General features: G+C 41.7%; 2 protein-coding genes and 1 non-coding gene across 3 annotated transcripts; 1 reads left to right on the forward strand and 2 right to left on the reverse strand.

Annotated features, from left to right (window-relative positions):
• Nucleotides 1–79,273: 79,273 nt before the first annotated feature.
• On the forward strand, nucleotides 79,274–961,838 carry Cacna2d3 (calcium voltage-gated channel auxiliary subunit alpha2delta 3). The gene is made up of 38 exons (XM_026388626.2): nucleotides 79,274–79,395; nucleotides 80,079–80,160; nucleotides 274,695–274,811; nucleotides 340,766–340,825; nucleotides 418,705–418,867; nucleotides 472,662–472,793; nucleotides 477,762–477,822; nucleotides 477,910–478,060; nucleotides 490,522–490,596; nucleotides 533,376–533,465; nucleotides 539,695–539,808; nucleotides 643,460–643,538; nucleotides 655,634–655,767; nucleotides 707,246–707,263; nucleotides 727,843–727,914; nucleotides 729,312–729,392; nucleotides 735,490–735,564; nucleotides 761,445–761,528; nucleotides 768,808–768,879; nucleotides 769,161–769,222; nucleotides 770,702–770,769; nucleotides 775,548–775,593; nucleotides 775,736–775,833; nucleotides 778,777–778,870; nucleotides 782,177–782,272; nucleotides 788,378–788,499; nucleotides 791,025–791,105; nucleotides 858,052–858,113; nucleotides 859,610–859,654; nucleotides 868,703–868,765; nucleotides 871,966–872,036; nucleotides 884,738–884,813; nucleotides 887,566–887,618; nucleotides 889,240–889,295; nucleotides 896,835–896,946; nucleotides 959,632–959,744; nucleotides 960,236–960,318; nucleotides 961,749–961,838. The coding sequence occupies exons 1-38, from the start codon at nucleotides 79,274–79,276 to the stop codon at nucleotides 961,836–961,838; spliced, it is 3,273 nt and encodes a 1,090-aa protein (XP_026244411.1).
• Nucleotides 740,995–741,098, reverse strand: LOC113182667 (U6 spliceosomal RNA). The gene has a single exon (XR_003300773.1). It is a non-coding gene; the product is annotated as a U6 spliceosomal RNA (small nuclear RNA).
• On the reverse strand, nucleotides 808,572–818,842 carry Lrtm1 (leucine rich repeat transmembrane protein 1). The gene is made up of 3 exons (XM_026388629.2): nucleotides 818,421–818,842; nucleotides 815,310–815,906; nucleotides 808,572–809,710 (listed from the first exon to the last, which is right to left on the reverse strand). Exons 1-3 carry the CDS (start codon nucleotides 818,425–818,427, stop codon nucleotides 809,277–809,279), a joined length of 1,038 nt encoding a protein of 345 aa, XP_026244414.2. The 5' UTR covers nucleotides 818,428–818,842; the 3' UTR covers nucleotides 808,572–809,276.
• Nucleotides 961,839–1,153,433: the final 191,595 nt, after the last annotated feature.

Consider the following 1,153,433-nt stretch of genomic DNA (forward strand, 5'->3'; position numbering starts at 1 on the left):
TAAATAAAATATAAAATAGGGCCAGGATGTTCCTAAGTGGTTGAGCGCCCCCGAGTTCAATCCCCAGTACCCTCCCCCCAATAAAAACCCCACAATTGTCAAAGGTGAATATTGATGATTAATGGTCAGGACTGTTGGGGTGCTGGCAGAAGTTTGCATTGGTACAGTCTTTCTGGATAATAACAGGAAAGTTAGTAATGAGAATCTGTATTTGGATGACTTTTGTATAATCTTTGAACCAGAAACCTATATCATTAAGACTATATCAATGAAAAATGGGTCTTAGGCAAATATGTGGCTAAGAGGATTTTCATTCATCTGGTTATTATTAGCTATAATTTTTTAATTTTAGGGGTTTTTTTTGGTGGGGGGTACCAGGGATTCGACTCAGGGACACCTGACCACTGAGCCATATCCCAGCCCTATTTTTTGTATTTTATTTAGAGACAGGGTCTCACTGAGTTGCTTAGCACTGGGGCTGGCCTCCCAAGATTACAGGTGTGGAATTATAGGTATGCTCCACTGCTCCCAGCTGATTTTAATTGTTGATACTGAGGCTATCCTCAGTACTCAGGAATGCTATACCACTGAGCGGCTTCTCTAGTTTTTATTTTTTATTTTGTAACAGGGTCTTGCTAAATTGCTGAAGGTCTTGCTAAGTTGCTGAGGGTGGCCTCAAACTTGTGATCCTCCTGCCTCAGCCCCCCAAGCTGCTGGGACTGATCACAGGCATGCCCCACCAAAGCCTGCCAGTTGCTATAACTTTTTCAAAAAGAAACTTTAAAATGCAATTTTCTTTTCTGCATTGTCTTGTATATACTACTTCACTTTAATTCCCCAAAAAGAGCCATATTGGAAATGTCAGACGAACTCCTTTGAGAAGAACAATGTGGGTGTCCAGAGATTCTCCCTGGAGTTGGATAACCTGAATTCTGGGCTGGTGCCAATAATAATAATATTATTATTATTATTAATAATAATAGTAATAATTCCTTCAGTCATTCAACATGAACATGTATTTGCTAGTTTGAGACACAAGAAGCAAAGTGACTTGCCCAGGGCCACCAGTCCAGTAGTGCCAGAACTATAACTCAGATCTCCTTGTTCTCTGGAGAATCTGGGCGAGGCTCAGGGAAAGTAACTGATTTTGTTGATGGGGACGGTGGTCTGTGGAGCAATGGTGTGGTTCATGGTGATGATGTTAGTGTCTGTAACAGTGCTGTTGGTTTGTAATCGTAGAATTGCTGCTGGTGTTTGTGGCGGTGATGGAATTGTTCCTGGCCATACTGGTTGCAAAGAGTTGTTTTTGGTGGCAGTGGGGGCAGTGAGGACATTGGTATAAGTGGCAGCAGGGGGCTGTTACTGGAGGTAATGACAGCATTGTACAGGAATGGTGGTGGGTGTCGGAGATGAACCTGAACAGGGTGGTTCACATCAAACATCAGAGCCCATAGTGGTGGCGCACACCTGTAATCTCAGCAGCTCAGGAGGCTGAGGCAGGAGGATTGAGAGTTCAAAGCCAGCCTCAGCCACTTAGCAAGGGCCTAAGCAACTCAGCAAGACCCTGTCTCTAAATAAATTATACAAAGGGCTGGGGATGTGGCTCTGTGGTTAAGTGCCCCTGGGTTCAATTACCAGTATCATTTAAAAAAAAAAAAAAAACCCCAAAACATCAGATTTTAAGAAATGCAAAAGCAATCATTCTGGTTATTTTCCATCATTTCTTTCCTTTTCCTTAATTTCCCCCTCCCCGTTGCTCTTTATCCCCCACCTTCTTGGTAACACAGATACCTGCTTTCATCTAGGAGTTCTCCTTTCTTTGGGTCTGCTGATTATGTCTAGAATCAAAGTATATATTATCAGGACGGCAAGCCATATACCTTTGCTTTGCTTTATAAATCATATGTTCTATTGTCAGGGAACAAATGCCTGCATCCTATAAAAATGTGGTCTTTTCAGAACAAGGCTCTTAAATCTCCGGGAGTTCTTTTCAACTTGTGTTCTGTTGCACATGACCTAACAGGCTGTAGTTACAGGACCGGCTGAATGGAGAGATGAATGGAGAGACTGATAACTGCCATAATAATGACCCAGGGGACGTGTCGGTTTCCCTTCACCATTCTATCCCCGGCACGTTTGGCTCCTGTGGGATGAAGCCTGTCTTCTGTTTCCTGTTGGCATTGATTCCAGAAAAGGCTCAATTAAAAGGAGTCTAAGGTGGGTATTTTTGGAGATGCTGGTTAGCGCTGTCGGCATTTGTGCAAAACACAGAGGCATTGTTTGCATTTAATCTCTGATTGCTGTCTGATTCCGTCGGTCCTCCCTCCCCTTACTGCGTTTTTCTTTTTTTTCCTGAGTGGGTGAGTACGTTGACGGCATGCTGATCATATTTCGAGGCTGCCATGGGGCTGAGAGAAGAGCTAATAGACAGGATGAAAGAATAATGAGCCAAAGCGGTGTTGACAGTCTGGGAAGCCGGGTCAAGTCAAGCAGCCTGGAGCATAGCCCACTAAATGCACCGTCCAGCACCTGAGTCCAAATGAGAAGTTCTTCAAGGACAGCAGGTAAGGACAGCCTGAGAGCCTAGAATGTGGAGGTTCATGAGTTGTCATCCACCGTGACCTCAAGGTAGTGGGTAGCTGCTAAGGAAGTAAAATCTAGTCTCCTGAAAATAAGAAGGAGACCCAGTTATCCCACTCTGTGGTATTTACCCAAAGGACTTAAAATCAGCATATTACAGTGATGCAGTCATATCAATCAATGTTTATAGCAGCTCAATTCACAGTAGCTAAGCTATGAAACCAACCTAGGTGCCCTTCAACACATGAATGGATAAAGAAAATATGGTATATGTACACAATGGAATATTACTCAGCCACCAAAAATAATGGAATTGTGGCATTTGTTGATACATGGATGGAGCTTGAGACTATCATGCTAAGTGAAATAAGCCAATCCCCCAAAGCCAAAGGCTGAATGTTCTCTCTGATATGTGGATGCTAATACACAATAAGGTGGGGGAGGGGAGAATAGAGTTCATTGGATTAGACAAAGTGGAATGAAGGGAAGAGAAAGGGAAGAAAATAAAAGAATAAGGAGGAAGCAGAGTTCTGTCTGGCAGACTGTACGGGGGCAGGGGGCTCATAGAGTTTTCTTTACCTCATTCAACAAACAGGGACTGTACTGAGGAGAGAGGTCAAGATGATGGGTCATAGGTATGGACTTGGAATGTCATATGGAACTCACTGTAGGAGACTATACTCTCAAGGCTCTGGTGAGCTATTCTTAGTTAAATTATATCGTGAATCACTTTATAGAATGATTATATGAGAGAACAAGATGTCTGGAGGTAGGCCACTCCAGGCCAAGCAACAGTCGCTTAACATGATCATTCAAGACCCACACACTCCTTCTAGATTTGCTGTGAATCCTTGGCATTCTGGCTTCTCATCTGTAAGTTTATCATCTCATGGTACCAAGATGATTGCCATAGCTCCAAGCATCCCACTCATACACGATCACACCTGAGGCATGGAGAAGTGGAAGATGCAGAGACAGGGAATCTCTTCTCAAATAGATCAACCTTTCACCAGGAAGCAGAAGCTTTTCCAGAAATGTCTTAGCAGGCTTCCTCATATCTCATTGGCCTGATTGTGTCATTCCTTTGGCTCTTCAGTTTCAAGACTAGCTAGATCCCACCCCTGGGGCTAAAGACTTGAGCTCATCACTGCTCACCCCATAATAAAAGAGAAACTGGCCTTCTCTTAGCCCAGAAGAAAGGGGTGAGGAGTAGCTGTTGAACAGGTGACAGGTGTATCTACCATGGAGCATACGCTTGCTGTTCCGAATGAGAAGGTGCTATATGCAGAAGAGGGTTTGATTAAGAGGCATCAGAGGCAAAGTCTGGGCAAACGTTGTGCGATTCAGTAGAAGCTACAAGGAGGCCGGGGTTTGGCTGTACTCAAGTCAAGATTTCCTGATAATTGATTAACCAGAAATGGAGGGTGGTGCTTAGATGCAGGGGTGAGCAGAATTGGCACTCACTTGGTAGGAGGGTCACAGTGGAGGGGACTCCTGCGCCAGTTTTGGGCTGGGGAAGGTGGGGGGAGAGGGCAGGCATTTACACTGACCTGTGAGGTTCCTTCCAACCCAGACAGCCTATGATTCTAGTAATTAGTTTTTTTCCCCTTTGAATGTTCATTAGATAATTATGCTAATTGGAGATAATGTTTCTACTAAGTGAGGGATAATTTCCAGCTGAATGGTATTTTTTATCTTTAGCATCATTGTGTGAGATAGAGTTTGCCTTGGACCTAGGCCTATACTTGTTTATAACTTACTTTTACAAGGACAGAGCACAGGGGGGAGGCGTTTTTCCCCCCGAATAATGTTGTGGATCATGTGCATGGAACTCGCTAACTGGCATTTTAAGCATGGATTCAATGGCCCCATGAATCTCGTTAGGTTTGCCCCACTGAGGCAGAGTATCACTTGGGCAGAGTCTCCCAGGCGATGCTCTCGTGCTCCGGATAGTTAGTGCTGCTAGGGTGGTAGTAACCCCTGTGGATCAGGGTATCAAGGAGAAAAGGGTGAGTCTAGCTGATTAAGAGAACGTGCTCAATTCTCTACAAAGGAGAGATGGTTTAGGGTGTTCCAGGTTTCACACCAGACACAACTCTCTTTCAAAGCTTCTAGAAGCTTCTCAGGCAACATTCTCAATTCCCCCACTGATCCTTAATAAAGGACTTGGATTAGACACCCATTGGGTGTCTTCTTTCCTCTCCTCTTTCCATACTGCCACTTCCTGTGTTAGTAACGACGGTCTGGTTTATAGGAGAAGACCTTCCGCCATCATGGTTGGCGGGATCACGAGTGTTCATCTGGCATCTGGCCGATCAGATTCTGTCCTCGGGGAATTTGGAATTGGGATCTGGAGGAGTGAGTCCGTTTGTTTCTGTTGGATGTCTGGTCACATAGACAGCATGGTTGCCACCTTCTACTGTGAACTCAGAAAAGCCTACAGAGGGATGAGAGAGGGGTGGGGGGAGAAGACCTGTGGTCAAAGGGGAGACTGAGGCCTGGTCTTCCTGGATTTGGCCATGCCGTCTGTCCTAGCATCCTGTTCCCTCGAAGGCCCCTGGAAATTTCCTTACCTCCCCATCCGTGCTGTGCCACACCTCAGGGTCCATTCTGTAACTCCTCCCCTAATTTATTGAAGCTGTTTGCATGGATTTTTGTTACTGACAGGAACTGAAGAGAGAGCCCACCCTTAGGGAGAGTCCTAACAGGGAGGCTGATGCAAATTTAAAAAATACTTTTATTGTTTTTTCCACATGCAAAAAATTATAAATGCTCATTGTGGTAAAAAATATAGAAATGTGTATTGTAGAGTGTTATGTTAGTCATAAAGCTGACTAACATAACACTCTACAATATACATATTTGGCTGTGACCAAAATACCTGACCAAAACAATATAGAGAAAGAAGAGTTTCTTTGGGGATCATGGTTTCAGAGGTTCAATCCATGGATGGCTGACTCCATTGCTCTGGGCCTGAGGTGAAGTACTGGACAGAAGGGTGAGGTGGAGGAAAACTGATCAATTCATGGCAGCCGGGAAGGAGGAAGATAGAAACAGAGAGAGGAAGAATATACTAGGAGCCAGTAACAAAATATAATCCTCCAAAGGCACACTGCCAGTGACCTGCTTCCTACAGTCATGTACTACCTTGCTATGGTTACTACTCAGTAATCCATTCAAATTATTAATCCATTGGATGGGATAATCCACTGGTTAGGTCACAGCTCTCAGAATCCAATCATTCCACCTGTGAACATTCCCACATCTAGACTTAACCTTTGAGGGTAGGGGACACCTCATATCCAAATCATAACAGATGTGGAAATCCCCACCATAATCCCCTCAAAGATAATTGCTCTCAATAGTTCAGAGGCAAGAAGGAGGTGTGAGCATGAGCAGGTTTAAGCTGGTCTTTATTGGTCCTTACCGTGACCACACATTGCTCTAAGCACTTCGCCGGTATTAACACCATTCATTCTTATCTGAGGTCAGCAGGATTTTTAAGTCCATGGGTATATACCAAGGAGTGAGACAACTGGGTCAAATGGTGGTTCCATTCCAAATTTTCTGAGAAATCATTATACTGCTTTCCAGAGTGGTTTCACCAATTTGCAGTCCCACCAGCAATGTATGACTGTGCCTTTTTCCCCACATCCTCACCGACATTTATTGTTCCTTACATTCTTGATATTTGCCATTCTGACTGGAGTGAGATGGAATCTCAGGGTGGTTTTAATTTGCATTTCTTTAATGGCTAGAGACTGAATGTTCTTTTTTTCAGACTGAATTTCTTCTTCTGTGAAGTGCTTGTTCAGTGACGGGGGGAAGGTTTCACCTGCCATGTATCCTACAGAATTTTTTGCCTCACTTCTGTCACTAGACCATCTACTTGGAATCTTTTTACTTCAGAACATAGGGATACAAGCCATTCTTTTTTTTTTTTGTGACCACTTAGTTTTCCACCATGTGGGTGGCCTGGAGGAACATGATCTCTGTCTTCCAAGGCCACCGCCTCTGCTTGAAGCCATTGGTTCTGGAGGATCCTCAGAGCTGGCCCAATTTGTGGAAGTATGTACTCTGAATTAACCCTCCAGCTAAAAATAGGGTGCTTGTGTATCTCCCAGTGAATTTCTCACCACAGGGGCCTCCAAGAACTTCCATGAACATGGTACTCCTGGTGAGTCTCTGAGGAGGCCTGGGTATTTTGGAGGAAGCACTTGAGTCTTGGCTACTCCTGGGAGGGCCATAGAGTGCTCTGCACTTGAAAGGGCAGGTGTGTGACACTCTGGGGTGACCCCCTGGATCAGTGCATCTTCCATCCAATGGAAGAAGGTCCTGCTTTCTTTGCAGCGGCTTCCCCTGTTGCTCCCTCACGATGCAGGACCAGCTCACTCCTTCACTCTGCTCAGTGAAACTAGTGATGACTATTTCTTGCATGACTCTCCAGCCACAGACTTTAGACTGTCTTTCATTTGTCCTTTGCTTTATTCATAATTTTAATAAAGAGACTTTTTTCTCACTTTTCATTTCTCTGACAAATCTGAAATCACAGAGTGTGACTTCTCAACAGCGCTCAGAACCTTTTCAAAGCCCCCCCCCCGTCTTTAGAGTAGCTTTACCTTTCTGATTAATAAACAGTTGTAATTTACTAAAGTTTTAGGGTCTACTGGGCTCTGTGCTATGTGATTTGTCAGAGAAAGCTCTTGGACACCACGGACAGCTGAGTTATTTTCATGATCCCCACGTAACAGAAGAGGATGCTGAGGCTGAGAAAGTGCCTGGCTTGATGTCATTGAGTGAGGAAGCGGCTGCATCTGAATTTACAACTTAGAAAAACCCCACTTCTGCCAGGCACGATGCCACCTGCCTGTCATCCAGCGACTTGGAAGGCCGAGGCAGGAGGAACGTGAGTTCAAAGCCAGCCTCAGTAACTTATCAAGGACCTAAGCAACTTGGTGAGACCCTGTCTCAAAACAAAAAGTTAAAAGAGCTGGGGATGTGGCTCAGTGGTTAAGCACTCTGGATTCAAATGCTGGCACCAAAAAGAGAAAAACCAAATGGCTCAGTGATTAAACATCTCTGGGTGCAATCCCTGTACTAAAAAAAAAAAAAAAAAAAAAAAGGAAAAGAAAAGCCACATTTCTTAGCCCTTGCCATGCACTTACTGTCCTACTTCCTTTGTCCTTTGCCCTGGGTCCCTCTAAAAAGGAGGTTTTCCAGCTTCTCAGGAGGGTGAGGAGAAACTGGAGACCCTCCAGGGTCTAGAAAGTGATTAAGAGGACAAGAGCAGGATTAGTGAGAAAGCTCAGAGGAATCGGTCATTTAATCTGGAGAAATACATTCTAGGGGCAAAATTAATGGCATTCTTCTGATGTCTTTAGGAGAATCAATTAAAATATTTTCAAAAACAGGAGCCATCCTGCTTGTTTTATTATACGACATCAAAGGAATGATTTCACTATTATTTAATTCAATAAATGTGTAGTAAGCCGCCCCTACGGCCAGGATACGGAATGAGTGGGACAGGTAAGGACAGGAAAGCAGGCAGACAAGGTAAATGAAGAAAGAGTACAGGGCCAGGATCATTCCCGTCAATGACAGATGCTCTGAAGACACCCCACAGGAGGACGGGCCGGCAGAGGACTGCCCGTGGGCTGCTCTAGGAAGGGGACATCTGACCTGAGACCTCAAAGCCATGTGATGTTCTGGGCACAGAGTGGTCCAAGTAAGAGGGAACCTCAGGATGGGAATGAGTTTGGCCAACACAAGGACCAGAGAGCAGGAGGGGAGGCTGGGCGGCAATCAGGTGGGAGGTCAAGGAGGAGACTATCATGTCATGTAGGGCTGTGGGGACAGCAGGGCAGAGCAGCTGCTGGTGGGGAATGTATTGCAAGAGGTCAGAGCAAGGGAAGACTGTGAGGGACTAGGGTGGGGGTCCAAGAAGAGAAGCAACTACCTCAAGTCCTTGTCACTGACAGGAAAGGAAGATGAACTAGACATGGGGATGGGGTGGAGATGAGAGAAAGACTCAAGGATAATCCTCCGGCTTTTGGAAAGAAGAACCAGATATTCATTTTGTTGTCATTTTATTAGGAGAAGAAAGTTTTCAGAAAAATATTTTTTTTTATTGTACAGGAGGTTGAACCCAGGGCCTTTTACAGGAAAGACAGGTGCTCTACCACTGAGCTCCATCCCCAGCCCATTTTGAGACAGGGTCTTGTTACATTGCTGAAACTGGCCCTTCTGCCTCCCAATTCACTGGGATTACAGGTGTGAGCCACCTCCTCGCCTGGAAGGTAACTTGTTCTTAAGCTGATATTCCCAGGTCAACTTTATGTGACATTTTGAGTCTCTGAATATTTTTCTCTGCATGTATTTTTTTTTTTTTGGAGGGGGAAATGTGTCCCCTCTGTCACTACCTCCCAGCATTGTCAAGGCTGAATTGGATGGAGGCCAAACTGTCCCCGCTGTACCATATTTTTTCAACCAAGGAGATGGAGGCTCCAATAGCACTTTACTGAAGGTCACACCACACCTGGTTCCTGGCAGGGTCCTAAGTCTCCTGACTCCCCAGCCAGAGCTCAGCTCACTAGCTGAGCTACCTCAGGTGCAGGGAGGATGGAACAGGCATTGATCCCATCTCTCCTCACCTGGCCCCAAACATGTTTTTTTTTTTTTTTTTCTAGTTAGAGGTCAGTTCTCTGAAGTGATGGCCTCACCTCTCAGTGTCCTCTCTGGCCAGCCTACTAGAAATTTAAGTAGGTCTGTTTCTAAGAAAGGCCTTTAATATTTGAGTATCTCTGAAATGCAAGTAAGATCCTGGTGTGTTAGAACTGAGGTGAGGCAGCAGTGAGGTATGTGTGGTGACCTATTTTGGGGAGCCAATCACTAAGGCTTGGGGCCTGTGGGAGGGTGGTGTTATGGTTTGGATATGAGGGATACCTTATATCCAAAAGCTCTGGTTAATACAGCAATACTCAGAGGTGAAATAATTGGATTATGAGAGCTGGAACTGAAGCAGTTCATCCTGGTTTGAATGAACTAACTGAAAGTTAACTGTAGGCAGGTGACTGGAGAAGGTAGATCACTGAGGGCAGGGGAGGGAGGGAGAGTTATTCCTATGGCCCCTCCCTCCCCCTCCCTCTATTTGATTCTGACCTCACCATGAACTGAGCCGCTTTCCACCACTGGGCCCTTCTGCCCTGATGCTCTGCCTCACCTGGGGCCCAGAGCCATGGAGTTGGCCTTCTATGGACTGAGAGCTCTGAAACCATGAGCCCCCAATACTTTTATTTAAAAGCAGGTGTCAGAATATCAGAGTAACCTGAGTGTGGAATGAGTACGTTTCTTTTTGGTTTGGGCTTTCTACCCTTCAGGCACACTTTAATGGAACATGTAAGAAGGAAAAGAAGTCCCTAAAAATGGTGATATTAGGAAGACAACCACACGATGCTTCTAAACATGTGGGTAGATAAAATAGAGACATCCTCTCAGAATTTTCAAATGAAATTTTAAAAAACTTATTGTGACCTCCCATGTAGCCTGTTGAGCAAATACATAAAATGATGACAGTCTTACTGTTTCAGTGTCCCAATCCAGAAGCTTCAGGGGTGGGAATTTAGATAATATTTGCAATATTGTGAAATGACAACCTGAGACAGACTTTTATGGTGTGGCATATCTTTTTTTTTTCCTTCTTTTTATACTGGGGACTGATTCTAGGGGTGCTCTACCACTGAGTCTCATCCCAGTCCTTTTTATTTTAAGATTGTTGAGTTGCTGAGCTGGCCTTGAACTTGTGATCCTCCTTGCTCAGTCTCTCAAACTGCTGGGATTACAGGTGTGTGCCACCATGCCCGGTTTATGGTATGACGTATCTTTAGCTGAAGCTAACTTGGTGGGATTTCTGAGGAAGAGAGATGTCTTCTAACAAGACTTACTCCACCAGGATCTTCAGATGTACTTTTTCTATATTGCAACAGGCAGTTTGTCTCAAAGAGACCTCAGTGCAAAAGGAACATGTCATTTGGGAAATGTTCTCACTGGCAACCACAAATCACATTATCATGTTGGTTGAATGACTGGGGACTTGGCAAAAATCTGAGGGAATGAGCCATGCAACAGATAAGCCTTTATGAGCTAAGGAAGAGAAGAGCTGGGGGATGGCTGGTTGGGGAAGCATCTATGTTGAGCAGCCTTGGGGTGGATCCTGTGGGTATTGGAAGCTGAGCTAGTCCTTTGTCTGGTCTTATTGGCCTGACTTTGCAAAGGGTTTAGTTTTGCTTGAAAGGACACATAAGCTTGGGGGTTTGATGAATGGTAGTGGGTTATGAGGGTCTTGTTCAAATGGCAAATAGCGGCCTGGTATCCACTAGGCATGGGATTTCAAAGGACCTAGAACTCAGTCACCTCCCCAAAATAGCCATTTCCTCCAGGAATGGATGATCATTCTCATGGGAGATCTGGAGAGTTTATCTGTCTCCATTTCTCTGTTTTTAGTTCAGTTCACCAAGCATTAGCAGGAGCTGTGATGACTGAACCAGCAGAGTATATTCTGGGAGAAAAATGTTTATTACATGAAAGCTAATTCACCACTACAGAGTGGCTCTCTCTCTCATCCTCAGAGCTTGTATGAATTGCTGTGGAAGAAAATTCAATTTTAGTCCCTTGCGCATGTGTGTGTAACACACACACACACACACACACACACACACACAAGGCAACTATACTCTCAAGACCCTGAGAAGGTTAACTATCAGGAAAACTCTAGGTATCACTGATATTTCAGTAGGAAATAATGAAAAGAGAGAAAAAAATCCAATGCTTGTTGAATAGACTGGGGGCGTGAGTAATCTGGAGCCCAGAGAGGTGAACTGTTTGCTCAATCTTGAAAGAAATGGAACTAGCATTTGGATTCAGGCCCATCTGGCTAAAAGAACCTACCACTGTTCTGCGCTTGATAAGAGCAAGCTTTGGCAAGTTGGTGGGTATAGTGGGGACAAAGCAAGAAGGGGTTTCTGTCACCTAGGGAAGGAAGATGTCTTCCTCATTTTTTTTTTCTTGGTGTCTGAAAAATTGAACCCAGGAGTACTTAATCACTGAGCCACATCCCCAGCTCTTTTAAAAACATTTCATTTAGAGACAGGTTCTTGATGAGTTGCTTAGGGCCTTGCTGAGTTGCTGAGGCTGGCTTTGAACTCATGATCTTCCTGCCTCAGCCTCCTGAGCTGCTGGGATTATAGGTGTGTGCCATTGTGTCCAGTTTCTTTATCCTTTCTGAAACATTTAGCAAAATCCATGTTGCACTTTGTCAGTGGTGAGTGACCTGGGAAGGCCCTTCTTTCCCACGTGTTCATCTGTCAGATGGTGAAATCAGATCACCTCTCAAGACCCTGCTTGTCCCAACTCAGAGTTTGTTTGACTAGAGTAGAGCCTTTGAGCAGTTTTGGCTGAGTATTAGATATGAGTTGGGTTTGCCTTTGTATCAGAGATTGGCCAGCTGGCCACAAATCTGTTTCCTCTTCCTAGGCACACAGCAAATTGTATTTCCCAGCCCCCTTGCATCTGTGCTAGACCATGTGACTGAGTTCTCACCAATGAATGCAAGGACAGATTGATATGTCATTTTGAAGCCAAGGCAGCTGAGAGCAGTTATGCCTTGCCCAACTCACTTTGCCCCATTTCACAACAACCTCAGAGACTATGGGATGTGGATAGCAGTGTTCCGAAGGTGGAAGAGGTCTGGATTCCTGAGTTGGTGCTGGTAGGATGCTGCCAAGGGAACTACCCAACCAGAACTTCTCTGCATTTAACTTTGCAAGAATGAAAATGACAACTTACTGATAAGCCATGGATATTTAGGATTGCTTATTATAGCATCTAACATTAATTGCTCTGACTGATACAGCCCTCCAGTGTCCATTTCCCCTTCTCAGGGAAACAGCAGGCTTCTTAGCCATATGCTCCAGAGGATATGTAAGTAATATAGGCCTGGCCAATCAGAGCATTGCATCCCCACTAGTCAAAGCAATTGGCTTAGAAATAAGCCAAGCAATATTTGGGCGGAAGGTTCTTTTATACTGGATTTGAAACTGTGACCAAGAATCGAAGTGCTGATCTGGGCATGGTGGCACATGCCTGTAATTCCAGCAGTTCAGGAGGCTGAGGCAGACGGATTGTAAGCCAAAGCCAGCCTCAGCAACTTAGCATCGAGGCCCTAAGGAACTCAGTGAGATCTTGTCTTTAAATATAGAAGGGCAGGGAATGTGGCTCAGTGGTCAAGTGCCCCTGGGTTTAATCCCTGGTTCAAAAAACAAACAAACGAACAAAAAATCCAAGTGCTGAAAGTCACCATATGGAGAGACCAGTCCTGAGAATGTCCATAAAAGAGTAAGATCTGCTGGCACTATGTAAATATCTAGGCTCACTTATACTTGCAGCCCGACCTACCCCAGGGTATTTCAGTCTCTGGGGACAATAAATTTTCTCCCTCTATTAAGTCATGATAGATCAGGTTTGTTTGTCACTTGTCACCAGAGGAATATTAACTTTTTTTTTGGTACTGGGGATCATTCTGATCACATATATGGTTTAGCATCAAATAGATCTGGGGTTGATCTCTGACACTTTTGATCAGTTGACCTTGGGCATTCGGAGTCTCAATTTTCTCTTCTGTGAAATGGAACTAATAATAGCCTACAAACGCTTGACAGATTGGTAGAAAACGACAGATATGCCTGAAAACACTTTGTACAATAACTGGCACAGGCAAGCTCTCTGTATGCATTTGCTGCTATTATTAATTTTTTTTAATTGCCCATTAGAAAGGTGCCCATTCTTTGAGAATCTCTGGCTTCACGTAGTATGTACCACAGAGAGGTTCCAGAAGGCATCAGGCTCAACTTGACTTCTGCATCTTCTTTTCTATTCACCCTCCCATTATGTTTTACAAGATATTTTGAATTCTCCGTGGAAGCAAGAACCATAGTAACAAGCTTTCAGCTTCATTTTGCTTCTGAGATGATCATTAATGGAGTTATTTTGATACTTTTTTTTTTCTGTACAAGACAGCCTTAAGCTGTAACTACAAATGCCTTTTCAAAATTCCCTGATTTATTTTTCTGTTCAGCTGAACTCTTGTATCTTTGCTTTCACATGTTTTTGATGAATGGATGATGTTGTCTTTAGATGTTCTCAACCATCCTGGGCATATTAAAATACACCCGATGGCTCCTATGGAGGGGAAAACAGGGAGGGGAAGTCCAAAGAAAAAGATATTGCAGACTCTGCTTCCTGTGACACTTGTGCACCTGCTAAGGGACTGGTATTAGGGAAATTTAAGTCAGCCTCTGAGTATAAAGGTTCTTTCTTAAGGAGGAAAAAAAAATCACATTTACTTCAAAGAACTCTTGCTTGATTGAGTGGAGAAAAAGTAGCCTCATTGCTTTGATCCTTTCACTGAGAAAAAACACACCATGAAAAGAAGAGCAAAAACAAGGCTTAAAATGCGGGCTTTTGTTGAGAGCATCATTAGGAGTGTTTATCGGCTGCAGGAAATACACATCCCAGCTCCGGAGGAGTGTGCAGTAAGGTTCGATGAATGAAAGCTGATACAAGATAGAAGGTTCTACCAGTTTCTGCCAGAAGGCTAGGCAGTTGACTCTGGACGACACACTTTTTCCAAGATAGGTAACAGGGACTGCAAGTTTCAAACCTCCTTGACCCCTGGTGAGTTCAGGCTTTAGAACTACATTTATATTTCTTTTTTTTTTTTAAAGGATTGTTTACCTTTGGTAAACACTCTCTGATTCTTTCCTCTCCTTGAAGAGAAAAGCTCTTGAAGAAGCTGATGAAAAGGCTTTTTGCACATCAGCTCTTCAAAACAACATTGTGATGAGTTAAGTGCAAACAAATCAGGATCCGATGAATACATTTATTTTTTTTTCTTTAAAATACAAAATTGAATGGATTTAAGGTGGAGGGGGGAGTGTTTTGTAAGAGTGCTCTTCAAATCCAGAATACTGGGGGGCAGTCAATACACTCAGAGAATGAGCAGAATTTACCTTCCTTTACTTCTTGATCAGTATTTCTTAACTGGTGTGTGTAGCCTCTGTCCTTCAAAAGTGACCCATCGAGCTTTTGATGAATGCAAAAGGAATTTGTTGGGCACTTGGGAAATTTCCAACCCAGAGACAATAAATGGACAAAATATAAAGTTGTGTGGCACAGTGACTCCTTGCCACAGGGAGGTAAAAGACATCGCATGGTAAACAGGCACTGAAGAAAGGCTGTGTGCTTCCAGGGATTCGTGAGAGCTCTGCTTTATGAGCATCTAAAGGTGCAGGGGCAGGGAAGGGCAGATATGCACAGACAGCTCTGCTGTGAATCCAGGAAGCTGGAAGCCAGGGTTTACTCTAGCACCAGGTTACCCAGCCTCGGGCTCCTGTACCATCGAATTATTGAGGATTCCATGAACAAATGAACAGTTACACAGTGTAAAGGGTGACCAAGGCAGGCTGCTGGGGTCTGTGGATGAAATCTACTTTCAAACTAGGCCAGAAAACCAAAAGCCTAAGAACATCTTTTTTCTTTTCTTTTTCTTTTTTTTTTTTTGGTACCAGGGATTGAACCAGGGGTGCTTAACCACTGAGCCACATCCCCAGCCCTTTTTATATTTTATTTAGAGACAGGGTCTTGCTAAGTTGCTTAGGTCCTCACTAAGTTGAGGAGGCTGGCTTTGAATTCAAAATCCTCCTTGCCTCAGCTTCCTGAGCTTCTGGGATTACAGGCATGCCCTGCTGTACCAGGCAAGAACGCTTGTTTTGAGCAGGACTAATCTGTCTTTCTTACTGTCTGTTCTTAGGATGTGTGCTATTTCTTGCTTTGGCTCCCTCCTGGCCTGAAAGCTCAGGGAGAACAGAATGCTTGTCTTACTCAGTTGGTACCCCTGTCCCCACCGCCCTGGGGATCTGGTGCATAATATGTGACCCTAAATGATTCTGAACCCATGAAATAATCTAGACCATAGGCTTTTACCTCCCTGTGGTCATCTTCACCCCGCTCATCAGCTTCCTCCTCTTCTCTTTCATTTCCCATCTGTTGTGCTGGTGCTAAGCACTCCCATGGGCCTGGTCCTCCTTGAGGGTCCTAGCTCTGCTCTCTGCCTGACCCAGCTAGGATTCACAGTGGGGTCTGCTCCAACTCTTCTTCCCAGGCACCTGGCACTGATTCTGTTGATTCTCTTGACATCTCTTTAGGTGCCAAGAGAAAACATAAGCTAGTGTTTATCATAGTAAAGGCGAAATTGGTCCAATTACTTAGCAAAAATCAATATTTCAAACAACAGAGAAAGGAACTGAAAGCAAAGTTACCTGGCTTTGAGTTATGTAAAATCCTCTGCTCTGACCCTGTTTTGGTGAATGTTTTCAGCACAAGATGCTCCAATTCTTAAATGTCATGTCAATCCTTTATTGCTGTTCACAAGGTAACAATAAACTCCGAACACAAAGAAGGGGGACAAGCCCCTCCTCCCCCTGCTGTCAGGGCAAAGACATATTTTCCTGCAACAGGTCCTTCCTTCCAATAGAGCCATGAATGCCTTTATTTCATCATTTTGGGATTTGTTCTTGGTATTCAGAGCATCCTTTCTTTCTCTGGCTTCCTCCTTCAGAAGCATGAAATGGAGATTCATGGAGTCTGAGAGCTGGCTTCGTGGTTTTCAGATAACTTTTTTGGATAAATTTTGGGTGAATATATTCATATAACTCAATACCTTATCCATTTAAAGAAACAAAACTACCTTAGACCTGGTCCAAAAGGAAAAAAGGTTTGGGGCCTTTAAAAAATAAATGATTATAGGACCACACCAGAACCAATAATCAAACTATGGATTTTTTTTGTGTGTGTGTGGGGAAGGATGCTGGGGATTGAAACCAGGGGTGTTTAAACCACTGAGCCACATCACCAGCCCTTTTTATTTTTTGTTTTGAGACACTGTCTTGCTTGGTTGCTGAGGGCTTCATTAAGTTGCTGTGGCTATCCTCGGACTTGCAATCCTCCTGCCTCAGCCTCCCTAGTTGCAGGCATTACAGGTGTGTACCACCACGCCCAACCAAACTGTGGACTTTTGCTATTTGTAATATAACTTAAACAGAGATTGCCGAAAAGTGGATATAAACTTCTTATGTGAGTAGTTCTTATAAAACTATAAAACAAAAAACTAATTTAGTGGTTAAATTAAAACCAGACAATGAAACCCATAAAATTCAAATAAACAACATTAATGTGAAAGATGATATGGTTTTTCTGGAACTAAATCACTGTTCAAAACAAGGTGCTGACCGTCTTGGCTTTTTTGTGAGCTCCTTTGGCACAAATGCTGTCCATGCTTTAGTGTTATGTCCAGCTTTGTTTTTACTCACTAGACTGTGACAAAGAGACGCCACTTGGTGCTCACATAAATATAAACACAAAAGCAAACTTGAGCTTTGATTTGCCTTGTGTTGGTTGGCCATCTAGGTAATGCAGAGCAGACTTATGTTAATGTTTTTCTAATCTATATGAACACCTCAAATTAAAAACCCTCCTTAGAGCTCACAGATATATTTAAGTAACACAGGGCATATGGATTTAGAGTTAAATCACTGAATTCAAGTTTATAACAAAAAGGTCTTGATTGTAGTGCAATGAAATTTATATGTTGTCAAAAGAATTTTGAACTTTTTCTAAAGAGTTCTCTGAGCTCACAGTTTACTAAAGGAGAACAAGTGTTTAAGTAGGAGCATAATGGGCTTTCAAAGGAATTCAAGGTCTCTTTTTCTTTTAGTTTTCATCTATGTAGTCAGTATAAGCTTGGTTAGTTGCTATAACAAACAAATCCCAAATTGCAATGTCTTCACCTAGCAAAAGTGCATTTCCTCCAGTGGTGGATGGAGGGTTTCTCTGCTTGACACAGTCACCTGAGATTTGACTGATGGAGACTTGGTTTTGTCATGTGTTTCTTCCATCTTTCTTGCAGTGGAAGAGGGTATGATGACTCACACTTTGGTGCTCTAAACTTCAACATGTCACACCCAAACTATTGACCACAGAAAGTTATGTCTGACCTAATTTCAAAGGAGTTGGGAAGTGCATTCCTACTGTGTGCTCACTGCAGGGAGAGTCAGAATATTTGTGAACAGTACTAATGCCCATCAGCCCATCTTTTGCATTGCTCACTCATCATGAAGGCAAGATTGACAGGAAAGATACAGCCTTGATGGTTCTGTTAGCTTGTCTTTCTTAGTAAATAAGTCATAAAAAATACAAAGGTCAGTCTAAACTGGGCATGGTGGTGCATGCCTGAAATCCTAGCTACTTGAAGCTGAGGCAGAAAGATCACAAGTCTGAGGCCAACCTCAGCAACATACAAATGTCCCTGTTTCAAAATAAAAAATAAAATGGACTGGAGATACAGCTTAACGGTAGAGCACTTGCTGTCAAGGCCCTGGGATCAACTCTCAGTTCAAAAAAAGCAAGCCAGTCTATTGCTATTACTGTAGGTAGAAAAATAAATGCATAATTGACCCAAACTCCAAGTTTTATGTTTAAAGGTAATGAATTATTTCATCTTTCTTCCTGGAATATAATTTATCTGAATGGTTCTTATGGTAGGAAATTTAACTTTGGAATTTGGATCCTGTGGTCAATATTGCTCAGCAAACAGGGCTATGAAAACTTTCAGGGGTACATGAAACTTTTAGGGGTACTTGGTGAATATCAGCGTTTTTTATGTGTGTGTGTGTGTGTGTGTGTGAGAGAGACTGTAGTTACTGAGGGAAAAAACTATGAGTGTCTTTGTATTTTAAGTCTTGTATTTCATTTTTAAGTGGCAGTGGGATCAAGCATAATTATGCATGTAGTTTGTATTTAGATAAGGCATGTGAGTGGAAATATCACTTAATTTGCCTCTCAGAAATCAGCTCTCAATCGCAATGTTGTAATGTGCCATTAAAAGTACCTCATGCTATGATAATTAAATATTATGTTTTCCAAAGATGCTAAATGATATCTCCTGAGGGTTTCAAAATTTGCAAATGTCTCTATTTTATATAATGGAAATTTAAAATGAGCAAGAATAACTATTTTATAAATTGAGGATTTAAAATACAAATTGAACAAGCTCATGCTCTCCAGATATTTTATTCTATTATATGACCAATGATAAATCTTTAACTATCTGGATGTCGTGCATAAAGATTAGAAATATTTCTCTTTTGTCTATAGACTGTATTAGATATGCTACTTTATAGTCTTCTTTGGGTCATTGTGTTTTTTAAAAGTAAAGTAACTTCTTTTATGATAGGTAGTATAAATCGGGACAAAAAACAGTTATTGCCTTTGATGTCTAATTATAGAAGTGAAGCATATTCACTGCAGGAAAATCAAGAATTAGTAAAGAACATAAAGAACCAAACCAAACCAAACAAAGCAAAATTTCAAAACCTATTTATAATCTCACTACCTAAGAGCAATCACTGAGCACAGATAGCATTTTCTTACCAGTGTTTCTTTTTTTTAATATTTATTTTTTAGTTATTGGCAGACACAACATCTTTGATTGTATGTGGTGCTGAGGATTGAACCCGGGCCACATGCATGCCAGGCGAGCGCACTACCGCTTGAGCCACATCCCCAGCCCCACCAGTGTTTCTTTAAGTGTGTATATGTGTGTTTGTGTGTGTATGCACACAAGCACAGCATAGTTGTGATCATGTATACAAAAATTTAACCTTTACTCACCTGTTCTATAATCTTTTCCACTGAATTAGGTAACATTGTTCTGCTTGGGATAAAGGCAAAAGCAGTCCTGATTCACAAAGATTAATCTGGTGGGATGCTTTTGGAAGCAAGGATCAGAAAACTCGACTCACACTGGCTTGAACGGTAAGGACATTTTTCATCTCACATTGCTTGATCTAGTGGCACAATAATATCTTCAAGAACCAAGGTTCTTCCCATTTCTTTTGCTGACCACCAGTTGGCTTTGTCCCATGACCGATCAATCAGCTTCTTTATATATGCCTAGAGGGAGAAATAAAGACCTCTCCCCCATGTAAAATCAAAGTCTCCCATTGCTTGGGAGCCCAGTGGGTCCCACTTAGCCTCCCCTTCCACTCTGGCACCATTAGCAGTGGTCTCACGCAGTGTTTAACCCTGGGATCAGGAAGGATTGACTTCCATCCGTTGGGAACCATCCCTGGAGCTAAGGGTGGTATCACTTCTGCATCACCTAAGTGTATGGGGGAGGGGGTCAAATGTGTACATGAGATTGGGATTCTAATGGGAAATAGGGGATGGATGCTGCATGGACATACAACATCACCCAATAAAAGGGCCCCATACAATGTCACCCCTGTGCCGCGTCCCCTCGCCAGCAAAGGAAACACGACACAGGATTCTTCCTTCAGCAGTTTATTCAGGCCTTTATTTTGACATGTCTTCTAGCTTCTACTTCTACTCCTACTGCTACTTCTACTGCTACTCCTACTACTACTACTCCTGCTACGTGCCCCAGCCCTAATAAAGCAGATAAAGCCCCAATGCACAACTGCCACGTGGATCTTTCTCATAGGGTGTTTTACAGCTACGTGCCAACTCTCCCAAAATAAGGAGTTGTATATCACAGGCCACGGCGCTTATCAGCACCATCTTGTAATGGCGGCCACAGTACACAGAAACGGCTCACTACACCCCTGTCCATGTTATCCACATCTCCAGTCTCACTTTGCACCAGGGTCCTCCACTTTTCACCTTTTTCTTGATTCTATTTTCTTTTCTTTCTTTTTTCTTTTCTTTTTTTGGTGGTGCTGGGGATTGAACTCAAGGCCTTATGCATGCAAGGCGGGTACTCTCCCAACTGAGCTATATCCCCAGCCTCGATTCTAGTTTCTATAGGTCATATTCTAAACCTTGGGACCTCTGCACATGCTGTTTCCTCTTCCTGCTTCTTCCTCTTTCCTTTCTTAGTGAACTACTTATCAATTGCAGCTCAGCTTCCATTTCCCCTGATCAGATCAAATCCCTTATTCCTCTCCTTTCTGGCATGATTGTGTTTAGTCTTTATCTAATAAGGTCTTTCTTGACTCTTTTTTTTCCCTTTCCCCATAAACTCTGGCCTCCCTTAGGGCAGAGATCACTTCACTGTCTTATTTCCTGGGTCTAATATTGTGCCTGAAATATGTAAGGTGTTCAACTAATTTCTAAATAAAAAGTGAGTGACAAGCTGATTTTAAACAGAAGTTGATTGCCAGTCTATAAAAATAAAATTTAACCTTCCAAATATAAAGTAAGTATTTATCCTTGTTTATTTCAAGAATTAAAGAATGATAACTATCTTTTCTCTAATGTATGTTTATTGCACCTTTGTCTAGTTTGAGATAAGAAATTGTGTGGGTGTGTCTCTGTGTCTTCTATTCTGTTTCATTGGTTTTCATGTCTGCTTTGTTGCCAATACTATGCTGGTTTTGTTATTATAGTTATGTAGTATAATGTAAGGTCTAATATTGTGATGCCTCCTGCTTCATTTTTTTTCCACCAAGGATTGCTTTGGCTATTCTGGGCTTCTTATTTTTCCAAATGAATTTCATGATTGCTTTTCCTATTTTTATAGGAATTGCATTTAAACCTATATAGCACACTTTTGTTAGTATGGCATTTTGACAATCTTAATTCTGCCTATCCAAGAGTGTGGGAGATCTTTCCATCTTCTAAGGTCTTCTTCAATTTCTTTCTTTAGTGTTCTGTAGTTTTCATTATAGAGGTCTTTCACCTCTTTTGTTAGATGGATTCCCAGGTATTTGGGATCCTAATTAGAATAAGATGTACTCCATGTTTGTATAAATAAGTGAAATTATACTCTACTGTCACATATAAAAAAAAGAAAGGAAAACAGAAAAAAAGAAAGTAACAACATAAAAAAATGATAGTGAAACTCAACTTTAGAGACTTTCATGCTGAGATTTACATTAGAGAGTTTAAATTGATGTTGCTTGGAAGATATTTAAATAAAGGACAATCTTGTTCTGTTAAAAAAAAAAGAATGACAGTAATGGTATTTTATTATTGATACCCCTGTGGGGCAGGGTGTTCAGAATTCAGAGGGTGAGGAGAGTATGGTGACAGTTTGTGATACCCTATGGTTAAATAATGACCTACCACACTATTGTGGTAGATCTCATGGGGTTGATTTTAGGGATGAAGGTAATTGGGCACCTCCTTTCCTTTTCTCACTTTGTCTCCCATGAAGTAGATGTCTTTTTTTTTTCCTCTAAGAAAAGAGAAAACTATGGCTATAGATTATAATGATAAATGAAAATATAATCAAGGTGTGTAGTTTTTCATGGGTAATATTTTTCTGGGTTTTTTTTAAATGAAAAAATACAGATGTCCTTTTAAGAAATTCAAGAGTTTATGCATTTTAAACCTGCAATGTATTGAAGATGTATTGAAGAGTATTGTTTATTGTAATGACTACTATGTATTAAAATAGTAATAATTCCCTAGGCTGCAGAGAACAGATATCAAACTTTAATCAATAAAAATACTAATATGAATGATCATAGTAGTGATGGGGGAGATAGAGATGGAATCTATTTTTCTACAGAAAAAACATTAGCTTTTATTTGCCTCTATCCATAAACCTAAGGACAAGGGGAACATGCTTTGTTTACATTATGTTTAAGGCTACCTACTATCTCATGGTCTGGTGTTAATATAATTTTTTTATATTACTATCTCATTGTCTGGGCATCTCATATCTAACCTTAAACTATCAGGTCATTTCATTTCCCTCTACCTCTTGCTATTATGATTGATGCTTTGATGACCATCTCACACATGTTAGCACAAACCCACATTCTAAGCTAGGTCCTACAGACAGATTCCCGGAAATAGAATTACTGGGATCTCCACCATTAATGTCCAGGTTCCAAAGCCTTCTGTGAAATCAACATTCCAAAAGTGCATTGGTTTCCTGTGTTTCTGAAATTGGAAAAGACGACACCGGGGAGATGAGTGTCCAGCTAGGGCATTGCACTGATTCATCAGTCATGCTCAAGAAGAGGAATCCGCAGATGTGGCCGGGGTGGAGGCTGGGGATGGAGGCCAAGGGTGGAGGTTGATCATACCAAGTTCGTCAGAGAGATGACTTTGTTCCTTAAGTCAGGAGGACATTTTTTTTGCCCAGATCCCAGTATGTGTGAGCCCTGAGGGAAATCCAGGTGAAGTCTGCATCAGCAGCTCACCTTTAAATATTGGATTTGGAATGTGATCAATCAATAAGCCACAAGGGAGGGAGTCTAAATAAAACATGTCTCTTGCAAAGAGGGCAAAGCTGCAATTTGCCAAGTGCACTGTAATTGCTTCTGGTTAATTATCTCAGTGGTGAGCTGAGAGCAGCACAGGCACACATTTACATCCACACTGTGGATAAAAACAATGCTACTCCTTGGATCATCCCAATTTTGTTGGAGAGACGTGGACAATGCACATCTATCTGGTTCCCTCGGAGGGTAAGAGATAGACGATAACTTCAGATGGCTCCACTTCTGGGGGTTGTTCATTTTTATCATCGCTATAATTATTTACAACAATTATAGCAATCTAGTTATTAATAATAACTTAATAAGTGCAATAATACTTGCGGAAGGAGGTCGTGGGGCTAAGCACTTGCTGTCAACTCCTGGGGTGCTCACCACAACTGTAAGAGGGAGTGTCATTTTCCCTCATTTTCAGAATTGGGGACTGAAGCTTAGATTTAGATGTGGTGTCCCCCAAAAGCGAGACAAAGCGAGAGGGTTCAGAGGAGAAATGATTGGGTTATGAGAACCTTAACCCAATCAGTGAGTTAATCCCCTTAGGGGATTAACTGGATGTGGCTGGAGGAAGGTGGGTGTGGCTGGAGGAGAGGGCTTTGGGGGCATGGCTTTGGGGTCTCTATTTGTCTCTGGAGAGTGGAGTCTCTCTGCTTCCTGATCACCATGTGAGCTGCTTCCCTCCACCACACTCTTCCTCCATGATGTCCTGCCTCATCTCAAACCCTGAGAAATGGAGCTGGCCTTCTATGGACTAAGACCTCTGAAACTGTGAGCCTCAAGTAAACTTTTCCTCCTTAAATTGTTCTGATTAGATCTTTTAGCGCAGCAATGAAAAAGCTGACTAAAACAGAGATAAAGTGACTTGTTCAAGGTCACTCAAGTAACATTGAATCCCAGTTGTTGTGCTGGGTTTCAGGGAATTTTCTCTTAATTCCTGTAGCAGCTGGGACAGGTGTTCCCCCTGGATCTCCCGGGACCCCTTTTACCATGCAATGCATCCATCTGCCAAATGCCAGAGACATTGCTGTTAGTAGGTTACACCTGAAACCTTTCAGGAGTTTTGCACTTCAGAAACTAGAGCTACTTTACAACTGGAGGAACCTAACAGTAAGTACCACCGATCCCTGACCTGCAGCAGCACTTAGCTAGTATTTAGATGGTGTGAAGTATAAGGACCCAGCTCCCTTGTTTTAAGATGGCTCTAATTCTGCTACAGCTCCCTGAAAGATCAGCCTCTGGCTAGACTTCACCTAAACTATGTCCTTGCTTAATTTCTTTTTCCCTATTCTGCTTCCTGCCTTCCCACTGGGGTTTTCCCTGAGAACACTCCCTGAACAATGACTTTCACACAGTTCCCCCCTCAGTCAAACCAAAGACACCCACTATGTTAAGATGGTTCTCAGTGTGTTCACTGATATGCTGAAGGGACCCTTCTCACTGAAGCAGTGCCACCTTGCCTGGTCTATATGACCTTGACTAAATTTCTTATGTCTCGGGGCTTCAAGTCCCTTCTCTGTAAAATGAGAGGACTAGATTGGATGGTCTTCAGAGATTCCTTCTCATCCTCAAAGTCACTGAACTTTCCACTTTCTAAAGTCCATTTGTTCATAGATAGCTTTATGCCTGCCAAAAGAGGGACTTTGGTTTGGTAGACTCCCAGAGAGTGGGAACTTATTGTCCCCACCTCTAGTCCTACCACAGGACACTCTTGAAGAGACTGGAATCCACTAGGGCCTGCATGTGGGTACTGTGAGATGGAGTATCCCATTTAATATAACTGTCCTAAGGTTAGACAACAAGGAAGCATCCTCTAGGGCAGGGAAGTTATGGCTTGGGGCGGGGAAGGAATGCCAATGTCATGTGAGCACAGTGAACGGATGGAATGCATCATCAGACTTATCAAGATGGCGGCCACCAGTGACTTCAACGAGAGTAGATTTAATGCAATTCACTCTGACCTGGAGTGAGTTAAATAGAGAATAATAGAAGGTGGGGAAGTGGAAATAGTTCCTATAAATAAAAGGAAGGAAAGGCCAGACATGTAATAGGAGGAAAGCTGTGTGCATGGTCTAGCTAACAAGATTGGTGTTCTAGGTATGGGTATGAAGGGGTCCTCTTTTCTAAACACAGTCATCAGCTGAGACAGCGAAACATAGGAGCCTGGGATGTTCAGGAAAGAAAGGAGAAACTATGAAAATAGTCCCAAGACTGGAAACAAATTTTCTGGGGAAATTTTTGGGCAGGAATAAGATACAATGTCCTAGAGTTTAATCAATTTAAGACATTTATAAGAGAAGGAAAGGATGGGGTGGACTTCACAGGGGCTGAGATGTTTGAGAGAGAAAAGAGAAGATGTCTGGGCAAAGTAGGGATAGTAAAAAGGATATCTACCCCACTTTTGAACTTAAAGCAGTACCCACCTAGAGAACTGTGGAAAAGCCATCTTAATAGGGGACTGGATTTCAGAAGCAGGCAGTGCTCCAGGGTGGTGTCCCTACACCCCAGCCCAGGTCCTGTTACCATCAGGGAAAGATCAACGGCACCAGGGAGCCATGCCAGAGCCATGCCATTAGCCCACCTGTCAGACTGTCATGGGAATGGAAAATTGGTGCCCAGCACATTCTTTCCCTGTCAGGAATGTCTTCCATACAGCAGAGGCTGGAAAGGGAGTGATGGAATTTACTAGATTCCCCTGCAGCTTGACTTCCAGATGAGCTCCAGCTCCTGTCGGACACCAGCTCAGGTGGGACTTACAGAGTGGGAATGTGGTAGAGGCCATGTTTCCTCAGCTTCTGCTGGCAGCGACCTTGGCAGAGCTGTGTGTGGGGAACAGCCCTACACTTCTGGCTCTGTGGGTATCACGAGGCAGTGTACCCACAGGGGACCCATTTTGGAGCTGCTGATGGCAGCAGGCCGTGAAGATGTACAGCTGGCAGCTGTCCTGGAGACCTCCTACCATGGGGGCTCCCTGTCCTTAGTGGCTCTCTGATCATGGTAGTGATTACATGGGTCTGGGGCCGATAGTTGTGATGGAAGTTTCTAGATCACGCAGTACATCCTTTTCACAGAAGAGGCATCCGTCTTTTGGGTGGTCCAATTCTGCCATTCTAGAAAATTTAAGCTAGAGTTGTTTCCTTCAAGCCTCTAAAGATTTTGTAAGCCATCTATTACTTTGAACTAAACGCCTTCAGCTTAAATTTGCTGGAGCCTGTTTTGAACTCTGCAGTTGAACTCTCATGGGCCTACAGTTGGGTAATGGAGATGAAGATGCCCTAAGGACACACATAAGGCAGTGCCCCTATGCCCCCACCCCACCAAACTTGCTGGGAGTAAGAAGGTACCAAGAACAGCTTTTCTTTCTTTCTTTCTTTTTTGGGTACCAGGGATTGAGCTCAGGGTGCTTAACTACTGAGCCACATCCCCACCCCTTTTTTTGTATTTTATTTAGAGACAGGGTCTCACTGAGTTGCTTAGGGCCTTGCCAAGTTCCTGAGGCTGGCTTTGAACTCTTGATCTTCCTGCCTCAGCCTCCAGAGCAGCTGGGATTACAGGCGTGTCAAGAACAGCTCTACTTAAGCGCCCACTGTGTGCCGGGCATTCTCTCTAGTCCTCACACTGCCCTGCAGAGATGATTGTCTTCCCTGTTTAGAGGAGGAAATTAAAACACAGAGAAGCAGGTTCTCTTTTAAGGTCAAGGTCACACAGCTGGGGAGCAGCAGAACCCGGTTTTGAACCAGGTCTGTCAAACTGCCAGTATGCCGCACTGCCTCATTGGGTAGGGACCGTTCTATCTAGGGCACAAGGATCTGAAAAAAGTTCCTAAGTACTGAAAATGGGTTTTGTGCCAAGAAATAACTCTGGGGACATCCCCCCCCCCCGCCCCTGCCCCTGAAAACTTCAGTAAAATTGGAGTGACTTGATTATATGCAAGGTTAGGCATGCTTCTGGTATGACTATCGTATCAAATCACAAAGATTCCTAAATGATAAGGATTTAAAGGGAAGATGAGAGGGGCTATTGGAATCCTGAGCTCCCAAGGATAGGCATGGAAAGAGAGGGTCATTTTAGCAAAAGGAAGAAGGGCCTGGGAGCTGCCATGGAAGATGGCTTCGGTATAGACGAGGAGATGCTACCCATGCTCAGATCTCCATTGAAGTCCAAGGTGGAAAAACAGCGAAAAGAAACCTAGGCTCAGCAAGAAAGAGATATATGCAATTGCATAGGAGCCCCACCCTGGGACGGCACCCTGCGCAGGAGGCGTGGTCTCAGCGCAGAGACCCAGAAGTCCTGGCCCCACGTCTGGACCTCTGTGGCATTAGGGGAGGAGAAAGCCAGCCCTGGACGGTTCAGGGTAAAGGAAAGCAAAATGCTGAAGCCAAGGACGGAGGCCCCAAGAAGGAAAGCATTTAACGCGAGCTTTAATTGGATCCTCTCAGCTGCTTTCTGTCAGTCAAAAATGTGACTGAGCCATCTGGTTCAGTGTAGCAGCCTTTTGCTCCCCAGCTATCCCCGGGTCTGACTGTCATTAACCTAATCTTAACACATCCTCCAGCAGCCCCAAGTCGTCCTTGAAGGCAGTGCTTCTATGTTTTCCTGTCCTAAAAATTTTAGACAAATGGGAGTTCTGGCTTTTCAGTTTCATTAGTCACTAACAGTGCGGGGGCTTGGATGGAGGATAGATTTGGCTGCACCCGCTGTGCAACCTTGGGAGGCTTTTCCAAGCTCTCTGAACCTTAGTTTTCTCATTAGTAGATTGGGAATGATGGTGGTACCTACTGTATCGCTTAAAGGAGGTAACACAGGAAAGCTCTTGATAAATATTAACATTTCTTATCATTATTTAGCACCTCCTGCTTTCCCTCTGTACTCAGGTGGTAGAATAGAAAATATTAACACTTAAAGAACATGGATTTCTAGTTGGCTTTACCACGGACTAGCTGTGTGATTTGGGAAAGTCCCTCTCTGAGACTCAGTTTTCTCATCTCTGCAATGGTTACCCAGATAAAAAGGTTGAAATTTGAATGAGGTCTGTCCTTGACAATATGGTATAATTTATATTTCGGCAGATATTCCTGGAAGGTCAGAGGTAACCATTTCCTCCCTTCCTGCAAGTCAAAGCAATTCCTCGCAGTGCGATTCGCCACCCTGGGATCCTTGGGGTGGGATCCAGTCCATTTTCACAGGGCCTGTTGATGTCAGGCATGGCGTCAGAAGCTGAGGATGGGCATGCTTGGGGTGGGGGACATGCCACGCTCTCGCCTTTGAGGGATTCATGTTTAGTGGAAAAAACAGGAGGAAATATAAGGCTAGTTACAACCCACTGTGGTGCATCCAATAATAGATGGTGCACAAGATAGAGACTGAATGCGGAAGACGAACTGATTGGCTTGCTGCGGGGGTAGGAGAGACTTCACAGAGAAAATGAGGAGAGGCCCTGTCATGTTGGTAACATTAATATATGTAGAGGAAATATATAGACTGCACGAAGAAACATGGGGAAAAAAAATCCTGCAGGGATGCACGTATGTTCTCCCTGTCCCGTCTGGTATGTGTGAGTGCTTATTCAAAGCTGAGATCCTGGTTTGCATATTGTGCTGTCTCTTGCTTTTGATTTTAGCCCAAACCCCCTGAGAGTGAATAGGAGTTCATTGAGAGCCAAGCAGGGGGGGGGGAAGAAGGGGCAGGATGGCATTCCCAGCAGCAGGGACAGGAAAGAGGCAGCAGCTTCTTACTTGAAAGGTGGTGCCTTTCTACTCCCACCCACAGCAGAGTGGTGACTGGAATCAACGCACTTCTTTGCATGTGCCAGGAGCTTCAGGTTGTAGTGGATCCAGCAGCACCAGACGCCCCATGGACTCAGCAATGAAGATTTCTGTTCTGAAACCACATAAACCACAATCCTTCAGGAGGGCCGGCCCCATAGCTCTTCCCAAGTGGGACAACATGGAGCCTCAGCTTAGCAGAGATCTGTGATGCTTCCAGAGTCTGCCAGGTCATAGAACATCCAGAGGGAAAGGACTCTAGAGGCTCTCTGGGCTTGGGGTCTCTGGTTCTCAGTCTTTGCAATTTTAGGCATGACCTCAGGGTCCTGGGAGAATGCCCCAAGCTGATATAGGCTGGTCCCAAGGGAGGTCAGTTGGTGTCTTAGATCCCAAGATCTCCAACAAGAATGCTCCAAAACATTAGATATTCAGCGTGGGGCTGCAGTTGGGTGGTCTCTACAACCATGCCAAGCTGTCCATCCCAATTCTCCACCAGGCCTGTGCTGGAGCATCTTGGGGATGCTCACTTCCTAGAGCATCATTACACTGAATCCCATCACTAAGACTCTCCATTGAAATTGGAATGATTCATATACAATTTCCTTTCCTGACCACTTAGTGGTGTGCTGGCTCACACTGGCTCCAAGAACTGACTTGTATTTGGGGGAATTCTATGAGAGAGCAGTTCAGCACAGGCATTACCAAACATTAAATTATATATACATAAACAATAAAATGAATTAACAACAAAGCATGGAGCTGGGCACAGTGGTGCACACAGTAATCCCAGCAGCTTGGGAGGCTCAGGTAGAAGAATTGCACGTTCAAAGCCAGCTTCAGCGAGGCCTAAGCAACTCAGTGAGACCCTGTCTCTACATAAAATACAAAAAAGGGTTCGGGGATGTGGCCCAGTGGTTAAGCATCCCTGGGTTCAATCTCTCCCCAGTACCAAAAAACAAAAAACAAACAAACAAACAAAAAAAAACCAGCATAGAAATGTGCGGAAAGCTCATTTGAGATGATACTCATCTCATCCTAGTTATTTTATATATTTTGTTCTTATCAATGATTTCTAGGTTATTTATATCTATTTTAGCTAGAGAATCATGGGCTACAGCAGTCTCTTTCCACCTCCACCTTTATGAAGTGACTTCTGCTTGGCAGCTTGAAATCAGACATGGTGGGAGCATTTACCCCTCAGAAGTCAGCACATGTAACAGAGCTTTTCCCTGGAGAATTGGCTGTTACCATTTAATAGCAGGCCACTGCCCTTAGGCACTGGGGGAAGCCAGGCTTCCTGAAGGTGTGTTGCTAGAGAACAGTACCATGCTCCATTCCACCAGCGAGGCAGGCAGCCTGGCTGCAGGTTGGAAGCTGTTCTGTATTTATTACTCATCTATTAATACAATTTCCTCCCAGGAAAGGCTTCTGAGCCTGAACCTCAGAGGCAGATCCTCTTCTTTACCACCCACAGGCCTATTATCCTTCTGCATTCCTGTTTGATTTTCTTTTTTAACTTTTTTTTTTTATTTTTGAGACAAGATCTCACTATGTTGTCCTCCTGGGCTCAAGCAATCCTCCTGCCTCAGCCTCCACAGTAGCTGGGCCTGCAGGAGCACACCATTGCACCCTGCTTCTGTTTAACTCCTTACAATTCAATTAGTATGGAGCAGTCAGGATACCCTTTCTCTCTGTAGTCTTTCCTCCTTTGCCTGAGGTTCTGTGTAGGAAGAGAAAAAAGAGAAATCTTTAGGGCCTGGTTGCGTGCTGCTAAGTGCAGGTGGCGTGGGGGACCAAACTGAGCTTTGCAGAGAAACAATTCCACACTCCCTCTCATTGCTACTGAGAAGGCAGTGCTGAGATCTCTTCTCTGCCCTGCCAACTGTGAACCAGCAGGATGCAGGCAATCACCTGCTGGCCCCCTCTACCCAGACGGATAGGATGGAATTACATGTGCTGTCATGGAGAATATTAATTAACTGGCTTATTGGAATATCCACATCTGTGCTGCTGGAGTGGGTGGAGATCGCTGATTACCCGGCAGCCTGAAAAGAAGACCCCAGTTTTCACTGTAGACCATTCTTTTCTCCTGAGCGATGAACAAGGGAAACTGCAAACTGCTGCTGTGTGTCCAGTCACCCCTGAGTTGGGAGAGGGCACTGGGGAAGGGCACAGATGTGGCCTATAGTAAAGAACTGGGAATGGTCATTAATGCTGCCAGAGCATTACACGGGGATCTTTCTGGTACAAGGGGAAGCAATTGGCTTCTATTTCTGAAATAAACCCACAGAAGCCAAGTAACTCTCAAGCTTTGAGACTCGAAAGTAACTTTTGCAAACAAGAGTCTGCAGTGGAAAAGTCCTGGCCCTAGTGGGAGGGGATCCAGCGTACAGGTGAGGTGGGGGGCTTTGCTTTGGAGGCCGACAGTTGGAGTGGGCATCTAGGGCTTGTCCTTGCCATCTAACCCCACCTCAATTTTACAATCTTTAACAAGGGATGTTGATAATTACCCTTGTTACATAGGGTCATTTTGAGGATTAAATGAAGAATGCAAAAAGCTTCCTAATTAAAATAAGATAGGAACATGGCGGCCGGCGAGGAAGCAGCGACTCCAACGTCTCCACTTTAACGGGATATGAAAGACTCATCGAAACAGCTGCAGCCTAGCTACGGAGGAACTTCTAGCATAACTTCCTTAAGAGGAGAGCTGCCGTGAACTGGTAGGTTTACTCGAAGTGACAGGTTGCCCCAGAGAAGTGGATCTTGGAAGACCACGCGGGCACAGAGGTCTAGTCCCCCAACCATCAGCCGCTCCGGCAGGCGGCTCCCCCTGGAGGCCTAGCTCTCGCCCTGGGAGAAGCGGCCCCACCCGCCCGCTTCCTAACCAGGCGGCCACAGCTACTCGGCGATAAAGGTGCCCACGTGGCGGGTGCAGAAGTTAAGTCCTGCAGACGCCAGCCACCTTTGCAACCCCCGGGAACCCTGAGTGGCTTGGCCCGCCCCGCCCGAACTGGCAGTCCTCCGCCATACGGGCTCCCCCGGGAGGCCTAGCTCTCGCCCTGGGAGAAGCGGCCCCACCCGCCCGGTTCCTAACCAGGCAGCCACAGCTACTCGGCAATAAAGGTGCCCACGTGGCGGGTGCAGAAGTTAAGTCCTGCAGACGCCAGCCGCCTTTGCAACCCGCGGGATCCCGGAGCGGCTTGGCCCGCCCCGCCTGAACCGGCAGTCCTACGCCATCCGGGCTCCCCCGGGAGGCCCAGCTCTCGCCCTGGGAGAAGCGGCCCCACCCGCCCGGTTCCCAACCACGCGACCGCAGCTACTCGGCGATAAAGGTGCCCCCGCAGCGGGTGCAGGAGTTAAGTCCTGCTGATACCAGCCGCGTTTGCAAGCCGCCGGCACCCAGTGCGGCTTGGCCCGCCCCGCCTGAACCGGCAGTCGGCCTCCACCATCCGGGCTCCCCCGGGAGGCCTAGCTCTCGCTCCGGGAGCAGCCCCCTGCAGGCTAGGCGAACCTTCGACCCATCGGGAGGTTAGGCCCAGCAACCTGCAGAGTGATAGAGGTGCCCCTCGTGCCTGCTGGGTAGGCGGACCTTTGACCGACCAGCAGAGCAGACCTAGGACCTGCCAGCGTGGTAGACGGATCACACCAATTGGAGGAGGATCACAGCCACTACATGCCCTGCAAGGGTGATTATTCAACTATACAAGAGCAATATAAATAAATAGAGGGAAAATTTCAAAACACAACAGTTTCACCAAGCAGAAAGAAACGCCAGCAGTATGAAAAGACAAGGAAAGAAAGGACCACAGGCAATGCAGGTCAACTCAACTTTAGAAGAGGTAATAGGTGCAACAGATGGAATGTCAGATAGAGAGATCAGGATATACATGCTTCAGATGATCTGGAGTCTCAAGGAAGACATGAGACAGCAAAATCAGATAATGAAAGATCACATTGACAAACAAATCCAGGAAGTAAAAGATCAATTTCACAGGGAGATAGAGGAAATAAAAAACAAACAAATAGAAATACTAGAAATGCAGGAAAAAATAAACCAACTTAAAAACTCAATTGAGAATACTACCAGCAGAGTAGATCACTTAGAAGAGAGAACATCAGACAATGAAGACAAAGTATTTCAACTGGAAAAGAACATAGACAGCTCAGCAAGTCTGCTAAGAAACCATGAACAGAACATCCAAGAAATATGGGACAATATCAAAAGACCAAATTTAAGAGTCATGGGGATACAGGAAGGCACAGAGCTCCACACCAGAGGAATACACAGCCTATTCAATGAAATAATACGAGAAAACTTCCCAGACTTGAAGAATGAGACAGAATCCCAAATCCTAGAAGCCTACAGGACGCCGAATGTACAAAACCATAAGAGATCCACACCTAGACACATTATAGTGAAGATGTCCAACATACAGAATAAGGAAAGAATTTTAAAAGCTACAAGGGAAAGGAAGCAGATTACATTTAGGGGTAAACCAATCAGGATAACAGCTGATCTCTCAACACAGACTCTGAAAGCTAGAAGATCCTGGAATAACATATTTCAAACACTGAAAGAAAATGGGTTCCAACCAAGAATCGTGTATCCGGCAAAATTAAGCTTCAGGTTAGAAGATGAAATTAAAACCTTCCATGATAAACAAAAGTTAAAAGAATTCGCAGCTAGAAAACCATCTCTTCAAAAAATCCTTGGCAAAACATTGCAGGAAGAGGAAATGGAAAATAACATTGAAAACCAACAATGGGAGGTAGGACAGTAAAGGGGGGAAAGTAGTCAAAGAGGATAACAAATCAGGTTTAGTAACATCAACAAACAAATATGGATAGAAGTACAAACCATATCTCAATAATAACCCTAAATGTCAATGGCTTAAACTCACCAATTAAGAGACACAGGCTAGTAGAATGGATCACAAAACAAGACCCAACAATATGCTGTCTACAGGAGACGCATCTGATAGAAAAAGATATCCATAGACCGAAGGTGAAAGGTTGGGAAAAATCATACCACTCATATGGACAGCGGAAACAAGCAGGCGTTTCCATACTCATATCTAATAAAATAGATTTCAAGCCAAAGCTAATCAAAAGGGATAAAGAAGGACACTTCATACTGCTCAAGGGAACCATAAACCAACAAGACATAACAATCATAAATATATATGCCCCAAATAATGGTGCAGCGGTGTTCATCAAGCAAACTCTTCTCAAGTTCAAGAGTCTGATAGACCACCATACAATCATCATGGGAGACTTCAACACACCTCTCTCACCACTGGACAGATCTTCCAAACAAAAGTTAAACAAGGAAACTATAGAACTCAACAACACAATTAATAACCTAGACTTAATTGACATATATAGACTTTACCACCCAACATCAAGTAGTTACACTTTTTTTTCAGCAGCACATGGAACCTTCTCAAAAATAGACCATATATTATGTCACAGGGCAACTCTTAGACAATATAAAGGGGTAGAGATAATACCATGCATCTTATCTGATCATAATGGAATGAAACTGAAAATCAATGATAAAAGAAGAAAGGAAAAATCAAGCATCACTTGGAGAATGAACAACAGGTTGCTGAATGACATATGGGTTATTGAAGACATCAAGGAGGAAATTAAAAAATTCCTAGAGTTAAATGAAAACACGGACACAACATATCGGAATCTATGGGACACATTGAAAGCAGTCCTAAGAGGAAAATTCATTGCTTGGAGTTCATTCCTCAAAAAAAGAAAAAACCAACAAATAAATGATCTCATACTTCATCTCAAAATCCTAGAAAAAGAAGAGCAAAACAACAGCAAAAGAAGTAGAAGGCAAGAAATAATCAAAATCAGAGCTGAAATTAATGAAATTGAAACAAAAGAAACAATTGAAAAAATTGACAAAACTAAAAGCTGGTTCTTTGAAAAAATAAATAAAATTGACAGACCCTTAGCCATGCTAACGAAGAGAAGAAGAGAGAGAACCCAGATTACTAGCATACGGGATGAAAAAGGCAATATCACAACAGACACTTCAGAAATACAGAAGATAATCAGAGACTATTTTGAAGCCTTATACTCCAATAAAATAGAAGATAGTGAAGGCATAGATAAATTCCTTAAGTCTTACGATCTGCCCAGATTGAACCAGGAGGATATAGACAACCTAAACAGACCAATAACAATAGAAGAAATAGAAGAAACCATCAAAAGACTACCAACTAAGAAAAGCCCAGGACCGGATGGGTATACAGCAGAGTTTTACAAAACCTTTAAAGAGGAACTAACACCAATACTTTTCAAGCTATTTCAGGAAATAGAAAAAGAGGGAGAACTTCCAAATTCATTCTACGAGGCCAACATCACCCTGATTCCGAAACCAGACAAAGACACTTCAAAGAAAGAAAACTACAGACCAATATCTCTAATGAACCTTGACGCAAAAATCCTCAATAAAATTCTGGCGAACCGGATTCAAATACATATCAAAAAAATTATACACCATGATCAAGTAGGATTCATCCATGGGATGCAAGGCTGGTTCAATATACGGAAAACAATAAATGTTATCCACCACATCAATAGACTAAAAAATAAGAACCATATGATAGTCTCGATAGACGCAGAAAAAGCATTCGACAAAGTACAGCATCCCTTTATGTTCAAAACTCTAGAAAAATTAGGGATAACAGGATCATACCTCAACATTGTAAAAGCAATATATGATAAGCCACAGGCCAGCATCATTCTGAATGGAGAAAAATTGAAGGCATTCCTTCTAAGATCTGGTACAAGACAGGGATGCCCTCTCTCACCACTTCTGTTCAACATAGTCCTCGAAACACTGGCCAGAGCAATTAGACAGACGAAAGAAATTAAAGGGATAAAAATTGGAAAAGAAGAACTTAAATTATCACTATTTGCAGATGATATGATTCTATACCTAGCAGACCCAAAAGGGTCTACAGAGAAGCTATTAGAGCTAATAAATGAATTCAGCAAAGTGGCAGGATATAAGATCAACACGCATAAATCAAAGGCATTCCTGTATATCAGCGACAAATCCTCTGAAATGGAAATGAGGACAACTACTCCATTCACAATATCCCCCAAAAAAATAAAATACTTGGGAATCAACCTAACAAAAGAGGTGAAAGATTTATACAATGAAAATTACAAAACCCTAAAGAAAGACATAGAAGAAGACCTTAGAAGATGGAAAAATATACCCTGCTCATGGATAGGCAGATCCAACATCATCAAAATGGCGATATTACCAAAAGTTCTCTATAAGTTCAATGCAATGCCAATCAAAATCCCAGCTGCATTTCTTGTAGAAATAGATAAAAGAATCATGAAATTCATATGGAATAATAAAAGACCCAGAATAGCAAAAACAATACTAAGCAGGAAGTGTGAATCAGGCGGTATAGCGATACCAGACTTCAAACTATACTACAGAGCAATAGTAACGAAAACAGCATGGTACTGGTACCAAAACAGGCGGGTGGACCAATGGTACAGAATAGAGGACACAGTAACCAATCCACAAAACTACAACTATCTTATATTTGATAAAGGGGCTAAAAGCATGCAATGGAGGAAGGATAGCATCTTCAACAAATGGTGCTGGGAAAACTGGAAATCCATTTGCATCAAAATGAATCTGAATCCCTATCTCTCGCCTTGCACAAAAGTTAACTCAAAATGGATCAAGGAGCTTGATATTAAATCAGAGACACGGCATCTGATAGAAGAAAAAGTTGGTTATGATCTACATACTGTGGGAGCAGGCTCCAAATTCCTCAATAGGACACCCATAGCGCAAGAGTTAACAACTAGAATCAACAAATGGGACTTACTCAAACTAAAAAGTTTTTTCTCAGCAAAAGAAACAATAAGAGAGATAAACAGGGAGCCTACATCCTGGGAACAAATCTTTACTCCACACACTTTAGATAGAGCCCTAATAACCAGAATATATAAAGAACTCAAAAAATTAGACAATAAGACAACAAGTAACCCAATCAATAAATGGGCAAAGGACCTGAACAGACACTTCTCAGAAGAGGACATACAATCAATCAATAAGTACATGAAAAAATGCTCACCATCGCTAGCAGTCAGAGAAATGCAAATCAAAACTACCCTAAGATACCATCTCACTCCAGTAAGATTGGCAGCCATTAGGAAGTCAAACAACAATAAGTGCTGGAGAGGATGTGGGGGAAAGGGCACTCTTGTTCATTGCTGGTGGGACTGCAAATTGGTGCAGCCAATTTGGAAAGCAGTATGGAGATTTCTTGGAAAGCTGGGAATGGAACCACCATTTGACCCAGCTATTCCCCTTCTCGGTCTATTCCCTAAAGACCTAATAAGAGCATGCTACAGGGACACTGCTACATCGATGTTCATAGCAGCACAATTCACGATAGCAAGATTGTGGAATCAGCCTAGATGCCCTTCAATAGATGAATGGATTAAAAAAATGTGGCATTTATACACAATGGAGTATTACTCTGCATTTAAAAATGACAAAATCATAGAATTTGGAGGGAAATGGATGGCATTAGAGCAGATTATGCTAAGTGAAGCTAGTCAATCTTTAAAAAACAAATACCAAATGACTCCTCTGATATAAGGGGAGGAAACAAGGACAGGGTAGGGACGAAGAGCTTGAGACGAAGATTTTCATTAACAGGGTTGAGAGGTGGGAGGGAAAGGAAACGAGAAGGGGAATCGCATGGAAATGGAAGGCGATCCTCAGGGTTATACAAAATGACATATAAGAGGAAAGGAGGGGTAAGACAAGATAATTCAAATGGAAGAAGTGATTTACAGTAGAAGGGGTAGAGAGAGAAAAGGGGAGGGGAGGGGAGGGGAGGGGGGATAGTAGAGAATAATACAGACAGCAGAATACATCAGACACTAGAAAGGCAATATGTCAATCAATGGAAGGGTAACTGATGTGATACAGCAATCTGTATACGGGGTAAAATTGGGAGTTCATAACTCATTTGAATCAAACTGTGAAATATGATGTATGAGGAACTATGTAATGTTTTGAACGACCAACAATAAAAAAATAAATAAATAAATAAAAAATTTAAAAAAAAAATAAGATAGGTTCCATATATGTATAATAAGTCAAAATATACTCTACGGTTATGTATGTCTAAAAAGAACAAATGAAAAAGTAAAAAAGCTGCCAGGCGGGTGGTGTACACCTCTAATCCCAGTGCCTTGGGAGGCTGAGACAGGAGGATCATGAGTTCAAAGCCAGCCTTATCAACTTAGCAAGGACCTAAGCAACTCAGTGAGACCCTGTCTCTAAATAAAATACAAAATAGGGCTGGGGATGTGGCTCAGTGTCGAGTGTCCCTGAGTTTAATCCATGTTACCCCCCCCCCCCAAAAAAAAAAGCTAAGCAGAGGTCTTAGTACTTAATAGGCATTCAGTAAATATTGGAGATAGGCGACAGGAATGGGAAAGAGAGACCTCTTCCTCTGAATTCCTTTGTATTATTTGAAATTTTTGATCATGAATTTTATATTACCCATTTTTTAAGGTAAAAAAGAAAAACAACAGTGCTGCCTGATTTTAATGGAATGGGGAAAGGATGAGAAAAGCCCTTAAATCTCTCTCCTCTCTAAATATCATATCCTTATCTGTAAAATGGGGGTAATAATGGCACCATCATCATGGGGTGTCATTAAGGGTAATAGCTCAGACCAGTGCCCAGCATGTGGCCCTCGCTCTGCAATTGCACCTGTCCCTCATGGCTGCAAGTTAATGGTCCTAAGACCCTCCACACAGCCTGCCATTATAAAGCCTTGGGGCAGCCTTCTTCTTATCCAGCACCAATCGAGGTTTCTAAGGAAAGGGCCAGAATGTTGAGTCTTAGCACCGGGTCTCAGTCTTTGGCAGGACAGGGCTCCTGTAATAGCAGCTCCTGGAAGGCGGTCAGCAAGCATGTCCCAGAGGTGCTGTGGCTTGTGTCCCAACTCTGATGACTTGCAGACAAGCATGCAGGATTTTAGGAGGATAAAGGGAACTCTGAGATCTTAATTGTGTGGCCAGAATGAGAGGTCTGGCAGGAAAGTTAGGAGACAGATAAAATGTGGGAGAGCAGCCTTGGACAGTCAGAAGGTTTTCCTTTGCAAGTTACAGTAAATAAAACACCTCAACCTGCCTGTGGCATCAGATGGGCTTTATTGCCTGAGATAACTGAAAAATCCATTGGCGTGCTGATTTCAGGCTCACTTGGATCCAGGGTGTTTAACAATATTCCCCTTTCTCAGTTCTATGTGTGCTGGCTTCCTTCCTGGATAAATGACTCACTGTCCATGAGACTAGGTCGGTATCATGGCAAGTTCAGCCCAGTGGTAAAGGAGGGCCATCTTCATACTCAATAGTCTCTGCAGAAGTCCCACCATGTCTCTTTGCCTTCACTGGGTCCCAAGCCCATTCTGCAGTAAACATCCCCCTCTGCCAGTTGTGGTGAAGCACACCTGTAATCCCAGCAACTCAGGAGGCTGAGGCAGGAGGATCACAAGTTTGAAGCTAGCCTCAGCAACCTAGGGAGACCCTGTCTCAAAATAAAAAATAAATAAATAGATAAATAAAAAGGGCTGGGGATGTAGCTCAGTGGTAGAGTGCCTCTGGGTTCAATCCCTAGTGCCAAATAAATAATTAAATAGGCTGGGGATGTAGCTCAGTGATAAAGTGCTCCTGGGTTCCATGGCTAGTACCCTCCCCTGCCCTATAAATTATTCCTCCCAAGGGAAACTTGATGCCAGGTCTGTTTTATCAGCAGTTGACTGAACTCTACCCAAAACACAGGGATTGCACTGGGAGAGATCAAAGTTTCCAGATGGAGATTGAGGCAGGAGAAAGACTAAGAGGTGGATGCGTGGTGGCCTTCACTTTGTTTCCAGCCCAGTGAATAGGGAGTTGGTGGGAGGTTGTCTCATATAAAATCCTGGAACCTCCTGGGCTTTGCATTAGTGGGCTCTTTGAGGCATGGCTTTGGTCTGCCTTCTGGCTTCTGGGTGGGCCCCAGGCATAAGCAGAACCCTTCTCATCCCAGCTGGGCAGCTAGAACCTCCTCCTCCTGCTAACCTCTCTGGCCTCACTCTTCTTCCTAGTACATCAGTGGGGACTCTGATTTCTTGGGCTACACTGTGGAGGTGACAGAGCTGCATGGTAGTCCTGGAATGGTCTGCTATGATGAAGTAGCTAAATATCCATGCCCTGGAACCAGGTGCCTGGGAACAAACGCTTATTCACAGGTTGGTTATTTGCCACTTTGGAGCCTCATGTGTCCCCTCTATCCCAAAGAAACGGGACCAGTACCTACCTTAGACTTTGTAAGCTGTGTCTACTCCCGGGGGGGGGGGGGTGCTAAACGCTCAGCAGGGCCTGGCACCAATTTTCCTTTGATTGTGTTTCCTTCTGCAGTTGGGTTTTGGTTCTATGTCTTGATTTTGGTGCCGGGAGCTAGTTCCGGTTTTTCAAGAAACAGCTTCAGAGATGAGGCTGGTTTGATCCCATGTGAAGGAGAGAGAAAGGTTGGTGGAAGCTGTCTAGACCTCCACGCTATAGAGGGGGGTCCTCCAGCCCAAGCAGGCCACCAGAGGAGTTGCAGAATCCTCTTGCTCAAGGGTGCCTACTGCATTGCTATCAGTGGGGTGTAGCTTTAGTGCACGGGCCAGGATGGGTTTGTCCTCAGTCCTTGGCACTCTCTATACTCAAGGGTCCTTGGGGTCTCAAGTTCCTGGCCTCATAGGCTCCTCTAGACTTGGAGCTCCTTGAAGGCCTCATTCTCTGCTGTAATCCTGGGTCCCACCCAGGCCTGGCTCACACAGCATCAATCCATGTTTTGGAGATAAAGGAGCAGAGTGGCGTCTATAACCCGGATGTGGAAGTCAACAGTGTTTTCCAGCCTCATAGGAGAGAGTGCTCCAATGTATTCTGCTCAGTCTCCTTCCCTTGGAGAAATTAACCTAATGACTACAAGTAGGCTCAGCTGCCTGGTCTGCACTTCCTCTTTGAGGCAAAACTCCTTTCATGTGTAAACTGCCACAAATGCCTTCGTCCCCCTCCACCATCTGAGCAATGTTCCCCTACAATCGCTCCCTTGCCAATAACTCTGCCAAAGCTACAACTGAAAATCAAAGAACATTTTTAATGAAAAGGCCCTTTATATCCTATTTTTTCCCCCTGCAAATCCACTGCAATAATTTTGAAACTGTTGGTGACATTTAAACCCTTCTAGGTATTCCTATGCTAGAGGGAGGCTGTTCTTGCAACAGTTTCAAATAGTAAAATCTCTTTACATTTCACCTGTGACCTTTTCTTTCCTATAATGTCAACAATACAGAAAACACATGTTTGAAGTGTCTGAAACAGATTTTGGTGCTTGGGTGACCAACAATTTCACCATTACGTTATTCAGAAAATGCTTTTGGAGTACCTGTTTTATAAAGTTAATTTGCATATACATATCTCTTTTTGTTCTTCATGCTATCTGAGCATGGCATATGCTAACTTATATATATATATATATCCTTTTATATATATATATATATATATATATATATATATATACATATCCTTTTACATTATGATATTAAGAGGGATTACTTGAATTAGGCATTCTGACAAAGTGCTCTTCTTTGGTGAAGCATGGAATGATTGGCCTTTGAAGAACAAGTAAGTTGGGAACAGAGGAAGGTTTGCTCTGCAGGGATGAGCAATAAATGCCCCTTGACAATCTTGTTTGGAACCTGCACCTAAGAATTTTTATGTACCTTCTAGTACCTGAAATATGTCTGCCTTATCTCCTTTGATCCTCACAGCATCCTTGCAAACTAGAAGTCATTTCTCCCATATTACAGATGAGGATTGTGAGCCTCTGAAGGACAGCTAGCTTGCCCACTGTCTTAAGGTTAATGATAGGACAGTGTCTTGCTCTCAGCTCTTTCTCAAGGTCAACCAAGTGTGTCTTTCCTCTGCTGCTCTGTAATTCACAGCAGAGGTAAGAAGGTGACCATGGAGACCTTTCCAGAATGAGACAGAATTCTGGGGAGGGGGGTGTCATACCCAGGCACCTGCTTATTTAACATCCTTTCCTCCCTGGGCAGTGAGACTGGGGGAGGATGACTGCCCTGGGTCATACAGACATAAATCCATGGGTCACACCTGGCTACATCAAGGAGGTTTAGTTTGAGAGAGTTATTTTGTCCCAAAGGGAGCTTTGGTTTTGCTGCTCAAACATGGGGAGAAATCAGAAATGTTTAGCCTTAAAGCATTTGAGCTTAAGATATTTGGGCAAGATATGCTTTCTGATTGTATTCTCCAGATCTCTCTCTCTCTCTCTCTCTCTCTCTCTCTCTCTCTCTCTCTCTCTCTCTCTCTCTCTCGGTACTGGGGACTGAACTCAGAGACACTCAACTACTGAGCCACATCCCCTTTTTTTCTATTTTATTTAGAGACAGGGTCTTGATGAGTTGCTTAGAGTCTCAATAAGTTGCTGAGGCTGGCTTTGAACTCATGATCCTCCTGCCTCAGCCTCCTGAGCTGCTGGGATTATAGGTGTGTACCACTGCATCTGATGTCCCTCTCTTCTTATGATAAGAACACACTGATTTTGTTTGGGGGACCCAGTCTTCCCCGATTCTCTAGTGCAGACAGAGGTACATGGTCCAGCCCTGGCCAGTCAGGACATGTATCTCCAAACTCAGCGATTGAGTTAGGATGGGAACATGACCCAGGCTAAGCAGTCAGGACTGCTCAACCGTTCTGGAGATTTCTGCTTGGAGATTCACCCTTTCCCACCCTTACCTCCTTGTTAGTTTTGATCTGTGAAAACCTGATGCTGTTGGAAATCATGTGGGTTTCATGAGGAAAGAATCTGAGAATGGAGATAACATGGGTAAGTTGGGGGGGGGGGAGAGAGATGCATTGTTGATCCCCTAGATCCAGCAGAAAATATGTTTATAATCTTCACATTATAGGAGGCAGTGTACCCTTCACTGAAGATAGTTTGGGTTGTGTTTTCTGTCACACTTGAAAATAGTTCTAAGTGACACAGAATATTAGATAACATACTCCTCTGAATCTAAATAAAGAAAAAATGTGCTTTTCTGGTAGTCATTACATTCAGTCTGTCATTCCATAAATATTTATTGAGCTTATGCTATGGCCATCCATACCACTACAAGCTGTGGGAGATTCAGAGCAGTCCTCAAGGGACAGATGGCCTGATGGGAAGAGGCTTTGAAGCAGAATGCAAGGGTAAGACAAGTGGAAAAGGAAGGTGTTCCAGGAGATGCAGATAGAAGCTAAAGGAATTGCAGAGAACTCTCACTCTCAGGGGAAAGCTTCTCTTCTGGTCATAGGACCACTGCTTGTCCTCTGAATCCCAGGTGCTCAGCTCAGCACCTGGCACAGGAGGAGTGTTCAATAAATCCTTAAAGGATGCATTGCTTTATGGAGGGGGTGACACTGAGGAATGGAGCAGCTGAACCCCCTGAACCAGAGCTGCAGGCAGAAAAGTGGAAAGACACAGACCTGAGCCAAGAATTCATGCAGAATGCATGGTCTTGCAGGAGAGGGGATGCTTTGCCATTCAAGAGTCCAAGGTCAAACTCCCTTCCGAATGATTGCTCAGGAGTAGTTTGGTTTCTATCCATTTGGTTTAGGGAAACTTTCTGGAATCTGTCTTTGACCTTGAGTTTCTCCAGAAAGTTCCTTTTGGTGTGATAGACATATCATGATTGATTTCTCCTAATTATCCTATTTCTTGACTTACTAAGTTTTTTTTTCATGGAAATACATTAAAGTATAGAGAAGAAACAAACTCTCAAAAGACCACCACCAAGAACGACCCATTGCTAACACATACATGCACACAACATGTTCAAATGGAACCATTCTGATTTAATCTACTTTAGCATTATGTCACAGCCTTCCACATCAATCAAGAAAACTGTACATTATTGTTTTACTAGATGCTGAATATTTCATTGTAGGGCTGAGCCAAAATTTATGGAACCATCTTTCTTTTGTTGGACATTTAAATTGATTCCAGTTTTATGCAATTATGGACCACCACTGGGAACCAACAGTTTCACAGCTAAAACCTCACATATTTGAAATAATTTCCTTTGGATAAGTTCTTTTTTTTCTTTTTCTTTTTTTTTTTTGGTACCAGGGATTGAACTCAGAGGCCACATTGAGCCACATCCCCAGCTCTATTTTTTTTTTCTATTTTATTTAGAGTCAGGATCTCACTGAGTTGCTTAGAGCCAAAGGCATGTGCTACCATGTCCAGCTCCTTTGGATAAGTTCTTAAAATGTAGAATGCAGAGTCAAATGAGATGAATTTCTTTAAAGCTCTGTGACCCATGTTGCTAATCTTATTTCTGCTATTCACTCTTCCTATCATTTTTCTTTCTTTCTTTTTTTTTTTTTTTGCCATTGGAAGGTCTTGGGAGGTGTAGATTTGCCTGCATATCTGGTGAGGGCTCATGTTGATTTCTCCTGTTCCCTTTTCAGAGAGGCTCTGGTCAGACCCAAATAGCAGCTGTTCTCTCTAGGAATTCAGCCTCTGAGTACAGAGGGGCCCAGAACCTCACTTTTCCAGTTTCATGTTCCAGGAGAATGATCTCCTTCTTCCTTGTGATGGCAGGCTCCTGACACAGCATAGGAACAAAAGGAGAATTCAACCACAGGTCCCCTTGGATACCTTGGGAGAGACATGGGAACTTCCCAGTCTTTCAGTGACAGTAATGCCATCTTATCATGCCGTCCAATATACTTTACAGAGATCAAGGAAATCAGGGATGATACTGGGAGGAGTTTTGTCAGAAAATAAAGTCTAGTACATTCTTACCACAGTTGCTATTCTTTCCTCTTTCTCCACGTTAAAATATAATGCCAAGCTCTGAGCAAGAATGCTTTTCCCTAATTAATGGACATTCCCTCAATGGAGCCAACTCAGGGGACACTGAGTGATAACCAAGAAAAGACCTAGTATGAGGAATAAGCTCCTTTAACTAGGAATGGTGCTCCTGGAAGTCTCTGTAGTATTCTTTGGACAACTAATTAGTGAGGACCTTCTCCAAGACACACACAGCTCAGAGCTAACTTATAAATGCTATTGTTCTCCTCCTCCTTCAAACTGGGATTGGACTCAGGGGGCACTTTATTACTGAACGACATCCTCAGCACCATTTATTTTTTTATTTTGAGATGGGATCTTACTAAGTAGCCCAGGCTGGCCTCACACTTTTGATTCTCCTGCCTCAACCTCCTTAGGAGCTGGGATTACAGGCATGTGTCAGCATGCCCAACTGTTCGTGATCTTCTAAGGGATTTTTCTTGAAATGTCAGGAGCTCAGTCATACTGAAGTTCTTTGTTGGAGTCTTGGGGATCTGGGCTCCAATTTTGTTTGGATGCTGCTGATCCATCATTTCTGCTCTCTGAACCTCAGTTTCTTTATCTGTGAGATATTGATGGTAATGGTCCCACTGTTATAAAGTAGTCAGAATTCAGCAAGGTGATTCATGTGAAGTATTTAGCCTAAAACTTGACACACAGTAGGTACTCAACCAATCTTAGTTCTGTGGTGTCTATCATTTGTAAAATGGATGGAAATAATGCTAGAGAATAATGCTGATCACAGAGCTGTTAACAAAGATTAAATGAAATAAAGCTTGTTAAGTATCTGGTACCCAGAAAGTGCTTATAAAATGGTAGTTTTAGGGCCATTTCTTGTTTATAAATATCACTGTCAAGGAGTGAGAGATATGGAGGGACAGAAAGACTTTAGTCTAAGGGAGCTATTGAATTTTTGAAGTGGACATTGCAGATGTTAACTTTTAAAAAGAGGCTCCTCTTCCTGAAGGATCCCAGTATGTGCAACAGGGAAGAAACAATTGCTATTTGTGAATATGAAATATCTATAGCTGCTTGTGACTTCCAGGAGAATAAGAGAATTCATCTGAAAAATAAAGAGGGAGAAAAGCTCTTGGGAGTTCAGAGAAACAGGGCCAATGACCCAAGGGCCCATGGTGACTACAACCAGCCAGAGACACTGTGCATCAGAGAATAGCTAACATATTTTTAGTGACTACACATGTCAGGCATTCAGTTTGAAGTTTTCTCTCAGTTCTGTGCTGCAAGTGCCCTCTGTTCACGCCAGATTTTGCAAAGGTCTGTTATACGCAGAGCCTTGGCATGGTGGCCCTTGGGAACGAAATGGGGGTGGCTTTACTAAGCTTCAGAAGGAACTGGAGATGCAGTGTGAGGGGGAACTTAAAGCAAGAAAAGACAGAGGCTTGTGTCTTAGACCCCCTGGGAGAATCTTTGAGGATGATGAGTCATTTTAGTTGGGTATTAAAACAAAGGGTGACTGCCACCAGCAGGCTAAGAAGTTCAAATAAACAAATTCAAATTAACCTTTAGAGCAAGTTGCTTACTAAGGAGGTTTCTAGGAAGATCTCCCAGAATCCAAACCACTTGCAAACAAAATGCAGGATATGCATATGAGTGTTTGGAGAGTAATCTGTGCCATTTCTGCCACCCCGCCCCCCTTTTCAGTGAATCTAAGACTATTGGTGGTTTCTGCCACAGTAAAGAGATGAGCTCTGGTGACTCAAAGTGATGTGTACATCAGCCTTGAACATGGTTTCTAAGTTGCATTTCCAGTCCCAGAGGGACCAATTTGGCTCTTGGGGCACACAGTATTTTCGGCATGCCACCTCAAGCTGTGGCCTCATCATCAATGAAAAGGAGCTTACTGATAACCACACCTCTCCCTTCAGGTATAAATTACCTGTCGCCTAAGGCACAGACTGGAAAGTCCTCCTCGTTTTGCCAGTTGGTGGTATAGCTACCACCAGCCCTTCTCAGATTTGAAGCACGCCAGAGTAAGTAGATGTAAGGCCAGGCTGTCCTGGGTTGTTAGTTTTTCCTCCCTTAATGATCTGACTGGATGATTTACCCCTTTCTATTTGGCAATGCACAGAGATGTGAAATATATACAAAATGGGAAGAAAATAGGAAGGAATATGAAAGGAAGAGAGAATCAAATCAGGACGAGGAAAATGCAAGAAACAGAAACAATGTATGTTATGGGGGAGGGAAATGGAGAGAAAGGGGGATTATTGTGCATGAAGATTTGTAATAATGATATAGAAACAGTCTCCGATTGAGGACCTACTATGCAATAGTGCTGAGCTAGCTAATACACCAAACCTGGCACGCAAAAAACAGGCTTGGTTCCTGTTCTCATGGAGCTTACGTTCTGTGGTCTACACTGTTGGGTGGTCTACACTGCTGGGATGGCAGAGATCATGCAACCTCACCTGGCACTGCTCTGTTCCCTATTCCCACCTTCTCTAGTCATTCTGGAATCTTCTCAGTTTTTCCCACCTGTTGGCCTTCCCTTCTGCTCACACACCCCAAATTCTCTTCTTTGTCTGGTTGCCCTTGTCCCTTCTTTACCTGGCTTTCTCTTTTAAAACTCAACTGGGACTCTTCTTTCTTTGGGGAAACTTCCCTGACCCCAGGCTGTCCCCATAGTTTCCCTTATGGCTTAATTAATAATATGTACCCAGTAGGTTGGTGCCTTTCTTCCCTACTATTCTGTGAACCGTGAAGGAAGGGACAATGTCAGCTTTGTTCACCAGGGCCTAGAACCTCAGTCCTGCACATGACAGATCCTCATTAATCACTGGGAAGGCAAAAAAATCTTTATTCTTTATGGTCTAGAGGTATGGGTTTATTTTAATATAATGTTTAACCTTAGATTGTCAGTCTGTTTTTTTTTCCTTGCTTCTGTGACATCTTGATCTTTCTTTATTAGCAACAATTAGTTTTTACCCACATCATCAAGGCCAAACAAAGGAGAAATGCAGCTAAAGAAATTGGTGAATTTTTTCCTGACATAATAAGGTCTGGGGAGAATGGAAAATTTTCTTCAAGGAGAGGGCTCAAGAAGTGATAAAGGTGTTGCTCTGTCTCAGACCTGGAAGGATGCTCCATTTAAGCCTCCAGAGTATTCATCTATGATGGGTGGATTTTCTCATTTGTCACATTTGCAAAGGAAATGTACATTGTCGTTGTGACTTTAGAATGCAATGCTCTATGAAGGCTTTAAACCCCAAGGACACTCAGAAGGAGAAAATCTGCAGTAGAAAGAGTAAGCAAAGACATAGGGCTGTCACCAAGCTGAACTTTCTGGGATGCTGACATTGGTGTGGGCAGATGCATTTCCATGTAAGGTATGCCCAACTTGAGTGCCAGACAGCATCCAGATTTACTAGACTGTAGGAAACCTTACCACTGCCCAACCCTTTGCCATAGAGAGGAAGATAAATGAAATAGAATCTTCTTTTATGTGACCTTCCAAAACTGCAACTGCCTGCCAGTGACCTACAAGGGTGAATGATTAACACACCCATTGCCTGAAAATAATAGTTGCTTTGCAGCTGATTTCACCAAATGGAGTTTGGTGAAAAAAAAATTGCTGATGGCCCAGTGAAAAACCTTACAGGTTCTGTAAGGTGAACACGTGATATTCTGGGCCTGAGTCTACAGTTCAAATAGTACAGGCCATGGGCATGTCACTCATTCCCAGGAGTCTTAATTTCTCTCTGTAAAATGAGTTAATAATGGTCCCTAGGTACAGGACTGTAGAGGGCCTGGCCCTAGTTGGTGGCAGCTGGTTTGCCCTTTTGTTCCCTTTCTAGGGGTGATTGAGGGCCCCAGACCAAGCCTGGGAGGCAAAGCTGTGAGGCAGACAGTCTAAGCAGGGCTCGGCCATGGAGTCACAATTTTAAAGAGGGTTGGCAGGTAGGGAAAGTGATTCTGCTACTCTCAAGGCTTGGTTTATTAGAAGCAGGGTCCTGAGGAAATTCCTAGGTTCATTAGGAAGTTCAAATACTGTCTTGGGTGCAATGCAGAGACTTCTGCTGGTCAATTTTTCCTCCAATTAACTGCACTTGAGAGCGTTGGGGGCAGGAGTAAAGGAGAAAACAATAAAAAAGACATTGAAAAAAAAATGGGAAAAGCTATGCACCAGGCTGACCAGCTCCAGATTGCAGAGAAAGAAAAAAAAAAGAAAGAAAGAAAGAAAGAAAGAAAGAAAGAAAGAAAGAAAGAAAGAAAGAAAGAAAGAAAGAAAAAGAAAAGAAAACTGGATTCTCAGGTCCTTAGTGTGTGATCGCAGGGAGCCGGCAACTCAAAGACAAGACACATTTTGCCCTGTGTCTGGGAGTCCATGAGTAGTTTCCAGTTCACTGGGGATCAGAGACCCTAGGATTTTGGGATGGGCTGCACATGATAGGTGGCACGATGAGGGGTAGCACCACAATGCCCCTGACTCTGCGGTTTTCGTGCCCCCCTCGAGTCACAAGCCTGCCACTAATTGACCTGCTGTTTTCTTCATTTTCTGGTTAATGGTTTTTCTTCCTGCACCATCTGGGATCCTTGCAGGAGCCTCCCACCCCTCCCCTGAGGGCACCACCCGACTCCCTCTGCACCACTTCTGTATTTGTTCCCCAGGAGGGCGTTATGATATACACACTGCAGTCCAGCAGAACCCATTGCGTGCAAACTGTGCTCAAGCAGTCATGGTCAAGGCCGCGCTGGGCTATAGTGCACCTTGGGCAGAGCAGTCCTGGGAAGTGGCAGTGAGCATCCTGGGAGAGTCTGGTCCTGCCCCAGTTTGGGGTTCAGGCTGGGGCTTTAGTTTCAACTGACTAGTCAACTATGCCAGCTTGATGGGGTTGAACACATTCTTCCTAAGCACGTATGTTGCACAGGTTTGGACTGCTGAGCTCTGAAGTGAGCTCTACATGCTGGCCAAGGGAGTGTTGATTTGCAAAATCTCACTTGGGAGCCCATGTGCTGGAGCACTCCCGTAATCCCAGCAACTCAGAGGAGGCTGAGACAGGAGGATCGGGAGTTCAAAGCCAGCCTCAGCAAAAGCAGGTACTAAGCAACTCAGTGAGACCCTGTCTCTAAATAAAATACAAATAAGGCTGGGGATGTGGCTCAGTGGTTGAGTGCCCCTGAGTTCAATCTTCCCAAAACAAAACAAAACAAACAAATAAACCACCTCACAAGGGAGGTAGAGAAATTGCCCCCCCCACCTGGGGTGAGAAAAAAATTTAAATATCCTTATTATAAATGACAGTGGTGGCTCAGCATGTTCAGGAGTATCCCCTGTCATGGTCACGCACAGAATTCATGTTGCTTGGGCTGCCTTGGCTATCCTTCCTCAGGTTTTCACCTTAGGGAGTTTGCTTTACTTCTACTCAGTGTGGTTTGGGTACAAGTGACCTCATTCTCATGCCCTGGGAGGCGGGGTTGATGACCTAAGTCCACAAGTACATCCCACCACCATGGGGATTCGGTCATGGAAGTCACCACCACTGTGGCCAGGCCTCCAGATCCAGGACAGTGGCCCTATAGTTGGGAGAAAGAAGTTTTGCTTGATGCAACTGGTTGTGACACTGAGGACACAGAGACCAGGAGCTGGAGGAGAAGGGGAAAAGCCAGGTGTAGATGGCAGGCACGGGGCTAATCATGTTATTCAAAGTTACCTACTTTTTTGAATGGAAGGAAATTTTATGTCCTTATCATAAACGGCAAAATGGCATTGCTTGCCATAAATAAGCATATTGAAAATAAAATCACATTATTAAGTTCTAGATTTATCCTGTGGCAGGCTACAGTTGTTGAGCCTAAATTTTGTTGTTTCTTTGTTCAAATCAGATTCTAGCAAGTTATTAGAAAGTTGTCAACTATTGCTTCTGTTATGATTTGGAGATGCAGTGTCCCCCAAAGACTCATGAACTTGTTGAAGGCTTGTTCCCCAAAGTAGCCATGTTCGGAGCTGGGGATTTGGGGGAATTGATTGGATTGTGAGGGCTCTGACCAAGCAAGTTAATCCATTGAGGGATTCATAACTGAGTGGATTATTGGGAGGTGGTGGAAATTGTAGGAGGTGGTATCCAGTTGGAGGGAGAGAGTCCTTGTGGGCACACCCTTGGGGATATATCTTATCCAGGTCCCTTCCTCTCTCTGTGCTCCTAGCTACCACGAAGTGAGCAGCTTTGCTTTGCCATGATCTTCTGACATGATGTTCTGCCTCCCCACAGGCCCTGAAACGACGGAGCCAGCTGACCATGGATTGAAACTTCGAGCCCAAATAAATCTTTCCTCCTCTAAGTTGATTTTCTCAGGTATTTTGTTCCAGAGATGAAAAGTTGACTAACACAATCCTTAAAATGAGAATTCCTTCATGAGTAACATTAAATTTTAAAAGAGAATCAATTTAATAATGTATCCGTCTTCTACTAGAATCATCTCACAGGTGGTATGTGTCTCACATGTGAGTCAATGGTACCTGTTGAGGTGGGCAGAAACATTAATTATTGAAAGGTCATATTATCAAGGATCTATTGGGGATAAAAATTTTTCTGCCTCTAGCTCTCTTGGAGTGGCCACTCTAAGGCTACAACACCCAGTGGATTTGATGCTGGATTCTACTGTGGTCACATCTATTGAATCCATTCAACTGCCATTGAGGTGCAACACCTCTTGGTGCTTAGGATTCCTCAGTCAGCAAAACAGAAAAGAATCTCTGAGGTCATGAGACCTATATTCCAGTGGGGACACAGACATTTCACATAGTAAAAATAAAATAACTGTATTAGATTGCTTTTGATTTCATAGCACCTTCATGAAATAGTCAGGGCGATATTATTAAATGATGTTAATGATGAGAAAACTGAAGCTCAGAGTGGTTAGTGCTTTTCCCAAGGCCCCAGAGCTGGTGCAGAAGTATGGTGAGAATCTAAACTAACTCTTAGCCCAGTTTCTTTTTTATTAACCTCCTCCTGAGGAAAAAAAAGGGGGGGGGACTTATTAAAATAACAGGACTTGAGGGCAGAGCTCTGTGTCTGATGTTTGGGGACTTTCAATAAATATTTAAGTGTGTATTTATTGAGGTTTTTATATGCCTTGCACTGTTCTAAGTCCTGGTGTATAAAATAGACATAGTTCCTGATGGAACTTAGAATTTAGTAGAGGACAGTGGTATTAATCAAATGTTATGTATTAAAACAAGTGAAATTTTACACATTTGCCTATGTAGTAAGATAGATCCTAGTATATAATCTCAACTTTAACATTTTTTCATTCATTAAATGAAATATATAGTTAGGCAAAACTATAGCCCCTCTATTAATTTTTTTTCTAGGAAAGAAATAGAATGCTTTTGTCATGGATTCCTTCTGTATATTATGACTGCAGCCTGTGCTAAACAATAAGTTTTATGGGAAAACTATGAAAGAGTCCCTATCTTGCATAGGATTTCTATGCTTTTGGTGCTCAAATGTGAAATAAGTAATCCTGTAAGCAGTAAGTGTACATTTCCATTAGGACCAATTATGCTTGTTTTTTAGATGAATGAAGCAATGTTCCACCGTGCTCATTTGATGGACATAGAAAGAGAAAGAAGAGGGGATTAAATAACTTTTCTAAGATTTCTCAGGCCATTGGCTATCAAGGGGGCTTTGAGTAGTTTCAAGGATTCAGCACAATAGACCTGACCGGTACAGGAGTAGTGAAAGGAAAAGAGAATGGCAAGTAGGGACTGAGGGAAGGTCCACTCCCTTTTAGGATTTAGGCTATTCCATTTGAGGATAGACCCTTGCTGGACACTTGATTCTAGAATGGGAATGGCCAAAGAGACCTGAGCAAGAGCACACACTGCTGCATGATGCTGAATTCCCTGGGGACTTCTGCTTCCTCCTCTTACAGTGCTTGTCCCCACTAAACAGATTGTCCCCAAGATTCAGTGAGGTCACCACAGGAAGCAGACAGCATAGTGTTCAGTACATGGTAAGTGCTCAGTGAACATTAGCTGTTACTACAGTGATTATATATATATACTGGGGGATTGAACCCAGGGATGTTTAACCACTGAGCCACATCCCCAGTCCGTTGTTATATTTTTAACTTAGACAAATCACTGATTTGATTAGGGCCTCACTAAGTTGCTAAGGCTGGCTTTGAACTTGTAATCCTCCTGCCTCAGCCTCCTGAGCTGCTAGGGTTACAGGAGTATGCCACACCTGGCCCACTATCTTTTGAATGAAAGTAGACTGTGGTGCCAGCCGCTTTTGAGGTTCTGAGGCCTGGCTTCTTCAGTACACTGACCTGATAGGAGCTAGAAGGACACAGTTGACTATAAACCACTTTGCTTTTTTTTTTTTTTTTTCAAAATTAAGCAACGGGTTGCTGCTTAGTAAAATCTTTCCTTTTAGTCTTGGCCTTCTAATGGATGATGATTGCATGGTGATTGTGTGGGGTGGACAGAGTTCATCTGACCTGCTTCACCTTTGCTAAGGACTGCTAGAGGTTTTGCATAATTACCTCCTGAGCTGACAGGTGGGGCAGCCCTGGGTTAGATGGTCTTTCGGCATTAGAGTTATTGCTGGTTGCTCCACCAGACTTGGCTCCCTGGGCAGTGTGATTGGGTTGCTCCTCATCTCTCCTTGGCCAGACTAGGTCTAGCTCGAGAGGTTAGCCTGCACAGTGTAACCATGCTCCTTCTCAGTCCCATGGCATAAGGTCTGGCCTTGGAGCACAGAGCGGACTTCTTTGGCTTCCTGGAGGAGGTCTGTGTGGTGAGGAGGTGGGTAGCTCTCAGTGAGACCATGTGCCTTGCTGGGGATTAGCTCTGCTATAACTTTTAAACATTTAGACATGGAATATATGGGCTTCCATTTGTATACTTGGTCCCTCCCTATAAGTTCAGGGTCCAACTTGCTCACCACCCTCTCTTTAACCACCTTCCCCCAATAAAATCTAGTGGGTCTACTGGGCTGCCGGTGGGGTACAATCTTAAGGTAAAAGGGATAAAGTAGTAGAACTTCTGTTGTATGTTTATCACCATGCCCACAAGGGCCTCTCTTCCCACCAGTTCTTGGACTCATTACCATAGGACCGGGCTACCTGGACAGTTGACTGGATTAGCATATACTTTAGCATGGAGACCATATCATCTGAAATAATTCTGAACCAGCAGTTGGATAGAGCCCAGACATTTCAAAATGAATGTGTCCAGGGAGAGATGCTGGTCAGTGTATTCTTTATTGCATTGTAATAAATTATTCACCCTCCCCAAATTAAAAAAAAAAAGCATTTATCATATCATAGTTTTTGTAAGTCAGGAATCCAGGCCAGTTTGGCTGGATCCTTTGCTTTAGAATCTCATGGCTGCAAATAATCAGGACTGTAGTCATCTCAAGGCTGAACTTGGGAAGAATTCACTTCCCAAACTCACTCACATGACTGAGAGGATTGGTTTTCTTGTGGGATGATGGACTGAATCTCAGTTCCCCTCTGGCTACTGGCTGGAGGACACTCTTAGTTCCTTTTCTCTTCATAGGGGAAGCTCAAAAAGTAGTATCTTGCTTCATCAGAGTGTTTTAGTCAGCCTTTTCACTGCTGTGACTGAAAGACCCGACCAGAACAACTGTAGAGGAGGAAAGGTTTATTTAGGGGCTCACAGTTTCAGAGGTCTCAGTTTATAAGTGGCTGGCTCCATTTCTCTGGGCTCAAGGTGAGACAGGACATCGTGGTGGAAGAGTGTGGGGGAGGGAAGCAGCTCACGTGATGATCAGAAAGCAGAGAGAGACTCCACTCTCCAGATACAAATAGAGACCCCAAAGTCTCGCCCCTCAATGCCCACCTCCTCCAGCCACACCCCACCTGCCTCTAGTTACCACTCAGTTAATCCCATCAGGATATTAATTCCCTGATTGGGTTAAAGCTCTCACAACCCAATCATTTGGGTTGTGAGAACCTTCTTGTATTATCTCACACATGAACTTTTGGGGGACACCTCACATCCAAACCATAACACGGAGCAAGCAAGAGAGAAGACCAGAGAAGGACTCTGAGCAAGATGAAGTCATGGTCTTCTGTTAGCTAGCCTTGAAAGAGATATCACTTCACTTTTGCTATATTCAGTGCTTTAGGAGCAAGTCACTAGATTCAGCCCACATCCAAGGGAGGGGATTACAGAACAGGCAGGGATCACTGGAAGCAATAGAAGAAGGTTGTCAGAAGGTAATTTATTCATTCTTTCATGTGATCTAGAGCTCTTCACGCACTGGGCTAGATATTGGCCTTGTTCAACTCAACACTTGTTTGTTTCAGTTATTCTGAACAAAATTTCATGTTACTTGGGGAATTGTTAAGGATTAGAAATTCAGGTTAGTATCACTGTTATTTTTCTTAACTAATACATTCCCACTCTCTTTGAGGGAACACACATTCATTAATTTTCATTTTCATGTATATAGAAAATCCTCTTCCTGACTTAGAACAAAAGTGTCTCAGATACACTCTGAATCACAGATAAGAAATGAAGGAGTAAATAATGCAGCTACATACATGACAACTAAATAAATAAGGAGAGAAATCTGTTTAGATAAATAAGAGGATGTAGGTTGATTCGCCTAACCAAATTATGGTTATTTCATTAACATGTCAATCGAACTTCCAAATCCTTATTCTATTTGCTGAGTTAAATTTGTTTAACATGAAGCCCTGACATCCTTTGAAATAATTATACTTCTAAATGAAAGTTTAATTTTTAATCATTTGCTTTGCTAAAATAGAAGCAAATGAGAGGATAATACGACAATTTAAAGGATTTGCAATGGATCCCCCAGAGCTGGAGAGACATGAATTTTTCTTGAGTGATGCTGACTAGTGAAGAAATTTAAAATATGGTAATAGAACTACTTCCTTATAATGTTTGCTTCTTTGATGGAAATGAAGCCAGGGGGAATTAGAAGCCCTTGGAGGTAACACAGGTCAATGCCACTGGATCCATAGCAGACCCTCATGGGAACTGCGATCTTCTCTCCACAGTAACAGGTTCTCTGGTAGATTTCCAGACTCCAGATTCAGGGCACTGCAGTGCATGTCCTATAATGAGACAGAGTCAGCAACCAGTGAAACAGAACAAAACCAATTTTCATCTCAGAATAGAACAGGTTGATGCTCTTGTGTATTTTCCAATAGTAAAATTTATACAATTGGAGAACAGGTTAGTTCTCCTCAGCTTTTTGGTGAAGTGCTGTAATTTTGAGTTTGTTTGCTTGTGAAATCACTTTCCAGCCACTGAATATAATATCTGCTTGGTTCCAGTGAGGAATGTTAATTCATTTAGGAGAAACTTTATACAATTACCAAATGATGAATGAAAGACAAAAGTTGTTTTTTGTTTGTTTGTTTGTTTTTTTGTTTTTAATTTAGAGACAGGGTCTCACTGAGTTGCTTAGTGCCTTGCCCTTGCTGAGACTGGCTTTGAACTTGGCAATCCTTCTGCCTCAACCTCCTGAGCCTCTGGGACAAAGTCACTTTTAATTACCAATTCTGGAGATGGTAGGGCTGATGAAGCAGGCTTTAGCTCCTCTTTCTGATAATACACGCTTACAAATAACCCAGTATTTCTTCTCTTTCCAGCACTTGTGAGCTGCATTGATTCTCTGTACCTCCTCCTGTTCTTCATTGCTTCACATGTGAAGGGATACAATTTTCAATACCACATGCGCTTATTTCCTAAAAATAACATGAAAAAGGCATAGAATGAAATGTGCTTGTGATTCCCTTTTGTCAGGCTGCTTTGAGAAGTGAGCTCAGAGGTGAGGGCTTACTTTACACTGGCCTTGACTTGTAATTTATATTTAGTTTGATTAACTGTCCCTGGTGTCTTTAAAACCAGTGAGAGTGCAGTGACATTCACAGCAGCAAGAATCTTTAGGAGTTTTTTTAAAGCTTACTATCATTATTATTTATTGCACAAACAACCTTGTAATACTATTAATATAAATCAAAGTGAAGGAAAAAGTTCATCTGTAATCTTAATCAAATTGTTTTCATTTTTCAATCTCTCTCCCAAATATCACTTATGCACTGATGCAGTTTTTACACAGTTGTAATAGTGAGATAGAGAAGATTATGTATTTTACTTCTGAACTTAAGGAATCATACACATTTTTAAGTATTCCATTATATTCTTTATAAGTAAAATGTCAATATCTGCATAATATTTCATTGAATGGTGAGACCACAATTTGCCATACAAATTTTCATTTATGAACACATGGATAAAAATCGTATATGAACTTTGGTGCAAAGTACATTTTATTGCATAATTAAAAAATTATTTGGGGTTATGTCCTTGGTCTAAAGTCCTCAAGGTGAGATAAAAATGTATCAATATTTTTATCCTTTTTAAGCACTTTACAAACTTGTGGTCCTTATTGAGTTCTACTTATGTACACTGCAATTTCTGACTCTATCAGTTAGCATTGAGAATTCTCACTTTAATTTTGAATGGCTAGAAAGGAGGTACATTTTGATGTCCTTGTGTCATTCTTTGTCAGTAGACAAGTGGAAGTTATTTTCAAGTCTTTGCTCTTGATCTCTTTGGGAAAGAATGTGGTGACACTTGGGCTTCTCAACTCATCATTTCTTAAGCTGATAATTAGGATGCAGTTCAAGGAATGTTATTTAGACATTTTAGCATGGTTTAGTTTTCCAAGTTTCCTCACTATTTTTGTGTCTGTTTTTAGCTGGGACATTAGAAGCAGAGGGGGACACAGCTGGGACTGAAGGGAGTTATAATGTGGTTGTTCCCCAAGTTCTTCACATGATGTCCTTCATTCCCATATGTCTTTGATAATGCTCTCTATTTAGCCTGGCAAATTCTCCCCCTTTGTCCCCATGTTAATGATTGTGATAGACAGAATTCTAAAACTGGCTTCTAAGCATCATTGCTCTAATCCTCCGGACCCATTGATCTGATGAGCTACCACTCCCAAATTTGTGCTTTTGTTATAGGGCTTCAAGACAGGTTTATGGGTGGGCCTGTCCCAGTCATAGGAGTCTTTTAAAAGAAGACAGTTTTCTTTTCTGGTAACAGAAGGGAAAGTCATAGTTCAAGGGCGGGTTTGATATGCCATTGCTAGCTTGAGGATGGAGGACGTCACATGCCAAGGAATTTAACAACTAAGAGTAGACCTCTGCTGATAGCCAACAAAGAAAAAGCAATCTCAAACCTTCACCGGGGACACACAGCCTGAAAAAGCTTGGAAATAGATTCTTCCCTGTAGCTATCAGAACAGAGCCTGACTGACCAACACTTTGATTTTGACCTTGTGAGATCTTAAGCAGAGAACCCCACTTGAACTTGTGATCTATAGGACTATGAGTTGAGGGTGGGTATTGTTTTAAGCTGCTAAGTTTGTGGTAATTTGTTACAGCAACAATAGAAAACTAATACAGCCATATAGAAAAAGGTTTGTCCCGTATAGTAGAAATTACTTTTAACCACCTTTCTGGACTTGAGAGATTTTATGTGCAATTTCAGATGGAATCCCATGGCAGCCTGGCTGCTTTGGCTGGTGGCAACTCATACTCCTATCTTCTTTGCTTTAGCTGGTTGTCACGGACTCCCAAATATGCTGATGGCTAGTTGTGTTGGTTACCATAATGACCTGTTTGTAGGTATTTGAGTACTATGTCCACAGGGGACATAAAAGAGTGAAACTGAAGAGGGCTTTCTGTAAAGATGGAATTGAACACTCTGGAAAGACTGGATACATGATAGTCACTGTAAAATGCTATGCAATTAGGTGGACGAGGTAACTAAATGACCAGAAAAGAATTGTAAGATTTTTACACTCAGATTACTCTGAAAGCATCTCTAAATTCTTATACCATGTTAAAGAATTTGAAACTAGTATTTCTATGTAATGCATTAGGACGGCTTACTCTTGTATTTAGGAATGCTTTTCTTAGCAATGCAACCCCCAAAGAGAAGGTCCTAAACAGAAGAATAGTAAGTGAGGAAACATGATTTTAGGTCAAAATAAGATTTTCACATATTAGCTTTATTATATTTGATGATTCCTCGCTTTACCTGAATTTTTTTTTTTTTACTAACTAAGTAGAACTTCTGATCATGTCATTTGACAGAGTTTCTGTTACAATATTAGGTGCCTGTATGTGCATGTGTGTGCACGCACATGCACACACACACACACACACACACACACACAGAAGGGGGATTAAGCAGATTATAATTGTGTCATAAGTATATTAATGCATTTTGCAAAAAAATGCTTCTAGAAAAAAATCAGAATATGAATAGTAGTTATACTTGAGTGGTGGCCTTTTGAATACTTTCTACAATACAAATATATTACTTTTGAAATTGGGCCACAAAAGAAAATAGTAGTAATAGTATTAAGAGTAGTAGTAAAAGAATAACTTCTAGTTTTCTTTCAAGGTCAAGGTCCAAAATCTTTTTTTTTTTCCGGAAGTTTTTTTGATTCCCAGGAAGTTTCATAAACCACTATTTCTTTATGTTCCCATAACTCCTTACTTGTTCTTGTGATTTTACACTAATGAGTTCTGATGTTTAGAATGGTCAGTTGTGTCTTTCCTTCTCATTCGAGAGCAGGAACCAGAATACATAAATGTTTGTATTCCGTGACACCAGGCTCACTTCCCCACCATCTAGAAAGTACTCATCAAAGGAACAAATGAATGAATTGTGCTGTTGTGCAGTCACAAATGCATCAGAGATTTAAAGAATGATTTTAAGAAAGATTTCTCTTAGTCCCTTTTGGTAAGCAGTTTTAAGATCACGTTCTGGCCTACGTGATACAGACCATGTGTTTTAGCATCTTATGTAAGCTGAAAGCCAAGGCTATCTACCCAGCCCTCAAGCACAGCCTTTCTGGGCAAAATGAGAACAGCTTTCAGAAAAACAAAAGCAAACTTGGCACTGGATGTTCAGGTATCACACAGATGTGAGCCAGGCTCTGGAACAGTCTGCATATAGGATGTTTCCTTGACAGTCCTACTACCTGTGAGGGAGCCTGCCTGCATACACAGAGGGAGTATTTTGCAAAGTGTTTGCAAGATTGCATATCCTGCAAGCAAACTTGGCTGTCCTGATTTTGTTAGTGTGATTGCTGAAAATGGAGAGGTCTATTAAAAAATAATGGTCACTGCTTGACGGGTTTGCTTCTTGCAACATTAGTGTCATGGTGATGGATTAGCAGAATCTCCAAAGTGGAAAGGCCTGATTCCACAAATATTTTGTATAAACATAAATTCACTTGCAAACATAGCTCATTTTTATTTTATTCTTTTATTTATTATCCTTTAATATTTGTTGCACATCTTAAAAGATGCCTACACATGGCCCTCACCGGAAGGCTCAAAGTCATTCTGGGAGGCCTAGAGGAATCCTGATGTCATTTTAAGCTCAGGTTTATAGAATTTTCCTGTGCTTCTGAGATGATTGCTGAAGAGGAAGAGAAGTAAGAGTCACAAAGCAAGACCAAGAAACCTCATTGGGCTAGCAGAGCTTAGAGAAGAGTTCTTTTGCGACAAGTCTGTTTAGTGATTTGAAAACTCCTTACCTCCTTTTTACAGAAAAATTAAATAGCTTCTTATGTTGCCTTTTTATGTCTAAAAGAACCAAATCAAGACATGCATGTTTGTTTGTTTGTTTTCCCCCTCTGAGGCTTGACTCGACACCTAGATAACTGAACTGAGATGTGTTTCCAGAGTTTGGGAACACAGAATTCATTCAGTTAAAGACTTTAGAAAATTGCACTTAATTGGAGATGCTGAATTTCTGTGCGGGATACAGGATATAGCAGGAAGCCTGCCTGATAGGCCAGCAGACCTGATGGGCCCAGAGTCCTGAGAATGGAATCCTACTAGAAGAAGGGTCAAGGGTAGTTAGTTGAACAGTAGTAAGGACCTGGGAACTGAATGGGAAGAGAGAATGCACACCCTTGAAAACCCCTACTCTATGCGTGTGGAACTCTGATTTTACTTAATCCTGGTTCTGTGGATGCCCATCTGTTGTTTTTGCTGCATACTTCCTGGTAAATGCTCTCTGATTTCTTTGGGAAATGCTCTATTCACCACTCATAGATTTAGTTTGGGATAAAGTCAAATTGACCTCTGACCTCAGGGATGAATGTATGACCTAGGTCTGGTAAGGAAAACTTCATCCTTTCCAGACCCCAGTAACCAGCATAGGAAAGGGTCAGCAGCTGAGCCAGTCAGCAGATGTTCAACTGCATATTGGATGATTTGAGAATTCTTCCTTTACTCTACGGAAGACTGTCTGGGCACAGCCACATCAATGTTCATAACAGCTCAATTCACAAATGCTAAACTATGGAACCAATCTAGGTGCCCTTCAACAGATGAATGGATAAAGAAACTGTGCTATATAAACACAATGGAATGTTACTCAGCCTTAATGAAATTATGGCATTTACCAGTAAATGGATGAAACTGGAGAATATTATACTAGGAGAAATAAGCCAATCCCAAAGGACCAAAGGCCAAAGGTTTTCTCTGATATGCAGATGCTAATTCACAGTAAGGGAGGGGAGAGAATAGAGGTAATGTGGACTAGACAGAGGAGAGTTAAGAGAGGGGAAGGGGCATGGAGGTAGAAATGACAGTAGAATGAATGGGAACACTATTTCTCTATATGCATGTATGATTACATGACCTGTGTAACTCTATATCATGAACAACCAGACAAATGGGAAGTTATACCCCATTTATGTATGATGTGGCAAAATGCATTCCACTGTCATGTATAACTAATTAGAACAAATAAAAAAATATATTTTAAAAAAAGACTGTCTTGGTTGCATTTGTATAAAAATCTCCCTAGCAACATCCTGTCCATTATAGTTAATATTTGTCTCTCTTGTTTTTCAACAGTAGAGAATTTGCAATGGAGTTGAATTAACACACATATAATATTCAAACAGCCTGGGGGTTAAAGATAGTTAATCAGCTGGGAGAAGAACTCATTGTCTAGCTTAATATTCGGGGAAATGTAAAGATGGTGTACTCTTGGTGATTGAGCAGTCGAAAATAAATGGAGCTTAGAAGAAATGAGACTTGTAAATCAGAGTCCAGTGGATTGGCTTCAGCCAGATCTGGTTAGTTGTGAATGTCATTAGCTTAAAGTGTTTTCTGTTATCCCTGTTGTCTGTGATCGGATGGGGCGCCTGTCTTTCACATTTTAACTCCTTCTAGGGGTGTTAAACCTCAGAGAGGTCAGGCATTCTGAGAGCTATATAAGCTTGTGTTCCTCTAGGCCAGAAAGGAAATTGTGATGTCTCTTTTGGGTTAAGAGGATTCAGAGATAAGGCAGCTTTCTTAAAATCAGGACTTTAATAATAAAGAAAGTAATAATAATAAGGAGATCTAGATCAGTCTACTTATATGCTACTTTTATGGTATTTTTCTAATATTTCTACCTGCCCCTTCACCCATACTCCAGTTTTGAAATCCACGATCAAGGTCTGTAAGATTTTGATGTTGACATAGAAATGTAATGTTGTTAGGAGATGATGATTTTTTTTTTGCATTAAATTCTTTGGTGGTGTTCTCAAGTCATTCTTTAAACTGCCAGGAAACATTTTATGAAACAGGGAACCCAGATTCTTTAGGTCAAAACATTTAAGAAAGAAGGAAGAGGAAGAGGAAGAGGAAGAAGAGGAGAAAAGTGTGGTGATGATGATAGAAACTCTTAGATTAAAAAAAGATTTGACTTGAGAAATGACATAGTTCATTCAGACCTTATATGGATCCTCATTTGAACAAATAACTACAAAAATACATTTTGGTGATAAATGAGAAATTCGAATGTTTGAAGTGTTAGATGATATTAAGAAATTATTGTTCCTTTTGGTAGGTGTAAAAATGGTTTTGTGATTATGTAAGATGTTTTTAGTTTTTAGAAATGCATGCTGAAGTGTTCAGAGATGAAATGCCATAATGTCTAATTTATTTTTAAATAGATGAAGTAAGTAGGGTAAAATATTTAAGTCTAGATGATGGTTAAGCAAACAATTCTCTACTTTTATGCATGTTTGGAGCATTTTATAATAATACAAAGTTGTTTTTTTTAAGATAAATAAATTGTCAGTGAATTCTTTTTCTTCGTCTATTTTTAGGAACCAATATGAATACCATCTCTGATGAATACTATGGAAGAAAACTCCAAATATAAGTTAGGTAGATTTAAATGAACTTTAAAAATAATCTCTGCTATTTGGAATATAAAATTATGCAGCATTTATAAGTAAAAAGTTCATGAAGCTCTCTTAATTCATCCATGTTCTGTGGGTGGGGATAAAAAAATAATAAAACCATTGCCTGTTGAAGGAATAAATTTTGACTCATAAATTGAACTCCATGAAAATTATTTAAAGTACGTGTAAGTATAATAGGCTCACCAGAAATAGTTCTCATTTGCATTACAGCATTTGCTATAAATGAGAAGAAAGTAATATATGTTCATTGTAGAAAACAGAGATAATCCATTAGAAAGAAACATCTCCCATAATTTCACCCAGAGTGACTGCTAGGCTGGTATAGCTCTATTCAGTACTTTTTTGAGCATCCGCATATCTCTATATATTTTCTCCGTCCCTCCCGGGTGTCTTTCTTCCACACCACCTTTAGAAGTGAAAATGAAACTGGAAACAGGAAAAGTGGCTACACCCAAGAGTGGAATCCACTTGTAATGAAACAAGTTTACTCTCAGACCCTCATTGCTATACAAAATTACATATAAGAGGTTGTGAGGGGAATGGGAAAATAAACAAGGAGAGAAATGAATTACAGTAGATGGGGTAGAGAGAGAAGATGGGAGGGGAGGGGAGGGGAGGGGGGATAGTAGGGGATAGGAAAGGTAGCAGAATACAACAATTACTAATTGGGCATTATGTAAAATTGTGGATGTGTAACCGACGTGATTCTGCAATCTGCATTTGGGGTAAAATTGGGAGTTCATAACCCACTTCAATGTAATGTATGAAATATGATATGTCAAGAGCTTTGTAATGTTGTGAACAACCAATAAAAAAAAAAAAGCTGCTTTTCCTTTGGCTATTTATGGTCTATTTTTTTAAAAGATTTTAGGAATTCTTATACATAAGGGTGATTAGTTCTATGTCTGAAAGATGAGTTGCAAATGTTTCCCCAGTCTGCCAGTTGTCATTTTTTAAGTGTTTCACAACTTTATTATTGCAATTGATCACATTTATGAAGACCCCATAAAGTGACAGTCATAATACAAAAAGGCAATTATAACAAAGCAAGACAGTCCATCAGTATCTCTTGAAAAAATAATTATTATTGCTGGGTACAGTCAGTGTACAAATATATCTATAATTTTTTTTTAATCAAGGCAGAATGTTTAAGTGTTTTTTTTTTTTTTGGCTATAGCTTTTGCCTATGCATATATCACCTAAAACAAAATTTGCAACATTTGCGTCACCCTGGAAAGTGTCCTTTTTCCTTTTAGAGTCAATTATCCAGTGTCTCAGCACTGGGTGAGCATTTTCTGATTTAGCACATCCAGATTAGTTTTTGAACCTCACATATTTTGGAATTATAGAATATGCTCTTGTATTCAGTTTCTTTTGCTCAAAAATGATGTTTTTGTGATTCATTTGTATTGTTTGTTGCATGTATTAGTAGTTTGTTTTAGTATAGCATATTATTCCTTTATTTGAGTAGACCACCATCTGTTTATCCAAAGACTTGTTGGTGGACACGGTTTGTTTTCAACTAGGGACTAGAAGCATTTGCATATAATTCGTAGGCATGCATTTGCATTTTTCCTGAGTAAATACAGAGGAATTTCTGAGTTATAGAGTAGACCTATATGGATAAGACCTTTCTCTAGTATTTTCCAAAATTATACTTTTTGTACTCCTACAGTAGTAGTTCCACTTGTTCCATATCCTCTCTAACGCTAGCTTTTCAGTTTAAACTACTCAGGCAATGGTAATGGTATCTCACTGCAGCTTTATATTTGCATTTCTCTTTTGATTATTGATGATAAGTATCATTTCATGTGCTTTAGCTGCCATCCAAAAATCTTCATTTTGAAGTGTCTTTTGAAATCTTTGTCTGTTTGTAAATTCTGTATTTTCTTAATAATGAGTTGTAGGGTTTAAAAAATATATTTTAGAACTAAGTCTTCATTAGATATAGTCTTTCTGTTTTCTTAAGATGGCTTTCAAAGGGCAGGTGTCTTTAATTTTGATGAAGTGCAAACTATCAGTATCTTCCTGTATGTGTGAATTATTTATTTTTAATAATTTTTTTATTGGTGCATTATAATTATACAGGATCATGGGATTTATTGTTACGTATTTGTATATGCACACAATCTAATTGGTTAACTTCATTCCAAGTATCTTCCTTTCTTAAAAAAATGTTTTTTAGTTGTAGATGGACACAATACCTTAATTTTATTTATTTATTTTTATGTGGTGCTGAGGATCAAACCCAGTGCCTCACATGTGCCAGGTGAGTGCTCTACCACTGAGCTACAGCCCAAGCCCCACTATCTTCCTTTTTGATTAGCATTTTTTTAAAAGAGAGAGAGAGAAAATTTTTTAATATTTACTTTTTAGTTTTCAACGGACACAACATCTTTGTTTGTATGGGGTGCTGAGGATCGAACCCGGGCCGCATGCATGCCAGGCGAGCGAGTTACAGCTTGAGCCACATCCCCAGCCCTTTGATTACCATTTATTGTGTCCTAAGAGATCTTTGCCTCAATAGGGTAATGAAAATTTTTCTTTAATGCTTTTTCTAGAAGTTTCATAGTTTTAGTTTTTAGGCTTATACCCATATAATACATTTCAGTTAATTTGTGTGTTCAAAAATTTTTAATTTTCATGACAAAAAGGTTGGGGTTTATTTTTTTCCAAAACAGATACACAATTATTCAAAGATAGTTCTTCCCCCCCATTGAATTGGGATCACTGTTCAAAGAAAATCAATTGACCTTTTAAGTATGGGTCTATTTTTAAACTTTTTACTCATTGTTTTTATGTCTATGCCTGTAGCAATACAACATTGTCTTTATTACCATATTTTATAATGTTTTAAAGTTGGATCTTATAAATCCTCCAACTCTGTTGCTTTTTCAAAATCATTTTTATCTCAGTTCTTTGCATTTTTCTATAAATTTAAGAATCTGCTTATCAACTTCTATAAAAATGATCCACATTTGTTTAATCTTAGTTCTACAGTTAAATATATTCAACATTCACCTACAGTTCTTTAGCCATTCTTTCTTTAGGTAGCTCTTGTTTAGCTGAAATCTGTGTTTTGGTTGCTTTTGTAAGAAGATCTAATGTATAAAGTATTCTTGGAAGTTTTCCTTGTTCATTGCTGTTTGTATGTAGCCTTTACACTAGAAAGTCATTTTGATTGGATAAAAATACTTGACCACACTTTCCCCCTTAAAAGCCCGGTTGAAATTGCTTCATTATCTTTTGCTCTTCAATGTTGCTGTGGGGGTATCTGAGGCCAGCCTAATCTTCCTCCTTATAAACAACATAGTATTTTTGCTTATCTATCCAAAGGATACTTGCTTTATATTTAAAACCATGCCTTGTAATCCCAGAGGCTTGGGAGGCTGAGGCAGGAGAATTGCAAGTTCAAAGCCACCTTCAGCAATTTAGGAGGCCCTTAAACAACTCAGAGAGAACCTGTCTCTAAAAAAAAAAAAAAAAAAAAAAAAAAAAAGCAGGGATGGGGGTGGCTGGAGATGTGGCTGAGTAATTGAATGTCCTTGTGTTCAATCCCTGTTACCAAAAAATAAATAGATAAAAATAAAACCTGGTTCTTCTACTGTCATGTATAAGCAAAATGAACAAATAAAAATTAACAAACAAACAAACAAACCTGGTACAGTATGCCTTTGATTTTTTTTTAAATTTTGATCAAATTTTATGTTTACATGAGGTTTTCTTCAATTATATCTTTAAATATTTTTTTCTCTTTTCATTGTTTTGGTTTTCTTCTTTGAAGACTACAATCATGCATCTATTGGATCATCTTGGACCTATCATCAATATCTCATTTTCTAGCTAATATTTTAACTCTTTCTTTATTACTATTTTATTTGCTTTTATAATTCCTATTTTCTATGTCCCTTACTTTGCTTTCTACAGTACTTTTCTCTCCTTATGATTCCTTCAATTTTATCTTTCTCTTTGGTTTTATTTTTTTCTTTTAATTCTTTCTAGAATTTTGCAAGCTTATGCTCCATCCTCTCCCATGGCCTCATCTTCTCTTTGAGTTTCTTGCATTTCTATGTTGTGATGCTGTCACCAAGGGGCATTACTTCCTATGTTTTTAAAGTTGGTGGTAACAGTTTTTACTTGATCTCTAACAAAATGTCTTTCTTTTTGTGTGTGTGAGTGTTCTTTGTTTTTTGGTAAATTTAATATTCTTTTCACTCTTTTATTTTTTATTTTATTTTATTTTTTAGTTGTAGATGGATGCGATACCTTTATTCTACTCCTTTTTATATGGTGCTGAGGATGGAACCCAGGGTTTCATACATGCGAGGCGAGTGCTCTACCACTGAGCCACAACCCTGGCCCTCTTTTCACATTTTTGAGAATAAACTCTTGGTACTAATGCTGGACCAGTTGTTCTTCCTTGTCATCCTCCTCTATCCTTTTCCTTCCTACTCCTCCTGCTATTTCTTCTTCTTCATCATCTTCATGCTTCTCTACCTTCCTTCCTCCCCTTTCTTCTTCTCATCATTGAATTGCTTGATTTCCTAGATCACTATTTGCAGGAGCTTCAAGTGTGTGCCCAGGGCTAGGATAAGCTGATCCATCCTTCCTCCCATCTGCCTCCACAGTCCACAGGCTCTCTCCTCTTCTGCTGTGATAATGACAAACTATTACCTTTAATATGGCTGTGTGAGTCCTTGTGTGGTACCATCTTCTTTACTTCTGGAACCACTCTGGGTCCTGGAGGGCCTCTATCTCCTGTTTTGCTTAACTCAGTCCTATATCCACTGTTGCTATGAGAGACAGCGCATCTGCTTCAGTGAGAGGTCTGACCTCCCAGCAGCTGTGATTTCTGGAGTGTGCTAATGCTGAGACCTTCAATACCCTCTGTCCTTCCATCCACTCATCCTCATGGAAGCTTCTGTATTACCTGTTCCTCTGGGCAGCTTTTACTTTTTTTTTTTTTTTTTTTGTAGTTTGCAGTCTCTATCTGCCCTCAAATTTTGGTGAAAATGGAATGTGTAGATTTTTAACTATCTTTATGCTTCCTTCCTTCCTTCCTTCCTTCCTTCCTTCCTTCCTTCCTTCCTTTCTTTTTTTTAAAGATTCTCTGAGAAAGGAAAAAAAGGCTGAGTTGAAAGAAACTTGTTTATACCAGAAGTCTGTGTGTTCTCTGTGGGTCTTAGTCAACCTGCACAGCTTCAGTCTCATAACAAGTACATAAGAGTTTATCAAATGTGGCTTTAGGGGTTTCAATTTTTATTGTGCATCTATAGACAAAGTCTGGAAGATTAACTTATAAAGTAAAGTAAATATAAATGTTATAAACCTTGGTAATGTTTATAAAAAATTGTTATATATTTTGCCAAATGTTAATATTTGAAATAGAGAAAGTGTAGAAGGGAGGGTAAATACACAATTTGAATGTCTTCTTTCCCTTAAGTCCAAGAATACTTGCTAGCGCAGCACAGAATGAAGTTGATAAATCCACTGGCCTGTGATCTCCAGGAGGGCAGGAACTTTACTTCACAAGCCTTCGCACCCTCATGTGCATGGGGGGAGGGCATTATAAGGATGTCTAAGTTGGCCAGGCATGGTGGTGCAAGCCTGTCATCCAGGCAATTTGGGAGACTGAGGCAGTAAGATCATAAGTTCCAGACCAACCTGAGCAATTTAGCAAGACCCGGTCTCAAAATTAAAAATAAAAAGGGCTGGGGATGCAAATCAGAGGTAGAGAGCCCCTGGATTCAGTCCCCAGTACTGGAACAAAAGAAGTTCTAAGTTGACGACTAAATAATAAAAAAGCAGAAATTTAAATGTATTATTTAAAGTTACAGTGATAACACACACACACACACACACACACACACACAATACACTAAACCCAGAAATTGTTAACAGTCATTTCTTTGGGGGAAAAAGGAGACATCTCATCTCTTCTTTTATTTTTCTGTACTGAATGAACTCTTTTAACAATTATGTTCACATATTACTTCTACAAAAGAAATGGTTGCGTGACACAGAAAGTGCAGCAATAATTGAGATGTTTGAGTGATTTTGTGGTTTCTGTGTATTCATTGGTAATAACTATTTTAAAGCATTGGATTGTTATTATACAAATCTGTATTATATATTAATGAGGTTTTTTTTGTCATTGTGGTTTTTTTGTAGTTAAGGTAGCATCAGTATACTTTTTAATAGCATAATATTACCTGAATCAATCAAAATTCACTTAACCAATAACCCATTTTTCAGGTAGGCAATTGTTTTATTATTCTATTATAGATAATATTATGATAAATTTACTTATAGTGAGGCATTTTAGGCTCATGATTATTTCCCTGAGATAAATTTTTTAAATTAACATTTGCAAAGGGTTTGCATAATTTTTATTAACTTATATTGCTGTTTTAATTCATGTAAAAAAGAACAAGTTTGTCAAATTAATTTTAATTGTCCAGGTGAGTCTGGATTAGGCTCCATATTCTTATGATCAAACATATCTCTTAAATATATGCTTGATAGTACTCTAGAATGTAGAAAATGGCCACTGTTTATTTGGGCCACTTAGAATATTTGAATAATTAGGCCATGAGGCTCCTCTCCTCACCAACTCATGTAACAGGAAATATACATGTATATGTATGTTTATATATGCATATAAGTGTTCATGATATATATATGCAAAATTATAAAAAAGATGCAAAATCATTACAATATGAAATGGTCACACAATGGGGGAACCCCTGTGTTCTCTAAATTAACCAAGGGTTTACATTCCTTTTTTCACCACAGAAAATTGTATTTGTTTTTTCCTGTCAATTTATTCTATGCAAAAGAGAGACAGAGAACTATTAATGAGGAGCATTTAAAAACAGAGGCTTGGCATAGACTTATAATCCCCTAGACTTGGAAGGCTGGGGTAGGAAGAACATCACAAGTTCCAGTCCAGCCTGGGCAAATTAGCAAAATCAAAAATAAAATAATGAAAATAAAAATAAAAGTAGTGGTACAAGCCTGTAATCCCAGTGGTTCTGGAGGCTGAGGCAGGAGGATTGAGAGTTCAAAGCCAGAAAAAGTGAGGCATTAAGCAACTCAGTGAGATCCTAAATAAACTACAAAATAGGGTTGGGTATGTGGTTCAGTGGTCAAGTGCCCCTGAGTTCAATCCCTGGTACCCTGCCCCCAAAAAAGAAAGGACTAGGGATGTAGTGCAGTGGTAAAGCACTCCTGGATTCAATTCCCAGTAAAACACACACACAGACACACACACACACTAAATATATATATATATATATATATATATATATATATATATACGTTTAAAAAATGCAACATACATATACACATCAAAAAAAAGGAAGGAAAACAAAAAAAGAAACAGTGAGTAGTATCATCTAAACTTATTTTGCTTTTGGAATGTGCATGTGTTTAAATAGATCATTTTCAGTCTCAGTTTTCCCAAGTGTAGCCTACTGAATGTGTGAAGGGTTGCTGAGTGGCATTGGGGAAACTGACCTGAAGTAAGCTGAGAATGAAGTTGAGAGTGAATGATTCAAAAATTGACTCCAGAGGAAATATATTATATATATATAATTTATATAACAACCATTTCATACATTTTAAATGTATTTATCTTTATACAAAAATAATATAGCATAAAATAATTTACTTTTTTGAATATTAATATTCCTAGAGTTAAGATACCCTATGCTACCCCACCAAACACAGCCATTAAAAAGATTTTACTGTGTAATAGATACTTGTAGTATTGAAATTCAGTATTTAAAATATAGTAGTGAAAACCACACAATGAGGGGTTATTCCACAAATGCACCCTTCACAGGGACTCGGGGTGGGGGTGCGGCTCTCAGGCCACAGTGCCCCATCTAAGCAAGCTAACATGGTCATGCTTCTGAACTGATGTCACGTACTGCTTCCTCCTAACAGGACTTCATTCCAGCCCCAAGGAGCAACCTCCTCTTCTCCTGCTCACTTATGACCACTGATGGGTTTCCTTTCCTACCATACTATGTTTTTTTTGGTTTGTTTGGTTTTCTTTCTTTCTTTCTTTCTTTTTTGATACTGGGAATTGAACCTGGGGGCACTTAGTCACTGAACCACATTCCCAGCCTTTTTGTATTTTATTTAGAGACAGGGTCTCACTGAGTTTCTTAGGGCCTTGCTAAGTTGCTGAGGCTGGCTTTTGACTCACCATCCTTCTGCCTCAGCCTCACGAGCTGCTGGGATTATAGATGTGCATCACAGAGTCCAACCCATACCATGGTTTTAGAAAGAGGCAATTACACACAAATCATCCCTTTGGGACATCTCTTTGAATGCTTTGTTTATTAACACCCCCAGATATGCCATCTTCTATTCTACATGCTTTTTGTAAAGATTTAAACAATCCCAGGGTGTTGAAAGTAAAAAGTGAAAGTTTCATTTTGATTTCTCAAACATTTTAGCATGTGACTTTCCAGTTTGCTGCATTTTATCAATTCAGAAGATATTCAGTAGATATTTATACCTATACTTAGCCAAAACACATACCCATGTTTTTAATATAACCCCAAGTGGGTTTACATTACACATACTGTTTTAACAACCCGTGGTTTTTCTGTTTAACACTTTCACTTACAGACAGTTTGCCATATGGGCATGTCAATACATAGAAGTCGCTTTTTCTTTTGAACGGCTATATGAAAACTCCATTATATGATAAAGTGGGATTTGTTTAACCAGTTCCCATTTGATGGACATTTGGGAACCTTGACATTTCTTAAAATATTTCCAAAGGAATAGATGTCATCCCAGAAAGATGTTCCCTTTAGTCACTCACCCCCAGAAGGCAGTCTGCCCTCTGAGAAAATAGGCAACTTGAGAGTCAGACAATTAGAAGGTGCATGGTGTGTTAACATGTCCTTCTCTTTCTCCATTTGGCTTGATGTGTTGAATGTGAAACAAAACCAGAATAGTGACATCAGCATACGCTGCTACTGTTCATTTAAGGGCTCCTCATTTCCCAGGAGCTTTCTTCTCTTGACCAGGGAGGATGGGTGCAAAGCAGTTGCCTCCTTGCGTAGGTGAGCATGGCTATGTGAGTGGTGTGGTCACTATTCAGAGAACGAGGTGGCAAGCTGAAGTTAGGTTCATGAATTCCCCTCAGTTGAACTCTAGGCCCTGGGACAGATTTTTTGTGCAGACAGGAAAACCACAACATCCAGTTATCAGACACACATGCACTTATACACAATTACACACTTGAACACAGACATACATACAGATATACTCCCCCACAGTCACGTGCACATACAGGCACTCATGCACAGTCACATATGTGGACTCACATACAGAATCACTTTATTGAAATAAAGGTCAGTGTGCTGATCTGGTGCTGGGGAAGGGGAAGATTGGAGGAGCACATGACCCAGCAAACTCAGTCCTGCCCTGCATTGGGAGGCAGACCAGCTGGCTCTAATCTCTGGTCAACATCCATGGGCTTGGGTGAGCTGCTCCATGGCCAGCTTACGTTTCTAAGTCCTTCTTCTGGGGTGGATATGGGCCTCTGCACCTGGTCAGATTTTTCAGAGTTGGGACCGTTCCTAAATAGAGGGGTCACTTCTGGTACAAAGTACCTGCGTGTCTATTCATGGCCTTTTCCTGTGTTGTTGATTTGAGGGCCCTCTTCTTTCAATTCAGGGAAGACCCAGCAAATTTGAAAGGATCTTCATGTTTGGCTGAATCCAATTGAAGTTGCCTTAATACCTATTCCGTGCAGGGAGCTTTGACACAGTAAACCTGATGCTGTCCTCAGGTCCATATTTTCCTAGAACTGCATTTCAAATGTGGCCACACTGCTCCACACTGCAGAACCCTCTTCTGCCATCATAGCAGTCACCTTGGCACATACCTGCACATGTGCTAGCAGCGCCACTGCTGTGTGGTAAGTAGAATTTTTTTTTTTTTTTTTTTTGTACCAGAGGTTGAACTCAGGGGCACTTGACATTCCCAGCCCTATTTTATATTTTTATTTAGACAGGGAGGGTCTCACTGAGTTTCTCAGGGTCTTGCAAAGTTCCTGAGGCTGGCTTTGAAATTGCCGTCCTCATGCCTCAGCCACCCAAGCTGCTGGGATTACAGGGGTGCACCAAGTCAACCAGCCATAGTGGGAACTTTTGAGAAGAGACTGGACATCAGTGAAAAATAGCTATGGGGCAATCTGGAGGAAGAGTGATCTGCCAGGAAACAGGCACAGTGCATGCAAAGGCCCAAGGTGGGAACAAGCTTAGCCTTTTGTGGGAACTCCAAGGAGATTGGCTAAAGCACAGTGATCTGGGAGAAGGATAGCGAGGGAGACTGGAGCGGGAGCCAGGAACCCGAATGCCTTGGTGAGAAGTGCATTTTATTTTAACATAGAAGCCAGTGAAGGATATGGAACAGGGGAATGCTTATGGTCTGATTTTTGTTTTTAAGGAGATGGCTCTGGCTACTATGGGGAGAAAAGATGTGTTTAATGTGGCAAAGGTGAAGGGATGACCTATAAGTAGTCAGTCACATGAGTTTAGGGATGAAACATATGTCTGATCTAAGCAGGGGAGATGGGGATGGAAGGAAAGATTCTAAATGTGCAAAGGTGTGTGTATGTGTTCATGTGTGTGGTGATGGTGAAGCTAGAAGCTGGGCTTCAGTCCAGGGTCCAGTGGCTTTGGAGGGTGAGGCAAAGTGAGAACCAGAGAAGTACCCAGGTGTGGAAGGACTTGCTGGGTTTTCAGGATGAAAGTAGTAACATTATTTGAATATTTAGGTTTATTATCCATTTCATCCTCGCTGAGTCCTTGCAAAGTTGGCTCTGTCATTATCCGTCTTTGGGAGTTGAGAAAAGAGCAGTTCAGAGAGGTCAGATGACTCGCCCAAAGTCTCACAGCGAGTAAGGGAGCAAGCCACAGTTTGAACCTAGGTTTGTTTGACCCTGAAGTCCATAATGCCATCAAGCTTGTCATTCCCTACCTGTTATGGTTTGGATGTGAGGTGTCTCACATGTGAGACAATGCAAGAAGGTTCATAGGAGAAATGACTGGGTTCTGAGAGTCTTAACCCAATCAGTGAATGAATACCCCAGTGGGATACTAGGTATTACTACCAGAATGGTAACTGAAGGTGGGTAAAGTGTGCCTGGAGGAGGTGGGTCATTAGGGGCATGCCTTTGGATGTGCCTTTGTATCTGGCAAATGGAGTTTCTCTCTGCTTTCTGATCATCATGTGAGCAGCTTCCCTTTGCAGCTCTTCCACCCTGATGTTCTGCCTTACCTCAAAGCCCGGAGGAATGAAGCCTGCTGTCCATAGATTGAGAACTCTGAAACCATGAGCCCTCAGATAGACTTTTCCACCTCTACAATTGTGCTGGTCAGGTCTTTTAGTCACAGCACCACAAAAGCTGACTGAAACACTACCCTTCATGTAAGAGAAGCCTAGTGCTCACAAAAAGTGTTCCATGGCATCAGAATCCTCTGAGGAGCTTGTTAGAAATGCAGTTCCCCCTCCACCTCAGGCCCCAATGTGGGCTTCCTAGATCAGAACCTTGGGGGAGGGGGGTTAAGAGCCACTTTGGGAGGACCATCAAAGATTTTAGTTTTTCTTATATTTCACTCTAACATCTGCACCCTCGGCATTAGCCTAGGCCCCTATCTGAGCTGCTACAGAAGCTACGTGAACCTTATTCTTGTTATTTTGAATAAGTAATATGTTCATATGGCCCCGAACTAAAACGATGCAGACATGATACATATATTGTGAAATGTCACTTTCACTTCTCTTTTCCCGGTAATCTCTGAACAGCTAATAACCAATAGTTGTATCTTATATATCTTTCATTATTTCTACAAGCAAATACAAATGTATATTCTTTTTTTCCCCATTTCTAACAAAGGTAGCATACCATACACATGACTATATACCTTGCTTTAAAGTAACTTAATATGTTCTAGAGATCTTTTCACACCCATGTGAAAAGCACCCTCTTAAAAAAAAATAGCTGCATAGTATCCATTGTATGGCTATACTATTTTCTTAAACCAATAATACACTGATAGCCAGGTGGGTTGCTTCTTTTGGTGATAATGTGACCATGAATAATTGCGTATCTGCATCAGTTAGTTAACTGTAAGGTAAATTCCCAGAAAAGGAATTGCTGTGTTAAAGGTTCAAGTGTTTGCCATTTTGGTAGTTCAGGGTGAAACAGTTTGCATCACAGGCTTTAAACTGGTGTCCCTTTCTAATCTAGAGCAGTAGATCTTTACTGGTTCATTTTGTCTCTATACCCATTTAAGTATCCTGACAAGGAAATCACAATATACCCTACTCTAAATCAGAATTTTTAAACAAGATCAATATGATGCCTTATCTGGCAATATTAAGGATAAATAAAATAAGAGTAATTTATAATAAAATACTTGGTATTTGACTATGTAAAAATGCTTGTGCAAGATATAACAAAGTCTTATTTGTAGAGTATGAAGAGCAAACCACAGAGAAAAACCCCAAATGGTGACTCTGGAGCTGTATAACCTTGTACTGTTGGGGGAGGTGACTTTCCCAAATGGAAAAATCAAAAACAATTAAAAAATAAACAAACAAACAAACTAAAAACCCCTCACCAACCAACCAACCAAACAAACAAACAAACAAAACCTCTTGGTAAGGATCTGAGAAAAAAAAAAAAAAAACTTCTTTATTTACATAGTGTTTTAATTCCTGGAAAATTCAGTGTTTATTTAAACCATGCAAAAACTTCTTTGTATTTTTATATAAAATGGATTTAAGTTCTGGATTCAGATAGTTGCAAGTGTGTTTTTCTCCTACCTGAATGTGCAATGGGACATTTATAAGTCTTGTGGGGCACAGGACAATTCTTCCTTCTTTTGACCTTCCTGCCCCTATCCACTAAATGCCAGTACAATCCCTAGTTGTTAAGGCAAACGGAAGCCCCAACTGCTCAATATGCCCCCGGGGCAGGGGCAATGCTCTTCTTCCCTGAGAATTGCTGGGGGTGGAAGGAGCTCTTCCTGGAGAATCCATTTCTTACCTTGGGACCAGGTGAATATTTTTTAAACATTCACCCGTTTCATCTTTCATTTCTGTTCAAACCCCACCAGCCATTGTTGCAGGAATAAGTGTATCATCATTGGCTGGATTGGGAATGGGGTGTACTGGTCAGCCAGTCAAATTTTCATTTGGCTGGATTCAGGTTCTACTGAGAGCTGGATGTGGGAATATTTGCTTCTGGCTGAAGATGGCAAGTAGGATCTGATGCATGATGCTGCATTTGGTATTCTGGAAGGTGCTCTTGGCTGTGGCTATATGAACCCCCTGACCTGAAATCAGGTGGTCACCTTCTTTAAGCAGCTGTGTGTTTTTGGACTATCGACTAAATTCCAGCTTCACTGTCCTCTATTAAATAAGAGTCTAGGACCATGTAGCTTAGAGATCCCTTTCTACACTGATTTTTGTGACTCTGGAAGAAATGATAGATTATATACAAGTGGTAGGACCCCAAATCTCCGCAACACTTCGAGTTCTGAAAATTTTAAATATCAGATAAATTTAAAAAAATTTTGATATAGTAGGAAACATTTTGTGCGATCCATATTAAATGTTATGCAAATCATGTTCTGCCTAAGATGGACTGTGTGTAATCGTTATAAATGCTCAAAATGCTAGACTCCTGGAGCTGCAACTCCTGTGCCCAGGCTCCTTTCTCTTACACTTTAGTTGCTCTGAAACAACTTCAGAGTTCACCTGTGTCAGGCTGGCAGATCATAATGACTTCATTATCAAATGTCATGACCTTGGTGTCTACTGGCCTTCGGTGTACTCCAGCAGGCAGGTGGTTGTTTAAGCATGACTAAGCTGTATCATTTCTCTGTGCCTACATTTTTTTTTTCATCAGTTAATAGGTATAACAATAGTAAGAGTAGTCACTGGCACTTTTTCTTCATGTATACTATTGTTGGTGGCTGGTCAAAGTGTATTATTATGCAGTCATCATTATGCCTTTTGGGGTACAGCCTGTTGCCCTCCTAGTGTGCAACCACACATCGCCTGATTTGTTCACCTCTAGTTTCCCAGCATGTCCAACCGTGCCTGTCATGTAAAAGATGCTAGGTCATTATTGAGTGGATGAACAACGGGTGAGTGCATGAAGGGCTGTTTATGTAGACACCACAGAGAAAACGGATGAAGTCTTACAAATAAGGGCTAGCACGAGTACCCGTTCATTCACTCACACATTCATTTAGAAAGAAGGTTCTTGCATTTTGACAGGAAAATTCATTTTCTTGCGGCCCCCAATTTGAGTATTAAAGCCTTCCGGACCGCTTGCCCTGGGGTCAGGCCGTGCTTGGCTCGGCTTGGGAAGGACTGGCACGTTTTCAGAAGCGGGAGGTGTGCACAGAAGCGGAGAATTCATTATAACCGGTTAGTCATCCGAAGAGATTGTAGACATTGCCGTGGGCGGAGCGCACCTGGCGGTTTCCCCCCATGGAGCCCATTCCCTGCGCTGCTCCCCTAGGTGCGAGCGCGAATTGCCAAAGCCCACCAGAGCCCAGGGTCTGCTGACACTTAGAAAAAGCTCCTATGGCCCATCGGTGGTCCTTTGCTCCTTGCAGCCAACTCTGATATCAATCCCAATATCCGCTGGGTTAACTTTTTTTTCAGGGATTGCTGGGCAGGCAAGCCGGCCTGGATCCTAGCCCAATACACTCGGAGAAGACTGGAGCCCACCCTTAATTCCCTGCAACCTGAGGGTGCAGAGGCCAAGGGCAGGTGACAGGGTGGAACGAAAGGGCCCTGTTGCAGAAAAGCATGCAAATAAGGAGAACCTAGGCTGCGGGAGCGCTGGAAGACTCGGCAACGTCAGGAGCGCGCGGCTTGCCAGGGTCACCCGAGTTGCGCTGGGTCAGGAGAGGATGACTCAGCCTCAATCGGGTCGGTCTTTACCGCCAGCCCGCGCGAGGGCTCCACAAAGTTCCTAGTCACATCCCAGACCTCGTATGGGGACAAGGGGCTCCGAGAGATGGGTCCCGGGGTGGGGGAGGTGATGGGAAGAGCCGCGGGGAAACCTGGTTCGGGGCGCCCAGGGCTTTCCCCGACTTCCCTTTGCCTCGCCCCCTCCTCTGCGGGCGGCCACACTGCACCTCAGCCGGCGCTCCGCGGCTCCTGTCCAGAGGGCTGGGGCTGGCGTGAAAAGCCGGTGGGGAATCTTTTTACCCCCCGGAATCAAGGGTGTCCGCGGGTCAGGATGGACTCGGCGCCGCATTTGCTTCCTCTCAGCCCTGACATCCCGGCTGTTGGCACTTGCCACAACGGCGCTGACCCTCGGCCTCAGCCGGCTGGTGCTATGGCAGCTCCGAAAACCCCGGGCCCACGGTAGGGAGCGCCAGGGGCGGCTGCGCTGCGGACCAACGCCAGAGCCCTGCGCTCGTGCGCCCGCGCCACGGCCGCAGCGCCTCCCTCCGCTCCTTCTCCAGTCGGGCGCCGCGGCCCAGGGGCGGCCACGCAGCGGTGCCCTAGACAGAGCCCCAAGTCCCATTTCCACCCTGCTCCGCCCCGCGTGCGACCCCCTCCGCCGCCTCGAGCCGGCCCCTTTCTCACACTTCTGCTTCTTTACCCGGAAAATTGAGCGACGTGGGTGGGGGTCGCGTCACCTCTAGGCTCCTCGTACTTCGACCCCGCCGGCCCTAACCTGGCCCGGCCCGGAGGCGGTCGGAGCACGCGGCGCGCACAGTCCGAGCAGTCTCTGGCAAAGTGTGGGGCGCCGGGCCCTGGGCCTCCCTTCTGCGCCCCCACCCCCACCCCGGCTCGGATCGCCAGGGCCTGAGGCCAGCCCCGGGGCAGTCCGAGAGTCGCGCCGGCGGCGGCGGACTGCAGAGTTGTAAAGAACTCGCGGCCGCAGTGGGCCGGGCGGGGCAGGGCGCGATCTGCCGCCGCCAAGGACACTGGAGTTTGCGAGTCCCCGCCCGCGAGGCGCCTCGCGCCCTCCCGCCGCTGCCCGCCGGACTCCCCGGGGCCGCTGAGGCGGGGCCGGGCGGCAGCCGCTGCGAGAGGCGCGTCTCCCTGCCTCCTCCCGCGCCCGCCTCCCTCCCACCTCTCTCCCTCCCTCCTCCTCTCCTCCCTCCCCCCCACCCCGCTCCTTTTTCTGCTCCCCAAGTGAGCCTGGCGCGCGAGAGGCAGGCGGGGCGGCGCAGAGCAGAGCAGGCAGCCCAGCGCGCTCGCCCACCGCCCGCCCGGCGCAGCTCCCCGCGGCCACTCTAGTCGCCGCCGCCGGCGCGTCGGAGAGAGCCCAGCATGGCCGGGCCGGGCTCGCAGCGCCGCGCGTCCCGGGGGGCCTCGGCGCTCCTGGCCGCCGCGCTTCTCTACGCCGCGCTGGGGGATGTGGTGCGCTCGGAGCAGCAGATCCCGCTCTCCGTGTAAGTGCCGGGTGCTGCGCCGCCCGGGGAGGGGACCCCGCCGCCCGCAACCCACTGTGCCCAAGTTTGGGCGCCTGCAGGTGCTGCTGGACAGGACCTGCCGGGGGCGCCGGCCTCGCCGGCCTCGCCTCTCGCACCTGCCTTTCGGGATCAGCGTGAGGCGGCGAAGCTGGGGTGGGATCCTCTCAGCCCTTCCTTCGGGTTGGCGAGTGAGACCTGGAGAGGCTCACCTCAAGTGACAGCACCAAGTTTGGAGCCTGTTTACCGACTCCAACTTCCATGGGCCGTTTAATTACCTCCTTCTTTGCTACCTTGTCATCTCACTTATTTTGTGGGAAGGGGGATGGGTGGTGGGTTTTTTTCGGACTAGTACGTATGTCCAGCGATGCCCATTTTGTGTGATCAAGTCTTCAGGTAATTGTTCAAATAAAACCCATTGGGCTTTTTGGAGAGCCCGGGAGACTTTGCGCATTCTGAACTATGTGACCCCCCTCGTATCCCCTCCCGCGCTGTGCTCTGCAGTTTGGCACCGGTAGTTTCTGCCAGGGCGCTTTTTTCTAGCTTTTCTCCCCTTTTCTTTAATGTTACATTGCTCGGGTTCTTTCAGCCATAGCCCCGTGTGTGCGTGCGTGTAGACTGTGGCACGAGTGTTACATTTCATCTTGTGCCCTTTCTCCCTGTAGGGTGAAGCTGTGGGCCTCCGCTTTTGGTGGAGAGATAAAATCCATCGCTGCTAAGTACTCCGGTTCCCAGCTTCTGCAAAAGGTAAGGTTTCCGTGGTGGCAGGAAGCGATGATTTTTTTTTTTTTTCCAGCACAGAAAATGGAGGCAGATTTAGTTTTCCAAACAAACGTGAGCCCCGAGCTGCATCAGTTATCAGAGGAGTCTCTGATCCTGGTTTCTTGGCATTGTACTGTGCAGTGACTTCTCCCTACCAACCGGTTATTTTTAGATGACACTTGATTCTAAACACAAAGAAAAGCAGGATACTCACTTGTACTGTCCTGGCTGGGGCTTGGAAATTGAGTGTTTTTGCATGGCTTTCCTCTCAGTGTCGGTATTGCTGTTTCAGTGTGAGAGCAGATGCTCCTCGGACCAAAAAAATGCTAACTTCATCCAAGAGGCAGAACCAGTGCGTGTTTTATGATGTCTTTCACCTTGCATTGGAGGCTCAGTGGGGTTCAGTGTATCAGAGAAAGACTCTGCACTATTGTTTGTCATCCCTGCAGTTGTACAATCCCATTATTCCCCAATCATCTAGACCCAGGGCTGGGATGCATTACATCATTACAGATAAGGAGAATGAATGTGGTTATCTTTCCACTCAGCTGCACTGCCGAGTAATAACCTATGAGAGTAGTCCACAAACTTAAGAAATTGGTCTGTGTCCATATAATTCTGGAGAGTAATGAGAACGGAGAATTGATTATTAGGCTTTTATCAGAAGCTGCATCAATTTTAATTCAAGCAGGCAGCATTATGCTTAAAATTACATTGTGAGATACATGGTCCTTCGTTCTCCCCCTCCAAGAAATACAGAGAAAGAATGGGCCAGGGAAGACAGAATAGAGAGCTTTAAGAGAATTTCAAGTTAGCAAATCAACAAGGATCAATCCACATATTCTCCTGGCAAATAGAAAATAAAATTGGCCTTGAGGGGATAGTTCTCTGAAAATGGGTACAAACAGCTTAAATTGTTAAGTTAACTTTTAAGCATTTTTAAATGTGTTTTTTGGGCCAACGTACCATATGTGTTGTGCATGCTGCCTGGTAACCAAGTACGTATTTTATTTATGGCATTCCATTTCAGAGAGTAGCATTTTTGGGGACATTATATGAAACAGTTTCTCACATGAAATCCAAATATCATAATAAAGCATCACCCCACAGTGAGATAACAAGGTATGTGGACTTAAACATTTCCAGTAGCCCATATTCCTTGAAACCATTGGAAAAATTGTTTGCTCACCTCTGTAATTTGGGAAGTTCAATAGTAAGCTGATATAAACTTGATTCTATGATATGCCTTTACAGAAGGTGATATTTTATATACGTGTGGTCTTCCTTACAGGAATTGCCTTTTCCCCTTATATTATTGTCCTTTGGACCAGACCCAGTCTGTACTCTGCTTTGGCTTTTTATCCACTTGTCAGATGTTGTATGTGAAGAGCTCTGAACTGTGACATTGCCTGTGTGTTTTCCTTATGCTTTTAAAGAACAGAACATTTTGTATAACTTTAAAGAAATATTTTTTCACCTGCATGTTTTAGTTGTAGCAACTCTGAAAGAATCCCTTCAGAGCCTCCTTCCCCCCCCTCACATATTTTCTATCTCACATTTGGTGGTAGCCTATGAAATATGATTTTTTCCTTTCTGAAGTTAAAATACACACACGCACACACAGATTGCACAAAACCCCATCAACCCTATTATTGGTTATTCTATAATAGCAGATTGGAAACAGCTAAAATGCTTCTCTTACCTTCTCATCAGCATCCTTTCTGATATTGAATTCACTAGCCTTGCTTTGCTTTTGTCATGTTTGCAGCTTGACAATTGTGAAATTATTTCCAGCTGTTTATGGCTTTGTTGTCATTTCTTGCTGCTGCTTGATATTTTGTGATCTGATTCGAGGGGCAGGTGAGGTGTTGTTCAGCATGAGGTTCCAGAATGGGTATCTGCTTTAGTACTTGATTGGCAATCATCTGCTCTGGGGGGGTCCTGAAATGCCCATGGCTTCAGATTGCTTTGCAAGGACTTTCATGAGTATTAGGAAAGATATGTTAGACAAGTTGGGAAACATTTTTGCAGGTATCTTTTGGCCATCTCAGTCTATCACTTCGCAAATATGATTCTTAAAATTAGCAAAGAACGTTGGTATAGAGAGTTCAGGGTATGAAAGGGAAACGATCTGAGATGCTTGGAGTGTGGGAAGTCTAACATCATTTGAAAAAAGCAAGAAAATAGTTGCCTCTCTTGCTTTTTTTTTTTCCAAGTTTTTTGGACACTCATGCAAGGAATTACTCCTCTGAACCAAAGCTCTATGCATCTATCCATCACTTCACTGAATCCTTACCAACTAAGAGGCTTTCAAAATAAGTTAGCAAACTGGATTAGAAAATGCAACATTGTATTAAGGGAACTCAAAGGTGCCAATAACATGTTCTACAATAGACTGTAATTGCACTTTTAAGGAATGGACATTTAAATTTGATTTTCAGTTAAGAAAGTTGTAATGTACACCCGCTATGTAATTTTATGTATTGTAATTTTACGTATTTTATGTAATTTCTTTAATCGACACTTCATGTTGTGATTCAGGGGAGTATATTCAATTTTAAAATGGGAGTTTAGTAATTTTTGCAGTAAGGCCTAAACTTTACAAAGTAACTATTGTAAATAGACCTTAAATAAGAATTTGCCATCTATTTTAAGGTGTTTGAAGACTTGGAAAACTGCCATTTGGGTAACATGTTTTCATCAGGTACTATAATTTAAGATGGTAGCATTATTGCTAATTTCATCAGAGTAAACACAAACATTTAGCAATATACTTCATATCACATTAGAAAGGAGAATTATTTTCTCCTTTATTTCTGTTTGATACTGTGGGTTTTTTCTTTTTACTTTATATTACAACAATATATTAGGTTTTCAATGCCAGGCTTTCTCATATATTTTTTTTGTCTTAGTTGAGCACAGAAATAGCAACCAATTAATACTATATGAAGGGAGTATTTTTGGTTTTATAAAATGCAGCAAGGCATATTTGTGCAAAGTTGTATATTTTCTGAACACAGTAGAAGATAGTGGGACTCGAATGTTGGTGTGAATCTCAAGAGGTTTCGAGATTGTTAGAGCATAGTAAGCCCCAGGAAGGGTAAAAAGTACTGGTGTGCTGCTCTGTGCCTGGCTGGCAGATCCTGCAGGGGTTTCCATTCACTTCAACTTGTAATTAACTTTCTTTTTTCACACATTCACTCCAGCATTAGGCAACCCCATTCCTTCTCTCCCCATTTTCCCCAAACAATGCTGTTTGTTGGGTTCTTTTGGGGAGGCCTGGTTTCATCACCTCACTATTTTGGGATTCAGTGAGAAACATTCCAGTAAGTCTGTGAACCTGGGTTGTTAAACTCATAGGCTCTGCACCTTTAGCATTCATACTAAAAGACATCTAGCCTGCATGATTCTCATTTCATCCTCCTTAGGGGGATTTTGGTAGGAACTGAGTTTTTCATTCTGTTGAGGCTTAAATTTGCAGGAGTGAAGGTTCATGAGGACCAAGAGTTCCCATTACATTTTCCAGAATCGTGATGATAAATACAGGACAGAAATATAGGTACTATGCGTCTCTGCCATTAAAGTCAGAGCAGAATTGACATTTGCCTTGGATGCCTCCTGCGGCACTTACCAGGCACGCTCTTCTTGGAATGCACAACCAGGATTTTGTGTTATCAACTATTTATTGAGAGATTGGCTTTAATACATAAACTTGATGTCTCTTTCCACAGGACAGAGTCAGCAAAGTAAAAGGTTGATTCCTTAAGCCGTTTTTATAATTATGACTTTTCATCAATGTGGAAATCGATGGACTTTTAAATAATTAAAAAGGAATAATTCACGCACTAGGACCTGAGTAGCGGTGCTGTAGCTCCCTGTAGGAAGTCTGACATTACAGATTATGAAGGAGGCTCTATTTTGTGGAACATTTGTGTTGTTGAATAAACACAGTTACCTCCCATCCCAAAAGAGAAATGCATTTGGCCTATGCTGCCGGTGGCTTAATTCACAGCACCACTTCAAGTGACTCGACTTTTCCCCTGCAGATTATTTTTTAAAGCCTTGAAATTTCTGAAATGACAGTTTTCAATCTTTCTGGACAGTTGATTGGTTTTAGTAGCCCAATCACTAGGATGTGTATTTTAGGCAAATATCCAATTACACTTGCAAACTCACACATGGTTGGTCACTTGGTAAGTTTTTTCATGAACCTCTTTCATTCATTCTTTTTCTTTCTTTCTTTCTTTTTTTTTTTTTTATCTTTCTTAAAATTCCTTTCCCATCAGATACATTCTACTTCATTTTGCTCAGGTGATTTTACAGATGCTAGTCACAATAAAGGGAAATGAAAATAAAGGCATGGTTTTCTTGTGGAGTCAGACTTCAGATATTTATTCCAATGTGGTTATTTAGATTTGATGTTTTTATATGGTGTTTTAATGCTGTTTTAATTAATTAATTAATTAGTTTATTCTAATACCAGTTTGATTTTAGGCAAACATGTGAATACCAAACCACCTAACAATTATGAGAGCTGTCAGGCATGGGCAAGCACAATTAGAACTTCCAGTTTTTGATGAAGACATAGCTATGTATTAGAATGAACAGAAGTGAAATAACTGTGAAGTGATTACCCCCAATACCTGCAGCTCTTTCAGGTGTTTCGTTTCCTTGCAATTTGAAATACATACTCACAGGAGGGCTAGGTTGGGATTTTAAGCCTTTTTCGGGTTTTGATTGATCCTCAGTCTGTGTTTAGTGTTCCCATTTAGGATGATCAATGAATGACTTGGTGTGCTGGGCTTACCTTAGAGAAGTGCACCTTCTCACATGAGCAGGATCCTTTGTTTCAGGGTTGTCATTAATCCAGATTTGCTATCATAGAAGCCAACAAATAGACTTTTACTTTATCCAAAAACACATTGTCTATCAATTGTCTGTCAAGCAGTGAGCAGCACTTAGATCTGGACCCCCCCCCCCGCCCCTGCACCTTTCATAGTCACAGTGCTGGTTGAAAGAGCTTCGGAGTTGAGCCCTCCAGTGTCTTCTGGATGGAAAATTTTAGCAGGTCGTGAGTTCCCCAAGCCATGGTGGTTTGACTCAGAGGTTTTGCAGTGGCCAAGACTGAGAAATAAATTAAATAGATATTACAAAATGCCAGTCTATAAATTAGCAGATGAGACCCCCCCCCATTTTAATGTCATTTTTACACAAAGAGACATAATGGCCTGTGTTTCACCTCGAGTGGCTGAAGGGAAGCTTTTGAGTATCATTCAATGAGAGGAAGAGTTCCTAATGTCAGGCTTTGGTGATCTTCGGCTGTCCTTCTCAGTCCATTAAACAGGACTTAGCCTGTCCTTCAAGACAGGAAGATAAAATGGTGAGGAAGAGGAGGGTGGGATTTCCCTGAATACTTAGTGATGGGCAGATTCCCTTAAGGCAGTTGCTCCTGAATATGAAGCACTGCCAGGACCCGCTCCAGAGGAGTCCAACCTTGCTACCACCCTGGGTATGTTGGGCATCTGTGAGGCTAACATGTAGGGGGTGTCTGTGTACCTAGCCAGCCCAGCTGCTTTCTAGAGTCAAGTTATTTTTTTTTTTTTTACAACAAAACTCTGTAAAGGGTCTGATATATTTCTACCAAGTGGTAAGCATTTCAATTTTCATCTGCTTTGAACAAGTTCAAATAAGGTGCTATATTTATAAGGAGTATGAAATGTATGTGTTTCATCGCTCCTCAGTTACCCCAAATCAAGATTATGAAAATAAACAACCCACAAGCCAAACGGTTAGTGTGTATTCGAAGGCTGTATTGGGAAAGAGAGCATTATCTCTTGACAAGGAATAGATGGTGGTTGCTTCACTCTGTGCACTTCAGAGTATTTATCTTGGCACCCGTTATTGGAAAACAGTACCCTCCCAAGGTTAAAAGAGCTGTTATCCATGTAAGCAATCTGAACAGGCAAGTTGGGCAGGGCTGTAATGCTGTGGGTTCACCCAAAGGACCTCTGGTTATCCATTTTAGGGCAAGCAACTCCCCATCGATTCTGGGGGTTGAACATGCCATTACCATTATCCTTATTAAGTTTTTTTGTGAGTGCATGCGCCTGTGCCAATAAAAGTGGAGGCTGCTCATAACAGAATGTGCCAGATGCTGCCTGTTGTTGGAGAAGCCTGTTCTTGTCCTCTTGGTTGTTCTGAGAGAGTGAGCCAGGGTGCTGGGACAGAACCCAGTGACCCAGTCCCCCAGGCTTAGATTTGTCCAGTGTGCGGGATTTCATATGCAGCTGGAATGTGAGAACCTGCTGAGATCAGGACCAGCTGTATAATTCGCACGGCCCATTGCAAAGTGCAGAATTCCATGTTAAAAAATTATTTAGCATCTCAAGATGATGACAGTAGAGCATTAAACCAAGTGTGGCTAAGCCCCCTGTGGGTTAGGCTGCCTTCAGTTTGGTGCTCTGTTTTTTCCTTCTTTGTAGCTCATCCATTCAGCCCCGTTCAGTCTGTGGAATTCTATGTGGTAATAGGTGGAGAGCTTGGGGTATTTCCAGAGATGCCTGTCCTTGGAGAGTCAATGTTGTCGGTGAAGGAAAGGCCACTGGCTTAGCAGCTCTGTCTGCTTATCTTTTCCATCTGCATTTCCTAAGTAGCCTTGGGTAAATGGTTGCATCTAATAGTAAAAGCAGATAGCATTCACTGTGCAGTCTCTCTATTCCAGGTCCTGTGATAAGCCCTGTTATCTCACTAAATTCTCTCAACAACAACCTAATGAGGCTGAGAGTGTCATTCATCCCACTTTACAGATTTAGAAGCTGAGGCTTGCAGAAGTGAAGCAGCCTCCCTAAGGTGACTGAGATTCATCTGGAATCTGCATACCTGGCCATGGAGCTGCACTCTCTCATTTTTTGTGTTATCTTTTCCCACCTCAGTTCCTGTTTGGAAAAAAAAAAAAAAAAAAAAAGAAGAATACTCGAGTTTCTCTTTCTCAGGAGTGTTTGGAAGGATTAAGGGAGATAACATCTGGGAAATTACATCAGAAACAATTAAAGCCTGGGTTAACAGCTGAGAAGAGGTCTTGAAGTTAGATTGACATGAATTTGAGACTCTGATTTACCATTTCCTAGTTGGGTCACTTCTAAAAGTGACACTTCTGAACTTGCACATTGAAATGGGAAAGGAGGCCAAAATTGTCTGTCTTTCAGGCTGTGGTGAAGATTGAATGAAATAAAATATGCAAAGCCCTTAGCACAGTACCTGGCACATCAGAGGCTCCGCGGTCAGTGAGTCATGGTCATTATTAGCTGCAGCATAAATACAAGGTCTTCAGGTCATCTTTGCTGAGCAACTGTGGGGCCTGCATATCTGTTGGCTCAGTGAGTGAACAAGTGGGTGGATGAGTGAGTGAGGGCTAGGGGTTGGCGTTGTAGCAAGGTGATCCCTACCTGGTGCCTGGAAGAGAACCAAGGACCTTAGATTGGAAGGGCTGCAGCAGTCACAGCCTCTGTCAGGGTATGTTCTCTGCACTGTGAGGTCAGCACTCTCCTACCTGAGTGAAGGGGGAGATACCCAGAGAAAACTGTCCCTTGCCACCAGGAATTGGATTACTTACCCTCCTGCATTGCTCCTCCTGCCACGTGGGCAGTGGGTCAGGCTGAGGAAGTGTCCATTGTCTGCTCCACAGCCCAGAGAGAGGCCCATAAGCCACAGGAGAGCCCAGCACTTCTGGCCATAGACTCTGCCGCACAGATTTTTGCAGAAGCCACTGCGGACATTCCTTAATCCAAGTGTCCTCTTGGCCAGCATGCCAGGCATTTTCTCCTGTGAGAACGGGCTCTGTAAGGCTTTGGAGAACTCAAGTTCCCCAGGAACTTTATGGGGAGTGATGCTGGAGACCATCAGGAGTTTGAGGCATGGCCATCTTCCCTCAGTTCAAGGGGCAGGGAGGTGAAGCCATATGTGGGGACGGCCATCTGTCACCACCCACAGGAGGCACCGAAGGGCATCCTGTGTTCCTTGGCTCTTCCCACTGATTCTGCCCTCCTCTCTAGAGCTTTCTTGGCAGCTCTGTTGTTGTGTTTTGGCCTTGAGCGTCTGCAGCCCTGTGCTGATCTCCTGAAAGAGATGGAGTGAGTGAAACTGGCCACCCCTCAATGTATAAACAAAGCAACACTGTGAAATCATGGGAGTGGGTTTTTGCTATAGTGGCTGTATAGCTTTTAAAAATTGCTTGTACGTAATGCTATTGTAATTAGCACTGGACATTAGTAAAGTTTCAGTAATGAAAGTAAATCTGCCCAAGCTTTGGTGATTCCACTTAGGCCAATAGTCAGAAAAGTGCCCCAAGAGCCATTTGTTTCTACAGATTGTCAGATTGACTTACCTGGGGGCTTCCCACAATCTACCAAGTGTTTGCATGGTCATAACCTTCTCAGGTAGGAGAGTGGGTTGGAGCTGGACTTTGTTTTTGAGTTTTTCCAATGAGCAAAGCATTCTTTGAATGGAAGTAGCTGATGTACAGAATTTGATCTGGCTCCCTCCCTGGGAGAAGACCTGTGTTAGCTGCCTCCCAGATGGGTCTTGAGTCTTAGGGAGGTGGGACAGGTTGCTCCATGGTGGGGCTGGGACTGAAACCTATTATTATTTTTTTTTCTTTTTATAACCCTCAAGCCTTTGAGTTTTCTCTACAGTGTGTGCTGCTGGCTTGGCCCATCCCACTGGCACATGACTGGATTCATCTTCAGGACTCACAAAAGATGGGAAGGGCGGGGTGGTTTGGGATGTGGGCACCCTTGCTGTTTTCCCCCCAGATGCTCTGCTCTTAGGTAAGAACCTCCAGACGTGCTCTTCTGGCAGTGAAGACCAGCTTTGTGGGTGGCTGAGCCCTTATGAGGTTGGGTACAACTTCCACTGTGGGCTTGTGCCTGCTATGGGATGTGCGTAATTTCTGATAGAGAATGGAAAGGCTGACTGCTAGGTCCCTAGTTCATAGGGAAAAAGGGGGAGTCAGGTAGCCTCCACCACTGTCCTCAGCTTGGAAAGTGGAGCTGCCAGAGAAGAGAATAACCTTGTGGAGCTTCTGACCAGCAGCCAATCTCAGCTGTAACTTGAAGACTCAACTCTTCTGCAAAAACCAGAGAGCATTTTCCCTCATGTTTTCCCTGAAAAGTAGAACCTGCTGTACCTCGGTTTGCTCAGGTTGCTAAGTACATGGTATACTTGGCGACTTATTTTCCTGAGACTTCAATGTCCCTTCAAATGGAATGAAAGGAATAATTGGCAAGTGGAGTTCCCAAATCTAGATGCCCGCCCTTGCTTTAAACCAGACCCTGCAATCCCTTCTTCATTTTTCTGACAACTGCTAACTCTCAGCTGCCAGGAGGGAACAGAGTATCCGGTTTTAGAATGGTCTAGATTTCTATTATAGAGAACCATGCACAGGAGAAAAGGAGATTTTTACAAAAGAGCACTTGCTGTGGGGTTGAATTCTGTCCTGCGAATCACTAACAATACTGCCCTGGGCCTTGATTTGCTCATCCTAAAGTGAAACAAATAATAAAACCACCTGTGTCATGGGGCTTTGGGATGGATTAAATAATAGCTGTTTAGAACAGTGTATGGCACACGGAAAGCCTTAGTTCTCTGGTTACTTTATCACTGATATCATCCTGATTTATTGTTAGTGAAGAACAAGAGAGACTCCTGGAATTTTGTCACTTTGATTGCATGATGAATTCATAAAATGAAGGCAACATATGCCATGCACATTTAATGTGAGCAGGGCACAGTAACAGAGAAAAGTATGTATTATGTCCCCAGGGAGGGGAGTTGATTTTTTTTTGCTTGCTTTCCCAAATCCTCCTAATCTCGTTCCTTGCACAGTGAAGGTGGGCAGTCATGGGTTTAAAGTTTGTTCTTGCTGTAACATTGTACAATAATTTGTAAAGCAAGGTGAAAATCAGAAATATGGGGCAGACATTTGGCTCTTTGTACCTCTTCCCCCTGAAATGCTTTTTCCATGGTACTTCGTTAAGGCAGAGGTGGAAAAATATTGTAAAAAGAACAATAGATGTGGGAGGCAGTAAATCCATCGGATGTATGTAGTTTTCAGCCTGGAGTCATAACATACAGCTTTACTCTCCACCTCCTACCGGTTTCCATTATTAGTGAAATGTCTATTAGCACAACACGATCACATCATGTACAAACAGCTCAATGGGCATAGATGCTTGCCCCATGGACATAAATGATAGTCATTTGGCTTCTGGGATGGTAAAACTGAAGTTTGAGTATTCTTTCTTCTGGGCTTTGGCCTGGGCCTCTGTTGGAATGCTATTGTCATTTGCTTTCATGATTCAGAATTTGTACACTGACTCCAGTGGCACACTTGAAGCAAATCTCTAACAGGCTACCAATAAAGGGCTTTTGTGTTTGTGTGTGTGTGTGTGTGTGTGTGTGTGTGTTTTATGAACATGTGCTTTTTTCCTTTCTTCAAAAACACTCAAAACTAATTTAAAAATCCCAAGGTCTGTGCCCAAGTTCAAGTATTTCAGAATATCTGGAGTCACCTGGTCATACTAAAATAAGATGTAATCCTCTCAGGAGAGGGTCATAGCTCACTAATCTTTTGAAAAAAACCAATGATACACATTTCCCAGAACAGGAATTTCAGAATTATCGAGACATAGCTGGATTTTCTACTCGAATAGCAAGATTTTTCCCTTTTTTTTTTTTGCTGGAAACAAATGCCTTAAGATGGATAGGAAATACACAGAGACTTTGAAAGAAATCAGAGGATTGACTTTTAAAAATCTACTTTTAAGAGAGATGGTTGGTCTTGGGAAGAGAGACCTGTATAGAGTTGAGAGTCTGAATCTGAGCTTAGCCAGTCGGGTCTAACCCCATCTTTGGCACACAGCCATCTCTTGGGCTTCAGGGTTTCCTTGTGGCATCACCTTCCTGAATCTAGATGCTTCTGCTTATGAGTGGCTGAACCTCCGTGTTCTTATCTATCAAATGGACACAGTGGCATTAACTTCTACATGGAAAGGCACAAATGAGAAGATGCATACAGGATACTTAGCAATAAGTAGCTTATGGAAAGTGTTTGGAAAAGATGGGGTGCTGTCAGAGTGTTTTTCCAGTTGCTTCCACATACTGGGAAGTGTTGGGAGCTAAAGACAGCAGTTTGTCTGCTTGAGGGGGCAGTTAACATATGGCTATTGGAGGCCTCATTTGGAGACCTTCACAAAGCTGCCCATGGTGGGGCCCTCTCAGGTCTTCTTTGAAAGCAAGGATACTGATGATGCAGGTGCTTTATTTCTATTTTGTGTCTTGTGCTTATTTATTTCAACATAACCAACCCCAAGGTCTGTTAGCATCTCCATTTCAGAGATGCAGAAACTAAGACAGAGAATGTAATTTTACCCAAGGCTCTAGTGACAAAGACAGTTTTTGAGGCTGGGCCATATCAATACCATCTCAGGGGCCTAGGGTGGCATGGGGTCAGAGGAGAGGCATTTGGGCATTGCCCAAGATCAGCCTCTTGTACCTTGATTTGGTCCATGCATGTTATTGACTCATAGGGGCATTTAATGGACACTGCTTCCCTGCCCTTAGTCTTTTCCCCATGGAATTATTTGTCTCCTTGCTTGGGTGCATTGTCATTTGCTTGCATAATGCAGAATGTAAAAGGGGTAAGAGCTGGAAGGAGGGGAGGGCCAGTAAGTCAGTCCTCTAGCTTTCTGTAGTTCTTCCTTTTATTATAATAAAATGATGTTGCTTGACTTTTGGTTTCCTCTGAGGGTCAGCTCTCCCCTCATTAGGTCTGATTCCTGAGAAATCTTTCCGAGAATCTAATTGGATTTGGTAAAGTTTCCCTTTGTGTATAAGGTAATGGATGGAGAGTCAGCTTGGGCTCTGAGGCCCTGGAACCAGACAAGTCTGGCTTTGAGAGCCAGCTTGACACTTAGCCGCATGTCAAGGTCTCAGGTTCCTTACCTGTAAAATGAGGTCATGGGAGGATGAGGTACTGAGGCTTATGATGGCCTTAGCCCAGAGTTGACACTGGGAAAGTGTCCAATTTTATCTCCTCTGTTAGTTTTGTTCCTGTTCTTTGTCTCCCTTTCCCGGATGTTTGTTGGTGCTTATTTTTTTTTTCCCATCTCAGTGAAGCCCCAGTTCTGTTTTTCTGTACAATTGACAGCTAGCTTGAAGGCTTCAGCCCTTTAACCCCTAGGATCAGTTTCATTTTGCATGGAATGAGTCCAGCAGCTCCGTCCATGCCCTTGGCAGGTCTGGGGATGTGTGATATCCTGAGGACCCCTTATCTCCTGCATGGTGGTGGTGGGGGGAAGGGGAGGTAGGAGGTTGGTAAGCTAGACATTGAATTCACCCAGGGCAGGCTTGCTGTTTATGACTGAGAGAGGACCCCGCTTTGGCACATAGCGGCTGTCTCTGGGGTGGGCTTCAGGGTTTCCTTGTGGCATGCATGAATGTACAGATAAACAAAGAAAAGAATTGCCTGCCCAGCCTTTTCCTTGTTCTCACAAACCGGTGATGCAAATAAGAACACCATGGAGCCCAGGCGAAGAATGAAGTCCTTCCATTCTTTTCTCCATTTATTCTCCCATGTCCGGATTTTACGATCCCCAGCTTCAGTCATGGATGCCGCAAAAACTGGGGATTGCCTTCCAGCTACAGCAATCCAGCTCTGAAGCCCTGCAGGCAGGTCCCTCACCCACAGCCCTGTCAGTGCCAGCAGGGACTGCCAGACAGCAGAGCCAGAGGGTCCTCACTTCTCCCAGCCTGGCGACCCCCTCCTTGCCCCTGGGAGCATCCCTGTCCATCTGGGTCAGCACCCTGCAAACACACTGAGTCTCCTTCAGCAGCATCCAGTCAGACTGAGGGGTCCCAGAGCCTCTGCAGTGCCAGGCCGAGCAGCTGCCGCGGGAGCACCGCAGTGCCAGGCGGGTGCACGAGGAGCACCAGGCGAGACTGATGGGGCCGCCGCAGCCGCCACCATCAACCTGGGGGAGGCGACTCGGCAAAGGCAATCAGGAAGCTGCTGCAGCTAATTCCATAAAGCGCTCGAATGCCACATTTCCAGTGACATTAGGGAGAAGTGTGAATTTTAATTTTTGTCCCTTTCACCTTCACAGGGTTGCAGACTTCACCTGGCCTTCTCCGAGGCCCTGCCAGCTTCGAGTTGTGTGCCTGGTGTGTGTGCTGAGCGTGAATCTCGCCTTCTCAATGAGGGGGGCTTCCTTTTCTCCTTTTGTTGTTTACATCGCTGGGACTAGATTTCTGAGTTTGTGCTTTGCAGGCTGTCCAGAGCTGTATCACCTCTGCTACTGCGCATACCTGCCGCGCATACCTGCCACTAGCATGGAAGGCTCCTGGGGTGACCTCACGGCAGTGCCCGCCACTCGTGGACGGTTTCTGGTTTCTTCAAGCAGGGGAGGAGTCTCATGAGAGGCCCTGAAGCAAGTTTGGGCTATTTTTATTGGCATCTGCTTCCTGCAGGTGCAATTGTCTGTATTCTACCATAGACTAGCCTGGGCCGTTCTGAGAGCCGGCACCAAGCGCAGACCCTCTGAGATGGAGGGTGAGCAGCTGGCTGGGACGTGGGAATTAAATTATATGGATTTAGTGGGGGGCGATTTTGCCAAAAGATGTTTCATTCCAGCCTCTACTTCCCCCAGATATTGGGACTCAACCGACTATTGTGTTTTGAGGCATTTGGAGGAGTTTTGCATCCATCTCCTCTCAGACACAACATTTCTTTCTGGTGACTGTGATTTCTGCAGAGCAGCGTGCCCGTGTGGCCCTGTGGTGACCAGAATCTGGTGCTCAGCTTCCATCTTCCTCCTGAGCCTGACCAACTCACTGAAAAGGGAATAAGAAGACTTTGGAGTGGGAACTGGCCCCTACAGCTATGATTGTACAAGGGTTTGTGCCAGGCCCTGGATCTTGCAGGAAATCAGGAATAGTCCAGACCCAGACTGCTGGGTCCTGACACTCCTAGCCCCGGGAACTTGCCTAGTGTCAGAGCAGTGAGACCACAGATGGAAGGAAGGGGTCCATGTCACATAGTGGGCTTCTTGGATGACAAAGAAAGGTAGCCCCAAGCCAATGACCTGTATGCTCCCTGCTCTGTGGACCCTTCTGAAGCTCCCTGCCTGGCCTTGCCTGGAATTCTGCTTTATTTGACTTTGCAAAAGGAAACGATTACAACCTGTCCTCAGTTAAATCACATTTAAGTTTGAATTTCACCTGGAGAGAATGTTCTCCCAAGGTACCTCATAACAGCCAAAATATTTGGTCTCCATGGATCATCAGGGAGCAGTCCCCTTGTTAACACTATCTGTATAAGTGAAGCAGCTAGGAGTTAGCACAATGAGTCAAATGTTTATTCAATACTGGTAATCCATCTGGTAACCAGAGGCCTCCAGCCTTCTCATTTCCCACAACTGAAGTTCAAATGATCCAGCACTTCTTTTGGGGTAGAATATCATGGTTTATAAAAATCTGTAACTGTCTTAACAGTCTCATGAGAATGCATTTGCTTTTTTGGCTAAATGTTGGGAATGTTTTCTTCTTTCCTTCCTGCTTCAGAAAACATCCATTGAATACTCAATGAGGCATGCAGAGCTGTGTTGGGTGCCAGAGTCCCTTTGCTGCTGTGACCACCTTTCAGTCCTCACCCTGAATGCTTCAGTGACAGTGCCCTGCTCAGATTCCCCAAATGCATCATGCCTCTGTGTCTTTGACCATACCATCCCCCACCCCCTGCTGACCCTGCTGCCCTTGTCTGACTGCTGAGCCTGATTCTATAGGATGTCGGAGTTTAGCATGCAGCAGTATCACTTGGGGATCTTATTAAAGTGCATTATTTCAAGGTCTTACCAAAGAAATTCTGACTCAGTAAGCATGGTGCAGGGCTGAGCACTCCATATGCTGACAAACATCTCAGCTGATTCTGATATAGTGGTCCATGGACCAGGCTTTGAGGAGCACTGAGTACATTTCACCTAGGGGAAGACTTCTGGGTTCCCCTAAGGGACTCCATTATTCCTCCTTTCTCTTTTGGCCTATGCAAATCTTCCCTCTGAGATTTGCTTACATGTGTGTGTGTGTGTGTGTGTGTGTGTGGTGTGTGAATGTGTGTGTATAGTGTGTGTAAGAATGTGTGTGTGTAGTCTGTTTCCCTGGGCCAGAGGCTGTGGTGGTGGCTACTCAGTTCCTGGAACCAAGGCCAAAGCCAAGGCTGGTCCTGGATCCAGCCATCCTCAGTGTGGATAACTCAAATGAAATTTTCCTTTGGAGTAGAAACGAGAGCTTTGGAACAAGTCAGACATTGCATCTTTTAAGTCAAAAGGTACCCAGGTGCACGTCTGATTGTTGAAGCAGTTTATTTAGAAATCACCGAGCACAGTTGAAGTAGCCACTCTCCAATTTGTGAGATAGAGGGAAATTTGTTGACCTATCACTGATGGCTTTTCTTCTTACCAAATAGATTATGGGGACCTACAGTTTCCAGCCCTTTAACAGAAAATTGTTTGGTGCACATCAGTGTGAAAGGTGCCATCTGCTTCCCATAAAAGGCTTTTCCTAATCACCCTTGTATATGAATTGCTCCCCTACAGTCCTGTTGGGCCCAAACTGCATTTTTTTTTTTTTTGACTCAGTGCCTTTCAGGTGTTTTTGACGGTGGCCCACAGTAAGATCTACACGTTTAGCTGGGCGTGGTGGTGCATAGCTGTAATCCCAGCAGCTCAGGAGGCTGAGGCAGGAGAATTGTGAATTCAAAGCCAGCCTCAGCAACTGAGTGGGAGGCCCTAAGCAGTCAGCAAGACCTTGTCTCTAAATAAAATATAAAAAGGGCTGGGGAAGAAGGTCAGTGGTTAAGCACCCCTGGGTTCAATCCCTTGTAAAAAAAAAAAAGAAAGGAAAAAGAAAAAGATACATGTTTCATTGCAACTCGTAACCCTTAGCCTCAAAAAATGCGTATTTTCTGAAACATCATGGCCTCTGCAGTGCAATCTTGTATTTTGCGCTATATCCTATTTTAATCTGTTCGACTTGATTCTGTTCTGCTTTATTCCACACTATTCTATTCAATACTTATTCTGTTGTACTCATTTTGGAAGGGTGGCTCTGACCATTAAACTGACTTCATAGTTTAATAAATGTGTTAAAAAACAGTGCTTTAAACGTAACCAGGATAAATTATAGGCTAGTTCAATTTTATTCTGGGAAATGCAGCATTGATCTTTGGGACGAAAGCTGTGTTTTCTCCAATAATAATGATGGGTGGTGACAGCTAACACTCTCAGCCAGGCACAACACAAAGCTCTCCATATAAATTTCATTTCACATTCCCTATAATCCCATGAGATAGGTACTCTGATAGCTAGCGAAGTTTTCTAGAGGAGGAGACTTAAGTTCTGGGAGGTGACATGACTTACCCAAGATCGTGTGGCCGATAGGTGGTGTCTTTGATTCTTGAACCTAGGGCTGTCTGAATGGTGAGGTCTGTGTGGAAGGTTCCTGACTCACATGTTTTTGACTTCATGATGGTGGGAAAGCATTATCCATTTCATAGTAACTGTAAGCCCAAGTTTCGAATTTTGGTCTTTTCCTGAGCTAGTGATAGTCCTACATATCAGGTGTCACCCCATCGTGAGCCGATCAGTACTCTCAACATTTGCCTCTTCCTATTTCCAGCAGTTACCTTCTTTGACTTGGAACATCACTACCGAGCTCTGCAATGTGGGAGGCCCAGTTAGAGGTAGTACTGGAGTGAAATGACAAGGGAGGATGGGGGAGAGATAGAGGGAAAAAGGGAGGATGGATGGTTGGGAGCACAGCAGGCTGAGCAGTGGTCTGGAGCGCATCTGGTATTTTGCTTCACACCTTATCGGAGTTATCAGTCTGTGTTATACTGGCTGCCGCCTCCTCCTCAGACCACCCACTGCATCTGGTATTTGTTATTATACCTGCTGGGCAATTATTTGCACGTATCCTTCTCTGAGCAGAAGTCATCTTTCTGAGGCCAGGAACGATGATGCCTGGTCCTTCTGGGCATGCCAAGACCTGGAGTCAGCCCAGCTTCAGAGCATGGCAAATCTAGCCTCATTTGCAATCTACTGGCTGTGAGATGGGTGGCACTTGGTTCTGACTTTTTTTTTTTTTTTTTTTTTGTGTGTGTGTGTGTGTGTGTGATACCAGGGATTAAACCCAGGGGCACTTAACCACTAAGCCACATCCCCAGCCCTTTTTTTTTGTATTTAGAGACAGGGTCTTGCTGTGTTCCTTAGGGCCTCGCTAAGTTGCTGAGGCTGGTCTTGAACTTGCAATCCTCCTACCTCAGCCTCCAGAGCTGCTGGGATTACAGGCATGTGTCCTATCTGGCTCTTTGCTCTTTTTGTTTTGTCCATCGTTGCGACATCTGTTGCCCTGCCCTTCACTGTGCAGGCATCTGCTGGGGTGGAGGGAGGCACAGAGATGCTGTCCCTCCATTTGCATTTTAGCAGGGGCAGCAGACTCACACCAGGACTCAGCTGAAGGGCCAAGAAAAGATGAAAGCGGCATTAATGTCAGAGAAGGCAGAAATGACTTCCCACTTTGGTAAATTCTTCTCTACATTTTTGCTAACGTTCTCTCCCAAGAGACCTTGCAGTACAGACTCGTTCTTTGAGTGGTGCATGGAGATGGAATCATCTTTGAATGTAAAAGGCAAAAATAAAAGGGACTAAAATATTTGACATATGATGAAGTTCTGTGATATTTTAGACAGTGAGTAAATTGGTATTTATATAACCTAGTATATTCATTTCCCCTGATCCACCCTCCCTTGAATGTTGACTTAATAACACGCTTGACTAAATGACGTTAATTGCTTTAAACTGCCAAATAAAAAAAAAAAAAAAAGGAAAGAAAGCCAACATTTATTCAACAAGTGAGCTGTGTTCACAACCTAGGCTGGAGCCAGGGAAGGAGAGCTGAGGTCTCTCTGGGGAGGGAAGTCTAAGATGTAAGCTGATTGGTTCAGAGGATGGGGACATACATACCTGAAGAGCATTCGCTGCCTGGGCCGGACATGAGTGGTGAGGTTCCTGGGACTGGAATCTGTGGAATCAAACCTTGGGTCCACCTGCGGGTAGTGTATGGACCTGAGCGGTCTTTCAGTTCTCAATTTTCTATTTTCTTCTTCATGATCCCAGTCTCATCAAATTGTTCTGAAGTTGAAACTAGATCATGAGTATAAAATTTAGCTCAGCGTCTGGCAGTTGTAGGAATTCAATCAATGGCAGCAACCATTATTTTAGTTTTTACTATCTTTGAGTCCTGTACCCACCCTCTAAGGTCAGTGGTATTGTCTCAGCCCAAGAATGTCTGCTACCCAGAGCAAGATTTTTATCTGGCTTGTCATCACTATTTTTGGCTTCTGTAATGGTCTCTGTTGGAAAATACTTGTGGAGTAAATGAGTGAGTGTGGAGAATGAATGAACTCTACAGTAGACTGAGAAAACCGAGGCTGAGAGAGGCCAGTGAGCTTATAAAGGAGAGGACAGAGGTTCACCCCTGTCTTCAACTCTGACCTTCAGCTATTTGGGGCTCATTACCTAAATTCCCACAGAGACACCCTCTGTTCCTTCTGATCTTCAGGTGAACTGTGTACACGTGAGGGCGCATGTGCCTGCAAATGCATGCTCTGAAGATGTCCCGGATTAGATGTAGCATCCTGATGGTTTAGAAACAAAGGATTTGGTCAGCTCTCATTCTTGGGAGACATGAGACACTGGTAACCCTTTGCTCCTCGAGGGAGAAGCTCCCTAAAAACTCTTAGGTTCTGACCTCACTACCACGTATCTCTGGGAAATCGAAACAACCTGTACTCATCAAAGCCACTCTTGAGGGGCTTTTTCTGGGACTCGGAAAGGGAAACCTTTCCCTACAGAGTTGCCTGTGTATGTATCATCATTCTCTAGGGTGTTACAATGGCAATATAAGCCTCTCCACTGGCTCCTCCCAGACCCTCACACTCCCCTTGCAGTGGGCTGTGACACTGCCCTGTTTAGCCTCTTTCTCAGGTCCTGCTTAGTGGACAACACTGCCAATAAGGAGGAGAAGGAGGGGTGGGGGCTGATGTGAAGAGGAGCATGTCCTTTTATTTATTTATTTTTTCTGGTACGAAGGATTGAATCTAGGGCTACTTTACCACTGAGCTACATCCCTGGCCCTTTTTATTTTGAGACAGGGTCTTGCTAAGTTGCTGAGTCTGGCCTCAAAACATGAGATTCTCCCTGCTGCACACAGCCTCTCGAGTCACTGGGATTAAAGGCGTGCACCACTGTGCCCGGCTTGTTTTGTTCTTTTTAAAAAGTCCTTGAAGTCAGCTCTCGAATAGCCCAGTATCATTTTGAGAGATGATGACTATTAGTTCTTTGCTTCTTGTGTAGCAGTTTTTAGTCCGAGATGTCAAAATACATCAATAACACATTCTTTCTTCATTTCTCCTTTTCAGGTATAGGGAGAAGGTGGAGGGTATCCCCAGAGAGAACTTTGCTGCCTTGGACCATGGTTGGTCCCTGGCAGGAGCACGAGAAGAGAGTCTGAACTTGATGGTTTCCTTCGTTCCTTCATTCATGCATGTATTCATCACTCGACAAACATTTTTTGCTTTTTGCTACTCTGTCCCAGGCATCGTGCTGGCTCTGGGATTCTAAGGACAAGCAAAATAAGATGTAGCCTGAACCCTCATGGAGATGACACTCTAGTTCAGGAATCAGGCGCTTCTCCAATAATTAGACTGGTGCATAAGAGTCTCCTGCTGGAGCCATGAAGGAATGCTGGCAGCAGGTGACCTGAGGACCTGTTCTGGTGTGGGGTCCAATGAGGCTTTGCCAGTGAGGTGGACTTTCACTTAGACCTGAAGGACGGTAGGAATTAATATGGCAGTGAGGTGGACGAGGAGACCCTGGACCATTTGTGTTGCCTCCTTATGCATCTGGCCCAGCTTCATCCTGGGCACTCCACTTTGGTCTGTGCTTCAGCTCTTGGCATGAGTTTGGGGTCCCAAGAACTTACCCTGCACCTTTTTTTGTTTTGTTTTGTTTTATTTTGTTTTTTTGCTTCACTTCTTCTTATTGCCTCAAACTCTCACCCTGATCCCTTTAGCAGCTTGTTGAGTTTGAAATCTTCCAGGCTAATTCTTCTTTTTCTTTTCTTTTTTCTTGTACCAGGGATTAAACCCAGGGGTGCTTAATCACAGGGCCACATCCTCAGCCCTTTAAAAAATATATTTAGAGGCAGGGTCTCATTGAGTTGTTTAGGGCCTCACTAAGTTGCTGAGGCTGGGGCTCTGGGTTAGATCCTCAGGTGCTGCTGCCTTGTCTTATCTCCTCCTCTTTGCCTTCTGCACCTCACTTGAGGTTACTATAGTTTCCCGTGGTTTCTAATTACTGAGAGACTATGCTTAGGTCCTTCCCTCAGCTCCACAAGCTTTTTGAGGTTCTTTTCTCCTTCTCATCTTTGTCTTCCTTGTCGTTGCCTAGGGCAAAATCTGAGTATAACATACTACTCCTTTGAACATTTACCAGGAGCCAAGCAGCATTCAAAAGACCTAATACCTAATTACTCATTTAACCCTCACCTATACTCCGAGCAAGCCACTTCTTACAGGTGCAAGATGGTTAATATGGGGCTTGATGCTAGCCTCTGGAACCAGGCATACCTGGTTCAAGTACTGGATTTTCTGCTTATTAGCTGTATGGACTTAAGCGAGTGACTCAACTTCTCTGAGGTTTACTTTGCTAATGGAAAAATGATATCCACTTATAGGAGTAATTATGAGGATTAAATGAAATAATACATGTCAAGTACTTAGCATAGAACTGAAGAATCAGTGCTTAGTAATGGCAAATGATATTTTAATTATTTTTATGGTTTAGTCTAAACTTTAGTCTTTAAGACTATAGGAATTTGGATTTTTTTAAAAAAATTTATTGTCCATACAAATAGAACTTTAGAATATTCTAGAGATCAGTTATATGTTTGTTTTAGCTACTCTCTGTGTGTTTAGAGAGAGGTCTTAAGGTTTCAGACTTTACCTTAAATATTCACTTATAAGCATCCTATAGTTTGAGATTTTAGATTGGCTCCTACCCTAAAAGATTGGCTTTAAAAAGATCTTAGAGTTGGCTGGGGGAGAGCAAACTGCCTCCTTTAGCTCCCAAATGCAGTCATTTTAGCTGGCAAATAAATTAAGGGTAACAGTAATAATAGGAATTAACAACAGCTAATTAAAATGAGGTAAGTTGCCAATTATGCAATGGTGTCTGAACTCCAGAGTCAATGGGAGATATTTGCAGATGTGAATTTGAGCGGCACACAGTGTCTGGGGCCCAAGCCATTGCATTTTGGTAATGAAAATACCCTGGCTGCCTCTGTGTGGACTTTTGGAATGTGGCAGATGCCAAACTAGACGCTGTTTACTGATAGCTTGAAAATAGGGGCCTCCAGACACTGTAAATAGTTGCATTTTTTTCTTTTAGAGAAGTGTCCTCTTTATTCATTAAATATCGCTAAGATAAAAGAGAAAGAAACTTAACAGGGAGATTGTTCTCCTTTCTTCCACTAAGACAAATCGAGGATGCCATCGTTCCCTGGGTGGGAACCCTTTTGGAGTACACAGGGAGCTGGAGTCCCTGTTCTCTGCAGAGGAATTTTGAGGAGGAGTGGTGAGAAGACCTGGCCTGACATTCTCCTCTGACCAGTTGAAGGGGTGTGGGAGCTTGTGTCTCTCTGCTCTGGCCTCTGCACACCCTATATTCCAGAGACATCAGTTTTCCCATTGGAATGAACAGTTTTCTCTGGGCAGGGTAGTGTGATGTTGTTTTATTGAAGCCTCACTACATCCTTCCGAGATTGTGTGCTCTTATTACACCTGCCTTACCAGATGGGGAAATTGAGGCACAAGCTGTTGAATAACTTGCTCCAGGTCCCATCGTCAGCAAAGGGCTCTTGGAGAGAAGGAGGAGACAAGATGAGCTTAATTAGCTTTAACCTGAGATGTGAGCAAGACGCGGTAATTATAAGTACAGCGCATGATATCAGAGCCCATTGTGTGGACAGACGCTTCTGAGGACTACGGAAGTAGAGGGAACAGGTACGATAATTCCCAGGTCATTCCCATCATGCAGACCAAAAGCAGTGCTCAGGGAGGCTTCTGGCTGCCAGAGCGTGAGGTATGTACTTGGGTCTGCTCAACCCCAAAGGGACCCCTCTCTCTGCTGCCCTGGGTCAATTACCAAGACCTTTCCCAGTCCTTGAGGGCTCTGTGCTCTGAGTGCATATAATCAGATTCATCTGATATCCCTGATCCTCTTGAGGAAAGGATGTGGCTTCACTGGAGGGCAACTCCGTGCCACACCTCTGCTTCTAGGTATACTCTTCACTCTTCACTGGGATTGGCAAGGATGTGACAGGGACCATCAATGTCACTGAAGGCACCATGGCAGGATCTGCACCCAGAAGCCTGCACGGGAGCCTCGGGGCTCTCCCCACTAAGTGCATGAGGAGCTTGAGTGCCCCAATGAAGCAGCCAGGCATTTGTGGAGCCATTGTGGTGCATTATTCCTATCTGTCACCCTTTCCTCTTTGATCCCAACACCCAGCTGGCCATGTGGCTTTCCAATGTGTGGTCAGGATCTGCTTCTCTCGGGGGCAGGGATATGCCCCATCCATGTGGCCTTTCTGAGCTGCCTGTGCTCAGAAAGTGTCAAGGGGAGACTCTGAAGGATTCCTTGGAGTATCAGGGTTGGGGTCTCTCTGTCCCCCCCTTGCTCTTCAGCCTGGTGTTTCCCCACCTGCGATTGCTGCAGTTCGTCACAGGGTGGCAGCAAGAGTCAGATGCGGAGGCTGCGGCTCAGCTCTGTCAGAGCCGTGGACAGAGCCCGGTTGGACGCTCCAGGCCTCTTGTGGAGCTGGGGATGGACATCCCAACCAAGGCCATGGTGGAAGCTCAGTGTCATGCCTGGCCCTTTCTTGCCTGCACTGCCGGTTCAGGGAAGAGGGAATTTTTAGTGAACAATGCTAATAATTCTCTTTGATTTTTAACTAGCCTTTTCTCCATCAAAACCCACACCTTTCCCAAAGAAAGAGTGCATGGAAACCAAAAAAGTGGAAAATAAATGTCAGAGGAAGAACTGGGGGACAGCATACAGTTGTGACTCACTCAACGCACTGTCTCCTGGCTCCGTCACTTGGGCATGTGGCCTTGCCCTTCAGGGTGTTAGTGTTCCCATCTGTACAACAGGAATTTCAGCATCATCCATGCCATGAGGCTGCTATGAAAGGTAAGGAATGTGTGCATTTAAGATCATCTCTTGACATAGCTCATCTGCTTCTTTAGAAACCTGTATTTGGTGAACATGAGGTGAGCAGAGGAAAGAAGGTTGAGGAACACTTGCTTGGAGAATTCCCTGGTCATTGCTGATAAAAGAGGAATGAAAAGAGACAGCCTTCCTTCTTTATCTTTTCCTGCTATTGTCAATGCTGTCCCATAGTTAGAAAAGATAGCAGGCTTTGAACAGGAACCAACAAATGATGGCAGGGGGGGTGGATGGTTTCTAAATGAACCTGGGTCAGGTCCTGACTGTTGCATACTCTGTGAGCTCCTGGGTAAGTTACGTAACCTCTCTGAGCTTCCATTTTCTCATCTGTGAGATGGGGATGATTGTAAGATTTTCTGTGAGGATTACAGAGTTAATACAGGCTGAGTATCTCTTATCCAAAAGGCTTGGGACCAGAGTGTTTCAGATTTTGGAGTTTTTTTTTGGATTTTGGAAAATTTGCATAGACTTTAAAGGATGAGCATCCTTTATCTGCAGATCCCAAATCTGAAATACTCTAAAATCCAAAATTTTTTGAGCCTCATGCCCATGCTTAAAACATTTCAGGTTTCAGATTGCTTGGATCAACAGGTTAGGCATCCTGTCCAGGTACAGTCTGGAACATGGTGATTGCTGTTTCTATGTTCACTTTTATTGTCCTGCTGGACTTTCTGTTTGACAGTCAAGGTGGGCCTTTCTAGAGAATAGAAATAGTTATGATCAGGTGCCTGGGATTGAACCTAGGGATGCCTAACCACTGAGCCATATCCCCAGCCTTTTTTATATTTTATTTTGAGACAGGTCTCACTGAGTTGCTTAGGGCCTTGTTAAGTTGTTGAGGCTGGCTTTGAACTCATGATCTTCCTGCTTCAGCCTCACGAGCCACCAGGATTACTGCACCACTGCTCTTGGCAATCAGAAGGCTCTTTTCTTGTTGGTTTCTATGGCAGTCCAAAGATGCTTCTTAGGTGCCCAGTGACTGTCATCCTCACATGTCCACTTCATTCTTGCTGTCCCTCTGTGCTGCACATGGTACTGGGACATGAAGTCAAAGCTGCAGTCCCTTCCCTGAAAGGCTCATGGTACAGAGAGACAGTAGACCTAGAATCACAAGACAGAACAGACTGAAAACTTTTCAGTGTGCACTCTGGGTACGGAGTGAGGAGCCACATACTTAAACCTTCCTGGGAGGCTCTAGGGTGCAGGAGACTTCAAAAGGGAGGAGACTATTGAATTAGAACTTGGCAGCTGGGAATCAACTTGTTAAGTAGAGGGTACGTCCCAGGCCGAGGGAAGCCTGGACATGTTGATGGGAGCAGTGGGGAAGAGGACGGAGTCTGATGTGACCTGCTCTTACATACAGGTGCAGAGAAAAGGGAAATGGGGCTGTTGGTGTGGGCAGGAACCAGAAGATTATTGGGGGAGTGGGGTGGGGGATGGTTTCAATGTTAGGTGAGATGCTTTTATTGTAGGCTGGGTGGAGAAGGAGGGCAGGATCCCACCAGTTTTGTATTTTAAGATGGCAACTCAAAGCCTGTAATCCTAGCGGCTTCAGAGGCTGAGGCAAGGAGGATTATGAGTTCAAAGCCAGCCTCAGCAAAAAAAGTGAGGCCCCTAAGCAACTCAGTGAGACCCTGTCTCTAAATAAAATACAAAACAGGGCTGGGGATGGGGCTTAGTGATCAAGTGCCCCTGAGTTCAATCCCTGGTACCCCCCGCCCCCCCCAAAAAAAAGACAACTCAGGCACCAACCAGTGTAGGTCATAGGAAAAGGTGGGGGTCTAGAGGGAGACAGGACATCTTGTGATGAAGGTTTATACCAGGGCAACGAGAACCGGAGAAGGGGCACTCAGGATGTGTTTTGAGGGCAGAATCCAGACCTCCCCCTGATGTTTGTGGGCTTGAGGGAGGAGCAAAAATTGATTGCCCCTGCCTGATTCCTTTTTCTGCCCATCCTCTTGACTATTATCTGCATGGCGAGGGGTCTCGTGCACATCTGTGGATGGAAACCCTAACCTGAGTGTCTCGTTTACCTCCATGATGAGCCACCTGTTGGCTGCCTTGGGTCTGGGGTTACTCACATTGTGGTGATGTCACTCTGGAGGACCATGTGGAGAGGCAAGCACAGGCCCTGGAAGGCTCAGGGTATCTGGGCGCTGGGAATTTAAGGATTCCAGATACCCAATGTGAAATAATAGGAGAGGGACAAGAGTGCCGCCTGGTTGGGCACATCTTCTGGGGCTCGCAGACGCCTCTTCCTTCTGGGAGGGCAGGACTGGGTGAAGGCTAGGGGGAATGCTCAGGTTAGGACCCAGGATAGGGTGTTCAGTGGCTGACTGGCCTCAGAGTCAAACAAGGATCACAGGAAGAGTAATAATTTATAGGGTGAGTGTGACCAACTTGATCCTGGACTTACTGAGTTTTTGGCATCTGCAGGACATCCTGGTGTGTCTCGTGGTGCTCTGGGGTTTACCAGAAGTCCCGTGAAGGGGGAGGTAAATGGCGTCTGGCTCTTGAATGAGTGTTGGACTTTATATTATTTGAATGACAGAGAGGGTTCTCCCGAAGGAACCAGTCAGAGTCTGTATCTCTGTTTCTCATATAAACATATGTAGAATCAGATTTGGCCTTTTTTGGGGGGGAGCTCAGTTTTGGGTGTCTACTTCTCTCCCTAAAGAGTGCAGGGAGGAACTTCTAGTCCCTAGGGAGATAAAAACAAGAACAAAAATATGAAAAGCCCCTAAAATTTCAGTGAGGTAAGATGCAGTTTGCCTGCTGGGAACCAAATTTGCTGTTTTCTGCTTTCTCCTTTTCAGTTTCTACTTTAGGTGGTAAAAGTCTAAGCTTTAGGGAAATGCTGTGAAGGTTTTGAAGAGCTATAATGACAGTGAAAGGCAAGTGAGGGCCATCTTATTCCAGGGACAGGAAGAGAACAGGGGTGAATGAGATTCAGATGCTCCTCAGCCCCTGTCCCTTTCCCGAGAACAGAGGGAGGAACTTGGTGGGCCTGGGCACCCCATTCTGGCCCTGCTTCTTCAGCACAGTGTACCCTTGTAGTTTCAGCTTGGGAAGGTTGCTGGGAGCCATTATGAGGACTCATCCAATAACCTGGGGCATGGTAAATTCTCAATAATGGTAATGTCATGATTGCTTCTGTCATTATAATTACTGTAATTTAATTCCCTTTTATGTTGGAGCCCTGATCAAAGTACCCTTGGAAAGGCATAATTCATATACTAAAATGAAAAATTTAATAAACAAAGTAATTATAATTCAGCCAGGTAGAATGGGAAGTATTCTAAGAGGAGAAAAATATTGGAGTAGCTGCAGAATAGATGCTCCATACTTGATGGGTAGAGGGATGGACGGACGTATGAGTAAATGGATGGTTGAATAGATAGATAGTTGGGTGAATGAATGGATAGATGGGTGAGTGGAGAGATGAACAGGTAGATAGGTAGGTGGGTGGATGGATAGGTGAATGGGTGAATGGAAGGGTGAATAGTTAGGTAGCTGGGTGAATGGATAGATAAACGAGGAGATGGAGGGAGCAAGGGAGGGATGGAATTTCTGAACATAAATAGATGTTTCCAACAACTTTGTGTTCTCCTATTCTCAGGGTCCTTGGAATTCTTGGCCATTTTCCTGAGCAGTTTTTTAACTCTCTCCCCCAAGTCCATATGTCTTCTTGCTTTGCCAGTGCTGGGGCAGTGAGTAGGGTCACCCGGGACAGTGGGACCCCTGTTAAGAAGAATGCTTTCTTTCTTAGAAAGGACTTTGTTCTAAGATGGAACCAGATAGGTGACATTAGCGATGCAGGCAGGAATCTAGGGTCTTTTCTTGAGAGTTCATTGGATTGTATAAATAGGACACAGGTCCACTTAGACACCAGTCATCTTTTGTAGGAGAATGGACATGGGTTCCTTTGCATTAAGGACCTACAGACGTTGAAGGGCAGGGGCAGGGGTCATAGGCACACTTAGCTCTGTGATCTTTGGCAACTTAAGTCACTGTCCTGCGCCTGAGTGTCTACAATCTGTAAAAAGAGGACAATGTTCTTTCTCCTGGATTGTCTGGAAAGTCCATCATAGCACTTGATGGATCAACAAATCAATGTCTAATGGCCTCCCCTAATCCCTCAGTGGAAGACAGTCAAAGGAAACCATTAGGAAAGAAAAAATGCTCATGTATTTATTTTGTAGTAAAAATAAAGGTTAACTGAGAAATAGAGGCCCCCCCCACCCCCGATTTGTGGGGCTTGTGGAATAAATCGTATCTCATTTATTTGATCATCATGTATTGAGTATCTACCAGGTGTCGGGCACTGTGCTTATGCTATTGTTTATGAATGACAAACAAGATGAGTGTAGCTTCAAGGAATTCAACTTGGGAGGGGGGCTGGGTGCACAGGTGCTCAGGAAACAAATACATAGAGATTGACTAATGAAGAGAAACCTAAAAGGGTTTTTTAGTCCATATTTTGAACTTTTTAACATGACCCACAATAAGAAATTTGCATAGCAAGCCAGTGTGTTTGTGTGTGTGTGTGTGTGTGTGTGTGTGTGTGTGTGTGTGTGTATGGATTGTTTTTCCTAATATGTGCATTGCACTGATAATTTTTATTCTATTTTTAAAAAAAAATGGGAATTCCAACCCACCAAATTAATTTTTATTGTCTAATACTGGGTTGCCACTTGCAGTCTAAAAACCTCTGCAGAACAATGGAATAATACTTAACCTTTTCTTCTGGGATTTAGCTGCTGCACTTCTCCCAATAAAGTGAAATGCAATATAAAAATCTTTCAGAGCTTCCCTCTTGGGCAGCATGGGCACTCAGCCAGTGAAGAATTAGAGGCTAAGTAATGTGGTAGACTGCAATCAAATACTGAATTCTAGATTTAGTCCTGGCTTTTTAGCTGCAAAATATGGGTGTTTGCCTTCGAATGTGATTGCTGGGGTGAGGATGTGTGTTTTTAGCACTGTAGAGTACATGAACAAAATGAACAATGAAATTCCTAGTTTCTTTCATGCAAATTCAAACAACTTTGCTAAACCCCTGCTACCCATTACAAAAAGGGAAACCAAAATGTCTAGCATTTGCTTTGTGGTGGACCCTAATCTAAACAATTAAATGAAATAACTCATTTAATACAGCAATCTGATTACTCCTGTCTTACAAATGAGAACCAAGGTTTGTAGAGGTTAAAATGATGGAGTCACATTTGAACCCAAACCCCTTGGGCTTAGAAACCTATTTTTAAATTGCATGATTTGCTAGCAATATGTTAAATGGTTTATTTTATGCCCCCAATGCCCCCTATTCTTTTTCCCCCCCTGAATGATTATTGTTTCCCTTACTACAGGAGCAACATGCCGCTTTCATTTATGTTCCAGGAAGCCTGTCCCCAGACAGCCATCACTGTCTAAGCACCTCTTCTTTGATCCACCCTCTGGGTCTGTTTTACCAGACTTCCCTCTAGAGTCTGGCCAAGTGAGGTTTTTGTCCAACTTGACTTTGCGATAACGTGGCCTTATTTCTGCAGCCACATCTTAAAATCCACATTCTCATAGACATACAGTTCAGCCCAGTCAAACAAAAGAGCCTGCCAGCCTGATTGCTTCTCTCTCGGTGAGGTCGATGCTGTTTTCTGCATTTCAGTCATTTGGTTTTACTTTCCTGACATTGCTTGGTCTTTACTGTTTTTCTATAAATTGACTTACTTTAAAAAAAAGTACAGTTATTTAAATGGAAACCTTGTATTGGTATTACAAATAAATAACAAAGCATTATCGCTGGCCATTGTGGAGGTAAATGGCCATGAAAACACTGGTGTTAGATTGTAGCTGGTAATCTTTGCTTAGTGAAGGCTCTTTGCTTGAGACCTATTCTCTTTTTTAGGGACCTTGATGTTTCTTGGTCAGGCCAGTCTAGGCTGGGCTTCTGGAATCTCATGACTTAACCCAACAAAGCTTAACCTGTGGCTCATAGAAATTTTGGACAGGTCTCCACCCAGGGCTGTAAGCCACCTCCGTTTGGGCTTTCTACCATGTCACATGGTCTGTCTGATGGCTGCAGAAAAGGAGAGGTTGAGAATGTTCCCTGGCCTCACCTGCCTCAGCTTGGAGGGGACACACATAACTTCCCACATCCATTGGCCAGAACCAGTTATGTGGCCTCAGGCTAACATCAGGGAAGGTTAGGAAATAAATAGGAACACAAGGGTATTTATTTGATTAAAGGTAATCTTAAATACAAATTAAGGTTTTATTTTTTTCATCCTTAATTAACGTGAGCAAAACAAAACTCCCTTGGGGTATGCATGTATGCTATTTGATGTTGGGTCTGTGAACCCTTGGTCATCATCTCTTGTGTCCAGTGTGCTGGAACCCCTCTGCTTTGGCAGATTTGGGCACCCCAAGCAATGACTGTGGGACAACTGAGGAAGGTCATTCAGGAGATAGCAACTTCCTGGAGCACATAGTCAACCTAAATAAGTATTTTTTTTGAAACATATAGCTTCCAGAATTTTTATTTACTGTAGTTAAAAAATACATAGAATGTTCTTTTATTGTGACCCCACCAATCTTCTATTTTTCACAAGACCTTGCCAACTGAGGTCTTGCCAAATATAGTATTCTCTTCAGGAACATACTAATATTGCTGTATGTTTGGCTTTTTGAGGCTATGCAGGTTGGTTTCTCTATGTGCATATGTTATGTCTTCCTGGCTAGAAGAAAGTTCTATGAAGACAAGAAATTTCTCAGTCTCCAAATCACTCTGGCTTGGGCACCCAGCACAGCAGCAAATCCTGAGTTGGTTGAGTTCCAGTAGTTTATTTACAGGGTAAAATCTCAGGGTACAAGAGCAGGGAAGTGTGGAAGTGATCCAGGGACAAGGAGACAAGCAGCAAAGGGTGTCACCAAGCCAGTTGCCTTTGTGGGCAACCAGAGTAAAATTTTTTGAAGAACACTGGGAGCCAGTGTATTATACACACCTTGGAATTATCCTTCTCAAGGGGCAAAGGAGCTGGAGCACTTTTACACCAATGCCTATCAGTGGACATTTGAGGACTTCTGGAAAGAAGTTTTTCGGAATTCCTGTTCAGTTGAAAGTTGAGTGGGTATCAATTGCATCTGATACACCCATAGTTCCTAATGGTCAGTCTCTGGCCCCCTGGGAGTTAGATTCCAAGGTGGCTCCCATCACCTCCAGGTCTTCATGCTCTTATATTGGCCTCCCCCACTCTGAATCAGGGGGTTGGCCCTTCCTGGTAGAAGTGATGATGCATGACTTTAATGGCTTCCCCCTTAGTCTCTCAGGAAGCCAGATACCATTCCATGCAGTTTTAGTCAGAATTTTCACTGCTGTGACCAAAATACCCAACCAGCACAATTGGAGAGGAGGAAAAGTTTATTTGGGGGCTCACAGTTTCAGAGATCTCAGTCCATGAACAGCAGGCTTCATTCCATGGGGCTTGAGGTGAGGCTGAACATCATGGCGGAAAAGTATGGCAGAGGGAAGCAGCTCACATGAAGATCAAAGCAGAGAGAGAGGTCTCTACTTGCCCGATACAAATATATACCCCAAAGTCATGCCCCAATTCCCACCTCCTCCAGCCACACACTTCCACTAGTTACCACTCAGTTAATCCCTGATTGGGTTAAGGCTCTCATAACCCAGTGATTTCTTCTCTGAATCTTCTTGCATTATTTCACATGTGAGCTTCTGGGGACACCTCACATCCAAACCAGAACAGAGGCTGATAGTGGTGAAAAGTTGAAGACTCTGGCCAACACCCAGCACTAATTTGCCAGCCGTGTGAATGAGCCACTTTGGAAGTGGATCCTCCAAACTAGTTTAATCTTCAGAAGACGGCGCACCCTGCTGAGATTTGGTGGCAGCCACATGAGAAGCCACACCTTCTTGTGGCTCAGCTAAGCCCTTCCTCAGTTCCTGATCCAGAGAAACACTATGTGAGATAACTGTCTTAAGCAACAAAGTTTTGGGGTGTCCTGTTATACAGCAAGAGGTAACTAATATATTCTCTGTATCAGTCTGTTTGAACAGCCACAACTGCTGTAGACCGACTGGCTTAAACAACTAGAAATTTTATTTTCCCACAGTTTTGGAAGCCAGAAGTCCAAGTTCAAGGTGCCCTCGTGGTTTGTTTCTGATGCAGACTCTGTCTAGTTGGTAGACAGCTATCTTCTTATGGTATCCTTACATGGCCTTTCCTCTCTGCTTGTGGAAGAGAGGATTTCTTTTTGGTGGTGTCTCTTCCTCTTCTTCTAGGGACCATCAGGACTATTGTGTTAAGGCCCCACCCTTATGATTTTATTTAACTGTAACTACTTCCCCAAAGGCCCCATCTCCAGCGCCATCACATGGGGGGTTATGGCGTCAACATATGAATTTAGGGATAAGGGAAGACACAATTCAGTCCATGCATTCCCTGCAGTCTTTCAATGTCCTGCAGACCCCTGCGCTTGGGCGATTTCTTCCTCAAGCAAGGAATAATAATGCGGAACAAAGATGTGACTTTGGTGGGGACAGGAAAAAGAAAGGAGGAGAATTTCTCAGCACGCAGATTCTTTGTAGTGAGCGGCTTTCTTGTCATCATTACATTCAGAAGTTCTTAGGGAGGGGAGAGAAGCAACATATAATTTTAAAAGGAGCAGCACTGTTTCTGGAGGAAATTGCCACCCAAGGTGGGAGGCACAGCAGCTTCCTGGGGCTAGAAGCACAGAAGATTGCCCATCTCCTGCGTCGTCGTCTGTCATCTCTGGCCTGGGTTCCTGCCGTCTGGCTACTTAGAGCTTTGTGATTCTTTGGCAGGGGCTGGGGGAGGTATTAGGAGCCCCTTGGCTAGGTATTTCTGTGGCCTTTTATTTGGCCTCTGTAGGGGGTATATTTTCCAGCAGTAGCTATGAGGTCACCCTGGGTGCAGCCGGATCCCCATACCTGTTAATTTAGCTCCTTTTGTCAGCTATTTTATTTCAGATGCCGTCTGTGGACATTTTGTCCCAGACTGACTTGAAAATGTTTTCAATATCGATTCTCTTTGAACAATATACCGGAGTTCACTGCCTGTCAGAGAAAAGGTGGGATGAAAGGGGCCGACCGTGAGCTGTCAGAATGGCCTGTGGTAGGCTTCCCACATCCAGCCCACCCCTACCAGGTTCACACCAGGTGATAAACCAGCTTTTCCTTTTTTACATAAAACCCTCATCTCTTCTATACCAAGAGCAGTGCAGATAGATGCTGGTCTGGCTTCTTGGAAGCAGATGGCTACCCTCAATTTTCCAGAATTGGTATTGTTGTTTTGGTGGCTAAGTTCCCACCTGACACCATTCCTCTTGGGAGAATGGTTTTGTTTGTTCCACCCAAACAAACCTTGACCCTGTGTGGCTTAGAGCTGCCTGTCCGACCCTCCCATTTGCATACATGCAAGAGAAACAGGCTGCCCTGTGATTTTTCACTAGTAATGTTCACAAAGATTCTATCTGTCCTATCACTGGGCACATTAAATCACACTTCCTGTCCTGTTGAAATTGAGTGTGGCTGTATGTCTTGCCCTGGCCAGTATAGAACAGTGGAGCCGATGTGGGTCACTTCTGGGAAGAAGCTTCTGGCAGTCCTGGGTCTGATCAGGCAGGATTGCAGTTGCTTTTCAGATGATCCAAGCTCTGTCCCCACCTCCGGTTTAAAATCATCACTTTGAACCAATCATCTCCAAATTGACCTTCTTCGCCTGTGTCATTTATTTCCTGTTGGGATTCTGATTGATCCGGCCATCATAAAAGCAGTACATGGTCATTCAAGATAATTTGGAAAATAAGGAAATGTAGAAAGAAGAGAAAAAAATATATATAATCCTTAGTTTTAGACCCAAACACCACTACTGTTGATACGCTGTCGGATTTTTTTTTCTCTAGTTTTTTTTTTTTTTCTTTGCTCAGTTCAGGTTTTGTTTTAATTTGGTTGTGGTCACTCATTATATACAATTTTAGGTCCTGTCTCTTGAATGTGATGGTGTTCATGGTGTTACTGTAGTCCTCATTCTTTTAGTGACTGTGTAATAAGGAGCTGTGGAATAAGTTTAATATCTTAGAACATATATTCTGCATCATTGGAATATATCCAGTAGTAGAGGAGGGGGTAAATGAAGAAAAACACATTGCATAAATCCCTGACCAGTGCATCCTATGTGCCAGGCTAGTGCTGGGTGCCAGATATGGAAGCAAATATAACAGAATTATCAAATTCCCATGGGCTTGATGCTGATAAATATAGATTCTATATCTCATCCTCTAGGGACTAGTATGAGTTTCTTACCCACAAAATGTTTTCCACATCTTATTTGACTAATGACTGTACCTGTAACAACACACACAAATTGCTCTTTTCCCTGGAGAGATCACATGCTTATACAGTTTGGAGGAGATATACTTTATGAAAAAGAACACAAAATTACGAATAAAAAGAAATCACAACACATTATTCAATCTAAACATTAAAAGTGTCATTTACATAACAAACATAACCACAGACATTACAAAATATAGAAAATAACATGGAATTATATTATTCTTTTTAAATTTCGTTTTAATTAACTGCCTGACATGCTCTATAATATTATTTCCTTCTTTTTCTTTCTTTCTTACAGTTCTTGGCTGAATGCTTGTTGATCTGCTCTTCATATAAGGATGATTTTTATAATACTGTTTTCTATGGAGAGAATGGAAAGATGAGTCATCCATTGCTGGCAGGCATTTCCCACATGGCCTGTGTAGTAGAATATTTGGGAACTTTTAGGAATTCTGATGCTAAAGATGCTCCCTGGACCCACTAAGTCAGAGTCTCTGGGATCCTGTCATCAGTAGTTTGGAAAGTCACTGGTGAAAACCACAGCTCCAGAATGGATGCTGGAAATTTGATTTTTATTACTGGTGGCTTAGAGAAGTTCCTTTTAGTTGATTGTCTGTTACTGGCGTTGGCATACACAGTGTTAAGCTTGTTGTCAAATCTGAAAAACTCATCAAATTTTTTTTCCTATATGAACCATGAGATTTTAGGATTATTTCTTCTGTGCAGTAATTAATCTTAATTTTTTTTGAAGATGGTCATGAACTGGTTTGCAATTAGTATCCTCCTTTTCCAGGCATTTTGTGAGTTTTATGTTATTTTTAAAAATTGAGGTCGGTGTTTTGTGTCAAAGGACTTCGAAATGATATGGCTTGAAGAAATGGGATTGAGTGAGGACATTTTGCACAGAGAGGAGCATGAGCAAAGGTGAAATCTGGCAGGTGAGTCCAGTGTAGTTAGACAGCAATGTGTAGCTGCAGGAGATGCTGCTAGACAAGTGGGCCTGTGTGCAGGTGGGAGAGTGCCACCTACTGACAAGTGCTGGAGGATGGACACACTGCCATTACCTTAAGGGATTAGTGAGCACACAATAGACACATCATGCAGCATTTAAGTTATTTATTCCCTTCAGACGCCTGGCAAAGCTTTTTGAATCCCAGCTGTGCCAATATTTCTTTTATTTTTATTTTTTAGTTGTTGATGTACCTTTATTTAATTTAATTTAATTTTAGTTTAGTTTAGTTTATCTATATGTGGTGCTGAGGATCAAACCCAGTGCCTCACACGTGCTAGGCAAGTGCTCTACCACTGAGCCACAAACCCAGCCCTATCTGCCAATATTTCTAACCAGCACAGCCTATACCCAGAAGCAAGGCATACATGTAATCCTAAGGCCCAACCCAACTCCTTCTTCACCAGTTCTCTGCACAGCCCATGGCCACAGGAGTGCTGTCTACTACAAAGAGGAGGGTGACAGAGGGCAAGTTGCGAAAAGGGAGATAGGACTGTGAACTAATTGAGGTTAAAATATCTTGCTTTTTTTAATCTTACTAAAATATATGCCATATGAACATGTCCCCATTGGGAGGAATTCATACAAATGAGGGACCCTGAAGCTTGAGTATTTGCGGGGGGGTCACAGCTAACCTGCTTTTGCTTTTTTTTGAGGGGGTCCCGGGATTGAACTCAGGGCCACTCGGCACATCCCCAGCCCTCTTTGTATTTATTTAGAGACAGGATGTCACTGAGTTGATTAATGCCTTGCTTTTGCTGAGGCTGGCTTTGAACTCGAGATCTTCCTGCCTCAGCCTCCCAAGCTGCTGGAATAACAGGTGTGTGCCATCATGCCTGCCCTGTCTTTGCTTTTTATACACAAATTAGTAACTGACTACGTGTGTGTTGGCAAAATTGAGGCTTAAGGGGGAATGAAAGTTGTTGATGACAAAGTTTCAGCCCAGAGACCTTAGAAAACAGTTCAAACTTTGGTGCCTTTGCTTACATTTTTATGATATTAGAAATGGTTGTAATCGCCTCACGGTCTACACAATATCATGATATGGAAAACCATTGACCTTGGAGCACCATACTGTTTCCATTGCAAAACTTGAGAAGAGTCCTTTGGGAACTACAACAAAGGCTAAGCCTAGTTAGGATTTTTGAATCTTCTCATTACTTGATATTAAGATGATTGCCCCTGGAGAGTGGCCACTGTGCAGAGGTTCACAAGCTCGTCATCTGGTTCACATTCATAGTCATGGGGATTTCAGGGTTAAATAGAGCTCCAGGAATCCTGGAAGGGATCACTCAGATCATGGGCAGTGCTTCTCTTTAAGATTTGGTAAGAGATGTTTCAGTTTATATGGACTTACAACAACATACCTCAAATTTCCTGCCAAAACCCAACCATTTAGTCATGTTCAGGGATTCTGGGGTCAGGAATTTGGACTTGGCAGTGGTGGGCATGTGTTTACTGGAACATCATCTGGGAAGGGAAGACTGGGCATAACTGGATACTTAGTGGTTAGAATTACCTGGAGAAAGCTCATTCATATGTGTGGATTGGGACCTTAGTGGAGCTATCTGCTGGAACCTCACATGTAACCTCTCTGTACAGTCTCTCTGTCTAGGATGGTTTGAACTTCCTCTTAACCTGACAGTTGGGTTCCAAGAGCAATCATCCTAAGAGAACAAGGGCACTTGAGGACCTGGCTTCACTTGGTATCACTTCCACCATATTGGTTGAGCCATCCAACTAGACTAGTTTGAAAAGTAGTCTGTCTTAAGTGGTCCCATGTTCTGCCCTCACAGAGCTTATAATCTAGTGGGGAAGATGGCCATGCCTTGAATTAATCAACAAATATCTATTGAGCATTTGTAGTGTGTCAGGTTGTGTCTAAAGGTTCAAAGGAAAAATAGAACAGATGTACTGTCCAACATGAAGATTTCTGAAGGCAGAAACTGCAAAGAAATAGTTATATTAGCATATCATGTAATGTTAATAGTTAGTAATATGAAGAAAAATATATGGGGTAAAGAGACAGAGAGTGATAGGAAGTGCTACTTCATATGGGGCTGTTAGAGAAGACTTCACTCACTGGATATGTTCTAGGCTTAGGGGAGAACAAGCATGAGGTCCAGAGGCAGAAATATCCTTGTCAGTCAGTAAAACTTGAGGACAATAAATGAAAAGTGATTGAAAATGAGGTTGGGGGAGCAGTCAGGTGTCAGGTGAGGTAGAGCCATGTAAGTTGTGGTGATGACTTTGGATTTGATACTAAGTACAATGGAGACTTTAATAGTTAGCTTTTGCTAGGTCATGCTGCAATAACAACCAAATATCACTAACTAATTGTACAATAACTAGTTGTAATAAGAAAAATATCATGATAGACTTTAAAGAAATGGCTGCAGTCCACCTTTCAAACATTTTAATCAAATCATAGATGATGACCTGACCTTTGTGAATCAGCTATGGCTTTGTTCCACATCCTCTTTATCCCAGGATAAAGAGCTTGCTGTCCTGGTGGCAGAAAGAAGAAGCCATGGTGGAATCCATCAAGATGGGCTTGTAAAGCACATGTCACTTCTGCTCACATTTCGTTGACCAAAATAAGTCACAGGGTTGAAATGGGGATAGAAAACATTTATGAACAAGCAACACACTCGACTTGTGAGCTACAGGTGTTTTTTTGAGGAGGTAATAACATGACCTAATTTACTTTTTTTAGAAGATCCCCTGAAATAACAAATGTAACACTGCAATTGAAAGAACAGCTTGAAAGGAGAGGGTCATGGTGCCGGGGTCCTTTGAGTGATGGGAAAATTGCAGGATGAAGTTTCCATACCTCTGGCACCTAAGCACATCCTCAGGTTGGCTCCTGGGTGGGTTTTCACTCAGGGGCTTATGCAGCTCATGGAAAGGGGGCACCTAACCCAAGCTGTAAGGTCAGGGAAAGAGACAGCCTCTTGTTCAAGATTCACCATCAAGTAGCACTTAGCCAGGTAGAGAAGAGATGCTGGAGAGAGAGAGACCGGATGTTCCCTCTGGGCCTGTAACTGCAAAGGTCCTCAGTGAGAAGGATGCCTTCATGTCACCTTTTCTGTGGATTAGGTAAATCAGAGCTGAGGCCCGGGTGTCCCCTGCCTTAATGACTGGACCTGCCTGCACACTCCCCCCCCCGCACTCCTCTTGCCTCCAGGAGCTCTGGGTCTCTGCTTGCATCCCCATTCCACACGCCTTGAATCTGATCCGTGCATCTCCACCTTAGGAATCTTGCCTACCCTGTGGAAGATGGGACCACCAGTTCCCGGGGTGGCCAGGGCTTCCCCACAGCGACAGCCATGTTCACCCCAAGTCTTGGGCTTTCTACCCACACTCACCCATCATGGGGATTCAGTTGAAATTGCCTTTGTCATTTGGCTTCCTCAATCCCTGGGCTGTTTGTATTTTATCTCTGGCCTTCATCCAGAGAGCTGCCAAGCCTTGGGAGAAACTTTTTCTTCTGGGACCAAATTTTAGGTCATCATAAAGCCAAACCCTGGGAGGAGGGTTATCCATCAATCTATCTATTTATTTATGGTGATACAGGGCATCACCACGTTGTCCAGACTGGCCCTGAACTCCTGGGCTCAAGCCATCCTCCTGTTCAGCCTTCTGGCTAGCTGGGACTACAGGTGCCTGCCACATGCCTGGCTAGTATTTTGTGACAAAAAGGAGAGGGAGAGATGGGTTGGTGTGTTCTTAACTGTCCCTTCCTCACTGCCCATCATTCCTTGGTGAGGTATGTGCACAGTGCTGCCCTCTCCTGGGCAGGACACTCCTCAGTGAGAACTCCTGCCCCTCCCAGACTGTGTGGCCTCTCACAAAGAGTTTCCTTTACTGTGACTTAGATTCCTCTCAGGGTCCTTGCGCAGTTTTAGTGAGATATAGTACCCAGAGCACTTAACTAACTATTGCCTGGGGCACAGGAAGGACTCAAGAAGCAATATTCACCCCTGTTATTGCTACTTTTACCTTTTCTTTTAGTAGAATCGAGAGAAGCAGCCATAAAAACCTGGCTTCCAGCTCTGCCTCCTTGTCAGCTGGGTAAACTTGGGCAAGAGGTCCCTTTCTCTGAATCTCATTTTTTTCTTTTCTATCAAACAAGACAAGTGAATAAGACCAGTCTTTTAGATCAGGAACTTTGATGGAGTTGAGACTGGACAATTTGTGGTGTGGAGCTGTCAACACTAGGAGGCAATTCTCCCACCCTATTATGGTTTAGATGTGGTGTCTCTCAAAAGCTCACCTGTGAGACAACGAAAGAAGGTTAGGAGGAGAAAAGATTGGGTCATATAGTTTTAACCTAATCAAAGAGTTGGTCCCTGGTGGGATTAATTGGTGGCTGGGGGCAGGTGGGGTGTGGCTGGAGGAAGTGGTTCATTGAGGGCTTGGCTATGAGGTATATAGTTTTTATCTGGAAAGTGGAGCTTCTCTGTCTGCTTTCTGATCATGATGTGAGCTGCTTCCCTCTGCTATACTCTTCCGCTATGATGGAGCTGGCTGTATATGGATTGAGACCTTTGAGATCGTGAGCTCTTAAATAAATTCTTCCTCCTCTAAAGTTGTTCTGGTTGGATCTTTTTGTCACAGCAGCCAAAAAGATGCCTAAAACACACCCCTCGCTGTTACAACTCCCAAACAGCACCCCCACCCCCACCAATTTTTTCCAAGTGACCCTGCGGGGTGTTGATGGTACTACTCCTGGCTGAGAACCATGGAAAAGCTCTACCTGACCTTCACTCAGGCCCGGCATCCTGAGTTGGTGAAAGAGTAGAGGGAGGACCCAGAAGGGCAGCTGGAGGAGAGGCAGTTTATCAGGGCCCCGGGGTGGTTCTGAGATGGCTGCTTTTCCTCTGGCTTAGGTGCTTCTTGGCCTCCATATCCTGAAGAAGGAAAGGGCTTCCAGCCTATGAGCACGAGGAAGCAAATCTGGTTTTGTGCCCAGCATCCCTCTTTCTCTCCTGGTCACATTCTTGACAGGTGATATATGATACCCTCCTGGGACAGTGGTCAGGTGACCATATAGTCACCAAAAATACATTTGACCTCCAGTAGCGTGACTTGGAATGTGTGCCCCAGAAAAAAAAAAGGAGACCCAGAAGGAGGGGTCTGGAGCACTCTGAAAATAGGAGCCAGGCACAGAAAAACTGCAGCTGAGCTACTGTAGATCCTTCTGGTCCTGTTTGCCAAGAACCTGTGAGATGGGCAGAGACTTTGTTCAAGCCCTTGAAATGGGCCACGTGGATTGGTGTGGAGCTGGCTGCATTTACTTTCAGACTGTCTCAGCACTCCCAAGGTTGGGAGTTTGTATGTGGACCTTTCTTCCCCAGCTGGTGCTTTGTGGTCCTGAGGACCAATGCGGCCCAAGTCCATCATGTCCCTCCACTCATTTATTCGCCCAAGGTCAATAGCTCTAAATTATAATGCTCCTTGCTGCATCCCATTAATCTTAAGCAAGCCATGTACTGCAGGTTATTAGCTGCTCACCTTGAAATCTCGTGAATAAAGAAGAAAATTACCCTACTGTCCAGAGCTCCTTATTAATTGAATACAAGGTAGAAGAATACAGCGGGTGTTATTAATTTCAAGGCATTGGAGTCTGTTGCTCCTTTTGTTTTTGTTTTATCCCTGGATATTCATCTAATTAAATTATTTAAATCTAGGAATTTAGGGGGAAGGTTTTTCTTTCCCCCAAAGCATCTTAGTTAAAAAGTGTTTAGTAAAACCAATACCTCTGTGATCCTTGACTTAAAGAAGATGAATTTAGAAGAGTTTGTTGTCTTTATCAGATAATTTGATGAACATTTTGGAACTTTTTAAGTGAGTTTTTATTAGACTTTCCGTGGCAACATTCTGTGTGTTTCTTCAGTGTGGAGAGATGAAGACTGTGGACTTACTGATCTGAAAAATTATGACATCTTTATTTACATTCTACTGATGATAAATTTTTAGGTCATTTCTCCTATCAAAGATATCCTGATGAAATTTAATATTTTGAGGGAATTTTATGAGCTATAATACTACCTGGATTAAAGTTTTCTTGAATTAAAAAAAAGAAGTCCAATAAAATTTTTTTTAGGGAAAGGATTCTGATTCAGCCCTGGTCTTTGGGAGAGGATGTTCCTCCCATTCCCTATGCAGAATGAGAGTCTCTGCTTACATGGCGACTGCTGGTTCCTCAATTCCCTCTGAATTCTGACTGAGTTTTTCTGTTAAGTTACTGAATAAGCTCACCATTAAGTTGTAAGCTCTTCCAGGATGTTTAGATGTCCCCAAACCAGGCACAGAGTTGACCCACAGTAGATGGTTCTCAGCAAATGCTTTTTAAATGGAAAAAACACACACACTTTCCCTGGCCTTGGTAGGGCTCTGATTGGATCTGGTATCCTTCAATTCTGACAATGCATCCCCAGCCTTCTGCCTTCTTCTTATCAAGACATGGCATCTTCCAGTGGGCTCCTTACACTGCTGTGCCATTTGTCATTGTCATACATAGTGGAGTCCATGGAGACTGTGCAATGACTGAGCTCAGGATTGGGGAGATAATGTTTTTAAGTAGGCGGACCCCAGTGGAGTCCTGCTGAGGTCAGAGAGGACCATGTTTGGATCAGTGGGTCTCTGATTTGGTGTGGAGGTAACTTTTAGAGTTGGAGTGCAGGGGGAATGGAATGGAACCTAGAGCTCATCCTGCTTACCACCTGAATTCCCTTGGGGCATGGAGGAAAAGGACCTGCAGGGCAGGTGGGGTGGACAGAGCTGCCTTATGGGAGAGTGAGGTCCTGGTCCCTGAAGAGGCTCAGGTAGAAGAGGAAGGAAGCTCATTTGTTGTGACTGTTCTAAGAGGCTTTGTGTCAAGGCAGTCTGGGGGGATTGGTGCAGAGGATCTCAAAGGGCCCCGTCTAGCTTGTGAATGACTAAGTATGGGGATGGGTTTTGTGTTTATGGATTCTATTCGTCTTTGCTTTTGTTTTCTCCACTGTAAAAGGCAGTCCCTTCTCTTTACCAGGTTCTTCTTTTCCTTCTTAATTTTTTCCTTTTTAAAACCAGGGATTGAACCTAGGGGTACTTAACCACTGAGCCACATCCCAGCTGTTTTTATGTTTTTATTTTGAGATGGGGTCTTGCTAAGTTGCTTAGGGGCTTGCTAAATTGCTGAGGCTGGCTTTGAACTTGTGATCCTCCTGCTTCAGCCTCCTGAGTCACTGGGATTCGGGGCGTGTGCCATGGCACCCATTCATTTTTTTATCTAAACCCCTTCGCATGCTCCGTTCTGCTCTGGTTTTTTATTTATATTTCTCTTCCTAGATTTTGCTTGTTAGTGAGCCCTTCAGTAGAGCAAACACAGGACTGTTATATATGACTCCTTGGGACTGAAGGAAGACATCTTGAGGAGAGGAAGAGTAAATTGGTAACAATGAGGTCAGTGAGAGCCACCTGCACAGAGTCTGGGAAGCTGTAGGTTCTCCATAGACACTTGTGGAGTGAATAAACTTGTAACTTCCATTGATTTGAGCTAACATGATTTCGTATTCCTGTGATGGTAGGTGGTGGGTTGTGTTTTGTTGATTCATGCAAAAATATCCTTGGAATTTTCTCCCTGATTGGGGTGCTTATATTTTAAAGTGCGAAGATGAGTGAACAATTTAGCAGTGATGTTGAATAAGCTAGGGAGATTTTGGGGGGAGGGGTTTGTTTGCAGATCTATTTATTTATTTGTTTGGTACTGGGGGTTGAACCTAGGGGTGCTTTACCACTGAGCCACATCCTCAGCCCTTTACATTTTTTTTTAAAATTTTTGAGACAGAATCTCACTAAGTTGCTTAGTACCTTGCTAAATTGCTGAGGTTGGGGCTGGGGATGTGACTCAAGCGTAGCGCGCTTGCCCGGGTTTGATCCTCAGCACCACATACAAAGATGTTGTGTCTGCCGAAAACTAAAAAATAAATAATAAAATTCTCTCTCTCTCTTAAAAAAAAAAATTGCTGAGGCTGACCTCAAACTTTTGACCCTCCTACCCAGCCTCCAAAATGGCTGGGATTATAGGCATGCATCACCATGCCTGGATGTTTGCAGTTTTAAATGGGTAGCCCAGCTTTGGAGTGCAAGGCTGATTACTTTCTATGGTGCTGCAATGCCAAAAAGTCTCCATATGAAGCTTGGCTTAATTCTGTTTACAATCCCAGTGAGATTCCAGGCCTATTTGCCAAGGCCCACAGCCTTTTCAGCACTCATGCCTGTGTTACTGTGGCTGGACCAGGAGCCTGCGGTCAGGCAGGCTGTACTTTTAGAACAGCATCCCTGACTCTCTGGAGTTTGCTTATGCAGATGAATTCACAGATTGATGCAAATGAGAGATGACTGAAGGCTTCTCCAGGTGGTCTCGGCCAGTGCTCCCTCCATTCCGTGGCGTGCAAAGCTCATCATGGCAGACAGCAAGGCCTTTCTTACCTTGATGTTCAGTTCCAGGGAAGTTGATGTTGTGAGTGCTGCATCACAAGGGTTTGGCCCAGAGCTCTCACTGTCCCACAAGGGAGTTCTAAACATTGGCCTGAGGTTCCCTATGTGGCCCTGTTTAATCTCCCCCCATAAGTTTCATATGTATTAAGTGGTGCCCAAAATGGTGAGATTGAAATGGATGTTTCAAGACAGTCAGGAATATGAAATGTGTCATCAAAACTGACAGAAGGGAAATTGCTAATCATAGAGATTAGTGATGGGCTGATAATGCATTGTGACAAGAGAGCCCACAGGGGTCACTGATCTTACAAACACAAAACTACAAAATGAGCTGGGTGTAGTGGCGCATGCCAGTAATCACAGCAGCTAGGGAGGCTGAGGCAGGAAGATCTAGAGTTCAAAGCCAACCTCTGCAACTTAGCTAGGCCCCAAGCAACTCAGCTAGATCCTGTCTCTAAATAAAATATAAAAAAGGGCTGTGATGTGGCTCAGTGGTTAAGCAACCCTGGGTTCAATTCCCAGTACATCCTCCCTTTCTCCCAAGAAAACAAAACTGAAAAACTATAATAATAATAATAATGCAACAGAAAAAAAATCAAGCAGTTTTCCAGATTTCAGCAAAATTATCAAGGCTGAAGTAAATTTAGTGTCTGCATGTGGACCTGTAAGGAAATCACAAGGCTTTGAGAGCAGGGATTGGGCCCAGCTTAGGGCTGTTCTCAGACACCTGGAGGCAAGACCATAGGTCTACACAGCCCCAGAAAAGGGACTGTGTGTTTGAGGATGCAGAGCTTTTGCCTGGGCTCCAGAGTTGGAATATATTATCTCATGGTCCACGGAAAGGTCAAGGGAACCAAATTAGATTTTGCTCAGTGGGCCACGGACACTCATTTCTGGGTCCATTTCATGCGTTTATTTTATAGTTGATTATTGCAGTTCTATTCTCTGTGCCAAAAGCAGAAAATAAATCAATAATTAAATAATTTGGTGACAAATTCAATTAAAAAAGGGGACTAATGACAGCAGTGTTGGGGGGGCAGTGGTGATGGTGGGTTGAGGGAGCATATCTCATATTCTTTTTTTTGTACATTAACATGCTATTTATTAAAAAAAATTGCCTGTGAATTTTTAAGCTTCAAAACTTGTGGTCAGGAAAAGATGCAATAATAACTGATCATGAGTTTATTATTTTTTATTCTAATTTGTTAGGTATGACAGAAGAATGTATTATAATTCATATTACACATATAGAGCACAATATTTTATATCTTTGGTTGTACACAAAGTAGATTCACACCATTCGTGTCTTCATACATGTACTTAGGGTAATGAAGTCCATCTCATTCTACCCCCTCCCCACTGCCTTCCCTTTCCACTCCTTTGCCCTATCTAGAGTTTGCCTAATCCTCCCATGCTCCCCCTCCCAACCCCACTATGAATCAGCCTCCTTATATCAGAGAAAACATTAAGCATTTGGTTTTTTGGGATTGGCTAACTTCACTTAGCAATACATTCTCCAGCTCCATCCATTTACCTGCAAATGCCATGATTTTATTATCTTTTATTGATGAGTAATATTCCATGTGTATATATATCACAATTTTTTTTTCATCCATTTATCTACTGAAGGGCATCTAGGTTGCTTCCACAGTTTAGCTATTGTGAATTGTGCTGTGTCCCTGTAGTATGCTGTTTTTAAGTCCTTTGGGTATTAGACCGAGGAGTGGGATAGCTGGGTCAAACGGTGGTTCCATTCCCAGATTTCCAAGGAATCTCCATACTAATTTCCATATTGGCTGCACCAATTTGCAGTCCCAGCAGCAGTGTATGAGTGTGCCTTTTTCCCCACATTCTCACCAACACTTAATGTTGTTTGTCTTCATAAGAGCTGCCATTCCGACTGGAGTGAGATGAAGTCTAAGAGTAGTTTTGATTTGCATTTCTGTAATTGATAGAGATGTTGAATATTTTTTCATACATTTGTTGATTGATTGTATATTATCTTCTGAGAAGTGTCTGTTCAGTTCCTTGGCCCATTTATTGATTGGGTTATTTGATTTTTCAGTGTTTAGCTTTTCGAGTTCTTTATATACCCTAGAGATTAGTGCTCCATCTTATGTGCAAGTGGTAAAAATTTTCTCCAAAGCTATAGGCTTTCTGTTCATCTCACTGATTGTTTCTTTTTCAGAGAAGAAGATTTTTAGTTTGAATCCATCCCATTTATTAATTCTTGATTTTAATTCTTGTGCTATAGGAGTCTTATTAAGGAAGCAGGGGCCTAATCCAACATGATGAAGATTTGGACCTACTTTTTCTTCTGTTAGATGCAGGGTCTCTGGTTTAATTCCTAGGTTCTTGATCCACTTTGAGTTGAGTTTTGTGCATGGTGAGAGATAGGGGCTTAATTTCATTTTGTTGCATATGGATTTCCAGTTTTCCCAGCACCATTTGTTGAAAAGGCTGTCTTTTCTCCAATGTATATTTTTGGTGCCTTTATGTGGGTTAGTCTCTTGTGTCCTTAATTCTGTACTATTGGTCTACCAGTCTACTTTGGTGCCAATACCATGCTGTTTTTTTGTTACTGTTGCTCTGTAGTAGAGTTTAAGGTCTGGTATAGTGATACCACCTGTTTCATTCTTCTTGCTAAGGATTGCTTTAGCCATTCTGGGTCTTTTGTTTTTCCAGATGAATTTCATGACTGCTTTTTCTATTTTTATAATGAATGTCATTGAGATTTTGATTAGAATTGCATTAAATCTGTATAATGCTTTTGGTACTATGGTCATTTTGACAATATTAATTCTGCCTATCCAAGAACAAGGGAGATCTTTCCATCTTCTGAGGTCTTCTTTAATTTTTTTCTTTAGCATTCTGTAGTTTTCGTTATAGAGGTCATTCACCTCTGTTGTTAAGTTTATTCCCAGGTATTTTATTTTTTTTTTTGAGGCTATTGTAAATGGGGTAGTTTTTTTCTTTTCCCTTTCAGAGGATTTGTCACTGATATACAGAAATACCTTTGATTTATGGGTGTTGATTTTGTATCTTGCTACTTTGCTGAATTCATTTATTAGTTCTAGAAGTTTTCTGGTGAAATTTTTTGGGTCTTCTAGGTGTAGAATCATATCATCAGCAAATTGTGCTAATTTAATTTCTTCTTTTCCTAGCTATATCCCTTTAGTTTCTTTTATTTGTCTAATTGCTCTGGCCAGTGTTTTAAGAACAATGTTAAAAATAGAAGTGGTGAAAGAGGGCATCCCCGTCTTTTTCCAGTTTTCAGAGGGAATGCTTTCAAATCTTTCTCCATTTAGAATGATGTTGGCCTGGAGCTAGCATAGATACCTTTTACAATGTTGAGATATATTCCTGTTATCCCTAGTTTCTCTAGTGTTTTGACATGAAGAGGTGCTGTATTTTGTCAAATGCTTTTTCTCCATCTATTGAGAAGATCATATGGTTCTTATCATTAAGTCTATTAATGCGATGAATTACATTTATTGATTTCTTTATGTTGAACCAACCTTGCATTCCTGGGATGAACCCCATTTGATTGTGGTACACTGTTTTTGATATGTTTTTGTATTCAATTTGCCAGAATTTTATTGAGAATTTTTGCATCTATGTTCATTAGAGATATTGGTCTAAAGTTTTCTTTCTTTTTTGTTTACTTTTTTAAAAAAATAATTTAGATTTGTTTTGATTAGTTATACATGATGATAGTAGGATGCATTTATGCACTTTGATATATTATACATAGATGGGGTATAATTTCTCATTTTTCTGAGTGTACATGTTGCAGAGTCATATTGGTCATGTAGTCACATATATACATACAGTAATAATGTCTGTTTCATTCTACTATATTTCCTTTCCCCACATCACCTCCCCTCCCCTCCCATCACAAGTTTTCTTTATTTGATGTGTCTTTGCCTGGTTTTGGAATCAGGGTGATATTGGCCTCATAGAATGGATTTGGATGTGCTCCCTCTTTTTCTATTTTCTGAAATAAATTGAAGAGTATTGGTATTAGTTCTTTAAACATCTTGTAGAACTCAGCTGTGTATCTGTCTGGTCCTGAGCTTTTCTTGGTTGGTAGGCTTCTGATGGTGTCTTCTGTTTCATTGCTTGAATTGATCTGTTTAAATTGTGTATATATCATCCTGATTCAATTTGAGCAAATCATATGACTCTAGAAAATTGTCGATGCCTTTGATACTTTCTATTTTATTGGAGTACAAGTTTTCAAAATAATTTCTAATTATCTTCTGTATTTCTGTAGTATCTGTTGTGATATTTCCTTTTTCATCACATATGTTAGTGGAATTTCTCTCTCCTTCTCTTTGTTAGCATGGCTAAGGGTTTGTCAATTTTATTTATTTCTTTCAAAGAACCAACTTTTTGTTTTGTCAATTTTTGTCAATTGTTTCTTTTGTTTCAATTTTATTTATTTAAGCTCTGATTTTAATTATTTCTTATCTTCTACTGTTTTTGGTGTTGATTTGTTCTTTTTCTAGGGCTTTGAGGTGTAATGTTAAATCATTTATTTGTTGACTTTTTCTTTTTTTAAGGAATGAATTCCATGCAATGAACTTTCCTCTTAGTACTGCCTTCATAGTGTCCCAGAGATTTCAATATGTTGTATCTGTGTTCTCATTCATGTCTAAGAATTTTTAATCTCCTCCTTGATGTCTTTTGCAACCCATTGTTCATTTAGTGGCATATTATTTAGACTCCAGGTGTTGAGTTGCTTTTATTTTTTATTTTATCATTGATTTCTAATTTCATTCCATTATGATCTGATAGAATGCAGGGTAGTATCTCTACTTTTTTGCTAAGAGTTGCTTTGTGGCATAATATATGGTCTATTTTAGAGGAGGATCCATGTGCTGCTGAGAAGAAAGTGTGTTTATTCATTCAAGGATGAAATATTCTATATATGTCAGTTAAGTCTAAGTTATTGATTTTATTATTGAGTTCTGTAGTTTCTTTGTTCAGCTTTTGTTTGGAAGATCTAGTCAGTGGTGAAAGAGGGATGTTAAAATCACTCAGAATTATTGTGTTGTGGTCTATTTGTCTCTTGAACTTGAGAAGAGTTTGTTTGATGAGCGTACATGCTCCATTATTTGGGGTATATAAATTTATTTTTGTTATGTCTTGTTGATGAATGTTTCTCTTAAGCAGTATGAAATATCCTTCTTTATCCTTTTTGATTAACTTTGGCTTGAAGTCTACTTTATTTGATATGAGGATGGAAATCCCTGCTTGCTTCCACAGTCCATGTGAGTGGTATGATTTTTCCCAACCTTTCACCTTCAGTCTGTGGATGTCTTTTCCTATGAGATGAGTCTCTTGGAGGCAGCGTATTCTTGGGTCTTTTTTTTAAATCCAATCTGCCAGTCTATGTCTTTTGATTGCTGAGTTTAGGCCATTAACTTTCAGGGTTATTATTGAAACATGATTTATATTCCTAGCCATTTTTGTTTATTTTTGGTATTTAACTTGATCTGGTTTCTCCTTTGATTAGTTTTTCCTTTAGAGTAATACCTCTCTTTGCTGATTTTCATTGTTTTTTTTTTTAAATTCCTTTTCATGGAATATTTTGCCAAGGATATTTTGTAGTGCAGGCTTTTGAGCTGTAAATTCTTTTAACTTTTGTTAAAAGTTAAAAGGTTTAACTTTTAAGGTTTTTATTTTATCTTCAAATCAGAAGATTCTTGGTTGGCAACCATTTTCTTTCAGAGCTTGATATATATTGTTCCAGGATCTTCTAGCTTTTGGGGTCTGGATTGGAAAATCTGCACATAATTTAATTGGTTTCTCCCTATATGTAATCTGGTTCCCTTCTCTCTTGGCTTTTAATATTCTCTCCTTATTCTATATGTTAGGCATTTTCATTATAATATGCTTTGGTTTGGATCTGTTGTGATTTTGTACATTTTGCATCCTGTAAGCCTCTTGAATTAGGTTTTCCAAATTATCCTTCATGTTTGGAAAATTTTCTGCTGTTATTTCATTGAATAGATTGCTCATTCCTTTCGTTTAGAACTCTGTGCCTTCCTCTATCCCAGTAACTCTTAAACTTGGTCTTTTTATGCTACCCCGTATTTCTTGAATGTTCTGTTCATGCTTTCTTACCATTTTAAGTGTGTGGTCTACATGCTTTTCAAAATTATATTTTGTCTTTATTGTCTGAGTTCCTGTCTTCTAAGTGGTCTGATCTGTTAGTGATGCTTTCAATTGAACTTTTAATATGGTTTATTGTTTCTTTCATTTCAAGGATTTTTTTTAGAACCTCTATCTCCCTATTGAAGTAATCTTTTGCTTCCTGTATTTGTTTAGGTGGGTCTTTGTCAAAATTATCTTTTGCTGCCTGTATTTGCTCTCTTATATCATCCTTTAATTCACAGAACATTTTAATTATGTACATTCTGAACTCCTTCTCTGTAATTTCTTCTGCTGTGCTGGCCATGGATTCTAATAATGTGGTATCTTGAATTATTTGGGGCACTTTCCTCCCTTGTCTTTTCATATTGCTTGTGTGTCTTCCCTTCTAGCACTGTGGATCCAAGGCATTACTGTTTTTACCCTGTAGGCTTATAGTACCCCTGTAGGGATCCAATACCTTTCCTTTGAGGTGAAGGACAATGTTATCAGATCCCAATATAAACAATATACCATCTAAAAACAAATGTTTGCTATTAAGATGTTTACAGTTTGGTCACAATGTACAGAAATGGTGAATTCAATTATTATCTACAATATACTCAGTAGGTTTGTAAAAGGTTTTACAGTTTCTGATGGTGGACAAAGAACTGGGGTGAGGAGTAGGATAATATTCTGAGGAGGTAGGAGGTGAGGATAGAGTTACTATATCTTAAGAAGTGTGAAAGAGAAATCTAAAGAGGAAGATTAGTAGCAGGAGAAGAGAGAGGATGTAATTTTGAGTAGACAAATAAGTGGGAAGACAGTAGAATACATAAAACAAACACACATATATACTAAAAAAATTTAAAAAATGTTAAAATAGTAAAAATTGGTGGAAAAAAAAGAATATGTATACAACACAACTACAATATACTATTCAGATGTCCCAATCCTCAAAATCCTAATTCATGCATAGTACTTGGTTTCACATATGTTGGGGATGTGAGGGTGGGAGAATAGAGAGGGAGAAGTAAAGAAGAATCTTGCAGGAAGAAACAGGGATTATTGGAGATTTGGTTGGAGATCTGTATCTTTTCTGCTTTCCTTCTCATCCAATAAGTGGGGTCATCTATTGTTAGCTGTATCTCTGCCCTCAGGATGGTGAAGGTAACCAGGGTGGGAGGGTTGGTCCTGGATGGAGGGCACTTGGAAGTGGGGTGTGGGACCGCCGATCCCTGGAGGGAGACTGCACCTCAAGAATCTCCTTTTGGGCCCACTTGTGTGATGTGAGCACCTGGTCTTTGTCCTTATCTCGCCTGAAGACCTCCTAGTTCCTGGTCTCTGCGTTAGTCTCTAAACTATCACACTCACCCTCTCCCTTCACTCCTTCCTAATGAGGGACCTTTCTCTCTGGGGCTCTTGAGCATGGTGCTTTGGGTGTGCTGCACACCTGCCCTGCTGAAGGCTATTTTGTTTTGGACACTCACTGTGCCTGGTTAGCGGCTGCTGGAGAGAGGGGGAGTTCCAAACTGGGAGTTGCCCCCACTAAAGATGGTGATGAAGGTGATCAAAGATGGAGGTGGTTGCTTTCAGCGATGGGATGTCGGGTTGGGTAGGGGAAGCCAGGTGATGGCTTTGGACAGTGAGTTCAGAGACAACTCTGTGGTGTACAGTGCGTGGCTGTTGTCTGATTTCAGAGACTGTGTGAAGTTCCTGGGTACAGGCAAGCTACTGCATGTTGGGGACTTTCTCCACTGCTGCAAAGTCCCAAAATGGAGGCGACCGGGGGAGCCCCACATTGGTAGAGAGGGTTCACACAGGAGTGGCGGCCGGGGTTCCTGTGCATGAGAAACTGCCAGGTGTCCTGTGTGGGAGCGGTGTCTGTGATTTTTGCTTGGGTGGGTGGCTGAAAGTTCTGTGCTGGTGCTGATGCCCATGGTCTGGGTATCTGGTAGTCCTGCGTGGGCCAGTAGTTGGGAGACCTACTCTGATGCTGAGGCCTGGAGCCCTGGACGGGCACCGTGGCTGTGATTCCTGCATGGGAGCAGGAAAATCACTCACAGAGAAGTAGTACTCTCACTACTTGAGTCCCAGGTCACAGAGTGACACAGAATGACTCCCTCTGGTCTGCCATCTTGGATGCCCCCATATCTTAGATTCTTATCGAAGGCAGAAAGGGAAGACTTCTCTCTGACATTTCAGATGAGATTAGAATGATAAGAAGGTCAAGAGCAAGGGGAGCAGGTGCCTTGGGAATAGACAGGTCCAGTGACAAGTACTCAGGTGGCTTTGCTAAAGACCCAATGAGGATGGGACCAGAATCATTTGCCCCCTGGATCCAGTCACCACTGAGGTTAAAGTTTCCATATCAGACTAAATAGGAACAGAAATTTGCCCATTCCTAGTACAAAGCAGAATTGAATAAAATCCAGAGCATAATTAAAAATAAAAGAATGTATATGGTTAAAATACTCCTTATTCAGACAAGTCTTAATGGACAAATTTTGAGCCACTCTGAATGAGTATGAGTTGGGAATTGTAAGATATTGTTGCTGTGGACCTCATCTGCATGGACTTAGGAAAGCCAGAAAATATCTCTCTTCTCTTTCTCCATACCCTCCCTCCCTCTTCCTTCCTTTCTTCTTCTTTTCCATTCAGAAATATCAACCAGAGAAAGATCTTCTGTTGGAATCAATTTTGTTCAGTAAAAGCTTTTTCAATGAAGTCCAGTAAGTGTATATTTTAAAGCTTCTATTTAACAAAACAAATGTTCATCAAACTTGAACTTGGCTGGAAAGATGAATAGATTTTACTATTTTGCTATGTCAGCAGATTTCAGTCTTTCTCTAGGCCTTTTCAAGCATGTTTAAGCTTAACAAAATATTATAGACTGAGTAATTTTCTGTGAGAAATGTGAGACCGAATAGCCAGAGTCCTTCTGTGTTAAGCAGAGATCAGTCTGGCTGGGGGAGTGGAGGGCCTGGGGATCTTATAAATCTGGAACTTTGAGGATTCCCTATTTTAGGGAATTTTTCATGAGGCATCAATTAATTTTCTTCGCCACCATAATCTCAATCAGTTACTGTGAGAGGAACCCAAGCAACAGCTTTGATGATTCTATACTAGAGGTTCTTAATGCTCTGGGGTGAATCCTGGGCCTTGTGCTTTGTGGTCACAATTTCCTGGGTGACAGGGCTCACCCTGGGTTGCATCTGGAGCTGCCTGAGGTCATCCTGATGTGTAAGTGAATCACTGTTATGGAGAAAGGGCAGGTTGTTTGCAAAACCCCAATTCCAGATATGAAATGTTTTGCGTTTGAGACTACTGAAGAAGTGATGACCAAAATGAATGAATGACTGAATGAATAAATAAATAATAAGATTGATTAAAGAAACTCAGAGAAACTTGTAAGTTTTCTGAGACTTAAAAGCAAAAATGACTAGGTCAAGTCATTTGTTTCAGCTCATAGGCTGAAAACATTGGAGCTGCCAGCCAGAATGTGAGGAGGAGCAGAGTTCTCTCTCCTCATTTCCAAATGTTGAGCCAGCCTGGCTGAGGACTGTCATCTGTTCAAAGAATGGCATCTAGGTCCATGGGGTGTTTTTCCATTGATCTTTGGATGGTTTGAGGCTGAAATCCTCCATCTCTTTCTATATCTGTCTGTCTGCTCCTCCTCTCTTTCTGTCCATTTGCTTCTCTCTGTCGTCCACCTTCCTGTCTGTCTGCTCTCTACCTTCATTTCTGCCTTTGGCTGTCCTTCCTTCCTTGTCAGAGTCCTAAGATGATTGTTCTCTGTACTTGCCAGTTTCAAGACCTCTGGCTGTCTCCTTTAAAGCCCAAGGAGAAAGCTCTCTCTCATTTCTACCAGTGGCCTCTGTTGAGAGCAAGTCCCACTGGTCCATCAGACATTCTCACTGCCAAGTTCATTTACACAGCTGAGGTCTAAAGCGATGTTTGCCCACAGTCTGCCTTTCCAGTGCCTCTCTTCAGGCATCCTCTGCCTCTCCTCTTCCCTTCCAAACCCAGGGATGCTCTTTACTCTCCCTGGGCTGCCAATGTAAATCCCCATTCAAAGGTGTTCATTTGATTCGGCAGGAACCACATTACCCATATTGGACCCGTGTGCTTGTTTTTTGCTGAGCCTTTGACATGTCATCTTTGGCAAGCCCTGGTCACTATGCACAAGCTGCTTGAGTGTGTCAGAATTGTTGGATGGTGGTGGAGGGGAAATTTCCCTTTGTAACTGTAAAGGCTCACTCTCTGTCCTTTGTGGATTTATGAATGATCTAAAATGAGTTGGGCAAGGTTTGTGGCACCGACCATGGGTTTAGTTCCTGATGTAAAATACATGGAGAAGGTGGCTACTCATTCTACTTAACATATTTTGTGCAGTAAAACCTCAGTTCTAGAATAAAAGTATGTGAATTAGGTTGAAGCTTAGAATTTTCAATATTTGGTCATTTCAACCTGTACAAAAGGGAATTTCATAAAGTTCATCCTATGATCTTGAATGAGAAGAAGGAGGAAGGGACTTTATTTAAAAAGACTCTCTACTTTCTATGTCATTAATTCAAGGTATATCTATTGAGCATGTTTCCTGTGCTTAGCATTTTCGTAGATGTTGGGGTTACAAAGAAAGACTATGTCTGTTTCCTGTTTTCTTACCAGGAAAACCAACACTTGACCAACTCCTATATCAATGTCAGGTGCTCCATGAGAAGCCTCTCAGAGAGTGCTGAGGGTAGGGCAGGGTGACCAATTACCTGAGTTGGCCCAGGATTGTTCTAATTTTTGTACCTGAAGTCCTAGGCATCATGAGACCAGTTCAACCTAGGGAATGGTATATGGGTAGATAGTTAAGGTTCTCTTCCTAAATAGCAGCCCTGCCATTGAGGTAGTTTAGGACTGGAGATGAAGCTCACTCCTCTAACTCAGGAAGAGACAAGAAACACATTAGGCAGGTAAAAGCTCTGTGGAGTCTCAGAGTGGAGAAAGCTGTTTAATTTGTTTAACTATAATTTCTCTAACTTAGTTGACCTTGGAACACATTTTTATGCTTAACATCCTGAGAACATCTTTGGGTTCTCCCCTCTTTGTCCTCTGGTGAAAAATTGCATCCTTTGCTGTCCTGAAGTGCACATTATTACCTTATATTATTAGTCTTACCCATAATTTGAGCAACAATTAGTATTAAAATAGCCCATCACAAGAAGATTTAATAATAATGTAATTTGGGGATTAAAAGGTTTTCCGGAAAGGTTGCTAATGTGCTATGGAGAGTCGTGAGTTACCGCGAGGCTTTCCCCCCCCCCCTCCCCCCCCCCGGTTGACACACAGAGCTGGGTTGGTTGCTCACCTCTTTCTGCAAGTGCAGGATTTTTTTTTTTTTCCATCGAAGGCTGAACCAAGTTGTTATGGAAACAGAAATGATCTCCTTCTTCTGAGAACTGTGCCTTGCTCATAATTAGAGAGCATGGCTGAGCAAACTTTAGTGGAAATGATTAATCTTTGCAAAGCACAGGTAAGCCTAAAAAGATTGAACAGGTGTTGTTTGGCCTTTGCACGTTTTCCAGGCCCTGAAAATCGCCATTTGGAAAGAGTCTAGGAAGCTCAGGTTTTGAATCTTTCCTTAGGGGGGAAAAAAAAGAAGAAAGAAAGGAAGGAAGGAAGGAAGGAAGGAAGGAAGGAAGGAAGGAAGGAAATCATTTTTCAATACTATAACAAATGGTTAATTAAAAAATTAAAGATATGTCTGAAACCTACAAATTCTCAGTATGGTTTATAAACCTCTATGAACATGTTACAATGCAGATTCCTGGTCCTCCCTCCAGAGCCTCTGAGTCAGGCTACAATGTACTGACCCTTGCTCTGGGTTAATGGTGCTGCCCAATTAATGAGACTTCTGCTTTCAAAGGTATTTGTGCAAAAGTCAACTAGCCAGCCAAACACTGCCTTTAGTCCCTCCTGAAGACAGGGGGAAAGGGAAGATGCCTTTGTTGGGGGAAGGAATGATTGAATGGCAAACCATTCTCCTGGTCACCACACTTGCGAGATGAGTTTCAAATTGGGTTGGGAATCTCCTTGCCACTTGTCTTCATTGTGGAAGAAGTGATTTCCTGGTTTGGGGGCTATCACAATAGTGAGATGATGAGCTTGAATCTTTTTCGAAGAAAAAAAACCTCAGGTTTTTCGTGAAGGTTGAGACGGAGGTTTGATAGTGGTGGTGGTGGAGGAGGAATTATTGATTTGCCAACTACTGTTTCTCTCCCTCTCTCCCCTCTCTCTTTTTCCCTCTATGCACGGTTTGGGGCCTCTTTTTGCTGAGTTCTAGCCATGTCTCCTGAGCCTGGCCTCAGGAGTCAGGCAATCTTGTCCCCATCTTTACCCTTGCATTCGTACTTATCGCCCTGACTTCACCGGATGTAGATACTCTTCTTTGAGAGTCCAAATAAGGAGTTTTTCTTGTTTTTTTTTCAAATGCCAGGATAGCACAGCCTCTGTTACTTTCCTCATAGATAATTAATTCATTGCTTTAAAGGTTCTTTTGACCTGGAAGGGGCCCCGTGGTGGAAGCGCTCATGGTAAGTTTCAGAGAATGTGTTACATAGCATGTGTGACAACAAGCACGGCTTCCTTGGTCCTAACTGTAGACATCCCAGTAGATTATTCCAGTATTCTGTTTCTCGAAATGGTTTGCTTAGTTTGTTATGTGTTTAGGGGAGACACGCTCCCCCTGGACCACAGCCATGCGTGCCCTCACCAATACCGCCTCCTGAATGTGTTTCTGTTCAGGTCCCTGAAGCTTTTTTCTCTTCCTGTCACAGCAGTCCCTTGCTATTATCTTATTTTCTGATTTCTTGTGAAGGGATAATGATGGTGGCCAATTTGTGCATTTGATAATGTTTTAATTCAGTTGTGCTCTCACAGAAGCATTATCAGAAACCCGATGTCACGCGCATCTGAGTTGTTCTCTTTGATTCAGCCTTAAAATCCATTTCCCACATGGTTGGAGTCTGTATTGGGCTGCAGCTTGTATAGCTTTGTGGGGGTCATTGTCATTTCACTGTTATCCAATACAAGAATATTTTCATTTCAGCATCTATATATCCACTTTCAAAACATTCATTCATTGCAAGGTGATGTCAAACCTCCCCTTGTTGATTGTTGCTCATTTTGTTAAAACCTTGCCTTTTGCTGGGTATAGTGCTGTACTCCTGTAATCCTAGCAGCTGAGGAGGCTGAGGCAGTAGGTTTGCATATTCAAAGGCAGCCTTAGCAACTTAGCAAGGCCCTGAACAACTTAGGGAGACCCTGTCTCAAAATAAAAAAAAAAATAATAATAAAACAGGCTAGGGTTGTGGCTCAGTGATTAAGCACCCCTGAGTTCAATCCCCAATACTAAACAGAACAAAACAAAACAAAACCCAAAACTCACCTTTTGTATGGATTTAAATATGAGCATTTTTGCTTTGCTTTTTTGTGTCATTTTCTTATTTTTTAAATATTTTTTCATTGTTGATAGACCTTTATTTTATTTATTTATATGTGGTGCTGAGAATTGAACCCAGGGCCTCACACATACCAGATAAGTGCGCTACCATTGAGCCCCAGCCCCAGCCCCCCACCTTTTTTGTTTTTTATAAAATTGTTTCTTTCCAAATTCTTTTTACCATTTATCCAGAAAATACCTGTCTAGTACTTTCACTGGGTGATGCACATCCTCCATTCATTTCCATGGGCTGTTGCTTAGCATGGCCCTGAGAGGTTTTGCTTTCTCCTTCAGTTGGGGTAGAGTGTTCTGGAGGTGTCTATAGTGACTGTTACAGGCACTGTTCCCAGTGATGTGTGGAAGTGGGTCAGAAGGGCCTGAATTTCCAAGTGTAGACCTCAATCCCCAGCTGAGTGACTTGGAGCCTGAAGCCCTAAGCCCTTTCTCTGCAACTCAGGAATGGAATACCTCACTGGGAGGGGGTTTTATGAAGAGCATGTACCTCCCAGAGGTTGTAAATAGACCTCCTCTCCTATCTACTTAAGTACAATACCATCTATCTGAATATGCCAGCTCTCACGAGCCTGGTCTATTTTTGACCTGAAATGCTGTGACTTGTTACAATTTCAGCCTGCAAATTCAGGTTCTTAATCCATGTGGCTCACTATTTTCGGTTTTGGACCAATGTTATTTCACAAGGCGGATCTGGCAGGTCATCTTTAGTTTGCTCAATTTCACTTGCAATAACAGAAACAGTAGGTGTGACAGTCACATTCCGTGACCAGGCTGTTGCCTGTGGGGGTGGGAGTCTTATCAATCCTGTTGTACCATGGATTAGCTAGTTTGGGAGAATTCTGTTCCCATGCTTGATCCTTACATGGTGAAGCTTCCATATGAGTTGAGATTTTTTTTTTAATATCTTGATTTTTTTTTTTGCAGTGAAAAACCATTCGATATGAAGGTTGATGCTATTACAAAAGTTGGTCAAGGGCCTGAGACAAATGCTGTGTGATCACTGTGGAATGTTCTACTTTAGGCTCTTGCAATTGCCACCCAGAGGATGTTTCCTTAATTTCACTGATTTGCTGTGTGGTTGGATTCTTACTTCTTTGTCCTATATATTTATCTTTAACCTCAAGGGAATGTGGCTCCTTTTGTAGCTTATGAGCAATATACGCTGTCAAATTCTAGCTCTGTGAAAAATTGGTGGAAAATTAGGTAAGGAGAATTTTTTTTAAAGGATTACCTCATTTAAAAATATTACCTTATTTCCACGGATCTGTCATCTGTTTCCATGGAAATAGAATTAGGAGATGGTTTCTGACGATCATTTTCAAGGCTCTCTCCTGATTCCCGCTCCAGTTTCCATAGAGATGGGAGCAAAGCTAGTGGAAGAAGAGGTAAAAGGAGTCCATGCAGTAGTGAGTAGGAGATCTGCCCTGTAGATCAAGTCCATTCCCTTGTCTGGGACTAACCATGGGGTCTGTTTGTTCATGGACCCTCGGTGATGCTCAGACTTGCTGAGAACTCAGGAGTAAATACTCAGAAAATGGTCCTTGTCCTAAGATGAGAGGATTTGCTTTTCACACATCTTTGTTTTCTAGAATTGGCTTCAGATAACAGCTCGGAGTGCTCCTGGATATCTCACTCTGCCTTTTTGTAGAATTGTCTCCAGAGCTGTTGAGACAATCCAGTACTGATTGCCTGGCAGTTTTGGTGTCTCTGGTCTCCAAGGTGAGCAGGAAAAGAGAAGGTGGCCTTTATCTGCTGGTCCAGCCTTCCTGAGTCCGTACGCTGGCAGAAACTTTCAGATTTTCTACCTGCTTTGATATCCAGACACATAAACAAAAAAGGCCAGGTCGAGTGGCATGGTCACCAATTGGACTGTGATTTGCTATTTATGAGGACTGTCTTGGTTGTGTGCCTGGAAATTATGAAATTGGCCTTATGCTTTTACTTAAATCCCATCAGTCTGCATCTTTAACAGAACAGTTGGTCAGAAGCTGACTAATTGATACCATTAACAGAAATAATCTGTCAAAATAAAAAACAATGTCCTCTGAAGAAAGTAGTTTCAAAATAAACAAGGATGAAATGGGGTGTTTGGGATTTTCCTCCTTACCATCCAGGTCTTTTGGTTCTGTGCTACCAAAGGACAGAATCTGGGATCCTTATAAGTGAAGCTGCGTGATGAGTGTGTAGTTTATGGAATGTCTAGGTAGCCTCTGTTTGGAAGGTGCTTTAGGTGAACTTCAGGTGAAGGTCTTGAAGCTTTATTCACATGGCATGCATGTGAATTTAGCTCATTAAAATTTAGCTCATTTACAGATTGGAGATGATGGCTGATGAGACCCTGCACGGCCTCTGCCCACCTCCTTGTCCTGTTTGGGAGGGGAGAAGTAGCTGTGCTTGAAGCTGCACCTGGAGATACTGCCCTTGGCTCATCCTGAGATGGTCCTTAGACCATTTGTAAAATTTCATCCCTTCTTTGATTTTGAAAGAGGAAAAAAAGAGAAAAGGGAACAAGAATTAACCAAAAAGCCATCAAGGGTTAACCCATTTGAGTTACATACGCTGTTTGAGGGTTAATGCAGCTATTTGCAATTTCTGTCAGCATCTCTGTAGTTGCCTGAGAATTACCTTGCAGATTTTCAGGCAATCTTGCTGTCTTCTGGCTCTCCACCTAAGTCCCTTCTATGGGAATCTGGCTGCTACTGTTGGGCACTTGTCCATCATGTTTCCCCTCTGACCCAGGCTGATTCTTGAGTCTCTAGGATATTTTACTGTGACATTCTGAGGCAGCTGTCTACACCTCCACCCCTCTTACCTGATGGAAGAAACCCACACTGACAGGATTTTTTGGGATTCCCTGATATGGACTAAATGCTCACCCCACCCTCCACATACACACCCACCCTGCAATTTGTATGTTGAAGTCTAATCTTTAATGTGATGGTGTTTGGAGGTGAGGCCTTTGGGAGGTGACTATGTCATGAGGGCAGAGCCTTCAAGATGAGATTGGTGTCCTAATAAGAGAGATCTGTGAGGACATAGCAAGGAGGTGGCTGTTTGTAAGCCAGGGGGCAAGCCCTTAGTGGGGGCATAATCAGTTGGTACCTTAATCTTGACCTTGGACTTCCAGCCTCCAGAATGTGAGAAACAAATGTCTTTTGTTTTAGCCACCCAGTCCATTTTGTTTTGTTTTGTTATAGCAGCAAATTAAGACATCTCCCAGTGTTGTTCAGTTGGCTCTTTGGGTTAAACCTCTCTGTGGCCATGCTGTCTGTATGGAATTTCTTGTCTTAACTAAGGTCCATTTCCCTCACCCCACACCTTTGGTATTTTTTTACCTTTTATTGTTTTTTTTAATTTTTATTTATTCTAATTTGTTATATATGACAGCAGAATATATTTCAATTCATATTACACATATAAAGCCCAATTTTTTGTGTCTATGGTTTTACATAAAGTAGAGTCATGCCATTTGTGTCTTCATACATCTACTTAGGGTAATGATGTCCATCTCCTTCTCCTTTCCTACCTCTATGCCTCCTTCTTTCCCCTCCTTCCCTTTTGCCTTATCTAAAGTTCATCTATTCCTCCCAAGCTCCCCAACTACCCATTATCAATCAGCATCCTTATATCAGAGAAGCATTCAGCATTTGTTTTTTTGGGATTGGCTTACTTAACTTGGGAGAAGAAAAGGACAATGTTTCAGATGTGATGAATGGCCTTAGCTTGACATAATTACCTCATTTCTGAGACCCTTGCCCAATAGTGCTAGAGTGAGTAGAGCACCTGAGGCTCTCAGTTTATTAGGTGAGGACCACGCACAGGCCCATTGGCTGTGCACTTGCTTTGTTCCAGGTGTGACAACAAGTGCCTGACCTCTCTTCATCCTCATGACTGGCCAAGGAGACAGACCCAGAGTGGGCACACAACAGAGAACTGCTGGCCAAGCAAATGAGCATCACAACCTGCATTTCCCAGAAAGAAAAATGAGCCTTGTGACTGACATCTGCCCAACTCTGTGACCCTCAAAACCCAGTCACTGAGACATATAAACTGACTATGGAAGCCAAAGTCCCAGCCAGGATTCCCTCGATTGAACCAGGCCCTGGCCGCAGAGCCAGGATCAGGACTCAGGCTTCAGGCCTCTGACTGCTGCTGCTCCAAGCCCTGACCATTGTTAGTAGCTAGATGTGTAGTGACTGCCTGGTCTTTCTTGAGGTCAGGTGGCTTCCTTCTTGGAGTCTTTCAAGAACTGAGCCTGCCTCTTGACAGACAGGTCATTCTGGTTGCTCCCTTGCTGATGTCCTAGGATCTCCTTGGTCAGCGACCCCATGAGTGGGTATATTGCATGCACTAAGACTTACTTCACTGCTTAACCAGCCTGCCTTGGAGGTCTTTGAAAGCAAGACCTACAGCTTTCACTATACATTCGGTAGGTGCTCAGTAAGCATTTGGTAGATACTAACTTTGATAGACATCTCTGAACTGTCCCACTCCGTGGGTGCCCGTGTGGTGAGTAATAACCAAAGCTCCTAGGGCCAGCTCCCCACCAGAGATGGCAGCAGTCTCCCCTCTTCTCTATGCCAGGTGGAAGGTTCTAGCCTAAGTGGAAACAGCAGAACAGCTGACACTTACAATATTCACCCTTCACTTACTGTGAAAACGGATTGGGTTGTAGCGTTGTTAATCAAGCTGTCAGGTGGAACATGAAGGTCCTATTTATTATATAAGGAGGTACTTTATAAAGAAATTGAGCCATGGTGATGAATAGATTTGGACACCAATTATGTTGCTCCTATTAATCAAGATATTCATATTTAGTGATAACAGAGACCATAAGGGATTGAAAAAATAAATAAACTTCCCCAAAGATGAATTGTAGCATTCAGTGATGAACTTCCCATTAAGAGCACTGAATGTTTACAAACTAGACTTTTTAAAAAGTTAGCAGTAACCTTCCTTTTAAACAATAATCCGGCACACCAGCATAAGGAGACATTGCTAATTATTTTCAGTTAATGCCAAATAACTTCTGGGTTTTAAAATGTATGTGCCTACTAAAATATTTTCTAATCTAAACCTCCATTAAATAACTTAAGAACTTTATTTCACGAGCTCAGAGCATTACAAGACTTGCTCTGTGATCCCTGCTGTTAGGCAGAAGAGTCAGGATTTTAAGTCATTACCTATATTTCAAAAAAGCGATTTGGTATTCACTACTTCATTTATTCTTTTTAAAAAATAACTCCTTAGGCTCTCTCTGGATGAGAATTAATCATTTGCTTTGGGTTACATTGAAAATTTTTTTATTATTGTTGTTATTATTATGTGCAAGCCTGGGGATTGAACCCAGGGCCTCACACATGCTTCATTTACTTTCCAAGCAGTTTTGTGCCCTGGCCTGAGTCACATTGGCATCTTATTAAATAATTAACATGTCACCTGTTGACATAGGTTTTGGAGTTTGTTCCCTGTTGCCACCCCAGTTTTTTGGTGGTAGGAGCCCCCCCATGGTACCACTGTAAGGGAGAAATGAAACCCTGGCACATGTTAGCCTGTCAGAACATATGGACTACTTTTAAAATCATATTTTTAATGGTTTAAAGCAAAATACCTAAATTTGGAAACTGGTTTTAATAATCCGCTGGGCTTGAAAATGTCGATATATACGCTCTCCTGGGAATGTGTTTACAGGCAACAATATTTATCAAAGTTAGTCTTTAGATTGCCCCAAAGCTGAAGTTATAAAGTAATTTTAATGCAAATACTTGTGTTTTCTGTGCCAAGACTGATGAAAAATGAGGGTGTTTTGGGTAAGCCACTTAGCAGTTCAACCTTGTCCAGCCTTCACTGAGAGGAACTCATCAGCATGCACAGACCCTGTCAGATGGAAATGTCTATTTGCTTTAAATGAGATTTTGCTTGATTGCTATTTTTATTTTGAAAAATCCAATTTTGTCTCACCTAATAATGAGTTTTTTGATAAATATTGTCACCCTTTATTTTAAGTGGTAAAAAAGAGGTAACAAATGGTTTTCTGCAATGAGATAGTATAATAAATAAAATCTATGCTAGGAGTCACTCATTGGAATAAATAAATGTATTCCTTCCTACTGGGCAGAGGGGAAGAGGCTGTTGATTGTAAGTTTGAAGAAATTTCTTGCTGCCTTTGAAGTTTCATAGAATGACTTTATTTTCATGTCTAACATTTCTTCTGTGGACAGAAACTAAAATCTAAAACCAATGTTGCTACCTTATTTGATGTAAAGCAACTATATCAGTTTGCACTTGTTTGTGGCTCCTGGTGCAATGTGATTTTTTTTGGGGGGGGGGAATGTGTGTATTCCAGGGATTGAACTCAGGGGGACTCCATCACTGAGCCACATCCCCAGCCCTATTTTGTATTATATTTAGAGTCAGGGTCTCACTGAGTTGTGTACTGCCTTATTGTTGCTGAGGCTGGCTTTGAACTCTTGATCCTCCTGCCTCAGCCTCCCTAGCCTCTGGGATTTCAGGCATGCACATTTGATAATTGTAACAATTAATCCTGGTTGGGTTTTACTTTTTGGTGGCTGAGATCTACACATGCTGTGATGGGTATTGGCAATGTGGGCACATGGTAGTCAATTTCTAGATGGGGATTTCCATTAGGATGACAGTAACTGCTTCTTGTGGCATTGTGCAGAGAATAAATCTTGGAAACATAGCTCAAGTGACAATTCAAAAATAGCAATCAGAGTGGTAAATAGAAGTTGAGGCCCAAATTCAGTTAACAAGCAGAGGAACTAATCTGTCGAGCACTGGATGGAAACCTATTTCTGAGTTTATTTCATAGCACATTATGACAACATTTCTTTAAATCACAATTCATCTCCATTTAAAAGATATAATCTACATAGTGTCATGGGAAATAATCAGAGACAAACTTTATTTTTCCTTCTGAAATTGACCTTGTCCCTCACTCAAGAACATTTTTGTATACTGTGAAATGTAAATTACTTGACCTCGACCAAATGGGAATGAGAACCATCACAGTTACTGGTGGGTAAGGAAGTAGAATGGAGTTTGGGAGAATCAGGGCTTTAAAAAAATAAATCATTATTTTGCTGTTTAGAAGATACGTTGAAAAAGGTGAAGGGAAATCCCATGATTCCATAGCAGTTTGCACTCGTTTGTGGCTCCTGGTGCGATGTGATTGTTGAGAGTGGCGGGAAGTTGTGGAGTTGATGGTGGCCTGTCTCCTTGCTGGCTGAGAGGAGACTGGAGCCTGTGGAGAAAGAGGGCACCTATTTAGATGAGGTCACCTGTCGGGGGTCACATGGCTGGTCGGTGGCAAGATTAAATCTGCCTCCAGACCCACACAGTGGGAGACTGCTTGCCATGGTGACTCCCCCCCCACCTTTAAAACTTCATTTTCAGGAATCCCATATGTTGAGAGCCACAGCAGAAGGGGCCCCAGCAAACTTTCAGACTGCCAGCTGATGATTGGCTCACAGCGGCCCTAGCAACATCTAGCTGATTGGCTCCTCTGCAGTGATGCTCATTGGGCTGTTTCCCTGCCCTTTCAGACCACAGAGCTGCTCATTGGGGGACTTTTTTGGCTCCACCCACGCAACCCAGCCAATCGGTCTCAAGAGCAGGAGGATTGTGGGAGGTGGAGAGGCTTGTGGTTTGGGGGAGAGGCTTGTGGGAAGCCAGTGGTGGCAGTTGGGCTCTGAGGGTTTTTCCTGAGGAGCTGTTTTGTTTGGTGTGTGTGGTTCTAAAAATAAAGTTAGTTTCTTTTGACAAGTGGCTCCTGATTGTGCCCAGCCAGATTGCGGCACCCATATATTTGTTTAATTATTTTTAATCTCTCAGTCTATTGTGTCCTCTCCATTTCCAGATTCACATTTGCCTGTGCCTAAGAGGAGCCATGAAATAAATGACTGTTCAGCAGGGACTTTGGCAGTGACTGATGGGAGCTGCTTTCTTGCCTTGGACTTATTTCCTTTCGATTTAAAGAAACATAGAATTGCCTCCATGGTGGAATCACCTGCTTTTTTTTTTTTTTTTTTTTTTTTTTTTCAGGGCATCTGTTCCTGTGCACTTGCAATGGTCTATTTAGATGAAACCCAAACATCAGAGGTCAAGCTTCAAGGCAGGGTAGTTGTCTCTTTCTCTGAGTGCGGGAAACAAGTGCTCTTATAGAGCTGGGGAAACAGAGTGTTACAGGCTCAGGTTGCTTGGGGAAAGCCAGAGCACGAAGGATTCCACCTGAACATTTGCTGCACATCTGGCCAACCTTCAAAGGCAGGCTCCTTTTCATTGCTGCGTCCTCTGGCTGTAGTAGGCATTCTTTATATAATTAACTGAACACCAACTACTTCCTGTGATTGTTCTGTGTGTGCCAAGCTCTGTACTAAGGCCTATCACCCGGCCACCCACCCCTAATTTTAGAGATGTAATAAGTTATAGAGACCCTGGGTCACTGCCCAAGATCACAAGCCTGGGGTCCCAAAGTCTAGGTTAGAACCCAGGCTGTGCCTAACACCAGCTATAGAAGAACAGCACATTTGTGTCCTGCCCAGGAGCACCTGTAGGTTTTTTTTTTTTTAATATTTATTTTTAGTTTTCGGTGGACACACATCTTTATTTTATTTTTATGTGGTGCTGAGGTTTGAACCCAGCACCCCACATATGCCAGGCGAGCGCATAACCGCTTGAGCCACATCCCCAGCCCACCTGTAGGTTTTAGTATAACCCGGGCCTTGTCTTTGCTTTTCCTTACTGTCAGGGCAGATGTTTGCATGAAATGAGCACTTCATGGTTTACCCAGGTTGTTATTGTGCCTGATGAAATTGAGTCTGTTTTGGGAGATGAACTTCTCAAGGTCTCTTCCCTTTACAGCCCACGTTTCTGTTTTTCTTTTGATTTAGAATAGTCAATGTGGGCAAAGAAGGAGGGAGGTGTTTTCCTCTGGAGCTGGGGTTCCAGAGTTTTCCGGAGCTCATAGCAGAACATCGCAGTTTGTTAGGAACATTCTGAGATGAGAGCACCAATGGTTTCCAGTTCTGGTGAGGAGGTGACTTCTGAATCACTGGTAACTTTGGTTAGCTGGAGAAGCCCTAAATGGACAGAACTCATGTGACCTTGTGTCATGGCTCAAGGGCCCCAGGTGCGGGCCTGCTGCATTGAAGCAGGAGGGGTTCGTGTATGTTTCCTGTAAGTTTTATTCACAAATACTGGGATGCTTCTGTTGACAAGGCAGTTATGAACCCATTGGTTTGAAGGTGAAATGATGGAAAAATCCATTGCAGCACCACGAAGTTGTGATTGTTGTACTTTTCAGCTTGTGATTCTTCTAGCTGACTCACAGAATTCGCAGGTTTCCAAGCTCTACTTTCCCCTGAGATATAAACTCTTCAGGATACAAAAAGAAATACTGAAGTAGTTAGAATTGTCTGGTTTTATTGCACAAGAGGAGTTTTTCATGTGAAAGGGGATTTTGGAACAAATAAATTTGGAAAATTCCACTTAATTTTGTCTTCCTGTCAACTGTGTATTTGCACATTTAAGATTCTGAGAAGTCTTGAGAAATAAACTTGCTTGATTTTACTCTGGCATTTTCCCAAACTTATTAAGCATCCAAAATTTTAATTTGCCCATGGTGCACTTCTAGAAATGGTGCATTAGGTCTGTAGGGGTCAATTACATGAAATCTAAAGATTAGATACCTATTTATGAGCATATTTTTCTATAGATCCAAAATCCTTTAGACCAAGGATTGACAAACTTTTTTTTAATGCCAGAAAGCAAATATTTTGGCCTTTGGGGGCTCTGGGGTCTCAATTTAACTACTTAATTCTTCTACCATAGAGTGAAAGCAGCTGTAGACAATATGTACATGATGGACATGGTTGTGTTCTAATAAAATTTTATTTACAAAGCAAGGTGGCAGTTTGGATTTGGTCTATGGGTCATAGTTTGCCAACCCTAGGTTAGATCCCTGCTCTGATGATCACTTTGCTGCATATTTCTTGCTAATTCTTTTGAGTGTAATACATGCCTCCTCCTTTCATTCAGTAACTCCTACTTATCCTCCAAAATTTTGCTTCAATGTTCCCTCCACCAAAGACCTTCCTGGACTCCCAGGACCACCTGGGATCCTACTCTCCAATCTTCCCATCCTCTGTCATCGCTCTTAACAACTGGGCTTTAACACTCATTTCCTTCCCTGTCTTCGCCTGAACTTTGAGCTGTCAGAGGCAGAGACATTATTCCTATTCTGGATCTCCAGCCCCGAGGATAAGAATGGGTCATAGGGACCTCTTTGAATGACTCTGACATCATCATTACCTGACACTGTGTTGTGTTATGCTTTGTTGGGGTAAACTCTTAGAGTTAACAGCAAGTATAGTAGGAGGAAATGCATGCTTCAAATAATAATTTCAAATATTTCAAAGACATGGTTGATTTGGATGATTCTGGAAATGAATTCTACAATCCTCCCAAGATACATTATTCTCCGGTGAAGAAAGGAAGAAATGAGACTACTGTGCACTGTGGTAAATTATGCATGTGGAACAGAAAAGTCAAGTAAAAATGATGATTTAGGGGGCAATGGGGAAGTATTTGAAAGATCCAAAGGCATATTTCCCCCTCCTTTCTCTATGTATTAGAGATTAAATGGTGTAGACCTTTTTCCTCTTTTCACCCAGGCCCTTAAAATTTTTTTTCTGGCAATTTTTCTTCATATTACATGACTACTATAATTACATCTTACAGTTTTAAGATAATAGAACTGCATTTTTAATGTGCCCTCTCCTGTATCTGGATTTATGATATCTCTCCTTCCTTATGCCTTCTGAAAAAAAATTTAACTGAGTTAATATTAAAATAAAGTAGGGGAATTAAAAGGGAATGAGCCTTTAAAATCGCCGATCCAACCCATATGCTCATTTACAGCTGCCCTCTCCATCTCTGTAGCCAGGATGGACCTGTTCCTAAGGGCCTGTATCCCTGATGATCCTGACCTTCAGGTATGGCCATGATCCTGTGTTGGCCTAGTAAGGAGAGATAGGAAGATTGGCCTGTTGTTCCTGAAAGTCTAAACTGTGTTTATCTAGAAGGGACCCTGAGATGGCCTTTTCTGAATCACTGCTTGGAATCTTACAGCCTCTCAGCAATTTGACCCCCTTCTCTTGCTGTCCCTCGGAGCAATGCAGGGCATAGTGACTTTCAAAGCCCTGGCAGGGAGAGCAGGTACTATCTATATGCCACTGCTGATGGATGGGGTGACCTTGAGAGAGTCACTTGATATCTTGACCTTCAGCCTCCTGATGACTCTCTCCATATCTGGAGTGATTGATTCGCCCCCTGGGTTGTCTTAGATGTTGGCAAATAAAGTTTCACTTATTAGTTGAATATTAAATACCACCAGGCCTGCCTTTTTTTTTTCTTTTTGCTTTTGTAGGAAGTAGATAGACAGGAACTATAGAGATTTTAAAGTCGTGACAATTACAATAATCGAACATCACATATGTTCTTAATTTTGTTAAAACACAGACCCTTCCTTCATGGAGCACATATCTGGAGAAAGAAAGTGGAAATACAAACACTGAGGTGCAAGGATGGGGGACATAGTGAAGGGGGGCCTACTTGTCTGTCTATAATGGAGACTTTGGCAGTCGGGAAGGGCTTCCCAGGTGAGGTTACAATTGACTTGGGTTCTAAAGGATGACCTGGAGCTCACCATATAGGAAGGCATGGTTACAGGCATTCCAAACAAAGATAATTGAACTCCCAAATAACTGTCAAGGTTAACAGGGAATTTGCTCCCCCAACTAGCTGCTCAGAAGAAAACTTTAACTGGTGAACATATATGTACGGAACTCATCAGTGTAGATTTTTAAACATAGGTCATGGTTGTGCTTGTTCCATTTATTCTATTGCCACATTTATTTTATCAAGTTAGAAAAGATGAACTAAGAAAAACTCAAATAGCCAGAGAAGTTGTACAAGAATTATCCTGTAGACACAATGCAGCCAAGAAGAGGTGTTACTGTTCAGCACCACGGACAGCGACCTGCAGGCCTGACCCTCTGTTTCTGCACTGAGGGCTGAATGTGCAAGGAAAGAAGTTCTCTGCAGAGGATGTGTTCACCAAGCTCTCGGGGGCTACACCCAAGCTGAGCTTGACTGGCTGTCCTGGGTGACCCTTGCCTGGGAACCACGTGCATGTTCCCTTGTGATAGCCACTTGGGGTTGTGCTCACATTGAAGGATTTCTACTGCTGCTGAATCAAAAGGAGCTGGCATTGTTGGGCATCTTGCTGGACAGTTGGTCCAAGGTTCTGGTTTTACTCCTGATTCCTTTGCAGATGAGAATTTTTTTTTCATTTTCCAGGTCACTGGTGATGACCACAAGGACCCCTTCTGTAATAGACCCAAAGACCCCAGAGTTTCAAAATGGCTAGGATTTTTTTTTTCTTTTCTTTTCTTTTTCTTTCTTTTCTTTCTTTCTTTCTTTCTTTCTTTTCTTTTTTTTTTTTTTGCTGTTGTGGTTTATTATTAGAGTGACATTGGCTGTGATATTAGCTGCCAAATTCAGTAGAATGAGAAGTGTCACTCACTTGATCCTTGGCAAGCCACTCTGATATCATTTGCAGTGTTTGTCCCCCAGCAACTCAGGATGATAGATTTGGCCTTTGACTGGGACAAGTTGATAGAATTTTCCAGCACCCTTTCCACAATATGTTCAGTCTCAGTCTGAAAGGAGGCCATGGTATATATGAGCCACACATGAGACTCTGTATATTTTATTGCAAACATTAGCTAAAGTAACTGCTGTTCTATGATAATGAAGGCTTAAATCTGTTGAAGGAATTCTTGGATTTGGGGATCATAAATCCTGACCTTTCCATTCCAATTTAGACCAGGGACTGACTGGGAAGGTTTTGTATGTGGACTTTGTTCCCCCAAGGGGACCCAGTGGAGATTCATATTTGTTTGTATATTCACAGCCAGAGGATTAAGCAGAGGCTTTCCACGAAGCCAGATCACAGATGCAGTGTGTGGTGTCTCAGGTTCTGAAAGGGCTTAGGCAGAAACAAAACAAAACAAAACAAAAACAAATATTTGCAAACAAACTCACTAGAGTCACTTGGGCTCATGGACATTTCTGGGTTGCTACTGGTTTTGGCATAATTACGGTCAGCTTCATAGGTATGTCACTTGCACAATCACATAAGGCTTCATGCTTTGGAGGGACCCACATTTGGATTAATGCTCTTGTTATCTTCATCTTGAAATGCATCTTGAAATTTTTAATAATTTTTGAGTTGGCCCCAGATATCCACTCAGTGGCACTCAGGTTCTGATATTTATGTAGCCATTCTTGGAAATAATTTATTGTGCAAAGAGAATACAAAACAGAGGATAGGAACTTTGTAGAGATTTAAGGCATTCTGCTTGAGTCCATAGAAGGTATGATGACTTTTAGCAGATGTCCTATCCATTAATTAAGGTTGTATAACTTTCCTCTGCACTTGGTACTTATCAGAAGGCCAGTTAGGGACAGAACCAAGGTCAAAACCAAAATCAAGCACAAAAGCAGAAGGTGGTCTTGTATCTCTCCAAACAGTCTTATTCCATGCTCTTCCCTGCCCTGCCACCCACATTGAGACCCCAGGAAGTGACAAGGAGGGAGTCATAGCCCTCATATGTGATGCTAGATGAATGTCTTCAGTGAGGTGGAGCAGGTGGACGGGCCCATTCTTGGCATAAGATCAGCAGGTCACTGGGACCAGGGCTGCATTTTGCCTAGCTTCAGGAGGAATTTTCTGGAGCTCTGATAGTTTGGAGAGACCTGCTAGAAGCCCTTTTTCACCTGGCTGGGAAAAGGGCTGAGTCAGGGTTGGCCTGAGGCCTGGAGCTAACAGACAGACCCTGCAGGCAGCCCTGCCTTCCCCATTAGCTACAACTCAGCCTTCTGTGTCTTTGCTGTAGATTGTTTACAAAGAGAATGTTTTATGCATACACACGCTGTACTTAATCTTCATATGTAACAGTCCACCCTCAGAAATGTTATTTACTCATTTCTCTTAGTCCATTTGGGCTGCTCTAACAAAACACCCTAAACTGAGTATGAAAAATCAAAATTTATTTCTCATAGGTCTGGAGGCTGAGAATTCCGAGATCCAGGCACTGGCACATTTGGTGTCTGGTGAAGACCCGCTTCCTGGTTCATAGATGGAGCCTTCTAGCCATAGTAGAAGGGGCAAACTAGCTCTCTGGGGTCTCTCTTTTAAGGGTACTAATTCTGGTGCCTCACCTGTCATGGTCCCCACCTCCCAATATCATTACATTGGGGGTGAGGATTTCAATATATGAATTTTGTAGGGAACAGACAGGCAGAGTGTTATGGTTTGGATGTGAGGTGTTCCCCCAAAGTTCACATGTGCAACAATGCTAGTGGGTTCAGAGGGGGAAATGCTTAGGTTGGGAGAGCCTTCAACTAATCAGTGAATTAATCCCTGATGTGATTAACTGAGTGGTAGCTAGAGACAGGTGGGGTGTAGCTGGAGGAAGTGGGGCATTGGGGGTGTGGCTTTGGGGTTTATGTATTTGGTGACTAGAGGCTTTCTGATCATCATATGAGCTGTTTCCCTCCATTACACTGTTCTGCCTCACCTTGAGCCCCAGGAATGGAGCCTTCTGTGTGTAGATTGAGAGCTCTGAAACCATGAGCCCCCAAAATTTTTTCCTTCTCTACAGTTGTTCTGGTTGGGTCCTTCAGTCACAGCAGCAAAAAATCTGATTCCAATACAGACTGTAGCCCCAGTATTACTCATTGGAGGGGGAGTTACTGCAAAGTATCAACCTCAGGCGAGGGGAGAAACAGTGGGTGATTCTTAAATCCTCTATCCTGTGTAGGAGGTAGAGAGATAGTGGGGGAATATAAGTCTTAGGACTCACTGATGTTGGCTAATAAACTTTTGTTCCAGGTGTGTGACACCCCACCCCTGTTATCAGCACACATATCACTTCACCTCTTCCCTGAATCTAGAGATTTGGAACTTCACATCATTGTCAACTTTGACTTCTAGCTCCGGCTTAAATCTTTGAGCATGTCACCATCACAGTTTCTATCTGCAGAGACCTTTGAATGTGAGCCTTAAAGTGCACCTCACAGTGTGCTTTCTTATCTCCTCCTCTTTTCTAGGACATTGCAATAAGCCATGCTGCTTCTAAGGAAAGCAAATCTCATTATTTAAACTGCTCTTATGAGATTTTTAAGTAATTTTCCAGATACATTTTACCAGCCCTGGTTGTACCTGCAGGAATGTTGAAGTCCACTGGGCAGAACAGGAGGCTGGAGTCTGTGGAGCTGGATTCTTCTTCCAGCTCTGCCCCTGGTGACCATCGGCTCTTGGACCAAAGACTCCACCTCTTTGTGTATCCATTTTTTTTTTTCAACTGTAAAATGGAAAACTCTGTTTAGAAACAAAAAAGAAAAAAAAAAAAGAAAGGAAAAGAAAGCAAACCCTCCAACAACTGTAGCAAGGATCGAGTGGGATGATTTCAGAACCTGGCATTGCATCTAGTGTTGAGATGCTGCTGCTGGTGGAAGTGGAGAAAACATTGCCTTCATTGAGTTGCATTTGCTTTACTCAGTCATGGCAAACCCACTCAGAGAAAGTTTTGAAGGACTTCTATGGGTTTGACACACATTCCTGCTCTGGGGAGTGAAGGAAATTTTCATGCTGCAGACTTTTCCATCTGCTAAGAGCAGTGAGGCTTAAGCAGCCTTCACAAGCAAGGTCAGAGATCTGGGAAGCACATGGGCCCTTCAGTGTCTTTTTGTGATGGGAGATCACATCAAATTAATAATCTTAAAATGGGTATTTTCTGCCTTCTGGCCACACTTAGTGTTCCCATGCCTTTTATTTCCCCTCAAAACATCATCAACATCATCATCATCATCATCATCATCATCATCATCATCATCCTGAGTTTGGTGTCTGCAGTTTTATAGCCATACTGAGCTGTCCAAATAATTAAATGAACCTTGTAGTCGGGTACATCTCCTTGGAAGGAAATGTTCTCTGTGTTTTCATATAGAACTGACCCAATCAGTATATGAAGCTTGACCCAGTCAGATGACAAGTCTGAGAATATGTGCTCTCTGCTCCTGTGTGTGCCTGGTATCAGGAGTGGTGGTGGGGGTGGCATATATGGTTCCCATGAACAGTCTGGGTGTGAGGAACTTAGCTTAGTAATGGGCAGAGTTGGGTTTGGATGTCAGGGACATGCAATTGGGGCATGTTATGTCAATTCTCCAGGCCTCTGTTTTCTGATATTTGGAGATAATGATAGATAATAATCTATCTCCATAGAGCTATTGTGAAGAGTAAGACAGGGCATAGGTGGAGTCCAGACCAAACGGGCAACCAGAGGATCCATGGACACTTGCTGTTGTTGCTGATAATAATGTATACTAACACCTAACTGTTGTGTGTACCCTGAACTTGGATACATTCACATTGAAGGGGTTTGCTTGTAGGAGATTTGAACCCATTTGGGGAATCTGGGGAATCTGGAAACCTCCTAGCTTGTTTGTGCCCTCCTTAAAGGTTTTCTTTAGAATGTCTTATGCCATCTTTAATGATGTGCCAGGGGCACAGTGTTGTTTTTTTTTTTTTTAAATTCTGTCAGTTAGCAGTGCAAAGTGATTTAAGAGTAGGTGGCCCTTCTTCCTCCCACTTCCAGAAAGTTCTTTTTTAACACGAATGATATGTTTTGACAATAATGTGTCTCCATGGTGAGTCGATGCTAAAGGGGAAATGCTCGCTGTTACAAACAGTGCTCATCTTGCCTTTTGCAAACATGGCATTGACACCTGAGTTTTGCCGTGCAACCTGTGAACAACAGCTTGTGATTGAGGCAGGGATACTGAGATACAGAAATTATTCTTTGGTGAAAACATGGAAATCACAGCAGTACCCAAAGAGACTCGTGGAGTGCTTAAAAACCAGAGACCTCAAGGAGCAGGCAGGAGTCCACAAGTGAGTACATGCTTTTGGGTACTGGACCTTCAGGTCCTAGTGCTGCCCCAGTCTTGGACAAATGACTCTTACCAGGTGCATTTCTTTTCTTGTAAAATAGGAAGTGAGCAGGAGAGACATGTGGCATCTTTAGCCCTCACTTGCTCCTCCACCCCCCCATCATGCTGGCTGTTTTCTGGGGAATTGATGCTGTCACTGGGTAGCTCAGCCCAACAAAGGATGAGGGATGAGTGGTGTGCCAACAGCACCCTGTGGTGCTGCAGCTGGTGCAGGGGAAAGCAGCTGCTGCAGAACTGGCATTGCTGCTCAGCCTTCAGAGAACCAGGCTATTGTAACGAGACTACTGTGGTTTAGATATAAGGTGTCCCCCCAAAGTTCCTGTTAATGCAGAAATTAATGCATAAATATTGGAACCTAATCAGTCTATCCTACTTCGAATGGACTAACTGGGTGGTAAATGTAGGCAGGTGGGGCATGGCTGGAGGAGGGGGTTACTGAGGGCATTCCCTGGAAGGGTGCATCTTTCCCATGTCCCCTTCCCTGCACGCCCTCTCTGCTTCCTTGCCATAGAGTAGTGCTCCTCCACCACACCCTTCCGCCATGATGCTCTGCCTTACTTTAGGCCTAGAGCATTGGAGTTGGCCTACCATGGACTAAATCTCTGAAACCATGAACCTCAAATAAACTTTTCCTCCTGTAAGTTGTTCTTTTCAGGTATTTTGGTGACAGTAACAAAAAGCTAACTAACACAGAGACCCACAATGGAGGAGGAATCTAAGAATGACAAGCAATGAAACAATGTCAATTATAGCCCCACTGGACTGCATAACTGTCCTTTAACTGTCTATTCCCCTGTGACTGGGACGAGGCGTCTGTTTATGATTATAGTTAACATTTATTCAGCATGTGACGTTTGCAAGGTACTCTGCTAAATGGTTCACTTTTTTTTTTTTTGGTGGGGGGGGGGACCGGGGATTGGACTCAGGGGCACTTGACCACTGAGCCACATCCCCAGGCTTATTTTGCATTTTCTTTAGACAGGGTCTCACTGAGTTGCTTGGGGCCTTGCTTTTGCTGAGGCTAGCTTTGAACTTGCCATCCTCCTGCCTCAGCCTCTCAAGCGGCTGGGATTACAGGCATGTGCCATCATGCCCAACTGATTTACATTTAATTCTCACAACCCCCACTTTGAGGAAGAGGCTTCTACTTTTGAACCCATTTTGAGGTGAAGGCATGAGCTTTGTACAGTGAAGAAACAACTCCCCAAGTAAGTGGCCAATCAGAGCATCGTTTTGTCCCTAGTCGGGGAACTTTGCATCCTTTGTCCTTAGCCTCCATGGTCATGGCTTTGATTATGGGATGCTCGAGGATGCTCTGGGTAACCAGGAACAGAGTCATGCTGGGCCCAGTTACTCAGTGAGAGAAAGCCGGCAGGAGGACTTTTTGCTCACTTTCTTGAAAATTGCATGTTGTAGCTAGGGTCTTTTTGTTTTTTGAATTTTTGCCTGGAATTAACCAGGGTTTCTCCCGTGCTCCTGAGTAGCATTAGATCTCATAATGATAGTAGATATTTCAACCCTGCTTGCTAGGCACCTGTCAAAAATATTTTCAGATACTATCTCATGTGATTTCACAACAGCCCTAATTAAGCAGGCAGTATTCCCATGTTTGGATGAGGAAACGGAATCACTTGACTGAAGTCTTGGGACCAGTGGTTGGCCATCTAACCTGGACAGCTTGTCTCTAGAACTCCCACTGATAGCCACTTGGCTGTGCCCCTCTTAGGAGGAACTCCCAAACAGGACAAACTTATCACAAGAAGAATGTTCTTCTTCAAGGCTGAATTAAAGTGGGTCATCCACCATTGGTTACCTGGCCTGGGTTCTGATTCCTCCACTTGTGGACCATGTAGCAATGGAAGTAATTGTTTCTCTGTGCCTCAATTTCCTCATCTGTAAAATGGAGAGAATACTTTCTACTTCCTTGGGGTGTTGAGGCCTCACAGTTGACTCCCTGTTCCATGGAAGCTATCAATAAATTCACAGTGGAGGAGGAGGGATGTGATAGAGGAAATACTTCCTAAAGCCCAAACCAGAAATCCACACCAATTCTCTCTCCTTTCTCCCCATCTTTCCAACATTTTCTCTGGAATATTCTTCTTGATCATCCCTTTCTCTTCACTTAGTCACTATGCAGATGGACATAAATTAGTCCATTTGTGCTGCTATTGCAAAATACTTGAGACTGGGTAACTAATAAAGAGAAATTTATTTCTCATAGCTCTAGGGACTAGGAAGTCTAAGCCACGATGCCGGCAGGTTCAGTGTCTGGTAAAGGCCAGTTCCTCAAAATGGTGCAGGCCGGGTATACTCAAATGGTTAGGAAAAGCTGAAGCCCATTTATTGACAAGGTCCTCATCTCATCTTGAGGGCTCTGCCTATGGCTTCATTATCTTTTTGGCACATGAATTTTGGGGGACACATTCTGACACAGCAATGCCATTCGTACTCAAGTCCTCTACAAAAGGGCAGCTGGATTGGCCTCCTGCCTGGCCTTGCTTTCTGTACGTTTTCCGCATGGCCACTGGCTTGATTGCCAGCAAAGCTCCTCTGACTGGGTCATCTCCATGCTAAAATGGTGATTCCCAGTCACTTATTTCCAGATGCTCTGTAACCTCAGCCTCAGAATCATTCATGAGAAGTTGCCTACTATGCACATTCTGGGGCCCCACCCCACAGAAGTCAGAATTGTTGGGTCTGGGTTAGGCCCAGGAATCAGCTGTCTGGCCATCATCCCAGGCCATTCTGATGCATGTGATCTGGGGCAAGACACTGACCCATGAGGATAAAGTCCAAGTTTCTGAGCATGCCTCCCCTACCTGGTTTATTTCTGCTTCTGTGTTTCCTAGGACACCAAACTCTGGCTCAAGCTCATCACTGCCGTCTCTGATTCCCTTTCACCTGGCTTCTTTGTGTTATGATTTACCTCTAAGAGAGATTGACAGTGCAGACTCCATGGTAGACATACGTGTCTTGTTGTCTGGTATTCACTGAAGGTTTATGTGTGCTGGTCAGAGCTTTCATGAGTATTATGACCTTGGCTCCCCATAACTCTGTGAAGTCAATACACTTGTGGTCCCCACCTTTACAGTTGTGGAAAGTGGGGTGCAAGGAGATTGAGTACCTTGTCCAAGGTACCGGGACTAGCGAGCCAAAGGGGTTGTTTGAGTGGTCTGGTCCAGGTCTTGGTGTCTGGGTGAAGGCTGGTAGCGGTGGTGCCTTCCCTTGGACTTCTGTGGTGCTGGCTTGGATTATCCCATGATTGGTGGGCATTGTTGGCATTCAGTGTGCGGGGCTCAGGCATGACAGGCATCCTTCAGTGTGTTCTTCAGTCCTACTTGTGGAGGAATTGTTCTACCCTCTCAAGACCAGGAGATATCCTACTGGACATTCATGCAGGCTACTTCCTAATCATTTGAGCCTAGAATCTAACCTAACTACACATTTTTAAATTTCATGGTTATAATAAATGCCAAGTTTTCCAAAAGCAGGTCTGCTCCTTCAGTTACTCAGTGTATGGAGGAGTCACATCACTGAGGACACTATTAATAGCCTTCTGTATGCATTTGTAGCTCTTTGTGATACTATGTACAGGTACAAGCCTCTGTCTCATTATGCCTTTAGTGCATTAGTCCTAAGCATTTACCTACTGAAATGTTAATTTATTATAAGCTATCTGCTTTTGATTCTGTTTTGTGTTATATGTCAGGCATACTATTTTATATATAGACATAAAAATATTATAATATTTCATATCATATAAAATGATATTTATTTATATTATATAACTGAGTTTCATTTCAGGATAGTGAAGAAGACATCACAAAATGATGGTTTAGAGAGGTGGTTGCAAGTCTGTCTCATTAGATTAAGAACAACAAACACTGCACAAAATTCCTAAGGGGCAGGAGGGCAGTGAGTTCTCAGAGGGACATCCAATGGGTAGATCTTCCCAGGGAAGTTGTTAAATTAAAACTTGAGTCTGGAACGCCTTTGCTAGACCTCAGTTTGCCTCCTGCCCACATGCCATAGCCCTCCCAGTTCTCTTTGAGATGTTAATTTGTTGCTGTGAAAATTATCTTGTCACTGACAAACGGAATCTGGGAGAATCAGCTCTTCTTATAAAGTGGTTCCTATGGTATCTGCAGGGCTTTGTCAGTTTGCAAGTTATGAATATTTATGTCTCAGAGAAATTCCTCATTTAAATTGCATTTTCTGTAATTTCCCACTTAATTTCACATAGAAAATAATGACATTTCCATCCTCTGCCTAGGTGAACGTCTTTGGAGATGGCAGATTTTGCACATGGGCTCAAGGGGCATCAGAATTTACTGAATTCTGAACACAGATGTGATCCTGCTGCCCTGCAATCGCTTTTATATAAAATAATGCATGTGCCCGATACATTATCGACTGGAGCTAAATGCCAGGTGTGATTATGGTAAATTAGACCTTTTGCATTATTTATGAGATCCAATGTAAAACGTGTTTCACTTTTCCCCACTCATGTTTATATAAAAAAAAAAACGTAATAGGACCTGTTAGTAAACAATTTTAAAATTTATTTAAGGGCTTGGTTTTAAATAGCATCTCTAGTCTAGATTTTTCTAATCTCCATTCATGAGCTCTGCAGGTAGCTGTGTGGGTCTTTTAAAAAATATTAGGAGGCATATGCCAGTGGGCGTGCAGGTGCCCTGGAGAAGTTGAGGCACGGAATGTCTCCCGGTGTTATGGTTTGGATGTGAGGTGTCCCCCCAAACCTCCTGTGAGACAATGCAAGAAGGTTTGGAGGAGTAATGATTGGGCTATAGCCTTAACCTAATCAATGCATTAATCCCTGATGAGATTAACTGAGTGTTAACTGGAGGTAGGTGGGGTGTGGCTGGAGGAAGTGGTTCATTGGCATGCCTTTGGGGTATATATTTTGAGTCTGGAGAGTGGAGTCTCTGCTTCCTCCTGATCATCATATGAGCTGCTTCTCTCTGCCACACTCTTTCTCTATGATGTTCAGCCTCATCTCAAACCCTGAGGAATGGAGCCAGCTGTCTGTGGACTAAGACCCTTGAAATCATGATCCTCAACAAACTTTCCTCCTGTATGATTGTTCTGGTCAGATCTTTTAGTCAAAGTGGTGAAAAGACTGACTCAAACACCTGGTGCCAGCCATGGTGACTTAAGTGTCTGCAGAAAGATGTTGCCTTGGACAGCATGTCCTTGTCACCTCTCAGATCCCAGGAAAATATGTTAAGTCCCGACTCCAATGCAGGTCATTTTTTTTTCCCCTATATCAAAACATATGAGAAGTGTGTTTTTCGGTTTATTTTATTTTTTCCAGTGTTGTGTTCTTTCTCTGGTTTTGAATTGATTTTTTTTTTTTTTTGAGGGAAGCCAGGAGGCTTTGCATGCAGATAAAATGCCTTTCCTGAGCCGTGTGTGTGTGTGTGTGTGTGTGTGTGTGTGTGTGTCGACTTTGCCTGACTGCTCATCAGGGCAGTATTTTATGCCCATTTAGGATCTTCCAGTTTCAGAACTGGAGCAACTCTGAGCCTCTGTTCTAGGAGCTGTTTACAGGCCACGAGGGGCACCAGGTAAAATGGTAGCGGGTCACTAGGTGGATCCTTTGCACCTCTGCTCCTCCTTTTCTTGGTTTTCTGAGCTTTCTTCGGGGGGGGGCTCTGACAGTCTTCCTTCCCTGTATCCTATCTCCAATCTGAAGTTATAGGTTTCCAGCCTTTGGCTGTTTGCAACTCATCATTGGGAGCTCTCTTCCTGGTAAGGCAGCAGCCTGTGGCCTGGGCTTTGATTTAGGGTAGTGGTATATTATATGTCTCATTGGACACAGGCAGGATGGAAGCCAGAACAGCAGGGGTAAAGTTCTAGGGAAAGAGAGTCAGAGGCCAAACTGCTATTTCTTTCTTATCAGATTTTTTCTTTTTTTAACCTAAAAGATCTAAAAGACTGGCTCTATTCTTTACCCGTGCATAACACGGAAGGGATCAGACCCCTGTCTTTGTATTCCTTGTCTTTGTAATATCTAAAAGTGTTCCTGTCCCAACAGGCTCCTTGCAATCTGAGGACCAGAGACCTGACACAGTGAACCCACCAGGCCCAGAAGGTCTGACCGGTTTGCCAGCTTCTCCTTTCCAAAAGCATTTTAATGTGTCTTGAACCCTCTGCACAGGAGCCAACTAGGGACAACTGGCAGAGCCTCTGCCTTCCTGTGTGGCCCTGGGTATTTCTGCATGCCAGCTGGAGTCTACCAGCCAGGCTACTTCAATAGAAGACTGACGGGCCAGCCGCACAGTGGGGCTCTGTTTGTTAATTTATGCCATTTGTCCACTTTTTATGCTTCGGTTCAGTACGTTTGGACAATGAACTCAGACTGGCCCATTTCTAGCACATTAAGCGGCTTTGTTCTCCTTTTGGCACTGAGCCTCTTGTGGAATTGTTTAAAAGGAAGATGCTCAGCTTGGGGGCACAGTGGAATTCAAGGCTTCCTATCTGTCAGTTCAAGGCTGCGCTGCTGCCCTCAGGCCACAGGCAGTGACTGGCTCCAGGGTGTGCCTCCTGGTGTCAGGTGCAGCCCTAGGTCTTGGCCAGGCCTCCCTGCAGCTAGGCCCCCAGGATAGGTCTGTCACAGGGGCCTCTTGCCAGAGACTTCATTCTGGGGCTGGTTTTTCTGTACTGAGGGCTGCTAGGAGCTTCAAGTGTCTTCCTCCTTGTATTAACTGTGGAACAGAATGCTGTTGGTGTCAGGAAACATATTCCATTTCTCTTATTCCTACCTCTTTATGTTTTGTTTTTCCTGTCTTCTTCCTTTCTTTCTGGCTGACGCTTCTGATTTTCCATCTTCCCTTTCTCCTTGACTTTCCTCCTCCTAAGACTATTGCCTGTATGCTTTATTTTGGTATAATCTTTTTATTTTATTTTATTTTTGCTGCTGTTGACTTTTAAATTATGGATATCTTTAAACATATACAAAACATACAAAGCCTATGCACAGAACACATACCTTGGCACATAAACGGCTGAAGCTTGAAAGATTCCAATCAGATCCAACTTTGTGCTTCGTACCTGATATTGCTAAGAATCAGGGAAGGGAGGTTATCCCTGGTCATGCAGAGGGTGGGTAGGGTGGGGTGGGAAGTTCGTCCTGCAGCCTAGTTCTCCCAGCTCCCATCCCTGGATTTCCTACCCTCTATCCACCACATAACGTCATGCCCCAGACTTTATGCTAACATCTTTAAGTCTTTGGCATAGCTTTAGATCTCACACTGGTAGTTATTCAAGAGCAGAAATAATTTGTAGTTTTAAATAATTTCACACAAAATGCTCCCTGTTAAGTTCCTGTGGCTGATAAACCTTAAATTGTGATGTTGACTAATAGGAAAGTAATTTAACAGAAGAAAGATATTTATAAAGTTGAATTTTTACCACCAAATAGAATAGATACCGAGTCTCCTAACACAGACTGATTTTACTCTGTGATACCAATTCCATCTCGAGCTTTAGTGGTGAGTTTCCAGCTGGGAGGAAAGCATCAAAGTAAAATAAAATGCAAACCATCTCTAGCATATACTTGTGATTTTCTCATTTCAAGATCCATTCCTGCCAGAATAAGAGCAATGCTGCACAGAGAACTATGATATGGTGTTCTCTTTCATGCCATTTGATTGCTTAGAATTGAATAGCCTCAACATTCTATTGACCCAAAGACTTTTCTCATGTTTTCCCATTTCCCTCACATTTTAGGCAAATACTTGGGGAAATAGGAAGGTTTTTTTTTAAGTTGGTTGAGATTTTAAGATTATACCCCAAATAATCTTCCCATCTATTAAGAAAATAAATGTAAAATAGCAAACGCTTGCAAAGAACTGTAACCATCCTCTAATGAAATGTGTTTTTGATGTCTGGAAGAAAGATAGTGGAATAAATTGTAAAGAAAAAAAAACAGGTTGACAGCAGAGAAATCAAGTTCCATTCCTTAAGAAGAAATCTAATAAAGTTAAAAGTTGAACAAGTCGGGTATTAAAAAAAAAAAAAAAAAAAAAAAACAGGGAACCCACCTCTGCAATTCCTGACACCTTGAAGAAATAAAGTTCTGGGGGGGAAAAAAGATATTTAATGCATTTCAGAACATTGTGAATTCAAATGGGCTTATTCCTGGCAGTCTTCTGTTCCTTAGTAGGGTTGACAGATTTAACAAATTAAACAATGGGGCACCCAGTTAAATTTGAATTTCATATAAACAACAAATAATTTTTAGTAAAAACATATTCCATGTAATACTTTACTAAAAAAATGTTGTTTATCTGAAATTCAAAATTAATTCAGCTTCCTGTGTTTTTTCCTTGGCAACTGTAGGCCTAGGAATCCTAGGGAATATGCAGGAGGAAGAATTGGGAGTTACGCAGTCCTGTGACAGCACCTGGTGGAGAAGGAACATGGGGTCCAAGTGCCCTGCAAGCAGGCATTCAGCCAGTTGGCCCCCTTTGAGCCATGCACCTTACTGCCGGCTCCTTGAACACAGGACACCTCTATGCCATAAGCCTGTCCAGGATTTTGCAAGATCAGCTGACTGACATGCTGCAGGCAGCCTTAAGTCCCAGTTACCTTGTCTTCTCATGCCAGCTTCTAACATGCAGTAATCTTCTTGTTGTGGTCCCCTCCCCATCTTCTTGCACTGTGAGTTTATTAACCCACGTTATTCCTTTATTGTCTTTTGAAGCCATTTCAAGGAAAGTAGAAAAATGTGTGCAGTCTGTTTACTGTGATTAATAAGAAGGCAGGCTTCATCAGGACACATATTTTAATTACCTGGTTAACAAACGGATACATGTTTGTTGAAAGAAAAACAATATGTACAAAGTGAGAGTTCTGCTGATTCCCAGTTCCTGGCAGAAAACCAGGAAATTGGAGATAACAGATAGAGGTAAGAGACTATGTCCCAGGACAGTCCCCAATTTATGCCTGATGTCCTGGCTATTAATAATTATTAATCATAGTTATTACGGTGTCTTTCCTTTACCTGAGACTTTACCCTCCAAAGAGTCTCTGTTTGGAAAGGGAATTATGTGGTCTAACTAGGCTCAGGGGAGGGTGGATGTTAAGTGCATTAAGTGCACAGAGTGAGCTCACAGGGTAGAAGGTGAGATGGTTGTTCTTTGAGGACAACAAGCGGCTCCTGGGAAGCTGGCAGGTGACACCTGGGAAAAGCTTCTAGTCACATGTGGTGCTGGGATGGTTCTGTGTGTTGGTTTAACCTGCCACAGGGTACCCAGATTAAGAATGATTTCTGAATGTGTCTAGGGAGTTTCTGGATGAGCTTAGCATTGGATCAGGGAATACAGTAGATTGCCCTCCCCAATGAGGGGCATCATCTCATCCTTTGAAGGCCTGAGTAAGACAACAGCAGAGTAAGGATGAATTCACTTCCTTTTGCTGCCTCTTTCCTTAAGCTGGGTCATCTTACAGCATCGTCTCCAGCCCTTGGACCAGCCTGTATACTCTTCGCTCCCCCTGGTTCTCAGGTCTTTAGACTCAGACTGAATTACATCAGTTTTCCTGAGTCTCCAGCTAGCAGATGGCACCCTGTGGAACTTCTCAATCTCTGTGATCACATGAGCCAATCCTTCACTAAGGGGGTCTTTCTCTTTTTCTCTTGACACACACACACATGTACATGTTATTAACATGGGTGTGTAAATGTGTGTGTATGTATATATACATATGCCTTTGGAGATTTTCTTTGTGTATGTGTATGTGTGTGTGTGTGTGCAGTGGGGGACATTCTGATTCATTTCTCTGGAGAACCCTGACTAGTGCAATCCTTTATGAACAGCATCAAGGTAAGCAGACTTTGAGAAAGACACCAGTGTAAAAGAGCAAAGTCAGAACAACCAGAAAAAGAGGAATTCCAGAGAAAGGGAGACACAGAAGACAAGAAAGCATTTTTAAAAACCTGGAGAACTCTCAAAGATAAAAGAATACATTGCAGGGCTGGGGCTGTAGCTCAGTGGCAAAGTGCTTGCCTAGCATGCGTGAGGCACTGGGTTTGATCCTCAGCACCGCATAAAAATGAACAAATACAATAAAGGCATTCTGTGCATCTACAACTACAAAAAGTATTTTTTAAAAAAAGAATACATTGCAGATAAAAAAGAGTAGGGATAGATAAAACATGGAAAATAAGAAAAAAAATCCCTAAAAATGAAAAGTGAGACATAAAATAAGGAATTGAGAAGATGGTTTGGATGATGAAGTTAAGGACATTCCCCATAAGTAAAATAAAATAGTGAAAACATAGAATTGGGTCCAGGAATAAGAAGCCAAGAGTCTGATCTGGATGGCTGACACCTCTACAATAAAAATGGGTATGGAAATAATTTTTTTTTTGTTTTTTCAAATATTTTTTAGTTGCCAATGGACATTTATTTTTATTTTTATTTTGTTTTATTTTATTTATATGCAGTGCAGAGCCAAGTGCCTCACCTATGCTAGGCAAGCTCTCTACCACTGCCACAACCCCAGCTACTGTGGAAATTATTGCTGATCTAAAAGGTCAAGATGGATAGGGCTTACCTGGCATGATGGGTGGAGGCGTGTGGGGATACCACATACGTAGGCAGGTAGTACTAAGATTCAAAACACGAGGGATAGAAAGATTGTCCTAAGGTTTTCAGGGAAAGGATTAGGAATTGAATCAGCATTAAAGTTTTCAAGAGTACTGTAGCAGCTAAGAGAAGATCTAGGAGGTATTTCCCAGTCAATATTCTACCTGACAGAATTAAGTCACTGAAGCAGCAGAGCATGAGTGTCTTCTCCTTTTTCTTCTTCTTTAAGAGGGGGACATTGGATCTAGGACACAGGTCGTGCAGCGTGGGCTCCAGGGAGTCCCCAGGATGACAGCTGGGCAGCAGACTCCATTCTGGCTAGAATGGGAGGGAAGGCAGAAGCAGATGGGGTCTCCAGGAGCAAGCAAATAGAACTGGTTGATTATCTGCTGTATTTGAGCAGTGATACTTGCAGGGTTTTGATAGATTTGTTACAGAAGAATCCATGATAGAATATGTACAGTTAGAAAATGAAAATACAAGCCAGGCGTGGTGGCCCACGCCTGTAATTACAGTGGCTTGGGAGGCTAAGGCAGGAGAATCACAAGTTTAAAGCCAGCCTCTGCAACTTAGCAAGGTCCAGAGCAACTCAGGAAGACCCTGTCTCAAAATTTAAAAAGGCTGAATACAAGGCAGAGTCTAACACTAGAGAAAACAAGGGTATACAAGAAAGGAAATACAAGGATGGTATGCTTCCTTGGCTCAGCAGTGAACATTGAGTTCATGGTCAGTGTTTACATTACTGAATGTTTTAAAGGTTATAGATAGAGGGGAGTTAGAGGGTTGTGATAATAGCTCAATCTTCATTTACCACAACAAGCAATCAATTGATAATGTCGGCAATGAATGATATGCTATATTTCCATTGTTCATATATAGTGATATGGAGACAAATGCCATTGCTAAGGGCTGAAAGTTGAAAGTGTTTACTTTGGGGGATTAAATGGGGTTGGCAGGGGCTGTGGGGGCACAGAAATGGAATTTAAAAAGGACAATGGTAGAAGATCTTTTTTTAAACAGTCAAAATGGTTTTGTTAGGATGCTTAGTTAAATTAGAATTTCAGATAAACATTTTAAAAGTTTGAGTGTGCTCATGCAATATTTGAGGTGTACTTACATTAATAATATATTTGTTGTTTATCTGAAATTCATAATCTTTTTTTTTCAAGGTGTGGTGGGGGGTCTTGCTTTGTTGCTCAGGCTGGTCTTCAACTCTTGAACTCTCTGACTCAATCAATTCTTCTGCCTCATTCTCCTATATGCTAGTAACTATAGGCGTGCACCACTGTGACAGAATCCTCTATTCTTCGTTGCTTTAGCTGTGTTGTGTGTATGTATTTTCTTGAGAGAAATAAATAGAATCTGTAATAATTTAGACATAAAATGATTTGAAGAAGATGCACCTCAGAGGTGTGTCATGGGGAAAGGGAAGTGGTCTCAATTTCTCCTTTTGCATTTGTATATTTGAATGTTTTACAGCAAGCACAAATAAACGGGGGCAGTTAAGAAACAGTTATGAAAATTCTGGGCCATGGCAGTGCTGAATGGGGCCCAGTGCAGTGACCAGGCCAGTTCTTAGTACAATCAGGCATTTAGAAGGGGCAATTTTCCCTGGGTGTTTGGAAGGAAGGTCAGAGAGATTTAACCTAAGGAAAGTTTTGAGCTGAGCCCAAGGAGCAAGGTCTCATTACTGCTGGCATTTCTCTATTTAGATGGTCATTCTCTCCTTTGTGCTCATTTCCCTGAGGCATACTGATCGGCTTTGAAAACCCAAACAGTGAAACTTTGCTATTACCCAGCATCAAGAGGGCAAAACTACTACTAAGCTATAAAGCCACCGTGTTGTTCTGGACTATACAGGTTCTGTTTCGGTGTTGGGCTGTTTCTAATAAATGAAGATCCATATGATAGCTGAATTAGTAAGGGCAGTTAATGTTCACTGCTGAAAGAAGTAACCCCTACATTTCAGGTGCTTACCATAATACAACTTTCGTTCTTACAATCATCTGATGCAGTTCTCTTCCAAGGAATGACTGACTTGGGGACTTGTGTTGCTCTCATTTGGAAGCTGCACTGTTCCCTAGGGACTTCCTAGAGCTTCTGGCAGGTCTCTCTATCCCAGTTGGTCATGAAAAAACTGATTAGAGTAAGGATGGAAGATCCTGTTGGAGGAGCCAGGCATGAACATGGCGGACATTGCCTATGTTTCCATTCACTGGCCATTCACTAGTGCTGTGGAGCCAACTTCACTCCAAGGGATGCTGGGAAATGTAATCTTTTGGGGAACCTGGAAAGAAGAAAACGTTTCTGGAAGAAGATTGAGCCTCTAGGCAGCATCTATCAGAAGAGTTCATGTGTGCGAAGTGCTCACATTCACCTGTCAACAGACTAAGCAATTTATATGCATAGTATCACTAATCCTGGGAGACTTGTGTTAGGGTTCTCATCTTCCTATCTGGGGAAGTGAAGTTCAGAGAGTACCATTGATCAAAGTTACACAGATAGCTAGTGATAGAGCCGGCACCACTGTGTCCTCTACTTGCATTTTAATCATTTATTTAAGAAAAGGAGCATCATAGCAAATTTAAGGCCAAGTTGATAAATCCCTCTTGGGCTCATTCTTACAGTGTTCTTTCCATATCACATCTGAAGCTTGGAGCGATGCATTTCTCTCTCTTGCACAAACGTGCCCTTAACCTTCCTGGATGAGTGGAAGTTGGTCTAAGATTCCTGACGGCAATCTTCCAGGCCATCAGAGAGGGGAAACTTATATTTATTCGAGTTACATTAGGATCGTCAGAGACCAGAGCCTGTGCACATTCCACGTTGTGGAAAATGGGCCATGGAGCAAGCATGGTCACTAGAGAGTGCTGATGGCATGAGGGGAAGTGACAGATCTCTTCTCTCTGTAGCTTCATCACTGGGGACCCTGAGTCTGCCCTGCTTGACAGAAAGCATTTCCACTAGATTACTTTGGATTAGCTTTCCTGGGTACATCTGTTCTCATGACACTTATCCATTATCTAGAAGAGTGATCTACAGCCCAGCTGGCTATGACTGCCTTGGTGTGAATCCTTCCTCTCAAATCCCTGCCACTCTTTCTTTCATTTTGCACAGGCATATCCAGTGCTAATCTAGACAATTTTCCCTTTCTTCTTTTAGAGAATCACTGTGTAGGTGGCAGTTTAAAAACTGAAATTTCTCCCCAATATATTTGGCATGAAGAATGAGGTGGGAAGGTAAATTTTGGTGAATGTTCAGTATACCACCTTGCATCAAAGACTCACGATTTTTAGAGTATTTCAAGATATGCATTGAAAATAATTGGAGACCCCTAAGGATATAGCGAGACAAGACTGGGAGGTAATTTGGGCCTTCAAAAGAGTCTTTTAGTAAGGTCAGTTGTTCATCCCGCCTCACCCTGCTGTCCGTTTGCTTGCACCTGGTGACCTTGCTGCAGATGGAAGTTCCTACTGGGGTTGAGTCTTATGGGACCCAAGAGAACTTTCACAGAACTGTTAACTAATGGAAATAGAGGTCAAAAGTAATTATTCGTGTATCTATTCTGTACTGAGCGAGACGGAAAGGAATTCACCCATTAAATTACATTTTCAGAGTTCTGTTCCAACGTATGCTCTTTTACAACTTTATTTAAAGAAAGCACAATGTGCAAGCCTTTTAACTCTGATGGAAGAAAGACAGGCGCTCTAGTCAGTAATGGTAGAATCTCTCATCTTACCGTCTGCTCCAAGAACAAAGATTTTTTTAAAACCTGGATTCAAGCAGTTCTCTTGGATCATATTAATGGAACATAACCTTAATAGACTCCTCTAGAGGGTGTTCTAAAGTATGCTAACTCTCTCTAAACATCTTTGATCTTAAACTTTTATCATTTTGCCGTGCAAATTTTCTGAGCTCTTTTTACCTTTATCACATTATCAATATCTAAGCAGTTTGTTTAAAAAAAATCAAAATCCCTTTAGAGATGAATGTTGCATATGTATCTCTTTTTTTATAAGGCTTTTTGATAATTGGATTTGGAGAGATGGGTTTAGCAAGTATTGGTTGAGCATCTACTGTATATACTAGGCAGATCCCTGGGATCCCTAATCGAACAGAAGTGGAGATCCATGCACAGATGAGCTTATACTATAGTGGGAGGAAACAGAAAATAAAGCATAAATAATAAAAAAAAATGTTTGAAGGCAGAAAAAAAGTAGAGAGGTAAAAAGTATGTTTGGGTGTTGGAGAAAGAAACTTACTACTCCAGAGGTGGCACGTAGGCCTGACTTGTCCACCTTTAGCATTTCATCATATAAAATCAGGATATTGAGAAATGGACTTTTCAGGTTTTTTTTTTTTTTTTTTTTTTTTTTTTTTTTTTTGGTGGTGCTGGGGATCAAACACAGGAAATCATACATTCTAGGTAAGTGCTTTACCACTGAGTTATACCTCCTGCTCAATGTTTCAGGTTTTAGAAATAGGGTGGATTTTTAGATTTTAATCGTCCTATAAGCCTGACTACACTAGACTATTTAATAATATGCTTATTTGAGGAAAATTAATAAAGCTATTTAAAAATGTAGAAATCCTGCCAAAATATGTATGTCATGGTGTAAGACAGTTCATATTGGCCTAAGGCGGAGATAGGAAATGTGTGTGTGTGTGTGTGTGTGTGTGTGTGTGTGTGTGTATGTAAATCTGGAGTTATATGTGAATTTTGGTTAGTCACTTCTGCCAACTGAGTTTCCTTATCTGTTAGATATGGACTGGGTATTAAAAGAGTAAAAGAGGTAGTGGATATGAAAATCACCTTGTGAAATATAGTTCATGGCATCCTGGAGGGAGGCACTGGGATTTGTGGTGATCCATGCAAGCCCCAGGGAGGATTTAGTAAGCCTCTTGGCATTCAGTAGTCTGGGGCCTTCTGGTGTCCGTTGTTCCTGGTACATGCCCATCCCCATGCCCATCCAGGTTTCCTCTCATGCCTCCCAGCCTCTGCTGAGACTGAGTCAGGCTGAGGAGCAAGATAGTGAGTTCTGGTGCTTCTTGGCAGTGTGTAAGTGACCAGTGTGCTGTATCTTGAGGGACCTTGGTGCTAATGTTTCAATGGAGGGGTATAGTAACTGAACTGGTTATATAATGACAGAATACATTGAATATTATTTAAATTTTAACATGAGTATACAGATATGACTCAGACATCAAAAAAGAATCCAAAAGAATAAACTTTATTTCTTACCTCTCTTTTCTATTTTTTTTTTCAGTTCCTACTCCCCACCCAAATAGGTAATATTAGTATTTTTATCCCTCTAGATATATGTTCATGCATGCACAGACCACTACTGATATATATTCTTATTTTCCCTCTATATAAGAGAGCATTGTATATGTTTCTAAAAGCCCTGGTTTTTTTTTTTTTCACTTAAGAACGCTGTTAGTCAACTTTCCATCTCTGTGACAAAATACTTGAGATAAACAACTTTAAAGGGGGAACTATATATATTGGTTCATGGTTTCAGGGGTTTCAGTCCATGGTCACTTGGCTGTGTTGCTTTGTACATCACGGGAGGAGCATGTGGTAGTGGAGGCTGCTTACTTCATGGTGGCTTGGAAGCATAAAAAAAAAAAGAGAGAGAGAGAGAGAGACAAGAAGGGACAGGTGTCTCAATATCCCCTTGAAGGACATACCAGGTGACCTAACTTCCTTCCTCTGTGTCTCACCTTCTAAATGTTCTACCACCTCCCAATAGAACCAAAGACTGGAGACCCATGTCTTCAATGCATGGGCCTTTGAGGGTACTTGTAAACAATAGCAAATGCTTTTTGGAAGTCTTTCCTTATCAGAACACAAACACTTGCTTGGTCCCTTCCATAGCTGCACAGTTGGGCATTGTATGAATGATCATAAGAATCCTAACCGAGTACATTGAGGGACCTGTGTTTTGCTATTATCCATAGTGCCGCCATCTTGCATACATCATTTCACATGAGGGCATCTTTATTTCAGAATAAATTCCTGGAAGTGGAAATGTGGCCATAAAGGCTGTATGTGTTGGTAATGTGGATGGATCCTACAAAACTGACCCATATAGGGCTTGGACTGATTTCCATTTTACTAGCCATGAATGATGTCACCTGTTTCTCCACAGTCTTGCCAGTATAGCATGCTGGTGGACTTCTCAGTCCACTTGTGCCCGTGGGCTTGCCAGTTTCTCTGCATCCTACCAGAAGAGAAGCCTCCTAGCCCAGGGAAATTTACCCCTGCACAACCCCACAGCCTGCCCTGTGTTCCTTGTTTTCCTTATGTTTATCTACAGAACTCAGACTCATGTTATTTTTTTAAAATAATTTTTAATTGTAAAGGGACCCAATAATTTTATTGTATTTATTTATTTTTATGTGATGCTGAGGATTGAACCCAGTGCCTCATGCATGCGAGGCAAGCGCTTTACCACTGAGCCCCACTTTCAGCCTTCACATTATTTTTAATAAATGAAATACTTTCCTCCTACTGTCTAGGTGTTCTTAATTGCTGTCTTAGTTGACAATGACTCAATAGTTTTAATTTTCTCTGTCATTAGCTTCTTTACCAAAGTGGAAAGTCATCTATGAATTAATGCCTAATTAACACAAGAGAAACTGTTATTTAAAGACACTTAGGAATTATTTTATAATAAATGTATTTGTAAAACACAGTTTATTTCATTCTTTCCCAAGACTTTTTTTTTTTTAATATACTTTAGGTTTTTAGGTATTGTGTTTGTTAGAAAATGGAGGGCAAGATGCACAATGAAGCAAAAACAAGATCTCAAGCAGATGTGGTTATTTAGCAGGTGAGATTGCAGGGAAGGTTACAGAATGATAACTTCACCTCCCTCCTTCTCCTCAAGGAATTCCCAGGCACCTGGAGGAACCTTACTTTAAAAACTCAGAGGATGGAAAAGGTTCTCACCAATCATCAAAAGAAGAAGCTGGTTATGGAGGAAAGGGAAGCTGGAATATCAGCTCCTAGGCTTCTCTTTTGTCACTTGTGCAGTGAGGACTTGTGCAACCTGACATGGGCCTCCAGGTTGTTCCATGAGGGATGCAGTTAGCACAGCACCAGGGCTCTAGAGGCCCTCTAGGGATCCTGACCACCTGTCCTAACATGTTAGCTTGTGTGTGTTCATGGTTCTTCCAAAATAGCCACTCTGTGCACATGATGTGGGCTCCTGAGTGGATAACCCAAGGTCAGAATATCCACCGTGAAGCCTCCAGATGACCCACTTCAGTGGCTGGGAACAGTGCCCAGAACTAGCAAATGCTTCCACACATGGCTCTTGGTCACTGAAACTGGGTCAAATTTGCCTCCTTTAGGAAAATGTCCAGGTTTTGGGCTTCCTAAAAACTTTATTTTTTTCACCCTTTTGAAAGGCTGTTAGTGGGATAATTTAAATAGGAACAATAAATTATCTTTACTTCAGGTTCTCTGGGCTTATATTAATTTGTATATTTCTGTAATGTTAAGGCAGCTATTTACCAGCATGGGTGTTAGCTATTAAAGACCTCTCCTCCTGCCCCAGTGCCCAGGAACATCAATACTCCGTGATAGAGTAAAACAGCATGCAATTGTCAGGGTTTCCTCTGGTAATGGAATAGATAGATTTGGAGGCTCTTGTTAATTATATATGGGCAGTAGGACAGAAGTAAAACTGGAATTAAACAGGGGAGATTTATTTCGCTTGGTGTCCACTTGAATTTCAGGAAGAAAAGGAAAGCTTAAGTTATTGATATCTCTGACTGTGATTCCCTCTCCAGCACCTGTTGCTACTATAACCCCTTCAATAGGGAAATGCCTGGAGAAGGGGGCCATAGAAGTCAGCTGGATACTGCCCACTGGGGCCAACTCTGCTTTTGTGAGATGGTCTGTGTCTTGGCATTTGTATTATTCAGGTTTTCGTAGCTATAACAAAATACCCAAGGCAGGATGACTTGTGAAGAAAGAGATTCATTTTGCTCATGGTTTTGAAGACTGAAAGTCCAAGTGGCCTGGTGTGGGCTCTGGTGAGCCCCATCCCAACATTGGCTGCAACACCTCATGGCAGATTGCTTTGGCAGGAGCATGTGCAGAGGAGCACTCACTGAACAGGAAGTCAGAGAGCTGGGTGAGGCTCAGGCCTTTGTAACAATGCTCTCTTGAGAACTACCAAGGGGGTGCCAGGAGGATGACCTTAATCCCTTCTAAGGACAGGGCCTTCAATGACCCGAGATCCTACCACTAGGCTCTACCTCTTAAAAGTTCTATGACCTCCCACATCTCCACACTGAGGACTGAGTTTATAACACAGGAGGCTTGCAGGACAAGTTTCATGCAGACTCAAAGCGTTTTAGATGGAAAAACTGGGATGAAAGCATTTGCTGAGCTCCTTTTTGGCCACTGGAGGTCAAGCCTAGGTAAGGTGGGGTCCTTGGAGCAACTCATAGTGACTCCTAAAAATTTAAGACACCTGCTAATGTTTGTGTTTAAATGAAGCTGCCTTTTAAACATTCTCATGGGAAAATCTTCATATTTCAGACAACTCTGGCTGAAGTAATCAATTTGTTTGACCCGTCTCTTACCATGCCTCAGACTTCCAGCATTTACATTTTGTCAATTGCAAGTATTTACATATGCCGATTTATTAATATTCTCTGGATCTGTCTCTTGATTAGTAAACACACAAAGGAGCTCTAAAATTGACCTTTGCATCAGAGAGAGAGAGAGAGAAGCAGAGACCCTTCCTCCCTGGTATCTAAGGGGCAAAATCTGGAGACAAAGGGCAGAAGGACCTGGTTAGTACACCAAAGTGACAAGGTATATAGGAGAAGTGAATGGATTTGATCTGCCGTGGCCCTCCTCAAGGTTGAACCAGTGATTTCTGCTGCAGGTTGTGTGTGGAGCTCCACATGGCACCTATATGAGAGCTGATGCTCCTGTTGATTTAAACAGTGCACAGTTAAGTGCTGATTTAGCCTACCAGAGACTGAAAGGATGCCCTGCCACGGTGAGCAAGGAGCAGCTATGATGTATCCACGTTCCACGTCAGTGTCTAGAGGGGACAACACTACATCAAAATGGCAACACTGGCATTTTATGTCCTGAAAATCTGAAACTCCAAGGAAAGTGTGAAAAGTAGACTCCATGGTTCTCATCACTCAATGCTTAGAGGCTGACACCAGCAAGGGCTGAGGCTTAGCACACTGACCCTTTGTCCTTTGGCTGGAGTCTTTCCAAGAAGGGTGATGAGGTAAGGTAGTTCTGAATCAAACGCAAAATGAAATACAATACAGGTTGAGAGTCTCTTAGCTGAAAACCCAAATTCTGAAATGGTCCAAAATCTTGAGTGGTACTTTCTGAGTGCTAACATGGTACCACAAAGAGAAAAAAAAAATCCCACATCATGGAACTTTTTCCATACAAAATATGTTTGAAAATGTTGTATAAAATTACCTTCAATCTATGTGCACAGGATGTATGTGAAACATCGATAAATTTTGTGCTTAAAGTTGTGTTTTGTCACCAAGATTTCTAATTATGCATATGCAGATATTCCCAAATCTCAAAAAAAAAAAAATCCAATATCCAAAACACTTCTCACTCCAAGTGTTTAGATAAGGGATATATGTTAGTCAGCTTTTAATTTCTGTGACTAAGATACCTGGTAAGAACAACTTAGAGAGGAAAAGTTTATTTGGGGCTTGCTGTTTCAGAGGTTCAGTCCATGGTTAGCCAACTCCATTGCTCTGGACACAAGATGAAGCAGAACATCGTGGTGGAAGAATGTGGTAAAGGAAAAGTGTCAGCTCATGGCATCCAGGAAGGAGAAAGAGAAAGACAAAGAGAGGGAGCTTACAAGGAGCCAGGGACAAAGTATAACCCCCAAGCGCATGCTTCCAATGACCTACTTCTTCTAGCTATTCCCCACCTGCCTGAAGTTACCATCCAGTAGTCCATTTAGATTACTAATCCATCAAATGGATAATCCTCCAATGAGGTTATAGCTCTCATAATCTAATCATTCAACCTCTGACATTCCCATATTGACTAACACATGAGCTTTTTAGGGGATATTAAATATCTAACCCATAACAGTATACTCAACCTGTACCCAGAGGAGGGAGGCTCAGATATGTCCTTTTCCAAGCATGAGACAGCAGAGATGTGGATATGACCTCACCATGTCCCCTTGTGGCCCTACTGTACCCATGCTGCATCTTCCATCCTCCTTGTCCTCACTCATAGATGCTGGAAGTTTCTCATGAGAACAGGTATGGGAGCCCAGAGCCACTTTATCTACATTCCAATGCTCTTAGCCCACAGATTTATTAAAGTATAATTGACAAAAATTTATATATATATATATATATATATATATATATATATATATAATTATTGAGTCGGGATATTAACCTGTTTATCACCTCATACACCTAATGTTTTCAAGGTTGTAAGAACATTTAAGATCTACTCAGCAATTTTCAAGTACATAAAAACCACATAATACAGTATTATTTATAGTTGCTATTTTGTACAAAAGATCCCTAGAACTTATTCAACCTAACTGAAGCTTTTCTTGGGGCGGTGGTACCAGGGATTGAACCCAGGGGCATTCGACCACTGAGCCACCTCCCCAGCCCTATTTTGTATTTTATTTAGAGACAGGGTCTCACTGAATTGCTTAGCGCCTTGCTTTTGCTGAGACTGGCTTTGAACTCATTGTGGTCCTCCTGCCCCAGCTTCCCAAGCAGCTGGGATTATAGGTGTGCACCACCATGCCTGGCCTAACTGAAGCTTTTTACCTTTTGAGCAATATCTACCAATCTACACTACCCCATGAAAATATTCCTGTGCACTTTCGGGCTTGGTCTTTTGATTTCAGAAGCCAAGGTGTATCTAGTCTCTGTTGTCTGGGTTTGCTAGGCGTTGCCTGGAGGATGCAGGGGAGCAGTGCATCCTTTTTTCCCCTCTATCACTCAGCCTTACTACTTAGACCAAGGTTTTCACATGTAATTTCCAAACCCACCAGCTCACAAACTCACCCCGGTGCCTGTGGGTATGAAATTTATTTCCTCTGGTCTCAGTTGACTGAAGAGAAATAAAACTAATGCAGGGAAGCATTCATACATGTAAATGTATCCCATTCAACAGTTAAGCTTTTTATTCTGAGCTCCCTCTTCTTTTTTTGACTTAAAATATCCTTTCTTTTATCATGATAATAGTGTGTGTGTGTGCGTGACTATGTTACAGAGACGTATTCCCTCTTTAATATCCTTGCTTTGTTAAATAAAAATCCAACAGTCTGTGGCTCTTGCCTTTCTCGGTTGCCAACCCTTTGAGAGGTGTGGACTATACTCCTATGTGTCACCTGCACTCACTTGTCTGTGAGAGTGTGAGGTGGGGGACAAGGCAGAGGCACAGTTTAAGAAGCCTGACCCTCACTTTTTGCAGAGGATATTTTGCAAACTGAGGGAGCAGAGGCTTTGAGTGATGGGGGTCTTTGTATTCTGAACTACTAGGCTTTTGAATATCAATCTGCTTGCAATGATATACTTCTTCACATTTCAATGGTTATTAAAAATTCATGTTTGGGTGAATATTCCAAATATATGTGTTCTTTATATAACACTAAACAAAAGCCAATATTTGTATAGTTGTTGAAATAGCCGGCGTTCCTTTAAAATTCGCAAGCATAGGAAGTCAGCCAGCTGTTCCCCCAAGAGTGTTAGGGGTGGGCTGTTAGCACTAAAGTGCTAAGCCTACAATCGAACTTCTGGATTAATATCAACATTTTAAACTAATTAGGTAAGGAAAAAGCATTTCAAAGAAAGCATAATGGCTTCTTGCACTTCCAGCTGGAAGGCAGCACAACATAATTGTCTGGTTAGAAAAGCTTTTTAACATCAGTGATTTAACTGAACACGTTTGAAAGGAACCCAGGAATATTGCATTAACTATTTTGTGTTTTTTTTCTTTCTTTCTTTTTTTTTTTTTTTTTTTTTTACAAAAATAAGGCCAGGTGGAAGACAATAGTACTCAGCCAGGATTTAAAATCATCAGAGTAGTGAGAAATCAGTAAACCAGAATTCAGTTGTTACTTTTTCGGTTTTGTTGTAGCAGATATTGAACCAGGGATGCTTAACCACTGAACCACAGAGCCACTGAGCCACATCCCCAGCCCATTTTTAATTTTTATTTAGAGACAGGGTCTCATGAAGTTGCTTAGGGCCTCGTGAAGTTGCTGAGGCTAGCTTTGTACTGGCGATCCTCCTGCCTCAGCCTCCCAAGCCACTGGGATTACAGGTACATGCCACCACACCTGGATGTATTTGGTGGAGGGAGACAAGAAAGAACTAAGTCGAACAGGAGGAGAAATTCCAGGTTGTGACCAGGACCACCAGGAAAATGAAAATGAGGAAGGGAGGTCCATTGGATGCAGGAGGGACCCTTGAGCTCCAGAGAGGAGGTGCCAGCCCCTTGGAGTAAGAGAGGCTGGGGAAGAGGGCTGGAGATGGGAACTGTGTGATGTGAAAGTAACCAGAAGACTTCTCAAGAGTGGAGTGACTAACGGGATGGGCAGGGTTTTAGGGTGCAGTGGCCTCCTTGTCCCTGCAGCCTTAGTCCATGGTGGTGTCCCCTCTCATGCTCACACCTTGTCCTGGGCTAGGGATCAAATGGACACTGTAGAGGTTGAATACTGATTAGTAGGAAATATCAAGTCCTAAACCCTGGAATTTGTCAATGTTACCTTATTTAGAAAAAAAAAAAAGGGGGGACTTTGCAGATGTCATTAAGCATTTTGAGATGAGCTTGCCCTGAACTTTCACATCAGGATATTCAATGCCACCACAATTCTCTTAAGAGAGAGACAAAGGCAGATACAGAAGCATGAGGAGAAGGGTATGTGAAGACAGAGGTAGAGACCCGAGTGATGTGACCATCAGCCAAGGAGCACAAAGGGATGCCAACAGCCGGCAGATGCCAGAAGAGGCAAGGGATGGAGTCTCCTTTGGAGGAAAACTTTGGAAGGAGTCTGGCCCTATTGACATCTCGATTTTAGACTTCTGTCCCCTAGAACTGTGAGATAGTCAGTTTCTATTATTTTAAGCTACCAGTTTATGGTAATTTGTTACAGTAGCTACAGGAAACTAATATAGGTCCTAGGGAGAAAGGGAGGGATGGAGAGGTATGCTACCTCCTCTCTTCTGACCTCCCCAATCTCTGCTCTGAGGTGTGGTGGTGGAAGGGGAGGGATGGTTGATGGTGGTGGCAGACACCCTACACTTTGTGAGACTGTCTGCTCAGATCAAACGTGGCTCTCCAGCTTGATTGATTGGCCATCCCTGTGGATGAGAACCATGGGCAGGGAGGAAATTATCAACCTAGACTAGCATGTGGCTTGGGCAACTGCACCTCCTCTTGGCCACCATTACCTAATGGGATATGGGATATGGGATCAGTGTGGTCAGATGTCTTAATTTTCCCATCCAAGACTGAAAAATGCTGATTAGCTTTAAAATATGAGACTTCGTAGTATTAAAAGTTGGTTCAAGTTTTTAAATCTGTGGGTCTTATTTAATCTCAGGGTGAGGTGAAGGGTTTTATTCTGTAATTTCTGTTTTGCAGCTTGTATTATTCCAGATTTTCCTGAAGAACTTCCATGTTCATTTTTATGAGAGTCTGATCAGGGTTTTAGTCAGTGTATGTTTCTTATTGCTGCTATAACGAATCCCACAAACATAGTGGCTTAAAACAATACATGTATTATTTTATAGTTCTAGGTGTGAGAAGTCCAAAAAAGATTTTAGATAAAAGCTAAAATACAGGTGTTGGTGTTACCAGCTGTCAAGCAGGAAAGCCTGCCTGGATCCTGACTGGTGGAATTGGCTGCCTGGTTGGCTGGAATTGGCTGCCTGCCTGCATAATAAGCAAAAAAAAAAAAAAAAAAAAAAAAAAGTAAAAAGGAAAATGAATTTAATGCATTTTGATCAAACTGGGGAGACCTATCTCAGTTTCAGCTTCCTTGCAGCTCAGACAGCTGGACCAGTGAGTAGTTTCCATTCTCAGCATGAGGAAGTTGGGGATGCAGAAGCGCAGTTATCAGGAAGTTCCTTTTAATTTTAAAGGAGCTCTGCTGCATTGACAGAGCTGGGTTTCTTCTGAGGGCTCTTGGTAGGATCTATTTCTTGCTTTTTTAAAAAAATATATATTTTTTAGTTGTCGATAGACCTTTGTTTTATTTATTTATATGCGGTGCTGAGAATCGAACACAGTGCCTTACACATGACAGGCAAGTGCACTACCTCTGAGCCCCAGCCCCAGCCCCCCATTCCTTGCCTTTTTCTAGCTCCTGGAGCCCCTTTCCAACAGTGGCATTCCTTCATCTCTGCTGCTGTTGTCACATCTGCTCTCATTGTCCTCCCTCGCTCCCTGAGAAGTACCTCTGTGACTACACTAGCCCACTCAGATAATCCAGAACAATCTCTCCTCTCACAATGATTTTTAATCACATCTGCAAAGTCTCCTTTCGCATGTGGGAAGCTGGGGGATATTTTTTCATTTCTTGCTGGCATCACGATCATCTTTTTTTTTTTGCAAAAAGACCTGACAAGAACAATAAAGAAGAGGAAAAATTTATTTTGGACTCCTGGTTTCAAAGGTTTAATCCATGGTTGGTTGATTTCATAGCTCTGATCCCCAGGTGGGCAAGAAGTCATGGTGGAAGGGCACAGCAAAAGAAAGCAGCTCAGCAGCTCGGGACATGATAGCCAGGAAGGAGAGAGAGAGAGAGAGAGAGAGAGAGAGAGAGAGAGAGAGAGAGAGAGCTCTGCTCACCCATAGACAAAATGTAAACGCCAGAGCCACGCTCCCAGTGACCTACTTTCTGCAGCCATACCCTACTGGCCTAGAGTTACCACCCAGTTAATCCACAGAAGTGGATTAATCCACTGATTAGGTTACCATTCTCATCATCTAAACAGTTCACCTCTAAACATTCTTAACATTCTTGCACTATCTCACCCATGAGCTTTTGGGGATATGAATGTTGACATCCTGTGGGGGGGGGGCACTATAATGCTTTCCACAGTTAGTGACAAATATTTACTTGTAGATCTCTATTCCTTATATATGCAAAGTCCTTGTCTTCTTCCCACTCCTGGCTTGTGCTGAAGCTGGCTCTTAACAGCTCTCAAGAGCTGATTGTGCTTATCTTTTTCCACTGCTGCCTTCACTGATTTGACTTTGGGAGCTTGAAATTGGCCAGAGTGAGGGTATTTACACATGTAAATCAGCAAATGCTACAGGTCAGTGATTCTTCCCTCTCCCCTACTTTCTGTCCCACAGACCTCTATGTTCAACATTTACCAGGTGCACCACTGACTTCAAGGGGGATTCCTATATTTTGGGACATCCTATCCATTTTTTCCTAGGGACTATCATCCCACATTTGGGGAAGATGGATATTCCTGTCTCAGAAGCACTATGGACGTCGTGGTATGGAGACTGTTACTAACATCCATCTGAACTGTATTTGGGTTTGGATAATGAACCATGTACCCTTTAGGTGTTTCCCTTCCTTCAAAGGAAGCTGGGAGTAATTTTCTCATTTCTTGCTGGCATCACGATCATCCTTTTTACGCATAGGCAACATTAAATATTTGCTGGCTTTAAACAAATGACCTCTGACCTCCATAAATATTTGGGCTTATTTCCTGTGTGTTTCAATGTTGAAGGACCCTGGTATCCTTCTCCGTATTGGACCACTGATAGACGTGTGTTGTAGACTTATCTGGCAGCTGCAGTCCTGTTGAAAGCTTGGTGATTATGCTCATTAATAATCCCCAGAGCCCGGAAGAATAAGGCACATTTTGAAGCATGCTAACAAGGTGGTAGCAATTAATTAAGAATTCTTCTTAATAAAAAGAACTATCTTTTCTTACTAGCTGAAAGAGTCTTCTGTATAAAAAATATTCTATTAAAACTTCAAGCATGTTTTTGCACTTGGCATTTATTGTGCTAACTGTGCCTTTTGAATCTCAAAAATTGTGTTTGCTCTTCCCTCTTTCTAATGGAATTTCAAGCAACGTTTTGATCGAGAACTTCCACACAATGGGCTATCTAAAATATGAAAAAATTGCAGATTTCCCCTTTTATGTCATTAACTAGTTAATTGTTTCTCTGTGGCTGCTCTGAATGTGTCTTCCAACTTTGTTTCAGAGTCTGCTCTGAGAGGACCCGTAGTATTTTCCTCTAACAGATTGCAAGTGCATTTGACACATAATTGCTCTTATCAGTTAGGTTTTCAGAAAAACCATGCTAATTAGGTCACAGTGTTTATCTAATATTCCCTGTAGAGCGAATGTTTTTTAAATACTTTTTTTAAAAATGAAGATTGACCAAAATATGGATGAATTTACAGAAGATAAAATACTCATATAGAACTTAAAGAATGACAGGACTGGGAAATGGAAGTGCCCTTGGACATGACATTAGGGTCCAAAAGGGCTGCCTTATTGGAGGATAAGGTACAGGGTCCAGGCATCTGGACTTCTACCTTGGTGTTCCTCCCATAGACCTGTGACCTCTTCCAGGCTGAGATGCCTGGAGGCTCCACACAAGCTGTCTGCTCTGCACAGGGACCTCCCTGGCCTCGGGTACCAGCTGCCAGTGACCCTGTTTCAGGGAGTTTTCCAAACTACCATGCCAGTTGTCCTCTCTACCTCTGGTTAAAACCGTAATACATTTGGGCTACTTCCCTTTCTGCATCTTGTCCCCAAGATGCAAGGGCTCTCAGGGGCTGAGGGCTTTCTGTTCGGTAATGCTGTTAAACCCAGCATAAAAGTTGGCCCCCAGCAGGTTCTCGGGGAACACGGATAGGGGGAGTGGTGGAGTAACTGTCTTTCTCCTTGCTGACCTCGAGGGCTTGGATGGGAATGGAGGCAGTGAAAGAATGGGTGACTGGCTGGAGATGAGGAAGAGTTTCCTATTGGGTCACAGCCACATTCCTCCCACCTGTTCTGGGCCAGGCATCAGTGAGGCACTTGAAATGCATTTCCTCATTTCATTTTCATAACAACTTGAGAGCTACTTTAATTTATGCTGTAAATATTGCACCTACCACATGGCAGGCATTTTTCTGGAGATACAGACATCAAAATCAATGACTCCTGGACTTCAAGCAGCACAGACTCTAAAATATTCAAATGGACTGAGTGTGGTGCCACCCCAGGCCTGAAATCTAAGGGGCTTGGGAGGCTGAGAAGGGAGGATTGCCAATCAAACCCAGCCTCAGCAAAAGTGGGGCACAAAGGAATTCAGTGAATCCTTGTCTCTAAATAATATACAAAATAGGGCTGGGGATGTGGCTTAGTGGTTGAATGCCCCCGAGTCCAATCCCCGGTACTCCCCCCCAAAAATAAAACAGTAAATAAAATATTCAAATGGTAGAGGTGAGAGTGTGAGGTCTTGAGAATGGTACAGCCATGCCTAAAAATTCCATCAGGCGTGTAGTTTCTATTTGAGATGACCAAGACATCTTATGATTGTAGTTTATTCTCTAGATATTTAAAGTTGCTTAAGTTAGACTCTTTCTCAATTGGATTTTTTTCACTAGGTACTGTCTTAATATTGAATTTCTAATCATAGTTTAATGAGAAATATTAGAGGTTACTTGAAATGTAAAAATTTATATCTACATCTGGATGAGAGTTAATTTAAATTGCAATTCACTTAAGTATCTTAATTATGGGATTAACATATTATAAATTAGCTGTGTCAGTCAGTTTTCCATCACTATGACAAAATACTTGAGAATATCACCTGAAAGAAGGAAAGACCTGTTTTGGCTCATGGTTTCAGATGTCTCCGTCTGTGATCACTGGGTTCTGGTGATTCTGGGTCTGTGGTGCTGTGAGACAGAATACTGTGGCAGGAAAAAGGCTGTTCACTTAAGGGCAGCTGGGAAGGGAAGAGGGAGAGGGAGAGGGAGAAAGAGTTGGCAGGGAAGAGAGAAGGGGTGGGGGAGAGGGAGGGATGGGAGGATCCAGGAACCAAATGGACCCATTCAAGTCATGCCTTCAGTGGTCCACCTCTTCCAAATAGGCCCCATCTCCTAAAGTTTCTACAATTTCCTCATAACACTACTGGCTGGAGATAAGCCTTGAACACCTCAACATTTGGGTAACATTCCAGATCTAAACTATACCACTAGGATCTTCTTATATTTGTGAATTTTTCACTAGCAAGGTTTTTGTAAAGCTATGCTATTGACATATTTAACAATTTATAATTCTGGAAGAAAGCATTTTCTCTTATGAATTGGTTCACTTATTCAACTCATGCATTTTTTAATTCCTAGAACAGCCACTTAACCTTTCACAGTCAGCTTAGAGTGAATATTGTACCACTTCCTGTAAAATGTAGAAACCTTGTAACCATATAAATCCATCCTGTTACTTCTTGACCTTTATGTTATAGTTGTCCTGGGTATTGAATTTATGTGCATCAAAACCCCCAGCAGATGATGGTCTCATTTTTACTTTAAATAGTCACACATACTTTAGAATGCTTGGGAGTAGGAAAGGTCGTCTGTTATATTTAACCAGCTATTTACCATTTCTGTTGTCCTTCCTTCCCGCTTGAAGATTCAAGTTTCCCTCTGTTAGCATTTGCTTTTGGCTTGAAGGACTTTCTTCAGCATTTTCTTATACAGTAGGTCTACGGGTGACAAATTCTTTTAGTTTCCTTTCAGCTGTGAATGTCTTAATTTTGCCTTTATCACTGAAGGATAGTTCACTGGACATGCAATTTGGGGAGAGATTTCATTAAAGAAATGCCACTATCTTTTAGTCTCCATAGTTTCTTAAGAGAAACTTGTGATTCTTCAAATTATTGTTTCCCTATATATAAAAATGATCTTTATTCTCCACATTTTCTCTAGCATTTATTATTATGTTCTTGATGAATGCCATTCTGAGTGGTGTGAGATGAAATATCAGTGTAGGTTTTTTTTTTTTTTTTGGTGGTGCTGGGGATTGAACTCAGGGCTTTGTGCATATGAGGCAAGTACTCTACTAATTGAGCTAGATCCCCAGCCCCATCAGTGTGGTTTTGTTTTGTATTTCCCTGATTGTTAATGATGTCGAACATTTTTTTCATGTATTTGTTGGCTGTTTGTATTTCTTCTTTTAAGAAGTGTCTGTTTAATTCATTTGACCATTTATTAATTGGGTTATTTGTTTTTTTGGTGTTCTTTATATATTTACTTATATTTATATATATGTTTGAGTTCTTTATGTATCCTAAATATTAATCCTTTGTCAGAAGTGTAGCTAGCAAAGATTTTCTCCTATTCTGTAGGTTCTCTCTTCACATTCCCAATTGTTTCCTTTGCTGTGCAGAAGCTTTTTAATTTGATGCCCTCCCATTTATTAACTCTTCACATTATTTCCTGAGCTTTTAGGGGTCCTATTGAGGAAGTCGTTGCCTGTGTCTGTATACTGGAGTGTTGACCCTATGTTTTCTTCTAGGAGTTGCATAGTGTCTGGTCTAATTCCTAAGTCTTTGGTCCATTTTGAGTTGACTTTTGTGCAGGGTGAGAGGTAAGGATCTAATTTCATTCTTCTACATATGGATAACTAGTATACTGAAGCACTATTTATTGAAAATGGCTGTCTTTTCTCCAACACATATTATTGGAGTCTTTGTCAAAGATCAGATGGCTGCAGATGTGGGTTTGTCTCTGTGTCTTCTATTCTGCACCATTGGTCTGTGTGTCTGTTTTTATTCCAGTACCATGCAGTCTATTTCTGGTGTGCTTTATTCCAAGGGTGTCATTCTTTATTGGTCCATATTGAAAGCCTGGAGTGTTACCAGGATTTATTTATTTCTCCAGCACTGGGAGACTGATAATAGTTTTAATAAGCTTTTCTGCCTCCCCTCCCCCACTTCTTTTCTTCCAGTATCAGGAATTGAACCTAGGGCTTCATGCATGCTAGGCAGATGCACTACCCTCAGCTACACCCTCAGCCTTTTCTGCCTTCTGATAGCTGTTTTCTCTTGAGCTTTCCTGCCTCTCTACCCAGGATACTTACCCAGGTTAAGTTTCAAACCCCAGAGAAAAGAGAATTGGCTCAGACTCTCAAGTTATCCTCTCTCTGCATTTCTTTTTTTAAGAGGATCTTGGACCCTGGCTTCCTGTTTGTCTGGGTAGTTCTGAACTACGATTTCCACCTCCCCAGTCTCTGTAGCCCTACAACCATGCTGAAAGCTGTGTTCATCTTTCGAGTTATCTAATTCCTCAAGAGGGAGAGCAATGCAGAATGTCGGGCTCACCTCAGGGTGTTTCCATTCTTTGTGGAGACTTGGCCTCTCCACTCCTGGCTGCTGCCTTGGTAGGTGTGTAATTCCTCTAAACAAATACTATTTGTACATGATCTCGCTTTTAAAATCGTTCTCCTCTGTAGTGTTTCTGTGCTATAACCCACTTTGTCATTGCAGGGAACAAAATTCAGGGATAGATTTAATCTTTGTACGAGGCAGCTAAATCTGAGAGCTCTGAAGCCAAGTGAAATGTGGAGCTTATTTCCTTTGCTCTGGAGGACCTCCAGGATTCTGTGTGAAGACTAGGGGGCATGAGGATATGTAAAATCTGACAGTAAAGTGAGTAGAGCTGTACAAATGTTTTGGAACACACCAAGGTTTTGGAGCATCGATATGTTGCTGTGCAGTGGTGGCTTTGGTCTCTTCTCTGGAGTTCAGGTGTTTGGTACTGGGTACTTGCTGGGTTAGGTTCCTTTATGCATGCTTCTTGGGATAAACTCTTTCTGGGAATGAACTGTTACATTTATCAACTTCAGAAATTATTCATTTTTCCACTTTGCAGTTACTTCATTTGACCCTGGAGTTGTTGACTTGGGGACACACACAAAGAAAAAAAAATAATGAAGAAAAGAGACATTTTTAGTCTTTTTGACAGATTAAAATTGTGGGTTTTTAGTGATCCTCAGGAGACTGGAGGAGTTTTTTGTAAGGGGACAAAACAAAGCCAAATCAGGAGGTGGCATCTGCCTAGGACCTTTTGTTATCTCCCCATTCCTTCTCAGCCAGCTCAACAGGGTTGTTTTTCTGAATCACCTAAGCTCAGATGCAATGAAATTAGTTTGCATCCTCTGGTCTGAATTTGTTCCAGTAAGTCTTTGGAGGATCATTTTTTTAAATTTCAGTTTAAAATTTAAATGGTGGTGGTGTGGGGGAGGGTTGTGCAGGGGTGCAGCTCAGTGGTATAGCATGCGTTTAGCATGTGTGAGGCCCTGGTTTAATCCCTGGCATCAACTGAGTAAACAAACAAAATTTATGTGATTAGGTGATACAGTGTGATTTTTTTTCCTGTTTTCTGCCTTGTAGTTCTGATACCAGAGTCTGTAGAATCATGGACTTTCAGAACTGTTAGGATACAAAGAAATTTTATTCATTTTCTGGTTTTATAAATTAGAAGACTGAGGCCATTTATTCAAAGATCTACACCTCAAGTCTGAATATATCTCCAGTTTAGTTTCCTTAGCAGGATGGTGTAGGAGAGAACTGGGTTCAAATCCTAGCTCTTCCGCTTAATTAACTGGGTTTGATCATTTTTGGGAAGGGAATCTAAGCTCTCAAGTTTTAATTTCATCGCCTGTTATGATTGAAATATTACCTGCCTTGCAATGAGAATTAGAAAAAATGTATTTAAATCACTGAGCCTAAATGTATTTAAATCACCCCATCATGGAAGGGTGCTCAATGATTGAACAACTATTTACTGACCCTGGCCAGACGCTCTGTGGGAAGCATGGGTCCTATCTTTGAGGAGGTGGCCTCAGTCTAGCAATGATCTCTTTAGCAAATTCCCAAGGATTCTAGGCTTTTATTTCAAGTCCTTTTATTTCACATATGAAATTTAGACCTCAAAGCCAGAACCCAGAGACCCTCCTCCTGGACTCTTTCTCCTGCAACTGCATCTGTCTCTTTGTTGCTGTCAGCACCTCCACCATCTTCCCAAGGTGTTCCTGGTGTAGCATCCCTGCTGTGTGAACTGGGTAGTGCAGACTCACTTTCACCAAGGAGGGATGGAGATGAGTCTGGGTTTTCCTCTCTGGATGCAGACACACCAGAGCCAAGTTGATACCCCAACATAGCACCCAGCTTCCAGTCTCACCATTAGGAGCTCACATTTGTTCTCACTGAAGAATCAATCAGTTCTTTCTGGAGGCCAGTTACACCTGCAGATTTGTGTGGCATGGACACCTCCAAGGCCTTGTCTGTCAGGGCCCCAGTGTCAGAGCTACCTTTGTGCTGGGCTGAAAGAAGTATCAGAAATTAAACTGGCTCCAACCCTGGCATCCAGTACGGGGAGGTTGGATTCTCTTTCTTTTTTTGGGTCTTTTGCTCTGAGATAATGGATTCTCCTTTCTTGGTAAAGCCTGAGGGCTAGTGATTTTTCTGCAGAATCTGAAAGATTTTGTTAAGGAAATTTGAAACCTTTATGCATGCCCACTCTTTTTCTTCTTATACTGCTTTGCTCAGAAGGCAGTTACCCAGTTATAAAAATGCTAGTTTTCCCCCTGTGTATCAGTTGCCTTGGCAAGCTTTTTATATAATGCACCAAATTTACTGTTCTGGGACCCATTTTATTATATCTTATTCAGAGCAGAAAGGAAAATGTTAATCATTTGGATGCTTGCAGATTATAGAGGGCTCTTTCCCTTTCTTATCTCATAATTTCTTTTCCTCCTTTTTAACATATGATACTTCTAAATACCCCAAGATCAGTCATGGTAAAATATGCAAGTGGGAAACTCTGAAAAAGGTAAGTTTAATTTTAAGTGAAAAGAAAAGAAAGAATGAAACTATCCAACCTATTCACAATGCTGACTGTAAGTCGGCTTAATTGTGTGGGTTATTATTATTTTTTTTTTCCTTTTTTACTTTTCTCCCTGTGGCTTAACTATTTTAAGGTTATTAGTGTTTCCAGTTTCTGGTTCTAAAAACAGACATGAATTTAAAAAGTCCTATAGTTTCATTATAGGGAATTTTTTCTGGATTTCATTTCCCCTTCCTTCTATCTTGTGGGTGAAGTATTTCCTGGCATCCTCTTTGGCCTTCCCAAAAGATAAAGATCCGAGGGTGTGAAATTCTCTTTCCTGATTTGCCTTCCTTAAAATCCAAGAGAATATTTCCCAAATCTTGTAAGAATTCTTTAAGGCAATATATATTTAAACTGGTAAATTGTTATATATTTAAATTGGTAAATCGTGAGGGTTGTTGATTTCTGAAGAGGTGTGATAATTTTTGTAGATAATTTTGAAGGGCGTAGATTATGGCCTCTGAACCAGAGGCTCATGTGAGCATGTGAATAGTTTCTAAGGCAGAGTTGGGCACAGGGGATTCTGAAGGCAAACTCTGTCCGACTCTGTGGGGAACAGGTTGCAAATGTTGAGCTTCATTAGGCTTGTTATACTTACAGCTCGAGAAATGCGATAAATTTGTATGAGAGATTATTCAGGCCACATGTCACCTCCACAGTCTTACAAAATTCTTCCTATCTTGCCAAGGAATCTGGATTTGACATTTTTATTTCAAGAGTATATTATATAGGTAGATGTAGATACATCTCTTTGCCAAAGGAAAGAAATTATAAATGCTAATTTATTCAACTGAGCTGTAAACGTTTTTTCTCTGCTGCTTAATAGGACAAAATACGTAAAGATTAATTAAATGATCCAAAATTTCCAAGCTTCCTTTTAATCATGTAAGTAGAATCTGTTGCCAAGAGATATCTGGCTCTGGTAAACATGATAGATGGTGATGGGCACACATGGTGACTTGGATGGACTCCATTCTGGGTTCTGCTTGAGTGTGCTGGTCACTGGCTGTGGTTTACAAAAAAATATCTACCCTGCTAATGTTTAAGCCAGAGCTCAGCAATCAGCAGTTTCATATGATGCCTTCAGGGTGCCTGTACATGGAGAGGACCAAGGGCAATGCTCAGTGGCTGGGGCTAGGGTCTCCAGGAAATAGGTGGCTCTGATGTGATAGCTACCCAATATCTGGGTGTTGAGAAGGGTTTCTGTCTGGTGAAATCCAGTGCTATACCTTGCTTGGGTAGAGGAAAGCCTTAATCAGGCATTAGGAAGCCTACCCTTCTGGTCCTTACTCTGCCAGCTAACTGCATGTCACCACAGAGCCACCAAGGGTAAGATGGGCGCAGTGAGACTTGTTTTTATATTAAGAGCAAAGAGCTCTCTTTCAACTTACAAGTTTCTGACTTTTGGATGGTGTGAAAGCCATATGCATTCAGTAGAAACTGTACTTCAGATTTTACATTTTGATCTTTTTCCTGGGCTAGCAAGAAGTGTGATGCTAGGCAGCCGCAGTGAGCACAGCTCCCAGTCAGCCCTGGAATCATGAGGAGAAACAGTGGGTGCTGTACCAAGAACCCGTGAGCTGGGATGCTCTGGAGGTGTAGTAACTGGATCTTCAATTTATAGTGTTTTCAACTTATAATGGGTTCATTTGGACATAGTCTCATTGTAAGTTGAGGAGCCTTTTATATATAACTAATGTTATCCTTGTAGGAATGTCACCCTCTCAGGATGCTTGCAGATATTGCTAGAAGGTTTTCTTGTAGCTAAAAGGGATTTTTTCCTCTAGTTTGTTCACCCATGCATTTTCAGTGTGTCATAAAGTCCCTGGCATGTACTAGGTGGCTTTAGAAAAATTTGTTGAATGAGCAAATTGTTTCCTCAGACATTATAATTAGTAATAACGTGGTCTTGTCAAGGCCAAGACCCCCACACCCACTTTGAACATATTCCCTAATCCCATCATTCTTCTAATATCTGATTCTTTTTTATCAGCTTAGATATTTCCCTCTGTGTCTCTTCATAAGCCATTTCCTACTATTGGACAGTTTACCAGTTTACCTTGGACTGCAGATGTGGAACACAGGCATATTGATTTATGATAACACAAGGGGCTATAACAAAGTTATAGACGTATACCAATCAATTGTCTTGGAGTTTGATTGATCCTCACTAGGTGGTGTTTTTTTTTTTTTTTTTTTTTTTTTTAGTGAGGGTGAAGAGGTACTGAGGATTGAACTCAGGGGCATTCAACCACTGAGCCACATCCCCAGCCCTATTTTGTATTTTATTTAGAGACAGGGTCTTACTGACTTGCTTAGTGCCTCACTTTTGCTGAGGCTGGCTTTGAACTTGCGACCCTCCTGCCTCAGCCTCCTGAGCTACTGGTATTACAGGCGTGTGCCACCATGCCTGGCTTAGGTGATGGTTTATAGTAAAATGCAATACCGACAAGATAAATCTAACCCATTCCTATTCCCAAGGAATTGCATCTATTCAGGGAGACAGACAGACAGATGATGAATTATACTCATCACAGTGAATAGGAGTAGAAAGAGTCATACAGTGGGCTAAGGAGAGGGAAGGTGGTGGGATATGCTCAGGACAGCTCTTCTGATAATGAAACACCCAATAGGGTGTCCCATTTCTCATTCAATCTTCCTCTTAACACCACCATCTGATATTTTTCTGTTCCACCTCCAACCCCATTTCAACTCTGAGAGGACAGGAGCTTAATCTGTTAGCATTCAGTCTTGTATGCCCAGGGCCTAGATCAGCCTGGTGCAGTGTGGAACAAATGAATGATGGATGGAGCCATTAACTGGAAACCAACCCTCCATAGACTGTGGACTGCAGATGAGGTTACTGGCTAGACAATGGTGAGCACCACACAAAGGGTACAGAAGGGCAGTGCATGCCACAGTATAGCTCATCCAAGGCACAAAGCCTTGAGACACCATTGATGGATGTGTGTGTGTGTGTGTGTGTGTGTGTGTGTATTTTTTTAAAGAGAGAGAGAGAGAGAGAGAGAGAGAGAGAGAGAGAGAAAATTTTTTAATATTTATTTTTTAGTTTTTGGCGGACAAAACATCTTTGTTTGTTTGTGGTGCAGAGGATTGAACCCGGGCTGCACGCATGCCAGGCGAGCGCGCTACCACTTGAGCCACATCTCCAGCCCCATGAGCATATATTTTTAAAGGCTGCCTTGCATTTTCACTCCTCGGGCCTTCTACCCCTTTGAAAACATATCCAATAACATAGAAACGAGAAAGAATCATATTGAGTCTTCCCCATTTTCTAAAGAAACTTAGGAACATTTCATTCTTAGGGACAGAATTCTTTTTAGGATGGTGGATGGAGTCTCAATATATTGCCTAAGCTGACCTTGAACTCCTGGTCTCAAGTGATTCCCTTGCTTCAGCCTCCCAAGTAGCCGGGACTACTGATGCATGCCACCATGCCTGACATTGGGACAAAATTCTCACAGCATTGGGAAAATGAGCAATCTGGACATAACAGAGTTTTTGACATTGTAATTCCAGAAGGAATTGTCTATAAGTATCAGATCTGAATTCCTTCTCTGCACAAAGAGAAGTTGGGAATCATTGAGCATGGAAAATTTAAGGTCTCTGTTTGATTATTATATAGGTTTTTTGGTCAGTGGTTTTGTAGGCCTGCATTAGACAGGAATTGATTCTATCTAGAAGAAAAATGACGGGCTACTGAGAAAATAAAATCAAGCAGCTTTTCATGAACATTTAAAACGAACCTACTCTACCAGATCTGGATTTCTAATATCATTTTCTAACAGGGATCAGGGCTACTTGGAGAAGTGCCTGATTCTAGGACTGGGGTAAGGAACTTATAAGAACAGCCTGGAGCCAGGCAAGATGGGGCATGCCTATAATCCTGGAGGCTTGGGAGGCTGAAGCAGGAGGATGGTGAGTTCAAAACCAGCCTCGGCCATTTAGCAAGGCTCCAAGCAATTCAGCAAGACCCTGTCTGTAAATGAAATATAAAAAAGGGTTGGGGATGTGGCTCAGTGGTTAAGCACCCCTGGGTTCAATATCCCGTATGAAAAACAAAACAAAACAAAATGAAACAAAACAAAACAAAAAACAAAAGATGAGCCTGGAGGTTTTGTAGTGCCACAAAGAAGTGCTTAACAAACAATAAAAAAACTCAATGATAAATGTATGCTAGAGAGACACTGCCATCAACCTAAATAGCTCCTAATGGCTCAAGCTAGAGCAGTTGGAATGAGAAAATTTTTTTAAAAAATGGTATTAGATTATAACCTAAAGTATAAAATAAACATTCATGATAAGTATGAATGGGGGCAAGTAGGCAAATCTCTCACACAGAATTTCTAACAATTTATGTAGCTATTCTGTCCTCAAGGAGGGGGAACCTACCTCCTACTCAAGTGTTTCCAAAAAGCATGGTGTGGAAGTAGGGGAAGAGAAACTCTATAGTGAAGAAACCTTGACAACTACCATCTCAGCCAGGTGGCCAAAGTTCCTATAGCAGGTCACGCTCATGTACGCAACCTTGGTAAAGCTGCCATGAGAAAGGGACTTGGCCTCTGTGGTCCTCTTCCCCCGGACACATAGCCCTAAGCTAATTATGAGAAAAATGGCATTTGAGGAACAATTTATAAAATGACTTGAGTAGTCATCCTCAAAACTGTATTCATCAAAATAAGAGAAATGTAATAGAAGCTGTCACAGGCAAGAGGAGCCTAAGGGGACATGATGATGGAAAACATGTGGTCACCTAGGTGAGATTCTAGAGTAGAGGAAAAAAAAATACATGAGGTCAAAGCTAAGGAAATCTGAATAAAGTATTGACTTTGGTTAATAGGCTCCTGCAAGTGGATAGCAATAGGGGGAAGTGGGCCATGGAATACACTGGAACTCTGTATCATTCTTAGCAATGGTTCTAAAACCAAATTTAAAAGTATTCTCAGAGAAGAAATGTATTCAAAAGTGCCTGCTGAACCAAACTGTGAACTGTTGTTGCTTTTGAGAGGATGGAGGGGTGCTGAGTCAACATGCCAATATGTGTTCTATGGATGAAGACTGAGGGGTGTCTGAAAGAACTTAGCTCAGCAGATAAAAACTCTGTGCATGATGCTGTCAGGGATGTGGAACATTTTTTTTCCCCAAGGTCAACTGATGACTCTTTAAATAATGCAGAACTCATTCAAAATACCATTGTTGTAGGTGGGCCAAACAAAATGGACCACAGGACTTAGTGGCTAAGCCCATTTTCCAAAGTTCAAGTCAAGCCCTGTGGCAGACTCGCTATGAGAGTTTTGTACAAGTGGTTCACATTCTGAGCCTTAGTTTCCTCATCAATGAAATGAGCATCATGGGCTATTTGCATTATTGGCAGTTTCCAGGGTAAGATGACGGTGATTGTGTTTGGAAAGCTCTGAACACAGTACTTGGTACCTAGTGGCTGTTCCCCAAATGGAAGCTGTTCTTGCTGATGAGAACTTCTTTTTTCAGCATGTGAAAGGCGCTTCATGAACACAGGTTTATGATTCTTCCTCCTGGCAGTAGATGATGCCAATGGCTACTTTGGTTTGATTTCAAGGGTAACAGGACATTCTTCCACTACAAAATGTGTGTTATTGATAACTTGTTATGGTTTTGACATGAGGTCTCCCCCAAAAGCTCATGTATGATGCAAGAATGTTCAAAGGTGAAATGATCAGATCAGGACAATTATAACCTAATCAAGGGGCTGATCCATTTTAATGGATTAACTGGGTGGTAACTTTAGGCAGGTAGGGCGTGGCTGAAGGAGGTAGGTCACTGAGGGCAAGGACATGCCTTTGGGGTTTATATTTTGTCCCTGGGTCATGGAGCTCTCTATGCTTCCTGGCTGCTATGTCTTGAGCTGCTGTGTCATGATCTCCTGCTTCATCTTGGGCCCAGAGCTTTGGAGCCAGCCAACCATGGACTGAATCTCTGAAACCCTGAGCCAAAATATAACTTTTCCTCCTCTCCTCTAAGTTGTTCTTGTCAGGCATATTGGTCAGGCTTATGAGGTTTGCCATGGAGCAGTGGGGCACAGAGAGAGAGAGGGAGAAAGGAGTTCAGAGGGGAGAATGGAAGTGACCTGTTTGCTTCCCCATCTACCTGATTCTGCCTACAGAGGGCCCAGTTGCTGTTTATCTAAGAAGAGTTAGTATTTTATATTCCCTGCTTATCTAGGGCTCCACACAGTGTGCATTTACTTGCACAAATGAAATACAAGTCACAAATATTAAAACAGATTTGTATGGTAAAGATTAATCTTTACCAAAGCAGCTGGATCTCTGGAACTTGACTTTTATGAAGAGGAACACCAGCTGACCCACCAAGACTTCATTTAATGTGCTCAACTTTTTCATTGCCCTTTTTTCTGCCTCTAGGAATTATTATATCAACATTACTTACCCGGATTGAAAATCCAAGCATTTCTGGTGGCAGTCTGTGCTATAGCTAAGCAAGCTCAGTTGGGCTCAGTTTCCTATTTTGCTGTATTTTTCCTCTTTCTCCCTATCTTTCGCAGGATTTCCCTGCAAAATGGAAAGTTACATGAATGTACCAAATTTGAATAGATGTTAATTAGGTTAAAAAAATGATTCCAAGGGTAACTAAATCTAGGAAATACAAAGCGAAACCAAGTTAAGCAGCCTTCTTTACTGCAGGACTTTTCAGAGCCTTGATTTTGCTGATGTGTATTGAGTCTCTGAGAGTGGGTGTGGTATGGCGCATCTCTGAATTCCCATAAAAGCTGTTTTCGCATAGTGGCTCTGGAGCCTGGTGCTGAGGGATTAGTATTCTGAGATGTACATTTGAAACACCCCGTTCTATATTATTTTCCAATTTCTTTGCACACATCAGAGTTGCCTTTCTTGTGTCCACCGATTATCTGCCGCATAATTGACATGTTATTAAATTTTCCCTCTATTATCATTTCTCCTCACCTCGGCAATATATGTTTGTAATATTTTTAACAGTCGAAACTCTGTAGAACTTTGGGTTTTATTATAGTCACATAATCTCCTGTATGGGCATTGAGTTATTAGTAGGTTGTCAATCACCTGTGCATATTAAGGAAGCACAAGCAAATTGCTGCTGAACCCAGAGGTAGAGTAAATCACCTCAAATGATTATGCAAAAAAAATCCAATTTGGGTTCTGTAATTGCTTTCTTATGGCAGTCCCACTGTGTGGGCTAATTTTAATAGAAAAAAACTTGAAAGAATAATTCGCTTGCTGAGATATTTTCCTTCTGTTATCATAGAGCTTCTAAATATTGAGGATACAATAGTTAATCCCAAGTCATCCAGTTTTTATGGTTCAGTTTTTATATAGGATGATACCCAGTGGAAAAGTGGGCGTAATTAAGTAAATACATTCTGTTTTCCTCAAGAAAAGGAAAAATGACACAAAAGGTCATTCCCAATTTAAGTCTAAATAATGGAAGAGAGAGAGAGAGAGAGAGAGAATATCTTGCAAGAGCTGCTAAGAAGATCCCTAAACTTACGGGAATACTCTCTCTGGTGCAGTCTAAGCTGCCTATCACAAGGGCCAACTGGACATGGCATAGTGATTTAAATCAACCCTCTTTCTGCCTGTGGTTCAAGGAAATTAATTTGTACATGCTTCCGAAAGTGATATTTACCAAAAACAGAAACCATAGCACTAATGAACTCATTTGAGGTCTTTAGATCATTTTACATATTTTATTTATTAACAACACACAAACCAACAGATGTGTTTATTGTTGTAAAATGTAAACATACTGTGGATGTGATGTTCATAAATTAGTTATCAGTCATTTTTCCTAATGCTTGTCAAAATATTAATATTTGATATGTAAAAAGGTATGGGTGTCTGGCGCTGTGGCTAAAAATACAAGATATCAGATGGCATTGGACAGTAATGATTGCATTAGCTAAATCACCCCTCCAGGTGGCACTCGGCTTGGAGTGTGGTCAGACTTTTCACAGGCTCTTGAATAATGGGAAAAATGAAGGATTGAATTTTTTTAGATTCTTGGCTTTCAATCTTAGGAGGAAGCAAGAATGTAGTTATTGTATTGGTTAAATGCAGAAATTCATCAGATAGTATTTATAGGGTAACTGCTATCATAAGGAAGGGTGTAGAGCCCTGAACCTATATCTTTGAGCTGTTAAGAGATTTTATAATTCAGATGGGGAGATGAAATAAAAAGTGATGGCAAAGTCCAGTGTCAATTGAAGAATCAAAGAATGCAAAAGCAGCCTCAGGTAACTGCATCTGAAAAAGACTAGATGGCTATTTGTGATTTCTTTTGCCAAAAGAGGGGTCCAGGCTAAAAGTGTTGGGTCAGAGAAAGGCGGGTCACTGTGTGCTGAAAATATTTGGGAAGGACAAATGTGGCTGTATTGGCTACCATGGTTGAAATCACAACTTTACTTCTGAAAAGCAATCAGTGTAAGTCTTTCTCCAAATATCAACAAAGGAGGTGATAGAATATGGCAGATAAACATGGGGGCTTTTGATCAAACATAGATGGAATTTGGGACAAAGTTATCTGAGTCTCATATCCTCACTTCACTAATCATTATAATAGGTCTAGTTAAAATATAATTATAATAATTACCAATCTAGTTTCTCTGAGAATAAAATCAGGTGATATTTTTTTACATTAGGCCACTGCACACTAGGCTCTTGGTCAAGTCTTACTAAATATCACCTGCCATAATAATCATGGTAAACAACACTCATTGGTGGAATCTTATCTGGGGCCAAGAACGAAGTTTTCCGAGTAGGGAATAGAATCAGATAAAGAACTTTATTTCTCATTCTAAAACATAAAATATACTTTTTTTTTGTCATTTATGTCAACATTCCCTAGGGTGGTCCTAGTTGTTAAAGGGACCCTTAGGAGAGACAGAATTTAGAATATTCAGCTTATTAATAAACTTATCAGAAATGAACTGGCTAGTGATGGTCACATGAGATGGACATTCTGTTTCCTTTTAAGTGATAAAACAAACCCAGACAGAGGCTGCAAAAGGGCTGGCAGATGTTGTCGGTAGCTTGTTGGAGGTCAAACACCCAGTGGTTTGGGGTTGAAAGATCAGTGATGATAAGCCAGTGAGTTTTGTTCCAACCTGCCCAAGAGAATAGTAATTACCAGATATAATAACGCTTGTCAAAGACGGTTACTAAAAACCCTCTGCTGCTTCAGCATAATCAGAACGACAGAAGTTTCAGGATGATTTTCCTCGTGAGAGGCACCCACTCGGAATGCTAACTGGGTGAAGTAAAGACAGAAGGGATCTGCAGCCCCACCGAGCATTTCCTTCTAGTAAGCGCTGAGGAGAAAGAGAAGAGTAGGAGGAAGCATCTGACTTACCTGCTTCAGGGTCATGATGTGGTTCTCGGTATTGACTCCAGGCTCTTAATTCTTCTCAACTGCTGGATTTGTGAAGATGTGCTTAGAGGGATCACAGGGGAGGGAAGCCTGGCTTTTCCCTTAGAATTTTGGGGCATGGTGTCATTATACTGGGAAATATCATAGCACAAGGAAGCAAATTCCCTAAGACCCACTGCCAGTGGGTAAAAATAAAATATGTCCTCATGCAACTCCCTGGGGGGAAACCACTAAAAATAGCTTGGAGTCTTTCTTCTTTTATCCACTTTTGTTTTCTTTTGGTTGACCTCAAAATGGAACTTGAATCCAATGGCAAATGGGCCCGAGACCTAAGAGCTGGCCCTAGTGGGGTCACAATGTGTCTTTATTTTTATTTCTGCCAAACATGCCATTGCTAAGAGAAATCCAAACATTTATATCTCAATGTCTGTTGTCTGGGTGACTATGACTGAGGGCTTCTGCCTGTTTGGCGCTCTTGAAAGCTCTTTGGGACAGAACTGATAGAGTCCTCAAGGTGCACTGAGAGGCGGGTTCTGTTACTAACATGATTACCTATGTGAGAGGTGAGAAAAGCGAGCTCAGGGAGGTGAGTGTGTTTCCTGGGCCCATCCAGCTTGTAGGTAGCCCCTGCTCCAGGGTCTGTGGTCTAGGAGTCTTAGGGGCAAGGGGGATTTGGGGTAACTTTGAAATGAAGACATGGCCTACTGAGCAGGGTCTGAGCAAAATGGGCTTTTTGGAGACCAAGGGAGACATGTCCAACTCAGATGCCATGCAAGTCACTGTTGGCTGCTGTAGGATTTGCATCCTGGCCTCCTTTCTATTGTCACATGGAGGTGGTGGGGGTGGTGGGAGCAAATACGAGGCTGGCAATATCTCAGAAGCTCCTATATCAATAGGTGCCACAGAGAGGGCACCTATTAAGAGCTTGGATTCTGGAGCTACATGCACCTGGCTCCAAATGCTGATTTTATTGGCAGTGGTCACTAGTGAATAGTTCCAACACTTGATTCCTATATGAACTTGGGTAAGTTACTTCAACTTCCAAAGCCTCAGTTTTCCCCTGTAAAATATGATGATGATAAGAATACCCACGAAATAAGGTTGCTGTGAAGATTAACTTAAGAGAAAAAAAATATAAAATCTTTAGCTCTGGGCCTAAAACACAGCAAGTTTAATGATGGAGGTGGTTTCTCTTTTTTTGGAGTGGGAGGTGATACCAGGGATTGAACTCAGGGGCACTCAACCACTGAACCCCATTCCCAGCCCTATTTTGTATTTTATTTAGAGACAGGGTCTCATTGAGTTGCTCAATGCCTTGCTTTTGCTGAGGCTGGCTTTGAACTCCCGATTCTTCTGTCTCAGCCTCTGGAGCCACTGGGATTTCAAGTGTGAGCCACCGTGCCCACCCGAAGTGCTTTCTTTTGTTTTGTTGTTGATACTCAGACAAGGAGGGAATTTGAAGATGATAAATAGTGAAGCACCTTTACAAATTGTCAAAATAATAGAAGTGTTGTAGAACATACTCTTTTCCATAGCGGAGCTGTCTAGGGGATTGAGATCAAGGTGCATCGTAGAGTTCTCTTCTATCATCAGCCTGAATTCCTATTTCAGATCAGAAACCGGAAGCTGAATATCTGTTCTGCTCCAAGATTATATCTTTTGTCCCTAGCTCTCCAGTGATTTCCCTTTATCCCATGTTCTTTCAGAGTCCTGGAAACCTAACTGCTCAGCACTTCTGGAGCAGGATTGCATGTAGCTCCATACCTTACTGGGACAAGGGTTCACTACCCAGAAAGATAGGGGTGCTATGGAAGTTCTGAGATGGAGGGGATTGTCCAATGTTTGGCAAATGCTAGCTGATACGGGAGAGAGTTGGCCAAACAAGGAATGGGTGCTCTTGGTGATATTCAGTATTTAATTTTTTGTAAGATCCTGTCCTTACATATTCAGCACTTTTTTTGGTCCTTAGCTAGTCATGACTTTCCTGATCTGAAAGGCCAAGTTGTTGACACATCTCCACAGCTTGGAAACCATGTGGGAATAGGACAAAACACGGAAGGCTTGGCTATCATTCCTTTGTCTTTGATGATGCAGCACAAATGATAGTGTTTTCTTCAGGATACTCAGTGTTAAGGCCAGTGAAGCATTGGAGTTATTTCTGAAAAAAGATCAGTTAATAGGGAAACTGAAAGGGGAAAAATCAATTAATCAAATAAAACAAAAGAAACATCCCCCAAACAAAGTACCTCCACTTCCCCTCACATAAAGCTCTCAGGAAGGTCAAGGCATGGAATTTTGCCACCCTGTTACCTGATTCCAAGCTCTAGACTTACATTAGCTGAGCAGGAAGAACTGACTGTCAACCTCAGCTTGGGCACTTGGGAACAGTGTGACTTTGGGTGAGTCACCAATGCCTCTAGGTTTCGATTTCCTTAGCTCTGAATGTGACTTGATCCTTGCCTTGCTTTTTCTGCTGGATTAATAAGGTGATGGAGACCAGGATATATCTGAAGGTTCTTCCCAAGCGGTACCATACTAGTTTGAAGCTTCTGCCCCCGCTCTTTAGGGGATATGGCCACTTCCTGGAAGATATAGGTGACCTAAAAATTGTAGCACCTTCTTCTCCTCAGAGCCCATAATGTCCCTCACTCCTTGTCAATCTGCAGTGCTGTTGGGAGCAATCAGAAGCCCTGTACTCTAAGCATACCTCACTGCCTGCCCGTGCAACAAACTCTAGCTGCTGCATCTCTGTCCGTTGTCTTTGCTTGTTACTGGGGATTGAACCCAGGGGAGTTCTACCTCTGAGTTATGTCCTCAGACGTCTTTTAAAAATTTCATTTTGAGACAGGGTCTAGCTGAGTTGCCCAGGCTGGCCTTGAACTTGTGATCTGCCTGCCGAAGCCTCCAGAGTAGCTGGGATTACAGGTGTGTGCTGCTGGGCCCAACCCATCTGTTGCCTTTTGAGAGAAGTACCTCCCTACAGATGGGCAAAACTGTGGCCTGGAAGAGCAGGTGAGGAATTGCGTGCAGCTGGCATTGGAGGTGATCTTGTAAAAAGAACATTTCCCTTTAGACTTCAAAGCACTAGTTGAGTAGGCCTGGATGTGTGAAAACTGTCAACTGTGAATACAGTATATAATTGTTGTTATTAAATCAAACTGTCAAATGCTTTATTAACTTTTTTAAAAAAAAATCACACCATCCATGCTGAAGATGCACTGGCTAGTGAGTTCCCTGAGGAAGGGGCCAGGGTCCCCAGATGCCCTAGGTCTAGGTCAGTGTCTGGCTCATAGTAAGGTTTATTGGTGACTGGCTGAAGGAAAAAACAATAACCACATCAACAACAAAAAGAAGAAACATTTATTGACTATGCCAGCAATTATCAAAAGTAGATGACCACAATCAACCTCCAGTCTTGAGCAGGATTGCCTGCTCAAGGAGTGGCTAAACAAACATTTTAAAGTTTAAATTAATAACAATAGGAAGAACTTTAATTTTGTTGTAAGCAATAATATATTTAAACTCGTGTTCAAAGTGCTACCTATATGTGCATTAAATCCACATTTAAATGTTTACCTGATAAAATTTTTTAAAGTGCATATTTGTCCACGTAGCTCCTAATATCTTGGTTACATTCAAGGATCTGAGAATTATATACCTCTATCTTTTATGTGAAGACCTGAAAAGAATTCTGGGAAGACTTAGATGATATATTAATGGTTTAAGGTGTTTTGGATTAGTCTGATTTGGGGTCATCTTTTGAACTAAATCACCTTGTCTAGCACAATTATTAATGCCTCTCCTTTTCACTCCCACAGTGTCTTGGGGGAAAAACATTTTCCCCCCTAAACATTGTGTGAGAGTCAATGTGTGAGAGAATGATCATTCCCTAGAGATTCCTTGGCTGGACCTCCAGCCTGGCTTGCCCTTCTACCTCCACCCCCAGTTGTGGGTATCAGATGGCCTTCCACTCCATTAAGAGCATGTTGGATTGGTTTATGGGTTCCACCATTCAACTTTTTAAAAATTTGATTTAATTTAATTTATTTTCTTCACACAAATGGAGCACACCTTTTCATTTCTCTGGTTGTACATGATGTAGAATTACACCATTCTTGCAATCATACCCATGTATGGGGTAATAATGTCCGTATCATTCACCATTTCCCCCTGTATTCCCCTCCCTCCCTCCCCTCTCTCCCCCCTGCTCAATCTCTACCATTGGACTTTTGACCTTCCAGAGAATGCAATTGTTGCTTGGTGTGATGGAGGGTTTGAGAAACAGAGAATCTACCCAGAAGGTCACTCAGTCTCCTTGGCCCCTGACCATGCTGAATGCTGAATATGGAAAACAGCCTCGGGCTGGGGATGTGGCTCAAGCAGTAGTGCGCTCGCCTGGCATGCGTGCAGCCTGGGTTCGATCCTGAGCACCACATACAAACAAAGATGTTGTGTCCGCCGAGAACTAAAAAATAAATATTAAAAAAAAAGAAAAAAGAAAACAGCCTCATCTAAACATAAGAAATTGTCACCTCTTATAGAAATGTAGCACAGAAATGGATACTTTTATCCACTTGGAAAGCTTGGGACTTGTTTCTCTATTGTCATTATAGCCTGATAATTCCTGACCGGGAATCTTTATCAATAAACCTGATTGCTTTGAGGGTTTAGGTGTTTTTCTTTTTTAAATTTTATTTGTATCCTCCTATGAGAACATAAGCTCCATGTAGACAGAGATATCCTCTCTATTTTAATTGCTGCTTGCATTTCTTTGTGATTTGACTTCTCAAGTGTGCTTCCCCAAATGCTATAGTTCTTTTCATATAATGTGACTTAAGCCTTTCTAAAGTCTGCAGGTTCTTCACCATCCTTCTATTCTCCCCACCCCTTATAATTATCTGTTAAAAATCCAGGCAAACTAATTTGTAGAGCCCCCTACAGCCTGCAATTTGCTCATTCGTGGTGGGGCCCCCAATTCCTCTGTGCTTGAAATGTTCTGCATTCTGGAAGCTGCAACCTGGAGATGAATGGACTCTGATTTGGTTCCTTGGCTGGATGCTGGCAATGCCCCTGTGTTCTTCCACTGGAATCACCTGGGACCTCCAGCTCCCTGCCTGTCGGTGTGCTTGGCTGCTGTTGATGCTTACCAGTGCCTAAGTTCATGAATTCACTGCAGTGGCAAAGTGGTGACCTTCTGATTCTATCATTTGTGGGTTACTTCTGGAAAAGGAAGTTGACTTTGTTTCTTCTCTGGTTTCTTGTTCAGTATGGTCCATAAAAGTGGGGCAGGATAAATCTTTGATTTTTTTTTGCTTTTGTTCACCAAGTTCAAGGTGGATCTTTTTCCAATCACCCTTTGAAAGTCACTAACAATTTTTTTTTTCTTCTATACTGCGATGAACAAATGGATTTGCACATATTTTATGTAGTTTCATCAGTTGCCATTATCATCTTTATTAAAGTTCACCCCTTTTTCCTGGGAGAGCCTCTTCATGTGGCTCCATTTGACATGGCCCTATGAGTCTTTGATAGCTTCCCGTCTAGATGGTGTGGCAAGATTTCCCAGGTTGATGGTGCACATTGCCTACCCCAGAGCTGAATCTGCCATTTCTCTAAGATATTCTAATTTTATTTAGTGAATTGTAGTATGCCAAGCCACACAGTCTGGGTGCTGGGGGTGATCCATGTTTTTGGTTAGTCACTGGTCCTAGGCCTTTATAGGGGACCAAGCTGGAAGCTGGCTGCTTTGTGGCCATTAAATGTATCTCTGTGTGTTTGAATAAATAAGTAAAATGCTTTATGATGTCATATTATGCCAACAGTCTTAATCTCTGCCCTTTAGATATTTTAATTATCTGGAGCTTATTCTCTATTGCTCAGAAATGGCTCAATGGGACAATAGTCTCTGAGTTCTTTCATGTTGCCTGTGTCCTGTGTATTGAAAACAATTCAGATTCCTTGGCTGTGTTTTCTTTCCTTGAGACTCTTAACTAGGTGACTCTATTTTGTTCTGCCTTAATTGTTGCTTTTAATGTCTTATTTTAATATTTTTCCTTTGCAAGTCACTTTTTTTTCCCATATGCTCTAAGAATTTCTTCTCTCTTTTTAAGGTTTAGTAATCTAACTGGACATGGGAGTAGAAAAGGAGCCAAGATATCTGGGAAACAACACTTGTATTTCTTTAGCACTACGTGAAAACAACAGGAGAGGGAGCTCTGAAGTTAGAAAAGCTGCTGTGAACCACGCTTCCTCCTAAAAGTTGAGGAAAATTAATTTCCCCCAAAAACCAAGTGACAAAAATGAATGGAAGTAAAATCCTACATAAAGACAAAATACATTTAAAATAACAAGAAGCTGAGTAACGTGTCTACAGATAGCACACCAAAACAAAAGCAAGCTCACAAAACACATTATAAATATAGTGTACTATTGTCAAAACAAACTAAAAATTCATTAGGAAAGTGATACAAGATCTGAGAATACAACATCAATCAAAACAGAAAAAAAAATATCTCAGAAAAGAACTTGGCAGAAGCGAGAAAAGCATTACAAGTAAAAGAAAAAAGTATTTTAGAAATACACATTGGACTTGAAGGAACACAAGAACAAATACACACAGCAGATAATGCCTTGAGAGAAATAGGAGGTGAAACTTAGGAACCTTTTCAATGTAAAAAGTAGAAAAAGGAATCAGACAAGATACTAAAGATGGGCAAAAGAGATCTAACACATGACTAATAGGAGTCCCTGGAAAAGAAAACTAAAGCAAGGAACAACTAACGCTGAATCTCTTATTCAAGAAAAATGGCCTGAAATGAAAAGAATTTGGAATTTCATATATTGGGACTTCATATCTGAGAATAGTGTCCCACAACAACAGTACCCAAGATATGCTTTGGTGTTGTCTCACCACTTCTCATTTTCTGGTCTGCTTTGTCAAGTGCAGTACCTGCTCATGAAAGGTGTTTCAGCTATTGGCCAAATGTATTAATGTTTGGTGACTAAATAAAGCGTGTTCAAAAATGTCTAGACAATGCAATAACCTTCTTTTCCTTAACTGTCATTTGTTATATATTACCCTGGAATGCAATAATTCAATATGTCCCTCCCTGGAATTCATAGGTTGAAGCCCTAACTACCACTGTGGCTGTATTGAGAGATAGGCCCTTTAAGGAGGTTAATATGGAATGCACTTGTAAGAGTGGGCCCCTAATCCACCAGGACTTGTGTCTTGATGATATGATGAACAGACACCAGGGATGTTGCATAGAGACACAGAGAAAAGATTATGTAGGGACACATTGAGGTGGTGGCTCTTTGAAAGCCAAGGGGACAGGTCTCATCAGAAATCAACCCTGCTACAACCTTGAATTCAAACTTCCAACTTCCAGAATTGAGAAAATCAATTTCTGCTATTTAAGCCATCCAGTCTGTGGTATTTTGTTATGGTAGCCCTAGCTGAATAATATAGATCTGAAGGTCTGGGTCATTGTGACCAGCTATGTTGCTGGTATCAGGCAAAGGGGACACAGAATGGGTAGTAGTAGAGGGTGGTTATGGATACCAGACCTGATCAAATGACCAGTTATAGAAAGGAGGACTGTATTTGTTATAAGTAGTTCCTCCTTTATTTGTGTCACTGTGATCAATATGCCAACAAAAACAATGTAGAGGAGGAAAAAAAATCTATTTTGGGTCATGATTTTAGAAGTTCAGTTCAGTCCACAGATGACTGACTCCAAAGCTCTGGGCCTGAGGTGAGGCAGAAAATCACGGATGAAGGATATGGTGGAGGACAGCAACTCAGCACCTGATAGTCAAGCAGAGAGAGCTCTGCTCATCAGGGACAAAATATAAGCCCTAAAGTCATACCCTCAGTGACCTACTTCCTGCAGCCCGAACACACCTGCCTATAATTATTGCCTAATTAATCCATATCCATGGATCAATCCACTGATTAGGTTAAAGTTCTCACAGTGTAATCATTTCACCTTTGAAAATTCTTGAATTTTCTCATGCATCAGCTTTTGGACCCATCTAAGTCATAACATAAGGGTATGTGTGTTTGTGTCACAAATATCTTACTTTTTTTTTCTTCCCTCCTCTATTACTCCTTGTAACACAAGATGTGTTGACTTTACAGCATGGTATTAATGTATCCTTGACATACGTAATGTTACATAATGGCATTGAAGTCAGAGTATATCATGGAGAAAAGTAAACCTCATCTCAAGATTTTGCACCTTCTTTTAGGGAAAGGGTTTGTGTGCTTTAATTATGATCTTGTTATTATATTTTTGTGGAGAATAAGCGTGGCTTATGGAGATGCATATGGGTGCCCTGTTGGCTAGGACTTGTGATGGTTAATTTTGTGTCAGTTTTAAGGTGTCTTGGGATGAGACTGACATTTGAATTGGTGAACTTTTGAATAAACAGGTTGTCCTCCTTAATGTGGGTGGGCCTCACCCAGTTCCTAAGAGGCCTGAATAAAACAAAAAGACTGGCCTCCCAGGGCAGGAGGGAGCTCCCCAGCATACTGCCTTCAGACTTTATCAGCACCATCAGCCCTCCTGGGTCTCCAGGTGGCAGCCCACATTTGAACTTGAACTTGTCAAATGTTCATGCTTAGGAGAGCCAATTCCTTAAAATCTCCCTTGGTGTCTGACGCTCTTTCTTTCTTTTTTTTTTTTTTTTCTCTTTCTTTTCTGCTGTTCTTTTTCTCTGGAGAACACTGATTAATACACAGTCAACATTCCATACCAAAACTCTCTGGATTTTTTTTGGGGGGGAGGGGTGGAATCAGTAGTGGGACTGTTTCTCCTTTTGTCTCAATAATATAAAAGTGATTCACAGGGACTATAAACAAGTAGATGATTCTTTCTGCTTCTTTGTTGTTTGACAAAGAAGCTTTGAAGCTTTTGTTTATCATGGAACCCACTGTGCTCTCAGACGGTGGCGGAACAGTTGGAACATCTCTGGAAATGTTGTGGGCAAATGCATCTGGTAGGGTTTCTCAGAGAAGAGTGTTTCTTGGAATCATTATGTGCTCTTGGGATACAGTGTGTGTGTGAAGTGTGAAGCGGGAGAGAAGGCAGCTATGGTCAATGAGCTCTTTGAGTGTTATGGTCTGAATATGAGGTGACTCTCCAAAGCTTCTCTTAACGCAGGGTTATTCAGGGGTAAAATGATTGGATTATGCAAGCCGTAGCCTAAATGGCACATGCTAGCTTGAATGGACAGATGAGATGGTGACTCTAGGCAGGTGAGGCATGGCTGAAGGAGGTAGGAGAGAATGATTTCTAGGTGACAAAAGGAATTATAAGCCCAATAATATATTGTGTATTTCAAAATTGCTGAGAGAGTAGTATTCTTGTCACAAAAGAGATAATGTGTCTACTAGATAGCTTGATTCAGCCATTCCTCAGTGTATCATAGATCTGAACCTCATGTGGCATACCATAAATGCATACAGTTTTTACTCATCAATTAAAATAAATTTTTAGACAGAACTCTAAATCCATTTTATCTACAAAGGATTAGCATACTATTCCTGGGGTGGTGGGAGCCTATGGTCTAGTAGCAGTGAGACAGATAACAAATGGAGAAAAGATCAGAAAGGGGTAAGAGCTCAGCAGAGAAATGGGATACCTGCTGAACAGCAACCAGGTGTGATTGGGCTTGAGTGGCCAGGGAAGGCATTTCATCCATGATGAAGATACCATTTAATTTGAAATCTAATGACAGAAAACAGTGAGGAGCCTTCTAGGAGGAGACAGCTACTGTGAGTACAGATCATCTTAGCCATAGACTTTGGAGAACAATCACCAGGGGTTGTGCAGGTGACTTAGGGAGGGTCAGATCAGATAGGGAAGATCAAGTAGGGTTGATCAAGAGGAAGTCCAGAGGACTTTGGCCATTGCATGACCAGTGTTTAGGGAAGAGGGTGAAGTGGTCTTAGGGGGCGGAAGCAAAGTAGAAGAGTAGTGAAGAAAGGGGTTTCTGCAAGAGCTGAAGGGGAGTCAGCCTCGGGCCACTTTGCCAGAGGTGGGAGGGGCAGAGTTGGCCTCTCACACAGGACCAGGGCATTTCTGGCCCTTTCATAAAGCTCATGGATTTGCATTTTGAAGTTCAGTGGTAGAAAATACATCGGCATAACCATCCTCACTTGAAACCATAGGTGATTTAGAACAGAATAAGATGACAAATTCAGGATTATCTGTGGAAACATTTTTACCGTCTTCTGGCCCTGTTGGTTGAGAATCTGCAGACTGTAGCGTTGCAGTCAATGAGAAGGAGTGGGAATCTCAAACATCAACCTCTTGATCCAAAAGGGCTCTCAGAGAGCATTCCCTCTGCACCAACCCCATCTCATCTAGCTCTTGCGTTAATTTCAGAAATGGAATAACTTTACTGCACACCCTCCTCCCCCACTGGTCTGCCAAATCATGTTTGCCTTACATCTGCTCTGGCCCTGGAAATCTGTATCTTCTCTCTTGAATCTAAATATGATTCCCATAGAACATGAACATAGAACTGATAAGGAGCAGGCTCAGTATCAAGTCACCTGGTTCCACAGGGATAGTCAGATAAACCCTCCAAATGATATTGTTATAAAACGATTTCATTTACAAGACAGAACGGTAATGTGAAACTTGAAGGCCTGCTGGGTTAGAGCGAGACCCTGGTGTTTTATTGTTCCAGCCCTCCTGTTGAAATCTGCTTGGTTCTAGTATTTATGTATTTCTTTTATTCATACAGGAATCTCTTTAGAAATCTTCCTTAATTGGGCTCATGAGATAACCACTATGTAAAGTACCTAGATCTTGGTGGTTTGATTTGCCTTTTTACAGAGCTGCCTGTTGGCTATAGTACTCTCTCTCTCTCTTTCTTAAATTCTCTTTTTCATGTTCTCTAAAGGACAGGGAAAACCCCTGTTTTCTTGCAGGATGGTCTGGTGATGAGATTGTCAGAAGATTAGATTTAGATCTAGGTTGGATTTCTTGTATTGCATTTCACACCACAAATTATTTGAGAATAACTTAATTCTATTGTGGATATACATTGACTTACTAGTTGGTGATGTAATAAGCCCTCCTTATTACATTACTGTGATAGAGGACCAGTTGTGTCTCATTTCTGTGGTCAAGGACATTCGACTGACTATATGTGTCTTTGTACTATCATATCCTCTAGGTTTTCTTTTTACTCTTTTTTTCTTTGTTTTAGTGTTTTGTTTTTTTTTTTTTTTAAGACTTGAATTGGCTAGTTACTGTGCAATTCCTTAAAATGAGACTTGGCACATTCTGCACGAAGAGTTTTGCTGCCTCTGTTCTGTCTCTGGCCTCTCTTTGTAGGCTGCCCACCATGGCACAGAAAACTGCTTTTGTTCTCTGCTCTCTGGGCTGTCCTCACCAGGGACCAGAACTTCCCTGTGGCCCACTGTGACCCCCAGCTCATTTGTCCTGGGACATCTGAGTGAATGCACAGGGGTGATACCTTTTGGAGACTCCAAGGGTAGCAGGAAGAGATTAGATGAGGCTTTAAGGTGGGCTCAGAAATAATGACTTCCCATCTCCCTCGATCACTTGAGAATCTTTGCTCTAAGGAAGGATGCCTTTTCATCAAATGAGAGGTTTGGGTTTGACTAGGGCTTGTCTGATCCCTGGAGGGTCATTTTCCATATCCAAGGAGGGCGCTGGGAGAAAAGAGGCTTGTTATCTCACAATTCATTGCTTCTTCCCCACCCTTCCATTTCTCCTTTTGGGAGACAGAGAATAGCTCAGGGACCAGTGGGAACTCAGTCAATTAGTTTCTTATAAACTCTTGTTGCATTTTGGAAAAAAATGACATTTTTACTCTAGAGGTGGGCCATGAGGTATCCCACAAATGCAAACTTCTGATAGCTTCTTTTTTTATTATAACATTGTTATTTTAATTGTTATTCTAATTAGTTATACATGACAGTAGAATGCATTTGGACACATTGTACACAAATGGAGCACGTCTCATTCCTGTGGCTGTATATGGTGCAGAGTCACCCTGGTAGTGTAATCATACATGAATATAGGGTAATAATGTCTCATTCCACCATCCTTCCCACCTCCAAACTCCCTCCCCTCCCCTCCTCTCACACCCCTCTGCCCAATCCAAAGTTCCTTCATTCTTCCTTCCACCCCCTCACCCCCCCATTATAGATCAGCATCTGCTTATCAGAGAAAACTTTCGGCCTTTGTTTTGGGGGATTTTTTTTTCTTAGATACTGTTTTTAAAAGACCTTCTTTTTGGTCAATATTTACTGAATATAAGTTTAGGTAATTTGAGGCTTTACAGAGAAATTTCACAAGAGTATACTAAAGGTCACTGAATTCTACAGGAATATCAGTGAATCAAGGGAGATAAAATGAAGTAGTGGGCAGACTAAAAACTTTAAAGACAACAGATTTGTATTTTAATTTTAGCTTTGCACGTTCTAACTATGTGCCCTTGGAAAAATTTCCACATCTCTCAACTTCAGTTGTCTCATCCAAAAAATGTGAAACTCTCTGCCAAGTGACCTGACATATCGGAAGCACTCAGTAAATGGTGGTCTTAGTATTACATTCAGCATAGTACAGGATACTGTCTGAGGAGGATGCAGAGGGACCCAGACTTGGTTGAGGGAAGTCTTCCTTGAGGAGGTTACGTTTACATGAAAAACCAAGTAATAAGTGGAAAATTTCATGAAAACTCAGAAAATGGAATGTTCCAGGCAGAGGGACCCACATGTCCAAAGCTCTAAAGGTAAAGAAAAAATAAAAAGATAAGTTATGTTTGAGGTACTGAAAAAATCGCAGTGTGGCTAGAGTGGGGAGAGTGGTTAAAAAATGACATTGAAGAGGTGGGCAGGCAAAGTAGGGAAGGGGCAAGGTGTATGCAAGGAGGTAAATTAGGGTGGTATGTAGCAGCACAGCAGAGAGATGACAGCAAGGCCAGTGGAAAGATCAAAGATATTTAGGAAATAGTATAAATAAGGCTTATCTATATTATGCGATATTATTTTTTTGTAGAATGGAATTAAGCTAGGGAGGGAAATTTCTAGTTTGTTCATCAGCGACTTTTTTTTTTTTTTTTTTTGCTGCTACTCTCCAAGGAATTCTTCTGTATTTCACTTTAGCATAATCCTAGAACCCCGTGACAGGCTGCGTAATTGCTGGACCGACTTCTTTGGGGTTACACATACACGTCTGTGTGTCTTGATGGACAAAGATGAGACTTAGTTGCTATTAGTGCTGTTACTATTGTCACTAACTTGGCTGAATTAAACTTGTCAGAAATTCATAGGAGTGAACAAGGAAGAAAGATAGGAGAAAACACAATACAGAGCAGCTTGCATGCTTGAAGGGAGCCGGGTCCATTTCTGGTGCGAAGGCAGTCCTTATCTGCCCAGCAGAGGCTTTATCAACGGAATCTCCTGTGAAGAACATTTATAGGACATCTCCAGGCTCAGCTCAAAGGTATAGTCAAAGGCAGATAAAAGCACTGGAGTAATCTTAGTTTACTATGGTCCGACTCCTTAATCTCACCATCAGTGAAATTAATATTTGGTTGCAGAGGAAAGACAAGCATCTATAACTTTTCCCACATGGAATGGCTGTTTGGTTTCTAGAGCCCACATTTTTCCTCTGGTTAAAAACTGTTTAAACCCTGTTTCCCCCCCTTTAAAAATGGAATCGGGTTTGATTTAATGGTAATGTTTATAGAGCTGAGGAGAGTTAAGAGCCACTCTGGCGTTAAAACTTGCTAAGCCTTTTAAATAAATATATTGTTGTTATCGTGAAACTTTCCAAACTGAACTTGGAATTCACTCAGGCATCTTGTGGAGCTTTGATATATCAGAGGAGGGACAAGTAACGATCCTGTAAATTCCTAATAACGCTGCGGCCACTCTTGCAGCTTGCAAATGACGAATGAAATGCTGCACTAGGATTTGCTTTGGCAAATGTCTGCATGGGTATTAATTTTTTTTTTTTTTTTTTTTTTTTTTTTTTTTTTAAAGAGAGAGTGAGAGGAGAGAGAGAGAGAGAGAGAGAATTTTTAATATTTATTTTTTAGTTCTCGGCGGACACAACATCTTTGTTGGTATGTGGTGCTGGGGATCGAACCCGGGCCGCACGCATGCCAGGCGAGCGCGCTACCGCTGAGCCACATCTCCAGCCCCTGCATGGGTATTAATTAACCTGCTGTTTGAAATAATGTCCCAGTTATTGGAGATTCATTTTTGAAAGAATTTGGCATTTTAGCATCCTCTCTCCTCTGAATGATTGAGTAACCTCATAACTGTGTCCAAATTACCCACGATTCATGGGCAGCATTTTTGTTTTTGTTTTGGCTATCAGGAATTGATTCCAGGGGTGCTTAACCACTCAGCCAAACCCCCAGTCCTTTTTTTATTTTTCATCTTGAGGCAGAGTCTCACTGAGTTGCTTAGGGCCTCACCAAGTTGCTGAGGCTGGCTTTCAACTTGTGATCCTCCTGCCCGGCTAGGCTGCATTTTTAAAAACAGCATTCTGATCCGTTTCCTCTTTTACTTAGCACCACTCTCTTGCTGCCTGTAATGGAAGCTTGTATTTTTGAATAAAACTTTGAAGCTTGTATTTTTGAATACAACTTTGAAGCTTGTATTTCAGTCCTTTCCTTGTCTGCTTCCCGCCCTGCTGTGGCGACCTGTGTTCCTCAGCCCTTCCAGTCCTGGCTGACTTCAGGTTCTTGCCTCTGGGCCTTCACTTATGCTGTTCACTCTGCCGGAGAGCCCCCTCCTCACCTCCACAGCCAAGTTTACTCCAGGCATCTCTTTGGGGATGACATCTGAGTTATCCCCAGTGGCTGTGGAGGCTGAGGCAGGAGGATCTCATGCATTGAAGTGGAAATGGATACATGAAGGTACACAGAAGGTGACACACTCATGAACTGTCGCGGCTGGGGTGGGTGATGAAATAACAGAATTCACTAGAATGCAGCGGGAGCGTCATTGTGAAGTTCTGGGACAAAACATCGGCTTTTCGAGCACTCACCATTGGATTGTATCCTGAAAGAAGTTTGTATACATGGAGTATTGGGAAATGAAGACCCTTGGGTGTCATGAGGGAGGTGTGTCGTCAAAATTTTCGTGCCAGGTCTTGTCACTATTGGAAGATGGACAGCCACCCTTTCTCTGACTGGGCTGAGCAAGGGGCTGATGGGCAACTTCTAGGACTTCTTGTGTCTCTTGGGGGCTCCTCAGATATGATAGAGACTGCTTATAATTCAAGAGGCCTTTGAGTGAGGGAAGAGGAAAGTAGGTTTATTTGGCTTGCATATTTTGTGGATCTACCCAAGTTTACGCTACTTCCCAGACAACCTGGATTTTTCTGTATGAGCTAGAATGAGGTGAATGACACATGTGTGAGAATTTCTCATTAAGGGCATTGTGCTCTCTTGCTGATGTCATTAACACTGAAATAAATAATATATATTTTTCTCTTTTGTTAGTGACTACTGTTAAGAACAGCCTCTACAAAACATGCAGTCTTCTTCTTAGCCCTTGCTTCTCTCTGTAGGAAAAAAAATAATGAGCTTCTCAGATTAACAGTTCACAATAAAATTATTGTAGATAGTTTTCTATATTATTTGTTCCACTAGTTTTTTTTTCTTTTTAGCTAATGCCTGGCATTTTATAAATTTTGTGTCTGACCCCTCCCTTCCTCCACTTGGACTGACTTTCAGGCTACAGTAAGCAGGGTCTAGTTATGACCACCGAAGCAGAAATGCAGATTCAATGAGTAATTATTAAGAACTTTCCAGAATATTAGCTGTTTCAGTTGCTGCAGTGGCTAGTGATGGAATAGTCCATTAGACATTTCTGTTCCCAGCAACTCTGGAGAATTGATTCCAATCTGAAGCAGCCAACCGCTTTGATCAATACCATAATTACTCTTATTGATGGATTGTTTTACAATGGTAGCCATCAAGGCAGTCCGTCAGCTCAGGAGGCACCAGAACTGTCCCCTGCAAGCTGTAATGTACCGCAAATATCTGATTCAAATCAACTTACTATTGAGGCCAGGATGACAAGCGTGAAATTAATTGTTCCACTTCATGTAAGACCTGCATTCTTCTTTTGAGAGAGTAATTGGTTGCCGCATGTAGCGTGAGTGCTGGGGGAGCTTTGCCTCTCTGCAATGTTTATGGACTTATTTTTCCCCCCCACCAGCTATTTTTTTCCCCTACTCTTTTAGGTGTCAGCAGTGTTGTACAGATGCTGTTTCTGCTGGGTTTTTTTTTTTTTTTTTTTTTTTTTTTTTTAGTGGGTCTTGTCATGTCAGAGAGAATGGTTTCCTTCTAGCAAGGTTGATTGCAGCTGGAGTACACTTCTCATCTGAAAAGCTTATTCATAAAAGGAGGTTTGTGGGCCAACATTAAAGCAAAAAGACCTCCATAGTGTTTGAATGAATGGAAAAGAGAGAGAGAGAAAAAAAAATCAGGCAAATGGTGTTGGGCCTGTGGTTCTTCCACCGTTGCCATAGGCTGATTCAAAAAGTACAATCCTCTTGTTCCTGCACACAGTGGGCTTCAGAGGTACATTGATGGAGAAACACTCAGGGCAACCCAGGTAGGATATCAAGAAGAACAGCTGAAGAAGCTAGAAAGTGGGCATTCAGTTCTCATCAACAACCTAATCGTTAGGTTGGGGGAAAAAAAAATCAAGACCTCAGTCAAACTTGAAAGAGGTGTTGTGAAATATTTTTATAAGAAAGGCAGGTGCACAGGTTCACATCTGGTGCAGGAAGGGTAAAAGGCTATAGAGACAGAAGGACATCAAAGCACAGTGACCTTCATGGCTGTAAGGGTTTTTTAAAATTCTTGGCTGGATGGATATCACATCAGAGGTGGGAATTTGTAGATTCTAGGAATAAGTCAGAAGTCAGTGCTCTAGTGCTTTTAGGCATGCCAGTACTTTTTAATTTAAAAGTTGTTTATGATAGCACTTCCCAGTTGGCTCTTATGAGCATTGACTTTGGAGAAAAGAAGTGATTCTATGGACGGTTAATCCTATAGCCAACCAGGATTGATGGAGCACCTGCTATGTGTAAGCACAGGGGAGACCCTAGTAAATGAGACCTTGGACCCCTGAAGTTTACTTTCTTGTGGGAAGCTTGGGAAGACAGACAACAGCTTTATGCCCAAATATGTAAGACAGGGTCTGATAGCATTAGGGATGACAGATGGCAGAAGATGGCAACCTTGGCTAGTGCTGGAAAATGAAGGCCAGGACAGAGTAGGGGAGATAGGCCTGACTCCAATCCTGTTTATGGGCCTGAAGCCACCTTCTGCATCCAGCTTGGTTTGCCTTTGAGATGTTCTAGTAGCACAGCTCTTGCGTTATGATTTGAAAGGATGAGATAATGATGCCATCAGCCTTCAGGGCAGAGAAAAAGCCCGCATAAAATATCCAGCTGAGAATATTGGGGATGGTTTTAGAGGTAAGCGATTCTGTTTCTGCTCAGTCATGTAAGTGTTTGAAAGTATTGATTGGATTCTTGTGTAACACCTGAAGGGATCTGAAGTGATTAATAATTAATGACCTATGATAGCAAAACTGGAGAGAGTTTGGAAGCCCCAGGTGATACTGGCTAGGGAGGAAGAGCTGCATTACTCAGTCACATGATTAGATGCAGCTTGTAACCACATTAACTCACATCTCCACGAGAGTAGACTGAGATAGCTAACGTATGAACCTGACCATCAGGCTTTCCTACCTCCCATTTTCTGGGTTCTTTGGGGATTTCCCCCTCCTTTGGCTTGATGCTGGGGTCCTTTGAGCTCCTGTCCACACTGGGTCCACTGCCTTGACCTACCAAGGTCTCAGATACCCTGGGCATAGAATTGGCTCAGAAATGAGCTTATGGAGCTGTGGTTGTAGCTCAGTGGTAGAGCACTTATCTAGTGCATACGAGGCACTGGGTTTGATCCTCAGCACCATAGAAAAATAAATAAGTAAACTAAAGGTATTGTGTCCATGTACAACTAATATATATATATGCATATGTATATGCATATGTATATGTACATACATGAAATGGGCTTGTGACTCAGGCTAAGTCAACCAGAATCTTTCCTGAATTTCCGTTCTGAAGCTAAGATATTCTTAGCAGGGTGCCAGAGTGACATCCACCTAACTGGTCCCTGGAATGGCCTGGCTTGTGACCTGAAGTCAGGCAGATCTGAGAATTGGGGTGAGGTGGAAGAGAACTCTTCTGGGGAAAAGGGTGGAGTGGGGACCCAGGTCACGAGGGGTCATGCCACCACCTCTGGAAGCACTCATCCTGACTGGAGGAGTCCCCTTCAGTAACTTTTATGATGGCAGTATCATATGTATCAGTATAATATATGTCCTGAAGCCTTTATGTGAAGGAAACATACAAAATGAAAAGCGCGTTCAGTTGAAACAGAAGCCTGCGAATACATTTATGTAGCTGCAAAACAGAGACTTCTGCAAAGAGGGACAAAAGTCTGCAGCTGCGGTAGCAGAGCCCTGCATTCTAGCTGCTCAGCTTTTGCAGTCCTCAGGAATTTTCGCTTGTGTTTATGGACCAGCTGCTCGGCTAAGATTGGGTAATATATGGGCAGAGGAGTCTTGAATAAACATGCTTCCTCATCCTGCTCCTTGGGAATCCAGGATCTTCAGCTTTCTAGTTTTTTTCTAACAAACCGAACCCAATAACGTTGGGAGTTGGTAAATGTGGAGTCAGCAATTTATTTAGCTACTTGGGCCATTTATTATATGGAATAGGATATGACACATTTTTTTTCTGCTTTCTGAACAGATATTGTACTTATTGTACTGTGTGGAGATGTCACTCTTTGCCACCTCCCTTATTGATCTCTTTTTTCCTCTGGGGACCAGACCCCTAGATTGAGTGCCTCAGATTCCTCCCTTGGCTTACAAGGCCCCCTTTTCCCTGTGTTTCCTGTCTTTCTCTGTGGTGTTCAACAATGCTGAACCCTACTGGTCCTCTTTGTCTTTCTTGAACTTGACTCTTTCTACTCAGGACCTTGACTCTTATGCTCCCTCTGCCTTGAATGCCCCCCACCCCTGGCTTCTTGGCACTCCAGGCTTATCTCTAAGCCTCAGTTCATATCATGTCCTTAGAGGAGCTGGCACCAACCAGGCAATCTAAACCCTCTGCCCAATAACTCCATATTATGCAACCCAGCCTCATTTTCTCCCTAATAACTTTGTCTGAAATCTGAATTCATTGCCCGCTACTTTTTTATTTTTTCTTTCCTCTGGAATATAAGTGTCAAAAAAGTAAGGGCATTATCTGTCTTATTCCCTGTTGTATTTTTGGCACCTGTGTCCAGACACATAGTAGATGCCCTGTTATAATTTCTAGTAAGAATAAACAGCTAAGTAGCCTACCCATTGTTCTGAGAATGACTGCATTCAAACGAGTTAAGCAGTTTATCTTAGTATCACTCTTAAGGTTCTCCAAAATGGAAAGGGAAGTGGAATGGGATAGTCACGTTAAAATGGATGCTTTGGTTCTCATTTGATCCTTGTGAAAACTTTAGCTATCAACGGTACTTTCAGTTTTAGGCATCCTGATTTCTCTTGACACTTGCACCAAGGAGATGAACTGAACTCATGATGGCGGGTTTATTAATTACCTTATTCCTCTGCCAGACCTTTAAACTTGGTCTTAGGGCTGCTTTAATCATTGCCAAATGCTCCTGGCTGATTGAGTGCTTGGTTGATTGTGGATGCCAGTCATAAGGATTGAGAGGCTCCCAGCTGCACCACTCACTCTGTCTGGTCTGGACACAGGGTTTTGCAAAATCACAGTGTCCCTATTTGAGGGAACAGGTGCTCCATCATGGCTGGAAGAACCTTACAATTCCTTGTTTTTTGGTGAGGATCAAGGGAGACGAAAAATCTGTCTCCTCTTCTGCAAAGGCAGCCTGAGTACAAGCAGAACTAGGGTTTTCTGTGTTTGGTGATGCTGTCTTAGATTCTATCCCACACTACTCAGATTTGTGGAGAGGGAAAGTATTTGGTCCAGCATATAGAAATGTGCTTTGAGGGGTGACATGGAAAACAGTGGATGCATGGTCCCCATACTCCCTCCATGAACAAATCCCTCCATGGTGTTTGATAAGCCGTTAAGGCAGCAGCTCTTTGCAGCCCACATGGTTCTCCTGCATAAGGAGTCCATGAACCCATTTGGGAAGTGGTGTGCTGAAAGGAGGGAGCTTGTGTTTCGATTTTTTTTTTTTTTTTTTTTTTGCTGCTACTCTCCAAGGAATTCTTCTGTATTTCACTTTAGCATATTCCTAGAACCCGTGACAGGCTGCGTAATTGCTGGACCGACATAAATCTATAGCAGCGATGGGTAGAATTTGCTGACGTGTTTGCATCGGCTGCAGGACTCGGTAGAGCATGTCTGCATATCATATCACAGGCTGCAGTAGGACCTGGGAAGGAAAGCTCTTGTGTCTCCAAGGTCATGATGTGAGAAGGGGGAGTCATAATAAAAGAAGCACCGTGTAAGCAGAAAGAATTACCCAAAGTGAAGAAAGAGGGAGATGAAAGGGCATTTCCTCCCGTGGTGGACCTATGATGAGACGGCTTACGTGCTCACTCCCCAGCACCACAAATGTCTACAATGTAAACATAGTGGCTAAAACTCATCGGGACTCTTTTTCATAATCTGAAAGTTAAATTATTCAATGTATGTAGACTTTCAAGGAATGTTGAAAAATGAGTGTCCTTACCAAATTTCTTAAAGAATTTTAGATTTTTTTTCTTTTTTGATACAGAAGGGTTGAGCTCAAGTGCACTTAACCACTGAGTTATAGCCCCAGCCTTTAAAAAAAATTTTAAAAAATTTTCTTCTATTGAGATAGGGCTTCTCTAAGTTGCTGAGGCTGGCTTTGAACTAGTGATCCTTCTGCCTCAGCCTCCTGAGCACCTGTGGTTACAGGTGTGTACCACCATGCCCGGCTAGATTTCTTTTTAATTTTTTTTTCAATCCACCTATTTAGTTAAAGATATTTGCTAAGCACACACTGTGTGTCACATCCTGTGAGAAGCATTGTGATGGAGGTGGGGATGCAGGAATAGTGTGCAAAGGCAGGCAGTTTCCTTGCCAGAAGGACCTGTGGTCCAGACAGAAGGAAGCTTATCATCTATTTATGTGCAGGTGGTCCTGACTTACGATGGGACCACGTCCTGATAAACACATCTTTATATGTTGAAAATGTTGTGAATTGAAGATTCACTTGCTGCACCTGATCTCCCAGACATCTGAGCTTAGCAACACAATACTCTGGAGTGTAAATTTCTTCCCTGTTGATCTAGTGGCTGGCTGGGAGTGGGGACTCGCTGCCACTACCCAGCCTGGGGAGAGAAGATTATATCACATGTGGTGACTTCAGGAAAAAGATCAACCTTCACAATTTGAAGTGTGGTTTTACTTAATTCATATTGTTTTTTTCTCTGTTGTAAAAAAATGGAACTGTCTTAAGTTGAGGACCATCTATCCTTACATTTTCCTCCTTTAGTAGCTGCATGGTTGAATTCTCTTCCAGTCCTGGGAGCAAAGAAAATGTTTCTTTTTTGTTTACTTTTTAATTTTTGCTATATCTTTTTAATGTTGGTTTAAAAATTTTCAACTATAATTTAGGTTAAATACTTCCGGAATCCACTTACTTTATAATTAGAATATTACAGTCAAAACTTAAGCTCTGCCCTCCTCCTTGTCCCACAGCCTCCATCCCAGGTCAACACTCTGACAGGTTTACAGTGTGATTTTTGCAGAGAATTTTTAAAGTTATACTTCCGCATGGCTGTGGTGTGTGCACACAGCTATAGAAAACTCCTACTATGTATAGTTCTAACACAAATGCAACACATGCTATACATGTATCATTGTGTAACTTGCTTATTTTATTCTCTAGTGTATTTTCACATCAATTCATATCCATACCTATTAAGGTAGTTGGTTAATTGTAATTATTAAAAGTTATGCTTACTGTTAATTCTCCTTGGAAGCTTGTAACTTGGTGACTGGCTACTGACCCAGGATAGTAAAGATAGTAGGTAGGAATAGTTGGCATGTATCCACTGCTCACAGCCTGCCATATGCCATTCTTAGTCTCTCACATGAATCGTCCTATTTAGTCATGAGAACATCTCAGTGGGGTTAGTCTTGCCTCAGTCATCACTTCACAGAAAAGGGAATCTGAAGCTCTGAGAGATAAGATAATTTGCACAAGGTCACAGAGAGAGGAAGTAATGCAGGATTTGAAGCCAGATGGCAGTACAATGCCAGTGCCCAAAGTTTGTTGGTTCTTTGGAGCCCCTCTGATGTAGGAGGTGGGGGGGGGGGCTTCATATGCTAAATACAATCAATGAGGCAGCATGCAACAGGAAAGTACCTGATTCTCTAAGGACCTCATTTGTGCATCTGTCAATTCATTGATTCAGCAAACACCTATTGAGCACCTTTGGTGTTCCAGGTTCTCTGTTGGTCCCCAGTGGCACAGCAATGATGTGGAATAGAACTCACGGGGAGAGAGGGTGGTGCTGAGTGACCACCTCTGTAACACATGCATGAGGTTTGTAACCTGGGAGAGCAGAATTTTGTGTTTTCCTTCATTTTCTTGCATGTGGGATGGCATTGGCTAAACTGCATTATAAACATGAGTCCATCAGCACAGTCAGAGGATAAACTGTTCTGTATGACAGTGTTGCCATCTATGTTATGTCTGTACAGGCGGAAGGAAGCCACCCAGCAGCATGTCCTCAATTGCCGGTGTTTTATCCCCACTTGCTGCCCAGTCACAATATGACAGATTTGCTATTCATCCAGCTCAATCATCATTAGCATAATCGTCTCTGGTGCCCACCCAGATGTGGTGTGGGTGGTGTCCTTGGCTGATTACAAAGATTGCAGCCCAGCATTTCAGGAAACTGCTCTTACTTCCTGTCCTCGTCTCACTTCTGTGGGCTGATTTTGCTGCTCTTGTATTAAGAAATGGAGTCTTGGAAAGGTTCTCTTGTATTTAATGTATCTTGTATAGTGATGAAAGATAATCACCGTGTCTGTGATTTTTTTTTTCTTTGAAAATCAGGAGAATGGTTAAGGACAGAAGGAAATGTAAGTCACTTGGCTTTGAACTCTTAAGATTTGTTAGTTGTCCTGAAGGCTCAGATGAAAGGGGTGTGCTCAGCCATTCTCCTCATTTGGGCTCACAATCATCTTTTATCTTAGGACTGCAAAATGTTTGATGTCTCTTTTTTTCTTTCCTTAAATTTTTTTCTAGATATCATCTATGAAGAGGGAACCCATGGGGGGTGATATTGACCAGAATTCTTATCCAGTATTTTAGTTTCTGATGGTCTCAATGTGGCTAGTGGCTTTATATAAGCTGCTGTAGCGGTATGTGGTTATGTGTTTATTTATTCATGACACAACACTTGAGTAAATTAAATTATGACTTTACTTTTTAGTTAGTTGAACCAAAAACTACTGAGCTTTTTTCCACTGCTTAAAGACCACATTTCGACAGAGATATCATCCTTTTAAATAGCATCTTTCTCCTTTTGGTATGCATAAGAAGAAATAATTTTAAAAAAAGGTTTAAAAGAGGAAAACATTTTTTTTTCTCTTAGGTTAGAATCTACTTGTACATTGAGGAGTGTTAAATTTCAGACTGACCTAACATCTTTTGAGGTTCGAGTTTAGTGTGCTCTTAGCAAAAAAAATGCAGCTTCCTAGTTCAAAGAGGGAGGAAAAATTTAAAGACTTATAAAATGCTCAAAAGCCTTCTTGGATATCAAATAGCTCTCAGAGAAAGCATTTGATGAATGAAGGACACAGGAATTAGAAAAATATGGGCCAATTTTTCCTTACATATAATCATACTTAAAAGCAGTGGAAAAGTTCTTAGGCCTAGGAAATCAGCGACTTGGAAGTTTTTGGTTGTTGCCAAACAGAAAATGGCCCCTTTTGGCCCAAGCCTTGTAGAAGTGAAAAAGTCCTTTTGTGATGTCTATTATTTATGAAACAACCCAAGAGATTTTACAGCATGGATCTTGGTGATGCTTCTGATAACTGGAATAGGATAGTGTGCTCACTGCTGTCAATAATAAGTTTACTACTATTTTTCTGGCTACTATTCCAGATAACTGAAATGGAAAAAAAAAAAAGGTTAAGAGAAATGAGATGGTTTATCAGAGCTCTCTAAACTCTGCAAGAGGGCCAATTTCCTGCATCATTCCCATGTTTTGGATTTTGGAGTTTAATGTTCCCTGAAATTACCTCTGCCCTTCAGAAGAGAATGAGGTTGGCTGAAGTTTATAGAGAAGAGAGGGATCCCTGTACATTGCCCACTCTTCAGGAACACAACTCCTTACTCTTGTGGCTCATAGGGCCTTGCAACCAGGTAGCTGGCATTGGGAATCTCCATTTTCACACAGAAACCTTTCATCTACTCATGAAATTTGCTGATGAGCAAATGAAGGATCACAGTAACTGTCTAGTCCATGCTTGAAGGGCAGAGTTCAAGGTGAGACACGGAGCCATGTTGGCAGTCAATGCATGGCCCTCCTTACCTTAGATTCCAACTGGGAAGGGATGCCACTGGCCAAAAGATGAGGTGATGAGGTGATGATAGCCTGCTTCTCCCACCTTTCTGTTACTGTGGGTCTATGATTGGCATACTCCACAGTTACTTAGGTGACTGCTGGCATCTAGCAACCCAATATGCAGAAACTTGGGCACATAAAGGATGGTAGCAGGCCTCATAATGTAGTGCATAGAGGCAGCAGCTTCTTCCTTTGCAAAGTTTCTCAGTTCCTTTACATACTTTATTTTTGCCCTGAACCCCTAGGGACCACAGACACTTCAGTTCCAATAGTTTGTACATATGATTATGTATAGTATAGGGCATTCAGCTGCACAACTGTGGTGTGAGAGTTGTTGGGGCTTAAGGAGGAGGCTCAGAAGAAAATGTGAGTTTATTAAAAAACAAACATTGCAGGTGATGTTCGACTCAGTGCCACTCAAAAATAGAAGCTTGGGAATCCCTCCCTCAGCACACAGCTCAGTGAATTCTCACTTGTTACAGTTTCCAGCTTGGGTCTTGCAAAGTGCTATATTAGGTACTGATGTATACCTAGCTCCTTAAATAACCCATCATAACTGCTCTATGGTGACAATGGCTTGCTGAAGTCACAAAGAAGGCAATGATCAACCAGAACCTCCTCTTGTGTGTTATGCCTTCCAAATTAAATACCTGGTTTTAAAGCCTTTCTTTAGTTCTCCATTGGACATACAGGGTATATTCTATCTTTCAGTCACTGGGATGAGAGCTCAGCAAGTTTTAGATTCATAGTTAGCATGCAGTAAATACCAATATTTCATCATTTTCTTTTTCTTTTCTTTTTTTATTTTAAGAATGAATGGAAAGGCAAAGTGGATTATGGGTGTGGATCCATAATGGGAGGGGGGCATGAGAACAATGAAGGAACTCTGATTAGACAAAGGGAAGGGAAAAGTGGGGAGGGGGCATGGGGGCAGGAAAGATGGTGTAATGAGATAGACATCATTACCTTAGGATCATGTATGACTGCATATGTGGTGCAACGGTACATCGCATACAACCACACAAATGAAGTTTCATTGTAATTGTGTACAATGAATCAAAATGCATTCTGCTGTAATATATACCTAATTAAAATTAATTAATTAATTTAAAAAAGAATGAATGGAATCGTACAAAGTGGTGCATGCCTGTCTCCCAGTGGCTCGGGAGACTGAGGCAGGAGGATCACGATTTCAAAGCTAGCCTCACCAATTTAGCAAGGTCTTAAGCAACATAGCAAGACCCTATCTCTGAATAAAGTATTTTTTTAAAAAAGGATATAGCTCAGTGGTTAAGTAACTAACAAACAAAAAAGTATTCTTTTTTAATCAGACAGAACTTAGCTGCTATTTTTCACATCCAAGGTTGGATGTGAGTCCAAAACCATTTGCTTTTTGATGAAGACTGACGCTATAGGAAAAGGGCACCCAATCCCTCCTAGTTTTAGGCTTTTCTTGTGCTATATATGACTGAAAAGTGAATATAAAATATACTGTAAGTGAAATATAGAAAATTAGGTACCTATAATGTTTTGGTGGCAATGAGACAGGATGTGGTGAATGATTTTTTTTTTCAGAGTCCACTGCTCTGAGTTATTTTTTCCATCCTGAACACATAATTTTCAGGGGTTTGCAATTCATCCATGTAACGATTTCTGGGCTTATGCTAATGGCACACAAAGATTTCAGCCCAGAAGCAAGGGATGTTTGGGGGGATGTTTTTATGGTATTTAAAATATAAATCCCTTTGATTGCTCCAAGTTAGAAATGATAAAAAGAAGAAAAAGGAAAGAAGTTAATGGTCTGAAACCTAGGATTGATATTTGTTTATATTCAGAATCAGAGCTGTATCCTGGCTTTGGCAATGAGGAAATATTAATATTCTGAGCGGTGGCATGGAAATTTGACAAAGAAAGGAAAAACTTCATGTGAAAAATTTTTAATGGGAAATCAGATGTAGCTGAGTGTCAGGTCGACTGCTTCTGTGTTCTGGGCAGTATGGTCTTCAAGCAGTGGCCATCAGGGGGTCATCCCTGCTCTGGAGACATCATGTCCAGCAGCTTCCATAGCTGAGGTATTGTCACCTTCTGACCTCCACACTGATGGGTCTGCTCAATCTCCCTTGGCCATCCCCATGTCCCTATGAATTAGAGATAATAATGGTCACCATTTCAGTGATGAAAAAACTGAGGTCTGGGGAGGAAACAGGATCTGCTCAAGGTCACCCAGCTAGTGGATGGCGATGTTGGGACTTGAACCAATGTCGTCCATTATGTAGTGAGACGTTGGAAGCAAAGCACTTGGGGGCAGTCACCTAGGAGGCAGTGGTTCTGCAAACTTAATACGGAGAGAATCTTCCAGAAGTACGTAGCCTCAGAAAGAAAATCAGTGGATGGAGAAACCTATGGAGTGAGTTTAGATCTCTCCTTATTTTCAGACCAGGCTAGAGTTACTGTGGCTTGGTTTGGTTCTTCACCTCTGATAGATTCCACGTTGGGCTCCTTCAGAAACGGAGTGGTGATTTGAGCAGCCAGACCTGAATGTGAGGGATCCTGATAGGTGCAGATGAAAGAGGCCTCACCTGGATTGGAACACCATGAGGGGAGCCTTCTGTATTTCAGGGCTACTGTTCCTTCTTGCTTTTCTGCATTTGTCAGAGGAGGAGATACTGTGGGATCTCTGAGCTCTTTGTATGGGGCGGGGGTCTCTCTTGGATATTAGGATTTGCTATCTCTCCATCTCTTACAGCCTTTTCCATCCTTTCCGCTCATTTTCTCCACTTTCCACTTCTTTACTGCTTCCCTGTGTTCTGTGTTATGGAGAAGGGTAAGATTAGAAAAAAATAAAAAGGTTACCTTTTATGTGTTACCTCCAGGAGCTGGAGATATAAAGGCTCATCACTGCCCTCCCACCCCTTGAGAGGACACATTCCAGGAAGGAAGACAGAGGTGTCCACACTTGACCGATGTAGGTGGTATGCTAGGGCCAGCCACCAATGCTTTGAAAGCCCACAAAGAAAGTCCAGGAAGGAGTGGGGGCGGGGAGTGCAGACAGTGACCAGGCAAGATGTAGGGCAATTGCTGTCTGTGCTACGCTCAGAGACAAAGTTGCTCAAAGTTGTTCTGGCAGGAAAGGATCTGGGGGTGTTAGTTTAGGCAGACACTTTAGGGATAGACTATAACAGCTTTTAATTTTATATTTTACTTTTTTCGTGAATATTGATGAGAGACCCTTAAAACTACATATAGTACTTTAGAAAGTCATGAACCCCTGAGAAAACTTCAGTACATCGTCTCTGTTGTGTTGTCATCATTTAATAATAATAATAATTCTGATGATGATGATGATCATCATCATCAGATTTTGGGCCTAAAAAACTGACAAATAAAAGCTTCCCTTGGCTCATTGTATCAGAACCTGAAGCTTCAAGTCTGAGTTTGAGGATGGACACAGCCTTGAGTGGACACCATTTAATTCAGATCTTGGGATGTTTGAGCTTGAAGGCATTTTTTTTTTTTTGAAATTGCTTTATTCTCTCTGCATTTAGCATTTAGCTCGCTCATTGTTAAATTGTTAAAGCAGGCTTTAGCAAACTTATCTATGTGCTGAATTTGCAAATGCGAGTGAAAGTTTCTTTTTTTCTGTTTTGTTTAACAGACAAAACTGTTGAATAATCTCCATTCTGGAGATTATTTAGCTTTTGCTGTTTTAAGCAGGCAAACCTTGCTTGATTTAAATACAGGACAGAAATACTGTAGAGTGAGAATTGAAAGAAATTATGGACCCGGCCCACCCATTCACTTGCCACTCTCCTTCAGTTGACCACATCAGTTAGTGACATCTTGGTGACAGTTCTCAACATATCTTTGTCAACCATCCACAGGAGACACATTTCAGCTGCCATTGACTGTGCTGGCTTTCTAAGCTAACCAGAAATTTAGTGGCTTAAAACAGCACTCACTTTTTTTTTTTTTTTTTTTTTTTTGTACCAAGGATTGAATCTAAGGATGTTTAACCACTGAGCCACATCCCCAGCCTTTTCTTTTTAACATATTTTATTTAGAGACAGGGTCTAGCTGAGTTGCTTATGGCCTCACTAAGTTGCTGAGGCTGGGTTTGAACTCGCGATCCTCCTTGCCTCAGCCTCTTGAGCCGCTGGAATTACAGGTGTGCGCCACAGCGCCGACAGCACTCACTGATTATCTCCCAGTTCTGTAGCTCAGAAATCCAAGAGATCTCTGTTGGCTTTATGCTCATGGTATCATAAGGATGAACTCAAGGTATCACTAGGTTGCTCTTACAAGATGAACAGCATGGAAGAGCAAGAGAATGCTCTTCCATGCTCTTTCAGGTTGCTGGTCTGCTTCTTACAGCTGTAGAATCAAAGTCTCTTTCTTCCCTGTTTATGGAGGGCATCTCAGCCCCCTTTCTTCTCCCATAGCCTCCTCCTCTTCAAAACCAGCAAGGGGCATCGAGTCCCTCTCAAGGTTCAAATGTCTCTGCCTTACCCTTTGGCTACCAGAGAAAATTCTCTGCTTTCAAGAGATTATTTAGTTGTATGCATTGCTTCTCTATAAAACCAGGAACGGCAAGCTACTGAGAGACATTGCAGAGGAGCAGGAAGGCTGCAGCTCATTTGCATTTGTAGAAGTAATTATTTCTCAGTGACAGCTGGTAGTCACAGATCCACAGCGAACTAGAATGGAGAGACTAGGGTTCAAGTCCTGATTCTGGGGACCAAGCATCTGGGGAGCTTTAGGCACGTTTTTCTGGGCCTTGATTTCACTACCTATAAAACGAGACAGCTGGGCTCTTGGGTCAGCTTCTTTTTCTTTCCTCTTTCTCCCCCCCCCCCCCTGCTATGTGCTCTCATTCTGCCTTCCCCTGGCAGACCACACTAATCAGCCACCCTCTCTTCCCCACTGTGCCTGGACGCGGTCCTAGAATCCTTTTGACACGGCCCTCCAGGAAGTCGCCACCAAGCCACTGGAGTTGGCACTGGAGATGAAACTTGTGTGTCATCCCAGCACTTGGAGGTCTCATTTCATCCCGAAATGCAACGACTCTCTCAAATGAGAAATTATCACCTCCCTTGGCCAAATTGCCCATAGCCAGAGCAGAGCCAGTTGGCCTTGGCTTTGCTTTGCTTCCCCAGACATCTGGGGAACAGGCTCAGTTTTCAAGCCACAAATTGAGGTGTGCAGGAAAAAGTCAACTTTCTCTCTCTCTAATTGCACTTCATTTCTAGGTTGAGCCCCTGGCTCTCAGATCCTTAAAATGGAATCCCAGTTAGTTTGTGGTGCTCCCTTCGGCTCTCCCTGGGGTGGATCCAAGTTCAAGATCACACGCAGAGTCAAGGCATGGTGGTGAGGTCCTCTTGCACTCTATTGTCACCTGTCTGTGGTGACATCCTTGTTTCTAGTTGTCTTTGGCTTATTAAGGAGAATCTGGACTGTCCTCCATAAAAGTTCAAACAGTATATAGTTCCTTTCTTGCTTAGGCCTGGGGTTGGTAATTCTCCAGGGATTCTCTCATCTCTACAGTGAGCAAGAAGCCAGTGTTTCTATCCTTTTTTTTTTTTTTTTTAGCAGAAAGTTTCTAGTCATGAAGGAAGGCAAGAGAGAGCTGGAAGGTCATTTGGTGGCTCTTAAGTGCATGGGTCTTGGTGGGCCACAGGCCTTCCCATATCTATGGGCCCGAGCTGGATGCATGGCTCCATCCAGCTGTAAGTGTGTTGGTCAGCTTGTGCATCGCCTTGACCAAAATACCCAACAAGAACAACTTAGGAGAGGCAAAGTTGATTTTGGCTCACATTTTCAGAGATTCAGTCCACTGATTTGCTGCATCCATTGCTGTGGGCCTGAGTTAAGGCAGAACACCATGGCAGAAAGGCATCATGGATGGAAGCAGCCCAGATCCCAGTGACCAGGAGGCAGAGACAGATAGAGACTTCCTTCACAAGGGACAAAAAGTATAAACCCCACAGAATGCCCTCAGTGACCTACTTCATCCAGCCCCACCCTACCTTCCCACAGTTACCACTCAGTTAATCCATATCACTTAATTAATCTGTATCCGTTAAAGGGTTAAAGCTCTCATGATCTAATCATTTCACCTCTGAAAATTCTTGCATTGTCTCACACGTGAGCTTTTGGCGGACACGTCATATCTAAGCCATAATAACAAGAAGGTGGAAAATGTGTAGGAAGTGAAACTGGATGTTAGCTGAGCATTACCAGTCACTGCCACAGTTGTTGATTCATTTTGAGTTGCTCCTGTATTTTCTTATCCTGCCTGCAAGGCTTGAGCAGGTGTGCCAGCTCTCTGGGCTTGGCTCAGGCTGCTCCTAGCCAGTGAGGGAAACTTCTGTTCTATTTTTAGCTCTCTGAGATTGGGGAGGGCATGAGGCTGTCTATGGGTCTTCAACCCACCTCTGCCCCCACATGTGTTTAGCTGTTCTCTTAGACAGTTTGTGCTGCTATAACAAAATACCCGAGACTGGTAATGTATAAGGAACAGAAATTCATTTCTTACAGTTCTGGAAGCTGGAAAGTCCCAGATCAAGATGTTAACATTGGTGTCTGGTGAGGGTGTTTTCTGCTTCCAAGATGGCACTGTGTTGCTGAGTCATCACCTGGCAGAAGGTAGAAGGAAAAGAGAACATTCCCCTACAACCTTGAGATCTTCTTCAGGGGTGCCAATCTCATTCACGAAAGCAGAGCCCTCATGACTCGATCATTTCTCAAAGACCACGCCTCTTCATATGATTGCATTGGAGTTTATGTTTCATCATGAATTTTGGAGGACACACATTCAAGCCGTAGCAGCATCTAGTGGACTGGCGGTGGAGCAACGTGGGTCCCCACTGGTTTTCTGCTCTGCTTTGGGAACAGAAGGTATAGGTGCTGGTTCCTTAAAAACCTATTTTTGTTGTTGTTGTTGCTCCTGTTTTCATCTCTGGACTTGGAAGGGAGAGGTGGTGAGGACGAAGGTTTCCTTCCCATAGGCCCTTCTTAAGGTCACATGTGGGTCTGGTTCCTTGGTTCCTCTGAGCACTCTCTAGCATTTCACAGTAGACTGGCTCTGGCCAAATGCCCTGGAGAGGAGGGTGAGCAAGAGGGTGCGGCTTTCAGACCTCTGACCCTCCTCGTCTTCCCAGGCCTGGTTTATCCCCTGAGCCCCATACTTGAGAAATTTAAGAGCCAAGCCTTGGACCCTTCTGTTCCAGGTCCATGAGATCAGCCAACTGCTCCTCTTGGTGAATAGATTAAAATGTTACTTGGCTTCCTCTGTATTTTCAGTTCTTATCCTCTCTCACTCATGGTAAACATGTCGCCTGAAAAGAGAGAGCAGATTTTTGTGGTTCCACATGCCCAACACAGGGATATCATTTGGGAAGGAAACTTGTTGTGGAGTTTTGTGAAGGCCCCAGACTTGTTCTTTCCTCTCCTCCAGCTGTGCTTATTGGCTGGGAAGAAGGGTTTTGGATTCATCTCATTACTCTTGGCTGCCGGGCCCTTCTTATTTTTTATTTTTTTGTCAGTTGGAAAGAAAAACTGTTCTCCCTCTGCCTCTCTCTCTGTGTCTGTCTGTCTCTCCCTGTCTCTCTCATGCCTCTCTACCCTTTGGTCTCACGAGTGTCCCTGCTTTATATCCCACTGTTTGCTTTAACTCTCAGCTGTCCAGCTATGTTAAGCCATCCTCTGCTCCTTCTCTGTTCCCCCGCAGAGTGTCCATGAGGTCTCCTGGGTGGTCCTAGTGGACCATTCCCCAGGGGGAAACACTTATCCTTCAGTCCAATTCACATTAAAAGTGAATCCTAGGTGCTGTTCCATGTTCAGACTGTTTATTTGGGCAGTGCTCTTACAAGATGAATAGCAAGAGGAAGCTGGTAGCATGGGCCAGAAACAGTCAGGGGTTAGAAGACTGACTGCTGGTGACAGTCTCTGTCTAGAGACCTCTCCTATTTTGGGGATTCTTTTCTACCTGTATTCAGTCTGGGCCAGTTTACCAGGTATTTCTTTCATCAAGGGAGTTTAAGCTAGTACCTGGGATTGAACCCAGGGGCGCTTAATCACTGAGCCACATTCCCAGCCCATTTTTGTATTTTATTTAGGGACAGGGTCTCACTGAGTTGCTAAGGGTCTCACTAAGTTGCTGAGGCTGGTTTTGAACTTGTGATCCTCCTGCCTAAGCATTCTGAGCTGCTAGGATTACAGGGGTGCACTACCACTCTTGGCTAAGCTATTCTTGAAAGGATAAGCTATGTTTTCAGGTTTATGAAAATTGTATCTGTGCTGAGGTGGCCTTTTCTCTAGGGCCATGTTTTTTAGGTCCTGTGGTCTTAGAGACCCAGTAATCCCTGAACCAGGGTTGGAATTACCCAGGCCAGGTAGCATCATATTGCTGAATGTATTAGTCAACTTTCTATTACTATAACATAAACCTGAGATAATCAACCTTATAGAGAGGAAAGGGTTATTTTGGCTCACAGTTTTATAGGTGATCAAGCATGGATGGGTGGTCCCATTGCTTTTGGGTCACATGATATGAGGCAGCATATCATGGTGGGAGTGCATGGTGGAACAAAGCTGCTCACTCATGGATGTGGAGCAAAAGGAGACCCAGGAAAAGGAATCCCATAACTCCCTTCAAGGACACACCCCGAAAGTCCCAAGGACCTCCCACTAGGCCCCGCTTCCTAAAGTTTCATCACTTCTGCATAGTGGTAGGCCAGGGACCAAATCCTTACCAGGTGGACCTTTGTGGGGACACCTAACATCCACACTGTAGCATTCCACCTCTAACCCTCAAAGTCTCATGTACCTCTCACAATGTGGAATGCGTTCATTCCATCCTCAGGGCTCCAAAGTCTTAGCTGTTTCAGCATTGCTCTGAGTCCAGGTCTTTTCTGAGACTCAAGGCATACTTGGCTGTAAAAACATCAAAAAAAAAAAAATAAAAAAGTTATATAATATCCAGATACAATGGTGGGGCAGGCCCAGGGTAAACACTCCTATTCCAAAAGAAAGGAGTTGAGTGATAATGAGGCATTAACCAAAGCAACACTGAAACCCAGCAGGGAAAACTTTAAATCTCATAGCTCCATGTCTAGCATCTGGGGCACACTGCGACAAGACTGGGCTCCCAAGGGCTTGGCCAGCCCCACTCCTATGGCCTCGCTGGCCTCTCTCAGGCAGGTTTTGCACATTGCCTGCAGCTTCCCTTGCAGTCATCCCAGGTTCCTGGCATCTCTTCCTTCCTGGGGGTCTCCACTGCAGCTTTGGCTTCATTCTTGCCGCTCCATGCATTGCTCTTCATGGGCTGTTTGCAGAGACTTTGGCCACTCAGTGCCCTGCCTGGCTTCCTGGACTTTCCTCTGAAGTCTCTATGGAAGCCTCCATGACCACATAAGTCTTGCATTGTGAATGTCCCCAGCACCACGGGGATGAGGCCAAGGTCTTCTACCAATCCTAGCTGTACCTGGGTCCACTAGAACCAAGGTGTCAGCACCCTCTGAATGCCTTTCAGGCAAGGTTCCCTAGACATTCTTGGACAGCAGGGTGCCCTGGGGAGACTCTTCTCCAAAGGCTCTGCCCTGGAAAGTCTTTGAAACAAATTTGCATTTTTATACCTTTGAATCTGGGATAAGTGAATTGACCTTGCAGTTTCCTGAGGTGCCCTTGAGACATCATCCTTCCTATTGTCCTGATACAAAGCATTTGGCTTCATTTTATGGGGGCTAATGATTGCACTCTCCAAGGCTGTGCCCTCCTTGGCAGCACCTTTAAACATGCTCCTTTTTCTGGCCCAACTGCAAGTTTTTCAAATCTTCCCATTATGCACCCTTTTTGCCTCTGATTCTCATTATAAATTTGACTCAAAGCAGCCAGTCTTAATGCTTTGCTACCATGAAATTTCCTCCACCAGGTAAACTAATCCATCACTCTTAAGCTCCCACAGAGTCTCAGAATGTGGAGAAAATGCATCCAAATTCTTTGCCATGGTAAAATGTTGGTGGCCTCTAGTTTAGTTCCCAATAGAGTCCTCATTTTCAACTGAAACTCATGAGCATAACCTTTACTGTATTCCTACTGCCTTCTGAGCTTCTACCATTGTTTTATATTAAACAGGCTTTCTCTGGCCGGTTTCTCCAAACCTTCCCATGATTTACTAATTCCCAAGGCCTCTCCATATCATCTCAGTTATAACAACAATTGCCCCACTTCTTGGAACCAATTTTCTGTGAGTCAGTTTTCCATGGTATAACAAATACCTGAGTCAATCATCTCATGAAGAGAAAGGGTTTATTTTGGCTCACAGTTTTGGAGGTTTCCTACTATGGCTGGTTGGCTGTGTTGCTTTTGGGCCTCTGACAAGGCAGCATGTCATGGCAGGAATGTGTGGCCAGGTGGAACTGCTGGCCTCGTGGCCGGGATATAAAAGAGAAAGAGAAAGGAACTGAGGTCCCACAATACCTTCAAGGGCACATCCTCAGTGACCAGAGACTTCCCGGTAGGTGCTATATCTTCAGGTTTTTACCACTCCCAAATAGTGCCACACCAAATATATCAAACCTTTATTATGTGGACCTTTGGGAGACACTTAGGATCCAAGCAGCAGCACTGAGTGACACACTGTGTCAGCTTTGTGCCATGTCTGAGAGTGGGCCTCATGGCCACCACCCACTGTGCCGCCACCGGATGTTTCTGTAGAACACTGTCCTCTCTTCCTTTGTGTTATTCAGTCTGCTGGAAATGACCATCTTGTATGACCCCCAAGTCTAAAATCTACTCCATTCCTTTTTTTTTTTTTTTTTTTAAAGAGAGAGTGAGAGAGGAGGGAGAGAGAGAGAGAGAGAGAGAGAGAGAGAGAGAGAGAGAGAAAGAATTTTTAATATTTATTTTTTAGTTCTCGGCGGACACAACATCTTTGTTGGTATGTGGTGCTGAGGATCGAACCCGGGTCGCACGCATGCCAGGCGAGCACGCTACCGCTTGAGCCACATCCCCAGCCCCTCCATTCCTTTTCTTAAAAAAAAAAAAAAAAAAAAAACTTTTATAAAGCAGTATCTATAAACAGTAGAAAATATACTGTTTTAGTCAGTTTTTTGTTTGTTTGTTTGTTTTCTGCTAAAAGACCCAACCAGAACAACTGTAGAGGAGGAAAAGTTTATTTAGAGGGCTCACGGTTTCAGAGGTCTCAGTCCATAGACAGCAGGCTCCATTCTTTGGGGCTCAAGGTGAGGCTGAATATCATTGTGGAAGAGTGTGGCAGAGGGAAGCAGCTCACATGATGATCAGAAAGCAGAAAGAGAGACTAAGCTCAGCTCACCAAATATATACCCCAGAGGCACACCCCCAATGACCTACCTTTTTCAGCCATACCCCACCCACCTTCAGCTCTCACCCAGTTAATCCTATCAGGGTATTAATTCACCAACTGGGTTAAGACTCTCATAACCCAATCATTTCACCTTCTTGCATTGTCTCACACATGAGCTTTTGGGGGACACCTCACATTCAAACCATAACATATACAAATACATATTTCAATTGAAACACATAGGAAATCTAGGAATATATGAGGCAGAAAACACAAACCTGTAAGTTTATCATCTGCCTATCACCATTTTTATGATTCTTTATATTCTTCCTCTCCATCCTCCCTTCCTCCTCCTCTTCTCTTGTCCCACTCCACCTCCTCCTTTTGCAACTGTCTGATGAATCTGTTGTGTGATACCCATTTCTTGAGGCCCACCTTAAGGACAAGCCTCCTCAGACACTTCCAGAGAAGGTGTCCTCCTCTGCTGTCCCAGAACACTGGTGCTTTTGCTCGCCATCCTGTGCTCCTGGTCATTGTGTCAGTTATCTATTCTTATTTCACAAAATACTCCAAAATGCAGCATCTGAGCACAGCAGACATTGATTATTCCTAGTTTGGGGGGCCCAGGAGCAGAAGCACTGCTTATCAAGGTCCTCTGACTAGATTTCCTTAAGGATGCAGTCAAGGTGTTGTCTGGGCTGTGGGCTCATCTGAGGGCTCATCTGAGGGCTCATCCGAGGGCTCATCTGAGGGCTTCTCTGGGGAAGGACCTGCTTCTGTGCTCATTCATGTGCTATTGGACTGAGGGCTTTAGTTTCTTGCTGGCTTCCTGAGATCCCTGCAGTATGAGCCTCACCATGGAGCATCTGTCAGGAACCAGTGAGAGAGTAAGATACAAGTCAGGGTCCTTTTCCAACTTAATCTTTGAAGGCACATTGCTTCATTTCTATCATAATCTATTCACAAGAAATAAGTCACCAGCCCTAACCCATACTCAAGGGAAGGGGTTACACAAAGGCATGAATATCAGGGGGCAGGGGCCAGTGGGGGGAGTGCTTCCTAGGATGTGTTAACACAGAAAGCTTGCTCAGGAGCCTGTTATCACTCTGTACTGAACTGTGTGGTATCTTGGAAGATACCACACAATGCCTGGTTCAATGTCACACTCTCCCCTCTGCAGCTGAGTTGGAGGCGGTGTCATGCCTCTGCAAGTGTTCAGAAACCCACCTTGTACCCACTTTGGGCTTTCATAGCATGTGCCCACTTAGCAATCTCTACCCCCACCCACCTCTGTACCTTGGCTGGATAATGCTTCTGAGCCCTTCAGGACTTGTGTATGGACCCTTCTTCCAGGCAGGGGATTCTTAACTTCTTTTACACCATCGTCTACTTCTCGGACCCTTTAGGGGAAAAATATTTTCAAATGCATGAAAACCGCATAGAATGATAAGTGCATTTAATTATAATTGGGTTTCCTTGTCAATATATAAAAAAAAAACTCAAATTTATGATCTAGTAATATACATATGCTTCTTCACTAACACCTTAAATAGCTAAACCAGCAGAAGGCTTCTTTTCAAAATAGCCTTGAAAGTAACTGCTATTTCGAGGTACTAGCAGCAACTACATGTGATTGGAAAATATCTGATTTCAATCGGTGATAGACTTGCAGGTTCTTCTAATACATTTTGTATTTGTTTACTTTTTTTTTTTTTTCCTTTTAAAATTCAAGGGAATACTAAAATTTACTAAGAGGTTAGGGAAAGTCAAGGTCTAATCTTTTTTTCTTCTTTTTTTTTGGCACCATGAACCCCTGATTAAGGACCCCTATTGCTGGGCATGGTGGCTCATGCCTGTAATCCCAGAGGCTCAAGAGGCTGAGGCAGGAGGCTCTCCAGTCCTATGTCAGCCTCAGCAACTTATCAAGGCCCTAAACAACTCCGTGAGACCCCATCTCTAAATAAAATACAAAAAAGGGATGGGGATGTGGCTTAGTGGTAAAGTGCCTCTGGGTTCAATCCCTAGTACCAAAGAAGAAGAAAAAGAAGAAAAGAATCCCTGTTCAAGGGCCAGCTACCCTGTGTGCCCATCAGCCCCTCTTCTTCCCCAGGGCGTCTCACCACTCCCAGGTGAGTGAGTTTTTTTGTCTGATCTCTTGCGGCACTAGAATGACCAGCACGGCTCACACTGGACAGATGTGGTTGACGCAAGAGAAAATCAAGAACAGTTTGATAAGCAAATAAAGAATGCACAAGCCTTAGGGAACCCATGTTGATTGTGTAGTGGGCCTTTGGTGTTTTGAGGTAGGGCTTCTGTGTGAGAGAGATGGGACACACAATATTACAGAAGTTTTCCTCTGTGTTTTTCCTGGGAGATTGAGGTTAAAAATTCAGATATGTCTATTTTATAACTACCCAACTATTGTGTCTTTACACCTGAGTCTAGGTCAGAACCAGACCATGAAGTGGCTTTCCTTGATGGACTTGCTCACGGACAACCCTGTACTGTCATTAGTTATGTGGATGGAGACCCAGTCCAGCCTGCCGCCTGGTGGTGGGCAGCTCATTTACACATTTGGGGTCTGATTCTTTTATCAAGACTGTGTTACCTGGGCTCTGCTCCATGGCATGGAGGTGGTACATAAAGACCCAGTACACCATCCCTGTCTTCATGCCATGCCCTGAAAGCCCTGGTGCAGGAGAAGCACGCTGCCCTGCAGGACTGAACTCCTGCCATTAAAAAAAAAAACAAAACAAACAAAAAAAAAAACTTCTGCCCTTTTTTTACCTTTTAAAAACCCACTGGCATCAACAGCCCAGCTACCAAGCCAACAAGAATCAAATTAGCATTCTTTAATGTACACGGATCCTGCAAAGATATCTAATTCACAGCTATAAATGGACTTGTTTCCTCGTTCCCCAAAGCCCTGCCCCTCCTTTCCTAGACTCCCTGGATGAAGAGATTGGCTGTGTCACTTTGATGACTCATTTAATTCCCAGTTACACGAGTGGAATGCACAAGCCCAAGCCAGGGTAGGTGCTGATTCAAATGTGTTGGAACACTCAGGGCGGTGTCGGGGACACCACTTTGACACCCACGACCACAGGCAGCTGGGTGGGGATGACCTTCGCTATGTGTGCAGGAGTGTGGACCGAAAGGGACGGGCTGTGATGCATACACACGGGCGGCTGAGTAATTTCCCCAGGGACGGAGGATTCAGTAAATATTGGAATCCTGACAAGCTTTCTCCCTGTTGCTCTCTCTCCAGTGTGATGCCCTGTCCAGGGATGACCTTGGCTATGCTGAGACTGCACTTAGCTTGTACTTTGCAGATGGGGCTTTCACACATTTCACACATAGGCTTTGTCTTCACGGTGGTATGAGGAGGCTGGATTTTCAAGAACTTTCCTTCTCGGCACCCCCTGACTTTACCACAGGAGAGTAGAGGGTCGTGTCCTTCGCTCTCTCCCTACAGGCCTGAGTATCTGAGTTGAACCTTGGTTCTGTCCTAACAATTAAAACTCTTTTAGGTGCTAGCATCTTGTGCACAGAATGAGGACTTAGGATTCTGGTGAGGGGGACCCACACTTTGAGTAGCTGACACTTCCTTGTCTGGCCAGTAGGCTCTGCTGGGGTGTGGCTGAGGGGCTGAGTTGGTGGGTGGCCCTGGTCCAGGCTGTAGCATCCATGTTTCTGTTCCCTAAACTACATTTGATACCTGGACTTTTCAGTCACAGAAGCAAGCCAAAGCCAGCTCTGTCCGTAGAGAATTTCAGGAGTGGTTTCTTTCATGCAGCAGCTCAGCCTCAGTGAGACCGACCAAGAAGACGGTTTCTTGTGTGACTTGTGTGTCTGGGACCAGATTCACTCCTTGTTGGTGTTCAATGGAAAGAAAAACTCAAAAAATTCTTGTGTTCCATGGAAGTTCTAATCTAGTGGAAGGGGGTCAGGTGTGAATGGTTCGTTATAGAGGATGAGATGCTACGAATACTGCACGGAGAGAGAGTTGGGGGAGGGAGTCCAGAGAGGCCTCAGCAAGGAAATAGCCTGGATTCCCACCACAGACTGGGTTGTGCCTGCCTCGCGGGACAGCTTCCCCAGGAGATCAGCAGTGACAGGCCCCCAGACTCCCTTCTCTCTTGTGCTCTTCCATATCTGGCCTTTTACCCTTTGTGCTCTGCCTCTCGTCCATCATCCCCTCATTCCCTTGCCCCTCTGCTTTCTTAGCTGATGGCTTCTCAGCTTTTTTTCTTTCTTTCCTTTGGTACCCAGGATTGAACTCAGGGCCACTCAACCCCTGAGCCCCATCACCGGGCCCTATCTTGTATTTTATTTGGAGACAGAGTCTCACTGAGTTGCTTAGGGCCTCACTTTTGCTGAGGCTGGCTTGGAATTCATGATTCTCCCATCTCACCCTCCTGAGCCCCCAGGATTATAGGCATGCACCGCTGCGCCTGGCAGCTTCTCCGCTTTCTAGATTCAACTGAGGCATCTTTCTCCAGAAAGCCCTTTGGGAATCTCAGATCTGGGATGGGTGCCACTCCCAGAAATTGCCCTCGCATCCCTTGCTTCTCTTATCAAGGCGCTGAGCTCACTCTTTTCTTCTTTTACGAGAATGTGAACTCCCAGAAGCCAAGGGTTGTGGATTTCCCATTCATTTCTCTATCTTCAGCATCTACCCTAGAGACTGCCTCGCTTTCCAGTGTTTATTAAATGTACACTGCACGAATGAGCACTGGCTGGGGCTGGCTCCTGAATAACAGAGCAGAGAGGAGGAAGGTGGCACCTTGGGGGCTACTGGAAGTCTGACAATGTGTGCAGATAATTCACTACTCTCAGTGAGGAATAAAGTTCCATAGAGAAAAACTGCATCAAAAAGTCTGCTCCTCCCCCTGGTGTGGTTTTAAGCCACGATTTAGGAAACCAGAAGGGCATCACTGTGTTTTGATGTAAACACACACACATTTTGTGATTCATAATCTTTCCTGTTGTGCATCTAGGTAGCCAGAATATACAGGGCTTCCAAGCTGTGTTGGAGCAGGAGGCTGCTGGGTGTGGGAAGGCCTGGGACTCCTGCCCCTCTACCTCCCAGGGTCACAGTGCGCCACCAGGGGAGGAGAGACCAGCCTCCTGGGGGAAGGCAGACCCTGGAGCGCACTCAAACGTGGCAGCTCTGTAATGAGGTGATTCTTCATTCCTCAAACTGCTGAGCAAGAACAGCACGCACAGATGTGTGCCCGTGGTGGTCACATGGGGGCCTTGCAGACCTCGGAGGACGCATGAAAAGTTCTGTCAGTGCACTTATGTTTTATTGATGGCTGCCTCCCATGCAGACTCTTGGTGGGAATTAATGAATGGCATTTCGTTGTGTGGAATTAAAGCTGCAAGTGAGGAGCATGAGTTCTGTTGGCAGCCTGTTAGGAGGGGAGCCAGGTGGAATCAATAACATCTCCTGGGTTCCAGTCCTAGTAGGGCTCATGTGACCCTTTCCAGGGTACTTTGTACCATGTTATCCAGAAGTGAGTTGATTCTGCTTAGCCAACACCACGGAGTCGAAGCCACCTTACAGGTTTTAAGTAAATTAGTCATGGCTGTCTCTCTTGACTTTTATAATATTAAAAGGATAGTGTCAGCTGGGTACGTTGGAGCATGCAATCCCAGCACTGTGGGAGGCTGAGGCAGGAGGATTGTGAGTTCAAAGCCAGCCTCAGCAAATTAGAGAGGCCCTAAGCAACTCAGCAAGACCCTGTCTCTAAATAAAATATAAAAGAGGGGCCGGGGATGTGGTTCAGTGGTTAAGTGCCCCTGGGTTCGATCCCTGGTACTAAAGAAAGAAGAAAAAAAGGTAGAATTTATTACCAGAGTGGCCTCAGAGAATCAAAACAACTTAAAGCAATGGTGACAGCAGATATTTATTGACACAGAAAGCTTCTCATCACATGATACGTAAAAAGTACTTTGTAAAGTGGCATCATATATGGTATAATTCCAGTTTGTTCAAATGGATGTTTACCTAGAGAAAAAAATGAAGACTACACACCCAAATGTTAGGTTGTATTTATTGTTATTGCTGTTATTGGGAATGGTGGATTGGTGGAATTATTCCTGAATTTTCTGCTTTGAATATGTGTTATTTTCTTTTCAATGAACATTTATTAGTTTCATAATGAACTAGCATAGGTGTAGAGAGGTAGGCTTTGTAGTTGAGTAAATATGAGCTCTTGAAGCCACTTAATAAGACAAAGTTGACATGCTAATAGTCCCTCTGGATAGTAGCCATGAGTTAAATAACAAACCATTTGGTGTGCAGAAGAACAGTTGTGTCAACATGGAAATGCAAGAGTCCTCAGTGGATCATTCTGGGCCTCAGATGCCCTCACAGTAAGTGGTCATAACATGCCCCAGAGTTGAGGAAGCCAAGGTGTCTTTATGTTCATGTCATGTACATTTTTTTTCTTTTCTTTATATCTTCTTTTTTTAAAATTAAGAATTGAACTGAGGGGTGCTCTATCACTAAAGCTACATCCCAGCTCTTTTTCTTTTGAGACAGAGTTTTGCTAAGCTGCCCAGGCTGGCCTCAAACTTATAATCCTCCTGCCTCAGCCTCCTGAGTCTCTGGAGTAATAGACATGCATCATTGCACCTGGAAATCTCATGTGCATTTCTAGACATCTAGAGTGATCTAGGAGAAGAGGTTCCTGTGCTGGAAGGCTGTTACTGTCCACATGATTCTCAAGTTGCCAGTCCGTGTGCTGCATCCTGGGTGTGAAGTGTTCATTTATATCCCTGGGCACTTACAGTGTAATGGGATTGAAGACATTAAATAAATATGTGACTATATTACAAATTGTCCTAAGTGTTATGGGGGGGAAGAGTAACACCAAGATTGCAAGGTGAGAGAATAAAAGGTCTCACTTTTTCTAGAAATTAGTCCTCTAAGATGAGCTCAAACTTTTAGTTTGGGATTTTTTTTTGTCATTAAATACTGTTATTATTATTTCGATTGCAAATTTTATTGTGGTAGTTAACATTGTTCGTGCTGTGGATTAAAACCTTTTATCAAACAGCGGGAAGCAATATAAAGAAGAAATATGTCTTTATTTTTGAGGGTAAATTTACCTGGTGATGAAGCAGTTTTGTGGTGAAGAATGTGGCTTTACGTGATACTAAAGTCATTTTTATCTAAAAAAAAAAAAAAGGAGATTGATTTGGGTTTTGATATAGCAGGACTTTGAAGTGTGATTATAATTACAGGATACAAATTGTAAAATCTGAGAAATCATCTTGCCCACAGAGAATCAATGGGGCTGGTGGAGAGGTGTTCTAGAAAAGATGCCTGTCCAGGTGTTCTGCATCTGGGTTCCAGTCCTGGGAGGGACACCAGCTGTTGGCTGCCCAGAGTAAAACCCTTAAACCCTTCTCTTCTCTGGGGTCAGAATCCTCTGTCTACACTGGAGAGATAGATATTAAGGGTCTTCCCTGAACTGGTAGGTAGCCCATGATACTGGTTAGTGTTTTTAGTCACAGAATATAAAATCAAAGTTGGGATTTTGGGCTCTTGTATGCACATACTAATGGATCAGTATTTTGAGTTAGATGCATAAACAATAAGAGTAGATTAAGTTCTTCAGGAAGTGTCCTTAGCACGGGGTGGGGGTGGGGGGTGGGGGTGGGTGGTGGTGCTGCTGCTGCTGCTTAGGTGCCTGCTTATGCAGCTGCTTTGGGTGGGGGATGGTACTTTTCATCAGTACTCCCAAAAGGCAAGTGTAGTGTAGCTAGTGATTCCACTAGCAGGACTATGTCTCTGGTAAGTCTCACTTTGTACACTGCAAAAAACTGGAAATGAGTGTTGTTCTTGATCTTCTGACACCAGAGGGGTTTCTATATGTAACTACATTCCTAGAGGAAGAGGCTGCCCATATTTTTGTGATGTTTATGAAACTACTCTGAAGTATGTATCTATATACATGTCTGCCGCAGGAAAACACTTTCCTTTTTTCTTCTTAGGTTGTTAAAACTTAAATGTTGTACCCATGTTAATTTTTTAATACACAGCAGCTTATGTGGTTAACTTTAGGGGAAGTTGGCTCTGTGGAAATGCTATTCCCTTGAAACTTTTCTGTAAATGTAAAATTATTTCAGAAGAGAACAAAAAGAGAAAATTTTATAAAAATCTTTTTTTTTTCTTTTTTTGGTATTGGAGATTGAACCCAGGAGTACTTAACCACTGACCAAATCTCAAGCCTTCCCTCCCCTGCTTTTTTGTATTTTATTTAGAGACAGGTTTCAGTGAGTTGCTTAGGGCCTCGCTAAGTTGCTGAGGCTTGCTTTTAACTTGTACTCCTCCTGCTTCAGCCTCCCAAGCCACTGGGATTACAGGCATGCACCATCATGCCCAGCAAAATGTCTTAATTCTAAAGTCGATATCTAATATGCCCTAAGCAGTAAACATCTCTGTCTTGGTGCACAACTTCAGGGTGAGAATGAAGTGTGAAAGGCACTTCTTAATAGAAATGGTCATCAGTTGCCTCTGCATTAGTTTTCCTGATTTCAGAATCAAAGGAGGATGTTCTTTGTAGTGTTATTTATAGGAATAAAGGATGTTCTGAACGAAGGGATTGGTTAAATAAACAACAGCCCTTCAATCTCCTGGAATGCTATACATTAACAACAATGATGGTGCCCAATATACTTGACATTAATAGAGTTCTTAATATGGGGGAAAAATAAGTCACAAACATGTACCTACACAAATAGGAAGATAGAAAACATTGTAAATACAAATTGAACTGGTTTGTGGCTTATGAATGATTTTTTTTTTTTTTTGTACCATGGATTGCATCCAGGGTCACTTAGCCACTGAACCACATCCCCAGCTCTTTATGTATTTTATTTAGAGACATGGTCTCACTGAGTTGCTAGGGGCCTCACTAAGTTACTCACTAAGTTCAAATCATAGTTGATAGAGCCTCCTGTCATTTTTGCCACTGGTGTTTTGTGTTACTAAGTTATTTGAGTCTGTAGTCTTTTAAAATAAATGGTAAACAGTAATGACTATGGACTATGCCCATCTCCCCATTGGCACTGAGCAGAACCTGACCAGAGCAGTTGGTTTCTTGAAAATTCTTACTCTTAATATATTCTGTCTCCTTGATAAGGTGTAGTGGTAGGTTTCTGACCTTTCTAAAACTGAAATTGTGAACTGTCCCTGGAACATGGGGTGTTTGGGATAGATGGCTAAAGGGAATGAGAATGTTGGACAGATTCATAATGATGTCTAGGAAAAGGCACACTTGCCTTCATTCATTCAGTCATGTATTTACTCAGCCATTGAGTAAGTTCCTGATATGTGCAGGACATTGTACTAAAGACTGTGCTTATACATCTTCAACAAATGGTGCTGGGAAAACTGGAAATCCATTTGCATCAAAATGAATCTGAATCCCTATCTCTCGCCATGCACAAAAGTTAACTCAAAATGGATCAAGGAGCTTGATATTAAATCAGAGACACGGCATCTGATAGAAGAAAAAGTAGGTTATGATCTACATACTGTGGGATCGGGCTCCAAATTCCTCAATAGGACACCCATAGCGCAAAAGTTAACAACTAGAATCAACAAATGGGACTTACTCAAACTAAAAAGTTTTTTCTCAGCAAAAGAAACAATAAGAGAGATAAACAGGGAGCCTACATCCTGGGAACAAATCTTTACTCCACACACTTCAGATAGAACCCTAATAACCAGAATATACAAAGAACTCAAAAAATTAGACAATAAGATAACAAATAACCCAATCAATAAATGGGCCAAGGACCTGAACAGACACTTCTCAGAGGAGGACATACAATCAATCAATAAGTACATGAAAAAATGCTCACCATCGCTAGCAGTCAGAGAAATGCAAATCAAAACCACCCTAAGATACCATCTCACCCCAGTAAGATTGGCAGCCATTAGAAAGTCAAACAATAATAAGTGCTGGAGAGGATGCGGGGAAAAGGGCATTCTTGTTCATTGCTGGTGGGACTGCAAATTGGTGCAGCCAATTTGGAAAGCAGTATGGAGATTTCTTGGAAAGCTGGGAATGGAACCACCATTTGACCCAGCTATTCCCCTTCTCGGTCTATTCCCTAAAGACCTAATAAGAGCATGCTACAGGGACACTGCTACATCGATGTTCATAGCAGCACAATTCACGATAGCAAGATTGTGGAATCAGCCTAGATGCCCTTCAATAGATGAATGGATAAAAAAAATGTGGCATTTATACACAATGGAGTATTACTCTGCATTAAAAAATGACAAAATCATAGAATTTGGAGGGAAATGGATGGCATTAGAGCAGATTATGCTAAGTGAAGCTAGTCAATCTTAAAAAAATAAATACCAAATGACCCCTTTGATATAAGGGGAGTAAACAAGGACAGGATAGGGACGAAAGTTTGAGAAGAAGATTTACATTAAACAGGGATGAGAGGTGGGAGGGAAAGGGAGTGAGAAGGGAAACCGCATGGAAATGGAAGGCGATCCTCAGGGTTATACAAAATGACATATAAGAGGAAAGGAGGGGTAAGACAAGATGATACAAATCGAAGAAATGATTTACAGTAGAAGGGGTAGAGAGAGAAAAGGGGAGGGGAGGGGAGGGGAGGGGGGATAGTAGAGAATAGGACAGACAGCAGAATACATCAGACACTAGAAAGGCAATTTGTCAATCAATGGAAGGGTAACTGATGTGATTCAGCAATCTGTATACGGGGTAAAATTGGGAGTGCATAACCCACTTGAATCAAACTATGAAATATGATGTATTAAGAACTATGTAATGTTTTGAACGACCAACAATAAAAAAAAAAAGACTGTGCTTATAGTCATTTGACTTCAGGGAAATATAAATCAAAACCACAATGAGATGCCACTTCACATACACTAGGGTAACAATAACCGATCCAACAGATAATAAGTGTTTGCGAGGATATGGAGAAATCAGAACCCTCATATACTGCTGGTGGGAAACAGTTTGGTAATTCCCCAAAAAAGTTAAACATAGAATTATGAAGTGACCCAGCAGTTTTCCTCCTAGGTATGTGCCCAAAAGAATTCAAAGAAGGGACCCAAACAGATACTGGCACAACAGTGTTGTGAGCAACATTATTCACAACAGCCCAAAGGTGCAAACAACCCAAATATCCATCAACAGATGGAGGAATAAACAAAATATGGTGTATAAATATACAATGGAATATTATTGTCTTGAAAAAGAGGTGACATTTTGATTCATGCTACAATGTGGATGAACCTTAAAGCATTATGCTCTGCAAAATAAGCCAGATAGAGAAGGATAATTACCATATATTACACTTACATGAAGTACCTATAATAGATGAGTTTATAGAGACACAAGTTAGACCAGGTGCCAGGCAGAGGGGAGATGAGATGCTATTGTCAAAAGGTATGGAGTTTCAGTGTGAGTTGATGGAAATTTTCTGGAAATCCAGGTGATGGTTATACAACATTGTACAATACTCAGTGCCACCAATAGTATGCTAAAGGTGGCTAAAAAAGAAAATTCTAGGGGCTGGGTTGTGGCTCAGTGGTAAATTGCTTGCCTAGCATGCGTGAGGCACTGGGTTCAATCCTCAGCACCACATAAAAATAAAATAAAGATATTGTGTCCACCTAAAAAACTAAAAAATAAATATTAAAAAAATAAAATTCTATGTTATGCATATTTGACCACAGTGAAAGAATAATATATAAATAACTCTCTTAAGATGAGGAAGGCTTATGTTTCCCAAGACAAAATTTTGATCCAATTTCTTTCATTTTGCTTAATATGTTTAATCTATTGGCAATGATTGTTTCATTATTTTTAATTTCTAACAAAACACAAAGGCACTGTTGATATTATTGTGCTAACACTAAAAAAAAAAAATTTAAAGCTCCTCCCATCCCCAGATCCATTCAAATGGGGATAAAAAAATGATACTGAAATGTAAAGTAAAGGAAACTCAAACTTCACACCTTATATAAAAAACAAATTGAAATGTTCATTCACTAAACATAAAAGGTAAAATTGTCAAACTTCTAAGACAAAATATCATAAGAGGAAATCTTTGTGATCACAGATTAGATACCAAGGTCTTAAGACATAACATCAGAAACCAGGTGTGATGGTGCACACCTGTAATCCCAGTAACATAGGAGGCTGAGGCAGAAGGTTTGCAAAGTTCAAAGCCAGTCTCAGCACCTTAGCGAGGCCCTAAGCAACTTGGTGAGACCCTGTCTCTAAATAAAATATAAAAGAGGGGTTGGGAATGTGCCTCGGTAGTTAAGCACCCCTGGGTTCAATCACTAGTACCAATTTATATGTGTTGTGTGTGTGTGTGTGTGTGTATACGTGTGTGTACATGTGTATATATACATATATATGACATAACAAAAAAACATATCTATTTAAAAAGTCTAAATTTATAACTCATCAAAAATGTAAAAGTTGACTTTGGGAAAGACAGTTAAAAAATTGTAAAAACATTATTACCTTATGTGCATATATTATTACACAGCCAGTATGATTCTATATCATGTACAACCAGGAGAATAAGAAATTATACTTCATTTATGTAGGATGTATCAGAATGCATTCCACTGACATGTATAACTAATTAGAACAAAATTTTTAAAAATTGTTAAGTGAAGACCAACTACAAACTAGAACAAATACTTGCTATGCCTGTGTCAGAGGCCACAGATCTAGAATAAATAAAGAACTTTCAAAACCCAAGAAGAGGAAAATGAAGAATCCAATAAAGTTGAGCAAGATTTGAACAGACATTTTACCAGATAAAATATGTACATGGTATGCAAGCCTTTGAAGAGGTGCTTAACATCACCATTAAAAAAGCACAGGCTAATAAACACAGTGAGACCTTACTACAGACCTATGCAAATGTCTAACATCCTTCCTCTCTCTCCACAAAGAAAACCCCAAACTCTGAAAATACCACTGATCAAGGTCAGTGAGGATGCAGAGTGGATGGGACTATCACATATTGTGGTGGGACTGTGAAATGGTGCAACCACTTTGAAAAACAGTTTCTTATGAGTTAAATGTACACCTGTCATAGGACCTAGTCATTTCACTCTTGGATATTTACTCTAGAGAAATGAGAACTTAGGTTCACACGAAGACCTATACCTAGCTGGCATCATAGCTATATAATAGTCTGTAACTGGGAACAATTCAAATGCCCTTCAACAGACAAACTTGTACATCCGAGCAATGGAATACTATTTATTAATAAAAATAGTAATAGGCCATTGGCTTTTATTAGCAACGGACTGACTCTCAGATGCAGCATACTTGAGGCCAGACCCAAAAGTCCACATATTTTATTTTATATATATATATAGCATTCTGGAACAGGCTTAGCTTTAGGGACAGAAAAGAGACCTGTGGCTGCCAGAAGTTTGGATGGAGGAAGAGTTAACAGCCAAGGAGCAGCCTGAAGGAGTTTTTTTGAGTGACAGAATTTTCTGCATCTGGATGACGGCTGTGGTTATGCAACTCTGTACATCTATCAAAACTCATAAAACATGGTACACTCCGAAGAGCATATGGCTAAAATAAATTTAAATGCATACTTATGGTAGGGGGGGAGACCAGGAAAACATTGCCCCACAAAAAGCAGGGGTAGGAGGACTAATGCCTATTTTTAAAATTAGATGTTATAAAAATCTGTTTACATCATGATGAAGCGGATGCCACAATTCCAACGCACCATGAAAGAAGGGAGTGAGGAAGTTGAGCTTTATTTTTTAACTTAGTAACAAGGGAAACCAAGGAAGTCTTCATGGCTTTGGGAATGGATGAGTTAAAGGGAAAGAGCAACAGTGGACAACTAAACAACCATCTGCCCCACATGGATCACCTCTGCCACCTGGTGCTTTCATTTTGGATGCCATTCGTTGGGACAGACTTACACTTAGTCCCATGAAAATATTTCTGCAGACTTCCAGAGCAGCCTTGTGCAATCGTGGCTGTGCAAGAAGACGATCCATTAGCACAGATTCTATGTAGGCCCTGCCGTGACAACCAGGAGACTTCTGTGCCCTTGCCTGCCCACCAGCCTGTCCCTCTTCTTTGGGACATTGCTCATCCTTTGGTTTCCATCCTCTGCCGCAGCCACTGTGGGAGGGGAGAGAATCAAAAAGGCAAAGAAAAAGGGCCAGGAGAGGGAAACCTTGCTTTGTGCATGAAGACAGTGGAATGGGGAAAGTGTGAACTTGTCCCCCATGTTTTAGCCAAGTCCTGGGATCAGTTTAAAAAAAAACATCACCCATCGGAGGATCCAGGGTTGGGCCGCTTCACATGCTTTCTGCTCCCGACTTCTTTTTCTGCAAATCCAGCTCCTTGGATTTCCAGGGCAGGGTGGTCCTAGTTTAGGGAAACACCAAATCCAGCCAGTGGGTAGAGCTGGAAGGCAGCAGGTCTTGCCAAGGATCGCGGAGACGATCCGTTCTTGCCCAGTCCTGGTGGCCTTTGCATTCTTGTTTTGAAGAGAGAAGTCGGGGGTTTTAAATTTGGGGGAGCCTGCGGCTTCTTCTTCCACCTTGGCTGAGAGCCAGGTCATTGCCTGACTTCCAGTTTTTGTTTTTCCCCTGTTGAATTCATTCTTATCCACGTGGAGCATCAATCTATTGTGCCTGGTTGAGTGTTGGGTGGGTGATGAAGGAGAATGAGAGGCTACAGGGAAGAGGAGCACTCTGGAGGAAGACAATTATCAATCCCTGGCAGGAGGCAAGGACCATGATGGGAGAAGTTGTTGGGGTCCCCTGATTGCCCAGAAGGCCTTTGGAAAGGAAGAGGGTAGACCTGGTCCCGTAGGAGACAGGTAGGTGACGTGGACTGGGCGACATGGGCAGTTTTCCAGCTACAGTGGACCCTGCCACACCTCCCCACTTGAGTTTAAGAAGTGACCAGGCCTTGGTGGGAAGGTGGGTAGAGGAGTTCAGTAGGGCTGAAACTATGTGAGGCTATGATGGGCAACATCATAATGGTGAAAGAGGGTTCCTCTTCCTCTGTCGAGCCTTGGAAGGTCGCTCACTTTCCAGTGCACATTAAAATGGTTACGTGGAGCAAGGAGTGGTGATGGCAGTGCTAGTAAGACATTGAGAAGGTGCCTGGGGCATTAGGATGAGGGTGTGAATTGCACTTCGCAGTCAGAATGGATAGAAGTCAATAGATTTCAGAAATCCAGAGAGTAGAACCCGACAGAACTTTCCCAGAGGATTTATCTTGCTTTCTTCCTCTCCCTCCTCTTCCTTTTCTCTCTTCCCAGATACCCTGATGCCTAGGTAGGTACGCTTGGGCTTGCCACCTCCTCCTGTCTGCCCTTGGCCCCGTCACATAGACTCAGGTCTGCTAGGGAGGGAATCTTACCCACATAAGATGGATGGGTTTGGCCACAGGGAGTTCTGCATTTCCCAGGACAACATTTGTCTTTATTTTAAATCATCAAAACAGCATTTAAGCGAGAGCAGGGATCCATGCAGGCTTTTATTCACCGTGTTTTCCAATTGCTCACATTATCCTCTAATAACGGGATGTGTACCCGATATGATATAGAGGCCACTGGGCTGCAGAGCAGTCATTAGCTTTCCCTCAAAAATAAAAAGAGAGGCTGCCGTTTGAATAATGATCCCTGGCTGTTTTCTTTGTACACGGGCCATTTCCTTAATTAGGTTTCAAGCTCCATCTCTCTTGTTTTTAACTAAAAAGCCAACTGAGAGAAGAGAGACAAATTGTATTGTGGGGAAGAAAAGGAGAGAAATGTGTTCCATGCAAACTAAAGGGGCGAAGAAGTAAAACGGGTGATTAGTGGACGCCCTGATGCTCCAGCCAACTTCACCAGGGCTGGGCTGGTGTCCGCGATGAATTCTGCATCTTTGGAGGTCAGGGAGACCTTTTTTTGCAGATTCTGGGGAGTATCTTTTCCCAGATAGAGATTTTGACCCAGGTCGAAGAATTTGTCCCTAAGGACACCTTCCCATTCACTCTACCTTGAAATGACCTTAGTAGCCTATCCGTTAAACATGCATCCATCCGTAGGAGTCAAGACAGCCTGAGTTCAAATCCTGTCCTGCCATGAGCCAGCTGTGTGGTCTGGGCTAACCAGAGCGTGCCTTGTCATCCCAGGTAGTTCTTTGGTAAAACAGAGGTGATGGTAGTGGCTACTCCACGGGGCTGTTGCGGGATTATGCATGGGGCAGGCAGGGTGAGCTCAGGTTGCTGCAGGGCCTCTGCTTCTTATTGTTCCTATCATTAGCCCCTGAGGGAGAGTTCTGGTGGTGGGGTGTTTAGGGACAGATGCAGTATTGTGATTTCATAACCGAGTCCACAGTGAAGGGAAGCAAGTCAGCGTGTTGGAGCCATAAATTACAGAGAACACTGACAACCTCATTTATTTTCCCCAGGAATGTTGTGTTTTCTCACCTGTTGTTGTGAACTTCTGAGCTCCTTGACATGCTGAAGATGGTTTCCTAGTTCGAGTGTGCTGAGTGCCCTGGGACATAGCTTTGAATTTAGACGGAGGCATTTTTATGATTGGGGACACTTTTTTCAAAACAGGAGCTTTGTGTTTTAATGTTGGATATTTGAAAAAGTGTGTGTGTGTGTGTGTGTGTGTGTGTGTGTGTGTGTGTGTGTGTGTGTGTGTGTTTACATATGTAAAACAAAGGTTCAACATGTTTCATACTGGAAGGGCAGATCCTATGAGGAGACTGACATATGTTCCTGAGTGTCTCATCTCCATAGGTTGGTGAATTCACTTATCATATCTATTAAGTAGTACAAGAAGGGCAAATGTTTCCAATTAGGGGGAAATTAAACATGATGTATAACAATCAGTGCATTGGAAATGGAGTATGAAATAAAAATTCTTCCTTCATCAAGTCTGAGGGAGAAATTTAGTAGGAAATTGTGTGTAGCTTTGTCAAGGTTAAAATTCATAGTGAGATCATTCACATTGTTTTTCATGAAAATTCAAGATTTTCAAAAAATCTTTATAATTATTAAAATAAACCCAAATAGCTCATACAAAATAATGAGTGGGGCAGGAAGACACTTTTCTAATTTTCTTTTTCTAGTAGATTTTTTTTTAATGGTCAGAAGAAAACTGAACTCTTATCTCCTATTTTCAGCTACTTCTACCTTTGCAAATGACATCATTCCGTTTTTCTTTATGACTGAATAAAACTCCGTTGTGTATATAGACCACATTTTCTTTTTCCATTCTCCTGTTGGTGGACACCTAGGCTGGTTCCATAGTTTGGCTATTGTGATTTATGGTCCTGTACACATGGGTATGCACATATGACTACAGTAAGCTGATTTTAACTCCTTTGGATATATATACCCAGGAGTGGGAGAGCTGGGTCATATGGTGGTCCCATATCTCGTCTTTGAAGACTCTGCATACTGATTTCCATAGTGGATGTACTAATTTATAATCCCACCAACAGTGTAAAAGTGTTCCTTTTTTCTCCACATCCTCTCCAACATGTATCATTGTTCATATTCTCTCCTTTTTAAACTCAAATTGTGGTCCACGGGAGCGTGTTAGAAATTTCCAATCTCCAGCTCTCAGAATCTGCATTTCATTTATTTATTTATTTTCAAAGGCGTAGACCGGGGTTTATTGAGGAAAGGGACTACATATTTAAAGGGGGAAATCACCAGAGAGACCCATTTGGGGTAGTAAGGAAAACACATTTAAGGGAAAATGTAGGCTATCTCCAGAGGGAGAGAGAGGCAGCCCCCAATCTGCATTTTAACAAAACCCCTCATTGATATGCACATTAAAATACGTCAAGCTATGTGATATTTCATTCTCAGTGGGATGATGGAATAATTCATAGAGTAAATACCAGTGAGAGAGCCCAAATTCTCACTCTAGGGAATAATAGGACTTCCTGTAGACATTGACTCTTGACCTAGGTATTGACACAGGAGTAGGAATTGTCTGGGAAGAGGTGGAGTGAAGCAAGTAGAGAGAAGGACTTCTAAAAGGAAAAAAAAAAAAAAAAGATGGACGAACAAAGCTAATCATGGCAAATTAATTTGACTTGCTTTTATTTTTTTAGTGTTTATGATTTCCTGAATTTATAAATTGTGGCCCAGGGACCAATAGCATCAGTATTACCTAAGAACTTGTTAGAAATGCTGAATCTCCAGTTCCATCTCAGATCTGAAGCAGGATCTTCCTTTTAACAAAACTCCTCATTTATATGCAGATTAAAATATGTCAAGCCCTGTGATGTTTCATGTGCTGGATCATGTGAAATAATTTTTGAATAACTCAGACGGATTTTGTTTCAAACAAATCTGGTATGTGAAACACGGATTCATAAAATAGATAAGAGGCATTACTATTGTGCAATGAGTTCACAGAACTTTGAGATTAATTCCTTGGGAATAAGAAGGAAAGATTATGGATGGACTTTTGAAGTTCTTCCTCTGGGCCTGAACCTATTCTCTGCCATTTGTAAGAAAAACATGGGTTTGTTAGCAACCTCTGGGATTTCCTGTGACTTTATTGGTGACATGTAACTTTTGATTCTTCACTGGCTTATTGGTTTGTAGCTTGCTTGGTTTGTAATGAGACCTGTGAAATTCATGCCTCTTTACTTTTCAAAATCAGTGCTTTATAGCCGAATTGAAACATAACAGGGTTTGGGAGAAGGGCACAGGTCTTCACAGCACACTCTTGGGGCAGGACTGTGGACAGTAGTGTCACAGCTCCTGGGGTATTCCAGCCCCATTCCCCAGGTAGAGTGACACCCTCTCTGTTTGCAAGGATAGTATGCATCCAAGCTTCTTACTTCAAGGTGCTGCATACATCACATTTTAAAAGTTAATTTTCACATTCTGTTTTGGGTTGATGTTTCCATTTTATTTCCCTTTTTTCTTCTTTTTATTTTAACCTTTTATAGTCCACTGCTGTGTTTAATGAAAGATGAATGGATTAAAGGAAGCATGCTGATAACAAGGGAAACATTTTTTTGTAAAAAAGCATCCAATTAATGAAAGAGCCCACGGAACACAGAACGAATGCAGAGAAAGGCAGATAAATCTGATGCCTGTTTATTAAGTACAATTCACCTTGAATTGAGAAAAGGGAACTTTTTCAGTCAAGGATTAGTGACAAGATTTGAAAAGAGTCGCCCAGGGAAAGAGGATTAACAAAAGGAGATATTATAGAATGAAACAGAAGTGAATTAACAAATCGATTTTCTGTAAGGGTTAGAAGACACAAGATTTATTTGGAAGATAAATATTTGGTAATTGAAACCCGTAAGTGTTTTGTTGCTAGTTTTCTCACAGCAAAGCTCAGCTGGCGTGGTGAGAATCTCAGAGCTGAGACCACAGGATGGTGCAGACCCTACCCAAAGGCTGTGGGCCTTTTACTCTCTCAACATTGAATGCTCAGTTCCATGACTTCCCACTTTAGTAATTCAAGGATTTTTTTACTCTAAGCAAAGAGGTTACTTTAAAACTTAATGAGAATAATTTGGAGCCAGAAGCTAAAATCACTTCTTTTATACAGGGGACTTTTTTTTTTTTTTTAAATAGAAGCATTCTATTAGATTTTTGTTCATTTCACATCCTACTTTTCTGTGCCTCACCTGCACTTTGGAAGACATGTCCTAGGACTCGTCTTATCTGTGGACAGCATAATGGGGCATTTTACCTGGCGGAAGCTTTATAGGCTGTGATGTCCTGTCACCAGGTGACGCTCTTGATGTTGAAGTGCCACAGGCAATCTCTGCCACTGGTCTGTTCTCTGAAATGACCCTGTGCCTGGCTTCCCCTATCGGACCCTTCCAAGGATGTTGGGTTGGGTTTGACTCATTAATTCACAAAGGTTTATTGATTTTTCTGATGATCTGTTGGTTTCTTTGGCTCTAGGAGATGGTCTGTGCCCCAAAGAATGGAGAGAGGAAAGAAATTGTTCACCTCCCACATAACTAATACTAATCCCTCCCATGTTCTTTTTTTCTTTTCTTTCTTTCTTTCTTTTTTTTTTTTGAATTGGGCATTGAATCCAGAAGTGTATAACCACTGATCCACATCCCCAGTCCTTTTTATATTGTAGAGGCAGGGCCTCCCTAAGTTGCTGAGGCTGGGTTCAAACTTGGGATCCTCCTGCCTCAGCCTCCTGAGCCACTGGGATTACAGGCCTGCGCCACCATTCCCCTGTTATTTTTCTATTCAATTTTCTTTCACCCTCTTTCCATCCATTCTTAAGATAAGTGGGTTTTATAAAACAGATGTTTGTATATTTGGCTTTTGACTATGTTGCTTTCGGGAATAATATGACCAATATAATATGTCATTGTCCACCTTATATTTATTTATTGGTTGGTGCTAGGCAAGCACTCTACTAATTGAAGTATATCCCTAACCCACAGACCTATTCTTATTTTTGATGGTCCATTGGATGACTGGGTCTCTTTAAAATAAGTCATACTTGTTTTCAAAGATAGGATGAAAGGGAAAGGCAAATATATTTAACAAAAAGACAATAATTTTATTAGGAAATAATTCATTACCATTAAAATTTTAAAGGTACTGCCATTATTAATTAGGGATTTCTAAATAAAATTTGATCATTTAAACCATTGAAATAGTCCTTAATGTCCTGTGCTTACTGTAGTTTTCCTTGTTTCTAGGATTCATCTCTTTCTACCCCATGATACAGAGCATGCTCACATGAATGGACACACACACACACACACACACACACACACACACACACTTTCCGCATTTCTTTGCAGGGGGTAGGGAAAAATGAGAAGAGATAATTCCCTTGGAGCTGTGTGGCTTTTGGATCAACCCATGTTTGGAAAAGATGAATCATATGACTTAGGCAGACATATGTCTCCCACCTGACTGTTGTTTAAGATTCCTTATGTAGATTTGAGGTACATTCCAGAATATGTAATTTAAGAGAAGAAAATAAAATAAAATGCTTCTCTGTAATTGAACCACAAAAACCTATAGAACAAATATGCAGGCAACTCTACACAGTTCTTGCCTGTCCTTGTCACGTCTTTGCTTTCCAATCTAGCATCTACAAGTTAGCCTGGGCCTCTTCCAGCACCAAGACCAGATTTATTAAAAGCTTTTAGTATTGTATTTGATTTTTTATACCAAAGCCAGGTACTGGAACAACATATTCTTCTCTTCCTAGTAAAACCTTTCAGTCAAGGCTTCTATCCTTCTTATTTCTCCTCTGAGGGTGATTCTACCAACTCTCAAGTGCAATAACACTGTGTGTGGCCTCTGGGGTGCTTTGTATCTGCCAGAGGTAAGGGTGGGAGGTTTGGAAGTGGCTTCTGTCTTCCCCTCTTCTTTTTATAGACTCAGGAGTCTGCTTTAAAAACCCCTTCTGGGGCTGGAGTTGTGGCTCAGTGGTGGAGCACTTGCCTAGCAGGAGTGAGGCACTGGGTTTGATCCACAGCACCACATACACAAATGCATAAAATAAAGTTATTATTTTAAAAAAAAACAAAACACCTCCTGTTTGTGGAGAGGACTTTCCACCTTGTTTTCCAGGCATTTGAAGGCAGGGTTTGCAGCTGAATGCATCTTTCTGCACATTACCAAACTCCCATGGAAGAATTTGGAAGGACCCCAAGGATAAAAGAGAAAGAGTATTTGGTGGGCCTTCTTCTCATTCTTGATCTTGTGTGTATTTTGTCCGGGCTGTTTGCCAGAAGCATCCCTGCAGCTCAGCATGCCTCTTTCCCTCACTCACCTGCCTGCTCATTGTCTCTGAATAATTTAAAATTCTCAGAAGGAGACTATTTTGTGCAAAGTCTAATTAGTTATGGGGAATGTATGACCATGGCCCAGTGAATGAATGAAGGGTGGGTTGACTTTGGAAGCTCATCTGTCTGACTTCATCTCCTCCTGTCCATTCCTTTTTCATTGGTTTCTTTCCTTTTCCTTCTCCACCCAGTTTAATCCTGGGGTGCCTTTTCTCTCCTTCTGCTGCCCTCATCTTCTTCTTTTGCCTCCTTCCCTCTGTTATCATGGGTGATCTCATTCATTCCCATGTTGCTTTTTCTCCCTGATCCTCCTAAGTCTTGCAGTGTCTTCCCTTCTGTCTTCCCCTCTTCTCTTTACTCATGTTTTGAGTCTCTGTTGTCACAGCAGTTCTTCAGAGAGGGCTCTGGGTCTCCATTGAGGAGTCACAGCCTTTGGTGCCATTTGTCACATTGTACACTGATGCAAATGGCTGTTCTTTTATTTGTTTAATGTTTCCCCAGAAGATCCTCAGCTCTTATGCATGAAGATGTAGATTGTCACAGGGAGCCCACATCATGGGAACAAATTTTTACTCCTCACACATCAGATAGAGCCCTAATATCCAGAGTATACAAAGAACTCAAAAAATTAGACAATAAGAAAACAAATAACCCAATCAACAAATGGGCCAAGGACCTGAACAGACACTTCTCAGAGGAGGACATACAATCAACCAACAAGTACATGAAAAAATGCTCACCATCTCTAGCAATCAGAGAAATGCAAATCAAAACCACCCTAAGATACCATCTCACTCCAGTAAGATTGGCAGCCATTAGGAAGTCAAACAACAATAAGTGCTGGCGAGGATGTGGGGAAAAGGGTACTCTTGTGCATTGCTGGGGGGACTGCAAATTGGTGCGGCCAATTTGGAAAGCAGTATGGAGATTCCTGGGAAAGCTGGGAATGGAACCACCATTTGACCCTGCTATTGCCCTTCTCGGACTATTCCCTGAAGACCTTAAAAGAGCGTACTACAGGGATACTGCCACATCGATGTTCATAGCAGCACAATTCACAATAGCTAGACTGTGGAACCAACCCAGATGCCCTTCAATAGATAAATGGATAAAAAAATGTGGCATTTATACACAATGGAGTACTACGCAACACTAAAAAATGACAAATCATGGAATTTGCAGGGAAATGGATGGCACTAGAGCAGATTATGCTAAGTGAAGCTAGCCAATCCCTAAAAAACAAATGCCAAATGTCTTCTTTGATATAATGAGAGCAATTAAGAACAGAGCAGGGAGGAAGAGCAGGAGGAAAAGATTAACATTAAACAGAGACATGAGGTGGGAGGGAAAGGGAGAGAAAATGGAAATTGCATGGAAATGGAATGAGACCCTCAATGTTATATAAAATTACATATAAGAGGTTGTGAGGGGAATGGGGGGAAAAACAAGGAAAGAAATGAATTACAGTAGATGGGGTAGAAAGAGAAGATGGGAGGAGAGGGGAAGGGGGATAGTAGAGGATAGGAAAGGTAGCAGAATACAACAGTCACTAATATGGCATTATGTAAAAATGTGGATGTGTAACCAATGTGATTCTGCAATCTTTGTAATGTTTTGAACAACCAATAAAATTTAAAAAAAAAAAAGATGTATATTATCTGTGCTTTCTGGAGGAGTCCTGTCACTCAGTGCAAGATCTGGTACACAGTCGGTATTTAATAAGTAAATTGTTGAGTGAGACCCTCAGGGGTTGACTTGATTCTCTAGGCTTGTTGGCAATGTCAGGCCTTGGGTTAAAAGAGACGATTTTGTTTTCATTGTCAGTGAAGGTGGTTTTTGTTGGTTTGTGTACTGAGAAGAAATCAATTCTGGAGAATTTGCTGTTCTGCTGAATGAATCAGATATGAAACCTCTCATCGGGGCCATCTTTGGAAGCCTAATTTTCATGGCGGAGTGTATTCACGTATAGGCACTGTGCTATGAAATATCCTGCTGGAGTCTCTGCAGTTTGGTGGTGGTTTTTAAAATCCCAAAGCATGATACTCAAACCCGGGATCTTAGCTCTGTGAGGTTCAGGTCTTCTCTCCTGTCAAGATAGTGTCAATCTCTAGCTCCATCATGAAAAGGCAGTGATGCAAGAAAGCACTTAGCAGGAGACCTGTCTCAGAGGACATGCTCCGTTGTGATTAGCTGTTATCATGATTGATTAGGTGATTGATTGGGCACTCATCTGCTGTGACTTCACATTCTCTGCTCCAGAGATCCTTTGTTCCCACCATTCATCGGTCTTCAGTGTAATACCCCCTCTGAAGGGCAGTTTCCTGTAAGAAGCCTTGAGCTAATAACTTACCTGTCACTGGAGGTGTCTTGAATCCTTGTCCTCAGCAGTTCACCTGTTTCCTGATGTTCCCTCTCGTTGCTATCATGGAGTCATAAAGGGAAGGAGGCCACCAACTCTTTGGTGGAACCAACAGCAGCTCCAGACCTGCACCAGGGGTTGCTGAAAGGCTTTCATGGAGGAGCACCAAGACACAGCAGCTGCATCGGGCCTCATGGTGATCAAACCAAATCAGAGAAATGTAATTGGAAGATGCAGCAACAGGGACAAACAATCCCTGTTTGAGTTCATATCATATGAAGGTCCTGAGGGAAGAAATGGGGATTTTTTTAACCAGAAAAAAAATGATGACCAGTGTAATAGATGGCACCAGGTACCTCATTAAGCACTTTAGACAGAGAAAATCATACAATCTGTAGAGCAATCCCATAAGGTAATTGTAATTATTACCCTCATTTTTTTTCAGGTGAGAAAACGGAAGCAGAGAATGTCTGGGACAGTTTCTCCAAAGAGTCAAGGAGGGCCAGTTTTAGGGTTGGGATCACATTCAGACTATGTGCACCATGACCCGACCCCCCCAACCTCTCTCTTAAAATATGTAAGGTAGAGTGAGATTGGGTGGCATCGCTGCATTCTAAGGGCAGATGTTATAGCAAAGCAGAGAGTTCAGATGAGAATGTTTTCCATGCTCAGTGTTACCCAGCGATGGGATGGGCTCCCTCATGAGGCTGCAATAGCCTCTCCATAGAAAAGCCCAGGGGTTGTTTGTGGAGATGCCTTAGGCAGTTTTGAAGGAGCACTGGGCTCAAGGACCAGAAACATCTGTGTTATATGTATTCAGTATTTAAAACGATTCTCTATCCCAGGTTTTCTCAATCCCTGCACTAGTGGTATATTTGGTCAGGTGATTTTGTATTGTAGGAGGCTGCCCTGCCCTTTGTAGGATCTTTGGCGCTTCCCTTGACCTTTACTAGATTCAGCTCCCGCCAAGAGAGAAGACCCCTAATGTCTCCACACACTGCCAAGTGTCCCTGCTGGACCAAATAGTTCCTAGCTAAGCATGGCTGACTGCTGTGAATGCACCCTGCCTCTTGACCACATCCACTCCAGGGTCCCAGTGTGTTTATGTGAGGACCCTGAGTTGTCCACCCTTCTAGATTCATTTTCTTCATTTTGGTGGTCTGAAGGACAAAATACTTTGTTCTTGAGCTTCCTGAAGAAATAATTTGAATATACTTCATATTGGCATGTATAAGACAGTCTCACCTTGATTGTGCAGAAATAATTACATTTACAACCTTACATTTTAAAAAAATCTGTAAGAAAATAAATCAAGAAGTAAAATGTGATACTGGGCATATAATTACGGTCCCCCCGCTTCTATTTGTTTATATATACCACTTGATTATTCTTATAATGAGCCAATTTTGCTTTGCTTTTATTTTTTTTAATTTGCAAAATTTGCTTTTCTAGTAAGGAAAAAAAATATCTCATCTTATCACCAAGTACTGTAGGAGGTTTATTAGCAGAGGTCAGGACATGAGCTCTGGAGCCAACCTGCCTGGATTTGAGTCTTGCCCTTACTTATTTATCTCAACTTAGACTTTACTTTTCCCATTTGGAAAACAATATCCCATGACAAATTTAGAAAACAGAAAATTCATCTAAAAATCTGTTGCCATGCCCATCCAGCCAGATGAATGGGATTTTGTTGTGGTCTTTCTCAGCATCTGAGGCTTTCTCTTTTTATGTGGATTTATTTTAAACATGTTGTACTATATAACATGCATCTTGGCATTATTTCAAGAGCAATATCTCTAATTGTACACAGTTGCGTAGACATTGCACGAGATGCTTTCTGACATAGTAATGTAGTAGCTGTGGACGAAGGCCAGGCTTGTTTAGTGGGGTATTTAATTCATGTCTGGAGCAGACACCTGAGCCAATCACGCTCTTCTTCCTACATCCTGAGACGTTTATCATAGTTTTCCATCAGTGATTACTAAATTTCTTTGAATGTGACACTTCATACATTTTTAATCACACAAATAATGCATGGACATGTGCTCTTTGTGAACAATTCCAATAACCCAGTGGTATATACCGAAAGGAGAATTGTATTTCTTTTAATTCTACTCTATGACCCTGACCTGAGATAACATTCTTTCTGGTTTAGTGTTCACCCTTCCCTGATTAATTAGAAAAAAACATCATTTATTGACAGAACACTCAGAAAACTTCACATTACAATTTACCCACCCATAGACAGCAGAGCCATCTAGGAGAAGAATTAATTGTTTTAGGAAATGCCCCAAGCTTGATGTATGTGCTTAATAGGATACAGAGACCTTAAATCATATCATAAATAGATGCTAATGATCAGACGTTATGCATGACGTAGTGACACAGGCCAGCCATCAGCAGTGGGTTGATGCCCTGTCACTATTTAAAAGGGGACCTTTTCTGGGTCTCTTGGTATTCTTAACATATAGTTTAACCTGTGTCCCTAAGCCTTGGAAGGAATTCAGGGGACTGTGAACTTAGACTGGGAAAATAATGACATCTTTTATTTTCACTAACCACAAGCCAAAGCTTATTACTTTCTTATCTTACCAATGTAGGTGACAGGCCATAATAGTGCCTATGACTCTGTCATCAACAGGAATCACAGATATTTCTGTGTCAAGGCCTAGCTGATGCAGAAGTCTCCTTGCTATTGCTCATCCTGTAACCCGCTGATGATGGTGACCGTAGACGCCACTAGATCTTGTCATTGAATGCATGAAGACACACCCCCATATTTCCACATCACAAATTGATGTTTTAACCATTTTGAAAATGGAATTTTGGTATAATTGATACCTCACATTTTTGGGGTTGTCAGTCATGAGAATGAGACCCTGAAGTTTAGGAATCATGGCAAGTTAAGTGAGGTCCATACTTTACTCTTGAAGTAGGGTGGTTTGGAGAATTCTAGACGACTGGGAAATTTAACTATGTCTCTCTTCCTCTTACACACACGTGTGTGCACACACACACACACATAAAATCAATATTTTTTCCTCTTATGTGTTCTTTTTTATTTTCATTTTTTAAATGATTGTAGAAGGACATAACACTATTTATTTATTTATTTATTTATTTATGTGGTGCTGAGGAGCAAATCCAGTACCTCATACATGCTAGGAAAGCACTCTACCACTGAGTTACAACCACAGAACCTTCTTATGGGTTCTTATGTTTGCACCCAGTAATATTGTTCTGAGAAGGGGCCCATAGACGGCATGTATACGGGAGAAGCCTGTGGCATGCCATCCCTTAAAATTCCTATCTTAAAGGCATAGTAAGAATGATGGGATGAATTGGTTCATTTCCTTCTATTTTCCTAAATGCCCCTTAGGAGGAAAAAATATTGGTAGCAAGTGTTTGTGTGTGTGTAAGAGGAAGAGAGACATAGTTAAATTTCCCAGTCGTCTAGAATTCTCCAAACCACCCTACTTCAAGAGTAAAGTATGGACCTCACTTAACTTGCCGTGATTCCTAAACTTCAGGGTCTCATTTTCATGACTGACAACCCCCAAAATGTGAGGTATCCAGTGCTTTGGTAAAAGGGTCTGTAGAGGTAGGTGGCCTCCCGTTCTGAGTCCCTGCATGGCTGAGGAGCTATGCACAGTGAGAAGGACCCTGGTTCTGTCCTCCTGGGCTGGGATCTTGGTTATCCTGTGCCTATCCTTCACGGGCCTGGGTTGCCTGCTGCCCCCTGGGTACAGTCATCCTCCTAGTGTGCCTGAAAGCAATCAGCACACTGCCTAAGACATTGATTACTATACCAGCTTCTGAGAGGCACATGAATGTGTTATCCTGTGTCTTGTGTCTTGATTTCTTCACATGAAGATGAATGAGGAAGATGTTCAGAGGCATTTTTGCATCTGAGCCCCAGCATGTTTAAAAAAAAAAAAAAAAGCTCAGTGGAAGGTTTAACTAAAAAACACAGATTTCAGGCTCATCTTAACAAAGTAAGTAACCATGATGTACTTCCCTTGCCCTCAAACACAAAGATCAGAAGAAGCCATGTACAACCGATGTCTTAGGATGGGACAGAAGCTCTGCTATTTGCTGCATATTTCAATGTAGCTCAATTCCCTTCCCTCATATGGCCAGTCTGGCCTCTGGAGGTTTTGCATTAATGGCTCTGAAATGGATTCCTTTACATTCTAACACCATGATTGTAAAGATACTAGGAAAAGGTCCTTTGTGTTGGGCTTGGTGAAGTCTGTCAGAAAAATCATTTCATTCTGAAGTTGGTGACACCTAAATTTTTAGAGGATTTAGATGATGATTTTGCTTCTCAGCATAAGGGAGACTCTGATGTAGTTCCGTCGTTTTGGGGTCTGTGGGTAAAATTGAAGGGTTTCTTGCTGCAAAAACTCCCATAGGACCTAGGATTCTATGGACAATATGAAGCAAGGAGATGTTTTAATGATGGATGCTGATGCCATGGACCATTTTCTTGGCTTATGATATCAGCAATAGGGGATTCTATATCAGAATCTCCCAGTATTTTCACAGGATTGGCTTCCCAGTATGAGCAGACAGTTTCAGTTATCACCTCTTCTTTTCAATAGGAGGGAGCATGGATTGATAAGCATTTATGAAGCATGACCTCTCCATGACTCTGTATAATCACAGTGGGAAGCTAGGGTCCAGCCCTGACATCCATTGGAGTCTCTGGATTCATTTTGGAGTTGATGGAGTTAAAGATTCATTCAGATGCAGGGTCCTAACACTCATTCTGGCTTTTGGCTCTGTAACTACAGAAACCACTTGAGCAGCTGCAAATAGTATTAGCTCTAAGCTTGTTATGGACCTTGCGGACTCATTCATTGATTGCCTTCGATTTCCAGGACATCTTGGATATAGAATTAAAAAGACTTTAGTTAAGCCAATTAACTTTCGTGGCGCCTGGGCAACTAATATCGTGTGCTCGAGAAGGTCATTGATGTTATTCAAATAGCAGTTTTATTTGTGCTGGGATTAAGGAAATCAGAACAAAAGGTCTAAGATTTTGTTTATACCGTGTTCCTTTCCGTGTTGCAGTATCTTGGCCTTTCACATCTGAGTCTGACCATAATTACACATACAAGTGATTGGGTCACGTTATTCCTTCTGTAGATTGTGACTTGATTGCACCCGCTCTCAAGTATCCATCACACAAATTGGTTCCAGGAAAGTTTTAACTCAAGGTTTTATCTAGCTATGGTTTATCAAGCTTTCAAGCTGAAGTGTGCTGGTTAAGAGACTGGGCTTTGGGACCATGCTGCTTGGGTTCAAATTCCAGCTCCTGCATGGATTATACTCCCATTTCCAGGGTATTGACTGAGGGCTAACGACGGTTCCCAGCCATGACTCAGGCCCAGTTATATGCTCTTGGGTCATGTGTCTACTTACAGCCCCTGGAATGTGGGCAGAGTTGGTAAATGTCTGTTTCAGTCAGTTTTTTTTGCTGCTGTGACTAAAAGACCCAACAAGAACAATTTTAGAGAAGAAAAAGTTTGTTGGAGGGCTCACAAAGCTTCAGGGGTCTCAATCCATAGAGAGCAGGCTCCATTCCTCAGGGCTCAAGGTGAGGCAGAACATCATGGCAGAAGAGAGTGGTAGAGGGAAGCAGCTCAGGACACAGAGAGAGAGAGACTCCACTCTCCACAGACACAAATATATACTCAAAGCCACACCCCACAATGACCACCTCCTCCGGGCTCACCCTGCCCTCCTTTGGTTACCACACAATTAATCCCACCAGGGTATTAATTCACTGACTTGTGTCACAACCCAATAATTTCTCCTCTAAACCTTGCATTGTCTCACACATGAGCTTTTGGGGGACACCTCACATCCAAACCACAACAGTATCACTTCCAAGCTAAGGAATTCAAGAAGCAGGGCGAGCAGAGCTGCATGATGGGAGGATCACGTGCCCCTGAATCACTGTGTGGAAGAAGTCTAATGACCAGGAACTCCCTTACGGGATGGGTTCGTGAATAAGAAATATATTTCTGACTGGGCACAGTGGCACATGCCTATCATCTCAGAGGCTTGAGAGGCTAAGGTAGGAGACGGGGATCATGAGTTCAAAGCCAGCCTCAGCAACTTAGCAAAGACAGTGAGACCCTGTCTCTAAATAAAATACAAAAGAGGGCTGGGGATATGGCTCAGTGGTTATGTCCTGTGCCCCTGATTTTGATCCCCGGTACAAAAAAAAAAAAGGAAGAAAAAAAAGAAAAAGGTAAAAAGAAAATAAAAAAGAGAGAAAAAAAAAGAAATATATTGCTGTTGTTCTAAGCCACTGATATTTTGTAATATTTTTATTATAGCAGCTAATGTCCCTTTAAATAACAGCTAGTGGTGTCACCCATTGGGGAATTTACTTGATCTCTCTGTGCCTCGGTTCCCTCACCTGTAAAATGGGGGAAATAATATCAACCTGATCCAGGATAAGTGCTCAGTAGATGCTGGTTGCTCTTATTAATAATAAGTCATTGTTGTTGTTATTCCCTCTGGTCCTCAGGGAACAGGAAAGATGAATTGTTTTCAACTGGAATATCAGAAAATGTGTTTGGAAGAAGTAGGCTGCAGAAAGCAATCCGTATCAAGCAGTGCAGGCTGTGCAAAGTGACATTTTACCATTTGTTCTTTGGCTGTAGTTAAATTTGTTGGTGGACGTAAAAGCCACTCGTAAATATTAAGAGGAGGTGAGATTTCTGTTCTCTGACACACACAGGCCTGTAATCATTGCTCTGACTTGTGGGGTTGTGAGGTGTTTGTTCAGCATAAATATTCTCATTTCGAAGCCTTGGATCCCCATGCAGTAATCCTGAAAACACCCAGGAAATGGAGTTTTTAAATAACCACTTGAGGCCATTTGATCTTATTCAGGAGACAGACGAAGTCCCCAGTTGTAGAGCACCATGGTATACCTTCACACCAGGACAAGGCTGGTTCTGTCAGCGGCTCAGCGGGTGGTGGCCTCTGACTTGATTTCCCTTATATAAAACAGGAGAGAATTCAACATTCACACTCCGTTTTAATCCCACAACCACCGTTTATCAGTGGCATTTGTCTGGTTGATTGTGTTGAGCAGTAAAAGCTTTATGAGACTTATCAAGATGAAAAAAAAAAGGGGTGGGGGAGAGCATAGACATTAAAACAGGGAGAAAAGGAGAGAGAGATAGCCATCTTTTAATTCAGCAGCTGACAGTCTGGAGGTGGCAGACGTCTGTCAGAGCTCACCCACTGCACAGCCAGTGCTCTGAGGGCCAGCCTCCCCAGAACTCTGTGACTATTAAGTACTCCAGGCAACCAGCTGGGAGCATGAGGTCCTGGGCTCTGGAGCAGAGGACCCTGGTGATTCTCGTGACAGTACTTTCTTGAGATGCACACCAGAAAGCACCTTGAGAAGTCATTGAGATCACACAGCAATTTCTTCCTAGCTGGGAGCTCTTAAACGCCTGCCAAGGAGGGCTTGGGATGTGGCTCAGGATAGAGCACTTGCCTGGCATGTGTGAGGCTCTGGGTTCCATCCCTGGTACCAGAATTAATAAAACAGAACAGAACAAAAAACCAACATGCCAAGGAGACCCTACTGCCCTCACCGCTGATCCAGCTCCATGCTGTTCTTCTGGCACAGGTGTTGTTCACAGGTGACGGTCCATCTGTCCAGCCCTGCAGAACTGGGAGCCAAGCTCCTTCTTGACTTCCCTCTGCTTGCTCTTTGGATTGCAAGTCAGTGCCTTGTCTCCCTCTCTCCTCTTCATTCCACACAGTCTCTTTTGTTCTGATGCATTGCCTCTTGTTCTAGTAGCTTTGACAGAGAAAAATTGCATTCCTCAAGGATTTTCCTCAAACTTCACTGGATCTGAAAGAGGTCAAGGTTAATAGCAGCTGCTTTTTTTTTTTTTAAACCTTGGTGACACTTGATTGGTGTACCTGTAGGAAACAGAATTATTCATCTAAATATGGCATTTTCCACGTTTAACAGAAAGATGTTCTTCGGTGACTGAGAGTCCCACAAAGTCAGTCATTTCTGTTGTTGTTACAGTTGAGAGGCAGTGTTCCTAACATCAGTTTAAAAGATTTGGAAGCGTGTTTACTTGGAAACATAATTGCTTAGAAGTGTTGTGTGTTGAAGTGGCACTTCTGTATGCAATAATTGAGTTTGAGAGGAATACTAAGTACATTTATGTCATAATAAGAAAATGATGCTGCCTATAAGCAGAGACCCAAAATTGTCGATGAGTTTTTTATGGCAACATCTTCAGTAACATATCTGAAAACTGTCATTCCCTATACAAATATAGACTTTGAGCAACCAATTTCTGCCAGAAGAGAGCCATCCCCCAAAGAGTTACTTTTGTAGACCCATGAGAGCCTCGTGAATACATCCAGAGGATGCCCACTGCCCAGAATAGCATTTGGAGCTGGTTGGTCTGGTAGGTTCTGAATGTTGCTTGGCAGGTTATTCTTGTTGAAGAAAGAGAATGACCATTTTTAGAAGTTTCAGAGCAAGTGTTGGGATTTATTGCCCCCTGTTATTGCTCCCATCATATTTTTGGTATTTTACGCTCTGTCCAGCTTTCTGCTGGGTATTGCACATGCCTCCTCTCACCTGATTATTCCAAGAACAGTATGGTATGTGAATCCACTTGACTGTGAAGGAAGGGAGTCTGGTGGAGACCAGGAAATGTGTCACAGAGAAAGTAAGTTGTGCCACAAGTACTTGAACTTGGTACATCTGGCTGTGTTAGCATCAAACCAGGTGGCCCAGCAAGCACACAGTGATGGTCTTCCTCTGATTGGAAACCTGGACAATGATTCTAAGCAAGTGGGATCCTGCTTTCAGGCCCCAGATCATTATCACTGCAGCAAAATTGGCACATATCCTTTTCTAACCAACATCACAATCAGCTGTCTTCCCTGCGAATAATGGAAAAGACAGAGCAGCAGCTGCATTCCTCTGTCCCACTGTAAGGACATAAGCTTACAGCTTTGCATGCAGCCTAAAGGGACCATCCCCTTCCTCTTTTTTTACCTTCTGCATCTCACCTTGTTTCCCTGCCAATCAAGTCATGGCTCTGCTTACCAGCTGTCTTGTGATGGCTCCTGACTGTCTCATTACATTCACAGGGTCCTTTATGGACTACCTCCCCCAGGAATTAGATATGCTATACAATCATTCGCTTTTCTGTGAGCTTTGGCTAATTCATCATTTTAAAATCCTCCCTGGGAACTCTTCTCTACCTGGAGGCTGTGATGATCAGTTTTTCCCGATCAGAATATCCTCCCACCCGACAGTAGTGACATACCTGCACCGCGAACAGGTGAGACCCAAGTTTTGAGATGAAACTTGATTTCCACTTCTGCTGCTGGCAGGTGGGGTCTGCATAATGTTGCAGGTCTTTGCAGCAGAGAAGTGTTCAGCACTTAGTAGAGGCCCTACCCTCCAGTGTTGTAGGACACCCCAATAGCTCACCATCAATTTCTTCTTCTTTCTGGGTTCTTATCTTGTGAATTGGAAGAATGAAATCCATAGACCAGGGTGAGTGAGTGTAAGAGAAGGATTTATTGAAGAATAGAAAAAGGAACAACTCTTGCTGGAAAGACAGGACCCTGTAGCAGGTTTTTCTCCTTCTGAGGATGCTAGTCTAGGGATTTATATAGCACAAGGGCCAGTGCTGTTGGTCCAAACTTATGCTATTAAGGTTTGGAAGAAGTACCAATGCTATTGGTTCAAACTGATGCTAATTAGGGTTTGGAAACATACTAACACTATTGGTCAGCTCTTGAGTCCCAATTTCCCAACTTCAGTTCTGCCCCATTTCCATTTTCTTGCCACAAGTAAGGAAGGAGGTTGAGGTTGCCAGATGGGGCTATAGCGCTCCATGGAGTGGACTTATGCAGCAGCCGTCCATTCCATGCCCAGGTGTGGCCACCAAAGGATAATAGGTTGAAGTACCTTAGCTTACTTGCTGGCTCACCAGTCTTGGACCTGCTGCACCTGTATGGTGGGCTCCATGTGGCCATGGGGCCACAGGCCATGTTGCCACCACGCTCCAACCTACCTAGGCTGCCGTTCCGCCACGCCATTCCACCACTTTTCTGCCACTTCTCTGTCAGGCCCAGTAGGCTGGCTGCCTGGCTTGACATCTGAGGAGCCATGTCAGGTATGTGACTGGAGGAGACATTTAGAGACGGCTATGTGGGATATGAAGGTGTAGGTTTAGGTGGAAATTGTTACTGTCTAGGGGTGCCAGGTTCATTGTCTCCATTCAGCAAAGAATTGAAGAACAGGACACAGAGATAGCAAGCAAGAATTAGCAAAAGAGAGATAGATTTCACCAAAGAGAAGGGGCACCAGAGCTTGGAATCTGGAATTTTCTACTTTCCTCATCTCCTCCCCTGTCCATGTGCTTCTCACTATTATTGATTGATGTCCCCTCTGTCCACACATCTGTTTTAGCTTTTTTTTTTTTAAATCATATTCCCCTCTTAGGAGCAAGTATCTGGGACCTCCTCACTCGCTTCTTGTCCTGGCAGTGTAAGCCTTTTTACATCTCCCTCAAAATGACCCATGCAGCTCTGTTCCAACTTATTTTTTGCTTATTTTTAAACAAAATGCACCAAAAATAATCCATGTCATAACCAGAGGGACTCACATGTATTTGCCAAGGTAACCCATCTGTCCCCACGCCCTGCAGACTGACACGTGGTAGGCTATTTGTAAATATTTGTTTAATGAATGAAAATAGTAATAATTTCATTAAGCTCCTTCTTCTTCTTCTTCTTCTTCTTTTTTTTTTTTTTGGTTTGGTGGGGTAATCCTTACTTAAATGATTGGCTTAATGAATTTCTGTCTTATATTGTGGCTTTTTTAGAGCTTGAAGGAATGAGAGGAAGACAAAAGATTGAGCCTCAACATGGGAACACAAGGCTCTTTCACTTTTACATAGCAAACCACTTTTAAGGATTCTGGACTTGAGTTGCCTCTAGGTTGCTTTCCCAGTGACAGGATTTCCCAGGGCATCTGGGTTTGGGGGATTTCAAGGGAAGTGCCAAGACTTGGGTGAGGGCGGATGAAGCAGACCTATTGTTGTCAAGTCAGGGGCTTGAGGGCACACTCCCCAGATTCTCAGTTGGGGGTAGGAAGGTCCTTGTAATATCCTCTACTCCCCTGGACCTTCTGTCAATCATCATGCCACGACTTTAATGATGGCCACTCCAAAGATGTAATTTTAGTTTTGATGAGAAAATTTAGCCAAGAGAACATGTTAAAATGCACCCGTGGCTTTGGCTCATGATACCCTCTGTGTCTGTTCTCTGTGTTATTTCCTGGTACTGAGCACATCCAAAACCCCTCTTCTGTGTTCAGCTTTTATCCCAATTACTTGTGATTGGTCAGAAGTCTCCTGACTTGAGCTCCCTCTCTGGGGGCAGTTCCAGGTGACTCACTCCTAGATATGCAGTTATCATGTAGGGAAAAAAAAAATGACCCAAATGTATGAGCAACATTAAGTGTCCTGACAGTGAAGTAGTGCTTTTCTCTTCCTGGTGTTTGTGTGAAATGATCTGGCAAAATAGATGCTGCAGAAATAATGCGTTTCTGTGTCTCCCTTCTCAAGTGATAAATGTTCTTGGCTCATCATGGGATTTCTTGCCAAATGCTGATTCTGCTAACAGAAGAAACAGAAGCCTTTGGGTGTTCTTGTGCGACAGGGGAATGCAAAGTTTCTCAGGCTTGCCTTCCTTCTGTGTCATGAATGCTAAGAGGTAATTTGCAAAGGGCTGTGTCCTGCCTAGACCCTTGGCTAAAGTCACAGGCTCCCTTGCTCAGGCATCTGTAGCTCCTGCATGGAGCCAGGGGAGGGCAGAGCCAGGAGCACAGGCACCATCAGCCACCTTGTTGCCATTTGTTTCTCAAAGAGCTTCATTTCAAGAAGGCAGAATGTGACAACCCCTCACAGTACCTACTAGAACCTTCTGCAGCAGAAGTGCCAAGAGGAAAGAGCGAGGGAGCAGCAGGATTTGGGGTAGAGTAGGCATTGTGCTGGGGGACTTTCACAGATGTCCTCCTGGTGAGATTACTGCCCCTGGCATTCTGACTGAGCCCTAGAAGGTCAAATGACATTCTTAAAGTGACATAGCCAGCCAGTCCATAATGCTGCTGTGTCTGACCACCAGCCCTCTTTCTGACTCCCAGGGAACTTTGCCTGTACTTTCTCTGCATCTTTAGACTCTCCCCACGGCCTGAATCCTGGCCACTCCCCTCAGATCTGCCTCCCTCCTCTCTATTCTGTACATTGAGGTCTTTCAAAACATAAATGACTTAACCCTTTCAATGGCTTCAGTCGTCACAGCTCTCCATACCCCCTACCATCCTGCCCAAGAAGGGATAAGGTCCAAACTCTTAATCAGCACTTTTTTTTTTTTTTTTGTCATACCAGGGATTGAACCCAGGGGCACTTAACCACTGATCCACATCCCCAGCCCATTTTTATGTTTCATTTAGAGATAGGGTCTCACTGAGTTGCTTAGGAGCCTCCGGTCTCTGGACCTTTCTACTTGCTGTTCATCCTTTACTGAGTCTCTCACGTTTCCAGCCTTGTCATCTCTAAAGGGTTTAGCAAGATGGGAGTCCCTACCTTGACTGCCCCCATGTGTCTTTGACCCTTTGCCCCTCAGGATGTGTTGACCAGGACTTCCTCCAACGTTGCTGTACTACTCCTTCTGTGTGTGATGTCTAGCACCCCGCCTGGCACTCCAGAGACACAAAATACAGTCTGTGGAACAAACAGAATTCTGGAGACGGGATCCCAAGGCCAAACGACTCCAGTCTTTATTCTGGGAGCATGGCCGGCTCTTCCATTGGTGACCCCTTCTTGTGTCTTCCTTTTGTGTGAACACACCGACCTGTTCATACTTTCCTAACTCCTTTTTCCAATTGAAGGAAGACTGATTTACATGAAACAAGCAATTTAGAGTGCAGTCCTTGAAGCTAGAGCAAATAAAAATCCTCCTGTGCAGCTGTCGGGGAGGTCTGCTGGAGTGGAGGAGTGCCAGACTTTCCTCCAGATTGTGGCGGCTTGGAGGACGGAAGCCATGTTGTGGCCCATATAGGACCTTGGAGTGGACTTCTCACAGAGGCTCCAGGGCCACCTTCCAGATACATTTTCTCCACTTCCCTGCAGGTGTTGGTACTGTCCAGAGCTGTATGTACGCCTTGTGGCCCTGCTCCAAGCTCTCCTCCAGTGGCCCTGTGGGGGAGCAGAGGCGACGGCTAGACCTCAGCTGTGCCCTGGCTGTGAGGCTTTTGCTTTCTCCAAGCAGCTGCAGCCCTTGTCACCTGGCCATGTCTCCATTTCTCGGGAGATTTGACTCTCTTGGAGAGTCTGAGCCACTGTTGGCTACAAATTCAAAGAAACAGTTTTTTTTTTTTTTTTAATGGCAGCAAGAAGTGCCTTAGGAAAAAAAGTTTGCAAATATTTGGGCTGTCAGTCTTCTATCCCTCTACCCCTCGACGTTCAAAACCCTGAGCAATGGGAATTCTGGCCTCTCCAGGGTTTAAACTGGTCTCTGAACATTTGACTCTCTCCAGCTGACTGTAGCTCCCTATGCCTCAGCTCCCCACCTGCAGGGCAGGGATCATACCACCCCTCAGGAGAGTTGTGGGGATTGGAGAAATTAATGTACAAGAAGTTTCTAGCACTGTGCTGTGTAGGACTAATTTTACTGACTCCCTTAGACTCTGCCAGTGAGGACATGTTGACTAATTGTATAGATTCTGATGGGGACTACATTCCCTAGAGGAATCTGTTTAGTAGGGGGCCATATTCTATTCTAAATATAACCACAACTTTCGTATTTTCCGTCTTCTAAAATAGCATATTTGTGGTAAACGTTAGAAAAAACAGGTGAGCAAAAAGATGAAAGAAAAAAATCATTTGTAATTGCATAGCCAACTGTGAACACTTGGCCTACATCCTCTAAGTCGTACGTGTGTATGCAGATGAGTGATTTAAAAGAAAAAAGCCATCAATTACTATCTAGTGTAAATTGTAACATACTGTGCATGTTTCCTGCATTGATTGATAGTTTGGGATGGCTGCATGGAATTCTGTTATATCATTGTAGCTCACTCTGTCAAGTTGGCGGTCAAATGGCTTGGTTTCCTGCTATAGGTGCCTTTTTAATGGCTCTGATCTGTATTACCATTCTGAGCTACCAATAACTTGTGATTGATTAATGAGTTTCACTGGGTTACTTTCTGTGTTCTTCAAAATCTTTTGATTCCAGCAAAATGAAACATTTCTTGGAAAGACTAAGGCATCATGTTGTTCTGACCTGATTTCAGTCTATGATAGCATATCTTGAAAAGGCAGAGTATTATCTAGTTATGGGATAACTTCCCCAGGAGGTAGGACAGTAATGGATACTTGGCCTGTTAGCAGAGAAGACCTGTTGGCACCTCCTGAAGGAAAGGACTGAGGCTTAGAAGAGGAATGGAACCAGGAAACTGCTGAGTTTGCCCCCGATCTGGAATCCTCTGTTTGGCAGACAGTTTCATGTTGAGATTTGTCACTAAGGCATAGGCATAAGTAGTCCTGGGAGACTAACACACTCTGTGAGGTCAGCGGCTCCTTTTCACAGAGCAGACTCAGAGGACAGATGTGGGAAGATTGCGTTGAAAAGTTGGCGGAAAGTTAAAGTTAAATTGATTCCTTCCAGAAATGTACTGGAAGAGAATCACATGCCAATACCATATACGATCAGAATACGGGGGCCCAATGTAAAAGCCAAAAAAGTCAAGTATGGGTTCACTGTGAAAACCATTTTATGTATCTTTATTTTAAGCCTTCATCTAGATAACCTGAAGTCACAGAGTCACTGAAGACAGAGATTTTATTTCACTGATTGTAAATATGAGGCTGACATTAGTTTTGTTTTTGTATTTTGGGGTAGTGAATCAGCCCTGGGTATAAGCTGGCCCCTGCTGTGGGCTTTTGGAGCACATCTGGCAGTCAGCAGGGAACCCGCGGGATTTTTGGCACCAAATATATTGGCTTATGTTCGAACTTAGGGAAAGTTTCCAGTGACTGTCATTGAAGTTTTATCCAGACACCAGAGGACGCTGTTAGCTTAAGCCAGGACTGGGCTGGCCAGTATTCCACATCCCAGGCCAATCCAGTTACTGCCTGAGGGCTTGGAGAGGCCACCCTTATAGAGCCCCAGGATAAGGCACCTGCCTCACCTGCCTCTTCTTTATATATCATCGTATTAACAAGCTTCATCCAGAGAAATCTTGCAAGTGTCTTCTGTGGGTGGGGTGATGATTACGAAGGTGTGTCCTTGCCTTCTGGGCCACACCAACTATAATACCAGGGGAGATGAGCACAGAGTTCTTTGGGCCCTGGGATAGAACATGCTGCCTCCTTGTTTTGGGGAACCAGGACAGCATTGGTGGGGAAGGAGAAAAAGGTTAGAAGAAAGAATAATGATTTGCAGGTGAGATGAAAGAGAAAGGCTTTCCAGAAAAAACCCATATGATTTTTATGAATGTTCTCAGATAGAAGTAGGAAACTATACAGTTCCTGGGACATGATGGGACTAGCAGAACAGTTCAGAATCCACTAAATAATAGCAGATGTTTATCTCGGTTTAGACTCAGGTGGTTCAGTAACAGCACTTAGTTTATTTCTACAGGATCAACTTAATTCTGAAAAACTCCCAGCCCTTGAGCCTGGTATTCAGGTCAGAGACTCCAATGTCCAGTCCAAGGGTCCCTTCCACCCTTCCATCTCTGCCAGTGTCTGGTGATGGGGGATGAGAATTCTATGTCTAGGGTCCCACCTGCTTGTACCAGTGTGAAGGGGATCTTGTGGCTCCTAGAACCCAAAGCCCTATCTCCCAGCTTCCCGGCTAAGCTCTAAAAGGTTTTCCTTTTGGTCTTAGGGATCTGAGGAATTCTCCCTTTACTTTTCTTCCCTTCCTTAAGTCCGTCCTTCTCTCCACAAACTCTAACTTTCTCCTTTTGGAATACCCAGTATTATTGCTTCAAAGGACTTGGAAATATGAACTGGGAAGGGATGTATATATCCCTTTCCAAGCTCAGTCTTGGGTGTAAGATGGCTTCTGCTGACCAGGAAAACAGAGACCCTTTCCAGTTTACATTTTTGAAGTTAAAGGTGGGGAGAATAAGGAGAAAATATAAATGTATATGCCAAAAATTATTCTGCTGTTAAAGAATTGTTAATATTCTCCACCTTTAAAAAATACTCTAGACATCCTAGAGCCAAGATGAGATGTGAACCCCTATTTTTTCTATGCAGGAGTTTTGGGTGAGAGGCAAGTAACTAATTCACAATTTCACCACAAATTAAACATATAACCCCAGAATATTTTTAGTTCTACAGTCTTTTAAAAACTTCATAAATGTAATGGATTTGTCTTGATTGGAAAAGCATTTTGAGCTCCATTTGGAAGATTCCTATTAAGAAACATTATTTTTTCCCCAGTGGGAATAAAATCTAAGATCTAACTAAAATCTTTAACAAGAGTTAAACCAACTCTTTGGTCTCAGGACCACTTTCCATTCTTACAAAATAGTCAAAACCCCCCCATGAGCTGCTGTTTATGTGGGTGGTTGGATTTTCTCCCATTCTATAGGCTCTCTGTTGATATGCTTGATTATTTCCTTTTCTATGAAGAAGCTTTTTAGTTTGATGCCATCCCATTTATTGATTCTTGATTTTACTTCTTGTGCTTTAGGGGTCTTATTGAGGAAGTCTGTTTCTGAGCTGATACGATGAAGTGTTGAGCGTACTTTTTCTTCTAGTACTCACCGGGTTTCTGGTCTAATGCCTAGGACCTTGACCCACTTACAGTTGAGTTTTGTGCAGGGTGACAGACAGCAACACAATTTCAATCTACTACATATGAATTTCCAGTTTTCTCAGCACCATTTGTTGAAGAGCTGGTTTAAATAGATAAATTGCTGAAGTGTATGATAGGTTTTAAATGAAAAAAAAATTGTCTTTAATTGGGAAAGTGTGGGGAATATGGGTCAAATCCTTTTATAAACAGACAGATTATATTTGGTTTAATGACTATGTAACATTTCAGTTTATTCCTATCCTAGGTACCAGCTGAGTTTCCAAAGGGAACCAGAGTTCATTTTCATGTTTTCCCATAGTTTGTTTAATAATAAAAAATCACAGTCCAATATCCCCCAGATCCAACAGAAACAGTGATATTAAGATTTTTAGATATTTTTAAATTCTCACTGTTAGAGGCATGGAGTTTTAGTATCATGTGCTTTTAATGTTGCCCTTCCTCCTTACAGAAATACAAAGAGTACGAGAAAGATGTGGCCATAGAAGAAATCGATGGCCTCCAGTTGGTGAAAAAGTTGGCGAAGAACATGGAGGAGATGTTTCACAAAAAGTCCGAAGCAGTGCGGGTAAGTCTCCTAATTTCTGCTCAGAGTTGCTGTCTCTCAGCTTGAGGATGGCCTTCTCCTGATGAGCCCAACTCGCAAAGATAAATGTTGTCTCTTCCATGAGCACTTTTATTTCTTCATTCTGGTTAACCAGGAAAAGCAGTGCCTAGGGACTTTACAGGTTGGGTTTCTGGACCAGTTTTCTTCTTAGGATTTTATGCCTCAGTGAAGATGCCACTATCTATACAGCTGTAGAGGATGGGCTCCACCTGTGTGACACACCCACTAATTATCCAGAATTATTCAAGGGTACATGGTGCTTCAATTAAGCAAATATAAAAACGTAAGCCGTGCTTGTCTAAATGTGGAATTGAAAAATCTCGGTGGGGTAAATGAGGATTAGAAGAAGTTGGAGGTTTTCCTGATCTTTGTTAGAACATTACTACAATTAAAGTGTTTGGTTGACCAAGTAACAGCTCCATAAGTTTCCTACTATCAGCTGAATGAATGGAAATGCAGTCCACAGGTGTATTATTTTGGATTTCCAAGATGGCTGCAGACTTCATTGCTTGTTATCAAACAAGGTCTCATACATTTTTGGCGTAGGACAGGTGAATGCACAGTCCTATATTAATGTTATAATGGCCCACGACTATAGGAGAAATTATAATCTGAAGAGTTCTTTATTTCTAATGTACAGTTTGCTTACCCTCTGGTCTTAATAATTTTCTCCAGAATCTTTTTGTTATAAAAGACCTCTTTCTGCTTTAGCTCTTCTTACCTGGTTTGCCAAACCAAATTTCCTCAAGTTATTTCTGCCTTAGACCTGGTAAGCCCACACCTTCGCTTGTCTTTAAAACATTTTTTGTACTATTCTGATTCAGGGAAGGAGAGCATTGTCAATTAAACTTTTATCTTCAGTGAAACAGTCTTTATGAATCTCAGCTTCTTTATCTGTAAAATGGGAAAAAGTCAGGCCAGGGGTGTAGAGATCAGACACCGTGTTATGATTTTTGAGCCAATAGAGCAGATGCTGCACATGACCAGTGCTAATGAATTGGAGTTGCTGCACAACTATGGGTTATTGTTTAAATAAGATGAGACTTCTTTGTGGAAGCCATGGAAGAAAAAAATGCACCTTTATCTTCTGCAAAAATAGTGTGCTGATTGCTGGCAGAAGGTGCAAGGTGGCTTCTGCCACATCCTTGTTTCACTTCCTTGAAGCAGATTGTCTCCCTCACAAATATGGAAGCCTGGTGGATGTTCAAATCTCAAGAACAGAGCCCTGAAGTTAAAAAAATATATAAATTTTAAAAAGCCCTTGTTATTGCCATTTTGTGCCTATAAAATGGACACTTCTTTCATGGAACTTTTAGAATATATCAAAAAATATCAAGTGTTGGGGGGCATCTCTTAAAATTCTCACTACCTGGCTGAAAACTATAGCTTGTGCTCTTCTGTGTTTCTTTCCTTCCAGTCTTTTCTGTTTGCATTGCTATATGTGTACTTGTGGGCATTTTCCTTATTTCATATTTGCAATTATGGTACCTATTTCCTTTTTTAATAACATTTTTATTTTTTTAGTAGTAGGTGGACACATATCTTCATTTTTATTTTTATTTTTTTATGTGGTGCTGAGGATCAAACTCAGTGCCTCATACATTCTAGGAGAGTGCTCTTCCTCTGAGCCACAACCCCAGCCTCCCATTTACTTTTATACCCAACTTCTTATTGCATCTTTCTAGCCTTCAAGTGTATTTTCCTGGGCCACTGTATTTTGTGATTTTCTTCAATGACTGTGAAACATTTCAGTCTATGAGTGTGTCATCATTAATCCTGCTGCTCCTAAATATTTGGGTGTTTAGGTTATTTGCAAGTTTTGAAGTAGATATTGCTGCATTGAATCTTCTGGTACATCAATAAATCAAATAACAGAGCACCTAGTACATGTCCGGTGTTCTTTTGAGGATTTTGTATGCCCCCACTTCTTTTGTCCTTGTATCAGTCCCATGATGGAGGTTACTCTCATCATTCCTGTTTTACAAAGAGGAGATGGAAAGACTGCGGTTAGGTAGCTTCTTTGAGGAGGTCACATGAGAAGCAAGAAATAGGTTCCAGGCCCTTGGAGTCCACGTTCTTCACTGCTCTCACAGCCCAGCATCCTGAGAACACTTTAGTCTCCTTAATATGAATTTCAATACCTGGAGAACAGCTCAGAGTCTCTAACCAATCCTGAAGCTTCCTCATGCTTATGAAAACATTTCTGCCAGATAAGCTTGTGCCAGTTCATAACCCTGTTAGCAGGAATGGGATGTGGATGCTCATTGCCCTGGTCCAAAACCAAAACAAATATATTTATGTTAATAATAAAAAGCCCACTGTAATTGCTACTTTCTATTTATAAAAATGAGCACTTCTTTGATTAACGCTCACAATATTTTGAAAAATATCAAGCAGGAAGAAGAAAAAAAAATCCCCTAAAATCCCCACCATCTGGAGGAAACTATGGTTTGTGTTCTTGTGTTTCTTCCCTTCCAGTCTTTAATCTTCATCCTAAATAATTTGTGACAACATTGTCAATTTGAGAGGGTTAAATATTGTTTTAACTTGCATGTCTTTGTGAATGACACAGTGAAAAGACAAATAAATATCCTTTGATTCTACTTTTGCAACAGATAGGCAAGAAGCCTTGGTGCTGTATCTTGGGAGTGCCTGGAGGGACATGGGTGCAACATGTCACTGTGACACAAAGGCCCAGCCAGCACCAGATCTTAGATCTTGTCCCTTTGAGGCAGTAGTGCCTCAGGATGACTGGCATGGGCTCTAGAAGTACTGTTCCAGATCTCAGTTTTACCCAAAGGTAGGAGGAGAGGGAGGACAGCTGAGTGACCTCTGCGAATCTATTTTTCCTCATTTATCTCCCTGATGTATTAGGAAGTGGCTTCATATGTGCTTATGATTTGTTGAGTTAGTGATGTGCTGATAGATCATCTCATCTAATTCTAGCATCGCTCCTAGGAGTTGTCAGCCTTGGTAGAATGAAGTCACTTGCCTAGACAGGGGCAGGGCTGAGTGGAGTATGTCTGTGCACCCTGAGGGTAAGAATGCAGTGCCCCCGTGTGTATCTGTGCAAAGTGCTCAGCACCGAGCCTGGCAAACCAAAGACATTCAGTGAACGTTGGCTGTTACTTCCAGTTAAGAGTCCTTCCTTCTTTTATGCATTCAATAGTGAAGGAAGGAGTCTTACAGTTCAGGAAGCACCTGGATAATGATAAAAGGGAACACGAACTGGGTTCTACCTCTTCTTATTGCCTAATTTTGAAACCCCTTTGCTTTAAATTGGTGAGATTAAAAAAAAAAAGACTATTTGATATGGTTAGTGTGGTTCTTTTGAGAAAGAAAAAAAGCAATTGCTCTTTTTAAATTGAAATGCTCCCAGAATCAAGGCAGCCAGGGTCCTTTGAAGTGTATTTTCAAATAGAGGTGCAGGGCCTGTGTGAGCACACTGGGTACTGTGACATCCAGGGAGCACATCCAGTGTTATGTGTCTTGGTAACAAGTTGGAGTTTTGTTGGAGACAGTTGAGATGGTCCTGGCCCCATGGTGAGCCAGGCAGCTCCATTGAAAGCAGTCAGGAGCCATGTGGCATTTGGAATGAAATGTTGGTTTATACCCAAGCCAGGGGAGTGGTGACTGTGACTCTTTTCATATTATAATGACACCTCACTTCTCCAGCAGGAAAGGTTGCTGTTTGCCTGTGGGATTTGTGAGCACTGGAAGAGCAAAGACCTCCAGTCCAAGTTGGCCCGTGGCCTGCGGCGGAGTCATTAGTTGTGGCATGGCACTAGAATGCACTGCTATGAAATGGGCAGGTCCTTTTCCTGCACCACACACCCAGCAGCCCATGGCCCAGGAACAGCATGGGTTTTAGGTTTGGTTCTGCTGACCTGATGTACCACTCTACTCCAAGCCTCCATCCGTGTCCCCTGCAATCGAGTCAGGTCAGAGGTTTGGGGCCCTTGACTCCTGCCTTCCCGGTGCCCAGTGCCCACCAATCTTGTGTGGCTCATGAGTGTGCCTCAAGAACACATGCTCTCAGGGGCTCTGGAGGCTGAGGCAGTGGGATCACGAATTCAAAGCCAGCCTCAGCAACAGCGAAGCCCTAAGCAACTCCATGAGACCCCATCTCTCAATAAAATACTAAATAGGGCTGGGGATGTGGCTCAGTGGTCGAGCACCACTGAGTTCAATACTGGATACCCCCCTACACACGCATGCACACACACAAAAGAACATATGCATGAGAAACCTGGCTTACAAACAATGCCTATGATTTAAATCTCCATTGATATGTATAAAATATCCATGAGACCGGCAATAGCAATTTAAAAAACCACAATAACAACATCTTTTATCTGTGAAGGTGGATTCAGCTCATGCTGGGGGGAAGGAAATGTAAGTACTGTGGTAACCCAGCCCTTAATACAGCCTGTCATCTCTTGGCTGTTAAACAATGTTGATCTTTTTCTCTGTCTCTTCTGGCTTGATTTCATCATTTTCCTCCATCACTTTTCCCAGTGATTAGTTGAATCAGAGTGATTTTATCATGCTCATCCCTATTTGAATTACTCTCCACTATGCAATTATCCTATCAGAGAAAGTCCTATTTTCTCCCCGTCAGATGTCTGAGGTAAATGTGAAACCTAAAGTGGCCTGCCCATTACATAACCTCTGTCATCGGGTTGGTAATGGACTACATGTAACTCTTTTTTTTTTTTTTTTCAGGCTAGCAAATTATAAATAACCTCAGCTTCCATAATTGCTATTAACATAATGGTGCCATCATATGGCAGAATTTCTTAACTGTATTTTCTAGCACTTTTTAATGCCATAGATGGTTTAATTTTTTTTCAGATCCACTCAGAGGCTAGGTCTAGGTTGTTTGATAAAGCAATGCTGCCACTTGCTTTCATGCATAGTAATTGTGCCCAAGGCACCATCTTCCAACTTCTTTATTCAAACACATTCATGCTACCAAGCCCTCAATTAGTATTGTTGAGCTGTTATCAAGTTTTTAGTTCCTTTGAAGGGAACAAGGAATGGAGTCCCATTTGCTTTGAGTTCATTGACTGTTTTCAGGGAGGTATTTCACATGGCTAGATGTGAAGAAGAAGATATGGACCCGTTTTCTGCCAATGGCGGACTCCCCTTGGGCCATTCCTGAATGATACCTGGAGACACTTATCTGTGACATGAGTCAAAGCCCATCTGAGATAGTGACAGAAGGCAAATTTGGCACAGTTTCCCTTTTTTTTCCTGAGTTGCTGATGTTGAAAAATGTGCCCTGATTTGAGGGGAGGAAACAGCAATGGATGTTCATTACATGCTCTTGGATATGTGGACAGCCTGCCCTCATATTGTCTTCAAACCCTAAGCCTTCACTAGGAGTAGTATAGACTCAATCACCTGAAAGCATCTATTGCAATTCGAGGGAACCCCTAGCAGGCACAACCAAATACATAGGTGGAATAGAGTCTGTAGGAAATAACTCCGAATAACCATGGACATCTCTGGTGAAGGGGGATCTATTTTTTTAGGACAGACTCCAGCACAGACAGGGGGATGTCATGATCCTGTGATCTAGAGATGGTCCCTTTAACTGACCAGGAACTGCACCATCTGAGAAAAGTAGATAAATTGAAAAAATGACAAAAAGAAGGACAGTATTTTTCCAGGCTGATTTCCTATGGTTTCTGCCCTTGGTTGTGTGGATCTAGTCTGGGCGAAGGGGTACCACCTTTGCAATAAGGTTTGGGCAGACTTGTAGGCTCCCCCTATCTTCCCAGGGGTTTCTGATTTCAGCAGTAGTCACTGATGCATGTGAATTTAAATGCTGGGCTGTGCAGAGCTCAGACCTCCACAAATTGAACCATATCTGGGGAGAGATGGGAATGGGGGAAGCTTTTAACGTAGTATCTGTTTTGATAGCATAGCAAACAAAGAATTAAGTGTTTATTTTATTTGCTGTTCAAAATTTCCCCCAAAGCAATTAATTTGAAGTGTCTAGAAATTTCAGTGGAGTCTAGGAAGAGACATGAAAAACAAGTCATAGCTAAACTTCACGAAGAGTTTGCTGTTTTCAACCTTCGATAAGATATTTAATAAAATTTCCACAACACTCTGAAGCTTTTACCTGTAAATAAACTTAATCCCATTTCACTTCTTTTCTGATTTATACTGATAAAAATGATAAATCAGGCACTCTGAAAAGTGTTTTGCTTAAAAAATAAGTACTCTTACTTCTTGGGAAGAGCTAAGAGAGACTAGATTTTGCATTAAGTTTTTCCCTTTCCTATAGCTACCTGCTGTTCATTGCGGAACTGATTCCCATTATAGCTGTACCATGGAAAGTAATTGCTGTTGTACAGTAATTCAATTTCAGTGCATTCACGCGTCAGTTCACCGATAGGGGCTTATCTGGAGAAACCTGGGACTTGAAAGCTTTTTATCGAGAAATTCCACATGCAGCGAGACATTTTTCCTAGGTAACAAATATCAGTATTTGCATTTAATAAACATTTACCTTCTCAGAAAAAAATGGATTTTTTTCCTGTGCAGAGAGATTTATGCCAATCTTCCAAAAAGCTAGAGGGTACTATTAAAGCAACTTTCTTTTGCTGTTTTTTTTTTTTTTGACTGTTGCATGTCTACATGTGTATGACTACAAAACACATCTGTGTTCCTATGTAAATATATACACTGAGGCACACAGAGCAGGATGCACCAAGGTTAAACAGACTATGCCGAAAAGAGAAGCTAGATGAGGAATTATCGGCTATGGGACCAGATGAATACTTCTGGTTTAAAAAAACGAACTGATCAGGGATGGGGATAGGAAAGACAGTAGAATGAGTCAGACATAACTTTCCTATGTCCAAATAAGAATATATGACCAGTGTAACTCCACATCTCGGACAACCACAAGGAAGGGAAGTTATACTCCATGTATGCATGATATGTCAAAATTACATTCTATTGTCATGTATAACTAAAAGGAACAAATTGAAAAAAAAAAAGAGTTCTACTGGAAAAAAAAAAAACCTGAACTGATCTCTGAAGACATTGTGAGGATTATTGGTAAGTCGTACTCCTCAATGGCTATCCATTAAAGTGGAAATTAAATTAACAATTTTGCTTAGAAATTTCCAAATAAAGAAAAGGGATTTTGTGGTGGTGGTTGTTTGATTGATTTTGTAGTACAGGATTGAATGCGGAGCCTTGTATGAGCCAGGCAAGTGTTCTACCACAGAGCTACGCCAACAGTTCCCAGGAGACGTTCTTAGGTGATTCTCTTCTTTAGCCATTAAGTCCAAAATGAGCTACAGTGATTCTCAGGAGCTGAATGTAATCAAACATTACTAAAATCACCTGTAGTCCTCATGCAATAGATGCAGTTGAGTGGATCTAACAGATTTTTGTTTTCTTCCCCTTTTTGGGGGGGCAGTGGGAGGTAGGGTGCTAAGGATTGATCCTGGGCCCTGTGTGTATACTAAGCACACAGTTAACCACCAAGCAACACCCCTTTCATTTATGATGTTATCTCAAAAATTTAAAACTTGTTTCTTGAAAGAGGAGTAAATTTATTTCAGAAAAAATAATTTTCTTTTTTTTGAGTCACAGGATGATTATTTTTTATGTTGATGAATCTTTTTTTTTTTTTTTTCCAAACTGGCTTCTGCATCCACTGTTTCAACCAACTGTGGATAGAAAACACTGGAAAAGAAAATTTTGTCAGTGCTGTTTTGTGTGAGTGTAGGATTTTTTCCTTATCATGATTCCCTAAATAGTACCATATTGATGTTATATTTCCATTGTCTTAGGTATTATAAGTAATTTGGAGAGCTTTAAAGTATATGGGAGGATGTGGGTAGGTTACATGCCAGATAGCGACACCATTCTGCATAAGACTTGAATTCATCTGCCGATTTTGGAAACTGAGGGCAGTCCTGGAGCAAATCATCTCCAGATGCCAAGGAATGATTGCTTTCAAACTCTAAGAGTTTATAAGAAAATTTGGACAAGAAACCTCATACCACAAGAAACTTAAAAACTAGCATCAATCTGCATTGCATTTGCCAATTTTGATGAGGCCAACAAACCATCCTTGGTTAGTAGTTCAGGGCAAAAAAACCCAAAAAACAAAAACAAAAACTACTAGAATCCCAGTGCCACGAAGGTGGGACCCTGACAGTTATATCCCCTTTGTCTCCCCAGGACCAAGGTAGGTGCTTAGTGTATGTGAATGAATGAACTTGCCACACAGGTCATGCCATGGGTGTGAGCACTCCATGCTGGGGAAGACTGTCTGGTCTCCCGACAGAGGACTGGGTACAATCCTCAGCATTTCCTGTGTTTTTGTGCCCACTCTGTCCTCTCCTCCCCACCCAAGTGGACTTTGGATTTGGTTTCTGTTGTAAAACAACAACAAAAGTTCCCTTTGCATTCAAAGTGAAATGTCATATAAAATCATATTTTCCACTTTGATTGCTTATTTTTTTGTTTACGAAATTCTGCTTTCAAAGATTCCCAGTGGCTTTTTATCAACACCAGGGTGGACCAAGCAGCCTGAGAAACAGAGACTTTTGACCATGGAGGCCCCATGTGAAATTATACCACTAGTTCCCATCATTAGCCAGAGTAGTCACTGCTCTACAGGAAGGCCCTGTGGAGACACCAGTCTGAGCCCGTTGTGCTCTCTGCCTGCTTGGCTGATGTCACCAGGAGAGTCAGGCTCTGGTCTGCAGGTAGAATGTCTGCATGGTATCTCCTCTGAGCAGAGGGATGGGTTGGGTGGGCTGGGGCTGACATGACAATACTGTACCAAGAGGCTCGTTCCAGTTCTGGTTTTTCAGATTATTATGTGGTTGTTTCAACACATTGGGCCAGGTAGAAAATAATGCCACTTAATTTATACTCAGTCGAGGTGAAAGAAATTTTAAAAGGTTTGTGAGTGGGAGGAAATTATGGTGCATCACTGAGTTGTCACCATCAACAGAGCCAAATGACAGAATAAAGCCATAATCGCAATAATAACAATAATGATAATAAAAGACCACTGGCTGTGATTGTATAAATTACTAGCAAGAAATTAACAGTTCCGGAAATATTTCGAATGCATACTTAATATGTGTAACAGGGGAGGTTTGGTGGCATCAGTTCTGGCTTTCTGGTCTTTCCTCCGTTTCCCATTTGGAGGTGAGGAGCAACGGGGCCTGCAAACATAGTGAAATTATTTATGTTTTCTAAATTAGGTTATGAGGGGGAAATGAAAAGGTAGTTAGGAATTCATTGGTGTTTTATTTACTCTGCATTCAGCAGAGAGAGATGACATCCCTTGTGAGTAATCAGAGTCTTTGTTAATAATCAGCTGGGATATCATTTCTTGCACATCTCAGGCTCGACTGCTGTTTGAATAGACAACGCATAATGCTATGTACTATCAGGGGGGAATGTGAATTTTTTTTCTCTTGTGCTTTTTAATTGATTTCTCTCTCTCTCTCTCTCTCTCTCTCTCTCTCTCTCTATATATATATATATATATATATATATATATATATATATATATATATATCTCGGGGAGGCAAATCAGATCCTGGGGAATATACTTACAGAGATTCTCCCCTGGCATCCAGTGACTCTGGAGCATTCCATTTGGTTGTCTGATGGGTTCCTTTGAGAGAAACCTCTCCTGGACTTCCTAGAAGTCCCCGTCAATAGTCAGAAAGCAGAACTCCTCATCTAGGTCACAATGGCAATTGCTTGTGAACAATTGTCACACCAGCCAATGAAGAGGAGTCTATTACCTCAAGCAGGTTCTGTAGAAGCTTCAGGCTGAGCAAAGATACTTTTACCAAAAGAAAATTGGCTGAGTACCAGCTGCAGAGTAGGATGGAAGCATCAGACTTCCAGGGAGCAGAGCATGCAGGCAGCTCTTGGCCAGCTGGATGGTGGCCTCTACTGGGGACCCCTTCCCGTGCTCTGAGGGCAGTTTTTCATTGTAATCATGGTAGACATGGTCTTGGGACAGTGCACAAAGCTTGTGGTCCACAAGGGACATCAGAGTTGGCTTCTGGCCAGATGTGGTAGAGATTATTTAATTCTAGGGAAGAATGTTCAACCATCATTTGGAGAAAATGAACGTAGAATGGAGTCCATGGTCATTCTCTTAAAGCCGTGTGTGTGAGAGAGGGTGCATGCATGCACATGTGTGTAATCCTCAAGGCAGGGGTTCACTCTCACAGGGACTGCTTCAGTAGAGGGGGAGGAATGCACAAAAAAGTAAATACCAGAATTGTACACCCGTGGCCCCCACACAGGTTCTGTGCTGCATCCTGTTTTACTTGGTCTGCATTGGCTTTAAGGGGAAAAAATGAGCCATATATAAAAATATGAAGTGATATAAAAATATCCATATTTAAAACTTGAGAAATGGAGAAGTGTATCCATCTGGGACCACCATTCCCACATAGCAACATTTAGCATGAACTACCCAGTTTGTTAATGTCCATGCAACTTTCTGGGGTTTTATGTAGCTACTCCTGCCCTAGAGAATGTTGAGTTTGCATTAAGAGCTCATATTGTAGGACACTTAGGGATTTCTCCCTGAGAAAAGTAAGCTGGAGGCATCATCATTATTGTGATCTTTATAGTTGTCATAGACATGGACATCATCATCCTCATGTTTCTGAGCACTTCTCATTTGCAAAATGCTGTGCTATGCTTTACATGTTTTATCTCATCGAAACGATACAACCCTAGCCAGGTGCAGTGATACACATCTGTGATCCCAGAGACTCAGGAGACTGGGGTAGGAGGATTGCAGGTTCAAAGCCAGCCTCAGAAACTTAGTGAGACACTCAGCAACTTAATGAGACCCTGATTCAAAATAAAATATAAAAAGGGCTGGGAAGGTAGCTCAGAGGTAAAGCACCCCTGGATTCAATCCCTAGTACCAAAAAGAAAAAAAAAAAAGAAAAGATATATCCCTGTGAAGTTAGATTTAAGGGCTTCTTAGGTGGGGGTGAGGGGACACGGTCATTTAATGGACTTAGGACAAGAAAGCATGATAAAGGGACATGGGGTATATTTCTTTAAGTTTGTGAACTACTGGTGTAGTTCAGCTATTGGGCTGGTGTGATCAAACAGCCTTACAAGAACAATTCCAGAGGAGGAAAAATTTATTTGGTTCTCAGGGTTTCAGAGGTCTCAGTCCATGGCCAGCCAACTTCATTGCTTAGCTCCCAAGATGAGGCAGAACATCAGGGTGAAAGGAGATGGAGAAGAAAAGCAGCTCAGCACATGGCAATCAGGAAGCCCGGAGAGCTCCACTCACCAGGGACAAAATATAAACCTCAAAGGCAGGTCCCCAGTTACCCACCTCCTCCAGCCACACCCTACCTGCCTACCATTATCCCCAGTTAATCCCTGTCAGTGGATCCATGCACTGATTAGGTTAAGGCTCTCATAACCCAATCATTTCACTGCTGGACTTTCTTGCATTGAATCACATATGAGCTCTTGGGGGACACCCCATATCTAAACCATAACAACTGGATTGCAATTTTTTTCCCTTGAGACTTTTCTTCACCTTTCACATTCTAGAATTTTAGTCTTTACTTCTGGCTCTTAGTGCCCCCCCCAGCCCCCTCCCCTGCCCCCCACCCCCCTGCCTTTTAAATTACTCCTTGTTTTGTTGTCTCTTTTCTCTAGATCTCAAAGAGGTCCTGATCCATGTAACTAATTCCAAGTCTGGGGTCATTCACAGACTCGGGAAACAAAAGCCAGAGAGAGATACCCGGTCTCCCTCCCCAGCCACACTTTCTCTCTAGAATGATGGCTGAGGCCATATCTCTCACATGGAGAAGGAAATGAAAAATGCACCAAGTGGCTACATTTGAATGTGTGGCACTTATCTCTCTGTGCAGGCACCTTATAGAAAAAAATAATTCATCAAACTTGGTTGTAGAAAAGAAGAGCATTAAGCCTTCATCAACAACAACATAAAGAGCTCACCATGGCAGGAATGTGGCAATAAAGGAGTTATTTTAGCTGAATTAACAGGAAGAAATTAGCCCCATGTATCCTTCCTTTTTATCACAGCGTGGTGGTGCATTTACATATTTTGAAATTTCACATTTGCATAGTCAATGACTTTAAATTGGATTCTCACATCTCCTCTCTGATGTTTGTCATGTGTGTAACTTGTCTTAATAACTGAGTTGTTAGCATTTAAAAAACAGTTATCTAATCATTGGCCCAACCCCGAAAACACAGCACCCAGTTACTCTTGCAATTTTTTCAGCAGCTTTACTAAACGATAATTCCCACACGTAGAAGACATGTGGGCATGCACGTGGATCTACTTCTGCTGCTGCTTTACAACACAGCCCGATGTGTACGTCAAGTTCAGGTTCTCTGATTTATCTGGTAACCACAGCTGGGAATTGGATGGTCCAGGAATGCTTTGAACCAATGCCTATGGGGTGTGAGGTGAAGTGCATGGTCCTTTGAGACTTCCTGTCACTTCGAGAGGGAGAAATAAAACCTGGAGAGAAAAGGAGCAATTCATCTTTCTTCTTGACCTAAGCTACCCCTGTCCATGCAGTGCCTGCGTGTATTGGGGGTGGGGAGGGGCGGATGCTCATGTTACCTGCCTGCCCTGCCTTTCCTTGACCAAGTCACCTAAGCAGTGGCCTGTTAGCTCTCTTAGTCTGGGGCTACTGCTGACTATGTGATAGTCAGAAGGAAGAAGTGCTGGCTTCTCCTCTCATGAAGCTTACAGGCCACTGGGGAGACAGATCCTGAGTCAGGAGTTAGAAGAGTGGGGAAGGCTATGATACAGGGAATGGTGTTCCCTGGGAGGTGCCTACCCAGGGGACCTGGAGGAAGGGTGAACATGCACCAGGGCCTGGCAGATGGCAAAGCAAAGGGAGAACCTCCTGTTAGATGCTGGAGGGGGGAAGAGTGGGGAAAGTGGAAGGAGTAGAAAGGAAGATGGAGTGGGGGGTGGGCTGGTTTAGTTAACTTTTTCACTGGTGTGACTAAATGACTCAACCAGAACAACTGTTAGAGGAGGAAAAGTTTATTTGAGCGCTCATGGTTTCAGAGGTTTCAGTCCATGGACAGATGGCTCCATGTATCAGGGCTCAAGGTGAGTCAGGACAAAATGGTGGACGAATGTGGTGGAGGGAAGCGGCTCACATGATGATCAGAAAGCAGAGAGACTCCACTGGCCAGATACAAATATAGACCCATAGCCATGCCCCCAAAGCCCCACTTCCTCCAGCCACACCCCACAGTCCCAGGCACCACTCAGTTAATCCCATCAGGGGATGGATGCACTGATTAGGTTAAGGCTCTCATGACCTCATCATTTCTCCTCTAAACCTCCTTGCATTGGCTCACACATGAGCTTTGTGGGGGACACCTCATATCTAAACCGTAACAGGGGTCTTGTAAACTAGGTGGGGACTCACAGGGAAGAGAAGTGGAGCATTTGTGTGTGCACTGTTTCCCTCAGTCCCCCAGGACAGCATTTTACTCCTCACGTCAGCTTCTGTACCTCACATCCACTGCCCGGCTTGTCAGACAGTGGGTACTCACAGGCGTTTGGGGGTATCAGCCAGAGGAGGCAGGAAGCAGCCAGAGGAGAGTCTGTGTTTGTGTCTCTGTATCACTCATTGGTTGTCTCTTTTCCCCCTGGTGTCCAGGACAATACTGCCATGTTCCCTGCCTTTCTCTGGGTATTTGATTCATATTCACCTGTCACTCTCCTCAGAAAAGCCTGTTGTCCTCTCAGTAATCAGAGGTAGCAGCTATGAGATGGCTGCTCCAAATCTGGCTTTTTTTTTTTTTTTTTTTTGTGGCCCGTCCCTGGCTTCCTGCTGACTGACTGGAGAGAACAAATCCTTAGTGGATCTTTAGTGGATCTGTTCTGTGGAGCCCCAGGCCACACTCAGAAGGAGGGTCACAGCAGCCTCCATTGTGCTGGGAGACACCCCGAGAAGTCTGTTTTCAGTGGACACAAAAGGGTCTTATTTTATTTTCAGTTACATTTAGCAGATGGACCAGTTCAGGATTGTCCTATTGGGGGGGAGTCTCCTATTTTAAGTGGGTGGAGGTAACCTACTAAGGGTCAACCTAAGAGGGGCAGTCACCCGTTAATTCCAGAGCTTGCGTCCCATTGGGTCTCGCCTCTCTGAAGACAGTTACAAGGAGACAGCATGTAATTTGCTGGCTTTTAGCAATGGCTCCTTTACGCATTATCCCTTAGTCTGTCTCAGTGTTCCTAGCGATTTAAGGAGGCCAACCTTTCACACAAGGCCTTTGCCCACACCATTTGTTTTGCTTCTTCTTTTTTTTTTTTTTTTTTGAATATTACTGGATGGGGTTGGGGATGTGGCTCAAGTGGTAGCATGCTTGTCTGCCATGCATGAAGCACTGGGTTTGATCCTCAGCACCACATAAAAATAAAATAAAGATATTAAAAAATATATTATTGGAGATTGGACTCAGGAACTCACATAAGCTGCTTGTGGAGTTTTGATGCACTTTAATATCCAGTAAGCTCTTGGGAAGATGGTTCATCTCTTTTTGGGGAGAAAGTATATATGACTAGACTTTGGAGCCACGGAGACCTGAGGTTAGCCATCCTGTTAGACCTTAGCCACATTCTCAGTTTTCTGCTTTATAAAATGGACATAATAACATGGTGGGCATTATGACCTTCAAGACCAGAGTTGGACAGGTTTTGGGGCTGGATCGCTCAGACCCTGGACCCTGAGCCAGGCCACCGCTTCTTCCTTTAGACAGAACAAGCCACACAGCCAACTCTCATTGCCCTTGCTTATTTAAGGGAAGGCAGAGCTGCAAATCAAGGAATATTTAGATAAGGAAACTAAATTGAAAACCTGGGCTCATGGGCCTGGCCCTTCAGTTAGCACAGCATGCTTTCCAATGTGGATAAGCATCAGGCCAGCCTCTAATGGGGTGAAGCCCAGGAACTATACAGCTGTAACTGCCAGGCAATTTTAATAGTTATAAATGCATTTTAATCCACATTAGAAGAAATTTAGCTACCCTTTGAAACAAATTTAAGTTATGTGAGTTGATTTAAAGAAATAAGAAATATGGTAAATACAGAAGATGTGAGGAGGCCAGCTGTTATATGATGCTATATAATGTGCCTGGAGAGTCCCTAGATCCTCTTCATTAGGGAAAAACAGGTCAAATGTGCTAGATGAGGCCACGAGAAGCAATGAACTAGAAGCACATGTAATAACCCATGTTGATTCTGAGTGAAATAATGCATGAAAAATAGGATTTATAGCCAAGTAGCTTCTATATAAATTAAAAAGCAAATCAAACAACCATGCATTTGGTAACAGCACATGCATAGTTAAGAAAGTCCATCAAATCCATTAGAGAAAATGCCATCGAGGGGAATCGGGACGAAGGTCAATCTGAAAGTGTGTTAGCTAGCTTTTCATCACTGTGACAAAAAGACCTGAAAAGGACAATGTAGAAGAGCAAATGTTTATTTTGGCTCCACAGTTTCAGAGCTCTAGGCCCTTGTTGGCTTGTCGCAGCCCGGCTGGCTGGGCAAACTAACCGGGGGGTGACGAACAACTTGTGTACATTGATACAGCAGATATAGCAGGAGTGGGAGCCGTTTATTGTAGGACAGGAGGGGTATATATACATTCCACACAGCTTATCTTAATTAACATAAACTAGATACAGCAGTCAACCAATAAGGAATCTCCACACTTAATGGCTCGCTGGCGTTTACTTCACAAACCACTCCCTCTGGCAAAATGCCAGGCGCCATCCTGACTTGTTTACAGACCCTAACATTGGCTGACTCCAATTGCTCTGGACCCAAGGTGATGGCAGAAGGGTACGGTGAGGGAGTGACGCTTCACTCATGGTAGCCAGGAAGCAGAGACGGAAAGGGGAAGGGGCTACAGGGAAGATGCACCCTTCTAGGACATGCCCCCAGTGACCCACCCTCTCCAGGACACCCCCACCTGCCTATAAGTATCACCCAGTCAGTCCGTTCAAAGTAGAATGGACTGATTAGGTTACATCTCTCATAATCCAATCACTTCACCTCTGAATATTCCTTTTAACACAGGAGCTTTGGGGAGACACATCAGATCCAAACCATAATAGAAGGGGAAAATATCCATCAACAGGGGCCTTGCATGGACCAGGGATGATAACGTACTAATTCGCTGAGAGTTGGAATTATTTGACCTTCTGTATATACACTGAGTGAGCGATAGATAGACCCACGCCGGTGGCAGGCTGACACAGTAAATGGTAATGTTGGTATCCAAGTGTCTGAAGTTTTAGCCAGAATGTGAAGATAGAACAATAACGTTTATAATGAACTTCTCTTAAGTACATTCCTCATACCTGGCCTCTGGCTTTGAGCTATACACATATTATGAGATCCCATTTTTCAACCACCTTTAGGAAGGTGGCAGTTTTCCTGGTGTCTGTTTTGTGCTGCTTTAACATAATTCCTGAGGCTGGGTAATTTGCAAAGGACATGAATGTAGTCTCTTATAGTTCTTGGACTCAAGGTCAAGGAACTGGCATCTGGTAAGGGCCTTCAAACTGTATCCTCTCATGCAGCAGGTGGAAGAGCAAGAGAATCAACTCCCTCTGTGAAGCCCCTGGATAAGGGAGAAGGTCCCTGATCCCATGCACAAGGGAGGAGCCCTCCTGGCCTAATCCCTTCCTAAGGTCCCTGTTCATAGTATCACATTGGAGACGCCCTGACTTGCAGAGGGGGTGCATTCACACCATAGCAGTGATATCATCACGCCTTTGACAGAGGAGGACTCCAGGGTCAAGGCAAATACAGACCCAGTCTCTCTGATTCCAAAGACCATGTCCATCCTACACTGCTGTAAACCTCCTTTATCTTAAGGATTCCTTTAAAATGGATGCACTTTTTAAAAAAAATGAATCTTTTTTTATATACATTTTATTTTATTTATTTCTTTTTCATGCAGTGCTGAAGAGTAGATGCAATGCTTCACACAGGCTAAGCAAGCAGTCTACCCTGAGTTACAACCCCAGCCCTGGGTGCACTTTTAACACCCTGGCTCGCCCTGGCTAATCCCTATGTCACTTAAGTTTTGCTGTCTCTACCTTAGCTGAAAACTGAGTCTTCCCATCATAGCTGAAGGTCCTGTTGGGAAGACTAGGTGGTACCTTTTCGGGTGGATGCAGCCCTTTTTCCCTTCCTGATGCTTGATTTCATGTCTCTCAAGTCCCACATCTTCTCTTTTTTTCCTTCCTTTGTTATTTTGCAGTATTGCCTCAGTGCCACTTCCTCCCCTCCTCCTTTCAAGAGCCAGTCAATCAAATAGCTTTCTTACAAACAATGGGCTTCCACATGTGTCTTCAAAATGATTTATCAAAAAGATGCTCAGCTCTGTGATGGACAGCTGGGTCACTGGAGTGCTTTATGGTTTATTTCATGGTCCACGCTGGATCAAGCCCTGGACCCTAGCTGATCATTAAAATGTCCCTGGGCATCTAAAACTTTTGGGTGACTTAAGTGAATGCCTTGTCTGGCTATGGGCAGGGCTGTGCAGGTGCTTCCCCAGGGCAGACAACACCAGTAAATTGTAATCACAACGGAGCTTGATAGAAGAAGCAAACAGTTCTGAAACTGTGCTATGAATTGTCATCCAGTGATGATTCTCTTTTATTATGGAGGTTAAATTACAGCAATCACTGGTGGTGCACAAAGGCTGTGCAGTCAGAAAACATTCAGGAACGATGTTTTTTTTTTCTAAGGTTTGGGTGATGGGTATGCAGGAATAAAACACTGCAAGGTGTTTACCTTGGGCCTAAAAGGAAAATAGGTGCTACAGTCCACTCTGACATGTGTTCTTAGTTTTAAGAGCAGGTTGTGAGCATGTTGCTATTGTCACAGGAAAACTTCCAGCTATGTTCTTCCTCTTCCTGTATCTTCTCTCCATCTCCCCTCCTCCCATCTTTTTGTTTATATCTACTTGAGCCAGAAAGAGCTAGAGAAGATGAAGTAGAGAGTACCTGTACCCAGTGATGACCAGCTTTCAGATACCATCTTTCTGAAGTTGCCCAGTGTGCTATTTGAAGGGCTTGTCCAATGATGGGCTGCTTGGTTCAGTGGGGAAGAAGATGGGCTTTGGAATCCTCTGGGTCCAGGTTCAAGTCCTGACTCTGCCTCTTGAGAGCTGTGTGGCTAAGAGAAAGTCATTTCTCTCTCTGAGCCTCAGGATAGTCAACTGTCAAACGAGGGCCATGACCAAGGGCCGTGACCGAGCTGACTCATGGGGCAAGAGGAGTAAATGGCCCCTCACACATGTGTGCACATTCTGGACACGTACTAAGTGCTCATTAATTGACCTTTCTAGTTACCATTGTGTGAGCTGTTAGTGCATCCCCACAGATACCCCAGCATCATCCCCCAGCTTTGTGACTTTCACTGACCTTGTAATTATTGGTCAAAGTTTTTAGATTTTATACTTAAAAATGAGACATTCTGTTCCAGAAGCTTAGTCTGTTATTGTAGGAAGCTTCTTGCCCTCCATCATTTCTCATTTCATTTACAATGTAACCAAAACTCATTGTCGAATCCATTGCATGACTCTTCCCCCACTCTTCTGCCTTTCCCAGCCCCTCCACTGCTGCTGAGCTCCATGTAGACCTCTCTCTAGCTCCTTGAATGTACGGACTTCTCTTTGGTGCCCTTGCATGGGTACTCTCTGAATACAATTGTTGTCTCTAAAATTTGGTCCCTCTTTGATAATTCAGGTTTCTTCTTTTGGGGGGCAGCCTTCCTTGGTCAATTTGCCTAAGATAGAGCTCCTCCTACCCTGCCCTCAAACACCACCACCACTCCTCCATATCCCTCACCACACCCTTGCCTTATCATTTTTCTCTCACGTTACCTTGTTTATGCCTTGTGTTTTATTTATCATAGAATTCATCACTATCTAAAATTACCTTTTGTGTTAGTCAACTTTCTGCTACTATAACAAATACCTGAGATAAATAAACCTATAAAGAGAAAAGGTTTATTTTGGCTCACGGTTTTGAAAGTTCAATCCATGTTCAGTTGGTCACAATGCTTTGGGGCCTGTGGAAAGGCAGAACTACTTCCTTCATAGCCAGAATGTGAAAGAAAGAGAGAGAAACAATGATAGCCTCACACAATCCTCTTTAGTGGCAAACCCCCAATGATCTAAAGGCCTCCCACAAGGCTCCACCTCCTAAAGAGTCTACCATCCCGCCAATAATGCCATCCTGGGAATCAAGCCTTTAATACACACATGAGTGTTTGAGGGACATTCCCAGTTCCAGCCGTGGCACCTTTTAATGTATTTGGTTTAGTTTCCTCTCCCACTAGAATTTGAACCCCGTAAGGAGAAAGACTATGTCTCTGGGTCACTCAGCCCCAAAATTATTCAAAATAATAGCTCAAAATGTGTAAATGATCAAACATTCTTCTGGTGTGTTAGGGATTTAATCAGAATATTTTATCTACAAAAAATATGGGAAGGCCGGTCACAGTTGCACATGCATGTAATCCCAGCGGCTCAAGAGGCTGAGGCAGGAGGATTGTGAGTTCAGAGTCAGCCTCAGCAAAAGGGAGGTGCTAAGCAACTCAGTGAAGCCCTGTCTCTAAATAAAATACAAAATAGGGCTGGGTATGAGGCTCAGTGGTTTAGTGCCCCTGAGTTCAATTCCCAGTACTACTCCGCTCCCATTGGAAACTAAATTGATAAAGGTAAACCCTCGTGAATTATCAGTCTAACAAGTTTGTTCTTTGCAGGAGAGTCGTAAGATGTACTCTAGTAGGTGGAATGACAGCTCCTAATCTGGACCCCATCAGCACCTGTTCATTGAACAGGGTGGAAGGTGACACTGAATGTGATTCTCTTAAACCCTAATTTCCTTGTGCTGCTAAAGAGTATAATTACTAATAACCTGTAAATGTTTATGGAATAATTAATTATGATTTTTACATATGTTTATTTAGTGATGCTAGAGGGATGTTCTTTGGAGGAAAAAAATTCTCCAAAGGTTCTGAGTCACAGTGGTTATCTCACTTTTAAGAGTAACAAAGGGCAAGGAAAAGTGATAGTATTAAGAAAGAAATAATTTTAGAAAACTCAGGTTGTAGGTATGTTAATCCTATTGGTTATTTTAAAAAACTTAAAAAATATCATTTCACTGATATTAACTTGTTTAGGCTTCAGATGATAATGTTCTATCCTCCTATCACTTTATCATGGAAATGTTCCAACAGGTAAATTGAAACAGTCTTACTATAGATATCATTACTCATTTGTACGAATGATATTAAATATACTCTTTCATCACATCTCTGTCCATTTATTCCTTTAGCCATTCATTAATATATCTTATTTTTGGTGCATTTCAAATAAATTGCAGATTTGTTGGTATTTTTCTTTTCTTTTTTCTTAGGGTTTGCTATGTTGCCCAGGCTGGCCCTGAATTCCTGGGCTCCAGCAAACCTCCTGCCTCATCCTCCCAAGGAGCCAGGACTAAGCCTGGAGAGACCACAGTAACAGTTCGTTAGTAATAAAATTCTTAGTAACAATTTTGATAGTAACAATTCCTTTGTCATTGAAAAAGAAACAGATGCTTTGTAAAAGTCAGGCTAATCTATATGTCTAATATATTTGAAAAGAAATAAGTATAAAATAACCTGAAAAGCATATTTCTTAATAGATTTAATAAGAATTGCAAGAGGGAAGGTGCATGGATGTTTTAGTGCTGGATGGTATCCTGATGCATGGATGCAGCATCCTTTATCCATTCGTCAGTTGATGGACATCCAGTTCTAATATGTTGAGGAACTGCAGCTTTTCAATGGAGAAATTCTGCAATAGAAATAAGCTTTCAGATTTCTGTTTTTCTGGTAATAGGTGCTGTGGCATTTCCCCTCTGTACAGAGAATACATTACTCTACTTTCTGACTTTCCATGAGGCGCTGTCCCTGGTCCACTGGGTGTGGATGAAGCAGACACCAGGTGTGAGCATTTCTGATCTTTGGTCTCCAGCTCCTTACCATGGGGTACAAGGTCCGAGCTGCTCTGGCCCTGTCACCAATCAGAACTTGCCTCTTGCCCTCTTCTCCTTTACTGATTCTTCTCCCTGTCCCTCCTTCTGAACCTAGGTACCTGCTCTTCCTTTACCTGGAACGCTTGCCCCCCAGATAGCCGTGCAGTTTGCCTTATGCTTTATTCTGATCTCTATACAAGTGTCATTTTTCAAAGAGACTTTCCTTGGCCGTCCTAAGATAGCATCCCAGGCGGGTTCTGCCCTGTGAGCTAGCACAGTCCCTGTTTCATGAGTACCTTTGAGTTACAATGCTGTTCCTAACTACTAAAGAAGTTCAGATGAAATGCGGCACATGCTCAAGCTGCTCTCTTTGTTTGTTCTGGCTGTCCTCCAAGTTTCCCAGGACTCATACTCCACCAGTGCTAATTGGCTGTCCAGACAGTAGAGACTCCCAGGTTAGATTCCTTGACCTAGTCCTGGAGTTCTGAGCTGGAGTGCCCATATTTACTCCCAGGTGGGTAACTTGATGGTAATGTAGTGGGAGATTATGTGCAGACTTGTTGGGACCTGGAGGCATTGAAAAATTCAGAGTAGCAGCACTCCTGCCTTCTCACCAAGGCCAGGAAATTTGGCTTACCTGTCATCTGGCACACAGGAGTGGTGTTATAGTCAGATTTTTCATCACTGTGAAAAAGTGATGAAATGTCTCTTCCTACTTAGAGGAAGAGAAGTTTAAAAGGTTCAGCCCATGGTTGTCCAACTTCACAGTTCTGGGCCTAAGGTGAGGGAGAATATCATGGTGGAAGGGTGTGGTGGAGCCAAGAGCTCTGCTCCCAAAGGAAGCCGCCCAGTGACCTACGTCCTCCAGTCACACCCTACTTGCCTAGGATGCCACTCAGTTAATCTAAATCAGTGGATTAATCTTTTAATTAGGTTACAAGTCTAATAATTTAATCATTTCACCTTTGAAATTCTTGCATTGTCTCACATATAAGCTTTTGGGGGGACACCTCGTATTTAAACCATAACAGTTAGGTTGGTATTACACAGGGAATTAAAAGCCTGGGAATGGAAGTTTGGCGTTACTACCACTAGCCTCCTGTTCTGTAGGAGCCCCATGTCCTGAGAGGCTGGCAAGAGTTAGTAGCATCTGCAGCAATGGATATCTCCTAGGTATTGAGAATTTTCTCCATCCAGCCACTGGCTGACCCTTGTGGTTCATTTCAGTACTATGGTACTTGCCTAGTGTGTGCAGTTAACTCTACTCCTTCTAACTCCTAAGCTAAAATGAAGCTTTTTCATTGTATTCATTCATTCACTCATTCATTTATATTCTAGGTACCTAACATATAATGCCTGGGTCAATTATGATAGTCAATCATTGTCAAATTAATAGCATAACAGATAACATTTATTAAGTATTTCCATTGGCCTGGCATGGTTCTAATCCTATTACACGTATAAGTTTATTTAATCTTCACAGCGATATTAAGGGGCAGATGTTTCTCTTTTCCTTTCTTGTAGAAGAGGAAACTGACTCATAGAGCTAAGTTTCTTGCCAAAGATCACCCAGCTGGCAAGTGGGTGAACTTGGACTTGAGCCCATTGATATCTATATAATATCTATTTTCATAATATGTAAGAATGATACAGGACTGGTTTCACATTCCTGTGTCACCTACAGGTGTATTAGGATGTTAACACTAGAATGCCCTAATATTCATGAACCCTTCATTGAACCCTGTTTGTATAAGGCATGGTAGGCATTAGAGGAATTTAAGATGGAGAAAGAGCTCTTCAAGATCAGGGGAAATGTATAGTCTAGAGTTAGTACTGAAATCCACACACAGCTCTGAAATCCACAGAACTGTGTGTGGATTTCACCTTGAGGTGATGAGAATGAGTACTATCAGAAAGACATGATATTCTGTTGAGATATATAGGAGATGGAGATTGATACTGGTCTGTGTGCAGGCAGGTTTCTGAGATGATCTGACTGTATAAGGGTGTTACCAAAAGCTCAGTCCTTGTCCCTGATGCCAATCCAATAACGAGGACATGGTTTTGAGAGAGAGAGAAAAAAAAAAAAGTTATTTTATTGCTTTGCTAGCAAAGGAGAAACACAGGGGACTCCTGTCCCAGAACTTTGATTCTGCCCATGAGCAGGAATAGGGGACTTTTAAGAGATGATTCAAAGCTACATTCCATGTGTTCTCTGTTAGTATTGTAATTCACTTATTAATTTGGGAGATAGTCTTTTCTGAGATCTTCTGATGCTATCCCCAAAGTCTGGATTACTTTGTTCCTGTGGTGGGTGTGTACTCAAGGACGCATAAATCTGCCTAAAATGGGGAAGAAAGGTAATCCTGTGTCCCCTGCAATTAGGGAGAGGGAGAGATTAGGGAGGAACAGGGAGAGAGGAAGAGAAAGAATCATGTCCATTTTAAAAATCAGTTGCAGTGGCAAAGTAGCAAGGGCTACATTCAAAGCATAAAGTGGACCACTGTTATAGAGGTAGCCTGGCTAGAGAGTCCCAGAAGGTGGAAATTGTGGAGCGGGACGGGGACGGGGGGGGGGACGGGGACGGACGGACGGGGGGGGGGGGGGGGGGGGACCTGAAGCCTGCGTTTTCTCCAGAGCAGTAGATTCGAAGATAAAGCACCGAAAAGAACGGTGGGGAAAGAATTATTGGCCATTTTAAGCCCTGAAAACATCACCTGGGGCCCAGGAGACAAACCCAACATCAACAAAGAGAAATGTGTAAGGTGGTGGACGTGGAGTAGTTTGAACTTGAAGTTTGCATGTGGGCGACCTACTGCCAGCAGAGGTGTGGAGGTGCTGAGTTAAGTCTGATCTGGGAAGGGATCTACCCTTGGGTAGCTCCCTGGCTGTCTGAGTTTGAGGGGTGGCCTTCTCTTTGCAGAAACTGCTGCCCCAGTCTGTCTCCCTGTGTAGCCACAAAGAGTTTGCATGTTTTTGTGAGTGGAAAGACATCCCCACACAGTAAAACAGTTGATCATTCTTGCTGCTCAGGAGGTCTCGTGGATAGTGAGCAGTTGAAGCCAATTTATGGCAGAAAGGAAGTTCTTAAACTTTTTTTTTTTTTTCTTCCTGGGAAAAATTAATCCAGAAAAGAGCTTTCAGACCTTCTGTGAGCTTAAAGCTCCCCTGAGGAGACTGTTAAATGCAGATTTGCAGGTCCAACCCTGGAGAGTTGATTCAGTAAACTTGAAGGAGGACCTTAGAGCTGTTTTAAGCCCCACCCCCAGGCCCCTGCAGATTCCAGTCCCCACCTTATGTTGAGAAGACTTGAGCTACACTACTAATTTCTAAAGAAAGGTATGTATATAGGATGCTCCTCAGCAGTTCAGAGAGGAAATTTTGGAATGCCTCTTTTAAGGTATCAATTTTTGTTTCTGTTTGATGATGTATATACTAGTAGAGCAATGCTACATTATGATGATGTCCATAACAGTGGGATACATGTATGAATGTACCTATTTATAGGCACATGCATCCTTTTATTTTGCTGAAGGGAATACACATTTTTTAAAAAAATTTACAGACCATTTAAAGGAAGTTTTTAGGATTTATCTTACCAAAATAGTGTGGGCTTACAAATAATTAGAGGACTCAGAAATAGACTATTACACTTGTTTATTTTTGTGTGATTGATTGATTGATTGATTGATGGTACCAGGGATGGAACTGAGGGAACACTTTACCACTGAACTGACATCTCCAGCCCCTTTGCATTTTTTTTTCTTTTTGACTTTAAGACAGGGTCTTGCTAAGTTGCTAAGGCTGGTTTTGAACTTGAGATACTCCTCCCTTGACCTCTCAGATCCCTGGGCTTGCAGGCATGTGCCACCACACCCAGCACACTTCACTTATTATTGGTGACTGACAGGCGTTATTATTAAGAGGGCTGCTGAATTATGTCATAATCTCTCTCTTTTCTCTTGCTCTCTCTCTCTCTCTCTCTCTCTCTCTCTCTCTCTCTCTCTCTCTCTCTCTCTCTTTTCCCTGCCCTCCCGTGCTCCCTTCTCTGACTCCAGGGCTGCTGGCTTGTTTCCCTGGAGTTGCAGCAACTAGTGCGTACTTCCTTACCCAGTGTCTGCAAGTCTGATTAGATGACAGATTCCTGAGGGTGGGCCAGCTCCTCTTAAGGCATCCTTGCATCTCCCTTGCCCCACAGTGCCTATCTCCCCAAATGCTTGGTGACTAAATGAGGGAATCTGGGAGGAAAGCGAACTCTATTCATTGCTTTCCGCCATTGTTCTTGGCATGCTGGGACCCATAAAGGAAAACAAATTGTGTTTTGGCAATGATAAATCATTCACAGTTCTTTTCTGTTTAATATATCCTTCGGCCAGAAGGCTTATATTCCTCAGGGAACTTCTCTTTGGAGGGAGTCAGACTCACAGGGTCTCCTTTGGGGGTTAACTCAGGTGCTTATTCCCTCTGTGACCATAAATTGCTTCCCCTCTGGTGGCAGAGGGGGAAGGGGTGTCTCAGTTTCCCCAAGAGTAAAATAAGTGAGTTGGAGTGACCCAAATTCCATCCATTTTAGTTTTTTATTCATAATGGTTGCCTTATTATCTGAGTACCTATAGAAAGGGCTATCTGAATTGATACGTGGTGATGGAGCGCTGCTTTCATCGGTTGGCTCTGTGACTGAAAGAGCTGTGATCTAGGATTCATTGTGACATTTTAACCACGAGATAAAATAATTTTTAATTGACGGACTTTCCCTGCTCAAGTCAAAATGGGTAATTTTCTGATAATTTTATTGCTGATGCTCTGATATCTACAATATTATGTTTTAGTTAGAGAACGCTTGATTCTATAAACTCAGAGAGACATTTATTTCTTTTTAAATGGAAATTTCAAGGCACATTATCAGACATCTCTTGTTCTCAGAAGAAATGCTGCTATTTCTTTGCCAATAACTCAAGTTTTTTTTCTCATTCTGGGGATTATTGCAAATGGCACTAAAATTATTTGCTCATCTTTCTCGTCTGTCAGGAAGAGACTCTTGTGTTAGAAACACACCTAATTGCAATGGCTGCTTTTCCAGTCATATAGATCAGCATCCTGCAGTCAGGAAGTGGAGGCCCCTGGCTCTGTCCTAGGGAGGGAGGGAGAGAGGGGATCGAGGTGAGGGTGAGATTGGTAGAGAACCCCCCAGTGAAAGACATTTGGGAATAGGGGTGCTGAGTTTCTGAGCTGTTCTTGCAGATGCAGCTCTTAGCTCCACAATCACACTGCGGGACTCCAGAAGAGGGACTTAGGAGGATGCAGGAAGCAAAGCAAGAGGCGCCCACACACCCCACGCATGCTGAGACTGTGGATTGAATCTTCCCAGGGCCCAGCCTCCCACGACCATTCGTTCTTTCTCGTTGGCTTTCTCATTAGGAATCTCTCATTAGGAGACGCTCCTAAGAGGCAGCTCCTTTTAGGAATTGGGAAGTGAAGACTTCACAGAGCCCATCCACAGCACCAGCCCCATCTGTCACTCCTCCTCGCCTGGGCCCTTAATGTCTCCCCTGATTCTGTGCCAAGCTGTTTGCTCCTTGTCTTCTTGGAGCATGGCTGTGTTTATCTTCATTTCATTCTGCTCCTTTGATTTTTGTCTGTCTAACTTTTCATTATTTGCTTCCTTATCTATAAAATCACCAATGAACTGCTTTTTTTTTTTTTTTCCTTTTTAATTAGATTTAAGCTGGCTTTGTCCAAGGAGCTTTCTGAACAATCACACCCGTCAGGTGTGACCCAACCTATTGGGCCTTGACTTTCTTAGGGATGTCCTGCTTTGTCCAACTGTGACTTCTTCAGAGTTTCACTTCAATGTCCAACCTCTGTGCTACCCTATGTCTAAGCATCACGGAGGTCTGTCATTTAACTGGTTGTCCAGAGCAGTTCCTTACCTTCTGCAAAGTGTCTGTAAATGCAAGTTCTCTTTAACACACTCCTCGGACGAAGAGTCCTTGGGTTTAGATGTTGTCTAGGCACCTCTCTTGTGTTTTAGCTATCGCTGCTTCTTTTAACATTTAATGACCAAAGTAGCTCTTGGCTGCTCATTAAGGCTGACTGAGCTGATCTACATGATGGGTGGTATCCCTGCCCCTTCCCAGTCCAATTTCTGTCCCTTTTGAACTTGTTTTGGGAGGGCATAAAGAGAAAGACTTCTCACCAGGGAGTGCATGCCTTTCCCTGATTTTATATTAAAGGCTGTTCAAATATCTATACTCTCTTCCTAGAAACTTCGACTGGGTTCCCTTTTGCACAGTGTGACTTCAGTTCTTATTGTTGTTTCAGTGCAGGGTCGTGTTTTCCTAATTGAGGCTCATCACATTTTAATTCTTTTTATTAATCAGACCTTTATTAAGCATCTATTATATTTTTGGTTCTGTGCCAGGACCCAAGACAGAGAAGTGAGCAGGACAGGCATGGTCTTTCTGTTGCTGATTTTAAGGTGTGGGTGCCAGGACAAGGTGGGGGGACCATCGGCTGCATCAGGATTAACATTCAAAGGTTCTACTGAAGAGGTGTGTCCTATTTTACGTTCTTCTAAGCTAATTGCAAAATAGTTCACACCATCACATTTTGTACATGCTTTATTGGAGCGTAGTCAGAAACATCTAGGGGTTCCTGGATGATTAGCCCAAAAGTTCCATTATCAATGCTAGCATATTTTATCCTCTCATTCCACGAGAGAGAGCTTTCCAGATACTTGAAGTATCAATCTTGTAAAATGTTGTGAATTTGGTGGGGCATGTGTCTTCCCTGTATTCTCTACCTGTCTGCCAACACAAATGGCATTATAATTTAACATTTCCTTTGTGGCCTGTCTTATCACATTTAACAACCATTTCTGATACAGTTATTTAATAAATAGAATACAGGAGCTGTTTGCCTACGGGTCAGATGTTTCCAGACTACTATAGATTTTAAATTCCTGAGTCTGAGCTTTAAACATTTTCTCTCTTCATTTTTTCTTGTCAGGTGGCTATATGTGGCTTCTGGCTCCTGTTTTTTTCCCCTACCCTTCACAGTTTCCTTGCTTCTAAATTCATTATGACTTGAAGGACTATAAACAAGACTATTAAAATGCTGTTCTAACTAAGAGTCAAAGGTCTTTGCAGCCCGGCGTGGTCATCCCAGTGGCTCTGGAGGCTGAGGCAGGAGGATCATGGGTTCAAAGCCAGCCTCAGCAAAAGCGAGGTGCTAAGCAACTTAGTGAGACCCTGTGTCTTAAAACACAAAATACAAAAAATAGGGTTGGGGATGTGGTTCAGTGGTTGAGTGCCCCTGAGTTCAATCCCTGGTACCTGCCCCCCTCCCCAGAAAAAAGGTCTTTGCATACCTATGTTCCCTGCTCAATGGCCAGTGTCTCACTCTGTCACTCTCAGGTGTGTCTCCAGGTTTGGAGGTTTTAGGTAATTGAGCCTGGCTGTAGTGTCATCATTTTAAAGAGGGATTAATCTCAACAGTTTGTATGGTTCTACCTCCTGTTACAAGGTGAGAAACTCTTTCAACAGGCCATTTGGTAGCCTCCTTGTTGGTGACCAGCTGCCGTCACCACGCACATTACTATCCTTTGTCAAGATGGTTCTCAGAATCTCTGCGCTGGCCCCTCTCTCTACCACTCCATGGTCAAGGCTGTGCCCTGTTGCCAGGTGACTTTCCTAAAGCACATTCGAGTCATATCATCCCTTGCTCAGCTCTCAGCTTCTTAGTGCCACATGAGTGAATGCAGATGCCTCATTTTACTATTCAAAGATCTTTACACAGTGGCCCCAAGCTACTCCTCTGATTCATCTTAACTCATCTTGAACAAGTTCTCTTCAAAGTCTGCTTCCCTATGATCTGTACTTCTGCCTGAGCCTGCAGCTGAGTGTCCCTCCTGGTCTCCATTACACTTGGTGCTTTGCATTTGGTGACCTGTTTTACATGGATAGATGGACACATATGCTTGTCTTATTTTCCCAGTTGGTGACAGGTGCTTCATGAGTCTGGGAATAACCCACAAATGTTTTTTTTTTTTTTTTTTAGTTGTACATGGACATAATACCTTTGTTTTATTTACTTATTTTTATGTGGTGCTGAGGATTGAACCCAGTGCCTCACATGTGCTAAGCAAGCGTTCTACCACTGAGCTACAACCCCAGCCCCGGGCATTCTTATTTGTTTTTATAATCCTCTAGCACTTGGCACCATGAAAAGTCAGAAAGCAAAAGGGTCAGAGCATAGCAGGCGTACCTGAATTCCAGTTCTGGCTCTGCCCGTCTGCCCTTTGCTGTGCAAGCTATTTTATCTCTATGAGCCTCTAATGAGTCATTTACAAAATAATAGTGTAGTAGCATCTACTTCATAGGACTGTGGTAAAGATAGTGTTCTAGGGTCCAGTACAATTAAAGGCAATGGCATGGTATCACCATATATAGTAATAATAATAGCATTACTATATTATAAGATATTCAACAAATACTTGTTAAAGTGATTTGAACAACTTGGTCATAGATACATATCTGGAGAAAGTTGATGATAACGCGCAGAGTCACCAATGAACAGGCCAGAACATGGGAAAGCCTCAAACAGAAAAGCAGCAACTTCTAAGGTTTGCAAAGGCTCTTCCCACCTGGATTCCTTGTCTCTGGGGCAACAATGGTATCCATGCTAGATGGCACACAGCTCCAGCAATTTGGGGTTCTTCCAGAAGTTACAGCATGACCTCCAAATATGCCACCTTCAAGTGTGAGTGAGCAGGCAGTTGTATTTATTTTACTCTAAGGAATAACCCACAAATGTTAGAAATAGTCACTTAGAGAAGTTTTGAGATATAGCTTTGGTAGTAAATCCTGATAAGTTCTGGCCAATAAATTTGGTGGTTTTTTTTTTTTTTTTTTTTTTGGTTGCCTGATTTAAGTCATGCAGTCAACTTACGGATATAACCACTTCCTCAAAGTCAGAAACAGCAAAATGATTAGCAGGGGCCGACTTTTTGTGCAGCTCGACAAGAAACAGAGATGAAAGGTTGGAATTCTTGGGAAAAGTCAGTAATCTTTCATTGTCCCCGACCAGTGCAAAGTCCCTGAGCCAGACCAAGTCCGATTGGGATCTCACCTCTGCCCCCTACCTGCAGGGTGGCTCTGGTTCAGCAGATGTGGTCATAGGAAGATTCTGGAATTGTGTTTTTATAAAGCCACCATTTCCCCTCTCCCCATGTCCCAGGTGGTTTGACTGTCATAGACCTTGGAGAACCCCAGCTCTGAATTAAGATAGCATGAAGCCCAGGGCATTTTGATGATCCATTTAGCAACCCCTCTCCTCTGCTCCCTCCCTGTCCTGTCCACGTAGCCACCTTGGGTTAATGTATGAGCACTCCAGCCTTAACTCCTACTCCAGGTCCTGAAGTGACCTCGTAAGAAACATTTCCTTCTCCCCTGGCAGGCCTCAGCGAGGGCAGTGGATCGGGGAGACGAGATGCCAGGGTAGTTGGCCAAACCACCTCCCTGTGGACTTGGGCTTCTTGCCATCCTGTCCTGGTGTGAAAGTCAGGTCATTCGGCCTTGCTCTCGGCGAGGTGGGGGAGCATTAGGAAGGACCCCCGGGGTGGCAGTTGGTCCTGGACTAAAGGAGAACTATTCTTCCATCCACAAGGTCTTTCTGCCAGGACTGTTTTTTTTATCATGTTTGCCCAAGATTCCCATTACCCCTAATTGCCTTCTTCGTATAGCTTTGGCTGTTATTTTCTTTCCCCTTTGGTGTTTACTCTGTCAAATATTTAAGGGCAGTTATCATGTCTCCCTAGCCAAGCTATATACATTCAAGGTCTTTTCATCTTTGCACATAAATCTCAGCCTTCCAGCCCCTCAACACCTTCCCATACGTGCTGTGCAGTGTTTGCTTTGGATCAGATCTTGGAAGCAGAGGAATTTTTCTCCTTAGAATTATTGGCATCAGTGTGCACTTTATAAGTCGGCCACAGACACACTTACACAGGGAATTAAGGGGACATGATTCAGTTTACTATTGTTTTAAGCACAGCCCAGGGCCTTTTAGCCCCCCTGATGATATCTCTTTAAAATTGAATTTGAGGTATGGGCAAAAGTCAACAATGACTAGCGTTTCCATTACTTTAAAGCTTATAAAGTCTGAAGGGTTGTGTTTTTAAAGCCTAAAACCAAAAAAAGACACACACACACACACACACAAAAAATGCAAGTATAATAAAAAATGACAAACAGTGCTGTGGTGAATGCAAGTTAAATGGGGTTGCAGTGGTTTCCATCGGAGGCCCCCCAGAGTGTCTTTGAGTCTCATTATTGTACCTTCAGGGTTTTCTGCCAATGCTTTTACTTCTCAGCAAAGCCCATTTAACTAATGCAAAATCAGTCAAAAGAAAAAAAAAGTAGGCAAAACTATTTAAATATTAAATTTAATTCTAGAGATGGAGCTTGCATCTAAGAACTGGGTTCTTGGGCTGCTTGGCTCTCGTGTGTGTCTCTCAAAGCTTGAGTAGGATTCCAGTATTCAATATCTTTTATACAACATGGTCCTTATAAAAGTAAGCCAACAAAGGAATCTTTTCATCAATCATAACAAAGACCCAAAATCATTTGCAATACTAGATGGGAAAATGACTGCTGGACTTATTGAATGATGGCTAATTTGTTTTCTTTCCTTTCACCAAATATTTAGGAAGGCCCTTCTCTGTCCTGCGTATATTTCTGGGTGCTGGAGATACCACTGTAAATAAAGTTTGTAGTTGTGTGTGCGTGTGTTTGTGTGTGTGTTTGTGTTTGTGTGTGGGGGGGGTGTATGCACGGTGGTGTAAGAATGTGTTGATACATGTACTTAAGAGAATAAAAGTAAGAAGTTATGAGGGAGGGATTGGCTGGTGGCTTCTTCCGAGTGGGGACCACTAGCCTCTTTTGAGGCTACAGCTGGGAACATAGATCTTACAGTATAACTAAAGACCTTTAAAGTGTTTCAAGCAGCAAGAGATATAATCCAGTTTTGCTTTGGTCACTGTGTCTGCTGCTTGGAGACTGGCCTGCAGGGGTGAGGGTGGGGATGGAGGCCAGTGAAGGGTCTCTTGCATTTACCTTGAAGACATCTGTGGAGATGGAGAAAGGTATGATCTGGGTGGTTTTTTGTTTTGTTTTGTTTTGTTTTTATTTCTTTACTTATGGTACTGGGGATTGAACACAGGGGCACTTAACCACTGAGCCACATCCCCAGCCCTTTTTTCATATTTTATTTAGAGACAGGAGCTCACTGAGTTGCTTAGCACCTCACTAAATTGCTGAGGCTGGCTTTGAACTCGTGATCCTCCTGCCTCAACCTCCTGAGCTGCTGGGATTACAGATGTTGCGCTACCAAGCCCCGCAGTCTGGGTGTGTTGGAAGTCAGGGTCATCAGGAATTGCTCCTAGATAGGCCATGAGTATGTGTGGGGGAGGGTTCAAGGAAAAACCTTGCTCTGTAGTCTCCAGCTCTCTGGGCATGTTAAGAGGAGGTGTCTAGTGCACATTAAGTGGAGATATAAAAGACACCATTGGCTCCATGAGGCTTAAACCTGGGGCAAGAGACAAGGTAGGAGATGGAGAGTTGGGAGGATTGACACAAGGGTCTTAAATCATGAAGTCATATTCCTGGGAAGAGTCTACAGACAGGGAAGAGACAAAAAGAGCCCAGGTGAACTACTTAACTGTTTTCACCTCAGCCAATCCTGTTCATTGGGAAATCATTGTACAAATGATTAGACAGACTCTTTACTGGTCTGGTCCCATTGACTGCTTTGAAAACTAAGGCCAGCGACTGTAGAATTGGTAAGTTCTTGGTTGATGGGGTATTTGGAGGTCCACAAGTACTGGCTGCATCAACTACATCCTAGTTTTATTTCCTTACAAGTTGCTGGGTTATCTACCAACATGCTCTATAATGAGATCCCCAGTGTCCAGATCTGGTGGGCAGCTCCCCCGTTGGAATCTGGACAACATTTTTTTTTTTTTCATTTGCAAGGCTAGGGTCAGCAATGTAGGTCAGTTATCATTCCCCAGAGAGAACTCGGGAAGGAATGAGCTAAGATAGAGGGTTGTGATAGTCCTTAAAATCATTTTAGTTTCCCTGTTTGATCACTGCTATTCTCTGTCTTTACCATGTTGTATGTGAGTTGGAAGCTGTCTTTTCACCTCGCTTTTCCTCTCCGCTGAGAACTTCCAGAGCTCTGTGCCAACGGGAGGGCTCAGGTCACTGCAAAGACACTGCTGACTCAGGTTTTTGTACCTAATGAATCTTTATTGGCATGGAGGTCTAACCTTGACACAGCGGGGTGAGTTATACCTTGGCAAACACTCATAGGCACTACATTCCTGTTCCTGTGAAACCCTTAGTAAATAATGTGGGCTGGCTCAGAGGTGCTGCTGGCGCACCCCAGCCTACAAGTAGTTTGGAGGAGGAATGAGGGGTAGATGGGATGATGGCCTTAAAAATATAAGGAGTGTCTAGTGTTAAACATTGATGAATAGTTCCTCAAAATGTTGAGCAATTTTTATTAGTGCACTTTATTGGAAATGGGCCATATGAACTGATAAAGTCTGTAACAGTGGTATTCATTTTAAAAAATCTGCATTCCTGCATCATTAGTGGTTGTCTGAAGCATGATGAGGGTTGATAAATAGGCTTAATTCAGAAACCTCTGCCATTATTGTAGCTTTGTGTCATTTCGTTCTCCCAGAGATTTCTGGAAGGACCAGCTCTTCCTGGTAGTCTGGCAAAAGCAGAGTTGCAGAAAGTATAGGGCCTTTGTTTTGCCATCCTAGGTATATATGTAGGACCCTTTGCTCACATTTGGCTCCTCCCTTCACTTTGTTTCTCCCTGATATGACATGACCATGAATTTCCACACGGTGATCTATGCCACACTGGAAGCTCTGTGGGTGCCAGGACCATGAGTCTTGCTCACAACTCTGTCTTAGATGCCAACACGTTGTCCAGTGCAGAGGAAGGGCTCAATTAATGAGGCATGATCTGTGAGAACAGTTAACCCTGTAGAAACTTTTAATAGGCAAATTACTATTGCATGGATTTGAGTATATTGAATGTTGGATCTTTCCCCTTGGTATGCAACAGATGGAATTCATAAAAACTGTCATGAATTGAGGTGACAATTAATTGCTGTAGTTGTCACCTCAATTGAAGGAAGAATAGAAGTACTTTGGATTAGACAAAGGGGAATGAAGGAAAGGGAGGGGAAATGGGAATAGGAAAGACAGTAGAATTAATTGGTCATAAACTTCCTAGCCTTTATTTGTAAATACAACCAGGGTAACTCCACATCATGTACAACCAGAAGAATGGGAAGTTGTTCTCCATACATGTATAATATGTCAAAATACATTCTATTGTCATGTGTAACTAATAAAAACAAATTTTAAAAAGTGGAAATTGTGTGCAAGGAGGCTCAGATGGGAGTATGCCATAGCATATGAGAATTCTGTGTATTTCATCTCAGTTTTCTGTTATAATTACCCTAAAAAAAATGTCAATTAAAAAAGAAGGCAAGAGCTCTGCTGTGGAAATATATGGAATTGATAGCAAAGAAGGAACTAATTTTGTCTTTTTGCTGTTGGATTTATCAAAAAAAAAACAGAATTCATATATTGTTATCCAGAATTCATAAAGTTGTGTGTTGGTAAAGATGAATATTATGGTGGTTTAATTTAAGGAAAAGAGGGATTCTCCCTCTGACTGCGAATAGGATGGGTTGTGACATCTTGGCATTAGCATTCAGAGTTGGAGTGAGCCTCTTGGGCAGGCCACTCAATTTCTGCATGCCCTGGGTTCATCATCTGTAAAATTAGGATGATAATGCCTGAGAATACTTACAATTAGAGGCCTGTGGAAGGACAAGAGGGGCGTCTCACAGCCCTTAAGCTGCTGGCCCATGGTGCTTTAACTGAAAAATGATCATGTTGTTCCCTCCAGCTTGGGGGTTCTGTAATTCCTATTCTGGTGCTTAGTGTGTAAAATTGCCTATGAATCAACAACAGAGCAAATTGGGTATCAACCAGAAGAAAGCTAGAAGACCAGTATTCAGCTATTAAAAGTCAAAAGATAAAGGGAAAGTGTATGGGAAGCAAATACAAGAATTAATTTTAATAGTTGATGTTTGGTGTTTGTTGGACATGGTCTGGGATCCTTTCCTTCTCTCCCACCCTTCTTTATTTCCTTCCGTAAACTCTTCCCAAATCCTTCCATTCATCAATCCTTTCATGTGGTTTCAGGAGTCCCCAAGAAATAATATGGGGCAGGGGAAGAGATGAGATCGTATATTTAGGACATTCATAACATAGGCATTATGTGAGACATCGCCGCTTATGAAACCGAATACATTGCACTGCCTTAGAGGAGTGGGAAGCAGGTTCAGATTCAGGGGCTGTTTTCCAATTAGGTCCATCCAAGGTCATAAATTTCAAAGTGAAGTAGCACTTCTCGAAGGAATTCTTTATATGTAATCCAGAATTCATAAAGTTGTGTGTTGTTTGCCATCATGTTAGAAATAAATCAAACTGTATGGGATCATTGAGATGCCCTTTCAAATATTTTCTGAACACAAAGGCTTGTAGAAGAACGTTTGGGAGAGACTGCTTTAACATTGATCTGACCCCAGTGGCATGACTTTGTCAAACAGGGTTGGAAGCCTTAGTAGGTACTGGTACCAAGGGAGAAGAGTTGTCTATGCACAACTCAAATGGGTGAGGCAGTGGGCATGACACTGAGAACTAGGAGGAGTTTACGGGCAATTTATGTGTGGTAAGGAATGTATCATGTTGGGGAATTCCCCAAGATAGTTCTCTTGGAACATAATTTCTAAGTGATTTTTTGGGGGGTGCAGAAATCAAGAGTTCCATGATCATCCATGTTTGAGAAATAATTCTTGTTCCTTCTCTGTAGCTACCTGATGCCATTAGCATATAGTCCTCAGATTCCCTGAAGTAAAGAAATTTGCCAGGCTGGGGTTGTGGCTCAGCGGTGGAACACTTGCCTAGCATGTGTGAGGCACTGGGTTCAATCCTCAGCACCACATAAGAATAAATAAATAAAATAAAATTATATTTTAAAAAATCCTTTAAAAAGCAAAGGGGAATTTGCTTAATTTTATGCCAAAACGGAAGCTGACATTTCCCAAACACATGGAATTTGAAGGTGGCGTAACATTGTCAAACAGGGTGGAGGCCTCAGCAGGTGTATCATGTAAATCGCTCATGATCATCTGAGTTAATGAGTCTCTCTGAAGTAGATTTAGGGATACTACTCTTGGTCACTGTGGACTCATCTAAGATTCGACAGGAAAGGAATGTGCTCAGACCACTGTCATAGATCTGGTGGCAGATGGAGGATGGAGTGGGGAAGGACATGTATTGGAATGCAGTTAGAAGAATCAAGGAGCTGGGAGCCCTGGTACACACCTATAATCCCAGCAGCTCTGGAGGCTGAGGCAGAAGGATGGTGAGTTCAAAGCCAGCCTCAGCAATAGTGAAGTGCTAAGCAACTCAGTGAGACCCTGTCTCTAAATAAAGTATAAGATAGGGCTAGGGTTGTGGCTCAGTGGTCAAGTGCCCCTGGGCTCAATCCCTAGTACCAAAAACAATAAATAAATAAAAAGAAAATCAAAGGTTGTGAAAACTAATTATCAGGTCCCGGGCTTGTTTCCAGAGGCAAAGGTCAGCAGACAGCAAACTATGATGGCCTTGAGCCATCCGTTACCTCTTTTTGCAATAGAGTTTATTGGAACTCAGCTATACTCATTCCTTTATGTATTATCTTTATTTTCAAACAGCAGAGTTGAGTAGTCTCAACAGAGCATATGGCCAGCGAAGCCAAAAATATTTACCATCTGGCCTTTTATAGAAACATTGCCCGACCCCTGATGTAGCTGATTGGTTGGATAGATTTCCAACCCAGCAGCTAAGGTAAGAGAATCATCTGTGTTTTCAACTCTAGTTTCTTCAAACAGATGAATGAAAAAATAAATACACAAGCAAAATCCCAAATGCCACATTCTAGGAATCAGCCTTGACTTGAATTTTTTTTTTTAATTTTTATTTTTTTAGTTGTAGATGGGCAGATTATCTCTATCTATCTATCTATCTACCTACCTACCTACCTATCTATCTATTTCTATGTGATGCTGAGAATCAAACCCAGTGCCTCACATGTGCTAGGCAAGTACTTTACTACTGAGCCACAACTCCAGTCCCTTGAATTTTTAATAAAAATGTCAGAGACTGGGATTGTCACCTGGTTTTTCAGCTCTGGATGCTAGAGGAAACTGAAAACCTCTTTCATTTCTTGTTTCTCCCAGTGGTGGGACCCTGGCTGTGAGGGCATTGAGAGGCCACTCGGGTCCTGAATCAATCATTATCTTTGGCAGGGCTTTGGTCCATGTCACAGCCTCCTGGGGATCTGACTGTGGTTCCTGGTTCCTCTGAACTCAGTTTCCTCTACACACTGTTGATACTGGCAGATATTTTCTGTTCTCTCCATTGGAGGGTAACTTTCTGCACATATGTCTTAGGTCACATATATTTATATACCAGTTATACTACAAAATCTTACGGGGATAAAGTATGTGGTTGCCCCACAAGGTAGAGTGGAACCATTCAACTCCACCACTCCCAGAAGATGAATTTACGTGGTCCATTCAGGACCTGGGCTGTCCTGTATCAGAATGTGTTTTATTTTTATTTTTTATTTTTGTCACCCATATGGGTTTTCAAACATTTAAAAAAATGTATTAGTCTATGGTACTAATGTATTTGAAAGTCTAGGAAATTTAGTTTTTAAAAAAAGTGGACCTATACAAATTGCTAATATTTATCACTTTATTTTTGGTAGCAATTAAAAAATGTTTCAGATAGCTGGGCACAAAACATAAAAATGTAATGTTTCTTAGCTGTGAAACCTACCAATGGAAATGTTCACCAGCCAATCATGATTTGAATTTGTATTCATGCAAAGTCCAGTACCAATAACAACAACAAAAAATCCCATGGCTTATAAAATAGATAGTCCAAAATGAAATTTGATGTTAACATTAAACAGAGACATGAGGTGGGAGGGAAAGGGAGAGAAAAGGGAAATTGCATGGAAATGGAAGGAGACCCTCATTGTTATACAAAATTACATATAAGAGGTTGTGAGGGGGAAGGGAAAAAAAGTAACAAGGGAAAGAATTAAATTACAACAGATGGGGTAGAGAGAGAAGATGGGAGGGGAGGGGAGGGGGGATAGTAGAGGACAGGAAAGGTAGCAGAATACAACAGTTACTAATATGGCCTTATGTAAAAATGTGGATGTGTAATCAATGTGATTCTGCAATCTGTATTTGGGGTAAAAATGGGAGTTCATAACCCACTTGAATCGAATGTATGAAATATGATATGTCAAGAGTTTTGTAATGTTTTGAATAACCAATTAAAAAAAATTTTAAAAAATGAAATTTGAAAGTTACTTTGGAGCCTGAGAAGAAAACATGACATATCTGACCAAAAGTTCTGAAAATTGCGTCCAGGTCTAGATATGTCCAGAGCAGATCTGGACAGCACATATCCTCAGCACTCATGGCCTGGTTTTAAATTCTTATTGCCAAAGACAGTGACTAAGAATGATGGATTTTATGCCCAGTTGTTTCCAAGATTTTGCCTGTAGGAATATTCACTTTTTTTTTTCATTTGAGAGTTAGAAAATACTGTTGATTTCAGGATAGGCAGAGACCTGCATTGCAATCAATGACATCCATGATGTTCACTGTAAAATTTATTTTTTGAAACTGCATAAGGTAGTTTACTGCAGCTAAAGAAAGCTTTATATTTTTAAAAATGAGGGTACTGTAGATTTATTTTTAAAAGACAAGGCTTGTCATGGGCTGGTTCTGCCATGAGCAAACTGGCTATGTGACCTTGACTGGGGTCTGAGCCTCAGATTTTTCTTTGGTATGATGGGAATGGTAGTAATTCTTTTTTAATCCACTTCCTAGACTGATTTATCAAAAGACAAACATGAGAGGGATCTAAGAAATTTAAGCCAGTTTTTGAAAATGATAGATTGCTCTCCGTAGGAGGGCTCATGAAGCCTGGTGGAATTTTATGTGTGTGTGAACACATGTGTTTGTACATGCATATACTTTACTTAACATGCAAATAGGCCTGTGTGGGTTATGAAAACTACTTATCAACAAGGACATAAAAGCTACTGTGAATCGAGTGATTCTGGCGGATATGCACAGCACTTCCCATTAATAATTTCAAATCCTTGCAACAACCTCACTATTAATAGGTATGGCACCCCATGCTACTTTTCTGTTGTTGCATAACAAATTACCACAAATTTAGCAGCATAAAACAACACCCATTTATGATTAGTATCTATAGGTCAGAGATCCAACACAGCATATCTAGGTTCCCTGCTCAATGTCTGACAAGGGGAGAACCACCCTGTTGGCCAGGAACATAATCTTGTCTGATGTCCAGAGTCCTCTTCCCAGAACTAAATCCCTTGAGCTTACAGGTCTAGGGTTCCTGTTTTCTTAAAGGCTGTCAGCTGGGGATTTATCTCTGTTCCTAGAAGCTGTTTTCAGGTCCTAGCCATGTTGTTTGTCTTACTGCACAGAAGCTTCTTAAAAATCTGTTGGGGCTACGCATAGTGGTGCACACCTATCATCCCAGTGGAAGGTTGAAGCAGGAGAATCGTGAGTTCAAAGCCAGTCTCAGCAACTCAGTGAGGGCCCTAAACAACTCAGGGAGACCCTGTCTTTAAATAAAATACAAAAAAGGAGTGGGAATGTGGCTCAGTGCTTAAGTGCCCCTGGGTTCAATCCCTGGTACCACCCCCCAAAAAAAGTCAGCAGGGGGTCAGTGGCTGTCATTTTTGCTTATATAGTATATTGTGTATCCTGATCAGGGGACTGGTTATCTCATATTCACAGGCCCTGGCCACATTCTAGAGGAGGAAGATTATGCGGAGTGTATTGACTAGGCATGGAGAACTTACGGAACCATCTTAGGATTCTGTCTACTGTGACCCCTTCTGTAGATGGGATAGGGTCCTCAGGGAGATACCTTCCTAAGCCACAGGCAGGGATTTGATTGCTACCTGCTGTCTAGACGTTGTACACCTTCATTTTATACTGGCAGGCTATCACAGTGTCTTTCAGATAGCTCTGGGTGAACAGCCATACACATCATCAAGCCTTGAGATGATTGCAGTGTAGACCTGAGCTCCTCCATGTTGGCCACGGACAGGTGTCAGCTAGGAACTGTTTGTTAGGAAGGGAGATTGTGTATTTAGAAATAACAATAACACTGTGACATTGCTGTGACAATCAAGCACATTATACTTTCTGGGTTTTACAAAAGAATTAGACTCCAGGGGACTGGGAAATACACACACAACAGAACAAACAAAGAAAAAAACAAAACCCACAAGCTGGCTTTTCACCATTTACTTTGCGTAGAGCACAGTTGGTTAGCACTGATGTCATAAGTAGGGTTCCGTGCCACATAGTGTAGAGCTGGACGTGGACCCCCCTGGGCAGTATCACCGCATTGGCCTCCTGAGTTAAAATAGTAGCTGAGGCCTTTGACAACTTTGTCTGCTGAGTTGATCTTGCACACTTTTTGGTGGGGCAGGGCTAGTCCAAGCTTGAAAACACTTTCACAAAATTTTCTGAGGCTTTTGGATGTCTTCTCCATCAGAATATTCCTACATTCCCAAGAGATATTCTTGATTGTTTTTAGAGCTTATAGAGAAGCTGTCTGCCTGGCTTGCCAAGAGGTCGAGGATGGTTGACAAAGTTGTCTCGAGGTTCTTTTGGTGTTGAATCACCCAAATCGCATTAGTGGCAATTTAGAGGATTTGGTGGTGAAGCAGCATGTGTGTGTTTGATGGAGCCTGGGGGAGTGAGCTTGGGCCTCGGCAGCTCCACGCTATGAGGAAGGTGCCCTCTGTGGTCTCCCTTCTGTTCTCCATCTGGCTTCCTTCTCTCAGCACCCTGGCTTTCTCTGGGTCTCCCTGCACCATGGCCAGTGGTGGACACATTAACATTCTTGTCATGTAAGGCATGTTGATTAGCTTCCTAAAATAATAATAATAATAATAATAATTAGTGCAGACCTTTCTGACACTGTCTAGCTCAATCATTGCCTGAAACATAGTTCTGTTTTCATTAAGACCAGATATCGAAACAACAGGGACACACAATTTTATCTTCCTGAAAAATCTGTCCCTTCGGAATAGAAGGACCTTAAGCAACATCTAATTATTCCCGTGCCTCTTAATTTGATAGCTTGAAAAATGTTTTGTAGTCTTTAAGAATGTCTGTGGAAATTTCCTGTCCCTGCCACGGATCAAATTGTTTAAATGATGGACGGCGATTTTATATTGAACTGTGATAATAGTATCTCATTTGCTGCTACTTAAGTGATTTTTTTTCCCCCTCTTAACACATGTAGGTCAAGTTACTCCTTCAGTCTAAAAAATCATGAATAAAAAACGATGGCAAATGGAGGAAAGCCAATTAGACAGCAATTGTAGACTTTTGAAGTAAGACCTTTGCATTTCCCAATATTGATCACTTTTTGCTTGATTATAGTGGCTCTCTTCAGCTGTTTATTACAATATAGATCATAACTTATAAACAGCACTTGTTCTAAACTAAAAATAAGTGCAAGCAAGCGGAATGAGAAAAGAGGTAAACGAACAGTGGAATCTTTGACATCCATGAAGAACATCAAGTAAATAATCATATTTAGCTTTTCTAAGCATTGGTTTGACTAATTACATATTGAACTGCTCCTGTTGGAGAAACTTAGAGTTCTTCATATGTGCTGCAACATGCATTCTCCCCTTATTTGTCATAATAGGTTAAAGATAAATTTTGTGTTATTTCTATCTGATAGGAGAGAAATGGGGAAATGAAACGGCTGGCAGAAACTGCTGAGTTCTGTGATCTGGAATTGGATAGTAAAACTGGTGTTCCTCAATCCTGGGTCGACTTAACCTTTGATGTAACTCACAAATTATACCTTCCTCTTTGAATGAGTGGGGGCACCTCTGACACCCTATAATTCTAATATTGAGTCAACAGACATTTCAGTGATTTGGGGGCTGATACTGCTCTGCTATGTGCCCTGGACAATCAAGGAGGTTCTGGGGGCTGGGGGTATAGCTCAGTGATAGAGTGCTTGCCTAGCATGTGTGAGGCACTGGGTTCAATCCTCAGCACCACATAAAAACAAATAAAATAAAGGTATTGTGTTCGTCTGCAACTAAAAAAAAATATTTTAAAAAAAGTTCAGTACCTCAGAAGGTTTCTATTCCTGCAACGGTGTCTATATATCTCTGGAATCCAAGACAGAAAATGTCGAGTGACATGAGAGATAAGCAGATAACAAAGTTGAACCATTAATTCATCCATGTGTTCAATGCCTGATGGAGACTAGGAACTGTCTATTTTTCTTTCTTGTTTGGTTCTATCATTTACTCACACAGCCAGCCTATTCTCACCAAGTAATTACTCTGAATCAGAGGTTGGAAAAATCCAAGCTGGATAAGGCAGACTGCCACCACAGATTTTTAGCCTTACAGAAGAGGGAGGGACCCAAAAAAGATGGAAAGGGACCTTGATTGTCAAAGAGACACAGAACACCACTAGGAGGGGATTCTCACCTGAGTCCACAATTTCCAAGGACAGAAGCAGTGAAGGATTTGTTCTGCAGTTATTTACAACGAATGCAGATGAACTACCTCTCTCAGCTCGACACAGATTTGTCAAATGTTACAGTTTCCAAGAGGGGTCGCTAATCTAAGGAGGCATACATTGTGCTTTGTGACGTTAAGCAAAAGTTTCATAGAACAGGGGATATTTGTTTCGGGTGTTCAAGGAGGAGTAAGAGCTTGCTGGACAGGGATGGAATGAGTTCTGGATAGAAGGGCCACATGTGCAAAAGAGACCTCTGCCTGTTGTTGGTTTGGATGACTAACACGCCATGTTTGATGATGAGGGCATGGGGCTTCATTTTCTCATTATGCTTCATGTAGAAAAGCTCTCAAAATGAAAGAGATGTGAAGCTTTCCTTTGGAGAATTAACAACCCTAAGGCTGGAAAATAGTTTGCTCTGAGACTTGGAAAGCAAATGGAAAATACATTTTCCCCCTGGTTAGAAAATGTTTAAACCCATTAGGATGCAAAGATTAGGGGCTCAAATTGGAATCACAGGAGATGTGCCAGCTCCACATATGTACTAGATTATTGTCTAGAAATGATGTAGGCACAGTGCCCATAAGTAGAGTAAGATTTCTTTATAATGAAAAACCAGTAGAGAAATCTTTGAGAAGGGCCTAAGCATTTCCCTTTGAAAACCACTAGCTAACGTATTCAGTCAACATGATTCCTGGGTTTGGGAATCAGTTTGTCTTACTTTTCCTTCTTTTTCCTCCTTTTCCCCGGTGCCTCTTGGTAAGAAAAGGATAACTGTGTGCTTAACTCTGTGCTGTTTTGCATTTTTCATTTTTTTTTTTTGTACTAGGGACTGAACCCAGGAGGGGAAACTCCACCACAGAGCCACATCCCCAGCACTTTTTTTTAAAAAAATTTTATTTCAAATTTTGAGATAGGGCCTTGCTATGTTGCTGAGGTTAGCCTTGAACTTGCAATCCTCCTGCTTCAGCCTCTGGAGTCACTGTGGTTACAGGTGTGCACTGCTGTGCCTGGCTTTCTATTCATATTCACATGATCCCAGTGATTTTACACTGGTGGTTAAGATTTTTAGGAGAGGGTATACTGCTTCTAAAAAGAAAAATCACCCCAAAAGAAAAAGGTGCTATGAATTCAAAGCAGAGAGCCTCTCCAAAATAGGAGAGACCATGCAAACATATTTTGCAAGTAAACGTTGTGGCGGGAATCCAGGCACCTGCCAGGTGGAGGTTGTTAGGAGTGATAAAATGCCTATTGACTTAGAATGCATCCATCCTCACCTGCTCACGTTTGATGAACTGCCAAGTCTAATTCTCTTAGTACCAACTTACCTTTTCTAATAGCTTTCTATTCCCACATCTGTCCTGTCACGTTGTTTAAAGTTGGGGTTGGTTTTTTTTTTTTTTTTTTGTATTTTGTTCTAACTACAGGATTAACCAGTGTTTCAGTGCAAAATCCATTCGATGGATTTACTTACTTGATCCTCCACCAAGGACGATCTTTTTCAAAATTGATTAAATCACAAAATGCAGAACACTCCTGTGAATGTCAGCTCTGCTCCCAACTCCTTGAGGGCATTGGGGATGCCCTGACCAGATCTCAAATGCCCTCTCCTTAAAGGTGCTTCCCAACTTATTGTCTCCAGGGAGCTTGTTCCCAGTCTCCTTCTGAGCCACCTAGTTAGAGAGGGAAGCAGAAGATTGTTCAGACCACCTGTCATTTAATCTCAAGAAACAGTTGTAAAATGTTCTGAGATCAGGGTGAACGCAGTGCAGGGGTCCGGGGAATGCAGCCATGAGAGGAGCACAGGTGGACGGAACATGGAAGAGACCTGGCTTTTGCCTCTGTCCCTTAACCTGGTGCTCTGCAGAGCTCAACCCAGGCTTTTGGTAGTTCTTCTCCAAGATCCTTTAACTTGTGTTCCCGCATGACTGTGTGTAAATGGGGCCAGGACCTTGCCTGAGCATCCCAAGGTTTCCCAGGCTCTGTTCCCACCAGCCCTTTGGATTTTAGTTTATTTTTTAATTGGTGCTGGGATTGAATGCAGGGGCACTTACCATGGAGCCACATCCCCACCCTTTTTATTTATTTTTCTTTTTTGAAGGGGTGCTAGGGATTGAACTCAGGAACACTCAACCTCTGAGCCACATCCCCAGCCCTATTTTGTATTTTATTTAGAGACAGGGTCTCACTGAGTTGCTTAGAGCCTCACCATTGCTGAGGCTGGCTTTGAACTTATGATTCTCCTGCCTCAGCCTCCCCCGTCTCTGGGATTACAAGTATGCACTATCATGCCTGGCCCCCTTGGACTTTTTGATATTCCTTTGCTCTTTCCTGATCTCTCTGACCTTATAAAATATTACCTACCATTTGCACGGCTTAGATGCTTTCCCACCTTGACTTCTAGTATTGGTCTGTCCTGGGATTCACCACTTATTCTCTGTCTGTTGTTTATAATGCTAGTCAAAGCAAAGTCAAGCAAAACAGAGTGCACTGATGGTTTTGAGTACCTGTATGTTGAAAACTGTGGCTGTTAAAGAACATAATGTTCTGGTGACATATTGGTAACTGTGGATTATTATATAAGGAGTAAGATTTTATTAGACAGAATGCATAGACAGATGTTAGTGTTCTTGTTTTGGTTTATTTTATTGACAGTTTTTATCTGAATACTTATGATTCTCACATCTGAGTTACCTATAACATGCATCAGATCAAATACTACTTATTTGATTACATATTTACTCCATTCCTATTTTGTGCAATCCTTGAAGGGAGGGAATATGTCCCATTAGTCTTTGCTTAGCAAACTATGGTTGAACTTAATTTCTTTTGAGAGAAAGAAAGAGACATAGAGAGACACAGAGACAGAGAAGGATAAGAAAATCCCAGGTAAGTCACTGATCCCATCTGGGTTCATATAAACTTTAATTTATGGCATATAACCAGCATAGGTGGTAGAAATCATCTTGATAATCATATGTGTCCTAGATGAGCTAATATTTGGGGGTGGGGTTCCCTTATAATTTTTAACTATGTTTATTATAATCCCCACAAATAGAGAAACAATTAGCATTATAAAAATAATCACAGGTATGTACATGTATAACAGATCACTAACTCAATGTTATGGTGGGTCTGTGAAAGGGTGGTTGTGTGTGTGTGTGTGTGTGTGTGTGTGTGTGTGTATGTATGTGTTTGTGTTTCAGGCTTGAGACTTTTCAAAGGATCCCTGTTATTAAAAAAAAAAAAAACTAGTAAAATGAGCTGAGTGTTGTGGCTCATGTCTGTAATGCCAATAATTCAGGAGGCTGAGGTAGGAGGATACAAGTTCAAGGCCAGCCTCAACAACTTGGTGAGACCCTAAACAATTTAGTGAAACTCTGTCTCAAAATAAAAAGGAGGTTAGCTGGGGATGTGGCTCAGTGGTTAAGCATTCCTGGGTTCAATACCCAGTACTGAAAAAAAAAAGAAAGAATAAAATGACAAAATAACACAATTTTTTTGATAGTGGTGAAGAATAGGAATAAGTTCATTTCTAGGTGGGTGTGATGAGCCTTCACAGACAGGCAGCCATGGAGGTACTTGGGAACACTTATGTTCAGTGACCTATGAACCACATAGAATGTCTGATAGTGGAATTGAGGAAATGACCAAGTCAAGGCCAGTACCTTCTCCTTCTCTCTTTCCCACCATGCAGCCCCCAAGCCCAGTGGACTCCGCCTCTCACCACTGTCTAGAGTGGCACCCCTCCCTGCCTATTTTTACTGAATTTATGGTCTTTGGGGTCAGACAACTTTGCCTTAGCATAATGGTTTCAAGATTTATCTATATTCTGGTATGTAACAGCCCTTCAATCTTTTTTTACTACTGAATAATATTCAACTACGTGGATATACCACATTTTTTTTTATTCATTTATTAGTCGGTGGATAGTTGGGTTGCTTCCACTTCTTGGCTCTAATTATTTATGCTGCTATGAACATTTGTGTTTAAGTTTTTGTTTGAACAAAGGTGATCATTTTTTCTCAGGAACATACTCAGGAGTGGGACTTTTGGGTCATATAGTTACTGTGTTCAGTGACCTTTTGAGAAACCTCCCAAAGTGGCTGTACCCTTTCACATCCCTTAGACACTTTTACTATAATAAGATAGGATCACACCATAGAGAAGTGCATTTCTAATTTGAAAATATTACATTAAATCACATTTCTCCCAGTAATATTTTTCTAACTTTATTGTGATATAATGTATATATAATACAATTCCTCCATTTCAAGTGTACAATTCAATTATTTTGGTAGACATACCAAGTTGTGCACACATCACCATAATGTGGCAGGGGGTAAACTTTATGTTGTGTGTGCTTTTTCCTCTCTCTCACAAGATCTCTCCTCCTCCTACCACCATTTATTTGATCTGTCCTTACTCATTGAATGTGGTGATTCATTAGCTCAAGCAGCAGTGGAGTCAAAGGGCTGAGAAAACTTTGTGGTCAGCAAGCACAAGATTGAGAAACTTTATCACTTTAATTTTTTTTCATGTCTCAAGAGAGTCACAATCCCATTTCTTGGATTCTGAAATAGGGAATAATAAAAAAATTGAGTTTTTTTCTTAACTCATTTGGTAGAAAAACCTGATTGAAATGACATGTGGATATGACTAATATTTATTTGTTCTGCTGAACATGAACGATCATGCATCTACTATAGAAATATTAATATTTGATTATGGAGATTATTGAGTGCTGCCTCCAGCCTCATGGGGGATGGTAACATGTGTCATTTGACCTTTCTCAAATTTAAACAGTCCTGAGCTAGGGTAGCACACCTGGCCTCAAAGGATGTAGACCAGTGTCTGGTTTTAGAAGCCAGCATCTCAGAGTCTTTGCACCTGCTGTTCTTCTTTCTAGAAAGCTCTTCCTAGGTGTTCTCTGGGCTCCTTGTTCTTAATCAGGAATTGGCTTTTCAGAGATCCCCTATCTTTTTTTTTTTTTTGTATTAGGTGTTGAATCCAGGGGCACTTTGCCACTGAGCCATGCCGCAGGCTGCTCGCCGGCCGCGGGTCGAGCGGGCTAGCTGAGCCCCGTTCCTGCCGCTGCTATGCTGAGCACTGCCTGCAGCACCCCTGCTGAGCGCTTCCCTGCTGGGCTGTCAGTGCACGCGGGCTTGCAATCTTGCAACCCGGTTGGGCACAAAAACACAAGCCAGTCAAATTGAGACAAAGTTTTATTTTGTGAGAGGCCGTGTGCGTCCCCTAACAAGTGGGTCCACCACGTGTGTGTTCTACCTGAGCCGGGGGGCCTCCACTTCCCCCGGAACACCCTCCTACCATCCTTTCCCAACCAATGGGAACTCTCCCATTACAAGAGTGACATGAGTAACCTGAGTCCTGAAACGGCCCAGGTAAACAGCATGAGTCCAATTACCATATGAATGTGAATTGCTGGCTGGCAGTCACTAAATCCAAAGGTGCCTGTATCAATATTTTTGCTGTGGCTCCTAACAGAGCCACATCCCCAGCCCTTTTCTTTTCTTTTTTTCTTTTGAGACAAGTGTTTCACTAAATTGCTTAGGGTCTTGCTAAGTTGCTGAGGCTGGCTTTGAACTTGAGATCCTCCTGCCTCAGCCTCTCTGAGTTGCTGAGATTACAGGCGTGTGCCAGGAATCCCTTTTGTGACCACCCAAAACATTTATGTCCCTGTCACTCCCTACTATGTCCCCTTGTTTTATGATCCTCATAAATGGCACTTATATTCATCAGCTGTGATCTAAACAATTTGTTCCCTTGCTTGTTGTCTCTGTCTCGTCCACGTGAGCCCTAAGAGGCTGGGAATCCTGGCTGATGGGGTGGCTGAGGAGCTGCTCCCTAGACAGTGGGCAATGTGAAGACCTTACCTCCTAGAGGTGGCAGCCTGCCCCTGCTCTCTCTCCCTGGCTTCTGAGTTGACTGTTCTTGGCCCTCATGTGGCATCCAGCTGGCCTTAACCTCCAGAATGCTGCCGAGGAAGACTTTCTATCAGACCCCTTCAGTGCACCAAAAACTAGAGGTTTGCCCTTGACCCTGTGTCCACCACTCATCACTGTGGATATAGAGACAAAAAGTTCTCTAAGTTGTCACCGGACCCAAGAGGGAGGATTGCTTGGCAGTGAAAGATATTAGACCATCAAGACTTGGAATCATTCTCTTTTTTTTTTCTCACAGATTAATTTTCATGCATGTTCTTCAGATGGGAAGTAAGTGGTTGACCAGAAAATTCATCTCTTTTCTCCCTTCAGGTGACAAGTGGGCAGCCAGTCTTTCTTACCTACTGCAAAAGATAACAGAGTTCTCTTGTCCCTCTGCCTACACTTGGTTTCACACATGTAATATTCATGACAGGAGGGCTCCAATCAAGACATCTTGACCTAGTTGATTGGCTTGTGAGATTTTGCAGGTCTTGACTAACTAGTCAAGTGAGGCAGCTGCTAGTAGCCAGGCTCCACTGTCCCCTGTCACTCCAGAGGGTGTTCACCTTGACGGGGCCCTAGTCTTCATAACTGTCTAACCAAGGGAGAGTATCCTCAATTCCATTCTTCACACCACCATTCACTGGCTGTATTGGCTTGTGTTGTTGTCAAAGTTTTCTCTGTGATCAGAAAACCTGACCAAAGCAACGTAGAGGAGGAAAAGTTTATTTAGGACTCATGGTTTCAAAGGTTCCATCTATGGAAGACAGACTCCATGGCTCAGGTCCTGAGATACAATGGAAAATCGTGGTGGAAGGGCAAATGGCAGAGGAGACCTGCTCAGTACATGACTACCAGGAATCCGAGAGAGCGCTTTCTGCTCCCCAGTGACCTACTTTCTCTATCCACAGCCTTCCACAGTTACCACCCAGTTCATCCATATTGATAGACCAATCCACTGGTAAGGCTACAATTCTCATAATCTCATCATTTCACCTCAGAACATTCTTGTATTGTCTCATACATAAGCTTTTGGGAGACACTTCATATCCAAACCATAACATCTTGGAAAGACCCTTTACCACTGAGGCTGTTTCTCATTTGTGTATCAAGCATGTGGTAGCTCCCCAAAGGCCCATTTGGGAAGCCTAGAGGGACGGATGTCTGTATAGTGGTAGGCATGGAGAAGAGCCTTGAAGGGTCATTCCCATCCTCTACATTTTCCTAGGACTCCTAATGTGCCTATCACTCTTCTGGTCCTTGGAGATGTAAAAGGGACATTTGAAAACCAGTGAAGTCTAAATACATTTCATGAATTAACTCAAATATGTGGAGTTGCTAATATGTAACAGCTTTGGAATTACAAAGTGGGAGTTTTGTGTGGTTGGACTTACTATGTCTCCATGTGTCTATTTCACAGTAAAGGAAGAGGGTGGGCAGCAGAAAGATGAACACGGAATGTCGTGCTGAAACGAGGCTCCATTCTGATCAGTCACATAAGAGCCCTGGAGAGTTGTAAGAGTCCAAGCCATGGAGTGGGTGGGGGGAGGTGAGAAGGAGAATGCGATGAATTTCAGGAGCAGGCATGGGGTACAGATGGGGAATTTAAGTTTTTGATCACAGTTAACTTTTGCATAAAATGGACTTAGTCTATCCTTCATGAACTCTTGTCTTTTCCTCCTTAAAAGAAAAATCTTCACATCTTTGATCACTAGCGTTTATTCAAATATCTGCTTATTTCTTTGTCATTTTGATATAAAGTTATAATTAAGAGTTGACAAAGGAGAAAAGAGTCGAAGCTGGGAGGGTCGAAGTACATGAATAACTCTCCATAAAAATTCAAGCCTTGCATGTCATTTCAGTTCATTACCTGGGCATTAAAAGACGGAGAGCCGGCTTATCCTTTAAGCTACCTTCTTATCCTTGGAAATTTAAAAATGCTAAATCTGGTTCCAGAGGGTGAAAATGTCATTTCTTGAAAGCAAGAAGCACATTTGAGAATTACAAGGGAAAAAATAACAAAGAGTGAGTTTAGACACACACACACACACACACACACACACACACACACACACTTCATGCAGAGACCAGGCCCTTGGTTTTCCCAGTTCCCACTAGACCCCAAAACTCATGCACATTTCCTGTGCCACCAGCCCTGGTCCCCTCATTGCCTCCAGTTTCAATTTGGAGCACTCGTCTTCCTGACAGTGTTGGACAAGGTTCAGAGTGTTGGCCTCAGGGTTTCTACTTTGGGGAACAAAGGTAATTTCTGAAGATCCTGAAGTCACCAGTTGTAGTATTAAGCAAGGGAAATGTGTAAACTATTTGGGGACCAAGGTAATGAAAATAGTCTTTGTTTTTCATTATTCATTCTTGATTTCATTTAAAATAAGCTTACATTTAAGTATATATGGTAGACTTACCTTAGAGAGTAAAAGCCAGTTTGGCTCTATAACAAAGTCAAAAGTGACTTTTACAGTGACACATGCCTGTAATCCCAGGGAGGCTTGGGAGGCTGAGGCAGGAAGATCACAAGTTCAAAGCTAGCCTCAGAAACTTAGTGAGGCTCTGAGCAACTCAGTGAGACCCTGTCTCTAAATAAACTATTTTTTTTTAAAAAAAGGTTTGGTATTGGCTCAGTTGTTAAGTGCCCCTGAGTTCAATCCTCAATACCAAAAAAAAAAAAAAAAAAAAAAAAAATTGAGAGTGAAACAGGCTATTATTTTTTTCAAGCCAATGAAGAAATGATAAAGCTTAGTTGAAAATGGTGATCAATGTTAAATATTTTCATTTAACAAATCAGTGCTTTTTAATAAAGAATGCCTATACAAAAAAGTTGGACACGTTCCCAAGAACATGAAAGGATACAGTAAAAAGGAATTATAGTATTGCACAGGCAGCGAAGCCCAGGAAAGAGATTCAGCTTTCAACCATATCCACCTCTAATATTGCCGTGGAATTTCTGTGACTCACCTGTAATCTCTTTAGGAGACAATGTGGAAACTCTTCCAAGGTTAAGACTATGAATTGGAGACCTGGGCTCAATGGCTGTCTGACCTCTGGAAAGGATCATGGAGTTACCCTGAGCTGGGTCTTCAGGGAGCTTCCCAGAACAGTTATTATTGCTTTTAAGGCCATTTTAAAACATTCCCTCCCCCTGCATTTTCTTCCTCCTAGGAGCTCAAATTTTTCTCTCTCTTTTCCTCCTATAATTTCCCCCTTCATTTCTTCCTTTCTTGCTCTCTCTTTCTTTTTCTCTCTCTTGCTCTCTCACCTGTTCTGTCTTCTCCCCTTTTCTTTCTCCATCTCCTCATTCCTTTGCTTCCCTCCTTTCTTCCCTTCCTGTTACCGGGGTCTGGATCTCTTGTCCCCGCCCTCCTCCCACTTTAACAGCTCTCTACATGCTGACCCCTTCCCCTACCTCTGCCACCAAATGGTTCTTATAGCTATCCCCTGGCCCTCTCAGTCAAGTTTGATCAGAAAACCAATAACCCTTTATGTATTCCAAGTAAGCAGGGATTTAATGTAGGGGATGAAGACTCCTTTGATGGTTGGAAGAGCTGAGATTGAGGGCCAGGGCAAGTGTTGTCTGAGTTCACAGAATCAGAGTGCTGGAATCACGGGGCCACCACGAAGGGCCCTAGATGTCAGCAGCACCAATATCTCAGATGATCCTCAGGAGGGTACCTGGATGGATGACATTGGCAGAACATACCTGCCATCTGCAGATGCCCACAACTTAATCTGGAGAATGTTGACTTCTCGCCTTTTTAGCTTGCAAATCTCTTAAGAATCTCACCTGGAAACAGGACGTACAGTTGGTAGACTTCTAGCCCTGCCACTGAAGAGCTAGCTTAGATGGTGCTGAGAACTAGCACTATCTATTGCACACACCATTAATCTCCAAATAGAATGCACTTAACGTTCTACTTTTTTTTTTCTTCTATCCTTGTCTCAGTTGGTCTTACTGTGAAATTTTGCCACATCTGCTAGCCCGTTTGCAGATGTTCCCCCTGAGCCCTGGCTTCCTTATGACCATTCCTGGATACCTCCTTGGAGGCAATAATGGGTAGTGGTTAAGGGCCCCAAGCTAGTTGACATTACTCGGCTCCTTACCTTATTCTCTATGTCTGGTTGGCCTCTTAAGTTCTATAGATTCTCCTTCCTAAATAGCTCCCAAATGCCTTCTCTTTAATCTTTCTCTTTATTGCTTTGAGTAATTTTTGATCATTTAAAAAATGTAGATGCTTTCCATAATCAGTAATATTCCATAATCAATAATATTTGTTGCTTGAAACTCTCCAGCCTCCCTCCCCCTCCACATGCCGCACACACTGAACTACATGTAATTGCCTAACTAGACCATGCCCCATTTTTCTTAGGAAATACATTTTGCTTAAGGAAATGTCATGTGCATTTCCTTCCTCTGTTTCCTGCTCCAGTTCTTCTCTTTCAGATTCCAATATAGATGACAAGGCTTTTGTATCACAGATGAGAAGCTTCCTTGCACCTCTCCACCCGGTCTTGTTGATCCTACCTTATGGAGAATCCCTTGCTTCCTCCTGCTGGAGACTTCATCTTGTCTGTGTACCTCTCTCTCTCCCAAGACTGTAATGTCCTCCAGGGCAGAAACTGTGTCTTATAAACTTTACATTCTCAAACAAATACTGCACCTGGCACCCAGTGGCATGAATTATAGATATTATTTAATTTGTCCAACCACTGTATTCTGAGTATTCACCACATGCTCAATGCTGGTTGGAATACAGCAGGCTGCGGATCATACCTTTGAGGAGTCATTTGAGCTACAGATGATGGAGGAAGAGAAGGCAAACACATAAAGGAAGATCCTCAGCAGGGAGAAGAGCTAGGATGATGGAGACAAGTTTGTAGTTGTCTGGGGTCAGAAATACGTTTGGGAATATGAGCAGCTGAGGGTGCTGGACCTGATCATGAAGGACTCATGGTGATGGGCATGATCAACTCAGGGGTGTTGGATAGGAGCAATGCCCTTGTAATTATTCTTAAAAGGCTCCATCTGGCAACTGCAGAGAATGGACGGTAGAGTACTGAATAGAAGCTGGAGACTTGTTAGGACACCAGGGCTCTCCAGGGAAGAGAGGGTTGTGGCTTTTATGGTTTGAATATAAGGTGTCCCCAAAAGCTCATGTGTAAGACAATGCAAGAAGATTCTGAGGAAAAAAATAATTGAGTTATGATAGTCTTAAACCAATCAGTGAATTAATCCCCTGACAGGATTAACAGAGTGGTAACTGAAGTGGGGTAGGATGTGGCTGGAGGAGGTGGGTCACCAGGGGCATGACTTTGGGGTCTCTATTTGTCTCTGGAGAGTGGAGTCTCTCTCTGCTTCCTGATCACCATGTGAGCTGCTTCCCTCCACCACACTCTTCCTCCATGATGTCCTGCCTCCCCTCGAGCCCTGAGGGATGGAGCCTGCTGTCTATGGACTGAGACCTCTGCAAATGTGAGCCTTCAAATAAACTTTCCTCCTCTAAATTTGTTCTGGTTAGTCTTTTAATCACAGCAGGAAAAAGTTGACTAAAACAGTGGCTCTCATGAGGGATTATAGAGGGGAGATAAAGACAAAAGTAGAGCAACAGGAGGTGTATTTAGGAGGAAGAGCCCACGGGAATAATCACTAATGGACCGAGATATCTGTGGAATAAATGGCATTAAAGGAAGTGAACTCTCTACTTCATTATCTTTCTTTCAGGACTGATACCAGATTCACTTCAAAGATTAACGGAAGTTCAGGTTTGATCACCATGCTCTTATACCCAGTGGGCCCTCTGGTCGGGCACAGGCCGTGTACTCTCCAGCTTGGCTCATCCTCACCTGAACCCCCTTCCCTGCCTTTCCTGCACCCTTCTCCACCTGCTCTTCCTCCCATCCAACCCTGCTGCTCTGCAGACACAGTGGGCTCCTACCTTGGAGCCTTTGCCACCAAATCCCCATCTTGGCCCCCTGGCTGACTTCACTGATCCTTTAACTCTAGCTCAATACCACATTATTTACAAAGCCCTCCCACACTGGCATGCTGATTTAATCAGCTTTTTCACTGCTGTGATGAAAAGACCCAACCAGAACAACTGTAGAGGAGGAAAAGTTTATTTGAGGACTCACAGTTTCAGTGGTCTCAACCCATAAACAGCTAGCTCCATTCCTCAGGGCTCGAGATGAGGCGGGACATCACGGCAGGAGGGTGTGACAGAGGGAAGCAGCTCACATGGTGATCAGGATATATATATATTTAGAGAGAGACTCCACGCTCCAGATACAAAATATATACCCCCAAAGCCACGCCCCTAATGCCTACCTTTTCCAGTTACACCCCACGTGCCTCCAGTTACCACTCAGTTAATCCCTACCCAGGGGTTAATCCATTGATTGGATTAAGGCTCTCATAACCCAATCATTTCTCATCTAAATCTTCTTGCATTGTTTCACCATGTGAGCTTTTGGGGGGACACCTCCCATCCACACCATAACATGTGCCACCCCGTTGAGCTCTCTGCTTCCTGCTTTGAGTTTTAACAGTACTTAAACCTCTCTGCACTTGGTTTTCCTGTGTGTAAAATTGGGATGGTGTCAGAGTTTCCCTTCATGGGGTAGTCAGCCAGGATCCATTGGCTGAAGCACGTAAAGCAGTTTGGTGCATGGATAGGGTGTTCTCACCTTATGTGGCCCTCCTGTCATCAGCCATGCCACCGTGTCTGCTTGCTTCTCCTCCCAACTGAAGTATGATCATGCCAACGTCCTCAGAGCCTAAGCCCTCCGCACCATTCTCCCCACATAATTCATCATCATCATCATAGTCAGCAGCAGTGGCCTCAATAACAGCTGACATAAATGAGCATTTACTCTGTGCCGGAAATTTTGGCTCAGAGTACTATCATCAAGTTGCTGGAGCCAGGATTCAAACTCAGGTTGCCTTGACCCCAAGAGCCTGCACTCTGGGCCAACACATGTTCAATCCCAAACTGAAGTTGTCCCGGTAAACATTTGGATGGATGGATAGGAGGAAAGAACTAAAAGGAACAGGTTTTTCACCCACATCACATGCATCTCAAAATCCATCTGTGTCAAGGGAAAGTCTGAGTGGACATGGATGTTGTTCTGCATCATTCCATTTTCAAGGAGAGAGGAAATTTCCCTTCCCTGGCCGTGCTTGGAGCCCAGGGGCTAGGAGCTGCTTGTCCATTGTCTCACAGGTGCCATCCGTCAAAGGAGCTTGCTTTGGCAAACAGCTTAATTTCTGTGTTTGTGCCATTCCAAGGACATCAGTCAAAGCTTTCAATAAAGGCCTTTGCCTCCTTCCATTTTCAGCTCCACTGATCCCAGATTTCACCAGTGAAGCTGAAAAAGGGAGCGGTGGGTTCTGAAAAGCAGTTCTTAAGGAGCAGGTGCACAGCCTTGTGTTTTTTTTTTTTTTTTTGAACGTGAGGTTTGCTGTCCTTTCCCTGGCAGCAGAATTAACTTTCATATAACCTCCACGTGACTGTGAACTTGGGGAGCTGCTCCAGGTTCTCCATATGTGAGAGCCAAGCGTGGGAGGCACAGACTCTGCGAAGGTTCCCAGTTCCAGTCAAGCTGTTTTATGCTGGAAAGTCTTGTCTCTTGCTCTGCCTCATCTTGATGGCATCTTAGGCTTGAGTGGAATATGTGGAGAGCAGGCTGTGACTTGCAGGTCTCAGACTGGACTTAGCCCTGAGTTACTCCATTTCATAAAGCAGCAACTGGACAAGAGTTACTCCGCTTTGAGTAAGACAGTGGCATGCAGCACACACCAGCCAGTGATCAGACCATCCAGTGAATGTGCTGTGAAGTCCAGAGGCTAGGAAGCTCCTGCCTTTGTCTCTGGGGCTGCAACTCAGCTCAATCTCCCTCTTTTATGTGGCCCACTTTGAAACTGCCTGAGTGGGAACCTTGGCCTATAAGCTCTGCACCCTGAACGAGTTCTTCACCTGGTTGGAAAACTTGTTTGACCACCAGCAGTGACTTTATTTCTATCTGTTCTCTACTTTTTTGCTCTGGAAGCCTCTTGAAACCCTAAGGCCACCTTAAACCTCCCTTAGCCTGTGTGTCATTGTGTAAAGTGTGAAGTGTGACTTTAGCGTTACAGATACTAATCATTAAGGTGGGAATGGAATGTGCGATTGCCTCAGTCATGACACCAAGTGAACCATGAGTGTTTTGGGTGAATGAAAGCCAAAGAAAGTGACGTAGCTTATGGAATTTATTGTTACTCAATAAGTTATTGTTAGTTATTCTGACATTGTGGAGAGACACAGACATGTCCAGTCTATGTTAATGGCATAGCTTGCCTACAACAGCATCCTTTAGGAAATGTTCTATGTGTACATTCTCAGGTTCTCATGCTGCGGTTCAGACCAAAGATAGGATTTAGTTCATCAGAGAAGAAAGACAAGGCTCAGAAACAATGAAAATTTGCCTAGCGCTCAAGCAGCCAGTGGGTAGGAAGACTTGGATTCCAACTTTTATATATCAGTCAGCGTTTCATTGCTGTGACCAAAATACCTGACCAGAAAAACTCACAGGAGGAAAAGTTTATCTGGACTCACAGTTTAAGAGGTTCAATTCATGCCGTGGGCCTGAGGCGATGCAGAACATCATGGTGGAAAAGATGTGGTGGAGGAAAGCTGCTCCGCTCACGACACACGGGGAACAGAGAAAGAGAGAGATGAGGGGCCAGGGACTAAATAGAAACCCCAGAGACACGCCCCCAGAGACCTACTTCCTCCATACCCTACCTACCTGCGTTTACTATCCAGTACAGTTAGTCCTTTCAATTTGTAAATCTATCAAATGGATCAATCCACTGATGAGTTTACACTTCTTACCATCTCATCATTTTGTCTCTCATCATTGCAACATTGACTCCCGAGGTTTGGGGGGGGGACACCTCATCTTCAAACCCTAATACCTTGTCCTTTTGGGTTCTGAGTCCTGTGAACAGAATCTTTGAAATTGGAAACTAAATCACCTATTTCTTGGGGGTCCCTAATAGGTCCTGATGACCTAGTAGGTTCTCATCGAATACTTGCTAAACCAAATTGAACAGAAGTGATGGAAAAAAGAAGATCACTACCAGGAAAGAACACTGTCCAACAGGGCTCTCACCAACTCTAATACCCGGGCCAGGACTTACCTCATCTGGGACTGAAGTTCCTGTCTTGCTTGGCTAGTTGGGCAGTATCTTCAATGCTCTGCCATCCTGGGTTCCATTCTGCCTTCTGAGTAAACCTAGGGAACGTGGTAATGAAGGGCTGGAATGGAATTTTGTTTACCATTGTCAGAACACTTAGGGAAGGGCGGTTTCCATTCCTTGTGCAAAACCAATGTTCATCCTGAAAGTCATGTAACGTTATAGTCCCTGTTCATTCTCTCAGGAAGTTAAAGACAGTTCTATTATCCACAAAGGAAATAGCTCAGTTACCCCCTGAACTGAAATGTACGGAGGGGACCTTTCCAGTTTTGTCGATAAATAGCCTTGATTTTGATAATCAACCCTAAAAACCTTCCCAGGGCGGGTATAAGCAGAGGGCATTCTTTAAAAGTGCTGGATTATTTTGAAAATTGCTTGGGCTGAAATATAAAGCAGACTGCTCTCCTCTTCCTAACCCTGCTCCCCTCGCTGCCTGGGCCCTTGAACAGCCCTTTTAAGCAAAGTTTGGCTGGTTCCATTTTCAACACCTTTGCAAAAAGCTCCATTTTGGCACAGGGAGCCTTCGATTATAGAATGAGATGACTTTAGTTTGGAAATTGGCCATCCGAGTTGATAACAGGTATTAATTTAATCAGCCTCAAATTGATAACAGGCATCTCCTGTGGAAACAAAGATAATTTGTTATTGATTGTGATCGTGTCTCCTGATGTAAACCACAGGCTTATTTTGTCTTGTAAAAGGCCGGTGTAGCTTTCTAGGATCTGAAGGAGACAGGAAGTGGGGGGGGGGGGAAGGAAGGAAAAAGACTGCTCCATACACATGAGGTGTGTTTGTTCTTTTGTTCGGTTACCTGCTTTCTCTGGAAACCTTATAGATGAGCTTTTATAATCCACTTTGAAAATGTTTTTGCCGCTTTTAAAGCAGAAGCAATCTTGGCGGCTTTCAGGCAGAAGGTCATTTTACACAAAATGTTCATTCGTGTGCAACAAAGCTTATTTCTTTTACAGGAACAAAGAAATAATGAGGCCTCTTTAAAAGCTGTTTTTCTCTAAAGAAATGATCATCTTGATAGTAGGTGATTTACATGTGCCACTTCTATGGGAATTGAAAAGTAAAAACATTTGTATCAATAAGGATTACGGAATATAATCAAGCTCTCAGATATGATTCTGACTGAGTTGCAGCCTTGCAGGGTGGGAGGGGCCAATGCTCCTCATCTGACTGCATCCATCTCTCCAGGTTCTTCCTTTTGTCCTGCTTGATGGCCTGATGTCCTTGACATGGCCTTTGTGTAGGTCTCTCTGAGTGTTAGCTGTTTCCAGAACATTTCTCTAATTGCTGTTTCCAGAACATTTTCTTACCTCCAAAAGTAGGTGTGAAATGTTCTCATAGTGGTGGGAACATTCTTTCAGCACCTGGATGTCTTTCTCCTAGGTGTTTTCTTTTCTCCTTCAGAGCTCAGCTAAATGTCACTCGTTCCTGGAAGCTTCCTTGGTCTCCTGGCAGTATTCTTTTTTCACTTACTCCTTTATATTAAAATAGCTAATTTTCCTTGTGTAGGTCCCTCCCTCTCCTAGAAACCACCTCACAATGCTTCTGGGTCGCTAGAGAAACAGTCCCACATTTTGGGAAATAATCTCCTAATGATTCTAGCTACCAAAGCAGCAAAATCTGGGGGATGGGGCACAAGCCTGTAATCCCAGTGACTTGGGAGGCTGAGGCAGAAGGATCGAGAGTTTAAAGTCAGCCTCAGCAAATTAGTGAGGCCCTAAGCAACTCAGTGAGACCCTAATAAAATATAACAATTCAGTGAGTCTCTAATAAAATATAAAAAAGATCTGGGGATGTGGCATGATGGTTAAGCACTCCTGTGTGCAATCCCTGGAACAAAAAAATAAATAAATAAAAGTAGCAAAGATTCATCTACACTGTTACAGAGTAATGAAAACTGTATGCCAAGAAAAGCAACACTAGTAGGAATGAAAATGTAAATGTGAACATCTTACTTTATGTCTCCAGTGTAATGGTTCTGGAAGGGGGTAGCTTCTGACCCTGGACACACGATAGGAGTGTTTGGAATTATAGGAACGAAGCAATCTCATTTTGTTTGGGTTCCTAGAGACATCTTTTGATGACCCTTACTGAGCATAGAGATGTTTCATTTAGTTTCTGGCATCTATTGAGTTTGAAGTTGGTGAGGAGAGGACCTGGGTCTCTTCTGTCCTCACTCATGGACTATAGGCATGTCCTTGTCCAGCTCTGCCATGTCGTGTGAGTGTGAGTAGCATTCGTCCTGGGTACACATTCTAATTGATGGAAAAAAGATAGGATTCTTTTTCCGTCAAACTCAAGTCCCTAAAACAAAAGCCACAGCTGAGCACCGTGGCGCATGCTTGTAATCCCACCAGTTCAAGAGGCTGAGTCAGGAGGATGGTGAGTTCAAAGCCAGCCTCAGCAACTTGGTGAAGCCCTAAGCAAGACCCTGTGTCTAAATAAAATATAAAAAGGGCTGGGGATGTGCTCAGTGGTTAAGCACCCCTCGGTTCTATCCCTAGTACCAAAAGAAAAAGAAAAAAGAAAGAAAGAAAAATTTAAAAAGCCACCAAATCTAGGGTAAGAAAAATATGAACCATGCCACACTGAGTACTGTTGTACACAGTAATCAAAGCATAGCATCAACTACTGTGTTTGCTTGTTTTAGTCCTTGTTGACATGAAGGCAGGATCATGTAATACCTAGCTCTGATATTAATGACAATTCATTAACTAGCTCCAAGTTAATCATCGATGCAGCCCAAATCTAATGACCATAGATTTTCTTTAAAGTTTCCCCACTTGAACTTAATTCTTATTTGGGAAAGAATAATGTATTCATTCCAGAAAAAAAATGGCAATAAAAACCCTGGTATGAGTATTATGTGTGTTGTTGCAGAATGTTGAATGAAAACCACTAAACATATTAAGTGCTTTGAAATCTTTGTTATATTCAGACAGTTCATTGAAACAGCTTTTACAAGCCAAAGCTTTTGAGCTTTAACAGGAGAAATAAAAATAACTTTTTACTTTGCTTTTCCATATGGTTTTTATAGTATTGTTTTGCTTTAAGGATTTTCATCTGTAATTATCCCTCCCACTGTTTTAGGGTTTTTTTTATTAACTTTTTATTTTCATTGGTCCCCAATTTGTTCATTCTGATGGAATCGGTAGGAGTTCAGTAGTAAGTTCCTTCGGGTGGCTATCATATTTTCCATTTTCTTTCCCACATCTCAATGCATGTTTCTTTCTTTTCTCCCATTGTTAAGTCAAAAAAATGACCAGGAAAAGAAAATGCAAGCAGAACACACATACACACAAAAAAAAAAAAAAAAAGAAAGGAAGAAAAGAAAAGAAATATCATTTTCTTTTTTTGATGCAATCTTGGTCTGAATTTTTCCTTGTTCTAGACCATGACCAAGTTTGACCTCTCCAGAGGCTTTAACCCTACTGTTGATTTAAGTGTTTGGGGAGGAAGTGGGAGGCTGTGCATTCCAAGTGTTCTACAGATATACATGGGGTCATTGTCACAAGAAATAAGATGTGATTTTCAATGAAATGCTTTAATATTCCCGCTGTTCCCCTTAGCAATTTCGCCTTCACCACAGCTGTAGATGCTTTCTGCGGTCCATGGAGTCTTGTGTTTCTTATTTATAAAGATGGCTCTTGTTTGTATTTATTTCCCTAAAAGGGAAGAGTTATGTAGAAATATAAAAAGTCAGTGAAATGTGCATCAACTCTTGAATTACAACCTTTTAGCTGGTGGGTACTTTGTACAAAGGATTTATATTTTACTATATTGTTATCCTTTTTACTGAGTAAGCTTTGGCATTAAAGAAGGAAAAAAAAAAATCCGTGAACAAAATTGCTGTTTTCTCATACCTCAGAGCTCAGTCTGAAGACTGGAGTCTTCAAAGCCATTTTTATTTCCAGTGTTCAATTTTAATTAAAAACCACATTCACAATTCTGTAATCCCATCTACAGATTCAAAAAGGGAATTCATATAAGAGAAAATTAACTTATTATTATTAAAATACATTGCCTTTCTAATAGATATAATAGAATAATCATTTTCCCCAGGCTCTGTGGTGATTCCTCACATAATCACTAAAATATTTGAAATTTTAATGGATTTTTCTTGCCTGCCAATGATAATCAAACTTATTTTTTAAAACATTCTTTTGACGAAGTTGATAAGGATATTTGCTCAGGGAAGAGATGTTATGGGCTGTTATTTTCTACTGGCCAGTGTCAGAATTTGAAGCTGAATGGCCTTGACTTTGTTGGATGAGGATTCAGTATATTTTTTATTTGATAACAGTAGGAACTTTGGTCCCCAGGAGTCTATTTTAGGTAAATTTATGGCACATGGTTTCCTTCTCAAAGAACATTTTTTTAAGAAAGGTCAACTATCCTTTGTTGCTCCTACAGGGTGTGGAGTTTTTCATGTGCCCCTTGTGCACAGTAAGAGTGCATCCTGGGAGATTTCCCCTGTATCCTTCCAGAAAGTGTAGGCCCTTCTCCCATCGGCCTCTGCCAGTGGTTGGCCATGTCTAGGCAATATCCTAGCAGGGAGCCCTGTTCCAAAGTAGTTACTTGCTTCATTCGAGGTAACTATTACATGTAGCTGCCAGTCAACTATCTTCTCTTGAATCATATTTCCTAAAGCTCTGGAGTGAACATGATGGGAAAATAACCTTCATGGAAACAAGATTTGTGAGTGAAATTAAGTTTAAGACAGGCGTGCAGCAAATTTAACTTGAACATGTGGTGGTGCATGCCTGTAATCCCAGTGACTTGGGAGGTAAGGAGGATCACAAGTTCAAGGCCAGCCTCAACCACTTAGTGAGGCCCTGCTTCAAAATTTAAAAAAAATAAATAAAAGAAATTGGGCATTTAGCTCATTGGCAAAGCATCCCTGGGTTCAATCACCAACACCAAAAAAACAAAACAAAACAAAAAAATCCAACAAAACTGGTCAGCAGTATCAGAAGTCAGAGTCTGGTGTCCTCTGTGCTCAGCACGGAAGGCAGTGTCTTGGCTGCTCTGAGCAGAGAAGGCGGTATTATTGAATTATTTCCAGTGTGTTCCTTCTGTGTCCTGTCCCTTGTGTTGTGGTGTTTGTGGTTGAAATACATTTTGTATGGTGTTATCCAGGAATATGTTAAAGAGTATGTATGATTATATGATGTGCATAGACATATAAACATATACATACACATTTGTAAAGGAAACGTTATATATGAAACACAGTCCCTTGTAATCTTTGCATAACTTCAACTCACCTATTATTTTCATTTTGTTAGTAAGAAACAAGATTGTTGTTCCCTTTCTCTCCCCTCTCTCCTCTCTCTCTCTCTCTCTCTCTCTCTCTCTCTCTCTCTCTCTCTCTCTCTCTCCCCAATATTATCTGTCTTGGACCTTGTGAAGTTTTATTTTGCTCTTATCTTTTGATCAATTGGCTGTTTCATTGATGTTTTTATTTCTCCCCCTGGACTCTCAGAATCCATTGAAAAACTTTTTAAGGTGTTTAAGTAAACAACTGTTCAAAATGCATGACTTGTTTTGATAATGTAAGTGTTCAGACATGCATAATATTTATACACATTCTATAAAGCTCAATATGTAACGATTTCATAATCCATGCAGAGAAATTCTAAATCTGTTACAAAGATTAAGAGAATAAGCTCTCAGGAACATAGATTTCTTCTATTGCTGCCTGTCACTCATCTGTCAGGATTCATATCAATACCTTTGCAGATTGCACCATGTGATCCTGGAAGCCTGCCAAACTTCATTGACTAGGATGATTCCAAGATAAGCCAGTGAGAACGTGGGGCCAACAGTCTCCACACACAGTGTCTGCTCCTATTTTTCTCTTTTTTCTGCTTCTCACCCTCTCTATCATGTCTCTTTTCTGTAAATAATTCGATGTGTTAAAATTAAAGTATATATGCAAACAGGTTTTAAAAAGACAAATAAGAATTAAGAAACCTTGAAGGGTTCGTGAGACCCGTTCATCAAAGCATCTGGGTGAGGAAAGGCATGGGGTAAATGCCATCTTCAGTGGCCCTCAAACTTTAGCAACATCTGAACTACAGGGAGGACGGGCTTAACCTGGGGCCACCCCCAGACCTGTTGCTTTGGCAGGACAGGGATGCAGTCTGAGAGTTTGCATTTCTAGCCAGTTTCCAAGTGAAACCCAGACTGCAGAAGGGGACTATATTTTGAGAATCCCTACTCTACAGTCACCTCTTCATGTGGTTCAGATGAGGAAAGTGAGACCCAGAGAGAGAAAGGGGTTGTCCCAGGATCTTATAACTGGGTGTGTCCCAAGATCCCTCTCAAGAGGGTTGGCATCTGGGCTAGAGTAAAGAATGGGTCTTCTGGATCTGGCTCTGGAATATCTTCTGGGGTCTGTTCTCTGTCTGATCAGGGAAAAAGAGGCCCTTCCTGACCTTCTGACCAACTGAAGGGAGTGTTTGAAACCAGAGTCCCACCCCTCCTGATTCCTGTCTGTGGGATCGCTATCTCTGATGGCCCTTCTCTTTGTAAGTCCCATGGAGAAACAGGGCTTTGGTGCTCTTTACTGCTGTCTGAAGTTACCCTTTTCAAACACCCCGGTACTCCTGGGACATTTATCTGTTTATTCATGACCCTTTAGAGCTTAAAACTACTGTCACCATCTTTCAAACATGGCCTATTAAACTCAGGTCTGTGTTATGACAAGAAAAAGCAAAGTCAAGACAGCGTAGGCAGCTGGGAGCAGTTATGCACGCCTGTAATCTCAGCGGCTTGGGAGACTGAAGCAGAAGGATCACGAGTTCAAAGCCAGCCTCAGCAACTTAGTGAGGCCCTAAACAATTCATCAAGACCCTGTCTCTAAATAAAATATAAAAAAAGGGCTGGGGATGTGACTCCAAGGACCCCTGGTTTCAATCCCTGATACCAAAAATAAAAATAATAAGATAAAAAATAAAGACAGCATAAGCTACAAGAGTAACCATGGAAAAAATAAAAGTGGCTGAATTTTTACTTAGTTCTAAAGGTTTCATTTTTCAAGTCTTTGAAATTTTAGTGAAATATTATTTCACTAAATGAGTTTTCTGCAATATCCTCCAGTCTATATTTTCATGATGGGAAATATCTTTTGGTTGGTGAATTCAAATTAAAGTAAAACTGGTAGTTGACAGATTTTCTTTAAATAAGGACATGTCATGAAATTGTTTTGGTAAGAATATGAATTTGTTGAATTTACTTGGATAAGACAAATACTAAGTATGGTGTTCTCATGGGTCCTGTGTATTGATTTAGTTTCAGTGATTATATTATTGGGATGCAGATTGCTAAAATGGCATTTGTGTACCATAAAATGCAAATAACTATCACCTGATAATTGTATAGTAGAACTGGGTGCCAAAAGAATTGACCTTGAATGGGGAAATTAAAATAAGTGGTGTTTTCCAAACCAGAGGGGAAGAATGTTAGCTCACATAGAGTTGGACTCAGTTCAACTCAATAAATCTTGACTAAGGGCCTTCTATACCCACAGAATGTACTGTTCTAGGTAGGTGTTGGATCCGCATTGGATCTTAAGAGCCAGTATCTTTGAATTTTTATGAAAATGAATGCAGAACACATGTGTATTTGTAGATATAAATAATGATAAGTGTTTAGTGGAGAAGTTATAGTTGAATAATGAAAGCAGAGGTTAAATTTGGCCAATGGCATAATTATCTCCAGTTTCCCAGGAGCAAAGCCTCCAGATTTCCATGCATATCCTGAATCTCAGACTTTCCATGTTGTACAAATGGAGTCTAGGCCACAATTCTGATCTTGAATGTCACCTTCTGTCTTCACAGCGTCTCGTGGAGGCTGCGGAAGAGGCACACCTGAAACACGAATTTGACGCAGACTTACAGGTAACTGACTATAGTTGAAGTTATGTGGCTTTGTGGGTTTCAACAATTGGAAGAGGCTTTGGGAAGGATGGTGTGGAGTCAGAATGAATGTGCCTCTGCCTTGGCAGGATAAGACAGCAATCCTCAACCACTTTTCACCAATGACTGTTACAGTGGGTGACGTCACACACTCACATGTATGGAAACAGATTGCCATGTGTAGGGAGTTAGGTCCATCAACAGACCGGAGTTCTCAATAGTAAATTGATAAAATTGGGCAAATATCCAAATCCAACTTCCAGGCCTGCATTTGGGAATACAAGTGACTGAAAATGTTGTAATGGATCTGACTTAGTTAGTATTGGTTGTTAAAACTGAACATCACATGTCAAAAGTTAAAGGCTTTACATACTTGGGACTTAAACATCTATTTAATAAATTTCTTGCAGGAGATCTTGTATATGATCCTGGCACACCTGTGTTTGGTTGAGAAGGATTTAGATGTTGATGTGTGTAGAAAACATGGTAAAAGGCAACAAGTGATTGGATTGAAACTTAGAATTTTGGGGGGTTCCCTTCTGGAGGAACATTTTATCTGAATTGTCATTTTGAATTTTGTAGCTTTTTCTCTCTTCTTGAGAAACAGAAGGAACAAATCATAATCTTCTACTCTGCTATTTGCTAGGATATATCGTTTTAGTGGCATGTGGTCACAATTAGGAAATAGTATTTATTTTGCTGTGTTTTCATTAATATGGAAAATATAAAGCCAGACATAAAATTTTAAGCACAACAAGATGGCAATCCAAGGCTGGCTCTTTCCCATGGATGCATCTCTTGTTATCACTTCCATCCATATTTTTTTCCTTATGGGTAAAAGAGTGCACCCTCAAATGGGGGGTAGTTGAGGAAAGTTTAATAGGAGGAATATTTACAGATGTGTGGTCAGATTGAGAGAAACAAGCAAATGATGGTATTGAGAGAAAGGAACAGGGATGGTGCCATACTCCAAAGTTAATCATACTTCTGTGGAAGTAAAGGGAGAAAGTAAGTGGTTTCTAGAACCCAGAGAATGTGGCCATAAGGCAAGGGGATTTGATAGAGGAGTATAGCCATTCATGGTGATCAGGCGAGGGTGGAATTTGTAGAGAAGAGACCCCAAGAACCCTCTCCTGCTTTCTTATCTTTTGCCCAACATGGCAGAATCCAACTGATGTTGGAGTTGAAGTAATTCAGCCCCGAGTCATTAAGCTGGGTGGAGAAGTTGAAGAATAGGGGCCAACATTTTTCAACCCCACAATCTGGGGTCATTTTCAGTCATAACATCCAACCCAGGAAAGAAATACAGCCAGAAGTGTAGACAGGCATGACAAGGTTGTAGGGGGATATGAAGAAGTACCAAGGACTGTTGGCAACATTGAGAGAAAAGTAAGAAGCGAGTCCAGCTCTTTGAGCAAAGATGTAAGAGAAGGGGCAGAGGACAGAACGGAGAACCGTAACAAGAACCTGGTCTTCCTCCCTCTATCCTCACATGGTGTCCCCCATGAAGATCTGGCGGCCGTTTGCTGGCCACCTCTTGACATTACTGAGTTGGGGACCAAGACATCACCATATGAGTGGGACATTCTTGATGGAAACCATAATGGAGACAAAGCAACTCTGAATATCTCCAGATGTGATGATCTGGAAATACACAATGTCACGTATGTGGAATTCTTGCCCCAAATATGTAGCCTGAATATCATCACGATAAAACATCAGATAACTCCAGATGGAGGAACACTCTGCTAAGCAACTGGCTCCACTCATCTTTAAAAATGTCAAGGTTGAGAGAGTCATCACTGAGGATTCGTTCCAAATGAAGGGATGTACAGTGCGTGACCACTGAGTGCAGCATGGGATCCCGGGCTGGATCTTGAGCCAAAAAGGAAGATTTGAATATGTTCCGGCCTTAGATAATAATTTCGTGTTCATGTTGGATTGCCTGATTTTGGGCCCTTGTACTGAGATTAATGTGTTAGAGAATATCATGGTCCTTTTTTTGGACCAAGTGTTTGAATCCATTGATCCAATAGGAAGAAAAGAATTTACAGGAGCAAGAAATATTGCTGAAGTCAAGACTGTTTTTTTTTTTTTTAAATCTGATATTTATGGCTCTGGTCTTTATAGTCAGTTTTACTCTGAAATCAGTTTTCTACTAAGTGTAGCAGAGCTTGGCCTAGGCCGGTGGTGTGACTGGCTTGATTGACTTTAGGGGATTATTTATCCTTTAGCAGAAGAAAAATGTCCAAGAGTTTAGTTCAGCTACTATAAAGATATCATTTTTTGCCCATCTGAAGCTATTATTATTATCATTATTATTTACTTTTGGTATTGGGGATTAAATGCAGGGATGCTTGACCACTGAGCCACATCCCCAGCTCTTTTTTATTTTTTAATTTTGAGGCAGGGCCTCACCAAGTTGCTTAGGACCTTATTAAGTTGCTGAGTCTGGCCTTAGATTTGTGATCCTCTTGCCTCAGCCTCCCAAGTTGCTGGGATTTCAGGCATGTGCCACTACGCCTGACTTGAGGCTATCACTATTTCTAGGAATGTTTTGGTTTCCTACTGTGGAAACTTTACAATAATATTCTGGCATCACATAGCTGGTTCCCCTTATTAAGTGTGGTACTATAACACAAATGCAGCTTTGGGGTCTTTCTCTCAAGGAAAAAAAAAATGATACCAAGAACACAATTCTTTAGTTTTTGTTCTCCTGTGAACAGGAAGGGGTAGTCTGATATGTCCTCCTCAGTCACCCTTTCTGTACTTGAGCAGAAGAATATTGGAGGGTACCACTGTGATCTGAACACAAGAGTAGATGTTGAAATAACCCATCATATTACAGAGCATCACTCATTACCTGGATCTCAGACCTAGGTGACATCTCTGGGTTGGAGTCTACACTGTGCACTTTGCAGGAAACCTATAAAAGAGAGGCCCTTCTTTGATAAGACAGATGTGCATGGAAGAGCCCATCCCTGCTTAGATGAAGGTTCTGAAGCTGCTGAAGCTTCTATGCTATTAAGTGCAAGTCTGTTAACAGCCAGGGTGTGAGGCCGGCTGCCATTACTGAGGTAGCAGGCTTGGGCTCCGGCTCTGCGTTTATTGCTATGATGGTCCATTAGAGCTGATCAATTGTTAATCTGGGCTCTGCTGACCTCTCAGCAACCTCTGCCAGAGGATTGTTTTTATCAAAAAATTTCAGACTACCATCTGCTCACCGTGAAATATTGCTGAGGAGGACCCTGCTCTGTGAGCTGGGGCAGAATAGAGGGAGCTGAAGGTCTGTTTTCCTACAGGGAGAGAAAAAAAAAAAAAAAGGATTTTTGTGAAATGTCCTAAACCATATAGTTAAAAGTTCCAGAGGTCTTAGTTTCCTTGTGCTCCAAACAGAAAAGACATGATGTATCTGTACCTTCTCTTGCTGTAGATCAAAGTCCTCACATAATTCATGTGCTTTAAAAATGAAGAATTTGTTTTCTATCCGTATAATCATCAAAAACTATCCAACCCTCAAAGTTATGCCTCCTTTATTCTGAGGATTTTATTTTACATTTAAATGCTTCTCACAGTCTTTTCAGAGATTTCTCTTTTCACCATGGGCTTTTGGCCTTGACATCTCTAAGGCCCTTAATTATGGCATTTGATTGTTCTTTATAAAAACTATATTGGGACAAGGGGCAAAGTGCAGTCTCTGATAGGTAACATGTAAAGAAACCAAAATGTGAGTCCTCTATAGAAACCAGGTCTGCCTTGTCTTCAATGGCTGGGTAACTTCCTTGTGGACATCAGTGTCCATTGGGCCCTTTGGCTTGTCCCTATTTGTGGTGGCCTATGAGTTCTAAATTGGCCTTCTCTTGCTTTAGTTTTTAATTCCCTGCTTTAGTTTTTATTTAAGGGGACAATTTTCAGTCATGACTGACTGATGTTCAGAGGCCTTGTTAAAACAATGCTTCCCTTTTTCAAATTTTTATCCTGTGAATTAACATAGGCTTTTATTAAAAGACTGATAATTATAATGAAAATAGTTTTAAAAAAAACGATCTCGTTACCATATGTGTTTATTTTAGTGTTTTTAACCTTCATTATTTAGATAGCAAAATCCCATTCAGGAGAGGAGTGAGGGGGGCCTCGCCTTGAATACCTCATCTATTGATAATTCTCTGAAAACTAGATTTATACATCTAGAAAATTCAGAAAGCATGTCTTCCTCCACTTACAGTTTCTTTCTGAGTTTTTCTACTGGCAAGCGAAGGAGAAGGAAAAAAAAAGTCCTTTTGACAGTTTACTAAAAACCTGCTTATCTTTGAACCACAAACATATTTTTTTTGAAAGCTGTCTCAAATAAGTGCCAATTGCACAGAGCTGGTGCACAGAGGGAAAAAAAAAATGTGGTTTAGAATTGGGTATCTTGCAGAAGCTTTTTCCATTACCAAGTTTTCTATAATAATTTTTCTTTGTTGTTTTGTAAGTAATAGGAAAAAAAAAAGCCTGGTGACATTCAGAGGGATGACAAGCATGAGAGTCACAAAGACCCGAGGTGGGGACACAGTACAGTGTCCTGCAGTCCCCTCCTGTCCTTACCACGCTGCAGGGAGGGGCCTGTCTTATAGACTCGGTGGTCTGATTTCAAACTGGGGGTGGGGGGTTTGGAGTGGAAGGGATGCAGAGACCCTGAAACAGCACAACAACTGATCACTGCCTGTGGCCCTGGGAATCTGGGTGAAGGAGACCCAGGGGAAGAGAAAAGGGGTGGCTTAGGAGTCCAGCATCCACTTTAGAACTTCCAACATCATCCACTGGGTGTGTGTGGGAGGGTGGGGGTAGAGATGGGAGGAAAGGATTAGAAAGGATAGTGGAACAGCAAACAGCAGAGCAGGATCCATCCCTCATCCTGACAGGACAGCGGTTTCCCTGCTGCAAAGTGAAGTTCTTGCCCTGGGGAAAAACTGTATGTCATAAACAAGAGGGAAGGAAGGCTTCAGCTGAAGTGCTTCCTGAGCAGAGGAAATAACTGCCCTCTAGGGGGTTTCCCTGTGTGCTGGCCAAGCCTGGATTCATCATCCCTCTCCACTTTGAGCAAGGGTTGAGCTCTTCGCTGGGGTGCCGGGTGGGATAAGGGCCAAGGAAGACCCAGGCACAGAATAGAAATGGTGTTTTTCATCCAGGTAGCTAATTGGCTTTTGTTCAGTCATCTAGAAAGATAGAGAGATCCTGTGCCCTGGTTAAAAAAAAAAAAAAAAAAAAAAAAAAAAAGTCAAAAGAAATGGGAACTTCACATTCCAAATTAAAATCAGCCCAGTTCCCCCACCCTGATCTGATGAAAGAAAGCATGTCTATTGTTTTTTCTTTTCTTTTTTTTTTTTTTTCTTTTTATCAGCTTAGCAGGGAGTCACAGTTAATCTTCAGCACTTTGAGATCTTCCATTAGGTGTTTCTTAGTCAGGACTTGCCCCATATCTTCAATTCACAAGTCTGATATGTAAGCAGTTCCCAAGAAATCTTTAAGTGTGAACATTTTAAAATCAGTCATTTCTCAGTTGTTACCCACACACACACACACACCCTAGGGAAATATGCATACGCACGCGCGCGCGCGCACGCACACACACACACACACACACACACACACACACTGTTGGTTTTGTGTATTTGACGTGGACTGTCACCTGGAACAAGGCCAATGTTGTGACTCTGAGCCTTGTGTTTATCAGTTCTTTGGTGTTCCCATGTTGTGTTCCTGACCCTCGGTTCTAGTCATAGGCAAGTAGAAGAAAGGGCACTGTGTGGAACCTCAGCTGGATTGAACAGAGACGGCTTTGGTCTGGAGATCTGGAAATTTAGGCTCTAGTAGTTCCAATCCCAGCTGCAACATTTATGTGTTCGAGGATCTTCTGCTGGGGCTTCTTTGCTCATCCATAAAAGGATATGCTTGTAAAATCTAGAAGATACCTAAGACCTCATCTATATCACAGATGCTGAGATTCATTTGACCAACAGTTATCAAGTGCCTCCTGCACATCAGGTTCTGTGCCGTGGTCAAGGCCATGAGCTAGACAGGTAGTCACTGTCTTTGCTCTCATGGAACTTATCATCTAATGAGAAGGACAGATGCTGAAGACATGATGACATATTGTTAAATTTCAATCATGATAAGGGTCATGAAAGAGAAATAAGGGGATTATCTTAGTGCAGGACGAGGAGACCTCACCTGGTCTGGGAGTTCAGAACACCTTGGAGCAAATCTCCAAAGTGGAGATTTGAGTGGAAAGTCTAGGTTTACCTCCAACATAGCTAGAAGAAATCTCTCCAAACATAAATAACCCATAATATCTTTCTTTTCCACAAATAAAAACCTAATATTTTTAAAAATCTTTTTTCCACAAAATAATCTTTCTTATTTCTGAACTCTTTTTTTAAAAAAATTATGTGAGGTCATGGTTTGGGGAGCTCCTGTACTAGGTCTGAACAGACCAGACAAAACCAAAATGGAGTCACTCATGCTATATGCTTAAACTGAAGCGTTAAGGAAGCGGAGAGATCCAAAAGCAGACCACTTTTTCAAAACAAAACAAAACAAACAAACAAAAAAAAACCCATGAGATTCCAGCCTACTTGAGTTCTTGAGTTCTTATTATCCGAAAACTCTTCTGCTTTAATCCTTACAAAAATATATCTGTAGGAACCTGATGTTAACCAATCAGATCTCCCCCCCATTGTTCCGTTTCCTGTTTCTCGTCATACAAACCCCCAGTTACCCTTTCCCCAAAGAAGCTCTCATTTTGTTTTGTAGAACAGAGGCTGCTTCAATTCATGAATTGCAAATAAAAACCAATTAGCTTGATAACTAAATTTATTGTAATTTTGTCTTTTGACAACTCTAATGACACTTTCTTTTTGCCTCTTTAATGATGCTTATCACTTCCTATCCTGTTAATTTTATTCATATAAGTGTGCATTTGTTGCTTAATTTAACATTTATGCAGAACTCAGAGTATGGTAAGTCCTGTTCTAAGTTATGAGACTCTCACAAACTAAGAGGTAGGTTGACAGACAGCTACCATAAAATATGGAGAGGAGCCGGCCAGTTAAAATACAATGTGAAGGCCAGGTGCAGTGGCACATGCCTGTAATCCCAGTGGCCCAGCAAGCAAGGCAGGAGGATTTGAAATTCAAAGCCGTCCTCAGCAATTTAGCGAGACCCTAAGCATAACAAGGCCCTGTCTCTAAATAAAATGTAAAAAGGGGGTGGATGTGGCTCAGTGGTAAAGTGCCTGTAGGTTCAATCCCCAGTACAGAAAGAAAGAGAGAGAGAGAGAGAGAGAGAGAGAGAGAGAGAGAGAGAAACTAAATTCAGCGATTGCAGGACTGAGTGTTCAATACTTATTTATTATTTATTTTCCCACAATGTTCATAGAACACTTTGTATTCCAGGTATTGTGTTAAGTACAGGATAGAAGAATCCAAATGCAACAGAAAACAAAAAAGAGCCAGGAATTTAACCCTTATTAACATATAATTACACAGACTATTGCCTGGTGACAATTGTGATGAGCCCTGTTTTTAATTTTATTGTGCAAAATTTGCATGTGATGCAATGCATACATCTTAAAACTTCCTAATTTTGACTTTACATGGAAAGTTTCTTTCTTTCCCCTTTACAATTGTTTCAGTCAGTTTTCTTTTACTGCTGTGACCAAAAGACCTGACAAGAACAATTTTGAGCAGGAAAAGTTTATTTGGGGCTCATAGTTTTAGAGGTCTCAGTCTATAGATGGTCAACTTCACTCCTGGTGGCGGAACATCACCGGTGGAAGGGTGTAATGGGAGAAAGCAACTCAGGATATTGTACCAGAAAGCAGAGAGTATGAGAGAACTTCCCTCAGTGCAGACAAAATACAAACCCTAGAGGCACAGCCTCAGTGAGCCACCTCCTCCAGCCACATCCTACCTGTTTACAGTTACCAATCAGTTAGTCCATTAATCCCCTCTCAGGAATTAATGCACTGATAAAGTTAAGGCTCTCCTAACCCAATCTGCCGCAGTCCGGCTGCAGCAAACTAATGGGGGGGGGGGGACACGAATAACTTGTGTAGATCGATACAGCAGGAGAGGGAGCAGTTTATTGTAGGACAACAGAGGTATTTATACATTTTATATAGCTTATCTTAATTAGCATAAACTAGATACATCAGTCAACCAATAAGGAATCTCCACACTTAATGGCTCGCTTTTGTTACTTTTCAAACCATTCCCTCTGGCATTTTGTTAGGCACCATCCAGACTTGTTTACGAACTCTAACATTCCCCTGGCAAAATGCCAGGTGTTATTTTGACTTGTTTACAGACCTTAACACCAACCATTTCACCTATAAACATTCTTGCATTGTCTCACACATGAGCTTTTGGGGGACACTTCATATCTAAACCATAACAGCATTTAACTGTCATCTGCCTCTACAGGAAATAACTGTTCTAATTTTTTTACATTAATCAGTTATGTATATTCTTGAACTTTATTTTAAAAGATAACAATATAGGACATATTCTTTTGGGTTTGGTTTCTTTCCTTGAACACAATGTCTGAGATTTGTCCACAATATTGCATGGATTTCTTCTTCTTTTTTAATACAAACTTTGCAATATTGTTTGTCTCCCTTTGAATAGTATTTTCCCTGCATTCCTCTCACCTCCAATTTTAATATGTTCTGCCTTCATTGTCTTTCACTTCAGAGGATTTTCTAATGGAAGCCTCTTTAACAGGTGATGTTAAAATCTCCAAATTGTGAATTAGTTTCTTTCTTTCTTTAGTTCTGATGAATTTTTGTTCACGTGCTTTGAAGCTCTCTATTGTAATACATTTAGGATTGTTTTGTCTTCTTGGTGCTTTTTTTTAAAATTTTATTACTTTATTTTTATTTATTTTCTTTATGTGGTACTAAGTATCAAACCCAGTGCCTCACACATGCTAGGCAAGTGCTCTACCACTGAGCCCCAGCCGCATGCCCACACCTGCTCTTTTAAAAAATATTTTTAGTTGTAGATGGACACAATACCTTTATTTTATTTATTTATTTTATGTGGTACTGAGGATCTAATCCAGTGCCTCACACATACGAGGCAAGTGCTCTACCACCTGCACACCAGCTTTTTACATAGTTTATTTATTTTTTCTTGTACATTTAATATCTTTGTCTTTAAGTCACAGTGGTGGTAGAATATATTTGGCTTTTGCTTTTTTTGTTTTATTATCAGTCCAACAACTGCTGCCTGAGATTTGTCTACAACATTGCATGAATTTCTTCTTTTTTTTTTAATATAAACTTTGCATATCCTTTGTCTCTCTTTAAATAGTATTTTCCCTGCATTCCTCTCACCTCCAATTTTGAATGGTTTAGTTTGTTTGTATTTGATAGAATATTTGATGTAATTGTGTTTGTCTTATTATTTTTTTCTCTTTGTCTTTTGTTCCTTTTCTTCCCTATCTTCTTTTGGATCAATTGAATATATTTGTATCATCTAGTTTCTCTGTTGGCTTTTTTTTTTAAATATATTCTTTTTTTATATTTTATTTTTCTATTTATTTTTATTTGGTGCTGAGGATCCAACCCAGGGCCTCACCCATACGAGGCGAGCGCTGTACCACTGAGCCACAACCCCAGCCCCTCTCTGTTGGCTTTTAATCTACATTAATTTTTTTTTTTTTTTTTAGTGCTTGCTTTGCTTTAGAGGTTACATTCAGCATTCTTAAGTGTAGAGTGTTTCTAGAGTTAATTAAGTAGGTGAGCTACCACTTTACTAAAATGTGAGACCTTTACAACAGTGTAATTCCACCTACCACCATCCTTTGTGGCATTATCAGAGTATTTTACAAATACAGTAAAATACATTATCAGTGTATTTTTATATGTGTTATATATCCCAGAAGAAAATAGCATTGTTGGGTTTGTGTTCGTGTATGTGTATGTGTGTGTTTTATTTTAAACAGCTGTCTTCTAATGAAATTAATGTCAGAAGAAAAGATGGTAATGTGCTCACTTTCTTGCCCTTTCTGGTACTTTTCATTCCTTTCTGTGAATTTGAGTTTCAATCTGTTATCATTCTCTTTAGCCTGAAGAACCTCTTAGTGTTTTCTGTTTGTCTTGTCTTATTTTACATTGCAGGTCTGATCGCATAATCTTATTTCAGCTTTTGTTTATCTAAAGTATCTTTATTTTTATTCTATGTTTGAAGGATAATCTTACTGGACATGGAATTTTGAGTTGACAGCTTAAGTTTTCTCATAACACTTTAAAGAGATAGTTCCATTCTCTTCTGATCTTTAATGCTTCTGATGAAATGTTGGCAAGCGTTTGTATCTTTGTTCCTTTGCATACAGTGAGTCATTTTTCTCTGCTGCTTTTAAGATTTGATTTTCAGTATACTACACTGTGTGGTGCATCAAGGACATTCCTAGATGTATTGGTCTTTGTATTTATTCTGCTTAGAGTTTGCAGAATAATCTGACTATATTATTTATTTAGAATTTTACCTCCCTTGTTTCCTTTACTTTTTCAACTTAAATACCATCTTTGTTAGACTGCTTAACATGATCATCATAACTTTTTGTTGTTATTTCCAACCTATAATTTATTTATTTTATTTTTTTTTTTTTTTTGTCAAAATGTTCTTTTTTTTTTTTTTTTTTTTTTTTTTTCACTTTGTTTTTTTTTTTTTTTTTTTTATTGGTCGTTCATAACATTACATAGTTCTTAATACATCATATTACACGGTTTGATTCAAGTGGATTATGAACTCCCGCTTTTACCCCGTATACAAATTGCTGTATCACATCAGTTACCCTTCCATTGATTGACATATTGCCTTTCTAGTGTCTGATGTATTCTGCTGTCTGTCCTATTGTCTACTATCCCCCCTCCCCTCCCCTCCCCTCCCCTCCCCTTTTCTCTCTCTACCCCTTCTACTGTAAATTTATATATAAATTAATTTTCTCTTTTGTAGTCTCTACCTTGCCAATAAACGTTCCCAGTGAATATTTTATTTCATATATTAGATGTTTAGCTTCAGGATTGTGTTGTTGTTGTTAAATTCTTTTTTTTTTTAAAGTTTCCATTTCTCTGCTAAAATTCCCATCGATTTACTAATTATTTTCTATGTTTTTTTTTTTCTTTTCTGGTACTATGAATTGAACCAAAGTGCACTTAGCCACTGAACCACATCCTCAGCCCTTTTTATTTTTATTTTTATTTTTTTGATTTTGAGACAGGGTTTCACTTTTCCATGGTTTAAGTTTTTGAAAATATCTACAATAGCTATTTTGAATTCTTTCTCTGATAATTCCATATGGGGCCATTTATATTTCTTTTGGCTCTTTTTTTTCTTTTTAACATAACTTTTTTTTTTTTTTTTTGCCTCTTCATACATCTAGTAATTTCTTATTATCTGCTGGGCATTGTGATGATGTGTTTCACTGGTTTTTACAAAAGTCCTTCTTGCAGCTTAATATCATTCCATCCATATAGGAGGTGTTCTAAATATGTTGAATCAATTTAATTTGTATGAGGAAATGGTTATTAAAGAGTTGAAAAGTAGAGAGTGATATACCGTACCTAGCAGAGCAGCCTCCCATGATTTGATCTTTTACATTCTAACATTATATAACCAGTGAGCACAACATTGTCTTCTTTGTTCTTAAGAACTACAGAAGGCCAGCTTCCATTTGAAAAAAAAAAAAAAAAAGGAAAAGTGAATTTTAGAATGTGATAGTCTCTTGCTTATCAAAAACCTACAATTTGTACCATTTAATTATGTTAGTACCTCTTCCTATTCTAAATCTAGATAAAGATGTTATATTGACAAGTTTAAAGACAGAAATCGAAACTTTGAAGCTGTGACACTTGATCTGGTTTTGTTTAAACAATCATTTTATCATTCAGAGGGAAATTTGCTCCTTTCAAACTTACCTTTAATTTGCTTGTGCAATGTTTCCACATTAGTGAACCTCTTTTTATTTTGCTACTTATGTGTTTAGAAATCATGGGTCTTTTATTATTATTTAAATCTCTAATTGCATCAATAATGAACCATCTGAGCTGGGCATGGTGCACACACCTGTAATCTCAGCAATTCAAGAGGCTGAGGCAGGAGGAAAGTGAATTCAAAGCCAGCTTCAGCAACTTATTGAGGCCCTAAGTAACTCAGTGAGACCCTGTCTGTAAATAAAATATTTTTTTTTAAAAAAAGGGCTAGGGTGTGACTCAGTGGTTAACAGCACCCCTGAGTTCAATCCCCAGTACCAAAAAGAAAAAAAAAAGAAAGAAAGAAAAGAATGAACAACCTGGTAAAACTCCATTGTCCTGATCTTATGCAAACATTCTTTTTTTCTATCATGACTGTGCATGCCTTAATTGGTGGGTTACAGTGATAATGGCCTGAGAAAGCATCTTTCCTTCCAGAATATTTGGTTCTTTTGTAATTCCTTTTGCTCTTAGGCTTTCTCATTTGGACCTTCTCAATCCTGGGGATGTTTATTTTTTAAACAAATATTTGTTTAAAGCTCATTTGTTTGAAATCATGTATTTTAAACACAAGAATACATCACCAATTCAAACTTTATTAAACATTCAAATTCTTTTAAAGTTCAGTTTTATTGCTTCCACATTCACAGTGTGATTGTGATGTTTCAGATGTCAGGCAGCATCTAAGGGGGACATTTGGGGATACCAGGGCCTTCTTGGCATATCTCTCACCATGTGAGAGAAATACTTTGTAGTTCTGCTCATCATAATTCAGAGTCTCTTAGTACATTTCCAGAAACTTTGGTGTCTCTCATTAAGAATGGCTGACAGCAGAGGTCATTGGCAGACCTCCCCAAATTACCTCACAATCTTTCTCCAGCAAATTCTTTGGCATTAACAGGAATGCCCTTAGGTTGCTGATTTTTCACCCAGGATCTTGTGGTCCTAGGACTTGCCAACTGCTATTGAATTTTTAAAGTAAATCTTGAATCGGGTGGCAGTCCAGAAGGTAGAAAACTTAGAAGAAATTTTCCAGTCCCAGTAAAGTCTGTGATTAAAATAGTCACCTACACACAGATAAATTCATTCTCATCTTGTATACTTTCAGATTACTTTGTGATGGAGGGTTTCATAATTTACATAGCTCCAAGCATAGGCTTTTGTTATGGTAATCCTGATTTATTCGTATTAAAAATCTTCTATGACTAATGATTTAAGATTATTTCTCTTTGTTGGTTCATACTAACGGAATACAGTAACCATGATAAGAGTAATAGACACCCTTATCAGAAATATCTCAAGTACAGGCAGTGGCATAATCATAAGAGATTATTTCATTAATCAGATTCCCTGTAAGCCTTATGAGATAGGAATTCTCTATTTTACATATGGAGAAACTGAAGATTGAGAAGCCAACTGATGGACTGCGGTTATATAACAATAGGTAGAAAGGGCAAAATTCAAACCCAAGCCAGTTTGGCTCCAAAGACTGATATGATACATTGCTTTATAGGAGCACAGGTTGTAACATTTTGTCCTTAACTTGCACTAGACAACATTTTAGGAGGAAATAAATTTAAGATGAATTTTATCATGGATTATTTGAACGATCTATTGAATGGTACTATCTCATTCCCTTCTTTTCATGGAATCCCTGATAAGATTATTTTTTTTTCCCATTTGTTTTCTGTCTCCTCCAGCAAAATTCAAGTTCCATGAGAACAGGCACCTGGAGTCTATAGGATGTCCACAAATATTTGTTAGAATTAGTTGCCATCCATCATGGTGATACAATTACTAAAGGTCACAGCTGATTGGTCATCACCAGAGATGTGAATTGTTGTTACTTCATGAACTTGTCATCTGTTTATTTCAATTAGAAAAAGGCAATTATTCAAAGTCAGCCTCAGCAAATTAGCCGAGGCCCCATGAAATTTGGCAAAAAAAAAAAAAAAAAAAGACCCTGTCTCAAGATAAAAAATAAAAAGGGCTAGGGATGTGGCTCAGTGGTTAAGTGCCCCTGGGTTCAATCTGCAGTCACTCCCCCACCCTGTCCCCCTCCAAAGAAAGAAAGAATGAAAAGGGTAATTCTTTCTTAAAATGACTACTCATGGCTTAACCAGAGGTGACTGATTCAATTATTGCTGAAAGATTCAAATACATTTTCATATACTAACGGCAGCCTTTTAATGAAACAAGTTTTTTGTTACTTTAATAAATTCATGTGTTGGTTAATATTTCTCATCCAAATGATACTTATCTGCCACTTGATATGCAGTTACAAACATTGACTATACTAATTAATTGTAAGCAAGATAATTGATATTTAATGAATATTATATTAACTGCATATTTATCAGGTTACTTTACTAAACAGTTCTGTGCTTATAGAGAAAACATTTTTAAAAATTGAAGGGAAAACTTGGTGTTACAACTCAGGTCTCCTCTGCTGGGCAGGTTCCCACCCACCATCCAGAGCTACAGACATAGTATGTCTGGGGCAGATACTCGGGGGAGACACAATCAACTTTGCAGGACAGATGTTTCACAGGGAAAATATGTGATTTGAGATCATGTCGGAATTTTTCTGTCTACAAGAAAGTGACCATTTAACATTATCATCTTCTTACTATACCTTTAATTACCTTTAAATAAATAAATACCATGAGCCGCCTATCATGGAAACTCCCAGAGCTGACATTTCACTTGTCCATTGCAAAGTAAAACAACAACAAAACTTGGGAGTGGGGATAACAGAATAAAACAGCCTTCCTCATGCTCGTAGTCATTAATAAAGGGGAAAAAATTAATTTTCTCCCTGAAGGTATTCTTACTGAAGGGCCCTGAAGTTCTGTCAGTCAACTGTGTGAACTTGGGCAAGTCATATGTCCTTTCAAACTCACTTTATCCTAGGTAAAGAGGGGTTTGGGACTCATTTGATTTTCCTTCTTGATCTAAAATAAAATTTGTAAAGTTGTGATTTTTTTTTAATATGAAAAGAATAGCAACTGTTTTTCTCTAGGGTGTGAGTTTATTCTTTCAGGAAATTCAGCAACTTCTAGAGATGTAGAGTTATCCTAAAGGTTAATCTCTGAGAAAAGATTCCTCTCTCTAGTCTCCCACCCACACACATAGATACAGATTTCCTATTTTAAAACAGAAACAGGAATTTCAAGGAATGTTTACTTGATTAGGCCATACACAGCCCCCTTATAAATAATTTTATTTTATATTTAAAAGGGTTCTTCTAAGTGATTTAAAAAACACTTTCGGGGGTATTTATAAGAACTTAACTGGAACTGAAATGACTTGTTCTATCCTATACCTTAGTTTGCTGTACAGCTAGATATTCAAAACCAAATTAACCTTTGCTTTGACTTGTTTGGAAATGATTATGCTGTGTATATGAATGTCTTCATAATTTATATTTCTTCCTCAAAGGCGTCAGTGTCTGAGAACATACACAGTCCGCATGAAAAAAAAAGATTTTTTTTTTTTTCCCCTAGAATTTAAAGCCTTTTGTCATCTCATTTCTGCTTGGGATTGGTGGAAATGTACGGTCACTCTGATTGAGAGGAGGAAGACTAGGGAGGAGGAGGGATGACAGCTTCATAGCAATATTTTCTGAAATCCCGGCCAAGAGCAACCATGAGCCACAAACAGCTTTTGTCTGGTTAAAATGTTTCTTTGATCATAAGGAAATAAAAGAGGATACATTGTGTGTACTTATGTTTGCTGGTTAACATTCTGGATGAAGCAGTTATTACTGTTGGGAAAAGGTCTTCTGAAGACAAAAAGACATAGATTTGAATCCTGTTTTTTTCTTTTCTCTTTTCTTCTCTTCCTAGCAGGGAGCCCCACAGAATGTTTTGTAGCCTCATGGCATCTTAAGTTTCTCCACTGGTATAATTAGGGTGATGCTTTTCTCCCGACAGGGTGTTAGGCTTCTTGGGGCTCGTTGATATGCATAATGTCTGGTGCAGAAGATGATCCCAGTTTGGGGGAACTGTTCTAATTATTCTGATGATTATTCTGACCAAGATCCTTGAAATGCAAAGAAGTTGATTGCATTTATAATGGTGTGTGTCTTTCTCTTCCTCCTTTGGGTTCTGTGATCTCTGTAAGACAGGGACCACATCTGTTCTCCAGCACTGCCATCCTAGCGTAGGCATAGAGCTGGCACTCAATGAAAACTTGAAGAAGGACACAGTTGACTGAAGGAAATGAAGGGTCTTCTTAAGAGTCAGATACCTATTAGGAAGAGAGTTAAAAAGCACTCTTTGCTGAAGATAAAACATTGATGATGCTCCTAGCAGAAATTGGCAGTGACTTTTGCAGCAAGAGGGCTGCCCAGGCTCAGAGGCAGAGCCACTTGAAGCCCTTCTGGAACAATGGTGGATCACAGGATCAGGTGTCTTTTATCTACAGAAGTACTGTGTTCAAATTATTGTTGGCCATACCTGTACCCTTCTGGGTGTGTGTGACAGGTGGCAAAAGGCCCCAAGAGATGAAGGCAGATATAGCAAAGACCTGGAACCATTTCCATCAGCCAGTTTGGAAGCATCAGGGAAGCTAGTCCTTTTGTTACAGAGCTGGGGCCTTCTGAGAAACTGAGGCTCCACAAAGACCCCCCTCTTCAAATCCTGATTCTTGCCATCAAGTCAGAAAGATTTCAGACATGTCACTTAGAGTAATAGGAATGAGTTTATTGAAGGGTTAGGAAAAGGGAAAGGGATGCTGTCAAGGAAGAGAGTGGGTGTGCTCAGAGAGGAGAGGGACAATGTGACTCTCTTGCACTCCAATTTGATTGGGGATCCCAGAGAAGTTTCTGGAGAGTCCTGCCCAGGTCTACCTCTTGACTTTTGACTGACAGCAGGGTGACATCAGATTTTCAAGTCTCCACTGTCATGGCAACTCTAAGTCACCTTGGCCCATGCTGACTGGTTCTAGTTGGAATCTTAACTGTACATTCATACAGATTTTATGGTTAGGAGAAATTATCCTTATCTCCCAGAGTTTCAAGATCCGGCCACAAAAGTCTCCTCTTTCAGGCTAATGTTGGTTCCTCCTATCAACATTATTTTGGACCTGCATTTCTCCTTCAGTGAACAGGTAGTTTGCTGAGGAAAGTGACATATCCTGTTTGCTGAGGCCAGGCAGGGCTGCAGGTAAATTGCTTCTTGGAAAAGAAGGCACGTGGGGGTCAGCACCGTGGGCCCCTTTGATAGAACTACTCTCTTAACCTCATGTTCCCACCGGTTAGATTTATTCCCAAACACTTCTACTTTGTTTGCTTCATGTTATAAACAGGTTTCTTTATACATCAGAAGAGAAACGTGAACGAGAGAATGTTTCTAGTACACATTTTATATTCCCTTTCCAAAGTCACTAGTGCCTTTAAGGGAAATCTCTCCTGTAATTGCCTAAGTATTCTGTCTCCAGTATTAAATATTAGCCATTTATTATCTTCTAGACTTCTTTTTGGCTCTGCATGCCAAAGTTTTCTGGGAATTTCTGAATTAAAAGTGACACTTAGCAGTAGGGCAGGTGGTCTGGGAACTTGCTTCCTTGTTTAAATTTCCGGGAGCACCTCCGTGCTCTTAGAAATGTCTAAGCAGATACAGATGTCCAGAGCCTGGGACTTTATTCATTCAGTTTTCAAAGATGACCTCAACTATCAAATTCCAATCAGAAAACTTCTCCTTAGATTGGAATCATATTGGGCTTTACAGGTCTCATGTGCTCCAACTCCAACTTTGGGTTTTGACCTTGAATGTCAGTCACATCCTTAGCAGCAGGTGCACATGTTTGTTTCTTCCTCGAGAAGAGTTAGAGGACCTTTGAGTAGGAATTATAGGGTGTGCCTTATGCTTCAGACTATCCAGTGAGGTAGCATTTTGAAGACTATGATCATTGAATTTAATCCTCATGCCAACCTGGACACGTAGGTACTCTTATTACCCTTACTTTATGAATGATGAAACTGATGTGATCACTTAGGAAGAAGTGGCAGAACTTTCTTGGTTTTCATTCTAGGAATGGGGATTGACTAGGGCTTTCCAGGAAGCAACTTCTGATTGTGAATAAATATTATCTTATCAGGTGATTCTTTGATCTGGTGTTGATTAGTGATTGGAAGTTGTATTGAATTCAGAAAACAAAGATAGAAAAGATTGACATTGAATTCAACTGAGTCTTATGGGTGGGGTTTCTATATTATTGCTCTGCTGGGTTACAGCATATCTCCCATAGTAGTTTGATGCTGTTGTTCCCATTTCCTGAAGCCACCCTTTGCGATATGCAAAGGGTTCTGCTAACTGACAAGGTGCAGTAACTTCTTTATGGATTGTGGGAACATATCTATAATTGGCTGCTTTTCTAACCCAAGAGTTCTGGGTGCTTCCTATTACAGAAGACCAATTTTTCTGTAGGCAAACTGGTCTTCTGTTTACTTGGATCTACCTGTAAAGGAAAGGTTCTAGAATATCTCCACTGACACTTTAGAAGCAGCTAGGGAGCCTACAACAACTGGAGGTTTCAGGTGCAGTGAATCAGACACATGGTTCTCTCTCTTTCTCTCTCTCTCTCTCTCTCTCTCTCTCTCTCTCTTTCTCCTTTATTTGTCCTTTATCTATTATCTTTAAATATAATTGACTAAAAAGAAGAGGCAGGGCAGGGGGACACCTGCTCCTGAGCAGGAAAGTTCTGAAGGGTCACTTAAGAGTTATCTGCTGATGGGACCAGTTGTTGGTGTATACCCTTCCAATGTGACAGCCCTGGATTTGAAAGGTTCATCAAGACTCCTTGGGGTGGTGTTGCTGAACAGCTGTGGGCCTATTTGCAGTGAAGTAACCGGTGCCTGCTGCCTGGTTATCTTGTTGAGGGTTGGGAACCAAAGTGCACTGGTGATAAGGATTTAATGAATACATATGAGAAGTGGAGATGCAAGCCACTGAGCAGCATAGTGCCCTGGGCCACTTCCCTTTTCAGGATGGAGAGATATTTAAGAGAGTAAATTTCAGACCATCATGGATGAAAAGATTGCAAGGGGCTTTGGGATGAGAGCTGTGTCCTTACTGGGTTTCCAACAGCAGGAGGGCGTTCCGCCCCACTGAGAGCCTTAGGAATTGCCTCTCGGGTTTTGTCCATTGTCTTTGTTTCTGTAATTCACTTATCGCCTTAAAAAATATGATTAGGCCTGCCCTGTGCTCATGATTGCACGCGGTAGAGAGGACGTGCTTCTAATTTATTCTTCCCTTCTAATTGTAGTGTGTGCATGTCAGGGTTCACTGGCTAGACAGAGAACGGAGCCCTGCTTTTGTAAAGCAGTTAATTGAACCTGGTAACGATTATTGTCAGCAATCCCCTGGGGCTGTGCTGATCCCTGTGCATCTTCCCTTGTGGTCCTTTCCAGCATTTAGTGTGCTGAGACAATGACAGTTTTTCAAAAGGCAATGGCAACAGCAAATTGGAGTTCCCCAATTGCAGTCATGTTAGTAACCTTTGCTGCATTCGTACCCATCTCTGGCACTAGGGACTTTTGAAAAGAATGTTTCTAGTTTGAAAATATTAAAGAATTTTATTTATTTCTTTATTTGTTTATTTCTTTATTTATTTTGCAGTATGGGCATCAGACAAGGACTAGTACTTATAATACAGAAAGAACCCTTCCATATTCAAAACTAATATATTGAAATAAAAACTCCTCAGGATAAATCTACTGCAAAATCTATAGAAAAATAGATAAAAGATACGAAACAGTCACTGGGCAGATGTGGAATTATGTGGATAAAGAAAAAATGCTTAATCACACTAGAAATCAGGGAAAAGTAAATTAAAGCTGCAAGATACCATTTTTACCAATCAGCTGCAAATATAATAATGATGATGAGGATGACAATAATAGTAAATGGCAGTAAGGATCAGGGGGAATGGGAGTCTTATTGGAACAGCCACACTGCAGGTCAGTTTTGTAGAAGCTTGTAAAGCTGAAAAGTGCACAGCTCTCATGAACCAGCAACTCCACATCTTGCAATCTGCTTACAGAAACCCTAGCACATGTACCTCAGAATGCAGCACTGTTTGATTTAGCAAAATTCAAACACTAGGCGCCTACCTGAGTGGGAAAGGTCAAAGAGTTTGTGGCATATCCATGAAAGGAGATTCTAATCAGGAGCCCAAAGGAATGAAGCAGATTCACAGGTAATAGCAAGGACAGTGCCCAGCACATATAGATAATTTTCAAAAGGAGCATTTAGAATTAGTTGTACTATATGGTATGATTCAAATTTAAAAATGAAAATGAAACTAGGCATGGTGGCATATGCCTGTAATCTCACTGGCTTGTGGGAGGCTGAGGCAGGAGGATCTCAAGTTCAAAGCCAGCCTCAGCAACTTAGCAAGGCCCTAAGCAACTCAGCAAGACCCTGTCACTAAATAAAACAGAAAAAAAGGCTGGGGATGTGGCTCAGTGGTTGACTGCCCTTTGGTTCAGCCCCTAGTACCAAAATAATTTTTTAAAAATGAAAACCATTCTACTATTTTGTGTGAGTACATTTTTCTATTATTACGAAGGAAAAAAATAATCTGTGGTGACATCTGGGGAGGGCCTGAGTTAGCAGCAGTGTCTAAAGGATATGAACCTTACCGAAATGCTTAGATTTCTAGAAGGAAATTAGTTGGAGGAATTAAATTAAATTATAAATAAAAAGTAATGAATTAGAAGGTAATTAATTATTCATTAGTGTCAGCAACTTGCTTGCCTCAGAGGGAAGGCAGAGATCAGAGTGCCTGGCAGAAGCGCTGGTGGGCACTCCTTTCCATTCTCTTATTCAGCCTCAGGGTCCTGCCTACTCCAGGGCTTCTGGGGGAAGATTGAGTGAGATCCTGTGTGCCCTCAGCCCAAGCACAGTGCCTGGCATAGAGCTGGTACTGGTAAAAATGTACGCTGAATTGGCACTGAACTTGGAGGTCACATGGCTAGTTGGTGACATTGGCTGTGGCTGTGTAACTGGTGTACAATCATCATCTGCCTATGGTCAGAGGTGCCCTCTGGCTTCTGCTTCTGGAGAATGGACTCTCTTCATAGCCCAGGATTTTAAATAAACCTCGGTTTGTCTTTCTACATGGAAAGTTGCTCAGCCTGTATGGAGCGGGGGCTTCCCATGCCCCAGCCTGTGGCTTTTCTCTGGAAAAACCTGGAGCATTAGGACCAGAATGTATCACCAATATATACAGGTGCCTGGGCCCCACAGGCAGAAGGTCCCATGCTTGGTTTAAGACTGTGCTGTTACCATATTCAAATTCTTAATAATGTTTGAAAAACGAGGCTCTAATAAATTTCCATTTGCTAGACCCTGTTGATTATGTAACTGGTCTTGGTTAGAGTGATTGGTGGGGCCTGCCCTGGGCCAGGCTGTGAGGGAGAGCCAAGGGCCTCTGGATCCTGGCTAGAGGAGGCGCCTCTGACTCTATGAAAAGCAGAGGGATCTGAAGTGGACGTAATCCAAGGAGCTCTCTAGGACACCCAGGGCTTTCGTGTTTCTCAGAGGAGCCTGGGCAATCTGTTTGTGTTTTCGCCCTGAGGGCAGCAACTACTACTTCCTGTTCATGGTTGTACATTAGCCGCTTCTCCTGATGGGCTGTCTCTGTGAAGGAAGGCTTTATAACCTGGTTTCGTGACTCTGGGAGATGAGGAGCCTTTCCTTCTATGGCTGGATGATCCTGGGTTACATTTCTGTAAGAAATACAGAGGGAGCCAGGACCTGGGGTGGGCTCCACACCCTGAGGGTAGAGAGAGTGGCTGGGGGGCAGTGTCTACCACATCCCCGCAGCTTCTGGTCCACCACGCTCCATACTACTTGGATTTCATCATGTTGCCTCTGCAGGCCAACCCATCCTCTGCTCACATCCCTGAATCTCTGCATCTTCATGTCCCTGCATCCCCTACATTTGTGCATTCCCCCATCCTTCACATCTCCATGTCCTTGCATCCCCTGTATCCCTTGCAGCACCTGTATCCCGTATCCTGGTCTCTCTGCATTCCTGCATCTCCATCTCTGCATCCCATCTGTCTTGCTCACAGAGATGGCCTTAAGGGTACAGGAAGAGGAAGAGAGGAACAACCCACAGCTGCTTCTTCTCCTCCTTCAAGTAGCCCCAGCCAACAACGGAACCTAGATTTAGAAGTTAGAAGGATCTGATTTCAAAGCCCAGGTGGTCACTTAACAGCTGGACAAATTCTTAGGCAAGTTACTTAACTCCTCTGATCCATAGGTTAAGGATTGAAAGAGAAAGACATTCAAAGCACCAATCTCCAAATTGTTTATGCACCTTTTCACTCTGCTGTTTCTCCCTCTGAATTTTCTACAGTGGTCATCCGCTTGCCTCCCACAGAACAGCCCTCATGAAACAGCTCTGAGTGTATCCAAAGTGACTCAGGCCGAGGGGGTTGGGGTTTTCCTCTGAAATGTAGGTAAATGAATGTACTTACCTCTCCTTTGACTTCACTTCTGTGGGGAAGGGCAGGATCCCCTGATATTTCATGGAACTAACCTGGAGCTCTGAGAACCCTGAAGCACAGGTCCCTGGGGCAGCGAGCAGTGGGAGGTGCCAGTCCTCCCTGTCCTTTATAAGCTCCTGTGTGTTAACCAACAGGAAGGGTCCCCTCAGTCAAGTTTTTGGGAGACCTCTTCAATGGGGGAATCTTGTTGCCTTTCTGCAGATCCAGATGTGATGGAACAGCTGGGCTCTTTAGTAGTTCAGATTTTATCAGCACAATTAGAATTAGCATATTCTGATGGGTAGGGTGGCACAAGTCTGTAATCCCAGTGATTTGGGAGGCTGAGGCAGGAGGAACACAAGTTCAAAGCCAGCCTCAGCCACTTAGCAAGTCCCTAAGAAATTTAGGGAGACCCTGTCTTTAAATAAAATATACATAAGGGCTACGGATGTGGCTTAGTGGAATAAATAAATTTGTTAACTGTCAAATTGGAATTCTTAAGCACCCCTGGGTTCAATACCTGATTTTAAAAAAAAATAGCCTATCCCTAGCCTAGAAGACAAAAATTAGTCACATGCAGGATACTTTAGAAATTGGGTGGTTTCATGAGTTGAGTGATTACTCCTGGTTGGATCTCTACACGTAAATCCTGCATGCTCTTTCAGAAAGATGTTGATCTCTGATTTATTGTAGGTAGGAGAAGAGGTGAGGGGCAACAGGAGATTGCTGGTAGATACATTTTTGTTTGTATTCTAAAGTTACAGGATGTTTGCAAAGTTTACTTCATATGCCAAACTCTTAATTAAAAGTGTGTTTATTTTTTAAGGCTGCCATAAGATATCAATAGTCCTAAAAGTTTCAAATTATTTTGGCGTTCTTCATCTTCACATCTTTGTTATAAACTGCACTTTACGGATCTGTCACAATATTTGCCTTTCACTCCTTTTAATGGGTTGGGATGTTTTGGAATCAATTACACAGTGCTTTTGTTTCTCACATTAAATGTTCCACGGTTTCTTCCCTTAAATATTTTGAATATTGAAAATAATTTCTTAGGTGACGTTAATTACGAGGCACCTCCCCGCTGAGCCATTCTTCCCTGGCGATATTAATGATAGTGTTTCAGCATTCCTGACTGGCTCTGTCATTAACCCATCATAAATACCAGCCCCAATTAGTGTGCAGAGTGAAATCGGTTGAGGAATGAAATGTATGCGCTGCCAGTGGAGAATGGGTGCTGTGTCTTTTCTTGAAGAATAAATAAATTTGTCAACTGTCAAATCGGAATTCTTAATAGTTTTCTGTATGTGAAAGTGCATGCTTTGATTTTTTTTTCCATTTTACAAAATAATCTGTAACCACCTTTGATGGTGATGTCAGTTTGCAAAATCTTATTCTCTGATTTCTTTCCATCCTGGTACATCAGAAAATTCTTTCTAGATTCAAAGATATTATGTTGCATGGTTTCCTGTTAATGGGTCTCCTTGGATCGTGTCTATGTTTATTCTTTCTTTACTGTGTTTTCTCTTCTTCTCCTTCTTTCCTGTCCTCTCTCTTCCTCACCATTTCTTCCTTTCATTTTATTCTGCGTCCCCTCTCCATGGGTGAAGCAGAATAAAAATCAGATGGAACTTGTTTACTTGGGTCTATGTTGTACCTAGCCCAGGATGAACTGGAAATACTTTCTGTGTGGTCATGTGGCATTTTGGAGTGCAAGAAAACCCTGCAGATGCAGATGGTCAGTACATAGTTGTTGACTAATAAAATTATTCATAAAATAGGATTTTCAAAGTAGATTAACAGAAATTTAGATTAGCAGACATCTTAGACACATGTACTTAAATTAGCAGACATTAAATTAGCAGACATCTTAGACACATGTACTTCCCCTTGAGCCTACCATCCAGAAAATAGCTATTCATTTGGATGTATATTGAAGGTTTCTTACATGCTGGGCATCATACATGTCGTGGGCTCCAAAATCATCATGGGACTCATGATTATTTATCTTCAAATCAAAATATGTTTAAAAGCGAAAGAGAAGCTCTTGATAATTTTTCTTGGATGGGAGCAGTTAGCCAGGACTACCCTAGTCAAACGGTAGAATTGCCAGATAAAATAGAAGACATCCAGTCAAATTAGAAATTTAAATCTGCCTCTGCATCTTGTGTCTTTATTTGCTGAATCTGGCAACCCTGTTTGTAGTCCTAAACACAGGAGGCCGTGCTCCCTGCTAGCCTGGAGCTTAAGGTCTAGGGACTTGTCTCCAGGTTACCACTCAAGGCTAATTATTTAACACATCACAACGACCCCAGGAAGTAGGTGGTGCTTTTGCAAGTCACAGTGGAAGATTAAAAGGTTAATAACCTCTCCCAGGCCAGACAGCTGGGACATGGGTGGGGGCAGAGAGAGTCAGAACCAGGATCTTAAATCCTTCTGCTTGCAAAGCCCTGGCTGTCAACCTCCACCCAACTGGCATTGTGGCAGCCAGGAGCTTCTTCTGCAGGTTTTTAAAAGATCCTTAACATTACTTCTCCACTGCTGGATTTTCCAGGCAGCAGGAGGCAACCAGCTGTTTTCACTGTATCAAACCCAAAACATGTCATGCAGAAAAAAATGTCAAGTCATTTTGAAAAATGTCTGAAGCATAATGTGCTTGACAGGAGTGAAATAGCGTTGGCCATAGTCACGTAATTACTACCTCGGTGTTTGTTTACCGAGCAGCCCTTTCTTCTTCCACTAGAATTAAATCAATCTGAGCAACAACGCGACTTCTTACAGCCTGGGTCTCAGCCCCTGCACCGCTTAAACTTTTCTCTGGCCCTCTTTTAAGCGCGAATGTTGCCAGGGTGACTAAGCGACTTCACGGTTTCTTCCATGATCATATCTTCAGATGAAATTCAGCCGACTTGCTGAATTTACGTCAATGAAGGTCATCTCGTTTTTTTCTGCCAACTATTAAGATTTGGTGAGACCCGGAGGTCCCAGATCAGATTTGAATTGAAGCCATAATCTCTCCTTCCACTAGATGTCGCTGGTGATTCACACCAGTGCAGCCGGGAGTCCCTTTGTGGAAGTTTGAAAACGTCCTTAAAAATGTCAGGCAACTTAAAAATCTGGGACCTCCACGTACTTCTTCTTTTTCGTACCTTTTACATTTTAATATCTTCTTTGTGTTCATCCAGAGAGGCCTTGTTTCTCCTCTTGCTGGTATCTTTCTAAATTAACAAAGAACAGGGACGGATGGTAACAAAGTCTTATTCAAACCATCTTGCTCTTTGTGCCACTGTTTTCCCCAATATTTTGTGAAATTCCTCAGACTTCATTTCCTTGAAGAATTTGGTTAGTCTAGTTAATATTACTTATCTAGTTAGTGTGGATTTTCTATATCCAGTAAAGTTTGATTTTCCTTTTTACAGATTTAAGGTTGGCTTACTTTGAGAAAGGAGGAAAAAAATCTGTTTTTACCCTTTTACCTTTAACAATAGGAGGGATCAGATGCCTGATGTGGTCCAAGCCACACTGGCTTAAAGACTCAACCAGGTGAGATTCTGTTGTAGTCCAAGCCACATTGGCTTAAAGACTCAACCTGGTGGGATGCTCTTGCAGGAAGATTGGATGGTGCAGTGTGGGGTTTCGAAGCCAGTCCTCTGCTGTGTACAGAATAAATTCTCACCAGGCTACGGCAACAAAATCAGAAAGACTGGCAGCTGCTATAGATTTCCACTTCTAATGAGCTACATTTTTCCCCCCAGAGCATGGCTAATATGGGATGGGATCCTCAAATTTAAAAAGGAATGTTAAAAGGGAGTAAGGTTAGCTTTAATCAACTAAAAAAAAAAAAAAATCATAAAACTAATTTTCAGACAAGCTTGAGACCCACAGAAAGTAACGGCCAGCGATTTTTCCCTTCCTTTCTTCCTTCCTTCCTTTTCTCAACCCCTCCCTTCTTTCTTTTTTCCTAGTGAAAAAGAAGTCTTTTAGTTTTCAAAGAACAAGCCACCTGATCAGCACAGGGGTTTGGAAGAGTGTGGACAAGGGTCTCTGTATTCCAATGGGGAATTTGTTCTGGATCCTGTCTTCACAGGGGAGCCCTGAACAGCAGTAAGCATGGTCTGTTCCACTGCAGTTGAGATTTCAGTAAGGGTTGAGAGAATCATGGTTTTCCTTGGAGCTCTCACACGTAGTCACCTGTATGGTGAGTGGCACTTTGCCAGACTCCATTCAGCTCCCATGCCAACCCTTGTCACCTTGCAATACAGAGCCCCTAAAATATAAAGTAACTGTTCTCACCATGGATTTTTTTTTTTCCCTTGGGTATGGATAGCACATTGGCTTGAGATAATTCTTAAGTAGTCTTCTATGGATTTCATGATATTGTAGAAAATTTAACTTCCCATGAAATAAAGATAATGTAATCACAAGAGGGTTGGCTTTCTTTCCCAGTCTTTGAGGGGTGTGGGGGGGAGGCCCACGTTCCTGATTGTAATCTGTGTCAGGGGATAAATACCTTCTAAATATCTGTTTCACAGTACTACGGATGGAGATAGGAGAAAAAGAAGCTGCAATGCAGCATGAAAACACAAAACACTTCCTGAGTTTCCCCACAGTGTGCATTTATCATATTTAATACTAATTATGTTCTTGCTACACAACGACTTCCTGTATAAATTGTGGGAAAATGTGAAAACGTTTCCAAGCCCCAAGCACAGTGCACAATGAGCATGTGTATGTGAATCTGTGATGATTTGCTAGGTATCTCTTTTAATTTGAATTATTCTCTGTAGATGTACCAAAATGTAGTTTTTTTTTTTTCTTTTAGAAAAAGTACTGATATTTTCCCTCTCCCTCAGTCAAAATGTTGAAAATATTTGGATTGGGTCAGTAGTAGGAATTCCATAGGGTTGTTGAGTTCTCCAGAATTTTTTGTACAGATATTATTAAGAATCTCAAACTGGGCACAGGCAGGAGGATTTCGAGTTCAAAGCCAGCCTCAGCAACTTAGTGAGTCCCTAAGCAACTCAGTGAGATCCTCTCTCTAAATAAAATAGTTTTAAAAAGGTCTGGGGATGTGGCTCAGTGATTAAATACCCCTGCCTGGGTTCAATCCCCAGTACACCCTCCAAAAAAAAAAAAAAAGAAAAAAAGAATATCTCAGTGTATTATCTGTGATTTATAATTCTCTCCAGAGCTGACATTTGGAATTTACACAATCAAGAAATCATGTTTCATATCTTTGATTAAAGCTTCATCTCAACATATGAAGAAGTTGGCTCAAACTAGATGAAGTTTGGTTTCTTGATGGATGTTGAGTATTCTGGGTCCCCCTAATATGCCCAAGGCGCACCCTGCAATAAGCTCCCAAATCAGTTTCACCCTAGACTTGTGATGAATTTGGCAAGATCAGCATTTTCAGACTTATATCTATGGAGACCCTGTCCACGGAGCGTTTCTCTACATATATTTGATTATTGTTATGGAAATTTGCTTGACAACTAATTCTTTAGTGTAATAACTAACATATTTTTTAAAATTTATTGTTCTAAAAATACAGCTTAATTTGAATAGTTATTTCAAACTATGAGCTTGTAGTTTTGTCAAAGTGTGAGCTCATAAAACATATTGATAAAAGTACGTTGTTTAAACCTAATCCATTCCCGTAGATAAATTCCAGCTACAAAAACTGAGTTTACCTGTGTTCATTAATGTGGGAAAAAGGCTATGCTACATTCGCAGGCAAACCAAAATAAAATAAAAACTGCAAAATGCTCTCTATTCTTGTGATCTCAGTTTTATAAAGTGTATACTCATAGACATGCATCTAAAGACTGCAGATCACTAGAATGATAGAAATATTGCTATTTTTAAAATTTCATCCTTCTGTGCCTTCTAATTTTTATGAATAAATTATATTATTTTTATTAACTGAAAATAAATAAGGACTCTCTTTTCTGTTTGGAACAGATTTTTTTTTTTCATTTCAGCTCTGTCAACCCAGAAAACCCTGTTCTCGGGTGTTATCAAAATATAACTAGATAAAAAAAATGCAGATGAATTTATTTTAAAAAATTTTTTTATTTGTTCTCATTAGTTATACATGACAATAGAATGCCTTTTGAAATGTCATACATAAACGGAGTACAAATTCTCCTTTTTCTGGTTGTACATGACGTAGATTCACTCTGGTTGTGTAGTTATATATGCACATAGGGTGATAATGTCTGATTCATTCTACTGTCCTTCCTACCTCCACACTGAATTTCTATAGGGAAGTGAACTTTAGACTACTATATCATTCTCCAAAATACTGTAATTCATTTGAAACAGGAGGATGGTAGAAGCACACTCTCTCCCTATTTGTGAGTTTTACTCTAAAAGCAAAAGCACTAAAATTACGTTCTATGGGTGTTCAGTGCCAGCAGACCCATTTGATGTGTTTTTTTTTTTTTTTTCCCCACTTGGCCTTGGTTAAGATTCTGTTAAGTTTTTATGGAAACACTCCAAATGTGTAAGGAATGTGGGGCTTCATTTGCATATCACTACTGCTGTTTATAGGTGCTTTTTTTTTCTTTTTCATTGATTTTAAGAAAAGTTGCTTGGATTCAATTTATTTTAATTAAAATATAAAATGAGAATGGAATGAAGGTTGACTTGTAGGGAAGTTTCCCTCACGTGCACTCTGCATCCTATCTTCTGAATTTTAGTTTTCATGAAGGATTTAAATGAAGTCCAAAGGTTATCGGTCTTGCTTGATGTCATGACCTTTTTTTTTTGAGGTGGGGTGGGGGGTACCAGGCATTGAATTCAGGGATACTCAGCCATTGAGCCACATCCCCAGACCTATTTTGTATTTTATTCAGAGATAGGGTCTCACTGAGTTGCTTAGCACTTTGCTTGCTGAGGCTGGCTTTGAACTTGTGATCCTCCTGCCTCTGTCTCCCAAGGGGCTGGAATGACAGGTGTGTACCACTGCGCTCAGCTGATGTCACAGACTTTTACACCATGGGTCAAAATAACTGAAGTGGTGGAGTCTTTTAAAAGATAACCAAAGCTTTAAATTTTGGTAGGTTAACACATTTTAATCAGAATATTATGGAAATGATTATTTTAATTGAAACCAAAAGAATGATCATAAATCCATTTGTGAAATGAAGAATGAAGTGACTCTCCTTAAGTGTAATTTGACCTTGGAGACAGGAAGGAGGAGGAACAAATACGGCTCATAGGGACCTGCTTATTGCCATTGTGACTAGCTGGGTATTTATGTAATTGTTCATTGTCTATCTCTTTTTCTCTGAGGATAGAGACAGAATCAGTTGTCTTCTTTGTTGTTGTAACTTCAGGGTCTTGCCCTGTGCCTGCAGCTAAGTAGACAATCAGTACATAAATATCAAATTAATGAGAATATTCTGGAAAAGGTAAAAAAAAAATGTGGTCACCTTCAGATATTTCTGTTAGGTGGTAGTTTTTTCTTTGACCAAATATTCTTTCGGCTTTAGTAAAATTAAAATTGATATTGTACAACATAATACCTGAGTTTACCCTCCTAGAGAAACATTGCAACATTATGGATATTTCCATTTCAAGCAAAGATAGAGTTACACCAAAGTCCTTCCTGTTACCACTAAAAAGCTCTAGACATCACATAACTAATGAGTATAGGAAGACTTTGAATGGTGGAAAGATGAAGACAGATGGCCTGAGGATCGTTGGACATGAGGAACAACATGGCTGTAGGTCCCCTGAGTTTCCTCATTACTTCTCATACATCATTAACAGAGTGTTCCAGAAGCCTCCCACCTGGTTCTCCAACAGGCGCACATTGCAGGAAAAGCCTGTCTGCTTTAGACAAAGGACTGGGGAAAAGGCAGCCTAATAGCAGAAAACCTTTTTGGTCAATATTCACCCTACACCAGCCAAATACCAATGGAAAAACAACTCCTCACCCCTGTGTGTCTTCAGCAGAGCTAAAGCAGAGAGCTGATTTTCCACCCCTTACCCACGGCCAGCAGAAGGAGGCAGCTGTGCTTTGGAATCTCCACTGATGGTGTCCACAGAATTGAGCTAGGAGCTAACCTTGCAATCCCTGCCTGTTTGAAGCAGGTACTCTCAGATTCTCCCACCACGCAGGGACCTGGTCTTCCATCTCCCACTTGGTGGGAGCAAGACAGTGCTCCTTTTCCCTTGTCAGGGTACTATTGTCAGCGAGGTCCACTAGTTGAGATGAACCTCCACCCTTGCCCAACCAGAAGGGACAAGGCAATGAAAGTTGGGAATTGTCAGCACTCATTTTCTACTGGCCAGTGGTGAGCTGAGCTCTCACTCCTACTCAGTTACAAGATTAAACAGAGCAGTGCAGCTGGGGACTCTCAGCATCCTACTCTGTCCCACCACGGTGGAGACCTCCACACACCCAGCAGCAATGAGACTAAATGGATGTTATAAAGGAGTGCTTTGCTGGGCTGGCTTCAGCCCACATCCCCATCAGAGCCAGTGGGGTCCCATCCGGTGTCAGTGAGACTGATCAATATGTGTGTTGGGGCTCTTGGATGGTCTCAGTTGAGCACTTTCTCCAGGGGTGACTTTTCCCCTTTGGTCCAGTTTGCATCCATGGCAAGTCCCAGGGAACTAACTGATATTCAGGCAGTTTATTCTCATAGACAGCATCACAAGATAGGCAGCAGCAGGTGGTGGTATGGGCCAGATCCAGGCAGGAGTCAGATGACTGATGAACTGGGAGGGATTCTGCCTGGAGACCATCTCAGAGTCTGGGGGATTCTGTCCCTCTCATATCTGGATTCAGTTTGAGTCAATTACCAAGCATTTCTTTCTTAAGGGAGAGCTAGTCTTATAAGGGTTTCCTTTCTCTCTCTCTCTCCCTCCCTCCCTCCTTTCTTCTTCTCAGCATCTCATAGATGCAAGGGAATCTTTGTACTAATGAGCCACACCCCCAGCCCTTAATCTTTATTTTAAGGTTCATGAAAGTTGCATCTGTGCTGAGGTGGCCTTATCTCTAGAGCAACCAGAGTTTTTAGGTCCTATGGTCTTAGAGACCCAGTAATCCCCAGAGTGGGGTTGGAAATCCCAGCTCACATTTCATCAAATTTTAAGCAATACATAGTGCCGGCGTTGTGAAATGTTTGAATGGGCCCTATGACCATCATTCATCTTACAGACATGCTATGTCTCCTGCAGAATACCACAAAGGTGGTGTGAGGTGGGCTAGTCTGAATCTAGTCTCTCTAGCTCCAGCACGAGTGGGGCTGAACCTTCACATCTCCCTGCATTATCAGTGCAGGACAAGGTGGTGGGAACTTCCAAGATGCAGCCCTCTCCCTTGGGTCAGTAGGAGTCAGCAGGGTTGTACTTCTATAAGAAAAGGAAGAGTTTCCATGTTTATTCTGCAGCAAAAGACGAATGTGTCATTTCTCCAGCCCCACGCCACCAGTGGCATGGGATGCAGTGAGGAGCTAGCCTTACACTTCCATTCCCAGGCACAAGTTGATATGTTAAAGCCCCATTTTCACTGGGAAGATGTCAGCAAGGCCAAGGAAAACTGAACTTCCTCTGTCAATGAATGCAGCAGAGCAGTGTGACCCAGTCCTGCACTGTGCTGAGATAGTGTTGAGAGCCCAGGGGGAAGCTAACGGACACACCCACTTGACTTCCCTGCCACACCTTAGCAGGGGGAATGCCTGATAAATCAGTCTATTTGTCCAGGAACAAATGGAAATTATTTTTCAAAGAACCAGGTGCAAATTATAGAACTGAGAAACATAATTACCAAAAAAAAAAAAAAAAAAACCCACAAAAAACACAAACATACAAAGAAACAAACAAAAATTACTGGATGTACTCAATAATAAGAGTGGAGATAATAGAATATAGAATCAGTGAACTTGAGGACTCGAAATTATCTGAGAAAGTTACCCAGCCTGAGAAACGGATTCAAAGAGAAAAACAAAAATACAAAAGCAAAAAACAAACAAACGGATACCTATGGGGGTCTGTGGGGGCAATAACAAAAACAAAACACAAAATGAAACAAGATCCCCCCAAAATTCCAAAATACTAACATTCATATCATCAAAGATCAGAGATAGTGAGACTGACAAAGCATTCAAAGAAATAATGGTTTACAGCTTCTAAAATTTGGTGAAATATGTAAACCTCCAGATTCAAAACAGTAAATCAACTTCATATAGGATACACCCAAAGTAACTGATGCGAAGGCATGTCAAAATTCAACTTTTGAAAACTAGAGGCAAAGAAAAATACCTTAAAAACAGCCAGAGAGACACACTGTCTTATTAATTATGGGTAACACCTATATGAATGATGACGACGGACTTGTCCTCTGAAACCACGGTGGGTAGAGAAAGTGGTACATCTTTTTGCTGTTGTTATTGTGGTTGTTTTCTGTTTTGAATTTTTTTTAGTTGTCAATGGGCCTTTATTTTTATTTAGTTTTATGTGCTGCTGAGAATTGAACCCAGTGCCTCACACATGCTAGGCAAGTGCTCTATCACTGAGCCACAACCCCAGCCCAGGTACTGAAAAAAAAGTAATGTCAATTGCAATGAGAAGATCCTCCAGGAACAAGTGGAGGGAATATGAAGATATTCTCAGACTATGGGATACTAAGATAATTTGTTACTGGTCTAGCTTTGTAGATTTGCTCCTTGAACAGAAAGGAAATGATAGCAGGAGAAGGCTTGGAAGTTCAGAAAGGAGAAACCATTAGGATGGGTAGAAATAAGTGGTGCATGTAATGGATTACCTTCATGAGTTTCTCAAATCATGATTAATGGTTGTGATAAAAATTATAAAACCTACTAACGTGATATTCAAAGTATATAGAAGAAATATGACAATTATACATAAAAAGTGAAGAGGATAAAAGGTCCCTAAATACAGGTAAGGTTTATATGCTTTACTGGAAATAGTAGATGTCATCTGTGGACTATGGTAAATTATGCACATATACAGTAATACCTACAGCAACCACTATTTCCAATTGGCATTTCTCCTTCCTGGCACTTTTCAAAGCATGGTGGCGATACACCCAAGTACAGATGGATATATACATATGCATTGCAAAGTGCAGAGTGTTGGCTAGTGAGGACTTCCCATAAATGGTTACACATTGTACATGGCATTCTGCACTTTGCTTTTTTATCCAGTGTGTTTTGACAATAAGAGTTAACTACGGTTAGAAGTGAATGCACCTCTTTCTTGTTCCTTTATTGAGAGATGTTTTATTCCAAGACATTTTTCCACACTTTAGCCATTGCAAGCAATGCATAATGGATATGCTTTTTAGAGGGTCCTTGGGAGGGAGAGAGATAGTGTGTGTGTGTGTGTGTGTGTGTGTGTGTGTGTGTGTACTAGCGCGCACGTGTTTGTTTAAATTTTTCTAATTAAAATAAACTCCCTTGGGTATTTTCCCCCATATTGTTTCCTTGGTTCATTCTAGCCCATCTGTTAAGTCAGATTTTTGCAGACCCCATTTAGCAGAGGATGGCTTTCTTGGAAATGTAGACCCTAATAGAGGCAGAAGATGTCTTCCTGCGCCACGGTAGGCCTTCAACCAAGGGATCCAGATGGTGCCAAGTCGTTTCTCATAGACCACAGGATATTCAAGAAATGTTTTTCATGATATCCAAGGATCCTTGATTACCTCCTGATCCTTTTCTTCTAGGCCACTAGAAAAATAGACTTTTACCATCCTTCCTTTATCCCTTTCTTGATTCTTTGCAGTACGTCTGGATATGAACACTTGGCATGAACTCTGGTCAGCCAAGATGGTTCACCATACCTAGTCAAGAAATCAAATGAATGGTGGCCAGAAGTGCCACCACTGGGTTCTATTAGCAAGGCAGAAAGATGCTTTTTTGGTGGAGAGGGTGGTCCACCTTCACTCTTGGCTGGGAGAGGACAGACCTTATGGATGCTCTGCAGGTCCTTAGTGGGATGGGGGGGTGGCGCAATCATTATGTGTGATTCTTGCACACACTGTCTACATGAGTTCTGCAGAGGATTGTTTTAAGGAAAATACTAGAGACTAAAAGAGAGTTATAAAAATTAATGATGATTGAATGACTAAAATTTCTCTGAAAAATAATGGTTTTGTTAACTACATGGGAAGGGTTATAGAAGGGGAGAGTCACCTCTGTATTCCTGATTCTCTTTGCTTGAGAAAAATTTGTTGGTTTCTAAGTGAAACTTTTCTTAAACTTCCTTGTGGATTACTTCCTAAATATGAAGTAATTTATTTAAAAATAATGTCTAAAGTTTTATATACATATACAGACATATATAATATATAATTAGAGAGTAAGATAATTTGAAAGCGGTTGTGTATAGGGTTTTAGTTGCTCGTTTGTGTTTCATGGCTATCTTTAGGGTGCGTGATTTACCTTTATAAGTTTCCAAATAAGGACCATGAAGACTTTCACAAATAATTATCAGTTTGAAAACTTTCCTGAGAACACAGTTGCTTTGGGAAATGAGGATGACCTCTCTTTGTATTTTTAGAGCAACTCCCTGAGAGATGGAAAAGCTCTTTGAGAAATCCAAAATAGAATTAATGCACATTTCTTTGTTTCAAAGAAAGACTGAGTTGAATTATTATTAAAAGCATGGAAGGTGACCTGTCTTTTGTAGCAAGGGCATTTAGATGGCTAAATTATGATAAAGAGAGTATTGTGTTTGTCAGCTATTATCATTCTACATTTGCATAAAAGTAATCATAATAGTGAGAGACATTAAGTGCATTAATTATCCATTAAAGGGGTAATTTAACAATCATTAAGGGAGGCCCTAATAGATTGGTGATCATCTTTACAAATGATGTACTTGATCTAAGCTTTACATAACACCAAAGAGATTAATCTGCCATTTTTACTTTGGTGGACTATACATTTTGTTTTATTGGTAGCCTCTGTTAAGAATTGAATATTGGAATGAATGAGCCAGCCTACATTTGGTGCTTGTCCTCTGACTTTGCACAAGGTTTGTGGGCATCCCTGTGTCAGTATGATGAGCAGGTGGAATGGTGTGGAATGGTCACCTTGGCTTGGCCATTGACTCAGGATCGGCAACTATGACAATGGATCCTGCAGCATTTGGGGTGCTTTTGGATACCACGCTGTTTTCCTAGAGTCACCTCATGCTTTATTTTGCAATGTCCTTGTTTCCCTTGTGGTTTCTGTGTTTGCAGATGAAAGAAACCACCCAGACTTGCCTGCCGAATGGAAATCAGGCTCATGGACCCAAGGACAGCAGAATAACCATCCTTTTCCTGAGGGCCAGGGGCAGGAAAGCAGAGGGTTCACAGCAACCAAGGTCCCCATCTCCTGCACTAGCACTTCATGCTTTCCTCTCCACTTCTGGCATTGCAAACCTGGTGTCTCTGCTTTGCCAGGAACATGGTCCCTTTCTGGGGTCAGTGCTGGTCGTTAATGGCCTGAAGGGTTTGAGTGCCAATCCCAGATTCCTAATGGGGAGACACAGTGGCTGTGTTTTCCCTGTGCCCCTGGTAAAACAAGCCATGGCCTGGTTTGTGCCATAAGCCATGTCAAAGGGGAGGCAGTGGCAGAGGAGCCTGGTGTCCAGCTAATTCCCTGAGGTCCATGTGCCCTTTACCTCCAGGATGGACCCTTGGCTCACCGTGGGAGACCCATGGAAAGGCAGAACCAGTTCTCATCATTTTCTTCCCACCTCATCTACCCCTCCCCCATTCCAGGTCACATGACTGAAGTGTTTCTCCAGTGCCACAATTTACTCAGCTGGGGTCTCTCTGACACCCTGAGACCTGCACACCCAGCCTCCTCCTTGCCTTCCTAGGTCTCTCTGACTGTCTGCTAGTTTCATTTGCACTCCCCTGGGGACCAGCAGGGCTGGCGGGTGTCCTGACCTTTTGCTTACCACACCCTGGGCCTCAGCTCTTGTCAGCTCCCCATCTGGAGCACCCACCCCCTCTCTCTGCTCTCTAGGAACAGATTTTCACTCAGGCTTCACCCTTTGAAGGGGAAAGAGTCGCCATTCCTAGGGAAACCAGCCAGCTCTGACCTTCCCAGCTGGGCTGACAGGTGGGGAGGGTTGCCAGCATCAGCATCAGCAGGTGTCCATTCATATGGACCCAGTGGAGCCCCTGCCCCTGCCCCCAGGAAGCTCAGCCTCACCAGGCAGCTCTTTCCTACCTTCCTCCTGCCTTTGTCTCAGTGCCCCTGTTCAGCAGCTCAGCTCTGTCAGAGGCACGGGCTTTCCTGAGCTCCCTCCCTGGATTGCAGACTCCTGCAGGGCAGGAATGGTACCTTCTATTCCTTTTACATCCATGGCTCTCAACGCTCAGGAAACGCATTTCTCTTTCATTATTAGACAAATGGGATCCTGCTCAATAAGCATTTCTAAGTTCACTTTGTGTGCCAGATATCATTCACTGGAAAGATTATCCTTGACCCCACAAGGGCCTGGGGGTGAATAAATGATGAAGGATGATGTATGTGATCGGCATAGTTAAAGGCACAGAGACCTTTACTTTCAAATCTCTAATTATGCATGGTTTTGTACTGGCTCTTGAACAAAGAAAACCACAAAGATCTGTTCCCTTTGCTCAAATATGCTTAAGCTATTGACGTGGTCTAAAATAATGAACCCAGGATGTTGCCTCTCTAGGATAGTTCAAATGCCTCTTCCACACCCCATCTTGCTTCCCTTGATTTCTCAGCCTCCCTTGCATCTCTGAATGCCCAGGTGACCTAGTTCTGACCAATAGGGCATTGGCAGATGCTCCTAGAGAAGGTGTCTCTCATCACCTTCTTCTTGCCTGGAACACAGATGCTAAGAATGAAGATGCAGCAGCCATTCTGCCACTATGAAGACAAAAGCCCCAGACTAAGAATGGTAGGCCAGGAAGATGGGAAAAGATTGTATCTCAATGATGTTCCTCGTTGAAAGAACCTCTGAATGATGCTACTTTTGGACATTATTATTCATTAGAAAAATCAAAGTCTTATTTATTTAAATTGTTATTGGGCAGCTTTTCTGTTTCTTGTAGCTGAAGGCAATATCAATGGACTGGCACCAAATCTTAACTGAAGACTGGCCATTCATGCTGTTTGGTTCACATAGCTTAATTTGGTTGCTTCCAAAGTCAGCATTTAATCATCCATTCATCCATCCATTGATCCTTTCAACCATCTATGTGTGTCCATTCAGCATTGTTAACAGGGCAAGAACTCACTCAATGTACAGCTTTGGATCAGGTCCTCTGAGACACATGGTCTTGTCCTCCCTGTGGCCAGCCAGTTTCTGAGCTGTAGTTGAGAACATGACTGGAAAGAGCTCTGGCCTTTTGGTTGTGAAACCTGTCTTCCCATTTGGTTGCTTCTTGGGAACGCGAATGTGACCCACCTCTCTCTGAGTTGGCCTTGTCTGTAGAAAGGTTGATTAGTATCTACCTGCAGGAAAGGCCTGGATGGAGCATTGAGAGAAATAATATGTAACACACTCCTTGTACATAGTAGGTGCTAAATAAAAGTATGGAAGGTGACCAAGGGAAACTATTGCTGAAGGACAACACTATGAATAAAACTCTCATTTCATTGGTGAAAGAGACTACATGTGGACCAAATGATAGGGGCCACAGGTCGCCTCTGGGGAGTTCAGACTAGACCAGGAGTTCTTCCATAAGACCAGCCACCTGCCTTCCCCTATAATTGTTTAGGTTTGTCACATAAAGTGTGTGTATCTGTGTGTGGTTGGGGAGGTCGGGGAGGGCGGTGGGCACATAGTGATACATACTTCACTTTGGGCTGCATGTTAGATTGCGACAAATCTGTTGCAAAACTCATGACTGGCAGGTTCTGGTTTCTGTATCTTGGATCCCCATGTAAGGTGACCTTTGTCTGTGGCTGTTCATTCTTTGAGGATTCTTTCCCAGGAGGATCAGGAAGCTGGGGAGTGGGCAGCAGAGGATCTCCTGGGTGAGGATGGATGCTTGTCCACTCACCAGACATGTCTACCCTGGAGGACCAGCGACAGATACTGGGCAGAGCCGCCAGGCATCACACTGGTGCAGACCTGCTGCTCTCCACCGCTCCCACCCCCCACCTCCCTAGGGTCAGCCACTCTGTGTTCAGCCTTTCCATTTGTCTTTTGCCCCATCTTGTCTTTAATACAGACAGGTAGGAAAGGCAGGGAAGGGGAATGACTTTCACAGTTTCTTCCTTTGATCTGAGTCATGGGTCGCAGATCAAAGTGCCCACAGAGTCATCTTTGCAAAAGATGTTCTATTGCAAAACGTGCTACTGTTTTGTGTCAAAAACAGCAGGATAAAGATTTGGTTTGATTTCTTCTGATCCTCTTTACTTCTGGACTTCCTCATCATGATGCCCAGTGGATACCAGCAAGACGAGGAAAGCATGGTCCAGAGCCACATGACATCACAAAGGTAATGCGTAGGGCACCCTGTCTCCCTTGTTCTATTCCCATCTTCTTTTGAATACTTGCCCATCAATTTCTTTGACTGGAAACACTAACCAAGGTGCTCAGCTTTTTCTTAGCTTGATCCAAACCTTAGCTGTCACATTTCTCTAGGACTTTATTTGGAGCAGAATATCCCAAACATTATTTATCAACCCTTAGAAATCTAGTTTCTTTTTTCTCCAGTCTCCTCCTCCTCCTCCCCCTCCTCTTCCTCCTCCTCCTCCTCCTCCTCCTCCTCCTCTTCCTCCTTCTTTTGATTCTGGGAGATCCCCTGTATGCTTTCAAAAAAAAAAAAAAAAAAAATCCAGAGGGAGTATCTTTTGCATGTGACCATAGAATCCTGCCAGACTCAGTGGCCTTTTTCATAAACAAGACAATTTTTTTCTCTCACATTTTTCTGTCTCATTTTGTCCATGGGCAACTATCTTCTGATCTGGTTCCAAATCAAGGAGACCAAGCAATATGAGTCGGGGGACTGCCATGCTCTCTCTTTCTCTCCAAGACATGCCAGCAGCTTGGCGCTCTTGTTCCTGTTGGGTTTGGTCAATGGCTGGCCTGCCTAGATTTTGAAGTCCCCAGAGCTATCTGTTTCTGAATAACATGGCCATAGAGTGAATGAGTCCCTACTTATCACTCAGTGCTACTCCTATGATTTTCTTATTAGAAATTAGCAAATCCCTTTTACTACTGCTTTAGAGATATTCTTCTTGGGGAAGAGGCTACCTCTCCAAGTGCAACTCACATTCTGTATTCTCCATGAAACTGTGGTCTCCTCATTCCTTCCTCTCCCTATACCTCCTTCAGCAGAATGCTCTGCCTCCCTGAAGGAGACTCTCTCAGAACTAAAGGTACCAGAAAATGTAGGCTCCAGAATCCACCACCTGAGCCAGGCAGAGAGCAGATGCCAGTCAAGTTGAGCTGGTGTCAGGTGGTAAATGACAGTGATTCTGAGACATAGGTCAAGGTATAATGGCAAGGGATGGGACTGAGACAAACATAACACACACCCCACTCTAAAAGGGCCACCACTGCTCTGAGGGGCCTGCCATTCCTCTAAGGCGGCCACCATTGCTGCAGTGCAAAAGGTAGTCTCACCATGGTCACAGATGGAAAATCATTTTTTGATGTGAGCCATCCAATTAAACAAATGCTGGCAACTAATTAAAATTCAAAACACTGTGCATTCAGCTCACAACTCAGGCCAAACATAACATGCCTGTACACTGAATTTAGCCCAGGATCTTAAGAATATTTGACCTTTGATTCTCTTAGAATATCAGAACTGAGTGAGGCATGGTGGTGCATGTCTTTAATCCCAGTGGCTCAGGAGGATGAGGCAGAAGAATCTTGAGTTCAAAGCCAGTCTCAGCGAGACCCTGTTTCTAAATAAAATATTTAAAAAGGGGCTGAGGATGTGGCTCAGTGTTTAAGGTCCCTGGGGTATAATTCCGAGTACCAAAAAAAAAAAAAAATCCCAATAAAGGAAACCAGGTCTGAGCTATGTTATTTCATAGGGGGGAAAAATTCACAGAGAGCATTTGTAGAACAAATGTATGTATGTATGCATATATCTGTATGTATATATATTTATTTTATGCATATTCCTTATTTCTAAGTGTGTGTATATGTATGTGAATATATTTATAAATACCCACATATGTTATGAATGGGGAGAAAATAAAACACAGAATCCACATCATTATTGCCAGTAATTATATCTAGCAATGGAGGTGGTAGACAGTGTTGAGGGACTTTCAATTTTTTGCGTTTTATTTCTGTAATGTATAAGTCCTGAGTTACAAACGTGTTATTTTGGCAGTCAGGAAAAAACCAAAAATGATACAACTGAAATGGGTGGAGAAGGGCCCAGTAGCACCGTGTCTGCCAGTCACCCCCTGGTTTGATGGAGGTATGTTTAGGAGCCCGCTCACCTGTGTGTCTCAGAGCTCTCTAAGAGCAGAGCCACCTTATCTTTGTGGTATCCCCTGTACTTACCGCAGAAGCTGCCTCCGGCATGGAGGTGACCATCCTGAGCACTGCGTGGACTGAACAAATGGGTGAGGTAGGTGGACAGAATAGCTATGGCAACAGGAGCCCCAGGAGCAGGTGTGAACTGCCTGTGTTTGTTGTATAGTCGTCTGGACTAGGAGTTTCATCTGCCCACGTTCACAGAGGAGGAGACAACCCCTTGTCTTGCTAGAAGCTATCTTTGCCCACCTGCAGTTTCACAGAGGCTTAAAGTTTGACACCTTCCAACGTCTCCCAATGGCTCTGCTGCCTGCCTTCTTTAACATCCTCCTGTGAGCAGAATCAATATCCTCACCTGTTCAGGGTCTTGGTTCCCCAGCTTTGGCCAATTTAATCCAGAACTTTCATGGGGGAAAAAAGAATTCACAGAGCATAGAGAAGAAGCAACTTTTTCTGCACAGATGGGACTACTGGGCCCTTGAGAGAGACTTGCTTAGACAAGACTCTGTGGGTGGAAAGGGGCAGACAGAAGGCAAAGAGCCATGTGTGTGGACCCAGGATCCAGATCAAACTCCTTCCCATACCATGCTGTTGCCCTTTTTTTTTTTGAGGGGGGCATGTGCCGGGGATTGAACTCAGGGGCACTTGACCACTGAGCCATACCCCCAGCCCTATTTTGTATTTTATTTAGAGACAGGGTCTCACTGAGTTGCTTAGAGTCTGCTTTTGCTGAGGCTGGCTTTGAACTCACGATCCTCCTGCCTCAGCCTCCCGAGCCCCTGGGATTACAGGCGTGGGCCACCAAGCCCAGCTTCTGCTATTGCCTTTTCTTTTAAAGTGTTCAGAAAGGGACAATGACTACTCTAATAAACACCAAGATTGCCTCCCAGAATTGATTGAAGTTTGCCACTTGTCACTTCTGTGTTTTTGCATATCCCTGTGTGTCCTGTCCTTCAGGAATCCTGCCTCTTCTTTGATCAGATCATTTTGTGGTGAGGTTCTAATGACAGGATTTCTAAATGGTGATATTTAAAGAAGCACTGAGAACAGTAGAGTCTTGGCCTTCTCAGAATCCAGCCTGAGGATGACATTTTCCATCCTTCCCGCAGTGCCAGGGGAGCTTGCAGGGCATGGGATCTGACCTATCTGCCCTTGGGTGCCCTCCCTGGCACTGGTCTGAGAGTTCTGTGTGCCTGTGGCCCTCGTGGAATCCACAAGGCATTTGGCATATGGGGCACTGAGTGAGCATCTTTGAGCTCTTGAACCCATGAGCCCTCTTCCAGGTGAGGTCAAGGAGGAAGGGACCCCAGGAGGAATGTATTCTATTAAGCCGAGCATTGGCATCTTCATTAATGACATAATAGGCACCTTTTTTATTTGACCTCGTTTCCAACAAGACTGTCCTTGTTTTAAAATGTGAATTACGCATTTCTGAGCTTTGATCCGTGTTGCATGACCTTTCTGGGCACTAATTGGTTCCAATTCAAAAATAGATGAAAACCACCACATGAATGGCAGCTGCAGGTTTTCCTTAAAACTTATTTAAAGGGAAGAAAATCTGATAAATTGCATGGTGATGGGTGAATGTATGAACAATAAAATTGGGAAAATACCAAAAGAAAAAGGTGAGAGAGAGAAAGAGAGACATCTTGGAAAAGTGAGTTGTCTGAAGAGAAACATCAATCATTTCAAGGCTATTTCAGGACTGGTTCAATTCTAAGAACCTCAAATGGCTGTGAGAGGAAGTTTCCAGAAAAAGGAACTATTTCCAGTGTTTTGTTTTTGTGACAGTCAAATGTCACATCTGCAGGGATTATAGGCCAGACCACAGACGTGGCCTCTCATGTGGTGTGGAGGGGCCTCTGTGGCCTGGGAGCTGTACAGAGCTTTGGCTTATTTAGTTTCTGGTTGGCCTTGAATGATGACAGGAGGACATTGTCTGTCGCTCCTGTTCGACACTCAAGCAACAGACACGCTGCTTGGTTCGTACTAAGCCACACTGGTCCGGCAGAGCAAATAGAAGCCAGAGAGCCTGACTTCCCAGTGCTTTTGTAAGTGATGGTTTGGTGGTGGGGAAAGAATGCTATGAGGATTTATCTTTCTTATAATGGCACATTCTACTGGGAACCAACCTTTGGCTCTTTTAGATGATATTTCTGGTTGTTCCAGGATGGTTCATTCTAATCTTGGCCCTGGAATCTTGATCATGGATCCAAGTCATTCAGTGTTCCATCTGCAAGAAGGTTTTCAGAAAGAATTAGCTCAGGCTGAATTTAATGAGAGAAAAGGCCTTGTTTGATAATAATATCAGTTTTGGTTCCGAATGACAGAAAATGCCACACCAAGCTGCATAACCACAAGGATTTTTCTTTTCTTTTCTTTATTTTTTTTGTAGATGGACAGCATGCCTTATTTTATCCATTTATTTTTATGTGGTGCTGAGGATCAAACCCAGTGCCTCACACATGCGACACAAGTGCTCTACCACCGAGCCCCCCCTCAGCCCCAGCCCACCATAGGAGATTTTGAAAAGTCTCAAGGAGAGATCTGTCTTCAACCAAGGTTGAATCCAGGGCTCACATGAGGTCATAAGAACACAGAACCCTACTTCCCCATGCCATAGTTCAATGCTTGGCTGTCCATTCTCAAACAGGCTGAGGTGCCAGAGCACCTGCCTCACATCCTCCCAGGTCAAGCCCAGCAGAAAAGAAGACCTCTTCTTTGGCCGCTCAACAGAAGCGTCTCAGAACTAAGGCTCGTTTGCCTTTGAACAGCCTGACAAATTTTGCTTCCTTTGTGGGCCCAGCTCTGAGCTTATCACTGAGTGTTGCTGGCCAAGACGTGGATCAGGAGCTCTCTCCTGGAGCAGGGAGAAGAGCCATCTCCCATAGATTCGTGTCCTACACCCATTTGGTCCAGCAATTTGAGTAGTATCCTTAGGATCTGTCCACTCTGTCTGTCTCCTCTCTCAATTTTTTCTCCCCCTGTGTTGTCTTCACTTTCAGATAAACCATGCCTCTCTCCAGGTCCCCAAATGAAAGTAGGAGAGGCCTGCTTCCACCCAAACCAATGGAAAATGAAACAAGAAATAGGGCCAAGATACAGAAAGGCTCAAATGTACAAATGTCCCTCCCAGAAAAGTGCTAGTGAATGAACAAGTGGAAAATGGGCAGGCAGTCCTCATGTTCTCATTAGTGTGATCCACCTTTACTTTTTTTGTTTTTGCAGTCGGGGGGGGGGTCCCAGGGATTGAATTCAGGGGCACTCAGCCACTGAGCCACATCTCCAGCCCTATTTTTATTTTATTTAGAGACAGGTTCTTACTGATTTGCTTAGTGCCTTGCTTTTGCTGAGGCTGGCTTTGAACTCATGATCCTCCTGCCTCAGCCTGCCCAGCCACTGGGATTATAGGCATGTGCCACCGCACCCTGCTGCCTTTACTTCTTTAATCACTAATGAACCATGGATCAAACCACTTGAAACCTCTGTGGTGTGTGAGAACCAGCAGGTGCTTCTAAGGTCCAGAACTTGGTTCTCATGATAGGTTCTTCACTCCTGCATCATTTCTTCATTACTGTATCTTATTCTTTTCAACCATGAGGCAAGTTGCAGAGGCACATTTGGTAGAGGAGTATAACTCATTTATGCAGAGTTTGGCTCATCTTGTGTAATTTCGTGTCTCTGCACATCTCAGCCTGACTCAGGATGAATTCAGTGATGAGTACTCTGGAACCCTATGAGACATTGTTTTGAATTTATTTATTTTAGGGAGGTCAATAGCATTCCATCAACCTCTTGGTGGAAGACAGGAAATAACAAACTACTTTTTAATGTCACAGTTAAACTACAGTTTTGAATCTTTGAGTTGTGCATGTCAGTCTGGAATAACGGGACAGGGAAGCGGGATGTATGATTCAGTGTGGGTTCTGTTATTAATCACATTTGGTTAATACCTCTTATATTAAGTGCAAAACACAGGAGACTGAGTGCTGGCTTCTTTTGATAGAAACAGTATCAAAAAAGAGAATTGCTCTTGATGACAAATATTGAGGAATTGGCTAAGTACAGGAATTCATCTCCATTTGTTGCTGAGCATTTAGGGCAAGGCAGATTTTGCTCTACTTAAGGAATATAGTGTGTTTGCTTTGTTTTCAATGAAAAGGATTTGCTAATTTGGTATTTCAAGTTTTCTTTCAAATTCATTTTTCTTTATGTGAAGGACCGTAAGAACCTCAGTGCCAATTTTATGTCATTCTATATCTAAATAAGTATATATGCACAACTCTATGATTTTTCTTCTCTCTTGGGCATTTTATCTATCATTGCAATAATTGGAACCACTCATTGTTTGTGGAAGAAATAGTTATTATAATATTTACCTATGTGATTTCTTTCTCCCTTTTTATGGGCTGAATCATACAAATCAGATTCTCAGTTCACAGATGCCACCAATTGGCTTTGCAAAGCTGTGTAAGGCTTTTCCTATATTAGTTTTTTAGGGCTTTCATAACAAAGAACCATGATAGAACAAAAATGTATTATCTCATAGTTCTAGAGAATCAAAGTCATATTCAGAGGTCCCCAGGGTTAGTATGCTAATATCAGTCCATTCAATCAGCCCACACCAGTCTGCTCCTTCTCTCTCCTGAAGTCATCTTCTTCTCATGTGCAAATACATTCAACCCCATTTTGACCTTCCCCCCAAACCTTAACCCATTCTGGTATCCAGTGTAAGTACAGAATCTCATCTGAATATAGTCAAACTTGAAAGATCCCAATTTCATTTTCTGAATCATTTAAGCAGGCTGGGTGAGATTCTGGATATGTAGTATATCCTGCAAAAAGAATTATTCTTCATTCAAGGAGCTGAGAATCAAGTTCTCTGTTTCCAAAGTACAATAGTGATACAGACATGGGATAGACACTCTTATTCCAAATGGGAGAAACTGGAAGCAATAAATGGGTCCTGGTTACCCCTAGTATGGCAAATCCCATTAAGTATCAAGAGCTGAGCTGGGTACAGTGGCTCACGCCTTTAATCTTGGTGATTTGGGAGGCTGAGCCAGGATTGCAAGTTCAAAGCAAGCTTCAGCAATTTAGTGAGACCCTAAGCAACTTAACAAGATCCTGTCTCAAAATAAAAAAGTGGGGATGTGGCTCAGAGAATAAGCACCCCTGGGTTCAATCCTTGGTACCACAAAAAAAAAAAAAAAAAATCAAGGGCTGAGAATAATTATCACTCCAGATTCCACCTTTTTGGTATCAGGAGGCAATTCTACTTTCCTGCTCTCATGCCTTGTCTTCCTTCTGATTCTGTAACTCTGTCCTTAGGGTCATTTTTCCTTCATTTCATTCTGTCTCTGACCCTTCTATTTCAGGCCGACAGTGTTTCTGGTAATATAGTCATTTTTAAAACCTTGCCAGCATTCAAGGGGATCCAAGCCATTAGACAGAAAGGTTCTTCATAGATTCTTCCTTAGTGATCCTATCTCTATCTCTGGTTTCTGCTGAGATGATTGAATGGATTCATGAATCACATGCTAATATCCTTACCTGAAGTTTTTATTGGCACATGCTTTATGTTTTCCCAGGGTGCGTTCTCTCTCTCTCTCTCTCTCTCTCTCTCTCTCTCTCTCTCTCTCTCTCTCTCTTTGTATTTTTGTAGTCTATATTTAAGTCATCAAATGCTGCTTCCTTTTTGTTTAGCAATCCTATTCTTGATCTATGTCTTTCCTTTTAAATGTTACTATAACAGCAAGGAGAAACTAGGTTGCACCTTGTGTACTTGGCTTTGAGATCTCCTCAGCCAAATATCCAAGTTCATCACGTACCGGTTGCATTCTCCACCCAATGGTAGAACATAACTGAGACAAACGGAATAAGAGTGTCTATCCCATGTCTGTATCACTATTGGAAAACAAGGCACATAATAATCTCCCTGCCAACTCTATGTCACTCTATATCTAAATAAGTATCTACCTCTGAGCTGTACTATTTCTTCCAGTGTCCTTTTCTCCTCTGCCTTCCAATGTTTAATAACCTTTTCTCCAATATCAAATACCATGTGTCCCTTCCTCCAGTGTCCAGAAACATATTCATAATTTCCCTTTAAAGCTTCACCAGAAGTACCTTTAATATTCTATTTCTTACACCATTTTGTAGATGATGATATCTGTATGTATTCTGAAGGATGATAGAGGCTTTTTTGATGTTGTTGTTGTTGTTGTTGTTGTTGTTGGTGGTGGTGGATTTACAGTTTTCTTTCTGACCCCTCATTGAAATTTCCTCTAATGTCTATATATCTACTTCTTTAATTCGTCTAAGGCTATATGTATCTTTTTATCATATCTAAAAATTCTCTTTTCTCTACCAATTATCCAATTCCAAAGCCACGGCCACATTTTTGTGGTACTTGCTACAGCAGCACTCTGATTCCTGGTATAAATCCTGTATTAATTTCCTAGGGCTGCTACAACAAAGTTCCGTTCCACAGGCTGGGGCTTGAAGCAACAGTAATTTATTATCTCGGGGTTCTGGAGGCTAGAAAGCTGAATTGAGACATCCATCTGCAGGGTGAGGCTCCCTCTGAAACCTGTAGAGGAAAATCTTCCCTTGCCTCTTCTAGCTTCTGGTGGCTACTGGCAGTCCTTGGTGTGCCTTTGCTGACAGCAGCCTCATTCCCAACTTCCGCCTCCTTTTGTGTAGGGTCACTGACTTCTCCTTTCCTTATAAGGACATCAACCATGTTGGATATAGAACCCACCACCATCCAGCGTGACCTTATACTAGTTTACCTTATTTTATCGGCAAAGACCCAATTTCCAATAAAGGTCCCCATCACAGGATTAGGGCTGCAGCATATTTTGCTGGGGCAGTGGGGGCATCATGCAACCCCATGGCACGAACCCTTTTAGATTTTTCAGTTTCCACATGGATACTAAAAGGTCACCTAATTGAGTCAGGTCCAACTCAACCGACTAGAGACAAATACCATCTGCCAAGTACTGACATCACCACTGGAGTAATCAGGGACAGGAACCTTAGCAGGGCCATTTTAGAATTCTGAGTACCTCAGTAGTTATTGTAAAAAAATTTTTTTTTAAATTGAATCAAGGAGAGAATTGAAAGAAAACATGAGAAATAAGTCTCAAATTGATTGATTATTACATTTTGATACCATTCACTTTAGGATTCTTTCTATATGATGTCATTGCAATGCTATCTATCCAGCCCATTGTTGTAAAGAAAACCATAAGCTAACAGAGGAAAGAAAAAAAAAAAACAGTAATTATGCTGATGTTGTTGCCTTTTTTATTTTTGGAAGAAAGGGAAACTCACGAATTGGAGCCAGCTTTTTCTCTTCAATGGCTGGTGCTGCTCAGTAACATTACAAATGTTATTCATATATAGTGTTTATTTCTTTGGGGGGGGCCTAAGCAACAAAGTTATTTATTTCTTTTTAAAGAAAAAAACCTGTTTGAAGCATGAAAAGTTTAAAAGAAGAAGATTAGTATGGCTGATATAAAATCGTTGTAAAAAAGCAACCCACCTTATTATAATATTGTGATTTCTGGGCTGTGTTGCATACTGCGTAATTATAAGTAGAGCTAGAAAAGTGGGTGTCCTTAAAAAGTTTGGGATAGTTGGTTGGGATTTTGTAGGCAATCCAGTGTTGAAAGGTTTGCTTCATCATTTTGTGGTGTTATCTTTGGGTTGAGAAACAAGAATCATTTAAAAAAGAGAAGTTCAGAGTTGTGGTGGGTTCCACTATACTGTATGGCTTGTAGCCCTTTCTCTGGAAGCATCATAAAGTTCTCAATAGTAAAAAAAAAAAAAAAAAAAAAGTCAACTTAATATTTTTTATGTGTCATCTTTTTATGTGTCATTGAGAGGACCAGGGCAGGATTCTCTTCATATTAAATAAACAATAGGGGCCTTGGCTTGGAAAACGACATAGACCATTGTTGATCTGTCTCCAGGAAAATGAGTTCAAAGAAAGGCACCAAATGGTGTCTGAATGGGAATCTAACCCACAGAGACTGGCAAGAGGCACCAATTCTGTGGGCAGTTCTCGACAGCCCACATAGGTTCCTTCTGTGCTGTGGACTGTCAAGTGGGACCAGGGAACCAGGAAGAGTCTTGGAAATACATCAACGCTGCCTTGACCCACTTAGGCTTGTGGAAGGGGAAAGGGAAGAGGCAGAAGAGAGGATGAAGCTCTGTGGTTGATGAGTAATAATTATGGAGTCAGCCCTACTGGGTTTCCAGCCTTTGTTTGAATGAGACTTGGGCAAGTTGTGAGACTTTGAGCAAGACACTAGCTCCCTGAGCCTAGTGTTCTCATCTGCAAAATGGAGATGAGGATAATAATAAAAGTACCACTTATTTTGATAGCTTATATAAAGTGGTGCATAAAAAGCATTTGGCAGGACATGTGGCAAGCAAGTCCTTGGCAAATGTTAGTTACAGTTGATGAAAAATGTTCATAAAAAAGGGAAGAAGGAAAGAGTAAGAGAGAGAAATGAGAGATAGAAGAAAGCGTTTGTGTGTGTGTGTGGGGGCGGAATATGAGGCTAGAAATAAGGCAAAAGGCAGGTATTCTAGGTCACTAGGAGTCCATGCACTTAGAAGAATAATTTAAGCCCCAAATTGAATGATGAAGACTGTCTTGCCTACATTCCTTTGAGATGCCATTTTCTCTGTTTTTTGATCAAGACCCTAAGAGCCCAGCCATGGTAGCTTCAAGAATGCCTCTGTAAATCAAGCACGTTCCTATACATCAGCCATAAATCCACCGAAAGAGAAATTAGGAAAACTACTCCATTCACAATACCCTCAAAAACAAAAACAAAAACAAAAACAAAACCCTGGGAATCAATCTAACAAAAGAGGTGGAAGACCTCTACAGTGAAACTCCAGAACACTAAAGAAAGAAATTGAAGAAAACCTCAGAAGATGGAAAGATCTCCCATGTTCTTGGATAGGCAGAATTAATATTGTCAAAATGGCCATACTACCAAAAGATTTATACAGATTTAATGCAATTCCTATTAAAATCCCAATGACATTCTTCATCGATTAGAAAAAGCAATCATGAAATTTATTTGGAAAAATAAGAGACCCAGAATAGCTAAAGGAATCCTTAGCAAGAAAAGTGAAGCAGGAAGCATCCCAATACCAGAACTTAAACTATACTACAGAGCTATAGTAGCAAATACAGCATGGTATTGGCACCAAAATAGACTATAGACCAATGGTACAGAATAGAGGACACAGAGAAAAACCCACGTAAATACGGTTACCTCATATTAGACAAGGGTGCCAAAAACATTCACTGGAGAAATGATAGCCTATTCAACAAATGGTGCTGGCAAAACTGGAAATCCATATGTAGGAAAATGAAATTAAACCTCCATCTCTCACCCTGCACAAAAATTAACTCAAAGTGGATCAAAGACTTAGGCAGTAGAACAGAGATACTGTGCCTAATAGAAGAAAAAATAGGCCCAAATCTGCACCACCTCAGCCTAGGATCTGACTTCCTTAACAAGACTCCTAAAGCATAAGAAGTAAAATCAAGAATCAATAAATGGGATGGATTCAAACTAAAAAGCTTCTTCTCAGCAAAGGAAACAATCAATAACATGAGGAGAGAGCCTAGATATTGAGAGAAAATCTTTACCACATGTACCTCCAATAAAGCATTAATCTCTAGTATATATATATAAGGAACTCAATAAACTTAACGTCAAAAAAACAAATAACCCAATCGATAAACGGGCTAAGGAATTGAACAGACACTTCAAAGAAGAAGAAATACAACTGATCAACAAATATATGAAAAAGTGTTCAACATCTCTAGGAATAAGAGAAATGCAAATCAAAACCACTCTAAGATTTCATCTCACTCCTGTCAGAATGGCAGTCATCAAGAATACAGGCAACAATAAATGTTGGTGAAAATGTGGTGAAAAAGGTACACTTATATATTGTTGGTGGAACTGCAAATTAGTGCAACCAGTATGAAAGCAGTATGGAGATTCTTCAGAAAAAACTGGGAATGGAACCACCGTTTGACCCAGCTATTCCATTCCTTGGTTTATACCCAAAGGACTTAAAATCAGCATACTATAGTGACACAGCCACATCAATGTTTATAGCAGCTCAATTCACAATAGGTAGCCTAAGGAACCAACTTAGGTGTCCCTCAAAAGAGGAATGGATAAAGAAAATGTGGTATGGGTGGGGGGGCTGGAGTGGAGCAGTGGAGTGCTTGCCCAGCATGTGCAAGGCCCTGGGTTCAATCCTCAGCACCACAATAAAAAATAAAGGTATTGTGTTCAACTACAACTAAAAAATAAATATTTTAAAAAGAAAGAAAATGTGGTTTATATACTCAATGGAATATTATTCAGCTTTAAAGCAGAGTGAAATTATGGCATTTGCCAATACATGGTTGGAGTTGGAGAATATCATGGTAAGCAAAATAAGCCAATCCCACAAAACCAAAAGCCAGATGTTTTCTCTAATATGCAGATGCTAATTCACAATAAGGCGGGGGGGTACTAGGGAAGAATAGCATTATCTTAGATTAGGTAGAGGGAAGTGAAGGGAGGGGAGGGGAGAGAATGTGGGGATAGGAAAGATAGTAGAATGAAACAGACATTATTACTGTATGTATATATCTGACTACATAACCAATGATTCTGCAACATGTACACTCAGAAAAATGAGCAATTATATCCCATCTATGTATGATCTATCAAAGTGAATAAATGCATTCTACTGTCATGTATAACTAATTAAAACAAACAAACAAAAAAAGAATGCCTCTGTAATGCAGTGGATCAGTAGAAGTCATTGTACAGCCGCTGCCTTTCTATTTACAAATTTAATCTATACTGAAGATGTTGGCACCAAACATTTCTTCCAGATTGAACACAGACCTTTGGTAAACAAAATATTAGCTTAAACAGTGAAGCAACTCAAGGATGAATGAAGCAACTCAGGACATGGAGATTATCCTGGCAGAACCTGAGACCAAGACTTAGAATGTGCTTCTCTCCCAGCACCGAGTTTCTCTCATGAACTCTATACCAAGGCAGCCGTCCCCCATTCCCCACTACCCCCCCCCGCCTTTTTTTTTTTTTTTGCAAAGGAAAGAACATTCTCTCTGTGCAGCAGAAAGTCCTGATTTAATCTGGGGCAGAAAAATCTCCAAGGTTTGCTAGTGATCTACTTTTTTGGAGAAGAAAATAATTGAATTACCTCCCTGGGCAAAATTGCAAATGGCGCGTGGAAAGTCTCAGTTGCAGCAAGGGAAAAAACAAGAATAAAGGGCTATTTTGCTTTGAGTTTTGGGTACTGAATTCCATTCATTCAGAACAAATGAAGAAATCTCCTTTTAAGAAAGAAAGATGCCCACATCCCCGTGAGGCCCCACCAGTTTCCTGGGATCTTCTTGGGGTCATGGGAGGTTTTGAGATCCCTTTATCAAATATTAATCTCTCTACCTATAACTCAGTCACCAGGTGAACTTTGCTTTAAGAATAAAATCAAATGAAAAGAGGGATTCTTAGTTTATAAACACAACTCTTTGCCTACATTTTTTTTTCCACACCCAGATTTACTCAGGTGTGACTGACAAACCAAAGCTGAATACATTCCGGTCTATGCCATGATGTTTTGACATTCATATGCATTGTGTAATGATTACCACAATTAAGCTCACTTACATACCCATCATCTCACATAGTCACCATGTTTTGTGTGTGTGTGTGTGTGTGTGTGTGTGTGTGTGTGTGTGTTGTGAGAACACTTGAAATCAACAGTTTTTAGGTACGTCAGTTTTCATACACTATTAAGTACAATCTGTGTGCTATAATAGTAGTTCTCCAGAAATTATGCAGCTTATAATGGAAGTTTGTAGCCTCTGCTATATCTTCAGGGCATGAAAATGTGTCCCTAAGATACTGATTTCACTTTGCTTGTATATAAACCCAGTAGCAGGATTGCTGGATCGTATTATAGTTCTGTTGTTAATTATTTGAGGAACCTCATATTGTTTTCCATGATGGCTATCATAATCCTTATCCCACCAACAGTATATAAGGGTTCCCTTTTCCCCACCTGTTTGACTACATTATTTATCTTTTGTGGGAAAATATCTCACAGTGGTTTTAATTTGAATTTCCCTTATAATTAGTGATGTTGAGTAGCTTTCCATATATCTGTGGGCTATTTTATATATTCTTGGGGAAAATTTCTATACAGTCACTTTATCCATTTTAATATCAGGTTATGTTTTCTTCTTATGGAGTTGTATGAGTTCCTTATATATTTTGGATGTTAATCCTTTATTGGCTCTATGGTCTAGATGTGAAGGTACTTTCACATTCTTTTTTTTTAAAGCATTAGTTACGTTTTGTCTCTCTTAAAGATCTGAGGTGGGTGGTTAGAGAGGAACCTGGACTCTCCAAGTCTGGTTGTTCAGAAGTAGTAGACACCATGGCAGTTTAGTGGTTGGATACCCTCATCAGGAGGTAACAAGGGGAGGCTGGGGTCTGTTGGGGAAGGTCAGCAGAGACCAGCCCAGAGCCTTACTTATCTCAGTCATCATGGGATATCTGCTGACAAGCAGATATTCTCAAGGGATTTGGGCTTCTAGGAATGATACCAGTAGCTAATATCCCTGGCTTATTAGCTCTCCTGTACAGTGACTAGATAGATAGCTGGCATAGAGTACCTATATACTAGGAGGAAAGAACTATTCTTAATTTTTAAGATGGGGAAACTGAGACATAGAGTGGATTAGTGGCTCCACTAAGGTCATCACAATAATAAACAATGCCCAGGAGGAGACCAAGCAGGGCTTTGAAGCCTGACTCTAGAGCGTCTGTGTTTACCTACCATGCCAGACCGTTTCCCATCACGGCTTGGTTAAACCCAATAGTTTTCCCTTTCTCTCTCCCAGCCTGTTTCTCCTCTGGTACTTTCCCTCTCTGAGAACACCCCCACCATCCATTTGTTTATACAAGATGGAGACGGGGGCTCCTCCCTGTCTTTGTTTCCCCTGTGGTTTACCCTCTCATGCTCTTAGGGGTGGTGCAGATGCCTTTCCCTCCACACACTCCAGAGTCTGAATTGGGTGGAACGTTCACAGGGACATTGAACCAGCAGAGAGAGAGAGAGCTGCTCCCTTTCAATCAATCCCTCTGACAACCTCCAGAAAAAAAGTCTCAGTTCAGTATTTGAATGTCTCCAGCATCTTTCTAATTTGGGCTCGTCTCCATTTTTAACCCAGACAGTGAAAACAGCTGTGGTTAGCTAGAATTTAATACCATTGTTTATTTTTTATTGCATTCTAATGATTTCTTTCTACTTCGTGGCTCCCAATACCAGTCTTCCCCTTTCTGGTTGTGATACAGAGCTCTCCTTTAAAAAGATTATCTTTAAATTTTAAAACAACAGTATTCTACAATTATTAATTAATGAACGAAGCAGGTACTCTAAAAGCTCATGACACAAGGAAAAGGAGAATTTGGGAAATGCTATGAGAGTCCATCCTGGAACTTGTAGTCCCCTCATTGTAAATTGCTTGAGGTCCTGAACAGTGCTGTCACCAACACCCTTGTCTCCCTGGCTTTTCAGAGACATCAGAACCTGATAGAAAAGAAGATGCCCACGAGTCCTGCTACCACAGAGCTGTCATTGACAAGCACTGTATTTCACTAAACATTTTCATTGAAAGAAGAAATTGTTTGAGTACTGTTATTAAACATGTGGTCAAACATTTGAAAGCAAATGATGGCATGATATACTTAAAGATCTTATAGTCATTCAGGCTCAGTAGGCAGCTGTTCGGCAAGATTTTTACAGTTATTTGTTGCATCAAACATTGTACCATCTTCAGAAACTGGCAAATCCAACTCTGCTTAGCAGAGCAGGTGTGTTAGTCAGCTTTTCCCTGCTGTGACTTAAAGACCCAACCAGAACAATTGTAGAGGAGAAAAGGTGTATTTGGGAGCTCATGGTTTCAGAGGTTTTAATCCACAGAGAGCAGGCTCCACTGGGGCCGAAGGTGAGGCAAAGCATCATGGTGGAAGGACGTGGCAGAGGGAAGAAGCTCACATGGTGATCGGAGAGGAGAGAGACTCCACTCTCCAAATACAAAATATATACTCCATAGCCATGCCCTCAATAAACCATTTCCTCCAGCCACACCCCACCTGCCTCCAGTTACCACCTATTTAATCCCATCAGGAATTCATTCATTCATTAGGTTAAGGCTATAACCTAGTCATTTCTCCTTCAAACGTTCTTGCATTCTCTCACACATGAGTTTTTGGGCAGCACCTCACGTCCAAACCACAACAGCAGAAAATCCAGGAGAATTGCTTCTTCCTTTAATCGTTAGCCAGAACATGAGAAGGACAGCAGAGTGCTTATTCCTGAATGTCATATACGTGCACAAACCCACACCAGGGATTGACACTGCCTCCTAATCCTAAAGTCAAAGTCCCAGCACTCCTCTTAAAACAATTACACTGAGATTGCTGACCCTCAGAATGTCTTTCTTTGATTTTCCTTCATGCCTCTTCTCTGGGTTTTGCAAAGTACATGCCTTAGCTGAGACTGTTGCTTGGTACCAGAGCAGTGCCTGCGTCTGCACACCACAATCAAAAGCATCTCGGCTTCTTAGATTACCTCATCATGCTTTCTTATCACATTTCAATGCCTTAGCCCTCCACTGGTGTTATCTCCAGTTCCTAGGTGGTATTCGATATGTTTCAGTTGCTGAAATGAGACTCTTACAGTAAGAAAACCCATAAAAGCAGGAGTCTCATACACACACACACACACACACACACACACACATAAAAAAAGCAAAAAAACAAAAACAAAATGTGCAGGAAATTTTTAATCTGAAACATGAGCTTTTTGGTAATTTAATGATTGTGGCTGGCCAACTAGGGCTGCCTCCTGACTTGGAAGGATACTTCACTTTCTTCTTCATTTCTACTTTGGTACAAAACGTGAATGTGCACTGGGATATACCAGAGTAATAAATGATGTTCATTGTCAGAAAACCTGCGAACACACTCCAGAAACATGAAGGCTGAGAAGGAACCCTGAGGGTCATCTGGTGGAGATCCCTTGCTGACAACTGGGAAAACCGAGGCCAAGAAAGTGGCAGAGGGGCTGGGGTGGTGGCTCAGTGGTAGAGCACTTGCCTAGCGTGTGTGAGGCACTGGGTTCAATTCTCAGCAGCACATAAAAATAAATAAATAAAAACAAAGGTATTGTGTCCATCTACAACTAAAAACAAACAAAGAAACAAACAAACAAATAAATACATAAATAAGAAAGTGGCAGATTTGTCCTGGGAAAGAAACAATCCATGCAAGAATGTCCAAGTCTTTGACTTGTGGGCCTGACATTCTTCTTCTCTGTGATGAGCACAAGGTTCCTGGGTAGGATCACTTTCTCATTCCGTGTTCCCTGGTTGTCTCTTCTGGGGAGAATGAGCAATATTCTAGAGATGCTCACTTCCGGATGGCCTCCTGGACTGTGCCCTGGGGACAGACAGCACTTTGTCTGTTGTTTCCAGGAAGGGGAAGCTAGAGGTCAAACATGAAAGAGTGGCCTTTTGTCTGGGCTGCCTTTGGGTTAATGAAACAGAAAGGACATGTGACAAAAAGCCACACACGCATTTGACTTCCAAAGCAAATCTTCACTTCCTTCTGATGATTTATTCGCACATCCAAGAAGACATTTGGTATTTGTTTTTTAGGGATTGGCTAGCTTCACTAAGCATAATCTGCTCTAGTGCCATCCATTTCCCTGCAAGCAGAGTTGTGTTTCTGGTGTGTTCCTAGGATGCCTTCAGGATGTCTTGGGTGAGTTCTGGGGTCTCTATTCCCACCCTCAGGAAAGCCTGTGGCTCGTACTCCACCATGGCCCAGGAATCTAGGGTGGTTCTCAGTGACCTGGCTTCCATGGCTTCTCAGGGAGAGATCAAAACTTGAGACCATCAGTACTGTGCTCAGTGCTTCCACAGTTCTTTGTTCCTGCAAGTCCAGGTTTTACATCTTTTTCCAAAAAAAAAAAAAAAAAAATTGTACATGGCATTCATTCTCCAGAGTGGTTGGAAAGCGAATAGGTATTCTCATTTCATTCCACCCCCGACTACAGGCAACTGTATCGCTAGATGGGTTTTCTGAATTCGATTTGCTTAGACCTTATGAAGTGAATAAATTTGAATTAATGTGCAGCTTTCGGAGGAAGAGGAAGTTATGCTTTGAGGAGTTAAGTGATGTCTGTGTTAGTTTATATAAGTGGATCTTTATGAGTGCAAATGTACTCGCACCCCATTGCTGCAGAGGTTCTATTAGTTTATACAAAATTTTCATTAAATGGTGCTACAAGATGCATATGGGGATCTATAAAGCAAGTTTTTTTTTTCCCTCTTGAACACTGAGATACTTATGTTCCTTTGGATTGCATTGGCAGATCAACATATTTTCCCTTTTTAGGGTAACACGTGGAAGAAATATGTATTGATAAGTATGTACCTAACAATTCAAATTCCCAATAAATTCTATTTGATAACTCCATAAGAGTGCTCCTTCCTGTAATAATTAGACCAGAATTGAGATGTCAGAAATGAAACTGATACTCCAGACTCACTTGTGGAGGGAAGAGGGAGTGAGCAGCATTTGTAGTCTCTGTAAGCTGAAATTTTTATTATTGTATTTTTAATCTCTAAACGATTATAAATGGAGCTGCAGTAAGTAAACTGGTGACTGTTAATATGGCTACAGCTTTTCACTCACATAACACTTGGTTATTCTGTTCTTTATCACACTTTTATAGATGTTGATGGTTCAACAATTGGAGCTTTTAAACTAATGGAAGGCTTTTAACCAAGTAGAATGCCTTCATTACTAGCAAGCAGGGAGATGTGAATTGAGGTAGTTTCAACCAATCTAAGAAAACAGTTTTATAAAAGGACTAATACCCATAATTTATGTTTATTTTCAGTTTTCTTTGATGTGAATAAATTAGGGCAGAGATTTATACTGTTTGTCTTCTTTTCACACATCTAGCCCTGTTTGCAACTGCATGAAACAGGGTAGCTCTGAAACCTCAGAGAATTATCAAGTAGAAGCTTATTCTTTGCTTGTGGAAGTACCACTCTGGGTTTGGTAGCTCTCCAGGGCAGTTCCCTTCCAATGGGTGACTCAGGGATCCAGGAACCTTCTATTATACAGCCATGGCATCTGGGAAATATAGCTCCTGGAATTGCTTCAAGAGAAAGAGCCAGTGTGGGGACTCATAGCCACACATCACTTCTACTCATAACTTACTGGTCAAACCATTCACATGCCCCACACCAGTTACAAGGGATGCTGGGAAATGTAGGAGACTGCATGATATCTGTAGTGAGCGCTACCATTTCTGCCACTTAACACAGGTGCCCAGTAAATGCTAAATGAGAGAGTGAATGAATGAATGGTGACTCCTTTAAACGAGCCTGGTATTCAGTACTATTTTTAAATTGATAAAAAAGAAGTTAAAAAGTAGCTAGTAGAATATTAACCTTAACGGGTTTTTTTTTTGTGTGTATATGCACCGTCGTCAGATCTGTAAGGTCCTGTTGCTGGCTTAAGGTAGATGCTACAAAAGTGATTATTTTTTTTTCCTCCAAGATTCTGACACATAGAGCCTGAATAGAAATTCATCCTCTGATCCTAAAGGCTCCTAGAGCAAATAGCATTTCACAGTGTCTTAGGTGGAAGTGCTTCTGAGCCTTGGAAGGAAAGGGTGCATAGTGGGAGTGGAACTTGTTGAGGCTACACAGAACGTAACCTCCATTGACAAGACAAAATTGCTATCATTTTCTCTTTTGTCAGCACAGAAAGAGTCATCCATTTTCTCCAGAGCATTTTCTCCAATGAGGTGTCAAGGCACTAAATGGATTTGCGTTCTCTTATTATTTTTTATTTTGTTGTTTAGTTTTTTTTCTATCCCGCTTATTTATTATCATTTGAAGTTAAAATAACAACCCTCCAAATAAATAGGGAGGGCCAAGACTGGAAAACATAGTTTCATGATAGTCTTCTACCTGAATAGTTGTTGCTAAATCCATAACTTATGTCACTGTATGATAGTTTCTTGTTTTTGTTTTCTTGAATCCTGACATCTCATTTCTATATTATATATTACAGATAATATCATTATTATGATTCAGAAAATAGGACAATTCATTCAAACATATTCAGTGAACCCACTAAATATGACAATATATGATGTCAGTATGTTTTAATAGATGACCACCTTTCTAAAATATATTGATAAGTTGCAATCCTGGAAAGCAGCCCCGAGCAATCAAGATGGAGTGAGCACTGGAGTTGTTCATATTAGATTCAAGTGTAAATTCTCTCACCTCCTAGCTCTAGGACATTCAGTTACTCGTTCGTGCTGAGCTGCAATTTCTTCATAGGCTGAAATGTATAGGAGGATTTCAGTTAGGTCCTCAGCAATGAAACCCAGTACTCCAGCGTATCACCCTCATGATAACTTGGGCACTGGTATTTTTTTTTTTTTTAATGACACAAAACTTACTATGTGTTGAAAATTAGATAATATTTTTCTAGATTTTGCAAAAAAAAATAAATATTTTGGTGTGTTATTCTAATGTTTTCTGTTATTGTAACAAAATACCTGACTGAATCAATTGAAAAGGAGGAAAGGTTGTTTTTCAGGTTTCAGTCTGTGGCCAGTTGGCCCTATTTCTTTTGGGCCTATGATGGAGCAGCACCTCATGGCAAGAACATGTGCTAGAGGTAGCTGCTCACCTCATGGCAGCCAGGAAGCAAAGAGAGGGAGAGAGAGAGAGAGAGAGGAAGGGGTATCAATATGCCCTTCAATGACACGTTTCCAGTGACCTAACTTATTCTCACTAGGTACCCCTCTCAGAACTTCTGCCATCTCCCAGGAGCACCATAGGGGGACCGAGTCTTTCACACTTGACTCTTGGGGGAAACTTATCAAACCTCAGTGTCTTGGCATTTCTAAACAAGCTCACATTTTCAATTCTTCTCCCACCCCATCTCAAACTATATTCACTATAGCCTTTTGGAAATCCAGCACTCCTTAGGTATACCAGTGGTGATTACATTTGTTGAGTTATCACTTTTTTTTTGTTTTGTTTTAATTAGAGAGGCAGTTCTGTGTTTCAGATGCTGGGGAGTGATAGAAAAGACATTAGTATAATTTGTTACCTTGGTAACCGGAGATGGACGTCATGTTCTTTTGCTATGTGCATGCTGTGGCCTTGGTTGTCTCTTTCCCTAATTAGCATCCTGTGAGAAATGCTGGAATAAATCACCAGAGCAACTGGACCACTACGATACTAAGTGCTAGAACATTCTAAATTGCAATAATAATCATGATAATGAGGCCACATATTCCGTGTCTATCTTTTAATTGCTTCTTAACTCTTCTAAGTGAGAATGGCAAAGTTATTATGATGTGGAAACTAGGGGTTGATTTATTCTTACTTAAATTGCACTTTGTGAAGAAACCCTTTTTTAATCGATTGGAAATTGTAAGCGTTCCTTTGAAGAAAAACAACTTAGGTAGATAATTTTAAATAGAGTTACTGCTGCTAATGTGCAGCACCCCAAATATGGATTTGCCTTATGGTTAGAGAGTTATTGTCATGCATGAAGCATTATACTCTAACTAGACAAAGGGAAGGGAGAGGGAATGGGAAAATACAGTAGAATGTATGGGAAAGACAGTAGAATGAATCGGACATAACTTTCTTATGTGCATATATGAATACGCACAACGCGTGTAGCTCCACACTGTGTATAACCACACAAATGGGAAGTTATACTCCATGTACGTATGCTATGTCAAAATACATTCTACAGTCATGTATATCTAAAAAAGAAAAAAATAAAAACAAACAAGCAAATAAGAACACACCAGGGCCCTTTCAAGTATATTTAACTCATAAACTTACCAAAACAAAACCCCCCAAGCAGGTATACTAGTCAAGTCCTATTCATCTTGCTACTCAGTTATTGGAATAAAATTCACAGAATTTTTTTTTTTTTGACTTGCAGTCAGGAACCTAAAGGTGCTCATTATAGAATAGTTACTTTTGTAGCCTGGTTTTGTGACTTGTACATTGAAGCCACATGTTTAGATTCAGCCTGTGGTTCTTGAGTATAAGTCATGTCGCAATCAGTTTATTCTTACTGATGATTTCTTATATGTTGTGTTAGCTCAGAAAGTCCTTATCAGAACCCTATATAAGCTGGGCACAGTGCTGTATGTTTGTAATCGCAGTGGCTTAGGAGGCTGAGGCAGGAGGATTGCTAGTTCAAAGCTAGCCTCAGCAACTTAGTGAGGCTCTGAGCAACTCAGTGAGCCCCTGTCTCTAAATAAAATATAAAAAGGGCTGGGGATGGGGCTCAGTGATCAAGTGCCCCTGAGTTCAATCCCTGGTACCAAAACAAACAAACAAACACCCCTCCCCCCCCAAAAAAAAACAAAATCCTATACATATGGCATAGTAGATACTTTTTGGGGTCTCTGATAGATTAACAGTGATAACCCCCAGTAGCCCCTTCATTCATTAGGCCCCCAAGAACCACATTTGTGAAGTTTGACCCCATTGCTTCCCATCTGTGTCTACCCACAATCCTCACCCTCTCCCAGGATTTAAGAATTGGTTAATAAAACTCAACCATTACACACTGGCTCTGAACACAAAAATGTAAATATGGGGAAGTTGTATTTCTTTTTTGCTCTGTGAACTCATGGGCCAAGAAAGGTGGTCTGCAGAGAGGAAACCAGGGCAAATACCTAGAGATAAGCAGCAAGGAAGAGTGAGAAAATGTTCCCCAGGATCCTGATGGTTTTCTTGATTCAGCTTCCAGAACCTTTTTGAGGCCAGCTTCATTCAGCCCTTTGAATTCCATCCATCACTCCCATCTTTTAAGATGAATTCCATCAAAGAAACAACTAACACAAATATGTGTTGATGTCCTGCTTTCATGGGTGAAGAAAACTGAGGTTCAGGGAACTAAACCTTATTGCATGTGTTTCTGGATGCTCCCTCAGGACTTCAGAAACTCACATCAAATTAGAGTTAGAAACCAAAAGGGAATTGTTGCCTACTGTTATGATCTGGATGTGAGGTGTCCCCCAAAAGCTCATGTGTGAGACAGTACAAGGAGATTCTGAGGAGAAACGATTGGGTTGTAAGGCTCTTAACCCAACCAGTGAATTAATCTCCCTTGGTAGGGATTAACTGAGTGGTAACTGATGTGGTAGAGTGTGGCTGGAAGAGGTGGGAACTGGGGTGTTGGTTTGGGGTATATATTTGTATCTGGCAAGTGGAGACCTCTCTTTCTGCTTTCTGATCACCATGTGAGCTGCTGTCACACTCTTCCTCCATGATGTCCTGTCTCACCTTGAGCCCTGAGGAATGGAGTCTGATATTAATGGATTGAGACCTCTGAAACCTTGAGCCCTCTAATAAACATTTCCTCCTCTACAATTTTTCTTGTCAGGTCTTGAAGTCACAACAGTGAAAAAGCTGCCTAAAATACCTACTTACCTGGGCCTTCCCAGGTGTGACTCCGTCTTTTAACAGGACCAGTTAAGGATCTGGCCAGAGCCTTGCGATCGCATTTTACTTTTTTTTTTAACTAGCTCTTAGCTCTGTTTGCTTCTGCTTGACTTTGTCGTGCAAGCATGAACTTCATGTGGGGAGCAAGATGGCCATAGCCAGCCCAAGCAGCAACACCACATCTTGGGTCCCTTGTTAAAGAGTGTAGGCACTTCTGTCTCCCAGCATTCCCTGACAATTCCCTGATTGGCCAGCTTGGGTCACGTGCGGCTCATAGGAGCCCTTGATTGGAAGTAGTGGAGAATCTGGGTAAAAACAAGAAAGAAGATGCTAAAGCCACCTATCTCCAGCATCTGCTGAAAGTGACAGACAATACTTACATGTGTGACATACTCCCGAATGCATTGGTGTCCTCAGATACTTGCCACCCCCTTTTCCTTCCTCTTGAGAAAATAAAATGATACAGACAATCAGGCACAAGCTTATTATTCAGGTAACCTTAAACCCACCTGATTAAAAGAGAATCCCTTGCAAATGTGAGTATTTGTACCAGTAGAAGTGACGTGTATGGGGCTGGGGCTATAGCTCAGTGGCAGAGGGCTTGCCTAGCACACATGAGACATGGGGTTTGATCCTTAGCACTGCATAAAAATAAATAAATTAATAAAACAAAGCCATGCTGTCCATCTACGCATATGAAAATAAAAAATAAAAAGAGGTGATATGTATGGTACATGTCACAATTGCTTGGGCACACAAGTCCTCTGCCCTTGGATGGATGTAATGAAGATAATTGTGTCAACACGGGTTTTTGACGGAAGCCTACTTATTGAAATCACATTCAGCTGCTTCCTGGCAGCCATATGTCGGGGTCCCAGCTATGAACAAGACAGCGAATTTCTCTGTATTCACATGGAGCTCAAGTTTCTGATGGGGAGATATACAGGCAACTTTTGAATCAATTAAAAAAAAAACAACTTCAGATACAGAGTGCAATAAACAAAATAAAACTGGGTAGTAGGTCTGTCATCGCCCAGTATTGTACCCACGAACCATTTGTGGATATTTAAAGCTAAATTGAAATAAATCAAAATGAAATAAAATTTAAAAATTAGTTCTTCAGTCGCACAAGTGACATTTCATGTGCTCAATAGCCACATGTGGCTGGTGGCTACATTTGTGTGGACACAGAATATGCCCATCATCACATGAAGTCCTGTTGGATGGTGCTGGGCATAGCAGCAGCTGGACAGATACCCTAGGGGGTTTTAGGTAAGGTCTTACTGTGAATCTGGCATTTTTGTTAAGATACAAAGCCACCCATGTGAAGATTTGGTGGGGGAAACAGCATCCCTGGGAAGAACAAATAGCAAATGCAAAGATCCTGGGGTGGAAATAAGCTGTACCTGTTTGAAGATCCAAAGATGGCCCATGTGTCTGATTGACTTGGAGAGGCAGCAAAGAGCTAGATTAAGTATGACCTTGAGTTTTGTTCCACGTTAGTGGAAAATCATTGTTTAAGCAAAGCAGCAACAGCTTTGATTTTAAAAGGCTCATTCTGGCTGCTGGGGCACAAGGACTGAAGCCACATATTGAAGGCCTTTAGAAACCACTTGATAAACAAAAGAATGAATGGAAAGCCCAGCCAGGCTGGGGTATCCATTAGTCTTGAGTCTCCTTGTGAGGGATTTTAGGGCCCTCATTGGAGCACCTGGAGGGTTTTCTAGCTGCTTTGTGAAGTTACCCATCATGGCATTAGACTGAATAGCAGCCCTAAGGGCCCAGACCCTCGAACTCTGTTCAGTTCCTAACTCTTTAAGTCAGAGATTGGCTCATCGTTGACTGCCCTTAGTCACTCTGAGCTCCTGCTATGCTCTGGGGACCAATGTGGGGCAGTGATGCTAGAGGACCTTCACTCCTTCTTCCTCCAAACTCCTTCAGTAAATTTGACTGAGTTCCTGCTCAGCATCACATAGTATCTCACCCTTTAGAGAAGAGGCCCTGTCAGCTCAATAATCACTCACATGAGTGGACAATGACCCCTAGGATGAGTACTATGGAGGGCAGGCTTGTGAAGCTGTAAGAGTACCCAACAGTGATTCCCAGTCAGGGAGGGCAGAAGTGGCTGTCCCAAGGACATGGGTCTGAGGAGCAATGAGGACTGTATAAGTAGAAGCTGGAGGATATGTTCTAAACAGGGGCAGCAGCCTGGACAAAGGTCCTAAGCACTGATGACCAGCAGAGACCAGGGTGGCTGGGTGGAGGGTGGAGAGGGAGGTGGGGCTAGGTGTGGCTGCCAGGAGGGCAGGGCCTCCTTAGCATGAGCTAGTAAGGCTCTTGTGTCCTAGGAGCAGTGGGAAGTCCCTGAAGGACTGCATGCAGGTGGTGGCCTACTCACTCAGGAAGCTCAGTCTCCTGTTAGAGAGGACCCAGGTGTGGAAGATGATACCACCCTCATCTTACCTGTTCAGACATTTCCCTCCACCTTCTGCCTGCCTGTCAGCACCACCACAACAGTAACTGCTCTCATTTATTGAAACCCTAGTAGGTGGAACCATAGGAAATTGCCAATATACAACCATTCTGACACACAAGGAAGTCAATTTTCGCCAGGTGTGTTAGTGTGCACTTGTAATCCTAGCTATTTGGGATGCCAAAGAGGATCCAAGTTCGAGGCCAGCCTGGGAACTTTAGTGAGACCCTGTCTAAAAATGAAGTAAAAGGACCAGGGTATAGCTCAGTGGTAGAGTACTTGCCTAGCATGCTTGAAGTCCTTGGATCAACCCTCAGCACCACACACACACACATATACAAAAAGGCAGTGTTTTGTACTGTTTAACCTGGTACTATGTGCTAGGTCCCTGACCAAGTGTGTTTTAACCTGTAACCCTCAATTTTTTTTTTTTTTTTTTGTACCAGGGATTGAACTCAGGGGCACTTAGCCCCTGAGAAACATCCCCAGCCTTTTTTTTATATTTTATTTACAGACAGGGTTTCACTGAGTTGCTTATGGCCATGCTAAGTTTCTAAGGCTGGCTTTGAACTTGGGATCCTCCTGCCTCCGCTTCCAGAGTAACTGTGATTATGGGTATATGCCACGACGCCTGGAAACCATCCATTCTCCAAGACAACTTCACAATAATATGGGCAGTTGTGAACCCATTTTAGGGATGAGATAGCAGCTTCTGGCTCAGCAGAGGAGCTGGGATTTGAACCCAGCATGCTGAAGTTAAATACTCCACTCTGAGCCTCTTAAAATGAAATGCCAAGTGGCCAGCTCGCCTGCAGAAGGCAGCAGTCCAAGGCCTGCCTAAGTGGCTTGTTAAAGAGGCTGTTAGTACTTGGACTTGAGGACTCTCAGAGGCTAGAGATTCCAGATGGCTGGGAAAGGGATATTCATTATCTGCTTTTTTAAAAGGAACTGTGACACTTGGGGAATTATAAGTGAGTTAATTTAATGTTAATACCTAGAAATATTCTGGAACAGATCATTTAAAAATCAATTTTCACATATAAAGAGAAAATGAGATTATTGAGCAGTAACCAGACGGCACTAGACCTTGGGAGAGGGGCTCGCCTGAGTAGCTAGTACATGTCACTTCCGTGCAGGATACACATGCATGGGGAGTTGGATATTTGCTTGGCTCATTTGGAACTAATATTCCTATTAATTTTTATTTTCTAATCTAAGTTGTAAAAAGCTGGCCATCATCCCAGAGCAGGAGTGGCGGGGGGAGCACTAAAGAAGAGAGAACCAAAATCCATTAAGAGCCTGCTGTGGGCACTTTGCCCACTACATTTGTGCATTTTCTGCCATTCCATCCTCAGAAAGCCCTGAAGAGGTAGGTGTTACCACTCCCACTTGGGGTCAGAAGGATGCTAGGTGTTTTAGGATGCAAACATGGTGACTTCCCTGAAGTCCCTGCAATCATGGCCAGACCAGGGTGGTGTCTGACTTCATGACGGAATATGGAGTGAAATCCAGGCAGAGAGAGAGGCTCTGAATGGGAAGGAGGTTTCTCAGATTCCTCTGTTGGCTGGGAACTAATTTTCGGAGAGGGAAGTGTCTTCCTGGCTGACAGTGAAACATAAAAATGTTCCCTAAGTAGTACAGAAAAATAGTGTCCATCTAGTTATTCATCCCATTGCCTTTGACTGACAGCCTCTAGGCCCTGGGCTCCGTGACAGAGACCAGTGTCTCTGGGAAGGACAGATGCTCCAGGAGTCCAGGTATCTGGACTCTGCTCTTAGGGGTTCACCATTCAAAACACACCTTCTGAGGATTTCCATTGGGGTGAATAGAAAAGGGCCAAAGAATCCATTGAGAAGGGGAAGGGCTTCTGGGGGAGTGGTCGAATCCAAGCCCTGCAGGCCAATGGAGCTACTTAGCATGGATGCTTGAGTTCTTACCTATATCATGTTGGATGCTGATTACAGTGGTGGAGTTCCCAGTTACTGAATTATACAGATGAGAAGACTGAGGTACTCTAAGGAAAATACAAATATCTGATTATCCTAGATATGAATATCTTATTATCTGTCTCTCAATCATCTCTCCTGTTTTTCTGGAGGACCCTGGCTAATGCAATCACTTAGTGAGTGGGCACATGATTTGGATCCTGGATCCAGTTCCAGGCTGGATTTTGTGATGTTGTCAGGTTCAGTAGTGAGGGAGCCTGAGGAAAAGCACAGATCCACCTCTCAGGGAGTTCACGGTAGGTTGTCTCTGCAGCAAGTGCACACAGGAAGTAATTAGAGAACTTTCAATGCAGAATTCAATTTCCAAGCCAAAACGTGCAGAGCAGATATTTTTTCTTCACGAAGCAGGTTTTTTGCAATCGTGTCTTGGAGCTCTGTGATGTGACTTACCCAGCAGGAAGGGGAAACAGTGGCCACCCTTGGAATCACTGTCCCAGCCTAGGAGGCACACTGATATTAGTTGGGGAGACCAAAAGAATCCCGATGCTGAGTCCCACCCAGAGATTCAGATTTAATTGCACCGAGGTTTGGCCAGAGTTGAGAAGCACTGCCTTAGGACATGTTGATGTATGAGATTAGGTGCATGTCACAAAGAAAGAGTGAAGAGGGAACCAGGGCAAGGTTCAGGAACAACTAGGCACTCTTCTGCCAGTTGCCTGTTTGTGTAAATAAAGTTTTATTGGAACACAGCCACACCCATTTGTTTATGTATTGCAATGGGTTGCTTTCAGTAAAACAGCCAAATTGAATGTTGCAACAGAGACTGTCTGGCCTGCAAAACCTAAAATATTTATTATCTGGCTCTTTACAGAAAAAGTTTGCCAACCCCCAAACTGGGGAGTGATGAGTTTTCAAGGATGTGGGTGGTGTGGGAAAAACTGGGCCACCAGTCAGAGGATGGCATGCTTTCCTGGGGCTGAGATACTGCCTCAGAAGCCTTCTCAACACATACAGGCTGTCACCGCCAGCCCAGCAGAGAAGGCACACAAACGGAACCTTCTCACCATCCAGTGAATCTACTGAATCTGAAGCTGGACCTACTGACACCCCTTGTCAGAAGTGAAAGTTGGGGCTGGGGATATAGCTCAGTTGGTAGAGTGCTTGCCTTGTGCGAACAAGGCCCTGGGTTCAATCCCCAGCACCATAGGGGGAAAAAAAATGAAAATTGTTACTTTCTGTGACAATTCATTGAAAGGGTGGTCAGTAGGATGCCCAGGTAGCCCTTGGGGAAGCCACAGGTATTGCTGAGTTTGGCTTTGTTCTCTTGAAGATCTTATGAGGTCAGCACAGCCCAGCAGTTCCGGTCACTTCTCAATTCACCTTTGCCCCACTTCTTTGGACCCACCCCTCTTTCCATATCTGTGACAGAGGCCATGCGTCTGTGTGAGTTCATCCCCTACAACTTTCACTTTCCTGAGTCCATGGGAATCACTGCCTATAGCGGTGGGTCTACCCAACTGCCCGGTCACTTTCCTGGGCATCACAGAGCTAGGAGTTGACTGTGAAGATGGCCCCAGGGAATGCAGATCCTGTGATAGACCTGGACCAAATGGATTTGGACATGGTCATTTGGTCAGTCAACCCACATATGATTGTCAGATGTCTCCCTGGCAGGGCCTGGGGATACAATAGTGAGTGAACATGGGCACAACTGTGATTGTGCAGCTGGTCTCATGGGAGGAATTGTGTGTGACTAAAACTGTTCAAACAAGCATATTTAAATGACCCCCATGTTACTTATATGGACAGCTGCATGTCAGTGAAACCTGGGGAATTCTGCCTACCATACTCCCCACCAAATTTAAAGTGTATAGTGTTCATTCTCAGCATGAGTTGAAGGCTCTGAGAAGTTCTGCAGTGAAGGAACTCTCTGTGCTTTTCCTTAAACCCAGCTCTCCCTGTGTTTCCCAAACTTTGCTGCTTTCAAAAATGTTTCCTTGTCAGCGTTCTGCGGAGCGTCTCAGAGTTTCACAGATCATAATTTGTAGTCATCGCTCTGGGACACAGCAGAGAAGTGCCACTCCTCAGGCTGCACAGAGGGAGTCACTGGAATCCCAAAAGAGAGTGTCCCACTCTAATTTACTCTTTACTCTGATATCTTCTCTGAGGTCCTCCTGCCTGTCCCCTCCCTGCCTTGCCTGCTCCCAGACCTTTATTCCTGCTCTCTCTCCCCATCTTATTGGCACCCCATCTGCCAAGGCCTGGTCCTGGTGCATCTTTGCTGAAGATCCTTTTATCCAGAGAAATTGTTATTGTTGTTTTAAATTTCTGCTTCTCACTATCCTAGAGCACCCTGCAGGGATTGGCTAACTCTATCCCAAAGGCCTAATATTTTGTAAATTTCTGATACTTGAAGCTTTGCTGCCACAGCCAGAGTTGTTCATTGTGTGCCGTCTCTGGCTGCTCTCAAGCTGTGATGGCAGAATTGAATCGTTACCATAAATACCCTATAATCCACTCCAGAGCCTGAAATATTTACTGTCTGACCCTTGCCAGAAAAGTTTCGCCCAGCCCTGCCCTGTTGAATGACTTCAGCCATTTCTTCATGGAACCAGCTCATTCTGAGCATGAGATGGTTCAGGTTCTGTGAATGGCACACTGGCCACATTGCCCCTGGTATTTTATGTGCCATATTTTATCCCCTGGATTAGTTTCCTTTGTGTCCTCTTCCCGCTCAGTAGGTCATCAGATATACTCACAAAAGGATTAATTTATTCGGATCCCATATCAGATAAGGATTCAGAAATACTGAGGTGACCTGGCTAAACACATCCTTTCCTCCGCTGATCCTAGGGACAAAGCCACTTTGACCCTCTTTGGGACACCAGTGCTTTCCAAAGCCTGCCAAAGGATTCTTCTAGTTTTTAATGGAATCAGCCTTTTCAAAATCAATACAGACAAACAAATGGATTTTGGGAGGAGAAATAGAACACAAAGTTCCAGCAGAATATAACAGCTGTCCCCAGTCAAGGATGACAGCCAGTAAACCAAATCCTGCTCCCCTACCTTTCTGTCCTCACTTCATTTGCATTCTGGTCTGTGGGGATTATTCAATTAAAAGACAATTTAGAAGCTGCCTCCAGAGAGCCCTGGGTGAACCATGGTTTCATTGTCCTTTTCCCAGCAGGCCAAAGCTTTGTTTTGTTAATGCAACTCCCAGTTCTAGGAGAGGAGGGAGGTGATGATTTGGGAAAGTGCTGATAATCTGTGCAGAGCTTCTAAGGAAAATGAAGACTTCACTTAACACAGTGCTTGGGGGAGAAGCCTGCTGCAGTGATTCCTAGAAAGCAGATTTCTGGAAGGCGCAGCCCTCACTACTGTCCCCTTGGCCTTGGGCGCTTCTGGAGTTGGTCAGGGTATTGCTGCATTTCAAGGTGCTCCCTTGGGTTGGTGTTTCAGTAGGAAGACCACCAGGCTTTCTCTTGTTTCTGGATGCTATAATATGGTTAATTCCACTTTACAAAATGGTTAAAGTTGGAATTCATTCACTTGATTTCCATCTTTGTAAAGTTCTTTTATATTTTTAAGTTATAGATGGACACCATACCTTTACTTTATCTATTTTTATGTGGTGCTGAAGATTGAATCCAGTGCCTCATGTATGCCAGGCAAGCGCTCTACCACTGAGCCACAACCCCAGATCTCTGTAAAGTTCTTAATAATTCAGAAAGAATTGAAAGGTTGTTTTGTGACTTCCATTTTTTTTTAAATTGAGGCATTAATTTGTAAAGTAAGATAGAATATTTTCTAGCATAAAATCCACTGAGTACTGGTAAATGGATATACCCAATAACACAGGCTTCATAAAGACACAATATTTATTATGCTCCAGAGCTCTCTTGTACCTCCCAGGAGACCCTCACCTGCCACCCAGAAGCTACCAGATGACCATCACAATTGCCTGCTCTGGAACTTGGTACACATGGACTCACATATGCATACTCTATTGTCTCTGGTTTCTTTCACTTATAATGTTTGTGAGATTCATTCCTATTTTGAGTGTATCAGTAATTTGTCTCTGAATAATAGTCCATTGTTTGGATATCATAGATTCCTCTATCCCTTCACCTGTTTATGGATATTGGGGTTATTTCATATTTTGGCTATCACAAATGGGCCTTTCATGAATATTCACATAAATATTTTTGTGGGCATATGTTTTCATTTCTCTTGGGTAAATACCTAGGAGTGGGATTGCTGGGTCAAGGGGTACTAAACGCTTCATAAGAAGCTGCAAAATGTTCTTCCAGAGTGTTCATAGACATTTTATGTTTTCATAAGCAGTATATGAGATTTCTGGTTACTCTACATCATAGGCAACATTTAACATCATAAGGATTTTTAATTTTAATTTTAGCTATTTTGCAGATATGACATGGCATCCGATTGGAGTTTTGGGAGCGTTATTTTGCATTTCCCTGTTGATTAATGATGTGGAACACAGTTCAGTCTGCATATTGGCTGTTAATATACCTTCCTTTGTAACATGTGTCCATATTATGGTTTACATTTTAAGATACGTTGTGAGAGTTCAGCACACATTCTGAGGGCAAGGCATTTGTCAGACTATTGTATTATAAATACTTTTTCCTTAGCAGTGGCTTTTCTTTTTGTTTTATTAATGGTAAATGTCATGATCAGAAGTTTTGAATTTTCCTAAAGTCCAAATTATAAATTTTAAAAATTGTGAGTGCTTTTGTATCCTAAGAAATCAATGTCTACCTAAAGGTCACATGGGTATTTTTTCACTTTTTTTTTCTAGAAAGTGAGTCTTATCATCCACCTTGAATTAATATGCATATGATGTGACTTAGGAGTTGAGGATGTTGTTCTCATATGTTTAGTCATTTGTTTCAGTACAATTTGCTGAAAATAATTTCCCCACTGCTAGGAGTTGTGACGCATACCTGTCTGAAATCCCAGGGGCTCTGAAGGCCGAGGCAGGAGGATCCTGAGTCAAAGCCTGTCTCAGCAATTTAGCAAGGCCCTAAGAAACTTAGCAAGATCGTGTCTCAAAATAAAAATAAAGTATGAAAAGGGGTGGGGATGTGGCTGTGGCTCAGTGGTTATGCACCCTTGAGTTCCATCCCTGGTACAAAAAAAACCAAAAAAACCCAAAATACAAAATACCCAAAACTTTCCCCATTCAATTATCTAAGCACCTTTATGGAAAATCAATTGACTAAATATGTGTTGCTTTATTTGTGGACTTTCTTTCATTCCAATGATTAGTCTATTTTAATGCCAATACTACATTATTTTGATTAATTAGACTAAGAATTATTCAGGGATGTGAGGCCTAGCATTTTTTATTCTTTTAAATTTTTTAAAAAAATTTTATTTAGCTACCTTTTGTTTTCATATAAAAGTTAAAATCAGTTTGACAATTTGTATAAAGAGGTTTTTGCTATTTTGATTGGGATTTTATTGAATTTATAGGTCCTTTTGGGAATAATTGTCATCTTTGTAATGCATTTCCCGATTCTTCAGCAAAGTCTCTCTCTCTCCATTTATTTCAATTTTCTTTAATTTCTCACAGACATATTCTATACTTTTCAGGCATTTCACAGATTTAAAAAATTTATACCTAAGTATTTTATGTTTCCATGCTATTGTAAATGCTATTGTTTTCAATTTCAGTTTCCAATTGTTCTTTTTTATAAATATACTTTTAGGTGTTGATGGACCTTTATTTTACTCCTTTATTTATATGTGGTACTGAGAATCTAACTTAGTGCCTCACACATGCTAGGGAAGTGCTCTACCACTGAGTTACAACCCCAGCCCTTCAAATTGTTCTTTATTAAAATATTGACATAATATATGTGCTTTGCCCAGTTCTTAGGTGTGTAGTTGAATAAATATCAACTAGGTGAAGTTGGCAAATAGTGCCACTACCTGATCAACCCCCAATGAAAAATCCTGAGCACTGAGTCTCTGATGAGTATCCCTGGTAGAGACCATTGTGAAGGGGTTGTTGAAGTTCTTAATGGAAAAATTGAGTGCTAGTTGTGTGACTGCGCTGGGGCCAGGCTTTTAATGTACCTCTTTCCTTTGCCGATTTTTGCTTTGTTTCTTTTTTAGTGCAATAAACCTTTTACCAGAATCAACATTTGGTTTCCTTGATGTTCTCTATTGCTTTCCTATACTCAATTTTATTGATTTCAGCTCTGAGAATTAAAAAACAAACAAACAAAAAAACCCACACATTAATTTAATAATTTCTTTATTTCTGGCTTACTTTGGATTTAGTACAATCTTTTTTAGTTTCCTAAAGCAGAAACTTAGATGATGGATTACAGGTTTTTTTTCCTATTACATATATACTCAGTGCTACAAATTTCCCTTTAAGCATTGATTTTGTTTCATCCCATAAATTTTGATCAGTTGTATTTTCATTTCCGAATTTCTCATGAGACTTATTCTTTGATCCATGTGTTATTTAGAAGTCTGTGGTTCAATCCCTAGTATTTGAGGACTTTTTGTTATTGATTTCTAGTTGAGAGCAGACTTTGTATCACTTTCATTTTTTTTAAACTCCTGAAATTATGTTTTATGGCCTCAAATGTGGCCAGTCTTGGTGAGCATTCCAAGCTGGATCTTCATGTGTTTGAGAAGAAAATGTATTCTATTCTTGTTAGGTGAATATTCTATAAATGTCAATTAGATCCAATTGATAGTACTGTTCATTTTGACTATATTCTTGCCATTTTTTTGCCTACTAAATCTGTCACTAACTGATAAGGGGGTGTTGAAAACTTCAGAGTAATAGTGAATTTATTCATTTATCCTTGCAGTTCTATTGATCTTTGCTTCATGTATTTTAATGGTCTGTTGTTGCCTGCACACATTTTTAAGGGTAGTTGTATCTTCTTGGGGGATTTACCTCTTTATGATTAGTTGTGCCCATCTCTTCCCCTGATAATTCTCGTTGTTTTAAAATCTTCTCTGTCTGGAATTAATGTAGCATCTCCAGCTTTTTGATTAGTGTTTGCATAGTGTATCTTTTTGCATCCCTTTGATTTTAATCCACCTGTTTTTATGTATAAATTTCTTTAAGATAAAATATAGTGGAATCTTGTTTTGAGTGTTTTTTTTTTTTTAATCTATTATGACAATCACTTTCTTTTAAATTGTGTTGTTAGGCCTGGTTCAGTGGCTCATACTTGTAACTCCAGTGACTTAGGAGACAGAAGCAGGAGGGTCGTAAGTTTGCAACTTAGTGAAATCCTGTCTCAAAATAAAAAAAAAAAAGAAACAAAAAGGACTGGAAATGTCACTTGGTGGTGAACAAGCCCTGAGTTTACTCCCCAGTGCCAATAAATAAATGAATAAATATTCAGACTATTAACATTTAAAGTACTTATTGGTGTAGTAGGGTTAATATGAACCATATTTGTAACTCTTTTCCATTCGCTGCCTTTATTGTTTTTGTTTTGTTTTGTTTGTCTTTTATTATTTTTCTGCCTTCTCTAGTTTTAACTGAGCATCCCTATGTAATTTAATTTGCTCTCCTCTTTTGGCACATAAATTATACTTCATTTAAAAATGATTTTGGTAGTTTCTCTGGAGTTTTTAATATACATTTACAGTTTTCAGTTTTAATTTTAAGACTTTATTGTAATTTAATTTCCTTTTTAAATATATTTTTATGGTACATTATAACTATATATAATAGTGGGATTCATTGTGACATATTTGTACATGCACGTAATATAATTTGCTATATTTCATTTTCCACTACCTCCCCTTTCATTCTCTTCTCCCTCCCCTGGTTCCCTTCCTCTACTCCACTGATCTATTTTCTAATTTCATGAGATTTCCCCTTCCTCACATTTTTATTTTCCATTTTCCTCTCTAGCTTTCACATCTGAGAGAAAACATATGACCCTTAATTTTCTGAGCTCTGGCGTATTTTGCTTAACATAGTGCTCTCAAGTTCCATTCATTTTCCTGCAAATGACATATTTCATTCTGTGGCTGAATAAAATTCCATTGTGTATGGATGCCACATTTTCTTTTTCCGTTTATCTATTGATGAACATTTAGGCTGGTTCCATAGTTTGGCTATTGCAAATTGTGCTGCTATAAACATGGGTATGCATGTATCACTATATTTATGCTGACTTTAATTCCTGAGGATAAATACTGAGGAGTGGTATAGCTGAGTCATATGGTGGTTCCAATCCTATTCATTGGAAGAACCTCTGTACTGATTTCCATAGTAGCTGTACTAACTTACCATCTTGTTGTTGAGTTCACTTTCAAGTAATCCTCTACCACTTCATGAATAGTACCTTGAAACCCGTGAAGTTATGTTTTTATGGCCCCAAATGTGACCAGTCTTGGTGAGTGTTCCAAACTGGATCTTCATGTGCTTGAAGAAAATGTATTCTACTCTTGTTAGGTGAACATTCTACAAATGTCAATTAGATCCAATTGATAGTACTGTTCATTTTGACTATATTCTTGCCATTTTTTTTTTTTTTGCCTACTAAATCTGTCACTAACTGATAAGGGGGTGTTGAAAACTTCAGTGTTATAGCGAATTTATTCCTTTATCCTTGCAGTTCTATTGATTTTTGTTTTAACTCATTTGTACTGCTTCAGCAGAATTCAGATAATGAGGGTGACAGATATTGAGTAATTTATAAAGAACAGAAATTCATGTTCTCATAGTTCTGGAGGCTGGGAGTCCAATTTCAAGACGCCAGTAGGTTCATATCTGGAGAGGGCCACTGTCTTCCCAAGATGGCACCTTGATGTTGCATCCTCCGGAGGGGAGGAACACTGTATCTTTACATGATTAGAAAGCAAAAGAGCAAAAGGGGATGAACTGTCTTTATCAAACCCTTTTATAAGGACATATGATTCCATTCACAAGGAAGACACCTTCATGATCAAATCACTTCTTAGCAGCCCCCTGCTTAATACTATCACTTTGCCAACACCTAAATTTTGGAAGGGACACATTCAAACCATGGCACAGAATATTCCCCTTTCCTCCTTCTGGTCTTTTATTCATTTAACTTACCACAAACTATAATCACTCTACTGTCTTTTTGTTTGCACAGTTTCTGAAGTGAAGTCTGATGTGATGTTTATCCTTATTTTTCTCTAGGTAATATTTTTCTCCCCTCTAGCTTCTTTCAAAAATTTATCTTTGAGTTGGGCAAGGTGGGCTTAAAGCTATAATCCCAGTAGTTTGGAAGGATGAGGCAGGAGGATTGAAAAATCAAATCCAACCTCAGGACCTAAGCAACTTAGTGAGATCCTGTCTCAAAATAAAAAAAAATAAAAAGGGCTGAGGATGTGGCTCAGTGGTTAAGTGCCCATGGATCCAATTTCATGAACCAAAAAAAAAAAATCATTGATTTTTGCAACTTGACTATGATATGCATAGGTGCAGATTTTTGAATTATTAATTGTGCTTGGTGTTCTCTGAGCTTCCTGGATAAGTGGTTTAGTGTTTGTCATTAATTTTGGAAAACTCTCAGCCATTATTACTTCAAAATTTTTTTTGATTCCTTTCTTTTTTTCTCCTTTTGGTATTCTAATTACTTGTTACTCCTTTCATAATTGTTCCATAATTCTTTGATATTTGATTCCTTGTTTTCCCTTTTTTTGTTTGTTTGAGATGCTTCTATTGACATGTCTTTGATCTCACTGGTTCCTCAGCTGTGTCCAATCTCCTGATGAGCCATCCAGGGCAGTTTTGATTTCCGTTACGGTATTTTTTATTTTTTAGCATTTGATATTGCTTTGTTGAATATCCATCTCTCTGCTTATATTATCTATGTGTTTTTGCATGTTGTCCACTTTTTCCATCAATGGCCTCATCATATCAATCATATAATCAAATCCTGATCTGTTAATTCCAGCTGTGCCTGTAGTTGACTCTCTTTCAATAATACCATAGAACATAAGAACACGGAACTCTGGATACAGCTCTTCTGTGGTTGAATTCTGGCTCTGCTCATCAGTTGTGTAGTCTTTGGCAAGGTGCATCAATTCTCTGTACCTCAGTTGCCTCATTTGTGAAGTGGGGAGTCTCATAAAAAATCTTCACGAAATTGTTAGAAGAACCAACTGAGTTAGCCCTGAAAAGCTTAGAATAACTTTCGGCACCAAGTGGACATTTTATGTAGGTTAGATCATGATGATACAGCCATTTATAAAAGGCACCCACACACTCCCATGTGAGAGCCGTTTTCTTCTTGCTCTCTTTGGGGTGCTTCTTCTAAGTACCCAGCCAACTGGCTTCCTCCCTGTGCAGATGTCACCATGGTAGCATGCCACATGTAAAAGCACAGTCCTTCCACAGTCCTTCTGCTCTTCCCCTTACTGCTTTGTTATTTTTCCATAACAAACAGGGATGATCTAATGTAGATATACCTATTATTTTTTTTATTGATTTTTTTAAGCCTCTTTCAACTTAGATGTAGGCTGCATTAGGGCAGGATTTATCTCCCAAATTAAAGAATTAAAATATTTTAGGGTGATTTTCTCTATTTTCACATAAGAAAGTACCATGCAGCCCCTTAAGTTCATGTTCTTTCAAGAATATCAAATGATTTTGGCTAATATTTATATAGTGCTATCACACCTGTGCCTACAAAGCCTCAGCCTATCTCTAAGACTTGAAGAGATTACAGGAGTAGAGTCGGGCACATGACCCATGCCCTGGCTTGTCTGAGTTCACAGTCTTTCTCCCTGAGCTGCATGTAACATTTTCTGACTTTTTCTTTCAGTATGAATACTTCAATGCCGTGCTGATCAATGAAAGGGACAAAGACGGGAATTTTTTGGAACTGGGGAAGGAATTTATCTTAGCCCCCAATGACCATTTCAATAATTTGCCTGTGAACATCAGTCTGAGTGACGTTCAAGTGCCAACCAACATGTACAACAAAGGTAAGCGCTCCTGCTACTGTTCCTTTTAGAGGTGGAGTTGGGGGCTTGAGAGGCAAGGGTTTCGGATATAATGTTGTTGTTGTTCTTCTTTCTTTTTTGAAAAAATATAATTATAAGCCAAGTAAGTCAAGCAGCAACTGGGTAGGTGAAGCCCTGTGCCTGCTCTTCTTGGAGAAGCAGGACTGCTGTCTCCAACAAACCCCTCACATAAAGTCTAGAGATTGGTAGACTTTTTTCTACTGAAGGCTCTGCAGGTCATATATTGTCTGTTGCAACTGCTCAACTCTTCTGTTCCCACACAAAAGCAACCCTAGACAATAGGGAAGTCAGCTGGCATGGCTGTGTTCCAGGACAACTTTTTATCTGCAAGTAGGCATGACTGGATTTCACCTGCAGGCTCTGATTGACTGAGCCCTGCATTAACCTGGCTCTGATCCCTGAAATGGGACGTCAGGGCAGGGCCCCGGAGCTTCAGGGGTTGCGATTGGATCAGCTGCCGTATTTCCTTAGACCATAATGCAGCACAGACTGTAGCAGAGGTCCTTGTCTCCAGGCTTGTGACTCCTTGCCTCACGTCTTCACACACCCCTTGAGTTCTTTTCCAGAAATTCTCATCTGCCCACTCAATTTGGGAATTTTAGTGGCTGAGGACTGGACTGTGGCATCTTACGGCCTCTGGCGGGGGTTGGGGGAACTTGCCTTCTACCTGTTTCTGGCTGTGACCTAGGGTGTGTCCCCTCATCCCTTTGGACCACAGTTTCCTCTCTGTGATGTGAGTGATAATAGTGTCTGACTCCTGAGGCGTTTGGGAAGCCCGAGTGTGATGACGTTTACCCAGGGCTCAAATCATTCTCGACATTTCCACCCTCACCATCCTTCATTTGAATTTCGCTCTACTTTGTCATATCTGGAGTCTCCTAAACAAATGTTTGTCTTGAGATAAGCAAGTCAGAAAGTCATGATGTCTTTAGAGGAAAAATCTACCCCGTTGTCTGCCATCAAGGTTTCAAAGATATCAGCAGCAGTTTTTATCACAGCATCCCACTTCAGAATTCTATCTAAGTGTGCCGTAGTTGAGAGCAAGGACTATTGATTTGGACCCTGCTCTTCCTTGTATGGGCTCTGTGATCCTGTGTGTTTTGTCTCCCTGAGCCTAGGGATTCCGGCTCCCTCAGAGGGTTGTTGAGAGGCATGTGTATAGCCCTTTGTGCAGCAGTAACTAACAGAAAGTACTGAGTGCATTTTACCTATCACGGTTATTATTGGGAAATAACATGACTATTAATCAAGCTTCCGACTTGTTCTAGGTCACTGTTTAAGGGTCTCAATCAATAATGAAAGGGCTTCCAACTCGATGTTTCTGAAGCATTTCTTTTGTGCCTGCTCTTTACGGCTGGATCCTTACTGTCTCCCTTTCCTGCTTTACCTGTTACCCCTCCTTAAGATTCAGGGAAATAAGTCCCTCCTCTCATTTATTGTTCCAACAGTTATTGTCATAGTGTCAGTGGTGAGCTAGACACAGCTCTTCCCTCAAGGGGTTCACAGTTGAATTGGGAACAAACAGGTAATGAGATCATTAGAACACCAGGTGTCATATACTGGCTACAGTAAAGGAAAGGCAGGGGACAGTGGGAAAATTAAGGAGGGGACCTGCCACTTGCTCATGAGGGTGGAGCCACAATAGACCTTTTTCTCTTCCTCTCCCTTTGGAGAATTGATATTACTCTGAATAGCCATCAGAGGACTCTAGACAGGGCTATGTCTTCTGCCCTAATCTTTACTTTGGTCTCTTCCTTAAGGGACAAAGGGTACTGAATCTCAGAAGGCTGAGCTCAGCTTTGTTCAGTGGGGCTTAGTCCTTCAAGGCAATCTTATCAGCTGATGAAGACCTAAATGAAACTGTCCCTTTCTGTGCACTGTGGCTGGAAGCAAGCCATCTTCTTAGCATTAAATACATTCTCATCAGAAGATGAAAAATTAACAAGATTTTACAGAGCAATTTTACTCATAAAACCATTCACAATGATCTTTAAAAAAACGACAGCTGCTTCAAGGTTGCTTGAGCCATTAGCACCATTATAGAGATTTAATTGCACCCTGAGATTTAAAGGCATAATTGTACCTGTCAATGTTAGCAATACGCAAGGGACCTGAGCCACCATTGATCACGCAGGCTGTTGAGTTGTGTTTGTGAGGATCGCGAGGCAGAGTCCTAAAGTTCCAGTCTCTTGAGCAGTGGGAGGTAGGGGATGACATTTAATGTCCTCCTCTGTAGCCTGCATGGGACCTGTCCATCATCTTCTACCCAGATTCCATCGCCACCCATTCAGGCTGTAAGGCAAGGACCAGGGTCAGCCAGGTACTCCATCTTCTCTCAGCTGCCCAAGGGAGAGGGAAGGGAACTTCGGAAAATTCTTGTCTTCATTCTATCTAATTCAAACCAGCCCCGCAGCCTTTTCTCTTTTCAAACTGAAGAAATGTATTTCATGTTTAAAAAGCCCTCCAGCACAGATCTAGTTATTGATGACATGTACTCAAAACACATGCTCCAAGCTTGGTTCCTGGAGATCCTGCCCACTAACAAAGGAAACCAATACAAGGTCATTCTTTCCTAGCAGCCGGGACCCTGTGGGCACAGAGTTATGTTCTTGGGCATAATTTCAGTTCTAGATGGAACTGGCTGGTAAACTCCTGTTTTCTCCCATGTTCTGCTTCCTTGGCTGCTAGGTCACTGCCTGCCTCTGTGGTTGCTTTTGTCTTAGACACTGAAAAGACTTATGGCTTCAAAGGTGGTGGCTCCTGGGCAAGCCCTGCTGTTGCCCTGGAGATTCAAAGAACTACAGTCCTAGGGTCTTTAGAAATGCATTTTAAAGGGTTCTCAGGTGCCCAGTTGATAGATGCAGCAACTTATTTACAACAGAATTTCTTTGTGGGAGACTTTTCTTTCTTTCTTTTTTTTGGTGCCAGAGATTGGACCCAGGGGCACGTAACAATTGAGTCACATCCCCAGCCCGTTTTTATGTTTGATTTAGAGACAACGTCTTGCTAAGTTGCTTAGGACCTCACCAAGATGCTGAGGTTGGCTTTGGACTTGTGATTCTCCTGCCTCAGCCTTCTAAGCCACTGGTGTTACAGGCATGTGCCACTGTGCCTGGCTCCCAGGGGAGACTTTGAAGACTGAGGGCTGATACCTTCAAAGGTGTGTGTGACTCCATGTCTTCTACGAGGAGACACAGGAGGCTTCGGTGAGATCTGCTAAGATCTGGCAGAGGATGCACATAAAGCCAAGCCCCCCCCCCTTTTAAAGTACTTTCTGGGCTGAAGTTGTATAAAATTCACATGCACACACACACTTACATGCATATTATATGTTATCTGTATGTGCATATGTTTGTATCTGAGAGAGAGAGAGAGAGAGAGAGAGAGAGAGAGAGAGAGAGAAATAGATGGGCTCTCCTCTCAGTCAAACCTCTTCTCACTTTCCACCTGTATTCAATCAGGTGAAATCCCTTCTGTTCATGGAACGTTCGTTCCTATTGTCCCTGCTTATCCAAATGTCCATTCTTAAGAAGCAGATCAACTGGGCGAGGTAGCGTAGGCCTGTAATCCCAGGGGCTCAGGAGGCTGGGGCTGGAGGACCGCCAATTCAAAGCCAGCCTCAGCAACTTAGCAAGGCCCTGAGCAATGCTGGGAGACCCTGTCTCTAAATCAAATATAAAAAAGGGATGTGGCTCAGTGGTTAAGTGCCCACTGATTCAATCTTTGGTTAAAAAAAAGAAAGAAGCAGCTCAGAAGCCATCATTCCTTCAGCCTGTGGTTACTGAGTGGCTTTTCTCTGTGCCTTTGTTCTGGCACTGTTTTCTTCTCCACTTGGAGTTCTCTGAGGGTGGGGAGGCTACTGATTCAGCCCTGCGCCTCCTTTTTCCCTGGGCTTTCTGTTCCTTACATAGTGTGTTTTCACCATGATGTCTGTGCCTCCCAGGTTGGGAAGAGTCAGCCAGAGCCCTTGCCTTCCCATTGGTGCTTGCAAACGACAGAATCATACCTTGGCTAATTGAAGTAAAAAGACATTGGGTGGTTCACAGACTCTTCAAGAAAGAAGAAGAAGAAGACTTGGAAGATGGCTGGGAGGGAGGGTACTGGGCCTAGAGTTTCCCTCATATCCAGCCTAGTGAGGACCAGCCTGGTGAGGACCACCAAGGCGTGCCCCACCATTATATCTGTGACTGCATAAAATGTCTGTGCCTCATTGTCTTCACCCATAAATTGGAGCTGCCAATCATGGTGACCTGTCTGGGGTGGCGTTGAGAATTAAGCATATAGAATGATGCCTGGACATAATGGTGACCCAGTGTGCAAGTGCTTTGTTTTGAATGTGTATTTCTCTCCACAATGCGTCTGTTGAAACCTAATCATACAGGGCATGGTGTTAGAAAGCAGGATTAGGTGATTGGGTGCTGGGGCTCCAAGCCTTGAGAAGCATCTTGCTGGGGATGGGGGATTGTGGAACAGGTGGTGTGGGCTGGACCCCAGCAGCAGCAGCATGGATAGCCATTGCTCTATGGGGACTCAGAACAGTAGCCATGAAGCCTGGGAGGGCTGGTTGAGCAGTGGGAGGTTGTGAAAACAACCAGGAGATCCTGGAAACCAAGGAGATAGGCAGAGTATGTTCACAGCTTTGCTGCAGAGAGACTTGGGCATTAGAACCCAGGGACCCCCATCACTTTGAAGAAGAGGGAGGAGGAGCCCAGAGGAGAGGCATGTGCATGGCCGAGGCCTGGATGACTATGGTGGGAGCCCCAGGGCCTGGGACCCCAGAGAATAAGGCCTAGTAAAGAATGTTGGTTTCATGAGGGCAGGAGCCCCAGCATAATACCCCTTATACAGTAGGTACAAAATAGATACCCATTGCAGGGTGGGTAAATGAATAAATACTGCAGTGTTTTTTTTTTTTTTTTAAAAAAAAACCTTTCCACTTTGTCCTCATACCACAGATGAAGAAAAGACACAGGCCGGGCATGGGGGTGCACGCCTATGATCCCAGAGGCTCAGGGGACTGAGACAGGAGGATCGCGAGTTTAAAGCCAGCCTCAGCCACTTAGCGAGGCCCTAAGCAACTCAGCCAAGACCCTGTCTCTAAATAAAATATTAAAAAAGGGGCTGGGGATGTGGCTCAACGGTTGAGCACCCCTGGGTTCAATCCCCAATACCACCAACAACAAAGACTCCGGAAGTAACCTAATCTTGTTTCCTCTTCCTTCCTTTGTGGGGCAGTGGACAGCCTCTGGGAGAAGTAGAGTGTCCCAGCAAAGGGAAGGGGGACATGTGCCTTGCAGGCTTAGCCCAGACCATTGCGGGACTCCCCAGCAGGATGGCCAGGAATGCGCTGGGAGTCTCTGCTGTGCTGGGGGCCGCCCCAGAAAATGAAAACAGCATTGGGAAAAGGAAGGCTGATAACCCCTGTGGCAGAGCCCAAGGAATCACTCTCTCTGTTAGGACCCAACGTGTTCTTCTAGAAAGCCCAGGGAAGGCGCAAGGGTCCCATGAGGCGGGACTAGGGCCCCTGCCTAGAAGCCGCCTGCGAGTGCTGTGGAGGACAGGCAGGATCGCTGGGTTTGGATTTGTTAGATGTCTCAACCTATTTTTCAAATGTTGGGTTTGATAAAACACACAAAATGTGTTTTGCCAAGCACTTTTCTCCTTAATTACATGTGTATATTTTAAGGGAAATTTAATCCATATGTTTCTGATTCGTCTACACGGAAATCATTAAAATGTTGTTTTCTAAGAGCCATTTGTCGTGCAAGAAGCTGCACAAACCTTTTAGAAAGCTGCTTAATTTTTTTTTGCTTTATTTTTCCTTTGCATATATGTGTGTGTGTGTGAGAGAGAGAGAGAGAGAGAGAGAGAGAGAGAGAGGGAGAGAGAGAGAGAATGCACAAGAAAGAATGACTGACTCGAGGGAGTCAAAAACAAATTCCAACTCAAAATGATTTCCTTCTCCTTGGGACTCTGAACTGAATCATTTGTAGGCTTGAAGCTTGCTCTCTGGTCTATTCCAGCCCTACCTGAATGTAAATATGACATTGGAACTGGGAGGCCAGGTCAGAGACTCCCAGGTGAGGACACTGTGCTTGGGTTCTAGACAAAGACCGTCAAAAATCGCCACTCCTGGCTTTTTGAGTGACCACAGTCCTCACTAAGTCCCAGTGCACCTTCCTAAGCCACAGTTTGCTTTTCCAGGAGCCCCCTAGTCTATCAACATGAGCACAGAGGACTAAGGTGTGTGGTAAGACACACGTAAGATAGAGCCACTAAAGTGACAGCACATTCGTCATCCTCAAGTTCCCGCAGTCTTTCTCTTCTGGTTTGGAAATGATATTGTATCTATCTATCTATTTATTTATTTATTTAAAATTTGTTCTAATTAGCTATACATGTCAGTAGAATGCATTCTGACACATCATACATGAATGGAGAATAACTTCTCTTTCTTTGGTTGTACATGATGTAGGATCACACCAGTCACATAATCATATTATTAATGTCTGATTCATTCTACTATCATTTTTATCTCCATACCCCCTCCTGTCCCTTCCTTCACTCCCCTCTCTCTAATCCAAAGTACCTCTGTTCTAATTCACTTATTGTGAATTAGCATCCACATATCAGAGACAATATTTGGCTTTGGTTTTTTGAGATTGGCTTATTTTGCTTAGTGTGATATTCTCCAGCTCCATCCATTTACTGGCAAATGCCATCATTTCATTCTTCTTTAAAGCTGAGTAATATTCCATTGTGTATATAGACCACATTTTCTTTATCCATTCATCTGTTGAAGGGCACCTAGGTTGTTTCCATAGTTTAGCCATTGTGAATCGAGCTGGTATAAACATTGATGTGGCTGCATCACTGTAATATGCTGATTTTTAAATCCTGTGGGTGTGAACTTAGGAGTGAGATAACTGGGTCAAATGGTTGTTCCATTCCAGGTTTTCTGATGAATCTCCATATGGCTTTCCAAAGTGGTCACACCAATTTATAGTCCCACCAGCAATTGTATGAGTGAAACTTTTTCCCCACATTCTCTCCAAAATTTACTGTTGCTTGTATTCTTGAAAATTGCCATTCTGACTGGAGTGAGATGGAATTTTAGAGTATTTTTTATTTGTATTTTTCTAATTGCTATAAATGTTGAGCATTTTTCATATGTTTGTTGATCAATTGTATTTCTTCTTCAGTGAAGTGTTGGTTCAGTTCCTTAGCCCATTTATGGGTGGGGTCATTTTATATCACAGAGTAAAAATTCACAGTTTGAGGGGCCTGGTTCAAGTTCTAATGGCAATTCCTTCACTTCTGAACGTGTGCACTCTGGCACACAGGTGTAGGTCTGCATGAAGGTGTATGTATAAATGCATCCATTTGTGTCGGTATTTACTTAAATGTGCTCTTAGTAAAAGACGGGTTTCAAGTGACCCTTCATGCCCATCAACTCCAAGTTTAGTCTAGAAAATGCACCTGAATGACTGGATGGATAATGAGCAGATATATAAGTGAATTACTTACCTAGAGCCATGCTCATGCACTTTGCGGTGAGGTGCAGGGTGTAGGCAGTAGTGGAGACCACCCTCCTTCAGATCTGCACCCAACATCAGCACAGCCACTGTACTGGTTCCAGGTCTAGAGAGGTGACATGGAGCAAGTTTCAAAGCATCACTTTTCCTGCTAGTCAATTGTTCCCCAAAATACAAGTGGAAAGGGCGTTTGGATTCCTACACAAAGACCTCTGAAACACTGTTCCTGTCCCCCTGGTCCCTTTTCATCCAAGCCACTGCTCTGAGCACCTCATTGTCTCCATCCTAGTTTGTTGTGGGACTCTTCGGAGGCATCTGGGACTCTTTGGAGAGCAGCAGGTAGGGACTGGCACCAGTTCTGTGTGTGAGTACAAGATTGGAGGGCTGGGGAGAGCAGTTCACTCTCTGAGCCTGTTTCCTCACCTGCAAGTATAAAGTGTCATGTTGAGCTTTAGAGGAGGGGAAGGCACAGCACCCAGCACCATGCCCCCACACAGAGAGCAAGATGCTCATGGGCCCCCCACCCCCACCTTCCACACCAGCTTCCAGGCCCCTGTAAACCTCAAGGTTTCCCAGCATCGCCCTGCCCAAATCTGCAAGGGATGCTCACTCACACCCAGAATCCCCTGCTTCAGCAATGCTTGTAGGATAAAGCACAGACACCCTTGCAGACTGGCTCCAGCAAACCCACGTCCTAACTCGTTCCTCTTCTTCCTGCTCCTGATTGATCCCAGGTCCCCAGACTTCCTGTCCTGATGTCTTTGACCTCCATCCAAGGATGCTTTCTTCTCTTTCTTCACCCTATTCTTTCCTGAAGCCCAGCTTCAGCATTGCCTTGGCTTCCTCTCTCATCTCAGCCTTGCTCTCCAGAGCTGCACTCTGTCCTGGCATTCATGTCCCCACCATGTTTTGACCCATGCTCTGTTAGAGTATTCATCCTGTTGTAGAGCAGTTTCTTCTTCATTGGTTTCTCTTCCCTTGACCTTGGGGTTCAGGGACGGTGTCTTTTCATTCCTTTGGGGACCTCTCAGAGGACCTGGAATAGCAAAGACCTTACACAGATTTCTGTTGGATTGAACTGTGTGGGTGATGGTTTTGTCTGCTTGTTACTTATTTATTTTTCTGCTGATCTATGTTTGAATTTTGCTTTTGTTGGTTTGACTGTTTATTTAACTCTGAAGATAGTAATTTTAGATGTCTGCCTAAGGTGGTAAGACCATTTTCAGGATCTTTGAATTCCTATTTTTATTTTTATCCCCATACCCCTTTTTAGTTTGTTCTTTTTAGACATACATAGCAGTAGAGTGTATTTTTGACATATGTTATACACACATGGAGTCTAACTTCCCATTCTTGTGGTTGTCCATGATATGGAGTTACACTGGTTGTGTATTCATATATGAACATAAGAAAGTGAAGTCCACTTCATTCTACTGTCTTTCCTGTTTCTATCTCCCAGCCCTTCCCTTCTTTCCCCTTTCTAATCTACCAAAGTTTTGATTTTTTAATATATCTCTGTCTTTCTCCAAAGGAATGCAAATCAAGATGGAGTTTTGCAGTTGGACGGAGCTGAGCACAGGCTATAGAAATTAAAAAAGAAGTGGGCAGGGCAGAAAAATACAGCAGGAGAGCAAGAGAGAGTGAAAACAGAATTTTATTTCACCTGGTGCCCAGACATTTATAAAACATCACAGTAATAGTAAGAAAGGCAGAGACTGTAGGTGTTCGCATTTAAAACTTTTTGAATGACTTAGGATTCAAGGTCACTCTACAATAACATCTCTCTTAGGCACTTTCTGGTCTGAGTTTTGAATGGGAGGGAGAGGTGGAACCACTTCAAGCACTCTGGAAATTGTACCAGTGAGTGTTGTAGCTTGGGATGACAGTCGGTGTGCCCCAGTGGGGAAAATAAATTAAGAGCCACTGTTCCTGGACTGACTCAACCAGTCTGAGCCACAAGTCTTCCCTGCCCCATGCAAAAGGGACTGCTTTGCTGAGGAAATTCAGATGGGCCCTAGAGGATTTAAGCTGCACAGTGGACATAGGGAGATGGCCATACCAGTGGCCCCCAGGCCTCCTGGGCAGCACTGTCTGAGGTGATCAGCTCTGGACTGGCTCAGGGCATGCAGTTTAAGTGTGATGAACCCAATTGCTCAGTGCCAGTCCTGTCCCACAAAAGGCTCAGGCAGGATGCTTGTTCACCTCTGCGGGAGCCATTGTGATAGCAGCTGGCTCTTGGGGTTTGTGAGGAGTAAATGACAGGATACATGTGAAGCATTTTGCACTGTGACTGCTGTTCTAAGAGCTTGCCAACAATCATGATTGTTGGTATTGTTGTAAGAATGACAATAGCGAAGCCCACCGGTGGCATGGCTTATGCCCAGGAATATCAATTATCCTAAGCCGGGTGACATTCTTTTCTCCCCTGTCCCTTGGAAGCCCTTTGATCACTTTCAGATGTACTTGAGGAACTTCAGGAAATGACCAATCATGTGGAGAGCCAGAGTTGCAGATGTTGGAGGGTGATGAGCCCCTTCCTCAAGTGGCCTTGTCCCCATTCCTGCCTCTGTTCTGCATTTGCTTATCCTGCTGGGACATGGGGAAGCTCTGAGTTCAGGGCCTACTGCTGGGGCCACAGGGCAGCTGAGACCCTTCGTGTCATTGTCAGTTACATGCTCAGGGCCTCAGGTAGCACATTACTCTCCTTTGTCTGGGACCTTTTGGTGGTACTTGGCTTGGCAGAAACGTAAAAAAAAAAAAAAAAAAAAAAATCTTGTTTTCACTTTTTGCATTTGTTTACTCTACTAAACTAATGGAAACTGCTGTTTAGAACATGTCTACCTGTTGTCCATGGAGACACACACCTGTGTCCACTGATACCATAGCATTTATATGGTGGTTACTATGTGCTACTTGCAGTATGATTGAATACAAAGCAATCCTATGCATGACTCTGAAGTAGGAGCCATTATTCTCATTTTACAGATGAATAAGGCTTAGAGACTTGTTCAGGGTTACTCAGGCAAGTAAGCAAATCAACTTGAAGAAGACCGGACTCTGTGACTTCAGAAACCACTAGGGTCCACCTCCTCTCATTCTGTGTCCTACCTGCCATCATACCCATAGTCCCATGGCCACAACCAAAGTGTTCATCCAGCTAGATCCTGTCCATTGACATGCACACTCTGTATGTGTGGCAATGAGTTGGCCCTGTTTTTTGTCAAATTGTGCTATTTTTTTCCCCTCAGCATGTGAAAATCCATCGTAAGTGAAAACTAGTCATATTTTACATAAATACTTTCAATCTCTTCCCTTCATCAAAATCATGTTGCTGCAGAAAGTCTTTTAAAAACGTAAAGCAAAGTCTGCATCAGCATATCAATGGGCACCAACCGCTCACGTGTAGGGGATATTTCTGTCGGAGATAAGATTCTGTTCTGCATTTAATCTTGCCAACCCCAAAATACGCACAAGAAAGTTCCAGGAGGTAAGGATTCACAATGCAAAAAGGCACTTTGCCTCCCCAAAAGTTCATTGCAGTGTGTTTAGGAAGAATGAATTCCTCCATTGTAGCAACTGGACGGGTTTCAGGGCTGGGATCTGCAGGGTGCTCCAAGGTGCATGGGTTGAAGCGGCCTGATGAGAGAGGGAACGGCGGTGCTCACGCCATGCTTCTGGGGAGCTCAGAGGTGAGGGGAGGGCCAGGTAGGAGTGACCACACAATGGAGACTCCAGAGCACCCAGAAAGGCATACGGAGGAGGAAGGAGTCATGGCACAGTGAGGGCACATCCCAGAGAAACAGCCCGGGCTGAAGGAGAGGTGGGGTTGGCCATGGTCAGAAGACATTTTTGAGAGGAAGTTGAAACTCAGTCACTGTCCAAAGGATTTAGGCAACGGCTGGGGCCTGCTTAAGGGGGCCAAGTATTGCAGTGAGAGAAAACACATCACACAAGAGGTTCATGCGTGGTCCTTGAAAATATGTTTTGAGATGAAGTAAGGAAGAGAGATGCCATATCAAATCTGCCAGATTTGGTGATCTACTCTGTGTGTGAATATCAATTTCTTTCTTTCTTTTCTTTTCTTTTTTTTGGGTACTGGTGATTGAAATCAGGGGCACTCAACCACTGAGCCCCATCCCCAGGCCTATTTTGTATTTTATTTAGAGACAGAGTCTTACTGAGTTGCTTAGTGCCTCGCTTTTGCTGAGGCTGTCTTTGGACTCGTGATCCTCCTGTCTCAGCCTCCAAAGCTGCTGGGATTACAGGTGTGCACCACTGTGCCTGGCTGGAATACCAATTTCTACTGCCAAGAAAACCATTTAATTGCATGAATCATTCTCTGATTATTTGAATATAGTGTCCTTTTATCACATGAGCAGCTACGGACTCTGTGGAAAGCATGGGTGTCCCACTAGGACCAGGAGACTGCTGAACTGAAGCTCCCAGCACTCAGGGGAGATGTCCCCAAGGTGCACCAATAAGGAACAAAGATGCAGAAGAAAAGCTATAGAAGAAAATGCATAGTAAAATCCGTGTGTGTGTGTGTGTGTGTGTGTGTGTGTATGAAGGATATGAATGGTTGAATATACAGAGCATTTCTGGAGGGAATTACTAGTGCTTGCTTTTTACTTTGCTCTTCTGTTCAGTTTGAGTGTTTTACCATAAACATGTTTGGCCTTTTTTTTTTTTTGGTAATTATAAAGATAGGCAAAAAAGAACTTAAATGTACAAAGCTACACATTTACAAAATTTTTTTCAGGGGACACATTTATCCACATGTGCAAATAAATTGTTAATGGCTTCCCAGATGTGGTGGAAATGTTTGATGATGGTTTGAGGCAGGAGAACCATCTAGAAAGTTTTTTTTTTTTTCTTTTTTTTTTTTTGTGGAAGAGTTAGTGTGGACTCTGCCTTCACAGGAGATTGTATGAAGTGTCATATTGTGTCCTTAGAGTGGAAATAGTTATTTTAGGACAAATGATGTTGGCCTAGAAAAAGAGAAATGGTTTTCTCTAAAATGATTCTCTTATGCTTCTGCTGATGAGTGCTACAGACTTGGGGATGCCTTGCCTCAAAGAGGAAGAACATCTTTCCATTTGTAATGAACTATGTTAGGCATTCCAAGGATCGGACAGGAAGCTGAAATCGGAATCAGAAGTGGGGCTTTCTAGTTTCAAGAAGTGACTGTGCAGTCTTGTCCAATATTCTCCTAGGCATTGGGTCAGGTAACTTGCAAGAGGTTTCTCTGAAGCACCTGATCTGAGCCCTCATGGACCCTCTAGTGGGGAGGGAGGTGCCTGATGTCGGCCTAGGGCAAATGTGGCCCAGGATTTGCACAGCCCCATCCTCTCTGCTTGACTCCACTGTTTTGGGCCACATCCTGGAGCCTGGACTGCATTAGGGACAAGTGTCACAGGAGACCTGGTTCCAAGAAGGCCCTCTTCTGTACCTGAAGAATGCTTGACATCAACACAGGTGGGGCTGGGGGCTAGGATGCCCACTTGGAAGTACATTCTCTGCTTGGGACCACCAGATTCTCAAGTTAGCTTTCAAAAGTCCATGTCTTAGATAATCTTGGGTGCATTTCTAGTATCAAAGAGTTGGTGGCCTTCCTTATTTCTCATGACCTCATAAGATGCACACAGTGGACATCTCCACTTTCTAATCTGCAAAGAGCCATCATCTCTTCTGAAGTGGAAGAGTTATTTTTGGACATCTTTGGTCTTGTTCTCTTATTCTGCTCACTGGACAGCCATAGAACAATTCCTGAGTGGTTTCCACCTCAGCAAATCTGCTGTGCTGTTTCATGGTCACATGTGTAGACATTTGCATATCTCTAAGTGCATAAAAGTACCACATGCTGTTATTTTATCTTTGGGAAGTAGATGATCCACATCATAGAGATAAATAAAATAGAAGGCACCTAGCACTGCATGGTGAAACTTAGACTGGAGTTGAGTCTTGGCTCCAAATCTCTGGTTTCCCACTAGAGCTTTGAAGTAGAGCATCCCCACAGCCAATTCTTTGCTCTTGTCTCTTTAATTCAAATTAATCCTTAATTCAGGGCTGACTGTGGAGGATGTTGGACTGGACCTGACTTTCACAGACTATTCTGGGGTGGATTTTCATGTTCTTTACTCCATCTTTCAAAGGCTGAGGCAGGGGGGGTGGTGGTGGCTGGGGCTGGGGCTCAGCAGGAGAGCACTTGTCTGGCATGCATGAGGCACTGGGTTCAATCCTCAGCATGACATAAAAATAAAATAAAGGTATTGTGTCCACCTACAACTAAAAAAAAAAAAAAACATTAAAAAAAGGCTGAGTGGAGGGGAACCCAGATGAAGAGGTGATAAAGGGCTCCTCCCAGCTCAGGAGTACTCAGGATGCTTGTGATGGACCGACATTAGGGCAATAGTAGCTTCCTTTCCTGAGCAATGGCCAGACCTGGTTGGGCTTATTTAATGCTCACCCAAAATTGTGCATGATGACTTGCTTTTTCACAGACCGGACTCCACAGTGTCTGCAGGCTGGCTGCTTGATTACTGGGTTTTGTGTTTTTCCTGGAACATTCCTTTGGATGTCAAGAACAGACTCCATACTCTGTTCTTATCTCTTGAATTTTGTCTTTCCCATTGGTAGTACCTGTCTCAGGGTCATTTTTACCCTTCACTCATTGGGAGTGGAATATCTGCCTTCTGTAATATCTGTGTGTCTCAGTGGGTCAACTAATATAAGGGCATTATTCTCTTATTTGCTGGTTTGCTCTCCATTATGAAATGATTTATGTCCACCTCAAAATTCATTTGTTGAAGCAAAAAACAAAAACAAAAACAAAAACAAAAACAAACAACCAAATAGTGCAATCAATTAATGGGCTAAGGAACTAAACAGATGATTCACAGAAGAAGAAATGCAATCGATCAAGAAACATATGAAAAATGTTCAACATCTCTAGCAACTAGAGAAATGCAAATCAAAATTACTCGAAGATTCTGTCTCACTCCAGTCAGAATGGCAATCATGAAGAATACAAGCAAAAATAAATGTTGGGGCTGGAGATGTGGCTCAGCGGTAGCGCGCTCGCCTGGCATGCGTGTGGCCCGGGTTCGATCCTCAGCACCACATACCAACAAAGATGTTGTGTCCGCCGAGAACTAAAAAATAAATATTAAAAATTCTCTCTCTCTCTCTCTCTCTCTCTCTCTCTCTCTCTCTCTCTCTCTCCTCTCTCACTCTCTCTTTAAAAATAAATAAATAAATAAATAAATGTTGAATGAGGATGTGGGGAAAAGGTACACTCATGCATTGCTGGTGGGACTGCAAGTTGGTGCAACTACTCTGGAACACAGTATGGAGATTCCTCAGAAAACTTGGAATGGAACCATCATTTGACCCAGTCATCTCTCTCTCCTAGGTTTATACTCCAAAGACTTAAAATCAGCATACTACAGTGACATAGCCATATCAATGTTTATAGCAGCTTGATTCACAATAGCTAAGCTATGGAACCAACCTATGTGCCCTTCAGCAGATGAATAGATAAAGAAACTATAATATATATATATATATATACGCAATGGAATATTACTCAGTCTTAAAGAAGAATGAATCGATGGCATTTGCCTGTAAATGGATGGAACTAGAGACTATCATGCTAAGCAAAAAAGCCAATCCCAAAGAACCAAAGGCCAGATGTTTTCTCTGATATGTGGATGCTAATTCACAATAAGATTGGGGGGTGGATAGAGGTATTTTGGACTAGACAGAGGGGAGTGAAGGGAAGGGAGTTGGTATGAATAGTAGAATGAATCAGACATTATTATTCTATGTGCACATATGATTACATGACCTGTGTAATTCTACACCATGTACAACTAGGCAAATTAGAAGTTATACTCCATTTATGTATCAGGTGTCAGAATGCATTCTACTGTCATGTACAGCTAATTAGAACAAATAAAAATATATTAAAAAATTCATTTGTTGACTCCCTAGAACCTCAGAATATAATCTTAGCTGGGGATAAAATTTTTGAAGAGATAATTAAATAAAACTGAGGCCCTTAAGGTGAGGCTCTAATCTGATATGACTTCCATCTTATAAGAGGAGAAAAAAAGACAATGCATAAGACATGAGAAATGACCACATAAGCACACAGTGGAAGGTGGCCTTCTACAAGTCAAGGAGTGAGACTTAGGAGAAACCAAACCTACCAACACCTTGATCTTGAACTTCCAGTCTCCAGAACTATGAGGAAATGATTTTCTATTGTTAAAGTCATCAGTGTGTGCTATTTTGTTGTGGCAGCTTGAGCTAACTCGTATACACTCCTTCCACAAAGGGCTAGAGGCATGTCTGCCTGTTGTCCTAGCCAGCAAGCTTTAGTGCTCACCCAGAGTCTCCCCAAAAGAGATGTCTTGGGAGATGCCCAGCACCAATGCAGCTCCTCACACTGACAACGAGGGAAGGTTTTCCTGACTCTCCAGGTCAGAACTATGTTGGAGTATTATCATGACTGGTTCTCAATGACAGTTCCTGCAGTCAGAGCTGACCTCAACCAAGAAGCATCAGGTGGATTTGCTGATGGTTCTAATATTGACACAAAGTGTATGATGAGTTAACAGACACAGATCCCACATCCTTCCCAGTGTGCTGTCCACCCTGGCCCTCTCCATAGCTGGGAGATGTCAATATAGGCTAAGGCTTATGTCTGTTGTAATTGGTCAGCACCTTCGACATTGGCAGCGAGCCCTGAGCATTGCCAAGACGTAGCACTACTGACTTCCTTCAGCTACAATTTAACATGGCTCATTGACAGTGACCTCAGCAGAGGATAAGTGTGTGTCTTCTTCCTCTGCTCCCTCACAGGGACTTTAATTCATGTCGACGGGGAATCTTGAGCCTCACACAAGGTCTAGCCTCTGCCTTGTCTTTCCTGGTGCACCCTTGCCTGCCTGGCCTTGGTCTCCTGTTCCAGCAGCTCTGCCCTACTCAGCCCACACACCCTCGGAGCTGGCTGAGGAAGCTTCTGGAGCTTTCACATAGCCAGTGGATCCAGTATTTGGAGGTGTCACTCTGAGACTGGATCTTCCTGGTTCCCTTCTAATGAAGCATGGTGGGATCTCAGAATTGTCTTATATAAATCTTTTCCGAGGGTAACCAGGTTTGCAGAAGCTTCTTTATTTTAAAGTGGAGCCCAGTGGAATCATTTGCTACTAAGTGGAGAGTCAGGACCAACACTGCTACATAGCAGGATGGTGCTGAGTACAGGCTCGGTGTCCATCTAGGTCATGCTCTTCCACCTGCTGGCTCTCAACTGGAGGAGGCAGCTCATCTCTGTGAGTTAGTGAATTATATAAGGTCTGGGACCCTGGCAAGATGACAAGTTACCTAAGGAATGCACTAGATTTTGGGAGGGCTGACATGGGGACACCTGAATGTCCCCCTGTGTCAAAGAAACTAATGCTATAAGAAGTGCTGGTGTGACCTGGAATTTTAATGAAGCGGACACCTGTGGGACCAGGACCTCTGTGGTCTGGGACCAGCTTTATCTGTATTCATAATTCATACCTGGCTCCTCTTCGTCTTAGCCACTGGGTTAGTTTTTTTTTTTTTTTGGTTGGTGTTATTGATAACCTGACCCCAGAACTTCTCACTGCTTATCCTGACACATTTCCTCTTGGAGTTGTGGATTTTGTTTCCCTTTTGCTTATTCTGAGGAGTTAGCCAAAGATGATGCAGCCAGAAGTTGTTTCAAGTGTCAAGATATGAAGTATCTTTTGACACTTTCAACTTTTTCCCCCCTCCTAAGTCTCAGTCAAGTAAATAAAAAAAGGAGGGAAGACTGGTGGTTATTTTTTACTCATACAGAAAAAGCCATCTTTGTGCTTTAAATGTGGATTCTGCATAAACTATCTGAGAATGACATTTATTAACTAATGTTAGAAATTAACAAGAACTTTGTTACTTGAGCAAAAAAAAAAATAGACTTGGAGGAATGAAGATGGAAGCTTAAGGACCTCCTGGGGTGTGGGGCCCAGGGTGCCACCTGAGCATGGAAGGCATGGTGACAAGGGGGCTCAATGAACTGTGTCTGCTGGGAGGGGAGGTGCCACTGCACAGGTGCAAGCCTGTGTCATCAGGTGACAAGATGGGTGCCATTGGGTGAAATCCACAGCATGACAGTCTTTTCCCACTTGCTGAGTGTTTTTGTGAGAAAGGTACTTCCCAGGGGCCAGGTATAAGCTTGCAGGTCAGTCTCTTGCTATGAACAGTAAACTCTTGCCAAGGCAAGAGAGGTGACTGGGCTTGGACTGCCTTCCAGCCCTGCTGAAGGCCAGTGGATGCTTCTTTTTATCCTCCATGATCTCATGTAGCTTTTGGCAATACCAAGAAGGCAGGGAGGGTCTCTCCAGGGAATCAAAGCCTGGCAACTAACAGACCCACACCAGCGTGAATCGGAGACAAAGTCAGACTTCTGAGCAGTGTGGTAGGGAGTGTGTTCCAAGCCCTGCCCCTTTTCAGACAGGGAGCAGCAAGGATAATATGCTTTCCCCATTTCAAGCAGACCCTTTTCCTAATAAATAGCTTATTCGTAAGAGATAAGTCATATACTTTCAGGTTGTGCCAGAAAGAGCCTTATCTCTCATTTCCAGGCCTGTGGTGTCTTTTTCTATATAAAGGATGGCCAAGTTAGGAGGGGTCACTCAGAGACACTCTGTCTCTGTACGGATATGGTTTACATTAGCACACATGACAGAACTCTAAGTCAAGTGTCCTGGTGACAAAGGATAGAGACCAAGATCAGATTTTGAATGGATAGTGCTCTCGTTCACTCGGAGGATGAGAAGCACAACTGTATACTGGCACTGAATGGCTCAAGTCATGGCCACTGGGGCCACAGCGAGGCCTGTCATGAAGTGAAGCAAAGAGTTTGAACACATCTGCTGTGTCTTGGCATGTCTGGGTTAGACCAGAAAACACGAAAGCAGATTGCACTATTATGGAAGCTGCAATGGCTAGCTGTGAGGAGGTTCACATTAAATTCCTGGTGGTTCCAGTGTCCTCTGCATAGACATTTAAGAGGACTGAACTTCATTCCAGGTGCAACAGGTGAATTTTACAAGTGCTCAGTGCAGTTCTTCCCAGGCTTTCTCACGATCTCTATGCAGGGGTACCAAGAAGAGGCCACCCAGGCGTGCTGGCCTGGACCATCTCCCATCCTGACACCTGAGGGTCTGTATCTTGGCCCAGAGGTGGGGAGGCTGTCTTTCTGTGTCCTCTTAGAAGCAGAAGAGACTGGGTTAGGACACAGCAAATTTGTCAATATCTTTGTCCCAAACATGATCAGTCCACAAAACCTAGACCTGACTCAGCATCTGGAACGGGTAACGTTTTGTGCTGTAGAGACATGGCCAGAGAGGACTGGACACCACGGGCTGGGCCATGGTTCTCCTGGCAGTCCACTCCCTGATCAAAATCACTCAGCTTCTTCATAGTTTTTAGCAGCTTTATGGAGAAACATGGTTCCCATACCGTACATCTTGTCTATTGAAAGTGTCTAATTCAATGGCTTTTAAAGCTCTCGGACATGTGAAGTCATCACCACAGTTGAATTTAGAACATTTTCATCATCTCAATAAAGAAACAGCTGGGTGCAGTGGCACTTGCCAGCAGTCCCAGTGGCTTGGGAGGTGAAAGCTGGAGGATCATGAGTTCAAAGCCAGCCTCAGAAAAAGTGAGGCGCTAAGCAACTCAGTGAGACCCTGTCTCTAAATAAAATACGAAATAGGGCTGGGGATATGGCTCAGTGGTGTAGTGCCCTGCATTCCATCCCTGGTACCAGAAAAAGAAAGAAAGAAAAAGAAATGTTGTACCTCTTAGCTATCTCGCCCCAGCCTTGATTCTCCCAGCCCTGTTTAACCACTAATTTTTCTTTCTTTCCTGGATATAAATATAAATGGAATCATAATACAAAGTATTTTTGTATCTGGGTTTCTTTCTTTCTTTCATCATTTCATTTTCAGTTATACAAGACAGTAGAATACATTATGATATAATTATACAAGCATGGAATATATCTTATTCTAGAACCCCATTTGGTGGGTATACATCCAGATTTTTTTTCTTTTAGTGTGGACATATATTTTCATTTTTCTTGGTTATCTATGTAGGAGTGGAATTGCCCGATTATATTATAACTTAATGATTAACCATTTGAGGAGGTGTTAGAGAATTTTCCAAAGCGATTGGACTGTTTCCCATTTCCCATCAGTAATTTAGGAGAGTTCCATTTCCTCCACATCCTTGCTCCTATTATTATCTGACTTTCTGCCAGAGGTGTAAGAAGTGGTATTTCACTGTGGGTTTGATTTACATTTCTATGATGACTGATAATTTCAAGCATCTTTTTATGTTTATTGGCCATTCATCTGTAACCTTTGGGGGAAAAATATATATTTAGATCCTTTGAGCTTTTATGAGGTTGTCTTTTTAATTTTTCTATTATCGATTTTCTTAAAAAAATTTAGTGTAGATGGACAAAATACCTTCATTTTAATTTATCTATTTTTATGCAGTGTTAAGGATCAAATCCAGCGCCTCACATGTGCTAGGCAAGTGCTCTGCCACTGAGCTACAGCCTCAGCCCTTTATTATTAATTTTGAAGAGTTATTTGTATGTTCAAGACAAAGTTCTTTATCATAAATTAACCTGCAAATATTTTCTCCCATTCTGTGGATCAGTTTTTTGCTTTCTTGATGCTATCCTTTGACAAATGAAAGATTTTAATTATGGTGAAGTCAAACTTCCTAATTTTTTCATTTTGTGGCTGCGATTTTTGGTATTGGAGCCTGAGAGTCCAATGCCAAACTCAAGGCCATAAATAGATTCAGCACTCTATTTTCTTATAAGATTTAAAAAGTTTTTGCTCCTATATTTAGGGTTTGATTCATTTTTAGTGGCTTTTGTATATGGTATGAGGCAAGGGTCCAGCTTTATTCTTTTGCATGTGCATATTTCATCCTGCTGTCCCAGCTATGTTTGTGGAAAAGACTATTCTTTCCTCTATGGCTAGCCAAAATAACCTCCTTGAAAAACAGTTCATGATAGATACCCAGCTTATTTTAAAAATCTCAGTTCTATTGCATTGATCTATATGTCTACCATTCAGTCTTGATTGTTGAACTTTGTAACAACTTTTGAAACTGGCAAGTGTAAGTCCTCCAACTTTATTCTCATTTTCAAGTGTTTTGACTACTTTTAGTGCCTTGAAACTCTAAATGAATTTTTGAATCGTCTTGTCAGTTTCTACAAAGAGGTCAGCTAGGGCTGTGATAGATATTGCATTCACACTGTCGATTGCTTCAGAGAGTATTGCTGTCTAAACAATATCAAGTTTTCAAACCCACAAGCATGAGATAGTTTCCAATTGACTGGGATCTTTAATTTTTTTCAGCAATGTTTTGTAGATTTCAAAGTAAGCCTAGCTTTTGCGCTTCTTTGTTAAATTTATCTCAAGGTATTTATTCTTTTTGATGCTATTCTAAATGAAATTGTTTGCTTAATTTAATTTTCAGGTTTATTGCAGATATAGAAACACCATTGATTTTTATATATTGATCTTGTTTTTTGCAACCTTGATGAACTTATTAGTTGTAATAGATTTTTTTAGTGGATTTAGTATTTCTTGTAAGGTAGGGTGTGCTGTTCCCAAATTCGTTTTTTTAAAAATATATCAAATATCTTTATTTTGTCTTCATTTTCAAAAGATAACTTTGCTGCATATAGAATCCATGATTGACAGTTTCATTCTTTGACTACTTTGAATGTGTTACACCACCGCCTTATGCCTCTGTTGTTTCTACTGAGAACTCAGCTTTGAATGTCACACAGCTTCATTTGTAATACTTTTAAGTGACCAGTCATTTTTTTATCTTGCAGCTTTCAATACTTTTTTCCTGTCTTTGGCCTTTAGAATTTTTTTTTTCCTATGATGTCTCTTTTTGTGGATCTGTTTGCTTTTTTGCTAGTTGGAGTTACTGAGTTTCCTGGATGTGAAGGTTATTTTTTTTTAATTTATTTTTTTTTGGTTTTAATTTAGGTTTATTGTTTTTTAAAATTAAATTTGGAAAGTTTTCATCCTTTATATCTTAAGGTATTTTTTCTGCCCCTTCTCTCTTTTGTCTCTACTGGTGTTTCTCTTACACCTATGTAATACATGGGTGTACTTAATGATGTCTGACCTTTATCTGAGGCTGTGCTTATCTTTTGTCATTCTTTTTTTTCCAGTTTGCTTTTCGGATGACATAATCTCTATCAATGTGTTTTCAAAACATTGATATGCTCAGATATGCTCTTGAGGTCATCTAGTGAATTTTTATTTTGGTTATCATATTTTCAAGTCGAGTATTGTTTATCAGTGCTTCTTAATTATACAGAATAGTGGTTTCACTGTGGCATGTTTGCACATCATATAACATATTTTGATCATATGGGTCCCCCTTACCCTCCCTCTCTGTTCCCAATCCCTGCATCTTTTTTTTTCCTCTTTCTTTTTTCTCCTAGATTCCACATAGGAGAGAAAAAACATGCGATACTGAGTCTGGCTTCTTTGCATTTCCATTTGGTTCTTTTTAAATAATTTCTGTGTCTCTGAAGTTCTCTATTTGATGTGACATGGCCATTGTATCTTGTTTTACTTCTTCTTCTTTTGGTTTTCCTTTAGTATTTTGAGCATGTTTATTATAGCTACTGTGGAGTCTTTCTCTGTCGAACAAAGATACATTTCTGCACACTCTCACACACATTTTCTCTTACCTTCTTTTAAAAATCTTGTACATACCTCATAGTTTTCTATTTCTTTGCATGTCTTAATGTTTTGCTTTTGTTGGAAACTAAACATTTTTAGGTAATATATTGTAACAACATGGATCTTGTCATTTGTTTTTTAGTGACTTGCTGGATTATTTTGAAGTCTCTGCTCTCTCTCCAAACCAGTGTGACACCCTTGTACCCTTGTTGATGCTTTGGGTATCCCTAAAGACTTCCTTGAGATGACAGTGATTTGGACAGGAGTGCCTGTGACTGCCTTTCTGTCTTTCCCTGGCTATGGATACACCAGTGGTTGGCATCCAGTAAATGCTGATTAATCTCTTTATTTTACACACACACACACACACACACACACACACACACACACACACATGCCCCTGGGGCATAAATTACTCTAATCCCATCAATTTTTCTCTTTCTGTCTCTTTCCCTCTCTCTCTCTCTCTCTCTCTCTCTCTCTCTCTCTCTCTCTCTTCCTCATACACACTTTTGGTATAAGGGAATGAACCCAGAATCACTTAACTACTGAGCCACATCAGAGCACTTTTTATTTATTTTATTTTATTTTGAGACAGAGTCTCTCTAAGTTTATAGGGCCTCGCTAAATTGCTGAGGCTGGCTTTGAACTTGGGATCCTCCTGCCTCAGGCCTCCTGAACTTCTGGGATTACAGGTATGTGCCACTGTGCCCTACAGTTTAACTCTGTGTCTTTTGAAGGGAGAGTTCCCTGACTAATTGTTTGAGATTTGCTCTCTTCCCAGCTGCCTCTTGCTATGGTTCTCTCTACCCACCTGCTAGCTAGGAGTTTGGCTCATGTCTCCTCTAGTTGTCTCTCACCACAACTGCCTGAAGTTGATTTGGGGTGAACTTCCCCACACCCAGTTGCAAATGAAAAATCAGATCTCTGGGAAGATAGTTTTGAACTCACTGCTGTAAGATCTATTTCCTCCCGTGCTCCCCTGAGCAAATTCTCTGAGCCATAGCTTTGGGGCCAGAGGTAGGGACAATGACACTATTCTAAGTGACACATGTTTAGGAGCTGAATGCATCAGTTCCTCTCAGCTTGCATCTACCAGGATGGATCCTTCACCGTCAGGCAAGAGCCATCAGGGTCCTCGTCATTTCAGTGTGCCCTGCCCAAGGGGGTGCCTTCATCCTGGGAATGCAGAGTTGGTGGAGGAAGGGAGCCCTCCCCCTTCAGCTTCGTTCACCCAGAACATGGCCTCTGCAGTGGGCAGCTGGTGGCAGGATAAGAATGCTGGTGTCCTCCTGGTAAATTATCTTGAAGAGAAAAATGTTAATGTCTGCCGAGAAATTAACCGGGCTGCTTTGTACAGTGATCACCTCTGATACGTTTCAGGTCTTACAAGAGATCCAAAATTAATGTTAACCAGTGCCTGGAAATATTTGATAAACTTGGATTAAAACTTCTGTATGTGCACAAAGTGCATATGGAGTGGCATACCCATAACAATATGTATTTTACTAGGGAGGTGATATTTTTCTGTATCATAAGATGTCCCAACCCTATGCATGCCTGAGTCTGATATTTTTAATAAAATATTTTCCTTTCTTTTAGTATGTGGTGTTGTACACACACACACACACACAATAAATAAATAAATAAATATAAAAAAATAAAAAAGAAATACTGGTGTGCTACCCCTCCTGGGATAAGTGCCTTTTGACTCTGAGCTTGGGGGAGGGACAGTCTGTGTTCCCGGTTCCCATCTGGAGTATTCTATTGAGCTTGGAGGGTCGAAGGAAAGAGCAGTTCTTGGTTCAGACACCACAGACTCTTTCTGTTTTCATTGGTTCTCGTATATTTTATGTCATAAATGTGTCTTCCTTTGCTGTGTCTCTTATGACCATCCCCAGAAACTTGAAATGGATGATTTTTTTTAAAAAAAAATGATTTTTACTAGTTTCACTGGGGAGCAGATCAGCGGAGCCTCCGTGTTTTCATGCCAGAAGTAGAATATCTCAGGGGCCTTCTTAGACATCTGGATGCCCAGGTCCTTCTGCAAGACCACTGAGTCCCAGATGTGGAGAGGACTAGGAAAGACCCAGGAGGTTTAGGTGTGCAGCCAGGTTAGGTCACTATTATAATATGAGTTCATTACTTCAGATGTGAGTCATAGCCCCAATGTCTAAAAAGTTTGAAGTTTTGGACACAGAATCATCAATGAATCAAGAAATTGAAAATACCAAACACCTGTAATCCCAGCAATTCAGGAGTCTGAGCAGGAGGATTGCAAGTAGGCAATTTAGTAAAGCCCTGTCTGGGAAAAAAAAAAGGGGGGGGGTTAAGGATGTAGCTCAGTGGTAAAGTGCCCTGGGTTTAATCCTCAGTATTAAACAAAACAAAACAATGACAACAAGAAAAAAAAAAAACAAGAAGGAAATTGAGATTGAGAATGGTTCAGTTCTCTCATTCAATTCTCACCTTTCACCCCCAACTGTTCCTCACATTCATGGTTTCATTATCCAAACATAGCAAAAAAATCCCTAAAGGAAAATCCATGGAGCCAGCACAGTGACAGAACTCAGTCCTGAAATGCCAGCACAGGGGTGCTGTCAGGATGACCATGCTCCCCCTTCTAAGCTCCTTCCAGGGTTTCCAATTCATAGACATTCACTTTTTTCCAACCAAAGTGGGCTCATGTGGTATGCATGCTTTATAAATATAGGTATTCATGTTAGTGGCCTTCAACTTCTTCCTTTTTTTTTTTTGGTACTGGGGATTGAATTTAGGAACACTTGACCACTGAGCCACATCCCCAGTCCTATTGTTTATTTTATTTAGAGACAGGGTCTCATTGAGTTGCTTAGCATCTCACCTTTGCTGAGGCTGGCTTTGAACTTGCGATCTTCCTGCCTCAGCCTCCCAAACCACTGGAATTAACAGGAGTGTGATGCCTTTCTTACTTTCGTTATACTGCCAGGTAGCGGCAAGGATGCAGTTCCTGGATGCATACAGGCTCTGGGTAGAGTGCTGTACCTGTCACTCATCGCCTGTGTACCTTGGATAAGTCATTCTGGCTCCCTCAGCTGTTGGGACCAGGATCATGAGGCACCATGTTGCATCTGTTAGGAGCAGAGCTTTGGGACCCAAAAGACTGGTTGTGACCCCTAGCATGTTTCTATCAGCCAGATGGCCTGGGAAATGCATCTCACACCTGGCCTTCCTCTTCCTTACCTGTAAAGTGGGGACAGTGGCCCTCTCACGTGTTGTGAGTTTTCAAGTATTTGTGGACAGAGATCTTGCACCTGAGGGGTTTGCAGGTGGACTGCCTAGGCTGGCCTAGTCACTTGTTACATATACTTAGTCTTTGGATTTGGTAAATTTTAAGGAAAAAAGAAATAAGGACCTTAGCTGGGTGCAGTGGCGGTGGTGTGGGCCTATAATCCCAGTGGCTCAGGAGGCTGAGGCAGGAGGGTTGCTAGTTCGAAGCCAGCCTCAGCAACTCAGTGAAGCCCTAAGCAATTCATGGTGACCCTGTCTCTAAATAAAATATATATAAAAAATGCTGGGATGTGGCTCAGTGATTAAGTGCCCCAGGTTCTAGCCCTGGTACTGAAAAAAAAAAAAAAAGACCCTATTTCTATAATGAATTATTTTCCTTAGTTTGTGACTCTTTTTTTTCTTTACTAATGGAATTTCAGTGATATATTTTTAAAAAATTATTTTACTTTGGATATTTTAACTTCACAAGCAGCCATTAGGAATTTTAGAGGTGTATATTTGGGCAAATATAGCAAGGAATGGGCAGGTGGCTGGCTTCTGTGGCTATAGGAATCTCTGTGTTGGACAAAAAGGAAAGCGGCTGCCAGGCTCCCTCTGCTGTCTTGTCTAGACCTGGCCTCTCAGCCTAGGGTAAGGTCCTAGTTTCGGAGCAGCCTCCAGGGAGGGCCTGACGGTGCCCAGGTCAACACCCTGGGGAATGAGATGTTCTCAGACAGCTGTTTCCCCACTGGTCACCTGATCAGGAGTTGCTTTCTGATCACACACATGAGACTCGGTGTCCTACAGATGCTGGATGGGTGACCTATGCTGTCACTTCTGGGGCTGTCTCTTCCGCTGTCTCTTGTGCAGGGTGAGCCTTCCGAGCTTCGCACTCGGTGATGCTCCTTAGTTGGAGGCGGAAAGATACAGGGAGTGTGATGAGCCCCTGGAAAAGGCTTATCCTCCTCTACACATGTGATGAAGTTTCAGGGAGTAAGTATCATTCTCCACCCTGGAGGACACTGAGCCTGCCTGTGTGGGGAGTGAATCAGAAGCAAATCCAGGGACGTCCTTCCTCACCTCCGTGAAGCATCCCAGACTGGGCCTCATGTGTCTTCAAAGTACGATAGGAAAATTGGACTCAAGTAACGTTTTTTGAAGCAATGACTATTGCCAGGATCTGGGTTGCATATTTTAAAATATATGATCTCCTTTAATCATTGCTGCAGGCTTCTGAAGATCAGCTCTGTTTTATTATTCCCATATTATGAATGAAGAAGGGATCTCAGAGACATTGAGTAACATGCTGAAGGTCACACAGCCCAGTCATCTATTCAATCATATGCAATATTGCCTGATTGTGAAATGCTCTGAAGGAAATGAATATTTGGAAGATTTGCTGTATTGGCTGACCTGAGTAAAGAAGAGGTGTATCCCCTTACAGACTCTCCCGCAGACACACACTCCAGACCATTAAGACTGGTCAGCTCATTTTTCCAGTGCCCAGGTGAACTGAACAGGTAGAAAATACTTTGCTTCTATGCTGAGGTCTTAAGAAGATGGGTCCCCTTTGGTTTAAATGACACAGAGTTCAGGACACCAGCATGAAAGACCTTTGAGAGGCTATGGTACTATAGGTGGGCACCTGCCGTGGCATTTAAAATGCATCAAGGATGGATTACCAGAAGCTATGTGAACAGATGACAAGGGTGAGCAGCCATTCTGATTCTTGTTTCTGCATTTGCTACCGTACGGAAGAGGATTTTTATACACCTACTGGCTGTAGATTATCATTTGCACACATCCGCCAGGGATTCCCTGGGGCTGAGACTTCTGGTGCTTCAGAATTGTAGGTGCTCTCTGCTGGGCTGCCTTTGGATGAGGTTGATAGGACACATGACAGGAGGATATTCACAGCTCCTTTTAGTGGCAAATTGAAAAACCCTACTTAATCAAAAAAAACGGCTGTGGTTCATCACATTTCAATCTCGTTTTGAGCTGCCTCTATACCCTCAGAAGATTTTTTTTTTCCCCTTGTGCAAGCAGAACTTTTGATTACAGTCTGCATTTATCTATTCACAGTGAATGTGCTTGTCTTAGAGCCTGCCAGTGAGAGTCTGGCCAGGGAAATGTCATTCCGATGAGGGTGACATCCCTTGGTGTGCTGTCGAGTTCAGGAGAAGCAAAGCTAAGTTGGTTTCGGTGACATCCAAGGTGGGGATGTCAGATGTCATCATTCAAGGTTGGAAGTGGGGGGCCTGTTGCCTGGGTGGCGCCCTCCTCAGGAGGACTTTGAAGCATAGAATATAATTTTAGAATTTTGCAATGTTAGCAAAGTTGTACAGGAAGGGGATTTTGGTCCTCTTGTTTGCCTGATTGTCATTGCACTCGCCATGGCTTGTTTCCTGTTCAAAATTTACAGTTCTTTCCACAGGTGATCAGAGTAGCCAGAATTAGCAGAGCCAGCAGAGCCAGTCCCCTTTCAAAATCCATGCTTGGCTGGATAGCTAGCACCTTCCCTCTTTGCAGTGCCCGTCCTGCACTTTGACCTCCTTCTGTACCCTCTGCCATCATGTAAGGTGGCCTGCTGCTTCTCATTTTCATATGCTACACCCATCCTCTCCTTGGACTTCCTGTAGACTTATCCATCTGCCTGTCCAGAATCCCATCCATCCTTTCCCCTGCCTATGCACATCCTGTCCACTTTCAAAGTCACCAACCTCATTCTAGGCTCTGCCACATGCCCAGAAACCTTTTGAATACTAAATCCAGGGTTTCCTGACTTGCTTGGAGTTCAAGGGAGCAAGCATGTTACTTCCTTCCTAGCTGGGTCACACCAGGAGCTGACACAATCTCCATTGATCCCAGCGTTACACCCACTCAAAAGAAGCGCTGCATAAATACACCTGAACATTGCTGGCACTGAGGTGTATGAGGGAAGTGCCATGATGTGTATGTGTGGCTTGTCCCCAAGTGGTTTAGAAAAGAAGTGTGTGTGTGTGTGTGTGTGTGTGTGTGTGTGTGTGTGTGTGAAAGAGAGAGAATATAAGTGCTAAAGCAATATAAGTGTCTTTCTCTCTGAATAGTCTTTTCTCTGCAAAAGAAGGTGTTCTTGTGCTATTTTTATTCAAGAATAGTTTCAATGTGTGTGGTGGCTCATGCCTGTAATTCCAGCAGCTGAGAGGCTGAGGCAGGAGGATTGCAAGTTCAAGGCCAGCCTCAGCAACTTAGCAAAGTCCTAAGCAATTTAATGAGACCCTGTAAATAAAAACAAAATAAAAACAAAAACAAAAAAAAAGGGCTGGGGATGTGGTTCAGTGGTTTAGCACCCCTTGGTTGAATCCCTAGTATCAAAAAAAAAAGGGATAATTTCAAACAAACCATTTTATTTTAATAAGAACATGTTTATTAAACACTGCATTTGTCCTGGAGCCCTCTCTACCCTCACACCCACACACCCACCTACTGTGCCCCTTGGCTGCCTCTGAGCCCCCTCTACAGAGCATCTTCCCTGTCTGCCCCTCTTTGCCGTCTTTACCCACGACCACCCTTGCCTTTGCTGCCATCTTCTCTCCCTAGTCAGCCACAATGGTCTCCTGACTGATGGTTCTTCTTGCTTCTGTCTTTCTCTCTGAATAGTCTTTTCTCTGCAAATTAAAACAGCAGGGATGGTCTCTTTTTCAAACATGAGCCAGCTCACATCACTTCTCTGCCTGTCACCTTGACCTTCCACTAGGAAGTGTGTCTCCCTCCTGGCTTCTTGGCACCAGCTCCTCCCCTGCTCTCTGCTGTACTTAGACTGGTCCTGCTGCTCCTGATGCTGGGCGCTTGGGACCCCCTGGGTGCTTCTCTTTGCCTGGAATTCTCTCTTTTTGGTTTTGAATGGCTTCTTCTCTTCCTCTTTACTCACCCGCTTCATTCTATTACCACCCCAGAGATGCCTCCTCCAAATGTCTTCTTGGAAAACATGATCCCTGTTTCCTCCATCATCCTCAGATCTCTTCTGAATGCAATTTTCGGAGAAAGAACAAATTTACCACAACTGAAATTGTTTTAGGCTTTATTATTGTCACGGCAATCCAATGCAGACTCCATGGGAGAAGGGTTTGGATCCATCTTCTGCTGGACTTTCATAGCCTAGAGAAGTGGTTCACATCTTGTTTCCCACAGCATCAGACTGAGTAATGTCTCGGAACTCCTTAGAAATGGTCATTCTTACGAGGCACAGTGGTTCACACCTGTAATCCCAGAGACTTGGGAGACCTAGGCAAGAGGATCATAAGTTCAAGGCCAGCCTCAGCAATTTAGCCAGACCCTGTCTCAAAATAAAACATGCATCCAGGCGTGGTGGTGCAAGCTTGTAATCCCAGTGGCTGTAGAGCCGGAGGCAGGAGGATCTCGAGTTCAAAGGCAGCCTCAGCAAAAGTGAGGTACTAAGCAACTTAGTGAGAGCCTGTCTCTAAATAAAATACAAATTAGGGCTGGGGATGTGGCTCAGTGGTTGAGTGTTTCTGAGTTCAATTCCAATCAATCAATCAAATAAGAAAGTACAAAGATGTGGGGATAAGCTCAGTGTTGGAATGCCCCTAAGTTCAATCCCCAGTACCACAAAAAGAAAGAAAGACAAGACAATTCTTGGGTGCTCAGATTAGTGAGTCAGGTCCCCTGGAGAGAGGCCCAGTAATCTGTGTCTAAGTCCTTCAGTTGATTCTGGTGCATTTTAAAATTTGAGAACCACTACTTTCAAATAGTGCCTTGCAGAAGGCAAATTCTAAGAAATATTTAAATGAATAAGCAAATATTTATGTCCTTCTGTGTTATAATATTCATTTTTTTGTTGCCTTCTTGATTCAGATCCTTAGAATTCCATTCCACAAAAGTAAGATTTTCACTGGGACGTTTATGCTTCAGTTTTGGACTCTGTGAGAACTCAAGGTTAAAATATGACTTGTATTTTTTTCTTTCTGTCTCTGTCATCTGTTTTGTCTTATAGGGGTGCTAAGCCCTTATCTCCTCTCATCATTTACACTTATGATAGTAGCTGTTATTGAGCAGAGAAAATATTGATTGTTCCAAATTATGAATAATTATAGAAGTACCACTTTGTGCTGCCAAATGTCCCCTGAAAAAATATGATGGCAGGCTGTGTCCTGAGCTGGTGAAATGACCCAAGCTGGGCTTCATATCAGCTCCACTGCCCAGCTAAAAGTAGAAGCTCCATGCTGGACAGGTCACCAGTCAGGATGCTGAGTAATGTCTGGGGTGACCAGAGCTTCTGCTGGTCAATTTGTCAGTGTCAGCCCTGAACTCATTCTTGTCTGGAGAAGATGAAGTGGCCACCAGGTGGAACAGCCCAGAATAAAAGAGGCTAAAAGGTTATTTGATGGAAAATTGGAAGTTTCAACTTATAGAGGACCTCTCGGCGATTTCACTGCTAAAACCTATTTGGACCTGAGTGTTTGCGGTTGCACTTTATGTAATCCATTGAAAAATGTGGGCTTTCCACTTGAATCACTCTAGAGCAGAAAAAGAAAGTTATTAAAAGCATTCAGTGTTCAGCCTCTACCTCGCTAGCTAGGGAAAATTGTCAAGTCCATGTTGGTATGTACCAAATGGGTCCTTATATGTGGTGGTGGTTAGGGGACTATAGAAGAGACAGGCATCTATCAGCATTAAAGATCAGCATCCTGAATCTTTGGATTGGTTGTATTTTTTTTTCTTTTTTCTTCCTTGTCCTTTTCTGTACTCTCTAAATCCTCTACTGGGAACCTTTGTAAAAACTTGTGGATGTGTTTGAAATATTAACTGTTAGACTGGGCCACTTTCTGTGTGCTTATGCACAGAGAAATGCTCACGGGAAACAGGATGATCTCAGGCCAGCTGAGATCCACTTTCTGAGGCTCTTCTGATGGAAACTTTTCTAGAAATCAGCCATGCGGGTTGGGGGGTGTGGCTCAGCGGCAGAGCGCTTGCCTAGCATGTGCAAGGTCCTGGGTTTGATCCTCAGCACCACATAAAAATAAATAAAATAAATGTATTGTGTCCAACTACAACTAAAAGAAAGAAAGAAAGAGGAAAAAAAAATCAGTCATGCTCTGACCCATAATGAACAAATGTGCCCTCCACAGGGTGACCATACACCCTGATGTCACTCTTATTTTCAAGGCTTGCTTTGCAGCTGCTCTGTGAGCCAGCTTCAGGTAGGTGGCCAGTATGCAGGCTGGCCCTAGTCCATGGCTAACAGCCCCCCAAATCACAGAATGCCATGTTCAGGAATCAAGATCCTGGCCAAGAACATGAGATGAGCACCTTGGGCATACCTGGAAAGGACCTTTCCTCTGTCTCTTTTTCTCTCAGTCTCTTTTCTTTTGCTCTGATAGACTAGAAGGCTACTCTATGATTAATTTTTAAAAATTTGTTCTAATTGGTGATACATGACAGTATAATGCATCCTGACACATCCTACATAAATAGAGTATAACTTCTCATTCTTCTGGTTGTACATGATGTAGGATCACACTGGTTGTGTAGTCATATATGTACCCAGGGTAATAATGTCCAATTCATTCTACTATCCTTCCTACCCCATACCCACTCCCTTCCCTTTACGCCTCTCTGTCTAATCCAAAGTACCTCTCTTCTTCTCTAGCCCCACCCCTTTTTTATGAATTAGGATCCGAATATTAGAGAAAATTTTTGGCCTTTGGTTCTTTGGGATTGGCTTCTTTCCTTAGTATAATATATTCCAGTTCCATCCATTTACCAGCAAATCCATTATTTCATTCTTCTTTAAGGCTGAGTAATATTCTATTGTGTATCTATATCACATTTTCTTCACCCATTCATCTGTTGAAGGGCATAGTTTAGCTATTGTGAATTGAGCTACTTTAAACCCTGATGTGGCTGCATCACTGTAATATGCTGATTTTAAGTCCTTTGGGTATAAACCAAGGAGAGGGATAGCTGGATTCAAATAGTTGTTCCATTCCAAGTTTTCTGAGGAATCTCCATACTGCTTTTTATAATGGCTGCATCAATTTGCAGTCCCACCAGCAACGCATGAGTGTCCCTTTTCCCCACATCCTCACCAACATTTATTGTTACTTGTATTCTTGATAATTTCCATTCTGACTGGTGTGATATGAAGAATCAATAAATGGGATGGATTCAAACTAAAAAGCTTCTTCTCAGCAAAGGAAACAATAATGTGAAGAGAGAGCCTACAGAATGGGAAAAAAATCTTTACCATATGCACCTTCAATAGAAAAAAAAAAAAAAAAATATATATATATATATATATATATATATATATATATATATATATATATATATTTAAAAACTTAACACGGAAAAAACCCCAAATAACCCAATCATTAAATGGGCAAAGAAACTGAACAGGTACTTCACAGAAGAAGAAATACAATCAATCAATAAATATATGAAAAAAAAGTTTAACATCTCTAGCAATTAGAGAAAAAAAATTAAAACTGCTCTATTATTAATTTTTATTACAAGCAAGCTGACATGCATTGAGTGTTCATAGGTACCCAGCACCATGTTGGCTTTGGAGAAATTCCTCATGGGCTCTCTCCTATGAGATGGGGCTGTCAGCGCCTCACCTCAGTGTGGGAGCAGTAACACAGGTGCCCAACAGACTGGCAGGTAGGAATAAATGCTCAGGAAACACGTGTGACCCCTGTTAATAAAAGAGGTCTTTCCTTATCCTATCAGCATCGTTATTCTCATTTTACAGACAAGGACATTGGGACAGAGACAGGGAGAGAAAGACACAGAGAAAGGGAGGGGTGGAGCAGTGGACAGAAACAGACACAAACAGCAGAGGGCGCTGTCACATGCTGAGGAGTTCCTGCACTGCCTATTGGAGGGACCAGCATAACTTGTCCTGGAACAGGTGCACTTGGCCTAAGAGGGCAGAGGCCCATCCTGCGGTGGCGAAGGAAGAAGGCCCTGTTACCCGAGGGTGTGGCTCCATCTTTGCTGTCTCGTTCCCTTGCTGTAGGCCCTTGATACATCTCATCCCTCACCTGTCTCTCTGTACAGCAGGGCTGTTAACAGCCCCACCCAATAAGAGTCACGTGCTGAAGGAACATCTGGAATGAACATCTGCTGCCCACTTAACTGTCTTCCCTGCACTTGCTGGGGAACAGCTCTGTCATGGTTGTACCCACACAGAATCATAGTGGTGTTTCAGTTAGCTTTTTCACTTCTGTGACTAAAAGACCTGACAAGAACAATCCTACAGGAGGAAGAGTTTATTTGGGGGCTCGTGGTTTCAGAGGTCTCAGTCCATAGACAGCAGGCTCCACTCCTCAGGGTTGGAGGTGAGTCAGGACATCATGGCAGAAGAGTGTGGCAGAGGGAAGCCGCTCACATGATGATCAGGAAGCAGAGAGAGACTCCAATGCCAGATACAAAACGGATACCCCATAACCATGCCACCAATGACCCACCTCCTCCAGCCGCACTCTACCCAACTTCTGCACTCAGATAATCCCATTAGGGGATTAATTCACTGATTGGGTTGAGGCTCTTGTAACCCAATCATTTCTCCTCTGAATCTTCTCGCTTTGTCTCAAAGCAAGAATGAGCTTTTTGGGGGACACCTCACATCCAAACCATACAAGTGGCAAATATGCTTTGAATACCTACTGTCTGCAGGCTCTGTGCTAAGCACTCTTCCTACTGAGTTGCCCCTGGTCCTCCTGACTAGATGGAAAGAAGACATGATGTGTCACATTTCAGGAGCTCAGAGGGTCTGTGCCTGCTCATAGGCAATCAAGCACAGTCAAGTAGGATTTTGAACTTGTCTGTTTGGCTCAAGGCCCTGCTCCCTGTGGCTAGGTAGCACCTATACAGCTTTGAGACAGCACTTGCCACTGACTCTTGCAGTTCCGATCTGAACTGGGCACCGGCGTCTCTGGGAGGCCCTGTCTCAGCCTTTGTTTCTATCCTGGATCAGTAGCTGGCCATGGAATCCTCATTGGTTGCTTTTATCTACTTGTGCAGAAGCCTGTGAGGAAGGGCATCCTCCCTAGGACCAGGCCTGGGACCCTGGCCACATGCTTCTCCATCACTGTCATTTCCTGTCTTGGTGGCTCAACTTAGGTGACCATCCTGTGTCTACCTGGGGAAGGGAACTCTGAAGGAAATCTGGACTCTGGTAACAGACCTACTGAGAATGGCTTTGGACAAGTCATATCACCTCCCTGGACCTTGCAGTTTATTTAAAGACCTGCCAACTCTGCCAATTCTCCACCCCATGGGCTGCTCCCCAGCACCCTGAGGATCCTTCATAGAGAGCAATCAGAAGATGCAGATGCTAATCTCAGCTCATGGACCAGCAAACTCAAATACCTCCACGCTTCGGCGCATTCCCAGGGTACCCAGCAGTGGGTTTGGTTTGGTGTGGTTTCCTTGGTCCCTCTTCCCTCCCCTCTCTCAGCTTCCCTTCATGGAGACCTCATTCATGCATGGAGGTAGCGGAATGAAGACACACTCTTATGTCTAAGGAGAGAGAGACCCTTCACAGCCTCTTCCCCTGGCCTTCTCTGCTGTCATCCCCCTCTGACAACACAATGGGGATTTGAGGATTTAGGGGAGCAGGGACAGAGGATGCTAACTTTCCTGTGTTCATCGCTGCGGCCTCGAGGGAGGACTGACTTTGTCCTTAAAGGCTTAGCTGGCTTTCCACACTGCTTTGTTTTACTTTCCCTTGGCCATTGTGCAGAGATGTGCAGAATTTTGGGGGACCTCCATCTTATTTTGTTCTGAACACACCCATGTGTGGTGGAGATCCCAGGCCCACCTCTCTTCAGGCTGCAGGACTTGAAGGCTCCATGTTTTCTGCGTATTAATTTATTTTTAGTTCTGAATTTCAGGGAATGTGGCCCCAGGAATTTATTTATTTGCTTTTGCATTGGTTCTCATCAATACAACAGGGTCAAGAGGCTCTACCTAATAATCTGTCTGCTACTAACTGGGCATGTTACCAGGGCAGCTCACTCTTAGCCGACCCATCTATAAAATAGGGATTATATATATCCAAGTGTGATTTCACACCTGTAGTCCTAGTGACTTGGGACACTGAGGAAGAAGGATTACAAGGCTGATGCCACCCTCTGCAACTTAGTGAGAGCCTGTCTCAAAAAAACTAAAAAGGGCTGGAGATGTAGCTCAGTGGTAAAGGGCTCCTGGGTTCAATTCTCACTGACGAAAACAAAAGGTGGGGGTTACATTAATGTACACCCTTCAGTTAAATTTAATTAAATTTGTTACTATTCATAAGTGTCTTAGAATAGCCCCTGGTGCATTGTGAGTGGGCTATATGTGTTCATGTTCCCCTACCTTCTAATACTGTTGCCTTGGGCCAATTCCATAAGCCCTCTGTGGCCTCAGCTTCTTCATTTGTAATTCTGCATAGTAGGACCTACGCATTGGAGGATTAAGGGGACCATAGCATGAGCAGTGCTCAGCTGAGTGAATGGCAGGGGCTGCTTGCGTGGCCAGAGTTAGTACTTCTAGGGAGACGTGCTTTTGAAATAGAGCCAATTTTCTGTTCTCCTGTGTTATTTCTTATTCAGATAAAGCCTAGTGAGTTGCTTATGGCATCTCATCTATGACCCTCCATACTGCTTACATTCTTTTTTAATATTTTTAAGTTGTAGAAGGACACAATACCTTTATTTATTTTTATATGGTGCTGAAGATCGAACCCAGTGCCTCCCAAATGCAAGGTGCACACTCTACCTCTGAGCCACAACCCCAGCCCCCAAACTGCTTACATTTTAATATTGCATTTTTAAAAAAAAGTTTTTTACTTGTTGATGGAACTTTCTTATTTATTTATTTATTTATTTATTTATTTATTGGTGCTGGGTATTGAACCCAGAGCCTTGTGCATGCAAGACAAGTGCTCTACCAACTGAGCTATATCCCCAGTCTGCAATATTGTGTTTTGAGGGTACACTTGTGTGGTGTGCCGTTGGGGTGTCTATGCAATACATACCCTTATTTCCATCTGAAGACCTGTACCTCTTTGTCTTCCTATGTTTTTCCCCTCCTTCACCAAGGTCTTTGCAATTCATGTTACCCTCTTCATGGCCACATTTGACAATGTTTACATGGGTTAAGAGCGTATGTGTGTGTGTGAGTGTGTGTGTGTGTGTGTGTGTGTGTATGTGTTGAACATCTCTTTTCCAAGCTTTATATTTTCAAAATTGGTAAACTCAAGGCTGGGACAGGCAGTTTATATATTATGTGCATGAAAGGCTTCTCTGGTCAAGTTTGGAAATTTGTAAAGAAATGCATTAAACTATTAGACTGGTAAAGTATGTCAAAGAACATGCTCAGAGTTGAAGCAGTCCAACCAGTGGCTGGCATCTTAGAACTGGTTTTGCAAACCTGCAGACAGCAGACTCTGCTGTTGCAATGGAGGAGAAGAGCCACCACCCAATTTATTCAGAAGGGGAGAAAAAGGTAAGCCTGAGAAGCCTGCAGAGGGAAATACTCACCAACTCAATTTGCAGTTGCCTGGGGAAGGGCAGGCTGCTGTTTCTCCCTGGGAGAATTTCTGCAAAGAACAAACCCTACCAAGCGAACCTCATCTCCTCCTCTAATCAAGTGTCGGCTGGGCTATTGAACATGATGATTGTCCCAATTGTCCTTTTCACTTGGCCTGTGAGGCAGAGCTAGAGTCTTGGCGGTTCTTGGAAATAATGACCTCTTACAAAAACATCACATTCAGAAGCAACCTCTAACCTCTGATGCCTCCCTGGGCAAAAGCATTTCTTCCCTGGTCAACAGACTGATTTCTTGCAAATATTCATCTACAATAAAAACCAGAGGCGAACTGGAAAGCTGCTACTGAGTACTTTTTTTTTTAATAATAGAAATACCAACTACAAAACTAAATATAATTTGTCATTACCCTCCCCAAGATACCATGGGTGTTCTGAATTTGATGCTTTTTTTTTCAGATTAAAATGATCATTTCTTACCTGCTCATGCTGCATTAAATTAATGCAAGAAATTGTCTAATAAGACTTATAACTTAGCTTTTGTCCAATAATATACAGTTTAAAATCATTGAATTGGGAGGGCATTTTATTGGGTTGAATAATGTTCCCCACAAAATTACACATTGTGCTCAGAACCTTAGGCCGTGACTATCTTCATGTGCTTTTGCTTCTATAACAAATGTACCATAGTCTGGGTGGCTTAAAAATCAGAAATTTATTTATCACAGTTTCAGAGGCTGAAAAGCCCAAGATCGGGGACCACCATAATTGGGTCCTGGTGGCGGGGGTTGCGGAATTTGTGGTTTACAGATGACTGTCTTTTTGCTCTTGTCTGCACATGGCAGAGATCACAGAAGTAAGCTCTCATTTCTCTCTTTTTTCTTGGTACCAGGGATTGAATTGAGGGGTGCTTGACCACTGAGCTACATCCCCAGCCCTTTTTTAAGCTACCCAGTTGTGGTTGCTTGTTATGACAATCCTAGGAAACAAATAGGTCTTTATATAAAATGACTAGTCAGAGTTCTTCTCAGGAGACTTGATCTGAGACTTGAGGAAGGAGTGGAGAGCTATAAAGAAAGACTGAGGAAGCTGTCCTGAATCAGAGCAGCCTAAGGACACAGGACAACTAAGGTCACATCTGATTCTGCATTGGATCCATGCCCAGACCAAAGGAATGGATGTAGCCACTGATGAAATTTAGATAAGGTTTGAAGGCCAGGCAAGGCTATTATATCAGTGTTAGTGTTGTGGTTTTGCCGATTGATTATTGGACTGTGGGTAGAGAAGAGGTGAACATTTAGGAAAGTTCATTGAAGGGTATATGGGACTTTAAAAAAATAATTTTTGCAAATTTTTTGAAGTCTGAAATTGTTTTATAATGCAAATTTAAAATAATGATACTATTTATTTATAGGAGAAAGATGGTGGAGAAAGAGGTGGATTTTTTTGGTATGATTTTTCTGGTATGATTTTTACTGATCCCATATGCTAATTAACTATGTCTTATCCATAATTCAATTTTAAGAGATAAGATCTCTCTATATACCTGGTAAATGCAGGTTTGTCTTGGACATATTGCAAATGACCAGATAGCTCATGTGACCTTCTTTGAAGTCACAGACTTTTGTCTCTCTGTTCACCAGTTCTTTTCTTCCTTATACCTGTAAGTAAGTTATAATTATTTATTTATGTAAAGACAGATTCCTTTAAATATTCTGAGTACTAAAAAAAATGAAAGCAACCCCTTTATTTCCTTCCTCCTTGAAATGGCATGCCACACTGCTATGATAGGTCTGAGAGATACATAGGTTATTTGGAAAATTTGATATGTGGAACAAAAAGAAGGAGCTTAGGTTGTAAATGAGATTATTGCCCACAGAATTATCCACGTTCATCCAAACACCACTGTCTTTCCATAGATGGAGGTGTTTACACCAGGATATTAACAGTGGTTCTCAATTAGATGAGGGTGGCTTTAATTTCCTTTCTGATCTTTTGATTTATAAAAAATACATAGAGAGAATATTTTTGTTAATTAAATAAGGTGTTTTTAATATGAAAAATAAAACTATCTTTAGAGGTGATTTCTACTCCCTGCTCCCTGTTCCCCCACAAAGAGCTCCATGTTTAGTTTAAGATTTAAAAAAAAACAAACCCAAGTGGAAACTTACTGCAGAATTCATTTAACAATCCACCCTCCCTCCACTTCGGGACCAAGGTTTGGCCTCTGTTGCTGTTCTTGGAGGTGGCCAGTGGGAGAGCACAGCCTATATTTTGGTGGTCTAGTCAGTCTGAAGTAGCCAACGAGGAATAGTCTCTGGTTTAAGATGTCAAGTTGGTTTTTTTTCCCCCCTTAATACTGTCTGCATTTTGTTTATCAAAAGGTCTTTCTTGTGTTTCTCTTTGGCACAATTAAATAGATTTTAGAATTTGCAGTTGTGGGTCCTTAATATATTCATCTTGAGATGCCTTTGTGCATCTGTTATGTATTTCCATATTGTTTTTCCTAATAGTTTTGGAGAGATTTTAAACATTTTTTTTTCCCCTTGCTTTAAAGACAATGTCTGGAGAAAGTTAAGGACTTAGAAAGTTATTAATTTTTTGTACCCCCTCATCGTGCCGAAGTCAGTTGCTTTCAAGACAAAAACTCCCCCCACTCCTTAGTTTTTTTCTTTTCTTCTCTTTTCCTTTTCTTCTTAAATAACATTTGAGTTATCCTAGAGGGTTGGGTCAACCCTCTGGTATGATTTTTACTGATCCCATATGCTAATTAACTATGTCTTATCCATAATTCAATTTTAAAAGATAAGATCTCTCTATATATACCTGGTAAATGCAGACTGTGTTTTAGAGAACTAATATTGAACAACTTAAATTAGATTAAATATCTACTTTAAATGACATTTGCTTTTAAATAGTTTTACCTTTTATGATGGGCTATTGTTTTGATACAGGATTTTGTTTAATCTTTTCATCTTTTGCTATTTTTTGTTTCTCCCTCTTTCCTCTTTTCTGATTTCATAGTGACCAAGCAAAGCTTTTTAATTTTGGCCTTTAACCTTCAATTTGGTATCACGGATAGCTCTTACTGTAGGACAACTTTGGAGTAACATTGCTTTCAGTTCTTACCTAAGTTTATTATACTTTTATTTTGTGTGTATGTGTGTTCAGCACATGGTCAACCACTGAACTACACCCTCAGCCCCAAATTCCTTATATTCTAATCATATAAATACTACTTAAATAGCAACAACTTTATTTAAATTTATATACCCTTTATTTCACATTCAAAATAAAACTATGCTGTTTATTGATAAACAAATGGACCAAAGGGCAAATTCAAGGAAGATTAAATTAAAACGGCTTCATAAACAGCATGTCTTATTTCTAGTTAGCCTCTATAAAAAAAATTGCTCATCAAATGTGTTAGGGCTCCAAAATGTGACCAGAGGTTTCATTTACCCTGTGCTTCTAGCAGTTTGAAATATGTTCCAAACTAATGAAATTGATTAAGCAGGTCAACATCATGATTTAAAAGTTTAGCATCTGTTTTGCTAAGAGACCTTCCTGAATCATTTTTTTTCTATCCATATAAAAATAATAAAGTTTGGACTACTCCATATTTTGAGAAACTGTTTCCAAGACCTTGAATTACAAGCATGTTCTTGTTTAAACCATGCTGGTCACATGTGCAAGGGGTTCTGTCCTTGAAGATTTTTGGAGCACCACTTCCATTTCCGAAGGCCTGTTTTTGTCATACATCATTTTTGTAGCAGCTGGCTTCTGCCTGTCTTCGTGCAGTTGCTATTAAATATGGATGGTCCCATTAGTTTAATTTTTACAGCAATAACATAGTCATCGTCTTCTTCTTCTTCTCCTTCTCCTTTTCCTTCTCCTTCTCCTTCTTCTTCTTCATAGCGGGAATTGAACCCAGGGGCGCTTAACTGCTGAGTCACATCACCAGCTCAGCAAGATCCTGTCAATAAATTAAAAAAAATATATATTTTATTTATTGACAGGATCTTGCTGAGTTGCTTAGGGCCTCACTAGGTTGCTGAGGCTGGCTTTGAACTTGTGATCTTCCTAAGTCAGTCTCCCAAGTTGCTGAGATTATAGGTGTGCACCACTGCACCTGGCAATATTCTTCTTATTCATTGTTATTTGTAGCAGGTAATCTGCTGGATTTGCAGCATGATTTCCCACAGAGCCTTTCTTTCTCTCTTCAATTTCCTTGTATCCCCAAAGGTCTGTGTTTTCACATTGAACTTCCCTTCCTGGTGATTGATGAAGTTCCTTCTGTTTGCTACACAATTTTGAAAGGCTTAACCAATTACTTGTATACTAATATGGTAAGGAAATGCTCACTTGGGAAATAATATTCCAAATTTCAATTCTTTAACTGAATTAGTGGCATGCTGAAGTCTTAGGTCACTTGAATTATGTGGCCTCTGAGATGACTCTTTGGGTGTTTGTGGCCATACTAGACACCTGGAGATGTTTATGGTTTGATGTCAGTGTCTTTTCTTCCTTCGAGTGGCATCCTGAATTGTTTTCAGGAACTCATCTTTCATGGTGCCTGGGCCTGGTTCAGATTAGCCTACTGTAGCTCCTTTCTGTGCCAACTACTCCAGGGTTGGGTGTACACTGGTGAAAGTCAATGAAAAGTGAGGAGCAATCTGAAGATCTCTCACATTCTGCCCCTGAGGAATGATGGGATGCTGGTGAGTCCTCTAGCAATTCTATTGTCCTATGAGGAGAAAGGCTGGAGATGCCAGGTCACAGGCTCTAGGGTGTATGAAAGGAAAGGCCTGAGGATGGAGCCAGCCCTGAAGATACAAAATGGAAAGAAAGATAGAAACCAGGCCTTTTGTGGGCAGTCTCTAGATTATCCCACCCCTTCAAGCATTCCTGTCCCTCATCGGTTTATTTCTATGGGCTAATAGTTTTTAAGGGTATTAGGGATTTTCTAGATTGGAAAGAGTCCCAGCTTGAAGCAATTGGGAGTGCATCGATGTAATCACAGGAAAACGTCTCTAAGAAACCTTGGCTTAAGCAACTTAGTGGATTAATTAGTGAACTCCATTTTTTACCTCATCAACAAAATACCTTGGGTGGTATTTAGAGTGTACTGAATGCCCACAGCTAGAAAACAATCCCCAGTAGCCAAAAGGCCATGGTCCTACCTATGAAGATTAGCCAGCCAAGTGTCAAGAAGAAGGTGTTTACTGTGTTATTATAAAAGTATTTCCTTATTCTAATTCTGTTTGGTTAGCCAGCCAATTGTATCTAAGAATCTCTCTCTCTCTCTCTCTCTCTCTCTCTCTCTCTCTCTCTCTCTCACACACACACACACACACACACACACACACACATACACACATACATACACACACACACACACACTCACACTCACACACACACACATACACACAGAGTCAATTATTTCCATTCTCTATGTGAAAGCAGTGGATTATACAAACGGGGTGCCCATCCATCTTGGTTAGTCCGGGATGGACCTGATTTATACTAGTTTATTTTCATATACCAATAAAAAGACCCTCTTTTCCTCCCAGTGATCCAGTGTGGATGATAAATTTATGATCATCCTAGTTACAAAAATCACTTCACAGAATTAAACTTACTTTTTTAAAAAAAATTTTTCACAGGCCATTTATATGTTAAGAGGAGGGGACCTTCGAGCACCTGTCCCTGCTACTTAGGAATTAGTGTTCATGTGCTCCGGAAGGTCCATAAACAGAATTGTTGGGACTCATTTAATTTGGCTCGACTACTGCTGTTCCACAAGCCAAAGAAATAGCTGATAAAAAGAATTTTTAGGGTGAATAAGGTCCAGTGGAAAAACGGCTGGAGTCTCTTTATAAATGGTTCCTGGCCAACATCGCTGGAAGCTGGCATTGCTCCTAGCGCACATCATGGTCTTTGGAAGCAGTTTACACTTGCGGTGGTACAGTTCAGGGGGTTTACAGCCTGTAGATCCTCACATGAAACTGGGCACCAGAAGCAAATACTTGTAATGTTCTAGCCATGCGAACCCAGATCCTGGCGCCAAGTCCATCAAAACCACCTCCGCCCAAAATTGGCTTTCGCCCCGGAGCTGTGTGTGTGTGTGTGTGTGTGTGTGTGTGTGTGTGTTGGGGCGGGGGTCTGGGGGGGTCTTTCCTGAGATTTGCTCACAAAAAGATGTTGTCTACTTCTTGGAACATCTTTCCAAAGTATCCCAGGACTACTTCTTACGCCTGTTGTGTGACCACATCTACATTTTCATGTTCTTGGGGCTTGGTATCTAGCAGTTTGTCAGTTTCAGAGCAGGAAGACATAAAGATGTCTTTACATTTTTATTTTTAAAAGACTATTGTGTATACATATATGGAGTGTATTTATTATTTGCCATCCCACATCATTGTTCTGGATACTGTTAAGGTTTGGAGTGGAGTTACTAAGGACACCATGGGAGGCGCTGATGACCCTGGAGTTGCATTTCCCCAGCCCCAGGTGTTCCTTGGCCATAGTCATGACTTCATCCTTTGCTGCCCCAACACCTGTATGGTTACTGCCAGCTTTTCCCGTTTTTTAGGCTAGTACCACTGTGACAGCTGTTAAAAGGATGCGTAATCCAAACTGCAATTATACCTCAATAAATGTGTTAAAACAAACAAATGCATTCCTTTCCCCTGCCCCCAGGTCCCCCACCCTGACCTCTCTTAAAAAGCCAGACTCCTAGTTGCACGTTCCCTCTTCATTATAAATCTTCCACTGGAGCAGGAGAGTCAGGCCTTTGGGTGTTGACAACAAGCAGCAAACTTAAACTTGGCCCCGTTTCCTTTTGTAAATGTCCATAATCCGCTTATCTCCCTGCCTGGGCTTTCTGGGCCTGAGGGGGCTCAGGCTGCAGTGGTGACAGGAAGTTCTACTGCCTGCTTCCCGAGGTAGCCCTGTGTTCCATGCATTGCCCCCCCCACCCCACCCCCGCCGCACTACGCAGCCTTTGTCCAGCCTGCAACTCTATATCTTTGCACCAGCCATATCCCTGACAGCTTCTTAATTGCTACATGCATTTGTACAGTTCCCTGGCAATTATATTTTAGACCCTGTCAGGGTACCTGCTAGCCTCGGGGCTGTGTTTATATTAAATATCAATAAAAGGCTGATAACATCAGCCTGAATGGCAGGCTCACGAAATCATATTTTACTGGGAGCCAGGCCTGTCTGGAAGATGGAAGGAAGGTCTGAATTTCTTTTTCTCTTCCAAAAGGTTAAATAAAATGAGAGGAGACTTTCTGAGTGAATATCAGAAATGGGTTCTTACTAAATGATGACAGCTATATACTCTCTAACTGGATGTTGTCCAGAACATCAATTCTTTCTGCGGTTGTTTCTTTTGTACCCTCCCTCCACTGCCCTTGGGATGTAGGACAGGGCTTCAAATACTATAGATATTTTTAAGCCCTTGTTGACTGAATGGGTAAAAGTTTATTTGGCTTCACTTTGGGGAGAAAGGATAGGACAGAGGTCAAGGGTTAAATGGCTTGAAGCCCCACCCTATCCTCCATCCCTGTTTCCCACATAGTCCTCCATTGAAGGGAACATGAAAGTAGAGCCCAGGCTGTGTGGCAATGCCCTTCCCAGAATTTTCCTCATTCTTTCTTTTTTTGCTTATTTGTTCTTTCTATAGATACATGACAGTATAATTTGACACATTATACATACAGAGAATAAGTTAACTTATTCTAATGAGGATCCCATTCTTGTGGTCATAGATGATGTAGAGTTTCACTGGTTGTGCATTCATATATGAACATAGGAAAGTTATGTCCAATTCTTTTACCATCTTTCCCATTCCCACTCCCCCTCCCTTCCCATCATTCCTCTTTGTCTAATCCAATGAACTTCTAATCTTCCCTCCCTTGTTATGGCTTAGTATCCACATATCAGAGAATGAGATATGCCTTTGGTTTTTTGGCACTGGCTTATTTCACTAAGCATTACATTCTCCAGTTCCATCCACCTAGTGGCATTCTCAGAAATGGTACAGGTATTCCCAGGATCTGTGAGAACATGGAGGCTGCAGGTTAGGGCAGCCCATGTCCTGTGAGCACATAGCGGCACTCACCCAGAGAGGCTCCATGAGGGGTTCCCATGCCCCAGTGTGGGTGGTCTAGGCTTCCTTATCGTTCCCATTCTTTCATGATGCTTATGATTAACTTAGGCCAATTGGAGAAGCCCTAGGAGAGTGGCCTGCTCTGCATTCCTAGGACTGTACTCACAGAGAAATCAGTTTTAGTCTGAAAAATCTGTGACAGTCCAGCTGTTTGGGAACAAAGTCACCCTGGCCACAGTCAATAGAATTTCCCATTTGTTTGTGATCTAGGGAGTATGCCAGCTCCCTGGGCCTTTTCCCACAGTGTAGCTCCTCTGCAGTATGGTGATGTAAGCCTTCCCACTCCTGGGCACTTCCTGCTTGGATCCTGGGATGAGGCAGAAGAGCTCTTCAACTGCCGGAACATCATGTGTTCAATGAGCATGTCCTCTCTGGACTGGCTTCTCTGATTCTGCAGCCCCAGTGCAGGAGCCTCTAAGCATTCCCCTGCCTACCCCCCCCATACCCGTTCAAGCTTACTTATTGCTGAATGGCAAAGGTGTGTACCTACCTTCACTCCAAACACTCCAGGAGCCTCCACTGCTTTGAGATGTGACCAGACTTAAGGTTGGAATCTTCAAAGCCCCCTTGTCTCCCCTCCCCACTTCCTACTACCCAGTCTCCTAAATTCTAGGCACTTAAACTTGCTTTGGCTCTGCCAGGAACACTCTGCCTACTCACCCCTCACCATCAAGTACCTGTTCATTCTGCAAATTCCAACTCTCCCACTAGACTGTGTCTGCGCTTTAAAGATTATGTCTGGTTTTGCCCACCACTTTATCCCCCAATCCTAGCACCTGTTGGCACGCAGTAGGCATTCAAGTGTTTGTTCAATCCATGAACTTAGCAGTTTGTAAAAGGAACTACCTCTGCCAACTTCTACCTTGGGTAATGGAATGTACTGGGGCAATGGACTTCAAACCTTGGAGGATCCATTTCCTCCTGTGTAAAACGGGGCTAGGAAGGGTAGTTTGTTAATGCCTGGGAAGGGTCACCCATGGTGTACGGCACGTAGTGAGTGGTCTATGAATGCCCCTTCTCTGCTGCCAGCATTCTCATCGTCATCAACATCACCATCATTTTGATTTCTATCCTGCAATCTTTCTTAATATCTCTGACAAAGTCTTGTGAATGGCTTATGCCCGGAGAAGAGGGGGAGGGAATACAAGCTTCTCCACAAAATGGAAAATATGTTAAGAGAGGAAAAAACAGAAATCTAATCATTGAAATGAATTCTCCTTGAGGAAGTTTCCTTGAAGTGCAGCACAGGCAGGCAGTAGGCACAGAGAATCTGGAGACTTCTTTGGGATTAGCCAAGTGATTTGCTTCTCACCTCCATCCAGACTGGCTCCGCATTGGGCCACAAGCCTCTTCCTGTCCCTCTAGTCCCAGGACTGCCAGAAATTAGCTCCATTTTTTTTTTTTTTTTTTTTGTGTGTGTGTGTGTGTGTGTGTGAGTGTGTGAAAAGCAACCTGCATTTAATATTGAGCGTATTTCTAGTTTCAAGGGAGGGTAAATGTTTGGCAAATAAACCTATTTTATAATTCATCACACATTAAGTTGTGTTCTCCAATAGATATAAGTGCTTGATGATTAGCATCGAAACTCTCCATTATTTAATCTGTGATCTATTTAGAATGAATGGAGGAGATGTCATTTACTTGCTGAAATGGGAGACAGGAAAACTCTCCAGCTGTTCTCAATCTCGTCCAGCACGTGGCTCTGCAGAGAGCCTGAGTGTGGACTCCACAGGGCCCCGCCCTTCTGGCTTCCGGAGCCCCGTGTGATTTCACATCTGGGAGGTTCACAGCCTTGGAGACCTTCAGGAAAGCCTGAGCTCCTCCCTCCAGTCCTGATCAAGGCAGGAAATACCTTCTTCCTTGCACTTCCACACTTTAAACAACCCGTGCGTGGAGTCTGAGCTCAGGCCTTTCCCTTCCAACAATGGTTTTTGGGGAAACGGTAATTTGTAATTCTATATGAGCTTATAATTGTTCATATCCACTCACATTCCCCAAGAAATGGACACAAATTCTGTGGAAGAAAATGGAAAGTTTAGATTAATTCAGTCCCACTCATTCACTGGAGAATAAATGATATTGAAACAACAACAAAAAATTGAGTGTGTCAGATAACTTTGAGGCCTGGAGAGGAAACTCAAGTCCTAAGACAGCCATAAGGAGTCTGATGACTTGTTCCAGGAAGAGGAAGTTGCTGTGCTTGCTACAGATTGCACAAAAGAAATTAGATTTTGGAACCATGAATAAAGGTATGATGGGCCTTGGCGCCAGTAGAGTACAGGTCCGGTCCATCAGAAAAACACATGCTTGGCAGGGAACTGCTGATCTGCTAAAGTCCTTACCGGGGTCTGCCTACCCCTCCAGCCTCATCGGGTACCTCCCTCTCCCCTCACTAGCCCCAGCAACCCCTGCTTTCTTGGTAGTCACTGAGACATTGTTTCTTGGCAGCTCAGGGATTTTGAACTTGCTGCTTCGTCCCCTGTGAAGCTTTTGCTGGCTTAGGTGATTGGGGGCCTCCCAGAGGTGGGACACTCCCTGACCACCCAAATTAAGAAACTCCCTTCCCCCTTACACCGTAACTTTCTGATCAATCCCATTTTACTTTTTGGTACTGGGGATTGAACTCAGGGGCACTCCACCACTGAGCCACATCCCCAGCCCTATTTTGCATTTTATTTAGAGACAGGGTCTCACTGAGTTGCTTAGTGCTTCACTTTTGCTGAGGCTGGCTTTGAACTCGAGATCCTCCTGCTTCAGCCTCCCCAGTCACTGGGATTACGTCGTGGGTCAACACACCCGGATTTTACTTTTTTTAAAATCACACTATTTCTATTGGGAATTCTCATTCAATCATCCCTGGTGACTCTCTTCCTCAGACTGAAATGCCTGGCTCGTTGTCCGGTTCACTGTTGAATGCCCAATAGAGTAGGTGCTCAATAAATAAATACCTATTGAATGAACAAATGAATGAGAGTCATCAGAGTGTCTTTCACTGCTAATTTAAGGAAGGGAGAAAGAGACCTTGTTAAAGTCTTACCTGGATAGTCTAAGGACAGCCAAACTCCCCTGGGTGGGGAATTGTGGACTCACTGCAGTACAGACACTACTGATGTACCTGAGTGATGTCTGGCGTTCTCCCCCAGCCTTTGGGGAAGGACTGCTCTCATCTCTCTTCCACAGATGAAGAGGCCATGGCTTTGGGATGTTAAGCCACAAATCCAAGACTAACAAGCACCAAGTGAGATCTCTACCTGGCGCCCTATACCAAAGCCCAAGTTCTAGACTTCCACTGGGCCACCCAGCAACACTCCATGCAGACAATAGGGGTGAACGCTGGGAGCTTTTCTTGGACCTTATTTATTTATTTTTCTCATGGTCAGAGTAAGTAACAGCCAATATTCATGAATCCTTTTTGTAATTCCCAATTGGTGTGCTAAGTGCTTGATGTCTGTTGTTTGGCTGGGACCCAAGGAGGCTGACCTTCTGAGGCAGGATTCAGGAGGAAGGAACTCATGACTGAAAGATGGTGTTAACTGGGGCCATCATTCAAAGATGTGGAACTAAAGTGAAAAGGTGGGCAAGAGTGTGTAGCCACCTGTCACACTGGAGACCACGTAGCAGAATGCAAATCTGAGGGTAAAGCTTGGGAGAGAGCAGTTATTTGAATGGAAATGAAGGATGGGGATGACAAAAGCTATTTGTTCTTGGATTATGTAATATGTTACAAAGAGAGCGCAGGGATGTACCAGATGCTCTTTGGATACAAATTGTGAATTTATCACCATAGTGGACTGGGACTCTTATTCTCTAAACATCTGCTAGTGGTCTGTTTTAGTAAAAGATTAATTACCTGATAAATTCTTGACTGGTATTGGGATAATGGCTCAGAAGATAGAGGGAACAGGACCATTGCTATTCCTGGACTTCTTAGGAACCAACATGGATACTCAGTTAACGTGGATTACACAGGAACAGTGGGGAAATGACCATGTTGTCTGGGAGTTGATTTTTTTGACCATAGGCTGGGATTGACACACTAGATATTGAGAAAAATAATTTTAATCCATTATAGTGCAATACAGGCAGATCTCTATGATGGAATATATTCACACGCATATTCTCTATGACAGACTATGCAGATTCTTATCTGAATTCTTCCCATAAAGAAGAAAAGCGTGAAGACTTTTAAAGCTCCTTTATGAGGGAAAAGTCCTGTATTTATCAACCTTTAAAAGAATATGTACAAGGGCTCAGGATATAGCTCAGTTGATAGAGTGCTTGCCTTCTAAGTCCAAGGTCCTGGGTTCAATCCCCAACATCACCAAAACAAAACAAAAGAATATGTACAAACCATGAAATATGAGTATACTATATCAGAATAATTAAGACAGTATGTGTACTGGGTTGACTATTGGCTCCAAGAAAATATGTAGGAACCCTAATTGCCAGTACCTGAAAATGTGACCTTATTTGGAAATAGGGTCTTTGAGGACCTTAGACAAGGTCATCTTGCTTCTAGGATGGACCCTAAATCCAACTACTGTTGTTCTTAGGAGAGAAATAGAGGGAGATCTGGTGCAGAGAAACATAGAAAGGAAGGTCACGTGAAGATGGAGGCAGAGATTGAAGTCAGGAGTCTCCAAGCCATGAAATGACAAGGGTTGCCAGAAAGCACCAGAAGGTAGGGGAGAGGCATGGAATGATCTTTCCCTCAGAGCCTCCAGAAAGAATCAGCCCTGCTAACACCTGAATATGGAATTTTGGCCTCCAAAACTGCGAGAGCATCAATTTCTGTTGCTTAGACCATCCAGTTTGTGGTAATTTGTCATAGCACTCACAGGAGGCAAATATAGTACATGAAGACTGTAAAAAGATCAGAGGTGGAGATGGAAGCCCAAACTAGCCTAAATGAAACAAAGGGAGCTTTTTTTTCCTTATTTTTATTTGTTCTTTTTTAGATAGACATAACAGTAGAGTGTATTTTGACATTATATATTATACATACATGGAGTATAACTTATTCTAATTAGAATAACCCATTATATTATAACCCATTCTGTGGTTAGACGTGATGTGGAATTTTACTGGTGGTGTATTCCAATATGCACATAGGAAAGTTATGCCCGATTTATCCTACTGTCTTTCCTATTCCCATTCCCCATCCCTTTTCTTCATTTCACTTTGTCTAGTCCAATGAACTTCTGTTCTTCCCTCCCCCACCTCCTATTGTGTATTAGCGTCTGCATATCAGAGAGAACATTCAGCCTTTGGTTTTGGGGGATTGGCTTATTTCACTTAGCATGATAGTCTCCAGTTCCATCCATTTACATGCAATTGCCATTATTTCTTTCTTCTATAAGGCTGAGTAATATTCCATTGTGTATATTTACAACATTTTCTTTATCCATTCATCTCTTGAAGGGCACCTAGGTTGGTTTCATAGCTTAGCTCTTGTGATTTGAGCTGCTATAAATATTGATGCAGCCATTGAGTCATTTTAATATGCTGTTTTGAAGTCCATTGGTTATATATCAAGAAGTGGGATAATCCGGTTAAATGGTGGTTCCATTTCTAGTTTTCTGAGGAATCGCCATACTACTTTTTGGAGTGGTTGTGTCAATTTTCAGTCAAAGGGAGCTTTGAAACAATTTTTGAAAGAAAGCACAAACAAGAAAAGGCTAGACTTGCTGCTTGGCAGGATGCTGTCATTTTTTCAGGTGATTGTGCGGGATCACTACTGTAGAGGAAGCAGCCAGCTGTTGTGATGGTTCAGCCTCAGCATGGTGTTGCCTCCTCCTATTTGGATGGTGGAAGGGGCTTTAGTCCTGGGTGAGTAGGGAGATAGGAAGTGTCGATTCACCTTTTGCATATTTTGACTTCTGGCGTCTGTCGATAATGTTGGGAAACCATTTTTAACTTAACATCTTTTTCTTTTCTTTTACTTAGATGAATGCCCATGTAATTTTCCTATCTTTTTCTGTCTCTTAAATGACAATAACAGTAGGCTGCCATTCAAGATTTTTCCCTTCCATTAAATGTGCTTGCTAAGCAAGCTTGTAAAATCAATATGCTGTGATTATTTTACAAGTCAGGGGAAGTGTTATTTCAAATATTTGATCCAATGGGTGTGTGGAACACAGCCCCCATACTAAGTAGATTGTATCTTTTAGTGATTAGCTTCTCTCTGTTCACCATGACCTTGGAAAACTGAAAACCTCCTTTTCTTGAAGAAGCTTAATTTCAGATTTGGAGTCCAGGTAAAGTGGGTGAAAATGTCCTCAGACCACACGGTTCCTTTTGCGTTTCTGAAGGAGCTCACAGTTCCACAGGATAAATCTTAGGATTTTAGGATCCCCTAGAAGGATGGGCAACTTTATTTCTTTATTTATTTATTTTTTTTTTGCTCCCAAAGGAATCAGAATTGTCTAACTGGACCAATCCCAGTAACCACACTGAATAAAAAAGAATAGTCTAATTGAAAACCCCTGGATTCTTTAGCATGTTGAGGCAGTAACCTAGTAAAATGGAATTTTCGCCTCTCATCATGGAAGGTTTTTATATGAGGCCAACATAATAAGGCCTCAAAGGAGGCCAAGAACCATGGATTTTTCATCGTCATTATTGTATTTGCATCTTTGTGGATTTATTTAAATGGCTTTGCAGGTAGGAGTGAGTCACAATAATTACTGTCAAACTTGGACAAGAACAATCAAGGGTTCCATTTTCCAGGATCAGGAGGATAAGGTCTTTCTCAAAATTACTCTGCGGTACAAGGTTGAATTGGTCATTTTCACTCTCCTGGGCTATGATGTGGTTGATTATAGTTGACAAGAGTTAGAGCATTTACCCTTGAGATGGAAGTCAGAATCCCAATGGCCTAAGTAATCTAAAAAAAAAAAAAAAAAAAAAAAAAAATTAGGCAGGATGTCAGACAAGACCCATGTCCAGCAGCTGGGTCAGGTGCCATTTGGTGGGCATCAGGAGGTGACATCAGGAGGGCCGCCGTCTGTCGGAGGGGAGGATAAGTGTGTAGCGAGGCATGGAGGGACCAATAGTTTTCTTGTCTGCACACCTGCTTTTATGGGCATTTCTAGTGTTGTTTTTTCTCTTTTGATTGACAATGCAACTTGAGGATCGGAGTGACGGAATCTGTCCTCGGGCTCCCTGTGTGTGTAGTACTGAGGGGTCTGAATACCAGGCCAATGGAATGCCTCCTTCACTGGCTGTGTAGATGCCTTTTGCTGGTAACTCTTTCCTATTGAATTTGTTGAACTTTCTATGTAGATCTGTAGAGCGAGTCTTTTTATCCTTATTTTGCAGGTAAGAGAAGCACCATCAGAGACTTTGCCTCTCGCTCTCTGGTTGGGTGCTCTGAGGACAGGTGTTCTGTTATAAGTGACAGGAAAGGAAGTGAGTAGGGTGCCCCCACTGCAGGAAGGTTCAATGAGGGTCTCTGCCTTCTCTTCCGGATGATTAATATGCTCATCCTGCTGTCATGTTCACCCCCTGTCATCTTGGGACTTGACACTTTTCTGCCCTCTTAGAAGAGAATATGGCTAAATGTGGCATCAGTTTGAAGCAGGATCTTCAGAGGTAAAAATAAACCAATAAAAGGTGGATGGTCATGGAGCATCCTCAGCAATCACCTTGCTTCTGCCAGTATGCCAGAAATATTGATTCTCTCTCTCTTTTTGTCTTTATTATTATTTTTTAAAATCCATGAACAAAAGGTAAAGTGTTATCTCTAAGCTGCCAAGGGTGAGGAAAAGAGGTTTGCTAATGGGATCAGAATGCAAACGAGAAAATGATTGTCTGGTTTCTGGAGACCTGACTTTTCTTTGTGCATCCCTCCATCCTGCCCTCCATCCAGCCATACAAATTTTGGGATTTCTGCCATGTGCTGGTCCAAAAGTACAGAAGATGATCGTTAGAGATGGTCTCTGCCTGGGTGGAGCGTACTCTCCACTGAATAAGAGTGGAGAGGTTCAGTTACATCATTCCAATTCACTTATTTATATAGAGCAAACTTCCACATTAGAAGCGGAGAGAATGAGGACAGGGCTGTATTGGCTGAGGTTGTTACCGTGAGAGAAAACACATTTTTCCTGTTTTTAATGCTAAAAGTTCTGGGTGAAAAGCAAGAAAGATTGCTAAGAAGGTTTCTTTTTGTATTTTTAAGAGCAATGGTTCATATGAAATTGGAAGTTGGAAATAAAGGGACATACATTTCCAGCAAGCAGCTAAGAGTAGATCCTCCTGGGTGGTTCAGAGCTCACTCAGGAGGAGAAACCTGAGAGTTCGGGATCCCCAGGACCTAAGTCTCTTAGGGGACTAGACTTTCTTTGCAGCCACCTGCAAGGTGAGCCTGTGAGCTGCTGCCATGGGACCTGTGATGCCAGGATTTGCCCTCACTGTGGTTGCTAACAATCCTCTCTGTTCTCTTTTCAGATCCTGCCATTGTCAATGGGGTTTACTGGTCTGAGTCACTAAACAAAGTGTTTGTCGATAACTTTGACCGTGACCCATCTCTCATATGGCAGTACTTTGGAAGTGCAAAGGGCTTTTTTAGACAGTATCCCGGTGAGTATTGTTGTGTTGATAATTATGATTTCCAATGAATGATCCTGTAATACTTTTTTTTTCCAATCTGGGTTAAAATTTCTCTCCCTCCCCTTAAAGAAAATGAAAGAGTTAAGTTCTGTTGTCAGGGTTTGGGATAGGAATGATAAGGTGACATCAGTGGGTGTAGGTGGCTTTAGCATCTTTCTGAACAGAGTAATTCATAGAATTGCCACCAGGGCTGAGGGGGTGTGACTCAGTGGTACAGCCCTGGCCTGGTAGGCATGCAGCCTTGGGTTTCATCCCTAGTATGGCAACAAAACAAAACAGACAAAACTTCAAGTCACAGAGATGGGGGGTGGGTGAAATGTACCATGTTTAATCATCCTGGGCAAGTGTTTGGGGCCATTGTGATGATAATTGTTATTAAGGGAAAGAGCAAGTCATTCCTGGGCAGAATTGAATTCTGAGTAAAAGGTGTCAGAGATTGAACTTGAACTTGGCTTTCCCCACCCCAGAGCTGGTTCCCTTGGAAGAAGAGGTTGAAATGGTCAAAGCACCACAGATGGCTGCAACCTCTCCCGGAAGGCCCCCCAATGACACCCCCGAGCAGTGCGTGTGTGAGCATTTGTCCCTCATGCCTGTGTAACAGGTGTTCCTTCCGGGGGTTCTCCCAGGCTTCTGCTTTGCAATAGGATTTTTAATTCTGGCTTGGTTTGAATTTTAATTAAAACGGAAAGTTTTAATTTTGCTTACAAGTTGTGAAAGCAGGACTCGGGGCTGCAATTGTGCCAACATCACAGCTGTAGAAATTAACAAGCTCAACCTAAAAGAAGGAAAGAAAGAAAGAAAAAAAGAAATAGAAAAAAAAACACTCTGCATAATCTTGGAGCAATTAAGTGGAGTCTTTTTATGTTTTCATTAAGTAAGACTAGGCACCTGATGGCTTCCCACTCTGTGGCACAGAGATTATCAGCCTTCGCTGCCAGGAGCTGTTTGCCCTGCACACAGCATCTGTGCCCCAAGACTTGCCTGCCGGGGTGTCTGCTTTGCCAGATTAGTCGACATTTCCTGAGAGCTGTGTTCAGCAGGGAATACACACTTCCTCCTGGAACGTGTGGAAATTTAAGCAATAAGCATCCTATTAAAGATAACATTATAATAAACAGTGGACTATTAAAGTTTCAGTGTTGGCAAATTGCAATCTGCCTTGATGCACTCCACAGAGAGCAAATTTGATGCAAATCTTGTGAGACTGGTGCATGGAGGGGAGGCTGGCCTGCCCAGCAAGCCAATGGACACATAGCCATCTGACCCTGTGGCATTTGGCTGAGGGGGAAACAGATCGTAGCAACTACAAATCATCTGTTCCCTCCACCAGCAAAAAGTCTTTAAAGAATCATCGGGAAGACAATGGAAAACAAAAGGATTCCTTTGTTTATGTAACTTGGTTTATGTTATGGGGGAGATTAATTTATGTATAAGGATGTTATCAGTTAGAGCAGATGAGTCAAAAATGTTTGTAGTTTTTTTATGAACTTTTTGGCAAGATTTTGACTTTGCATCTTTACTGTATTAATAGGCACGGGGCACAGTCTTCCAAAGGTATTGTGTTGCCATGATAAATGTCAGATGGTTAGTCAACTCTGTGCTTCATTCTAAACACAGAGCACACCTCCACAACACAACATGAACATGTTTTGCTATGACTTCTTCCTTCCTCCCTTCATTTCTTTCTTTATTTTTTCTTTTTGGTACCAGAGATGGAACCCAGGGGCACTTAAACACTGACCCACATCCATATCTCTTTTTTTTTTTTAGAGATAGGGTCTCACTAAATTGCTTAGGACTTTACCAAGTTGCTGAGGCTGGTCTTGAACTCGCGATCCTCCTGCTTCAGCCTCCCAAGTAACTGGGATTACTGGCAGGCACCAACACATACATCAAGGATTTTTTTTTTTTTAAATCAGGATGCTTCTTTTCATTTTTAGAGTAGTATAATAGTACGAATTGGTGGTAGGTCCCCATGTCTTTAAGCAGAATGAATCTCAGGTCTAGTTCCTAGGCCTCTGTCCTTGGTAAGCCAAATAAAGATAAATACACTTATCATGGATTCTGGTTGCAAGTGAAAGAAACCCAGGGCCAGTTAGTTCAGGCAAGAAAAACGTGTATTGGCTCATGGGACTTGCAATTCAGTGCTGTTTTGGAGCACTGCTGCATTTCACTAGGGATGGGGAGGGAACACTGGCTGTAGACTTGCAGGATTTCTCAAAGAGTGTCCCAGGAGAAGACAGAGCACATGTTCCAATAGTTTGGACTTAAGTCCAAGGATTTGCGCGGTATGGGTGACATGCCCACCACTGAAGCCATGGGACTGGGTAGTGGATAGGTTGAGCCATCTAAAACCATGGAGATTCGTCAGGATGACTGTGGCCTTGTCTAGAGTGGATCCTCAAAGAAGGGGTCATTTTGGCCACCATGGGGAGATAAGAGAGATGAATAGATCATCACGATGCAGTGTGTTTCATACTAAGATGCAGAAATAAAAGGCACTGGAGGAGTACTGAGAGGAGTACCAATCCCAGCTTCTGGGGTAGGAGGCAAAAGAGTTCTGGCATCTGAATTGAAGGATTGGCTTAGAATTTGACGGAGGGCAGGGATTCACATGTAGACTTCCACAAGTCCATATGGACATATGATAACTCTTACGCTGTCTCAAAGAAATTTATGTTATGGTGGAAATGTTCTTTGTTGATGCTGCCACCAATGTCATTCTGTCATGGAGATTCAGAATGCACTTGAGTGATGATGGAAGGTCCTCAGTTGACTGCCCCATGAAGCGGAAACCAGTTTTGCTTTTATCCACTGAACTCATGCAGAACTTCTCATGGAACACAACTAATGGAAGTGCTGATGTCAGGAAGAGAATGATGGCATTGGAGTGGGGGGAACAGGTCTTGTCCTATCCGGACACATTAGGAAAACTGGAAGATTTCAGCTCAAACATCGGGTTTGGGTAGGGTGACCCAATGAGACTCAGCCAGCCCTGATTTGAGGTCATGGCATGATGTTAATTGTTACAGTGAGGGTAGCTGTGCCTGGAACTGCCTGGAGGTACTGTCTTCACTTACACTTCATGCATACCTCGTGTCCTGATGACAAGAGGCCTGGGTCTTGTGCTCTTTCTGCTGCACATCTCTCCTCTGGCATGGACTTTCTTTAAGCACAGCCATGCCAGTATTCCCTCTGTTCCTGGAACATGTCATGTTCTTCTCAGCCTCAGGATCTATACACACCTGATGCTTCCCTTCTGGGGTGTTCCTCTCTATGGCGTTTTCACCCACCATTTTTGCTCAGGAAGTCCTACCTATACTTGGTGGTTGAATAGTGTCCCTCAACATTCAGGTCAACCTGGAGCCTCCAAAGGTGACCTTTCTTGGAAACGGAGTCTTAGAAATGGAAATTAGTTAAATCAAGATAAGATCAACATTTGATTAGGTTGGTCCTGAATCCAATATCATTGGTGTCTTTGTAATAAGAGGAGAGGACCTCAACTCAGAGGGAAGATGACCATTTAAAGATGGAGGCAGACTCCATCTCAAGTCAAGGGCACTGAGAATTGTTGGGATCCCACAGGAAGCTAGGAAAGAGGCAAGGAAAGAGAGGCATAACCCCATGGACAACCTGATTTGGGATATTTCACCTCAAGAACTGTGAGAAATACTTTTCTGTCAAGAAGCTTACACCCAACAAGCACAGTGGCATTTGCCTATATTCCTAGTGGCTTGGGAAGCTGAAGCAGGATGATCCCAAGTTCAAAGCCAGCCTCGGCAACTTAGCAAGGCCCTACAAACTTATCGAAACTCTGTCTCTGGCTATTTTTTAAAAGGGCTGGGGGTGTGGTTCAGTGGTTAAGCATCCCTGGGTTCATTTTCTGGTACCAAAAACAAAACAAAAACAAGCAAACAAAAAACGAGAGGTGCACACAGCCCAGTCCATTGTCCGTTACTGTGGCAGCAAAGTAGCTCACCATCATTCTATCATGGCTCCAGGATGCCTCCTCCCATCAGGAATTAGACTCACCTTTTAAACACTAACATAGCATCCAGCACTTCTTGTTCATGACCCCTCCAGTGCTTGTGTCTGTTTCCTGCTAGATGTGAGGCCCCCCGAAGGCAGGCAGGAGCCAGGTCCATCTTTCTCTGTCACTTCTGTGTGCCCACTGTCCGGCAGAGTGTTCGCTAAAGCAAATGCCTTCTTTTTAAATGAACTTCTATTTTGAAAAAAAAAAAATAAGTTGCAAATAAAGAATGCTGTCACCCTTGGATACATCCTGAGCTAGTTGCAAACCACAAGACTAAGGATGTTGGATCTGGTTTTACTCATGGAGAAAATTCCTTAGGCTTCAGGACCTGAAATTCAAACTCTATGATGTGGCATAATTAGAGCCATTTTATTTCATTTCAGTGTGGAAAGTCAGGCCAACATTCTTGATTTTGAAAACAGGAATAAGGAGGGGAACAGACCTGTGTATATTCTAAGATGGAAACATTGTATCGTATGATTTCTACCCCCATGCTATAGACATTACCTCACCTGTGTCCAGGGATGGGGACCAGACTTGCCTAGAAATCTATGAATGATGCCACCAGCTCCAACAACTTGCTAGACAGTGAGAAATGACCTTGACTACTATTATCAAGGTCACATCTGGAGTCACATCCTCTCTTGATGGACAGCATGGCAGGAAAGATGTCTCCACTCTCCAGCAGGTTTCTGTAGCAACTGAACTTGGATTGTGTCTCTATAAGGTCTCAGGCAAAGGGCAGGGGGGCCCTCCCAAAGTTGATTGTGTGGCATAGGATGAAGCCTAGTGTTGGTCTTTGCCTGTGATTTTTTTCACCCTGTCCATTCACACAGTAAAGCCAGAGCAGCCTCTAAATACAAAGAATAAATCTGAAGTTTCTGATGACCCCGTTTTTCTTCTAGGGATTAAATGGGAACCAGATGAGAATGGCGTCATTGCCTTTGACTGCAGGAACCGAAAATGGTAGGCAATGGTCAATCTCTTATTGTTTTAGAGGAACACTTGAAGAGAAGTCAGGATTTATTGGTCCTTCATTGTTCCCTGCCCTAGGTACATCCAGGCGGCAACTTCTCCAAAAGACGTGGTCATCTTGGTTGATGTCAGTGGCAGCATGAAAGGACTCCGTCTCACAATCGCGAAGCAAACGGTTTCATCCATCTTGGATACCCTGGGGGATGATGACTTCTTCAACATCATTGCTGTGAGTTGTTGTTGTTGTTTTTGTTTGTTTGTTTGTTTGTTTTTTGGTATGTGGATTGAATCCAGGGGCACTTAACAACTGAGCCACATCCCAGACCTTTTGTATATTTTATTTAGAGACGGGTCTCACTAAGTTGCTTAGGGCCTCGCTGAGTTGCTGAGGCTGGCTTTGAACCAGTGATCCTCCTGCCTCAGCCTCCCATGTCCCTGGGATTTGAGGCATGTACCACTGCACCCAGCTGTTTTATATTTTCTTTGCAGTTGGGGTTCACCTGCTTTTGTGTGTGTGTGTGTGTGTGTGTGTGTTTGTGTGTGTGTGTGTGTTGCTGGGCATTGAACCCAGGACCTTGTGCATGTGAGGCAAGCACTGTACCAACTGAGCTATATCCCCAGCCCTCACCTGCTCTTTTAGCAGCAAGAAAGTGACCTCATTATCCCTGTTGTATATACAATGCCTCAGAGGTTAGAAAATGAGGGCTGGTTAGTCCCCTGTGCACTGGCTGAATCATGGACAGAGTGGTTTTCAGAGACAGGGAATGAAGTTGAGCACATCCCCTGTTCCAGCCCAGTATTCAGCTCAGATCGTGTGCTCCCGAGAAGCCAGCCTTTCCAGAACCTTGGGGAAGGTACCTAGCAAGATCTTTCTTGCACTGCTAGAATTTCTTTCATGGAAATGAGCTTTAAGCCGGATTAGCCTGATGACAATGAGTAATAAAAGCGAGGAAGAATTGACTAGAATGTGGAGAGCGGTTTCCAGCTCGCAGCACTTTATCTCAGCTTGTGAAACAAAGGTGGCATTTATGAAGTGCCTGCTTGTGCCTTCCTCTTATAGTTGCATTGTCTTCGCTCCCCTCCCCAATGCTGGGAGGGAGGGACTGCGTTTGGCACATTCTCAAATCGAGATGCTGAGATGGAGCCGGGCTGGTACCTTGTCTGTGGTCCCAGGGCTGGGAAATCAAAGATCCAGGAAGCAAACCAAGGCCAGGCAGTAACATCAGCCGTTGAAGGAGCTCTTACCTAGATTGACATTCACAGCTCTGTTTTCTTCTTCTCGCCCATTATCTGGTGCCATTCTTGTCATGTCCCTTATGTCCCTCCCTCTCTCTATCCAGTGAGCTTTACTCTTTTCCTTCTGTACCTAACTGGGTGTTCATGTGTGGCTGGTACTTGTGCTTTGTCGTGGCCTGTTTGGGACATGGAGTGGCGGCAGGAGGTAATGGAGGCATCATGGGGAGGGGGACAGAGCTTTGCTTTGGAGTCAAAGCTGAGTTTGGAATGCAGATCTGCTGTATACAGCTGTGTGTTTCTGGGCAGACAGCTTTAGTCTGAGCATGTGCTCCTCCCCTAGGAAGTGAGTGTACTCTCATTGCCGGGGTCAGGGGGCTGTCGGGATCGCCGTAGCCAGTATGCCTGTATCAGACTGGAGCACAGGACTCTCTACCAACCGTAGGATAGGATGGATGGGATGTTCTGGGAACATGGCTCCCATAGTCTGTATGGTAGATCCTTGAGCAGAGTGTGTCGTCATAGAACCAGTGTCAGGACAGCTTCCTGCATGGGCATGACACCCATCTGTATTCTCTAGGTAGAGGGCTCAGGTATTGAAGTGACATTAAAGTTGTAGAGGGGTTGCCTAACATTTCTCTTCTAATAGGACTCCCAGAACAAAAGGGCACAACCATAGGGCGGCAGGATATACAGCTTCAGGTTTATTTTATTTTTTTAGGTACTGGGGATTGAACCACATCCCCAGACCTTTTAATGGTTTATTTGGAGATAGGGTCTCCCTAAGTTGCTGAGGCTGGCTTTGAACTTGTGATCCTCCTGCCTCAGTTCCTGAGCCTCTGAGGCTACTTACAGGAGTACTCACTGCCACTGGTTCAGCTTCAGATTTTAAAAAACCCTTGGGAGGAAATGGGAAAGAAAGAGAATATTGCATTCCTTGGGTGTAGAGGTTAGTCTTGTTCACTAGTGGATGTACTTCTAGCATGTAGGAGGTGCCTGGTAAACAGTTTTTAGGAGTTTCCATATTTGTAGAATAAATAACAGAGTGTCCACTGTGCAAAGCCTGTTGCCAAGGGTCCTCTGTAGTTTTTTTAAATTGACTCTTCACCCAACTATGTCTGCATGGCATGGACACAGAGGCATGAAGAAGCAGAGATGAATTCTTGAGGTCACACAGCCAGAAAAAGTAGCATAGTTAAGCCATAGCTTTATGGGGTACTGCCTCATGTGCAGAAGTAAAAGGATGTGGCTGGTCCTTGTGGGCATCTTACTAGGAAGGGATATGTCCCAGGAAATAGTTTCTGTGAAGAAGATTTTCAGGTAGTGAGAATATTGCGTTTTCTAATCAGGAAAAGTGACTTTATTTGCCAGCCTGGCGAATATGCAAATGTGGTCTGATTCCCACACATCCTGAAGCACTTACTGATAAGAAGCAGCTAATTTGAAACTATCTTTCTTATTAATCTTTAATTACTCATTACAGAAATATCAGAAATTCATGTAATAAGAAGAGCTAACTAATTACATTAGGCACCCTTTATCAGTCAAGATTTATTGTTCCGTTAACAAAACCAATCGATTGAAATAATCTATGTAAGTTCATTAAGATATACAAACAGTGTCAACTCAATAATGAAGAGAGGGTGATTAAGATAATTAAAAGTAGACATGCCAGTCATTCGCTAACACTTAAGAAATTTTTTATTTTATTTTTTTACTCTACCCCAAATTGTTCTTTAAAGAAAGAAACTCTTTGGAGGTCCCATTAACCTTCACAGTGCATCTGTTGGTTTTCAACATAAGTAGTCAATTTAAGACTATTCGTGACAACCAAAAGACACTCTGAACTCTTTTATTTGAAGCCTCAATAGTAAAATCATAAATATTGTCCTCTCATGTGAAAGGAAAAGGGGCCAGATAATCTTAGTGAATTTAGATTAGAAGGCCAAGGTCATAAAGGAACCATTAATTCATAGTAACTTTTCGCATTGTTGGCTTTTTGATGTAGGTAACATACATAAAAAAGGGACACTTAACCACTGAGCCACATCCCTGGTCCTTTTTTTTTTTTTTTAATTTTATTTTATTTAGGGACAGGGCCTCACTAAATTACTTAGGGCCTCGCTAAATTGCTAAGGCTGGCTTTGAAGTCATGATCCTCCTGCCTCAGCCTCCCCAGCCGCTGGGACTACAGGCTCCATTGCACCCTGCCATATGTAAAAGATTTTAAACAAGTCAGAAATGTTTTTAATTCCCTTCCATTTGGCACAGCTTCTTCCCAATTTTTCTCTCTATATAAACCCACATTTTTCTTCAAAAATTGATTTATACGTTAGAGAATATGCTGCAAATTGCCTCTATACTCTTACAGCAATTAAATGTGTCTGAATAGCAAGGCATTCCATCACATATACAGGGCATCGTATGTCTAACCAGCCCGCCTTTGCTGAACATTGTGCTGTAATAGATCTATTTTCTAAGCAAGGGAGCTGCAGTACACAGATTTTTCATTATTTGAATGCACTGAATGGAATGTGTGTGTGTGTGTGTATGTGTGTGTATATATATATATACACACACACTTTTTTTTTCCTTTTTGGTTCCAGGGATTGAACTCAGGAGCACTCCATCACTGGGCCACATTCACAGCCCTGTTTGATATTTTATTTAGATATAGGGCCTCACTGAGTTGTTTAACACTTCATTAAGTTGCTGAGGCTGGCTTTGAACTTCTGATCCTACTGCCTCAGCCTCCTGAGTAACTGGGATTATAAGCCTGCGCCACCACGCCCGGCCCCCTGGAATGCATATATTTTTGAGGGTTCTTCTATGGAATAAACTCTAGAAGTGACTTTGCTGCATCAAATGGTATGCCCTGAAGTTTATCAGAATGTCCAATAACAGGGTGTAATGCCTACACACTTACCAGCAGTTAGAGGGTCCTAAATAAGAGTAGATTCCTACTTAGCAAGTTTTCATTTATATTCCCTCCTATTATTTCCCCCAACCCTCAGTGCCTCTCACCCCTTTTTCCTTCTATTATTTTCCTCCCCTACTTCCTCCTGTTTCTACCATGCATAACCACTCTCATAGAATGGTATGTAATCTCAGGAGCTGGGGAGGCTGAGGCAGGAGGATCATGACTTCCATCTGCTTAACATGGTCACCCACTCCCTGTCCAAAGCTTGACCCCACTGCAGGTTCTTGCAGGCGCTCGAGGATGGAACATTTGCAGTTTCATCCCAAATGCCCTGCAAATCTCTTTGAGTGCATTGTTCTTGTGGGCTGGGTTCCATTCACAGGAGGGGACATCATCACTTCGCTTTTCATTATCCCGTCAATCTTCCCTTGCTGGCTGGTAGATGTTTGAGGAGACATTTCAGTGTTTTAGCATAAAAGTAAAGACGGCAATCAAGTTTCAGTGTCAGAAGCCCCCGTGCACTGTAGATTTTTGTTTGTACAAATCAAATTTGTCATTGTCATTTGATATTCATTGTCATAATGCAGGAGGCCAAAGGGAGATTTAAATAGCAGGAAAAGACTTTCAGTTTTGCATTTTGTTAAGTTCATTGTGAAGCCCCTCTTATATATTACGCCGAAAATCTTCTGATCCAGATCTTTCCAGAGAATAAACATAAAAAGGATAATATTAAAAATTGTTTTAGTTTTGATGGGCAGGGTATTACAAAAATCCATCTAAAGCTATTGAGCTGACTGCATATTGAACTTGCAAAAGAATAGGTGAAATATGAGAGCGATTTTGTCCGAAGTTAAAATTTCAGGTCAAACCACTGGTGCATGAAAAGAGATGTCTCTGACAAGAGAAAAGGCATCCTTTTCTGATTCACTTTGAAGTCTAACTCCAAGCCATGCATTAAATGAACAATATTATCATAAAAATGAGGGTGCTAATTCTGATACTGACACTTGGAAAATGATTTCATAGAAGCCTAAGCCGTGCATTAAGTGAACACAGTATTAACTGGGCTGATATCGTGAAATCAATTGAAATGCCTCCTGCAGCCTGCGCCTGTGCAGAGTGGAAGAGAGAAGAGCATGATTTGCTAGTTCATCCCGGAACTTTCTGGTGCCCTGGTTTTAATTTGCAGAATTTTCTTTAGAACTGTTTCTCCAGTGCTTCGCCTGCTGTGGATTTGCCTTTTAAAGTAATCGATTCCGTATTGAAAGTATGCGGATGGTATTTTCTTTCAGTGCTCATTTGTTCTACTAATTACGTCCAGTCATGTTTCAAATTACATAAGAAGCTTTTGTAATGCAAAAAGATCCCCAGCATGCCTTGTGGTGGTGAGCATGGTGTGGGCTCATCTGCTTCATTACATAATCCCTACACATTTTCCTTCTAAAGGTTATTTAATCAAAAGTGCACCAGTAAAACCATAAAAATATTTAATGGAGTCCTAGCAATTTTGCATCAGTTTCTTAAATTACACAAGCATGCCAGCATTTTAAGAACATGGGGTTTTTGTGGAACTTTGGATTCTCTATAACCTACCTACTTTCTTGTTTATTTATCTGTTTTTTGAAACGGGTAGAGAGTCTCATCCTATTTTTTTGTCTTTGTGCCAACTTTTATTTTTTTCCTGGCTTTGTTCCTAGTCTTTCCCATTAGTGATCTTCTCTACAATTGTCCCCTTTCATTTCTTTTTTCTTTTCCTTTTTTTGGGGGGGCGGGTATCAGGGATTGAACTCAGGGGCACTTGACCACTGAGCTGCATCTCTAGCCCTATTTTGTATTTTATTTAGAGACAGGGTCTCACGGAATTGCTTAGTGCCTCACTTTTGGTGAGGCTGGCTCTGAACTTGTGATCCTCCTGCCTTGGCCTCCCGAGTGGCCCTTTGATTTCTTTAGTCTAATTGATTCATTCAACAAATACTGTTGAGTAATCGGTGTGAAGTATTGTGGGGCTGCCCTTGTAAATGGTGAAGCTGGGTTGACTCTCATGGCCCTTGGGGGTTTTGTGGGTGGGTGGGGGGTATCAGGTGCTGTTGCAGCCAGGCCAGGAAGCAGGTGCTCGTGGAGATGCAGTGTGGCCAGTGCAGTCTCTGAGAGAGGATGGAAGGGGACAGAGAGGCAGAGCATGCCACCAGCTGGGAACTCAACAATGGGGTTTTTGGAAGAAGTGTTGACCAAGTGGACACTTCAAGCTAAGTAGGTATTAGGCCTGTTTGATGACCTAGGTCAGGAAGGGAAGCAGAAAGTATCAGGAACTGAGGAGCCAGAGGCCATTTGCAGGTTGTAGGAACCCCCACCCCTACTTCCTTTTGAAGAAGTGCCTTGTGTCTGGAGCATATTGGGATGGAGTTGAATGTGGATGGGGAAGAGGATCCTAGGGGTAATGGTAAAAAAAAAAAAGTGAGACTGGACTGAGAGTCAGGTTATCAGACAAGTCTGGTCCACCACAAGGAGGAACTGGGGCACCATCTGAAGTCCATGGAGGCACGTGGAGGCGTCAGCTGCAGGGTGATGTGTTAAGACCCTCCCAGCGGTCTCTCCCTTCCTAGCTGGGTCTTTCTAGGGGACGGATGATTTTCCGTTCAGCCTGAAAGCTGAATTGTTTTCACCCATCAAGTCCAGCATGTCACATTATGCAGGGTTCAGATTCCTCCATAGCATCCAGAATCCAACGTCCCATGTCCTTCACTGTCCTGTCTTTGGGCTCTAGTGTGCATGAGCTGGGATGAGACGATCCTGCACTACTGAGGAACATTGGTGAGAGGGTCCAGCTCATGATTGGGTTTTCAGATCCTTCTCCAGAATGTTCAGGCTATTCATCGAATGAAAGTTAAAACTTGCCACTGTCCTTTGAAATCATCCTTAACCTCCTCACTGAGGATTTTGCTGTGTTCATAAAACAGGAGATGCAGGGACTGTTTGAAGACATGGGCAGGAGGGGGGAAAAGGAATCTGGAGATGGGTCCCTTGTGATCATAGAGTTTGATAGTTGATGGGAGGAGAGTGATCGTTCCCTAAAGAAGAGGATTGTGGGATGTAATCTAAAACCCAGGAACATCATGGGTTTGTATCAAGCCTGGTTTTATAAGCCCTTTTTTTTTTTTTTAAATCATGAAAAGAAAAAGCAGACATTACCTTCAGATGCAATGAGCATATTGATCTGTTAATGAAAGTTAGAAAACATTGGTTTATAATCACTCCATGATGAGGATCATGAGCCAAGTTAGCCAGTGTTTTACTTCCCTGGTGCATAGTAGGTGATTCGTTAATATTCAGTGAATAGATAAGATTAGATAGGATTCCCTGGCAGATTCCTTCCTGGGAGGGGGGGTGGTTTGGAAGCAAACCCTCTGCTAGAGACCTGATCCCTGGGAAGGACCCTGTGCCCCAGGCATCCTGAGTTCCTGCCTCAGGCATTTAGGCTGTCACTTGTGCCAAATACAGCAGCGCCTTGTCTCTTCTTCAAGAGGAGGCATGTTCCCCAAAGTGGGTCACTTTGCCACTATCCACCCCTCCTGCTTCTTCCTTAGCATTGGAGGGTGTCATCTATCAGCCTTTCTCTCTTTACACACAGCTCACATATCCACCTTGTCTCTTTTCTGTACACCCTGTGTGTACAGTTGGTGGCCTTCTTTCTCTTCCCTACAGGTGGGTCCTATGCTGACTATCAAATGATCTCATTTCATCCTCACTTGATGCAGGAACAATGAGAATCCATGTTTCCCCAGCACAAAAACATGGACGTGCAAAGAGCTGAGATGCTTTGACCCTGGTCACCCAGCCAGTGGGTGGCAGGCAACACCAGGGCTGGAACTGGGCCTGCCTGCCTCAGTTGCTTTAGCTCAACTGTGCTACCCTTGTGTGAGTCAGAAGAGGAAATCCTACCTGGCTTGGGGGAAGAAAGCTGACCCCCGGCCCAGGCCTTGTGTGTCAGGTGGCAGTTCCCAAGCTCTGAAAGTGGTGAAAGCTCTTTGTTTATACCCTCAGCACGCGGCTGGCGCGTTGGGCTGGACCTTCTCCACGGCTGTCTGGGCCCTCTCCTGTCCTGCCTGCCAAAAGACTTTCCCTATTTCCCAGAAATATGCAGGAAGGACTAACTACTTTGGTGGGGGTGGGAGGAGAAGGTTGAGTGCTTCTTTAGGTTCAGTGGGAGGGAAATAGAAGAAAATCACAGGAAGAAAGTGCATCTAGCCAGTGGGGATGTCCACTGAGGCTTCTTCTTCCTGAGACTACTAATATCAGATTACTTCAGTAGGAATGAAAGAGTCGTGTGTAGAAGGCCTATGTGTCTTCGGGCTACAGGTGAGCCCTCTTTAGTTGTATATTGAGATAACCATTTGTATCAGTATTTCACCAAATAGAAATCTGGGGGAACATTCATCAAAATGGACAAGCTCAAAGGTTTCCAATTGGTGAGTGGCTAGGGATCTGGAAGCAGCTTCACCTGCAGGGCATTCTTGGTGTCCCTTAGGGAGGGGCAGCGTGATGTGCATGCTCAGCCGGCCTCTGAGATGCAGCTGCCTGGTGCTCGGGGCTCCCTTCTACCCATGGCGGAGCCCTGCTCCCTTTGCTGAAACAGACCAGATTGCTCAGCATCGCTTTCTCCCCATGCAGTCCAGGGAAATTAGTGAAACTGCAAGCTTCGATGGTGCCACTAACAAGCTGGCTGGGGTTCACAAGAGCAGATTCCTCTCCTGTGGCCATGGTGTGCTCAGTGACAGCAAGCCTGGTTTTGATTACCTCACATGTACTTCCCTGATGAGGGCAAGAACCTCTGAGTCCTCTTTGCTTCTAACCCCCTTCTGTCATCCCCCATATATACAGACATCTGCATTAGCAAAGTCCTTTCAGATCTGATGTCTCCATGGATCCCTGCAGGGGCCCCAAGGGGCTAAACAGAAAATGACTTGATATCTTCTCAGGGATCAGAGAGGTTTAGTGACTCCTCTAAGGCCACATGGCTGGGGAAGGACTTGGACCCAGGTATCCTAAGCCCCCAACTCGTGTACAACTACACAGGTCAACTTTGAGAGTGTGTACTAGATAGAATAGGATGAGGTTTTTAAATCTATCTGGAAAAAATGGAAGAATAAGAGGAGGGAGAATCAAGGAGGAAACCTCCATTAAGAAAATTATGGCACTAAGGTACAGAACAGCTGGACAGAGTTTGCTTCAGCATGCAAGCATCTAATAATCTCGTGTAAGGAGCCTGGAGGAAGCAATTTCAGTCTTGGTACAGTGGTTCGGTGGTGTCATCAAGGACTCCTGCTGGCTCCACCTTCTGGCTTTCTCCCTGGGCTTTAATTTTCATTCTTGCCACCTCATTTTGCTAAATGGCTGCTGCAATTTCACAATAGTGTGTCAAGGAGGAAAGAAGGGGCAGGAATATATAAAAGAGTTTTGCTTTAACAGTAGGATAAAATTTGACTGAAAGCACCCAGAAAATTTCTCACTGGCTGGGATCCTGTCACCTGACCACCCCTGCTGCAGACTGGCTGTGAAAGCGAGTAGCCAACATTGGATAGATAGCTGGTGATGTCCAGGTCCAAGTCCAGGAAGCCTGACCGACAGACAGTCAATTGGCTGAATCAGTTGATGCTTCAGGCCTTTAGGAAAGGGCGTACCATTACCCTGAACCAAATCAGTCAGCAAAAGAGATGGAGGACAGGGGAATGGTTGGTTCTTCATAACTCCCAGTGCATGTCTAATATGGATAAGAACTGTGGAGAAGTTCTCCTTCATGTTGATCTGCACAAATGCTTCTGGGAACCTGCGATGACATTCCATTTATCGGACAACTCTCACTTCTCAATGGCAAACTTCAGAATTGCATAAATAAATTTTATGGGGGGGGGATTTAGGATTGAACCCAAGATATTTTTATCACTGACCTATAGCCCCAGTATTTTCTTTTTTAATATTGGGGATGAAACTGATACCACAGTTTACTGGTGACAAGTTCTGCTCCCTCACATGTTGAAGTATGACATTAGAGAAGCATGACGAGGGAAGCATGTAAAGCAGTTTAGCAGTTTATTTGAAAAGAGGTAACATTTCCCAGGAGAGAGAAGGGGGCCATAGCTGGTATCCCGGTATCCCAAGAAGTGAAAGTCTTCTGCCTCTTTTATAAGTCCTAGATTTTCTTTGTTCTCTCTTCCCCCTGATCTCTCTCCTTTCTGCATACAAGACTAGATCAGGAGATGTTCGGGTGGGATGGCCAAAAGGTAAGAAGCAGTTGGACAGGGGTAAAAGCTGGATGCAGCAGCCCAGGACACATTAATTAACAACTTTTACAACTCCTTGTAGGGAGGGACAATTCCTGGGCAGGTTACCTTAGCAACAGGTTGGAGCAGGGGCAGGTTATCTTGTTAAGGGTGGAGGAAGGGCTCTGAAGGCATTTCAATCCCTCAGGGGGCAGTCTCCAACTTCCTCAAATTGGCCTCCTTGATCCAACCTGACTGGATTTACCCATGTATACTGACTCCCTATCTAATTCTGGCTTCAGAACCCTGGCGCACTCAACCACTAAGCCATATCCCCAGACCTTTTTTATATTTTATTTAGAGACAGGGACTCCCTAAGTTGCTGAGGCAGGCTTTGAACTCACAATCCTCCTATCTCTGCCTCCCAAGCTGCTGGGATTACAGGTGTGCACCATGGCACCTGGCTACAGTCTTTTTATTTTTTGAGACAGGGTCTCACTAAGTTGCCCAGACTTGACTCGAACTTGGAATCTTCCTGCTTCTGCCTCACAAGTGGCTAGGATTAAAGGTGTGTGCTACCATACTCAGCTGCATAAATACATGTTTTTCCTCTATGCTTCATAAGAGGATACTTAAGCCCTAAGACTTAGATGAAAATTTTCAAGTGTTTTCACATAACCAGAAACAAAAATTAGAAAGGGTGTAAAAATCAAATGGATGGGGAAATACAGAGACCTGAGGGATAAAGGGGAAATGTTGGGCTTTGAGATCCTATAGGTCAGACTGCCTGGACTTGCACCTGGACTTAAATCTGGACTCTACCCTTTCCTTATTCCCTATGCCGTCCCTGCTCCTATTGGCTTAGGAATCCTCCGTACGTGAAGCCAATGCATCCCAGCGGCTGTTGCAATCAAATTTGTCTGTCATGTCACCCAAGCTGACGCTTTATTTTACTAACTCCTATTCACAGCCCCACCATGATCCTTGCTGACCATAGTCCGAAAAGCCAAGTTCCTAAGCCAGACTTCTTTCAAGAGCTGGGCCTATGAGAGATGGTTTGGCCTCCTCCTTCAGGCTCCCTAGGCTTTGTTAGCCCATAAAGTAGAAATACTGTGATCTTGTCATTGAACAAATGGTTTGTGGGCTCCTCCTGTGGAACTAGCCCTCTCTGTGCCACAGGGAACACACCAAGGGACCAGGTGTGGACCCTCAGGATGTGGTACCATCTTTTGGTAGGGGATGCAGGCAACAGGAAACTTGAATTTATAGGGAGTATATAGGAGAAGGGCCTGACCCAGTGTCTGACCAGAGGAGGTGAGAATAAGCTGACCCAGAGAATGACCAGGAGTTAGCCAGAAAGGGATGATGTCAGAGACAGGGCTCCAAGCAGAGGGCCCTGTGCTGGAAGGTCAGAAGGAAAGGATAGGACATGTCATAGGATAGGAAGGGAATTAGGGATGACCAGAATGTTTTGGGGAAGAGCTAAGGAATAAAGATACTATAATAGTCTTCAAGGCCCTAGGAAGGTTCATCTGCAGGGTAAGGGGAAACTATGAATGGGTTTGACAAGAGGTGACATGAGCAGATCCATCTACCAGAAGGACCAGCTTAGCTACAGTGCAGAGAATGAAGCTTGATTAAAGAAATTAAGATAAGAACACTTCAATTTCTGCCTCCTAGTTGTAATGTTTGGACAGAAATAAAGGGACTCATATTCTAAGGAGTCCAGAGTCAAAAAGTCTGGGAAGGCAGGTTGGCTAGGTAGGGTAGGGGGCGCCACTGTTCAAAAGCAATGCCATGACCAATGCTTTCATGCTCTTCTAGAGCAACGGGAGAACTTCACGGCCTCTCCTTTCCTCTATTCTGTCCCCACTTATGTGTGACCGACGCATGTGTCCTTTTGTTCCATGAAGCCAAAGACAGGAGTTAGAGCTGTATTAGCCAGCTTTGGAGTGGTCTTTAAATCCCACCTGTCAGCCATGCCCAGGGAACTTCCAGGGTCTGGGGCCACCCTAGGAAGATGGTCAGTTTAACAGTGTACATCCTGAACCTCCCATACTCTAGCATGGGCTCTAGAAGTTTCTTCCTCAAATAAGCAAAGAAAGATATTTGTTTTGAGCCTGTAACTTACAATTGTTTATAGGGGTGCCCATGGGAAAGTCATTTTATGTGAATAAATTGTGCTGCTCTTTTTTGGTGATGGTGTGTCCTTCAATTATTAACTGGGTCCTTTGATTCCTTAATTAAATGTTTTCTCTTGGCTGTTTCTTTCCTTTGCAGTATAACGAGGAGCTTCACTACGTGGAACCTTGCCTGAATGGAACTTTGGTGCAAGCCGACAGGACAAACAAGGAGGTAGGGGCTGCTACTGGGCAGGAGCATCAGGGGATTGGAACACCCTTGTCTCCTTATTAGAAACAACAGGGATTGTTTCCAATAGATCTGGCTTAATTTAAAAATCTCAATCATTGTGGCCTTTGGAGCTCTAGGATGTAGAGTATTTACTAAGAGTATTTACTAAAAAAAAAAAAAAAAAAAAAAAATGGTGCTAAAATAATTACATTGAGTTCAGACCTTTGCTAGTTTGGGAACAATTAATTGCACTTATATATTTGCTCTTGCTCCAGGCACATGCTATGTCTTCTTGACACCTATGATGACACCCTTGCAAAAGTATAATTCTTGCTAAGATTTCAAAGAAAACCAAACTTACTTGTTATTTCCATGGTTGTACTTGTCACAATTGATTAAGTCATCATTGGGATAGTTGTTGGGGTAGCACACCTTGATTAGCGGTAAGCTTTACAAGAAAAATGATGGTACTACTAGTGTCCTCAGTGAATTCTGTGTTCCATAAATATGGTGGAACAAAAGCAAGATATGTTAGAGGAGAATCTTAAGAAATGGGATAGGAATTTCTCTTGCCGTTAAGAGCATTCTAGAAAAATTCCTAACATCCATTTCTATGAAATAAATCCTTTTCCCCTTCAACCACATTTAAATCTACCAGTATAGCAATTACAGCCCCACTGAACTACCTCTACAGGGCCACCTGAGTTTGGGTGGGGTGTATAGTTGTGGCTGTAACCTATGAGACTTCATGGAACTCACTTCTGCCATTACCTTTATTATTTCACTGGACTTTCTACATAGGGTTTTTCTCCCCATTCATGTGGGGGCTGAGGGCATTGACTAAGGTAGGCTTCTGTGGGGCACTGGAGAGAACCCCTGGCTTAATTGCGGGATAGCATTGGTGCTATCTTAGCTGTAAGCTCTTATTTGGGGCGTCTCTTAAGGAAGTGAACAAAGGAGAATTAGGAGAAATTCATTTTAGTTGGGACACAGAGTGAGAATCAACATCTGAGCTTCAATTTTTTTTGGTGGGGGGCGGGAAACACCTGAAAATTTTATTTTTAGGAAGTAGAAACAAGGGCATAGTTGTTGTTCAAAGAATAAGTATATCCTGGGAATGTTGATTTGTAGTTTTTTCTAGGTTTAGGTAGGAACAATCAGGTTTCTGTAGAGACTTTTCTGTTATTTGGCCATTGCCTGGATAAGGACCCGTTTTCCAATGTTTTAAACACTGTTTTCAAAATTAAACAGAAAATATATTTAATCGACCCAAGCCTTCTTCAGGGAGCTTCCTCAAAGATCTAAAGGCAGTGTGATATTTGGTGGTATGAAGTGTTATTAATTTAAGCAATTTGTTAGAGGAAGTGAGAAGATTTTATTTAAAATCTCCTTTGAGTTTATAGTTATTGTGCACTGGAGTACTGAATGTAAAAAATAATCCAGAGTTCTGCTTCTGCCAATGTGGGACAGCCATAACATTCAATCAGGTCCTTCCCTTTACAACAATGAAACCCTGGGCATAATGCAACAAACAAGTATGGAAAGACTCCGAAAGATGGAAAAGAGAAGATGACCTATCTAGGGGCCTTGGGACTTAAAAAACATGTAAGTGAGTTCCCTGATTTCCTTATTAACCTCCACATATCCTAAATAGAACATTCTAGAGACCCCCCCCCAAGGATCAATACCAGGCATAATCAAAAACAAAACAAAAACCTCCAAGAAAATCTGTTTCCCTAGCTAAAGGACCACAAAAATCTTTGTGACAATGCCTTCCACACTCTAGCCAAATACCAGTTAACAACCATAGATCAACTCTCCTTGGTTTCTGTGGGACTGAACAGCAAATCGATCTTTGGCCCACCTACACGTGCACACACACACACATGCTTGGTCCTTGTGCTATACCTCATCAGATTGACTAAGAAAAAATACTCAATAGGATCCAGAGTTCCATAGTACATAATCCATAGTGCCCAGAAACACAAACAAGAAAAAGAAGAAGAAGGAGGAGGAGGAGGAGGAGGATGAGGATGATGATGATTGCTAGTCACCCAAGAACCAGGAAAATCATGACATAAATGAGAAAAGAGAATTGTAACAGAAGCCCATATCGACATGAATCAGATGTTGGGATTATAAAATTACTTCAAGACCAATTACGAATTCTCTTGAAACAAATGAAAATACAGAATATCTAAGCAATATAAAGCTAAATGAATATTATTGAATGGAAAGTTTAATCACCAACATAAAAAAAAACTCTTGGATCAGCTCAATAGTAGTGAAGATGACCAAAGACAGAATCAATGAACTTCACGAAAGATCAGTGGGAATTACCCAAACTGAAAGGAAATAGACTGGGACAAAATGAACAGTCTCAGAGACATGTGAGACAATAACAAAACAGTTAGCCTTCATAATATCAGAGTCCTTAGAAATCAGAGAATAGGACTGAGTAAGAATTTAAAGATATATTAGCTGAAAACTCCCCAAAATTTGTGAAAGGCATAAATATACATATTCAAGAGGTTAAGCAAACTCCATGTAGGATAAACCTAGGTAAATCCATGCCAACACACATCATAAATATAATTAGACAAAAAGTCTTGCAAGTAGCCAGGCAGGCAGGACACATTGTTTATATGAAACACCAATTCGAATAACAGAAGATTTCTTACATGAAACCGTGGTGATCAGAAAGAAGTAATGTAGTATTTTTCAAGTTCCAAAAGAAAAGAATGATCAACTTAGGTTTCTGTATCAGTGGCACTATCTGTCACTGGATAATAACAAATTAATTAATAATATTAAATAATTAGTAACAGGTTAATTAAAGAATGAATTAATTCTTGGCTGTCTTTCAAATTAATTCTTTAATTCTTCTTCAGAAATGAAGGTGAGTTAAAACTATCTTCAAACCAAGGAAAACTATGAGAATTTGTTGCCTACAGATTTACCCTTAAAAAAATGTCTAGAGTAAGTACTTGAAACAGAAAGAAAATAACAGAAGAAGGCTTAGAACTTTAGAAAGAATAGTAGAATAAGAAAAAAAAAACAAGGAAACATAAAATAGAGAATGATAAGTCTCAGGAGATTCTCCAATCACATTTGATTGTTGAAGCAAATAACACTGATATGGTGCCAATCTCTGTTGGGGAAATAATTCAGACAGTTATATTTTAAAAGAGTGGGGTTAAAGGGAACAAAATAGAAGTGAGGTTTCTACATGTAAATGGAAGTAGAAATGCTGACAACAGTATGCTAAGATAAATTGCATATTTATATTGTAATACCTAGAGCAATCACTAAGAAACAATACAAAGAGGTATATCTAAATACTAATTTATAAGAATGTCAGAAAAGAGAAACAGAGGAATAAAAAACAGGATAAATAGGAAAAAAAGGAAGATTTAAATCTTAATACATCATTAATTTCCTTAAATGTGAATTGTCTAAATATACTAATGAAAAGGCAGAGTGAGATTTATTGAATGGTTTGGATCCAATCATATGCTGAACTACAAGAAACTCACTTGAAATACAGTAACATAGTATGTTGAAAGTAAAAGGAAGAGAAGATGTACCATATAAACATTAATTATTTAAAAAGCAGGAGTAATTATGTTAATACCAGTTAGTCTTCAGAGCAAAGAAATTTGCTATTGACAAAGAGGAGCAATCCATAAGGATAAGAGGATCGATTCCTTATGAAAACACAACAAACTAAATGTGCCTGAATCAAAATACAGGGTTGCAAACCACAGGAAGCAAAAACTAATAGAGTTGAGGATAGAAATGGACAAATGTATGTTATAATTGGTGACTTGTGAATTCCACAGCCAGCATTTGCTAAACTACCTGACAGAAAGTCAGCAAGGATATAGGAAATCTGAACACCATCAACCAGTAAGATCCAATGACATCTAGAAGAACACCTTCCCCAAAAGCAGAAGAACTCATACTCCTTTCCAGCACCCATGGAATTAACCAAGACAAGAAATATCCTGGATCATAATACAAATCTCTAACACTTAAAAGATTTGTAATTGTACACTGTATCTATTCTAATAATAATGAAATCAAACTAAAAGTCCACACCAAAGACAGCAGAGAAATCTCCTCTTAGAAATTAAACAATAAACTGATAAATAATTTAAGGGTCAAAGAGGAAGTTTAAAAAGTATAAAACTGAATGATAAACAAAAGACCACATATCAGAAATTCTGGAATATAGCCGGGTGTGGTGGTGCATGACTTAATCACAGGAACTCGGGCGCCTGAGGCAGGAGAATCATGAGATCAAAGCCAGACTGAGAAACAGTGAGGCACTAGGCAACTCAGTGAGACCCTGTCTCTCAATAAACACACACACACACACACACCACACACACACACACAAAAGCTGGAGATGTGGCTCAGTGGTTGAATGCCCCTGAGTCCAATCCTCCCCCCTGCCCCCAAAAAATTGTGGAGCAAAGCTATAGCAATGTTGAGGGATAAATTCATAGCATTAAATACTTACATTAAAAAGAAAAAGGTTCTAAAATTAATAATCTAAGTTCCTACCTCAAGAAATTAGGAAAGGGAGAGCAAAATAAAACCAAGGCAAACAGAAGGAAAATCACAATAAAGAGCAGAAATAAATTAATTTCAAAACCAGAAAAATGGTAGAGGAAAGATTAATAACACCAAAAACTGCTCCCTAAAAAAATAATTAATAAAACTGATAAACCTCAAGCAAGACTGACATAAATAAAAAGAAGACAACTAATATCAGAAAAGAAACGAATATCAATATAGTCTTGCAGCCAGGAACAAGATAATAAGGGGATATTATAAACAACTTTATATTCATGAATTCAATAACTTAGAAGAAATGAACCATTTCTTCAAAGACCACAAGCTACCAAAATCAAACCAAGATGAAATAGATAACTGAAATAGTTTTATAACTATTAAAATAAGTTTAATTCATAATTTTAAAGCTCCTCCGCACCCCCCCCACCTCAAATTTCTAGGCCCAGATGGTGTCATGGAAAATTTTTACCAAGCATTAAAAAAAAAATTAATACCATTCTTGTATGTGTCTTCCAGGAAAATAGAAGATGGAATTCTCTCCCCCCACATGCATCCTTTTATAAGGCTAGTGTTGTTCTGATAAAACCAAAAACAGTACAGAAAAAGAAAACTAGTGACCAATATTCCTCATGAACTTACATGCAAGAATCCACAACAGAATTTTAGCACATCAAATCCTACGATGTATATAAAGAGTAATTCACCATCACCAGTATGGCTTATTCCAGATATGCAAGGCCAGTTTAATAGCAGTGGAAAGTCGATCAATTAATGTAATTAACTGTATCAACAGGCTAAAGATGAAAAATTATATGATCATATCATTGATTCAGAAAAAAAATTCATAAAAATTCTAGTATACACTCATGCATTTATGATTTAAAAAAAAATCTCTAAGTAGAAATTGACAGAAACTTCCTGAAATTGATAAATACCTACCAAAACCTACATCTGATATCAAACTTGGTGAAAGTTTGAAAGCTTTTTCTCTTAAGACTGGGAACAGGTAAGGTTATTTGCACTCATACTCTCATTCAATATGCAAATTTTAGATGTTCTAAGAAAAGAAATAGAAGGCATGCAGTTCAGAAAAGAAGAATTAAAATTATCTATATTTTCAGGCAATGTTATGTATATATGGAAAATTTCAAAGAGTCTGCATGCACAAATACACACACACACACACACACACACACACACACACATCTCCTAAGAACTGATAGGTAAATTCAGCAAAGTCTTATATAGAAGGTCAATACAGAAAATCCAATCACATTTCCATATATAGATCAAATATCCCTTATCTGAAATGCTTGGGACTGAAGTATTGCAGATTTCGGACGTTTTTAGATTTTAAAATATTTACATAAGTTTGTTGATTAAACATCTCTAAATTGAAGATTCAAAATCCTAAATGCTCCAAAATCTCAAAAAAAAATGTCCAATTTTGAAGAATTCTGAATTTCACATTTTTGCATTAGGATCACTCAACCTGTTCTAACAGTAAACACCTGGAAACCAAAATTTAAAATGCAATACTATTTACTGTCAGTATAATGTAATAGACAAAACATGCATAGGCTGTGTATTCTGAAAATTACAAAATGCTCATGAAAGCAATCAAAGACCTAAATAAATAGACAGACCATGTTCATGGATGGGAGCACTCATTATTGTAAAGACATCAGTTCTATTCAAATTGATCTGTGGGCTTAATTCAATTGCTGTCAAAATCCCAGAATTTTCTGTAGACATAGACAATAACATTTTAAAATTGACATAGAAAGGTAGAGACCCTAGAAAGTAAAATTATCTAGAAGAAAAAAAATAAAGAAGTAAAAAAAACCACTCAATGATAAGGGCCTATTATATAATCACAGTAACCAAGTTAATGTGCATTAGTGGAGGAATGTAAGTGTAGATCAATGGACTAGAATAGAGAATACAGACCCAACATTCACACAAATATGCCCAATGGATTTTTGACAAATGTGCAAAAACAATTAAAGGGAGGAAGGATGTCCTTTCCAACAAAAGTCAATGGAGCAATTGAACATGCACAGATGAAAACAAATCAACAAAAACAAAAAGTAACATTGATCTAAATCTTACAATTTGAACAAAATTTAACTCAAATAGATTAGAGACCTAAATGAAATGTAAAAAGTATATATGTTTACACACATACACACACACACACACACACACACACACACACACAACTATTACACTCTCTGGAAAAACAAAGAAGAATATTTTCAGGATCTAGTGGTAGGCAAAGAATGCTTAGGCCTGACACCAAACTTTCAACTCATAAAAGGAAAATTTGAAAAAGATTGTTTAAAAAATTAAAACAAAACTTTTGGCCTGTGAAACACTTTGCTACGAGGATGAAAAGACAAGCTATTGATTGCGGCAAAATATCTGCAAACCACATATCTGGTAAAGAACAAATTTATAATATAGAAGCTAGTCTCAAAACTCAACTGTAAAAATAAGCAACCCAATTGGAAAATGGACAAAAACCACAAAGAAAAATTTTACCGAAGATGATATGCTGATGGAAATTAAGTACATGAGAAGATGTTCAACATCCCTAGGGATATGCAAATTAAAACCACGACGAAGTACACACTTAACAGAATGGCTGTAATCGAATATAAAGTGAATAAAATAGTAAACACCAAATAATGATGAAGTAATAGAGAAATTGAATCATTCTTACATTGCTGGTGGAAATGTAAAATGGACAGCCCTTCTGGAAAATAGTCTGGCCATTTCTTTCAAAATTAAGTATGCAATTGTCATATGATTCACCAATTGCAATCTTGGACATTTATCTCAGAGAAATTAAAACTTGTTGGTACATTTGTGAACATTTATTTTCAACGTTTCATGGACCTTCTATTGAATTAAAGGACAAAAAAACAAAACAAAACAAAACATTTTTTCAACCATAATCCTCTTCCAGATTCCTATAGATGAAAATGTTCATAGCAGTTTTACCATAATAGCTTCCCCAAACTAGAAACAGTTGAGTTATCCTTCAGTGGGTGAATGGTTAAACAAAGTATGTTATATCTATACCATGGAATGTGACTTGCCAATTTAAAAAAGAACAAACTATTGATACACCCCACTTTGAGTGAAGCTTTGGGGAGTTTTGTGAGTGATAAAAGCCAATCCTAAAAATATGCTGTATGATTCCATTCATACAACTTTTTTTGAGTGACAGAATTATAGAAATAGAGAAAGATTAGTGGTTGCTAGGGTCGGGGAGAGGGTAAGGACAGGTTAGTGTAGCTACAAAAGAGCAACTGCTTTGTATCTTGACCATATCAATGCTGATACACAGGTTATGACATTGCACTATAGTTTGCAACACGCCATTAGAAAATATCATGTAAAGTCTATGTGGCATCTCTCTTCATTATTTCTCACAATTACATGTGAATCTATAATCACTTCCAAATACAAAGTATAATTAACAAATAATCAGAAGTATGAGAAGAACTCTTTTAAAAGAAATTATATCAAATTAAAGTGAACAGTTGTGTAATATGTGTTAGTTGTAATTTAAAGGTATTGATTTTATTTTGTTTTCCAATGGCAACAAATTTCTATGTTTGAACTTGTGGGTATCTTTATTTGCAGAAAAATCTCAGCACACAAAGCACTTATTTTTCTTTGGTGTCTCAGAGCCGTTTTAAAATAAAGGTGAGCTCCATTGTTTAATCTGAACTGATTTCCATTTGATGGTAGGGAGTATACATTCAGCACTTACTCGGTGGAACATAACAGAGATTTTCAAATCCATAAAAAGAAAAATTCAGATTTAGATATGCTTTCCTAACTGCAGATTCCTGGTGGACAAGACTCATACCTAGGGCCTCTGACCTAATGTCAGGAATTGTTCCTTTTCCCAAGTGTCTTTCCTATGGGTCTGCCATAAATTCTGATTCTGCTAAGGCAGGTGCCTCATTGTGTGAGGGGTAGGGCAGCCCAGTCAGCAGCCAGCCTTTCTATGCCTTTCCAGCTGTCTGCGCCTGAGCCTAGGAGACAGGCCTGTATTGGCAGACTACCTGGTTATCCAGAAGGAAAAGATTGTATGCAACCAGGCCAGGGCCTCTGAGGTAGATGGTCCATAGGAACACAATGAATGGCTAAATAGAGGCACCATCTGAGAGAGGGTTATAGTTGAAAAAAAAAAAGTTTCTTTTCTTTCATTTCAATAAAAGATCCACAAAACATTGAAAATAAATGCATGAAACCCAACACATTTTCATACAATCAAGACAATTTGAATGAGATTGTGGGTGAAATTATCTGGTTACAGGGTTGGCAGTCTTCTCTGGTCTATTTCTGGCCAATTACCCTAAATGACAGTTTTTGAGGCCACTTTTTTTGCATTCGTGTGATCGGGATGGAGGATTATGAAATTCTGTGGAAACCGATATAGAACTGACCATGTGACGGTAGGTGTTAGCCTTCCATCCTCTGAGTTAAGTAATTTTGATTAGAATGTGCCAAATCCTTCCGGATGTTTCACTCTTTAATCAAAACTTTAATGTGTGACCTGAAACGTTCTAATGGCAGTCAATATAAAAGATTCTTTCCACCCATAATTTTTATCTTTTCATTGCTGGCCCTGTACAGTTTTTTTTTTTTTCGAGTTACTGAAGGGGAATTGTTTCAGTCAGCTTTTCTGCTGATGTGACTAGAAGATCTGACCAGAACAATTTTAGGAGGAAAAGTTTATTTGAGGGCTCATGGTTTCAGAGGTTTCCATTCCTTAGGGGTTGAGGTGAGGCAGAACATCATGGAGGAAGAGTGTGGCAGAGGGAAGCAGCTCACATGATGATCAGAAAGCAGAGACAGAGAGAGACTTCACTCTCCAGATCAAAATACATACTCCAAAGCCATGCCCCCAATGTCCACCTCCTCCAGCCACACCCCACCTGCCTCTAGTCATCATTCAGTTAATCCCATTAGGGGATTAATCCACTGATTAGGTTAAGACTGTCACAACCCAATCATTTCTTCTCTGATCTTTCTTGCATTGTCTCCTATGTGAGCTTTTGGGGGCACCATATCTAAACCGTAACAGGTGTGAAAGGGACTTTGAGAAAGGGAGATCTGAGACGATTATGTCCTGTACCTTTGGACAAGTGACATCCACGTTTTCAAAACATGGAAAGGGAGTGAGAGGAACTCAGTGTAATATAGAAGACAAGGTGAGACTAAAAATGGTGGTCTTGGTCAAATTGGGTAGTGCTGGGTCACAGGTTCCCTGTTACTTATCTTGAAATGGCCCTCAGCAACTCGTCCCTGGACAAAGGATCCTTTGGTTCTATGAAGTTTTGGGTTTTGTCTTTTCAAGATATTGTTTACTGTCTGGAGAGAATTTTGCTCTGCTGATTTATATACCAAACAACTGACTTTCTTTTCTTTAAGGAAAAAAAGAAACCATGACAAATTGGGTGAGCCTGGAGTTCAAATATAGAATCCAAATGAGTAAACTCTCCTTGTAATCTACTTCAGACCTTCTGAACCATTCATCAGACCTTAAAATGAACCTCCTGTGGTCTCTCTGCAGGGAGCAGAGTGGGGAGGAGGGAGGAAAGAGAGTGATATGGTTTTTCTCTGGTTTTGTAATGAAGATGTTCTGAAATCCACTGAATTTCCTGGCTCTGTTTAGGATTCATTTGTGAATATTTGTTGCCAACCCCACCGATCCTAGAGACCCATGTAACTCTCATTTTCCTTGGTAGTTTTGATCTTTTCCTGGGAGACCAGGAGATGCGGAAGTTCATGGACTAACAAAAGTACATCAGAGTTCCTGGATTTTCCCCAATATTGTTTCTTTCATCCTGAGTTTTGTCAGAGGAGGCAATCCAGGTTGTAAAAGGTCTGCCTTACCTATCCATAAGGACATACAATGTGGTTTGCCAACAATAAAGGGGTGTTTTATGAGCCATAAGCAGAAAGTAGGCCTTCTGCATAGCAGGAAGCATTTTGGGCTCCAAGAGCAGGGGAGAAAAAGTATGTGGTGGGATCAAATACTAACCCACTTTATTCAATTCAAAACTAATAAATGGTAGTAAGAATTCATTGCTTTTTAAATGTTGTATAAGAAATAAATTACATAGAGAAAAGTGAAGAAAAACAAAAATAAATTCTAGGTCTGAAATAATTTAAATAATTCAACATAATACAGCTCTAAGCAAAAATAAGGAAGTGAAGTGTGTGTGTGTGTGTGTGTGTGTATTCATACACATATATACATATTTATCTCTATGAAAGAGTAACAATGGTGTTTTTTTTCACTTTTAAATTTCAGGTTTTTTTATTTTTCTATTATTTTATTTCACCCACATTAAAATTTTTTTTTCTTTTTTTTGTGTGTTTTATTTATTTATTTATTTATTTTAAATTCTTTTTTTTATTTTTATTGGTTGTTCACAACATTACAAAGCTCTTGACATATCATATTTCATACATTAGATTGAAGTGGGTTATGAACTCCCAATTTTACCCCAAATGCAGATTGCAGAATCACGTCGGTTACACATCCACAATTTTACATAATGCCCAATTAGTAATTGTTGTATTCTGCTACCTTTCCTATCCCCTACTATCCCCCCTCCCCTCCCCTCCCATCTTGTCTCTCTACCCCATCTACTGTAATTCATTTCTCTCCTTGTTTATTTTCCCATTCCCCTCACAACCTCTTATATGTAATTTTGTATAGCAATGAGGGTCTCCCTTCATTTCCATGCAATTTCCCTTTTCTCTCCCTTTCCCTCCCATCTCATGTCTCTGTTTAATGTTAATCTTTTCTTCCTGCTCTTCCTCCCTGCTCTGTTCATAGTTGCTCTCATTATATCAAAGAAGACATTTGGCATTTGTTTTTTAGGGATTGACTAGCTTCACTAAGCATAATCTGCTCTAGTGCCATCCATTTCCCTGCAAATTCTATGATTTTGTCATTTTTTATTGCTGCATAGTACTCCATTGTGTATAGATGCCACATTTTTTTTATCCATTCATCTATTGAAGGGCATCTGGGTTGGTTCCACAGTCTAGCTATTGCGAATTGTGCTGCTATGAACATCGATGTGGCAGCATCCCTGTAGCATGCTCTTTTAAGGTCTTCAGGGAATAGTCTGAGAAGGGCAATAGCAGGGTCAAATGGTGGTTCCATTCCCAGCTTTCCCAGGAATCTCCAAACTGCTTTCCAAATTGGCCGCACCAATTTGCAGTCCCACCAGCAATGTACAAGAGTACCCTTTTCTCCACATCCTCGCCAGCACTTGTTGTTGTTTGACTTCATAGTGGCTGCCAATCTTACTGGAGTGAGATGGTATCTTAGGGTGGTTTTGATTTGCATTTCTCTGACTGCTAGAGATGGTGAGCATTTTTTCATGTACTTGTTGATTGATTGTATATCCTCCTCTGAGAAGTGTCTGTTCAGGTCCTTGGCCCATTTGTTGATTGGGTTATTTGTTATCTTATTGTCTAATTTTTTGAGTTCTTTGTATACTCTGGATATTAGGGTTCTATCTGAAGTGTGAGGAGTAAAAATTTGTTCCCAGGATGTAGGCTCCCTATTTACCTCTCTTATTGTTTCTCTTGCTGAGAAAAAACTTTTTAGTTTAAGTAAGTCCCATTTGTTGATTCTTGTTGTTAACTCTTGTGCTATGGGTGTCCTATTAAGGAATTTGGAGCCTGACCCCACAATATGTAGATTGGAGCCAACTTTTTCTTCTATCAGATGCAGAGTCTCTGATTTGATATCAAGCTCCTTGATCCATTTTGAGTTAACTTTTGTGCATGGCGAGAGGAGGGGATTCAGTTTCATTTTGTTGCATATGGATTTCCAGTTTTCCCAACACCATTTGTTGAAGATGCTATCCTTCCTCCATTGCATGCTTTTAGCCCCTTTATCAAATATAAGATAGTTGTAACTTTGTGGATTAGTCTCTGTGTCCTCTATTCTGTACCATTGGTCCACCCGCCTGTTTTGGTACCAGTACCATGCTGTTTTTGTCACTATTGCTCTGTAATATAGTTTGAAATCTGGTATCGCTATACCGCCTGATTCACACTTCCTGCTTAGAATTGCTTTTGCTATTCTGGGTCTTATATTTTTCCATATGAATTTCATGATTGCTTTATCTATTTATACAAGAAATGCCGTTGGGATTTTGATTGGCATTGCATTAAACCTATAGAGAACTTTTGGTAATATCGCCATTTTGATAATGTTAGTTCTGCCTATCCATGAACAGGGTATATTTTTCCATCTTCTAAGATCTTCTTCTACTTCTCTCTTTAGGGTTCTGTAGTTTTCATTGTATAAATCTTTCACCTCTTTTGTTAGGTTGATTCCCAAGTATTTTATTTTTTTTGGAGGATATTGTGAATGGAGTGTTTTTCCTCATTTCCGTTTCAGAAGTTTTGTCGCTGATATACAGAAATGCCTTTGATTTATGCCTGTTGATTTTATATCCTGCCACTTTGCTGAATTCATTTATTAGTTCTAGTAGTTTCTTTGTAGACCCTTTTGGGTCTTCTAGGTATAGAATCATGTCATCTGCAAATAGTGATAATTTAAGTTCTTCTTTTCCTATTTTTATGCCTTTAATTTCTTTTGTCTGTCTAATTGCTCTGGCCAGTGTTTCGAGGACTATGTTGAACAGAAGTGGTGAGAGAGGGCATCCCTGTCTTGTTCCAGATTTTAGAGGGAATGCCTTTAACTTTTGTCCATTCAGAATGATGCTAGCCTGAGGCTTAGCATAGATTGCTTTTACAATGTCAAGGTAAGTTCCTGTTATCCCTAGTTTTTCTAATGTTTTGAACATAAAGGGATGCTGTACTTTGTCGAATGCTTTCTCTGCATCTATCGAGATGATCATATGGTTCTTATCTTTAAGTCTATTGATGTGGTGAATAACATTTATTGATTTCCCTATATTGAACCATCCTTGCATCCCAGGGATGAATCCTAACAATGGTGTTTAGTTAGAAATTAGAATAAAACTAAATTGCAATTAGTATTCTTTGTAGTTTCTATTTTACTTGTTTTAAGATAGAAGGAAAGAAAAAGAAAGGGGAGGGGAAGGGAAAGAGGAGGGAAGGAATGAAGATGACAACTCACTAGGTACACCTGATATATTTCTGCATTCTTAGAATGTCTGTCTGAGCCCAAAACCTGATTGCAATGGGAAATTAGGATCCCATTCTTGTGGTCATACATGATGTAGAGTTTCACTGGTTGTGTATTCATATTTGAACATAGGAAAGTTATGTCCAGTTCATTCTATTGTCTTTCTCATATCCATTCCCCCTCCCTTCCCTTCATTCTCCTCTGTCTAATCCAATTAGCTTCTATTTTTACCTTCCCAACTCCCTTATTGTATGTGAGCATCTGCATATCAGAGAGAATGTAGTATGAGTAGGTTAGTTTGGGGTGATTGGCTTATTTCACTTAGCATGATAGTCTTTAGTTCCATCCATTCACCAGCAAATACCATAATAAAATAAACTTTTTCTGTAGGACTGTATACATAAACCCAGTGGTTTCTCTGTGATACGGAGGGTGTCCTTTCTGCTAATTTTCAGATAGGTTTTTCCATTTGTAAACCAGCTAATTTCTGCTTAAAAAGGTTAAGAGAAATGGCCACATTTTAAATCCATTTCATCCGTGGGCTTAAATTAATGAAACTGCTACTACCTTATAGTGATTTGAATGACACACAATGCAAAATATTTGCTAATTCCTGAAGGATAGCTTTGCTGAGTTTAAGATATCAAAATGATTGTTTGGGGATTATTTCTATGAGAGATATGTCCCAGGAACTCTGTTCACTTACTGCTTTCTTTATATTGTATTATCTATTTATATTCACTTGATAAACTTCACTTATTGGACCATAGCCAAGCTACTATTGGAGAACTATCTAGATTAGCCAGTAGATTAGCCAGTATGTGCCAATGTATAGTTTGTATTAAAACCATCAATATGGTGCAGATTCTTTTTTTTTTTTCTTAAATCTCCAGTTCACTTTAGTGTGATAAGTGTGATTCCTTCTCTGAGTCTAGACTAGATGTCAGCAAACTTTTTTGTTGAAAGTCAGGTAGTAAATATTTTAGACTTCTGGGCCATGAAGTCTCTGATGTAACTACTCAATTTATAATAATAGCCAGACAGCATCCATAGACAGCATGTCAATGAATGGTCATGTCTATCCTCCCATAAAACTTTATTTACAAAAACAGGGAGTGGGCCAAAAATGGTCCATGAGCCACAGTTTGCCAATCATTGGTCCAGACTGCAGAAAATATTAGAAGTCTGTTATTAAATAAAGTATTTACATTAGCCTCTGGTTACTATCTTTCAGAAAAGTGCACACAGATCAAGTATTGAGAGTATGAGTAGGTTGGGTAATATTCCTTCACTCTTTTAACTCTTGGCAAATGAAGATTTGGGTTGGACTTTGACCTTGGATTTGAATTTCTATCTGTAATAAATTTACCAGTTAATTGATTTCTGATTTCTCTGTTCATCTGAATTTAACAGGCAGGCAAGAAGACATGGATATATGTTGTCAATAGAAGTAGATATGAGAAATAATATCAGTAATAAAGATAGCATTTTACAATTGAGAAAATACCTCTTGATTGGATGCTCATGATTACCAATATGATTTCTAACTTATACATTTGAAATCCTGGTCTCAGCTAATCGGCAGATGAATGGATACATGGAAATGCTTAAATGATCTCTGCAAGTAAAAATAATCAGTAGGTGTCGAACTACATCCCTAACACTCATCTTAAGATTCCAAATACTCTCCTATTGGCCTTGCCCTCTGAGCAAGCAGCATTTTCTTTCTGACATGGTTCAATACTCTCCCAGTCTTCTAAAGTTGTGCCCCATTGAGTAAACCCTAATTCAAATTTATGTATTAAAAGAGTAACATTCAAATAGGATGTGACTCGGGTATTTATGTGCTATGGTATCTTTATACAACCTTAATAGAACAATTGTTGTTTGTATGAAGCTTAAAGTGAAGAATAATGTAGAACTTTGATCTTATGCATTTCCACTTGTATGGGAATCTATTGAGTTTTTTTTGAACTTGGACTTCTCTAGGTCTGCACATGGACAGATCTCCGGCAAGTTTTCTCTCCTCCTCCTCCTCCTCCTCCTCCTCCTCCTCCTCCTCCTCCTCCTCCTTCTTCTTCTTCTTCTTCTTCTCTCTCTCTCTCTCTCTCTCTCTCTCTCTCTCTCTCTCTGTGGTTATGGATATGGGTGGATGTCTGGTCCTCCTTGGTTCTACCACTCAGCAAAAGCGGAGACTCTTCAAGCAAAAATCTGTCTTAGAATTGCCTGGCTGCAATCTGATGTACTCTTGCCATTTTCCTGTTCCAAGCCAGGAAACATAATGGAGACTGCCTCCGGTCCCCATGCTTCCAGTGACCATGCTTTGATGTGTCCTGGGACAGCTGCTTGCCTGAGCTTCACCTCGGCATCTGGTCAAACATACAAACTGCCCTCTTCCCAGGGTTTCTACCCTGTCTTGATGTCTCAATGTCTGAGGCATGTTGAGGTAGCACTGATGGAACTGCTCAGAACTTGAGACCCCAGGGAGTAGTTATTTCTCCCAGAGACACCCCACATTCCTTATAAATGCTGATGCCTTCTTTACCCAGAGCTCACGCCGCCATTCACTGCCTGGACTACAATGGGCGAGCAAAGCTATTTACTCAAGATGGGGCCCTTGAGCCCTCCCTCAGTGAGGGTTACTCTTACCTGATACATGATTTTAACCAATTTGGCTATTAACTATGATGGGAGAGCAACTGGGTGGGGAGTGGGGGTGGGGGGCAATAAGTACTACAAAGAGATATCTTACTACAAAGAGATATCTTTTCAGCACTGTCATCCCAAGAATGGTGCATCCACTTACCTAGATACCCAAAACCTAAACCTGCATGTCATTCTGGGTCTCTCCCTCAGTGTCCACATCCCACTGATTTTTCCTCCTCCATGGTCTCTGATCTCTCCCCTCATTTCGGCTCCAGCTGTCCCCTCCTCATTTCCCATCATGGTGGTCTTCCCCTGCATCTCTGGGGAAGTGGCCTTCCAGCAGAGATGCCTACATTCCTGACCTCCAGGTAGACAGACAGCACTGACTGCATAGGTGAGTGAATGGATAAAGGGATATTGGGCTTCTTATCCTGCTACTGTTTAAAATGATCTTGAAGATCAAAGGAAGAACAAGAGGTTGGCAAGCTGGGAGCTGAAAGAAAGGGGGATGGTAGCCTCATGTTTGAGGTTGGGAGAGGAAAAAATGTTTAGATAAAATTACCAAGAAAACTCAGAGCCCTAGAGCCTGCATTTCTAGGCTTTTGAGTTAAGTTATAGTGGGACATATGTGTATCCCATTGGAGTTCCAGTTCAGCCTGACAATTTTGAGTCTTTAGGGATGAATTTAAATTTTCATCAGTAGGTCCTATTTTGGGAGGAGGAGGTGAGTAATTTTAGACTTGAAAGTGCCTACCATCAGGTTAGTGTAGCTTGGAGTTTGGCTATGGTGAGCAGCTCTGGGGCAGTAGTATGTCACTCTGAGCCTCTGCAAGCCTTTCCCATCCACAGGATGAAGATCGGTCTACCTCACCTTTATATCCACCACACAGGGGTTCTGGGGAATCATGAGATATCAGCTTTAGAAGTGTTTTTTTCCAGTTCCTTGCAACTTAATGAATTCCAAGGATCAGTTATAAACTTAAGTCATAATGATTATTAGTGCCTCCTCCTTTTTTATACCTTTATTTCACTTATTTATTTTTATGTGGTGCTGAGGATCAAACCCAGGGTCTCGCACATGCGAGGCGAGCGCTCTACCGCTGAGCCCCAATCCCAAACCTATTAGTGCATTCTTAAAAGGTATTTTTTTTTTACCCCAAATGGCTAAGGTATAGAAAGAGAGAATTCGTAAAAATCAAGCTGCAGGGGCTGGAGATAGAGCTCAGTTGGTAGAATGCTTGCCTTGCGTGCATAAGGCCCTGGGTTCACCACACAAGCAAATAAAAACACAAGCTGTGGTTTCCCAGACAAGCCCTTCCTAGGGCATCCTTCCCATGGAGATGAGTCATCTACCTCTTGACAGATATAATGGAAACATCCATTCTACTAGGCAACACAGGCTTTTCATGATTTCCCAAATACTTAGCTAAGGATAAAGTGGATCTTTACCTTAGAAAGTGGCACAGAAATAGCTCAGCACTTTGATTCACACATATGCCCTTGGCCATCAGTAAACATACCCATCTCTGAGCAGAATGTGGCTGTAGGATGCACAGCCCCCAGCCCCCTCCACAGATCACTCCAGGGACTTGTAGTAGAACAGGGGCTGCCACTGTGGTCAGGAGGCTCTGGGTTTTAGTGGCCAGCATCCAATGTCAGAAACTCTGCTCTTGTATGTTAGCTCTCTGGCAGCTGTCATTGATAGGAAGACATCAAAGAAAGTGAGAACCGCAAGAGGTACCCTCCCATGCATTTTGAAATCTGCCCCATGGAGTTAGTTAACTTTGCAGGTACAGCTGCCTTGGCTGTTCTATTTATAACCGTCGAGAACATTGTGAATGCAATGAGGATAACAGGAGTACACACATGCCATCCCCTTACACTTGGGGTGCAGCTCCTTGCTTTCCAAAGCCTCTTCTTATCTCTCCTTTCATTTGTTCATCACAGACTCTGTGGGAGAGGAAATCAGACCCTTGGAGCTCATATTTGATAATGGATGAAATGAATCCAGGGTGACTTGCTCAGAATACAAAGGTGTTAGGAGGGAGCATATGAAGTTGCTATTTTTGCAGATCCCAGAATGGTCAAATGTCAGCAATTTCATGTGAGAGCAGCCTGCAAGTTCAGGGTTTCTATTTGATGTGGCTATGGCTACTGTGTATCATGGGAGGTGATCTCATGTAGAACACAATTGGATTGATTGTGCTGTGGATTCCATTAGTAGGGAGCTATATGTGCATGTACATGAGTCTTTTTTTTTTTTTTTCCTTCCTGGTGCTTCAAGTAAATAAAGTAACTTGTTAATAAGAAAAAAAGAAGTTGGCAGCCCAAACAAAAGGCTTTCATATGCAGATTATTCCGTCAAGGCTGAAAAACAACCTTGTGGCCTGTCTTCTAATTTGATAATTATTTCTGCAGAATTAAGCCTGTTGCCAATCCTGCTTGAAATGAGCTATGAGAAATCACTGAAGCTTTTAGTGCTGAGTGATTTCACTCTGTGCTTATCCTCAGGTCTGGGTCAGGTCCTCAGGTCTGGTTCATCCTCCCATCTTGGCCCCCCAGTCACATGGCAGAGCCTTTGGGTGGGAGGGGCACTGCCAGGGTCTCTGCCTCAGCTGTGATCACTGAACCTGGGGAAGACTGTCCAGATGCCAGGCTCAGACCCTGTGCTCTGCTGGCCAGAGGCCCTAGCTATGAAGCCAGCTGGCACAAGCTGTGCATGGCCCCCAAATGTTCAGTCACATAGCTGCCTGAAGCACTTTAGAAGCTGAAGTTGGTCCTGAAAGCATTTCCCAGGAAGGAGCTGTTTTCTCGCCAATAAGGTACCAGTGATGCTGCCTGTTACCTCCTGGGGTAGGGCCTTGGAACAAAATGGCTTGACTGGGTAAAAGCTTAAACATAATGGAAAAGACCGCCTGGGAGTTTGCTCTCTCTCTCTCCTAAAACCTCCCAGCATCCCTGGCTCTGTGTTTGGGCCAGGCTGCTTAATTCAGGAGCCTCTTCTCCATTATACATGCCCGCTGCACAGACAGAAGGTCTTTCCACTTGGGTAGCTGTCTTTCTTATCTTTAGAGATAGATGTTCTTCTGTTGGTAATACTTAAAAGATTTGTCAGAAGTCTAGCAGCTTTCTTGGGTATTTACTTCAAACTCTTGCTGGGTCGAGCTGGATTGACCTCATTTAGCAGCCAGCTGGGTCTTGAAGGGGCGCATCCTATACACATCAGCTCGCCCTGGTTGGAGCTGGTTTCTCATTATCATTCCACAGCAGGGGTCAGAAGCCCCAACCCAGCTTTTCTGAAAGGACCAGTTTTGGGATCTGCCAACTGCAGAGTAACCAAGATGATGTGGTGTGCTGTGAGGCACCAAGGGAGCCGACTTATAAATCCAGCCTCCTGCTGTCCTTGTTTTTGGCTTCTCTTCCTCCCCAGTTATGAAGAGTCCCTTACTTTGTGTGTGTGTCTAATGAGCCGAGAGTGGAAGATGTGGGTATTTGATGGAGCAGTTCCCCCTGAGTACAGCCTGGACCCGAAGATTGGAGCCTCCTTGTCATTACGCTCCCTGAACTTGAGCTTCATCTCCCTGCCCAGAGATTTCTTCACTTCTGATGTATTTTCATAGAAATCCATTTGTTTGTGTGTGTGTGTGTGTGTGTGTGCATGCGTGCGCCATCTGTATCGTCTGTCCAAAGTCTTGCACAAGGAATTGCATGATCCTAAGTGATTGCCCAAGACTATACACTTACCACATTTTCACTGAAGACATGTCATGCAGCATGAGACTTGGGTACATTTGATTATCTCCATCTGGACTTGGGCATTATCTGAATTCCCATTCTAATGACCAATACTTGCCTGGGCCTGAGAATTCCATGAACAGCATTTAAAAAAATATAGATGTCTGGGTCCACATGAAGCTCACTGGATCAGAACCCCTCAGCCTGGAGCCCTCTGATGTTTTTATTAGCTTCTAGAAAGTCTTGTGGCAGTCTGTTCATCAACATACTGAGAGCCACCACTCTGGTCCAGCACAACTCCAAATCAAAGACTCAGGAGACTCTACAAGAAACTCTAGCATCCTTCCTTGGGTTTGTTTGAATGCAGAAGTTCCATGCATTTCTGGTCTCTTATTATTACTGTCAGTCAGATTGAAATGTCTGACTCACTTAGGGAGTTAAAATATTAAACACACTGCCAAGCAGAATGGTACATGCCTATAATCCCAGCAACTCCAGAGACTGAAGCAGGAGGATCACAAGTTCTAAGCCAGCCTCCACAACTTCATGAGACCCTGTCTCAAAATAAAAAGGGCTGGGAATGTAGCTCCGTGGTTGAGCACCCCGGGTTCAATCCTCAGTACCAAAAAATTTTAAAAAATAAATAAATATGTTTCATGGTTAGGAGTTGCCTTCTAAATATATTCATCTCCGCCTGTTCTTTAACACTGGCTAGTTTTAAATCATTGGCATATTAATCTAACAAATGTGAAGATTTCTTTGCCCAGTTACCAGCTAAGAAAATAAAAATACTCTTTCTTCATTTTAGCCTTTTAAGACACAGGTAAATAAAACTGGGTATGGACGAACGCTGGTAAGCATTTGTGTAGAGACAAAAAAAAAAAAAAATGGAGCAGTCCTCTGCTGAGGTGCCTAGTTCCTGTCCCTGTCTACGCTAAGCCCCAATGCCATCAGGAGTGCCCACAACCATGCTATAATTGGAATATATTTTTTTCTCCATTAAAATTCCACGTTGAACTTTGGCCCCAGGGTGATGGTGTTGAGAGGTGACGGGGCCTTTTGAGAAGGTTTGGTGTCTTTCTAGAAAGACTGGATAAATGAATGGGATTGACTAGTTCTTGAGAGAGCAGGTCGTTACAGTGAGCTGGCCCGTCCCCTCTTTTACATGTGCCTCTGGTCTGCACACTCCTGCGTGCTTGCTTTTTCAACATGCACGGAGCCATTCCAATTCCTTACCAGAAGCTGAACAGATACCAGCACCATGTGCTTGGACTTCCAGAACTATGAGTCCAAATACACTCCTTTACTTTATAAGTTACCTAGCTGCAGGTATTTTGTTAGAGCAACAGAAAACAGACTAAGAAAAGAACCCAATATAAACTAAAATGTAAAACTTCTTGTTCAACAACTTTTAAGAATATCAGCAGAGCAAGAGCAGGCCATGAATTCAATGAGGTGCCCTTCTGAGCACAGGGTGCCTGTTACTACACAAGTCACACTGCCATGGTGCCAACCCTGTCCTGGGTTTGGACTCAATTTTAGTAGCTCTGATAATAAATTATTTCTTCTTTCCTGCCTGTTTAAGAGGAGCCTTTGGAATAATAGTTAAATAATAATGGGAGAGGAGAGTTTTAAATTATAATAAAGTTTTTAATTTTTTTGTTTTAAGGTAAAGAGACTGAGGTTTAAGGTGCCCAATTTTTATTATCCTTTTTATTTTAAATTAATTAATTGATTAATTAATTTAGAGACAGAGTCTCAATAAGTTGTGGAGGGCCTCACTAAGTTGCTGAGGCTGGCTTTGAACTCGAGATCCTCCTGCCTCAGCCCCCTGAGCTGCTGGGATTGCAAGCATGAGCCACCACCCAGTGTTGATAATTTTAAAATAGTCATTTTAAAAACAAGTATTTGGTTTGTGGCACTTCATTCATGATGATGTAAAACTTTATCTGACCATGAGAGGAGACAACTTCTTTCCCTGCACCCTACAAGGAGGCTGAACGGGGACCCTTCAAAAAACACCATTCCCCTATGAACAATAATAATGCACCAATAAAAAGAGGGGAAAAAACACACCATCCTCATAATCAGGGATTTAAAACTCGAGTTGAAGCAGTGCAGTGGGTCGGGTTCTTCAGGCAGCCCCGGTGTTTGAATTGGAACGTGGTACCCCCACTGTTTGGTGTCACTGTCAACACGTGTGTGGAAAGAAGAAATCACTGGAGATGTGGGCGAGCTTCAGTCAACTCTGCCCTAATTGGCCAGTCGGTTGCATTTGTAGCTCTGGCAGAATCAATCAGGGAGCTGGGCTGGGAGACAGCTCTGGCCCTGCCCACCCCTGTGCTCCCCAGCTCGACAACTCCTGCAGGTTGGCTTCAGGGGAGAGGGAGAGGAGCTGTCCTGCTTGCTTCCTCCTCATTTATGGCAATTCTCCCAGCACTGCCTCTCAACTGTGTTCAGTTCTTGTTATTCCCCAGGAGATCTCCTCCCTGCCAGGCTCTCTCCATCCATCCCACACTTGCCTTGCTTTCAAGAGCCACTCCTCTGAGGGATCTTGGAGGTCTTTTTGGCTCCCAGAAGACAAATTCTAGCTGCAACTCTAAGGCTGTGTCCTGAGCATCAGTCTGGCTTCCTGGAAGTCAGGGGCCATTTCTTCTTCCCCTGACCCCACACTGCTCTTGGTCCAGGGGCGGGCATCCAATGGGCAACTCAGTCGATCAGACCAAGGTGGCACTGCTGCCACATTGGAAGGCAGCACTGAGAATGTGATTCCACAATATGAGACACTTCCACAAACACAGACATGCCGGGAAGAGGGGGCTCAGCCACAGCAAGGAGGCTGTCTGTGTAATGATGCTTTCACAGTAAAAAGAAAGAAAGAAAGATCCACAAAATAGCCAAGAATAAAAGAATATGGACAAGCAAAAGGAATAGAATTGTAAGTTACATGTAGTTCTATGATGAAAATGAACCAACTACAATATTTCTGTGTTTATTTGGAAGGTCATAATATACGATGCTCTTGTGCTTTAAAAAGGAAAATTTGAATCGTAGCTTACATACGTGTAGGTGCCTTTTAAAAGTAACAGGAAGTTATGATCACCTTTATAGACCTGGGACATTCTGCAGCATTCTAGATGACTGCACCTCATTCCCACCTCCTTATTTTTGAAAAGGTAGCTTACTTTCAACTGGGTTTGCTTTTATAAACAGTGGCTGGGATGAGCATCTTTATGTACATATTTTTTTGATGAATTCCTTAGGATAAATGTATGGAATTAAAATTGGGCCAAATGAAATTTAGCTTTTGTATGAATATAGCTCTTACCCCTGCCCATTGCCTCCTGCTCATGTGGCTTGCATCCATCCTTTGAAACCACAGGATTTGCCCCAGTCCAGGTTCTTGGCCCTTGGGTTCCTTCTGCGTGGAGGGATCTGGCTCTCTCACTACCTTAGGTCTCTCTGACCAAATGCCACCACCTCAGAGGTGCTGTCACTGAGCTTTCCATTGAAAACTGTAGCCTCTCCATCCTCTCCCTCTGTGACATTTGTCTCATATGCCTATCACGCTGAGTGATGTCCTGTCCTCTGTCATTTATTGGCTTCCTCACTCGTTGGAATATGACCTCCAGGAGGGCTCCTAACAGCACTCAGTAAATGTCTGTTGAGGGAATCCATCAGATTGGAAGAAAGAGCTGAGTTTTTAAAGAGTAAAACAGAGTTTACTTGGCAGAGAGCAACTTGGTGGGGTGGGTTGACTGTTTGAGAAGACCTCTTTGAGCAGGTACCAGTTGGAAGGAGACCTGCATGAGGCAAGCTTGCCTTGTGCAGGGCCTGGTCAGAGGTGGGCCAAGGGCACATCGTGGGCTATTCTGAAGAGGTCATGCATGCTCTATGTGAAAAACTTCTCAAAGCCATCAGAATACCTCATATTGAGGATTGGCATGATGTGATTTGCATTTAAAAAAGATCCTTTGAGTGCTATGAGGAGAATGGAGCACATAAGGTCAGATTAGAAGCTGTGACCATAGATCTGGGTCCTTCTCAGAGTCCAGGTGCATGAGAGAATGGCGGCTTGGGCTAGGATGGTACAATGGAGATGGCTAACAGTGAATGGGTCTAGGGCATGTTTGGAAATAGACATGGTAGGTCTTGATGGTGCATTGAATTTGGATAATGAGGGAAAGAAATTATGTACTCTTCAGAGGGACAAGTGCTGATTCAGTGGTGGCATGTGTGAGTGCCCATGCCCGTGTGTGTATACTACAGGATAGACACTACACAGCACATATATGCTACATGAGGATATGCTATAGATGCAAGGTACCATGTGACTACATACTAATGTCATGGTAAATAGATTAGCCTGGGAACTTGGCTGCCCTGAATGGGTTCCTGGTTTCTTCCCAGGAAGGCTAGTCAGGTAGGTTCTGAAGTGGTCTAAGGTATCCACTTTAAGCAACAAGCGCAGTTCCTGGGAGTAGAGGAGCAATCAGGAGAGACCTAAAAACAAGGCGAGTCTCCCACAGAAGGACTCATAATATTTGTTCAGAAGAAGAGCAGAGATGGGATGTTGAAGGTCTAGGGTGGAGTGAGGAGAGGGCAATCTTAAGAATATGTTTTACTCAGTTGAGTTTTGAATTTTAAGAATAAGGCTGGACATGGTGGGACATTCCTGCAATCCCAGCAACTTGTGAGACTGAAGCAGGAGGATTGTGAGTTCAAAACTAGTTTCAGCTGTAATCCCAGCAGCTCAGGAAGCTGAAGCAAGAGGATCGTGAATGTAAAGCCAGCCTCAGCAAAAGCAAGGCGCTAAGCAACCCTGTCTCTAAGTCAAACATCAAAGGGGTGGGGGCACTGGGCACTGGGCATGTGGATCAGTGTTAAGCACCTCTAGGTGCCAAAAAAAAAAAATGGCATTGTCAGAGTCTGTTGTTATATAGAGCCACCAGCCACAGGGACTCAGTCTGTCACATGGCTTGTGTTATAGTGTCACAGTTTGCATCTTGTTTGCTTATGGAGGCTGGGCTGGCCTACATCCATCTCTGTCTTTTATTGCTAGTAGCACCTTTACTACTAACAATCTTGATGAGACCATTAGTTAATAAATCAAGGTCCCCTGTGCCCCTCATGAAGTAGGTCAGCAAAGACTGTTGAGGACTCTGAGAATCCAAGACAGGGAAGAGCTTCGAGAGGCCTGTTCCTTCCAGTTATGGCACCTGCCTGCAGCTGGGGCCCCCGAATCTTGCCATTGACTTGAAAACTCATCGGATGGCAAGCTACACTGCATTTTTGCTGCTTGTAACCAAAGAAATGCTGATGCCTGGGCAAATGAATGTTTTGATAAGTTAGAAATCCTCAAGATTTTCAGTAAGAGTGTGGCTCTTATCTGCATGGCTTCTTGGAGGGGAGAGAGATGGGCTCTGGCTCCTTGCCCAGAATCCTTATTGGGTTCATGAATGTGAGGTTCCTGGATAATAAGGGTGACCTGTGCCTCTCATGGTCTAAACTCTAGGAGATGACTGCTAAGAAATGTGACAGGGTTGTTGCAAACTGTGATTTTTTCAAAGTCCCAGGGAAGTCTAAGCCAGTGGTCTCTTGGTAGAATTCACCAAGACCTTGAAAACTGTGCAGCCTGAGCCATGCTGGGGATGCTACAGTAAAGTCCCATAGACTGGGTGGCAGAAGACAGCAGAAATACATTGTCTCACAGCATTAGAGGCTAGAATTCTGAAAATCGAGATATCACCAGGGTCTGCCTCTCCTGAAAATGGTTAGGAGAAACTTTCCTCTGTTCCCTCTAGGTTCTGGTGGCTTGCCACCAACCTTAGTGTCCCTTAGCTTATAGATGTACCACTCCAATCCTGTGGTGGTGTCTCTCTTCCCCTGGTGGTCTGCTTATAAGGAAACCAGTCCTATTAGATTAGAGGTCCACCGTACTCCAGTAGGATTTCATCTTACTTCAACTAATTACATCTACAAGGACCCTTTGAAACAAGGATACCTTCTGAGGTCAGAGGGTTAGGGCTTCAGTACAACCTTTTCCTAGGTTACGATTCAACCGATAACATAGGTCAAAACCTACTTGCTTATGATGGTTATGAGAAATTTCCAGTTTCTTGCCATGCATGAGTGAGGTGGCCTTTGTCCTGTTGTGGACTCACCTTCTAACCCCATTGCAAGCCAGCCTCTGTTGTTCAGAGGGACACGGGCCACCATTTCAGATGCACAATGGTCCTTCCAGTCCTAGTACTTGCTCCTTTGTGCCTTAAATACTCACATTTTAGTGACCATCCAGCCAAGGGACCCAAGGCTCTCTATATCACTATTTTTCACCAAACCCATTATCCAGAGCACTTGCTACAAGCTCCTGCACCTTCAACATTTATTTATTTATTTATTTATTTATTCATTCATTCATTATCTTGCCTCCAACTGCCCCACCCCCTGCCCAATAGGAAATAAGTTCTAAGAGGCCCCAGACCTCGTTTGATTCTCCAGTGCCTATCCAGATGCTCATAAATGTATGTGAAGATCTCAGGACAGTGTCAGCATTGCAGTGAACACTGGTGAATCCCAGCCCATCAGAATTAGAGATGTGAGTTGTGCAGTAGAAGCCATTTTATACGAATTGGGTGAAACTTTATTGTAGCTCAATTTGAGTGACCCTGTCTTCTGCAGTGACTTTAGACTAAGATGCAGAATCCTCTCCTAGCAGAATAAAGTGCATCTTAATTCTAAAATGAGATGAGACCTGAGTCTGGCCCAGGTCTCTAGCCGAAGTCACCTAGTCCTCTTTGCATGTATGTATATATGTATGTATTGGTATTTGGGATTGAACCCAAAGGTGCTTAGCTACTGAGCCACATCCCCATCCCTTTTTATGTTTTATTTAGAGACAGGGTCTCACTGAGTTGCTCAGGACATCACTAAGTTGCTGAGGCTGGCTTTGAACTTGTGATCCTCCGGCCTCAGCCTCCCTAGTTGCTGGGATTACAGGCGTGCACCCTTGCACCCAGCTACTCCTTATCTTTATTTGAAGGCAAAATCACAGCACAAATTGTGAGAAGGGGTTTATCAAGTTGTCTAAGGATCAGCTGCTATTCTTACTTGTCCATGTCCTGTAGCTCCCACCCTTCCTTCTCTTTTCTTTATTTCATTTTATATTTTCCATTCATTGGCCGCATAACAACAACCAGCACATTCCTCTTGTGAGCTTCTTCTTCTTTTTTTGTTTTTCTGGTACCTGGGATGGAACCCAGGGGCACTTAACCACTGAGTCACATCCCCAGCCCCTTTTACTATTTTTTTAGACACAGGGTCTTGCTGAGTTGCTTTGGGCCTTGCTAAGTTGCTGAGGCTGGCTTTGAACTTGCGATCCTCCTGCCTCAGCCTCCTAAGCCTTTGGGATTACAGATGTGCACTATCTTACCCAGCTCTTATGAGCTTCTTGTTTTACACTTTGGGGAACCAAAGAGAAGCCTTATTCAGGCTGATCAAGTCAGCCTTGTTACCACAGGAGTCTGGAATTGTTAGTGGAGAACGTCTCTTTCAGCTTCTGGATTCTCAGGTGCACGAAGAGGGCTGAAGCCAGAGGCTTCCCTGGTCCCATCTCACTGCCTTCATGGCCCGTCATTTATAGCCCTGGCCTGCACTCATGGGAACTTGGATGCCTGGAGCTGGACCACTGCCAGATAGGGCCTGAACGCCTCTCACCACCTCCCCAATCCCACTTCTCACCAGCTCTGAATATAAAAGGCTAAACTAGCATTAGAGCAAAATGCCCCTGTGCCCACATCCCACGATGTAGATGCCAGCTTCGCGCTTACCTGAATATTGCTCTGATATTATTTAGACCGTCTTTATTTCTTCATATGAGTTTTTGAAGAGTTATTTGTTGTTGTTGTTTTAAGTTTGCTTTGGAAGTAAACTTGAAAGTCTTGCCCCTGTGTAGTCCTTGGAGCCAGAGGAGCAGTTACTTCTCAAAAATCCAATTTTAAGGTTTTCACTGAAGTAGTTTTATACTATTGCCACCAAGAATGAGCACCATTGGGAAAATCCTAAGGCAGAGGCATTGGGGCTGTGCAGAGAGAGGATGTGCTTTCTGAACCTTCATAGAAAGTTTTAAAAATTCCCTTAATAACATCCAGTAATTTCTAGATATTTACTAGTTTCAGGCTCTTTGCTCATTACCATACATCTGTGATCCTATTGGGCTGAACCGGCAGCCCTGGTGTGTTTTTCCCCCCATTTTATTGGTGAGAAAACTTTACCAATAAAGAGTCTCAGGGCTAGAACTGGAACACAGGTGGCCTGGCTCCAGAATTTGTGCATTTAACCACTGTGAGCTTCTTCTTCCCTCAACAGACTGTGAGATGCCAAGTCTAGTGTAGACCACATGGCTGGAGGTTGCCTCCGTACTTCTGACAGATGTGGCTTCTGCCGTTGGGGCTCCTGCTGTGATTGCTGTAGCTTTTGGAGCTTTGAGCGTATGATAGCTCAAATATCTTTTCACAAGAAAGTACTAAGAATGTGTATTAGGCCGGGAGACTGAGTCAGGAGGATCTCAAGTTCAAAGCCAGCCTCGGCAATTTAGCGAGGCCCTAAACAACTCAATGAGACCCTGTCTCAAAATAAAACATAAAAAAGGGCTGGGGATGTGGCTCAGTGGTTAAGCACCCATGAGTTCAACCCCTGGTACCAAAAAAAGAATGCAGAATCTACTGTGGAAATGTGTGTTGTTAGAGTCCTGCTTGCCATGGAAGGGATTAGTTGGGCATGGGGTCTAAGAAGTGAAGGGATCCCCTGACACTGAGGTTGTCGAGGGCCTGGGCTCTGGTACTTGCTGGTGACCTTGAGCAACTTACTTAACATCTTTGGTCTGTTTTCTGACCTACAAAACAAGGGCTTAGGCCCTCTGAGAGTTGGGAAGGTATGATGGACTGAATTGTGTCCTTCCATATTAATATGTTTAAGGACATATTAATGTATGAGGACAGCTAATGTGATTGTATTAGAAGATAGTGCCTTTAAAGTGATCATTAAGGTTTATTGAGGTCATAGGGTGGGGCCCTGATCCAATATGATCAGGAACACATGTTGACAGAGGAAAAGCTGAGATGACATGTCAGTGAGCCAAGGAAAGAGCCCTCAGGAGAAAACAAACTTGCCTACACCTTGATCTTCCAGCCTCTAGGACTGTAAAATATACATTTTTGTTATTTAAGCTGCCTAGTTGGTGGTTTTTGTTATGGCAGCTGTAAGCTGACTAGTACAGAGGGTAACTCAGTAGGAGGTGAAGGTGTTAGAAAAGTCTTAATTCCCACTGGCACATAGATGACAAGGGTGGCTGTGGAAATCAGGCCTCGACCATGTTTTCTACAAAGAATGTCTATTCTATGCTTCTCTGTTTTGATTGGACACACTGGAGTTTCTCCAAAAGGCTTAGTTCAAGGATGAGATGTTATTCAGTGAGTTGATGGGGAGCAGGGAAGTGGAGATTTTGTGGCCCAACAAAGCTTAGAAAGGACAGATTTCACAAATTTTAAAATTTTTGCTGCAGAACTTCTCAGAACCTTAAAAATGCTCACATACGTTGTGAGTCTCCAAAGGAATTAAATCATTTCTTTTCAAATTTTTTTGCTAATCAAGTAAGTTTTTTGGGTGACACTTTGGGAAATGCGGTTGTGTTTGTTTCCTTGGACTGCTTTAATAAGGTACCATAAAATGGGTGGCTTAAAATAATTCCAATTTCTCATCTCTTGAGTCCTGGAGGTCAACAGTCTGAAATCAAGGTGTGGGTTGGCCATGCTTCTTCTGAGGCCTGTAGGGAGGTTTTTCATGTTTCTCTTTGCTTCTGGTGGTGGCTGGAGTTCTGTGGCATTCCTTGGTTTCTGGACATATCTCCCCAGTCTCTGCCTCAAACTTCATGTAGCTGTCTGTTCCCTGGGTATGTCCACACCTGTGTCTCCTACAAGGACACAATCATCCTAGATTAGGCACCCAGCCTCATGACCTCATGTTGACTTAACTCAATTACATCTGCAATGGCCTTTTTCCAAATAAGATCACAATCTAAGATATTGGATGTTAGGACTTCAACATATCTTTTTGGGGGGGTGTAGGGAAAAGATACAATTGAACCCATAATACCTGATATAAGTACTTGGCAGCTATTGGAATAAATCTACGAGAATCTTAGTTTATTACCTTTCATTTGTTTGTTTCTGGATAAACTGCTCATTTTAATTTTGTGTTTCTTTTTAAAAAAAATTTCTTCTAATTAGTTATGCATGACAGTAGAATGCATTTTGACACATCGTACATAAAAAGAGTATAACTTCTTCTGGTTGTACATGATGTAGAATCACACCGTCATGTAGTCATATATGCACAAAGGATAATAATATCAGATTCATTTAACTATCCTTCCTACCAACATACCCTCTCCCCTCCCTTCACTCCCCTCTGCCTAATCTAAAGTAACTCTATTCTTCCCTAGCAGCACCTCAATTCCTTACTGTGAATTAGCATCCAAATATCAGAAAAAACATTTGGCCCTTGGTTTTTTGGAATTGGATTATTTCACTTAGCATGATATTCTTCAGCTCTGTCCATTTACTGGCAAATTTCATAATTTCATTCTTCTTTAAGACTGAGTAATATTCCATTTCTTATATATACCACATTTTCATTATGTATATGTACCACGTTTTCTTTATTCATTCATCTGTTGAAGGACACCTAGGTTGGTTCCATAGTTTAGCTATTGTGAGTTGAGCTGCTTATTGAGTTTCTTAAGGCAGAAGATTTTAATCAACAGTGCACAGTGGAATCACATGTAACCCTTTTTTCCTTTTTTAATAGTACTGGGAATTGAACCCAGGGGCATTTTACCACTGAGCTACATCCTCAGTCCTTTTTATTTTCATTTTTTATTTTGAGGCAAGGTCTTGCTAAGTTCTGAGGCTGGCCTCGAGCTTGTCATCCTCCTGCCTCAGCCTCCTGAGTTATGGAGATTACAGGTGTGTGTCACCATGCCTGGCCCATGTCATACTTTTTTCAAAACTCTCCATTTCCATTCCTTGTCCATCCTAAGATTCTGATCAGTGGGAGCTGACAGATGGACATCAATGCAGATTTGTTTGGAAATCACAGCACTTGAGGGACTGGATGTGACTCTCATTGGCTTCCATATTCTAGAGCTTTCCATGTTTTAGATCCAACACCTCTTTTCCTCCTGTTTTTCTCCTTCACCACACAGTGGCCATGCCATCTTTGTGACGATGTGGTTAAGCACTCATGCCCTGCCATTGACTTAGAATCCAGGGAAGGATGTGTCGGGGAAGGTTGGGTGGGGGGTGGTGTCCTCAATGAGTGGCTCGGTGTTCAAGTCACATGATGTTTCCAATTGTCAATCATTTCTCAAACCCTATTTCTGCTTCAGGAGCTTTTACAATTTTTTTTTTTCCTAAGTGAATTTCAAATGATTCTCAATTCTCCACATTTCAATTTATGTCCCACCTCCTAAGACTGCAGGGGACTTTCTCGCCCCTAGAGGGCATCGTCCCGGTCAGCTGGTCTTTTATATTTGTCCTCAAGATCCCCGTGATTCGAGTCATTCAGTAGTGGAGTCCTTTTCCCTCTCAAATGCTGTTTTGTGCATTCAATGTGCTTGCTCTGTGCTCATGACAAATTTGTTTAACCCGGAAAAAGCAGGGGGGCATACGGCCTTCCAGTCCCTTCCCCGACAGAACATCCGAAAAGGGATGGAGAATGGAGCAGAATCTCCTCAAACGTGGACAAGAGTCCCTCTCTTGGTGCAGGTCGTCCTTAATACATGGTACTACCTTGAAAGTTCTATTCAGATTTTGCTGGGATGTGGAAGGAGAAGAGGAGGAAAAGAGAGAGAAAAAAAAAAAAAAGAGTTGGTCCCTAGTATTATTGGAGTCATCGGCATTTTTGTTTTAAAAATAAACGAATTCAGTGCCCATAATGTTAAAGCAGTGTTTACCTTTAAAAAAAAAAAAAAAAAGGTTGCGTATCATATTAACTTACCCTTTGGAGGATATGGAAATTGGCCCCATGGTACTTCCCTTATCTACAACTGTTCCCCTTACCCACCCCCCTGCCATGTCTGTGGTAAAGTTGGAGCCTTAGTCATTGCAGCAGGATAAAATAGAAGCCCAGGCCTCAGCCGGAGGGAAGGCAGGAAGGGAAGATGAGGAGAGCCCAGAAGGGACTCCCACCTGGCCCCCACCTATCACCGGGCTGTCTGTCCCCTGTCCTGAGCCCCCATGATCTTTATCCACACCCTTTGAAAGACATGGAAAATAACAACCCCCAAGGGGAAGGATAGAAGAATGAGCTCTCCATGTTTCGCAATTTTCCTTCTCTACAACCCTTCCCCTGACTGCCCCAGGTCTCCCTCCAGCTGTAACCAACACGTTTCCTGCTGGGACTCAGCCCCTCTAAATCCTACAGCGTGCAGACCCTACTGTAGCCAGTGTCCATTTTCCCTCTTGACAACCTGCCCCTCCATGCCTTAATAATCCGTTGAGGTCTGATTCCAATTCTTATTTTCTTTCTGTATTCTCTTTCATTTGCCTTCACCCTTAATGTGCTGTAACACATTCTCTCAAGGATGCCATTAACCAGGGTGAGACTGAAAGACAGTGTGCAGGTGTGCTCATTGCCAGTGTGTCCCAGGACCTGTGGGATTCACAACAGTGCCATGCATTCTGCCACCATGTGGCTGTCCCAGGGTTGCCTCCTTCAGTTTCCTTAGAGGCTCCTTGGAGGTGAACTGAGGTCCAGCCTTCTGTATCTGGCAGGGCTGGAAGTGGGTTCCATACTGTGCCCCCTATTGGAGGAGCGTTTCTTTTTCTTAAATGGCCTGATGTTTTGTGGTTAGTTATCTGCTTTAGTCAGCTGTTTTTATGGCTGCGACTAAAAGACTTGAGCAGCACAATGGTAGAGGAAGAAAAGTTTGTTTGGCTGCTCCTGGTTTCAGAAGTCTTGGTCCATACACAGCCAGCTCCATCGTTGGAGACTCAAGATGAGGCAGAAGAGTGTGTTGGAGGGAAGTGGCTCATATGGTGATCAGGAAGCAGAGAGAGAGAGAGAGACTCCACTCTCCAGATGCAAATATGTACCCCAAAGGCATCCTCCCAATTCTCACCTCCTCCAGCCACCCCTTCCCTGCCTTGAGTTACTACTCAATAGATCCCCACCAGGGGATTAATTTACTGATTGCATTAAGGACCTCATAACCCAGTCATTTCTCCTCTAAACCGTTTTGCATTGTCTCACCCATGAGCTTTTGGGGGACACCTCCCATTTAAACCATAAAAGTCTCCCTGACTTAGGAAGCCAGAAGGGTCTTTCTCTCGGATTTAACAAGGAAACACTCTTGCAGAACTGTACCACTCCTAGAACCATTTGTTCTAGAGACTCCTCTTCATAGTCCACTGGAATCAGGAGCAGCCCCAGAACCCCGAGTCACAGAGGGAAATACCAGAGGGCTTTGTGAAGATGAAGTCAGGGAGCCCTGAGGAGGGCCTGAACCCCAAATAAAGGATGCACTGCAACACCTAGATTTTTTATATTTATGAAGATTGTTATACCCGTGTTAGATAATATTTTGCTTTTTTTCTCTTCGTGATGGGAATTATGGTTTTCTTTCTGAAGTCCTTTTAACCTCAATTAACAGTTTAGAAGAGATGTGTTAATTAAACACATGAAACCCCTTCCTTCCAAGCTAAAACACAGATAACCTCCAGAGCATTGGGAAGATGCCCAAACTCTGGGAAGGGATACGTCCTGTTTCTTAGTCTGACGTTGCCAGCCTGTTCAGCACCAAATGAGAACTTGATTTGTGGGCCAGCTAAAATGGCCCAATCCACAGTGGCAGACAAGACCGGACCCCTCGTTTCTCCTAATCCCGCCTTGCTGGGATAAGTGATCTGTGTTCAGAGGAGGGGCCCCTGGTCCTGCTGGATCTGAGAGGTAGAGGTCTTACTGGACCACTGTGAAAATGGACCACCCCCGGGACATGAAGAAGCGCTACATGAACAGCATTCTCAGATGGGCAGAAATTCTAAATGTCATGAGGCTTCCCCACAAAGAGGACCCGTGCTGAGAAACTTAGCACAGTGGATATTTAGTTGAGCCGTGAGGCCTCTAGAGGGTACATTGTATTTATTAATTTATATGTCTACCTGTCAGGTCGACTGCATAATTACAACCAGGTGTTTTGCTTTAGAAAAATAACTTGAATATTTAAAAAGAACTATAACTTTAATCTTTCAAGAATGAGTTCAAAAGACAGAAATTGTGTTTTTTTCCTTTATCATCATGTCATAAGATTCCTTCTGGGAGAGATTTTTCAGTTGTGATTTCCCTCACCAGTGATTAAATCTTAATTTTCTGGAATAGGAGCATGCATGTTGTCTATAAAGCCCTTTGTTGATTTCATGTCCTGTGGTTGAATTTCCTGTGGATTACCACTGTTTTGTTTATAGCATGTAAATGGCCCTGTGTTTTGAGGTCTGTGTTCCTGTTTAATTTATGGCCCACCTGCTGCTTATCTGAGGGTCTCTGAGATCAGCACATCTGTCCCATATCATGAACCACACAACCTGATAGTCAATCTTTGTTCTGAATCTGAAGGCCTCTTGATCCTTAAACAACCATTCTGGCTCATAATTTATTGAACATGAACTCTAAATGTCTATCAGTTCCAACAGAGTTGTTTCCTTCCTGGATCTCTGAGCCCAGGGTATACCCAAGGTACACCAGGGGCTCACACCTGCCAGGCAAGCGCTCTACTACAGAGCCACACCCCCGGCCAAGTGATGTGTCAGATAACTAAATAGCTCAAGAGGGAAGCTTCTGTTTCTGCAAATTTTTCATCTAATAAATGAGGAGGGTGATGGAATTAAAATACCCCACCATGTCACAGCCCCTAATGCATAAAGGAATCTAGGCATCGGCATTAGTGGCTTCCATCAATGCAGGGAGGCCACCAAATACTTGTCTGAGGAAACATCAGTACCATGAATGATGTTCAATATCAAATAAATAAATGGCCCAACTGCAACCTGATCAAGCTGCTAAATCTAACAATCTGTTAAATGACACTTCAAGAAAACAATCAGTAAAATAGGGACTCTGGAATATTCTCCATGACCAAGAACCTGATTTGTTCAACAACAACAACAAAATCAGAGGAGAAATAACGGAGGAAGTAACCCTAGCATAAGAGACCTCTCTGAACTGATCACAATGATATAGACCTCATTTGGATCCTGGTTCAAACTATGTGACTCTGATTGACACTATATAACATGTGTATTAAGGTCTTGTTTGTTAAAGTCTTTTTTATTTCAGACACATATATTGCAGTGAAATATTTATAGATGAACTAATATAATGTGTATCAAAATAAACTAGGTGGGGGTGTATTAGTTATCTATTATTGCTCAAAACAATGAACATTTACTATCATATAGTTTCAGGGGTTAGGAGTCCAGGTGTAACTTACCTGGGTTGTTCTGGCTCAGAGTCTCTCATGAGGTTGCATCAACATGTTGGTGGGGGCTCCAGTCTTCTGAAGTCATAAGTGTTCTACTCATGAGACCTTGTGCTTACTGGGTGCTTGCTATATGCTCACTCTGCATTAAGTACTTTGTATTACCTCAATAAATACCCACAGTACTCTGTATTACCTTATTAAATGCCTACAGTACTTAGCATTAAGTACTTTTTATTACCTTATTAAATGCCACAGTAGCTCTGTGTGTGTGTGTATGTATATGTATATATATATATATATATAAAGAGAGAGAGAGAGAAAGAGAGAGAGAGAGAGAGAGAAGTGACCCAATCATTTACCTTCTACTAAGTGGCCAAATTATTATTACTACACATATATACTATGATGTGGGCACAAAGGCGTTCACCACAGTAATGGTTGAAAAAAACAAAATCCTAGGAACCTAAATAGTCAGGGCCTAGGCTAATAAATGTTTTATGTCCCTAAAAAGTACAGTGTCATACAAGCTATTTGTTTATTCTCAGACTTGAATGAGAATGGAAGGAATTGAGAAAATCAAGTTTAATACTCCTATTAAGTTTGACAAAATAGAGGGATCATTGAAACAAACATGTTTTAATTGAATATAAGTTTTGTAAAGCTACACAAATCTACCGAGTGATTTCACCCCAAAAGCTTTTAATTTAATTGTCTCCTGGGGTCACTTGTCTGTGCCAAAATATGCCCCAGAAATGAACGTTGCCACTGTTCCAGGGGTGAGTGCGGCTCTGCCCTGGATCTTTGCACCCACCCCCCTGTCTCACTGGGCAGCAGCTCTGAGTTTGGTGTACAGAGCGGTCAGCATGACAGCACGGGATGGTTTGGTGAGGATGAGCCATTGGCATCCACAGAGCCGCGTCTGCTTCATATGCTCCCTGGATGCCGGCTGTAAACACATTGCTTCAGAGCGGAGGCATCCACGGAGCTGGGTACCGTGTTTGGAATTAACTGTAACTCTGACTTCTGTCAGCTCTCACACACCAGAGCCGATGAAGGCGTTCTTCCTCAGAAACGAATTCAAATCAAATCAAGGTTTTCACGAAGTTTATGAAGGATGAACTTGAACCTTTGGAAATGTCAGAAAGACGTGCTGTTTACACACTCACCACGGGGTACCTTGCTGAGACAAAGCAGGTGCTGCTGTCCCAGGAAACCTATGGGGTGTGGCTTTCCCCCATCTCTTGAAGGTTCACAGAGCCTGGATCCTGAGGTGCTCTTCTAAGTACAGGTGACCTCATAAGGAGGACCATGAGCTCATGAAAGGCTACAGTCTTGCTCTGGACACCGTCATTAGCATGTCCCTCTTAGCAGTTCCTTGGGAATGTGGGCTGCCTAGGTAGGGTACCGTTCTGCTTTGGAGAGTTCCCAGTTGTACAGGATCCTCAATTCTGAGCTCACTACCATCATCTTGCATGGAATAATTAGCACTTTTGCCATTGAAATGAAGTTGGAGCTAATCTGTCCGATATACCTGGTATGAAATAACATTCATTGTTCACATCCAGGATTTCTATCTTGTCTCTAATTTGGCGCTGCCATTAAACAGCTGCTCCCTTCAGACACTTCAATTTATTCTACACAACGGGAAGGAGAAATGGGAATGGCTTCTACACGGTTCTATCAGTGTCTGTACTTTCTCCCCCAAATTACAAACAGCTGGTTGGTCCTGCCTCTCTCCTACCAGCTTTCTTGGGACATTCTGTTTTTCAACTTTGAGAAACACCACGACCCCACTGGAATCAAATGGCAGTCTGATTTACGGGAGCCTGGGCTTGGAGGTGACCAGAGCATAAGACGGTGCCTTTCCTCTACAATGCACTGACTTTGCAGGGTCCTACACCCTGGAAGCAATTGCTAAGAAAAGGCTGCAAAATTCAGCCTCAGGATTTCATGGGCTAAGTGGGAGCATGGGGGAAATCATGGGTAGGGTTGTAGGGTGTTTTGTCAGAAGGAATTACATCAAGACAAAGAGCCCATATTTATATTAAATAACCTCATGGCACTGGTGTCCGAGTCAGATTGGAATACAGGTGTGGGCACCTTCTGGGTCTCTGATGAGTGGATTTTGCACTCTGCGTTTGGACTGCAGAAATATCAGAAGGCTTACTTGGAAATCTTGCCAAGGAGGTTGGCATGAGAGAGATATCATCATTGGGACGCTGCTCATCTACACAGCCTGACCTGACTCATGGAAACCACATCCCTCTTTTAGGAAAGGCAGATGGTACCATGTCTGGTACTGTCCAGCTCTGATAGAGCTGGAAATTGGAGAGGCTGTTCAGGGCTCTCTTATAATGCCTTAATTTTAGTTTGTCAATGAATGCATACCTTGACCCACCTGACAGTCACAGTGCACAGTTATTCACTGGAGTCAAGTGCATTTGAGGAAAAAAACCTTCCCTGGAACTGCCCAACAGAAGTCCATGTTTCTAGGACATTAAAAATGCTGTATGTGAATGGGGTAGTGGGCACCCAGGTGACGTATCTCCATGGATCACATATTTACTCCATTGTTCCATTGGGCTTCACTTACAGACAGCACATTCAAAGGTAAATTTATTAACAGTTTCAAAACAGCAGCAGCAGAGCATGCAACCGCACATGGGGTCCTTCTCAGCATGGGTTCTGGGTCACTGAATAGGTCACATACTCATGGAATCAGCCCTAGACAGGATCATGGTTTTACTGTATGCTTCACTTTTTCATGGAAAGGGACAGCTGTGTCTTGTGTGTGTGTTAAGGGGCTCTATTGCCCAGGGCTGTAGGTATGGGGCTTGGTACTTTGAAACCCACTCAGCTTTATACTTGCTGTGCCATCTTGGGCAAATGATTTCTCCAAGCTGAGTCTCCCTTTAGCCTATGTATAAAATAGAGCTGTGACCTTTCTTTTAGGGGTGTTAGCAGGATCAGGTGAAATACCATATTAAAAACACACAGTGCCTGGCAGGCAGGTGGTCACGGTGCCAGGGTTGGCTGGTGTTGGAGGACGTGGTGAGGCAATTTCAGAAACCTTTCCGTGGCCAAGTGTCCTAATGGGTATGAATTTCATTCCTAAGGTCTGCAGTTCTTGAGTGACCCTGATGGGTATCATGGATACGTGGCCATTAGCTCTGTACACCACAGCTAGGACCATGGGCCTTCAGGGATCTGGGGACAGCAGGGTCATTTTGTCTCCTGATGGCCACATTGGACTCGACTCCCCCATTTTGGATCGGGAGGACTCAAACATTTATTATAATCACATAGGGAGAAAATATAAGCACTGTTGTCCCAGAAAGAGGGATCAGTATCATTCAACTAAATCAAATGCTGGTGGAAGGAGAGGTGACTTCCCCGGGATCCTGCGCCGGCCTGGACATGGTGACTGTTTGGCAGAGATAAGCGGGCTCTGCGGTGCCCGCTGGCTCCTGGGCACAGGCAGCCATGGCGCGTGCGGGTTCATCTCCCCAGGCGTTAAGCTACACTAATTGCTTTGGAAGCAAGGCCTTTTCCTGGGCAGCAGCATATGTTGCATGAGTCGCCTGGAGCAAAGATAAAAAGCCACCCTCTTCTTCTGTTATTGAGGTTTCAGAATAAAATGGAACTGTCACCATTTCCAGTAAACTGTTGATTTTAATTCAGAAAGATGGTGAAAACTGGCTACCTTCTGGCGCAGCGTTGTTGAGCAGCTCCCCCTTACCAGTCCTGAGCCTTCTGTCCTGGAGCTGGCCTCTTGAGGACACTCGGGGCTTGGAGTCAGTGCAGTCAGCCTTGTTCCTATCCACTTGGACAACCTGACCCTTGAAGGGCAAAATAAGTCATTTTCCAGGGTGTGTGAGATTATATAGTTGCAAATTAGAAAGTTGACCTAGATGTTTGAAGAATAAAGCTTTCTAGGTTGTTTTTTTTTTTTTTTTAAATATTCAAATACTGAAGACAGTTCCTCCCTCCCTCCTCCTTTCTCTTTTGTGGAAGGTTTAAAACTTTTTAACCCACGATGTCTCATCACCCCATACATGGAACACCTAAAACAACTTGCACACTGAATACATCATTCATGATAACTTCGAAAAACATATTTGTGTTTTTAGAGGTCTATTCTTTTGAGAAAAAAATTGGTACATGATTAGTGGCAATATTGATTAATATTATTGATAGTATTAATATTAGGAATTATAACAAATTTTAATAAATTCTAGGCGATAACTGCCAACCTATTTTAATGCACCTGTATCAATTTCATTGATGGATCTGCAGAATTGAAAACTTGGGGCTTTAATGAGTTAGTGAACTTGGAGATACACCTATATGGTATCATGTATGTATAATGGAGTTTGAGGCAATGATACAGGTTGAGACAAAAGCCAGAGAGTGTGGACATGAGACAGTAACAGACTCACAAAGATAATGGATGATGTTACCTGGGCAGAGCCCCCCTCTGAAGAACCCTAGTTTTCTTCTAATCACTTTTGCCTGTATCAATGGGACCCTAACTAAACATCCTAAAGACGGCTAGCACCCTCCACTCTCACTTTCCCTGTGGTGACTACTCAGTTGCTGCTGTGACACTGATTTCCTTCTCTGCCATGAACCCTGGGGGGACCGTCTTTTCTTTCAGTGACTGTGAAATAAAAACAGCCTCATCTTTCTCTTTCACTAGAGTTCTCTTGGAGGGCGGCTTTTTCCTGCTCCGTACCCCTATGCATTAAGAAGGAAATGAGGGAGGTGTCTCCTTCAGGCTTTGGAAAGGTAGAGGGGGATTGGGAATCATTTCCTACCTGAGGCTCAGAGGCCTTGGGCTCTTGCTGTTCCACCCCTAAGGTGGTGCTACCCACTCCCACTCCCCAGGGCAATACCCTGGTTGGAGCTCATGCTGCTTTGTCATGGGGCACTGCAGGTAGATGGGACAGCCAAGACTAGAACTCAGTTCCTGACTCCTAGCTCGGTTTCTTTCTTTATTTTTCTCTTTTCAGAACCCACAGGGTCTTTCTGCCAATTGCTTATCTACAACAATGATAATGAGATGGCATTAAATGTAATTTTTTTTTTGTTGTTTGGTACTGGGGATTGGACTCAAGGGCACTTAACCACTGAGCCACATCCCCAGCCCTTTTAAAAATATTTTACCTGGAGACAGGGTCACACTAAGTTGCTGAGGCTGACTTTGAACTTTGGATCCTCATACCTCAGCCTCCCAAGCTGCTGAAAACAATTTCTGAATCTTACAGTGGCAACAGTTGGGAGTAGAGGAGAAGAAATTAATGGTGTGGCGAGAGACCTTCGGGTGCCTGTGGCTAGGATTCACTTTTAGCATCATCACAGATGATTCCTGCCTGTTGGCAGCCAAAGCAGCAGTTGCTAAGCCATTAGGCACGTGAACACCGAGAGCCTGCTGTGCATGAAGCGCCTTGCTGTGGCTGGCATAGGCCCTCAGTGAGCCACACAGTGCCATGCCACCATGCCAGTGAACAAGAAGAGGAGAAGGGTGCAGAGGTGAGATGAGGAGGATCATTTTTATATGGGAAAGCTCATCAGAGATGGTGTCTCACCATCCAGGATCTTTCTGATGTTTTAGATAACTGTAGGGACCCTTTCAATTAAGAGGCCCAAATACAGCTAAAATTGGTTAAGCAAAAGGGCAAATTTACTGATTCACTTACCTGCAGAGGAACTGCAGGGATGTTTTCAATTAAGAGGCTCAAGTCCACCTAAAACTGGTTAAGCAAAAGAGCAAATTTACTGATTACCTCATCTGAAGAAGCTAGTCCTGGATGGAGGGGCTCAGGTAATGTCATTATAAGATCCCACCTCGGCCCCAGCACTGTGGGCTCTGCCATCCTTGGCTATCACCTTCCTCTAGGTGAGCTCTTTCCCTGCAGTGTGAGCAGGTGATTGCGGACACCCCTGCTCCCTCCCTGACTTCTCAGCAATTGAGCTGGAAAGAGAATTTTCTCTCGCATTCCAGGAAAAGTCCAGAGATTGGGTCCGTTTCTTTGTGTGACTGCGACTGGCCCTTAGGGTAGAATTCACAGATCGGACAGACCTGATAAATGGACCCACCCATTCATCTGGAAGGGAGAAAGATTAAACTCATCCCGACTGTGTAAAGCATGGAGGACAGAAGGAAAATCAGAAGGGGAATGGGTACCAGGCAAGAATCACACATATCCACTTGGTATAGGCCTTAGTCCTTCCTCTGATTCACCATTAGTCACTGGCATGAGGAGGAGAAATGACTAATGCATCTATGGGTCAGTGCTATTCAGCAGGACTTTCTGCAATGGGTCAGAAAGTTCTGGTAATGGTGGTGTTCTTTCATCTGCACTGTCCAGTGCAGTATCCTCTAGTCACATGTGGCCAATGACCACTTGAAATGTGGCCAGTGCTATTGAGAAACAGAATTGTTAATGTAGAGTAATTGTACTGAATTTAAATGTAAATAGCTATAGTTGGCTCATGGCTTCCATTTTGGACAGTGTGGCTCTTGGTGGAAGTCACATCATGGGAAATAGTTCTCTGGAAGGTAAGAGCTAGTTTTGTAGAATAGTGGGCTGAGGGTTACATGCAGTCCTAAAGACCAGGCTGTTGACTTGGTTCAGTTTGTGGAGGAGGAGCAAAGTGCAAGGTGGATCTGCATAGCATGGGGGAAGTATTCTAAGGAATGAGTGGTCTGGGAATGCCTCCTGGGACAGGAAGCAGGTGATGACCACACTGAGACCCCAAAAGTAGGTGAGAAAGAGCTTGGCAGGGGAGCCAGAGGATGGGCATGTACCAAGTCCTAAAGTGGTCAGGATGGGTCAAGAGTCCCAGGAGATGAAACTGGAGAGTTAATTTGGAAATTCAGATTAATTTCACAAGATTCCGTGTTTTCCCTAAACTATATTCAAAGCTAATATTAAAGATAAATGTTATATCCAATGCATTCCTATGTTTTGAATGTAGAAGGAAAAAAAAAACAGCTCTGTTTGTGTGGGTCTAAGTGTCATCGGTCTTGCTGTGACATGTGCCTGTCCACTCAAGGCTGGCATTTCATGTGACAGGATGGACACTAATGGGTTTTCTGCCTTGTTGTTTCAGCACTTCAGGGAGCATCTGGACAAGCTTTTTGCCAAAGGAATTGGAATGCTGGATATAGCTCTGAACGAGGCCTTCAACATTCTCAGTGATGTAAGCTCCTCTTTGTTTTGCTTTTCTCATCTCTGAAAGAGTAACTGTGTATCGCTGTTACTATAAGCCCTGGGGGTGTTCTGAGTATAAACAGGCACACACAGAGTGACATCCATGGTAGGGATTGAGCCAGGAGCTGGAGAACCAGCTAGAGGTTATTCAGGCCCCTTTGCAGCTAGAATCCAGGTAGCTGGGCAGGAAAGGCTGATGCCATTTTGCAGGTGAGCAAACTGAGGCTCAGGGTGGATGAGTCTCTCACTCCGGTAATTATGGCTGACTTCCAAACTTAAGTTTCTCATATTCCACTTTTCTGACCTCTCAAGCCAAGGATTGGCCCTAATTTCTAGAGTCTCTTTTATCCGCGTCTGTTGGCACAAAGAAGGCCAGTTCCACCTCCATCCTGCGCCGGTAGCACGACTACAGAGGAAAAGAGAAAAACTAGAAAGGCAGGGGCCACAGTCAGTCCCCTTATTATAAACCTAAGGCTGTTCCCTCTTGCCTTCCTCCAAGGTGATTAATATTTATGCGTGAGTTTGTATTTGGACATCTCTGGTAAGAGCATATTAGTGGTTTAGAACATAGTTGGACGAGGCAGGGGGCCAGGCTGCCCCTTTAAATTCCCGTTTGAACACTAGGAGAGTGCCTTCTTGGGGTGCGGAGCTCTGAATCTTAGCAGACTCTTCCTACAAGGTAATGTCGAAAAACCTTATCACAATTTTGAAAGTTCACCCAATTTTTATCTCAAAAACCTAGTGGCCAGGGCAGGGGGAGTTTACTCTGAGCTGGAGGATCTATTTTTGGAAGCCTGTCTTGCCGTGGGTTTTTGTTTTCCTGCTGTCTGGCCTCAGTGATGGAGGAGTGGGTTGGAGATTATGTGGAGTGAAGCTTGGACCTCTGGGATCAGGCTTGCTGAACTGAGAGGCAAGGCTTGCTGTGTGACCTTGAGAAAATGATTCTCAGTCTCACCCTTATTTTCCTCAAGTGTAGAATGGGGACAGGATTAGACCCAGCACTGGCCAACAGGAATTTTGAAGCACGGTGTAAAATGAAAACACAGGGACCCTTGTTCACAAAGAGTTCACAAAGAGTGTCACATCAAGTATGGAGCTATGTGGGGCTGTAGCGTGGGCACTTGTGATCAATGTGTGCCTGCAAAGCCCATCTTGGGAGACCTTTTGTGTGTAGGGGGTGAGAGTTCGGTGTGATGACATCATACCTGGTTGCTTTTAGCAGAGTTGTATGGTCTGGGTGTGCCGTCACAGAGACCACCGAGGCAGGAGGCAGCTGCTACTCTCATTGCCTCTAGACACACAGCCCACCCCAGCCTGACTCTCATTGGCTCTAGACACAGAGCCCACCCCAGCCTGATTCTCATTGGCTCTAGACACAGCTCCACCTATCCTCGACTCTCATCCTCGACTCTGCTCTAGAGGCAGCACCGGCTCCCACATGCTTTACTCTATACCCATGTCTGTGAATATCTGCTTCCCTAACTCGCCCTCTCACTTTACCCTGTCTCTTTTCTTTGTCTATCCCTTCCATTCTTCAGTTGTGCTTTTGGACACTCCTAAGCCAATGACATACCCAGGTGAATGCTGGTTGGCCAAGATCTCCACCATGGGGTTTGAGGGCAAGGCAGGAGATGCCTCTCTTGTCTTGATTAAGGGTGCACTCCCATGTATTAAAGGCCTTGAGAAGTTCTATAGGGAGCAGGCCTTGCAAAAAAGTATTTATACCATTACTCACACATACTGGCTCAGGAACACTTTATATAATTATCATAAACTCAGTTTTAACATCTGGTAGAAGACATGGCTCACTGGGCACACGTCAGGGTCGGGTATTCTGTGTATCTTCCAAGATGTCATAGTCACACTCCCGCAGAGACTACCTAGACCAAAGAAACCACCAATATGGAGTGGATTTTCCCCCCCCTTGAATCCTTGTGTGGGAAGAAGTGCTTTTGAACAGGGAAAACCTCCACATACCTATCTCTCTGCCTTCGTGTGTAAAAACCTGTGTGGAGTCTGCCAAATCAGAAACCCAGATGGGCTGAGCCGTAAATTCTGGGCAGCAAGAAACTGAGGCATCAGTAAAGGTTTAAAAAGGTCCCTCTTGAGATGGGTGCCAGTTGGCACCATGTTCTTCTGAGTGCACATTGATCCCAGAGAGAGAAATATTTCCATCCCATCTCTTGCCACTGGGCTTTTAATAGTCAAATTCTTCAACAAACATGGGGATGGTTAATCTCCCATGAAAATGACACTTTATCTATTTTCCACTTCATCAGTGTGACCTTTAAGTGATATAACTCTCTTCCTGTGTATTATGTCTGCCTCTGCAAGCCAGTATGAAATTAAAAAGAAAGAAAGAAAGCTATTTTGCAAAATGTGTGAGTGCGTGCATGCACACACACACATACACACACACACAGAGAATTGCTATTGTGACTGTGGCTGGGGTTTAGAATGGTTCAGAGGTTACAATAATTAAATGGAGTTAATTCTGTCTTACAATTACCTACATTTCAGTTTTGGTATTTGCTCACAAGACTTAAAGGCTTGCAGTTGTTGATACCAGTGGCTTTGAAAGGAGCATTCAAATAAACTTCTAAGCCCCTTCCAGCTATTGATCTCCTCTGCATTCATTAGATGCTGTAAGAACACAGAGCCAGTTTGCTAACAGCAGTTAGCATCTACCTTGTCATGTGACAACTGCAATTATCTTTTTTGGCGATGAATGTGATCTTTGCAGTGATTACCTTTTAAAAAATTTTTCTTAGCCAATTAAATAAAATTCGGTGACATTTCAAAGACTGTTAATCACAACCAAATGCTCTAAATGTCAGGATGCATTGAAATTTTCGCTGCTAACTGATGAATCACTGAGCTAATTGTAGTTCATCATCAGGCCCTTGTCATTGTTATTATTATGGAAAACACTTTCATCACTCTTGCTATTCAATAAAAAAAAAAGTTCTAGACAAATATGAAGAGAAGAGATATTACTCATCAAAGCATTTGAATTTAATTGCATTCTTCAAAATTCTCCAGCTACAGATTGCAGTAAAAAATACCAGGGACCAGCCAGAGAGGACAGTAATGTTTTAAAGTAAATAGCTCCTGGCGGCCCCTTTCTTCCATTCTGCATTATTCAGATATCTTCATTTCTCTCTCTTTCTTTCCCTTTGTTTGGGAAAGATTTTCCAGAATGTTTTCAAATGAGTTGTATGAACAACAGCTGAAGGGCATCCTGATTTTCATTCCTCCTGAGCGTCTATAACCTGGAGCATACATCACTTATCTTCAGTGACTTGCTGTGGGGCTTATTCCCTGCTACGAAGGCTGTGTGAAGTGAAGCCTCCCCAGAATAACCTGTTCCCAAGGCCGGGTTACAAGGTGGCTTTTTCTTACTGCAGTAAGAAATAAAATGCATTACCACGAGAGTCTTCATGGGCAGGAAGGTGGGATATTTATTGACACTTGGACATCTGGTTGAAGGTGGATCTTGCAGTGAGGAGAGAAGGGCAGAGTCTTGATGAGGTTCCAGTAAGTACTGTAATGTTGCCAGGTGCAGTGATGCACGCCTGTAATCCCAGCTGCTCGGGAGGCTGAGGCAGGAGGATTGGAGTCAAAGCCAGCCTCAGCAATGGCGAGGCACTAAGCAACTCAGTGAGACCCTGTCACTAAATAAACTACAAAATAGGGCTGGGAATGTGACTCAGTGGTCAAGTGCCCCTGAGTTCAATCCCTGGTACCCCCAAAATGAAACAAAACAAAAGCCCTATAATATTATTGTGGAGGATTGGTGGACACACACGGGAAGATTTTGAGTGTAGGGATTCAAGGAGTCTCAGGGTGTAAATTTCTTTCGCTGCTTTCTGTCGAAGAGTTGATACATCTCTCAGGAACTTCCTGGAATAAGCAGGGCAGTTATTTGCAACTTCTATCTTCCAGGGAAGAGCTTTGTGGAATAGTAAGACACGGTGATAAAGACAGTAGAATGGAAGTCATTGGCCAACTCTGTCATGTGATGGCTTTGGTTTCCAGGTATTTTTATCTACTAACATGGTGGCATCATAAGCCTTGTGTGCTGATAATTCAGGGCATATGTTTGGTATAAGTCATAGCAGTGGTTCTTATGGCCAGGACTAAAGTGAAGCAAGTGCCTAATACATAGAATTTAAGGAGTAGTCACTGTCAAGGTTGTAGCCATAGTACTGATACATGACTCTGGAACTCTGGAAAGGATGGAGAGAGGAAGAGGCAGGAGAAGGAAATTAACATTTGTGGAGCCCTACCATGCACACCACATTAGTCTCTTTTTTATTATTATAACAAAATACCTGAGGCAGGGTAACTTTATATAGAAAAGAGTTTTATTTACCTTACAGTTAGGGAGACCCAAAGTCTGAGATCTAGGGGCCTCATTGGAATGGTCTTTATTGAAAGTCTAATGACAGATGATGGCATCATGGCAAAAGTGTGAGAACAAGAGATGGAATCTTGAAACTGGAAGCCAGAGCAAGACTAAAGGTCATGCTCACTCTTACAATTTGTTCTTTTGAGAACTGCCCACCCACCCACCCATCCATTCATCCGCTCATCTACCCATTCATTCATCCACCCATCCGTCCACCCGCCCACCCACTCATCCATCCACCCACTCCCCATCTATTCATCTAGTTATTCATAGTCCAACTCCACATCAGACTTCTAAGTGCATGAACACTGGGTGCTACTAACTTCAACTCATAATGCTTTCTTTCCCCCCTGTCTGGTTCACTAGTGGCCATCCAGCAAGGCCAAGAGTAAATTCCATCTTTCCACAGTGTCATTGGCCAAAAGATTGTACACACTGGTCATGCTCCTACTTGGCGCCTCTGCACTTAGAGTTTGACCTCTTTCCTTCCCCCTTCTCCCATGTAGGCACTTCCTTCAGGTATTATTCAAATGTCACCTTTTCAGTGAAGTCTCCCCTGACTACTTTAAAAAAAAAATCGTTTATATTTATATATGTCGTAGATGGACCTTTATTTATTTATTTATTTATGATGTGGTGCTGAGAATCAAACCCAGTACCTCACACATGCTAGGCGAGTGCTCTACCACTGAGCTACAACCCTAACCCTTCCCTGACTACTTTTTAAAAAATTTTTCCCTTCCCCTTTCCTATCTCCCTCTGCTTTCCCCCCTTTTACCTCCTTAGTGTCATTATTATCAAACATACAACATGGTTTATTTATTAATCTTATTTTTTGTATGACTCTCCAAAGAGAATATGAAGCTGCAGGAGATAAGAGGTGTTTGTGTGTGTTTTATCCCCAGCCCTATGTGGGCACTTAGCAAATCCTTTTAGAACAAATAAATAAAATTTTCAGGTTATAAAGGAGGGAGTTTTACTCCTGAAGGTTTAGGATTTCCTCTGTGTTCCCCAGGCCTCAGCGTTATCATGTAATTGTAGGGTTTTAAAGGACATGGTATTACTTTGAATTGCACCACTAAAAGCATTCATTAAAGGAATTTTTCACCTTGGATTCAAGGGAGGGACACATTACTCAGCCAGCTATGTTTGGTCACTCTGGATCATCTTCAAAAAGACGAGGAACTTTTAAAACACTAGGGAAAGGTGGAAGTTTTAGGGTTTTGCACACCATTGCACAATCTTGGAATTTCAGCATCCCATGCATACCAATGAGTGAACTAATACAAAATGTTACATGTGAATAACATATATCAACAACCCCCTAATTAAGGAGTGCTAAAGCTTCTCATGTAAATTGTCCTATTCCTGAATTTATTCTCTATTTGTCCTTGAGGTTATTTTATGGCACATTGTCTGCCCATCAGACCAACTCTGAAGAGCCTCCTTTAAATTTGGGAAGATATGTTGCCTTTCTGACATACTGCTGCCTGCAGAATATGCCCTTAAATCTCCTTGTGCCAACTCCTTTGGGCTTGTTTTCTGAAAAGTGGTCCATGCTTGAAGATATGAGAATTTATCTGGGCTACAATTTTTCAGAAATCTTTCCAGGATCTGCCTTTAGTTCCAATCTGTCAGAGCAACCATGGTGGTCCGTCACAAAAAATGTATCCTGTAGGTGCTTCTGGGTGGTGCACAACGAGCTCTTGCACTGAGAGGTTTCCCAAACCCTCCTTGTGCCTCTGAAGTCTTGAAGGTACCCACAACTCTGATGTGTATTTTATTTTGAGCTTATTTCTGTTTGCAGTTCAACCACACGGGACAAGGAAGTATCTGCAGTCAGGCCATCATGCTCATCACTGATGGGGCAGTGGACACCTATGATACCATCTTTGCAAAATACAACTGGCCGGACCGGAAGGTAAGTGGACGCCAGCGCCATCTCCATGGTGGAGTCTTTATCATCACCTTCTGATTGTCTTCAGATGAGTTGTCCCGTGTAGGCTTAATCTCATAATGACCTCTGGTTTCTCAGCCCTGCGTTTTTTGGTTGACCAAAGTGGAATACTATGGCTTTCCTTGTTTTCAAAATGAAACTGTTTGGGAAGAGAGAAGAAACCCGAAAAATTATGTTTAACATGTTCAGTGAAAAGATTCACTGTGAAGAATGCTTTGTTCCTATCAGACAGCCCTTCTCTTTATTTTTATTTACCGCCTCTAAAGGCAGAACTGCTTGCTTGACCCTGAACCTACAGAATGGTGACGTCAGCCTGATGGGCCTGAAAATGTCTCCTTTATGAATCGTGTTTCTATAGTTCCTTCCTGCACCCCAGTACCACCTAAATGGAACCTTCTCTCCATCTCTCAAGGCTGCCTCTGCCTCTTTACAAAACTCTTCTGCTCTCTGTTCCAATCTTTCTTTGGTTTCCAAGTGGACATATTTATTTATCTGGGGTATAACATGCCATGGTGCCCCTGGATGATATTCATATTTCTGAGTGCCCTAATTCAGAGGTTCCCTAAGCTGTCAGCTTGTCTGAGCTGCCTGAGGAGATGTCTACTATTATGAATGTCTGGCTCTTACCCCACCCTTGGGGAACTGTTATCTCTGGAGATGAGATGCTGTAATCCGTGTTTTAATGAGTTCCACTAGTAGGCACAGGTCAGTCAGTTGGCAATTGGTCATCACTGTTTCACTTAAATGGTGGAATTTTTTTTTTTTTAAAGAGAGAGTGAGAGAGGAGAGAGAGAGAGAGAGAGAGAGAGAGAGAGAGAGAGAGAATCCCCTTAATATTTATTTTTTAGTTCTCGGCGGACACAACATCTTTGTTGGTATGTGGTGCTGAGGATCGAACCCGGGCCGCACGCATGCCAGGCGAGCGCGCTACCGCTGAGCCACATCTCCAGCCCTAAATGGTGGAATTTTAACAGAGGGAAGAGACCAGGCAGCATGGGATGTCATTCTGGGGTATCACTAGTGCATTTTTCAGTTCCATGAGATATTACCATTTTTTCTGACTATTTCAGTCCAGGTCAAGCCTAGTCTGCTTTGTTTATTTTGCATATTTTATTTTCTGAGAATTGAACTAACCATATACACTTGTCCAAAAAGAAACAGAAGACAAATGATAGCTGCACCCCAGCTGTATCCAGGGAACATGTACCCTTGTGGGAATATGAGACGGGAGATGTGGCTCCTTATTCCCTTAGTCATTCTTGATGCACATGTCTCTGATAACACAGAACACAAAGGCATAAGTTTGTATCCAGTACTATAAGCAAGTCCGGTGATTAAAACTATATGTATTTTGTACAAAATGGTCCCCAAATAGATCCAGCTCCTTCTCCTGGTGTTTAACTTTGGAAATGGCCACTGTCTCTGAAGCTGGAGGGAATGTGGCTAGGCTGAGCTTACTGAAACGTCTTTGGGATTTTGACCTGGCATCTGCCCAAAGGACAACCAGGATTAAAAGTGGCTCTCCATGAGCACTAAGTTTAGGACACAGACCTTGGATAAGGTGGAGATTCATTCTTGGATAAGGTGATTTTAAACGCTGGCAACATCTTGAATGATGATCCCCAGGGACAGTCAGAGGTGAGAATTAATTCCTGATAAGCGTTTGTGATGTGAAGGGAGAAAGATGCTGGATACACTTTGCATTCCTGCACCACATAACACAGTTCCAGGTTTGTGGCAGATTCTAATATACAGCTTTGTGGGGTGGCCTAGTGACTGAGGAGACTAGGTGAGAGACCCTGATACTAGAAAGCAAAAAGAGGGCTGTGGACATTGTGCAGCCCAAATAGAATGTTCACAGGTAACATGACATCTCATAGCACAGTGAAGGTCTTTTGCATTATTTAGGACTATATTGGGGGAAAAAAAAACAAGAATTGAAGAGACCTTTTAGTAAGCAATTCATTTAACAACAAATGTGGTTACATCACACACATCTCACATGCCTATTCCATGAATCTCTCCCATTTGATAATACTGGATGGACAGCAATCTCCCACAAATGTTAGCCTTTAAACATTCTGTTCTTACTTGTAGAGAGGCATAGACTGGGGGATGCAGAGTTCTAAATCTTTAGATGAAACACAAATTTCAGCAAGTCTTTCCGGATGAACAATATTGACTTTAGGCCAGGTTTGTTCTTGGATTAAGTGGAGCGAGGGTTCTAGAAATGAAGCCGTTTCACTGCTTATAAAATATTATGAAGCAGAAATAGGTTTCTTTCTGTAGCAAGAGGTTCTTTTTTTATTATTATTATAAATGGATAGCATGCTTCCTTCCCTTCTGCCCCATCCTGGAGAGTTCCATGACATTCATATACACTTCCATTCTCTTCTTTATGAACTTCCCCACGAGGGCATAGGCAATAAATTTGCATAAAAACCCAATATGATTTAGCACTGTGATAAAGTGAGATGATGGGGAATGCCCAGGCAATCATCTTTCTCCATTACGTTGAATGTTAGCAGTTTAGTAGGGGGTCATGTCTGTCATGCTGTAGTTGGCAATCTCAAGACTGTAAAGTAAAAATGGGAAATGGGTTCAGGGGAGGAAAAAAAAAAAGGAGCTTCTAAAGATGGAATCTGATTCCCATCAAACAGTGGTTCTGAAACTTGAGTGAGCCTCAGTATCACCTGGAGGGCTTGTTCCCATACAGCTTGCTGGGTCCCACCCTCCCTGGAGCTTCTGACTCAGCCAGCCTGGGTGGGGCTGAGAATCTGGGTTCCTAATAAGTCTCTGGGAGACTTTGATGCTGCTGATAGGGGAACCACACTTGGAGAACCACTGCCAGAAGAAACAGCCCAAGGAATCTGGTTTGGTTCTTGCATGGGGTTTGCCATTCTTGCTTCGCTCTGTTAACCATTGCAAAGACCTGTTCCCATGGTCGAACCCAGGGCACTGGTGTGTGTTTCTTGGCTCACACTCTGTTTAGAATACTGTCAATTGCTGGTCGACATTTACAAACCTGAAGATACTATATAAAAATTTAATGTCTTAGTTTCTCTCATAATGGGGTACAGCTGGCATTTTGAGGTTTACATTCCCTAAAGCAACCAGTAACTGGAGCTGAGAAACAACTGTTCCCCTTTGACAGCCAATGCACACTCTTTGTGGTCCTGATCCTCATGTCTCCCCATCATTTCCTCTCAGCCTATGTCACTCACGTGCTTTACCTGCCCATAGGTGTGAAGTCCCTGAACACTGCTCTTGATTAACAGGTACTTACTATTTCGCAAGCAGGGCATGTGTTTCTAGGCACCAAAGATTTGCTCCCTTCTCTTACATTGGCTCTAAGTCTTCCCTCTTCTCCTCCTGCCAGAACCTGCCATATTCTTACCCCAATCCTAAATTGCGGACTCCCTAGGAATTGTCTTAAGGGAGGTATAACTTTGTATTCAGTACTGTCAGTGCTTCTGGGCCTGACTCTGATGATCTTCCTCCTCTTCCTCCTCCTCCTCCTCTTCTTCTTCTTCTTCGTGAATCTGTGATAGGTTCCATCTTTCTAAACAACACCTTGCAACACATTCCAGCCCTGCCAAGGAGTGGTGTAGAAAGCTTTGGGAAGACTCATGACTCCTGCCCCGTAGGGTATGTGTCCAGTGTGATCTTTTTACCTTGAGAGTGGACACTTGAACCTGTGATTTACTTCTAACCAATAGAATCTTGTGAAGGTGAGGGAATTTTTCTCCCTGGTAGTTGATCCTTGACTAATGAAAAGGAATATTGTAATTATATAATAAATGTTCCCATACCGCTTGCTGGGTCCCACCCACCCTGGGGCTTCTGACTCAGCCAGCATGGGTGATTCATGACTCCTGCCCCATTGGGTATGTGTCCAGTGTGACCTTTAACCTCATACCCTTGAAAGAGGGGCTGGCGTCCCCCTGAGGACAGACACACTTTCTTTGCTGGTGATGAAGTCACAGTTGTTTGGAGAAGCCCATGTGGCAAGGAGCTACAGATAGCCCTAGAACCTGAGGGTGGCCTCCAGCCAACTGCCAGAAAGACAGCTGGGCCCTCAGTCTTCCAGGCACAAGGAAATGAATTCCTCCAACAATCTGAGTGAGCTTGGAGATGGAGTCTTTGCCAGTCGGTCCTCCAGATGAAAAGACAGCCCTATCAACACCTTGACTGCAGCCTCCTAAGACTGCAAGCAGAGGGCCCAGCTAAGCTGTGTCTGGATTCATGACGCACAGAAACAGTGCAGTAACAAATGTGCATTGTTTTGAAGCACTACCTGTTTGGTAATTTGTTAAACAGCCATAAAAAAAAAAAAAAACTAGTATAAGAAGCAAGGAAAGAAAAACATTTAGCAATGCTATAAAATATCCCCAATTCACTGGGTTAAATAACAGTAATGTATTATTGCTTGTGATTCTCTGGGTTAACTGGGTGGTGGTTCTGGTCCATGAGGCATCAGGGGAGGTTGATAGCGAAGCTGTATTAGGTGGGAGCTTGGCCAGGCTGCCTCCCTCTCCTTGGACTGGCCTTTCCTCCATGTGGCCTCTAATTCTTCAGGACAAGGCTGTGTCCAGCCCTTAGTACAGTGGCCTGGGTTCCTTATAGTAAGGCAGCTGGGCTCCAGGAAAGGAAAAATAGATGGAAGTTGGGGAATCAGGCCGGAGGAGCACTTATGAGTGTCATTTTTAAAAGCTCCTAACCAGGGCCTTGCTGAAGGCAAATGCTTAATAAAACATTTTAGAGTGAGCTGGAAGAGGAAATGCATGATGGGTGACTTAACCACGAGTCTATGAAGGCGGCCTCGTGATTGTGCAATGTGTCCCTTGCCAGCATTTCATTTCTGAGAGCAGAAGTGAGGAGCTCTTTATTCATTTATGGGATGCCATTTACTTTTGCTTAATATCCATTGGTTAGTGGCTTAACGGTAGCTCTTACACATTCGGAATAAAATATGAACTCCTCCATGTGAAAGGCGCTTATTCCAGAATCTGCTCAAGAATGAAAGCTGCATATATTTAAATAAGGAAAATGACTGTACCTGCCACCATGCAGTTATTCTTCTAATTTAGAAAGAAGAAAGTCATGGAGTTACTTATTACTTATTTCCTCCCCTCTAATGTGTGTAAGAGACCTGTGCTGGATAGATAGGTAAGAAAGTGATCAGTTACGTGATGTGAAGAAGTGATTTGGGGCCAGCATGGTGGCACACACCTGTAATACCAGTGGCTTGGGAGGCTGAGGCAGGAGATTCACAAGTTCAAAGCCAGCCTCAGCAAAAGCAAAGCACTAAGCAACTCAGTGAGATCCTGACCCAAAATAAAAAAAAAAAAAATTAAAAGGGCTAGGGATGTGGCTCAGTGCTTAAGCACCCCTGGATTCAATGTCTAGTACCAAAACAACAACAACAACAAAAGGTATTGGCAAACTATGGCCTGTGGGCCAAATATGACCCTTACTTGTTTTTGTCACCTGTGGATTGTGAAGGATTTGTACATTTTTAAATGGGGAAGAAGAAGAAGAAGAAGAAGAAGAAGAAGAAGAAGAAGAAGAAGAAGAAGAAGAAGATGATTTCATGACTCCAGAAAATTATGTGAAATTCAAATTTCAGTGTCTATAAATAATGTTATTTTAGCACCATTGCCCTCATCCATTTGTTTCTGTATTGTCTTGTGGCTGATGGTGGGGCTGTGACTGAGCCTGCCTAGCCTGCTAAGCCTGAAATATTTACTATTCGAGCCTTTAAGGATATTGCCAACTCCTGTTCTAAAGGGATTGTTGAAGAAGTTTAGACCAACCCTTGTGTGGCTGAAGGTCATTGAATCACCTGCAGTATTTTATGCATCAGCTGAATTTAATGGAAGAGAGCAGTAACTATTTCAGTTTCTCTTTCCATCTCTTCTATGTGATTGAAGGGCACTAGCCACAGAGTAAGTGGTGGAGGGGTGGATGCTCCATGGCAAATAGTTCTGTTTATGCTGGGGCTGCTCTCCCCCAAGAGCTTAGTGACTTTTGCTACTTTTCTGTACTGAGTCTTCCCTTCCCCTCTGGTCTCCTTCAGACCCCTCAGGGCTGGGTGATGGGTTTAGGAGAGGAGCTGGAACCCAGGGTCTGAGATACAGGATCTTCATACATGTTAAACTTGATTGCTCTTTGAACTTGATAGTGGCCTAGGTGTATGGCAGAATGTCATAGGCATCAGTCACTGGGCGAACAGAGGGAATACCCTGGAGAGAATCAGTCAGCTTCTTTGCAAAGACCCAGGAAACCAGAGATTCCCAATCTTAATTCGGGCTGCTATGACAAAATACCTCTGACTGAGTGGTTTGTTACCAACAGAAATGTTTGCTCATGGTTCTGGAGGCGGGAAGCTTGAGATCAGGGCATCAGCATTGCTGAGTTTTGTTAAGGGTCCACTTCCGGTGTGCACACTATTGACTTCTTGTATCCGCACATGGTGGAAAACAGAATGGGAAGGCTCTCTTGTGGCTTTGTAAAGGGCACTGATCCCATTTATGAAGACTCCATCTTTATGACATCATCTTATCCTAATCGCCTCCCAGAGGCCCAAACTCCTAATATTGTCACGTTGCAGGCTAGGATTTCAGCACGTGGATATGGGGAGGATGCAGACATTCAGTCTATAACACTCCCTGAACACAAATAAATCGAAATCTCTATAATTCCTATTACTGTGGGGGCAGGATCAACTTGCCCATGGATTAATAAACTTCATTTTGGTTTGAATTACCCTTCAGGGGGTAAGATTTGACCTGTAACTCTCAATTTAACAGATGGCATATTAACTCGTTTTTACTGTAGGTAAAATGGGGATACACTGTCTGATGTGCAGTGTGGATAATGGCCCATTTGTACCTCCTAGAGATCACCACACAATCCAACCTTCATGTGGTTCTATGAAGAGCAAGAGAGGCAATTTAGAATGTTCTGTTTTCATCCTCTCCATTCTCCTAAACTTGTTCAATAAGATAATATTTTAAGCTTATTATTATTATTATTATTATTAGTAGTAGTAGTAGTAGTAGTAGTAGTACCAGGGATTGAACCCAGGGGCACTTAACCACTGAGCCATATCCTCAGCTCTTTTTAATATCCTATTTACAGACAGAGTCTCACTGAGTTGCTTAGGGCCTCACTAAGTTGCTGAGGCTGGCTTTGAACTTGCCATCCTTCTGCCTCAGTTCCCCAAGCCATTGGGATTACAGGCGTGTGCCACCACACCTGGCTTAAGCTTATATTTTATATCCTAAATTTATAAAATAGACTGATAACAACTAATTTTGGATGCTGAGAGTCAGGTACTATTTTAAATGCTTTATGTGTATTTAATTATCATAGAAACCACATGAGATGGGAACTATTATTATCCCTCCCTTTCTTTTTCTCTCTTTTTACCAGAAGAGGGAACTGAGGCCCCAGGAGTCTTCATATCTGATTCAGGGTTCCACCCTGTGCATTGGGCGGAACTGGGCAAACAGGTCTCCACAGCCAAATGCTGACCCTGTGTCTTAAAGCAGGATGTGCACATCTTGAGAGTGAAGTGAAATAAAATAATCATAGGTCAGAGTGTCTGTGTGCAATAGGTACATTTCCTTGGCCTTCTTGCTCCCAAGTACAGGATGATCAGAGTCTAGGATTCTGTGATCTAGGACCCCATCAATGCTGCAGGCACAGAGCAAGAGGAGAGCAAATTGCATGACCTCAGGACCAGACATGATGTGATTTCCCTCTTCTAAAATGACAGGAACTTCAAAGGTGGAAGTTACTTCAGCTATGTGTACTGTGTTTTATTATCAGTTTTCTGAAGATGATGGTAGCCGAGGGGTCCTTCTAGAGCATGCCAGGGCTCAGGGTTTTTGGAAGATCCTTGGTCACCTGGTGGGGCCTGCAAGGAGGGGACAAAAGCAGCTCTTGGTTTGGAAATAAAGGGAAGCCCCGGGTCATAGCATGGTTTGGGGGTTGTGGCTTTGGAGCACTTTTGAAAACCCCACTGGGAATGGTGGAACTTTGAGTTGGGGGTTTGCCCAGGCAGGCCTCTCCCTTAACATAATTAGAAAGATAAAGCCTCAAGGCTAAGGCAACTCTGGCCCAGTGGCCTTCATGGTGCTGAAAGGTTATCTCTGCCTCAGAGCCTTTCATGTAGTTTTGCAAAGCCTAGGAATTCCCATTCCTCGTTTTTTTCCAACTCTGCCACCCTAGAAAGTAGAGTTTCTGAGCTGGGTTGGGGCTTATCCTTTTAAGAACCCAATCCTTAAACAATCTTAAGCAATTTGGAAGGGTCCTCTGCCCCTGACCCCAACTACATTGTTCTCTTCTCTGACTTTCAGACGCTTTCACAAAGCATTTTTTTTTTTTTTTTTTTGCTTTCCTTTGAGCAGATTGAGAGGACAAGGGACTAGCCCAAGATCACAGGCAACTTGAGAAGGAGTTAAGATCATGTGTGCTTGTATGTGTGTGTGTACATGTGTGTGTATCTCAAAATGCCCCTCCCATACTCCCCTACTGACTGTGTCTATTGTTCATCACATAGAACCACATGAATATAGAGGATAAAGGATGGCAGGGGCTGTTGGCTGAGGAAATAGAAGGAAGGGGATCATCATGCAACAGGGATTTATTGGGGTCTCATTGTGTTCCAGGCTATTGTAACACAGCCCAGGAATGTGAGGTTAATAAAACACCTCCCAAGAGACCAAAAAGAAACAACTGAATACTAGTAATTGACAAGTGACAAGGCCAGTTAACTAGAAATTATAATAAATCATTTTTCTATCTATCTATCTATCTATCTATCTATCTATCTATCTATCTATCTATCTATTTTGGGTACTGGATATTGAACCCAGACTCCAGGGGCAATTCACCACTAATCTACATTCTTTGTGCATTTAAAAATTTTTTAAAATTTGAAGACAGTGTCTTGCTGTCTTGTTGAGGCTGGCTTTGAACTCACAAACCTCCTGCCTCAGCTTCCTAAGACGCTAGGATTACAGGCATGTGCCAGTACACCCTGCTATGATAAATCTGAACGAGACAAATGTGTGAATCAGGGAGTGCTGTGGTGGCACCTGTTATAGACAGGGTGACCAAGAAAGTCTCTGGGAGGGTGGGGCATGTATGAATGAAGGGACCCCATTGCAGACAGTGTTCTGTTAGGGGGATGAGGAGAAGTCGGGAGTAAAGAGCTGGATGATGAGCAGGTGGCTGGAGCCTGGGAGATTAGGAAGACAGGCAGGGGCTACCTCCTCTGGGCTTCGGTGGGCACAGTAAAGAGCTGGGATTGTGATCCAGGGGTAATGGGGATCCAGGGGAGGCTCTTGAATAGGGGAGAGATGTGAATTTCAGAAGTTCTTTCTGGCCTTTGTGTAGAGAATCAGCCAGTGAGATTAGGACTGGGCCCTATAGTTTTAGTCCTAACCATCTTCCTCTCTGATTTCAGGCTGGGTGGTGGCCTAGGTCATAGATTCTTACTTCCTGTCTCCTGGAGCGCTGCTGTTTCTAGCGGCTATTTTATTTCTAGGCTTGGGTGAGTGGGTGCTTTCCTCTGTTCTTGTTTTCCTTCCCTTCCACTCCCTCTTTCCTTCTCTCTGACTGGGAAGCACATTCTGATCTACGAGTTTGGGGTGAGTCCTTGCTGTTACTTGATTTTTTTTTTTTCAAGAGTGATAAATCCTAAAGCCGTCTTAGGGAAAACATGGAGAACATTCATTTCTCATGGTCAGTCAACGGTGTGACAGGGAGAAGGCATTCTCAGTCACCGTGGGAAGAGCTCCGGCAGCCGAGGAGAGAGTGGAAATGGTTCATTGTCTCCTGGTTCATTTTTAATTACTTCTGCGGAATTAGACACCCTGTGACTCCAGCAAGAAGAACATGACAAGACAAGTTTAGAAATGAGGCCCACTGAGGCGTGGCCGCTGCCAGCCACTGAAAGATCACGTGGAGGCAGGGGCTGGAGACAGCTGACTGGCACCTTCCCTGCTGCGACAGCTGCTGTTTCTCTTCCCGGACTTGGTTGCTGGGACCTTGGCCTCCAGCCAGGTGCTGCTGTCTACAGAAAGCAGGTGATGGAACGGTGCACCTTCCCACCAGGTCACCTCCATCATCCTCCAGAAAATGACTGTGCAAATAGCCTCCCTGCACTAGGGGAAGAGTCACACCCTCTTAGCTCACAATCCATTAGGACTCAGCTCCACCCTGTGGGCAGCACTTCCATTGCCATGGCTACTTCCATGGTACAGGTGAAAGAATGAGCCCCAGAGCCCAGAGCATGAGACCAGGAAGTCCCTGTGCCCTGTGTTCTCACATTGCCACTCATCGGAGCCCCCCCAGGGGTTGTTGATTGGGGGAACTTTCTAAGAATGTTTCTTGGGTTCCATTCCTTGCAGTCAGAATCCTGAAATCTGAATGCTAATAGGTGGCTCCTAAAGTATATTTCCCGAGTTATGCAGGCTGTAGGGTCCCCTCTATGGTTCAGCAAGGAGCATCTGGACAAGCTGGAGTACCCTGAGAAAGGCCACTGGGAAGTTGTGTCAGGCAGGGCCCAGTCAGGGGCAGACAGCCATTGGTTATTTGAGCACAGAGAGTTCAACGTTAGGAATTGTTAAGCAGGTGTTGAGGACTGCAGGGGCACTAGGGGACTCTAGATTTTGTGAAGCAGCAACTTCAGGGAACAGCGCCTGCAGGAAAGATGAAGGGAAGAGGCTATTAAGAACATTTGGATGCCAAGAGAAGATGGCTGTGGTTCTGGGGCACAGACTTCTAAGGAGAGCCCGGTGGCCAGTAAGTGCTGAGGTATCTGAGCTCAGAAGAGGGTCCTTTGAGGCTGAAAAACCACACTTTTGAGATGAGAGTGCTGGGTCTTTGAGAAGGATGCAATGGGTCTAATTCTGTGCATGTCATGATAACTACCACCTGGTTTCATTCTCTGAGTTTGCTAGAGCAAAGCACTAGGGAAAGGAGCCAACAGGGAGTGCCTTCCTCCATGCATGCAAACCCGCCCCCCAACCATTGGTCAGACCCTGGGGCAGATCCTAGCCAGAAACAGCTGGCCAAGCAGAAATGTGGTTCACACAACCCTGGCCCCAGCCCCACCTTACAAAGACTTGCTGGATTTGGTGCCAAAACACAATAGCTTATTAGCTGGCACACCCAATAATAGCTAGAGGCTTGCCAAATAAGTTCTGCATTATTTGTGAGCCAATCGTATGTCAAGTTCTTATTTCCTGGGTTTTTATTCCTCTTGGAGTATTAAGTAGGCTTCTTGCGGTATGGGTGGGGGTAACAGGGCAGTGCTACCTAATGGAAAAAGGGTGGGCACATTTCTCCATCTATAAAATGGGGCTAATTATGCACACCTTGCAGATTTGTTAAGATTAAGCAAGACAGGGACTGGAGTTGTGGCTCAGTGGTAGAATGTTTGCCTAGCACCTGTGAGGCACTGGGTTCGATCCTCAACACCACATAAAATAATAAATTGATTAAAGGTATTATGTCCACCTACAACAAAAAAATTAAAAAGGAAAGATAAAAGTTTAAAAAAAATATTAAATAAGATGGTGTGTTACCAAGCTCAGTAATAGACACATGATGGACAATATACAATGGCTGTATCGTTCAGTGTTATTACTGTGATCTTTAGCTACTTTCATTGCTCAACCCCCCTCTGTTATACTTAAAATGCTATTTTACTAGATGAATTCAAGATGGTGTAGCAATATTTTTTCAGATGTGGGCAATAGAAAGTACTCTTTTATCCCTGAATATGGATTAATCTTATGTGGTGTCTTGGTTGACTTATAAGAAGATTAAAGTATTCAGCTGCATTTTCAAAACATTTCCAGGCTTTTCCTTATACCTGTTTCATGAATTTAAAAAAAAAATACTTGCCGTAACCTTTTTATCTAAACTTCTGGCACCCGGCAAAATATAGTGGGAAATATTTGACCATTCAAGTATTAGGAATTATGATAAATAGTACCTAGTGTTCATCAATTTGGAAGAGTGGTAGGGAAGATGAGCCTTTGGGATTAGTGAAATATAAAAAGGGTATGTGACATGGAGTATCGTGTCTGTGTCACTTATCACTTTTCTAGAGAGGTGGTCAAGGCTCAGAATGCCTGGGTGTCTATCCAAGCTTTACCATTTCTGAGTTTGGGGCATTGGATTAGTGATTTAATCTCCTTGGGCTGAAGTTTCCTCATTGAGAAAGTGGGTTGGGGAGTAAGAACCCTGGCGCTCTCTTAGAGGTCTTGGGGGGGGTGCACATGTACAAGTCCTTAGAGAAGAGGATTATGGTCCACAGGATCCTAGACCAAGCTCAGCAGGTACATCTGAGTAAAATTCCTCATCACCTGTGCTGCTGTGGAAACAGAATGTCTTCTGTGCACACTGGGCCCAGGAGGTTAGGACACGTGAGTGAGACACTTGGTGAGTTTCAAGACAGGTAACTGGTTGAAGCCGCTTGACACTATTTTCTTACCTCATTTGCTCTGTTGGCAAAGCTCTCCCCTAGGTGGACAGAAAGCCTCACCACTCCCTGATAGCGAGAGATCATGGACTGTAAACTTGCTGGACCCAAGTCAAGGAGATCTGCTCTCACAGAGACTCCTGGCTTTGGGGAGCCAGAAATGAACCAGCAACCACCCAGGAGTGCTGGCGGCCACCTCATTGACCCCATCATTTGTGTTCATTATCTTATCAGTTGACTTGTTACCCACTTCCTTGGTAGGACAGGATAGAAAGTCGGATGCAAGTGAGGGAAGAACCCCTCCCTGCCACACACAGGCTGTCAGGAACATGCCTGGTGTATGGGGAGGCAGAGGCCCACAGGCCTGGCAGCCGGCTGAGTTTCTCCACCCAGCCACACCCAGCTTAGGTTGCAGCCAAACCCTATTCTTGCTCTATTCTCAGATGTGTTTTGCCAGAAGCAGGCACCTCGTGGCCCCTTCCCCACACAGCAGCCAGAGACCTAATTTGGTGTATTTGGGCGTATGTATACACTTACATTAATCATGACCACAAACCAGGTGAGAAACGTTCATTTCCACCAAAAGTTTCTTGAGACACACCTTCTTGCCAAATTTTAAGTGCACAAAACCTTATTGTTATAACTAGAGAGGCACTACATTGTGCAGGGCATCCCTGCTATGAACTCTTCTTGTGTGACCACAAGTGGTTTAAACTTGTTTAACATTCAAAATGGGTTTAACATTCAAAATTCCCCAGTCACACCCTCCTCCAGCCCCTGGTAACACCCATTTTATTGTCTCCTTCTATACCTTTGACTATTTCAGATGCCACATGTAGAAGGAATCTTGCAGACTTTGTTCTTCTGGAACAAATATTTATTTCACCCACATGCTTTCCTGGTCCTTTGGAGTTGTTGCAAATAGTAGGATTTCCTTCTTTTCAAGGCTGGATAATAGTCCCTTGTGTGTATAGATTACATTTTCTTTTTGTATCTTGGTTACTGTGAATAATATTGAACCAAACTTGGGAGTTCAGCCATCTCTTAGAAATCCTGATTTCAGCTGGGTGCAGTGGCGTGCACCTGTAATCCCAGTAGCTCGGGAGGCTGAGGCAGGAGGATTTCGAATTCAAAGCCAGGCTAAGCAACTCAGCAAGACCCTGTCTCTAAATAAAAAATATAAAAAGGGCTGGGGATGTGGCTCAGTGGTTAAGAACCCCTGGGTTCAATCCCCAGTACCTCCCCCCCCCAAAAAAAATCCTGATTTCAATCCCTGTGGATATATACCTAGAAATGGGATTGCCATACTGTTTCTCCATGATGACTGTACTAGTTTACAATCCTACCATCACTGGTCAAGTGTTCTCTTTTCTTGAAAACACCCATTTTCTTTTGTGTTTTTAATAGTAGCTATCCTAACAAGTGTAGGGTGACATCTCATTGTGGGGTTTGGCATTTTTCTGATGATTAGCAATGTCTACACCTTTTGGCCATTGAATATGTCTTCTTTGGAGAAATGTGTATTCTAGTCCTTTGCCCACTTCTTAATTAAGTTTATTATTATTATTATTATTATTATTATTAATTTTAAAATTTGTTTTAGTTAGTTATACATGACAGTAGAATGCACTTTGATATATATATGGTATAATTTTTCATTTTTCTGATTGTTTTTATTATTATATTAATAAGAGCATTATTCGATATTGAATGTTTGGAGTTCATGATAATATTTTGAAAATTAAACCCTTACAGATATGTGGCTTGTATGTCATTTAGATATGGTTTGGGTTTTCTTAGATATGACACCAAAACTAGAAGCAATAAAAATATAAATAGTAGTACCTGCATAAGTAGTACTACATCCAACTAAAAAGCTTTTGTTACAACATAGAAAACAACCAGCCAGGTGCTGGGTGCACGCCTGTGACCCCAGTGGCTTGGGAAGCTGAGGCAGGAGGATCATGAGTTCAAAGCCAGTCTCAGCAATTTATGGAGGCCCTAAGCAACTTAGCGAGACCCTGTCTCTAAATAACACATAAAAAAGGGGTGGGGATGTGGCTCAGTGGTTAAGCACCCCTGGGTTCAATCCCTGGTACCAAAAAGAAAACAACCAATAAATGGCAAGGCCAGCTATGGACCTGGAGAGAGACCCTTTGGAAACTGAAAGCAGATGGTACCAATGAATCCTCCCCTCTCATATCCTGCCCTGGCTCCCCACTCTGTGCTGAGTTCAGGGCAAAGTCCCATCTTTGGTCAACAGGGCCTAGCCTGATGGGTGCTGGTTTATCTGAATTGTCTCTCAGCGGCTGTCCTGCCCTCTGCTTAGCCCGCTGTTGTCATGGCTACTTTGGGGCATTTGCTTTCCTGTTCCTTCTACCTGGATTTTGTAGGTTTCTCCATTGACTCACTCCTCACTTCCTTCATGCCCTGGCTCAGATGCTGCCTTTCTAGTGACTTCTTCCCCAGCTGACTGATTTAAGGTCCCTCCTGCTTCCGGCCTCTGCTATCTCCCGGCTTTCCAGTTATTGATGGCCCTTTTCATCTGCAGCGTATTAGGTAGCGATCTTAAGGAACTGTGTTGTGATTATCCTCTCATCCACCAGAAGCAGAATCCTGAGAGCAGGGCAGGGTTTCTGCTTTGTCTATTCCTGTGACCCAACGGACTAGGGACACAGGGAGCCTCAGAGCCTTCCCGAATGCCAGCTGAGTACTTTGCTGAGCTCGGTGCTAGCATCACCTCATTGATCCTGGCAGCACTTTTATGACTTAAATATTTACAGTCTGTCCCTTTTATAGGCGAGAAAAGGGAGTTGAGAGCAGGTTAATCAACTTGACTCCCAAAGCCCTGGTATTATAGCCTTATCCCCAGCTCCTCTGCTGGTCTGAGACCCTGGGGTGGACAGGACCTGCCTGGGGTTTCCCTGTTGAGCTCTCTTGGGGATGCAGAGTGCCCAGGGACTAGGTGACAATTGCCAAGAAGTGTGTTTTGAATTCTAAATGGCGGTGGACTAACTTTTAGGACCACTGCCGTGGTTGGACAGAATGACCTTGGACAGTAAAGTCTTCCAGGGAAGGGATTTCCCAGTACCTTACTATCTCTAATAGCACCGATCATGGTGGTGACAGATAATTGGTATCATAATCTCTGCAGCGTTTGTCTTCCCTGGTACTCACCTAGATGGGTTCCTGATTTTTTTTTTTCTCCTACAAAACATAATACCTAACCCTGTGTCTGACACATAGTAGGTGCTTAGTAAACATTTATGGGAGCAAGGAAGAACAAGTAGATTTGGATCAAGGCAAAGTTTCTGCATCCCTGCTGCAGTAAATGAATGCTATATGCACAGAGAAATAGGATTTATCTTTTGAACTTGATTCCAGCAGCACATCAGGAAGGATTCCCAATCCCAAGGCCTGACCATGAGCCTTGTGTCTCTTGGTACTTAATGCTTTTTCCACATTGCGAGATCTTCATCCCAGAGGAGACTTCTACTTCCTCAGCTAACATTTTTTGATAGAGAAATTACCTTTATGCCTCATAAATGAAGCTCCTTCTTCTAGGAGATTCTGAGAAATCTGATACCCTCCATAGACGGACCCTTGTATTCCCTCTTGAAACAGCTGGGGATAAACCTAAGGCTCCTGATGCCAAATATTTTGGCTATCAACCCGTTAGGCAGCCGGCTACTCTTACCTCGATCATTTCTATAAAAACTATGAAGGGAACAGATTTATAGGGCTCTGTGAGTGTGTTCTATTTCTGCAGCCCCGCACTCTGCGCCTGGCTCCTTTCAGACCCTTTGCTCAGCCCAGAGCCTCCCACAAGAGCCTTTACACCCTCTCCTGGGATCTTCACATACAAGTTGAGTTTGGTTCATTGTTCACTCTTCCGTAACATAAAAATAGATTTTATTCTATTCTCTTCCCTCCTTGGGGATTCCTATCTAGAAAAGAAAACAGCAGAGGGCAGTGACTAATGGGCCCCTTTGGGGGAGACTCTTATGAGCCGCATGTTCACTGTCAGACATGAATTCTGCAGCCTGACGTGTGTATTTGGAAAGAATAGAGGCCCGCATGGAAATCCGTGCTGGAATGTGAACCTAAAGTGAGCTGTCGAGGGAGGTTTAGCTAATGGCCAGGAAGCCTCCCGGGGGGGGGGGGGGGGGGGGGATCCCCTCAGAGCCGGGGGAACAGATTTTCAAAGTGCCTTCTGATCCAGGGAATGCTAGCCTGGCTGGAGGCCGGCATCTGGAGCCCTTTGGGTCAGAAGCCTGAAATTTTGGCCCTCTTGACTCTTGCTTCTATGAGTCTGACCCTCGAACTCATGGAAACTGCAAGGCTTTTAAGATTTGGATTGCTTCCGTTTTTTTGCTTTCACGTGATTTGTTTTGAGCCTCCATAGGACAGAGAGAGAAAGTGATGAATTTAGAATTTCAAAGGACACTGTTCTGCATCAGAACTCAGAACAGAAGGATGTCTGTGTAAACCAAGGAGACACGAACTGAAATGTGTTTTCTCCCTGCAGAATAATAACCCTAACCGTCTCCTAAAGTATCAGTTCCCTCCCTTCCTCTTGACTTAGGAAAGGGTTTTTTTTTAATTTTTTTTAATTTTTATTTATTTTTTTTAATGAGCTCTTCCTTATTAAATGAAAGTTCCAGCCTCTTTAAAGAAAAAGAAAAGACAAAAACAATCCAGGGAGTCCCGTGAAGCTAGGGTTTGACAGCTGGATCCCTGAGAGAAGGAGAAAGGGATGGAGTTAAGATTGTAAGGTACAGGTTTCTGCTTCTGCCGCTTGTAGACAGAATGCTTAGAGATCCCTGCACTGGTGCTACAGATTCACTACCACAAGTAAAGAGCTAACATAGTGGTCCATCCAAGCCTCCAGGACATTCCCAAAGGATCAGCTGTTTGGCTCACAGAGATGTCTCACAAATCAAAGTTTGGACCTGCACAGTATGTTTTTAATATATATTCATATTCACATATCTTTAGAAATATGTATATATTAACATATTCACGTATGTTTAAGATATATGTACATATTCACATATATATTCCCACAATACTAAGGTACTTATAATACATATGTGTATATATATATCATCAGCAAAGTATCTCCTGACCACCGTTTCTCTTCTTGCTATAGACTTTTATCATACCTGCTATTTTTTTCCCCCTGATATGAGGGATGGAATCCTGGGGCAATTTACTACTGAGCTAACTGAGCTACATCCCCACCCACCCCCTTTTTTTTTTTAATGTTTTATTTTGAGACAGGGTTTCTCTAAGTTGCTAAGGCTGGCCTCGAACTTGCAATTCCCCCAGCTTAGCCTCCCAAGTGGCTGGGATTACAGGCATGGGCTACCACGCGCCCTGCTCCACCTGATCTTTTCCTTAAAGACACCATCATTTATGTTTAAAGTCAGATATTCACTTGAAGTTTCTCCCAGTTATTAACTGTTTGTGCACCGTATGCACACATGTCCCTCTCATTCATCAGTATATACCCTGCATTTAGCTGTTAGTATTTAGTAGCTGCTTAATACGAGACTGCATGTCTGCATGTGTATGTATGAATGGGTGTGTGTGTCTGTGTGTGCCTGTGTGCATGCACATGCATGTGTGTGTGTAAATGGATGAATGATGAGTAGGGTGTGGATAAATGGATGGGGGGATATGGGGATGAGATGATTACTTTAATTCTCTGTACCACTGAATACTGAACACAAAACATGTGCTTTTAGGGTTGAAAAGACTCAAACCATCATGTGTGGGGCCTGACATTCCCTTGATTGGCTCACCTGTGATCCCCAGAGGCTAGGCTTATTGACCAGAACAAAGAAGAATGTAAAGGGAGTCTGCTAATAGCCTAAATGCTGTGCATGGTATCCAGCAGGGTTTAGGCACTAAGTGCTTACCTGGAACAGATGTGAAGGGCTTAGGAAGGCCTCTTAGACAGAAAGCTAAGAGTTCCCTTAGGGGTTGGCAGCCCTTTCTGGACCTCATCCTCTAGACACCTCTTCCAGCCATGGCTCAGGCCCTCCTGCACCCTCAGGCTCAGGCCAGCATGGGCACTGCTTCTCTTGCCTTATAGCTTCAAGGCCAGGAGCTTGCCACACTTTCTTCTCTCCTCCATTGCCACCAGACTGATGTCCGTGGCAGAATGTGCAAGAGCATTTAGAAGAGACAGGACAGAGGAAATAATTTCTCATTGTTCCTTCCAAAGTGAAAACCTAATAGGAGTAACCAAGAATTCGAGTCTTAAGTTTGAAGGAGACAAAAGCAGAGTGTGTTGTGCAATTTAGCCTTCAACCGTATGATCAAGCCCCTCCGTCTCTCTAAACTTCTAACTTGTTAAATGGCCTTGCTAATACATCCTTTCCAGTTCTGTTGCAAGAAAAACAAAAGCATGTGGTAGTACCATGTGATCCACCGACCAGAAAGAAAATGGGAAGAAAATCTTGAGGCAAGAGAACAGGATGAATGAATCAGAATCTCCAGTAACACCCTGAGAATATGAAAATGTTTAAGAAGGACTCTTGAGAACTTTCTGGAAGGATCTCTCTCTCTCTGTCCTGGCTGTGGCCAGGATTTTAAATTTTAAAATTTACAGCCATGGCTGGCCAGGCTTTGTTCTCACACGGCCTTTGGGACCATCCCATATGTGCAGGAAGCTCTGCGGGCCTTGGTGTCTTGTGGGCCTCTAGTTGGCTTGTTTTAGAGCCCATGTGGGACCTCCTGTTATCCTCCTCTGGGAACCCCAAGGACCATGTGAACTGAAGTGTCATCCCTGGGCCTCTCAGGGTATCTGCACGGTGACTTGGTCTTCAAGGCACCGAGACTTTGATCAACCTGTGGCAGAAGGCTTGTGTGAAACCCTTCCTGGTTTTCTTTTTAAAAAAACACAAATGGAATCTGGAATTGATCCCAGATAAGACATCTGCCTCTTAATTTCACTTCAGAGGGGCAGGATGACAAGAAAGGCGATGAAGACAACTAAATGCATTTATGATTTATGCCCCCGGTGATAAATCAATGGATGATTTCTCCCCAAAATGTGGTCACTGCCGGCCTAACTCATACCAGCTGACACATCTGTGAGATGCATAAGGGAACAGGGGCCGAGCCCCTTCCTTGCCATGTGCGCACCAGTCCCAGAGCCTTGCACCCCAAGGATGGGGGTCTGCACAAGTGAGCAAGGGGGTCGTCCTCATGCAGCCAGGACGATGGCTGCCTCCTGACATCCTCTTGTCCTCCTTGAGCCTGTGTTTCGCCTTCCTGCGGTTGATGGCGTAGTCACGTTCAGCCTGTCCATCATTCCCCTCCAGGATTCCTTTCTGTGCTGCCCTTCTGGTGTATGGAGTTGAGATATTTTCCATTCTCTCAAGATGACTTGAGCCAGCCCCGTTCTCACCAGTATCCCTCCAGGCAAATGGGGAGAGTGGAAAATCGTTATCAACTCTTTCATTACCTCCAGCTGGGCTGCACCCAATCTGAGAAGATAAGGTTTCATCCCAAGGACCAGCTTCAGGCCTCCGGACCTGGCTCTCTGGAGCACTCCCTTGGGAAGGCTTTTGAGGGCCAGTGTAATTAGAAAATGAACCAGTGAGAGCAGAATCTGCCCCGGCCAGCAAAGCCCATGGTGGCCCTGGTGCCACAGGTTCACAACCCTCTGTCCCCCTGCAAGGTTTTCTCTTATCCCAAAGGTCCGACCTTATCTTTCTGAACTCAGAAATGCACAGTTACATGTGCCAACATATTCTGTCGCTCAAAGATGTTCAAAAAATCTGTTGTACCATTTTCTTGACCACTGGGTAGACAGAGAGCAAGCAGCTGGATTGCTTCGTTCCTCACTGGTTTTCTGAAGCATCATTGGAGGCGCATTCATCCAAGAGTAATTTGAGGTTTGTGGAGGGAATGCCACCTTTTGTTTTACAAGTTACCTGTACACAAAGCTGCCTGGTTGTGCCTCTCATTTCCTCTGGATGAAGAATGCCTTTGTTCCTCCATTCCTTTGGTCTTTGTTGGCACACACTGGATAAATTCTTTGGAAAGCACCAAGGCCATTTCCAGGGCCCAGACTGGGAGGTGAAACTCACTGGAGATGGAAGGGGCAGAGTGGGAGGGTCCAGAGACTGGTGTTTTCTGCAGGAGGTGTGCAAGGTGAAGGAAGCGAAGCGCCTGGTCTACTTAGAAGTTCTGCAAGGAGGGAGAAGCCCAGAGCCATTGGCGGCTGCAGATGGAGATGTCACCGTGAGTTGGAACACCAGGGCTTCAGCTGCAACCTCTGATGGGGGGACTAGGTGGCCCTGCTCCACCTAGGCAGTATCGAGAAGGGACCACAGCCATGTAGTAAAGGGCCAGTACATTTGCTGCCTCTGTTGGTTTTTTGCATTACCACTGTCCCATTCAGAAATAATATGCCCACAGCCTTGATTCTAGGGACATCTAATAATATACTGAGATGATCTAAGCTGCCTTTTCTCCAGCTCTGAGGTGATGATCCATACTCTACCTTTATGTGAGCCAGCGGTTCTAATCGGAAACCATCGCCGTGGAAACCGCTTGTCCATTCGGTCCCCTTCGGGAGTCATAAATTAAAAGGGAGCTTGATCGATTCTGTTTAATGCCAAAATGAAATCCTCACATCCTTTGCTGGATATTCCATAATTAGTTGACTTCTCAGAGGAGTTCTAATTATGCCTACGGTATCAGCTGGAGGTAATGAAATGCATTCATCTCCCTCGTGCTCCGTCTGTCACTTAGCTCGGAGCTCCGAGGCAGTCCTCGGGGGCTTGCCTTCTAGCTCAACGAGCATAGCTTTATTTACAGCTGCAGAACTTGGAAATGAAATACAAAATTATTTTATGATGTACTTCTTTTTTTGTATTCCCTCTAAGAAAATCGGTTTTCCTGAGCTTCGCATGCTGCGTGAGTACCCAAGTGTAAAGTTAGCTGTACTGATCCCAAAATGACCAGATTACCCCTGCAATGCACTAGTAAGACCCGAAATACCACAAAACTGCCAGGAATAGAATGAGAGTATGGGCAAAGACCAAAGGGAATGAGTTCTTCGACACTGAATTTCATAAACTGTAACTTTAGTTAGTACTTAGATGGAGGGAGGGATGGATGGATGGATATGTGGGTGAGTGGATGGTTGGATGGGACTGAGGCTGGATATTTGAATGGATGGATGGATATTTAGTCAGGGAAGACTATAGATAGAAGAGATCTAAAACTTAGAAAAATCTACCTTTGATATGTTATTCTGTATTTTATTGCTGGAGAAAATGTTGAGGAAAAGTTCTCCTTTTTTTCCTTTTAATAATTCCTTATTTATTAAAGGGAAATTTAAGACTCAATTTCTCAATAGACAGTGCTGAAAGGTAACTATAAAGGGAGAGGGAAATTTGTGTTAGAGGAACATGTGTCTGAGAAAAACCAGGTCAGAGAGAGTCTTATATTCTAATAGTATAAAATAGAAGATAAAATATATTCTTTATGAATAAGTCATTGGTAACCAAGTAACATCAGAACAAAGCTAAGCTTGTATTTCCCTTAGAAGGAGGTTGTTCCTTAATATATGAGCGAATGGAAGCCAAGCCAAGAAGGAGCTGTTCAGAGTGACATTTATAGAGTGTGGCTGCCTCGATTTCTCTATCCACCAACACAGATGCTCCATGTGAGGGAGAGAGCTCCCCACTCTGTTGCTAACACAACAGTTAAGAAAGTCAGGGGTGCCTGCTCATTTCTGTCCTCCTACACAAGGTCTCCTGAATCCCTTCCAATGGCTGCAGGTACTAAAGGCATTTTTTCTGTGACGTTACCTTCTTTCCAAATTTATCCCTTGAAATATATACAAAAGGAAAGGGTTTGAAAGATGTTAAACCAAGTTTCCCAAGACAAAAGGTCAGTCTTGTTTTGTGCCATATGATTCAGGGTGCCTAGAGGATTACCTGGTGGTATGAAGGGAGTCTAGAAATAGCATTATCCCCATGGGGTGGAAATGCCAGGTGCCACCAAACACCTTCTGTCTGGCCCAGTACTTGCAGCAACAGAATCCTTACGAGAACCTGTCTTTGTTTTTGGTGGGAGAAATCCAGTGGAGCATCTGCAGGCAATTCTTTGGCTCTAGGGGTGGATTTTCCTCCCATTAAAAGAGCTGTTCACACACTGGATTGACGAAGGGTTAGTTTATTCTTGTTTTTAGCAGAAGCAGCCTACTCTAGCTTCAACTGCCGGATCAGGTCCCCTCCTGTGAGTCACTCATCTGCATTCCGGCTAGTGCACATAATTATTGCATGTGCACTGTTCCCAAAACATCCTGATTAGAAAAGATACAGAAAAGGGACCCTCCCTCGAACTGTTTTTCAAACATAAAGTTGAAATCCTTGAACCTCACGATTTGAAGGTACCTTAAAAGAGTGAAATTATATGAATTGGTCTTTTTGAGACTAGGTTATGAAATCTGCTGGTCACTTTTGTTTTGTGCTGGTCAAATGCATTATCAGTAACCATCATCTAAAACAGAGGCTAGAGTGAAGTGGTAAGAGAAGCCCTTCAACAGATGAATGGATAAAGAAAATGTGGTATATATACACAGTGGAATATTATTCAGCCTTAATGAAGAATGAAATGATGGCATTTTTTCAGGTAAATGGATGGAGCTGGAGAAAATCATGCTGAGCAAAATAAGCCAATCCCCCAAAACCAAAGGCTGAATGTTTTCTCTGATATGTGGATGCTAATTCACAGTAAAGAGGAGGGGCTAGGGAAGAATAGAGGTACTTTGAATTAGGCAGAGTGGAATGAATGGAGGGGAGGGGGTATGGGATAGGAAGAATAGTAGAATGAATCAGGCATTATTACCCTGTGTACATATGTGATTACACAACTGGTGTGATTCTACATCTTGTACAACCGGAAGAATGAGAAGTTATACTCCATTTATGTATGATGTGTCAAAGCGCATTCTACTGTCATATATAACTGATTAGAACAAAATAAAAGAAGAGGAAGAAGAAAAAGAAGAAGGAGGAGGAGGAGGAGGAGGAGGAGGAGAAGAAGCCGCCACCACTGATGCCAGAGGCCACTTGGAGTGGTTAGATGAACATGTAGTGGGAAATGAGGGTCAGTACATCAGAGTCTGGAAGAAACACATTATTAGTGGCTTCATGGCCCAGAGGGATAATTCCTAAAGTCTGAGCCCTAAGCACAGCAGGGCTTTTACTTTTATACATAAGTGAGGTTTAGGTACATCAAGGCAAGGGAGTTGGTGCAATTCTATTGGAGGTACATTTTACATTCCTTACATGGGCGCAAGCTTGTCAACAGCCTAGGGACCCTTAGCTCTTGCAGATTAGGGTTTTACTGCTCCAAACCTAAAGGGAATTGTTCTGTCCCATTGCTTTGTTTCCTACTTCTACTACTGCGGTTATCTTTTTCACGTTACCTGATGGCCATTGTAAGCCTCTATGGCTAAATGTCAGTAAGCAGTGAGCAGAACCCCAGCCTGCCAGCTCCTAAACTGCTATTGTTCCCATTTTGCTTCACCACAAACATACTTTTAATTTATTTCTACTTACAAACAGCCTCCCTACCATCACACGGACCCCTTTTTGTCTCAGTTACAGGGATGATACAATCATTTGTTGAAAGGTGAAAAAGAGTAGGATTACATGTTAAAAAAGTCAAAATAGACATTTTCAGATTTGAATTTTGTATCAACTTGAGATGGCAAAAAATGATAATAGAATTTTTTAATTAAAAAAATTCAGAAGGCTACTTATAATGTTGCTGTGTTTAAAGAGAACTTGTGTTTTAAGAGCAAATATCATTGGTAGACCTCAGGAAAGAAATTTTTAAAAAATCAAATGCTCTGAGCAGGAAGACAGTGCCTTAAATATTAGTAATAAATCAGGTCTAATGAAAAGAAGTGGACCAATCAACCATAAAATGCCTTGAAGACCTTTTATTTTTCCAAACTGTCATTAGCATGTGGCTGAGAGGTGAAAGACCCTAACCTTCTTTCTCCATTTACACAATTACATTTCATCAAGTACAAACTGCTTGGCAGAGTCCAGGAGGCCAGGATCTGCCAAGAGAAGGGCTGTCAGGAGGATAGGTCCAGTACTCTGGGGACCAGGAGCCACGCAGTTAATGTGTGAGTGAGGCCCCATCATTGTTCCAAGAAGCCTCCTTGGCCTTTCTCTGTGTTTGATCACAGCGACAGTATCTCCATCACTGTTGACACAGGCTTATTGCTCAGGTGTGGAATGCATACAGAGCCCACTCTTGGCATTTGCTTTGCAACACGGGGAATTCTTAATCTTTTAAATTAAAAACAAATTCATTCTGTTCCTTCTGGTGTTACAGTGTAAATATCTTCCCCAAACCTACAGTGGATGGCTCTAGTGGTAAATGGGTTTGTGCTTCATCTGTTTGACTCCTGGAGCCAGGATCCTAGAAGAAGAGCTGTAGGAGGGATAGGGATGTAACTGATAAACCGTGCTTGCTGCAGACATTGCTTCAGGCCTGTAATCCACATGCAGCTGCAAGGCCCTGCAGAATTGTGGCTTCTAGTGCCTTTCATGCTTTGCCTCAAACCCGGGCTTTTTTGGCACCAGGACACTGGCTTTCTTCCCCAGAGGTCATTTGCATAAACTGCTCCATCCCTTGCCAGACTCTTCTGGACATACCTTCCCTGCCTGCAGGACACCATCCTCTTTCCTTGGCACAGGTTCTTATGGACCAGCATTGCCTTTTGAGCATTTACCTCTATTTCTTACATTCTCCTTAATGGTGTAGTCTTATTGCTCGACTCCTTCATTGAGCTGTAAGCTCCATCAGGGCTGGCATGGTCATGCCACTGGGAAGTTACACAGCTCCAGGCTCATAAAGACTCCTTGCTGTTGTGGAGAGACTGCTCAGAAAACACACCAAGGCCGAATTTGAACAAATTAAAGAATTTTTATTTACCTGTTTTGCCAATGATACCTGGGCAGGGGCTGTGTCTGACAGAGTCCAAGTCGCTCTCTGAAAGAACAGCAGCCCCCCTCTGAGAGAAATCAGCTATTTAAGGAGGAAAACCACATCCTATGGAATTTTTTGGTTAGCAAGCAAGCAAGTTACAGAAGCAAAAAGGCTGTTAGCTGAGCAACTCAACTGACTGCATCTTGGGTCCCAGCAGGGGTTGGACAACGTCGAGCAGGTGGTTAGCGGAGGTGAAATTCTACTTAAAGTCATATAGGTGACCAAGACCACCATATCCCAAGTTGAGTTCATTTTGTAGGGTACGAAGTACAGAAGACAATATATTTTTTTGAATTTATCAGAAAACAGTTTTCATTTTGTTTTCTCGAAATGGGTCCTGCAGCTGTCTTTTCACAAGAGCAGTAACAAAAAAACTAAGGTAGAATCTAGAACAGCTGAGATGGAGTCACTGTGGCTACACCTGCAGACTGTTCCCTTCTTCCCTATGACTTATTGCCTATGGTTTACATTCTATGTCTTACAATTGCTTATTTCTGTTATCAAAATCTTATTCTTATAGTCTATAACCTATGCCTATACCTATAATTTATTGATTGTATTGATCAATTCATACCATAACAGTGCTTGACATGACGCTCTGCCATTTTCATCTTGAAATCCTTAATACTTTTCACAGTTTGCACCACAAATCACGTAGTCCATTCTAGGTTAGGGCATAGCTCTGTTGCTAGTTAGATTTCCAGCACACACAATGTGCTCAAGAGGCCTTGTGGGAATGAAAGGCTCAGTCACAAAAGGTAATCTCTTTTCATTAGTGCATGAAGTGGAAAATGGCTAATACATAATATCAGGTCAAGATGTTATATATTTTCCTAGCAGTTGACGATTTGTTCTCGTTCTTTTCATGAAGTTTGGCCAACACCACCGAAATCGAATCCGAGAAACATGCATAGTATGATCTAAGAAAAAGAATGGGTTGCGAACTCTAGGAAGTATAACAATGGACCAGTCTGTTGTTAATTTTTCTGTTCTGTATTTAGAACTGAAAGGCGAAAATGTTCATTGTCTCACCAAGACTGTTGTAATGAGTTAGGGTAACCACTTCGTGGGATCCCGAAAATGTCTTTCAAAAGAGAGAGGGAGTTAGACAGTGACTGGGACTTTTCTGAAGTAGTACCAACTCTCTCACCTGTATTCGTTCAAGTCCAAGGGAAGACTGAAACGACAAAAAGTCCAGTTTGATCCTCCTGTCACATAACTGGGGACCCTTGCTCTCCATCACAGCAAGCATAGCCAAATGCCTGCTGTGGAGCACATACAGAAACTTGCAACTTCCATAGTTTTTATGCAGCATGCCCATAAGTTTTCTGCCATTTTTCTGCGTTGGACAGGTTTTCCCACCCTCCCCTGCCCACCGCAAAGGTGACTGCCGCCTGCAGATTGTGAAGTTGGCAGGAGTTTCCAGGCTGTGCCGGCTCAAGCTGTTAATAAATTAGGTGCACAGAAGTGTGATGGCTAGGCGTTTCCTCCTGGAGTTCATAGGCCTTCCAGAACATTTATGTCTCATTACAGCCTGTACAGCAGTTTATGCCCTAATAAATCAGGGAAGCTTTGCAGAGATGGGCTGCATCGTAATGAATCTTTCTGTTGGCATTTTCCCTTTACAGGCGCAAATAATGGAGCAAAACCGCCCCATCTGGCCCCTCTGTGAAGGAGAACTCACAGCAGGAAGCTGTTTTCTCAAGCATCACAGAGGTCATTGTAGGTAGCAGGAATAAGGGGGGCAGCCAGGGCTGTGAGTGACAAGGTGGAATGAAGCCATTTATGAGCCTTTATCACTGTGATTATAGGCATTAGTTGGACTGTCAGGGGCTTGTTCTCTCATCCTGTGATGGGCTACAGTCTTTGGTCTTGGGATTTTTCACGTTTAATTTTCAGAACCGTTTGCTGTCTCGCAGCAGTGTGAGCGGACACACACTCTCGGCATGGGCTGTAAATCTGTTCACTTTGATTTGCACTAGTTTCTATTGCCTTGAGGAGACCCACTCTCAATTAACTGAGAACAGTTGCTTAGCAGAGTGAGAGGGATTCGGTCCATCCACCCCAGATCACCCCTCTCTCCCTACCTTCCCTGACCAGAGCAAAAAAAAAAAAAAGGAAAATTGTATAATGAAAGTCAAATAAATATGGAAATTCTTATTAATGATGTGCTGATGAACAGACATGAATTACTTTGACTAAGAAATCAATTTGTCTCTGGTGCAGATTGACCATTACTAAAAAAAAAAAAAAAAAAAAAAAAAAGCAGAGGGTGCTTTTTAAAAATAGCACCTAGAGATAATCAAAGAGTTTGTTTTGGGGTGCTTCATGCATTTTTGCCAGAAAGCTCACACCCCATTTTGAAAGTCAACAGTTATAGATTAGTTTCTTTTTGTTTAGTAGCTGGGTTCTCCTGGCATTGGGGAAAATTTTGCATCTAGTGAGGCTGAGATGCTAGGTCATGATTCTGAGATGCTAGGCCTTTTGCAGGCTGGCTGTTCTGTGCTCCTGCCCTTTGCAGGGTTGTGGGGGCGCTTTGGAGGCCCTGGACTGCTTGTCTGTGTTCACCCAGAGGTGTGGGGGTGGGGGGCTTGGAAAGTAGATAGGCCTATTTCTTTTGCATAAAATCTTGACTGGTGTCTTGTCCATAATCACTGTGCTGCTGGGCAGGCAGAAGAGTGAGGGAGTTAGGGAGTGAGCAACTGATGAGGAGTGACAGGGAGAACTGTCCCTCAGTTACCTCCTATTTGCATAGCACCTCTCCTTCCAGTGTTTTCCCCAGCAGATGGCCAGGTGAGCTGCAGGGAAATCCAGCTGCTCCAGCTGACTTGGGAATCTTTTAGGCTCTGTCCCAGAAGAATTATGCAGCACTCCACAGCCACTTACTGGCTGAAGCAGCTCTGGAAATGGAGACTCAAAGCCAGTTGCTGCTTGCAAATTGGGAGTTGCAAAGGACCCAGCATCCCAAGATTCCAGGAGAAAGTCACATCCTGGAGGAGTTAGTAATGGGCCACAAGTGGGTCTGCCCGTCTGCCCCTGCTGTAATGGGGAAGTCAGAGAGACTTGATGGGGTCACCAAAGGACAATAATGTGTTCACTGAGATGATTGTGCTCTGCCAAGGGAAAAATGAGTCTACCCTTCATAGGGACTTTTCAAATAAACTCGGAAAGTCCTCTCATTGTCCCGCATTATCAAGATACCAGAACTAAACGAGACACTTGCCCTGCTTGGAACTTTTGCTCTGGGGTAGAGCATGTGAGTGAGTATCTGGAGACCTCATTTGGTACAGGATGTTGAACGCACATGGCTGCTTTTTTAAGGTTTCCATTTGAAACTGGCTGAGCCACAGCAGATAATTAGCACCTTTGCTGTTGGAGCCTGAGGTGCTTTTATGGGTTAGAGTTTCTTAGTCGGACTGGCGGCTTTGCAGTCCTTGGGAGGAGAGTCCAGAGAGGAGCAGGAATGCTGTGTGTCTTAGGGCATGACACCAGCTGAGAAAACAAGCCAAGACTCTGAGTCCTCTCATCCACCTAGGGCTGAGTTCTAACTTTACAGTACAAGTCCTCACCCCATTTAGGCCTTTCCCTCCCTCTGAGATCCTCCTGGGTAAACCTCAGACCTTGTTCTTATATCCACATTTCTGTTCTCTAACATGCACTGATGGGAACTCTGGCCTCATCTTATGGGTCATTTCCAGAATAAAACTAAGACAAAATGGGTTTGTTGGAAATAGCCTGTGCTCATGCAGGCCTGGGCATGCTGGGTGTTTAACTCAGCATCTTGTTGCCATTGCCAACATGTCAGCAAAGCTACTTGCAAACTGGGAGATCCTTGGGCAGGATGCAATAGAGACAGCCAAATGAGCTCTCTTAGGATTGTTGCAGGGTGATAGCAGAATGCATGTCAACCCTTAGCCTGGTGGCTAGCACAAATGCTCAACAAAGGACAGCTGTGAGAGTAATGATGGTGACATTGTCACTTTGGGAACCCATAGTCACAACACGTGGAAGCTAGTTTAGGGATGAAATGTAAAGTTAGACTCACCTGCCAATCTCTCTGGATGGGATGCTGTACTGAGCAGGATTCTGGACCACATCTGAATGCATGAGAGAGCACTAGTATCAAATTGGGATATCTACCTTCAGAGAAAAAACCAAAGGTGATGGCACATGCACCATGTGTCTATCATCCCTTTAGTATTACCTTCCACCCTAAACACTTGCATAATCCAGGATGAATCCACCTATTTTAGAATCTATTTTTTAAAACCCTCAAAGTAGGAAAGTTGGGACAGATCCATTTTCTTAGATGTATTCAGCTGAATCTTTGACATCATTAGAGGTACAGGTAGAAGAGATTATTTTAGCTGGGCATGGTTGTACATGCCTTTAATTCTAGCATCTTGGGAGGCTGAGTCAGGAGAATTACAAGTTCAAAGCCAGCCTCAGCAGCTTAGTGAGGCCCTAAGCCACTTAGTGAGACCCTGCCTCAAAATAAAATATAAAAGGGTCTGGAATGTGGCTCACTTGTTGAGTGCACCTGAGTTACAAACACTGGTACAAAAACAAACAAACAAAAAAAGATGATTTTATGGAATTTAGAAATGTAGCAAATAACTTAACAAATCAAGGCAGGTTTCTTTTGTAAATTTAATTTTCCCACATTCTTTATTGGTGCATTATCATTGGATTTCTTGTTATATATTCATATGTGCACATGATATAACAATAGAATTTTGCCAATAAGAGGCTTCTTTATTGTAGGACTTTACAGCATGTGTTAATGTGTTTGAAAATTCTATGAGGAAAACATATCCTTCTCCCCAAACTTGCCTGGTTGCTTGTTTTCAAAGAGCAACTTGTAAGACAAATGCTGCACAGAAGGACTTTGAGAAGTTCGATAATTCCCAAGGTCCATTTTTTTTTCCTCTCTCAATTCTCAAAATCTATGAGTCTCAGAAGCTCAGCTCATTTGGTGAATGTCCCTCCTCACTGTGAACTTTTCACAGCTTATCAAAAATGGAATTCTTTAAAGGTCACACTTAAAATGATGATTCTTCTTTGTTTAGTACAATTTTGAAAACTATGGAAGATAACATTTGGTAAAACATGAATCCTGAGCATTTCTAATAATCCCTTTATTTCACATCCCAGCTTCAGTGGCAGATCGTTGATGGTTTGACTCACTCTTTGGGGACAGAGCCTCCTCCTTACTGTCTGCACTTAGGACCTGAGATATGTGGGCACTTCACTCTGTCCTGTCCTCCTTAGACTCTAGTCACCTATTAGACTGTCAAAGCTGCTGAAGAGGAAAAGGAAAGCCCAGCTTATCCTTGTACTTGTCCTGCCTCCATCTGTGTGTTCATGGCAGAGGAGAAAGAGCAAGAGAAGCAGCAAAGATGGTACTGGAAACCTAAAGACCTGTGTTGATTTTCTCACTTGTGATTAATAGATACCTCTTCACTTGGATTTTTATATGTCACCTCTGAAGCTTGTTGAAACCAGTTTTTTTGATAGCAATGATGTCCTAAAATAACTTTAGTAACTGGGATTTTATTTTAACCAGTTTTGAAAGTGTAGAACATGCTTGGAATGTGGATGTGGTCCTCAGTGTTCTTCTTTTTTAATGTGTGATATAAAACATTTTTTTTTTATCCAAAGAAGTCCTACAGAGCATGGGCCCAACAAGTTTTCTCATCAACAAGTGAGTTAAAGGGAGAAGAGAGTGTTGGAGGTAAGAAGTGAAAAGGGGAAGGATTGGGGAGATTTGAGGAAAGAAATGGTGTAATTGTTGTCTCAGAAGAGTTGTACAGAAAATTTACTGGGGAAAAGTAAAAGGATGTCCAGCCATGGGGAGGTTGTTGAGGTGGTTACTTGAGAAATTTAATTCTATATTTAAAGTGGGACTGGCCGCTATAAGTGCCATGTTTTTCTCCAGCCATGTATAATACAGTTGATCAGGTATAAGCACAGAGGAAATGGAAATCTGGGTTTAATTAAGGCTGGGAATGAAGTTGGATGGAAGGGAGTTAATAGAATTGAGAGTGGATTCAAAGGGAATGAGCCCTGGAGTCTGAGGTAGGTAAGGAAGGAAGTGAGAATTAGAGAGAAGTGACAGTGGAGAAGAAACTCTTCTGAGGTCACAATCAGGGGAAGTGAACTGGTGGTCTGCTAGTTGAATTTACGAAACCAAGATTTTGTGAGAGCCTGATACAGACAATGACAAAGACCAGGCTGTAACTATGGGAGGAGGTCATTGTTGGAAAGAGTGGTATTAAGGAATTCAGAGGCCAGGATGTCTACATCACCAGAAGTGACAACAGGAGAATAATGGTGGTGGTGGAGAGTAAGTCCAATGGTACTTATGAATGATTAGGATATCAGTAGATAGCAGCAGCATGAGGAAGTGAATGGCATTATCTGACAGGAAGTGCACCAAAGGATGTGGGCTTTTTCGAGAGGAAGGAGACATTTTGGGATTTGGTAACAAGTAACCAGGAGGATGCCCTACTGAACTTCCAGGCCTCATGGTATGCAAGGTATGAGAGATACAGAGCCATTATTCTGTAGGAGGAGGAAGAAGTTTTCTCCATGAACAGGCAGATTCAGAGAGACAGATAGACGGAGCACCAAGATGAAGGCAATGTTGAGAGAAGAGCTTGAGGATAAGGAGCATTTTGCTGATATTAGACCAAGAGTTGCAGAAGGCACAGACAAGAAGTTTGGACAGCTGAGAAGGTAGACTTGGCCAAGCAAAGAATGGACAAGGAAACCATGTGGGTTTAAGGATCTGAGCAAGCGATGAAGTCTAGCTTGAGTCCTTGGCCTTTCCTAGCAACTGAGAACAGCGATGAGTGGCTCTTTCTTGGGGAAAGATGTTCAGTCAATCCTCTTCAGAGTGTATTTTTGAAATTTGTGTCTTAAGTAGTGGGCAGGGGTGAGGCTAGGACTCTGTAGGTGCCTTTAAACTCTGCTTAGTAGAGTCCTGAGGCAGAGGAAGGAGACCCACGGTATCAAGGCCATGTGTTTCTTATTCCTGGGCACATCCTGCTTGAGATAAAGGTCAAGGAAGTTTAGGAGATGCTGTCTCTAGTGTGCCCCTCTGGTGACTGACAAAATAAAGACTCTGAGAGTCCCCCAGTGGGCATACCCACTTAGGTCCATTTACCTCCACATTTCCCAAACGTCTTCCTTCTCAATCATGTTGTCCATATCCCACTTCAACCACTTAGTCCCATGGTTATAGCTTAGACTTTGGGTCACTTTTCCTTTGTTCTGTAGAACTCTACTGATATTCAGCAGAAAGAGCCTTCTCTGGAACCTGCTTTTGGAAGCTCTGGGTTTTCATCCCAGTGTGACCACCAGCTGCCCATCCTTTTTTTTTTTTTTTTTTAAAGATAGAGTGAGAGAGAGGAGAGAGAGAGAGAGAGAGAGAGAGAGAGAGAGAGAGAGAGAGAGAGAAAGAATTTTTTTTAATATTTATTTTTTAGTTCTCGGCGGACACAACATCTTTGTATGTGGTGCTGAGGATCAAACCCGGGCCGCACGCATGCCAGGCGAGTGCGCTACCGCTTGAGCCACATCCCCAGCCCAGCTGCCCATTCTTTACCTCCCTGAGATTCTGGTTCCTCATCTTTAGTAGCATCAGCTGCACAGGTGGTTGTGAGAATTGTATATTGACATATGTGAAAGACGTGACATGATGCTTAGCTTATAGTAGCTCCTCAGTAAACATTAGTCCCCATCCTCTCCTTTCCTCAGCAGGTCCCTTGCACATCTGGTCATTGAAACTGAAATTGCAAACTCTGTCTGCTGAAGAAACCATGCGTTTTACATACGACAGAACTGATTGAAAGTATGGTAAATGGGCGTCTGGAATGTGGATGTGTTGGTTCATTGTCAGCTTGTGTTTGCACAAGATGAGTGATCTCTACCGTGTCTGAGTCTTGACAGGACCCTAATATATCCCGACTATGTACTTGAGTACTGTTGGGTTGCTCAAGACAGCTATTGTGGAATGGTGTCTAGTGGTGCGTGGGGGGCACTGATGGGATATTTAAAGATAGAAGGGTTTAGACAGAAGAGTTAGATGGTTGGAATCTGGAAGAAAAATCCCTTCTGCTGCATCTTCTTCCCTAGGTCATCAGGACTATCCTTCCCATGGGCTCATGGGCTGACTGGACTGTCAATGGAGAGAACCAACCTGCTTTCTCCTCGGAGCACTCCTGAGGCTGTTAGCCAAGGAGGGTCAGAAGAGGGTTGCAGGATGCCTGCCAGAGAGAGGGAAGAGGGGATTAATGAAACCAAAAAGGAAACCTGGATTGGAATTGCTCTTGTAGGCAGAGGGAAGATGGATTGGCCAGGCCTGAGAATTTTGAGGCCATATATTTTTTTTTCATTCAACTTTTATCCCTGAAGTGATTGAAACTAGGGAGTTTTAAAATTAAAAAAAAAATTTTAGTACTAGGTAGACAGTGGGACATCCATATTGCTTTAGCACATTTAGGGAATTGGTAATTAGTGCATTTTTCTCCTTTCTGTTTAAACATGAATGAAGTGTGGTATTTGAGAATGAAAACGGAGTTGATATAAACATATCCTTGAGTACAGTTCCCCAGTTAAATAAGTAGATATTGACTTAATAACAACATTTATCTGATTTGCTTTTAACCTTTTGTGTGGTGTGTGTGTGTGTGTGTGTGTGTGTGTGTGTGTCTTCCCAATGCATAACTTTGCATCTGAAACTTAAAACCATTGTAATATCGTGTGTCTTTAGGTGACAGTACTTGGTACCCTAGGACTTATAGCCACTTCCCAGAAGGTAAACTCAGCCAGCTTGTTTGATGCAAGGAAGTCTATTTTGGTCATTCTAAAAATGAACGGCAGACCTGAACATCTGTGATGCCTTCCAAGTTTGCTTTCTTTCATGACCTAAGAGTTAAAAATGGCAAGATTGTGTTGATATTTGAACAAAGGAAAAAATTAGCTCTCATCACCTGAGTTTGCAAATGGTACTCTTCCATAAAAAGACTCAGCCTCCATTTTAAGACAAGCAGATTGAAATTCTCTTCTAAACAGCTTTGGGATTTGACATAATTTCAAAAACAATGTGTTAATTATGGGTAGTGTAGAGTGAGTAGATGAAAAGTCAACTAATAGTTTAAAACATTTAAATTCATGATATTTAGAGTTGTCTTTCAAGGCCAAAGCATGTTCTCTTCTACTCTTCTGTTCCAGGAAATATGTTATGGATCGTGTTTTATTATTATAAAATATTGTGGTTTTTACCTCAGTCTATTCATTATGTAGGTGGGAAAAAAGTCAAATTTCTAAACCAAAGAGAATTTTGGAATCCTCGTATAGAGACCATAGGAGTGCAGTTTGATTGATGAGGCCACAGAAGGAGGAGACAAAGAGAGAGGAATTTTAGTCTCAAAAAACACAATTTCATCAGAGACAGAGAAAGGGCCATGGGCCATGATGCTATTTAGAAGGGAATGTTGAGTTACCTTTGGAACTTACGAGAGAAATTTGTGATGAGGGAGAAGTAAATTTAGCAAGAGGTGAACATTTCACAGGGCAAAATGCCAATTTTTTTTTTTAAAAGGTACAAAAGGTGGATGGAGGTGGCCATAAATAGATCTCATTTTTGAAGACTTCTGTGTCCATGGGTTCCAGAGAAAGTTCTAGGGACTCAGATTCTGGGGAGGGATACAGGAAGCTGAGCTAATGCTCACACCGTCTGTCCTAGGTGGGCCTTTCTAGTTCAGCCAGAGGTTTCTAAGGATGAAGTGGTCCAGCTACGGCAGAGATCAATTGTCTTCTGCTCTAAGAATCGGTGACTGTGTGAGTTCAAGTTTGCTGTCCATGTAGAAGAAGTTCCAAGAAGGGACACATGAATTGAAGAGTGCAAGAAGAGGAAGAAGTTAATTGGAAAAAAGAGGGTATACAAGAAGTCCTGAGATTGGAAGATGTTCAGGAGCTTTGAGGCAGAGACTGAGGACATCAGAACCAGACTCTCTATGGGAATCAGTCCCTGAAGAAACTAGAGAGAAGAGGGGTCCACCCATGGCCATGTCCCTTATAGGTTCTCAAAATGTGACATGGCTCCATGACTTTGCTCACTACCATATCCTCTGCCTAGGATGCTTCCTGGTCTCTCTGTCAGACTCCTGCTCACCCTTCCAAGCCCTGCTCCAGAAGTGCCTTTGTCTTTAGTGGTTGCTAACTTAGGAAATGGATTCAGACTTCCCTGCAGACCATCCTTTGAAAATAACCCTTTGCCTGAGGTCTAAGGTCTACAAAAATGTGAGACCAGATCAGCATTGAATGGGTGAATCGTTTTCAATGGAGAAACCACATCTCACTGTTAAATAAGATGACAGATCTACCATAAAATGTCTGCTTTAGTGAATAAAATTACATTCTTTGGCAATTTCCAAATTTGGACTGAAAGTTGGGAACGTTTAAAATGTAAAAGACAATCATTTATTTCTTGTCTGACACTAAACCAGTGTGATATATCTGAACTTTTTTTTTTTTTTTTGGCACTGTTACTTGAACTTCTAAAGTCTATATTTCATGAAAACTAACAGTGGAAAGAGATGCTTTCAGTTCTTTATCTTTCACATAGGAACAAAAGATAATCTCCTCATGCAAATAACTTTTCTAAGAATGAATTCTAGAGGTGGTTGGGAGAGGTTGGAATTTTAGAATATTTCCAAAATTCATTTAGGGACTAAAAATTTGTTTACTAGGAGGGAAAAAAAAATCACCAACTATGTCCCTGGACCAAAAGTGTAGATACTTCCAAAGATATGTACTAACATAATTGTGGAAAAGGAGAAGCTGATAATCTTGCCCAGCTCAGTATTTACTTTTTATTGAAAAGGTTTTGTTCTGTTGGCTTCCCAGATGTTTTTGATTTTTCTGAGTGTGTTTATATGTTTGCAAGTTTCTGAGGCTGTGCTGATGAATGGAGTTTTTATTGAATTTATATGTAGCTTTCAGATAGTAAAAATGTGCTTAAGCTTCTTAACTTGCCCCCACTCCCAGCCTGGGTCTTTTCTAAGGAAACTTACTCTACTTTCTGAGTATCTTCAGGTTTCCCTTATAATAATACTACAATTAAAATATTACAAAAGAGGGAAAAGAAGACATTTGTAAACTGACAGGACCATGAGATTCTGGACTCTTTTGATGGTTATTTCCTTCCCTGGCAAGAATTGACCCAGTAGAATCTGCATGCAGTGGTGCAAGCATGTAATCTCAGCTACTTGGGAGGCTGAGACAGGAGGATCACAAGTTGGAGGCCAGCCTGGGAAACTTAGTGAGACCTTGTCTCAAAATAAAAATTTATAAAAGAGTTAGGGAGTTGTGGCTCAGTGGTAAAGTGCTTGCCTTGCATGCGTGAGGCCCTGGGTTTGATCCCCGGCACCACATAAAAATAAACAAATAAAATAAAGGTACTGTATCCATTTACAACTAAAAAAATAAATTAAAAAATAGAGAGATATAGCTCAGTGATAGAGTAACCCTGGGTTCAATCACTAGTACCACAACAAAAGAAAAGAAAAGAATTGACTCCATAGAGGTGGTCCTCCACGAGCAATCCCATTGTACTATCTTTTACAAAGAAAATTTTTTCATTTCCAAATTGACTTTATAACCCTTTGAAACTTGGGAGTTTTTTGGAGTTTATTTTGTTACATTTTAAACATGGAGCTATGATATATACTATAATAATAGGGAAAGAAGTGACAGCATTCTTTCTTTGGGCCAATCATTCCCCCAAGCATATAGTGAGTACTTACTGTCATGTGCCTAGGGCTGGCTGAAACGGGAGGCTGGGGGAGCAGAGTGGCTGATGTTGTATGGAGAGCTGGGGACACCTGATCCATGGAGGGTAGCTTCTAAGTGTGAGAACTCTGCTATTGCTAACAAGAGAGAGAGAGAACAGATCTTCAATTATTATCTAATGATTTCTATTTTCTAAAATCTTGTGCTGTATGGAGTTTTTCTATTTTTTAAAGTGTTCCTTTCTATTTTAGTATAAAAACCTATCTAAGGTGGGGGAGGACAGACAAAAAAAATCCAACTACTAGTGACATGTATGTGAAGTCTATGAGACCATATCATCCTGTGTATGGACAGAAATGTTGATTAAATTACTACACAGAGGTCAAAGCAATGACTATTGGAGAAGATGGAAGGTCGGCTCAGTGGAACAGAGTGTGTTTTTTTTAAAAAATATTTTTTAGTTGTAGATGGACACAATATCTTTATTTTATTTATTTATTTTTTGAAATGTGGTGCTGAGGATCAAACCCAGGGCCTCACGCATGCAAGGCAAGCACTCAACCACTGAGCTACAACCCCAGCCCAGGGACAGAGTGTTTTAACACTTCAATATCTGTAAGTTCCAGGCTTTTCTTGTTGAATTAGGGCTCAGAGAATTAATAAGTGGGAAACTTGGAATTTAAATCCACACTGGCATGATTGCAAGTCTTAAGGTTTCTACTATGTCATTTTGTCTCCTATTATGTCTCATTTGTACAAAATCATCACACACACACACACACACACACACACCAACACACACAAAACACACCAACCCTAATACTTTCGGAATAGCAAATAAGAATGTTTAAACATAAATATGAGAAGGAAACAGAGATGCATAATTAAGCATAGGATCGAAGTTATTCTATTTTATGTTGTTAGGGCCTTAATAATGAAATCAATAAGGGATGGAATTGAAGAAGTTCAAAATGTGAGCGTGACCTGTGCTTTATGAACATCTTTCAACATAGCCTCCGTTGTAGTCAGCTTTTTCATTGCTGTTTCCAAAGGACCTGATGAGAACAACAGAGAGGAAGAAAAGTATTTTGGCTAATGGCTTCAGAAGTTCAAGTGACCTACCAAGTGACCTATCTCCTCCAGCCACAACCAACCTGCCCACAGTTACCACCCAGTCAATCTGTTCAAGTGGATTAATCCACCTATTAGGTTACAGTAATCATGATCCAATCATTTCTAGTCATTTCACCTCTGACAATACTTTGTCTCACACATGAGCTTTTTGGGGGCACCTATATCTAAACCATAATACCCTCTTTTCATAAATATGTCTGGAAGACCTGAAAATACAGGCTTCCTCTTTTCTCAGGTCATCAATGGGGATTCCAGAGCAGCAGGCTCAGCCCGGACACTGCATGGGGAGAGTGGAGGCTGAATGTGTCATTACCACCCCCAAGACCCACCGCCTTCCCTGAAGCTGTTTTCGTCCACCACAATGACATTTTTGAAGCTGAGTTATTAATTCTAGCTTGTGAGTTGATTAAATTTATGACAAAATGGTGCAGTGAAAATGTGAAAAGTAGAAATTGAATTCTGGTTATCTTGCAAGGCGACGAGATAAAGGTTCTTATAAACAAATCCGTATAGATTGTGTCCTCTTGGCCTTCACTCATACTCCCTTCATGGTGATTCTCGCTGACAGGAATAAGAAGGGGAGAGAGGGAACTGAAAATGTGTCTCTGAAATGAAACGTTCAGCATCTCAGGCCTCGAGAGCCTCCTAGGCACCACCTGCCTCGTCCAACCTCAAGTTACGTAGAGAAAACCTGTCCAAGGTGGTGGCTCCAATAACTAGCTCTAAGTCATCTGTCCTCCCAGCTGTTTCTCTGTATGTATTAGCTTGCTAGGTTTTGGGGAAAAAAAATAAAAGCATACACACAAAATCCTTCAATATGGGCTCAAATGGTATGAAGCATTGGTTACAAGCATGGATTAGGGGTGCAATGTACCAACATTTGAATCCAGACCTTGCTATTAATTGGGCCTAGGGTCTTGAACAAGCTCCCCTGGAGCAGTTTCTTCAACCATAAAAATGGAAATGGAAATTACCAATACTTAAAGATGGTGGGCATTAAAACCACGCGCACACAAGCACCTAGCATGGTGCTTGGGGCGTGGAAAGCTATCCCTCTGTGTCTGCCACTGTTCTTCCTCTTTGTCTTATTTGATGACCACCACCCTGGATGCTTTTAGTTTCCTAGGGCTGACCTCAACAGTCCTACAAACTGGGTGGCCTACAATAATAGACTTATTTTCTCTCGTAGCTTGGGAGGCTGGAAGTCTGAAATCCAAGGGTTGGCAGGGCTGTGCCCTCTCTGAATGTACTAGAAGATTGGCTTCATGCCTTGGTCCTACCTTCTAACAATCCTTGGTGATCTGAGGTTTGTGGCAGTATAACCTCAACATGTACCTCCTTTCGTGTGACTGTCTTCCTTCCATGCATCTGTGCCTAACTTTCTGTCTTCTAAGGATGCCAGCCATTGGGTTAGGGGACCACTCTAATCCAGTATATTCTCATCTTACCTAGATTACATATGCAGAGACTCTGCCTTCAACTAAAGCCACACTTAAAGGTCCTGGGGTTAGGACTTCATCATTTGGTGAGAAGGGGATGCAACCCAACTCACAATAAGCACCACCTTTATTCTAGGTCAGAGGGAGTCCTGTTCTTATCCTAGATCAGGACCACACCTGAGGTCACCTGCCTTGCCCTGCCATGTCTTCTCTGCACCCCTGCCTGGACATGGCCCACAGAGCTAACATTTGCCTGGTCACTTCACTGGACCTCTCCTGTCTTTGTTTCTGTCCATGCATTTTGTGGTTTGAATAGATATTATAGATATCAGATCAGATGGCAGGAGATCTCTTACCTTTCTCATTTCATCCTGAGGCCCAGGAGACACCACACCAAAATGAAAACCATTATTAAATATTTGTCATGTTCACAAAAATCTTCTGTGTATTTAGAAACTCACAGCTGATCACAGAACTGGTGAGAGCAGCCCAGCCCAGGAGGTCCGGTGTGATGGGGCAAGTGTTGGTAGTGGGAATCTCAGCATGATAAGGGGAGGAACCACAAAGTCGCCTGGTCCTTCAGGCCCTTCTGTTTGCTTGGGGCAAGCATCCCATTGCTTGGATTGAAGGATTCTGGAGAGACATCTGATTACCTTCAAGTTTAGCAAGACTTGAGAACTCTGACTTTGACTAAATGTCATGTTACAATCTATCAATGCCTGCACGAGCATCTTGGTGGCCAGGCCAAATGTGGGAAGTGACAACATTCAAGAGGACAAAGACCTGAGGGGTGTGTCTCAGAGGACCACTCAGCAGCTTAAAGTGCAGAGGGATGGATTTTTGGAGGCCAGGAGATCATGGACACGCTCTGAAAAGATAAAAAACAATTGAAAAAAAATGAAAAACCCTTTAATTGAATGAACGAATCAGGGTTTGTCCCCCAAGTTTTTCTGCAACGTGCAAGACAGAAAATGTTTTAGACCCTACAGACCACTGAAGTCTCTGTCTCAGCCAATGAACCCTGCTATGGCAGCATGATAGCAGCCATAGACAATATGTAAACAGGGCCATGTTCCAATAAAACTTTATTGGCAAGAACAGCATGGGGCCAACTTTGGCTTCAGGGCCACCATTTATTAACTCCTGGAATGAATCACTCAATCTTATTGTTTTTCTTCTGATTTCCTTTTTAAAGAGGCCAAATTATACATTAATGGCCAGATTCTGGAGCAAGCACATTTGGCTTCAAATTCCTCCGCTTCTCTTGACTAGCAACATAACCTGGACCTCTGTTTTCTCACCTGAGAAAATTCCACAATACATTAAATGTGCTTAGCATGGGGTCCACTCACAGGTACTTACATAACAGCTGTTGGCTGTTAGCTATTACCTCAGACAATGGCAGGAAAACTTCTTCATAGAGGCCACTCCTGCTCATTTATTCTATTGATTTTTGTTTTTTGTTGTTTTTAAAATGCTGTTACCTGATTTCTTCTGTGTCTCATCAGGTGAAAACCATTACTCCCTCTTCGGTGCATTTAAACTATAATTTCTGACCTTTATATGTGCTTCCTTGTAGACTGTGGGGTGCTAATGGGCAAAGGCTGTCCTATGTCTAGGTACCCCACCCCATCATCTGCCCCAAATAGTGATCAGTGCTTGCTTGCTAGATTAGCTGGCTATTAGGGAAATGCTTTCTAGTGTCATGTTTTGAATTTTCCCATTTCTTATACAGGACTGTGTCCATTCAAATCATCAAATAGAGCAATCTCCCTAACTAGCTGGACCAGGGCTTGCTAAAGTGTAATCTATGGGCCAAACCCAGCCTGTCACTTGTTCTTCTAAATAAAGTTTTATTGGAACACAGCCATGCTCATTCATTCAGCTGTTGTCTATGGCTACTTTCTCAACAAGTGGCTGAGTTGAATAGTTGCCAGAGAGATCATATGGCCCACAAAGCCTAAAATATTTATAGAAAACATTGGTTGTATCCTGTACTAAACTCTTCAATAGTATTCTAACACTGTCATAGCTGCAGATGTTTCATATTCCATGTAGAGAAGGTATAAAGTTGTCAGTCTGTCCCACGATTCATGGTCAAATGTTAAAGTCATTTTAAGATTGAATCTAGGGCTGGGGCTATAGCTCAGTTGGTAGAGTGCCGTGCATGCACAAGGCCCTGGGTTCTATCCCCAGCACCATCTCCTCCATTCACCCCCCCAAAAAAGGTTGAATCTACAAGCCAGGCATGGTGGCTCATACCTGTAATCCCCCTACCTGAGAGGCTGAAGCAGGAGGATTACAAGTTCAAAGCCAGCCTCAGCAACTTAGTGAGGCCCTAAGCAATTTAGCAAGACCCTGTCTCAAAATAAAAATAACATAAAATAAAAGGATGGGGACATGGTTCAGTGGTTAAGTACCCCCAGGTTCAATCCCTTGTGGAAAAAAAAATGAATCCGTAAACTTAAAAGAAATAGAAGAAATTTTCTATTAAAGGGTTCAAGTATATGGCTGTAGTTTCCAAACTGCACATGGCACCCTAGGGTGTGGCTGCAAAATCATGAGCCCTTTATATCTTTCCTGCATTTAAAATTTCCAACACTGTTTAACAGTGCCTGCAACTCATAGCTTCAAAGGATCAGACTCTTAAGTAACATCACATCTTTTCAAAGATGGGTTTTGGCAGTTGCTTGGATTTAAAAAACAGATATCCTGTGAAAATCAATGAGGAATAGGAAATGAGGGATAGTATCCATTCTGATTTCAAGGCTTAAGAACTTGTGCCTGGCCCACCAGGTGTAAATATGGTTGTTTAAGAATGACACATGGTATTAGTTTTTCAGATACCTATGAAGTTGTTAGGTCATAATGACTCAATAAAAGGGGCTGTTTGGTGTTTCTTTTGGTCCAGTATCATTGTGAGAAAGTCTTGGATGCTCTGGTCTTTGCAGGTGGTGTATCTGTGTGCCAAGAATCACTCAATATATTCTGATGCCCAAATGGGACTTATCTTTATTTTGGGAGTGGGGAGAATTTTTTCCCAAGTTATTTTTTTGTAAGGAAATAAAAATTATAGTCTATGGGAAATGCATCATCTCAATCCTAGGTGGTTGATACATGAAGGAGTTTTGGAATGGGGTATCTAAACCAAAAGAAGCCATCAGGTACAGCTACTCCAGTAAATATCAATTAAATGCTGGGTGTATGTTAGAGATAGGACACTGCAAAGAGATGCTTGGGATTGCAGGAATCACCATGGGAATCCTATTGACAAAGTGACTTGGCTTTCAAAACCCTTGTACCTGGCTGAATTTGATTTTCAGGTTTGCAGTGCAACACTTTGCAAACTGTTCTCTCTGAAAAAAAAAAAAAAACCCACAGTGTGCACACACATAATTATCAGAGTCCCTTTCTTGCTGAGAATGACTCTTCTAGGTGCGGACCTGCTCCAGGTACCCTTTGTCTTGACACCTTGCCAATGGATTTCTTTGTAATCCATGGGAAAAACTGCAAATCGGTTTGCCTCTGCATCACCATTAACCAGAATGTTCATGCTCCGTGATCCACATTGATTTCCCTCTCCCAGTATTATTACCATTCCTGTTGTGCAAGCAACGTCATCTGTTTCCGATTTTATTTAAAATCCTTGAAAAGCAGAAGAAAAGGATTAGCAGGTGAATCCTTAATGAGTGGTAAATGTGACTCTTGGTCCCCAAGAGCTGGAGTTCGTCTTCCTCCCTTCGTATTAATTGGTCAGATATTCATGAAAAATATCCTGTGTCATCCCAATTACCTGCTGATGTTAGCCCAAATAGAAGCCATTTGTATCCATAAGGAAAACCTGATTTATTTTCTTCCTTTGTCCCTCTTTTCCATATTCATTTTTGATGGGTTGCCTTTTTCACATTTTCCTTTCCTTCTGTCGACTTTACTATGAATGTCACAGCAGGACGGGAGGGAGGAAGGCAGGGTGCATGGCCGTCAAGAGCAGCTGGGTGGATTCAGTGGGGTTGACGTTTGCATCTGCTTCCTTGCACTTTGCTGAGTACACTGTCCTTCTCCAAACCTCAGTTTTCAGCTCTGCTTTATGGAAGACTGTAGAATGGGCTCCCTGGCTGGTTGTGGTCATATACATAAAGTACTTGACATACTTCCGATCACAGAGAAGAGCTCAAAAGCCATTGCTGCTGTTATGAATGCCCCTGATGACAGAGATGGTTGCTGAATGTAGCAGTGGGCTTGCTTGTTTTAGCAGCAGCATTTGACATAGTCTCTCTCTCTCTCTCTTGCTCTCTCCCCTCCTTGAGGTGTTTTCTTTACTTGGCTGCCAGGGTCTTGGTTTTGCCTCTTCCTCCACCTTCTCAGTTTCTCCTTCTGGTTGCCTCCCATTTTGTTGAGCATTTGCTTCAGGTGTAGTGCTGGGTGCTGCTCCTCTCCCTCCACTGTCTACACACACTCACTCCCTTGGATGGTGACTTTACCAGTGCATTTCTTTCAATTTCAATTGCACACTGATGCCTTCCAAGTACATATGCATTTCCTGCTAGACCTTGTTCCTGAAGCTCAGACTTTTCCACCCACCTGCTCCCCACATCTCTTACCTGCATGTCTAATGGGCACGTTGGACTTCTCAGAAGTATCCGAGCTCAGCTCCTCATCCCCCCTCCCCAGCCTGCTCCCCATCCCCATCAGGTCTGCTGATAACACCATCCTTCTGGATGCACAAGTAGGAAGCTTGGGGTCAGACTAGATGCCTCCCTAGCTCAGCTCTCCTACCCCTCCTTTAGTCAGCCAGGGAATTCTGTGGCTTCTGCCTTCAACCATGCTGATTCTCATGCACACACTCCGCCTCCACTGCTACTGCCCTAGCCAGCCTAGCCAGTCACCTGAGTCACTACAGTAGCCTCCTAACTCATCTCTCCACTCCTTTACTCTTTCCACTTAATCCAATAGCCAGAGTGATTCTTTTAACATGCCAGTTCCCATTTTTCCTCTGCCCATAGTCTTCTGATGTCCCCCACTTTCTTATAGAAAAAAACAATTCTACATATAGTAACCTCATCTCTACTTACCCTGCTTCACTCACCTATTTTATGGCTGACTTCTGTCATTTGTTCTTTTGTTCATGTGCCTCCAGACTGAACAACCTCTTTACTTTCCCCACTGATTGTACCCTCTTCTTGGGATGCTTTTCTCCCAAGCAACTAAGTTTCTTACCTCATTTCAGTCTTTGCCCAAATGTCACTTTCTCCATAAACCCTGCCATGACCACTTATTAATATTGCATCTCCAGAGTGACTCTATCCAAAAAACTCTCAAGACCTCTTAATTCGGTTTAGTTAATCCCTGTAGTGTTTTTTACTTATTACTTTCTCACATACTTTAGACTTTATTTATTTTTAATGTTAATTGTATGGCCCTTTGCCATATAATACTAATGTTACAGGGATGAGTATCTTTGTAACTTATTCACTGGTGAATCCTAAATGCCCAGCACATAATAACTGTTACATAAATATAGGTAGAATGAATCACCACCATCTTGATCATCAGTAGCAACAGCAGTAGCATCTCACTTAGGTGAAGGCTCCTTCTGGCCGAACATTCTATGGAGAATGTTATACAGCTAGTGATATTACTATTGAAGGGTCGTTAGTTTTGAACAGTTCATTAAACTGAATAACATTTTTCTTTTTGTGTCCTATGACTGGATAGCACAGCTGTATTTGAATGAAGAAGAGATATGAATCAAGGAACTTGGAAAAGTATTATTTCATAAATGTCATTTATTTGTCAAGATACGGTGAACAGATTTTGTGTTATTCTCCTTTATAATCACCCCCCTCCTCATTTCTACAGTGTTTTAGTCAGCTAAAGACCCAAAGACCAAAGACCCAACAAGGACAATAGAGAGAAGGAAAAATTTATTTGGGGCTCCTGATTTCAGCCTCCGTCCGTAAATGGCCAACTCCGTTGCCCTGGGTCTCCCCGAGGTGAGGCAGAACATCATGGTGCAAGGGTATGGCAGAGGAAAGCAGCTCAGGACTTGGCCACCAGGAAGAGAAAAAGAGGGCTTCGTCACCAGGAACAAAATATAAACCCCAAAGACATGCCCCCAGAGACCTACCCCCTCCAGCCACACTCCACTTGCCTAGAGTTATTACTCAATTAATCCATATTCATGGATTAATTCACTCACTAGGTTAAAGTTCTCAATCTAATCATTTCACCTCTGAATCCTCTTGCATGTCTCACAAACAAGCTTTTGAGGTTCCTCTCATATCTAAACCATAACACAGGAGAACATGAAAAAAATCCTTAAACTGGCCCTGGCAAGCAATCATCTACTCTTCTGGATCATTCCAGGATAATGTAATGAAGTCCCACTCAATTGAGGATTATGCTTCTTTGTCAATCTATGATTTATTGTTCTATTTTATGCTTTGTGGCCTACAAAGAAAGGATAAAGTTTATCACTTGAGCTTTTCTCCCTCTTTTTTTTTCCTATTAGTCATTTTTTTTTGTCACTATAGCAAAATACCTGAGATAATTAACTTATAAAGAGAAAAGGCTTCGCTTGGCTCATGGTTTCAGAGGTTCCAATTCAAGATCAGGCAGATCCATTGCTCTGGGCCTGAGATGAGGTGCAGTCAGGGAAAAAGTGGTGGAACAAACTACTCACCTCACAGTGAGGAACAAGAGAAAGAAAAGGGGGGGCTGGGGATGTGGCTCAAGCGGTAGCGCGCTCGCCTGGCATGCGTGCGGCCCGGGTTCGATCCTCAGCACCACATACCAACAAAGATGTTGTGTCTGCCGAGAACTAGAAAATAAATATTAAAATTTTTCTCTCTCTCTCTGTCTCCCTCCTCTCTCACTCTCTCTTTAAAAAAAAAAAAAAAGAAAAGGGGCCAGAGTCACAGTCCTCTCTGAGGGCACAGTACAAGTGACTTAAGCACTTCCGGGTAGGTCCTATCTCAAAAGGTTCCACTGCCTCTTAATAGTGCCACCCTGCAGACCAAGTCTTTAACACATGGCTTTTAGAGGACATTCAACATCCAAACTGCAGTTCTCCTCCCTCCCTCCCTCCCTCCCTTCCTTCCTTCCTTTGTATATGTTTGAAGATGTCTTTACTAAGATTTTAGCCCTCTACTCTGATGGGCTTGAGCTTTGTCAGCTCCTAGGAAGAGAACAGAATTCCAGCCAGCACAGCCCCCACCCCCCTGTGATGCCACAGGGTCACAGAGCATTTGAGATGCTCATGAGTAAATAAATGTCAGACCACAGAAACAGCTTCCTCCTGGCTGACCACATGATCCCACCAGGATCTCTGTTCCTCCTCTGTCCCCCACCCCAGAGTACCCTGACCAGACTCCAGCAGCAGCTGTGCCGTGTGTTTTACCACCAGGTGGCTTTCCAATGGCTCTCCCGCTCCACACCAACAGTCCAATGTATAGAATCAGAAAGGCAACGTGTTGAGGGGCCCATCTGATCTGCTGTCCCCCACGTTGTTCGGTTCGGTAGGAGGAGAAGGGTGTGTGGAGGAAGCCTGGCCACATTTAGATGGCTCACCCGTCAGAGGTTATCAGAATGCCAAAGAAAGACTTGAAGAGTATTCCCAGCAGTAGGTTTAGGAAGAAAAGTAATTATAGTAATCTCCAACTCAAAGTCTTTAGTTTATTAACATGAAAATGAGCAATTGCTCAATTCTTTCAGACCCAGTGGGGAGGGCCGGCAGGCAGCTCCAGGGCCTGCGTGAGTGGGCATGAGCTGCCCCATTTTCCTATAGGACATAATTCTTGAGTTATTTACTGGGTGCTTAATAAGATGTTCACGTTTGCAGGGTTGTGGTTTTTTTTTTTTTTTTTCCTCCTCCTGCTCAAGAGCTGATTTAGGATTGAAAATCCTAATGGAGGTCTCCATTAATCTTTCTTTATCTTATTCTGACTCTATGAATAGCCCACAAATGACCACAAATGACCACCATACCATTTCTCACACATGGCTGAAACTGGTTAAAGACATCAGGCATATCAATTCCAGTTGATCCTGTGGTTAGATTTTTTTTTTCTTCTCCTCTTCTAAGAATTCCTTTTAAATCAAGCACCTTCCAGCAAGGAGAACATCTTGGAAGGTGTCACCTCATATATCTCTTTTGGCCTGAGTCTGCAACATGGCTGGGACCTGTGCCTACAGAGGGAGCAGGGTCTGCTGGGCATCTGTGCCAGACATGTGGTCTGTGGGCCTGGCCTCAGGCCACAGGCTGGCTGCCCCTTGCCTTCTTTCTTCCATGTCACAGTCAGAGGACTCTGCAGATAGCAGTTAGAAGGGAGCTTCCATTTCAGCTCTGGGTTCTACTGTCATTTCTTAGCAACTCCCAAGCCTCCCCTCTGGGGACCCAACCCATCAGCAAACAGGGTGGATTCCAGCCCCACTATGGGTTTCAGCTCACCAGGAGCTGCTCCCAGGCTCTGGGTACGTTCTCTCTGCAGGTAGATTTGCATGTCCCCTGCAGCTTTGAAAAGAGTGCTCTTACCCTACAGATGTCTCAGCTGTTCCTCTCAAACCAGTTATCTTTCATCCTCTTCTGAGAATTTACCTAGAAAGGGCCTGAAGAATTAAAAAAATAAATTTAGATTTGCTCCTATTCATGAAATGATGAACTCATAAATTTGGGCTTATGGATTGTAGAATTGACCATCAGAGAACTATATTTCATGAACAAATAAAGATATCTATATCTATATATATAGATATCTTTATATATATTTCTGTGTATATATATATATATATATACACACATACAGATATACATATATATGTGTATATATACACATATATATGTGTGTGTGTATAAATATATATATATATATATATATATATATATATATATATATATATATATATTTGCAATAGCAGGAGTTCGCAGGTTTGTAGTTTGCTTACTCAGGATGTTAAGAAAATCAAACAGAAAAACTATGATACATTATCTTCTCATTTTACAGAAGAGTGGAGATCTTTTTTAAAATAATATACCTTTATTTTTATTTATTTATTTTTATGTGGTGCTGAGGATTGAACCCAGGGTCTCACACATGCAAGGTGAGCACGCTACTGCTGAGCCACAACCCCAGGCCTGGACATCTTAACATTAAAATGAAGAAAGATTGCTAAAAGATGATCCTTTGAATAAATATGCTGCACACTCCTGTTGTTGTCCTCATTTCTGCTTGGACTGGTGAGGACATGCTCTTCTAGGTTGACTGTTCTGCCTGATTGCATTTGATGGCCTCTCAACCAGTTAACAAGAGCATTTGGTCCACCCAGCCTACTATTCATATCCAATGATAAGACAGTTGGGGAATGCTTTGTGGTCAACATACTCCAAATACTGAAATTCAAATGTCCAGGTGGGATACATTCCCAGGGCCTCTGTAGATGACTGAAACCACAGATAGCACCAACCCTATATGTACTCTTTTCTCCAATTTATATATGTTAGTTTTTCATTGCTGTGACCAAGGTATCTACATAGAGGAGAAAGAAGTTTATTTTGCCTCATAGTTTCAGAGGACTCAGTTCATAGCCAACCATGGCCAGTCAATGCCATTGCTCTGGGCAGAACATCATGACAGAAGCAATACAGCTCAGCTCATAGTAGTTGGGAAACAGAATGAGCAAGGCATCAGGGACAAAATATAAACTACAAAGTCCATACCCCTAGTGATCTACTTCCTCCAGCTATGCCCTGACTGCCTACAGTTAATCATCCAGTACAGTGTCCTTTCAAATTATTGATCCACCAAATGGATTAATCAACTGATGAGATTACAACTCTCCTAATCATTTCACCTCTGAACATATTGAAACACTGTCTTCTGAGCTTTTGGGGGGATATCTCATATGCAAACTAGAGCCACATGTATACCCATAATAAAACTTAATTTAGAAGTCAGGCTCAGTAAGAGATCAAGAGCAAGAATTAATAGTAAAAAGAACAATTATAACAATATGTTATAACAAAACTTATGTGAATGTGGCCTTTCTCTCAAAATATCTTGTAATGGTCCATACTGCCCACCTGCTTCTATATCTTCCTTCCTTCCTTCCTTCCTTCCTTCCTTCCTTCCTTCCTTCCTTCCTTCCTTCCTTATTTTGGTATTGTTAAAATTTTCTTTTGCTCTGGGAAAATATACAGAGAAAAATAAAAAATAAAACTACCCCATAAAAGTACCTCTTCAGGACTCCATAGCGAAAATCTTAGCTTTTTTTCCTTTCTATGCATGGTTTTTGTGAAATGAGGATCCTACTAAACAATTTTGAATCTTGACCCTTCCTCTCTTTCTGTTGTGTCATTACAACTTTGTCATGCCATGACATATTGTGTGAAAAAGCCGTTTCAATGACAGGGTCTCCAGTTGTGTCTAGGATAAATACTTAGAAGCCCATGACTTCATCTAAAGTGAAGGACATTTAAGGCTGTGCACACCTGTCACCGCAACCTGCAAGGGGTGCCCCGCCTGAGCCCATCCCTACTAGCTGTGTTGCTAGAGTTAGTGGGAGCCAGACAAGGAACGGGCTGTTCCCATCTGACTTCTACCAACTCTGTCATTACAACCATTTCCTTAGCTGTCCCTGGAGATGAACTTTGCAAAACCTCAGCCATTGTGATTGCAGAGTGCAGGCACCCTCCTTGCAATTCTTTGATCCCAGGTCAGATTGGGTCAGATTGGGTCATCATTCCTATTTCTTTCTCTGTGAATGAATATCAAACCCTTTGATTTTTTTTTTTGTTTTTAAATCCAGGAATACACATTTATCCTTGATTTGTAAAACATCTTTTTATATGAGGATATTAATTTTTCTTATGGTCCACAAACATTTTACTTTTTTGAGGGGGTGGTAATTTTTTGTTTGTTTTGCCTATTGATTTAAAAAAATTTTTTTAAAGTTTTTTTAGATGTAGATGGACACAATACCTTTATTTTACTTATTAATTTTTATGTGGTGCTGAGGATGGAACCCAGTGCTTCAGACATTCAAGGTGAGCACTCTACCACTGAGTCTCCACCCCAGCCCATGTATTGCTTTTTTTTAATGGTAGTTTTTTTTTAATATTAAAAATTCTCTCTCTCCTTTTTTTTTTTTTGAGAGAGAGAGAGAGAGAATTTTTTTTTTTAAATATTTATTTATTTATTTTTAAGTTATTGGCGGACACAACATCTTTGTTTGTATGTGGTGCTGAGGATCGAACCCGGGCCGCACGCATGCCAGGTGAGCGCGCTACCGCTTGAGCCACATCCCCAGCCCTTAATGGTAGTTTTTGACGTGTCAAAATTTTGAAATTTTTAATAAGTCAGATGATTGGTTATATCCTTTCTGAGTTTGGTTTCTGAGAAGGTCTTTGCTTTCATATTTCCCCTTCCTTCTGCATCTCTCTGTCTTTTCTTTCTCCACTTCTCTCCCCACTGTGATCCAAGAGCTAGGGGAAGCATGGCCAAGGTCAGGAAGTGGGATATGTTCCCATCTATCTTCTACTACCTCTATCATTATAACCAGATAAAAATCTTCTTAGTAGGTTCAATTATAGCTGCTGACAGCTGTAACTTCACAAATAATTACTGGTGTTATCCCTGCTTTGGGCCAGAGCCTCCCTAAGTCAGCAGCTTGGGGAGGGATCTGCAGCCTTCACATTTCATCTTGAGGTAGTTGACTAGCAGGTCCCCATCCAGCAGCAGTGACATTCCATGTGGCAGGGGAGGCGGAGTCTGCTCCTGATGCACTGGTATTAAGAAATGATTTTCAAATGTTTGTGAGACATGCTGCTCTCTGCCATGAATGGAAATGCCTCCATCTTCCTTCATGAGCTGATGTTGTGATCCATGATATTTGTCTTCCTTCCCTAAAAGGCATCCTTGGGAGAGGCTTTGGCATCTTCAGTAGGACCCACCTAGTGGGCTCTTGTGCAGGATAGTACCCTTAGAGAGGTGTGCAGAAAGGGAGTTTTGGGGTGGCAAGTGACTGGAGCTTAGCTCCACTGTCCCCACATGCCCTTCTTCTTTCTTATGGCCAGTGGCTGAATATGTACCCATTGTCACAATGTTCCTCAGCAGACCCCCTCTCCCTGCAGCTCTACTTCATCAAAGACCCTATTCTCTGCCCTAGCACTAAACACTCCAGAAGACATTTCAAAGGATGTTACAATGGGATTTTCTTGTAAATCAGTTGGAAGTATGATCTCAGAAATGATCCTTTCCTTCCTGGCATGGTGGCACAAGCTGTAATCCCAGCAACTCAGGATGCTGAGGCAGGAGGATCACAAGTTTGAGGCCAGCTTTGGTAACATAGCAAGACCCTGTCTCAAAATAAAAAATAAAAAGGCTGGGGATGCAGCTCAGTGACAGAGTGCCCCTTGGTTCAATTCCCAGTACCCTCCTATTACCATTTCTTTCCATGTCTCTTGACCTGCTTCCTGCAGCTCCCAGAATGTGCACAGAGTTCTTGGGTCCAGGGAGGGCAGTGGTAAGAAGCACTGTTTCTAGGGCCATCAGCTCTGGAGACTCCAGGATCTCACATCAGGTTGCTGACCCCATCTCCACATTTTCTAACTCTGGTTCTGGGGTCAGTCCTCGCCATCTGCATGTTAAAAGGCACCTAAGGTCATTGGTCACAGCACCATCCTAGACTCCTGCCTTATAGAATCCTCTTTTCTTGGCTAAGGTGCTTTTAGAAGGTGGTTTTCATCCTCATTGGCTCACAGTTGGGGACTATGTGGGTAACTATGGTTTGAATGTGAGGTGTCCCCCAAAAGCTCATGTGTGAGACAATGCACGGACATTCAAAGGTGAAATGATTGGGTTATGAGAGCCTTAACCCAACCAGTGAATTAATCCACTCATAGGGATTAACTGAGTGGTAACAGTAGGCAGGTGGCGTGTGGCTGGAGGAGGTGGGGCGCTGGGGTTATGGCTTTGGCGTATATAAGTGGAGTCTCTTTGCTTTTTGATCATCATGTGAACCACTTCCCTTCATACACTCTTCCACCATGATGTCCAGATTCACCTCTGGCCCCAAGGAATGAAGCCAACTATCTATGGACTGAGACCTCTGAAACCATGAGTCCCCAAATAAACGTTTCCTCCTCTACAATTGTTTGGGTCAGGTCTTTTAGTTACTGTAGTAAAAAAGCTAACTGATTAAAACAGTGAGCAAAGACAGGACTTCCCCACCTGAACCTCCAATGTCTCCTTCAAACCTCTTCAGACTCAGGAGGTCTGTCTCACTCTGAGGCTTCTGTGTGGCACCACTGCTTCCCAGTTAGAAAGCCCTCTTGGAGAGGATGGGTGGTATGTGGCATCCTGGGTGACGAGGGTCTAAAGATACAAGCTCACTAGGGAAGGATGGTTGGGCAGTGTGGTGATTTCTCAGTCTCAATCTTCTTCCCTTTAGGGTTCTTTTCAGCATTTAGGGTTTGTGGAGCAAACTCCAAGGCCAGTTCCCCTAAACTTAATTGGTTCAATCTTATTGGCCAGTGCAGTTCTTCAGTTTTTAAGGCGGGAGGTACTGGGAATTGAACTCAGGGACATTGGACCACTCAGCCATATCTCCAACTCTATTTTGTATTTTATCTAGAGACAGGGTCTCACTGAGTTTCTTAGGGTCTCACTAAATTGCTGAGACTGGATTTGAACTTGTGATCCTCCCGCCTCAGCCTCCTGAACCACTGGATTACAGGCATGCACCACCCCGCCTGGCTGGCCAGTGAAGTTCTACTCTCACCTTCTCTACGTGAACTGGGCTTAGCCCCAGGGATGAGGGACACAGGTACAGAGATAGCTTCACAGAGAGATGGGCTCTGATTTTAACAATTACTGAGGTGCTTCACATGGGAGCCCAAGTGCCTTGGAGTCTTCATGAATCCCTCTCAAGATTCCAAGAGGAATAGAAAATTTCTGGGCTTTCAGGAAACTCATGGGCTCCGTTGAATTTCCTTCTGCCCTGCAGGATTGAGAAGAACACTCTTCTCTCCCCAGGTTCTTGGGGAGCAGTAGCAGCATCTACTACTACCTACCAGGTACCAGGAACAAACAAACAAACAAACAAAAATTCCTAGTTTGTGGGGAAGGTTCTCTGCCTGGCCATTCTGAATGAGACTTTTCATAGTAATACATGGTCACCACCTTTTGTCGGCCCCTTTCCCATTTCTTTCCTCTCCTGGCTGCTAGGTGCCCCCACTCCTGTGGCCTGGAAGGGAGTGTGCGCACTTAACGTATTTTTCTTGCATTCCAGAAAGAGGGAGTTGGAGCAAGAGTGCTGTAGGCAGATACTTCCAGTCCTCCTCACTACCTTCCATGAATTCAAATCACCCATGTTAATAGATGCCAAATCCACTGCTGGGAAGGGCCGGGGGAGGGAAGAAGCAAGAATCGTTGCTAAATATTTTTAAGATGGAGCAGTTAATTCCATTTCCCCTTAGCCAGACTTTTTTTTTTTTCTTCTTTCTTTCGTCCAGTTTTGCTTTGCCAGGGGGCATGGCAATCTACATGGTTGGCCTGTCATTCAGTCTTATTTTTTAAATTACTCACAACATGTTATCCTAGCGACACTTTCTGCAAACAGAAAATAATCTTCATTGTCCCTTTCTTGAGCTCTCCGCTCTCTCTCTCTCTCTCTCTCTCTCTCTCTCTCTCTCTCTCTCTCTCTCTTTTTTCTGGCTGTCTCTCCTTACTTTCATTTAAAACAACCCACTGCACACAATCCAAATAATATTTTCAAGCTATTGTCAGATTGCAGCGACAATTGATTACTCATGGGTGCTTCCCGGGAAACTGCCTGTGGATACAGAATTCAACAGCACCCACAGCATCGTTTGTTACCAAGGCACAGTGTCAGGAATGTGGATGGCAAATTTGCAGGGAGTGGGTTTGGACATCAGGATCCGGGGGATGGAGGGACTCAGTGTGACGTGCAGGGACCGTGTTGTTTGTTTAGAAGAGGAATCCCAGTTAGTGTTCCTTTGAACTCTTTCAAAAGAACTGGCTTCCAGACAAAGGGAAATCGAAGACAGCCCGAGTTGTCTGTTTTCATAAACTTTCCGCTTGCTTTGTTGCCAGTCTTGTTTTTTAAAACTCGCCTTAGCAAAACATAAGGCATGTTTAAGATTCGGCTCTGAACAATCTGATATTCATTTTGATAGGTTTGGGGTTCCTTACTGATGTTGAAAATGCTGAACACGAATACTTGACATTCAGGGAGGGCCAGCGGAGGATTCAGACTGGATGCCTCCCACCCGTGACTGTCTTTGAAGAGACGAGAATGTTCTAGTAGGCAGAATCGTACAGTCAGAAGAAAACATGACGAGGATGTTTGCAGAAGAAGATGCGATGTGACCGAGGGAGATGTGAACAACACAGAAATAATAAGTACATTTCCCTGCCACTTTTCATCTCCTGTGACACGTTTTATAAATTGAGGCACAGGCAACGGTCTGCATATATATTTTTCTCCCACCCGAGTGTCCCCCCCCCCCAAATATTACCATCGGTAATCGTATGGGGATTTCTGGGAAAGTGAGAAAAAAATGCTTGTACAAATCATGAACAACCACGTAAACGCATGAGACGCAACCAACATTTTAACTGGAGTGGACGATTATTGAAATCATAGGAGGCATTTAGTTCAGGAGGGTATAATTACTGCTGTTTTTTTAGCAATTACCAAGGGCTGACAGTATGCTTCGTTGGGAACATGGAAGAAGACCCAATAACTTGCCTAAAAGATCAAAGTAAGACATAGGAATCAGGAACGACAAAACTCAGTGGTATAAAAAAAGTGACTCCAAGAAAGCGGAGGTAACTGGTGGCATCTTGAAAACTGCTCTTTGATTGCTTTTTTTTTTTTTTTTTTTTGGTATTGGGATTTGAACCCAGGGACCCATCACCACTAAACCACATCCTCAGCCCTTTTTATTTATTTATTTATTTTCTTTAGAGACAGGGTCTCGCTGAGTTGTTTAGCGCCTTGCTAAGTTGCTGAGGCTGACTTTGAACTCACCCATCCTCCTGCTTCAGCCCCCCAAGCCACTAGGATTATAAGCATGCTCCTCTGTGCCCAACCCGTTTTTGCTTTGAGTTCATGCAGGCCAGTCTCTGATAGGCTGCTTGCCTCCTTTGAGCAGACAAGAGAGGACCAGAGGGAGGGAGATGCTGGGCAGGATGCTGGAGGAATGAGGGAGACAGGGCTGAGGTCTCTCCAGTCTCAGCAGGGGGAGAGCAGGCAAGCTCCTTCTTGAATGGTGCAGAAGAGAGCCCCACATTGTCCTTATTAACCAGCGTCTTTCCCTCCTGTGGAGAGCAAGCTGCTAGCCCCCACAGCCACTAACAAATTGCTCAGAAGTCAGCATTTCCTTTTGACCACGTCACCTCTCCACTTCACTTTGATGGTGTTTTTCTTTATGTCGGGCTGCTGTGTGTTTAAGTTCCACTCTCCCTTTTCGACTAGTAGCATTTTATTCTCAGGGCATGCTCTCTTTCATGTTGCTTTTCTCCAGAGAGCTTTTTCCGATTTGGGACTTGATCAAGCAGGATTTGGGTTCCTGCTCCTGTGCATTCCCTTGAGTGAGCTATTTAGCCACCTAGTGTCTCAGTTTGTCATCTACATAAAATGAGGATAATAATATTGACTGCATCTTGGGCTGCTATGAGATTGAAGGACAGGGTGTAGGGAAAGTGCTTAGTATGTGCTCAGTAATGGGAGTTTAGTTTTTTCTTCATCCCTTTAGGTCCCACCACACCGCAAGGGTATTTATTTGACAGTTTATATCTTCATTGAATGAATGATCCAAAATATGCCAACCCAAGCCCCTGATGAACGATGAGCTTAAATTATGTATTTGTGTGGATGCTTGCGTGTTTATGACCTGCATGTGACTCAGGTGCACACAAGGTGATCACCAATGGTTTCTGTAAGGAGCAGAAACCATTCCTAGCTTCTAATCGTCACAGGCATGATGACCTAATCAGGGCAATGAAGGCTCAGAGAAGCTAGTGAATTCACCCAGGTTCACACAGATTGCAAGGGAGGGATACAGAATTCAAACTCAGGACAATCTCACTGTTAACTCAACCTCATCTTCAGACCTCTGTACAAAATCTCAAATGTTTGCTGGATGAGGACTGGATAATTGTTCTCATCTATAAATGGCTTTTCTATCAACATCTATTTATTTACTTTGGCTCTCTACGCGATTTTTCTCTCACTCCAGGGCTGACTGTGCTGTCCAATATGGTGGCCATAAGCCACATGTGGCCCTTCTAATTCACATTTAATTAAAATTAGATAAAATCAAAAATTCCATTCCTCAGTTGCACTGGCTCCATTTCACACATCCCACAGTTCCATTTAGCTCATGGCTGCTCTCCTAACACAAGGATGTTCTCATTGTTGCAGAAAGTCCTGTTGACCAGAGTATTGCAGAGAATTCCTAAAATAAGTTAACAGTCAAGATGCTGAGTGCTTATTGTTATACCCTTAGTATTTTATAATGTATGAGACATGGCATAAAGAGCCAGTTGGTAGAAGTTAGTTTTATGATTAGTTTTAGCAAATAGTTATACTAGTAAAAACATAAAATAAAATTTTATTTAGAGGACTTTGTCTTTGTCTTTTGTGTTGGGCTCCATGAGTTGACTTCTGTAATTCTCTTAGCCGCCCTGTGGGGTCAGAACTCTCATGAATGACTCATTATACAGGGTTGGGAAAGTCTCTTGCCCATGTGTCAGAAGTGTTCTGTAAAGAAACAAAGACCTAATACCAGTGCACTGGACTCCATAGTCATGGCCCTTAGTCAGTGTACTTCTTCCCCCAGGAGCCCAGCATGGACCCTCAAAGGATGAGCTATCAGTAATTATTCTAAAAACAGAGGCAGCAGAGTTCTCTGTTCTGAATTTGAATGGGATTGAGCCATGTTGGATGAAGAAAGTCAGATTCTGTTCTTAGTGCTTGTCACATGCCTCTGAATCCTAAAAGAAAAAAAATTTGGCCTCTATTGAAATTTTCTTCTAAGCTTCTAAAAATCATCCCTGGTCTTAAGTTGTCTTAGTTTCTACCAGTTAAGAGGGGCCATCAAAAGAGACATTTAAAGATGCATCAGAAACAATTGGGTGAGGTGGCACATGTCTGCCATCTCAGAGGTTTGGGAGGCTGAAGCAGAAAGATCATGAGTTCAAATAATAAGCAACTTAGCAAGGCACTAAGCAACTCAGCAAGACCCTGTCTCTAAATAAAATATATATATTTTTTATTATTAGTTGTTCAAAACATTACATAACTCTTGACATATCATATTTCATACATTTGATTCAAGTGGGTTATGAACTCCCATTTTTCCCCTGTATACAGATTGCAGAATCAAATAAATAATAAAATATTTTTTAAAAAAGCTGGGGATGTGGCTCAGTAGTTAAATGTCTCTGAGTTCAATCCCTGGTACAAGAAGAAAAAGAAAAAAGAAAGAAAGAAAAGAAAAAAAAAAGCATCAGAAACAAATTATATGAGAAACTAGTTTGTCATTAGAGCTTGGAAAACCAGTGATGCTCATGAAAATCAAATGAGCCCTATTATGTGCTGGAAGCCCAGAAGCTACTTGTATAGAATTTCAGGAATTCTATCAGCAGTCTCTCCCCTTGCTCTCTGAATCTGGTATTCCTGGCTCCTGCTCACAAAGATGTCTTAAAAGATACCAACATCTGTTGTAAATGTTTGTTCACTATAAAAGTTTTAGGTTGAACAAAGTGCCATGAAGAGAACATTGCTCAAAACCTACATGAGATTCATTTTAGCTATTTGGGACTAGAAGTTACCTATAAGAATTTCACAGGCCCAGCCAGATGTGGTGGTGCATGCCTGAGGTCCCAGCTACTCGGGGGGGGGGGGGGCTAAGGCTGATAGATCAACTGAACTCATGAGTTGGAGGCCAGAGTGGACAACATTGCGAGACACTATCACAAAAACCAAACCAAAACAAAACAACAGGAAAAAAAAAATTGTACAGGCCTAATCCTACTCAGAAAACAAAATCTAAAAGTAGTTTCCAGATCCTTGGATGCTATCAGATTTTCTTTAGCATAACCAGTGTCCTAATAATTGGATTGGTGGCTAATTTTTGTTTATCAGATGTTCTGTTTTGGACAAAAGTGTTCCTGGGGTTAGGATGGTAGCTCAGTGGTAGAGCACTTGCCTAGCATATATGAGGTACCGGGTTCAATCCTCAGCACCACATATAAACAAACAAATAAATGGCTGACAAAAAAAGAGAATGCTTTCAAAAACAAATAGTATTCCTGCAAGCATCTTGTTCCACGCTGGCCATGTAGTAGAAGCTTGATAAACATTTGCTGACATCCTATCGAGGTGACCTGATGCCCCTCTTTCTCCCATCTTGGCAAAGTATTTTTCCCTGTCAGTGTTTAGGGAGAACGTGCTTGGTGAAAAGCGGTCCTTTGTCCCTTGTTCCTGTGTTCTGTAGTGAGTTTCCCCAAAGTGCCAGGCTGGAAAATGTAGTCAGCTCACAGGAGAGCACAAAGAAAAAGTGACAGAGAGACAACGAAACAGGCGACTTGGGATGTAGACCAAAGATATGAACAGAGAGCCTTGTTGGTGTTGTGCCGGTCTTTTAACTACTGGAGGAATCCTGAAGTGACTTAATTCTCAGTTCAAACCCCTCCCTCAACCCTCAGGTAATCACAGGAGTGAGGAAAAATACTACATGCTCTTTTTTTTTTTTTTTTCCCCTAAGCTCTCTTTAATGTTGATCTTTGAAAAGCAAGTGGTTTTTCCTTGTGCAAACAGCTTCATAGAAATGTCAAATCTGGCACCCACCGTCTTCTGCTGAAGCGGGGAGACTTGGTACTAAGGGCTCAGTGCTCAGGGCCCCACTTTGAAATGACTCCAGCTATATTGCCAATGCAAATGCAGGAGAAGGGGGGGGAAATGACTGGAACAAATTGAAAGGTTATTCAGACTGGAATTTAGAATCTCAATAAAAAAGGCTTTTATAAGCCAAAGCCCTCGGAGTAACCGGATCATTTAAAAATACATCTTTTCTGCATTAAATGTAGTGTGACAGCCGCATTAGAAATGCTGCAGTCCAACTATGTTCCTTAAACATTTTTTAACTGACTTTTGTAAGGACAGCTAAAATCTCCCACTGGGGGGACACTGGATTCCCCAGTCCATACATAGTTTCCATTTTCTTTTCTCTCTCTCTTTTTTTTTTTTTTCTTACTGGCAAATGGATTTTTGCCTTTGCCCCCCTGTTGATTACTGCAGACTCAGGGACTTGCGAGAGCTGTGTGTCTTGATAAAAATTGGTTGAGCTAATTATTTTCTGTTTTGACGCGGTGGAGAACGGCCTTCTCCATCACTCAGATGTTGGTGATCAGAAGTAGCATGTGGTTGTTCTGGGGCGGAACTCCTTTCACAAGTGACCTTTTAGCTAAGAGACGTAAACAAAACCCACCTCTTGTAGGGCAGTGACCCAAATGTGAGACTCCCTTTCTGGGGAGCTGGGACTTGAACCCAGGGCTTCTTTACCTTTTGAAAAGCAGGATACAAGCCCAGTTATTAATGTGCGTGCGAACAGCAGTTTCCCACCCCCCGTAGCCCCAGGCCTGTACATTTCTTTCTTCTTTGACCAAAATGAGAAACATCAGTATAGGGAATGGAGAGTGAACTGAAGTGAAACTACAAACATTTCTTGTGGCTTCTTGTGTTCTTTGAGCTCTGTGGGGCACAGGGTCACCAGAGTGCAGCTGGTGACTGGATGTGGTGGTACATACCTATAATCCCAGCAGCTAAAGAGGCTGAGGCAGGAGGATCGTGAGTTCAAAGCCAGCCTCAGCAACTTAGCAAGGTCCTAAGCAACTCAGTGAGATTCTGTCTCAAAATATAATGTAAAAAAAAAAGGCTGGGGATGTGGCTACGTTGGTAAGTGCCTCTGAATTCTTTCTCTGTTACCAAAAAAAAAAAAAAAAAAAAAAAAACAAAACCAGACAGTGGCCTAGCACTATCCTCTGCATGGGCCTTCTTACCTGATTATTTCTAAAAATGGCTCAATCTCTTAAAGATGAAGCGTATTGTTTTAAGTTTTGGAATATCTCAAATATCAAATCTCAAGCACCAAATACCCGCTCTCTGGTATTAGCTAGTATTCACATCTTGTCATATTTATTTCAACTCTTTGGCTTTGTTCTAAGTTCTTGTTGCTTTTTTCTTTCTCTTGGGGTCACATGATTTTCTTTCCTGAGCAGAGTTAGTTCTCCATGTTTCCAAATGCTACTTTTGGTCTCTGTGTCTTAGAAGTAATATTATCAAACTAGAGTTTTAAGGTAACTTATCTATAGCCCCCTTTAGAGTTCCCACTTTTTAAGAACACCAACTTGGCCTTTTATAAGAGGTTGTCCCAGGCCCGGTGATATGGCTAGCACTACTGCAAAACTCAAGGAAGTCTTTTTTTTTTTAATTGTTGTTATTATTGTTTGTTTTGAGTGAGTGCATGGCTCCCTAGTAGAAAAATCAAAGAACTCAAGGGTTTTAGGCAATATTTTGACAGTCTCTGCTCTCATTGATGACCAATGTTTTTAATAAGTATTTTTGCACAGGGTTATACAGTCATTTCATTCAACAGTCTGAGCCCCTCAAACAGCCTTTTCATAACCAAAACCTTTGGATTAACCTCATTTGCATTATCGGGTGTATTTATAAAATAATAGAGTATGTTCCCGCTTAGAAGACTATGTAGTGGCTTCAAATGCTGTGCTGATCCTAACTTAAAGAATTTCTATTTGGTATAAAGCTGCGTGTCTCAAACCTCTTCTCCTACATACCTGAAAATGGGCTTGTCCCCAGTAAACTCTTCAGTAATACTAAAGCTCATCTCTCATAAAGTGGTGCTGGAGATGGTGTTTGTTCTTATAAAGGGATAGACAAATCTGTTCTGGTTTCTCTGCCTCCTGTGAGATAGCTAGCTCATGCATGTTAGTAACCATCTTGTTCCCACATGATAAAGCCCATCAATAGAGCCTCATCCCCACATGGGATTCCACAGACCCAGCATTCCTATGATTAGATGCCTATCCCTGGAGACCCAGAAATGAGCTCTTTTGTCTTTTAACATAAATAGTTACCTTTCTGCATTTTCTTCATCAAGATGGAGTTTGAGAAAGGCCCCATCGATTCTGTTCCTGAAATTTCAACAGAAGTTTAACTAGAGGGTGCTTTTACCCCTGCTGAGGACATTTGCTTTCCCAGAGTAGTGGCAGTTCTCCAATGCTGTCTATAACGAAAGAAGCAATGCATGAAGCCAAGAGTTATGCTCCAGTTACTCCTTTCCCTTTGATTTAGGAACATCCTTCGGGATGAATGTGGGTAGGGTCCCATTATTAGCAGTACAATTAGGATCTATATTTATCACGAATGGTATCTACTCTCTGTCTTGGGTGCTAAAACTTTTATGAGTAGCGTGTTGCCATCAGCTGTCCTTGAGTGGCAATGCCTCTGTAGATCGTACCTGTCACTGGAGTACTATGTGTTTGTCTCCCTTCAAAAACATGATCTTGTAACTGGTTGTCAGGGTCTCTGTGGGAATGGATGCTCTCCAGCTTCAGGCCCTCACTCTCAGGGTGAGTAGCAGCGGGAGGCTGTTTGATAACTTTTAAAGCTCACAGAGGGAAACATTTTTGCACTGACTGTGCCAGAATCCCATGCTCTGTGGGCAACATAATGGATTTCATTCGGAGCCCTGCATAGGCCAACTGTCATGATATGGTTGGGAAACTTTCCATCAGCTACTGTGAACTCCGCCACTCTGTTCCCTACCTCTGTTTTTGGCTTCTCTGTTCCTGGACAAATTTTACAAAGCAGCCAACCATCCAGATTGGAATTTCATGCTCTGATGCACTGTTGCCCAAGTTATTTCACTTACAAAGGCCTCCTTTACAAAATCCTTAATCTAAGTAATGCATAGAAGGTGTATTAAGGGGTAGCAAATGAAAGAAAGCAAGAAACAGCAACTTCCTGAAAATTATTGTCACTACAGCACTTCCTTGGAGGCCGAACTGTTCATTAGGGTGCGTGCAGACAAGAGCTCCATCCCCCAAAACGTATGTGAGGAATTCAGACCTAATTGGCTGTGGTCCAGTTCAGTTCTGAGGGGCGTTCTTGGTGTTTTCAAGGTCAGAGGAGAAGTTTGATTTAAAGCTCGCCATGTATGTTTCCTGCATGTTCTATTCAAGTGTGTGCATTGCATGCATTGGATATGCCCATTGCCTTTTAATCTGGAGACAAAGGTCAGAAAAATTGGCCAATTTTGGTTCCTTATACCATCAGTTCAATGCTTCCATGACAAACATATCTATACCCTTGTTCTGATATATGAGAAGGGTTCACAGAGTAACCTGGGTTGTGAATAGAAAAAGTATCCTGAGTGATGGCTTAGGATTGACATTGGTTTTGTTGGTTGGAAGAGGATCCTGACTCTCTGCCTTTCCTTGGTAGAATTTTCTTTGCAGTATTAGCACCAGGGTGGGGCTAATATCTCCAAAGCTTACTGAGAAGCCCACAGCAGGAGAAGCCCTATGGAAGGCAGGTGGTCCACAGGATCTTGCTAATGGTTGAATTTCCATGATCTGCCCACTCCAGAATTTCACTGCTGGAGGGATAGGGGAGATTATGAAGCACATGCTTGCCTAAGATTTTATTTACTTGCCCAATTCATCAGAGAAATGGAAAATGAATGGCATCTTCTATTTGTCCATAAGGAGATCTGTTTATCTAGTGGAGAGGATCTTCCAAAACCTGTTTTCATCACCTTTTTCCTATTGGAGCTCAATCATGATTATAATAATCAAGACTTGGATATGTGACTTCATGTCCACGTGCATTCTCAGAGGAGTCGTGGATATGCGCTGTTGAAATTTTTGAGGTGTTGCCCATGTTGGACAATGGACACAGGGTTATGGGATAACAAGGCTTCTTTATTTAACACCCAAATTCAGAGACGTAGATGACATACACCAGATGGGGCAGTGCACACCTATAATCCAAGTGACTCTGGAGGCTGAGGCAGGAAGATTGCAAGTTCAAGGTCAGCCTGGGTAATTTAGCAAGACCCTGCCTCAAATAAGACATAATAAATAAAAGGTCTGGAGATGAAGTTCAGTGGTAAAGCATCCCTGGATTCAATCCCCAGCCCCCCTTAACCCACCACACACACACAGAAAGAGAAATCCAGGGAATTTATATTCCTAGTCTTTAGTTAAATGAAAAACATATAAAATCATCCAGGGAAACATTTTTAGATTTGGAACTGAATATCCGATTCCTGTTCATGGATTGTAATTTTTTTTTTTTTTTTTTTTTTAGTATTAAAGATTGAACCCAGGGGTGCTTTACCACTGAGCTACATCCCTAGCCCTTTTTAAATTTTATCTTGAGACAGGGTCTTGCTAAATTGCTTAGGGTCTTGCTAATTTATGGAGATCTCCTTTGCCTCAGCCTCTTACATTACTGAAATTATAGACAAGAGCTACAGCACCCGGTACTGATCTTAATTCTGAGAAGGAGAAGGAGCTGGACGGCATCACTTTTTATACCCAACAGTATTATTTAATTTGATGGCAGGCCATCATGGTTTTGCTTCCATATTCTAATAAGGTGTGGATGTTTCCATTCTGTGAGATAAGTTCTGAGGTCCAGATCATGTTTGTCTCACTCTGTAGAGATTCCAAAGACAAAGAGATAGAAAAATTACCCAAATGCTTCTTTGAAAGGATGGAATTGAACAAGATCCTTTTGATTGGAGATCTTGGGATTACTGCCAAACTGGACATAGAGTTGTTTATAACACATATGTTAATTGAGCAGAGATGCAGAAAGCTAAATCTTAGCACAGAACACTCCCACCTTGGCGTAAGGATGTGGGAGGTAGAAGACCGGGGCTATTGGGAAAGAAATAACTGGATCTTTTAGAGGAGAATGCTGTTGATGCAGGTTTATAAGTTAAACCATAATTTAAATGCCTCAATCCTAAGAGACCCTAGAATTTCCTCCAGGACATGGGTATGATGAGGTGAGACCAATTGTAAATAACTATTCTTTACATCTGTTCATTAACTCTAAAATCTGACTCTACACCCATCCTGATTTTAAAACTAATTGCAGACTGTTCAAAATCTTATCTTTAAAGAAAAACCCAATGCCCACCACCTGTTTTCTAAGAAGAAAATATGTCTGACTTTCACACACACACACAAAAGAAAAGAAAGAAAGAGTAGAAGAATAGGCAGAGACTTGGGAAACAGAAACACAAGAGGGAATTCATTCATTTTGTAAGCTTCTATTTATTCCTGCATCAAACAAGGATTTGTGGAGTATCTATTGTGTACCAGGCACTGAATAAGTGTCGATTGATAACATAGGTGAACAGTAGTTATTGGGGAGTCAGGGAATGAATAGGACAACTCCAAATGAAATATTTAATAGCAAATTGTTTTAGTGTGATGAAAGAAAAGTCATTTCCTGAAGAAAGACTTGTATTAATGAGGCTTGGCTGAGCTACATTGCACTAACAGTTACAGTGACAAAGAGCACATTTAATGAATTAACACAAACAAAGGGTTTTTTTTAAATATGTTCTTTTTAGTTATACATGACAGTCTACTATATTTTGGCATACTTATAAAACAGGAAGTATGTCTTATTCTAATTAAGACCCCAGTCTTGTGGATGTACATGATATGGAGATTCACTGTCATGTATTCATCTGCGTACAAAGGAAAGTCATGTTGGATCCATTCCATTGTATTTTATTTCTTCTTACATCACAAGGTGATGCAGGTGGAGTAGGTCTCTTAGGAGGTGAAGATCCAGCCTCCTTCTGTCCCTGGCAGCCCCAACGTCAAAATGAGTTCTCATAATTGTGTCAAGAAGGAGATTAAACATACCCACATAGTACACATTGGATTTTTAATCATCCTGTGAATAATAATTGCTACTGTTCACTTGGTACTGTGTACATGAGACTGAGCCTTGGCTCAGTAAGTAACAAAGTAATGAGCACCCACAAGAAAGGCCTATCGCTCCAGGTAGGATGAACTAACCTTAAGAGTTTGACATCTGGAGCCAGGCATGGTGGCACACACCTGTAATCTCAGTGGTTCAGGACACTGAGACAGGAGGATCAGAAGTTCAAAGCCAGCCTCAGCAACTTAGCAAGGCTCTAAGCAACTTAGCAAGACTCTGTCTCTAAATAAAAAATAAAAGAATTTGGGGATATGGCTCAGTGGTTGAGCTTCTCTGGCATCAATCCCAGGTACAAAGGAAAAATAAAGGTTTGTCATCTGGAAACAAAGCAATTCTGCAGCTAGCTAATTCCACAGCTCAGAGGAATCTTTATAGCTGATGTTCTCTCCTCCATTCTCAGCATATAAATAGTGACAGCATCATAGACTTAGGTGGTGGCAGCAGTTTGAGGAGCCACCAACAGACACCTCCTGTATAGCTCTTTTGTGTGTGTGTGTGTGTGTGTGTTTGTAGATGGACAGAATTACTTTGTTTATTTTTATGCAGTGCTAAGGATCTAACCCAGTGATTCACAATTGCTAGGCAAGCACTGTGCCACTGAGCTGTAGCCCCAGCTGTATGTACTTAGAGTGATACATGTTTATGGCAGCAGGGTTCACAATAACCAAGTTACGGATCTGGTCTAGATGTCTACCAATGGATGAATGAATAAAGAAAGCACTGCTGTAGATCTCATTGGCCTGAAACAGGTCACATATTCATTCCAGAGCCAATGACTGGCAAAAGAAATGGAATTCCCATGATTGACTAAGAGCAATCAGGATTCTTCACTAGAACCTGGGAGGGAGCATCTGCTGGCAACCAGAAGAGATAGGGAAGGATGTCGGGTAGAAAGTCAGGAGTCTGGCTCTCTTCATTTGATAGTGCCAATCCACCTAAGCTCTCATGGCAGGAATTCCACTTGAGTAACTCCCTCAGAGGTGTGTTCAGAGGAATATAAAGCACCTAACTCAGAAAAAGTGTGTCTCCCTCTCCTCCCTCCCCTTCCAATGATACAAGTGAATAGTAACTTAGACAATGGAGCCTTTGTTTTAATGAAAGACCTGACAGCAACGAGTAAGAGTAGGAATATCTGCCTTTTTAGGAACATATAATAAGAGCAAGGGTTCTGGGGAGCATGGTTCAAATTCTGACTCTACCACTTCCTAGTTAGGAGACCTCAGGAACAGTTTCAGAACTCTCAATGCATCCATTTTTCTGTCTTTAAGTTGCACATCTTCATCTTAATAAAATCTACCTGTATTCATTTCCTATTTCTGTTCTAACAAACTGCCACACATGTAGTGACTTAAAAGAACTCAGATTTATCCTATTACAGTTGTACAGATTGGACATCTGCTGTGGATCTCACCAACTTAGAAGCAAGGTATGAGCAGAGCCATAATGGTTCCTGGAGACTCCAGGTGACAATTTGTTTCCTCACTCTTCCCAGCTTCAAAAGGCTACCTGCAGTTCCTGGCTCACGGCCCCATCCATCTGCAAAGCCAGCAGGATGAGTCTTCTCACATGCAATGTTCTGACTCTTAAATCCTCTTCTACTTTATATAGCCCTATGGTTGCAGTAGTCCAGAGGAATTATTGGTCCTATTTTAAGATCATCTAATTAATAATCTTAATTTAATCTGCAATCTCAACTCTCCTTTGTCATGAACCATATAATCACAAATTTCTGGACAGGGCACTGGGGATTGAGATGCATTATTTTCACCTACCATACTACCCTGTTGGAATGCCATGAGATGACTCCTATAATGACATTGCCAGTTGCATAAGCAAATGCTCAATTAAGTGTCCACCATGACCCTCTTATGTCTTGCCATTCCATGGGCTTGGTTTGCAGGGGGCCACTGAAAGTTCTGTCTTGAGGAAGAACCTGATGCTACCCTGCTTACTCCTAGAACTGATGATAAAAGGATCCAGATAAGTCAGAGCCAAGTTTCCTCCTTCCTTTCTGAAGCCAAAGCTCAAGGTCTGAGATGCCTTTGGAATTATCTGATCCTCCACAGCAAACATGTGGTTTGTGCAAAGTATGAGTCACAAGAATGAGACAAACTGGGCAGGATCCAAGCAGATACCATTACCTTCGTGGAAAAAATGGCCAATAGAAAGAAGTTACGAGCCACTCTTCCCTGGATCCCATTTTATGAGTTCGTGTAAGAGAAGGAGTTCAGGGTGTAGAAAAGATAATGGATTCTAGGGCTTGAGTTCCTTCTCTTCTCTTTTCATCAACAAAGTGAACTCAAGTCTTAGTTTCCCCATTTGTCAGGTCTGGATAAACACAGTATCTGTCTCAACGGGAGGTGAGAACTAGATGAGTTAACCCTGCTGAAGTGCTTGGCACAGCGGGGCCTGGTGGGAAGTGCTGGATCAGGGATAGCTCTGGGATGTTTGGTACCCATTAAGGTCCTCATAGAAAATAATTACAGTTGAAGAGAGCCATGCTCCTCCTCGTCTCGGGCCAGAGAGTATGTGCACTCTGAGCATTATCTTCAAATCCTATTCTCTTGTAGTTAAATCTTGGAGTGAATGTTTATTCCATTAAATTTCCCCCCAGGTTGCATCATATGTAATCATAACATGAAAATGTTGGAGAATGCAGCCATTGTTCAAGTCTTACATAAGTGATAATGGGTTCTGAATCTTCTTGGTGAGGAGGAGACTGGATCTGTTGGTTGAGGTGGTTGAGGCTCGTGCACCAAGGGACAGGCAGCGGAGAACTGTGATTTCTTTGTTGGAAAGAAATATGTGGCAGGTCTTGGACTCAGCAGGAGAAATAATCTTGTCTTGGGTTGTTTTCATCCCACAGTGGGAATAACTAGAGATAAAGACAAAGATGATGAAAGACAAGATGATATTTTAATGTTTCTGAGTCTGGAAACAAGGGTGCTATTGTTTGCAAACAGCCTTTGTTCATCTGTGGGGGAATAGGAATGGCATTAATTTATTCGAGATTACAGTTCATAAGGAAGTCATGAAAGCAGAAGCTCTTTTGTTTATCGAGCACGTTGTACTGACTCTGAGGTGGTGCGGGGTGGAGCTGTGCTGCGTGGTCAAGGCATCCTTCAGAGCCAACTATCTTCCCAGGAATAACCCTGGCCATTCACCTTTTTCTGCCTCAGGGGTTGATATAACCCAAGATTCTTTAGACTATCCTTAGTGAGAGCAATGGTCATGCTTCGAGAATGGACATTGGTGAGGTCAGTAGGTTTTACCTAGAGTTTTACATAGATGATAATAACTTCTGAATCGTCTTGATGGGGAGGAGGCTGGATTTGTGGGTTGACCAGTGACATCAGTGATGTTTTACCAGTGCCAATCTTGCAAGTCATCTGAGACATTCACACTCTTGGCAAGAATATTTTGATCACGGTTTCTCCTTACCTGTGGGTTGTTTGCACACAGTCATAAGGTTAGGGTAGCATTGGGTTAAATAAATCAGATCAGCAGTGTGAAGAGATACCTGGACTCCTATGTTCATTTTGCTGCTCTATTCATAATAGCAAGATGAGGAAACTACCTGAGTGTCCATCAACAAATGGATGAATGGATAATAATATTGTAGGTTGTGTAAGTGTGTGTGTGTGTGTGTGTTTATGGAATATTATTTAGTCATAAAAAGTAAGAGAATCTTGCAATTCATGACAATATGGATGAAGTTGGAGGATGTTATCCTAAACTAGACACAAAATGGCATTGTGAGATCTCTTAGATTTCACTTGGGTGAACTCTAAAAATGTCAGACTCATAGAAGCAAAGAGTATAATGTTGGTTGCCAGGGAACAGGGAGGTAGGAAAAATGAGGACAAGTGAGTCAAAAGGTCGAAACTTTCAGTTATGAGATGAACATGTTCTGGGGAATCTTAATGTATATCATGGGTTATTAGGGATATGTTCATTTGATCACAATACTCATTACACAATATATATGTCTATCAAATCATAAAGTCATCACCTTGTATACTTTGAATATATACAATGTTTGTCAGTTAAATATTTTAAATTAAAAATAAAATTTAAATTGAAATAATTTTAGGCTCACAATAAGAGCAAAAAATAATTTAGTGTTCTTTGTAATTTTTCCCAACTTTATCCTAGTGATACAATATTATATAAGCATAGTTTGTTTACTTTTAAAAATATTTTTTGTAGTTGTAGATGGGCACAGTACCTTTATTTTATTTGTTTATTTCTATGTGGTGCTGAGGATCGAACTCAGTGCCTCACATATGCTAGGCAAGCACTCTACCACTGAGCACAGCCCCAGTCCTGTTAATTTACTTTTTAAAGACCTTTTTTATTGAAAGTTTCACCAATATGTGTGATGATAGGTATGCAAAGCTTAAGTGTATACTACTATGATTATCTTTTTTTTTTTTTTTGAGACAGGTTTTCCCTAAGTGGCTTTAGGGCCTTGCTAAATTGCTGAGGCTGGCCTTGAACCTGTGATTCTCCTGCCCCAGCCTCCCAAGTTCCTGGGATTATAAGCATGAGCCACCACACCCAGATAGTATCTGTCATTTTAATTTGCATTTTCACTATGATTAGAATTAATCTGCTTTTTCTATGTCCTTTGGCTATTTGGAAATCCACTTTTGTAAGGTGACAAGTATTTTGCCCATTGAACATATTTGATGGTATGAGGTTTTTTTTTATCTTATTGATTTATAATAGTTTTTAAATTAATTATAGATACTAGTCCTTTATTGGATATATATATACTGCAAAAGTCTTCTTCCATCTTGTGGCTTGCCTTTATGTTTTAATTCTATATCTTGATAAACAGAAGACTTTTAATTTTATTGAAGTTCAATGTATTGTTTTTTCTTTATGGATAATACTCTTTTATGTATGGTTCAAGACCTATTTCCGTAGCCAGAAGCAGAATCTCCAACACTGTCTTTTCAAGGCTCTATTATGAAGCTTCACTGTTAAGATTTATTATTAAATCCATCTGGAATTAATTATGGCTTATTTTTTCCTTACATGAATAGTCAGTTGATCCAGCTCCACTTATAAAAGGATATACTCTTTCCTCATTGTATTATAATGGTACTTTTTACAAATAAGTGTAGTATTTTTTCCCTCTAGATACTCTGATGTTAAACTGTTGGTGTATTTGTCTATACTGATTACATTGTTTCAATTTCACTCAATTTCAATTCTTTGAATTTTTAAGTCTTGCTATCTGGGATCATACATCCTGCAGCATTATTTTTGTTCTTCAAAATTGTGCTTTTTGCACAATCCTTTGCATTTCCTTAGAAATGTTAGAATCAGTTTGTTGATTTCTACAGAATAATCTGCTGGGGCTTTGGAACAGAGTTGAACATAAAAATTGACTGGAGGAGAATTGACATGTCTTTACAGTCATGGGTCTTCTAATCCATGAACTGAGTCCATCCCTTAAATTTTTAATTTTCTGTTTGCTAATATATGAAAACTATAGATTTTTTTAAAAAATATTATTAGTTATAGATGGACACAATACCATTAATTAATTAATTAATTAATTTGTATGTGGTGCTGAGGATTGAACCCAGTGCCTCACACGTGCTAGGCAAGCACTCTGCCACTGCGCTACAACCCCAGCCCCCAATATAGACTTTTTATGTTAGGGTTGTGTCCAGGATTTTGCTCAGTTTACTTACAATAACTGTTCACAACATACATATCTGTTTTATTTTTTATGTAAATAATCATATGATGACACTTTTATTTCTTCTTTTCCAACTTGTGTATCCTTTGCTTCTTTTTTTTTTTTTTTTTTTCACTTTGTTGTGCCCAGGGCAATGCTGCATGGGAGGGTTTAATAGATAACTCATTCTTGACCTCAGGATCAAGTCCTTAAGCAGATTTACCATTAAGCCTTGTCCTACTCTAGGGTTCTTATGTCTAACACTTTATGCATATCCTTTCTAAAGTTAAGGAAGTGCAATTCTATTCCTAGTATGGAAAGAATTTTGTGGCGTGGGTGTTGGAATTTGATCAACTGCTTTTGCATTTATTAAGATTATCATATAATTTGTCTTTCTTTTATTGCCAGAGATTACATTGTTTCATTTTCAAATGAAATAACCTTGAATTTATGGCACAGATTCCATTTTTTTCATAATATATTAAACTTCCACGTTTCACCACATTTAATTTGCTGTGATTTAAAGATCTTTATGTCTATGTCAAAAGAGATAACATGGTCTGAATTTTTCTTTTCTTTTTCTTTTTTTTTCTTTTTGTAAAGCCTTTTTCAGGCTTTTCATTAGAGTATGCTGGCCTCCAAATGATTTGGGCAATGTTTCTTCTTTTTACATTCTCTGGATGGATTCATGTAAGATGGATATTTTTTAATTGTATGGAAAAATTCAATGGGGAGGCCACAAGGGACTACAGTTTACTTTGGGAGAAGTCTTTTTTTTTTCTATAAATTCCATTATTCTAATAGACGGAAGACTATACTGATTTTACATTTCTTCTTGAATCAGTTTTGGTAAATTGTACTTTCTGAGGAATGTGTCCTGTTCTTATAAATTCTCATATTTATTATCCAAAAGTTGTTTTTAAAGTCCCCTTATCTTCTTTTTTATATGTAAATATTCTGTAGGGCTGTCCTCTTTTTCATTCCTAAAATGGTTAATTTGTGTTTTCTCTCATTTTTTCCCCCTAGATTCATCTTGCTAAGGATTTATCAATTTTATGGATTTTTCAAAAACTAATTTTTGACATTGCACATCTGTTTCTTGTCATTGATTTCTGTTCTTATTTTTTTATTTCCACCCTTTCCTTTCTTTAGGGTTAAGTTTGACATTTTCTGTCTTGTAAAAATTAAACCTCAGATCACTGATTTTCCCCCTTCCGTCTTTTGTATCATATAAGTCAGAAGTACTATTTTCCCTCTAGTTGCTTTTGTGGTAGCTCACATTTAGATATCATACTGTCATTATCACTCAATACCAACTGTTTTAGTCAGCTTTTTTGCCACTGTGACTAAAAGACCCAACTAGCACCACTATAAAGGAGGAAATTTATTTGGGGGCTCACAATTGTAGAAGTCTCAGTCCATAGATATTTCTCCATTCCTTGGGGCTGGAGGTAGGGCTGGACATCATGGTGGAAGAGTATGGTGGAGGGAAGAAGTTCACTTGGTGATCAGGAAGCAGAGAGAGACTGCACTTGCCAGATACAAAATATATACCCCAAAGGTATGTCCCCAATGCCCACTTCCTCCAGCCACACCCCACCTACTTTCAAATACCACTCAATTAATCCCATCAGGTGAAGGTTCTCACAACCCAATCATTTCTCTTCTGAACCTTCTTGCATTGTGTCACATGTTAGCTTTTGGGGGTCACCTCACAACTGAATCCCAACACCAATGGTTTTTGAATGTTCATTGTGGACTTTCCTCCTCCAGCACATTGCTTAAGGTGTGTGATTTAATTTTGAAGCAGTTGAGATTCCAAACTTTCTAGCTCATATTTTATTATGATGTTTAGCGTGTTGCACTGTGATAGTGAATATTTTCTGTGCAATCTCCATCCTTCCAGGTACTTGCTTTATAGATGAGCATGGGGTGTGCTTCAGGTAATGATCCTTGAGCACCTGTGAACACAGTGCATTTTGCAGTTGATGAATGAATACAAATCAGGTCTCGATAATAACCCTGAATGTTAATGGCCTAAACTCACCAATCAAAAGACACAGATTAGCAGATTGGATTAAAAAAGCCAACAATATGCTGCCTCCAAGAGACTCATCTCAGAAAAGACCTCCACAGATTGCAGGTGAAGGGTTGGAGAAAAAAATCATACCACTCACATGGACTACAGAAGCAAGGGGTTTCCATCAAATATCAAATAAAGTAGACTTCAAGCTAAAGTTAATCAAAGGGGATAAAGAAGGACACTACATACTGCTCAAGGGAACCATACACCAATAAGACTTGACAATTATAAATACATATGCCCCAAACACTGGAGCATCTATGTTCATCAAACAAACTCTTCTCAAGTTCAAGAGTCAAATAGACCACAACACTATAATTTTGGGTGACTTTAACACACCTCTTTCATCACTAGATAGATATTCCAAACAAAAGATGAATAAATAAATTATGGAACTCAACAACACAATCAATAACTTAGACTTAACTGACACAGATAAAATATTTCATCCTATTTCTCTACAAGTGAGTAGACATTCTTCTCAGTAGCACATGGGTCCTTCTCAAAAATAGACCACATATTATGCCACAAAGCAATTCTTAGCAAATATTAAAAAGTAGAGATACTACCCTGCATTCTATCAGATCATAATGTAATTAAGTTAGAAATCAATGATAAAATAAGAAATAAAAGCTACTCCAATACCTGGAGACTAAATAATATGCTACCGAATGAACAATGGATTGCAGAAGACGTCAAGGAGGAGATTAAAAATTTTTTAGAGGTGAATGAGAACACTTATACAACTTTCGAAATCTCTGGGACACTATGAAGGCAGTTCTAAGAGGAAAGTTCATTGCCTGGAGTTCATTCCTTAAGAGAAAAAAAAGTCAACAAATAAATGACTTAACATTACATCTCAAAGCCCTAGAAAAAGAAGAACAAATCTACACCAAAAGCAATAGAAGACAGGAAATAATTAAAATCAGAGCTGAAATCAGTGAAGTTGAAACAAAAGAAACAATTGAAAAAATTGACAAAACTAAAAGTTGGTTGTTTGAAAATATAAATAAAATTGACAGACCCTTAGCCATGCTAACGAAGAGAAGGAGAGAGAAAACTCAAATTACTAACATACATGATGAAAAAGGGAATATCACAATAGACATTACAGGAATACAAAAGATAAATAGAAATTATTTTGAAAACTTGTACTCCAATAAAATAGAAAATACTGAAGGCATCGACAAATTTCTAGAGTCATATGATTTGCCCAAATTGAATCAGGATGATATACACAATTTAAACAGATCAATTTCAAGTGAAAAATAGAAGATGTCATCAGTAGCCTACCAACCAAGAAAAGCCCAGGACTGGATGGATACACGGCCGAGTTCTACAAGACCTTTAAAAAAGAACTAATACCAACACTCTTCAATTTATTTGGGGAAATAGAAAAAGATGCAGCACTTCCAAACTCATTCTATGAAGCCAATATCATCCTGATTTCAAAACCAAGCAAAGACACATCAAAAAAAGAAAACCTTAGACCAATACTTCTAGTGAACATAGATGCCAAAATTCTGGCAAATTGAACACAAAAACATAACAAAAAGATAGTGCACCACTATCAAGTGGGATTCATCCCAGTGATGTAAGGGTGGTTCCACATATGGAAATTAATAAATGTAATTCATAAAATCAATAGACTTAAACATAAGAATCATATGATTATCTCAATAGATACGGAAAAAAGCATTTGACAAAATACAGCAGCCCTTTATATTAAAAACACTAGAAAAATTAGGGATAACAGGAACATATCTCAACATCATAAAGTCTATCTATGCTAAACCCCAGGCCAACATCATTCTAAACGGAGAAAAATTGAAGGCATTCCCTCTAAAAACTGGAACAAGGCAGAGATGCCCTCTTTCACTACTTCTATTTAACATAGTTCTTGAAACACTGGCCAGAGCAATTAGACAGATGAAAGAAACTAAAGGGATACACATAGGAAAAGAAGAATTCAAACTGGCACTATTTGCTGATGATATGATTCTGTACCTAGAACACCCTATGAGTTCCACCAGAAACTTCTAGAACTAGTAAATGAATTTAGCATAGTAGCATGATATAAAATCAACATCCATAAATCAAAGGCATTTCTGTATATCAGTGACAAATCTTCAGAAAGGGAAACAAGGAAAACTAACCCATTTATAATAGCCTCAAGAAATAAATAAATAAATAAATAAATAAATAAATAAATAAATAATAAAATACTTGGGAGTCAACTTAATGAAAGAGGTGAAAGATCTATATAATGAAAATTATAGAACCCTGGTGAAAGAAGTCGAGGAAGACCTTAGAAGATGGAAAGATCTACCTTGCTCTTGGATATTATCAAAATGACCATACTTCCAAAAGCACTATACAGATTTAATGCAATTCCAATCAAAATTCCAATGACATTCTTCATAGAAATAAAAAAGCAATTATGAAATTCATCTGGAAAAATAAGAGACCCATAACAGCAAAAGCAATCCTTAGCAGAAAGAAGTGAAGCTGGTGGCATCATTATACCAGACCTTAAACTGTACTACAGAGTAATAGTATCAAAAACAGCATGGTATTGGCACCAAAACAGACTGGTAGATCAATGATACAGAATGGAGGACACAGAGACTAACCCATAAAATTACAATTATCTTATACTAGACAAAGGTGCCAAAAACATGCACTGGAAAAACAAATGGTGCTGAGAAAACTGGAAATACATACTCAACAAAATGAAATTAAACCCCTATCTCTCACCATGAACAAAACTCAACTCAAAATGGATCAAGGACTTAGGAATTAAACCAGAGACCCTGTGTCTAATAGAAAAAAAAAGTAGGCCCTAATCTTCATCATGTGGGATTAGGCCCCAACTTCCTTAATAAAACTCCTGTAGCTCAAGAATTAAAACGAAGAATCAATAAATGGGGTGATCTCAAAGTAAAAAATTTCTTTCAGCAAAAGAAACAATCTGTGAGGTGAATAGAGAGCCTACATCTTGGCAGCAAATTTTTACCCCTCACACATCAGATTGAGCACTAATCTCTAGGGTATATAAAGAACTCAAAAAGCTAAGCACCAAATAAACAAATAACCCAATCAATATATGGGCCAAGGACCTGAACAGACACTTGTCAGAAGAGGATATACAGTCAATCAGCAAATATATAAAAAAATGTTCATCATCTCTAGCAATCAGAGAAATGCAAATCAAAACTACTCTAAGATATCATCTCACTCCAGTCAGAATGGCAGCTATTATGAAGACAAACAACAATATATGTTGGCGAGGATGTGGGGGAAAAGGTACACTCATACATGGCTGGTGGGACTGCAAATTGGTGCAGTCAATATGGAAAACAGTATGGAGATTCCTTGGAAAACTGGGAATGGAACCACCATTTGACCCAGCTATCCCCTCCTTGGTCTATACCCAAAGAACTTAAAAACAGCATACTACAGGGACACAGCCACATCAATGTTTAAAGCAGCATAATTCACAATAGCTAAACTGTGGAACCAATCTAGATGCCCTTCATAGATAAATGGATTAAAAAATGGAGGCATTTATACACAATAGAATTTCAGCAATAAAAGAGAATAAAATTGTGTCATTTGAAGGTAAATGGATGGAGTTGGAGGAGATAATGCTAAATGAAGTTAACCAATCCCAAAAAACCAAATGCCAAATGTTTTCTCTGATATAAGGAGGCTGATTCATAGTGGGGTAGGGAGGGAGAGCATGGGAGGAATAGAGGAACTCTAGATAGGGCAGAAGGGGGAGATGTTGAGAGCCACAGCCAAAGGGGCCCCAGCAAACTTCCAGCTGCCAGCAAACTTCCAGCTGCCGGCTGATGATTGGCTCACAGTGGCCCCATTAACATCTAGCTGATTGGCTCCTCTGCGGTGATGTTCATTGGGCTGTTTCCCTGCCCTTTCAGACCACGGAGCTGCTCATTGGGGGACTTCTTTGGCTCCACCCACGCGACCCAGCCAATCGGCCTCAAGAGCAGGAGGATTGTGGGAGGTGGGGAGGTTTGTGTGGGTGAGAGGCTTGTGGAAGCCGGTGGTGGCAGTTGGGCTCTGAAGGTTTTTTTTTTTTTTTCCTGAGGAGCTGTTTTGCTTGGCGTTTGCAGTTCTAAAAATAAAGTTAGTTTCTTTTGATAAGTGGCTCCTGAATTGTGCCCAGCCAGACTGCGGCAGGAGGGGAAAGGAGGGAGCATGGGGTTAGAAATGATGGTGGAATGTGATGGTCATTATCATGCAAAGTACATGTATGAAGAGACAAATTGGTGTAAATACACTATGTATACAACCAGAGATATGAAAAATTGTGCTCTGTATGTGTAATATGAATTGTAATGCATTCCTGTCATATATAAATTTAAAAAATAAATTAAAAAAATAAAAAGATACTAATTTGTTAATTACTTGGTATCAAATTCTGTATTGGGACTGATGCTCTTTCAGCCCATGGATTGCCTCCTGCCTTTTACTATTTCTATTGATAAGTTCAGTCATCAGTGTTATTTTTGCTTGTTAATGAGGCTTATCTTTTTTTTAAATTTTGTTGTCTTTATGAGATTTTTTCCCTTAGTTTTAGAATTTTTATTATGCTATATGTAGGTGGTTTTAAAATTTATTTTATTAGAAGTTTGTATATCTTCTAGAATCTGTGGTTGGATGATTATCATCAGTTATATAAAAAGTTTGGCTTCAGATATTGCCCTTGCCCCATTCTTTTCCCTAATTTCTTTGGAATCCCAATTACATACCAGATTTTTTGATTGGATCACATTTTTTTCATTTTTTAATTTTCCATTGTTTCCTCTCTACAGTTCAATCTAAATATTTTCTAATTTCTCCTTCAGTTCATTAATATTCTCTTCTAAAGCATCCTCTGTGTTCTCTATGTTGACTTCTTAATTGTAGTTACTATTTTCAATTCTATGAATTCCATTCAATTCTTTAACATTAGTTGTGTTTTGTTTGTTTTCTGTGGTATTGTAATCGTCATTATTTTAGAGTTCATGCTGAATTACTATAATACATGGATCACCTGTAAATCTATTGTCACTTCGATTTATTTCCTTCTTGGATTTCCCCTCTATGTTTTGGTGCCTGGCAATTCTTGATCATTTACCTGAGGATCCATATGAAGAATTGTTCAGGATTTGGATTTTCTTATCTTCCTTTTGAAAGAAAGAAATTTGGTGACAGGAGATAGAGTACAAGCAGAGTGTCTTGATCCAATGACAACTTGTTTATAATTTGTCCTTCCTGTTAACGCATAAGCATTTCAAGAAATTTCAGTCAAAAGCCCAGAGTTTCTTTGTTCCCTCCTCTTTGGTGATCCCTTAACTTCAAATTTTGCCTTCAAGCATTTTGTGACTATCAGATTCTCTGTTCAACATTTCATTCTATTATTATTATTACTTATTCTTTTTAGTTATACATAACAGCAGAATCCATTTTGATGTAATTATACAAGCATGGAATAAATCTTATTCAAGTTAGAATCCCATTATGATGGACATACCTGATAGTGGGATTCCCAACCAACCTAGGTGTCCTTCAACAGATGAATGGATAAGGAAAATATGGTATATATACACAATGGAGGATTACTCAGCCATAAAGAAGAATGATTTTAGAACATTTGCCAGCAAATGGATGGATCTGGAGACTATCTTGCTGAGTGAAATAAGCCAGTCCCTTTTCAATCTCTTAACAGCTGCTTTCTGCACAGTTTGATGAAGACTTAACCTAACACAGGCACAACTTGGGCATTACTAAATGCCTTAAGAGAATTGCCTGCAAAATAGGGACTGAGTTCTCTAGATTCCCTCACCCCTACCACCACACACACTCTTTTTTTGATGATGTTGTTGGGGGATCAGGTATTTTGATTTTCTCTGTATCCCCAAACCCAGTTTTTGTCTCCCTCCCCTACTAAGACTGCTACCAACTCTATATTACTGTTTTCTTTTTAGTTTTCATATACTGGCAAAGGCTATGATGGGTATAGGTCTTTGCTCCTTGTAATTCTCTTCACACTAGGACTTGGTGCCTGTTATTACGGTTTGGATGTGAGGTGTCCCCAAAGTGCTCATGTGTGAGACAATGCAAAAAGGTTCAGAGGTGAAATTATGAGATGATGATAGCAGTAGCCTAATTAGTGGATTGATCCCTTGATAGGGATTAACTGGGTGGTAACTCTAGGCAGGTAAGGTGGCTGTAGGAGGTAGATCACTGGGGGGGTGTGCCTCTTGCATTTACATTTTGACCCTTGTGAGCCAGAATTCTCTCTCTGCTTTCTGATTGCCATGTTCTGAGCGACTTTCATTCTCCACTCCCTTCTACCAAGATGTTCTGCCTCAGTTGGGCCCAGAGCAATGGAGCTGGCCATCTATGGACTGAGACTTCTGAAACCAAGAACACTAAATAAATGTTTCTTCTAAAATTACTCTTGGCAGATCTTTTGGTCACAGAAGTGAAAAAAAACTCTCAAAAACAATGCCTTAATTACTGGTTGCCACAGTTATTGTCTGATGCTGTGTGTGTGTGTGTGAGTGTGTGTGTGTGTGTGTGTGTGTGTGTGTGAGAGAGAGAGAGAGAGAGAGAGAGAGAGAGAGAGAGAGAGAGAGAGAGAATATGTGCATATGTAGTTTATCTAGACTTAATAGGTAATGATGATAGATGTTTTCGATGTTAGGATTCATCTGACCATAGCTAAACCCACTGTATCTAGAATTTCTCCAGGTAGCACTTTTTAACTTTGCTATAAAAGTTGTTTCATTCTGGACTTTGGACTCCATCTGCCATTGCCCTCTGCTGAAGTCACCATGTGGTAGTTGGCATCGAGATGTAGCTTTGTTGATAAAATGCATAGCCCAGAAAGGCCAACTCTCCTCCATTCAAGTGTAATCAATAGGAGTACCGCCTTTATCTCAGTACAGTCATGAAGTATTTCTTCCCAGAGTGTGTAGCTCCATAAATGCTAAATTTTAAAGGTGATCTGTGTTTTAAAAATTAGTGTCCATAGAGGCTTTTGATTTCATCTTATTTTTTTTTTACTTACATATGTGGGAAGCTTAGAAAGCCTTAGTCTTCATCCCCCCCCCAAAAAAAATGAATACTCCACAATATTACCATATTAAAGACCTAGATCAGTATCTTCCACACGTGTTCAACTTTGCTCTTTAGGTGCTGAGAGCTTAGTGATGAACAAGATAGGAAACATCCTTTGGGGGCACTGAAATTGCCCATGGAATCCACATCAATAACAGCTGTGACCATGCACAGAAAATGTATTTGTGAGACCCTGAGTTAGATTTGTGTGACCCTGAGTTAGATTTGTATCTTTGGAGCCGCTGGGTCTTTTCTCTGCTTCCAGTGGTCACCGATTGTTCAAAAGGCTAGCTCTAGACCATGTTGATAGGAGGGCATGCCTATTGGGAGCGGTCCTTATAGAATATTTCACCTTCTCTTGGGAATAAACTAGATTGAAAAAGACTATTTAATATACCCCGAGTGAGGCTGACTCTTGGCTGTGCACTGTCACACCTTTTGAAAAGAATCGCTGCATTACTGAAAAAAAATTAATTAAAATTGTCTTGAAACACATCTTTGGGGTTGATTTTCTAAATTTAAACTGTCAAGAGATCAAGTAGTAATGTCATTACAATGAGAGATAGGGAACTATGCTTTAAAGACTGTCAGCCTATTTTATCTACCATACACAGCTAGGTTGGTTATTATCCTAAAAGAATCCAGAGAATCAGTCAGTGATTGCATGTGACTCTGTCTTTTGATTTTATGTGGTTATTATCTAAGGTAAATATGTGTGTGTGGGGGGGTTGTGTGTGTGGGTGTGTGTGTGTGGGGGGGTCTGTATATACTTTTTTTTTTTTTTTTACATTTACAGACTAACATTGCTTCTAAAAGATTAGGAAAGATTTGCCATCATGCAAACACACACCACCTTCTGAAATGGATAGCAGGATTCTTTGATGTTTTATATGCACCATGTAACTATTCTTATTAGAATGGATAATTGGTATTTGATTCTGTGCTTGTTATCCAATAGTTTCTCTTGACCCTACATATTAGTGTTATTTTTTTTAAGACTGTGTAACCCCCAATGCTATTGAAGACCACTTGTGTTTATGTCTCCAATTGTCAAAGGCAAGATAAAATGTGAACATGCTTTTTCCAGGTCATGGTCATTTACATCTTCCACTCTTTGTTCAAGAGCACATTATACTAATTTTGCTTTTGATCCAGAACCTGCCCATGGCTCCTATTGGTCCTAGAAGATTCAGAAGGATCATGATGAAAATGATAGGCAAAGATTTGGGAGAATTCTGTCTTTCTTGGGACAATAGGACATACCTCTTTGGGAAACACCTACAAATCCCACCTCTTTAAAATTGGGGGTTTTCAGCAGGACCCAGGATTCCAAGATTAGGTATTAAAATATCTGAGTCCTAAGATTTTAAACCAGGCAGCACTGCTGAAAGGGAGCTGATATTTCCACTCAGGTATTTAGACAGACACTTGAATGCAAGCCGAAATGTGGAGGGCAATGGCGTGGATCACCAGCATCACCGTATAATTGAAACTGACTTTGTACTGGTTTCCTTCAATGTCAACGTCCTTTTTTTTTTTTTTTTCATTTTGAGACCAGAGTTTTGCCTCTTATCTTCATTTATGTCTGTACTTCCTTAACCATCTTCAAATGTTTGTGGGTTGATGGTCACACGTCCCCATTCTGTTTTTTAAATCTCATTTGTTGCCATCTTTCTCTTGCTGAGGGAGGAAGTATTCTGTTTAGGCTACGTGTTGAAGGGTGAAAAGTGTTTATAGAGTCGTCATCTGTTTCTCCTGAGCCTGATCTATTGGATGACATCATTCTCTAATTCTACATGATTTTGGACAATGCAGGATGTTCAGGATGGCAAACAAAGCAGGTTTTTGTGATTAGCCTGAGAATCCAGGCTATAACTCATGATTTTTTTTTTTTAATTCACGTACAGATCCAGCAAGAAAAGGTGATCCTTGCTGACACTTTCTTTGACTGACTCAGAAATAAGTTTGGTGGTTTCATTTCTTGCATGTGCCTATGACATGAGTCTAGATGGGAGTTCAGCCTTTGTGTTTGGGGTTAAGAATTTTGATCTGGACCAGGTCGTTGATAAGAATCTGGGATTTCAGAATTATTTGAACAAAATTTCTTAACATTTGGAATTTGGGGAAATTGAAGATCATATGAATTTCCTGTTAATGAGTGTTAAGGAGTAACTATACTCTTGGACCATTTCCCCCAATGCCTCCTGGCTCTTATTCTTTATTCTCCACACTCTCCATTTGAAGGGGCTATTTAGGAGTCTCCTTAAGAAGCCCCACCAAATGGCCAAGTGCTTCTGTTTCAGACACCATTCATTGACTGCTGACCTGTAGGGCACCATCTCCTGAGACTTCCACATCTAAGTTGTCAAGAGTTTTTTTATGCACACCCTGGAAGAACAAGAGGTCAGGGTCCCTAAGATAGAATCCTGCAGAAGATCCATGTAAGGTCCAACTCCAATCAAACATCCATGTTTCATCTCAGTAAGAATGAAAGCTTCAACTGCCCGATGCTAAGATATCAGTGGAAGTAAAACTGATCAGAAATTTCCAGACTGGGGACCAACTTGGTGACCTATCCCCATAGGTTCTCCCACTCTGATGCTTAGGGAGTGGGGAAATGCCATTTTTCTGAGAAGTATCCGAAAGAGCTATATCATTCCTAGGCTGTTTTTAAAGAGAGGATTTGGTAAAATCCTCATGCTTCTGGCTTACTGTGTGAGACACTTGTGCCTTCAGGGCCTTGGAACACGAAAAGGGTTAACCTGAGTGTTGACTGTTGCTTAACTATCTTGGGACATTTGTTCTGTGTTCATGGATTTAGTAATTTTAATGTAAATAGGAACCTTAGCAGCTGTGTCCCCGTAAGCGGATTTTATTTAGCAGCTGAGTTTCCCACGTCACTTGGCAGTCATAGATTTTCAATTTTTCCTTGTGCCAAGAGGGCAGCTGGAATAATTTTCGTACTCATTAATTTGGGAGAAATCTGAGCTGTGTCAGGCAGACAACGGGAGTCTTCTGTATGGTGTTGTACCAGGATAAGCAGCTCAGGGTAGAAGCAATTTGCCCTATCCCAAAGGGGCCCTAGGATTTTAATAAGCTGGTTATGAAAATTCTATTTCTTTGCAATTCGAAGCATCTAATTAGAGTCTGTAATTTCTCTCCTATAATGAGAGTGGATGAAGGTTAACGTTAGGCCTCCCGGGCCCTTTCACATTCATTTACAGAGAGAAATCAGGTAACAGTTGTAGCTAATTAGAACAGGGTATTAAATATTTAGTCCATCTTGATTTAACTTGGAGAAGACATGCGTGTTGTTGGAGTATGGAGAATGATAAAGGGAAGTTAAATTTAATTTTTAATCAAAGATAAACTTAAAGGCAGTATAATAATTTTAGCACTGACTATCCTAACCCAACCACCAGAGCAGCAATTGCCTGCAGTCATCTGAACTGTCAAGATAAAGGAAGATGATGTCAATTTAATTTCATCAGTGAACACGTTGCCCGAGTTCAAACAGCTGGGATTTATGCAATCTGCATGAAGTACAAAGAACCCCATGATTTTTATCAGAGTGGCGACATAAAAAAAAGTGTTACCTTCTTGATGTCTCAGAATTTGGAGTTTGAGTTTGGATGGCACGATTGCTTTTCTGAGAAGTATCCTAAAGAGATATTTCATTCATAGGCTGTTTTTAAAGAGAGGATTTGTGTCTAACAAAACTGCTCCCAGGAAAGAGATCTCCCTACCGGGAGGCTGGGCTGACTCACTAATAGGTAGCACTGCCTCGAACCAAATCTGCCTTTGCAGAGGACAATAAGTCATTTTTCTCTTGTCATACCCAACTCAAATCATCTTCCTAAAGGGGAATTCAGTTAAGCCAGGACATGCATATCAGAAAAGAAATTCCTCAGATTCAATCTCCTAAGGGCTCTTCCTTCCCGCTGGGGCTTTACAGAATGAGCATGGTTACAGTGAAATCTGTTCACAGGAGAGCTCCCGGGACTAGGAGAACTCACCTGGAAGCTGGCTTTTAAGAGCTAGAATAACATAAAAAGCAAGGATGAGGCAAGAAGACGAAAAGCCTTATAAAAATAGGAAGACTCTACGGGGTAGCTCAAATGTGATTATCAAGGCTCATGAATACCTCAGCACTCCAAGTGTTTCATTTGGGGATGCTCGAAGCATCTTGACAGATCTGTGCAAAGTAAATGGTAACTCTCAGAGACCATCTTACTTTACTACATGGGCTTCCAGTTGCCAGTTATTATGAAATGGTTTCTGGCGGTAATAATCCTTTGAGAATGCCTGTTATTGGGGATAATGGCTGGTTGTCAGAGCATTAACCACCCTCGACTTCACTTTGGGCTATTACATAACAAAAGAAGAAACTCATGATGAGTCTGTCAGGTGTATTGAATTATATCCAGCCTTATAGAAGTTCTGTGATGGGGATTAGCATCCAGAAAAGACTATCAGAGATTGCCAAATTCATTATCTGCTGAGTCGGGAGGCTGGCCTCAGGCCTGGGAGGCAAGGCTGGAGTTGAAACCATTAAGTCACTACCTCCAGTTCCTCTCTGCCTTAGCATGGAGACCTACAGGTAGCACAATGTCATTCTTCTTTGTTCTATCACCTCTGAAGAGGATCAAGATAGACTGCATGAACCAGCATCTGCATTAAAGTTGTCTTACAATGGGTTTTAATCATTTTCTAGATTTCTTAATGGCAGACCAGACTCGACCTGTCTTCTATAAGCATAGAATTTGATGGATCCTTCCAACACTTCCTGTGAGTCTACATTTTGTTCTTTAGCTCTCATAGGACAATAGAGGTGGATGATGACCCTTCGGCAGGTATGGCCACTGAGAAGCTCGGCCACAACATCTCAAACATCTGCATTTATTCTTAGGATTGACCCATCACATTGATCTCAGAACATCTTTCAGGCCAGAAGCTTTCCAAAGTAGAGAAGCCGGATATGAAATGAAGTTTGAAGTCCCATGGAAAAAAGCTTTCAGCAACAAGCATACAGATAATTTGACACTTCTCAATACCGCACAGTGATCCTCCATGCAGAGCTATTGGCCTAATCCATTGTCGATGAACTAAGGGATGGCCCTGCTTCTAATGAATTTTCAGTAGAACATGAGAAGTTGTTATGGTTTGGATGTGAGGTGTTTCCCAAAAGCTCATGGGTGAGACAATGCAAGAAGGCTTCAAGGAGAAATGAGAGCCTGAACTCAATCAGTGAATTAATCCCCTGATGGGATTAACTAAGTGGAAATTGAAGGCAGGTGGGATGTGGCTGGAGGAGGTGGGCATCGGGGGCATGACTTTGGGGTATCTGTGTTTCCTAATCACCATGTGAACCACTTCCCTTTGTCACACTCTTCCACCATAATATTAAGCATTACCTCAAGCCCTGAGGAATGGAGTCGGCTGTCTTTGGACTGAGACCTCTGAAACTGTGAGCCCCCAAATAAACTTTCTCCTCTGCAGTTGTTCTGGTTGGGCCTTTTAGTTGCAGTAGTGAAAAAGCTGACTCAAACACATGTGTTTCATATCATAGCATTTCTATAGTTTGTGCTTCTATTCTTAACTATCTATACTTAAACCCTAAGTGGTGCAACTTCCAATATGCATGTCACTGTGTGGAATTAGTGATTAGGTCACCATTCGGTCCCTAATGATTTGCCCAGAGCCTGACACATAGCAGATATTCTGGAAATATTTGTTGAGTGGATTTGAATGAGAATTTCTTTTTATTAAAACTATTTTTCTTATAAAAAAGTATATTATATAGTAGTTGTAGAAAATTTATAAAAGTGCAGATCATGGGGAAGAAGTCTCACCTTTATCCAGCCTCTGAAGATTATGGCATTGGACACTATTGCACTTATCTTTTCTTTATTTTTTCATGCATATAAATACATTTGTTAGTGGGATCAAGCTGTGTATGGCATTTTGGAACTTATTTTGTTTACTTAGTGATGTCTTTCCAAGTCTTCAAGTGATCGACTTTTCCATTAATTGTAGGGGTTTTATGAAAGTTTGTGAATGAGCGTCATCACCTTCTATGGTGCATTTAGGTTCTTGCAACTTTTTCTAATAGGAAAATTACTGCAACACATATCCTTTAAGTTAAATCTTTGATTCGTTACAGATTGCTTCCTTGGTTTGGTTTTGTAGAAGTGGGATTGCTGTCAGAGGCTATCTGCATTTTCAATATTTGCTAGATATGGCCAAGTTATTTTCAGAAAGTTTCTGCCAATTTATATTCCCACCAGCAGAAAAACTATTTCCCAACATTCTCATTGTTATGAAGTCATTTTCAATTTGATAAAAAAATACTCCAAACTCTTATTATTTCTATTTGTGCTTCGGAGTGATGTTGAACACTTTTCTCTATTGTTTGTTTTTTGTTGCTGTGCATATTTCTTCTTCTGTAGTCTGCCGGTTCATGTCCTTTGCCTGTTACAGTGTTCTCATGTCATAGTTCAGGGATGAAAAATATGAGTTTTGAAATTTCACATGCCTTAAAAGAGTTCAGTAGTTGTCACTTACCTTTGTGGGACGACAGTAGGTTCCCACTCTTGCAAATCCTCAGTTGGTTCAACTGTTCACTCCTCAAGGCAATCATATTTGGCATGGGACCAATGCTCAACATCCTTCTAATACTCAGTGCTCATTTAATCCCTCTATTTCTTTTAGCATGTCTTTACTCCATATATGATGCTGTATTATCCCCCCTCAGCCATGTTTATAATTTTAAGTGGTCTGCACTAACCAAATTGTTTGCCTATCTGACAAATAGTTGAAGGTATCTGCCATGGGTCAGGTTCTGGATTCAGATTTTGGGGGGAAAACAATGAACAAAACTGATATTATATTTGCATCAGGAAGCTTACATTCTCTGTGTGTGTGTGTGTATGTGTGTGTGTGTGTGTGTGTGTGTGAGAGAGAGAGAGAGAGAGAGAGAGAGAGAGAGAGAGAGAGAGACAAACTCTAAATTTTACCTGTGCAGAAAGCCAATTGGGACCAAGACAGAAAAAAAGGCAGGGGGATCTAAAGGAAGAAGGCCTTTTGGAAGTAGAAAGTTCTATGATCACACCTAATGGATGGAAAGGAGGTAGCCATGGTAACATGTTATAGTGTGTATGAGTAGCATGTACCAAGACCCTGTGGCTGGAGAGAGCTTCAGGTTTTAGAGGGATTAGGAAAGAGCCAGCTGAGAAAGGGAGGATGCAAGTGGGAATTTGGCATTTGGGGTAAGGTAGATGGTACAACTTGAGATGGGATTGTAGAACAGCTCAAGAGTTGGAGCATGGGGAGCTTAAGACTTTTATTCTAAAGAAGGGGAAGGCCTTTGAGGAAAGGAAGGATGCTCTCTGACTCCCCCTGTGAAAGGGTCCCTCTGGGGTTAGATAATAATGAAAGTGCTCTAGGTAAGAGACCCAGCTGGTCATACAGGTGAAAAGCTGTAGTTGGCTTATCCCATGGTATTGGTGGAGGAGATGAAAATCACCAGAATTGTATTTGGCAAGAAGCTTCCAAATAAGTTATTTCCTTCCCTCTCCATGCCATTAGGTGGGATGGCTTTTCACACGTGCTGCCATTAGAAGTCCCCTGGAGGGGGTTTGAAACCGTGCGTTTCCAGGCTGTGGCTAATGCTCTGATTCCTCCCTTGAATGCTGTGGGGTACCAGAGACATGTGCTCAAGCTGATTCCTCCCAGAAAAGCTCCAATCTCCCAGAAAATGATGTTTCCATTGGGAGAATGTGAACTTTCTGCAACCACTAGACCCATTGACTTTGACCTATCTCCAGGCTCCCAATGGAGGGAAACATATTTTGAAAAAGTCAGCTCAACTCCAATGCTCAGTAGCTATCTATCCCTTCTCTTTATCACCATTAAAATCCTGACTCTAGAAATTACTATTAACAAATGAACAAAACCATGAGTGTAAAGAAACAAGAGAGAGACTGCCTGTAGACTGTGGAGTGGATTGTAATTTATGTTTTTCCTCTTCTTGTTTTGCATTTCCCTAATCTGTTTGCTGCCTCCCATGGAATCCTTTTCCACCATCCCTTTGAATTTCATATAAATTCTTCTTACATAGTTTTTCCACTGGATGCAAGACTCCTGGCGGTCAGGGATGATTTATTGTTATATGTGACCTCATCTTCCACAGTACTTCTTTGTTACTGTGTGTATTAGTCAGGTTTCTCTAGAGGAACAGAATCATCAGGAGGTATAATTACAAAAGGGGGACTTCTTGTTGGTTTACATGACCAGAAGCTGGATAGTCCACAATGACAGTCTGCAGACTGGAGAGTTGGGAGAACCACTAGCTGCACAGTCCAAGAGGCTGAAGACCCAGAACAAGAGAAATCAATGGTGCTACCCTAGTCGGAGACCTAAGCCCTCTGGAGAATCATTGTCAGACTCTGCTTTGGAAAAATGAAGAAGCAAGAATCTGATATCCTCAGGTGATCTCAGCAGCAGTCAAGAACCCGTTCAAGAAGAATTGAGCTTGCATCTGCTGCTGCTTCTTTGTTCTTCCAACTTTTTATTCTATCCAAGTCATCATCCTATTGGTCAATGCTGCCCACACTTAGGGAAGATCTCCATTTCAGTTGGCTGTTCCACATGCCAGTTATTCCTAGGCACACCCTCATCAACACACCCATAATTTTCGGCATCTCTTAATCCAATCAAGTCGATAATATAAATTACTCATTACACTGTGCCTTTCTACCAACTTATTTATATGACTAATACCACTTAACATTTTGTACTTTTATAATCTTGGTATCAGGGGAAAGGGCATTGAGGAGATCGCCCATAGGACCATTTGGTGGAATAAAGATTTGGGGAAAAGATCAGGAAGTATTCTTTTGTTTTCAAATGTTTGTTTCACAATGCACAAAGCTCTGAGAAGGAACAGAATGACTTTGCAATTATAGGACCCTCCTTATCAACTAGAGTTGGGGTCATAGAGCCCAAGAATGCATGTGTCATCTATGGGAAACCAAGCTATAAGTAGTGAGTGTAGTGGTGACACAGTTCTAGAAGATGATACTCTGGAGCTCGATCAGAGGCTTCTTGAGCCAAGAGAGAACAGGTGCATGTCCCAGTGCAAATGACAAAGTTAGATCTTTCTCTTCTCCTCTCTCTCTCTCTCTCTCTCTCTCTCTCTATATATATATATATATATATATATATATATATATATATACTCTCTACCTTTATCTTTTATATGTATCTTTTTATATATCTTTCATATTTATCTATATATAGAGAGATAGGCATCTCTCTAAATATCTATACCTACATATGATATATATCTATATCTCTCTATATATCTTGATTTAATATATATATATAGTGTATATAATATGTTTATATATAATGTATAATTTTTTTATATCACTTTGCCTTTCTCAGACCACATAGGTTGTTCCACCTCAGCCTGCAGGAAAATGATTGTATAGAGCAGGCATCCAGTTAATACTTGATGGAAGGAAGGGTGGGAGGGTAAGCAGGTGGAAAACATCCAATAGAAATTATAATGCAAATTAGAGGTCAATAGGAAGGACAAGGGGGGGTGGTGGGACCAAAGGCAAGGGAGCCATGAAACACCTGGTCTTTGCATAGGATGTTTGAGTCTTCTGATTGAGCCACTCTGCTAATACAAGTGGAAACCCTGGACAGCTGTAAGACCCATGGTCTACAGAAGTAAAATATGAATTGCTTAGGATAAAATTTATCTTTGACTAATGGAGGGTAAAAACTAAATTTCCCTGAAATTTCTCAAAATGAAAATCATGCCCCCACTCCAACCTTAGGAGCATTGACCTCTTTCCTGCTCCATCCACCTGAGACCACTGCTCACTGATGTCCAAGTAGCAGCTTTCTACAGTGAGCCATAGTGGGACCTGGGAGTCTTGGGAGACTCTCAGAGGAGGAAGAGGTTAGATAATAAGCATGTAGAGCTTGCCAAAACCCCATGAGCGACTCTGAAACACCAGTTTTCCCTGCCCCCTCCACAAAGAGCTGTGTCCCTGCCTGTCCACCTTTTGGAGTGTCACTGGTAAAATGGCGTGCACACTGTCCTCAACAATATCCTTGAGATCGTCTGACAAATCCTTGACTTTTCTTACTGACAGTAAGTCCAGAAGGCCGTAGGTGAGGTGACAGCTGAAATTGCTATTTTAGACTAATTCTTAGTGACAGGAAGGATCAGTTGGGAAAATAGAAATGACAAGAACCTTGGGAGAGAGAAACTGTGTGATCTTAGAATTCACAACAGCTGTTGGTTTTAATGAGTTTGAAACTGATTTGGGAAGAATTCCAGCCTCCTAAATCTTTGACCTGTACCCTGCTGCTGTGCTCATCTCCCAGGGTGGTACAAAAATCCCAATGGAAGGCTCACCAGGATGCCATTTACGCCAACAGTCACATGGTCTTGGTCCTGTACCCCAATTTGGGAGACGAACACAGGGAGAGAAGAATATTAAAGAGGAGCTTTCCTCTGAAGTTCAGAGTAATCCACCCAAGTTCAAGACTCACTCCCCAGCCTGGTGCAGTGGTACACGCCTTTAATCCCAGAGGCTCAGGAGGCCGAGGGAGGAGGATCAGGAGTTCAAAGCCAGCCTCAGCCACTTAGCAAGACCCTCAGTAACTCAGTGAGACCCTGTATCTAAACAAAATACAAAAAGAACTGTGGATGTGGCTCAGTGGTTAGTACCCCCTGGGTTCAATACCCAGTACCCCCCCCCCCAAAAAAAAAGCCTCCCTTAAGTCATTTCCCAATTTCATTTTTCTCTCTTAGGAGCAGCCTTCAGAGATCTTTTCTTAGAAAGAACTATTTCCTTTTTGTGGCATTAATCCTCCCAACCCCTAACATTTTACTTTATTTGATGAGTTTAACAACAGCTCTTACATTTGAGTTCTATGACATTAAACAATTTTCAGGAAAGGAAAACAAGATGAAGAGAGGTCAAGTCACTTGCCCGAGGCCCCACAGCTCATTTGAAGAAAGTTCTCTGTTCTGAGAATAGATGCATCCAATTCTCAATCATGTTTTGTAACCCTGAATTCTGCTTACCTACTCACCTTCTCATCCCATGTTCCCATGAAACTGTGACATCTATCTGCTATTACAAAGTATAGGGGCAAAGGGAGAGACTTCCGGTGAAAGTTCCTTGGAATAGCAAGAGTCACATGAAACTGGAGTTTCTCCACTTCGGCTGGCAGGTGCATCTGCATGAAGTGTAGCCCTCTGAATCCAAGAAATGTGTTACAGCTCCTAACGGTGGGCTGTGCCCTTCAGTGTTGCAGCAGATCACAGCAGCTCATTGCCAATTTCTTTTCTGAATTCTTAAGAGTGAAATTCACAGACGAGAATGAGTAAGTGGAAGAGTAGGAATTACTCAAGTATGAATAGAAACAGAACTCCCACAGGTGAGAGGTGACCTGGTAGCAGGTTGTTGCTTGAGTCTGCTCGTCTACAAGTTTATATAGCACTTGGATCAATGTTATTGGTACAAATTTATGTTCATTAGGATTTGGGAGTGCACTAATGCAATTGGTTGACCCTTGAGTCTGAACTTCCATTCAGGTTTGCCCCACTTCTTTTTTCTCAACCTGGCCTGCAATCTCCCAGCTTCCCAGGAGATCCAGGTGGACAGACAATGAATGCCTGGAGATTCAGGGCTGTAGTGTTAAAGCTCACGCTTGCATGGCGGGTAACCGCTCTGCAGCTCCAGGATAAGGTCTTGGCTTCAAGTGTAGTGTCTGATCTTTTCTTTACTGGGTAATCCCTGAAAGAAGCAGTTATTTAAAATGTAATTTACTTCAAACTTTGTATAGCTTCCATCTAGAATCAAGGGAAGACTCCAGGAAGAAATATATTATAAAACTCATCATTCACTGTGGGAGGCCTTTTTCTGGACTGTTGATATGAGATAGACAAAAGCAAAGGCCAGAAATTTCTTCATATTTTATCACTTCCCATCAGTATTTTAAAAAAAATAATCTCGGGCTGCAGTTGTGGCTCAGTGGTAGAGCACTTGCCTAGCATGTGCGAGGCACTGGGTTTGATCCTCGGCATCATATAAAAATGAATAAAATAAAATTAAGATATAAAAAAAATATTTAAAAAAATCCCTAAGGAACCTGAGATGCAGAAAGGTAAAACTAGCTGATTAATAGCAGATCAGCATGGAAAAACAGGAAGGTATTAATTAAATGGAGTTGGTAATGAAGGAAAGAGCTCCATTGTTTACAAATTCAAGTCTGTTCCATGCTGACTTCTTTTAACTTTCCAAGTTTGTGAAAAGAAATGGAGACAATGTGCATAATTAATACTTATTAAGAATCTACTACATGCTAAGGGATACTGAGGCAGAAGGATTGCAAGTTCAAAGTCAGCCTCAGCAACATAGTGAGGCCCTAAGCAACTTAGCGAGACCCTCTCTCAAAATAATAATAATAAAAAACATGTAAAAGGCAGAGGAAGTATCTCAGTGGTTAAATGCCTCTGGGTTCAATCCCTGGTACCCCAAAAAAGGAACCTGCTACATGCTGGGTACTGAATTGAGCATAGTATGCTCCTTCTGCCTGCACCACACCTGTGATTCTGTTGAGAAGGAGACATAGATATAACTCAGATAGTCAAACAAATCATTAAGATAACTTCAAAATATACTGAGTATCATGAAGGTGAAGGAAACAAAATAGAAATGAGGAGGATGAGGTGACTGAAATGGAAGAGAGTTGGTCACGCACAGCTCTAGGCAAAGAACATTCCAGATAATGGGAAAGGTGACTGCAAAGAAGCAGGTCTGTCATGTTTATGGGAGTCCCAGAGCATCTCAGCTGTGGTTGGGAGAATGGAACACAGTATATTCCGAGTGTAATGGTTAAGCAATGGAGGGTTCTAACCAGGAGTGACAGGATCCCATGATGTCTCATGAAGAGAACTGTTGACATCCAAGTTTGTGGATTAATGAGTTTCCCTTTTATATAAATAAGGGAACTCTCTGATCTCTTTTGCTTACTTTGATCACTTCGTACACTCAAGCGTCAGGGGTTTGAATCTGTAAGCCTCTGTGGAAGAAGGGGAATATCTTTCAACAGAGAACTGTTGTCACTTGATCTTCTGAGGTCTTGGAGAATGAGGAAAGCAGAGAGGAGTTTCCTAGCCATACAGATACCTAGGCTGATCATGAGTAGCCGATGAAGATTGGAAATGGAGGATGTTTCCAAATCCCTAGTATCAACAGAAGGAGAATTTGACTGGTTTGTTGAGACATTAACAAGTATTTTGACATATTATACAAACATGGAGTATTAATATCCCATTCTTGTGGTTGTTCATGATATGGAGTTACATTGGTGGTGTACTCATTTATGCATGTAGGAAAGTTATGTCCAATGCATTCTACAGTCTTTTCTATTCCTATTCCCCCTCCTTTCCCTTCATTCCCCTTTGTCTAATCCAATGAACTATGTTCTTCCCTCTCCCCCCACTTATTGTATGTTAGCATCTGCTTATCAGAGAGAACATTCAGCCTTTGATTTTTTTTTTTGGATTGGCTTATTTCACTTAACAGAATAGTCTTCAGTTCCATCCATTTACTGGCAAATGCCATAATTTTATTCTTCTTTATGGCTGAGTAATATGTCATTGTGTATATCTATCACATTTTCTTTATCCATTCAGCTGTTGAAGGGCACCTAGTTTGGCTCCATAGCTTAGCTATTGTGAATCGATCTGCTATAAACATTGATGTGACTGTGTCACTATAGTATGCCGATTTTGGGTACGTGCTGAAGAGTGGAATAACTTGGTCAAATGGTGGTTCCATTCCAAGTTTCCTGAGAAATCTCAATACTGCTTTCCAGACTGGTTGCACCAATTTGCATTTCCACCAGCAATGTATGAGTGTACCTTTTCCCCTACATCCTAGACAACATTCATTGTTACTTGTATTCTTGATAATTGCCATTCTGACTGGAATAAGATGAAATCTCAGTGCAGTTTTAATTTACATTTCTTTAATTGCTAGTGATGTTGAACATGTTTTTCATATATTTATTGACCAGTCATATTTCTTCTCCTGGAAGTGTCTTCTCAATTTATTAATTGGATTATTTGTTTTTTGGGGTTAAAATTTTGAGTTCTTTTTCTTTTCTTTTTTTTTTTTAACACAATGCCGTTATTTTTATGTGGTGCTGAGGATCGAACCCAGGTCCCACCTGTGCTAGGTTAGCACTCTATCGCTGAGCCACAATCCCAGCCCCTTGAGCTCTTTATATATCCTGGAGATTAATTCTCTATCTGAAATGCAGGTGGCAAAGATTTTATCCCATTCTGAGGGGGAGAACCCATCTTGATTGTTCAAAGAACACAATTGATTTTTGAGTAATTTATAGTATGATGTAAGAGACATAAGGATTCTTAATCTGGGATCCAGAGTTTCTAGAGAATATAGAACTGGGCTTTGGTGGAAGAGGACCTCAAACCTCATGAGTCATCTGAAATTGTGTGTAACCTTGGGAATTTTCTGAGAGGAAGAAGGGATCTGTAGCTTCAGCCAAAATCTCATTGGATCTTGGGACTCTCCAGAGGTTAATAAAAGTTGTAATCATTGTAACAGCAGTGCTACCCTGTGTTAGGAATAATAATAATCCCATTGTCCCTGGTAATGGCAAATATCAGCGCTAACCCCTCCTCTTGGGAAAAGTCCCCTTCATTGCCTTCAAGAGTCAATTTCCTTTTCAACCAAACTTCTGGCTAGAGTGAGAAAGGTGTCTATGGATAGATGACTTTTTGTTGTTGTTGTTTAGTTTTGCTGCAACAGGTTGCCTGATACACAGGTGGGATGCCACTAGCTTACTGAAATTCACTGCTCTGACCTGTCCTTTTACCCCTTATATCTTAATTGCTGTTGATTACACCCACATTAGGGGTGCTGAAAGCACAGCTCAAAAGGCTTAAATGGCTCTCTCAAGATCACCCAGCAAGTAAATGCAGCATCAGACCCACCTGGAGCCCTGGTCTCCTGATTGCTGCTTGTTTCAGGGGTATCTAGAATGTGTTTAATCAGGGCCAGTAAAGCACAAAGGGTTGTCATAAGGAAGCAGTTTATTATGTTCATGGCTTCCAAGAAGCAGAAGGCGAGTCAGACCATGAAGGGTCACACAGGAAGCACAGAGACAAGATGAGTGGGCAGGAAACTAGAGGACTGGTGACTTTATTGTGGTTTCCCAGGGAAGAGAAAGATGAACCAGGGAGAGCAGTTTGGGGATTGGCTTGTCTGAGTAATGTCAGCCCCAGGGTACAGGGGCTGTCTCCTTGTTGTCTGATCCTGGCTCTGGGGTGGTTAGGCAGATGGGTAACGACCACTACTGTGAGTCTGATGAAATGACTGGTTGGGAGCAGGAATGGTGGAGGATTTAGCCTTTCCAAGGTGCACTTGTAGGCAAGTTGTCTACTCTCTCTGGGAATTAGCTCACTCTGGGAGGAGCATTTCTTTTAAGATCCCAGCAAGGCCCCAGATATCAGAGCACTAAAAATACAGAAAAATTTTAAAAACAGTGAATACTCTGTCTCTGCCCCATGAATGCCATCAATAAAGTGTATCACTCACTTCTGAAGCTGCTCCTGGTGTGACTTCTTACTGATCCATTTTGTCACATCTATTCACCTTTGTTTCTCTACCAACCCCAGGACATTGCCTCTGGGTGGCCAAGAGACACCTATCTCTTTCACAAAATCTGACAAAACCCAAAGCCAGGAAACTAAACTCTCCTCCCCCTGGCCAGAAGATTACAAATGACAATTTTATTTTTTTCAGAAATAGGATATTTTCAATACCACACATGAGCTACCAGGCATTTTTGCTTGGGAGGAAAGAGATTCTACAGACTCATAGAGCATCCCCAGAATGACAGTTCATTTTTCATAATGATCTATGATATTCATGGGTTGAAACTTTATTACTTTTGTAATCTAATTCAATTCATCCCAGTTTATTGCCGCTCAGCGCAGTGTTACCTTCGTTGTCTCTCTCATCCTTCTGGATAAGGATGTTTCTTCTTTTATTATGAGCATGATGGCTGCTAGATTAAAGCAGCCTGCTCAATAAAACAGTTTCCTGTGGAGTCAACCTTCTCTGAGCCCATCTCTGCTCTTCTGGCATTTTCATGAAGATAAGTATTGGCAGTGACTTATGAAGCATTGTGTGTGTGTGTGTGTGTGTGTGTGTGTGTGTGTGTGTGAATAATCAGGTTCCAGGCCTCCGCTTCTGCTTAGAGATTAAAGATTTTATTCTGCAATGCTTTCCTGCACCAGAAATCATAGAAACAGCCAAATGACGATAGAAGTTCATTAGGAGTGTCTTTCGGGGAGATATAGATGAAAAACGTATTCAGTTGCACTGAGTTGACTTTAAGACATAAAGATGTCAGGGGACCTCTTTCTTACAACCAAAGTCATTCGTTGCTTTGAGAAATCCTGGAGGGATTTTAGGGAATAAATGGAGCTGGAGAGTGAGTCCAAAGGATTTGAGCAGGTGAGTAGACCTGATGGCAATTCCACATGCCTAATGCAGAAGCTTCCTCTTCACTGAATTAAACTTTAGAACCCATGTGTGTGAGCACCCAGGGGTACAAGAGGATTCTTATGGCAAATGTCATTTGCACATATAATCCATATAAAGTTCATGTTTTAAAACATGGAAATAATGGATTTGGAGTTATGTTTTAAAATAAAAGATTGCTTTTTTTTTTTTTTTTTTTTTGGTACTAGGAATTGAATCCAGGGGTGCTTAACCACCGAGCCACATACCCAGCCCTCTTTATGCTTTATTTTGAGACAGGGTCTTGCCAGGTTGCTTAGGGCCTTTCTAAGTTCCCGAGGCTAGCTTTGAAATCACGATCCTTCTGCCTTAGCCTCTTTGAGTCTCTAGGATTACAGGCATGTACCACCACACCCACTGCCTTCTTTTTTGTATAAAAGCATAGACCACGTATGAAATCTCCTGAGAGTCCTGTCCCTAGCAGTTTCCCCTGCATCTGGGAGAAGGAGGGGTTATAGAAAGTTTAGGGAGAAACTGCAGCTACTGCAGGTGTGAGGACCTAGCTCAGCAGCTGCAGAGCACTGGGGGTAGATCTGCCCTTTCTTTGGGAAAGAAGAAAGTAAGAAGAAAGTGCAATTAGCCGACCCTACTTGCCAAATTTGGCTTGTGTCTGATGTTCCTGACTTCTTAGATTGACACAGCTTCTTTAAAAATGTCATCTTGTTCCAGCTCGGCTATTTTTTTTAACCACCCACTAGATTATAAATTTCTTAAAGTTTTGCCTCAATTCTAAGTATCTATAGAAACAGCTTTCTGGGAAATAACTTCAGTGATTTTTTTTTTTTTTTTAATTCTCAGGCCCACTTCTTTTTGTTCAGGACTCATCTTCAAAATGCTGGGCTTAGACCACCTGTGTTCTAAGGTAGTCTTAATTGCCCATTCACTATGTATGCACAATTTAAAAAATGGAGGTGGGGCTGGGGCTGTGGCTCAGTGGTGGAGTGCCTGCCTTGCACATGTGAGACACTGGGTTCAATCCTCATCACCACCTCATAAATAAATAAATATATTGTGTCCATCTACAACCAAAAAAAATCTTTTAAAAATATGGAGGTGAAGTATAAGTGCCTGGACCTACTTATTCTGAATCTCTGGAGGGCTGGTGCCTGGGATTCCATTTATAACCTGTGATTTGAGACTTCTGGTGATTCTGACACCCAAAGACTCCTCATCCCATTGCTCTGGCCAGGGCCACTGTCCTCTCTTGCCAGGAACACTGCAGTGACCTCCTATTTGGTATCTCTGTTTCAATCCTTGTCTTTCTGACTGCAGTTCTAAAACATGGCAGGCAGCATGGTAGAATCTCCATTGTGAGATTAAAGGTTGAGCCCTGCCTCTAGAAGTTCTGATGAAAATGTTCTTGACCAGGACCTAGATGGTCAGAATTATAAAAACATCAGGGAAATCTAGTGGCCTGCTAGCTGAGCACAATTTTCCATGGCCTCTGCCTCCCAGTGCAATCAGAGTGACCCTTTTATGTCATGTGTCAGCCCATGCCAGGCTCTGCTCAGTCCCTTCTGTGGTTCTACTCCATGCTTTACTAGTGGGCTGTAGACCCTACAGCCTCTCCTAGGTGACCCCTCTCCATTCACAATGGCCTCCTCACTTACTACTTCAAGCATTCCTTTTGTTCCCCTGAAATGTTCTTTCCCAGTATGGTGTATCCCCTCTTCCCTACCCTGCTTCTTTCCAGATCCCTGCTCAAATATCACCTTGTCAGGAAGGCCTTCATTTCCTCTCTTCTAAAAGAGCAGCACCCCGCCCAACTCAACCCAGTCTTCATTACCTTTTCTTGCTTTGCTTTCTTGCTTATGTTTTCTTCATAAGCTTTTAATCCAACACATAAATATTGAATATGAATTTGCCATTTATTCCTGTTTTACTCCCAAGAAAATATGAACTCCATGAGGATAGAATCTACTTGTCCTCATGGAATGGCCCCTAATGTGGAGGGTGGTAGGTAGTCAGAAGTGACATTGGACAGACAGTTGATGGGATGCTCCTCCTTTTCACTGGTGATTTTCCCTGTGAGTCAATCAGATCCCAGCTCCTCCCTTTCACAGATGTTCCCTTCCTTGTGAAAGGCAGCTACCTGGGCCACAACACCTTTCCATTACCCAAGCACTTGCCCTGTTGTAATCCCATTCAAGGCCACTTCCCTCTCCCTATTATTATTATTATTTTTTTGGTACCAGGGATTGAACCCAGGGGTGCTTAACCACTGAGCCACATCCTCAGCCCCTTTTTTTGTATTTTATTTAGAGACAAGGATCTCACTGAGTTGCTTAGGGCCCCCCTAAATTGCTGAGGCTAGCTTTGAAATTACCATCCTCCTGTCTCAGCCTCCTGAGCTGCTGGGATTACAGACATGTGCAATGCACCCTGCTTCCCTTTGCCTATTCTAATGGCTGAAAAAAGGAGAGACTCTGATTCTTTAACTTGGGAAGTTCATCCTCTCTACTCACTATAGGTTGAGGGGAATGGTGCCCTTCTATGTTTCTGATGGGGACTGCCTCTACTTTAATAAGCAGCATAATCTGCTTCTTGGAGAAAACTGGATCGAGTTTTTTGTTTGTCTCACTTGGGAAATTTTATCCTAAATAGATTAAAGTAAATGACTTTGAACTTTGAAAGTCTACATCCCAACATTTTATTAAGCTTAATTGGGTTTGTAGAACACAGAAAGACCATCCAAACCAAAATGGAAGATCGAAATGAACTAATTAGGTGGATGCAGACATTTTTCATCCCTGCCTTTGAGCAGCGTTTAATGAGAGTGGTGCCTTGCGGGGCTGCGGATGAAGAGTACAAAGATCTGGCTGGCTCTTGGGGTGCTTTACTGTGTTCCGATGACTGTCTTGGCCTGAACTGTGCTGTGGCTCTTGCCCATACTTGTCTGTGCTGTGCACCTTTGTTTTCAGGACTCCCCCAGGTCAGGCTCTGCTAAGCCTCCTTGCCACAGGAGAAAAGCAGTTAGCCTCAAGGCAAACCATTGAAAGTTGGTTTGGTGGCACTTCTTAGGAAAGAAACCTCAATGGTTGGAAATAAAATCCATCAGGTTACAGAATCTGTTAATGAGGGAAACGGGGAGCCATTTGTATTACTCATAGAGGTTTTCTCATTTGCTAGAATAGGAAAGGCCAGGACTTCATCTCTACATCTTCATCTCTTTCTGGGTTTGGTTTTAACTCCTACATGTGTTCTTCCTAGGTCCTGACAGATTTATTCAGGAAATTGCAGGGTCATTGCTTTCTTTTCACTGAAAACAAGCTTTCATCATTAAAGCAATGCTTATATATTTGTAAGATCAATCTCTCAAATAATATAAAAGATTATAAATAGTGTAAGTCCCCTTTAAGAAAAAGAATAAAATTCTCTGCTATACAATATCTTATAACTTTCCTTTTTCCCCTTGCCAATTCATAATGGGGGAAACAGAGGGTTACATGATATTGTACCACCTGAATGCACCTTAAATTTTTAGCCAATAAGCTATCAAGAAACACCCTTATACTTTTATCACCTCTTTCTGGATTTGGTTTTAACTCCTACATGGGTCCTTCCTATGTCCTTAAAGATTTTTTCATTGTGTATTTGCAAAAATGTTAAAATATGAACTCCAGGGCTTCCAGAAGTCATGCACTTTCCAATACTTGTACCACCTCATGTCGTCTTTGACATCGGGTAGTCTCTGTTGTCTTTTCATTGCTGTGACCAAAATATCAGACAAGAAAAACTTAGAGGAGAACAAGTTTATTTTGGCTCACAATTTCAGAGGTCTCAGTCCATGGTAGCTGGCTCCAAGGCAGAATATCCTGGCTGACAGACATGGTGGAGAAAAACTGCTCACCTCATGGCAGACAGGAAGCAGAGAGAGAAAGAAAGGGGTCAGGGAGAATATAAACCCTTCTAGGGCATGTCTTTGGTCACCTGCTTCCTCCAACCAGGTCCCATCTCCCAGTAGTTCATTCAGTTATGGAGTGGATTAATCCACTGAGGAGGTCAGAGCCCTCCTGATCCAATCATTGTCTGAAAGCTCCATCTGAGCGCTGGGGACCATGCTTTCAACACACGGGCTGTTGAGAGTATACTTCAGATCCAAACCATAAGGGTTTTCATAGACTATTTGTAATCCCAGCTACAGATAAATGGCTAGAACTAGAATTTCTGGGTCAAAACTTTAAAAATATAGAATGCTATAGATTTTGTTCAATTGCTCTCCCAAATATTTTCCACTTGGAAGTAAAAAAAAAAAAAAACCCTTTTCTTTTGTGGTCAGTTGAAAGGCATTATTGTGGAAAATGCAGGGCACAAATGCAGTTCTGTTTGATTATGTTTATTTTATAGGCAGAGATGCAACAAGTCATTTCCACACCATTTCTATTCAGATAAGGAGGTCAGTCCACTGGAAGACTTTGAATGTACATAAATGGAAATATTAAGCATGATCCTGATCTTCCTTCAAATGTAATAAAATGAAACTCAAACCAACAAAATAAACATAATGCCTATAAATCTCTTAGCCTGGTACCTGACCCACGGGATGGCACTGATTGTAGAAGCCATAATAGTGGTAATGGTAGGGGGTCATGGTGCTGGTTTTCATTATTGTGGTTTTTCTTAGCCCAATTATTCTTGAGCAATCGTGTCTGATCTGAAGTTTGGCGCATTCCTTCTGGTTTTCCAAGTAGGTTGCCATCTTTTAAATCAAGAATCGTAGAAGTTTTGCCAGTGATTCAAAGCATTTTCTGGGGTTTTAACTGTGCCTCCAAGAGAGATCTCAGTTTATGCTAAGGCTCCTCATCTGGACAGCAGAGGAGGCTGGCACATACAGCTACCTTTACTCAGAAACAAATGGGCTACTTTATCTTGGGTCTCTGCCTACAGAGATAGACTCTTAATTTCATTTCCTAAGAACTATTTCTTATGCTTTCTTGCTTTGGCTAAGAGCCAGGAGGGATGCAAGTTTTATCAGTCTAGTATTTTTCCCTTTAAAGAGCTTCAATCTGAGATTTTACAAAGAAAGATTTATGAAAAAGTCTGGGCCTGATCTTGAGAGATTGGACTCAGTTCCTGGCTTCTGTGAATGCCGTCCCCGGGGAATTGGAACTGATTGGGATCATCTATACTGAAAGAGCCAGTGTCTCCAGGAGGTTTAGAGGAGGCCCCAACACTATCCTTGGATCTCAGAAAACCTCGGTCTTGAGATCAAACCTTGATGAACCTTAACAAATCACTTTACTAAACTGGGTCTCAGTTTTCCCCTAAGTCAGCGTTGCCCAGCTGAATGTAGACAATAGCCAGACGGGGAAAGCGAATAACTCTAGGTAAGGGGGCAGCCTGTGGCAACCAGTTTTGTCTGTGTGAGGTGGGATTTTTGCTTTTCCCTGTTTCTAAGACAGGCAGAATCTCCCAAAGATTTCTAGCCTCAGGAGAGAGAGAGTTTAGAAAAACCAAAGGCCAGGGGTTTACATTGGTTCTCTGCTCTTTGGAAGCCAAAGGCTACTAAAGAGAGTCACCATCCATCTTCTGGCCACAGACTGAGACTCTTGTCCCAGTTAATTACCTTCTAAAATTCATGCCAGGGACCACAGATGGTTGGAGGGTGTCTGCAGTTCGTGCTCCCCATTGAGGGGACACGTCAAGGGTTTTCCAGTGTCCTCCCTATTCCCAAGAAAGGCACGCCCTGAGTTTCCTATGGGAATGAGGAAAGTGACTGGGGATTCGGTCCAGACCCACATGATCCTTGTCCACATGTGGAGGAAACCCAGATCCGTGACACTGCCCGTCTCTCCTCTCAAGCCCTTCTCCTCTGTTGTGAGCTGCACACAGAAAAAAAAACAACTACCACCAGTGCCATATGGCTCAAAAGATCAAAGGCCCCAGTTCTGAATATATTTCTCATGGACTGTACTTCAAATGTCTTAAATATGTTCCCACAGATGGGAAGCGTGGAGCATTAAAGAGGTGAGCCACATGTGTGTGAGGCGTGCACGCGACCTAAACAGGATGGCGAGAAGCGAATGGCGCTCACCCCTGTGTGTCTGTCTGTCTTCCCTTCAGGTTCGGATCTTCACCTACCTCATTGGACGAGAGGCCGCCTTTGCAGACAATCTCAAGTGGATGGCCTGCGCCAACAAAGGTGGGTCTCCCAGCCGCCGGGCCGCGCTCTGAATCACCTCCCCTTGGATGTGCAGAATCAGCAGCATACTTGAGAAAGGAGAGAGTTCTCAGAGAAGGCTGCAAAAATTTTTCAAATTGACAAATAATCTTTGCACATATTTGTGGGGTACAACGTGCAGTGATTGAATTGGGGATATTAGCATATCTGTTGCTTCAAACATCTATCATTTCTTTGTGTTGGGGACATTTGAAATCCTGTTTCCTACAGTTTTAAAAGATAAATTAGATTTTTGTTAAGTATAGTCTAATCAACTGACTGTGCTACAGAACACTACAATTTAGTCCACCAATCTAATTTAACATATATATATTTGTGTACATGTATATGCATATATATAAAACATTATTTTTTTTCTTTCTTTTTTTTTTTTTTTTGGTACCAGGGATTGAACCCAGCAGCACTTAACCACTGAGCCACATCCCAAGCCATTTTTTAATATTTTCTTTAATGACAGGTCTTCCTAAGTTGCTGAAGGCCTGAATAAATCACTGAGTCTGACTTTGAACTTGCCATCCTCCTCTCTCACCCTCCCAAATCACTGGGATTACAGGTGTGCACCACCATACCTGGCTTTAATTAGATTTTTGTGCCTGTTAACCAACTTTTTTGCGTGCCCCTCTACCCTTCCTAGCCTCTGATTACCACTATTCTACTCCCCATCACTATAAAATAGACTATTTCAGCTTCTACTTATGAAATTATATAAGAAGGCAGACTCTAGGATAAGATCTGGGTGTTTCTGATTATTAATAGATGTAGAACAACTTCTGCCAAAATAGTTTATGGATTTTGAAGATAGTTGAGTGGAGTGGTTCAGCCTCCTCACTCACTGTGTTGAGTAACTGTGGGTGAATCACTATAGCAGAGACATTTACTGTGTATCCTGTACCCATGAGTCCTTTCATCATTCCCAGCCCCGTGAGTTGGGAGCTCAAAACTGGTTCTGGACAATGGGCTGTGAGGGCAACCAACCCAAGCCATTTCTGGCTGAAGAACTTAAGAGCTGGATCAGACTGGATCCCTGAATGATCACATGGAGCAGGTGCCCTTTCCCCCTAGCCCTTGCTACCTACCAGAGTACCTTAGACATACAGTATATGTGACAAATGAAACTTTTGTTGAGTCATTCAGATTTATAGTCAGATATATTCTTATGAAATAACTGCCTCCATGAATAAATTAATTGATTTTAACATGCCTTGGTGTTCTCATACTCGAAATATAAATGTGTTAATAATTTTTCTTAGATTTTTTGAATTAACAAATAAAAATTGTATGTGCCTATGGTATACACTCTGGTGTTTTGAAATATATATAAATTGTGGAAAATCAAGGTGATTAATATATGTATCATCTCACACACATATCCTTTATTTGTGGGGGGAACACTTAAAATCTATTCTCATCTGGGCATAGTGGCACATGCCTGTTATCCTTTATTTGTGGGGGGAACACTTAAAATCTATTCTCATCTGGGCATAGTGGCACATGCCTGTTATCCCAGTGGCTCAGGAATCTGAGGCAGGAGGATCACAAGTTCAAAGCCAATTTGAGCAACTTAGTGAGGCCCTGTCTCAAAGTAAAAAAATGAAATGGGCTGGGGATGTGGCTCAGTGGTTAAGCACCTCTGATTCAATCCCTTGTAGCAAACATAAAAATAAAAATAAAAACAAAACAAAAAACCCTATTCTCAGCAATTTTCAAGAATTTTCAAGTATACAATCCATTTTTATTTTTACTAATTATAATTACTATGTTCTACAATAGATCTCTTAAATATATTCCTTCTGTTTGACTAAAATTTTGTATCCAGTTCTTCTTTTGGTTCTTATTAAATTAACTAAGGGTTAATGAAATGGTACATAATAGGTACCTACTTCAATACAGAGTCAAAAGTGCCCAATGACCACTGTTAGAGTTTTATATTTATGAGTTCCCTATGGTGTGTCAGAAATAATATTTGGGGTTTATGGGGAGAATTAACAGGGCTTCATGGTATAGTAAGGACTTCTTTTCATTTCTTATTTGACCAAGAAGGCAAAGCACGACAGGCTAAATGGCAGTAGAGTCCGGACTCTTGGATTTCAAATCTAGCCTCTGCCACCTACCAGATATATATAAGTTGCCAAATGTTTCTGTGTGATCTGAATCCTGTCCTATCAATACACATGTTGGAGGCATGAAATCAGACCCTGCAAGTAAAGCGAGTAGGCAGTGCTTGGTATCTGTGTGTCCTCAAGTATTCCCTTGTTTTATAAGATCTGTGGACCTGTCTTCTCTCGCTCTGAGACTACAGGCTCCATGAGAGCAGCCTTTGATTCTAATTTTACCTTGTGTGCTCTGACACAGCTTGGCCTCATATATTTCTCATAGCAGGTGCTCCTTTGATGTTTGAAAAATAAGTAAATTGATGATTATTACTAATAAAGGTAAATATGTCCTGTATATTGTCCTATATATGTCCTATATACATAGTCTTGTATAGGTCTCCTAAACCATCCTTATGAAAGTTTTAGTGTTGAACTTTAGTAGAAGAAAGAGACTTAGGGGCAAAGAGTTTGCATATCTCAGCTCCAGATGTGACTTAAGAAAAGGTTATTTTAGTTTCAAGCAACCCAAATTTCTCCCTACAATTAAAAAAAAAAAGAATATTTTGGAAAGAGAAGGGAGTGGCTAAGAACCCTGAGTGGGAAGGGAAACTCTGGTCTCAGGAAGGACAAGGGGGATGTATTTTGTTTCTCTTTTCCCTCTTGACTTTTCTATACATATCATGACCTTCTTCTTCTCTGTAGATAAGCCTTGCCTACTTTGACGCATGGGCAGCCAGAAATGGTCACCCTATATTGTACATACCCATCCTATATGCGACACACATGGACAGGGCATACTATTAGAAAGGAGAATTGATGTTTCCTTCACTTCAGATTGACCAGCGAATCTAAGTTTTGACTTCAAGTCTCCCTCTTCACCCTCAAAAATGATAATATCTCCCAGTCTGGACCAGTTCTCATCTGGTGAGGGCAGTGGTAAACTCACAGAGAAAAACCTCAGGTGCTTGAGGGGCTCAGCACTATGGATGGGGTGGGTGGGAAGTTCTCAGAAAGCAGGTGCAGAGCCAGGTGAGTAAACCTGTGCCCATCTTGCCTTTTGCTGGGCTTTATCTTTAATTTTCTGCATCTCTTTGGAACAGTCTTTTAAGCACGTCTGGATTTCCTCAGGTGGTTAATGTTTCCCGGAAGCTCTAAGATAACACATTCTACAATTATTTTATTTTATTAGTTGCCTTGCCCCAGGAAAGGTATCAATAATTCTGTTTGTCTCAGAGTAATGTGTTTGGCTTCAGGTCAGGGGGAATTATAGGAGGAGCACAGACAAGGGACGGGGAGACCGGGTAGATCCCAGAGTTCCTTTGAGTGACAAGGCCCTCGTGTGAGTTGGGGAACTTTGGCATTTGAAAACTTTGAGTGAGCTACACTTTCCCCCATAGTTTTCCTTGATTCTGTGGTCTTGGGGGAAAAAAAAAGGTTCCTTTCCATTTTTTTTTTTTTAATTTTGAAAAATTTTGTTGTTATTCCTGCCACACCAGATTGCAGTCCTTCTCATCAACTGGTTTGCATTTAGTCAGTCATGGGCTGTTGTTTTTACCACTGCCTATGTCAGGCTGATGAGAATTATTCAAATTGAAGTCTTGTCTTAATCAACTAATATTACACCACAATTTAGTTTTAGTCATTGTTTATAAGAATCTTCGAAGCATCCTTTTGAAGACGATTTAGCCAACTCAAGGCCTGGCTATAGAATATAGACTTTAAGATTTATAAGTTCTGAGGACAGCCTTGGAAACTCCAAGGAAGTAAGAGTAGCTGCTTAGCTGGATGGGCCATTGAATTCCAACGAGTCCCTTCTTCCAGTCCAAATCCAGTTGATTTCCTTCCCTACTAGACTCAGTCCCTCTCAATATTTTCACCTTCCCTACTCTGCTTTTCTTCTAAAGGGCGCTGGGAATAGAATGTCATTGTCTGACTCTCTTCAAAGTAGCACTTGCCGTCCAAATATTCGGTTCCAGTCATCTGTGCCCGTGTAAACACTGGCTTCACGTTGTATCAGTTATGGGGTTTTGTCCACGTAACATCGGTAAGCAAGTATTCGCCTCTGGTCATTAATTAAGTCATTGTTTATAGTCTCAGATTGTTAGAGTACAGAGGCAGCATAACATTTTTCATCTCAAGTGACATGAGGTCCAGAGCCCCACCCCTTGCATAGTTTCACCCTGACTCAGTCATGGTCTTCAGTGAAATGAAGCGTCAGCATTCAGGGACCAGAACAGAGAGGCCACGTAGAAACCTGTTGACTGATTGAGCCTCCTGACCACAGAACGACCCTGGGAAGGAGCAGGAATGGTTAGAGCCATTGTGGCATCCCTGGATCAGTGGTCAAGGACCTGCTGTCTGTGCAGAATTTCTTTCTTGGAACTCTGGTAACCATGGAAACATCATTAGCCAGCCAGCGGACTTAGATGCTTTCCTGTAGAAATGGGCATCTGGGGGGCCTTCATACCTCTAACAGGAGTTTTCTGCCTCCTCTGATCCGCTAGCAAAATCCAGAGAGGCCTGGAGCTCAACTGTTTGTTTCATTTTATGCATTAAGTAGGTTCTGTCTTGAGGGAACCAACCCAAATGAGGCAAAACAGCATGATCTTTTAAATATATTAAAATAATCCCTGTCACTGTAGAATGGCTTGTGGAGTTTAAAGTGCTGCATCCATACCATTGCATAAGCTAGGGAACTGGGAGAACAGAAAAGAGGGGCCAACTGGACCAGATATTTCATAAAGCCATGATGACCTTCTCTAATGTTCAGTGTGCCAAGATTTTAAACAAGCACTGGCTGATCCTCCTTCAAAAATCACAGTTAATAGAGTGTTTTCCAGCTGTGCAAATAAAGAAGGTGCTCTGTGTTTGGATTCTCAACCAATCAGTCATCATAGGTCCAATGGAAATGGTGCACGAGTCTCTTTTGGTTGTCTGCTGAGCTTATTTATCCCTTTTCGATGGGTTAGAGGTCACTCTGTCCTTATTTGAAAGAGAACTAGTGGTCTGAGCCATCCGTGAAAGTCCAGGTCCCCAACCTTTGTATATATATATTTATTTATTTTTTATTTTTATTTTTTTTAAAGAGAGAGAGAATCTTTTAATATTTATTTTTTAGTTTTCGGCAGACACAACATCTCTGTTTGTATGTGGTGCTGAGGATTGAACCCGGGCCGCACGCATGCCAGGCAAGCGCGCTACCGCTTGAGCCACATCCCCAGCCCTGTATATATATATATATATACATTTAATCACACTAAGTATGACATTCCTTAAAAGATAACTCCAATTTTTTTGAGGACAGAATGGTTGTAGGTGAGGGTAGAAGAAAAAGTGGTAGCTATTTCAGAACTGGTGGCTGAAGGCAAAAATGGCAGTTATTCAGATACGTTTGAGCAGTTCTTTGTCTATGTTCCTTAGAACGTGGGAATTTGAATGGGATGAAGATGGTTCTGTTATTGTTGTTAATGGTAACTAAGGATGACAACCTGCTTACTAAGTGCCAGACAGGGTACAAAGTACCTTTGTGTCATGTCTCCTTAGGCCTTGTAAAAGCTCTATGAAGTGCACTTTAGAATCATCTCTATATAGAGATGGAAACTGAGGCCACGAGAGACTAGCCAGTGGACCTCAGTGGACCTCAGTTGCTCCAGGTTAGCAACTAGCAGGGAACAGAGTGAGGATTCAGGCCTAGGCAGCCCAAAGCCGCAGCCTGAATTCTTAGCCAGAATGTGAGGCTGCCTCTCCTTGGAGAAAACGATGTTGTGATTTACAGAGGACTCTTAGGTGATTCCCCTACTTAGGGAAAATCTAGGAAAACAAAAGACTTTGACATGCCATAGTTAATAAAGTCAGAGCTGGGATTTATCCCCAGCTGGTGTGTTCTGGAATTGGCATGGCCTCACCTTGCATTGCTGTTGTTCAGTTCTGAACATTTGACAATTAGAAATATTAAGGTGACGGAGGCACAGCCATAGAGCTACAGGAATAAGCCCACCTTGCTAGCTCCCCAAGCATGTACCTTAGATTGCTTGTTTCTTCTCCCCACCCCAACCCCTTCTCCTTCTCCACCTCCTTTTTTTATTTTTGAATATGGGAATTTTACATCCATTGATTATTCTTTAATGCTTGTATATATGTTTTATATAATTAACTTTTTAAAATTTTTTTAAGAGAAAGAGAGAGAGAGAGAGAGAGAGAGAATTTTTTTAATATTTATTTTTTAGTATTCGGCGGACATAATATCTTTGTTTGTAGGTGGTGCTGAGGATCGAACCCGGGCCGCACACATGCCAGGCAAGCACGCTACCGCTTGAGCCACATCTCCAGCCCTTATATAATTAACTTTGATATCAGAAAAATATATGAAAATGTGTCCATTTTAAGGAGGAAATACAGTTAGAGAAGTTATCAAACAGAACTTCTCTCTTAAGTATTGACTTTTCCTTTTTTTCTTTTAATATCATTTCTACCGTGTAATTAGAGATTACAATGTAATAATATTCACAAAGGGAAAGACTTGTGCTCAGATCTGAGCTCCAGTTGATTCTGATAGCTTTACTCGGGAGTCCAGTTCTTTCTCCCATGGAGACCACAAGATTCTCTGCCCTAACTATCACTCTCCTTGCTTTCTTCTTTCCAACGACATGGACTTGGGGTCTTTGGCTCCCAAGAGATAACAGGCCCCTTGATTGTTCTTTATGAAGATCAAAAAACACATGGAGGTGGAAAGCTGTTTACAAATAACCCATCTTTCTAAGTAAAGAAATGCTTTTCAGTCATAAGTGTGTGTGATGCTAACAGAGAGAAAGGAGACGAAAAGGAACATTGGGACAGTCCTTCAAAGGTACTGTAGAGGATATAAATGAGCAAAATCACAGTATTACCTCCACTGTCCCTGTGAATGTCATTTCCACCTCGGGGCCCTGAGGCTGAGATCTGCACACAGGCCCTCTGGTTTTCAGCCTGCCTTGTTCAAGAAGGGGAAAAGTCTCTGCAAGCATTCAAAGGGAGCTCTACCCCTCACACCAGAGGTAGAATGAGGGCCTTGCCATGTGAGTAGACAGCAGGGTCTACTCACGGAGGACAGACAGACTCTGCGACTCCTCAAATCTGTTGTCATTTCAAAGCAGAGTATCAAACGATGTGTCGACAGGACATCCCATGCCAAAGCAGCTTTTAGGCAAGGGTCTCCAGAAATGTTGAAGTCAGGGTGGTGAAATCTCAGCCATCAGAGTCTCAGGCTGCATATGGTTTATCACATGGAGTCGTTGTAACCCAGAGTTCACCGAAAGAACTCTGCAAGGGAATAAGGTAAATAAATTGGTGTTATGTAGAAAAATGAGTAGACCATTTGTAATAGGTGGCTAATTTCAGCATTAATTACTCCTTGGTAATTACCGAACGATTGCTGATTCTACTTTCTTACATGATATATGATGTCCAAAAAGGCACATTAGAGAAGAGAATAAACATTCAAGAGCTAGTATTTAACAGGAAAAAAAAAAGAAAGAAGAAGAAGGGAAAGAGGAGGAAAGGGGCCAACTCAGAGAACACACAGAGAAAACAAGGGAAGTGTATATGGTTACAGCCAAAGATTCCAACCCTTAGCGATTTCCTATTATCCATCATTCGTTAACTACATCCATACATTGGTTAACTAAAATTTATATGAAAACATTTAAAAACAAAAAAAGGGGACTCTTTCAGAAACATTTTACATTTTAATGCATCAGGATCAAATTTGTGTAAGCTTTGCAGCATATGTTATTAATATCATTTTTATAACTTCATCTTTTCCTACCTTTTATACATCTGCATCCATGATCTATGTCCTGGACTTGGAGTAGACCTTTGGTGCTAACTATTGTACCTCACTAAGGAAACCCAGAGAACAATTGTTTTCTCATATCTATCCTCAACTCTTTCCAGCTGCAGTACACAAATAGCCCACGAGAGCCGCCTTCCTGGGGAAGGAGGCACTCTTAGGTGCCATCTTCTCTCATCATGGGAAGAGGCAGTGCCTTCAGTGGTGGCTTTGGAAGCCAAGAACCTGGGTTCAAATGGAACCTGAGACACATTACTAACTCACTGAGCTTTTCTTTCCTCCCTTATACATTGAGTACATGAGTTGTGCAGTTATGAGGTCCCAGTTCAAATAGGCGAGGTGAATCCCAGGAAGACCTTAGTGAAGCTTCCTGCATTACTATAGAGCACCCCCCCCCCCAGTGTACCCATATAAGAATATAAGAGTAGCACCAGCTGTTCATAACATTTCACGGAGCTAATATTCCAGTGACAGAGAACACAGTAAGCAAGCAAGTCCGAATCTAGCAACAGACGAATGGACATTCTCAAGAAAAGGAGGCAGGGAGAAGTGAGAAGGAGTGAGCTCAGCCAGGATGGTCAGGCAGAGCCTCTCTGAACTGCATCCGCAGTAATAAAAAGAAACCATCCTCAGAAAACACTGGATAAAGGCTCTTCTGGGCGGCAGGTACTGTGAGTGCCAAAACCCTGTGTGGGGAAATGATCTTAGCAGATGAGAGGAACAGAAAATATGGGAAACAAGCTGAAACCATGAACAAGGGGGAGGAAGGGAGGGAGGGGCTGAGGCCTCCCAGGTCAGCAGGGGCTCATTGAGGGAGGGTCCTGGAGGTCAGAGCAAGACATTTGGATTTTATTCTAACTCTAAATAGAAGCCATGTAGGAAGATAGCCAGAGATAGTGATCTCCTTTGTACTCTTAGAGGATCCCTCTCTTGTCTGAGGAGCTTAGACAAGGAAATGGGTTCAGGGAGGGACTATGGCTTTGTTGGGCTCCAGTGAGGCACAGTGGAATCTGAGTAGGGAGAAAGTGGTGGAAAGAGAGAGAGGGAAGTGAGATTTGGATACGTGTTAGAGATGGGACCCAAGAAGCATACTGGACAATGAGATAGGGTGCAGGTTGAGGACATGGTGGATATCAAGGTAATTTTTTATACTTTTCATCTATCTGGGCAGTGGTGACATTGTGGAGGTGGGGAAGACCAGCTCGGAGAGGGGTAGCCTTGAGCTGCTTTTGAATGTGTTCAGTCTGAGATTCCTGTGATCCTCGTGGAGGGTCAGGTACTTGTTTGGTTAAGGGTCTGTAGCTCTGGGAAGTCAGCTTTCTGTAACTTTTCAGAACTTTGACTAAGATGAAGAAAGCTTGGTCAGAATGATTTCTCAGGTCCATTGCCTTCCAAATGTCTGATTGCTTTGCCTCCCCATTGTCTCTCTGTGCCAATGATCTGTCTCTCCCATTCTCCTTCTTATTCCCATCCCCTTTCTTCTCTTGGTCTTGTTTTGGAAAACCTGAATCCGAGAGAGTTTTACTGTTGGCTTTGAGGATTAGATATAAAAGTAGAGACCATCAAGACAAACATCTAAGAGATGCTGCTTTCACGGCACCCTTGGTGTGGAATCCCAGACAGGAATGGGATTCCACCATGTGGAATGTGCCTCCAAGCCCCCTCTTCCAAAACTATCAAACCACTGCCTCCTCTTACCAACTCCCCTCTTCGCTTGTCCTCTGTGTCAAGACTCTTCACTTGGAGCCCAAGGTTTCCCTACTAAAGAAGAGGCAAAATATTTTCTTTCTTATACAAATACTGATTGTAGCTGCTGTGCATGGAAAAATGACCGCTGTGGGTGTGGCTGGTTACCTCTCCTCCCTTTAAAACCTTTTCCCCAGGCCTATAAGAGAGACCAGAGAGGAGCACTGTGGGGGCCCAAGAAAGGCACTCATAGGTCTCACTCCCTCCAGGTCTCCAACTAGAACAGGCACTCAGAGAGTCTTCCTTGGGGGCCTCCTTTTCCCTGCAATGGGCCCATGCAGGAGGGTGGGGCGGGAGGAGTGATAATGCATGCTAATGAGCACTGTGCAGAGTTGTCAGCAGGAACCCTGAAGCCACATGGTCCCAACCTGTTTGGGGTTGGCACACTCAATTCGAACCAGCTGGCTTTTGTTTGGAAATACTCGGGGAGGGTCTCGACCCTTCCTGGACAACCGAAGGGCTGGTGTTCCCTTACTCGGGGTCTTGTTTTAGACACAAAGAGATTTTGTAAATGTTGTAGCAAAGTGCGGTGACAGATCTGGCTTCACAGCAACATGTACTCATTTCTGATTAACTTGGTCAGCAGGAGCAGGTATGGTCCTTATTTAGCAGCATGAGGAGGAAACGTGAATCTGTGATCATCTGGTGTCCCCAGCTGAAAGTCCTTTCATGATCACCTGCCTTTAGGAAACAGTCTCAACTCTTCCCCAAGCTCGGACGTGCCAATCCCTTGCTCATTCTTTGATGTAGAAACACCCTGTTTCTACCCTCTTTTGCCCCAGCTATTCTGAGCTAAAAACAGTTTCCAGAAAGGGCCTGACCTCTCTGGTTTTGCTCTCCTGGTTGCTCCTTAGTCCCTCTTCTACCTCACTGGTCCTCATTCCTCAGCTCTCAGCTACACTGACCCTCAGGGTAGCCGAATTCAATGGGCTCTCCCTGCTGTGTGCCTTAGTTTAATGTAGATTGTTCTATTTTGGTACTGCTTAGGCAGATCTTCCAGGCCCTAGGAGGGCAGGGACCTTGCTCATCTTGTTACTCCCCCCTCCTCCAGTGTTAGACTGGAGAAAATATTCCATAAAAGCTTGAACAAAGGACTCCCTCTCAGGGAGCCAGGCCTGTGCTCAGTTCTTCCTCTCCTTTCTAACATCTCCCATCCCACAGCAAAAGCCCATAGAACTCCAAGCTTAAGAGGCCTATAGCAGGGCCCCATCACTCCAGAGCCCAGTGACATTCTCTTCTGCAGGACAAGAACTCTCTTCAGACTTTTTCTGCTGCCTAGAAACCTTGTCTACCCAGCACATTCGAGGGAAGGTCTGACCCGCAGGGTTCGAGCAGGAATTTCAGCCTCAAACATACAAGGGCAAAATTCCTAGAAATAAAAGGTAGAGATGAAGCCACTCTTAGGCCTGTGTTCAACTTTTTGTATTTTGCTGCTTGACGCTGGTGAAACATGGGCCAAAGACATATCCTTTGCCATCCTCTGCAGTCATCTTACCTTTATCATGGGTACAGTCATCTCTGCCATGTCATGTCATCAAGAATAAATGAAGCCGGCAGCACTGGTGCACACCTGTGATCCCAGTAGCTTGAGAGGCTGAGGCAGGAGGATCTCAAGTTCAAAGCCAGCTTCAGCAACTTAATGAGGCGCTAAGCAACTCGGTGAGACCCCATCTCTAAATAAAATTAAAAAATAGGGCTGGGGATGTGGTTCACTGGTCGAATGCCCCTGAGTTCAATCCCCAGTCCCCCCCCCAAAATAAAATAAAATAAATAAGACAAAGTATATCAATGAGTGTTTAGCAAATGTTGTGACATTTAGTAAGCACTCAAAAATTTATCATAACTATTTTTGTTAAAATTACAAAAAATGAGATAGTCTTGAATACTTGTGGCTGGGAAATGAGTTCACTAATATGAAGAAAAAAAAAAAAGGTTACAAAATGGATTTGGAGAGTGCCCCCACCTCTGAGAGGTGGATTTCTGGTGGATTTATTTTATTCTCTTTGCTTGACCATATTTTCCTTTTCTTTTTCAGTGTTGAGATTGGAACCTAAAGGGCCTCTACCACTAAATTACATCCTCAGCTCTTTTTATTTTTTTATTTTGAGACAGAGTCTTGCTAAGCTGCTGAGGCTGGCCTCAAACTTGCAATCCCTCCTGCCTTGGCCTTCCCGGTAGCTGGGATTACAAGTGTGTACCACCACACCCAGATTGATTACACTTTCTAACATGAACATACTACTCCTGAATGGATTGATGGTGGATATGGAGATTTAGCACTTTAAAAAGGAAAAACTTAGCCAGAGGGCATGAAGGCACCCCATATGCATGCTCCCTGTTGTAGGCTTTCCTATGTGATACTAAATATGTCCTCCCTTGGATTTTGGCAGGATTTTTTACCCAGATCTCCACCTTGGCTGATGTGCAGGAAAATGTCATGGAGTACCTCCATGTGCTCAGCAGGCCCAAAGTCATAGACCAAGAGCATGACGTGGTGTGGACCGAAGCTTACATCGACAGCACCGTGAGTTCTTGGGCCCTGGGAATGAGGCTGGGGTTGACCTTCATCTCACAATTAGAGAGTTTTCCTGTGTTCATTTCAGAGAAGAGCAATTGTATCATTCTTCCTCATTTATGGGGTTTGATGACATCTTCCACGTTTGGATACACGGTTTGTGTTGTTTGCCTTGGCAAGAAAGGTTGGTGCATCTTTAGGTCTCAATTGGAAGGCGAATGCAGTTGGTTCCAAAAATAAACCAGAGTGACCACGGAGGTCGAAGTCGAGTCTTCTTCCTGAGATGAAGCATCGCCGTGTGAGCTCGGATCAGGGGCTCATTCAAAAGCTGAATTCCAGGCAGAAGATGGTGAGGCTCAAGGAGCTTAACGTGAGGGACTTTGCTCCTTGGCCACTCTTCTTGTTATTTCAGGGTGATTTTTCACAGGGATGATGAGTCAGATGGGAGAAGCGTTTTTCAATTGCTGATTGTAAACCTTCTGGCAGGACCCCTCTGCTGTCATTTTTGTTGGGATTAACATCACATTAATCACTGTAACCCAGACACAGCTGTCCTTGGAGGGATCTTGATGGCTGCCAGGGACCAGCTTTTCTCTCCCTGGGATGTTGTGTTCCTGCCACATTTCTGATAGCTGCAGACAAATCAAGGGCAGGAACAGTGTATGGGAACCCATGTTGGGGATACCTCAGCCAGGCCATAGCAGCTTAGCTACCTCAGACACACAGTAGGACCTCTGAGATAAGGGTGTCTCCTGGTCAAGAAGGTGCACCCCTTCCCCAAGGAGAGGCACCTGGCCCCAGGTAAATGTAGAGTACCCCTTTGGTAACTGGGGATTTCTTGAACTCTTATCAGTTTGAGAGTCTAATCCTAGTTTGATTTTGAATCATAGAAACAAAATAGTTAGGCTATCCCATTTGTGGTGGTCCTGTTTTACGGATAATGACAATAACAACAGCAGTGATAGTTTTCCTCTTGTTTGCTGTGATCCACTAAGCCAGAAAAATCCGGAAGGAAGAGGAGTACAGCTGACCAGTACTGAAGCAATTGGTTTTATTGTGAACCATTGGTTTTATATGTAAACCCAGTGTCAGATTGGTCATTCTATTTATCAATATAAATATTTTATGTTATAACATGATGTAAACAAGCATTATGGTACTAGGATCTAGAGAGACAGACAGATCGGTAGAAGAGAAGGTCCAAACACTGACGGAACTACATACAGGGATTTAGTGCATGATAAAGCCAGCATCTCAGACCAATGGGGCTATGAAGGGCTTTGCAATAAATAAACGTCTTTGTGGAAATTGGGTAACCATTTAAAGAAAAAGAAAATTAATTCTAATATTCACAGCTTATCCAGGAAAGAAATCCTGAGATAAATGGTAAAAAATTAAACCATACAAGCACCAGAAGAAAACCTGGGTGAATTCCTTTGTGCCCTCAATTTGGGAAAAGGCTTCTACCCAAGATTCCTGAATCTAGAGGCAAGAAGAAGAAGGATTAATTTTGACTATTTAAAACAAAAACAAAACGAAACACAAAAGCAACTTTGGCAAGTCAAAACATGCCTTAGGGTATCTAAGCAAAGTGAAAAGGGGAACATATTTGCAACATGGAAGAATTAAAAAGCCAATTATATAAAGAACTTTAAAAAATTGATGGGAAACCCCGAATATTACCATAGAGAAAAATGAGCAAAAGACACAAAAAGACAATTCACAAAAGACAAAAGATAATAAAAATGGTATTTAAACATTTGAAAAACTACATAACTTCACTCACAGTAAGAAAAATAAAAATTACACTATAGTAAAATACTATTTCTCACCTTCAGACTGGTAGAAATTAAAAACTTATTGATGCATTGTGTTGGTGAGGCTGTGGGGTAGAGAGGCTTTAGTACATGGTATAGTATAGAATGGGGCATTTGCGGGGGAAGAATTTTCATTTGCCCTTTGTCCCGGAAAATTCTACTCAGAATTAACCTTGACGATGAACCTCTAACAATATAAAACATACATACAGACAGATTTGTTCATTGAAGAATTGCTTGTCATTTCCACATATTGGAAGCTACCTAAATGTTCAAACATATAAGATGGATTAGATAAACTGAAAGCTACACCTAGTGGAGTCAATGTTAAAACCAAGAGTGAGAATGGTCTCCATTGGTTCATATGGAATGATTTCCAGGATAAGTTGCTAAATAGATGGAGTAAAATGCCCAAGTAGGTATAGCAGGCTACCTTTTGTTTAAGAAAGAGGAGTAAATAAGAAGATATATATATATATATACACACACACACACACACACACATATCTCAGAAAGATAGGCAGGATAAATCAGAAACCAACAGAATTAGTCACATACAAGACGGTGGTAGGGAGCTAGGTGTGGTGGTGCACACCTGTAATCCCCGCAACTCAGGAAGCTGAGGCAGGAGGCTTGCGAGTTCAAAGCCAGCCTCAGAAATTCAGGAGACCCTGTCTCCAAATAAAATATTTAAAAAAAATGGCTGGGAATGTGGCTCAGTGGTTCAGAACCTCTACATTCAATCCCTGGGACAAAAAAGAAGAAGAAGGAGAAGGAGAAGGAGAGGGAGAGGGAGAGGGAGAGGGAGAGGGAGAGGGAGAGGGAGAGGGAGAGGGAGAAGGAGAAGGAGAAGAGGGAGGGGTACAGAAGGAAAGGAATTGGGAAAGAATTGACACAGGTCTGAATGTATTTTTTGCCATTATTGTGGGGGAGTGTAATGGAAATTGAGTCCAGAGGCACTGAACCACGGAGTTAAATTCCTAGTCCTTTTAAAATTTTGAGACAGTATCTCACCAAGTTTCTGAGGTTCTTGCTAAGCTGCTGAGACTGGCCTTGAATTTGTGATCTGCCTACCTCAATCTCCTGGGTTTCTGGGATTACACATGTGTACTCCCACTTCTGGCTTAGTTTTAACATTTGAAAGCATGTGTTCTGTGCATTCAAAAATTAAAATTAGATAGCAAGAACAAAGGAAAATCTAAAAATTAAATGCAAATAAGACCACAAATGCCACTATATTTCAATTGAATAACAAAGTTATCCAGAAAAAGGGGGAAAAAGAGAAAACAAAACAAAACAAAAAACTAACTTTTGGAATTAATCTTTGATATGTAGTAATAGACAATATTAAATTCCAGTGTCTCAGACATCTTGAATACAGTACATCCACTGTCTACCCCTCAATCAATGGAGGACAAAACAAACTGCAAATAAATTTAAACTTCTTTTGGCTTCCTTTGTAGTAATATGAGTTTAGCAATTCTGGATCCTCTTTCATGAGCATTTTGAGATTGAACAACTATGGAAATGAGTAAAGACAAGGCAGATGGCTCCCACGAGATTAGACTGGATCGAAGGTTTTAGAGTGAAATCCCAACTCTGTCCCTTGGAAGGAGCCAGAAGCCATGGCACCCAAGTAGCAATGAACTCATCCGAGACCCAGATTATCCTTCACTAAAGAGAACCGGGATTCTTCAGAGAAACTACTAATGCCAGGGCTTGATTAGGTAAAGTGCAACTTGCCCCCACAAAAAATAAAAAAAAAAATTAAAAAAGACTGGAGCATTTTGCAACAGAAGCTAAGGATATCCTGAAAATAATGTGGTCATGTCAAAAGGACATGGCAGACAGAGGAATCATCATAAAGGGACTCTCGTTGCTCACATCTGGGACAAGCTACACCTCATAATGAAGAATGACAACATGGATTATAACCTGTTGAATAAAATAGAAATGGATGTGCTCTTACTGATAATAGGTAAATAAAATTCAGACAGATGAACCAAATGGAGAACTGAGTGGGAAAGAACACGGTGCAACATGCCATCCAGAGTTAGAAAATCGAGAGTTAGAAAATCACCATTTTGTAACCATTTTAGCAAAATCTAATTTAGGGCAAAGGTTATCAATGGATGGTAAATCTAGGGGGAGCGTTTGATGATGAGCAGGATATTTTGGGGGGTCTCAAAGAGCTTTCCTAGAGATTTTGTGTTAACTGTGGGGTTGTGGGTGTACAGTAGGATCCTGTCTACACTGTCTAGCATAGTATATAGTGGGAGAATCCTGACAACATCTTGAGCAGGTCATCAAAATTAGCATCAGTAATGAGAAGCAGATGCCATCCTACACCTGCAGAGAAGGATGTGTCTGTCATTCGTATATGATATCCTGGCTAAAGAGATAGGACCTGAGGCTCCTGCTGAACATACAGCTCATAAGGAAGTAAAGCTTCATATTAATTCAGTGTCTTGCTTGAGATTATGTTAATCACTGAACTCAATTTTTGTATTGATTTAATTATATACATGCCTGGGTTTATATGGGGGCAATTATTAGAGAGGGAGAAACCACTACTACTCAAGCTTTTCCACTAAACAGTCTCTGACAGCAAGAGTCGAGGCCAATGGTCAGGGGTCATAAGAGCTGCCTCTGAGCTCTTGTGTTTTGGTAAAACCTTTATGTGAAATTTATAGTCTATGTCATAATCACCTTTACTTACTTGAAGATAAAATAATGTTTTAAGGGGCTCCTTATTGAGTACAGTGGGTAAGCCAAGGTGAAAAAGCTCATTTATCTTACCTCTCCAAGAACCCTTTGATGTTCATAAAGGTTAAACCTCAGATTCTGGTTACCCCCAAAATAGCATGGTAGCGGTGCATTCCAAGCATCTGTTGTTGTCTCTTGGCCAATAGAACTGACAGATAAGACCCTGGGTAGAATTTCCTGAGAGGCTTTCTCATTTCAGTAAAGTTGAGAAGCACATTGGGTTCATGGGGATGTGTGAGGGTCCTTCCTCCTCTGTACCGACCTATGGGTGAGGAGAAGGCTGCTCCAATGGCTGCTTCTCACCAAGAAGCCACAATCTCTACAAAGTTCCCCTCTGGGCCTGGGTTCTACAGGACCCCTCCACCTATCTATCATCATCTGGTTTGGGGTCAGAATAGGAGATTAAGACTTGAGCTTGTCACTGTCCTGACTCATACAGGATTGTCCCAAACAAACTTTGCCCTAATGTGACCCATCTTGCAAAAAGAAGAGATTGGAGTGCCTAACATTGAAGCTGGTGGTCAATCCTGTTATGGTTTGGATGTGAGGTTCCTCCCTAAAGGCTCAAGTGTGAGACAGTGCAAGAAGGTTTGGGGGAGAAATGATTGGGTTATGAAAGCCTTAACCCATTCAGTGAATTAACCCCCCCGATGGGATTAACTAAATGGTAATTGAAGGCAGGTGGGATGTGGTTGGAGGAGATAGGGCATTGGGGGCATTCCTTTGGGGTATATCTAGAGAGTCTAGAGTCTCTCTCTGCTTCTTGATCTTCATGTGAGCTGCTTCCCTCTGCCACACTCTTTTGCCATGATGTTCTGCCTCACCTCAAGCCCCTAGGAAAGGAGCCTGCTGTCTATGGACAGAGACCTCTGAAACCGTGAGCCCCCAGATAAACTCTTCCCCCTCTATAATTGTTCCAGTCATTAGGTCTTTTAGTCACAGCAGTGAAAAAACTGAGTAAAACAAACTTCATTTTAATAATCTGGTTTTATTGGTAACTTTGGATTTTGTTTTTATATTTAGACACCTACCTTAGATTGTGAGCTAACAGTACTGATTTTAGAGTTAAAACAAAAGCCTTGGTTTGAGATGCACATCTATTCCGTGTCTCGGGGCTGGGGATGTGGCTCAAGCAGTAGCGTGCTCGCCTGGCATGCGTGCGGCCCGGGTTCGATCCTCAGCACCACATACAAAGATGTTATGTCCGCCGAAAACTTAAAAAAAAAAAAAGATATTCCGTGTCGGCTCTGTCACCTGAAGCTACTCACTTCACATCTGTGTTGTTCTCTTCATTATAAAATCAGGATGAAACCTGCCTTCCAGAATTGCCTCAAAGAGCCGAACATCTATAAATGGTGATAAAGCAATAAATACTACCTATAATTATTTCCCAACTTCTGGAAATCTAGTGTGAATTTATGTTCTTGGCTATGGGTAGTTTTTAAACAGACTCTCCTTTTTGGGGTTAGTATCTGTTTCCTGTCCTGTTGTTTCTTGATAGCTTCCCAGAGCTCTATGCTCCAGGAGGGAAAATGGTCTTCCCAGACACAAAATGAAGGGCCACGATTGGGTCTGAGAGTTGTGATTTTTAGCTAGGACCACAGACACACTCACCATCACCAGAGAGCTCCATTTATTCTCCATGGCTAGTTAATCAGTCGGCCCTGCTCTAGACAACACAGAGTGTGTTATCTCAAGGGTCTAGAGTCTCAGTATGGATGGCTGAACCTTAGCTAGTGGCTTGCAGGTCGTTACGAGTTGACTCCTTGTTTTATAGGGAGACCACTCAGAAAACACTCAGAGTCCGAATTTGAAACAAATTAGAGAGCTTTATTTACCTGGCCAGGGACTGTCACCCCTAGAAATTGATGCTCTATGGGAGAACAGCAATTTCATGGCCACATCTTGGTTTTCTTTATCTTTTTTTTTGTGTGTGGTGCTGGGGATTGAACCCAGGGTCTTGTGCATGGTAGGCAAGCACTCTACTAATTGAGCTGTGTCCTCAGCCCCCCACATCCTGGGTTTAAGCAAGTGTTAGACAACCGTTGAGCAGGTGGTCAGCTGGGGTGAGAATCTACTTCAAAGTCATATAGGTCACCAAGACCACCATATCCTGGGTTGAGTACATTTTGTGGGGTTCAAAGTACAGAAGACAATATATTTTTGGAATTTAGCAGCAAATAGTTTTCATTTTGTTTTCTCAGAAATGGGTCCTGCAACTGTCTCTTCACGAGAGCATTAACAGAAAAACTAAGGTGGAGTCTAGAACAGCTGACATGGAGTCCCTATAGCCATACCTGTTTGCTCATGTAGCCATAGTGACTCCATCCTTTCTACTCCAGCAAGGAGGGAACTGTTACAAGTGATCAGGTAGTGTTGCCACAGCAATTGCTTTACATAGCCAGTATTAGTAACTTATTTAATGCTTACTTAAGACTCTAGTTAACTTATGGCCTACACACATATATTTACCTATCGTTTCTGTTATCTTACTTATCAAAATCTTATTCCTATGGTCTATAACCTATACCTAAAACTGATTGTATTGATCAGTTCATTCCACAACACCTGCAGGCTTCCTCTGCAGTACAGAATTCTCTTCCCAGCTCTCTCAGGTTGTTGGCAGAATTCAGTTCCCTGAAGTTGAGGACCAAGGTCTCATCTTCTTACTCACTGGGAACCACTTTCAGAGGGTACCTGCATTTCCTTACTGTGTGGCCCCTAGACATAGTCATGAAATGCTGTTTGCTTTCTAGACTAGCCAGAGTGTCTCTCTAGGGTGATTCACCTTCTTTTAAAGGTTTCTTCCATCAGGTGAGACCTAACTGGCCTAATCTCTCTTTTCATTAACTTGAAGTCAGCTGATTAGTAATCTAATTATGCGAGCAGTATCCCATGTACACTGAAGGGGAAGGGATTTTATGGGAATGTACCTGTTGGAGCAGAAATAGTGATGGCCATTTTAGAATGCTGCATACCACAACAGCTTCTGTCCCTGTTCTCTGGTTAAGAGAGATAAGACCAGAAGAAGATGCACCCATACCTCCTCCTGCAAACTCTCTGTCCAATTGGATGCAGTGGCAGATCACAAGTTGAAAACCAGCCTCAGCAACTTAGTGAGGCCCTAAGCAACATAGTAAGACCCTGTTTCAAAATAAGAAATAATGCCGGGTACAGTGGTGCATGCCTGTAATCCCAGTGGCTCGGGATACTGAGGAAGGAGGATTTCGAGTTCAAATCCAGCCTCAGCAATTTAGTGAGCTGCTAAGCAACTCAGGGAAACCCCATCTCTAAACAAAATACAAAAAGGGGCTGGGTGATTTGGCTCAGTGGTTAAGTCTCCCTGGCCTCAATCACTGGTACGAAAACCAAACAAAAAGAGAGAAAACCCCACCTCTTTGTTCAGATAAAGTTTTAGAGCATCTGTGTCCATACTAGCTCATAATATTTCTGCTCATCCCTGATGTTTTCAGAAGTCTGGATCTCTTCCTTACATTGTAGTCTGAAATTGTTTTTGATTTCTTCAGAATCAGAAGACCTATGATGCTACTGATTTCTTTCTACCAAATACTAAGGAAGTAGAACACTTGATCCCTTAAGTTTGCTTAATTTGATGTTAAGTCTTCTTTCTCCTTAATTATCTGGGTAGTTAAGGCAAAAGGGATTCCTGCTTGTTTGACTCATCAGTTATTATCGTTGAATCTAGCATCAACAAATATAATCATGTAATTGATTTAAGACTTCAATGAATAGATTAAAAGGACCTATGAGTACAGCACTCTTTTTTTATTAATTATATAATGATTCATACTGTTCTAGGTCTGGACAAGTTCAACAAAAAGCTGAACTGTGAACAGAAGCTGAATTTGGATTCTTGCACATGAGAGTCAAAAGCTGCTTTGGATCAAGTCTGGTTCTAGAATCAGGCAGACAAAATTTCCTTTTAGGGCCCATCCTCCTGGCATATTGCTACCAGTCTGTTAGAATATTCTGTTTCTGGCTTGCCTGTTCTATTCAATTTGCTTTCCTGGTGAAGACCAAATAAATGAATTAATGTTAGCAACATTAATTATGTTTAATCTAATAAGATCTCATGTATGAATTGACAAAACAGCAAACACCAGCATTCTGAAATTCATAGGCTTCTTATCCGAATACAAGTCATGCACAGTCATTATCTCTTAGGTGCAGAGCAAAAGAAATCATTAACAATGGAATTTGTTCCATTTGGTAAGCAAATGACTTGTGCTGTGGCGGTTGGGACTCAATCAGCTTGGGATTGCTACCCCGACTGACTTGCTTTGCAGGATACAAGCAGTATCTAATCCAGAAAGCATCCACAGCCTGATCAACCCCCTCCAGGGGAGGTTTGCACAGACCACAGTGACACACAGAAGGGAAGCAAAGAAATCTTTTAGAAACAGTAGGAATGTGACCATTTAAAATAATGAGAATTCATTACCAAGCCCCGCTGCCCCTCCCATTTGCTAGTAATGCATTTCGGGAGGCAATTTGTAGGAACTTCCAAACCAATTTAGTTGCATTTGCAAATTGGACGTGTATTCCCTCCTCCTCACCCCCCACCAAGTCTAAACTTGGAGAAAATGCTTTGCATTTGATAAATGGTACATTTGCTTCGGTTTCCCATCCAGGCATGGCACCTGGGCCATTTAGGAGTCATTTGGGTGATTGTGTTAAGCTACAACCTCATACAGCCTAGAAGCAATTACTCAGGGGGCTGAAGGCCTGGGAAGCAATGTTGCTGGAGCTTGGAGACTGAATGTACAGTGTTTTCCCTAGACACCACTGCATATCAAAGAAGTTGCCATCTTCAAAACAAAAAGACACACGTAAAGAGAAACACAAACAGTCCTGCTGGGTTTGGAACAGATAATGCCATCGGCATTACATGGCATGGCAGAAACTGATTATGTTGGGACCTCTATTTCATAGCAGATGGGTTCATTAAATTTAATAGCCTCCAGAGCCTTTAGAAACCGTGTTAAAAACATGTGGAGCATGCTGTGACACTTCACTTCTGGCCCCACAGTCATTATAACTCTGGCACAGACTATAAATATTACAGTACTTTATTTCCATTGAAACAGATTACTATTATAATTACTTATATTTTGCCAGGAGAGGCTGATGCTAAAAATATGAGTGTCTTCCTGATTTGGGGTACCAGTTACATCCATGCAAATGTTTTCCTCTTCCATTTGCTGCTAGATTTCTCTATTAAATGATTTTTTAAAATCCTGAGCTCAACCTTTTTTTTTCTGTTCTCCTCAGTGTTAGTGTTACAAAACTACAAACCAATGGTATAAAAATACTACCGATAGAAACGATGTTATAACACTCTATATGGATGACTGTGTACTAGTGCAAAAGCTTAGGGCTAAATATGAAAGAGATTTAGGGATTTGGGGATTATTGTTTCCACTTTTGTGTTTCTGTGACTTTCAATGATTGTGTTCTCTGCCATAGAGAATTGGGTGAGACCCATAAGCCCCGGATTGTTCAGTATTCTTTGTCTACAAGGGGTAACTCCCAACTCAAAGTAGCAAAAGTCAAAAAGAGTATGTGTTGACTCTTAGAACCAGGATGTCTTTGTAGTTCTGTCTTGAGGCAAGGCTAGACTGAATTCCATACTCCTTATTTTATTGGTACCAAAGATTGAACCCAGGGTGGTTAACCACTTAACCACATTCCCAGCCCTTTTTTAAAATAAATTTATTTAGACACCAGATCTCACTAAGTTGCTTAGGGCCTTGCAAAGTTTCTGAGGCTGGTTTTGAACTCATGATCCTCCTGCCTCAGCCTCCCAAGCCTCTGGGATTACAGGTCTGCACTGCACCCAGCTTGATTCCATATTTTTTTGACTTGTTCCTTGTTACTAGTTGACTTTATTTCCAGGCAGGCGCTCTTTATATTGCCTCTACTGTCCCCTGACTTTCATTTATGTTTATAAGCCCTTTCTCTTTCAGCATGTATACCAAGTTGATGATAGAGAGGACTGTTTGGTTCACATCCCCATGCTGAGAGGTGAGATGGGATACTAACTGATGGGCTGATTCTCACTAAGTAGAACAAAACCGGTCCCCAAGGAAATTGATGCAGGGAGCATTGAGAAGTATAGAGTCCTTCACAGAACTTGTCTGTAGGAGTCAAAACCATCCATGCCCAAGAGATCATGTGTCATGTCAGCACAGTGTTCTTTATGCTGTCATATTTTCAAGCAAAGGATCCCGTTTTCTGGTCAAATGTTTCCATGGATCCTTAGTGCATAAAATTCAGAGAAGCAGAACTATTGTGGTAGATATTGGGGAGAGGGATCATGGAACCCCATTTGCTTCACTACCTCCTGAGGGCCCAGGGAGGCTCTGAAGCACTTCTCGGCTCCATCTTGTCACTGCAGATCCTTGGTGGTATTCCACGTCCTCACAGGTCAATCTCTCTTAATGGCAGTGTGGGAATGTGCTACTGGGGATTGTGTGCTGTGCCCTTGTGTTTACATCAAGGTTGGATCCAGTTAGGAAAGATAATTATGGGAGCTGGGAGCTTATGTCACTGGTGGTATTAGAAAGTCAGGTTCAAAAGGCTACTCTAATAATCATATTATTATTATTATTATTATTATTATTATTATTAGGTACCAGGGATTGAACCAGTGGGCACTCAACCACTGAGCCACATCCCCAGCCCTTTTTCATATTTTATTTAGAAACAGATTCTCAATGAATTGTTTAAGGCCTCGATAAGTTGCTGAAGCTGGTTTGAACTCTCGATCCTCCTGCCTCAGCCTACCAAACTGCTGGAATTACAAGCATGTGTCACCACGCCTGGCTATGTTAGTGTTTTATAATATCTCTGCTGTATATTTTGCTATTGCTTCAGGTCATTTAAAATGTACTTATATCACCTCCTAGAAAACACAAACTCTAGGAAAAGGGGAACCCACTCGAACTAGGAGAGATTGATTGGGTGGATACAGGGGCACCTCAGCAGGGAGAGGGAGTAGAAGGAGTAGGCAATTGCTAAGAGCAAATGATCCCTCTCTTTGTTCTTTCTTTCTGGAGCCACACTGTCTCAAGCATCTGCTGTAATTTTTAAATTCTTTACAAAACAGGTCAGTCATGTGTAAAACCTGGTTTCCTAGCCAGGTGCAGTGGCACACACCTGTAATCCCTTGGTGGTATTCAAGAGGCTGAGGCAGAAGGATCACAAGTTCAAAGCCAACCTCAGCAACTCAAGTGAAGACCTCAGCAACTCAAGTGAAGCCCTCAGCAACTCAGCGAGGCCCTATCTCTAAATAAAATACAAAAACAGGGCTGGGGATGTGGCTTAGTGGTTAAGCGCCCCTGGGTTCAATCCCTGGTGCAAAAAAAAAAAAAAAAAAGTGGTTTCCTCCAGGTCCTGGCCTTTCGTGATGTCTGGTTCAAACCCGACAGAGATGAACTCTATATATCTGAATTTACATTTCTGAGCAAATCATATACTGTGGCCCAGAGTTCCACTGAGGCCTGAAGTCTACTTCTTATCTAATCAGCTGTGTTTCAGGAAGGATCACATGATAGAAATAGATCAGACAGGAATGTCCATAACTGTTTCTGTAAGAAAGATGTATGGATAAGAGACAGTGCTTGGAATCTGAAGGAGCTGGCATTTCTAGACCTTTGTTTTTCTGGGCAAGCTTCTGCAAATTGCAGCTCAAATAGGCTCTAGCATTAATCTTCAGGAGCATATCTTCTCACCTGTTCTTTGAGGTCAAAGCCTCTTTTTAGCCCAAGTTTTCAAAACAAGTGAGCCCCTGACCCCACCCCATTCTTCTTCCCGCCTTGACTTTCCTCCATATACCATCCTGGCTGCATGGGTGGTAGGAACCCCTCTCCCTGTGCCTTCAGAAAATTAAGGGAGGTATATTGGCCTCTATAACCAAATCTGTATTGCTTTTTTTCCTCTTCATGGCCCAGATATTTGGGCAGCTTAGATTCTCAGAGCTGATTCTCATGCTTTGACATGATTTTGATCGAAATGAACACATTCCTCTTATTACCAGCATGAAGAACAATTAAAATAATCCCAGGGAATCAGCCTGTGGTTTGATGGAAGCTGCCAGTTTCCCTTCTCTTGTGGTACACAAGATTTTTCTCCATGTGAACTATTCAAGTCTTTTATGCCAAAAGAATTGATGTGCCAAGTATAAGTGTATCATCTCAGAGGCCAAAGCTCAAAGATGTTGTGGAGGACAAGACTGTTTCACCTGCCTTAGGGTCTTAACCTGCTTCTGTTTACAAGTTTCCTTTGCCAGCTCTTGTCTTGGTGGCTTTCAGAGCCACTCATGAATGGTATGGCAATCAGGGGCACCTTCCAACCATATTCTGCTGGTGATGTGCACTCTCATTAGATGTCCAAACCAAACATGATGCTCAGTGCCAGTTCCTCAGGGAAAATTCTCTCTTGTTCTGAACAAAAAGAGGAAAAATATGGACAGCAGTTTATTCGGGGAAAGGGAACATGTTTTCAAATCAATGTCCATTTTGTTTAATGAGATAACCTGGAATAGCAACATCTTTTCAGTGTTGGAACAGACTATTAAATACTCTTGTCATTGATTGCTTCTCTGAAGGGATCAAATGAAAAGTGACCCGAGGTGAAGCAAGAATAGGGTATTCACCTCACAGCCTGCTTCTCTCTGTCTGAGCCCACTGTTAAAGCAGCATTTGCTTCCACATGAAGGGTCCTTCCTTTAAGAAAGTCAGGGTTCAAACATACCTTTTATTAGCAAATCTCCCCTGGTATTCCAATGGATGGAATCAAATCAATGGGAAGCACTGTCCTTGTACTTTATCAGGGCAGGGTCATGGTGAGATCAAGTTATATTATTTTTTTTCCTTCTCTGCCTCTGGAAAGCATTAGAAAACCTAGTTTGAAAGAGCTTTATAAACACTTGAACTATTTTTTTGGGAAGTGGAGTATTGGGGATTGAACCCAGGGACACTTGATCACTGAGCTACATTCCCAGCCCCTTTTATATATAATTTAGAGACAAAGTCTTACTGAGTTGCTCAGAGCCTCGCTAAGTTGCTGAGGCCGGCTTTGAACTTGTGCTCCTCCTGCCTCAGCCTCCCTAGCTACTGGGATGACAGGCATGCACCACTGCTCCCTGCAGTTGAGCTATTTTTAATGTCAACTTATAAATTAGAGGATAATTAAAGTATGGTACGATAACCACTGGGTCAAAACCTTCCAGGGGGTCCTAAGTCCCAAGCATTTGAAGCAGTTGATAACCAGACTCCATACAGCTTCTTTCAACATGGCCTTTCTTCATTCCATGCTCCCGTTCAGCTTGGAACTCGTCACGTATTCATGTGGTCTCAAGAACCAACCTGATGTTGTCTCTTACCTAGACCACTGCACATGCTGCTCCTGCTTTGAGAAACAGTGTCTTCCTCTCATCCCATCTGGAAGGCTCTATGCTTATCCTATGCTGCCCGTATCATTATCATCTCCACACAGATGCTTCCTGACTTCCTCAGATGGACCCCAATCTATAATGGAGCCCTCACGCTACTTCCTAACATTGAGCAGCATCCTAGAACTTCTGTGTTCTATCAAGAAATCTACATGTATTGTTTATCCCACTGAACTAGGAACTCCTTGAGGAGGATGGTGTCTGGTTCTTTGTAGCATCTGCAATACAGAGCCGGGCACCATGGTAGGTGTGCTCATACTTGGATGTATGAACTCTCAGAGCATTGAGATCTTAAAGTTCAAGAGCATCTGAAAATATCTACACTTTGTAGCTGTTGGGTAAGAATAGCATCGTCTCCAACATACCACACATTGCTCAAGGCCATCTTTCTTACATGTACAGTCAGTGGATTCCTCTTCTCCATGTGACAGTACCACTCTTTCAAGTGCCCATCACCACTAGCCCCATGAAGCGCTGGCTACTATTAAGAAGGCCTGAATTCATGTGTCCATGCTTTGAGGAGCTAAAGAGTGGCATTCTAAAGAGCAAAGGTGTTTTAATACCAACCATGTCATTGTTAAGATAAAGTTGATCATACTTTTGCCCACTGTTAGCTAGAGGGGGAATTTTTTCAAAGGCTTTGGCACTGTTGGAATCATACCTGGTTAGGGATACATAATGGACATTTAGGGAATCCTTGAAATTAATCTTTATATTGGTTTCTGCATTTCCTGGCTTTTGATGTACTTTTTTTGTGTATTGCTTCCAAGGGTCTTACCATGGTCAATAGAACCCCACCATCACCATCCAGTCTGCCTTGCTCTCAGAACTTCAGCCATGTTGGTAATTTTTTTTTTTGAGGGGGAGTAGGTATTGGGGATTGAACTCAGGGGGCACCCAGCCACTGAGCCACACCCCCAGCTCTATTTTGTATTTTATTTAGAGACAGGGATTCACTGAGTTGCTTAGCCCCTTGCTTTTGCTGAGGATGGCTTTGAACTTGTGATCTTTCTGCCTCAACCTCCAGAGCTGCTGGGATTATAGTGCCACCTCACTCCGTACCATACTGGTGATTTCTTAGTTGCTTCAACACCCCATACTTTCCCACTTCCCTTGGGCTCTCTGGGCTCTTCTACAGGCCTCTCCTTCTCAGTTGGAATGACTACTTTGATGCCCTCCTCCGTTATTGAGGAGAGGCTATTGCCCATGTTCTACATGGAAGCTAAAATGCAACCCTTCCTGTGCCCATTGACTTTCTGTCTCAGATCTCTGTGAGTTTCCTTTGCAGGAATCATGATCATTGACCATTATTTTAAATAAGTGCCTCCCCCCTCCTTAAAAATTATTTTCTTGTTTATTTTTTACCAAGAATAATATAAGTTGTTATAATGTAAGGCGAAGTCTTGTTGTAACCCTAGAACCTAGAACTGTGTCTGCCACATGGTTGGTACTTAGTGTGAACTCACAGAAGCTAAGCAAGCAACCCAGGCTTCACCTCGCCTTCTGTCTCTGTTAGCTACTTTCTAAGGTTTATTTCTCCTGCTCTCCTTTACACTTTTCCTACAATTATACAACAAGACCCAAGAATCAGAGAAGTAACCAAGAATACTGGCTACGAGGCCAATCATGGCACCAAGAACAGTGTCCAAAATCTTGTCATGTTTGTCCTTCCTTTTATAAACTTAGCTGAGTGATCAAGTTCAGATCTGAAGCAACTGATTTGTATGGTTGCCAGCTTTATCCACTGAGTAGCAGTCACTGTTGTTAGATGGAAGAACAGGGAAAACTTCAGGAATGAACCAGATATCTGCAACACTCTTTCTCTATGCATTATTGTTATATGCAATATGTTGGGAAATGGTTGATTGCTTAAGGCATATTGTTTATACTATAGTACTTGGGTCTGATGGAAAAGTTCCTAACAGTGGTTTTCTTGCTAAAGATATGGTTTATGGATGAAGTGTGGAATGTGGTTTTTTTCTTTTTCCTGGTAGGGCATCATCGTAATTTACGTAGACTCCAAAGAAACTTGATATTGGGAGAGGCCAGGAAAAATATTTAGATCCATGAAGCTTCTTTAACATTAGCACTCAGTTCTCCACCAAAAAATATAAATGCTATCTGCTTCTAATTACTGTCCTTATTCAGGCTAAGCCAATTACGCTGGGTCAGATTGGAAAGGAAAATTCCCATAAAGTCTGATATCATGATAGAATGGTAATGCGTTTCCTGAAGAAGATGCTAAGCAATCCTTAATGAATTAATGTTTTGATTTTTGCAACAGAATACTAAGGGACCCACGCTAGGGTGAAATCATAGAATTTTGGCAGCTGTCTGCCATCTTAGCACTTGACAATCTGCTTCTTATTTAGTTTTCTGTTATGTAAAGCATAAGAATTCTCAAGTTAGGAAATATCGATCACTGCATGACAATGCATAGGAAACAAAACTGTATTGTGTTAAAAAAAAACTTGGAAAAATGAGATTACTGACTATTTTGTTATTAAAATGTGTGGGCTTTTTTTTTTTTTAGAAAGAACTGTGGTTTTGTTAAACACAAGTTATTTAAAGGTTAAAATAATCTTAATTTTAGCTATTAATATGATTAAGAACAGATTTTTCAACCAAGAACAACTGAATGCAAACAAGAACAAACTTGGAAAGGAAAATTGGTGGCTGGGAATGCAGAAACACATTGAGAGAGGGCTGTGCCTTGGACACAGTACACACATTCACGGCAGCCTCTGCTATATTGGCAGAGATGTACATTTTTGTAAGGTCTAGTGATTTCCCCAGACATCATGGAATCTAGATTGAATTTGTCAATTTCCCATTTCTCTTGCGATGATAAACCAACATAAGGCTGAATGTACGGACTCTGTGGTTCTCTTATGGAGATAGACTATATTCCCTCTCTGCCAGCTGGGCAGCCAACCAGTGTGCCTACTCTTTAGCCATCATTGTTTTAGTGGCCTTTGTGGAACCAGATGTAGGATGACCTTGTTATCTATTGACCAGATAGATATCTATTATGCTCAGGGTCCAGTCCCTATACTGGGCACTAGGGTGTCATAATTTTCAGTTTTAAAAAATACAGCTTAAGTTCCTGCAGTGATCAATCAAAGCCAATTAGGTAATTTATAACTGTTAAGTAATTTGGGGCTATTCTTTGCATCAGCCAGCATTTAGCTACAAGGCTCTAATTATTCCCCTTACAATCTTATTACCAGGCCATCATGAAAGAAGTCCCAGGCCAATTCTGCCATCAATACAAACATGTATGAGCAAGCATACACAAAAGCCACATGCTCTGAAAACTCCCAAATCCCAGTCCTTTCTTCTATTCAGGGTTCTGATGACACCTTGCATCAGAGCAGATGGAGTACTGGCAGCAGTGTGTTTACCTTCTATTTGGACTCTGGTGACCTACAGGCCTGAGTCAACAGCTGAAAGCAACATTATTTAAAAATCAGGCCTGGGCACTATTTTCAAAGAGAGAGCTCCCAAAGTCCTTATGTAGATTCATTCAGAGAAAGGCAAGACCCCTGCTATATATTGAACCCGTATAGATTGGACACCTCCAATTTTACCCATTGGAATTCATTTCTACTGTCTGTTATGGTTGTTAACAACCTCTGGTGTTGGTCAGAAATGAAGCCTTTTGATTAAATAGTAGCCGTAAAGTATATTCCTGATGAGGGCAATGGACCACCTCTGAGATAAAGATTAAAATTAGCATCTACTTTTCTGTCACACTGTCTATACTGAAGCATTCTACAGTAAATTGCATACCAATATCAGTGCTATTAAGTACTCTCAAGATTTCTTTTGTCGTGTGTAAAATGGGAATAATAATGGTGCTGATCTCATTGAGTTGTGAAGATTTAAGAAAGATAATGTTGCTCAGCATCCTGCCCAGCACATAGCAAGCTCTTGATAAATGCTAATCATTATCATCTAACAATCTGGAATAACAATGTTATTTTGTTGTTTCATACACAGAGTCTTGGGGAAGGAATTCTGCATTTCTTTCATTTTAGGCAGGCCAAATTCTGACACTCTCCAAAAGAAAAGGTAAAAGACTGGACCATGTATGTGTCTTTCTTCCCAGGCAGAAAGTCATCCAGAGTCACCTTCCCTCTTGGCCCCTGAAGGCCTCTGATCCAGGGGGTGTGTCTACCTTTAGCTGCCTGCAGGTTCCATGCCAGGATCAGGATTGAAGAAAAACTAAACATTAAACAAAGGTTTAAGGATGTCATCGCCCCTTGTTATCTTGGGAGTCATTATGGCTATAGCATTTGGAAATGACTACAGTAAGGAGTAATTGCAATGCCAGAATGTATTAGAATGACAGTGGAATGTATTTTGACATATCATACATACATGGAATGTAACTTCCTATTCTTGTGGTTGTACATGATGCAGAGTTTCACTGGTTGTGTATTTATATATGAACATAGGACAATCATGTCCGATTTATTCTACTTTCTTTCCCACTCCCTTCCTCCCTTCCTTCCTTAATGTGAATCAGCATCTGAATATCAAAGAGAATATTTAGCGTTTGGTTTTGGGGGATTGGTTTATTTCACTTAACACAATAGTCTCCGGTTCTATCTATTTACTGGCAAATGCCGTAATTTCATTCTTCCTTATGGCTCGGTAACATTCCATTGTGTATATATACCATATTTTCTTTATCCATTCATTTATTGAAGGGCAACCTAGGTTGGTTCTATAGTTTAGCTATTGTGAGTTGATCTGCTGTAAATATTGTCATGGCTGTGACACTTAGTGTGCTGATTTTAAGTCCTTTGGGTATAGGCCAAAGAGTGAGGCAACTGGGTCAAATGGTGGTTCCATTCCAAGTTTCCTGAGGAATTTCCATACTGCTTTCCAGAATGGCTGCACCAATTTGCAGTCCCATGAGTGATATACGAATGAACATTTCCCCCCACATCCTTGCCAACGTTTATTGTTACTTGTATTCTTGATAATTGCCATTAGGACGGGAGTGAGATGAAATCTCAGGGTAGTTTTAATTTTGTGCTCCTAATCTTGGGCTGTGTCCAGCAGATTGGGACCAGGAGGCTTTGGAGGAAAAGCTGAGCCATGGAAATTGATGGTGCCCTTCAGAAGCATCCTTCCCCATCAGTGCAGTCAGGTGGGCCCCACCTGAACAGCACTGTTAGGATAACTGGGGTGCTAAGAGCTACCATCATGGACTAGGTAAATGGCACCCCAGGGTGGGTGCTCTTTAAGGGTGGGTCCTATTAAGTTCACTTTACAAATGATATAGCAGAAGCTTAGGGAGACTGAGGAATTTGTCCAAGGAGTTGGGGTAATGAGTGGCACGAATGGAACTCAGTTTCAGATCATCTGCATGAGTGTGAGACTGCTCTTGGGTTTGATGTCACAATTGGCAGGTCTCCCACATACACAGGTTTGCTCTAATAGGGAGCAAACCCACACATACACTGCTTACTGGAGGTGCACAGTCTGGAGAATGCCAGATTGTGGGGCGGGGTGGGGGGGAGTAGAAATGTGGTTTCTATTCTCACAAGCCTGAGTGATATCATTTCTACTTAATTTTGAAAAACTCCCACAGTGCCTGCCTTAAGAGATGAAGACACTGGAGCCCAACTTGTCCTGAATTATGTTCCCCATAGCCTTGGCAACCCAAGATAGGAAACGTTAAATTTGGCAGCATGGATCTCTTACATGGAGCATTCTCGGTGCTATATTAAATATGACAGAAGGAAAACTCGGCTCATCACACTCGTAAAAGAAACCCCAGCATTCCTGGGTTTAAATCTCAAAGTCATAACAATTCTATTTGATGGGCCTTTAAATATCCTGGAATTTGCATTTTGAATGTGTTAGACATCACAAAAGGATTTTGATGGTGTTATCACAGCAAACACTGTAATCACATCCTATAATTTGTATAACTCCAACTGCTGTCACTATGTCAGAAATCATATGCTGTTCCTGATACACATAGTTTTCTTTCCTGAAGGAAATTGAAGATCCTGAATCTAACTCACTAGGGGCTTTTTAATGACTTTTTATGGTAAGTCTGGCTACCTCCATGAGCAGTCCGACAAGTCAAGCAGGGAGTCAACAAGTTGGTCAAGACTTCAGAGGCTCAGTTGAACAAGCCAAGGTGACCTGAAGACAGGCCAGGACAGGGAGATAAAAAAAGACCTACGTAGACATTTCTCAAAATAAGACCAGGTTCATGAAAAAAATGCTCAATATCACTAATCATCAGGGACATACAAATCAAAATCATGATGAGATTTCACCCCTTTGAGCTAGAATGACTGTTGTCAAACAGATGAACCATAACAAGGATTGGCGAAGATATAAAGAAAAGGGAGCCCGTATGTGCTGTTGGTGGGAATGTAAATTACTAGAGCCATTATGGAAAACAGTATGGAGATTCCTTAGAAAGTTAAAAATAGAATTATATGATGCAGTAATCCTACTGTGGGGGTAAATAGTCAAAGGAAATGAAACCAGTAAGTTGGAGTAATATCTGCACTCCGGTGTTCATTGCAGTACTATTCACAAGAGCCAAGAAATGGAAATAACCCACATATCTATTAAATGATGAATGAATAAAGAAAATGTGGTATGTCTACATCATGAGATACTATTCAGCCATGAAAAAGAATGAAATCTAGTCATGAAAAGATGGATGGAACTTGAGATCATCATGTTAAATGAAATAAGACAGGCATACCAAGACAAGTAGCACAGAATCTCGCTCATATGGGAAATATAAAAACGTTGATCATATAGTAATTGAAGAGTAGCATGGTGATTTCCAGAGGCTTGGAAGAGGAGAGTAGTGAGGGGGGAAAGGTTGAGCAATGGGTACTAGGTTATAATTATAGAGGAACAAGAAGTTCTGGTGTGCTGTAGTATAGCAGGGTGACTCAGATAGTGATAAGGTATTGTATATTTCAGAAAGCTAGAAGAAAGGATTTTGAAACTTTTGCCATAAAGAATTGATGAATGTATGAGAAAAAAGTAGTGTTTAACCTGATCTAAACATTACATGATAAATACATATCTCAAATATCATACGGTATTCCATTGATATGTCCAGTTTTAATGCATAAGTTTAAAATGAATTTAAGCAGCAGTAGTAGTAGTAGTAGTAGTAGTAGTAGTAGTAGTAGTAGTAATAGAAAAACCTCAGAACTGGATCAGGATGAACAGTCAGGAAATCCTTGCCTCATACATTAACGCTGGTATCTGGGGCTCACCCATGTCCCAGGACATTGTCCAGTTCATGTGGGGGGCACCTTTGCATATGATGCTTCAAATGGGGTCTGTAGGAAACAGTGACATTCTTAGACATTTCTTAACTAAACTCTGGCTTGTTTATTTTTTTTTTGGGGGGGGGTACCAGGGATTAAACCCAGGGGCACTTAACCACTTAGCCCCATCCCCAGCCCTGTTTTGGATTTTATTTAGAGACAGGGTCTCACTGAGTTACTTAGGGCCTGACTAAGTTGCTGAGGCTGGCTTTGAACTCACAATCCTCCTGCCTCAGCCTCCTGAGCCACTGGGATTATAGACATGCGCACTGAACCTGGATGACTGACCTCTGTTTTCCCCCTCACACTATGAACTTATGTTATCATTGCTCAGAAAAGATAAGAAAATTTAATCTCTTCTCTTGTGCTCAATCATTTCCAAATGTTCAACTCTAAATCAGCCCTGTATTCAAGACTAACCACTGGTATTCCTCAGGGAAATGATTTGGGGCTGTTAGGATATAGAACAAGAGAACTGAATGGAATTGTTCTATGAAGAGTATGGGACCAATGGAAAAATGCAGATTTTCCCCCCCCTGAGAGAAGAAGGAACAGCAAACCAAGCAACTAGGGGATGACAAGGTGGCAGCACGTTTTCAAGACTGAGCGAGTTCTTATTCCGTTTTTGCTATTTGCTCTGCTACAATGGAAACACCTGCATCTTGCCAAAAGTCCACTACATTTTCCCAAAGTCCTTGAAGATTGTTTTTTTTTGGGGGGGGGGGGAGGGGGAAGCCTGGGAAAGCTCTAGTTCTGTACATCTCTGCGTTCTTGGGCAGGGAGCTCGAAGTGTGCATTTAGGATGTTGAAGATGTTCAGGAGCAGAACAAATTTCAGCAAGAGCAGAACCGAGGCTGGCTGGAGGCCTGAAAGCACCCTCCTTCCCCAGAGTCCCCGCAGCCACCAGCAGAACCATGGAGCTTCCTTCTGCGTGGGGTGGGTTGATTACAGTTAAGTCTCACTGTCAGGATATCCCGGCCAAAAAAAAAATCGTGTTTCTACTAGAAGTGGAATAAATTTTCAAACATGGAAAAAGCATCAGGAGATGTCACTTTGGGTTTCCTCTTCTACTGTGTTACATAACATCTGCTCCTTGGCTTCTCCCAATGAAGAATGGAAGGGTTATTGTAGATGGGGAGATGTACAAGTCTATGAAATGCACCAGCCATGTATGCATTTCAAGGAGCCTGTGATTTCTCCCATCAAAACTTGATCGCGGTAGAATGAGTGAGTTCTTATTCAGGTTTTGCTCTTTGCTCTGCTACAATGGAAACACCTGCATCTTGCCAAAAGAACTTTTCCTATATTCATAGATGAATACACGACCAGTGAAGCTCCGCATCGTGTACAACCATAAGAATGGGAAGTTAGACTCCATGTATGTGTGATAGGTCAAAATACACTCTACTGTCATGTATAACTGAAAAGAGCAAATTTCTTAAGAAGCAGAAAAAAAAACAAAGAAAAATTAATAAATGAATTCTATCAAGACCCTCTAGGTGCCTTGGTATCCTTCTTGGAGAGGTGAGGCTCTCTTCCAAGCCCTCACCCGTGGGTGTAACCCTGTCCCTCAGGTCTGTAGCCAAAACAGGTTCGATGTCAAAAAAAAAAAAAAAAAAAAAAAAAAAAACTTAGACCTTCCAGTCTTCCAATTTTCATTATAAGATACTCCAGCTTTTTAGATCTGATGGACTTTTTTCCAACGCCTCCTAGCTTCACTGTTGGAGGCTTCTGGAATTTGTCCCATGAGTGGTCCTTTTTCCTGGCTAACATCTGTAGTGGATCAATAAATTTGATTTCAGACAAAAAAAAAAACAACAATTGTTTATGCATGAGTATGAATTTCCTTGATAGAGGAGTCCACCATTCCCCAAAATATTATGAATGACTGTTAGATCTCTTAGGTTGAGTCTAAGAGACTGGCTTGTCTTTTTGTTGTGCTATAAACTGCTTCTCGTCACCTACCTGAATGACAAGCAAAACACATGCATCATTGGCTATCGGAACTTTCAGAAGCAAGCCAGCCCACATGCAGATCATACACTGCCTATCTTATTGTACAACAAAGATGTCCTGTGACTTAACAGAAAGTCAGGCCCACTGAAGACAGCCATGGTTGGTGCCAAGGAAGAGTAGCCCAGAACCCTCCTTGTGAGACACCTACACCATTGGGTTGGAAACACAAGTCCTATTCATTCCCGTTTCAAAATACATCTCCAGTCTTTTCCCTTCTTGTCATTTGCACTGTACCATCCACCCCATTTATCAAATTAAAAATCCCCTCCCTGAATCTCCAAACAGAAAAGGGTCACCTGTCACCCTTTCCTAGAACCACGTCTTTTTCTCCATTACAGCTCATTATCACATTATCTCTTGGCCTCCTTTTAAAATCATGTTTCTAAGTTTTGCACACCAATGGCCATATTTCTTTTAATCATAATATTCCCGGTACCCAACATCAAACAGCAGAATGGATGAATGAATGGTAAAATAGTCTCCACTTGGCCAGTTATTATTTTATTCTTCTATAGTTGCATTGATTTGCTTAGTACTTATATGTTCCTTCAAGTCTTTTAAGTACTGTCTTCTTTGGGGACCTTCACTGCTTTGCTTCCATGGCCCCGTTATAATATTCAATGATTATCTTTACTCTGTGTATCTCCAGTTTTGTAGCATTCCAGGACAGTCATGCCTAAGTCTCTTATGTCTACAACTCTTGCCTAGCCCAGGGGACAATGCTTTAGATATTTAGTAGGTTAAAAAAATAGCAAAAAATGATATTATTAGTTCTAATCAGTTTAAAACTGGAAAAATATGAATTCCATGACTTCACCAAGTTGACAGTGTAGAATTTCACATCCATCTGATTCATCCATGATTAAAAAAAAAAAAAAGCAACCAATTTTACATGTGGAATTTTGAAAAAGGGAACACATATAGTGACACTTCCCAGAGTCTGTATCTGATTTATCTTTGCATGTGGCCTACATACTCAAGACTCAAATTCATCGTGTGACTGAGTGAATAAGTTTATGAATGTATGGCTTAAACTTGCTCTCTTTTATTATGTTTGATTTTCACATTTTCCATCGTGCAGATATGGAAGCTACGAAGGACTCCGTAGTGGTTATTCATTAATTTCACTTAGCAACAAAAAAGAAAGATGAAAACAACCAAATTTTCCATTCCCACACATTTCAGAACTTCTGTCTTCTGGTGGGTGTTTCCCTGTACACAGAGACTTGAGTGCATTTGCAGTATTCACAACACATTTAATGACAATTGCCTTGAGTTTCCGAGCAATTGAATTCCGAAACAGCTCATTTGAGTTAGCTATGGATAACAAGCCATCAAGGTAACAATGCAGACTGATTCTGTTGGTTTAAGCCATATTATCTGCTCAAACTCATTGCTTCATAAAAACCTTTCAAAGCCCTGTCATATATTAACTCAGGGCACTACTAGGATTTTCTTTTCTTTTTAATCTAGATCACTAGGAACCTTTCCTTTTCTCTTAAAAATATGAGCCACAAGCACAATTGATTTCTATGCATTAAATTGGAAGGTAGCTATTGTAGTGAAGGAAAAAAAATCATTTCATCTACTCTCTTAGGTTATTAACTGGGGTGTGTGAATTAACTGATTTAAAAAAAACAGATTAATATGGAAAAGGTTTATTTCATATGCGTATGGGGGCCTCATAGAAGTAACAGGACAAAGAAAAGGGGGTGATTAATTGTGGAGATGTGAATATATGGGGGAAACTAGTGAGTGACCAGGGCTATGTAGTAAGGTTTGCTAAAGAGACCCAAGTCCATGTTGTCTTCAGCTCAAAATAATCCATAGACCAAAGTGATGCATTTGGGGGTAGCATATTCCGAACCCCTTTACTTTTTATTTTCTTCCTTTTTTTCTACTGTTGGCTTCTGTTGGCATCCTGCTATATTATGGAACTTCATATTTTCTTCTTTTAACCATCATTCGTCTGTCAGTCACGACACAGCTGTGGTTTTAAAGATGCTGTTATTGTTTTGCACCAGTGTTGGACATTGGTGATTTTAAGAAAGGTGGCTTCTCAATTTAGTAATTCATTCTCTACCACTCCTCCACCATCTGTTGAGGCGAACACGTTTGACTGCTTTCCCCCGCTGGTTTTGCTTGATATCTCTGGCCTGATTGTTCAGGAAGGTCCTACCATGGCCCAGGTGCTCAGTGGCCAAGCATCAGGGAAACCCGACAGGGTGGCCAGACACTTCAGTGTCCTCAAGCCTCCTGTGATCTCTTGGTGGTAACTGCCTTCTTCTTAGTATCCATTTGGGGAAGCAGTCAGAAGGGGGTCCCCAAATATCATATTGTAAACACCCCAAAGGAGAGGAATGGGGATCCTGGGAACACGAAGAGACTGACCTTTGACCTCCTCAAGCGCTGCTTCTCAGTATGGCTCTAGAACTGAATGAACATTGAGAAAGGAAGCTTGAAAATTGCATTGCATCTCCTTGCTCTGCCCCTTACTAGCCATCTACTCTTTTCTAGGCCTCAGTTTCCCTTTCTCATCAGATCAGATACTAAACTGTAATGGACAATACAAATTAAGGCAGTCATATTATAGAGCATTAAAAATACCTGTGTTACAATAACCATGGCAGTCATAACTCATCTGAATTTTCCCAGAGCAGGTATCCCCAGCTATTCAGTTCTAAAAGATTTCTCCATCAATTTTCAGCATCTAGTATGCAGGAGAAATTAATAGCTTTCCTTGAGTGAAGAAAACATACCTGTCTCTGGATCCATATTACTAATTAAGTAACTCAAAATAATAATAATAATCACAGTTATTGATTTATTCAATATTTAATATTATCCAGGAACAGTTCCAAACATATTTCTAAGTAAATGTAACATGAACATTTTATTTAAATAGACAATTAAATTATCATTAAGTATAAACAGGGCTGGAGTTGTGGCTCAGTGGTAGAGTGCTTGCCTAGCATGCATGAGGCACTGGGTTCAATCCTCAGCACCACATAAATGTAAAATAAAAATATTGTGTAAATCTAAAACTTAGAAATAAATATTTTTTAAAAAGTATAAACAGATAAGTCTTAAGAAATTTGTGCTATTGTTATCCTTGTTTGCAGATGATAAAACTGAGACATTGAGTAACTCCCCAAATATCCATTCAAGGAATTTGTTTCAAACAAACAAACAATATCTTTTCTGCAGTAAAATATAAATGTTTAAAAATCAAACCAGTGCTGGGCATGGTGGTGCATGCCTGTAATCCCAGCATCTTGGGAGGCTGAGGGAGGAGGATCACAAGTTCAAAGCCAGCCTCAGCAAAATCGAGGTGCTAAGCAACTCAGTGAGACCCTGTCTGTAAATAAAATACAAAATAGGTCTGGGGATGTGGTTGAGTGATTGAGTGCCCCTGAGTTTAATCCTTAATAAACACTGCCCCCCCTCAAAAAATATAATTCAAACCAGTGAATTATTTCATATTCAGTAAGTCTGCTTGGAAAGTCTATGGGATCAAGGCCAAAATCAGACTGTTTTGTTGAATGTGCTCTCTGCCCTCTTAATGGTGGACCTTGTGGTTATTTGGATGCACATTTAATCTGGGCCTCTGATTCATTTGCTCATTACCCATTGAACTGCTTTAGTCCAAGGTGCATGAGCTGTTAAAGTTCTCTCCAAAGCACCTCTAAAGCAGATGTGGATTATGGCAGCATCAGTGAGGCCAGTTCCACTCATATCTAAAGTGAGCCCAAGCTCAAAGTGAGCCAGGGCTTAACAATACCCCAGGCCAGGTACTGTTAGGCCAAGCAAGTTCAGCTGGCATAGCCATCTCAGGGGCCAGAATCCATTTCTCTGTCTTGAGATCCACCTCTTGGTCACCCCCCCCAAAATTGCAATATGTAAGTCTTAAAGAATCAAAAAGATTTTCTAAATAATGAGGAGTGATTTCTCTTCCCATTATGGTGTTTGTACCATTAATGAAGTTGGAAAGGATGTCCTGTGCTAGTTAAGAGCACAAGTTCTGGAGTCAGACGGCTTGGGTTTGAATATTCAATTTGTCAGTGAGCAGCTATCCGAGCTGGAACTGCTGACTTAGCACTCCTGGGCCTCTATTTCATCATATGTGAAATCGGGGATCATGAGAGCTCTGCCTAACTGGGTTGTTGTCAGAGTAACTGATGTAGCATCCTGCCTCCGGGGCCAACCTTCTCCCCTCTCATCCTCTGGTTCTGTGGCAGCCAAAGTAGGGTAGGGTTGCCAGCTGCTGCTGCCAGGTAACAATCTAGCATCTGCATATTGTTCATCTTCCAAGTCAGAGTGAAACGTGTGCAGGCCAGCGGTGCAAATGTGGAAGAAGACTGGGTTTGAGAACATTGGGACTGGAGGGGAGGAGAGTTATGGAGACCTCCACCAAGCATGCATGCACCATCTACTGGGATTCATTTCTCTCACTTTACAAACACCACAAGGCCAAGTGACAGTGCCCAGACATCATCTGCCAAGGGCTGGGGACTCCTTATTCCATGCACAACTTTTCCTTTGCCCTTTCATGTTCTGTCCTTCTGAATCCTCTTCTTTCTTAAATTATTTATCCCTGTTCACCTCTCTTCCTGTGCCTTGGGATTTCCAGCAGCTAAAACCACAGCAGTCTCTACTTAGAGCATACCCTTCAGGTTCACGGTCACTGTGACCCTGGGCTCCCAGGGTCACTGAGTTGGCATTGCTTCTACATGCTCTTGTATCCCTGGCAACAGCCCATCATCTAGAAGGGGCTTCTCCTGTATGGCTGTGATTGGGGGTATCTCTGTTGCTTTCTTGTGAAAGCAGTTGTGGAATTTCAGCTTGAGTCTGTCCTGAAATGCTCCCACCTCCACCATCTGAATCCTGGCTTTGTGGTGTCTCTTGCTGGCTACCACTAACCAGCCTGCTGGACTAGGCTGCCTGAAGTTTTGTTGTCATGTACGACCTCCTTCGTAGTTTTATTTATCTCCCTGTTACGGACAGTCTGGGGAAATTCCCTGTTTTAGTGAGCTTTTCTGCTGCCGTGACTAAAATACCAACCAGAACTATTTTAGAGGGAGAAAATTTTATTTGAGGGCTCACCGTTTCATAGATGGCAGGCTCCATTCCTCCAGGCTCCAGGTGAGGTGGAACAACATGGTGGAAGAGTATGGTGGAGGGAAGCAGCTCACATGAAGATCAGGAAGCAGAAAGAGACTCCACTTATTAGATACAAAATATATATCCCAAAGACACACTAAGGGACCCACCTCCTCTAAATGCACCCTACCTGCCTTCAGTTCTCACTCAGTTAATCCCTTCAGGTGATTAATTCACTGATTGGGTGAAGGCTCTCACAACCCAATCATTTCCTCTAGCCTCCTTGTATTATCTTACATATGAGCTTTTGGGGGACCCCCTCACATCCAAACCATAACATTTCCCAATGGGTTTGTTTCTATGAGCTCTGCTTACTCAGCAGAATGCCTGCCCATGGCCTGAGTGATTGAATCTGTCTTACTTCCCTCGCCAAGAGTTTGCTAACATTCACATGCAATGTGGCATTATTTGGAGACTTACAAAAACAACAGCAACAAAAAAAAAAACTGTTTATACCTATTTCTTGTTCTTAAAATTAGGGGAAAGAAAAGTGTTCAATAAGAATGAGTGGGGATCATGATGACACTAGACCAGACCAGGGCAAGTCAGGGCAGATATGGTTTGTATTCAGGGTAAGTGCAAAAACAGAAATATGGAGATGAAGTAGCAAGGAAGAGAAATGCAAACTCCATTCATATGGGATTAGACACTTTCCATTTTTAGCCTCATGGCTTACATTTGCATAAATCTTTTAAAGAGAAAAATTAATTATTTATGACTGTAGCTTTTAACCAAACTGTGCATTTAAAATAATCACTCTGGGTAATTTAAATAAAATCTTTTCTGTAAACAGTTTATGCTCATTAGAATGAGAAAACTGTTGGTTTATTCAATTAAAAGGACATTATTGCCAGTTTGGATTCTCTGTCTTTTTTTCCACTTCAAAATAGAGGGCAGTCACATTGAGACAGATGGAATTTAATTAACTTGTCGCAAAAGTAACCAGATTTTGCTTTCTTTCTTTCTTTTTTTTTCCCCTCCAAATTTTAAGGAGAATGGACTCCAAACGTCTTTTCAAAAACTAAACCACTATTTTAGAGATTGCAAAGAAGTTCTGACCTTGACTCTGACAGGCAGTTGGTACAGAAATAAGTGTGTTCTCTGGCAGAAAGGAATAGTGGGGGACTTCCTCCTGAGCCCAGCCCTTAACCAAGAGATGGTTCTCAGAAAAGCAACATGGTACTGTGGTCTATAAAGGATGCAAAGTATTTGCTTCAGTGTGATACTCTTGGAGGTGATACCACTCATGATGTTAAAAAGGCTCTTGGAGTGAGGCCCACCACATTCTTGGGAAGTTATTGTCTTGGTTACTGGTCGATTCCCTGAACGTCCATGGTTTGTGATGCTGTCTAGGGAGTGTGACACCCATGTGTTTTCCTAGAGTACAGCAGGTGTGTATCTCTGCATGTTGGGCCCTCCTGCACAGGGGCTGTGATGGAACTGGGTCAGAGGGCCCACTCAATCTTTGATTTATCTATGCTACATAAATTTTTTTTTTCCTCCAAAGAGCAAATTCATGAACCACTGGTATAGATAATTGATAGTATATTGTCTTAGCAATTCAGTCACCAACAGCTCCAATTCTGCCAATGGAGCCCCTGCTCCTGAAAGAAAAATATTCTCCTTCCTTATGGTTCTGGCTAAACTGTTGGTACTGATAACTCTGGGTTTCAACCGCCTGCTCCTCTACTTGAACCAATCTCATTGGCGACAGAATGAAGAATTCTGATTGGCTAGTGGGAGTCACATGTCTCCTCTTGGACTAACAGGAGGGCAGAATCATCCCCAGTCCACCCACAAGATCTGGGATGGATTTTTGCCTCAGAGTCTAATCAAAGAGCTATTGCCAAAAGAAGGGACAGCTGCTCTTTACTGCTCCCTTTAAGATATAATAGCCTATAAATCTACACAAATCCTCCCACTTTTCTTCTGTACCTGTGAAGATTTTGTTCAAACCTGGTGGAGGAGGATTTTACCTCTATAGAGAATAAAACTAAGGTTTGTAAAAAGGGGGGAAAGATTAGGATGTGAGGGAGAATAGAGGAGAAGACAACAGAAAAGAGAAAATGCCAAATTATCTCACCTACCCTGAGGTTGGTCGTCCTTCTAGGAAGGGAAGGAATAAATTATGTTTATCCTGGTATCACAAATACTCACTGGTTCACCACCTGATAGTTCCTGTGATGCTATGAAATGGAAGCCAAGACAAAATCTCATTTTATTCCTTGACTTCCCTGCTTTTTGTAACTGTTTGGCAACAGTTACTGAAGCTTATGTTTCAACCAACTTTTTTTGTTTGAGTGCCCAGAATTCATGGCCAATTGAGCTACATGAGCTTTGTAAATGTAGACATGGGGGATATCTGCGTGCTAAAGGTTTAATAGTTAAATAGTTTTGATGCTGTGACCCAGGCATTTTTTTTTTTTTTAAATCTTGACCTCAAGTGTCTTCTAGAAAGAAATGGAATAACGGGGAGGGGGGAGGGGACAAGTTAGAGCCCGAATCACTCTTGTCAACAATTGGATGGAAGATTCTTACAGTTCTGAGCTAGACCACACCCAGGGCTCCCTGTCTATGTCTTTGCAGAGTGAGCTACTACTTGGCACCCACTCCACCTTACACGAGTCATTCTCATGAGCTACAGTTTCCCCCAATGTAAAACAGGGACCATGAGATCTCCCTTTGATAAATATTGCTAGTTAATGATTACTGTTGCTGCAAAGCATGTGGATGTGAAGCAACCGATTCAGCACATTCATAAATGCTACAGCAGGAATTTAGACAGAGAATATTGAGGATGGCTTGCCTCTGCTCTGCCATGTCTGGGGTCCCATGCTAAAGTCTGGGTGACTTGATGGTAGGGTACTGGCATCACCTGGAGGCATTTTGCTTACTCGCCTGGCTGTTGACAAGGACCTCAGGTGAAATATCATCAGGACGCCCACATTGGCCAAGTGTCCATAGTCTTTCCACGTGGGCTAGGTTTTGCTTTGCCCAGCAGTCAAGTTCCAAAAATAAGACAGAAGTGCATGACATTTTTGTAATCTGTCCCTGGAAGTCACATGGTACCACTTTCCCCAAATTCTGTAGATTGAGGCAATAACAAAGATGTTCCCAACTTGAAGGGCAGGGGACAGAGACCCCAATACTTTGTACGAGAGTCAGTATTGCATTGCTAAAACACATGGCATGGGAAATATAATCGTGGACAACTTTGGAAAATGCAGTCCATCCTATGTGGCAAATTGAACCCATTGATATCAATTATAAAAATATTATAATAACCCTGCTCTCCTGCAATAAACAGTTTAGGGCCATGATGTATTTTTCTTTTTACATATTGCTGAATTCCATTTTCAAACATTTTTATTAAGGATTTTTCTTCTCTACTTCCCAGAGATGTCAGTCTGTACTTTTCTTTCTTGTAATTTGTTTGTCAGGATTTAATAATATTGGTCTAATAAAATGAGTTTCTTTTTCCTTTACTTTCTAAAAAGTTTTTTGTAAGATCTCTATATTTCTCCTTGATATTTGTTAGAATTCACAAATGAAACCATTTGCGCCTAGAGCATTCTTGATGGGGAAGTTTCTAATTCCAAATTCATTTTCTTTTATAGATATAGAACTATTTAGATTTTATTTTTCTTCTATCTTTTTTGCTGATTTGTGCACTCGGGAATTTGTCCACTTCATCTTAGCTGTTGAGTTTATTGGTCTAAAGCTGTTCATGATATTCTTTTATTATCCTTAATGTTTTTTTGATCTATGGTGATGTTCTTTCTTTCTTTCCTGAGATGGGCAATTTGTGATTAGTCTATTACATTTTTCAATTTTATTGATATTTTCAAAGAACCAGCTTTTGATTTCAGTATTCCGACTCCTGTTTGTCTATTTTCTGTTGCATAGCTTTTTCTTAATTTTTAATTCCCTCTGCTTATATTTGGTCCTTTCTCTAACCTCCTAAGGTAAAGTTTTGGCTATTAATATTAAGCTTTTCTCCTTTGCTGTTATAAGCATTTAAAGCTGTGCTTTTTTTTCCCCCTTAGGACTGCTTCTGCTATACTTTCTAACTTTTGATATGTTTTCATTTTCATTCCATTCAAAATGTTTTCTAATGTCCGTTATGATTCGACTACTCTGTAACACATAGGTTATTTAGAAGTGTATCATATTTGTAGATTTTACTAGGTATTTTGTTGTTACCGACTTTTAATTAGACTCTAGTGTTCAAAATTGAACCTTATATGATTTCAGTCATTTTAAATTTATTGAGAAATGTTTCATGACTCAACATGTGAGTTTTCCTGGTAAATATTTCATATGTGTTTGAAAAGAATGTATATTCTTCAGTTACTGAGTATATTGTTTTTAAATGTCAACTAGTTAAAAATGGATGATAACATTCAAATCTTTTTTATCTTCACTAATTTTTTGTGTAGTTGGTTTCTTTTCAATTGCTGAGAGAAAACTGTTGACACCAACTAAAATTCTAAACTTATAAATCTCATGTTTTGATTCTGCCAACTTTTATATTATGCATTTTGAAGCCCTATTAGAACACACAGGATTGAAGATCATCCTCTCTTTTTGAACTGACCTTTTTATTTTTGTCACATTTCTTATTTTAAAGTGTATTTTATCTTGAAGTCTATTTTACTTGATATTAATATAGCTACCCTAATATTTTTTTACGGTCATTCTTCTTCCATATATGTTTTCTATTCTTTTACTTTTAGCCTATTTATATTTTTATTTAAGATGTACTTTTGGGAACAAAATATAGATGAATCTTCTTTTTCTTTCTATTCAGGCTGAAAATCTTTACCACATAGTGTGTTTATTCCATCTACATTTTAATGGAGTTACATTGCTTGATTTTAAGTCTATAATACTGTTATAAAAGATCTATGTATGTGTGTATGTTCTGTTCTTTATTTTATCATAGTATTATAGGTAATGATATATTCTTATATAAAAATATATCTATTTATAAATCATGTATATCTATCATAGAACAAGATTTTACACATGTAATTATTAAATTTATGTATATATCAAATATATCTATATATACATATACATATCAAATCTATATATGTATATATACACATATATATTTTGTTCTGTTATTTTTCTTTTTGTTTAAATTTACCATATTATTACAACTATATATGTGCATATATGTGTATGTATGTATTTATACATATATATAAATGGTGTGTAAAATAACCAGTCACGTATATATATCACATACAGATAACAGACTTACACACACACACACACACACACACACACACGCGTGTGCGCGCGTAAATACACACTCATCTATGTATTCCGTCCTTTTATTTTTCTGCCTTCTTTTGAAATGAGTGACTTTTGTTCCATTTTACCTCTACCACAGGTCTGTTGGCTCTCTCTCTTCTGCATCTTTCAAGTGCTGTTCTCTTAACTGTGTCCTTAACTTCTCCCCTTTGCCTTCCTCTTATGGAGGGAAACTGCAGCAGGGTACCTGCACATGCCCCTGCCTTTCTGTGTCATTGCTCTCATATCTTTTGCTTCCACGTATGTCATAAACCCTGCAATACATTGTTTTTTATTTTGTTTAAAACAGTTAATTCAAAAATGAGAAAAGGTCTTATTTATACACATATTTTCCATTTCTGGTGCTATTTGTTCTTTTGTATAGATTCAGGCTTCCATCTGGAATCATTTTTCTTCGGCACGAAGAACTTCCTTTAATCTTTCCTACAGTGCAGCTCAACTGGCAGAGAGTTGTCTCAAAAAAAAAAAAATCTTTTTCTTTTGGTCTGAAACATTTTAATTTTGCCTTCCTCTGCAGGGATACTTTTACTGGATACAGAATTCTAGGCTTACTTTTTTTTTCTCCCTTTAGAGCAGTTGTTCTATTATCATCTGCCTTGCATTGTTTCTGATGAGAAGTCAGTGACATTTATTACCCTTGGTCCCCTATATCTATGTACCTTTATTTCATTGGCTACACTTGAGATTTTTATTGTTATGTTTGTTTTCCAGTAATATTATTGTGAAGTGCCTTAGTATTGTGTTGTTTTCATTATTTTGTTTGAGGTTTGTTAAGCATTTGGGATTGTTATAGTTTTATCAAATTTGAATTGTTTAGTCATTTCATTAGATATTTTAACTTCAGATATATTTTCTGAAGAAATCATGCTTCTAGGCTGTTCTGTAATTTCAATCATATATCGATTTATCTGCTTCAAATTATCCTACTAGTTACTGAAGTTCTTGTTCAAAATTTTTTTTCCCCTCTGTTTGCTTCAATGTGTACTGCTTGTAATGCTCTTATGTCTTTGGATTCATTAATCACTTCTTCTGCAGTGTCTAATCTGCTGTTAAGTCCATTAAAATTTTCGAGTATCTTATATATTTTTTTTTAATTCTGGGAGTCATGTTTTGTTTTCTTTTTTATTGAATTTTGATTTTGGTTTTAGTTATTTATTTCTTTGTTGTGTTCATGTTTTTCTTTAAATCTTTTATTCTGTTCTTTATAGCTATTTTAAAGTCCATGCTTGCTAATTGTATCACTTCTGAGTGTATCTATACCTTAGTAATTGTTTTTCCCTCTGATGAGTTACATTTTCCTGTTTCCATATTTAGTGATTTGTAGTGCACGATGAGAAAAATGACATGATGTTGGGCATTATAATTTTGAATGTGTTCATTTTCTTTGTTAAGGCGTTCGGAGCTTTGATCTGACAGTCAGTTTATCTATTATCAGCTTGCCCAAAACTTGTTCGTAAGCTTTGATTAGTAAAGTATGATGAATCTTTCACTCAGAGATAGTTTAGTTCGAAATCAAGGCCTTTCTCAGGTTCATTCTGAATATACCAGGTGGTTAACAAAGTATTCTACTCTGGCTGGTTGAAACTTATAAATTCAATTGTTTGAGGTCCAACAGTCATTCCTTTTTATTTCCAGCTTACAGCTTTACTAAATATCCTTCCCTCCTCCCTCTAAAAATTGTGCTTGGCCTGGCCTTATGGAGTCTCACTCTACTCATGCTTTATGTTATTATTAAATCAAAAACTTAAGAAGTCCTCTTTGTAAGTTTTGAGGATCTTTCTCTGTATGGATTTTTTTTCTTCATTATCTACCTTATAAATTCCAGCTGCCTCAGCTCCTATGAACTCTTATTAATTCTTCCTGAATTCAATATATTCTACCACTGAGCTATACTCCTAGACCTTTTGGTCTGAAAATATATATATATATATATATATAAATATATATAAAGAGAGAGAGAGAGAGAGAGAGAGAGAGAGAGAGAGAGAGAGAGAGACTTTTTTTTAAGACAGGGTCTCACTAAGTTGCCCAGGCTGGCCTGGAACAAGCAATCCTCCTGCTTCAACCACCTGAGCAACTGAGATTACAGGTGTGCGTCACTTCACCCACCAAGGTTTCCCCCTTCTTTTGGGAATCACCATCAGTGCTGATTGTTGGCCAGTGAATTTTTGTGTTTTGTATCCCATCTAGTTTAGTAGCTGTTTGTGTCCAGAGACCTAATGTAGTAGTATTTACTCCACCGTGAACATAAGAAGAAATCTCAAGATTATAGTCTATCATTATTATTCTTAAAGATGATCTAATCAAATGGTTCCATTTGTTCATTTATGTGCAAGGTAATAGAACACATTGAGTGTAGATTAATTTTATTGGAGAGAAACCCATCCCATGTTGTCTAACATGTATTTTATTTTTTAAAAAATGTGAGCTTGTTCCTGCTCAATTCCTGGCATTGGAATTCCTCTAGTCCTTCAATGTGAAGTTCAGAAGCAAATCTGCCTGTTTGAGGTTTAGGCCCAAGTGCCACTGATAAGACTTGGTTTTCTATATAAACACTCTTGAAAATGGCAATAAGACATTAGGAAATATAAATATTTGATAAGAGTCATTCTGTTTCATGATTAAATTAATCATGACCATAAGAAAAATTCCACTGAAAATACACATAGACTTCAGAATTTACGGGAACATGTGTTTGGCCAAGGGTGCTTGAGGACGGCCAAACCCCAGCCTTACAGGGAGTAAAACATAGTTTGAGAGAATCAACAGTCCCAGCATATTCACAGACTCCTTTCCAAGCACCGCCAAACTAAGCCTCAAGTAATATGGTAGTCAGTGGGTCAGCAGGCCAGAGATGACAAAGTTCTCTTCTAGTCTACAGGCAAGCCGACCACTTTGTTTTTATTTTTCCTTTGTAGTCCCTTCATTATCCACTACTAGGTTGCTCTAAAGTATTTTGGAAAAGACTAGTTGGATCATTTAACTTGTTTGTACTATCAGGTCAGAAAACAGACTTTGGAGTCAGTCACAGTTTTCTCATGGACATAGTTACAATTGGACTTGGAAAATCTCCCCAAGGCACATGTGTTTAAGGCTTGGTCCCCAGATGGTGGAGCTACTGGGAGGTGATAGAAATTGTCAGAGGTGGGGCCTAGTTGGAAGAGGTAGGTCACAGGAGGCATGAGCTACAAGAGTACATCTTGTCTCTGGCCCCTTCCTCCCTCTTCCTCTCTCTACCCCCTTCCTCTCCCTTTTCCTTTCTCTCTCTCTCTCTCTCTCTCTCTCTCTCTCTCTCTCTCTCTTCTTCCTGACTTGAGGTGAGCTGACTCTTCTACCATACTTTTACCACCATGATGTTCTGCCTCTCCTTAGGCCCAAAGTTATGGAGACAGCTAACCATGGATTAAAACCTCTGAAACTGTGAGACAAAAACAAATCTTTATTCCTCTTAAGCTGTTTATCTCGGGTGTTTTGTCATAGTGACCAAAAGCTGACTAATACATGCACATGACAAACGTTATCTTCTGATAACATTTGAACCATAAAATTGTCTTGGGACTCTCTCTTGAGGATGTATTCAGAACTCATAGCTCCAGGCCTCCCTTGACCCAATCTTTACTTGGGAAGTTCTTAAATGTAAAAGAGAGCCAACATTATGCAACACATGGTGTTGGTAGTTTTTTTCTCCATCAAGTGAACACAAAATATATTCACTGATGGTCCAAAGTAAAAACAACATGTAAGAGAAGGAAATGTTCATAGATTTTTTTTTAAATACAGAAAATAGCTTCTTAGACTATGATCATAGCTTTTTCAAACTAGAATCACCAACATGAGAGTTTCCAGAAAAATTTCCTAATAAAGAACACAAATAGAAGATTAGCACCCAGAGCTCATACTGCTACCCTCCACTGTCTGAATAATGTGTTCACATATGGCAGAAACAGGCTTGGGGGGAGATGATGAAAGATCTTCATAGTCACTTGATTTTATTTATTTGTTTGTTTGTTTGTTTCAGAGGAGGCAGGAAGTGCAAGGATCATGTTGAAACTTTGACTTAGAGATAGAGATGAGGTAGACATAACTGGAGGTAGATCCACTCTTCATGGCTAACCCTCCCGGTTCAGTGAAAACATCATTTCATTGGCTATATCCAGAGCATCATAAAAGCCATCTGGAAACACTCCTCCAGAGCCATCTTCTGAATTTACCCCAAAGTATTCTGTGGTATAGCAACCAGGCTTCTAACATGGGATTCATTAAGGCCATCTTTCTGATGACCTTAGGAGATGGACTATTGTCATCTGCCCCTTCAAAGATTGCTAAATGGTACTGTCTATCATGAAAGCAGCCCTTGGTGTCATACCCAAATTAGCTAAAGTTCTTTGCTTCTTTGGCTTCTGGGGGGAAAAGTCCTAGAACAGTATGAGACATAAGGATGTCTTTTTTTTTTTTCCTGGTTTTTTTTTTTTTTTTTTTTTTTAATGTACTAGAGCAGTGTTTCCCAGGAAAGTATCTCTCTGTATCCAAGAATGTTGTAACAGTGATTCTGTGACCGAGGACAAAGAAGAACACAAGGTGAACATGGCGTTCACCCCTGCTGTGTCTGGCCTCTATTGTGCTCTGTCAGTAGGTGGCAGGAGACTATGTCACTGTGATTGACTGTCTTCAGAGAAGCCTCTCAAGGCCACTATTTTTTTTTAATATTTATTTTTTAGTATTCGGCAGACACAACATCTTTGTTTTTTTTTTTTTTTTTTTTTTTTTTTTTTGTATGTGGTGCTGAGGATCGAACCCGGGCCGCACGCATGCCAGGCGAGCATGCTACCGCTTGAGCCACATCCCCAGCCCAAGGCCACTATTTTTAAGAAGCTTTCAGTTGTGGTTTGGATGTGAGGTGTCCCCTAAAAGATCCTGTTAATGCAGGACTATGGAGAGGTGAAATGATTAAATCATGAGAGCTATAATATCATCAGTTCATCCTGGTTTGGGTGGACTTTCTGGTGGTGAATGTGGGCAGGTGGGGCATGGCTAGGGAAAGTGGGCCACTGGGGGCATGCCCTGAAAGGGTGCATCTTCCCTGAAGACCCTTACCCACCTCTCTCTCTCTCCTTCTTGATTCCACCATAAGCTGAGCAGCTTTTCTCCCCTGGACTCTTCCTCCATGATGTACTGCCTCACCTTGGGCCCAGAGCAATGGAGTTCACCCTCTCTGGACTGAGACCTCTGAAACCAAGAGCTACAAATAAACTTTCACTCCTCTGAGTTGTTCCTGGTGTGTGTTTTGATCACAGTGACAAAAAAAAAAAAACTAATTAAAATGTTTTAATTCAGTCATTATGTGATAATAGCATTCAGAATTGTTGGAAAGTAGGAAACATCAAATGGGTTTTTGAGCTTTCTTATTAAAGAAACAAAAATGAATAATGAATAACCCAAATAAGGATACAAACATAGACTCCCACAGGTTGTTTGAGAAATCTGGAAGGTCTGCTTTTTAAACCAGCAGCTCTGAGTATCCAACTGGAAGCAGTCACAATGCTGAAAAGTGACACTGGTTGGGTGGGAGTTCAGGACAAGGTTATGGGTTTGCATCTTGTAGGGATTATTCTAAATTGAAAGCTGCAGAAATGAGCTATTTTCCTTACCAGACCCTTTTCTGTCCACACTACTGTCTTCAACAGAAATCTTCTTGCCTCCTATCCCCTAGACTGCTGTGTAGACCTAGTTCATTCTGTCAGTCCCTGAACATTTGCAAGGTGCCTCCCAACTTTGAAAATTTCATGAAATATGACAATAATATCTTAAATAATATTGCTCACTTCAAATGCTGTAAAATAAAGTTATCAAGTGCTAAGACCCAGTATTTCTAGTTAAGTTGCCACACAGACTTCTCTGTGGTTCAACAATTGGGCAGATCCTTGCACCATCTCTCTTAAAGACAACTATTGAGCAAAACAATGATTTCAGGGCCGACTCTTGAGTTTTCATTGATTTTCCTCTGAGCAAAGGCACCGATGTTGTGTCGCAGCCTTTGAGACTGAGTGGTTTTTCCCTTAACTTCTAGCCCCTTTGACTTTTGTTCTGTGACAAATACTGTCTTCTATATCCTTCCCACTGTGAACATGGAAGATGATGGGAGATTCATTCACCTTACAATGAACAGAGTGGATGAGTTGGGGTAGGGGTGTCTTTCTGGTCACCTTTCTTTAGGAGCCAGTATTTCTAGTTAAGTTGCTACACAGACTTCTCTGTGGTTCAACAGTTGGGCAGATCTCTGCACAGTCTCTCTTGAGGACATCTGTTGAGCAAAGAAATGATTTTGGTGCAGACTCTTGAGTTTTCATTGATTTTCCTCTGAGAGTTTTTTATATCTTTGTGTGTGTGTGTGTGTGTGTGTGTGAGAGAGAGAGAGAGAGAGAGAGAGAGAGAGAGAGAGAGAGAGAGGAAGGGAACCCATTCATCTATTTTGCAGGGTTTCAAGTTTTTTGGCTCCCCTATTCCTTGGTTAGTCTTTCCTTGGGGAGCCATTCTGGCTATTGCTGACCCTTCTGCTTCTCCATGTATACATGGCCTGCCAAATGGGCTCTCTGCTTTCAGACAACAAAGCTCATGTCTTTCCCAGGTGGCTGCAGATCCCAGTGACAGGAGGCTGAAAGAAAGTATCAGTGCCTTCCTCGGCTGCGCCCATGTTGGTTCTTGTCTTGCTCCACATGGTTCCTCCCCTAACCTTCTTGCACAGTGTCTCCTTATATGGCCCTGAGTTGGCTCCAGGTCCATCATCTCGGAGGAATTACATGACATGCATAAATTATGAGACATTTTTGCAAATTAAGTTTTAATTAAAACCAGCAGCTCTGAGCATCCAACTGGAAGCAGTCACAACGCTGAAAAGTGACACTGGTCGGGTGGGAGTTCAGGACAAGGTCTGGGTGGGTTTGTATCCTGTTTGGATTATTCCAAACTGAAAGCTGCAGAAAAGAGCTTCCTTCCCTCCCAGACCCTTCTCTGTCCATACTGCTGTCTTCCGCTGATGTCTTCTTGCCTACTAACCCCTTGACTGCTGAGTAGACCACTATGATTTCCAAGTGGGAAATGCTAACATATCATGGTGGTTAGTTTTCCCTGAACTTTGACAAATTTCCATTTGGTTCTATGGACCCTTGTTCTCACAAAGCACTGGCAGGACCTTGAGCTCCCCCGCATTGCCAGAATCCGATTCAGATCACTTTTCAGCAGAATGACTGACCACCCAAAAGAAAGCAGAAGAATGACAATTTTAATTGAAACCTTATTTTCCTGATAAAATGCAGAGTTCAAGCCTGATGAGAAATGATTTCTTATTGTGAGAATTTTCAGAACAATATAATGAGCAAAATGTCTGGGGTTTTCCCCTTGCTGATAGTCCTGGCTAAATGTAATGTGAGAATTTTTCTGGTCTGCCCATTAATAATCCACGTTTTCCAGCATCCCTCAAAATGTCTTCAATCAAATGAATAATTTATGCAGTCTTGCCTTTCATCTAGGCGGGACTTCACTCCTAGAACAAAACCCCTGAATCTTTTCATCTGAAATTTGTTTGAAAAAAAAAATCTGACCTTCAGTGATCAGTCCACTTCTTTTCTTCTAAATAAGCAGGTATGGCTCGTCCATGGTGGGCAGCGTGGTCTCCTCTGTAGCCCTCCAGCAGAGCTAGCCAGTTGGCCAGTGGGAGTTTGAAAGTTTAATATTCTGTCTTTATCTCATTTGGAACATAAGAAAGACTCCTGAACCTAATCTGTATTTTAAAAATTGCAGGAAGATTTTTAAAGATGATACATAATATTGGCTTGTGGGTGGTGAAAGAGAGAACTTTGGTCATAATGAATCTGGACCACTTTTCTGGTTATCAGTTAGCCTGAAATGTGCATCAGTTCCCTTCCATCAAGAGAACAAGTTTTTGAAAAGTGGAGTGTGTGTAGCAATTTGACTACAAAGATGTTCATTGCAGTGTCATTCATGTCAAACAGCCCAGATAACCAAGAATAAGGGATATATATATATATATATCATACATTGCAACGGACTTGTCAAAAATAAGAAAGGAAGAAAGAAAAAATAAATGGGAGGAAAAAAACAATAGTATATTAGTTATGTAAGTAATTTATTTTATATTTAAGTGATTTAAACACTGTGCAGTCATTTACTATGAAATTGAAATCAACAATGGATGTTGGCATCATCGATGGCTTTAACGGTCTTCTTTTGCCCATCTTTCACACCTTGTTTTCTCCAAGGAACATGCATTGCTTGAGATTCTTACAAAGATACATTCTAAAAAAAAAATCTATATGTAGCTTAGAAGGATCTTTCTCTCCATTTTGTTATTGCTTTTAAACATAGCAGCAGAAAAAGAAATGACATTCCATCTGAGTCCTGAACTGGATGTTGAGAAGTCACTATCAAATTATATATGGTCTGGTAAGATAATACCCAAACTCAGAAAAGCAGGAACATTTGAAGTACATAGTTCCAATTTCCCCCACAAGTCTTTCCAACAGTGTTTGAAGGACTTAGAGATAAGCAGCCAGAAATTGGAATGGAGACTTGAATAATTTTAAAGCATAAGGTTAGCTGTATTTGTTTTCTTCTATGGACCCTATTTTTATTTTTATCTTCGCCTATGCAGTGTTATCTGTCTCTGCCACTGATTCCTCTTCCCTCCTCTTCCTCCTTAACTGTGGCCAGGGGTTACTTGAAGTCATGCAGGGGGAGTCACCTTAATCAGAAGCGGCAATGGGCTGCCTACATCTAAGAAGCTAGAGAACGGATATGGGGTAGAGGAAGAAGATGTGATATCAGAGGAGGAGGAGAGGGTGGCCATTCCAAGCAGCAGAGTGCTCAGAAGGATACCCTTTTGCCTAATGGCTTATCCAGAATTATCATAAAGACCAGGATAGCTTCCAGACTTTGGAGAAATATGATGCCCCATGTGTTTGTAAGGAAATTTCATGCATAGCATTGGAAATCTTTTGAGGAAATTACCCCCTGAGTATTTTTGAAGCTGACCAAGAGCTAATGGAAGTATTTTGATGAATCCTTTGATGTGTGCAAGTAAAATCTAACATGATCTGCCATGGTATGTACCTAGAGATGACTAGCTGCAAGTTCCTATGGGAAGAACGGGGAAAACAGTTCTCTCAGGTGGCCCTGAGGGCTCAAACTCAGATAGAAACCCCGAGAAGCTAAGTCCCAGTGGACAGCTGTGAGCTCACATGACATCAGGGGCACTGAGTTCTGTCTGTCTCACTGCTGTGCTTTTCAGGTTATTGGCATCCCTCTTGGGCCTGTGTGATTGATCCTCTCACATTCTAGCGGAGAGAAGGAAGGGGAGGAAGGGAGAGGGGTTTCATGCTTGGTTACTTTAAAAAAAAAATTTATTTGTTCTTTTTAGATATTCGTGACAGTAGAGTGTGTTTAGACATATTATAAGTGGAGTCTAACTGATTCCAATTAGGATCCTATTCCTGTCATTGTACATGATGCGGAGTTACCCTAGTCGTGTATTCAAATACAAGGATAGGAAAGTTATCTCTGACTATTCTACTGCCCTTCCTATTCCCCTCCTCTTCCTTTTCTTTCTTTCCCCTTTGTTGATAGCAGCTCAATTAACAAGAGCCAAGGTATGGAACCAATGTAGTGGTGCCTTTCAACAGATGAATGGATAAAGAAAATGTGATATGTATATACATAATAGAATATATTACTCAGCCATAAAGAAGAATGAAAATATGGCATCTACCTGTCAATGGATGGAACTGGGGAATATTGTGCTAAGTGAAATAAGCCAGTACCAAGAAATCAAAGGCTGAATGTTCTTTCTATTATGTGGATGCTAACCCACAACAAGGGTGGGGGGTGAGAAGGGGAAGAATAGAAGTTCATTCTTGGTTATTTCTATAAAAATCCTGATTCGATGACTTCAGGTCACATAGCCACCCAGAGCCAATTGCGGTGGCCAGAGGAAGTTGCTGAGTTGTTTGGGTTAAGCTGGTGGCTGTTCACATCATGGGGCTTGACCTCTTACCTAGAACATGGGGACATTATGAAAGAAAGAGCTGATACAGACAGACATGTGTCCACCATAAGAGTCACCCATTGATGGATGTAGCTTGTTCAGGTGTTGTCACTTCTTCACTTAACCCTCTATCAAGAAGTGATGGCCTCGTACATGATAACCTGGGGCACTGTAGTCCATGTGGTCCAGCTTGATGGGATTATCTGAGGTAGAGGGTTACTATGGTAACTTCTCACACACCATCAGGTTGAGACTTTGGGAGGTTACAAGGTCAAAATGCTGTAGGAGGTTACAAGGTCAAAATGGTGTTATAAAACAGCAGCCATTGAGGGCCAGACTCCGTATGTATTATTCCATTTAATTCTCAAATTCATCCCAAGAAACAGCATTATCACTATGGCCTTATAGATGACAAATCCGGAGCTCAGAGACAACCTATTGTTACCCAAGGTGTCGTGGCTGGCAATCTTTCTTTTTTTATTCATTCTTTTTTTCTTTCTTCTTTCCTCTCTCCCTCCCTTCCTACATTTCTTCCTTTGTTTCTCTTCCTTCCTTCTTTTCTTCCTCCCTCTTTCCCACATTTTTTTCTTTCTCTTTTCCTTTGCCCTTTCCTTCCTCCAAGAAAAGAATGCACTGAAGCTTCCCTGGGGGCCAGACACAGGTAGAGTCCCTGGTGCTATAAGGATGAAGAGGAGGAAGATGGCCCCGGGATGGATCATGAACCCTTAGGTGCAGAGGTCATCAGAAAGTGAGTGAGGGAACAGAAGGCAGAACATGCTAAGGCAAGAGCAAGCAAGTGATGCTCTAGAAGGATGCTTGGGGAGGGGGAGGGGGGGCATCCTGTCCCAAGTGGGGCAGGGAGAGCCAAAGGCTGACAGAGGGACTGGGGCCACTCAAGCAGGGGTCCAGGAATTGACATGGGCATGGGACACAGCTCAGCCACACTAAGAAAGAGGTACACGAAGACTGTAAGGCATGAACAACAAGCTTACCCAACGCCATACTGATACTTATGGATCATTCTGGATACAGAGAAGAGATGGGGTTGGGGGTGAGGGCAGGAATGCAGATGAACAGCAGCAGGGGGTTGGCCTGAGTGGAAAGAGGTGGGGACAGGACCTGCATCCCTGAATCCTGGCTCCTAGGACACCTTTCCCACCTTGGGCCTGGGCTTGGAGTTTGGGCTACAGAACCTTCTTGGTGGAGTGGGGAATCTTTATCCACATTGTTTCATGAAGAATGATGGAAGATGATAAAGGCGAATATCCATAAGGAAATAAAATAAACACAAGGATCCTTTGCAAATAGCAGGGATTTATGGCTCTCCATTCATAAAGGCTGAGGCACGGGGCCAGGTCTACAAATGGGATAAGCATATGTGGGCCAGGCTTTTTGGTTTTGTTTTGTTTTACACAGTTGGCAGGAAAGTGCTTTATTTCCTACTTGGGTTTTACATATTTTATAGGGAAATGTGTTGTTTTGATCAATAGATCTTTAATTGGACTTTGATTTTTTTGAAAAATTGGCCACTTGACTCTGGGACTTCATGGAGCTGGAGCAGTCCTTCAGTCACCCCCGAGGCTCTGAGTGAAATGCTGACATAGATATGAAGTCAATGAGGAGAGATTGAACAACTCCCATCCCCTGGGACACAAAGTGTCTCTTTTGGAAACACCCTCATTATTATAGCAGAGGGACTCCGCTTATATCCACTGATTCAGAGCTCCTACTCCTTCCCCCGTGCCTCTCCTCTCATTGAATCCACTTAGTCACACAGGTCTCTAACTGGTGGACAGCCCTGACATCCAGTCCTCTGCCTATGTGAGGTGACTTCATGCATACGCTGGTGGGGGTCAAGCTCCATACATCCAGCCGCCTATCTCTACCTCAGCCTGCAAGTCTCAGAGACATCTTAAACTTTTGTCAATTTGAGACAAAACTGAAGTATTTTTCCTCCAATAAACTTATCCCAGTTATCATAGTCTCAGTAAATGGTGGTTCCAGTTTTATATTTATCTAGGCCCAAAACTTTGGATGCATTCTTTTTAAAATTTTTTTTTTATTGTAGATGGGCACAATGCCTTTATTTATTTATTTTTGTGGTGCTGAGGATCGAACCCAGTGCCTCACAGGTGCTAGGCGATTGCTCTACCACTGAGCCACAACCCTAGCCCCTGGATGCATTCTTGATGCCTCTCCTTTCATATCATCATCCATTCATTATCTCTATTCTCCAAGCCACCTCAGACCACAGCCTGACACCTTCATCCCTAGCACCCTGGTCCAGACTCAAGCAGCTTTCATCCAGATCATGCAGCATCCACCTGGCTGTCCCGCCCCCACGTCCCACTTCGCAGGTTCTGCCCTTGCTTCTCTCTGGCTGTGTGACCTCATAGTTTCATCATCTACAAAATCAGGGTAATCATGCCCTTACCTAATATGTTTGCTGTGAGTTTTCAGTAAGTTCACCTAGGTCAAGTAGTTTGAGTGATAGATAACATATCATAGCCATTATAATCACCCATCATTACTGCTGCCCTGCACATCCTAGCACATGGTTTTCCATACTCAAGATAACTACAGAGGTCAGAATGCCTGCTGGGGCTCTTGCCATCATGTCTATCTTCCCAGCAGAAGAACAGAGGGAGAAAAAACCATCCAAGCACTTCTTGCTGACCACATCTGAATTTGTGTAGCCATGTCAATCTCTTAGCTAAGTCTGGCTAAAGATGGAGTTTATGTTACTAAAACAGAAGGGCGGAATGTTGGCTAATGCAGCTGATAGCAACGAGGATATGAATGGGTGGCGGTTGGTATGATGGAGGCATATGGCAGGAGAAGTTAGACAAGCCTTCTTGAAGACGGAGACAACTGACTGAAGGAGTAAGTATTTTCCTGGAAAGGAGGGAGGGTCTGAGAAAGAGTTCTAGGATGAGGGGACATCAGGTACAAATTTTCGTGACAGGAGAGAGCATGGAAATACGCATGCTGCCCTGGACCTCCTATGCCACATGATGAGAAGCACGCTGGTCTAGGTGGAGGCTCTTGTGTAACAAGTGCTGCCAGGATTCCTCACTCCTCTTTTTGCTGATGGGTGATACTCATGTGAATTGGCCCATGAGGTTCCCCAAACCTTCAGGGGCTGGTGTAGGTACTAGTACCACTTCCTCTGCATGAGAAGCAACACTGTAAGCCTAGCTTGAAGTGGACCCTAGTGTTGAAGTGGACATGGGTGACAGAGAGACTTGACTTTGATCTGAACTTGAACACTCCTTGTCTGGGTGACTTGGATGAGACACTTGCCCATTCTAAATATTGTCTTCTTCCTGATCTGGAAACTGAGAATGATATCGACCTCTGACTCAGAAATGCCATATGAGGACTCACGAGCCACAGATGGCATTTAGCCAAGTACTTGATCCATGGAATGTTCAGTATGCACTAATTATTTCTATTTTTTGCTGTCACCCTATTTTTATCCCTTTCTTCTCCTTTAATCTATTGAATGACATATTGACACATTCTTTCTTTTTTTTTTTTTTTTGGTACTGAGGATTGAGCCCAGGGTACAACCACTGAGCCACATCTGCAGCCCCTTTTTATTTTTTTTTATTTTGAGACAGAGTCTCACTGAATGGCATAAGGCCTCACTAAGTTTCAGAGGCTGGCCTTGACCTCACAATCCTCCTGTCTCAGCCTATTGAGCCTCTGGTATTACAGGCTACAGGAAGGCACCACCGTGCCCAGCTCATTCTTTCTTTATTCAAACATGATGTTTCACATGAAGTGCATCCTGCATCCAGATTTTCCCTGGGAATATGCAAGCTCACAGCAAACCACAACTTCTTTTCCTTCTTTATCTTTTCTTTAGAAAAATGACTTGAAAATGTCTAGACACCGTTGTATTTAGAATCATACAATCTAGGGTGTTAGACCTGGAAGGGTCCCAAAGTTGCCCATTGAGACGCTCATGTTGTAGGTGAGGAAATAGATTCAGGGAAGTGGCATCTGGCTGACCATGCCTGACAGAGTGACTTTGAAGAAGAAAAGGTTTCCACTATGTGGGAAGAAAGAGAAGTCACCTCACCTCAGGCCAGTGATGATGATATGTTGGCTTCTCATTGCTGTGACCAAAATACCTGAGAATAACAATGTAGAAGAGGAAACATTTATTTTAGCTTATGGCTTCAGAGGCTTCATTCAGTCCATGGTTGGCTGGCTTCAAGTCAGACATATCATGGTGGAGGAAAGCTTCTCAGCTCATGGTAGCCAGGAAGCAGAGGAGAGAGTGGGAGGGAGGAGCCAGACGAAAGACAAACCCTTCCAAAGAATACACCCTGTTTTCTACTTCCTCCTACCATGCCCTACCGATCTACATTTACCACCCAGCAGTCCACTCAAATGATTAATCCATCAAATGGATTAATCCACTCTTGAGGTTACATTTCTCATGATCTACTCACTTTCCAAAAGCCCACCTGTAGGCCTTGCTTCACTGAGAACTAAGCCTTTAACACAAGAGCTTTTGGGAGACATTCCAGGTTCAAACTATAACAGAGGTGAAGCTCCAAGGCTGGATTTTATGCACATTCACAAGTCAGTGAGATAATCACACATATACAGAAGTCTATACCTGTCATATGGGAATCCAAGACTTTCATATCTTTCCTACCAGAGATATTTTCCTATTGAAAAACATCAGTTTGGGTTATCTGCATGATGTGTGAAATGGGGTGGGGAGAATGCAGATTCAAGGCAGTTACCCCAATTATCTTTCCTTGGCCTCAACCTACTACACTCTAGTAATGCAGTTACCTGATTTAACCAGGAAAGCTCCAGTACCAGACTCAAAAATGTCAGATATACCTATAAGGCAGAGAGCTATTCTGCTATCATGGAATTTGTAACCTAGTAGAGGAGAGAGAGATTAAGCAAATAAACTACATGGTAATTATGGATGTGCTCAGAACTACAAAGAAAAGTAACACCTTGAGAGATCATCATGTTCAGGGATGTTTTTCCCTATGTTTTAGCCCACAGCAAATGTTGCTAATTAGATATTATATTTTTTTTTCTAATGAAACTCAGAAAAAAACTTTAGAATTCTTATCAACACCGTCTGGGGGCACCCATTGATAATTAATAAGAGTTGGTTCTCAATTTGAAAACCATCCAGGATCTGGCCTGTTCTTCAGCTCTCCCTCCCTCCACCCTTCCTTTTTATGCATGAGTACAGTGAGGCACAGGCTGGAAGACATGTGCCTTAGGACTCCATCCAGAGGCTAAGATGGGCTCCATTCACAGGGATAGTCTGGCTTCCAGTTCAGGACTCTGCACACCATTCATAAATACTCAGTGAGTGATGTATGGGGAAGCCTACTCCCAAGCAGTAGCATCTGTGGCTGCAGATGATCTGATCTAAATTTGTTATGTTCTATTCTGAGGCTCCTTCTCGAGGGCCAACCTGTTTAGGGCACTGTAAGCTGTAATTTACATTATCTCAAAGCTCCAATAGGAAAGTTGCTCTTTGTTCTCATGAGTGACTTCTTGAGGAAAGTACATGTTCTGTGGAGAGTTTGAGGCCAGTTTTAAACTGAGGACATCACCACAAAGGCCTAGCCTCTTATTTTCCTGCCTAGAATTTCTTCTTGTATGCTTAAATGGGGAAGTCTTTTTGAGCCTTGTTTCCTGACCAACCAAGATGAAACTTTAAGAAAGAAAGAGAGACAGAAGGGCCATGGATGGCTCTCCTTGGGCAGTTTGTACAAGGCTTAACTTAGCTATTTATTTTGCAGTTCATCAAATATTTGGAATTCTCAATGGTCCCCTATACATTTCACATGACCATGGCTCAACACAAATGCTTTTCTAAGAAAACATACTTTTTTTTTTTTAAATTCTACATCATTTGTGCATCCAGTGTATCTTCTCTGTTGTATGAAAAAAAATATATATATTTCAGGAACTTTTCTTTAAGTGATTGCTGGGTTCAGGCTCAGTTCCTAACCTCTACATACATTTTTTTTTTCTGAACTCTTATGATGCCATCTGGAGGATCTTGTGAAGTTCCATTTTGAATAGTCGTAGCTATAACCAGAAGGAAAGAATCAGAAAAAAAAAATATGCTTGAGCCCTTTCTTCTTAGATGGGGAGACCTCTTTGGGATAAAAATGTTTGGAGTGTGGAAAAGCTGGAATCGCTTTTCATGGACATTCTCAATACCACTTTGGTGATATCTTTGAAATCTAAGACTTTTTATTATTTTGGATTTTCCCAGGGCTTGAGACAGGCTATGGGAGCCCTGATCTCTGTTCATATGAAAAAGAGCATTCTTCCCAAAGGGAAAAGGATTGAAAAGGCAGAAGATTCAACTGGGGGCCCAAGGCTATCTGATTTAGTTGACTTGCATCTTCTAACCGTTCTGAATTGAGAAGACCTTGAGAAGTGGTGGGAGGGGAGGATGTCTGCAGCTACAATTCCCAAACGTTTGCAGTCTTAATTTCTTTTGAGCTGAGTTGAATCTGCACATCTTAAAGTCAGGTAACCTAGAACTACAACTCATTACCTATGGGCTGTTGTATCATGACTTAACTTCTAAGTTCCATTTTTATTTTTCATCTGTCAAATGGAGTGTACCTAGCATTACGCTACTCTGATTTAATGGAATATCACGAATAAAGGACTTTAACCCAGTGGTTACACAGTAGTTACTTTGTCACAGCCTGGTGGCAAGTTCTCCCTTGATAAATGTTAGGCGTTATGATGAGAAATCAGGTCTTCCTAATGACGTAATTCCTAGATTGAGTATTGAATACACGGATAATGTGAAATCCTTTCCAGATTAGAGAAATACCTTTTAATGCCCTGTGTGTACAATGGCAATGACAGCACAGTGGCATTAAGTGATAGCCTAATAGTCTCAACATAGACAAACAAATATGTCTCATAAATGTTCATCTTTTTCCACCTACCTCTTAATTTCAGTTCTTTGTGTGGCATTGGGAAAGCTGTTGTATGGGACATACGTATGTAACATATTGTTGTGGGAGATGTCCTGTGGGTTGTAGGATGTTTTGATGTCAATAGGTTTCTTCCTATCCCCTGCCAGTTGTGACAAGTCTGAGTGCCTCTAGAGTGCCCTCCTCCAGCTGAGAACTGCTGGACTGAAGAAAGAAGGAGCTGGGTCATGGACCTGTGCTCTAGGGGCCACTGGACAGAAGAACTTTGGATCCAACTTTGCATGATATTACCAAACTGCTCTGGGCACAGTGATTCCCAAAAACACCTGCAAGAAAGCTCTCAGTTTATCTGTCGAGACCATAAATTCCAACAGCAGGTTGAATCAGCTGCACTGTAGCTTTATGTAGAAAAATGACTTGGGTTGAATTTTTAGTTCATTTCTTTTTCTCCTCATTCTGGTTTTTGCATTTGCCAATGGCAGCAAAATGAAGTTTTATGGCTAACCTTAACTTCTTATATAATGATTTTTTTTCTTTTCTTTCTTTTTTTTTCTCCTTTTCCCCTTATTTATTTATTTATTTTTTAGCTCCCTCAGGCTCAAAAGGTAAACTCTTATCCATCACATCCCAGTCATTGTCTGAACTTACAATCATGCATGACTCCATGGTGTTGTGCATTTGGCCCCATTCATGACCAGTGAAATGGTTTTCTTCTCCCTCTTTCAGAAACTTGAGGTAGGGCAGGAACACAGCAACCCGTAGACTCAGTGTCTCCTGTCCCTTGCCATGTGAGTGCCATCAGAGAACCCTGTAATGACCAATGACGGAAGGGCAACTCCCTGCCCAGACATTTTCCTGAAAATTCTCACATAACAGATCAAGAGTAAATTTGGCACATTTCTTCACACAAGACATTTCAGGCCTTCCCTGGAATCGTCTCACAGACAATGTGAAGAGCTAGTAATAAAGGTTTAAAATCCTAGCTTCCTAATCCAGATCTCTGAAACTCCCCTTTGGTTTCATAAATTTAAAAGCTAGCAGCTCCTTTGTTTTGTCTTGTCACCCAGACAACCTTAGAGCAGAGTTCTTGCCAACAGCCAGACCCTTTCACTGGTCCTCATTGTCTATCTGAGATGATCTGGCTCTACCATCTAGAATGTTCTCTGTACAGAAAGACTCCATGTGGCTGCAATGGCGGCTTTGCTGTGTTGTCCCCATGACATATCATTGTATCCTAAGGGCAGTTATGCTTTAAAAAAAAAAAAGTCACGCTATGCCTCAAGTATTATTATCGTATATTTTCCAAACATAAGCAAGACTTCTGGAATACACCGCAATTTCTGGGGGCCAGATGTGAGTTAGTTTCATTTCAAGAGCAAAAAGGTATGACGCCACCCTGAAATTTAAGCAGCATCTCTCTGGCTTTCCACTTCAGGGATGATTTGGTTCCTTCTCGTTAAGAGAGAGAGAGTACAACTGCTCTACAAAAGACAGTCTGTTCATTCCATATGGACCACCAGAGGCCTCAAAATCATTACACAATTACTCAAATATATTCGAGATATTTAAACAAGGCGAGACACACTAGTCTGTGACTTGGCTTGTGGTAATGTTTGATTACACTTCAATGCCATCACAAAAGGGCTGAACACTTCATTAAAAGTTAAAATATTCGAAGATAGCAACATCGTCCAGGGTAAATACATGGTCAGAATTCCAGATTGTTTGGAAGGCTAGATGTCTTTGATAGGACATACTTTCTTAATTGCCCATGTTTGAAATTTGGGGGGGGATTTGTGTGTGTGTGTGTGTGTGTGTGTGTGTGTGAAGAGACTTAACAAATCGAGTCTCCCACATGGATTGGTTGGGTCTGTAACTTACTGGCATTTATTCATCAAATTTCCACTGATCCATATACAAAAGCATTCCTGCTGTTGAAGATTCTTCATGAATTGGAGGTGCTATCAGCCATGGAATTTTAAAACAAACTCCAAAACAAACCAAGTCAGAAGATGGGTAAGAACAGATGCTGCTGGGATGTGTGACTCTCCAAAAGCCCTTACCTCATTGCGTTTCTTTCTGTCTATTCTCATGGAGTGGGTTCATGTCACTCGTCCTGCAATGTGGAGCAGGTTCCTATGGTCCTATTAAGTCCAGAGTCAAATAAGCATCCTCCATTGGTTTCTTCATTATTTCCTGGTCTCCAGAAGATGTCTCAAAGCCTAAGGGAGTTAATCTGTAACTCTGTGTAACAAGGAAGAGCTCTGCCTCCAGTTCCTATCATGTCTACAAGGTTTTTTTTTTTTCCTATTAAAATAGAGAAGATACTTAACCTTAAAAATATGAAGATCCCCATGTGGTTTCAGAACCCTTTAGGGAGCCAGGTGCAGTGGTGCATGCCTGTAATCTCAGTGGCTTGGGAGGCTGAGGCAGGAAGATCACAAGTTCCAGCCTCAGCCACTTAGCAAGACCCTACCTCCAAAAAAATAAAAAGAGAAAGAAATACAAGCCTTTGTGGGTAGCTTCTGGGAAGTTCAGCTCTAGAGAAGGAGTTTGAATGTGAACCTCAGGTATCTGGGCTGAAAAGCAAGGGGTATTGAGGAGAGGGACACTGCAGATTGAAGATGACCTCCTCTAGAACTCCAAGTCTCCATTTGGTGATGTGTCAGCTCCCTTCCCCTCACTGTCCTTCCCTCCCTGTCCCTCACGGACACTTGTAGAGGCCTTTTCTAGAAGGATAAGGGTCTCACAAGTCCGAGCTTCCCTCAAGTAGCCTGTCCTGCTGTTCAACAGTGAAGAACCACGGTAGATTCTCTTTGCCTTTTTCCTTTTGTGACCATGAGTAAGTCACTTAACCTCTGAGCCTGGAGGGCTCATATTTATTTAATGAGAATGAAAAAACTATCTTTCCATTTGTGAGAGTTATTTCTCTGTCCTGTGGGCCTAGCACAGAGTCTGACATATGCTGGACAGTCTCCAAATGCAGAATTCCACGGAGCATTTGGCTTGGCGTTGCCTCGATGCTCCAGAGCAGATCAAAGGAGCAGTCATGTGGCTGGTGGGGGGGTCCAAGACCTCTGCTCAGTGTTTTGTGGTCTTGACTCAAACCTAACAAATAATTGAGAGATGACCAAAGAGCCTGGCAGGTAGGTGGTACTCCGCCTATTTCTTGAGTCACTCTGCCTTAACTGACCCCACCAGATCCATGATGTCAGAAAGAAGTTGAGCCTGGACCTGAAACCCCAACAAAGCAAAGACTTTGAAGGACAATTGTTTTGAAAGATTTCTTCCCAGTGCCTTTGACATTACCCATGGATTTCAGCCATCCGTGGACATGATTATAATGAGTTCCTTCTAAACCCGAGAGTTTGCTTTTCTGGGGGTAAAAGGGAGGCATCCGCAGCTGCTGTGTCTCTGGCCTACTTTTCACATGAGGTCATGAGCGCATACATTGGACCATATGGTGTCTGCATTTGTGTTTTTGTTGGAATCTGTGTTTGTATCATCTGCAACTGTTTTCTCTATAAATATTTTAAATGGTTATGTCTCTGCAAACATGCTCATTTTAATCTCTTGGCTGATCTACAACTAAAAATGTCCCACTTGGGTGTCCTTCTTATGCACAGCAGACATTAATGATTGTTGTCTATAAGTTATGGTTTTCATGATTCTAATATATATATATATATATATATATATATATATATATATAGAGAGAGAGAGAGAGAGAGAGAGAGAGAGAGAGAGTTTGGTTTTTTGGTAATGCTTAAGCATCTCTGAGATAATCCCTAGGCTCTATCGATTTCAACCCTTGATATAATATTGGTGTGACACCAGCTGCAGTGTCCTGAATTCTTGGCTAAAAAAACACACAGCGACTCAGTCCCCAGGCCTTCAAGTCATCACAAACACATTTTTTAATACCTTTATTTTATTTATTTATTTTTTATGTGGTGCTGAGGATTGAACCCAAGACCTCACACATGCCAGGCAAGCGATCTACCACTGAGCCCCAACCCCAGCCCACAAGCACATTCTTTTCAGTGGAAATTGAACTGATTTCCGTAGTGGATTGATTGTCCTTGCATTCAAGGAAGCGATGCCCATATGTAAGAAAGGTTTGCTTCTTTTTCTTTTACATGACAGTTCTTGACTTCTACAAAAGAGATTTCATTTTAGAAGGATAAGCCAGCCAAGTTACCCAAAGCCATTTACAAAGGCTGACTATTGAATATAGGAGTCTATGTTTTAGCTGCATTTTTTTTTTCTCACATAGTTTCTGTTTATAGGAACTAGGCTTTCTTTGTTCACTTCGGGGTTAATTCCATCGATGTAGATTGAATCAATGAGGAGTGAGCCTTGGATATATTTAGTCAGGAATACCTTTCGGGGAATTTTAGATCTGACTAGTTGCGTGGGCTACCTTTGGCAGATGCTGGTACTCGATCCCTTCATTTCTAGCTATATTCACACAACTTTGGAATTTGCCAAAGACCCTTTTTTTTTTTTTTTTACAGTTTCCTCGATGCTCCATGCCTGGCCTGGCATCCGATTAGTTAAAATCAGCCTGAGCATTCTGAGAAGGCAGAAGCATTTTTCTCAAAACCATAGTTAAAGCAAACCACATCTCTAATCCTGTTTGGAGCAGCAATTGATGCGTTCAGGGTTGCACAGTATGGCAATGATCCCTGTTTAATAGCCCGACCGCGTGTTTTGTTTCCTGTTAGGAATAGCTTAACTTGCCTTCTTGAGCAAACACAGCAGGGTTCAAGATCTGTTGTTCTATGCCTGCTGCGATATGCAGTGCTGCTTAACTTGTATGAGGACTCAGGACCACATAAATTCACTTCTTAAACGGAGGACCACATAAATTCACTTCTTAAACGGAGGTCGATCTTTGGTGTTGCTTGCAGGAGAGACTGTTTTATTAATCTCCCCCTAGCCCAGTGTAAATAGGGTCCTGAATCTATTTGCATTTTCTTTGTTTTATTGTTTATGTTATATTTTGAGGGAATAATGGAAGCATTTCTATATCTGAAGTATATAAAAATGCCTGCCTTCCTTTTCTCCCCTCACCCCCAATTTCTTTCTCTTTTTCCATCTTGTTCTTTAGGTACCAACTCGTGCAAGTAGAATTTGGCCTCTCTTATCTCAGTGTAATCAGATATCAGCAATTGTGGGACATCATCTATCATTCTTCACCTCGTTTAACTTCTGTAGTTTGAACTGTTGGATTAACTGTCATTGAAAAGAGAAAATTGAAAGCCTGCAAAGCTACTGTTTTCCTAGAACTGTAGCTCTAGTGATTTTAGTGTTTCATTACAGTTACATAACCAGCTAAATTGATGCAAATGAACTGAAAGCTGAGAGGTGATAACTATTTGCATTTGGTTCTGATTTGTGACTGGTTTGCTTTTACCTCTACCTGCTGTGTATGTAAAACTATTTATTTTTTATTTGGATGTTTTTGTCTTTTCCCTATCATTTACTATTTTATAGGAACGTACACAGCCCCCTATCATATGCATCCCCAAGCTAGGGCTGCTAAGATTAATATACTCACAGTATGAAATTTGGTAGCAACACAGTAGATTTAAATTTGAATTATTAAATCTATTTTGTGAGTAAAGCAGGGGACGTAGAAACAAGAACAAGGCCAGTCACTTCAGTTCTTCCTGTGGCCAGTGTGACGGGCTCCATGGAAATCTGAGTGATGGTGTGTCCCTCAACCATAATGATAGTCACATAACCAAATGTTTTGTTGTCTGCCATAGTTCTGTCTGAGTGTGTCTATGGCAGCTAGATAGGCTGTGATGCTGAGAAAGCAGGTGAATTTAGTATGTTTCATGCCTATGTGAGTCTTGGCTATCTGTTTTCCATGCTCCCATCTCAAAATCCTGTGTTTGAGACCATAAATAAATGAATGCAAGATACTCAGATTCAAAGCGTATGACTTCCTGATGCAGGACCCCCAGCAGAACAGCAGAAGGCGCACCAGCTGAATCCCTATGAGAGCTAACAGGGGACACAGAGCTCTGTTTGGAACCAGGATGCTACCTGCATTTCTTATTGAAAAAAAAAATTATTACTTTTAAGCAATCTCATAATGTGGGTCTATTTGTGACTTTATCCATTTTTATATTTATTGGAACATTGGAAGTATTAATTTACTATTTTTATAATTGAGAAGCAAAGTAAAAGCAGGAGATGCAATTTAATTATGAAAAAAATAAAGTCTTACACTGTAATGCATGAAAATTCTTTCAAACTTTCAAGGAACCATTGCTAGTGCAAATCTCGAACTTTTACACTGCATGCTTTGACCTGATATCTCTTTTGCAGAATCTAGCTTAAACGAGTCAGTGATTCACAACAACCAAATACTAAGAAATAGAAAAGTGGTTGCAAAAGTCACTAGAATTTCAAAAGACACAATATTTGAAAGTCATTAAAAACTAAGGGTCAAAAGCATATTTAATAATGTAAGAAAATAAAGTAGGTTTAAAAATCAGACTATAACATTCTATGGACATTATACTCTGTGTGTGTGTGTGTGTGTGTGCGCACGCGCGCGCGTGCGCGTGCGCGCGCACCCACATTTGCGTATGTAAATATGTTGGCAAACAGATGTAAAAAATAGTTCTAGAGGGGGCTGGAGATATGGCTCAGTGATAAAGCATTTGCCAGGCATGCATGAGTCCTGAGTTCAAGCCCCAACACTGAAACAAAAAACAAAATAAAACAAAAACACAAAAAAACACTGGAAAGAAGTGAATACGCATGTTTAATAGTAGAAGAAAAAATACTTATTTTGTTCTCTCCTTAATACATTTCTGCATCATTCAAATTCTATACAATGAGCATATATCATTTTATAGGTAATTAGACTAATGAACTAATTGTATTATCCATAACTACACTCAATGGAACAATCTAAAAAGGGTTCCCCTAATAGTTGTTTGCTGAGACTAATTTTCCCCAGAAACAAATAAAACAGAAATCCAAACTCAGTTGTGCAAATACATATATAACTGCATTGATTCTTCATACAGATAGCAATACTCAGAAAGGTGAAGATTTATAAATAGCAGATTGTCTTGCACAGAAAAAGTCTAAAAGACCTTTGTTTCTGAATAATCTTTATTTCCTACAGCAAGAGAGGCCATTTGTACTTTTAATCAAAGGCCCAGTCCATGTCAGGTTGCTTAGAGTAGCGTTGATCTGAGTCTGGGAAATAGACAACATTGATAGGTGTGTGGTTCAACTCTGGGGTCCACTGCCCGTGTGTGTCTCAGTTGGTAAGGGCTGCCTGTCTTACACCTCTGGGTGGAAGGAAGGGCTACCTTGGCTGAAAGGTGAGAAAATAAAACAGGGTGAGGATTGGAATTTGACCAATAAATGAATGCGAGATCCTCAGATTCAAAGTGCATGACTTACTGATGCAGGACTCCCAGCAAGCAGCAGAAGCTTTTCCAGCTCAGTCCCCATGAGGGCTAATGGGGACATGGAGCTCTGTTTGGAACCAGGGTTCTGTTTGGAGAGTGTTAAACTGAATGGTTTAGGAGGGAGGTGTTGTCCCACAGTAGGGGCAAGACAGACAGCCCAGAGGTTGCAAAGATCAACTTCCAATTCAGCTGGAGATAAGAACCGAGACCCTGTCTTGCCCTTGACCCCTTGGTGTAGAGGACCTTTACTTTCTCATTGTCATACTGGAGTAGAAGCATCCTGTACAGGACTCTGAGGAGACCTGGGGGCAGGGCTTGTCCAGAGCATGGCATACCAGCTATTCCGTTAGTGATCTGGGGCAGGAGCACTGACCTTCCTGATTGCACCTTGTTGAACACAGACAAATTTGATAAAGCAAAGAGAGAAGTGGTTTTGAAACACTGATATAATCTGATATTCTTTAAAAAAAAAAGTAGGCAAAAGAACTAGGTATTTATAAAGCTGTAAACCAAGGATTGACTTTAAAACCTCTAATGTCTCAAGGCTGCCTCGTCCCACTCTTAACTTTTAATGTCTTAGGAATTCAAAAATCTCCTTTCAAAAAAATTCTCATTTATTCAAGATACATGAATGTTTTCTATTTATTTAAATCAAGCCGATTATAAAATATGGTTCTCCTGAGGTGTTGAAACAATACAGACAACTCATAACATTGCTAAAGAGAAACTGCCTTTCCTTTAGAAAGTCTAAAGACTAAAAACAACAGAATTTTAAAAATTATTTTCATCTCCTTATATCCCAGAGGAATACAAATGCCCTTCTTCTGTATAGAAAAGAAGGAAGAGGATGGAGAAAAATTTCTTCAAAAAGCTCAGTGCATCGGGATGTCATGGTCTTCATGTTAGCATAATCAATATTGAGCTTGGGGACAATATTGAAGGGGACATCTCAGGACACCCAAATTTCTGATTCCCTTGCATCAAGATGCAGTTCTGTAAGTTATATTTATTGACCCAAAGATGATCTTGAACTCAAAGCACTGGATTGCCATTTCAAGGTCTTTTTTTTGTATTTCATGGTGGACTTAGGACACCTGTATCCCTTGCTTGATACACTAGATGTGTTATCTGATAAACAGTTTGCAAGTCTACAATTTTATAATCCTGGCTCTGAAAGATGTGTCTTTTACATGACAATTAAAATGCAATATTGCAATGAAATTTTAAAAATCAAATAACCCAAAATACATCGACTTAAGTCAGACATGCATTTTTTAAATTGCAAGACAGAGAGAGAGAGAGAGAGAGAGAGAGAGAGAGAGAGAGAGAGAGAGAACATATAAAGACAGCCATTCCTAATAAATAAATAAATAAAGACAGCCATTCTTACACAGGAGCAAATCAAAATCAGTACAATTCAGTGACTAGTTTGAAAATCAAATCTTTTTCCAGAGCCAGGCATGGTGGCACATGCCCAGCGGCTCAGAAGGCTGAGGCAGGAAGATCGTGTGTTCAAAGTCATCCTTAGCAAATTAGTGAGGCACTAAGCAACTCAACAAGACCCTGTCTCTAAATAAAATGTTTTCGAAGGGCTAGAGATGTGGCTCAGAGGTTAAATGCCCCTGGGTTCAACTTCAGGATCAAAACAAAACAAAACAAACCTTTGTCCAGATATAAATGTAATCAATCATGTATCAAATTGATGTCAAATCACCACCAATGATTTTAATCTCACTTTACTGGTCCTCATAGGAAGGGATTTCCTGTGTGAGAGCTAAAACTGATAAGTGTCCAAAACACCCATGCACTGTAAACTCATAGGCATCCCTTTCTTTACTTTTTTTGACATAATTTTTTGGGGTACCAGGGGTTGAATCCAGGGGTGCTTAACCACTGAGCCATATCCCCAGCCCTTTTTTTATATTTTATTTAGAGACAGGGTCTTTTATTGCTGAGCTCCCTAGGGCCTTGCTAAGTTGCTGAGGCTGGATTTGAACTTGTCTCAGCCTCCCAAGTGGCTGGGATTACAGGTGTGGCGCCACCACACCCAGCAACAAAATTCTTTTGATACGAAAGAAGGCTCATTTTCATTGACAGAATTTATCTGCCTAAGTGGTTTCTGCACATTAACATTGGAGAATTCATCATTTTAACGAAGCAACCACCTTTCAGTTTTTAATTGCTAAATTGAGTCATATACTTATTGGTATGGTCATAGTTCCAGCTGCCTGGTCCTTTTTTCTGTCATCCTATTCACATATTAGACCCCCCCCCCACACACACACTAGATGTACTTTAATTAGTGGGTATATATTCATGGAAAACCTCCATGTGCCCCAGGTCTCTGAGAACTGAAGCGATGGCTCTGTGAGCTACCAGACGTGATCTTGCCACAGGATTCAACTGAAATGACCCTCTGGGGTAAACTGGAGCAGTTGTGCAATCCTGTATGGCGATGCTGTGAAGAAGTTCAAAAACAGAAAGTTAGATGTTTATCCCTTCTAATTAACTAGAAGGATTTTGGAAAACCCAACTAAGTTTCATGAGGTAGAAAAATGTCAGGCAAGGCCTAATGCCATGGTATGGATTCTCTTTTTTCCAGAAATGACTCATAGAAGTGAACCACTTGCTGAATCATGAGCTCTGTGTGCTTAGATTGGACCAGTCCCTACTAGCCCGGGCCTGGAACCCATTAGGTGATTTGGAGACTGGGTACTTCTGAAGCTTCTCTCCCTTCTTCCCGATTCTCTTCCTCTATAACAACTTCCTTTGTTATATGCCCCCAGCCTCCTTTAATAAGATGCTTCAGTTATGATTAACTATCCTGATTGTTTTCTAAAACACATTTGTGAAGGCCACAATGGTCTCTCATAGGACGAAGGAGAAATATTTTTATGTTTATGTGAGTCAGATGGAGGGACTGATGAACTTCAAACTTGGTAATGAGTGGACCGGAAAGAAGCCCAGGGGACCATACCTTATCCTGGAACCATCCCTGTGAGATTAATTGCCCCTCTCATTTTGCCAGGCACTATACCTCACTATATGAGGTATTTTTCCCAATAATTCCACTTCGAGGTACTCTTGGGGGTATTCCTTTTTTTTTTTTTTTGGTAACCCAGGATTCACCAAGGGGTACTTAACCACTGAGTCACATTCCCCAGCCCTTTTTTGTATATTTTACTTAGAGACAGGGTCTTGCTGAGGGTCTTGCTAAGTTGCTGAGGCTGAACTTGAATTTACAATCCTCCTGCCTCAGCCTCCTGAGCCACTGGGATTACAGGCATTCATCACCACGCCTGACAGGGCTATTCTTAATTTAAGGGTGATTTACTTTGTTGCCTCTTGGATTGCACTCGAAGCTACCTAAGGCAGAAAGTGACATTTGTCCTTGCATTTCAAAACAGGAGACTGAGGACAGAATGATTTGCACACAGGCTCTGGCATTCATTAGGTAGGCTGAGGCTCAAATTTCCATGTTGCTGCCTTCTGTGACCTAGAGCAAGGTACTTTGCCCCTTTATCTTTAATCCTTTTACCTGTTAAGTGGACAAAGACCATTCACAAGGTCTGTGCCAGGGTTAGATGCAAGGCTACATAAATGTGAAACATATCAAGCATTGTTGGGTAATAGCAAAGCATGATTGGCAGTGGATATGCATAGTAGATACAGAGCTGAGTAGATGGAAGGAAGGATGGATGGAAGGAAGGGTGGATGGATGAATAAAAACAACTAACCAAGTTTGTTGAATCTGCTGAGATGTTAATTTGGGTCTATTTGCTAGAAGTCACAGCGTTCAACTGAGCTGTTAAAAAGACAGTCAGTCCTTTTTCCTTATCGCTGTGACATTGGCTGGACATCATGAACCTTGTCCCCCTATTAGCAACAGAAGCACGTAGCCACTAGCTTCTCAGAAATTCCTTCCAGTCTCAGGCTAACCACACTGATGGAGGCACGATATGCAAGGGCAAGAAGAGAAGGAGCTCCGGAGTCTTGTCTGAGTTCTGGTACCAATTCTCTGCCACTCCTTTCTTCTCTGGACCTCCTTCATAAAATAAATAAAAGGACGGTGTTGGAGTAAAATCATTCTAGGATCATTTACTGGGCACTTCCCATGGACCAGGCTCTGTGCTAAATGCTCTGGATTAAAAAGAGGACTCATTCTTAGGTTCTGCCCTTGGAGTTTACAGGCTCGGCCCAATTTCCAGCATTTCTTCCAGCCGCAGTGTTCAGTGACTTTGCTGCATTAACAGTTTGCACAAATTTGGGCCTAGATGGTATCTTTGGTTGTAGAGTAAATATGATTATCTTTGTAGTGAAGTTTGAGAACATCTGGTTCCCATTTCCACTTAGTTAGGGAAGGTTTTGTGGAGGAAGCAGCATTTCAGGGGGTCTTTAAACAAGGGGAAGGTTTTTGTCCCAAGGCCCCCGAAGCTCAGGCTCCGACAGTTGGCTGTGTTTTCAGGCACCTCTTTGGGAGGTGTTTGAACCATGTTTGTGAAAATATGAATGTTCGGCCACAACAGGGGGTCAGTTATGTGACAGAGCTCATCGTGAGTATTGGTCCAAAGCCAGCATCTCATTGTGATTATTACTGGGCATTCTTAAAATATATGTTTTTACCTTAATCAACAAAGCAGGTGGTACATTAATAAACAAAGCATTTCCAAGATGGGTTTCTGATATGTTAATCAGAAATATTATGTTTATTAGTAAAATTCTCTTGACCTTGGATTTATGTGCATATGTGTTCCTAGTCGAAGACACTTCTTCCGCTCTAGAGAGATGTTTACCCATCAACTCTGTTCCTTGCTTAATGACTTATATCTTAGAATCACTGGAAAAAAAAAGGGAAACATTAACTTTTTTCCTAAATAATAACTGTTTTATTAGAAGAAAGCTGTTTTTAGATTTTCATATAGATGTTCCAACTTGAGCCAGCATTATCATTCACCAAGTTGTCTTCAGGTTGTTAAAAAGAGAAAACAAACAAATTCAACAATCCAGTTTCTGCACGACGCAGTTAAAGTTCAAAGAGGAAACTCTGTCTGCTTTTCTATGTAAACAACTTAAAATGCAGAAAAGGGCTCATAAGAATTCATGATTTCCAAATCTCAGATGCAAGTAATAATGATTCTGTATGAATAAGAGAAAATGGCTTGTTCAAAAGCAAAATATCATTTATGTAGCGTTCTCTTGGATTGAGTGACTATACTTTATCAGGATGATCAAAGGCACAATAAGAGCAAACATTTCTTTAAAAGGAGTATTTATTCTTACTTCTTATTCTCATGGTCCACTGCCATTTTCTTGGAGACTTATATTATTTAGAATTCAGGCACCTTGAAAAATGTTGAAAAATTCCAGTGCACAATACACATCCAAACAATGATTGGTGTTAAATTAGCCTAGATTTTTAAAGGGAAGCATTTCATCTCAACAGTGTCATGAAAGATCATTCCTGTTGCTTTCATGAAAGAATCATCTTTTCAATTAGAAATAGTGCCTGTTCTTTCTAAATTATTCACTATGAAGAACACCCAAAATACTGATATTCAAATATGTGTAACTCAGAATGTAAAAATTTTACTCTGGCAGGGTTTGCAATGTCTAAGTATTACCAGGGCTCCCCACCCCCATCTTTTATTGGTGCATTATAGGAGTATAAAATAGTGGGATTTTTTTTTGTTAAATATTAGTGCATGACCATGGTTTTTTCAAAGGATTATTTTATCTATACGTAAACAGGGATATTTAAAATGTATAATTATTGGGGCTGGGGTTGTGTCTCAGTGTTAGCATGCTTGCCTAGCATGCATGAGGCACTGGGTTCAATTCTCAGCACCACATACAAATGTAAAATAAAGGTCCATCAACAACTAAAAAATATTTTTAAAGAAAACTTTTTTAAAAATGTATAATTATTATTGTGGTTATTTTTACATTTATTTTTGGTTTCAAGCGTTCGTCTTCATCGCAAGTGTCTGCTATTAGGTGGTTTTATTTATAACATGCTTTCTACAGATGAGAATTTATGGAGACAGTCTTCTTTTTAAGTTTCAGTTATATAGAAAAGAAACTTTAAAAAAACGCATACACCTATCATCCAGATTTAAGTAATATAAATATATTATCATATGCACTTCAGGTTTTTTCAAATGATTTTTTTTTTATGAAGTGAAACACTGCACATTTTTCATTTTGACCAGACTGTGTGGACTGATTGTCATCCCATGGGGGTTGACTGCTGTCAGCAGGTGGTGCATAACTGCTCCTTGTTCCCCACTGCTGTGTAGGAGTACTGCCCCTATTCCTAGGACCCAGGCACTGCACTGCTCTTTGGGGATGGAGTGGGGTGGGTAAATTGTTTGCATCTTTGCAAATAATCCCCTAATTAAACTTTCCTCAGATCACTCATGTTGAGCATATTGTTTGATTAACATGGGAACCTGATAGCTAAGAGTTTGTATCCCGTGTTAATGAAATTTTACAAGCAGGTGTATATACCTATACCCACCAGACAACATTGTTTTTTTTTTTTTTTGTTGTTGTTGTTTAAATTTTTGCATAAAGAACCTCACCCTGCATGTGTACATCTGCAACTTGCTTCATTTTCTCCAAATGTTGAGATTTATTCATGTTGTCATGTGAAGATCAAGTCAGTAAGGGGTGTGTCTGTCCTGAAATCAGCTTGCTTCTCATACCCCAGTGTACCCTTACTAGAATCTTCCCCTGATATCTCTGCTTAGTACTAAGCGTCATGGATGTTCTGGTGTGAGAAGGAGGGCTATTTTGGAGGGTAGGTGGTCATTGAAAAAGGTTAGGTCCAGATGGTTTGTTTGGTTGGAGGTGAGAGGGAACATTTAAGGGATTTAGGGTCTAAAGTATCTCCACATAGCCATGTATTCTGCTCATGTTCCTTTTTTCTGGATCGGTGTTTTCCTCTTACTGCTTTTCTAACTAGTTTATACAGAGGGTTACTCCAGTACCACCTTGCTCTTCCCTTGACACAGATTATCACATGGAGGACATGGGTGATATGTGCTTCCTGTCCCCAGTACTCCTTATTGTGGCCTTTGGGAATTCTGAGGTCATTCGCATAGACTTCATGGGCAGAGGAGGGGATGCCAAGGATCTGGCTTCTTTCTGCTCAAGCAGCACTTAAGAAAGTGGCTTTGAAAGGACATCATCCTTCATGTACTCTCCAATCACATTTCCAGATCCCACACATCATAAAGAACCAATGGTTCTCCTTTCAAAATGTCTCATCTGTTATTCTATGTTCGTCTACCTTTTAGTATTATTCATTTTTCTGTCAAGGCCAAGGTTATTGATAGAACTAATAGTTGATACAGCCTGTGCTTCAAATGGTTATGTATCTAAGTGACATTGGCTGCCATCTAAATACATTTTTACTGGAAAAACACTTAGTGAAGAAAATGACTTTTTAATCTCCCAGGACATTGTGCCTGCAATTCACACGGACTTCCACCAGATGGCGATAGTGCCATTCCATGGTGTGCAGGTTGAAGTTCATTGCAGGCTTGAAAGGAAAACACAACGGAAATGCAGCTGCATACTTACAAATTATATACACAGAGAGGCTATTTATATGCTGTAGCATTATACATTGATATTATGTACTCCATTAATATAGTCAATATGGTGATCAACTTTAGTAAGAAAAGAAAAACATACACAAACATAAGAAGAGCAAAGTATAGCAGAAAAACGATATTTGAGGAGCAGTAGTGAATTAGCCTTTGTTCTTGGATCACAGCCAGTCTTCCCCAGCAGAGTTCACCATTTGTGCACAACCTTCCCTTTGAGCCCAAGCCTCCAGGGCTGAGCAGATCTGGCAGCAGACTCTACTGAAAACCACCTGGCAGCCCTCTAATGGTTTGCCAAGCGTGCTGCCCTTAATTCGCTTGAATGCCTTCTCTGGGCCAGGCCCAGCTTGCCTCCTTTCTCTGGGACTTGGCATTCACCCCCCCCCAGGGCTCCCAGCTGCAGGAGAAACAGTGGATCCTGCCGCTAGCCCTGGCAAGCTTCCTCTGAATGGAGATGTGAAGAAGGCAAGTAAAACAGATGTCCTTCCAAAGTGGAGCCTATCCAGGCAGCACGGTAGCCATCACTATTCCCAGTCCAAGGCGCCCCGTGGAGGACTGGCATGTGCCTTCCACCTGTCTCCAGGCCTGTCCTCTTTACCTGTGGGTGTTCACATCTCTATCCTGGTAAGGCCAAAAGTTGACACGGATTCTACAACTTCTCACACAGACTCCTTTTTCAAAGCAGGCAAACTTTTGTTATTTCATTATAAAGATTTTTTTTTCAAAAAGTCCCAATGATAACAGATTTTTTTACAGCATCCTAAGAAATGGTCATTTTCCCAAATTCTGCCTCTTACCACTCAGTATTTGGCTATTTTGGGTGTACCTAAATTTCTTCCCTTGTGGGAAAGACAGACAACCATCCCTCTTGAGAATGTTGGGACCATTTTCCCTTTGACTTTCCTAGACAAAGAAATTCCTCTCTCTGGGTTGTATGTGGCCCTTGGGGTCACTTCGATAGGTATCCAGAGCTGCTTAAGTCATTTATGGACCTGTGTGATTCAGGACTTGTCCGAGTGATGCAAATCCTATTCATGCTCATTTGGGTGAAAAAAAGAAAGAGAGAGAGAGAGAGAGTGAGAGAAAGAGAGGGAGAGAGAGAGAGAGAACTTATTGGTTGGAGTAACCCAATAATGAAAAAAAAAAAAAAGTATTGTTGGAGTTGACATCAGGGGTGAAGGCATCCAGAGCCTGGTCCCTCCCTTCCTCTCCCTACCTCGTCATTTCCCCCTTCAACACACACACACACACACACACACACACACACACACACACACCTCTCAGTGGAATTCTTTATTTTTTCAGCCTAATTGTGTTTCTATGACCATCAAGATTATATTCTAGGCTTGGGATATAGCTCAGTTGATAGAGTGCTTGCCTTGCATATACAAGACCCTGGGTACAATCCCAGCAACACACACACACACACACACACACACACACACGATTATGTTCTTATAACCATCCACAAAGTGGGGGGAAATCTTTGCTATCAGCTCCAGAAATAAACAAATCCCAGATAATCTAGCTTGAATCATGTGCCAAAATTAATAAACCAATCAGTGTGGCCGAGAGGAGGTGTGCATGTGTGCATGTGAGTGTGAAGCCCTCTGGTTGGTACAGCCTGGGTTGGATATCTAGTCACACATTCAAGATAGGGGAAGTTAGTTGCTAGGAAAACCTTGTGATTTGAGGAGATGATGAGGATTTCTGTGAAGGAAGGGACTGTTGTTTGCAGAAGAAGAAAAGGAAAGACACTGGGCATTAAAAAAAAAAAAGTCTACCTTTACATGGTTTCATTTGTAAATATCTATATTATAGCTTCACTATTAAGCTAACAGCATGGAGCAGTGAACTTCTTCCTGGTTGTAAAAATTGCTTGTCAGAGCATTCGGAATCTGTCATTTGATGACTGACAGCTATCAACAAATGCCAGACATTTTCACTTTAGTTCAAGTTAGACCTGAAGAAGGTAGCTTCTGTGCTCACAGATGAGAGCCAGTGTACCAGCCCCCCGCCCCCAGCTCTTCTCTGCCTGGTTAACTTTTCTTCCCAAGTGGACTTAGGGTTCCTTGAGGATAAGACCCAGGTCTTAGTCCTCCTGGTTGTCCTGCCAGCTTACAGAATAAAATTTGGCATAAAGCTAAGGCTAAAGGAATATTCAGCAAAGAAATCAACAAAGAATAATGACCAGGCCAGCAGCAAAATGAAAAGATTGTCGTCTGTTGTTTTTATACTATCTGGGGCCACACCTAAGGGCCAGCCGCATTGCCCACCAGTGCCATCAGTGGGAAACTGATCCAGCCTTAAGAGTGAAGGCCCGAGGTGACTGTGCAAGCCTCACACATGAGTCCGAATGCATATTCATATAAACCCCCATGCGTGATTAACTCGGGGAGCTGACAGGAAGCAGTCGATCTGTTGAGCAAGTTTGTGTTTTATAAACCAGATGTTCAGTATTATTATTCATCATTTCCTTTGATACCAGAGCAGTCCCCATTATGTAGCATAGGAAATGAAGGATATGGAATAATATACACTTATTATACAACAGAACACCACAACCAAGCCTTTCAGAGGCCTGTTCAAAGCCCGTGCGAGTGTAATTGAACAGCCATTCATTTTAACGTTCCCACTTGGACATAAGTTAATGGGATTTTGCCCAGATGGACCATGGTGACCCCCATCTCCTGCTTCTACCCTTTGGAAAATGAATGTTGACTCTATGTCTGCATTTTTCTTGGAAGCCACATGCAGGAATCAATCCTAAGTGGTGCTCTTGCCTCAGAAGCAGCTATAGGTTGGGGACCACAGAAAAGCAGGGGGTCCCCTAGTGTGTGAGGGGACAGAGAGCGTCTGGCCGTGGTGGGCTGCATGACTTCTGCTTGGTGGTCTGGGAAAAAAAAAAAAAACTCTTGCCACTGGCTGCAATTTCCTATGGCAGGAGTACAGAATGCCTTTTGATCATAAAGTGCTTACGGTGCAAATGAACTTTCAAATTGATTTCCTTCTCCATGAAATGTTTAAGATTCACAGAGTACAGACCTGTGGAGAGTGGGGATGATGGAGCTGGTGGGTGCAGATGACGGTATTAATGTTGTACAAGTGCTGTTTCTGGGCTCTTGCCAGTTCTTGTGGCCGTGTGATGAGCTGGTATATGTGGGAAACCTGCAGGTTAAGGTTCTGGCCAAGCCCGTTCCAATATGGGCCAGAACTGCCCCTAGGAGAGGACTACATGAGATTATAGTTCTGCATGTGCACTCTGGCCAGATTGGACTCACTGCATTTCCTTTGTTTACCTGGGGCTGGTTACAAATGAATGGTTTCAGTACAAATGCAATATTATAGGAATTCTTTTTTAAGTAATGATGTAGTAATTACATTTGGAATTAGCCCCTGAGTGAAGTTGATACTATATTCTGGCTTAATATTTGGAAGTTCATTTCCCATGATCTTGCATTTGTGCCAGGACAATTACTAGTGATTTATAACTGATTTTTACTGGTTGCAGGAAAAAAGCTTCATTTCTCATTATTGTCAATGGTATGTTTTGATTTCATCCATGATACATGTTGGCATTGGTTGAAATTCTGATTTAGGTTGCAAAGTGGAAGTTGTCCAGGGTTAAGGATCAGCTCAAATCAGTTTTCTGTATAGCATTAAGGATTAATCAAGGAGTCAGAATATGGGAGGACTTTTAATTCTAAGAGAGCTATTTATTATGAGTTGATTCTGCCTTTGAAAAAGGGCCTTTCCTACCTCCAGTGGTGGCCATAGTACACTTTATGTATTTTTAGCAAGATGTTGGAACTGTGTTTCCATAAATTGATATTTACTATAGGTATTGGTTTCTAGCAACAATAACATTCTCTCATAGTTAACGTTCTTGACAAGGTAATATTTGATAACATTGTTAAGGTAAAATTCCTTTATCTGGTCTAATGATTATTGTAATCATGCATATGATTATTGTGTATATTAATCAGGGTTATTTAGAGAAAGTGTGTGTGTGTGTGCGTTTGTGAGAGAGAGAAACATATGAATGCATATGTATATATGTATGTAGAACCTCTGTATTATGTGTATATATGTACATGTAGGTCTGTGCATATGCACTTATATGTGTATATATATTTATAGGGAGAAACAGACAGATGGACTTAGATTCAAGAATTGGCTTTTGTGATTGTGGAGTCTGACAGTTCTGAAATCTGTAAGGCAGGCTTGCAAGCTGGAAACCCCAGCAAGAGTTGATGTTGCCATTTTGAGTTTGAAGGCAAACTGGAGGCAGAATTCCTCTTTCTTTGGGCCCTGTCTTTTCTCTTAGGAATTTCAACTGACTGGGTGAGACCTACGTGCATTACTTTACTTGAAGTGTGCTAATTTAAATCTCTGTGATATTAAAAAAAAAAAAAAGACCTTCCCAGCAACTACCTAGCACAGAGGTTGATCAGATGAGTAAGCACCATGAACTATCCCAGATAAGCATAGAATTAACCATGACTCCTTGAGTTCCTGGTCTTTAGGGACAATGAGATTTCCCTCATCTTACTTTTCATGGAGGAAGGTAGACCCCTATAGATATCCATGTATAATAAAATAAAACAAGGTTCCTTCCTTTCCTATTGGGATGTTTTTTCCCCGACACCTATTAGCTTTTGTTTAGCTATCACGATTACTGATGGAGATGAAGTAGAAATGATTGCCCTAAAACAATGCTTCTCAAACTTAAATAGGCATGCTAAAAATAATGATTCACATTCAGAGGGTATAGAATGGGGGCCGGGATTATGGGTTTTTAACAAGCACTCAGGTATTGCTGTCCCATGCACCACACTGCAAGTGATGATGTCCTGTAACTTCAAGAATGTATTAGAAGAACATGGGAGAAAATGAGCAGAGTCTAATGACCTTTACTTAAGAAACCAGTCCCATCCAGGCAGGATCAGTCATTTAGATTTCAGGATCTATTATTTATGATACCTCTTCCCAAGAAGTTTGAGAGAGCAATACCTGATTATCCCATGGTACTAAAATTATGGAAGAATAGAGAAGCATCAGAAACCCTCTAGACTAAAGATGATGGATTTACTTCATGGAGTGCTTCACTTTGGGGGCTTGGGCAGGCTGTTGAAACCAGAAAGCATTTCTCTCCTATTGGACTTAGCAGGCCAATCTCTACCTGTGAGCAGTGACTTTGCCTCTTACTAACTGTGTGACCTTGAAGGCAGGGAAAGGAGAGCAGTACTTGTGAGCACCTCCGTATGCTAGGTACCCTGCTGGGTGACTTTGTGTTTTATCTCCAGGAGGATGATGCTGGGGAATCATGGGCATTATTCCATGAGGCTTAGCTAGTGCATTTAAGAAAGGTTCCAAGCTGAGAATTAGAACCACGTTTGTCTTATTGTTCCAGGACTCCATTTCCCTATTTGTTACTGGGGCATAGGAGGCATTCTTCCCTCCCTGCCTCCCAACACTGTGTGAAAAGTACACAGGGTGACAGACACGTGTCATGGGCAGTATCTCATGGGTCATTCATCCAGGTGTGTTTAGCTTCTTAATCATGAGTGTCAGGGTTGTATGATAAAGTGATCTTTTTATTCTGTTTGTTTTCCATCTGGGACTGGGACTTCCGTAGAGATAAAGGGACATTGACCCACCTACCTTGGAGAGAATTAATGCTTACAGAATCTGTGGTTTCCAGCAAGGGCCCAGCTTATAAGACCCTTTCAGCTTGTGATTTCTGATCCTTGATTTTTAGATTAAAAAGAAGCATTGTTGACACATATATCAAACATAAACATCTGGGAAGTAAACCAATAAAATCAATCTGTGGTAACAAAACAGATCACTGTGATTCAGACAAGGCTTTGTTTGAACCAAAATGGCGGAACTCAGAGAACAACAGATGGGTTGGAGTGACTGACGCCATGCCCCAGGTGGGGGCCAGCCTCTCATCTGCATATCAGGCAGGAAGATGCTGTCCTCTCTCTCTGTTTAAGACTCAGGTGGGCGCTGGCCCGTTCTCAACAGCCTCTGGTCAGGGCAGGATGTGATGGTCACAGGATGGCCTCCAACACTGAGGTTTCCAGAACATTCTCAGTAACCGGCTTTTCTCTCTCCGTCCAGCTTGCTGATGATCAGGGCCTCGTCCTGATGACCACAGTGGCCATGCCCGTGTTTAGTAAGCAGAATGAAACCGTGAGTATGGTGGCCCTCCTTTTCCGCTTGCTGCTAAGAAGGGTTGACTTCTCAGTCAAGCTCTGGTGATTTTTCCCCCTCTAAGGATAGAGGGGAAAACAACTGTTTCTTAATGTTTCATCCTACCAGGAGAACTGCTAAATCCAACATCCCTGAGAGGAATTGGAGTAGGTATCAGCTTAGTGTTGGTAGCACCTCAGCCCCTTCCCAAAATGTGTTAAAAGATCAGAGGAGGAGAAGCCCAGAAGGACCCTGGATTAGGATGGACTGACTTCTCTTTGATGTATGGTCAACAACTTCGTATTAATTTCCTAGGGCTGTGGAAATGAAGTCCCACTAGCTGGGGTGGTATACAGAATAGAAATTTATTTTCACACAGTTCTGGACGCTAGAAATCTGAAATCAGGTGTTAGCAGGGCCATGTTCTCCTGAAGGTTCTAGAGAAATCTGTTTCCTCATGTCTTCCTGCTCCTACACTCTAGCGCCCCTTAGCTTGTGGTAGCTTCTCTCCACTCTGCCTGTTTTCGGGTGGCCATCACTGTCTCCTCTCTCCTATAAAGAGACCAGTTACCCAGGTATGAGACTGAGGGCCCACCCTAAATCCCAGATGGTTTCATCTTGAGATCCTTAACTGTTACATCTGCAAATGACCCATTTCCAAATAGCATTCCATTCTGAAGTTCTAAGAGAGGATGAACTTATGGGGGCACTCTTCAAATCACTTCAACCCTTAGAAGAAAGAATAGGCCTGGTGTGGTGGCCTATGCCTCTAATCCCAGCAGCCTGGGAAGCTGAGGCAGGAGGATCGCCAGTTCGAAGCCAGCCTCAGCAACTAATTGAGGCCCTACGCCATTCAGCGAGACCCTGTCTAAGAATAGACAACAGCAATTTACTTATTCTTCCTGATGGCTCTTCCGACATTGGACATTCCGGCCAATCACCTGCAGCTCCCTGCCTTCCAAGCCAGGACCCTGGAGGCCTATTTCTTCACCTCAGTCCTCAGTTTCAACTTGCTGATAAAATCTTTGGGGTTATTATATCTCTCCCAGGCCACTGAGCATCTTTCTCCGAGGCACCAGATTGAGAAAATTGAGAAAAAATTGAGAAAGCAGTTACCACCATCATGTCTGTCTTATAAAAAAACTTTCGTAAGAGAAACTAGTTCGTGATGAGAGTTTCTAACCGATGATCCGGGGGTGCCTCTTCACGTCAACTTCTAATTTTCAGGAGGGAGGAAAGGGAGGGGACAGAGCATCTTGGTATGAGTGTGTGTTGGGGTGGCCATGGTTGATGTTTGATCTGAGATGCTGACAGCGATCCATGGCAAGGGTCTTGTCACCAGGTCCTTTTTCTCATGCCAAGTTAACTTGCTGTTATTCGTTCCATGTTTTCAACAGAGATCCAAGGGCATTCTTCTGGGTGTGGTTGGCACAGATGTCCCAGTGAAAGAGCTGCTGAAGACCATCCCCAAATACAAGGTAACACACCACCTAACTAAGGAAATTAGAGCCACGAGGGGCCAGGAGCCTCCTGTCCACAGAAGTCAGGCTCCAAACTTCCCTTTAGAGTATGTTCTTGCCACCATCATAACCAATTGCCTTGACCTTGGACCATCTGCAAAGTTACTTAACCAGTATTTTTTTTTTAATTTCAAATTGCCCCTATTTTTCCTTAGTACCTCCTTTAACCTTGTATTAACAAATCACTGTGAAATCATAAAATGTTGCTAGCCAAGAAGGGCAGCATTTTAGATCAAACATCAACCATAGCCACCCCAACACACACTCTTGTATTTTTCTCCTATACACATGGTATCGACGTGACTGGTTTGCTTTGCAAAAAGACAGCACAGAGTTCCTGGACCCCACGCAGAGAATTCTGTCAATTCCTTAATGGAGAAGGAAGCCAAGCAACAAGCAGGAAGGAGCATCCCCTTAAGGCGGAATCCAGGCACTTAGGACTGCCCTAGGGCCCGTTAAGTATGGGTGTGGTTGGCACGGATGTCCCAGTATGGGGGTGTGAGAGGGGTCAGAGCACGACCCCCAGTGCTCATGGGCAGAGGTAGCACTGACTCAGGGACACAGGTTGAGAGCACATGTATTCCCTCCTCCCCCAGCACCAAGATGTCCGGCTGGCCCATCTCCATCTGGGGCCCACTCATAGATTAGTGAGAGTTCCTTTTGCCTCCATTTGGAGAACAGCCAGGAATCTGGGATTGTTGGCTGCCAGGGGCTCCTTCCTAAAGCCATCTTGCCTTATTTGCTGAGACCTGATTTCATCTCAGTAGTGAGGCCCATCAGCCTTTCTGGGCTTCAGGTAGAGGAAGACAGTGGCAACTCTGGAGATTTCCCAGATTTATTGTCAATGCAGTGGTAGGGACAGCTCCCACAAACTCTTTGTTTTCCTTCTGTCAAACAGTGACAGCCAGCTTCATCTACTGAGACTTTTAAAGTTGGAGTTAAGTTACCAGATGCATGTAAGACTCCTGGTTGATCAAAACCTACGTAATCCAGTGTTGGAAACAGTAGGTACCCAGAAACTAAAAGCCAGGGGTGGGGGGGAGGGTAGACTTGGTTACCTTGAAAGACTGTAGACTCAACTTGTTTTGTGCCTGATAAATCAAGGAAGAATAAATATAATATGGAAACATTAACAATTACTTTGTGGGTCAGTTTTTCAAAGCTGCCAATACCAGGCAATGTGCTAAGCTCTTTATAGCATTAGGTCTTCATAATAGGTAGGTATTATTTTACCCCCATTTTACAGCTAAAGAAACTAAGGCATAGAAATCTTCAACACCTTGCCAAGTTTTGCAGCTTGCAGGTGGAAAAGCCAGGCATGATTTTAGCCTCTAAAAACCCCAGTGCCACTAAGAAAAGTAAGAACATTAATAATCGTGATGGTTAGAACAATAGTTAAAAAGTTAAAATAAAATTATATCAATAGGTAAAATACCATAGAACATTGATTGAACTTCTTTCTGCAAAGTGGGGTGTTATCCAAAGTACTTTCTATGAATTATTCCCATTTGAATCCTTATTCCACTTCCATGAAGTGGGTGCCATTTGGTCTCCTTTTTATTTGAAGATACTTGAAATAACTTTTTTTAACATTGCCCACCTAGTAAAAGATGAATGAAACAAAGCATACCAAGAGAATAGGGGAAGGTTCGCTACAGGAAATTAACCGGCAGGGTTTGAAATGCCAAGCACTTGAGTTTTACGCTTTCCCAAGGGCCAGGCTCGAAATCAGACCCAGAAATAGCCTGCATGGACCTAAGACATCCTTCCCTCCTCTGGTTACCGTGGAGAGCCTTGGGAAAGGTGTACATGTCCACCAGGGATAACCAGGAGAGGAGAGCTCCAGGGAGCAGGGTTCAGTCTGGACCTTGCCCTTCTCATTAACACCTTGTAAAGATGAGTCAGTTCTTGGCTCTTGGGGTTTTCCCAGAAGATAGAATTCTTTCTTTCTCCCTCAACTTCATAGATTTTCCCACAAGCGATCAGACTTCCTGTAATTTTTATTAAGAATTCCAGACACCCCAGCAATAATTTCCAGACACCACGGCCTCTGTTACCATAACGAGCCATTTTATAATTGGGTTCACTTCATTAGCCCAAAGGCCCTCCTCTTGGAAGGGAAATGCTCCTTTCCTCGGGCTGGGGTCTGGGCGGCTCCCGGCCTCCAGAGGAGCGGGCTTCAGGTCCAGGGCCCATTTGGCAGCCCCCTGTGCTGGAAGGCCTTGTGTCCAATCTGTTCTCTATTACTCCACGGGACTGCACATGAGAATGGACAGGAAGACTGGCTCTATTTTGGATGAAACATCAGTTTGGGATTTCATCAACGTATTGATTTGTGGCCAAACCCGAGGGTTGGCCATTGTCATATTATGAGCTTTTTGATTCTGGGACAGATTCACGCACAGAATGCATACAGAGGTTTGCAGAATTTCTCTTCTTAACACCTACATCAGATAACACCTCAGTGCCACCAACCCACAGACAGAACATTCTGATGCCATTTTCTCAGAATGTTCTGGGAAGGATTTTAACTGGATGGTTTTAAATGTCAACAAGACTCTCAGGTACAAGGTGGAGAAGGTCTGGTTCTGCATGTGCCGGAGCAGATCAGCTTCCTTGGCTTCCTTTTGAATGCTGACTTCCAGTTTGAACTTTCCAAGATGAAAGAGATCAGATTTGACTAACGTGATAAATGTCTACAATACATGCAGACTTTAACTGAGCACCTGCCACGTGTTTGCCATTGTGTTAGGGGCTGTGGACATCCAAGATGAAAGAAGTGGCTTACTTTGACAAAGAAGAGGTTTGTCCTTGAGTGCTTTTTAGAAACAAGCCAGAGGAAGGAAGGAGAACTAGCTAGGGTTGGGAGGCAAGAAAGAAAGTCCAGCATTTTTATACATCAGGGTAAAGGTAGTAATGAGAATTTGCTCAGGGTTTTATGGGAATAAGGTATAGAAAGAAGAGAGCCGAGAGAGGGTCAGGAGAGACTTTTCATGGAAGATGGATCTGGGGCTAAGCAGGTGGCATGGTGAGAATGTGGGCAGCTGTGAGAAAGGTCTTGGTGGGAGAAGTAACTGCAGGTGGTGTCACTGCTGTGTGCCCTGAGAGGCAGTAGGGAGAGGCAGGCAGTTTGGTTACCGAGGTAAGGGACAGACTCCAGGGATGCCCGATAGACAGACCCACAGAAACTACCTGACATACAAAAGGGACTTTTGTGGGCTTTGCCCAGGTGAGCCTCATGGTCAGAGTTACTTAGTCTTTGAGGCAGGAAGAGGAGTGAGACCTATTGTAGAAATCAATTGAATTAATATTGTGGTGCCAGGGTCGGGGAGCAGGAGTGAATCTGAAGAATATCTAGAAGGAAAAAGCAGAAGCATTCAGTGGTTATTTGGATTAAGGGGTTGGAGATGAAAGAGCAAAAAGAGGCTAAGCACGATGCTCTAGTTTTTCACCTAGGGAATCTGGGTGAGTGGTAGGGCCAGCGACCGGACCAGAAGGGTGCCTCTGTCCTTCTGGGTGAGCCCAGGTGCCCAAGGGATAACCAGGAACAGAGCTCCAATACCCAGCAGGAGACAAGGGAGGCAGAAGAGATGAGGAGGTAACAGCCCATGGGTGACAGGAGCTTCCAGAGGGAGTACAGAGTAAGGCAGAAGAAAGCCCTGGGGACAGAAACTGAGGGAGAATGAGTTTCAGGAAGGGACAGAGAAGATCCTACAAGAGGAGAAGGGTGGGGCTGGAAGCTCAGGGATCAGTGTCAGGGAGGAAAATTCGGGAAAAAATGATGCTGTAGGGTTAGACAGTTAGGAGGCCCCTGGCCACTGTTGAGGGAGGAGTTTGGGTGGCATCTTGAGGGATGGCAGGGGGGCAAAGGCAGAGTGTAGTAGCTTGAGGCCTGAAAGGGTGATGAGGAAGCAGAGATGGAAGTGAGACAGCGAGTGGAGGACATGAGGCAGGAAGGTCGGCTCTTCTGCACTCCAGAGAGGGAACAGTGGAGCTCCACCTTGTAGAACTGGTGCTACGTTTGAGGCTTGTTCCCTTTTTTTTTCCTTTTCTCCTAGGGAAGTCCTATTTCACTTCCCTCCATCCCAACCTCTCCTCCATATATATTAATATATATATATATATATATATATATATATATATATATATATATATATATAATATATATATATATATATATATATATATATATATTTTAACCACATGGTAAGACCTTGCCCTCATGGAACTTGTCTTCTGCCACAAGACGGTGGGTATTAAGCCATTGAAGACCTTGACTGATGCCTTGATTACTTAAGATTAACCTCACGAATAATGGATTACTATCATTCTGATAAACGCTATACGAGAAAAGTACAGATCATGGGTGAGGATTCCACCTTCTCTCGAGACCCCACCAGCAAAACAAGAGCCAAAGTCGCGAACAGAAGGACACACGGGATACTATAAGCTGACTGTAAAATACCGTTTGTTTGGTCTGATGATGAGGTTTGAATTTCCAATCAAGTACCACCTTTACCTTGAATGGAAAAAGCCAAACTCTCAAAGAGTCCTTTTTGACCCTCCCGGCCCATATTAAACTAGAATATAATCATGGTAATTAATGCAGTGTTGACTGTGTCTGACATTTTTCCAAGAGACAAGATGAAAAGAGATGATATACATCTCAAAGGATAGGAAATCTCTAGTTTATCTTTCACAGCATAATGAAATATACTTTTATCATTAGAGTCAAGTAGAATCTTATTAAGACTTGCCGTGCAAGGTAACTCTGGGAGAAAAAACGTCTGTCGCCCTTGACAACCACGTGCATGTTTGCTTTATGTAATGCAACGGAAACTTTTAATTGCCAGTGTTAAATTCTCTGAAGTTAATTTCACATCACCTTGACGTTAAGCTAACAAGCAGACAGGGTCACTCCTGGCTTTTAAACTCTGTTGTCTGGATCATTTAAATAGTATCATATCCAAGAATATGAGTGGCAGAGAATTTAAAGCAAAATAATAGTGAGGGCTCAGATTTACTCCTTGGGGGAAAAGAGAGAGAGAGAGAGAGAGAGAGAGAGAGAGAGAGAGAGAGAGAGAGAGAGAGAGAGAGAGAGCAATTTTTATTTTCCTCTCCCTTTAAACTGCTCTGGAAAAAGCGGGTTACATTTTCTTTTATTGGAGAGAGAGATCAGTATGGGTTTTATGCCAGAGGCCATTTTAATACATGAATGATTTGTAGGTAAATTTATTGTAGCCAATGGGTGCAGTCAACTGTGTAATAGAAATATTGTCAAAAAGCCGGGATTATTATTTAAATAAGTGCAGTGTTAAATTTGATTACATACTTTTTTAAGCTAATAAAACATTTCATTGCTCACAAACTATTTCCCATAGTCCCATTTAGTCAGAAAACATAAATTAAGTGAGGCTCTGCATAGAAAATTACCCAGGCTTTGTGAGGGTAGAAGCATGCAAGAAAGAGTTGGCAGTCACACAATTTAAAGACGAAAGGATATAAAGGGGTTGGCAGACTCCTATAGAGGCTGGTGGGGACACTTTTATCCTTGAAGAATTCGGGAAAATGACAGCCCAGGGGAGAGTGTGTTTGAGATGGCTCCTAAGGGTCTGGGATTTTAGGAAACCCAAAAGTGAGGCAGGGTGAGGACCCCTTCTTTATTTTTATGTAGAGAAAAAAATGATGGATTGAAAAAAGCGCTGTTCACTTTGGACCTAGGGTCTTTCCAGAAACATTAGCCAGTTGGTTGTTAACAAAAAAAAAAAGTAATTGTTTTTGTTTTAAATAAATCAAAATCAAGCCCTCGGATGCCAATGTGGGACTGTGACATTTTAAATTGTGCTATTTACGGAGCTTATCCTGTGACAGGTCTTCATTTCCACCAAATGTCAAGGATCAGTGCCTTGCATTCATTTTAATGAAATATTGTGCTGATAAGGGTTATGAATGCCAAGTTTAAGCTGTAAATTACTAAATGTCGGGCTGCTTTCTGCTTTGTGAATTCGCCAGGGAGCAAGCTAATGAAGGTTTCTCTCTCGCTTCCTCTTTACAGTTGGGGATTCACGGTTATGCCTTTGCAATCACAAATAATGGATATATCCTGACACATCCAGAACTCAGGCCTCTGGTAAGAGAAATACTCGTGTCTGCATTTCTCCCTTTTGTGATTTTACGAGACTTTCTTCAGTTCTACGATGATGGTGCTTTACGGCAATTTTCCCTTTAAAACTACACGATTCGTAATATTGTAAAGGTTAATAGTTTATAACTAGTATTTTGACACATGTCAATAACATAGGATAAGTATTTTCCCTATTATGTTTTTATCTATAAAGCCACATCTATCTAAGTGCATTTATGTATTTATTTCAATAATGATCCGCGAACATCTGGAAATTTTTGTTTAACCCTAGACAGCTTGAAATCCATTTATTATAGGTACTTTTTATACAATAAATGGACTCTCGTACTCAAGCCTCAGACCCACTATTGTAAGTCGAACTTAATACAACAAATTGGACCTCAGGATTCCTAAAAGTTCATTCCAAATTACATTGTTTAAACCCAATGCCTCATTCATAGAAGCTATTTAACACCTTTTGTGTTGAAAGCAAGATGTTCTTCATTTCCTTCCTAAGTTATCATGCCTAGTAGCATTGTTTGGTGACCTGGTATATAAACCACTTTCTTTCTCTCACATCTTTTTCAGTTTCTCTGAGAGCAGGGTTAGGCCAAATCTAGGTTAGCCCATGGCCAGCAATCCTGGCCCCTGGATAGAGGCTCCCTAGATGCCTGAATTGAAGACAGTAGAGTGTCAGACGGTAGCTCGGCTTGTAGGGAAGGGGCCAGATCCACTGGAAGGATCTTCTCTGGACTCTGGAGGGACATTGGCAGCAAGGGTGCCATCGGTTTGCCATCCTGGGATTAGTACAATATGTTGCAAAAAGGACATCCCTCTGGTTTTGTGTATGTGTATTTAATTTTAAAGAAGATCTAAAAGTATGAAGAGTAATACAGTGAACAGTGATTTAAAGAAGGTGTAAGTCATTTTCTTTAGCAAACACACATACACGCGTGTTCATAAATGCACACATACTGTTCATCCCATGTCTTTCCCCCTTTCATCAGAATTAGAAAATAGCAGCAGAGCCTGCTATGCAAATATCTGTTGGCAAAATGTCCTGGGGACCAATGCGCTTCTCGCTTGCATCATTGTTTAGAAACAGTTCATGTGAGAGCTCCATCATCATCCAACTTTGCTCTAATCGCGCTGGTATTAATGGAGTCATGACCACATCATGTGGATCCCATATGCATGCTTCCCGACGGGTCTTATGGTAACATTTAATTGCAACAGTCTTTTTTTTTTTATCAGAAAAAGACTGAATTAACTCGTTAGCTCATTTCAAATGTAACTTAGAATTATTTAAAAGTCTAATGGAAAGGACCGATGATTTTTAAATCACATTTAAATCTAAAGACATATTTGTATCTAAACAGCTTGGTACATGAGCCATGTCTAGGCTGCCTTTTTGGGGTTGTTTAGGTGTTATGTGTTTGGTGAGCTAAGCATGGGCTCCCAGGCTTTTAAACTCCAAGTTGGAATGAAACCGAGTTAAAGAAATAATCAAACCTGAAGCTTCTCCAGTGAAGAATTGACTTCCTATTTATTGTCTTTTAAAGAGGGAATGAAATGGAACCAGATGTCAGAAGTCACCCAGGTAGCTCCCTCTCTCTGCAGCAGTGGAAATGGTCAGCTGCCCCCCTGGACAGCCTATTCACACTGTCTGTCTAGTCTTTGTATCTCCATCTTCTGGTCATGAAGCAAATGGCTTTTTATAGCTAGTCCAGCTGGTTTGCTTTCCAGAGTTGTGACGACTAAGGGGGTACTGAAAGGTCCCTTAAAAAGCAGGCCATTCAACTGACACTATTCATCTCTTGATAGTAGAAATGCACATTCAAGTCACTTCAGTGCTTATTACTGTTCAAACACTGACCTGTGTGGCTTCACCAAAAATGGTACCCAGGGTCAAGGTGCCATATATGGGGAGGGGAGGCCCAAGAAAATGCCCCACATCTCACGAGTGAGATGACAGGATGAACCTGTTACAGTTGACCCATGACCAGGACATAAGGAATGGCCAGGCCAATAGACTGTCTGTCCCATTCATCTGGACCCTGTCTCTGACTCTGAGCTACCAGGTGTTTAGGGAGAGGTATCAGCACAGGGGTTCCATGAATTAGCCCACTTGAACGTGATCCATAAGTGTAATTTGACTCTGTCCCAAGTTTTGCATTTTCCTCTTAAGCAAAAGACTTTAGCAAAGTGGAAGGAACCCAACTTTAATGTCACATTGGTCATCCTTAGTTTCTAGTTCTGATATATCCCTGCTCTATGACTTCAGGCAAGTTACACAGCCTCTCTGAGCATCATATTTGTCCCTGATAAACCTGCCATAATCAGAATGTATGTATCATTGCTTGGTTGTTAGAATAAATGGACCAAGAATCTGGGGTAGCAAAGCAGACCCCAAGACACCTTGGGGTCAGTGGCGGTTATTCCGGCACCTTGTGTGTGTGTTATCCTGGTTGTATTGAACTCTATTCAGTCACTCTAAAGCTTGGGAGGATGTGGTGGTGAAGGATGCTTAGGGGACCTCTAAAGGACACATTTGGATTTTTCAGTTGGTGTAGAGTGCTATAATAAGCATTGGCAAGGGCCTCATGGGTATGTGTGCATATACACACGTATGTAGATACAGAGTCTCTAGAGTCACATGGTTTGCCCTAAGCAAATAATCTTGGTCTCTTGTGACTTTGTCTAAGCCTGACTTTCCCATATCTCGGTCTCAAGTGTGGTTCTATAGTAATCTTGGCCCACTCTGGTCCACTAATAGACATCTGTACTATGGGAGCCTTGCTATGTGAAGAAAGAACTGGGTTTTTTGTTTGTTTTAGAATAATTAGAAGCCATAGAAACTGAAGAATGATGTTGATGCTTAAAGGTCAGTTTGCATTGGGCACAGTGACCCATGCCTATAATCCCAGTAGCTCAGGAGGCTGAGGCAGGAGGATTGCAAGTTCAAAGCCAGCCTCAGAAAAAGCAAGGCACTAAGCACCTCAGTGAGGCCCTGTCTCTAAGTAAAATACAAAATAGGGCTGGTGATATAGCTCAGTGGTGGAGGGCCCCTGAGTTCAATCCCTGGTAGCAAAAAAAAAAAAAAAAAAAAAAAAAGACTCAGTTTAAATGGATACTCCTCCAGGGCCTGGCATGGATGGACATGCTGCTAATTTGTACCTATATTCATCACTTATTTCTACTTTTCTGCTAATCCACTCAGCACCTGTTAGGGACTCAGAAGATAAACGATTAAAGGGCTCCTTCAGATTCTCTGTTTTTACTGTGTTATGGTTTGGATATGAGGCGTCCCCCAAAAGCTCATGTATGAGACAATGCAAGAAGGGTTAGAGGAGAAATGATTGGGTTGTGAAAGCTTTAACTCAATCAGTGACATAATCACCTGATGGGATTCATTGGGTTGGCATTGAAGGCAGGTGGGGTGTGGCTGGAGGAAGTGGGGCATTGGAGGCTTGGCTTTGGGGTATATATTTGTATTTGGCTAGTAGAGATATCTCTCTTTTCTTTCTGATCACCATGTGAGCTGCTTCCCTCTGCCACATTCTTCCACCATGTTGTTCAGCCTCACCTAAGAGATCTGAGGAAGAAAGCCAACTGTCTACAGACTGAGACCTCTGAAACTATAAGCCCTTAAATAAGCCTTTCCTCCTCTACAATTGTGCTGGTCATGTCCTTTAGTCATAGCAGCAAAAAAAACCTGACTAAAACACACTGTCACTTTGGGTTCTTCTGAAGGATGCTAGTGCCTTCTGGGCTTCCTTTAGGGTGGTATCTACAAGGGGCATAAATCCACTCTGGCCAAACTCTGGAGCTCAGCTGTGAACAGCCAATTGCAGGCAGCTTCCCTGACTGGTCCAAGCAGGGAGTCTTCATTCAAGTCCCGCTTGCCTCTTCCATAGCCCAGCCATATAATCGAGTCCTTACTATCAATGGACGTTCCCCTTGGTTCTGGCCAAGGCTGCCAGATTAGCACGGTGGGTGTGAGCATGGAGTTGCGGCCAGCCTGGGGAGGATGGAGCAAGCTCACTTCAAACAACTCATGTTCCCTCTCCATCTGCCACTGAAGTTGTTTCTGCCCCTGCAGCCAGAGGAAAGAAGTGGGTTTCTCTGAAGCACAATACCAATATTTTTCTAATTTGTCCAATAAAAATCTTTCCCCAAAACTTAATGTTTGGCTTGATTTCATCCAGTATTTTCTTTCGTCGTGTATGATTTGGGTGTGAATCATGAAGTGTCTCCAAAAACAGCTCAGACATGAGAACCTTACTCAGCAGACCCACTCTGGTTTAAACCGCAAAGTTGCTCAAGGACCACTTTCCAGGGGTAACCAGCCTCTCCATAGTCCTGCTCCAACTCTTTCCCAATCACTCTGTCCTTGCCATCAGTTTCTGACTTTCTGATAGATCCACCCGTGTCCATTCAATGAGCTATTGAATGTCCTGATGTGAGCAGTTCTGCGTTAGACTCAGGGCTGAGGCAGCTGAGCCCTTTTCTGGTGGGCTAGGAAGCCCTTCCATGGATAGGGGCTGGCGCTTTTTCTCTGGATGGAAGGAACTCAACTAGCATAGCAAGTGGGATCAAAGTTACACCTCGAGGAAAGCTTCTTGTATAGTTGTTTTGGTCAGCTTTTTTTTTTTAATTTGTTATGTATGACAGCATAATGGATTGCAATTCATAGTACACATATAGTGCATAATTTTTCATTTCTCTGGTTGTTCACAAAGTAGAGTCACACCATTCATGTCTTCATACATGTACTTAGGGGAATGATGTCCATCTCATTCCACTGTCTTTCCTACCCCCATTTCTCCTCCCTTCACCTCCCTCCCCCTCTCCCCTTTGCCCTGTCTAGAGTTCATCTAATCCTCCCATGCCCCACCACCACCACATTATGAATCAGCATCTTTAAATCAGAGAGAACATTTGGCATTTGGTTTTTTGGGATTGGCTAACTTCACCTAGCATGATATTCTCGAACTCCATCCATTTACCTGCAAATGCCATGATTTTATTCTCTTTTCATGCTGAATAATATTCCATTGTGTATATATACCAGAGTTTCCCTATCCATTCATCCACTGAAGGGCATCTAGGTTGGTTCCATAGTTTAGCTATTGTGAATTGTGCTGCTATAAACATTGATATGGCTGTGTCTCTGTAGTAAACTGTTTTTTAGTCCTTTGGGTATAGACTGAAGAGTGGGACAGCTGGGTCAAATGGTGGTTCCATTCCCAGTTTTCCAAGGATTCTCCATACACTGCTTTCCATATTGGCTGCACCAATTTGCAGTCCCACCAACAATGTGAGTGTGCCTTTCCCCCCCACATCCTCACCAACACTTATTATTGTTTGTAGTCTTAATAGCTGCATTCTGACTGGAGTGAGATGAAATCTTAGAGTAGTTTTGATCTGTATTTCAAAAATATGGAACGCTTCAGGAATTTGTGTGTCATCCTTGCGCGGGGGCCATGCCAATCTCTGTTTCTTTCCAATTTTAGTATATGTGCTGCTGAAGCCAGCACTTTTTTGCTGCTGTGACTAACAGGATCTGACCAGCACAATTAGAGAGGAGAAAAGGTTCATTTGAGGGCTCACAGTTTCAGGGGTCTTAGACCATAGAAGGCCGGTTCCATTCCTCAGGGCTCTTGAGGTGAGGCTGAACATTATGGCAGGACAGTGTGATGGAGGGAAGCAGCTCACATCATGATCAGGAAGCAGAAAGAGAGAGACTCCACTTGCCAGATAACAAATATATACCCCAAAGCCATGCCCCAATTACCACCTCCTCTAGCCACACCCTACTACTTCAGTTATCCCTTAGTTAATCCCTATTAAGGGATTAAATCACTGATTGGGTTAAGACTCTTACTGCCCAATCATTTCTTCTCTGAACCTTCTTGTATTGTCTCACACATGAGTTTTTGGGGGGCACCTCACATCCAAACCATTAACAGTAGTTATGACGCACCTGGAAATTTTTTCTTCATCTGTACCATTCTCTAATAGTCAGGCTAAAGGTATTTCAGGGTATGGTGACTGTGTACATCTCATTTTCTTGGTCTTTGTTTACCCTTCATCTCTTGGAGCGCTATGAATTTTTCAAAGGAGCCCTGAATGTGTCTTTTTCTTTTGCCCAACAGGGCATGGGGTAGTGGTGGGGAGGACTAGGAAGGTGCCACTTTTAGCATGACCTACATTTTCGTTTGTTTGATGTTCTATCTGCCCCTCCCTTTTACAACAAAAAGACATCTACATTGAGGTCTTTCCCAACAAGGAGGCCAGAAATGTGGACCTGGTCAAACTCCCCAGGAGAATACAAAGCAGATTCCCTTCCAGCTGTCACAGGGTTCCACTAGGATCCTTGGACAGTCAAAATCTAGGACTCATTTCCACAAAGCCCACATTGAAATCTGCCCAAAGCTGTCTTCTCTGTGCCTGCAAGCCCAGGAGACAGGGAAAGATGCTGGAGGGATTCCATTTGCAATGAAAGTCTGACAGTCACATGGGCCACTGTGTGATGAGATGGGAGGTGGCAATGATGGCGAGGGGATTTACATTCCTTCCTTTGACATTCATTGAATGTTCACTTTGCTCTGGGCCTGGGCAGGCTGCCCACAGAGGTTATATAGATGTGCCCCCAAAGAAGTCAAAAACGAAAGGAATGCATAAGATAAGAGTTTAAGAGTTTAAGGAGATGCAGTTTTTTTTCCGTCACTGCTGTGGATCTTGGTATGTTTTTCAAGCCTCCCTTGACCCCTTTTCATGGGACTGCCACTGAGTGTTGTCCGTATTTTAATGCTTTGTGTCATTAACTAATGGAAACCTAGGTTGCAGGTGCCTCAGAAAAGTCCAGAGGCTCAGGGAAGGACAGAGGGAAGGGAGGCATGGGAGGAGCCCCATCTAGGAGGCAGCTCAGATAACTGTGAGTGCCAAGCTAAGGACTTGGGATGCTCCAAGCAAGGTCCGTATGTTACAGACAGGAAGCCGAAGCACAGAATGAAAATGTGACCTCTATAAATCCCACAGCTGTAAAATACCAGAACCAGGAGCCCTCACCCAGATCCGTTGAGACGTCTTAAATTCACTCTGCTCTGCTGGCTCTTTAGAAAGTGGGAGGGAGAGTGGTGGAAGGGTGGGGGCCACCCAGATGCCTGGTCTGTGCAGCCATATGGCTGAGGACCAGGACAATCCTAGGATGGTTATAGTTAGAATCTGTCTAGACTTAGCACTGTCCAGTGAGAACACAGTGGAAGCCACAAACTTGAGCTGCCTGTGTAATTTAAAAATTTCCTAGTAGCCACATCTAAAAGAGTGAAAAAAAAAAAAAAAAAACAGGTGAAATTGAGTTTAAGAATATATTTTATTCTGTATAAAATATTGGTGTACAAAATATTGGTGCTTCAAAATGTAATCAATATACAAATTATTAATATGATATTTTACTCTTTTTTTAATGTGTACCAAATATTGAACCCAGAGACATTTAACCGGTAAACTACATCTCCACACCTTTTTCATAGTTTATTTAGAGACGGTGTCTCGCCAAGTTGCTGAGGCTGGCTTTGAACTCGAAATCCTCCTGCCTCAGCCTCCCGAGCTGCTGGGATTCAGGTGTGCACCATGCCTGACTGATATTTTGCATTCCTTTCATACCAGTCTTTGAAGTGTGGTGGAAATACAACACATCAACTCAGACTAGTATTTCAGGTTCTCAGGTGCCACGTGTGTGGCTGTGCTCTATGTAAGGGACAACACAGGTCTAGATTGTGATCAGACACTTTGGATCTTTCTAGATAAAATAGATAACAGGACCTCTTTTTCCTTAAAGTGGAGTAGGATAAACTCTACCAACACCACTGCTGCCCCTTCACTTATGTTTTCCCGGAAGTCTGTACTAACAGTCTGTGGTCAGTCAGCCTCCTCCTCTGTGGCTACTGCCTCCTGCCATGCTGTGGCCTCTCCAGCCTCAAGGGATAGAATGAGAGGTTGTCTCCAATTGAAGTGAAACTGGTTTCATGACCAAGGCAGATGGGCTTCCAAGTTTGACTGGGAAGCTCGGGCCACTTCAGTCATGTGGGTTCATATATAAAGCAGATTTGTCTTTTTATTGATTGATTGATTGATTGATTGATTGGACAGGGGATTGAACTCAGGGATGTTTAACCACTGAGTCACATCCCCAACCCTTTTTTGCATTTTTATGTAGAGACAGGGTCTCCCTGAGTTGCTTAGGGCTTTGCTAAGTTGTTAAGGCTGGCTTTGAAATTGTGATCCTCCTGCCTCAGCCTCTGAAGCCTCTGGGATTACAGGCGTGCACCACCACTCCTGGCCAGGTTCAACTCTTAAACAAACTGTACCTCAGAGGCCAACAGGTGGGAAGCATTAGCCAGGGGAAGCCTGAGTTCTCAGGTCCTCTAGAACAGGATCCTCAGGCATCAAAGCCATGTCTGACGTTCTGGAAAACTCAAGCCACCTCTCTAACAAGGCCAAATTCTGCAGATAATGGCGTCATCTTCCTAACCTGTTGGAGCATCTACCTATGCTTCTGGAACTCAGTACTGCTGTTCCAGCCACCACTGACTCTTCTCTACATCACTCCTTGATTGCCCCTAAATATTAATTCTGCTTCTTTGTTCTTGTACATATCTTTGATCTTTGTTTTTCTGTGCCCTGTTTGCTACATTGGTTATGGATAGGCCCTGTAGAAGATGATCAAATACATTGATTGACACATGGACATGCTGATCAATGGAAATACACTCATACCATGCTTTAGTCCTCTCATGTGGCACTAAGTTCACGTTCCCATGGGTCTATGTAAATATATGTAGAATCATAATTAGAGAGTGCTTATCAAACACAAGGTTAAGTAGGAATTTAAAAGGTAGGGGCACTGTCTGAATTCTTGCCTAATCAAAGTGACTTAGTTTGAACAGTGGGTCATGTGAACAGATTCTATAGAATTAAAAAAAAAATTTTTTTTTTAGACTTGAGGTCTGAATGAGATCTTTATATAATTATGATATCCTCCACGGTGGCCCTTTTGTCCCCTTTCTCAGCTGTCTCCTGCTTCAAATACTTGTGCTGGCTCTCCTCTAGCAGATGCACCATGACTGCATTTTGCTTGTCTTTTCCCAGCTCAATTGTCACCTCAGAGTAGCGATGCTCTATCCTCATCACTCTCTGGCATGTCCCCTGCTATAGTTTCCTTGGGTCACTCATCCCTCCTAGGTGCTTAACTTCTCCCTGTTACACGCTGTAGGACTTCACTATGTAAATCGGGTAGTCAGTAAATACTAGAATTATTTGGTGTTTCCTGGACCTGAAGATTAGAGCCTGGGTGCCAAGTTCCTCCCATACATAAGAGGTGCAGGTGCCACACATTCTTTCATCGAAGATATATGGAGCTCTTGCTATGTCAGGGGCTCCTTTCTTTCTGTCCCCCTCCCCGCCTGCCACCCTCCTGCTTGCCTGCAAACATTCATCAGGCGGTTCCTTGCCTCAAGCACGGTACTAGCTAATGGAGACCTACAGGCAGGTAGAGGAAGTCTCTGTTTAAAAGAAGTTCATTGCACAAAGCCAGCCTCCTTGCTCTCAGCCATCAGGTTGCTAATGAACTGAAGGAAACTGCCCAGTAGGTGGCGCACAGGTACCGCCACGCACGGGTCCCGGGCAGCCGGCCGGCGACTGGCCAGCCCTCATGCAGCCTCAGAACGGCCCAGGTGACCCTGCCTAGGCCTGATCTGAATCCATCTCTTTGTTTAAGAGAATTAAGTGATATTTAATAAGTGTATCTTCTCAGGGGAGTGTGTTCTCTGAAGAAAAATAAATAAGAAGGTGTGACCCCATTGGAGCCAGCCTGTAACTTTTAAAATACATCATCTAGCCAAGGGCCCTGAATGCAGCCTTGTTGTTGAAATTGTTGACAGCACTGTGTGAACTGCCCAGTTTGGACCCTTGAGTGACAGCATGTCAGCTCTGGGAAGGGAAGTGACACCTCCTGCTCTTGAGGACTAGGGAAGTCAGTAGGTGCTTGGAATTCTGTCAGCAGTATGTATGTTGGGTTCTGCAAACCTCAGAAAGCCATGCCTTTGTGTTTTGTGAGGGGGGGTGTGCTTGGACACTCTGGGAATAATAGATGGACTAGGAGAACCAGTTCCCTACATTCAGTGTACTTTACTGATATCCTCTCCGTACTGGACATGGTGGGTAGGGGATCAGCAATGACAATGTATTTGCTACCTATGGTGTTAAGGGACTGGCTCTGTGCTGAGCACCCTACCATGCTATTTCTTGTATGTTGTCATAGCATCCTGTATGTGAGTGCTTATCTGATCCATAGACGATATGTGTTTTAATTAAATTAAATAGGTAAATGTATAAAGGAAGGGGGAGAAAAAGTCCCTGATGCTTTAGTCAATGAATGTGTTTGTCAGAAAGTAGATGTGGGCCATTCTTCACCAAAAAAAAAAGAAAAGAAAAGAAAAAGAAAGGAAGGAAGGAAGACACTGACAAAGTGGTTTTTCATGTAATTTAACTTATTAACTTATTCAGTGGAAAGAAGTTGCCCCCGTTGTGTGTTCTCAGGCTCCCCGAGGACGTGCCTCTGAGGTGGGGCCTCCCTCAGCCTCTGCAAACCTCTCCCCTTGCTCCTGGATCCTGATCTGCATGCAACATGGGGTGCAGCTCCTCAATCTGACTGTGGGCGGGGTTTGTGGGGACACCCACAAGAAATGGAGAGAGGATGAGGGTTAGGACATGTGTTCATCCTGGTGTCCTCTGGGACAGGCTGCTCCCAACCTAAAGTCACATAAGCCTGCCTGTCTCTGTGGCCTTCTTGTTCTGGTTCACGCATCTGCTCCTCCTCTGTCCCTTCCTGCAGAGTGGGGGTAAAGGTCCCCACTGTGTCCACCTACGGGGTACTGCACCATTTCTGTAGTTTTCTACATCCTACTCACAACTTCACGTTGGCTTCTTTATTAAATCCTCCTCAATTAACCAGCTTGACTGTGCCATGAACTTCCTGCTGGGGTCTTGACTAAAACCAAGGTAGGAGGAGATGGGAGGTTTATTTCTCTTAAGTCATTACTCTGCCAGGAAAGGAAGAGAGTACAAAGAAAGAAAGAAGGAAGGATGGAAGGAAAGGGAAAATGCAAAGAGGGAGTTCCTTTGCTTATTCATTGAATAATTCATTTATTTGCAGCCATTGTATTGTAGTAACAGTGGAGAATTTCCATATACCCTTCCAATACATTCCTCTTTTGTTCAGTGATTAAGAGTTGGTATCTATTTACAACCAAAACAACCTGACAGATTCAGCGACGGAATCCCACAGTCTGGGAACTACTGCTGGGCATGACTGTGATCCCACCACTCAGGAAGCTCACAGCCTCACATCCCCAACCCACTCCTTTTCTGCAAAAATCTCTTCCCCTTGATCCCCCGCCTGGCCCTACGTCAGCCCCCAGAGAAATATGCTCCTGTCCCACCAGGATTCTCACTCCAGCCTTTGAATTTGGGCTCCCTAGTACATTGCAGAACTATCGTGACACATCTGGTCTTTCCCCGTGCTGCAAGAAACCTGTAGATGCAGGTCAGATTGCATTTTGCTCACCCTTGCATATCCAGGGCCTGGTGCCAAGGAGGTACAATGACAGATGAATGGGGAGAGAAGACCCACTTATAAGAAATTGAGTGCACCATGAAATACCATGTTATCAGGCTCCATGGGTGGAAGTACTGGCAAGAAGTAGAATTTATAAAAGCACTTGTTGTCTAACTGTGCACCATGTGGTTTGGGAACCCTGCTGCATGCTGGTTTACCTCCTATAAGCCTGAGGTCATGACTTCTGACACAGTCTAGCATACTTGGGAACACAGACAGGGAACCTGGATGAGTAAATTGCTCATTTCCTTTTTTTTTTTTTTTTGGTGTCAGGGATTGAACCCAGGGACCCTTTAGCACTGAGCCACATCCCTAGCCCTTTTTTTGTATTTTATTTTGAAACAGAGTCTCATTGAGTTGCTTAGTGCCTCACTGTTGCTGAGGCTGCCTTTGAACTCATGATCCTCCTGCCCCAGCCCCCTGAGCCACTGGGATTATAGGTGTGCGCCACTGCACCTGTTATGTTATTTTTTTTTAAGTTCATAAATAAATGGATAAATAAAAAGCATGACATACTGTGGATAAGCTCTCCAAAAGGATATGAGAAAACACAAAGAAGTGGCACTTCCTGTAGTTGAATATTCAGGTTTAAACTGAGCCCTGAGGGATGAGAAAAAAAAAAAATCTCTGTGCAGATTATGGAGACTGGTCCAGGCTGAAGGAACAGTTTGTGCAAATACCCTGGGGCATGAAGATGTTCACTATGCCAAGTGCGGGAATCTGCCCGTAGATTTAGGACAAGAGCTTCAAAGAAGGAATTTTATTGACAAGCCTCTGCTCGTACTGCACTTAGCAAAGCAGTCACTGCTGATGCTCGCTCTCCCCTCCTCTCAGCCCCCACCATCCCTGCAAGTGCAGCCTGGTTCAGGCTCTGGAGTACCTCTTCCCAGGCATGCAGCGACCAGATGAGCCAAAGAATTAGCATCCCTCCACCAAAGACTGATGAGTGCTGCCGCCTCTCAGGTGGGCTATTTCCCAGGCATGTGACCTTCTCTGGGAGCTTTCCCTGTGGGTTGAAGCTCCAGTTGCCTGCAGTGGCAGTATGCATGATGATACGTCCTCTCTTCTCTGCCTTCCCATCCCTGGGATGCCATGTGTCTGCAAGTGTGTCCTGGGAACCCCTCTCTGATAAAAGAGGGGTTGCACTGGCATTTGGGTCATGGGACCTGCTTCTGAGAGAACTGGACTACTATTTCTCTGCAAAATGATTTGCTCTAGACTAGGCTTTCAAACAGTCTTGAGTGCACCCACCTAGACATTGACTTTAACATGATGGCATCAGGCTCACTTTCCCTTCAGTTTCCGGCCCCTGCTTGTGCATCTCTGTCACACTGGGCTGCTTGGAGAATCCACATCTGTATTGAGGACCACCGGGAAGCATGGCTTTCTGCTGTTCTTGATCCAGAGTAGGCGTTGCAAGGATGTTTGGTTTAGAGATAGGATACTCTGTCGCTTCATTGTTTGGCGAAAGGATTGGATGAGAACAGCTTTCCTTTTCTCTGGACCCACTCTGACCCCTTGTTTTACTAGATTAATTTCATATCTAGAATGCCCCATCTTGGATGATGAATTAGCAATAAAAAGCTCATCAAAATGTAATTACAGGCAATGTGTTGAATAATGATCTCTTAAAAATTCCTATAGATTTGTCGGCACCTCCCCTCCCTCCCCGCTTCAGGGGAAATGAGCCTCAGCTGCTAGCTACTAGCCCGGGCTCAGGAATGCAAACCCTAACCATACTGCGAGGCTGAGCCATGAGTGCTGGCTTCTGTCATTGCCCAGTGTCATCTCATTGATCAATTGCTTTTCTCCATGCGATGCACATCTTTCTATAATTTAAAGGGCCATCTCGACGGGGGTGGGAATACACAGGAAGTGGAAGCTCAAGGCAGAATGAGACTCTTCACCTCCTCCATCTGCAGCAGGCTTTTAGGGGAGAGTTATTAATTAGAATGTTAACTACCCAGACGATAACAAGCAGACCAACAAGAGAAAACCCCGAGAAGCAAGCACTGAGGTGTCTGTAACTGCAAATTCCAAGAAACTTTGCTCTTCCTTAAAATAGGAGCCAGGTGGGGTGGTGCACTCCTGTCATCCCAGCAGCTTGGGAAACTGAGAGGGGAGGATCTCGAGTTCAAAGCCAATCTCAGCAAAAGCGAGGCGCTAAGGAACTTAGTGAGACCCTGTCTCTAAATAAAATACAGAGTAGGGCTGGGGATGTGGCTCAGTGGTCGAGTGCCCCTGAGTTCAATCCCTGGTATGAAAGAGAGAGAGAGAGAGAGAGAGAGAGAGAGAGAGAGAGAGAGAGAGAGAGAGAGAGGAAGGAAGGAAGGATAGAGGGAGGAAAGGAAAGGGAAGGGAAGGGAAGGGAAGGGAAGGGAAGGGAAAAAAGAAAAGAAAAGAAAAGAAAACAAAACAAATGGAGCATTAGGTCTCTAAGAGGATCTTGCTTCTGTCCAGGGAGGTGAACTTGTACTAGAAGATAACCAAGGGGTCCTGTGAAATCCTACAGCTGGGACTCACAGAAGGATATTCAAATATCCCAACTGTGTGAATGCCCACACTCATTTGAATAACTGAAGAATTCAATCATTTGAATGCCAATGATTAGTCTTCTGAGTTTACATTTTTGAAAGACCTTGCATCTGAATCCCCATGAGAGCATTAAATTGCTATCTAATTAGCAGTACCAAATTATATATATTTAAAAGATAATGAAGGGTTTGAAGGCTGTTGGAATAACTGGTTATACATTTAAATGAATCACTAGAAATTTGTTAGTAATGTGTGGAGTTTCTTTTATTTCTTGCTTCCCTCTTTGAAGTTCAGGAGACCCAACCCTCGCAGGGTTAAGTCTGGTAGCGGTAAGATAAAGGCAGATGTTTTTAATTATTGCAGCTCAAACCCCCAAATAATTATAAGCAGCTGTCATTTTTACATAATCCTGAATGATAAGACCTGAAGAATGCAAATAAAAATGTCAAGACCATGGGCTTTGGGGGCAGAATAATTTGATTCCCATCATACTACAGGACTGACCACCACCCCTCTTTGAGTTCTTGCTATTATGCTCTATTCTCAGCTTCTATTAATGCGTGATGAGCAAATATATTTCCAAACACACGTCTCAGGTGCCATTTCCACATTATGTATGGATGTTTGCCAAATCATTTAGATTATTGAGGTAAGAGAGCAGTTTGGCCACACCAGGCAGAGCGTTTGCTGAAAGTTGTTCTTGGAATGGAGTCTGCCCCTATGCTTGTCCTAGTGACCCCCTTCCTCCATTAGGTGGCATGATAGGATTATACCTGGTGGCATTTCTTTGGCCTGTAGCTATAGATTTCGTTGGATTGCTTACATCTGTGCACCATCTGTCCAATGACAAAGATCTCAAATGAACTGGACTGCCAGCTCCAACCCTGGAGGCTCTGGGTTTGGGTCCCAAATCCAGTGCTTTCTGTGCCTGTTTCTCCCTGGAAGGGTGAGGCGAGGCTGAGGAGCAAGCCAAGGGGACAGTTAGCATAGTCACACAGCTTTTTCCACTTGGACCTCATGAGGACCAAACTAAAGTTCATCTCAAGGGACACAATTCAGAGCAAGATGAGCTGAATCCCACTCAGCAAGTACCAAATCTAGAATATCAGCTGGAAGGAAGGCTCTCTCTCTCTCTCTCTCTCTCTCTCTCTCTCACACACACACACACACACACACACACACACACAATTCCAAATCACGTCAAAAGCCCAGGAACCCCTCTGCTAAAGAATGTTCAAGGCAGATTTAAATTGAGGCAGGACCTGGCTTGGCAGAACTGTGCCCGAACAGAGAGGATTGCCCAATGAGCTCAGCTGAATTCCTCAGGGATGGGAAGTATAAACAGATAAAAAGAAGAGAGAGATCAGACCAGGGTATTTATTTAAAACACAAAACCATTAGCAAATATCACTATCTCTCCCCATCAGAAAAAATGTAGGGATTTCAGAAATGTCTTCTGAATATATCAGAATCAGTTAAGCTATTGGAATTCTCCCCGGAGGGCTCTCCTGGAGCCTCAGACTTGTTAGTGACACCCCAGAAAGAGGATCTGGAGGCGATAGGGAGATGTGACAGCATTGTCTGACACCCAGAGCTGCAGCAGGTTTGATACTCATGAGGTCTGGAGGCCGCTTATATGGAGTCCATGCTCACCGATGCTCAAATATAAATGTATTATGTTTTTATATATTTAAGGGAAAGGTTCCTTTGAGAGTTGATCATTTGAAACTCAACCCTGCTCAATTCTAGGGCTATGACAGATGGCCATAGGGCACGCTGTCATTATGTCCTTCCTGTGGCGTCAGGACACACCACAGGCAGGCACCTGGCCGTTCCAGAACAGTTTAACTACCTGAGTAGTTTGGTCATCATGAGGTCCAAATGGAGCAGAGCTGACTCTGGGGCCTCAGAGATGTCTGGGTCAAACCTCCGCTCAGTCACTATAAACTGTGTGATCTCAGACAAATTACTGAATCTCCCTTGGTCTCCCTCCACCGAACAAAGGACAAAAAAATGGTGCCTTACTGCAGGGGACTTTGATAAGGACTAAATGAGTAAATGCTCACAGGATGCCAAACCAGGTCAGGCACATAGTTCCTATTTTGTGCATTTCTATGAAATGAATGTGTATGCTAATTGGTTCATTACTTATTGATGAGGAACAGACTCTTTGGCCAGGCACTATCCTGGGCTCGGCAGGTCTGATGAGAAACAAGAAATAGCTTCTTTCTCCAAGATGCTCAGGAGCTAGTGTAGAAAGCAGTCAAGAAAGCCACGAATATGCACTGCTGTGGGGAGATGAAGCCACCAGGAGAGACTGAGGAGAACGGGCCCCGGGCTGGCCCGACCTGGAAAGGCCAGAGCAGCCGATGTCTTGGCTGAGTGTAGAGGGGTCAGAGGGATTGGCCTCTTGACCCTGAGATGAGGAGAAGGATGTTAAGAGCAGTTGAGGTGGCCTGTGCAGAGAGGCCCAACAACATGAATGAAGATGACATTTTTAGCAGCCAGCTCAGTTTATCTGGAGAGAACAGTAATAGACAGGAAGTGGTGAGAGAGAGAGGTCAGAACAGCAAGCAGGGGCCAAGAGATGGGACTTGTGGAATTCTGGCCTTCTTCCTAGAGTGCAAGAAGAACCACAAGGACTTCAGGCCAAGGGGTGATTGTGGTCTGATCTGGGTTGTAGAAGAATCTCTCTGGCTGGATCTAGGACAGTGGGCTGGAGGTCTCAGAGTCCAGGTGGGAAGATGCAAAGACTGCTTTCCAGGGCACAGATATCTTGGGGAGTGACACCAAGCTAGTGGCAAGACTGATGTGATTCAATTTCGAGACAGTTAGAAATAGAAACAATCAATAGATGGGGCAGTTTGCTGGGCCCCTGTTGCTCTGCTGGCTCACTGGCCCCTTCTCTGGTTATATTCACCCATTCCAGCCCTCGCCCACATTTCCATGGCCACAGCAACAATCAGACTAGGAGAACTCAGTTAACCTTACAGGGGACCTTGGGTTTTCCTGTGAGTCATGGATCACTCAAAAGTCTCTTGGGGTTATATATGGACCACCGTGCATGTAGAAACATTTTTTAAAAGATACATCACTCTAATTGGAAATCACACACACACACACTCACACACACACACACACACAAAAAAAAAAAAAAAAAAAAACCACCATACTAAATATTTTACTGGGTCACCAATCCAGTGGACTGCATGGACCAGGGATGGATAAATAAAATCACACAGGCAGCTGGGCACCGTGGCACATGCCTGAAATCCCAGCAGCTAGGGAGGCTGAGGCAGGAGGATTGTGAGTTCAAAGCCAGCTTCAGCAAAATCAAGGTGCCAAGTAACTCAGCAAGACCCTGTCTCTAAAACAAATACAAAAAAGGACTGGCGATGTGGCTCAGTGGTTAAATGCCACTAGGTTCAATCCCCAGTGTCAACAACAACAACAACAAAAATCACACAGGCACACATACGTATGCATTTGACAGAGGCTCAGCGTACTGATGTAGGCTGTGGGTATCAGGTGAGGTGGCTGCCCTGGAAGGAGGGATTCCTTTCTCTCTTTTCAGCAGCCCTCTGTTTCTTCTCTGGCAAGTTTACTGCCTTCCCCACCATACTGAGATGCTAAGACTAGAGTCCTCTTCCCAGTGAAGGAGCTGGGGAAAGGCTTTGGGAATCGGGGTGACAGGGTATGATCACAGGAGGGAAACCAACAGCACAGAGATCTGACTTTCCGCAGACCAAGGGCTCATAGCAACCTCTTTTGACAGCTAGCACATTTTGCTGTAGTGTGGATTGATACTGTTTTCAGATTCTACTTGAGTGAATAAGGAAACCCATTGTCTTTGCAGCTTCAAAACCAGAATCAATTTGTCATGCCTGATTGTACCCCCTATTTAAAAGGGTCTGACAGTGGCACGTATCCTCGGGTCGCCTGGTCCAGTTAATTGAGCAATGCAATAATGCCAAATAAAGTTCTGTAAATTTAAAGGAAAAAAAAAACAGGTTGCTTGGCAGATATCTCTGATAAACTTTGAAATTACAGAGGCTTTCTTTTATCTGAGATATTATCTCCTCATGACACGGTGGTATCTAGTCCTTGTATGAAATTGGCTTTGGGAGATGAAGCAGGTATCCATGCCCAGGAACTCAGGGCAACTCTATTTGAAGTTTTTTGAAATTCATTCTGAAGGCTGCATTGTATCTAACTTTTGTCCAGGGGACTTTGGACTGGGTTTTTGTCTCAAGGCTTCTAACTTACGGGAATGGGTGTCCAAGTGCATCTCTCTTTGGGATGCTACCCTTGTGCGGTCCTGTTTTCCCCCCACTGAACAGCAATCTTTTCTCAGCTCTGTCCTCTACCTGGTCAGCAGACCTGGCTGGCATTGCTGCTGTCCCTGCTGCCTCCGATCCCAGTCTTTTTGCTAGAATGAAAGGCTCCTCCTATCCCCAGCCATTCAGCACGATTTTAACTTCTATGACTAACTCACTATTACAAAACAGACCGGCATCTTGACAATCAGAGTTTAAAGCCAGCTCTGGTGTCCCAGGCCACAATTGACCTACTAAAATGATGATAGGGCCAGGCCACCTCCTCCCCCCACACACACACACAGTATGTGATTCACAGCTCCTCAGAGGACACTAATGAAGATAAAGGTCATTTGGGTTCTCAAAGTGGCCTGTTAATTGTTGTTTTTTTTTTTTAAGACCCACGCTGTTTGACTTTGACAGCGATCAAAAGGATTTTGTAATCATACCAGGAAAGCCCATAGAACTTTTCATCTCTGAGACACTTTAAAAACATTAATTAATAAGAGCAGGATACCTTTTAGAAAAAAGGAAAAAGCAGGTTGTCTCGACATGCCCCGCTGTTCCTCTCCCACCTTCTTGCTGGTTTGGGGCACACCCCCATGGCCCTGTCTCCCTGCGGTGTATCTGGGCTTCTCATCTTCTCATGACATGTGGGATTTCTTCTCCAACATAGACTCATCGGAATTTTTCTCTGGGCGTATTGTCAGTGTCACCCAGGCATGAGTCTTTTCTAGAAGAGTCTGGGTGGCTGTGGAATCCCAGCCAAGAAGAGCCAAGCACAATTTTAGTGGAAATAGGCTGTCGCACACCGGGCCTGGGGCATCATCCTTAGCCTTCCGCCATGCCCCCCTGGTCTGCGGTCTGAACAGTGGATCCTAACCTCAAACTGATTCTCCCATCCTTAGCTGTCAGGGTCAGTTTCAGGACAGCCCCAAAGAGTTTTGTTAGTCAAACATGACTGGTTTCTGGATGTGACTACCAGCATGGTTCTGCAACCCCCAGGAATAGGCCCGCTATGTACGGCCCCACTGTGTCCAAGTCCGGGCCGTTTCTTACCATCTGAACGGAGGGCCCGAGTTAGAGAAGAGACCACTTCAAGGCAGCTCAGAAAGCAGGCAGAGCGGGCCTAGATCTCGGTTCCACGGCTCATTAGCCATGTCACCCCAGGACCTTCATCTCTGGGCTTCGCATGTGCCCATCCTTGAAAGCTTCTCCCTCACTTGGAGCTGTGAGAATCCAACAAGGTGCATCCAGTGCTTAGCAAGGAACACTGAAGCATGGAAAGAGGTAAGTGGGAAGCTGGCCAGCAAGAGGGGAAAAAAAAAGTACTTTATTTCATTTATATTCTCCCTAAAGGCAGTCATTTGGAAAACAGAGCAGATCAGTTGCTACGTTTTATAAATTCCTTGGTGGAGGAGCAAGGAACTTTGAAAACTGGAAGTGGTAATTGCTTCAAAGTACTTTTACTTTGAGAAAGACAGCCGAGTGCCAGGTGGTGATGGCTGTATGGTGGTAGTGACAGCAATATCCTTTTCATTTTTTGTACTTTTTATCATTTTCCAGATTTTCTACATGAATAATCAGGGGGTGGGGAGTTCAGAAAAAAATGACCAAAGTCATTTTGATTGTGATACTTGTAGCCCCTGCTGCTGATGAGCAGGAGAGCAGGGGCTGATTAGAGACTAAGGGACACCCTTCCCCCCAAGGGCCACCTCCTCTGGATCTGTCACAGAGACCTTTAATTACCACTAACAAAATGGAATCCAACTTTCAGATTTTAGTGTCAGGAGCACCATCCTGCTATGAGTCTGGCTGCTTTAAAGGAAGAAGACTATTCATAAAGGGCAATGCCACTCAGAATCATTTTATCCTGTGAACATAATTTCTCCCTGATGATGAGTTCTGAGAGGCAGGTGTGGCCACATTTCATATCTTGGAGACTTTATCAGCAGTCATTAGAACTGGCCTAGTGGGCAGATTCTCTGGCCGTGTTTTTTAGGACTTATGAGTTGCTGGACTCTAAACTCAACCATGTATATTCCTATTTACTTCTCCTCTGAGCTGATCCCTGTTACCTCCAACTGAAGAGGAAAATAAAAATCAGAGAAATATAAAGCAAGCCCTGAAGCACCCATCACATAAACCTGATTAGGATCTGGGCCCTACATTTGAACCACCCTCTTATTTGGCCTCCCCTGAGCCAGCCTTGAAGCACTGGTAGTAAATCGCCATCAGGGACTTGAGGACTGGGAGATAATCTTTCCAGAGTGGATTCTCCATGCCTTTGCCAAAGCTTACCTGGGCCTGGCGCAGGGTCTGAAAAGTATTTAGTGTCCAGAAAGATTTGGGGATGCACAAATGAGCAGGAAATGAGTAGATGAGTAAGTGAAGGAATGAAGGGCTAGTAGCTCTCAGGTCCTATCTCCTGAGTCTACAGGAGAGAAGACCACGTATGTCCCTTCTGAAATGGCCCCTCAAGCTCAGAGAGAAGAGGAAACCAGGGCCTTGGAGGAGGCCCATGGCTACCTGGGAAGAAAAGCATCTTCCCAGACCATCCTGGGCCTGTGCTTCAGCCTCCTCTCCTCTAGATGGCGCTACCATGGGTGAGGTTTCTTCCTCTCTAGCCGTGCCCTCTGCCCCCACCATCTCCTTCCTTCCTGTTGGTGGCATAGAATGGGCACATACAGTTTATCAAGGAGCAGCACACATAAATTTGTTCCAGAGAGCACAGGCATGTGTGCAGATGACACCACCACCCTGGCCTTTCTGACAGAACACAGGGGAAGCAAGGGCTTGGCTGTTTTCTTAAAGTCAATGTGACCATCACCTTGGTTCATCTCCATTGTCCTCCCAAAGTCCATCTGCAGGTGACACCGAAGTGTACATGTATTCAGACCATTAAATACTGCTAAGAATGTTCTGGCATATGGGGCAAGCCCTCGGGGGGGTTCCAGCTTGGGTGCCTTCTCTTCCCCATCCTGCTAGGCCACGGGCTTGTTTGTGTGTTCGCCACATCTGGCCTTTATTTGAAACTCCACCTACCAGTATTTCATAGCACAGAATATCTTTCCTTATTAAATTCTCCTCTACATATTTTTTCCATAAAAACAGGCCCCCAAAACTACAAACCTACCTGTGGCTCTCAAAGTCTGTTTATAAACCTTTGGAAACCGTTTGCAATTCGTTAATCACATTTTCAAAGGAAGTTACAGATTATAGATACACTAACAATTGCCATACACAATGCCTCAGCCCCATAACGAGCTCCTTACGCGGAAGACGTGGGAGTCGTGGAGTTAGGGGACCTGGGATTTGTCCCAGGCCAAAGCTGCCTGGGAGAGGGGAGAGCTGGCCTGGGAGTTGGAGAGTTGAGAGTTGAGTTAGTTCTTTTTCTTGTCACTTGGGGGTGGGAAGGACGTAGAGGAGATCAGCTCAGCTCAGACACAGTAGTGTATCCTGGGGAGCCGAGGGTGTTTTATAAATCACATGTTCCCAAATAATCATTAAAATACCCAAGTTTGTGAATACTGCACATAAAATGGACTTTAGAAGCAGTTTATTTAAAAAGAAAATCAATAGAGGAATTAAATATATACAAGTTGGAACTCTGTTGAGTTCTTAATGCTTAAAACACAAGCCAGCTTGTGTGTATGTGTGTGGTGCTGGATATTGAACCTAGGCCTCATGCATGCTAGGCAAGCACTCTACCACTGAGCCATATTCCCAGCCCCACCTCCCTTTAAAAAATATATTTTAAAAAGAGAAGAGGATAACATGGGGAGGATATATTGATACATGTAACATCCATGGGTATAAAGATTTCAGGTCAGGCATAGCTTGATCCAGGTGTGTACACCTTATTTTCAGGACTCTTTTCATATCTTTTCTTTGTTTTCTCTGTGCTGGCTTCATTTTTGGAAACACTATATCCAAGTTGTGATAGAAATGGCCATAAAGTGTTCCAAACTCACATACAACTACCTTAGTTGTGCCCATGGATGGAGAACCCCTTTCCCCCAGATCATTCCAGCAAATCATCCCAGGTTGTATCTTGAGTCTCATTGGAATTGGCTTGGGTTAGGTACCCTCCTCCTCCTCCTCGTCTTCTTCTAAATGCAGAAAAGATCTAGGCAGATCCAGGCTCAGTATGCTATGTTACAGGGAAAAGATTTAGGCAGATACAGAATCAGTATGCTTTGCTATAGGGAAAATAATCTAGGCAGATCTAGACTCAGAATGCTACAGTTTGCTCACAGGCCTTGGTCTGTTTTATCTATACAATAGTCCACTGAATTTTCTTCTCTCCCCAAATTAATCACTCTGCTTCATTAATGTGTATAGTCTAAAGGAGCCCAGCTGTTAATTAAGACCCAGATGGAAAGTGTTTCAGACCCATTGTGCATACTGGTTAAACAGACAGTGTGGAAGGTCAGTGAAATGAAATTACAGAAACTTGCAGGAGTGTGGTGGCTCCTGGACAAGAGAGCTGGGAAATGTTTTATTCCATCCCTCTCTAATCACCTCAAGTTTCTAGACTAACTTTTTGGTGTAATGTATTGCATTTCTTGAATGGTTTTAAAAAGAATAAATACAGACATTTAGGAATGGTCAGAAGTGAAGATTCTGCAACCGGCTTTTGCCAAATGCCATCTAAAAGGTGCTGGGTGCTTTAGCACAGTCCGGATTTCTGCCAGGAGAGTCTTAAGTCTCAACCTGTAATATATACACCAGGAGGACACAGATGATTGTGATTGCCTGACACATCCTCTCCTACAAACATCTTTTGCCTGTCTGTTTTGCAGAAGAGTGGCTTGCAGAATTAGCAAATGGCCTCCCCCTTCCACGGAAATGTGATCTTAGCCATGACTCTGCAAGGAGCCTGTGTCTTCCCAAGAAGCGCCTGGCTCTCACCAATCATGCTAGCCACATGTTAAGAGTTTATTTTGTCCCTGGGAACGCGTTGTCATTTTACACACAATATCTCATTTCACCCTCACGTCTTACTTTTGCTGTAGAGGTCCTGTTATTTTTCCCTACTTTGCAATTGAGGAAGGGAGCTTAGAGGAGCTTGGCACCTTGTTTAGGGTCCCACTCCCAGTGTGACATGGGCAATGTGAAGTGGTAGGGCCTGCATGCTCTTTTCTTCTCACGAAAACTTGTCTGTGCTTTCTCTGAGGACAAAGGCACACTTGGTGTTCTAGATCTTGGGGTGTTTTTAAATTTCCTGAAACTGTGGTTAGAATAACCTGAGGCTTAGACATGAAAATTTAGCCAGAGGCTGGCGATGGGCAAGGTGTCTTCATACTGGCTATAGGATCTTATTTAACTTGCTAGATCCCTTTTCCCCATATGAATAATGGGCAAGAACAAAGGCAAAATTAAGGATGATAAACTGCAAATAAGTCCTTGGGAAGGAGTGGAGCACTGTTTAATTGACTTTATAGGCTTAGTGCCTAGCACTTTGAGCTTTCCAATAAATGTGTATTGAACAAAGGAGCACTTTGAAATGGCCAAAGGGAGAACTCTCCACCAAAATGAATGAATAAATGAACATTGGAGATCCAGCAGTTGGCTACCCAAGGAACCGTGAAAGTTCTGCCTTCAAAGTTCAAGATATGGGCTGCGGGCCCTTCTGAGGTGCCCAATAGCTGTCAGGAATGCTTCTGACTACATGGGAAATTGGGAGGCATTGGCACAGGTGACAGCAGAGGTCCAGAATGACTGACTGACTCTAGCTGCCCTCCATCATCACTCCCACCCAGGCCAGCTCCTCCCAGTGATCTCCCATTCCTCCTCAGAGAGGGAAAGCAAGCCTAGCTCCCTGACGGCCAGGGCTTCCATTCACACCAGAACTTTCCATCACAGGATCAACTGCGGTTATCATTTACAGTGAAGTCATTTCCCTTCCGCTTCATCTGGAGTGGATCTGATGTCATTACGGTGACCATGAACATGTGTTCATTGGACACCTTAGAGAGGGGACTGGAAGTGTGGTTGCTGGGGTGGTGAGAGCCCTATGATGCAGGTAGGGCAGGTAGGGAAACTCCTTTCTGACCCTCCAAAGATGGCTCAGAGTTCCTGAAATGCAGTGACAGGGAAGAAGAATGTGGGAAAACATCTGGCCCTGTTAGTGCTACAGTGTCTCGAGAGCCCCCTTTCTGGCCACTGTCCCCTACATTCCACTCTGGGCCGGGTTAGACTTGTTCAGTTCTATATATTGGTGATGCTTTCCCCTTCCTGCCTGGGTGCCTTTAGCAACTGTACCCACAGTAGCCAATCAGTGTCCAAAATCAGGCAGCCTGTGGCTTTGGGGTCCTAAAATATTTAGACTAACTCTGCATCTCAGAGTGTTGCCATTCAATCAAAAGATGACCATTCTGGAGACAGAAACAAGAACAAAAAAGAAAACAGTATCCCCACCAAAAAAAAAAAAAAAATGTATATATATTTTTTCCAGTACACCATTAGTCCTATCATCTGAACTTGTAAAGGGGTTGCTTATACTTAGCCTGCAGCAGAGGGCAGACTTTGCTACCTTATAATCACCCCAACCACCAACATTAAAGGCCTCGAGACAGCATGAAGGTCCAGACACAAGCATGTCCGGTCAGTAAAATGGTAGGCTGGCAGGGTGACTAACTCCAGTGATTTAGCAGGGGGAGACAAAAACCACTTCCCCGGTTATTAATGCACTCATCAGGTTTTCCAGAGAAATTCCCTAATGACCATTAAATCTGGCAGCGATTCCCAATACCCACATCTATTCCAGGCAAAGTAGCCACGCTTTGTTCAGCACCGTGGTGGCCCCGGGTGATAGCAAATGGAAGGTTTGGTGTGTCTGCAAAATATCACCAGGATGCAGAGTCCAACTCCAGCTGTGAGGATTGGTGTCTTTTCTTCCCACCCATGGAGTTTGGAGATAGGTTTGAGATGGTAGGATTATAAAGCATAAGTGGTTAGCACTAGGTTTTGGATAGATGTTTGTAAGTCCTTTCCTGGGTCATTTTATAAGCTTTGGAATAGAGAGGAAGTGTCTCTCCATTCCCTACATAACCCTCTCCAAGGAGGGATGAACTTTCCTTTGCCTCTGGTATTTTGGAAACAAAGGAGTCTGCTAGGTAGATTCATATCAAAGAATTGGCTTTTGTATCCCCTGGTGTGGAGGAAATATTCAGTCATCTGGGCTTGGCATTCTGGCCATTACAACCTTGAAGACTGTCACCCTGCGGGGTTTCTCTGTGACACCTGTTCACTCATAGTCCCCATCTGGGCAACAGGGCTTGGAAGATAAAGTTTGCCCTGGCTAATGATTTCATGGATATTTTTTTTTCTCTTCTTCCCAATGCTAGTATGAAGAAGGCAAAAAGCGAAGGAAACCTAATTACAGTAGTGTGGACCTCTCTGAGGTGGAGTGGGAAGACCGAGATGATGTGGTAAGTGATCTGTTTTGAAGCTACCTGGGGAGGGAGCTCGGTTGACTTGAGGCTGTCCCAGAAGCTGGACAAGAGACTCACCAGAGGGATACCTGGCCATCAGAGAGATGTGGAGACAACGGATCCTTTTATCATGTTTGGGGTCTTAGAACTTTCCTGCTGGTTTGTTGGACCAACTGCAGACAGGTCAGCCACCCACCTGCTTGAGCAGTCTGCTGACACTATTTCCTGCTGGACTCTGTTCCTCTCTGCTGTTGATAAATCCAGTCTTCTGCCCAGGGCACTTGATGGCACCTGTCATCTCAGGCAAGGCCTGGCTGAGCAACAGGAGACCCTGCCCGCTACAAAATCAGGGTGCTTACAGGCCAAGCAGGCAGGCTCCTAGGCCGCCAGAATCCATCTGTCTGGACTTCATGGGTTCAGTCCTTCTCTTTGAAGAGCAGCCCAGGGTTTTGCAGGCCTGCTTTCCTCCTGCGTGGTTGCCCCCCCTTTTCCCAAGCCTCCCTGGCCTCTCTCCCTGCTCCCAGCAGATACACTGCAACAGCACATGGTGCTTCCTCCCCACACACAGACAGCCTGGTACTGGATCAAAAGTTTTCCTTATGCCTCTGCCTTAACCCCGTCAAGTCTTCTTGTTACTTTCTCAATAAATCAGATGTGCTAGACGCAGCTGCCTTGGTGTGAATCCAGGCCGACTCTCTTTAATTCAATCATCATCTCCCAGGTGTCACCATCTGAAGCCTCCCCCCCCCCTTCCCTGTTTCATATGGTGTCTCTTTTCTCTGTCCTACCGTCCCAGATTTGTGTGGGGTCCTTCCTTAAGCCTCATCATTGACTTAGCATCCAGTCCTTCTCCCACTCTGCCCTGCCTTCCATTGCAATGTGGAGGAGAACCCTTTGAAATCCCAGGCAGGGTTCTTATGCTGCCTAGAAGCCGGGCCAGCCTCAAATCTCTCTTGCTGTGGCTCTCCTTCTTTTCACATCCTCTGTTCCCTAAACCACCTCAGCTAGCGTGGATGTCCGATTTTCTTTCTCCCCTCTAGAATGTAAGTCGTGTCTGTTTTAGAAATTTAACCCATTTTCTTCTCCATCTATACTAAATCTAGTTTCCACATTCAGACAGAGTAACATGCCAGGGCTCTGACATCATGTCAGTTCAGAGACCTGGTAGAGTTTGAGATCTTCTTGTTTCTTAAACATGGTTACCAGGATGCCGGCAGGTTCTCTGGATCATACCTGCATCTAGTGCGCACACCCGGCTTCAGCAGTGCGGAGGATGCAGGCTACCAGGGGTCTGCTCACCTCTACTGCTGTTTGTCTCCAGTGAGTGACTATGACCTCGGCCCTTCAGGGTTATTCTTGTTCATTGTGGAATTATCCCCAAGAAAATGAGATGATGATGATAATCCCTACTACAATTTTGGAAGATATAAATGTGCTTACCCTGCTACATGGTGGACAGGTGAGCATTCTGAGCAGCTGCCATGGTTGGTAATATCCTCATCCTGTTCTTGTGACCCTCTCATGAATCACTGTTCTATGGACTTACACTTTCTAACTTCTTGTCTCATGAGTCTTTGAAGAATACTGTCCATTGTGTGTGTGTGTGTGTGTATGTGTGTGTGTGTGTGTGTGTGTGTGTGTGTGTGTGTTTCCTTCTATCTTTACTTTTGCCTTTGCTTTAGTTTGGGTTTGTTTTGACCTCATTGGATCTTTTTGCTTTCTTTCCCAGAAGGCTTGAATCTTATCAGCTGCCCCATCCTGTCTTCTTTTCCATTTTAGTCAATAAGGAAGGCAAACTTGATTATTCTCATGCTTGCTTCAGAGTCCCACACTTGATTGGGCTTGCTGTAATCATCCCTCATACCCCAGAAAAATGTCAGTGAGCTAGTATCTCCCTTCTCTAATCACGGTTCAGAGAGCTTTCGATCTCCTCATTCCAATTTCCTTTCTCATTGGAATTGCAAGCATCAGTTTCTCAATTGCCTGTTCTCAGAGTGCCCACACCTCAAGCCAGCCCAGGGTTTTCTTTCTGCATAAACGGATCTTTAGTTAACTCTTTGGTTCAGGTCTTGTGTCTTGTCATCTTGGGAACATGGTACATTTGTAATGTGAATCCCTTTGTTCTCAGAATGTTTGACTTGGAGCCTTCTCCTCCTACTCTCCAGTCAACCCACATTTCTTCTTACCATGATGACTCCTCCCATGGAAAGTTCCCCAGAGGCTTCTTTTCCCTTGGGGATTTGCACCCTGATGATTGGGGAAATTCGGAATCTATATGAAGCATCTTTGGGAAGTCTTCACAGAATCCCTCATGTGTCTGCTGGTCTAGATCTGGCAAAGGCATATAAGCAGAGCCCACTGAGGAAGATGCGGCAGAGTCTGCCCAGCCGCAGAGAACTTGGAAGGAGAATTATACTCCTCTTGGACAACTAGGCTCTTGTTGAGTTTAATGACCACATTTATAGCATAGACCCTGCATACTTCCAAAAATGATGTAAGATCACATGTACTGTTAAGCATGTGCAAAATAGACTGGCTAAAATTAAAATAACAAAAGAAGAGAAAAAAAGAAAAGCCCATGCAGAATGGTATGAATGGGACTTCTGTCCCAGTTCACAGGATGAGTTAGGTGCTGGGTTAACAATACAGTAAGTAGGACAGATCTTTGGGGGACCCAATGAGTCAGCAGGGAACCTTGAGACATGCATGTTCCAGTCTGAATCACCAGTGCAGATCACCTCTGGAAAGAAAAATTATCTTTGGTGTTTATCCTTGGTTATAAATTCCCAGACATGGCTGAAGAAATTAAGGATGGGGTTTGGTGTCCCCACTTCCCTGCATTACATTTTAGTCATTACCAACATTTCCACAGTGAACATGATTATTTCTATAAATAGAGAATACTCATATGAGTAATAATAGCTACCATATATAGCTACGGGCCAGTAGTGTTCTAAGTACCATGGATGTAGGAACACATGTATTTCTCATAGCAATTCTAGGAAGTAGGTGTTTTTGCTATCTCCATCTGACAGGTAAGGAACCCAAGACAGACAATTGGTGCAGTGGTCCCAGGGGACCTGACATGGATTCCAGCTCAGGCAGTTCAGCCCTCAAGTTGTGTTGTTGACATGATTGCACCATAGACAGAGCCCTTGAGTCTTGAGTCTTTGTGTTTCAGTACCTCATGGCAGATGGGTTTTTGTCCCCTGATTAATGCAGAGAAGATGGGACCTTGCACATTGTGGCTGTTAGACAATGTTTGTCCACATGGTATTGTGAATCCTGCCCCACGAATTCTGCCTGAAGTCCCTTCAGTTGAGTCATAAGCCTTTTCCTCCTACTCCCCAGTCAACCCACATTTCTTCTTACCATGATGGCTCTCATGGAAAGTCCCCCCACCCCCAAAGTCCCTTAAACCTCTTGTCTTGGGGCATATTTCCGAGATTTTCAGCCACATATTGCATTTATCTACATACTCTCTCCAGTGTCTCTACAGCTCATGTTTGAGCCCTAGACCCCCAAACCAAAGCCAACCCTAAGAACCCAGGTTGATACATGATGGGGCAATTTTGTGGTTGAGGCGCCCCATGCCCAACTATGTATGTGTCCATGTGCTGGTTGAATACTTGCTTGAGAATGACAGAGCTATTTATCCACTGCATCTCCCTTCCCTTTAATCTCTCAGCCTGGCCAGGTGGCATGTCATTAGGGGCTTGGAAGTACAGTCTGCCTGTGCACTGGGAAGGGTGAGGCTCCTGTTCTAATGTGGACAAGGAGCCACCATTAGGAAAAGGAGCTATCATTATGTAATTACGCACACAACCTAAGGTGGCCATTGGCTCTCCAAGGGAAGCTTCCCTAATGAGCTCTGCCTGGGAGGTAAGGGCAGAAGGCTCAAACTGGAACTCGAGTGCAGCCTGCATCTGTAACGTGCTGTCAGGAAAAATGGGTGCTGTGATGGGTTTGGAGTCTGATGGAGATGAAGATTCCCCAGGGGCTCTAGAGAAGGATGTCAGAACTGGGTAACAGAGGTGGAGGTCCCAGACTGAGGAAGCTGGCCATGCAGGTAGTTTACCATTCTGGAGGAGGTTTTAACGGTGACCATTCTGTGGCAAAAGATGCTTCAACGTCCACTGTGTCATCACACTTGTAAGTGATTGATGCCTGATAGGGAAAAATGAAGCTACCCCGTATCACTGACGCCCTCATTTGCCTTTTTTTGCCTATGTGTGAAGTTGAACATCGGTGGATGTGATTTTTAATGACTGTATAGTATGCTAACATATGGACACACCAAAATTCATTTGGCAATTTTCTTCTGCCAGGACATTTGATTTTTCCAGTTGTGCCCTGTTGAAGATCCAGGTAGTGGAAAGTTCAAAGGATATTCAGACAACCCTGAGTAGCACCATTAATCATGTTTTTCTTCCCCTTAGTGAGGATGGACTGTGCTGCTGTTCTCCATCACTCTTGCCTGCCCCCTGGGTGCCAGAGCCCTCTTGGAATATAGGGATGCCACTGACTGACCATGTAATTCTGGGCCAACTGGTCCTCTTCTCAAGCCCCAGCATCCTCAGGTAGAAAAGGGACATTTCTAGAATGTTCCAATCTCACAATGCTATATGTTCACAGACAGTCTATTGAAAATCTGCCAACCCCGCTTTCCTCCTCTGGCAATAAGGAAAGAAAAGCACTTTTCCAACAGTCCTGGATCCACAGGACTTGGAGCATATGGAAGAGCCTACAGGGAAGTTAAAACCACAGACTAGGGAATGGTCAATTTTGAAAACTTTTCTTTGATTAAAAAAAACTAGGAATAATAAGATACTTTTTATATTAACGTCAAAATATGTAATTTTTCCCAAGTACTTTTTTCCTCCCGATTTGAGAAGCAGAGGTTACAAGTTTGGGCTCAAAGTTTGGGCCAAGTTTCTTAACCCAAGTCTCAGGTTCCCCCCATGTCAAATAGGGATGATAATTAAGACAATTTTGCAAGTTTTAAAAATGGAACCCAACACCTAGATCTCAGGAAATAGTCTCTATCAATAACATGTGCTCCAGGAGAATCTGATGACCACAGCTTTTAACAGAACCCTAGGATCCCTGTGGTCTGGGAATCTTCGCTCAGGGACACCTTTGACAGAATGAAGGATAGCTGAAGAAATTGAGAGGTCAGAGGACAGCTGGGATGTGTCAGTGGCAAAACTTGAACCTTGCTATTCAGGGTTGGCTTTCTCCTTCTCAGTCTGTGTCAACTCGCAGGTGGCCAAGAGCAGCCGTTTTCAACCTGGGGAGTTAGGGATGAGGTCACCAAATCCATTTAGTGGTTACTGAGCAGCAGCAGAGAAAAACAATGGAACCTACTGAAACAGGAGATGTGGAGGGCATCGTGGATGTATTTCTTATAGGGTTATATGTCACAAAAGTTTAAAAAGCATAGATTAGAGCTTGGGTGTCTGTACCAATCAAAAAGGTGCTTGAATCCTATTCTTTAAGCTATGGCAAGGTGTCCAACACCACACTGGGAGAGTGAGGAGGATGATAACTTAAAGGAAGATGGCAAAGGTATCTGCTGGTGATGGTGGTGATGATGGTGATGGAGAGTAGTTAATATCTATTGATCGCTTAGCATGTTACCAGGAACTCTTCTAACCACCAACCCATCTGATCCTCCCTATAACATTATGGGATGGGTGCTGTCATTGTGTTCCATTTTTCAGAAGGGGAAACTGAGGCACGGAAAAGGTAAGTAATTTGCCCAAGATCATAAAGTTCTGGCTGCACGGTCCGTTTCTAAGCTACAGTGCAATCGTGTCTCACAACTACATATTCAATAAGGTTAACCTGCTTTCATGATTGTTTTTTACAAGAGCAGGACTGTGACCCTGACCTTGGGCCCTCCCAGGCTGCCTGCCTATTGTTCTGTGCTACTGGGAGTGGGGGGTGGGGCTGTACAGAGAGAGGGGCTTACCTAATCTCTAACTCGCCTGGGGAACGTTGAGAGGGGAAGGTCCCAAATGGCTTTAGGCAGGCACCAAGAAAGAGAAGAAATGAAAACCATGTTAAAGATAAATTGAGGCATTCTTAAAAAGTTAGAAAGTAGACTTAATTAGGACCAGCTCTCCCCCATCCAAAACCACAAAAAGTTAAAAATGGGAAAATATTTCCAGAAATGCCCATTATGTGTTGTTAAAAAAAAATATCTAGAGTCAAATATATGTTTTATTTTATACATGCCTCCAGCGAAAAATTATGCTTTTACTCTTTCTCACAGAAGATGGGGGGAATGTGAACCCAAATCTAGACAGCCCCGAATCCAATTTAGGTGTCTTGCAAACGTCGCAGTTTTCTATCGGTCAGATCTTAACTCAAGCTCCTCAAAGGAGAAAAGAGGGGGGAAAGGATAAAGGACTGAGACTTGTGCTAGGAAAGAGGTTTTCCTGGCGGGCTGTGGCTTGTCAGTTTTTGCTCCTGTCCCATTAAATAGCCTTGCCTGTCGGGTCCCGTTGGTGCCCACGATGGCACATCTTTCATCCCGGCGTCTGCTGTCCTCCTCTGAACTCCTGGAAGGGCCACACATAATTAGGTGAGGTCAGCCAGAGGTGGGGGAGGACAACCTGACTCTCTGTTCCTAGATGGGACCTCCAAAAATCAGAGACTGGGTTGCCCCCACACACCCCCATTCACTGCGCTGTCAGCAAGGCCATTAATTGACTGGGATTTCTCAGCCAGCGTTTGAACATGATTCATGCTATAAAAAGCTAATCCCTGTCTTCCAAATGATGGGTCTTTTGTTTTTATTTTCCCCTTAAACTACTGGGTAGGAAAATGTTTTTAACTTGATTATCTTTGGGAAAAAAAAATGATTTCTTCGTGACTATTCAGTACCCTTTGTGATAATGGGACTTGTTCCCAGGGATGCTCTTGCATGAGTGTTTTATCGGATTGCTGGGAGTCCATTCTTTGGCTCTCTAGGGATGAACCTGCCTGGCAGGGGCTCTTTTGTCCCTATCCTGAGGTTCCCTCCGGGACCCCAAATTGAAGTTGAAAGTCATTTATTCATTGATGTTGGCCTCTCTCTGGCTGTACAAGGGTGTTTATCCTGTTTTAAAGATCGGCCAACAATATGCTGCCCAACCGGCAGAAGCACCCCGGGTTGAGTGGGAATCTCATCTCTGTTTTGCACAAGCCATCAAAAGTGCTCAAACTAAGGATTCGAGGTGTGCACAACCCAGGAAAGAACTAACACCCAGATTTCCTTTTATCCTCTTAGTTAAGAAACGCCATGGTGAATCGAAAGACGGGCAAGTTTTCCATGGAGGTGAAGAAGACAGTGGACAAAGGGGTACATTTTTCTCAAACATTCTTGCTGCTTAATTTAAAACAAACTGCTGTGGAAAAGAAAATAGCTTTGAAAGCTCTATCTGGAATAAATATCTTTCGCCGAGATCATTTTTCTCTTGTCTTTACTTATCTCAGACGAGATTCATGTAGTACCGTTAACCTGATCATAGCGTGTCCATTTATTTTTATTGATTTCTGAAAAAAAAAAAACCGTCACCTAGCCGACTAACCGTGTTTTTCTTTTCTCTACGACTTTTTTTTTTTTGTTTTCTTTCAATCTAGAAACGGGTTTTGGTGATGACAAATGACTACTATTATACAGACATCAAGGGTACCCCTTTCAGGTAGAGCTGACCATAATACATGGACATTCCATCAGACCCATCAGTGTGTTTGTACAAAACCTGCTGACGCTCTCAGAGCTCATCATCTGAAGATAACAAACACCCTGCCGAAAGGCTGGAAAGAGTGAGGAAGGGGCTTTTCCCAGGCTGCTTGGTCTTTATGTTCCAGAAGGGGGAAGATGGTTCAGGCTCACCCAGGAGAGCTCATTCAATTGGTCATGGCTTTGCATTTCATTACTGAGCAAGAAAAAATAAAATAAAAAGTAAAAAAGCTTTGGGGTTTCCCATGAAGGGTGGAGACCAGTTCAGAGGGGTTATATCAACGTCCTCCACCATCTAACTCGCTGCCTCCTGGGTCCAATTTTGCCTTCCATTCTCATGACTCAAAGACAATCCTTCAAACCCAGAGGTAGCATCTCATCCGTACATGTTGTGCTTCTGTTTTGACTTCTCTGAACTGTCCCCCTGTTGCTCGTCTACCTTTGATTCCTGTTGTCCCTCTGTAACAGTCCTGAAAAAAAAAATTGGTTTTGCCTCATTGCCTGCTTTCAGATGCATATGTAAGCCTTCTAAAGTCGTCTGCCACTATTAACTTGGTGTTGTGACATAGTTCCTAAAAAGAAAAAAAAAAAAAATCATCTCACCCATGCTCTTTCCTTTTTCCTGCACTGGTATCTGGCAGAGCTAAGGAGAGAAAGAGTTTACTGTCTCTATAGAGTAATCTGAAAAGTAAGTTCCAGCATCACTGTCGCAGGCTGCCAAGGATCAAGGGCGGGTTCCATGTGGAACCAGAGCAATCAGGGAACTCATGAGCTGCTAAGCGAGTGTGCCAAAGGAAGAGACTGTGTTTCTAAAACAGAGTCTCTGACTTTAGGCAAAAAAAACAGAAAGTTGCTTAAATCGAGCCAGCAAGAGTGTGGAAAGCTTATGGCCCAGAGAGAGGCCTGGGAACAGAAGCCCACAACCCAATCATGTGGCTGCCCATTAGCAATAATGAGGACTTTTCTTTTTGTCCTTGAGAAAGGGTCGATCTTCTCTAGTCCCAAACTTTCAGATTCTGGAAAGACCCATCTCTGGCTGCATGTAGGGCCTTGGAGTATAAGGTGGTAGCAAGGCGCAGGGTACGTGGCCCTTGCGTGGCCCTTGGGAGGACATCCCAGAGAAGGACTTGCCCCAGGGGTGAGCTGCTGGCCACACGTTTTGAAAATACCAGGGCGGCCAATGGCTGCTGGCATTTCCAATCAGTAATGTCTTTGAAGCAGTTGCTCCAACCTAAGAAAAACCAACACCCACTATAATCAGTGAGGTTTTTGAAAGTAAACTGTTGGAAAAAATTGTTTACAGAACATGAAATGGAAACGTGAAAATGGAAAATTTAAAAAATTAAAAAAGAGAGAGAGGGAAAAAAAAAATGTTAGGCCGCAAGTCTATTCCGGTCGATGCCATGGTCTTCAAGGTCTGCTTTGTTTCTCTGCACAGTTTAGGTGTGGCGCTCTCCAGAGGCCATGGGAAGTATTTCTTTCGGGGGAACGTGACCATCGAGGAAGGTAATGTGCTACTACTGCCTTGGCTGGTCTTATTCTGTGGTGTGGGAGGGAGGGAGGGCCGGGAGCCAGCTACAAGTTAGCTGAGGAACTTGTTCATGGTTCAGACCTCTGCCTCATCCCTTATGCATTTGACTCAAACCTTTGCTCCCTGGTTGCTCTGCCGTTGTTGCCAAAATCACCTGGATTTCAGAATGGGCGGGAACCCCATAGAGGGGCGGCCTTCCTGATGACTGAATTGATCTAGGTTCTATTTGAATTCACAAAGTTGCGAGGGCAACTCATAGGGATTGTTCACCAGCTATATTTTACCTAAAGATCAGTGCCAGGAGCAATAGAAATTAATGCAAAAACTCAAGCCCTGGTTGGTGGATGTGGGAGCATGAGGACAGAGGTGTATGCAGTTAAGCCACAGATTTCACTTGAGTTTCATGGCAGCCCTGGCCCAAAGGCCAATGTGACCATTGGGATGATTTACAGATGCAGAGAGAGGAAGTAGCACCTTGTGGTTCTCTGAGCTTCCCGTCTCCATAAAGCCTCAGCGCACAGTGACTCCGGTAAACAGTAGCGGCTGTGGCAACTCTGCAAACTGTAAAATCGCTGCCACGCACATACTGTCCTTTTCATCTCCCAACAGCCCACGAGTTCAAAAAAGTTTACCTTCCCATGATCATGAGCATGTGGGGAGGGCTGGACATGGGCTCTGGAGGACTCTGCTCCCTGAGGGACCCTGAGTGAGTCACTTGCCCAGCCTGGGCGTTAGGTCTTGAATCTTCATGGAGAAGGACTAGACCAACAAGGTTTCTGGGGGTTCCAGGGAAGGCTAGGAATAGGGAGGTCAGGTCCAAGCCAGGTTTTCATTGGTTAGAACTGCATACAAATGAATGCAGTAAATTTCTCATTCAGACGATGGATGGAGCAGGGAGTGGGGAATGTGAGGGTCCCCAAGACACCAAATTCCATAGGTGGCTTTCTGGTTTCCTGCCGATTGTCCCTGAAACATCCCCAGGTGTTGGGTTTTGTCTCCCTGGTGACCGTGAGATCTTACAGAATGAAAAGACCAGAGTAGAGGAGCTCACTGGGCAGAACCCAGTTTGTGCCCACCACAGAGATAATTATGTGGCCTCTTATTTAAGTCAGCTTTTTCACCACTGTGAGTAACAGAACTGACCAGCACCATTGTAGAGGAGGAAAAGTTTATTTGGGGCCTCACTGTTTCAGAGGTCTCAATCCATAGACAGCCAGCTCCATTCCTTGGGACTTGAGGTGAGGCTGAACGTCATAGCGGAAGAGTGTGGTGGAAAGAAGCGGTTCACAGGATGATCAGGAGCAGAGAGAGACTCCACTCACCAGCTACTAACATACCCTAAAGCCATGCCTCCCGTGACCTACCTCCTTTAGTCACACCCTACTTGCCTTCAACTACCACTCAGTTAATCCCAGCAGGGGATTAACTCACTGAATTAATTCACTGAATTAAGGATCTCATAACCCAGTCATTTTCCCTCTAAGCCTTCTTGCATTGTCTCACACATGAGCTTTTTGGGAACACCTCACATCCAAACCATAACACCTCTCTTCCCAGAGACTCCCAAGAAGAAACAGGCAACTTTGTCATTTGGGCAAGATACCCTATAGGAAGCGTTCTTGGAGAGTATATTTTAACATCTAGAATTTTCTGGCTTTATAAGCTGTGTGGCTCTGTGGACATTCACTGCCCAATAAACACAAAAATTCATATCTGAGCCATCCGAGGTAAAACAGAGAGAACTCGAAGTCGGAACTACAGGAGAGGTCGCTAACAGATGACGTGGATCTTCTATGTCCCCTTAGTCACTCTGAAAAATGTGGACCTGTCCCTCCCTTCCTTTCTCTGTTTTCTCTCCCTCCCTCTCCAGTCCTCTCCCCATCTCTCATCCTCTCTCTCCTTCCCCCATGCCCCCCACACACAGTTGTTTTGCATTGTCTTTTGGATCATTTTGGGGGGTCACTATCTTGTTCCTATATGTCCCATGGCTGTTCAGCTCTGTGGACACATAGAGAGGATTTCAGAGCTAACTCTAACCACCAGGCAAGAAATTAGTGCATGAATGCTCCTCAGCAAGGGGGAGAGTGGTTATCCACACAAATGAGGACAGATCTTCCTCTCTCTGTTGGTCCTCTGTAAATACAGGCCGCCCAACCCTGCCAACTTGGCTGAGTAACAGACTCCAAGAGAGCTGCTTCCCCTCAGGCTAACTAGGAGAGGGTCTCATAATCTCCAAGAGCCATGGCATGACCAGTGTTCTCTTCTGTTCTTGGAAAGGGAAGGAGTTCTCTGGACAAGGCAACCACAGTGGAATAGGTTCTTCCATCAGGAACGCTTCCCTGTAGAATGTAGGAATTTTCCATATGCCTTGCCAAGGCCAGATTCTACCAAGATGGTGCCTTGGTGGACTTGGCTCGAAAGTCTGTGGGGTCATGACCTTGCCTGAAGCTGTGCACTGGGATCCACCTGTGGGAACAGTGTCTCTTCTGGATCTCCTTGAATACTTTTTTTTAATCTTTTATGTGCATTATACACAAAAAGTGTTTTTAACAAATTACAGCTTATGCCGTTACGGTTGATAGTAGCAATCATCAGCAGATATGATGTTGTCAGAAGGACTGAAGCCAGAAGTGAGGGAATTAGAGAACAATTACATTTCTTTGGTGCCTAGGAACTCAGAGGAAAAGCAATAAAATAAAGTGTTCCTGAGTTGAATCCCTGGTACCAAAAGAAAAAGAAAAGAAAGAAAAAGAAATATTCCAGGAAGGAATAGATCCACCTGAAGGCCTTTGTACCTGTTATTCCTTTAAGAAGCATTCTTCTTGCTGTCTGCATATGTATTTCTCTCTCCTTCTTCAGATTTTGCTTGAAAGTCACTTTCTCCGGGAAGCCTTCCATGGTCACCACAATCAAAAAAGGAACTCACTCTCTCTTAACCTTGTCAACCTGTGGCCCTTCTTATTTTATCCCATACACTCTTTTCCTTCATATCCCTGACTCTACCAGCTGACTTGCTGTATATTTTAATCTCAATTTTATCTACTTATCTTTTTTCTGTCTCTAAATTTTAAATATCATTAAGGTCGTGATTTTTGTTTCATTCCATGATATATTCTTGGGGCCTAGAATAGTATCTGGTGTAGAGTGGTTTCTAAGTAAAAATATTGAAGGAAAGAAGGAAGAAAGAAAAGGAGAGAGGGATACCAGAGAGGGAAGAAAAGATATCCGGATGGCTGGATTGTCCTCAGGATACACTACTGTCCCATTCAACTATCTTGTGGAGTTCATGAGTTATGTGGTATTACCTGTGACGTGTAGTTGATATAAATCAGAGTTGATATGACATTTCCAAGTTTTGGGTTAAAGCCTGATGTTCCATCTTATTATTATCCACTTCCTTAAAATCAAGTGGGAAATAATTGACAATTAATTTGTAAAAACAGAATATTTAAAATAAAAAAGCAAATCTCAAAAATATCAAGTGAGATTGTGCAGTGATAGGTCAACTATTTCACTATTATTTTCTGCATACATATTTGAGAAGGAAATTGGAGACCTGAGTGTGGTGAGATACTCTTAGTCATTTGGGAAATGGGCTTCCTCAAACAGGCTATAAGCATCATAGAAGTGCCTGAGGGTGTCACTCAAAGTACAAGTCTACTGATAGCCCATTGAAATCAAGGCCCATGAAGATGCAAATAAAACCAGGGACTTCACAACGTGTCTTAGCCCATTTCATGTTGCTATAACAGAATACCTGAGGCTGGGTGCTCTTTTTGAAGTAACAAGTTTTATTAGCTCACCGTTTGGGAGACTGAAAGTCCAAGATTGGGTGGCCTCCTTTGATGAGGGCCTTCTGGCTGTGAAATAACATGGCCGAGTAGCAGAAAGGGGAATCACACATGCAGTCAGGGCACCTGTGCACTTGAAGAAGCAAGAGAAGGAGGAGGGATCAAGCTCAGTCTTTGCTCCTGTGGGAACTAACCCAGTCCTTCAAGAACTACATTATAATCCCTCCGAGGGTGTGTTCCAATGATCTAATCACATTCCACGAGGCCCCACCTCTCATTATCAGTGCACTGGGGACCAAGCTTCCAGCACATGCACCTTGGGGGGGGGGGGAACCCTAGCACAGAGTTAAGGTGGTCTGGAACATTCTATAAAACCTTCCGGATTCCCTGAAAACCCCAACACCCCTCACTACCTTCCTAGACATATGACTCACTTTGTAACAACTAGCAATTTTTGCTGGTCAAAAGCAGTTGAGTAGTGACCATTTCATATGGTTCAACCTATAATTTCACCCTCACAAGTAGCCATCAGCTAGGGACGATTATCATTCCTGCTTTGCACATGATGAAGCGAACATTTACTGAAATACAGTAACCTGCTAACATCACAGAGGAATGAAGTGGTGGAAGCCAGTTCCCATCTCGGACTGCCTGGGACTCCAGAGTTGGTGTCTCTAAGTTGGCCCTCCTTGGACTCACTTTAAGGCCTTAAGGTTTCCCTGGGGTGTGTGGCCAGGGAAGGTGGCAGTACTGGCAGAGCAATGTGGAGACGGGGAGAGAGAGTTGCCTGGACAAGTTCTCTAACTTGACCCCTTTGTCTGGAATACCCATTCCCAGACACTTTTGAGAGTTAATGTCTACCCTTGACCCACCCCACAGCCTTACCCTTAAAATATTTGAAGCACACAGGAGGATGAGAGGGGACTTTGCTTGTTCATTAGCCCTTTCTCCTTGACTTCCAGGCCTTCATGACTTGGAACACCCCGATGTGTCCTTGGCAGACGAATGGTAAGAATTCAACTGTCCTTCCTCTTCATTGGGCAACTGTTATCTGTTGCTTTCTTTGCTTTCTAGTTTTTTTTTTTTTGTCCTGGTTCAGAAGCAAAGGAAGAAGCAGTGACTATTCCTATGCGCTTGTTCATGTTCTCAGGTCCTACTGCAACACAGACCTGCACCCGGAGCACCGACACCTGTCTCAACTAGAAGCTATCAAGCTCTACCTCAAAGGCAAAGAGCCGCTGCTGCAATGTGAGTGCGCATTCAAAACGCCCTCTACGCGCATGGGTGGGCGCGAGGGGATGGGGTCTGAATTCGAAACCATGGCTTGCCTCAGTTCTCAGTGAAGCTGCCCTTTGGCATGGACTCCCAGTCACATTAAACCCAGCCAAGTATCTGCTTTCTGTAGGAGCAGGAGGAAAACTATAGTTTAATGAAGGTGGCATAGTTCTAATCCTGGTTTGACTCTTTGCATTAGGTTTGTCTCCACAATTGAATGGGATGGAAATGTCACCCCTGGGAGGGGACGATCAGATCAACTCAGCTGCCCGGGCGCGATGGTGCACGCCTGTAATGCCAGGGGCTCAGGAGGCTGAGGCAGGAGGATTGCGAGTTCAAAGCCAGCCTCAGCAACTTAGCTAGCTGCTAAGCAACTCAGTGAGGCCCTGTCTCTAAATAAAATACAAAAAAGGGGCTGAGGATATGGCTCAGTGGTTGAGTGCCCCTGAGTTAAATACTGGGTACCACAAAGAGACAGACAGACAAACAGACAGGAGGAGTGGGGTTGGGGTGCTCAGCCAGTTGCCTTATTTTACAAATGAGAAACCAAGGTGGAAAATAGGATTATTTCCTGTAAATCCATAATCTAGGTCTCCTGGCTCTCTTGAGAGGGCAGCTACAACCCACCCATGTTGCTTGTCATGACAGCTAGATGCTCTTCTTCCTTTCCTCCACCAGGTGTCCTTTGGGTGGGTGGGTAAGAGGTGACCAATGGCTGTGCCCAGAGGCAGAGGGGAGAAGCAGCAGGTCTGGATGCTCCCTCAAGACAGGAGTAGACCCTGTACAATCACAAGATAGCCCCAGCAGCTGCAATGTGGGTGGAGAAGCCACCCCCACCCGGCCCCAAATAAGCATGGCACCTGTTCCCCCTCTCACAAACATCCTTTATTCAATAATGTGAAAAGTGCATGACGTGTCATCTTAGGCGATCCCCACAGCAATTCCAGACACTAAACCACATAGGATGGAATGGGTTTATTTTGGGGGATGTGCTCTGGGAGGGAAAGGACCAGATGGACCTCGGAGAAGTTCACTTTTTCATTTCATTTTAGTTTTTAATGATATATTCTTCAAAACCAAAAGCATCGAGATAATGTGAAAAGTACAATTTTTAGTTGCCAGTCATTTTCTTAATAATTTGCCATATTTGCTTGATGTACTTTTTTTTAAGGATTTTTAAAATTTTTCCATTTTTAGATGACATGACAGTCAAGTATATTTTGACATATTATACAAACATGGAGTCTAACTTCCTATCCTTGTGGTTGTACATGATGTGGAGATATACTTGTCATCACCAATTATTGAAGCCCCTGTATAACCCTTCCCTGCCCTGTCCCGTTTCCCTCCCAGAAACAATGGCCTTTCCATACGTGTTCCTCATTTTCATGTACTTTATTCTATTAGTACACAGAAAGATATTCCTAAGAAATATATACTATTTTCATTATTCTTCACATTAAACATTTATACAGATCTAAAATCCCAAATGCTCTAAACCTGAAGCTTTTCAAGCACCCATGTGATGCGCCACAAGTGTAAAATAACATTGTGAAACTTGGTTTCATTCCCAAGTTTGTTAAAGATGTGACATAAAATTATATCCAGATTATTTGTATGAGATACACATGAAAGGTGAATGAATTTTATGTTTCCACTTGGGTTCTGTTCCCAACATATCTCATTACGTACACACAAATATTTCAAAAATCTCCCCAAATCTGGAATCTGAAACACTTCTGGTGCCAATCATTTCAGATAAGTGATATTTCATCTGTGTCTATAATATATGGTATGATATTCTACGAATCACTACACACAGTTATAATACGTATATTTGCTTCTATGCATCATGTTTTTAAAATTTATTCGTGTTGCTCTTTTATCTCTATTCTGTTTTTTTAAATTATTGTGTGGAAATCCATTACATAACTGTATAATTTATCCATTGTCTTTTAGATGATGATTGAAGTTGATTCCAATTTTTGTTTTAAAGCACAGCTCCTTTATCTTTTGGGCCCCAGCCTTGATGAAGACTGCCGGCCCCCTGAGATTATTGGGTGCTGTCCCTTGCAGAGGGATCAGAGAGTTCTAGAACACCCACCCCCAGACTCATGATCTCCCTTTACTCCTTGACCTCTTTCCCAGAGCTCTACCAAGACTTCCTTTGGAAGGGGTTAGACAGCCTCCTTTAACATTCTTAAATGGATGGAGTTAAAAAAAAATAGAGTCTCTATAGCTTGAAGTCATGGTATTCTTTTCCCATCTTCCAATTGTCTGAGAGCAGGATGCTCAAAAATGGCAGGCTGTTGTTGAAGACAGATTAGGGATGACAAGAGCCAACTTTCCAAGGAGCATCAGCTTCTGGTCTCCAAGTCTGGGAGTCAGCATGCAGGTCCATGGCATGAACTCTGAGATGGGGAGAGACAGCAGAACCTGCAGTGTGAGACAACCCAGCCTCTCAACTGAAAAAAACATCTAGTCCAAATGTTTCATGGGCCCCGTATTTCTGGCTTATCAGGTGTCTGAACTATTTTATATTTTCAGTTGGTGGGAAGTTAACTCGTAAAGCAATGTACCCACAGTGTGAGTACTAAAAAGTAGCTATGGATACTGCAAAATGAGCTATTGAGCCAGGCACAGTGGCACACACCAGGAATCTCAGCAGCTCAAGAGGCTGAGGCAGAAGCATCACAAGTTCAAAGCCAGCCTCAGCAAAAGCAAGACGCTAAGCAATTCAGTGAGACCCTGTCTCTAAATAAAATACAAAATAGGGCTGGGGATGTGGCTGAGTGGTCAAGGGTCCCTGAATTCAATTTATGATACCAAAACAAACAAACAAAGAGCTATTGAGCACCCTCTGTGCCCCTCTTGGGGACCTAGCCAAAGCCATCTTCTCTTCCATCCCTCCTGCAGGTGATAAAGAATTGATCCAAGAAGTCCTTTTTGATGCAGTGGTGAGTGCCCCCATTGAAGCCTACTGGACCAGCCTGGCCCTCAACAAATCTGAGTAAGTGGCTGCACGTGTCCCCCTTTCATGGCCATATCCTCACCCGATGTCTCCAAAATATGGTTATGGTTTAAAGAACTAAACTGTTTTAGGAGCCTGGTGTTAAAGTTCTTTAATTTTCCCCAAAGCTCCAAACCACAAGAGCTAGAGGAGATTAGTGGCAGGGGCTTGGACGGCGAGCTCCTGGGTTTGATGTGTAATTTGTTTGAGTCTTAACATTACATGGAATTCGGTATGCTGAGGTAGGGTGACACTTCCGAGGAGGCGGGGGTGAAGGGGGCATCCGTTTCCTGCCTTGCCTGGGCTCCCTCAACTTCACAGACTTGAGAGAACTTGGGATCTGGGCCAGTCTAGGTTGTGAGTCGGACAGGGAAAGGAGGGCTCTATTTCAGTGGGGTGTCAGATATAACCCGGTGGTTTTATGTTTGAAGTGGAGGATGGGGAAAGGGCGGGAGGGAAGTCAATGGTAGTTGACATCAAAGACTGGGGTGAGAACTGCGTTAGCAGCTTCTTATGATTTTCTTAATTTTTTACTATTATTTTAAATAGCCCACTAAAGATTAGAAATAAGAGGAAAAGTCACTCTTTTTTCCTTAGGGTGGGATGCATTCTTTGGTTCTCCCATTTTCTTGTTCTTCATTAGTTTCTTCCTTTGTTTGAACTTCCCTCCTATCTCATCTGTCATTCATTCTGTTCTCATATTCCTTCCTTCCTTCCTTCATTCACTTATCAGGTATGGAGTGTGCACCTATGGTGTGCACTGAACCAGGTATCAGAGAAGTGGAGGTGACCAGATTTGCCATCATAGTACCTAGGTCTCTATGGTGTGCTGTAGGATGAAGAACTGCAATAACTGCTTTGAAGGAAAAGTAAATCTATGTAGATAGTAACAAGACCTAGAGTTAGGGAAATGCATACTAGTTCATGAATTAGTGTGCATTCCAGGAGGTACAAAGGCCCTGGGGTGAGAGAATATTCCATAGAGTTAAGGAATTTAAGGAAGGTCCACAGAGCTAAAATGTGGAGGGTAAGAGGGAAGATGTTAAAGGATGAAGCTGCAGAAAGACCAGGTCCTTAAGGACCTCGGGGATGGGGAACAGTTCAGGATTGTGGATTTTATATTCTGAGTATTGGAAAAATCACTGGAGGGATTTAAAAAAGGGAAGAATAGGATCAGAAGTGAATTTTTGTAAAAAAGGATCTCTCAGCTGATCACAGTGGGGCATGCCTGCAATTGCAATGGCTTGGGAAGCTGAAGCAGGAGGATTGTGAGTTCAAAGCCAGCCTCAGCAACTTGGAAAAGCCCTGTTTCTATAGAAAGATTAGGGATGTGGCTCTGTGGTTAAGTGCCCCTGGGTTCAATCCCTGATACCCAAAACAAACAAACAAACAAATAAATAAATCTCTCGATGCTATACAAAGACCAGTGTGTAATAGGGTAAGAACCACACTACAGGTTCCTATAGGAGTCCCAGGAAATTACCACTTGGACCAGAGCAGTGGACACAGACAGAAGAGGGCCACCTGTGGCCTGCCTCAAAAGGAGGACCCCAAGGACATGATGGTGGGTTTGTTTTTTGAAAGGAGGAAGCTGAGCCTTCAAGTTCATTCCTAAGACTTCATCCCCAGTGCCTGGGAAGATGGTGCTGTTGCTGGAACAGAAGACACTGAGGGAGGAGCAGGCTTGGGCGTCCTATGGCCAGGGTCCCTTCTAGGCATGAACATTCAAGATGGCTGGAAATGTCCCAAGCGGAGATGTCAGGCAGGAAGTTTAACACGTGAGTCTGGATCTCCAAGGACAGACAGCCATTTCCATTGTAATTTGGAATGGCTTGCTTACCTGCATGGATCCTGGAGGTTTGGAAGAAAATGAAAATTTCCTAAAATATTTGTTCCCCCTCTGAATAATGTGGAAGTGCTTCTTTCAGGCTTTCATGAAACTTAAAATCTTGAGTAAAGATGGCTGATTCATTTCTAACACATGCTAAATATTTCTAAAATGGTATCTCACTCTGTAGTCCACATCTGTGTCTGGTTGGACAGCCCAGCTTTCCAAATTAAAGTAGGCTATAGGCAGAAACAAATGTACTGTGTTGGTTTTTATTCACCCCTTAGATACCTAAAGGTATTGGCCACCTCAACTACTCCCAAGTGACCAAATGATCTCATACTAAAGACAACATGGATAGTGCTCTAGATCAAATTGCTACCAGCAGCTAGGACAGAGAAGCAAACTCAACGATTGGCATTTTCTTCACACTTTGATTGTAGGATAAAATTCTACAGTTGGTAGAGAAAAGCCATTTGCTTTTTTCCATTGGAAAAATGAACATTGCAAATCTCCTGAAGACCCTGCTCCAACATCAAGTTGACCTTGGGAGTTGAAACATTGTGTTCAGCACATTTTCAAGTTACTTTTCCTTGTTGAAGCTATATAGCACCCCACAAGGCTATTGGAAGAAGTCATTCTTTTATTTATCACTTCCGGGTTGGTGGCAAGAAGAAGACCCATGCTCTGGTAGAAGTTATAAGTCAGTGCTGCCAAAATTCCTCAGAAGTCAAAGCCTATTCCTTCCATGTAGGATATCCAGCTGTGGGACACTGCAAACTGGGTTCGGTGGCTCTATTAATTGTTAATTCTCTCTCATGGCAGATTCCACTAATGGTCTCAAGATCACGAATACACTTGGTAGCACTGAGGCAACGAATCTATCCCTCAGCATTTTTTTTTCTGTCCTTAAAGTCTTTCTCACCATCAGGCTTCTCTTTCTGAACCTGGACCCAGAACTTTTCTTTTGGAGGGGGTGAGAATCAGGGATTGAACTCAGGGGCACTTGACCACTGAGCCACACCACCCCCATCCCTATTTTGTATTTTATTTAGAGACAGGGTCTCACTGAGTTGCTTAGCACCTTGATTTTGCTGAGGCTGACTTTGAACTTGTGTTCCTCCTGCCTCAGCCTCTTGAGCATCTGGGATTACAAGTGTGCACCCAGCACCCGGCTTGGGCCCAGAACTTTGTGTTTATGAACAGAAGCACATTTTTTCTCAGGCACCTTATGTTGACAGGAAGTTCTTCATTTATCCTGCAGGTATCACCATGAAGGCTTTTATAAGGGATCATAGATCGAATTCTGTACTTGGTACATGGGTGTGGGCACACCTATGTGTGAGTCTATTAGTTCTTTGAAAGTTCAGGTTTCAGAGCTGCTATTTTCTAAAACATTCTGTGAGTCTTGAAATGCAAAAGCCATTATCTCCTCACTATCCAGAAGCAACTCTCTAACGTCGGCTGTTCTCTTTCAGGAATTCCGACAAGGGCGTAGAGGTGGCTTTCCTAGGCACCCGCACGGGCCTCTCAAGAATCAACCTGTTCGTTGGGGCTGAGCAGCTCACCAATCAGTAAGTAGGAGGACTCCTTTGCAGATGCCCAGTGAGCTCCTAAAATGCAAAATTCAAGGGGAAGCTTCTTTCGATTCTTGCTTCTATCAATGATAGAAACAAAGTTCAGGCCCCCCTGTGCCTGCTTCTATTTCTCCTCTCTGTTCTACCATGGGGGCCTCAGTGCATGTGTTCACCTGCAGGCTGGCCCTTCTACAATACTTTGTTCCTCGTGCTTGTTGGCTTCTGTCCACCATCTGGAGTTCTCTCCTGCCTGGTGAGTCATTTTAGAAAATGTGAGATGCTGCTGCTGCTGCTGCTGCTGTAGGAATCAGCTAGAGTGGGGAAGCACTAGTCTCCTCAGGAATGGCTCCTGGGCCTTCAGCTGTTCTGCAGAGATGGGGAGGAATTCCTGCCTGTACCTCAAATCTGTTGTTTGTTGGTGGGTTTATGTTTTAAGAAACCTCTGAGCCTCTGTGCTTAGCATGAGGGTCTGCAGAGCTCCACAGCCAGAGGTGGACTTTCTAGAGGCACTGGGGTTGACAATGTCTCCTTGCACCCCTAAGAACATCCCAAGGGACAGTGGATTGAGAGTGGCTGAGTCCACTCTTCAGTCCCTGTGTCTTCAGAGAGCCAAGGGCCCTTCACTCACCAAATGGGCGTTCTACCAGAGCCAGTAGATAATCTGACATCAATTTTGATCCCATTAATAAATTCTCCCACTTTCTTTTCTCCATAGAAGAGGCATTATTAGGCCAGGGACAAATGGAGCCTAAGGTTCAGAAAGGTGGAGTATCTATGCAAATAAGTGTGTGAGCTCAGAGGTTGCCAAGAAACCCCACACACCCTGACCTTGAGAAGGGTTGACTCATCAGGGGCCCAAGGAGGAGATGCTCCCTACCCCTCCAGCCCCAGTTCAACAGCACTGAACCCACCTCTGTTAGATGAGACCCTGACACCAACCAGAGAATCTTACTTATCGAACTAAATCTGGTAAAATGGAAGACAGATCAATTTTTAAATGTTTTGGAAAGCCACCTTTGAACACTTCCAATCCAAGGATTTTCTCTCTCAGTATCTGATGTTTATCATTTATGAAGTTCACCATCATTGTGACTTGATTTTTTAAAATGCCTCTTTAGCTTGTTTGACCCCTGCACAAGTCTTTTTCCAGAGGATCGGTTTCTAAGAACGATTAAAAGGCAGAGAGAGCCACATATGATATTGTTAGGATCCAGAGAGCAAAGGGAGACACAGGCCCAGATTATCTAGTGCTCACAAGGCTGTTTCCGGTACCGAGATGACAACAAGCTAATAGAAAAACAGTAACAGCCAGGTATGGTGGCACAGACCTGTAATCCCAGTGACTCGGGAGGCTGAGGCAGGAGGATTGTAAATTCAAATCCAAGTTTAGCAACTTAGCCAGGCACTTAGCATCTCAGCAAGACCCTGTCTCTAAATAAAATATAAAAAAAGGTTAGGTATGTGGTTCAGTGGTTAAGCACTGGTTTAATCCCCATTACCAAAAAAAAAAAAAAAACAATAGCAGAAACAAAACGTGGTACCTTATAGGTCTGATAGCTGCACTCTCTTGCTGGATTTGAAAGATGACAGGATCACACTTGGGAATCTGGATTGTGCATCTGACCCATTTTTCTTCTTGTGCTTTTTTTCTGAAAAGTGAGGTTATGATCTCCTATGATTATTGTGAAGATTAAAAAAAAATTATGGCTGGACCCCCAGCATAGTGCTGCAAGCCTGTAATCCCAGCAGCTCAGGAGGCTGAGACAGGAGGATGGCAAGTTCAAGACCAGCCTCAATAATTAACTGAAACCCTTTCTCAAAATAAAAAATAAAAAGGGCTGGGCATGTAGCTCAGTGATAAAGCACTCCTGGGTTCAATCCCAGTGCCAAAAGCAAGAAGAAAAGGAAGGAAGGAGGGAAGGAAGGAAGGAAGGAAGGAAGGAAGGAAGGAAGGGCAGATGGACTATGGCTGGACAACAGCTTCAGGAAGCGAACAGTACTTACAACTATAAGGTCTATTGTCTGTGGCATGGATGGGACCCAGAATGTGAACTCAGTGATTGTCTGGGTGGGTGATGACTCTTCTGTCTTCAAGAAACTCATCACTGTTTCATATGGAGGCACCTTGACATCTATTGTCTTAGGGTCTTTTATCTGCCTGTCCCTCCCCATCCAGTGGTATTCACTGAGATTCAGTGACTTGGATATATTCTCTAAACCATGGCTAGAAAGATTTTAGAATTTCTGAGTTTTGTTTGTGCTTTTGACAAGGGCGTGAAAAAAAAGTACTTGAAGTGTTCGGCACAGGACTGGATCTTACAAAGTTCCCAGCATGGAATTAACTTGGACCATTATCAGTTGGTGCACTAAGACCACAACTCCTGGCCCAGCCTCCTACATTTGGAAGTGGGTTCGTTATGTTCATGGCCTCTGTGACCCGGCCATCAACCCTAACATTAACAGTATACTCTGTGCCTTCAGATGACCTCTCATATCACCAAGCACACAGCATCTCATGACGTCTGCCTTTGTGGTGTAGTTATCAGTCTCCTCCACAGCCTGAAGTTTAACAGAGGACTGCTTCACACTTTCCACTTGAACCACAGAGAAAAAAGGAACCCTTGGGCTTTAAGAACTCCATACATTCCCTCAGCTCATTTCCAGGTCCTAGCCCTTTCACTCTTGGCATTCACGCTGTACTGTCAGTGTCCTGGGAAGCGGAGCGTCACTATCATTCCGATTCTGTAAATGAATAAACAAAGGCTCAGAGACTCAGTTACTCACCCAAAGTCACTGGGCTCTGCCTAGAACTAGACCTGCCTTAATACAGCACCACAATCACCCTTGGAATCCAGGAGGAGGCTTTCCCTTTACTTAGAAGGATATTTCCTTCTGAAGAATAATGGCGGGATTCTGCAGAATCAGATCTCTGCTTCCTCTTGAATCACTGCTGGGAGTTGTCCAACACCTCCCAGATTTCCCAAGAAACACCAGAGCTGGCTGAGACCTCTGGGCTCCTGCTTGCAGAGCTGGTACAGCTTTCCAGACCTGTCTCCTTGCCTCCCCAAGGGCCGACTGTCACCATCACACCTTCTAACCATGCTTTTATCCCATCTCCCATGACTCTGGAAAAAAGGCCCCACTGCTGCATGAAAAGGGCACCTGCCATCTGTGGCGATGTGCATTTCACCATCACACAGGCCCGGGGTGAGTGAACACACTTTCTGCTCAGCCGTGGCTGTGCCCTTAGTCCGATGTGGATGGCAGCTGTTGGACCTGCTGTGGGCTGGACAACAGAAGTTCCTCCCTCCATTCATCCAAGTCAGGTTCATGAAGAATCTCATGTCTAAAGAAAAAATAAAAGGGGTGAAATGTCAATATTTGTTAAACCTGATGATTTTACCACTGAATGAAGCAGTGCCTGGAGGGGTTCATCTATTACGCTGAGCCTGGAAGTCTGTATATATAGCATTCTGCACAGCACGAGGATCTGAGCAACTTCTCAGTCTTGCTTGGGACTCCAAAATCGGTCTTCTAAATAAGAGGAGAGCGCCTTTACCAAATTTAAAAAAAGGTTCCGGTTTCCTCTGGAGAGGAAGCTTGCTAGGGAGGGCCATGAATGAACGAGAGAAGCTCTGGTATCATAACATTTTTGGTTTGCTACTGTCAGCTGTAATAGCATAAAATTTTGTGGCATTATTAACACAGAAGACCATTTACATAGGAAGGTGGCCAGGCTGCTGAGGGGATTTGGAAAAAAAATAGAAACTATTATACAGAAGAGATATAGGAGATTGTCTCGAATGTTTGAGGAGCTCTTATCTGGATCTTAAGTTTTATGTATCCTGTGATCACTCAACATATATTGAGTGCCTTACCCCAAGGAGAAGAATAAAGTCTTTGCCGTTAGGAAAGAATTAGGCACACTAGTGTAACTTGCAAGGTGACAGATTTCAGAGCTCTCTGAGAATTTTGAGGATGAACTCCAGAGACATAGGCTTCCTCTTGTAGAAGTGGGTTCTACTTCTTTGGTTAAGGTCCAGAGAACACCCTAAAACTATAGAATGCTACTCTCAATTAGATGCCAAGTTCATGAAACCAACTAGTTGTAACTTGGTTTAAAAATTTATCTTCCTGGTCCATGTGATCCAACTCCATGCTGAAAACTGCTGTGTTGAAAGTCGTCCCATTTCTGGTCCAACTGAGGCCCTTTTTCCTACCTACACATTGTTCCCTGATTGGTCTCCTTTTCTGAAAGTTCCCTGCACAGGCTGGAATAACCAGGCAGTCATTTCCTCCCCTTGAGTTGTGCCCTATCAACCAAGATAAGGCTGCTGGGGAGTAAATGTGGCTCTCTGGAGGTGAGTCACGTCAGAAAACACTCATTGGGACTTCGGTATGTCAGTCCCCCGGTCCTGAGGGGATAAGTCCCAGACCCTCAGTGGATGCCTGAAACCGTGGAGAATACCAAGCCCTATATTCTATTTTTTTATGCATACATCTATGTGATAAAATTTAACTTATAGAACACACAGAGTAGGAGATTATCAATAATATTAAACAGAACAAACATAACAACACATTATAATAGAAGTTATATGAATATGCTTTCTCTCTCAAAATACCTTATTGTACCACACACGCCATTCTTTTGTGGTGCTGTGAGATGACACAATGTCTTAGTGGTGAGACGAAGTGAAGGGAATGCATAGGCATGGGGACAAAGCATTAGGCTGCTGAGCAAGGGTCACTTGGACACAAGCACTGCAGCACCACCCCAGTGGAGCTGATAACTGAGTGACTACTGAGCGTCTAACAGGCAGGTAACATAGATAGCATGGATACGCTGACAAAGGATGATTCACATCCTAAGAGGGATGGCGGGATGCTGCAAGAGATTTCATCACCATCCTCAGAATAGCACATGATTTCCAACATGAATTTTTTTTTCCTGCAATTTTTCATTCAGTGCTTTGGGGCTGTGGTTGACTACCAGATTCTGAAACCATAGAAAGCAAAACTACAGATAAGGAAAGACTTCTGTGTGTTTAAGGCTCCGTGGAGGAACACACAAATATGAACAAAGCTGCTGTCCTCAGAGATCTTGAGAGGCTTGGGGAAGAGACATGGCCATTGTGTGGATAAGGCCTAGGGAAAGGAGGCTGTGTGACAGTGAGGGAGGCTGTGGGGACCTGGGGTGGGATGAGAGCTTGTACTTGCTGTGGATTCATGAGGTGGGTGGTATATGGATGAGCACTTTGTATTGTGTTGTATATTTCAAAATTGTTAAAAGAATAGTTTGTTTGTTTTTTGGTACCCAGGAGTCTAAATTACTGAGCCATACCCCAGCTCCTTTTGTATGTTTTATTTAGAGACAGGGTCTCACTGAGCTGCTCACTGAGTTGCTTAGGGCCTCAGTGGAGAGGAAAATGCAGGGGGATCTCTGGTTAAAGTGTAGACTGTGGACAGGAGGCAGGAAGGCCAGGAGGGGAGGGATCCAGAATGAGGTGGGCAGTCCCTGGTCTGTCTGAAGACCAGGTGAGGGAAGGAGGATGCAGAGTCCTGATATGGGCCCATGTTTACTCCCCACTTTTCCTAAGAAGAGTGACTTACCTCCTTTACGCTTGTCTGATTAGTTCGATGGATATACTAGGAAAAAATTATTTGCCCTCTTTTAATATGACTATCTGAGCACTGCAAGAATTTTTTTTTTTTTTAGTACTGGAGATTGAACTCAGAGGTGCTTAACCACTGAGCCACATCCCCAGCCCTTTTTAAAAATATTTTATTAAGAAAGAGACAGGGTCTCACTGAGTTGCATAGGGCCTTGCTAAGTTGCTGAGGTTGGCTTTGAACTTGCAATCCTCCTGCCCCAGCCCTCCTGAGCCTCTGGGATTACAGACATGCACCACTGCATCCAGCCCTACAAGATATTTTTGAGTGATGTGGGGTGCACAGTGTTGCCTCGGGACCCCTTTGTCCTCAAGATGACAAGTGAGGGTTCTAAAGGCTAATCCTGGTTTTACCTGATTAAGGTCGGTGGATACACCATATTCTTCTGGACCTAGCTGAGAGGGTGTTGTTCTTCTTATTCCTCTTCAGGGACTTCCTGAAAGCTGGAGACAAAGAGAACATTTTTAACGCAGACCACTTCCCTCTCTGGTACCGAAGAGCTGCTGAGCAGATTCCAGGGAGTTTCGTCTACTCCATCCCGTTCAGCACAGGTGGGTGTCCCTGTTGGAGGGAGACGGGGCTCTGTCTGTTCCTGCTGGCCAGAGTATTGGGCAGAAGGTATAGGGGAGCTAGCTGCTTAAATGCTGAGAGGAGCCAACTTCAACCTGCAGAGCCCAAGCAGATGACGGGGCCAGCCCCGAACCAGTGACCTGCTCCATAAGAGAAATAGCCCCAAATAAAATGAAGGCTTTACTTATTCAGTGTCCAAAGGACATTTCAGGAAGCAGGCCTGGTATTTTGCACTCTGTGGAACTTGAGTGAAGATTTCTTTCTTGATTTGTTTTTAATGTCACTGTGGCCCCATTTAAAAAAAAGTTCAGGCAAACTTCTCTGGAACCTTCAATGAGTCATATCACTTCAAAGGTTCACCGTTCCCTCTCAGAATTGAACTGATCTAAACTGATCTGCAAAAGCAAGAACCAAGACATTGTATAGCCTCTACTTTCCCGACTTAGGCCTGCAGTGACCAAGGAGAGGCCTGTGGCTAATGGTTTTTACCAGTCCTGACATGTTAGGAGATTATGGGGGGCAGAAAGTCACTTCCCTCCAGAAACAATGGAAAGCTGTTTTAGAAACAAGACATGCTGAAATGCTTTTAAGTTATTTCCTGCATCCATTGTCTTTTGATGTTCATTGGGTAAGGCTCTATATGGGTGTTCTAGAAGTTTCGGAGATGAATGAGACTTAGTTCTACACTTGCATTGCTCTGGAAAGTTCAGTTGATGGTTATGTTTTACATCAGGCCCTTTTATGTTAATCCTTTCCAAGCATTCCTAACTCCACCCTAAGGGAAACTCTCCTTCCTGGGATTCTCTCTCTGGGTGAGACTCCAGGCTACTTCATCTGTTGGGTTCCTTTCCTGTCTGAGATTCTTTGAATCTGTGCCCTTTGGCTTAAGTCCTCTGTGGACAGATGCTCCTATGCATGCTTCCCCATATGTAAATTTTCAAGTGTCTGAAGTTCTGAATGAACTAAGATACAGTGAAGTTTCTCATCTTGCTACACACCCAGCAACAATAACATCATTTTCTCTCTCAGGAGACTTCCTTTTTCACAGTCCCAAAAAAGAAAAAAGTAGAACTGAGCTTGCTGTTCTGACCATGGAGTGCATTCTGTGACAGAGTGGCTTTTGCTTGACACTGTACAGGGAGGGGCTGTGGGGTTGTTCACTGGTTTCTGGACACAGAATTGACTGTGATAGACCCTAGTGCCAGTTTGCTTTGTAATTCACTGTTTGTCCTAAAAGAATCATGTGTGAGATAAACAAACTGAGCCTGGAACAACGGCACACACCTTTAATCCCAGAGGCTCAGGAGGCTGAGGCAGGAGGATTGCAAGTTCAAAGCCAGCCTCGGCAATTTAACCACGTCTTACACAACTCAGCGAGACCCTGACTCTAAATAAAATACAAAATAGGGCTGGGGATATGGCTCAGTAGTTGAGTGCCACTTGGTTCAATCCCTGGTACCCAAATGAACAAACAAACAAAAAAATGGATTAATTAAAACTGTTGTGGCATTGGTCTTCGTAAACTACAGTTTTCTCTGAACTTTTAACATAAATCATCTACTGAAAAGAAATTTAATGTGTTCGTGGCTTCTGTAGATACAAGGGAAATCTTTAAAATAATGACCAAGCACAAGTCATTATGGCCAAGTACTGTCTTTCTCCTCATTTCTTCGGTGTGTTGAATACTGAAAAGAAGCTGGTTTTGTTGTTGTTGTTTTGATTTTGTTTTCTTTTTTTTTTATCACTGCTTGGGCTGGGTCAGGAAGAAAACTCATAATTGCTTTGATCATGAGTATATTCAAGTTCAGGTTTGCCTTCCCAGCTTCTGGATTCAACTGGATTCCATTCAATGCACACACATTGAGCACCTAACAGTTATTAACTATGGGTGCTCCACATCTTTGAATTCATTAGTATTGGAACCACCCTTAGGAATAGAAAACCTCCTAATACTAATGCCTTGTTGTTACAGCACTAATAAAGGGTTTGGAGTATAGATATCATTCCTGTTCTCTCTCTGTTTAGAATGGTTCTGCTCAGAAACACCGAGATTAAAATTAGAATCTTGTAGTTCAGTTAAGATTTATCTAATGAATCAGAGCTACAGTTGCCAACTTATTGTAAAATAATTCCAAAATTCGGTTTCATGTAGCTCTGCACGGCTCTGTTCAGAGAGGTGGTATAAATATGACCACGGACACAAGTAAACATTGCAATTAGTAACCACAGATGACTTAAACATGTGGTCCCTCCATGGTGGCCATTGATTTTGATGTGAAGAGCTGGCCATTCACCAGTGCAGGTGCTCAGGGCTCAGTATATTGATTACAGCACAAATGGCCTGACAAAACAGGCAGAGTGTCCACAGCCCAGAGGACTCTGGATTCTGGGAACAGAGCCCCAGAATCATTTGCAGAATTGGTGGCTATGGGCCAATATGATTATTCTCTGAATGTGCACACTCTAACTATCTCCATTTTTCTCCTGGTGGTTTTTCTTTGTACAGGGACAGTCAACAAAAGCAACGTAGTGACAGCAAGTACCTCCATCCAGCTCCTGGATGAGCGGAAATCCCCTGTGGTGGCAGGTAAACAATGGATTTCGGTGACTATGGCATCCATTCACCTGACTGGTCAACTGCTTCTGTGTGGCTTTTTTTTTTTTTTTCCAAAAAGTAGGTTTCCAAAGGAGAAAAAAAAAATGGAAAATTACTTATTCCTCAGCTTGGTTTCATTTCCTCCAAATTAAGACTAATAGCAGGTGGTGTTTGATACAAAAACAGAAAGCTTTGTCAAGGGTTTCTATTAAACTCTGAGCCAGGAAGACATCTTTGGTATGTGTCATGGAGAATGTCTTGACAGCAGGTAGCAGGCTCATTTAAAGTAAATTCCACACCTCTGATTTTTATATCATTAGGATAACAATGGGCACACAAGAAAATTATAGGTCTGTTTTAGGAAAACGCCAGCTGAAATGTGCCCTTCTCCAGAGACACTAGGATTTTCATCGCCCTAATCCCCCTGGGGAATTAGAGTTAGATGTATCTGCAGGTGCTGGGTTTGGGTCCAGGGGAAAGCCAAAGCATTTTACAACAGTGAGTCTTGAATTGTCCAAAAAAGCCCCGTCTCCAGCTTTCCCCATTTCTCTCATCCCTCACCAGTGTGAGTAGATAACTATGGCTGGCTGGGGGCTTCATTAGTGGCTGAAAGGCTTGGAAACTGCCACAAGTCCTCCCTTGAGGATGGCTGTTGACAAAAGCAGGGTCTGAGAGCATGTCTGGCATATAGTCTATTTCTGATATGTAATTATTGGATCCATTGGTTGATGGATGGGTGATATACTCAAGCTCTATCCTGATACTGGCTAGGTTTACCAAAGGGAGTCATTTGTTTTTGGGCCGCCTCCCTCATTAAGTTGTACTTGAGGGTGACTTTGAACGTCAACATCTTTGCACACTGTGATAATTTGTGGAAAGGAATGCAAATGTAGCAGATGGAGCGGATCCGTTTGAAGTGGTTGTTCTTTGGCTGGGAAATCCTGTCTTTCCCTCCACTTATTATTTCTGACTCAGCCTGTGAATCATAACTGTGTCAGTAGGGACTGAAAGATCTGGGGATAGTCACTCTAGTGATTCTTGGGGTATTGGATATGACAAAGAAGACAGTCTTATGTGTCTGACCTGCAGCTTATCTTAAACCAGGCAGACCTATAATTAATCAGCCAGGTGATACGGGCTCTAAGGACTCACAGTTGCTGTCTTCAAATTTGGTCACTTAGTGTCTCCTCCGTTCCTTGAGGAAAGCGGGAGACAGGATCATTTAACTCAGCAAGATTTATTTTTGCTTAAAGGAGGTCAGGCTTGCTTACCTCCAGGCTGTCCCAGCCAGCTAATTCCGGAGGCATGTTATCTCCCAGGAGCCGGGGCCACATGCAACAGCTGTCAAGGACAGATCAGGCCAAAGCTGTCTATCGGATACAGAATTTCTCTTTAAAACACTTTCCATGGGTATTTCATTCAGTCATCATGAAGGATGCTCTGGGTATACCCCAAAGTTACTGTGTTTACCTCAAGGACCTTTGTACAAGTTTACAAACTATGCTCAAATGTTGCCAAATGCCTTCTACTTCATAAATGTCTATTTGGCTGAGCACCAGCGAAAAATGGAGTCAGCCAGAGCACTGGGTGTCCAGCCTAGAGCAGAATGTGTATTGTCCAAATGACTTGCTGGTCTATTAGTAAGTTACGTAGCTGGCCATAGACCTCAGGCAGATCATGAGACATGATGGTTTGGCTCACGTTGAGTGTGTAAGACAGGCTCCTCCTATTTGTTGCTTCTAAGACTGTGTCCACTACTGGCCCCTAACTTCAGAAGATAATTACGGAGCAGGACCAAGAGACAAAGTCATCAAGCAGCTGTCTTGAGATTGAACCCTTCTTCTTCCAACTGCATCTAGTAGACATGAGATAAAACAGAATTTCTTGGCTTTGATCTTGAAGGCTGCCATGGATGCAGCCCCATGGAGGCAGTGACTGAAAGAGGACCTGTCTCCCAGAGCAGAGCAGCGCCCTCAGCATGTCCCCCAGGTGTCATTGACTGACTCAACCCCCATGTCACGGTGTGATGAGGTTGGGTTACATTCCTCGGTGTCTTTTGCTCAAACTAAGTAGACATTGTTTACGGCTCTGAAATTCAAAAGGCCATTTTAATTGGGGAAGAAGCCTTGTTTGGGCAGATGAAGATGAGTGTGTGAGCGGGATTGTTCCTCAGACAGCAGATGGGACACAGCTGACAGGCAGTAATTTGGGGTCGCAATGAAATCCTTGTGTTAAAGGGAAACCTGTATGAAAGAAAAGGTATACAGCTTTGCAAATCATTCTCAAGGATTCCCTTGAGAGGCCTGTTCCACTCCTTGGTCTAATCTGGGATTCTCATATTCATTGACTGTGTGCATCTATTTGGGGTTGTTGTTGTTGTTGTTGTTATTATTATCATTACTATTGCTGTCATTTTTATTCTCTTCTTTTTCTTGTTTTCCTTTAAAAGAAAATCACTTAGATGATAATCTGTCAATGACACCTTTGGCCAGTCAAAGGTGGTCAGCCACAGTGCATAAACAGGTTCCATCCATCTTAGGGTGTCACCCTGCCAGCTCTTAGTGGCCACCAGCATACTGCATTTTCTCAACTTCTTTTCTATTGAGGAAAGGGGGAGACAAGATCATTTAACTCAGCAAGATTTATTTTTGCTTAAATTTATTTTTGCTTCCACTGCCAAGGAAGAAGTGGCAGACTTTCCCTACCCAACCTCTCCAGATCCCTGGAACCTTCTATGTGTATGAGGCTCCTGATCCTTTTTTTCCCCCTATTATTATTGAAAATGCAAACCTTGATCTGTAAAGCCCATATAGGTTTTCTGCTTATGTGTGGTTTGGAGTGTCTCCAGGTCCACTTAAATAGGGGTGAGATTATTAGCTTCCTTGCCTGTGTCAACTCAGAGATAATAGAAGAGAAAAACAAGGAAACACCTGTATAGAAAGAAATACAAAAATGCTAGGATTTAGGGGTAACCCACTTTTATCTTCAAGTTGGATTCATTCACTCATTCAGCAAATAGTCCACGAGCTCTCGCTTTTCCCAGGTACTCTAGGAAGTACCTGGAAAAATGAATAAATAACCAGGATCAGAAACTGATATCCTTTCCTTCCCCACACAGGTCTCTAACATAGCTATCTTTAAAGCTGTGTTTCTCAAGCACCAGTGAGTTAATGAGCTGAATGACTGTCTGGAAGGTCCTTAAAGTCAAAGATCTTGTTCATTTTACCTTCTGCCCCTCACAGCTTAGTCGGTTCTATGTGTGGACTCTGGTGAATTGACCTTCAATAAGGTTTTTACAAATCGAATGGAACTCATGGAAACCGACTCACCTTCTAGATTCTGTCTTATTCACACAAAATACCTTATCTCAACTTCTGTTCAAAAAAAAAAAAGTTCAGTCTTCTGAATTTTTAAAATAATACATATTAGTGGCATTGGCTTTAAAATGAACATTTTAACGTATCAGAATCTAAAATGGCAACTAATGATGTTCCTATTTGATTTTTAAATAATTGTAAATACTCCACGGTCAAGAACTCTCTCCATTATCCTTTAATACCCAGTGCCAAGTACAAGGGCTAATGCATGGTGAGTATGAAAGAAATATCATTTAAATGACTGATTCAGGGTGGATTGGCTTCCTTGTGACTTGCTATATACAGGGACAGAAGCTCACAAAATTCACTGACCCAGCCATAGAAATACTGTACTTGACTAAAACTCTGAGATGTGCTCAGCAGCTTAACTTCAGCCCATAACATAATAATATGGGGGGTATTTCAAGGAATAAAATAATTTTTAATATAACATTCCAATGGCAACTGTGTTGAACCAGACATTATCTCTGTCATTAAAAGTCATTTCTGAGTTCAGAACATCTAATGTTATAACTTGGAATAGCTAATCTGATCATCCTCAGGGGGGGAAAAAGATTATGGACATGAGAGCATTAGTTTCTTTATAGAAACAGCTCTTTTTCCAACAGCCTTACAGAAGTGTGATTGACATGCCAAAAATTCACGATTTTAAATCATTATGACTTTTTGTGAAATTTTGGTGTAGGGGTTCCTGATCTGTCTACTTGCTTTTTTGCAAAGCACACAGATCATATTGGATCCATTCGGGGGGGGGGGGAATTTGAAAAAGTGAGTTATGTGCTCTTGTTTGCATAATTTCAGGCAGTGTAATGAAGGAGATTTCATTTTAACCAGCTAATTAGGAAAGTGATTAATTAACATCATTGACTGTACATTGTCAGGTACGTGCTATTTCAACTAAGTGAGGTGTTTAACGTGGGCCCTGCCTTTGAGTTCAGTGGCTAATGTTGACAAAGTGTTACAGGCAGGCATTCAGCTTGATGACATTCCTTTGGTCAGATCACACATATTTGGTATACATGTGTCAGGAATTATGTGTCAAGTCTGCATGGATAAACATCTAGTTTGTTAAATCTGAGTCAAGGAACTATTTTATCTTTACAAAAATTACTGCTTATGAACTAAATGAGTGGTTTCCAACCAGAGGCAGTTTTGCCCTTTGGAGATATTTGGCAATATCTGGAAACATTTTTGATTGTCACCACTGGTTAGTAGGGCTGCTACTGGCATCTAGTGGGTAGAGATCAGGACGGTGCCACACATTCTGCAGGACATAGAACAGCCCCCATGACAAAGAATGATCTAGTTCAAGATGTCAGCAGTTGCGAGGTTGAGAGACCCTGGGTTAAACTCACAGGCAAATTTTAATTCTTGGCATTTTCCAATTCATTGTTGACACTTTTAGGCTAATTGCAAAAACAACTTTGCATCATCATTAACCATTATATGAATATATATTTTATAGATAGTATGTACCTAGCGCTGAGCATACAGCAATGAACAAGTACCCCAGAAGGCCCTATGGAGTGGGTTAAGGGGGTTGTTGGTTGATGTCAAGATGAGGGTGTTGCTGCTGTCCAAAGCCCAGAGGCTGGAGTGACAACTGCCCAAGGAAGAATCCTTCCACTCAGCTGATGCTGCACCTCTGAGAACCCTGAGCATGGCCAACCTGCTGCCAATAGGGAGCGTTCATTTGTTCTAGGGATCCAGACAACTCCAAGTTTGGCGTGAATGGGAGGAAGGAAGGAATTTCAGTAGTGGTTAATGCTCCCTAGAACACAGAGCAAGATGAAGAGATGAAGTGTGGTTAGCCAGGGAGATAGGAAAGATGGACTCTCAGTCCCTACACGTGTGCATGGGTTTGTGGCAGGGCAACACCTTTCCACGTTGGGTGGTGCATGGGGAAGGCCTCCCTAATGGAGGGGAATGAGTTGAAACGGAAGTGATGCGATGCATCCATCTCGTGCATATCTGGGGGAAGATCATTCCAGAAAGAGGGAACTAGCTTTTCTAAAACTTCGAATGAATCTAGAATGGAATTCCTCACACATTTTTTCATGTACCAGATGAGTACTCTGAGACCTAACTGTGAGTCTCTTGGGTTGGGGGAACATTTACCAGGATCTAAAAGCAGAGCTGATGGGCCATAGAGAGATGACACAGGGGAAAGTGGGGAATCCAAATCAAGTCTTTGCCTTAAATGATCAGCTGTGAGACGAAGCTTTTCGTGTTTGACTTTTTTTTTTTTTTAATGGATAAAAGAGTATGATGTTGGGACCAGAGCAGATCTAAACCAAAAGAACTGACAACAGGAAATGTTTTGAAAATGGATTCGTGATGTAGTTACCCATGAGGCTGTATTTAATATCTGTAACAGAAATCAAGGGTTAGAACTGGCCATTAACACAGCTGCTATGCAAGTCACAGTAGCCAGTGACCAGGGAATGTGGAGGATTACTGCTCCAGGAATAAAAATAGCCCAGAGTTTTGAGAAACTGGATCCTCTATGCTAGCTCTCCAGGGCCACTCATTCCCAAGAGTCACCATCCCTTTATTAAACCTCATCAGAAGCCACCACACATCCTCCAGTCCAAAATCTGTAGTGGAATTTCAGGGTTACAGGTTCCCCCTACCACATGGCTTGCAGTCTCTGAACTGACAAGTCGAGCCACCTTTTTTTGAGGTCGTGGGATTTGGACATGAAAGTCAATGTGAACTAAGTACTTAAAGTGAACACAGGGCCTGTCCCTCTCCTGACCCCACCTAGACCTTAGCTTTCACATTTGTAAATTAAGGCAGCCTGGTACTAAAATTGGATTTCTAACAGTCTAGTGTTTTGAAGATGGAAATTAATTTCATCACCTCAGAAAAGGAATGGTATTAACCAGTATGGGAGCATCTCTGACACCCAAATTCAGTCTGTTTGGGGGGATCCCACTGATTACTGTTGAGAAGAATACTCATCAATTCCAAAGGATGGGGCTGGTATATATGGTGCTCAGTAAATTCTTGCGGTCAAGTGGTTCCATAATCCCTAGCTAGTAAACAATTGTTAATAATTACTATAGATCACACTCATCACCACTCACAGGCCAGTGATTTTCCCAATTCTTCATTTTCTATGAAACCTTATATGTAGCAGTATCATTATAGCATCCTGACATGTTTCATATTAAGATTTTTCTTTTTAAACCAGGGATCGAACCAAAGGGCACTTAACCACTGAGCCACATCCCCAGCCCTGTTTTGTGTTTTATTTTAGACAAGGTCTTGCTGAGTTGCTTAGGGCCTCGCTAAGTTGCTGAGGCTGGCTTTGAACTCAAAATCCTCCTGTGTCAGCCTCCCTAGCTGCTGGGATTACAGGCATGAGCCACTGCACCTGGCTCATACTAAAACTACACACTACATTTTCATGTGCCAATGCCTGAGAACAGAGTTTAGAAAACTACAGTCCACAGGACCAAATCTAGCCTGCCATCTTTTTTTTCCCATAGTTTTATTAAGATGTATTTCATATCCAATAAAATTCAACAATTTAAAGCATATAGTTCACTGGCTTCTAGTATAGTGTGTTCGAGTTGGACAGCTATCACCACAATCTAATTTTAGAACTATTTCAACTTTCCCAAAAGAACCCATGATATACATTCTCCCTTCCTGTTCTTGAGACCTCACCCCACCCCAGGACCACAAATCTACTTTCTCAATGGATTTGCCCAGATTTAATATTATCAGATAAATGATTTGAATCATATACTGTGTGGCCCTTCATTACCAACTTCTTTCACTTAATATAATATTTTCAAGGATCATCCATGTAACATGGCTGTCTACTTTTTTTTTCTATTGCCAAATAAAATTCCGTTGTGGAGATATACACTTTGTTTAACCAAATGATAGGCATTTGGGTTGTTCCTACTTTGAACTATTATTAATAATGTTGACATGAACATTCATGTACTAGTTGTTGTGTGAACATGTTTTCATTTTGAGGGGATAGATCCCTAGTAGTGGAATTGTAGTTTCTTATAGTATCTTTGCATTTGATACTTTGAAGACTTTGCAAAACTGTTGTCCAACATGGTTGTGCCATTTTACAATCCACCTGCAATGTATGGAGATTCCAATTCTTCCACACCCTTGCCAAAATTTATTATTGTCTGCCTTTTTAATTTTAGCATGTTTGTGGATATGAGATGATTTGTATTTCCCTGATGACTTACTGTGCAGTGTATCTTATTATGCACTCATTTGCAATTTGTATAAGATCTCTAGAGAAATATCTGTCCAGATCCTTTGCCATATTTAAATTAAGTTATCTGTCTTATTGTTGATTTGTGAGAGTTCTTTATATATTCTAGAAATAAGTACCTTGTTGGATCTCTGATGCCTTGGAATGCAGTGATACCCATATTATCCAACTAACAGTTCTGCCTTCCTGTTAAAATGGCAAACTAAGTAACTGAATCGAAACCGTATAGACTACAGTGCAAAAATATTTACTACCTGGCCCTTTACAGAAAGATTTAGATGAAAATATGTCACTCTGTGTATTTAAAACAGAAAAAAATACCATAGATTTGTTCACTTACCTGATTTGTTCTTATAAAACTAAAATACAAATTTAAATCAGAGGTTATGCAAATGGATGTGGAAGAGAGTTTCATGTATCACAACTTGTGCATCAATTGTGCCTAACATTTTCATATGTGTGGTTACACAGAAACCCCAATCAAAGATCCTAAGCTTTCTAAAAATACACGTTCTCATTGTCAGTCAAGACAGCGATTTACTTAATCTTCCCTCTAGTTTATAAACCTCTGAACAGTGTAATCAGCATAATGCTTGGTACAGTGTTGGAAATGCCCTCACATGCTCTGGTGGAAAACAGTTTATGGGATTTTATTTTTCCAACATGGCTCATAAGAGATTTGGGGATTTATTTAACTGCCTTTATCCAAATAAATCTCCTAGTGACCTCGTTGGGATTTTGATCTCAGTTGAGATGGAAATACATATGAGTCATGTTAAGTAAAGGGTGTGCAGAGGATTAATGGCGGATGTTAATTTCACCTCCCTGGGAAGAAGGGACATATGGGAGTGGAGTTTGTGGTAGGAGCATCAGTACTTTGACTCTGAGTTCCTGGACACAGTTGCCCACGCAAATGCTTTGGCCAGGTTATAGTGGGACCAGGACAGTGCTGATCAAAGGCTTTTAACTCCCATTGCATCACCAAGAGCTCCTGGGATCTATTCTGGGTGAAAGGATCTGAATGGGGTCAGGATTGATGTCTGAATGTCATTCCCACTGCAAGGCCAATTGATTCGCCCAGCTCAGGCAGGGGCGAATGGGCAATAAGTTCCAAATAAAAAGAAATTTTGGAATGAAAATTATAGTGCATGATCATTTTGTATATTTTCTTCTCTGGCCTTCTTCTGTCAGCCTCCAGATTTCAACTGATCTAGTTAAGTCTTTAAGACAAAATTTTTTATGATTACATTATTTTATTTAGGTTCTTTATCATTATTTTATGCTAGGTGCTTCTCTCCCATCCTCTCTTTCATTCTCTCTGGAACCTACGGTCACTCCGTTTCATCCACGGTGAAACATTTTTCATCAAGGTCAGCAATAATTTCAACCCTACGGAATTCAGAACTGAGCTTCACGTGTTCATTTTATCTTGGTCCACCAGCAAGGCTTGACCATGGTGATTGCTTCCTTGGTTCTCTGCCTATCTTGATGCCCACCCTTCCTGGGGGTCCTTTGGTGAGTTCACTCATCTCCTAGGGAAAAGGACTGAGGATGTGGCTCAGTGGTTAAGCACCCTGGGGTTCAATCCCTGGTACCAAAAATAAATAAATAAATAAATTAAAAAGACCAGTAATGGCGTGTCTTTCCCCCATTAGATCTTTCCACTGACTTCCCAATTTTCTGAGTTAAAAGCTAAAATTCTCACACCATATGTTATCTGCTGATGCATAACAAGTTATGCCAACAGCCAATGGTGCAAGGCTATAAGCTTTCACTATCCCACAGCTTGTGGGAGCCAGGGAGTGTGGGTGTACCTTAGCTGGGTGCACAGGCTCACAAAGGCCACAGTCAAGGTTTGGCCCAGGTCATCTTCTGAGTCTTTGGTGGAGGTGGGGCCAAAGGCTCAGCAGACAAAGGAAGTGCATTCAAAGGCATGCAGATTACCAGCAGCGTTCAGATCCCTGTGTTGTTGGGTGGAAGATCTCCATTCCTCCCTGGATACTGGCCAGAGATTCCTCTTGGGATCTTGTCAGATGGGTTTCTCCACAGGACAGTTCACAGTGTGCTAGTTGACTTGCATTGGAATGAGCAAGACAGGGTGGGCAAGATAAAAAGCCACAGCTTTTTGTACCTTAGCCTTGGAAGTCATATGTTCTATCAGTTTTGCTATATTTTGTTAGAAGCAATTCACCAGATCCACTCTGCCACCAAGCAGAGGCAATTAAACAAGGGAATCATTGCAAGTCATCTTAAAAGCTACCTCTTACAACCTGTAGGATCCCAAATGATAAGACTCCTAGACACTCTCTAATCTCATCTCCTTCCACTTCCCTCTTTGCCCACTCAGCCACAGCAATTGCTTCCTGGTTGTTCTTTAAACTCACCACACCTGCTGGCACCTCAGGGCCTTTGCATCTGCTATGTCTTTTCTTTGGGTCACTTTCCTGCCAGCATCTTCACCACTGGATCCACCATTTCCTCCAGGTCTCTGTTCAAATGTTTTCTCAGGGAAGCCTTTCCTATCACCAAATACAAAATAGGGATTCTTCCTCCACCATATCCCCAGCACTCTCTTTCACTACTGCTTTTGTACCATCTCATATACTTTTTTTTTAAGAGAGAGAGAGAAAATTTTTTAATATGTATTTTTTAGTTTTCAGTGGACACAACATCTTTATTTTATTTTTATGTGGTGCTGAGGATAGAACCCAGTGCCCCACAATGCCAGGCGAGCATGTTACCACTTGAGCCACATCCCCAGTCCCTCTGATATACTTTTTATTCCTCTGTCTTCTCCCTCGGCTAGATGTTCCGTTTCGTGGGGTGCGTGCTTCATTTTTCACTCTTTTATCTTTGATATTTAGAAAATATTACAGCAAGTGTTTAGAAATTTGTTAAATGGCCAACTGCATGGTTTTGTAACCATGTTAGCCAAACCATTGAGACTTAACTCTGACTTTAGCCGATTCTATGGCTGATCACTGGTATCTTTATGCCATTGCCACATTCTTCTGCTCTGTGCCTTCTCTCCTGCATTTTAAGCCATTCCTCAGTCAATGAATGTGTTGAGTTTTCCTCAAAAGGAATTTATAGGGGTCTCTGAGTCTGTACGCATCCTCCTGTCTCAACCTCCTGAGCCGCTTGGATTCCAGGTGTGCACCACTGTGCCCAGCTCGTTACTTTTTATTATTTGCAATTACACACTCTTTTAGTCCCTATAAGGGATGGCATGTCCTCACTCATGGCCATGCCACCCACAGTGCCATCCTACCAGACCTGTATGCCTCCTCGGTGGCTCTGAACTTGGCCATGTGACATGGTTTTGCCAGTGAAATGTATGTTAAAATATACACATACGCACACCAAACATACGGCACGTGAAATTCCACCAGAAACTTTAAAAATTGTTTTAGGACATGTTCAGTGAATTTACTTTCATGTTTCCTCTGCATCTTGAGAGCAGGTCTGCCTTCTTCTTCTTCTTCTTTTTTTTTTTTTTTTAACACTCTTGTAGGGGATGCCAAGTTTTCTCTTCAGTTTCATCGTTCTTAAAATATAGGGGATTTGCCCAGGAGCAAGGTAGATGGCTTCCTCTACAGGATCTCTTGGAGGGATTAAGGTGGCGGGTTAGTTGATAGGTACAGCCACTAATCAAGTGTCCAATGATCAGATTGCTTCGATCACTGCACTACTACAGGATGGGTTTGGGGTCGCTACCTCCTGTTGCTGTGTTGTCTGATGACTCAGATGAATCAAAATAGTCTGTCGTTTTCATTTCTTGGAAGCAACAGCAGGTGCTATGAAATGGCTATTGTGTGTCCCCAGAGTTCATGTGTGGGAAGCTTGGTCCCCAGGGTGGTGCTGCTGGGAGGTGGGTGGGACCTTTTATAGGGAACCCTCCTGGGAGGGTTTTAGGTCACTCGAATCGTGCCATCAGAAGAGATTAAGGCACTTCTCATAGGACCCGTTTTTTTTTTTCTTTTTTAATTTGTTCTTTTTACATATACATGAGAGTATATTTTGACATCCATATACAGAGTATAACTTATTCTAATATAATTTATTTGGAGACTGGTTTATTTCACTTAGCGTAATAGTTTCCAACTCTATACATCTACCAGCAAATGCCACAATTTCATTCTTCTTTATGGTTGAATAATATTCCATTGTGTACATATACCACATTTTCTTTATTAATCATTCATCTGTTGAAAGGTACCTGGGACCTGGTTATTTTCGCAAGAGGATTGTTCCCAAAGCCTGAGCCTGCTCCCCATCCCCACCCAGGCTCTGTGGCTTCCTGTCTTGCTCACACACCTCCTCCCAACATTTCCATCCACTGTGAGGTGGTGCAGCCAGAGGGAGGCCCTCACTAAAGCCTGTGCCATGGTATTTGGACTTCCAGCCTCTAAAATTGTGAGTCTAGTGAAACTATTTTCTTTGTAAAGTTGCCTGTCTAAGGCATTTCATTATATTAAAAGCAACACGGAATTAACATAGTAGGTTAAAACTCTAGCCTCTGGATTATTTTTTTTTTCTCTCTTTTTTTTTTATTGTTGGTTGGATTATTTTTATTTTAATATCTTTCCTTCTTTTTTTTCACACTAAATGCTACATTACTGAGAGGCTTCCTCTCTCATGGTTGAAACCAGCAAGGTCTCAAGGGGAGGTATTAATGACAATTGTTCTCAAATACCCTACGTATAGAAGGGGATGGTTTCCCTCTGAGTCTTCAGCCCAGTGTCTCAGTGGACTAACAACATAAGGAAGGACACTCATCTGGCTCAAGGTCATAGCTCTGCTTTGATATTCCTCCTGGAGACTTGCATGTCAATGAGCAGTCTTCCTAATTTCTAGGGCTCTCTGTTTTTCCCTTTCCTGTGTATTAATGAGTGTTACAATGAAAACTCCTACTTATTGGCTAGCATCTTCATCTAAAGTCTAATTTTGTCATTTTTCTCAAATAACACAAGAGAGTTTGGGTCTCTTCCCTTCCCTTCTAAGAGTGTCTCTTCCAGCCCATCCAAGTCACAGGTGGTGAAAGGCCTTCGTTTTCCATTTTGCCTTGACGCCTTCAGCTGTCCTCCTGTTAATGGTGGGACCAGAGTTCATAGCGGTGACATACTGGTTGGTGGCCAGATTCCTTTTCTCTGCCATGTTTTGCAGTCAGCGTTGGCAGTGCCAGGAAAGGATCCTCACTCTGAGTTCTTCGGACATCCTGAAAAGTGTTCAGGTTTTGGACCTGGGAAGACCGGAATCCAAATCCCTACTCTACCATTTACTGGTGGTGTGACTTTAGGTAAATGACCCGAGCTTTCTGACCATGTCCTTTCTCCTGTGACATGGCAGTAAAATACCCACAAGTCTTGGCCAACATCAGGCCAACAGAAAATCAATTACTATGCAGAAAACACCTGGCACAAAATTGGGTGCTCGATAAAGGTTGAAGGTTATGCTGTAATTGTCACTATCCTAATAATTAGCATAATAATGTCATAGTCTAGATATTGCAGTTCTCCACGGAATGAATGAAGGATGGTGGGCATCAGGTTGTGTTAGGGTTTGGATGTGAGGTGTCCCCCCAGAAGCTCATGTGTGAGACAATGCAGGAGGGTATGGAGGAGAAATGATTGGGTTATGAGAGCCTGAACCCAATGAGTGAATTAAATGCCAGTGGGATTAACTGAGTGGTAACTGGAGGCAGGTGGGGTGTGGCTGGAGGAGATGGATCTTTGGGGTCGTGGCTTTGGGATATATATATATTTTTATATAAAAAATGGAGTCTCTCTGTCTCTCTCTGCTTTCCGATCACCATGTGAGCCTCTCCCCTCCACCACACTCTCTGCCATGATGTCCTGCCTCACCTCGGGCCCAGAGGAATGGAGCTGGCTGTCTATGGACTGAGACCTCTGAGACCATGAGCCCTCAAATAAACTTTTCCTCCTTTACAATTTTTCTAGTTGCATTTTTTTTTTTTGTTGTAGCAGCAGAAAAGCTGGCTAAGGCAGGTTGTATCATTCATGCTAACCCCATGCTTCTGCAACTGAGTTTATCAGGCATACAATTAATTTATGTGCGTGACTTTTGAAAAGTTCCTTTCCTTTTTCCTGCTTCTATTTCCTATCTGTAAAATAAGGGCACTGGACTGTATCAGGGTAGCAAATAGGTTTAATCTCTCACGTCAACCCCAGCTGATCGGTCGTGGGTACCTGGAAAACAGATTTTAAAGGATTCTGAGGCCTTATGGAGGCTCAGCAGATAAGTTTGCCATGATCTATTAGCAATGCCTGTAATGGAGAGAGAGAGAGAGTCTGGTGGCTGCTATTTTGAAATTTCCCAGGCCTGGACTCAGTGTTCTTCAATGCTTTTCTTTGCTTCTAAACCCTTTGATTTCCCCCCACCCCCTTGGGTCTTCTTGATTTGAGTTTTGTGGGCTGGACATCTTATCCATCTAAATGTATATTCAATATCATTAGAGTGAAAGTAGGTGTGCCCAGTCCAGTCAAGGATGCAAAAAGAGGGTGATAGGTTATGTATAGGTCATCTTCTCTGAATGGGACAAGGATTTCTTTGAAGCCTCATGGCAATTTGCACATAAAAAAAAAAAAAAAAGCATTTCCATCAAAAGGGAAAACAGACCAGCAATGCCAGGTGGGTTTGGAATATGAGTTTCTGGTAGACTTCAGTCAATAACATTTAGCAGCGAACACACGGATGGGTTTTACCAAACTGGAAACAGTAATTTCCTGACCTACAATAGAAAGTTATAGGTTTCTAGCAGCTGTTGTATAATTATATGAATGTGTGCTGCAGACAGATTATTTTGGAAATTGATTTAGCTACTTCTTTGGATATTTAAGGTCTAGAACAAAGGTGTCTGTTTTTCATGGGTACTTGGTTGATTTAAGCAATGAGGTTTGAGGTTTCATCAAGCTTCGGGAACAAACCCACGTATGAATCATTTTTTGGTCTGACATTTTTTTTTTTTTTTGTAAGGAAAAATAAGACCTTCAGTCACCCACTGGCATTTTATGAACAGAAGCACGAGATTCTTCCTGCAGGGTCGGGGCAATTGGCCTTCATTATAAAAGCTTTTCAGATACGGATTTGATGTTAGATCTTTTGCTCCAGAGTCTCTCTGGCAGCCTGCCTCCCCCCCCCCACCCTTTCCCTCTATGAATCACTGCCGACAGCTATAATATCTGTTTATGAATTTTTGATCTCTGGCAAAGCAAAAAATAACCTGTCTATAGTCATGCTGTTCTACTAAATATGATGAAAAATTATATTTTATGTGGCTTTCTCGGAAATAACCAACAAGAATTATGAGTTTTGTCCTCAATGTACCTTCAGCATGGCTCTATGATGGACAGACATTTTTATAGGGGAATCTATGAATAGGACAGCAGCAATAAACAGCTGAAAATAATCTATGAGGCGTTTGCAAATTACCCCTCATGAGCTGCAGTGGTTGTGAAAGATAATTTGTGGTTCTTGCAGAATACCCTGCAAATTGGGTCTTTCATCTGCAATGATTTTTACAGTTAAAACATTTCATTTCTCATATTAACAAATGATAACTCTGCATTTGTTAATCTAAACAATTTGATTTATATTTTTTTCTGTGCTGAGAAGCTGTTGACATTTCAGGGTAAGTAATTATTTTCCTTGCCAACTGCTGTTTGTGGTGATGGTAGGAAAAAGATAGAAATCAAAATGTACATCCTTCCCCCCCCCCCTTTAAAGACTATCTGTAAAGCCGGAAGTCAGCTTGCCTGAGTTATCATCTGTACTTAGAAATTGAATAGAATAGGGGTGTTGACATGTGAGGATGCTAATTATGTTTAGGGTTTTCTGCAGAAGTTCTCTGTGAGGGAGGGGATAGGGGCTGGCTTGCAGTGTCACCAAACCTTGGGCAGGGCATAGTATGCTTCCAGTCTTCAGTCACCACAGTTAGAAGAAGCACACATTATTGGCCTCAGTAGTTCCAGCTTGTATGGTATCTATTCGAGTATCTCATAGGGTGGGTGTCAGGATTCCATGTGGAATGTTGACAAGAACCACTTTACACCATGCCTGATATGCAGCATTAGCTCTTACAACATTGGTAAGAATTGGAATGGGGAATAAAAAAAAAATCTTCTAAACGTCCTTTCTCAGATTGGCTAAGAATTCACAGTCCAGGACAATGAAAAGACAGTGTTTTTGTTGTTGTTTTTCTTTTTTTCTTTACCTGGGAAGAAGTTGCTGTATCCTTAGAGCAGGGTGCTCAGTCTTGCCCACTGGAATGGCTGGCATATGGCAACGTGGAGAGGAGATGCCACAACCTGGGATAGAGCCCAGACAGCAGGTCTTCCCTGCTGTTGAGATTGAACCCAGGGGCACTTAACCACTGAGCCACATCCCCAGCCCTTTTTATTTTTTATTTTGAGACAGGGTCTTGCCAGGTTTATCTTAATATTCAGATAAAGAAAAAAAATATAAAAACCCTTACCATCCCAGTTTAAAAGTTTTCTACCAGCAAAATCGCTGCTTCAAAAGATGGCCCATCTTTAGCTTGAGGGTAAGCAGAGCTCACACTAGATAGAGCACACCAGGGGCAGTTGTAGATTGCCTCTGTGATGATTACAGATTCATCCCTGTGACCCCTGCACATATGATACAGTAGGTTCATCCATCTGTTTCCCTGTCTTCTTGGCACTGTCAGGCAAGACTGGGACTATATCTGTCTGTCCATCCTGCTCATATGCAAACCTTCCATCACATTCCAGCTAAGGAATGGACTGTGGACTTAGGATCCAAACTAATTTTTACATGGCCTTAAGGAGTGAATGTAGAGCCAGTATTCTGAATGGCAAATGTGCTTTATCCTTTGAACCGATTCCAATTGATTAGTTCTGGTTGCCTACAGTGCTGTCTTAAGAAACCATCTGTGGCGCATTGGGGCTCAGCTGGGAGGAGTGCTGGGATTGATTATCAATGTCTGTCATGGCCTCTGCAGGGACTGCTTGCCATATATATATATATATATATATATATATATATATATATATGCCGTTTTCTGCCTTTAACATGTCCCTAACTCCTCTGCACTCCTTTCCCTGTGTAAAATAAACTGACTCCTAAAAAGTGACTCTAAGTAGGAGCTGAGAGACAACAGGTACATTTCACTTTAAGAAAACCTAGCATGGCGAAAATGCAAATATACAAAAGGCATAAATCTGGAGCCAATTATTTCCATTACAGAAAGATTCCATGAAAGGTTCCTTTAAATAGCGAGGTCCCCTACTGCATTAAAATGATGATTCAATTTACAAAAATTCACGTTGCATGCAGTTCTTCAGGACCACGTCTGTGGGCTAAGCCAGCCTTATACCTGATTTTATTTTATTTTATTTTTGAAGCCACGGCCTAAATAATGTTCAGGGTGGCTGCCACCACTTATCTGGAGCCTCTTGGAAATTCCCACTCTCTTCAAGACTTCCTTCTGACTTCCTATCCCAGAGTGTTGAGAGACAATCTGGGTGGTGATCAAGAGCTGCTGGCTCCCACACCCTGACGGGGCTGCATTTCATTAGTGGGGGGAAGAGATGCATTCGCATCCTGTCTGTGCACGGGTGTGGTTGTGCAAGCCTGTGCCCTCTGTGCACCACGCAGGCAGATGCAGATACACAAAAGTCATTACGCTCGCTTTCCGACTAACCTAAATTCATTCCTGCTGTGAGTGTTATAAATGGAAGCTTCTAGTCTCCTGGTGGATAGGGCCTTCTGGTAATCTCTGCCCTGAATTTGCTTATGTGTTCTTTACCTTTGCATCCAAAAAAAAAAAAAAAAAGAAGAAGAAAGAAAAGAAACTGCCCCAGACTCTGGGCCTGAGTCGCATTACCCAGATGTGGAACCCTCCTCTTCCTCTGCATCGTCCTACAAAGCCCCAAATGGTTTTCTGATTTAGGAAATTAAATATAATCTGACTCTTGTGGCAAGCTACGAAATTCCCAACCAACAGACGCTCCCATTAAATGTATAACATACACAACATCTAAAAGTATCCACCGATCTAGCATGAACTTGAATTATAGAGGCATTCAGTGCCCCTCGGGTAGGATCACCAGCCTCATCCTAAGCACTCAGACTTGGGCAGTTCTCAGTGGACCCTAAAGCTCCTAGGAATGCTGACTGGCTCACATGTTGGAATTTTTTTTTTTTTTTTTTTTGCTCTGCAAAAGCAACTTAATCCAGGGAAGGGCACCTGAAAGAGATGGTATCTTCCCTTTCTGAGTGCATGGTCTTCCAATGCCTAGAATCACTGTCATAACTTTGCAGACACAGAGTACAAGTATCATCTCTATTTCATCTATGGTATTTTAAAAATCTCCAACCTAAATTTCTTCCCAGGAATATATATATATATTTTTTACAAACACATCTTACTGTTTCTGTTGGAAAAAGCAAAATCAGACCGTTAACAGTGAACACATCGGCTCACTCGGACACCTGGTCTACAGCCATCAATCCTCTTTGAGATGAAAGCTCTCAGGCCAGTGAGTGGTCAAATACCTCTTTTCCTCCCATCTTCCCAGAGTCACTGGTTTGAGCCAAGGGGCCCCGATGGCCCTGGGCTGTAATAGCCGCATAGGTGCAGCCATAGATGGCAGCCGCCAACATCATGAGACACACGATTCCACATAGAACCCCCGTGATGACAACGGTGGCCACTGCGTGGCGCAGGTTGGTGGGCCTCGGCTTGGGTTTGACTTCACATGCCACAGGGTCTCGCTCCTCAGAGATCCGGTTCTCAAGAGGCTTGGGGACCTCCCCGTGGGCAGTGCCATGCTGCTGACCCTGTGAGGGCTCCAGATGTGGAACAGGAAGAGGACAGGGCTGGTACAGCTCGTGAGGAATCCTAAGGAGATCCTTCCCCTTCCACATATCAGGTGACGCGCAGATGACACCATCCATTACTCCCCCTTTAGAAAACAAAAGCAGAGAATGATAACAGAACCCAGATACGACTGTGGTCCAAAATCTTTAGCTAAAAAAAAAAAAAAGGAAGGCAGATGGAATTTATAAGGTATCTTTATAAACTTTTTTTTCCATTCTTTATGATTTTAGGATTTCTAAATTAGCTAAATGCTAAAAATGCCACACACTAAATTGGCAATTACATATGACCCAGAATTCATCAGAAGCCAAGTCACCTTTACATCATATAAATGCTGATGGGGAAAGACAATTCCAAGGCTGACAAGAAGGGACTCCCAGGGGCGACACCAAGGGTGCCGTAGCCTAGCCCTGAGGCCAATCCCCTAAGGAGGCCCGAGCCCTGCCACACAAGAAACCTTTTGTGCCAGATTCCTATTGTAAACCTTAAAAAAAAAAAAAAACACACAGAACAAATGTGCATTGTTATGATGCTGTGTGTTGATCACTGAAATGCCAGGTGTCTACCAACTCTCCTCAGTGATGCCAAGGGCAGTGGTGGCAAGGTCCTTGCGGTGCTTTGTGTATCTCGGAATTTGCCAATTGGTTTCGTTCGTGGGATTAAGTATAATTAACCTGTCTCCTCAGGCCTCGAAAGAGTTTACTACTTTGAGTACCGGATTTTCCAAAGGGTTATTAAGTGCACTTTCCATTCCCCACGAGGCAGTTGATTTCCTCGGGTGTGTAGACTTCTGACATTTGTGGGATTCCATTGCTAGGGCATTCTCTAGAGAGAGCGCTGGGTTCACACACTTCCTTCTGGACGAGGTTGGTCACTGATTTACTGAAAAAGAACTTTTTTGACGAAATTCTCTGCCGTACAAGCATCAGATTTGTATCCGACTTGTTAGTTTACAAAGCACAGAGGGCTCCTTACGCTCTGCTAAGAGAGGAAATTCTTAAGCAAACTCATGCAGGTCCGGAGCAGACAAATCAACATCTAAACTCAGTCCTTGCCCATCATTCTCAAGTTTCCCCCACCCCTCTCACTGTCCTGCTCTACTTCCTCCTCTCTGGAGAATCGTGAGGCCAGGGCAGTGGGCAGGAGAATCCTCATAAAGCCCTAGGACGGGGCAAAACTCTCCTGTGATCTGTGACTCAGTTCTCCCAGCCTGCTATAAACACCTCTCCCGGGAGGACTCTCTTAGCCAAATTAGATGGAAGATTCTTCGCACAGATGGTTGGTGGATTGTGAAATTATAGCAGACCTACACACATGGAGGTCATTACTTCAACTTATTAGCACCTGCCATCACACAGCCCTTCAGAGTTTGGGAATGCTTTCCTATCCATCCTACCTAAGCCTTTTAATGCAAGCCCTAAGTGGCCCTGTAAGTACCTAGGACCACTCCACTGTGCAAGAGTTGTCACGTGGCCCAGGCACACCAGGGTGAGTGGCAATGGCAAAATTCAGCCTATGCCCTTTCTGCTGCCATTGCTTAAACCTGAATCATCTTCTGCCAGGATGTCTCTAGCCCCCCCCCCCCCCCCCCCCCCCCCCCCCCGGCTTCTTCTGTGATCCCTTGAGGCAAGAGTTGAGACTCTAAAGCTAAAAAGGTAAAAGAGGAATTTCTTCTTTTTCCAAGCTGTTGGTTCTCGGGAGGCCAGAGGTACGGGGTATCGGCCCAAGGTGTCATCCAGCTGCACTGTCATTGAAGTCTTGCCATATAGATCATTGCATTTCTGTGCACCTGGCCATTAGAGTCTCTCCCTGGGAGTTTGTTGCGAGGAAGAAGGCCAGAGAGAGAGAAATGAAGAGCGGGGCTCTGAGAAGTACTAAGTACATTTAACCTGGCCAAAGAGCACAGATACTTCTACCAGGGTTCGAAGGTCTCTTGCCAAGAGCAATTCCATCAGCTAACCTATACCCAGACCAAGGTGATTTATTTAATGATTCCATAACTGGTTTTCTCCATCTTCAGTCTTCTGAATGTTCAGTGTTAGAATGGGATCCACATCTTGGGACACAGAGGCAAGAGAATACATAGACTAGAGCCTGGGACTGTGGAAGGGGCCGTGACTCCCAACAGCTACATGGCCTCCTGTGCAGCTACATCCCCAGCCAGGATCTCCTCACACCCTGCCACCCCTATCTAGGAGGCCATGGCATCAGGGACAACTCTGCTGACTATAGCACGAGGAGCTTTACCCGCTTCTAGATTATATAAGTTGACAATGCAAGAAGCACCAGCTTGCCATGAGCACACTGTCCCCCACCTGACCCCTAGTGGCTCTCAACCTCTGTCTTGGAAAAAATTGGATTCAGATCTCAAATCTGCACATGACTTATTATACAACCCCAAAAGGTCTTTGACCATACCGTGCCTCCACCTGTGCTTCTGAAAAGTGAGAGACAGGACGAATAATGAAATTCGCTTCCCACGATTGCTCTGTGGGTTCAGTTGGATAAACCATGTCAAGTATTTAGCACCATACTTAGTCTAGAGTCAGTATTTAATAAAGTTAGTGATGAGCATCAAGATGGTTTGCTTACTCGTTAATAAAGAGGAATAGTAGAATTCAAATCTATGTGCATGTTTCTGTGGAGGAGATATGGTTAAGTATTCACCAACATACCTCTTTTGCCCTTAGGCCCGTAGGAAGACTCAGTTTTTGCACTCTTTGGGGTTATTTTGGGGCTAGGTGACTGAGAACTGCCCAATGGAACCATGAATGCCCTTTCCAGGAGATGACATCTCCAGCATGGTCTTACGTGGGTTTCGCCCCCTTTGGGTGGTGGTGTTGGAGATTGTGTGGTGAAGTGGGCCACATCACAACCTAAGAGGGGCTTAGATCTCTGAACAATGCATGGAAGGCAGACCAAGTTCCCAGTTCTCTTGAACCCTAAAATGAGTGAGCAACAGACATTTTCTTGCATAAATGACTGAAGTCTAGGGATGTCTGTTAAATCATTTAACACCTCTGGAATTGCTTTGGTTTATAAGGATATTGATTAATATCTATTCCTTTATTTTGTCTTTATTCGATGCATTCATTATATGACTTTCATATTTAGTATCAATATGGATTTTTTTCTAGTTATTTTGGGACAACCAGATTTCCGGTGCCCCCAATTGATTTTTCCTTCCTCTGACGAAAGGCTGATATCTGTGCTCCTGTGCTGTGTCACGAGGGAGGGTGAACTGCCTCACTGCTTCTGAGGATCATCATGGGCCTTAATACTATCACTTTTTATCTGGTGACACTGAGCACAATATTAATTTTCCCAAAGACCACCAGCAAGTTTTGTGGTTGAGTAAGGAGAACTTCATCCCATCCCACATTGCTTCTAACATCCTGGGCCTGGGAACTCTATATATTCTAATCAAGAAATATTCTTCTTTGATGAAAACTCTTTTGTGTGATGGTCTGGTATATGCCTACGATTTAATCCAGAACACAATAGCTCAAGCTCCTTACCCCCAGCTGTAATTAGTTGTATTTGAAGCCTCCTATCAGAAGGAGGTTGGCACATGCTATATAGCTCCTGTTGTCAGTTAACTGGAATGTTGGCTGGTGAGTGAGATGTGATTTGCTATTTTACTGTTGAGACGCTTCTTAATTCAGTATTGTATATTTGAACTCGAGCTGTTTTCTAACTTGCCTTCGTCTGTGCGGTCCAGATGCTATTGATTCTCTAATTCATGTCTGTAGCATGTATATTTTCTTGAGCAAGGGCTCAAATCTTGAGCTCCCCTTGGATTTGGTATGGGTGTCTCCAACATGCCCCCAAACCAACTCTTGACTCTCTGCCTCCCCCTTCCTCACTTCCCCCACTCCCAATTTGCTAAAGGCATCACCATTTCTTTGGCTACCCCTGCATGACAAAATGAAATAGAATTTCCCATCATTAGACTCTTTTCTTCATCTGTCACTCAACCTCATTAGCCATTCCTAGCAGTTTAATATTCCAGGTGTCTCCCAAAGCCTTGCCTTCTTACCACTCTGTTTGGGGCCACTATCATCCTCTCCCTGGCCAACAGGATTCATCTTCTTTTTTATATCTCTCTGGCTCTTCTTCTACAGCTTTTAGATCGCTCTTCCAAGACTCACCAAAGTAACCTTTTTAAGTTGTAATCAGATCATATTGTTCCCCTGAATAAAATGCAAGGGCTTTCCATCTGACCTAAAATAAAATCCCAGGCCCAAGGTCTGCTCTGCACAGTCCTGCATGACATGGTCTCTGAGGACATGCATTGCCTCTTCTCTGTCCCCTCTGTCACAGCCTGCCTCTGTTCTAGCAACTCTCTGGTTCTCCTTTTGTCACCAAACTTGATGTCTTTCGCCTAGTCATCTCCTGGCTCATTCCTCCTTGTTCTGATTCTTCTCACCCATGTCACCTCCTTGGAAAGGACTTCCATGCCCATTCAGTCTAAAATGGGGCCCCTTCCCCTCATACTCCCTCTGCTTCCCCTGCCTAATTGTCGTCTTAGCACTGTCGTCTTAGCACTGTCGTCTTAGCACTGCCGCCTGAGCACGCATCATTACCCGTGGTCTTAATTAACATCCATGCACACTGCTCTAGATACTCTAGATATTCTTGTTCATGGTCCTTTTCTCAGAGCCCAGAACAGTGCCTGGGATATAAAAAGCATTCAAGTGTGGGAATCAATGAATGATGTTCAGAGACGCACTATGGGGTACAGGGAAGAATGTGGGGCCAAGAACCAAAGTCAGGCTTTCTGTTTTCCTCTTTGCTTCTGCTCTGTGATCTTGGGCAAATCACGGAACCTCTCTGGGCCTCTGTTTCCCATCGATAACAGGGATTTGCCAAACTTCTATTAAGAGCCAGATAATAAATATCAGCTTTACCAAACAGTCAGTCATGACCACTTAAACTTGCCCTTAGAGTGCAAAACAGCTGCTCAGTATGTGATGAATAGGCATGGATGTTGGCTGACAAAACTGCAAAACAAAAAGAGAAGAGGGACTGGATCTGGCCTTAGGGCTGTGGTTTGCTAATCCTTGGGTCATTTCCATAGCCTCCCTCCATCTTTAATATTCTGGGATCTCTTGCTTTGCTTTTTGATATCTGGTTAAAGAAATAATGAATAACTTTAGAAAGAGGTCATATTGCACCCAAGTTCAATAACAGTAGTACTTACTAAAGCAGAGATTCTTTTAGGGAAGATTTTCACCTGTCAAATGGATAGAAGCAAACAAAGAGGAGAAAATATCCCAAAGAGTGATAACCCTGTCCCCAATTGGATCATACTTGAAAATAAGAGTTTAGTGCCACTTTGGGGTGAAGCCGTCACTCAGGTGGCAATTGAAGTCCCTCCTTCCTATGGGCATACCTGCCAGAGAAGTAACTTCATGTTATATTAATCAGACAAGAAGAAAGTTGTCTCTGTGCATTATATTTGTAGATGAATATAAATAACCTGAATTTAAATACCCTCTAATGACTCACCTACCTTTTTGCCAAACCATGAAATGACATCAATGTAAAAAAAAAAAAAAAAAAAAAAAGCTTAAAACTGCTCCTTGCACCCTCCTCAATGTATCTGCTAATGCAGAGAACAGATGAGGTTCATCCCAGGCTGGTGACACACAGATGGGGCTTTCCAAACAGACGTTACTGACCTGCATAGATAAATTTCTCCAGCCAGAGTTTAAGGCCCAGCAAGTGGCAATTGCATTTCCAGAGGTTGTCCTTGAGAAATAACAGCCTCAGGCTGGGCATGGATTCTAGGAGCCTGCGACTGAGATAGTGGAGCTGGTTCTGTCGCACTGCAAACAAGGTTAGGTTCTCCCAAGGCTCCGCCAGCGAGGTGGGAAGATGGCTGATGTTGTTGAATGACACATCGAGCTCCCTCAGCTGCCGGAGGGAATGGAAAAGTCTGCTTTCCAGGGAAAGCAGGGAGTTGTGAGTTAGGTTTAAGACGTGCAAGTGCCGAAGTCCATGGAAAACTTCAGGGGCCAGATGTGAGAGAGAATTGTTGGACAAGTTTAAGGTCATGAGCCGAGGAACTGACCTAAACGCGTGAGCGGGAAGCTGGCGTAGCTGGTTATCTTGCAAGAGCAGCGTTAGAGTCTGAGGAGGCAGATCAGGAGGGATTTCAGCCAGACCCTGGTGACTACAGTCTACAGAGTTTGAAGATGAGTGACAGATGCACTTCTCTGGGCAGCCGCACACGCCCTGGGGTGGGAAAATCGCACTCAAAAGCAGTAGCAGCTCACCTAGGACAAACAGAAAGAAAGTGGGCTCTGGGCTAGTGTTAGGAGAGAGATCTGCATGTATGTCCCTTTTTGGATTCACAGGTAATGTGATTCTGAGCCGGATAACACTTCCTGCAACCTAGATGACAGGCTGTGTCACTTCCCTTTTGAGTAGGGTCGGGACAGACTGAGTACATCCTATTTCACACCTTGCTAATTATTGTCAGCAGCCTCGGGAAAGATACTTTCCAAGTGCTTCAGTACCCACATGGTGGAAAAATAGAAAGGCGACACATGGTTACAAATGCCTTTTGTAGGACACAGCTGCATCATGTAGGGCCAGACTTGGAGAAGAGTGACAGGCCACTGCATCCAAGGAACTGAATATCATTTTTATTTCATTTGAATTAATTTTTAAATTGTGCCCTGTGGCCAGTAGTTACTATCTTGAGTAGGGCGGGTCTAAAGCATTCTTCCAGATTGACTTTCGTCATGGCAGGTGTAATCCTGAATGATCATCTCTGCTCTTTTTGTATTCAGTAGATTTTCAAAATACAGAGAAGCATTAAGAATAATATCATAATCAGGCCGGGCACCAAGGTACACGCCTGTAATCCCAGTGGCTCAGGAGGCTGAGACAGGAGGATCCTGAGTTCAAAGCCAGCCTCAACAATGTAGTGAGGCCTTACGCAACTCAGTGAGATCTTGTCTATAAATAAAATAAAATAGGATTGGGGATGTGGCTCAGTAGTTAAGCACCCCTGGTTCAATCCCTGGTACCCACCCTACCCCTTGCACCAAAAAGTAAGATTTTCATACTTACTTTATCCTTCCCCCACCATTACTGATACATCCCTCCAGGTATGTTAAAAACAATATTTAATAATCAATTAATATTTAATATTAATAGTTAACAATGGCAAATAAACATATAGCACATATCTGGGGCCAACCATCATTCTATATGCTTTATATACATCAATTCGCCCCTGTAACATCGTTAAGTATGGTTGTACTCATTTCATCATTTTAAGGGTGAGGATACTGAGGCACAGAGACACCAAATCGCTTACCCAGAATCACACAGATAGTAAGCAGTGGAGCCATGATCTGAACCCAGACAATCTGCCTGCAAAGTGTGAGGGTTCTTATCTGCTCCACTCCAGTGCCTGTCAAATACTTTTTCATGCACACACACACTCATTTGCATTGTGGTTTCTAAATATTCACATAAATGGAATCATCAGTCTGACTCATCTGAAGTCTGTCGTCCTCCTCCATGCTGATCTAGCTACTTGGATACCTAGAGAGATAATTCATTCCTTTTAACTGCTATCGAATATTCCATGATGAGATCGTTTCGAATTCAATATTTACTCATCCCTTTACTGAGGGGCAATTGAGCAACTGCAATATTTCCCCCCCCCCTTCATTACAAACAATGCTGTAAAAAGCATCCTTGCCTCAGCACTCCTTGGCTGTATGGGAATGTGGGAGAGGGTCCTTTGAAGGGGAGAGAGGATGCCAGTTTATGTTCTTCTTAGATTCTCTGAGATCCTTCAACAAAGTTGCTATAACACTTCTTGGGTTTTTTTTTTTTTTTTGAGACTCAAATTTCAAAATATGGCAAACATCTGTCAAGGGCATTTTGTCAAATTGGTAGAGGAATTCACAAGGCCACATGATGATATTTGAAACTTAAAAAGAGGGATCTACTCCTATTGAAAGTTCTTGATGGAGGTTGTTTGTTTGTTGGAAGGCTTAACTAAGGAAATATACAATGTGGCCTTCCCAGGCTCTGCAGCCTGCTCCCTTGTTCTGAATTCTCTCTCTGGAGCTAAGAGTGCTCAAGGCTCATAGGAAGGAGGCCCCGGAGCCTTCTGAAAGAGAAGCTGCTCTGTTTAACTTAATTCAAGAGAGGTGGGGTGTCACCATCCTCTTCCCCTTTCCCAAACAAAGAAGCACAAAATCCTTGTTCTCCTTTCACCAATTTTGCAGGTAAACGAAATGACTCCTTTCCAAGCCAAAATATCTTCCCATGAGAAACAAACCCACATCCCTTCCCCTGAACTGTAGGGCTCAAACATGACTTAGCTGCAGGAAATCAATTCTTAAATAAGAGAATATGTTTTCCACGGAATCTGCTGAGCCATTAATGAAGGGCTTCTCTTTCTGAGATTGGAGCCAGTTGGTTCATTCTTCCTTTGGCTCCAACCCTCTCCCCCAAAGGGAATAATATATGAACTCCAACTGCCCGCACCATGTTTTCTGTGAAATGACCCGTGGCATGCCCAGCGCACACTCACATTATGGCCGCATAATTTTATCTCCAGTCCCTTCCTCTGCACCCAACGTGGTGAAAACATAAATCTTCCCCTTCGGCGAAATTTTTTTACATATGTCCAGATCTTGTAAGGAAGACGACTTGAAAACAGATTTCACTGGACACCCTTCTGAGGGGATCCACTCCCTCCCTCCCTCCCTCCATTGGAAAACTCCTCCAAGGAGCGACAGGACTCATCCATCACGGCTCACCTCTCATGGCTGCGCCTCCACGGGACCAGGGTCCTTGCCGATCACGCAGCCCACCCTTATTAATTTGCAGATCCACAAGCCGAGGGCATGGCAGGACTTGGAGTTTTCATTCACTTCTTCTGAATCCTGCTTGGGCTTTTTTTTTCTTCGATGCTGAGAACAGTTGTCGCTTTCACAAGACCACTTCTTTAAGCAGCCTGCCCCCTTGTCTCCATCTGGCTGGGATCGGTTTCCATAAAAGGATCTTTTGATTGTGTCCCCTTCTTCTTTCTTAAAGTGTCGACCTCCCCGAGATCATCCCTGCCTTTCCCATTCAGACCGAGAGCCGCGCGTAAAGAATGTTTGTCAAATCTCGGTGAACAGCTGTAGCATTCAAACATGACCCCGATGGCTCGGCCTTTTTGATTATTTAATCTGCTTGGAGTCCAGGGCACCAAAATAAAAACGGCCTCCTTAATCCGATCGTGGCTTCTGAATTCTGTTGACTTATTAACCATGCTGTGTCCACCTCCTCGGGTTGGCGGTGGGGGGGAGACGCTCGATCTGGGGGTCTAGCAACAGAGCCAGCAGAGTGTGTAATATGAGGACAAATTGGCCTGCTGGAGGCTGACATGGTTTCCACAGTGCGTTTCTTTGGTCATCGGAGGCTTATTCAGCCAACATCCGTAGGGATTAGCTGTGTTGACAGGATCTTGATGCCCTGAAATTCATAGCCATGGTTTCCTTGCGTGGACATCGCAACCTCTTCCCCCACCCCTCCGAGGCCACAAATACTTCTCAGCTGCCGGCCAGCTCCCTCGTCCCCGCCCCCCACCCCAGCCCCGGTTGAATTGACCTTTGGGTTAGCATGACTTTGGAAATCTCAATCTTTCATCGTTTCCCTGATGCCAAGGGTCTGGCCCTTTCCTCATTTTTCACATGTGAAACAATAAAGCCTCCTGTGCGCATCCGACATCAATGAACTGTGACGTCCTCTAACTGAAGCTGCTGGGAACTTTCCCACCAGGGACAGGAACTCTTGTCTCTGAATGTGCAACTCCCCTGCCACTTGTTGAGGTGGGCTTTGGATGCTCGAGGTGGCTCTCCTACAACACCCCAACATGTTCTGAGTGCGCTCGCTCGGGGACGCCTTTCATGGAGGCCATAAGACCTGGAATCTCTGGCCCCAAAAGCTGTGAAGTGGAGCCTTTGCATGTGAATTTGGGAATCAGATGGGCCAGGATTTGGCTAGTCGGCTCAGGACCTCATCTCTAACATGGGGGATATCGGTAGTTTTTATTTCACAAGATTGTAATCAGAATTACCTAAAGCAATACATGTCGCAGCCTAGAGTGTGCTCATGAGTATTGACCAGTACCCACAAGTGTGCTTTGCAGCACTTCCCAGCTCCTGGTCTTGATAGAGGCTGGCCCTGAAGCCTGCCTGGTGCTACAAAGGCAGGAGGCTCCCTCTGAACAGGATTGGATAGTGACTATTCTTAATAGCCTATTCCTTGGGGACTATTGTCTCTAAGCCCCTTCCCACAATCATGCTGTGTGGCTAAATAAGGATGCCCATTTTGGGGGTTGAGGGTACCAGGATTGAACTCAACCACTGAGCCACATCCCAGCCCTATTCTGTATTTTATTTAGAGATAGGGTCTCACTGAGTTGCTTAGGATCTTGCCATTGCTGGCTTTGAACTCGTGATCCTCCTGTCTCAGCCTCCCAAACTACTGAGATTACAGGCGTGTGCCACCATGCCCAGCTAGTAATCACTTTTCCATGATACATGACCATCAGTGGCCACCTAAACATAGTCATTAATTCATAATAGCATAAAAAACACCTGTAAACTTTATGTTCCCTTTAAGAACTTGGAAGTTACTCTCTTTCCTTGGGGTCTGGAAACATTTTCGTGGAGGGTCAGGCAGTAAATATGTTAGACACTGAGGGCCCTCTGGTCTCTGGTGCAAGCTTACGTCCTGCTGTCGTAGTACAAAAATAGCCAGAGATGATCCTTAATGGATATGTGTGCCTGTGCTCCAATACAACTTTATTTACAAAAACAGGTAAAGGGCCTGATGAGCCAGTGGGCTATGGTTTGCAAACCCTGCTCTATCTCACCCTCTAGCCACTGCTGTCACCTCACCACCTGTCATCCACCCCCAACTCCCACCTCCCAACCAGGCATATCCATTTTATGTCCTATCTCCTCTTCCATAAAATATAGGATGATCTTTAGGGCTTGATTATGTCTAAAACCTTGTCACGCTGGTCAGAAATCAGGAGTGAGCTTCAAAGGCACTGTACTCACCAACTTTAGGGGTGTGTTGGACGGAAAATTTGAGCATGTATCTCTTTGGGTTATAGTGGAGCTATTTAGCCTTGTCTTGCAGAACCCAAATAGGATCTGAATCTCTTTGACTCAGAGGCCTGAGAAAGATGAATCCACTGAGAGCATGACTGGGCATGGGAAACCAGGACACTTGCAGGGAACTTCAGAGGACCAAGAAAACCTCCAGATACAACTAGGCTGTGTGGCTTAATGAGGATGCCCATTTTTATGTTGCATTGATCCTAAAGCTGTGTGGTCTTGGACAAATCACAACTTTTCTGAGTCTTGCTTTGCATCAGTAGAGCATGGATAATACCTACCTCCTAGGGGACAGGACAGATGAAGTGCTATTTGTCCAGTGCATAGCACAGATCTGGTCAATCAACAGCAGTATCTCCTCTTAGCAGTGCGTGTTCTCAGACCTCAGAAGAGTCTGAGCTGGCTGTTCCCATCTAAACTGGGAACACACAGAGAATCCCACAGAAGATAGATTCCCAGGAGCAGCTGCTTGCTGCCCCAGGAGGCTCTTGGTTCTATTTGTTCCTGCTGACTCTAACAGGTCATTAAAAGATAGGCAGTGCACACATGGATAGAAGGCTCCAGGACACGCTGAAGGACTTTGGATGTGGAGGCTGATTGATTTATTCCATCCGACCTCAGCCAAGAGAACAAAGGGAGGGTGCATGACCCGCATGCTAATGCCCACAGCTCCCCCCCTCCCTCCCTCAGTGAGCCAGCTTTAAGAGGTGGCAACAACTGTGCATGCGGAGTCACCAAGGAGAGATGTCACACGTCAGCACAGGCCAAATGCACTCCTTAGAGAGGTGGTTTCCCTGGACCAAGACCCAGCCGGACTCCAGCTTCCTTGCATAGAATCAAACTGCAGATTCACCCTCGGAATAATATTGGGGTTATTGTCACACTGAGGTTTCAAGAATTCCCTACCTTCTGAGACTCACTCAGTGGCCCAATTTAAGTCAGAATGGTTTCTAAATAAATAGGTCGAGTTACCATTTCACATTCTTCTGAAAAAACAACATCCACAACAAAAATCGACAGCCATTATTAACCCTTAAAGTTGATGCTTTAAAATCCAGCATTTAATAACTTTCTTCCAAGAAATATTATATACGTCTCTTAAAGAAAATAAATGAGCACTTATTAAGTCCATCTCAGAAAAGATTCATAATAAGTTGTTAGGTGAAGTAAAGCAATTTGAATAGGAACGTATGTTATATAATTCTATTTGTGTTTTGTTTTGTTTTGTTTTTTTAAATAAAGGCCGACACAGTGGCAAATGCCTGGAATCCCAGCAGCTTAGGAGGCTGAGACAGGAGGATCATGACTTCAAAGCCAGCCTCAGAAACTTAGTGAAGCCCTAAGCAATTTAATGAGACCCCATTCAAAATAAAAAATAAAAAGGGCTGGGGATGTGGCTCAGTGATCAAGTGCCTCTCAGTTCAATCCCTATACCTCCATCTAAAAAAAAAAATATATATATATATATATATTGAAAGTGCTAAACAGGTGGCTCAGTGGTAAAATATCCCTGGGTTCAACCCCCAAGGCTGAGAAAAAAAAAAAAAAACGTTAAAGGTGGAGAAATAAACCCTGTAGTGTGTATTGGTGTATCTAAAAACACAAGAAGCTTGAAAGGGCAGGCACCAAACTGGTAATACTGATTATTTGACAAGACAAGGGTCTAGTTTAAGAAGAGAGGGAGCTTAACTTTTTCCGTCGTACCTCTTTTTCTTTATACCCTTGCTAATATTTAACTTGCTACAACAGACATGTATCACGTCTGTAATTAAAAAGCTGCAAAGGAGAAGAGCTGACATTTTTGTCCAGTAGGTACACTCAAGGCACATTCCATTTACTGGACTATGCAGATGGCAAGATCTCTAGGGACCGAGTTGTAAGTGTACGTCCAGCATGCCTTGCCAGTTACCTCCTCTCACTCCCCCAGAGGACTCATCTGTCTTTCTGTGCCCAGGGGTCTCTGCCTGTGACAAGACCTGATAACGAACGTGAGCATTTCTCCCGGTTTTAACGTCTGCTTCGGTAAATCATGGCAAAGCTCTCCTCCGTTCCTGTCAACAGGAGCCCCATCCAGAGTACGTGCCTTGGTGATCTGATGCTGGGGGACGGCAGCCAGGTCCAGGGACAGCTGCAGCCCAGAATGGGAAGGAGGCCCTTGGTACCACATATCCATGCAGCAATTTCATTTGGCTATGGAGGCAACTTGGTATCTGGAGGCATGAGGATAATAGTGAAAATATTTCCCTAGGAATTATGGCTGACCAAACGCACTAAAGTAGAAAGTTTACACAGAGCTTCAATATTGCTTGCTGGATTCCTTCCTCCTGCCCTCCCTCCTTTCCTTCCTTTATTCCTTCCTTCCTCCTTCCCGATTTTCTGTGTATATGTGTATGGGTTTGTGTCCCCTCTCTCTTTGGACTTAGTCTCTAAGACCTATGGCAAGGGAACTAGGAATATATTTCTAAATGACAAGCCTATCAATCATGTATTTAGTGCTCACAGTGGGCCAGAGATTTGTAATAAAGTCATGCTAGCTGCTGTGACAAATAGACCTCCAACTCTCGGTGGCTTAACGGAACAACTTATCTTTTTGCATTTATTATAGTTTAATTCAGATTGATAGTCAATGCAGTCTTCATGGACCCAGGCTTCTTCCATCTAGTGGCTGTACCCTCCTCTTGGTTCTGAGAGTCCTCTCCATCAGTTTGGCTGATGGGGGGAGAAAATGAAGATGTGGGCCAGGCTTGGAAAAGGTACTTACCGCATCTATTCATATTCCATTGGCCAGGATGAAATCATGTGCCCATATCTAGCAGCAAGGGAATCTGGGAAATGTAGTCTAGCTGTGTGCTTTGGAAGAAAAGGAGACATCACTGTTGGAGGTCATTAGCAGCAATGTGTACCCCCACTCCACCCCCATGTTGTTGGCATCATTTCACTTAAAGGTGACCACAGATCACTGGTCTCTTAAGCTTCAGATGACTCTTTTGTTTCTACAGTACCCACACATAGGTTCATTATAAAAATGCTGAATGAATGAATGAATATTAACTATTATTTTCATTATTGATGACAAAACTAAGGCACAGAGAAATTAACTCACTTGCTCAGGGTCTCTAATATATTTATGGCAATCACGTGGACTATGAGTACCCATGTCTGGTCCAATATTTATAAAACCAATAATTTTCTTCCTTATATATCTTAAGTCTTTGGGGGTACCACACACTCTTTTGGTAGTAAGCTGCAGATTTAATTATCTTGCAAAATTCTGAGTCAGAGGATGAGAACACAGTAACTTTTGAGCTGTTCAGGGGAGAATCAAGGCTGTCACATGGTTTCTCTAGTGAGAAGGTAGAAGGAGATGTTCACCCACTGTTTTTTTCTTGCTCTTTTGACAAGGTGAAGATTTAGACTCAAGAAATACTAAGACTCACCAACAATAAAAAAAAAAATAAATAAATAAATAAAAAAAATGAAAAAAAAAAGAAATACTAAGACTCATTCAGTTTCCTTCATAGGAATATCTATAGAGTTTAAGCCCCCTTTAGCAGACCTGGAGCTGTCTGATAAAATAGCATATTAGTGGACCTGAAAAAAAAAATCATTGGAGTCCAGCATGTGAAATGCATACCTCTATACTCCCTCAAGCTAAGGAAAGCAGCGTCTGTAATGTTGGTCAGTGGTTACTTTTCAACATCCACTTGTCCCCAGGGTCCCAGGTGGAGCTAAAGTGCTGCGGGGTCTAGGAAAGACATAGTAACCTGGCTCTGGGCCTTCAGAGTACTTACCAGTGTGTGCTATTTAGCAATGCTTAGTCATTTCATGAGAGTTGATACTGATCTCCTCACCTTGTTTGTACCTGCTACCCACAGGAAGACTGCTTATAATTTTGTTGATATGTACAACTCTTTTTAAAATTTTTTTAATTGTTCTTTTTAGTTATACATGACAATAGAATGTATTTTGACATATTATACATACATGGAGTGTATCTTCCCATTCTTGTGGTTGTCCATGACGTGGAGTTTCACTGGTCGTGTGTTCATATATGAACATGGGAAAGTTCTGTCCCATTCATTCCACTGTCCTTCCAATTCCCATCCCTCCTCCCTTCCCTTCATTCCCCTTTGTCTAATCCAGTGAACTTCTATTCTTCCCTCCTCCCCTTTTACTATGCATTAGCATCCCCATATCAGAGAGACCTTTAATTTTGGGGGAATTGGCTTATTTCATTTACCATGATAGTCTCTAATTCCAGCCATTGACAAGCAAATGCCATGATTTTTTTCTTCTTGAGGGTTGAGTAATATGGAATGTCCAACTCTTAAGAGAAACACCTCTCCTAAGCCCTTCCTGGGGATCCTAAGATGGTAGCCGAGGTCAAACTAAATGCATTATTGGAGGTGGGAGGGAGCCCATCCTCCCTGCACTGTCAGGGTTAGAGAAAACACAGACTTTCCATCCCAAGATCTTCCCAACCACAGCCTTCCAGCACTTTTCCTGTACACAAGACGTCTGTGAAGGTAAAGATGCATTTCAGATAAGTATGATTAAAGGTAATTAGTGAGCTCATGTGGCTGGTACAGTAAACATAGACAGATGCCTGTGGACGTAAAGCTAATGAAAGAAGATCAAGAAACACAGCAGCTTAGGAAGCCTGGCCAGGGCCTCACATTGACACGTTGTTTTACTTAGATCTTTTGACTGGCTACTCTCGTCCCTGCCCCAGGAATATAAATTGGAATCAAGTTCATGTTCACGTCTGATGATTGTTCACTCATGTTACACATAAAATGAGTGTTTTATGCAACTCTTCTTGGTGCATTTTTATTGTCTTTGGTGCTTTTTTTTTAAAAAAAATAACATGATAGTCTAGTTTCGGTAATAGATTATGATGTGTGTTTCATATTTTTAAGTCAGAGCTTAGTGTATGTACATTGTGATGCTCTCATGAATCCGTGTCTTGCTTTTTCCTCTTTGAAATTTACTCTGTGTTAGGTCTTTGATACCCAGAGCTGGAACATGCTCCAGAAAGCACAGTAGTCTCAAGGAGGATTTATGTTGTAACCCATCAATGACACATCCTGAACTTAAGGTGTCCCTTGTGATGACCCAGCTTCATCTGTCTTACTATTTCATTTCAGAAGAGGGTCCCTGTTATAAACATGGAATCTGGAGTGAAACCATGGAGATTTAAATGCTAGTCTGACATTTAACTGGCTATGTGACTCTGAGTTATTTAACCTCTCTGATCTTCAGTCTCATCACCTGGACCCATCTCACAGATTTGTAGGGAGCATTTAAGTATTATTTATTTATTTTTATTTTTGCAGTACTGGGGAGTGAATCCTACTGCCTCAGCCTTCTAAGTCATTTTATTACATGCATGTGCCATCACACCCAGCACAAATCAATCGTGTGTGTGTGTGTGTGTGTATGTGTGTGTGTGTGTGTATGTGTGTGTGTGTATAGTACTGGGGATTGAACCCCTGGCCTCGTGCATGCTAGGCAGGGCCTTTACCACTGAGCTACCTTCCCTAAATAAATTTTTAATATAAGACTCTTAACAAAATACACCTTCACATTTGGTAATATAGATTATCTAGTATCTTTATTATCATGTCTGTATGACACGTACCAACTATGCACTTGGGCTATGTCTGCCTGACTAATCTGCTTAGAACAAAAGCAAGTTCGGTGCAAAGGAGCATTTGCCTGGGAAGAGATTGTAGAGCACATGCATACTTGTGTTTGCCTAGAATCAGTTGCAGACTTGGTACATTTGTGTCCTACATCTCTCTGCCTGTCATCGTAATAGCCCCACAAAGGGAAGCAGGTTGTTGGTGTCTTGCAATTACAACCAGCATGATCTTCGTGCAGAACGTGTGTGTGCGCGCGTGCATGCTGGGGACTTGTGTGGGACTTTTGCTGGCAAAATAAAGGACCTGCCTTGACTTGGCTACAGCCACCTTCATCGGGCTTCCTGTTCTGATGCAGTAGTAACATTCTTGTCCTTATGCTTAATTTGAGAATTCCGAGCTGGGCCACCTCCTCTGGGCTCACACTGTTATTTGTTAAAGTTTCCCTGCTGATTTCTCCTGCAGTGGATCCTGGGTTTGGAGAGGCCCTTTTTCCCATCCTTGTGTAATTAGAGGACGCATGTAGTCATCTCCCCAGGGCTGTTGAGCTTTCATCGTGAAGCATGACTATCAGAGTTTGGAGGTTGATAAGAGTGGAAACATTTGTGTTCGACAAGCAGGCTCCTTCATATGTTGTCAACATTTCATTTGTGATTCTAATGAGGGCTGAGGAGAAAATAAACTCATGTACAGCTCTTGCTGTTCCAGCTGATGTTTATAAATTTCTACTCGTGGCCTTCAGTTACTTCTGCCACGGAGACATTTGAAATGCAGCCTGTGTGAGGAAGAGCTGAGATAGACCTACAGAGATATTTCTGAGCACAAGCAACACAGGTGCTTACCTCTCAGAGACTGTTTGTTCATGGGTGTCTTGCATTTCTGCTGAAGGTGAAAATACCCTTATATACAAATCAAGTGCACCAAGGGGGCTTTTGTTGCATGCTATTTCTTCATTAAAGAGGCATCTCTTGAGAACTTCTAGCCTGTTAAGCTCTGTGTTTGGGAGAAAATAAATAGACTTACAGTCCAGATGACCAATAGAGTGTGGAACAGAAACAGATATTTGTTACGAAGCCATTAAACCTGCTAGGGAGAGGGGTAAAGTGGTACTGTAAGAATGCAACTATGTCCCAGGGGCTCAGAAGGTTGAGGCAGGAGGATCAGGAGTTCAAAGCCACCTGAGCAATTTAGTGAGGCCCTAAGTAACTCAGTGAGACCCAGGCTCTAAATAAAATATAAAAAGGGCTGGGGATGTGACTCAGTGGTTAAGTGCCCCTGGGTTCACTTACCAGTACCTTCTTCACATACACCAAAAAAAGAATGCAGCCATGAAATTTAACAAGGGAAGTGGGGGAAGGCATTTCTATGGATGTTCTGTATGGTCTAGAATATAGTACAGAGAGCAGGAGGGAAAAGGGCCCCTCCATGTAAAGATATGGTGTGTGTGAGGCCGAAGGGTCAAAAAGAAGGCACTATGTCCTAGGGGCTGCCAGAAAGCCAGTGTGGTCACAGTACACAGGGCAAGGGAAATGGTTGGACAGTTCTGCTGAGAAGAATTGTAGGAGCTGGTCGGGAGCTGCCCCCTCCGTCTTGCATTGCAGTTAATGCTGAAAAGCTTTGTCTCTCATGTACATGTCTGCAAGGCTGTGTGGTGTTTGGGTCAGGCTTAGAGTCCCATAAGTTACCTTAGGGGAGCTGTGACTTCACCCATGGTGTCCTTTGGCAGTTCCACAACATCTTACCGTTTTCTGAACACTTCTTGATGGGGGTAGAGCAGATGATGACTTTGCCTTAGGGGAATCTCAGTACCTGACTATCAGATTCCAAGATTTGACCTACAGTTTGCAGTTGTGGGTACTGAACAAAGGAGCTGCTCACCTAGGCACATGGGTATTGAAGTCCCTTGGGCTTTGCTGGTCCCCGAGGCTACCCTGGTGGAATGGAACTTTTCCTCCCGTGAGTTCCTGCCTATGTTATTGCAGAAGTGATTCCCAGAGGTCCCACGTCACACTGCTACCTGCTGCGTGAATTCATCAAAGCCTCACTCAGGAGCCCCATGAGGCCAACCATGCATGCATGGGTTTGAAGTCCCTCCAGTTAGTGGCTGAGGCAGACAATATCAGACAGCCACGGGTACTATACTAACAATGCTAGGGGCCATTCCTGAACTTCATCCTTACCATTTGCAAGCCTGACTCTACATTTCCCTAGAATCCCTTATACAAAGCTAACTGCCATGTTGCTGAGGGAATAATTGGAATCAAGCCCTTGGAAGCAACTGATCTAGGTCACTTGCCCCCACCCCACTTTCTACATGGAGCTGTAAATTTGCTGCTTTATCCTTGTCCTTTGGAGGAAAAAAAAAAAATTTAATTCTTTATTTTTCAAAATGGCCTTCAATCCAGAGCATGTTGAAAAATAAGTATGGTCCATGGATTGGCACTTGCACTAGAAATATGATTACAGAAAGCCCAGATATGGCCCAGGCATGCTGTGCTTTTGAGTTTGGGTTATGAAGACAATCCCTGTGTTTAGCCAGGGGGTTGCGGAGGGTGACAAATCAGCTGTGAGTCTCATCTGTGCTGCCTCTCCTAACACTACACGGCCCTCAGCCTGAGAAATGAAGTGCCCAGAGCAGAGGAAGCTGATCCAAAGGGGTAACAAATGTCAGATAGGGAGCTGGCACCAAAAGCATCCGGCAGACTTGCTCCCGTGTTAGGCCACGGGACTCTGTTAATAGCAGCTGATTCTTTGGTGAGTTCTTCTCTTTAGAAGTTCACTCTGCTCTGACACCATGAGTCCTTCAATTCTCAGGGTTAAATCACAACATCTAAGACTTACAGAAAAATCAGGTCTTAGACTGGACACAGAGGGGTTTACTCTAAGCCCAACCTGTCACTCCTCTGTGATGCCACAGAGAAACTGTGATCTTGGTCTTCTGTATCTTATTCTTTCTTTCTTTTTCTTTTTCTTTTTTTTTTTTTTTTTTTTTTGGTACTGGGGATTGAATCCAGTGGTGCTTAACTACAGAGCCACATCCCCAGCCCTTTTATTTTGAGACACAGTCTCACTAAGTTGCTTAGGGCCCTGCTAACTTACTTGTTGATGCTAGCCTCGAACTTGCAATCCTCCTGCCTCAGCCTCCAGAGCTACTGGGACTATAGGTGTGTGCCACCGTCCCTGTCTATCTTCTGCAACTTACTACTTACTGAAGGAAAAAAAGGATTCTAGGTGAGGTTGATTCCCCTCCAGATTGCAATTTTGTGTATGGCAGTGCTGGGATTTGAACCCACATCTGCCTCATCTCCAAGCCTTTGAACTACCATGTTCTTTTCTCTCATCTTATTTCCCCCAAATCTTCCCCTTACATTTGGGGGAAAGCGAAAACAGCCCTAAAAGAAAAATTGGACCCAGGCAAAGAGGACTTGGTGGAATAACCCCGCACATGTCTCCCAGAGGACATCCACCCTTATATTCTTGCAGAGTCTCTTGCTTCCCTGACCAAGAACCACAGGGAGAAGAGGGAGAGCTGCTGTCTGTCTGTTATGGCCATGGGTTGGGAAGAGCATTCTGGGACCGGAGGTGAAGAAAGCATGGGCCTTTGCTGGAGAGCATTAGCACTAATCTAGTCCATTCCCCAGAATGTTGCTATCAGTCAGATCTCGGACACATTGGTCATGGCTGGTCCCCTGTTCAGAAGCTGCCCCCACAGGCCCACCCTCTCTTCATTGCTGAGCAGGAAGGAGAGAGCTCCCTTTGATCTGTAGACCAGTAGCAGGAGAAGCAGGGCATTCCGTGGACCTCCAGCTGTCCCTCCACCCAGATGATTGTTTGAAGGACCACTGGAACAAAGCCCATTGGCCACGTTTGCTTTAGAGCATGCAGGTTCTTAAACAGAGCATGCCCAGAAGACAGGAGAAAAGCACTGTAACCTCCACCCTGATGAATTCCAAGTCCCCATGCCGAGGGAAGGATGCCGGGACTCAGATCTGGGACTCAGATTAGGGACAGAAGATGCAGAGGATGAAACTGGCCTTATAACATCCCTGCTGGATGGCACAGAAAGTGGCCACACCTGAGCTAGTGGCCACATCTAGCTTTCCTGTCTGCATCCACCTCCCTGTTCCCCTAGTAAAAGACACTGCCTGGAAACAGATGAACTCGCTTTTGAGATATGTGCCTAGTTTAAAAAAGTAAGACAGGTAGCTCTGGGGAGACTGGGACTGTTTTTGACTTATCCTCCGTCGGAAAGGAAGGATTTTGAATCAAGTAGTTCTGAATAGGGAGTATGTCTTTTAAAAATATATTCGGCTTCCCTGTAGTATAGTATACTTTGATGTATTAAAATACAGCTCGACCCACTCAAATTACTGCCTCGGTGCCTAATGCTGTAAAATTAAACTATTCCTTGCCGATATTTTATTAAGCTCCACCAGCATTTCAGACACAGACATCTCACAGAGCTTCGGGCCATACGTTTTATATGCTGTCAGGGTGAACTCTGACATCAGTCCGTAAAACCCCAACCCGATATCTTTCTATAATGCAGGATTTTCAAAAAGGTTGCTTCAGGCTACTTCCAAATTGTGGACTCTTGGAAATACACGTCTCTGGTGTGTGAGTGTGAATCTCTAAAAAGATAAACAAACAAAAATGTTGTCCTAGGAAAAGTCTTTTCCCTGGACATCCCTTTTACATTTGTGTGTGTGTGTGTGTGTTTGATATTTAAGGGATTTCTTTTTTATGGGGGGGGGGGCAATTGGGGTTCTTTCTTTTGGTGGAATCCCTCTGAAACCCCTGTGCAAAAAAAAAAAAAAAAAAAAAAAGGCATTTACCTCTGGCACAGGAGTCAAAGTACTTATCTATTTGCATTTTGAGAGATAAATGGATACAGCCGTCCATACCGATCCTCTTAACAAGACTAACTTTGTCATTTAATAAGGGAGATTATTTCATCGACTTAAAACCAGTTAACACATTTAAAACTTGATAAGACAAGGCAATCCCCGTACGTTTCCTGTCCAGTGATTAAAGCAAATCGAACGCCGGACTGGGGAGGTTTTCCATGGTATGGGTAATGCCATGAATGTTTCTCCTGGTAATGCAATTAGGAAATATTGGCCCCAGTTAATGTAACTTAAACAAAACATGTTGTCCTCGTCAAACTTGTTCAAGTTGTTAAACAGGCAAAGCCTTGTCCAAAAACTTAAAAAACAGGGCATATAGTGTTTCCATGGAAACTCTGTTAAAACACTGATTTGTGGATATGATCATAATCAGCCCCATAATCTAATATGACTGAATTAAATGAAAAAGAATCTCAGTTATGAAGTGAGCCCCCTGTGTAAGAGTATTCTTGCACATGCAGAAAACATATGGATCCTGATGGACGCTATTTTCAAACTACTTATTGGCACAGGGACGGAGCTTTGAGACTCCGGTTTTGTCTGTTTTTTTTTTTTTTTCCTTTCCCCCTTCATTCATTGTTACTTTTTTATATATATAACGCTGGGATTATGCGGGTGAGCAGTAAATATAGTCTTGATGACATTTCAGTTTTCCAGTATCTATCATCGCTCCCCACACAGCTCCCCATATTGTTTTCATTGCCTTTGGCGACAAGAGAAGAGAAACCATAATATTTAATGGCCGGTGGGACCTTACACGGGTACGTTTTATTCAGGTCATGATGTCTTCCTGCTAACGGGATTCTAACCATGGGACACCTCTGACCTCTAAAGGAAAGGACGCTAAGCCAAGGTTGGGCTGGGTGTCCCTCAGCTCTGGGACAAGAGGCTTCAGGGATATGCACTGGTCTCCTCCCTTCACCTGGTTCTTAGCTCTGTTTGCACCTGTCTGGGTGGTAGTAAAAATGGGAACTGCTCACCATGGGATAAACTTTAGTGAATGGCAAAGACAGCTGTCTTCCAGGAAACTTTCTTCATTTATTTGGAAGTCATCCACCCAGGGATGATCACAGGTGGTACTCACAGTATCAGTTTCCTTTAAAAAAAAAAAAAAAGTATTAAGTGATTATTCATCCAAGCCAGGCCATCATTTGTACCTTGGTCCTGGCATCTTAGAGCATCAGTAGATTGACTTCATACCAGCTTCATACCTGCAGGTATGTCCGTGCTTCTCATACCATCCTGTGGTACCCTGAAGGACAGGGTGTGGCTTCATCCCACTTTCTGGACAGGTAGACTCAGACAAACTCAGAGAGCCAAACTCTGATTCAAGAAGTAGGGACTGATGTCCCCCCCCAACTCCATGGTCTCCTGTCTGCCTCCCACGGGGACTGCACCCTCCAGGTAGGCCCACCTGCTAACTCGATGTAAGAGGAATATGCAAAGAGAGAAACAGGTTCAGACCAGACTTGGTGAACAGGACTTGAATCTGCTGTGTGTTTTTTCCTCTGAATAACCCTTTCTATATGAATTGGTTTCATAGTAAAGTAATATATGATGATGGTTTTTAAAAAAGGAGTGCTAAATAAAATTATAAACAAACATGCAAAAAAAAAAAAAACAGCAAGTCAACTGCTTCCAATTCTCTTAGCCTCTCTGTTTCTCATTGGCAAGTTGAGATTGTTACTTTTTAGTAAGTTTTAGAAGTTACTTATTTACTTTCTTTAATACAAGATGCTTTGGACATTCTACAGTAGTTTGTCCTCTTCCCTCATCCACCAACCCTGCTGTATGCCCATTTCATAGTTTTGACTAATTAGACTGAGATTATTTGATAAGGCAATTCGATGTGTATTCCCTACTGTGTTAAATAGTCTGCGATTTTGTATTTCCTTTTTTATGCTATTCTTCTCCTGGAATGAAACGTCCCATTATCCTTTTATTTGCCTACTTTTTCTTCTACTCATCCCTAACTGTCCCCCCATGGGTTTCATCAGATATCTTGAAAGTCTACTATGATTTTCTAAGTGTTCAATATTTCTACCCACTTCTTCATGCTGTGGAGACAACTCTGTCCTTCCCCCTGTGTGGTTCTGTTTCATCTGGACTGGTTGCTCTTTAGCCTGCTGGGCAGCTGGGCTCCTAAGATTTCCTTCATCCTTTCCCTCTATCGTATCCCACTTTCTCCTAATTCCAAACCCACCTTTGTCCTACTTCCTTGTTTCTCTGAAAACTGTTTTCCTGTAGTTTTCTCAGAAAGAGAGAGAAAAATTGTCCAATTCTTGCAGCTCTGAAAATGTCATGATTCTACTCTTTGACTTGGTGATCATTTGGCAGGGGGCTAGGATTTTAGCCTGGAAATCAGTTTCCCTTAGACTTTTGAAGGCATGGCTTCATTTTGACTTCCAGTATTGTTGCTTAAAAGTCTGATAATATTCTATTTTCACATCCTTTGAAATGATCCTACATTCTAAAAAGCTTGCAGGGTCTGGTCTTGCATGGTCTCTAGTGTTTAGAAATTCCAGCTTGTCATGGGTCTTCTTCATTTATAATGCTGAGTGTTTTTAAAAAATATTTTTTAGCTCTAGATGGAGACAATATCTTTATTTATTTATTTTTATGTGGTACTGAGGATCGAACCCAGTGCCTTACACATGCAAGGCAAGTGCTCTACCACTGAGCCACAACCCCAGCAGCCCCTATAATGCTGAGTATTTTGATGAAAGAAAAAATGCATGTCTTCCAGTTCTAGAACATTTTCTTTAAAAAGTTCCAGATACTTTGTTTTATAAGATACATATTTCTGAAAATGTGTATCTTTTTACTCTTAAATTTATTTGTTTTGACTCTTTTCTTTTAAATTTCCAGGATTCTTTTTCTACAGCAGTCTGTTTTTGTTTCAAGGATACAATGTATTCCTGAGTATATTGATCATAGAGATTTCTTTTGCTGTCTGTATCCAATAACTAACTAATTTTTTGTTAGTTTTTGTCTTTTTCTTTTATGTTGAAGTCTCTCTGAAAAGATATGCTGCCTTGTTCTATTTAAGAATGAGGCACCAACAGACTTTAGCATTTTTCAGGAATATCTCAGCTACTATTTGTGACATGTGCAGCAGAATCCATGATGTTTGTGGCTACTAGCCCTGTGCCCTTTAACCTAGCCATGACAGTAATTAGAATTATCTGTGAATCTGGCTCTCAAAGCACCATTCTGTGGATCTTGATCTTGAAAATGGCCACATGGGGCCAATTGTCCCTGTCTCCTAACATCTTCTCTTTTAGACCCCCTTTATCATGTACCAGTTCAGGTATATCTCTCTTTCTCCTGGGTGCTTGTGAGTGTCTCAGAGCATAAACTGTGTCTTTTGGGTATGGAGTGATTGAAACAGAGTCTTTAACGAGGCCCAGAGTCCAGTCCAGGCTCTCCCACTTAGTAGCACTGTGACCTGGGGCAAATTATTTAATATCTCCAAACTTCAGTGTTGCTCTTAGCCCAGTGCAATATAACCTTATATTAGTCATCTCTGGGTTGCTGTGAACCAAAGGACCCAACAAGAAAAACTTAGAGGAGGGAAAGTTTATTTTGGCTCATGATTTCAGAGGTTCAGTCCATCATTGGTTAACTCCGTTTCTCTGGGCATGAGATGAAGCAGAACATCATGACAGAGGAAAGCAGCTCAGGAGATGGCATCCAGGAAGCAAAGAGAGAGACAAAGAGTGAGGTGCCAGAGACAAAATATGGGCCCCAAAAGTTCAGCCCCAGTGAGCTACTTCCCAGTTACCACCATTCAAATGGATTAATCCAATGATTGAGTTACATCTCTGATAATCTAATCTCTACCTCTTAACGTTCTTCATTGTCTCACACATGAGCTCTTAGGAGATACCATATATCCAAAACCACAGCAAAGCTCAAGTTCTTCCAGGATGCTCACCTCCCATCTCCACCACCACCAACCGCAGGTGTGAAATGCAGTTGTGTCATTTTCATCAAATGCAAATATATCAACACCCCACCAAGTGTCTCCAGCCACCCTCCCTTTTTCTCAAGGTTAAAGGTGTGCTGGGGTTGTGAGGATTGGGGGGATCAGACAGGACCTGGGAAGGGTGTGCAGCATGTGGAGAAGCTATTTTGCTGCAGTCAGTGGGCAATGCAGCAGAGGTGGGTAGTACCAGGGTACCTGGAGGGAACCGGCTGGTCCCCCTCATTGGTACTATTGAGAGGCCTGGCCTTGCCCCAACCCCTGCTGCACACTTGCATGGTTTTTACCACACCCACTCACCCAGTTCTTTCTACACAGCAGGAAAACTTGAACCCTATCTCATGCTGACATTCTCTTGATTCTAAGATGCCACAAGTAGAAGCAAAGCTTCTAAAGAATTAAAGAGCAATCCACACTGGAGTCTGTGTACCGAATGCCTCTCGGTTCTGCCAACCTCCTTCTCGGGGTTGCAATCTCGAATGTTCTCTCCCTTCACTTTGCTTTGCTTGTTAAGGCTCCTACCCTGGCTCCAGGCTATAGATCAAAGCTGTTTCCCCCATGACCCCCAGGACTTGGTTGGGGTTCTCCTTTCATCTTCCCATAGCATCCTGCACATGTTTTTCTAACCACTTACAGAAATCATTGATTGCACAATACCTGTGTGCCTGAAGAGAGTAGGCCCTGGGAGCACGTGAGCAGTCACATCCTTTGCTGTGTCCCCTGCTCAGAAAACCCTCATTAGTTGAAGAGAATAGAGAGGAGGAAAGGAGAGAAAAGCAGAGGCAACAAGGGGAACCACTAACAGAGAGGGAGGCTTCTTAGAAATAACCCCTCCACTGGGTAGGAAAAATCCAAAGACTGATCTAACAAAGAGGAAAAGGAGGTTCACTTGCCCCCCCATGCCCTGTTCTGGAATGCTAAATAATGGCTGGGATGGTGGGCCTTCATGGGAGCTGGCTCCGTCTGAGCCTGCCGGGAACAAATGTTTTGCCCAACATGGATAATGCATGCTGCTTTGCTTTCTTCTCCACTGGATGAGAAGAACCCAGTCCTTTCTTAAATACTTGAAGCAGAGGAAGAAATTTAAAAAGTAGGAAATGCAGCATTGGAAGTAGATGGCAGTTTATTTTTAAAATCTACATCGTTGGTTGTTGAGACCAACGATCCCAGCCCTTGACTCAGATTTCTCTAAAACACAGATCTAGCATGAGTGACCTTTATCAGTGATGATAACACTGTGTCGATAAAAATTAATCTGCATTGCAAAAAAAATTAAACTGTCTATGTCCATCGTGTGTTTAAGATGGTTAAAGTTGCCTGCAATGAGGCAGGAGATTGGCTACTCTTTGCTGTTGACTGCCATGAGCAGACGTTAAGAGAAAGCAAGTTGAACCAACCTAGCTACAGATCTGTAACTACACAGGTATTGTTCTAAGAGGACCTTTCTGTTGAGAGCATGTCATTGGTGTGGGAAAAGGAAATTGAGTAATTCCTGGCTGGCCGAGGGTCATCATTAGTTAATTTGTCTTTGTTTGTTTTTTGAACTGGGGATCGAACCCAGGGGTGCTTAACCACTGAGCCACATCCCAGCCCTTTTCTTTATTGATTTTTTTTATTTAGAGAAAGGGACTTTCCAAGTTGCTTAGGGTCTCACTAAGTTGCTGAGCCTGCCTTCCAACTTGGGATTCTCCTGCCTCAGCCTCCTGAGACACTGGGATTACAGGTGTGCACCGCCATGCCCAGCTTGTCATTATTATTATTTTTTTTCCTGGAACCCTATAAAGAAAGTGACCTTTCATTCCAGGAAAATACTATAATATCCAAGATAACAATTATTGAGCTTTAATTGTGTGCACACACTCAGCTTGATCTAACTTTATCATCACAGCTTTAAAATTGAGCCTCAGGAGATTAAATAACTTGCCAAAATATCTTCTGTGGCAGGTGAGTGGGAGCACTGGATGCCTACACCAAGCCTATGGCCTAGCAGCACAGATCCAGAACATTCCAAGTACAAGGTCCCCCCGACCCCGACCCTCGCCTGGTGCCTGGACTAGGCTGGCCTACAATGTGGACATAGCTGAGACTTAGGAACAAGCAAAGGATATCTTTGCCTTGGCTGTACTCTTAAGAGGTCCTGGTTCTATCAGTTAGGACTTGATCCTGGGAAAAGAAGCTTGTCTATAGTCCACATAGGAAAGGCTTGGGGAAGTAGGAACTTGGACTGTCATTGAAAGGTGAGTTAGGAAGCATCTATGCAAGCAATTCTTAATAACGCACTTGGGAGTTGCTTCAAACTCCAGCTTTACCAACACATCAAATTGCAACTGACTCCAAAGCAACACAGCTTCTATCTCTTTGCTGCCTTCTATGTTTAGCACCGGCCCTTCCCTGGCCAGCTCTAACCTGCCAGGCCTGGCTTCTCCTCTTCAGTGCCAGGCAGAACTCCCATGGAGGACGAGGTCCTGCCAAGTTGAATACCACCCATCAAGAGCCCTAGACCCTCATGTGACCTGAGGCCCCAATGGCATTCTCTTCCTCCTCATCCACCACCCGGTTGTCTTGGCTAGAGAATGAGATAGAAAACTTTCGTGCCTAGAAAAGTTTGGGTGTGGTGTGACTCCATGTTCCATGTAAAGTGACCTCCTGAGAGCTCATCAAACTAAGTGATTCTTCATGGCACCACCTCACTCCCTATGTCGGTCAAAATGGGAAGATCCCCAAGATGACTGTCTCTGGGAAGAAATAAAAATACTCCCAGCAACCAGGCCCTTCATGAGGATGTCCATGTTTGCTTGCTTGTCCAGAACTCAGTTGCTTAGAACAGTGAAGGAGCCCATGTGTGTTTCTCCCTGAGCACAACTCTGTGTCCGGCTAACCGGGTGCCAAGGACACAGCCACAGTTGCCTGGTGTCCTGTGTTGGGAGGAGGGTGAGGTCCCCTAGGAAGAAGTAAGTACCAGGATTCATCACTGACACTTGATATGAGGAAGGGAAGGGCACAGAGTTGCCCCACACACACACCAGTGCTGCTGTTAGCCACCATGTTGGACAGAGAGTAAGTGCTTTTGTGGTAGAACTCTGTACAGAAAGATAAGGAAGGAGCCACCTACCCAGACCATATTTGCATCTGTCTGGATGCCAGGATGCCCTCCATTGAAGGCAACACAAATCAAAACTCAAATTGGTTTCAGCAAAGTCAGTCAAGGAAAGAAAGCTAATTATTGAATTGTTTGAGGCAAGTGGAAACTGACTGTCTCATGTAACTAAAAAGTCCAGTGTCATCTCTGGCTTCAGGTACAGTTGGATCTAGACTTCAACTGAAACCACCAGGGTTCTCTTGTTTTACTTTTCTTTCTTTCTTATTTTTTTATAATGTTGTTGTATTTTTTAAAACCTCTGTTATTTATTTATGTATTTTATATGTGGTGCTGAGAATCAAACCCAATGCCTCATACAACTACTGAGCTATAGCCCCAGCCCCTTATCTGACTTTTCTTGGTGACAGGCCTGTTATTAAGCAAACCCTCTTCATCCAGCAGGAAGGGTTCCTGTCCTTACATTTCATCTCCCCAAGTTTCAATTAAAAGTTCTGGGGCTTGTTCCTATGATAGCTTAAGTCAGTTCCTGTCACTATGACGGGAGATGGGAGGATGCATCCCTAATCCTGGGAGAAGTGGGAGGCTGGGAAGTTAGCCCTATGCAAATCATATGGACTGCAACTTGAGGTAGGACAGCTCCCTAAAGGGGGTATGGGTAAGAGAAGAGACTCTCCTCACCCATAAAGGAGACATGATGGCCTCACTGGCCAAGTTAACATCTGTGCAGAATTCCCACAGCTGGAGTTAGTTCCAGGCCATCTGGGCATCATCCCTAACCCTTTTGGACTTCTAGTTACAGGTTCCTGAAGTGCACAGGTTGGGTTCCCTGGCCCACTCTGCCATCCCCGTTCTCCCCACCCATGGTACAACCAAACCAACTGGCCTAGCATCAAATTCGCAGCCAGCAGACGTGAACTTATTTCCAACCTAGCTGTGCTCCAAAGCAGCGGACAGCAGCCTGACAAACTTCCCAACATTCTTAGTCCAGGTCTCTGAAAATTTCAGGGCTGCTTTTGAAGGGGCGTGCATGCTCCACAGCCCTGAGCATGGGCCCTGCCCCACCCTGTTGGATCCCGGATGATGGAAGATTTCATCTGCCTGCCATTCTCTTGCAAACAAGCCCCCCCCACCCCCCCAAACTCATGCCGCGTGTGTGCTCTGGATAGAAGTAATTATTTTTACGAGGTATTATTCATGTCTAGTCTACCTAAGGGCCACCCCAAATAATGTTTCTCCAACTATTAAAGACTTTATCAGGCCTGCGGAGTCTCTAGCAGTTTCCTTTAGGGGAAAAAGAAAAAGATTCCTCTTGAAGTCTTACCACCTCCAAGGGCAATTTGCTGCCCATTCTGGGGCCGTCAAAGTGCTTGGCACCTTAAAAAAGGGCAATATCTTTTTTTCTTTCAAGTGCAGCCGGAAAATGGGAGTCCTGGCAAAAGTGGGGAACCGGGAGAAGTATTTCCATGCGGCTGAGGTGGCTTTCTTGTTCTGTTGTGAAGCTGGCAAACTCCAACATGCTCCAGCAAGGTTTTGTCAAATTTCTGAAATGCTGAACGTGGCACCGGCCCAAATGAATGTAGATGTTATTTTAGTGCTAGGGGAGATTTATTTTAATGTACAGATGCAGCCACTACAAAGGCCCCTTTTAATCTACTGGGGGCTCTGTTTCTTGCTCTTTTACTCTGGTCTCTCTGCCTCCTGGTTTCAGGGGAACTGGTGTATGCTGTGAAACTGCAAAGTATTCCCTCCTTCCCATTTCATCTCCCAAGGCAATGACCTAAGTGCTGACGATAATTATAATGAAGATGCTGGGTACAGGAAAAAGCAGTTTGCAGGGCTCCATAGCCTTTCCCAGCCTGCCCTTGCATTTCAGAGACAGCCCTGCTCAATAGGAGAAAAGAACAGCGCCCCGACCCGCACAGCACCGCACCGCACCGCGAAGCAGAAGCAGCACCAGCAAAGGGGTTCCTTATGCACACCTGGGTTCTCTTCGCACAAAAGGATCCCGTTCCTTCACTGCCCAGCTCTGAGATGGGAAATCCATCAGTTGAACTGAGACTCGGATACCAATAGCTTGCACCTTGATCGGGGCCAAAACAAACGGGAAGGGAAGCACAGAGGAAGCCATGGCGACATGCGAGGTTGGCCTGAGCCAAATCAATGTTTTCAAGGCAGGAGCCACGGACAAGAGGGAGGCGGGAGGAGAAAGAGGAGGATGCCGGCTGAATCTCAGGCCTGGAGCATACTCAGTTCTATCTTTTAAATAATAGTTTGTAACATCTCCTTTATCATCTCAAAATGAAATTCATGGAAAATATAACCTTTTTTTCCTATGTGCTGTCCCCAAAATTCTAGGGAAAGACACTATCACATCAAGAAATACGAATAAACCGGGTATGGTGGCGCACGCCTGTAATCCCAGTGGCCTGGGAGGCTGAGGCAGAAGGATCAAGTTCAAAGCCAGCCTCAGCAAAAGTGAGACCCTAGGCAACTCCGTGAGATCCTGTCTCTAAACAAAATGCAAACGAGGGCTGGAGATGTGGCTCAGTGGTCCAGTGAGTGACCCCTGAGTTCAATTCCCAGTACCCTCCCCCCCCACACACACACAAAAAGAAATCGGAGTAGTTTATGATAGGGTAATGGGGGTCTTCATATGTAAATGTCTTGGGTGGAACTAAAGGAGAAGTCAGAAGAAGGTCTCCAGAAGCCTGTGCTTCACTTGGAGAATAGACTCTGGCTGCCCTCTGAATACTGCATCCGTGAATCCAGCCACCTCGATAGTGAGGACAAAGACAAAACAAAGTATATTCACCTCTGTCACTCTCCCAGGACCGTAGTTGCATTTCTAGAGAATTCCATGTGCAAGACATATTTTGTATCTAGATGTGAAGTAGATATGGATGTGGATCGTGTTTCCAAGCACATCCATCCCAGGAAGAGGGCTTGAAGCAGTGAGGCACATGGAATCGCTTATTGTCGAGGGCTGGCTGGCCCAGGAGTTGTAGGACATTCAGTTATTGTCACAATCAGAACATCACTGCAAACCTCTCAAACAGCTCCCTGGGGGGATTGGGGGGATGATGCAGCCCCACGGAGAACCACATGGGAATGGGAGCCAAGGGGCAACAGGCATGGGAATTGCATTTATAGGCCAAAACCCCAGCCCTGCCAAGTCTCTGGGAAGACCAAACTAGCTTGCACCTTTTCTTTAAAACAGAGAAAAATCTTCTCCCTTACGGGATTGCTGATAGGTTGAATGATATCATTAATGCAGGTCAGTGCCCAGCCAGTGGTAGGTCCTCAATTGTTGCTGCTTTCTGTCCTCAGGACCTGCCATGTTTATTAACTGCCTCTTGGGCCATTTCTTGCCAGTGTAGCCTGCCTTCTTGGAGATCAAGGACAGATCTTTGTGCTCTACAGTGCTCTTATGGTCACAGGGTTCCCAGAAACGCATCACCTGAAGCTTTCAATCCCCCTTGAGTGCTGTTTGGTTTCCTAGGAGCCTCCTCTTTCTGTAGAATAAGAAGGCAAGCACAGAGGGCCAGAAGGACTTTGGAAGGTGCTGTGAACATCTTCAGAACTATTTTTGGCCTCTACAAAATGAATCAGTTCACAGTCACTGGGGAAAATAAAAATCAAAAAAAAAAAGAATCAAACATAATGTTTAAAAAGAAAGTTGTCAGGAAGCATGCAGAATTGTCAATCTCATAATAAGCAGATGGATGTTAGTTCTTCCTATAGGGCTGGCTTCAGTAAATACATACGCTAAGAAATTTTAGGTGGCTCTTCGCAGGCTCATTCATTTTAGACACTTGTTATCTGCTTCTGCTTTGAAGTCAGTAAGACCTCGTTCCAAATTCTGGTATCAGCAGGGTCCCTCCCAGCAATTACCCATCCTTCAGCTCAGCCCCTCAGACACCTCCACCTTCTCAGTTGTAAAACAGAGGTGACACCTACCTGTGAGGATTGTAGAGGCTCTTGAGGTTTTACAAACTCTCAGCAGAGTTCAGTATTGGGAACTGGTCTTAGTTCCAACTCATTTGCCTTATAACAGAGGGTGAGATCTGATAATGCTCCTAAAGAGACAAAGGCCCCAGCCCAGCAGATTTGATGAATATTATGGTTTCGGTTTTTTAAAAATATTTTTAGTTATAGATGACTTAATGACTTTATTTTATTTATTGATGCTATGCTCAAATTCAGAACCCCCAAAAGATCACCAGAGACCAAGATCGATGTAAGTAGCAAAGAGGTGTTTATTGCGAGCTAGCTCGGTCCTCTGCGCACACACAGCAACTGGTGACGCTGAAAGGCCCCGAGCCCAGGGTTTGCAGCAGTTTTATACATTCTTTGGAGAAGGCAGGGACCCCCACATACATCATAGCATCTCTTAGCAAATCATCACACACCATGGGAAAATCAAATAACAACTCTAAGGCATGTTTAGCATATCAAGTGGCGGGAAAGAATCTGGAAAGAATTATTGGTTAGTTCAAGGGATTGACGCACTTGCACTTAAAATTGATTGGTTTAAATCGTGAGGATGTTGCAATGGGGATACGTGCCAAGCTGCAGGGCTTCTAGTTTAGATATTGGTCACCACACCTAGGTGGAGGCCATCTGGAATTTCAGATATTTAGATATCTTGTGATCACCATCTGCGGCTTTTCCAAGAACTTTTGCCACAGAGCTTTTCTGTGGTATTTTCCTGACTTTAGGACTACAGTAGGTCAGAGGTTAAGTTTCAGAGCAAAATGAGGTTAAGTTTCAGAGCAAAATGAGGTTCCAAGTAGAATGATATTGCTTAGGTCTTTGATTTATTCTTATTGGTGCTGAGAATCAAACCCAGTGCCTCACACATGCTAGGCAAGCATTCTACCACTGAGCCACAACCCCAGTGTTATGGTTTGGATCTTAAGTGTTCTGCAAAGGCCCATATGCTAAAGACTTGGTTCTCAGCTGGTGGTGCTACTGGGAGGTAATGAAACCTTTAAGAGGTGGAGCCTAATGAAAGGAAGTTAGGTCATTGGGGGTGTGTTCTTGAAGGAGATTTTGAGATCCTAGTCTCTTCCTCTTTTTCTTCTTGCTTCCTGGCAGCCATGAGATTTGCAGCTTTGTTCTGACATGCATCCCCAGCCTTGCCACAGACCCCAAAGCAATGGAGCCAACAAATCATAGACTGAAACTTCTGAAACTCTGAGCCCAATTAATACCTTCCTCTTCAAAGTTGATTTCCTCAACTATTTTGTCACAGCAAAGGAAAGCTGACTAATGCAGGGACTCTGGTAGAAGGATCTCAGGTCTTTAGCATGTAGTAGACTGGTGACCCATAGAAGTTTTTCAGTTTGAGGTAAATCAGTGGAAATTCAGCCACAGGGAGGAAAACAGGATATGGATTGTATAAAATAATGCACAAATTTAATGTGCATAGCCGTTACTATGTAAGCACATGTGCATGTGAGATTTATTGGATACTTACTAGGTGCCTGACACTGTGCTAGTCTCCTGACATAGTTAGCTCATTTAAGCCTCACAACAAATCCATAAGGTGTGCAAGATTCCTACACCCATTGTGCAGATGAGGAAACCCACCCTGAAGGTATGCAGCTTATATTTGAGATGGGCAGAACTCAGACCCATGCTCAGTTGATTTTTCCAGTTTGGACCTAACTACAAGGAAACAGACACAGATGGTAACAAAGACACTGATCAAGTTATGGGGCCCGATAACATTGTGAAGGCTTCTCACTTGAAGAGGAATTAGGACTCATCAAATTCCCCATCCCTAGAACACTCAAGTTGTACCAATATCACAGGAGATAGTTGAAGACTCAGCATATAGTGGTCAGATGGTCCAAGCTATAAGTAGAGAAAAAGCGCCAGTCATTACAATGAGTCCCTCAGAAGGTCCCATTCTTACAAAGCCAGATTTGGACATCTGTTGTGGTTTGAATTTTAAATATTTCCCAAAGGCTCATGTGTTAAAGGCTTGGTCCCCAGCTGGTGTGGAAGAAGAAGGCCATTGGAAGCATGCCCTTGAAAGGTCTATTGGAAGCCCAGCCCTCCCTCCCCTACCTACCCACCCCCCTTGCTTCCTGGCTACCATAAAGTGAACAGCTTTCTTCTACTACATACTTCTGCCATGATGTTCTGCCTCACCACAGGTCCAGAGACAACTGAGCCTAGTGAACATGGACTGAACCCTCTGAACTTGTGAGCCCAAATAAATTTTCCTTTTTAAAGTTGTTTATGTCAGGCATCTTGTCACAGTGATGGAAAGCTGATTAACACAGACATCCAGGATTCTTTCTATTTGAAGACTTTTGTCCATGTCAAAAGGTCCAGTTTCTACAAAAGCAGCAGCCAAAGGAAGCAAGAGTGAAGCTGTTAGATCAGTTTTTCTCCTTGCCTATGGACTCTTGGGCCAGCCTCAGGGACCTGCCTGTATCACCAGTGCAGGAGTCCTCTGCACCAATGTGAGTCACTTTTTGGTGGGAACTGGAACTCAGGTTCCACTGCCTGGGATCTTTTTCAGAATGAGTCTTGAGAGGACATGGGAAAGGCCCAGAACTTGCCTGAGGATGCTCCTGGGGCCATCTGTTTTCATTAAATGCTACATTGTTTATGTTCTTGGGTCATACATAAGTAAAGGCCACAAATTTCAGTCCTAATGTAACAGTGGTCCATGTTATGCTTTGAATATAGCCCTTGCTACTCTGACACTGCAACTGATTTTTAAAATGGACATGTTTCTCTTCCTCTCTCCCTGATCCTCCTTAATCTCTCTGTCCCTAATCTCAGGGGAAACAGGTTTATCTGTTCTTGAGTACACGCCCACCACAGGAACCAAGTAATCCAGACTTGGGGGATGGCACCGAGAGATCTCAGAAATGACTATCTCCCAAATTAACCAGTGAATTATGACTTCAACAGAGAACTGTGGAATGTAGCCTTCGAATGACATCTTTAAAAGTCCCCTATTCCTCCAGATGGTAGAATCACAGCCTTTGGGACAGGAGGCCCCTGTGTTTATCTTTTGCTAGCAAAGCAATAAACCTCCTTTCTCCTTGTTCTCAAAACCCATGTCCTTGTTATTGGATTGGTACTGGGGACAAGGACTGAGCTTTGGGCCACACTCACATTTCCGATGTGGGATCAGTGCAGCTTTACTTGAAACTGAATCCTGAGCCTCCATTGTCTAGATGGGTGTGAACTTTCAATGAATTTATTAGCTTCTCTCTTTGCTTTCTTCCAGGGTTTATCTCAGGCTGAAGAGGGGGAGGGGTGGCATTTAATCATGTAATCATGCAGGCATTTCCTGAGTCACCCAGGCCCATCTGGTCTTCTGTCATCAGTCCTTACACAGGTCAGTGCCATGCCCTCCTCATTCCAAAGGAAGGTCACCTTGGAGTCAGTTGGAAGCTCCGGGGGCCTAGCCTTGACAAGCTGGTGGCTCCTCCTGCTCAGTTATGGTGTCTCTGGCCTCTGGGAGGATGGCGGAGGAGAACCCAGCGTCCCCACACTCTCCAATGCTAGTAGAGATAGGTGTAAGGTCATCTGTTCTGGGAGCCCTACCCAACCCTTAGGACCAACCCAGGGTAGGAGGTGACCCCTGCCCAGCCATCATGACGCGTGTCCTTCCCTCAGAGCTGCCAATACCTTGGCTTGCCTTAGGAGCCTCTTCCTTTTCCAATCCAGATCATCTTCCCCTGTGATCTGATTAGGGGCCTGGAGGTAAAGTAGAGGAAAATGAACTAACCCAGAAAGTTCCCCTATTTTCTTTCCTGCTCCAGCTTTAGAAACTCAAAAATCCAGATTTTACCCCTTTGTTCTCTGAATTCCTCTGTGTCCTCCCTTCCCTGAGGCTGTAAGCCTGGAATGCTTTAGTTTAGGGAATGGAGAAGAGCCAGGGGGTGCCAGGAAACTCTGGGAAGAAGAATGTTGGTAACAACTGTGTTTCAAACTTATCCTCCAAAGAAAGCTGGAGAGACAGCTGATTAACTGCCTAGTGTCTGGAGTACAGTGCATGTGCTTGTCCCTTGAACCATGCGGTTTTTATTTAACACCACTCCTGGGCACCAAGAATGCTTAGGGGATCCTTATGGAATGGGGGAGGCTCTGAGTTGAGGGACATTGAGACCAGGCAGCTGCTCATCACTGAAGCCTCTGTCTGCTGTGTGGGCTCCTGGGCATGAGTCCTGCTGAGAGGGACCTGAACTTGCATGCTAAATCAGAAAAGAAGGGCCTGTCCTGTCCCACAGTCCACCCTTGGGAGATCTGACCAGCCTCTTCTGTTCTGGAACCCAGATGAGAGTCTTAGGTACTGCCAAGCATGTGTTTGAGACAATCACGTAATGACAGAAGATGGCTTTTCCAAGCCTCGGCATCTGCCTGATTAAACTCTGGGACAAAACTGGTATCCTTCACTCCAGGGCTGATTCCCAAATATTCCAAGGTACTGAGATTCCAGGAGGTTGGAAAAAAAACAATGTGCTTGATTGCTCCAGAGTGCTGTCTGCCCCTCTCTCGTTAATTCTTCCCTGTTCCCTCCTCCTTCTCCGCTCATAATCACCTTGTGTACAGATGTTCTGCTACAGCTGGACACATCTGCCATCCAGGTGTTTTGCTTTGGAGTATCTGGATGGCCAGAGGGAACAGGCCCAGTTCATAAGTGTATGTTCTTCCCTTGGCTCTTTCTGACAGTCACCCTTGCCATGTTCAATGTGATGGTTAAAGATAGGAAAGGGGGTCTCATTGACCCACCTCGAGAAGGCAGTTTGCTCTTGGTGTGGTGAGCATTCTCCAGAGTGATCACTGAAGGGAAAGTGAGGAACGAGAGATGGGTAAGTGAGAAATGAATGATGGAGATCAGGCAGAGATACACAGGAGAGTTTATTTGTCAGAGCTGACAAATCAAGGCCATCTCTCCATAGGAGAGAGAGAGGCAAGACAGGCTTGAGTTCTGGGACTTTTTATGGGAAAGGCTCAGGAATCAGAGCTGGGCAGGTCCTAATGTGGGTGGTTAAGGGTTGGTTGGTATGTGAGCCTTTCTCAGAAAGGCCCTTGGACCGGAAAGTGAAACTTTTTCCTTAAAATGGCATCTATCACTTAAGATGGCTACCCAGATGCTAATAAGGACCTTATAATCACCAGTTTCAATTAACTTGATTGTGAAGTCCTGGTCCTTATCTTATAAAGAGTGGGGAAGTTTAGTTTTCTGACTTATATATCTGCCACACTGATGTTCTAGAAGTTTCTCAGTCTCTTCAAACGCATCTCCAGCCTGGGATTTACACATGGACTAATATGCTCTCTCAACCCAGTCTCTTTGCCTCTTTCTGATCATGAGGTTCTCGTGAATTCCTTCTCATCCTACATGTCCTATCTCTTTAATGAAGAGTTCCTTAAGTGTACCTCCTGGTTAGATGAGCAGTTCTTGGAATCAATTTAAGGTAACTAGGGTCACCTAAGTCAATCAGTCCATATTATCTGGAAAAGACAGACCAAAATGAAATATTCAGATAATCAGAGACAATATTCTGGATTGTTTGGATAGAGAATGGCCGGTGACTTATCCTGCAACCTCAAGTGTGCACTTTATCTCGGCAATAAAGTACTGAGCGCATGCTCAGACTCAGTTCTGAAAGCCTCTTGGTTTGGCTGTGTAGGTTGAAATCAAGAGTGAAGATCATTTCCAAACAGGAGGTTTGGATCCACAGCAGACACCTGTGATCCTTAGTCTCTTCAGATATCAAGTGTGGCTGGGAGTGGTAAGAATTAGCGGTAAAGTATCTGAAGCCTCTAGTGGATACCTGGCACATAGTAGGAGCTTCATAAATGGTATTAATGATTGTCCTAACTCCTGCCATTATTTTTACATGAAGTCATTTCTACCATCCAATTTATAAAATAATTTTCCTTATGGACTAGGTCTTATATAATGTGGAGACGTGTCTATTGAGCAGGGAAAAACATTTTGTGAATTAATTTATTTGAAAATAAAAGCATGATGAATTCCCAGAATGACGAAGTCTTTGAGGTTGGTGTGTGTGCTGGGGTGGGGTGGGGGAGGGGATGCGTCTCTCCCAAAGTCCGTGAGCTGGACATGCTGTGGCAAAATTCAGAAGTTCTCATCTGCCTTCCATCAGGATGGGTCAGAAACGGGATCGCACCTTTGCAGCAGCTCGTACCCCGTGGGCTGGCTGCTCTCCACTCCTGCCCAGTTCCCCTTATATAGACCCTGTGGCTGCCACCTAGGCATTTCCAAAGCACAGATCTGTTCATATCGTGAGATATGAACACCCTTCCTGCCCCTGACAGAGAATGTTTTCCTAGCTCTCCACTGCCCTCAAGATAAGGTCCATACCACCTTAGTGGAAAAAACTGTCCTCCAGAGAGAAATAATTGATGTCATAGTGAGCACAGCCTCAGACTGCAGTGACTCACTCAGTGTGCATCCCATCCCCATAAGAGGACTCCAGGCAAGTAGAGTATTCATAGGGCTTTGGCGTACGGGTGGTCTTACAATGTGGGGATCTGCTTGGAATTGGGCTCCTTTAAGACTGGTGGACTTGTCTTGAATCTAGGCTGAACATTGATTATTTAATAGCCGGTTTCCCTATTTGATCCATTTTATCCTAATAAGGAGAATTATTTGATCAGACCTGTTCAGAAATATCGATGTTTGGAATCAATTTCTCATGAACTATTTTTACTGACATTATCTTTCTGGAACACATTGTGAAGACATAACAGGCAAATTGATGGAGGTGGCCTTGGTTCCCAGCCTGAATTAAGCTACAGACGCAGACTTTAGCCCTCCCAGGGCTGAGTGTGCAGCAGAGGTCCCTCTGGGTCATGGTGCACTGTGACCCGCAGCCAGAGGTTGCCTCATTTAACTAATCAAAAATATGTTCTCTGGCAATCCTATAAATTTTTTCAATCGAATTTTCTTTTTTTAAAAAATATTTTTTAGTTGTCAATGGACTTTTATTTTTCTTTCCTTTTCAAAAATTTTTTAATTTATTTATTTTCCAATGAACCTTTATTTCATTTATTCATATGCAGTGCTGAGAATCGGACCCAATGCCTCACACCTGCTAGGCTCTACCCCTGAGACACCTCCCTAGCCCTTCCATTGAATTTTCTATATACTATTGTCTAGATTTCTGCTTCTGTTGCAGTGTCAAATAACTTGGAGTATCCAGGTCATATTCTAGCTGGCACTGGACTTGGGGGGGGTCCTGGATTCACCACCATTGCCTCCCAGCTCTGGAGGGAATTTGAGTCTGGCAGCTTTGAAATGAACTTAGGGTCCCTCCAGTGAGCTGGGTGCACTTGGTCAAGTCCCTTTCCTTCACAGTGCCCAGTAACATGAGCCTGAGGACTGGGGGTGTCCCTCTGCTCTGTGAGTGACCGGCCCATGAAAATGTTTTACTGCTATTTGGTATTAAATACACACAAACATCCAGCTCAGAGATTCTTGGCAAATACATGTGGCCATTCTACTATGGGTTTGAAAACCTTTAGACATCTGACCCCCAGTTTGGTTATAATGTCTTTGGTAAATGTTATTAGCTAGTGGACCTCATAAGAAGTTATTAACTAGGGAGCTATGATCGGAAAGCTCATAATTTTCTTAATGGACATTGATTTGTACAGCCCTGATTAAAATACAATGAAACCCAAGGCTTAAGTGTTTTATTCTGAAAAGTTGAAAGGGTGGGAATGGACTCTAAAAATGTATTGGCTTGAAAATTTATTGAAATAATATTATTTGAAGAGTTTTGTGAGCATAAAATGATCTGACAAAACCTATCCTCTGCCAGCTCCAGCGGCCTGGAGAAGCCGGGGGGACTATAGGTTTCTTCAGATGAGGTCTAGAAAACGGTTTCCAAAATACCTCAGGGGCCCAGAGAAAATTATTATTCCATTCCACAGCTCTGCTCCTTCTTTTTCACATTGATCCAGTCAAGTAATTAGAACCCCAAATGGAGGAAACAGGTCTAATTGTTCATTGATTCGACTTTACCCAAGGTGACTGTTCCCAAGAAACTCTGACGGGACAGGACACAGCTGAAGTGAACCTGAGAGAAATATGTGAGCAAATGGCTCAGGTCTTCCTCCACGTTGTCCGCAGAAGCCAGGCACAGAAAATAGGTAGGGATGCTTCCAGATTAAAATAGGCCTCCAGAGTTAGGCATCTTCAAGGAAAATCCCCCGCTAGGGCCTTGTCAATTGGGTGATAATGGGAGCCCTGCTTCTCCACCCTCCCTCTCACCACAGCATACATCATGTAGCTCTTTGTTATTAAAAACGTGTACATATTAGAAAGATTATCACCACCACTCCTACCACAGGGAATACTTCAGAAGCAAAATATGCCACCAGTTGGGAGGGGGGGTGTTATATTTAAAATATCTGTTCCCTTTTTATCATTAGAATTCTTCTCTCAGCATCAATTAAATTATGACGTGTGTCTGCTGCTGTGAGCATTGGTCCCCCCCCTCCCCCACTCCAATTTCTGGAATAATCCTATCCAGGCTTTATCAAGATTATAACAAACATGTATTTCTTTTTTTTTATTTGGGGGGTATCAGGGATTGAACTCAGGAGGACTTGACCACTGAGTCACATCCCCAGCCCTATTTTGTATTTTATTTAGAGACAGGGTCTCACTGAGTTGCTTAGTGCCTCCCTGTTGCTGAGGCTGGCTTTGAACTCACAAGACTCCTGCCTCAGCCTCCTGAGCTGCTTACAGGGATTACAGGCGTATGCCACTGCGCCTGGCACCAATATGTATTTCTTTGTTCTGAATATCTTTCTAGAGATTGTCCCTGCTTGATTTCTCTCCATTTATCCTCTTTTAAAAAAGCTTTTGGTTTTGCCAGCCTGACACCCAGGGGGTGGGGGGGGGGACAGGAAGACAACTGCCTTTTCTCCCCCACTCATCTTTGTGAGGATCCTCTGTTCTCAGTTTCACCCAAATTAGTCCCAGGATTTCAGTTGCCTTTTTTTGGGTCCAACATTCCATCATTGCAATTCATTAAAAATCTTCACATGAAATATTTAACAGATGAGTTATGTCATCATTCACATGACGGGTTTAAATCGTTATTCACATGGTAAGTCCTTTTCTCCCGGACATCAGCAGACCTCTGGGATGGGCTCACATTGGATGTGAGGAGAGGTGAAGGGATCTTTCCTTCAACACTCCAGAACCAACCGTGACTGGGTTCCAAACCCGGGGTTAATTGTAAAATAGTCCAAAGAAGTGACATTCAGATGTGTTGTTAGTTCTACTTGACGATTAAGTATTTTGAAAACAAACAGAAGAAAATATTTCAACAAATGTGGCTTGGCAAACAGCTATTATGGTTGACTGTTAATTGAGGCAAGTTGGAAACCAAAAGTGCCACATTTTGTTATGCTCATTCTTTGCCATTGTGCACCAAGAAATAAAAATTCAGAGAGACCATCTCTAAGAGACTCAGTGTGAGATATTTACCTTGCTCTGTAAAAATAACCACTAGCCTGCTTGAGAAATATGACCAGCCAGCGGCCTTTCTCTGGAGAAGAAAACCCAGATGGACATTTATTCACAGAATTTGGATTTGAGAGAATGTTCTACTCCTAAGAAAGCAAATGCATGGGAAATCCTCAGCGGGTATTGCATTTATTATTAACTTACTGTAGATTTGCTTTCCCTACTGTAGGCTCTATCAATGGGATGGAATCTACTAGAAGGAAACTCTCCTGTTTGTGGATAGGTTAGTGCAGAGAGGCTCCAGGAAGTGACTTTCTGCCTTTGCACCAGAAACAAATGGTCTTTGTCCACATTCTGCCTGCGAGTGCCTGGCCATGGAACCACACTTTGTGGCCAAGGAGATGTGGACCTGATAGCACCAGTGTCAGGGACAGTATTTTTCCACTCTGCACCCTGGCATGTCTAGCCTTGTCCTGAGTGTGCACAAATGATCACAATTCCAGGAGGGGGGAGAGTTTCAATGGTGGAGCACCCCTTTCAGTAATTCTGAAGGGAATAGATTCATTTTAAGAGCTTTGCTAGTTGACATCATGATTTTATAAAGCATTTACTTACTGATATCTCCTACCCTAAAGAACATTTCCAGCTGTGAACCGTTTGAATCTATCATGGATGTGTTTTCTGCTCGGTCTTAACACATTGGCATGAAAGGTGTATTGGCTGTGAACTACAAGAATAAGAAGTTCTAGAAGCAAATCATAATGTGAATGATTTGCACATCGTGCTCATTAGTCTCATGGATCCTTGTTTCACAAAAAATTCTGTTCAGAAGCCAGAGCTTATGTGACTCTCTTTGGGAAGACAAAGTAGTGATAGATTGCATATCAGCAATAATGGGGACAGGATTCACAGCCTGGTGTCCCAGTTTAAAAAAAAATGTGGTTAGAATTCCTTCATGGTGGCAAGATTGATTTTCTCCATCCCGAATGAGCTCTCCTTGCATATCTGAATGTGTTGTAGGACTGGAGGACTAGGCAAGATTGGAAGTAGGGGTGTTATTGTGAGCTTGCGTGCCAGGCATAGTGAGGGCTATTTTACAAACCGGATTTGTGCTCCTAAGGGTATGTTGCAAGTTGAGGCCAAGCCCACAGAAAATTATTTCTAAATGAATACAATATGAAAAAGTTATTCTATTTCTAATTTTACATGTAACATTGTTATTTCGTGAGTTTCGGATTACACTTGAAGGCATGTCTATTAACGTGATATGAGATGCATGCATGATTTCATCTTGAATGCATTTGAATATAATAGCACTGGAAATGTAATTTGTATTCTCAAATTTTATAAAGCAAAATAAATAAATCTTGGGGGGCGGTAGCCACATGGAGCATACTGGATTGATTTCTTTGGGGTTCTCTCAAACTAGCGACTTTCCTTTGCAGAGACAAATTGTCTTACACTGTGGCAGTTCAATCCAATCTAAGCTCTCCAAACCCTTGGTATTAGGGTCAGCCTCATTCCATCCACCTCTAGGAGTGATGGTACTGTCGATCTGTAAAGAGCCTTGCTTTCATTCCTTCAAGGACTGTTCCTTCAGTTCTTTTCTGGGATCCCTCGTGTGATTACTGACCACTGTCCAATAGAACTCTGCAGTGAAGGAAATGGTCTAGGTTGGCATGGTCCATATCAGTAGCCTCTATCTTTGTGTGGCCATTGAACTCTTGAAATGTGATTAGTGCAACTAAAGAACTAAACTGTGAATTTTATTGAATGTTACCTTCGTAGCCACATGGAGCTAATGGCCACCAATTTGGACAGCCCCAATTCAGAGCATTGGAGGTCTCAGCTTTATGCACCTTGATCTGAGTGAAAATCAAATAGTTTGTATGTTTTGGGCTTGTCCAGTGCCCTGTGACTCCCTGTAGCAGCTGACCTGCCCTCCTCAGGCTCTAGCCCCTGGCTCTTGTGTCACTCTGTCTTGGTCACTGCAACATACCACCTGGCACTGGGGTTCCCATGAACCTGGGGAAAAGGGATGGAACAAGAGAAGAAAAAGATGCAAAGTTAGAAGGTTGGGAAAAGAGGATATCCGAAGACACTTCCTTGAAGTTCTGTGAAATGTGCTCCTAAGCTGAATGTCTTCTCAGACCTTCTTGGCCTATGGACATGAGTTGCAAGAACAGTCACCTGAATAATTTAAACCCTAAGAGAAATTGGGTCAGTGAAATTCTCATTTATTTTTATTTTTCGTAGTTGTTGATGGACAGAATACTTTAATTTTATTTGTTTATTTTTATGTGGTGCTGAGGATCGAACCCAGTGCCTCACACATTCTAGGCAAGCACTCTACCACTGAGCTACAGCCCCAGCCCCCAGGAAAATTCTCTTAACAATGGCAATTCTCTTAACAGTGATTCTGCTGTTTTGCTGACTTCCAAAGGCCATCCCAGTATCTTGGCGAGGGGTGTGTGTGTGTGGAGGGGGTGTCATTGTTCTGGGAGGCTCTTCCTTTATAGTCAAACACTGGGAAGGAACCTATGGAATCATTTCGTTGAGGTCTGTTCAGCTCCTAGGAGGTGATAAGGTTCCACCAAATACTGTTATGAGAAGGAGACTGGGTCTCTGCCCTGTGGTAGAGGTTCCCCACAGGGAGCCCTGGAGCTTTCATAATGGAAGTGAAGAGGACTGCAGACTCCGGGAAAAATATGTGGATGATTTTCTGGACTGTCTAAAAAATTTCAAACCCCAGGAATGGCGTTTTTATTTTCTTCCCTCTCCTTGGGACTTGGGTTTCACTAAAGCATTTTCTGTCCTTGTTTTCCTTATTAAATTAGCAAGACTGACTTGAAGCAGAGTACAGTGTTATGGCCTGAAATGTTGTTGAAAGGACAGAATAGCCGGGCATGACAAATAGCTCAGGTTCCATTTAGGTTGTGGGGGAGGGGCAAGGAGGGGCACTCACTGATGCTAAAATGTGTTCTCTGATAAAGGTTAAAAACAAAAACAAAAACCATGTGGAACCAAATAAAGGAAAATAGTGATGTTTGAGATGGAATTTTTGTTCTTAATTTTATTGTTTTGTTTTTTTGTTTTGTTTTGTTTTATTGTAGTTTAAATCATTTTCATGCTTAAGAAATAACAAGCTCAATGCCTGCACCAGTGGCAAACACATTTCATTCTCTGTCTCCCACTGTCCGGGCTCTTTGCCTAGAACTTCCTCTTTAAGCTTTCAGACTGGACTTCTAAAATAAAAAATCTGAGCTGGGCACAGTGGCACATACAGTCAGCCACTAGGGAGGCTGAGGAAGGAGGATCACAATTTCAAGGCCAGCCTGGGAAATTTAACAAGACCCTGTCTGGAAATCAGAAGGGCTTGGGATGGAGCTCAGGGCTTGCCTAGCATGCATAAGGCTCCAGGTTCAATCCCTAGGACTTCAGAAGCAGAGGAAGTGGAAATCGGATTCTACCACTTCTGTAAAGTAGATTTCAGCTTATTTTTTTTCTCTAAAGGGCCAGATTGTAAATGGTTCAGGTTTTGTGAACCATTCTGTCTCTGTTGCAACTACTCAATTCTGTCCTTGTAGCCACAGGCAGTGTGTAAACTAAAGGTTGTGACTGCGTTTCAATGAAACTTTATAAAAGTAGGCTGGATTTAGCCAGAGAAAATAGGTTAATCCCTGGCTTGCTGCATCTTCTTCAGATGCTCTGGCCAGACATCTAAGACCACTTACCATTTGACCTCAGCTGACACAAGCAGGTCCCCATTCTTCCCAGGCCCCAGAATACACAGTTCCTTCTGTGGGGTCACCATCTTCTCCTAGTTCTTAATGTTGCTATGAGTTGGAGCTCTGTGTTCTATTTTCCACAAAGATCTCACCAGCTCCCGAGGCCAAGTCAGCCTGTCTATACTCCACAGTTCTATGCTTATGCCTCTAATATAGATTTTTATCATTTAGTTCCTTCTGAACTAGACTTCAAGGGATTGTGGGGTCTCCTTTCCATTAGTACCCAGAAGACAGCTTAGCACAGAGAAGGCCACTGTCCCACCAATGGAACTGTGAGTCTCTTAATCAAAAAAAAAAAAAAAAAATAGTATGTTAACTTGTAGGTGAAAAATCTTGCAAACCCCAATGCATGCTGGGAAGCCAGGGCCACTGTTGCTGGAGGAGGCCTGGGGTCAGCCAACAGGAACACAGCCAGGTGGAAATGGAACAGACCAGTTTGCAGTCAGGTCTACGTGGGAGCCCTGGCTCAGCAACCCCATGGCCCAGACAGGGAGTGAATGAAAAGTGGGGGAAGTGGTGTCTAGGTTAGGGCATCAGAATCAGGGAGAGGATGCAGCCTACTGGAGAAAGATCAGAGAGACCTGGCCTGAATGATTAATGGGATAGAGGACTGACTCATGAGGAAAGATTACCGCACCCTAAGGAGCTGGGGTACAGGACCAACGGGGCAGATGATAGCAGGCTCCAAGTATGTGAGATGGATAAACACCCTGGAGCGAGCAGCTAGCTTCATTAGGGAGGTGAAAATAAGGGCCCCGTCAAAGAATGGGAAGGGTGCTCAGAAAGGGCCTGGGAAACTAATGGAAGAACTTCAGAGGTAAGAGGTTAGCCAGGGGCAGCTGTGGACTGTCAGAGCTGGAAACACCAGGGAAAGACTACTGTGGAATAACTCTCTCAGGGAACCACTGTCAGCCCCCTGAGGAGCTGATGTTACAGGTATATGCCATCATGCCCAACTCCCTCCCTGTCTTTTTTTTAAAAATCAGAGCTACTTGTTCCAAGCCCTTCTTCAGCACAGGGCACTCACCTCTGTTGCTGGTGCCTTTAAGGAAATCCCAGCCTGCACCCTGGTTCTCACCTCGTTATCTGGTCCGACATAATGGAGACCAGCTTTATTAGAAGCACCCTACACAGCCCTCATACTCCGAAATCCTTCAGGTATTCACGGAAATTTTCTCCAAGCCTGGAAGAACAGCTCAAGATGTATTCAGACCAGGTGGCTCACATGGTGCCTAGTAGGTCTGTGGCAGACAATTTACAGAGCAACCAACCTTGACCTCCTCAACCCTTACTGAACAGTAGACTCACCCAGGGACCTTTAAGAAACACCCAGACCGAGACCCTCACTCCTGGAAATTCTGGCTTAAATGGATTTGGGGGGTGATGACGTATGATGAGCTTGTTCACGTTTGAGTTCTGAAGTTCCCCTATATTCCTTCCGCCTCCCAGGGTTTCAGATCACTTGCAGTATCTTTCAATCACAGGAGCGGCTATGACCATTGCTTTAGGAAGCTTTTCACAGACAAAGAGTCATATAATCTCACCAGAGTTCCTGGGGAGAGAAGACTATTGAGATGTGGACACTAGGGGGCCAGAGAAGCTCAGTCCTGTCATAGCAAAGTGACTCCCTGCTAAATACCCACCTGGGGTCAAGTGCTTTTCAAATGTCATATCTCAAAAGGGCAGGCAAAATGCATGTTTTAGATATCCAAATTCATAGAGCAAGTCATAGCTGAAAGTGGACCTGAAGAAGTACTGATCTTTTTCAAAATGTTTTTATTAGTGCATTATAGCTGTTCCTAATAGTGGGGTTCCTTTTGACATAATCATACATACATGCAATATCATTTGCTCCATTTCAATCCCTAGTACTTCTTCTTTCCCTCCCCTCCTCCCTCCTCTGTTCCTCTTTCACTATTGTACTGGTCTTCCTTCTATTCATTTATTGTTTTCTAATCTTTGCTTTATAAAGTCATTGTGGTATATTCATATACATACACACATATTGCATAATTTGGTCAATTTCCTTCTGTACTTATCTTTAGAATATACTTTTTAAAAAAATTAATTTCAGCTTGTGTTTGGGAGATTTTTATAGCAAGTATATGAATAAATTTTAGAAAAGTAATGTATCTCCAAAGAGTCATCTGCACTGTTTTCTATTTGTTTTTAGCAAGAGTTCTGTATGTAGAGGTAACCTTAAGAATTTCTTATCTGGAAGAATAAGTTGTGTGCATCCCTGTAAATTTTTTTTTTTTTAGATATGCTTATATCAGCATCTTGCCCTGATGGGTAATTTTCAGGGATAATCTTAAATAATTATGTAAAGGGATATCTGATGCTCTGTCTTATTTATAATTTGTTCCAGCTGTAGGCATTCAGATGAAACTTGAGTTTTTCCAAAGGAAGTTCTGGACTGCCAGCAGACAGGTAAGGTATAATCAGCATCTTGAAGCATTAGCGACACTGTTATTATACAGGTGTTCACATTTGGCGACTAAAAGTGCCAGTTTGCTGATGAATGTAAAATAAACTGTCAGCTGCTCAGATATCCATTCATTTCACTGCAAAATAAAGGGCTGTCAACATGTTAGATACCACGTGCTGAGCAAAGTAGGGAATTTGCTCTTAGGAACAGTTTGAATTATAAGGTCAAGATACCAACCTTCTGTAAGGAGTTTTTCTTTTACTATTGGGAACTTTTAATATTAGGCTTTCATAGTGACTTCCTCCTAACCTTGTTGTGATGCCTGATTAGTTGAGAGTTCTTTATTGCGATTAAGAAGACCCTCATATGTGGGCTGGGGATGTGGCTCAAGCGGTAGTGTGCTCACCTGGCATGCACGGGGCACTGGGTTCGATCCCCAGCACCACATAAAAATAAAATAAAGATGTTGTGTCCACCGAAAACTAAAAAATAAATATTAAAAATTCTCTCTCTCTCTCTCTCTTAAAAAAAAAAAAAAGACACTCATATGACTCGTTTTTACTGGGGATTGAACTCAGGGGCACTCGACCACTGAGCCACATTTTGTATTTTATTTAGAGACAGGGTCTCACTGAGTTGCTTAGGGCCTCACTTTTGTTGAGGCTGGCTTTGAACTCTGGATCCTCCTGCCTCAGCTTCCCCAGCCACTGGAATAACAGGCATGCACCACTATGCCCAATTTGTTTTCTTTCTTACTTACTTTCTTCTTCTTCTTCTTCTTTTTTTTTTTTTTAATGTATCTGCCTAATTTGGTCAATGGACTTATCTGAGCTATTCTGCTTGGACAATCTGAGTACATTTTTTCCCTTTGTTTTGCTAAGGATTCTTAGTGATATTTGCTTAGAGCACAAATGGAAAGTGATATACTGATAAACTGCCTCTGCCCATCCAATTCTAAATGTTGAAAGTATATATCTGAAGGAAATGATATCAGCATGTCAGTCCCATGTTCCTTGGGTGTTATCACAAGAGCTAAGATGTGGAATCCAACTAGATGCTCCTCAACAGAGGAATGGATAAGAAGATGGTATGGTATATCATTTCTTAAGTTAAAATACTTTAAAAACTGCAATGCTAAGAACACAGACAAGGATTTTGGTAAGTCATAGGAAACTGATTTAAAATTAAATAATTGCATAATTACGTCTTGTTACCAAAAGATTTGATATCTTTAAAAGATATCATCCATATCGAATGACAACATAAAATAGATGGAAAAAAGCCAGCCCTCCCCAGATTGCTTTATATGTCTCTTTCATGACTGTTTGGAGTTGATATTGATTCTGGAGAGGGGAGCCAAGTCTCATCTTGAAGCCTTCTCTTTGGATGAAATTTGGTGATTTGCATCACAGGCTTTGACTTTTATAGCTAAGTGGCAGCCACAGCAGATGCAGGGACATCCCAATAACACAGTCTCCCTTGTTCTTGCCCCATACAGTGTGCCTCTCTGGATGGCAAATGCTCCATTAGCTGCGATGATGAGGTAAGATGCATCCCTGGCCTTCTTTTGTTTCTGGCCAAGCAAAGGTGATAGATGGCACTTTCTAACAAAGAGAATGCCACTATCAACAAAGTCAGTTCAGTTCTGACATGTTACTTTGGAGCAATCTCAAGCAAAAGGAGGGGCAGGGGGCAGATATTTTCTTTCTTTTCTTTTTTCTTTCTATTTCCCCCCTCCAATCAGATAGTTTGTTTATAAGGACTGGGGGAATGGAATTTAAATATACCATGGACAGCACTGTTAGAATTTGGACATTTTATTTGTAGGAAATAAGATCCACTAGGACTACTCTGTGAAGCTCATGTTACCGTTCTCAAGATTTTCCCCTCAGACCTCTCTTCTTTCCATTCTCATAACTGCTCAGTGAACTAAGTAGGAACTATGGACCCCTTTTGCAGAAGAGAAAACCAAAGGCTAGGAATGGTTAAGTGATTCAGTTAATTTCATGCAATAAGCAAACCCCAAATCTGGATTTGAAAACTCTGAAATTCAGAATTTTTCTTTCCAGAATAGTGCTTTTGTCCCCAAATCCTCTTCCTCTCCCTTTCCTTCTTTTGGAAGGAAGAATTTAAATCCCATCCATCAGATATGAAAGAAAAAAAGTGTCACTGCTCTGAGCCTGTCCATCAAATTTACATTTTTTACAGAATCCACTCAGTACACCCTCCAGCCCATGCTTTAGAGCAAGGAGAATCATGGTGGCCTCCTGCTTACACTTAGGTAGCTTCTTTTTTCCCTGTATTAGCTAAACATTATCAATACATAAACTAAACTTTACAAATAATCATGTTCATTTTCCTTCTGGTTACCACAAGGACATAAGAAATCCTAACCAAACATAATTTCAACCCAGAAAACATAGATTAGAAGTAGACTTCAAAAAAGAATTCAAGGCTGGGCACGATGGCACATGCCTGTAATCCCAGTCGTTTGGGGAGCTGAGGCAGGAGGATCATGAGTTCAAAGCCAGCCTCAGCAATTGAGTGAGGCCTTTAGCAACTCAGGGAGACCATGACTCTAAGTTAAATACCAAAACATTTTTTAAAAAGGCTGGGGATGTGGCTTAGTAGTGCAGTGCCTCTGGTTTCAATCCCCAGTACCAAAAAGAAAAGAACAGAAAACAAGCATAATAAATAAAGGATGAAATTAAAACAGTACACTTTGTCCCCAAGGGTCTGGCTGCAACTTTAAATGAAAATTCTTTTTAAATTTTTTATTATTTTGGTACTGGATTTTAAACCCAGGGGCCCTTAACCACTTAGCCACATCCCCAACCCTTTTTATATTTTATTTAGAGAAAGGGTCTCACTGAGTTGTTTAGGGTCTTGGTTGTGCCACTTGGTTGCTGAGGCTGCCTTTGAACTCGTGATCCTCCTATCTCAGCCTCCCAAGTCACTGGGATTACAACCTGGGCCACCACAACCAGCACCTCAAAATTCTTAATCATAATCACAAACATTGTTCAAGTTTCAGTATGCAGAGTAAAAGCCAATCCATCAGGTTTTCAGTGGAAGCCCAAGTTTTTCTGATCATTAGATCAAAAGTAGTTTCCTTTAGGAAAGAGCAACTCTATGAAGTTTGCTGATCAATGGCCTTTCAGTAAGTCCAGGGGTAACTATCACAGGACAGCCACAGAGGCCTCAAACCTGCCCTCTGACTTTAAGACATGCATTGCCACCCTGGAATGCTGTACTTACATGCAACTCAAGGATGATGTCAATCGATCAGCATCATGAGGCCCTGAGTTAAGCTCTTTCCTTAGTAACTGAGGATACTATCACTAATCTCAGTTTATAGTAATGGAGGATGGTTGGTTGATTAGTTGGCTGGTGAGATGGATGATGGTTTGGATAGTGGATTGGTTGATTAATGAATTGGTCAGTTAATGGTTGCTTGGTTGGTTGGATGGTTGTTTAGTTGGTTGATTAGTGAGGCAGATGGATAAGTGCTTAAATAACTTAATGAATAAAGGCCAGAGGGAGTAATTGTCCTACAATCTTCCTCAAAGTGCCTCGGTGCATCCTCACATAAAAACATAAAAATGGATCCCTACATAGAGTGTACCTTGCTTCAGTGACTCATTTCACAGGTGGTATAGCATGTGACTAAAAGCACAGGCTATGCAGTTAGATTGACCAGCTTCAGATTGTGACTCTGACAATAATAAGAGGAGTAATCTTGGACAATTTTCTGAGCCTCACTGTGCCTCTGTTTCCTCAACTATAAAATGGAAAGAGAAATACCCACCTCATGGAGGAAGAAGAACGAATGAGAAGAGGTATGAAGAAATCCATGGCATCTGGGTCTGAAACCTCAGATGACAATGGCATGTCCACTGGAGCATTGTAAGCTCAGTGGTCCCCTCCTCTCTCCAGGGATCCTTCTTCAGCAGCCATTGGTTTGAACCCCATTTGAATGTCATTTAAAGGTTCCTACTTTGAAAATTAAGATTTGAATTGGCCCTGATTTTTGAACTTGCAATGATGCTCAAATGTCCTCAATTTGCAATTTTAAACAATCATCCCCTTTCCTCTTTGACCCTTAAATTTTGGTGCCTAGTTGAATTGTTTTATTGTTGTTGTTTGGTTTGGGTTTTTTTTTTTTTTTTTTTTTGTGGCACTAAACCCAGATTGAACCCAGTAATCCTGTACCACTGAGCCTCATCCCCAGCCCTTTTCTGTTTGTTTTAAGACAGGGTCTCACCAAGTTGCACAGGCAGGACTTGAACTTGCAATCCTTCTGCTTCAGCCTCCCCAATAGCTGGGCATGTGCCACTGCTTCTGGCTTGACATTGTTTTTAAATGGAAAAACCAGCCCTGCTTCCCCACCCATGCACATTGACAGTTTCTCAGCAGACTTCTTTCCATGTGTCATTCTCCTGTGAGACCATGTCCTTCCTCTTCCCCAGCTGCCCTCAAATGATCAGGTCCCCATTCACAAACAGCTGTGGGGGTCGATTAAGTTCAGTGCTTCTGGATTCTCCACAGCCCTAAAGAGCTGGCCTAACCTCTCAGACTGATCCAAGAAGCTTTGCCTTAGATCCCCTCTTGCCCCTTTGTCTCCCCATCTGGGCCTTGGCAGGAGTGCCCTGGGCTAGTGGGTGGGATCAGGGAGGCAGGATGCCCTCCCATCTTGCAGGAGAACATCCAAGTCAGGGCCTCCATCCACCATGTGGGTTGAAGATCCTGGCCATGGGGCTGACTGAAGATTTTTTAAGGAGCTCTGTTGTCCCCAAGGCAAATGTCAACTTCATGACCCATGGGCTAACAGTTCATACACTCAGATATTCCTTCCAGATATGTTTACTGAGCCTTCTTAGGTGCCTAGCTGACCATAAGGGACCAAGTGGGAAGGAGAGTTAGAAATGGCCCCAGCACTCCTGGAGCTCACTAGGTGGCTCAGGAGATCAGCAGATCTGATCAACTGTGACAAGTGCTGTGGAGTAACTAACATGCAGGCCAGGGATGGCTTCTCTGAGGAGAATGGAAGTCAATGGAAGATGGAGATGGAAATGGCATTACAGACAATGCCTGGAGCATGGTAAGCGCGTTATTGGCAGAGAACACCACTCAGGACAAGGAAGAAGGAAGGCCATGCCTACCTCTGATCTCAGCCTGACCCAGCTGTCCTTTCCTCTGTCCCCACTCACCTGCCTGGAAACCACCATATCCTGTTGACTGCCACCATTGCAAAGACAGTGGAAGATGAGGGGGTGGTCCCCTACTGAGGCATTTGGAGGAAGCAGAAGGATCAAAAACTTCATAACAGATTCAGTTCGGCTCTCTCTTGTTCCAAAGAAATAGAGATGACCAATAGCTATTAATCTCTAAGACATTTGAGTCCCTGTAGTATTTCCTTCAGCATATGAAAGACTCCTTCAATTATGACAGGGCAAGGAGTCGGTGGGGACCTCCATGTTTGGAACCACCGAGCCCAGCCAGTGGGTAGGTTGAAGGGTCATTTGAATGCCACTGTGGGAGGGACACATGTGACTCCTACCAAGCACACCTTTCCAAAGTGACTCCTCTGCAATGCATACTTTCAAATAAATAAATAAATAAACCAATATTTTGATATGACCGTCGATCTGTCTTGAAAAGATAGAGAATTGATGTGCAGGAAGGATCACTCTGCTCCATAATTATTATATTAGGGATCGGGTTGGAAGACCTGGAGAAAAAAAATGTATAGTAAGAAATGTCACTTTCATGTTCCTGAGATGTGTCATACCCCAATGAAAGAACCCAGCAACCTCGGTCTCATTAAAATGAACACAATGTTCAACAAAATTCCTAAGTGAGTTGTTTCATCCATCAAAACAAACAAAAGTCACCCCCTAAAACACAAGGCAAGACAAAAAAGCAACAAAGCTCCGACAGTGGACCTCCGAGATTTCCTGTTAAGAGATACATACCAATTTCCCTTTCTGAGAAACTATAAAGTTTTAGCATTAAGATGCTTATAAAATGACATCAGAGATGAACGTTGGTTTTGCAGATGTTGATTGAGCTGGTGTTCTCTGGGGACTTATGGGGCACTGGGTGCAATTGCTCAGCATATAATATCCACCTTCCCTTTGAATCTTCTCAGTAACCCTGTAAACAGCCCTTGCTATCTCCACCCTTCCAATGTGGAAACTGAGACTCAAGAATGCCCAAGACTTTGCTCAAGGCCACAAAAGCTACACTGATAGCAAACATTTGAGTTTCCAATCTAAAGCGGGTAGCTCATTTGCCCTCTAGTCAACACCAGTGTAGGCCCTGTGACTTCTCACTCCCAAGTACCTTCTTCTGCACTAAGTTACCACCCAGTTCCAAGGCCTTACTTTGGACTTTAATTTCAGGAATCTACCTTTTTGAACCAGAATGAGACTTCCCTAAGCAAAACCTGAGCTATAAAATCATTGCAGAAAGATTTCTTTCTTTCTTTTTCTTTCTTTTTTTTATTTTTGTCAACTTCTTTGTGCCTCTCTCCATTGCTTATCTCTGCATTTTTTTTTTTTTTTTTGGAACCAGGGATTGAACCCAGGGGCACTTAACAATGGAGTCACATCCCTAGTCTTTTTTAAATATATTTTATTTAGAGACAAGGTCTAACTAAGTTGCTTAGGGTCTTGCTAACTTGCTGACACTCGCTTTGAACTCATGATCCTCCTGCCTCAGCCTCAGGAGCCACTGGGATTACAGGTGTGTGCCACCACACCCAGTTTATCTCTGCATTTGAAGAACAACCTCAACCTGAGATGATTTGCCAAGGGTGGCTGTGGAATAGGCCCTTAAGAGTATGTCATGAAGCTGTTTATTTCTTCAAGTCCTTCAGCCTGTTAGAGCACCTGTTGGAGTAGGGGTCTTTCAAGATGCTGGGCTTCATTGGGGTGGGGGTGGGGATAGCACAGGGAAGAAAAGCTGGGGAAATATCTCCTTTTACATTATGAGGGAGTCTAAGAAAGTTACTGGAATATTACATATTGTCAAGTGACACAGAGAAAGCATTTGGTCAGACTGGATGCTGGCTAATTCTGTCCTGACTGTGCACCAGCTCTCTGTTCTGTAATCTAGCAGACTTCCTCCTTGGCACTTGTCAGCAATCATTTAATCCAAGGGGTTGGTGATAGCCACGTGTGTTTAGGAAGTCATCTGGCCACGGCATGTGCCTTTCGGTGTTTTCAGGTAGGCGACACGGTATTTCCCATGAAAACTTAATGACACCTTTCAGATTCAGTGACCTGTGATCTACATCCATGACAGGACACCCTGCTTTTGACCTATGACTGTCTCAGTGATTTGTCAATCCCGATGTCGTCACTACTTGTTACTTGTTTGCTTATTAAGGTGACTGAATCTTTTTATACTCAGCATAACCTTGAAATTCAAATATAGCCACAAAGAGCTGCGTAGCAAGGCCTCTTCTCAGCAACCTGTTCCTGTCCTGATATCGTAACAGAAGGGGGAGAAGGTGAAGTTTGAAAACACTAACTAGATGCGTGGTCGGAGAAATCAATGCCAGTAGAAGAAACAAATGTTGTTCCCTGCTCACCCATGATGCTGGGCACAGGCAAGGCACCTTGGGGGCAGTGGAAGCCTAGGCACATTTGTCCCTGTGACCCTTGGCAGCCCTTTTTATTTCTGTTTCCATCACCATCCAGTTAGGATGTAGAGGAATCAGACCAAAATAAGTGGCTCATCCAGGGCAGCCTTAACCTCAAGTCTTTACTAGCCTTATTGTTTTCTTCTTTGCTGCGTGGTGGATACACATAACCCCCAAAGTGACATCTGATGAAGTCTCTTGGCTTCAGATATTAGCTTAAGAAATTTTTATGCTCAGGGAAGCCAGGAACCTATATTTGGGGTCAGTAGTATCTGGCCAGACTGCCCCAAATACTAGTCACTCTGAGTTTGCTTTTTTTTTTTTTTTTTTTTTTTTTGGCTTGTTTCTAGCCATATAGAGAATACCTGGCACAATTGGTGAATTGACCAGTCTGGGTGGCTTTTCTGCTATTCATTGTAGTATCTTTTGGTAACATGTGGCAACAACTTCTATCCTTAGTTTTCTAAGGGTTAAGAGTTTGCTTTTTTCTTTTCTTTCTTCCTTCCTCTCTCTCTCTCTCTCTCTCTCTCTCTCTCTCTCTCTCTCTCTCTCTCTCTCTCTTTCTTTCTTTTTGTACCAGGAATTAAACTCAGGGGTGCTCAATCACTGAGCCACATCCCTTTTGTATATTTTATTTAGAGACGGGGTCCAACTGAGTTACTTAGGGCCTCGCTAAATTGCTGAGGCTGTTTTTGAACTTGCAATCCTCCTACCCCATCCTCCCAAGCCATTGGGTTACAGGCATGTGCCTCAGCACCCAGATCCTATACTATAAATTTCCAACAAAGGAAAGTGGGATTTGGGGGCTAGGAATTCTACTTCTAATAAAATTAAATATAGCACAATACAGAATCCTTTACATTTTATTTTCTCGGAGTGATCATAAAGAGTGTCAAATAGAGTAAAAGTTCTGTTTGAATTTCCCAGGGGCTTGTCTCCATCCTGTGCTTTGAAATCAGTCTCTTTGGAAACACTTCTGTCTGATCTGTGGCTATTTTTTCCTTCTTTAGACATCTACTGCTAACTGATTTTCATGTGCCAATGGCTTCCTGTGTGATTGGAGCTGTCTTCTACTATCACTTTTTTGGATTTCATGAAATCTTACCTTTCTCAAGATTTTCATTTACCCTCTACCTGCATTGTATTACCCAATACTTACATCAGATAAATAGCTGTTGACCAAAGACATAGGTCTCATTACAAGAGTATACTAATTGAGTAGGTGTGTTTGCATAGGAACTAATTTTAAAATTAGGAATTTGAGGAGGAGGCTATGAGGGCTCTTGAATCCCTATGCAACAGGGAACAATAAGATGGTCAATATCTGAATATGGAGGCCCCCTCCAATACTCAACATGTCTTTATTGATTGAACAGAGAGCAAGAGCTTTGCCTTAGTGTCTGTATCTACAAAATGAACATCATGACATTCAAATCATCAAGGATTCAGATCTACCTAATTTGACCCAAGGTGATCTTCCTAATATAGACTGAGTTACTAGCTCTCTTTGGAGTCCTAGTGTAATCAAAGACATTGCTGTCCAAAAATGTCTTTCTGCCACCACGAACGTGTCCAAAAGCCTACCCTTTACCCCGGATAGATGTGGTACCCTTGAGATGACATGTGGAACCCAGGGACTGAATTTTTAGTTGTCTTTCATTCTAATCAAGTTAAAATTAGATATGAATCTACATACAGCCAGTGGCTACCATATTGAAAGCATAGCTCTGCAAGATCACTTCCATAATGCTGTCTCTTGAAGATGCAGGAAGTCCATTAAGACTCCCCTCAGGACCCAAGTAGTGTCCCTGAAGCCAAGAGCTTCTCCAGCAAGAGCAAGAACACGTTTCCTAAGTCATTCATCTGTCCCCTCTGAATCACTGAGACAGCTCTGTTATAATATTACTGGGTAGCTCTGAGGCAACTACTCTTCTATAAAAAGGGCCAACCGGGCTTTTAATTTTCTGTCGATTCCATACTATCACTGTCTAGAAATAAAGGTCAGACCTTTCTGACCAAGGCACTGCTGTCCTTTTGTACCCGACTAAAACCAATCCCATGCAGAGGCCAGTGTCCCAGAAACCACCAGCCCTGCGGTGGCCTGGAGCTATGCGGAATTTAGCTCAGGGTAAAGATATGTTACAAATTAAATGTTTCAGTCGGTATGTAAAGCTGCAATAAATAGAAACTGAGTTACATCAAGGACAGAATTAAGCCTTAAGTTTAAACTCCACAGCACTGTAATTAAAACTTAGCCTGTAGCAAATCATTCACTTGAGATTAAAGGAGGGTGGAGAAGCAGAGGTTGGGGTTTACCTTGCTTTCTACAATTTATAAGTCTGAGCTACCAAAAGCTAACAGCCCTGCCCCCAAGTGCAGCTCCCAATTAAAAACACAGTTTGAAAACCTTTAGGAGGCCTGAGGGGCCCCTTTAACAGAAGGCTGCCCCTTCCCCGCTGCCTCAGTCTATGAACAAATTAAAAATATTACCTGGTCCCCTGATGGTCCTCGGAGCTGACACCATGTTTTCATTAATACATCATTAGAGTAATGACATTGTGCTGGCGTTTCGCTTTCAAAACAGCCAGCACTTTGGCCACCAAAAAAAAAAAAAAAAAAAATATATATATATATATATATATATATATATATATATATATATATATATAGGCTTAGGGACCTCTGAGCACTTTGTTCCTGGGAAATATTCAGGCCTCATAAAGAAAACAAAACAAAACAAATCCAATCAAGAAAACAAGACTAACTGTAACTCATCGCTTTTTAACACATACTCTTTTTTTGTCCCAATCCCCTGAATTCAACTCCCCACCCCCCAAAACGGGTTTCCCTCAGGATGAAGTCACGTCATTCGATATAAAAGCAGTCTGAGGACCCAAAGTTGAAATTGTGCCTTTCCTTCCCCCCCCACCTTTTATTTTCTAGACTGTGAACTGTTACCTCATAGACAATAACGGGTTTATTCTGGTGTCTGAAGACTACACACAGGTAAGTGAAAAATTCCAATCAACTCAAAATGAGCAGCTTAGAATGAGTCGGGTGAGGGCGAACAAATTATGGTGTTAAAACTTAGCAATGGTGATCTCTAAATAAGAGGTAATAGCAGGAGATTATAAAACCTGATTTCCATCCCTCGGAGAACGTCACAGTCTACTTCCCAGCAGGCCCCAAAGAGTCTTTGCCTCCCGATGGGGCGGGGTGGGTGTGGGGGTGCAGAGAGCCCAGGGTCTGTTCTCTTACTCATAAAATGTTCAATTTATAGAACTCAGCTGAGGAGTTGTCTGAGCCTCTGAAAGAATTTTTGCCTCAAGGGTGGAAGTACCTTAAAGGGTTTGGGCAACTTTATGGATATTTTAGTTATACACGCACACACACACACATTCCTGCATAGTGGTTGGATATGGCTTTTGATCTGGGTGTTGCTGTCGAAAAATCAGTCATCTAAGTTAAAAGATAAAATAACTTGAGCTCTCAACTCTGAGAGAAAAGGATCCAGAAATAGAAAAAAAAATGTATTGTTTATTTGATAAAGCCTTTTCGAAGTGTGAGAGCAGGAGGAAGAGGGACAGACGGTAGGTAGGCAAGCTGTGAGTTTGAGCACTGCATTTGGAAATCAGAATGAGAGTTAAAGTCAACAGCACTGTAATAGAGGAACAGGGATTTCCATTCAAACTTTCTGCCTTCAAATTTGTCCTGCAATTAAAAATCCAGTTAGCATATTAAAATCAGGTCCAGTGCAGACAAGTGTAGTGGTACTGCATGATAAATTAATATTAATATAAGATTAATATTAAATTAAAATTAATATTACTGTGGTGCATGCTTGTAATTCCAGGGATTTGGGAGGCTGAAGCAGGGGGATTGCAAGTTCGAGGCCAGCCTCATCAAATTAGGCCCTAAGCAACTTAGCAAGATCCTGTCTCTAAACAAAATACAAAAAAGGGAAAAAGGGGTAGGGATTGTGGCGCAGTGGTTAAGCACCCCTGGGTCCAATCCCCAGTACCTCCCCAGAACCCCCCCATCCCAAAAATTAATATTAGCATGAGAGGCAAATGATTTTCTGATGTTAGTTGTCTTCCTTTAACTAGTTTTGGGATCATCAACACATTATTTGACCTGCATGAGCCTCCGGATAGGCTCTATAAAATGAGCATTGTTCAAAGTGTTTCTTATAACTCTGTATTTGAGGATGCCAATATTTAAAAAATGAACTCTTTTAAATAATTTCAAGTTCTTTATGAGTCATTAATATGATAGGTCCATTAATGCTTAATAAATAAGTTAAAATATTCTTAAGTGTGGCTCTTTAAGATCTGAGCCGAATGGTCGGTTACGTTGTTCATAGTGAATTCGGGAAACTTGAGGAATTTTCCCTTCCACTTCTCCTCTTATCCATGAGAATGTGGCAAGATTTCAACTGTACCTTTAAGTCTCAAAAGGCCCCCACACCATCTCCTCCAATGCTAGACATGACTGCATATTGGACAGTTGGTGGACATGAGAGAGGAGTCCCTGAAACAAGGCCAGTCTCCAAGGCAACGGAAAGGGCCATCAGCCTATGGTAATATGCCCAGTTGGTTTGAAGGAGAAACACTGAGAAATAGAAGAATCTATGGAGATTAATGTTCTGGGAGGTGGGGCTCTGTCTTCCTGCCATAACCACAAATGACTGAGATAGGACCCTGACCTTGGGGGTGCAGTAAAGACAGAGTGGATATTTTCCAGGATCGAGAATAGGAATAATCAACAAATCACTGAACAGGAGCTAGATCCTCTAACAGAGCCCTGGCCTGCAGGCGCCCTGCTGTATCTCTGGCTGTAACAGGCCTGCAGCATTGCCCAGGGAGCCTGCCAGCCCACTCGGCCTGGGCTTGTTTGATGTCGTGTGGCCTCCTGGCCCCCAATTAGGATAATTCTTCTTCATCTAACAACCACTTCCATTGACACTGGCATATTTACACACACAAAATACAAATGTCCTTCTTGCTCCTAGCAGCAGCACATGCCTGCCTGCCCACAGAGGTTGCAGAAGTTTCCTTCTAGTGAAAAAGGAAGTGCTTGACATTCAGTCAGAGAAACTTTGTTTCCTTTTTCCTCCTCTTTGTCCTGACTTTTTTTGCAGAAGTCTTGCTCCCTGCCTTCTCCCTGCCTTGACAACTCAGGAGTGGGGTTGAGATCACTCAGCAGGTCACCAGAGAATTGGGGTTGAGTTAGTACAATGCCTAAGGAAACTGTGTGACTTAGACTCTTGTTGTAATGGCCTCTACCCCACCCCTGGCCCCCCTCCCAAGCTATAAGTCCCCAGAGTACCCAGAGTCCAGATGCCGGTTCTCTTATGCTCATCCCAGGGTGTTGGCAGAAGGTGGCTGTTGTCACAAGCTTTGTTCCTCTGCAGTTACATACACCCTGCCCCGTGGGACCTCTCCATCATAGTAGTTTTGGAGAGCATGCAGGAGGATATCTGTACTGCATTCCACCATGCAAAGTTTGGAAATCTCAGCCAGCATCCAGAACTAGACTTGCAAAAGCTTCTGCCCAGCCATGACCTGAAGACAGCTGAGAGGCAGGGATAGGCCATAAAAGGTTTGATTGGCCCTTCAGTCTCCACAAGGGGCTGGACCGTCTTATTCTCCATCAACACATTAACAACCTATGGACAAAATGAGAGGGTTCCCCAGAAAAGTGATCTGGAGAAAGGATAGGTTCTCAGCTGCTGGAAATCTCCAGGGCCAAGGAAGAGCATAGCTATATTTTTCTAAATAGGTCACCTAGGAATTATAGACAATTCTTTTCATTGTTGCTTAAGAAGCCCTTTTGCAGCCTCATTCTGTCGGTATGAAGTAGCATTTTAATCACAAGGGATTACGTGCAGATTAATGCCTGCTCTATCCAAGGGTAATGGTGTGTGTGTGTGTGTGTGTGTGTGTGTGTGTGTGTGTGTTTTCATTTCTGCAATCAGCATGTGTTATGCAGACCCTCCCCCTCTGTATTGTGAAGATATTCCTATTTGCTCACTGTAACCCCTATAATGCCCAGTAATGACTCTCACTTTTATGTAACTGTGGTCCTGAAAACCCACCTTTGGCTTCTGTCATTTTCAGGAAACAGACCTGTTTTCATTCCTTCTCTGCTCTGTGGCTACCTTATTGATCTGCTCTTCCTAGCTTGTCTTCTTTTCTTCCCCACAGACTGGAGACTTTTTTGGCGAGGTGGAGGGGGCTGTGATGAACAAATTGTTAACAATGGGCTCCTTTAAAAGGTAAGGATTTTATGGCCCCCCAGGGTCCCCCCCCCAAGAAGTTTACCTAAATAAAATAAAACAAACCAAGGTCAAATAAAGCAAGCCCAGACTTGACCCCAAAGCTGGTTTCCACTTGTGTTCATGCTCCGGAAGATCTTGCTGAAATTCGATGCCTCGCGCATGAGTGTTAAGAGTCTTAGAAACTCAGCTCACAATGAGTTTCCTGTTCGCCCAGCAAGGAATGGATGGGAGGCCAATATTGATGTAGGAGTCTGCAGCTCACAGGATTCTCTCAGGCCTACGCAAAAGTCTCTGGGAAGAAGGAGGAAAAGTTTTCACCTGGTCCAGAAGGAGGAAGGAATTATTTGATCTCACTGACAAAGCAGGGAAGCTTTCTAGGACTCTGGAACTCAGGCATGGAAGACATGAGGAACTTATTGATATTAACTTAGAAGATCAAGGAAAAGTGCTCCAAAGTTCCTCCAGGTGGAGATAAATGGAAGTCACTATTGGAAGGAAACTCAGATGCTACCAAATTTCCTAGGCGGCAGGCACTGTTTACCTGCTTGTGAGAACTGCCCTGGACCCTAAATAAAGCTCCTGGAGGGCCACTTCCTCCATCCCTACTGGGCAGGCCAGCCTTGCTCTTGGAAACACCAAAGCCCATGGAAAAAGCCATCACCCCCTGAAATCAGGGTGTCAGTAGGTCTCCCAGGAAGGTCAGTGCTGTCTCCCTTCCCTTGGCCTCCCAGGAAGAATGGCAGCCTTTGAAATGGAGCTTTAATGGGCACATTTGATGTTGTTAAATATATAGGAGCAGGAAATGCAAGGATGGACCTCCAGCTTGCCTGTGAGAGGCCTTGCACATCCGCTGCAGGGGAAAGGCGGCCCCCGGGTTTATTACTCCCCTGCAGCTGAATGGCTAGGAAGTGCGAGCTCAGGAAATCAGACTTTTAAGCCAGTCAACAAGACCAACTGAGTGCTGTGCTGAAAGCAGGGAATTAAAAAATGATGACCCAGTTTTTGAAATTCCATAGCTTGTTTGTTCCAGAAAGAGGAGAGAGAGGGAGGGGGTGGGGGTGGGGGAGAGGAGGGGGATAGAGGGAAGGGAGGGAAGGAGGGAGATATGATATAAAAAAACTGGCATGTGGCCATCCCTTCTGCAATCTCTGACACCCAGGCTTACTCTCAGGCCAGCCTGTAGCAGATTATTTACCCTGTCCCTTCCCTTTTAAAAATCCAAGTACAGTTTTCTTCTCTGCCAGGAACCCTTGTTCTCACACTCAAGAACCCTGCTTGGACCTGGCTTTGGGCTACCCTGGGGTTGACTTTGACTTCTTCAAGCTTCCCACGGCATCTCCCGGAGGGTCTGTCAGCCAGGGCACCATTGACTTTTCCTATCTTAAGGTGGATGTGTACTTTTGTACCATGTTAACTTGTTTTCAACGAGGTGGGGGGAGGAGACAAAAGATGTAGAATCATCACACACATGTTTCTCATTCAAAAGTGTATTTTTCAACAACCTTTAACAAATCCATTTTTTCCCCATTCCCTCTTGGATACTGTTTTTGAAATGTATGGTAGAAAGAAGAAAAAGGTTGCGTTGTAATGGAATTTTAGACTTCTAGTCTCTCTTTCATATGGGTAAAGTATGGTTGGCATGAATCTAGAACTTTCTTTTATGACAAAACAAGCCAACATATTTGAGAATAGGAAAAGACCAGGGGCTTTACTTAATTATCTCAGAAATTGCCATCATGCAGGGGCTAGTTGACAAGCCTCCTGGGTTTCTTTGAAGGGTCCCCTCACTGGTCCCAGGAAAGCAATGTGGATTGAAGTTTGGGAGTCAGACAGATAACAAGTCCAGGCTCCAACGTTTATTAGCAGCATGACTTAGAATAAGTCACGTTACCTCCCCAAGCTTTGTTTTTATGTGCAACATGAAGATGATTCTAATAACAACAACTTCTGAAGATTGCTGTTACAGGTAATGAGAAATAACATGCATACATTTCTTAGCACAGTGCCTGGCATACATTGGGAGCTCAATAATTGCTAGCTGCTGCTGTGAATTTTGTCATGGATCTATGCTCAATCATGGTTTTGTTTTCTGCTTAGCACCAGGTGAGGCTTCTTCTGTGTTCTCATACCCATGACATCTGGTGATAGGTCTTCAGTGTTGAAGGACTGTAGTTGTGGAGAGAGGGCACATATGCCTTACCCTGTCACACATGCAGTGTTGCAGAGAGCACAAGGTTGACAGTCTGTCCCTTCTGAGATGTATTTCAGAAACACTAAAAAGATGTAGCTGGAAGTAACTGCACTCTGGGACAGAAGCCACATGCCATATTAAAATGAACCACATCCCCAAACACAGGGTACCTGGAAGCTGAGCTGCTTTGGAGATGCGGTAATCCCAGGTAGCTTGGGATCAGTTCACTGAGCTGACATCTCAGCATCTAGGACCGACTACCATCATATGTCTTGATTTGATCAGCTTATAATCTGTCTTAAAGAAACAAGTTTCATGCAAAAGTGGCCTAGTGTCATCGTCTCAAAAAAAAAAGCTCAAAAAAGAGAGCAGCATCTCCCTCCATTAAGCTCCCAACAGTCTCTCTTCACCTGCTCTGTCATTGCTGTCCTCTCTGCAAGGAAGTGAGGGACACTTGCCTATGTGGCAGTGGACCTTTTCCCCGATTGTTCTGACCACTCAGTGGCCTGATGGCTGTTCTACCAGGCAGTGCCATCAGAGGGAAAGAGCATCATCCACTTCCAGGTCTGCAGTGTCAGGTGGGAGGAAACCACTGAATCTTATAAACAAAGAAGCAAGTAAGGAGAGTTTTGAGAAAGTCCTCCAGCCGCACGTAAAACTGCATAAGAGGCAAAGCAGGCCACTCTTTGACAGTTAAGCTGAGCTGGGCCTGGCTCTGTCCACCCAGCTTACTTATAGCCTGGTGTCCAGGAGCCAAATAAAGAGCAGGAGCTTCAGCAATGGGAAAATAAAGACCATGCCACCTCCTGTGAGCTTCCCCTGAAGCTACACATGCTAGGTGGCTGAATTGCAGGACCCAAGGAGGATACCTCCAGTGTGAGCACAGGCCTACTCTTATAGGTATACCAACATCCTTGAGACTCTCTTTGCTCAGAGAGTCTCAAGAATTCCAAGACACTGACAGCAGAACATTAAACCAACAGGGGCTCTTTTAAGTATAGGCCACACCCTCCAAAGGCAGTCTTGGGTATGAACAGACTACATAAATGTACCCATTTTGTAAACAGAAATAATAAGGCTTAGAAAGATCTTGCCCTAAATCTCTGCATAGCAGAACTGGACTCCAGTATCCTGCAGTTGGAACATGGAAGTTTGCAACTCCTGCCCTTTTCTAGTGTTATGTACAGTTAAGCCCTGGATGTGGAGAGATCCTTCAGCTGTGTGTGACAGGTGACAGAGGGCTGAGGAAGGTGTTGGTTCAGCAGCATCTGATCTGGGTAGCAGAATTTCCAGAAGGGAGGCCCACCGAGTGAGAAGATTGCTCAGATTTTTTTTTTCCTTAAAGTGGACAAATTATTAACCAACATCACCACCCCACACCCTGGCCCCCAACTTCACTTCTTTTCTCATTTGGTCAGCTTTGTGTGTACTAAAAAAAAGAATCTTCTTCATTTTTATCACTGAAAGCAGATTCCCTGAGTAGTGACTCACTAAGGGTTTTTCCTACTAACTACTTTCCTTTTTCACTCCTGTTCATGTCTAGGAAAATTCTTGAATTTATTTATTTATTTACTTATTACTTACGTTTATTTTCAGAATCCACACTCTGTGACATTGAATGTGACATTGTCCCTCTTGAAAGCTCTGGAGAGAAAATCCCATTTCCAAATCCTTTTATTAGGATCCATTTGTTCCCCAACCTTAACTCCCCATGATGCAAAGTCAGTATCATTAGAGACCCTGAGGAGAAGAGGAAACAATTGCAGCCAGTCACAGGGAAGTGATGGAGGTTCCTGCTGGGCCTCTGTCCTACTCTGGTTTTGAAATGAAAGTCAGGTTAAGCTTCAGATTTCCAACCGCATGGTTTCAGACAGATTTCTCAGCCTCTCCGATTCCAAGTTACTTCTTCACTGAAATAGAGACCTGAAAATTGTCTATAAAATATGTGAAAATTATTTTCGAATTGAGATGGTGGGAGGGGAACCACCCCTGGGAGATGGTTTACCCTCCTGGAGACCCAGGGGCATTCTCTGGCACCACCCATGTTAGAACACGACAGGTATATAAACAGCGAGAACAGTTCTCACTTTCTGTCTCAGGAAGGGTATCCTGCTAGAGCACACTGCTCAGCAGACTTCTGGAAAATCAGTGGATCTCTCACCCTCTTCCTGCTTCATCTCTACCCTTCCCACCTTTAAGCAACAGGACACCACCTGAATTCCACTGAGTCAGGCTCCCAATTTGGATAGAAAGTTCCAGTTGTTAGATGAGAAGGACAAACATGGCTTTTAGGACCTCTGAGCCCAAGTTGATAGAACTTGGAAATGAGTTCAATATGGCGCCCAACAAAGGTCAACGGCCTTCAGAAAACAGGCAAAGAAATAAATCCTCACAAAGGATCAAAGAATGCTATTGCTTTTATCAAATACCCAGAACTTGAGGGTTTGCCCTGGGTTGTTCTTGTGGTTTCTGGGAAGGCCAAAGGGTCTTCCTTTATTCTTTTGTATGATTAATTATTCATGAGGACAGAAAGTCCAACCGAGCACACCTGGCCAATGTGGGTTGCAGGGAAATGGACTGATGGATAAAAATTTGTTTTTTCTCTGGGGCTATGAATAATACCTATGTCTTTCCGCTATTATCCCCCTCCCCGCCCCCCACCCCCGTAATTGTCATTTGTGCCTCTGTGTGTTTTGGTTTTTGTGCTTTGCTTTGAGTTGGTGCAACATGCCTGGTCTTTCACCCCTCCAAGGCCATCCATATTTTCCCTGAGGGGCCTGGAAAATGTCCTCATCACCCTGCCCCACATGTTCATTAATAGGGCTGGCTTGTGTGAAGTTCCTTGTGGCACATCCTTCTGCTGCTTACATTACCTTTCTCAAAGGTGACACATCCAGGTAGAATTCACAACTTGGACCATTTCTACCCTGGTCTCTGTGGTGGGACTGGGAGCTTTCCTGTCTTGAGTAATCACATTACATTTCAGCAAATGCCCTGGCCTTGGAGTCTAGAGAGTGTTAAAGGAGAAGCCTGTTATGTTTGGAGGGCTGCTCTCCTTTAATGCCGACCGCCCCACCCCAGTCTAATACCCAGCAGCTCATGTAATGACTGTAATGGCTTCCTGTTGACCTGACTGTTTCTACAGAAGTATGCTTTGTCAGAGGTGGCGTTGAAGGGAACAAGGAGACGGATTGGCTTGGACAAGTGTGTTTCGGGGCCAAACTTTCTGGAATGCAGAGACACGGAGATTCCAATGGAACACTCAGTAAAACCCTAAAGCTCCTGCTGGAGAATTCTGATTACAGCCATCCCAAAGGCTGCCCTCCTCTCCATCATGATGGCAGGGCTGTTCATTTATTCAATACTAACCACAGGGAAGGCCTGATTCCAGGCAGCTACCATGCATTACCCTAATGAATCCCCACAACCACTCCACGAAGTAACTACTATCATTATTTCCATTTGGCAAAACAGGAAATGAACTGGGGGCTCTAAGCATTTTTGTACCTTGTCAGGGTCCCTCTATAGGACTGAGTAAGGAAGGTGGAATTGGAACTCTTGTCTCTTGGATTCCGGAGCATATTCTCCTTATCACCATGGATCTGTTTCCATGGTCGGAGCAGACAAAAATATTTTCTTCCAGGTGTGCGCCTGTAATCCCAGCCACTTGGGAGCCTGAGGCAGGAGGATCACGGGCTCAAAACCAGCCTCAGCAATAGCCAGGTGCTTAGCAACTCAGTGAGACCCTGTCTCTAAATACAAAATAGGGCTGCGGGTGTGGTTCAGTGGTCCAGTGCCCCTGAGTGCAATCCCTTGTACCACCCTCCCCCCAAAAACAAATTTTCTGGAGAGGTATTTCTTCACATTCATGCATGCTCTGCCTCAAGAGAGAATCTTTCAATCAAACTTGGAGTCTGATATATCAGGAGTTGATTCTGCTATGAGCAAAAAATACAAAATAACAAGATTTTCAAGAATACAGGAGTCTTGTTCTTATGTGAAGGAAGTTTCAAAATACTAACTTGGGAGATTTCTCTTAATCTTCACAGACACAGGACCACAACTTTTTTTCTCCCTATCTTCCTCCAAATGGGCTTTTAAACTCAAGGTTACTTAATGGTCCAAGGTAGCTACAGGGCTGTAGCCATCATTTCTACAATCCTGGCTGGTAGAAGGAGGATTCAAAGAGATCCAAAAGACCAAATATAAAATTTATTTTAATAAATTTGTAAATTTATTAAGTAGACTCTTAAAATACTTATGCTTAATAACTGCTTCCTCTCCTACAGAGAAACCCAAGCAAGGTACATATTTAAAAGTCAGGATTCTGCTTGCCAGAAGAGAAGAACAGATATTGGGAGGCTGCTATAGTCTCTACAACATCCTGCCTGCCCCACTCTCCTCTAAATATTGAACCTGCTTTCTTGTGATACCCATTTCAGAAATGCTCAAGAGATGGGGCTGTGTTCACAGCTTCTAGTTTCCCCGACAACCTGCATACCCACTGTAGTCTCGAACACAAATGGTTATAGATACCATCTAAGTCACTTGTCCAAGTGCTGCCTGAGCGCAGGCGCACCACCATGCCCACTGAGAAACACCAACGCTCCCAGGCACTGATGATTACTACCCCTCAGTGATGTGCCTACAATGTGCTAAAGACAGCACATTATTGTGGTGTAGTTGTCATGAAGTATAGATGTGGCTTCAGGAATATGGCCGAGCCCACGGATGCTTCCCCAGCATCCCCATTCCCCATTTCCTGAGTTTCCCATTAACTCATTCCCGAAGCAGAATTCAGCTATTTTCTTCTGTTTTCTTCTATTGCCTACTTAAAGAGGCAAAGGAAATTTGATATTTTCTCTGTGGGATTAACTGTGATTCCATTTTCCCCTTCAGTTTCACGAGGAAAGGTAAATTTCAATGAAAGAGCCAGGTGAAGAGGCACATGAGCCAACATTTAGGTTCACCGTTTTTTCTGGACACCAATAAATTTGACCCAGAGGGAAGCAGATGGGGAGGCCAGCAGAGTGCTTTGAGTGGGACAGGGACTGTTGTGATACTGGCAGGTGGCTAGACTCTCAGGGTCACGTTCCTTCTGATGATTCACTCTGGGTTCTGGGACACTCAACACTTGTTTACCAAATCAGGGCTGCTCTCTGGGATGATGGAAAGCTCCACCCATCCTCAAGGTCCTCAGGTGGCACCCATCTGTTTGATGGGTCAAAGAATTGCTCCTAAATATGTCCAGACCTTTCTAGTTAAAGAGGGAGGGAAGAAACCTACCCACGAGGAAATGCCAGCGGAGGGCACCACACTCTCAAATCCAGGGTTCCAGCCCTGCTTGTCATTAGCATTCTTTGAGCAACTTAAAAAACCAATCAGTACCAGGTCTTCAGCCCCGAGCAGTGAAATCCTGGGAGGGACAGGTGATGCCCCAGTAGATATTTTACTCCCCCCACCGTGATTCTAAAGGGCAGCCATGATTGAGAACCACTGTTTTAAACAAACGCCAACCTGCATACTCACAAATGGCCTTAGGAATTGAGACTAGGGATGCCTAGGACTAGCCTAGGAATGTTCCAGATTCTTCTGATGAGGCCCCATCCCCATGAGATCTTTCAGGAGCATAATAGCTCTCGCGAATCCACAGCTGGGAAGCAGTTTAGATGTGTATGGGAGGGTCCAGGGGTGTAGTTCGTTGGTACAGCACTTGTCTAGCATATGTGAGGCCCTGAGTTTGATCTCCAGCACTGAAAAAAAAAAAATTAAATGAGGGTACCAGAGACCAGGGTTGACAACCTAGCCTCTCTACTGGCTAGAATCGCAATAACCTTGAACCATGATCTCACCTTACTGAGTCTTAGTTTCCTCTCCTATTAATGTCACCATGCCCCTGACATTGGAGATATCGTCAACATTTCTGACAGAAAAGAATCATTTCTCTTTTTTTCTGTTTTTTTTTTTTTTTTTTTTTTTATTGGTGCATCATGACTCTACCTAATGGTGGGATTTGTTATTTATTCATACATGCACAAAATGTTACACAATAAAATTTGGTCTAAATCACTCCCAGGTATTTCCCTTCACCTCTCCTCCTCCCTCCCCCTCCTCCCTTTCCTTTGTTTGCTCTAGATCTCCTTTTGGTAGAACATAATCCTTTGTCTCTGTTGACATTCTTGTTGTCTGGATGAGATGTTGATGTGACCAGCAACTACAGCTTTGTTTCTTATTGTATCGTCAGCATTTGTCAATTTGAAGACCTTGTTGCTTGCTGCTGATAGGCTCTCTGCTTGGCCTATGCACCCAGATGAAGCTTATTCCCTAGTAATGATGGGTGATAGGGGCTCATCAACTAAACTTGTTTTTACTGATTTCCATTGAAAAGAATCAAAGGCACCTGGGCCAGGATGCTATAAATTCTCCGCCTGGGCCGTGTTGGCTGATCTGAGAGCACAGTGCTTTCTTGGGTGGGGTGTTTGCTATGGGAGGAAGTATCGACCAAGACAAGCTCGAGAGATGCGGTCCTCTGTTCGCAGTGGTGCTTTCCAGAGTTCTGGCTTTCTCAGATGTAAGTAAGAGTTAGGACTTCCCACCTCGACTATCCTTTGTTAAGAATTTCCTGTGTTCCTGCTGTAGGCCCTTATAATTTTCGAGTTAAAGATGCCCCTGGAGAACATATTTTATAGCCCCTCAAAGAATACATATTTTTACATGCTACCTCAGTGAGTCATTTGGCTTCTCAGGCTTTTAGATTCACAATTGCTTAATTATGCCCCAAGGGTGGGTCTTTATGTCAAATGCCTCCCTTGTCCTGCTTCTGGGTATGTATTTGCAAATATGAAACTGTTTTAAGATTGGCTTCAGGCTAATCATTTATTAAAGTGAGATTATCCAATGAGTCATTACAGGTAAATGACCCCGCCTCATGGCACACAGTAGGTATTTAATAAAAATATTGGTCCCCACGGTTGCTAACCTGCTTAAATGAGTTGAGCTTAGGCCTTTAAAACTCAGCCTAAATTGGGGGGGGGGGTAAAAGTGAATTTTGTCTAGTTGGGGAAAAAATAGTATCAGCAAAATGATTATAAACAAGTCCCAATATCATGAACTTGTGGCCCAAAGTTCTCCCCAACACAGGGGCATATAGGGATGTCCGGGCTTTGTTTGTATGGCTTAAGGCTGGCTGCTGCCTCAGAGACCAAATCTGCCTTCTGTCAAGGTTTCAAAGAAATCTGTCTGGGGAACACAGCGATGCTAATGATAAGGTCTCCTCCTGCAGACCGACCACAGTTGAAGTGGCCTGGTGGTGATGTCATGGGGATTAAGACATGCTATCTGTAATGGGAATAAATTCCTACTGCACGACACAAGGGCTGGGCATGATTCTCAGGGCTTATTTTAGAGCCAAATGAAAGCAGGTAATTATCATGTTCTTTAACTATAATCAGCTGAACAGGATACAGGTAGCCACAAAATGGAGTTATTTAAAACGAACAAAATCACTTTGCAAAGGGTAATAATCTGGAAGTCTCTTTCTGCAACGTCTAGTTAAACTTGTCTAGTGTGGAGACGACCGTGGGGGCTTTGCTTTGTAACCTCCTTGGTGGCAATAGTGTCAGAAAACCTCTTTTGGAAATGAAAGATGGAAACTCTGCCCTGGGACTGCCCCAGAGCAATTTAGTTCTTTTTGGAAATGAGCCAAGGAGAATCCTGGATTTCCGGACATCTTCTGTCAGGTGGTTACCATGGCAACGTGCACACAACAATCCTGGCAGGGTGGTCCTGTGTTCAGCCTGATGGGAGCACCCAGCAGCCTCTTTGCTTGAGTTACAAGTTGATTTCTGACATTGGTTGTGAGCCCTTCTCTGGGGCAGAATTTCCTGTAACATTCCATTTCGTACCTTAGAATAGGGCACAGATCTGAATAAGAATTTGTGAGAATCTTCCAGAGCCAAATTCTGAATAGAAAGCAGGTGAGGCAGATTCAGCTTGGTCCCAAGTCTTTCTGGCTCTCCCCTTGGTTAACGATGTGAACCTGGCCATGTTATTTTGACTAGCTGAGACTTGGTTTGCCTGTCTGTAAAATGAGGATGATTTGAAATTTATCTTGTAAGGGTGTGTTGAGAAGACCTTGCTTAAATACATCAGCTGGTTTTAATCATGGTCTTTGACGAAGAAGCCCACGGACAGAAGTTCCTGCACATTTCCTAGTGAACCTTTGCAGCTTCTGAGGGTGCTTCATAGAGACAAATCTGAATTTTGCTCTGTTGCATTTGCTGATGAGCAAAGAAAATAGACTTTTCCATCCCCCAGTTAGCTGGGTAAAACCTGGGTTGGTTCCTATTGTGTTAAACATCATCCCATGAATTCATTGTGGCAATGAGAATCTTAGTAACGATAGTAATTGCAGTCTGCCTTTTGTTTATTTTTATTTATCTTGGGGTACCAGGGATTGAACTCGGGGGCATTCCACCACTGAGCCACATCCCCAGCCCTAGTTTGTATTTTAGAGACAGGGTCTCACTGATTTGCTTAGCACCTCACCACTACTGAGGCAGGCTTTGAACTCATGATCCTTCTGGCTTGGCCTCCCGAGCCTTTGGGATTACAGACATTCGCCACTGCACCCCGCCAGTCTGCCTTTTATTAAATGCATCCTCTGTACTGGGCACAGGACTAAATGTAGCACCGATAACTTCCTTGAGTTCTCATGACCACCATTATTCTCGCCATTTTTCGTATAGGAAATGGAGGAACCCGAGGGTCACAAAACAATGATGGGTTAGGTTTTGAGCACAGGGTATTACTTCAGTTTTGGCATTTTAAATGTGGCTTCTCTTGGGCCTTTGCAAACAGTGAAACTTTAAGATCCCAAACTAACGAGAAGTGACATCAAGCTTTTTGCAGTATCTTACTGAGGTCAGCATACTTCACAGCCTGGTATTTAGAATTCTCTGACTCATCTGACAAGTGAGAAAGTGAAGCCACAGAAGAGGATAAGCAACCTACCTGCTCGGCATTGTACCCCTAGAACATGGCAGCAGTACCAATTTCTAACTGCAACACCATCCTGCATCTATAACTGCCGGGCTCCCAATGCACGTTCCTCTCAGCCCCATGCTTCTCTTGCCTGGCTTTGGCACGAGGCACAGCTGTAGAGACAGAGTTGGGTGGCCCTTGCAGAGGCACCTCTAAGGAGTCCCCCTGGGTGACCATCAGAATGGTGACAGAGGGGCTCAGTCAGGGACCACTTAAGTTGCTCTGTGTCCACAGTTGATTCTGTGGCCCATCCAGCAACTGGATAGTGTCAAGGCTGTGACAGTGACGGGCATTGCTGTTACGTTTTTATGGGGATGAGACTAATTGCTTGTCTGGTTTGGTCTGTTTCCATAAGCAAAGTTACTTTCTTGATCTGCATCAGGAAAACAAACCAGACATGGGAAGAAATTTTTTGACTAAGGAGAGGCCTTGGGGCCTTGAAGGGAGACTGTCTCTGGTGCACCCTTGGGCTTTGCTGCGCAAGGAATTCTGGTGAGGAGCTGCCTCTTATCACAGTTTGGTCAAATGTGACCAGTTTTTCTACTTGGTGCCTGTAGATGGCTCTTGTATCTACGATGTCCCTTAACTTATTGTCTGGATAAGAAAGTCTTCCTGTTGTGTTTTGCAGTTGACCACTTCTGTCTGTTATATATCATCTGCTCAAGATTTGTGTAACGGGTTCATCATTCATGCATTCACTTTGAAAACTGAGTTTCTTCTCCATGCTGGGTGCTATACTAGATGCTGGAAATGTCCACTTTATTAAAAAATAAAAAGTAAGAATAAACTCACTACTATGGTGGTGGCTGCAGTTCTAGGGGCAGGTATGAAGGTGACATTCAATGTGCATCTGGTTCCCCACAAATTGCCAATGAGCAGGGCTTATCTTGGTCCAGGCCTATTTCCTGATGCTGGAGAAAGACCAGTTCTGCTATTTTCTTTTTTTTCTTGTTTAATATATATATATAATATAATTTTTAGTTGTGGTTGTCAACTGACCTTTATATGTGGTGCTGAGAATTGAACCTAGTGCCTCACACAAGCTCTACCTCTGAGCTACCCTAGTTCTGTCATTTCTTAGATGAGATCAGGAAGGTCCCCTTCATTTGTCAAGTAGATTCCATCCAGTGCCCTAAATAAGTTCAGAACAGCAAATTCCTTTTGGCATGCATTGGTCCACACAAACTATCCTAGTTTTAAGACCCAAATAGGAGGGTTCTCATCTTCTCTGCCCTTCCCAATACCTTCTTTCCCCTTGATCTGCAAGTTAAAAGAGGTAACATGACTTTCTCCAATAAATGACTCTGCTATGCTACTCAGTTTTTCACTCCCTATTAGGCACCCATTGATTATGATGGTCACAACTGACAGTAATGACGGCTCACCTTGCTATTAGACAGCATCATTGGGTTCCCACATTTTGTTGTTAGTTAACAACTAAGTGCCTTTCCATTCTTTCCTGTAGAATCACGCTTTATGACTACCAAGCCATGTGTAGAGCCAACAAGGAGAGCAGCGATGGAGCCCATGGCCTCCTGGATGTAAGTCATATGTGATCCCTTGGAACAGCTGCACGTTTTTTATGTCTCTGAGCACATATCTCCATCTTTGGAGTAATCGAGTCGATCTCAAAGCCATAGATGTTTCAAGCTATTTCCTGACTTGATGCATTATTTAAAAAAAAAAAAACCAAAAACCCTGCTCCTGTTTAAACTCAAATCCAGTGATATGAATGAGAAACTGGTCCAGAGTCTTTGGATGAATGCAGTAGCACCTTTTTTTGATAGCAAAGGGGAGCTGTCTGGCTGATTCTCATCTTTATAGAAAAGATTTGGTCTTGCTCAACAAAAATTTCCCCTTTGGTTTGCCAGAAAACTCTTAGCCCATGAATAAAATTCAGATTTTTTTCTTTATTTATTTATGGTACTAGGGATCGAACCCAGGGCCTTGTGCATGCAAGCCAAGCACTCTACCTACTGAGCTACATCCCCAGCCAAAATTCAGATTTTAATGGCAGGTCATCTCTCCTGGTCATGCTGCTGCTGATTCCCCTCCTCTCCCTGCCCAGTATTGTCTTACTATTGTCTTTCCTGGGGCTGGTGCAGTTGGGGACGTCACAACTGCAGATCAGTCAACTCGATACTAAGACAGCCAGAGATGAACTGTTATAGTTTACTCCGTTTAAAAATGTAATTTTGCAATGTGTGGACAATGTAACTTTGGACATTAACTACTAAAAACATACAAGAGTCTACCTCTATATAAGTCCACCTACATGTATCAATGTTATCCTTGCAATGTGGTGATTTTCCAAGTTCCAAGAATTAATGCAAAATTTGGTCTGAAATACGAGATTTTAAGGCCGGTTTTTGTCTTAAAATAGGCACACCTTCTCCTCTTCAAGACCTAAGTTCTTACAAGGGGATTATGTACAAAAACAAACATTTAACACAATTCTCTCTATTGAGGGAGCAAGAAATGATGCAGAACTTGAAAATTTCTGAGAGGCAACTAGAAATTGGACTTTGGGGGGGTGTGCAAAAAATGTTACTCTTTAGTGTGAGACTCTTTCAAACCCAACTTCCCTAGCCTTAAATAGAATATTTTCAGACATAAAGTCTTCCCTAGGTATGGTTTCATCATTAGGCTTAAAAGTGCCATGGTGTTATCCTTTTGAGTGATAATGTGCATTTAAATGTTATAATCCCATATTTGCATAATCCCTTTGTTGACCCCTATTGAGCCAGTGCCTGAATGTTTGAGGGCCTGTCCCCCTGGCCTCTGGGTGACTGGCCCCTGTGCCAAACCTCCAAGGCTTCCTAATCCCTTTATTCAGCCTCTCCCTTCTGAAACACTCAGCCCATCCCAGTAGGGACAAAGGTACAGAATTGTCCCAGGGTCTGACCATCTGGATCTCTTTGAAAGAAAGATGATTGCACACTCTCCCCCCTCCACCCCGCCATAATATGTAATAACAAAACATGAAGCTACAAGGTTGCATTTGGTTTTAGGAAATAGTTAAAAGTACATATCTGACCCCAATCCTGAGGTCTCGGAGGCCCTCTATTTCAGGAATGATGTTGAAGCACTCAGTCAAATCAAACAAGAGATGCACAAAAGTCTGAAATCTGGATGGGCTGGGAATAACTTCAATGGGATGGTGGTGTGTGTGTGTGTGTATGTATGTATGTATGTATGTATATGTAGGCTGGGGGTGGTGTTTAGTTTTGTTCTCATTTACATTCTGGTCTGGTATAGGAAAGTTTCAACAATAGTTAGAGGAGTAAAACTGTGTTGTGTTCTTGTTTAAAATTGGATATTTCCCCTAGTCCCAGTTCTAGTTCTTCTAATTAAAGTGCTCAGAAAGTAGGATTAAGTAGCAATCACCTCAGAAAGCAAGATTTGGCAGGCACTTTAATTCTGTGATACCTACAGACAACCACAAAAGGTTCTGAGATTTTTCTGGACCTGACATCTAGGGCCCGGGCTTTGCCAATGTCACTGCCTGTCTCTCAAGTTCACCCACCACTCACATATCTAGCATACCTAGGTACAAAGAACCAACTGAGGGGGAGACTTGGTATTTTCCAGAATTCAGGAAATTGAATTATCCACATAGGAAATATCACAGAGTAAACAATCCGACTGCTTTTTTTAATTAAAATATTCTGAAATAAAGATTAGGCTGTCAATGCCTTCTTTTATAAAGTGACAGGAATTTTCTGCAAGGATAAAAATCACATGTTTATATGGTTATCATGTTTTTTTCCAAGTCCAAATATGTAAGTGTGAGAGAAGGCAGCTCAAATCCTACAGAATTCATGGAAGGCATTAAAATCAATTGTGTGCAATTTGTGCTGATTTCAATGAATGACGGACAGTGATGGAGAACAGGGAGAGGCACCTTCCCAAAAGGGAGGTCTGTGAATTACCATTTAAAATTAGTTATGATTCCAGCCCTCAGCCCCTCAGCATTAGGCTGCGAAATATTAGCCTCCAGAGGGTAAAGATTTAAGCATCCTTTCCTGAACTTCCTCTTTCCTCCCAGTGATAACCCTTGTATTCCCTGTTTGTTTTACTTGTAAATCACATCTCGCTACAGGGGAGTTCAAAGTTTTAGCATGTTAGTTTTGGGATACAGTATCCAACCATTTTCTTGCTTTAGCTAGAACATCACTCTTTAACACCATATCAGTCTCTCTGGAAGAATAACATTGTCTTTATGCAAAGTCTGAAGTTAAACGTCAAACTTTGTGATATATTGTTTTAAATGGACTGAATTCTTCCTTTCAGCCTTATCATGCTTTCCTCTCTGCTGTGAAATGGATAATGACTGAACTTGTCTTGTAAGTATAATGTGCTGAATTTAGGGAAAAGTATTATTTTGGGGGGTTATGAAGTGCATTCATTGGTTTTTCACTTTCAATAATCATTAGATTCACGAAACTGACATAGCTTCGTCAAACATTTCAAAATATTGAATATCAAGACCTCCCCAAAATCACCTTTCATTAAGTTATACATGATCACTCCTTTTGCCCCTTATGTCATTGTTTAGCAGAGTAACAGCTTGCAGTACACAAACTGAATTTATTTATTGTGGTTACTGTTAAATTTAACATGGATGTCTGGCTGTTTTTAATGCAGCCTGGGTGGGCTGTGGTCAGAACACACTGCTGCGGCTGTCCACTGTTACTCGGGTGTCTCCATTCATGTGGGAGTGAGGGCTGGTGTGGGCATCAGCCAGGGCTGGGGCTTTTCTCAGGTGTGATTTAATTATGGTCCTCTTTGGAGGATGCTGGATGCTTTTGTGACTTTAGTCAGTCTTGAAATGGCTGGAAGTCAAGATGAAGGACTTGACTTCCAGACCTGATATTGGACACATTACTGGAACACTATCACACATATAGGAAGAATTTCATGGATAAACATGTCAACCAGATCGACTGTTACACCAACTCCTCTTTTCCCCAGCCCAAGGTTTTGATTCTGTGAGGTTAAGGTAGATTCCTTGTGATTGAATAAGTAGACATGTCTTTTTTTTTTTTGCTTTAATGTAACCTATATTAATTTAACAAAGCTTATAAATTAGGCAATATTTTCTCTATATTGATAAGAGACAGAAAGCACACTAACAGCTAATAGGATTTTGAATGGAAGCTGGAAGAGATGTTAGCCATGAACCTGAAAAATAACTGGATTTGATCCATCTCTATTCATTTGGAGGAAGATTAATATTATTTTTCCATTCATTAATAGCAGTCCAAGTTTTATTTTTTTTCTAAAGTTAGACTGTGGCATAGTTTCAAGAAGGACCCCAGCCCCCATACCCAGGCATTGGTTACACAAGTTCAAGTTGCTGTATAAATATTGAAAGCATCCTTCATTACTGCAGACCATAGTCAGGGTAGAGAATATTTATATTTCTGAATCTAGACAGGACAGACCTTTTAAAAATTGACTGTTTATTGTGGAATCAAATTAGGTGGTGAAAATTGAAGGAAGATCAATCAATACAATAGAGAAAAGGGATCAGGGAAGGGAAGAGAAAGGGGAAATACTAAATAGTAATACCAAATTATATTGGTATACTGTGTGCATGCAAAATGAACAAATCCCACCATTTATGTACAACTATAATGCACCAATAAAAATGTGGAAAGAAAAGTGAATAATAAGTTGATAATAACCAGACAAATATTGCTGTCCACACAGCAGGATTTCTCAATTAGAAGGTCTTGTGTCTAGGTAAACCTGCCTCAGGGTTGGGCTGGCACTGAGGATAAAGTAGCCTTTCATAGAAAGAGCCAGGTGGAAATGCAGTGGGCATTCCATCAGCCCTGTATGTCTCCCAAGTGTGGTGGTATTCTTTCAAATGAGGTAAGCAATGTTAAATACCAGAATGTCACTGTTGTAATCAGAGGACCAGTGACCAAGTAACACTGGGCTTTTCCTCCGTCTGTCTAGGTTTCTGGTGGAATTTAACCTCTGCAGTTGGTGGCATTCGGATATGACAGCTAAAGGTAAGCCACAGCTGGTTTCTATTTCCTGGGCAGAGTGATAAACCCTGGATTCACTGGTTACTTTTCATCAGGAACAGGCTGCTTCATATGAAACTACCTGGGACAAAGTGACAATTTTTTCAGCTGGCAGCAAAAAGCCATTCTTTGTGCTCAATGCTGCAATGTCCATTTGGACACAAAATTCCACAGGCTTCATGCTGCCTGGGCTTGGACCTTTCCAAGTCACACATTGCACAGGTAAAATTTTCAGAAAGCTTGTAGATAGGACCAAAATCCAAGGGAGATAGATCCATCGCCTCTGTCCCAGGATGAGTGAATTGATAACCATCCTATTTTTATCACTACCCTCATCAAACTTCAATATCATTGCAATATTCTCCCTGCTTAAAAAAAAAGCCTTTGATTTGGGTAGTAGTCAATAGAGACCTTCTGAAGGCATGCCCTGTAGAGTTAGGCTTGCAAGGGTAGAGGCTGTCCTTTGGCAAATTACCTGATCTCAAGGCTCAATTGTTTCATAGTAAGCACAATGGGAAGAATAACATTGATTTGGGGGGAGCATGCAAATTGTGTATTCAGTAAGTGGTATATATGTGTATTAAGAATTGTAATGCAAAAAACAGAGTACATGTATAAAGGCATGAATTGGAGTAAACATACTTTATATACATAGATATGAAAAATTGTGCTCTATGTGTGTAATAAGAATTGTAATGCATTCCACTATTGTGTACTCAAAAAAAAATAAAATCAATGAAAGATGAAGGAAAAAAATCATGTAGGCAGACCACAGTAACTGGAATCTAATGTGATAGTTGCAATTTCTGATAGATGATTATCTACAAAACCAGCACTCTGCAACAAGCTGTGCATAGTGGGTACTAAATCTTTGATATTAAAGACCCTCACATCTTTTTTGTGCCAGGGATGACCCTTGAAGTCCCTTGCCTCTCCCTGCTGGGCTGATGCCAGTTTGAAAGCAATGAGTTCCCATAATCCCACTCCTAGGAATTTAGTCTAAGGAAATGGGTTAATAACCAAGGTTCCTATGATAGGATGATCAACAACAGGAAATTTGATTGCAAGTGATGGTAATTCTTTGTTTTAAAAATATATATATATATATATATATATATATATATATATATATATATATATATTTTTAGTTGTTGATGGACCTTTATTTATTTGTATGTGGTGCTGAGAATCAAACTCAGTACTTCACGCATGCTGGGCAAGCACATTAAAACTGAGCCACAACCCCAGCCTCAAATTCTTTAATATTTAACAGTAAGGGTATTTTAAAATAAATTACAATCCATCCACAGAAAGACACATTGTGCCATTTCTGCAAACTTTTTTTAGGGGGGCAAGGGGAGAAAACCCAGGGGTGCTTAACCACTGAGCTACATCCCTAGGCCCTTTTTTTTTTTTCCCCTTTTGTATTTTGAGATAAGGTCTTGCTAAGTTGCTTAGGGCCTCACGAAGTTGCTGAGGCTGGCTTTGAACTTAGGATCCTCCTGTCTCAGTCTCCCTAGCTGCTGGGATTACAGGTGTGTGCCACTGCACCCAGGCTACAAACTTCTATTAAGTAAAATGCTTATGTAGCTAGGCACCATAATGCTGACCTGTAGTCCTGGATAATTAGGAGACTGAGGCAAGTGGATGATTTGAACACAGAATTTCAAGGCCAACCTGGATAAAATAAGACCCTGTTCCCCTGTACCTTTTCCCCAAAAGTCACAAAATTAAGTAATGTAACAAAAACCAAGGATCAAAACTGTGTATACATTGAAAAGTTGTCTAATGGTGGTAGGAAGGAGAATGTGATGTTAAAATGGGGTCAGTCATTAGTTTAGCAAATACGGAGAATCCAAATGAGTTAGGATGATTCCCATTTCTCAAATTTTTACCTATAGTATGAATGTGCCTTTGTTTAAAATTGCCCATAATTTGGGGAAAAAAAGATGAGAGAGGTGGTGTTAAGAGGAATAATGGGATGCTTTTAGTAGTTCTTTTTTTTTTTTTCTATCTTTGGGAAGCTTTTAAATGAGACCCTTAACAGATCATCTTACTTCACTACCAGACCATGAGACCTTCTTCCCATAGACTAGAAAGACCTTATCTAGTAATGACATGACTGTCATATGGGATACAGAGTGCATGAGCCTTTCCAGAGCTGGAAATACCTTTCAAATTACCTTCAAACCCCTTCAACACACCTGACATGTGGACACTGCTAGAATTTATCACCAAACCTCTCTGAAACACCTAAGTCATACAGATGAATACATAAATGACAGATACCTAGGGGACTGGGACCTAAGCCAACCCTGCAACTTGGATAATGAGAATCACATCTTCCCTCCTTTGAGCCCAGGGATGAGCCAAGTACTGCACATGATTTGACTCTTCAGTCCCATAGACTCTGCTAGGCACAAATATCAGTTTATCCATCTGCAAGGCTGCTATCAGAATATCTTATTCAAAGTAAACATAAATCCTAAACCCAGTGTAGGGAGAGGTTTCAGGCACACTAACGATATTGACTTGCATGATTTCTTCCTTCTAAATTCCCCATTCTTTCACTAGATAAAGACCCCGAGCTGAGACATACATCTTTGCCTTCGCTAAAAATAGAATCCATAATTATACTGTTTATCTGCTTCATTTCCTTAATGAAGGGGACTGTGGAAGCCCATTTCTGCTTGATTATCACAAAGGTATCATTTGGGTGAAGTTGTACAAAGAATGGGGCTTGCTGGCACCCAGTTATGAATGGCGCTGCATTCAGAGACAAAAGAGGAGGAAGGCTTATTCAAATGACAAATCTATTCATTCCCAATTGTGGGCACATAATTACTGTGAACCCGAGTCAGTTGTTCTCATCGGGGGGACATTTGTTGCTAAGGGAAAATTAAAGAAATTCAATTGTATGGATGTTCTATTGGATGCACCAGTGGTAGTAAGTAGTAGGTCATCTTTAGATACATAGCCATACAGGGGTGGGAGGCAGAGGAGTGTGATGGCAAAGAGTTGGCTCTAGGAGTTGACTGCTCAGGCTTACAGCTGGAGTCTGCCATACAAGGCATTGTGACTTTGGTGAGCACCTTAATTTCTCTGAGCTTGATTTTTTTTTTTTTTTTTTTTTTTTTGCAAAATGGGATAGCAGAGTCTTTCTCACTCTGTAGTGATGAGGATTCATTCATACAAATAGGCTAGCACAGTCTTGGGCATGTAGTAAGCACTTAGTGAGTAATGGCTGTTGAAGGCATTGGCAGTTAAGTAAATGGTGGATTAGGGGTGTAGCTCAGTGGTAGAGCCTTAACCTAGCATTGCATGAGGTCCTGGGTTCCATCCCCAGCACTGAGAAGAAAAATGTTAAATGATGATCATGGTGAGTTGCTCTCTGGGACTTGAAATAGGCTGTGTGGTTTCCAAACCTCAGTGGAAGCTTCTGGGAAAAGAAGTAACCAGCCTCGCTGAGCACTGTGATCCATGTGTATTATGAGTTTTCAATGCAGAGAGTGAAAATGGTACCCAATAGATGGCTGGCAGCCTTGGTTATTGGTTTGAAATTCCACAGATGAATAAGCTGTAGTGCCTGCAAAGAGGTATTGTGTTTTCCATAGTACTCTAGGCAAAAAGAGGTTCGTGTTATTTAGATTAAATGTGGGCATGGTTTTATATGATAACTTGCACAGTTCCCAAAAGCACATTCAAATAATTGTTAGCCCAATCTGTAGTCCATGCTGCAAACAGATTCAACAGTTTATCACCACATCAGTATGGGTACCCTACAATTGTCAAAGGACAAAAAATTTAATCTCCAAAAAGAATTGGAGACAAATGGGCTTTGCCACTGAGTGTGTTGGACTCATTCCATTGTAACTGGGCCCAGACAATTAGGATGAGAGATGGTAAAATTACCAGGCTTATTTAAATCACGTATGCTGCCTATCTCTGTCTGCTCCCAAGGTCCTTTCTTTCACTGGCCCGACTTCACAAAGCAGTGCAAGGGGTACATGCTGCAGCCAGACCAAGTTTAAGTTCTAGCTCTGCTACATACTCAGTGGGTAAACTTGGGCTATTTAGTCTAGTTGTCTTGCCTCCATCTATGATCTATAAGCATAGATAAAAATTGTTGAACTGTTTATTTTTTTAATTTTGCCATGTTTTACTGTTAAATTAATTAATACATACAAAGCAGAACAACATCCAGCACAGAGCCACTTTAGAATAAACTTAAGATATTATGAGGTGTTTCTATGCCACTGGCAGATGGGACACTTGTAATCTATTTTATGGTATACTTGATCTTCATCTCATTTTTTTCCATCTTTTTTTTTGTTTAAATTCATTCTAATTATACATGAAAGTAGAATGCATTTTGACACATCATACATAAATGGAGTATAATTTCTAGTACATGTAGAATCACATTGGTCATGTAATCATATATATACACACACACACACACATACACATCCCTTCCCTCCCATTATTTTAACTCAAGTTAAAATAGACTTTAAAAATGAAGCATCCTAAATTAAAAGTCAGAATATTTTGACAAGGAAGTTCATATTTAGAATGAACTGAAAAGAAAATATTATCCAATCATAGACAAATATTATGAAGTTGGTATTTGGCTTCCCTTAACTGGAAGGTGAGGAGAATAAATGAAAGAAATGAAAATTAAAGGTGGTCTTAAGAAAGAAGGTGGGGGAAACCCTAGTATCCAGCAATGGCACACTCCATGAAACGGGGGCATTGAAGAAGGAACTGAGAAAAATGAGGTTCCCTTGGGCTGGGGATGTGGCTCAAGCGGTAGCGCGCTCGCCTGGCATGCGTGCGGCCCGGGTTCGATCCTCAGCACCACATACCAACAAAGATGTTGTGTCTGCCGAGAACTAAAAAATATTAAAAAATTCTCAAAAAAAAAAATGAGGTTCCCACCTAGATCTGTGTGGTGACATGGGCCTGGGCTGTGGAAAGTCCCATCACCTTTCATCTGAAAGGCAGGCTGTTTGTCACAGGGGACTGAAATTCTTACATTTTCTTTGTCCACTTTATGGCTTGAAAAAGCCCATTCAGGAGAGTCGTCAGCATGTTCAGCAAGCATTTAAAGACATTTCAGTGGGCCAGCTCTGCAGGGCATAGGGAGACTTGTCTGGGACTTGTTACCCTCAGAAGAGTAGCAGCCACCAGAACTGTACACCCAATGGAATGGGGAGGCACCACCTGCTTGAAATGTCTAACCATAAAGGGGGCTCAGAAAGGTTGGAACCAAAATTTTGACTAGCTTGAGTATAAGAAATAATAAGCTAATAAAACCTTTTAAGAAAGTTGTTTTGATCGTTGACACCTATTTCACTTAACCATTTTCACAGACCTGTTTGCCTACCAGGCTTTGAGTTCCCCACCATTCTAAAGGGCATTTGCAGTTATTAGTTTTGCTTTAGGAGCATGTTTTCATGAAGCACATACTCTTAAATAGTATTTGTGATGTGCTATCTGCTTTCCCTGTATTCTCTGGTTTGCAAACAATCACGTTAATAAATGCTCTTATTCCCATTTTATAGATGATGGCACTAAGGTATAGAAAGTTTTAAAAACTCTGCTTGGGGGGGCTTGGGTTGTGGCTTAGTGGTAGCGCACTTGTCTGGCATGTGTGAGGCACTAGGTTTGATCCTCAGCACCACATAAAATAAAGGTATTGTTTCCATCTACCAAAAAAAAAAAAAAAAAAAAAACCTGCTTGGTGCTGCACAGCAGTGGCAGGATTCACAACCCCTGGAGTCTGTGCCCTTAGCTACTACACAATTATCCCAGCTTCTGGCACGGAGAGGGTAACACTTGCTAATGATGAGCATTTCAAGAAGGCTGTGTGTCAAAGTGGGTGTGTCTCATTTTGTAAGAATGATACATACTTATTCCTTAGAATGAGCCTGTGAGGTTGCTATAGGCATCTCCTTTTCATGTTGGTGATCGGCTCCTGAAATCACACATCTTGGACAAAGCAGCTGAATAAGTCTACTTCTCTTAAGAAAAATTACAATGTACGGTGCATGGGCGCCAAACAATTTCCTTACATTAAGCAAAGCTCTGTGAAAAAAGCCTATTGCAAGAAACGATCCTGTGAGGATGTTCAGCAAGCATTTAGTGACCCTTCACTGGGCCAGCACTGCAGGGAAACAGTGTCTGGGACTTGTCCTTCAGGATAGTAGCAGTCACCAGCACCATACACTCAATAGAACAAGGAGGCAGAACAGTTTCCTGATCAACCAGTTATCTAATTGGTGGTGACTAGTGGTTTTACAGGCCATCACATGGATGGCTCTGAGTCTGTAGCAGCCCAAGTGGACAGTCTACAGTGGTTCTGACATCCACCAGGTGCCCTTGGAATATAACTTGAGATGTTGTATTCTGCATACGGCTTTGTTAAAATCCTATTGAGATCTGGAATTGCAAATAAATCCTTTTTCTGTGTATGCACCAGCCAAAAACTTTGTACAAAGATTGGTTATTGGAGACCTACAAGAATTCTATTTGGAAAAATGCTGATAGTTAGACCTCCAATGACGTTTCCAGATACTAGCATCCCCATTTTACAGATGAGAATACTGAGGATTTCCTAAAGTAGCAGAGCAGGGATTTGTTCTCCTAACCTTTTATGCAAGAGCTATCACTCTTAACCACTATGCTATGGTATCAATTGACATTGTTTGAATGTCACAGTGGCTTCATTAGAATGCGTATCTATGTCTTGTTATTATCATGACACTTAGCACTTAAGTTCAAGGTGCTGTATTACAAACTCAACATGTATTGTTTTTACTTCTGACCCCAGCCTCAGAGAGAATTTTATTATCTCCAGTTTACAAATAAGAAAACCAAGACTTAAGAGTTTGGATCTTGTCCACTGGATATAATTTGTCTAAATAATTCAATCAGCCATCAAACCTTTACAGAACGCCTCCTATGTGCTCATCCATGTACCAGGGCTATTTAGTACTTTAAAACTGACATGGTATATTATTGGACGGGGGACTTCATAATAGTAGGATTTGGTTCGTGGCTGCGCTTCAAAGACATTACGTATTTTACTATTTCATATTTCAATTTTCTTTCTATAGTAAAGCCATGCAATTGTATCATGACCTTTGTCTCACCCTAAATAATATGGTATAACTTACATTTTATATATTTGTTCAGATCTACATATGTGGTGTTGCTAAGTTTGAGTCTGAGGTCAGAGACCCAGGGAGTGATGCTGTCCCAGTAAGTAGAATTCTTGGGATGCATAAATGATAGCTGATCAAGCCAGCACAACGGCTTGAGGAATTATAGCTTATAGAGTTGCTTGGCAGATGAAATCGCCTGACTAATTAGAAAATAATGCATTATGCTGTGCCTAGAAAAATCACAGAGCAGCAGAGACGGAACTGCCTTCTGAATTTCTGTGGGCTGCCAGTCACAATATTGAGTCTGTGCATTGCATTCTTAAATTTTTTTCCCCCCTGTTCCCCTTCTCCTTTACAGCCCAGAAATTAAAACAGACCTTGGAGCCTTGTGATACTGAATATCCAGCATTTGTCTCTGAGCGAACTATCAAGGAGACTACTGGGAATATTGTTTGTGAAGACTGCTCCAAGTAAGCTATACCCAGCTCTACTTCTCCTCCTCTGCACCCCTTTCCCTATCTACTGTAAGTGTCTAGGATTTTCTAGGATGGGCCAATGAGATGCACAGATCCAGTTACACTGAGCAGGCAACATGGCTGCTCTCTTCTCTGAGGGATGTATTTCTATCAGTTTGGAAGAAATGCCACTCGGTTTTATTAGATCATTTTGAGGTTGAGACACATTCAAAGTGTGTGACAAATCATCCTGGAATAAGGGAGAATTTTTTAGTCCAGTTTGTTGATGTTGGGAGAAAGTCCTAATTGATGTTTTCCCAAAGGAGAGTTGGCAGTTTCGGCTGCTAGTTGGAGGAATGATCTTGGGTACCTTTATTGAAGGCTCCAGGCTCTGAGATAGACCACATCTGTGATGAAAATGTTTTTTTCAGAGTTTAGTGTGCATTTTCATCTGCTAATGAAATTGGGTGTCTTTTAACAGTTTTATTGGTCATTTAGGAGTTTTGACCTTCTCATTCCTGTTGAGTTCCCTACTAGGTGGTTGGATCCATTCTTAATGATTTGGGTGCTTCCTATGTAGCAGATACCATTTCTTTACGGTTATGTACCTTGTACATATGTCTTTCCTATTCCTTGGTCTGACTCATCACTTTAAAAAAATGTATTGGTTCCTCTTATTTATACATGACAATAGAAATTATTTGATGAAATCATACAAGCATAGGATATATCTTATTCTAATTAGGATTCCATTCTTGTGGGTGGGCACCATGATGGGGTGCTATGAATGAATGTCTCTTGATGCATTTTTCTTGTATTATAATACTAATTTCTTCTGATTGGTGTTTTTCATGCCCTAAATTCCTCTCTGCTCTAATATCAAAATTACATTCTTACATTTTTATTCTTAAGACTTGAATGTGATGCTTTTTCATATGAACTTTAGTCCCTCTGGAATTCCGTGTGTGGTATGAGGAAGGGTTTTGATTCATTTCTTTGTCATGTAATCAACCTGTTAACCTGCATTGTGTGTGTGCCAGTGCACACGTTGCTAAACATTGAATCCAGCAGCTCCTACATATTAGGAAAGTATTCTTTTAACTTGCACTTTTTGTTGAATAGTCTTTATTTTCCCTTCAGTTTGTATAATGACATCTATGTCCTTTCTATATACATGTGTTTCCAGATTTTAAGGTTTCACAATACTATGTACATATAACTTCTTAATTATTATGGCTTTATAAGAGAATACATACCCTTATTCCTCTTCTAGTCTTGGCCATTCTTGGTTCTTTATTCTTCCATATTATTTTTAGAATTGGCTTGCAAATTTCCTTGAATTCTGCTAGGGTTTTCATTAAAATTGCTGTAGCTTATAGAGAAAATTAAAGACAGTCACTACTTTTATGATACTGGAATTTCCCATTCATAAACTAAACACATTTATCTTTTTCTGAGCCTTTTAGTACACTTATATATCTAATATAAATAAAATTTTAAATCTAGTTTTTGTAGGAGGAATATATTTAAAACTCCTTTTGTGTATAATGCTCGACTCTGAGAACATCATTGATTTCTGTGCATTGAATATGTTGCCAACAGATTGCTAAATGCACTGTAGATCTAGTAGTTTGTGTAGATTCTGTTGGGCTTTTAACATACACAGTAATTTTTGTAAAAAGTTTCCTGTATTATCTTTTTTCCAAAGGTAATAATATTTTTTATTTATATATGACAGCAGAATGCATTACAATTCTTATTACACATATCTTGATGTTAATTATTACTTGGTGTTTTACTGCACTAGACTTATGATATATTGTTGCATAGAAGCAATCAGAGTAGGTGACTATGACTCATTCCAAATGTAAAGGAATTGCTTCTAATAGGTTCTGTTAGGTAGGATGTTTCTTAGTTTTTTTTAAATTATGGTGAAATATAAAAGAAATTACTATTTTAACTGTTTTTAAGTATACAATGCAGGTGCATCTGTGTAACCCTAGCTATTATCCCTTTCTAGAACTGCTATGGCTTTGGGTAGTTAGCCATTTTGGGGGGTTAAAAAAACCTTTTATCAGACTTCTTGTTGTTATGGTTATTGCTGAAGCCCAATTGGATGTTGAATTTTATCAAAAATGTTTTCTATATTCATTTTTTTGGGGGGGAGGGGCAGGTACAGGAGATTGAACCCAGAGGCACTTAACCACTGAAGTACCTCTCCAGCCCCCTTTTTATGTATTTTATTTAGAAACAGGGTCTTGCTGAGTTATGGAGGCTGGCTCTGAACTCACAATCCTCCTACCTCAGCCTCCTGAACCACTTGGATTATACGCATGCTCCATGCACCTGGTCTAAATTCACTTTTATTTTATTGTGGTGCTAGAGATTGAACTGAGGGCCTTGATCATGCTGGGCAAGTGCTCTCACTGAACTGCATTCCCAGCCCTCTATATTCATTATTAAAATAATGTCTTCTAATATTTCAATGTATTGAGTTACATTGATGAAGTTAAAATTTTTAGCACAAAATGTGTGCATGTCATGATTAAAATAAGCTGCATATAATACACACATTTATGCAGTCATGTGCTGCATAATGACACTGTAGTTGATGCACCAACTATACGATAATATAACTATCTTAGTTAAGAGTATGTTTTGTGATGTTCACACAAAGAAATCACCTGATATAATTCTCAGAACATTTTATTTTTTATTTTCATTTTTTGGGGTACCAGGGATTGAACCTAGGGGTGCTTTTTAACCACTGAGCTATATCCCCAGTGTTTTTTTTTAAATATATATTTTGAGGCGGGGTCTTGCTGAGTTGCTTAGGGCCTCACTAAGTTGCTGGGGTTGGCTTTGAACTCCATGACCCTCCTGCTCAGCCTTGAGCTGCTGGGATTATAGGTGTGCATGACTGTGCCAAGGCTTCTCAGAACATGTTTTAATGTGTGTGTGAAAAAATGCATGACCGTGTGTGCATGTGTGTGCACATGCTATGAGTATCTTTGATAGTAGACAGGTAACCAAATGTGAAAACATAGTAGCTTTCCCAGGATGAAACTGACATTGTCATGATTACTAAAGAATGGCAAAATCATGTCACTAAATTTGTTTTGTTCATATTCATATTGTACTGTGAACTCTTGTATCTATGGTCAAATAGAAGAGTGGCTATATTTTTTCTTATGTATCATTTGACATTATTGCTAAGGCATTTTATTTTCACGAAATTACTTGGGGAGTTTCTATGATATCTATGACATTTCTTGTAAGATAAAATATTAGTTTCCTGTAGGTTTGATAAGACCTGTAAAACTACCAGTGACTGATAGGATTCATGTGTATGTGTAAATTTACAACTGCCAAATTAGTTTCTTGTGCAGTTATATATCTCTGGGTTTTGTTTCTTTTTAAAATGATTTTTTTTGGTATGTGATAATATTTCTTAGTACATTGTCTACATCATCCTCCTTTCCAAGTTTATTGCATGCCATTATACATGGTGTTTACTTTTATTTTAAAATGCTAGCATTTTTGTGACTTTTATCCTTTTTTAAAAAAAATTGTAAACGATACATAAAAACTGTAAATATTTAGGGCCTATCCTGTGATGTTTTAATACATGCATACATTGTATAATGTTCAAATTAGGATAAATGCATCTATCTCCTCAAATATTTATCATTTCTTTGTAGTAAAAAACATTAAAAATCCTTCTAGTCTTTTCGAGAAAAATATACAGTACTCTCTTTTTAAGTTTGCAATTTTTTAATCATTTCTTTCTGTCTTCTTCCCTCCCTTCCCACTGTCCCTCTCAGGAATGCCAAAGAGATTTGTTTTGTCTGTCTCCTATGTTTTGAGTTTACTGGGTTTTTGCATTGTGTTTGATGTTTAGTTTTTTTGTTTTTGTTTTTTTAGTGTGTGTGTGTGTGTGTGTGTGTGTGTGTGCACACATGCAAGTTTCTCTCTGCATTCCAGCCTATCTCCTTCAATTTAACATGGCATTAGAGCAGAATATGCTAAGTGAAGCTAGCCAATCCCTAAAAAACAAATGCCAAATGTCCTCTTTTATATAAGGAGAGCAACTAAGAACAGAGCAGGGAGGAAGAGCATGAGGAAAAGACTAACATTAAACAGAGACGAGTGGTGGGAGGGAAAGGGAGAGAGAAGGGAAATTGTATGGAAATGGAAGGAGACCCTCATTGTTACACAAAATAACATATAAGAGTTTGTGAGGGGAAAGGGGGGAAAAACAAGGGAGAGAATTGAATAATGGCAGATGGGGTAGAGGGGGAAGATGGGAGGGGAGGGGAGGGGGGATAGTAGGGGATAGGAAAGGTAGCAGAATACAACAGTCACTAATATGGCATTATGTAAAAATGTGGATGTGTAACCAATGTGATTCTGCAACTTGTATTTGGGGTAAAAATGGGAGTTCATAACCCACTTGAATCAAATGTATGAAAGATGATATGTCATGAGCTTTGTAATGTTTTGAACAACCAATTAAAAAAATGAAGAAAAAATGCAGGTTTTCATTGTTAACTCTTAATAGTTTTCTAATTTTTGCCACTTTTTTGATCTGTAAATGTTAAAGTGTTCTCAATTTTTTAACTGGATTTTGGGAACACCTCTCTGCCATCCACCCGATTCAGGGATTTGAACCCAGGAGGCACTTTTTACCCCTAAACCCTTTTTTTTTTTTTCCTGAAAAGCGTATGTTTTACTGAGAATAAAATTTTAACATTACAATGGTTACAAAGCATTTTACTATGGAATCCGTCCTTTCCCTTCACTGGTCCCTCAGTTCTAGCTTCACTGGTTTTTTTTTTTTTTTTCCCCTTGGGAGATGATTCTTTTATTTTATTTATTTTTTTTTAATTTATTTTTTTTTATTGTTGGTCATTCAAAACATTACATAGTTCTTAATACATCATATTTCACAGTTTGATTCAAGTGGGTTATGAACTCCGCTTTTACCCCGTATACAGATTGCTGAATCACATCAGTTACCCTTCCATTGATTGACAAATTGCCTTTCTAGTGTCTGATGCATTCTGCTGTCTGTCCTATTCTCTATTATCCCCCCTCCCCTCCCCTCCCCTCCCCTTTTCTCTCTCTACCCCTTCTACTGTAAATCATTTCTTCCATTTGTATTAACTTGTCTTACCCCTCCTTTCCTCTTATATGTCATTTTGTATAACCCTGAGGATCGCCTTCCATCTCCATGCGGTTTCCCTTCTCCCTCCCTTTCCCTCCCACCTCTCATCCCTGTTTAATGTAAATCTTCTTCTCAAACTTTCGTCCCTACCCTGTCCTTGTTTACTCCCCTTATATCAAAGGGGTCATTTGGTATTTATTTTTTAAAGATTGACTAGCTTCACTTAGCATAATCTGCTCTAATGCCATCCATTTCCCTCCAAATTCTATGATTTTGTCATTTCTTAATGCAGAGTAATACTCCATTGTGTATAAATGCCACATTTTTTTTTATCCATTCATCTATTGAAGGGCATCTAGGCTGATTCCACAATCTTGCTATCGTGAATTGTGCTGCTATGAACATCGATGTAGCAGTGTCCCTGTAGCATGCTCTTATTAGGTCTTTGGGGAATAGACCCAGAAGGGGAATAGCTGGGTCAAATGGTGGTTCCATTCCCAGCTTTCCAAGAAATCTCCATACTGCTTTCCAAATTGGCTGCACCAATTTGCAGTCCCACCAGCAATGAACAAGAGTGCCCTTTTCCCCGCATCCTCTCCAGCACTTATTGTTGTTTGACTTTCTAATGGCTGCCAATCTTACTGGGGTGAGATGGTATCTTAGGGTAGTTTTGATTTGCATTTCTCTGACTGCTAGCGATGGTGAGCATTTTTTCATGTACTTATTGATTGATTGTATGTCCTCCTCTGAGAAGTGTCTGTTCAGGTCCTTGGCCCATTTATTAATTGGGTTATTATCTTATTGTCTAATTTTTTGAGTTCTTTGTATATTCTGGTTATTAGGGCTCTATCTGAAGTGTGTGGAGTAAAGATTTGTTCCCAGGATGTAGGCTCCCTGTTTATCTCTCATTGTTTCTTTTGCTGAGAAAAAACTTTTTAGTTTGAGTAAGTCCCATTTGTTGATTCTAGTTGTTAACTTTTGCGCTATGGGTGTCCTATTGAGGAATTTGGAGCCCGATCCCACAGTATGTAGATCATACCCTACTTTTTCTTCTATCAGATGCCGTGTCTCTGATTTAATATCAAGCTCCTTGATCCATTTTGAGTTAACTTTTGTGCATGGCGAGAGATAGGGATTCAGATTCATTTTGATGCAAATGGATTTCCAGTTTTCCCAGCACCATTTGTTGAAGATGCTATCCTTCCTCCATTGCATGCTTTTAGACCCTTTATCAAATATAAGATAGTTGTAGTTTTGTGGGTTGGTTACTGTGTCCTCTATTCTGTACCATTGGTCCACCCGCCTGTTTTGGTACCAGTACCATGCTGTTTTAGTTACTATTGCTCTGTAGTATAGTTTGAAGTCTGGTATCCCTATACCGCCTGATTCACACTTCCTGCTTAGCATTGTTTTTGCTATTCTGGGTCTTTTATTATTCCATATGAATTTCATGATTCTTTTATCTATTTCTACAAGAAATGCTGCTGGGATTTTGATTGGCATTGCGTTAAACTTATAGAGAACTTTTGGTAATATCGCCATCTTGATGATGTTGGTTCTGCCTATCCATGAGCAGGGTATATTTTTCCATCTTCTAAGGTCTTCTTCTATATCTTTCTTTAGGGTTCTGAAATTTTCATTGTATAAATCTTTCACCTCTTTTGTTAGGTTGATTCCCAAGTATTTTATTTTTTGGGGGGATATTGTGAATGGAGTAGTTGTCCTCATTTCTGTTTCAGAGGATTTGTCGCTGATATACAGGAATGCCTTTGATTTATGCGTGTTGATCTTGTATCCTGCCACTTTGCTGAATTCATTTATTAGTTCTAATAGCTTCTTTGTAGACCCTTCTGGGTCTGCTAGGTATAGAATCATATCATCTGCAAATAGTGATAATTTAAGTTCTTCTTTTCCTATTTTTATGCCTTTAATTTCTTTTGTCTGTCTAATTGCTCTGGCCAGTGTTTCGAGGACTATGTTGAACAGAAGTGGTGAGAGAGGGCATCCCTGTCTTGTACCAGATCTTAGAGGGAATGCCTTCAATTTTTCTCCATTCAGAATGATGCTGGCCTGTGGCTTATCATAGATTGCTTTTACAATGTTGAGGTATGATCCTGTTATCCCTAATTTTTCTAGCGTTTTGAACATAAAGGGATGCTGTACTTTGTCGAATGCTTTTTCTGCATCTATTGAGATGATCATATGGTTCTTATTTTTAAGTCTATTGATGTGGTGAATAACATTTATTGATTTCCGTATATTAAACCAGCCTTGCATCCCAGGGATGAATCCTACTTGATCATGATGTATAATTTTTTTGATATGTATTTGAATCCGATTCGCCAGAATTTTATTGAGGATTTTTGCGTCAAGGTTCATTAGAGATATTGGTCTGTAGTTTTCCTTCTTTGTGTCTTTGTCTGGTTTCGGAATCAGGGTGATGTTGGCCTCGTAGAATGAATTTGGAAGTTCTCCCTCTTTTTCTATTTCCTGAAATAGCTTGTAAAGTATTGGTGTTAGTTCCTCTTTAAAGGTTTTGTAAAACTCTGCTGTATACCCATCTGGTCCTGGGCTTTTCTTAGTTGGTAGTCTTTTGATGGTTTCTTCTATTTCCTCTATTGTTATTGGTCTGTTTAGGTTGTCTATATCCTCCTGGCTCAATCTGGGCAGATCATAGGACTCAAGGAATTTATCTATGCCTTCACTATCTTCTATTTTATTGGAGTATAAGGATTCAAAGTAATTTCTGATTATCTTCTGTATTTCTGAAGTGTCTGTTGTGATATTGCCTTTTTCATCCCGTATGCTAGTAATTTGGGTTCTCTCTCTTCTTCTCTTCCTTAGCATGGCTAAGGGTCTGTCAATTTTATTTATTTTTTCAAAGAACCAGCTTTTAGTTTTGTCAATTTTTTCAATTGTTTCTTTTGTTTCAATTTCATTAATTTCAGCTCTGATTTTAATTATTTCTTGCCTTCTTCTTTTGCTGTTGTTTTGCTCTTCTTTTTCTAGGATTTTGAGATGAAGTATGAGATCATTTATTTGTTGGTTTTTTCTTTTTTTTGAGGAATGAACTCCAAGCAATGAATTTTCCTCTTAGAACTGCTTTCAATGTGTCCCATAGATTCCGATATGTTGTGTCTGTGTTTTCAGTTTCATTCCATTATGATCAGATAAGATGCATGGTATTATCTCTACCCCTTTGTATTGTCTAAGAGTTGCCCTGTGACATAGTATATGGTCTATTTTTGAGAAGGTTCCATGTGCTGCTGAGAAAAAAGTATAGCTACTTGATGTTGGGTGGTATAGTCTATATATGTCAATTAAGTCTAGGTTGTTAATTGTGTTATTGAGTTCTATAGTTTCCTTATTTAACTTTTGTTTGGAAGATCTGTCCAGTGGTGAGAGAGGTGTGTTGAAGTCTCCCATGATTATTGTATGGTGGTCTATTAGACTCTTGAACTTGAGAAGAGTTTGCTTGATGAACACAGCTGCACCATAATTTGGGGCATATATATTTATGATTGTTATGTCTTGTTGGTGTATGGTTCCCTTGAGCAGTATAAAGTGTCCTTCTATATCCCTTTTGATTAGCTTTGGCTTGAAATCTATTTTATTAGATATGAGTATGGACACTCCTGCTTGTTTCCGCGGTCCATATGAGTGATATGATTTATCCCAACCTTTCACCTTCAGTCTATGTATATCTTTTCCTATCAAATGCGTCTCCTGTAGACAGCATATTGTTGGGTCTTGTTTTTTGATCCATTCTACTAGCCTGTGTCTCTTAATTGGTGAGTTTAAGCCATTAACATTTAGGGTTATTATTGAGATATGGTTTGTTCTTCTATCCATATTTGTTTATTGATGTTACTAAACCTGATTTGTTATCCTCTTTGACTACTTTCCCCCCTTTACTGTCCTACCTCCCATTGTTGGTTTTCAATGTTATTTTCCATTTCCTCTTCCTGTAATGTTTTGCCAAGGATTTTTTGAAGAGATGGTTTTCTAGCTGCGAATTCTTTTAACTTTTGTTTATCGTGGAAGGTTTTAATTTCATCTTCTAACCTGAAGCTTAATTTCGCCGGATACACGATTCTTGGTTGGAGCCCATTGTCTTTCAGTGTTTGAAATATGTTATTCCAGGATCTTCTAGCTTTCAGAGTCTGTGTTGAGAGATCAGCTGTTATCCTGATTGGTTTACCCCTAAATGTAATCTGCTTTCTTTCTCTTGCAGCTTTTAAAATTCTCTCCTTATTCTGTATGTTGGACATCTTCATTATAATGTGTCTAGGTGTGGATCTCTTATGATTTTGCACATTTGGCGTCCTGTAGGCTTCTAGGATTTGGGATTCTGTCTCATTCTTCAATTCTGGGAAGTTTTCTCGTATTATTTCACTGAATAGACTGTTTATTCCTTTGGAATGGAGCTCTGTGCCTTCCTGTATCCCAATGACTCTTAAGTTTGGTGTTTTGATATTGTCCCATAATTCTTGGATGTTCTGCTCATGGTTTCTTAGCAGACTTGCTGAGCTGTCTATGTTCTTTTCCAGTTGAAATACTTTGTCTTCATTGTCTGATGTTCTCTCTTCTAAGTGATCTACTCTGCTGGTAGTATTCTCAATTGAGTTTTTAAGTTGGTTTATTGTTTCCTGCATTTCTAGAATTTCTATTTGTTTGTTTTTTATTACCTCTATCTCCCTGTGAAATTGATCTTTTACTTCCTGGATTTGTTTGTCAATGTGATCTTTCATTGTCTGATTTTGCTGTCTCATGTCTTCCTTGAGACTCCAGATCATCTGAAGCATATATATCCTGAACTCTTTATCTGATATTCCATCTGTTGCAGCTATTACCTCTTCTAAAGTTGAGTTGACCTGCATTGCTTGTGGTCCTTTCTTTCCTTGTCTTTTCATACTGCTCGCGTTTCTTTCTGCTTGGTGCAACTGTTGTGTTTTTGAAATTTACCCCCTATTTATTTATGTTGCTCTTGTATAGTTGAAAAGTCTCCCTTGCAGGTGCGGGCGGCGGCTGTGCCCCTACTCCAATTGGGGTGACGTGTCTACCACGCTGGCGTCTCTCTGGGCCTGTTCCGGTAGTGGAAGGCGGCTCTGCTCTGTCCCTATTCCAATTGGGGTGTCGTGACTACCATGCTGGCAGGTCGCTGGGCCTGTTCCGGGCGTGGGCGGTGGGCTTGGCTGGCGGGATTCCACCTATGGCAGTCCCTAACCTCCCTGCTTGCTAATTAATGGCTTCTCTGAGGCGCCACGCCTTCTGTAGCTGCGGGGCAGGCCGCGCGAATCAGTTGGCCTGGATCTCCGGGGTCCTGCTGCTGGCTGTTTTGATATTGCAAGCTGTTGGAGAGTGGTGATGTATCCTTCAGCTTTCCCGGATGGTGGCCGCTGACTGCCTGGATGGAGTGTCTGCTGTGGGGGATGGGACGGGACTGTACTGCTTCCTTCCCCTTCTGAAATCCCGTACTCGGCCCAAGGGTCCGTGTGGGCTTGGCTGGCGGGATTCCACCTAATGGCAGTCCCTAACCTCCCTGCTTGCTAATTAATGGCTTCACTGAGGCGCTACACCTTCTGTAGCCACAGGGCAGGCCGCGCGAATCAGTTGGCCTGGATCTCCCGGGTCCTGCTGTAGGCTGTTGCGATCCCTGGCACTCTATCACTTTGATTTTTTTCTGCTTGCCCCTCCCCCAGCGCTGGCTAGCCAGGTTTCGTTTTGGCTGCTACTGGGAGGAGGGGTTGGAGGTCAGGTGTCTCTAGTTTCCCCCTAGTCTTTATGGAGGCTCAGCTTGATACTCCCTCTCCCGGCAAGCCTAGGAGAGATTTTATGCGAATTCCCGCTGTCTGGGGGGTGAGCTGAATGACACCAACCTGTTTGGATGTTGCACTCTGAAGGAGAGTGGCGGTGTATCCTTCAGCTTTCCCGGATGGTGGCCGCTGACTGCCTCGGTGGAGTGTCCGCTGTGGGGGATGGGACTGTACCGCTTCCTTCCCCTTCTGAGATCCCGTGCTCGGCCCAAGGGTCCGTGTGGGCTTGGCTGGCGGGATTCCACCTAATGGCCCCTAAACCCTTTTTGTTTTGAGACAAGGCCTTGCTAAGTTGTTGAGGCTGGCTGTGAACTTGTGATCTCCCTGCCTCAGCTTTCCCAGTAGCTGGGATTATAGGCATGTGTGTGCTATTGTACCCACTGAGATTATCTTTTTTAAACTTATTGATGTCTAATTAAATGGCATTATGACGTGTATAACACGTGCTTTTTAGTATTTGCAGAAAATCACTTTTTATTGTAGTATTTATCCATGTGTGTTTTTTAAGTGCAAGTTCCATCCTCTAATAGGCGGGTAGAGCTCCCTATCTTTCCATTGGGCCAGTGTATTGATAGTGTTCCAGACCTCCCCTTTTTCATCATCTTTTTGGTCTATTTTAGATGTCAGTTTATCTCTTACCAGAAATATGGATTTTTTACCTACCTCATGATTCAATTCATTTTGCTTCCCATATTTTGAAATTGTTACCATGGGCATCCCTGTGAAGACTAACATAGATTCCTAATAAATCTTTCCTTTAATCACAAGGTAATAACCCTCTTTATACATGAAAGGGCTTTATGCCCTAGCATCTGTTTCCTTTGCTAATCACATAGGTACAGCAGGTCTTCTTTGGTAAGAGTTTCCTTTGTTTTGTTTTTAACTCCTTTCTGTCATTTTTTTGCATTAGGATTTTGCTTTATAAATAGAACATAGTTGGATTTGAAACTTTTACTATCTCCATCATCTGCTAGTCTTTTAAAATTTAGTGTGTTTGAGCTAGACATGGTGGCCCCGTGCCTTTATCCCAGTGACTTGGGAGGAGGAGACAAGAAGATCACAAGTTGGAGGCCAGCCTCACCAACTTAGTGCGGCCCTAAGCAACTTAATGAGACCCTGTCTCAAAATAGTAGAAGGGGGTGTGGATGTGGCTCCGAGGTTAAGCACCTACCTGGGTTTAATCCCTTAAAACAAAAAATAAAATTTTACTGTTAAATATGTGGATTTTCTATATTCATCTCCACTATCACATTTGCTTACCATTGCTTTAAAAAAACATAGTATTTTAGAAGCTTCTTTAGGAATGACCTGGGAGTTGCAGATGTTCTCGTTCTTGGTCTAAAATGACCGATTTGATGTACTATGAACTCTGCAGCAATGACTTCACAGAATCTCACCTGGAATATTGTGAAGGTATTAATTATCCCACTGTCGACTGAGTTTCAGCTCTATACCTCTGTAGGTAGCCTGGCTTTCCCCTTCTCTGATGGCTTTTATCATATTCACTCTCTAAGGTTCTGAAGTTTCTCTAAATCGATCCTAGATATAAATTTATCTTATTGCTGCATTCTGTGTAACACCTTTAAACTCACTGTAGTTTACTCATGGACATTTTACTGTATCAGCTACTACTTTAAATAAAATCCACTGAGTTTTTTGGGGGGTGGGGAGGTGAGTGCCGAGGATTGAACTCGGGGTCACTGGACCACTGAGCCACACCCCCAGTCCTATTTTGTATTTTGTTTGGAGACAGGGTCTCACTTTTGCTGAGTCTGGCTTTGAACTCTCAATCCTCCTGCTTCAGCCTCCCAAGCTGCTGGGTTATAGGCAGGCCTGTGCCACCACACCTAGCTGCATTGGGTTTTTAATAATGAATGACTTTCATTCTGCAAGTTTTATTTGATTCTTTGAAAGAATATACAGATTTTTTTTAATACAGAGGCTTCTTAGGCTCTGTATTAATTATAAAGGCCTTTTGAGATTGTTCTAGTAGTTTAAATTGGGGAGGGGTGCCAATCTTTTTCATCTTTCTTTTATGATAGATTATTAATGTTAATTTTCCTTTTATCCAAAAACTGATCTTTTCTATTAATATTTCTGTAGAAACAGACTAGAGCTTGAGTTTCTTTTCACAGTAGATTTGCATTGGGGCTTCTCTCATGTATCCTTATTGTATTGACTCCCTGAGAATAATTATTATGTAAGTTTTTATATTTAGGGGTTTTTACACCATATAATTATAGTAAATATTTTCCCTAAGTAGCATGTATTTTAGGCTTAAAGTTGGATTTCTCATGGGCAACATTGTTTTTCCTGGTCAGAACCTCAGAAAGTACCAGATTATCAGCTTTTTATACTTGGCTGTAAATGTCCAAGTTGGCTTTTAGTGATTTTTTTTTTTTCCTTGTAAGCTCTCGTGTATTTAAACATGTTTGTTTTATTTTTCTGTTTCATCCAGCATGTCTGACTGTTTAGAGCAGGATGGCTTTCATGTTTGCCCAATATGTCATGTCATAGTTTACTCTTCTGACTGGGGACATCTTAGGGTCACCACAATAAAGCACTAAAAAAATAGAGGCTTAGTGGGGTGGGGGCGTTGGAAGTATATTGAGTCCCAATTTATTAATTACTAGACTGGGTGAGAAATTTAACTCTCTGAAGTTCAGCTTCTTTCGGGGCTATTTGGGGGCTAGTAATAGTATCATGGGGCTATTGTAAAAATTAAACAAGACTATTTGTGCTGTGAATTTAGCACAAGGCCTGGAACAAAGTAAATACTCAGCAAACAGCCACATTTAATGCATGCAGGATGCTGTGGTCAGAATGTTTGTGTCTTCCTACCCCTAATTCCTATGTCAGAACTTCATGCCCAATGTGATAGATGGTCTTAATAGAGGAGGTGGTGATTGGGTCATGAAAGTTAGGCCTCCATAGTGGGATCAGCACCCTTACAAAAGAAGCTTGAGGGTGTCTGTGCCTGACATCATGTGTGGACCAAGTTAAGGGGCCATCTTGGCCACAGGGAGCAGCCCCCTGAAGATACTGACTCTGGTGCCATCTTGATCTGACTCCCAGCCTCCAAAACTATGAGCAACAAATTTCTCTTGTTTATACAGACCCAGTCTGGAATTCGGTGAAGCGGCCCAAATGAACTGAGATACGTAATACCACATTTCTAAAGCATTAACCCATTCAAATTGGGTCAAGATGCAGATTTTACTTTTCATAGTCTAATATCACTTCACTTCTGTACCATTTCCCATGGAGAGAAGAATGATACACAAGAAGATCACCCATCATGTATGACTTAGAAGTTGCTGACCATTCATACCTCTGAGGTTGTGTGAAATGGACACCACCAATTTCAAAATGACTTGAGAAATCTTTTTTTGGCCCCTGGGTTACCATACGCTCCATTGTCATGACTACAAACTCTGTGACCAATATCTCATAGCAAATGATGGGTGATCATAGGTAGTAGGGTAAGATTGGGGACTGCTAGGTCAAGCTGGATTTTTTTTCCCTGACTGACTTGTTATTAGGAACCAAGGATGCAGTTTAGTTAAATGACCCGAAGATTTCAAAGCAAAGACGTGATTGCCTTTCACGTAAGAGAAAGAGAAGATCATTTTTTTTTCCCTGCTTTGGTTCAGAAACTATGCTAATGCTTCAGGGAATCCAAAGATGGATGAGACAGATACAAAGCTGAAGCTGAAGGTGTCCCCAGCAGTCATTTGTTTCAGATCTTGAATAGGTTGCAAACTCAGATTTGGGGAATTGAGATCTTCACAATTTGCTGGCAGCAGGGAAAAGCTACTCCAAGCTTTAGAAGATTTTTTTTTTCCTTTCAAAGCTTTCAAGAGCACCATCCAGCCACTCAGTGACACAGAAGAGGTAAAACAACGAAGACTTGGAGGTCTGAGTGGCAGAGGAACTAAAACTTGTGATTTTTTTCCTTTCGTTTTTAAACTTTTTTTTTTCAGGAGGTTGGTATCGGGGATTGAACTCAGGGGCACTCAACCACTCAACCCCATCCCCAGCCCTATTCTGTATTTTATTTAGAGAGAGGGTCTCCCTGAGTTGCTTAGCACCTCGCTTTTGCTGAGGCTGGCTTTGAATTCGTGATCCTCCTGCCTTACTCTCCCAAGCCCCTGGAATTACAGGCATATGCCACCGTACCTGGATTGTTTTGGGAAACTTTTGTTTGACATGTAGCACACGCAGAAAAGTATCCAGACCATAAGTTTGCAGCTTAATTTTTATAGAATGAACACATTTGTGTAGCCAGCATTCAGGTTAAGAAATGAGAGAACATCTCAAACTGTTCGGTAGCCCCTGGCTACCTCCCACATACCATAAGGTAAACACTGTCTTGGTTTCTATTGTTCTGGACTTGTTTGGCCTGTGTTACAGGAGATGGCAATTAATAAGGTGTGAAGACGAATAGATAAATGACATTGGAGCAGATTTTTAAGGAGTTAGCTCTAAAATAGGGACTTTGGAACATATTAAATGAGAGATCAAGGTTTTAGCAATATTCCTCGATTGTGTGTTATATCCTAGATACCAGGTTACATTTTCAGGAGACGGCCATGAATGTGGCTCGAACGATTCCTGCCTTCTGTGGGGGTTTGCAGACAACTAACCAGCAGTTTCAATGCTCGGTGGTTGGAACCTTGGTTAGAGAGTGGAGGATACATGGGAGGACAGCTTGGACATGCAAGGTTCCCTGGGGCAAAGTGGCACATAAAGCAAGACCACCAGGAGAAAGAGCTAGGCAGAAGGGGGAGGGAACATTGAGGAGAGGAGAGAGACTAGGGTTGCTTCAACAAATCATTGGAAGTTCAGGGAAGATGGAACATAGGATTAGGGGTGAGGAGAGACAACATAAAAAATGAGGACCTTGTCAAGGAGAGCTAGTCTTCAAAGGACTTCAGATGCTGACCTGACACCAAAGATCCAAATGATGGGAGATGTGACAGTAGTGACAGTGATATTACTGAGCTCTAGAAAGAGAAACCTCTGATTCAGGCAGGCTACTTGCCACACCTCTGTCCCCTGCAACTCCAGCACACACTCAGTAGTGCACAAAACTTGTTTCTCATCCCCATCTTTTTAGGGATTAGAATCAAGGTTGCCAGATAACTAGTTGGTTAAGAAATCAATTCATGACTTTTTATCTAACACAAAAATCTTTGTGATGCTTTGTTATAAAATGATAGCAGAATGCTGCTGGGCCTGTTTCAAGGCTCTGTGGTTAGAGGGTGGAGGATACGCAGGAGCACAGCCTGGACAAGCACGCCTGTCATCCCAGTGGCTCAAGAGGCTGAGGCAGGAGGATCACAAGTTCAAAACCAGCCTCAGCAATGGAGAGGGGCTAAGCAACTCAGTGAGACCCTGTCTTTAAATAAAATAAAAGATATAGCTGGGGATGTGGCTCAGTGGCTGAGCGTCCCTGAGTTCAATTCCTGGTAAACCCCCCCTCCCCCCAAAAAAAAAGATAGCAAAATGCTTACACAAAATAAAAGTAGACTTAAATGGTCTTTTGGGATGATTTTTTTTTTTATAAAGAGAGAATTTTTTTAATATTTATTTTTTAGTTCTCGGCGGACACAACATCTTTGTTGGTATGTGGTGCTGAGGATTGAACCTGGGCAGCACGCACGCCAGACAAGCGCGCTACCGCCTGAGCCACATCCCCAGCCTTTTGGGATGCTTTTGATGAACTGAGATCTTTTATTTTGCATATCCTTTTCTCTGTCCTTTCTTGCTCTGTTCTATGAAATAGACTTTAATAGGATATAGATCTGAGTCATTATCAAAATATTAACAGAATTGTCATTTCACATATGTGTGAGCATTGCATTCCTAGAACGCAATACATTAAGGAGGAAAATGATGCTATTTGATTATTTGTGATCTTTCCATAGCTAGGTCAATACAATGACCAACATTGTTGATAGCAAATGGAAGTCTGAATTTGCTCATAGGCTTTATATGTAATTAACATAGGACTGCTATCAACCTTTGGAAAGAAACTGTTATTTTAGGTCTACTTCTCTAAGATAATTACTAATTTTTGACCAGCTTTCTAGGTAACTTCAGGTCAGGAGTAATAACATTCAAAAATAACACAATTCTACAGCCTTTGGCCAGGAGTGAGCTGGAAACTGAGTTTGGTGAAAATTATAGTATTTCAGAAATTATGCACTAAGATCTTTTTCATAGAAAAACATCTCGCCTTCCGCAATGGAACATACAAATCTGTGTCCATTACAAACCAGTCTGAAGGCAGAAGTTATTCTTCCATAAGCAATAGCAAACTGTAGACAGCAATCTCAAAGAACTGTGGCCTTCCCACGGGAACTTGCTTCAGCTGCCATTTGCCCTTGGACTGTGATTAATGATCTGTCATCTCTTAGATCAGATGACCTGGTTATATAAACATCTTGACCTGGGAAGCCATGTCAGGTGGTTCTAGCTATAGAGTAGTGGTCTTCTTGGTCTTCTATAATCTCTGAAGATGGGGTTGCTTCTGATTGCATTTCTGAGTTTGCAGAATCACTTAGATGGTGTTATATGGAAAATTCACCCAGCGGTGACTCAGTTGCTCTAAATAGAACCTTCGAATTGGCAACTCTGAAAGTGGACATTTATCTGACTATAGCGTAGACAGATATATTATATATTATAGCAGAGAGGGACAGTATGCAGTTTTTAAAAAAGGATTTTCAAAAATATAGGGTTTATTAAGAATGCAGGAGCCTAAAAGAAAATAAGAATTTACATAAGAATGTCATTAGGGTTAGAGGTTTGGCGGTTCTAACCGATAATTTTTGTCATTCAATATCCCACTGATTATTAAATTAATCTGTTATTCAAACAGTGATCAAAAACAACTCAGCCCATATTTTCTGGGCATTTATGACTGTCAACAAGCTTACAAAAGTGAATGCCTAAGGAGAATGTAATGTTTCCCTATTTTCCAGTAGGTTTCTTGACCTCTTGATAACCTCTCCCTCCCTCTTTTGCTGAGAAAGGGATCCACAAAGATATCCTTGGTAGATGAGTCAGTTGCATACTTAAGTACCTATAGCCAGTTAAAAATAATTCATCAAAAGTAAAATTTAAAAAAAAAAAACAGGTAATGTGCATGGCCAGAGCTTTAAGATTTTGTCATATTTCACTGTTGTCAAGATAGTAATTTTTTTCTTTTTTTGGTACAGGGATTGAATCTGGGGGTACTTTAATCACTAAGCCACATCCTAGCCCACTTTAATTTTTTTGGAAGGATACTGGGGATTGAACCAGGGGGCACTCGGCCACTGAGCCACATCCCTAGCCTGATTTTGTATTTTATTTAGAGACAGGGTCTCACTGAGTTGCTGAGGATGTCTTTGAATTCATGATCCTCCTGCCTCAGCCCCTTCTAACCTGCTGGGATTACAGGCATGTGCCACCACATCTGGCTAAGATGGTAATTTCTAAGGTGAATTAGGTTTTGTTTATATATATATATATATATATATATATATATATATATAATTTTTTTTTTTTTTTTTTTTTTGCTTTTTCTTTGTGGTAGTGTCACTTTTCATAAAAATCGTGTTGCCATCAATTCCACTTTGGTATTGGTATTCAAGGTCTGCTCATCTTCCTGGGGCCCCCGCAAACTGTGGCTACACTGGTCTTCTCATTTTTCCCCACATACCTTTTCTTTATCCACTAAATTGAAATAAATTGGGCTCAAAGCCATATTGACATGTTTTATGGGTGACGGGTTTAGAAAACCATAGTTCAGGGGTTCCATTTTCTTACAAAGGACCTCAATGGGTGAGGTCTCATGGTGAATGGGCAAATATTTTTTGGCACCAGACTGTTCTGAGAACCCTGAAGATGATCCTACCAAGCGTGACATCTGGAAACCTATAAATAGACCCATCTCACAATGGGGACCTGACATTTTCCTTCAATGAAGGGCCGAGAGGATGGGCTCTGGGACCAAACTATAGTCTGGGCCACCACATTTGATAGTGCAGAGATCTAATCAGTTAGCCGGATATTTCAGGCTATGGTTTGCTCATCTCCATGGGGGCGTGCATAATATCTTGCTCTTGGGATCTATGTGTGGATTTACAAATTTTTTTTTTTTTTAAATTACGACCCTCATACCTAGCACAGTACCTAGCATTGAGCAAATGCTTTATACATGGGAGATCTTTTTATAGAGCACAATCCACCAATATGAGAGGGATGCAGGAAAACCAGAGAACTTAGTCAGGTTCTGGTTCCACTTTCTCAGCCCAGAAGGTAAAATAGTTTCAATCAGGAAAAGTAGATGGTGAGGGTTTTGCTCTGAGATTGTCCTATCACTCTATCTAGAGTGACTCTTGGAATTTTGCCCCTTCCTGAGCTCTTGGTTTATTAAAAAAAAAATTCGAAATTTGAGACTATGCATATTCAGTGTAGTGATCAGATACTTCATTACCCAAATTAGATTCAGACTTTGCCAGTGGGAGTACATTAATGTCATGAATAATATGATTTGTAGGCGTTAAAGTGTAACAGTTTTTAACCACTTAATTTGCAAGCATCTGCTAATTTGTTGAAATATTTTGGTATCTCCTGCCCTCTAGATTCTTGCCAAACTACTGTACTCAGATCTTGTTGAAACCGAATAAATCAATGTGACTCAATTTCCCATGCAATTGAAGTGGCCTTTTCAAATGGGCTGACTTTAATTTCTAGACGAGTTCACTCCCACTCTGCAGGGAGATTAGTACCAGCAGTCAGATTCTTCCCTATGGGGACCAAGGCATAGATATCTTAGTCTCCCCTATGTTAACCCTGAGTGCTGTTGGCTTCCTTATATCTTCCCATGTTGAGTGGTAATGTGCAGAGCAGTCAGGACCCAAATAAAACTTTTTCCCCCTCTCTGAATTTTACATATCACACCCATTTGGTAGAGAAGCAGCCACCTCCTTGTTCTCCATCTTATTTCTGTTCTGCATCTCAGAAATATGGTAGGAGTAACTTCTTGATCTTAAAAGACGATGGCTTTGCCGAGTACAGTGGTGCATGCCTGTAATCCCAGCTGCTCAGGAGGCTAAGATAGGTTGGCGAGTTCGAAGTCAGCCTTGGAAACTTTGGCCTAAGCAGCTTAGTGAGACCCTGTCTCTAAATAAAATATAACAAAAGGCTGAGGATGTGGCTCAATGGTCGAGTGCCCCTGGGTCCAATCCTTGGTTTAAAAAAAAAAAAAAAAGGCTTTTCATAAGATTAAAAAACACAACTCTATCAAATCCAAAACTTTTTCAACAATTTGTCAGATAATATTGAGGTTGTGCCACTCAACCCTGAATAAAAGCCTGCCTTCATTCTATATTATGGGACTGGGGCCAAGTTTGAATAAGTCAACGCCAGCTCTTACAATGAAAAACCTAATTAGTGCTGTATGCTTGTGGTTGCTAAAAACGTCTTGGCTTTAAACTTTCAGAAAAGGGAGGAGGAGGTAAATGCTGATCTTGGGAACTTTATTTTGAATTGTTGAAATATTGCCATAAGAAGAAAATGAGGTCCAAAGGTATTCTAAAACTTGGTATTCAAACTTCTGGTCAATTTTTTTTTTTTTTTTTTCCTACCAGTCCTGCTGACTTTCAGTTCAGTGAAGCATGTAACCAGGGACAGGGCTTCACTGATCTCCTTCTCAGATGCTCAAAGGTGTGTGTGTGTGGGGGGGTGGAGAAACCCGCCCTGTTTTCAGATGATTACAACTTTGTAGACCCAGATAGTACAGACGGTGTTGTGTAGGTGTCGCTCTCTTTACTTGCTCTTTGATAAGTTGTGTTTGGAGAGGTTTTAGTACAGGAAACGTAGTAAATTACTGTTTTCCCTCCCGAGTTCATGATGCAAAATAAGAGGGGCACATGGCTATAATGACTAGGCAGGTCTCTACCTGACATGAATTAGTCTCACAATTTCCCATTTGTGCATTTCTTAATGTGTGGGAAAGAGGGGTGGGAGCACATGGAAGTTTGGCTGGGCTTACAAGACAGAGAGGTTTTACCCTTCCATGCCGGAGGGTAGAAGGCCAGCAGAGCCAAGGAATATTTTTAGAATGTTTATTTGCATGTGGAATGGAGGAGCTGTATTTCTGCATTGTCTCTGTCCTGGTGGTAGTTTGTGCTGTGATTCCTGTCATCCCCACCTCAAAGAGCGGTCTGTGTTCCCACCTCGGTCTGCCCAGTACTGCACCTGAAGTGGCTTAGCACGTTGCCAAAACCCTATAGGTGTGTGTTTATGGACTCTTCCAGCTTGCCCTCCGTTTGTTTAGCTTGGAAAGAGTTTATATATTCCTATGGGTATTAAAAATGCATCTGATGTATTAAAGGAGCTCAAAGGATCAAAGCAGAAATGTTGCTTGAAATGCAGTGCGTTGAATATAGACACATAATTTCTAGACACAAACCACTTTTTCAAGGGATGTTCTGTAATACCCGGGAAGGGAGTTCATTTTTTTTTTTAAATGATTAACCTTCCTTTGGGATATGGAATTTTCCCTTTTCTTCAAGTGACCTTCACTCTGACCTTTTTGAAAACCTCACTAGATTTTGACAAGAAGACCTCTTAGCAAGAAAGGGTAGAGGAAAGCATTGATTTCAATATGTTTGTCATACCTAGGAAGATGTAGTTCAAGAACCTTAATGAATACTTCAGTTACTGGCTAGTGATCAAATGCATTTGGGAGAAAATGGGTGGAGAGGGTACCAGATGAGGATCAGACTCCCCATGATCTGGAATAATTAGAGGTGTAGATCACAGACAGAAGGAGATGGGAGAAATTACTGGGTTAGAATTATCAGATGCTTCTCAAACAAAATACTTTTACGCTGACTTTTAGAAAACAAAGTCTGTAATTCACAAATAATTTCTTTTTTGGATTAAAAATTGTTTTTTAAAATTTTTATTCTTTTTTATACTTGACAGTAGAGTGTATTTTGACATACGTGGAGTATAACTTCCATTTCTTATGATTGTACATGATGTGGAGTTCCACTGGTTGTGAATTCATACATGAATATAGGAAAGTTATGTCTGATTCAAGTTCCTTTTGTATTAAAATGTCCGTGGAATCCTGGGTTATATCAGTAGATCTAAGCATCTGAGAATTCATGATTACGAAGTTTGGGTCCATTTCCACATTTATTTTTTCCATTTTTTTAAATTTATTTTTTAGGTGTAGTTGGACACAATGATATTTTTTTATGTGGTGCTGAGGATCGAACCCCAGGGCCTCTCACGTGCCAGGCAAGCGCTCTACCACTGAGCTACAACCCCAGCCCCTCTTTCTATTTTTTCATTTGATCTATATTTCCCCAAGAGGGACCCGAGACCTCAGTGTTGGAGTTGACTTAGTCCTGCTCTGATGGCCTCTGGAGGTTGACAGAGAATTCCCATGGACTTCTAGGTTAATGCCTCTGTCATGGTGCATGGTCATCTATGTAGTCACATGTAGGATTGAGTTCCTCTCAACAGCAGTTTGCCCTGGTAACTGACAATCCTGTGAGTCACTACTTCTATGGAAGAAACTTATAAACACTCACTTGACAAGAACCCTACTCTTCTGGATGCCATTTTCTTGGAAATCTCTATTAGACAGACCTGGGGGGTTTGCACAGTGCTCACAGTATTGCTGTTTAATCAGCTCTGTCTTCCTTCTCACCAAACTGAGGTGGGGGGATGGGTGTCATGAAAACTTAGGTCTTTTTTTAAAAAATTCTTTTTACTTATACATAATGGTAGGATGTATTTTGACATACACACAGAGGGTTTAACTTCCCATTTTTGTAGGTATATGTGATGTAGGGTTACATTGGTTGTATATTCCTACGTGTATATGAACATAGGAAAGTTATATCCAATTTATTCTGCTATCTTTTCTGTTTCCATCCCCTGGCCCTTTCCTTCATTCCCTTTTCTATAATCCGGTGAATTTCAATTATGCCCTCCCCCTTACTTTATGTTAGCATTCGAATATCAGAATGTTCAGCTTTTGGTTTTTTGGGATTGGCTTATTTCACTTAGCATGAAAGTCTCCAGTTCCATCTATTTGCTGCCAAATGCCATCATTTCATTCTTCTTACAGCTGAGTAAGATTCTATTGTGTATATGTACCGAATTTTCTTTATCCATTCCTTTGTTGAAGGACACCTAGGTTGGTTCCATAGCTTAGCTATTGTGAATTGAGCTGCTATAAACAATGATGTGGCTGCATCACTGTAGTATGTTGATTTTTAAGTCCTTTGGGTATATGCCAAGGAGTGGGATAACTCCTTGGAATGTGGTTCCATTCCAAGTTTTCTGAGGAATCTCCATACTGCTTTCCAGAGTGGTTGCACCGATTTGCAGTCCCACCAGCTATATATGAGTATACCTTTTTTCCCCTGAATCCTCACTAACATTTATTGTTACTTGTATTCTTGATAATTGCATTCTGACTGGAGAGAGATGAAATCTTGGTGTAGTTTTGATTTGCATTTCTCTAATTGCTAAAGATGTTGAGCATTTTTCATCTATCTGTTGCTTAGGTCTGTTTTTAATGCCATGATTTCCTAAGTGGGTGATCTCTGTCAGCAAGCAACTTATCCCCTTCTGCTTATATGTGAAATGAGAATACTAATGTGCTTCCAGTGGGTTGGTAGGACTATTACAAGGTATAATTATATAAATGGCTTCAGCTATCCTGGCATTTAATTGGTGTTCCATAGCTGGAAGGTCTTACACTGAATTCACTAGAAATGTGGAATTGTCATGGTGATTCCTAGATTTATAGCACTTGGCATGGGACCTTGTATATACCCTATTATCCAGAAAACCATTGGTGGAGACAGAGTTTCTCCAAAGAATAGCCCTGTGAAGCATGAGCCGTGGGGATGGGAGTGGAGGGGGGTTGAGTGTAAATTCTAGTAGCTGAGACACCTGTTATTTTATTTGATATTCAAAAACAAGTATCTGTTTTGAAAACAGCTAGAAGCTCAGATACCTAAGAACTGAAAGAGCTTTATGATTTCATTAGTAGTGGATGAAGGTGGTCCAGAGAAGGGAGGAAGCTGCCTGGGCTCCTATGAAGAGGAGCCTCTAGGATGCCGCCCAGAAGCCCTGTCTCCAGCCCACCCTCAGGAAATCTTTCTTTATATTCTTGCTGCTTTGGCATCGCTGATCACTTTCAAGTAACTGTGAATACATAATTTTAAAAAGTGGGGCCTGCAAACAAGTTCAGGAATCAAAATAGAACATAGGGACATGAAATGAGAGTAAAGTCTCTCAGCCCTATGAGTTCTTCCCCCCCAGAGAAATAGCCACTGGTCCTAGGTCCCCCCTCTGTCCTGGAGTGGCTCATAGAAATACAGCACAAATGTCCACTGTATGTCTCAAACTTTTTTTTTTTTTTCCATGATGTGATCTCATACAATACTACTGTTTTTCATTTGCTATTATCTGAAACTATCCTCATTATTTAGATTTTGTTTGTTTTTTAATGATTACCTGGAAGTTTTTATTTAACTTGAATTGGATGTTGGGGCTGTTCCAAAATATGACTATTTAAACAAAACAATATTTTCGTGTAATTTGTAATTTATCTCTGATTAATAACTCTAGGAATTGAAGGGTTGAAGGGTATGCATATTTATAATTTTGATAGATTCTGAAAAAATGCACCTAGAGATGTTAAATCCTTATTTCTCTCAATTTATCATATGTGAATTATATTATTATCAACATGCGTGTGTTTTTCAAGATGGTTTACCTTTTGCCAATCAGAGAGGCAAAAAAATGGAATATCGTCTGAACTTTTTTGACCAATGTTGAGTACATGTTATGTTTTAAAGTCACTTATATTTCCCTTTCTGCATTCACTTTAATTGTCCTTACCTCATTTTGTCAACTTCAGTTGTTAGTCTTACATTATTAGTCTTTTCTTTGAAGGTGTAAGACTACCTTTTTTTGTACTTTCATTTAGCTTATGTAGTAAAAATATTAACTATTTTCCTATGTACTGCATTAAAACATAGCTTATCATAATTATTTTATCATTACAAAACACCTAGCAATGGAGGGCATTTTCCATAGTTTCAGCATCCGAAAGTAAAATGGACAAAGCTTTGTCATACTTCTATTCATTTTTTGTTATTTTTCCCCCAGAAATAGAATGATATTGCAAATACTATTTGATAACATGCTTTTTCAAAAAACTTATAAAGTCTATTTCTTTGCCTTCAAATATTTCTGCAACTTAATTAAACACAGTATGTGGATTTACTAGCTTCTTTAACCAACACCATGTTGGCGGTGTTTAATGTTTTGCTACATAAGCAATGCCATCATAAATGAATGTCTTTTTGTATAACTGTGCAATAATTCCATCTACCATCAAGTTTTAGAAGTAAAATAGTCTAGAACTATTCTTGGTTAAGATAAATCTAAACAAATTAGTTCTGTGGTATAGATCTTAGCATCTTATGATTCTTCTGATTCCTTTCCCTGTTGCTGATCTGGGGAGATGAGATGTGACTTTTATGAAGAACAGATATTAGGTTGAAATAATTTTTCAAAAATTGAGTGCCAGCTGAGAATGGAATCTTAAGTGATAGAAACTATATCAGAGGACAGAAGAAGCCTGTTTGTAATTCTGCTGAAGGCAGTAAGCAAAACAGAAAATACAGTAGTGACAGACAGGTTTATATATTTAATGTTTTTGTTGGTAATTATTTATAAACCTCCTCCTATTGTTTAAAAAAAAGTCCAATGTTAACAGAAGGGGTTGGCTTCTAGTAGGGTGCCAAGTTAATTATTTCAACTTAATAATAAGCAACATTGAGCTGACATTACACAGGCTTGTTGTGGGGTTGTAGAAAAATGAGCTTCAGAAACACGTTTTGAATGTGTGAGCACAGTTATAAGTACAGCTAATCAGGAAAATTAAAGCAATGTGAAAAACTGTTGAGATAAATGAACTCTGATTAAAACAGGATAAAGTGCCCAGGGTGTTGAAAGTCTCACAGTTCCAAGCAAGCCTGCGTGCTCCAGAGCAGTTATTTCAGTTAGCCAATAAATCTCTCAAATGAATTATGCTAATACTATTGGTTGCACCCATTTCCTGACTGGCCTACACATTTATTCTTATGCCACTTCTCTGTTATAAAGGATTTGGATTCCAAACTCTGTGCCTACCACGCTCTAAAAATTGAATTGGTTTTTAAGAAAGGAGAGAGAGATAATATACAATCTTGTTTCTTAAAGTTATTTTTGGAGTTGTAGTTGAACAGCATGCCTTTATTTTTATGTGGTGCTGAGGATCGAACCCAGTCTCTCACATGCTAGGCAAGCACCCTACCACTGAGCCACATCCCTAGCCCACAACCTTGTTTCTTGAGTTCAGAAACTCTGAACAGACGAGAAGACAAAGTGTTGAATGCTCCAGGCATTTAGGATATGTCTAATAATAATTTGTGTGTACATGTTATATGAAGTGATGATTTTGCACAATTGTCTGATAATTCATAGATGACTGGGGGGGTTAAATTATGTTTGTCCTAGTAATGGAGATGATGAAAAAGGTCTTGAATGCACTTGAACTTGAGTTCCCTTCACTTTACTATGTAGATAGCATCAGTCATATCAGGTATCTTCCCAAACAGTGGCCTGAAGTCATTTTGAAAAGGAAAATTGACAGGGTAAAAGTAATAGCAGTTCTTTCCCTGTAGATGGTTTCATTAAAGCACTTGGCACTAGTTGTTAACCATATAATTAGCCAGCTAGCCATGCTGAGATTCTCTCACATCTCATAGTACCCTTGTGCTCTTTTTTTTTTTTAAATTTATGTATTTTCTTTTTCGTACTGGGGATTGTACTTGGGGGCACTCAACCACTGAGCCATACCCCCAGCCCTAGTTTGAATTATATTTAGAGATGGGGTCTCACTGAATTGCCTAGTGCCTGCCTTTTTGCTGAGGCTGGCTTTGAACTTGTGATCCTCCTGCCTCAGCCTCCTGAGCCACTGAGATTCAGGTGTGCACCACCGTACCTGGCTTGTTTTTTTTATTATTATTATTTTTTAAAGAGAGAGTGAGAGAGGAGAGAGAGAAATTTTTAATATTTATTCTTTAGTTCTCGGCGGACACAACATCTTTGTTGGTATGTGGTGCTGAGGATCGAACCCAGGCCGCACGCATGCCAGGAGAGCGCGCTACCGCTTGAGCCACATCCCCAGCCCCTTGTTTTTTATTTTTAAGATACTATGAGCAAAATAATTTTTTTTTCACTTTTTAAAATGCCATTGATCTTTTTTTTCTTTTTCCAGAATATGTACCAGTAGTTCCCAAATTTCTCCTCAGACTAATAGTAGGCCCATCAGAATTATCTTGGGGGCCTGTAAAGATGTGTACTCCTGGGCCTCAATCTCAGGCAGCAGCAGGTGGGGCAGAGAATTTGCACCTTGGCCATTCTTGCGATGACTCTGATGGACAGCCATGCCAGGAATTGTCCAGGATCTCCTAGGACATGACAGGACATGACATGGCTTTCCTGAACAAAATTACCAAAAGCTAGTCTCTTTTCCTTTCTTTAGTATAGATAGACCAAATATAGTTTCATTTGCTCCTCACCCTCCCCAAAGATTCGGAAGGCACTCATAGTGATGCCTTCCTGCTGTGTATCCAGGAGCACAAGTGGGCCCAGAAAGATGGCTGACCTGGCATTGAAAACTGAGTTCATGCAAAATGAGTGGCATTTAAAAAGGGATGCATAATGCTAACAGAACGGAGAATTGGGGCTTTGGGGAATATCTGAACAGACTCCTGACATCACTGGCACTTTTGGAAGCAGGGATTTCATATCTGGTATTCTAGGGCTTAGAACAAGTAAGACCTGGTGAGCTCTAGTATAACCGAAGCCAGAATGCAGTAAGCCAGACCTTGCTATCAAGTTAGACAAGGAATAAAGCAAACAGGATTGGATTTCTCCAGATTACCATCTCAGTGATTTTTTTTTTTTTTAAAAAAGGGGTCATTAACAGCATTAACCATATTCTTAAAGCAACATTTCCATGGTACAACTCTGCTGGTTTTAGATGAAAGTAAATATATTTATTCATTATATCCATTTATGTAATTATCTATTCTCTGTACACATGAGACAGGCAGTCATAATCATCAGTGATTACAAATTAGATTAACTGGCTTCTTGTTCTGGAGTTTGATCTAGTTCTAAGGCCTTCCTGGAAGCATCCCCCCTACCAATTTATTTTCCCCAAAATCTAGGACTCTCCTGTCCTCTCACTTTTATGATAAAGCGGTTGCTTCTAGATGTTCTGCTTTATCCCAAAAGACATGAAAACTTCAAGAAACCAATTTCCATTATGGTTGGAAAATTTGGCCATGGTATCTGGAACAAACATTCAAATTTATACTAAGGTCCATGAGTGTGCCATTTTCTTTTATACCTTTTATTCCCCTCCCGCTTAGATTATTAATGTGCCACACCAGTTACCCTTCTTTGATATCGCGATTTTTATATCAAAAACCTAGATTGGGTTCTCGAGGTGTTGTGTGTCTGAATTTTTTTTAATGGATCAGTAATTCTGCCAAATGTCCCGCATAAGTAGGGCAAAGAGCCAATCACATTTAAGAAGTGTTCCAAGTCCATGTATTCACCATGCAGTCACAGGTAGGACAGGAAATGCTGTGTGTGCACATTTGACTATGCATTGACAGGTATGAAAAGTGCTCCACATGTGTTTATGTATTATTAAATATGCATTTATCCAACTATTTTTCCCTGTGCAATGTGAAAACAGACATTGTAGACAGCACCAGGGATTACAAAATAAGATAAAGTTGGTGTATCTATATAGATATGTACATATCTTTATGTACATATGCACATAGATGTACCAAATATAGATATGTACAGTTATATTAATATCTATTTTTTCCAATATGTACAGTTATATTAATATCTCTATTTTTCCTACATCAATTTTATTGTGATTAGAAATCATTTCTGCACACTTTGTTTATTTAGGTCCATTGTACTGCTGAGTATATTGCTTTTTTGATAAACATTCAAATGTGCACTTCAAAAGAATGTGCATTTGGCAATTATGATTAGGGTATTCTGTCAACGTCAGCTGGGTCAAGACATTGTATTTTTGAAATCTTCTATATCCTGGTTGATTTGTGGTCTAATCGTGGTATTCAGTACTGAGAGAAGTTAGTTGATATCTCCCACTGTGATTGTGGATTCATGTAACTCTCCTTTGGTTTGTAAATTTTATTTCATTTTGAGATTCTGCTCCCAGGTGCACGCACAGTAAAGGTCTTTAAATCATTTTGATTAGCTGCCTTATTTTTGTGAATGGAAAGTGGCCATCTTTACTTCTGGTTACTGTTCTTGTCCTTGATATTAGTGTAGTCAACCTACGTTTATTCTCAGCACTCATTCACATGGTGCATAGTTTCTTTTTTTAAAATTCATTTTTCTGTATTCTATACATATACATAATAGCGAGGCTCATTTTCATATATTCATATGTGCATATAAGACATCTTTCTCCATGTCAGTCCTCAATACTGTTCCTTCCCTCCCCTCCATCTGCCCACTGGTCTCCTTCCTCTAATATTTTAACCCCCTACTTCTTTGCTTTTTAATGTCTAAGTATTTCTCTTGGGAAAAGGATATGCTTTAGTTTTGCTTTTAAGTTGTTGTTGCTTTGAGTATATACTCTATTTTTTGTTCACATTTTAAATTGACTTATAAAGTTTGCTCTTTGACTTCTTAAAGTTTGGACAAATGCTTATGCTTGTATGTTTAATGCTACAATCCACATAGAGTATTTTAGGCAAACTCATTTTAACAAGACATGTTCTTGTTATTATTTTAGTATTAAATAGCATCCTATTGTATGGATGTATATCAAGGCTGTTTATTCGTTTTCCAATTGAGAGACCTTTGGGAAATTAGGAATTTTTGGTGATTGTGAATAAACAGTCACATAACAGTTTTTCGTGCAAGCAGAAGTTGTCATTTCACTTGAATGAACACCTAACAGAGGGATATCTGTATAAATTGTATAAACTGCCAGCTGCTTTACTTGGGGCCTGGACCATTTTGCCTTCCTGTCAGCATAGAGAAATCCAGTTGTTCTTCAGCTATTAATATTGCCATTTATATTTGTTATCTTAGCCAAAGAGTAGCATAGTGCATCTCATTGTGGTTTTATGATTCTGTAACAATGATTTTAGGCTCCTTTTTAGTTGCTGATTTGCCGTCCACATATTAGAAAATGAAATTTCTGTTCAAATGTTTTGGGTTACCTATTAGATTGGGAAATTTGCAAAAGATCACCACAAATATGTTGTGTGTCGGATAAATTTTTAAACTGAGTTTTATTTGTACTGAGCATTTTGAGTATTGAAAATTTTTTGGTATATTGTAGACATAAGTGTTTTTGTATAAATAGGTATTTGAAGATATTTTTTTCTGGCCTATGGCTTGCCTTTTTATTTTCTTAGGACTAGCTTTCACAAAGCAGAAAGAAGTTTATCAAAATCATATTGGCTGGCTTTTTAACAGATTGTATCTAGGAAATCTTTGCCAAACCAGAGATCACAAAGATCTTCCCCTATACTTTTCCTCTAAAAACTTTATTCTCTTTAGCTTTACATTTAGATCTGTGATTTATTTTGAATTTTATATATGATGTAAGGTACAACTTGAGATCCTTATTTATTATTTACATATGGATATCCAACTATTTATTTTAAAAAACCTCTACTAAATCGCCTCTGTATTTTGTAGGAATTAAAATAATTTTATGTGTATGTGTTGGACTCCTTACCAGTTAGTTGGTCTGTTTATCATTTCTCTAATTTAAAGCTATCTTGTTTGTTGAGGCATTGTATTAAGTATTGAAACTGGGTAACAAGAATCATTTTTATTTATCAAATACCTTTGGTTATTCTAATACATTTGCCTTTGCTTATGAATTTTGAAAGGTTGTAATTTTTTATTTTTAAAAACATGCTGCAATTTTGTTTGAATCAGGTTGCTATACAGCTTAGCTTGGAAAGAGTTGATGTCTTAACATTGTTGAGTCTTCAACCCATAAACATGGTCTGTCTTTCCACTTATTTAGGCCTTTTGATTTCTTTCCTTGTTGTTGTAGCATATAGATTTCTCGAATATTTTGGCAGAATTATACCTTCATGTTTGCTGTTTCTTTGGTGCTATTATAAATGATACTTTCTCATGTCAATTACCAATTGTTCATTGCTAGTATGTAGAAATGATTTTTTTGGGGGGGAGGGCACATTGATCTTGTATCCATGGAGCTTGCCAAAGCAATTTATTAGTTCTTTTGTGTTTTGTAGCTTTCTTAGGATTTTCTTTGTAGACCAATCATATTGTGTGTGAATTGAGATAATATTTAATTTTCAGTGTTTTATGGTTTTCCTGACTTATTTCACTGATGAGGACCTCCAGATTGATTGTGGATAGGAAAGTGCAAACAGATTTTTATCATATTCCCAATGATAAAGTCATAAGGAAAGCTTTTAGAATTTTTTTTTTATTAGGTGACATATTAACTTAAAGTTGGTCAGGTAATAGAAGTTCCTCTGTATACCTAAATTTTTAAGATTTTATTTTATCATTAAAGGGCATTAAAGTTGATGAAATATTTTTATTTAAAATAACTGTATGGTTTTCCTACTTTAATCTTTTGATATGGCATATTACATCAAAATTTAATTTTTTAAAAATTGTTTTTCAGTGCTATGAATTGAAAACATGGCCTTGAATATTCTAGGCAAGTTCAATTCCACTAAGCTAAATTCCCAGCCCCTAATATTTTGAATGTTGAGCCATCCTTACATACATGCATCAACTTGATCATGATTTGTTCTTTTTATACATTGCTGACCTTTCATCTTTTGTGTCCAATCTGACATACCATTCAATGAATTTCTGGTATCAAAGAATTTCAGACCTCTGTTTTAGGATTTGCCTTTGGTTCTTTTATATGATTTTCATATTTCTGATGAAATTCCCATTACTCTTAGCTCAATGTGGTTTTGGGCTCAGTAACATAAATATTTAATATATACTTATCTACTCATTGTAACATCTGGACATAGGTTGGTCTGTTTTTAGTGACTGATTTTTCTCTTGACTATTTTGTCATATTGTACTGTTTCTTCACATGTGCACTAATTTTCATACACTGACTATTGTGAATAGTTTATCATAGATTTCCAGGACTCTTGTTATATTCCTCTGGAGAATGTTACATTTTATTATAGTAGCCATCTGAATTATCAGTGAGTCCTTTTGCCCTTTTGGCAGCTTGATTTTTAGGGTTTGGAAAGAAAATTTAATTTTTGTCTCTGGGATGTAGGACTTAAGATCCTTAAAACTTCTGTGCTTGACCGTTTATAGAATTTCTCTGCACTAGCTCTCAATGGTGTGTGTTGCCTTAGGTTCATTTATCGTTCATGAAATTTTGAATTTTAACTTTCAGAGTCTAAACAATTCTTTGTTGTTGTTGTTGTTAATATGTGAAAAATGATGAATAATGAGGGTTGGCAATGGAGGGATCTGAAGGAAAGAGAAGCCAATATACACTTACCTATTTCTCCTAGCCTGGAGAAATTTGGGAATTTTGTGTGAGGAAGTGGTGATGAAAAACCCAAGCATTTTCAGATTTTATGTTGAGAAGGGACCTGAGAAATCACTGAACAAGGGGAAACTAAGGCTGTGAGAGAGAACAGGTAACTTCTCAAAGTTTTGCCCAATCATTCCCCACTGGGGGCTTGATTCAACTCCTTCTGACTTTGGTTCAGTTTGTTAAGAACCTCTCTTTTCTCCCATCTCCTGTCTTATTCTTCCCCTTTAATCCCCATATTCACAGTATCTCTGTAGATAAAATTCATACGTAATGGGAGAAGAGTTCTGATACTTGTTGTTTCTCCCCCCGCCCCATGTTGGAGTGTATTTCCAGTTCTCACAAAAACCTGAGAACCCTAACTTGAAAAATCTGAAATGTTGCCTTTCATTCCCGGGTCTCTGGAATACGTCTTTCTCTTGAAATTCTGCCATAGCTGTCTCCTTCTTAATCTCGGTACTTACACTAGTCAAAGTGAATGATCTTTCTCTTATGTGATAAGGGACTGTTAAAGAGGGGTGGGAACTCTAAGCAACATTGGTGTCAGAAGTTGGATCCACAAACACAGCAAACCATGTGATTATCCTGACTCTTTCCCGGGGTCATCAATTCCGAGGAACACGAAAGATATTCAGGAAGCTTAGAGTCAAAGTAGGAAGTAAAACATTCCGCTTTTATTTCAAACAGCCAAATCATGTTGAGCTCAGACTATAGACTGGGCAGTGCTACAGGTTTCTATTATAGGAAGCCTCAGAGAGGGACCTTCCATGAGGACTCACTTAAAGGATATGCAATCAAATTGAGCACTTGGAAGACCTTTAAGGAAGTATTTCCAGTTTTTTCCATGAATGAACTAGCTTTCTAAATCTATATGTATAAAATATAAAAAACCAGGAATGAATTATTCCATGATTCTTATTAATATGTAATTCCTGCTCACTGTAGGAAACTGAAAAACAGGTTTGAAGAATGAAGTAATAAATGATGCCATCAATCAGAAGTAAGAGGCAGAAAAAGTTACATGTTCAAGCTCCATAGCCCAATGGCCTAGGTTTGATGTTCAGCTCAATGTCTTATTCTCTAACTTTGGACGAGTTACCTAGTTTCTGTAAATGGGGATAATAGAAGTCTTTAAATTCTGCTCTAGTTCTAATTTCTTTTTTTTCTCTATGAAAAATCTGGCCTCATTCTTAGCCCAATAGTTTTCTTGCCTGTAATACATTATACTGGGAAAAGAATTGCTTTCTTCATGTACTATGAGATGTATTGATGACCAGAATTTGATTTGATTTGTGTCAGATCACTTAAAAGTAGATGCTTAACTTCCCAGTGATTTTTTTTTTTTTTTTTTTTTTTTTTTTTTTTTTGTACCAGGCATTGAATCTCTGAGCCACATCCCCAACCTTTTTAAAATTTTTTATGTCAAGACAGGGTCTCAGTTACAGTTACAGAGGAACTCACTAAGTTGCTAAGGCTGGCTTTGAACTTGGGATCCTCCTGCCTCAGCCTCCTAAGCCATGGGAATTATAGGTTGTGTGCCCCTACTTTCTACTTTTGAGTGTACACAGGCTTCCTACCTCCTGGTTCAGTGTGATACTATTTTGTTCACTTGGAGACTGCGGAAGATGATCTAAACCTAGAGAGTACAACTGAGTCCCAGATAATGCCACCTTGCCCCTTTGATCTAGGCGAAGATTCTTTGGTCTCAGCTTATCAGAGTCATTTGTATTGCTATCTTCCACCCAAGTTTCCTCCTGAGATTTTGCTGAATGATGGGTAAGATGTAGGCTCTAAAGTCTAACTGCTTGGATCAATCCTGATACCTGTGACCTGTGGTAAACCAAGATGAGGCCTAATTCATCAACTTCTTTCAACCTCAGGTGCCTCTTCTGTAACTTAGGAATAACATTTCCTGCCCCATTGAGTTGTGAGATGAGTCAGTTTTAGGTAAAAGACTGGCCCATGATGCCTGCATAGGGTGACTGCTCAGTGAGTGGCAGATGAGAGTGACAGGGATGGTGGTCTGGTGGTGGAGGTGGTGTTGATGGTGATTAGAGATTATCAAGGGCAGTCGCTGAAACAAAGGTTTAGAGTCGAGCAGGCCTGGCTTTGTATTCTTGCCTCAATACTTGACTTTTTTTTTTTTTTTAATTTCGGAAAGCTGTTTAGCTTTTCAAAGCTTAAATGTTTTCATCTGTAAATTATGGAGATAATGATATTTCTTTGAGTTGGTGTGAAGATTAAAGGAAAACTTCTTATAAAAGTGCTTGGCACTAAGTAAACACCCCATAAATGTTAGCTATTATTGTCATTATTTATAAGAAAAGACGCTAATAGCACCAGTGAAAATATTTAACAAATTCCTCAGCCTTCTTAAGGGATTAGAAGAAAATGATTCATATCATAATTAAGAGGATTTACCAACGACCCTAGTACTAAAGGGGGAGGGAATGAAAGGGGAGGGAGGAATTTTGGAAAGCTAAAATAATAGACAAGTTTTGAAAATATCTTTTTCTTGTCAACTCTTCTGAGGTATTCCTTTCCTCTGGAATGAGAAAAGAAAGCTGGATCCCTCTTTCCATTCTAGGGAGCTTGCCCCCCATTTTAAACACACAATACCATTCCTCACTCCCAGCCTAGGGCTGATAATGCCAAAGACCTTCATGCCCAAGTTATTTCCAAGCTCTGGGTGGGCACCATAAATATCAAGAAATTCTTGGTGGGCCGAAAATGAGTGAATGGAAGTCATTATGATCCCCCGACCCCCCTAGTACTGGGGATTGAACCCAGGGCCTCCTACATGCAAGGCAGGCACTTTACCACTGAGCTAGACCCCCAGCCCATGATGGCTCTTATTTGTGTGTGTTGTGTGCAGTAGAATAAACACAACCGTGGGACACTGCCATACAGAAAGAGCTTCATTCTGGAATTTTTTTTTGTTTGTTTCCTTTTTTGTCAGCAAATGGAATGCCATAATACCACCAGGGTACACAATTTTTAATAAGTATAACAAAGAGAATATATTGGTTCTATTTAATCGTAGGCCATATTTTCAGTTAAGTACTATCTCCCATCCAGGCTGTTTCTTGGCAGACTATCCAAGCTACTCCTGGGAGGATCTGTGCTTGTGGTTCCTAGCTCCCTAGGACTTAAGTTTTTCAACTGCAGGGTGATTCGCAGGCAATGCAGTGGCCATCAGGTGGAATTAAGGAGCATATCACCTAGTACCCTTTCTATTTACAAATGACAAAAGCTTCAACTCAGGCAAGCTTAAGCAATGAAGGGAAGAGTTGAGAGGTAGCCTTCAGGTAAGGCTTACTCCAGCTTCCAAGAAGTCAGAACCAAGCAAGGCCCAAGTTTTCTCCGTGCTTTGCTCAGCAGGCTCCCTGTTCTTGAGCACAGAGTGGCTTGTGGTGTCTCAAATCTTCCTCATTCTTCTTTGTAGTAGTAGAGACGAGAGTCCCCAGTTTAAGTCTGATTGCGGTAACTTAGGTTTAGTTTAGTGGAGCCCACCTCTGAACCCATATACCTTTTTCCAGGAGAAGGAATTGTGCTTCTCAGGTTAGGCCCAGATGACATGCCTGGACAGGGCCAGCTCCTGAGAGCACCGGGGCTGCCTGAAGGAAAGGTAGATTCCTGCACAAAAAGTAGGATATTGGTACCAAAAGATAGGAGATAGAATCCCAATGGGGAACTCTCTAGACGGGACCTTGTTTTTGGAAGTCAACCAGGAGCAAAGAGGTTTTTAGATCTGGAAAAGTTGTGAGAATAATGAAAAATTCTGGGCTGCTTAAATCTCGTACTGTGTTCTATAAAACTCATTTGCTAGAGAACTCATGTTGGTTTGAAATATATATATATATATAAAAAGAAATATATATATATATATATATATATATATATATATATATATATATATATATATATATAAATAATATATATATGTGTTTTTGGAGGTGGGGGTACCAGGGATTGAACGTGGAGGCACTTGACCACTGAGCCACCTCCCTAGCCCTATTCTGTATTTTATTTAGAGACAGGGTCTCCCCGAGTTGCTTAGGGTCTCACTTTTGCTGAGGCTGGCTTTGAACTTGCAATCCTCCTGCTTCAGCCTCCCGTACCGCTGGGATTATAGGTGTGTGCCACTGTGCCTGGCTTTTATTTTTTACTTTTTCCATTGCTCTTGGATAAGCTTTAGTACTGAGCTGATGCATTGAAAACAAAAATAAGGGAAGTCTGTGCCATGTTCTTGGACCTGGATTTCAGAAGTCGAGGAGACAAAATTACTCCCCCACCCATTAAAAAAAAAAAAGTCATGTCTGGGGGCTGGGGTTGTGGCTCAGTGGCAGAGTGCTTTCCTAGCATGTGTGAGGTACTGGGTTCGATTCTCAGCACCACATATAAATAACCAATGCAGGTCCGTTGACAGCCAGGCTTGACTTTTTTTTTTTATCTATGGAAAGGTGACGGGAGGGAAGAAGCTCTTATCAACTGTATTATGCTATTAAATAAGTCAAGTCCTAATGCCACACATCTGCAGAGTAAGCCACATAGGCTCAGGGGGAGCTGCATGGCGGCCACTAAGCTCCTCTGCCCTCCTGACTGTTGATTGGCGCTCCTACTTGGACAAGCTCTGTTACTGGTTTCCTTTGGTTGATGGCTTCTTAATGTATGTGATCTGTGCTGTCTCCCATCGGACACCCACAGAGGATTCTTGTTAAACCCCACTTTGGGCTGCTCTCCCAATGCTCCCCAGGATTATCAAAAAAAAAAAAATTTTCTAGCTTGTCTGAAGCTTAGTTTTTAGACCATCCTCAAGGTGGCTTGTGGTGCTGGTGTCTGTCCTTCCAGCCACTTGCAGTGTAGTGGTACCAGGAGAATAAAACAGTCGCGAGCGTTGGATTCCACATGTACCTGAAAATGTGTATAATTTTTATAGGTAAAACAGGTACATACTTACAAACTGTCATCAGACTCAGGCGTGGTGGTGCACGCCTGTGATCCCAGTGACTCAGGAGTCTGAGGCCAGCCTCAGCAAGCTAGGCCCTGTCTCAAAATATAACAAGGGCTAGGGATGTTGCTCAGTGGTTAAGCACCCCTGGGTTCAATTCTTGGCACCAAAATAAATAAATAAATAAATAAAGCCATGGGACTTACCCTTCTCTGGGGGAGAGCTGCATGGAGAGAGCAATATTTAATAAGTGTCTAAGAACTGAATTGGGCTCGTCCAAGGGCATGGGAAGGAGATGCTGTCCAAACTTGGAACTTTGCTGGTCCCTGAGACAGCAGCATCAGCATTACTTGGGAGTGGGGGAGATGGGCCCAACAAAACTTGCAGGTCAGCAAGGTCCTCAGGTCAGTTGTTAAACATGTCAAGTTTAAGAAACACAATTGCAGACCCACTGGTCTCTGCCTAGACAGAGTGTTGCAATCACTCAATAACCTTCATTTTATTTATATTTCTATTTATTGGTACTGGGGATTGAACTCAGGGGACCTTAACCACTGAGCCACATCTCTAGCCCTTTTTATATTGTATTTAGAGATGGGGTTTCACTGAGTTGCTTAGGGCCTCACTAAGTAGCTGAGACTGGCTTTGAACTCATGGTCCTCCTCCCTCCTCCCTCAGCCTCCTGAGCTATTGGGATTATAGGCGTGCAACAGCACACCTGGCTATTCAACCTTCAAAAAATTTTATGCCTTGGTTCTTTTCCCAGGTATTCCAAAGTAATTTGTTTTAGGTATAGCCCAGATATCCATTGGAAGAAAAAAGAGAAAAAAAAGTCAAAACAATTCAAAAATTTCCCAAATGACTTCAATGAGAAATCTAAGAAACAGAATCCTGTCACTGTGGGAGAAACATAGTGCATTCTGGGACTCATCCCTGGATATTGTATAGGAAAAGGGCTTATGGGTTCAGATGTGCCACTGGAGGAAGGGCCAGGTGGATCATAAAGAGCTTCCTTTGTTTCCTTTGTTTCCTTTAAGTATAGACAAGTGGGCAGATGTTAAGGGATATGGGAAAATATTAAAAAAGGGATGTGTTTGGGACGCTCTATACCACCTCAAGATGGGCCATGGCAGGGAGACCGGCTGGAAGGCATGTCAAAGATGAGGTCACTTAGCAAGGCAGGCTATGATGCCATTTTCTAGACCCAGTAAAAAATGAAAATGTGAGTTGCATGCTCAAAAGGCAAGAGGAGGAAGGTGTATCCTTAGAATTGCCAAGGAAACTTTACCCCTTCTTTTTGTAATCATCTTCTCTCTCATGATTTTGTAATTTGGTACTGTATTCTCTTGCATGCAGGATACTCACTGGTTATGTACTGAACCTTGCTCATCTCCCAGGGTCCTGCACAGGTTACTGGGTGGGTTGTTTGGTTCACCAGCTGCTGGTTTCTCCTTCCTGCTAGTCACTGGAGAGGAGAGAGGTGCTAGTATCCTGGCTGGGGGTGGGGACTTGATCTTCCCTTCCCAGGAACTCACTGCCCATACTTATGGTGGAGAGCTAATCCCCTAGGAATTTAAGCCTTTGTACCAGGAAATATTTGGTACTTCTATACACATAAAAATTAAAATGACTGTACTTTGGTCAAGAGAGCAGAATTTCTTTGTGATCCTCAGACACAAGTTCTCAATCTTTAACTTCAGGATAAAGAATGCTGTTTGGAAAGAAACGTGCTTATAAGATCCCAGATTGGGACAGTTTGCACCCATGGGATTCCTAATGATTTGCTGTCTCAGAAGACTTAATGCTTACAGATGAGCCCCTGGAGATGGCTCCTGGCAACCAAGCATGGGTAGCTGAATGTAGGAGCAGACCTTCAGCACCATCTAAATTTGTTCAAAACATCTTGAGTAACTAACAAAGCCAATCAAAAATGGTTCACAAGTTACTTTACTCCATTGTTTCCCTTTAAAAATCTTCCTTCTGATGATGGAACACTTGTTTGGTTTCTGACTGAACTTGTGCTCCATGATTTGCAAATATATTCTGTACCCAAGTGAAAACTGTCTTTTATTTTAACGTCATTTATGATTTCTGGGTTTATACTGGATTGGATTTGGCAAGAGGTTCAATGCTAAGTCAGCCACCAAATGTGCAGTGGTACTTGCCAGCCACCACCAAGCCTGTACTGTCCCCATACTCTGCCAGGAGAGGTAGTAGGGGGTAGGACTGCTCATGAAATGAGGTTCTGACTAACAGCTCCTCACCTCTGTGCCTGCTCCACCATCCTGTGGATTTCGCTTATAAAACGTAATTTTGTGTATGGTACTGGGGATAAAACCTGGAGGCACTCTACCACTGAGACCTTTATTTTAATACAGGGTCTTGCATCACCATGCCCAGCCAAAACATAAGTTTTAAAGATAAAATAAAATGAAAATTTCAAGCAGTAAACTCCAAATGAAAAACTTTTGCATGCCAATCTCTGTGCAAATATGCAGGTCATATGCCCCTAAGACTGGCCCTAGGAGTGTGGGTTTGAGAAAAATACAGCAGATGATCAAATCAGGCACTGGTTATGTTCAGAGATGAGTCTTAAGAATTATGTCATCATCTCTGGCTGCATGACAGGATAAATGGTAATATCATTAAGAGGTTCAGTAGTGTCTCCTTACCTTTGACTTTCTACAATTTCTTAGCTGTGGTCAATAATAGTTTGAAAATATGAAAGTGAAATGTCCAGAAACAGTTCGTAAATGTTAGGTTGTGTGCCATTCTGGGATGTATGCCAGATCTTATGCCATTCCATTCTGTTCCTCCTGGAATGTAAATCCTCCCTTTGTCTAGTGTATCCACTCTGTATATACTATCTGCCCATTAGTCACTTTGTGGCCAGCTCAGTTACCAGATCAACTATAATGGCATCCTAGTCCTTGTAGGTAAAGTTTGGTACTATTTTCAGTTTCAGGCATCCACTTGGTGTCTTAGAATATACCCCACATAGATAAGGAGGAAGTACTATATAGGAAAATCTGGGGGTTGGGGACTTTTTTCTGGTTTAATTGCATAGGCTGGCACTTTCAGAACAAGAATAAAAGAGGAGGGAATAAGTCTCTTTGTCTTCTTCCAACTGCTGAGTGTTTTATGCTGAAGCATGATGTTAAATTTAATTCACACACAATTTCTCTTTTAAGAATTGTTTTTAGAGATGGGATTTCTATCAAATGTCTTTTAGATACCATGTGAGCGGATCCCACAGCACGGGCTCTTTTCCAATGCTGTGCAGTGTATCTTACATGAATAAATTTACTGGGAGGATGCAAACTAGATATCAAGTGGGGAATTTTCCTGTAGTCCCAGATTTAGGAGAGAACACACTGAGCATCATAGGTTAGGAAAAGAATAGACATTTATCTGGCCCTAATTTTGAGTTGGAAGCCCTCCCCAGCCCCACCCACAAGCTTCGTTGAGTCCCTCTAGTGTATCATGCAAAGTCAGATAAGGACCCTATGAGAACATCAGAGCTCATAAGAAAGCATCCAGGAGATGCTTTTTCCTGCTGGAATCCTGATGGGCTATGGGGGAATGCCCCCAAGAGATCCCTTGGGGTGTACTGGATGGGAAGTCCAGAACTGGTGGGATGCCTGCTGGGCAATAGATGCACAGATGTATTCTGATGCCTCTCCAGGCTGGGGAAAGAGGAGTGGAGGAAGAGGACAAGACTTGAGGAGGTACTGCACCAGTGCAATCTGTCTGGTTCAGCCACAGATGCATGTGCTTACCAGGGGACCATATGGAAGATAGCTGACCCCATACCATCTTGCTTAAACCCAACAAGAGGGCTGCTTTCAGGTGAAGGCCACTCCAGTGTCAAGAGAAGGGAGAGTAACCTCTCGTGATAGGAGCTGCATGGGTGTCAATTCAGGGCCATGGTGAGAAGCTCCAGGTTATCCCTGAGAACAACACAAAAGAGCCATCATTGCCTGCTGGGCCGGACAGCAGGCACCAAAGGTCAGTTGGTACAAACAAGGCAAATCATGGGGAGAGAATGACCCTTGATCCAATGAGTAGAAAATGCTTGCCATTTTGCTACTGTTTGTCTGATCCCAAGCTACAGAAGAAGCTAGAACCCAGAAGCTGGGAAGAAGGACAGCAGAGAGCCTTGTGCTAGTCATAAAATGGTATTGAAATGGACTTGAACTCATTTTATGTACTTAAAGTAGTCAGAAGGTTATGGAATTTCTATAAAATTCTCATTAGACATGAGAAAGCAGGAATTCAAAAGAGTGGAGCTGAACACAAAGGGAATAATGTTAGTTGATTTGCATGTCTAATTAATCCTCTGGGGAATTCTGTATTACTTTCAATGTCCTGCTGCAGCCTAGTTACTGCATTTTATTAAAGATCAACATATCAGTTATCAGAAGGAGAGATTATTTATAGTTTGGGGGGATATAATCTTGGTTAGGTCTTATATCTGTGCTTCATAAAAGGAATCCAAGGCATTTCCTTCTCATTGTGCTCTGAGTTTAAATAGTTTAAAATGATCTTTGCCTTGACATGCTAAGATGATTCACCAGTAAAACTATGGGGCTCCCCACTTTTGGGGTAAGCATGTGAGTCAGTGCTCTCTGTTCTATACTTTGGGCTGAGTTTGGAGAGGTGCTGGCTTTTCCTTTTCCCACTCCCCTCTTCCCAACATTCTCCACACAGTGACTATAGAAGTATTCCAGAACATGTCTGCTATGTTTAATTTTTAGCTTGAACTTTAGAGGTCAACAAATGTTTGCTCTCCACAATTTACTGGCCTGGATCAGTGGGAGGCATTTTGCTGTATGCTGAGGGTTGGGGTTGGGGGAACAGGTAGAGGAGAATAGGAACTGGTATGAAATCCAGTGTTAACACATCCAGCCCAACTGAAAGTAGTACAACATAGACGAGGACCTGTGCCAGATCCAAAGAGTTCCCTGTGACTTACTCATCATCTAGATTTTATCCACCAAGAAGATGAAAGACAGTCTATACAGAGTAACAATCTACAAAGGGCAAAAGACTTTTGTAGGAGTCTTTCAAACGTCTAACAATTCTTAAGCCCTGGTTCTGAACCCATTTAATGAAAAGCAAACTGTTGGGGTTCTCCAAATGTGCAATCCTGTGCTGCTCTGGGAATCTTATCCCTGGGTTCCTCCCCGTCCTGCATGTCTGTTCAAGGCAAGAAGCATTGTGATCCCCTCCGTCACTTGGTCAGCAGAGCCCCTCTTAGAAGATGGTGTGCGGCAGACGGTTCTCTGAGGCGGTCTTGAAATTGTATCATCTGTTCCCTGCAGTTCTGTCTCGGCCTGCAGTGAGTGGGAAAAGAGGACTGGGTTGTTTCAGTTCCTGCAATGGACATATCAAAATTGCTTCCCTCTTCCCAGCTCCCTCTCCCTTGAGGACCTAATTTATTTCACGCCTCTTGGCCTATCTCTGCTTAGAACCCTCCCTGTGATTCTCTATTGAAGCATTTCCCTCTTCAGCTTTTCTGGCTCCCCCCCAGAGCCACCAGGCCGCAGCTCCTCTGCACTATGATGTCAGCCTGGCCGCTGGGCCCAGCTGGATGGAGGTGTTCTTTATGCAGCTCAACCCTGCACCCTGGGCCATAAATACACGTTGTACACATAAATGTACAGTTAACATTGCCCAGGCCCCTCCAAGGCACCATGTTAATAAGCAGACAGTAAGTCTTTAAAATATGGAAAAGTAGTTAATCTTTCCGCTACCAAAGCCTTTGTAGGGGGTGGTTTTCCTCTACTTCAATGTAGCTGTGTGCAGGCTTTTCATCTCCTAGGATTTGGGAAAGGAAGAGGGGAATTTGCCATAGGGCTTCCCAGGAACTGTGTTAAAGACACCAATATCTTGCATTTGCTGTCATTAAGTGTCTATATCGGGTGATCTCACTGGATCTGCCCCCAAGTTGCTTGAGCCCTAATATCGTAACCCAAGATGGAAAATTTGCTGCCCCCAGTAGTATAGTATAGCCACGCAAGCCTGGGAGGTCTGCAGCTCTGGTTTTGATTTATATATGCATTATCAGCTCAGCCTCAGTTACTTTGGGAGGTTACTTAGCCTCTTGTTTACCTGTCTCTAAAATGGGTAGGATTTTATCTTATGCTGTTACTATAAGGTATAAGAGGTGACATATCTTCTTGAATTCATTCTCTCTTGTGAAAATGAGAAAATCAGTATTCGCTGCTCCCCTGAGTAATAGCCATTTTATAAACAGTTTAAGAATGCATGAATACATTTTCCTTATAAAGATCCTCAATGTAAGTTCAAGTAGATGATTCACAGCAAGTGTTCCTTGATCCTCCTTCCTCATCCTCTTCCTCCTTTCTCAAGGTAGCCACTGTGGTTGGTTTGGTATTACTCTTCCTGATTTTTATTTTGTACCACTGCATCTCTTAGAGGAAGAAAGTAGGAAAATGTATCTTATTTGGGGCTCACTTCATGCTAAGTACTTACCAGGAAAGTCACCCTAGACTTTCCAGAGCAATCAGACTCGGACAAGAGGCCCACATTGGGAGGCTTTGTCTAATTCATGTTAAAGGATATGGCTAGAAGCAAGAGGAAAGAGGGAACTCCATTCTTATCACTGTTGTGCTGTAATGTTCATGTGGTCTCTGCTCTTGCCCATCTCCTTTTTCATTCCTTCATCTTGGTTCCCCCACCCTCTCCCCGTCTCCCACTGATGGTGTGCTAAGGAGTACCAGACCTGAGGGCTGGGAATCGGGGCTCAGCAGGCAGAAAGTGCTTGAAATGCACATTGGTTTGATTGGAGAAATGCAAGGGCAAGTTTGGCCGTAACCTGCTGAGCAGCCCTGGTGTTGATCTGGGCATCCCAGGCAGAAACGGGCATTACCAGTGGGTTGACTCAAGAATGAGATGGATAACAGCTATGGGTCCAGAGATGACAGTTTGTGCCTTAGGAATAATTTTACTTGTCTTTTTTTCATTCCTTCTTATCGGTTAGAAGATACATACACCTTATTTAAGTCCTCATATGCTCTACTTTAGTCTGTTCCTTCTATGTCTAACATAAATCGTGAATCACGAATTTGCCATGCAAATACATCTGGTATTTTACCCATCCCATTTATTTTTCTTGTTCTCTATGGCAGAATTAAATATTCTTAAGTGAATATTTGTAAATATGCTTGTTCATACTTTGTGTAGGGTTTGACAATGTTATTTTCCTGCTCCTGTGTCTCAGAATATCTTTTTGTAACAGTAACTTCAGCCCTTTCATTTCACCTGGTGACCAAGTAAACCATAGTATGGACACACTGGTACTTAATCATTCCCCTATTGATGTGTATTCTGGTAGGTTCCATTTTTCTTCATTGAGTAAATAATGCTACCCAAAGCATCTTTACATATGATTTAGGGTTGTTAAAATAAGTTTTTAAGAAGTTAGCAAAAAAAAAAAGGATCTAAATTACTTCCACTATAATGATAATAACATATCCTCAGAGTGGATATAAAGTCACTTTCCTACCAGGTATAGAGTGGTAAACATTTCTTTAGACTTTCTGCATCATTAGTATTTCTAAAGATTTTAATTTTTTCCAGTTGGCTAATGAAAAGTGCATTTCATTATCTTCGTTCCCTTCTAATTTCTAATTTTCCGATTTATAGCAAGACTGAGCCCCTTGTGTCTGAATTCATTTGTGCTTCCTCTTCTATGAATAGTTTCATGGGTTTTGATATTGGATATGGCAAGAATTTTCCCTTTTTATAAAACTGTTTTTTTTTTCCCACAATTGTCCAAACTGTTCTTTATTTTGAGAGTCCCTTAGAAAAATTGTTTCAAATTTTTTAAAAGAGCAGATTTCTTGTTAATGTGATACAAATTATTTATAATGATAACTTGTAGCTCAGATATGCTACAACCTCATGAAAAATCAACAAACTGGGTAACCAGGTTATCAATTCAAATATATATATATATATATATATATATATATATATATACACACATATATATATATACATATATATAATATTGAGCAAGATAACTACAAATTATCTTACAATGTTAGAGCTTATTCAAACTTCATAATAATCCCTCAAATTTTTATGACATTTCCAAAAAGTGTCAAATGTGATTTTAACTTTATCAGTTGTTCTTAGTTATACATGACAATAGAATCCATTTTGAAAAAATTATAGTATTACTTTGAATTTCAAGTTTAAGGGGGAGGTGACACCTTTGAAATACAAGTGTTATTTCTACAGCCATTGTTCTTCCCTCCAATTTTTAGTTTGTCTTTATGTTTTTTCAGTCGAGTGTGATCTTTTGCATAAAAGGCACATGCTTTACTAGACTTGTTCTTGGGCATTTTATAGTGATTACTGACACTATCAATGGCCCCTTATTCCACAAATGGTTTTTATTGGTTATTGACAGTGTTAGACTATGGTTTTATATGCTGATTATATAACCAGTCAGCTTGCTGAGTTCTTTCATTAGTTCTAATAGTTGGTCAGTGGGTTTTCTATGAACAGCCATATCTGTTCTTGGGGTGATTTGGTAGTATTCACCTGGGGGTAGATTCTCAATGAACATTTCAGTTTTGTGTTTTTTTTTTTTTTTTTTTTTATTGGTCGTTCATAACATTACATAGTTCTTAATACATCATATTACACGGTTTGATTCAAGTGGATTATGAACTCCCGCTTTTACCCCGTATACAAATTGCTGTATCACATCAGTTACCCTTCCATTGATTGACATATTGCCTTTCTAGTGTCTGATGTATTCTGCTGTCTGTCCTATTGTCTACTATCCCCCCTCCCCTCCCCTCCCCTCCCCTCCCCTTTTCTCTCTCTACCCCTTCTACTGTAAATCATGTCTTCCATTTGTATTCTCTTGACTTACCCCTCCTTTCCTCTTATATGACATTTTGTATAACCCTGAGGATCGCCTTCCATTTCCATGCAATTTCCCTTCTCACTCCCTTTCCCTCCCACCTCTCATCCCTGTTTAATGTACATCTTCTTCTCAAGCTCTTCGTCCCTACCCTGTCCTTGTTTACTCCCCTTATATCAAAGGAGTCATTTGGTATTTGTTTCCTCAGTGAAGCCATTAATCAGTTTTGTTTATGGAAGTTGGTCTGCATATATAATTTTTTTAATAGCTTGTTCAAACATAGAGAAAATGCACCTTCCCAAATAAGTATAAAATATCTGTTTTCAAATCGTTTGCAGTGGTATATATAATAGTCAATGAAGATGCTTAAGATGCCTCTGTTTGGGGTTTTTAAGTTACCTTATCACTTCTTTCCCAATCTGGAGTGCCAGAAGTTGATTCTATCAATATTCTTTTAAATCAGTTTGATTCTGCTGCTAGTCTTCACTGTTCTATTTACATTTTAGCCTTCTGCTTTTATTAAAAATTCTGCTATTGAGTTGACAAATATTTACTGTGAATCTGCACCATCCCAGGCACAGCCCCATGCTGGAGATAAGGGGGAATGTGGCTGTAAGATGCAGCCTGTTTTCATGGAAACTGCAGTCTGCAGCAGATGGTGAGCCAGCCAGGAAGAAGGGGAGGCAAGTAACAGAGCTGAGCTCTTTAGTCCCAGGCAGGTCCTGATCCAGTTAGAGCAGTAAGGACTGCAGTATTCTTGGGGTGCACTTGTGAAAAGGGGGGAGGCATGAGGAAAGAGAGGGAGAGAGATTAATACGTATTTTTAGGAGTTACACTACAGGAGATGGTAGCTGCAGGTAAGTCCAAAGGAGAGTTGTTTCTCCTGAAACAGGAGATGTGACAGCATCTCTCTCAACTGAAGGGAATGGTTGCTGGAGGAGTCAATTTCTGCGGTGTTCATCTGTGTCTTCTCTTCCATCAGTCGCCTCCCTGCAGGAAGCAGAGGGATGGGCTTTAGAGAGGGGCACTGATGCTCCATCCTGTATATAAGGGGGAAGACCACCATAGGGGCATAGGTGTAGGTTCCTGTTCACTTCTCCAGATTCTTGCTTTGAAAACCTGGGTCAATTACTGGAAAACATTTTTCTTTGGTTTTTAGGATTGTCCCCTCCTCCACTCCCACCCCTCCATTCAAAATGTTGAATGTCACACTGCACAAATTTGAGCCTGGACTGTTGTCAAATTCTTAAGAATTGGAGAAATGTGGATTTTAAAATCCTTACCATTTATATATTTTTGCTATTAATTTGTACTCTACTATAAAAGAACATGTAATTGATGCTTTCTGCTCTTAGGAATGCATTGCAGTCTCATCTGTTTGAAAAGATATTGTGAATTTTTCAGGTCGGAAGAGTTTCTATTCCACTTTTTAATAGATCCTGTGCTAACCAGTCCTTTTTGGTATTTGTTTATTATGATCATTAGACACATAAAAAATCAAGTTGGGGCTGGGATTGTGGCTCAGAGGTAGAGCGCTCACCTAGCGCGGGTGGGACCCTGGTTCGATTCTCAGCACCACATAAGAAATAAAGGCATTTGTTGTGTCCATCTGCAAAAAAAAAAAAAAAAAACTCAAAAAAAACATGGCATATCTTCTTAGCACCTTATACTATTTTCCAGTATGAACTATTACACTTTCCTCTGACTATTTGAGTAATATTACTAGCCCTCTTTTTTATTGTTAGTATTTTTTCTCATGTATTTTTTCCTCCTCCCAAGTCATCCTGCTTTGGGAGTGCCAGTGGCAAATAGTTTAATGCTAGTACTTTCCTAACCCCATTGAAGACTTTCTGCCTTTTGATATGTGAATCTCGCAACCTCACATTTATAGTAAATGGAAATAATTTTAAGTTTATAGAGGTATCCATGTGTCTGCTTAATTTATCATGGTCTCTTGTGTTGATTGGGTTATCATTTTTTCAGTAATCATCTGTTAATGCTTATAGCTGCTCAGAGTCTATTTTTCTACAGACACTGCTATGCCTTTGCCTTCCTTATGCCTGTTTCCTCAAAACTTTCTTGTTCTGTTTCTCTATCCTCACTACTTGGGTTGAAAAGTTGGTTTCATTGTCATTCTTTTGAAAGTCCTTTACTTCTAGAGAAGTCTTTAGGATTGGTCTATATCTTTGATAGCCTTAAGTTTCACTCAAGCTTGACTGTGCCCTTTCAATGAAGAAGTGTTTTTAATTCCAAAAATATTTTCTCCCTTAAGTTCTTGAAGGCTTTTGTCTTTATCATGCAGCTGGTAGATTCAATCATTTGTTTTTCAGAAAGTTTATGTGGTCTTGGTTTTTGACATTTTTTCCTTCTCAGACTGTCAACAGTGATCTTGGGGTGGGGGGTATTTTTATGCTGGTAAACATCGTCCAATACAAAGAGACTAATAGGTACAGCAATGTTCTGGTCTAGATGAAATTGGATCTAGTGCTAAAGGGAGGAGGTCAAGCAAAGAGAATTTTATAAAATGGCTTGTTTTTCTGAACTCAGGATTAGTTCTGGAGAAGAGATTGGTGTTCCAAAATACGTGATCATAGTTCTGGCAACAAGGAAATCTTTGAGCAGTGGCATGCCTGGTCCCCTGTTATAGCCAACAAATATGCCCTTTTTCTTCATCCACATCTAATGAGTGGGCATTTGTAGAAAGGAGGTCAGTTGTATTGCAATATCAGAGACATAGTTGGATAATTCAACATAAGTGGTGATAACAGATAGTTAAGTCATGTCTTTCTTTTTAATTGCCCCAAAACCAGAAGAATTTGTCGCTGTATAAATTTAATTCACCATGGTAACACATTCTGCAGAATAAACAAATTTATTACAAGAAATGTGAATTAATGTAAAACTTATGGAGAAATTGACAATTTGGTCAGGCTAAATTCTATTTCATTCCAGTAACTGGATTTAATGAAACTGTCACTTCACTGGGTTGGGTAATAACATTAGTGGTATAAATTAAAAACTGTTTGAAGAAAATTTGAAAATAATTTATTCTTAGCCAATAGGGTGACCATAGCCCAGGAATATGAATTCAAGTTAACCCTGACTGACTGGTTCCTCCACAGAAGAGGTCTCATGAAGTTTCATAGTCAGAGAACAAAAGAAAGTTGTAAGTGGGTTTTAGATATGATTTTAAGGTATTCTTAGCTTTAGGGTTGGTAGAGGTTAGAGGTCTACTAAGATTAGCATCACATGCCAAGAAGTTTCCCTACTAGTTAACAAAAATGTTAAGTCACATACAAAAGTTAAAGTAAATGACTAGTTGATGGGCCTAAGATGGCCCGTGAGAATTTTGGTGCTCAATCTACAATGCTGACTGTCTCCTCAAACAATATGCAGAACCTTCTATATCAGTGTGGCTTCTTCAGAGAACTTCAATTCCTGGTTCCCCCATTGGCTGTGTGTTCAGAAGCTAACTGTTTTGTGTCTTAAGGAGCTAGGAAGGCTCATTCTCACAAGCTCGTGAAGAGGAGGCTGACTATGTTAAGAGGGCACGAGTTATCAAATCCATTAAGGAAGAAGTCATGAGGCTCTATCAGTGTCAATAATCATCATGAACTCATTTTGAGTGGGCTGCTTTTCCCCTCCTTTGTATCGGATGTCACAGTTACGTGTGACATATCACTATTATACCTGAAGTTAAAAGAACCAAGAGCATAGTATGGCCTTGTTACTGGTAAGGCGTCTAGAACAAAGAATTGAGCAAGATGCACAGAAGTGACAAAGCACAGATTTAGTAAAGGAGAAAATAAGTCATTGAAGTAGAACAAGTATGCTCCATGAAGTGGAGCAGGCAGAGAGAAAGGGTCCAAGCCTCGATGTTGGGTGATTCTTGTCTTACAGTTGTGAGGTGTTTCCCTCCATCCTGTGGACCTGATTGAAGACCCTGCCTCATTTTTTCCACTGGTAACTTTGACACCTAATTAGAACAACCAACCTGTGGTAGGAGTTGCCATGGTAGTGGGACGTAAGGCAAAGAGGATTGTGATTACTTGACTCCTGTCCTCAACCCCTCCTCCATCATCCTACCAAGCTGAAGGAGAAAAGGTAGTAATGAGGGAGCTAGGTATCCCAAATAAGGGAAAAAAAAGTCTTCTGCATGCATCCTACCTTTAATCATAATAATGTCTTCCCCCTGTGTCCTTCATGAAATATCAATTCAAAATTTTCTGGACAGTTTGACCTCACAGATTTACCTTGTGTGGAATATCTAATTCAAAGAAAGATTGGTCCTCAATGTCAGATTGTTACAACTCTTACTTTTTTTGCAAATAATTTGATTTGTCATATTATCTTGGTGAAATCCACAGGCAGTCACATTATAGCAGAAGTCAGGAAATGTTATTTGCTTCAACAAAACTGTTCCTTTCCCATGTACCACATATTTTAGTAACAGTAGGGACAAAAGGCCAGACTTGTGAGCATAAGCAACCTCCTTTCTTAGAATTCCATTTCCCTTTCTGACTGAGATCTAATAGGTAATATTACAAAATGATACTTATCTACTTCCCATTGGTAGAATATGGTATGGTTTAATTTTTTTTCCAGTGCTAGCTAACTGTACTATTGGATATTTTAAAGACTCATGGAACATGAGCTTTTAAGGTACAGTGTTAGGTTATAAGTCCTGTTATTTTCCATAATTGATCCTTTGTACAATAATTTCCATAAATCATTAACTCTAACCTTTGCACTGACAGATGTTGACCATTTTCTCATAGCTGCTTTAGATTCCGCCTCTACTAACATTGTCAATAACCCTGTTGAGTTGAAGAATAGGCTCTTTCCCATCTTTGGGTTCAGGAACAGTCCTGTATAAATGGCTTACTATTTTTTGTAATACATACATTTAAAAATTTCCAATCCTTTTCACACTACATGTTCTATTATCTTGAAAGCATATTCTCTTCTAAAGAATGTCTTTGTTTATAGCCAATTTAGCTTGCCCTTAAATTTTTGGTTAAGTACCTACATCACCAGTGAGGTCTCTGGCCAATTTTGATGAATCCACCATGACTATTATTGCCATTGGAAACAAATCACTTTTGTACAATTTAGATATGAAGAGTCAAACCAAAATTTGACATCCTATACAAGGGTCGGCAGCATAGAAGTGACTCCAAAGTAGGTAGAATTCTAAATAGTCTCCCGGGCCTGCTAGGAGCATTTATATCATCTGAATTCATGGGGATCATATGGTATGGTCAGGTCCCAGGCACACTCACAGAGCAGATGTTTGTCAGAATAGCTGCAACAAATTGACCCATATATCCAGGAATTTGAAAAATCTTATTGTCTCCACTATCGGTAGCAAACATAGTAATCCACCTGGTTGGACTTGGGTTAATAGTCTTCCTTTATGCCTTGTAGGAACCTCTGTTGTTTTGGCTACAGGGGTTTGGATCTGAAATAAAAGTAAGTTTCTTCAGTAGGTTTAAAATCAGACTCTTCCAATCTGGAACTTGGAGTTTTTCTTTACCTAAATTGTACCAAAGAATAAGAGAATTATTTTCTGGGGGCAGTGTAAAATCTGAAGGAGGATTCAGTTTGGATCAAGGTCTGGATAAGCAGTCATCATTGCAAAAATGATTAATGAGAGGATATAATCTCATCATTCTTAGTTTTACTAAAATCAAGTTTGGCATTACTTTCTTTTAAGAAGAAACATCAAGCAAATTCTAAATATCTCAATTTCTAAGAGATCTCTCTAAACATACTTCGGTCGATAGGAAATGTTCTATAATGATTGAGTCAGTAAAAGAGTGGATAGAAGGGATTGGGGGTTCCTTTACTTGGTGGGTCCTCAATTGTCAACATGGGGGAAGGCAAGTATCACCCAGTTTTTATGAAGTCTAAGTGGTATGTCATCTGCAGGAGCGGGTACCCATTTGAGGTGAGAGATGTGATACCAAGCATTTACCCTCTGAAGTTTTGGTGACATGAGGTCATTGTTCCTGATGGGATGCTTTTCGTTGAGGCTGCAGACGGTCCTTGATATAGTGTCTCTTCTAGTAGACAAAGTCGCCAGGCTGTAGCTCCTAGTCATCTCTTCTTTCTTTCTTGGGAGCTCACTGTAGAGAAAATGTGGAGTCTGTGGTTCAGTTTTATCTGTTCTGTAGGCAATGGGTGTCATCCTAAAGCACGAGGCTGCCATTGTTGTTAGGAGTTGTACTTCTGAGGAAATATAAAACGAAGTCAACAATAACAAAGCAAATCCAGTTTTATCATAGTTTTGAACCAAGAAATTTTTTTTATAGTAAAACCAGTTACCAGGGAAAAATCAAAGAAAAACCAGTTTGTTTGCAAAAGAAATTTAGTTTTATCAGAAAACTGTATTTAAGAGAACAGTGGTTTCTGGCAGGGGCACTGTAGCACACGCCTGTAATCCCAGCGGCGCGGGAGGCTGAGGTGGCAAGATTGCTAGTTCAAAGCCAGCCGCTACAAAAGCGAGTTACTAAACGACTCGATGAGACCCTCTCTCTAAATAAAATGCAAAATAGGCCTGGGGATGTGGCTCTAGGGGTCGAGTACCCCTGAGTTCAATCTCTGGTTCCTCCCCCTAATCAAAAAAAAGAACAGAGGAATCCAAAAGACTGAGAATTGCCAAGGTTAAAGACCTAATGATCATTCACAAAGTAATTTGGTTGGTTGTATTTAACATTAGAACTATGATAACAAATATCAAGGTGTATCAGATTTCTAGGAATACTAAATAACTGAAACAATAATTTATTTATATAAATGTAAGTAAAAAATATGTCCCTTGGCCTTCTCAAGGCCCTCTTAAAATCTCAAATTTTTTTTTTTTTTTTTTTTTTTTGTAATGGTGACCGATATCCCTGATGAGAACAAGGTAGACCAGGAAAAGTACTGTGGCTCATGGTTTCAGGGGGACGGTCCATATTTAGCCCATTTTATAGCTCTGAGCCCCGTGCGAGGGAGAACATTATGGCAGAAGTACATGGTAGAGGAAGGGAGGAGTTCATAATGATAATTATGTTATCATAATTCTAAAGTTAAATGATAACTGGAAGCAGAAGGAGAGATCTACTCACCAAGTACAAAATAAAAACCCTGAAGGCAGCTAGGCAGTGGTGGAAGCCTGTAAAATCCAAGGGGCTCAGGAGGCAGGAGTTTTTGGGACATGAGGTCATTACAGCCAGCCTCAGCAATTTAGTGAGGCCCTAAGGAACTTAGCAAGACCCTGTCTCTACATAAATTATTAAAAAAAAAAAAAAAGGTTGGGGATCTCTGTAGTGCGTTTCTATGCCAGGGTCAGTTGTCAAGTGCCCTAGGGTTCAATCCCTGGGTTTAAAAAAAAAAAAAAAACAAAAAAAAACCCCAAACCCAAAGGCCCAACCCCAGTGATCTACTTCGTCTAGATATAGGAGTTGTACTTCTGTAGAAATATAAAAGTCAATAATAACAAAGCAAATCCAGTTTTATCATGGCTTTGAACCAAGAAGTATATATATGTATATTTTTTTTTGGTAGTAAAACCAGTTACCAGAAAAAATCCTGCCTGTAGGTACAGCCCAGTTAATCCATAACCGTGGATTAATCCACCATCAGGATACAAGTCACATAATCTAATCATTTCATCTCAGAAGATTCTTGCATTGTCTCCCACATGAACTTTTGGGAGATACCTCTTATCTATTACCATGACAGTTCTCTACAAGAAAGACTTAATTTTAGAATTTCTCAAGTGTATAACAATTAAATGGGTCATAATGAAAACCAAAGTGATAGATTTATTAAATTGATATGACATAACAGTGAAAATGTTTTAAGTATGCTATTTGATAAGGTTGACATGTAACCATGCATAAATCACAATAAAGATAATAAACATGCTGGGCGAGGTGGTGTGTGCCTATAATCCCAGCAACTCAGGAGGTTGAGGCAGGGGGATCAGGGGTTCCAAGCCAGCCTCAGTACTTAGGCCCTAAATAACTTAATGAGACTATCTTAAAACACAAAGAGGGGCTGAGGCTCAGTGTTTAAATGCCCCTGGGTTTAATCCTTGGTACCAAGAATAATAATAAGCATATCTGTCACTCTTGAGAGTCTGTGTCCTTTTGCCAATACTTCCCTCATTGCCCTCCTAGTTTCTCTGCCTTTTCTACAAAACCTTGCTTTGTTTTCTATACCAACAGACTGAATTTGCATTTTCAAGAATTTTTACATAAATAGAATCATGAAATATATATGAATGTGAGCTTTGTCTAGCTTGCACCACTAGGGTGTTTTGAGAGTCATCTGTTTTGCAGTGTGCATTGTTACTTCATTTTATCAGAGTAGTGTGCTCTCTGATAAATCACAATGTATTTACACTCTTCACTTATTGAGACATAATATTTATACATCTTTGTGGGGTACATTATGATAATTCAATGCATGTATACAATGTGTAATAATCAAATCAGGCTAATAATCCTTTCCATCTCATCAAAACATTCTTTATTTTAAATGGTTTTTTGGTTGTTTTATAGAACATTAATCATTTTTATGTGTTGGAAATTTGAAATACATCATCAATTGTTTAAACCAATAATTCCCTTGCTGTGCTATAGAAAAAAACAGACTTAATCCCTCTTCTGTGTTTTGGTGCCCCTTGTTGAACTTCTTTCCATCTTCCTGGTATCTAGTGAGTATTATTCAATTTCCCGTCCTTCTATGATGTTGACTTTTTAACTCCCACAAATGAGTGAGAACATGTGGTATTTGTCTTTCTGTGTCTGGGTTATTTCACTTAACATGGTGGCCTGAGGTTACATCCATATTGCTGCAAATGATTTCATTCTTTGTATAACTGAGTAATATTCCACTGTACACCCCATTTTCTCCATTCATTCACTGAAAGGCATCTGGGTTATTTCCGTATTTTAACTACTGTGAAAAAGTACAAGTATGCTTCGAGTGTGATTTCCTTTGGATATAGATAGTTGAATTCTGAATCATGTGGTAGTTCTATTTTTAATGTTTTAAGGACTTTCCACATTGGTTTCCATAATGGCTGTACTAATTCACATTCCTGCCAAGATTTCATAATAGTTATCCTTTCTACACATTAGCACCAGAATTTTTGCTGAAAGCCATTCTAACTGGGGTGAGATGGTGTCTCACCATGATTTTGATTTCCATTTTCCTAATGATGGCACATTTTTGTCATACCTTTTGGACAGTTGTATGCCTTCTCTCTTTAATTCTTGACACCATTTTAAAACTGGATTATTGCTTATTTATGTTTGGCTTTTTAAATTCCTAATAGGGTTGATATCAATCCTTGTTAGATGAATAGTTTGCAAATATGTTCTCATTCTGTATTTTTGGCGATTATTTCCTTTGTATTTTCCTTGGTTTTATATAATTCTATCAAAAAAAATCATTTCCAACACTAGTGTCTTGATACGTTTCCTTTGTTGGAGTAATTCGTTTAACATTTAGTTTTTTGATCAATGTTAAGTTGGGGTGTGTACAGTATCTTCTACATATGTATACCCAATTTTTTGAGGAGACTGTCATGACTTTGCTATATGTTCTTGGTGCCTTGGTCAAAAGTAAGTTGGTTGTACGAATGTGAATTCATTTCTGGGTTCTCTCTTCTGTTCCATTGATCGCTGTAGTGCGTTTCTATGCCAGGGCCATGATGTTTTAGTTGCTATAGCTTTATAGTATAATTTAAGATCAGGCATTATGTGGGCTCTTAACGCTCATGATTGCTTTGTCTATTATGGATCTTTTTCTGTGAAGAGTGTCACTTGTGTTTAATGGGGATTGCATTGAATCTGTAAACTACTTTTGGTGATATGGCCATTTTGAAAATATTCTGATAATTCAATGGAGGTCTTTCCCCTCCTTAGTTAGGAATAAATCTAAGTGTTATGGCGGTTTCATTTTCTTGACTAAAGCTCTGGTCAGAGTTTCAAGAGCTATATTGAATGAGTGGACATCCTGATTTTAGAAGAAATGCTTTCATTTTTCTTGTGTTCATCAGAGGTCTTATAATGTTTGAGGTAAGTTCAGAGGCTTCTTCTGCATCTATTGAGAAAATCATTTTTTTTTTGTCCTTGATTCAATTCATGTATACATCTTCCAGGATGAATCCACCTTCATCATGGTGCACAATCATATAAATGTACCTTTGAATGCAAATTGCTAATATTTTATCAAGTATTTTGGGCATCTAACTTCATAAGCAATATTGGTCTGTAGTTTTCTTTCCTTAATGTGTCTTTATTTGGTTTTGGTTTTCAGGGTCATAACTGGCTTCACAGGATGGCAGTGTTTTCCTCCCTTTGTATTTCACAGAATAATTTGAAGAGGATTGGTGCTAGAATTCCACTAAACCTTTAAAAAAACTTTTTGGTACCAGGGATTGCACTTGGGGGCACTGAGCCACATCCCTATTTTGTATTTTATTTAGAGACAGGGTCTTATTGAGTTTTAGTGCTGGCTTTGAACTTGCAATCCCCCGGTCTCAGCTTCCTGAGCCACTGGAATTACAGGTGTGTGCCACTATGCCTGACTGAAAGGCTTTTTTTTGTCATACATGGCAGTAGAATGCATTTATGGACTTTGATATATCATACATAGCTGGGATATAATTTCTGAGTGTATATGTTGCAGAATCAAGTCATGTAGTCACACATTTTATTAATGCTTTGGTTTTCTATATCCTCTTGGTTCAATTTGGGTAGGTCATGTGTGTCTAGAAATTTGTTTTTCTTCTAGATTTTAATTTATTGGACTATATAAAATAATCTTCTGGACTTCCACATATGTAGCGATATCTCTAACTTCATTCTTTTGGGTCTTCGCTAAGTTCTTAGCCAAACTAACCAATCTTTTCAATTCCATTAATTTCAGCTCTGATCTTAATTCTTTCCTGTCTTCTACTGGTTTTGGAATTAGTCCTGCTTTTTGAGGGCCTTGAGAGATAGCATTAGATTGTTTATTTGAAATCTATTTTTTTTTAATGTAGGCATTTAAACTTTCCTCTCAGAATTGTCTTGGTAGTGTGATACAACATTCCAAAATCACTGGGACACTATTTCTCCTCTGATTTTTAGATATATTCCTCATTTGAAAGAGAATTGTTCAATTTCCATGTATTAAAGGGTTTTATTTCTTATTGATACATGTGCATTTTGCAACCATATGGTATTTATTTTTAATTTACTTAAATTTTCCATCTTGTGACCTAAATAATACTATAAAGCAAATGGACCTATCATTGGTTAGAGGGATGTGTTATCTGGGACTTAATGTCAAGAAGTGATTTGTTTATGTAATTAGTAAATATTCCCCCAATGTAAGTAATGACCTTGTCTTTTCTGTTAATTTTTGCTTCAAATCTGCTTTGTCTGATAATAGCTACTCCTGCTTGATTTGGTCTCCATTTGCATCTTACAAGCAAAGACGTCTAAGTCTCTTGCAGACAGTCTATGGTTGAGTCTCTTGTTTTTTAATCCATTCTGCCAATGTACATATTTTAAATGGAGAGTTGATGACCATTTACATTGGTATTATCGAGAGATCCATGAGCTGCCAGCCCAAAGGGAAAGCACTTTATACTTTCTTCCATCTCCCAAACCTGAATGCCCCAGGGTAGAATTCTATCTGCACCTATTAATTCTGCTCATCCTAGAACACTCTAGGTCCTAAGGCAGCACTTCCTGGGAAAGTCTAATGCTTGTTATGAACTCCCAGGCTCTTTCAGCAGAAAGGTGCAGCATAGCTGCTTCAAGTAGCACCCTACCTCTGCTCAGACTCCAATGTTCCCAAAATTTCCTTCTCTACAGTCTGATAGTGAATTCCCCGTTACCCACCTTGCTGAGAAAATGGACTTCTGCTTGAATCCTGAGCCATGGAATAATTAGAAAACATACCCTTCTTCTAACCTGCCATCTTTCCTTCTCTCCCGCTTTGTTTTTGATTGATGACAGCTATGTCTATGTGTATGTCACTCTAGTTTGCAGAAGTTCAGGAAAGTAGTTGTAAAAATTGGCACTGGACATAGGCTTCCAAAGGTACACAGAATTGAGCCCTGATGGTACTGGGCTTAGGGTGATAGCTGCAAAAATCTCAGTGGTAGAGAAAGGACTGTCCCTAGCTCCCTCAGATCAAGCATAAGCGACACCAGTAACTGGATTCAAGATTTTGGAGGACTGTTGGCCACTTGTGTATAACAGAGACCTGGATGTTCCTTCTCCAGTCTCTAAGGTTTGGGCTCCAACAGTTATGATCTATGGAGATGTTCTATAGGTCTTCTGGGTTTGTGACCCTGGTGCTATAGGGCATTGGTGATAATGTCCCTAGGTCTCACAGGGCATGATGGGGTGGTGATGAGGCTTAAGTAGTTCTGGTGTTGGAAAGGAGATCCCCTGAAGGTGAATCTGGGATTTAGCAACAGTAGCTGTACTTGAAAGTTTGTGGGCTGGAGAGCAGAACTTAGCCCTCGTGGCTATCACTTCTGTGGCTTTGGCAGGGCACCTGCTGGTCCTGAGGCTGCAGAGAGGGCCGTTTTCAGTCAAGCACAAGCTTCTACCCAAAGTAAGTACTATATTTGGAGCTTAGGTCTTATGGGGTGGTACTGAGGCTTATGACTTTTATATCTGTGATCCAGGATCACTTTTGAACCAGTCAGCTCCCAAAATTGCACTGAAACTACTATAGAACCATGGCCTGCTCATGTGAGTGTCAGTAACCCTGATCATATTTATCCTTGTGCTTGCAAGATCAATTCCCTGGACCAGGCTATGAGTTAAGGCAACCTAAGGGCAAAGAACATGGCTATGAGTTGTTTTCCTACTGTCTGTCCTTTAGGGTTCCTGTCACTTCTGTTTGATAATCTCAGCCCCCTAAAAGGTTTATGGAGGACCTAAAGCACAGAAAGTAATAGAATATGCAGATTTTGGTTTTGTTGTGAAGGCAGATGAGTAGCCTCTCACCATTTGCTACAAAGAACATATCAGTGCTTCAGGAAAACTCTACCATTTAAATACAGGGAATTATACTTTAGCCTTTGCATCAACATACCTTTTGCCATCCTCTAGAAAAACCTATAAATTTTTGTCGACCTGACCATGCATAAAATCTTCCACAGTTCCAGTCCTCTCAAAACCCTTTTACAACTTTCTCACCATGTTCAGACCCTTTGTGTTATTTCCCCTTTTGAAACCACACCCATTTACCTTTTTCCCTGAGAAGATTCTATATTTTTTCAGTCATTTCCTTTGTTTAGTGTTGGTTATCAGTTCTCAGCTCCTGCGTAGATGATGACTAAAACAATTTTTAAGCTACCTAACCATTTTTATAACAAGGGGACCTGTTAAGCAAGAGCTCTATAAAGTTAAAGCCACGGGTAGTTTGTTGATCAGAAGGCACAGCTGCCTTTTATTACATCTACACTAAAGTAAGTTATAACTGCTGAAGATTTTGTCAAGTCATCTAAACCTTAAAAAGTATTTGGGTTCATCTTATTTAATTTGCAAGTACTACATGTATTTTTAAGTCATAACACCCAACACATTAAAATGGGCTCAGAAAATAAAGATTTTATAGTTTCATCAGTTTCCAAAAGATTTTTTTCCCCTTTATTGATCCAATTATCTCCTCCATCAACCAAGGAGTAGGAGGCTATTGTACACTACTGGCACTGAAAAGAGTGGCCAGATGTCTGTCTGCATTAGTAAGGAGAAAAGATCTCCTGTGACTCCTCAGAGCATGCTATGGAAGGTCCAAGGAGCTCTGGGGTGGCAGGAGAGTGCAAGAGAGCTTTATCAGGCCTTCTGTCAGGGATAAATATGGGTAAGCTAAGAAACATTTTTTTACAGGCAAAACAGGTTTCATACAAATTGTTTGGTTTAAAGCCTTTTTTTCCTAATTAAAATGGATTTGGGGCCTCTAAATTTAGATGTTTGCATCTTAGCTGGGACAGGCTGATAGCATTTAAGAATTATTCTCAAGTTAGAGCAAAACTAGAGAGATTCACAAAGTAGGCCTGGAATTAAACGAGGCATATAGAACCAAAAGTGGATTCACAAGAAGAGTTCATGATAGCATCTTTTGGCCTTAAGTACCTTAAAAAAGAGTACAGGAGAAATCCTTGCCAAGCAAGAGTGGGGCAGCTCACCTTGAGTTTAAAATAAATTCTGCCAGTGATGTCTCTAGGACTCATTTTACTTCCAAGAAAATCTTTTTTCCTTCTCATGAACTTATAGCTAAAAGTGACCTAATTGACTGTCCTTGGAGATAGATTGAGCATTTCCCATTGTCTTACTTAGTTCATTGCAGCTAGAACCAGATTTTGAAACCTTTTCTCTCTAGCAGGCAGGAAAACCAAGTATACTCTGTTGAGGGAAATGTAAATACAACTCATCCTTAAACTTTCCTATTTTTCGAAATACTTGCAAGTTGAGATGTCATAATTATCACAGAGGCTTCTCCCCAAAATTGCAACCATCTATGCTGACTGATGGGATTTGTGTTTTGGATCTAACCTGATCCTGTGCTTCTATTGGATAGCTTCCTCAGTTTCTACCCCAAGCTCAATTCTTCTCGGGTTTATCTTACATGATTATGGAACATGCAGGAGCCCAAAACACTGGGTAATTACCCCCGATGTGTGTCTTCCTACATGAGCCAGTAAAGATCCTTCTGACCCAGGAACAAAGTTTGGACTTACCATATCCTGGGGGGAATAAATCTCTCCTCTGAGGCATCTTTATGATTTAGTGCTTGTAGAATTTCTGTATTGGGTAAGGTTGCACTGACAAAGGCAGGAGTACCAGCAAACCCAAGTTCTTATAAGTGTTCTGCAACACTGAGAGGGTATTAAAATACAGCAACCAGCTCAAAGGACTGTTGACCAAAAGAAAAAAGTTTCATGAAAAACTCACCAACATCCACTCAAGGAAGCATCATGGTGGGAGAGGAGGGCAGTGCTCTACCTGCCACTGAGCAGCTCCTTCGGTGAAAGTGGATCATCTCTGGGGCCCCACATTGTGCGCCAAAACTGTCTACATAAAACAATAACTATGCTTTTAAAAGAAATTAGAAAATAGTTTTCTGAGTCAAATATCAATCACTATGTCCTTGGAACAAGGATTCAAATTAACCTGAATGACATCTATCATGGAAGAGGTTACAAAAACATTGATAGGCATATATCAAGTAGGTGGGCTACAGTAAAGCAGGGACATCTTCCTATAGACAGGTTTCAGATATTAACATTCTTAACTTTAGCAGACCAAGTTTTCTCCAACCCTAATCTTAGTGTCACACTCTGAGTAGTTTCCCTACGAGTCTCATTAGGTCAGATACAAAAGTTAAGGGGCCTCCAATGGCCCAAGATGACTTTTGGTTCTCAACCTATAACATTCCACAACTGTGATATGCTAGTCAGCTTGGGACAAGCAGTCTGCAGGATCTTTAATATAGATATGGCTTCTTTAAGACCTTCAGGTTCCTAGATGGTAACAGCATCAAGTTTACTTTGACCTTCTAAATCCGTCAGTACAACCAGAGCTGGTGTACAATCTTTGTTCTATCAAGAATTTGGGAGCTGAAGTGGATGGAACTTCCATAATGCCTAGCATAGATTTCATTAAAACCATCTTTCCTCTCTTCTGGGCACATCTATTTGCAAAGCAACTCAGGGACAGGTCAAGGAAGTTCCTTACATCTTTTGCTAGCTGTAGCCTAGTTTTAGTCTTTGAGCAAGAAAACTGTACCTCAAGAGGACATCAAATGCAACCTGGGATAACCAGTATGTGGAAGCAGGAAATCCTAACCTTCTAAACCTTACAAACTGAGGTGACCTAAAGAACTGTATTGTGTACATATAAAATCCCACTCTCTCCAAAGTGAGTTGTATTACCCGCATGAAGTTATTATGGTATTAGTAAAACTTGGTAATTTTAAGTAAAAAGCCTCAGAGAACGTGGCATTTTGACTCATAAAGCAGTTTCTGAATCTTGTTTTATAGTATTAGTTGGTGCCCCTGGAAGAAAAGGTTTTCTCTTAGTTCCTCAATTGAGGGATGGTACATTACCTTTCATTGTCTTGTCCCAACAGATCCTTTGTCATCCAGCAAATCCCAAGCAGCAATCTGTTCATGGTGGTTGTAGACAGCAGCTGCCTGTGTGAGTCTGTGGCCCCCATTACCATGGCACCCATTGAAATCAGGTATATCCTTTTATGTATGGGTCCAGCCACTACTGCTGAAACTGGTAAGAGGGATCAACCGTAGTTGAGTCGGGTTTTTCATTGCTGTGACCAAAAGATCTGCAAGAACAATGCAGAGGAAGACAACTTATTTTGGCTCATGGTTTCAGAGGTTCAGGCAGCAGAAGGGCTCTGCTCACCAAACTATAAAGTCTAAAGGCAAGACTCGGTGACCTACTTCCTTCCACCCTACCACCCAGTTTGAGAATTATAATCCAATGGGTGAATTAATCATTTCTCCTCTGAACACACTTGCATTGTCTCCCATGAGCTTTTGTTGATATATCCCATCTAAATATAGTAAGGACACGTCGGGGAGAAGTATCAGGAAGGTTAGTTACTTCCAACTGTTGGAGAGAGGGAAGTGGTTAACGGTGTCTAATGCCAAGTTTGGACCTCTGAAATTCAGTAGGAGACAGGTCAGTCTTGGAAACCTGCCTTAACTACAGTCAACATAATGAATCCCTGAAGTGTGAACGGCTAAAGGCTCAGAAGATTAGAAGGCGTCCGGAATCTTGCCATGGCTTCCACCCCGAGGTAAGTCTGAGAATTGTTCCTGTTTTCTTTTGACTGTTTTGAGATTCTTATTGTGAGCAAAGAACTATACAGCTGAACATTTTACTTGTGAGGAAAAAAAAAACCCTTTCAGAAAACTAAAAAAGGCTAATGGCCCTGGATGTTCGTTCAGATTTTTAAAAACTTTAAATACATGTGTAATAGATCAGATAGTAAATTGATGTCCCCTGTATAGTGTTAGCCTTTTAATGCTCCAGCCACGTGAAGTCACTCTACTTATTTTTCCAGTCCCTTGGGTATAAGTTTACCTTTTCAGGATTAAGGTTATCACAGATACAAGTAAAAGTATCTCCTGCAATGCTGTAGGCAAAAAAAAAAAAAACTTTAACCTAGAAAATGGACACCTACTCCCCCCCCTGAGGAAAATTACTATGTAGGAAGTATATCTACTCTTCAAAATGTCACCGTAGCCAATTCCACATTCGCTTCACCTTTAAATAGCAAATAACTTGGAATTTAACAGCAGTATGCTAAATAGGCACAACCTCAAAAGCCATATATAAAAAATGCAAATACAGACAATAGTCCAAGATCCATGAAACTTCTTCACTTAAAACCAGGAACTACATACTTAGACAATCAAGTCATTAGAGTAAAAACTACTGCAGTTAATAAGATGATTTGCTTGGGTAATTGGATATAAGATAAACATACAAAAATCGGTAGTTTTACGTTTCTAGAATAGTGAAATGAGGTCAGTGGAACAGAATAAAAATTTACTACAAAGGTTCAATTCAAAGAGAATGTAGATTAGTCTTACATGGTAAAATAATAGTCTCTCTAGGGATTAGAGAGGCCTCTAAGACCCGAATGGTATGGAAGAAAACCAATCCATTTAACTACACAAAACTTGTAACTCATCTATGAGAAAACTTAGTCAATAGCTAATTTATAGAACTTGAAAAAACATCAATAATAAAGAGCTCTTTTAAATTGATAACTTAAGTAACTATGAACAAAAATAAACCAAGGACTAATAGGAAATGACAAGCCATCCAGGGCAAAGACCACTGACTGATAAGGACCTCCATTGAGCACTCTTTGCAGCAGAAAAGAACACAAAATGAATGCCCATCAATAAGGAAAGAACTAGAATCATGGTGCAATTTACATCAGTTAATAGATTTCTAGAAAAAAGTAAATGAAATTATTTCACTTTGGTAAAATAGGGTCTGTCCTTCCCCACCTCTGAAGAAAAGACTCCCACAACTCCTATGGCTGAGTGTCTGAAATAATCAGACCCCTTCAATAGTGATCATTTCCTTACATTCTTGAAGAGTAATGAACATATCCTCAGTGAGGATCAGATTCTTCTGACTTGATGAAATTTCAATGAATCCAGGTCCCGGAATGCATTTCTTGGTCTAACCAATCCCTTCTTTTCCCCATAGGAGAATGCAAGGGAGTGTGGGGGTGCACCAAGTCTCCAGGCCCAGACAGCCCTCCTGCTCCCTCTGCTTTCGATCCACTTCTTGAGGTGACACTAAGATGTTCTCTTGGCATGCTAAAATCATGGATAAACTGTGAACCCAAATATGGTGCGACATAGGAGACATAAAATATAGTCCAACCATCAGCATCTCATGATTTTAAACTGTGCGTGATATAAACTCAGATATGTTGACAAAAAAAAAAATTCTTTTTACTTTGCCAGTCATGCCAATGTGAGTTTGCCCCACAATAATCATCCTTCATCAGAAACGGGACTGCAAGTGGTAGGCAGGCACTGTCCCTTCTGCTTGAAACCCATTGAAACCAATTTAAAACTGTGTACTTTTTAAATAAAGTATATTAAAATCATAATCTCCTTGTTTGGATTTTATTGCTGAGACTACAGACTTTAAAAAATTCATGGGGAAAAGTCACCCATTCCAGAAACCAGTAAAAAAAAAAAAAATGGTGGAGAGTGTTCTACAGCAGATAGATTCTAGACAATTATTAAATATTTGCCTAGATAGTCCACTCAGTTTTAAAAATATTTATACAAGTAAATCAAAATATCTGCATGGGGAGAGTTTAGTACATGGAATCCTGGAACTTCAATAGAAATCATAATTTGGATGAGAACACAAGCATGCATGATATTCAAGTGCGGAACTATTTAAAAGTAGTCATAAATCCTAGGAATTTATTCTGAAAGACTTGAAGGAGGACAAGAAGAAAGACTTCCAGGCGTATTGCTGGAGCATTTGGCTTTCCCCATAAATAAGAGATGAAATCAGATCTCAAAAATTACAAAATGTGAAACTCCCCAGACCTGTAAACATTCCAAAAAGGCCAGATCCTGAACCAAATACAGATTCCATGGGCTCGTGGTTACCAAATAAAATGGAATCATTTCCATGCTTAGATGGAGAAGGCCTCACTTCCAGAAGTTGCCTAGTGAATGGCACTGGAGCTCTAAAAAGGGGCAAATTATCCTGTCCATTTTTCAGTGATTGGGTAGTAGGACAATTTTTCTGAATTTCAGTATTTATAGGATCACAATACTACATGTTTCACCTTCTTTACTAAACCTCCAGTGCTGTTCTCCACATAACCAACCTTTCACTGATAACGGGTCAGATTTTTAATAACCAGGGGGTTCTAGAACTGTGATTGTTCACATCTGAACACTCAGTACATGAATAAATGGACTTGTTACACAAGCAAAAAGAAGGCATGACGTTTACACTGAGCAATGGTGATTTTTTTTAAAACAAAAATATAGTGGAGAAATGATGGATCATGTGATAATTCTAAAGAACTGAAAATAAGTATATGCCATCAAATGGCCCATAATCAAATGCAAAATATACAATGTCCTTATCCCCATTCTGGACAGTGGAATGGCATCCTTTGTATTGCATTATGATGGAGATCACAGGTGAGAGTCACACAGCAAGTATCTCATTGCCTTCCTGTGAAGGACGCACCAGGGACCTCATAGTCTCAGTACCAAGATGTTGCCAGGCAACTGGCCATACCACGGAGCTCCAGGATGGTGAATCATTTTCTCCAACTTAACGGGGTCTTAAGTAGACTGTCTACCCACCTTTCAACAAACCCTTAGCTTCCCACGCACTTTCCCCCTCAGCCCGCTGGTCTCACCACCAGCTTTGTCCTCCACACACCAAACCTGACCATCACTTCTCACCATCCCCTCTCTGCGGCCATCTACTTTCAAACCATTCTCACTGAATCCAGCCCAGACGACATCCTCAGTGGCTGCTCCACGCAGCAGCCATAGCAATTTTTCTAAAACATCCAGTCATACCCTAGCACAAGGCAAGCGGAACACACACAGGCCACCGCGGTGCTTCTCAAAGTCTTCTATTAGTCTCTCTCGGGAACTTCCAAAAATCTTGAGTGTCTAGGGCCAGGACCCAGACATGTGTACATTTTTCAAGGCTCCTGGGTGACACTATTGGGAAGCCCAGTTTGAGAACCAAGGGCCTGTGTGGGCTTTTGCTCCCTTCCCCATCCCGCTGTGTGCTGATCTGATCCGGGCTCCTTGCACTGCTCTTCTGTCCCTTGAAAATGCCAGTTGTGCACCCTAGGGCCTTTCTTCTTCCTGCGCCCTCAGACCAAAAGGCCCCAGACCCTTCAAATGGCTACTCCTTCTAGCCACTGTTGGACTCCACTCAGATATCCCTTCCTCAGGGGTAGCCTGAGAACAGCTCTTCTCCCACAGCTCCACGACTCTGGCTTGATTTTTCCCTTATCCCAGCATCTGGAATGATTTCATTTTCAGGTGGGACTACTGTTCTGCAACTCCATGACAGCCAAGGACTTCTCTGACGCCTTTGGTGCCTTTATTGTCAGCTCCTAGAACGGCACACAGAATACAAATAAAACCACCACCAAGGACAAACCTAGCAGGTGATCCTTGCTGAGTTGACTGCCTGGTTCTATAGGCAGTACCTTCCTTCCTCATTCAACCCCTGTGATCCTCCTCATAGACCCAGAGAGAAGATGTGAGAAGTATCTCCACTGCACAGATGCAGAAATGCAGGCACAGAGGGAAACTCCTATTCCCAAGGTCATATGGCTAGAAAGTGGCAGAGCTGGAATTTGAAGTCAGGCCATTTGCCACTATTGCAAATCACATACTTCAGAGCACTACAAAAGCAAGACTTGAATAAAGTGTGAGGCAACAGGGCAAAAATTTTATAAAGTGTCGATTTTCTAAATGATTTTGGGAAAATACAATATCATAATGAATGAACTGACTTGACCATGACCTACAAGGCCCTATACAACCTACTCTCTCCTCGTCCCTTCTCTGACTCTATCACGTGCTCCTCCTTGCACTCAAGTTACATGAGCTTCCTACTCCTCAAATATTGTAGGTGGGTGCCCAGTGCAGGGCCTTTGCACCTGCCATTCTCTGCCTGGGCCAGTCTTCCTCCACACACCCATGTGCCTCACTTCCTCACCCACTTCCAGTCCTCTGTTCCCAAGCGGCTCCCTAAACCCTTTTTTACAAATGCAATTTCCACACGCCTTCACCCCCTACCCTGATGGGTCTCGCTGCACAGCAATTATTTTGGAATTGTTTACTATTTCTCTCTCCTCAGTCAAATAGAAGCACAGAGAAGAGAAGGACTTTGGTTTTATCGCTCCTCTCTTTCCAGCTGTGAGAGGAGTCTTAGAGCAGACCCTCAATAAACATTGAAGTAGTAGGAAGAGCCGCACTGCCAGCCACCTTGGAGCAAATGCATCTAGCCTGTGGTGCGCTGCAGGATCGCCCCAGCTGCCAAGGGCAAAGGGACATTCCATATTATACTGTCTTTGCTAGAATTTGAAGTAGATTTCCGTTGGCAATGTTAACATGATTGATACAACTACACCTAAAGGGATCCCATTAGACAGGCCTTTAACATGTATAGCTTATCGCTAATTAACAAACTAGAACTATGATGTCATTTAGTATATCATATAGCACAATTAGATACTAAAATCCACACGTTGTGACCTACAACCCGATCACTAACAACTTTAGAAGGCACCTATAGCTCATCATAGTGTACATTGCAGCAATTTTTCTCCCTAAAATGTAGAATACCTAATACGTATCTATATACATATATTTATATAAAATTCATTTTACCTATGGTCTGAATCAAAGTTTACAAAAATATACAACTGTAGTATTTACTGAGGTTAGAATAGCAAGCGCACCATAAACAACATGATGTGATACCTTTATTTGTCCTAAATTTAAAGACTGCAAAGCTCCGTGTGCTATATTTTCTTATCAGCATTGAATGGGAACATAGTAGAACAACAACATAGTATGCTAAAATACCATGGTAACAAAACTCTATTTACTCTGTAAAGTAGTGGAGGGTGAGGAAATGCATCATTATTATTTAAATTATGAGCACAGCGCTGCAGATGATAATATGGCTCTTGCTATGGAAAAACTATAGTTTAGGAATATATTAAAATTACAGGCAGAAGGGTACAGTTGTATTACCATCACTACTGGAGGTCATAATAATTTAACAGACCCTTGAGAGCCATCTGCAGCGTCTGCAATTTGGGAGCCTTGTGGAGATGCCTCTAATTGGCATAGATATGCTCTGTTGGTGGCATTTCCACCAGTGTGACTTCATCACAGACATCCAGCACATGGCCAATAAAGTTCCTGCAGTGGGCTGTGCAGGCCCCATTTCCTCTAACCCAGTAGTGACAAATTCTGGACAACTTTGCCCCACAGGAAACACTTGGCAGTGGCTGGTGACATTTTTGATTGTCACAGTTTCATGGGAGACACGGTGCCACTGGCATGGAATGGGCAGAGGCCAGGTATGCTGCCGACATCTTATGGCACCTCAGATAGCTTCTCCTGCCACAAGAATGGATGAGCCCAAAGTTTCCATAATGACAAAATTGAGAAACCCTACTCTAATATTTTAGTAATCGTTACAGATTTTGTCTCCTGAATTAATAGTAGATGCCACAAACCTTCGCCTCATAGCATCTAACTTGTAGTGGATGCTTTGTAGAGTTTGTAACCCCTGGGTTAAAGGAAAATGGTGCCTGCAAAGCCCCCTGTGGGAATTTTGTAGACTGCAATGACACTAGAGACCCCTTACCTAGTGTAAGTTGCTGACTAGCCTCAACAACTTAGTGAGGTCCTAAGCAACTTGATGAGTCCCTCTTTCAAAATACAAGTAAAATGGGCTGGGGACGTGGCTTAGTGGTTAAGCACCCTGGGTTCAATCTCTGGTACAAAAACAACAAGGAAAAAAAAAAAAACAAATGAAAGAAAGATGGTGAACTACAATTTCAATACAACAGCAGCCATACATTATACCCTACAATACTCAGATGGCAGCCTAATTGGTCTCATCAGGCCTCAGTCTTCCACTAACACCCAGGATTACCCTCCCACTACCTGCTGTTTGATTCAGACCATGGCACTGATAAGAATCTGACATTTTCTTATTAACTATCAGAGTCCCCTCCTTACACTCTTACTGGTAGGACCCTGTCTGTGTTTGCTGCCATACTACTAGTGCTTGGAATAGCTCTCCAATGTCAATGACACCCAGGAAGTGCTTACTGAATAATGAATGAATAAGACACCCCACGATGCCATTGACCAAAGCCTCCTACTTGCAAGGGATGCTCAGAGCACTGTATATCATCATTTCATATTAATCTTGAGACCACCTGTGATCCACCTCCTATCTATCATTTCCACTCACCAGATGAGGAGCCTGAGGCTCACTGACTGGGTTACACAAAGGTGCTATACTGAGCATGAAACAGGGCCCAACTCCACCCCTTTTCCCCTGGGCCGCTGCAATGTGTGGCTACAGTCCATAGTTCCACAACACAGCAGACACCAGTCCCTTCTGCGAAGCAGTAAGTCAAGATGACAATACTTTCCAGCTTAGGATGTTATCATTCAGCAGCACTCACACACATCAAAGGCTATATGCAACAGCAGATTACAGAGATACTTTTGTTAGCTATGATTAGACACAGCATGTTGTAATGTGGCCCAGTGCCGACATTTTTCCTACATTCAAAAGAGTTCTTGGCTTTCTCTGCCTTCTAGAGATGGCCCACAGTCTGCCTTGAATGTGCCTCTGCTTTCCTAAATAAATCTTTTTCTGTGTCTCTGAAAGACACAAACAGCAGTCCTGTCTTCTCATATACACGACAGGCAATGCTGGGTGGCTTACACTACAGGTCAGCCAACTTCCTATAAAGATCCAGAGTACCCAGTTCAGACTCTGCAGGCCTTAGTCTCTGTTAAAGCTGATTCTGCTGCTGTCTCCCACAAGCAGTTGTGTTCCAATAACACTTTAAGGACAATGAAATTTGAACTTCACATATTTTCACATGCCAAAAAATATTCTTCTCCCTTCCCCCAAACATTTAAAAATATCAACACCACTCTTAGCCTACCAAGTGTGCAGGACAGGCAGCAGGCCAGATGGGACGTGTGAGCCCTAGTCTCAACTCCCTCATTTTGAATGTTGTTGCTTCCAATTTTTGAAGCTCTCATATTATGATGAATTAGGAATATCCTAGCGACATTATACACACACTAGAATAGTGTTGGTGCTGTGGGTATGGCAGCTTCTACAGTACAAGTGTGGTTGCCCGATTTTTCCTTTAACAGTCTACAAACTAGTATCATTTCAAACTCTGTAAGTACCTTAGTATAACCTAATGTCCTTATATCCACATAACTACAGATATAAAGAACACAATTCATTTCAGCATGCTAGCCTTGAGTTGCAAGGCATGTAAACAGGCTGATACTATGCACTTCAGCACAGTATATCATCATTTCTTTCCCCTCAATTATATGTAATAAATTGAGGCATGCAATCACAGTGTTGCTGCCAGCACTGGCAAACTCAAAGCACAATTGCTCCTCTCAGCCTGTGTTGTGCCATGCAGCACTCCACTCTAATACCATGTGTTGTATCATTGCTATATGTCACCAAGTGAGGCCGTAAGAATCTTAACAAATCCACAAGATCTTACGCTAGACACCATATTTTAATTATCCTAGTTGCAAGTGGTTAATAAATTAGTCAAGAGCAAGAGTATTTAAGGGGCATCTCTCATCAGTGGTCTCAATAGTCCTCCTGTCCTAGTTATCAACGTCTTCATATTAGAAAGTGCACTATTCGGCGAGGCCAGCACAAATCTTCAGACTGGAGCCAACATCATGGGCTAGGGATGGGACATTGATTGTCAGCTTTTTCACTGCTCTGATTAAAAGACACAGACCATAACAATTATAGGGGAGGAAAGGTTTATTTGGGGACTCACAGTTTCAGAGGTCTTAGTCTATGGATAGAGAACTTCGTTCCTCAGGACTTGAATTAAGGCAGGACACCATGGCAGAAGAGTGTGGCAGAGGAAAGTGACTCATGTGCTGATCAGAAAACAGAGACAGATTCTACTCACCAGATATAAAATATATACCCCAAAAGCTTGTCCCAAATGACCCACCTCCTCCGGCCACACCCTACCTGCCTCTAGCCATCATTCAGTTAATCCCGTCAGGAGTTTGATCCACTGATTAGGTTAAGGTTCTCATAATCCAACCATTCTCCTCTAAGCTTCCTTGCATTGTCTCACATATGAGCTGTTGGGGGCACCTCACATCTAAACCATAACACTGGCTGAAGAAAGCACTTCACAGCAGTATCTTTAGCTATTCCTCACAATGAGAGCAGGCAGGAGCCACAAGAAGGCACATGTCAATGACTGGTCCAAGATTCAGAGAGACTGTAGGACCTGGCCAAGTCACAGACAGTGATGGATGAAGCTAGCTGAATGGACCCCAGAGCCCGTGTTCTGTTCAATTTGCCACCATGTCACTTTCTTTCCATGCACATACTGTTATTAAGTCTCAGGGAAGAGGCATTCCACTCAGACGTACTGGACGCACTGTTCAGTCTAACTGCTGGCACCAGCCCTCCAACTCTGGCATTCCATATGCTGGTTTCACAGAGCCTGGCGACATTACTCACACACAGCCCGATACTCCAATGTCGTCCTCTCATCAAGTTGGGTAGCGGCAGTCTCATTACACTTCATGTGTTTTTTCTAACACTCATGCTGCCCTCTCTACACACAGCCCTATTTTACTCCTTGATGAGAACAACACAGCCACTAAGCCTCCCACTGTTCCCATAGCAACAATAAAAGCGCTAATACGGAGCCCGCCGGTCTAGGTCACAGTCCATCCTATGCTTGAGAAACCACATGTGTGACTGGAGTGTCACCGTGACTTAAAGAATCATTGCTGTTCAAAAGCAATGTGAACTATGACTGTGGACTATGACTCTTTATTGTCACATATTTAATTTATTTATTTAGACACAGAGGATTGAATCCAGGAGCGCTTATCCACTGAGCCACATACCCAGCCTTTCTTTTGTATTTTATTTAGAGACAGGGTCTCGCCGAGTTTCTTAGGGTCTTGCTAAGTTGCTGAGGCTGGCTTTGAACTTGCAATTCTCTTACCTCAGACCCTGAGCTGCTGGGATTACAGGCATGTGCCACTATGCCTGTCTTATGCTGTATATTATAGAGCAAGTAGTCACCATTCAAATATGTATTGTATTGACATGCCATAATGGTTTTTAGTGTAGCAATTCTCTGACTTCATATATTAGAAAAGTCTCAATATTTGGAATTTATAAATTTACCTGTATCATATACTATACACCATCAATCATATTTTTTTTACTATATATGGAGTGTGTGTGTGTATATAAATATCATGCAAAAGGTTATATAGTTCATAGTGACTATAATAATACATGAATAGCACATTGGGCTAAGATGGCAACATCATTTACATTATTAGGAGGAACATTGTAAAGCTCCACTAGAAAATATTTCCTCTAGTACCAAGGTAAACAGTAATATGTACTATGCTTTTTTTGATTGCTGTAATTTTAGAAACAATGATACCACAATAAATTGCTGTCTCCAAAATGAACAGCAACAATTATATTCAATGGAGCTATATAATTTTTTAGCATCATTTGGTTCCCAAACAATATACACTAAATATAACACAGAACTTTCCTTAATTTGTAGCAGTAATTGTAGCATTTCATTTCTCGTTAGTATCATTTTAGTTTGGTATTGCTACTCTATAGTATGTTACATTTAATATATTATTCTGACACTACCAAAAGAAATATAATGAATATTATACCATGCAAGGTTCTTTGAAGGCAGATTACATTGGTTTGAATCACAGCTTTAAGACTTACTCCTAGTATGATTTTGTCAAAGCCTAATGGTTTCAAGCCTGATTTTTCTCATCCATATGATGCAATTCATAATGGAACCCATTTCACAGGGTTGCCAAGGTAGAAATAAGAAGGTATATCTGTTTTAATAGGCTTGGCCTCACTGTGACCAAAAGACCTGACAAGAACAATGTAGGGAAGAAAATGTTTATTTGGATCATGGTTTCAGAGGTCTCAGTCCACAGGCAGCTGACTTCATAGCTCTGTACCCAAGGTGAGACAGGACATCATGGAGGAGGAAAGCAGCTCAGGACAAGGCAGAGGGGGTGGGGGGAGAAAGTGGGAGAGAGAAAACTCCACTAACCAGTGATAACATGAAAACCCCAAGGACACACCTCCAGTGACCTCACTCCTCCAGCCTCATGCTATCTGCCTCCAGTTACCAAGAGTTAATCCATAGCTGTGGATCAATGCACTGAATTAGGTTAAGGCTCTCACCACTCTGGAAAATTCTTGCTTCACACATGAGCTTTCAGGGACACTTCGTATCTAAATCATAATACCTTCTAAATCTCAGGTTGCAAAGGATGCCGTGTATGGTAAGTTCAATAATTATTGGCTGGCACCATGTTCATTATTTTGGCGATCATTTTAATACCTTATTCTCATTCTGGTAACAATGATACCTGTTATGACCAAGCTACTTATAAATACTAACACTATACAATATGCTACTAGTTACTTAAACCAATTTTGTAAAAGCCAAGATACTATATCATCACATGATGCACTGACTTCCCCTACTCTCTTCTGTTTTAATGCAACCAAAGGTTCTATAAAGTTGGAGAACGAGTGACTTTCAACAAGTGTTCTTAACCCTCTTGGGGTAGAGCACCCCGTGAAGAGTTTCATGAAAGCTGTAGCTCTCCAGAAACACAAGACATATTTTTTGCAACAGAACTTCAAGAACATCTGTACAACCTTCTAAGGAAACAACATTTCTCAGCCTCACCCCCCAATCTACTGAATCACACTGCCCCAGGGCTGAGTGAGTCTCATTAGACTAAGAGTTTAGTGGGTAAGAGGTGACACAGCCACAATCAACCAGGGGAAGTCAAGGAAGAAGTAGGCGAGGTTTATAAAGTTCTCAGTTAATCCACAGCACTGAGGGCAGAGGACAGACTGAGGTCCCCTTTTCGTTTTACACCCGTCAAGTTCTTTAAGACACTTATTTTCTTTTATCATAGGTACCCTTGATCTGGCATATGGTTTTAATTTTTCCACGTTTTCTTGAATGATGGAGAGATGAATCAAACTAATGCATATGTGCAAATACTTTAGGTAAAACAATATTTCTGTAATAAAGGGAAATTGTACTTCCTAGATAGGTGGGCATTTCCTTAAGACCACATAATATCCATCACTTCTGTTGTCCACGAGGAGTCTCGCTCTCCTTGTGAAATCGAAAGAGTTCTCCCAATGAATTTAGGATCCTGACATTACTTCATCTCACAGATAACAAAAAAACAAAAACAAAAACAAAAACAAAAAACACTGGGGCTCAAGGGGTTAAGAAACCTGAGACAGCAGCACAGCTAATGATCCAGAAGCCAAGTGGGCCCTTCGGGTCACCTCTGGTCTGTGTGACACGAAGGACCTCCTTGAAATCATATCTTGACAATACCTGACCGCAGACAGCTAGGACAGGAAAGCACATATTCCAGCAATTGGAAAAACAAAGTAGGAAAATGCAAAAGTGAGAAGCAGGGAGGGAGAGAGAAGGAAAAGAAGATGGCTGAGGCACAACACTAGGCATACACAAGGCTGAGGTTGAATGGAAGGCAAAATGCATGAAGACAAAAACGGGCACAAGTTATGAGCCAACGAATCCGTCAACATTGAGCTAAAGAGATACGATCAGTTGTAAAGACTGCAGAGGGGAAGCTGCGATTCACCTCTTAGAACACCCACAGCTTCAACTCTTAGAACACCACGTCAAAGCCGGGCACGGTGGCCCACGCCTGGAATCCCAGCAGCTCGGGAGGCTGAGGCAGGAGGATCACAGGTTCAAACCCCACCTCAGCAACTTAGTAAGACCCATCTCTAAATAAAATATAAAAAGGCCTGGGGATGTGACTCACTGGCTAAGTGCCCCTGCGTTCAATCCCCAGTACCAAAAGCACACCACTTGGAGTGGACTGAACAAAGTGTAGGTTCGGTCTTAGTTAGCACAATGAATAATATAGATATCATTACCCTATCTCACAACTGCATTCTGAAAGTGTTCCCTGGGGGTGCCAACACATCATTTACACAACACAGCCACGGGCCTCCCTTTCCATATTTGGACACCTATCCTGTGAAGGGTGAGGAGAGAACCTGGCATGGACATTGAGGAGACCTTCTTCCTTCATCTTTGTGGCTGCCACCACAAATACCAAAGACTAGGTGGCTTCCACAATAGAAATTTATTTGCTCCCAGTTCTGGCTAAGAGCCCTGGGTTAAGGCCCAGCAGTATGGGTTCTGGGAAGGGTCTCCTCCAGGCTTGCAGAAGGCCATGCTCTCATTGCATCTTTACGTGCAGAGAGACGGCCATCTCTGATGTTTCTTCCCCTTGTCTCAGGACACCAGTTCTATCAGATCAGAGCACCAATATTATGACCCTATTTGATTTTAATCGCCTCCTCAAAGGCCCCATCTCCAAGATTATCATATGGGGGCATAGGGATTCCACCTATGAATTCTGTGAGGAGGGAGACACAGACATTCAGCCCATGACACCTTTTATCACCAAGAGCTGTTCTTCATCTGAGGATTCTCCTTTATCTCTACACACTTAAGAAATCTTCCCAAACTCTGTTTGGTAAGGTAGTCCCCTTGGACAATTTGTTTTCCCAATATAATCGTGTCTGTGCATCTGTCAATTATATCAGAGTTACTTTGATGCTAATGTACTATCAATTCAATGATAATCAAAATAATATCAGTGATGAGGAGGAGGAGGGGGGACAACACTATTGAGAGGTTAATACAGGCTAAAGACAAGTGCTAAGTCTATGCACCTAATTATTGCAACCCTTTTCCTAGAAGACACTACTATTATCTCAATTGCACAAAGAATAAGACTTTTGCCTTCATTTTGTCCAATTATTTGCAATCCAAAGGCCAGACCTGGACAATATGATGTCAGGGTTCTTGATCCGAATGTCTGCATCTCATACCATACTTAACTCATCCCTCCATGCTGAGCAGATTAATTCCCATTTTGCAATGGAAAAAACATAAATAATCCATTAATCCAACTGGCTTCTCACACAATTAGCAATTAAAATGGCGTCGAATCCTTCGAATGCCAAACAGTATTCCAGAGTGCTACTGCAAGGATGTGCACATTCTGCGGCTTTCCCATTCAGAGGGTGCAAAATCCCAAGGAGCCTGTGACAATCACCTGGAGAGCTGGGGAAGCTGCCATGATCTTCATAACAGAGTCACACTTCTCCTAGATAGGAGGCGATGCCTTTCCTACCGTGTAGGTGGGCTGGATTGACCCTTCCCACCAGTCTTAGCTACAGAGGGGAAAGGAATTTTCTGGATCTGCTTGGACAAAATGGTTTGGGAGGATTTCCAAGTGTCCATCCACAGGGAAGAATGACAATCTGTAAGGATCGGGCCTCCCATGTGGCTTGCCCAACATAGGTACCAGCAAGACAAGGAAGGGAAGCCACAGCTCTGCTTGCTTAAGTCTCTTTTGTGAGAGCCACTTGTCAACTAGGATCACACAGGGGCGATCTTCCGCTGTCCCTTGCTACTATATTAAATCATGCACAAACTCCCTTCTTGCCCTTCATCATACCCACATGAGTAAGCCTCAGCTTCTAGGTAGATGTGGATCTAGTTTACTCTCTGCCTTTCTCCAAACAGCTGAACAAAACACACAACCAGTTCACCAGTCCCATTTCAAAATTCATGACAACATCATGGCACTGCCCACGACGTGATGACCTCCATATACCCCAACTGGGCACTGGCTTTTCTGGTCTCTAAAATACCCCATGCAACTTCCTTGCTCATACGCTCAGCTCTCTAGAGGAACTGCCCAAGCATCAGATGGGGATGCTGCCATCTTCCCACCCAACAGCCCCACCCCCCTGCTGGGTATTCTCTCTGCCCCTTCCTCAGAGGCCATCACAGAGGGTCCCTGTATTATCAAAGGCAGTCCTTCGAGGCCTGCCCACATCCTACCCTCTCTCACCTGCTCCCGAGTTTTTATCTCCCTCTCTTGAGGCAACAGTGCCTTCCTATCCTTGGGGTCATCCCCAGGCACACAGCCAGCCCCCACACTCCTAAAAGACCCTCTTCCTGCTCCTCCAATCAGGCCCTGTTTCTGTTCTTCTGCACAGTGAAACCTCTGTAATGACCGTTCAGGATTTCCCATCTGTGATCTCTGGTGACATTCTTTCCTCATCCTGTGCCAGGGTGACTTCATTCTGCTCACCTCAGAGAGTTCTTCTTGGGGCACCAGGACCTCATGGCTTCAGTGGGGGTCCAGTGTCCTCTTGCCCATTACCATCTTACTCATCCTCTCAGCCAGGAGTTCTCATGGCCCTTTCTTCGCCCCGCTCCCCTGGCACCTGCCTTTCCTGGGTTCCTCCTCCCCATCAGGTTCTCTTCCTCTTTCTGTAGCTGGTTGTTGCTCTTCCTCACCAAGTACACCTGGCACTTTGGCATGTCCCAGCACTTACTCCTGAGATCCTGGCTCCTCCCTATTTCCCCTCCCCTCCCTAGGTCCTTTCATTCCGTTTTTTAGCCACCTGCATGCTCATGACACCCAGGTTCACCTTTCTAACCCCACTCCTCCGCTGAGTGCCAGGTGCACAGACTCAGTTGTTTCCTGATTTACCCACTCAGATGTCTTCAAGTATCTCCATTTTATTATGCCCCAAAGAGAGATCTATTTTATCTCTGTCTTTGTCTTTTCTCATCCCAGTAAACAGCCTCACCAACCCTAGTACCATCACTAAGTAGCATAAGCCAGCTGTGTACCATAGTACCTGCCCGTACTCATGGACTCAGGAGGCCGAGGCAGGAGGATCACAGGCTCAAGGTCAGACTCAGCAACTAAGTGAGGACCTAAGCAACTTAATAAGACTGTCAAAATTTAAAAAACAAACAAACAAGGGCTAGAGATGTTGCTCAGTGGTAAATTGCCTCTGGGTTCAATTCCCAGTATAAAACAACATCAAAAAACCATAAACAAAAACAAAACAAAAAAACACAAATCTTTTCAGCATACTTAAGAAAAAAAAATTCAAGCTCTTTCCTTGGGCTCTGAAAATCCATGTCTTCTACTTTCCCATTCACCTACTCCTGCTACCCCTCAAGGGCTTCCCTCCGTCCTTCAGCACACAGGCCTTGTTCCGGCCCCAGGACCTTGAGGCTGCTGTTCTGCCTGAAATTTGAATTCTTCTTAAATAAAAATGAATCGTTCTAGATTGTTCTAGACACAAACAACAACTAACAAAAAACAGGAATTGGGTTTCTCTTCCTCTTGGGCTCCAGCACTTGTCACACACCTGTGAATCAATAACTGCCACAAGAGCCACCACGGTGAGATAAGTAGGGATATTCTCATCAGATACAAGCAGCTTAGCCTCCCGTCTCCACCTCCTTGCTCCTTCACAAGGCTGTCCACATCTATAGCTACATCATGACTGAGCCACTGCAGGGCTTGCTTTCACAACTGCTTATCTTCCTGATTTCCATTGGTTACACACTGATGATACTCCAGGCACCATGCCAGTGTCTACCACCTTAGCCTCAAAAGGCCCCAAGTGAGGTTAGTTTTATTCCCATTTTCTTGAAGAGAAATAGTAAGGCATATGGAGGTGCAGTCAGGGTCTGAGGTCCCCCAGCCAGTCAGCAGCAGAGCCTGCTCTGCTTTATCCTTAGTCTAGAGGGACCCTTCCTCACTCAGCCACCAACTGTGCTGTGCTGTCAGCATGGAAGAGCGTAAGAGCATGTGCTAGGCACGGGTGAGCGCTCTGCCTCCTCCCAGGTTTTATTTGCACCATCCTGGTCCCCACCGTTGGCCTTGCCCGGCCAGTTTACTCCTTTCTTAGAATCACACCTGGTATTGTTTTTTAACCATCTATACAATCCATTCTATGAAGGCTCAGAAAACATGGAAACATCCAAAACAACTTCCCTGTGTCTCCAAGGTAATGATTGAAAGGAAGTCTCTTCCCTACCAGGATCCAGTGCTTCTGAAAGTTTGGGAAGACATTGCCATCCAGACCAATGAAAAGCAGACCTGCCCAGGCCAGTGAGGATTAAGAGGGACAGGAGTCATTAGCACAACAGGAAGTGAGGGAATCTCTTGGGTGCTAAGGTGTGCCTGAGATGTCCCTAAACACACTCATTGTTCTCAATGGCTGATAACAGTGGGAAGGGCAGGGCGTGAAAAAGTTGGTCTCACTTCAAAACCCACCAATGGAGCTGGGGTTGTGGCTCAGGGGTAGAACATTCACCGAGTGCACGTGAGGCACTGGATTTGAGCCTCAGCACCCCAGAAAAATAAATAAATAAATAAAGGTACTCTATGGGTCTACAACCGAAAACCAAAAACAAAAACACCATCTACCCACCTCCACACTGAGTCTCCAGAGGAAATGTGACTCACCCTTCCAGTTTTTTATCATCACCCCCAGCCAATTCGGGAGCATGAAGAAAACACAGAACTGATATTGTCTGATTATGCTAGACAGGAAGTCCCTGGAGGGCAGGTGAAGACCCCCCAGTTCTGTATTCCTATGGCTCTGATGGTGGCTAGACAGAAAGACCCCAGGGCCCTTAGCCCATCATCCAGTCCTGTCCCTCCCTCCACTGGCCCCTCAGATATCATCTATGTCTGTTCCCAGCCTTCAAGGCTTCCTGCTGGAGGGACAGCTCCAGGTCAGGTGACCGCACGGTCCTCTGGGGTAGGAAGGGTGTTGGGGTACATCTTTGTGTTAGGATGGATGGGAATTTGAGCCCTGGCTGTGCAGTGCATTAACTGAGAAGTTTTGTGTCCACTCCTTACCATATCTGAAGTGCGTTCTTCACCCGTCTACAGGGGCAACAAAAGGTCTCCTTACAGGATGATGATAGGTAGTAAATGAGGTCACAGGGTCAAGAATAAGGCCTGGCACACCAGAAGTACTTGCAAATAAAACCCATTATTTGAAGTCCTGTTGTAGGTCCCATATGATTGAAAGGAATTGACTAATGGACCATCTTGGGGGATTCCACTTTTCTCTTTGGCCACCTCGAGGTCTCCATGTCCACCAAATGAAGCTCCAAAACCTCGGCTCGAGGTCACGCCAGAGCACCTTCCAGGGGGCTTCCCGTCAGTGCTGCCCACACTCTGGAGTGAGAGCAGAGGGGTCCTCCCTGGAGCCTCACGTTGCTTCTTCCAGATCTCAAATAGAAATTCCCAACCACATGGTGGGCATGTTAAGTGGATGCAGGCCATCGCCCCACAGACTTCAGTGGAACATGACCAACACCCTGGAACGCTCCTAATGAATCGCTGGGACTGGAGCTGGGACTGCCTTTTGGTTTTTGAAAGAATGAAATTATTGCAAGATCTGACAACAGCGAGGGAACTGGCGTGGGGAAAGGTGATAGGTGGCAGGGATTATCCTTGAAAGGACAGGACCTTGGGGAGAACACTTGAAAACCCACTGGAATTACGGTGCAACCTTTATTTGTAAACTCCTAAGATTGGGGTTTTAGAATTAATTTGAATTGGGTGCTTTCCAGTTAACAGTAACCCAACGCTGGGATCTCTTATGCAATCATGACTCAGTCAGTCCTTCAGAACCCCGCTTTCAAACACGAGGGGAATTAAAGGACAGATTTTGTAAATATTTGAAATTGCTAGTTTAACATTAATTTAAATCAGTTTGCTTGCTGGTTGCCAGTGACTTTGGGGAGTTGGAGGTTTTTCTGTAATCATCTATACCAACTCATGCGGTTTTATTTATTTATTCATTTATTTGGTACTGGGGATTGAACCCAGGGATGCTCAACCACTGAGCCACATCCCAGCCCTTTTTTTAAAAAAAATATTTTATTTAAAACAGGGTTTCACCAAGTTGCATTGGACCTCACTAAGTTGTGGAGGCTGGCTTTGAACTCGCGATCCTCCTCCTTCAGCCTCTGGAGCTGCTGGGATTATAACACACTCCACCTTTGTCTACATAATTCATTTGAAAAAAAATATAGGGTAGAACTCGGTGTAATCCATTGCTGAAAACATTGGTGTTAAAGTGATAATACAGATGGGGGACAAAAAAGGGTGAAAATAAAGTTTGTTCTTAATGTATTCAATATCCAAGTCTACACACCATAATTGAGTTATAGATGCAGGCTGCTATACATGGTTCTATTATACCTTGTTGATTTTTATAAGCAGCTCAACTGAGATATAATTCACACACCATTCAATTCACTCACTCAAAATCTATTTCAACAGCTTCTTCCGTATATTCTTAGAGTTGAGAAATGCTCACCACAATCTAATTCCAGACCATTATCACCATCCAAAAAAGAAACACTGTACCCATTAGCAGTTATTTCAAATGTCCCATTTCACCCCTGCACTCATCCCCAGTCCCAGGCACCCCCCCAATCTACTTTCCATCTCTAGAGATTCGCTTATTCTGAACATTTCATATAATGAAATCACAAAATATATGGTCTTTTATGCCTGGTTTCTATAACTTACCATAATGTTTCCATGTTTCATTCATACTGTGTCTTTATCAGTACTTCTTTCCTTTTTATTGCTAAATAATACTCCCTCGTATGACAACTACATTTAGTGGGTCATGCACATTTGATTTATTGCCGCTTTCTGACTATCATGAATGATCCTTCTGTGAACATCCATGAGCAAGATTTGTGTGTGGAAAGATGTTTTCAATTCTCTTGGGTAGACACCTAGGGAAGATCTTACGGGTACACCATAATTAATACTTTGAGGAAATATGAAACGGTTTTCTAAAGTGGAAAGCATTTCCGCCTGAACTGTGTGTATATTGAAGTTTCTCTACATCCTTGCCAAAACCTGTGGTTACCTTTGCTCTTCATTATAGCCACACTAGCAGGCATGAACTAATATTTCATTGTGACTTTGATATGCATTCCCCTAATGACTCAAGATGTTGAGCTTCTCATCACGTGCTTGCTTGATCATGTGTATAACGTCTTTGGAGAAATGTCTGGCCATATTCTTTGGCCATTTAAAAATATTTACTTGCCTTTGTTGTTGAACGATAGCAGTTCCTTACATTGCCTAGTTACGAGCCCCTTCTTAGATTTGTAATTTACAAATACTTAATCCTATTCTGTGGGATTTCTGGATTTTTTTTTTAATGGTTTAACTTTGTTGCTTCCTCCTAGTATTCCCAGCATCTCCCTAATGTTTCTCTGTGGATATTTCCAAGAAATCTGGACCCCTCTATAACGGGCCTTCCTATTGTCCTTCTACTATGCCAGATCTGCCTCTCTATAAATCTTTCCAACTTGGCCCACTGGCCCACCAAGGCAGCAATGAACTCCTCCTATTTCTGTGTTCTCAGTGCCTTCTATGCCCAGGCTCTGCCAGGCACTGAGGAATGATCTGTTCTACCTGCATTCAGGTCTTTGACGTTGCGCCACTCCAGAAAAGCCTAGGCCATGTCTTCCTCCTCTCTTTTGAAATCATGCAACAGCCTAACTTATGCCCTTGCTTCTGTAAATACAAACCCAGTAAGGGCACCCCCAGGAGACGCTGAAGGTTACAAGCCCTGGTAGTGAAACTATATACTTCCTTAGCTCCGTCTTGGCTCCACCACTTAGCCTCCTTCTCAACTTCCTGTTTTAAAAGGGGGGATGAACTTTTTTAAGGGCTGTGTGGGGATTAAACAAATTATCACATGAAAAGTGATGCGAATAGTGCCTAGCAGAAGATAAACACTCAGTCAATGTTAGCTCATATTAGTAGAGTTATTTTTTAGAACTAATTAAAAACTTTTCCAAGGACTTTTTTTTTTTTTCCAATCCTATAAAATCAAGTGGAAATGGATGGCTTGGTACGTAAGTTACGCCATGGTCTTCAGTGTAAGTTGAAAAGATGCTACTGTGACCACAAAATCCTTGCAGCAGTTATAAGGCTTCACATTTCCAAATGGTAACAGTGACTTTAGAAGTGTCAGGTATGACTTCCGTCCACACACTGTTGCTCCACTGCCACTGCCCATACGCATCCTGGGCTTACGCTTGACCATCAGGGCTAAGCACTTTGTACGCACTGCTGACCCTTATTCTTGCAACTGCCTTAGAAGGGGATTAATTCATAGTTGAGATAAATGAGAGGGTAAGTCTATTGTCCAAGATCACATAATTAGGCAGAGGAGAAACCTGGACACAGTCCCAAATCTCTTGGACACAGAGTCCTAAGCTCTTGGCTCTGCCTCTAGAAGTTTCTGAAGAGGTGTCCACAGACAGACATCCTCAAAGTCAGTCTGGGAAGGAATTTCAAGTGCTTCTTTCATGTTTATAATTCCTGAACAGAATACATCTTCCATCTGGGAAGTCCTCACATTGTTACTCAAACCTCTGAAAATTCCTAGAACTCGGAAATTTTGAATGTAGTTTCTGAAAGGTCTTGCTCAGCAGAAATAATTCTCCTTAGGGGGGTAAGTCCTTTTGTCCCTTGGCAGGAGGGACAATGGCCTCTTAATCCATGCAATTTAAGGCTTTATTCCTTTCCCAGACAGCCCCTCACACATGGTGAGGGACCAGGGCAGAGAGTGCTCCCTACAATCACCTCCCTCATTGAGAAGCAGCTAGGTGCCCGCATGGGTGACTCAGGACTCCCACCTTCACAGGCAGAGGCGGCTCGGGCCTCCGAGCGAACACAGGAGGTCTTCATTATCCTAAGATACTTGGTGCTGAAAAAAATGCTACTTAACATGAATCCATCAACAATAGGGACATTTTTAAAATAAGCTGTTAACAAATAATAATAATAATAATAACAACAACAACAGCCGCCAAACCCAGTGACTTGGGGCTTTAACTTTAAAAAAAAATCAAGGCTGGCAAATATGATAAGCAGCTTATTTTACTTCATATTTAACCAATACAGGGATCCACTAAAACACTAAAACGTTGCCCTGTTAGAAACTACATGACATGAATTGTTTCTGTTTCGACAAAATTAAACAGCAAAATTCGATTTCTCTTGAACTTTTGCAGTTCCATCAGGAAGTCTGACTCTTCCTCAACATTATTCAAGGATTTCACAACTTTTCCTGAGTCCTCTCTAAATCTTTGCTATTCACATCATTTCCTTTTAGAGCTCTCCTTCCATCCTCAATCCAGTTGATTTGCTCTTTTTGGTTTAACCCTGTCCTAACCTCCCTGGGTCATGGCTTTGATCTGGTTAACTTGCTTCTTCAACTTTCAGGGACCTTTAAGAGCTCCAACACCCTTTGCAGAGTTTGTGATTTCATTTGCAGTGGGCCTGCCATTTGTGTTGTGCAGTCTGATGCTGACATTGCACAATCACCATGGGACAGAACAACAAAGATGTTCACGGGTTGGGTTGCCATAGCAGATGATGCTAATCAAAGATGGTCACACGTCACACGAGAGAAGATGATTTTAACTGTGATGATCTTTATGCTAGGTCTTCCTTATGCAAACTCACAGTTATGGTATTTCTCATGATGTGAGAGTCTCCTTTTATTGGCATAAGACTTCCTGAATGCCAGGCACTGCGATCCACTCCAAACTCAGGTTACACTGAAGGCTTTCCTTTGAATAGTTTGCTGAAATTCAAACTTTTTCCATGACCAATAAGGCCCTGCAGGCTCTCACCTGCTGGAAGCTCTGCCATTCTTTATATTCACTCTCCCTCTCCTCTCCCACTCTGCTTCAGCCACACTGGTCTTCTGTATTCCCTGCCAAATCCTTTCTGGCCTCTGGAATTCCATCCTTGTTCTTCCTTCTATCCTGAATGTCATTCCCATCGCCAATTCTCACTTTTCCGGAGTTAGTTTGGCACTAGGTTCCTGGAGAGATCTCTGCTGAGCACTCCACCTCAAGAGCAAACCCCGACTTCAGTCACTCCTTTGCCCCTCTGTTTGTTCTGTTTGTCTCCATTTTCTTATTTCTGCCTCTGAGTCCAGGACATAATGTTTCCAAAGGATAAGATTCTCCTCTAAACACGCGCTGACACACACCTGGAATCTCAGCTACTCAGGAGGCTGAGGCAGGAGAATCCCAAATTGGAGGCCAGCCTCAGCAATTTAACAAGGCCCTCAGCAACTTAGACCCTGTCTCTAAATAAAAAAAAATAATAAATGGGACTAGGAGGTGGCTCAGTGGTAAAGGGCCTATGCATTCAATCCCCAGTTCCAGTAAAATACCAGGCAAAATCTGTCCTAGTCATTGTTGGATGAAAAGCTACAGTTTACAAAGAACATTTATTCACTTGCCCTGATGGAGAGAATTCCATGGAATCTCTTCCTCAGGACCACTGAAAGAATCTTTGCTTCCCTAAGATATAGCAGCTGAGACATTTCATAGCATCAGAAAGGTTTCACCAGGAATTTTTTTTTTTTTTTTTTTTTTTTTTTTTAGGATTAAGGATGAGAGATGAAGGAAATGTCCATCCCTCCCATCTACAATTATTGGACTCATCATCGTTACCTGTTCATCTTGCTAAAGGGGAAGACGAAGGAAGAAGTGGGATGGGGACTCATTTGGTCATGATTTCTGTCAGCTTCTACTCCAGGGAGGACTCCAAGATTTACTGAAAAAAAAACTCCCCATCTTTTCTTAACTGGAAATAAAATTGGGGGGATATCCTAAGTAAAAATGTTTCCCTGCAGCTCCTGAGCCACACTGCGTGGTCCAGAGTAGGTTCTGGTGAGTGCCAAAGACAGAGAGCCCCCTAAGTCCTCGGAACAAAGGAGCGGGAAAGCCAAACAAGATAGAGAAAGATCAGGAATCCGTGTTTTCCATTGCTAAGACCTCAGAAACCCATAAAAGCGCTTGTTTTATGGGAACACTGAGCAAAGCACTGCCCAAGTCCATTTGAAAGGCCTGAAATTCTTTGCCATATGGTAATCATTTGGTGTGCTCAGCTGTCTATCTTGCACAACTCTTTCTTCTTCCCTCCCCTAAGCAAAGCATTTTCCGAGGCCCTCCATTTACCGTATTTTACAAGAATCGCTGAGCAGCAAGCAAGGCTCAGAAGCAGTCTCGGGGAGGAGAAGCCCGGCCAAGGGCTTCAGGAGCACCAAAGCATTTTGTCTCAAGATGGACGCCTCGAGGCGGGGACTGTTTCACATTAGAAGGGGCACACATTCCTCCTCCGAGTTTTGCTTTAGAAAAAGCTTTAATGACTCAGATGTTCTAAGCTGCGAAGGAGAACACATTGTCCTGCTTTGGCCTTTTTTCAAAATAAAACAGGAGATTCCATGAGCCTCCTGGGCCTGCGGGGATGTGTTGGGGTTTCCTAAAGACCAGGTAATGGAAGGAACAGAAAAATGAGACCAGGTGAACTTTCTGTAGGTCTCCGGGGTTCCCTGTAGTTCAAAGGCACGAGCATGCTCAAGAGATGGTGCTTCTAGATCTTAGGAGAGCAAGCAGGTGGGCAATCTCTACGCCACCCACCTCCTCCATCCTAATGGTGGGAACAGATGGCAGGACATATCATACTGTATCCAGAAACTTCCCCTATGCCGCTATAATGCGGTTCTTCCCAGGAGAATCATCCCAAACGTCCCAAGGAAATAAAAATTAGTTGAATGCAACTGACTAAAAGTGGTGTCGCCCAGACTAGGCTCAATTATGGAAAGCATAATGTGTTCTTGACAGTCCATCTTGATCTTGGCCCAAACTAAGATAGGCAAGACCCACCAGAAACATCTGAGGCCCCACTTCAGAATTTGCCATCTTTCTATGAAGTCCATCCTCCACACCGAAATCCCTGGGAAGGAATTCACATGGGCATTTGTTTTCCCCCAAACATTAACAGCTTCTTCTAGAAGAGTATACATAGCATCTTTCATTCTTTGCTTGTGGAAGTGTGAATTTCTACGCTTTCTGGTTGTCACCATAACTTGGGAAAGGTGCATGGTTTTTTGAATTGATCATTCAACTCCTACAGCATTTTCTAAGAATATCTGAAGGAGGTCTGGGGACGGCTTCTCTCATCACTTTCCTCACCTCCTGTTAAAAATCGGGATTCTAAAAGAAAAATACATCCACCTCAAAAATCTACTGGATTGTGATGTGTTGCTTTTCTGAGACTCCTTGGAGAAACAGCACAGAGGGACGGCTCCCAGTCATACACAGCAAAACTACCCACGAATTTTCCTTAGGGATAAGTCTCACACCCAAATCTCTCCCCCCACACCCTTGTGTCTTCATTTATTAGGTGGAGGAAAAAACTATGAATGCTCTACAGAATGTACATTCACAGTTAAAAAAAAAAAAAAGACACATAAAGGCTGGGCACAGTGGTGCACGCCTGTAATCCCAGGGGCTCCAAAGGTTGAGGCAGGAGGATCAAGAGTTCAAAGCCAGCCTCAGCAATGGCGAGGTGCTAAGCAACTCAGTGAGATCCTGTCTCTAAATAAAATACAAAAATAGGGCTGGGGAGGTGGCTGAGAGGTCGAGTGCCCCTGAGTTCACCACCCCCCGCCCAGTAACTCCCAAAAATAAAAAGACACAAAGATTTAGGAGGTATATGTTCTTGCAGCATCATGTATAATAGTGAAAAGTCAGAAACAAACTAAATGCCTCTCAATCGAGGATTGTTTGAATAAATCATACTAAATCCTTTACACAGTTGTTAAAAAATTGTGTTTTCATATTTTTTTTTGAAATTGAGAATTGGGTATGGTATATTAAGTGGAGAAAGAAAAGCAAGACTCAATCCAACTACACATCTTTTCCAATTGTGAAGAACTACAGGTATCATTAGAGAGGAAGCAAACAAGAAAGGAACTATACTGACATTTTAAGTAATCATTTCTGGAGACTATGGGACTCTGAACATAGTTTGGTATCTTGCATATTTTTTTTTTGTCCTCTGTCCTCATTTTATAATTTTGCCCATCATTTTAATTTAAGGCCTACATGCCAGTGACACTTTAGGGACGGAAAACACAGCCATAGACGAGCTGGATGGAGCCCATGGCCTTTGGGGTAAAGCAGATTTTAATGCAGTGAAGTCTTGGAGTTTGGCAATATATACCTAGGTTTAGGGTCTCACCTAGCACCTGTTCACCTGTCTTCTACGCAAACAGCATCCTAACATCTCCTTCAGAAGCCATTTCTATCCCATTGTCAATTGGGTAGTCTGACCTTGGGCAGTGTGAAGGTCTGAATGTCCCTGTCTCCCCCTCCCCAGAGTCTCATGTTGAAACCCTGTCCCTGATGTGACGGAATCAAGTAGGAGGACTCTGGGAGGTGCCTCCCTTTCTACCCTGTGGGGACACAGGGAGAAGGCACCATCTATAAACCAGAGGTAGGAACCTCATCACGTACTGAATCTGCCAGGACCTTGATCTTGGACTTCCCAGCCTCTAGAACTGTAAGAAGTAAACTTCTGTGATGTCTAAGCTACCTGGTCTAGTAGGTAGCCTGAACAAGCCTTGACTGGCGTAAGCCATCAATCTCCTGCACTCATGGTAGTGCTAACGATGGACTGAAGGACAAGCATGTGCTTTAACAATGCAAAGAGTGTCTCCAGGAGTATGGAGGAGCTAGGCTCAAAGACAATGTCTATTCCTCAGGACTTCAAGGTATAACGACAAGAGGTCAGGAATTATTTGCAGCCACATGAGGACTCTCTAGAAATGGCTCAGAGGGCCACTGTGGCTTATAAAAATATAAAGGAAGTGAGATCCCAGAGAATGACATTCTTTGGCACCTGGATTAAGCCTTGCCTGAAGCTATACTTTGGACTTTTCCATTACCTGAGCCAATAAATTCCTTTTATTGTTTAATCCAATTTAAGTTACTTTTCTGTTGATTGTAGCCTAAAGAAATGTAACTGACAGAGCTAGTTAAAAGCCAACTGCTAGGTAGAGTGACAAACACCCTGGTTTAAAGGCCCTGGTCTTTCCTTAAATGGAAGCATTAGTTTAAGTCCTTCCCCACTCTGAATCCTGCATCTCGAAAATGAAGTAGCTGAAGCAGAACAGGATTTTTTCCAAACTCTAGTCAGGCAGACCACTGTGGTCAACGAATACACATCTATCAGTCAGTCCTCAATTCTGAAAGAAAAATGAGGACCTTGTCGTATTTTCATAAAGTCCAATTTATTTTATTTAAAGGACCACCCTTCGTGAGATGACAAAGTTGTAGGGATACTAGCTGATTTGTTCTTGTGTTTTTGCTCTTAATTGGCAAAATTAACACTTGCAAACTTTCTGTAGTTCCCCCTTCCACTTAAATTGCCGAATTATTTCTCATCCATGAAATCTAAAAATCTGGGGATCCATAGACCAAATAATCTTTTACAGAAACATCCAAACATGTGTGTTAAGTTTGCTGTTTTACGGGGATATGCACTCAACGAATATAAATAATTTAACATGATTAATGCCATTTTTAAATTATTTATAAGAATGCCTAAAGTTAGCAGTAGTTATCAGGAGGGTGAAGTTGAAAATGTCAGAACACATCTCTTCCTGACTGTTGTTTTTAACTTACAGAGGGAAGCAATTAATTGTGCTTTTCTTTTTCAATTAGGGATAGCCAGCTCATAAATATTGTTCAAAATTCTCTTTGTAACTTTTGAAAATCCACAATTATCAAAAGGCTGAACATATAATTCTCACATTTATACAGATGTCCCAAGACAATTATTATTTTCCTTCCCATAGGAAATCTTCTCCAAGTCTACAAAGTCAGAATCTCTCTCTCCAGGGCTTTTGGTCCACATTCCTGGAGTGAGTTACGATTGGTTTAGAAAGCTACAAATTTTTTTTTTTCTTTTTGCCTAAATGTTACTATTTAACAATACGTGTTCTTGGCTTTTTTTCCTGTGGAAAGTAATCCTCATTTTGACTTCTTGTAGAATTTCTTTTCTAGGTTTTATCTTACCTTGGATATCAGTTGAGTTCTATCTTATTAATAAGGTAAAAATCACAGAAAAATGGCAGGTAGGTGCTCCTGCAGTGACCATCCTCCGTCAAAAACCAAGTCAAAACAGCCCAGCCCTTTGTAAAGGGGAAAGACCACTGAGACCCTCCAATCAGTGAGTTTAAGATTCAGCTTGCTTTTGGATCTGGGGAAAAGAGAACTACATTATTTATTTATTTACTTATTTATTTTTGGTGGTAACTGGGGATTGAACCTGGGGCACTCAACCACTGAGCCACATCCCCAGCTCTTTTCATTTTTTTCTTATTTTGAGACAGGGTCTCACTAAGTTGCTGAGGACCTCACTAAGTTGCTGAGGCTGGCTTCTATCAAACCTGGGATCCTCCCTCCTCAGCCTCCTGATTTTGAATTCTAAGTTGAATAACAGTTACAAATAAGGTACAGCAAACTGTGTCCCCTGAACCAGGTGAGAGAATGTTGCCAACCTCATGTCCCATTGCTCTGCGGCATCTTTCCTACCATTGAGGTTGTTTTCCTATATTGCCACGATAAAGCCACCAAAAGCAGGAGATTAACAAGGATAAACCATTACCATTCAATCTTCAGATCCCACTTGAGTTTCACCAATGGCCCCAATGATGACATTGAAGACAAGTCGATGCATTTCAGGATTACTTTAGATTTAATGCAGACTTAAGCATCATGTGTTAATTTATTTATCTGGAAACCTGCTCAATCTTTCAGTCTTCATGACCCTGACACTTTTGAAGATCACAGGCTAGCCACATGTTAAGATATCCTCAATGTGGGTCTGTCAGGATCGGATTCAGGTCAAACATCTTTGGCAGGTCACACATCTTGGCTACATTCTTCATCCATCCTATCAGATGGCACACAATTTCTATTTGTCTTGTTTTCAGTATACACAATGGAATATTACTCGGCTATAAAGAAGAATGACTTTATGATTTTCACCAGTAAATCGACGGATTTGGAGACTACTCTGCTAAGTGAATAAGCCAGTTCCAGAAAACCAAAGGCCAAATGTTCTCTTTGATATGTGGATGCCAACTCACAACAAGAGGGTGAGGGAAGAATGGAAGTTCAGTGGATTAGACTAAGAGAAATGAAGGGGAAGGAGCGGAGACAGGAATGGGAAAGACAGCGGGATGAATCCGACGCAACTTTCCTATGTACATATATGAATACACCACAGTGAATCTCAACATTTTGTACATCCACAAGACAAGGATCTTAATTGGAATAAGATAGATTCCATGCTTGTACAAATATATCAAAATAGATTCTACTCTCATATATAACTAAAAGAACAAAAAGGTTTTAAAAAGTTCACATTGATTACTTGATTAAGGTAACAATTTATCCATTATATTCAATTAATAAATATTTTGTAAGAGGGTATACTACAACTGTGCAAAGAGCCTAATTCTCAACAAATTTTGAATGCATTCATTTATTTTTATCAGCATGGAATAATGGCCTCTTATTTAACATCATGGGTTATAATTAGTAATGATTACTTATTTTCACATACAAACTGCCTAAACGTTGTCTAGTTCAAGTTTGGTTCAATTTCCATTTGGCCTTCTCCACCTTTCTTTTTTTAAAAAACTTTTTGGCCTAATGAAATGTCCAAGTGTCATCTTAAATTTTCTTGGACCAGACCCATGAATTGATCATTTTTCCAAGGATCTCTATTCTTTTTAGGAGAGAAGGGTATGTAGAAGCCAAGATCTATGTGCTAGGTGTGCTCTTTGGGATGTTGCTGTCAGGACCTCTCAGTGGACAGAGCTAAGGACTAAATGCAGGCATATGAATATATGTGTACACATTTATGTACGGGCACATATGTGTACACTTAGGCACACATGCATGATTTACAGATGCTTGAACACACATATACATATAAAGCATGCACATGTAGTTTTTCCTCTATATCTACCACTTTATGTTGGAATTTATAAATTGATACTTCTCCTATCTTCAGTTACAACCTACCGTCTCAGAGTTCATGGTTCTAGAAACCTAGAGTTCTCTCCCCTCCTCCATTTCTAACTTCCTTTGACAGAGACCCCTTCTCTGGTTTAATCCCTAGTGGAGCCAATGTCCCATGTCTCCTGCATCCTACCTCTCCTACTTGATGTGTTTTCTCTCCTTACCCCATATGGGCTCTGCCCCAAGCTGACCCATGAGGACACCCTCCTCACTTGCTCAGGCATGGACACCAGAATCAAGCTGTCCTTCCATGTGAAGGCCTTCCTCAAAAGCCCATGCTAGACAATCCCCTGACCATGCAGATGTCAGGTGCTAGCAGCTCACACCATGCTACCTTCTGTGCAAATGTCCTCTGCATCAAAGCGGCATGCTGACCTCTCTCTATAGACAGCCCCAACATGAGGACACCATCCTCACCTTGCTCAGCTCTGACCCTCTATGTCCGGAGAGAACGTTTGAAGTCAGGCATTCCCATCTCCAATATGTACATGTTATGGTTTAGATATTGGGTGTCTCCCGAAAGCTCATGTGAGAGACAATACAAGAAAGTTTAGAGGAGAGATGATTGTGTTATGAGAGCCTTAACCCAATCAGTGAATTAATCGTTGAGATTAACTGTGGTGACTGAAGGCGGGTGGGATGTCACTGGAGCAGGTGGGTCCCTGGGTGTGTACCTTTAGGGTATATATTTTGTATCTGCCAAGTGAAGTCTCTCTCTGCTTCCTAATCATCACGAGAGCCGTTTCCCTCCACCATTCTCTTCCGCCATGATGTTCTGCCTCACCTCGGACCCTGAGGAATGGAGCCAGCCAGTCTTCAATGAACGGAGACCTTGGAATCTGTGAGCCCCTAAATAAACTTTTCCTCCCCTAAAACTTTTCTTGTCAGGTCTTTTAGTCACAGCACTGAAAAAGCTGACTAAAATAGTACATGCGTTTAACTCAGTAGTTAACACAGATTCCAAGAAGTGAGCCAAATTAGAGAAATATATGTCCATATTTAGAGCAAAATCTCTTCACAAATGTGAAATTAAATGAGGTGTAAAAGCTTTGGTTAATTGTGTTCAGCAAACCCCTCACTTGCCTTTCTATTTTTCTCTGTGTATTTGGAGCCACTATCCCTACAGAGAATGGATGGAGTACTCTTCCAAATGAGAAAGTGTCTTCTACCCAAAGTCCGGAGATGGTGCTCTATCCCATTCAAAATAAAATGGAAACTCCTGATGGTAGACCAGAGGACCATGATGCAGCCTCTCTGCTCACTTTTCCAAATACATGTCTTCCCACTGGGTCCTGCTACAGATCATCTTTCCTGTCCTGGTTCTTTGCCTACACTAAATAGATTTTTCTCTCCAGAAGTGACATGGCTCTGTTCTCAATATTCTGTCTTGGACGTAGGTATCTTTGATCCCCTCACCTGACCCCCACTAAAGAAGCTGCTCCACTTCATCATTCTTTTCTATCAAATCACCTTATTATAGGAGTTTTGATACCCTGACTACCAAATGAATTGTATATGCATTGGTCTGCCCGTTCATTTCTGCAGGAATTGACCTCTTATGTTCAGTGCTTCCCCCCTAGGATGTGGGTGTATGCTAGTCATAGAGCACGCAGTGGATGTTAACTGACTGAATGAATGAAGGACCTAACAATGTTTGAAAGCAGTGTGGGTCATGAGGCACTATTCATCTGGCACTATAGTCTCTGGCTATACATCCTTAGGCAAGCTTCTTCAGTTTATGGGCTTTAGGTTCCTCGAAGTGGGAAAAAGAATTCCCACACATTGGGTGGCTGTGAAGTTTACAGATCAGCATCACACAGGGTGGCTTGGTAGGAAGACAATAAATCTGCCCGCAACGTGGGAGTTAGAACACTAGGATCAGTACTAGGTATTTCAGAGTCCCCGACATCCCAGGCTTTACTGTCTTAGTGGTTCAGGAACATTTGGGTTTCCGAATATGGTATGAACAGTGAGCCCATAGCTGACCACTGCTTTTGAGCAAATCTTGTGTTTACATTTGAGAGCCCATAAGCACCTCCACTGATGGAAATTTTTTTTTTTTTTAAAAGTCTTCTTTGGGCCATGCCACATGAAAAATAGCAACAAGATGAGTTATAAAGAAAATTGTGCTCCTTGGCCTGGGTTTGGAAGATCATCTCAGGGCCAAGAGAGGTGCCTCCATTGGAGCTGTAAATGGTCTCATTGACCCAGCCAGGGCAGAAATCATAGCACAAGAGAGCAGAAAAAAAAGGAAAGAGAAGGAAATCCCAAAGTTGGCCCGTCACTCCTGGAAGAAAGGCTATTTTATCTGTGAATATACAGCCTGTGGTGAGACCCCTGGTTAGCTGGATGTCAAGGCTACAGACATGGAGGATGACCTCACCGGAAAACAAAACGGCAACCCTCCCTTGGCTTGGGGAATCTGTGCACTAACAAATGATCTGCATTCAGCTCAGCCAACTCACACATGATAGAAGCCCAGTCAACTGCCCATTTTTCATGCAAAGAGATGCAGTCAGCCAGGGGAAGGGAGGCGGGCAGGGGTGGCTGCTGGCCACGGTCCCTTCAGAGGATCCCATTAAGCCAACAGAATCTCTCTGCAAAGTATTCCCCGTCCCAGAGAACAGCCAGATTTTGTGAACTTAAGCAACAGTCGTCACAACAAAACTCTATAGGTTATTAACAAGGCACATAGTTAATAGGAGCTTTAGAAACCGGTTCCAAACAGCAGACTCGCAAGGTACTCCAAGACGCTTCTTGGGGGCTTCTAGCCTGCCATCTGGGCACCTCTGTGACTGGCCCATGGCCACTCTTCCAGACTCTCCTACTGATGCCACATCGGCCTACAGGACATGAGGTTTATGTCATCAAAATTTTCTTTTAAAGAATCAAATCCCCACTATCATCTGAAGTCTCAGAAATGGATGAAACAATGATGAAGTTCTCCTGGTTTAGGAGTCAAATGCTGGGTCCCTGGTGCAAGCCCACTGGGAACTTGGGGGCCATCCATTGCCACCTATTCTTGACTCCACGGAAGCAACCACGGCATGACTTCTGCTTAAACTTCAAAGGGGGAAGATGAGATCTTCTGGTAAAACGGAAATCTACCGGGAGACACCAGCCAGGTTATGCAATTATCCTCATACCACTTTGTTGCTGGAATTACCTACTCTTCTTTGAGGTGAAACCTCCTGCCTGTTGGCGAGACCCCCCAGGCAATACCTTCAACACACTCGTTATCATGCGGGAAAGATGCGTGTTTGTTTAAAAAGTCAGGTCCTTTACCGTCTAGGGCTCTTACGACTTCCTGAAGACCCCCGGGCTCTGCTGAGCTGCAGCACCAAATTAGACTTAATACGATCTAATGTAAAGGTCTGAATTATGCCTTGAGTATACTTTCTGGGAGATGAAAGGACCAATATGCTTATAAAGTTCTATTACTCTTTTTTTAAAAAAAGACTTTTAAAATGTTGGAAGTACCTCCTGGCTAAGGATAGGATTAGATGCTCGGCTTTCAGTTCATTACTCCTAATATAAACACCCAGTATTCCCAGAGTTCCGCATCAGCTGACTGTCTTTATACAAACTCAACAGATGCAAAGCCTTGGGCCTTTGTCTCTGAAGTCAGTTTAATGACTAGGGCAAAGTGAGATGTTTTGTCTGATTAAAGACTCTGCTCTTCAAAGCTGTACCTTCTTCCATTTTGGAAATGACAATGTTTATGGTGCCCGTGACCATTGATGGATAGATGGAGTGGGTGTAAGCAAATCTCTGTCTTAAAATACCAGTCCCCTGGTTTAAAAAGAGAAAAGGAGGTCCAAGTGATCCATATGCTGGGTGAATCACTTGTGACTCTTGTAAAACAAGCAGTATTTTATACAATGATGTATAACTTATATGGCGATATATAAATCCTTATTGAATGTTCCCTATGGGACACAGGCATCAGATGCAATAAGTGCTGGCTATGCTGCTAACATTTTTAAAATACATATAATTTTAAAAAGAAACATTATGGAAATTTGTAAACAAAGGGAAAGCAAAACCAAGAAAAATTTCCCATGATCCTGGCAATCCAGAAACCAACATATTATCTGTGTTCATCATTCTCTAGGTATTTAGTACAAGCATATTTTTTTAAAACTTGAGATTTTATAGATTTTGTAGCTTCCTGTATTTTACTTGTCATATTATATTGTTAACATATTTCTAAATCAATGGATTTAGGTCTGTATGGTGATTTTCCTGATCTAAGTCATGACTTAGATCTAAATGATAGAATTATCAAAAACTATCATGTAGATATGTAATCTATTATAGTTTAATCAATGTGCAATTATTGGATACTTTTCATTTTATACTATTTTCAAGGACTAAGATTAAAAAAAATACCCCCAGGTAAGAATCTGAGTATTTTTTCAAAATAAAATTCTAGAGGTAAAAAGTAGGATACATTTCTGATGTTAACATTTACTGTGAAATCTCTAGGCACATTTGGGAGCAGGAATTTTTCTAGGTGCTTTTTTCTTTGCATTTTATTACACACAAACTATCACTTTAATGTAATTTAAAAACCAGTTATGGGCAAATGGTGACTACACGGTGCTGTTCTAATGGGCTTATCCAGTCCCCATGGAGATGAACATATTTTGTGGATTGGCCATCAATAGCCTCCTTTAAAGTAATTCCTTTTTCAAGTCTTTTCCTTATTTTCTATTGGTAAAAGAACTTGTTGAATTGGAAAGTTATCTTCACCGGTCACATGTCTGTCTTTGTCACTTGCTTCTGCTTATAGTGATTTTTTATGTACCAATTTAATATACATATCTTTTTACAACTGTATAGGTATACAGTTGTCTTCATGATTTGTGTATTCCACCCCCCCCCAAGTTGCAGAAGTCCCTCAGCCCAAAGTCAAAGTCACCTTTATTTCTTCCAAACGTTTTTATAGTTTTTTTCATTTTATACTTTAATTCATCTGGATCTTATTTTGCCATTAATATTTTCTAAAAGTACAAAGAAATTTTATAATTCTATGGAATTATGGGTCAAAAAAGGCATAACAAAGTCCAATTCTCTCTTTCTCTGATAGCAGAAACTATCATGATGATAATAGAAAAGAGACCAGAAGGAACATGTTATCTCCCTATGATGCTAAGAGTTTGTGCTCTTTATGAATAACTTTTTAAAAAATATTTATTCTTAAGTTTAATATCTTTGTTTTATATTTACAGGGTGCTGAGGATGGAACCCAGTGCCTCATGCATGCCAGGCAAGCGCTCTATCACTGAGCCACAACCCTAGTCCCTAAAATTAACTTTTAATCAACTACTTTTGTCAAAAATCAGTTTAATAAGGGTGACTGATATAGTTCCATCTATTAGAAAGAAAGGACACTCCATGGTCAGATCACTTTTGTACCCATGAGCAACTTGGGCATCTTTCTGAGACAGAACAGGCCACAGAGAAAGTTGTATCTTTGTGGCAACAGGCTTCTCTGTGTGAGACATGTCATGAGGCAAAGTCAGACATTCTGAAAGAAGGGGTCTTGAGCCAAAGTTGGAAGGTAGATTTTACCAGAAAGAACAAAGGGAAAAGGACTTAAGGAAGGGGAACCTTTGCTAGGGAGGGTTCAGAAAGAGAAGAGAGCCTTCCATGACTAAGTCCAGGATTCTGCAAGCCATTTACATTTCACTAAATGCTTAAGGCCATCATGACATCTCAGCTTCTCATCTGTAGATGTGGATAATATAGGAAGAATTTCCTTTAAAAGTATTTAGCTGGAAGTGTGATACAGAGGATATAGGGCGGGAAGATGGCGGAATAGAGGAAGTCCTGTTTCTGGCTGCTCTGTGCCATGAAGGCACCAAGAAGGCAGACAGGCAGCTTGTCCACAAGGTCTCCTCTAGACGGAATACAACATCTCAGAGAATGTGAGAAGACTCCTATACAGCGGATTTTCGCAGAAATCACCAGTGCTGCAAACACCCGCGCAGAAATCAGAGCCTCTGGGATCCAGTAAGTCTCTGGACTTTGGATCCAAATCCCGCAGTTCTAGCTCACTAGCAGCTTAGCAAAATCACCTATTAGCACCTCTGCAGAATTCCAGACTGTGCCCCGCTCCCACGCAGGCCACTCGACTGCTATCTATACACAGCACAAGGCCATCACCCAGCTCCCCCCCACCTCACCAGACACCACGGTTCTGGAAGCAGACTGACTCCATTTTGGGAAACCTTCCCCATCATTTTTTGGTGGGCATGACGATCAGATTGGATCCCATTTGAGCAGCATATCTTCCTAAGCCTGACCCCCTGTTCATTGTCCACCGCCAGAAACTGTAAAGCTTTTTATGAAACTACTGATTATATTTTAAATAACAAATGAATCTAACTTTTCTGGACATTGAGACTAAACTGTAAATGTCTTAATAACAACAATTTAGTCATAGGTGATGTATTGTTGATATTGGGATCTGTTAACATTGTCCTTCCCCACAAAGGAGAGATCTTGAAACCCTATAGGAGCACTACAAATCTATAGGGTAAAAACAATACCAGATCCACAGAGCTGGAAAGGAAGATACATGAGCAACATGAAAAGACAAGGGAAGAAATTACCACAAACAAATCAAGACAACACATCATTAGAAGTATTGGCAGCTACAGCAGAAAAATAACAGAGAAAGATTTCATGATATACATGGTTAAAATGTTTTGGGATCTCAAAGAAGACATAAGGGAACAAATATAGGCAGTGAAAGACCACTTTGACAATGAGCTAATCCAAGAAGCAAAAGATCACCTCAACAGGGAGACAGAGGTTCTAAAAAAAAAAAAAAAAAAAAAAAACAAAAAAAAAAACAAAGGAAAGAAAAGAAAGAAAAAGAAATCCTTGAAATGAAAGAAATAATAAACCAAATTAAAAACTGAAATGAAAACATTACCAACAGAGTAGACCATTAGAAGACAGGACATCAGACAGTGAATATAAAATAAATCATCTTGAAAAGAACAAAGACCACAAGGCAAAAATGATAAGAAACCACGAGCAGAACATTCAAAAAATATGTGATAGCATAAAAAGACCAAATTTAAGAGTTATTGGGATAGAGGAAGACATAAAGGTCCAAACCAAAAGAATGAACAATCTATTCAATGAAATAATATTAGAAAACTTTCCAAACATGAAGAATGAATTGGAAATCCAAATTCAAGAAGCCTACAGGACATCGAATGTACAAAATCACAACAGATCCAAACCAAGGCACATTATAATGAATATATCCAACATACAGAATAAGGAGAAAATTTTAAAAGCCACAAGAGACAAGAATCAGATTTCATATGGGGGGAAACCAATTAGAATAATGGCAGATTTTTCAACACAGATCCTGAAAGCTAGAAGATCCTGGAACAACATATATCAAGCTCTGAAAGATAATGGGTGCCAACCAAGAATCTTGTATCCTGAAAAATTCAGCTTTAGATTTGAAGATGAAATAAAAAACTTTCATGATAAACAAAAGTTAAAAGAATTCATAACTAGAAAACTGGCACTACAAAACATCCTTGGCAAAATATTTCATGAAGAGGAAATGAAAAACAGCAATGAAAATCAGAAGAGGGAGGAAGTACACTAAAGGAAAAACTAATCAAAGAGGAAAAATAATTCATATAAAATAACAAAAATAAACAAATATGGCTGGAAATACAATCCATGTCTCAATAGTAACCCTAAATGTTAATGGCTTAAACTCACCAATCAAAAGACATAGGCTAGCAGATTGGATTAAAAAAGACCCAACAATATGCTGCCTCTAGGAGACTCATCTGATAGGTAAAGACATACATAGACTGAAAGTGAAAGGTTGAGAAAAATCATACCACTTGCATGGACTCTGAAAGCAAGCAGGGATTTCCATATTAAATAAAATAGACTTCAAGCCAAGGTTAATCAAAAGGGATAAAGATGGACATTACACACTGCTCAAGGGAACCATATACCAACAAGACATAAAAATCATAAATATATATGCCCCGAACAATGATGCAGCTATGTTCAAACAAAGAAACTCTTCTCAAGCTCAAGAGTCAAATTGACCACAGCACAATAATCATGGGTGACTTTAACACACCTCTCTCACACTGGATAGATCTTCCAAACAAAAGTTGAATAAACAAACTATAGAACTCAATAACACAATCAATAACTTATACTTAACTGACATATAGAATATTTCAAACCACATCAAGTGGATACACTTTCTTCTCAGCAGAACATTTATCCTTCTCTAAAACAGACCATATACTATGCCACAAAGCAACTCTTAGCAAATACAAAATGTAGAGATACTACCATGCATTTTATCAGATCATAATGGAATAGGGGGAAATCAACCACAAAATAAGAAATAAAAATTTCTCCATCACCTGGAGACTAAACAATATGCTACTGAATGAACAATGGGTCACAAAAGACATCAAGGAGGAGATTAAAAAATTCTTAGAGGTAAATGAGAACACAGACACAACATATCGAAATCTCTGGGACACTATAAAAGTAGTACTAAGAGGAAAATTCATTGTATGGAGTTTATTCCTTAAAAGAAGGAAAAAAAATCAACAAATAAATGACCTCATACTATATCTCAAAGCCCAAGGAAAAAAAGAACAAACCAGTAGCAAAAGCAGTAGAAGGCAAGAAATAATTAAAACTAGAGCTGAAATCAATGAAATCGAAACAAATGAAAAAATTGACAAAACAAAAAGTTGATTCTTTGAAAAAATAATTAAAATTGAGACCCTTAGCCACGATAATGAAGAGAACTGAAATTACCAGTATACATGATGAAAAATGTAATATCACAACAGACACTATATAGAGAATAATTATAAATTACTTTGAAATCTTATGCTCCAATAAAATAGAAGACATTGAAGGCATCGACAAATTTCTGAAGTCATACAATTTGCCCAGATTGAGTCAGGAAGATATACACAATTTAAACAGACCAATATCAAGTGAGGAAAGAGAAGAAGCCATCAAAAGCTTACCAACCAAGAAAAGCCCAGGACCAGATGGATACACAGCTGAGTTCTACAAGACCTTTAAAGAACAACTATTACCAATACTCCTCAATTTATTTCAGGAAATAGAAAAAGAGACAGTAATTCCAAACTCATTCTATGAGGCCAATACCAATACTCTTCAATTTATTTCAGAAAATAGAAAAAGAGGCAGTAATTCCAAACTCATTCTATGAGGCCAATATCACCCTAATCCCCAAGCCAGGTAAAGACACATCAGAGAAAGAAAACTTCAGACCAATATCTCTAATGAACATAGATGCAAAAATTCTCAATGAAATTCTGGCAAATTGAATACAAAAACATATCAAAATGATTGTGCACCATGATCAAGTGGGATTCATCCCAGGGATGCAAGGTTAGTTTAACATACGGAAAACAATAAAAGTAATTCATCACATCAATAGACTTAAAGATAAGAATCATGTAATCATCTCAAAAGACACAGAAAAAGCATCTGACAAAATACAAAATACGTTCAAAATGCTAGAAAAACTAGGGATAACAGGAACATATCTCAACATCATAAAGGCTATCTATACTTAGCCTCAGGCCAACATCATTCTAAATGGAGAAAAATTGAAGTCATTCCCTTTAAAAACTGGAACAAGACAGGGATTCCCTCTTTCACACTTCTATTCAACATAGTTCTTGAAACACTGGCCAGAGCAATTAGACGAAAGAAATCAAAGGGATGTGTACAGGAAAAGAAGTACTTAAATTTGCACTATTTGCTGATGATATGATTCTATACCTAGAAGACCCAAAAAGCCTGACCAGAAAACTTCTAGAACTAGTAAATAATTCAGCAAAGTAGCAGGATATAAAATCAACACCCATAAATTAAAGCATTTGTGTATATCAGTGACAAAGCCAGAGAAGGAAATGAGAAAAATTACCCATTCACAACAACCTCAAAAAACAAAAAAAGTTACTTTGGAATCAACTTAATAAAAGAGGTGAAACATCTATACAATGAAAACTACAGAACCCTAAAGAGAAGTCAAAGACCACCTTAGAAGATGGAAAGATCTACCTTGCTCTTGGATAGGAAGAATTATTAATATTATCAAAATGACCATACTACCAAAAGCACTATACAGATTGAATGCAATTCTGATCAAAATCCCAAAGGCATTCCTCATAGAAAAAGCAATCATGAAATTCATCTGGAAAAATAAGAGGCCCAGGATAGCTAAAGCAATCCTTAGCAGGAAGAGCAAAGCAGGTGGCATCGCTATGGCAGACCTTAAACTATACTACAAAGCAATAGTAACAAAAACAGCATGGTATTGGCACCAAAACAGACTGGTAGACCAATGGTACAGAATAGAGGATACAGAGACTAACCCACAAAATTATAATTATCGTATATTAGACAAAGGTGCCAAAAACATGCACTGGAGAAAAGATAGCATCTTCAACAAATGCTGCTGGGAAAACTGGAAATCTATATGCAACAAAATGAAATTAAATCCCTATCTCTCACCATGCACAAAACTTAACTTGAAATGGACCAATGACACAGAAATTAAACCAGAGACTCTTCATCTAATAGAAGTAAAAGTAGGTCCTAATCTTCATCATGTGGGATTAGGTCCCAACTTCCTTAATAAGACTCCTATAGCGCAAGAATTAAAACCAAGACTCAATAAATGGGATGGAATCCAACTAAAAAGTTTCTTCTCAGCAAAAGAAACAATCTGTGAGTGAACAGAAAGCCCCCATCCTGGTAGCAAATTTTTACCCCTCACACATCAGATAGAGCACGAATCTCTAGGGTACATAAAGAACTCAAAAACCTTAACACCAAAAAATAAATAAATAAATAACCCAATCAACAAATGGGCCAATGACCTGAACAGACATTTCTCAGAAGAGGATATATAATCAATCAACAAATATATGAAAAAATGCTCAGCATCTCTAGCAATCAGAAATGCAAATCCAAACTACACTATAATATCATCTCATTTCAGTCACAATGGCAGCTATTATGAAGACAAACAACAATAAGTGTTGGCGAGGATATGGAGGAAAAGGTACACTCATACACTGCAAATTGGTGCAGCCAATATGGAAAGCAGTATGGACATTGCTTGGAAAACTGGGACTGGAACCACCATTTGACCCAGCTATCCCTCTCCTAGGACTATACCCAAAGGACTTATAAACAGCGTAATACAGGGACACAGCCACATCAATGTTTATAGCAGCACAATTCACAACAACTAAAGTGTGGAGCCAACCTAGATGCCTTTCAGTGGATGAATGGATTAAAAAAGTGGCATATATACACAATGGAATTTTACTCAGTAATAAAAGAGAATAAAATCATGGCATTTGCAGGTAAATGGATGGTGTTGGAGAAGATAATGCTAAGTGAAGTTAGCCAATACCCCCCCCAAAAAAAAAATGCAGAATGTTTTCTCTGATTTAAGGAGGCTGACTCATAGTGGGGTAGGGATGGGGAGGATTAGATGAATTCTAGATAGGGAAGAGGGGTGGGAGGGAAAGGAAGGAGGCAGGGGATTAGCAAGGATGGTGGAATATGATGGACATCATTATCCAAAGTAGATGTATGAAGACGTGAATTGGGTGTCAGCATACTTTATATACAAAGATGTGAAAAATTGTGGTATATATGTGTAATAAGAATTGTAATGCATTCCATTGTCATGTATTTAAAAAAATAAAATAAATTAAGTTTTTAAAAAGTATTTAGCTGGAATCGTCTAACTGAAAATGGGCATTTGGTTGTTTAAGTAATAGAACAACCCAGGTATAGCATTCCGGAGTGGCATAATCCAGAAACCTGGTGCTATCCATCTTCAGGTTCTTTGTCATCTCAGCTAACTTTGTGTCGGGTTCCACATGATGACTCCCTACAGGTCCCTTCTGCTCTCAACTCCAGGCATCATTCTAATTATATTTGATCACAAACCTGTCTACAAATAAATCCATTAGGGTGATCGAAAATCCTGATTGGTTAGACCTAGATGATATGCTCTATGTCTGCAACCATGAATGGAGGCCAACCTGAAACTGTAGTCTAAGGGTCAAGGGGTAGTTTTTCCAAAGAAAGGATGGGGTGTTGTTCCCCAGAGAAGATAGAATTGACACTGGTCTGGCTAAGGCAGCACTCCTTTAGACCAAGAACCTTCCTTCATCGACTGCGATTATGTACGTACGCCATCCTTCCCTACTTCGCAGATAACAAAATGAAGCTTCAGAAAAATTAATTAATAGGTCACACTTGTTTTTTCTACTCTAAAGCCAAACCTCAGTGAAAAAAGTATTTCAGTCAAGGTTGCTTTCCAGCTAGCACAGACCTCCTTAGGATCAAGCCTGGACCAGGCAGCTGCTCTGTCATCTTCTGACTGCTCTATTGGGCCACACAGTGGCATCTTTCCTCTGTCCTTACTTTATTCTATGAACAAAGTGCGTGAAGAGCCAGTTCTGTGTATAGTAGAGGTCTGTAGAGTTGAATGACCATGAGAAAACGGCCTGGCAGGTGTGGAAGAGAAATTCCTAAATGTTAACCTCCAGCAGCCATATGCTATCATTTGGGAGTCTAGAAGAAGAAAGAGATGATAAATTGACCATTTTCTGCCACTGGGCCCAAAAGTAATAGATCCGATTTATCTCTCAGCTGGTATTGCCTAGTAAAAACAAAGCCAAGCATTTCAATGGCTCGTGTTGGAAGACCAGCAACAGTGCAACTCTCTCATGTACCATAAAGGTCCAAGTCACCCTAAGCATGATGTGAAAATGCCTGCTGTGTGTGTTACCAAACACAGAACCCATGTGGATCTGGGTTCATCAATAGAGAGAGCAAGAGCACTGATTTTACAATCAGTCAGATAATAAAGATGATTGGTGACAGCTCTGCTATCTCCCTGAGCTTTCATTTTTTCATCTGAAAAATGGGAATAGGTAGTAGAACCTTTATAATACAACTGGCTATGCAGCTCTATTTTTCACTTCATTAATATTTATTATACACACACCAAGCACTGATCTAGGAGAGGGGACACAGGATAGGCAACCTAGTCCAGTCTCTGCTTTCTTATGCCTTACAACATATTAAGGATGCTGTTAATGTATGAGATGATGCTGAAGATGCATATTAACCAATGACTCACCCACAAAAATCTACAGTTTGTAATGGAGATAAAAGTGCTACAAGGAAGATACAGATGGGAACATGAGAGTGGATAATAGGGACCCCGTCATAACACTGTGAAAATTAACCAAATCAAGAGGTAGACTGTTTTTCCCTTTCCTGTACCCTTTCTTATTATAAGGTGACTACATTCTTTCCATTAAGCAACAGACTCTAGTTCTCCACATCATGAATCCGGGCTGGTGTTGGGACTTGCTCTGTCTATCCAGGAAGGGAACAGGATAGTAAAAATAAAAGCCAAGAGAAGCATCAGACCATAGAAAGAAATCCAGAGAGCATTAGGGAAAGGGATTCCCAGACACAGTCTTGCTCAAGATGGTAATGCTGGAAATTTCAGTGGAAAATAGGCAATTATAAAATAGAGATAAATGAACCAGAGGCCAAGTAAAAAGAGGAGTTTGATAGCATCTCAGACACAACTGAAAAGTGAGGTGGAAGTTAGGCTTCATGAGATAGTTAGCATGATACTGAAAGAAATTGAAAAAGAGAATGAAAACTATTAGAATGCTTCATAACTCACAGAACAGGACAGAATAATTTTAGTATCAACACTAAAAAGAGCATTACAGAAAAGAAAATTACAGGCCAGTCTCTCTAATGAACATAAACATAAGAATCCCAAGTAAAGCATTACTAAAGCAGAGCTACTGATTTATGTGCAGTAAAACATTCACAGCCAACCTTGGTTTATTCCAAGAATTTTTGGCTGTCTTAACATTTGAAAATCAGTCAATAATAGTTATTGTATTAACTGAATAAATAAAGGGAAAAATGAGCATTGTAATATATGTAAGAAAAATGCTGAATAAATTTCAATGTTCATTCATGAATTTTTAAAAATCTAGAAATAAAATGTAATTTATGGCCAGTCATGGTGGCACACACCTGTAATCTCAAGTGACTCAGAAGGCTGAGGCAGGAGGTTTGTGAGTTCAAAGCCAGCCTCAGCAACTTAGCAAGGCTCTAAGCAGACTGGAGACCCTGTCTTTAAAATACTCCAAAAAAAGGTGAAGATGTGGCTCAATGGTTAATTACCTCTGGGTCCAATCCTCAGTACAAAAACAAAAGTGATTTCTTGGGATTCCACCTCTTGGGTCCCCTTCTTCCTCCAGGAGAAGTCTTTTCTGCTGTCCTTTAATAAACTCCTACTTTCCACTCTGACCTTGCCTCGCCGTGCTTCTGTGGTGTTATTCTTCAACATTGGGGAAGCAAGGACTCGTCACCGGTCAGCAGCGGTAACATATTGGAGGTTCCACCGAGATTCTACACTGAGGTAAGCGCCTCTCCACGCACCCCATGTCTGTCTGAGGTGCATCTTTCTCTCTCTCTCTCTTTCTGGAGGGTAAGGTGGGCACCCGACGGCGACTTAAACGCAATTAGGGCAGCCACCACTCTTCAAGACTCAGGTGAGAGGTTTCCCGGCCTAGACAGCTCTCAATCACCTGTTCAATACTGAGAGGGCATGTTGGGTTCTGCTGAAGCTGCTTCCAACTTTTCTGTCTGGGCCTGGAGAGCAATTGATGTGAGTACACAGTGTCCCTAATCTCGATCTGCCTCTGATGTGTGGAGGTGGAGGAAGGAGTTTGGAACAACTGCAGAATTCACTAGGTGTACCAGTGCATTAATCTTGGGGACTCACCTACTGAGGAAAAAGAATCAGGAGGACCCACAAAATCTCAATCTGCTGTTGGTGTGCAACAGCAGCTCTCCTGTCCTCCATATCCTGGCCTCTCTGCGTCTGCCCCAACAGGCAAATCAAATATATTACCTCTCTAGGAGATGCCAGGAGGAGAATTTGGGCCGATCAAAGTACATACCCCCTTCTCCCTTCAAGACCTAAGGCAGATAAAAACTGACTACTGGAAAGTTAGGTCCAATCCCAGGCAATCTGGCATATCTCCTAACTATAGGAGCTAAACCTGTAAGTAAAAGGAGGACTGAGGGACTCCCAGCAGCTGCTAAAGCCATTTTGCTTCAGGGAACTCCCTCTTCCTTACCCGCACTGTAAGGATTACTCCACCTCTGTCTACTAAAAAAAAAAAAAAAAAAAAAAAAGGACAATGAATGCAGTAATACGTTGATATTATAGATTGATTCTTGAGAATGATCTTGGCTGAATGTGTATCTAAAAGATGATTTTTTATTGTAACACTCTGGTATCTGAATGGGTTTTTGAAGCATTGCATAATCTTGCAGTTAAAAGTTGGGTTTAGGTAATTGTTTAGTTTATGATTTCTGATAATTCATGCCAGAGAACTTAAATATTTAGGATGGAAAATTTAAAAACTCTACTTCCAAGTTGGCAAGTAATTCCCAATCATTTAGTTTTATTTTTTCATCAATTTTTGAACTGGGTAGCCTGGGAAGATTTCACTAGGTGTACCAGTGCATTAATTTGGGCAAGGATAGTAAATTATGAAATGCAAATAGAAGAAGCCTGCAAGCTCAGTAGAAAACTGATCTGAGGTCCAAGGAAAAAAAAGAGTAAAAGTGTCTTTTTACCTAAACTCAAACTAGACTAAACCCCCCAAAAAAGTAAAGTGTATGGTATTTACTAATTACTGGCCAGTCATTTTTTCTAGGACTCTTGCTTTTTCTTAGATTCTTTATTTTTGAGCTCATGATTTAGATCCTACAGACCTAGGTTAATGTTTTTATGATCAGTTCTATTTTTGATCAACTGTGGAGTTTTTTAAACATTGCAATGGAGATTTTACCTGAGAAAAGCTACAAGGCCTTTACTATTGTGTTATGTGTGCACACTTGTGTTATGTGTTGTAAGTCTGTATGTATGTATGTCCATATATCATGCAGTGATATGACAATTGGCAGATATATGAGGAACCTCATGAAATTTTTAAAAAAATGGATCCAAATATCTTTGATTCACATGATTCAAATGGTTCAATTTAAATTGGGTAAATAGATGAAAGTAAAGATGTCTTTAAAATTAAGCTCATAAGTTTCTCTAGGTGTTCAAAAAAAACCTAATAAAATGTTGATGTCTATGAAATAATCTGCCTAAATTCAGAAATTTACAAGGATTGTTTCAAAATGTGAACAGAAAAAGAAGTTAACAGATGGAAAAGAGAAATTAGAAGGTTCTAGGTATGGATTTAACAGGGGACAATGTGTTTCTGAATAAGAGTCTATGTGATTAAGTAAATAAGAGGGTTTTAGTAAGTGATAAAGAAGGTCTGTGTAAGTTGGTTATATGTGTAAGTTTTTTGAGCAAGTAATCTTAAAGAAATTAAATAGCTGATTAAATAAGAACTGTTGTTTTAGAGAATTGTGCTATGTTATTTCTTTAAAAGCTAAATTTGGTTAATATAAAAACATCAATGTAATTGTGGTGCTATTAATGTGTTCATATCTTTCAGGTATACAAGTCTGTAAGGTAGAAGCTTTAAAAGAGCATTATATCAAGCTGGTGTTCTGAAGTTGTATGGTAATTTTAGGCTTAAAAGAAAAACATGTTGGAGATTTATTTATATCATTTGTGTTCTATAACTGGACTTGTTGTCAATAAGTTATGTAAAGTTCTATGTTACTTTTTACACTGAGATACAATTTAAATGTATTTTTAAGTTAATGAGAGCCTAATCTGTGTGAAGGTTGATATTGTAAAACATGAAAGTACTTTGCTACTTTTCTACAAAAAGTTAAAAGCTTTCAGCCTTTCTTTAATTCATGTTTTAGATATGATATTATATTGTGTTAGCTAATATTCATGTGAACTTTAGCAACAATTTATGTAGGCTTTGTAAAATGATGTTTAAAAAGCAAAGATCAAAAAAAAAAGCAAAGATCAGCTTCAGAACTATAGTATTTAAGATTTATGAAGAGCCCCACCTTACCCGAGATAAGGCTCTGTGTCCCATCTCACTACATGTAAAAATGACTACGAAAGAAGTAGACCAGATTTCAGTACATTTAAAGTTGTGTCCAAAAGTTGGTTTTTGTCAAGATTACTAGGATCTCAAACAGGGGATTATAATATATAACTCTGCCAAAATTGAAGAACTAAATATGTTTTTACTCTTGTTAATTTTATTTTGTAGTTTTCTTATAAATGGTCTAAAGTTTGCCTGTTAATTTTTTGCAGAGGTACTGGTTTAAGAACACACAAACTGGGTTAATGTGATAATGAGTTATCACAGGATAGACATAGACATTAAAGCCCAGTACTCTTAATATAAGGCTGTTGAAATTTATTTGCTGGATGTTTAAGTTTTAAAATTAAAGTTAAATTAAAAGGGCCAAGAAAACCAATATTTGGCTCTTGCCCTCTGAGTCAGTCTGAATCCAGGGAACAGGGGACTTCTCTAAAGAGCTTTGTAACTCTGGGCCACATAACCTCCCTATCAGGGAGATTAATGAGACCACTGGAGAACAGAAAGCCAATCCGTGCTATCCGTGTTGTGAAGAGGAGGGTCATCAGAGAAGGGAGACATCCCTGATGCTTCAAGGGAAGCCACATGGTCAAGCAAGGCCTGGACCCATCCTAGCACAAATGGCACTAGCGGAACTGAGAAACTGCTGTAAAGTTTCCCCAGGACTCCCATGGAAACTCAGATGACTGTTAACAATAGATAGAAACACAAGTCAGTTTGACTTGCTTCATCTTAAACACTTAGCAAAGACAGTTAAAGCCAAAACACAGCTATTCCTGACATTTTAAATAATAATAATAGTCAAATGTAACTTCCAAGAATAAGTAAACTGTAGGCTACAAAAGAGATTCTTAGGTAGGAATGCCTGATAACTATCAAAAGGAACTGCCAGAGTAGTTTTTAGTTTAAGGCCTACAGCTAATTCTAACCTCACAGGTAGGCTTGGTGTTTGCTAGTATGATTATCCAGCCCTAAGTAACAGAATTAAAGGTTTTTCTATTAGACACAGAGTTCATACTAGTAAAAGGATTTTGCAAGATCAGATGACATTAAATTATTAAACTGTATCTTAAGGGGAAGGACATCTGTAACCCTAAAAGTTAAATGTTGTGTTTACATCCCTGACAATTCTGGCAATGTGACAAATATCCCTAAAGATTTACATGCTCAGATAGAAGCCATGTCCTCACTAACTTTGTCATGGGAACAATATCTTAGCTCCTGGTTCTCTGGTACTTCCTGGTGGAAAACATTGTTAATCTCTGTCTTTGGCATCATACTCATTGGCATATTCCTGTGCTGTGGCATTTATGCTGCATCAATCTGGTTCCAGAACTAATAAATTCTTGTTTCTCTTATATACCACCCATCACTCACATGGCCCTCCAGCCTATTACTTCTCAATCGGACTTCTATCAAGGGCCACTCGATAGACCCAGTTTTTAAAAGGGGACTCCAAATTGCTTGCCCAACATCATCCCCTTTCAGCCTGAAGAAGCCAGAACAATCTTTGCCCCCTTTCCTTGCAGCAGTAAGGAGTTCCCAAAATTAGGGGGGGGGGGAATGAAGCCAGATTTAAAGTTAGGTAGTCAGTGTAGTTAAGTAAATCGGGTCTAATATCAAGTGAGATCTAAAATGGAGGCCATGTTGAGAATGAATTCTGGGAAAAGTTGAACAACTCTTGGAATGTTAATGAAGTTCAGGAAAAGCCCAAGGCCATCCCAAAGAAGTGTTAATGAACAGCCCCCAGCAAACTTGAAGGTGCTGACTCAGAAGTCCTTCCTGCCCAGATTACTTCTTTGGCCCACCTGTGTCCCACCCCTTGGGCCTTCCCACCTACATTCTATCACTGAAAGAACTATAAAATGGGGAATCAACCGCTGCCCTTCCATGGATTCCACATCTTGGGTCCCCTTCTTCCTCCTGGAGAAGTCTTTTCTGCTGTCCTTTAATAAACTTCTAATTTCCACTCTGAAAAAAAGTAATTTCTTTCATCCAATCAAAGTATCTCCATAAAACATATAAAGTATATTATCATCAATAGCAAATTATTAAAAGATTTTCCTCTGACGGAGAAGATTGGAATACCCATTAGTACTGTTCTCTTCTACACTTTGTGTGTGTGTGTGTGTGTGTGTGTGTGTGTATCATGGAAAATGTACAGTCACAAGATAAAAGATGAAAATTTGAATGGAAGAGAAAAAGCTACTTTTATTTTTATGTAAAATAAATATGCATGTATAGAATCCATAGTATATATACATACATTTGGGAACCAAACTAGAAATATATTTTTGAATATGCAGGAAGAAGATAACAATTGTGTGTGTGTGTGTGTTTCAAACACAAGACTATCAAAATATATACATATTTTTAGCTATAAAGGGAGGGACAGACTCCAATAAGATAATATTTGAGGTCTTCAACACTCCACTTTCCAAAATGAATAGCTCATTCAGATAGAAGTTCAATAAAGAAATATCTGAGTTGAACTATAGTGTAGAAAAATGGAACTTAAAAATATTTACAAAATATTTCATCCAACAGCAGCACAATACACATTCTTCACATTAGCACACGAACATTCTCCAGCATAAATCATGTAATAGGCCACAAATCAAGTCTCAATGAATTTCTAAAAATCATATCATGCACCTCCTTAGACCACAATGGAGTAAAACTATAAATCAACAAGAAGAATGGAAATTATAGAAGTACATAGAAATTGAAAAACATGCTCCTAAATGACCAATGAGTAATTGAGTAAATTAAAAGAAAAATTCACAATTTTTTTTAGAAGCAAATGAAAATGACAACGAATCAAAATCCATGGGATTCAGCAAAAGCAGTACCAAGAGGGAAATTTATTGCAGTAAATGCATACATTTAAAAACATCTCAATCTACAACGTGACTCAAGAATTTTAAAAAGGAAGATGAAACCAAACCCCAAATTAGTAGAAACAAAAAAGTAATGAAGATCAGAGCAGAAATAAATAAAATCAAAACTAAAAAAAAAAATACAAAAGGTCAATGAAAGAAAGAATAAGCAAAACTGACAGGCGTTTTGCTAGACTAACCACGAAAAAAAAAATGACTGAAATAAATAAAATCAGATGTGATTTTTCAAGATGGTGAAATAGAGAAGGTCGCTTTCCTGGCAGCTCCATGGTGTAAGACCAAGAAGAAGAAAGTGCAAAATGAGAAATCCCCAGCATGACCATTGCTGCTATAGCCAGAGTGGTCCCTCCATGAGCACAGTAGAAGAATAAGGGAATTAAAGGAACCCGCATTTTTAGGAGGCCTGAGGTGTGTCTGGTATGGAGAGATCAAAGACACTGCCCGACTAAACTAAAAAGTATATTACACAATATCTTTATGTGGGAAACAAACCACATCTCTCAAGGTTGTATGCAGAGGACAGAGGAAAAAAACCATTTCACAGACGTGGCACCTGGGCTGGCAGCAGGCAGAGCTAATTCCTGTGAGACCCCAGTCTGGCCCCCAATACAGGCTTGGTAAACCCACACTGCACGACATAGAGGGTGCCTAAGTGACCAAGGGAAAATCAAATGTGGAGAGGGGTTTATACAGGGGAACACCAGTCATGGATACTCACACAGCTTCTCCTTTCCCCCTAAAATCTGGCCATTTGCAGGACCAGCTGGGAGAGATGAAACTGGCCAGGAATTTGAAAGGGCAGGAGCAGGACAGATTGAGTTTGGAGAATGACTTAACCCAAAAGACAAGGAAACATAGGGTCTGCAGGTGGGAGGGAACTAAGAATCGGCTCCTCCACCGTATGAGTGGAACCCAGGGGAGATCCCTAGGGTCCAGTCTCCAGGGTGGACCAGCAACTTCTGGGCCCTGGAGGTGCACTGATATAAACTCTTCAAACCAATCACCATTCAAGGAAACACCTAGACACTACCTAAGCCTAAACCCTGCCTCCTGGAGTTCTGCCTATCAGATTTCCTCTTACACTCCAGCAATCCCCAGCCTGAAGGTGGAGCAGGCGTCACACTCCAGGCCACTCAACCTGACACTGTTGAGAAAGGAAACTGAGAATCATTTGAACTCCAACAGAAACAATTCTTAAATTTTTCATCAAGATATATATATTATATATTTCATTTTTAATTTTTCCTTTTTCATTTCTCTGTTTAACTATGATCTGAATGTTTCATGGACATGTAGACATATTCACATTTTTTTTTCTCATTTCCAGCATTTTTGAAGCCAGTTATTTTTCAGGGACCAGCATTGTAAGGACTGGGATGTTTGATTAGTATATTTCTATTTTGTTTTGCATTCTTTTATTTTTAATTTAAAAATTTTTTTCTGTATATATTTTTCTCACACTTATCTGTTTCCCTTTTTTCCTCTTCTGCTAACAGGCCATCTATTGTGCTTTCATGTTTTAATTTTTAATTTCTATTTTTTCTCTCCTCCTCCCTCATAATCATCATGTCCTACATCATTTTTATTCTCTCCCTGCCCACTATTTGAAATTGCAAGCCCTTTTGCCAGATTACTGATACTACTGTTGGCCATAACTGATCACATCATTTCTGTTTATTGTGACAATTAACATGTCGATGCCATAGCAGGAGACATTTGGCTTAATGCTGCATATTGTTTGAATTACTTGTTATTATTTGTCTCCCCCTAACTGGTGAGGTACTGGAAATCTTCAGGGAATCTAAGTCCACAGGGTAGAAACTCGACTGCCTCAGATCCAAACTGTTAGATGGGTAGTCACACAAACAATGTGAAAAATCAAGGGAACAAATCACTCCAAATAAACCAAGATGCTTCAATAACAGAATCCACTGAAACCACAGTGCAAGAAATGTCAGAGGAGTTTAGAATGTTCATAGTTAAACTAATCTGAGATAAAGGATGATGTAAGGAGTGAAATCAGAGAGGAAAATACAGGAAGTGAAAGATCACTTTCAGAAAGAGAAAGATTCTGGGGCAGGGGAGACTCGAGCAGAAATCCTCAAAATGAAGGCATCAATGAACCAAATTTAAAAATTCAATGGAAAGCATCACCAGCAGACTTGCTTAGGGCCTTGCTAAGTTTCTGAGGCCAGGATTGAACTGAGACCCTCCTGCCTCAGCCTGCTGAGTTCCTGGCATTACAGGTGTGTACCACCACATCTGGCTTCCAGCTGATTTTTCACAAAGGTACCAGGAACATACAGTGGAGAAAAGACAATCTCTTCAATAAATGGTGCTTACAAAATTGGATACACAAAAGCAGAAACATGAAATCAGATCTCTTCTTGCCATACACAACTCAATATGGATAAAATACCTAAATATTAAAACTGAAACTATGAATCACTACAAGAAAACATAGGAGATGCACTTGACAACTTTGGTGTAGGTATTGATTTTTTTTAAGACAAAAACTCAAAGGCACATGGCACAAAAGTAACAATAAACAAATAGGATTATATCACGTTAAGAAGCTTCTGAAGAGCATAGGAAATAATCAACAGAGTTAAAGAGTCCACCTACCAAATTGGAGAAGATACCCGCAAGCTCTTCATCTAACCAGGGACTGATATTTAGCATATGTACATATGTAAGTAATGCAGAAGTTGAACACTTAAAAAAATAATAATAATCCAATTGAAAAATAAGCTAAAGAGGAAAGTAGACATGTCTCAATGGGAGAAATATAAATGGCCAACAAGCAACAAGTACATGAAAAAATGCAGTCTAACTGGGCGTGGTGGCACATGCCTACAATCCCAGTGGCTCATGAGAATGAGGCAGGAGGATCACAGGTTCAAAGCCAACCTCAGCAATAGCAAGGCTGCTAAGCAACTCAGTGAGACCCTGTCTCTAAATAAAATACAAAATAGGGCTGGGGATGTGGCTCAGTGGTTGAGTGCCTCTGAGTTCAATCCCTGGTATGCACCCTCCCCACCTCCCCCCACACACACACAAAGCCATCTCACTAATCACCAGAGAAATGAAAATCAAACCTACAGTGAGACAGCATCTCAACCCAGTTAGAATGGATATCATCAAAAACAAGAAATGGACCCACCACAGTTATGCATGCCTATAATCCCAGTGGCTAGGGAGGCTGAGGCAGGAGGATTCCAAGTTCAAAGCCAGCCTTAGCAATTTAGCAAGGTGCTAAGCAACTCAGTGAGATCCTGTCTATAAATAAAATACAAAAAAGGGCTGCTGATGTGGCTCAGTGGTTAAGTGCCCCTGAGTTCAATCCCTGGTACACACACACACACACAATCTCACAAAAAAATAACAAGTGCTAGTGAGGAGGTGAAGAAAGGGGAGCCATTATATATTGTGCTAAAAATATGAATTAGTACAGCTATTATGGAAAACAGTACAGATATTTCTCAGAAACTTAAAAATGGAACTACCATATGACCTAGCAATTCTACTATGGGGTCTATAAAGACAAAGGAGAAAAAAATCATTCCAAAAAGATACTTGCACTGTATATTTTTTGTAGCACCGTATTCACAGTAGCTAAAATATAAGACCAACCTAGATGCCCATCAAGATGGGCATGAATGGATAAAGAAAACAGAGTATACATACAGAGTATTATGCAGCCATGAAAGAGTAAAATCTTGTCATTTGTACCAACATGGATGGGACCACATTAAGTGAAATAAGCCAGACTCAGAAAGACAAATACCACATGTTCTTGCTCATAGGTGGAAGCCAAAAAAGTATCTAATAGAAGAATGTAAAGGAATAGTCGTCACTAGAAACTACCAGGCAAAGGGAGGAGGGTAGGAAGCAGTTCCATGAGAGGCATCAAAAACAGGAGGGGTTCATTTCACTTTTTCTAAAGCACAGCGGGGTGATCATCAGTTAAAACAACCTGTGATATATTTCTAATGTCTAGAAGAGTATAAAACTCCCAACATATAAAAATGTTTAATGATTGAAGAGATGGAAATATTTATTATCCTGATTTATTACATATTGTATACATGTACTGAATTACCATAATGCATTCCATAAAGATGTACAAATATTTTGTCTCAATTTAAAAAAGGGTTTTCAATAGAATTACAATTTAAATGAGTATAAGGGGGGAAACTATTTTTATTCCCAATTAAAATAAATATGCATGTATACAGTCCTTGGCACACATGGCTTTGGATACCAAACACGAAGTGTAATTTTTTTGTGATTTCTATTTCCATAAATGTAGACACACATTCTGTTTCTAAGTAGGTGGAGCATTATGAAGTGTCCTCCTGTGCCTGTAACATTAATTTCATCCCATTTTAATATTGAACCTCAGTAATTTTAGATGCAATTGTTGGGATCCATCTGTCTTTCTGACTAACACATATAGGTGATGAACAAATATTTGTTGAATCAAATTGACCTGTATGTATAGATCATTGAGTTTAGTACTATTGATTTCTCAAAATGGTCCATTTTGGGAACATTTCTCTTGAGAGTTAAAGGATCCATTAAAAACATACAAGGAACAATAAGTTTTTTATCTAATTGAGAATAAAGGTTTTTATGGATATGCCAAAGCACTAAAACGTTAATGGACCAAGAACTGATAGAGAACAAATTAACCCACCTAATAGAAAGCTAAAGGACGTGGTTAAATCATAGAAGATGCAGTACAAATAGCCAAACTCATGTGACAAAGGGATCTTTTCATATTAAATGAGATGTGAATTCAATCAGCAATAGGCCATTTTTATCCACCAGTTGGAGATAAATAAGAAAAATTAGGTTATTCCACACAGACATGCGTATGGCATTTGTTATTAGGCATGAACCTTGTACTGTTGATGTGATATAAAGTAGCTCCAATTTTTTTCCAATCTTTGTTTTTTATTTTTTTATATGGTGCTGAGAATTGAAACTAGAGTCTCACAGGTGCTAGGCAAGTGCTCTACCACTGAGCTACAATCCCAGTCTCACTCCAATATTTAGAAAAGTCATATACACAAATAGGGTTCCAAAGCCTTAAAGTGGTCAAACCTTTTGATTGAGCTAGTGAACTTTCAACCTGTGGAAACAACCAGGTAAGTGTAAACGAATCCGTACAGGAATGCTGATCACCTGTACTCCCTGGGGCCTCCTGCTCTAGAGGTCCTTTCCAGGCCCCCCTCCAGCTAGGTTTTCCCTTTTTGTCAGGGAGTCTCACACCAAGGGGGTGCTATAATCTGCAGCCCTTCCTCTGGCTCACGCTCCTGGTGCATAGCACCTGCAAGTGGCTCTGAGCTCCCAGATCCATATCCTGAGGACATTCCGGAATGGCAGTGTACCTATGAATAGGTCTGAGAGGTAGCTTCTGGCAGGTGGTATAGACAGACTGTGAGCACATAGGCTGGAAACTTCCTCCCTGTGCGTGAGAAGCCCCTTATTTAGCAGAAAGTGCTGAAGATGGGAAGAGGGGTACTGAGGCCAGGTCACCTTGTATCACCATGTTCCAGCATGACACTCAAGGGACTCAAGGAGTCTAAATTTGAGCCTGGTTCTCTAGGTTGTAATAAAGTCATATTTCTCATGGTTAGATGAAAATACATTTATCACTTAACATTATATAGGCAGCTTTATAACGTTAAAACATTTAGACATATGCTATGTCAACCTTCATTTGTACTCTTTTTAAACCAAGCTTCAGGTCTACAAACATTCCTTCTAATTTCATCTGAATGAAAATTAGAAGAAAACTATATTGAACGACATGAAGAGACATTCTAAGCTATATTAAAGAAACAAAGATCTGAAAGTTGTGATCCAATTTGTGTGCAAAGAGGGGTGTGGGAGTGCATGTGTGTGTGTTGTGGATGTGTCTTTCCTGTCCATTTAAGAACGGAGAGAGATGAAAGACCTTCGACAGTATGCTGGGAGAGGTTATCCATGAGACAGTAGCACCTGAGGTTAGTATTCATGCACTTTGTTAATTGGAGCTTCCTAATTTTCCATAATGAACATTATTCATGAAATACAGTCAACACAAATATTAACACATAAAATAGAAATGAAGTTAATTTAAATGTATAAATAAGTGAAAAGAAAGAAAAATTTTTAAAAAGCCTCAGGAGTTGTCTCCAAAGAGGCTCTTCTAAGGTGGCTTCAGGGTATCTTCCTTGGGCAAAGGAAGTCGACCTGGGTTTTCCACCAGGTTGAGTTAAATGGAGGGGTAAAGTGATTTGCCCAAGATCACAAAATCAGGAGTGTCACTGAGACAACAGGAATTCAGAAGGCATTTGTGACCATACCTTACCTTTCAGGGGACATCATTGACTTTCAGAAGCTATCATTGAAAAGGATGTCTCTCCTCTCCCGCACACATCCCCTGGGCTGCCTACTGGAAGTGGCCATGGCTCAACTTTGTACATGGCTTCTCATGTTCTTCTTGCTCTCACTTGGACTCCAGTTCCTGGGTCAGAGGCAGGAGAGGCTCAGAATGCTCCTTGGGATTCTCCAGGGTGAGAGGCATACCTGGGCCAAGGGCCCATTCCAACCCTGGTGCTCCTGCTGGCTTACCATTTAATTTATGCCTGCTCATGCCTTGACCCATCACTGGGGCAGAACTTCTCTCAACAGAGCCAGGGGGACATTGGCACATGTGAAAATAACCCAAGATACTTTAATTAAGTTCTCCTGGGTCACGGGGTCTCTTAGAGTGAAGGGGAATGAATCCCATCAGGCTGTTTTCTTTCCTGGGTGCTCACAGCCTCAGTAATAATGTGGTTTTTACTTTACTTACTCAGTAAAGTTAAAAAAAAAAAGTAGACTTAGTTAATTTATGTCCACTTCCTGTTCACTGTTTAATACATTAACTATTTCTTTAACTTATTGGGTGGTTTTGAAGACTAGCCCAGAAGTATTTTGTCTAGATGACACTTTAGCTTTTTATTACCAGTTCTACTTTGAAAAAGAAAAAAATTACAATATTAAAATAATCAAAGATGAAATCTTTTATGAGTAGGAAAGAAACCCGTGGAACATCTCGAGTTTGCTGCACCCATGGGCTGGATATTGCCATTGTTCATTGTACATGAATGACTGGGATTAGGGGCTCTAAAGGGATCTCAGAACTTATTGCATTCTGTGAGATTCTGAGTCCTGAGAAACAGTAGCACATAAGTTCTCTGGCTAATGCAATAGATAAAATTGAAAGAGCAGGTGGCTTGAAGTTATTTGGCTTTGTATCCTAGGCTGAGAAGTAGGATATCCAGCAAGACTAATGGGAGGAATAAAAATCCATGCCTATGAATTTCAAAGTGGAAGGCGGGCATCTAGGGCAGGATTGGATGAGAGGGACATGACTGCCTTAATCACGTAGGTTCGTCCAAAGGAGATCCACTGTCAGTTGTAATTTCTTTGTGCACTGCTATTTTTTCAATGTACCCAGGTATGACACTGGCCACAGGTACTTGAGCACAGTGATCTTGAGCACATCACTTTATTCTATCATTCTAACTTTCTTATCTTCAAAATGGGCACAATGATAGCACTAACACCCCACAGGACTACTGTGAAGCAAAAGAAAGAAAAACACTGTAAATGCAACACGTGTATAAGACCAAGGCATAGCCTTCCATTAGTTCAAACTCTTTTCACTCTTATTAGCAATGAATAGAATTGGTCTGAAAGCCAAGTGGATTTGAGTTATAAGTACAGATAACACACAGCCTAATTCAGATGCAGATTAGATCAGCAGGTGCTGAACACTATTGAGTATGTATCATTAATTCATCACTAAAGTATTTATTTTCTATATTATGCTGAAAGTTCCTATGAAAGAAACTGTTCAGATTATAGTCAGGCCCTGGGAAGATGGCTAAGTAGATCATGCTGTTGGCAAAGAGTGAGTGTGCTCTCACCACGCAGTAATGATTGATCTGTCCCTTGGAAACGGTCGGGTCGGGCCCAACGATGCTACACAATGCAGAATCTCGGTTGATGAATGATGGACCGAGGACCATGAAGGGACCAATGATTAATCTTTATTGTTTTCATTGACGATAAGAACATTGCCAATTCAGTTGGAAAAGACTACTGCAAAGGGTTGTGAAACCTTGAAACAGAGACAAATGTTCCTCATCCAGAAGCCAGCTTTCATCAGCAATAGGAACATATTCATCATAGGACGACTGTCACCTCAAGAGAAAGCCTCCAAAGTAAAGGTTAAGAGAAAACTAGTTTTCTCACATGTTTATGCAGCCACCCCCAAAGGGAATGCAGGCAACACTGTTCTCTGAAAAGGGAGGACCAAGAATTAATGAGACTTGGCTAGGGTCAATGGGCCAAAAATGACATGGGGCATCATGGCAGTTAATTGACAGTAAAAATGTCTAAAAAAATGTAGCCTTGGAATTATCATGAAATAGTCAAGAGGAAAGAGTAAACAGAAAGGATGACTCAGGTCCAGATTTGGGAACATCATGAAAACTGGGGGATAGGAGAAAAAAAAAATCGTATTTATTGTCTAAGGACAAGAGTGAGCAGAGATCCAGATTTCAAATCTGGAGAGCTAACAGTGGAGTCATCTGCCTGGAACAAATGCCCACAGATTTAGAGATGCTCATTTTTTCACAGTTGGAGATGATCAGAGCCTCTTGATCACTTGTTCAAAACACAGTGACTATATAATGTGAGGTCAGGAGGCTGGGGTTGTGGCTCAGTGGTAGAGCGCTTGCCTAGCACATGTGAGGCACTGGGTTCAATCCTCAGCACCACGTACAAATAAATAAGTAAAATGTGAGTTCAGTAATATACTGGTGTCTGATATCAGTTCTGAGGAAGGGTAATGCATTTATATTCACTCATTAAATATTTACTAAGCCATTTCTAGCATTTGTATACATTTTTATACAAAGAACAATGCAACTGTAGCAACAAAGGACAAAAAACCTGAAGTCAATTCATTTGAGTTTTATATTGCCCCCAAATATTCATTCCTATTGTAATTTCTAGTGCACATTATCCATGTACCACTCAGCAAACATTATAAATTGTTTGCCTTATAAAACGTTCATTTGCCATCTCTTCACCATAGAGACTTGAAGAATTTCCAAGTCTGATCCTGACACATGCTCCTCTGATTTGAAATGTATGTTTTGGATTATATCAATTATTTTAGAATCATTAAGATTTATTAAAGCCTTTGCAGAACTTAACAAAAATCAAGTAATCCAATTAAATGATGGGAAAATGATTTTAAGCACTTCTGAAAAGAAGATATACAAATACATGAAAGAAATGCTCAATTATTATCCACTAGGGAAATGCACATCAACTACAAGGACCACAAGGAGATACCATCTCATTCCAATTAGAGTAGTAATTATCAAAAAAAAAAAAAAGCAAAAAATAACAAACAAACACTGGTGAGATGTGGTGAAAAAGGAATTCTCCTATACTGCTGGTGAGAATGTAAATTAAAATAGCCATTATGGAGAAAAGTAGGGAATTTTCTCAGAAAACTTAAAAACATATCTACCATATAATCCAGTTGCCCCACTTCTGAGTATATAATCCAAAGGAAACGAAATCAATATACAAAAGAGATACCTGCATGCCCATATTTCTTATGGTAGTATTCAAAATAGCTAAGATATAAGATTCCTTTGATGCAAGAATTAAAATCAAGAATCAAAACAATCTGTGAGGTGAATAGAGAGCATCTTGAGAGCAAATCTTTATACCCCAAACATCAGATAGAGCACTAATCTCCAGGGTATATAAAGAACTCAAAAAGCTAAACACCAAAAAGCAAATAACCCAATCAATAAATGGGCCAAGGACCTGAACAGACACTTCTCAGAAGAGGATATACAATCAATCAATAAATATATGAAAAAATGCTCAGCATCTCTAGCAATCGGAGAAATGCAAATCAAAACTCCTCTAAGATATCATCACACTCCAGTCAGAATGGCAACTATTATGAAGACAAACAACAATAAGTGTCGGCGAGGATATAGGGAAAAAGGTACACTCATACACTGCTGGTGGGACTGCAAGTTGGTGCAACGAATATGGAAAGCAGTATAGAGATTCCTTGGAAAATTGGGACTGGGACTACCATTTGACCCAGCTATCCCTCTCCTCAGACTATACCCAAAGGACTTAAAAACAGCATATTACAGGGACACAGCCACATCAATGTTTATAGCAGCATGATTCATAATAGCTAAACTGTGGAACCAATCTAGATGCCCTTCAATAGATTAATGGATAAAAAAAATGTGGCATATATACACAATGGAATATTACTCAGCAATAAAAGAGAATAAAATCATGGCATTTGCAAGTAAATGGATGGAGTAAGAGAAGATAATGTTAAGTTAGCCAATCCCCCCCAAAAAAATGCCAAATATTTTCTCATACGGAGGCCGATTCATAGAGGGGTAAGGAGGGGGAGCATGGGAGGTATAGACAAACTCTAAATAGAGCAGAGGGGTAGGAAGGGAAGGAAGGGGGCATAGGGTTAGAAATGGTGGTGGAATGTGATGGACATTATTATCCAAAGTACATGTATGAAGACACGAATTGGTGTGAATATACTTTGTATACAAGCAGAGATATGAAAAATTGTGCTCTGTATGTGTAATATGAATTGTAATGAGCAATAGTAACAAAAATGGCATGGTATTGGCACCAAAAAAGACTGGTAGACCAATGGTACAGAATAGAGGATACAGAGACTAACCCACAAAATTACAATTATCTTATATTAGACAAAGGTGCCAAAAACATGCACTGGAGAAAAGATAGCCTCTTCAACAAATGGTGCTGGGAAAACTGGAAATCCATATGCAACAAAATGAAATTAAACCCCTATCTCTCACCATGCACAAAACTTAACTTGAAATGGATCAATGAACTAGGATTTAAACCAGACTCTTCATCTAATAGAAGAAAAAGTAGGTCCTAATCTTTATCATGTGGGACTAGGCCGCAACTTCCTTAATAAGACTCCTATAGTGCAAGAATTAAAACCAAGACTCAATAAATGGGATGGAATCAAACTAAAAAGTTTCTTCTCAGCAAAAGAAACAATCTGTGAGGTGAACAGAGAGCCCACATCCTGGGAGCAAATTTTTACCCCTCACACATCAGATAGAGCACTAATCTCTAGGGTACATAAAGAACTCAAAAAGCTAAGCACTGAAAAAACAAATAACCCAATTAACAAATGGGCCAAGGACCTGAATAGACACTTCTCAGAAGATGATATACAATCAATCAACAAATATATGAAAAAATGCTCAGCATCTCTAGCAATCAGAGAAATGCAAATCAAAACTACTCTAAGATATCATCTCACTCCAGTCAGAATGGCAACTATTATGAAGACAAACAACAATAAGTGTCGGCAAGGATATGTTAGGGTCTGTAAACAAGTCAAGATGGTGCCTGGCATTTTGCCAGGGGGAGTGGTTTATGAAGTAACACCATCGAGCCATTAAGTGTGGAGATTCCTTATTAGTTGACTGCTGTATCTATTTTGTTAATTAAGATAAGCTGTGTGGAATGTATATATACCCCTCCTGTCCTACAATAAACGGCTCCCACTCCTGCTATATCAATGTACACAAGTTGTTCGTCACCCCCCGGTTATTTTGCTGCAGCTGGACTGAGGCAAGGATATAGGGAAAAAAGGTACACTCATACACTGCTGGTGGGACTGCAAGTCGGTGCAACGAATATGGAAAGCAGTATGGAGATTCCTTGGAAAATTTGGAATGGAACCACCATTTGACCCAGCTATCCCTCTCCTCAGACTATACCCAAAGGACTTAAAAACAGCATACTACAGGGACACAGCCACATTAATGTTTATAGCAGCACAATTCACAATAGATAAACTGTGGGACCAACCTAGATGCCTTTCAGTGGATGAATGGATAAAAACAATGTGGCATATATACACAATGGAATATTACTCAGCAATAAAAGAAAATAAAATCATGGTATTTGCAGGTAAATGGATGGCGTTGGAGAAGATAAGTTAGCTAATCCCCCCAAAAAACAAATGCCAAATGTTTTCTCTGATATAAGGAGGCTGACTCATGGTGGGGTAGGGAGGGGGAGCATGGGAGGAATAGATGAATTCTAGATGGGGAAGAGGGGTAGGAGGGAAAGGGAAGAGGCAGGTGATTAGCAAGGACAGGGGAGTGTGATGGACATCATTATCCAAAGTACATGTATGAAGATGTGAATTGTCAACATACTTTATATACAGAGATATGAAAAATTGTGGTATATATGTGTAATAAGAATTGTAATACAAAAAAGAGTACATGTATGAAGACATGAATTGACATGAACATACTTTATATACAAAGATATGAAAAATTGTGCTCTATATGTGTAATAAGAATTGTAATGCATTCTGCTGTTGTGTATTTAAAAAATAAAATCAATTAAAAAAAAGACATACCAGAGAATGAAATGGAGCAAATTTTACTGTTTGCATGTTTGAATAGGTCCCAATTAAACCAATTATTTTATGTAGTTATAATAAAGTAATAAAACACACACAAAAAAACAAGAATTATAATGCATTCCATTGTCATAAATTAAAATTTTTTTTAAAGTATCAAAAAAAATAAAATTAGTGTTTTCATAAAAAACCAAACAATAGCTAAGATATGAAATCAACCTATAATTGCACCAATGAATGGATAATCAAAATGTGGTATATATACAAAATGGAATATCATTCAGCCATAAGAATGGACAAAATCCTATCATTTGTGGCACCATGAAAAGAACTGGGTGACACTAGAAAAGGCAGACGCAGAGGGACAAGTACCAAATGTTCTCTCTCTTTTGTGGAAGCTAAAGTTAAGTCACCCTGAATGTAGAATAGTGATAACTAGAGGTCGAAAAGGGTGGAGGGGCATGGGTGAATGAAGGGAGGCTAGATTTGATTAGCACATTCTGTATATACAAGTATGGAAATATCATATTGAACTCATTAATATACACAATCAATACATATCATTTAAAGCCATGGCCTGAAAAAAATGGGTCTGACAGAATCTTAAACCATTGAAATAATCAATGTCAGATGCTTTAGATGCCTGAATGAGATACTCCAACACATTATCACTGCTACTCCAACATCCTTAACTGCCAAAGATAACTTTGACAATCACTCAAGGACTCTAAGTGAAATTCCACCAGTATAAATCAACCAAGCAAACTTCTGATCCAAGATGAAAAAGTGCCTGGACTCCCTTTGCATTTAAAACAGCTATAGATTCTGAGGAAAGATACTTCCTACTCTCACTGGAATATTCAGAAGACTTAGGACGGTGCAGATATTGGGAGGTAAAGAGCAAATACTTCATCAAGGTTATGAAAATACAGTGTTCTTTCATGGAATACTTGGGCAAATTAGACCTTCATCAACAAAAATAATTGGAGCAAAAAATATCTGCATGATGGAAAGAATTGCATGTATGTATGTGTATATGTACTGACTCATAAACATACAGATGAATATTATGTGACTATACACATATACATACATGTATGCATGTATAGATTTGAAAATACAATGGGGAAATATATATATGTATATGAATATATAAATATGTGCATGCATATGATATACATATATACATATCACACATATATTTATATATTCACATACACATATATTAATATACATTCACATATTCATATATATGAATAATATGTATTCACATATATTTCATATATATTCCCACACTTTCATATAAATTTCATATATATTTCATATGTATTTTTATTTGGCTTTGGAACTTGAAAATTTGTCACACACATTAAAGATCTTGGAAAGAGCATCTACTGCCAAATTTAACATGAGTACACAGGTATAAAGCACACCAATCTTCATGGATGAATTTTCATTCAAAAAATCTGAGGGCTCAAAAATCATACACAATATTTCCTCATGCATTCATATCATGATGTGTTTAAAATGAACTATAAAGCACAAACCTCAAAGCAGTGAATTGTCTTGTTTGTTAAAAGCTGCTGGATTCTATTAAGAATATGTATAATAAGCTGAAGGTTGAAGACTCAAAATCCAAATCACCTGGTGGCTTCCACCCGAGACTAGTCATTTTGGCAAGGAGCTAGAACACATGATTTTTCTACTGTCTCATCTACATCGATAGCAGCTAATGGTTTCCTGAAGTGTCCATTGGAGCTACTGGTGGTATCTCTGACACAATTAACTTCAAATGCATTTTCTTAGAATCATGGGGAAAATAAACCACAATAAGCATAATTCCTTAAAGGAAAAAGTTTTGAGAAAACCCGAGAAAAACCTTTGTACATACTCTCTGTGTGTAAAAAAGGTTTTAAGTAAGTACTGAAGAAATTGGGTGCCTTGCCTTGTTTTTTCCCTGATTTTCTACAAATGTTGGTTACTTCTAAATATCCATACACCGGTTACCATTTCATTAGAGTTTGACAATAACCTAATAAAGGATCCAGCTGAAATATTTTTCTATGTCCTTTATGGAGTAGGAAAGAAGAGCACATCAAGGGTAAGTGGCTTGCTGTGGACTCAAGTCAGAGCAATAAAAAATTAAGTAAAGGAATCAGTTCTTCTTGGTGGAAGTTTATGATACTGGTCCAGAAAGATCCTATCAAGACTCCCAGATTATCTATAGTGGGACCGCAGCAAGAACTTAACTCTCTCAGTCTCCTGTGGCTACTTTCAGAAAAACAGAGAGAGGTATCCAGGGAGCCTGGAAGCCGTTTGTTTTCTGGTTGGTCTCTGAATGTCACCATGGATGCATGCTCTCTGGTGTCACAGAAGAGGCTATTGACAGTTGGTAACCCCATAGATGCCTCTCTAAACAAACTTTTAAAAATTCTACATATTTTAAATAAATTGTTCTAAAAAAAGCTTATAGTTTTTAGATGTAGACTCACATAGGAATTTTACAAGGCTTTTGATGTGGTTAATTTTTTTTTAATCATCAGAATATTTGTCTTGGAGATGGAAGGCATAAAACATATCAGGCCCTAGTATGTTTTAGAACTTACAAATGTATAAGAATTGATGTGCAAAAAATAGTGTACACAAGATTGACTCCAGTCCCCGACCCCATCCAGCTTGCCTTATAGACCAACACAGGATAAGGGAAATAGATTGCCGACCACAAATGCAAGCTACATATTCAACACTGAATTTTATAAGGTGAGAAGAAACTGATGAAATTCATTTTAACAATATCTTTTATTACTCCCAAATATCCAGAATATTATGATTTCAGTATGTCATCAATACAAGAATTTTTTAATGTGGCATATTGTAGTATGTGTTACTAACTATTCAAAATTCATTGTGTATTTCACACCGGTATCACATCCTATTCTGGACCAGTCACATTTCCACATGAAAGCCATTTCCACAAGAGCCACATGGGACTGGTGGTGACCATATTGAACAACGCAGGTCTAGAGGGGACACGGACAAAAAGGAAACCGTCAAAGCAAATGCAGATAGTGAGGAGGGTGGTCACCAGCTGCAAGGAGCCCCATGGGGACATAGTTTAGATAGAGAGGAGAGGTCATCCTTTCCAGGTAATATTTAGGCTGGGATGAGAACAAGAAAAAAAAAAAGTCAGGTAAAGAGGGTAGAAGAACATAGGAGGCAGAGGAGAGCCTGGGACTTGAAGTGACAATATCAATAATTCAGCCAGGGTAGTGAGGCAAGGAGACAAGTCACGAGTCATTCAGGGTCTCAGGGGCACAAGCAGCTTAGGGGCCATGTAAACACAAAAGGAAGCCCTGATACAACTGAAGGTTTTGAAAGATGTTTCTGGAAACAAGATATCTCAGAGGTTTTCAATCCTGAGAGTTTTTTGTTTTTTTTTTTTTTTTTTTTTTGATGTCGCTGGAAATCTGGAGATAAACCCAGGGCCTTATGGACGCTAGGCAAGCTCTTTATCCCTGAGCTACACATCCAACCCCTCCAGGTTTTCTTTGTTTTTTTTTAAAGCAATTTCCAGGTGATTCTCCTGTACAGACTAAGCCACTGAGAAAAACCTGATCTCTTGCAGCACGGGGCCTGGGTTAGTCAGGGCTAACTGACTAACTAGCATGGGCTGCATTTAATACAAAGGAAAAGGATTAACTTGACACTTTTCACACTGATGTGGATGTTCCATTTATTTTCAGGAACTCCACCACAAACATTTTTTTTCTTTGTTAATATTTATTTTTTAGTTTTGGGTGGACACAATATTTTTATTTGTTTATGTGGTGCTGAGGATCGAACCCAGTGGCTCATGCATGCTAGGCAAGTGCTCTACCACTGAGCCCCACCCCAGCCCAACACCACAAACATTCTAATCAATAGCCGAAAATATTAACACTTGAGTTTGATGAAAGTGGAAGCAGGTAAAAGCCGAAGTCCTAGAAGCAGCTTGTGATCTTAATTACACATCAGCCAAAAATAACAGGGTCCAGTATCCACACCTCCACTGTGTGCTCTTGGTTGGAAATATGTCATTTGCTATGTACACATCAAAATATTCCCACTAAAGCACTATTAGGAACTATTTGGGGCCATGTGGAATCAGTTAAGCCCACGATGCTGTTAACTACTGTGCCGCGGAGCTGCATGAGCTGTTCTCCAACTAATGAACCATATCATTAATTACAGACACCTCAAATAAAAATGCCTAACAAGGCAGGCTTGATATATACAATAAATAAAAAGGTTGTGATTTGTAAAGTGGTCAGCTCATTCCCAACCAATTGTCTCTTGTTTTCCTGGGCTGTAATTGGAGACGTTAATTTGATTTATCACACTGGGCTGGGGAAAGACCTGGCAGTTTGCAGAGATTAGAGAGTTGTGAAATCTGCGACCCCCAAAGTGCTTTCCACCCACCAAGTGCGGATAGACGGACGACGAATTTCAGCTGGGGTTTATTATGGAAGTGACTAGGTACCCAGGAGAAAGACACATGGTGGAGAAGAACATTACCTGTACTCCCCCCCCCCCCAATTTTTTCCCTCCATTTTTCAAAATGACACTTCTGGTTTTAGAGGGAAGAATTAATGAAGCGGCCCCAATGTGTTAGATGGCTTTCAGTTGCTGTGACAAAATAACTAAGATATACAACTTACAGGAGGAAAGACTTCTTTTGACTCACGGTTTCAGAGGTTTCAGTTCATCAATGCTTTCCTTGTTGCTTTGGGCCTGTGGTGGCATGTGGCAGAGCCCAACGGGGCAGGAGAGAAGGTAGCTGAGGAGCCACCCAACTCAAGAGGGCCAGGAAGTAAGGAGAGGAAGGGGCCAGGGTTCAAATATTCCCTCCAAGGGCCCACCCCCAGTGACATGCTTCCTCCAAGGAGGCTCCACCTACTAAAGGTACCACCACCTCCCAAAGCACCACAGGCTGACTGGCCCGCCAGGCCTTGAGCATGTGTGCCTTTGGGGGACATTTAAGATCTAAACCACAGGAGCTGGGGGATATAGCTCAGTGGTCCAGCCCTTGCCCCTTATAAGCAAGGCCCTAGAGCTGGGGAATATAGTTTAGTGGTCCAGTCCTTGCCCACCATAAGCAAGGCCTTGGGTTCGATTCCTAGTACCATCAAAACAATAAACCCATGACACCCTGTTGACTATTAACAAAATCAAATGAAATCTATGAATTAAATCCATGATAGTAATTGTTAAGTCCATGAATGGTAATGTTCATTAAGAAAAACTGACTGCAGCCCATGGTGATGGTGATGACTATAATCCCAGTGGTTTCAGGAGCCTGAGGCAGGATGTTTGCTAGTTCAAAGCCAGCCTCAGGGACTTAGCAAGACCCTGTCTCCAAATAAGAAAATAAAAAGGGCTGGGGATGTAGTTCAGTGGTTAAGCACCCCTGGATTCAATCCCCCTTACCAAAAACAAACAAAAAATAACAAAACAGACTTTACTGTTAATATTATTCATGCAAAATATGTTTGTGTATTTATCCTTTAATCTATTATTTGTATGTGTGTGAGTGTGTGTTAATACATACATAGTGTGTTGTGGATAATACATAGTATATTCATATACAATTCCAAACAATAAACTAACAGATATTCCTTAATTCCCAATTATCTATCTGAATATTGATAGGACAGAAATCAATCTATTAAATGCATCATTTTAGCAAAAGCAAAAGTCATACTGTAATTCTCTGACATTGGCAATTAACTATTGTTTATTTGTTGCAAAAAAATATTAAGCCAGTCTAAAGTAAAGAGTCAGTCTGTGCTCATATCAGAAATGGATAAGATTAACAATGACCGTTATGGAGGAGCTACCATGTGCTGGCGGCTTAGCATCCAGCAGTTTCTCTGAAGCATCTCTTTTTAGCCCTGCACCAATCCAACCTGGAGTTCTAGGAGGGCAGGTTCTAACATCTCCTTTGCTCATGAATTTTCCCCCAGGCTTGGCATATCATAGGTGCTTGATAATATTGGTCGACTGGAGAAGTATCTTGGGTCCAGGGTTTTCCAGAGATTGAGAGCAACCTGTAATATTTTCATTTTTCAGACTCCTTGTGTAGATTGAGGAAGTGTGTCGAGGTACCTAAGGACTTCTCATCCAGCTTGCACCCACCTCTCCTCCCCCGAGGTTGTATTTGAGTATGGTGGTAGCAAAGCTCTAAACCTGAGTCTTTGTGATTACAAGGCCTAAGCTAATGTCCTCATTCTCCTCTGTGCCCCACTGTCCCTTACCTATCACATGACAGATGTTGGGGACACTGATTTGAACTCTACCATAGGGAGTTTCAGAGCAGGATAACCTGTGGAACAGTCTTCCCTGAGCCTTGCATCTGATTCAAGTCCTGAGACTGATTTACCTGCAAGATTTTATGATCTGATAATTTGGAGTGTTATCACAATTTCTAAGACAGCTTTAGACAAAAAGACATGCTCTGTGTTTGGTAGAAAGTCCCACTGAGCAGATAGATTGGGAGAAGAATGGTGTTTGGCAAATTGCAGAGGTGGTGGGGGGGAACCTTTGGCCAGAAGAGGAGAATAGGGGCTATAAATAGAGAGACCTGGGAAGGACCCTTTTGAGAGTAGAAGGAGGCGTTATTCATACAGGATGCAGGGTAAGGGCTACCATCTGAGGAGGTCATATAGCAGGGTGTATTTTGCTTTTTGGTTCTTTTTCACTTGATGTGCCTTCCTGAGCACAGAAAATCACATTAGTTTGCTGGGTCACAGACCCCTTTAAGGATCTGGTGAAAGTCACAACCCTTCTCTCCACTAAAACGCACAAGGGCAAACACCCACAAAACAGTGCTTATGGTGTTTAGGGGCTTGTGAGCCATCGGACCCCCCTTCATAGTCCTGAAAGCAAAGACTCCCAGGAACCTTGATGTATCCCTAATGATTTTCAAAACAAGTCTTTTACATGGAAGTTTTGGCATTTCATTTTCCTTCCCTATATTTTTTTTCCTTGACTTTGCTAAACCACAATGTTACCTTTGCAGACAGAACATCAGACCAACACGCTGAGCCAAAGGAGGCCAAGCCAGTGGTTTTCCAGAGGAAGGAGCCACATGAAAGCCCCCTGAACTGCATCCTCTGTATTTGTGGCTGTTTAGTGGTTGGCAGATTGGCGAGAATAACAGCCAATAGGTATTCAATCTATATTTACAGAGGGGGATAAAAGCAACCAAAATGATAAAACATCTCCACTCTTGGAAATGAACAAATGCTTGCCTCCACCAACGAACCCAATTATTTTCATTTGGGTTTTATTAGAGGATTGTACAATTTCCAAATGTACAGGAAAGTTTAAAAAAAACAGTAAAAGAAAAAAAAGATTGGGGAAAGAGTATCATCTCAGGGTATTCTCTCAAGAATGTGGGGAACTCTTCCACCAAGTTGAATTGGAATCAATAATTGCCTAGAAAATGGCTCCTGGAAACACAGTGGTATTTAATTAACAGAGTCTCCATTCACAGGGAGAGTGCTGGGCATCTCTGCCAAGAGCCTTCCTCAGGGAGGAGGAGGCAGCCACTGCTCTAGGGCACAGAGGATATTATGAACCACTCATCAGTTCAGTTTTCTTTGCCTTTCCCTGGAAATATTTTCAGTTGCCATAAGAATTCTCTGATGAACCAAATGGGGACTTTCTGCCTCACTTGTAACCTAAGGACCACGTGAATCTCCTACCTACCACTGCTCCTCGGCTGGGTGATCCCCATAAAATAAACAAGAGATGGGCAATTGACTACCCTCGTGACAGGGCCATGGGTGTGAGAGGAGGCCTCCTGGGGCCCCATGCTTCCTGCCACCTTGGATACCTTCTGCTCTTGGAAGCTGGCTTCACGCCTACAACTCTGTCAATGATTGACAGGCAAGCTCCGTTGTTGGCTATGTATGCGTGTGCCTATGCATGGGCTGTAAGAAAGGACAGGAGGCCTGGCAACCTTGAACATTCCCCTTCCAGACAACACCCAGAGAAGCAGGACTAGAAGCAAGAAAAATGGGGGACAGTAGATTAGTTATTTCTCCAAGCAAAATAATTGATAAATCCCATGATTCGAGCCATCTCTGGATCAAAAAGCATACGACCGTTTTGCCACCCTTATGAAATAGTCCTATACAAATAAAGGTAAAAGTGGATAAAAAAAATAATAGTGGATATAAAAAAATCTTCAGACGTAACTAAATACACATGTGGTGTCACTTTATTATCCTACAGACACCTGCTGCTCATAAAAGGATAACCTATTGCTGTCATTGTCTAAAGTAGAAATCCATCTTGACATATGTCACCATGGGGTCACCAAACATGACATGTCCCTGAGAGGATGCAGTAGGAAGTACCTGGCATCACTTACAAAATATTTCTATCAAACACACTTAAGAGATTCTAAGAAAACCTTTAGATCTAACTTCAGCTTAGAGGAAACAGGAGAGAAGCCCAGAGGAACAAGTCTATTAACTACAGGAGGAACCAATTAAACAAATCCAGAAGGTTCGACAGTCTGTAAGACAATAGCATTCTGGTCTTCTTAATGAGTTTGAACATCTTGGGAGAGTGAAGTAAGGGTGGTAGTGAGGGCCCAGGACATCAAAAGAAACTCAAGAGAAACAATAATTAATAAACACACAACTTTGATTGAATCCAGTACACATGCATGTGCGTGCACACACACACACACACATATACTGTAAAGGTATATACATATAGAATATTTTTGAATTTCTGAATGGAATCTCAAGAAATATTTTAAAATTGTTTTATTTGGAGAGAAATACTTAGAGAGCTAAGAAAATAGCTTTCATTTGTTTTTCAGTTCATCTTTTTCTGCTCACACTGTTTGGGAATATATATATATATATATATATATATATATATATATATATATATAAAATCTCTGTCTTAAAAATCTCTGTGTATAGATTTTTTATATTATTGAGTTGTTTGATTATTTCTTTGTGTTTAAAAAGTCAAAATATTTTCTATTCTAAAAATGATATGTTAGTCAGGCACAATGGTGCACACCTTTAATCCTAGTGGCCCAGGAAGCTGAGGCAGTAGGATTACAACTCCAAAGCCAGCCTCAGCAATTTAGAGAGACCCTGTCTCAAAATAAAAAATAAAAAAGGACAAAGGATGTGGCTCAGTGGATAAGTGCCCTGGGTTCAATCCCTGGTACTTCCCCTTCTTCCCCACAAAATGATATGATAAATCAGTGAAATAAAAACCCAAATGCAATAGAATGAACAAATTCTATGAAATTTCCTCAAGATTATTAAAAAATTGGTAAATCCTTACAAAGAAGAAATTTTCTAAACAAGGAAAGAAAAAAGGGGGAACTAATAGGAAAGGGATTTTTTTTTTGCTATAAATCCTACAGATAGTAAAAAGCCAAAAGTGTGATATCAAACAGCTGTAGCCAATGCATTTGAAGATGTGAATGACATAAATATGTGCAATGTAGTGTATGTTACAGAAACAGAAAAATAGAATAAATAAAATCTGAACTATTTAGTATCTATTAAGGGAATTGAATTCATTATTAAAAACTCTATAGACAAAATTCCAAGAACAGTTAAATTTACTGGTGAATTTCTTCCAAAAATTTGGAAATATAAACCAATCTTATAGAGATGCTTCTATAAAAAGAAAAAAAATAGAGAATCCTGCTTAAATCTTTTTTATGAGACCAGCATAAGCTTGTTCTAAAATCTATGGATTGACAAGAAAGAAAACTTATAGAACAACCTCTCTCATGTGCATTAGTGTGAACATTTTATAAAATATTAACAAATAGAATCCAGTAGTATGTGAAAAGGATAAGGTAGCATGACCAAGTGGGGTGTATTTTAAGTGTGCAAGACTGTTTTCACATTTGAAAATAAATCAATGTGATTCAGTATATAAACAAAAAGCAAAGAACTAACTAAATCGTCTCAATAGATTGGTCTATTCATGCTAAAAACTCATTGCAAACTAAAAAGAGAAGGCAAATTTCTTAACTGAATTTTTAAAATCTAGGAATACCAGTGAGAGACATGCTATTAACTGCTCCATATTGGAAACATTTCTCCTGATATTGGGAAACAGATTAGGGAGGTAGATTCCTGATTATTAAGGGAGTAAAATTTATACATGCTGACATGGAAAAGTCTCCAAAGATACTAATTTTAAAAAAGCTAACCTGTTATATGTAAACTAAACCTATGCAAAACAGAAAAACAAAATGGGTAATTATTTGACTTAACTGAAAACATTTTAGAAGGATATGTCCCAAACTACTAACAGCAATTATTTCCTGAGAAGAAAGGAAATTCATGCTTTTATATATGGAGAACAGTAGAATGTGAAGAAAGTCTCAATTGTGTATTATATGTGCTTGCATCAATTGATACAATGTATAATGCCATTTTAACAACAAAAACACACACTATCATGTCCTGATACAAAAGAATATACCAACTTATGGGTTTCTAGGAACTTAATACTTCTGTGACCCACAGAAATGTTTCTACCTGGGTCTTTGACCTTGGGGGATGGATCTGAGAAACCACCTGTTTATTTATGCAAATTGCATAAACAAAACCATGGTAATAATGTTTTTCTAGACCCCTCCCCTTCTCTGGGTATATGGAATATTCAGATAGCTACTTACCTGAGATGGTTCTTTAATTTAATTTATTATATTTTAACCAACAAGTGCTATAAATCCCAAGTTAGGCAGCAAAGAGACTGTGAAAGCCAGAGCACGGCATGCCTAGAATCAGGTGTTTGGGACAAATCAAACCAAATAATCCAGCTCTTTGGAATTATAGTCCAGGAACATAGTATAGGAACAAATGCCTTTGTACTCCTTGCAGGTGCAGCTGAAGTCCATCAGATTGGAAAGGAAAACAGACCCTAGTCTTTAAAAGAATGGGGCTGTAATTGTTCATCTCTGGTTCCATTTGCCTTCAGAGGCCAGGCCAACAACATGACCTTCTGCAGCCTGTGTCCAGGAACAGAATTCTCCAGGATCTCGGTACTGGGGAACTGGGACACAGGATGCTGGCTATTTATCTTTACATAAAGAAGTCACATTTGTGACCCCCGATTTCCAGACAGGAGCAACTGGTCCTAGTTTCCACAGAGACCTGCTCCACAAAAAAAAAAAAAAAAAAAAAAAAAAAATCTCTCTCCTTTCCTGTTCATCAATTTCTAAATACAACTCCAAATCCTTTTGGACCTGCATCGGTTCATCATGTGATTGGCAGGGTAGGGGAGACAAAGATTAGGGAACACCTTTCATAGGCAAAGTTATGTTTGAACATTTCATGTAACTTACCTGTGCCTGGGGTGTCTTCTGAATGGGGTGAAAAGATTATAAACAAGGCTTCTCAGGATCTTAGGTCCAGAGTTGGCCTTGGGAGACCAATTGCTCCTCAAATGGATTCTTCTAATAGAACAAGGTTAAATTAAAATACCCCACTGAAGATTCAATTTACAAGCTTTCCCCAATGGGTATCAATCTGAGTAATGGAAATAATTATCCAGGTAATTTGACAAGAAGTTAATTTTAGTCCTTACGGACTATGTAGACATGGGTGTTACAGTACCTCTCCCGTCCTAACTTAATGACTTCAGCCTGTAAATCATAAGAGTTTCCCACTTGCTCTGAAGCAGCCCTGATGAAACTCAGGAGGGTGAGAACCAAGGGAAAAAAAATTTCATTTCACAGATTCAAAATCCACCTTCCATAGTCAAAATCCACCTCTTCCTAGATTTAGTATCTCTGTGTATTTCTGTGGCTTTCACAGGATGCATGCAAACCTGCCCCAGCATGGGACTGGGTTTTGGCAGAAGCACTGGGGGTCAAGTGATACATCCAAGAGCCTTCCTAAGGTTAAGTGCTTTAAATAACAAGGACCAGCAGAGGACGTGGGGTGGGTCTTCCTGGGCACGAGTCAGCTTTGTGGTGATCTAATTGGTGTTCCTGGGGGTATGAGGCCGTCTGACAAAATTGATCTTGACAGCCTTTTCCCCCTGGCAACAGTGCAGACACTAGATGACATAATTCACAGTATAGGAAATGAGGAGCAGATAGGAAACGCACACAAGGCTACTGTATTTCTTCCAAAGGGGATGCACATATTGAAGAGATTACCAAGGAGGATCCTCCAAGTTGGCAAAAACCAATGCATTCAGGAGATAGCAGCTGAGTGCTGGAGAAGATGAAGGCCAGGGCAGAAAGGCTAGGGGCTCGAGGAATGGCATAGGACCAGGGATCATTTGGTCATCTCGTTCCTAGAACTTCTGTTGCTCCTGTGAATTTGGCAATTCTGTTATTCAATGCGGACACGTAGGCTAATGGGGCTTTGCTGTCTGAATATCCAACACTGGGCTAATGTCTTAATTATTTTCCATTGCCTATGACAGACCTCCCCCTCCCCTGCAAATTTGAATGAAAGAAATTAAGTTGAAGCAAATTACTTGTAACCACTCAGAAATTTGGGCTTCTGGAAACACTTTAGAGCACAGCAGTAAGAGTAGATTTCATTCTTTCCTGTCAAGTCCAGCACTTCCCCTGTGAATGGAGTACAGAACTGTCCCCCTCCTCCTTGAACAAGTCAAAAGAAATACATATATTTGGAGCATTTCATGCCTACACCAAACTGGCCAAAATTTACTCAGCTGTCCACAGGCAGCTATGTCTTTCAACATATCTTCTTCTCCCTTCTCTGAGAAAATGTTGCAAAATGACAGATAGCCTTGTAATACAATTTTTTTCTTGAAATTAAGGATGACAAATGTAGTTTGTTTTTTTTTTTTTGTACCAGGGATTGAACCCAGAGGTGATTTACCACTGAGCCACATCCCCAGCTCTCTTTGTATACATCTTATTTAAAAACAGGGTCTTGCTGAGTTGCTTAGGGTCTCGATAAATTGCTGACTCTGGCTTTGAACTCTAGATCCTCCTGCCTCAGCCTCCTGAGCCACTGGGATTACAGGTGTGCACACCACACCTGGCCTGTCGTATTTCTTCAGCCACTCCATGCTAGTGGAAGACAAAGCGAGAATGACATCTATTGTACTTCTGGCATTGCCAACTCTTTAATTTCCAGAGGGACCCATTCATTGCTTGCTGCTGGTATGGCTGCAATACCAGGTAAGCATGATTAAAAAATCCTGAGTGATGGGTCCTCTTTGAGATTAGCTCAACTTCATGTGCCATGGGAACTTACCCTGATGTACAGGGGTAAAAACTGCTGCTGGGGACCATTTTCCTCTGTGGTGCTGTTCCTGAGATGTGCATAACCATAAAGAGGAGAAGGAAATACACTTCTGATTTCCAGGCTGTTTCATTTATTCAACAAGCCATGTTGGGCTGATTGTAATTGCTCTGTGAACCCTTTCTTGCTTCCTGAAATGTTTCCTGAACATGGTATGGAGGAGCAGATTGTGGCTTGGGTCCAGTATGGTAAACTACCAAAATGTGGTTCTGAACAATAGACTGATTTTGGCTCTTTTTGAGACAGAACCAGGAAGGCTGTACTCACTGGACACAGCAGAAGGGAGAAGAGTGTGACAGAGCAGGCATTCTGCCATTATATTCTCTCGGAGCCTTGACCTTAGTATTGCTTAATGGTTAAAAATGTACTAGAGTCAAACCAACCACGAGTCTTATGTGTTCAGGAAAGATAGAACAAATACTTACTCATTGCAAGATCAATTGCCTATTCCTTAAATGAGGCTATTAACTACTTCATTGGATGGTTCTTGAACATTAAAAAGTAATTCTTGATTACCCAGTCCATTACCTGGAGCATAGTAAAGTTTTAAAATTACTCTGGGTCATCACCAAGCTAAAAACCTGATGTAGCAACTGAGCAACTCTTTACATTGCTCACACCTATGAGAATCAAACATTTTGAACCCAAGAGGGATGCCCATAGAGAATTCTGACCACTGGGAAGGTTTCTGACATCTGAATGATCTGTCCACAGTACATCCCATAAAGAGAGTCTAAGGTTTGCAGGCATGCGGTGCACAAGTCCCTGGTACTATTTCTCAAAGGAAGCCGTGATGCCATCCAGGGTGTGATTTGTAGCCTGTCAGTTGTAAGGAGCTACACGCCTCCTGAGTGGAGTCTCTGATAAGAGAGCAGTTCCAGACTCACATGATTAAGCACCTTCTACTATTCTCAATAGAGACTTAATTAAATACAGCCTATATTTTCTCGACAGCCTTTGCCAACGCTGCAGAGATTCTGAATTGTTATTACTGCAATTATTAACACGAATAAATGACTCTAGGAATGATGTTAGGAATTACAATAATGACAGTGTTCAGAAGTGAAAAGAAAACAATTATCACGTAGACAATATTAGTCTTTCTCCCTTCCTCCTAAATTGGAAGCTGGCTATTAATAACTGAATCTTCAACTGTAAAAAAAAATTCTCTCTTCTTTCAACTCTGTAATCAAAAGGGATCATCCCACACCTATAACGCTGGAATGATTCCAAGAGAATGAACAGCATCGTGTGAACAGTAAGGATGTGGGATTCAGGCAATGATTATGTTCTTCTTTGTTCATTTCTATTTCAAATTCTCTGCCATGTACAGATCTCAAGATATTTGTTGGGAGAAGCTCTGGATTTCCAACGATGTGGATCTAAATCCTGCTCATGCTATATTTTGTGACTTCACATTGGGGTCTCCGTTTTTCCATCTGTGCAATGGAGGAAATGACAATCTGAGCTTCTGAGGATGATGGGAGACCACAAAGACGCAGAAAGTGTATGGCACAACAATGGCTGCTGTGTGGGAAAGTGGCCAGTAACTGATCATTATTGTGTTCTGGCATATTATCATTTTATCACCTTTAGTAGTATGATTTTACTTAAAGAAACATCTGAATCAAGATAAATAAGAATATGAATTGTCTTTTAAAAGTCAAAATAAAAATCCATTAGGGCTGGGCGGTTGGTACATGCCTGTAATCCCAGTAGCTCAGGAGGCTGAGGCAGAAGGATCGAAAGTTCAAAGCCAGCTTCAGCACCTTAGCAAGTCCCTAAGCAACTCAACGAGACCCTGTCTCTAAATAAAATATATGTAAAAAGGGCTGAGGATATGGCTCAGTGGTTAAACGCTCCTGGGTTCAATCACAAGTACAAATAGATAGATAGAAAAATAAATAAATAAATAGATAAATAAATACTCATTAGGAGATAAAAAGAGAAAACATTTGATTCCCTGAAAGGTAAATGACACTCAGCATATTTCTTAAGGAGAGTTTCATTCCTTCACAATGATGGACGATTAAACCCAGACAAGCACATCTGATCCGCCCCAGGGGAAGAGATTTGAGTGGGCATTGCCTTTGCACTCTGGATGGAAAGAAACTAAGCCCAGAAAGGCAAAATGTAGTTTTGAAGTTAGAGTGGAAACTACAATCCAATGCCTTTCCCCCAGACCTTTCCCGCAGAATGTTGTTGGGCAGGTGGGGTCAGTTATGAAATTCACACTCTATAGCCGAGGGTGGGGCTGAAGCCCAGCACCTGGGTAGGCTGTATTTCCTGCGAGTCCCAGACTCCTTTTCTTAGCCGCCTTTTCAGATATCAAGCTATGTATTCAAAGAGCTGCATCCGCCCGGAGGGGGCGCCTTTTGCTAATTCAAACTGAGGAGCACCATTGACTCCCTTGGCCCTCAGCCAGGTGGCACCCCACACTTCATCTCTATGGTTCCTCTTGTGAAGAGAGGATGGAATTTTCTTTCTTTCTTTTTTTTTTTTAAACTAGCAATACAACTTTCTTTCCCATTTGCTTTTCTTCTTTTCCCTCAGGGTACAGAATGGTGGTGCAGGTTTTGAGATTATATTTGTATATACATATGTAACTTTTATATCCTGTCTTTAAATCTTTTTATTGGGTTTTATCTAATATGAAATGCTTTTCCTATCAATTAGAGAGGGCATTTAACAGGTTTACTTTGCATCCACATGGCTCTTCGTTATTTACAATTCTCTGTGACTCGAGTTTATTTGAAAACTTGGATATCTCACTTCTCAGACCAACATCCAAGTTGTTTCTATAAATAAAAAGCCTGGAGCCACTTAACTTAATTTCAAAGACTCCTCTACATGAAGTTAAATGGAATAGTCTGGAGTTCTCTGGTATTAATCTAGGATTTTATTTTAAATGGTAGTATTATGTTGCCATCTTATTTTATTGTAATTTTTAAAAATGTTCCAGGATCCCTCTTGAAATGAACAAGGTTATGATAATAAATGATAACTCTCCAGAATGCTCAGACTTCTCTGATTTCTGCTTATTTTTATGAACACTCAGGACAATATTGTTTGGTTTTCTAACCTTATCATTTTGGACCAGCTGAAGCCGCAATAGGCTATTTGCAATCCTGAGCAATGAGGATATCCTGGAGCCTGGTGGGTCTTGACTGGGCCAGGAATGGGATCACTCTGCACTGGGCTTTCCTTGTGATGAAGGATGTGGATGATGTGAGTCAGACTTCTCTTAGAAAAGGCTTGAGGTTGTGTCCCTGCTCTGCAAATACACTTCCTCATTCAAGGATCTGAGAGTCTGGCAGGAGTGTTTCATTGTTAGAGTGCATTTCACAAGAAAGGGTTTATGAACACCGAAAAAGACTGGGCGGGATCTTACTCAACATCGAGCTTCTCTGTCCTACTCAGCACTGAACTTGGCAATAGTAAGAACTCAGTGAATGTGTTCTGAATTGAGTTAAAATAGCTACTTAACCCCAATAGAACATAATAACCAAATGCTATAGGGAGAAGGAAGGAACAGAACATCAATTTTAGGGGATGACATCATTTGTCCATCTGTTCATGGATTCATTCATCTCTTGCCTTGTATCTGAAATATTTTAAGGCAATGACGTAGGAAGACTTGGAGAAGACAGTGTGCCAGCTAGTATCAGCAGTAAGATTTGGGGTACAGAGATAAGGAAGGAAGGGCAGGAGAATTAGCATTTGCAAGAGCTATATACAGGTTGGATTTTGAAGGCTGAACTTTGGGGATGAGAGATGTGTCTTATAGGTGAGCTTAGGGGCCATGGAAGCAGCTGCACAGAATCTGGAAAAGGAGTCTGAAGCCCAGTCATGACGGCCTTGTTCATAGTCCCACCCCAAGGGACAATGAACAAAAGGCACAGTCCACCAGAGAGATCCAGACTCTGCAGTTAGGTAGTCCTGGGTACAAATAGCAGCTCTGGACATATACCTTCACTTCTCTGACTCCTCAGGGATTTCTAAAATAAGGGCATAATAATGGTGCAGTTTAGAGTTGTCTGGCATAGAATCATAGAAGCATACAAGGGATGCTTGTTAAGAGCAGGTTTCTCTTTGCCCCCTATTCGAAGCAATATAGATCATCAATAAGATTGTATTTGGACAAAGTATAAGTTTAAAATAAAATATCAGATACATTTCCTAATGGAAATATATCTGATTTAATTTTTACCATGCACAAGATTTAGTCACTTCCAGAGCATTCTGATTATTTGTTGATGAGTGAGGTCATGTTTCTCTATTTTTAGCAAATTTCTTGCCTTTCTAATTTGTTTTCATGTTTACCTCTTCTGAAATTCATCAGTCTGATCCACCTGTGTCTATTTTTCCTGATGCCCTCTCTGTGGCTTCCCTGAACATTTAGAAACTTTAATGCACACCTGAGATGCATTGTAAATTCAATTACTTGTGCCTTCATGCTGAAAGGTTACAGGTCACTTCTGTGAAGTGGTAACAAGCAGTTATTTTCCACATGCATTTGGAACTAAGAGCAAAAGCCAAGGAGAAATTCTTTTGTTGCATGGTTACCTTTTCATGATACTTAAAAAAATATTCACTTTTTCAGAAAAGTGAAACTCAGATTCAATGCAAGTTTTATTTGCAATGATAAAACTTTTCATAACTTTTCATTTTGGGGCTTCCTGTACTTGTGGTAAGTCATGACCTTAAAATATTAAATAAAATATTCCACAAATAAATAATTTATAAGTTTTGAACAACTATTATTACAATACATTGTTATAAGTTTCTATTTTGTTATTATTTTTGTTAATCTCTTATTGTGCCTAATTTATATATTAAACTTTATCTTAGGTATGTATGTGTGGGAGAGTATATATATGGGATTCTTTATTATCCATGGGCTTTGGGCATCCACTGGGGAGGTCTTAGAAGGTATCCCCTGTGAATTGAGGTGGGGGGACTGCTGTACTCATTTTTGAGTTTCCCTATATTTGGATATGGATGTTAAATGGAAGGTAATTACTCTATTAGCCACATGGCAATGGAACAAGTTCAAAATATATTATGAATATTTAACAGTCTTTATAATTTTAACTAACAACTATGTGATCACGATGTTGTTACCAATACTTTGATGATCCCAATTCCAGACACATGGCAAGACTGAACTTCCCCACCTCATGGAGGAAGTGGGACAGCCAGAGAACTTGCTTTGGCCAATTTTCATTGGTGAATAGAGGTAATGTGTGTGGATTTCAGGTAGAAGCCTACAACAGTGAGAGAGCAATTTGCCAAGTCCCCTTTCCTTGATGAGGGAACTGGTGACATTCTAGATATGGAGGCTAAGAGCCTGTGTGACCTATATGGAGGACTAGAATCTCTAGTCATACTAAAGGGGACAGTCGCACAAGTGAGAATATAAGTTTCCATTTCTGAAGGTAAATGCCCAGAAGTGCAATTGCTGGGACATATGGTAAGCACACATTTAGTTTTTTAAAGAAACTACCTTGCTGTACCGTTCTACATTCCCAACAGAACTTTATTGTTCTCAGCCATAAAATTTTGGGGTTGTTTGTTACTGTAACATAACTTAGCCTAGTATATTACTATGGAAGTCCCCTCTTCCTTATCTGCAGTTTCGCTTTCCATGATTTCAGTTACATTACTCCTGATCAACCATGGTTTCAATATTCAATAGAAAAATTTCAGAAATCAATAATGCATAAGTTTTACATGGATCCCCATTCTGAGCAGTATATTGAAAAAACTTACAACTTCCTACTCCTTCCTGCCTGAGACATAAACCATCTCCTTGATACAGCATATCCAAGTTTCTAGCCAGTGGTCTATGTGTGAGGAGGAGGAGAAGAGAAAGAGGAAGAAGTATAGGTAGTGGTGGAGAAGGAGGAAGAGGAAGAGGGGAGGGGGAAAAGTGGGCATGTAAAGTACGATTGCAACAAACAACTTGCTTTTAGGTAGAAAAGTGATTTAATGGAACCAATGTTAATCCCATACTCTGTAGAGCTGGGCTGCTACGAAGTGGAACAGAGTCTCATTGACTGAATGCTGTGTCCCCTCTTCAAAGTCATACATTGAAAACCTATCCCTTAGTGTAATGGCACTAATAGGCAGGGTGTTTGGGAAGTGCAGAGGATTAGAGGTAGCACCCTTATGAGCAGGATTCCTGTCTTTATTGGAGTCCTCAGAGGACTTGCTTCTTTCCTGGTGTAAGAAAGCACCATCTGTGAACCAGAAACAGGGTCCTCACCAGGCATAGAATCCAATCTGCCAGTGCCTTGATCTTGGAGTTGTCAGTCTCTAGAACTGTGAGAAATAAATTTCTGTTGTTTAAAAACGACCCAGTTTATGGTATTTTGTTATAACGGCCCAGGAGAACTAATAAAATAAGTGACTATGAAGAAATAGAAAATCTGGACATCTGGGTATGTGTGTATGGGAAAGATGCTCAATCTTAGGCCCTCCTGGTGCCATGAACTCACTTTGTCAATTCATTCGTCCTTGGAGTTCCTGATAAAAATGTCAAGGATCAGGTCTACTCTCCTCAGGGTTCTGTGGTACTTCTTCTTAAGGATACTTCATAAGCAAGTCTCTTCTGTCAAAGCTCAGGAAAGATATTGGGGTGATAACAGCAGCTGCTCAGGTGGGAGTAGAGGGAGGAGCCAGAGAGTTTGCCATTTGCACCCTGACACTTCTTTAATCTTAAAATTCAGATGCTAATTTCACTCGATGACAGGGGAAATTTACCAGAAGACTGATCCTGAAGAAATTTAAAATCTTTAAGTCGAGTTCATATTACTTATCACAGATCTCTAAGATAGACCATGGCCAATTAATGAAGATGTACTTAATGAAACAGGAAGCAGTGCCTGTCCTGACAAAAGCAAAACACTCCCATTTACCCCCAAATAAGCCTCCTGTTTTCATCGCCATCCTTGCAATTTTGACAGTCCATGCCCAGCCTCCTCCTCAGAGTGCATCAAGGGCAGGAGAGAAAAATCGCTCCACGGGAGCAGTGACAGGCTGTAATTCTCTCCCCGTAGGGACAGGTTACCAGGAGAGCTGCCAGTGCTGGCTGTATTTTATAAGCTTCCTCCCACCAAGCAGCCTTAAGTGACAACGAAGTCTCCCATCTGTAATTGGGTCTGTCTCAGGATAACCGTGATGTCCCGTCACTCTCTACAGACGGCGCAATTTCTCAAGGCAAAGGTCATAGCTGTCGAAATGGGACTTAAAGGACAGGGGCTGAGGGGTGGGGGTGGGGTGGACAGAGTCTGAAATGGAGCATGGGGACTGTGAGAATGTGCTGACACTTGGGGTGTTAAGGGCACTTGGATCTCTGAGACCTGGAGCCTGAGGACCTTGATTCCAAGGGGCATCTGTTACTTCTTAAGCACTCGTTCAGCAATGTTTACTGAGTGCCTACGATGGGAGCCAGACCACTTCCCAGCCAAAGAGATAAGGATTGAACTCTCCTGTAGCTTGCATTATTCAAGGGAAAGAAAGATAACCAAATAATATAATATACCAGTAATTATATATATATATATATATATATATATATATATATATATATATATATATATGCCTGGGAATAGGTAAGAATGGCTGAATTCAGGTTCTATCTTTCAGAGAAAGGCAGCAGAATTTCCTATAAGTCTGATGTGGGATATGAGAGAGAAGGAGTAGAATTTAGAAGATTCCAAGATTTTGGTTTCAGCCACTGAAAGCACAGAGTTGGCACTGACTTGAGTCGGGGAAGCCGGCAGGTACGGCAGCTTTTTAAGGCAGATTAGGAGTGAGTTTTGGACAGAATGAATTTGTCATATCTGTTAGACATCCTGGTGGAAGACATGGGTATGGGTTTGGTGTTTGGAGAGGTCTTGTCTGATATAACTGGGAGCTGGTGGCATACAGATCACATGGGATCACCAAGAGGACAGAGATGGAGAAGAGATGGAGGACAAGGACTGAGCCCAGGGTTCTCCATTGTGAAGAATCAGAAAGGATGACACATGACCAAGCACAGGTTGCACAACTATGACACCTAGCAGGTGTTTAATGATCATTATTTAGGATGACTATCATTATATATTTATAATATTCATATAGATTTGGTTTTGAATTCATCTAAATTGAAAAGCAATGACCATGACTTTAAATATTATATATATTTATATATACATAAATACATATATGTATATATATGTATGTATGTGTGTATATATATTTTTCTTTTCCTGAGCCCCCAAGAGTGACAATTCAGTTCCCAAAAAGTCCTTGTTGTGGTCTGAAGGATACTTGTTAAAATAAGGAGGATGTTGAAGAATATTTGTAATGATCACTAACTACTTATTAAACTTTTCAAGCACAGAAGGCTCTTTGCTGGCCTAAGGAATTCCTGTTATGTTTCTGCCCTCAGGGAGTGTATAATCTGGTACAAGAGGTGCTGATATATTAAGTATCATGAGAGATAAACAAAGTCCTTTCAGATTAAAAGGAAAGAAAGTTAAGTTCAAGGCTTAAGATAAGAAGGTTGGTAAGTGTGGTTGGACATGTGCATTTATTCATAGGACAGATCAATCCATCTGTATATTCACTTGCTTTGGGACATGTACATGTGGTAAGAAATTTGAGCATCAAATGATTGAATTAATCGGCAGCTGAATAGGGGTTGTGGAGACCAGGGTGGGAGCGGAGGGGCAAGTTCAATGATGTGTCAGACTGAAAAAGGTTGGAAACAATGGAAAAGAGTTTTCAAGGAGAGGGCTCAGGTCCACCCAAATGTCCTTTGATCTTCTGCCAGCTTCTTTCAGAATCCCACACTCATTCACTTTGACCTGAACCTCTGGCTTTCACCAACATGAGGAAAATACTTTGATCTGCTTAAAAATGGGGTCTTGGAAAGGTGATGAGGTTCCAAGGGGATTCTTGGCAGACAGTTCTTGTAGACTGCCAACCTCAAAGGCGATTTGGGGTCCTGCTGCTATTGGCTCCAACGACAGCATGTCAGTGAGGTCTGGAGAAATTTCTGCATTATTTTTAAATCTCGAATCAAAGGGAACCTTGGATCTCCGGGTAGAAAGTCAGGTTCCCATTGGAAACTCTGATGTCACCTTCAAATGCGCTACTGTTCACAGTTGGGTTCCCCATTTGACAGCTGAAGCTTGAAACAGAATCCCTTTTGAAATCCAGAAAAAAAAAAAAAAAGGAACACGTTGGACTGGATTTCAGGAAATGTCCCAGTGATGAAATCTGGGAAATGTCAAACATGCATCACAAGGGAAGTGGTGGCATCCCAAAGCCTGAATCACTCAAAACCATGCTGGAGACATCATTGGAAAAAAAAAAAAAGTTTGGGGAAAAGGGACCTGTCTTAGTGGAAAGTCCATGTCCCACCCCCCTGCAATGCTGTAGTGGCACATTTTTCAGAGTACTTGGCTTCCAGAGAGGCCATGCTTTCCGCTGCACATGCACTTAGGGCCCTAGGAAGGAGTACCACAAGCTTTCCATTTTGCTCTTGCACCAGGCATCATTATCTCTTCAAATCACGAACACATTCCCCCAAAAACAGTCTCGAGAGCAAAATGAGATAAATGTGATCAATTAAAACAACAAACTAGTGGATTCCAGGTCAGTGACAAAGAGAGACACGTGTGTCATCTCCTTTGAAGCCCAGTCTGTCCTCTAAGTGAACAATCTCCTTTTGCAGGTTAGACTGCTGAGTTTTAGTGATGTAGGTCTGTCCTGGATGGCTAATGTCAAATCGACTCTTGTGAAGTTATCCCTGCTCTACCACTACTCAGTCTTGTCTCAAGAGAATTAACAGAACAAAATCCCACTCCATGCTTTTATTTTTAAATCCTATCATGAAATCTTTAAATGAAAATCTGTCATTTTCTTTTAGAAAATAAAGGCACACCAACCTGAATTCCATCAACCACCCAAATAATTATTCTTGGAATTAAAGCTTTTCTTCCTTCCTCTGAAATCCATGTGAGATGTGGTTCTTGGTTGCTCTAAAATCAGCATCCCTCTGAGGCCATATTTCACACGCCTCCTTGCTCTCCTTAGGTCAAAAATAACTTTTTTTTCCTCTCATGCATCTTTAATTTTTCTCCAGTGGATATTCTTCTACTCTACAAAGTGTTCACATAGTTTCCACCCAAAACACACTTCTGCCTTGTGCCAGATGTGTTTTAACTTCCTTGGAAAAACTCTCTCTTAAATTCAACTTCTGAACTACAAATGAAACACACATCACAATCTCCCAGTTATTTTCTCCTTAATGCCTTAGAATCTCTCTACCTCTCTGTTTTTCTGAGGTGCTCATGGAAAACATCATTGCGTTACACCCCATCCCTGTCTGCTGAGCTGACCCCCATGGCCTGTTGGAAAAACCATCATTTGACACCTGTAACACAATAACTACCTGGTTCTGCTCTTTCCCTTCTCCTGTCTTCTCTTACAAATGGAAATTTTGTAATGTCCATTTCCCAGCAAAGTTATTTCTCTTACAAACCCTTTCAGGATCACCTACTTCCAAAGGTTTGACTTTCATATATACATCCATGAGCCTCTAATTTAAACTTTCTTCTTAAAAATTTTACTAAAAGTTTAACCTTTGCATTTGAATTCACAGGTCAACCCCACCTTTGATTCAGTACACCTCAAACTGAGGTCATTCTCCATGATCCCACCTTGGTAACACCGTCTCAGACTCCTAGTCTCCTGGGATCCAACGCATAAACGATTGTTGACACTCCTTTCTCACTTCTCTTACCCAGTAGGCTGTTAACTGCCCAATCCAGCCTTTGAAAGACACACAGATCCCTTCCTTTTGCTTTCCAGTGTCCTGGTCCAGGTGCTCATCATTTCTCCCTAAGGGCTGATGATAATAACGATAACTGAATTTTTATGAGTCTACTGTCTTGGGCTAAGTGCTGAGCAGTCTGCACGTCCCTGGCCCTGAGTTAGTCACTGCGGTGATCCCCACTTAGAGTGAGAAGAGTGAAGTTGTCTTCCAAGGTCACACCATGTGCACAAAGTAGAGCCATGACTCAAATTCACGTCAGTGTCGACGCCTGAGCTCCCAACACAGCTTGCCTCCCAACACAAATAACACAATCCGAATCTTTCAGCCTGACTGTCAAAACTATAAAATATGGTCTTCTCCCACTTTTATAGTAACTTTATTTTCCAATGTATCCCTCCCTTGCACTTTAGACTACTGCTTTTGCAAAAGATGACCCCTTTATCTCCCCTGTTCCCTCCTTCACATTCACTTTGGAGGCCCATCTCAAAACAAGCACTTCCCAGAGAGCCCCACTCAACCGGTCTTCTCTTCCAATGTAGCTTGCGTGTAGTTTTTCTCAGCACTGGAGCAATGATGTGTCTGCCTTGTTTATCTTTTTTCTTTCTTTTTTTTTTTTTTAAAGAGAGAGAGAGAAATTTTTAATATTTATTTTTTAGTTTTCAGCGGACACAACATCTTTGTTTGTATGTGGTGCTGAGGATCGAACCCGGGCCGCACGCATGCCAGGCGAGCGCGCTACCGCTTGAGCCACATCCCCAGCCCCTGTCTGCCTTTTTTAATTGAAGGTACATGTGTCTGTCTCATTATGGAGAAAGGAGCCGTGATGTGTTTGCTCCTCTCTGCTCTATTCCCCACCCTCCACACTGGTGCCTAGTTTTATACGTAGCATGTGACAAGCCTTCAATTAGCTTTAGTAGAGTTGAACAGCAGGCTTGTGTGTGATTGGGTTTCGATGATTAATAAGGTACCAGGTGAAAAGGCCAATGCTTCCCCTGGTCAGTCCACTTTTGAGGTACACAAGGATCCCAAAGGGTCTTCAGGGTTCCTAATCCACAGAATGCTGCATATATTAGCATCAAAGCTTTCTTCCAACTTGTAACTGGAGTCCAGTGTTCGATTTCTGCAAAGGATCTACCCTCTGATGGGCACAAATCCCCTTAGAGATAATTTCCCCAGTTCTTTAGCTCTTACTCTTAAGCTCTTACCCACCTAAACTTGATCATCAATGATAGTAAAAACAATAAGAATCACAACTAACATCCACCAAACTTTACATTTATAATCTCCCTTTGATCTTCAGAATCTACCTGATAGGGTAGATTCCACTGTTATTCCCTCTTTCTGGCTGAGAATATTTAGGCTCAAAGAGGCTAAATAATTTCCCAAGATCACTCAGTGAGTGGCAGCCCAGATGCAATCTGACACCTACACTCCTCACCACTGAGCTGTGCCATCTCTCGAGAGGCCTGAAGTTAATAAATGTTAGTTTCCTTTCCTCCTCCCCACACCACCAGCAGACTTAAGACCCAGAAGCATTGGCTTGAGTGACTGATGATTCCTGATCCCCTGCTTTGTCCTGGCATGCCTGTCTCAGCCAGTTTTACAGCCAGGCTGCTCTTGGGAAGATGTCTACTCACATCCTGGTTCTCGTTAATCCTCTCACTAAGCTCCTTGAGGAGGAAGTAGTGGGAAGGGCCATGGTTCTGTACAGGTTGGGCTCCATTGCAGATGGGACGTGAAATCTTGGCACGCCATTGGCCATGAGTCATTGGAAGCCCGAGCTGCGTACCAGAGAGGACAGCAGGAAACCACAGGTCCTGGTTTCACTCTTGCGGTGACAATCTTTTGGGAGCCTGGGTGACTGGGGTGGTTCAGCTGTTCCCTGATGGCTGCCTCTCCGTCAGCACTGGGCTGTGTTTGTCTTGGCCAGTCAGGATGTGGAACCCTTCCTGGCTCCGTCAGTGCTACTGAGGGAGACACATCTACTTCCTGAACCTCCGGCCCCTGCTCTGGCTACCAGGGCCATTCTGTGCGGCTCCTTCCTGCTGTTTGGAGATAGGTTTATTGGCAGTTGGGACATAGGGGCTCTTCACCTTGGCAACAGTTTCCCACTACACCAACAAATGGTCTCTTTTGAAGTGGTTTCGATTCGAGAGTGAAGAGAACATCAATCCTCTAGCAACAAGTACCCTTTGTCTGGCTCCCAGGGTCACAGAATCTTTAATATAAGATGGTGCCTTCAACCACAAGCGCAGCCAGGAATCCTTCACTCTTGTGTGGACATTCTCCTCTCTTGATTTATTTCTGTGTGATTCCATGCACGGATCACACTCACCTTCTAAAAACCTCAGTAATAGTCCTTTCCATTAAAAAAAAAAAAAAGGTAATCATCAACCTATTTGTTGGTATATACATGGTGATTTATGATGCCCACAGAAGGGTACAACACAATCCTGGTCATCAAGAACCCAGGGAATACTTGAATACAAGTAAATTCTGGGGAGTATTGCATGGTGGCAAGAATAAATGTGGAGTTATATATATATATATATACATACACCAGGGATTGAATCATTGAATCCAGGGGCGTTTTTACCAGTAAGCCACATCCCAGCCCTTTTTAAAAATATATTTTATTTAGAGACAGGGTCTCACTAAGTTGCTTAAGGCCTTGCTAAATTGCTGAGGCTGGCTTTGAACTCACAATCCTTCTGCCTCAGCCTCCCAAGCCTCTGGGATTAGAGAGGCATCACCATGCCAGTCTTGGAGTTTGGTTTTAAAGCAAGGCTTGAGGAGAAGTCTTGTTTCTGGCTAAGTTTCTTTATTCCCATCCATAAAACTGATAAGCAAGTACCTCTTCTCTCAAGTCCTTGTGAGGATTAAACGAGACAATGTCATCTATCAGACACTTGGCAGAATCTCTCACATAATTAACATTCTGTAACTGGAAGTAATGATTATTTCTCAAACTAGCCTAATTTATTAAGTCTCTTCTTTTAAATGAAACTGAAGAAAATCAAGGTAGAATGCAAGGGGATACACTTAGGACTAGAGTATTTATTGATATGTTCACAGGGGTTGCTAAACTTAGATCGTGGGATTCTTCATAAGACTTGGTCTGAACTTAGCACCTCTGGGGTTGAAGACAGATGTCAGCAGCTGCTAATGAATCCAGCTTCCAACCCCCACCCCTGAATGCTTCCCATCAGGCAAGTGGTCAGACTCCAAAGCAAGAACAAACTGAGGCAGAGCACTGAATGCTCTCCTGTCAAAGACCAGACAGGAATCAACTTATAGCTAGTCATGGCTGCCCCATAGAAGCTCTGGAAACAATGCTGCTTCAAAGCATTGGGGCTTTGCAGACCAAGAGACTATATTTGAATATGTCACTGTTGCTTCTGGTTTGTCCTCTGTGCCTGCTGGAAATTCAGGCATTTGTCTCTCAGGTGGCACCTGTACACTTTGCATACACTGATTAGCAACTGCCCTAACCCATATGCTCTGGGAGGAGGCCTGTGCTCTGGCCAGTCCAGTTTGAATCTTGAACCACAAATATTGATTTCTCAACCTCTATTTAATAACTTATATATTTTTTCCTGAAGCTAAGTTCCATCCTCATTTTTTTCTAGATGTTTTAGCATCCTTAATAAGTAATTTGTTATAGAAAGCAAGTTGATGTAGTCTAAATATCTGAATTTGTAGCAGCTGCAAGCTTATTTGAAGTCCATGAATGCAAGTTCTTTAGGGAGGACATAGCATAGGTAAAGTACCCAACATGAGAAGTTAGTTTTTGAATGTTTTGTTTTCAAGCAAGAAGATTGAGCTCAGAAAGCATAATATCTTCATTTTTAAAAGGCTATGACCAGGACCAGATGTTCTCTGCTTTGTCCAACATTTTTAGGCTCCTCATCTCTGGCCATAGGAGTATAGGCTTGACATTCTTTTGAATTTCCTGCTATTAATAAGGGCCAGAGTCAATATAAAATATGTATTGGATAACGAGTTACATTTTTCAAGCAGCATTAGCATTCTATTTGGAACACCATATTTGGTGCACTTGAAGAGACTAGCTCGTTTTATAGTGTGCACCTTAAAGAAGCAGATATTTCTTCTTTGATTTCTTCCTTTCATCCATTCATCCATTCATATATTTCTCCATTCAGCACATTTATTTGCATTTATGTTAAGCAGCTATCATGGCCTAAGCAGTATGCTAAATATCAGAGATGAAAAAGAATAACACACAGTTGGAATTTTAATTTAAACAGGGTAGGAAAGATATAGAGTTAAATCAGGAAAATAAGACAAACAAAGCCTAACAAAGGGAACTAGGAGAGTCAGTATGGAGCCTGGGGGAAGAACTTCCTTCTAGAATCAGATGGGCCTGAACATGAAAGTAGCTTTCCCACTAACTGCTGTGTGACCTTGGGCAAGTTACTAAACTCTGGTGAACCTTCGTTTCATCATAAAATAAGGCTCATAATAGTATCTGCTTCATAGGATTATAGTGAGGATTAAGGGAATGAAATGAGACAATCATGAAGAGCTTTGGGCACAGTGCTCAACTTTTCTATCATTAAAATCAGTGATAATGTCTGGGAAAGTCTCACAGATGAGTTAACATTGGCCTTGATCTTGGAGAATGGGTAGGGATTTGAAAAGGGAGGTGGGGAGGAACAGCGTGTCTCAACTTGGAGTCATGCATGTGTGTGACGTTAGGCAGCAAATGATGGTCAGTGTGGTCACAGCAGTTATGCATCATGTTGCAATGGGAATATATATGTTCTGAGAAATGCACTGAGGCAACTTTGTCCTTGTGCAACCGTAGAGTGTACTTATACAACCAAGATGGCCACTGCGTCACCAGGCAATATTGTCTTAGGGGAGCCTCGGTTGCATATGAGGTCCATGTTTTAGTCAGCTGTTTTGCTGCTGCGACTAAAACACCAGACCAGGACAACAGTAAATGAGGAAAAGTTTATTGAAGGACTCACGGTTTCAGAGGTCTTAGTCCATAGAGAGCTGGCTCCATTCCTCAGGGCTCAAGGTGAGGCAGAACATCATGGAGGAAGAGTGTGGCAGAGGGAAGTAGCTCACATGAGACTCAGGAACAGAGAGAGAAAGAGAGACTCTACTCTCCATATACAAAATATATACCCCCATAGCCATGCCCCCAACGAACCACTTCCTCTAGCCATACCCCATCTGCTTTCATTCAGTTACCACTCAATTAATTCCATTGGAGATCAATTCACTGATTAGATTAAGGCTATAGCCCAATCATTTCTCCTCCAAACCTTCTTGCATTGTTTCACACAGGAGCTTTTGGAGGGCACTCACATCCAAATCATAACAGTCCATCATTAATTGAAGCATAATTAGGGGGCAGATGATACATGGGGTGAGAGTTGAGACTGAATAAGTAGGGTAGGGCAGTTGGAAAAGGATCATCTTTTCAGGGTGAACTCCATGCCTCATACAGGAAACAATGGAATGCAACATGGCGGACTCATTCCAGAAATGAAGGGGTAGGTCCTGGAGGGAGAGGGATAAGAAGGTGTTTCTTAGCTGTCTATTGACCTCCTGAGAGTTCACAGGAAGCTTGAAGTTCTTTGTTCATCCAGCAAATCCTCAAATATTTTCCATTTTAGGCCAACGTGTTTGGCACAAGATGCAGTAGATCTCTCTGCCTTTCTTCTCTCTCTGCCATGCGGATGCCCTCTTGGTTCACTCTCATGGAAAACAGTGAAGGGTTGAGACCTGGGAATTCTGGACGCTTCTTATTGAATCATCACATGCATGTCTAATGGTTAAACATAATGGTCTCCAGCATTACCTCCAGTTCTAAGTCATTATTCCAACTTGCAAGAATTCACCAACTGCACAAGTTAAAACAGGCCCAAGGGTCACACAACAAGGGAACAGCAAAGTCAGAAATTTGAACCCATACTGTCTGGCCCTAGACTCTGTGCCTTTAGATTTTACCCTAATCTGTCTCTAGGCTGTGCTCAACTCATTTGCCCAGGACAATGATGACATTTCCCTGCTTGCTGTCATTTATATTTTAAGAACGGCAGTTATTCTCAGATTCAGACTCAGAATTCAACTTGGGAGCTAGTGGGTTTTGTGGTCTTTTTAATTAAAATTCTAGAACATAGAGTCCTCCGCAGAGGCCTTGCTCTGGAAGACATCCTGGGGGTTGAGCCCCATTCAAAGCATGGGAGTGTTTATAGCAAATTTTTCCCTGTCCTGTGGGCTGGCCTGTAGGCAGGAGGCCCCTCTAGAGAGGAAATTCATTAGCCTTGTTGCTCAGAAATTTCTGGTACACTTTGGGTGGCCAGATTCCATTATTTTGCAGCCAGATGAAGATAAAGGAGAGGGTAAGGAGGGGCGGGGAGAGAGAGAGAGAGAGAGAGAGAGAGAGAAAGGGTCTTGCGGGGTTGTCTGACTGTAATGAAATGCATCATCTTCAAGCAAAGGTTCCTTTTCTTTCGGTCAGCTCAAAGTGTGGAGGTGACACATCTTGTTTTACATTGTGGCTGGCATTTTAAAGGCTTTAAAACATCCCTTGTTATCGAAGGGCAAAAGGGACCAGGTAATAACACTTTATTGACTCAAAGGCACCTCACTGGCTTTTCAAATGCTTATCTGGGAGGGAATTTAAATGCTATTGGCTTTGAATTCAACCCGGGAACTTTGCAAAGCCTAGTCCCTCCTTTGACTGCCAAAGGTTCCCAAGCCCCCTCCTTCAGCTGTGTCTTGCTGAGAGGCCACACGGCCAGAGACCATCAGCCGTCTGTAAAAGCTGACAGCCTGAGTGAGGAAATCCAAATCTGTTTCCTATTGAGTAGCCAAGATGTTGGGGTGACTCCATAGCCAGCTGTAGATCAATTTTATAGACAGCAAGGGATGTGTCATCTCAGTAGCATCTGTACAAAGTATCTTCTTGGATGACTCCTGGCTGAGGAAGGTCCAGGTGTGGCGGTGCGTTTTTGTAAACCCCTCACATGAGAGCAAAGCCCGCCCGCCACTCAGCCTGGCCTCGATTTTTCTAGCATCTCTTTGTGCCACGAACTTGACATCTCTTGATTTTTTTTCTTTATCATTTTTTTCAAATTCAGGAATCAACCAAACAGATAACTTTTCTGGTACCAGGCACGTTTCCCTCCTTCTAATGCTGAATTTACTTCATTATCCAAGCCGTTTGGTCTCTGACTTACAGTAAATAATTGTCCCCAGCTGTTGTTGCAAGTTGGTTTATCCTCCAATAAAGGTCAGGATGGCTGACTAGACATCAGAGGAAAAACTTCTAAAATTTGGTGTTTAGACTAACTTACATCTATGTTTATCTCTTTTGTGTTTGTTGTAACTAAATAGGCAAGTGTGGGTTGTGGTTAAAGCATGACCAGCCAACCTGGATGTCATGGTTTTCTTCCTTACGTCTTTCATTCTGACGCATGTGGAATCCTCTCCATCCTCCTTTACCTCAGTTTCCCCAGCTGTCACACATAAGTTGATATTCAACGGTTTCCTTGGCTGCGCAGGGGCATGGTGGTTAATGCAAAAATCTACTTGTTCATAAATCTATGAAACTAAATACTGGAAGCCAGTTTCCTTTGCAAGAGGACCAGTCCATCCTTGGTGCTTGTCCCACTTTGCCCAAACCCAAAATATTCACAGACTAAAACCCTAGTAAAGATAAAGCTTCTCCACAGGGAAGTTTACCTACAAACCCCTGGAGGTCAGAGAAACAAAAGAGATCTGACTTGCCCCCCAGCAGGAAGCAGGACCCCTTGGTGCGTTTCCCTTCACCAGGGGAACCAGGAGGAGAGGCAAGACTTCTGCCACGCACATTTCCAGATGGTCTTTGCAGGCTTGGCTCATGGTGGGGCCCACACAAGCTCTCCAGCTGTGTCCAGGGAGCTCAAGAGGGGAGGCCTAACAGCAGGATGAGGCGGGAGACGTCCTCCCTGGAATAAAAATTTATTAGGTTAAAACCTAATACAAACACAATCCTCTCTAGAAACACCAACACGAGGAGTAGAAGGATAAGCAAAGATGAGTCCAAAGAAAATGCAGGCGATTGTGATTAATGGTTAGGGAGGAAGGGAGGGAGACGGAGAAACTATAGGCCAGGAACAAAGAACGAGGCACATCTGAAGCTTGCTACAAAGGAAGCTCTTGACCCCCTTGTTTGAAGCCATGATCATTTCAGGCCTAGAATTCTCCTGGGGCTGCCAAATGGGCCTCTGTGACCTCAGTCTGTATTGCTGAATAATTCACTCCCATTACCATGTTAGTTTGGATACAGAGTAGAAGCATGGCTTAACACACAGCCTTCTGGAGTCAGGCCGACTTGGAGCATAGGAGCTGTTTAACCTTATTGGGTCTCTGTTTCTCACCTATGGGATGGGGGTAAGAATAGCACCTACCTTGTGCGCCCTCTTCCTTTTTTTTTTTTTTTCCTATAAATTGAAACCTGGTCCAAGTTGCCAAAGCTGATTTTGAACTCAAGATCCTCCTGTCTCAGCCCACCGAGAAGCTGGAATTATAAGCGTGTGGCACCACATCTGGCTTCTTGTAGGCTTTTCATATGAGATCATATTGTGAAGTATTTGCATACTACCTGATACATCAAAAACCCCTCCAAAATGGCAATTATTACTAATCTCAGGACTATTCTTCAACCACACCATTTCAGCTATTTTTTTTTTTTTTTTTAGCCAGGGATTGAACCTAGGTGCATTCAACTACCGAGCCACATCCCCAGCCCTTTTTTAAAAATATTTTATTTAGAGACAGGGTCTCACTGGAGTTGCTTAGGGCTTCGATAAGTTGCTAAGACTGGCTTTGAACTTGTAATTCTCCTACCTCAGCCTCCCAAGTGGAGAATTACAGACGTGCACCACTGTGCCCAGCCCATTTCAACTCTTATAACCCTTTCATGATCTATGGCATAAAGCCTGAGGAATTTTTTTTTTTTTAACAGACCATGGCTGTGGCTTGCTTGCCAGACCAGAGCTATCCAATTGAACTTTTTGCAGTAATGGAAATGGTCTCTATTTGCACTATCCAGTATGTAACCATTGGCTACAGGTAGCTATTGAGCACCTGAAAAGTGAATGGGGGCTGGGGATGTGGCTCAGTGGTAGAGCACTTGCCTAGCATGTGTGAGGCACTGGGTTTGATCCTCAACACTGCATAAAAGTAAATAAATAAAATAAAGGTATGCTGTCCATCTACAACTAAATCATTTTTGAAAAAGTGAATGGAATGATTGAGAAAAAATCTTATTGTGTTTAACTTTAATTCATTTAAATTTAAATAGCCTTGTGAGGTTAGTGGTTACAATCTTGGACAGAGCAAATGTTAGGTGCTTACATTTCTCTTCAAAGGCATCAACTCTAGCCAAATGGATTTTTTTTTTTTTACTTTTTTTTTTCCTCTAAGCCTGTGCTCCTGAGGGTTGCTGCATCTAGGTGTGATTTGTGTGCCAAAATGGCCCAGGCAAGGGTGAAAGTTGAAGCTGAAGTTGAGCCAGCACTTGGCTCCCCAACCTCTGTGTCCTGGTGTGAGTCTGCCTCCTTGGGGAGCAATGGCCGACTTTTTCTAATTCACCCACTCAGAAGGGGAGCCTTGAAAGGTGCCTTCATGTAAGGAGTGTCCCCATGCACCTGCCCTCCTTCTTACTCCTTATTCTAGATAAAGCCATCTTGTCTTTTTGGATAAGCCTAAACTCCTCTTTTCTTACAAAGTTTTCTCCTTTCTTGGAACTCCCAGAACTTTCTTTCCTCTGTGAGATTTGGCAGAGATCAGGAGTTAGGAGTAGGGAATTTGAAGCCATGTGCCCAGCTGGAATTCAAGCTCTATCACTTACCTGGCCTGGAATCTTAGACATACTATTTCATCTCTTTAAGCCTCAGTGTACCCAACTATAACATGGGGCAGTAGCAACAGCACCTCTCTTAGAGAGAGGAACTAAAGAGTTCCAAGGAGTGAAAGACAAGGGGGTTAGGTTCCTAGCACAGTGCTTGGCTCAAAGTGAGTGTGGATTATATGTTAATATCCTTGTTCTTTCTTTCAATAAATATTTACTGAGCATTTATCATATGCCAGATACTTTGTTGAGCTCTGGAGAGGCAAGGATGACTAAACACAGATAAAATCCCTGCCCACCTTGCGGCCATGGAGGATACAGGTGAGATTTCTAATGATGACCTAATAATTGGAGAACTACAACTGGAAAAAAACAAAAGGAAAGATCTTCAGTGCTATGAGAGTCTAAGGTAGGTTTTATCCTAGTAAGGGAAGTGAGAAAAGGCTTTTCTGAGGATAAGGTGCTGGAGGAGAGATTAGGAGGATAAGGAGGTGTTGAATAGTAAACAGAGGAGAAGGAAAGGTGTTCCAGGAAGAGGAACAGCACACACAAAGGCTTTGACTAAGTAGGACCAGCATTCATTCAGAGAGAAAGAACATAAATAACAGGATGGGACATAGCTGTGAGATCAGCCCAAGCAGTGTCGGCCCGAGCAGGGAGGATGAGCAGAGGAGTGGCATAGTCGGCTTTGCTTCTTCACCGAATTTCCTTAGTTTTAGTGTGGTGACAGTAGGCAGGGCAGCAGCAAATAGATCTGGAAGCATTTCAGTCCTCAGGCAAAAAGAAGATGATGGCAGAAAGGACAAAACCAATGTTTGGATTTGGGAGTTGTTAGTATGTTCCTTTCATCCAAGAATGAATGACATGCTACTTTTTGATGGTGAGCACAGTTTTGATTATTTTCTATTTGTTCAAGTCTCTATCACTATTGAATATGCTGCACCCTGTCATTCCAATATAGAGGATACGATCTCTGTGGGCAAGAGTTGTTTCATATTTCTTTGTATAACTTGGATGGCACTCTGCTTATAGTAACTGCAAAAGGGAAGTTTGCTAAGGTGGTTTCTAAATTTTATGAGAGTGACAGTGGTCTGACTGATGGCTGAAAACATGAGAAAACTAAGGAGAACATGGCAATAGAAACCTCTTTTTCTCTGTGTTGCCAGGGGAACCCGGGCAAAAACCAACAAGGGGAAGAAAAATATTCACTCTAGCAAGACAGGAAGAGGATTTCTTTTCTAGATGGGCAATGTGCACCTGAAGAAGGTGAATGAAAACCAGCAGGGCAGCCCTTGTCTCCCTGGGGTGCAGGTCCATCTGAGAGTGATGTTTGGGTGACTCCTGTCCCTTAATGAAACATCGTAAGACCACCATGTGACCTTCTTCTGTCTTTCTTATTGCTCTTCTTAGCTTCAAATTTTACTTTAGCTTTTTGTTTTTATGGGAAAGCGATGGAAATTCCAACTCTAGATATTTAAACGACAAGGAAATTACTCTTTTACAGAGCAGGAAAGGAATCTGGTCCAGAACCTGGGTGCTCTCTGGGCATGTGCAGGAGCTCAACAATGTCATTAAGGAGAGGAGTCTTTCCTGCTGTCTGTTTTGCACAGCACCAGCCTCACACCAAAGCTGGTTCCCCTCAAAACCATCAGGTTACGTGGGGGCAGCCCAGATGGGATCTTGTCAGCATGGAGGGCGAAAGCCCTGGAGCAGAAAAGGTGGTGCCATGCTTTCTTGCCTACCTCCCTAGGAATAAACTGAAAGTATCTCTTCCAGCCAGGAACTCATCTAAATCTGATTGGACCATCTGAGATTCCATACCTCTTCCCAGGCCAATCATAATCACCATGAAAAAATGCCAAGTTCTGATTGGCTTGGACTAAGTAAGATTTACCCCTGGGACTGAGGATAGAGAAGTTTCCTGGCTAAAATTGGGCATACATTCAGAAATAGAAATGGGAGAGAGGTAATATGAAAGACAAGTGCACTGTTCAAGCAGTGAGTTCTTTTCTAGAAAAATGAGATGACTTTATAACTCACCCAAGTTCCACTTCATTCATCCGTCCACTCACTCACTCACTCACTCAACGAATATTTATTGGGTGCTTATTCTGCTTCAGGATCACAGGCAGCTTATTGAGGCACCTCAGGAATTTTTCAAATACCTCTGCACATATTTTTCATTCATTTGCCACAGATGGAGGCAAGTAGCCATAGAAAGAGACAGATGTATTCATGTGGCACATTTTTAAAAACCCATGTGCCTAACAGTTCTCACATTCAGATCTTCATAAATCTGGATTCCATGGGGACCAGGTCACGATATCATTTTGGGCCACTGTCAAGAAGGATTTACGATGGTTGTTTGCATGACCCAACCATATGCTCTGGCTGGGGGAAATGCTCTGGTTAGCCTGCTTTGACATATGTATTGATGACAAAGAAAGTTACACCACACCACAGGGATAAAGCAATGTGAAAATACTCCCCAATTTGTCAGTGTAGAAATAATGTAGAAATAATGACCTTCGTGGTCAAATCAAGATGATTAAAAAGAATTAACAGATACTTCTCAGAAAAGATGTAACAATCACAGGACCTGGAGGCCAGCTGTCCTAACATTTCTAGAGAACAAGGTACATTTTATTGGCTCCAGGAAACACATGCTTTTAGCCCCACAGTAAAAGGCTAGGAAAGGCAGATGTGCCCCAGAGATAATCCTAGTTTTCTGTTCCATCCTTTCAGCAAAGAGCCCAATTCTTGGGAAATAAGGTGTGAGAACTGAGTCGATCTCTTTATGAGCACGAACTGACAAACTTGAATATCTTGTGTTGGCCATCTTTTCATTACTGTGACCAAAAGATCTGACAGGAATGACTTAGAGTGGAAAAGTTTATTTTGGTTCATGGTTTCAGAGGTTCAGTCTATGGTCTGCTAACTCCATAATGCTGGGCCCAACATGAGGCAGAACATCATGGCAGAAAGATGTGATGAAGAAAAGCAGCTCAGCTCTTGGTGGCCAAAAGCAGAGAGGGAGCTTGAATGCAAGGAGGTAATAATACTATAATTCCCCCAGTGCATGTCCCCTGTGACCCACTTCCTCCAGCCATGATGCTGGAGCTGTCAGTTGTGTCACTATCAGATTCTCTAGGAAGCACTCCTGGTAGGCTTCTTCCTGGGACCAGGTCCATTCCCTTTACAGTGCTCCTTAGGACTTCTCCTCCACCTCCACCTCTGTTTACCTGCCTAGTACTTCCACAGACTGTGCGTTGGTAAGGGTCTTGCTTGCTATTGTATCCCAGCATCTAGGACAGTGCTGGGACCATCACAAGGAACTGAGAATTTTTTTTTTTTTTAGGTAGACTGATACATGGTGGATGGATGATGGAGAGGCTGTAACCTGAAGAACAAATAAGACACACTGTAACTTCTCTGTCAGATTTCCTAATGCTGATAAGTTACAGCAGCCAACTTGAGCAGGCTTAAGCTAAAGAGAGGATTTACTCACAGGACACAAAAGAGCTATGGAACTTGAAAATCTTATGTAAGACTGGTAATGGGTTGCATCAGAAACCAGAAGGAGCAACTGGATGGAGAGATGTTGGAAATCCAGGTGAACTTTTTCTCCATCTCTAATCTCTATTGTTTTTCTGTAGATCAACTTTATTTTCTCAGTTGCACATGCACATTTTGGGAAAAAGTCACCCAACGATGGTTATCTTCTCATCCTTGAAAGGAAGTAGCCCAGAATAACTACAGATTCCATGTAAGATCCTGGAAGGCAGAATTTGACTGCTTGACTTTGGGACGGGTTTCTACCTGCTCCTCAGTCAGCTCTGGTCAGGATGTGGGGTCCCTAGCGCATGCTGCCAGAATCAACCCAGTTCTTGGAGAAAGAGTGTTGTTTGGGAATTGAGCATACACTTGAATTGGTGAATACTCCTTTGGCAGACAGAATCAGAAGGTTACCTCCATAATCTTCATCTACTGGTGTTCAGGGCCTGTGATGAGGAAAGTGATTTGCTTTTAACCAATATAATGTGGCAAAGAGAACATGATAGGTATGGTTATATAATGTAAGATATAGCATCCATCTTGCTGGAGTCTCTCTCTCTCTTGTTTGCTTTGAGGTGGCAGGTGGTCTTGTTGGGAGACCCTACATACCAAGGGACTTAGGGTAGCCTCTGGCAGCAACCATCAAAAGACCTGAAGTCTCCAGTCCTATAGCTGCAAGAAACTGAATTCTATCAACAACTTGAGTAAGCTAGGAAACAGATTCTTCCCCTGACAAGCCTCAGAAGAGACCACAACCCCAGTCCAAATTTCTGCCTGCAGCCTTGTGGAATCCTAGGCAGAAAATCCAGCTAAGTTATGACTATACTTGTGACCCAAAGAAATCTTGAGACAATAAATGTGTGCTGTTTTGATCTGCTAGGTTTGCAGTAAAATGCTACACAGCAATAGAAAATGATTAAAACCACACGATAATTTTCAATTAAAAATACAAAGAAGAGTCCCAGGTTCTTGGCACACACCTGGAAGATAATGTCTGAATGAAGGTCACATTGTTCTAGGTGGCTAAAGAACAGTACAGTAGCCATGCCTGATAGACAGTTAAAGAGAAGTCCAGAGACCTAGGCAAGGAATCCCCATTCATTCTGTGTAGAAGGCCTAACTCTGATCCTCTAGCCCCTCCCAGGATACTCAGATGTTTTGTTGGGAAATTTTTGCCCCCAGAATATCTGGGGGTGAGCTCACCTGGGGACTTTGAGAGATCATATCCCAAACTCAGAAGTTCAAAAGGTTAGTGAGTCCAGAAGCAGCAGGTGGGTGGTTCAGAGAAAGAGGTGAGAGAGGGCAAACTGGAAACTTCTGCTCTAGATCCATATCTACAGCGTGACTTTGCTTTGCCTGAACTAACTGTGGCCTCAAAGATACTAATTTCTGATGCTGCTCAATTGGTATTGAAGAGGGGATCTCTCTCTCCAGCTGCTTCAGAGGAGCCTTCAACTCTCATCCTTAACTTTGGTTAACAAGAGGCCAGCACACCAGCCATGAATGACACTTGGAATCTTCTCCTACATGGAGTAGGGTGCAACTGCAAAGCTGGAAACATCTAGAAGCAATGCCCAGTCTTGACTGAGAAAAATCATATGCAATGCTTGTTAAAAATCCAGATTTCCAGATCCTTCCCCTGAAATTTCGGCTTCAGTAAGTCTAGGGATCAGTACTTCCTCATTAGTGCTTGGGTTGTGTGTTAGTATTTCTAGAGTGTGTCCCCTAGGATATCAATAGTTCTTACTACATGTTGGCCACCATGACCTGAGACTGAAGAAGGAAGCATGTGTGTAACCCAGTGAAAGCTCAAAGGATCTGTGGATGCACAAACAACCTAGTGGCTGAACACCCCAAGATTAAACCAAGTTTGGAACTGCATTTGCTATGGGGACATAGCAATGGCAGGTAGAAGCTGCCAGCACCTATTGAATGAATGAGCCTAGCAAATTGTAAGTGTTCCTTACTCCGCAAGACCACATGGTTGGTTGCTGTCCAAGGAGTACAATTTGCACAAACACAATTAGTGAGTCAGAGTCATAAGAATGGACTGGAGTTCCTTTGCTCCTGGATTTTGATAGGAAAGAAGATGCTGGTACTTTATCTTTTTCCTTCAATCCTATTTCTTTTCTTAGACCTACCCTAGATAATGCAGCCACACTGAACCCCTCAGTCCCCAATACACTCACATCCAGTCCACTCAAGAAAACATATTCATGCACATGTACATACATGCCCCGCTGTGTTCTGAGGATAGATGGCCTTTTCCTCTCTCCTCGTTCCTTTTACTTGGTGTTCTATTAGAGAATTGGCAGTCACTTCCACCCTGTAAGTCAGATTTGGTCCTCCACAGATACTGAGTGCCTAAGGAATAGATACAGAGCATCTGCTCATGAGATTCTCTCCACTCAGCTGGGGAAGGAGATGGTTGGGTGAATGTCCCACAATCCATTTATCCCCTTACACAAGCTATTATTATAGGCAGGCAAGAAATCATGTCCGGTTGTGCTTCACTTCATGATGTGGATTTGGTCTGAGAAATGCATTGCTAGGATATTTCATCCTATGGGCTGGTGGTTGTTGATCCAAAAGTCATTATGTGGTGCATAACTGTGTGTTGAGCTGCTTAAAGATAGAACATTCTGATCTCCTGGAGAAGAGAAAACTAAAATGGCTCCTCTTGTTCCCACTGGACTGTGCACTCCATGGTAGGTGCTCCATGGACTGTGATCTCCACTGCATCTAAATTATGTCTCACAGTTGATACCCAGTCTTCTGGAAGGATCATTTATTGGGTAGTTACTACGTATAAGTGTGTAGTTAGTTGACGCACAGTAATCTTTGTCCCAACCCCTATCACTGAAGTGTACGAGTTCTAATATAATTATAACAGCATATTTAAATACTGACCTAGTTCTTACCAAGAAATGTTCTGAGTTTTTAACAAATATTAACTTGTTTAATATTTGCAAGCAATGTTGTGAGCCAGATTCCATTATTATCACCCATTTATGGTGAGAATGTAAAGCACAGAGTCTTCAAGCTTGGTAAGCTTGTATAACCTGCAGTAATGAAGGCCTGAAGGGGGACCCAGAAAGGCTGTGTCCCTCTGTCTCTCATGTGTTGTAGGCTGGAGAATATTCTCTTGCATGGAAATTTTGATCTGAAATTTGGCCTTGCACTATCTGGCTGGAAGGCTGGAGCCACTGAACCCATCCAACTTCACTTTTCTCAACTGGACAAAGAAGAGAAGAGTGATTTTTAGACAAAAAAAAAATTATTTCTACAACAATGCCAAGCTCTACTACATCCTTCATAAATATAACTGTTATTTTTATTAGGCTTATTTTGAGTTGAGAAAAACAGGACTAGAGAGTTTAGGTCCCCTGTCCTAGGTTACATAGTTCATCATTGGTAGATACAAAGTCCAGGTTGGTCTGCTTTTTCTCCTGTGGATGAGAGACAGTTTGAAGCTCCAAGTGTGAAAGCACAGCAAACTAGTTTCACAGTTCTTGAAGCAAGTACCACTCCTAGGTAGAGCCAGTTAGTTCCCAGTGGCATTGGACACTATAGGGAATACGTTCCCAAATCCGCAAATCATGAACAGAATTAAATCTAAATGTCAGATTACATCCTGTCTGATACTTGGCCTTCACTACACACACATAAAATTAGAATCTGTGCCCCCTACACTGCCATTTCTAAAGCATTTTCCAGATTCTTCCTTCCATCCTGCCTGTGGCATCCTGCATTAAGCCTCCTCTGTCAAGGGCAGCTTGGTGTGGGCTATGGCTCAGCACATGTGTCTTCAGCTCACTGTTGCAGGACAGGGTCCTACAGGCATTCTCTGTGACATACAAATCCCCAGGGGACTGAAACTCAAGTTTGGCAAATCAAGGGTCTGGAGATGTGTCCCCAAACTCCAGATTACACAACTAGGAACTGTAGGGAGGTCCGATGAGCCCAAATGAGAGGAAACCCTATTTTTCATTTTGGGGAATAAATTCGTCTAACTCTTACCTCCCTAAAACTGATACTCCAAATTGAACTATAAATTGCTCCAAGGCTATATCTTATAAATAACTAATTCATTGTGTAGTATGTAGAGTGCAAGAGGTACTAAAAAAATCAAGCCAATATCTTTATATATTTTGGACTTTTTTGATTGATGTCCAAAAGAAAACCCGTATATATTTTTTAAATTATCTGACCTTATTTTTGGCAAAAGTTTTCTGGCTCAAAGAATTGTTTTCTCATCAAATAAAATTTCAGAGATGGTCTTTTGCATAAATTTTATAAATATCATCTGATTTTAAAATAAAAATGCTATTGTTAAAATTCAGAATATTTTATTTTGGTAAGACATATTATGTGTGAAAAGTCTGAAGACTGACAATACATGTATATAATTTCTGCACTCAGACACAATAGTCTCCACAAGCTCCATAGCATAATTTTTATTAATATTTCCTAAGTTTTGGGGATAGAAAGCAAGTACAACTATGCATACAAACTGTATTACATTGATTTAAAATATTGCTCACTTATAGAAAAGTTTAAAATAAAATAAAAAATTAATGAATAATTTTCACTGTCAGAGATGAATTTTACATTATTTTTATTATTTGACTTTTTTTAAAAAACAAAGTATCTTAAATTACTGGTACTATTAGGATATCCTTTTAAATCCCTATATTATCTGGGAGGGTTCAGATGTATGAACATGAGGCTCTTTAATTTTATTCAAGAATCCTAAATATAATCTTTTTTTCCCTAAAACCAAAAAGGGCAATCTTTAAAAAAATTAAAATACAAGGATATAGGTAAGATATTGCATTTTAAATCAACTCATGGGGGATCTGTCCATGATGTCAATAATCAGTTCTTGAGTATCGGGTTTCTGTTTATTTTTTAACTCATCTCCTTGTATCTAAAAGAAGCATAATAAGGGAAATAGACATTCTTCTTAAGCTCGTCCACTTCAGCCATTTTGGATACATCTTTTGTCAAATATTATCTTTTTATATCTTTGATAGTTAGATCTATTGAAATTGCCTTAATTGAGAGAGAGAACACTCTCTATGTTCTAATCACTGTTCTATTGAAGTTCAGTGTTACACTTTGGATTTGTGGTGTCCCCCAAAAGCTCATATATGAGACAATGCAAGAATGTCTCATATATGATTATGAGAGCCGTAACCTAATCAGTCCATCCTAGTTTGAATGGACTGATGGGACGGTAACTGTAGGCAGATGGGGCATGGCTAGGGTCTGGGGTGGGCAGATGGGGCATGGCTAGAGTTCAGGAATATGCTGTGAATGAGTTGTTCTTCCTGTGGCTGCTTTCTCTCCACCCCCTTTTCTCTCTCTTTCTATATCTCCTTCTTTCATTCTCTCTCTCTCCTTTCTGAGTTCCCCATGAGCTGAGCAGCTTTCCCTTGCTGGGCCTTTCCACCATGATGTTTTGCCTCCCCTTGGGCCCAGAATCATGGACTTGGCTGTCTGTGGACTCAGACCTCCCAAGTAAACTTTTTTTTTTTTTTTTAATCTAAGTTGTTCTTGTCAGGAACTTTGGTCACAGTGACATGAGGTGATTAAAACACTCAGTGTTAGTTGAAGACAGAAAGAATTTTTGAAGCTCTTCCTGGCTTGTTCCCTGTGATCGGGCTTTTGTTCTTCTATTTACTAGGACCCAGAGAAGCCAGAACCATCACTGAATCCCATCAGCTGCCCACTTCTCAGAGGCAGAGGGCAGGGACACGGCTGGTGCATACTGTCCCATTCCAACCAAACCAAATCAGAAGATCCTTGGACATGCCCCAACACTTGGTCCTTTTTAACAGTTCTTATCAGCCAAGCCAAGAGATTTGAGGAATGTAGGCATTTGACATGAAAGGAGCAGAGGAAGGAAGCTGGGGCTTCCCCCCACCACGATCCTTAAGAGGATGGCCTTATTCAGCCATCATTGCTAAGAGATCTTAAGGAAAAGAAAACATGAGACATCACTTACAATAGGAGACCAATTTTGTTGTTTGAAAGAAAAAGCAACCCCAGACCATTTGCTCCTTCAGGGATCTATCTCTGAATACAGATGCACTAGGAAAGCAGCTATGAAAGAAAATAAGTAGGTAAGTCAAATTTGCATAGTTTATGAAACCAAGGTGGAGATGCACAAAAATGACTCTTAAAACCAGAGTCACGGAGACAACAAAACATTGGCGACACTTCTCAAATGCACCATATTGTAAATATGTGCTCCAGAAGATGGTATAAATTGGCAGAATTCACCCTCATGAGCAGCAAATGCATAATCAGAGCCATTTGGAAGAGCTGCTTATTCTATTTAAAATCAAATCTTAAAGGAACACATTTCTGTCAGGGAATGCCCATGGACTCACCAAATTCATGCTCAGCAGGTGTATAAAGGAGGCAGGAGCTGACCCCAGGCTTCCTGATTATAAATCCTGTACCTTACCTGCTGAATCTCCACCTCTCATGACTTCCATCCTGGTACCACTCAGGAATCTGCCCAATAACCTCCTCGATACTATCCACAGCCTGGCACCCATGGTCCGGCTCACCTTGCATCTTGCTGTCTCTCCTAGGGCTGCTATCCTAGCTGCTTTCCAGTTATAGCCCATCACTAAGCACAGCACCAAAGGAGATGGCAAATGCTCAATAAAGGTTTGCTGTCGCTGCTGATGCCAACTGATATGTATAAATATACATAAATGTCTTTTAAATTTATATTTACTTATATGTTAAAAAATCTTTAATCGATATCTATTTCTTCTAAAACCCATTTTCTCATTTTTAGAATCTCTACCATGACACAACTGGCTCTCAGTGCTAGTACACTTTGACAGCTGCTGTCCAAAGAGACAAGCATGAGCTCCAGATTTTCCCTCCAAGATGAATCAGTGCACTCATTGGATTAAGTTAAATTCCTTATTCTTCTCTATGGGCACTAAAACAAGAGTTCTTAAAAAGTAGATAAAACAACTGATATTTGAGCTAAAAAACAAACTCCCAAATATTAGAAGTTGTTTTTTTAAAAAAAAATTTTTTTTAAAGATCTGCTCCGTGAAGAAGAAAAAAAATCCATCAATAGTTTCATATTATCTGAATAACCAGATGACGGGATTTTTGTCCATTCCTAACCATCTAGTTCTATGTGTGTGATACAAAATATTGGGGTCCATCTTTGTAGTTGGTTATTAATCACTTTCCCTGTCATTTATAAAAATGGCCCCATACGAAGGCCCCCTAGTGGCCAGTGACCAATAACTTCCCTTGTTTTCTTGTTAGAGAGAACAAGACTATCTTCTCTGCCTATCTGTTTCTACTTGGTCTATTTTAAGGCTTTTCTTTTTCCTAACCATTTTCCCCCAACAACACTCCCCCCAAGAACCTGTCATTATATATTACAGCACATTTGGCACAGGAACGTCTTTATTATCCATTTTCTCCCTGTTTGATTTATTCTCACTGGAATGGTACCATAGCTTTGGGTTGATCCATTTAGAAATGACTTATGCTAAATATAGGTTTATTGAAAAGAATAAGGGACTTCATTTTCAGAACCACGAAAATAGTATTTGAGTGTTGTTGGGATGAGTCACCTGACACGATAGTACCAAAAGAAGTTGTTTCTCAAATCTGAAAAACAAAACAACAGTGATTCAATTTATACATTTTTAAAAAGCTTTTTCATTTTTCATTCAGGAATATGATGTCAAATTTTATATACTTTCAATATCCTTTATGTTGATTCTTTTCAAATCCATTTTCTTAAAAATAAAATGTAGCATCTGAAGGCTTTTTCTGTAATGACAGAATATTAACTTTTCTACATTATGGAAACATTTTTGTGATCCTTTTAAAGGAGAAATTAAAATCAACACACACAATCCTCAGTCAGCTTCAGCTTTGTGTGAAGTAAATTTTCTTTCACGAGTTACATGTCACTTAGCACTGCATAAAAAGAATTAAATAAAGGTATTAAAAAAATAAGACTGTGAGTTTAAATTTAAAAAAAAAAAAGATTCACACTTCAACTACAGACTGAAATAACTCCATGGCACACGAAAAGTAATTGATGGATGAGTTTTGTTTTGTGACTCTAATACTCTGAGCCCAGTTTATAGGGTTTATTTTCACTGATCCTTGTTATCTCATTTCATTGTAATCCTTTCAATAGATGAGAGACTTTGATCATTTTTTTGAAAATGAAAACACACATACACCATATGCACTCTTCTTTTCCCAAACTCTTTTGTACAAAATTATGAAAAAATAAAAAAAAGAGGACACATTTTCTCTTTCCAAAACATAGCTTGTATTTCATTGCTAAATTGCTATATGTTGCCATCTCTAGATGTTTCTTGTTATGTTATTAGTAGTTCCGTAATCATGTAAATGATTATTAGGGAGACTATTCTTGTACACACACACACAAAAAAAAAAATACAAAAAGGCTTCTCATTCAGGAGTTTCAGTTATTTTCTAAGTCATGATGGATATTATACACTTTAAGTGGGGACAATGTAGAGATCATTTGTGGCCTGATTAAGGCGCAAACCAAAAATATCTCTAAATGTTCTTTGAACTCAATTAGATGGTGTCCCTTTATCCCCCTTCTTCTCCCTTCTGGGCATTTATAAGACACAACATATTAATATTAAATATTACTGCTTTATTTTGACAACTTTATTTTGGGCTTTTGCTGTAGAGGAAGTGGAAATTTTTAAGCATTTTAACCGAGTGGATTAGAGGGCTCACCTCTGTGCTTGCTTTGTGTGGGATAAAAGGTCGGCCCTCACGGACCCCTGATCTCCAGCCTTTCCCTGGCTCGCCAACAGTCACTGTGCCCTGCTGCACGTCTTGATGTCTTTTCTGTTAAAATATATAATCACCCTGTGCTGGAAAGTGGAAAATGGGAGCCTCTGATCAAAAGCTTGTAAAAGGCAATCTCAGCGACACAGTGGTGGGCTGTGTAAATACAGAAAGGATTTATTTTGAAGTTCGGTAGTGATGCTGGCACCCACAGCAAATATTGGGCAGTCTTCTATCGCCAAAATCCAGGAACCAGTGCAAACATCGAACCTCTGTGTTCTCATGGATAGCAGTGGGAGCGGTTTATCATTGGCTGGCATGGCCACAAAAGACACATACTGGCATGTCTAGGGACATAAATGATAGATCTGCTGCTCAGAGTTTATAATTACTTAATCAAACCCAGACTGCAAGACCTGGAGAGACATCGCGTATCCTCCTCAAAGTGGGAAAGACAGAACTCAAACACTGACAGAATCCAGGGAGACTTCCAGGGGTAAGGGGGTGTGGAGGTGTGAGCTTTCCCTGGCCCAGCCAGGACCCATCCCAGGCCTACGGAAGGACCACCTCTCCCGGGCTGCATCCTGCCTCCAGCAGGGGTCACCAGAAGTGAGTGACCAGTCATCTTCTTGATCCTCTTGATGTACTCAGAGAGTGGAACCAATTGTATTTCCTTTCATGGAGTAAAACTTAGGTCTTGCTCTGGACAGGACTCATTGGATCTCTTTCCTTTCTCTCTCTCTCTCTCTCTCTCTCTCTCTCTCTCTCTCTCTCACACACACATACAGTATATATATATACACATGTGAAGCAAGGGGTGTGTGTGTGTGTGTGTGTGTGTGTGTGTGTATTATAGAAACTCCACCCCATTCAACTTCCACTTTCCACATTTGGAAGCTAAAATGACAGAGATGCCTTGATCCTGAACCAATCCTGCATGGGATGTATGGAGCCCAGGGTCTGGGATGCAAACTGGACTTTATTCTTCAAATCAGCTTCTAATTCTGCCCAAAAGAAAGCTAGGGATTGGTGGGTTGGTGGGATTGAGACTTCATAAGCAATGATTGTGGGTTTCAATGGAAAGAGAGCAAATTATTTCAGGTACTCTCTTGAATTTAATTGTTATATGTAAATTTTAAGTTTCTATTGGAAAACCCCAAGAAATGATGCAGAGACTGATTATGTCATGAGGGCACAGTTTTTTTGTTGTTGTTGTTGTTGTTTTTTTAAGTATGTTAAGGTAAAGCCAACTGGAATTAGGAAAATTGAATTCAATGTGATTGATATAAGGAATCAAACTGTTAATTTCTAAAACTTTTCTCAATAGAAGCCTTTCATTCTGTGTATCAAATTCTATCAAATTCTTCATTTTGGGGGCTGGGTTGTGGCTCAGTGGTAGAGCGCTTGCCTAGCATGTGCAGGGCACTGGGTTCCATCCTCAGCACCATATAAAGAAAATAAAGGTATCATGTCCAACTACAACTAAAAAAAAAATATTAAAAAAATTCTTCATTTTCCCCTTTCCCCTATTTGCCAGAAGAACACATAATAATTCCTTCCTATTCCTTCCCCAGGCAATCCTATTTGCAAAGTTCAAACTAGCAATACTATCGAACTTTTAAAACTAACCAAATGGATATTTTTCTCTAAATGAATTTTTTCTTTAATTAAGTACGTATAAAAGTTTTGCAAACAACACAGGAGTTCACTTTTATTGTTAAAAAAATTGAGAAAAATGAAATGTGTGCCCCCCGCAACCCCAGCCCCACGCCAAGGTCCTATATCCTAACCCCAGAGGGAACCTTTGGTAATAGATTGGGTGTGTAAATTTCTTTTCCCCATATGCTTGCTCTTTGTAAGGAACAAATTTCAGAAACAAAGTATGGAAAATATTTAACCTTCTGCCACGATTATTAGGTTTTGATGTTTAAGAGGGAAAAATGCCCAAACACATAAAAGCGGAAAATCCCCAAACGATTTGGTAAGATACGCATTGTAGGTTTCTTCCATCTGAAAAAGTCCTCTAAAGGTCTGACAGACATACTTTCAAACATATGTAAAGACATCTCTGGTTTTAGAAAATAAACTAAAAATGAGATCAATTTTTTAAAAAAAAATAAATCTTTTATCAGTTTCCAAAGGGGAAAAGAGTCAGAAGGAAAAAAAATTAAACCATATTTCAACTGCTCATGTCTTATGTTCAACCAGTTTGATTTTGTTCTTTCTGCAACACACAGGGCCTCATTCTTAAAAAACATTCATGTGTTTCAGAGTTTTAAACCCACTTTCTTACTGTGATATGAATGTGCATTTAAAAAATTGTTGTTTGTTTTCAGTTGACATTTTAACAGGATCATAATCTTTTTTTTTTTATTCCTCCTTTGTATACCTTTGGTAATGCTAAAATAGTTTATATAGAATCTATAATGAAACAAAGATGTAGACTTCTTTTACAGGTTGCAGTCAGCCCTCTAATTTCTTTTATAAATGAATTAAGAGGACTTCAAGCTAGCAGGAGAGGTTGGGGTGATGGTGATGAACAGTCTGCTTATGTATAAAAAGGACCAGGCAAAGATGGTAACGAAATTATCCAGAGCATCCTGAGCTGTTCCTTTCATGCCCTGAGAAGACCCATGGGGAATTTCCAAGTTCAATGTTGCAAACAGCTCCCCTGACTAATAACCAATGGTTTATAGTTGCTCGCCTGGGCTGAATTTCTTTAAGGGCATTAATTATCAAGGATACCATTTTCTATTGCCTGTCTGAGTAAGCTCAGAAACAGGACGACACTTAAGTACACCTTGAGGCTATGCTCTGTCTTCACATGATGCTAAATTCAGAGAACAAAAGGCAAACCAAACTGAAAAACCACTAAGTCATTTGCCTGGCACCACGCAGTCAACCCAGCCAAAGCACTGAATATTCACATTTTATTTGCTTTCGAATTGAGACCTTTGTGCAGAGAGAGTTGGTGGGGAGCGGGTGGAGGCAAGAAATCCATAGCAAGGAGACTTGGGGTCCTGCTCCTGGGGAGGGTGCGGTGGGTGAAATGAAGCACTTGATTCCTGACTTTGAGGAACACACAACCTGGTCCAGAAAACGAGACAAATGCATAAGACAAAAGGATGATTTTGACCAAGGGCAGCAGAATCAGCTCCATCCAGTAACTTTCCAAAGGAACATGATGTAAAGAAGAATTTCTGTGTTTATTTCTTGTCTTTTCTGTGTTGTGCTCTTTGTCCTTCTTTTACAGGGAAATGGAATTGAGTGATAATTTGATGATCTTCAGTTTTATTTTTTCCTCCTCTATAAGATTTTCTCTAAATAGCTTCATTCAGATCATTTGCCCAGTAAGAATTTATTAAGCAAGTATAATGTACTAGCAATATACTGTGGATAGAATTGCAACCATTACATCCATCCACAGGAGGGGCTCTGTTTAAGGAAGAGCACAGAAGGGCTCACACAGAGGGCTCACACACTGGGTTTACGGGAGAGAGGGTAACAGAGGAGATGACTTGCACATGGTAGCAAGTACAGCCACTCTATGATGTCCAAGATTCTGCAAGGAGAAGTGAGGAGGACAGGAGACAAGCTAGGCTATGTAAAGCAAGTTCAACTTCACATCAGTGAAAAATAGAATTGGAGCAGGGTTATCATTTTGTTCACTGAAACAACATCAAAACCAGCCTTCTTTTCCCGTTCCTGGAAATCCTGAATGTCTCTTGCAGCATGTATTCACAGGGTGGAGAGAAGTTCTTGGTGGACTGAAACTTTTCAAGGGTGAATCACTGTAAGGATTCCAGCACACGCAGCAGCATCTGGTCTGAGTGGTGTCAATAAATATGGATGTCAGAGTTCATGCTATCAAAACATAATTCCTGTTAGTTTGACTTGATGGTTGTTAAGTTTGCCAAAGTAAAGGGAAACAATTCTCTAGAATCTTCTATTCCTGGTGTCATAGAAAGTGACTTTAAAAAAAAAAAAACACTCTCTCTGGGGAAATATCTAATTTTGACCTTGATCATGTTGTGGGACCTGGAAAGGATTTGGCTTTACAGAGAATTTCAGAGACAACAAGATTTAACAGCGACTGTGTTAGCACTGTCGGGACCCCTGATTTGAGGGACTTGAATACATCTATGTTGGTATCATGGCTCCTTAATATCACTGGGTCTTTCTACATATGGAGGTAAAATTTTGGAAAAGATAAGAAAACTTTTCCCAAATGTGGCACCTTGCATTGTTAGACACCTGGTAGTTTCACATCATAGGAGAGAACTTCTCTGCTGCCCACCCTAAATGTTTTGGAGTTACAGTGGTGTTCACGGGTTCTAAGTCAACCTCATAAAATTGGACCTGAGCCCTAATGAGGTCCTTAGCCTTCACCAGTGATTGAACTGGACTTTGAGCTGAATTATGTTAGCATTAAAGGCAATCCAGGTGGATCATGCAAATACAAGAATGTCTCAGACTTTGGCTCAAACTCTGTCCTACCTAGTTTCTGGAGGCTCCTAAAACAACAGAAAAAAAATTCAACTTCTACAATAGAGGCTGTCTCCCACCCCAGGGCTTCTAGTAGAAGTTCAGTAAATACCAGCCATAAAGAAGAGGGAGAAGGTAACTATGCGATTAACGGAAGGGAAGACAATTGACACTGCTTGTCTTAGACCAATACAATATTAAATTGCTATAGAAATAATACCTTCTCGTGAAAGAGATTTCCTGAGTTAATACTTGCATATTAAAATTAGGCTTCTACTACATTAGACTAATAAGATACTGCACTAATCCAGGGTGTGAATGAACTCAGATGTGCATATTAGTACTTTGGTGAATTAATGCATACCATAGCCAAATAAATGCTCCACCAATCATGAACCCCAATGTTCAAACACTTTCCTCATCAGATTCTCCTACCTTCGTAGTCCCTTGGTGGCAGGTCATCATGTTGTTCCCTTAAACCTGTTCGCAGACTGAAATTTGAGCACATTTTTCAGTATGTGAAAATTGAGCACATTTCACTACTCTGATGCTCCAGAAGGGAAAATCTTCATGGCATTCAGACAACTGTAATAGACCACCAGTCCACATGGCCATCTCGTTATCTCCTGTACAGATGTCGTGTCTGATAGAAGGTTCATGTGTCTGCATCTCGATAGCCTGACTTGGGAGCTCAGTGTGGATCAAAGGGATGCTTTCATGGGTACCCTCTCAACACCCCTTTCCCAATGAGCAGGCAAAGAATTGTGAGCAGGGGCACAGTAACTATGCCTTTCTCACCTTCTCACTCACACATGTACCTATCCAACCTCTACATCCTCCACAGTCTATCCTGCAGAAGGGGTCTTTGTGGGACAAGGACATAATTCTAAAGTCTTCATGGTAAGTGGATTCTTGCATGTTTGTGCCTATGTTTATTTTTAAGCAAATTTATGTGTGTTCCTAAGAGCATTCAAAGACAGGGAGAATACTCAAGGGGTCATTGCATGTATTTGGGATGAATAGAAAAGATAGAGAGTTTGGGGTTGGCTATTTCTTGGATGAAAGAGTTTCTTGGAGGCACTAGCAAGTTGTCCAGATAGACTGAGAGTCTAGATCTGGTTAGAATGGTCCTACTAGCTGTGATCAGAAATAGGATTATTTGAATCAAACAGTCCTATTCAAAGTGAGGCCTGTGGGCCATCAGCATCAGCATCAACACGGATTGGGTTAAAAATGCACTTTCTCTGGCTGCTGAATTAGAGTCTACAGGTATTGGGACTAGGAATCTGTGTTTTACCATTGGTCTAGGATGTGGGATACGCTGAACGTCCAAATTATAGCTAAAATCAAGTTTGCCCATTGACTTGGTTAAGGTATGACCCCATGAAAACCTCTGGAAACTTGGCTTTGAGTGGAACCCAAGTTCACATCCTGTCCCAGCCCTCTGACAGTTGTTTACAGCTGCTGGGATATTTTGGTGTTATTGATTTCAAAGACAGGGCTAGAAAAGGGATATGGAGTTAAACCTAAATAAATACACCCCAAGTTCAAACTCTAACAGTGGCCGAGAATGTGCAGAAAATGACTAACATTTGATCAAGCATCTTATACATTTTGATAAGCTGTTTTAAAAACATTTCCAAAGCCCTTTATGAGACATCATCTCATTTTCTCTGCTCACATACTTGGTGGAGTAAAAGGCAGAGTTAAGATTTTTACTATGATTTGGGCTGGAGATGTGGCTCAGCGGTAGCGCGCTCGCCTGGCATGCGTGCGGCCCGGGTTCGATCCTCAGCACCACATACCAACAAAGATGTTGTGTCCGCCAAGAACTAAAAAATAAATATTAAAAAATTCTCTCTCTCTCTCTCTCTCTCCTCTCTCACTCTCTCTTTAAAAAAAAAAAGATTTTTACTATGATTTGATAGATAAGGAATATGAGGCCCTTTGGAATATGTTCTGAGAATAACACTATTAACCTGGAAGTCTCCCTATGCTTTATCATGTTTCTAAACATTTCTGGTGCACAATGCAAGATCCACAGCCAGGAGGAAGATGTGTGTGTTGAATCAACCTGGTCTTTCCTGGGGCATTCCATCTCTGGGAACATTCAACCCCACAGGAAGTGGGGTCCAATTCCCACCCAGCAACACAAGCGACACAGGGGTACATTCCTCATTTGCTGGAGTTCCGCCAGGCCCAGGACCATCAGTCGATGGGTAGATGACCTCATCCCCAGCAGAGGCCCAGTGGTGTTTTCTTTTTAATGACTCCTAAACAGAAGATGTCCTTCTTAACCAAGGCTGGGCAACGACTTAGCAACTAGCTAATACTTAGACTATTTAGTCATTTGAAACAATGCAATTAAGGATGAATCATAGTACAGTAACCTAAACAAAATCAAATTAATGAATGGAGGCACTCCCTTTGGTCTGGGAGGCTAATTCATAACCTCCCACCTAGAAGTTTCTTGAAGTTTTTGCAGATGTCAAGGCATCCAGAGTTTGAATTGCTTCCCATTTTAATACAGATCTAGTAGTAGCCCATGCATAGAGCTGACCACTACAAAGAGCACTTTGAAGGGGCTTGCCATCAGAGAACCTCTGAGCACTGACATTATAGGGGAGTGGGTATGAGTCCAGCCTGAGTTCCAGCTTCACCCCTTACTAGCTAAGTGACCTTGGGCAGGTATTTAATCCATTTCTCTACTAAATAAGGACATAAAAATAGTATCTTATGCTGAGCATGGTGGCGCATGCCCAGTGGCTTGGGACGCTGAGGTAGGAGGACTGCAAATTCAAAGTCAACCTCAGCAACTCCTAGAGTTGCTTACAACTCAGTGAGACTCTGTATCAAAATAAAAAAAAAAAAAGGCTGGGGATGTGGCTCAGTGATTAAGTGCCCCTGGGTTTAATCCCTGGTACCAATGCCCCCCCCCCAATCAAAACAAAAACCAAAAAAAAAAAAAAAACTATCTTGTGTGTATCTATAAATAAGTATATGTATGAATATGTTGTATATTTGTATGTTTATTTGTGTGTAAGTGCGTACAGACGTTCCCCAACTTCTGATGATATTGCGTCCTAATAAATTCATCACTGGTTGAAAATATCTAATTGGAAGATATATTTAGCACACTTAATTCTCTGAACATGATAGTGTGGCCTAGTCTACTTTACATGTGCTGAGAACACACATCAGCCTTCAGTTAGGCAAGATCATTTAACACAAAGCCTGTTTTGTAATTAAGTACTATTTAATCTCACATAATTGAACACTGTACTGAATGGGAAAAACAAATGATCGTATGGATACACTCTCACACCATGGTAAAATGAAAAAAAAATCATAAGTCAATACATTATAAATTGGGGGCCATCTACACATACACTCTCACATACTTACATCTTAGCCTTAGATATGATTATTAACTTAATTAGCTTTTGAATCAAATATATAATGTTATCAAAGTAGCCCAACTCATAACCAGACAATTTTTTGCTCTATTACATACTAAATTCCAATTTTCCTCTTCATATATATCTATGATGATTAATATCTTTGCAACTCTGAAGATGTTAGTGGGATCATAGAATGGGTGAAAGAATTCTGTCCAGTTTCTCTGAACCACCAAAACGTAATGATTTTCCCAAGGTCATGCCATTTGGGATAAAAAAATAAATAAATGGGGTCTGTCCCCAGCCAGTGGTCAAGTTCTCTCTAAGACAAAGAGAAGCTAGATGTCCTCATCTAAAAAGTAAGATGTGTTCTCTTCAACAATACTACTAAGTAGAAATATAATGCTGTTCACCATCATTAGTTTCAAGTTTCCCCAATAGTCACATTTTAAAAAGGAAGGAGGAATAGGCAGAAATTAATTTTAATAATATCTTCCATTCCCCCAATATATCAAAACTCTTTTAACATGGAATCAATATAAAAATCTATCAATAACATTGCACATTTTTTCTTTTGTACTATCTTAAAAATCCAGGGTATATCCTTACTCCTAAGGACATTTCAATTCAGATGTAAATTTTTATCAAACATAATTGATCTATACTTAGATTTTATAAAATTTATAGACAAGAGTATATTCTCAAATCCTAGTTATTATATATATATATGTATATATAATTTCCTGTATCTGAATTTAGTATCAGCTTTTAAACTAATGTGGCTAGTTGTCACTGTATTGAACTGCACAGCTCTAGGCCCTGCTAGCCTTAGAATTTTAAGTCTCAAGAGACAGGGCCATTATCTCCTACATACAGATGAAATAAAGACTGAGGATTGAGCGGCTTGCCTAGAGAGATGACAGATTCGTGGTTAAGAGAATGGGCGCAGGTTCAAATGTTCTTGCTTGGGTGAACTTGAACAATGATTCAACCTGCCTGAATTCCACTGTGCTCACAGATGACGTGGGGATTATAACACTTACTTCATAAAGCTATCAGAATGGGGCACCCCAACAGTGAATATGATATTCCAGGACAGGAATATCAAGTCCAGATAAAATGCAGTCCAGAAACTTTCAAACAGGTAGCCCCAAACCTTCCTGTTATCTCCATTTGGCAAACATAAATGTTTCACAAAGAGCTTGCTTTGATGGTGGAGCCCCTACAATGGTGGAATGGTTAGTGTTCCTGTGGGACCCTTGGAAAAAAAAAAAAATCCCACCAGCATTCCTGCAGTTAGCACCAGTCGCCACTAGGTGACATAGTGAGGCTAGAGGGTCTTCCTGGATGCCAAGCTTTTACATATGTTGTTCCCTTTTTCTGTAATGTCCTTTCCGATGTTCTTCTTATCCATTTTTTTTTTAAACCTAGCTCAGGGGTCCCCTTGGGTGCTTCAGACAGAATTATTCAAGTCTTCCAAGCATTTTCTGTTGTTCTCATAGGAATGTAATGACTATTAAGAGCTTAGGTGAGGCCAGCAATGCCTCCTTCCTAAGTGAGTTCATAAGTGGCTGTTTCAGAATCAGATAATTTACTGCAATGAAAAATGCAGCTTTCAGAGAGAGGGGGATAGGAAGAGAAGCAGCAGTCAATAACAATAATGATTTCTATTAACATCTGATCTTTTGCATGGATTAGTTTACCCCCAAGAACAGCCCTATGAGAGAGGTTATATTATCCCCCTTTAGAAATGAAGGAACCTGGCTGGGTCAGCCCAGTTTTAGAGCCCTGCCCTCAATGACCATGCAGTACTGAGTTGCCATTTTGGACAATGTAGCAGACATTTTTATTGGTTTCCCCAAATCTACCCTCCTCTTTTTAGCAAAGGAATCCAAGATTTGTTTCAGGTCTGAGTGAGTCTAGTTAAAAACACTAATTTTCCCAGACTCCCTTGCAGCTAAGGGTAGCCAAGAGACCCTCTTTAATCCAAGGAAATGCAAGTGAAAAGTCTGCTGTATAAGCCTCCTTGGTCAGATATCTCTGGCAAGGCCCTTTCTGCTTTGCTTCTCTTCCTTGTTTGAGTCTGAAGTCTCTATTTCTGGGAAGGAGTCAGAGCAGCCATCTTGCGACTATGAAAGCATGAGCTACACTCTATGGACCACAGGACAGGAAGCTAGGAGAAGCCAAGTTCTTTGAAACCTTGACCAACTACCCACCTCTTGCTATATATAGATGGCCCATTAGGACACTAATATTAAATACCAATTTGATTCAGCTTCTGTATTTGGATTTGGGCTACCGGCAGCCAAATGCAATCCCAGTTAATAGAATTTAGAGCCATTCAGAAAACCCAGCAAGCTACATATGATTTCTTCCTCCTTACAAACTGCTACTTGTTATAACCTCTTCTAATGTGCCATTTGCTGTGGGAACTAATCTTCATCATTTCAACTGACTGGGCAAGTTTCCTTTCCTTTTCCCGCAAACTGACTTTGTCACCACCAAGACGTTTCTCAAGAGGACAGATTTTCTTGGCTGACTGGAGTCATTCTTCCTGGACACCTGCAGAGTTTCCCACAAATAGCCCAGAGATCCATCTGGCAAAACTAAAAGTCAGATGATCATAGTGCCAGGGATTCCTGACTATCTGTCAGACGCAACGCCAAGAAGCATGGATACCAGGAGTTCGGAGTTCCCAAAGCCAACAGTCATCTCCAAGTGAAATCCTAGACAGGAGTTGGCAACTTACCACCTGAAGGCCAAAGTCAGCCCCTAGCCTGTTTTCATAAATAAAGCTCTTTGAAACACAAACATCACCTTTGTTTATATGTTCCCTATGATGTCTCTGCACTCTGACAGCAGTGTTGAGTCATTTCTAAAGAAACTATATGACCCATAAAACCTCAATTCTTTACTGTCAAGGATATCCACAGAAAAAGTTAGCTGACCTATCCCCCCATCTCCAGAGCAACTAGCTATGGAAGAAAGACATGACAGAGATGAATAATAAGAAACAACAACTCCAGTCCCCTTTTATCCTGGACTGACCATGGTTTCAATCACAGATCAATCATTAGGCTATATTCCTTGTCCTAAGCTTAATTTGATCTCTATGCCAACACTGAGGGTGAATGCAGAGAGCATTAAATTAGAAAGTATCAATTTACTTAGTCTAGAGAGGTCCAGAACACAGAAGGACACGTGTCCCAAAAGAGGCAGAAGGAATGGAGATAGGGATTCAATATCACCACAAGACCTTTAAAGGAAGGAGGATCTATTGCCAAATAATGATGCCAATTCAGTGGGAAGTCTCTGGGCTCTGAGTCATAGACTTAGAAGTCCTTCTCACCTCAGCTCTGCAAGATATCAGTGACTTTGTTAGGAGTGAGACATGATGTCATTCTTGAAGAAAGAGATGTAGATGGCAGATGTTTAGGCAGAGGATCTGTACTGAGGCCTGGGGATTTGCAGCATCTATTTAGCCTGCTCAGGTCATGCCATAGAGGGTGTTTTGAGATTCTATGTTAGTTCTAATTTATTCATGCGGTTGCCTTCTTTGAGGAGGATATTTCTGGTAGGACAGGAGTTCCAATGGTGACATGCATCATGCATATAAAGAGGATTATCAGGTAGATATAAACTTAAACCGTACTCTCACATTCGGTAGCTGAGGGATCTTGAGTAATCTTTCTAACTTCTGTGAATATCTGTTCCTCGTTTGCAAAATGAGGCAATGAAAAATATGAGTGTCAACCTCAAAAAGTTGATTAAGTTAAATACTGTACACAAATAAGAGCTCAATAAATGGAAGCATAAGATCAGTAAGGAAAAATTCTGTGCATCACCATAACCCAATGAATGAGGTCAGTGGTTCTCAAACTTAGATAATGCATGTCCATTCGCATCAGCATCAGCACCAGCAGCAGCATCAACTGCAAGTTTGATACAGCACAGCTTGCTAGGTCCTATCCAGGAGTCTCTGATTCCGTAGGTCTGAGGTGGGACCTGAGAATTCTCACAGGATGTTGAAGTTGCTGCTCTGGGGCCCACACTTTGAGAACGATGGAATCATTTCCATATCAGCAAATTTTTCCCTCCTCTGGCCGACAGAATTTAACTTACTTTGTCGGTTTTTCAGGAATTAAACCCAGAATAACCCTATTCTTGTACAATTTCCTTTATAGGCCCAAAGCTTAATAGAGAGATGTTCCCCTTCCCTACAGGTGCATTAGTTTGTGAGATACAGGAATGGGGAACATTCCAGGTGGGAAGAGGACCACACCATACTACATCATGAGAGTCCTCTGGTACAGATACTCCAACTCAAAAACCAACTCCATTTATCTTCCAGGCCTGGCTTCCCTCCTGTAGAAGCAATTAAACTTTGCTTCCATTTTTTTTTTTAATGCAACCTGAAGTCTCTCTGGAGGATTTTTCTCCTCACTGGAAGCTCCTAAAAAGTCAAGTCCATTTCTTCGGCTTTGGCTTGTCTCCATTTTTCTCGAGGGTTTATACATTGATTTTTTTTTTAATACCCACACTTTCTTCTTGTATTCAAAGTGGTTTTGCAAGTTCTGACACTTTTCTTGGTACCATGTTGAAGACCTAAGCTGAGTAGATGATGATCTGAGGGGAAACAATATTTATGAACTATGATATTTTATAAACACCTGGCATTTATATAAACAAGGGAACTGGGATTTTTAATAAGGTAACCTCTCCCAAGTTTTGGCATTCAAATGAAAAACATGCTTATTGTGTTTTTCCTCTATGTAGGGAATCTTATTGAAAGTACCTGGCACCCAGACAATATTTTCGTAAACAGCAATTTGAGTCTATGGTGAATTCTAAATCAGACACAACATATGTGATATTGTAATATTTAATAATTTCCTCCTGTTTACTTTTGATTAAGAAGGGATGCACAGGAATGTCATGGTTATATTAAGTCACCTTAAAGGACTGTGCTATGACAATTGTAACACTGAGCCTGGAGGAGCCACATGTAATTCCCAAAGCACACTGTGGGGAGCAGGCTCCTCGCCGTGGGCATGCCCTTTGCCCACCCCTCAGTTTGCTGAGAGGCCTAATATGAATGGCTTCTACTCTTAAATCTCAAAAAGGAAGAGCTAGAAGAACTAGCTTGAACTCATCCAGGGCCAAAAGGACTGCCAGAGAGGTCACAGACCAACTGTATGCAACCCAGGCACGTTGTTTAGACTTTCCACCTTTATTTTCTCATCTGTAAAATGGGCAGAGGTTGCGGTGGGGATACTCAGGGAGAACAGCTTTCCACCAGGTCTCTCAAGAAGGTGAAATGAAATACCACTGGTGATGTATCTAGGACCCAGTAGAAGTTCAAAAAAAAAAAAAAGTAACTTCTTCCTTTGGCATTTCATCTGGATCTCATTATTTTCTTACCATCTTCTCATGTACTCCTAAATCATGGCCAGAGTTTTCATAAATGATTTTGCCCCTATTCTTTAGGAATAGCTTCTTTTCCAAGTTCTAAAGTTCCCAGGAGACGTACAACGCTATAGCCAAGCTCACTCACTAAGACTCATCCATGTGAGTCATGGATTTTCTCTCTGCGACCCGTGCATGGTGAGTTCATTTCAACATCTTCCTAATCCCACATCACTAACGACAGTAGACTCAATGAAACCCACGTGTGATGAGAGACCACAAAATTTCTTTACCTGTTTGGATCAGGCAAGCACCTACCCTGTTGGCGCTCTCATTAAACTTCTGGGAAAACACTTCCCACACCTGGAAATATGAACTGGAAATCTCATCATGAAAGATTTTCCCCGACAAATCCCAGGCTTCACTCTATTGTGATTCTCAGGAAATTTTAACTCTGCTTTGTTTGGATCTGGACTAGTGTCAAAAGCATCCCTTAAATGAAAAATCATTTTCAGAAGGGCTCAAAATGTAGGGGCATGCATTTCAATTGCCACTGGATCCTTTTCATTCAGCTAGCCTCGTTACCCATAACACTACAAAAAAAAAAAAAATCAATGTCTCATTGACTTGAGGCCAAGTTGGTTAACTATGGGAAAAGAAAAGTCAGTGTGAAAGAAGAGGTTACAGTCATTGAGAGCTTACAAAGAGTGTAGGAACTGAGAAAGAGGAGATGCCTGGAAATTATGCTTGTCTACTTTTTTTAAAGACCGGATGGAATAAGTTTTCCAGATTCTTGAGTTTAATTAAAGTCAAAGGAACATCTCAAAGGCAAGGGGGAAAAAAAAAAAAAAAAGAACAGGCAGGCATTTGGGGTGGCTGGGATAAGAGACCGTGGAGAATGTTAGGAAAAGACAAAGCCAAAAAAAAAAAAAAAAGTACAGAAAGGAGTGGAGAAGAAGGGGAAGGCAGGAGAGAGAATGGGAGAGGATGAGTAGAGCGGGGAGAAGAGAGAGGACCAGAGGAAATCTGGGAGATGAATTTGTTTTTTCACCAGCTCAAAATAGCTCTTCCTGAAGGCACTGCTACTCTTCCTAACTTCCACATGGTCACTGAGGCTAGAGATGAAATCTGTGTCATCTAAGGTCCCTTGCTGGCAAATGGCAGAGCCAAGACCAAACCCTATCCACCATATCTGATCCCAAAGTCATTTCCAGTCTGTCCCTGCTGCCTTGAATGACCATTTATGGATTTCAATTGTTCAGGGTAGAAGGAGTCAAAAATAACTTTATTTCTATTTCTCCCTACATGGGCAAGGCATGCTCACTGGAGAAAAATCATACATAAGTTGGTGCAAATGAGAACAATAGATCTTACAATGACGGTGCTCTTACTCCATCAGCATCTGGGCAGCATGAACTGCAGGCCTGGTCTCATTTCATCCTACAACTTCATGCAGTCATTAGAGACCTCCTTACATATGAGGACACTGAGGCTTACCCAGGCCAAGTGACATGCCTGAGGCCAGGCAGTTTGAGAGGAGGAACTGGACCAGGAAGCCTGCAGAAACTTCTCTGCTTTCCTCAATCATTGCCCCATCTCAGGTGGCCTTACCTGGAAGATATTAGAAGACCACTTTGGGAATCTCTGGCAGCAGTTATTTATTTTTTTAAATAGATATTGACTGGTTAATTATTTACCCACTTTTTTTCTATTTTTACTTTTATCTTCAACCATAATACAATTACAGCAAGCTAAATAAATACACATTGAGATAAATTCAGAGTGATGAAATACAGATTTAAAATATTCATCTGTGCACCATGTAAAAGCAACTTTCAGGTTCCACCAATAAGGAAGACTATGCTACTCTGTCACCACCCTTGGTAATGAGGTACAAAATGATCTGAACCTGCCTGCACTTCTGAGTGGCAAAGCAAGAGGCGGGACTGGAAATCAGGACTCAGGCCTCTGACTCTGTCTCCTCCTTACATGCTTCTGTGTTTGTGTTCCCTGAAGCCTTAGGAAACTGCAGGGGAGTTCAGAAAGCTTGACATACAGCTGACTGTGCCTTGATTTAAAATGTTGATATTTTGTTCATTGCAGATGTTTTTGCATAAATCTTTATTCCTTCAAAATAGTGCATTAAAATATTATCAATTTTGGCTGGGCGCTGTGATTCTAGCAGCTCAGAGGCTGAGACAGGAGGATCATGAGTTCAAAGCCAGTATCACTCAAAACAAGGTACTAAGCAGCTCAGTGAGACCCTGTCTCTAAATAAAATACAAAATAGGGCTGGAGATGTGGATCAGTGGTCAAGTCCTCCTGAGTTCAATCCCTGGTACCAAAAGAAAAAAAAAATTATCAATTTTGATGGCTGGGTTGACTAAAATGCTTTCATATGTAATGTTAAATCCTAATAAAATACAAATTTGAATTTTTTTAAGGGACAGCAGGATCACAAAGATCCTGGTGCTGCCATTATTTAAGATGATTATTTCCTACCTCAATCTGGCCCATTCCATGTTCTTCCTTCTCAGGACCAGGGGCCCCATGAGAGGCCAAATACCGTCAATAAGCCAGCCCTACAGCAGTTCAGAGCACTTGGCCTTCCAACTGAAAAAACTTGCATGCATTTTAAAAGCTTTGCATTAGTGAACAATGTCTCTGAAATTTTATATAATATACTTAAAAATTACCCTTTACTTACAGATGCTTATAACCCTCTTGTAAAGCTCCTCAACTTCTCTCTCTGGGGCACATTAGACTCCAACCTTTTATCCCTGATAAATTAATCGTTATAATCAAACTATCTTGCCTAAGCATTTTTGGTTGTTGCCTTCTTTTTTTAAAAGGGGAGGGGGACCAACCAACAAACCAGATGTGGCCGTCTCCAGTTTCAATGCTTCATGTACAATAAGTTGCAGGTTTCTTATAGTTCCTCGGGGGTAAATCGCAAACAAGAATTAGCACATCACCAGCCCAACTTCCTCTTCCCAGCATGTCTGTTTAAAGTTAAAGTGAATGCCAGACTCAAATATCAAAGGCGTATTGCCTCTAAATGAGCCAATCAGCTCCAAATACAACTGAAACAAGAGCAGGGGATAATGTTTTTCAATCAGTGGGCAACCCTTTGAAAGTTTAATTATAAATGGTAACCGTTTATTTCAAGCTAAATGAATTTTGCCACTTCTAGGTTGGCAATAGACAGTACATGTCACCCAGCCTAATCTTCCCCTCTTGAAATTAGCAAGAGGGGTGTAAGAATTACAAAGGTCCCCATTCTCTACTCTTTGTATCATTCTTTTAGGGGAGTTGTTTAAGAAATCAATTTTCTGAGCAACCATTTTAGTAAGAAATTGGTCTGGGTTGAGCTAGCAAGATAGATTAGAATCAGTGTCCTTGGAATTGACAATCTCGTTACCCATCAGTAAGACCTGTTTTGTCTTTTGGTTTTTGTTTTGTTTTTTTCCAGTCAGAGGCAGGAAGGGGTAGGCATTTGGAGATTGGTTTCAGGTGTCACATCCAGGAAGCAATGGCTTTGTTGTCTGTTCATGTCAAGGAGATGATAACCTGGGTCTCTTGGGTTCATGGCTCTGCAGAGAATTGCAATGAATTATTGCCCCAGAAGTAAAGCTTCTGCTTGGGTTTACTGCAATCTTTCTCAGTCATTCCCCAGCTGATATGTCACTTCTCTTTTGCTAGGAAGATGGAGTGGACAGATGTGGATTTCTCTCCCTCCTGGAGCATCACCACCCTTAGGAAACTCCTCTTCTCATGTTTCTCCCCTCCTCCCTTGGGGGTGAACTGGTCCCATCAATTTCTTTTTTTAAAAAAAAAATTGCTCTAATTAGTTTTACATGACAGTAGAATGCATTTTGACACATCATACATAAATGGAGTATAACTTCTCATTCTTCTAGTTTTCATGATGTAGAATCACACCAGTCATGTAATCATACATGCACATCGGGTAATAATGTCCGATTCATTCTACTATCCTTCCTACCTCCATACCCCCTCCCCTCCCTTCACTCCCCTCTACCTCATCTGTCAACTTCTAAGTGGGATTTAAGGTGTGTGATGCCCATACTTCTGCAGAATATCCATGTTCTTTAATATCAAGCCCAGGATCGGAACAGTCAGGGATGTTAAAATGGGGTTATATGTGTGTCTAACTTCCAAACGACTACAATCAGAATTCCCAGTGGTCTGGCCCAGGGTATCAGTTCTACCCTCCAAAATATCGTTAAGTTTTTCTAAATTTCCTGACTGCTCCCTCTCATGGGTTCACAAAATGATCTGACTATTTTGAATTGATCTCCCAGCCCTTCAAAGTTAACTTTTACTTACAGGAACTCAAAATGTGGTAGTGTGGTTGAGAAAATTTTACCATTAGATTTAATAGCCAACTGTTATCATGCCATAGGGGTCACTTGATCATAGAGATAAAGACAGAACACTCAGGGGTACTGGTAACCCATACCTGGCCCACTGTCCAGGAGCAAGACTCCAAAACAAACACTGCATTAAAAGGGCCTCACACTTACACCTGCAAAATGGGTTTGAAACAATAAGAATTGGTAGGAGACCCATGGTACTAAATTCAGAAGGTAAGCTGGGTAGGCAACCAAAGAAGATCTAACACACTTCACATAGCCCTCTTTTTCCAGTTGCAAATGGCTGCTCTGTATAAAGGCTCCTGAAAGTTTCTCAACTCCAAATGGAGAATCTCAGATGTCAAGATCTCACCAGTATACCTTTTAATGAGTCATTACTGTTTTCACATTCTTCTCTTCATTTTATTAGTCTTTCATATCCTTGACTTTTTAAACTAATGGTTTTCTGTACTTGTACTTGATCGAAGATGGCATGACTTGCCATTTCAAATTGATAAGACTGGATTATGTTAGCTTCCTTAATTCCCTTAATTTAAGTGGGTTAGACTGAGTCATAACGGGGCAGAGGTCTCATTCAGAATGCTCTCCAGTCTGAGTGACTAGCTGAGGACTCTGACAGCTGAGCCAACAGGTTGGAGCAGTTTGGAGCATAAATCCTCTTGGATTTATGAATTACATTTACAAAAAAGGAAAAATTCTAACACCATCCAATGTGATTCTAAGTATATGTTTAGGATTGTTTAAAATAATTATACTAAGATGATTATAAACAGGAGAGGTAAAGAAGATATATATATATATATATATATATATATATATATATTCTCTTTAATACATTCAAACTTATTAATCTATCAATTGATGAATCCACTGATTAGATTACAGATATCATAATCGTTTCACCTCTGAACATTCTTGCACTGTCTCACACATGAGCTTTTGGAGGACACCTCATATCCTAACCATAAAAACTGTTTTTGCTGGTTGTAGAATTATAGGTTGACAACCTTTGCTTTCTGCACTTGGAGTATGTTGTACTACTTTTCTATATCCTCCATGAATTCTGATGAGGAGCTTATAGTCATAAAAATGGTTTTATATCAAGGGTAAAGTGTTTTGTTGTTGCCGTTGTTTGTGGCTTTAAAGATTTTGTCTTAGTTTTCAGAACTTTCATGTGTCTAGTGTAAATTTCTTTTTTCTTTTATTTATTTTTATTTTTGGCATTCTTTCAGTTTCTTGAACCTATAGGCCTATGTCTTAGGCCAAATTTAGGAAGCTATTGGTCATTATTTCTTTTAGTACTTTTTCAGCACTGTTCTACTTTTGATATTCTGATGGCAATAATGTTAGATCTTTTATTATAATCCCACAGATTCCTGAAGTCTGACTCCTCTGTTTTAAGTGTATTTTCTCTCAACTCTCCAGAATGGACAATTTCTATTCTTTCATTGTAACGTTGGTTGGTTCTTCCAACTATGTCCTCAATTTTGCCATTGAGCCCATTCATTGAGTTGCTCTTCAAAAATCTCAGGTATAACATTTTTCAGTCTTAAAAATCCTATTTCATTCTTTATATTTTGAATTTCTTTTCTGAGACTTTCTTTGTTGAGACTTTTCATATTATTTTTGAAAATTTGTTTCAAGAGTATTTGTTACTACTCTTTGAAACATTTTTATGATGGCTGCTTTAAAACCTTTGTTATATAATAACCTTTTCTAACATCTCAGTCAGATCTACAGTGGTATCTGTTGATTGTCTTTCCAAGTTGGGATATTTTGGGTTCTTGGTATGTGAATAATTTTTTATTGAAACCAGGTTATTGGGTTATTACATTATGTGACTTTCAGTATTATTTACACTTCTTGTTTTAGCTGGTTTTCAGCAACACCACTCCTGTAGAAGTAGGGGCACTGCCTTGTTAGTGTCAGCTGAGAGTGGAAATCTAAAATTCCTACTTGGCCTCTGTTGACACCTGAGGAAGGGATATGATCCTCATTATTGCAAGGGGTATGAGGTAGTCTTGGTTCCCCATTAGGTCTCTGCTGATAGTACCTGGGTGGGAGAAGCAGAAGGATGTCACCACTGCTCACCATGCAGTGTTTGCTGACATCAGGGACCAGTGGCGTCATTACTGTTGAGCAGTGATGAGCATCTGGCTCTATAGGAGGCCTCCTCTGACATGACTCTAGTAGTAAGAGGTAATGGTGCCTCAGTGTATGGTTTCTTCTGATAGCAAGAGGAATCAGCACAAGTTCTGGCTCTCTACTTAGGATTCTTCGATAGAATCCAGCAGGAATTTTGAGGTATCTTGTTATGCCCTATAAGCATTTAGGGAAATTACTCAGTCTTTGCTGGAATGAATGGGCTTGGGTCACCTCTGTCTGCCCCTGTGTTGTTTGGCTAGAGCAGTTATTGTCTAAAAGTGTTCTGTCTTACTACGCTAGCTGTCACTTTCACTGCATTTTGTCTTGAAAAAGCAAGCATTTGTTTAGGACTTTATTCAAAATCTGTGCCTATTGATGTTTCCAGGGTTCTTATTCTTTAGCTTCAACTCTGGGATATTTAAGGCAAAGGTATAACTCAGGGGAAACAGAATCCTGTCATTCCTTGGACTCGAGGTTCCTAGCTGCTTTTTTTTGGTGGGGGGGGGGTATTATTTTTTATTTTTCACCTTATATTAGCTTTATACGTAATTTTTAGTGTTCCTATTTGTACTCAATGGAAGAAATAGTAAAAAGATCATTATATTCTCTCTTTTTGGAAATATAAGTCCTGCTTTTGTTTTAAGAGACATATTTGCTTTACCAAACAGATGGGTCATTTCAACAGAGATGTTCAAACTAAGTTGGATAAAACTAGAGGAAAAAAAAAAGAAAATTGAGTTGAATGAAACCACACCTGTCAGATGATTTTGTAAGCTTGAATATTCTGGGCTTATTTTTGCAAATAGGCAGCAAAAATAGGCTGAGAACTGAAACTATCACTATTTGTTGATGACATGATTCAATATCAAGAAGATCCAAAAAATTCCACCAGAAAACATCTAGAACTAAATAAATGAATTCAGCAAAGTAGCAAGATATAAAATCAACAATATGCATTCCTATACATCAGTGATGAATCCACTGAAAAGAAATTAGGAAAACTACTCCATTCACAATAGCCTAAAAAAAAAAAAAAACTGGGAATCAATCTGACAAAAGATGTGAAAGAACTCTACAGTGAAAACAATAGAACACTAAAGAAAAAAATGGAAGAAAACCTCAGTAGATGGAAAGGTCTCCCATGCCCCTGGAAAGGCAGAATTAACATTGTCAAAATGGCCATCCTACCAAAAGCTTTATACAGATTTAATGCAATTCCTATTAAAATCTCAATGAGGGCTGGAGATGTGGCTCAGCGGTAGCGCGCTCGCCTGGCATGCGTGCGGCCCGGGTTCGATCCTCAGCACCACATACCAACAAAGATGTTGTGTCCGCCGAGAACTAAAAAAAAAATAAATATTAAAAATTCTCTCTCTCTCTCTCTCTCTCTCTCTCTCTCTCTCTCTCTCTCCTCTCTCACTCTCTCTTTAAAAAAAAAAAATCTCAATGACATTCTTCATAGAAATATAAAAAGCAATCATGAAATTTATTTGGAAAAATAAGAGACTCAGGGGCTAGGGATGTGGCTCAAGCAGTAGTGCGCTTGCCTGGCATGCATGCGGCCCGGGTTCGATCCTCAGCACCACATGCAAAACAAAGATGTTGTGTCAGCCGAAAACTAAAAAATAAATATTAAAATTCCCCCCTCTCTCTCTTTCTCTCTCTCTCAAAAAAAAAAAAAACTCAGAATAGCTAAAGCAGTCCTTAGCAAGAAAAGTAAAGCAGGAGGCATCACAATACCAGACTTTAAACTATACTACAGAGCTATACTAACAAAAACGGCATGATATTGGCACCAAATAGACTTGTAGACCAATGGTACAGAATAGAGGACACAGAGACAAAAAACACACAAATACAGTTATCTCATACTAGACAAAGTTGCCAAAAACATTCACTGGAGAAAAGATAGCCTATTCAACAAATGGTGCTGGGAAACTGGAAATCCATATGCAGCAAAATGAAATTAAACCTCTATCTCTCATCATGCACAAAAATCAACTCAAAGCAGATCAAAGACTTAGGCAATAGAACAGAGACTATGTGGCTAATAGAAGAAAAAAATAGACCCAAATCTGCACCACATCGGCCTAGGATCTGACTTCCTTAACAAGACTCCTGAAGCACAAGATGTAAAATCAAGAATCACTAAATGGGATGGATTCCAATTAAAAAGCTTCTTCTCAGCAATGGAAACAATAATGTGAAGAGAGAGTTTACAGACTGGGAGAATATCTTTACCACATGCACCTCTAATAAAGCATTAATCTCTAGGATATATAAAGAACTCAAAATAATTTAACACCCAAAAACCAAATAACTCAATAAATGGGACAAGGAGCTGAAGAGACACTTCACAGAAGAAGAAATACAATTGATCATCTGGCTCTCTAGGAGGCCTCCTCTGACATGACTCTAGTAGTAAGGGGTAATGGTGTCTCAGTGTATGGTTTCTTCTGATAGCAAGAGGAATCAGCACAAGTTCTGGCTCTCTACTTAGGATTCTCTGACATCATCCAGCAGGAATTTTGAGGTGTCTTATTATGCCCTATAAGCATTTAGGGAAATTACTCAGTCTTTGCTGGCATGAATGGGCTTGGGTCACCTCTGTCTGCCCCTGGGATGTTTGGCTAGAGCAATTATTGTCTAGAAGTGGTCTGTCTTGCTAGGCTGGCTGTCACTTTTACTGCATTTTGTCTTTCATCTATTTATATGAAAAAGTGTTCAACATCTCTGGCAATTAGAGAAATGCAAATCAAAACTCCTCTAAGATTTCATCTCACTCCAGTCAGAATGGCAATCACCAACAATATAGGTAACAATAAATGTTGGTGAGGATGTGGGGGAAAAGATACACTCATACATTGCTGGTGGGACTGCAAATTGGTGCAACCACTCTGGAAAGCAGTATGGAGATTCCTTAGAAAACTGCGAAAACCATTTGACCCAGCTACCCCACTCCTTGGTTTATACCCAAAGAACTTAAAATCAGCATACTATAGTGATATAGCCACATCAATGTTTATAGTAGCATAATACACAATAGCTAGTCTATGGAACCCAACCTAGGTGTCCCTCAATAGATGAATGAATAAAGAAAATGTGGAATATATACTCAATGGAATATTACTCAGCTTTAAAGAAGAGTGAAATTATGGCATTTGCCAGTAAATGGTTGGAGTTGGAGGACATGATGCTAAATGAAATATGCCAATTCCACAAAACCAAAGTCTGAATGTTTTCTCCAATATGCAGATGCTAATTCACAATAAGGTAGCAGGCACTAGGGAAGAATAGCATTACCTTAGATTAGATAGAGAGAAGTGATGGGAGGAGAGGGAGGGGATGTGGGGATAAGAAAGATAGTAGAATGAAACAGATATTATTACTGTATGTTTATATGTGATTTCATGCCCAATATGATTCTGTAACATATACACTCAGAAAAATTAGAAATTATATCCCATATATATGATATAACAAAGAGCATAAATGTATTCTACTGTCATGTATAACTAACCAAAACAAATAAATTTTTTTAAAAGGGAGTTACTATTTAGAACTTTGTTTCTGAGTCCTGATAGCTAATTGTAAAAGGGCAGTTTTTAGTTCTGAGATGTGAATTACATCCTGGGATTTATGTAGCTGGGTTCTGGTGCTATTCTTTCATTTGAATATTTCTTCCTCCAAAAAGGATGTAGGTGAGACTGTTAGCTTCTAGTAGAAGAGGACAAGAATATGGCTGTGAATGTGACTCAGTGGTACAGCAATTATCTATCATGCACAAGGCCTTGGGTTCAAACTCCTGCATGGCAATAATTTTTTTAAAAAGATATAAATATTCACAACCTGAAAGCATAAGAAAAAAATAAGCAAAAACATGAACCCGAAATGTTTGAGGCATACCAGTAGAAAAAGATAAAAGCAGAATTAATAATTTAACAAACTTGTTAATGAAAAATAAAAAATTATCACAGAATATAGGGATAGTAAATTTAAAATTAACAATCTTAAGTGCCAGCAATATACCTCAATTTACTCAACATTTTAATGAATATAAATAGAATAAATTAAACACAATCAAAAGACAGAGACTCAAAAATAAAAGAAAATCAAAACCCAAAATGATACTCTACAACATAATCTTTGAAAAAGATAAAATTCAAGGAAAATAAAGAACAGAAGAAGATATATTGAAAAACTAAAAGTCAGAAGATAATTGGATATATGTAAGATTAAAAATCATAGGATATAAATAGATATTGAATTTAGATTTAAAAAATAAAATAAGAATCCATAAGCAATCACAATCCTAAAAGCAAAATACATAAAGCAACTGATGATAGAAATGAAAGGAAAGGAAAAGCAAAAAGATTTGGAGATTTTAAATCATTGCTCTTAGAAATTGATTTACTAAATTGAGTAAGATAAATTTGACTATATGGAAGATGGCAATGCAATAATTAATGTTATACATGCAAATTTATATAAAATTTTGCATACAAGCATACAATATGCACTTTTTTTCCCTAGAAGAACATTTGTCAGTCACAAAACCAGATCATACATTAGAGATGTGAAGAAACTATCAACACATTTCTAAGTTTCAACATTAGACAATATTCCCTGACTTCAATATAATAAAACCTAAAATTAGTAAAATTGAGTTTAGCTAAAAAAAAATCATATATCTACAAACTAAGAAACAAAATAAAACAAAATCTACTACTACAAGGTAGACCTTGGGCAAAATAGAAAAAAGGTGAGAGGGGAAATTACAGTTTAATTAATTTTATTCTTACAGCTTAAGGACAACGAAAGCATTTCTTTTCAGCATTTGCTGGATGTAGATAACTCTGTACCTCGAGGATGATGTGTAGCTTCAAATACATTCTAAAAATAAAGAAGACTAAAAACAAATGAGGTAAATGGTTGTATAAAGATGGTAGGAATATGATGATAGGGAAAAGACAGATATACAAGAAACATGGTGATATGAAAATAAAGTCATAAGTCAATGAAACAGAGAAAAACATAATAACGATAAAATACGGATGCTTGACAAAATAAAAATCATTATTTATTTATTTACTTACTTATTTATTTTTGGTACCAGGGATTGAACCCAAAGGTGCTTCACCACTGATCCACATCCCCAGCCATTTCTTTTCTTTTCTTTTCTTTTTTTTTTTTTTATTTTGAGATAGAGTCTCACCAAGTTGCTGAGGTTCCCACTAAGTGGTTGAGGGTCGCTTTGAACTTGTGATCCTCCTGCCTCAGCCTCCTGAGTTGCTAGATTATAGGTGTGTGCCACAGTGCCCAGCAAAAAATCATATTTTTAAGAAGACCCAAAAATAATTATCTCTGGTAATATGTAAAAAAAATACATAAAACGAGAAGATGAAAAAAATAAAATTTAAAAAAATGGGAACAAATTAAAAACTATCAATCATATGCCAATATATTTGAAAAATGAATGTTTATAGAAAAAAGTAAAAAATGTGCATAAATCTGTATACTTTAAAGAAACTGAAATGACAATCACTTGCTCCTACCCCCAATATGACAGGCATAGATGGTTTTATAGAGAAAGCAAGGAATGTGCAATTCATATCTTGTACATGTTGTCCTAAAAAGTCCAAAATGAGGGAATCCTAGGCAGCTCATTTTATAAGGCTGATATAATTTAAAAACTAAACCACAAGGAAATAGTATATAACATGACAAAAAATAATAGTATATCAAGTTAAATTCTGAACTTAATTTTTAAAGTTTAAAATGAGATATTATATATGTATTTCCTATTTATGGTTCAACATAGGAAAACCTAGTGATATGATTGAACTCTTAAAACTAAAAGATTTCAGGGTCCTAATAGAAATAGAGCATATGATAAAGTTCAACATCCATTTCCAGGTCGGGGGCAGTGAACTTCTTAGAAAATTAGTTAATGTAAGACATTTTTCTTTATCTTATAAAATATTTTAGAAGTGTTTTCTGTTAAGTCAGAATTAAGGCAACAATCACCTCTATCACACTATTTGGAATATTTAGAAAAGCAATAAGATGAGAAAAGTGAAGAAAAAAATATTGAAATGGAACGGAATTTATAAAATATTCATCATGGAGAAATCCAGAAGAAGGGAAACTTTTAGCTTTTTTTTTTTTTTTTGGTACTGGCATTCAACCTAGGAGCACTCAGCCTCTGAGCCACATCCCCAGATCTATTTTTTATTTTATTTAGAGACAGGTTCTTGCTGAGTTGCTTATCACTCACTGTTGCTGAGGCTGGCTTTGAACTTGCAATCCTCTTACCTCAGCCTCCCAAGCTGCTGGGATTACAAGCATGCTCCATCATGCCCAGCTGAAGGGAAACCTTTAGAAATAGAGAACTCAGCAAGCCTACCACAAAGAATCATGAGTCTTAAAAATCAACAATAATTTTCTACTAAAGCAAATTTCTATTAGAAAGTATATTAACAAAATGAGAAAAATTATAATAGCAATGAATATTATGGGTTTTTATTAGGTAATTTAATAAAGACTCTACAGGATATTGACAGAAGTTTTTTAAAAAATTTTTTCTAGGACATGAAAGAAGATTTACATATATGTCATGCCCAAGATTGGGGGCAATTTAACCTCAAAATAATATCAATATGCCCCAATTAAGTTAACAATGAATGCAATTCCAATTAAAATTAAAGCACAATTTTCCTATTGGAAATGGATCCTAAAATACATATAAATGAATGAAGATCCATGGACAGCAAAGAATACTTTGAAAGAGAAGGACACGGAGATTCTTCTTACTAATGTGAAGACATTAAATAGCAGTAGGAATTAAGACAATGTGAAAGGAGAAGGACAATGAACAACAGAAGCCGAAGAGACTCCTGGGTGCCTCTGGGAACTTGGCATACTATAGAGAAGACACCACTAATCACTGGGAAAAGAGCTGACTATTTGGTAAATAAATTCACGCTATGGAAAATTAAAATTAAATTGCTAACTCACACCAAATAAAAGTGCAGATGGTCTCTGGCTTAGGATGGTTCAACTTATACTTTTTAGACTTCACAATAGTGGGAAAGTAACACCCATTCAATAGAAACTGTGCTTTGGATTTTGATCTTTTCCTGGGATAGCAATATGTAGAACAATACTCTCTGATGATGCTTAATTGGAGGCTAATATAAATGTTCTAGCACAATATTATGTGTTCAGTAGGATAGACATATTTTGGACATTTTTTGATTTGCAATATTCATTTATCAGGACATTATCCCAGGGTAAGTCGTGTTTAGTTAACTCCATATGAAATAAAAGTAAAATGTCAAGGTTAAAGTATGGAATTAATGAAGAAAACATGGACAATGTCTTTATGACTTTGGGATAGGAATCTTAATCATATTCTACAACATAAAGTCTAAAGAGAAAAATTGGTGGCGCAGCTCAGGTATGAAATTAAGCATCAGCTCTCAAAAGTACACCAAACACAAAGTTAACAAGCAGAGGCTGACTTCCTCTTGGTGGTGCAATGATTGATTAAATCACATGTTAATTGAGCAGTTATTATGCCATAGGCCCTGTTGCAAATACTCGATGTCCATTGACTCATTCACTCCTCACCTCCAGCCCAGGGGTAACTGATATTGATACCTCACTCTACAGTTGGGGACCCTGAGGTTAATTAACTTGTCTAAAGTCACACAGCAGGCAAGGGGCAGAGCTGGGGTGGAAACATTGATAACCTGGATGAAGTCAGTCTTTCCCCTTAATGTTAGCTATATAGCCCTCCAGGATTTTTCTTGCTTATGCCAAGGGAAGAGTGTCCATTAAGGACAAAGGGTCCAGTACATCAAACTCTACAAAGGTGGTAAGGAGAGGCTAGTGGATTTAGCACCCCTGCGATTTCTGAAAACACCATTTCAGGGAAGGGGCTAAGACAGAAGCTTGAAGAATAGTGACCAGCCAGTGAGAAGGCTCTGTCATTTTTAAACTTTAGCCCTAGAAAGTCTGAAAAGGATTGCTCCTTCTTAAGACTAGCCACTTCAGCATTTTGTGGTTTGCATTTTAACTATATTTTTTGAAAATTCTTTGGATAATGCTGCTGATTAGGAATAACATGACAGCTATAAAATTCATGGTCCTTATTCTCCAGAACAGACTCTCCACAAATTCAGGGTGTCTGGCGAGTTATGACCAAAGCCATTCTAAACAAATTGGTTTTCAAACCAGCATCTCCGACTAATATTTTCCACAACACGCAAACCCCATTCTTGTTTGCAGTAAAGCACTGGAATGAAACCGTACTCTGTTCTCCAGCTCACATTATGACCTGCTATAAAAAGAATTAATATTCATAAATCTTTTTTACTGCACTAATCTCAGTGTTTTAAAGTGGCGATTACCACCTGACATGGGGGCAGGCCAAAGAGTAAAGGAATCTTCAGAGAACACAAAAATCCTATTCCCACATGAAAGTTTGAAGAGGAAAAGGTTCACATGTTGCAACTGGGCATAAGCATGAACACTTGGAGAAGGCTCTCCATAAGGACCCCAGATACTTTGGGGTAAAAAAATGCCCTAAAATAAATAAATAAATAAATAAATAAATAAATAACTTTTTAAAAAAGAATTTTTTTGAAGAGCGTCTGGGAACACGAGCAGAGCGTTAAGCATGGGTTATGTAACGTGGGACGTACCACGTGGCCAACCTTTTTTGAGATTTTCCAGATGGAACCTACAGTTTGAAAGGCTTAGAAAACGTCTCCCATGATGTCCATGTTTTCCATAATTAAAGATCCCTGAGGCTCTGACAGCTGAGCAGTGGATGGGCGCCAACTATCCACATTCAAAGCTACTGAGAAGTCATTATGCTACCTGAGGAAGGGTGGACCTTAAAACTATCCAGCAGGAACCTCGGAACAATTCTTGCAAAGAAAGAATTCAATGGCACCTCTCCCCAACAGAGGAACTGGAGGAGACAGAGACAGACACACAGCTGAGGAGGATCCCACCCAAAGAGCAAGGGAGCCGGGTAGCTAAACACCAACTACCTTCAGCCATTGGTTAAAAGTTGCTCCTGGAATATTCCCTGGGCCAGGGAACGCAGGTGCGGACCACTGGAAGTTAGATCTGTGCGTTCTGAGTGATGAAGATGAGGGAGTGTGGGTGGAGCTCAACATTCACAAATTTCCCTGCGGCCCTTTCAACAAAATGTTTTAAACACTGCATTTCCAGGAGCATGAAGACTGATGAAAGGACAGTGGAGAGAACACACTGGGAACAAGCCCAGGCTCTGGACCACAGAGACATAAGTCTAAGCCATCCTTTCCATGAGCTCATTCCTCAACTTCTAACCATTGAGCCTGATGGTACCACAGGGCAGCTCCTCCTGGGTTCTGGGTCCTAGCTTAGCTTCTTTTAAAGCAGAGCTCTGGTCTACAGCTTCAGCCACCAAGGTGTCTTGACTGATCTACAGGCTCAGAGAGCTTCTGCCTCATGACAGGTTTATTTCCCCGTTCCTCCTTAGTTTCACACAGAAAAGGCCCCAAACTGGGATTGCCTTTCACCATGAACTACTTTTCCGCCTTCCCAAACCAGCGCGTGTCATCGGCATCCACTCATTTGTCCAAGTGAGGGACATGGCTGGGCCTCCCCCACTATCCCCTGCTTCCGCTTCCATATCCAACATGCCATCAAATAGCTCTCAGATCCGCCTCATGGACACTCTTCATCTCGATCGTGCCTCTCAACTGAAAGACTCCACTCAACCCAACTCCAGCCTGTCCTCCCCCAGGCCCCTCTTGTACCCCTTCCTCCAATCCACTCCACCAGAGACATGAAGAGAATCTGGAACCTTCAGAGAGTGTGCACATATGACTCAGGGCACCACAGGGCAGCTTTCCTGATGACTCTGGGGGACTGGGAAATCCCTGAGCTGGTGGCAGGAGGCTTATGTCAGGAGGTTGGTTTGCAGAAGAAAGGGCATTACTGTGGGACATGTAGTCAAGATAGGTCCAGGAAGGAAAGGCCCAAGGGAGTTGGGCAAACTCATGCTTTGAATGCTTTAAACTAGGTTTTCTTTTATTACAGAAGGCTTTTTTTTTTTTTTTAAGAATGTCACAGGACAGCAATATCACGATGCTGTGAATACTATAGTCAGTGCCTTGTCTAGTCAGGGGCACTCAACAACTAAGCCACCTCCCCAGCCCCCCTTCTTTTTTTTTTTTGTATTTTATTTAGAGATGGAGTCTCACTGAGTTGCTTAGCACCTCACCGTTGCTGAGGCTGGCTTTGAACTTGAGATCCTCCTGCCTCAGCCTCTCAAGTTGCTGGGATTACAGGTATGCACCATGATGCCTGGCCCCATTCAGCATTTCTTGCATACAGTTCCTAGTGTTTGAACTACCATAGCTGAGTTACCATCAGCCTGAACCTAAGTCTCCATTTGCAGAAGTCCTCAGCCTTCTGGAACCTACCATGCCTGAATGCACTAAGACCCAAGGGGTCTATATACTTCCTTTGAGGTATGTCCATATTGTTTCCAGGCCTCCTCTGGGAGATTTCATCAGAGTTGGTGTAACCTGCTTATTATCCTGGCTTAGCTTTTTTCCCTTTCCTATGGCTTTTTCTGGGATTCCCTCCCAATAAGTCATTTTCACATGAATCTTGTTCTCAGGTTCTGCTTGGGCAGAACCAAACTCTCTACCAGGCCTAGACTAAGCATTGCTTCCTTTAATCTACAAAGCAAACACGTGGAGCCCACCAGGAAGTGTCCCCATTTCACTGATGATGAAACAGAGGTGTCAGACACATTTGGTGACACTTTTATCATGGGAGTTCATTTTGGGGGGCGTGACAGGGAGAGAGGGTGTGTGCACAGGAGGGCTCCATTTCATCTTGACAGACCTTCCTTCTTAGGAGTCCTACAGAAGGCACCTCAGAATTCTCTGCCTGAGCCCAGAACAATGGCGCATGCCTGTAATCCCAGCAGCTCAGGTGGCTGAAGCAGGAGGATCACTAGTTCAAAGCCAGCCTCAGCAAATTAGCGAGGTCCTAAAGCAACTCAGTGAGACCCTGTCTCTAAGTAAAATATTTAAAAGGACTGGGGATGTGACTCCGTGGTTAAGCAACCCTGTGTTCAATTCCTGGTACCTTAAAAAAAAAAAAATTGCCTGAAGGACAGAAGAGGAGTAGGTATCCCCCAGCTCTATTTCCTACTGGTAAGAGTCACCCATAGTTTTTTTTCTCTTTCCCATCTCTCCCACTCCCAAGTTCATGAAGGGCGCTTACAAAAGCTCCCCAACCCACTCCACCCCTTATCTCAGAAGATCCAGGGCTGAATGGGAGAGGTTCTGGGATATGCCTATGTTGAGTAACTGCTCCAGAAAAACATACTCAAGAGAATTCAAAACAGGACACCAAGGGTTTACAGAATATACTTCCTTATGCCATCTGACACAATCAATGCTGCTGCTGCTGTTTCTTCTTCTTCTTCTCCTTCTCCTTCTCCTTCTTCTCCTTCTCCTTCTCCTTCTCCTTCTCCTTCTCCTTCTCCTTCTCCTTCTCCTTCTCCTTCTCCTTCTCCTTCTCCTTCTTCTTCTTCTTCTTCTTAACCAGGGATTAAACTCAGGGGCATTCAACTACTGAGCCACATCCCCAGCCCTATTTTTTATTTAGAGACAGGGTCTCACTGAGTTGCTTAGCACCTCACCATTGCTGAGGCTCACTTTGAACTTGAAATCCTCCTTCCTCAGCCTCCCGAGCCACTGGGATTCAAGGCTTCTTAATAAAAACCAACAATTGTTGGGCATGCTGCATACCAGACCCGGGGCTAATACCATGCTATGTACCAGCTGGTAAGGTCCTCATTGTACATTTGTATAAACTGAGTTTCAGAGCAGTGAGTAGGATTCACTGGTGGTGTGTGACATGGACTTATCCTGCCTGTTCCCAGTTCCTTTTCTTACCCACCACTCCCTGCCACTCTGCACAAAGAGTGGGCAGCCAGTCTCTCAAGCTGTGGCAGTCTTCCTTGGGCTGGGCAGGCCCCAGCTCCAGGCCTGGTTCTTATGAAAATATCACCAGAAATCCAGCCAGGGACTGGATGGTGTCTTATAATTTCCCTGTATTCCCTGAGCTGCCTAGCATGAAATAAATATACTGACTGATTGACTCGTGAGCTTTGCTTCCAAGCTTCCTTGTGGGCCCCTTCTCCCGGAGGCCTGGCCCCCATTTCCACCAGCTCCTGAAGACTGAATTTAGCAGCAGAGGGAGTTTGTGTTTGCAGAGATATGAGCTGGTGACAGAGGGGCTTGGTGGTCAGGGTGGGTGGGCAGTTGTGCTGGGAGAGGATTCTTGACATTCCTTGTCCCAAAGACCTCAAAGCAAACTAAAATTATAAAGAAAAAGTGCATTGAGAACTCTGAGGTAATATTCTTGGGAGACCACATGATATAGTGGTTAAGCTTGCAAGCTTCAGACCAGGTGACTTGGGTTCAAATCCTGGCTCCCACCATCCCTTTACTTCTCTGTGCCTCCGCATCTTCATCTGTAAGTTGAAATCCTAGGAATCACATTGTGGGTTTGTCACCTAGCTGGAGAAAGTGGTCCATTGGTTACTATTATTATAGTTACTGTTGCTATGTTGCCAGTGTTTATAACCCCACAAAGTCAACCTGTCACTCTCATCCTACCGATGGGCATATATGGTTCAGAAAAGACAATTGCTGTGTGCAAGAACCAGATTAAATTCAAATGCAAGTCAGTCTGACTCCTAAGTCCCTGGGTTTCTGCTACATCCCATTTATATCCTTTAATCATCTAACAATTGGTTATTATTCCAGTATTTAAAAAACTACTTATGATTATTGTCCCTCATGGTCTGAAAACATCCATCAGGAGAAAGTTTCTGGAAGGGGAACAGAATTAAGAACCAGGCAATGAAGCAGAAGCTCTGCTCTTGTCCTTTCTGACCTCCAATGGATTGGCATGACACTTGAGTCCCATGGCTCAAAGTAAACTCACATGAAATCAGATAGAACTCGGGGCTGGTAACAATCTGTTCAGATGTTTCAGGGTAGACAGTCCATAAACTCGCAGCATTTGGTACTGATTGTAAAAATCTCATTCATAACAGTAAAATAATTTTGAATTTCCATCAGCATATTTGAATTCCTTTTGAGATTTAGTTAAGAGGTATGACTAGGGGGAAAGTAGCCTCCCCATCCTCCACGAGGCACTGGCCAGAAAGATGGTATCCTGTCAACTTCAAGATGGCACCTGGACATGGGTAGTCATAAGAAGCATAGGAGGGAGCCTGTGATACTGCCAATATTCCACCTACCACTATTCCTACTCTTTCATGTTCAAAGAACACCCACTATTTGCCAAAGTTGTTACTTGTTGCATCTTCAAAGCCATTCTATGAAGTAGGGAAACATCACTATTTTATACAGCAGGATACATGAAATAATTTTCCTATGACCGCCCAGACAGTTGAGTAGTACAGTCCCTCCAAGAAATCCAACTCCACTTTGTTTCCTTGGCAACGACCCTCCACAATATTATTCAAACTGAGCTTGAAAATGGCCCACCCTATGGTCTCCACCAGCCCAGTGGAGGTTACTCAGAGGACAGGAGTCCTACAGTGGTGTTTAAAACATGTGGGGAAGGAAGGAAGGAGGAGATGAGTACAGGATGGTACAGATTTAACTCTGTTCCTAGCGCATGCTCGGTTATTTCCAACTCAGGTGACCTTTATAACTATCCAGTAAAATAGGAACAGTGTATGTTCAGGGAAGTGGAAATTTAACATTAGCAAGATCAAAAGTTTTGGCCATGTGGACTAGGTTCCTTGACCTCCAACTTCAGGGATACCAGAACTGCTTTGAGTCTCAAAAGGAAGGTTATTTTTTTTTTAATTCTGCCTATTTTAAAATATAGGTTTTATCATCATTGGTATGGTGAGACCAACAGATCAGGAGTCAGTCACCACTGAAAAGATGGTTTGTTATTTGAAGATCTTAAGAAGAGGGACCACACCAAGCTGCACAAGGCCACATGGTAAGGCGCCAGCGTTTGTAAGGAGACAGGAGTGAGGGACAGTGTGGGCAGGAACTTTTATTGTGGCTTTCACAAGAAGGAATGGGTGAAGTGGGAATAGGTGAGCAGGCTAAGCAGGACTTTGGTTGGCTAGTTTGAATCACTTCAGTGGGCTCTGGGATGACAGAAGTATCTATCCCTTAGTTGTCTGGTACCCAGCTCTGAAGTGATTGTGTGAGAGGATAATGACCTCACATATGAACCCGATAAAGAAGTTAGTTAAGGCACAATTTCTTATTCTTGGCTTGCATTTCCAGAGGGAGATTTTTGTTATCTGAGAATTAGCTAATTCCAGGAGTCCTTTCCCATGTCAGCAAGACCCCAAGAGGTCAGTGCATCAAAATACAGCACATGCTGGACACACCAGCCTTCAAGATAATAGAAGTATGGTGTTCTTCCAAGGAGAAACTAAGAAAAACAGTACACAACTAGGATTAATGATGACGGACAGATGATGATGGACAGATGGATGATGGATGGATGGATGGATGGATGAATGGATGGATCAGTCGATGAACATATAAACCTTATTCTCCCAGATGTAGCTAGTACAACTCTAACAGGTATGGTTGCTTCAATGGAAGCTTCTCTATTTCAAGACAGGGACAAAGCAGTCACAAAGCAGCATTCATGGGACTCTAGACAGACTATTTCTTCCATTGCTTCAAAATGAAGATCTTGCTAAATGATGTGCAGGGAGAGTTGCAAGCATGCAGCTGGCCATCTGGGATTTCCCATTAGTTGTTTTTCCCCATAACTCTGCCACTCCGACATCAGAGGGTGGCTGGTTGCAAACATGAAGTCAGCTCTCTTCCAAAATCAATAAGAAGCCTTTGACCAGCCTATCCACATCAACTCAGAGAGAAGAATAAGGATGCAAACTGAAGCTAGAAAAGAAAAAAAAAAATCTCTGAATGGCTGCTTTCATTGGTTTGTTGGCAAGAAAAGCATCCAAGGAAACCAGGTTGGTTCTCAATTCCCGTTTTAATAAATTAAAAATAGCTTCTTCTGATTCTTAAACATGTGGATCCCAAAAGGCCCAGATAATCCATTTGCTCAGCTGGAGAAAGCACATTGCTGTCTTGATACATTGGACTCATCTTGCTGTGACCCCCAAGTTCATCACCACCCTGGAAAGAGGGCTGTGTTTAAGCTAAATTCAGAATTTGACTCTCCCTGAACCTCTGCCATTGGTGGTTTTCATCATGGGGAAATTCTCTAGCAACTCATCCCTATGACTAGCTATTAATTGGAGAAGGTTTATTTATCCTATAAGTTTGATAATCAATCATCAGATTTCAGCACTTGTATTGTGGGATTCCATTTCATCACTTGTTACAGTATATATTATTATTCATTATATAAGTTTGTTAACGGTGTATTTATTTGAGTGAGTCTCCCTCTAAATAAAGGGGCCTTATAAAGTTTTTTTTTTTTAAATAAAAGGTTTATTTTTACACCAGCTATTTGCTTTCCTATGCTAACCCTCTGCTGAAGGCTCTGAGCAGCACACAAACCAAATTCCTGAGTTTCAGGCCAGGATGGGGCTATGGGAAGGGTGATAAAGACAGCTGCGACCCGGCCTTCTGCAGATTGGGTATTTTCAGCCCTGTCAGTCACTTTCCCTTTGAGGAAGAGAAGCAGGACGGCTGGTAGAGATTAGGAATGGTAATGTAAAAGTTTCTACCTACTGCATAAAATACTTTCAAATTAATGCAGGCATTCAATTGTCAATGATTTTTCACATAAAGCAGATATTAAACTGTTCATGCCCGCTGGTATTGGTACAAAGTTTTGTCAACATTTTTGGCACACAGTATCTGAGCCTTGGGGTCCAAAAATGTTTCTTAACCCAATTTTGTTGTTTCAGTTGCTTTTTTTACACTCGTGTGTTATAACTCCAACATGGATTCTTTTCCCAAAAAATGAAATTTGGCAGGCCATTAGTCCGTCATGTGGTCTAATGCCTTTGGGTATTTTTTAAACATGTAAATGGCCAAGATATTTAGGTTTTTGAGGTTGAAAAACTGTGCACGCACTTTTAACAACTTCTTTTTCAGCTGTATTTAGTATGCATATTTATTGCACATGTGTATTCTGTGGCATGCTGATTAAACTCAAGATTAGTTGGGAAAATATACAAATGCCTTTTCACAGGGAGGGGGATGCCTCGCAATGTCAACATAGGAGCTGATAGGTCTCCTCGTTTGTACTGGGGAGTTTGTACTGGCGAGTGAGGGTGAGTAAGGCCGAGAGGCCAGTGAAAGAAGCAGTCCCAACCTGTTTTCACTTCTCCTTGCCCCAGAAAACGTGGAAACCAACAGCCACGTCTGAGCCTGCTGCCCACCTCCACAGCAGAGCCATCTCTCATATCAGTGGGGAGACGGGAATAGCCAGGCAGCTTGTACCTAGGTCCCATCTCCTGCCTCATCATCTTAACCTGCACTGCTGCCCTGCGGACACTCATGGTGGGCTCTTCCCAGCACCCAAAGACCCTGAGACAGAATCTGCAGCAAGTACTTTGAGTATAAAGAAAACACATTTTAATCCACTGTCCAGATCATTGAAAGCTAACAGTTATTACCTCATTTGAAAGTCATTTTTAACAATTAGCTTAGAAAAGTATTTTATGATTTTTTGCTAGCCTTACACAAACTAAAAAATTTTCATGTAATCAATTAAATCTGGCAGCATAGCATCAGGCACTCATTAGGCTGGGCTGCTTGAAATTCATATACAATTTCTTCCTTATGGGGATCTGCAGGAACTTTTAAACTTGCGCTGGGATGCTGGCAACATCCCCCAAACATCTCAGACACATTGTCTCTCTGAACCTGAACTTTTTTTAATGGTGGTTAAACATGTTGTCTGCTTTAGTTTCCTGTCTATCTTCATCATGAGCCAGCACCTGTTTCCAATAAATTATACGCAGAACTGTATCAGCAACACCTTGGCAACAGCTGCCACCCTTAAAAGCAGAGTGCCCTTGAGGACAATACACCTGTGAACACACAGAGTGTTTATTTAGCTGAAAGCCAAAACTCTAAGTTACATAAAGCAATTATCTAAAGCCTAATGTATGCCCATTATTAACACAATAACCCTGTTCTTAAAAACCAATAAAAATCTATTTAAAGGATTTTTCCAAATCCCACTGAAATTTGTACTCAACTAGAGACCTGGTCTTAACCTGGGACTTAAAATTCTAATAGTGGGCAAGGCAGAGGTTTGTGTGTGTTATAATATTCTTAGCTCATGCTTGGAATCCAGGGCATTCATATACATGGGTGGCATGGCCCAAGCTTTAGACTTTGCACAAGAACATGTGTATTTCACATAATTTTTGTTATGAGCCACTTTTAAAAAAATGACTGTGGTCTACAGGTTTAGAAAAGGAATAAATTGTTTCAATTTGTATTTAAATGTAGGATGGTTCTTCTAGATAGCTTGCTTTATTTGTACAACCCACCTTCAACTTATGGCTCATTACCTATTAGCATTACCCTTAGCTAATGGGGTTAGAATTATACTCATGAAAATGGTACCAACATCAGGTAAAAACCTTTAGATGTCCATCCTGCCACATGAAATGCACTAAGGAGGAAAATCCCAGCCGAGTACAGTATCTATTGTACAAAGTTCAGTTTTCAGAGTGTTTGACTTGTGACCCTTTCAAGAAATGAGACCATTTCTCATATCCTGTTGAACAATAAGTAAGAACAGAGTATAGATGTGCCTTAACTTACAATGGGACTACACCATGATAAAGTAAGTTAGAAATACCATAAGTGGAAAATTATTGATTCATTTAGTAATTTTAATACATCCAACCTCTGAACACCATAGCTTAGCCCAGCCTACTTAGGCATGCTCAGACTTCTTACATAAGCCCACAGTGGGGTGAAATCTAACAGAGACCTCACTTTAAAAAAGTATTGAATCTTATGTAAAATGTTGACTACTGCACTGAAAGCAAAAAACACAGAGTCTGGTTGAGTACATATACTTTTGTCCCATCATACAGTCAAAAAAATCAGAAGTCAATTCCTCATAAGTCAGGAACTATCTATATAGCTGTTGTCTCTTCCATCATAAAGCCTCAAGAAATCTGAATGATTTTTGGCTTAGAGTTGGTAATACGTTAATCCCTATCTGATACTTCCTGTTGACATTAAACCGATGGACCCATGGTCATTTAGGTGCAAATGTGTTTTAGCACTTCTGTTTGGCTGAATGCAAATGCTGTCCAAGTACTGCTAATGAGAATTACAGCTTCCAGCTCCGTCCATGTCACTCTTGGTTCACATGTAGTACACATGAATGAACAGACCTCTAAGCCTGAGAATTGGACTCCAAGGAAGGAAGTCTAGAAACAGCAGGCCTGTCTCTGGTGACAAAGTCCACAACACTTCATGTTTTTCTGAAACTGGCCATGTGGGTGGAGAGGGTTGGAATGCTATAGACTGAGGCGAAAACTAAGACTGTGGCACACTAAGGCCATGACCAGTTAATTTTCCTTTTTTCAATTTGCTGGGGCTTGCATTTCCTTAGCAACTGTTTTCTGAGCACCTATCCCAGACTAGGAGCTGGGGATACCAAGATGAATTAAACAGATGGTTGTTCCTTCTTGCTGGATTCCCAAGGCCTCTTGTGTGTGTTCAAAGCATCTGTGATGAAAGATCAAGGTCTTCACTGTGATTCTCACACCACTGGTATAGTAGGGCTATAACAAGTCACTTGCTTACTTTCTGTCAGTGTCTCCCCTTGTAAAACATGGAGAACAAATCCTGGGGCATCTACATCAGAGAATTGACAAGAAACTCAAATAAACAACTGCAAATGCATTCTGCAAATGTCAAGCTCTGATCCATTTTGGGGGGTGCTTTGCTTATTGAGCATTGCTAGCCCAAAGGTATTTCCTTAGGTGACTGAGTTTGTTGCAACTTCAAACTCACAAAATACAGCCACAGTCGTGGTTTCATTATCAAAACTCCAGCAAGCATTCCAGCCAGACTAATTCCCCACAGGATTCACTTAATGTGTAAGAAGATCTTTTAGCCAGACTTGGTTAGGGGGGAAAAAAATTATAATGAAAGAAGAAGAAAATTAGGAAAAATGTGCTTTCCTTTTCTAACCAGTACAGCATTATGCTAATTCCAGGTTCTCTATACACTGTTATAAAACTTCCTTCTTTGATTTATTTTCTCGATTAGCAGCCCTCACATACAACAGCATGTAAATGTGAGAGGCACCCAGTTTGATTCCAGGCCAGAAGAAATCCAGGACTGGATTTTAAAAGGAGAGCTGGCTCCCATCTCCCTGGAGAATTTATTTTTATTAAAGGTCAGTAAATTCAGAGCATGTTTTGCTCATCTACCAAGTGCATAGGAAATAAGTCGAGAGTACAAGTTTATACAGAAGATAAGATTTGCTGTTTTGGATATACTGGGTTTTGAATAGGAAAGGGTAATTCAAAAAACATTTAAAAATCCTATTGGTTTTTCTGCTTGTCAGGTTTCCTATTGGTGATGAAACTCTGCCAAGTGCAGATTTAGTGCTAGTCATGAAATGAGACCTGGGCTTGCGGTTACTTGATAATAACTGTGATAATAAATTCATCCATTAATTTCTTTCCTGTTTCCCTACATGGGTAACATTAGACCAAGATGCTATGCTATTAGATGAAAAGAATCCTTTTCATTCATGCACACATCTGTACGTGCATGTGTGTGTGTGTGTGTGTGTGTGTGTGTGTGTGTGTACACTCACATCCTCTTTGGAAACCCTATTATGTTGCTAATTTCCAAAGACTATATCTATTCTTTCAAAAGGAGAAAATGGGGTCTCCTGTGACAGAGGCTCTTAGAGAGAGTGGCAGGCTCCATGGTCATGGGCAAATAAGTTAAAACTGCATTTGTAGCCAGGTGCTTGCTAAGGGATTCCTAATAATAATCCCAACTGCTCAGGAGGCTGAAGCAGGAGGATCACAAGTGCAAAGCCAGCCTCAGCAACTTAGTGAGGCCCTAACACCTTAGGAAGACCCTTTCTCAAAATAAAAAAAATAAAATAAAAAGGGCTGGGGATGTGGCACAATAGTGAAGTGCCCGTGGATTCGATCCCCAGTATTACAAACAAAAGAAGCAAAAAAAAAAAAAAAAATCAGACAGAAAAAAAAATAAATAACCAAACAACATCATCAACAACAAAACCCCCTGCATTTGTAATTCAGATCAACACCCAGTATCCTGTATATAAGTAAGGCAAGCTCATCTTCAATCCATCCCATAGATAAATGGAGCTGGGGCCACTTCTAAACTATTACTAGTTCTTTTGTTTGCATGTGCTTTGTTTCTTTTTAAAGTCAGGCCCACATTCAAGAGAGAAAAAAAAATAGATCTTTATAAAATACATTCGGCCTGAGAGATCCTGTGCATGTTTAGGGTGGGCACACATTTTTCCTTCAGGAGGGGATAATGTGCTCCTGTGTGACACTTGATCAGATTGAAGATCACACTTCAGATTTCATTCTGTCCTACCCATAGCGATGAGATAAGCCTTTCCACTCACAGGCCTTGAAACAAACTAATGAACCCACAGAGATATGTTTCCTCCTCCTTTTCTCCCTTTCTTTGCCTGAAAGGAAGTAAAGGGTCAAGAGGAACCAGAGTGATTTTTAATTGCCATCCCTTTGTGTGAGGGTGATTTATCGAATGCCTTTTCATTCAACACAAAGCAAAGAGGAGAGACAACAAGCAAGATCTTGATGTGTATAAAATCTGCTTGCTTGGTCGGGGGGGGGGAGTTGGTTCAAACCGTTTCAAACTATCAGTGCATTGTTTAAAAATGCACACCTGCAGAGAAACAGTCGTGGTCAAAAAGTTTATTACCAAAAGAATGTTGGTCAGTTCCTGGAAATCCTATATAAAGAACCATCTTGGTTTTTGTTAGGAGTAAGATTCTCCTTGAGTCACCAAAACCCAGCCTAACATCCTGCTTTACCAAGGAGGTTTGGAGTAGAAATAACTCCAGATGGGAAAAGGGTCCAGGAAAATACCCAGGAACATGGAAACAGGTCCTAGCCCATAGTCTGAACTTAGTATCAATGCAGGGAAAGTTCTGAGAGTTCTCCCCAGGCATGAGAAATAATCTCTGAGGTACAAGGAGATAATGGATGGGAAATTGTTTTTTTTTATTTTTTATTTTATTTTAGTTGTAGTTGGACACAATATATTTTATTTTTATGTGGTGCTGAGGATCGAACCCAGGGCCTCGAATGTGCTAGAAGAGCACTCTACCGCTGAGACACAACTCCAGCCAATGGTTTTTTAAAGTGGCCAACACTTCATGAATAAGTTCAGGCATTTTTGTTTTTCTTCACTTGATAAGTAATAAGGGGGGAAATTGGTCTTTTTTAGAGCTCAGGCTGGATCCCTTCTAAGTCCAGAGACAGCAGGAATAAATTCATCTTTATGTGGGTCAGGAGGGGAGGTACACGATAGTTTAAAAGGCATTTAGGTTCTGCAACAGAAGCCTGAGCCCCACTTCTGAAGTGAGATGTTTGTAGTCTCTCTGGAGAGACAGGGCTCTGGATCAAAATGCAATTCTTTCCTTGGAGTCACAGTGGTAGATTAGGCTTCCTTTCTGGAGAAGATTTTGTGTTAGGTTGGTTTGATCTAGGTATCAAGAAATGGGCCCAGGGTAGATGTGCCTGCTAGGGGGTTCCCAATAGTTGAGATGAGCCAGCCCCTTCAGCACAGTGGCTTGGAGAAGTCAGCATGAGGAGTCTATGGAGGGGCTCTAGTGAATGCACTCTAATCCCCTCTAGGGACTTTAATAATCTCTTGTTAAGCCTCATGGTCTGGTCTTAGCTGTGTTTTGGGAAAGTGAGAGATGGGCCTCAGACCATATTTGCAGGAAGGCAGTAGCTTGGGACAGGAGAGGTGACCTGGATAAGGTTGTTGCCACGTGAAGAGGGATTCTGAGAGAAGTGTGTCTCTCACATAGAATCTGGAAGGAGGCGAGAATCCCTAAGGTTAAGTAAGATCCTTATAATGTCAATAATGCTGAAGGGAAATAGGATCCCTGACTTGGGGTGTTTATGAGGCAGGAGAGAGTCAAGCAGTAGCTAGAAGCACAGAGTACAAGCAGATATTCTGGATCCCACCTTGACCTTGCTGCTTCCTACCTGTGTGGCTGTGAGCAAGTGACTTAACCACTCTGCACTTTAGCTTCTGCACCTGTTAACATAGAGATAATGAAAGTATCTGCCCTGAGGGGCTGAAATGAGGATTAAATGAGATAATGGATGTTCAGTGGGCAAAGTGTTTGGCATGCTGTCAGGAATATCATAAGTGCTTAACAAATATCTTTAACTATTTCATACACTAGAATGTAAATCTTAACATGCCAATAAAAATAGGACTGACTATGAGATTGGGAGGGAATCAGGGAGGACTGAGTTCCAGGGGCTAAGGATCCCTGCTCTGTACACAATGCCTGACACAGAGTAGCTGCTCAATAATTTTTTTTCAAGTGATGACTCACTCAGAATATAGAAGGATCTGAGCTAAGACTTAACTTCACTTACTAAGTTACTTTTCAACTTTTTTCTGAAATACCCAATATAAATAGTAAACTTATGCTACTAGGTTTGTTAGGCTAAGAAACACCAACAGACATTCAGGAATACAGGATATAATCATGTCAATTCTACATTGTCACTAAATGTCCCTCTATACTGTGTATCCTGACCTGTGAGCTCTCCCAGAACTCCTACAGTATGTTCTCTGGATTGGCCTGTGGATGTCAGAGGGGATGACTTTGGCACAAGAGGATAAATGATAGTCACTATAGATGTAACTAGGAGAGGGTAGCTGGTTTCTTTGCCAGTTGCCATGTGAACATGATAGGGTGGCAAAGTCCAGAGAAAGACGGAGAGATTAAAGCGTAAACACAGGCAATGATGCCACCATGCTCTCTCTACTTCATCCCCTAATGGTGGCATGGGACAGATATCAGAGGTAAAGCAAGCAATGCTCCTTAGAAGACTCTGCAGTTAAATCAACATGTCAATCAATATCACAAAGAGAAGAAGGAAGGAAAGGAGGAAGGATAACTTACCTTCGAAAAGCCAGACTATCACTAAAGCATTTATGTGACACCTGCTGTATGTCCCACACACTCAGCTGTCTGGAAGGCATTGTTGCCTCACTCCAAATGGATGAGGAAATGGAGATCATACAATAATCTCTTAGTCCATAAAAGAAAAAGTCAGAAATAGGCTGGGGAGGACAGTGTTAAAAATGAAGTAGTGAATGAATATCAAAGGCAAATGTGTCACTGGGGTGTGTATATATTGTGATTAAGCACTGAAAAACAATATACTTATATTAGGACCCCTTCCCCCACACACATCAGAATGAAGCATTTCATGCATGAAATTTGAAACTACACATATTCTATGATGTAGCAGTTCTACTTTGCATTTAAGTAATGACTGTATGGTATTTATGGTATAGAAAATTTTATAAATGATCACAAAAAAAGTATATCCACAGATGTTCATTGTACCATGTAAAAGTAAAGCAAAGCTAAACTAAATAAATCAACCTAACAAAACCCCCTAAAGCCTTGTCAGTTAATAGAAATGAGAGAATAAAAATTTCAAACAATAACAAGAACAATTTCTTAGGTGTGTAGGCAATGAATTTTCAGACTGACAGGGACACCAAGTGTCCAGCAAAATGAATACAAAATGATGTCAGGATACACAATATCCAGGGACATTTAGTGACAATGTCCTAATGTAGAATGCAGATTCTTTTTTTTTTTTTTTTTTTTTTAAACCACATCGTGGCAGTTATCTGGCCAGAGTCATAGATTCTTTTTTTTTTTTTTTTTTTTTTTTTTAAGAGAGAGTGAGAGAGGAGAGAGAGAGAGATAGAGAGAGAGAATTTTTAATATTTATTTTTTAGTTCTCGGCAGACACAACATCTTTGTTGGTATGTGGTGCTGAGGATCGAACCCGGGCCGCACGCATGCCAGGCGAGCGCACTACCGCTGAGCCACATCTCCAGCCCCCTAGAATGCAGATTCTAATGTAGAATCGACATGATTATATCCTGCATTCCTGAATGTCTGTTGGTGTTTCTTAGGTACATCTCCATGATGTTTCAGAACACTATAACAAAGAAAGCATCCCCTAAAATTACGTAGAGAAGAAAAGTTTTCAATAAAAAATCAGTAGTAAGAATGGTATTGGTTTTCTCAAAGCAGAATGGAGGACTACACTACAATTTAGCATTGCTAAATTGCATGAGTATGTTGAAAGAAAGTAAATACTTCTCTTGAAAAGTTTTAAGAATAAATTATTGCTAGTTGAATACAAATCTAAGAATAGGAAAAAGTGGGGTGAGCATCAACTCCAGGAAAACCAAAAAGTTGTTTAAAATCATCATATAATCACATATAGTCATCAATGAACAGCATTTACAACTATAATAATAAAAATTTATTAAACCATATTTATATTACTATATTGGAGTGTTGAAAAGAGGAAAAATTACACACATAGTATAGAGTAAGAAGGGAAGGAGAATCACTGATTTCATTCTAGGAAGTTAATCAATATATAAAACATAAAAATCAAGAAATATCACTATATTAATATTATTTAGAACACCAAAAGAAATAATTTTTATTTGAAGTCAGATTCAAGGAAGAAGAGAACTGTAGGAAACTGCTGCCTTTAACTTAAAGCCTTGTGATGCCATTTAATTTTATAAACTATGCAACTATGATTTTGACTAAAAAAATTAAAGTGCAAACCTATTGCATGCTTATTGAAAACATTTGGAGAATACAGTGTAAAATGATAACAAAAATTACCTACAACTTATTATCAGATATTACCACTGTTAGTAATCAAATATAATCTTCTAGTTTTTTTATTTTTAAATAAACTTTTTAAAAATTTATTTATTTATTCCAATTTGTTATACATGACAGCAGAATGCATTTCCATTCATAGTACACATATAGAGTACATTTTTTCGTGTCTCTGGTTGTACACAAACTAAAGTCACACCATTCGTGTTTTCATACATGTACTTAGGATAATGATGTCCATCTCATGCCACCATCTTTCCTACCCCCATATCCCCTCACGGACACTCCCTCCCCTTTGCCCTATGTAAAGTTCTTCCATTCCTCCCATGCTTCCCCCTCTACCTCCACTATGGGTCAGCATTAACATATCAGAGAAAATATTCAGTCTTTGTTTTTTTTTGAGATTGGCTTACTTCCATTAGCGTGATATTCTCCAACTCCATCCGTTTCCCTGTGAATGCCATGATTTTATTCTCTTTTAATGTTGAGTAATATTCCATTGTGGGGCTGGGGATGTGGCTCAAGCGGTATCGTGCTTGCCTGGCATGCGTGCGGTGTTCGATCCTCAGCACCATATACAAAGATGTTGTGTCCGCCGAAAACTAAAAAATAAATATTAAAAAATTCTCTCTCTCTCTCTCTCTCTTTTAAAAAACATATTCCATTGTGTATATATGCCACAAATTATTCATTCATTAATTTATTGAATGGCATCTAGGTTGGTTCCTCAATTTAGCTCTCATGAATTGTGCTGCTAAAAACATTGATATTGCTGAATTCATTTATTAGTTCTAGAAGTTTTCTGGTGGAATTTATTGGATCCTCTAGTTATAGAATCATGTCATTGGCAAATAGTGATAGTTTGAATTCTTCTTTTCCTATCCATGTCCCTTTAATTTCTTTCATCTGTCTAATTGTCTGGCTAGTTTCAAGAACTATGTTAAGTAGAAGTGGTGAAAGAGGGCATCCTTGTCTTTTTACAGTTTTTAGAAGGAATGCTTTCAAGTTTTCTTCATTTAGAATGATGGTGGCCTTGGGCTTAGCATAGTAACTTTTACAATATTGAGATATGTTATCCCTAGTTTTTTTAGTGTTTTGGACATGAAAGTGGTATATTTTGTTGAATGCTTTTTCTGCATCTATTGAGATGATCATATGATTCTTATATTTAAGTCTATTGATGTGATGAATTACATTTATTGATTTCCATTTGCTGAACCAAACTTGTATCCCTGGGATGAACCCCATTTGATCATGGTGCACTATCTTTTTGATATGTTTTTCTATTTGATTTGCTAGAATTTTATTGAGAATTTTTGCATTTATATTTATTAGACATATTGATCTGAAGTTTTCTTTCTTTGATGTGTCTTTGCCTGGTTTTGGAATCAGGGTGATACTGGCCTCATAGAATGAGTTTGGAAGTGTTCCCTCTTTTTCTATTTCATGGAATAATTTGAGGAGTAATGGTATTAGTTCTTCCTTGAAAGTCTTGTAGAACTCAGCTGTATATCCATCTGGTCCTGGGCTTTTCTTGGTTGGTAGGCTTCTGATGGCATCTTCTATTTCATTGCTTGTGTATATCATCCTGATTCAGTTTGAGCAAATCATATGACTCTAGAAATTTGCTAATTCCTTACATATTTTCTATTTTATTGGAGTATAGATTTTCAAATAATTTCTAATTATCTTCTGTATTTCTGTAGTGTCCATCATGATATTTCCTTCTTCATCATGGATGTTAGTGATTTGAATTTTCTCTCTCCTTCTCTTCATTAGCATGGCTAAGGTTAATCAATTTTGTTTATTTTTTTTAAAGAACCAACTTTTTGTTTTATCAATTGTTTCCATTGTTTCTTTTGTTTCAATTTCATTGAGTTCAACTACAATTTTAATTATTTCCTGTCTTCTACTGCTTTTGGTGTTAATCTGTTATTTTTCTAGGGCTTTGAGATGTAATGTAAGATCATTTATTTGTTGACATTTTCTTCTTTTAAGGAATAAACTCCATTCAATGAAGTTTCCTCTTAATACCACCTTCATAGTGTCACAGATATTTTTTTTAATTTTTTTAATATTTATTTTTTAGTTCTTGGCAGACACAACATCTTTGTTGGTATGTGGTGCTGAGGATCGAACCCAGGCCGCATGCATGCCAGGCGAGCGCGCTACCGCTTGAGCCACATCCCCAGCCCCCTGTCACAGATATTTTAATATGTTGTATCAGTGTTCTTATTTACCTCTAAGAGTTTTTTAATCTCCTCTTTAATGTCTTCTGTAATCCATTGTTCATTCATTAGTATATTATTTGGTCTACACCAAGTGTTAGTGTAGCTTCTATTCCTTATTTTATCATTGATTTCTAACTTCATTCCATTATGATCTGATAGAATGCAGGGTAGTAGCTCTATTTTTTTGAATTTCCTAAGAGTTGCTTTGTGGCATAATATATGGTCTATTTTAGAGAGGAATACATGTGCTACTGAGAAGAAAGTATATTCACTAGGTGATGGATGAAATATTCTATATATGCCTGTTAAGTCTAAGTTATTGATTGTATTATTGAGTTCCTTACTTCTTTTGTTCAGCTTTTGTTTGGAAGATCTATCCAGTGGTGAAAGTCACCCAGAATTATTGTGTTGTAGTCTGTTTGACGGTTGAACTTGAGAAGAGTTTGTTTGATGAACATAGATGCCCCATTATTTGGGGCATATACATTTATAATTGTTATGCCTTGTTGATATATAGTTCCCTTAAGCAGTATGTAATATCCTTTTTTATCCCTTTTGATTAACTTTGGCTTAAAGTCTACTTTATTTGATGGAGATAGATACCCTTGCTTGTTTATGCAGTCCATGTGAATAGTATGCTTTTTCCCAACTTTTCACCTTCAGTCTGTGAATGTCTTTTCCTATGAGATGAGTCTCTAAAGACAGCATATTATTGGGTCTTTTTTGTTTTTAATCCAATCTTCCAGTCTATGTCTTCTGATTGCTGGTTTAGGCCATTAACTTTCAGAGTTTTTATTGAGACATGATTTGTATTTCCAGTCATTTTTGTTGATTTTTGGTAATTTAACTTGACTTGATTTCTCCTTTGATTGGTTTTTCTGATTTTCATTTCCTCCTTATGGAATATTTTGCCAAGGATGTCCTGTAGTGCAGGCTTTCAAATTGTAAATTCTTTTGTTTATCATGTTTTAATTTTGTCATCAAATCTAAGATTTAATTTTGCTGTATATAAGATTCTTGGTTGGAATCCATTTTCTTTCAGAGCTTGGTGTACATTGTTCCAGTATCTTCTAGCTTTCAGGGTCTGGGTTGAAAAATCTGTAGAGATCCTAATTGGTTTCCTCCTATATCTAAGCTGATTTCTTTCTCTTGTGGCTTTTAAAATTCTCTTCTTATTCTGTATGCTTGGTATTTTCATTATAATGTGCCTTTGTATAGATCTATTGTGATTTTGTACAATTGGTGTCTTGTAAGCCTCTTGTATTTGATTTTCCAATTCATTCTTCATGTTTGAAAATTTTTCTGATATTATTTCATTGAATAGATTGTTTATTACTTTGGTTTGTACCTTTATACCTTCCTCTATCCAAAAAATTCTTAAATTTGGTCTTTTTATGTTACCCATAATTATTGAAGGTTCTGCTCATGATTTCTTACCATCTTTACTCTGTGGTCAACTTTATTTTCAAGATTATATATTTTGTCTTCATTGTCTAAGGTTCTGTCTCCCAAGTGATCTAATCTGTTGGTAATGCTGTCTATTGAGTTTTTAATTTGGTTTATAGTTTCCTTCATTTCAAGGATTTCTGTTTTTTTTTTTTCAGAACCTCTATATCCTTATTGATTTAATAAACCTGATGAAATAAAAAAGCTTTCAAGTCATTCAGTTTCTTTTAATATTTAACATTATACTATACACTTTTCCATACATTAAAACAAATCTTAAAGATATCAGTTTCAGTAGCTTGGCAATATTCTAATTTTGTAGTTGCTCAATTATTTAATGATTAATTTATTTGTTGGACATTTGCATTGCTTTAATATTTCATCATAATAAATAATGCCATGAAAGGTATACTTATACATAAATTTTTGATGCCTTCATAATTATTTCCTCAGGATAAACTCCAGAGTTTCACAGGGACCCTAAAAATAGTATTTTATTTATTTATCTTTTTCATTATTATTTTTAATTTGCCTAATGGCTCTTAAATTCTGAATGAGAAAGGCAGAGGTTTTCCATTCTTTTTTGGTGGAAGTACATCATTATTTTATTAAGGAACACATTATGCTATTCTCATGGAGAAGCCTAATATTTATTTAAAGGGGCTAATATTAAATTAATTCACTCAGACTGCAATAACAGAAAGCATAGGAAATTCTGGGGACTGTTCTTGGTTACATTTTATGCAGGTTTTAGAAATATTTCTTAGATATATTTATAGAAATCCGCAAATTAATGCACAACAAATTTTAAAGGTTAAAAAAAATCATACAACTCTCTGGCCACATTGTTTACCTCTGTGGAAGGGCTAGGACTGCAAATAGTTGTCAAGAGAACTGTAAATTTCTCTAGAGAATCCGAGAAAGATTGAATTGAATTGAATTTCTATATTTTTAGGTAGATTAAAATATTCCTTCCTTTACATAGAAGTATTTTTTGTTTGTTTGTCTTTTGGTATTGGGGGTTAAACGCAGGGGCATTAAACACCAAGCCACATCCCCAAACATTTTTTAATATTTTATTTAGACACAGGATCTCACTAAGTTGCTGAGGCTGGCTTTGAACTTGCAATCCTCCTGCCTCAGCCTTCAAGCCACTGGAATTACAGGTATGCACCACCATGCCCAAGTAATAAATTATATTCCACCTGGTCTCTAAGCATGGAAATAATTTTAGTACTTTTATTCTGAAAGTGATTTATAGAGTTTACAAAAACTTTCAGTTACCTTATTATTTATCCCCAAAACCCCCAAAGCCAGGCATTATTATCTTTTAATCTGTAAAGCAGGTATACATCTTAGATAATGCATGTCAGATAGAATAGGATAAATCCTCAAAGTTCCTCCTGGCTCAGAATCTGTTATTGGAGACGACAGCCCAGGCTTTGCTCCTCAAACACCTTCCCTACTTTGTTATCACATAACTTACTTTCTCCCTCCCTCCCTCTCTTTCTCTCTCTCTATCCAAATCTCCTCTTCTCCCTTTTCCACTCTCTCTCTCCCTTTTTCCCTCCTATTTTTCTGAAACATTTACAATGTTCCCATCTCTAAGCTACAAAATGAAAATGTTACGTGTTTGAGACAAGTGCCCCACTGTCATGTAGCCTGAGTTCTAGTTAGAAACAGACAAGAAAAGTTACAAACATTAACAGCATGAGGCAGAAGTTCAAGGGCGAATATAAACCAGAGTGATCTGCTAGAAAGTGAGTGTTGGGAAGGGGTCTGACTTTAGATGGAAGTCAGAGAAGTCCTTGTGAGGAAGGGCCATTTGAAGAGAGGCTGCAGGATGAAGCAGCAGTGACCCCCAGGACTAAAGTGGAGGCGGGAGTTGCAATACACAGACAAGGAGCACAAAGACCATAATGTGGAAGGAGCTTATGGGTTCAAACAACCAGGAGAAAAGCAAAGTAGTGACAATTAATTGTATACAAATTTACTTCTTGTATACAATTATATCTGAGCTTGCTATTTTCCTTGTAATAATTTTAATATGGTCAACAGCCAAGAACAGGCATTAGGCACCTACTCATGGCTTCCCTATTATATAACCCTGAAGGAGACCACCCACATTCCACTGCATGTGAATGAGGCTTCCTATGACTTGGTCACACGGTCACATTGCTGAGCCTTCTGATAAGCACTTACCATGGACCTTCTTATGTGATCTTTATAGCAATATGGGGTAGAGGTATTATCGGTACACGTATTTTAAACAGAAACTAAGATTTGGTGAGCTTAGCTAACTTTCCCAAAGTTCTGTAATGATTATGCAATAGAACCACATTTAAATTTTTTTTGCTGCTACATAATAGTGGGGTTCATTGTAATATATTCATACATGCACATAGCATAAGTTGATCTATTGAATTTTCCTGTGCTTCGCCTTTCTCTTCTCTCTACTTGAATGGTCTCCATTCTGTTTTTATGGAATCCCTTTTTTCCCCTCCTCTGGTGTCCACATGGAAAACATTTGAACCTTGACTTTCTGTCTGATGCTCTCCAGTATCATCCATTTTCCTGCAAATGGCACAATTTTGTTCTTCGTTATGGCTGAGAAATATTCCCTTGTGTACATATATTTTCTTTCTCTGTTCATCTGTTGTTGGACACCTAGATAGATGCTAGAACGTGATTATGGTAAATAGTATTGCTGTAAACATGAGTATATAAGCACTACTGCAGTATGTTGACTTTATTCTTTGAACAGATACCAAGGAGTGGTATAGTTAGGTCACATGAAGGTTCCATTTCTAGTTTTTTCAGGAATCCCAGATTAATCTCCATAGTAGTTGTTTAGTCAGCTTTTTTGCCACTGTGATTAAAGGACCTGATGAGAACAATTTTAGATAAGGAAAAGTTTATTTTGGGCTCACAGTAATAGAGGTCTCAGCCCATAGATGGTAACTCTGTTGTTTTGGGACCATGATGAGACAGAACATAATGGCAGAAAACTGTAAGGAGAAAAGCAGCTCTGGACATAGAAACCAGTAAGGAGAGACTGACTGCTCCCCTCAGCATGAACAAAATATAGACCCCAAGAGCACATGCCCAGTGACCCACCTCCTCCAGCCACATCCTACCTGCCTGCAGTTACCACTCAGTTAATCCCTATCATGGGATTAACGCACTGATTAGGTTAAGACCCTCATAACCCAATCATTTAAACCTTCCTGCATTATCTCATACATGCACTTTTGAAAAACAACTCATACCTAAACTGTAACAGTAGTTGTACTAATTTACATTTTTAATCTAGGCGGTCTGACTCTAGAGCCTACTATGCTTTATGGACCCCCATATGCCATTGTGTTATATTTCATCAAACTCAGCTAAGCTCTCTAAAGGCCACAAGCATGCATTTTTCTTTTGGAAAATGTCACATATTCAACACTCTGAGTACTTTATTCCTAATATAGGCTCAGTATTGCTATTGACTGATTATGTGGACAAAAATTAAGTATCAGGTCATTCATAAAGGGGCAAAAATCCCAAGAAAGCAGAAGTCCTGTGACACTGTGTGTACTGGTGAGCTTTTTGCTATATCCTTTTTGGGAACTCAACAGGAAATCCAGGATCACTTACCAACTCCCTTCCTTAGGAAAAGACCCTAGGTCTGACACTTAGTTACTTTAAAGTGAACTTGAGCATATGGAATAGATAAAATGTTTCAATTATATGGGCAAAGACCTACACTCAAGGTCTGCATTTTGTTTCATTAGGTCAATATTGAGTGAAGCATTTGAGAAGGTATTTGTACTGTGTTGGAAAGGAAAAGTTGATAAGACTTTAATCTATCTTCAAAATCTTTAGGCCATGTCTAGGAAGGTTCTAGCATCTGTTGATCTTCTTCTTCATCATCTTTTTAATAATAATGATAAGAATAAAGAAGAAACATGGGGCTGGGGATGTGGCTCAAGCGGTAGCGCACCCGCCTGGCATGTTTGGGCGCTGGGTTCGACCTCAGCACCACATAAAAAATAAAGATGTTGTGTCCAACGAAAACTAAATAATAAATATTTAAAAAATTATCTCTCTCTCTCTTAAAAAAAAGAAAGAAGAAACATGTTCATTTATCTGACAAATAGACTCTTGTAGCAGCACACCCATCCTTGACTCTGAGTAGGACTTGTGATTTGCTTCTATGGCAAGGGTAACAGGATGAATGTCACTAGGTGTGCATGATTGTGTGATTATGTGACATTAGATAGTAGCACTTTTCTTTCTCTCTTTCTCTGTCTCTCCTTTCCTCCCTTTATTCCTATCTCTGAGGAATCAAGAGGCCATTCTGGGGAACTCCATGTGGCAAGGATCTATAGGGCACCCTATAGAAGCAGGTGACACCCCCAGACTGACAGCCAGCAGAAAGCCCCCATCCCACAATTTAAAGGAACTGACCTGTAATCCCAGTGGAGGATGAGGCATGAGGATCATGATTTCAAAAGCCATCCTCAGCAACTTAGTGAGGCTCTAAGCAACTCAGTGAGACCCTGTCTCTAAATAAAATATGCAAAATGCTGGGGATGTGTTTCAGTGCTTAAGTACCCCTGAGTTCAATCCCTGGTACCAAAAAAAAAAAAAAAAGCAAATTGACACTGAACATTGCAACAATCAACTAATCTTCCAATTGGATCCTTACCCACTCAAGCCTCAGCTGAGACCACAGCCTCCCCTCCATTCCCCGAGACTCTACAGCTGATCCATGCCTGAACTCTTAGCCCACAAAACAGGGAGATGCTACGTTTGTGATGTTTTAAGCTCTAAGTTTGTGTAATTGCACTACATAAGAGTAGAAAAGCTAATACATTGTTCCATTGGGGAAATACAAAACTTGAGGTGTATCTTTGGGAATAGGCTTTTGTTTGGGAAAATATAAAACCAGAGCACTTGCAAGCATATGGCTCATGTTGGAGATGAAGGTCAAGGTAAGCCATGTACCAGACCCTGTAGGGCAGCCCTGACCTTTCTGAACCAGGATCCTTTTCCTTTCACCCCGTGGAAGTGCTGAAATGTCAGCTGTGTTCGCATGTGTGAAGGGATCTTGCACAGAGGGCTCAGGTCTCAGAACATGCACGTGGTGTTTTTACAGCAGAAATAATGTTGGTTTGCAGGGCCTACGTATGTAGGATTTTACTAGGGCACAGAGGCCTTGGATAAACCTCCCAAACCAGCAAGCATGTGTTTTCTTTTCAAAGAAATACTAACCAAGCTTAATTTAAATCAATAGAGAAGGTAAAGGTGAAAAAAGGGGGATGGGGATTGCATAAGCACAAGATAACAAAATAGAAAGTGGCAGACAACATCTGTGAAACTGGGGGAGAGAAAATTCAACTAGAATCTAAAGAGAACTCTGCATTTCTCTCCCATGTAAGTGGCCAACCTCCCTCCCTATTAGAAGGACACCTGTGACTGAAAGGATGGCAGGGACCCTGCATCCGTCACTTGCTTTCCTATTAAAGGTTGCTGTTCTCTTCCTTGCACCTTTGGGAAAAAAAAAAAAACTGGGAAATGCTGGTTAGAAGGGGGAAGAAAAAGAAAAAAATAATAGAAGAAAAATCATTTAAAGGATAAGCTGTCAGAGAAGATGAGAACAATTTTTAATGATCCAAAGGGAGATAAAGAAGACAGAGAGGAAATGTGAATGCAGACCTTCTATCTGGGAAGAGAAGGAAAAACAAAATTACCCTAATGGGCGATTCAAAAGCAATCAAGAACACAGCAAAAGCTAAATAGACACTACTGCATTAAGCAACAGTTGAGAATCATTCATGAACATATTTTGATTTCTTCACTAGGTTAGATTTTTATTCATTGAACCACCATGAGAATATACTAGCTTTTATATTTCTCCATAAATCTAAGAGGTAAATAATGTTGCAGATTCCCATTTTACAGACATGTAAGAGACTTGCCCAAATGCATCTGGTCCAATGGCAGCTTGTTCAAATTGGTCTGATATGGGGACCTGGGGTCTGACTTTTAACAAGAGAAAAGACTGAGGATTTTTATGTTTGTTTGATTGGTTTTTGTGTTTTTGTTTGTTTTGGCCCTTTGTGTGTGTGTGCCAGGAATTGAACCCAGGGGTACTTAACCACTTGAGCCATATCGTCAGTCCTTTTAAATATTTTATTTAGAGACAGGGTCTCACCGAGTTGCTCTAGGGCCTCACTAAGTTGCTGAAGCTGGCCTTGAACTTGTGATTCTTTTGTCTCAACCTCTTGAGCCTCTGGGATTACAGGCATGCAACATCATGCCCTGTGAAGACCTGAGTTTTGAAGTCAGAACTTTCTGTTCCTACTTTTCTTCAGCTTAATATAAGAAATTCCAAGTGCTATGGTATAACAGAAACATCATGCAGGGCACAGTGTCTGTTAAATGTTCATGTGCAGGTGGAGGAAAGGCTATGAGTTTTTCTTGGGGTCTGAGGAGAGTAGTGATTGCACAAAAACATCACCAAAGGATGAGTAGAACACAGGCACCCAAGATAGGCAGGTGCGAGATACTTTTGGAACCAAATAGGATAATGGAAAATGAATTCCTTGTTCTTTGATTAGAAAGTCACCAACCACCATGCCTAGGTTCCAGAGTGAATCATGGACTTGGTGCATCAGAATTACCTGGGAATCTTGTTAGAAGTCAGACCCCAGGGCCCCACATCAGACCATTATGAACAGGTCACCATTGGGCCAGATGCACTGTAGAGAAGATTCTGTTCAGGATCATAGTAATGGAGTGTTACTCACACGTGGCCATGGCTGTGGTAGAGGGAGGCTGAGCTCACTGGGGAACCTAGGTATCACATTTACCTGGCCTAGATCCATGGCACAGTTAAGGAGGTAGGAGAAGTAGTAGAGGACAAGGAGAAGGAGGAGGAAGAGAAACACTAACAAGAACAACAACAACAACAACAACAATGTAATATCTCCTGTTCTTTCAATCCTACCCTCAACAAGTGAATGAACTAATGAAGAAGACATTGTGTTAGCTGACAGCATGGGCTCCTGGGCTGGTATCCCTGGAGGAAGCTGTAGAACCATGTAGACATGGTGGAGCATGTCCCATCACCAGTGGAGGAGCCAAAGGAAAGTCTGGATGGGCTGTCTGTCAATTGAAGGAATTTCTGTAGTGATGCCAGAAATTTGAGAATTTGTATAATGTGATTTCTATGATAGAGATTTCAATGGTATGTTTTATTTGTATGATGTGTTTCCTTGCACAGGTAGCTTCTGGTGCAGGGTAACAGTCGCAGGCTGCTGGGGGTGGATGGCGGCTGTGGTCTCTGCCCTCTGCACTTTACCTAGCAGGATGCGGAACACTGTGTTTCACCTTCTTTATTTTTATACTTCTTGGCAAAGTGGCAAAAAGTAGAAGCAGATGACCCCAGAGATGACTCTTGATGGAATCTAATGGGCCTTTCCCTTCCTACCAGCTCTGTAGAAAGGTATGTTATCGCAGCATCTCAAAAAATCTCTCTTAATACATGGCTGTTGCCAGACTCAGTCCCCAAGGGCATCCCTGGGGCTTTGAAAGGTGTTCCTGCAGCACATTTACTTAGATTACTCTTCCTAATAGGCATGAAACCAAGATGATATTTCTAAAACTAAAATGGCTCCCCACTTGGGCTACCTGTTCCAGAACCACACCAGTTCCTGCATCAGAGCCCAAGACGCCCATTCATAGCAACTCCCTTATGGACAGATTGATTTTCAAAGCACTTGACAAGCCCCATCCCAGGCACGCTCCAAACCTACTTAATAGAACTTCCTAGGGGGGAAAAAAAAAAACATAGCGATGGAAAAACTCTTAACGATCAACAAACTGAATTAAGTCCTAATGCCAGTCACAGAAGTTAAGACAAGTTGAAAGGCACAGAAGCGTGAGCACAGGTAGGATTTTCAGATGAGACTGGAGAGGAAGTAGGCTATGAATGAGAAACAGATACTAACGGGCTTTCCCAGACATCAGCTGCCCAGGAGAAGGAGGCTGTTCTGGGAATATCTTGCAACCAAGAGGTACTCTGGCATTGGCAATTAGTTGATTTTTTAATGAAAATATCTCATCCATGGAAATCCATTGTAGAATCAATCATCTTTGCACCTGCATTTGCCCCTGGGGCCCCAAGATCTCATCAGGGCGCCCACTGTCCCAGGGCTACTGAATGCACATCTCGTTTCTGCATCTCCATTCTCTTGAGCGCAGTCTAGTGCTGTCAGATCAAACACACTGGCTCTAGATCACCACTCCGTCCTTCAGGCTTGGGGCTTCTCAGAGCCATGACGTTAGATGAGCTCTAGTGGGCTAACGGTGTGATGGTTTCCATTAAGTACTGAATCTTGCCCTGTAGGGATGGAGCTTAAAAAAATGCATAAATTATTTAATGTAAGGGTTTTGCTGATGACTGATAAAATCAAATTAGCTGCTTTGGGCTAAGGATGAATTTGAAACAGAATTTCCTCCTTTGAAGAGACAGTGACAAATCTATTTGATAGGTCTGCACGTTGAATTTTTTTGGTAAGAAATTTAACAGAATCCTTTGATAGGCAAAGTGAATGAGACTGACTTAGGTTATGAACTGGTTTCTTTATTTCCCCCCAAATATTTAGTTTTTATAACATTATTAAAGCCATACCCATCCATACAATTTTTTTTTTTTTAGAAACAGGAGGAAAAATACCTCATCCATAATTCTAACAGTTCAGTAAAAGCTGTCATTTGGAGATATTCTTTCCATCCTTTTTTTTACGGATAACCATGCATAATTTCACAAAGTGGAATTCCTATTTTATATATGTTCACATGTATATACACATATACATATACATATATTTTTACTTATCTTACATATTTATTAAAATCTGATTTTAATGACTATATAATATTCCATATCATGTCATCATTATTCCTTTAGATAATTACTGTACCATACATATGGCTTTAGATTATTAAACAGAGCATTTTCCAAAAATTCTGAATCAATTTATAATCCTACCAGTAATGTATAGGCTTTAAACAGTTTTTGGTTGGGCATTAAAAACATGCAACAGAATTTATCACATGCCAATATTTTCCAAGATGTTTGCTAATTTGTTAGGCTAAAATAGTACCTCATTGTTTTTTAATTGACTGACAAAATATGTTATTTTTTAGGCTTTCAAATTACTTCCTATTTTTGGTGGGTGTAGTTGTGCATTCCTATAATCCCTGTGGCTCAAGAGGCTGAGGCATGAGGATTGTGAGTTCAAAGCTGGACTCAGTGAGGTCCTAAGCAACTCAACAAGACCCTGTCTCTAAATAAAACATTAAAAAGGGCTGGGGATGTGGCTCAGTGGTTAAGTGCTCTTGGGTTCCATCCCCAGTAGCCCTACCAAAAAACAAAAATGACTTTCTATTTTTAAAATCAAGATAGTGCAAGAAGAGATTTGCTCTGTTCTACTTCTCCCTGAATATATCACTAAGTGATATTCAATATATTTACTAATTCACTATGTGAGTAATTAGGACTGCTCTGACCCAGAGTACATTTTGAAGAAGAAATAGATCACTTGTGACCTAGATACTTCCTTGGTCACATACAACGTGGTACTAGTGTGTTTCTCATTTCAACAAATGTAGCAACAGGAGCCATGATTAATAGTGGCTTTAAAAACATATGTTTAACTTTACTTGTCTCTTAAAAGAGTCTGTTTTAAAGACCCAATGTGAATCCATGCTATTACTTTTAAAAATTCCCCTGCTTCTTCTATTCCTTTTTACTTCTGGCCTTTCAAAGGCTGCTTTCTCTAGTCTCTATTGAACCTGCATCCAACAACCCACTCAGCCCATCCACTTAGTCCTGGCCTTGTGAGTTACACCCCACCCCCGACCTTATTTTTTCTGTACTCATACTCAGGATCTCCAAAACCTACAAGCAGTCAGCCAAAGAATGAACTGTGCTTGGTAAAATAAATAAGACAAACATACAAGTTCACATAGATATATTTTTTATTCATACATGGCTTTTTTTGTACTGGGGATTGAACTTGGGGGTGTTTAACCACAGAGCCAGGTCCCCACCCCTATTTTGTATTTTATTTAGAGACAGGGTCTCACTGAGGTGCTTAGGGCCTCTCTAAGTTTCTGAGGCTGGCTTTGAACTAGCGATCCTCCAACTTCAGCTCCCAAGCCACTAGGATGACAGGTATGTGCCACCATGCCCTGCCACTCTGGCTTTTTGAAACCTCTCAGCTGTCAGAAATAGGGCTTTGTGTCATATCATTCTTGTTTTGCATAATATAGTCCCAACCAAACTGAATTAGCACTTGTTAATGTTAGAAGAAGAAATCTGAAGTCATTATTAAGTGCCCATTATCATGCCATATACTCAAGAAGCAGAAAATGTTGCAAGGATGAAGAATAACTTCATCTCTGTGCGTTGAGTTAGAAAAAAGAAAACCATAAACATAGAGAGAGGGGAAAAAACCTATTACCAAAATAAAATGTAACAAGGATGTAATTCAAGAGAAATACATTAAAAAATAATAGTCACAAGGGGCTGGGGATGTGGCTCAAGCGGTAGCGCGCTCGCCTGGCACGCGTGCGGGCCCTGGTTCGATCCTCAGCACCACATACCAACAAAGATGTTGTGTCCACCGAAAACTAAAAAAAAGAATAAATATTTTTTAAAAAATAATAGTCACAAAACTAGTATAGTAAACTTGCAATATGTGTTCCCCCAATCTCTTTCTTCAAACAGAATACATTCATCCAGCATGAAGGAATGGCAGCAAGATCTCCAACGTCCAGGTTTTCAATGTGGTCTGGCTCAGAGGACATGGCCCCAAAGTTTGGATTCTCCAAACATGGTCTTGGTATCCTCAGTGGAGTTGAAATACTTGTTCCATCCACTGTCCACTGAGTGTCTATTTTGTGCAGGTCACCCTGTCACTCACAGGGGGTTTCCCTATGCACTAGAGGAATGGCCTTTGTTTTCCAACAGTATCCAGGGGAGTATATTTTACAAACCAGACACAATTTTGTCTTTAGTTATCTTGGCGTTCCCTTTGCCCTTCATTTTCTTGCTCATTTGCACATCTTTTTTTCTCCCTATATTATATGCTTCTTTATAAGATGCCACAAATTCCTAACTCAAAGCTTGAAATACACAATGAAAGAATGGTTCTAGTCAGTCTGGTGCCAGCATCTCTTGCCTTGAACTTGATTAGCTACTGCTAATCAAGAGGAGAGGCGCTCTGTTTCCTTTGTTAGATCATGGTATTTATCTTTGCTCTTGTCTTATTATTCAGCACAGGATGTGGTACAGTTAGTTCTCAATAAATATTTGTAGATACAATTTGTCCCATTAAAATAGTCTCCATGAGCACTACACTTGAATAAAATAACAGTTTTTCAATGGCCAGGGAAAGAGATAACAAAATATCCATAATAAAGTGTTTGCCCAGAAAATATAATGGGTTTAAAAAAATATCTGCTGAATCATGGATAGGAGGTACCCAAACCATATCATAACTTGACTTTCAAGGAAAAAAAAAAAGACCTGGGCATGGTGGCACACATCCCTAATCCCAGCAACTTGGGAGGCTGAGGCAGGAGGATCATGAGTTCAGAGCCAGCCTCAGCAACTTAGCAAGGCCTAAGCAACTTAGTGAGACCCTGTCTCAAAATAAAAAAATAAAAAGGGCTGGGTATATGGCTCAGTGATTGAGTGTCCATGGGTTCAATCCCTGGTATTCACCCCCCACACACACACACCCAAAAAAGAAAGAAAGAAGAAGAAAACAGAGTTGATCAGCAATTCATGATGATTCCTGGGGATTGACATGAAAATTGATTCCCTCCAAAAAGATATTTTACAGTCTCTAAAGTTAAGAATCAAGATTAAAAAAAAATAGGGCAATTGTAGAAGTAAACTGAATGATTAGATCTTGTTCCATTTCCTCTTGACACCCAAATAGAAGAAAATTAGAAATGAAAACTTTTTAAAAAATGATCCTTTCCTGATTTGACTTACCGTGGAGTGCTCCTGTCACGTGAAGTGATTCCAAGGGAAAAATGCAGGCCACTGACCCAAGGTTTGATCCACACAGCACCCAGTCAGTCAGATTCAGTGAGCACTTGTCTTGCTGCTGTGTGCACTGTACTACCACAGGTAGACTGGAAATTGAGGGAGACAGAAGAACAAGGAGGAGGCAAAAATGAACAGAGACACAAGAGAAAAGAATTCTGACCGCAGGTAGAAAGAACCATGTGAAAGAACCCATGGAGAAGGCCATGGAGGATGGGCGAGTCAGCCAGCCAGGCAGAAATGGAGGTATGGAGATGATTGAAGGAGGGGGAAATCAAGAGTACCAACACAGAGTGATGGAAAATGCACCCTCCATTGGGTGAGGCAGGTTGTGTGGTTGGACCATGGCAGGGATGTCACAATACTGACATGTCAAATATTCGAGACACATGGGTGTTTGAACTGCATATGACTCCACCTTGGAGTCGCTACAGCCAGATCTAAACCAGGGAACTTCATCTCGTGCATTTCTTGTGGGTTCTGAGGGAAAGGAACACTGTTATCTCATTCATGTGGATCAGTGGCTCTGATGATGGGTTCAAAGAAATTCTAAGATTTTTTTAAAGAATACCTCTGGGTTACCCTGGGATGCAGAGGAGAATAAAGTAGATAGGGGGTGGGATCATATCCCCCTATCTTCAAAGTCCTCAGCATAAGATTTTCTTTGGGGGAAACAAAAAGATTCCACACCACTTCAAACAGTAACAGATTTGCATATCTGAATAGGGGTAGGGTTCGGGTAAAAATCAGAGCACACTTGTGAGGTTAAGGGGCTAGAAGAGGGGAATGAAGAGTCTAGGAGAGACCAGGAAAGAGGATGTGAAAAGCCAGGCACTGAGATTAGTGACCAGAAATAACTGCTTTGGTAAATATTAGGAATGGATCTGAATGTCCATGGGCAGGCGAGGGATGTCCCAAATAGATAGCAAAATAGAACTTAGAATTTTAAGATGTTTCCCTTTCTGAAAGAAAAGGAAGACTCCACCGCATTAGAAAGGAGAGAGAGGATATATTTGTCTTGGCTTGGCCAAGCTCTACGTAGATAGGTTTCAGTCAGAATACCTATCATTTACTGAGGTAGTTATCATTTTACTCTAAATGTCTTTTTTTTAAATATATAGCTTTTAGTTATACATGGACACAGTATATTTATTTTGTTTATTCATTTTTTTTATGTGGTGCTGAGGATCAAACCCAGTGCCTCACATGTGCAAGGCAAGCGCTCTGCCACTGAGCCACAACCCCAGCCCTCTAAATGTCTTTTAAGTAAGGCAAGGAGACTTATAAAATTAGGTGACCTCTCTCAAATCCCAGAATGGATAATAATTAATAACAAGGGTAATTAATGAAATAGCAATGACTACATAGTGACTATTAACATGTTTCCATTTCCTGTAAGTTCAATTTCAAGGGCAAACACTGGCTGTGGGACCCAAGATCAGTTGATTATATTGAAAAACTCTACAGGAAAAATTTTCATCCACCCACTATGGCTACTGTAATTTTTGTTTTATGGCTCTTTTTTATCTCCTCTCTCCTTTTTCCTTGGACTATAAACAGAGTTTTTGAAGTAACTAGATGGATGAGATACGCCAAGCGTTTACATGCAAAATATGTGGTTTATGGGGGTTATAATTATAGCTTAATTGTTACCAAATTTTTTCTTTCTCAATGGCATTCATCCTCAAAGCTTCAAATAAATGTATCATAATTGTTATCTTATAAATGCTTATAGCTAATAAAATGCTCCAGATCATTCAGGATCAATATCTACTTAATTATCTATTCAATTCTTTCCTATCCCTAATCTCTCAGGCTTTATTAATTCATTGATAAAACAGACATAGCAGGCCCATCATGAAGAGTGGGGTGACAATAAGGATATCTCTGAGATGTCTCCTTAGGGTCTGGCCCGTGGTCAGTGCCGGTGTTGTAGTTATTGATAATAATATGAATGTACTTATATTACTCCTCTCCTTGATCAAAAAGTCTCTGGATGGAACATTGTCTGAGTTAATAAATTATTTCACTGGACTGGAGTTGTTACTTTATAAGTAATTGAAGTTTGATTATCTAGGATTTAAGTCTTCAGTCATTTCTTTTTAAATTTTTGTTGTTGTCTTTTTCAGATATGCATGACAATAGAGTGTATTTTGACATATTATACATACATGGAGTATAACTTCTTCTAATCAGGATCCCATTCTTGCGGTTGTGCATGTTGTGGAGTTTCATATTACCAACAGAGGAAAGTTATGTCTGATTCATTCCACTGTCTTTCCTAGTCCCAACCCCTTCTCTTCCCTTCATTCACTTTATCTAATCCAATGAACTTCTATTCTTCCCTCCATGCCCCTTATTGTGTGGTTAGCATCTGCATATAAGGGAGAATATTTGGCTTTTGGGTTTTGTGATTGGTTTATTTCATTTAGCATGATAGTCTCCAGTTCTATCCATTTTCTTTATCCATTCATCTGTTAAACGGTGGTTGGTTCCATAGCTTAGCTATTGTGAACGGAGCTATTGTAAACATTGATATGGCTGTGTCACTGTAGTATGCTCATTTTAAGTCCTTTGGGTGTATGCCAAGGAGTGGAATAACTGGGTCAAATTCAAAGTTTTCTGAGGAATCTCCACACTGTTTCCCAGAGTTTTGAACCAATATGCAGTAACCTGCAATGCATGAGTATACATTTCCCCAACATTCTTGCCAACATTTATTGTTACTTGTAATTCTTGATAATTGCCATTGTGATGGGAAGGACATGAAAACTCAATATAGTTTTAGTTTGCATTTCTCTAATTGCTAGAGACATTGAATGTTTTTTCATATATTTGTTAACCATTCATATTATTACTTCTGTAATAATATAAATGGTTAACAAATCAGTTCCTTAGCCCACTTATTGATTGGGTTGTTTGTTTTTTTGGTGTTAAGTTTTTTGAGTTCTTTATATATTCTGGAGATTAGCGCTCTGAGTTGCAGGTGTAAAAGCCTTCCTTATGCTAGCTGCTTTACACAGTGGTTCAGTTAGAGCAGAATTGAATGAATGAGCATGCATCTCAGGGATGGTTTGGAAGTCACCTTCTACCTGCAAAGGACCACATGAAACTGGTCTGCTAAGCCAGGAACTCTCCTTAGGTTTGTGAGAGTGAAACCTCAGTGGCCTGGAGTTGCAGTTTAATAGAATCCCTAGGTGTGATCGTGGAGCACATGGCAGCAAGAAAGGTGGGAAGAGAGCTGAGCTGTTTGTTGGCGGCCTACACACTCCTCATGTATAAGGCCTATGCCACCAGTCTGCCTTACACCACACCCCCAGCATAGGGACCACTCAGGTCACTGCCCTTGTTGCCATACAGTACCTAAGTGCCCTATCATGTGACAATGTCTGAGACTTGGCAACATCTAAACAAAGCATAGGATGTAAACAATCTGGCCTGCACCTGCTTTACACCTGGTTGGGGGTAGAAGTGGGGACACATGACCTGGAGACTGAAAATCTGTAACCATAGCAACAGAGATAGTTTTAAAGACCCAGGGTCATCCGTCACATAGGAAATTGAGTCCAAAAAGGGCCTTTGAGCTGATCACTGTTAAGTTCTCAGTCTTTAAGGAATACTTCCCTAGAGCTACACTCTTTAGGAAATTGTCTAGCACAGTTTTTTTTCAAACTTTGTCCTATTGATATGTGGGGCCAGATAATGCTTTGTTGTAGGAACTGTCCTCCTGTGTATTATATTTAATATCTAATGGCATTTAGTATCCAAAGGTATTCAGTATCTCATATTCTGCCTTACCACATCACCACTCAGCATAGGAACTACCAAAGATACAGGTCACTCTATCGTAAGACATTTAGCATACTCTAAAGATTCTAAGTATCTTATCATTCTATCTGCCGCCAATAGCACCCCCACCCCCTGGTGGGGATAACCAAAAATATCTCCAGATACCATTAAATGTTCAAAAGTGTCCCTATATGAGAACCCCTGGTCATGTCCAGCTATGAAATGAAACCTAGATTAAAAGTTGACCCAAAGTAGTCAGAGCCACTCTGGTTATTGCCAATCTAGTTGTGCTTTCAAAAAACTTTGAATCCATTACACTTTCCCCTGGTGCGGGCTCACCAAATTCTTCTAAATTATTTCTGAGGCTCCAACAGATCCAATGACCTTCTGGGAGCAAAGTTGACATACATGAGAATGCCTTTGTCAGGCTCATTCATGAAGTCAACAAAATGTTTATCAAACAATATAGAATTAAAGGGGTTTGGAAAAGATTGACCTGAAGCATCTCAGAAACAAAGTCCCTTTTCCTGTCTCAAGAGAAGGAAAAATGTTAACAATATTTTTTAACTGCCCAAACCTCAACTCTTCTATACTGCTTCTGGGCAATTTGGTCAACTCTTCTTGGGCTCAAATCACCTGTCTGTTCAGGGTTTTGCTTTCTCATCTCTGTGTCAACAGGAGCTCAACTTGACATTCATTGACAGCCTTTGCCCACAGAGCTCGATCGCCTGGAGAGCCAGGAGCAGGAGAAAAACTATCCATTGAATGCCTATGCTTGGCCAGGTTCTCCTCCATGCATCTCACGTATGCCAACCACAAAGCTGATCAAAAGTCTACATTAACAACTTCATCAGCAAGGAAGCTGCAAATGTCATCATGAGAAATAAGGAAAAAATACACAAAAAAATGTGACTACTACCTGAGATAGCAGAGGAATGTTAAGAAGTTAAGAGCCAACAGATAAAATATTTTGCACACATACCTACAACTTAGGGTGGCAGTTTAGCTTAATAATTGATGAAGTAGTCCTTTTTGCTCTAAGTTACCTTCTCCTCTTTCTGCGTACTTATTACCATGCTCCTTCTCTAGTGCAGGGATCATCCTAGAACTTTGGTTAGAAGTCTACCATGACCTTTAAACAGGCTGCCATTCCCACTCATGGGCTTCCTTCAGATTTTTCTTCCCTACCAGTCAAGAGCTTAACTTCAATTCTTTGCATATCACTGACACCTGGTCCAAGAGCTTCATCCATTCAACCAGTAAGGAAGGCCCCTCAGAATCTTTGTGATTTCTCCACTGAGGATGTTGGACTCCGCTGGGCTAACATCTTACACAGGGATGCTTCCTGAGCCACTCTCTCCAAGATGGTAAACCAGTGTCCTGGAGGGAACAAATCCTGATTGTTACTTCCTAGTTCTGGGGCAGTATTACCCCCTACAAGGGCTTCCCTTCAGCACGCTTCTTAAAAGCAGGAGTGTGACTGGGAGTTAGAGGACACTCAAGAGGTCCTCAGAGAAAGATGATAAATAGAGTGACAGACAGAAGACAGAATGCTCACACCTGGCCCAGGCCCTGGTCCCGTTAATATCCTGCCTCGTCTTTCACACCATGCTCGGTACTCCCCAAAGAGACATGAAACAGCATATGAGGGAAAATACCTTGGGTCCAATAAAACAGCACAGATGAAAAGCCCTTGTGTGTGTAGACCTACTCTTCTCTGGGTCTTGGCTACAAATCCAAACTATAGCACCTGCGTTTTTTTTCCTGTGCAAAAGGAAGTTGTGAAGGTCAAGAATAAACTTCAGGTTCTGACCTTAGAGGCACTTACTACTTGGATTATTATTGTGTTGCCAATATAGTCAACAGTTATGTTTCAGCAGATGCTCTTTGTGGAGTGGTAGGTAGGCACTATGGGTAACATGCAGATTAGTGAGACCTTTACCCTTGAGGGGCTGATAGTGATGCTGCTTAAAAGGGGCTTCAGGGACCGTGCCTGGTGGGTGGGTTATTTAAGGCTCATCCACAATGAGAAAATTGGAGGTAAGCATTTAGAAACTTGAACCACAAGGTAGATTATATCTGTTGAATCTAAAATTTCAGTTTTGCATTTTATGTTCTGTTTACACTTAATTTTCTACAAATTTAATACTTCATGTACTTTATAAAGGTAAGGACCTACAATGGATTAGAAATGAAAGTAATGACAACAACTTATCCTTCACCATACACAGTTTGAGCATCCTTAGTCTAATATGCATAGATACAAAATACAAGGCAGTCAAAAATAAAGCTAAGACAGGTAAATACTATAGAAGGGGAAAAAGAGTCTAAGGAAAGCAGGAGGAGGGGTATAAGATACCCTAGGAAGTTGCAAAACTTCCCTTTCCCAAGCTTCATACAATTTAACTAGAAGAAGTAAAATTAACAAAGAAGGGGCTGGGGTTGTGGCTCACCAATAGAGCACTTATCTAGTCAAGAGCTTAACTTCAATTCTTTGCATTTACCTTTGTGTTATTTTTATGTGGTTATTTTTATGTGGTGAGGTGCTGGGTTCAATCCTTAGCACCACATAAAAATAAATAACATAACATAAAGGTATTGTGTCCATCTACAACTAAAAAAATATTTTAAAAAAATTAACAAAGAAATTATCATTCACACTAATAGTAGAAATGGTCCCGATATGATGCTAAACATATTCTAATATAACTTTTAGGTATGAAACTATCAGGACAAAATGTAAGAAAGATTCTGGAAATAAGAACAGAGTTTTCTTCTGGAAGGAATAAATGGAATGGTTAGAAACAAGCAAGAAAATTAAAAAAAAAAAAAACCTATGAACGATTGGGACTGGGAATAGGGAAAGGTTTTATGGTGAGCTATTCAATGTGCCTTCTGTAGCTCCTTTATTCACACTATAAACAATATTGAAATTTACTCAATTTTACTTTCCTTGTATGCCATAAGAAATTATATATATATATGTGTGTGTGTGTGTGTGTGTATAAGTACATATATAATATGTATTAAATACAGATATATAATGCACTGATTAATAATAACAATAGACAGAGATCAATAGAGCCAGTAAATCAAGAGGAGAGAGTGGAGAGGGGAAAGAAAGATACTGGGGAAAGAGACTGAGCAAATTATGTTATGTACATGCATGAATGTGGCTTCATGAATCCCATTATTATGCATGATGATAATGCACCAATAAAAAAATTCTGAGGCCTCAGGGGTGGAGCTACAGGAGTAGGTAAACTCCTTAATAGCCTGTGAGGTGGTAGAAGCCAAGTAACTAATAACATCTTAGCTGCAAGAGTTTCCAGCAAGGCCTGGCAGCAAAGGGAAATTTTAAGAAGAAAACAAAGCCCGTGACTACACCAAATCAAATGCCTAATAGCTACAGGTTTCCTCTGAAACTCAAACTCCATAAAGGAGCCCACACATATCACAGGGGGGAAATGGGAAATGGCTGGAATGCCCACTCCATGGGGGGAATCCCACCCTCCTCAGGGAGGGCCTTCCTGGTGCAGGAGTTTCAGCAAGACCAGGGGTGAATCAAAGGAATCAAGGTCACCCATAGCACCGGCCACCTTTTCTGGGAAGTTGATGAACTTCCAATATATAGCTCCAAATTTCATGTCATAAAAGAAGGGTTCACACATTTGAAGGGGACATTATTTGGGGGGCAAAATGGAGAGAGTATTTGCTATTCTAAAGATTAGAATTTTTAAAAAAGGAAAATAATGAAGGAAAAGAGAAAACTGGTCCTGTTCCCTACCTAAGAAAGATATGTCTCTTAGTCTATCTCCCCCTCTCCATAAAGAAGTAAAAGAATATAGCAGCATAAAGAGGCAGAGGGATTACTGTAGGAGACTTTCAATTGAAAATGAAAAATAAATGATGACAAGCCTGAATTCACAAATAAATGTTTAAGTCCATGGATGAAATAAATGGCCAAAATGTGGTCGTTTCGAATATAATATTTCTTTGAATAAAGAAAATAATATAAGATGATGAATTATAACTTGGAAGAGCTTGGGAAAGACACTGAGGAGAAAAGTCATGCTTTTATAGGACCTAAACTTGCTTTCCATCAAAGCAGGAAGCGTAACTATTGCCATAGGGAAGAGGTTTTGAAAAATATGTGAAATGCAGTATAAAAGGACAAATAAATGTAAAAGTTTTAAAGGAAGAAAGGCAGATTTGGAGGCAAAGAAAACACGTACACATGCACATACAAATATTCTGTATATTAGGTATATATTACATATTTAGTATATTAACTAGAATCTGCACATTGAGAGGACTCATAGGCCTTGGAAAAAGTGATCAATATTGAATTAGTTAGGTTTCTACTATTAGAACAAATAACTTGGATAATCAAAACTTATGAAGCTAAAAGGCTTACTTTTTTTGTTCTTTTTAGTTATAGATGACAAAAAGAGTTTATTTCGACATATTTATACAAGCGTGTTGTATATCTTATTCCAATGAGGATCCCAGGCTTGTGGTTGTACATGATGTGGAGTTACACTGGTCATGTATTCATACATGAACATAGGGAAGTGATGTCTGATTCATTCTACTGCTTTCCTTATTCCCATCCTCCCTCCCTTCCCTTCATTTCCCTTTGTCTAATACAATAAACTTTTATTCTTCCCTCCTACCCCCTTATTGTCAGTCAGCATCTGCATCAAAGAGAACATTCTGCCTTTGCTTTTTGGGGATTGGCTTATTCACTTAGCAGATGGTATCTAGATCCATTCATTTATCAGCAAACACCATAATTTCATTCTCCTTTATGGCTGAGTAATACATCATTGTGTGTGTGTGTGTGTGTGTGTGTGTGTGTGTGTGTATATATATACACCACATTTTCTTTATCCATTCATCTATTGAAGCGATTGTGAATTAAGTATTGAGTATTGATGTGGCTGCGTCATTGTAGAATGGTGACTTTAACTCCTTCAGATATAGACTGAGGAGAAAAAGCTTACTTTGGATCATGGTTTCAGAGACTACATCTAGGACTGGGTGGACCTATTGCTTTTAGGTCTCCGGCAGGATAGGAGTGCACAGCATGTCATGGTAGGGTAAACGGTAGAGCAGAAACTGCTCACTTCATGGACAGGAAAATGAAAACAAGAGAGAGGGAGGGACTGCGGTTCCCTCATCCCCTTCAAGGGTACACCCTCATGACCCAAAGACCTCCCACTAGGCCCCACCTCTTAAAGGTCCCACCACATCCCATTGGTGCCCCCTTAGAGAGCAAGCCTTTAGCACAGCCCTTTGAGGAAGATCTAAGATCCAAATTAGAGCAGACAACAGTTGATGTTGAGAAACTAAAATGAACAAAACCATGTGCTTACATGATAAAGAATTACTCAAAAAAAAATGTGTAGACCAGACAAGTTGCTTCAGAAACAAAAAGAGGCCAGGATAGATCTCTAGTAAGAATCAGCCATGGGAAAAAATGACATGTGAATGCTAAGGACCAGGCCTCAGGGAGGGCACTCTGGACTGCCTACTCACTTACCATGTGATTGTGCATGAGTGCCAGGTGACCTGAACATGCTGTTTCTTGGGTTCCCCATGTGAAATCAAGCATGAGTGTCATAAAATCAGCCACCACAGACTTTCCAACTCCAGAGAAGTCAGGAACAGGAACAAGACAGATTACCAGTCAAAGACAGAGCCATATCAATGTTCCTAGCAGCTCAATTCACAATAGCTAAACTATGGAATCAACCTAAGTACCTTTCAACAGATGAAAGGATAAAGAAAATATGGTATATATACACAATGGAATATTGTTTAGCCATAAAGAAGAATGAAATTGTGAATTGAGTATTGATGTGGCTGGTAAATGAATAGAGCTGGAGAATATGCTAAGTGAAATAAGCCAATCCCAAAGAACCAAAGGTGGAATGTCTTCTCTGATATGCAGATGCTAATTCACAAAAAGGCGGGGTGGCTAGAGAAGAATAGAAGTACTTTGGATTAAGCAGAGGGGAGGACATGGGGGTAGGAATGATAGTGGAATGAATGGGATATTATTACCTATACGCATGTATGATTACACGACCTGTGTAACTCTGCATCATATACCACCAGAAGACTGAGAATTTATACTCTATCTATGTATGTGTCAAAATGCATTCCACTGTCATGTACACTAATTAGAACAAGTTAAAAATCTTTTTAAAAGTACAGTCAAGGACATCACCCTTGAGGCATCGAAACATACAGAATACAAACTGCCGGAAATAGGAGGCAAAACTAAAATATCACAGGGAGAGTGTCTTGAATGTATCTCTCTTTTCTGGATAAGGCAGATGTAGATTGAAATGGTGTAAACAAGAGATTTTTCATACACACTCTCTTTATATTATATATATATATATATGCTTATATATATAATTTTCTATAATAAATCCAGAATTTTTATATATACTATTGGATTTACATATAAATATATATAAAAATATTCATATATTATATATATTTATATGTATCATGTTTATATATATATTTGTATTTATATATAAATCCAATAGTCTATATAAAAAATCTCTTGGCTATACTAATTCAATCCACACACACACACACACACATATAGATAAAGAGTTTATATGAATATATAAATATTTGTATATATTATATATATTGTTATATATTATAATATATTATATTTTATATATTATACATTGTTATATATCATTAATGGCTATATATTATGCATATATTATATATTTATGTATTATTTATATATAGTATTAGTATATTATGTATTATGCTTATTAAGAGTTTCATTTCATATATATAGCTATAAAACCAAGATATCCATCTATATATTTGTTTCTCTATCTATTCTTTATACTATTCCCCCAATGAAGAATACACAGTGGTGAACTCAAAATAATTTCTAAAGTATTTGAAATTACATTTTCAAAATTCCAAAACTTAAAGATAGTACAGGTCACAGTTTTTATCACATGAAACAAAATACAAAATATACAAAAGAACAAATGCTACCAACAACAAACCCCTGCCCAACAAATGCAAGTTAAAAAACTGAATCTCTAAATCTCTAAAATTAAAGAGAACATCAGTACCACAAGTACAAAGCCTATGAAAAACAAAATAAGAACATTTCTGCCAAAATTCTATAGGCAATCGCAAAACCTAATAAGGGAAAAATTCATCCTCACACACATTTGTTAATAAAATGAAACTGTAAAAATAACAAGATAAGAATTCCCTCAAATATATAGAAATCATAAAAACAAATAAAGGCATATAAAGGAGGGATTAATAAAGGTAAACCAAATTGATAGCATAGAAAAACAGAAAACTATGAAAGATATGCATGACTTTAGAACCCATTATTTATAAACCCATAAAAATATATCAGCCGATAGCCAACCAGTCAATGAGCAAAGGAGAACTAACTCAATACTCAAAATCAAGAAAGGGAAATAGGAACGTAACACAAATTTAAACTATTAAAAACTAATAATCTGGGTATGATGGTACACACCTATAATCTCAGTGGTTTGGGAGGCTGAGGCAGAAGGATCGCGAGTTCAAAGCCAGCCTCAGCAAAAGAGAGGGCCTAAGCAACTCAGTGAGATCCTGTCTGTAAATAAAATACAAAAAAAAGGGCTAAGGATATGGCTCAGTGGCCAAGTGCCCCTGAGTGCAATCCCCAGTATTCCCCCCCCCCAAAAAAAAAACCCCAAAAAACTCAAACCAACATTGAGATAATATTTTAGCCACAAAATGGGCAACACCATTGTCACTATCCAGGTAGGGAGAATGAGAAGCCATGAGCCTTCTCTTGAATTCACAGTGAAAATGAACATCAGTAAAGACTTTCCAGAGGGCAGTTGATGTCAAACTTCTGTCAAACTTCTGAGCGTGTGTGATCTGTGACCTAATAACTGCACTCATGAGGAGAGGTTCTAAGAAGATACAACACACTCATGCAGTATACACAGCAAAACTTAACATGTAATAAAATATGTGCCACTTATAAATTATGTAAATTTTAAATTTACACTTATTGACTTGAAAAGATGTCCAGAAGCATGTACAATGTGAAATGGTAAATCCAAAACCAAGTATTTGAATACGTATGTGCAAGACACCCATCCAGGCCTCGCAGGAAGTAGGGATAAACCAGAGAGAGAGAAAGTTCCTGCCCTCAAAGAGGCTAGAAGCAAAGCATCAAGCAAAGGGATCAGGTAACACACGCCTAGGGTGATGGGTGCCAGGTATGAACCGTGGTTCTCTGCACTTAATAGGATCTGGGGTCATTTCTATTGTCTTCATCATCCCTCTTTTTACTGTTTTAAAGTTTTTTTAAATGTACATATTTAATTTTTGAATTATGCAAAAGGTATTGAGAGGTATAGAAATTATTTGTGGTAGAGGGCATGGTGAATTTGTATTTGAGAGGTGCTAGAAAAGAAAGACTTTGCATTTATTCAGATTTGAAGTATTTCCTATTATTCTCCATATCATTATTAATCATTATTAATCAAATTTATTATTGTGATTAATAAAATCTTAAATAAGAGCCATATGTTTTTCCATATAAACACACAATGAAATCTCACACACAAAAAAAATGATCATGTCTGGATGCAGCAAATCCAGAAGGCACCTGAATCACTGTCATCCAATGACAAATAAAAACAATCAATTGACTGCAGCTCTAATGAGGCATAAAATAGTCAAAGTTTCTCTGAATGAGATTAAAGAGTCAACAGCAAAATCCTGTGTGACTTCGGATGTTGGTAGGTCCTCCAGGATACCGGCAAGTTCCTAGAAAAGTTCCCTATTTCCATTTGCAAAAGCAGTAAAATATTTGAAAAAGGAAAGAATGTATGCTTTAGGTCAACTTATTTTTCATGTTTGACTTTAATTCTGGAAATACCCACTCAGAATTTTGATACCAACATCTGTTTTATGTTTTGATTATTCATAAATGTGTACTTCAGTTGATGTGAACTCCTCAACTTTGGGGTGATGTCTGTCATACCAGCCGCAAAACTGTCTGCGGCTTTCCCAGAAGTCCACCATGGGAATACTGGGGTCTACTGCCTTCCCCAGCACCACATTCATTTGTCTTCTTTATAAGGGTGACCTTGGTGTCACAGTGCCCTGCCTATTACTGTCTTCTGGAAGTCATCTGAACCTTCGTGGCCAGGGTCAGAGGTTTACCACAGGGCACAAGTTTTGCACCAGTACCTGAACTCCTGTGTCTCCCAGAGGACCTCGATTCTAACCTTTGAGACAAAAGAGCTCATGTTCACCCCAGCTGTTTGTTAAGTCTCAGGAGAGGCCTTTCTCTACTCAACTTTAGAAATAAAAAGGGACGCATCTTGTAGGTGCTCTAGAGTAAAACTAGAAAGAGGATTGAGGATGCAAGTTTTGAAAATAATGAACTGTCATCTTTTACCATAGCTCAGCCTGGAAAAAAAAAGAGCTTAAACAAGATAGACATTTTATTTTCAAACCAGTAAGATATTAGACAGAGAGAGTTTAGGCAGACAAGTCAGAGAGAGTTTAGGCAGACAAGTCAGAGAGAGTTTAGGCAGACAAGTCGGCACCATCAATTTCATCACTGCTGAATAGGACCCTCCTGATACAAGATGGATGCCAAAGTTCAAGACATCTCCTTAGCATTCCAGGCAGCAGAATGAAGGAAGGAGCAGAAGACCACCTTTCCCTTTTCCCTTAAATTCTGCACAATGCTTCTGTCTAAATCTCCATTCAGTTACTTGATTGGATCTAGTTACAAGATAGGCTAGGGAAAACAATTGTTTTAACCAAGTGGTGAGGTGCTGAGTAAAAAATCAGGGTCCTTATTTAAGAGTAAAAATGGAGAATGGATATTAGGAGATCACAGGTAGATAGATCCACACCAACACAGGTATACACAATGTTAACAATGTTACCAAAATTCTCCTTAGGGAAGAGACTCACTGCTAAGATAAGATACCCCTGGAGTATAAAAAGAGGCACTGGGTGAGGATCAGGAGAAACAGAGTGGGTGTAGAAGAGAGCTGAATTTCAGGTAGAAAGAATCTTGAGTTTTATTGTGCCCAAGAAAGAAACAAGATGCTCAATCTACTTACGTATTACATATTAATCCCTTGTCTGATGTATAATTTGTAAATGTTTTCTCTCACTTCATAGGTTATTTCTTCACTATGTTGAGTCCTTGGCTGTGCAGAAGCTTCTTGATGGGATGTAACCCTGTGCATCTATTTTTATTTTTGTGCCTATACTTTGGGATTCCTATAAAAAAAGTCATTGCCCAGACCAAAGGCATGGAGCTTCCCCCTTTTTCTTCTACTAGTGTTACAGTTTCAGTGCTTATGGCTAGTCTTTAACCCACTTTGAGTTCATTTTTTTAAAAAAAAATATATTAGTGCATTATAGTTATATATAATAGTGGGGTTCATTTTGACATAATCATACATGCATGAAATTTAATTGGTTCCATTTCAGTGTCTAGCATTTCCTATTTCCCTCCCCTCCTCCTTCTCCTCTTCTACTCTACTGGGCTTCCTTCTCTGTAGTTTTTTTTAATTGATGTTTTATAGATATAAATATAAACATGACTTTCACAATGGTATATTCAGACACGCACATAGCATAATTTGCTCAATTTCATCTGGCAGATCATCCCTTTTCCAGTCTCTTGTCCCTTCTCCTCTATCTCCTTCCTCTTTTCCACTGGTCTCCCTTCTATTTTGTGGGATTCTCTCACCACCACCCATTTTTTTACCTTATTTTTCTCTAACTTCTGCATACAAGAGAAAATATTCAGCCCTTGACTTTCTGAGTCTGACTTAAATCACTTAGCAGTTCCACCCATTTATCAGCAAAAGCCATAATTTTATTCTTCTTTATGGCTGAGTAAAACTTCATTGTGTGTACATACCATGTTTTCTTTATCCATTCTTCTATTGAAGGCCACCTGGGCCGGTTCCATAGTTTAGCTATTATGAATTCTGCTATAAACATTTATGTGCCTGTAACACAAAGGCATGCTGATTTTAGGTCTTTTGGATAAATATTGAGGAGTAGAATAGCTGGGTCATATAGTGGTTCCATTTCTAGTCTTTTGAGGAGTCTACACATCACTTTCCAAAGTGGTTCTACTAATATGCAGTCCTACCAATAATGGATGAGGGTACCTTTCCTGCCCCATCCTTGCCAGCATTTATTATGATCTGTGTTCTTAATGATTATCACTCTCACTAGAGTGAGATTATATCTCAGTGTAGTTTTGAGTTTTATTTCCTTATTTCTAGAGATGTTGAATACTTTTTGATATATTTGTTGGCCATTTGCATATCTTCTTTTGAGAAATGTCTGTTTAGTTCTTTTGCCCATTTATTGATTGGGTTTGGTTTTGAGGGGGTTTTTTGACTATGTCTGGGCTTGGCAGAAAAAGTGGCCTGATTGATTAGTAATGTCTGCTTTATGTTTCAGATCTGCAGGCATCAGCCGATGTTCAGATCTGTTGCCCCCTTTTCACAGGATGCCACTCTAATCACTGAGATATATGACAATACCATCAGGTATAATGGGTATGACAGGCAGTGTGCTGTTTTTACCTACAGCAAATATTTCTGACATCAAATGACAGGCATTTGTTCCTCCTGACACCAATTTCAGAATTCTCTGCAGGCACCAACTGGGTGCTCAAAAATTCCATTCATGTGGGTTTGTCTTTGTGTCTTCAATTCTGTACCACTAGTCTTCATGTCTGTTGTGATGCCAGTATCATGCTGTTTTTGTTACTACCATTTTGTAGTATAAATACAGTTATCTCATACTAGACAAAGGCACCATAAACATATATTGGACAAAAGATAGCCTCATCAGCAAATGGTGCTGGGAAAACTGGAAATCCTTGTGTAGCATGATGAAATTAAACCCCAATCTCTCACCCTGCACAAACTCAACTCAAAGTGGATTGAGGACCCAGGCATTAGACCAGAAACCCTGTGCCTACTAGAGAAAAAGTCAGCCCAACTCTCCATCATGTCAGCTTAGGACCTGACTTTCTCAACTAGACTCCTAAAGCACAAGAAGTAAAATCAAGAATCAATAAATGGGATGGTATCGAACTAAAGAGCTTCTTTACAGCAAAGGAAACAATCAAAAGCATGAAGAGGGAGTCTAGAGAATGGGAGGAAATCTTTGCCACCTGCATCTCAGATAGAGCATTCATCTCCAGGATACATAAAGAACTCAAAAACTTTAACACTAAAAAAATAATGATAATAATAAAATAACCCAGCCAATAAATGGGCAAAGGAACTGAACAGGCACTTCATAGAAGAAGAAATATGATCGGTCAACAAATATATGAAAAATGTTCAACATCTCTAGCAATTACAGAAATGCAATTTAAAACTACACTGAGATTCAATCTCATTCCAGTCAGAATGACAATTATCAGGAATACAAGTAACAATAAACATTGGCAAGGATGTGGGGGATGGGGAGTTACACTCACACATTGCTGGTGGGACTACAAATTGGTGCAAACACTCTGGAAAGCAATATGGAGATTCCTCAGAAAGCTTAGAATGGAAGAACCATTTGATCCAGTTACCCCGCTCCTTACTTTATACCCAAAGGACTTTAAGTCAGCATACTATAGTGACACAGACACATCAATGTTTAGAGCAGCTCAATTCACAATAGCTAAGCTATGGAATCAACATATATGCCCTGCAACAAATGAATGAATAAAGAAAATGTGGTATATATACACGACAGAATATTACACAGCCAAAAAGAAGAAAGAAATTAGGGCATTTGCCAGTAAATGGATGGAATTGGAGACTATCATGCTAAGTGAAATAAGCCAATCCCAAAAAAGCAAAGGTTGAATGTTCTGATATATGGATGCTAACACAAAATAAGGTGAGGGGAAGGAAGAATACAAGTTCATTGGATTAGACAAAAATGAATGAAAGGAAGGGGAAAAGGATGGGAATAGGAAAGACAGAGTGAATGGGATATAACTTTCCTATGTTCATATATGAATACATGACCAGTGTAACTTCACATCATGTGCAACCACAAGAATGGGAAGTTACACTACGTATATGTATAATATGAAAAAAATACAACTTCAGTGTCATGTTTAACTAAAAAGAACATATAAAAATTTGTAAAAGAAAAATTTAAAAATTCAATTCAAATTTGACTCTACTCACAGTTAGCAAATACCTGAGACGTTAAGTGCTCAGACCCACAGGACTGCCCCCACTCCAGATGCCAATTCCAAGTCCCAGGTCACCCAACCTTCTGAGTGATTCAGACCCAGCCTTACTTGAATGGCTCACAGAATTCAAAAAGACTCCCTACTTACATTTACTCATTTATTATAAAAGAGAAAACTCAGGACCAGAGAAGAAGAGTTTCATGGGACAAGGTATAATGGATGGGCCAGTTGGAGTATCTGTGACTTCTCCAGGAGCACCCTGCTTCCAGGACCTCACTGGGATCACCAGCCCAACAATCTGTACCCACCATTTAGAAACTTCATGCTCCATTCTATGGGCATGACTAAGGGAATCATTGGTCATTGGTGACTGAACTCAGTATCCAGGTCCCTCTTCCATCCCTGGAGAGTTGGGAGACGGGTGGTACTGAAAGTTCCAATCCTCCGATCAGGTAGTTTAGTCTTTCTGTGGATCAGTTCTTGTCCTGAAGCTATCCAGCCACCCCCAGCCACCAGTCATTCATCAGCAGTCAAAATATACCCATCTGCCAGCCAGGTGGTGCTGGCCTATAATCCCAGAAGTTCAGGAGGCTGAGGCAGGAGGATCAGAAATTCAAAGCCAGCCTCAGCAACTTGGAGGGCCCTAAGCAACTTAGTGAGACCCTGTCTCAAAACAAAAAAATAAAAAGGGGCTGGGGATGTGATTCAGAAGTTAAGCACTCCTGGGTTCAATCCCTGGCATCAAACAACAGAAACAAATGTAAAACGATGCACTCCCTCTGGGAATCCCAAGGGATTCATGATCTACAATGCCAGGAACCAGGGACAAAGACCAAATATTTATTTTTATCATACCAAAGTTCACGATTGTTCAGATGTACTAGGAGAAGAAAATTTTACATTGCCTAATTTTCAGCAAAACCCTTTGTAAAGTGGGACAGAAAGTCAGAGACACGTAAAGGACATGGATTTGATGCAATGATGATATCCTAGTCTGTCTAGTTTGACCTGTGATGTGACATTTTAATCTCATCTATAACCTTCTATATATACTCAGCCATCCTCAACCTTTCTGTGGTACTAGAATAATAACAAATATGGCAACATTCAATAATATGAGGTAAGGTCCTACTATGTGCTCATGTCACGCTTAATGCTTCACAAACTATTACCTAATGCATTATCTAAGAGTTTCACAGGACAAGATATGAGGATTGGGTCAGATGGAGCTTCATTAGGAAGAGCCAACATCATGATCACCATTTTCTAAATGAGAAACCCGATATCAGAGGATAAGAGTCTTGCCAAAGTCCCACAGCTGGTAGGTGTTGGGGACTAAGGTTCCAGCCAGGAGGCTTCTACCATGGATGATGATGGCAACCCATATCTTGCTGTCTCTAGGAATGAACAAGCAGAGCCTCACACTTCACAGGAACAAGAAGAGATTTTGATTGCTTGTCTGAGTCCAGGGGCTTTATCAGTGTGGGGTAGACTCCAATCAGTAGATGTATAAAGGCCAGGGTTGGGGTGGATGGGGCAGAGAGAAATGCTCATTCTCAGACTTCTCACTGATTTGGTTCCTACTAAAATGGAAATGTCATAACTAAAATGTGGAAGAACAAATATATTTTTAAAGAATATCTTTTTGAAAACGTGTCCTTCCCCCAGAATTTTTTTTTCTTATCCAATGTCCTTAGTCTAGAGTTGAATTGTAGCAGTAAAGGTCCCCAAATGAACAGTCCTGTCCCCTTCTTATCCAGGGACAAATGAGGCAGGATTGATTTTTGTTCTCATCAGAGTCAGTCAATGGAGCACCATTTTGTCACCTACATTCTAGAGGAGACATGACAGGGTGATTAATGATGACAAATTCACAGACCACAATTTATCATGGGAAGTGACTGTTCTCGAGCGAGGGGAGACACAAAGTCTCAGGGTCCATTTCACACATACCCAGGGTGTGAGGACTTGAGGGAGCCAGCCATCTACTCCCTGCCACCATTCACTCCTTCTCCCACTTCTCCTCTCCCTCATGGTTAGAGTGTATGGTTCAGGCCAAATCCTGCTGCAGACATGCAGGAGACAATGACAGCGCAGCTGGACATGGCTCCTCCTGCCCTTACTGTATTTGCAGGCTTTCTGGGGCAGACAGATGAGACACACTGACCAGTGTAACTAAAAATAATTCCAGATGGTGAAATGTCCAGGAGATTAAGAAGGATTCTCAGAGGAGCGGAGAGCGCCTTTAAAACAATCTGTATTCCCAACCAGAACATTCCTTAAGAATAAGTTCCAATAGGCCACATCAAGCCCATAAACAAAGAGATATGACCATCTTCCTCTTAAAAGTGCTTCAGGGACCAGAGGTGGAGCTCAGTAGTAGACTATGTCTTGGCATGGATGAGGCCCCAGATTTGATCCTCGGCACCACAAAATGAATATATATAAACTCTCACATATGTATATATGTGTATACATATATGTATATAAATCTAAAAAGCACTTCACAGAATAAAACCATCCATGATTTCACACAGTCTTTTCCACCCATGACCCAAAAGGAAGAAAGCTTCCATCTGGCCCATCATTTTTTTTAAAAACGATGGAGTCATGAAGAATGAGAAGAGAAAAAAATAATAATAAACTCCAGAGCTTGCCTTGAGAATAATGTTTAACCAACAGGATGTGTCATAAATACAAAATGGCAAAGAAAGATGTTCCAGGATTTGTCCTTTGTCCTCTGTTAGCCAGACAGATAATGAGTTCCCATCAGGGAATTTTATTTTTTTCTCATTCAAACATGAACTACATATAACTTCCATACTTCTGCAAAAAGGGAACCCATAAATCACAAGTTATTGTTTCCTAGAAACTAGGATTGTATGAGGGAGAGCAGAACAAAATCCTTTGTTCCCTGAGTTTACAAATTTTTTAATTAAATACTGCTTTAAATTTACACATACATAAGCCAAACGTTCCCAATCCGTTCGGCATTAAAGCAAAGTGCCCAAGCTCCCTTTCCTTGGTTGCTGCTGTGGTAGAAGAAAAATTCCCACTCTTTTTCCCTAAATTTTTTTCCCTCTATTAATTTAGCTGAAACTATATACAGAGATCACAGAACAGGGACCAGACCTTAGCAATTACTTGAAGGCATTGTGACCAAGGAGCAGACAAGATAGACCATACTCAGATCAGAAAAGATTTAGGGAGGGGAGGAAGAAGGAAGGAAGACAGAGAAGCAAGAAATTAAAAAGATAAATAAAAGGAGGGAAGACGCACAGAAGGAACGAGGAGACACCTGATACAGGGACATGTATAGCTAAGACATTGTTTCCTTCATCTTTGGCATGTTTCTAAAGAGCATTTCCAAGCCCCCTCACACATAAGCGAGGACACATGACTTGTATTGCTCTCAAAAGTTATTGCTGGAGGAATGACCCGGAAAATCTCCAGCTCCGCCCCTGCACTGCTGGCTAGATACAAGGGATCTAGCAGAGGTCTCAAGACTTTGAAAGATGGTAGAGCCACACCAGGAAGGTGCCTGGGTCCCTGAATGACTGCATGGATCACAGTGCTGCCCCCAAATGGACTGTGATATGATCCAGAAAAGGAGCATCATTTCTAGTTAACCAGCCCTGAACCACATACCCTTTGGCCCCATTATCCATCATGATAGATGACTCTAATAAATACCATGCAGATAAAATTCTCCCTGCTTTATTCACCAACATTTATGCCATGGCTCAACAATTCTACCTTCACCATCTCTAAGGACCTCAGGGATCTTTTCCAAGGACTTTATGTACTAAATAGAGATCTGTAGTCAGTTTGTAATTTAGCTTCACTACACTTCCTACTTTTAAAAGCCTGGAAGAACAAACCTGTGTTCCCAGTCAACATGAGAAATTGTCTCAAAATCAGGGGTCGGGGCATTTTTCCCTAAAGGTCAATAAAGCAGATATTTTAGGCTTCATGGGTGCATCAGTCTCTGTCTGAATCTGGTCAGTCCTGTGGACAATACATAAGTGGACAAACATGGTGGCTCCGTTGAGCTGTATTTTACAGACTTAGGTGGCAGACCAGGTTTGGCCTGTGGGCCATAGTTTGCTGACCCCTGCTCTAAATCATTCCCATATTTTTACCGAACACATTGAGATACGGAGGCCACATGTAAATTCCAGCTCCATTTCAATCCCTGTGACATGGGTTTATATGTATCTGTTTGTTTGTTTGAAACCTCATGCCTTCTCTCAAGGAGTGCCAGATATGACAAATGAGGTTGTCAGCAATATTTAATTCTCCTTGCTGCCCCTCAGCCCTGCACTGTGCCTTGGCACAAGATAAAATGCAATAAATTTTAATTCCTTTCTACTTCCCTTGAAGCTTGCCTTTGAAGGTTAGACTTGCAATCAGACCTGCACTGAAGTTCCATTTGTTAGTCTGTGTCTCTGGTCAATCACCTTTGCTTTGTAAGCCTTGGTTTCCAAATCTGCAAAATGAGGATAATAATGTCTAATTCACAGGATATGGGGCGGTGGGAGGGGCGGGGGGTTAGGGAGTCAGAGAAGCACATTGAATAATGGATATACTTTGTGAAATGTAAATCCCAGCACAGAGGTAAGAAACTATTATTATAAGCTGCCTCTCCCTTCCTGGATTCTGAATTTACTTTCTTCCCACTGGAAATGTGATTTTTTTTTTCCCTGACAAATCCCAAGGAGGTCCACTAAATCCCTATTTAGCCTAGGCCAAGAGGCTGTTGGGGTCCACAGGCCGCCTCCACCTGTGTTCTGATTGACTGCCAGAAACCTGAGCCTCCTTTATAGCCACTAACTGGATCCAGAGAAGGCCGTTCCAGCTGCCAAAAAAATGTTGCTGCTTAAAAAAGATAAAAATGCAATAAAGACATGTTTGTAATGGGCATTCTCGGTATGGTGTGACCGGCCAATGACACACGGCGCTTGGCGTTGGACCTAGTGCTATTGGTAATGAACTCTGGAACTGAGGTCCTCTTCCCATTCAAAGAGTCTCAGCCTTAGCAGTCCAAAGCTAAAACCTTCAAAGTGCTAAACCCATGACTCCTTTTAGTCAAGTATTAAAATAATAAAAAAGATTTGTGGATAGAATTTTTATCCCATGGTTGAGAATTCTCACGGTTATTTCTTTCTACTGAAAGTCATTTGAGTGAGCCTGAGCCTTCCCACCCAGGGATGGTGGTATCATCACGCATACTTACCCTCTGAAACAAACCCAGGGCTCTGATGCTTATACTAAAACCTGAAGGAAATCTTTCAATTAGCTTTTGTTAATGAGTCTCTCAACACACCCTGACAGGGTCTAGAGTAATGTGTGGCAAGATAAAGCCTTGATGCAAAATTCACTCACACACCAAGTTCTAGATCCAGGCACTGTCCTACATCTGCTAGGGCAGGGATAGCAAATTCCCAACATGGGCTCCATCTTCCTCCATCCTCAGCTCAGGGCAGTTTCTCCTGCCATCTTACTGAGTTCATCTTAGTTAACTGATCCACACGTTCACCTAAGAACCTCAAACTGAAAACCCAGCAGCATCCTTGACTCATCATCCAGCATCTCATCAATCAACAAATCCTATTAACTATAATACCCCAAATACATTTTGAATTGCTTCTCTTCAGTTCCACTATTATGGCCTGGGCATCTTTGGTCTCAACTATTCAGAAAACTTCTTATGTGCTACTCTGCTTCCACACCAGTCCCTAAGGTGGTTCCTCACGCAACCACCAGTCCAACAAGGGCTGATGCTGAGACAGATCACACGGGTGACTTGCTGATGGTCTTCAATTGCTGCCAGCAATTATAGCTTCACTGACCTTACTATTCTCAGAAAACAACCAGCTTCTGACACCACTTAGGGCTTTTGCACATTTTCTTATTTACCCTGTGACTTCCTCAGCTCAATTCTGATTCTGCAGGTAACAACCAAAATGCCCTGTTGAAGTCTTGAATTACTCACTCAATCTCCTTCTTCTGTATCAGCCCGAGGCCCCAATCACTGACTTTCCCCTTTCTCTGGGACTTTGGCTTACTCGGGGGTTCTCCACATGTGAAGGATACAATGTTCAACAAAAGAGACAACATCCATGGAAACAGTACCTGGGCCATTTCTAGGTATACATATTTTGCAATGTATGTTGAGTTTTTTGGTGTTGGTTTTATTTTGCTTTGGTTTTATGCCTCTTAGCCAATGTGTGGGAATCTCTATTTAGAATGGGGATAATGTAATACTAGAAAAAAGAAAACGATTTTTAAAAGTCCCTTCATTCTGTACAGTAAGAAATTCTAAGTCATATGCATAGACACCTTTTAGGAAATGTGTCTCACCAGGAAAAACAAAAAGCAACAAAAAAAAATGCCCTTCCCCAGGAAACTGGCATTCAGGATAAAGCCTTTGTATCAAGGTACACAGAATGTCTGTGTTTCCACCTTGGGGATGCTGCCCCACCTTAATTTCCGAGTTGGTTATTTGTCATCCGTGGTCTTATTCAAGACATCTTGAGGGCAGGTATCCCATTAGAGTTGCCCACTTTTTAGTTCAGCAACTGAAACTGAAGGCAGCTCCATAATCTTGCTTGAATCCATTAAAAAAAAGAAAAGAAAAGAAAAAAAAAGAAAACAGAGCCAGTTAGTGACCCAAGAATCTAAGCCTTGTTTATTGGGTGGCCTGGGTTGGGTGAGGATGCAGAAATCTATTAAGGGGACACCCAGAAAGATGAAACCATATCCCTTAATTCCTGTTCATTCAATAATTCCATAATAATTTCTAATACAATTAGAAACAAAGGGCAATTGTGCAGAGTTTTTGTGTCTGTCCCCTTCCTCGGGGAGCCTCCAGGAGTAGTTTACAGAGCCTTGGATGAGGTTTGGCTCATGGAAATTCCATTGTCTGTGGTTCCACTAGAAGAGTCTGTCTCCCTTCCCCCA

Source organism: Urocitellus parryii, chromosome 3 (assembly GCF_045843805.1).
Source record: "Urocitellus parryii isolate mUroPar1 chromosome 3, mUroPar1.hap1, whole genome shotgun sequence".
NCBI classification, from domain to species: domain Eukaryota; kingdom Metazoa; phylum Chordata; class Mammalia; order Rodentia; family Sciuridae; genus Urocitellus; species Urocitellus parryii.

Coding starts and splice junctions, on each gene's coding strand:
- Cacna2d3 (XM_026388626.2), top strand. CDS start 79,274: ATGGCCGGGCCGGGCTCGCAGCGCCGCGCGTCCCGGGGGGCCTCGGCG. Junction 80,161..274,694: donor GTTCCCAGCTTCTGCAAAAG/GTAAGGTTTCCG, acceptor TCCTCCTTACAG/AAATACAAAGAGTACGAGAA. Junction 539,809..643,459: donor ACAACTGGCCGGACCGGAAG/GTAAGTGGACGC, acceptor TCTTCCCTTCAG/GTTCGGATCTTCACCTACCT.
- Lrtm1 (XM_026388629.2), bottom strand. Junction 809,711..815,309: donor GGAGAAATTTATCTATGCAG/GTCAGTAACGTC, acceptor TGTTTTCTAAAG/GGGGAGTAATGGATGGTGTC.